Raw genomic sequence first — 916,529 nt, forward strand, 5'->3', positions numbered from 1 at the left:
GTGCCATGAGCACCAACCATGGCTACAGACAAATGAGCCCCTAACTTACCTTGGGTTACCTTGCACCTAGAGTTGAACCCTCCTCTTCTTCTTTTTTTCTTTTTTCTTTCTTTTTTTTTTTTGAGACAGGGTCTCACCCTGTTGCCCAGGCTGGAGCACAGTGGCACAATCTTGGCTCACTACAACCGCCCTTCCCGAGCTCAAGCAATTCTCCAGCCTCAGCCTCCCAAGTAACTGGGATTACAGGTGCATGCTACCAATGCCCAGCTAATTTTTTTGTATTTTGTAGAGACAGCATTTCACCATGTTGCCCAGGCTGGTCTTGAACTCCTGAGCTGAAGTGATCCACCCACCTCAGCCTTCCAAAGCATTGGGATTACAGGTGTGAGCCACTGTGCCCAGCCAGGCCCTCTTCTTCTTTGCCCCACCTGCACCCTAGCCATTGAAATTTGCCTCTTTTGGCTGGGCATGGTGGCTCACACCTGTAATCCCAGCACTTTGGGAGGCTGAAGAGGGTAGATCCCCTGACGTCAGGAGTTCGAGACCAGTCTGGCCAACATGGCGAAACCTCGTCTCTACTAAAAAAAAAAAAAAAATACAAAAATTAGCTGGGTGAGGTAGTGGGTGCCTGTAATCCCAACTACTCTGGAGGCTGAGGCAGGAGAATTGCTTGAACCTGGGAGGCAGAGGCTGCAGTGAGCCCAGATCATGCCACTGCACTTCAGCCTGGGCAACACAGCAAGACTCCGTCTCAAAAAGAAAAAGAAAAAGAAAAAGAAAAAGAAATGTACCTCTCTTAAAATGCTGCTTCCTTGATGTAAAACCTGAACATGTATGTTCTTGTGCATCTACAAGCTTACGTGCCTGGTGTTCTCAGTGTGTTTGCACTGAGTGCTCCCTGAGGACAGTAACCAGGTCTCACTTTCCTTATTCCATAATAACAACAATTTAATCTTCACAGCAATCTTATCAGGCACACACTCCTTTTTACAGGTAAGGAAACTGAGGCTCAGAGACGTTACAAAAAAGTGCCAACGACTGCCCAGAAAGTAAGTAGCAGAGGAGGGATCAAAGCCAGGGGTGTAAAATGGCAAGGCCCCTGTGCTTAGCTGAACACTAGGTAAATGTACAATGAATAAATGAGTGAGTAAGCCTCGTGGCACAGATGGGGAAATTGAGGTCTAGATAGGCACCCAGGAAGGTGGTGTATGAGCAAGGCTTAAACCCAACCTTCATCCTGCCAGGCCAGGCCCCTCCTAGTCACTGCTGCCCCAGGGCTGCGGAATCCTATCCTGGGTCCTGCCAGGCTCCCCTGCAGCTAGGCAAACAGGCAGTGGGTGGGACTGGGCACGATTTCCTCCTTGCCTGCCTGGAGTCTGCTAGGCTCTGGCTGAGCTCTCTGGCCTTTGCCCTGCACCCCCCAACTTGGAGCCCAAAGGAGGTCACCGTTCTCTCTGCCCTGTGTCCCCAGGGAGGCACCTGATAAGTTTGAGAAGGGGCTGCCTTCTCACCCAGGGAAAGGTGAGGCCATCTCCTCAACCAGAGAGGGGCTTCAGGCCGCACTCCAAGAGAGGGTCAGAACTTCCTGGTGCCTACAGGTGCACTGTGCTAAACCAGTGTGAGCATCCTGTGCTGAGAATGCCACATGCATAAGCTGTGGATGCACAGGGACTCAGACTCAGGGGACTGTGGAGAGACCTGGCAGCCACATATGGATCAGGCTCACCCCTGCAGCACCCCATCTAGAAAAGCCCTTCCAGAGCCAGAAGGGGCTTCTGGGGATGGTTCGTGGAAGGGCTGGATTCTGCCGTTCTCTGAGTGACCGATCCGCCCATGCTTTCCAGAAATGGTCCTTTCTTATCTCCTGGCCCTCCAGCCGCTCTCCCTCCCCTCATCCACCCAGGATGTCACTAGGCCTGCTGCGAGTGGCTGCCCGGAGAAAAGGCCAGGAGCTCTGCAGTGAGCCTGTAATCCCAGCCCTTTGGGAGTTTGAAGTGGGTAAATACGCACTACACACAAGCCAGCACCAGGGTCCTCCCACCCAGGGGATGACAGAGGGACTTCTGCTCACCACTGTGCCTCAAGTGCCCTGCTTAACTGTCCTGTGTGAGCTCAGCGCAGCCCTCCGGGGGCTTTTCTTTTCCTGTGCAGGAGGCTCCCTTCCTCCCAGCAGCCATGCTGTCACGTGTTCCTTGCCCCGGGGGAGCAGGAATCTGTCCCGAAACGTCAAGCTGAAAGGCTTCCCGGACACTTGCTACAACTGTGGTCTTCAAATTCTACTAAATTTTTCCAGTGGCAGGATCCACTGTTGAAAGGAAAGCTTCCCACCTTGCCTGTTCCTCCTAACCCCAAAAAAGTCGGGCTTGTGATCTATGGGGAGAAGAACAGCCCCCGCCCCCACACCCATCTGCTGCCCAATTCTTCCCGATCCGTCGGCCCCCAGCCCTGTCCTCAGGTCAGGATCTGCCCGAGTCACTCTCCCCAGCCAAGAACAGGAGCCGAAAATGCAGTGTAGGCTGCCCTCTCCTGGGCAGTTAGAGAAGCACATGTTTCTCATAGCTGCTAGCCTTTATCCAGTGTCTTGGGGACCCCACCCCAAATAAAAAGGCAATCTAAGGAATAAGCGACTTTGTTTTGCAAATACAACTTCAAGACAAGTCTCAAGTCCGTCCTATGCAGAAATTCTAGAGAAGCCACTAAGAGTGGCCAGAGAACAGCCCCCCACTTCCCCTCCCTCATTCCCTGGCCTGGTCCTCATAGACCCACCTGGAGTAGAAATTCCTCGTGAAGCCAGGCATAGTGGCTTCCCAGCACTTTGGGAGGCTGAGGCGAGCTGATCACCTGAGGTCAGGAGTTCGAGACCAGCCTGGCCAACGTGGTAAAACCCCGTCTCTACTAAAAATACAAAAAAATTAGCCAAGCGTGGTGACAGGTACCTGTAATCCCAGCGACTTGGTAGGCTGAGGCAGGAGAATTGCTTGAACCCAGGAAGCAGTGGTTGCAGTAAGCCAAGATCACGCCACTACACTCCAGGCAGGGCGACAGAGCAAGACTCCATCTCAAATAAATAAAGAAATAAATAAATATTCCTCATCCAACTCCCTGCCAGGAGTTCAACTTCTGTTCTCATACTTTCAAGAACAGAGAGCTCACTACCCTCAAGGCTGATCCATTATCTTTTCTGTGCTGGGGCACTGGGAACACTGATGGTACAGATCCATTTGTAACTTCCTGGGACTCTCACACTGCCCACTTAGCTGGAGCAACAGGTGAGAAAACGAGGGTTGCAAGTGCGCCAAAGGCACAGGGATGAGAGCAGCCAGTTCTTCACAGACCTACACCCCCACCTGCCTCTCCTCAGGGATCTTATATTCAAAGGGATTAAATTCCAGGATCTTGGAGATGACTGCAGTCCAGCTGTCCCCTTGCTTCTGCTTTCACTTGAGAATCAGCCAAAGTTCCCCGAGCACCTGCTCTATGCCAGGTCCCTCCTGGCACTTACAGCTCACTGGAATAGCGACGTGCTAATGCCCACTGGGCAGATGGGGACAGAGGCGCAGGAGGTCACTTGCCCAGGATGACACCTCTAGTCATTTGCAGAGTTGGATCTGGCCTCAAGCTTGCTGGTGGCTCTTGGAGCCCATGCAGAAGTGACTGGGGCAACACATGACCCTCCGACTTGGCATCAATACCTGTGCTTCCCCTCAAAGGGCCTGGGCCAAGCTGAAAGCTGTGGACAAGGCTCAGGGCAGACTGTGAAGTCAGGAGTTTGACCCCAGTCTGCCACATCATGCTCCTCCTTCCTGGCCCTGCCTCCACCTTTGCCCTATCTCTGCCTCCCACCTGGAGGTCCAGGACTGTTGCAACCAGACCCTCCTACCCCAACCATGTCCAGCAGGAGATGGCCCCTGCACCAGAAGCTTCTGAAGGTCTAGATGGAGGGCTAGCAGGCAGAAGGCAAACATCTCCAGCTTGCAGCCCTTCACCGCCGAGCAAACCTAGGACCTGGGGTCTGGGGTCTCTGCAGCTGCCATCTGGTGACCTCCTCATGGGGCAGGAAAAAGAGTTCAGGCTCTGGGGTGGTTCTGTAAGTCACCCTCTGTGGGTCTCCCTTACCCTACAGATAAGATCTAGATGCTACTGTTTTCCTTGAAGGGAGATGATCAAATGAGAGCAAATGTGCAAACACCCAGCACACAGTAGGTATTCAACAGTGTGCCTTCCTACCTGTTCTCACTTTGCTCTTATTGCTCAGGAAAATCTGAGGATGTCAGCAACACTGAGGCCAATCCAGGATCCCCAGGGACCAGTGTGGTGGTGGCCTTCAAATCAGGGAGCAGCCCACGGTATGGGGCCCTGTGGAGTCCCAGCAGCCATGTGCTGATCTGGCTCATCCGCTCCCCAGCACCTCACCTAGAAAAGTTCTTCCATAGCCAGATGGGGCACCTTCCAGCTCCCTGCCCTCACCCACCCAGCACCTGCCCTGTGATGCTCCCAATCGGGAACAGTCAGCCGTGGCTCCAGCCCTAGGTAAGTCTGGGACATGGTCCTCCCAGGAGCCAAACAGCTCATCTTTCCCAGAGCAGACATGCACCTGCTCTCCAGGCGTGCCTCTGGGCCAGCCCAACAGGGCGGTGTGACCTTGTCTGCCTCTCTGTGGCTCTCTCATCCCTTCCCCTTGGGCTCTGTGCTGTGGCCACCAGGTGGGGCTGTTCTCCCGCAGACCCGAGTAGACCAACAGGCCAGCGCCACCAGAGACGAGACTGGATTCTAGATTTTCTCTTTTTTTTTTTTTTTGAGATGGAGTCACTCTGTCACCCAGGCTGGAGTGCAGTGGCGCGATCTCTGCTCACTGCAACCTCCACCTCCTGGGTTCAAGCGATTCTCCTGCCTCAGTCTCTGAGTAGCTGGGACTACAGGCGTGAGCCATCACACCTGGCTAATTTTTTGTATTTTTAGTAGAGATGGGGTTTCACCATGTGGGCCAGGCTGGTCTTGAACTCCTGAGCTCAAGTGATCCGCCCGCCTCAGCCTCCCAAAGTGCTGGGATTACAGGCGTGACCCACCAAGCCCGGCCTGGATTCCGCATTCTGAAAGAGGTAGGAGGCAAGTGATCGCCCGGAGTGCAAGGGAAGACAATGGCCTTTGTCTAATCACTGTGAATCTGGCACTTCCCACGCAAGACCTGACCTCATCCTCCCACCCGCCACGATGGGGGTGGGGTCTGGGGGCACCAGTCAGGCTTCTAAGTCACAAACAACAGAGACTGACCTCCAGCTAACATTAGCAGAAAATAAATGCCCTGCTCACAAAGACAGAGAACCAAGCTGGGGATACGGCAGTCACCCAGGGAAGGTGAGGGCTCCAGTGCGGCTGGAACAGGGCACTGCCACCAAACATCATCTCCCTGGGCCCCAGTCACACACCCTGGCTCTAGCTGGCCTGACTCCTCCCAAGCTTTGGTCCTGTCACCCCAACATCAATCCTCACTCATTCAGCAAAGTGGGGGTGGGGAGTGGGTGTCAGCACCCACGCCAGGCCCCACGCAAGGGGCTGGCCCCCAGCAGCCCACCTGGTGGGCCTCCTCAGTAAGCTGCCAAGCACACTGCTGGCTGGTCGCTCAGTGGAGACGGGCATTGAGAGCTGGCTACACCACCGGCTGCAGTGGACTTGGAGTCGCTGAGGGCTGCAGGCTGCAGAAGCCAAGCCTGGCTGCGGGGTGAGGGTGGAAATCTTTGGGGGATAAGAACTGGCCACAGGCCGGGTGTGGTGGCTCGCTCCTGTAATCCCAATACTTTGGGAGGCCAATGCAGGCAGATCATGAGGTCAAGGGATCGAGACCATCCTGGCCAACATGGTGAAACCCTGTCTCTACCAAAAATACAAAAATTAGCTGGGCATGGTGGTGCGTGCCTGTAGTCCCAGTTACTCAGGAGGCTGAGGTAGGAGGATTGCTCGAGCCCAGGAGACGGAGGTTGCAGTGAGCTGATATCGCACCACTGTACTCCAGCCCGGGTGACACAGCAAGACCCTGACTCAGAAAAAAAACAAAAAAAAAGGACCGGCCCTGGGTTCAGTGGCTCACACCGTAATCCCAGCACTTTGGGAGGGCGAAGCAGGTGGATCACTTGAGTAGAGTGTCAGTGGCTCACGTGTGTAATCCCAGCACTTTGGGAGGCCGAGGTGAGTGAATCACTTGAGGTCAGGAGTTCTCAAGACCAGCCTGGCCAACATGGTGAAACCCCATCTCTACTGAAAATACAAAAATTAGCCAGGCATAGTGGCACACAGCCGTAGTCCCAGCTACTCAGCAGGCTAAGGCAGGAGAATCACTTTAACCTGGGAGATGGAGGTTGCAGTGAGGCAAGATGGCTCTACTACACGCCAGCCTGGTCAACAGAGTGAGACTCCGTCTCAAAAAAAAAAAAAGAGGCCGGGCGCGGTGGCTCAAGCCTGTAATCCCAGCACTTTGGGAGGCCGAGATGGGCGGATCACGAGGTCAGATCAAGACCATCCTGGCTAACCCGGTCTCTACTAAACCCCGTCTCTACTAAAAAATATTTTAAAAAACTAGCTGGGCAAGGTGGCGGGCACCTGTAGTCCCAGCTACTCTGGAGGCTGAGGCAGGAGAATGGCGTAAACCCGGGAGGCGGAGCTTGCAGTGAGCTGAGATCCGGCCACTGCACTCCAGCCTAGGCGACAGAGCGAGACTCTGTCTCAAAAAAAAAAAAAAAAAAAGAAAAGAAAAGAAAAAAGAAAAAAAAAGAAGGAACCAGCCCTGGCTGGAGGGAGAGGTGACTGGGACCTCCCGGGGCTACCTCAATGTCAAGAGAACACTCCTGGAGACCCAAAGCTTCCAGTTAGGGATTCGAGAAGATAGACTGGGGGACAGGCAATAGGGATGCAGGCAAAGAGCTTCTCCTTGGAATGGGAGCCCTGAGACCCCTGGGGAGAATTCGATCACTCACGTATTCATTCAGCACACATTTATGGCTACAGGCTCTGTGCCTTCCCATGGAGAGACAGAGGAAAGGGAGCCAGTCCTTGTCCTCACGGAGCTCACCTCACCCAAACACACACTCTTTAGAAGGAAATTCTGGGGGGCATACGGGCCAAAAGGAAGGGGCATTTCCCTCCAGGTCCTCTGGAGTCCCCTGACGAAGGGCCCTCCAGGCCTCGCCCTGACTCACAGGGGCTTCCAAAATCTCCTCCAGCTCAGGGAGGATCTACCCCTGGCCCCAGCCCCCAGCCCAGTTCCACTCCACCCCCAATCAGGCAAGGAGGTCTTTCAAAAGCTCCCCTGATCTCTGACAGGGACAATGTTGGCACACAGGTTTCTTCACAGGTGTAACACCTGGGCGGGGGCATTTGCATGGGTTTTGCAAAAGCTGGGCCTGAGGCTCACCAGTGCCCAGTTGCTCTCTCTTCCCAGCCCTCGCAGAGCAAACCTCCTGCTCCTTCTCCTCACCTGCCCCACCCTGGGCCAGGTCTCTAACCTTTGCACTGCAGAGAACCCCAGGGCCGCTTTTCTTGCTTTTGCCCAGAGTTCCCAGGAGGAAGCCAGAACAGTACCAACTGCGGCTTCCAGTCAGCAAGGCAGAGCCAGGGGACTATTGGGTCCAGCACAAAAATGACCCCTGACAGCACAGAGGGAGATGTGTCAGCCTGCTGTGAGCCCAGGACTCCAGGTGGGAACCAGTTAGCTCTGGCCCTGCCCAATTCCAGCTGCTCCAGTGCCTGGAAAGTAGTAAACATGCCCTCAATATTTAGTGAATGGATGAATGAGGGTTTTCAATTCATCGGCCATTGTGAAACTGTAGGCCTAGGAACAGACAAAAGGCCTGGCCCTACCCTTGGAAAGCCCGACTGAACCCAGCAGGGGAGAGCCAGAACTACAAAGCCTGTTTCAGGAGTGAGAGAAAAAATATTCATCTAACTGCTATGGCGGGAAAGTCTGCCTTGTGTCAAAGAACCCTGCTAAGCAAGCAACTTTACATCATCTCAGTTTAGCATAAATCCCCTGTGACATGGGTCCTCTCAGTCCCACTTTAGAGATGAGGAAACTGAGGCTCACAAAGGTTCAGTGACTTTTGCTTAAGGTCACAAGGCTGGGAAGGGGGTGCAGCCAGGACTGTAACCTTGGGAGCCTTTGTAATACATTGAGCAAGAATGATGTGATGGCATCCGGGGTCCTTTTTCTCCCAGCTGGGATCTGGTGACTGTTTCCTCCTTAAATCCCTCTTTAGTTTTCTTATCTGCAAATAGAGGTAATAATAATACCTACATTGTAAAGAGATTGGGAGGATCTAATGACACTGAAGACATGTAGAATAGCTAGGCAGGCCCCTGTAGTCTCAGCTACTCTGAGAGGCTGAGGCGGAAGGATCATTTGAGCCTGGAAGTTCCAAAACCAGCCTGGGCAACATAGCGAGACCCTGTCTCAAAAAAAAAAAGTAAACAGCAAGGTGCAGTGCCCACACCTGTAATCCCAGCACTTTGGGAGGCCAAGGCAGGGGGATCACTTGAGCTCAGGAGATCCAGACCAGGCTGGCCAAGATGGTAAAACCCTGTCTCTACTAAATATACAAAAATTAGCTGGGTGTGATGGCACGCACGTGCCTGTGGTCCCAGCTACTTGCTGGGAGGCTGAGGTGGGAGAATCGCTTGAACCCAGGGCAGGGGGAGGGGGGTGGCAGTGGAGGTTGCAGGAGATGAGATCACACCACTGCACTCCAGACTGGGTGACAGAGCAAGACTCCGTCTCAAAAACAAACAAACAAAAAGACATGTAAAATGCTTAGAATGATGCTAGCACATGTAACACCTACATTAGCATTGCCTATTATTATTATTAATTGAAATTTATATCACTCATTCATTCAACAAACGTTTGAGTACCAGGCTTCAGCCTCCAGCAGCAGATCAGGACACAAGTACAAAGGGGGTAGTCAGTGCTATAATACTAAGAAGCGGGCCAGTGAGGGACAATAGCAGAGGGGAGGCTTCCAGCCTTGGGATATGGGAAGAGGTCATCAAAGCTTCTCGAAGACAGCTAGTCAATTCTCCAACCAGAAGCAGAAGCAATATTTTTAACATGTAAAGCTGATCAGCTAAGGCTGTGGTGAACCCTCAAATAGCATGGGGGCAGGGCCCCAATGCCCTAAGGATGAAGTCCAAAGATTCCCCTGTTCCACAGGGGATCCTACAGGCTCTGGCCATTTGTGCCTCTGGTTCCAAGGCTCTGACCCCATCCCATCCTGGCCTGTTTTCCTTTTGCCCAAAGCTTAATCCCTTCCAGCTCCAGGGCCTCTGCTCCTGTTGCCCCCTCTGCCAGGCCCCCAGGTACCACCTCTCCTCCTGCAGGGTCTGAGTGCTCAGGCAAGGAGAGGTTTCTGCTCCGCACTCACGCTGCACGTGCACAACCCTCTGGGAACTTCATCGCCTTGTTGAACACCTCTGCCCCCACAAGACAGAACATTCCAAGAAGATAGGAACCAAGGAGGAGGGAATTGTGTGCATGGGGGAGGCGCTGGGACAGCCTGCAGGGATCCCAGGCACCTCGGCCAACTCTTATCATAGACTTGGCTCTGGATCTGCCCTCTCCAGGAAGATATCAAATCAGGAAGCCCAGGACCCACAACCTTTGCCATCAGGGGTCTGCCAGTTAACCCGAGTGCTGGCTGCCTCAGGCCCCAAGGGTGGGGTCCTCCAGCTCCCAATGGCCTCTCAGTTAGATCACCACCACACCAATCAAGCCACCAAGCCACCAGATCAGGACTTCTACCACCATCATGACCAGAAACAAAAACTAACTTCCCAGGAAATCCCCTTGGAGCAAACTGGTGCAGTGGAGAGAGCCGACCTTGGTCTGACATGAAAAGTGGTTGTGCATAGTAAGTGCTCGATAAATATTAGCTGCTATTATCAATGATAATAATAAAGTACCTGGCACATAGCAGATGTTCAGTAAATGGTAGTTCTCTGGTCCCAGGGGGACAGAAATTAGAGGCAGTCAATAGCCCCTCACCCACTTTACTCTCAAGGCCCTCCACTTGTACACAGGGATTCAGACCTACGAATCGCCAAATCCAAACCCTTCAGTTCCTAGGTAGGGAAACAGGCCTAGAGGAGAAGGACTGGCCCAAAGTAAGAAGCAGTGTTGGCCGGATACAGAAGCTCACACCTGTAATCCCAGCACTTTGGGAGGCCGAAGAGGGTGGATCACAAGGTCAGGAGTTCAAGACCAGCCTGGCCAATATGGTGAAACCCCATCTCTACTAAAAATACAAAAATTAGCCTGTGGTGGTCGTGGCGCCTATAATCCCAGCTACTCAGGAGGCTGAGGCAGGGAAATTGCTTGAACCTGGGAGGCGGAGGTTGCAGTGAGCCGAGATCACGCCATGGACTCCAGACTAGGTGACAGAGCGAGACTTCATCTCAAAAAAAAAAAAAGAAAAAAAGCAGTGTCCCTAGAACCTGGGTCTCCTGGGCCAATGCCTCATCCTCATAATAAACTTGTCCAGCCTTAGGAGGGAGGTTTTCTGTGCCTGGATTCAGGCAGACATGTTTCCTCCAAAGGACAGCTTTGGAAGGATGGGAACTCAGGCCTCCTAAGGAAGGCAAGGGGGGTTATTGGGAAGGCCAAGGTTTATCTCTGCATGAGGAAGTCTCAGCTGCTTGACTTGATGGAATCCCCAAGAGCCTGCTCTCCCGTGGGTCAGGAAGGGGCAGAAGTCACAGGGGAGCCTGTTCTGGCCCCTGGTTCCCTGAGTCTTTGATATCTGTGGGCCTGAGCTTGGCACTCAGCCAACAGGCCCCTCGCAACAAGATGACAGGGGCTAGTGTGGCCTCTCGGTTTCTCCCTGTTTCTCCCTAGAGACTCTCAGCCCCCAGCACTGGATGGATCTCCCTGGCCACCTTCCCTGAAGGCCCCTTTTCCCCTGCTTTCACCTCTCAACCCATCCCCACAGCTCAGTGAGACCCTGCACCCTGCACCCTGGATTCATGCCAGGCCTCAGTGACCCCACGGCCCATGCCCTTTCTGCTTGGTCCATTGCCTGCCAGGTGCCCCCAAGTGCTGCTTCCTGTCTGTGCCACTATTAAGAGTCTTTCCTAGTGATGACTCCCACCACAGCCTCTTTCCCGAGCAGGCGCATTCCTTAAGGGCCTGGTGGGGATGGTGATGACAGGGCCAAAGGACAGCTCCCCAAGCTGGAAAGCCGGTCACTGCGGAAGGCCTGGAGGTGCTGTCAGCAAGGGAAGCTGCCCTGCCCCTCTTCTAGCAGCCAGCTCAGCCTGAGCACCTGCTCTGCAGGAAGTAGAAGGGGACTTTGCTGGAAATCTGCCTTTAATCTTGGCTTCCTGTTTTCTGCCCTGGGGGACTGCCCAGACTGTCCGAGTTTCAAGCTATTTCACACCAGCTTCTCTAAACTGTCATCTCCATGCAAAGAGGCTGGGGGAGGGGAGGAGGCTGGGTGGAGGGAGGAGCAGCCCTTCCTTTCCCAGGGGACCCTGTAAGTGTATAAATGCACATACATGTGCATAAGCTCCGGACTGCTGGAGGCCAACCCAACTTTGCATGGAGCTAGCCCATTTGGCGCTTGTATCATCAAAATGCAACCAGAAGCTTCTGTCTGGTTCCCCACATCCAGGAGTGGGCCTCCAACCTCTCCTCTCTTCTCTGTTCTCCTGAGGCAGGCCCCATAACCAGGCAGAAGTGGCCTAGCCTCAGAGAGCTAGTGCTCAGTTCCCAACACTGCCTTGACTCCACGTTTCGCAGGCATCCCAAACTCAGTTTGTCCAGAACCGAACTCCTGAGTGTTCCCCAAGCCTGGCACTCTCCCCAGGTTCTCCCATCTCACACCATCTCCACAAGTGCTCCAGCCACACCTGAGGACTGAGAAGTCATGTCTGATTTCTCCTGTGGCCTCACTCCCCACAAACAACCCCTCATGGAGAGCTGTCCTGGGACTTGCCTTTGTCCATTCACTTCTCTATCCCGCTGCTTCCACCAGGGCTAGACCTGTCAGCCCTGGTCCAGGCCATGCAACAGCCTCCTCACTAGGGCTTTGACCTTTGATCTTCACTCTTTTTTTTTTTTTTTTTTGTTTGTTTGTTTGTTTTTTGAGACAGGGTCTTGCTCTGTTGCACAGGCTGAAGTTGCTCACTGTAGCCTCCACCTCCCCAACCCAAGTGATCCTCCCACCTCAGCCTCCTAGAGGCTGGCTAATTAGAAATTAGAAATTTTTTTGTTGTTGTTGTAGAGACAGGGTCTTGCTGTGTTGCCCAGGCTGGTCTCAAACTCTTGGCCTCAAGTGATCCTTTTGCCTCAGCTTCCCAAAGTGCTGGGATCACAGGCGTGAGCCACAGTACCCGGCTGACCTTCACTCTTTATCACATCACTACCCTGCTTATAAACATCTTTCAATGGCTCCCCATTGCTCATATGATAAAACCCAAATTCCTGTAATAAAAATCTCTGGCCCACAACACCGTATAGGATCTGTCCTTTCCTGGAACACCACTCCCCCCTGCTTGCCAGTCTCATCACCTTGGCCTTCTGGCTGTTCCTTGAGCCACTGAGGCTTTCTGTGCCTGAGGGTCTTTCACTGTCTTCCTCTCCACCTGTAATACCCTCCCCCACTCCTCCCACACTGGCCCAGACCTCTTCCTGAGGTCTGGAGGCTGAGCTCTGCCGCCCTAGTCCTCTCTCATCCATGTCTCCATGTCTCTCACCCATGGATGAAGATAGCTCATTGCCTTCACACATGTGTCTGCTTGCTCTCTTTATTTCCATATCCTCTTGGACAGGAACCTTGGCAGTCTTGCTCACCCCTTCATCTCCAGCATCCAGAACAACGCCTAGTGTAGCGGGTGACCGGTGGTGCAGAGGTAAAAGAATTTACCGAGGCCAGGCGTCGTGGCTACCGCCTGTAATCCCAGCACTTCGGGAGGCCAGGGCGGGTAGATTATTTGAGGTCAGGAGTTTGAGACCAGCCTGGCCAACATGGTGAAAACCATCTCTACTAAAAATAAAAAATTAGCTGAGCATGGTGGCACATACCTACAGTCCCAGCTATGTGGGAGGCTAAGACAGAATGGTTGGATGCTAGAGCGGGAGGTTGCGGTGAGCCGAGATCATGCCACTGCACTCCAGCCTGGGCAACAGAACAAGACTCCGTCTCAAAACAAAACAAAACAAAACAAAACAAAAAACTTGCCAAGACAGTTGTAGATAAAGGCAGATTTATTAGAAAAAGTAGGAAAATACATTGCAAGAAGGTAGAAGAGAAGCTGACTGCCAGGAAACAAAAGGTTGTTGGAGATTTTATAGAATAGTGTTATGCTATCTGTTGAGAAGGTTTTTGTGCAGTATCGACGCCGAGGGTGCAGTGAGCTAACCTGCAGGAGACTGGTGATAGTTGGGCACAGGAAGATTGTGAATTGCTTGCACAGAAGAGCTCTCTGGAATGGACATGAAGAGAGTTATGTCCTGGACATGAAGAAAGGCACACTCATAGCTTATCGAATTTCTCTTTTTGCTTTCCCTTGCTCCCACTGACCTGACTCCCTTTCCCTAATTAGCACTTCACACCTAGCACTTAGTAGGTGCTCAATACGCATTAGTTGAGAGAACGAATGAGTGAATGAATGAATGATGATGTTAGAAGTTAATTGGCTCTTCCACCAGAGGACAGGTCTGTGGGAGTGGGGCCGTTTATCGATTTGTTTATGGTTTTATCCCCAGTGCCTGGAGTACAGGAAGATTAAAAAATTTATTTCACTCTGCTGAGAAGAGGTGGAGCCAGGATTCAAATGCAGGTCTATTTGACTCCAAAGTTCACAGCTGGGCCACAGCACACCCAGGGGAAAAAGTCAAGTGTATTTGGGGATAAAGAAAGGTTGGTGACAAAACTGGAACAGGGATTAGAGTATTTTCCCCAAATCCCTAGTCCTTTCTTTCCCATTCTGCTAGCTGATTCAGCCAGAGGAGAGGAGATGTCAATTTCTTCCTCCCAGAAGCCTTTGCAGAGCGGCTGAAGTGCTTTCTTTTAGGCTGAGAGGCGGCCCCCCCATCCCACCCCATATTATCATTCCATCTTGACCTCAGAAGAAAGAAAGGGAAACCAGCTCTGCTGAGCACCCTTTCCACTCCCTCACCCCCGGCCGTTATCTTGCTGAATCTGCACTATCTATCATGAGAGAAGAGTATTTTGAGTCTGATCTTACAAAAGAGGAAACAGCTCAGAGACCTTAGGTAACCAGCCCTAAGTCACACAGCTAGTAAGTGAACGGGTTGAAATTTAATTTGGAGACTTCAACCCCAAATTCATCTTTTTTCTATCACACCACACCTATTGCTGAAATTCATGACTGTCTCCTCAAAGGACATCCCTCCCCAAAGGGCTGGCTTCAGCTGGGAAACCGGCCTAAGGGTGCCCTGGGTCAGAGGGCCAACCTGTGGTTTTGGGGGCAGCTCCTGCTCCTGGCATCCAAGGCTCTTTAAAACAACTGCAGCCATACTGTCTCCCAGCTCTGTCTCCCACAGGGCTCTTTGCCCTCTTCTCGCTCCCTTGGGCCTCTTCATGCTTATTTTGTGTTACAAGACTTTGTCAGCATGCCCCACTTCCTCCCCACCAACCCCAAGAGTGCCTCTTCCCTCTGTCCACATATGCCTGACCCTTGCTTCAGGGTCTAGTCCCTAGAAAGTCCCCCACCTTCACCTCCTCCCTACGCTGGAGTCTCTGGTCTCCTCCTCATCACTGTATGCCCATTCTGTTCCCCAGTCTCGCCCTCACCACTGTACCCCCATTCTGTTCCCCCGCCACCCTGCACTCTCCCACCTGCGTCATGCCTGAGCACGCTGTCCTCTCCTGTGGCTCAGAGCAGGTCATCTCCCTGCTTCTTGTTAACAATGATATAACAGCCCTTGCTTAACGGAGGGCTCCTCACGTGCCAGCTACTGCACACTAAGCACTTTAAATGTATTAACTAATTTCCTCCCCTCCCCACAAAAACTTAAGAAGTCGGTGCCATTATATATCACCTATTTTACCAAACGGGGAAATTAAGCACAGACAGGTTGAGTAACTTGCCCAAGGTCACGGAGCTGCTGACAACTTCTTTATTGCCTCCAGGCTGAACATAAACTCCAAGAAAGTCCCATGAGGCTCTTTAGATCTTTTTTGCCCCTGTTGTTTGCAGGAACCCATCTCCCACCACTCTCCCCCACCCACACTGCAAGCGGCAGCCGCCTGAGCTATTTTTAGATCCCAGAAGCCACCAAGCTCCCTCCGCACTCCCCGCCCTTGTGCGTGCAGTTCCCTCTGCCCAGTCCCAGCTCTGTGAGGTCTCCCCGTTAGCCCTCGCTTTCCTTCTGCCTCCTGGGAACCGTGTCCGCCACCTCTCCACTTTGATCAATTATTTCCTTGCGATTGTCTGTTGGCCTGTCAGCCTACCCCCACCCGACCGAGAACGCCTTGACGGTAGTGAAATGATCTTGCCAATAGACTCCAGAGCAGGCTCCGCCACGATGTCAGCGCCAGGAAATGTTGGTGAATGAATGAATGAAGGCTTTCTGCCGGGAGTCAGGCCCACTCTCCACAAACAGACCTGAGGAGAGGGGCCCAGGCCCGGCCCCCAGCATTTCGGCAGCGGGAGAGCTGCGTCCAGAGAAGGCTGGGAGGTTGCTCCCAGGCCGGCTGGTGTGCGCTGTGGGGGAGACCCTGGAGCCTTCAACGTAGCCAGGCAGGCAAGTGGGGGCAGGGCGTGGGCGCGGACACACCCCCCGCAGTGCCCCCGGCGCCCGGCAGGGGGCGCCGCCCTGCCGGCCCACGCCCCGCCGCGCGCCGGGCAGGCCCCCTCGCGCAGGCGCGCTGCCGCGGGCGGAGGATCCGGGCCGCGCTTCCTCTCGCCAGGCCTGCGAGCTTCCTCCCAGCGGAGCCCCGGGCGAGCCGAGGTTGGCCGCCGCCGCCGAGCCCGCTGCTGCCCTCCCGCTCCTGCCCCACCCGCGCCTTGCCCGGGGGATCCTGCCGGGGCGGGTTCCTGCGCCACCGTCGGGGCCATACCCCGGCCCGCCGTCCCTCCCGCCCCAGCCAGTCTCTGGCCGCCGGAGCTCGCGGGGCGTGGAGCGCGAGGAGCCTCGCGGCCGGGATCGAGCGTCCGGGGCGGCCCCCGGCAGCCAGCGCGACGTTCCAAAATCGAACCTCAGTGGCGGCTCTCGGAAGCGGAACTCTGCCGGGTCCGCGCCGGCTACATTGTTTCCTCCCCCCGACTCCCTCCCGCCCCCTTCCCCCGCCTTTCTTCCCTCCGCTACCCGGGCCCTGCGGCCGTCCCCCTGCCTCTGCCTGGCGGTCCCTCCTCCCCTCGCCTCGCACTCATACCTCTTTGTACCGTACCCCCTGGGGACCCCTGTGCCCCTCCCCTCCCCCCTGACCTCATGGACCGTCCCGCAGGCCGCTGATGCCGCCCGCGGCGGGGTGGCCTGGACCGCAGTGCCCCAAGAGAGGTGAGTGCCCGGCCGTCCCGGAGTGTCCCCTGGAGGGAAGAGGGTGGAGGTCGCGCGTCTGGTCTCTGTTGCTGCCACTGTCGCGTCCACTCCCATTCCCCCCTTCTCCCCCCTCTCCCCTCTCTCCTTTACTCCCTTGCAAGGGTTCGAATTCTCCCAGGAGCCACTGTCAGAACCCAAATGGGAAGGGAGTGCACGAGGGACGTACTGCCCTTAAGCTCCACGGACTTGTCTTCTCGGATCATCTCGAGTCCCCGCTCTGTGGAGCTCAGAGTAGGAGGTGGCTGGAGTCTGGAGGAAGAGGATCCGTATGGGCCAGGTCCCTAGAGAGAATGCTGGACTCCCTTGCCGTTCCCTGTCCAGGACCTCCCTGCAGGTGCCCTGACTTGCTTGGTTCTGATCCCTCCCTCATTATCCCACCGTGACCCTGCGGGCTGCAAGCAAGCCCAGGGCCCAGCCACCTCGGGTGAGCAGTTAGAAGCCCAGGTCCTGGGATTGAGTCTGTCACCCTTGGCCTCTCAGAAGACCAGGCGTAAGCCAAGGGACCTCTGACCTTTGGGTGGGAAACTGGGCAGGCCTTCCGCCTGGGTGGAGGTGACTGAGCGTTAGCACCATGCCCCCACCTTCTGGCAGCCTGGGGCACCCATTCTCCTAGGCTTTTTGTGGTCCAGACCAGGTGTCAGGAAGGGGTGTGTCCAGCCAGCAGATTTTTGGAGCTTAACTACCAGTTCACTTCCCCGCCCATTTTGTACACCCGCGAACCGAGCCTCAAAGGGAGAAGTTGCTACCCCAGGCCCCTAGTGGAGTTAGGCTGGCTATCCTTTCATCCCCAGCTCTGCAGGGCTGGATGGCTGTGGGTGGGAGGAAACCAGGCAGGCACCTTCACCCACTGGGTATACAGGCCCCCCAGCCTGGCCCCGGAGGGGCTGTTGGTTGAGCACGTGCTTCCCTGCAGAGGGCTGGAGGGAGTGAAAGGGCTTCCGGCCCCAGCTGTGGCTGGGTCAGCTAGCAGGAGATGTGGGGAATGTGTGGTGTGGGGCCATCTGTGTGGTGTGGCAGGAAGGCCGGCTCCTGGCCCCGGCTCTAAGTTGAAACAACCTGGTGGTCAGTCCTGACCCAGCGCTCCCCACACCTATGGCCCAGCTGGCACAGGAGCAGCCAAGTTCAGAATATAAATGGGGTCAGATGGGAACCATGGAAGCCCTGTCTCCACTGGCAGCAGGCTACAGAGTGGGGACACCCAGGGGGCCTATTTCAAGCTCCTAGTACCCTGGCCGTTCCAATGTCTTTCTTGGTTGTGGCCACAGCAGGAACAGGGCAAGGGCAGCAGGGGTGAAGTCGGGGCCTGGCAGGATCCTCTGGCCCAGGAGAGCAGGCAGTGCCCTGGAGGGTGTTGAGTGGTGTCTGGGCTCCCTTGGAGCTGCTGGCAGTTTTGTCCTGCTGGGTCCCTGCTCACAATTTAGGTTTTTTTGTTTTTTCAGTTTTTTTCTGGCTGTCCTGACATGCACAGTGGAGGGGACCCAGATGTCCTGGGCCTGTGAGACTCCCCTCACATGGCCCCACACCAGCCCTAACTTCCTTTCCAGCCTGAGGGACTTCGGGCTGGAGCCTGACATGGTTGGCTCCCTCCCACCCCAAGCCAGCCTTTTTAATTTTTATTTTATTTTAATTTTTACCAACTGTGAGCTGTGAGGGTGCGACCCAGGGTCCAGGGCCTTTGAAGAAAGGAGTCTGGCTTCTGGCTAGCACGTGTGCGGGGATGTGCTTTTCGTTCATTCTGAGAGGGAGTGAGCTTGGTGCCCTCCTCCCTCTCAGAAGCGGCTGCTCTTCTCTCTGCATTGGGTCGGGGCAAGGAAAGACCAGAAAATATTCCCATTTACCACTGCAGGGGGGCCAGACCCCAAAAGGCTGAGCCACACAGAGTGGCCCACGGCAAGGGTTGGAAAGTTTGGGGACAGAATGCAGCTTCCTCCAAACAAATATAGGTAGGGGTTGAGGCCCATGATCCACAGTGTGATGTGGCTGCTCCCCCCAAAGGGGGCAGACCTGTCTGGGTGCAGTTCTGGGCTCCATCTTTTGAAGGATTTTAAAACCTTGACAAGTCGTCTTCAAAGAACCAAGGATGTTGATTGAGTCTGGGAAAGAGAAAGTAGAGACAGATTCTCCTATGTCTGAGGGACTGTCCCAAATGAGAAAGGCATCCCGTGGCAGAAGTTGTCCCAGACACCTGGGCCAGCTTTAGGGAGCAGGCGGGTCCCAGGGAAGTGAATCTGAGCTCGTTCTAGGGAAACCGAATGTACTCATTTTCTTGATTTAGAAAATAACAAAACAGCGCTACAGGAAATTTAGAAAACGAAACAAAAATCACCCACTATTTCTTCAGCAGGCAGTGACTGTGTTAGCATTTTGGAGTTCCCTCCTGGTCTTTTCCCTGTCTTTTTCCTTCGTCGCCGTTGTCACTGGAGTGTGTGTACCGTGACACCTTTTTTCATTTAATACTGCGTCTGTGGGCATTTTCTCATGGTGCTACATGGTCTAAGTAATATTGCTTCTAAAAAGCTACAGAATATTCCAGGCTGGCCTGCTGCAGCGCCATTACCCATACACTGGAGTGTGTGCATCTTTCCCCTCTGTTGCTGTTGTGGTTGTCATTACTGTGAGTCCCAAAAGCAGCCAGGGTGTTGGAGGGCACGGGCAACTTGGCACCCAACTGAATATGGGTTCCAGGCTCAGACATGCCACTTAGACCCAGGGTGGAGGGACCTTAGACAGGTCACTGACCTGCTGAGCTGCCTTTATATAAATAACAGGATGGTGACACCTACTTTAGAGGAAGGTGTAAGGACAGTGTCAACTAACTAACCAAGGGGCTCTAAAGTGCCTGGCACAGGCCTTCCTCCACTCCCTCTATGAGTAGGACTGGCATTGTTGAAGGAGTGTCCACTGCTGGCTGCCTCAACCTGTGGGGAAGGTGCCTGAGCCACGAGCCAACGTTGGCTGACCACTCACCTGGCAAAGAGGTGGTCTCTGCCTGGGGAGCCCCTCTGAAACCCCCTGGCCCTGAGGTTCTAGAATACTATGGCCAGTGCCCTTCCCTGCCCTCCCCTCTCCCCATTACCATGTGATTGCCTGGCCTACAGCATGGGGCTGGCCCTGGGAAGATGGGCTGCTGGTGAGGGTCCAGGACCTGACTCCACCCTTTCCCCTTCCAGTCTCCCAGCATCAGAGCTGAATAGACAAGGCATCTTCTCTCTCTTTTTTTTTTCTTTTTTTTGGTGAGATGGAGTTTTGCTCTTGTTGCCCAGTCTAGAGTGCGATGGCGTGATCTTGGCTCACCACAACCTCCGGCTCCCGGGTTTAAGTGATTCTCCTGCCTCAGCCTTCCAAGTTGGGATTACAGGCATGTGCCATCACGCCTGGCTAATTTTGTGGTTTTTTTTTTTTTTTTTTTTTTTTTTTTTGAGACGGAGTCTCGCTCTGTCGCCCAGGCTGGAGTGCAGTGGCGCGATCTCGGCTCACTGCAAGCTCCGCCTCCCGGGTTCACGCCATTCTCCTGCCTCAGCCTCCCGAGTAGCTGGGACTACAGGCGCCCACAACCGCGCCCGGCTAATTTTTTGTATTTTTAGTAGAGACGGGGTTTCACCGTGGTCTCGATCTCCTGACCTTGTGATCCGCCCGCCTTGGCCTCCCAAAGTGCTGGGATTACAGGCGTGAGCCACCGCGCCCGGCCTAATTTTGTGTTTTCAGTAGAGACGGGGTTTCTCCGTGTCAGGCTGGTCTCGAACTCCCGACCTCAGGCGATCTGCCCACCTCGGCCTCCCAAAGTACCGGGATTACAGGTGTGAGCCACTGCGCCCGGCCGGAAAGGCCTCTTAAGAGCCTGGCTGCCTCCCGCCTCCCAGCTCTGGCTAGGTCAGCCCAGTTTGGCATTTTCCCAGAGGAAATAGAGGCCTGCTTAGCCTGAGACTTAGACAAGGAACCTAGGCATCCTGAACCCCAGCCCGAGAACGGCCATGCCAGCCTCATCTTCCCACCCTGTCCCAGTAGCCAAGGAAGGGAAGCAGGCTGGGAGATTGAGGGTAGGGGGATTCTGGAGCCTCCCAGAGCTTCCCAGGAGGGAGTTGGACACGTTAGGAAACTCATGTGTTAGCCTTCCCCTTCTCAGCAGGTGTTCCCCAGGTCTAACCTGAGTGTGTTTCACTGTGACACACCTGCTTCCTCTTGTTGTGCTTTTATGGAGACCAGAGTAACTGGGAGTGCCCTCCTACAGCCACCCTGTGGGCAGTAGCAGGACACCGGTCTCTGCTTGGCAACCCTGGGCCTAAGAGACTGTAGCCCCAGATGACCCTAGGGTGGCCCAGGACTAACCTAGGGAAAGGGTCCTCCCCCAGGTGGCCCATTCAGTGCAGAGGTCCCTTGGGCACACGACCTCAGACTCCAGCTGCCATACTCTGGCCTGTGGAGTGTCTCCCTCCTCCCTGCTCTTAGTGTAAGGGAAGTGGGCATGACAGCTGCCCTCCTGTCCCACAGCTTGGGATGGGATGAGGTCACAGGGTGGGGTCCGTCCCAAGATGCTGGCCTGGCCTGGCTCAGATGAGAGCCCTTTGGGTGTTTCTCAGTTTCCCCCGCCCTTGGTTGGGGACAGGATGGGTGGAGGAGCAGGCCACCCCCAGCGCCCGGCAGGGAGCACTACCTCCCTTCCTCCTCCCCTCTGGGTCCCTTCATCCAAGGGCTGGAAATAGAATCCGCTAAGTAATGATTAAAGTCAAATTCAGACCTAAAAATAAAAAGCTGGTGAAAGAAGAGCTGGTGCTCCCTGCATGACTGAGGGGAGAAGTGAGCAGGGAGAGGCTGGCTTTGGGTGGCTGAGCCCCTGCTCCTCAGGATCAGGAGTACTCCACCAGTTGAGGGGGTGCTCTTTTATCTACCATGACGTGGCCCATTAGGTGTAGACAGCACCAATCAGGGCAGACTGGCAGGACCCATTAGAAAAAAAAAAAAATCCCATTTTTCCCGTGGGGAAACTGAGGCCCAGAAAGGATAAGTGGTTTGTCCAGTGACTATTTGAGAGTTCCCCTCAGCAGGCCCCCAGGGACTGGAGGGCTCTATGCAGCCCAGCGTGCCCTTTCTGCCTGCTCAGTTTCTCTTCCTGGTTTTAAGGTGCTAAGATGAAGGCAGCTTCTCATCACACACTAGCTGTGCACACACCCTTCAACCGCAGCTTCCCTCCACCCCTCCTTCTGTGGTCTGGGCCCGGAGTCGAAGGAACAAGTAGAAGAGGCTGCTTGGTGCCTCCCTGGCTGTCCTGATCGTGGTATGGTTGTAAGCCTTGTGGGCAGGTGAAAACCTGGGCATAATCTGCCCCCCTTGGACCCTGGCTGCTGCTTCTCAGCCCAGCCTGACACCTGGTCCTCATGCAGACTCGCGCGTCTATCTGCAGCTTGTGCCGTCCATGCTGCAGGGAGACAGGAGGGAAGGATGAAGAACAAACCCTGAGAGCGCCTCTGCTGGCGGGTGGAGGAAACCAGCAGTCAGTGAGGGGAGGCCTGTGGTTCTCACTTCCTGGCAGGGCTGGTAGGAGCTCTGAAGCTGGGGCTGTGCGTGGGCTGGGGCAGCCTGGAGGGCCTCCCGGAGGGGAAGGGCCTGTGAAAGTCAAGAAGCATTTGAAGAAGCAGCATGGTAGGGAGAGAGGTCTTTCTTTGGAGCTTCTTCCCTCTCTGGGGCTGCTGGCTATTTTCTGTGTGTCCCTCGATAGGCTCTTGGCCTCTCTGAGAGGCCGAGGTGTGCAGACAAGCAAGAAGTGGGCACAGAAGAACTTCTGCTTCCCAGAGCAGAACAGCCAAGCTCTGGGCAGACCTTCCCATGGTGCCCTCCACCTATCCATTTTCAGGACGTCATCTGTCCTGCACAAGGAAAGGTGGGAAGAAAGGTCCCCTAACCAAGGTTCAGACAACTCTGAGCTCAAGTCCCCGCACAGCTTGTTCCTTCTCTGTGAGAGATCACCAGTCCTTGCCCCATGGGGTGTTTGAAGGATTAAGTAACTAATGCAGTGCCCCAAACCCGGCTGGGTCAGTAGGCTGTAACTCCTGTGCTCTCATTCTGCAGCCCTTCTTGCTAGAGCAGTGTGTTGGTAACGGCCCCATCTCCCTTAAGTAGTAGCAAGTCTGTCCTTTGTGTTGGTCCCCACAGCTTTACCTTCTGAGCTGCGTGTTCTGCGGGTCGTGGTTCTGAAGTGGGGAGACCAGAAATCTGGGGGCCAAAGTTCTAGACAGCTCATGGGCCTCCAGCCGTCAGTCTCCCCACCTAGAATGTGGCCAGGAGCCTTTGGGGTGAGGGACAAGAACATGACTTTGAAGGGTTCGTTGAAGGTTAGTGCTGAGAGGCTATATGTAAATGCAGGCAAATGAAGATGCAAAGACCACATCCTGTGCTAAGGGGGTGGAGGAGCAGAGGCCTGGGTTAGGGCCCTGGGGAGGCCCAGAGTCCCCATTGCCCAGCACACGTAGGTAATTAGGCTCCTGAGCGGTAATTAGAAACCTTTCTGGGCCAGGAATGGCAGCCTCAAGCCGCAGTGGTGCCTGGGGAGGAGGCTCCCCATTAGCCTGCTCTAACCCCAGCCCCCACCTCTCCCAAACCGCTAGACGGGATTTCCGGTCCTACTGAACCATTGGAGGCAGGAAAAAAAAAGCTAGTGAGTTGCTGTAATTTGGTATTTATCCATTAAATCCGCCCCTCTCCTTCGGTCAGGGTGCTGACGGGAGCCCCGGGATGGGGGTAGGGCAGCGTGCACTGGAGCCAGAGCAGACATTCTTCTGTTCCTTCGTGACCCCCCGGGAGGTGTAGGCATCTCCAAGGTCCTGGCGCCCAATTCTGCTGCTGCCCACCCTGAGACACCTATGCAGTGGGGGTGCTGAGGGACCACCAGCACAGGCTGCAGGGGTCAGTAGAAGCCCTCCAGCACCCTTCCTTGCCTGATGTGCAGTGGGGAATGTCACAGTGCATCAGCCTGGTGTCCTCTGCAGAACCAGAGGTGGGGCTGATTTTATTGCTGCCAAACTTGCCCAACTGCTGGTGCGTGCCCCGCCCTCCTCAGGTGCACTGCCCTTTGGAGGGGCGGGCCCAGATCTGAAACTTAATTCTGCCTGTATCTGTACTATGACCTGTAGGCCCTGCTCAGAGGCTCCCTGGGCCCCTATCCTGAACCTTCTTCAGTCTTCATTAACTCGCTCTGTACCACAGTTTGCAGTCTTTTTTTTTTTTTTTTTTTTTTTGAGACGGAGTCTTGCTCTGTAGCCCGGGCTGGAGTGCAGTGGCCGGATCTCAGCTCACTGCAAGCTCCGCCTCCCGGGTTCGCGCCATTCTCCTGCCTCAGCCTCCTGAGTAGCTGGGACTACAGGCGCCCGCCACCTCGCCCGGCTAGTTTTTTGTATTTTTAGTAGAGACGGGGTTTCACCGTGTTAGCCAGGATGGTCTCGATCTCCTGACCTCGTGATCCGCCCGTCTCGGCCTCCCAAAGTGCTGGGATTACAGGCTTGAGCCACCGCGCCCGGCCAGTTTGCAGTCTTAATCCTGGTCTACTCCAAGGCACCCCTCTCTCAGTCACTTTCCCCTAAAAGCCTTCTAGCTCCTGCTCCCCTCACCCTTCTTCCTGGAAGCCTTCCTGGGTAGCCCTTGTCTCAGTCTATGGAGGCACTGAGCACACCAGGCCATGGTTAACCATCCAGTAACCAGGAGGACAGGAGCCAGGTCTGCATTTTATGGGGGTTCCCAGCATCCAGCCCTGGCCGGTGCACAGAGAAGAGGCAGGTGAATGGTGACCTTGGGTCCCCAAAGGCAGGATCTCCTGAGTCCTTTCCTTCTCCACCCGGATATCCTGGCCCACCAAGCATGGCTCTGGGCACACAGGAAAGCTTCCAAAACACTGGCTCAAAGAATGAGAAGGCAAGGTGGACCTTGCTGTTGCCTGTTGCCTGCAGTGGCTGTCCCCATCCCCCAGAGCATCCAGCTGGGTCCTGTGGCAGCACCAGAGTCTCCGGGGGCCATGGCCCTGAGTTCCCCCAGGTCTTTTGTGCACTTCCCTTTTCAGTGGGTATTTTTAGCTGGGTGTAAACAGTTACTGAAGGCTCCCACGCCCCATTAGGCAGCAGAGTTTTGGCAACGGGGGAAGGGCAAGGGAGCCCCTTGACCTCCCCTGGCCCTCAGCACATGCCTGGCCTTGGGGGTCTACAGCTGCTTCCAGGGTGGGAAAAGGGCAGCCTGGGAGTTTCTGGGCTCCTAGTTCTTTCTCCCCACTCCTTGTCAGCCTGGGCTCCCAAGAAAGGCCTGCCTGAGGCTGCAGCCACTGACCTCAGCGCTTGGGCACAATGCCAGCCTGTTCCCAGGACCCCAGCACAAGGGCTGCTGGGAGTCGGGTTTGAGGCAGGAAGTCAGAGTGAAGCACTGGTCCTGCCACATCCCAAGCCCCTTGTCCCCTAGCCCTGCGAGAATGGGGTGACAGCTGCTGTCCCTTTGGGGTTAACTATAGTCCCATTGGTTATGAGACCTCTGTGTGGTACAGCCATGTACCACAAGCCTGACGTCCCCTTTTGTTCGTTGGTTCATTCATTCATTCAGCACTCATTTCCTGAGCAGCCACTTTGGGCCCAGCCCATGCAGACGTGAATCAGATCCTCACTTTCCCCCTGCAGAGCTCCCAGTCCACCCTAAACCACAGGCCACAACCAGTGAGGTTCTCACTGGAGCACAGGGATGTGTGAGAGGCCTTGGAGGCCTCGGCACCCAACACAGCTGGGGACCCAAGGAAGGCTCCAGGGAGAGGTGGTTTACAAAAAATTTCTTATTTCCAGTTTCATTTTAAGGGGGAAGGTAATAGATGCATGTGGCTTTAAAAAAATAATAATACTTTTTTAAAAAGCCCAGAAGGACAGAATAGCAAATGAACAGTAAAAAGTAAGTTTCCCTTGAACTTGATCTCACTTGCCCTTCCCATCCTAGAAACAATCTCTATTACCAGTTTCCTCTGTCTTTCCAAAGATAATCAAGGCATATTTGAGTTTAGGGAGGTATTGTATTAATACCTCTTTAAAAACACAACTTGTAGTATTCCATAGAGAACCTGCACCTGGCTTTTTTTTTTTTTTTTTTTTTTTTTTTTTTTTTTTTTTTTTTTGAGACGGAGTCTCACGCTCTTGCCCAGGCTGGAGTGCAGTGGCGGGATCTCGGCTCACTGCAAGCTCCGCCTCCCGGGTTCCCGCCATTCTCCTGCCTCAGCCTCCTGAGTAGCTGGGACTACAGGCGCCCGCCACCGCGCCCGGCTAATTTTTTGTATTTTTAGTAGAGACGGGGTTTCACTGTGGTCTCGATCTCGTGACCTTGTGATCCGCCCGCCTCGGCCTCCCAAAGTGCTGGGATTACAGGCTTGAGCCACCGCGCCCGGCGCACCTGGCTTTTTTTCACAGCCTGTTATGTTGAGTATTTCAAACCTACCAAAAAGTTGAAGTAATAGTATAATGAATATTCATATATCCTTCATGCAGATTTGCGAGTTCTTAACATTTTGCCACATTTACTCTAGCTCTTCTTTTATCTGCATAGGCATTTGTGTGTATTTTTTGCTGATTTGAGTGTTAGTTGTACGCATTGTATCTTTCACCGTAAGAACTTTAGCGTGTATCTCTTACATAATCACGTCATGATCACACTTAAGAAAATTGACATGAATTCCATATTATCTGTTATGTCCATTTCCCCTGTCCCCAAGTGATTTTATAGCTGTTCCCCAACCCCCCCTTGATATAGAATTCAATTCCAGATCATTCATTGAATCTTGTTGTCATGTTTCTTTAGTGTCCTATTTAATCTAGAACATTCTCCAGCCCTTTTTTTGTTTTGCTCTTTTATGACATTGACATGAAGAGTCCGGTCCAATTGTTGTGGATTTGTCTGATTGCTTCTCCCTGGTTGGAGTCAAGTGGAACAGCTCTGGCCGGCACGCCCCGCTGGGCGATGCAGAGTCCTCCTCCAGGAGGCACTTAGTGTCCACGCGTCGCCTTGCTGAGATGCTTCACTGGAGCACTTGGTTCCAAGGGTGTCTGCACGTCTCCGTGTAGAGCAGGTGCTCCTTCATCTTTCCGATTAGCCTGTGGGATGGGACTTGGAAGCTGTGTCTGTTCTGCTCCCCTGGCAACTTTTTCTTCAATGACTTGAGCTGGTGTTTTGCCATTTTCCATACTCTATCATGGGGAGTGTTCAGTATCGGCACCTGGAGATCTCCCTTGGCCCCATCACAGCTAGAGCTATGCTGTCCCCTTTTAGGGACATCTTGTAATTTATCCAACCAGCCCCCCACTGAGGGACATAAGGGCTGTCTCTCCATCATCTCCTGCTACTACAGACAGCACTGGAGGGACTGTCCTGCTGTGTTTTTTTTAAGGCATGGGTGCTCCAGAAGCAGTTCCTCAGCTGCACCCCCAAGGTTGAGTGGAAGTCCCTTGGTGAAGAAGGAGGAGAGAGTGGGAAGGGAATGGCAAGGCGGGGAGGGAGACAGGGCACAGGTGTCCTGGAAACGGCAGATGGGAAATAGGTCTGGCTAAGGTACCAGAAGCCAGCAAGTCCCAGAAAGGTCAAGTGACTTTCCCAAGGTCACACAGCAAGTTGATGGCAGAGCCAGGTGCAGGACTCAGAGCCTCTGACACCCAGGACGATGTTCCTGCACTGCTCCATAGAGAAGCCTGACTCTTAAGTTTAAATAACCCCAGGAAAGACCCCCTCTCTGTGCCTGAGCCCTGCTGAGCTGTGGAAGCCTAAGTTTGCAGTAGCTCCTCCCAGCCACTCTGGCTCTCAGCCTCTGACCTGGAGTGGGAGGGTGCTCTCACCTTCTGGAGATGTTTTAAGAAGGGGACCCCAGCCGAGGCACTGGCTGGGAGGCCACTGAGCCATCTTGGCTGCGGTCTCTGACGTCAGCACTTGGGCACAATGCCAGCCTGTTCCAGGACCCCAGCACAAGGGCTACTGGGAGCCAGGTTTGGGGTAGGAAGTCAAAGTGAAGCACCGGTCCTGCCACATCCCAAGCCCCTTGTCCCCTAGCTCTGTGGGGGTGGGTGATAGCTGCTATCCCTTTGGGGTTAACTTTGGAGTTAACTGTAGTCCCATTGGTTATGGGACCTCAGTGTAATGTAGCCAGACTGGATTCCCCCTTTTGTTTGTTCATTTATTCATTCCTTCGGGGGGCTCATGACCCCACCAGGGAGGAGCCGTCCAAGAGGGTTAGCAGCCCCCACTTGCAGGATGTCTGTGGCAAGGCATGCACCGTTCTGGTGCTGAGAGCCCAACTCCAGTCCTCACAGCAGCCCCCAGAGCCAAGGGTTATCACCAGTCCATTGCACAGATGGGGAAGCTGGGTCCTAGAGTCACAGCCAACAGAGTAAAGGTGATGAGTTTAGCCCTCTTCCCTGCTTCGAGACCCTCTGAAGCCTTCAGAACCCAGCTCCTTGAGGCGGCCCACCCTGACCACTCCTAGGCTCACCCTTCCCTGAGTGCTGCCCCTGTGCCCCTCTTGGCTGCTTCTCCCTCCTCCCTCCTCCTTCCTCTCTCTCTTCCCCCTAGGCTAGTGTGGTCCCCATGGCAACTCCTGGGGCCTGTCAGGCAGGGAGGCACGGGGCTGTGGGGAGGGCTGGCTCAGCAGCTCAGGAGTTTGACACCTGAGTGGGACAGGATGCTCACTCAAGGTGTGGTCCTAGGGACGCCCGCCTTGCCCCTGTGGGGCAAGAACCCCACATGGGAACTTGGGGTTCTCATCTGCAAAATGGGGATAATAATAGCTTCTCTGTCTCAGAGTTGTTAGAGGATATGATGAGCCATAACGTGCCAAGGACAGGGCCTGGCACAGAATAAGTGCTCAGAAAACAGGGCCTGTTATTATTTTTATTATTATCATCAAGGCAGTGGGGAGGCGGCGGTGGCAGCAGCTGTAGGCCAGGAAGGGAGTGTTTGCAAACTGACAGCTGGAAGGGTGACTAACAGCGCAGCAGCCTCCGCGCCCCGCTGTGGTGGCAGGGAGTTTGGGGAGGAAGAGGGAGGCATGGGGATATGGAATGCTAGCAGGGCCCCTATTCAGAAGGACCTAAAGGTTGGGGGCCCAGCCAGCCCTAGTGGGACCCTAATTCAAGCTCTGTCACCCCTAACTAGCTATGTGACTTCAGGCAAATTGTTCAACCAGTTGAGCCTCAGTTTCTGCTTCTGTAAAATGGAGGTAAGAGGGTTAGAAGAGCTCATAATCCTCCTTCCCTCCCGCCACCCCCACCCCCACAGCTTACAGTCCATGGGAGGCAGGGGCAAGGGGTCCCTGCCATCCCTACCTCCACAGTTTACAGTCCACGGGAGGCAAGGGGTGGTTCCTGTACTCAGTGGTGACTGAGTCATGTGGATGGAGGCAGGTTTCAGGCTCATCCTCCTTGAGCCTCAGTGTCCCTGCCTAAACAGCAGGAGTTGATGGCCTGGCCTCTGGGAATAGGAAGGGCCTGTGTTCTGGGAGGAACAGAAGCTCTTTCGTCCAGGGGATGGGGCAGGGGCGCACCAGATACTTCCAAGTTCAGGGTTTCTTTCCAGCCCCTCCTCAGCCAGCTTGCAGGGGATCCCTGTCCTCCCCTTCAATGTAAGTAAGGGATGTGAGACTTAGAAGGGTTGAGTCACTCACCCCAAGTCGCACAATCAACAGAGCCAAGTATTAAGCCCAGGCCTGACTATAGAGCCAGGTGTGTGGCCTGAAAGTGTTGGTTCTTCCTGGCTGTCTCCTCCCCAGCTCCTTCTGCTCTCTACGATCACATGCTCCCCTGCTGAGGCCCCATCACCCTCAGAATCAAACCCTGGTTCCTCACATTGGCAGTGGAAGCCCCCCTGCTGCCTGGCAGAGTTTATGCTAGGTCCACTTGAAACCATCCCCTACAGTGTCCCCTGAGCAGCGGTGCTCAGGGTGGACTCTGGAAGCATGTGGGGTCCTAGAGCCCCAGATGGGAAGGGTCTGCCTCCCCGCTTCCCTCACCATCAGCTTCCACCCGGGCCAGTTTCTCACACTGTGTCAGTCTCCTGCCTGACACTGTTGCTCAGACTGCTGCACCAACTCGGGTGCCTTCCCTGGCCTGCCGTCTGCCTGTCTAAGCCCTGCAGTCTTCAGGGCTCAGCCCCAGAGCTCCCCATCCAGGGAGCCTGCCTAAGCTCTGCAGCCCCTGCCTACTTTGCACCCCCAGCACTTTGCACTAAAATGTCTTCTCCCATGCCACTGCACTCCAGTCTAGGCAACAGAGCAAGACTCCATCTCAGTAATAACAATAATAATAAAATAAAATGTCTTCTTCCATTGGGGTAGGTAGCAGTATTTGTGACTGTCAGGCTAGCCCCCAGACCTCATCCATTGTATCAAAGAGCCCAGCAAAGAGGCTCATGGAGAAGTTTCTCTTCTAACACACTGTGACCACAAAGATGCCACTGGCCCTTTCTCAGCCTCAGTTTCTTCACGTGTAGAAAGGAAACAGTAGTTCCAGCCCCTGTGCTTCCTGAGACAGGTCCAAGGGGGCCCTGGGCTGGGACTAAAAAGTATGTATGTGCAGACCGGTGGGTTGCTGCTCTTAGGGAATGGGGTTGGCTAGGGTAGCTTTTCTGGGGAGTCAACTTTATTGAAGTAAATATACGGTTGACCCTTGAACAACACAGGAGTTGAGGGCATCAACCTCCTCCCTGCAGTCAAAAAAGCATATATTAACTTTGACTCCTCAAAAACTTTACTACTAATAGCCTTTTGTTGTCAGAAAGCCTTGTAGATAAAGTTGACACTCATTTTGTTTGTTACGTATATTATATACTGTATTCTTACAATAAAGTAAGCTAGTGAAAATAAAATGAGAAAATCATATGGCCGGGTGCAGTGGCTTATACCTGTAATCTCAGCACATTGGGAGGCCAGGGCAGGCGGATCACTTGAGGCCAGGAGTTCGAGACCAGCGTGGCCAATATGGTGAAACCCTGTATCTACTAAAAATACAAAAATTAGTCTGCTGTGGTGGGCACGCCTATGATCCCAGCTACTCAGGTGGTCGAGGCATGAGAATCACTTGAACCTGGGAGGCAGAGGTAGTTGCAGTGAGCCGTGAGTCACCCCACCACTGCACTCCAGCCTGGGCGACAGAGTCTCACTCTGTCTCAAAAAAAAAAAGAAAAAGAAAAGAAAATCATAAGGAAGAAGAAATACATCTACTGTTCTTTAAGTGGAAAGGGATCATTATGAAGGTCTTCATCCTTCACATTGAGTAGGCTGAGGAGGAAGAGGAAGAGTTGGTCTTGCCATCACGGAGTTGGCGGAGGTGGAGGCGGAGGAGGTGGAAAGGGAGGCAGAAAATGCAGGCATACCCGGTGTAACTTATTGAAAAACATCCAGCCACGTGTGGTGGCGCATGCCGATAGTAACAGCTACTCAGAAGGCTGAGGCAGGAGGATTGGCTGAGCCCAGGGGTTTGAGGCTGCAGTGAGCTATGGTCACGTCACTGCACTCCTGCCTGGGCAACAGAGTGAGACCCTTTCTCAAAGAAAAAAGGAAAAAAATCCATGTGTAACTGGACCTGCGCAGTTCAGACCCGAGTTGTTCAATGGTCAACTGTACACCAAAAAGTGTGCCGATCACAAGGGTACAGCTCAGTGAACTGTCACAGAGTGGACCCACTTCATGATTCGGCTCAGACAGTCAGACAACCAACCCCACAGGTCCCCTTGCATTCCTTCCAGTCTCCCTGTCCCAAGAGCAGCTATCCTGACAGCATGGATTAGTTTGGCCAGATTTTGAACTTTATTCATATGGAATTACATAATATGTACTTTTCTGTGTCTGGCTTCTTGGTTAACATTTTATATATGTGTGTGTGTGTATATATATATATATATATATATATTTTTTTTTTTTTTTTTTTTTTTTTTTTTTTTTTGAGACGGAGTCTCACTTTATCGCCCAGGCTGGAGTGCAGTGGCCGGATCTCAGCTCACTGCAAGCTCCGCCTCCTGGGTTTACGCCTTTCTCCTGCCTCAGCCTCTCGAGTAGCTGGGAGGGACTACAGGCGCCCGCCACCTTGCCTGGCTAGTTTTTTTTTTTTTTTTTGAGGCAGAGTCTCGCTCTGTCGCCCAGGCTGGAGTGCAGTGGCGCGATCTTGGCTCACTGCAAGCTCCGCCTCCCGGGTTCATGCCATTCTCCTGCCTCAGCCTCCCGAGTAGCTGGGACTACAGGCGCCCACAACCGCGCCCGGCTAATTTTTTGTATTTTTAGTAGAGACAGGGTTTCACCTTGGTCTCGATCTCCTGACCTTGTGATCCGCCCGCCTCGGCCTCCCAAAGTGCTGGGATTACAGGCGTGAGCCACCGCGCCCGGCTGTTTTTTGTATTTTTTAGTAGAGACGGAGTTTCACCATGTTAGCCAGGATGGTCTCGATCTCCTTACCTCGTGATCCGCCCATCTTGGCCTCCCAAAGTGCTAGGATTACAGTATTTATTTATTTAGAGGCAGGGTCTCACTCTGTCACCCAGGCTGGAGTGCAGTGGTGTGACCTTGGCTCACTGTAGCTTTGACCTCCCTAGGCTAAAGCAATCCTCCCACCTCAGCCTCCTGAGTAGCTGGCACTAAAAGCACGCAGCACCGCCCTCAGCTAATTTTTGTATCTTTAGTAGAGACTGGGTTTCACCATGCCCAAACTGGTCTTGAACTCCTGGGTTTAAGCCATCTGTCTGCCTCAGCTTCCCAAAGTGCTGAGATTACAGGTGTGAGCCACTGTGCCTGGCCATCATTATGTTTCGAAATTTATCAGGATTGGCCAGGCACGGTGACTCATACCTGTAATCCCAGGATTTTGGGAGGCCGAGGTGGGTGGATCACCTGAGGTCAGGAATTTGAGACCAGCCTGGCCAACATGGTGAAACCCCATCTCTACTAAAAATACAAAAATTAGCCAGGTGTGGTGGTGCGTGCCTATAATCCCAGCTACTCAGGAGGCTGAAGCAGGAAAATAACTTGAACTCAGGAGGTAGAGGTTGCAGTGAGTCGAGATTGTGCTACTGTACTCCAGCCTGGGCGACAGAGCCAGACTCCGTCTCAAAAAAAAAAAAAAAAAGCAAGGAAAAGAAATTCATCAGGGTTATTTAATGGTTGGAGTTTGTGTTGGAGTTTATTTGATGGTTGGAGTTTGCTGCCGTTCGTAGTCCCTTTTGTGAATATGCCACTGTTTATCCATTTTCCTCTGGATCGGCATCTGGGCAGCTCCCAGTTTGAGGTTTATTACTAAGCATGCCGCTTGTAGCCCTCCTATGTCTGTCTAAGTGGACACATGCCCTGTGTCCTCTTGGTGTGTACCTAGAAGTGGGGTTGGTATACATTTAGAGATGCCCAGGCAGGCTTTTGCAGGTGAAGGACCCGAGGGCCCACAGCATAAGGGACTTTCCCAGATCACACAGCCCCTTCTTAGAGCTGCCCCAGGGCCCTTTTCCCCACAGAACCGTAGCTGGAACTAGGCCTGGGGCTGATGGGGCCGATGGGCAGGTGGCCATAGTCCTGCTAGCCCTCTAAGCCCCCTTGGCTCCTTTCTGTCAGTCCTGGAAGGGCCCCTGTGGCCTTAGGGTTGGTGGCTCCCTCTGTCCCTGGGGGTCCTCAGCCTTCATGCTCCTCTACCCAGTACCGTCAGCGTGCCAGGACTGGAGAGAATGGCCCGTGTGTCAAATTCCAGCACAGGACGCTCTTGGCACCTGTTTACACCCAGTGAGGAGCCAGATCTCAGCAGTTGGGGGGCATTTCTTCACACCCCTCCTCATTCTTCATTCTCTTCCCCACAGGTCTAATGGTACCAAGTGACGGGTCGGCTTTACTGTGACTCGGGGACGCCAGAGCTCCTGAGAAGATGTCAGCAATACAGGTACCACAAGGGTGAGGGTCTGGGACATGCAAGCATTCCCACCGGCCCCGGTGGGGTGCTTAGTGGAGGAGAGAGGATGCAGCTTAGATCAACCCACTCCCCTTTTTCCCAGCACCCAGTCAGACACAGGCCGGGGGAAGTGGGGGAGTCTCAACAGGAAGGGACCCAGGGCTCCTTCTCCGGGCAGAGCACCTCACCCAGGCTCACAGAGGCCAGCTCAAAGGCTGTGACCACGAGGGTGTCCGGGCAGGTGGCTGGAGGGGTCCCAGGCTGCACCTGCCCACCTGTCACCTGTCCTGCAGGCCTCCTGGCCATCCGGTACAGAATGTATTGCCAAGTACAACTTCCACGGCACCGCCGAGCAAGACCTGCCTTTCTGCAAAGGAGACGTGCTCACCATTGTGGCCGTCACCAAGGTAATCAGGTGGCGCCCACCCCACCCTCTCACTGCTGGGCCTTCCCTCTGCAGGGGGAGGTGGGCCTGAGAGCATGTCTGGGCTGCCCTCTCCCCAGGACCCCAACTGGTACAAAGCCAAAAACAAGGTGGGCCGTGAGGGCATCATCCCAGCCAACTACGTCCAGAAGCGGGAGGGCGTGAAGGCGGGTACCAAACTCAGCCTCATGCCGTGAGTACTACAAGGAGGGGTTGGGGAGGGAAGGGGCCCTGGTCCTCCTGGAGAAGCATCAGGAACAAGCAGGGAGGCCAGAGTGAGGGGCTGGGGTGTTGGGGAGGGCTTCAGGAGGGAGGTATAGGGCATGGGTGCGGGACCTCACAGAGCAGGGCTGGGAGCAGAGGCAGGAGGGTGTCGAAGAAGGGACAGGGAGCAGAAGAGGAGGGCCTCAAATGCCTGATTGAGCGAGTGTGAGCCACGGGTGCCAAGCAGAGGGAAACCCTTCAGAAAGGGGAGCCAGGGTCAGTACCTTTGGGCCACCGTGACCTCCGGCCCTGCTGCTCCCCAGTTGGTTCCACGGCAAGATCACACGGGAGCAGGCTGAGCGGCTTCTGTACCCGCCGGAGACAGGCCTGTTCCTGGTGCGGGAGAGCACCAACTACCCTGGGGACTACACGCTGTGCGTGAGCTGCGACGGCAAGGTGGAGCACTACCGCATCATGTACCATGCCAGCAAGCTCAGCATCGACGAGGAGGTGTACTTTGAGAATCTCATGCAGCTGGTGGAGGTGAGCTGGGGGGTATCCGTGGGTCCTCACTTCCACCCTCACACACCCTAAACCCATCTGGGGCCTTTGCACATAGCCCTGGCTTCTAGCTCCAGCCCCACTGCTTCTGCCTGGTGACCAGGCATGTGGGGCAACTTCTGTGAGCCCTTGTTTCCTCACACCTTGGTGGAGCAGCTGCTGTGTGCCAGGACTCACCTCTGACCCCACAGTGCCTCCCCAAGGAGGGGAGCCTTATCCTCATTTTATAGACCAGGAGTCGACGGTTCAGAGCAGTTAGGGGACCCACCTGAGGTCACACAGCTATAATTTGGTGCCAGGACTGGATTCTGAGTCTGTCTGATCCCAGAGCTAACTTTCCTCCAGCCACTCACAGACCTGCATACCCAGAAGTGTGTGCAGAAGCATGAGCCATGCGCCTTGATCGCCAGGGCCCCTGAGGCTCTCGCAACCTGCATGGACATGCCCACGGGTCCCTGCAGCTTCCCAGGCCCGCTCTGCCAGTCCTGGCCAGGCCACACCTGGCATCCGGTAGCCACAGACAGCCTCCCGTGTCCCTCTGTATTTACTCTCATCTTCCTCCCCTGCTGGCCTGGCTTGGCCTGTGGCAGGTGAGGGTGGGGTCCTGGGCTCTCCTGGCTAGAGGCTGGTGTCAGGACCGAGCCATGGGTTGCCCTCTGCATTGGATACCTGTGGGGTCCAGAGTGGTAGCAACAGCTGAGTGTCCAGCAGCCACATGTAGGGTGGCATGGGAAATGGGCCATACGTCATAATCCGGGACTTCCCTAACCCCTGCCCTACCAGAAATGGGGAGCCCTCCCCACTCAGTGACTCCAGGCTGGGCGGGGCCGGCCTCTGCCGCCCCCTGGTGGTCAGGCCTGGACGGTGCATATGGGGCACCTTGGGCTGTCTCTGAGCACCCTGCCCCCCACACCCTGCAGCACTACACCTCAGACGCAGATGGACTCTGTACGCGCCTCATTAAACCAAAGGTCATGGAGGGCACGGTGGCGGCCCAGGATGAGTTCTACCGCAGTGAGTGCACCCCACGCCAGACCTCTTGCCCACCCACCTCCTCCCACGCAGGCTTCCTGGCACTGCCCTTATCCAGGAACCTCCAGAGAACCCCATGTGCTTGATAGTCCAGTCAGCCTCTGTCATCCCAGCCATGTCCCTAGCAGCCTCCAGGCCCTCACTGGCCCCTCCCCACAGGTGGCTGGGCCCTGAACATGAAGGAGCTGAAGCTACTGCAGACCATTGGGAAGGGGGAGTTCGGAGGTGAGCTGGGCTGGGCTGCCTGAGGGGGGGCGCCAAGGGACTCAGAACTTGGGAACAAGCCGACCTCTCTGCCCCCAGACGTGATGCTGGGCGATTACCGAGGGAACAAAGTCGCTGTCAAGTGCATTAAGAACGACGCCACCGCCCAGGCCTTCCTGGCTGAAGCTTCAGTCATGACGTGAGTTGGGGCAGGGTAGGGGGGAGGTTGGCCTAAGCTAGGAGTGAGGCTCTGGCTTCCCCTTTCTGACCACTCTCGTCCTGCCCCAGGCAACTGCGGCATAGCAACCTGGTGCAGCTCCTGGGCGTGATCGTGGAGGAGAAGGGCGGGCTCTACATCGTCACTGAGTACATGGCCAAGGTGGGCACCTGCTGAGACCCGGCACTCGGGTTTTCCAACTGCCCCGAAACCCCCACTGTGCTCTGGGGCCCCTGCTCCCTCGGTCCCCCGACCCCAAGTGAGCTTTGAGGTCACCAGGGCTGGGCTTTTGTCCTGGTTTACAGTTTATTGACTGTAACCTTGGACAAATCATGTCACCTCCAAGCCTCAGCATCACATCTGGGAAATGGAGATAATAACAGCTTATCTCAGAGATTTGTGAGAGTCAAGGGATAAGGCAGGAATAACACAGAGCAGTGTCCAGCATGGATGTCCTGGCCCCTCCCCACTCCTTCCCTGTCTCACACCTCCTTGGAGTGTCAACACCCACCCGGCCCCAGCCTGCTGTGTGAGAGGGCTGCAGGGCACATCTGACCTCTGGGCCTGGTTTGTCCTTCCTTCTCCCAGGGGAGCCTCGTGGACTACCTGCGGTCTCGGGGTCGGTCAGTGCTGGGCGGAGACTGTCTCCTCAAGTTCTCGCTGTGAGTGAAGCAGCCTCTTGGATGGGTAGGGTTTGAGGGGTACCCTGCCCTGCTATGGGGGCCCCAGTCTGAGGGGACGTGTGCCTGGCCTACCCCCAGAGATGTCTGCGAGGCCATGGAATACCTGGAGGGCAACAACTTCGTGCATCGAGACCTGGCTGCCCGCAACGTGCTGGTGTCTGAGGACAACGTGGCCAAGGTCAGCGACTTTGGTCTCACCAAGGAGGCGTCCAGCACCCAGGACACGGGCAAGCTGCCAGTCAAGTGGACAGCCCCTGAGGCCCTGAGAGAGAAGGTGGGGCAGGCCTCCCCTGGGGCCTACAGAGGTGGGCAGGAGTCCTGGGTCGCTCCCCACCCCTAGAGTCCCAGGATCTGACGCTGCTTTTTCCATCCACATGGCAGAAATTCTCCACTAAGTCTGACGTGTGGAGTTTCGGAATCCTTCTCTGGGAAATCTACTCCTTTGGGCGAGTGCCTTATCCAAGAATTGTGAGTATAGGTACTGGGATCAGGGTGGCTCTTGGAGCAACGAAGGGGTTGGCAGGGGCATGAGCCTCCTTGGGCCCTGCCTCCCCAGTCAAGGCCTGGAAGCCTCAGGCCTGCCCTGGGGAGCTCACAGGCCACTCTCCGGGCCTGGGTCTGGGGCAGAGCTGATGGGCATCCCTGAGAGGCTGCTGGGTAGATGTCTTCTCTGGGGCCAGGCCCTGGACTGACTCCTGCCATCCTCCTGGCCACAGCCCCTGAAGGACGTCGTCCCTCGGGTGGAGAAGGGCTACAAGATGGATGCCCCCGATGGCTGCCCGCCCGCAGTCTATGAGGTCATGAAGAACTGCTGGCACCTGGACGCCGCCATGCGGCCATCCTTCCTACAGCTCCGAGAGCAGCTTGAGCACATCAAAACCCATGAGCTGCACCTGTGACGGCTGGCCTCCGCCCGGGTCATGGGCCTGTGGGGACTGAACCTGGAAGATCATGGACCTGGTGCCCCTGCTCACTGGGCCCGAGCCTGAACTGAGCCCCAGCGGGCTGGTGGGCCTTTTTCCTGCGTCCCAGCCTGCATCCCTCCGGCCCCGTCTCTCTTGGACCCACGTGTGGGGCCTGGGGAGCCCACTGAGGGGCCAGGGAGGAAGGAGGCCACGGAGCGGGAGGCAGTGCCCCACCACGTCGGGCTTCCTTGGCCTCCCGCCGCTCGCCTTCTTAAGAGTTTTATTCCTTTCCTTTTTTGAGATTTTTTTTCCGTGTGTTTATTTTTTATTATTTTTCAAGATAAGGAGAAAGAAAGTACCCAGCAAATGGGCATTTTACAAGAAGTACGAATCTTATTTTTCCTGTCCTGCCCATGAGGGTGGGGGGGACCGGGCCCCTCTCTAGGGACCCCTCGCCCCAGCCTCATTCCCCATTCCGTGTCCCATGTCCCGTGTCTCCTCGGTCGCCCCGTGTTTGCGCTTGACCATGTTGCACTGTTTGCATGCGCCCGAGGCAGACGTCTGTCAGGGGCTTGGATTTCGTGTGCCGCTGCCACCCGCCCACCCGCCTTGTGAGATGGAATCGTAATAAACCACGCCATGAGGACACCGCCGCCCGCCTCGGCGCTTCCTCCACCGAGCCTGCCTGTCCTGCCCGGTCGTCCCTCCCATGCCATCTTGTCCATCCCCCTGTCTCTGTGAGTGGGGCTGGGTGGGGAGCATGGCCGGGAGATGTAGCCGCCGCTTTGTGTCAGCTGCACGAGTGAGTGTCCTGTGTTTGCCCTCGGGGAAGTGCTCACCACCCGCCCCACTGTCCAGCTACCGCCGAGCCCAGCTCTGGAGCCCCGTCCACAGGATGCTGCCTGGGGGTTCCAGCTGCCTCCCCTGGTGTGTTGTTCAAGCCTGCAGCACAAGGAGGGCTAGAGCCAGGGATGGGAGGGAGCCCAGGCCTGCACAGATGGGAACGGGATTCTAGTCAAGCCCCCTGTGCGAGAGAGAGAAAAAGCAATGGTGGGCCCAGTGGGCTTCCTCTGGTAGGAAGAGAAGCGTCTCATGCCTGAGAAGATGCTGACCCGGAGGGGTACAAGAAAGCTCCTGGTGGTTCTCCACTTTTACCCATGATGTCACAGCTTTGCCCTGTCCCCACCCCTGCCATGTGCCAGGCCTTATGTCATACCAGACTTGGCAGGGGCTGAGGATGCAGGGCAGAGGGGAAATCTTGGCACCTTCCAGTCAGGGGGACTCACTCCCCACCCCACCTTGTCAGGGCACATACAGGGAATGTGGACCAGCCATGAGATTTTCTCCCCTCACTCAGGTTGTCCAGGGGCAGTGGTCAGTACAGAACCTCTGAAGGTGTGAGGAGGCTTCATGTATTCCCTGAGGCAGGCAGGTGGGGTGTTCCCCTTGTCCTTTTGTGGCCCTGACACTTCCTCTACCAGCCAACAGGACCTGAAATCCAGGGAGATCTGACTTTGAAGTCTACCTTGTGTCTGTTCCTCAGCCCCGCTGTAGTTCCATCCACCATGATCTCTCCTGGCCCAGTGCAACAGCCTCCTTGCCACCTCCACTCCATCTTCTCTGCACACTGCCAGACTAATTTTTCTAAAACTACACCATTCATTCAACAACAAATATTTGAATACCTACTGTTTGCTAGGACTGGGGTTCATCAGTAAGCAAAACACACCCTGTGGAGTCCACAGTTGGGAAGACAATCAAATAGTCACATATAGGCGGTGACAAACTTAAGTGCTACAGGAGGAACACAAAACATGGGAATCTTTGTAGATCAGGGAGGGCTTCTGGAAAGAAGCAGCATTTAAGCTGAGATCTGAAGCAGAATGAACAGGTTGTACGGCAGGAGTTAGCAGCATTCCAGGAAGAAATGCTGAGACTGGACGGAGGGCAGCTTTGTCAGATCTCCAAGAAGGTGGGTGAGGATGTACAAACAGCCAGGCCTGAGAGGTGAGACTGTGGCTGTGGCAAAGACTTGGCTTTTATCAAACAGAATAATGGGAAGCCAACGACAAGTTTCATCAGGAGGGTGACATGTCAGATAATCTTTTTTTTTTTTTAAATGAAGTCTCACTCTGTCACCCAGGCTGGAGTACAGTGGTGCCATCTCAGCTCACTGCAACCTCCATCTCCTGGGTTCAAGCGATTGTCCTACCTCAGCCTCCCAAGTTACTGGGACTACAACAGGCATGCGCCACCACAGCCTGGCTAATTTTTGTATTTTTAGTGGAAACGGGGTTTCACCGTGTTGCCCAGGCTGGTCTCAAACTCCTGACCTCAAGTGATCCACCACCTTGGCCTCCCAAAGTGCTGGGATTACAGGCGTGAGCCACTGCACGCGGCCCAGATACGTGTTTTTGAAACCACCCTAGCTACTGGTAGAGGAGTTTCAGGAAGTACAGTGAGGACTGGTCCAGATGAGAGACGGTCTCCAGAGAGATTTAGCCCCAGAGCTAAAATTGACCGAACTTGGCTATGGATTCTGTGTGAGGGTGGAGGAGAGGGAGAGGCCACAGCAAGGCCTGACTGAGCAGAACGGATGCAGGGAGGGCAGCAGGGGGCATCCGCTGAGCGAGGACGGGAGACTCATGCTTAGGAGGGAGCATCACGAGCTCTGTTAAGACCATGTTAAGGTTTTTGTTATTTTGATACAGGGTCTCGTTCTGTCGCCCAGGCTAGAGTCCAGTGGTGCAAACACAGCTCACTACAGCCTTGACCTCCCAAGCTGAAGCAGTCCTCCTGCCTCAGCCTCTCAAGTAGCTGGGACTACAAGTGCATGCCACCATGATCGGCTAATTTTTAAATTTTTTGTAGAGACGAGGTCTCCCTATGTTGCCTAGGCTAGCCTTGAACTCCTGGGCTCAAACGGTCCTCCTGCCTCAGCCTCCCAAAGTGTTGGGATTACAGGTGTGAGCCACCACACCCAGCCACACATTGAGTTTTAAGTGAAGCTTTGAAACTGCAAAGAAGCCGGGCGCGGTGGCTCACACCTGTAATCCCAACACTTCGGGAGGCCAAGGCCAGTGGATCACTTGAGGTCAGGAGTTAGAGACCAGCCTGACCAACATGGTGAAACCTCATCTCTACTAAAAATATAAAATTAGCCAGGGGTGGTGGGGCACACCTGTAATCCCACCTACTCAGGAGGCTGAGGCAGGAGAATTGCTTGAACCAGGGAGGCAGAAGTTGCAGTGAGCCGAGATCATGCCACTGCACTCCAGCCTGGGCAACAAGAGCGAAAGTGCATCTCAAAAAAAAAAAAAAAAGGTCAAGAAGAGGAGGTTGACCACACAAGTGCCATGTCATAAAAGCCAAGGGAAAAGAACTTCAAGAGGAGGAAGCCACCAGGGTCCCCGCCTCCCAGAAGGCACAGAGATGGAGGCTGAGTCTGCCACTTGGTTTTGTTTTATTTATTTATTTATGAAACGGAGTCTCACTCTGTCGCCAAAGCTGGAGAGCACCGGCACAATCTCAGCTCACTGCAACCTCCGCCTCCTGGATTCAAGCAATTCTTCTGCCTCAGCCTCCCGAGTAACTGGGATTACAGGTGCCCGCCGCCACGCCTGGCTAATTTTTGCATTTTTAGTAGAGACAGGGTTTCACCATGTTGGCCATGCTGGTCTTGAACTCCTGACCTCAGTGATTCATCCACCTCGGCCTCCCAAAGTGCTGTGATTACAGGCATGAGCCACTGTGCCCGGTCAAATTGCCCCTCGGGTTTAGCCACAACGCCTGTGTTGATAAGGGATGATTCCACAGTGACTAGAGAAGGGTGTGAGCAACGCAAGAGGTGGACAGTCTGGGAAATGAAGTTGTAATGGAGATGAAAGAGGAAGAGTGACAGAAGGATGTGGTAGATTTAGTTTTTTTCTTTTCTTTCTTTTTTTTTTTTTTTTTTTTTTTTTTTTTTTGGAGATGGAGTCTCAATCTGTCGCCTAGGCTGGAGTGCAGTGCTGCCATCTCAGCTCACTGCAACCTCTGCCTCCCAGGTTCAAGTGATTCTCCTGCCTCAGCCTCCCGAGTAGCTGGGACTACAGGTGCCCACCACCACACCCAGCTAATTTTTGTATTTTTAGTAGAGATGGGGTTTCAGTATGTTGGCCAGGCTGGTCTCGATCTCTTGACCTCCCAAAGTGCTGGGATTACAGGCATGAGCCACCGCACCCAGCTGGTAGATTTAAGACAGCAGAGTCTTGAGCAAATTTGGCTGCCAAAGGGAAGGACATTGACCTTCAAATCGTACTGAGTACTGAGAGTAAGGCAAGAGATATAGACAGGAGGGGTGGTATATAGATGGTAGAGCCTTCCTTAGAGCAGGGGGTGGGTGGTGGGAAGCCAGAACATGGGGGAACCAACCTGAGATGGGAGAGGGATAGTCCCTCCGAAAGTGCAGAGGAGAGAGACTCAGGCAGTGGTGCACTGGTGAATGTTTAATATCCAAATCTAGGACACGGGCTGGGTGGGGTAGCTCTGATTTATAGCATTTGCTGATATCCGTGGAGTTAATACTCTCACTGTGGTCAATTTCAAGCTACCAACCTGACTTCGCTGAATACAGCGGGGGATGGGGATTCCATCAATCAGCTCTCACAGCTGGTCCAAGCTAGCCAGGGTTCAGAAACCTACAATGAAGCCCGTGGCTATAGGGTCACAACAGGGGCCAACCAAGCAACACAAGAGAGATGGGTCAGGCATAAAACAAACAGGAGTGAAAGGACAGGGCTCAGCCAATGGGACCCTGAGGGTTGCAGGCCCAGGTGGCTGGATGTTCCCATTCATCTTTCCTTTTTTTTTTGAGATGGAGTCTAGCTCTTGTCACCTAGGCTGGAATGCAGTGGCATGATCTCGGCTCAGTACAACCTCTGCCTCCGGGGTTCAAGCGATTCTCGTGTCTCAGCCTCCCCAGTAGCTGGGATTACAGGTGGGATTACCACTACACTTGGCTGATTTTTGTATTTTTAGTAGAGAGAGGGTTTTGCCGTATTGGCCAGGCTGGTCTCGAACTCCTGACCTCAAGTGATCTGCCCGCCTCAGCCTCCCAAAGTACTAGGATTATAGGTGTGAGCCATTGCACCCAGCCTCTCTTTCTGTTTCTACTTGTTTTTTCCTCTTTCTTTTCTCTCATCTCTCCCTTCTCTGCTCTGGCCACCGGCTCATCACAGATGAGCAAGACATAGATCCTACCCTTAAGGAGCTTGTGAACTGATGGGGAGCCTTCTCAGGACTCAGTCTGCTGGCTGGAAAGTGGGGGAATACCTGCTACCAGCACTCCACCAGTGGGGCAGAGGCGGTGGGAAGTGCAGAGAGGCTTCTCAGACACTCAGAGAACAGGCAGGGACAGCAAGGGCCTTCCTGGCAAAGGAAGGGCACTGCCCGGCCAAAGGTGGTGAGGTGCGACAGCAAGCTGACTAGCTTGCTGGGGCTCAGATGCCAAGGGGTGTGGCTTGGGAGCCAGCGAGGCTGAAGCCAAAGCAGGGGCCTGGACCTCACCTGCCTCTGTAGGCCCAATGAGGCGCTCAACTTTATGGGAAGATAGCCAGGAGCAATTGGGCTTAGGACAGAGGTGTGGCATGGCCAGATCTGTATTTTTTTTTGAGACGGAGTCTCGCTCTGTCACCCAGGCTGCAGTGCAGTGGCCGGATCTCAGCTCACTGCAAGCTCCGCCTCCCGGGTTTAGGCCATTCTCCTGCCTCAGCCTCCCGAGTAGCTGGGACTACAGGCGCCCGCCACCTCGCCCGGCTAGTTTTTTGTATTTTTTAGTAGAGACGGGGTTTCACCGGGTTAGCCGGGATGGTCTCGATCTCCTGACCTCGTGATCCGCCCGTCTTGGCCTCCCAAAGTGCTCGGATTACAGGCTTGAGCCACCGCGCCCGGCCCAGAGCTGTATTTTTTATTTATTTATTTATTTATTTATTTATTTATTTATTTATTATTTATTTATTTATTTTGAGACAGAGTTTCACTCTTGTTGCCCAGGCTGGAGTGCAATGATACAATCTCGACTCACTACAACCTCTGCCTCCCGGGTTCAAGCGATTCTCCTACCTCAGCCTCCCAAGTAGCTAGAATTACAGGCATGCACCATCATGCATATTTGGTATTTTTAGTAGAGACGGGATTTCATCATGTTAGTCAGACTGGTCTGGAACTCCTACCTCAGGTGATCCACCCGCCTTGGCCTTCCCAAAGTGCTGGGATTACAGACGTGAGCCACTGCACCCGGCCCAGATCTGCATTTTAGAAAGACCTTTCTCACTGCAGTCTGGGAGACAGTGAGGAGGCTGCAGTCAGCAGGTAGTGGGGAAGAGGAGGATGAAGGAGCTGCTGTCCTACTGAGCTGAGCACTGTCTGCCAGGCCCTGTTCTAAATACGTTCCATGTTACTTTTCAAACAATTCTTGGAGGTATATGCCATTAATGCTCCCATTTTACAGATAAGAAAACTAAGACTTGACAAGGTTAAGGAACCAGGTAACACAGTATGAATGGCAAGAACAAATGTAAGAGCCTGCCTACGGCTAGATGTGGGGATGAGGCAGAGGGAAGGATATGGGAGCAGTTCCACTCTGGTGTAAGGGGGTGGTGCCGCCTGGGAGACCTGAGGCCTGGAGGAAGATGAAGGGGCTGGAGAAGAGGAATTCAGTTTGGAATTCCTGGGGGCCTTAGAGACATCCAAGCAGGGATATCCCCTGCAAAGAGACACATTCATTCAAGTCTTCCAGGAGAGGCTGGCTAGAAGTAGATTTGAAGGTGCGCACAGGGATGTGCTTGAAGTCAGGGCATGGAGCAGCTTGGTCAGGGAGTGTGGGGTTGGGGAGAAGCAAGCCCTGAGGCTTATGCAGGTAGGCACGGAGAGCAGCTGGCAAGGGAGTAGTGAAGGGAGCAGCCAGGGGCAGGGGGAGAAGCAGGTGGGCCTTGGGGGGACTCAGGGTGCAGGAGGGGTCATGGAGAAAAGGTGGATGTCAGCAGCATTTCAAGTAGCAGAGACTGGGTTGAGAAGGGTCTCCTAGGACCAAAGAACAGGCATCACTGCTCAGGCCTTTGTAAGGGCGTTTTCCATGGAGTGGTGGGGACAGCAGCGGGAAGCCAGGGGCTTGAGGATCCAGTGAGGAGGCGGGGACAGAATGGACCACCTATCCACCAGCGTGGCTGTCAAGGCAGGAGGAGCAGATGGAGGCAGGTGAAGGCTTGGTGTTGCAAAATAGTATCTTTTATTATTATTATTATTATTATTATTTTTTTTTTTTTTTTTTTTTTTTTTTTTTTTTTTTTTGAGACGGAGTCTTGCTCTGTCGCCAGGGCTGGAGTGCAGTGGCCGGATCTCAGCTCACTGCAAGCTCTGCCTCCCGGATTTACGCCATTCTCCTGCCTCAGCCTCCTGAGTAGCTGGGACTATAGGCGCCCGCCACTTCGCCTGGCTAGTTTTTTTGTACTTTTTGTAGAGACGGGGTTTCACCGGGTTAGCCAGGATGGTCTCGATCTCCTGACCTCGTGATCCGCCCATCTTGGCCTCCCAAAGTGCTGGGATTACAGGCTTGAGCCACCGCGCTCGGCTTTTTTTTTTTTTGAGACAGAGTTTCACTCTTGTCACGCAGGCTAGAGTGCAATGGCGCGATCTTGGCTCACCGCAACCTCTGCCTCCTGGATTCAAGGGGTTCAATCGATTCTCCTGCCTCAGCCTCCTGGCTAATTTTGTATTTTTAGTAGAGACGGGGTTTCACCGTGTTGGTCAGGCTGGTCTTGAACTCCCGACCTCAGGTGATCCGCCTGCCTCGGCCTCCCAAATTGCTGGGATTACAGGTGTAAGCCACTGCACCCGGCCTGCGAAATGATTTCTTATAGCATGTCCTAACGTTTCACATTTAACATTTCACAACTTTGATTTTAATCCATTTGTAAAGCTTCATTCACTGACTCCTATTGGGAACCTCCAAAGCACAGTAAAATTTCAGCTATCCAGAATTCTTGGCAAATGAGTCATTCTGGAAAACCAACTTTTATCACGCCACTGCACTCCACCCTGGGCGACAGAGTGAGAATTTGTCTCAAAAAAAAAACAAAAAACAAAAAACAAATAGCTAGCTAGGCACAGTAGTGCATGCCTATAGTCTTAGCTCCTCTATGATCCTGCCATTGCACTCCAGTCTGGGTGACAGTGAGACCCTGTTTAAAAAAATAATAAAAGTAGAGAGAAGATATATAAGAAACCCCTGCATCCTGCCATCCAGCTTCAGCACTTACCAACTCAAGGTCAGTTCTGTCTCATCTCTACCCCACCTGCTCCCCACAAGCCCTGGAATATTTTGAAGCAAATCCCCGACATTACAGCAATTCATCTGTAAAGCTTTTGTATGTTTCTCCAAAAGACAACACTTTAAAAACATAACCACAGGCCGGGCGCGGTGGCTCATGCCTGTAATCCCAGCACTTTGGGAGGCCGAGACGGGCGGATCACGAGGTCAGGAGATCGAGACCATCCTGGCTAACACAGTGAAACCCCGTCTCTACTAAAAAAAAAAATACAAAAAATCAGCCGGGCGCGGTGGCGGGCGCCTGTAGTCCCAGCTACTCAGGAGGCTGAGGCAGGAGAATGGCGTGAACCTGGGAGGCGGAGCTTGCAGTGAGCTAAGATCGCACCACTGCACTCTAGCCTGGGTGACGGAGCGAGACTCCGTCTCAAAAAAATAATAATAATAAAATAACCACAAGCCAGGCGTGGTGGCTCATGCCTTTATTTCCAGCTATTCAGGAGGCAGGAGGATCCTTTGAGCCCAGGAGTTTGAGTCCATCCTGGGTAACATAGGAAGACACCACGTATCCAAAAAAAAAAAAAAAAAAAAGGCCAGGCGCGGTGGCTCATGCCTATAATCTCAGCACTTTGGGAGGCTGAGGCAGGCTGATCACGAGGTCAGGAGATCGAGACCATCCTGGCTAACACGGTGAAACCCTGTCTCTACTAAAAAATACAAAAAATTAGCCAGACGTGGTGGCGGGTGCCTGTAGTCCTAGCTACTTGGGAGGCTGAAGCAGGAGAATGGTGTGAACCCAGGAGGCGGAGCTTGCAGTGAGCTCAGATCGCGCCACTGCACTCCAGCCTGGGCGACAGTGCGAGATTCAGTCTCAAATAAATAAATAAATACAATAAATACAATAAATACAATAAAAAATAAAAAACCACAATACCATATTAGTCCTTAATTTTTTTTTTTTTTTTGAGATGGATTTTCACTCTTGTCACCCAGGCTGGAGTGCAATGGAGCAATCTCCGCTCACTGCAACCTCTGCTTCCCGAGTTCAAGTGATTCTCCTGCCTCAGCCTCCCAAGTAGCTGGGATTACAGGCATGCACCACCACGCCTGGCTAATTTTTTTTTTTTTTTTTTTTAGTAGAGACGGAGTTTCACCATGTTGGCCAGGCTGGTCTTGAACTCCTGACCTCAGGTGATCCACCCACCTTGGGTTCCCAAAGTGCTAGGATTACAGATATGAGCCACGGTGCCCGGCCCTAAAATTTGTTAACAATTCTTCAGTATAGTCAAATATCCATTGTTCAAAAATATTCATTGTTCAAATTTCCCCAATATCTTTTTTTTTTGTTTTCCCAGGTTAAATTTGGCTGGGTTTAAATTTGGCTCCAAACAAGGTCTGCACGTTGCGTTTTTGTGCTGTCTCTAAAGACTCCCTTTCTTTTTTTCATGTAATGCATTTGTTGAGGAAACCAGGCTGCCTGGAAGGATGAGCCTGGGGGAATGAGGGAGAGGAAGAGAGGGGGCAGGGAGGAGAGAAGGATGGGTGTCCAGATAGACGTGCCACCCATGCTGGAGGACACAGGCAGGATGTGGAGGCCTGTCTCCCTAACTGGGAGGGGAGGCCAGGGCTGCTGAAGGGTGGAGCCCAACCCTGGGTGCCCCCCTCCCTCCACCACATCCAGCTGCTGGATGTGAGGGGAGATAGAAGGACGGCCTGAGTCAGGAGCAGGGGCAGAGCTCGGGTTGTCGAGGGGTCCCGCTGCTCACATCAGACTGGAGGTGAGGGAGGGGCGGGGCCTGACAGCAGGCCTGGAAGGAACAGGATGTCTATGCTGGAGAGGGAGAGAGAGGACAGTGCCAAAACCCAGCTCCTGGCCAGTCCCCAGCTCCTCCCTGCCTGGCCCTATCCCAGGATCCTCTCCCCGGCCTCTCAGCTATGATCTACCCCAGGGCCCAGACATCAGGCGCCTTCACAATGCCGGTGGTCAGTGGTCCAGGTCCCTTGTTCTGCCTTCTCCTCCTGCTCCTGGAACCCCACAGTCCTGAGACGGCGCGTCCTCCTCTGCGCAGGTTTGAATACAAGCTCAGCTTCAAAGGCCCAAGGCTGGCATTGCCTGGGGCTGGAATACCCTTCTGGAGCCATCATGGAGGTGAGGGGCAGGGATGGGGACCAGCCATGCCCAGGGTCCCTCAAAGTGCTGGAGGGGCTGTGACTTGGTGGGGAGTGGGTCTGTCACAGCCATCCTCTGTCCAGGGTGGGGTAGGGCCTGGGACAGTGCCAGGCACCCCAGGACCCTTCCCAGGCTTGTCTCCTGCTCCACCCCCTCAACACCCCCGACCCCTGCCCAGGCTGTTTCTCCTCTACCTCTCTGCTTCCCTGCGGCAGGACTTCTCTCTTCTCCTCTGCCTCTCCTTGGACCCCTGCCCTTCCTCTGTCTCTCTGACCTGTGAACACACAGACACATGCTCACACACTAAGTCCCAGACACACAGAAGGCAATGTGGACCAGCACAAACCTCCACTCTCCTGGCTCCATCCCAGCAGGCCTGTGGCTGGCCATGAGAACTGGGGGCTACCTGGAGGGAGGCATCCTCATTCCAGGCGAGTGGGCACCAGCCTTTCCCTGTATGTGTGTTGTGGGTGGAAGCAGGCATGAGAGCATCTTAGCCCATAGGTTTGTGCTCAGGGACTTCCAAACCTGGACCTACAAAGAGTGTGTCTTCTACCAGATCTTGTTCCAAAAAGGATTTGTGATGATGGAACTACAAGATAGAAGGGAGCTTGCTTACATTAGGAGTGAGCAAGGACAATGAGGATTAGAGTGGAGCATGAAATAGTCTAGGAGCATGGCTTCAAAAACATAGGCTGTGAGGTCTGTCCACCTCAGAGTTAGGCCATAAATTTAATTCTGAGCCTCTTAGCAGGCAAAGCAAAGATAGAAAGCAGATCAGCTGTGGATTTCTGTCTATAAGATGTGAGTTCTTGGCTAGGCACAGTGGCTCACACCTGTAATCCCAGCACTTTGGGAGGCCGAGGCAGGTGGATCAAGAGGTCAAGAGATTGAAACCATCCTGGCCAAAATGGTGAAACCCCGTCTCTGCTAAAAATACAAAAATTAGCTGGGCGTGGTGACACGCACCTGTAGTCCCAGCTCCTCGGGAGGCTGCAGCAGGAGAATTGCTTGAACCCGAGATCCTGCCATTGCACTCCAGCCTGGGCACCACAGAACCAGACTCTGTCTCAAAAAAAAAAAAAAAAAAAAAAAGTTAGTTCTGAGAAATGGCATGATTCCTGACTAAGGCCAGGAAAAAATATCCCTTTTTATTTATTTTTTTATTTTTTGAGATGGAATTTCACTCTTGTTGCCCAGGCTGGAGTGCAATGGTGTGATCTCTGCTCACTGCAACCTCCACCTCCCAGATTCAAGTGATTATCCTGCCTCAGCCTCCTGAGTAGCTGGGATTACAGGTGCGTGCCACCACACGCAGCTAATTTTTGTATTTTCAGTAGAGACAGGGTTTCACCATGTTGGCCAGGCTGGTCTCGAACTCCTGACCTCAGATGATCCGCCCGCCTCGGCCTCCCAAAGTGCTGGGATTATAGGCGTGAGCCACTGCGCCCAGCCCAAAATATATCCCTTTAAGATGATAGGCCCTATCAGTAGGGTTTCTTCCAGTCCTCTTTCATAAAGACACAGGAGGTAACAAAAAAGTGGGCTGTTTCTCACAACACCATACCGGCCCCTGCCTCAAGACCAGGATGGCAAGCTTATACAACGCTCACTGCTCTGGGCCTTGCCAAGTCTGGGTGTCACAGATCATGTAAGGGAACAGAGGCACCTTCTCCAAGATCACCCAGTGATGTGTGCATTGTCTATTCATTCATTGGTTCACCCTGATGCTCCTCTGTGCCCAGCCCAGAGACACAGGGTAGAGCCAGGCTGAAGGGGCCCATGGTCTGGGGCAAGGTCTCACCCACAGGCCTCGTAAGGCTGAAAGCGTAGTAGACAGTGGGCAATCCTTGCCTCCTGCAAGGATTTCAGAGGCAGTGACAGCTTCCAGAGGCCCTGGGACTTGTGGCCTTGCAGCTCTGAGCCTCCCTACCCCCATCCCTGGCCTTTGCTCTATAGAGCAAACAGGCGGGATTAGCAGCCTCCAGAACGTCCTGGCAGAGTCTGGGCCCTGGGCCAGGTTCCAGGCTGGCAGGTTGGAGGGTGGGGAGCGCGCTGGAGTAGGGCCTCTGAGTTCCCTGCCCCCAGTTCTTGCCAAGACTGCCTCAGTTTCTCTCCCATTCCTCCGTCCTGCCATGCAGGGCTCCTTCCTCCCCACCCCACCACCGCCAGTGACAATTCTCACACACACACTCCGTCCTGCACTCTTTCATCGCCATTCTGCAGGCCGGTTCTCACCTCCGCAACTTTGCTTTCCTGCTTTCCTCACCTTGGAATGCCCCTAGGTCCTGTCCACCAGGAAGCTCTGGCCTCATTTGGCCACAGCCTAGAGTCCTGGGCCTCCTTGCAGTTACTTCTCCTAAAGTGCTCTCCTGTGTTCTGTGGTCTCAGGCACTTCCTTTTTTGTCACAAGGCCTCAGTTTCCTCATCTGAGAAATGGGAAGAGTTAGACACAAATCTCTCTCATGGTGGAAAAAGCTTGCACTTAGGAGTCATAGGGAGCTGAATTCCATCCAATCCACTTAGTTCCTTAACTTTTCTGAGCCTCAGTTTCCTCATCTGTTAGATGCGGTCTTATAAAAACAGACAACACACACTGCAGCGAGGCTTCACTGACGACGCGGACAGTGCTGGCATTCATTGCCCTCCCCGGCAAAGGCCCCTCCAGCTGTGCTGGGCTCTGACTCCTGCTTCCCTGGCTGGCTGGTTATTTAATGGCAGGCCTTGGCGTTGTCTCTTCCTCTTCCGGGAGCCCAGCCCAGGCCGTTGAGAGAGAGTGAAGGGGGAACTGGGGTATAGTGGGGCCTGGGGCTTGAACTGCCCTGGTCCACAGACGCCATCCTGGGCCTGGAGGAAGTGCGGCTGACACCATCCATGAGGAACCGGAGTGGCGCCGTGTGGAGCAGGGCCTCTGTCCTCTTCTCTGCCTGGGAAGTAGAGGTGCAGATGAGGGTGACGGGATTGGGGCGCCGGGGAGCCCAGGGCATGGTGAGTGTCCTCTCCCAGAGCTGACAGAGCAGGGTGGGTCAGGGAGGCAGGTGATGAGCCCTGGGGTCCCAGTATCTCACACGGTTCCCTGAGCTGAGGGGCTGGCGACCTACAGGCCGTGTGGTACACCCAGGGCAGGGGCCATGTAGGCTCTATCCTCGCGGGGCTGGCCTCATGGGACGGCATCGGGATCTTCTTTGACTCCTCGGCAGAGGATACTCAGGTGTGTAGTTGTCTCCTGCCTGCCAGCCCCCCTCCCGCCCACACCCTCCCCCTCCCGCCGTGGCCGCAGCTCAGGCTGCTTCTCATCTCCCTGCAGAACAGTACTGCCATCCGTGTGCTGGCCAGCGATGGGCACATCCCCTCTGAGAAGGCTGGGTAAGGGCCTGTCTAGACCGACCCCTCACCTCCATTTTTGCATTGGGAGGGGCCCATCCCCCCCATCCGAGCCCCTGCCCCAGCCTACTCCAGCAGGGGGCCCACCCTCCCAGAGCTGCCATCCTTGCTGGACTCTCACTCAGGCGAAGCCCACACCCATGGGGCTTGATTCCTGCAACCCAACAGCCCCAGGTGAAATGACACAGGCTGTGGCCTGTGATGAGTATCTTCACTCCCATGATCTCATCCCATCTCCAATACCCTCCATAAGTGGGGGTTATTCGTCCCATTTACAGGTCAGGACATTGAGCCCCAGAGAGGGGAAGGGACGTGCTGTGGGCAGAGCTGAACTTTGAGCCCAGACTTACTCCTGAAGGGTCCCCGCTCTTCCCTGCTTAGCTGTCCCTTCGCTTTCCCAAATGATTTGGCTTCTGTCCCTCCCCAGCCGCCCAGATGCCTCCTCAGTAGCTGGGCCGGTTTGTCAGTGTCTCTCAGCAACCTTCTCTCGGCTCATAACAATTAGAGTAATTGCCTGCATTTACGGAGTGAGCTGACTGTATGCCAGGCCCAGCACCACGTCCTTCTCATTTACTGTCTTAGTTAACCCTCATAACATTGTTATGAGGTCGTTCCAATTACCGTCCTCATTTTAGAGATGGCAACACTGGGGTTTGGAGAGATGAGATGGCTTGCCCAAGGTCACACAGCTCGGGGCACAAACCCAGGTGGCTGCTCTGGTGCTGGCTTCTCCCCTGCCCTGTGCTGCCTCCCTCTTGGCGGAAGGCGGCACTGTCAGACGCTCTGCTGTGAGTAGCCTGAGGTGTCCAGAGACACTCAGCGTTTAACACTCTTCTCCTGACTCCCCAGAGCCTGCCATGCCGACCCGTCAGGGAGGCAGCCTGGTCACATTGTCCTTGGCTGCCAGGACATGTCCAGGTCATCCGTCCTGAGTCAGCTGGGAGAGGAAGGGGAAGCCAGAGGCACAGGGGACTTGGAGTTTAAGAGAAGAAGGAGGGAGGGGCCAGGCGTAGTGTTTCACGCCTATAATCCCAGCACTTTGGGAGGCTGAGGCGGGCGAATCACCTGAGGTCAGGAGTTTGAGACCAGCCTGGCCAACATGGTGAAACCCCGTCTCTACTAAAAACAAAAAAAAAATTTAGCCGAGTATGGTGGCAAGCACCTGTAATCCCAGCTATTCGGGAGGCTGAGGCAGGAGAACCACTTGAACCCAAGAGGCAAAGGTTGCAGTAAGCTGAGATTGTGCCACTGCACTCCAGCCTGAGCAACAGAGCAAGACTCCATCTCAGAAAAAAAAAAAGAGAGAGAGAGAGAGAGAAGAAGGAGGGAGGGACGGGTGATAGGACGAGGGTGATAGGTGGGTCGGAGGGATGGAGGGCAGAAACTGCATTGTTAGTCCAGGCCTTTGTCCCCTTGAGGACGGGCCACAGGGAGGCCCCTGGTCCCTTCTGTAAATCCAAGTCCCAACACTCTGCCAGGCAGGGCTTGCTTCCCCTACCCCTCTCTCTTCTGCCAAGGGAGCAGGCTACAAGAAGGGAGACTCAAGCTAGACAAGGTACCTATCCCATGCCAGCTCACCCAGCGGAAAGGGAGGTGGCACAGCAGATCTGGGCAGAGTGGCTTCTGGGACTGCCCTTACTGGCCAGGCCTTGAGTCCTGTATATCCTCAACTGGATTCCAACTGCCCACAAAGGCCAGGCGCGGTGGCTCACTCCTACAATCCCAGCACTTTGGGAGCCAAGATGGGTGGATCACTTGAGGTCAGGAGTTCGAGACCAGCCTGACCAAAAATGTGAAACCCCATCTCTACTAAAAATACAAAAATGAGCCAGGTGTGGTGGTGCATGCCTGTAGTCTCAGCTACTTGGGAGGCTGAGGTGGGAGGATCACTTAAGCCCAGCAGGCAGAGGTTGCAATGAGCCACAACTGTACCACTGCACCCCATCCTGGGCAACAGAGTGTGACTCTTTCTCAAAAACAAACAAATGAACAAACTGCCCACAGGTATGGAGCCAGCCAAGTGCTGGGCTCCTGTCATTGGGACTTCCGGAACCGGCCACACCCCTTCAGAGCACGGATCACCTACTGGGGGCAGAGGCTGCGCGTGAGTCACTTCCTGCTTCTGATAGGGCTCTGAGTTACAGAGCTGCTGTGTGTGCGTGCCCATGGCCCCAACATACCAGTGCCTGTGACACCACGTGAGGCCCCTAGCACACACGGGCCAACATCCACAGGGGATCCCTACACAGAATCCTAACACTCACCCAGAGCACATACATGTAAGGGCTCACATGAGACCAGGAGTGCTGGTCACCTCCATGCCATTCTGATACCAAGCCCTAGGGCCACCTGCCCTCCTATGGCCAGGGGAGCCAGGGAGTCAGAGGTAGGGACAACCCCCTACCGCTCACTCCCTCTGTGTCCCTCAGGTGTCCTTGAACAGCGGCCTCACTCCCAGTGATCCAGATGAGTTCTGTGTGGATGTGGGGCCCCTGCTTTTGGTCCCTGGAGGTTTCTTTGGGGTCTCAGCAGCCACCGGCATCCTGGCAGGTGAGGATCCCACTGGTCAGGTAAGAGCAGAAGGGCAGTGATGAATGAATCACCCTGAGCACACCTTCTAAAGCGCACTGGGGTGGCATCAGCCACTTCACCACATGACCTGGGCCTCCACGCCCCTTGGGAGAAGTCACGTCTGCCTTGAGACTTGCAAGTCTCAAATGGGATAAAACAAGAGAAACTTTGATTTCAGTGCTGTCCCCATAAGTGCCCCTAGCTGGGAGCTGTGGGACAAGTGGAAGACAGACAGCAAGGAGGGACATTTAGGAAAATGGAGCAAAGAGATGTGATGCCATGGAGAGTCCACAGAGGATCCCACAGTGGGAAAGCCGAGGGAAACCAGAGCGTGGGAGTCCTTGAATGCCAGGACCTTAGTCTGGTTTCTGAGGAGGAGAGTGATATGGTCAGAGCTATGCTGGAGAGGTGGCCACCGCGCAGTTGCTACTACCAGTAGCCACTGTGCTCTGGGGGCCTGAGGGTGTCACTTGGTTTGCTGCCATGGCTGTAGCCCAGGATGTTTTGGGATCATCCAGTTCTGCCACTCACAGGGGCCTGCCTCTGACTGAGTGTGAGGTTCAGCCCTCACCACCCACCCATCTACCTGTCAACCCTCACATCTTTCCTATGAAGTGAGCAAGACAAGCATCAGGTGATGGCCCAAAGTCACCCCTCTTGCCTCAGTGGGATATCATGGCAGTGAAGGTGGAGGCTGAGCAAGGGGGCTGCTGGGTGGAGGGGTCTTACTTCTCCTTCATCTGTCCCCTTCCAGATGATCATGATGTCCTGTCCTTCCTGACTTTCAGCCTGAGTGAGCCCAGCCCAGAGGTGATGCCAGCCCTGGCCTACCTGGGAATGGCAGCCCAGGGACCCTGCCCTTGCCCATGTCATGGTGCCCTCAGACCTGCCATTCCAGCCCTTACCTCCACCTGGCCTCTGAGCTCTGCTCAGGCCAGACCTTGTGCTGGGCAGTGCTGTGGGCCAGGCCCGGTCTGCAAGGCCTCACAGGCTGGCTGGCTCAGGCTGTGACATTACAGTTCAGAGTGATCAGTGCCAGGTCTCAAAAGGCACAGGGGGCTGTGGGAGCACAGAGGAGGGGTCCCAACAAGCCAGGGGCTCAAGGAAGGCTGCCTGGAGGAGATGAGCTTAAAGGAGCCGCGGATCAGCACATACAGGCCTGAGGCCACAGCAGGGAGGGAAGAGGGTGGGATCTGTGTGAAGGCAGAACTCAGAGGGCTGGAAACCGCAGGGCCAGATGGCCAGGGAGGGAGACTGGGCTTGTGGGGAAGCCTGTGGGAAGGCTCCCCTCGCCTCTGGATGTCCCATGGGTTTGGGGCCCGACTTTCTGTCTTCCTCCCCCAGGTTCCCCCTCAGCCCTTCCTGGAGATGGAGCAGCTCCGTCTGGCGAGGCAGCTGGAAGGGCTGCGGGCAAGGCTGGGCCTGGGCACCAGGGAGGATGTAACTCCAAAGTCAGGCTCTGAAGCTCAAGGAGAAGGTAGGGACTGAGAGAGCAGGCAGGTGGCGCCCATCTGAGTGTCACAGCATCCTCCACCCTTATGACCAGGAGTCCTTTAATCAGAAGGGAAACTGAGGCCTGAGGAGGCCATATCTAAGCAGGCCCTGGGCCCAACTGTTCTGTCCTATCTCCACCTTACCACTCAGACTCATTTTCCAGGAGAGGGTCTTAGAGGCAGCAGCCACACCTTCTGGCACCTCCTCCAAGAAGCCCCCCCAAAGATAAGATAGGCTGTGTTATGCCACCATGGCTGGCTGCCCATCCCAGCTCTGCCCTAATCCCCAGGGGAAAGGCTCTTTGACCTGGAGGAGACGCTGGGCAGACACAGCCAGATCCTTCAGGCTCTGCGGGGTCTCTCCGAGCAGCTGGCCCAGGCTGAGAGGCAATGGAAGAAGCAGCTGGGGCCCCCAGGCCAAGCCAGGCCTGATGGAGGCTGGGTGAGTAGCCCCACAGGCATCCAAGGCTCCACCTGCGGGCCTGAAAGAGGAGCAAGCACTGTAGTAAGCAACTGGTCTCCCTAAGGCCTGGAGGGAAAGGAGGGCAGGGATGAAATGCTGCAGGTCACAGGATGGGGTACGGCAGAATGCGGGATGGCATCTCTGCACAACCAAATGCGCACGGGGCTGGGGCTGAGGCTGGGGCTGGGGAGAGGAGATGCCAGATATTTGGACTCGGCTCTGTAGATGAATGACAGAAATAGACTAGGTGCTAATTTGCATGTAGCTTCACATGCAATTTGCATACGGCTTGCTTAATGCTCAGTTGCACCAGAAGCCTCATTTCATCTCCATTGCCATCTGGCTCCTCCCCCAGGGAGTCATGCCTCGGGTCATGCCCAGCCTGGGGGCCTGAGAGCTAAACTCAGCCAAGGTGTTAGATACTGGGCAGAGGAGGCCAGCAGCTCTTGCGGGCTTTGCTGGACTCTGACAGCTCGAGGTTTTAATCTTGTGTCAGAGCAGCTTAGGCTGGGCTGCTAGTGTGGGGAAAAGGGGAGGGGACTCACACTCCAGGGCCAGGCCTCTCTGATCCTACCCTCAGGCCCTGGACACCACTCAGTAAGGCAGGGACCCAAACACTGGGTGTTGACCAGCACTGGCCCCAGCTTGGATAGTGCCCTGGGCGAACCAGGAAAGAGAGGACTGGGCTGGGCCTCTGCCTCCTTCAGGTGACAGAACCACTTTTAGAAGGGAGAGGTATTTTGGCCTGGCGTGGTGACTCACGCTTGTAATCCTAGCACTTTGGGAGGCCAAGGCGGGTGGATCACGAGGTCAAGAGATCGAGACCATCCTGGCCAACATGGTGAAACTCTGTCTCTACTAAAAATACAAAAATTATACAAAAATTAGCTGGGCATGGTGGCATGCGTCTGTAGTCCCAGTTACTTGGGAGGCTGAGGCCAAAGAATCGCTTGAACCTGGGAGGCGGAGGTAGCAGTGAGCTGAGATGGTGCCACCGCACTCCAGCCTGGCGACAGAGCAAGACTCCATCTCAAATAAATAAGAAGGGAGAGGTATTTTGAGAAAACCCTGAAGTGGCCACTGTTGGGAGGAAACCACCACCCCTGGGGAGAGGGGTGTGAGTGGAGGGGGAATGCGGGAAGCCCCTGTGGATGAGGTCAGAGAAACACAGTGTGTCCAAATAAGGAAGGCCTGGCAATCTGGGAAGGCCTCTGGAAGGAAGAGGCTGCAGTGAACCTGGGAAGGTGGGCTCTGACAAGAGAGGGGCTGTGTCCTGGGCCCTAGACAAGAGGCTGGCCCTCCTGCAGGACTCTGCTAAGGTCGATGCCCTGCTCCATGGACAGAAGACTCTGCTCCAGGCCCTGCAAGAGATGAGGTAAGGGACTCGGTGGGGACCCCTCCACTACCTTGTTTCTCTGCCTGAAGTTCCTCCATTAGCCCTTCATTCTTTCCATCATTTCCTGAGTGCCCAGCACACAGCCTGTCAATTGGAAGGGCTGGGGGTGGAGTTAGGTTTGTTGAGTTGACTTGAATTTAACTGAATCAAGTTTAATGTTTTGCAAGTCCTTGTTGAAAAGCAATTCTCTCCAGGAGAAGCCCATCATGAAGGCCGCCTCAGACACTCCCACCCTCAGGAGGGTTAAGAAATCTGAGTGTTCCTTCAGTGGCAGCTCCTGGGATGAGGGGCATTTTGATGGGGGCTCTTGGAGAGGGAGCACAGCCAAGACCAGACCAGCTGGAGGAGGCAGTCCCTGACTTGGTTTTGTGCCCGCATTAGCTTCCTGTTATCCCACTCTAGGCTGGATCTCTGGAGCCCTGGGGGTTGGGGGAGTTCTGGGGATGCCGTGGAGGAGGCATGCGTCCCAACCTGAAGCCTAAAGCCCCCCTGTACACACAGAGCTAGATGGCTAGGGTTGGGGGTGGAGAGGCACCTAGATGAGAAGAAGGAAAGGAGTTAAATCCAGGATGGAAGGCAGAGCCGGGGAGCCTGGGGTTGACACAGATAGCTTTAGGGAGATCTTTATCTGAGCTAAAGTCTCAGGATCTAGGAAGAAGGTTGGAGGAGAAAAGACCAGTCCCCAAGAAGGGGCCCCATGGATGGTACCTGTTCCTCACCCATGTGCTGCCCCTGGGGAGATGGGAAATGATTAGGCCATTTGCGTGGAAGCAAAAGAGGTAATGAGTCATCTTACTTGGTTTCCACCCCCGATTAGGGATGCAGCTGTCCGCATGGCCGCAGAAGCCCAGGTCTCCTACCTGCCTGTGGGCACTGAGCATCATTTCTTAGAGCTGGACCACATCCTGGGCCTCCTGCAGAAGGAGCTTCAGGGCCCGGCGGTGAGGGGGAAGTAGTGGGGAGCATGGGGTCCCCAACCCTGATGTCTGGGCTCAGCCACCCTTCTTCTAGCACTTTGGCAGCCCCGAGCCATCCTGCCTTTGCCCTCCCCTCCCAGGACTGCTGGCAAGAACATCTGTGCCTGTGTCAGTGTCTGTATGTGCATGCATACATGCCAGCACGCATCTCATCTTCTCTCTGCCCTCTCTGCTCTCTGGAGAGTCCCACAGACTCAGCACCAGCAGGGCCCTGGACACCCCTCAATCCAAATGGGGTGGGCTGTGTCCAAGATCATTGAGTCCAGTGGTGGAATCGGATCTTCCCCATGCCCTGTCCCATCCTCGTTCCCTCGCTCTCACCCTGCTCACCCTGTCTTTGGCTCTCTACTTCTCTCTTTCTCTTCTCTTGAGCCCTGGGCCCCTTGATGATCCCAGGCCTTCCCAGCTGTTCCCACAAATGCAGCCATGGGAGCTGGGGTGGGGGAGGCAGCTTTGTACACTGCCCCCTCTCCAAGTTCCCTGGATGAGAGCCAGGACACCCCAAGCCTGGGGAAAGGAAACGGAGCATGCACATGGCCTAGATTCCAGGTCCTCCCCCTCCTTTTGAGTAAGAAACTAAGCTAGGACCTTAGACTTTCCCCTTTCAGAAGGCAGCGGCCAAGGCCCCCCGCCCACCTAGCCAGCCCCCAAGGGCCTCCTCGTGCCTGCATCCTGGCATCTTCCTGTTCTTCCTCCTCATTCAGACTGTAGGCTTCTTCAGCTACGTGCACTTCAGGTGGGCCACCCCGTGAGTAGGACTTCCCACAGCACTGGCATCTCCTGGTTCTCAGCTATAGCCATTGGATTTAGGAGAGGGGACACTTCAGCCCAGAGGGGACCTGCCCAGTCCCCAAATCACAAAGAGCACAGTGCAGGATAGGGCCCATTCTCTCACCAAGCACCACTGACCACCTGCTCATCCCCCAGCCCCATCTGGGTCCTGCTGTCATGGAGCTCACTCACACAGGTCTAACTGACCCTGTGTAGTCAATGCCATGATGTTAGGAAGCTGAGGGGCTACAAGAATGCAGAACACACTTGACCCCCCTTGGTTAGGGAATCAACCTGGAAGGGACATTTGATATGGTCATTAAGGTGACTAGGAGTTTTCCACCCTGACAAGATAGGTAAAGGCATAGAGGCAGAGGGAACAGCATGAGAAAAGGCAGGGAGGTATGAGAAAAACATAATATTTTAGAGACAAAGTGGCAAGTTCAGTAGTGTTGGAGCAAAGGGCAGGACCTTTGTGAAATTGGGCAGAGATCTGAAAAAGTGAGAGGAGGTCACTAGTTTTGCCTGGTGTGTGTTTGCTGAATGAACGTGCACCATTTAGAGATGTGGGGTGTGCTAAGGGCCTCAGCAATGAGACTGACAATCTTTGTTGGTGGAATTTCAAGACAAGAAGAGTCCGTGTGGGCTGGGATGGTCCTGGAGGAGGAGTAAAATGAGCTAAGCTTTAAAAAGCACAAGGTGGAAATGCTCACAGGCTTCAGCACATGCACAGGAGTGCAGTGGTGGCAATCAGCCTGGAGCCACTAGGACAGACCTTACATGCCCGGGGGGAAAGCGTGGACCATATGCAGCAGGCCAAAGAGCCGCAGAAAGTCCAAGAACAGGGGAGGCTGTGGTGCAGTGAGTGTAGCAAGACAAGCACGAGAGTCTTGGTTTTTCAAAAGCCCATAAAGGAGAGATGCAAGTAGCCTGTAACCTTTTCTCTCGCAGCAGGCAGGAGCTGAACGAGAGCCTGCAGGAGTGTCTGTCCACAGGCAGCCTTCCTCTGGGTCCTGCACCACACACCCCCAGGGCCCCGGGGATTCTCAGGAGGCAGCCTCTCCCTGCCAGCATGCCTGCCTGACCCACCTCAGAGCCTGCTTTGCATCACTGGGAAGCAGGCAGTGTCTGGGGTGGGTGCTTGATCAGCATCCTCTTCGTCTGGGTGCCCAGCTCCCACCCACACCTGAGCTTTCAGCACACTCCCATCTTATTAAAGGTGATTTCCCTCTCCCCATGCTGTGATATGCTGGTCTTCTTTCCAGCCTCACCCTAATCTCTGTGAAGGCTTCCACCCCTTCTGAGTAGCTGGCTAGGAGCGCGCTCCAAGCAGGCAAGGAGGCCAAGGCCTGGCTTAACCTCCAAAAGACCAGATACCCCACGGGCTTTGAACCCTCGATTATGGAGGAAAAGAGAGCCATGACTGTATATAATTCTGTCCTCAAATTCACCCAGAACAGAGAGCAGTGTCCGTCCTGAGTCCCTCCAGCTCAGCCAGCATCACTGAGCAGCTCTCTCCCTCCCCACTCCTAACTGCTCCAGGGGCAGCAGGGGAGGCGCGTGACAGAGCAACCCTGAGAGGCCAACTCGCGGAACCATAACTGGGATTCCCGCTCGCGCCCTCAGGTCTCCCTCCCTTTTCCAGCGTCAAGCTCTTTGGGCAGCTGCTGGGTTCAGTGAGTTGGGTGGGTGGGGAGAATGAGGGGCGCCCAAGGCTGGGTTTTTACCCCTTGCTGCTACCTGGATCTCCCAGCTGAAATTCCAGTTATTAGTGGCCCAGGAGAGGAGAAAGTTGGAAGACGCTAGGGAACAGGGTTCCAGGAGTGTATCAGCTCAACCCCTCTCCCGGGAGAGCGACCCCACCACCGCAGGCCCTAATCCGCTGTCAGCAGTGCCCAGCGGAGCTCGGCGTTGAAGGAGGCACGTGGGGGAGGCGGGAGTGGGGAGCAGGCACGTGGTCCAGCCTTCTCAGCCCCGTGCTGCCCCCCGCCCCCCGTGAGGAGGGGTTTGGGGAGGTGGGGGCGGGCCCGGGCGGGGGCGGGCGGCGGGCGGCGCCAAGCGTGGGGCGCGGGCCCGCGGCGGGAGCTGTCCGCAAGACCTAGTGCTGAAGTAGGCGCGGACGTGCCCGGTGCCTAGCGCGTGGTAGCAGGCGCCCAGTGCCCCAGCCGGCGAAGACCATGGCGTTTATGGTGAAGACCATGGTAGGCGGCCAGCTGAAGAACCTCACTGGGAGCCTGGGAGGCGGCGAGGACAAGGGGGATGGGGACAAGTCGGCAGCCGAAGCTCAGGGCATGAGCCGGGAGGAGTACGAGGAGTATCAGAAGCAACTGGTGGAAGAGAAGTGAGTGGGATCCCTTCTTGGCTCCAACGACCTCCCCCTCCCCAACCCCACAGCTGCTCAGTCCATCCCCGGGCCAGCCTCAGGTACCAATCCCCTCTCCCCTACCTTCCTAGACACGGTAAGAGACCGGGAGGTGTCCTCTACACTGCCCCCAGACCCATCCCATCTCAAACCCAAAACCCCGCTCCAGCTTCATACTCTGGTCAAGGGGGAGTGGGGGAAGGGGCGACCGGAGTCTGGGACGAGGAGGGGGATGCACGTGCGTTTCTGACGAAACAATAATCCCTTAATCCGATCTGGTCCCAGCTGCCTGTGTCTTCCAACTGGGGCTCCTCTGAGCTTGAGGCTCTGAAAAAAGTGGTGCAGCCGAGGAGGCTCAGAGTCGCGGAGGCAGACCCTGAGATGGGGGCACTCACAGACATTGAGCCTACTTGTGTGCCTGCAGTGCTGGGACAGAGTTTGGGGCTGGATTCTGCTGCTAGGCTACTTGGGTTCAGAGCCTGGCTTTGCCTATTAGCTGGGTAACTTTAGGCAAGTTACTTAACCTTTCTGTGCCTCTGTTTCCTTTTCTGGAAAGTGGGGATGGTAATCATAATACGTGTCTTGTATATTTATGAAGATTAAATGCCAACGCATGTAAACTGTTTAGCAGCACCTGGCACATGATAAAGTCTCATAAATGATAGCTATTATTTCGCTTAATCCTGATACCAGTTTTGTGAGTTGCAAAACTTTATCCCCATTTTACAGAAGAGGAAGGTAAGTGACTTACCTAAGGATATACCTAAAATGGTAGTGGAGCTGGGGTGTGAACCCAAGTTTGTCCTGAATACTTTTCCCTACACGACATAGCTTCTCAGTGAGGGAACAACAGACCAAGTTGGAGGCCATGAGGGACAAATAATTAGGGTCTGCAGAGAGAGCTAGACAGACTGCCACCTTGGCCCCTAGTTCCATCCAGCAGCAGAGACAACAAAGGGCACTGTGATGGGGAGAGGCAGCAGAGACCTGGCTGTCCTGGTTGGAGTGCCTTTGCTACACACAGGGACCAATACAGCAGTGCTGCCAGGACTCAGAGACCCCTTCTGTCCCTCCCTCGAAGACTCCAACTCCCTTCTCTCTGCCCTCATGGTGACTCTGCCCCTGGTGACCCTGCAGGATGGAGCGGGATGCACAGTTCACACAGAGGAAGGCAGAGCGGGCCACACTGCGGAGCCACTTCCGAGACAAATACCGGCTACCCAAGGTAAGCTGGCCCCGGCTGCAAGGCACATCTGGGACCCTGAGCTCTGGGTTCTCAACTCCTTCGTCCCATTCTGGGCACCACAGCCCGCAGTTATAAGACTCACAGGGTGCTTGGTTAGATCCTTCCTTCTCATTCATTTGTTCATTTATTCATTCACTCACTCATAGTTAATCTGTGCCCACCAAGGGCCAGGGCTTTGTGCTGAGGGGACCCCAGTTCTCATGAAACTGACAGGTCTGTATTTCTGGAGCCAATCTAGGCCTCTTCTCTCCTCCACCCCCCAGTACCCCCACCAAGCCTAGGCCAGGCCTGGGCAGAGGAAGACACAGGGGAGGCAGAAAGCAGATTTGACTGCAGAAGTGAGTGCTCTGGGGGTTTCTGAACCTACTGGAGGGCAGAACTTACTTAAGGTGGGGGAGAGAAGCCCTGTGTGTGTCAAGTACTTGACCTTCATGTCCTCATCTAACCCCCAATAATGCTGCCAGGCAGCTATCACCCACAGCCACAAATGATGAAACTGAGGCTCAGAGAGATGGAGGGACTTGGCTAAGATCATACAGCCAGTGAGCCATGGAGCTGGGACCAGCCCTCAAGCCGGTGAATATGAGCCTGCCTTTGCTCCAGGGCCCCAGGCTGCTTTCCAGGGTATGGAGTCTGCCTGTAGAGAGCCAAGTATCCCCTTGGCTGGCCAAGCAGCCAGAGAGTATGTCTCAGGAGATCCCTGCCCCCATGCTCCCCTGAGCAGTGCAGCGCCAGATGGGCATGTAAGTGTGCTGCTCCTGTTGTCTAAGGAGGGGACTGAAGCACAAATCTCTCCCAGAATATCGCCCTAGTGCACCCAGAACTGTGCTGGACTCGGGAAAATAGCACAGGGCTATAGTGCTCCTGATTTTGATCTTCCACTTGAATTGAATGACCAAATATATGAACATCACATTCACTTATTCAACAAATATTTACTAAGTCCCCAGCTGCTTCTGACTGCCCACAGGCCACCAATTTTTTGGAAATTTCTCACGGGGAAAAACCGGTCCAGAAAGCCTGCCTCACTGCAAACTCTCCTGGAAATAAAGTCATTCCTCAGATACTTGTGCTAGGCATATAAGAGACACCTGCCATCAGGGAAGTCAGAGTTGAGCAGAAGAACCAAGACTTGGATGCAACTGAGTAGGACATGAGGCGCCCCCCAGAAGAACAGTGAAGGGCAATGGCCATTGTAGGTGCCATGCCAAAAAACACAGATGTTGGAATCAGTGACATAGGTTTGAATCTAGCTCCCCAACATCCTACCTGTGTAACCTTGGACAACTTAAGTTACTTAAGTTAGTTAAGTAACTTGAATTTAAAGTAAGTTACCTAAATCCTGTAAGCCTCAATTTCCTTATTTGTGAAGTGGGAGTAACAATACCTACCTACCTGACAGGGTCACTGTGAGAAGTAAAGGCACCCAGCTCAACATCTGCCATGTAATAGATGTAATAGATGTTTGATAAATGGTACCCATCACTATTTTTGGTTACACCCTTAAGCATAACAAGAGTCAAAACATGACTTAGCTGACTGTAACAGTGTGACTCATAAGTATTTTCATTTTGTCTTTACTCGCTGTGCTGGTCCTTCAGTATCTCAGAGTGAAATAAGGTAATATGAAAGGTCTCCATGTCCAAGCATCCAATGCTTGATCCTGGGATGTGGGGGCTCAAGAATCTAGGGGGCCGGGCACGGTGGCTCACTCCTGTATTCCCAGCACTTTGGGAGGCCAAGGTGGGCATATCACTTGAGCCCAGGAGTTTGAGACCAGTGTGGGCAACATAGGGAGACCTCATCTCTACCAAAAAAAAAAGAGAGAGAATCTAGGGGCCTGGAACCCAGACCAAGCCTCCTCCCTGTCCTCTCAACTCTGGGTTCTCACAGACTTCCACTCCACCCCACCCTCTCTTCCCTTCAGAACGAGACAGATGAGAGCCAGATCCAGATGGCAGGTGGAGACGTGGAGCTGCCCCGGGAGTTGGCCAAGATGATCGAGGAGGACACAGAGGAGGAGGAGGAGAAGGCCTCAGTCCTTGGGCAGCTGGCCAGCCTTCCTGGCTTGGACCTGGGCTCACTCAAGGACAAGGCCCAGGCCACACTGGGGGACCTCAAGCAATCAGCTGAGAAGTGTCACGTAATGTGACCACTTCCCTGGGGTTACCCACTGGGCTGGGCCTCCATGAGGGCTGAGTGTGTGTCAACTTCCAGAGACCCATACTCCATTTGGGGCTTTGTTTTCCTTGCCCCATCCTAGTTCCAAGACCTTTCCCATCCATGCCCCAACCCTATCTTCTGTTTTTTTCCTCTCTGCTGGGAGCAAAGCCCCCATCTTCACCTTACCCTTCAGGACCCTCCCCGCCAGCTCAGCCTGTGGAGGCCTCCCAAGATTGCAGGAATATGCCCATCCCTCTCTGGCCGTGGCCCCAAGTTCCTGCACACAGAAGCACCCACAGAAAGACACACACAGCACACAAAACCCCTAGCACGTTCAGAGACAGAAGCCACAGATGCATCCCGGCACACATAGACATGCACACACAGGCCAGCTCCCTTGCGCGTCCAGCCCCTCTAGACACCAACACTGAGATACTCTCAGAGAGCGCTTGGGCAGATACCCTGGGCAGACAGGAGGCCTGAGTTCTAGTCTCTACCTTTATTGTTCTTGAAAGCCCCTGCTCTCTCTGAGCCTTGTTTCATCACCTGTAAAATGGGAATGGCTGAATGATTTCTAAGGCTCTTTCTGGTTTAGACTTTCAGAGCCAAGCCCACACCCCTCCTTGGGCAGGGCAGCAGCTACCACCACAGCCTCCAGCGGCTGCCACTGTGGGCTCTGGGAGCCGAAGTGATGCTGTGTGAGAGGCAGAGTGCCAAGGATGAAGCTGGCACTGAACAGTAAGCAGCTCCAGGCCTTCTCTGGGCCCAGGGCCCAGCCAATTTCTGTTCTGTTCCTGTAGAACTTTCTCTGGATTCCATAGCTGGAATCTCCTCTCCTAGCTCAGTGAAAAATAAAAATCCCAAATGGTGTGCCTACCTTCCCACTTCTTACTGGCTTCCAGGAGTCTTGGAGTTCACAGCCCCCTGAGCCTGCCTTAAAGGGGTATCCTCCACCCCACAACCTACAGCTTCACAGGAGGGAGGAGGCATCCAGTGCTAGGAGTGGAAGTGTCTCCAGCTCTGTTCTCTGGGGGCCCTGGGTGAAGGTGGGGTCTGGGGCCTATGAAATAGGTCTGGCTTTGAGGAGGATGGCGCAGCCTCATTATGTGGGGAAGATAGGACCTCTGGGGCATCACTGAGACCACAGGTGGGGCCAGGGCTGGACCGCAGCTGTCTTGGGTGCCTGTGCCTACAGCCCTCCTCACCCTGGAGATGGAAGATATGCAAAAAGAAAGAAGACAGGGCAACTGCATTCCAGCCCCACACTTGATGACTTTGAGCCTGTCCTTTCCCTCCTTGAGCCTGTCTTGCTTGTCCTCTGTAAAATGAAGAGTCCCCCCTCCCCAAAATAGTAATAATACATGTTTCAAACGGTGACCATTTATAAAGCATGTGACAAACTATCAATAAATGTAACTCATTCTTTTAAAAAAACGAAGAGCCCAGATCTTATCCTGCTCACCCATGGCAGGCGCTGAGGGGCAGGGGGCAGGGGAGGTTTCAGAAACCAGCCAGGAAGCTCCCCAAGCAGGTCACCCCCGGGGCCTGGGCAGGAGGAAGGTGCTACGGGGCCAACCCCAGGTGCCCCACCCCCAGGTCCAGGGCCCAGCCTGTGAGGAAGCCAGCCAAGGTTCACAGGCAGGAGCGGCCATCTGAGGGTTGGGTTTCAAGGGCAAAGTTTCCATGAGATCTGCTTTGTAAAATAAGAACAAAGCCCATCAAACCTGTATAGGAGGTCATGGGGGGCTGGAAGAGGGGAGACAGGGCAGGAAGAGACACAGGCCCAGCCCTGGAGTGTCCCCAGGGAATGGGCCTGGGCCTCTGAGCTACTCCTGGGCTGCTCCCGGGCCAGGGCCTCCTCCTGACCTTCTCAGAGCTGGAGGAGACCCAAGCCAGAGCCCCAAGCCGGGTAGGGGGGTCATGGGCTGCCTCCGCAGCGTCAGCAGCAAGGCCCACGTCAGCACTCCACCCTCCGGGGCCTTCTGCCTAATGGGATTGGACAGACCCCTTCCCCCTCAGTGTTTTGCAGGGCTGAGAGGGAGAGGGCCGAGAGGGTGGTGGGCAGTGGGGGCTGGGGGACGTGTACTCTCTGAACCCTGTCAAAGCAAGGCTGGTTGGAACCTGGATTAAAGATCAGGAGCTGGATTAAAGAAAGGGAAACATTTGTTTCCCCTTCACCCTGGGAATGGAACCCCAAGAAACCTTGACTGGTTTGCACTACCCCTGGAATGGGGTGGAGGAGGCTGTGGGGCTCAGATAGAGATGGACAATGAGGGCAGGCTGAGGGGTCCCCAGCTCTGTTGGGCATGCCTGGCCTCCCTTCTTCCTTCCCCCTCCCCATCAGCCCTGTAATCTGGGTCTCTGTCAGTCTGCACCCCTCTCACCTGTGTGCCCTCACCCGCTGCCGCTCTGCTGACTCAGCGCCTGTCCTGTACCCACACGCAGCTGGGGGCTGACTTGGCCCAACTGGAGCTCCTCCTCTGCACCTGCCCCCAACTCCCAAGCCCTTGGGCCCTGAATACATCAACTACTACTGTCTTCCCAAGCTGTTCCTACCCTCTCCTATTTAGACAATCCAATGTCTAAATAGGATATTCACATATTTGTCCTGCGACTGGTCCACCCACCTGGTGTGATATGAGGGCCACAGAGTCATTTGCCACCAAAACTTCCCATTTCATCCTAGAACCCCATTAGTACCCTGCAGTTATGACTCTGATGTTTATGGCCTGCTCCTTCCTTCCCTTCCCTCCCTCCCTCCTTTTCTTTTCTTTTTTTTTTTTTGAGACGGAGTCTTGCTCTGTCACCCAGGCTGGAGTGCAGTGACGTGATCTCGGCTCACTGCAAGCTCCGCCTCCCGGGTTCACGCCATTCTCCTGCCTCAGCCTCCCTAGTAGCTGGGACTACAGGCACCCGCCACCGCACCCGGCTAATTTTTTGCATTTTTAGTAGAGATGGGGTTTCACTGTGCTAGCCAGGATGGTCTCGATCTCCTGACTTCATGATCTGCCCACCCCGGCCTCCCAAAGTGCTGGGATTACAGGCATGAGCCACCGTGCCTGGCCCCCTCCCTCCTTTTCTTTTCCCCTTTCCTTCCTCCTTCATACCCTTGTGGGCAGTGTGAGCATACAAAAAATGTTAAAAGGTAGTTAAGAGAGCCCCTCCAACTTCCCCAAACCCCTTCAGCAGGAGGGAAGAGGCAAAGATGATTGCCTGTCCCGCCACCTCTCACCCTCAGAGGCTCTGGTTCCACAATGCAAAAGATTTCAGGGAAACCCTGCCCAAGAAGCCTGCAGTCCCCCACTCCTACCTTCTACCCACCCGGACAGCTCAGGCCCAGTTGCCAGCAGAAAGAGGGTGCCAAGAAACAAGTGACTTTCCCAAGGCCAGTTGGTCCCCCGGGAGGAACTGGGGAGGGTGACCAGGGTTTGGAGCATGGAGGATCTCCTGTTCCCTCGACAGCCAGATGGTTCCTCCTCAGACATCAGAGGCCCCAGGCAGGCACTAAGGACACCTGGGACATGCTTGCTAGCTGAGCCGAGCTGCTGACATTGCCTGTTGACCCAGCTGACAGGCAATGTCTGGGGCTTCTGTCCTCTATCCCACAGACCTGAGGTGGGGCTGGGGGTGTAGTCACAGGGCCCACGGCCGTGCCTCCAACCCGGTGCCTGCCAGGCAGAGCTGTCCCCAGAGGCCATTTGAGGTTTGAGATCAGGGGAGCAGCAGCAGCACTGAGGAGGCCTCAGCCTCATTCAGCAGGAGCTGCGCCTGCATGTGTGCTCATGAGCGTGTGTGTGGGGCCTGCGGGGGTTTATGAGCCTGCACACGGCTGTCTTGTGTCTGTGGGATCTGCTGTGTGTAGGTGCGGGGATGAGTTCCTCTAGGGAAGCTGTCATTGGTGTGCTCCTTCCCTCAGGCCCCAGCCTCGGCGTTGGGCCATTGCCCTTTCACGGAGGGCTGGGACAGCAACCTGGCCTCTGGGGACAAGAGCCCTTCTAGATGACCTTCCACAGGAACAAAGGTTCTATGTCCTTTCCCACATCCCAGGTAAAGAGGATAAAGAAGGGCCAGCTGGACACCTGGGTACCTCTATCTGCTCCTGAGGCCCATCTGTGTCTTCCAGGGCTGGCCCCGTGGGAGAAGGCTCGGGTGCTTCCCCTAGCTTGGCCCAGGGCTGGCTCTGTGCTTGGATGACTGGGATGGAGGTAGGAGGACAGGGCAGTCCCCTGAACGTTGCTGGGAGGTAGCCATCCTGCTTTGGGCACCTTCAGAGCGTTGAAAGTGAGAGGCGAAAACAACTCTGTCTCCTAAGAAGGAAAACATGACCTTTGGAAAGTGGATCTGCACGTTTCCTACAGGCTTCTGCCATTAGAAGCAAGCTCTGCCCCCAGTCGCCCCAGCCTCCTACTGGGCTGCCTCCCTGCTTGGCAGGCGGCTTGGACACAGGAGAAACCTAGAGGCCATCTAGATGTTTTATTCAAGGAGGGCCCCTTCCCAGAGGCTCCTCCAGCAGCCTCAGTCCCCAGGCCTTTCCGGTACTGAGTCCTCCCTGTGGGGGCCCACTGCTCTCCACACCTACTTGAATAAGAACTTCAGGCCTCTGTTCTCAGCCAGCCAATACAGTGATCACAAATAAGCAACTGGGGTTGATGGGCCAACCCTCACTCTAACACCCTTCAAGTCTCTCCTCTAGTCTTCCATCTTGTCTTACATTTCCACCCTTCCTCCCATCTTTTTTTTTTTTTTTTTTTTGAGACGGAGTCTCACTCTGTCACCAGGCTGGAGTGCAGTGGCGCAATCTCGGCTCACTGCAACCTCTGCCTCCTGGGTTCAAGCGATTCTCCTGCCTCAGCCTCCCGAGTAGCTGGGACTACAAAAGCCTGCCACCACGACCGGCTAATTTTTGTATTTTCAGTAGAGACAGGGTTTCACCATGTTGCCCAGGCGGGTCTCCATCTCCTGACCTCGTGATCTGCCTGCCTTGGCCTTGCAAAGTGCTGGGACTACAGGTGTAAGCCACCATGCCCAACCCCTCCCATCTTCTCAATTCATCCACCCCACCAGGTCCATTCATTCCCCTCCTGTTCCCTCACTTTATATATTGAGGCTTTTTTGTCTGGCCCATTTCCAGAGATAATCTGAAGTACATTTCTCTCCCTACATCTGAAAGTCACATTTTATTGTATTCTTACTGTATGTCATGCCCATGTGCAATAGCTCATTACAAATTCCCATGGGGCCCTTATCCTCAACCTCACTTTATGAAGAAATAGGCTAATGGATGGATCCCAAACTTCAAGGCCAAGTAGCAGAGCCAGAATTCTAGCAGCTCCTCCTGCCCTCTGGGACACTGCTCCCCACTGCCCCCCGATGGCCACACCAGGGGCTTCAGGGAGAATAGTTCCCAGGGTCTGTTCCCATCCAGGTATGGAAAATCCTGGGATGACTGAGCAACCCGCAGGGAATGGGTGTAAGTCTAAGGAACTGCTCCCCTGCTGGCAGCCAGGGGATGTGCTCCCCTCCTACTCCCAACAAGTGCTGATCAGATTGACACCTGGGGTGTGTGTGGGGTTGGGGGAAGGCCAGGGTACAGAGTCTGCTGGAAACGGAGCCTCTGGGGGCTGGGTGTGAGCATGATACCTTAAAAGATGCCCTTTCCCCCAGTCCAGCCCACTGCTCCCTCACTAGCCCAGGGTAAGAAGGGGTAGGAGGCCAAGAGATCCTGTCTGGGGTGAGAGAGTGTGCAGTGTGGAGGGCAGAGCATTTTGGAAGACTGCACTCCTGGAGCTGAGCTGAGGAGCAAAGAGGGAAAAAGCCTTCCCAGCTCCCAGGCCTGTGCTCCTCTCCCCACTGGTCGCCTGGGTGTGGGCAGGAATGACCCTGGTCAGCCTTTCTCCTGGATCCCTGGGGGCTAAGGGCAGATTGGCTATCATTCTCAGCATTCCCCTCCAACCTGTGACCTCCCCAACCCTACCTCAGCTTCCCCAGCTTTTGCTGCAGTCCTTCTTGCCCCAGCCTGTGGGCAGCGGCCCCCCCTCCTGTTGTTCTTAAGGCAAGAACAGATGCCCAAGTAGAGAAAATAATTTAATAGAGAAACAGTGAATTATACTCTTCACACCCAGCCTCCTGCAGGGAGGACAGACAACTCTTGCCCAAGGAGGCATTTAAGGGCAGAAGGGCTAGAAATCACCAACACCCGCTGATTATTTAAAAGAAACTCTCAAATACATTATTTTCCAGGTTAAATTCACTTTGTACTCATAAGTGCCCATGCTGTGGGCTGTGGAGGTATCAGCCCCATTGAAGAGATGGGGAGACCCAGGCCCACAAAGGGGAAGGGGTTTGCCCAGGGCTCCACAGCGGCAGAACAGGCCTAGAAGTGGGAAGCCTGGAGTGCATTGGGTCAGACCGTCTCCCTCTCCCAGGCTCAAATTCCAGCACAAGGCCCGCGCTGTGGCTAGTGTGGGGCCCAAAGAGGAACGGAGGTGGGAGAGATGAGGACCAAGGAACCTTCCTGAGTGCTCCCTAGGCCAGGGCAGGAACAAGAAATGGTCTTCTTAAATTTGCCCCACCCCGAAAGATACAACTTTCATGCTTGAATGATTAATTTAAAGTACCGAGATGGCGGGCAGGTGTGAGTTCCCAGAAAGACTGGTGGGTTCTGTGGGGCTGAGTGCATACTGTGGGGTGGGTGGTCCCTGAGGGGTGCTGGAGTGCCCCCATTCCAGTGCAAGGAGGAGCTGAGTTGGAATAAGGGGTCCCGGGAAGGGCAGGCCAGGGGCACAGCTGCCTACTGGCAGGGCGAGGGCAAGCACAGAAGTGCCCTGCAGGGGCCCCTTGCCCTCTTCTCAGAGCAAAAAATGATAGACGGCTGCATGCTCCAAAACTGACAGGCACAGGATCCAGTAACCACCAAATAACAAACAAAGGTCTCATGAAAGAAGTGCTGTTCTCCCAGAGTCCTGCCCTCCCCTCCAGCATACAGCACAGCCATCAAACCGTCTGTGGGGTGCAGAGTAACCTGAGGGAGGCTGGGGACTCTGGAATGTGGGGGTCTCAGCACTGTCTATCCAAGAAGCCTGCTCGCCAGGGCTGCAGTGGGCCACTTCATTCTTGGCATCAGCCTGGGTTAGTACCCCTCTGCTCCAGATGGCTCACGTCTGTCCAATCATTCTTCTGGGGTCACTGTAGGGTACAAGCTATGGGGGGGGAAGGCAATGGGGGAGGGTCAGTCTCAGGTCTTTGGTAAGGGAGGCAGAACCCAGGGCCCCCAGCCCTCACCCCTCTTTGGATGGAGGATCGACCCCAGGGCAAGACTCACAGCTACGAACAGATTCCGACAGTCCCTCTTTGTCCAGGGTGTCAGCTTCCCAGCGAGATTCCCTCATCTGTGGGATGTGAAGGCAGCACAAGGGATGAGAGGCAGCCAGGAGGCAGACACACGAGCCACAGCGCACAGTGCTGAGCAAGAGAGAGAGTGAAGGACGGGGACACGAGCCACAGTGCACAGTGCTGAGCAAGAGAGAGAGTGAAGGACGGGGACACGAGCCACAGCGCACAGTGCTGAGCAAGAGAGAGAGTGAAGGACGGGGACACGAGCCACAGTGCACAGTGCTGAGCAAGAGAGAGAGTGAAGGACGGGGACACGAGCCACAGCGCACAGTGCTGAGCAAGAGAGAGAGTGAAGGACGGGGACACGAGCCACAGCGCACAGTGCTGAGCAAGAGAGAGAGTGAAGGACGGGGACACGAGCCACAGCGCACAGTGCTGAGCAAGAGAGAGAGTGAAGGACGGGGACACGAGCCACAGCGCACAGTGCTGAGCAAGAGAGAGAGTGAAGGGCAGATACAGGGACAGGGAGGCCTGCAGAGGAGGCGGGAGAGCAGACATACACCAGCAGGGTAGGGATGACAGCCACAAGCAGAGAGCAACAGAACCCACAGACCCTAGCCCCAGCGTGGCCCCATGTGCCCACCTTCACCTGCTCCTTCAGGTATTCAGCTCGGGCCATGAGGTTCTGAACCTGCCAAGGAAAGATATGCCCTTGGGTGTGGGGGAGAGTGGCGGGGGGTGGGGTTTCAAAGGGAACTCCTCCTCAACCCTGATGCTCTCTAGAACCCTCTGCCCCGTCAGAACAACTTGCCTCCCGAGTCCCTTATCTGCTCCTTCCTCCAGGAAGCCTTCCCAGACTTTTTGCTGCTGGGTTCCCAGATCCTCCACTGCCCTGAGTACCCCAGCCCTATGGTTTTGACTTGCAGACCTGGAACACCCTGAGAGTGGGACATTCCAGAGGAAACCCAAAGAGATCCCCACAGGTAAGAGCAAAGAAAGGGGAAGAGGAAGCCTCCCAACCCTCTCAAGCTCAGTGGGCACCTCAGTGTGAAGCAGCTCCCGCCTCCGGCCCGGGGGCTCCGCTGTAAAGAGAGGGCGTGTGGTGAGGGCAGGGCAGCCAGGGGCCCTCTGGTGGGCAGAAATGGGGGCCCTCACCTGCCAGCAGCAGCAGCAGCTCCCCCAGACTATGCTGGTACAGGTCCAGGGCATCCTGCTCCCCACCAGCAGCCTCCTCCTGCAGCCACAAGGACACCAGGCTGCTTAGGGTCATGGCCTGGATATCTCCCCACCCTGCCCCATCCTATCCCACCTAGACCCTTCTCACTGGCACAAACCTTGGCCATGGCAGCTGAAGCCACTTCCAGGGCAGCTAGGAGGCGTGGCTTGTCCCGGGCCATCTCTAGGATGAGAGGAAAGGCTCAGGGTGGGGGAAGCAACCTGCCTGTTCCCTGCAGGATGCCTCTCCCCACCCGCCTCCCCCTCAGGCTGTGGGGAGGTTTGCTGGGGCCCCTGGGGTCAGCCAGGAACCGGAAGTCTACCTCTGAGCAGATCTCGGGCAGAGGTCCCCTGCCTCAGCAGGGCCTGATTGGAGGAGGAGACGATGGCCTTGAGCTCCTCGGCCCGGGCCACGTACTGCCCCACCTGTAGCAGGGAAAGGGCCTGAGGAGGTGCTGTCTCACCCGCTGCCCTTGCCAGAACCCACCTCCAAGTTCTCCCTCTGCATTGTTAGTGACTGCCGCAAGCTATAAACATGTCGGGGCAAATGAGGCTGGCCTGACCCATTCCAAGCTCTGTGTTGCAGGAGAGGAAGTTCCAATTCTAAGACAGCCATTCCCCAGGGGCCCTGAGATCTCAGGGCCTTACCCCCTGCCCCCCCACTTCCTCATGGGGACTCTCACCCACCTTCGCCTTAATTGCCTCCTTCCGCTGGGCATCCGCCTCATCTGCAGAAAGTGAGGTCATACGAGGAGTCTGCGAGAACCCCTGCCCCACACCGAACCCTCTGGAATCCCTCCAAACACAATATTCCAGGTTTATGCTCTGCTTTATTGCCTACAACACTCTGGATAGAGAACTGGAATCCACCTATTGCAGCCACAGACGACTCCCATCCCTGCTGCACCCAGGGGCTTCAGGCATGGCCTGGGACTCACAGTGCAGGGCAGGTACGAAGAAGTCCAGAGCCTTGCAGTAGAGCGATAAGGCGGCTGCTGCATCCCCCTCCTGGTCTTTCTTCACAGCCTGCACCACCAGGGTGGTCTAGGGGATGGGCAGATCAGGGGTCAGGTCCACCTCCCTACCCTCCCACGCTCACCAAGATGGGAGATCAGCTCCCCTGAGCCTACCCTCTGTCTCTGTTGGGCGAGTCACCTATTCACCACCAAAGAGGTCAACGAGACCTTCAGCCCACCCTCAGCCCACCCCAGCCCCATCCGCCTGCTCACTGCTCGATCCAGACTCTCCCTACTGGGCATGTGCTCCAGGTCCACCCAGGGGTGCGCAAAGAAGTCCTGGAAGGAGATGCGATGGCTGGGGTCCCGCTCCAGGAGCCGCTGCAGTAGGTCCCGGCAGTCTCGGGAGAGCAGGGGTCGCAGGGGGAGCTGTAGGGAAGGGAATGGCAGGGACAGATCACACTGGGCTCCAGCCCCTCAACCTCTAGCCCAGGGGTCGGCGAGGAACCCGAGGTATGCGTTGGACAGGTGGGGAACCTGAAACCAAGGAGGAACAGGTGGGTCAAGATGATGGAGCCAGTGAGGAGCCAGGCCTCCATCCCTGGGCTCCTGGCACACCCTCGCTGGAGCCCTGAGCTGAGCTAGAATTGTGTTTCTGGGTCCTTATTTCCCTCCCTGGACTATGTTCCTGGGAAGGCTGGGTCTGGCTCTGCTTTGGCTTTCTCCCCACAAGGTCCTGCAAAATAGGCACTGTGCTGCCTGCTGTGGGCTGACCTAAGTCCCTGGGACAGCCCGGCACCTCGACTTCCAGTCTAGAGCATGCCCCTCCACTACAAAGGCAGCCTGGAGCCCACACTCCAGTCTCTGCAGGTGAGAGCGAGGTGTAAACCCTCAGGGCCCTGACTCCCTCTGCCCCCCAATGCTTGCTAAGGGCCTGCTAGACCCACCTCGATGACCCGGTTGCTACGGATCTTCTCTTCCAGCTCCAAGAACGACCTGGAGGCAAAGGGGGGCTGCCCGAAGAGGGCTTCTGTGGAAGGGAGGCAGAGCGGAGGCTGGGAGGGAATAGGTCAAGCCTGGCCTGAAGCCCCTCAGCAGGGGTCGTGGGCCAGCAGTGAGTTTTCATCAGAACCCTTCAGGAGTGGCCCAGAGAGGCCTTGCCTGAGGAAACACTGTAGGCCTCAGCGTGAGAAGCAGGGAAAAGAGGTCTCACCATACAGGATGACCCCGACGGACCAGAGGTCTACGCGGGCGTCATACTGCCGCTGGCACACCATCTCGGGGGCCATGTAGAGTGGGGAGCCACGGAGCACGTGCTTCTCATCCCACGGGGACATGTGCTGTGCGAAACCAAAGTCTGCAGGCAAGAGGTGAGGCAGCAGGGTTTGAATTCCAGCTGCTTCCACTCCTGGCTTGTAAAGCCTCACCCCAGGCTCCTCTCCACCCTCCAGACCCGATCAACCCTATTTCCAAGCCTCTGCTCATCATTAGCCTGGAACACCCTCTCATATCTGCCTCTGGGATGTAAAACCTACCCATCCTGCACAGCTCCCTTGGGCACCTTTTCCTAGGAAGCCCACCTGATCACACTAGCTACATGGATAAGCCCCCACCCTCTTACTGTCTCCAGGCTTAGGTTCTACCACAGTCTCTGGCCTCCAGTGTCAATTCTTGTCCAAATCTTATCAAGGGTCACCACCTCCTACTCCTGCACCACACACTCTCCTATGTGGCCACAGATGGAGTCACAGACTTGAGCCCCAATTCTGATGACAGACCAAGTCCTGTCCCTGACCACAGAGTGATCCCTGATGCTGGTCACACACTGAACCCCAGCACTGTTCCCAGACTGACCCTCAAACCTGGACACACAGTGAGTCCCAACTCTGGCCACAGACTGAGCCCTAACTCCACCCATTATGCTGCTGGACTTGAGCATGGGTAGCCTGAGAAAGGTTCTGCCTTTTGATGGCAGGGCCCAACCCCAGACTTCGCAGCCGGTTACTCTTTGAGGACTCTATAGAGGGCTCCATGAGAACTAGGGCTGCTGAGTGAGCCCAGGGAGAGGGAGGCCTCTGCACTCTCCAAACCTCATCCCTGCTGTTTCAGACACAGACCTGCCAGTTTTAGGTGGGGCTTCTCCAAGGAGCTCAGCAGAATGTTCTGTGGCTTCAGATCCAGATGAGAGATATTGCGTTCATGCAGGAACTGCAGGGCGCTAGCTGAGGAGTGGGACCCACAAAGAGACAGTTCAGAGCCATTCCCGCCTGCCTCTTGCCTGCTCGGCTCACATCTGCCTCCTCAAGCCTACACAGCCCCAGTTCCTGCCTGGCTAGTCTAATGTTTTCCATATAAGCACCAAGATCCCACCACTTCTAGGCGTTTGCCACCCCACCCGAGTGCCCACCCTCCTCCCCTCTGCCCCTTCACAAGTCTCCCCGCCTCTCAGAAGCCTCTCTGGATGCCCCAGTCCTAGAGAATCTTGCTCTTTTCCTTGGCACAGCACTTGCGTCCTACCTACAGGACTCTGCAATGTTCTACAAGGTCCTTATATTATGTTCTATGTATGGAAGCCTCAACACCCCACAGAGGGGGATTACTCCCTCATCTGTCCCACAGCATCCCTGAGCAAGGGTTGAGTGTATGAGATAAACAGGACCCTAAAATTTCAGACTGTGCAGGAGGCAGCTGCAATGTGTGCCAAGGCTCTAAGCCTGGCGGAGGGGTGGGATGCCGGGGGGCAGAGAACAAGGGACGGAGCGTCAGCCTGGGGTCACAGTCCTTTACCTAACTGCTGCATGAAGACACGCGCCACCTTCTCAGGCAGAATCCTGCGGGTATGGATGAAGCGAGACAGGTCACCCCCTGCGCAGAACTCCATGATGAGGTAGATATTGTCACTGTCCCACTGTGTTTAGAGGTAGAGAGGCAGCCTGAAGAGAGTGTCCCTTCTCCAGCTCCCTTTTGGCAGCGGCCCCGCCCAAGGCTCGCACCTGAAAGTCTTTCAGCTGCACAATGTGGGGGTGTCGAATGCCCTTGAGGATCTCAATCTCCGTCAGGAGGTTCTCCACCGATGCCTTGTTCAGACTTTTCTTGGCTACACACTTTATGGCTACCACCTCACGAGTGTCCTTCTGCGGGACAGGAGATTTGGGGGCTCTGCCTTGAGGAGGCCAGGACCTTGCCTGACTGGAAAGGCTCTGTCTGGTTCCCTCTGTCCCCCGACTCCGCCCCCTCCCCGGGTCTACCTACTGCACACCAGCAACGGGCTTCCCAGCTTTCCCTTGTGAGGTCAGTGAGGAATGTTGATTCTGGAGTCCTGGCTTCCCGACCCAGTCTCAGCCTGGTCTTCTCCAGCCCTCAGCTAGGTGATCCATTTCTTTGCATTCTCGAGTGCTCCCAGCAGAGGCATGTCACTCAGAGTTCCAGAACCGCCCACTCTGCCTCCTAACTGGCTCCAGTCCCAGACTCCTCCCAGCCCACCAGGTAACCTGTTTTGAGCCTGTTCAGCCACTGACCCTGCAGGTGGGTGCAGGTGCGCCCTTTAAGACCTAAGCGTGGCGGTCGGCTCCAACCTCCGCCGAGGGTCTGGCTGGGGCGAAGCCGGCCTCCCGCCCCTAACTGTTCCCACACTGTCGCTAACCTCTCGGAGTCTCCCCAGCCGGCACCAGCCGGGCTAGCTCGGGCGGGCACGGGGCCACCGGCCGGCACCCACCTTGGCGTAGGCCTTGTACACCGTGGCGTACCTGCCGCTGCCCAGGCGCTCGGTGAGGATGAAGCCGTCCAGGCGCGGGGGGCCCCAACCGGGCCCCGCCATCCCGGCCGCCCGCGCCCGCGCAGGCGCTTCCTCGCTGCGGGCGGCGGTTCCGGCGGGTTGGGGGACGGGCCGAGCACGGGGCTGCTCCACGCTGCCCCCAGCGCCGCCCGCCGGAAATGCAGCGCGCATCGGAGACGCGGCTCCGCCCCGCTCCCGGTGCCCCTCCCCCGTCCCCACACCTCTCCGGGTCATGCGCCCGGCAACTTCCTGCAGGGCCCACGTGGGGACACAGAGGCCCCGCGAGCCTAGAAGTGAGCGGAGGACTGCTGGCGCGGTCTCCGGGGACTCCCAGCGGGCGCAGAGGCGTCTTGAGATCGCCCACGTGAGGACGCGGGCTCCAGAGGAGCGGACGTGTGTGGGGGAGACGGCGTCCGGGAGGCCTCCAGGGCCCCTCCCCAGGACCCACAGCTCTGAAAGCAGAGGTACTGGAACGAGAAGGCCTCTTTGGAGGAGGCCGCGTTGGCTTCCCGGGCCTCCCAGTTGCTTTTCACTTTTCTGAGGAAGGGCCTTGAGGACCTATTTATTGCATCTTAACTGTGCCGGCTCTCCAATCTTAGCAGCAGCGCCCAGCCCCTAATCCTGTGGGCTGCCCCGTCCTCCCAAGTCCACCAGACATGTGGACCAGTGTTGTCTGAAAATGTCTTTTTATTTTTATTTAAGCACAAAATTGAGACGTAACATATACATTTGTACATAGAGGGGAAAAAATACCAGAAAGGAGTTTATAAAACCCCAACCGCTGCCAGTATCATTCAGTGGCTTGGGGCCTGCGGCTGCCTGGGGCCTAGAGCCGGAGGCTAGTTTTGTGGGAAGGCCCCCCAGTCCACACACCGGCTCGGCAGCCTGGGGGAACAGGGTGCTGGTTTTAAAGGTGGACTCCTAGTTGTCCATCACAGTGACACCCCCCACCGGGGTGTGAGCCAGACTCCACCGGGTATTAGGGGGCCCTCCAAGAGATGGCTCATCAGTTCCTGCTGAAGGATGCGGTTCTGGACTGGCTGGCCCTGCCCTTCCTGAAACTCTGGATGCCGCTGATGGGGAGCATGGGTAGGGCAGGTGGCATCTGAGGCAGAGGCAAAGGCAGCCGTCCCTCAGGGGAGGGGAAGTCACAGTAAACAGGGCTAAACCAACCTCACCAGCACAGGCAGACCCTGCCCTCCTGGAAGACGCTGGGCAGGACAGCTTGGGGTCAGTGTCCTTGGTCCCTTCCCGTCCCCAAACCCCAGCTAACCGCATTGCACATTCAGAGTCTGAAGAGAGTAAGGCTCAGCAAGGGAGGGCTCCAGAGGGCTCAAAGTGCAGTCCCCTGCAGGAGGGTGCAGGGGGCTAAAGGGCTATGAATCCGTTTATGAGGAATGTGAGGCAGGGAAGAGCCGAAGGCAGCCAGTTTTCTCTGGATCCATTTATGAGGCAGGCAAGAACTTGAGGCAACCAGCCTTCTCTGGAAGCCTGGAGACCACTGGAGTGACCTGGAGAACAGATCTGTCCACCAGAGCCTGTGAGAGGCTTATCCCCAGCCGGGGCAGGAAGGGCTGGGCTGTGTCTGAGAAGCCAGATTCAGGCCAGGCCTGCAGGGTGGGGGAGTCAAGGCCCAGGACCCTGGCAGAAAACTCCAGCTGGGGTGGGCCCAGGTCAGCCTGTGATCCCAACTGTGTGGGGGTGTCTGTGTGTGCACAGGATGAAGAGAACTTCAGTCCCACTGCTTCCAGAGACAAAAGAATCCTATCAAACCATCACTAGAGAAGGAAAGAGAGCTTTGTTTTTTTTGTACATAGAGGGGGAAAAAAAGTCCCTGTCCCTCCCCTTCCAGGGAGAGCTGGTCGCTGAGGGAGGAGGAAGAGCCACAGCAAGACCCCTGCCAGGTCTGTGCTGGGCACAACCACCACCACATAAGGCACCCATGGAAAGTGCAGCTCAGAAGGCAGGCGAGAGAAAGGCTGAGGGGGAGAGAAGAGAGAGGAGGACTAATTCCCCTGGAAGGCTCCTTGGGCAGCAGATGAAGCAGCTCTGTGGAAGGTTCTGCTGCTGAAGATGCCCTGGGAAAACTCCTCCTGGGCCTGCTGGAAGCTGGCCCCTGTCCGGCGGTAGAGGGAGTGCACCTGGCGAAGAGGGGTGGGGTGAGAGGAGCCTGCCCTTTGGGCCCACCAGGAACCCAGCCATCCAGGACATACTCCCAAAGGGGTCACCAGAAGCCCGGCACTGCCTGACCCCCCACCCAGATCCCCGGAGAAAGGTGCTGGACCTTTGGGAGCCTAGGAGACCCAACTGCAGTGGTGAAGAACATCTCGTGGCAAAACAGTTGCCTGCCTCCTCCCATTTGCTGTCAGCCCTGCCCACACCACTCACCCGCTGCAGGAGGAAGACTGAGAGCACGGCACAGAGGGTGAAGAAGCCAGCCACCACCATCATGATGACTGATACGGCCAGGGACCCTGTCTTCAGTGTAGACAGGGCTGCAATCCAACCGCTATAAGGGAAGAAGAGGCCAGAGGGAGCAAAGTGGTAGTGGGCCCCAAGAGTCAGCATAAGGGGCTCTTCTCCAACTGGCCACTGTGTCCTGACCATCACCTTGGCATCTCCCCACAGCACAGGGAGCCCTATGAGCCAGAAGCCCTTGGCCTGTGAGGCCAGACCTCCATGAAGGCTGACGGGCCCACACTACCCCACTCACAAGGGGAATCTTCTGGTTATGTGAGGTCTGAAGGGGAGGATGTGGTTGCTGCCTTCACAGAGTCAGAAGTAGCACTGGGCTGGGTGCTGTGGCTCTTGCCTGTAATTCCAGCACTTTGGGAGGCTGAGGCAGGAGAATCACTTGAGCCCAGGAGTTCAAGACCAACCTGGGCAACAGAGGGAGGCCCTGTCTCCACAAAAAATTAAAAAAGGCCAGGTTCATACCTGTAATCCCAGCACTTTGGGAGGCTGAGGCAGGCGGATCACTTGAGATCAGGAGACCAGCCTGGCCAACATGGTGAAACACTGTCTCTACTAAAAATACAAAAATTAGCTGCGCGTGGTTGCACACGCCTGCAATCCCAGCTACTCGGGAGGCCAAGGCAGGAGAATCACTTGAGCCGAGATCATGCCATTGCACTCCAGCCTGGGTGACAGGGCGAGACTCCAACTCAAAAAAAAAAAAAATTAACTGGCTGTGGTCACACATACCTGTGGTCCCAGCTACTCGGGATGCTGAGGTGGGAGGATCACTTGAGCCTGTGAGGTTCAAGGCTGCAGTGAGCCATGATCACGCCACTGCACTCTAGCCTGGGCAACAGAGTGAGACCCTGTCTCCCAAAAAAAAAAAAAAAAAAAAAAAAAAAGGGCCAGGCGCAGTGGCACACGCCTATAATCCCAGCACTTTGGGAGGCCAAGGCAGGCGGATCACGAGGTCAGGAGATTGAGACCATCCTGGCTGACACAGTGAAACCTCGTCTCTACTAAAAATACAAAAAATAAGCCAGGCGTGGTGGTGGCAGGTGTCTACATAGTTCCAGCTATTCAGGAAGCTGAGGCAGGAGAATGTTGTGAACACCTGGGAGGCGGTGCTTGCAGTGAGCAGAGATTGCGCCACTGCACTCTAGCCTGTGCAACAGAGACTCCATCTCAAAACACAATAATAATAAAATAAATAAATAAAGTAGCACTGGGCTGGGCCTTTTTCTGATGCTTTGCTGGTGGGGAGTATGGAAAGCGTGGCTGCTCACTCCTGAGGACCCACCTTCTTGGAAGGAGGATCACTGGCCAACTTGCTGTCACCTGTCTGAGCCCCATGTCCTCATCTGTAAAAGGGATATTCTCATATTTCTTGACATCAAAACTTACTACAAAGCTACAGTCACTAAAATAGTGTAGGACTGGCATAAAGATAGACATATAGATCAACAGATCAATGGAATAGAACTGCGATTCCAGAAATAAACCCATACACCTATGGTCAGTTAATTTTTCTTTTTCTTTTTTTTTTTTTTTTTTTTTTTTGAGATTGAGTCTTGCTCTGTAGCCCAGGCTAGAGAACAGTGGCATGATCTCGGCTCACTGCAACCTCCGCCTCCCAGGTTCAAGCAATTCTCCTGCCTCAGCCTCCCGAGTAGCTGGGATTATAGGCACCTGCCAATGCGTCCGGCTAATTTTTGTATTCTTTGTAGAGATGAGGTTTTGCCATGTTGGCCAGGCTGGTCTCAAACTCCTTCCTGACCTCAGGTAATCCACCCGTCTCGGCCTCCCAAAGTGCTGGGATTACAAGCATAAGCCACCGCGCCCGGCCGGTCAATTAATTTTTGACAAGGATGCCAAAACCACTCAAAGAGAAAAAATAGTCTCTTCAACCAATGGTACTGGAACAACGATATCTACATACAGAAAAATGAAGTTAAATACTTATTTCAACCATATACAAAAATTAATGTAGGCCAGGCACGGTGGTTCATGCCTGTAATCTCAGCATTTTGAGGGGCCAAGGCAGGAGGATAACTTCAGGCCAGAATTTGAGACCAGCTTCGGCTAGCAAGACCCTGTCTCTACAAAAAATTTTAAAAATTAGCCAGGCATGGTTGTGCATGCCTGTAGTCCTAGCTACTCAGGAGGCTGGGGCAGGAGGATCACTTGAACCCAGGAGGTCAAGGTGATAGTGAGCTATAATTTTGCCACCGCACTCCAGTCTGGGTGACACAGCAACACTTTTTTTTTTTTGAGATGATGTTTCACTCTTTTCGCCCAGGCTGCAGTACAGTGGCGCAATCTTGGCTCACTGCAACCTCCACCTCCCAGGTCCAAGCGATTCTCCTACCTCAGCCTCCAGAGCAGCTGGGATTACAGGCTCCCACCAAAACACCCGGCTAATTTTTTTGTTTTTTTTTTTTTTCTTTTTTTTTTAGAGATGAAGGTTTGCCATGTTGGCCAGGCTGGTCCCGAACTCCTGACCTCAAGTGATCCACCTGCCTCGGCCTCCCAAAGTGCTGGGATTACAGGCGTGAGCCACCGCACCCAGCCAACTCAAGCCTTCTGATTCCCAGTCCAGGTGCAAACGGCCGTCATGAATCACAGTTTTTCTACCAGGGTCTGTCTTAGGTAATGAGTAATGAAATTGGGTCACTGGTCAAAAGGGACCAGATTAACAAGAGCAGGGCAAGAAGCATGAGGGGTGGTGGGAGGGCAGCGTGCAGTTGCTTGGAGGGTAAGGGGAGGCAGCCCTTCTCTCCCCACTGCTCTGGACTTGCCAGCTCTGCCGGAGGGAGGGGACCAAAATAGCACCGCCCTTCCAGGCTCAGGCTGTCAGCCAAGTGCCAGTCTGACCTTTCTGCAATGCTCCCTGTGCACTGGAGCAGAAAGGAAAACATCAGCCATCAGCTTTTCTTTTGAGGTTAATTTTGAGCTGAGGACTGAGGTATCCTGGAAACTCAAACCAGCTGTATGCTCAAAGAGGGCAGCCAGAAGAAGCAAGCCTGTCCAGGGGAGGTGAGGGACCTGTCTCCTTAAGTTACAAGGCATCTGAAAAAAGTCGCAGCTCAGTCTGCAAAGGCCTGGGCATCCATCAGCTTCCAGGAGGGTGTGGCAGGAGAAAAGGAAGAGGCTGCAATCCAGTGCAAGACACTGTCATGGTAGCCTAAAGAGTCAAACCAAGTTCACCCACAACACCCTAGAAAGTGGAGAGCAGGGAAAGATAGTGTCTTTTTATTTTAATATTTATTTTTTGATACAGGATCTCATTCTGTCACCCAGGCTGGCATCCAGTGGTGCAATCATGGCTCACTGCAGCCTCAACCTCCTGGGCTCAAGCGATCCTCCTGCTTGGGCCTCCCAAGTAGCTGGGACTATATAGGTGCATGCCACTGCACCAGGCTAATTTTTTTTTATTTTTGGTAGAGACAAGGTCTCCCTGTGTTTCCTAGTCTGGTCTCGAATTCCTGGGCTTGAACAATCTGCCTGCCTTGGCCTCCCGAAGTACTAGGATTCCAGGCATGAGCCACTGCGCCCGACCGATAATGTGTGTCTTTTGATGCCTTTAGTATCAAGGAGAAAAAAAAGTGAGTGGCTACTGATAAAGAACTGGAAAGAAGGCCCAAAGCAGATCTGAGCTGGCCCACTCACCCACTCCCCGCCACGGGAAAAGCAGGGCACTGGCAGGGCTCTCTGGGAGCTAGAAAACAGGGCAAGAGAGGCTGAGTCCCCTATCCAAAGCCTAATTCCCTCTGTGATGCCCAGGTCTCACCTGTCCCCCAGGCCAGGGATGCCAACCAATTGGATGATGTAGATCCCTATTTGACAAAAAAATACAAAGAAGAACACAAAGAAACTGAAAGAGTTGTCGGACCTGTGGAGAGAGAGAGAAATGAGAAGTCACAAGAGGGCTTGGGCCATGTTCCTCAGCATCCTTACTTGGTGTGACATCTCTTTTCTCTAGGAGCCAGGAGGCAGCATGGGCAAGAGACAGAGCTCCAGGGGCCCAGCCACACCATCCACAGGGACACACACACACATACCCCACCATAATCAAGAAGAGCTTGCCTTTCACTGCCTTCCAATTTAAGGGGTCAGTGCTTGACCCCTTCCTCAAAGAGCTGATAAAGTTGCTCCCCCAAAGGACAATATAAAGAGCCTAACGCTCCTGCAGTGAGCCAAGATCGTGCTACTGCACTCCAGCCTGGGCAACACAGTAAGACACTGTCTCAGAAAAATAAGTAAATTAAAAAATAAAGAGCCTAACACTCCATCTTCTGGAGTACTTGCGTTTCATAACAGGCAAGAAAAACTAAGCCAAAGGCATAAATCTCTAATAATAAAACCGCATGAGGCCAAGAATTTGAGACCAGCCTAGCCAACATGGCAAAACCCTGTCTCTACTAAAAACACAAAAATTAGCTGGGCATGGTGGTGTGTGCCTGTAATCCCAGCTACTTGGAAGGCTGAGACAGGAGACTCGAACCTGGGAGGTGGAGGTTGCAGTGAGCTGAGACTGTGCCATTGCACTCCAGCCTGGATGACAGAGATTGATTCTGTCTCAAAAAAACAAAACAGGCCGGGCACGGTGGTTCACGCCTATAATCCCAGCAATTTGGGAGGCCAAGACAGGTGGATCACTTGAGGTCATGAGTTCAAGACCAGCCTGGTCAACATGGTGAAACCCCATCGCTACTAAAAATACAAAAATTAGCCAGGTGTGGTTGTGTGTGCCTGTAAGCCCAGCTACTCCAGAGGCTGAGGCAGGAGAATCACTTGAACCCAGGAGGGGGAGGTTGCAGTGAGCCGAGATCGCATCATTGCACTCCAGCCTGGGTGACAGAGTGAGACTCCCTCTCAAAACAAAAAAACAAAAACAATAGAACTTAAGGATACGTAGTAACAAAGAACAATCAAAACAAAACAAAACAAAACCTGTACATCTGAGTGGAAGAAAAAAATATTTGGGGAATAGGGGACACCAGACAAAACTCTCTCAAGAGCTGAGGACTTCCATCTCTGTGTCCTTGAGGGCTAGAACAATGAGGGTTCAGGGCCTCCAGTGGTACAGGGATGGTTCAGCCACTGCCCTATCCCCTCTTCCCAGGGCCTGCTGGGCTCCCAGCCCTGAAAGCATCAACCCTGAGGTACAATTCCAGAACCCCTGGGGGTCTGTAAGGTGTATCCAGCTATGTTCCCAGTATCTAGCTTAGGTGTTGGCACTCTGAGTTATTGGGAAGCATCAATAGTCATGGAGAAGAGCGCTGGAGAGCACTCATCTGACACTACCAGAGAAGCACACCCTAGAGCCTCAGAAGGGAGTTCCCAAAGAGCGTCCCCTCCCTCTTCCCAGTAACGGCATCAGCTAGACTGGGAGCAGTGGGATGGCAGGTCCCTTCTCTAAGTCTCCTGTGCCTGGTCCAAGGACAGGGCCCAGAGTAGACCTCAGGTACAGAAACTGAAGAACAGGGCCCCCAGTCTCTGCTCTGGGTGGGAACAGAGGAACAGAATGTAGGGAACGTGGATTTCCCTACATTCTGTTCTGCTCTAAGACTTGGATGGGGTCCCAGGGCCTATAGCCCTTAGCCTGCTACCTGGGGTGCCAGCCATAAAATCTCACCCCTTGCCCCGGCCTCACTCACCTAAAGGCCTTATAGATGGGTCGGTACCAACAAAGGAAGGCACAGGGAGTGAAGATCAGAAACCACAGGATGGAGAGGCCAAAGTCCACTCCCTTGGAGCTGTCACCCGAGAACGAGGCCAGGCAGGCAAGCAGGTTCAGAAACAGAGTCACTGAATGCACTGGGGAGGGGACAGGACAGAGTTATGACTTGCGCCACGGTGGCTGAGGGGCTCCAATGTGGCGGCCACTCCCTAGGAGAGGTGAGGTTCATGCTGCGAAGGCAGCTGCAGAGACAGAGGAGCCCACTCTGTACCTAGGCAGGGATAGCTCCCAAATCCTGGTTTTATGGGACCTCAAAACCAGGGATCAAACTACATTCCTGAGAGGTGATGGGACAGCCCGGGTGTCTGAGGGGTGTGGAGGGAAGATGCAGACCCAGGGCTGGTCCTTGGGGAAGGAAGTCTTTCCTTTAGCAATGCTTTTCCCTGGCCCTGGATGGCCCCCGATGGAGCTGCCGGAGAAGTCTTCTTCCTCACCCTTCAGAATCCACAGGCCTGTGGACAGGGAAGGCCTTCACCTAAGGAGGGCCTTTTAGTGCAGTGAGCTCTGAAGGAACTTGGAAGCCTCTAGTTAGTCCCACCCTCCGTGATTTGTGGTCTGGACTGCCCCTTTCAAGGAGGTTTCCAGACAGGGGGCAGCCTGTGGGCAGAGGCACCTCCCCAACCCAGCCCAGGCACTGAGGAAGGCTGGAGTCTGCTAAAAGCCTGTATACCAGGGAGGAGCAGCCAGGGCCAAGATGGGGCTCTGAAGTCACACCCAATTCGCCCTTAAGCTTGGAGGGCAGGAGCGGGACTCACACATCCACAGATAGTAGAGCATCTTGCATATCCGCTGGTAGTCGGCAGGGATCTCTGTGGAGAAATCCTGATAGAAGCAGGGCTTCACAGGGCACCACGAGGGCAGGGGGGGCCAGTTCTCTCTCACTGTGTGGGGGAAAAGGAGTGACGAGGTGAGGGCCCAGCCTCAGAAGGGGCATCGAGGTGCGTGCACGCCAGCACAGTGTATGGGCCAAGGGGCTCCAGCAAGCAGGGCTTGGTTCCCAGAGGGGCTCCAGCAAGCAGGGCTTGGAGTCTGCATGGAGTGGGATGGAACAGGAATGGAACCCAAAGAGATACCACCAAGCTCACACTGAGATAATAGATCCCAAATGCACTGGGAAATACAGAGAGCTAAATGGCCTAAGTGATTATTTTTATTAACAAGCAGCCCACAAGTGTGATAACTCAGTTCATCACCATTAGCAAGGAATTGTGGGACCAATGCCCCTATGCTATCAAAGAATCAAGTCATTTTAGAGCTAGGAAGGAGTGCAGAAGTAATCTACAGCCATTACAACCACACTACAGGTCTCCTGACTTGCAACATACTGCTCTTCCTAGGACCAGTGTCCTGTGATGAGAAGAGCCCCACAAAACTCTGAGGCAGCTCAGGGTGAACGCTGGGAGGCCCTCCACACAGGGTTCAGGATACTCATCTATGCCAGGCAGGGCAGCCCCAGGCCCCAGCAGCCTCCCTTACCATGCAAGTTGGCTACAGTGTTCTGCAGCTCCCGCTCCTTGCGTTCCAGCTCAGCAGCTTTCCTGTCCAGTTCTTCCTGCTGCCGAAGCAGGCCTGCCTGGGCTGCAGACACCGCAGCCTGGAGAGAACAGGGGAGGTACAGGGACAGCCAGACACAACAAACAGAAACAGTGTCAGCCTGGGTGGGCAGGCAGAGAGGCGTTGCCCCAGGCAGGGACAGCCAGCAAGGAGTCCCAGAAGCAGTCCCCACCTCCCAGAGTGTCTTAGGTACCAGAGACCACCTTAGAGAAGCCAACCTGTCTTCCACTGCCCCCGCACCTTCCTGGTCCCTTGGCCATGACTAGGTTCTCCTCTGCCCTCATCCCTAAGCTTGAGTTGGGAGAACTATCCCCAGTGGCTTCTCCACCTCTTCCTCATACTGGGTCAAGGCAGAGCTCAGTGATTGTGACCTTTGGGAAAAAGACCTCACAAGAAACTAAACTATAACAAGAAACCCACAGACCCAAGCCTCATTTGAAGAGCCTGGGTGTATGTATGAGAAGGAAAACAGTGCAAGCCTGCTAGCAGTGAGTGGAAAGGGGAGACATGTGAGGGCAGATGGCGTGTGCCTGAGCCTCAGGATCTGCACAAGCAGCCTGTCCCCTGGCCTGCCCCCAGAAGCTGCCTCCTGAGGTCCCCCTAAACTGCGACTGGCTATACCCCAGGACAGCCCCTTAGGTGTGGCCCTGCCCTGCCTGGCTTTAGTGGTGTGCAGAGTCCATGCTTATCTCCTCTTCAGGCAGGGCAGAGCCTCTGAGTGACAGTAAGGGACTGACTGTACATGAGGCTGAACAGACCTGGCCCTGGGGCCCTGCACCTGCTGGCAGCTGCTGCCATTAGGGCCAGGTTCCTCCTGATAGATGAGACTCCAGTCCTTTTTAGGGAGAGATCTCAAACTGGTCATCTCACAGGATGACAAACCAGGCACATGTGTACACACACATGTATACACACACCAACCTCTCCAAAAACTCTTCAAAGACCTAAGGCTGCCTTGGGGAGGGAAGTTTCAGGCACTGGTGGCAGAAGCAGGAGCAGAACTGACCCCGCTGTGCCACGCTGGGGGTCTTGACCTCCTCCAAGTCTGTGACGTCAGTTGAGAAGGACCCAGCTCCCTACAGCCCACCACCCAGCTGCACAGAAAGGCACCTCCGCATGTAAGGGCTGCCTCACCTCCACAGGGCTCTGGGGCCTGGGAGGAGCGCTGGGCAGGCTCCGGGTGCCCTGCTCTTCTTCCTGCTCATCTACACTAGGCCTACCTTGGGAAGCTTTCGCATGTAGCTGTCTCTGAGAATACTTTCTCCTCCTAGGAGCATCTGCCTCTCTGAGAGCTCGCTCGCTGCCAGGAATTGGGCAGGCGGGAACTTGCCGGCCTGTCTAACCAGGAGCTGCAACACACAACTCCACCGTGGGTCACACTCATAGGGGCAGCGAGGACCGCGGCGGGAGGGCAGTGAGGCAGTGCAGTGGAGCACCAGGCACAAAGCAGAAAAGATTCACAGTATTTGGTGAAGGGACAAAGGAAGACAGGAAGGAAGGTGAGAATGAAGTTAAAGAAAAAAAAGAGAGATTCTGGGCCCCAAGGAAGAGAGAACAAGTCAAAGGCCTGAGGAGGACCTGGAGGGGTACGACAGGGACAAATGCCCTCTCTGGAGGCACCAAGGAGCCCAGCCTGGTGAGTAGAGCTTATTTCTCAGTGGTGGTGGTGGATGGGATGCAGGGAGTAAGGATATTAATTGGCAGAGCAGCCCCTCTACTTGTAGGTGACCAGCTCCAAACAAATTAGCAAAAGGGTCCTTAGGGGGCCAAGGCTGAAGGCTCTCTGCTTGCCCCGAGCCTCAGGGCTCAGCTACTGGTCTGGGTGATTCCCTCACTGGAGAGAAAAGACCAGAGTTCTTTGTCAGCAGTACCTGGGGGGTCGGCTGGGTTGGTTCCACTGATGGCTGGAGAACCGCTGGCTGCGAGGACCCAGGGAGTTGTGTGACAGGAACTGTTGTCGCTGCATTTGTCTACATGGAACAAATCAAAGGACAGAAGTGAGTGGGACTCCACTAGTTGGTGACGAGGGGGCAAACCCACAGCAGGATGGGTGATGTGCCCCTGACTGTGAGGGGACTCCCTTGGGGCCTGCACTGGGCCTTCCCCTGTGGCTTCCTAGCCAACAAGCCTCAGGTTCAGGCCATCTGATCCCTAACCCAGCACCCCTGGGCTCGCTGGGTCCAGCACTCTTGGGCATCGCCCTGACCTCCTTGGGGAGGGGCCCTGGTCACAGATCTCAAGGGGAGAATTTCACAGAGCGTTTGGTGGCTTTCCCATCCTTACCCTGCTTCCCAGGTTCATGTTAGGACTGTCCCTTTGAGGATTGCCGCTTCTCAGAGCTGCTTCTGTCCTTGCCAAGGCTCCCTGCCCTGGAGACCCCAGCACCACCCCAGAGGGTCACGGGACTTGGAAAGAGGGCCTGCTCACCAACCTCTGAGAAGGGGTTGAATTCCGCCAGGCCGCCCTGCGGGGCGTTCGTCAGCTGGGTCACAGAGGGATCCTGAGAAGGTGAAAAAGAGCCCTCAGACACAGAGGAGAAAACCCTGGCCAGGGCCGGCGGGCGAGCCGGTGACGCCTGACTGAAGTGGGGCTGCTGATCACGCTCCCGGGACCCTGAGAAACCTCTCTCTGGAAGGGTTCTGTGCCTGCCCCTGCCACACCACAGCTGCAGTCCCTTCTCCCTTCTTGGAAAAGGTTCAGCCCAGGAGAGACCCAGAGCAAGCTTTACCCAGAAGCTTGAGAGTACACACCACACAGGCTCCTGTTGGTACCCTATACAGATTCAAAATGGTTCATAGTATTTACCTCTAGAGAGTGGGGTTTTTTTTGTTTTTTTGTTTTGTTTTGTTTTTTGCGGGGTGGGGTGCTGAGGGGCAAGTGAATGGGGTGGTGAGGGCAGAGACTTACTATTGACTTTATAACCTTTCTGTACTGTTTTATTTATCATTCATTTATTCCTCTTATTTTTTTTTTATTTTTTCAAGACAGAGTCTTGCACTGTCGCCCAGGCTGGAATGCAATGGGGTAATCTTGGCTCACTGCAACCTCCGCCTCCTGGGTTGAAGCGATTCTCCTGCCTCAGCCTCCTGAGTAGCTGGGACTACAGGCACCCGCCACCACACCCGGCTAATTTTTGTATTTTTAGTAGAGACAGGGTTTCACCATGTTGGCCAGGATGGTCTCGATCTCTTGACCTCGTGATCCGCCTGTCTTGGCCTCCCAAAGTGCTGGGATTACAGGCGTGAGCCACCGTGCCTGGCCAGTCCTCTTATTTTCCAAAAGATAGTCTAAGGTAGTCGGACACAGCTCATGCCTGTAATCCCAGCACTTTGGGAGGCTGAAGTGGGTGGATCACCTGAGGTCGGGAGCTCAAGACCAGCCTGACCATCATGGAGAAACCCTGTCTTTACTAAAAATATAAAATTAGCTGGGTGTGGTGGCGCATGCCTGTAATCTCAGCTACTCGTGAGGCTGAGGCAGGAGAATCACTTGAACCTGGGAGGTGGAGGTTGTGGTGGGCCCAGATCGCACCATTGCTCTCCAGCCTGGGCAACAAGAGCAAAACTCCGTCTCAAAAAAAAAAAAAAAAAAAAAAAGTCTAAGGTTCTAGAACAAAAACATGCTGCTGGCTGCCAGTACTGATTTTATTAAATCGGGCACACTTGCTAAGAGCAGAGATATGATAGGCTCAGATGAAAATCCAAGAAAATGTTGTTTTTGGGTTTCGGGGATTTTTTAAAGTCTTTTAATAAAATCCAAGAATGTCCTCAGAACACAACCTTGTCTCCTTTTCCCATCTGATCTCTGCATGGGGCTCTGCCATCCTCTTTACTGTGCCCCTGCTGGCCTGGGGCAGTTGTCTTCACCCTGTCCCGCCCCCAGGAGAGCTCCTCCGCACCCTCCCCTTCCTGGTAACAGATGCAGGGCTCAGGTCCAGCTTCACAGCCATGCCTGCCCCCCCCCCCCCCCACCCCCCCCCCCACCACCCCCCACCCCCCCCCCACCAACCCCCCCCCCCCCCCCCCCCCCCCCCCCCCCCCCCCCCCCACCACTCCCCCCCCCCCCCCCCCCCCCCCCCACCCCCCCCCCCCCCCCCCACCCCCCCCCCCCCCTGCTCCATGAGGAACAGCCCTGAGGGTGGCCAAATTCAGGGCTGTTCCTGCCTGTGGAGACACTGCTTGGGTTCCACACCTCACCCCACACCCCTAATTATTAAGCCAGATGCTCCCATACTTCAGGCCCAGCCTCACCTCCACCGGAAGCCTCTGTAGAGCCAGTTCTTTTTTTTTTTTTTTTAAGACGGAGTCTCGCTCTGTCGCCCAGGCTGGAGTGCAGTGGAGCGATCTCAGCTCACTGCAGCCTCTGCCTTCTGGGCTCAAGCTATTCTCGTTCCTCAGCCTCCTGAGTAGCTGGGATTACAGGCGCCTGCCACCACGCCCAGGTAATTTTTGTATTTTTAGTAGAGATGGGGTTTCACCATGTTGGGCAAGACTGCACCTGGACTCCAGTTCTTTTCTTTCTCTTTTTTGTTTTTAAGAGACAGGGTCTCATTCTGTTGCCCAGGCTAGAGTGTAGTGGTGCAATCATAGCTCATGGTAGCCTCAAACTCCTGGGCTCAAGCAGTCCTCCCACCTCAGCCTCCTGAGTAGCTGGGACTACACACATGAGCCACCAGGCCTGGATGATTTTTAAAGCTTTTTTTTTTTGTAGAGATGGGGTCTTGCCTTGTTGCCCAGGCTGGTTTTGAATACCTAGGCTCAAGTGATCCTCCCACCTTGGGCTCCCAAAGCGCTAGGATTACAAACGTGAGCCACCTCACCTTGTCCAGATCCAATTCTTAAATACAATGCTAATATTAGATGCATCCACAGAGTGACCCCCTCAGTTTACAGATGTAGAAACTGATATTCACCATGATCCAAGGACCCAAAATGGGAGCTCTCTCCTTACTCTAAACATTCATAGAGCTGAGGGTCAGCATTGAATATTCTCTGGTTTTATCACAGATACTACCTCTTATCTTCCCACCTGAGTCACCAGTTCATAGAGGGTATGACTGACTGTCCCCAGGCATACAGCCAGAACTCACTGTGTCTGGACGTGCCTCATACTACAGCCTCCACCCCTTCCAACCTCGTCTGTGACAGACTGGCTGTGTCCTTCCTGCTGAACACCAACTCTGCCCTGATGGCTCCTGCAACTTGGACGAAGTGACCAGGTGAAGTTCAGGAGGCTCTGTGTTGCTGAGGAATTGGCCCTGAGGTTATTTCATGCCTGAAGGACTAGTGGTTTACTACTAGAATCATCTGGCTTCCTGCAAGGAAGATTTGGGGCTTGGTATCTGTTCCCCTTTCAGACTCAGCAGAACCTAGCCACCGCTGAAGTCACTGAAATCGGATCTACCATCCACAGAACTGGCTCCTCGAGTCTTGAGTCACCAGAGGACAGAAGAAAAGGGGCCGCTCTGGTAGCACTTTCAGGTGCTAGCATACAGACATCTGGCCAAGGTGCACATGTTTAACAGGTGACCTCCAGGCCCACAAAGAGATGCCATTTCCTTTATGAATGGCAGACAGAAGGGGACTGTGATGGGGATGATAGGGTGACTGCCCTGTTCACTCTGATCCTTCCCCTTTTCCTAAAATCTTAAAGACATGGCCTGGCACCCCTCACTGGGCTCCTCATAAACAAATCTGATCTCCATTAGTAAGCTAGAAACTCCCTGCAGCCATGTGCATCTGTGTCTAGTTCATACTTTAGTTCCCTGGTGCTTGGTGAAGGGCCTGCGGCAGCACAGCAGCTCAGTGGTTTGAGAAGACATGCAGCACGCTGTAGGGCCTCCCCCTTCTCTAGGAAGCACTGCCCAAGTGCCAGGGCATAGCAAACAGGAGGCACCTGCATCACAGCAGTAGCCCAAGGGCCTGGAAGCACGTTGCCTAGGAAGAGTGACCTAAAACGCTAAGAAAAGTGGATATTTTCCCATTTAAGAAAACCTAGGCTCTTTCTGAAAGATGTGTATGGCTTTAAGAGAAGCTGAGTCCTGGCAAGAAAGGGAGGGAGGAGGAGGGACTGGGGAAGGAAGCTGACATTTACTTAGTGTCTATGGTGTGCCAAACTCACCACACAATGATGCTACTGTGAAATTCTAGTTGCCCTAGAACTGGCCACTATGTCGAGCTGTCAGAAAAGACGGTTGTACTGGCCTTCCTTGACCTGGTTCTTCGAGAGACTTATGACCCCTTAATCCACTATTTATAATGGCTTTACTTCTCTCCTGTTACCTAGGATGGCACTAGTTATACTCTGTACTTGAGAGAGCTGAGAGAGTCACTCCAATCAGCTTTTCTGTTCTGTGGCTCAGCTCGGGACCCTGGCTGAGAAAAGCTACAATACAGCTCCTCATTTAACCCTCACAACAGCCTTACGAGGGAGGAATATTTATATTTTGCAGCTGGAAAAGCTCAAGCTCAGAGAGGGGAAGTAGCTTGTCTTAAGATCTCAGGGGTAGTAGTCAGTGAATCCAAGTCTGTCTCCAGGGACACAAGATGGTAAAGTTGAGTGGGCAAAGCATCCCGAAGCCTGGTACGGAGCCTGACAAATTGAAGGCACTCAGTGAATATGTGGCTGAATGAATGAACCCCACTCCAGGAAGACACTGACAAGGGCTTCCGCTTGTTTCCCTGCTTTCTTCTTTCCTTCAAAGAGCTGGGGTTTTTTGTTTGTTTGTTTGTTTGTTTTGAGACAGAGTCTTGCTCTGTTGCCCAGGTTGGAGTGCAGTGGCGCGATCTTGGCTCGCTGCAAGCTCCGCCTCCCGGGTTCACGCCATTCTCCTGCCTCAGCCTCCCAAGTAGCTAGGACTACAGGCGTCCACCACCACACCAAGCTAATTTTTTTGTATTTTTAGTAGAGACGGGGTTTCACCGTGTTAGCCAGGATAGTCTCGATCTCCTGACCTTGTGATCTGCCAGCCTTGGCCTCCCAAAGTGCTGGGATTACAGGCGTGAGCCACCACGCCCAGCCATAGAGCTGGTTCTTGAGGAACACTTTTGGTAAGACATATGCACAGTCTTTTGAGTAAGGATCACGCTGACTGGCCTAAATGAGCACCATGAGCTTTTACTCCAAGTTACAAATAGGAAATCAACAGCATAAACTTTCTTTCCCACTAACTGAGCATCAACTAACTGGCTCTTATTTATTTATTAGTATTATTTTTTTTGAGATGGAGTCTCACTCTGTCGCCCAGGCTGGAGTGCAGTGGCGCGAACTCGGCTCACTGCAAGCTCCGCCTCCCAGGTTCATGCCATTCTCCTGCCTCAGCCTCCCAAGTTGCTGGAAATACAGGCGTCCACCACCACGCCCGGCTAATTTTTTTGTATTTTTAGTAGAGACGGGATTTCACCGTGTTAGCCAGGATGGTCTCGATTGCCTGACCTTGTGATCTGCCCGCCTCGGCCTCCCAAAGTGCTGGGATTACAGGCATGAGCCACTGTGCCCGACCCTAGGATGGTGAGGGCTAAGTTTCACCTACAAGGAGGAGTAACCTAAAACCCCTTGCAGTGCCACTCAGACTGGCTAATGCCCTTTACTGAATTTATAACAAATAAAAGGCTCTTAACCTCAGTTATTTTCATTCAGCAACCAGCTATAGTGTGAGAAACATACCACAGTGAATAAGACACAGCTCTCACCCTTCTGGAGTCCACAATCTGGTATCTGAGACAAGTGGACACCCCCTGAGGGGGTGCTGGGGACCACAGCAAGGTGCAGAGCAAAAACAGGAAGAAGGGGAGATACCTCAGTGGGCTTCAAGAAAGGCCAGGTTGCAGAAGGAAGACAGAGAGCAAAGGCCCAGATCAGTAAGGCTCCCCACCACTGCAGGACAGTGGGGCACTTCCTCATAGCTGGAGGGTAAAGGCAGTGAGGGAAGAGAGGAAGGCAGAGTTAGGCTGCAGCTCTGCCAGGAAGGGCCATGAAAACCACACCTTTTTTTTTTGAGACGGAGTCTCGCTCTGTTGCCCAGGCTGGAGTGCAGTGGCGCAATCTCTGCTCACTACAATCTCCACCTCCCAGATTCAATCGATTCTCATGCCTCGGCCTCTGGAGTAGCTAGGATTACAGGTGCGTACCACCACGCCCAGCTAATTGAAAACCACACTTGTCACTGGTTTGGAAACCTCTTTCTATGCTTTTCACAGGTGCTGGCTGTCTGAGCTCTCTGTGACTTTTCCTTGCCTTCCCTTCCTGTATTCTACCCAGGCTCCCAGTGTGAGGTTTATTTCAGGCTCCAAAAAATACATTAAATAAATATCATCTCATGCACTAAAAAAAATTCAGGGCCAGCTGGGCACGGTGGCTCAAGCCTGTAATCCAGGACTTTGGGAGGCTGAGGTGAAAGGGTGGCTTGAATCCAGTTTGAGATCAGCCTGGGCAACACAGCGAGACCCTGTCTCTTTTTTTTAATATTAAAAATAAAAAATAAGTTTAGGCCTGGCATGGTGGCTCAGGCCTGTAATCCTAGCACTTTGGGAGGCCAAGGCAGGCAGATCACCTGAGAACAGGAGTTCCAGACCAGCCAACATGGCCAACATGGTAAAACCCCATGTCTATTAAAAATACAAAAATTGGCCGGGTGTGGTGGCTCACACCTGTAATCGCAGCACTTTGGCAGGCCGAGGCAGGTGGGTCACCTGAGGTCAGGAGTTCGAGACTAGCCTGGCCAAGATGGCAAAACCCCGTCTCTACTAAAAATACAAAATTAGCTGGGCATGGTGGCAGGTGCCTGTAATCCCATCTATTTGGGAGGCTGAGGCAGGAGAATCGCTTGAACCCGGGAGGCGGAGGTTGCAGTGAGCTGAGATTGTGCCATTGCACTCCAGCCTGGGAGACAGAGCAAGACTCCGTCTCAAAAAAAAAAAAAAATAGCCAGGTGTGGTGGTGCACGCCTGTAGTCCCAGCTACTTGGGAAGCTAAGGCAGGAGAATCGCTGGAACCTAGGAGGAGGAGGTTGCAGTAAGCCGAGATCGCAGCACGGCACCACACTGCAGCCTGGGCAGCAGAGCAAGACTCTGTCTCAAAAAGTAATAAACAATAATAATAATAAATAAATTTTGGCCAGGCATGGTGGCTCATGCCTGTAATCCCAGCACTTTGGGAGGCCGAGGCAGGTGGATCAACTGAGGTCAGGAGTGCAAGACCAGTCTGGCTAACAAGGTGAAACCCCGTCTCTCCTAAAAATACAAAAATTAGCCAGACATGGTGGCGGGTGCCTGTAATCCCAGCTACTCCGGAGGCTGCGGCAGGAGAATCACTTGAACCTGGGAGGCAGAGGTTGCAGTGAGCCAAGATCGTGCCAGTGCACTCCAGCCTGGACAACAGAGCGAGACTCGACTCAGGGAAAAATAAATAAATAAAAAATTTTTTAAAATTAAAAATTCAGGGTCACGCTGAGAGGCAGAGAGTCAGCAACACTCTGGAACCTCTGTGAAGTCCTATGGGCTTTGGAGATGAGGCTGAGTGTGACAGAGCAAGAAAAAGCAATCAACTCCAGAGTGGCTAGTTGGGTCCCAGTGCACAAAGAGCCACGGTTGACCTTGGTGCTCTCTGACCTGGTACCTGAGAATCTGTCCTAAGAAAATATCACAAAAACATGTAAAATTCTGTGCCTGCAATGATATTCATAGGACCAGGACTTACAATAGGAGAAAAAAGCAGGAAACAAACATCCAATGACAGAGAGCACAGGTATATTTTGGTACACATCTCCTTGAAGGCCCACACCGCCACTAAGAATCACAGCTATGAAGATGGTGCAGCAATACAGAAAAGGTTTTCTGGCCGGGCGTGGTGGCTCACGCCTATAATCGCAGCACTTTGGGAGGCCGAGGCGGGCGGATCACAGGGTCAGGAGATTGAGACCATCCTGGCTAACAGTTAAACCTCGTCTCTACTAAAAATACAAAAGCAAAATTAGCCGGGCGTGGTGGCAGGTGCCTGTAGTCCCAGCTACTCTGGAGGCTGAGGTGGGAGAATGGTGTGAACCCGGGAGGCAGAGCTTGCAATGAGCCGAGATAGCGCCACTGCCCTCCAGCCTGGGCGACAGAGCGAGAGTCTGTCTCGAAAAAAAAAGGAAGGGAAGGGAAAGGGAAGGGAAAGAAGGGAAGGGAAAGAAGGGAAGGGAAAGAAGGGAAGGGAAAGAAGGGAAGGGAAAGGGAAGGGAAAGGGAAAGGAAAGGGAAGGGAAAGGGAAAGGAAAGGGAAAGGAAAGGAAAGGGGCTTTGTTACATCAATACCAAATTATGGGCCAGGCCCGGTATCTCATGCCTATAATCTCAACACTTTGGGAGGCCGAGGCGGGCGGATCACTTGAGGTCAGGAGTTTGAGACCAGCCTGGCCAACGTGGTGAGAACCCCTGTCTCTACTAAAAAAAAAAAAAAAAAAAAAAAAATACAAAAATTAGTCAGGTGTGGTGGCATGCACCTGTAATCCCAGCTACTTTGGAGGCTGAGGCAGGAGAATCGCTTGAACCCGGGAGGTGGAGGTTGCAGTGAGTCGAGATCATATCACTGCACTCCAGCCTGGGTGACAGAGTGAGACTCTGTCTCAAAAAAAAAAAAAAAAAAAAAAAAAAAAAAAAAATACAGGCCAGGTGCGATGGCTCACACCTATAATTCCAGCACTTTGGGAGGCCAAGGTGGGCAGATCACTTGAGATCAGGAGTTCAAGACCACCCTGGCCAACAGGGTGAAATCCCTCCCTACTAAAAATACAAAAATTAGCCAGGCATGGTGGTATGTGCCTCTAATTCCAGCTACTCAGGGGGCTGAGGTAGGAGAATCACTTGAACCCAGGAGGCAGAGGCTGCAGTGAGCCGAGATCACACCACTGCACTCCAGTCTGGAAGACAGAGTGAGACTCCATCTCAATAAATAAATAAATAAGGCCGGGCACGGTGGCTCAAGCCTGTAATCCCAGCACTTTGGGAGGCCGAGACGGGCGGATCACGAGGTCAGGAGATCGAGACCACCCTGGCTAACACGGTGAAACCCCATCTCTACTAAAAAAAACAAAAAACTAGCCGGGTGAGGTGGCAGGTGCCTGTAGTCCCAGCTACTCGGGAGGCTGAGGCAGGAGAATGGCGTAAACCGGGGAGGCAGAGCTTGCAGTGAGCTGAGATCCAGCCCCTGCACTCCAGCCTGGGCGACAGAGCGAGACTCCGTCTCAAAATAAATAAATAAATAAATAAATAAATAAATAACAATGGTTGCAAATGACTGGTAGAAATATGGAAGACTTATTTTCTGTTTTCTAAATTTTCTATAATGTGATCATGTTATTTTGATTTTAAAAACACACATACATAATCCCAGCTACTCGGGAGGTTGAGGCAGGAGAACCATTTGAACCCGGGAGGTAGAGGTTGCAGTGAGCTGAGATCGTGCCATTGCACTCCAGCCTGGGTGACAGGGTGAGACTCCATCTCAAAAAAAAAAAAGAAAAAACAAAACAAAACAAAAATACACCATACACACACACACACACACACACACACACACACAAGCATATTTTTAAACAGAGAAAGAAACAAAAAATAGGCTGGGCACAGTGGCTCATGACTGTAATCCCAGCACTCTAAGAGGCTGAGGCGAGAGAATCGCTTGAGCCCGGGAGTTGAGACCAGCCTGGGCATCTTGGTGAAACCCCGTCTCTACAGAGAATACAAAAATGAGGCCAGGTGCAGTGGCTCATACCTGTAATCCCAGCACTTTGGGAGGCTGAGGTGGGGGGATCACCTGAGGTTGGGAGTTTGAGACCAGCCTGGCCAGCATGGTGAAACCCAGTCTCTACTAAAAATACAAAAATTAGCCAGGTGTTGGTGGCAGGCACCTGTAATCCCAGCTACTCAGGAAGCTGAGGCAAGAGAATCACCTGAACCCGAGAGGCGGGGAGGTTGTAGTGAGTCGAGATCACGCCATTGCACTCCAGCCTGGGCAACAGAACAAGACTCCATTTCAAAAAAAAAAAAAAAAAATCAGTCAGGTGTGGTGGTGGGTACCTGTGGTACCAGCTATACCAGAGGCTGAGGCAGGAGAACTGCCTGAGTCCAGGAGGTCGAGGCTGTAGTGAGTCATGATTGTGCTACTGCACCCTGGCCTGGGGGACAGAGACAGACCCCATCTCCAAAAAAAGAAAGAAAGAAAAAAAAGCAGTCAGTGAGCAAGGTACAGTCTCAGGCCTCGCTCCCTGCCACTAGCTGCGATGTGTGGAACCATCCAGAAAAGCAAGTCTGAGTCACCTGGCCTGGCATTCAAGGCCTTCCAGGAGCCGGCACCACTCCTCTAAAGGAGTCTACCCTCAAAATGGGACAGTTACTATCTCCTCCCACCTCTGTGTAGTCTCTCCATACACAAACCATTCCATCAAGCACTGGGCTAGGGAAACCAAGAAAAAGCCTTGATTCCTGCCTTCGAGAAGCAATAGTACAGAGAACCACACAGAAACCAGGGCAAGAGGTGATGGCACATGATCGGCACTGTGACAGGGTGAGGGCAGCCACAATGTGATCATAGAGGAGAGAGCAATTAAGCTGTCTGGGAGAGTCAGGAAAGGCTCTACTGAGCTGGAATCTGAGTTGGATCTTGAGAGATGAAAGAAACTTAGCAAACAGTAAAGAGGAAGGCAAGAACCACATTTGCAAAACCACAGAATCTTTATTTTTTTTTTATATATATATATATATATATATATATATATATGCCGGGCGCGGTGGCTCAAGCCTGTAATCCCAGCACTTTGAGAGGCCGAGACGGGCGGATCACGAGGTCAGGAGGTCGAGACCATCCTGGCTAACACAGTGAAACTCCGTCTCTACTAAAAACACAAAAAACTAGCCGGGCGAGGTGGCGGGCGCCTGTAGTCCCAGCTACTCAGGAGGCTGAGGCAGGAGAATGGCGTAAACTCGGGAGGTGGAGCTTGCAGTGAGCTGAGATCCGGCCACTGCACTCCAGCCTGGGTGACAGAGTGGATGTCTCTATATAAAAAAATATATATATATATATATATATATATATATATATATATTTTTTTTTTTTTTTGAGACGGAGTCTCGCTCTGTCGCCCAGGCTGGAGTGCAGTGGTGCGATCTCCGCTCACTGCAACATCCGCCTCCCGGGTTCAAGTGATTCCTCTGCCTCAGCCTCCTGAGTAACTAGGATTACAGGTGCATGTCACCACGCCCAGCTAATTTTTTTTTTTTTTTTTTTTTTTTTTTTTTTTTTTTTTTTTTTTTTGAGACAGAGTCTCACTCTGTCGCCCAGGCTGGAGTGCAGTGGCCGGATCTCAGCTCACTGCAAGCTCCGCCTCCCGGGTTCACGCCATTCTCCTGCCTCAGCCTCCCGAGTAGCTGGGACTACAGGCGCCCGCCACCTCGCCCGGCTAGTTTTTTGTACTTTTTAGTAGAGACGGGGTTTCACCGTGTTAGCCAGGATGGTCTCGATCTCCCGACCTCGTGATCCGCCCGTCTCGGCCTCCCAAAGTGCTGGGATTACAGGCTTGAGCCACCGCGCCCGGCCAAATTTTTTATATTTTTAGTGGAGACGGGGTTTCAGCGTATTAGCCAGGATGGTCTCGATCTCCTGACCTCGTGATCCGCCCGCCTCGGCCTCCCAAAGTGCTGGGATTACAGGCTTGAGCCACCGCACCCGGCCGAGAATCTTTAAAAACAGCTTGCATGTGTTCAGAAGATGAGAGAAGGTTATGGAGGCTGTAGAGGGGTGTGTGGAGAGAAGTCTGGAATATCAGTGAACCAGTCTGAAGAGGGTGGGGCCAGACTGTAGGACTTTGGATGTGGCTCTACAGGCAACGGGGAAAAACTAGAGATTTGCAGGCAGGGGTGCCATGATCAAACAGCAGTGAAGGGAGTGCAACAGCATGGGAGGACAACAGTGGAAAGACTGGCTAGGACACAACTGTCAACATGGGTGAAGGGAGGACCAAATTGGGGGACAGCAGCTAGGGATGGAGAAGAGGAACAAGAGGGACTTCAGAGACCTTCCTCACGTCAATGCCATGGGCTCAGCAACTCTCTGGGTTGGCCTGGGAATGGAAAGACTATAGGGCAGGTAAGGGAAGGGAAATAAGGCCAGGCACAGTGGCTCATGCCTGTAATCCCAGCACTTTGGGAGGCCAAGGCAGGTGGATCACCTGAGGTCAGGAGTTTGAGACTAGCCTGGCCAACATAATGAAACCTCGTCTCTACTGAAAATACAGAAAGTAGCCGGGCATGGCCAGGCGCGGTAGCTCACGCCTGTAATCTCAGCACTTTGGAAGGCTGAGGTGGGCAGATCACGAGGTCAGGAGATCGAGACCATCCTGGCTAACACAGTGAAACCCCGTCTCTACTAAAAATACAAAAAATTAGCTGGACATGGTGGTGGGCGCCTGTAGTCCCAGTTACTTGGGAGGCTGAGGCAGGAGAATGTCATGAACCCGGGAGGCAGAGCTTGTGGTGAGCGGAGATCGTGCCACTGCACTCCAGCCTGGGCAACAGAGCGAGACGCCGTCTCAATAAAAAACAAAAACAAAAATGAAAATTAGCCAGGTATGGCGGCATGAGCCTGTATTCCCCACTACTCGTAAGGCAGGAGAATCGCTTAAACCGGGGGGGCAGAGGTTGCAGTGAGCCAAGATAGTGCCACTGTACTCCAGCCTGGGTGACAGAGCAAGACTCTGTCTCAAAAAAAAAAAAGAAAGAAAGGAGTGCCCAAAATAAGTGATTGTGGGAGAGGAGGAACAGGTTTTTCAAGGGTGGGTGTGGTGGGGTAGAGAGAGGATCTGAGAAGATATTGAGTCAGGTTGGAGATAGCTGTGGAATATTTCTGGTTGGAAGGATTGGGAAGGCGCAGGTGTGAGTTGGAAATAGTGGCTTGAGGCTCAGGAGGAAGCTGAGAACTAGAGATCTAGACCTGGAATCGCTGGAATGTGGATGCTATTCTGAAGCCATAGAAATGAAGGTATAAAGTGAGAACAGGGTAATCCCAGCACTTTGGGAGGGTGAGGCAGGACTGCTTGAGTCCAGGAGTTCAGGACTACCCTGGGCAACAAAGTGAGACCTCATCTCTCCAAAAAAAAAAAAAAAAAAAAAGCCAGGCATGATGGTGTTTGCCTGTAGTCCCAGCTACTTGTGAGGCTGAGATGGGAGGATTGCTGGAGCCTGGGAGATGGAGGCTGCAGTGAGCCATGATTGTGCCACTGCACTTCAGCCTGGGCAACACAGTGAGACTCTGACTCAAAAAAAAAAAAAAGAAAAGCGGGTGTGTGGCTCACGCCTGTAATCCTGGCACTTTGGGAGGCCGAGGCGGGCAGATCACGAGGTCAAGAGATGGAGACCATCCTGGCTAACACGGTGAAACCCCGTCTCTACTAAAAATACAAAAAATTAGGTGGGCGTGTTGGCAGGCGCCTGTAGTCTCAGCTACTTGGGAGGCTGAGGCAGGAGAATGGTGTGAACCCAGGAGGCGGAGCTTGCAGTGAGCGGAGATCGTGCCACTGCACTCCAGCCTGGGTGACAGAGCGAGACTCCGTCTCAAAAAAAAAGGAAAAAAAAAGAAAGAAAGAGAAAGTTTAACTTCTGAACTTCCAATAGCATGAATAAAAACAAAAAAAGAACTCTGGAATACTCCTAAACGTACAAGACAGGAAGTGAAAACAGGCTGAGGAAGGTGAGAATTACCAGGATAAAAGAGGCCAAGGATGGAGAGAATTTCAAGAGACTGGCCAAACAAGCATGTCAGTCACAAGCAGCAGACGCATTCCAGGCTCATGACTCTCCAAGAGACCATAAGATCTAAGAGTGAGGATGTGCCTCAGGGTGCAGGGGTGAGGGTCGACACAGGAGTGCAGGGATGAAAGCAAGCAGGAGTGACTTTTGGTTCTTGGCAGTCCTTCACCCAAAAATACTGTTTTCTGGCCAGACGTGGTGGCTCACACTTGTAATCCTAGCATTCCGGGAGGCCGAGGTGGGTGAATCACCTGAGATCAGGAGTTTGAGACCAGCCTAACCAACGTGGTGAAATCCCATCTCTACTAAAAATACAAAAATTAGCCAGGCATGCTGGTGCACACTTGTAATCCCAGCTACTCAGGAGGCTAAGGCAGGAGAATCTCATGAACCCAGGAGGCAAAGGTTGCAGTGATCTGAGATCGCGCCACTGCACTCCAGCCTGGGTGACAGAGTGAGACTCCGTCTCAAAAAATAAATGAATAACCCTGTTTTCCCATCTGCCAGGCTTTCTGCTTTCAGCCCAAGCCCTCTGTGCCATAGGGCTCTGCCCTTCCTCCTGAGAGCCCTCCCAGCTCCTTTGGACACTGCCTTGATCCCACTTGTGATGTGCTGTCACTCTCAGTGAGCACTTTTTTTCTTTCTTTCTTTTTTTTTTTTTGAGATAGAGTCTCGCTCTGTCGCACAGGCTGGAGTGCAGTGGTGCAATCTTGGCTCACTGCAACCTCTGTCCCCCGGGTTCAAGTGATTCTCCTGCCTCAGCCTCCCAAGTAGCTGGAACTACAGGCGCCCGCCACTATGCCTGGCTAACTTTTGTATTTTTAGTAGAGATGGGGTTTCACCATATTGGTCAGGCTGGTCTTGAACTCCTGACCTTATGATCCGCCCGCCTCAGCCTCCCAAAGTGCTGGGATTACAGGCATGAGCCACCGCTCCCCAGCCTCAGTGAGTATTTCTTAGCTCTCCTGCCAGAAGCCATTGACCACATACTATGCTCATTTACCATGGTCTCCTGCACAGGCCTGCGGAGCAGCACAACCTTAGTGGTGTGCACTAACGTGAACATCTCAAAGCAGCACTTGCTGGATGGGTCACAGCTTGCAAATGTGCACAGCACTCTTCTCTCAATGAGTAGCAAGTACCCCTTGTTTGTCCTAGTTAAATATTACCATTTCTCTGAACACAAGATTATCCTACCCCAAGTGTTTCCAAGAAGACTTAAGAGTCAAAGTTCATCTGTCTCTCTAACCCAAGTTTTAACACCCAGCCTGGCTCCAGGTGCCAACAATAAAGGCAGGAATCCTCCAGTCTGGGCAGCTGTCTGCAGTCACAGTGAAGCTGTAAGAACCTTGCCATTTTCAAATTTCTTGAGACAATGAGCTGTTACACAGTAAAGTTCTACCAGGTCCATCTGGTGGTTCCAAGAATTCCCAAAGTTACAGTCAAGCTGGGACCGACCCTCTCTGCAAAGGTCCCAGTGTCTGCACAGGGAAATTCAAGTAACTTTTGTTCACACCCAAATCACGTTTCTGCTGCCACTTTCTCCTCCCACAGGAGAGAAGTATTTCAAATCCTTGGGAGGCAGCCACAACACCGAGATTATCTTTTAACTGCAAGGAGGCAATGTGTGAAAGTGATATTGTGTGACTTGGCAACTTACAAATACTGAAAGGTTTTCTCTGTTCAATGCCACCACCTATTCCACTTCCTCTCCTTGAGATCAATGCTGTCTGCCTGGGATAATCTGGCAAAAGTGCCAAGTGGGAAAGCAGCCCTAGCACTTGCCTGGGTGGTCTGATTTCTAGTGGACTGCTGAAAAATGGATGGTACAATGCCTCCCTTTAGCTTTCCACCCCTTCATCACCTGACAAGACTTAGTGAGAAACTTTTGGGAGCAGACACCCTGGATCATTCGGAAGCAGAGACCGAAATACTCAGAGGGTACAGAGCAGCCACCATAACCAACAGAGGAATTAGGGTGTGCCAGTGGAGGCTGTGAAATCAACAACACTTGGCTTGCAGTTTCCTGCTTCCTCCTAGGAGGTGGGCAAACCCCTGTGGCACACTCATATCTTAACTTCCCATTCACAGCTCTTTCTGTGCAGGAAGTTTTCTAATCATCCCAATTATAACCACATGCAAGGAAGAGGTCATAAAAGCCCACGCCCACAGTGCAGGGTGGAAGCAGGCACTTAATAAAGAACCTTGGATGAGGAAGTCAACTAAATGGTGCACTGGAGTTTCAAAGGATATAACGAGTGAGCAGAAAACAGATTCCATGGTCGAATAACTGTGAGAAATGTTGGGTCAAATAAAGCTGAGCCAATGTCTTTTTGTAGGATTTCTCAGAGTCTTCAACAAACTAACAAGCCTTGTGAATCTTTATTTTGGTTTCTTTGTTTGAGACAGAGTTTCACTCTATTACCCAGGCTGGCATGCAATGGCACTCCTCAGCTCACTGCAACCTCCACCTCCCAGGCTCAAGTGATCCCCCTGTCGCAGCCTCCCGAGTAGCTGAGCCCACAAGTGCATGCCACCACATCCGGCTAATTTTTTGTATTTTTTGTAGAGATGGGGTTTCGCCATGTTGCCCAGGCCATTCTCAAACTCATGACCTCAAGTGATCCACCTGCCCTGGCCTCCCAAAGTGCTGAGATTACAGGCATGAGCCACCGTGCCTGGCCAATCATTGTGAATCTTTGAAAAAACAAATAGGCTGGGCACAGTGGCTCATGCCTGTAATCCTAGCACCTTGGGAGGCTGAGGCGGGTGGATCACCTGAGGTCAGGAGTTCGTGACCAGCCTGGCCAACATGGTGAAACCCTGTCTCTAGTAAAAATACAAAAATTCTGAGTGTGGTGGTGGGTGCCTGTAATCCCACCTAGTTGGGAGGCTGAGGCAGGAGAATCGCTTGAACCCAGGATGTGGAGGTTGCAGTGAGCCAAGATCGCACCATTGCACTCCAGCCTGGGCGAAAAGAGTGAAACACCATCTCAAAAAAAATAAAGAAACAAAAATGAAATAGGTAGCAAACCCAAACCTATTTGACCACGGAACCCTGAGCACCTTTCAGGACTGGCATTGCTTTAAAGAACTGTCTTAAGAAGCCCAAGAATTTTCTCCAGTGGAAAAAATAAAATAAAACAAACAAACAATAATAAAAAATAAAACATTTAAAAAACAAAAGCACAAGATCTGTATTATTCCATCCCCTCACACTGGAGAAAAAAGGTAGCTTAGCTAATACTAATTTGTTACTTTCACCACTCCCAGTACTCTCAAGAATGGTGACAACATGATGATGCTACATCCCATTCTTTCCTTAGCCAGCCTAAAATAGCCCCAGTGCAGTTTAACACCAATGTCTGAGCTTCAAAACCTTTAAAACAGCCCTGTCCTGGGAATGAGACCCAGGTCAGCCCCTTCCAGCTGCTAAATAGCTGATGACTCTGGCACATACCATCCTCATTGAGGTCTTGGTTTCCTCATCTCTAAACTGAAGAGGTTAGAATAGAGTTCTAAGAATGTTCTCAGCTCTAACAGTCAACCATGGACTCTAAACACCAGGTATATTTTTGCAATCCACCATTACACTGCATGACGGAAATAAAAACGACTGTTCTGGAGTGTGACTAGGTGTGACAGTTTCTGAGTCTATCGCTTTTCCACCTGCTCTCTCCTGAGCTTGGTGCCAACACCCTGAGTAAATGAAGCTGGGCTCACACCCAGGCACCCAAGGGCTGCATCTCCCAACATCCCAGCCCTGGGAATGCAGACACCACCATCTCAAGGAAAGGGCGGGTAAGCAGACACCACCATCTCAAGGAAAGGGCGGGTAGCTCTGACCAGGAGAAGACTCAGAGGCCTCACATCCAAAGCTGTTTCTCCCCATACCACTGTGTGCCAAGAGGAAAAGCCCAGCCCAGGATGAGGAGGAGCAAATCGCAGCCAGCCAACCAGCTCTCTCCTTCCCACCCAGGACTCCCCACCAGATGTGGCTGACAGGACCACAGCTGCTTCCTGTCATGCCATTTCCTGGGGCTTCCTGATGGACAGACTGTCTTGCTAGAATGCAGAAGTTACTTCTACCACAGTTTGCACAGTCATTTTTGGAGCCAGAGATGAGGTTTAAGACTGTCAAGCAGCTATTAATACAGGGTAGAACTATCTTGCCCTCTGCTAGCACTAGAGCAAAGCTCTCTGCATCTTTAGACAACTGACTTCCTCTCTGTCAGACAGCATCAGACTTTTTATTTCTGATTCTGACAGGACCAAAAAAAACACATAAAAAATGGAAAATCATCACATATGGCATATACCATAAGGCTACAAGATCCTACTAAAACCCAAACCCCAGTATACAGCAGTTTTGTAATTAAAGTCTGTTACCAGAAGACATTGGCAGGAAAAAAAATGCAAATCTTTCTTTATTCGATGAATAGAGATGACCGTTTGCCTTACATAAGAGACAAGGTCCTTGCAAAGGCTCTGTCAAGAAACATTAAGCTACAAGAGGAATGTTCAGAATTTCCTGATGTTCTAAGGAACAAGCTATCAGAATTTGCCCTGAGGGCTCCTGTTGGCTAAGACACCTTGAGACCAAGAAAGAAGCGAAACATTTTCACTCTCCTAACAGCGTATAATTATTTAGTTCAAGTCTCCTTTGATTTTGCTCTGACCCTTGAAGCAATTCAAAGTGGGAAAACTCATGCTGTGAATGGCAGGAAGGATTACTTCAAGGACTTCTCTGACACCTGCAGGAAACTTAAAAGCTGCCAGTGACCAAAATAAAGGACAAGCAGGGTGAATTAACATGCCGATGACATCCTGACAGAGCAGAACATCAGGGCTCATCATTCACCAGTCAGCACAAACAAGCTTCCCTAGAACAGGTTTTGAGCAGATGTGAAACAAGAGGCATAGGAGCTCTGGAGCTAACAGTTCAGCCCCTCATGGTAGAAAAAGATCATCCCTGTGCTCTCAGCTCAAAGGCAGAAAGGTGTGGGCTTTAAGTAGGAAGACTGTCCTGTGGCTCATGCCTGTAATCACAGCACTTTGAGAGGCTGGCGCCGGGGGATTGCTTGAGACCAGGATTTCGAGACCAGCTTGGGCAACACAGTGAGACCCCTTCTCTACAAAAATTTTTTTTAAAAGGAGTAAGGCCCAGTGGCACATGCGTGTAGTCCCAGCTACTCAGGAGACTGAGGTGGGAAGATTATTTGAATCCTGGAGGTCAAGGCTGCCATAACCTCCACTGCGATACAGCCTGGGCAACAGAGTGAGACCCTGTCTTTTTTTTTTTTTTTTTTTTTTTTTTTTTTTTTGAGGCGGAGTCTCGCTCTGTCGCCCAGGCTGGAGTGCTGTGGCCGGATCTCAGCTCACTGCAAGCTCCGCCTCCCGGGTTCCCGCCATTCTCCTGCCTCAGCCTCCCGAGTAGCTGGGACTACAGGCGCCCGCCACCTCGCCCGGCTAGTTTTTGTATTTTTAATAGAGACGGGGTTTCACCGTGTTAGCCAGGATGGTCTCGATCTCCTGACCTCGTGATCCGCCCGTCTCGGCCTCCCAAAGTGCTGGGATTACAGGCTTGAGCCACCGCGCCCGGCCGAGACCCTGTCTTAAAAATGAAAGAAAGAGGGCCAGGCGCGGTGGCTCACGCCTGTAATCCCATCACTTTGGGAGGCCAAGGCAGGCGGATCACCTGAGGTCGGGAGTTCGAGACCAGCCTGACCAACGTGGAGAAACCCCATCTCTACTAAAAATACAAAATTAGCCCGACGTGGTGGTGCATGCCTGTAATCCCAGCTACTCAGGAGGCTGAGGCAGGAGAATCGCTTGAACCCAGGAGGCAGAGGTTGCAGTGAGCCAAGATCGCGCCATTACACTCCAGCCTGGCAACAAGAGCGAAACTCTGTCTCAAAAAAAAAAAAAAAAAAAAAAAAGGTGGCTCACGTCTGTAATCCCAGCACTTTGAGAGGCGGAGGCGGGCGGATCACAAGGTCAGGAGATGGAGACCATCCTGACTAACACAGTGAAACCCCATCTCTAGGCCGGGTGCGGTGGCTCAAGCCTGTAATCCCAGCACTTTGGGAGGCCGAGACGGGCGGATCACAAGGTCAGGAGATCGAGACCATCCTGGCTAACACGGTGAAACCCCGTCTCTACTCAAAATACAAAAAAAATTAGCCGGGTGAGGTGGCGGGCACCTGTAATCCCAGTTACTCGGGAGGCTGAGGCAGGAGAATGGTGTGAACCTGGGAGGCGGAGCTTGCAGTGAGCTGAGATCCGGCCACTGCACTCCAGCCTGGGCAACAGAGCGAGACTCCGTCTCAAAAAAAAAAAAAAAGAAAAGAAATCCCATCTCTACTAAAAATACAAAAAATTAGCCGGGCGTGGTGGCGGGCGCCTGTAGTCCCAGTTACTTGGGAGGCTGAGGCAGGAGAATGGTGTGAACCTGGGAGGCAGAGCTTTCAGTGAGCCGAGATCGCGCCACTGCACTCCAGCCTGGGCGACAGAGCGAGACTCCGTCTCAAAAAAAAAAAAAGTCAGGCCAGCTCACAGGTCAGTGCATCTCAACTATGTTTGCCACCACACATAGGTCCATCAGACAAACGTTCCCTGGTCCAGACTTTTTCAGAGCCCCGCGCACCTCTCCTCCCTCCCTAATCCAGACTCTCCTATCTGGTCAAAATCCACTCCAAACTAGACCCATGGCCAAAATGCGGAATTCTTATCAAGGACATTTTTCAACTTGGGCTACCTTCCCACCCTCTCCCAGCCTTCTTTCCCTGACAAATCTCAGGGGCTCTCCTGTACTGTATACACTAGTTTGGCAGGTGGTGGAGCGGTGGCAGGTGTCCTGGGCTTTTCCCACATTTTTCCACCCCACCACAGGCTTCACCACCTCCTCATATATTGCTGTCACCCCCTCTTCTAAGGTGACTCAGGACAGGTGTCTATCCAAGAATGAGGGAATGTGATAGCCACATTTCGCTTCCCCCTGACGCTAGGGGACTTCCCTAAGGGTCTGACGGTGCCTGCTCCAGTCCCCTTCACTAGCACAGCCCAGTCTCCGGGGGCTAGAAGACCCCACTCTCTCCAAGACTTCAGCGCCCCGCCTCCTCTGCAGTTCCACCTGTTGCTAGTCGCGCCCCCCACGAGTTACGATAGGCCAGGCCTCAAAGCCCGCTCTCCCATTGGGCAGATGACCCGTCCCTCCTGCGCCACGTCTCCCGGCTCTGGCGAAAAGAGGCCCGGGCGGCGGCCGTGGGCCCTAGGGAAATCTGAGAGCTGGGTGGCAGGAGGGGGGCTTTACCTGGAAGGGGTTTACATCCACTGGGTCCGCGAAGGGGTTGGTGTCGAAAGCCGACATGGCGATCGGAGGCCGGCGGGCGAACTCCGCGAACGCTGATGCCTCCGGGCACCCAGACCCAGCGGCGCTTCGTGTAGACCCTCCACTTCCGGGAGCGAGGCAGCGGTTCTGGCGCAGGCGCGGTGCCCTCCCCGAGGGGCGTGACCCTATGACGTCACCGATGTCCGCTCCGGCCCTCCCCCCCTGCCCTGCCCACAGTAGTGCGGCGGGTGGGCTTTTGACTTCCGTCCACATCTTCGCTCTGCCGGGGATTCAGGGGTCTCGGCTGCCTGGAGGGTCTGCGGAGCCAGAGGCGTGGCCGGAGTCCTTCCCAACTGTCTATCAATCTGACACCTTCCAATTTTATGTTTCTAAAGCGAACTCTCAAAAGTGGGACAGGAAACGGCCCCTTCACTTCCCTGTAGACCAAGTTTGGGAAGAAGTCCAAACTGATTCCCGGCCAGAGGACAGGGGTGACAGGTGAGGCCAGAGGCCTTGGGAGAACTAGGAAAGCGCCTGCTCTGCAGAACGTGCTCCGGGAGAGAGAAGTGCCAGGATCATCCGGCAGTCCTCCACCAGAGCTGAGCCTGCTTCTTTTAGGGCTGCTCGCCCTCTGATGTCATTTCATCGTTTTAGGAACGAGGGTTCCTGGGTCCATCAGCTTTGGGACCTGAGTTGGGACTTGAACCTGGCCATCAAGCATTTATTAAGTGAATGAAGGAATTCAGCGACAGAGCCTCAATCATGGGGGAGGTGGCTGCTTCACTCTCCACAACTCCGCTTTTTTTTCTTTTTTTTTTTTTTTTTTTTTGCGACAGGGTCTCACGGTCGCCCAGGCTGGAGTGCAGTGGCGCCATGATAGGTCACTGCAGCCTCGAGCTCCTGGGCTCAAGCAATCCTCCCACCTCAGCCTCCTGAGTAGCTGGGACTACAGCTGGTCGCCACCATACCCAGCTAATTTATGGATTTTTTTTTTTTTTTAATAGAAATAAGGATCTCACTATGTTAGGCTGGTCTCAAACACCTGGGCTGAAGTGGTCCTCCCGCTTTGGCTTCCTAAAATGCTAGGATTATACTCATGAGCCACTGCCTGGCCAAATCCATCTTATTTATTTGGATCTCTCTGGTATTCATCTCTGCTGTCACCGAATCCCAGCCACTGTCATTTTTACCCTGGACTAATACAGTGCTGTTAATTGGTCTATTGTTCCTCATGCTGTAATCAAAGATCTGTTTAAAGGGGGCAAAATTGTCACAAAATTTTGTTAAAATTTTTCAATTAATTTCCATAACGGGCCAGGTGTGTGGCTCATGCCTGTAATTCCAGCACTTTGGGAGGCAGAGGTAGGAGGATCACTTGAAGCCAGGAGTTCAAGACCAGCCTAGGCAACATATCAAGACCCTGTCTCGGCCGGGCGCGGTGGCTCAAGCCTGTAATCCCAGCACTTTGGGAGGCCGAGACAGGCGGATCACGAGGTCAGGAGATCGAGACCATCCTGGCAAACACGGTGAAACCCCGTCTCTATTAAATACAAAAAAAAACTAGCCAGGCGAGGTGGCGGACGCCTGTAGTCCCAGCTACTTGGGAGGCTGAGGCCGGAGAATGGCGTGAACCCGGGAGGCGGAGCTTGCAGTGAGCTGAGATCCGGCCACTGCACTCCAGCCTGGGTGACAGAGCGAGACTCCGTCTCAAAAAAAAAAAAAAAAAAAAAGACCCTGTCTCTACAAAAAAAAAAAAAAATATATATATATACACACACACACACACATATATATATCACACACAAACACATAATTAGCTAGGCATGGTGGCCTGTGCCTGTCCTCCCAGCTACTTGGGAGGCTGCAGGAGGACTGCTTGAGCTCAGGAGGTCGAAGCTGCAGTGAGCCATCATTGCACCACTATACTCCGAGTGATAAGAGTGCGACCCTGTCTCAGTTAAAAAAAAAAAAAAATCAGACCATGCAAGGTGGCTCATGCCTGTAGTCCCAGTGCTTTGGGAGGCCAAGGCAGACAGATCACCTGAGGTCAAGGGTTCAAGACCAGCCTGGCCAACATGGTGAAACCTCGTCTCTACTAAAAATACAAAATTAGCCGGGTGTGGTGGTGCACACCTGTAATCCCAGCTACTTGGGAGGCTGAGGCAGGAGAATTGCTTGAACCTGGGAGGCGGAGGTTGCAGTGAGCTAAGATTGCAACATTGCACTCCAGCCTGGACAAAAAGAATGAAACTCTGTCTCAAAAAATAAAAAATTCATAAAGGCCCAAATTCTTAGTTTGTCTTCAGGGTCCTAAAGGATCTGCCCCTACCTTTCTCTCCTTCTGGCCCATTCTGGTGCCCAACCCCCGATGTTCCATCCATGCAAGTACTTTTCAATTCCTCAAACCTTCCTTCTGCCCTCGTGTCTCAGGGCCTTTGCACATGTGTTCCCTCTACCTGGTAATCACTTAACCCATGCCCCACTATCATCCTCTGGTTAACCTCTCCTTACCCTTCAAATGCAAGTTCAGATGTCTTTCTTCAGGGGTAGCTTCCCTTCGCTCTCTTGGTTACATCATCACCTCACACCCAACATAAGCTCTCCTATTGCCCTGTACTTTTCCTTCACAATACCTATTGCAGATTGTAATTAATACTAGTACAGGTGGTTCTTTTTTTTTTTCTTTTTTTTTTGTTTTGTTTTGGTTTTTTTTGTTTGTTTTTTTTGTTTTTTTGAGACGGAGTCTCGCTCTGTCGCCCAGGCTGGAGTGCAGTGGCGTGATCTCGGCTCACTGCAAGCTCCGCCTCCCGGGTTCACGCCATTCTCCTGCCTCAGCCTCCCGAGTAGCTGGGACTACAGGCGCCCACAACCGCGCCCAGCTAATTTTTTGTATTTTTAGTAGAGACGGGGTTTCACCGTGGTCTCGATCTCCTGACCTTGTGATCCGCCCGCCTCGGCCTCCCAAAGTGCTGGGATTACAGGCGTGAGCCACCGCGCCCGGCCAATACTAGTACAGGTGGTTCTTTATGGCTGTATCCTCCACTAGACTGGAAGCTCCATGAGGGTAGGGTTAAGGTCTGTTTTGCTCACTGTTGTGTTTCTGTCACTAACATAGTATTATAAAGCACACGATACACATTTATTTATTTTTTTTTTGTGGGTTTGGGTTTTGCTTTGTTTTTTGTTTGTTTGTTTTTGAGACAAAGTCTCGTTCTGTCACCCAGGCTGGAGTACGGTGGCATGATTTCAGCTCACTGCAACCTCCGCCTCCCAGGTCCAGGCGATTCTGCTGCTTCAGCTTCCCAAGTAGCTGGGATTACAAGCATGCACCACCACACTCAGTTAATTTTTTTTTTTTTGGAATTTTAGTAGAGACTGGGTTTCACCATGTTGGCCAGGTTGGTCTTGGAACTCCTGATTTCAAATGATCTGCTTGCCTCAGCCTCCCAAAGTGCTGGGATTACAGGCGTGAGCCACTGTGCCCAGCCCACATGCATGATACACATTTAGTAACTATTTTACTGTTTTCCTCATCCATTCATTTTGTTTGTTTGTTTGTTGTTTAGAGACAGAGTATGGCTTTGTTGCCCAAGCTGGTGTTGAATTCCTAGCTTCAACTGATCCTCCCACTTCGGCCTCCCAAAGTACTGGGCCTACCGGTACACACCACTGCACCTGGTCATCAGTTTCTTTCACCTTCCTTTCCCGTCTAAATCCTGACTATCCTTTAGGGTTTAGCTCAGCTTTACTTCAGGAAATGACTGCACGCAAGTGGGAGGATGGGGAAGGATCCATTTTGTATCCCCTTAGAAACTGCCTGTCCCCAAGCCTCTATGGCCACCCCTCCAAGGGCAGCAGACAGATCTTTGCTGTTTGCAGCCTCACAGGAGAACAGTCCACACCCCACAGGGCTGTCCTGCCTCTCTGGGTCTGCTGCAGCCAAGTACAATGCTGGGCTGGTGAAGAAAGAATGGAACTTAATTATAACCAATGTGGTGGCTGCCCACCTATCTGTCTAATTCCCTATAAGTGAGACATCATTCATTTATTCTACAAGAGAGGAGATATAGAGAATGCAGCTGTTTGCTTTTGGACCAGTTATTTTACCTCTCCACGACCCATTTTCTCATCTTGATCTTGAAACCACCTTTGCAAAAATTATAACTGAGGAAATTATGACAGTGGTAGAGATTAGACCTAACCTACCCCATCTTGCTTCTGACCTTTAAGCGGTCCTTGTTCATTCCTGTGTGTAGGCTGAACTAACCTTGGGAAGGAATTTATAGTTTAACTCTGAAACAAAATTGATAATAGCCCTCCCCGACCCCAAAAACAAACAAACAAACAAACAAAAAAAAAACTCTTCTTGCCTGGGGACCAGTCTGCCTTTCTGGACTAACAAATTAGCTACGAGATCAGAAATTACAGTTTAGAGACCATGCAGCCTCCAGCTGCAAGTCTAAACCTCCCCAGATTGCTTCTGGGGATAACATCACTATTGTAAAACCTAAGATCAGTGCTTGAGATATTTTGCAGACCCTGCACTCGATGGATCAGCTGACACCACCCCCGACAGTAATGTAGCTCAGCCAGTTCTGCCATCCCACTCAGGAACAGAAGACAGCAAGAAAAACTCATTTTGACCCCCTATCATTCCATCTCCAACCTGACCAATCAGCACTCCCTACTTGTCTAGCCCCTACCAGCCAGATTATCTTTAAAAACTCTGATCCCTGAGGCTGGGTGTAGTGGCTCACACCTGTAATCCCAGTATTTTGGGAGGCCGAGGCGGGTAGATCATGAGGTCAGGAGTTCAAGACCAGCCTGGCCAAGATGGTGAAATCTCATCTCTACTAAAAAAAAAAAAAGAAAAAAAAAATTGCTGGGCGTGGTGGCAAGCGCCTGTAATCACAGCTACTCGGGAGGCTGAGGTAGATAATTGCTTGAACCCGGGAGGTGGAGGTTGCAGTGAGCTGAGATCGCGCCATTGCACTCCAACATGGGAGACAGAGCGAGACTCCGTCTAAAATAAATAAATAAATAGGCCAGGTGCGGTGGCTCACGCCTATAATCCCAGCACTTCGAGAGGCCAAGGCGGGCGGATCACAAGGTCAGGAGTTTAAGACCAGCCTGGCTAACATAGTGAAACCCTGTCTCTACTAAAAATACAAAAAATTAGCCGGGCGTGGTGGCGAGTGCCTGTAATCCCAGCTACTCTGGAGACTGAGGCAGGGAAATCGGTTGAACCCGGGAGGTGGAGGTTGCAGTGAGCCGAGATCACGCCATTGCACTCTAGCCCAGGCAACAATACAAGACAATGTCTCAAAAATAAACAAACAAATAAATAAATAAAATAAAAACTCTGATCCCCGAATGCCGAGGAAGACTGATTGGGGTAATAATAAAACTCTGGTTTTCTCCACAGCTGGCTCTGCATGAATTTACTCTTTCTCCATTGTAATTCCTCTGTCTTGATACATTGGCTCTGTCTAGGCAGCAGGCAAGGTGAAGCCGTCAGGCGGTTACAATCTCACAGGGTTATCTTGAGAATTGATGAAAAAAGCAGTGATTTTTCTCCCTCACAACTACAGACTCCCTCAACAGTCATTCAACATAATACTTCTGACACCTGACGTGTGTGGGTTGTTTCTCCACACATCAAGCAATTCTGCAGCAGATACTAACTGGGTGTCCTTCAATTTAATTTAATTCCAATACTTTCTACCTGGAGATAGTGTCAGATTGTAACTGCAGTAAGTTCATTGCCAGATGTGCAAATCAATACGCTAAGGCACCAGGTTGCAGCAAAGAAAAAGGTTTGTTTAATCGTAGGGCAACCTAAAGAGGGGATGGGAGAAAACCCCAAATATATTTCCCCAAAGTGTTTAGGGTTAGGGATTTTTTTTTTTTTTTAGATGGAGTCTCACTCTGGCGCTCAGGGGTGCGATCTCGACTCATTGCAACCTCTGCCTCCCTTGGGTTCAAGCAATTCTCTTGTCTCAGCCTCCTGAGTAGCTGGGATTACAGGCGCCTGCCCCCGTGCCTGGCTATTTTTTGTACTTTTAGCACAGATGGGGTTTCATCATGATGGCCAGGTTGGTCTTGAACTCCTGACCTCAGGTGATGATCCGCCTGCCTCAGCCTCCCAAAGTGCTGGGATTACAGGTGTGAGCCACCGCGCCCGGCTTGGGTTTTTTGTTTGTTTGTTTGAGACAGGGTATTTCTTGCTCTCTGGCCTAGGCTGCAATCTGCAGCTTCAACCTCCCAAGCTCAAGCGATCCTCCCACCTCAGCCTCCTGAGTAGCTGGGACCACAAGAGAACGCCCACCATGCATGGCTAATTTTTGCAGAGATGGGGTTCCTCCATGTTGCCCAGGCTGGTCTCAAGCTCCTGGGCTCAAGCGTTCCTCCTTCCTCAGCCTCCCAAAGTGCGTGAGCCACCGAACCTGGTCAGGAGTCTTTAAACTGCTTGGCATCACTTGTTCCCCCGGAATTAAGGATCTGAAAAACATCTTAAGCAATTTTTTTTTTTTTTGAGACGTCCAGGCTGGAGTGCAGCGGCGCTACCTCGGCTCACTGCAAGCTCCGCATCCCGGGTTCGCGCCATTGTCCTGCCTCAGCCTCCCAAGTAGCTGGGACTACAGGCGCCTGCCACCATGCCCCGCTACTGTTTTTGTATTTTTAGTAGAGACGGGGTTTCACCGTGTTAGCCAGGTTGGTCTCCATCTCCTGACCTCGTGATCCGCCCTCCTCGACTTCCCAAAGTGCTGGGATTACAGGCGTGAGCCACCGCGCCCGGCCCATCTTAAGCAATTCTTAAACAAAAGCTTTATGATTCTAATGTCAGACATCCTATTTATAGGAACAGTGTGGATGCAGACGGTTAGTATCTAGGGCTGCAGTGACTTTTGGTTACAAGGAGGTGGCCCTAAGTGTAGCCTGAGTAATGCTTAATTTTATTTTACTTTATTTATTTATGTATTTATTTATTTATTTATTTTGAGACTGAGTCTTGCTCTGTCGCCAGGCTGGAGTGCAGTGGTGCGAACTCAGCTCACTGCAACCTCTGCCTCCCGGGTTCAAGTGATTCTCCTGCCTCAGCCTCCCAAGTAGCTGGGACTACAGCCGTGCAACACCATGCTCAGCTAATTTTTATATTTTTAGTAGAGACAGGGTTTCACCATGTTGGCCAGGATGGTCTCAATCTCTTGACCTCATGATCCACCCGCCTTGGCCTCCCAAAGTGCTGGGATTACAGGCGTGAGCCACCGCACCTGGCCCAGACTGATTAATGCTTAATTTTAAATATATTTGTTTTTTATGTCCAGAATTCTTGTTAACCCTGTGAGGACAGCTTCAAGATCTCACAAGGTCCCACAAGGCTGCCACACTACTTCAGATGCCAATTCCAAGCCCCAGGTTGTGACCTGTCTCTTCTAACCGACTGGTTATAAATCAGGATTCCTATGGCTACTCCCATAAGTCTGACTAATTTATTAATTAATTTATCTGAGCTCAGAGAACTCAGACAAACTAACATTTAACTGTTTATTATTAAAGTGAAAAGGCTGGGCGCGGTGGCTCAAGCCTGTAATCCCAGCACTTTGGGAGGCCGAGACGGGCGGATCACGAGGTCAGGAGATCAAGACTATCCTGGCTAACACGGTGAAACCACGTCTCTACTAAAAAAATACAAAAAACTAGCCGGGCGAGGTGGCGGGCACCTGTAGTCCCAGCTACTCAGGAGGCTGAGGCAGGAGAATGGTGTAAACCCGTGAGGCGGAGCTTGCAGTGAGCTGAGATCCGGCCACTGCACTCCAGCCTGGGCAACAGAGCGAGACTCCGTCTCAAAAAAAAAAAAAAAATAAATAAATAAATAAAGTGAAAAAAGAAAAATACCTCAGAGCACTGTAAGCTATGTGAAGTATGCAAAATTTATCAGGCCCAGAGAGAGATGAGTGTGGGACTTCAGTCAGGTGCTGGACACATGCCTGGGGCCATTGTTGAAGGCATTTTTGTACCATTGTCTTCAAGTTTCTGAAATTTGTGATACAGCGAGCAATGTACAGCCAATCAATAGCTTATGTCATTTTAAAGCAATTTTCTTTTTTTTTTTTTTGAGACAGAGTCTCATTCTGTCACCCAGGCTGGAGTGCAATGGTGCAATCTTGGCTCACTGCAACCTCCACTTCCCGGGTTCAAGCAATTCACCTGCCTCAGCCTCCCAAGTAGCTGGGATTACAGGCACATGCCACCATGCCTGGCTAATTTTTGTATTTTTAGTAGAGACAGGGTTTTACTATGTTGGCCAGGCTGGTCTTAAACTTCTGACCTCCGGTGATCCACTCACCTTGGCCTACCAAAGTGCTGGGATTACAGGCGTGAGCCATCATGCCCGGCCTAATGCAAATTATTGGTAAACAACATAGGAACTGCCTCTTCTTTTCCTTTAAAAACCCATTAGTGGCTGGGCACAGTGGCTCACGCCTGTAATCCCTGCACTTTGGGAGGCTGAGGCAGGTAGATCACCTGAGTTTAGGAGTTCGAGATCAGCCTCGCCAACAGGGCAAAACCCCGTCTCTACTAAAAATACAAAAATTAGCTGGGCATGATGGCATATGCCTGTAATCCCAACTACTAGTGGGGCTGAGACAGGAGGATCACTTGAACCTGGAAGGCGGAGGTTGCAGTGAGCCGAGATGGTGCCACTGCACTCCAGCCTGGGCAACACAGTAAGACTCTGTCTCAAAAAAAAAAAAAAAAAAAAAAAAAATAGGCTGAGTGCAGTGGCTCACGCCTGTAATCCCAGCACTTTGGGAGGCCAAAGCGGGCAGATCACGAGGTCAGGAGATCGAGACCACGGTGAAACCCTGTCTCTACTAAAAATACAAAAATTAGCCGGACGCGGTGGTGGGCACCTGTAGTTCCAGCTACTTGGGAGGCTGAGGCAGGAGAATGGTGTGAACCCAGGAGGCGGAGCTTGCAGTGAGCCGTGATCGTGTCACTGCACTCCAGCCTGGGCAACAAAGTGAGACTCTGTCTCAAAAAAAAAAAAAAAAAAAAAAAAAAAAAAAGAGAGAGAAAGAAAAAACAAAAAACCATTAGTAACTGTTGCTAATTAGAGCACATATTACGGGCAACTTGAATCCATGCTCCTGATCACAGGCCTCAAATTTAGCCCAAATAAACACTACTTGTATTAAATTTGTCTAAGTTTCTTTTCTCTTTAGGTCAACAAAAGACATTGCAAATGATACAGGTAAACAGCCAGATGGAAGAGATGCATGGAGCAAGGCCCATGGGAAGGGGTGTTGTGTTTCCATGCCCTGTCTGGAGGACTACCCTCCAGTGACCTCCAGGGACCATGTGTTCAGCTATCTCAAAGCTTTTTTTTTTTTGAGATGGAGTCTCATTCTGTCGCCCAGGCTAGAGTGCGATGGCATGATCTCAGCTCACTGCAGTCTCTGCCTCCTGGGTTCAAGTGATTCTCCTGCCTCAACCACCCAAGTAGCTGGAATTGCAGGCACGTACCTGCATGCCCAGTTATTTTTTTTTATATTTTCGTAGAGATGGGGTTTCACCATGTTGGCCAGACTGGTCTCAAACTCCTGACCTCAAGTGGTCTGTCAGCCTCGGCCTCCCAAAGTGCTAGGATTATAGGGATTACTGGCATGAGCCACCGCGCTCAGCCTTGGTTTCTTGTTTTTTTTTTTTTTTTTTTTTTTTTTTTTTTTTTTTTTTTTTTTTTTTGAGACGGAGTCTCGCTTTGTCGCCCAGGCTGGAGTACAGTGGCCGGATCTCAGCTCACTGCAAGCTCCGCCTCCCGGGTTTACGCCATTCTCCTGCCTCAGCCTCCCGAGTAGCTGGGACTACAGGCGCCCGCCACCTCGCCCGGCTAGTTTTTTGTATTTTTAGTAGAGACGGGGTTTCACCATATTAGCCAGGATGGGGTTTCTTGTTTTTTGTGTTTTTTTTTGTTATTGTTGTTGTTGTTTGAGACAGGGTCTGCTTTGTCATCCAGGCTGGAGTGCAGTGGCAGGGACATGGCTCACTGCAGTCTCAACCTCCCTGGGCTTAGGCTAAACTCCCACCTCAGCTTCCTGAGTAGCTAGGACTACAGGCATGTGCCACCATGTCCAGTTAATTGTTGTATTTTTTTGTAGAGATGGGGTTTTGCCATGTAGCCCAGGCTGGTCTTGAACTCCTGAGCTCTAGTGATCTGCCCACCTCAGCCTCCCAAAGTGCTGAGATTGCAGGCGTGAGCTACTGCACCTGGCTGACACATGCCCTTGAGTTGTATTCCAGAAACCTAGACCCCTAGCAGATGGAAAACACCCACTGCAGTCACATAGACCCCAGATAAGGGAGAACTGAGGACTGAACTCTGGCCTTACCCAGTGTATAACTGAGGCAGGAATTTTGTCAGCCTCAGCTCCAGCTGGCGACACCCTTGCCTGGGCCTTGCTCAGGCCCAGGCTTGCTGCAGGAGATGCCCCATCTGCTCAGGTCACGCCTGAGCCACGCCTGGCTTCCACTCCAATGCAGATCCCTGCATTCAGCCCCTGGAGGGAGGAGGTGTGAGCAAGTGTGGGGTCTGGCCACCACACCAAGCACAGACACAGGAGTGGGTTCCATGCAGGGCTTGCGGCTGGACCAAGTGTGTTGCACTGAGGGGAAAGTGGTGGTGTATGAACAGAGATGCCTATGACCCCAGAGCCCCAGAGTAGGTATTACAGCATGCTAATAGTTCTTTTGGTCCCACTGTTTGCAGCCTGATGGACAGCAGCGGGTGTGTTAACAGCTCTGTCAGTCCTGTTGCCCCACTCCAGCCTATGGCTCCAGTACTGGCTTGGCCCTGCTACTGCTTCCCATCACATGAGGCACCTGACCTCAGCCAGTGTAAGGCAGAGGACCAGTGTTATAGCCTCTTTTTACCCACGTTTGGTAGTCCCAAGTTCTTGTCCTATGTCCACGAAGAATGAGGTTACATTGACAATTGAATGATGAGGGGGACAAAGAGCTTTACTGAGTGACAAAACAGATCTCAGTGGAGAGGAGGATGTGAGGCGTTCCCTCACCTGAAGTTGGATAGTCTCTCACTCAATGTGGCTGGGTCTGGGGCTTTTATGGGCTCAGAATGGGGGAGTACATGCTGATTGGGTTTGTGAGTATGCAAAACAGGCTAAAACAAAGTCATCACCCAAAGGTAGGCACGACAGTGTAAGAAACCAATTAGGGAAGGGTAGGTATATGTAAAATAGGTGAGGGGTGGGGATCAATCAGAGGAAAATGCACCAAACAGGAAGAGAGGTTCTCGATCCAGTCCATGGATTTACCCAGGACTTGTAGCTTGGCTTTCAGGCTTTAAACTGTCTCTGGTTTGAAGGTTGGTTTTCACTGGGGATCTGTCCCTGTCTGCCTAGGATTTGCCTGCCTCCTGCCACTATCTAACAATAAAAGTTAGCTGCAGCCAGGTGTGGTGGTTTACACCTGTAATCCCAGCACTTTGGGAGGCTGAGGCCAGTGGACTCCTTGGGCTCAGGAATTCAAGACCAGCTGGGCTATGTGGCAAAACCCCGCCTCTATAAAAAATACAAAAATTAACCAAGCGTGGTGGTGTGTGCCTGTAGTGCCAGCTACTCAGGAGGCTAGGGTGGGAAGATCACTTGAGCTCAGGAGTGGAGGTTACAGTGAGCTGTGACCTTGCCACTGCACTCCAGTCTGGGAGACTGTCTCAAAAAAAAATGCTGCTATTATAGATTGAACCCTAAGCTGGGCACTGGCAGAAATGTGAAGCTGATTTAGACATATGGTCTAGAGGGGAAGAGAGTGAGGAAAGCGTATTGTCACTAGATAATAGAATGTGATCAGTTCTACTAGAGATTGCTAACCTAAAAGAAAAAGGCTGAGTCACAAAATTAAAGTTGCTTGATTCACAGTGAGACAACTGTCCACAAGACTCAGACTCAGACCCAAGTAACCTCGGATATGAGCTCTGTTAGGCCTTTGTTACAAGTTTTTTTATTTTGTTTGTTTTTTTCGAGATAGAGTCTTGCTCTGTCACCCAGGCTAGGGTGCAGTGGTGCAATTTCAGCTCACTGAAACCTCCACCTCCCAGGTTCAAGCGATTCTCCTGCCTCAGCTTCCTGAGTAGCTGGGACTACAGGCATGCACCACCATGCCCAGCTAATTTTTTTTGTATTTTTAGTAGAGACAGGGTTTCACCATGTTGGCCAGGCTAGTCTTGCACTCCTGACCTGGTAATCCTCCTGCCTTGGCCTCCCAAAGTGCTGAGATTACAGGCAGGAGCCACCGTGCCCAGCCACAAGTATGTTTTTAAAGGTAAAAGGCAGGGACAAGGAGTGGGCTGATACAGTCTTTTGTCAGGAATTCTCATTGGTTTACTGAAATAGCACTGATTAGTGATTGGCAATACATTGTTAAGCTGTAGGGTATGGGTTACAGTGTCCATTGTGGCATTATTAGATTAATTTATACCTAGTTGTGGCATAGCAAGCAGTTTCAAGAGATAAATAAATAGCTCAAAAGGAAGGGAGTAGAATGTGGTTGCTGTCTCATTTTAATGTTGTTACTGAATTGACCTCGGGTCTGCTTTCCTAGTGTACAGAAAAAGCCAAACACTGGCCAGGCACAGTGGCTCATGCCTATACTCCCAGCACCTTGGGTGGCTGAGGTAGGAGGATCACTTGAGGCCAGGAGTTCGAGACCAGCCTGGCCACATAGTGAGACCCAATCTCTTAAAATAAAAAATAAAAAAATTAGCAGGGCATGGTGGCATGTGCCTATAATCCCAGCTAATCAAGAGGCTGAGGTGGGAGGATCACTTGAGTCTTGGAAGTAGAGGCTGCAGTGAGCTGTCATTGTGCCACTGCGCTCCAGTCTGGGCAACAGAGCAAGACTCTGTCTCAAAGAAAAAACAAAACAAAACAAAAATGCCAAACAGTGACACTGGGATTTCCAGCAAGAGAAAGTGAGATAATTTATTGCAGGTGCCAAAGCAAGGAGAACCAGGCAGCTAATGCTTGAGACCTGAGCTCCACAATGGCTTACAAGCAAGGGTTTTTAAAAGCAGGGGCACATTTCAGGAAAGCAAAATTATAAATCAATACATAGAGGTTACACATTGGTTTGCCCCAAAAAGGTGGGATATCTTGAAGCGGGGGCTCACGTGGATTCAGAGATTGTTTGATTTGTAATTGGCTAAGTAAGCAAGGCTTTGTCTAAAAACTTGGGGTCAGCAGAAAGGAATGCTAAGGTTTGGCCCATGGGTATGACTCTCTCCACACCCCTCAGGGATAATTTGGAACAAAGGATGGTGGTCAGAGGTCAGTCTTCAGTTCCCCCTTATCTGAGGTCAATGTGACAGCAGTGGGCATTTTCCATCTGGTAGGAGTCTGGAATCCCAGCACTTTGGGAGACTGAGGCAGAACAGCTTGAGCCCAGGAGTTCAAGACCAGCCTAGGCAACATAGTAACACCCCTGTCTTTACAAAAAATTTTAAAATTAGCCAGGTATGGTGGCATGTGCTTATAGTCCTAGCTACTCAGGAGGTTGAGATGAAAGGATAGCTTGAGCCCAGGAGTTCGAGGCTGCAGTAGGCCTGGATGACACAGAGAGAACCCATCTCTGAAAAAAAAAAACAAAACCAGAAGACATGTCAAGGTGTTATTTGTTTTTAGAGATGGAGTCTCACTCTGTCGCCCAGGCTGGAGTGCAGTGGTACAATCACAGTTCACTGCAGCCTCGACTTTCCACGCTCAAGCAATCCTCCCACCTCAGCCTCCAGAGTAGCTGGGACTACCGGCATGTGCTACCACACTCAGCTAATTTTTAAAGTATGTTTAGAGACAGGGTCTTGCTATGTTGCCCAGGCTGGTCTCGAATTCCTGGACACAAGTTACCCTCCTGCTATGGCCTCCCAAAGTGCTAGAATTACAGGTGTGAGCCACTGCACCTGGCCAAGATATTATCTTCAGGTTTTTTTTTTTTTTTTTTTTTTGAGACGGAGTCTTGCTCTGTCGCCCAGGGTGGAGTGCAGTGGCACAATCTCCACTCACTGCAAGCTCCGCCTCCCGGGTTTACGCCATTCTCCCGCCACAGCCTCCCAAGTAGCTGGGACTACAGGCACCCGCCACCTCGCCCGGCTAGTTTTTTTGTATTTTTTAGTAGAGATGGGGTTTCACCGTGTTAGCCGGGATGGTCTCGATCTCCTGACCTCGTGATCCGCCCATCTTGGCCTCCCAAAGTGCTGGGATTACAGGCTTGAGCCACCGCGCCCGGCCCAGTTTTTTTTTTTTTAATAGTAATAGGATCTTGCTATGTTGGCCAGTTTGGTCTTGAACTCCTGGCCTCAAGCAGTCCTTCTGCCTCTGCCTCCTAAAGTGCTAGGATTACAGGCCTGAGCCGGTGCACCCTATCTGTAGCTTTTTTGTTGTTGTTGAGACAGAATCTCACTCTGTCACCCAGGCTGGAGTACAGTGGCACAATCTCCACTCACTGCAAGCTCCGCCTCCCGGGTTCACGCCATTGTCCTGCCTCAGCCTCCCAAGTAGCTGGGACTACAGGTGCCCCCCACCACGCCCAGCTAATTTTTTGTATTTTTAGTAGAGACGGGGTTTCACCGTGTTAGCCAAGATGGTCTCGATCTCCTGACCTCGTGATCCACCTGCCTCGGCCTCCCAAAGTGCTGGGATTACAGGAGTGAGCCACTGCGCCCGGCCCCTATCTTCAGTTTTTATAGGGAACTAAACATCTTGTGACTCTGGCTTACTTGGATGGCTGTTTAAGTTATTATTACCTTCTTCCTTAGTGGGTTATTCATTTACTTCCCTAATTGCTGGGTGCGGGGCTAGCTAGGTTCCCGAATCTCCCTTGAAGGGACTCAAAAGTTTTCCTTTATCTCCATACTTGCGGGCCAGACAGGCACCTAAGAAGGGTCTGTCCTCCATATCAATGTCTCTCAGGGCCTGATTGTATAAAAGGATGCACATTCCTCAGATAAAATCGCTTTTCTCAAGATAGACCAGCAAGAGGGAAGAAGTAGAAGGTTCTAGGTTCTCCACACACCCTAGTTTCCCTTACAGATAAGTTTTTCTGTATTGGAGGAGGGTGGCATAGGGTTGGGGGGAGGTCTGTATCTCCCAACAATCTAAGTTCTTCCTTCACTTTGCAGGGATACTATGAGCAAGTAACCCTGACTATGTTTTCTGTGGTAGTGGTAGTGGGCAGTGCTCCAAGAAGTCCTTGGGCCTCATTAATCCCTCATTCTTATCTGAGAAGGTTCCTATTGCTTGGTGTATTCGTTTGTTTTCATACTGCTAAAAAGATACCACCTGAGACTGGGTAATTTATAAAGAAAGGAGGTTTGGGCCAGACACGGTGGCTCACGCCTGTAATCCCAGCACTTCTGGAGGCTGAGGTGGGTGGATCACCTGAGGTCAGGAGTTTGAGACCAGCCTGGCCAACGTGGTGAAACCCCGTCTCTACTAAAAATACAAAAATTAGCCAGGCATGGTGGCACGTGCCTGTAGTCCCAGCTATTTGGGAGGCTGAGACAGGAGAATCACTTGAACCTGGGAGGTGGAGGTTGCAGTGAGCCAAGATCGTGCCAATGCACTCTAGTCTGGGTAAGAGTGAGACTCCATCTCAAAAAAAGAAAAAAAAAAAAGGAGGTTTGGCCTGATGTGGTGGCTCATGCCTGTAATCCCAGCACTTTGGGAGGCCAAGGTGGGTGGATCACCTGAGGTCAGGAGTTTGAGACCAGCCTGGGAAAAATGGTGAAACCTCACCTCTACTAAAAATACAAAAATTAGCCGGGCATGGTGTGTGCACTCAGCTACTTAGGAGGCTGAGGCAGGAAAATCACTTGAACCTGGGAAACGGAGATTGCAGTGAGCTGAGATCACGCCCCTACACTCTAGCCTGGACAACGGAGCAAGACTCCTTCTCAAAAAGAAAAAAAAAAAAAGAAAGGTTTAATTGACTCACAGTTCTACAATGGCTGGGGAGGCCTCAGGAGCTTATAATCATGACAGAAGGCAAAGGGGAAGCAAGGCATGTCTTAGATGGCAGCAGGAGAGAGTGACAGCGAGAAAGTGCCACATTTTAACACCATCAGCTCTCCGGAGAACTCACTCACTATCATGAGAACAGCATGGGGGAAACTACTCCCATGATCCAATCACCTCCCACCAGGTCCCTCCCTCAACATGTGGGGATTACAATTCAAGATGAGATTTGGGTGGGGACACAGAGCCAAATCATATCACTGGGGGAGTGGAGATGAGGGGAAGGAGTGGTATTCCAAAGCAGGAGGTATTGAGTACATTGTTTCATGAGTCTTGTATTATCCATTTTATTATTCCTTAGTGCATGGTAAAGCTTCCTTTGAAATGCAGGCTGAATTATCTGAGCCAGAGGACCCCAGGGGAGGTGAGACAGATACCCACACCTGGGCAGAGGATTACAGGGAAAATAGCAACCCCTCTTTCCCCTGGGCACATGTGGTAGAGGCTGTGGGAATCAGGGTATTGCAAGGGTGATGAGGGTAGAGTCAGGACTATAACTCCTCATTCTGGGTTCCCCGGAGCTTTGACTGCTGTGCTCCTGGCCTCAAGCAATCCTTCTGCCTCGGCTTGCTAAAGTGCTAGGATTACAGGCCTGAGCCACTGACTGCCCTCCTCCTAGGAGGCTGTTGACTGAGGAGGTCTGGATGTCAAAGCCTTTCACCACAGGATATAGCAAGATTACTGCAGAGTCAAGGCCCAAGGCCATCCTTCCCCATGCACAGCTCTTGCTAACTCCCCTGACTTCTCTGTGTGCAACTTGTAAGCAGCTCAGCCTGGAGTAGGAGTTGGGGTTCTGACTTTCTACAGCACCTGGGACAGGAAGGATCAGAGGAGCACAGAGTGCTGACTGCCTTGTAGGTGTCCCACATCATCCCATCTGACCGTTCAACAAGGGTGTCAGGCTGGCATTATTCACCCTATTCTATAAAGCTCAGAGAAGTGAAGGTCCTTGCATGTGACATTTACTATCATCATCACTAGTATGTCCCTACTCACATCACAGCAATTCTTTGCTCAAATCTCTAATTGCTAAGAGACTCGGAGTAAAACCCAAAGTCCTCACAATAGCAAGAGCCTGCAAAGCTCTGCCCCCTCGCCTCTCTTCTCTGACCTCCTCACTGCCCGTCTTACTCACTCTGCTCCAGCCACAGTGGCCTCCTTGCTGTTCCCTCCCGAACACGCCCGGCACAGTCCCACATTCCCGCCTTGCCCTGGCTTTCGCTGTGGCTGTTTCGTCCTGGAAGAACACTCCTGCCTTCCTCATCGCCAAGTCTGGGTTCCAACCTCACCTCCTCCATGAGGCTTGCCCAGACAGCCTTTTAAATTCTGCAGACTGCCTCCCACTCCCACCTGCCCCCTAATTTTTTGTGGCCTTGACCTTTCAACACACTACATGATTATTTGTCTGTCTTGCCTTCACCAGAATGTAAGCGCTCTACAAAGGCAGAGGGAAGACTGTCTTGCTCTCTGATGTATCCTCCAGCCCTTAGAACAGTCCGTGGTACTTAGTAGGCTTTCAGTACATCTGTGCCCGGCGATGGAAAGAATGAATGAATACTAAGACCGAAGATCGCGACCGTAAGCCTCTGGGCACTGGTGCCCCGGGGCCTGGCGGAACGCTCAGGGAACTACATTTCCCGTGAAGCTCTGGGCGCAGAGGGCCGCGCGGGCTGCCGGGAAGGACATACGTGCTTAATCCCGGTGCAGGGGGCGAGCATGGCGGCTCCGCGAGGTGAGCCGTTGGCCGGGGTGTTGGCGAGTGTGTTGGTGGCGCGCGTCCTGGGGACGACTCCCGGCATGATCGGCCAGGTTGAGTCCGCTCCTGGCGCTCCGCGGAAAGATGGGTGGGTGCCGGGTAGAGGTGGGGCCACCTGCGATGGGGACTGACCTTCGAGGGGAGGGGGCCCTTCTAGACGTCGTGCCGTGGGATAGGCACCTCCTGCTCCCTCCCCGCCACCCCGCCTCAGATCAGCACAGGGTCCTTACTGCTGCCCATCTGACAGTTGGGAACATCGAGGCCTGCAGCTGAGGAGGGGTCTCATCCAACAGCCTACAAACCCCTTATTTACTCTGTCGCCAGTGAGCACCCCCGGCTCTTGCTTGGTTTCCTGGGACACTAGGGTGAGGCCTGAGGAGCGGAGTGGCAGCTGACCCTGTCTGTGCCCCTAGTATTCCCACTTTCCTGTGCGGTGCAGCAGTATGCCTGGGGGAAGATGGGTTACAACAGCGAAGTGGCGCGGCTGTTGGCCAGCAGTGACCCACTGGCCCAGATCGCAGAGGACAAGCCCTATGCAGAGGTGAGTCCCGGGCTGTATTTCAGCCTACTTTACCCGCAGGTCAGGAGAAGGGGCCTGAGGCAAGTCATAAGAATCAGCTGGGAAGGGTGAGGCAGCAAGGAGGGAGGAGGCCCACTTGGCTCTTCAGGCTAATGGACTAGAGTGTTACCAAAAAGAAGAGTGTTACCAAAAAGAAGAGAGGTTTTGTCATAACAGGCTGGGATTTCCAGCACTCTCCTTCCCCCAACCACTCTTAGCACTTAGTGAATTTTAATTCAGCCCTCTTTGACAATTCAGTTTTTTTACTTTGACTGGTTTTTTTTTGCATTTTTATTAACCTAAAATATTTCTCCTGCCTATTTAATGAAGAAAAAGCCAAAGCATAGGAAGGCTTTCGCCTCTGCTTCTGAAACTGGAAGATGTATGTTAACCCTGAAAGAATCATTTAAGAGTTATAGTTTTTCTGCTACCTTGACAGTGCAGGTGTCATTCTCCTCTTTGGACAGACAGAGAAGCTACATCTAAAGAAGGGAAATAACTAGTCCAAGGCTCCACAGATGGCTAGAGGCAGAGTCTGGAAAAGGGCCTGGGTCTGCTGCCTCCCTGTATGTCCACGATGGCATGAACATTTGTATCCAGACCTGAGAGGCCTTTCCCAGGACTCAGTTGCCCTCTGGGGAGCACAGCATAACGGATTGGGACAGGCCAACTCAGGGTGCCAGGTTTCTCCCCCTTCCCCTCCCAAGTTTCCTGTCTTTCCAGTTGTGGATGGGGACTCACCCCCGAGGGGATGCCAAGATCTTTGACAACCGCATCTCACAGAAGACCCTAGGCCAGTGGATTGCTGAGAACCAGGACAGCTTGGGCTCAAAGGTCAAGGACACCTTTAATGGCAATCTGCCCTTCCTCTTCAAAGTGCTCTCAGTTGAAACACCCCTGTCCATCCAGGCACACCCTAACAAGGTAAAGGACAGAGTGCGGTGCAGAGGTCAGGGTACAGAAGGGCTTATGCTAACGCCCTCCCATTACTTTTACTGCCACTTTTACCTCACCCATGCCAGGCTCCTGCCCAAGGCCAAATCCAGGCTGACAACTCCCAATTTAGCTCTGCAAAGCCACATGCAGCAACTAAGTCTAAGCAAACAGCTGACCGGCCTGTGCCAGGGGAGTTTCTCTAAGCTCATTCCAAGGGGCTCGTTCCTGGTCTTCCCTCACCCAACCCAGATCTATTCATATCTGCCATTTACTAACCTGCTTTCAGGAAGAGTTCAACTTGCAGGGCAGGGCAGGGCAGGTACCCTCAGCTCCACCCCCTTGGAGTCTTCCTACACAAGCCTGAGTCCCATTCTAAGCAATTGTGGATCAAAACTCCTTCCTTCTTTTTTTCTCTGAGACGGAATCTTGCTCTGTCGCCCAGGCTGGAGTGCAGTGGCACGATCTCAGCTCACTGCAACCTCCTCCTCCTGGTTCAAGCAATTCTCCTCCCTCAGCCTCCCAAATAGCTGAGACTACAGGCACGTGCCACCACACCTGGCTAATTTTTGTATTTTTAGTAGAGATGGGGTTTCACCATGTTGGCCAGGCTGGTCTTGAACTCGTGTCCTTGTAATCTACCCACCTCAGCCTCCCAAAGTGCTGGGATTACAGGTGTGAGCCACTGTGCCCAGCCAAAACTCCTTATTTCTGGATATACCAAGTAAGACCCAGAGAAGGGAGGGATTTACCCAAAGCCACACAGCTTGTTAGTGTCAGAGCTTGGCCTGGTGTTTGGGTTTCCTGATTTACAGACCAAGCCTCTTGAAGTCTGCCCCAGCTTTTCCTTGGATTTGCCCCATTTCCCTTCCCTGGGTTGGCTGAACCCCAAGTTTCTGCATCATGCTTTTTTTTTTTTTTTTTTTTTTTTTTGAGACGGAGTCTGGCTCTGTCGCCCAGGCTGTAGTGCAGTGGCCGCATCTCAGCTCACTGCAAGCTCCGCCTCCCGGGTCTACGCCATTCTCCTGCCTCAGCCTCCCGAGTAGCTGGGACTACAGGCGCCCGCCACCTCACCCGGCTAGTTTTTTGTATTTTTTAGTAGAGACGGGGTTTCACCGTATTAGCCAGGCTGGTCTCGATCTCCTGACCTTGTGATCCGCCCGTCTCGGCCTCCCAAAGTGCTGGGATTACAGGCTTGAGCCACCGCGCCCGGCCTCTGCATCATGCTTTGACTGGGCTCCTTGCCAGAGGTAGGCAGCCACTGCCATCCTGTGACTGGGGAGGGTGGACAGCAGGGGCTAGGTGGCACTGGTGTTCCTGCTAGGTAATGGCTGTACCCTCACCATCCTCCTCTTCCCCTGGCCACCCCACAGGAGCTGGCAGAGAAGCTGCACCTCCAGGCTCCACAGCACTACCCCGATGCCAACCACAAGCCAGAGATGGCCATTGCCCTCACCCCCTTCCAGGGCTTGTGTGGCTTCCGGCCAGTTGAGGAGATTGTAACCTTTCTGAAGAGTAAGTTGGGCAGAATGCTGAAGGTATGCGTATTGGGCCAGGGATATCTGGGAAAGCACGATGATAGGAACAGTGGCTGAGAACAGGGGTCACATGTCACAGGCACTGAAGGGCCTCATGAAGCAGTTTTTGGAGCCAGTGGTCCAGGCCAGTGAGACCAGGCTCAGGTGTGGTTGCCAAGGGCTGGTGGTGAGTGATTGGTTTCTACTGCAAAGTTTACTTAGCATTGCTGGCTCTTTGGTTAGGGCTGGGATGGGACGGCGTCCTCCAACTCCCCACTTGTGTGGGTTCCATCTTACCATTCCTGATATGGGCCCTGGGCCTGGCCTTCCTGTAGAGGTGCCTGAGTTTCAGTTCCTGATTGGAGATGAGGCAGCAACACACCTGAAACAGACCATGAGCCATGACTCCCAGGCTGTGGCCTCTGCTCTGCAGAGCTGTTTCTCCCACCTGATGAAGAGTGAGAAGAAGGTGGTGGCGGAACAGCTCAACCTGTTGGTGAAGCGGATCTCCCAGCAAGGTGGGCATGGTTATATTCCTGGTTGGGTGCAATGCTCTGACCTGGGCTCCCCGGCAGACACCAGACTCTAGGGACAGTTCTCAACCCCCTTGCCCAAGTGGAACACTAAAAGGGGCCCAACTTAGATGACCTGTTGGCAACTTAGCATTGCTTTCCTAGTCTTTGTGGAGCAGAGCCCTTCTTAGTTGAGTGCTGCTTCCCAACTGGTCATCTTCTCCAGATGGTTGGAGGCAGACTGGCATACAAGACTCTTAGGATGCCTTCCACCTAGGCATTCTGAGATTTTCCCCAGCCCTGCAGCTGCCGTCTATGGATGGACTTGTATCTTGGGGCTAAAGAGGCAGGAAGGGGACAAGAGCATCCTCCGTCTCCTGGAAAGGCCTGATGCCTCCAGCACTCGGTCATTTGATCTTTCCTTTACCTGCTGTGTGCCCGATCTTGTGCTAAGAAGAGTTCAAGAAGTAAGTCAACTGTGACTTTGGGAGGCCGAGGTGTCAGGGTCGTGTCACCAAAAAACTAGCCGGGCGCGGTGGCGGGCGCCTGGTGGGGAGTCAGGAGAACACCCGGGAGGCGGAGCTTGCAGTGAGCTGAGATCCGGCCACTGCACTCCAGCCTGGGTGGCAGAGCGAGACTCCGAAAAAAAAAAAAAAAAAAAAAAAAAAAAAAAAAAAAAAAAAAAAAAGAATAGACAGGTGTTGTCGTGCACAAGCAGTAAGAAACACGAAACATAACAGACTTGCAGCAATGAGCTTATGTGGTGCAGGCAATAAGTTCTCAAGATTCTTAGCCTGGCAGCCACAGCTCACACCAAGGCTGGAGTGCAGTGGTGCGATCTCGGCTCACTGCAACCTCCACCTCCCAGGTTCAAGCAGTTCCCTGACTCAGCCTCCTGAGTAGCTGGGATTACAGGTGTCCGCCACCACACCCGGCTAATTTTTGTAGTTTTAGTAGAGACAGGGTTTCACCATCTTGGCCAGGCTGGGCTCAAACTCCTGACCTCATGATCCACCCGCCTTGGCCTCCCAAAGTGCTGGGATTACAGGCATGAGCCACCGTGCCTGGTGCCACAGCCCCATCTCTAGTTGGCCCAGAGCTCTCTCTTTATTTTACCTCTACAGGTTTCCCCTGTTACCTTTGAGCCTTAGGGGACTATTTATTTTACCCAAGCATATTTTGTTTAGAGTGTGTGTGTGTGTGTGTGTGTGTTTTGAGGTCTCTGTTGCCCCAGGCTGGAGTGCAGTGATGCGATCTTGGCTCAGTGCAGCCTCCGCCTCCCGGGTTCAACCAATTCTCCTGCCTGAGCCTCCTGAGTAGCTCGGATTACATGTGTGTGCCACCACGTCTGGCTAAGTTTGTATATTTTAGTAGAGACAGCTAGGATTACAGGCGTGAGCCACTATGCTGGGCCCCTTGCCTCACTTTAAAGAAGCTTGGCTGTGCGTGGTGGCTCATGCCTGTAATCCCAACACTTTGGGAGGTTGACGTGGGCGTATCACTTGAGGTCAGGAGGTTGAGACCAGCCTGGCCAACATGGTGAAACCCCATCTCTACTGAAGATACAAAAATTAGCCGGGCAAGGCAGAGGTTGCGGCAAGCCTAGATCGTGCCACTGCACTTCAGCCGGGACGATAGAGCGAGGCTCTGTCTCAAAAAAAAAAAAAAAAAATGCTGGGCATGGTGGTGTGTGCCTGTAATCCCAGCTACTCAGGAGGCTGAGGCATGAGAATCACTTGAATCCAGGAGGTGGAGGTTGCAATGAGTCTAGATCGCACCACTGCACTCCAGCCTGGGAGACAGAGCAAGACTCTGTCTCAAAAAAAAGAAAAAAAATTAAAAATTAAAGAAGTCCAACCTTGCCACTCTACCCAGGCTGAGCTCATTTTCCCGTCGTCTCCAGGACACATCTTGGCCCTCGGCACATTCTGCCTTATGCTATCTGGAGTAGGGGACTTAGAGAGATTCTCTGAGACAGAACTTTCTTTTTTTGAGACGGAGTCTCGCTCTGTTGCCCAGGCTGGAGTGCAGTGGCACAATCTCGGCTCACTGCAACTTCCGTCTCCTGGGTTTAAGAGACTCTCCTGCCTCAGCCTCCCGAGTAGTTGAGATTATAGGCACGTGCCACCACGCCTGGCTTTTTTTTTTTTGTATTTTTAGTAGAGATAGGGTTTCACCATGTTGGTCAGACTGGTCTCAAACTCCTGACCTTATGATCCGCCCGCCTCGGCCTCCCAAAGTGCTGGGATTACAGGCATGAGCCACCGCGCCCGTCCAAGACATAGAACTTTCAGTGTTAAAAACTAGAAAGTCGCCGGGTGTGGTGGCTCACACCTGTAATCCCAGCACTTTGGGAGGCCTAAGTGGGAGGATCACTTGAACCCAGGAGTTCGAGACCAGCCTGGGCAACATAGCGACACCCTTTTAATTCTGCAAATTAAAAAAAAACTTAACTGGGCATGGTGGCATGCACCTGTGGTTCTCACTACTCAGGAGGCTGAGGTAGGAAGATTGCTTGAGCCTGGACAGTTGAGGCTGCAGTGAGCTATGATTGTGCCACTGCACTCCAGCCTGGGTGACAGCGAGACCCTGTCTCAAAAAAAAAAAAGGAAAATTCAGGCATGTTGTTTACCCTTCATGAAACTTTTGAGTTATCTCCCTAGATTTTGAGCTCCGAGAGCAGTGGTTCTCAACCAGGGGACATTTGGCTGTCATCTGGAGGCATTTTTGATCGTCAAAACCCAGATGGGGTTGCTAGTGGCATCCTGTGAGTGGAGGCCAGGGAAGCTGCTAAACATCCATCAGTACACAGGACAGCCCCCACAATAAAGAATTACCTAGCCCAAATGTCAGTAGCACCAAGGCTGAGAAATCCCATCCTGAAAGGACCATACTCTAGCCCTTTTAGTGGCTAGTATAGTCCTAGGCATGTGAACAGTCAAGATATGATGAAAGATGGTATTTGTATGGACTGGAGTATCAAGCAAGGCTGGACCCCCAAAGGGCTGGAGGCGTGGCCAGGACAGGGCCACTTTGGCTTCTGGATTCCTGTGGCAGGGACCTTTTCCTAGGACTCCCTGGCCAATGTGGGGCTATGAACAGCACTGAGTATGCCCCTAAGTGACCTTGGGGTGCTCTGTGACCCTCAGTGGCTGCTGGAAACAACATGGAAGACATCTTTGGGGAGCTTTTGCTGCAGCTGCACCAGCAATACCCAGGTGATATCGGCTGCTTTGCCATCTACTTCCTGAACCTGCTTAACCTGAAGCCTGGGGAGGCCATGTTTCTGGAGGCCAATGTGCCCCATGCCTACCTGAAAGGAGGTGAGCCACATTTCAGCAGTGAGCCCCACTGCCATCCCTGCTGGGCCCTGTTTCCCTGTCTGGACAAAAGGAGAAGGGTGGTCAAGGAGACCCCCAAGGACCTTGCAGCTCTGACCTCTGAGGGTTCCTGAGCTCAGCAAGCAACAGCTGGTAGGGATGTTGAATGCATTTAGCATTGAACACACCTTGAATCCTGCCACCAACCCTATGATGCCATGCTACTGATTTTAAGCCCTGCCAGTCAGTGTGGGAACCATGATTTGAACATAGACTATACTGGATCAAAGCTGTTGTTCTATGTCACAGCCTTTGTATGTCTGTCCTATCTACCCAGAGATTTTTACACTAAAATACGCATGTTGCCACAGAAGGATGCCACCTTTTGACCGTTGGCTGCTTATCCACACATGCCTCATGCACAGGATTCTGTCGTAGAAGTGGGAGACTACAGAGTTGGGGCTTCCCAAACCCCAGGGGTTAACATGGCTCCCCTCTGACAGTGACGGGTGACCTGTCACCTGTTTTTGGTATTTGATATCTCAGCCCCATTCTCCCAGAGAATACAATTCATGGAAATTTTTGCCTAACTTGGCATGGGATTCATGGAGCTCAGGTTAGGAGGCCCACAGCTGGAGAGCCAAGGCATACTTCATCAGCTTAGCACATGACGACTGTCTCTCCAGACTGCGTGGAGTGCATGGCGTGTTCAGACAACACAGTTCGTGCTGGCCTGACACCCAAGTTCATTGATGTGCCAACCCTGTGTGAAATGCTCAGCTATACCCCTAGCTCCAGCAAGGACAGGCTCTTTCTCCCGACACGGAGTCAGGAAGACCCCTACCTCTCAATCTATGACCCCCCTGTACCAGACTTCACCATTATGAAGATGGAGGTGAGTGAGGGGCCATGATGGGTGTCCTTCATGTGCCAAGAAAATCTCTGGCAAGGGTCACGATATAGAGGACACCTGGGGCTGGGTTTCCTGTCAAGCCCACTTGGTGGAGGGTGGCCCCAGGGCCTGCCCATTCCTCCCTATACCAGGGACCAGGCCTCTATGCTGACTGAGCCTGGGTTGTGGGAGAAGGTGGCAGAGCTCTCCTTTGTGCCTTGGGGACTGTCCTGGGCCCATGAGCTGATGAGAGCAGAGTCTGAGCTGCATTGCCTTATCGTTTCTTCCTGCCCAGGTCCCTGGCTCTGTCACTGAATACAAGGTCTTGGCACTGGACTCTGCCAGCATCCTCCTGGTGGTACAGGGGACAGTGATAGCCAGCACACCCACAACCCAGACACCAATCCCTCTGCAGCGTGGTGGCGTGCTCTTCATTGGGGCCAATGAGAGTGTCTCACTGAAGCTTACTGAGCCGAAGGACCTGCTGATATTCCGTGCCTGCTGTCTGCTGTAGAGGCTGCAGCCTCCCTAGCTCTCCTCTGCCAGCCACCCTAAATTCCAGCCAGCCTTGCCTCCTGAGGCCCAGCTCAAGCACCCTTCCTTGCTCTGGACTCTTTAGGTATATCCTAGAAGAGCTGGGGTGGAGGAGGGAGCGTGAAGATAGTGACTCCTGAACACACCCAGGTAGAACCATCTTCTTTGGGGATGAAAGGCCTGTGTAAGGGGTCTGATACTCCCCTTGTCTTCCCTCTCTACTCCTCACTACACCTGAGCCAGGCTCTTGCCAACTCTGTTCCAGCCTATGGCTTTAGGCTAGCTGGTAAAATATGTGACCCAGCCGGGTAATTTCTAAGAACAGGGTTCTAGTGCTGGGACTGCCCATTTCCTCAGCTGCAGAGGAGGAAAGGGAAAGGGTAGGCCTGTGGACTAACACTGTTTACACCCTTTTATTCTGTCAAAGCAATTAAAGGTCACTTGTGTCGAGGCTGTGGAGTAATGAGCACTCAGCCTTGGGGGTACCTGTTCTAAAGTGGGCCAAAAGAGCCCTCCCTGCATGATGCCCCAGTTTTTGCTTTATTCCTACTTCATACAGCTTCCTGGGGGTGGGCAGGCTACACTCCAGAACGCTTGTATGGGAAGGAGTGGGAGAGGAAGCCAGCTTTGGCCTCAGAGGCACAGCTTGCAAGCAGCCCTACACAGAGGTGGCTCAAAGGATACACCAGTCACCAGTGCAAGACTCTTTGCTCCTGTTTTTCAATTGGCCCTAGAGAAGGGGTCAGCAAACCAGGCAGGCAGGCCAGTTCTGGCCATACCTGTTCATTTCCATATGGTCTGGCTGCTTTCAAGCTACAGTGGCAAAGTTGAAGAGTTGCACTGGACTATACGGCCTGCAAAGCTGAAACTATTGATCGTCAACCACTTCTCTAGAACATACTCAACTGTTGCAGATTACAGGGACTCAGGAACCGAATTAGACAATTTTCACGGTGAGGAGAAGCCCAGTTAGCTTTCCTAAACTGGCAGGAAGTGCGAAGGAGGGAATCTCTCCCAATGCCCTGCTCCAGGGGTGGGACACACCTGCAAGAAGCTGTCAGCTGTCTGCTGCTGCTGAGGTTTCTGACCTGCAATCGTAGATCCTGTCACAACAGGCTAATCACTTAGTCCACTGGCTCCTTCCTGTGGGATAAAGGTTTAAATTCATACAAAAGAATCTTTCTGGGCTTCTGCCCACACTAAAGTCCCTATACAATAGAGTCCCAGGAAACCACCTTCAAAAATCTCCTGGGTTTTGGCCGGGCACGGTGGCTCACGCCTGTAATCTCAGCACTTTGGGAGGCCGAGGCGGGCAGATCACGAGGTCAGGAGATCGAGACCATCCTGGCTAAAATGGTGAAACCCCGTCTCTACTAAAAATACAAAAAAATTAGCCGGGCGTGGTGGCGGCTGCCTGTAGTCCCAGCTACTTGGGAGGCTGAGACAGGAGAATGGTGTGAACCCGGGAGGCGGAGCTTGCAGTGAGCCAAGATCACGCCACTGCACTCCAGTCTGGGCAACAGAGTGAGACTCTGTCTAAAAAAAAAAAAAAAAAAAAACTGGGTTTTTTTGCCTCCAAATTTTCTTCAGCTAAAGAACAATAAATATGAGCTGGAAAGAAAGGTTCTGCTAAAGGGAACCCATTCTATAGAAGTGACTTGCAAGGGCCTATTTCACTCATGCTGTCCAATGAAAGAGGCCTGAAAGTTGTACCCACTGGGAACAGCAGAAAGGGGAGGGAGTTTCCACAAAGAATTGCTGCAGTCAGCTAATTAAGCTATTTCTTCATTTCACGATATCCAGGATATTCTTTTTTTTTATTTTTATTTTTTGAGACGGAGTCTCGCACTGTCTCCCGGGCTGGAGTGCAGTGGCACGATCTCAGCTCACTGCAACCTCTGCCTACTGGGTTCAAGTGATTCTCCTGCCTCAGCCTCCCGAGTAGCTAGGACTACAGGCGCCTGCCACCACGCCCAGCTAATTTTTTGTATTTTTAGTAGAGATGGGGTTTCAGTAGAGACGGGGTGACAGGATCTACGATTGCAGGTCAGGTCAGGCTGGTCTCAAATTCCTGACCTCATGATTTGCCTGCCTCGGCCTCCGAAAGTGCTGGGATTACAGGCATGAGCCATCGTGCTCGGCCAAGGCCTTTCTTTAAAATCCTGCTGCAACACAGACACAGCTCAACTAGTGTGATTGCATTTATTCTTATAAAGGTACAGAGCTGTAGAAGTACAAGCCAAGAGTTCTGCAGAGTAGTACATAAACACCATATGGTACCACTCCTGCTGGGAGGTAAGCCTGGATACACCCTTCTCCCCAGGAAACTGTCACCTGCAGAACACCCAGCACTCAGAATTAGGGCAGTTTGGCCCTGGGCACATTGGTGGTATTTTGGTATGTGGCCACTGGCCCTAAACAACTGACCATTTCTACCCTGCCTCACTGTACTCTCCCACCAGGTCCGTCCAGCTTCTTCTACAAGGTAACACCCTCCTACATGGGGTCAGCCAGCTCAGAAACCTCTTCTTCAGGGACAGCTGCTGCTGAATATGCCAGAGTTGATTATTACAACAACAATGAAGAGGGCCTTGGTTTTGGGGTCCTACCACCCTCACCCCTAGCAGCTGCTAAACACCCAGGCCACTCTGCCCTGACCACCTCCCTGACAGAGATGTGGGTCTATACTTACCTTCCACAGACACCTCCCAGCACGCACTGGGGTCCCTCTACCCGCGCCGATGTCTTTCTTTACACTGTGCTACATTTGATCCCTTTCCACATGTGCACTTCACCTCTGCAGACACAAGAAAGGCCTGGACCTGGTCTCTGCAGATGGGGAAGGGGTTCTGGATGGAGATGTTTTTGCTCTCTACAGGCATTTGCACAAAGTGCTCAGAATGTTGGCCACCTGCGTGGAGCTGCAGAGTCCCATTCCAGAACAGAGTAACCATCTGCCTCCTCTCTTCCCAAGACCCCAAGCTGGCATGACTCTTGTCTCTGTCCTATCTCCCTGCTGCGATGCTGCTAGCTGGTAGAGTAAGTCAGCCCCTAGATACTGTATATTCCTCTCAACCTTCCATGGTTTGAGAAAAACACAAAGATAGATGTCCATCAAGCACTCACAGGATTACCATTGTGAGGACAGTTGTCAGACAAATAACAAATAAGGCTGTATCTTTTTATTAGACTTTCTCATCTTCCGGTCACCCCTTGTGGTAGAGCAAAAAGAGTGTGTTGTCCCTCATATGCCTCTAGTGGTCACAGGACCACTAGGGAAAGAGAGTGGATACTTTTCCATGTAGAACCTATACCCCAATCCCAACTATTGGGCTGGGAACCCTGTCTATGCCCATTCAAAGCTCACCTTGTGGGCCTGGGAGGTTGAGGCTGCAGTGAGCTGTGAATGCACCACTGCACTCCAGCCTGGGTGACAGAGACCCTCTCTCCAACAAAACAGAATGCTCACCATGGTTCTGAGTGAAGCCAAAAAAAAAAAAAAAAACCTGTTGGAAAAATTCTAGAAAGAGGCTTGGTACAGCGAAATTATGCCTGTTCCTGCTGTTTGGGCTGGGGGCTGAAAGACGCTGTGTTACACCCAGAGGTCTGCTTAAAGCCCAATCCTGAGTATCCAGTGAGGCCCATGCTGTGACCAGAAGAATCTGGCAATAGAATGGTCCATACCGCAGTGAAGGGAGGCCCTTTACACTGGTGGACTGATTTCCTCAGGCAAGGGTCTAGGAGCTGGCTTAGGTCTCTCCTACCCTTCCTGTCTGTAAGCCTCAGTCTAGGACAAAGCCCACACAGCTGTATACCCACTCTCACCCATTGCTACTTCTCAAAAGTTTAAAAGCTAAACAAATAGGAAGGCACCAGACTGCTCCCTGTAGCTCCCTCTGCTGGTAATAATAAAAACTGCAGGCTTCTGGGGCCAGCCCCAGTACCTTTGACCCAATCTTTAGCTTCAAAGACTGGGTGAGGAAACTCACCAAGACCAAGGAAATACAAATAAATAAATATGAACATGTCGGAAGTTTTTCTCCTAACTAGGGAAGGGCGAACCAGAATCACTAAACTCACCCAGACAGTTGGACCAGTTGGGGATACCCCAGGTCCGAGGATTCTGGAAGCCAGGATCCTGCTGTGTCATTAAGCAACCTATGATCCATCATAGTTAGACAGGTGCAACCTGAAGAGGGACAAAAGGACTAACTTTATGCTCTCTTGAAGGACAAGCCTGCAAGCCATCTTAGAGCTAGAAATAGAGCAAATGGAATTTCTCGAACTGGTCTCAAACAGTTAAATTCTTTTTTGGATTGCCAGCTATAATAAACTATAAAGTGCTATTTTCTGCCTCCATACAACACTATCAAGCACAGCCTGGGCACAAGAGCTCCCTTTTTGCCTCCCTGAAGCACTATGACAAATACCAGTCAAGCTGTCTGCAAGTGTTTTCCTTAGCCACCTTTGTCACCCACCATAAGAACCAGTATTCCTCTGTCCTGCCCTTATTAAAGTGACTTCTCCAAACTCTGCTCCAACAGCAGAGGAAAACTGCAGAATTCCACCTATCAGCCGACAGCCCAGATGGGGGTCTTTGGCCTGAGAAGCAACAGGTAAGGGCTACCTGCAGGTTACTTTCTAGGGGTCAGCGACTCCAGTGCTCACTGCACTCTGTGAGCTATGAGTGGCCAACAGGGCTCTGTAGGCCTCGTGGTGAGCAGGGCCTATCTTGGAGGGTAATGTCTACTGGAGGGTACAGGAGGAAGAGTCCCCAAGACAGCACCAGCAGCAGGAGCACGCTGAAGAGGCCATGGGCTTAGGGGGGATGAGGTCCAAGTCCTCGTCATCTGGAATCTCATCCAGGTGATACCCATCCTGAAGCAGCTGCCGGCTCACGTCCTGGTTCACCTGCTAAGAGAAGGAGAGGAGGGAACTATAGGCCAAGATGCAAAGCAGAAATAACTGCTACTCAAAAGATAGGCCCACATTCCCTTACCAGGGCTTCCTGTCCATGTCCCATCCCAGGCCAACCCCAGACATCCCAGGACTACAGGAGGAAGTGCCACCTTCTCCTACTTGTGCCTCAGTCAGCAGTAAGCCTTAGTACTGTCCAAGCTTCACTGTCACTGACCCCCAGGGGATCTGTTCTCACTAAATCCTGAGGCATTCATAAAAATATCAAGTTCCCAATTATGTTTGAAATCAGTGCTCTGACTGTTCCCACTGGGAACCCAGACTAGTCCCTATCAAGGCTGAAAAATATGGGATAATGATAACAGAACAATGGGCTACCGTAGCAGAACATGGGTTACAGCGGAAGGGGGTGGTGAGCAGCTTTTTCTACACACTGCCAGTTAGACTTAGACTTATCCTTTGATGCCAGCAGAGCTGGGTCCCTACAAAAGTGGAATCTGTTGGTTGGTTTCATCAGTTCACTGAGCATAAGAAAAATAAGGCTGGGTGTACGGTGGCTCATGCCTATAATCCCAGCACTTTGGGAGGCCGAGGAGGGTGGATCGCAAGGTCAGGAGATCGAGACCACCCTAACACGGTGAAACCGCATCTCTATTAAAAAACAGAAAAAATTAGCTGGGTGTGGTGGCGGGCGCCTGTAGTCTCAGCTACTCGGGAGGCTGAGGCAGGAGAATGGCGTTAACCTGGGAGGCGGAGCTTGTGGTGAGCTGAGATCACACCACTGCACTCCAGCCTGGGCAACAGAGCGAGACTCCATCTCAAAAAAAAAAAAAAAGAAGGCTGGGCACAGTGGCTCATGCCTGTAATCCCAGCACTTTGGGAGGCCAAGGCGGGTGGACCACTAGGTCAGGAGATCGAGACTATCCTGGCTAACGCGGTGAAACCCCGTCTCTATTAAAAATACAAAAAAAAATTAGCCAGGCGTGGTGGTGGGCGCTTATAGTCCCAGCTACTCGGGAGGCTAAGGCAAGAGAATGGCGTGAACCTGGGAGGTGGAGCTTGCAGTGAGCTCAGATCGCACCACTGCACTCCAGCTTGAGCAATAGAGCAAGACTCCGTCTCAAAAAAAAAAAAAAGAAAAAGAAAAAGAAAAAGACATGAGGCTAGGGAAAGTGTAAGACTTCCTCTTAGACACAATCTTTGACACTCAGACATTTAAGGACGACACAATTTGCAAACTGCTCTATTCTGTGGCAGAAACTCAGAGATTAGCCAAGACTTCCAGGAGAGTAAGAAAAGCCAGTGGTGTAGAGTCAGGTCCCCAGCACTTCACCTGTCAAAGGGAATGAGCTGCAAATGCCAGGATTTTACATCCCTGTGTTTCTATCTGGGACAGTCACTCTGGAAGAACGTCCACATGGCTATCCCAGGAGTGTTTTAGCCTGAGTTTTCTTTTTTTTTTTTTTTGAGACAGAGTCTCACTGTATCGCCCAGGCTGGAGTGCAGTGGCTCACTGCAAGCTCCACCTCCTGGGTTCACGCCATTCTCCTGCCTCAGCCTGCCGAGTAGCTGGGAATACAGGCGCCCACCACCACGCCCGGCTAATTTTTTATATTTTTAGTAGAGACGGGGTTTCACCGCGGTCTTGATCTCCTGACCTCGTGATCCGCCCGCCTCGGCTTCCCAAAGTGCTGGGATTACAGGCATGAGCCACCGCGCCCAGCCTAGCCTGAGTTTTCATAGATGGAACAAATGAAGAAACAGAAGTTGTTTGGTCTGGAAGAAAGCAAGCTTGGTAGAAGATGGGCAGGGGAGAGACAGAAATGCTGATCTCAGAGAGACTAGAGTTGCTGTGTGACATAAGAAAGCAGGTCAAGGACCAGTGGACCCATTCAGATTAAGGAAGATTTATCTAAGAGCTACTCAAACAAAAAATTGTGTGTGTGTTGAGGGAAGGGTGGGTAGCAAGGCTCCTTGGAGGTGGTGAGTACCCAATTACAAAAAGCATTCAAGTAAGCACAGACTAGTAAACACTTAGCTGGGATCTATCAAAAGGATTCCTTTTCTAAGCTGTGGCCTAGAATACTTTATTTTAGAGTCTTATTTTAGAGATAGGGTCTTGCTATATTGTCCAGGCTGGTCTTGGAACTCCTAGACTCAAGCAATCCTCCTGCCTCAGCCTCCCTGGTGGCTGAGACTACAGGCATGTACCACCATACCCAGCTTACATGACTTCTGAGATCATTTCTAGCCCTGAGTCTATATGGTCTCCTCGATTCTCAACAGCCCTCCTTGGTCACCTATACCTCCACTGGGAGAAGAGGGCAGAATGGAAGACTGTAGAACAGCCCAGAAGTCTGGCACAGTACTGTGCTGACAGCGGGCACCAAACAAGCATTTGACAGTGGTGGTAATGCTGCCTGCAGCCTGGCCCTGCGCAGAAAGGTGCTCTGGACTTGCCTCTGCAGAGGAATACCCGGAGGAGTATCTGGATTCCAGCTCCCCATCACTAGGAGAAGAGGAAAACAGTCAGTTCAGGGAGGTACCTGTGGCGCATGACTATAAATCATAAGGTGGAGAGCATGCAAGGGCATCTGGAAAACTTGTGAAGCAAAGGCCTTATACAACAGAACTCAAGCCCAAACAGGGTTCCCTCAATGGTTCTGGCAGGAACAGGGTCACTCTCACTAACAACGCAGACATAACAGGGCAGGATGATCCACTGGACATTGGTGCTCCAAATTCTAGAGCAGCATGATTACCTATGAGTCTTCTAACCAAGCCATCCTGGGAAGGGATATTGTTCAGAAGAGAACAGCCCTGGAATATACATGAAGGGCCTTGGAGGAGACAGGGAACAAGCAAAGGCATCAAGCGATCTTCAGTTCCAGCCAAGCTGCTTCCCAAGGGGGTATTTCCAAGGGGAGCACTCACCTGTCAGAGTCGAGGGACACCAGGTTTTCATCTGGACTCTGGCTAAGAGCAGTATAGCCCTTGTTAAACTTCACTGACCTGAGGGGAGATGGGGGAGAAGAGACCAAGCATAGATGAAAGCATAGGCATTTCACAGGGATAGCCAGAGTCCTTGCCCTGAAGGAGAAAGAATTGACTGCACTACTGACTTGCCTTCTCCCTGGTCACAGCCACCACCACCTGCAGCTCCATGTACCTGGCTACAGTGCCTCAGAATGTGTACGTCCTCATTCTTTTTGTTTTTGTTTTTGTTTTGGAGACAGAGTCTGGCCCTGTCACCCAGGCTGGAGTGCAATGGCGCCATCTCGGCTCACTGTAATCTCCACCTACTGTGTTCAAATGATTTTCCTGTCTCAGCCTCCCGAGTAGCTGAGACTACAGGTGTGCCCAGCTAATTTTGTATTTTTAATAGAAACAGGGTTTCACCATGTTGGCCAGGCTGGTCTCGAACTCCTGACCTCAAGTGATCCACTCGCCTCAGCTTCCCAAAGTGCTGGAATTACAGTCGTAAGCCACCACGCCCGGCCTGTATTATACTCCTATAGGTCTTGGAAAAAAGCACACCTCCCCTTGCCTGAACTAGGAAAAGCACCCTCTCCCCACTTATTTAATCAGAGGACACAAAAACTGCAAGCCTTTGGGTAAAGGGTTAGGGTTAACCTTCACTTCTCCGAGTTTCAACCCTCATCTGTAAAAGGAGGCATTGAATAAGGTTCTATTCAGCTCTGAGAGTTTACTATTCTGTTGAAAACAAACAAACAAAAACAGGTCTAGCCGTTCCCATACTGCTCTTCGTCCTCATTCCTGGGGACTCCAGCCACCATTCTCCTCCCTAACAGAGGAGGAGAAGGATAGTGAATGAGCCCGTGCACTCACAGAACTCCCTTATTCCGAAGCTCTTTCTCTGATCCTGTCACATCCTTAAAGGAAAAGAGATTGTTCCTCTTCCCATTTTAAAGATAGTGAACCTGACAGGTTGCACCAGGGGAATCGCTAGCTCGGCCTTAAACCAGAGCACCCTGTCTCCCGTCCTGGGGATTAAAGCCTTCTCTAAAACTGCTAGCACAGAGGAGGTGTGGCGCCTGCTGAGACCTTTTCCCTGAAGAGTCTGGGCGGTTCGGCGAGGCCCCCAGCATGCCTTTTCTCCGCAGAACGGCCTTGGCCAGGTCCCGGTGCTTCTCTGGAAGTTAAAGGGCCCGGGTCAGCCGGGTCTTCCCCACTCCGCAGCGTCTCCCGAAGGCTGGGAGGCCGCTCTTTCCGAAAGGATTTTAAGGGGCGGGAGCAGGCTGCAGCTAACCCCTTCCCTCCGGGGCCGAGGCCCAGCGAAGCTCCGGAGCCCGCCCTGGGGACGCGGCCGCCCGCCCAGGGACAGACCTCTCACGACCATCGGGCCACACTCACGCAGCTTGGCTTGAATGGAGGGTGCGCGCGTCACCATGTATGGCCCCCGCTTCTCCACGGCCGCGGGGGTGCGCTCCCCCAGACGGAGGGCTCTATTACCAATCTGCCCGGAGGGTGGCCCCGCAGCTCCCGGCGCGCGGTCCCGAGCCCCGCTAGGCCGGGGTCCCGGGGTAGACAACCGCACCGCGCGCCCGCTGAGCTCCGCGGTCGCCATGGCCGGGCTCCGCCCTGCCGGATGATGCAGCCCCGCCCGTGGCAAACAAGCGGACGGCCGAGGGAGAGGCGGGCTGTCTTTTAGCAAGAGCGGTGCGCAGGCGCAGGTCGTCCTCTTCCGGAGCTCTCCGGTTCGGTAGTCTGGGTACTTGGCCCAAATATTCCGCCCTTCTTTCCGGGAGGCCGGCCAGTTCCGTTTTCGCTCTTGGGGTAGGCGGCTTGAGCCTGGTGATGGTTAGGCTCAGTTCTGCCTCTAGTGGAAATTAAATACTGATATTGTTGTGGGGCTGCGCGTGTGCGTCGGTCGGGCGCCCACAGTTTGAGTCCTGGCGCGCCGCACTCTGTACTTCTCGCAGCGTCTCCTTGGGGGTCTCCCCACATATGGAGCTGCCAGAGAGCAGACTTGAGTTGAAGAGACATGAGGACAAGCGTTATCAGCGACCTTTTCTAGCAAAAGAAAGAGGCCCCAGAGGTTAAAGAACCTTGTGAAGGTGACACACCTAGAGGCAGTAATTGCGCTGATCCATCTGACTGACGCCAAACCCCACCTTCTTTTTTTTTTTTTTTTTTTTGAGACAGAGTCTCGCTCTGTCGCCCAGGCTGGAGTGCAGTGGCGCAATCTCGGCTCACTGCAAGCTCCGCCTCCCGGGTTCACGCCATTCTCCTGCCTCAGCCTCCTGAGTAGCTGGGACTACAGGCGCCCGCCACCGCGCCCGGCTAATTTTTTGTATTTTTAGTAGAAACGGGGTTTCACCGTGGTCTCGATCTCCTGACCTTGTGATCCGCCCGCCTCGGCCTCCCAAAGTGCTGGGATTACAGGCGTGAGCCACCGCGCCCGGCACCCCACCTTCTTAACACCACCAAGAGGTGCCTGTGACCTTGGACAAGACCTGACCCTCTCTAGGCCTCAGTTTCCACATTTAAAAATAGAGCCAGTGTCACTACTCATTGTTCAGTGAGGCAAATAGGCGTTGAAAAGGCGGGTGAAAGTGCACTCTGAGTCTGTGTGTGGTAGGCTATGTGTCAGGGCTCTTGAATTCTCTAGCCCCCAAGGGATGTGCTTGTGACTGGCTGGAAAGAAACTCCAGATCCTTGTGGAACTCCCAAATCTCATGAGGCTGTCCCTTGACTAATTTACTGGCCTCAGTAGGGCAGGTCAACAGTGTGCAACCTCTGAGCTCACAGGGACACGCAGACCGTTGCGTGGCACTATGCCTTGGGCAAGAGAGGTAAAAAGGAAGAATTTAGGGCTGAAGTTTTCAAAAATCAGAAGCACAAAGGAATCCTTACCATTTTGGTAGATTCTCCCCACTCCCCATGATGTTAGACTGTTTTTGCCTCCAGAAACAGCAGGTACATATAGCTCAACTTAGTATTTAATCATTATAATCTAATGAAGCCAATAGTTATTCTTGTTAAACAAATGAAGCTTAGACTTGGTGAAGTTTACCAGTTAAGTGATAAACCTGGAATTTGTACCCAGCTCCCTGTGGACTCCAAAGAAGTAGTTTTCTGGCGGGGCGCAGTGGCTCACATCTGTAATCCCAGCACTTTGGGAGGCTGAGGCAGGCGGATTACCGGAGGTAGGGAGTTCAAGACCAGCTTGGGCAACATGGTGAAAAGTGAGCCGAGATCGGGCCACTGCACTCCAGCCTAAGCAACAGAGAGAGACGCTGTCTCAAAAACAAACAACTCCCCCACCAAAAAAAACAACAACAAAGAAGTGGTTTTCTTCTGGTTATGCTGATGGAGACTTCACCAAGAGCCAAATATGATTTAAACCAGCAGTCTCCAACCTTTTCGGCACTAGGGGTTGGTTTTGTGGAAGACAGTTTTTCCATGGGGTGGAAATGGGGTAGAAAAAAGCTGGTTTTGGGATGATTCAAGCACATTTATTGTGCACTTTATTATTACATTACAATATATAATGAAATAATTGTACAACTCAACTTAGAATCAGTGGGAGCCCCAAGCTTGTTTTCCTGCAACTAGACGGTCCCATCTGGGGGTGATGGGAAACAACGACAGATCATCAGGCATTAGATTCTCATAAGGAGTCCACAATCTAGATCCCTTGCATGTATGGTTCACAATAGGGTTCATGCTGCTATGAGACTCTAATGCCACCGCTGATCTGACAGGTGACGGAGCTCAGGTGGTAATGTGAGCAATGGGGAGCCGCTGTAAATACAGATTAAGCTTTGCTCACTCATGGACCAGTATCCATCCATGGCCTGGGGCTTGGGAACCCTGACCGAAACCCACTTAATGTCACAAAATCACTAGGAACTTGTAACAAAACTGTGAGAGCCTTCATGCACGCTCTTCCCAATCTTCCATCAAGAATGCTCTTAACTGCTGAGTGACTCAACATAGACCCTGAAGCCAAATTATTTGCTGTCACCTACTGGCAAATTATTAAACCTCTTTATGTCTCAGTTTCTTTAGCTAAGTGGAGATAACAGAACCCATCTAATGGAAGTGGAATTGTGAAGTTCAGTTGTAAAGTGTTTAGAATGACACCTGGCATATAGTAAGTGTTCAAGAAATATATGCTATTATTTACACAACCCTTATACAGCATTACAAGGATTTAGTGTTCATTCTCTCATTTGACTTTACACTCCCCAAGGGCAGACTGCCTTATTCACTTTTTAGCATAAGGTTATAGTAATAAATATTTGTGGAATTAATATCCTATTTCTGCTCTTTTGGTTAACTAGTATCATAGAACTTCGGGGCTGGAAGAGATCTTAGAGATTATATAATTTAAAGTCATTATTAATGAAGAAACTGTGATCTTGTGATAGTTGTGCTCAATGATCCTGGCCTGGATGTGGGCAGTTCCCTTTTCCACTTAAGAAATTATGTCCACTAGGGCTCACGCCTGTCATCCCAGCACTTTGAGAGGCCAAGACAAGTGGATTGCTTGAGGCCAGGAGTTCAAGAGCAGCCTGGGCAACATGGCAAAGCCCCGTCTCCACACACAAAAAAGAAAAATTAGCTGGGCATGGTGGTGTGTGCCTGTGGTCTCAGCTACTTGGGAGTCTGAGGTGGGAGGATCACCTGAGCCCAGGCGGTTGAGGTTGATCTGACAGGAGGTGGAGCTGCAGTGAGCTGTGATGGCACCACTGCACTCCAGCCTAGATGACAGTGAGATCCTGTCTCAAAAAATAAATAACTTACAATTTAACAAAAGAAATTATGTTCACTAGGAATCTAAGAAAAATAAATACCCACCCCACCACCAAAAATGCCCCCAACCAACTCTAGGTTGTAAGGGGATGAGGTTCCAGAGCAAGAATTGCCACAGCAGAAAGGGCACAAAACCCCGCTTCCTTGCCCCGGCTACTCAGACCTTAACCCAGTGCTTGTGCTGGCTGCCCTGCTGGGCCTAGGGCTCCTCAACTCAGCATAGCTTTATTCATCTCCTACTGTGTCACAGGTGCTATGCTGGGTCCTGTAAACCTAGTGATGACAAATAAGGTATCTCCCAGTTCCCAGTCTTGTTTCTTTGTATTGGGGGGTAGGGAATCCTTGGGGAGAGTTTATCGGCTGTTAGGAGCAAGGACTACTACCTTGGCTTTTGGAACCCTCATTGGGCAGTTATTCTTTATCCCTGGCTCTAAATCTAAGTTATTCTCTAAACTTTCTTGGTCCTGGAACAGATGTGGATCCATCATCAGTTAAGAATTCTCGTTCTGCTGTTGACTGGAGCTGATTCCTTCATACAGGCAAGTATCTGAGGTTAAACATTAAAAGAGATGGAGGACAGATTTTTTTTTTTTTTTTTTGAGATGGAGTCTTGCTCTGTTGCCCAAGCTGGAGTGCAGTGGCGCCATCTCAGCTCACTGCAAGCTCTGCCTCCCGTGTTCATGCTATTCTCCTGCCTCAGCCTCCCAAGCAGCTGGGACTACAGGTGACCACCACCACGCCTGGCTAAGTTTTTGAATTTTTAGTAGAGATGGGGTTTCAGTGTGTTAGCCAGGCTGGTCTCGATCTCCTGACCTCGTGATCCGCCTGCCTCAGCCTCCCAAAGTGCTGGGATTACAGGCTTGAGCCACCGCGCCCAGCCAGAGATTTTCTTTTTATCCTGCCACTTCCCTTTCAAGCTCTCTTTTTTTTTTGAGATGGAGTCTTGCTCTGCTGCCCAGGCTGGAGGGCATGGTGTGATCTCGGCTCACTGCAACCTCCACCTCCTGGGTTCAAGCAGTTCTCTGCCTCAGCCTCCCAAGTAGCTGGGATTACAGGCGCCTGCCACCATGTCCAGGTAATTTTTGTATTTTTTTTTTTTTTTGAGACGGAGTCTTGCTCTGTGCCCCAGGCTGGAGTGCAGTGGCGCGATCTCGGCTCACTGCAAGCTCCGCCCCCCCGGGTTCACGCCATTCTCCTGCCTCAGCCTCCCGAGTAGCTGGGACTACAGGCGCCTGCCACCTTGCCCGGCTAATTTTCTTGTATTTTTAGTAGAGACGGGGTTTCACCGTGTTAGCCAGGATGGTCTCGATCTCCTGACCTCGTGATCCGCCCGTCTCGGCCTCCCAAAGTGCTAGGATTACAGGCTTGAGCCACCGCGCCCGGCCAATTTTTGTATTTTTTTTGTTAGTAGAGAAGGGGTTTCACCATGTTGGCCAGGCTGGTCTTGAACTCCTAACCTCACAATCCACCTGCCTTGGCCTCCCAAAGTGTTGGGGTTACAGGCGTGAGCCACCGCGTCCGGCTTCCCTTTCAAGCTCTCTTCCCATCTCAGAAGCCACTGTCTCACCAGGTTGTGGCCTCTAGCCCAAGGAACTTCTCTCATTATTGGTAGAGTACAGATAACTAGATAGGACCGATGAATCTGCAGGTCTTTAGGGAACCAGCCCCACCATTGTCCTCACAGTTATATGCAAAGGTATGGCCACAGCTGTGGAGGGCTGCTGTGGTTTGTCTCTACCAAACCTGATGTTTACATTTGATCCCCGGTGTTGGAGGGGGGGCCTAATAGGAGGTATCTGGGTCATGGGGGTGGATCCCTCACAAATACATTAATTTCCTCTCTGAAGGTAGTAAGTTCTTATAGTTCTATAAGTTCCTGAGAGAGCTGGGGTTTTTTAAAGCATATCGATTATATATGTATAGTGGGCCATAAAAACTCTCTCTGTGGCCGGACTCAGTGGCTCACGCCTGTAATCCCAGCACTTTGGGAGGCCGAGGCAGGCAGATCACGAGGTCAGGAGTTCAAGACCAGCCTGACCAACATGGTGAAACCTCGTCTCTACTAAAAATACAAAATTAGCTGGGCATGGTGGCGTGCGCCTGTAATTCTAGCTACCCAGGAGGCTGAGGCAGGAGAATTGCTTGAACCTGGGAGGCAGAGGTTGCAGGGAGCCGAGATTGTGCCACTGCACTCCAGCCTGGGCAACAGAGCGAGACTGTCTCAAAACAAACAAACAAACAAACAAAAACTATCTCTCCTTTCTTGAAGTGTGGAGTTAGCTGAGGAGACAAAAAACAAAAACATAGCACAATTTACTAGTTATAGGGATAGTCTTAGATATATATTTATGTGTAAATATATATTATCTGTATAGATATATAACTAGGTATTGATGTCACTTAAGATGGTACGACCACACACACACACACACACGCAGAGAGAGGGAATTCAGCCACGTGGTGTAGGTTGGTTAATTACTTGAGATAGATGAGAAGCAGGCAGGTCTGTGCTGAGCTGTGTCATCAGTGAAGATCACACATTGAAGCTGATTCCTCAATAGGGAAAAGAGCCAGGAAGGAGGCATGTGGAGAACCATACAGGGAACATCAGAGGCTCCAGAAAGAGCAGGTCTCAGGAAGGTCTCAGCCTGTTCTTCAGAAAGGAATGAACACTTTGTCTGTGGGGTAGAGGAGGAGGCAGAGGAGGAGATGTAGCTGAGATTCAGGGCCTTGGTGGATTCAGAATAGGTCAGGATAAACTGGCCAGGAAAAGGTGGCCCCATCATCTCAAGAGAGCTGGATATTAAAGAGACTAGTATCTCCCCTTCCTCTTGCTTCCTCTCTCACCAAGTGATTTCTGCTCAAGTCTGCTCCCCTCTGCCTTCAGCCATGAGTGGAAGCAGCCTGAGGCCCTCACCAGAAGCTAAGTAGATGCCAGTTCCATGCTTCTTGTATAACCAAAAGAACTGTGAGTTAATAAACTTTTTTTTTTTTTTTTTTTTTTTTAAGATCAAGTTTCACTCCTGTTGCCCAGGCTGGAGTGCAATGGCAGGATCTCGGCTCACCCCAACCTCCACTTCCTCAGTTCAGGCGATTCTCCTGGCTCAGCCCCCCGAGTAGCTGGGATTACAGGCATGCACCACCATGCCCAGCTAATTTTGTATTTTTAGTAGAAATGGGGTTTCTCCATGTTGGTCAGGCTGGTCTCGAACTCCTGACCTCAGGTGATCCGCCCACCTTGGCCTCCCAAAGTGTTGGGATTACAGGCGTGAGCCACCGCGCCCGGCCTAATAAACTTTTTTTGTTAAGAGATGGGGTCTTGCCCTGTTGCCCAAGCTGGAGTACAGTGCTATGATCATAGCTTACTGAATCCTTGAACTCCTGGGCCCAAGCAATCATCCCATCTCACCTTTCTGAGTAGCTGGGACTATAGGTACATACCACTGTACCTGGTTTTTAAATTTTTTTTGTAGAGATGGAGATCTCACTATGTGGCCCAGCCTGGTCTTGAACTCCTGGCCTCAAGTAATCCTCCTGCCTTGGCCTCCCAAGGCACTGGGATTACAGGCATGAGCTACTGTGCCTGGCCCCTTTATAAATTACCTAGCCTCAGGTATCCCTTTACAGCAATACACTAAACACCTACTAAACACTAAACCCGTTTAAGACAAAGGCCAAGCCCAGCACAGTCATCTTACTTGGCGTTCAACTAAACTTCTCCAATGCAGGAAAATGGCAAACTAAACAATACTACCACAAAATGTGACTATAGACTAATAGACTGTGCTGCTAAGGACAAGCTCTCTGGCATCCAATTAAACAAACAGCCAGGAAAAACTGAAGTGATAGTTAACAAAGCTTAGGAGAAAATGACTAGGCTTAAGCCATTTTCCCAAGCACGACCAAAAAAATGATTATAACAAATAGGATATAATCTGCTCACTTTTCATTCTTGTTATATCCCTGTGAGGTGGCTCCCATTTTTAGATAAGGAAACCAAAGGACGGGAAAGGTGGGCAACTTATACAGCCATATGGCTGTTATACAGTAGACTAGGATTTGAACACAAGTCTGAATCCAAACCCCATTTTCTCATCTTACTGCTACATTATGCTGCCTTCCATCAGCTGGTAGGTGTATGTAATAAAAAGACATGGGGACAAACTGACATCATGTCCCTCCTGAGGGGATACAATTGGAATTTCACATAGTATTTTTGCCAAAAATGTTTAGCTGGATTTGAATAATTAGGAAACAGACACAGGAAGATTACAGGACATTCTACAAGTGGCCTGGACTCTTCAGAAATGTGGACTGTATGTATTTGAAGCTAAATTTTTTCTTTTTTCTTTTTTTTTTTTTTTTTGAGATAGAGTTTTACTCTTGTTGCCCAGGCTGGAGTGCAATGGCACGATCTCGGCTCACTGCAACCTCCGCCTTCTGGGTTCAAGCGATTCTCCTGCCTCAGCCTCCCGAGTAGCTGGGATTACAGGCATGAGCTACCACGCCCAGCTAATTTTTGTAGTTTTGGTAGAGACGGGGTGTCTCCATGTTGGTCAGCCTGGTCTCGAACTCCCGACCTCAAGTGATCCACCCGCCTCGGCCTCCCAAAGTGCTGGGGTTATAGGCGTGACCCACTGTGCCCAGCCTGATGCTAAACTTCTTAGAATAGAACGGAATTGTGTTTATGTAGGAGGCAAAAGTCCTTTTTCTCAGATTTTTGCTGAAGTATTCAGGGGTGAAGTAACGTCTGTAGATATATAACATATAAACAAATGTGACAAACTATTAATTGCTTTGAAATTTACTAAAACAAAGTGTAGGAAAGAAAAAGGCTAGAGACCCCATCTAGGGTAGAAGCCCTGTCCATCCAAGTCAAGCTGTGGAAGGATCCTCATATTTATCATCTACTTCTTTGTTTGAGACAGAGTCTCGCTCTGTCGCCAGGCTGGAGTGCAGTCGCACGATCTCGGCTCACTGCAACCTCTGCCTCCCAGGTTCAAACAGTTCTCCTGCCTCAGCCTCCCGAGTGGCTGGGACTACAGGCGTGCATCACCACGCCCAGCTAATTTTGTATTTTTGTAGAGATGGGGTTTCACCATGTTGGGCAGGCTGGTCTTGAACTCCTGACCTCATGATCCACCCGCCGCAGCCTCCCAAAGTGCTGGGATTACAGGCGTGAGCCACTGCACCTGGCCCATCTGCTTCTTTAGGTAGAGCTAGGATCCACCTACTAGATGTACCTACTTTTTTTTTTTTTTTTTTTGAGATGGAGTTTCACTCTTGTTACCCAGGCTGGAGTGCAATGGCATGATCTCGGCTCACTGCAACCTCTGCCTCCCAGGTTCAAGCGATTCTCCTGCCTTAGCCTCCCGAGTAGCTGGGATTATAGGTGCTCACCACCACACCCAGCTAATTTTTTGTATTTTTAGTAGAGATGGCGTTTCACTGTGTTGGCTGGCTGGTCTCAAACCTCGGACCTCAGGTGATCCACTTGCCTCAGCCTTCAAAAGTGCTGGGATTACAGGCGTGAGCCACTGTGCCTGGCCAAGATGTACCTACTTTCTCCAGCACAGCAAAGGAGTTGATTGAATTTGCCTGATGGGTATGTGTGTGAAGAAAGTCTGATGAGACAAAATCACCAGTAGATTGAATTTATCTAGTCACTTTTGCCTCCTAGTAACATGCCTTGTGATTTTTCTAAGTTTGCTTCTTGTGAAAATTATTTCTATTATTTTAGATTAAGGGTGGGCAAACTTTCTGTAAACAGGCAAATAGTAAGTACTCACTGGTCCAATTACACTATGTCATTTTAATGCAAAAGCAGCCATGCATAAGGCACAATGTGAATGTACCTAATGCCACTGAACTACAAACTAAAAATTCATCAAGATGGCAAATTTTATGTATGATCTTACCATAATTTACTAAAAAGCAAAAAAAAAGAAGCCACAGATAATATGTAAATGAACAGGGAGTGTGACTGTGTTCCAATAAAACCTTATTTACGGACACCATATTCTGAATTTTTTTTTTTTTTTTTTTTTTTTTTTGAGACGGAGTCTCGCCCTGTTGCCCAGGCTGGAGTGCAGTGGCGCAATCTCGGCTCACTGCAACCTCCACCTTCCAGGTTCACACGATTCTTCTGCCTCAGCCTCCCGAGTAGCTGGGACCACAGGCACCGGCCACCACGCCCAGCTAATTTTTTATATTTTTAGTAGAGATGGGGTTTCACCAAGTTAGCCAGGATGGTCTCGATCTCCTGACCTTGTGATCCGCCCGCCTCAGCTTCCCAGAGTGCTGGGATTACAGGTGTGAGCCACCGCGCCCGGATCATATTCTGAATTTCATATAATTTTTATACATTATGAAAAAAAATTTTTTTTTTGAGTCGGAGTCTCACGCTGTTGCCCAGCCTGGAGTACAGTGGCACGATCTCGGCTCACTGCAACCTCCACCTCTCGGGTTCAAACGATTCTTCTGCCTCAGCCTCCCGAGTAGCTGTGACTACAGGTGCGCGCCACTATGCCCAGCTAATTTCTGTATTTTTAGTAGAGACAGGGTTTCACCATACCGGCCAGGCTGGTCTCGAACTCCTGATGTCATGATCCACCCGCCTTGGCCTCCCAAAGTGCTGGGATTACAGGCATGAGCCACTGCGCCTGGCTAAAATACTTTTCATTGATTTTTCAACCATTTAAAAATACACCAGGTGGCAGGCGCCTGTAGTCCCAGCTACTCGGGAGGCTGAGGCAGGAAAATGGTGTGAACCCAGGAGGTGGAGCTTACAGTGAGCAGAGATCGCGCCACTGCACTCTAGCCTGGGCGACAGAGCAAAACTCTGTCTCAAAAAAAAAAAAAAAAAAAACACAACAAAACAAAACAAAAAAAAAACCAATCCATACCAGCCTGGGCAACATGATTTACAAAAAAATAACAAAAATAAGCTGGGCGTGGTAGCATGCATCTGTAGTACCAGCTCCTCAGAGGCTGAGATAGGAGGACTGCTTGAGCCCAGGAGGTGGAGGTTGTAGTGAGCTGATATCGCACCACCGTGCTCCAGCCTGGGCAACAGAGCGAGACTCCGTCTCAAAAAAAAAAAAAAAAAAAAAAAAAAAAAAAAAAAAAGTAAAAATTCCTAGAGCAGGCCAGGCACAGTAGCTCACGCTTGTAATCCCAGCACTTTGGAGGGTGAGGTGGGTCGTATCACTTGAGGCTAGGAGTTCAAGACCAGTCCAGCCAACATGGTGAAACCCCGTCTCTACCAAAGCTGTAATAAATTAGCCAGGCGTGGTGGCACGTGCCCATAATCCCAGCTACTTGGGAGGCTGAGGCAGGAGAATCGCTTGAACCTGGGAGGCAGAGGTTGCAGTGAGCCAAGATCGTGCCACTGCACTCCAGCCTGGGCGCCAGAGCAAGACTCCGTCTCAAAAAACAAAAAAAAAAAAAAAAAAAAAAAAAAACAAACCTTACCAGAGTACCTGTTTCCTTCTAAGGGTATAGATGAGTGAATCAGGTAAAACAAAACATTGAAATCTCAACCTTACCTAAGATACAAAGGAGGCCGGCTGTGGTGGCTCACACCTGTAATCCTAGCACTCTGGGAAGCCAAGGCAGGCAGAGAGCTTGTACTCAGGAATTTGACGCCAGCCTGGGCAACATGAGACCAGAACCACAAAAATCAGCCGGGTGTGGTGGTGCATGCCTGTGGTCCCAGCTACTCTGGAGGCTAAGATGGAAGGATTGTTGGAGCCCAGGAAGTCGAGGCCACATTAAGCCATGATCGCATCACTGCACTCCAGCCTGTGTTAGAGCAAGACCATCTCAAAACGAAACAAAAACACATTTTAAAAAAAGGCAAAGGCAACAAGAACACTTTCCATCTACTAGTTCTATCCAGCTACATACTAAATCTTCTGCTTGTAAAAGGCCAATGCCTCAACCCTCACCATCTTTCAAATCACCCTCATTGCCTAAGATCACTCCTTCGCCTCCTGCAATTTGGCCTCAACCGCCCACAAAAACATGGCCAATAAATTAAAATTTCTTGAGCATCTGGCCGGGTGCGATGGCTCATGCTTGTAATCCCAACACTTTGGGAGGCCGAGGCAGGTGGATCACCTGAGGTCAGGAGTTCGACACCAGCCTGGCCAACATGGTGAAATCCCATCTCTACTACAATTACAAAAATTAGCAGTGCATGGTGGTGCATGCCTGTAATCCCAGCTACTTGGGAGGCTGAGGCACAAGAATCGCTTGAACCCAGGAGGGGGACGTTGTAGTGAGCCAAAATCATGCCACTGCACTCCAACCTGGGCAACAGAGTGACACTCTGTCTTTAAAAAAAAAAAAAAAAAAAAATTGTTGAGCATCGGTATTTGCTTACTAGCTTCATTTAGTGTCATTTAATCCTCACAAAAATGGCTCCATTCAGCATTTCACAGGTATACACATGTAAAATCTCAAGCTACATACTTTAAGATTTACACCAGGCGTGGTGGCTCATGCCTGTAATCCCAGCATTTTGGGAGGCCGAGGAGGGCGGATCACGACATCAGGAGATCGGGACCATCCTGGCTAAGATGGTGAAACCCCATCTCTACTAAACATACAAAAAATTAGCTGGGCGTGGTGGCTGGCGCCTGTAGTCCTAGCTACTCAGGAGGCTGAGGCAGGAAAATGGCGTGAACCTGGGAGGCAGAGCTTGTAGTGAGCCAAGATCCCGCCACTGCACTCCAGCCTGGGCGACAGAGCGATACTCCGTCTCAAAAAAAAAAAAAAAAAATTGCATACTTGGCTGCATATAAGTTATACCTTACTAATGTTGCTCTCTTCTTTCACTCTAAATGTACCTGCTCCCACAATTTCAGACTTCAACCTAGTTCACATCTGCCTCCAAACAGTCTTCTTGGAAGTCTTAATTTTTGCTCTTTCAAACCTTAAATTCTTTTCTCTAGTCTCAGTCTCTTTTCAGAGCTCTTGGCGTAACTTGCGCATTGATGTCTGAAATTTAACAGATCCAGAATCACATGTAGCAATTTCTCCACTCTGCATCAAGCTCCTCCTTTTGCTGACTCCTGTATGAATGGCACCACCACTCAAATCTCAAGATGGCCTTCCCAGAGTTCTCATTTCCCCTCATCAAATTAGTTATCAACAAACCTCAATAATGTGATTCTCAAAATTCATCCCTTTCCATTCCTATGGCTACTACCCTAATTCAAAATCCCCATTAAGTTATAACTACACTGTGCCTAAGTTTTATCCCTACCTCCAGTGTCTCCAGGTTCCAATATTCACTGTCTCTCCTGTTCACTGCTTTACCTTCAGTGCCTGGCATGTTTGTTATACAGTAGGTGTTCAATAAATTTTTGTAGCATGAAGACCATCACAGCATTTATCTCACCCTCATAAATAACTGTGAACCTATGTTCCTTCCTTTGCTCCTCCCATGACATGAGGAACAGAGACCATTTTTACTCATTTTGCAGTGAGGAGGAAAGCACTGGCCCACAGTGGGACCAAACCTAAGAACCACAGCCTACCAACTATACATTAAACGTATGTGCCATTTTAGTTTATTTCACATTTCTACTTCTTAAAAACTGGGCAGGGGGGTTTTATAAAAGGTCTCAAAGTATTAGAACTTCACCAAAACTGATTTTAATTACAATCCCTTACATGGCTCTAGGAGAGAAGATATCTGAATTTTTTTTTTTTCTTGAGACAGAGTCTTGCTCTGTCACCCAGTCTGGAGTGCAGTGGTGCGATCTTGGCTCAGTGCAAGCTCCGCCTCCCAGGTTCATGCCATTCTCCTGCCTCAGCCTCCCGAGTAGCTGGGACTACAGGCACCTGCCACCACGCCCAGCTAATTTTTTGTATTTTTACTAGAGACGGGGTTTCACCGTGTTAGCCAGGATGGTCTCAATATCCTGACCTCATGATCCGCCTGCCTGGGCCTCCCAAAGTGCTGGGATTACAGGCATGAGCCACCACGCCTGGCCAGACATCTGAATTTCAAGCTAATATTAATCCGATTTCCCTGACACTGCAGTCTGGACTGGCTATACTGAAGTGACCCAGATCTAGAACCTCTTTATCCAGCAACTAGTTCTAGTATTATGGTGCTTCTAACACAAGCAGGATTTGTTTTACTCAGCTGTTTAATCAGAATGCCTCCAAATTTACAAAGCAAATGTTTTAATGTCCAAGGCTAATACACCACTGCAAGGGAAGAACAGGTAGGGAAGGAAAGGAGCACTAAGAGAGGAACACAATATAAGAGGGCTTGGCTACTGCATAGCACATCCTCAAGACTATCTCAGTGACCACTTTTAAACATCATTAAAACCTGTTTTGGAAAGGTACATAATTTGATCCATCCCCACAGACAACCAGTCCCCTAAGCCTAGGGTGTCAACAAGAAAATTCTATATAAACGACTTCTGGCTTTCAGCTACTTTACCAGCTAGGGCACCCAAACATATTAATGAAACTGATTTTCATGTCAGATGATTTCCAGAGAATTAACACAGTTCTCTCAGCATGTGAGAGGCCAACAAAACCATGAAACCAATACGGCACTTAATTTTCTGCTTATTAATGCAAACACATGAAACAAATACCTAATTTCAGTTCAAACTCATTTCCCTTTTATTAAAGTCCAAGTTACCATTACATGGCTTGGTACTCAATAAAGGAAAACTTGTTCAAATAAGGTAATATGTTATCATCAGTATTTCCAGGTAACTGTTCACACTCAAGTAGCAGTGTCAATAAATCCGTGGGGAAGCCCATCTGTAAGAGAAAACACAAAGAATTAGCCGGGAAAAGAATAAAGAAAAGGTAGAAATCTTTTAAAAATAACCATTAGCGCTACAACCAGGGAAATTACCGTCTCTCTGTACCCTTTACTGCTCTTACTTAATCCTGCCTACTGTCAACCCACAAGGGGACTAGCTTTGTGGTTTTTTTGTTGTTTATACCATTGGTACTTCCTTCCCAATCAGAAAAGCACTCAGTAGTTGCCATTTTTCTCTTTTTTTTGAGACGGAGTCTGGCTCTGTCGTCCAGGCTGGAGTGCAGTGGCCAGATCTCAGCTCACTGCAAGCTCCGCCTCCCGGGTTTACGCCATTCTCCTGCCTCAGCCTCCTGAGTAGCTGGGACTACAGGCACCCGCCACCTCGCCTGGCTAGTTTTTTGTATTTTTTAGTAGAGACGGGGTTTCACCGTGTTAGCCAGGATGGTCACGATCTCCTGACCTCGTGATTCGCCCGTCTCGGCCTCCCAAAGTGCTGGGATTACAGGCTTGAGCCACCGCACCCAGCCTGCCATTTTTCAAAAATATTTTTTTTGGGGCCAGACACAGTGGCTCACGCCTGTAATGCCAGCACTTTGGGAAGCCGAGGCGAGTAGATTGCCTGAGCTTAGCAGTTCGAGACCACTCTGGGCAACACAGTGAAACCCCGTCTCTACTAAAATACAAAAAATTAGCCTGGTGTAGTGGCCCACGCCTGTGGTCCCAGCTACTCGGGAGGCTAAGGCACAAGAATCGCTTCAACCGGGAGGCGGAGGTTGCAATGGGCCAAGATCGCTTCATTGCACTCTAGCATGGACAACAGAGCCAAGACTCTGTCTCCAAAAAAAAAGAAAAAAAAAAAGAAAAAGAAAAAGTCAGTATAGCTAGAATATATCTTACATAAAAAAGATCTCCTAGACCCCTCGGAATAATACTAAATAAAACTAAAACAAACTTTTAGGAGTCTATTATAGAATATGAACCACAGGGCCAGACACGGTGGCTCACACCTATAATCCCAGCACTTTGGGATGCTGAGGCAGGCGGATCACCTGAAGTCAGGAGTTCAAGACCAGACTGGCCAACGTGGCGAAACCTGGTCTCTAATAAAAATACAAAAATGAACCGGGCATGGTGGTGGGCACTTGTAATCCCAGCTACTAGGGAGGCTGACGCATGAGAATTGTTTGAACCTGAGAGGCAGAGGTTGCAGTGAGCAGAGGTCTTGCCACTGCACTCCAGCCTGGATGACAGAGTGAGACTCCGTCTCAAAACAACAACAACAAAACAAGCAAGCAAGAGCTTCAAAAGTATAACTAGGAAAATTTCCATTCTGCACAACTAGTTTTCTGTAAGTACTCATAGAAGTCAAAACCATTGCATATATTATAAAGATGAGCTACTTCAGGGAGGCTGTGCTGGTGAGGAGGGGGACAAAGATAAAATGAAAAGACCATTGCTTTTGGCTCACACCTGAAACCCAAATAATTTGGAAGGCCAAGGTGGAGGGATCACTTGAGCCCAGGAGTTTGAGAACAGCCTGGGCAACATTGTGAGACCCTGTCTCTATAACAAAATTAAAAATAAATAAATAAATTAAATAAAAGCAAACAAAAATACCACTCCTTTAAAGCAAGCTTTAAAACGAGATCCCAGCTGGGCACGGTGGCTCACGCCTGTAATCCCAGCACTTTGGGAGGCTAAGGTGGGTGGATCACCTGAGGTCAGGATTTCAAGACCAGCCTGGCCAACATGGTGAAACCCAGTCTCTACTAAAAATACAAAAATTAGCCAGGCATGGTGGCTCATGCCTATAAGCTCAGCTACTTAGGAGGCTGAGGTACAAGAATCAGTTTGAACCTGGGAGGCGGAGGTTCAGTGAGCCAAGATCGTGCCACTGCACTCCAGCCTGGGTGACAGAGTGAGACTCTCTCAAAAAAAAAAAAAAAAATCCTAAAAGTAGATGACAAAGTTTTAGGCATTTTCTGTTCAGTTTCTCAACAGGAAGACTGAATATAAAAATTTCTTGAATTCTGAGTATTTTTGTTTGTAGTATGTACGTATGTATGTATGTATGTATTTAATTAACTAACAGAGACAGGGTCTCACTATGTTGCTCAGGCCGGTCTCAAACTCCTGAACTCAAGCAATCCTCCCACCTTAGCCTCCCAAAATGCTGAGCTTACAGTCATGAGCCATTGTTGCCAGCCAAGTTCTTCTTTTTTTTTGGAGACACAGTCTTACTCTGTCACCCAGGCTGGAGTACAATGGCGCAGTCTCGGCTCACTGCAACCTCTGCCTCCTGGGTTCAAGCGATTCTCCTGCCTTGGCCTCCTGAGTAGCTAGGACTAAAGGTGCATGCCACCACACTCGGCTAAATTTTGTATTTTTAGTAGAGACAAGGTTCCACCATGCTAGTCTTGAACTCCTCACCTTGTGATCTGCCCGCCTTGGCCTCCCAAAAAGCTGCGATTACAGGCATGAGCCACAATGCCCACCCCAAACAGAAATACTTTAAAAACACCAAAGCAAATGTGGCAACAATAAAAGTATCTGAAAATCTGGATATGTGTACACAGACTCCCTGTACTATGCTACTGTTTATGGCTAAAATATTTTATAAAGATTTTTCTTTAATTAAGGTGGCTTTTGCCTTTATACCCATAAGAAAACAATGATGCCAGGCACAGTGGCTCAAGCCTGTAATCCCAGCACTTTGAGAGGCCAAGGCAGGCAGATCACGAGGTCAGGGGTTTGAGACGAGCCTGGCCAACATGGTGAAACCCTGTCTCTACTAAAAAATACAAAAACTAGCCAGGTGAGGTGGCATGCATCCTGTAGTCCCTAACAAGAACACTGAAAGGTCTTACCACAGCACACTTAAATGTCATCCACCCACACCTCTCTGGATTGTTTTCCTGCCTTCTTCAGTGGTTTCTCGCTTACCCATGGGGTTTACACTTTGTCAAGGCCCAGTTCCTCTGGAGTGGAGATTCCCAGTTCATTTAAAGTTGGTCTAAGTTCCTGGATGACATAGGGGTAGATTTCCTTATGAGGTCCTGCTTTGTCCTGATGGCAAAAAGAATATTCACATTTAACTCTCAAAAGCCATGTCTATTAATTCATGAAATGAACTTAAAAAATGCTTTTAATTACATATGCAGAGGCAAGCAGGGCAGAATTAATAATACAGGTCATCAGCTGGGCGCAGTGGCTCATGCCTATAATCCCAGCACTTTGGGAGGCCGAGGCAGGTGGATCACTTGAGGTCAGGAGTTTGAGACCAGCCTGGCCAACATGGTGAAACCCCGTCTCTACTAAAAATACAAAAATCAGCCAGGTGTAGTGGCACATGCCTGTAACCTCAGCTACTCGGGAGGCTGAGGCAGGAGAATCGGCTTGAACCTGGGAGGCAGAGGTTGCAGTGGGTCGAGATCACGCCACTGCACTCCAGGCTGGGTGACAGAACAAGACTGTCTCAAAAAAAAAAAAAAAAAAAAGGTCATCTACTTTTAAGTTAACACATTTGTTCAATAAATAGGGCAACTTGCTGGGTGCTGTGGCTCATGCCTGTAATTCCAGCACTTTGGGAGGCTGATGCAGGTGGATCACAAGGTCAGGAGTTTGAGACCATCCTGACCAACATGGTGAAACCCGGTCTCTACTAAAAATACAAAAATTTGCCAGGTGTGGTGGCATGCCCCTGTAATCCCAGCTACTTGGGATTGCTTGAACCAGGGAGGCAGAGGTTGGAGTGAGCTGAGATCGTGGCACTGCACTCCAGCCTGGGTGACAGAACAAGACTCCGTCTCAAAAAAATAAAAAATAAAATAAATAAATAAATAAATAAAAATAAAGAGGGCAACTTATATATGTACTGTTTAAGGGAGGTTTTTGAGATACCTTGAGAATAACTGCAATTGGACTAAATCCAGAAAAAACATCTTAAAGTCTAGAATTGCTGGAAAAGAAGGTAGTGATGACAGAATTTTGTGAAGGCAATTAGACATGCCCAGCAGGCAACACGAATAATTAAGTTAACACGGGAAAAGTTTTTTCATTTGCTTCCAATTTGAGACCCTAACTGAATTAACTACCAGTGTTGAATGGATTGATAGCCTACAGAACCCTTAATTATCTTACCCATTATAGATAAAGTAATGTCACACTTTCGCAGTTAACAGACCTTGAGTTTCTTTTTTTACAGACCATAGTATCTTTTTTTTTTTTTTTTTTTTTGAGACGGAGTCTCGGTCTGTCGCCCAGGCTGGAGTGCAGTGGCCGGATCTCAGCTCACTGCAAGCTCCGCCTCCCGGGTTCACGCCATTCTCCTGCCTCAGCCTCCCGAGTAGCTGGGACTACAGGCGCCCGCCGCCTCGCCCGGCTAGTTTTTTGTATTTTTTAGTAGAGACGGGGTTTCACTGGGTTAGCCAGGATGGTCTCGATCTCCTGACCTCATGATCTGCCCGTCTCGGCCTCCCAAAGTGCTGGGATTACAGGCTTGAGCCACCGCGCCCGACCCAGACCATAGTATCTTTTCATGGAAAGCTGTACTTTGAGAATACATATATCCAGGGCTGGAGACTATTCACTGTTATAGTTACACCTGTGCTGTCACAAGATTCCTCAGGAATTAATAAAAAGTCAAAAGAACTAAGAAAGTGTCGGCTGGGCGTGGTGGCTCATGACTAATCCCAGCACTTTGGGAGGCTGAGGTGGGCGGATCAACTGAGGTTGGGAGTTTGAGACCAACCTGACCAACATGGAGAAACCCCGTCTCTTAAAAATACAAAATTAGCCAGGCGTGGTAAAATTTGTCTGTAATCCCAGGTACACGGGAGGCTGAGGCAGGAGAATCGCTTGAACTTGGTAGGTAGGTGGTGGTTGCAGAGAGCCAAGATCACGCCATTGCACTCCAGCCTGGGCAACAAGAGTGAAACTCTGTCTCAAAAAAACAAAAAAAAGTGCCAAGTTGTTCTTCTTCTGCCTTCAAAAAACTCTAGAGCTCCTTAATTGTACTTTTTAAAATTGTATTTTTAAAAATGCAATGTATTTATTACAAAAAAACTCAGCTGGGCAGCGTGGCTCACGCCTGTAATCCCACCACTTTGGGAGGCTGAGGTGGTGGATCACCTGAGGTCAGGAGTTCAAGATCAGCCTGACCAACCTGGTGAAACCCCATCTCTATTAAAAAATAAAAAAACTGGCCGGGCGCGGTGGCTCAAGCCTGTAATCCCAGCACTTTGGGAGGCCGAGACGGGCGGATCACGAGGTCAGGAGATCGAGACCATCCTGGCTAATATGGTGAAACCCCGTCTCTACTAAAAATACAAAAAACTAGCCGGGCGAGGTGGTGGGCGCCTGTAGTCCCAGCTACTCGGGAGGCTGAGGCAGGAGAATGGCGTAAACCCGGGAGGCGGAGCTTGCAGTGAGCTGAGATCCGGCCACTGCACTCCAGCCTGGGCGACAAAGCGAGACTCCGTCTCAAAAAAAAAAAAAAAAAACTAGCTGGGCGTGGTGGCGGGTGCCTGTAATCCCAGCTATTCGGGAGGTTGAGGCAGAAGAATCACTTGAACCCAGGAGACAGATGTGGCAGTGAGCTAAGATCACGCCACTACACTCTAGACCGGGCGACAGAGCAAGACTCTGTCTCAAAAAAATATATAAACTCAGAAATTATAACCAAATAAGAGGGAGGAAAATTGGTATATATCCTCCTATGTTTTAATATAATGTATATGTATTTTTTTGAGATGGAGTTTCTCTGTTTTTTTTTTTTTTTGAGACAAGAGTCTGGCTCTGTCGCCCAGGCTGGAGTGTAGTGGCACAATCTCTGCAAGCTCCGCTTCCTGGGTTCATGCCATTCTCCTGCCTCAGGCGCCTGCCACCATGCCTAGCTAATTTTTTGTATTTCTTTTTGTAGAGACGGGGTTTCACCATGTTGGCCAGGATGGTCTTGATCTCCTGACCTCATGATCCGCCCGCCTCGGCCTCCCAAAGTGCTGGGATTACAGGCGTGAGTCACTGCACCCGGCCGAGACGGAGTTTTTCTTTCTTGTTGCCCAGGCTGGAGTGCAATGGTGCCATCTCGGCTCACTGTAACCTCTGCCTCCTGAGTTCAAGCAATTCTCCTTCCTCAGCCTCCCGAGTTGCTGGGATTATAGGCATGTACCACCACGCCCGGCTAACTTTTTATTTTCAGTAGAGATGGGGTTTCTCCATGTTGGTCAGGCTGGTCTCGAACTCCTGACCTGAGGGGATCCACCCACCTCCGTCTCCCAAAATTGCTGGGATTACAGGCATGAGCCACCGCGCCCAGCACACGCAAATATGTTTAAAGTCAAACACATTTCTACAGTATCAATAGTTGTGTAGTATAACCAGTTCTGGGAAGTTACCTCTTAAGAATTCCTAACATTTCTTATGACAAATAGCAAGAAGATGAATACACTTTGTAGTTAAATCTTTATATACCCTTAATTGTTCCTTGATAAATTCTTTTTTTTTTAAGAGACGGAGTTTCTCTCTTGTTGCCCAGGCTGGAGTGCAATGGCGCGATCTCAGCTCACTGCTACCTCCGCCTCCCGGGTTCAAGTGATTCTCCTGCCTCGGCCTCCTGAGTAGCTGGGATTACAGGCATGCACCATCACGCCTGGCTACTTTTTATATTTTTAGTAGAGACAGGGTTTCACTATATTGGCCAGGCTGGTCTCAAACTCCTGACGTCAGGTGATCCACCCGCCTCGGCCTCCCAAAGTACTGGGATTACAGGCGTGAACCACCACACACGGCCAAGATAAATTCTAAAAAAAAAAAAAAAAGAAAAAAAAAAGAAAAAGAAAAAGAGAGAGAGAAAAGAAAAAAGATAAATTCTTAAATGGAATTGCTGAACAAAAGTGTGTCATGTACAATTTGTAAGGCCTTGAATAAATGCTGCCAAAGTAGCCTCTAGAAAGATTTTAACTGCAATGTACATTCCTTCTAGTTATATAAAGACTCATTTTAGGCATTTTAACAAATTCAAAAATATAGAATATGCTGATACCTCAGCAATAGCCCACTCATTTACAGAACAATTTTAGCATTATTATTTCACTGACCTTAACAGCCTCTAGGATACGAACTGTACTAGCAAAATCATTTAACCGTCTGCATGCCCGCAAAGCAGCATCAATGATTTTGGGCTCTGGAACCAGATCATAGGTAACAAGTGTGTTTATCCCTGCAAAATTAAAAAGAAGGGCCATGTCAACCTCAAAGAGCCTCACTTAAACTATAAGTTATTTACATTTTTACTGAATCACTGACGTATGATCTTATGTGTCTGGGTCTCCATTCTCTTATCTATAAAATGAGAGAAATCTACCTTTAACAAATTCTAGATAATAAGATCACAGTGGATCTCCCTAAGTGAATTAATGGAAAGAAAGCACGCAACAGCACGCAGATTGAAGGAAAAAACCCTGAGTTTTTTTTTCCTTCTTTGAGACCGAGTTTTGCTTTTGTTGCCCAGGCTGGAGTGCGATGGTGTGATCTCAGCTCACCACAACCTCCGCCTCCCGGGTTCAAGCGATTCTCCTGTCTCAGCCTCCTGAGTAGCTGGGATTACAGGTGTGTGCCACCACGCCCAGCTAATTTTGTTTTTTTTGTTTTTTTTTTTTTTTTTTGACGCGGAGTCTTGCTCTGTGCCCCAGGCTGGAGTGCAGTGGCGCGATCTCGGCTCACTGCAAGCTCCGCTCCCCCGGGTTCACGCCATTCTCCTGCCTCAGCCTCCCGAGTAGCTGGGACTACAGGCGCCCGCCACCTCGCCCGGCTAATTTTCTTGTATTTTTAGTAGAGACGGGGTTTCACTGTGTTAGCCAGGATGGTCTCGATCTCCTGACCTCATGATCCGCCCGTCTCGGCCTCCCAAAGTGCTGGGATTACAGGCTTGAGCCACTGCGCCCGGCCTAATTTTGTATTTTTAATAGAACAGGCGTATCTCCATGTTGGTCAGGCTGGTCTCAAACTCCCGACCTCAGGTGATCTGCCTGCCTTGGCCTCCCAAAATGTTGCGATTACAGGCGTGAGCCACAGCTCCTGGCCATAAAAAACCCTAAGAGTTTTCTTAAATGCAAACACTATTTTCATAATAATTAGCTGGTTTCTTTTCAAACAAGAGAGTCATTTTCAACTCCTAACTTTCTTTCTGGAGACGGAGTCTTGCTCTTTCGCCCAGGATGGAGTTCAGTGGCTCCACCTCAGCTCACTGCAACCTCTGCCACCCGGGTTCAAGCGATTATCCTGCCTCAGCCTACCAAGTAGCTGGGATTACAGGCGGGTGCCACCACGCCCAGTTAATCTTCGTATTTTTAGTAGAGACGGGGTTTCAGCATCTTGACCCAGCTGGTCTTGAACTCCTGACCTCGTGATCCACCTGCGCTGGCCTCCCAAAGTGCTGGGATTACAGGCGTAAGTCACCCCACCCGGCCCTCCTATCTTTAGCTCTTAGTACAATGAACACATTTTGGATGCTTTAAAAGAGCTTCAAGGCTGGGCCCAGTAGCTCACGCCTGTAATCCCAGCACTTTGGGAGGCTGAGGTGGGCAGATCACCTGAGGTTTGGAGTTCAAGACCAGCCTGACCAACATGGAGAAACCCATCTCTATTAAAGATACAGAATTAGCCGGGCGTGGTGGCGCATGCCTGTAATCCCAGCACTTTGGGAGGCTGAGGTGGGCAGATCACCTGAGGTTTGGAGTTCAAGACCGGCCTTGCCAACATGGAGAAACCCATCTCTATTAAAGATACAGAATTAGCCGGGCGTGGTGGCGCATGCTTGTAATCCCAGCTACTCGAGAGGCTGAGGCAGAAGAATCACTTGAACCCGGGAGGTGGTGGTTGCAGTGAGCTGAGATCGCGCCATTGCACTCTAGCCTGGGCAATAAGAGAAACTCAGTCTCACACAAAACAAACAAACAAAAAACCAAAATAAAAGAGATTCAACTGGAAAATAGCCTAAAAACAGGCAGATAAATGAGTAAGGAGAGTTAATGAAGCCTAAATGAGGACATTAAGGAGATATTATAGAGAAACATTAGTATACAGACTCATAAACATTCAACCAGAAAATGATTGGGCATGATTACTTTCAGATCTGCACAAAATGACACATCATAAAATTTAAGATTCTTTTAATGGGAACACATAATTGTTCTTTTTATTATTTCTACTCCAGATTGTTCAGTAAGAATTCTACTGGTTGTAGCAAAAGGGAATCATTACATTTCTGCAGAGAAGTTTAAAGCATTTAGGTTTCTTGCTTTTATTACTTTAAAATATTTAAACAAAGGATACCAGTGAATATGATGCAGTCATTGAGACTGAATTTTTGGTCTGAGATAAATTACCCTACACTTAATACAATTTACTCATGCTAAGTGTGCATCTGCAAATTGAGGAAACACAAGTTCTAACTTACTTAGATACTTATTCAGGGCAAAACAATGCAAAAATAATAAAAAACCTAAACCATCACCCAAAGGGGAAGGGAACCAAATGACTGCTTTGTGTAAAATTTTTTTTTTTTTTTTGAGACGGAGTCTCGCTCTGTCGCCCAGTGGAGTGCAGTGGCCGGATCTCAGCTCACTGCAAGCTCCACCTCCCGGGTTTCGCCATTCTCCTGCCTCAGCCTCCCGAGTAGCTGGGACTACAGGCGCCCGGCTAGGTTTTTGTATTTTTTTAGTAGAGACGGGGTTTCACCGTGTTAGCCAGGATGGTCTTGATCTCCTGACCTCGTGATCCACCCGTCTCGGCCTCCCAAAATCCCAAAGTGCTGGGATTACAGGCTTGAGCCACCGCGCCCGGCCTAATCTTTTTTTTTTTTGAGACGGAGTCTCACTCTGTCGCCCAGGCTGGAGTGCAGTGGCACGATCTCGGCTCACTGCAAGCTCTGCCTCCTGGGTTCACGCCATTCTCCTGCCTCAGCCTCCCAAATAGCTGGGACTACAGGCGCCCGCCACCACGCCCGGCTAATTGTTTTGTATTTTTAGTAGAGACATGGTTTCACTGTGTTAGCCTGGATGGTCTCAATCTCCTGACCTCGTGATCTGCCTGCCTCGGCCTCCCAAAGTGCTGGGATTACAGGTGTGAGCCACCACGCCTGGCCTGTGTAAATTCTTTGAAATGTACAAAACTGTTACCTTTTGCTCATCTAGCCTTATTGCTATAGCAGTGGTTTTCAGGAGACACTGGGTAATGTCTAGAGACATTTTTGGTGGTCACATGGTATGAGTGTGTACGTACTGGCTTCTAGCAGGTAGAGGCCAAAGGTGATGCTAAACATCCTACAGTGTAAAGGACAGTCCCCTACAACAAAGAACTATCTGGCCCAAAATGTCAATAGTGCTGCCTTAAAATCCTGCTTTGTAGGTAGCCATAAACTTTCCTAACTGAAAGTTGCATGGAGTAACTAGTTTAAATGATGCATGTTTTCAAAACAGTTGCTCTCAATAAAGGGGCAGAAGCAGTTCATATTTACACACAAAAATAGACAAATATGTTTATGTTCCAATTACCTTTACGCAATTCCCAGGCATCTATATCTGGCTTGTTGAAGTATGTTACCCAGCGAGCATCAAACTCCTCATCTGTCTCATGTGACCCATGAGAATAGCAGCGAACTGACTGGATAGCTACGATGTGAAAGAACCATAACTTCAATGTACACAAACAGTACTTGATATATCTTGTTTAATGCATTAAATTTTGAGTCGACTATATATGTTGTGGCAGATAAAATATTCAACAGGTCAAAGGAAGTACATCTTATACATTGATATAGAAAGATATCTTTAAAATTAAGCAAATAAAACCAAGTAGAACAAAAAGTATTACATAGGCATGCTTATACTTTTCTCCCTAATGTATAATACTAGTTTGAAATTATTAACAGTGGTTCCCTCTGATTTTAAATTAACAGTGATTATCTGTGAGAGGTAAAAACTACTTTATATACTTCCATATTGTTTGAATTTTTACACGTAACCAGAGTATTAATTCCTAAGTAAAAATGTCCCAGGCGGCCGGGCGCGGTGGCTCAAGCCTGTAATCCCAGCACTTTGGGAGGCCGAGACGGGCGGATCACGAGGTCAGGAGATCGAGACCATCCTGGCTAACATGATGAAACCCCGCCTCTACTAAAAAATACAAAAAACTAGCCGGGCGAGTTGGCGGGCGCCTGTAGTCCCAGCTACTCGGGAGGCTGAGGCAGGAGAATGGCGTGAACCCGGGAGGCGGAGCTTGCAGGGAGCTGAGATCGCGCCACTGCACTCCAGCCTGGGCGACAGAGCGAGATTCCGTCTCAAAAAAAAAAAAAAAAAAAAGGTCCCAGGTGGGCATAGTGGGGCACACATCTGTAGTCCCAGCTACTCAGAGGGTGAGGCAGGAAGATTGCCCAAGCCCAGGAGTTCAATGTAGGGTGCTAACAATATGACAGCACCTGAGAAAATAGCTATTGCATTCCAGCCTGGGCAACACAGCGACACTCCACCTCTAAAAAGTAAGAATAGGGCCGGGCGCGGTGGCTCACGCCTGTAATCCCAGCACTTTGGGAGGCTGAGGTGGGCGGACCATGAGGTCAGGAGTTTGAGATCATCCTGGCTAACATGGTGAAATCCCGTCTCTATTAAAAATACAAAAAATCAGCCGGACGTGGTGGCGGGCGCCTGTAGTCCCAGCTACTCGGGAGGCTGAGGCAGGAGAATGGCGTGAACCTGGGAGGCGGAGGTTGCAGTGAGCCGAGATCGCATCACTGCACTCCAGCCTGGGCGACAGAGCGAGATTCTGTCTCAAAAAAAACAAAAACAAAAACAAAAAACTAAGAATAGTCTGGGCGCAGTGGCTCACACCTGTAATCCCAGCACTTTGGGAGGCCGAGGCGGGCAGATCACGAGGTCATGAGATCAAGACTATCCTGGCCAACATGGTGAAACCCCATCTCTTTTAAAAGTGCAAACATTAGTTGGGTGTGGTGGCACATGCCTGCAGTTCCAGCAACTTGGTAGGCTAAAGCAGGGGCATTGCTTGAACTCGGGAGGCATAGGTTCAGTGAGCCGAGATCACGTTACTGTTCTCCAGCCTGGTGACAGAGCGAGACTCTGCCTCAAAAAAAAAAAAAAAAAAAGAAAGAAAGAAAGAAACAAACAAAACAAAACAAAACAGAAACACAAAAAGCAACAACAACAACAAAAAACTAAGAATAATGCTAATGTCCGTTCAAGTTCTTTTTTTTGAGACAGGCTCTCGCTCTGTTGTTGCCCAGGCTGGAGTGCAGTGGTGGAATCACAGCTCACTGCAGCCTCAAACGCTTTGGGCTCAAGCATTCCTTCCACCCTTGCCTCCCAAAGTGCTGAGATTACAGGTGTGAGCCACCAGCCCTGGCCCCATTCAAGTTCTTAAACAAACGTATATACTTCATTGACACATTACAAAAAAAAAATTTCATGTTATTATATTCCAAAATAAATTACACATCCTGACAAATTACACATACAAATTGCTTTATCAAACTACAGTCCCTTCTCTAAAGATTCTGATAAATCCCCTAAGGGAACATACACTCTAATCTATACCTAATACAAAATAGCTGTTTTATAAGGAATGATATTTTGGGCTGGGCGCAGCGGCTCACACCTGTAATCCCAGCACTTTGGGAGGCTGAGACGGGTGGATCACCTGAGGTCAGGAGTTTGTGGCCAGCCTGATCAACATGGTGAAGCCCCGTCTCTACTAAAAATACAAAAATTAGCTGGGCATGATGACGGGCGCCTGTAATCTCAGCTATGCGGGAGACTGAGGCAGGAGAATCGCTCGAACCCGGGAGGCGGAGGTTGAGGTGAGCTGAGATCACGCCATTGTACTTCAGCCTGGGCGACACAGCAAGACTCCGTCTCAAAGAAAAAGATAAATGATATTTTAAATGTAACACTGTCAAGAAAACAGGATACACAACTATTTTCATGTGTTTTTTTGCCTACAGCATTCTGAAGGCTAGTAGAGACTCCCAATCAATACATCCTGTACAGTATGGTATGAAAATCATTTCTTTTTTTTTTTTTTTTTTGGAGATCGAGAGTCTCATTTTATAACCCAGGCTGAAATGCAGTGGAACAATCTCAGTTCACTGCAACCTCTGCCTCCTGGATTCAGGTTATTCTCCTGCCTCAGCCTTCTGAGTAGCTAAGACTACAGGTGTGTGCCACCACGCCTGGCTAATTTTTGTATTTTGAGTAGAGACGGGATTTGACCATGTTGCCCAAGCTGGTCTCGAACTCCTGACCTCCAGTGATCTGCCCACCTCAGCCTCCCAAAATGCTGGGATTACAGACGTGAGCCACTGCACCCGGCTCCATTTTTTCTTTCCTCTTGTCAAATGGACACTGAATTGAGTTTGGAAATCTGAATTCCTTCTGAACAGCCTCTGCAACAGGTAGGGGGATAAGAGGAGGCAGAAAATTTTATCTTGGGGTATTGGATGCAGCACAGCCTAGAACTCAGCCTAGGCTCTTCGCTCTCACTGTTTGACCCTGGAAAATTAACTGAAGTTTCATTTTCCTTATCTGTAAAATGGGGACACTACCCGCCTTAGCAGATTATAAAGATTAAATGTGAAAACAAGTAGGTTAACACTATGCACCAGTAAGTATTAAACAAATGGTAGCTATAAACTAATCCTTATCTAAAAATGTCTTTGTTGATTGTCTATTTATAGAAATCATAACTTAAATAAATGAAACCTATCTCAAATCACATTTCCTACTATCTGTTTTAGATAAGTGTGGTGTAACTTCTAGTTAAGACTTAAAGTATTTTTATTTATTTACTTTTAGAGATGGGGGTCTTGATATGTTGCCCAGGCTGGTCTTGAACTCCTAGCCTCAAGGAATCCTACCACTTCGGCCTCCCAAAATACTAGAATTACAGGCGTGAGCTACCGTGCCCAGCTTTAACATATATATATATATATATTTTTTTTTTTTAAACTTCACCCAGAAACCTCTCAACATTATTGTTCTAAGAATACTCTGAAATTTAAATGTTAGTAATATCCTACATATCTTTAATGCAGTAATGGGCAGGAGGAAGAGTAGGAAAAAAACCAAAGCAGAAAAGATTTTCCCAGAGACCTAAATTACCTACATAATCCAAGCCCAGAATGAAGTGGAATATGTACATAAATGGACTAGAAGTGAATACGTTTTAATTTTTTTTTTTTTTTTTTTGAGACAGAGTCTCACCCTGTTGCCCAGGCTGGAGTGCAATGGCACAATTTTGGCTCACTGCAACCTCCACCTCCAGGTTCAAGTGATTCTCCTGCCTTGGCCTACCGAGTAGCTGGGATTATAGGCGTGTGCCACCACATCAGGATAATTTTTTGTAACTTTAGTAGAGACGAGGGTTCACCATGTTGGTCAGGCTGGTCTCGAACTCTTGACCTCATGATCTGCCTGCCTCAGCCTCCCAAAGTGCTGGGATTACAGGCATGAGCCACCGTACCCGGCCTTAATTTCTACAACAAAAATGGATCTCCACACCTAAATATATCTGGTAAGTGCGAACATTTAATCAAAACTACATGGATACTGAATAAGTCTCACAAGACTAATATTCAAATTTAATATATCAGAAAACAAGGCCAGGTGCGGTGGCTCAAAAAAAAAAAAAAAAAAAATATATATATATATACACACACACACATACACACAAACATAGATTAGAACAACTGTCTAACACACTACTATCAAGAACTTAGGGCCAGACGCAGTGGCACTAGCCTGGGTGACAGAGTGAGACCCTGTCTCAAAAAAAAATTTATGAGCTACCTTTTTCAAAAGCTAAAGCTAGCCTTAACTGAATACTTAAAATGCAAATATAAAATGATACAATCACTTTGGAAGACTGTTTAAGCAGTTTCTCATCAAGTTAAACACAAACCTACCATATAACACAGTAATTCCACTTCTAAGTATTTACCCAGTAAAAGGTCTACGTACTCCTTCCCTAGAGGTAATTACCTGTCCTATCCAGAACACTGCTTCATGATAAGCGCAATTCCTTTTGTTCACTGCTGGGCATGGATTTGACTACATGAGTGCAATTCTTTGTTTCCTAACTGTGAATAAGATGACCAGCAACAGCAACTCCAAATCAAGGAGATCACCACCTTCAAGGATTTGATCACATGTCTTCTGGAAGCCAAATTACAAACTGGTTCTATTACAAAAACTCTTTTATAAAACAGACCAGGCACGGTGGATCACGCCTGTAATCCCAGAACTTTGAGAGGCCAAGGCAGGATCGCTTGATGCCAGGACTGAGAGACCAGCTTGGGCAACAGAGACCCCCCACTCTCTACAAAAAACTTAAAAAATTAGCGGGGTTTGGTGGTCCCACCTACTCAGGAGGCTGAGGAAGGAGGATCCCTCGAGCCCAGGGCAACAAGGCTGCAATGAGTTATGACTGCACCACTCTACTCCAGCCTAAGTGAAAGAGCAATACTCTCTATCAAACAAATTAAAATAAATAAAAATTTAAAAACCCATACATCTCTTTCTGAAGGGGTAAAACAGACTCTCCCCACACGATTTAAATTATACTGTTTTTTTTTTTTTTTTTTTTTTTTTTTTGAGGCGGAGTCTCGCTCTGTCGCCCAGGCTGGAGTGCAGTGGCCAGATCTCAGCTCACTGCAAGCTCCGCCTCCTGGGTTTATGCCATTCTCCTGCCTCAGCCTCCCGAGTAGCTGGGACTACAGGCACCTGCCACCTCGCCCGGCTAGTTTTTTGTATTTTTAGTAGAGACGGGGTTTCACCGTGTTAGCCAGGATGGTCTTGATCTCCTGACCTCGTGATCCGCCCGTCTCGGCCTCACAAAGTGCTGGGATTACAGGCTTGAGCCACCGCGCCCGGCCAAATTATATTGTTAAATCCAGTCATGGGGAGAGCAGGATCTATTCTATTAGCTATGGACACATCCTCCACATGCTTAATATTTTTTTAGGTAAACTATACTAGCATTCTCTGCCCCACACACCCCACACCACTTAAGAACAGGATCTCCACCTAGTATTGAAGCTTGTAAGGCAAATTATTTTGGAAAACAATTACTCAGAGCTTTTACGTAACCTGAAAGTTCTAAAGAAAGAAAAAAGAAGCAGCTGTGAAAAATGAGGACATTTTTAGGGCTTCATTCTAAAAAGCTATTTCTAACACTGCTTTTTGGCATTCAGTTAAGCACTCCATTTAAAAACAAAAAAGGCGGGCGGGCGCGGTGGCTCAAGCCTGTAATCCCAGCACTTTGGGAGGCCGAGACAGGCGGATCATGAGGTCAGGAGATCGAGACCATCCTGGCTAACATGGTGAAACCCCGTCTCCACTAAAAAATACAAAAAACTAGCCAGGCGAGGTGGCGGGCGCCTGTAGTCCCAGCTACTCGGGAGGCTGAGGCAGGAGAATGGCGTAAACCCGGGAGGCAGAGCTTGCAGTGAGCTGAGATCTGGCCACTGCACTCCAGCCTGGGCGACGGAGCGAGACTCTGACTCAAATAAATAAATAAATAAATAAAAACAAAAAAGGCTAACATATATAGAAAAATAAAAGGGCTCATTAATCCTTCAGGTTTAAATTTAGTTAAATAGGATAGTTTTCCATTTAATACATAATCAACCCAGACAGGCCCAAAGAATGAACATTTTGGTGGTGGTAACTCTAGGAATGAGGGCACATTAACGAGTTATTGAGGCCAGCCACAGTGGCTCTCGCTTGTAATCCCAGCATTTTGGGAGGCTGAGGTGGAAGGATGACTTGAGCCCAGGAGGTCAAGGCTGCAGTGAGCTGTGCCAACTGCACTGTAGCCTGCATGACAGAGTGAGACCCTGTCTCAAAAAAAACAAAACAAAACAAAACAAAAAAGAGTAATCCCAGGACTTTGGGAAGCTGGAGGCACTCCTGAGCCCAGGAGTTCCCAGACCAGCCTGGGCAACATAGGGAGATACTGTTTCTATGAAAAATATGAAAAATAAAACTGGTGGGGCACCCTTGTGGTCCCAGCAACTTGGGAGACAGAGGCAGGAGGATCAGTTAAGTCCCAGGAGGTCAAGGCTGCAGTGAGCTGTGATGGTGCCACTGCACTCCAGCCTAGGCAACACAGTGAAACTATCTCCAGAAAAAAAAAATTAATTAATTAAAAAAAAATTTTTTTTTTGAGATGGCGTCTCACTCTGTTGCCCAGACTAGAGTGCAGTGGCACAATCTCAGCTCGCTGCAACCTCTGCCTCCTAGGTTCAAGCAATTCTCCTGCCTTAGCCTCCCAAGTAGCTGGGACCACAGGTGCATGCCACCGCATCTGGCTAATTTTTGGATTTTTAGTAGAGACTGGTTTCACCATGTTCAGGCTGGTCTCGAACTCCTGACCTCAGGTGATCCACCCACCACAATCTCCCAAAGTGCTGGGATTACAGGCATGAGCCACTGTGCCCGGATGAAAAATGTAAATTGTACTGTTACTTTAGCAAAACACAAAATCTGAACAAACATCAGGATGGCCCAAACATAACTATAAGAAACAAAAATGGTTCCACCATTAAAAAGGAGTCAGTTTCGGCCAGGCGTGGTGGCTCATGCCTGTAATCCCAGCACTTTGGGAGGTTGAGGCAGGTGGATCACCTGACGTCAGGAGTTCGAGACCAGCCTGACCGACACGGTGAAACCCTGTCTCTACTAAAAACACAAAAATTAGCCGGGCATGGTGGCAGGTGCCTGTAACCCCAGCTACTCTGGAGGCTGAGGCAGGAGAATCGCTTGAGCTGAGACCACGCTATTGCATTCCAGCTTGGGCAACAAGAACGAAACTCCGTCTCAAAAAAAAAAAAAAAAAAACCAAACAAACAAACAAGAATTCAGTTTCCCAAGATGGATTTTGGTTTCCTTTTCTACACAATAAAATGGTCTCCACGATCTCTAAAGCACACTCTAGGTTGGCTGCAGTGGCTCATGCCTATAACCCCAAACTTTGGGAGGCTGAGGTGGGAGGATCACCTGAGCCCAGGAGTTCAACATAGGGACACTCCGTCTCTACTTTAAAAATAAACAAAAATAAAGTACTCTCCAGCCTTACGATTCTATGACAAATGATAAAAGATAAAGTCTAAAATGAATGAAGCAAAACATATTATTTAGGTTCTGAAGTGTTAAAACACTTAGTCAAGGCAACAACCTTATTAGTTTTGAGTTTCTGAATTCTTTTTTTTCTTTTTGGAGATGGAGTCTCGCTCTGTCGCCCAGGCTGGAGTGCAATGGCGCGATCTCGGCTCACTGCCACCTCTGCCTCTCAGGTTCAAGCGATTCTTGTGCCTCAGCCTCCCGAGTAGCTGGGATTACAGGGGCATACCACCACACCCAGCTAAATTTTTTTTGTATTTTTAGTAGAGACAGGGTTTCTCCATGTTGGCCAGGCTGGTCTTGAACTCCTGACCTCAGGTGATCCGCCCACCTCGACCTCCCAAAGTGCTGGGATTACAGGCATGAGCCACTGCGCCCGGCCGAGTTCTTTTTTTAATTAACTTCAGCATACCCTGAAATGAATTTCTGAGTTCTTATGTTTAAATATGCATGCACAGTTTCCAGTGATGCGGGTTCAAAAATAAAATATAATATGGATGCATCGGAGCTAAATTTCAAAATGTAGCTTATATAATCATCACGGACCAAGAGCGAAGTGCAATTACTGTAATTATTCTACAGTGGTGGACTCAAAATCTCCCAGTACACATATAAGGGGAAAGAAAGTAAGAATCAGCAGCACGTCTCATACTCCAGCAATCAGCCTTCTATTCCAAAGGGGAAAAAACAAGAAGCGTTCCTATGCTTGCAAAACCCAGTATTCCCGAGTCTGTGGCAATTTTCAAAAGAGTGATATTTTTATCATAAGCCCTATCAAAACTTCCGGAGATCAGGAAACAACCACACACGTCGATCTATTTTAAACGTGGAAGAATGAGAACGTGGCACAGCAGTCCCTAAAAATGAAAGAAAAGGCTGTGAAGGTGACACACTAAACGCTAACCGAGAAATGTCTGATTAAAAAGTATAATCCTGTGTTCCACACGGAAGCATATTGTATTCTCGGACCCTGAGCGGCGCGCCCGAAGGCTCAATGTCACCTTCGCCGAGGCGCTGCAGGCCGGCGGCGGCCACTCTCGGTCATGCGGCCGCAGGGTCGGCGCCGGGGCAGGGTCATGGCCCGGGAACCGAAGGGGAGCGCTGCGTCCCCTCCTCGGCGCTCACAGCAGGTCCACAACTGACCTGTCCGCGGTGGCAGAGCCAGGAAGTTGCCCGGAGGGAGGCCCCGGGGGACCGCTCTCAGGTCCTCCACTACTCGAAGAGGCGGCCAGGGCGGCCCGCGGTCACAGGGTTCAAGTAACCATTGTAGGCAAGGGCTAGGCCGGAGACAGCCCGCCCCGGAGTGGCGGCGGGGGCCCAGGTCACCGCAAGGACACGAGGGCGCGGGCAGTGGCAAGCAGGGACCTTACCCGCGGCGGGGCCGGGGGTCCGGGCGGAGTGCAGCAGGCCTCGAGGGCCGGCCCAGGTGGTGGCGGCCACAGCGCAGCGGCGGAGAGCGGCGCCCAGCATGACGGCGATGGCGGCGCGCAGGCTGAGGGTAGAGAGAAGCCGGTGTGAGCTCGCCGGTTACTCCGGAGCTAGCGGGGGCCGGACAGGCGCACGGCGGGCGGAGCACGTAGGCCCGCCCACTGCGACTCTGGCGCGTGGGTGAGAAGGGCCACCGTGCGGCCGCCGGCGGGCTACGGCGGCGCGCCGAGGACAAACTGTTAGCCTGGCGTCCCGCCTTGTCTCTTGTCAGGTGACCCGCAGCCGCCATCCTGGAAGTAAGAATGGAGGCGAGGGAGGAGCAACCGACCGTGCACTTTTTCGAGTCAGGCCCAGGAGGGCACTTAATCACCTCAAAATAGGAATGACAGCAATAACAACAAACTATAATAAAAATACCTACTTTGCGGCCGGGCGCGGTGGCTCACGCCTGTAATCCCAGCACTTTGGGAGGCCGAGGCGGGCGGATCACCTGCAGTAGGGAGTTCAAGACCAGCCTGGCCAACATGGAGGAACCCCGTCTCTACTAAAAATACAAAATTAGCCAGGCGTGGTGGCGCAACTCATGCCTGTAATCCCAGCTACTCGGGAGGCTGAGTCAGGAGAATCGCTTAAAGCCAGGAAGCGGACGTTGCGGTGAGCCAAGATGGTGCCATTGCACTCCAGCCTGGGCAACAAGAACGAAACTCCATCCCAAAAAACCAAACGAAACAAAAACCTACTTTGCTTAGCCCCGCCTTCTCGTTGTGGCATAAAATAAAACAACGAATTGGGGGAAAATGCTGCTGGACGCGGTTGCTCACTCCTGTAATCCTAGCACTTTGGGAGCCCAAGGCGGGCGGATCACCTGAGGTCGGGAGTTCGAGACCAGTCTGACCAACTGGAGAAACCCCCGTCTCTACTAAAAATGCAAAATTAGCCCGGCGTGGTGGCGCATGCCTATAATCCCAGCTATTTGGGAGGCTGAGGCAGGAGAATTCCTGGAACCCAGGAGGTGGAGGTTGCAGTGAGTTGAGATTGCACCATTGCACTCCAGCGTGGGCAACAAGATCGAAACTCCATTTCAAAAAAAAACCTATATGTAAGGGACTTTATTAGTACATATATATGTACTAATATATATTAGTATTATATATTAGTGGCGCGGCGTGATCTCCGCTCACTGCAAGCTCTGCCACCTCCCGGGTTCACGCCATTCTCCTGCCTCAGCCTCCCTAGAAGCTGGGACTACAGGCACCCGACACCACGCCCGGCTAATTTTTTTGTATTTTTAGTAGAGTCGGGGTTTCACCGTGTTCGCCAGGATGGTCTCGATCTGACCTCGTGATCCACCCGCCTCGACCTCCCAAAGTGCTGGGATTACAGGTGTGAGCCACCGCGCCCGGCATGTCCATATTCTTATATCACAAACCAGCTTACATAAAAAATGAGTTCAACTACTTCATTTCACAGATTAGGAAAGAGATTCAGAAATTAGGTTGCTGCTGGCAGTCAAGGATATTGTCGCCACATTCTCAGTTCTGAGGACTCTCACCTGAATGTTTCTGCCCCATCTCCTACAGGAGGGCTCCTGAATCAACGATGGCTCTGAAATAGGGTCGATCAAGGTCCAAGGTTGTTGCATCTGATCTCACTAGCTACATCCTAACTTTGAGCCCATGGGCAGTCGAGGACACTTCTCCCAGGCCTGAAGTATCTGGATGCTGCCCAGAGTTAATGAGACATTCTGTTCTGTCTTGCTGTCTCCCATTCTCTATCCCTGGGCACACTGAGGAAAGAAAAGATGGACATTCACATGCCACTTCCTCACTTCAGGCCGACTCTCCAGGGCTTCAGCATCTGCCCTTCTCTTTTTCCTTCCTAGCAGTGTGGCTTCAGTGGGTAGGAAGCTAGCTGGGAAAGGATTTTAAAAATGTTTTCAAAGCACCTGCCCTCACCTTTTCCCACCAACCTAGTGTTGAGGCTTAGAAAACAATGCCACAAAGTGAAGGCCTAGGAAGCAGTTTCTCTCTGACCTTCTGCCCTCTTGTCTCTTGCCCCTTACTCTCCCTCCAGGCATGCCACAGAAACTAGAATCTCTCCTCCCCAAGAGAGGGTCATAGGAAGTAGAACCCCTTTGCCCCAAAGCCAGCCATAAAGCCTACAAATATTGCTATAACCTCTTTGCTTTTCTGTGTAACAGTTGGCCATAAAGGAATTAAGGCCGAGCACGGTGGCTCATGCCTGTAATCCTAGCACTTTGAGCGGCAGAGGCCCAGAGATCACTTGAGGTCAGGAGTTCGAGACCAGCCTGGCCAACATGGTGAAACCCCATCTCTACTAAAATTACTAACATTAGCCAGAAATCCCTTGAACCCAGGAGGTGGAGGTTGCAGTGAGGCAAGATCGCACCACTGCACTCCAGCCTGGGTGACAGAGTTAGACTCCGTCTCAAAAAAAAAAAAAAAAAGAGAAAAGGAAACATGGCCAGGTGTGGTGGCTCATGCCTGTAATCCGAACACTTTGGGAGGCCAAGGCAGGAAGATCACCTGAGGTCAGGATTTTGAGACCATCCTGGCCAACATGGTGAAACCTCATCGGTACGAAAAATACAAAAATTAGCTGGGTGTGGTGGCACACACCTGTAATCCCAGCTACTCTGAAGGCTGAGGCAGGAGAATCACTTGGACCCAGGAGGTGGAGGTTGCAGTCAGCCAAGATCACACCACTGCACTCCAGCCTGGGTGACAGAGTGCGACTCCATCTCAAAAAAAAAAGAAAAGAAAAAAAGAAATTAAAGCTGGGCGCGGTGGCTCACGCCTATTATCCCAGCACTTTGGGAGGCCAAGGCAGGTGGATCACCTAAGGTCTGGAGTTTGAGACCAGCCTGAGCAACATGGAGAAACCCCGTCTCTACTGAAAATACAAAATCAGCCGGGCGTGGTGGTACATGCCTGTAATCTGAGCTACTTGGGAAGCTGAGGCAGTAGAATCGCTTGAACCTGGGAGGCAGAGGTTGCAGTGAGCCGAGATTGCGCCACTGCACTCCAGCTTGGGCAACAAGAGCAAAACTCTGTCTCCAAAAAAAAAAAAAAAAAAAAGAAAAGAAAAGAAAAGAAATTAAGACACTCATTCCAGAGGGATCATACCCCACAGTAGGGAGGACAGGGAGGAAGAAATGATACAAAAGAGAGGCCAGAAGGATTTGAGCAGACAGGCTTTGCTGGGTTTTCCCACTCAATCCATTTCCATTAGCTTGGACCCTTTTTGTCCAATCACAAATCTACGTATGTTTTATTGAACCTAAGCATAAAAATGGACGATTTTCCTTCTATCTATGGGTCTTTAATCTGAAGCCTCCCATGTCACATAAAACTATGATCAATAAACTTGTTATGGTTTTTTTCTTGTTAACCTATCTTTCGTTATGGGAGTGTCAGCCATGACCCTTATGATGGGGAGGAAAAGGATCACCCCTTTCTGCCCCTACACTGGCCAAAGGCAACGGGGAAAGCTTTGACCTCCCTGCAGTTCAGTTAATGTTCATCAAATCTCCAAGTGCTAGAAGCTTAGGATGAGGTCAGGGTAAGAAAGTAAGAAAAGTAAGAAAAGCAAGTAAGAAAGCACTGGGGTATATTGCATTCGAATCCCAACTGGTCTCCCTGCTGTCAGAGTCCCTCCACTTTGCCTACAGTCACTTAGATTGGCTACTGGTGTATTTTTTTGCTTTTTAAAATACAATTATGACTATAATTTACAATGTGCCACTACCTGCCACAAACTATTATCCCATTTATGCCTCATAACAACTTTGTGAGATAAGTTTTTATCCCTAATTTATTTTTAAAATTTATTTCATTTTATTATTATTTTTTGAGGTGGAGTCTATCACTCAGGCTGGAGTGCAGTGGTGTGATTTTGGCTTACTGCAACCTCTGCCTGCCAGGTTCTAGTTATTCTCCTGCGTCAGCCTCCCGAGTAGCTGGGACTACAGTGCTCACCACCATGCCCGTCTAATTTTGGTATTTTTAGTAGAGACGGTGTTTTGCCATGTTGGCCAGGCTGGTCTTGAACTCCTGACCTCAGGTGATCCTCTCACCTTGGCCTCCCAAAATGTTGGGATTATAGGCGTGAGCCACCGCGCCAGGCCTATCCCTAATTTATTGATAAAGGAATAGATTTAAAGGACACTTGCCAAAAATCGTACAGCTAACAAATAGTGGTACTTAGGTTTCAGTCCCCACTTTTCTGACTCCAGAAATTGTTCTTTCCCCATCAGTACTGTAGGTAGGTTTTGCTTATCTTTCAGTCAGTTCTGAATTCTCTGCTACCTTGACAGCAGTTCACAGCCCTAATTGCCTGCGTTAATTTTTTGTTGCTTCATAACAATTTATCACAAATTAAGCAGCTTAAAACAATATTCATTATTACCCCTCAGTTTCTGTAGGTCAGAAGTCCACGTATAGCATAACTGGATTCTCTACTGGTTATCACAAGACTGAAATCAAGATCTCGGCCAGGTTTGAGGTCTCATCTGGAGCTCAGAGGCCTCTTCCGAGGTCATTCAGGTTGTTGGCAGAATTGATTTCATTGCAGTGGTGGGACAAGGTCCTCATTTCTTCTTGGTAGCTGTCAGCCAAGGACACTCTCAACTCCTAAAGAGTGCCGTGATATCCTCTCTCAACATGGCTCCCTCCGTAGACCCTTCTTACAATCTTGGAGCTTATTTATTCCAGGCAGCAGGAAAGTGTCTCTCTGACACTTCACCTGCTTTTAAAGACCTCACCTCGAGGCTGGCGGATCACTTGAGGTCAGGAGTTCGAGACCAACCTGGCCAACATGGTGAAACCCCGTCTCTACTAAAAATACAAAAATTAGCAGGGCATGGTGGCGGGCATCTGTAATCTCAGCTACTTGGGAGGCTGAGGCAGGAGAATTGCTTGAACCAGGGAGGCAGAGGTTGCAGTGAGTTGAGATCTCTCCATTGCACTCCAGCCAGGGGGACAGAAGAAGACTCAGTAAAAAAAAAAGAGAGAACCTCACCTGATTAGGTCAAGCCCACCAGGGTAACTTTTTGATTCACTCAAAGTAGACTGACTAGTAGACTAGTCTTGGGAATGATATCTAAACAGATTCTGGCCCCTACTCAAGAGGAGGAGATTATACAAGGGCATGTACACAGGGGGCATGAATCCCGGGGCTATCTTTGAATTCAGCCTACCATATCACTAAGGCAGGGGGGCCCTTGCTTGTTTCCTAGTTGGCCCCCAGATTTGTCCACAGGTTGAAGCCCGTCCCATTGCTGGAGGGTACTCCTTCCCTGATGGGCTCAGAGCAGACATACATGGTTCTCACGGAAGGTCTTCAGGGTCTTTTGTCTCTTCCTGCCATTTCCTACCCTGAAATCCTTCGCTGTCCCTCTGGAGAAGCTACTTCTTCTTTTTGAAAACACAACAGCTGGACTTTTAATGGCTCAGAAATGTCATCATCACCAGTGGATCAGCCTATCAGCTTTCTGCTACAGCTCAGGGCCTTCATTCTGGAAAAGTGGTGATGAGGCATTCCCTCTGATATGTGTGTAGGATGGAATGACGTTACTGAGGAGTTTGCGAGGACAAAGACACCGTTCCACCATGTGAATTTCTAGTAAAGGTAAGTTCACATGCAAGAAAAGCTCTTTTTTTGTTGTTTTTTCTTTTTTGTTTTTCTTTTTTTTGAGATAGGCTCATGCTGTCCCCCAGGCTAGAGTGCAGTGACAGAATTATGGCTAACTGCAGCCTTGACCTCCTGGGCTCAAGCAATCCTCCCCACCTCAGCCTCCCAAGTAGCTGGGACTACAGGTACGCACTACCATTCCCGGCTAATTTTTGAACATTTTTGTCGAGATAGGGTCTTGTTTTGTTGCCCAGGCTGGTGTCAAACTCCTAGCCTCAAGCGATCCTCCTCAGTCCCTCAAATTGCTGGGATTACAGGCATGAGCCACCGCACCAGACTAGAAAAGCTCTTATTTTCTCTGGTGGGAATTAAGCCTGTGCTCAGGAAAAAGAGGGCAGGGGAAAAAAGAATCCTACCATTTTAAGACTGACGGTGGCCCCTGAGGCCATTAGTCTACTAAGTCTACATTGTTTCCATTTCCTCAGGCCCCTACTTGAGCATCTCCAGTGAAGGGGATCTCAATACTAGACTGCTTTGAAAACTGAGACAATGAAAAAAGGCACCCAAGAGAATGACACCCTTACCGCTGTTAAACTACAGTTCTGCCTTATGCCCTTGGGCAAATTATTCCAATTCCCTGAACCACTGTTTCCTTGTCTAAAAAATGAGAATAGCTGGACATGACAACTCACCCCTGTAATCCCAGCACTTTGGGAGGCTGAGGCGGACGGATCACCTGAGGTTGGGAGTTCAAGACCAGTCTAACCAACATGGAGAACCCTGTCTCTACTAAAAATACAAAATTAGCTGGGTGTGATGGCGCATGCCTGTAATCCCAGCTACTGGGGAGGCTGAGGCAGGAGAATCACTTGAACCCGAGAGGTGGAGGTTGCGGTGAGCCAAGATTGCGTCATTGTACTCTAGCCTGAGCAACAAGAGTGAAACTCTGTCTCAAAAAAAAAAAAAAAAAAAAATTCGCCAGGCGTGGTGGCACGTGCCTGTAGTTCTAGCTACTTGGGAGACTGAGACAGGAGAATCGCTTGAAACCTGGAGGCAGAGGTTGCAGTGAGCCGAGATGGCACCACTGCACTCCAGCCTGGGCGACAGAGCAAGACTGCGTCTCCAAAAAAACAAAAAACATAACAAATGAAACATGGGATAATAATGGAACCTACCTAGTAGGTTAATAGATTGTTGGGAAGATCACTTCAGAAAATGTACATAAAACACTATGTCCTGGCTGGTACACAGTAACGGCTCAATAAATGCTTACTGTTGCTCTCTAAAAGAGCATTTTCTTGTTGTAAAATTGTAGCGGGGCAGGGCAAGTTGTGAGATGGGGATATTTTAGTCTGTTTTGTGCTACTATAACAGAATGCCTGAGACTGGGTAATTTATTTATTTATTTATTTTTTGAGACAGGATCACCCAGGCTGGAGTGCAGTGGTATGATCTTGGCTCACTGCAGCCTTGACCTCCTGTGCTCAAGCAATGCTCCCATCTCAGCCTCCTGAGTAGCTAGGACCACAGGCATGTGTCACCTTGCCCAGCAAATTTTTGTACAGGTAATTTATAATGAACAGAAATTTATTGGCTCATATTTCTGGAGGCTGAGAAGTCCAATATCAATGGCATCTTGTGAGAGCCTTCTTGCTGCATCATCCCATGGCAGAAGGCATCACATGGTGGAATGGCAAAGAGAATGCAAGAGGGAGTGAACCCACTCCCTTGATGAACAAATCATTCTTTTTTTTTTTTTTTTTTGAGATGGAGTTTCACCCTTCTTCCCCAGGCTGGAGTGCAATGGCTCAACCTCGGCTCACTGCAACCTCCGCCTCCCGGGTTCAAGCGATTCTCCTGGCTCAGCCTCCCAAGTAGCTGGGATTACAGGCACCTGCCACCATGACCAGCTAATTTTGTATTTTTAGTAGAGACGGTGTTTCTCTATGTTGTCTAGGCCGACCTTGAACTTCTGGGGTCAAGCAATCCTCCCACCTCAGTCTCCCAAAGTGCTGGGATTATGGACCACATCCAGCCTAGTTGTTTCTTGTGAGTGGCTTATAAATGGTCATCTTCTTCCTGTTTTCACATCGTCTTTCCTCTATGTGAACACGTGTCTGTATCCTATATTCTAATGCCCTGTTTTTTTTTTTTTTTTTTTTGCGATGGAGTCTCACTCTGTCACCCAAGCTGGAGTGCAGTGGCGCGATCTCGGCTTACTGCAACCTCCGCCTCCCGGGTTCATGCCATTCTCCTGCCTCAGTCTCCTGAGTAGCTGGGACTACAGGCTCCTGCCACCACGCCCAGCTACTTTTTTGTATTTTTAGTAGAGATGGGGTTTCACTGTGTTAGCCAGGATGGTCTTGATCTCCTGACCTCGTGATCCGCCTGTCTTGGCCTCCCAAAGTGCTGGGATTACAGGCATTAGCCACTGCGCCAGGCCCCCTCTGGGTTTTAAGCCACCCGTCCTGTGGTACTTTGTTATGGCAGCTAGGACTCTAATACAATAGGTGTTCTCGTAGCCTTCAGTGGGAATAGGGAAGATGAATGTGGGGTGTTTGCCAAGGCCCGTTATCAGAATTTGTTAAGTATATATATATATGTATATATATATATACACTTAACAAAGCAAGATGCGTCTTTGTAGCTGTTTGAGCTGAGCCTTCCTCCTTCATCCCCATTGAGAACCAGGGCTCCGGGTGGGGTAGCTTTATGCTTGCAGTCCACTAATTGCTCTCCTAAAATGTTCTCCCTCCTTTCCCTTCCAGCTACCTGAGCCCAGAGCTAGAGGCTCTATTTCCCAGCACCACCTCTAGTGGGCAGCTCCTAGCAGTTTTGTTTTGTTTTGCTTTTTATTTTTTAAGACACTGGGTCTGGCTATTTTGCCCAGGCTGGTGTTAAACTCCTGGACTCAAGCGATCCTCCTGCCTCAGTCTCCCCAGTAGCTGGGACTACAGGTTGCGCCACCACCCCAGGCTGTGGCAGTTCTTTTTTTTTTTTTTTTTTTGAGACAGAGTCTTGCTCTGTCGTCCAGGCTGGAGTGCAGTGGCCGGATCTCAGCTCACTGCAAGCTCCGCCTCCCAGGTTCACGCCATTCTCCTGCCTCAGCCTCCCGAGTAGCTGGGACTACAGGCGCCCGCCACCTCGCCCGGCTAGTTTTTTGTATTTTTTAGTAGAGACAGGGTTTCACCGTGTTAGCCAGGATGGTCTCAATCTCTTGACCTCGTGATCCACCCGTCTCGGCCTCCCAAAGTGCTGGGATTACAGGCTTGAGCCACCGCGCCCGGCCTGTGGCAGTTCTTTAACAGTGTTTCTCTCCAGAAACATTGTTCAAACCATCACTGAAGGTGAAAAGTAAGAGAAGGGGATTTAATTTTGTGCCTATCTTACCACTATAAATGTGGCTACATAACATCTCAGAGATAATTTTGATGAACCATCAAAATCAGCTGAAGATCTTATTACAATGTATATTCCCAGGTCCCTCCTGGGAGAGTCTGATCCTGTTGGTTTAGAGTTTAGCCCAGGTAATCTGTTTTTTGTTGTTGTTGTTGTTGTTTCATTTTGTTTTTTTGTTGTTGTTTTGTTTTGTTTTTGAGATGGAGTTTCCCTCTGTTGCCCAGGCTGGAGTGGGGTGGCACAATCTCTGCTCACTGCAACCTCCACCTCCCAGGTTCAAATGATTCTCCTGCCTCAACCTCCCAAGTAGCTGGGACTACAGGCGGTTGCCTCCACACCCGGCTAATTTTTATTTTTAGTAGAGTCAGGGTTTCGCCATGTTGGCCAGGTTGGTCTCTAACTCCTGACCTCAAGTGATCTGCCCACTTTGGCCTCCCAAAGTTCTGGGATTATAGGCGTAAGCCACCGTGCCTGGCTTGTTTTTGTGTTTTTGAGACGGAGTATAGTTCTGTCACCCAGGCTGGAGTGCAGTGGCATGATCTCAGATCATTGCAACCTCTGCCTCCCGGGTTCAAGTGATTCTCCTGTCTCAGCCTCCCAAGTAGTTGGGACTACAGGCACTGGCCACCATGCCCAGCTAATTTTTTTTTTTTGTATTTTTAGTAGAGATGGGGTTTTGTCATGTTAGCCAGGCTGCTCTCAAACTCCTGACCTCAGGTGATCTGCCTGCCTTGGCCTCCCAAAGTGTTGGCATTATAGGCGTGAGCCATTGTGCTGGCTTTTTTTTTTTTTTTTTTTTTTTTTTTTTGACATGGTCTTGTTCTGTCACCTAGACTGGAGTGCAGTGGCGCAATCTCAGCCTACTGTACCCTTCACTTCCCGGGTTCGAGCAATCCTCCCACCTCAGCCTCCCGAGTAGCTGGGGTTACAGGCCCACACCACCAAGCCCCAGCTAATTTTTGTATTTTTAGTGATGGTGGGTTTTCGCCATGTTGGCCAGGTTGAACTCCTGACCTCAAGTGATCCACCCACCTTGGCCTCCCAAAGTGCTGGGATTACAGGTATGAGCCACCAAGCTCGCCCAGTAATCTGTATTTTTAAACTTGATTTTAGCCAAAAGGTGGAGAAGTGATAGTAATCTGTATTTTTAACAAGTGTCCAAAGCGATTCTGACAATGAGCCAAGGTTAAGAGTCCTGGTAGTATTATCTCCCTGATCGCCACAGTAATCTGGTTTATTTTGCAAACAAGAAAACTGAGGCTCAGAGAAGAATTAACTTGCCCAAAGCCTCAGTCATACTGACTTCCTCCAAAGCCTATGATCTCTTGCATACAACATCAGACATAACATTTGTTGGCACAAGACTGCAAAGCAGAGACCTTCCCACTGTGCAGGGCTGGAAATTCTGATAACAGGGGCCTTGGCAACCACCCCACATTCGTCTTCCCTATTCCCACTGAAGGCTGTGAGAACACTTGTTGGATTAGAGTCCTAGCTGCCATAATGAAGTACTACAGGCTGGGTGGCTTAAAACCCAGAGGGGGCCAGGTGCGGTGGCTCACACCTGTAATCCCAGCCCTTTGGGAGGCCGAGGCAGGTGGACCACCTGAGGTCAGGAATTCGAGACCAGCCTGGCCAACAGGATGAAACCCCATCTCTTCAAAAATACAAAAATTGGCCAGGCGTGGTAACGCATGCATGGTAACGCATCCCAGCTACTCAAGAGGCTGAGGCAGGAGAATGACTTGAACCCAGGAGGCGGAAGTTGCAGTGAGCAACTGCTGCTTTGTCATTGGCTGGATGGTTAAGAATTGTGATGTGACATGAGAACAGTTCAGAAACCTGGCTCAGAAAGTCTTTTTTTTTTTTTTTTTTTTTGAGACGGAGTCTTTACTCTGTCGCCCAGGCTGGAGTGCAGTGGCCGGATCTCAGCTCACTGCAAGCTCCGCCTCCCAGGTTTACGCCATTCTCCTGCCTCAGCCTCCCGAGTAGCTGGGACTACAGGCGCCCACCACCTCGCCCGGCTAGTTTTTTGTATTTTTTTAGTAGAGACGGGGTTTCACTGTGTTAGCCAGGATGGTCTCAATCTCCTGACCTCGTGATCCGCCCGTCTTGGCCTCCCAAAGTGCTGGGATTACAGGCTTGAGCCACCGCGCCCGTCCAGAAAGTCTTTTGCTTGTTTGAAACAGTGGAGTAATCATGGCTCATTGCAGACTGGACCTCCCAGACTCAAGCAATCCTCCCACCTCAGTCTCCTGAGTAACTGAACTGCAGGCACACACCACCACACCCAGCTAATTTTTTTTTTTTTTTTTGTAGAGATGGTGTCTCACTATTTTGCCAGGGCTAGACTTGAACTCCTGGGCTGGGCTCAAGTGATCAGAGTGCCTACCTTGGCCTCCCAAAATGCTGGGATTACAGGCATGACCCACTGTGCCTGACCAGCAGCAAGTCCATTCAATCAACAACTCTTTAAGAGCTTCTCATGTGCCAGGAGCTGGGCAAGGAGCAAGGCAGGCAGGATCCAGTCAATTATGGGCTCATGGGTTAGTAGGGTGACTAATAGCCAAAAGGTAGGACTAATGAGGGCACACTTACGAACTAGTATCTGTGCTCTGAAAGGAAGGAAATTGATGCCTTCGAGGAGACCCTCCTGCAGCTGCATTTTCCTCCCTTCCTTCATTCTCCTTCCCTTCCTTCATTCTCCTTCCCTTCCTTCCTTTCCTTTGCCTTTCTACCATTCTCTTGTGTTTCAAACCTGCGAGTGTTTCAACATCTCAGTGAAATAGAGGGACTAGAGCATCGCCTAGTGGTCAGTGTGGGCATAGCAATGACCAAAACTGAATAATCAGCTTGGGAGATGAAGGGCAAGGGGTGGGCGGGGGGCAGTGTATGTCTGGCCCAGGTATGCCCCTAACAGTGCAGTGAATACACTCTGGCATATTCATGGCAATGGACAACAGCTCTTAGAGATTTACCAATTTGAAGCTGCAGATCCCCACCTCCCACAAAAAAGAATCACTCCATTGTTTGGTCCTGACATAGCATGTCCCCTGGGGTGCCAGAAAGGCAGACCAAGTCCTGACCAGGCAGGGTTAATGCTCAAGGAGAATCCCTCCCATTTACTGGCTGTAATGGCAGCGAAATCCTACCTAGCCTGGGTAGCTCTCACATCTGCTCCCATCTCCCTCCACATTGCCGCTGTCTCATCTCTTATCCCTGCATTGTCTCTAGGGTCTAATCAGACCCCTTCTGATCCATTCCCACCTACAAAGGTGTCAGAAGGATCCTTCTCAAACACCAATCAGACCTGGGCTCAGAGCACTCCCTGGCTCCCAGTGGCTTCCTCACTTCCCTGTGACCTGGCTCCCACCTACCACTCTAGTTTACCTGCATCTCTACATGCTACCCTCTGCCATCTCTTCTATCCATCAGACACCTGTGGAAGCCTCAGCATCATATGCACCCGCTATTCTCTGCCTGGAGCTCCCTGTCCAGTCTTGGTCAGCTGGCTAACTCCTGATCCTTGGAGAACCAGCTCCATCAGCACCTCTGGGCAAGGTATGTGCCCCTTCTCAGAGCTCCCATCTTCTATCATCACACTGTGCTGTAACTTCTTATTTGTCTTTCTCTCCATTAGACTAGGCCCTTTTTTTTTTTTTTTGAGATGGAGTCTCACCCTGTCACCCAGGCTGGAGTGCAATGGTGCATCTCAGCTCACTGCAACCTCCACCTCCTGGGTTCGAGCAATTCTCCTGCCTCAGCCTCCTAAGTAGCTGGGATCACAGGCGCCCGCCACCATGCCCGGCTAATTTCGTATTCACCATATTGGTCAGGCCGGTCTTGAGCTCCTGACCTCAGGTGATCCCCCCGTCTCTGCCTCCCAAAGTGCTGGGATTGCAGGCGTGAGTCACCACGCCTGGCCAAGGCTGGGCCCTCTTTGAGGTACAATGTCTGATTATGCTGTGATTCTGTACCCAGCCCCACCCCATTCCTAGACTGGGTCCTGGTACAACAATGAACGCTTGCTGAATGAATGAAGGCCCAAGTGGAAGTCCACCACCCATCTGACCACGAGCTCTGGGCCTTGCATTATATACTTTTATGTTTCCAAATGGATTTTATTTTTGTGAACTAACAGTTTTCTAGGTGTGAGACTTCACTGCCACTCCTAGTCTGGAAGTGTCCTAAGGCAGGGCCAAGGCAAGCACCAGGCTGGGTCCCGGAAGTTCCTGGGTAGAGACCACTATTGGAAAAATGGGGTCTCACAAGAGGGGCTCTCCCACTCTGCCACTAGTTGGCTCTTGAAGTGGGCCTTGTCTCTGAGGTGCTCCCCTAGCCGCCCCTCCCTTTATCCCAGGACTTCTGAGGTTCCCACTTCAGCCTTGGTGGTTTGGAGCTGGTAGAGGAACATCTGTCACCTTCTTTTGGAGCCTGCTCGTAGGTCAGTGGGGCCAGAAATCAGCAGGGCAGAGATGGGGTGCTCATACATGCTGGGTCCCATTGGTGAGTCAGCGCACCTACTTTCGGAACCAAAGCTTCGGACCTACAGCGCACCTACTGAAAGCTTCGGAACCAAACTTGCTGGGGTGTCACGGGGGTGCAGAAAAGAAAGTGTTTCGTTACCTGCTTGGGGGAAGATTAATGCTTTGATGCTGGATAAACATGTTCCTCTCTTCTCTATCCCCCAGGATAGGTTTCTGGGCTGGAAGGGAACTTTTCCATCTCATCAAGAGAAATACACTGCAGGCTGGGGGTGGTGGCTCACCCCTGTAATCCCAGCACTTTGGGAGGCTGAGGCAGGTGGATCACTTGAGGCCAGAAGTTCAAGACCAGCCTGGCCAACATGGTGAAACCCCGTCTCTAATAAAAATACAAAAATTAGCTGCTCATGGTTGCCCACACCTGTAATCCCAGCTACTCAGGAGGCTAAGGCAGGAGGATTACTTGAACCTGGGAGGCAGAGTTGGCAGTGAGCCAAGATTGTGCCACTGTACTCCAGCCTGGGCGACAGAGTGAGACTGTCTCAAAATAAAATGAAAAAATAAAAAGAGGTCGGGTGCAGTGACTCACGCTTGTAATCCCAGCACGTTGGGAGGCTGAGGCGGGTGGATCACCTGAGTTCAGGAGTTCGAGACCAGCCTGGCCAACATGGTGAATCCCCATCTCTACTAATAAAAAAATTAGCCGGGCATGGTAGTCCACACCTGTAATTCCAGCTACTCCGGAGGCTGAAGCAGGAGAATCGCTTAAACCCAGGAGAGCTGAGATTGCACCACTGCACTCCAGCCTGGTGACAGAGCGAGATTCCTTCTCAAAAAATAAAAAAAAAATTAAATAAATAAATAAATAAATAAATAAAAAGGCTGGGCATGGTGGCTCACACCTGTAATCCCAGCACTAGGTGGGTGGATCACCAGAGGTCAGGTGTTTGAGACCAGCCTGGCCAACATGGTGAGACCCCGTCTCTACTAAAAATACAAAAATTAGCTGAGTGTGGTGGTGCATGCCTGTAATCCCAGCTACTCGGGAGGCTGAGGCAGGAGAATCACTTGAACCCGGGAGGCAGAGCTTATAGTGAGCAGAGATTGAGCTACTGCACTCCAGCCCGCGGGACAGAGTGAGACTCTGTCTCAACAAAAAACAAAAATAAAAAAAGAAATCCATTGCAGCCTTATCTCCGTAACAAGACTAGCAGGCCCTGCTTTCTTTTTTTTTTTGAGACGGAGTCTTGCACTGTCGCCCAGGCTGGAGTGCAGTGGGGCCATCTCGGCTCACTGCAACCTCCACCCCCCGGTTCAAGTGATTCTCCTGCCTCAGCCTCCTGAATAGCTGGGATTAGGTGTCCACCACCACGCCTGGCTAATTTTTTGTATTTAGAGTAGAGATGGGGTTTCACCATGTTGGCCAGGTTGGTCTCAAACTCCTGACCTCATGATTCACCCGCCTTGGCCTCCCAAAGTGCTGGGATTACAGGATTACAGGCATGAACCACCACGCCCGGCCTCAGGCACTGCTTTCATAGTCCTGGTAACCCAGCAATCAGTCACTAGTGGTCTTGGAAAGTTGGCCCCTTTTTAGAACCAAGACCAGTCTCCCTTAAGCTTCTACCATGCAGGACCTTGTCCAAGTTTTATCACTGCCTTTAGATGCTGAAGTCCAGGAGAAGCTAGGGCATCTTGTCAGGACAGTTTACATTCTTTCCATGCTTCCTGGGCCACCCCTGAGAGGGTCAGACAAGCACAACCAAACCCCTTGGCCCTCTCCAGGGACTCATCAAGAGCAGGAATTTGGGGAGAGCAACGAGGGAAAAAGTCTGGATGACAAAGCTCACTGATTCAAAGCTCAAGCAGAGATAACTGCAGGAGAGGGAAACCTCCCTAAAGAGCCCCTCCAGTCAGCCATAGAACGTATCTCTTGTCACCAGCAGGATTTATTTCAGGGTTCTGCCAGCAAAATGACTTATAAATACATTCTTCCGCATCTCCCCCTTTCCAGGGGTGCTGCTGAGTTGCATGGGATGAGATCTACTTCTGAGATCCTGGGGCTGTATCCCACCCCCAACTCACCAGAGCTCTTCCAGCACACAGCACCACCCCCACCCCCCAGCTGGCTTAGAGTTGGGCAGAGAAGCTTATGAGGCTGTTATCTCTCAACAGACAGCTGTGCAGGGCTGGAGGCAGCAGCTTATCAGGAGGCCTGCAGTGATTCACAGCCCAAGTCCCAGCTTCTCTGCTGAATAGTAATTTCCAGCAGTGGATTTGCGCTCAGTCTCTCTCCTCCCCTTTTCCCAAGGGTGTGCTGTCCTTTCTCAGAGAGAGGGCAGCGAAGGGGAGATCCTACTCACGGAGCTGGGGGCTTTGTGCCAGCCTTCTGGGTAAGGTTCAGTTTATTGTCTGGAGGCTGCAGGTTCAGGGACCTCAGCAGGGTCTGCCACCCTTTGCAGTGACCTCCAGGAGAGTTCATCCATGCTCTCCTTCCACTCCTTCCTTTCCCTCCCAGAAAAGCAATGTGCCACTCCCTTTCCCTTAGTGGTGATGTACAGGGGAGCATGGGCCCCCCATGGGCCACAGCCCCTGAGGCCAGGGCCAGCCCGGGAGGGCAGAGTGGGGGAGGAGAGAGGAAAAAGCCAGGGACTGGGAAGTGCCTTGCACCATTTTGAAGCTGTCCAGTCTCTATGCCTGACCCTGAAGGCTCCAAAGGATCAGGACGCAAGGCTGGAGGGGAGGGGAGACACAAAGGGCCAGGCCAGAGCTGTCTCTGCACAGGCGGGTGGTTAGAAAAAAATTTGGGGACAGAGCCATTTTTGTGCTTGTTTTATTGGAAGCAAGACTCCAGTTGCAGGGCTGGGGGAGGAGGCCTGGAGAGTTCAGTCCTGGGTCTCCCTCTGGGCCAGCAGGGGGAAAAGGGGTGTTAAAAGAGCTAGAACCCTCAGAGATGCTCCTCTGAAGCAGGGGAAGGAAAACTAGAAAGGAAAACTGTCCCAGGGCGGGGAGTGGAATAGGACCCCCACATCTCAGACTCTCCTACCCTCAAGCAGTCAAGTCTCACCCCCTGCCTTCTCTGTCAACGGTGGGGGTGATTCCAATAACTCTTCTCGGCTTCCGCACTCCAGGTGCCCTTCGTGAATGCTGGGTGGCTTTAACCCTTGGGGGTCCCAATCAAGTTTCCAGAATCCCACTGTCCACCATTCTCCCCCAAAGAAGGTCCCAGAAAAGGTGAAGGTGAAGTTCCGTGTCTTCAGGCAACACGGGCATAAGCAGCAATCATCGCACGAAGTTTTCCTAAGGTCGTCGGGGATCCTCTCCTGCCACTTCTGGGGCCCCTCTCTTGTCGCCTTAAGGTCCATGCTACCTGCCTTGAGGAGCTGTGTCCAGGTTGTGGGTTCCGGAGGACCGAGGAGTGAAAGGCTGGAGGTGCATTTGAGGGTGGAGGCGCTGGCGGAAGATCCCGCCCACAGTCCGGAGTTTTAGGCCGTCCGATCCTCGTCCGCAGCCCCTGGCTCGGGTTGCGATCGCTTCGCGGAGCCTTCTCCAGCTGCGGGTTCCCCTAGGCTCCTCTTGGACGTTGGCGCGGCTGGCGGGGACGACGGACCAGGATCGGGGTTCGGGGGCTGGTAGCCGGGCTGTCGCGGATCCAGCGCGTCCTTGGAAAGTAGGATGGCGAGGCTGGGCACGTTCTTAAGTACGCTGAGACTAGCGACCGGCTCGCCAGGCGTCTGACCCTGCGTGGGCCCAGGCGGGAGGCTCTGCCACACCTCGCGCACGCTCCGGTAGCGCAGCCGCGTGACCTGGTGCAGGCCCGCCAGGCGGCGCTTGAGGATCTCGGCGCACGTGACGGTTTTGGTGGTGGCCCGGCCGCAGCCGCTGAAGACGATGGCGCGCGTGGCTGGCTGCGCCATGCTGGCGGTGGCGAAGGCCATCAGGTTCCGGATCTTGCTGCCTTCCTTGACCCGCATGTGCACCGCGCCCGGCGCCAGGTCTGCGAAGGGGCCAGAGCCCGGGCCGCCCCCCTCGGCCCCGCCCCCCGCTGGCGCCTCTTCGGAGCGCACCTTACGGAAGTTCTCCATGCGCCGTCGTCGCCGGGACCGCCGGCTTTGCCATGGGGCGGCCTCAACCCCGGGGCTGCATGGCCGCCGGTCTCGCCCTGCAAGGGCCCGCAGGGGTAAGGGCGCGGAAGCAGCTCGGACGCCGGCGGGCGGGTTGGGACGGCGCGATCTCGGCCCCACTTCTCTCGAGCGGGCGCCGCTCTACTCCGCGCTCTCGGCGCCCGGTGCTCCGCGCCTTTAGCTGAGGCCCCGCCCCTGCCGCCAGGCCCCTCCCCTGACCCGGCCCGGCCAGCCCGGGCCCCAGCCTCACCAGCCTTTCGTGGCAAGTCCGGGTCCTCAGCTACGCGGGCGTGGGAGCGGGCGCGCTGCGGGGCGCATGGGCAGGTGAAGGTGAAGTTCCACGACAATCGCCATCAGCGCTCTCCGAGCCAACCCTCACAAACCGGCAGCCTAAATAAAAGCTGCGCTTGCGGTGCAAACACCAATTCAAACCCGGTATCCTAGCACTTCCCCGTTGCAGTTGAAGGCCGCCCCTCGTCCCCTCCCAGGGAGAGATTTCCGAGAGGCTTGCTGGGGCCTCGCCCCTCCTCTCCCCGCTGGGGAACACCCCCACCTTTTTTCCGCTCCCAAGTATTCTTGCCTCAAGGACAGCTAGTGCGCGGTCAGCAGAGTGCGGGAGGAGCTGGCTGCGGCTCCACTCCGCGCCTCCCCTCGGGCGACTACGTCGCGGCGTGGTCCTCGCGGGGCGCGGGAGACCCAGGCTTCAGCCTCGCCACGCCTGTCTAGAGCTCGAGGCTCCCGGACCCCCGTCCACCCCTGGGACGTGAGGAGTGAGGCTTTGGGCCAAGCTGTTCCCCGAGGCGCGTGAGGAAGCGGGCGAGACCTCTTCTGAAAAGGCGGTAGGCTCGCTCCACCTATGCCCGAGAGCCCACCCTTAGGGCTGCGCGCTTTAGGGTGAGCCAGGCACGATGCCATGCCAACGTGGCCGCCCCTTTCCTCCCAGGCGAAATTCGATCAGGCAACCTTGGCCCCTTGAGATCCAGTGGGTCTTTTTTCGAACGGAGGCTGGGTGAACGCAGGTTTTAAGAAAGAGAAGGGAGGGGCCGGGCTCGGTGTCTCACACCTGTAATCTCAGCACTTTGAGAGGCCGAGGCGGGCGGATTACTTGAGGTCAGGAGTTCGAGACCAGCCTGGCCAACATGGTGAAAACCCGTCTCCATTAAACATACAAAAATCAGCTGGGTGTGGTGGCGCGCGCCTGTAATCCCAGCTGCTCAGGAAGCTGAGGCAGGAGAAGCGCTTGAACCCGGGAGCTGAAGGCTGCAGTGAGCCGAGATCATGCCACTGCACTTCACCCAGGGTGACAGAGTAAAACTATGTCTCAAAAAAAAAAAAATTAATTAATTAAATAAAAAAGAAAGAGAAGGGAGGGAAAGCCCATTCTCCATGATGTGATTATTATGCATTGCATGCCTGTATCAAAACATCTCATGTACCCTCTAAATATAGACACCTATTATGTACCCACAAAAATGAAAAAGAAAGACTTTAAAAAAATAAAAGAGAGAAAGAAGGGAGGAAGATGGGGAGTTGAAGCCCTGGGGGCATTATAGAGCTACTGGATGCCTCTCTTCGGAAACTCCTCGGGACCGAAGGAGAGGCCCGGGGTCTCCTGCCGGGTGAGAGAAGCATTAAAGAAAGATGAGATTGGGGCTGTCAGGACTACTGATGGAAGGGAGGGAGTCTGAGAAGGGGCCCTACCCTCCCTAAAACTGCCCTCGGGCCTCGCCTGTCCTCCTTCCACCGGCCCCACGCAGTCAGGACTGAGGGAGGTCGGCAGATCTGGTCCCAGCCAGGGGACTGTGACGGGGCGTGGCGGGGAGGGACACAGAAAGCTGGGGCTGGCAGGCAACCGGAAAAGTGCTGGGGGCATGACGGTGCCTGGGATTGCTGGGCCTCAGTTGGAGATGAGGCTGCCAGACTATATTCTGTCTCCTCCCGCTGTTCTCACCTCCTGGGCATCAGCAGCAGCTCTCAGTCCCTGCTGTTCAGAACCGGGGTTTACCCCCTTACCACTTCTTGGGAGTGGCTGCGGCGCCTGGACCTTGGCACCCCAGTGTGTGAATGGCTGACCCCGTCTCCTGGTGGAATCAGGAACCCTCGGGGTATGCTCCGAACCAGGACTTCGGTCTCGCTCCAGTCTCCGTGGGCCCCACACAGCGGTGGGGGCTAGAGGCACAGCAGCCTTGGGAAGATACAAAGACTGTCCGCAGCGCGTAGCGGGGCGTGGAGAGCCGAGGGCTGTGTAAGGTCAGGCCCTGAGAAAAAGTCCCCGAAAGGCTGGAAGTAACGTTGGAACGGGCTGGTTGTGGAAGAAGCGAGCTCTCCGTCCCCGGGGCTATGCAAGCTTGGGCAGCAAGATCACTTGGAAGGGATTAGGCGGAGTTCTGTCATTTGGAGGAAGAGTCCTGGGAGCTTCGGGTTTGTGTAGGGCGAGGACAGGGCGGTTCTGCGTCCGGCCAGGTTGGCCCTCTATGACCCCACCGCCCCCACCCTCCTAAACTGCTGTAGAACACTCGCATTCACTGCTCTCCACAGTCGGTGAAGGGAGAACGCCGAAAAGGCCCGCATCCCCTCCTGCCGGTCCCCTCCTCTTCCCCCGCTCCCTCTGCAGCACTTAAAATGTAAATGTACATCGTGATTAGCCGCGGGGTCGCTAATTACAGCTGAAGCCATTCATTACACTGTCAGCGCGCGTCGCAGCCCGCCGGCTGTGCGCTCCCTCCTGGCCGCGGAGGGGCGCGGAGGGTGGGGGCGGGAGATGAGGAGAGTGAGGGCGGAAGGATGGAGTGCTGTGAATTAGGGTAATGTAGCAGGCCCGGAGGAAGCTGAAGTGGGAGAGAGCGGGCAGCGAGCGGGGGAAACAGGGTGGGCGGTGAAGGACGGGGCGGGTGGCCAGGAGAGAGGAGAAACGCGGGAGGCAGGAAGGGCAGGAAGGAATTGGGGCATGAAGTAGTGAGGACACAGGCAAAGGGGCTGTATGAGGGGGGAAACAGCGTAGGGGACATGGCGAAGGGAGAAAAAGCTGTGAAGAGGGTGGGAACCCCAGTGAGCGGCCAGAGTCAGAGGAGGGGAGCAGAGGGCTCAACTTCAGAAAGGCTGGTAAATAAAGTAGAGCATCAGTGGTGCACACCACACAATGGTTAGAAAAGTGGAATCAGTCAAGATGTTGTGTTAAAGGAGCTGGGTGCCAGCCATACACACAGTAGGGGAGCATTTATTTCCGTGTGTGTTTATAGATGTAAATGTATTTTTAAAATATCTGCAAGAAAACAGCACACTGACCTCTTGTTACCGCATTAAGTTTTCATTACCTTCTTTAAGAAAAGAACTATTAAATATGAATACAAAGTTAAATACAGAGTCTTGGAGCAGCTTGTATAAATGAGCTACTGACCCTGAAGCTTCATTTTCTATTAGCTTCTTTCTGCCTCTGTGTGACCTGGGACAATTTACTTAACCCATTTGCCTTGGCTTTGTCATCTGTAAAATGGGGCTAATTATAGTAATCTACCTCACAGAGTGATTATGAGACAGCCATCTTGGAACCTTGGCTGCTAAGTTCTTGGGGAATGTTAGCTGTTACTATTTTTCATATATTATTTGTGATTAAAATAAATTTTAAAAAAATTTAAAGGGATTGGGGAAAGAAAACTGGTGAAAAGGAAAAGAAATTGGGAAAGCCTCAGAAATAATAGCTGTTTTCACTCACAGTGACCTGGTGAGTGGCAAACTAGACTCCTTTCACCCTGGGAGGAGGTGTTGGTGTAGCTAGACTAGAGCCCAAGCCTAGCCAATACATCTCTGTTAAGGTTCCCTGGGACCTTTCCAGCAGCACACCCTACTTCCTGTGGACAAATCTCTCATGTTCACACTGAAGGGGGATCCCTGGTACAGCCCCCTCCTCTGTCTCCTGTTGCAGGAGGAGGATGAGGAGCTCTTTTTTTTTTTTTTTTTTTTTTTGGTGATGGAGTCTGGCTCTGGTGCCCAGGCTGGAGTGCAGTGGCAGGATCTCCACTCACTGCAAGCTCCGCCTCCCAGGTTCACCCATTCTCCTGCCTCAGCCTCCCGAGTAGCTGGGACTACAGGTGCCGGCCACCACGCCTGGCTAATTTTTGTATTTTTAGTAGAGATGGGGTTTCACTGTGTTAGCCAGGATGGTCTCGATCTCCTGACGTCGTGATCCGCCTGTCTCGGCCTCCCAAAGTGCTGGGATTACAGGCATGAGCCACCGCGCCCAGCGAGGTGCTCTTAAAACTGTGATCCTAGTCCCAGCCTCTTTGGGCAGGGACTTGGAAGCTTTCGAGTAGAGTCAGGAATCAGAAAGTTAGCAGGGCCAGAGGGAACTCAGATTTAGCAGGCACCCACCGAGTGCCCAGCATTGGGTCAGATGTGTTCAATCTCTACAGTCTTCCTTTCCAGGAAGGCATCATCATTGTTTGACAGATGTGAAACTGAGACCCAGAGAGGTCTCAGTTGCTCTATGTACCACAGCTAGAAAGCAGCAACCACAGATGTTTGAAACGAGAATTCTGACTCCCTTTACTATCTCAGCTGAATATAAGAGAAAAATAAACTTTTAAATGACTCACACTGCCCAAAGGGGTTAGCTTTGGGAGATGAGGGTGTTTCCACAGTGGGAAAGATGTGTTGGTGATCTGTTCTGCATAAAAATTACCCCACAGCTTAGCAACTTAAAACAGCAAACATTTGGCCAGGTGCAGTGGCTCACACCTGTAATCCCAACACTTTGGGAGGCTGAGGCTGGAGGATTGCTAGAGACCAGGAAGTTGAGACTGCAGTAAGCTGTGATTGCACCACTGCATTCCAACCTGGGTAACAGAGTGAGACACTGTCTCAAAACAAACAAACAATAAAACCCAAAAACAATCATTTATGATTGTGAGATCACACAATTTCTGAGGGTCAGAAATCCAAGAACAGCTTAAAGAGGTCTCAGCTAGCTCAGGGTCTGTCATGAGGCTGCAGTCAAGATGTCAGCTGGACATGGAGGATCTACTCCCAAACTTATTTCACATGTCTGTTGGTCAGAGACCTCTGTTTCTCCTCTGGTCTGATCATGACCTGGCAGCTGGCTTCCCCTAGAGCAGGTGATCAGAGAGAGACAAAGAGAGAGAGGGACAGAGAAAAGAAGCAGGAAGCTGCAGTGCCTGTTATGGGCCAGCCTCCTCTGAAGTTGCACGCCATCATTTCCAGTTTATTCTATTGGAAGGCAGCCCAGCCTACATTCAAAGGGAGGGGTTTTAGACTCCATTTTCTGAAGGGAAGGGTATCAAAGAACTGTAGGCATTTCAAAATCACAACAGAAGGGGAGTGTTTGGGAGGCAAATTTAGGAGGAGAGGGAAGAAGGAATCAACATATTGAAGCAAATACGTGGAAAGAACACTGGCCTTGAATCAGGCGAGCTAGATTTATTTCCTGGCATACAGCAAGCACCTAATAAATGTTTCAGTGAATGCAGGATTGACAACTTTTCTGAGACTGTTTTCACAGACATAAGAGCAGTTACCACCCCACATGCTCTCCTGAGGATTGAGTGGGATTATGGGTATCAGAGCTCTTTGTAAATGTAATAGTGCTGGATGATGATGCCTGGAAGTGAATGTGGTCTGGGACACAGGGAGAAGGCTCTGCCATACAAGAGCCTCTGCCCAGGCCAGGCATCTCTTCTATCAGACTGAGTCCCAGGCCCTGGGGTAGTGCTCTGATTCCAGCTCTCCTTCTCAGCTCTCTATCTCAGCCCCAGTCCAACCTCCTCACCATGGCTCAGTTCTAGGTATTGCTTTTCTCCTTGAGCCAGTCAGGACAGGAGCCTTACCACTGGCCATGCCCCTTGCCTTCAGGCCAGTCTTCCTCTTGTGCTGGCTCTGGCCCCACAGATGGGGAACAGGGGTTTGCAGTGCAGATCCAGTGAGTGATGCCATTTGAGGACAATAACCATTAATCTTGCATGAAATTCAATTACTCTCCTAGCAGATAGGCCAAGTCACCCGAGTCCTGAGTGGGAGAGGGGGGCCTAGAATGAATGAGGGGACGTGTCTGTGGAAGCGGAAAGGAGAGGAGAGGCAAAAGCATCCATGGGACCTGCTTCTCATTCTCCCCAAGACTGGGATGCTGCCACTGGTTACCCCATCTTCCTTCCAGACTCTAGAGGCAAGTGCAGCAAACACCCACTCACCTCGGCAACATCAGTGTTCCCAGGAGAGCTCCTATTCCTGAAAGACTTTCCACGAGCCTGCTGTGATGCCCGAAATCCTCCATTATTGCTTCCCTCCTTAGGATCAGTTTTGTCCTCTGAAGATAAAGTCCCTCCAAAACGGGAATTGATCAAAACAAAATAATCAGGATGCTTGAGAACCTCGGCATGGGAGGAAGATACAGAGCTGATAAAGTGAGGAATCATTATCAATTACAGCTGACATTTAGTTGGCATGTACTGTGTGCCAGACACTATACTAAGCACTTTACATGTACAAACTCATCACATACCACAAGCACTATGAGGTAGCTGCTACCCACTTCATGTGTAAAGTAGAGCCAGATCCAGAGACAGATGGTCTGGCTCCAGTGTCTGCTCTTAATCATGGCACTAGACCATTGTAGGAGGAAGGGGAGGCAAGGCAGAAAGCCACCAGCTATCATCAGGACCTCCCTGGCTGTCCATAATGAAGGGCACAGCACTCCAGGGCGAGTTCTGCTTTGCATTTGCCTGGTGTGGAAGGCATCAGGGCTGGTCCTTCTCCAGCACTGACCTGGGGCAGAGATAGGGTGCTTGGTTGGGTCGGCTTCCCTGGAAATATATGCCCTTCAGGGTGCACTGAAGTTTGTTTGTTTGTTTGTTTTTGAGATGGAGTCTCGCTCTGTCACTAGGCTGGAGTGCAGTGGCGTGATCTTGGCTCACTGCAACCTCCATCTCCTGGGTTCAAGTGATTCTCCTGCCTCAGCCTCCCCAGTAGCGGGGACTACGGGCACGTGCCACCATGCCCAGCTAATTTTTGTATTTTTAGTAGAGATGGGGTTTCACCATGTTGACCAGGATGGTCTCCATCTCTTGACCTCATCATCTGCCTGCCTCAGCCTCCCAAAGTGCTGGCATTACAGGTGTGAGCCACCTCACCCGACTGAGGTTTTTGTTTACAACTCAGAAAATGCTTGCCCATCTGATACCCAGAGGCAGCTAATGGGGTGGTTATGAGTTTGGACTCTAGAGCTCCACTGCCTGTGTTGGAATCCCAGCTCTGCCACTTACTAGCTGTGCCCTTGATCAAGCTATGGAACGTCTCTGTGCCTCGGTTTCTTTCCCTGTGAAATGGAAACAATGACAATAGTACTCTTAGAATTGGCTCAGGTTAGGCCGGGCGTGATGGGTCGTGTCTGTAATCCCAGCACTTCGGGAGGCCAAGGCGGGCAGATAGCTTGAGGTCAGAAGTTTGAGACCAGTCTGGCCAACAGGGTGAAACTCCATCTCTACTAAAAATATAAAAATTAGCCGGGCATGATGGCACACACCTGTAATCCCCGCTACTCAGGAGGCTGAGGCAGGAGAATCGCTTAAACCTGGGAGGCGGAGTTTGCAGTGAGCCGAGATTGGGCCACTGCACTCCAGCCTGGGTGACAGAGTGAGACAGAGCACAAACAAACCAAAACAAAACAAAAAACCGAAAAACGAAAAACAAAAAAATGACTGTCTTAGGTTATACCCCAGTACTTCCATGGAGTTGTCACCCCGGGTTTCAGAGATAGGCTAAATCCCTTGTCTATAGACTCAGCTTCTGAGCATTAAAGCTTATAGGGAAACCGGTGGTGCAGGAATGGGGTAAAAAAACATGGGGAGACAGAAGGGGGATGTTGACTTCCATGTGGCAGCCAGCACTGTTGGGCCTCAGCTGTTCATTGACAGGCAGGACTGCAGGCCCAGTGGTTTTGTTTTGATTGTGTGTGACTGAACATTTTCTGCTTCATTTCAATGAGAGTTGGATATATCAGCTTTTCTGAATGCTACATACATATAACCCTTCTTCCTTCACATCCGGTTGAGTCAGGCTCATGACAAACAATGTAATTTCATTGCTGTAGAGGCCCCTAGGGTCTGGAGTACTGGGAAGAAGCCAGGAAATTGTTCCCTTTTTCCTGGGTCACCTCTCTTCATGACAGTTGTTCCTTTCCCACCTCCCCATGATCGTGAGAGCAGAAACAGCATTTTTCACATGCTACCCTTGACACCTCCATCCCCCAGCCTGCCAGCCTGGAACAGAGTCCCAAGATCAAGCTGGATGAATTGGGGTTCCTCTCAATTCCAGGAGACATTTGGTCAAATTCTCTTTATGGCCACGAGGGTAATTACTACCAGATAATTGTCTTCCTTCTCTTGAACCAACAATGAAGTAAATCAAGTGTGCCTGCCATCTACTCTGAAGTAAATCACAAAGCACCCTGTATGTATTCTCCCAGAAGATAAATTTTATACATTTCAACAAGGAAAAAGAACACATTTTGTTTGCAAAATTCCTGGGAGAACTCTCTACTTCTCTCTGCCCAGAAATTATGTGTACCTGCTGATGAATGACCTGCCTGGTGAAGCTGCCTTGGGAGAGATAATAGAGTTGTGATTGGATGTCACCAGCTCTCATCATACCTGCCCTGGGAGAAGTCACGGGAGCAGGCAGAACTCTGCCCTCCGATGAAGTGGTTGTCTTCTTGTAACCACAGATCTTCCTTCACTGGGGTTGTGGGCACACATTTACGATTCTGCCCTGAAGTCCAAGTGAGGTACACCGTTCCAGTGTTTTCAAAAAACAAGCCCTTTTTTTTGTTTTCAAAACTCATGTTTTTATGTGACAGTTTCAGGTTTTTATTTTTAATTTTTTAATTTTTTTTTTTTAGACAGAGTCTCACTCTGCTGCCCAGGCTGGAGTGTAGTGGCACGACCTTGGCTTACTGCAACCTCTCCGCCTCCTGGGTTCAAGCAATTCTCAAAAAAAAAACAAAAACAAGGCCTGACATGTATATATAGGAATGGGAGGAACTGTTGACAGCCATCTCTGCAGACAATCTACCACATCAAATAACTCATTTTTTTTTGTTCTCAAAAAAAAACAAAAAACAAAACAAAACAAAAAAACAAACAAACCACAAATCACCTTATTTAGTGGCTAAAATAGCAATTTTTTTTTTTTTTTTTTTTTTTTTTTTTTTTTGAGACGGAGTCTCGCTGTGTCTCCCAGGCTGGAGTGCAGTGACCGGCTCTTGGCTCACTACAAGCTCCGCCTCCCGGGTTTACGCCATTCTCCTGTACAGGCGCCCGCCACCTCACCCGGCTCGTTTTTTGTAATTTTTAGTAGAGATGGGGTTTCACCATGTTAGCCAGGATGGTCTCGATTTCCTGACCTCGTGATCCGCCCGTCTCGGCCTCCCAAAGTGCTGGGATTACAGGCTTGAGCCACCGCGCCCGACCCGATGTATTTTTTTTCTTTTTTACTATTATAATTTTGTTAAAAAATAGAGATGGGCTGGGTTCAGTGGCTCACGCCTATAATCCTAGCACTTTGGAAGGCCGAGGCTAGTGGATCTCCTAAGGTTAGGAGTTCCAGACCAGCCCGGCCAACATACTGAAACTCCATCTCTATTAAAAACACAAAATTAGCCAGGCATGGTGATGGGCACCTGTAATCCCAGCTACTCGGGAGGCTGAGGCAGGAGAATTGCTTGAACCCAGGAGGCGGAGGTTGCAGTGAGCTGAGATCAGTGTAGCCTGGGCAACACAGCAAGAGTCCATCTCAAAAAAAAAAAAAAGAGATGGGGTCTCACTATGTTGCCCAGACTGGTCTTGAACTCCTGGGCTCAAGTGATCCGCCCACCTCAGCCTCCCAAAGGTCAGAGGTTACAGGCGTGACCCACCGTGTCCAGCCAATGATGTATTATTTCTAAACACTTTGTTTTGTCTGGGTTCAGCTGGGCAGTTAGTTCTTCTGCTCTACTTAATGCTGGCTGTGGTCACTCACATGGCTTCCTTCAGCTGGGAGCTTGACAGAGGTCAGAACACTCAAGATGGCCTCATTCATATGTCTGGTGCCTCTGCTGGGGTGTCTGGAAGGATGGGGGTGCTGGCTGGGCCTCTCTATTCATGGACTCTAGCCTAAGCTGCCTTCTTGAGTGGCTTGATGCCAAAACTGAAAATGGGAGCTGTGAGGCCTTATAAGGCCTAGACCTAGATGTCACACATTATCACGTCCTCTACATTCCATTGGTCAAACCAAGATACGTGTCTAGACCAGATTCAAGGGATAAGGAAATAAACTGCACCTCTTGGTGAAAGGCCTGACATGTATATACAGGAATGGGAGGAACTGTTGACAGCCATCTCTGCAGATAATCTACCACATCAAGTAACTCATGTTTTTTTTTGTTGTTGTTGTTTGGTTTTTTTTGAGATAAAGTCTCGCCCTGTCGCCTAGGTTGGAGTGCAATGGTGTGATCTCAGCTCACTGTAACCTCCGCCTCCCAGGTTCAAGTGATTCTCCTGCTTCAGCCTCCCAAGTAGCTGAGATTACGGGTGCCCGCCACCACGCCCAGCTAATTTTTGTTTTTTTAGTAGAGGCGGGGTTTCAACATGTTGGCCAGGCTGGTGTCAAACGCCTGACCTTGTGATCCACCCGCCTCGGCCTCCCACATTGCTGGGATTACAGGTGTGAGACACTGCGCCTGGCTTAACTCATGTTTTTAAACAACATATCTGTAGGTCAGTTTAGCCCAAGGTTGCAACTTTTTTTTTTTTTTTTTTTTTTTTTTTGAGACAGAGTCTCTCTTTGTTGCCAGGCTGGAGTGCAGTGGCGCGATCTTGGCTGACTGCAACTTCTGCCTCCCAGGTTCAAGCAATTCCCTGCTTCAGCCTCCCAAGTAGCTGGGATTACAGGCGCCCACCACCATGTCTGGCTGCTTTTTTTTTTTTTTTTTTTTTTTTTTTTAAGTAGAGACGGGGTTTCACCATCTTGGCCAGGCTGGTGTTGAACTCCTGACCTTGTGATCCACCTACCTCAGCCTCTCAAAGTGCTGGGATTACAGGCATGAGCCACCACACCCAGCCTCCTTTTATTTATTTATTTATTTTTATTTTTTATTTTTTATTTTTTATTATTATTTTTTTTTTTTGAGACGGAGTCTCGCTCTGTCGCCCAGGCTGGAGTGCAGTGGCGCAATCTCGGCTCACTGCAAGCTCCGCCTCCCGGGTTCACGCCATTCTCCGGCCTCAGCCTCCCGAGTAGCTGGGACTACAGGCGCCCGCCACTGTGCCCGGCTAATTTTTTCTATTTTTAGTAGAGACGGGGTTTCACCATGGTCTCGATCTCCTGACCTTGTGATCCGCCCGCCTCGGCCTTCCAAAGTGCTGGGATTACAGGCGTGAGCCACCGCGCCCGGCCCTTTTATTTTTTTTAATTTAAATTTTATTGTTTTTGAGACAGAGTCTTGTTGTGACGCCCAGGCTGGAGTGTAGTGGAGCAATCAGGGCTCACTGCAAACTCTGCCTCCTGAGTTCAAGCAATTCTCCTGTCTCAGCCTCCCGAGTAACTGGGATTGCAGGTGCCCACCACCACACCGGCTAACTTTTTGTATGCTTTTTTTTTTTTTTTTTTTTTTTTAGTAGAGTAGGGGTTTTACCATGTTGGCCAGGCTGGTCTCGAACTCCTGACCTCAGGAGATTTGCCCGCCTCGGCCTCCCAAAGTGCTGGGATTACAGTTGTGAACCACCGTGTCTGGCCGCACCCAACTAGTTTTTGTGTTTTGTTTGTAGAGACAGGGTTTTGCCATGTTGACCAGTCTGGTCACGAACTCCTGGCCTCAAGTGATCCACTGCCTCAGCCTCCGAAAGTGCTGGGATTACAGGCATGAGCAACCATGCCCAGGGCAAATTTTTTTTTTTTTTTTTTTTTTTTTTTTTAAAGACAAGGTCTCACTGCTGTTGCCCAGGGAGGTATGCAGTGGCACTATCACAGCTCATTGCAGCCTCAACGTCTCAGGCTCAGGTGATCCTCCTGCCTCATTTTTAGAATTTTTTTTTTGTAGGGATAGGGGTCTTACTATGTTGCCCAGGCTGGTCTGGAACTCCTGGGCTCAAGCAATACTCTGGCCTCGGCCTCTTAAAGTGTTGGGATTACAGGTGTGAGCCACCTTTCCAGGCCAAGGTTGTGACTTCTACTTGAAACCTGGAAATGCAGGGGCTTTTTTTTTTCTCCTTTTTTTTTTTTTGAGACAGAGTCTCACTTTGATGCCTAGGCTGGAGTGCAGTGGTGCGATCTCGGCTCACTGCAACCTCGGCCTCCCGGGTTCAAGCAGTTCTTCTGCTTCAGACTCCCAAGTAGCTGGGACTACAGGCATGCACCACCATGCCTGGCCAATTTTATATTTTTAGTAGAGACGAGGTTTCACCACGTTGGCCAGGCTGGTCTTGAACTCCTGACCTCAGGTGATTCTAGTTTGGGATTTTTTCCACCCATCAGCCTGAATCCCAAAGCTGTCTAGTTCCTAACCTGAAGGGAAGAAGGCCAGGTGATTGGCCGGGCGCGGGGGCTCACGCCTGTAATCCCAGCACTTTGGGAGGCCAAGGCAGGCGAATCACCTGAGGTCAGGAGTTCGAGACCAACCTGGCCAACATGGTGAAACCCCATCTCTACTACTACTAAAAAAAAAAATTAGCTGGGCATGGCGGCACATGCCTGTAGTCCCAGTTACTTGGGAGGCTGAGGCAGGAGAATTGCTGGAACCTGGGAGGCAGAGGTTGCGGTGAGCCAAGGCTGCACCGCTGCACTCTCCAGCCTGGGCAACAAAGTGAGACTCCGTCTCAAAAACAAACAAACAAAAAAACCCCAAAAAACAAGGTGATTATGAGATCTCTTTATTTATTTTATTTTTTATTTTATTTTTAGAGGGAATCTCACTTTGTCGCCCAGGCTGGAGTGTAGTGGTGCAATCTTGGCTCACTGCAACCTCTGCCTCCGGGGTTCAAGTAATTCTCCTGCCACAGCCTCCCTAGTAGCTGGGATTACAGGCGTGTGCCACCACACCCTTTTAGTAGAGACAGGGTTTCCCCATGTTGGCCAGGCTGTCTCAAACTTCTGACCTCAAGCGATCTGCCCTCCTCAGCCTCCCAAAGTGCTGGGATTACAGGCGTGAGCACTGTGCCTGGCCTATTTTATTTTTTTGAGACAGAGTCTTGCTCAGTTGCCCAGGCTAGAATACAGTGGTGCGATCTCAGCTCACTGCAGCCTCCACCTCCCTGGTTCAAGCAATTCCCCTGCCTCAGCTTCCCAAGTAGCTGGGATTACAGGCGCATACTGCCTCGCCCGGCTACTTTTTTTGTATTTTTAGTAAAGACACGGTTTCACCATGTTGGCCAGACTGGTCTTGAACTCCTGACCTCAAGTGATTTGCCCTCCTCAGCCTCCCAAAGTGCTGGGATTACAGGCATGAGCCACCACGCCCCACCTATTTTATTTTTGGAGACAGATTCTCACTCTGTTGCCCACACTGATGTGCAGTGGCATAATCATAACTTACTGCAGCCTTGAACGCCTGGGCTCAAGGGATCCTCCTGACTCAGCCTCCTGAGTAACTGGGACTACAAATGCGAGCCATCATGCTGGCTAATTTTTGAATTTTTTGTAGAGATAGGGGCTTGCTATGTTGCCCAGGCTGGTCTCGAACTTTTGGCCTCAAGTGATTCTCCCACGTTGGCCTCCTAAAGCTCTGGAATTATAGCTGTGAGGCACTGTGCCTGGCCTGAAATCTCTTATTTATTTATTTATTTATTTTTTGAGACAGAGTCTTGCTCTGTTGCCCAGGCTGGAGTGCAGGGGTACAATCTCAGCTCACTGCAACCTCCGCTTCCTGGCTTCAAGTGATTCTCCTGCCTCAGCCCCCTGAGTAGCTGGGATTACAGGCGTGTGCCCCACGTACAGCTGGCTTATTTTTGTATTTTTGGTAGAGACAGGGTTTCACCATGTTGGCCAGGCTAGTCTCGAACTCCTGACCTCAGGTGATCTGCCCACAGCCTCCCAAAGTGATGGGATTACCAGCATGACCCACGACGCCTGGCCCTGAGATCTCTTTTAATATCCTGTAGTGCTCACCAACTTTGACTTTAGCCTGAGGAGTCATTGCAGAATTTTAATCAAGCCTGTCTTGATTAGATTAGTACTTTAGAATGTTCACACAGGATGCTAAGGGGCCTTTGTTCCAGTTATCAACTGCTGCATAACAAATTATCAAAAATCCAGTTGTGTAAAACAATTATTTATTTATTTATTTATTTACTGAGACGGAGTTTCGCTCTTGTTGCGCAGACTGGAGTGCAATGGCATGATCTCGGCTCACTGCAACCTCTGCCTCCCGGGTTCAAGCAATTCTTCTGCCTCAGCCTCCCACGTAGCTGGGATTACAGGTGTGTGCCACCATGCCTGGTTAATTTTTTTGTATTTTTGGTAGAAATGGGGTTTCACTATGTTGGCCAGGCTGGTCTCGAGCTCCTGACCTCAGGTGATCCACCCACCTCGGCATCCCAAAGTGCTGGGATTACAGGCGTGAGCCACCACGCCCCGCCAAAACAATTATTTATTATGCTCACAGATTCTGTGGGTCAGGAATTTAGGCAGGGCACACTGAAGATGGCTTTGTTTCTTCTCCATGATGTCTGAGGTTTCAGCTTGAATGCTGGGGCTGAATTAATGGCAAAACATTATCTCTAAAAAAAAAAGTTAAAAAAAAATTTTTACAGCAATGGTCCCAAGTGCTAGGATTATAGCTGTGAGCCACCACACTCAGCTTATTATTATTATTATTATTATTATTATTACTTTTAATCATTTAGTGCTGGGCATGGTGGCTCATGCCTGCAATCCCATCATTTGGGAGGCCGAAGTGGACAGATTACTTGAGCTCAGTTTAAGACTAGCCTGAGCAACATGGTGAAGCCCCATCTCTATAAAAAATACAAAAACCAGCCAGGTATGGTGGTGCATGTCTGTAATCCCAGCTACTCAGGAGGCTAAGGTGGGAAAATCACTTCAATCCAGGAGACAGAAGTTGCAGTGAGCCAAGATCGTGCACTGCACTCTAGTCTGGGTGATAGAGCAAGACTGTGTCTCAAAAAAAAAAAAAAAAAGTAATAATAAAGAGAAACATTAATTCAAAGAAATAAAACTAGAACAGTGGTTATTAAAGTGTGGTCCTTAAAGTGTGATCCAGGATCTTTGAGGGTCCCCAAGACCCTTTGGTGTGGGAGGATGTGCAAGGTCAAAACTATTTTTTTTTTTTTTTTTTTTTTTTTGAGACACAGTCTCGCTCAGTCGCCCAGGCTGGAGTGCAGTGGCGCGATCTCGGCTCACTGCAAGCTCCGCCTCCTGAGTTCTCGCCATTCTTCTGCCTCAGCCTCCCGAGTAGCTGGGACTACAGGCGCCCGCCACTATGCCCGGCTAATTTTTTTTTTTTTTTGATTTTTAGTAGAGACGGGGTTTCACCGTGTCGGCCTGGATGGTCTCAATCTCCTGACCTCGTGATCCACCCGTCTTGGCCTCCCAAAGTGCTGGGGTTACAGGCGTGAGCCACTGTGCCTGGCTCATCTCTTTTATTAAACAAAGAAAGGAAAGGAAAAGGAAGGGAGGGGAGGAGAAGAAGGGAGGGAGAAGAGGAGAGAGGCAGGAAGGAAAGGAGCAGCTATGGGAATCTAGCTGTCTTCTATTAAGCCAGACATTAAAGAGATCTGCATAATTATAAAATGATGCTACTCTTCTCACTTTTTAAAAAAATGTAACTAATTTAAGTAACATGTTTTTTATGTTAACATGTAATGAGTTTATTAATTTTTTTTTTGAGACAGTCTTACTCTGTTGCCTAGGCTACAGTGTGGTGGCACGACATCAGCTCACTGCAACCTCCACCTCCTTGGTTCAAGTGATTCTCCTGCCTTAGCCTCCCGAGTAACTGGGCTTATAGGTGCGCACCACCACACCGAGCTAATTTTTGTATTTTTAGTAGAGATAGGGTTTCGCCATGTTGCCCAGGCTGGTCTCGATCTCATGACCTCAAGTGATCTGCCTGCCTCAGCCTCCCAAAGTGCTGGGATTACAGGCCACCTCAGCCGGCCGGGTTTATTAATTTTTAAAAATGAATTAATAATAAATGTTTTCCCTGGGTGCGGTGGCTCATGCTTGTAATCCTAGCACTTTGGGAGGCTGAGGCGGGCAGATGCTTGAGGCCAGGAGTTAAAGAGCAGCCTGGGCAACAAAGTAAGACCTCGTCTCTACAAAAAAAATACAAAAATTAACCGGGTGTGGTGGTGCACACCTGTGGTCCAAGCTACTAGGGAGGCTGAAGTGGGAGGATTGCTTGAACCCAGAAGATTAAGGCTGCAGTGAGCCGTGATCATGTCACTGTACTCCAGCCTGGGCAACAGAGCAAGACCCTGTCTCAGAAAAAAAAAAAAAAAAAAAAGAAAAAGAAAAAAGAAAAAAGAAAAAAAAAAACCTCCAAAAGAAAAAAAACCCAAAAATGAATTAATTAATAATAAATATTTATGCTGGGTGGTGGCTCACTCCTATAGTCCTAGCACTTTGGGAGGCTGAGGCAGGAGGATTGATTGAAGCCAGGAGTTGAGATCAGCCAGGCGGCATAGTGAGACCCCCTCTCTATAAAAAATTTAAAAAATTGGCCAGGCACAGTGGTTCATGCCTGTAATCCCGGCACTTTGGGAAACTGAGGTAGGTGGATTGCTTAAGCCCAGGGGTTCAAGACCAGCCTGGGCAACATGGTGAAACCCTGTCTCTATAAAAAATGCAAAAATTAGCTGGGTGTGGTGGCACGTGCCTATAGTTCCCAGCTGCTTAGAAGGCTGAGGCCTGAGAATCACTTTAACTCTGGAGGCAGAGGTTGCAGTGAGCCGAGATCACGCCGCTGCATTCCAACCTGGGTGACGGAGCAAGACCCTGCCTCAAAAAAAAAAAAAAAAAAAAAAAAAAATTTTGCCAGGCATCGTGATGTGGGTCTGTAGTCCTAGGTACTCGAGAGGCTGAGGTGGGAGGATCATTTGAGCCCAGGAGTTCGAGACCAGCCTGGCCAACATGATAAGATCCCATCTCTACAAAAAATCAGAAATTAGCTGGATATGGTGGCATGCGCCTGTGGTCCCAGCTACTTGGAAGGCTGAAGTGGGAGAATTGCTTGAACCTGGGAGGCAGAGGTTACAGTGAGCTCAGAGCATGCTATGCCAGCTGGGGCAACAGAGCCAGACTCTGTCTAAAAAAATAAAATAAAAAAGAGATGAGGATTGGAAGGAGGCTGAGAGACCTGGAGACCAGGGAAGAGTTGATGTGTGCAAAGGAGTCCAACAACATGATGGCCTATGCACTCATTGAGGAATAATCTCAGTGCAGCAATCTCCAGGTTCAGAGATGACCAAAAATGCTCTAGGAACAGTCATGTTTAAGTTGACTGTTTGTTGTTTTTTTAAAATATTTTTTATTTTTTGGTTGTCCTAGATTGTTTATTAGGTGTGCATTTTACAAACTTTACTTATACCAGCAGTAACGGTGGAGCTGGAGAGTATTGTGTCTTCTCCAAGCTGCAGGGGAAGAACCACCAATAGTGTGGTGGAACTTATGGTCCTTTCCAAGGCCACAGCTCTTTCAGCCTGCAGGTGTCAGCCCACGCATTTCCCTGTGCTTGTGGACTGGTTTGGTGATCCACTGGATGTCAGGATTTCTTCTGATAGCTTTATGGAATGGATCAATGAGGATAACATCAACAAAATTTTATGTGGAATCTTCACCAACCCACTAAGAATTCAGGACTCTTAGAGTCCCACAGTGGCATCCAGTTTGCTCCCCTGCACAAGACTGAAGGCTTTGAGCAAACTTTTTTAAAAAATATATATGTATCTCATATATAATATATAACATATATAATATATATAGCATATATATATTTGCCCCCACAAGGACACATGTTCAAAGAGTAAGTTGCATGTAATAATAAAATAAAATCCTTGAAATAAAAAAATGAAAAGCATAACACTGGTGAAAGTTAGCTTCAGTTTCCAAAATTGAAAGCCAAGCAGGGAAAGTAATATTTTTTTTCTTTGTATTTTTGTATTTTTTTTTTTTTTTTTTTTAGTAGAGACAAGGTTTCACCATGTTAGCCAGGATGGTCTCGATCTCCTGACCTCGTGATCCACCGGTCTCGGCCTCCCAAAGTGCTGGGATTACAGGCTTGAGCCACCACGCCCGGCCTTATTTTTTCTCTTATTAAAGTATGAAGGTCACAAAATTAACAACTCACAAAAGACAGGCTGTTGTATAGCCAATAAGCACACAAGAGATGGATGAATAAATCAGACACAAATTGTTAAAGGGCCTGGCAATCACATCCTCTGAGTGATTACAGACCTAGGCAAGGGCCATGGGAGGCCAGGTACTGACCAGAGTTATGACTAATGGATCTTGAGTCAGAGTGAGAGAGCTAGTTTTATATTTTCTAAATACCATTTCTGCTCACGTTAGCTAGAGGTGGCTTCTTCACACTTAATAACCAAGAACTCTGATTGATCAAACAGTCTTTAGCACATGGTGGGTACTTACTGCCTTAGGAATGGTTAAAATATTCCAGGCGTAAGAGTTAAAGAATGACTTGGGTGAACAGAGGGATAACAGTTTTTTGTTGTTTCTATTGGGAGATGCTTGAAGGATAAATAAAAGAAACAAGGCGAAGTTGACAGCACTGAGGGAAAAGGGTAATTGATAGATCAAAACCCCTGAGGAGATAAGAAGTGATGAGAATCAGAGCACAGTTGTGGGGCTGGCCTGAGCCTGTGAGGGGGGAGGGGAGCCATCTCTTCCTCTGAGACAGGTAGGAAGGAGGAAGGGATACAGGAGTATGTTAGTAAATGCATCCCCCTGAAGAGGCTGAGGTTGCCTGCAGAGAGTGAACAGAATGGGCAATACTGGGGAAGAATTATCCCTAGCGGGCTTTTTGCAGGATCCACACTGAAGGACAATAGGTGATAAGAGTTTATTAAGAGTTTGCAGCGGGCACGGGTGGCTCACGCCTGTAATCCCAGCACTTTGGGAGGCCAGGACGGGTGGATCATGAGGTCAGGAGATCGAGACCATCCTGGCTAACAAGGTGAAACCCCATCTCTACTAAAAATACAAAAAAAACCAAAAACCAAAAAACAACCAGGCATGGTGGCAGGCGCCTGTAGTCCCAGCTACTCGGGAGGCTGAGGCAGGAGAATGGCATGAACCTGTGAGGCGGAGCTTGTGGTGAGCTGAGATCACACCACTGCACTCCAGCATGGGTGACAGAGTCAGACTCCATCTCAAAAAAAAAAAAAAAAAGAGTTTGCATAGGATACAATGTAGAATACAATAATGAATCATTATTCATTTATTTTGTTTTAAAGCCCTGAGCTTAATTCTCTATATTAATTCATTCAAAATATTAATTGTCTGTATCACATGACAGGCACTGTTGTGGGTGCTGGGAATATGGCAGTGAACAGCACAAAAGTTGTTCCTGCTCGTGGAGGTCACATTTTAGTGAGATGAAAACAACCAAGTGTGTGTTCACCGCCCCCCCACCCCGTGGCACTGAGTCACTGGGGGAGCTGAACTCTCGGTTGCCTCTGCAGCCAGCACATGAAATGCAGCCCAAAGCCACCTGAAAGCACTCACTTGGTAACAGGGCGCTCCGTAGACACCACTGGTGCTCTACTCAGCATCCATTCTCCTTTTCTTCCTTGCTAATACAACCCTGATTTTATTGGCAGAGGCAATGTGCCCATTTAAAAGGTATTTTCCAGCCTTCCATGCCAAATAGGAGTGACTGTATGACAGTTTAGGCCAACGGGAGATAAACGGAAATGGTTGAATAGGACTTTTTGGAAAGCTAATTAAATGGGGACGCAGACTCGGCTGGCATGCCGATTGTCCCTTTGCCCTTCCTTCTTCCAGCTTCTTGCAATGCAGCCATGATGACTGGAGTTGAGAAGCCCTCTCAAAACTCTGAGGGCAGCTGGGCACGGTGGCTCACACCTGTAATCCCAGTGCTTTGGGAGGTCAAGGCAAGCTGATTGTTTGAGCTCAGGAGTCTGAGATCATCCTGGGCAAAATGGCAAAACCCAGTCTCTACAAAAAATACAAAAATTAGCTAAGCTTAGTGGCATGCACATGTAGTCCCAGCTACTTGGGGTGTTGAGATGGAAGAATCCCTTGAGCCTGAAAGGTACAGTGAGCCGAGATCACGCCACTGCACTCCAGCCTGGATGACAGAGTGAGATCCTGTCTCCCCGCGCCCCTCCCCCCACCAAAAAAAAAAAAAAAACTTCTCAGGAAAAGGCCAAGAGAATTTCAGAGACCTCTACCCTGTATCTTAAAGTCACTGAGCCAGGTCACTTATTTGGATTTCTCATTGTGTGAGAACAAGAAGAGGTATCTTGTTTAAGGCATTGCTATTTAATATTTGCATTTTCTGTTACATGCAGCCAAGCGTAAGCCATACTTGATATGCAAAGAATCAGCCGTGTTTGTTACCTGTGGCAGCCATGAGAATGGCTTCTCAAATCTCTGACTGCAGGAAGTATAATTAACCAAGGACTCCAGCTGCTGGCTCTGAAATGCATCATTGCATTTATGCCAAGGCCAGATTTTCCATGGACTGCTCCTGGCTAATGACAGCGTGGATGGGATACTAAGGCAGGCTCATTCTTGGGAGAAGGGTGAAAGATGGGTGACTTTAAGTGAAGGATGCTGCAATGGCCTTGCTGAAAACTTTCCTTAGAGCTGCACTGCAGTTTAAGAGTTGTTCACTCAACTTCTTTCCTTCCCTCTCTTCTGCACTCAAGAGTCAGACTTCTATTATGCTCTGATGTCTCTCCCAACCTTTCTTAGTTCCCTCCTCATTTTCTCTCTCTCTCTTTTTAAAATAGAGATGGGCACTTTGGGAAGCCGAGTTCGGTGGATCACTTGAAGCCCGGATTTCAAGACCAGCCTGGCCAACATGGCAAAACCCCATCTCTACCAAAAATACAAAAATCAGCTGGGCCTTGTGGAGCTTGCCTGTAATCCCAGCTATTCGGGAGGCTGAGGAATGAGAATCGCTTGAACCCAAAAGGCAGAGGTTGCAGTGAGCTGAGATCACGCCAGTGCGCTTTAGCCTGGATGACAGAGTGAGACTTTGTCTCAAAATAAATAAAATAAAATAAATAAAATAGAGATTGGATCTTGCTATGGCTAAATAAAATAGAGATTGGATCTTGCCCAGGCTAATATGGAACTCCTGCCTTAAGCAATCCTGCCTCAGCCTCTCAGTGTTGGGAATACGGGTGTGAGCCACCATGCCCAGCCCCTCCTTATTTTCTCTAACAGATGGTTTCCTAATAAATATCTTGCATATTTAATTTTATCTTGGAATCCCACCTTCTCTGAGGACCTGGACTAACACATCCCCAAATCTGTTTATGCCTGTTGTAGGTGCTATTGTAATTACATAATTTAACTAAGCCATAACTAAACCATAGAAATATGAATACAGAAGGAAGGTGAGTTGTTATTTCTATGAAAACCAAGTTGACTACTTTAGAAAGGTTTGAAAAGGGTATTTGCTTAAAACAAAAAACAGGCCGGGTGCAGTGGCTCACGCCTGTAATCCCAGCACTTTGGGAGGCCGAGGCAGGCGGATCATGAGGTCAGGAGATCAAGACCATCCTGGCTAACATGGTGAAACCCTGTCTCTACTAAAAATACCAAAAAAAAAAAAAAATAAAAATAATTAGCCGGGCGTGGTGGCGGGCGCCTGTAGTCCCAGCTACTCGGGAGGCAGAGGCAGGAGAATGGTGTGAACCCAGGAAGCGGAGCTTGCAGTGAGCCGAGATCGTGCCACTGCACTCCAGCCTGGACGACAAAACGAGACTCCGTCTCAAAAAAAAAAAAAAAAAAAAAAAAAGAAAAAGAAAAAACAAAAGCTGTTCACAAAAAGACAAATAAGGTCTTTTTACAAAAAGACAAATAAGGGTGTGGTGGCTCGCGCCTGTAATCCAAGACTTTGGGAGGCCAAGGCAGGCAGATCATTTAAGTTCAGCAGTTCAAGACCAGCCTGGGCAACACGGCGAAACCCCATCTCCACAAAAATACAAAAATTTGCTGTGTGTGGTGGAGTAAGCATGTAGACCCAGCTACTCAGGAGGCTGGGGTGTATCACTTGAGCCCAGGAGATTTCAGCTGCAGTGAACCATGATTGTGCTACTGCACTCCAGCCTGGGCGACAGTCGTTACAAGGGACTGGAGGGAGGGAGAAATGGGGAGTTGTTTAATGGATATGGAGTTTCAGTTTTGCAGGATGAAAAAGTCGTGGAGATCTCTTGTAAAACAATGTGATTACACTTAATACTACTGAACCACACACTTTAAAATGGTTAAGATGGTACGTTTGGCACACCTGTAATCTCAGCACTTTGGAAGGCTGAGGCAGGAGCTCAGGAGTTTGAGACCAGCCTGGGCAACCTGCAGTGAGCCATGGTAACACCTCTACACTCCAGCCTGGGCAACAAGAGCGAGACGCTGTCTTGAAAATAAAATAAAAATAGGCCAGGTTCGGTGGCTCACACCTGTAATTCCAGCACTTTGGGAGGCCGAGGTGGGCAGCTCACCTGAGGTCAGGAGTTCGAGACGAGCCTGGCCAGCATGGTGAAACCCCGTCTCTACTAAAAATACAAAGATTTGCTGGGCGTGGTGGAGCGAGCATGTAGTCCAAGCTACTTGAGAGGCTGAGGCAGGAGAATCGCTTGAACCCAGGAGGCAGGGGTCGCAGTGAGCCTAGATAGCACCATTGCATTCTGGCATAGAGACAGAGTCAGACTCCATCTCAATAAATAAATAAATAAGTAAATAAATAAATAGATAAAAATAAAAATAAAGATTGTAAGTTTTATATATATATATATATTTTACTACGGTTAAAATATTGGGCTGGGTACCATGGCTTATGTGTGTAATCCCAGCACTTTGGGAAGCCGAGGCAGGGGTATCGCTTGAGGACTTCGGGACCCGTCTGGGCAACACAGTGAGACTCTCCAAAAACAAACAAAAAACTAGCTGGGTATGGTAGTACATGCCTGTAGTCCCAACTACTTAGGAGGCTGAGGTTGGAGGATCGCTTGGGCCCAGAAGGTCAAGGCTGCAATGAGGTGTAATCACACCACTGCACTTCAGCCTGGACAACAGAGGGAGACCCCGTCTCAAAATAAATAAATTAATAAATAAAATAAAAAACTAAATGTCAGTACGTATTGTAAAAAATAATTAAAAATTACAACATGGCTGGGCGCGGTGGTTAATGCCTTTAATACCAGCACTTTGGGAGGCCGAGGCGGGTGAATCACTTGAGGTCAGGAGTTCGAGACCAGCCTGGCCAACATGGTGAAACCCCATCTCTACTGAAAACACAAAAATTAGCCAGGCGTGGTGGCGGGCACCTATAGTCCCAGCAACTCGGGAGGCTGAGGCAGGAGAGAATGGTGTGAACTCAGGAAGCTGAGCTTGCAGTGAGCCGAGATCGCGCCACTGTACTCCAGCCTGGGTGACAGAGCAAGACTCTATCTTAAAAAACAAAAACAGGCCGGGCGTGGCTAACACCTGTAATCCCAGCACTTTGGGAGGCCAAGGCGGGCAGATCACGAGGTCAGGAGATCGAGACCATCCTGGCTAACACGGTGAAACCCCGTCTCTACTAAAAATACAAAAAATTAACCAGGTGTGGTGGTGGGCACCTGTAGTCCCAGCAACTTGGGAGGCTGAGGCAGGAGAATGGCGTGAAGCCGGGAGGCAAAGCTCGCAGTGAGCGGAGATCGTGCCACTGTACTCCAGCCTGGGCGACAGAGTGAGACTCCGTCTCAAACAAACAAACAAAAAACAAAAATTAGCTGGGTGTGGTGGCATGTGCCTGTAATCCCATCTACTCAGGAGGCTGAGGCAGAAGAATCGCTTGAACTCAGGAGGTGGAGGGTGCACTGAGCCGAGATCACACCACTGCACTCCAGCCTGGGCACAGAGCGAGACTCCATCTCAGAAAATAAAATAAAATAAAACAAAAACTTACAAAGTAGCTGTTTGGTTTGGAGAGACTACTGGAAAAGGTTGGGGAAACGCTAAAGAAACCTGACGCTGCACTCACACTGGATCTTGAGCCTAGATGGAGTAGAACGAAAAGGAAGGCAAGGTGGAGGGATGTTACAGGGATCAGGAGGAAGCTGATAAAAAGACCATTTGAGGACTGGGAAATGGTGTTCTTCAAGCCCATTCTCAATCTTGCTTTGCAAGAATCCTAAAGCATTTAGGCACTTTATAGGATGTGGAAATCTAGACAATTTGTCATGAGTATTGTTATGCAAGAAAAGAAATATGCCAGGAAGCTGAGGCAGAGAGATTACTTGAACCTAGGAGTTTGAGGCTGCAGTGAGCTATGATTACACAACTGTACTTCAGCTTGGGTGACAGAACGAGACTCCATCTCAAGGAAAAAAAAAAAAGGGCTGGGTGCGGTGGCTCACACTTGTAATCCCAGCACTTTGGGAGACCAAGGTGGATGGATCACCTGAGGTCAGGAGTTCAAAACCAGCCTGACCAACATGGAGAAACCCTGTTGCTACTAAAAATACAAAATTACCCGGGCATAGTGTCGTATGCCTGTAATCCCAGCTACTCAGGAGGTTGAAGCAGGAGAATTGCTTCAACCTGGGAGGTGGAGATTGCAGTGAGCCGAGACTGTGCCATTGTACTCCAGCCTGGGCAACAGGAGCGACACTTCATCTAAAAAAAAAAAAAAAAAAAAAAAAAGACAGGCGCAGTGGCTCATGTCTGTAATTTCAGCACTTTGTGAGGCCTAGGCAGTAGAATTGCTTGAGCCCAGTAGTTCAAGACCCTGGGGTGAGACCCCATTTCTACAAAAAATAAAAACTTGGTCAGGCATGGTGGCAGCACCCCTAGGCTCAGCTACTGAGGGTGCTGAGGTGGGAGTGTGTCCAGAATTGGTGGGTTCCTGGTCTTGCTGACTTCAAGAATGAAGCCATGGACCCTCATGGTGTTACAGTTTTTAAAGATGGTGTGTCTGCAGTCTGTTCCTTCAGATGTTCAAATGTGTTTAGAGTTTCTTCTGGGTTCGTGGTCTTGCTAGCCTCACGGAGTGAAGCTGCAGATCTTTGCAGTGAGTGTTACAGCTCATAAAGGCAGCATGAACCCAGAGTGAGCAGCAGTAAGATTTATTGCAAAGAGCAAAAGTAGGAAGCTTCCCTAGGGTGGAAACAGATCCAAGCAGACCCAAGCACATGGCCACTGCTGGCTCGGGGCAACCTGCTTTTATTCCCTTAGCTGACCCCACTCACATCCTGCTGATTGGTCCATTTTACAGAGAACTGATTGGTCCATTTTGACAGAGTGCTGATTGGTGCATTTACAATCCCTGAGCTAGACACAGAGTGCTGATTGCTGCCTTTACAATCCTTTAGCTAGACACAGTGCGGGACAGAAAAGTTCTCCAAGTCCCCACTAGGTTAACTAGATACAGAGTAGTGATTGGTGTATTTACAAACCCTGAGCTAGACACAGAATACTGATTGGTGTATTTACAAACCTTGCCCTAGACACAGAGTACTGATTGGTGTATTTTAAATCCCTTAGCTAGACATAAAGGCTCTCCAAGTCCCTGCTAGACTCAGGAGCCCAGCTGGCTTCACCTAGCGGATCTCCCACTGGGGCTGCTGGTGGAGCTGCCTCACCTGCAGTGCGCCCACACTCCTAAGCCTCTGGGCGGTCAATGGGGCCGGGCGCCAAGGAACAGGAGGCGGCGCTCGTCGGGGAGGCTCAGGGGGCGCAAGAGCCCAGGGCGGGCGGCCGGAGGGTGGGGATGGGGAGAAGCTTGAGTCCTGCCCCGCAGGGAGGCAGCTGAAGCCCGGCGAGAATTCGAGCGTGGTGCAGGCGGGCCAGCACTGCTGGGGGACCTGGCGCATCCTCTGCAGCTGCTGGCCCAGGTGCTAAGCCCCTCACTGCCCCGGGCCGCCGGCCGCCGGCTCCGAGTCCGGGGGCCCGCGGAGCCCGCGCCCACCCGGAACTCGCGCTGGCCCGAGAGCGCCGCGTGCAGCGCCGCTTCCTGCCTGCGTCTCTCCCTCCACACCTCCCCACCAGCGGAGGGAGCCGGCTCCGGCCTCAGCCAGCCCAGAGAGGGGCTCCCACAGTGCCTTGGCGGGCTGAAAGGCTCCTCAAGCGCCGCCAGAGTGGATGCCGAGGCCGAGGAGGCGCCCAGAGCTAGGGCTGCTGGCATATTGTCACCTCTCAAGAGGATTGCTTGAGCCTGGGAGTTCCAGGCTCCAGTGAGCCACAGTCCTGCCGCTCCAGCCTGGGCAACAGAGGGAGACCCTCTCAAAAAAAAAAAAAAAAAAAAAAAAAAAAGGAATTCCAATCAGCAAACCCATACTCAAAGAAAAAGCCTTGACATTACATCAAAAGATTGGCAAGTTAGTGTATATTTAAATGTTTTACATTAAAGCGAAATATACAAATACGAATCACTTTTTTTTTTTTAGGCCAGTCAAGTGAGTCAGTGGGAGTGGAGAAAGAAACAAAGAAATCTGCAACTAGTTGTAATCAATGGTAAACACCACTGCACTCGGACTAGCCCACTGTTTTTTTTTTTTTTTTTTATATGGAGTCTCGCTCTGTTGCCCAGGCTGGAGCGAGTGGCTTGATCTCTGCTCACTGCAAGCTCCACCTTCCGGGTTCACGCCATTCTCCTGCTTCAGCCTCCTGAGTAGCTGGGATTACAGGCACTTGCCACCACGCCTGGCTAATTTTTTGTATTTTTAGTAGAGACAGGGTTTCACTGTGTTAGCCAGGATGGTCTCGATCTCCTGACCTCGTGATCCGCCCATCTCAGACTCACGTATCATTTTTAATGATCCTTTTAAGCTTACTGTTTTTTTGTTTAATTGACCAACTTCTTGTCGCAATTACATCACATAAAAAAGCTTCCACTGAAATAATAATAACTGTGAATTGCTTTATTGTGTAATTACTATATACCTGGGTGAAAGGCTCAAGTGTTGGTCCAGTAGAAGAAAGGCAGGGAGGAGGGACGTTCCAGGCATCAGGAATATGTCAACAATAAACAGAGACTAAGTGAGGGGTTGGGGAGCAGTGTTCTTCAAGGTGGAAGTACGTGCATGGGGGTATTGAGAGGGCTGGAATAAGAGGAGGCTGTAGTCCAGAAGCAAGAGAGGAAAGTGTGATTCAGTGGGTGAAACAGTTTTTGGTGATGACAAAACCTCTGGTGAGGCCAGGGGAGTAAGTGGGTGACTGAAGGAGAGACAGAGGTCACCGGAGTTGAGGAGGAATCACAAACCCCGGGTATTGGGTGAGTCATCCTATGAACTCAGAAGTCTCCTAGAATGGCAGCAAGATTGGGCTTGGAGAGAAAATTGGGGGCAGGTGTCCAAGTAGTAGTGTGCTAGAAGTAAGCTCATATTGGCTTAGGAAAACCAATTGTTAAATTTTCAATTTTGTGGGCTGATTGTTACACATTGCCATTATTAAAATGTAATTATAAAGGCCGGGTGCAGTGGTTCATGCCTGTAATTCTGGCAGTTTGAGAGGTGAAAGCAAGCAGATCGCTTGAGCCTACGAGTTTGAGACCAGCCTGGGCAACATGGTGAAACCCCGCCTCTACAACAACAACAACAAAAGCAAAACAAGACAAAACAAAACAACATTAGCTGAATGTGGTGGTGGGCGCTGTAATCCCAGCTACTCAGGAGGTTGAGGTGGGAGGATCACTTTAGCCTGGGAGGCAGAGGTTGCAGTGAACTGAGATCACGTCACTGCTCTCCAGCTTGGGTAACAAAGTGAGACCCTGTCTCAAAAAAAAAAAAAGTACATAAACCTACAATTAAGTAAAGCATATTAAAACAAAGGTAATGAATATTCAAAGCTCATTGCTTTCTAATAACTTTCCTACATCTTACTACTATTCACGCTTTTGGAGTTATTTCTGCTTCTCGCATCTGTATGGTGGAAATACTATATAATGGTGTGCTATGGTGCATCTCTGCCCAACTCTGCATTCAGTGGCATAATGTTATTAACTCAAAATCAGCTGCGGTGGAAATATATACACCATGGAAATTAGCCAACACTACAGATACAGAGCTTGAGTTACTGAGTTTTTTTTTTTTTTTTTTTTTTTTTTTTGAGACAGAGTCTTGCTCTGTCACCCAGGTTGGAGTTCAGTGGCGCAATCTCAGCTCACTGAAACCTCCGCATCCTGGGTTCACGTGATTCTCCTGCCTCAGCTTCCTGAGTAGCTGGCACTACAGGTGTGCACCACCACGCCCGGCTAATTTTTTTTTTTTTGTATTTTTAGTAGAGATGGGGTTTCACCATGTTGGCCAGGCTGGTCTTGAACTCCTGATCTCATGATCCGCCTGCCTCGGCCTCCCATAGTGCTTGGAAAGACTGGTGGACGTGATGCCTTTGGGAAGATACTCATGAGCCACCGCACCTGGCCCACTGAGTTATAGTTTTGTGAAATACCTATAGTCATTCATCAACTGCAATCTTGAGTTCTGCAAAAAACGACAGCATTCTGTGAGAATCAATTGGTTATATGGAATTTACAATAAAAGGCGTTGCATATAATGTGTAAGGTCTGTGTTAAGCATCCTTTGTACAGTAAAATTTATAGTAAATATATTTTCACATTATATATATACACACACACATATATATGTAAATACACACGCACACACACATACATTTTTCCCTGAAGAGCTGGTTGGTAAACATTTATGAACACATCACTCTGCCAAGGACTCCTTTCCCTGAGACTGGCATTGGGGTGATGGTGAGCAATACCATTCATGGTGGGGCTGACCCTCCCTCCTGCCCCTGAGCTCCCAGTCTCATGGGGAGTCAGGAACTGAGGTAACAATACAGCACTGGGTGTCAGGAAGGAAAGGAACTGACACCAAGTAGAGGTAGGGAGGTGTTCAAAGCAAGTGAGATTTATGTTGGCACTCAAAGGATGAGTAGGAATCAGCCAGTCAAAGGAAAAACATGAGCAAAGGCCCAGCTGTTGTCAGAAACAATGGGAGGCAGGCCGGGTGCAGTGACTTATGCCTGTAATCCCAGCACTTTGGGAACTGAAGCAGGTGGATCACCTAAGGTCAGGAGTCCAAGACAAGCCTGGTCAACATGGCAAAACCCTGTCTCTACTATTAACACAAAAATTAGCCATGTGTGGTAGTGCATGCCTGTAATTCCATCTACTCGGGAGACTGAGGCATGAGATTCACTTGAACCAGGAGGCAGAAGCTACAGTGAGCCAAGATCACATCACTGCACTCCAGTCTGGGCAACAGAGCGAGGTTCCATCTCAAAAACAAAAACAAAAACAAACCAAAAACAAAACCGAAAAAACCCCACAACAGGTTATGATGTGCCTGAGGAGAGTGGCCATGGGGTGCTCCTCCTGGAGCACCTGGAGAGTGGAGAAAGAGCAGCCTGTACTGGAAAGGGTTTTTCTGAACCCTAGACCTAAGAAGAGTAAACATTTCTGGACAAAGGGACAAAGATGGGAGTCAGGTGATGGGAAGAGAGGGTATTCTAGGCAGAAGGAACCACGTGAGCAAAAGCAAGGAGGTGAAAGAGAATCTGATTACATAGATCTGCAGGCAGTTCTGGGTGACTGGAGTGCATGTCGGGCAGAGTGTGCAAAAGACAAGGCTGGAGAAGTGGCCGTGGCTGAGGCCAAGAGGGCTGAGAACCAAGCCAGGGAGAGGGTGTGTGTCCTCAGGAGCTGTGGGGAGCCTTAGGAGGGGCCTGAGTAGGGAGTGACATGATTAAGATCCCCGTGGCTGCTTGGAGGAGAATGGCTTCAGTGGGTATCAGGTAGGGAAAGACTGGAGGATGTGATACCTTTGGGAAGATACTGCAGTAACATAGGTGAGAGATGATGAAATAGGGTAGTGGATGTGGAGAGGGAAAAAAGGAAAATTGATTCCAAAGATTTGGGGAAGCGGAATTGAAAGGACTCAACTTTCAGGAATCTGGCATGGGTGATTGAGGGCTGATGCAGTTGTTTTCGAAGAGCACTGATCCGTTATTTCGTAGAATGTCCCTCCACTGGAGTTTGTCTGATGTTTTCTCATGATTAGACTGAAGTTGGGCGGGCATGGTGGCTCACGCCTTTAATCCCAACACTGTGGGAGGCCGAGGTGGGCGGATCACTTGAGGTCAGGAGTTCGAGACCAACCTGGCCAATATGGTGAAACCCCGTCTCTACTAAAAATACAAAAATTAGCCAGGCATGGTGGTGGGGGCTCCTGTAATCCCAGCTACTTGGGAGGCTGAGGCAGGAGAATCACTTGAACCCGGGAGGCGGAGGTTGCAGTGAGCTGAGATTATGCCACTGCAGTCCAGTCTGATGACAAAGTGAGACTCTGTCAAAATAAATAAATAAATAAATAAATAAATAAATAAATTGAGGTTACGCATTTTATGCATAAATATACAAATATCACACAGATCAGTGAATCCTATCAGGAAGTACATGATATACCCATGTCTTATTACTGATGATAGGGCCATCTTTGGGGGCAAGGCCAAAGGAGGAGGGACAGTTATAGGGAAAAGACCTAGGGTTCTGGTTTGGGATGGGGCTAGAGTGCAGAAGAGAATCCAGACCAGAGACAGGGCTTTGGGAACACTCAGCACCATGGAGGTAGCTGAGGACTTGGGAAGGGGCAAGGTTGCCAGGGCAGAGGATGTCAGAAGGAAGAGAAACAGCAGAAATAGAAGCAATACTGGCTTTGCATTGTATCCAAGTGGTCAGGTGGGCGAGGACTGGAGTGTGTCCTATGGATTTGGTATCCAGGGGCTTGGCCAGTGCCTGCAGTTAGTGCTCACCAGGGCCAGGCCCAAGCTGGGACTTGTGGAGGGCGTTTTTTCTTTCTGGACAGTTAATTGGAGCAGATTTGGATGGGCATTCCTGGCCGCACTGTTCCTGTGGTTTTGTTTTGTTTTTTGTTTTGTTTTGTTTTTGAGACAGGGTCTTACTCTGTTGCCCAGGCTTGAGTGCAGTGGCATGATCATGGCTCACTGCACCATTGACCTCCCAGGCTCAAATGATCCTCTCCCTTCAGCCTCCCGAGTAGCTGGGACTACAGGTATGCACCACCACACCCAGCTATTTTTTTTTTTTTTTTTTTTTTGAGACAGAGTCTCGCTCTGTTGCCCAGGCTGGAGTGCAGTGGCCGGATCTCAGCTCACTGCAAGCTCCGCCTCCCGGGTTTACGCCATTCTCCTGCCTCAGCCTCCTGAGTAGCTGGGACTACAGGCGCCCGCCACCTCGCCCGGCTAGTTTTTTTGTATTTTTTAGTAGAGACGGGGTTTCACCGTGTTAGCCAGGATGGTCTCGATCTCCTGACCTCGTGATCCGCCCGTCTCGGCCTCCCAAAGTGCTGGGATTACAGGCTTGAGCCACCTCGCCCGGCCAACCCAGCTAATTTTTGTATTTTTAGTAGAGATGGGGTTTTGCCCTGTTGCCCAGGCTGGTCTCAAACTCCTGGGCTCAAGTGATCTGCCCGCCTAGGCCTCCCAAAGTCCTGGGATTACAGGTGTGAGCCACTGAGCCCAGCTCACTACTTCTGCTTTAACTCAACCAGTGAGAAGTGGGCAGCGTTCTGAATTCCATGTTAAGAACTCCTGGCTAAGGTGCAAGAGGTGGCAATGAAATTAACTTGTGTGCAGGCCAGCAGGCTGCCTAGCCCCCAGCACTTCCAGTTGTGGACAGAGCCACCTAGCTGGTGGAGAACTAGCTCTGTGGGTGTGGGTGCCCCCAAGTGGTCTGTTGGAGGCCCTGCTGTTGGAAGGGAAGCAGTGAAGGGTGGCCGTTTGTAAATCTTTGGAGAAATTTCTATTCAGATCCTTTGTGCATTTTTAAGTGGATTATTTGTCTTTTCATTATTGAGTTGTAAGAATTCTTCATATATTCTAAATGCAAGTCTCTTTTTAGATATATCACAAGGGGTAGAAGGTGGGCTCCTTATTCCTTAGACTCAGGCTGCCCCAATATATGTAAATATACACACATACACATATATTTTTTGAGACAGGGTCTCACTCTGTCATCCAGGCTGAAGTGCAGTGGCATCATCACAGCTCACTGCAGCCTTGACTGCTAGGGCTCAAGCGATCCTCCCACCTCAGCTTCTCAGTAGCTGGGACTACCGGCATGTGCCACCATGCCAGAATGATTTTTTTTTTTTTCTTTGTAGAGATGGGGTTTCACCATGTTGCCCAGGCTGGTCTTGAATTCTTGGGCTCAAGTGATCTGCTTGCCTCAACCTCCCAAAGTGCTGGGGTTTCAGGCATCAGCCACATTGCTTGGCCTCTCCCCGACTTTTAAAAATGACAGTATTTTAACTGAGTTCTAGTTTACATATAATAAATTGCGTCTATCTTAACTTTTCAGTTTGATGAGTTCTGATTTTTTTTTTTTTTTTTTTTGAAACGGAGTCTTGCTCTGTCGCCTAGGCTGGAGTGCAATGGCACGATCTTGGCTCACCACAACCTCTGCCTCCTGGGTTCGAACAATTCTCTTGCTTCAGTCTCCCAAGTAGCTGGGATTGCAGGTGCCTGCCACCACAGCCAGCTAATTTTTGTATTTTTAGTAGAGATAGGGTTTCTCCATGTCAGTCAAGCTGGTCTGAAACTCCTGCCCTCAGGTGATCCACCTGCCTGGGCCTCCCAAAGTGCTGGGATTACAGGCACGAGCCACCATGCCCTGCCGAGCTCTGATAATTTTATACATTTGTAACTATCACCCTAAACAAGATCTAGATTTTATTATTATTATTTTTTAGACAGAATCTTGCTTTGTCACCCAGGCTGGAATGTAGTGGCATGATCTCAGCTCACTGCAACCTCTGCCTCCCAGGTTCAAGTGGTCCTCCTGTCTCAGTCTCCCAAGCAGCTGGGAGTACAGGCGCATGTCACCACACCCGGCTAATTTTTGCATTTTCTTTTTCTTTTCTTTTCTTTTTTTTTTTTGGGACGGAGCCTCACTCTGTCACCCAGGCTGGAGTGCAGTGGCGCAATCTCCGTTCACTGCAAGCTCCGCCTCCCCGGTTCACACCATTCTCCTGACTCAGCCTCCTGAGGAGCTGGGACTACAGACGCCTGCTACCGCGCCCGGCTAGTTTTTTGTATTTTTAGTAGAGAAGGGGTTTCACCCGATCTCCTGACCTCGTGATCCGCCTGCCTCGGCCTCCCAAAGTGCTGGGATTACAGGCGTGAGCCACTGAGCCCGGCCTAATTTTTGTTTTTTCAGTAGAGATGGGGTTTCACCATGTTAGCCAGGCTGGTCTCCAACTCCTAGCCTCAAGCAATCCGCCTGCCTCGGCCTCCCACAGCGTTGGAATTACAGGCGTGAGCCACCGCACCCGGCCAAGATCTAGAATATTTCTATCACCCCCTTCTCCCCACAAATTTTATTTTTGCCCCTTTCCATTCAATCCACACACCTCCTCAACCAGCAACCACTATTCTGACTTCCATCACATTAATTTTCCTGTTCTTGAACTTTATATAAGTGTAATCATATAGTTTGTATTTTTTTGGTCTGGCTTATTTTGCTCAACATAATGTTTTTGAGATTTATCCACGTGTTGTATCAGCAGTTTATTCATTTTTAAAAAAAATTTTTTTTTTTTTGAGACGGAGTCTCACTCTGTCGCCCAGGCTGGAGTGCAGTAGCGCGATCTCGGCTCACTGCAAGCTCCGCCTCCCGGGTTCATGCCATTCTCGGCCTCAGCCTCCGGAGTAGTTGGGGCTACAGGCGCCCACCACCACACCCAGCTAATTTTTTTGTATTTTTAATAGAGACGGAGTTTCACTGTGTTAACCAGGATGGTCTCAATCTCCTGAGCTCGTGATCCGCCCATCTCGGCCTCTCAAAGTGCTGGGATTACAGGCGTGAGCCACCGCGCCCGGCCCAGTTTATTCATTTTAATTGTTAAGTCATATTCCATTGTATGAATATGCAATGATTTGTCTATCCATTCTCTTGTTGATGGTTGTTTCCAGTTTTTAGCTACTATGAATGCAACGCAATAAATATTCTTGGCCATTTTGTGAATATGTTTTCAATTCCCTTGGGTATATACCTAGGAGTAGAATTGCAGGGTCAAATGATAACTTGCTTAAAAAAGTTTAAATTTTGGCCGGGCGTGGTGGCTCATGCCTGTAATCCCAGCACTTTGGGAGGCCGAGGGGGGCGGATCACGAGGTCAGGAGATCGAGACCATCCTGGCTAACACGGTGAAACCCCATCTCTACTAAAAATACAAAAAATTAGCTGGGCGTGGTGGCCGGCGCCTGTAGTCCCAGCTACTCTGGATGCTGAGGCAGGAGAATGGCGTGAACTCGGGAGGCGGACGTTGCAGTGAGCCTAGATTGCCACACTGCACTCCAGTTTGGGCGATAGAGCGAGACTCCGTCTCAAAAAAAAAAAGTTTAAATTTTTTAGGAACTGCCAAACTGTTTTCCCAAATGGCTGCACTATCTTACTACCAGCAGTGTATGAAAGTTCTGATTTCCCTACATCCCTGCCAATATTTATTATTACCTATCTTTTAAATTATGGTAATCCTAGTAGATATAGAGTGGTATCACATTGTGGTTTTGATTTGCATTCCCCTGATGACTAATAATGTAGAACATGTTTTCACGTGCTTATTGGCCATTTGTAAATCTTCTTTGGAGAAATTTCTTTTCAGATCTTTTGTACATTTTTAAGTGGGTTATTTGTCTTTTTATTATCCAGTTATAAGAATTCTTCATATATTCTGGGTGCAAGTCTCTTTTCATATATATGATTTGCAAATATCTTCTTGCAGTCTGTGGATTGTCTCGGGGAGCTTCCAGTCTGTTTGGGCGAGAAGGGACAAACACAGGGACAGGGAGGTGTGGAGCAGTGTAAGGAGGAGAAGCACTGTTCAGGAAGGTCTAGGGTGAGCTCTCTGAGCCTCAGAGTTGCTCACTGCTGGATGAGCTGATCTGACATTTCTGTGGCTCTGTAGCAAGAATGTGTGTCCCTGTGTGCTTGTTCTGTGCAATCAGGAATACATGCTAAGTGTCAGGGAGGTGGCATCTTGCAAAACCAGGAGCATGAGGGGGGAAACTGGGGGAAGCAGGAGTTTCTTTCTCTTCTTTCTTTCTTTTTCTTTTCTTTTCCTTTTTTTTTTTTTTCAGACAGGGTCTCATTCTGTCGCCCAGGCTGGAGTGCAGTGGTGTAAGAACATGACTTACTGTAGCCTCAACATCTCAGGCTTAATGTGGTCCTTCCACCTCAGCCTCCCAAGTAACCAAGACTATAGGAGCGTGCCACCATGTCCAGCTACTTTAAAAAACTTTTTTTTTTTTTTTTTTTTTGAGACAAAGTCTCACTCTTGTCCCCCAGGCTGGAGTGCAATGGCGCAATCTCGGTTCACTGCAACCTCCGCTTCCCGGGTTCAAGCGATTTCCCAGCTTCAGTCTCCCAAGTAGCTGGGATTACAGGCGCCTGCCACCACGCCCAGCTAATTTTTGTATCTTTAGTAGATATGGGGTTTCACCATGTTGGCCAGGCTGGTCTTGAACTCCTGATCTCAGGTGATCCACCTGCCTTGGCCTCCCAAAGTGTTGGGATTACAGGACTGAGTCACTGTACCCAGCCAGGGGAGGCTCTTTCTTAAGAAAGAATACTCCATATTGTAAACTTCCACAGGACTAACAGCATAGATAATAACGTGATTAACAAGATTATCATGGAGGTGACATAATGTCGCTCAGGAGCCAGGCTGATGGGTTTAGGTCCTGGCTGTAGTAGATTGTCATGACATAGTGCCCTTCTCATACCCCCTTAGCCATTCCTGATGTGTTTTTTACTGCAAGCCCCTGGGATTTTCTGCCTGAGGGTGCTCTCTGCTCAAAAGGCACACTGGCAAGCTGGAGGTGCCAGGAACAGCTCTCATGTAATGAAGAAACCGTTAGTGTCATCACTCCTTCAGTGGGATGAGTACATTGTCTTCTTCACTCTCCCAGAGATGCCCAATACAATCAAACCCCATTTGTCCACAGTGGTAACCTGCTAATTATTGCACCCTATACTGCTTTTCTTCATTTCTTTTCTTTTCTTTTCTTTTTTTTTTTTGAGATGGAATCTCTCTCTGTCGCCCAGGCTGGAGTGCAGTGGCGTGATCTTGGCTCACTGCAAGCTCCGCCTCCTGGCTTCACGCCATTCTCCTACCTCAGCCTCCCAAGTAGCTGGGACTACAGGTGCACGCCACCACACCTGGCTAATTTTTTTGTAGTTTTAGTAGAGACGGGGTTTCACCATGTTAGCCAGGATGGTCATGATCTCCTGACCCCGTGATCCCCCTGCCTCAGCCTCCCAAAGTGTTGGTATTACAGGCGTGAGCCACCGCGCCCAGCCGATTTTCTTCATTTCTTTGTTTCACCCCCCTGCCGCCTCCTACTAGTGCTCCATGGAATCATCTCTCAAATGGACTATTTGTGTGAACATCCTTATCTCAGTGTCTGCCTCTGGGGAAATCCAGCTTAAAGATAGTGGTTCTTTTATTTCTTAGATCTATCTGTTCAATTTCCTTGGGCAGATCACTTTACCTCTCTGATTTTCACTTGTCTCATCTATAGAATAGGGATAATAGCACTTATTTCTTAGGATGGCCATGCAGTTTAGCATCCCACTCAGACATTAAAAGTTCAGTAAATACTTCTATTCTTTTCATTTGTTTACTGGCATGTAACATAAATATTCTCCAGAGATTCTTGGATGGACATGCCTCATTCAGGTATAGCTAGGCAGGGAAAGATAAGCAGCCTGGAGCTGGCCCTGTGCGACATTGATTGATTGGGTTCCTGCTCCCAGTTACTTGCTTCCTCTGCAATGGGATTAAATGTCCTCACCATTTGCCATGTGACTTATCTGGCATCCTGTATGGGTAGCATACCTCCCTGGCCCCCATGAATTAGTTTGGGGCTTACCCATGTGACTTGCTTTGAGTAATGGCATATGAACAGATGTGACATTCTCCACATCTGCAAAGAAGCTTGAAATGTGTTACTGCATGGTTTGGCACAGGCTCTCTCACTCCTGCCCTCCACTACAACAAAGACATGTCTCCAGTGCCTGCCACACAGTTTGAGCTAGCACCTTTAAGTACTTTATTTATTTAATTTTTTGAGAGGAAGTCTTGGTCTGTTGCCTAGGCTGGAGTGCAGTGGCATGATCTCGGCTCACTGCAACCTCCACCTCTTGGGTTCAAGCGATTCTCATGCCTCAGCCTCCTGAGTAGCTGGGATTAGAGATGCACGCCACCATGCCTGGCTATTTCTGTATTTTTAGTAGAGATGAAGTTTCACCATGTTGGCCAGGCAGGTCTCGAACTCCTGACCTCAAGTGATTCGCCCAGGACCCTTCCTTCCTGGTTGGTCTGGTGGCGGGATTATGCTTCCTGCTCAGCCCTTCCCAGGCACCGAGGCTCTCTCCCTCCTTTCCCCCTCTGCCACACTAGTTCTTGTCTGCCTTTTTTCACTCCCACCCCCTTTTCATGCCAGCTGTGGGAGTGAGGCACCAATCCTGGCAGGCTGGAGCCAGACAATGAGCCCTTATTCTAGGCAAAGAATCCCTGCAGTGTCTCCCACCCACTGAGGCTCCCTTCCAGGCCTAGGATGCTATGGGTGGGGGGTGGAGGGTGGGAGGTATGGGGGGGGGGAAGGAGCAATTGGCTGGCAGGACAGAGTGGCCCTGGCTGTAGAGATCCCATGGAGGTTTACTATGTAAACACCAATCACAATAAAAGCTTGTCTTCACTCCCAGCCCATCTCTCCAAGTGGGTCTCTCTCAACCCTCCAAAGCTCTGGGTTTTTAAACATTTACTCTGGCCTCTACTCTCTCGGTGTTCATCTCTGCACATCACTGTCTCTTTCATTCCTTTTTCTGAGTTTCTCTCTTTCTAAGCCTCTCTCTCTCTCTCTGTCTCTCTCTTTCTCTCCCTGCTCCTTTGCGTAATTTGTCCCTATTTCTTGCCTCTTTCTTGCTTCATTATGCTCCCTTACCTATCTTATCTTTCCATGTCTTTTTTCTCTCCAGGCCTTGATCTCTCATTTCAATCTCTCTCTCCGTGTGTCTCTGTCTCTGTTTGCAACTCTTCTTTCTGGTCCTCCTATGTCTGTCTTCCCTTGGATCTGTGTTCTTGCCTCTCTGAATATCATCTCCGATCTTCCGTCCTCTGTTCTCGCTTTCCCCCTGCGCCTGTAGATCTGAAGGACCTTCCGCAGTCACCACACTCTCCTGCTCTCAGCTCTTTCTCACTCCTTTCTGGCACGTCTCAGAGGCTCCTGGCATCGGCATGGGAGGTTATTCTCCCCAGTTTACAGATATGGAAGCTGAGGCTCTGGCTGCTGGTGCCAGGCTCCCATCTCTGGGTCTCTTGCTTCTGCCTACTCGCCATGCTCTTGTCCCTGAGGTGTCCGTCAACCACCTGATCCGGCCGGGGCCCGGGAACTAGCACCTCGGACAGCTCCTGGAAGGTGCTGGGGAGGCCGGGTCGTCCTTCTCGCGAGCTCAGGAGGAGCGGCCTTGGGAGTAGAGCGGAAGTCTCGCGAGAGTGACTGCTGCAGGCAGCGGCGGCGCGGGCGCGCGCGGAGACGGCCCCGGGCGCGCGCGCGCGCGCGCGCTCCCCGCCTCCAGCCCGGGAGCGGCTTGCGGCCGGCTCCGCGCCGCATCGCTCTGGTGCAGCGCAGCTCAGCGCAGCGCGGCGGCCTTTAGGCAGCCGAACGGCCGCGGCAGGTGAGTCTGGGCATGAAGGCTGGGAGGAGAGCTTTGCAGGGAAGCTGGGCGCGTGGCGAGAGGGGTGGGGGTCGCTGGCTGCAGCTTTGTACCCTCTACACTTCACCTTTGGATTCAGGGAGCAGGCCGAACTGTTGAAGAGGTGGGGATGGAGGTGACCTTTACTGTTTGGGGCTGGGGAAGAGCGCTCAGGGCGCACCCAGGCCCCCCAAACCCACCAAGCACCCCCATTCCCATCTGTGACTCCCGCAGAGGGAACTGGGCCTTTGGGTGACGTCAGACCCTGGATCTGGAGCCTGAGCTTTGGGCCCTCCATCCCCCCCAGCCCCACCTGGCGTTCCCTGGAAACCGACCTTCTGGGGATGGCGCGCGCGGCTGGGGATGGGGGCGACTGGAAGGGGGTGCCAATGGACTCCTTCGGGTCTTTCCTTCCAATCAGCGCCTGCAGGTGGACCTGGGTTGACTTCCCTCACCTCCCTGGGGCGGGCGACCTTTGGATGGCGGACCTCAGCCGCCCCAGGGTTGCTGGGGTACGGGAGCGCTGGCTCAGGCCACCAGGCGGGCTCCATCAGGGCTTTGGGTGGTGAGCTGGGGGCGCCGGAATTTGGCTCATTTCAGCGCTGGCTGGAGTCGGTCACGAGGATGGAGGTGAGGTGTTTGGGAACCGATCCCTTTCCCCCGCCTCCGGGAGCTCCTGGTCTGGGGGGTTGGGGGAACCAAGTAGAGACTGGGACTGAGCATTCGCTGTCACAGGCGGCTTAAACCGGTAATGTCCCAGCTTCCCGGTGGGGAGATCTGTGAGGGCCTAGCAGACTTTCCCAGGGACACAGAAAGGGAGGCGACAGCCAGCGAATAGGAGACTTCCAGAGGTGATGGGATTTGGGTGGGAGGAGAGGCAAGAGAGGGCATTCCAGGAGAATGTATGGGCAAAGGCACAGGGGTGAAAACGAGCACAGCTGTTAGGGGCTGAACCTGGGAGCTCAGCCATGTGACTGCCGGTGGGGTGGTGAAGTCTGGAGAAATTTGCAACCTGTACCCTATGTGTTCTGCCTCACGAAGCAGGGCTCTGAAAGAGGTAGATGGTTCTTGCAGAGGCATGATTGGCAGAGAGATTTTGTTTGGGGCTACACAGGTCTTGCTAACTTAGGTTTGTTCTGGGCTTGGTGAGCCCTAGGGCAAAGTCTCCAGAGCTGAGAGGGGGCTGTCTCTGGTGAATGGGCCCCTGAAAGAGGGTCTTAGCTTTAGCAAACCCCTTGGACAGTTAGTGGGGTCCCAGGATGGGAGTTCTAGAGAGAGACCTCGGTCTTTGTGGCTGTTTTTAATATTTTCCTGAGTGGCCACCTCCAAGCAAGTTCCCCAAGTCACCTGCCCTCTCTGGGCATCTCTTTGCTAGCACCTTTCTCTAGGGATGAAATAATAGGACTAAGTAGTGACCTCTCTTGAGGATGCTCCTTGTTCTAGTTTAGAGCATCCCCCCGTTCTTCTCCCTCTTCCTTTTCCTTTCCTCCCCCATCCCTCTGCCTCCCTGTCCCTGTCCCAACCCCTTGCCCCCCACAGCATTTCCTTTACAGGCTGCACTTCCTTCCATGCTGCCAGCCGGGAGTTTCAGAAGGTTTCCTGGAGGAAGTGTAATACAGCAGGTTTGACAGCAGCTTTGGACTTAGTCTCATTGGGGAAGGGTGTTAATTGCCTCCCTCCCACCCCTTGGGAGAGTGTCCAAGTCTTAAGCAAGTATATGGATTCACTGTGCCCTGTGCTGGGTCCCTCCTGGAAACTCCATCCAGGAGAGAGTAAAGAAGAGATTATGGGAGAAGACGTGAACACTTAGTGCCCAATGACTGACTCAAATGTATGCAGCGGGATGCAGAGCAGCGGTTTTTGGAAAGGCTTCCCAGAAGGGGTGGGATGTGAGAAGGTGGCAGGACTTAGAGGATCTGATAGTGCTGCCAGTTTAGGGGCACTGGAAGCAGAGGAGGCAGCTAGAGATGATCTTCTGCGTGAGGCTGGGAGTGTAGGAGGCAGGTCAGCCTGTAAGCAGCAAAAGGTTGTGGGGAGGGAGGTTTGTAGCTGACTGGCACAAAGCCTTGAATGCCAGGCAAGGATCTGTAGGAGGCTACTGAACAGTCATCAGTAGGACAGGGATAGCATGGCCAGGAGACTGCTGCTTTCTGAGGATTATTCATAGTCCTGGGATTTCAGGACAGAAGATGGGGCTAGGAGTGGGATGAGGGGATTAGAGGTAGAGCAGGAGGGGGAAACTTCCATCTTAGCAGATTGACTCTGGGCAGCAGAAAAGAATCACCATTTCTGTGCCAGGGATGAGGGGCCCATCCTGGTGAGCAGGGAGCCCTGGAGTTAGCCCTAGGGCTCTGGCCTGATCTGAAGCCAGGCTTGACCCTCTTCTGCTGCCAGGGGCCTCAATCTCCCCACTGTGGGGGCTTCTGTCCTCCTAGCTTCACAAAAAGGAATGGAATACATTATAGTCAGAGTTTCTTAAACAAAATTCAGGTAGTATATACTGTCTTATTGATAATTAAGGAGGTGTTTCCCAAGGCCTACATCTTTGGAGGGGTATGTAGCCCCCATCCCCATTATAAAAGATTATCAGTTGAGCAGATTGCTACTTCTTCTGTTTTGTAGTCTTTAAGAACTTTGGTTTGGCCAGCACGGTGGCTCATGCCTATAATCCCAGCACTTTGGGAGGCCGAGGTGGGTGGATCACCTGAGGTCAGGAGTTCGAGACCAGCCTGGCCAACATGGTGAAACCTCGTCTCTACTAAAAATACAAAAATTAGCCAGGCATGGTAGTGCACATCTGTAATCCCAGCTACCAGGGAAGCCGAGGCAGGAGAATCATTTGAACCTGGGTAGCGGAGGTTGTAGTGAGCTGAGATTGTGCCACTGCACTCCAGCCTGGACAATAGAGTGAGACTCCAGCTCAAAAAAAAAAAAAAAGAAAGAAAGAAAAAAAAAGAACTTTGGTTTGCAGAGGCCAGTGATTGCTGTCTTCCCCTCCAACCCCCCACCCCCCATTTCAAAGGCTTGCCCTGAAACAAGGGCAGAGAAGCCTGGAAGCTTCCATTTCTGTGACCCTAGTCTTTTACCGCCCTCTCAAGTCCCAGATTCTCTCTGCCCTAACCTTTATATACAAACAAGGCAGCTTTGCCCTGTGCTCTGGTTTCTACTCTGAATCATTCATACTTTGCTGCACTGACTTCTCTGGAACTGTAAGCAGACTTTTGGGAGATTGTCTGGGACCAGGGACAAGGGTTAGGCTAGAGCCCGGTTAGGGAGGAGACTCCTCCTTTGAGGCCCCTATGTTCTAGTTGTTTTCTCCTCTCCCTCTGCTTCCTTGTTTTCCTGGAGGTCTTTAGTGCTAGACCACAGTTGCCCACTCCACATCCCATTGTCTCAGGGGAGGTAGTGCCTCTTTCAGTCGCAATTTTTACCAACTACATCTGAATGTGGTCCTCATTGGCATGGGGCCACCTCTGAAATCTTAAACTCTAGTATTTTTCTCTAACCACAGTCCAACTTCTGCTTTATGTGCTCTGACCTCAAGGAGACCTCTGGTTCTCAGACACCTCCATTTTCTCTGTCTCATGAATTGCCTCTTCTGTGTTTTTTCTGAACTCCATGCCCTCAACCACTGTGCCACTTTGCCTGTGTGTCACTCCAGCTGCCATGAAGGGTCTCCAGTCTTAGCCATCCCTCCATCACTTATAGAAACCCCTCTCCTCATTCCCATCAGTTCCCCTTTCTATTCCATGGGAGGAGTATTCCAAACTGGACTACTCTCGCCAGGCCCTTTGCTCATGTAGAGGTTGGTTGGATTGTGTGTGGGGGAGGTGGAACCACCCCCATGTTTTCCCATTTCTCTCAAATCCCAGTAGAAGAAGATTCCTACTCTAATGCACCTGATCTGTGCTATGGATGCCGACCCATCCTGTCTCTTTTGTACCATTGTCCATCAGTTATTTTCCCCTTCATTGTATTTTTAGACTCTCTGGTATTTCCCTTAATAACTCTCTCCCACCTTATAAATATGCTCAAGTCTTCTATTCTGGGAGAAGCCTTTCTAACTCTGTGTCCTCCTCTCACTGCTGCCATTTTAAACCTATGACTTTGTCTTGCTACAAAAGATGGATATATGACCATTGTAGAAATTTTAGAAAATAAAGAAAACAAATAACTTATCCCACTATCAAGAGACAACTACTTATTTGTTTATTTTTATTTTTATTTTTTGAGATGGAGTCTCACTCTTGTCACCCAGGCTGGAGTGCGGTGGCATGATCTCAGCTCACAGCAACCTCTGCCTCCTGAGTTCAAGAGATTCTCCTGTCTCAGCCTCCCAAGTAGCTGAGATTACAGGTGTATATCACCACACCTGGCTAATTTTTGGGTATTTTTAGTACAGACGGCATTTCACCATGTTGGCCAGGCTGGTCTCGAATCCCTGACCTCAAGTGATCCGAACACCTTGGTCTCCGAAAGTGTTGAGATTACAGGTGTGAGCCACTGCACCCAGCCAAGAGGCAACTACTATTAATCTTTTGGCGTATGATGTTTCACTCTTGTCCCAGATATTCTGTGACTGTGTGTATTAAAATTTCAGTCAAGCTTTTTGAAAGACTGGTCTGCTAGATCTGTCTCTTTTTCTTCTCCCTCATATTTTCCTAGTTTCTTGGCAGCTTGGCTTCTCCCCTTTCACTTCCCTGAAACCATAGAGCTCATAGCTGGCTCAATTTTGCTAGTGTAATAAAACACTTCCTGGCCGGGTGCAGTGGCTCATGCCTATAATCCCAGTACTTTGGGAGGCCGAGGTGGGTGGATCATGAGGTCAGGAGATCGAGACTGTCCTGGCTAACACAGTGAAACCCCGTCTCTACTAAAAATAGAAAAAATTAGGCCGGGCGCAGGGGCTCTCACTTGTAATTCCAGCACTTTGGGAGGCCAAGGCAGGGGGATCACAAGGTCAGGAGATCGAGACCATCCTGGCTAACATGGTGAAACCCCGTCTCAACTAAATACAAAAAATTAGCCAGGCGTGGTGGCGGGCGCCTGTAGTCCCAGCTACTCAGGAGGCTGAGGCAGGAAAATGGTGTGAACCCGGGAGGCAGAGCTTGCAGTGAGCCAAGATCGCACCACTGCACTCCAGCCTGGGCGACAGAGCGAGACTCCATCTCAAAACAAAAACAAAAACAAACAAACAAACAAAAAAATTAGCCAGCCATGGTGGTGCACGCCTGTAGTCCCAGCTACTCGGGAGGCCGAGGCAGGGGAATCACTTGAACCCAGGAGACGGAAGTTGCAGTGAGCCGAGATTGCTCCACGACACTCCAGCCTGGTGACAGAGAGAGATGCCGTCTCAAAAATAAATAAATAAAATAAAACAAAGCACTTCCTGATTGCCGTATCAACTTGTCACCTGACTGCTTCACAGCCATGGACGTTGTTGACCCAGTTGACCAGTCATTAAAAAGATTGAGATGGATCTGTATTCATTGACATGAAAAACTTTCACAAGATACTGTTGAGTGGGAAAAAACAGGTTATAAAACAGGATGTGTGAAATGATCTCATTTTTGTCATATATGCTTCTATATACATTAAAATTGAAAGCCAACAAAATCCCCCAAACCTAAAGATCAGACTGTTAAAGGGGTGGCATCTGAGAAGGGGGATTTTGGGAAGACTTTTCTACTTTATGCGCTTAGATTTTTGTTTTAATTGCATATATTTTTACACATAACTAAAAAGCAACATATTAATTAACTAATTAGTTTAGAGATGAGGTCTCACTATGTTGCCCAGGCTGTAGTGCGGTGACCATTCACAGGTGCAATCATAGCTCACTGTAGCGTCCAACTCCTGGGCTCACACAATCCTCCCGCCTCAGCCTCCTGAGTAACTGGGACTACAGGCACACACCACTGTGCTAGGCATATTTAAAAAAACTTTAAGGCCATTTTTTTTTTTTTTTTTTGAGAGGGAGTCTTATTCTGTCGCCCAGGCTGGAGTGCAGTGGCGCGATCTCTGCTCACTGAAAGCTCCGCCTCCCGGGTTCACACCATTCTCTTGCCTCAGCCTCCCAAGTAGCTGGGACTACAGGCGCCCCCATCACGCCCAGCTAATTTTTTTTTTTTAGTAGAGATAGGGTTTCACCGTGTTTGCCAGGATGGTCTCGGTCTCCTGACCTCGTGATCCGCCCGCCTCAGCCTGTCAGAGTGCTGGGATTACAGGCGAGAGCCACCACGCCCAGCATTTTTTTTTTTTAAGGAGAAGAAGAATAAAATCCTTCAGTGGCTCCCATGACTCTGAGGACAAACTCCAAATCCTTCCCATGGCCTTTAAGGCCAGGATGACCTAGCCCCATTTACCTTTCAACTCCATTTTTGCCTTTCCTTTGCTCCCTCCACTTTGAGATTCATCCTCCCTCTGCCTCTTTCTCTTCCTTAAGTATGCCATGCTATTGCTCTTCTGACCTTCACACCTGCTTTCCTGATTCTCTTTCCCTGGCCAACTCCCTATTCCTTGTTAAAGGTTCAGCTCCAGACTGGGCACTCTGGCTCATGCCTGTAATCCCAGCACTTTGGGAGGCCGAGGCGGGTGGATCACGAGAGGTCAAGACATTGAGACTAGCTGAGATCATCCTGGCCAACGTGGTGAAACCCTGTCACTACTAAAGATATAAAAAATTAGCCAGGTGCACACGCGCCTGTAATCCCAGCTACTCAGGAGGCTGAGGCAGGAAAATCACTTGAACCCGGGAGGTGGAGATTGCAGTGAGCCGAGATCGTGGCAATTGCACCCCAGCCTGGGCGACAGGGCAAGACTCTGTCTCAAAAAAAAAAAAAAAAAAAAAAGACTAACCTGGGCAATATGGCGAAACCCCATTCTACCAAGAAACAAAACAAAAGAATTAGATGGGCGTGATGGCACGCACCTGTAGTCCCAGCTACTTGGGAGGCTGAGGTGGAAGGATGTTGAGGCTGCAGTGAGCTGTGATTGTACCACTGCACTCCAGCCTGGGCAATAGAGCGAGACCCTGTCTCAAATAAAAAATAAAACAAAATTCAACGCCTGTGAAAATAAAAATAATAAAACAGAAAATTGAAGCAGCCATCCGGGACGCTCTCGCTGCCCATCTAAGACCTCAAACCTGCCTGCATCTGCTTGGATCCTGTTTGGCTTCCCACCTGTTAGGATCAAGGCTTGTCCACCTCCTTGCACTGGTGCCCCTGTGTCTCCCTGTTCACAGGCTTTGTCTATCAGGTAGCCTCTATCTCTACTGTAATTGCAACCTTTCTATATATCCTACACATCTCTGCCTTATTTCCATCTTAAATGACCCCCAGCTGCAGCCCTCCCTGGGCCCTCTCCCTACCCCCATATCCTACCCAGGTAGTACCCTATCTTTATTCTTGCTCTATATTCTCAGCCAGGCTTCTCTCTCACTACTGTCACCACCAAAACCATTCTTGCTGGATTCACAGCTGACTCGATGCTGTTAGTGTCATGAACGCGTTAGTCCCAGTAGTGCCATCCTTTCACATGGGAGCCCTCAGTGGCATTGTCACATTTGTCCAGTCTCTGCTCCTGGCTGTGGAGACTCCACACTCTCTGGGGTCTCCTCCTGCCTCATCAGCTGCTCCTTCTCATTCTTTCCCAACTATCCTATTGTGCTTTTTTCTTTTTTTTTCTGCTTGACTTTCTTGACTTTTTATTTTTTTGAACAGGTAATGCATTTATATGATTTACAGTTCACAAAGATGTTCCAAATTTTGTCAGTTCTAAGATGAACATTTTGATATTTCTGAAAACATTTTCATGTCTGTGTTTTAAAATTTCTGTCATCTTACAGTTACAAATTGGCTTTTTTTTTTTTTTTTTTTTTTTTTTTTTTTTTTTTTTGACATGGAGTCTGGCTCTGTTACTCAGGCTGGAGTGCAGTGGCACAATCTCAGCTCACTGCAACCTCTGCCTCCTGGGCTCAAGTGATTCTCCTGCCTCAGCCTCCCGTGTAGCTGGGATTACAGGTGCATGCCGTTGCACCCGGCTAATTTTTAAATTTTTAGTAGAGACAGAGTTTCACTGTGTTGGCCAGGCTGGTCTCGAACTCCTGACCTCAAGTGATCTGCCCACCTCAGCCTCTCAAAGTGCTGGGATTACAAATGTGAGCCATGGTGCTCAGCCTGCAAATTGGCAATTTTTGTTTTTACTTTTAGTCAATAAAATAATGGTCTATCTTAAAATTGATGATGTCATCAATTATATGGAAATAGCATAAGGATATATAGTAAACATTGTTTCCCATCTACTCTATATCCATTCCGTTCCTTTGTTCTCCAGAGAGCCACAATTACCATGTTTTTTTTTTTTTTTTTTTTTTTTTTTTTTTTTTTTTTTGAGACAGAGTCTCGCTTTGTCGCCCAGGCTGGAGTGCAGTGGCCGGATCTCAGCTCACTGCAAGCTCCGCCTCCCGGGTTTACGCCATTCTCCTGCCTCAGCCTCCCGAGTAGCTGGGACTACAGGCGCCCACCACCTCGCCCGGCTAGTTTTTTGTATTTTTAGTAGAGACGGGGTTTCACCATATTAGCCAGGATGGTCTCGATCTCCTGACCTCGTGATCCGCCCGTCTCGGCCTCCCAAAGTGCTGGGATTACAGGCTTGAGCCACCGCGCCCGGCCCATGTTTTTTTTTTTGATATCCTTCCAGAGATTCTTTGTGCATATATTGTCATTGTCAAATACAGATATGTATATTTTTCCCCACTTTTTATTTTGAAAAATTCAAAGCTACAAAAAAGTTTAAAGAATAGGGCAATGGGCTGGGCACAGTGACCTCATGCCTGTAATCCCAGCACATTGGGAAGCCAGGGCGGGCAGATCGCTTGAACCCAGGAGTTTGAGACCAGCTTGGGCAATGTAATGAGACCTTGTCTCTACAAAAAATAAAAAAATTAGCTGGGCATGGTGGTGCACACCTGTAGCCCCAGCTACTTGGGAAGCTGAGGTGGGAGGATTGCTTGAGCCCAGGAGTTTGAGACTGCAGTGAGCTGTGATTATGCCACTGCACTCCAGCCTGGGTGACAAAGTGAGACCCTATCTAAAAAAATAAATAAATAAAATAATGCAGTGACCAACTGTATACCCTTCTCCCATCAATTGTTAATATTTTGCAACATTTGCTTTATCTTTTATTTTTACTTTTTTTTTTTGAGATGGAATTTCGCTCTTGTTGCCCAGACTGAAGTACAATGGCATGATCTCCGCTCACTGCAAACTCCACCTCCCGGGTTCAAGCGATTTTCCTGCCTTAGCCTCCTGAGTAGCTGGGATTACAGGCATGCACCACCACGCCTGGCTAATTTTGTATTTTTAGTAGAGACAGGGTTTCTCCATGTTGGTCAGGCTGGTCTTGAACTCCCAACCTCAGGTGATCCGCCCGCCTCGGCCTCCCAAAGTGCTGGGATTACAGGCGTTAGCCACCATGTCCGGTCTATTTTTACTTTTTAGAGACAGGGTCTTGCTTTATTGCTCACTGAAGGCTTGAACACCTTGCCTTAGCTCCTCATGTAGCTGAGACTATAGGCACACGCCACCATGCCTGTTTCTGCTTTATATATGTGTATAAATTTTTTTGCAGAACCATTTGAAAGGAAGTTACAGACCAGACACTGCTTCTAAAGACCAGCATGTATCTTCTAAGAACAAAGATGTTCTATAGGCTGGCATGGAGGCTCACGCCTGTAATCCCAGCACTTTGGGAGGCCAAGGCAGGTGGATCTCTTGAGCCCAGAACTTCAAGATCAGCCTAGGCAGCATGGCGAAACCTTCTCTCTGCAAAAAATACAAAAATTAAAATTAGCCAGGCATGATGGCATGCGCCTATAGTCCCAGCTACTCAGGAGGGTGAGACTTGAGGATCTCTTGAGCCTGGGATATCGAGGCTGCAGTGAGCTGTGATTGTACTGCTGCACTCCTCCAGCCTGGGTGAGAGAGTGAGACCCTGTATCAAAAATAAAGAAAAAGAAAGAAAGAAACAAAAACATGCACACACACAATACCCAAGAAATTTAATAGTGAATAGTAGTATCTTCTATGCAGCCTATATTCACGTTTCTCTAGTTGTCCTAAAAATGTCCTTTGTAGCTGTGATTTTAAAATCCAGGACCTGGCCGGGTGCAGTGGCCTGTAATCCCAGCACTTTGGGAGGCCAAGGCGGGCAGATCATGAAGTCAAGAGATGGAGACCATCCTGGCCAACATGGTGAAACCCCATCTCTACTAAAAATACAAAAATTAGCTGGGCGTGGTGGCATGCGCCTATACTCCCAGCTACTTGGGAGGCTGAGGCAGGAGAAATGCTTGAACCCGGGAGGCAGAGCTTGCAGTGCAGTGAGCTGAGATTGCGCCACTGCATTCTAGCCTGGGTGACAGAGTGAGACTCCATCTCAAAAAAAAAAAAAAAAAAATCTAAGATCTGGGTTGGTGTGGTGGCTCACGCCTGTAATCTCAGCACTTTGGGAGGCCAAGGCAGGCGGATCTCCTGAGGTCGGGAGTTCGAGACCAGCCTGACCAACATGGAAAAATTCCATCTCTACTAAAAATACAAAATTTGCTGGGCGTGGTGGCGCATGCTTGTAATCCCAGCTACTCCAGAAGCTGAGGCAGGAGAATTGCTTGAACCCTGGAGGTGGAGGTTGCAGCAAGCCACGATTGTGCCATTGCACTCCAGCCTGGGCAACAAGAGCAAAACTCCATCTCAAAAAAAAAAAAAAAAAATCCGACAGCCTTCCCCATTGCATTTGGTTGCATGTCTCTTTTGTCTCCATTAATTTAGAAAGTTCCCCCTGCCAATTTCTGTCTTTCATAACAATAACATTTGTCTTGTAGAATTTCCCACAATCTGAATTTGTCAGATTGTTTTTTCATAGTTATTTTCAGATTAAACATTTTTTTTGGCAACAGTATTCATCCATGACCTTGAGTCCTTCTGTGCACAGCATAGCAGGAGGCACATGATGTTCTTTCTTTTTTTCTTTTTTTGAGACGGAGTCTCACTCTGTCGCCCAGGCTGGAGTGCAGTGGTGCGATCTCGTCTTACTGCAACCTCTGCCTCCCAGGTTCAAGCGATTATCCTGCCTCAGCCTCCCGAGTAGTTGGGACTACAAGTACGTGCTACCATGCCTGGCTATTTTTTGTATTTTTTGGTAGAGACAAGGTTTCACTATGTTGGCCAGGCTGGTCTCTAACTCCTGACCTCAAGTGATCCGCCTCGGCCTCCCTCTCTTTTTTTTTTTTGTTTTTTGCTTTGTTTTTTTGAGATGTAGTCTAGCTGTGTCACCCAGGCTGGAATGGAGTGGCACACTCTCCGCCCACTGCAACCTCCCTCTCCTGGGTTCAAGCTATTCTCCTGCCCCAGCCTCCGGAGTAGCTGGGATTACAGGCACCCGCCACCACGCCCAGCTGAGTTTTCGTATTTTTAGTAGAGACAGGATTTCACTGTGTTGGCCAGGCTGGTCTTGAACTCCTGACCTTGTGATCCTCCTGCCTCAGCCTCCCAAAGTGCTGGGATTACAGATGTGAGCCACTGCACCAGGCCCTCCCTCTCTTTTAAAAAATAAAATAGACTGGGCGCGGTGGCTCAAGCCTGTAATCCCAGCACTTTGGGAGGCCGAGACGGGCGGATCACGAGGTCAGGAGATTGAGACCATCCTGGCTAACACGGTGAAACCCCGTCTCTACTAAAAAATACAAAAAAAGTAGCCAGGCGAGGTGGCAGGCGCCTGTAGTCCCAGCTACTCAGGAGGCTGAGGCAGGAGAATGGCGTAAACCCAGGAGGCGGAGCTTGCAGTGAGCTGAGATCTGGCCACTGCACTCCAGCCCAGGCGACAGAGTGAGACTCCGTCTCAAAAAAAAAAAAAAAAAAAAAAAAAAAAAAAAAAGTCACTTTGGATTCATGGATTTTTTAAAAACAATAATCCATGTGGGCCAGGCAATGTGGCTCATGCCTGTAATCCCAGCAGTTTGGGAGGCCGAGGTGGGTGGATGGCTTGAGGCCAGGAGTTCAAGACCAGCCTGGCCAACATGGTGAAACCCTGTCTCTACTAAAAATACAACAACTGGCCAGGTGCGGTGGCTCAGGCCTGTAATCTCAGCACTTTGGGAGACCAAGGCAGGCAGATCACGAGGTCATGAGATCGAGACTATCCTGGCTAACACGGTGAAACCCTGTCTCTACTAAAAAAATACAAAAAAATTAGCTGTGCATGGTGCTGCCTGTAGTCCCAGCTACTCGGGCGGCTGAGGCAGGAGAATGGCGTGAACCTGGGAGGCGGGGCTTGCAGTGAGCCGAGATCGTGCCACTGCACTCCAGCCTGAGCGACGCAGCGAGACTCTGTCTCAAAAAATAAATAAATAATTAAATAAAAAAACAGTTAGCTGGGTGTGGTGGCGGGGTGCCTGTAATCCCAGCTACTCGGGAGGCTGAAGCAGGAGAATCAGTTGAACCCAGGAGGCGGAGGTTGCCTGAGCTGAGATCACGCTGCTGCACTCCAGCCTGGGCAACATCGCGTGACTCTGTCTCAAAAAAAAAAAAAAAAAAAAGAAAGAAAGAAAAGAAAAAAAAATTCACATGGTTATTACTTTTGATACTCTAATTGTCCCAAATTTGGTTGGTTGTAGCCTTTTCAGATTGGCTCTTGTGTCCTTTTGACTTGCCTCCATTAGTTATTGAGTACTTTCTTCTTTCTGATACCACAAGATGTTCCAGGCTAACCTTGTATTTCCTTTTCCTGGCTTGGAACCAGCCATATATATTTAAAAAATTCTGTGTTCATACTGATACCTCCGCTTTGAATCCAACACCACAAGGCTCTTTCTTACCTTTCCATGGTCTGTATTCTGTCTCCTTCAGTGAGAACCCACCTTCCCCAAATCATCAGCACACTGACTCATTTGCCTTCTTCTGTAGTATACATGGCAAAGCTTTAGAGTCATTGCAGCAGTACCAGCAGTAAGAGTAAACCTGCTAAAATTCATGACTTTTTTGCAGTTTCTTTTTCTTTTTTTGAGACAGGGTCTTGCTCTGTCACCCAGGCTGGAGTGCAGTGGTACAATCACACCTCACTGCAGCCTTGACTTCCAGAGTTGGAGTGATCCTCTCACCTCAACCTCAGGAGAAGCTGGGACTATAGGCGCACATCACCATGTCCCGCTAATGTTTGTATTTTTTTTTTTTTTTGAGATGGAGTCTCACTCTGTCGCCAGGCTGGAGGGCAGTGGCATGATCTCGGCTCACTGCAACCTCTGCCTCCCAGGGTCAAACGATTCTCCTGCTTCAGTCTCCCGAGTAGCTGGGACTACAGGCACATGCCACCACACCCATGTAACTTTTGTATTTTTAGTAGAGATGGGGTTTCACCATGTTGGCCAGGATGGTCTTGATCTCTTGACCTCGTGATCCGCACGCCTAGGCCTCCCAAAGTGCTGGGATTACAGGCGTGAGCTACCGTGCCTGGCCATGTTTGTATTTTTTCTAGAGACTGTATCTTGCTGTGTTACCCAGGCTGGTCTTGAACTTCTGAGCTCAAGTGATCCATCTGCCTTGGCATCTCAAGGTGCTGGGATTCCAGTCATGAGCCACTGCACCCAGCCTGTTTGCACTTATTTTTGCCCTTGAGGTTTATCTTTCTAAGAGTACACAGAATTACTGTGATCAAAAGTTACTTGGGCCTTTTTTTTTTGTCTGTAAGATTGTTAGCAATTTAAAGTATAGTTAGCTTGATTTGTTTTTGTTTCAGTTTTAGGGTTTGCTTTTCTTTTTGGTTTAAGTTTTTGAAATATGGAAGTCATTTTATGTGTACAAGTATATTAAAAAAGCTTGTTAACAAGTATGTAAAGAATGGAAGTCTCTCTACTCATCCATTACTTTCTGGTTGATTCTTCCTGTGTTTCTTTTCAAAAATAAGCAAATTCATATGTGCATTTTTACTTGCCCTTTCTTACATAAGGGGTAGCATATGATTTACACTTTTCGTCCTCTGCTTTTTTTTTTTTTTTTTTTTAAACTTAATATATCCTGGAAAGCATTCCACAGCAGTTTACTGAGCTCATCTTTATTATTTTTTTAATTTATTTTATTTTTTTGAGACATGGTTTCACTCTGTCACCCAGGCTGGAGTGCAGCAGCGCAATCTTGGCTCACTGCAACCTCTGCCTTCTGGGTTCGAGATTCTCCCACCTCAGCCTCATGAGTAGTTGGGATTACAGGCTCATGCCATCATGCCCGGCTAATTTTTGTATTTTTTTGGTAGAGATGGGGTTTCACCATGTTGGCCAGGCTATTCTCAAACTCCTGACCTCAAGTGATCCTCCTGCCTTCGCCTCTGAAAGTGCTGGGATTACAGGTGTGAGTCACCGTGGCTGGCCTCTTTTTTACATATGTGTAATACTCTATTGCATGATGCATCTTGTATATTTAAATAGTCACATTTAGGTTGCTTTCAGCATTTTGCTAATGCAAGTAGTGTCATGTTGAATAACGTGTGTGTTTGTCATTTCTTATATCTGGGTAAATGACTAACAGGATCAGGATTATTAGGTTAAAAGGAAAATATATTCTTATTCTCTTCCTTTAACATGAAAGGTTTACCATACAGACTGTTGTACATCTTGCTTTTTTTAACTAATCATGTTTTTGGAGATTTTTCCATATCAGTACCCGGAGAACCTCTTTCTCTTTTTAAAATTTTTAACAGCTGCAGAGCATTTTTAAAAATAGCTGCGGAACAGTCCATTGTATGACTGTACCATTGGTTTAATCAGTCCCCTATTGATGTTATCCTTTGTTATTCAAAACAGTGCTGCAATTAATGCACCTGTGTATGGATATCATTTCCTGATTGTCTCTATCATACCCTTCTCTTTTCTTTTTGTGGTAGATGTTACTGGGTTTTTATATCTGTATTTGATCCCATATCACAAAAGGGCCCAAAAGATTGTAATTGCCCGATCTTTTAATCAGGTCCAGAGGAATTTGACTGGAATGCTAGAAGTGTTTTTATATGTGTGTGTGTGTGTGTGTGTGTATGTTTTTCCTTTGAGACAGTCTTGCTCTGTTGCCCAGGCTGGAGTGCAGTGGTACAATCACGGCTTACTGCAGCCTCCACCTCCCAGACTCAAGCAGTCCTCCCACTTCAGCCTCCTGAGGAACTGGGACTATAGGCACGCACCACCGTGCCTGCCTAATTTTTTATTTTTTGTAGAGATGGAATCTCACTATGTTGGCCAGACTGGTCTTGAACTACTGGTCTCAAGTGATCCTCCTGCCTCAGCCTCCCAAAATGATGGAATTACAGGTGTGAGCCACTGCGCCTAGCCTGAAGTTTTTATTTTAAAGCAAACTTCTCATGGAAGTCTAACACACAGGAGATTGCCCAAGTTGTAACTGTATGCTTGGAGAATGTTCACAAAATCTACCTCTGTGTATCCAGCACCCCTACCAGGAACAGATGCTGGGCCCTCAGTCGCTGCCCCATCAAGGGTAATACTGTCTTGACTTCTAATACCATAGATTAGTTTTTCCTGTTCCAAAACTTTAAGCAAATTTCTGCCCAGCTTTTAAATGTTGCATTGCCTTAGCACTTGGTTGTGGACCATTTTCTGCTGTTGACTATATAAATGTCCACCAAAGTTACTGTTCTAACAAGGTGATTGCTGCTTGGTTTCCTTGGCGTTAACTTGCCAATGATTACTTAGCATGGGTCAACCAGGCCTGCTGCTGAACTTCCAGGAGCAGAGCATGTTTGTACATTCCAGATTCCTATAAGACGCCCTGTCCAGGTGTCCCCCAGCGTCTCATATCCTGCATGTCCATAGCACACGCTGCTTGTCCTCCCCTGGAACCTCCGCCTCATCTCACACAGGCTTGTCATGATGGGTCTCCACCATCCACTCGGAGTTAAGTGGGCAGGGAGTCTTCCAATTGCTCCCTTTCCCCTACTCCTTAAAACCACCTCAAGACTCCTTCAAACTTGTCTCCGAAGGGTCTCAGGGAGCACAGCCTGCCCACCTTGCCTCTCTAGCCTCATCTGCTGCTCCCTCATTTGCTTTCTGCTTTGGCCATAGTGGCTTTCTTTCCCTTATGATAGGTGGCTCATGCCTATAATCCCAGCACTTTGGGAGTCCAAAGCGGGAGGATTGCTTGAGGCCAGGAATTTGAAACCAGCTGTGCAACACAGCAAGACCTCCTATCTACAAAATATTTAAAAATTAGCATAGTAGCCTGTCCCTGTAGTCTAGCTACTCGAGGCTGAGGCAGGAGGATGGCTTGAGCCCAGGAGTGCCACTTTACCCCAGCCTGGGTGACAGAGTGAGACCCTGTCTAAGAAAAAACACAAGTGTGAAGCTCCTTCCTAGTGAGGAACTGTCCCTGTAGGATGCTTTCCCATCTGTCTGGAAGGCTGTTTTGCCCGGGGAACTCTTCTTCATTCTTCAGGTCTTTACTACCACTTGTATTTAATTTCCCTGAGGCTGGGTACAGTGGTTCATGCCTATAATCCTAGCACTTTGGGAGGCTGAGGCAGGTGGATTGCTTGAGCCTAGGAATTCAAATTAGCCTGGGCAATATGGCGAAACTCAGACTCTACAAAAAAATATAAAAATTAGCTGGGCATGGTTCATGCCTGTAGTTCCAGCTACTTAGGAGGCTGAGCTTGGAGGATCACCTGAGCCTGGGGAGGCTGAGGCTGCAGTGAGCTGAATTTGTACCACTGCACTCCAGCCTGGGCAACAGAGAGAGACCCCATCTCAAAAAAAGTTTTTTTAATTAAAATAATTTAATTTCCCTGACTCCCCAGACCAGATTAGATCACTGTGACATGCTATATATGTTTTCACGGCAGCTGTGCTTGCCTTTTATATGATTTACTGCAGAGGTGATTGTTTCATGGGGAGAGCAGGGACCACATCTGTCTTGCTCATTCTCTCTTCCAGCACCATATAAGTGTCTTAATAAATGAACAAAGGCAAAAGGAGTGAAGGGAGGCTAGCCTGTGACCAAGGCTGAGGCTCAGTCTGTACTTCAAGGTCAAGGAATAGAATGTCACTTGGCTTTCCCTATATGGGATCCCTTCCCAGGTTCCTTTCCCATCCTTGGATGGGGTTTTCGGAGGGTAGATTTTGTACCTTGAGGCAGAGGGCAGGAGCAGCTGGGAAGATGCAGCTGGTGGAAGGGTGGCTCTGGGAGGAGGGGAGCTGCCTCCATTGTGTTCACGGTACTGTGGGAGTATGTGCTGGGTCCTGTCCTGGGGAGCTTGCTACGCAGATGGGGAGTAGAGAGGGACTGGGTTGAGTGTGGTCCGATCTCATCCTTCTCTGGCTTTTCTTTCCTTCCAGTTCAGGACAAGAGGTGTGGGCAGGCCACTGGGCCAACTGGTACCATCATGGCAGGTAAGGAGAGGGGCAGGCTGTGTGGGTAGGATATGACAGTGAGCATAGCGTGGATGGCCCTCTTCCTGGTCCCCTTATCTCCCCTAGTCTTTGGAGGCCAGGTTCTTTCCATCTTATTGTCCCTAAGCTTTCCCCACTCTCTCCACTGAGGCCTGTCTGAGAACCTCAACATGACATTGTCTAGCCCTCTGTCAGATCTTTGGTCCTAGGGACCAGGAATTGAGCACCTTGATGTCCTTGTCTTACTGTCCATCTGCCTGATTAGTGGCCCCCCTCCCCTCTGTCTCTATTGCTTTCTAATACTCTGAGGCCTTTTTTAATCTGGTTCAGAAGGCTCAGAGGTATAGAATGCCAAAGTTGGAGGGAACTTTAAGAACCGTGTAGCCCAGCCCCCACTAGGCAGATAAACTGAGGTCTAGAGAGGGGCGATGATTTGCCCCAGAGCACAAATGCTGAATGGAGGCTGGAACCCACATCTGTAGATTCTCACACATCCCACTTCCTCTGCTTGGAGCTGCCCCCGCTGAGAGGGTGGCACCTTGAGGCCCCGAGACAGTGTCACTCAGAATTAAAAAACAATAACTGTGGTCTGTCAAGGTGACATTGTTTTTTATTCTGAGTGACACTGTCTTAGGGCATTTGGCTACTTTGGGATCATCTCAGCTGACCTGGGGAGGTAGGGACGGCTGAGTGGGGGAAACAGAGCGGCCGGTGGCCACAGGGGCCAATAGGGCAGCACAGCCAGAGAAATGATGAGCGTCTTGGATTGTCAGGGGAAAGACTGGAGGTGATGTTGTGCAATGTGTCTCATCCACAGAGAAAGTGAACAACTTCCCACCATTGCCCAAATTCATCCCACTGAAGCCATGTTTCTACCAAGACTTTGAGGCAGACATTCCTCCCCAGCATCTCAGCATGACCAAGCGCCTCTACTACCTCTGGATGTGTGAGTGCCGTGGGATGGGGGTGGGCCAGGGTGACTGGAGGAGGAAGGAAGACTGGGCATGCTGGGCAGCAGGATGGGGTGCCCACAGGCCCGACTGTCCTTCAGTCCCACTGTGGCATATGCATGGACCATAAGTCTTCCCCTGCCAGGCTCCTGGAGGCTTCTTCCATGGGCCACTTCCCCGACTGGGCCTCAGTTTCCATCAACCTCCCCATCTAGGCCTCTCCTCCCTTCCTTCCCCTCCACCCTCCTTTCACAGAGCATCTGGACAGGGGTCCCTCTCTGCAGTGTAATCCCTGTCTTCTTGCTTCCCCTTTCCCTTCCACTGGAGTAACTTTCCAGGGAACATCTGAGGACTGTCAGGACCTCAGGATTCTGGATTTGGAGAGGAATCCTTCCCTCAAAACCTTATTTGTCTTGCTTTCTCTGGAAGATTGCTCAAAGAGGAGGATTCAACTGGGAGTTGGGAGCTGTGGGGTCATGTTCGCCTGGACACTGTGCTTCCCAAGCAGCAGGTTCCTCATTTGTAGGAAGAGAGTATTGGCTTGGCGATTGCTGTGATTCCATGCAGCTCTGTGTTGGGTGGTCTGTACCTGTAAGAGTCTAATGTCAGGCACAGTGGTTCACACCTGTGATCCTGGCACTTTGGGAGGCTAAGCCAGGAGGATCACTTGAGGTAAGGAGTTTAAGACCAGCCTGGGCAACACAGCAAGACCCCTATCTCTACAGAAAATTAAAAAAAAAAAAAAAAAAAAAATTAGGCCTGTGTGGTGGCTCACACTTGTAGTCCAGCTACTCAGGAGGCCAAGGCAGAGGATCCAATGAGCCTAGGAGTTTGAGACCAGTGTGGGCAACATAGCAAGACCCCATCTCTTAAGAAAACTAGCTAGGGATAGTGGCACTTGCCTGTAGTTCTAGCTACTCAGGGGACTAAGGTGTGAGGATCACTTGAGCCCAGGAGTTCAAGGCTGCAGTGAGCTATGATCATGCTACTGCATTCCACCTTGGGTGACAGAGTAAGCACCTGTCTCTAAAAAAAAAATTAAATAATCTAGAATTCTTTATTTAGAAAACCTTAGCATCAATGTTCTAAGGTTTTAAGGTTGAGAGTGTAAAGGCCTCATTTCTGGTGATCTGCAGCAGGTGGTGGGAAAGGTGTCTTCTTGGGAGGATGGGACTTGGCTGTGCTGAGGTTGGTTAGAAGGTACCTCTTAGGCATGTGAGGGGAAGGCAGGCTGGCTATCCTGTGCTGGGTGTGAACCCCAGAAGCCAAAGATACCCGCAGTGTGACTACAGTTGGATTCTGCTATGTGTGACATTGCCCTCAGTGAGCCCTGCACTTAGCTGCCTACCTGGGCAGATGCTTGCACATGCCAGGAAGGTGGTAAAATATGCTGTCTTTGCAGCAGGTCCCCCATGGCATGGTAGGAAGAGGATGGGGCAGATAGACTCCGTTTCAAGGCCTGGCTTGGCCTTTGAGTGAAGAAGGGATCTCCTACCGTGTAACCTGAGAGAAGGGGGGATGGAACAGGTGTGGGTAAGTCTGTAGATGTTGGGAAGCAAATAAGGAAGTTAACTCTGATGGCTTCCGTTTTTTCCATCAAATATGATGTAGTGGGGAGAGTGGGCTCAGGACGAGGCTATGGCCATGTTTGTAGACAGAGAGTGAGGACACTCTCCAAAGAAACCTGGCCCCTAAGATTTCTGGGCCACACACAAGGTCCATTTGAGGTTGGCTGATGTGAATTTATACTCCTGCCAGTCTTCCTCATGGGGTCCCCTTTTTTCTCAGCGACATTCAGCTCAGGTACAGATGAGAATTATGTTCATCTAGGATGAGTGTGACCAGAAGACAGGGCAGGAGAGGGAATAAGAAAATGAGTAATGAATTATGGAATCTAAGCTGGATAGGGGGAAGAGTGAAGACAGACAGAAACTGATCGCTAGAGAGAGAGGAGCTGAGCCCATGGGTATCCATTCCAGAGAGGAAGCAGAGTAATTGCAGCAGAAGTGTTTGAGCAAAGGAGCTGGGGACAGGTTGGACTAGGGAGAGATGTAACCAATGTAATAGGTTAGTGTCTTTTCTATATAAAGAGCAAATAAAATCAGTTCTTAACATCAAGCCTCCAGGAGATTTTGGGACAATGAACAGGGATAGAGGAAATACAGCTGAATGTACAGGAAGAAATGCCCACTCATTATGAGGGGCCCTGAGATGGGTGACATGGTGGTCAGGCCAGGCTTGTGGGTCACTGTCTGACCTGGACTCTGGGAACTCCACTCCTGGGAACATCTCATCCAGAAGCTGGATTTAAGGGCTATAAATATCTCCTTAAGTCCTCACTAGCACTCGCCAGGTGGTTTACTCCCAAGGAAATGTATATAACCCTTGAGGTGCTTATGAGTTTTATTCAGAAGACAGGACCACAGATGCCTGGCTGTTTGAGGCCATGATTGAGCCCTCCTTCGTTTGTTTGTTCAGCAGGTCTTTGTGGACTTGGCTTTGTTTTCAAGGAAGGGAGTGCCCTGATGTTAGATAATGATGTGCTGCACAGACCTGGGTGTGTGTTAGTACCAGCATCACTTTTATCTGTAAATCTTTGAGGTCCCTGCTGGCCATGACTCAGTGACACTATGCCTCCTAGTTCAGATAGATGAGGTGGGGACAGAGGAGGGAGAGCCTGGGTCCTGTTCTTGGGGAACTTTTAGTCTGGTTGATGGGCTGGGATTTACATCTGGGGAAACTTGAGAGCAGCCCAGGTCAGCAGAAGGTCAGAGGGATGGGAGATGATGAGGTTGCAGTAGCAAAGGAAGACTTCTTCGAGGAGCTGGCATGAGAGTTATCTAAGAAATAGATTAGATAGCTGGGCACAGTGACTCACACCTATAATCTGGCACTGTGGGAAGCCAAGGCGGGTGGATCACCTGAGGTCAGGAGTTCGAGACCAGCCTGGCCAACTTGGCGAAGACCCATCTCTACTAAAAATATAAAAATTAGCTGGGCATGGTGGCGGGTGCCTGTAAGCCCGGCTACTTGGGAGGCTGAGGCAGGAGAATTGCTTGAACCTGAGAAGTGGAGGTTGCAGTGAGCTGAGATCACGCCACTGCACTCCAGCCTGGGCTACAGAGCAAGATTCCATCTCAAAAAAAAAAAAAAAAAAAAAAAAAAAAAAAAAGAAATAGATTTAATAAAGACTGAGATTCCAAGGCCAGGTGTGGTGGCTCACATCTGTAATCCCAGCACTTTGGGAGGCCTTGGCGGGTGGATCACGAGGTCAGGAGATCGAGACCATCCTGGCTAACAAGGTGAAAACCTGTCTCTACTAAAAAAATACAAAAAAAATTAGCCGGGCATGGTGGCGGGCGCCTGTAGTCCCAACTGCTTGGGAGGCTGAGGCAGGAGAATGGTGTGAACCCGGGAGGCGGAGCTTTCAGTGAGCCAAGATCGGCCACTGCACTGCAGCCTGGGCGACAGAGAAAGACTCTCTCTCAAAAAAAAAAAAAAAGACTGAGATTCCAGCCGCCAATGCCTGCCCTATTTAAGTGCAAGGTAGATGGCACAATGGCTAGAAGAGATGTTTCCACAAGGCCTTTTACTTTTCCTTTTCCATGCCCCTCTTTCAAAAGAGAAAGTGTAAGGTCGGTTTCCCATGTCCTGGACTTGGTGATTGCTGTGAGTCTGGGAGGGTGAGGGGCTGAAGCCATTCTTATAAGGACAAAAGCATTTTACCACCCTGAGGCTTTGGAGCCCTTCAAAGGGGCTTGCTGGGCAGAAGCTCTGGGTTCTGGAGCCTGTGCTCTCCAGATTTCTCAGGAGTGGGTGCTGGGGTTGTTGGGGTGGGGGGCGGCGGTTGGTTCGAGCTCCCAGCTTGCTTTCTTACAGTCTTTACTCCTCTGTGTGTGTATGTGTGTCTCATGTGTCTCTGTATGTATTTGTTGGTACGGGTTGTGGGTCTTTTGTGTGGGTGTGAATCTGTGAATGTATCTGCATCTCTCTGTGTTTGTCTGTGCTGTTGGCCTGGCTTGATTGTGGGTCTCTGTTGCGTTACTGGTGTGTGCGTGCCCATGTCCATGTGCTCATGTGTCTCTCTATGGGCCTGGGTGTCTGTCTCTATGTGTGCATGTGCTCCTGGGCCTGCAGTGAACAGCGTCACGCTGGCCGTGAACCTGGTGGGCTGTCTCGCGTGGCTGATCGGAGGCGGGGGAGCCACCAACTTTGGCCTCGCCTTTCTCTGGCTCATCCTCTTCACACCCTGCTCCTACGTCTGCTGGTTTCGGCCCATTTACAAGGCCTTCAAGTAAGTGGTTGGTACTAACTGCAGTGCCTAGCCGTCTCTTTGCCTGTCTCCCCTGCCTCTTCTCCATATCTTTTCTCACTTCTTTTTTTTTTTACCCTCCCCCAAACTCACTTTCCTTTGTTCACCTTTGGCTCAGATTGCTAGGTAGGGCTGGGCTTGGGCTTTCTGGGGGTATCAGGTTGAGGTGAGAGGGCTGAGAGTTAGTTCCTTTCCTCCTCACTCTACCCTTGGGTAGGGGAAATACAGAGAGACCAGGCCTATTTTTTCTTCTGTCATCAGCTTCCTCGGGCAGCTGCATGTTAAATTTTGCCTGTGGGGCTGCCTGTCTTGGTGGAGCTGCCCATCCTAGTACCTGTGGGGCTAGCCGACTTGGTGCCAAGGACACCATCTATCCATGTGCCAATGGAACCAGCCAGCCATGCACCATGGACGCTGTTCATGTGCAATGAGGTCATCCAACTGTGTGCCAAAGGGAACACCCATCCACGTATCAGTGGAACTTGCTGTCTCGGTGCCAGTGGGTGTCCACCTAGTGCCAAATGGCATTTTCAATCTTTGTGCCCATGTGACTATTCATCAATGTACCAAGGCTATCTGTCTTAGTGCCAGTAGAATATCCATCTCAATGCTAATGGGGCCTTAAATCTCTTTGTGCCAATCAGGCCATCTATCTAAGTGCCAATTAGCTACTATTTTGGTGCCAATAGGGTGTCCATTCTAGTGCCAATGCGACTTTCTATCTCTGAGCCTATGGGACCATCCATTCATGTACCAGTGGAGCTAGCTGTCTTGGTGCCGGTGTCCATCCCCTTGACAATGAACTGTTTATTCCTGCCTCAATGGAGCCATCTATTTCTATGCCAATAAGCCGTCCATCCATGTAACAGTGGGTGGTCTGTTCATGAGGAAATCCCTCCCTGTGCAATGTTGCAACACACAGGTCTACCATGTGGAAACTTGCAAAGATGTATGGGTAAAACTATCCCATTCTGACCTCTCAATTAAGGCCTTTAAATGTCTTCTGTCCATTACGCACTTAAACTTGGAAGGGCTTGGGGGCCTTGAAGGCAGGGAAGCCCTGGCCTTCTGCCCAGGTGACGGGAGCCACCTCCTCTGCCACAGGACTGACAGCTCCTTCAGTTTCATGGCATTCTTCTTTACCTTCATGGCTCAGTTGGTCATCAGCATCATCCAGGCCGTGGGCATCCCAGGCTGGGGCGTCTGGTAAGAGGCAGGGGTGTGGCCTGGGGCTGGAAGGGGTGGCACTGCGGGTGTATCTTTTGCGTACCTTTGTGTGCTAAGCTGCCTAGCCTATGGGGCCTGAGTGACATGGGTTGTTGGGAGAGTGAGAGGATTCGGGATAGTGTAGTAGTACAGCCATAGCATCAGAGGGAAGGAGAACCTGGCAGTGGTTTCTTGAGGGCTGAGGGGTGTCAGGGATTATGGGAAAATCTGGGGAAAGGAAGTGTTGTATCTGAAGAGCACCTCTGAGCCACAGGGAAGGGGTCTTCTTGAGCCACTGACACAGGCCCTTTGGGTGTCAGTAAGATGGTCCCTCTGCATCCAGTGATATGTTTCCTCCCTGTGACAATGAGATGGTCCCTTCCTCTGGGAGAGGGGCTCCTGGGCACCGCTCATCCTGCCCGCAGCCCCACACTGGCCTCTTCCTGCAGCGGCTGGATTGCCACCATCTCCTTCTTCGGAACGAACATTGGCTCGGCAGTGGTGATGCTAATTCCCACTGTCATGTTCACAGTGATGGCCGTCTTTTCCTTCATCGCCCTCAGCATGGTACGTGGTCCCCTCAAGGGTGAGAAGGTGGCTTAGGGAAGGGGCTGTGTTCTGAAACAAACCCTCCTCCAAGTTACAAGAGGATCCTGAGGTCTTCCAAGAGACTCACTCTGGAATGGCCTGCAGGACTCTCCTACAGAGGCATGCATAGGGAGGGAGCACTGTTTTTTTTTTTACAGATAGGTCCCATCTATTTCCTGGATGCGCTGTCTTTTTTTCTTTGATTAACCCTTTCTTATGCTCTTTTTTCCTACAGGTTCATAAATTTTACCGGGGAAGTGGGGGGAGTTTCAGCAAAGCTCAGGAGGAGTGGACAACAGGGGCATGGAAGAATCCACACGTGCAGCAGGCGGCCCAGAATGCAGCCATGGGGGCAGCCCAGGGTGCCATGAATCAGCCTCAGACTCAGTATTCCGCCACCCCCAACTACACATACTCCAATGAGATGTGAACCAGCCACACCTACCAGGTGGCAGGGCTGGGGCCATTGGGACAGGGGGCTCAAGCCACATCATCATTTGTGGTGACCAAGCAGGGTTCCCCCTTTCCTTTTTCTCCTTCCCTACTTTGTACAAAGGACCAGAGTTTTTTTATATATATATATATATATATATATATATATACACACACACACACACACACACACATATATATATATATATATATGTATATGTCTGTCCCCCGGCCCCCAACCTTTGTATTCTGCTCTTGGCACTCAGCTGTGGGCTGCACGTGGAGCTGTCCCGTGCGGTGGTAGCTGTGTCCATGTCCCCTCGTGAAATAGTGTGCAGTGGAGGTCTCTTGTTGTGGTGCTAGATGTGTGTTTAGAGCTAAACCAGCCCCCACCCCCATCCTCCACCTGCCCCTCCTGCCCCTTGCCCCTCTGACCCTGGTCCAGGGACCCCTCACAGGGCCAGGGGATGCATAGCGGAAAGACTGGCCCCTTCCTAGGGTTATAAGCTGGAACTGCTTCCACTTTCAGTCTTCCTGGGAAGCAGCAGTTTTTAGCACTCTTGGTGGTGGGTGGGAGGATGGGTACAAGCCCAGGATATTCCCTTGCTCTTCTCATCCGTCCAGGCCTCCCCTCCCTCAGCCTCCTCCTCCCTCATCTGTTCCCTAATGTCACATTCCCTGTGCTATCTTCCCTTGCCCAGGGTCTGTCTGTCTCTTTCCTACATGGCTTTTCTTTGTCTTCCCCAAGGCTGAGTATCCCAGTTTTACCTGCTCCTGAGACTGAGCCCAGATCCCCAAATCTAACTTGATTTACAGTTCAAGGAAGCTGATGAGGGAGTTGGGCCTTACCCCTGATGTAGGAGGGGCACACAGCTGGGGGTGCAGAGCCCATCTGGGTAACTGACACCCAGGGGATGGAAATGCAGGGTTTCTACTTGGGCCTGAGAGTTTGGTCTGCAGGGGCAGGCTCCTTTTTTCTCTCCCCTGCCTTCTCCTCCTTCTCTCCCCAGAGCCCCCTTGAGCCCCTCTGCATATGTCCCTCTGCCTCCTCCCCATGCCCCCAGCTGCTGTAGCTTGATTCTCCTACCCTGACCGCACCATGTGCCAGGTGGCATCTGCCTTACGGCCTTCCCTGAGGAGTTGGGACATGCTGGGCAGTTGTCAGATGTAAAGGCACAGCTGGAGCAGAGGGCATGTCAGTAATGATTGGTCCCTGGGGAAGGTCTGGCTGGCTCCAGCACACTGGGGCATCTAGGTGTCTCTCAGTGACTGTTGGATTCCTGGGAGCAGTAGCTGTTCTGTTTGGATCTGGTAGAAGGGACAGGGGCTCAGAGGGCTAGGCCCAGAGGGAAGGTCAGAGGAGAAGGCAGGCAGGGCCCAGTGAGAGGGGAGCATGCCTTCCCCCACCCTGACTTGCTGTTGGTCACAGGGCAGTTCTGGGCACTTGAACTCAGGGCCCAAGCAGAAGCACAGGCCCAGTCCTGGCTGCAAGCACAATGGCCTGAATGGGATTTCAGGTTAGGTGGGGTGGGAGGCGAGGCTCTCTGGCTTTAGTTTTGTTTTGTTTTCCAAATCAAGGTAACTTGCTCCCCTCTGCCTACAGACCTTGGTCTTGGCTTGTCCTCACCCAGTCAGAACTCCCTAGCACTTTCAGGAGAGTGGCTTTAGGCCCATGGGGCTGTTCTATTCCAAGCGGTATAAGAACATGGCTGGTAGAGGCTCCAGCTGTGTGCAGGGCCTGAAGGGGAGTGGGTTCTCACCCAAAGAGCATCTGCCCATTTCCCACCTTCCCTTCTCCCAACAGAAGCCTGCCTGAGCTGTTTGGACAAAAATCCAAACCCTGCTTGGCTACTCTGGCCTGGCTTCAGCTTGGAACCCAACACCTAGGCTTCCAGGCCACCCTGAGCCAGGGGCCTCTGGAAGTTCTCTTCCTGATGGTCCTTTAGGTTTGGGCCACAAAATATAATTACCTCTCCTCTCTCCCATTTTCTCTCTAGGGAGCAATGGTCACAGTCCCTGGTACCTGAAAAGGGACCCTAGGTCTAGGCCCTTCTTCCCTTTCCCTTCCTCTCTCCTACCCGAGACCTTTGGCTCCCTTTTCCTTCTCTCTCTGGTGGCTCCAGGAGGCCTGTGATCTAGCTCCCTGCTTAGCACCCATGACCTGTTGGATGTTACCTCCAATCAATATCCTGTCCTACCTGCCTCTTTGGCTCAGACCTATATGGCCACGCTCTGGCTCTACCCTTGGGAAAGCCTGATCCTGGTGTGTGGCCCAGCTTGTTCAGGCCCTGGGATGCTGCATCTCCAGGCAACTATGCACTCTCCCAGGGAGGGAACCAGTATGAGAAGTGGGGGCAGGGCACACATTTCATCTTTGCAGGAAGGTCTGGCCTGGGGTCAAGTGGAGGAGGGCCCAGGTCAGTTCTGGGGTCCCAGTGACCTGCTTTGCTATTCTCCTGGTGCCGCTGCTGCTCCCTATTTCTGGAGCTGGATGTTCCCCAGCTGGCAGTTGAGCTGCCTGAGCCAATGTGTCTGTCTTTGGTAACTGAGTGAACCATAATAAAGGGGAACATTTGGCCCTGTGTGTTCTGCTGTGCCATGTGTCTTCCTGTGGGCTTGCGTGGAGCCTCACGGCAGGCTGTGGGGCAGGGGCATGAAAGTATGGGGGCTGGGTGGGTCTGTGGTCTGTCATTCCTGGGATCTAGAGCTATACGACCCTGTGTGGCTCTTTATCTGATGCAGCCTTGCGTAGGTGATGAAATTGCCACCGAGGCCCCCTGCCTTGGGGGGAGGAAGTGGAAGAAGCAGGCTTGATCAGCCGGGCGTGGTGGCTCACGCCTGTAATCCTAGTACTCTGGGAGGCCAAGGCAGGTGGATCACGAGGTCAGGAGATTGAGACCATCCTGGCTAACAAGGTGAAACCCCATCTCTACTAAAAATACAAAAAATTAACCAGGCGTGGAGGTGGGCACCTGTAGTCCCAGCTACTTGGGAAGCTGAGGCAGGAGAATGGCGTGAACCTGGGAGGTAGAGCTTGCAGTGAGCCAAGATCATGCCTGGGAGACAGAGCAAGACTCCATCTCAAAAAAAAAAAAAAAAAAAAAAAAAAAAAAAAAGCAGGCCAGATCCCTGGGTAAGGGATGGTTTGGCCCAGATGGTCCATTGCAGCCAAGGGCAGGGGTAGAGCAGAGGCCCCACCTCAGCTCAGGGCAGGGAACCCACAGCTGCTTTAGCCACCTCAATGAATACAGAGGTTTCTGGGGCCTGTGAAGGCTAAAAAATGAAAGGGGCAGGGAAGCATGCCCAATGTGCATTCTCCTGCTGCCTTCCCTTTGCCCATTCGATGCCCTCCACCTGGATCGCTGTTGGGATCCTGTATCTAAGCTCCTGGCTGTCCTTCAAGATTCATCTCAAGTCACTCCTTCAAGAAGGCTTTCCTGCCTGGAGGTGTGGCTTCCTCATGGAGGATCTTACCCTGTCATTTTCTGTGTCCCTGTTTGTGTCAAGAACAGGGACGCATCTGATTTATCCTGTATCCTGTGTGTATCCTGTGCACCTAAAATAGAAGAACCTTGGTAAATATTCAGCATTAAGTGCCCCGAGCCCTCTTTTACTAAGGATCTGCCAACATGGGCCCCATTCACACTAACACCGTGAAGATGGCCCTTTTCTATATTCCGTCATAAAAAAGTACTACACGCACCCGGGCAGCAACTTCCACACAAACAAGCACATGTGAAAGGAGATCACCATTATTTCCAGCAAAAAGCTCCCCAGGCCTGGGTGCGGTGGCTTAATCCTGTAATCCCAGCATTTTGGGAGGCCAAGGTGGGCAGATTGCTTGAGCCTAGAAGTTTGAGACCAGCCTTGGCAATAGAGTGAGAACCCGTCTCTACAAAAAATACAAACACTAGTCTGGCATGATGGTGCACTCCTGTAGTCCTGGCTACTCGATAGGCTGAGATAGGAGGATGGCTTGAGCCCAAAAGGTGGAGGTTACAGTGAGCGGAGATAGCACCACTGCACTCCAGTCTGGGTGACAGAGCCAGTCCCTGTCTCAAAAAGGAAAAAAAAAAAAGCTCCCCAACAAGATAGCAGGCTAGAACATGCATGTGATGAAGGTGATTTGAAGGGCTCAGTGAGAGGTATCTCCATCAAGTTGCAGGAGGAGAAGAGAGAAAGGAGAGGTGATCATGTTCCCGAGGTCTCAGGCCTGGATCAGGAGATCACTGAAGTATTAACAGATCCTGATATTAAGGAAATGCTGATGTTTTTGGACTTTGGCAGTCTGTCCAACCTGCAGGTCACTCAGCCGACAGTGGGGATGAATTTCAAAACGCCATGTAGAGCTGTTTGAATCTTTTTGGGATACTGTAATATATTCAATAAACCTGGGACAACAGCAAAAAAAAAAAAAAAAAAAAAAAAAAAAAAAAAGGCTCCAAGCAACGAGCAGTGTGTATGGGGCTGATAGGAGTGAGGAGAGGCGGTCGGACAGTTATGCCAGCCCCTATCGAGAGTCCCAGCAATACAAAGAACAGGAATGCAGGGTTTGCTCCAGGATTTCCCCAGTGGACTACAACTCCTGGAAGACAGAGAAGTGGACTACAGTTCCCAGAAGGCTGCGCGACACACAGCCCCCACGGTGCTCTCGTGAGGCGTGACAGTCAGATTCCGCGGGAGGGCGGCAGAAATACCGCGATATTTGGGGTCGACCCCGAGACGCGCCTGGCGCGGGTGAGCAGTGGAACGGGGCCGGGAAGCTGGGTTCTCGCGGCGGCGCGGGAGGAGAGGTTCGGGGAGCTGTGTCTGCGAGCGTGGGTCCGTGGCTGTCTGTGTGTGTCCTCACTTTCCCCTCTGTGGCCATGAAGCTCTGCTTGCGACTGTGCGTGGGTAGGCGGCTGTGCATGTGTGCGACCTCCGTTTCCCGGCTGTACGGGTGGGGCCGCCTGGAGCAGGAGGGACTCCAGAGCCCGGAGTGGAGGGTTTGCATCTGTGCACGTCCAGCCCAACTTTGTGCTGCTCTGCGATTATTTGTCCAGCGTCGTTTGATCTAGTTTAAATGATGGCCGTGTCAGCTCCTCACACTTAGCGTTTACTCGGGCTGCCCAAAATACAAAGTGTATTTTAAAAGTTGGTAAAATTAAAAAAGGAAAGCCATGGGATATTGGAAGTAGCCCTAGGCCTGCCAAAAAGTGCAGAATGCCGTTTACAAATTAGGCCAAATCTTGTCGAAAAAGAACTTCCTGCTGTCCTTGAAGTATTTGGAAGCAGGTGCTAGATGGTGAGCCGGAGAGGTTCCCAGGTTGGGGAAGTGGTGGGTGTCTTGGACCAGGGGTTTCCATCTCTCTCACAGTGGCTGGAAAGTAGCAGTACGCAATCACTGCCTTTCTAGTAGCCCACGTGTGTGAGTGTGTGTTAGATACATTCATCCCTCAGTATCCGCAGGGGATTGCTGTATACTTTTTTTTTTTTTTTTTTTGTCCGAGACAGGATCTCATTCTGTGACCCAGGCTGGAGTGCAGTGGTGGGAACATAGCTCACCGCAGCCTCGACCTCTTGGGCTCAAGGGATTCTCGCCTCGGTCCCCTGTGTATCTGGAACCACAGGCATAAGCCACCACACCCGGCTAATTTTTATTTTATTTTATTTTTGTAGAGACAGGGTCTCACCATGTTGCTCAGGCTGGTCTCAAACTCCTGGCTCAAGCAATCCTCCTCCCTTAGCCTCTCAAAATGCTGCGATTACTGATGTGAGCCACCACATCAGCCTTCCCGTATACTCTTTTTTCTTTTTCTTTTTTTTTTTTTTTTGAGTCAGGGTCTTACTCTGTTGCTCAGGCTAGAGTGTAGTGGTGTGATCATAGCTCACTGCAACCTCGAACTCCCTGGGCTCACATGATCCTCCCACCTCAGCCTCCCAAGTAGCTGGGACTACAGGCCCAAGCTACCACGCCCCACCATATAATTTAAATAATCTCCAGATTACTTATAAAACCTGATACAGTGTAAATGCTATGTAAATAGTTACACACTTTTTTATTGTGGTACAATTTAATAATAATTTATTATTAAATTATACAATATAAATTACAATAATAATTTATTATTATCATCATATTTTGAAACAGTCTCTGTCACCCAGGCTGGAGTGCAGTGGCAAAAACATGGCTCACTGCAGCCTTCTAGGCTCAAGTGATCCTCCTGCCTCAGCCTCCCAAGTAGTTGAGACCACAGGCATGTGCCACCACACCTAATTTGTAAATTTTTTGTAGAGCTGGGGTCTTGCAATGTTGCCTGGGCTCAAGCAGTCCCCCCACCTTGCCCTCTTAAATTGCTGGGATTACAGGTGTAAGCTGGAGCAGAACCCTGGGCGGCTGGTAGTGAGGGGCTTTGATGTTAGGCTAAAGGATTCGGGCTCATAATGGATCTTGGATCCCTGCCTACCCACCACCCACTTCCCTTGTTTGGTTCTGCTTTGTCTCAGGCTCAGTTCTCATCCTTCCTGTATTGAGCTTGAATGTATACCCTGTCTGACCTTGCTTTCCTTGCTCCCGTCTTTAGTCTGTTCTGTGCCAGCTCCGCCTTTGCCCATATAGGGACTGGCAGGTATCCCTGAAACCTAAAACTCTGCCCTGAATTAAACTCATCAGAGGAGACTTAAACACACAAGCCGAGGCTCTTTGCGCTGTCTGTCCCCGTCTTTCTAGAGGATAGAGAAGCTGCCATTTTTCTGGCTGTGGCTTGCCTGCTTGGCTTGGTGCCCTGGGATCTTGAGGCTCAGTAATCACAGCCTGTAGCCCCATAATCTGCCTGCTTGCCAACTCTTTTTGCTGCTCGGGAGTTCCTGTGAGTTCAGCAGAGCCCGGGGAAGTGAGGTACTGTCTCCAGCTACCCTTCCCGTGCAAATAGGTGACTCCAACAGGATCTGGTTAGAGTAATAGACTTACTGGTTTGGAATTTGATCCTCTTTGCAAGCAAACAAAGGAATCCTGCCAGCCGTCACCCTTCCTGGAATTCTCAGGTTGAACTGATTTGACCTCGCCTCCAAATGTTGGTTAAATGATCCACTTTCTATTCCTCAAGTATATTAAACACACACATACACACACACACCCTCTTTTTTAGGAAGGTAGGTAGGTTTGATCCTTAGCACAGCTTTACTAAGCAGGCTAAGTACTATATTTCGGACTATAGTGCCTGCTGTGGGGAAGCAGTTGAAGTCACTAACACAGATTCCTGCCCCAAATTTAACTGATTGCTTTCTGTAACCCGTTTCCTAGGAATGAGATCAGCTTGATGCGGATGAGGTTCAGGGGCCTCAGAGATAAAATTTGGCTTCTGGTTTTGCAGGAATCTACCTATCCTAGCACCAGTTGGCTAGGGTGGGACAGGGTCAGGGTTTGAGATCTGGCAGGTAGGTTTCCCTGGAGAATAAACAACGTGCTCCCATCATCTACCAATGATGTGTTCTGGGAAGCAGCTGGCTGGTAGGCCCTCTGTACCTTGTCAGATGCTAACAGGGTTCCCCACTCCCTGGAGTAAACTGAGTTCTCCAACTCTGACCAAGCATTGCCCTGCAGTGGAGCAAACATTGAGATTACTGGCAAATCAGACTTTGGGTGATCTTGCCCTAGGGAACCAGCCTGTGGTTAACCCCTGCTGAGAAGTGGGATAATGCAGCCAAGCATGATCCTCAGCCCACGTGGGTTGTGCCCAAGTACTGAAGGCAAATCCTGGGCAGAGAGGCTAGAGAGCCAAGGGGCCTGTGAGTGAAGAGGAGACAGGCCCCTGTGGATGCTCAGCCATGGAGGGAGGCATTGGGCGACTCACCAGCATTGCTTCCTGGGCAGCTGCCTGGGTTTCCCTTGCCCTGCTGGTTCTTTTTTAAGTGTATCTTCTAGGACCTTCTGTCTTGTACGGAGAGGCCCTTACTGCTCTCTTTCATGTATCGAGTCAAAGTTTCTGCTGGAAGGAGCTTCAGAGATCATCTGGTCCTACCTCTTCATTTTTCTGATGAAGGGACAGGTCCAGGGAGGGAATGACCCTGGACCAAGGTCACTCCAGGTCAGGAGCACACCATGGTCAGGGCCCAGGGCTTCTGATTCACAGGCTGGGTATCTGTCTTCTGCCCCACACTGCCTTGGAGGGTATAGTTATTCATTCAGCACATGTTCAGGACTGCCAGCTAGTGGACTGCTGGTTGGCAATTAGACTTGGTCACACATTCAGGGAGCTTGCTGGTGGAGGGAGAGGCAAGGAAACTGATGTGTAAATTGAGTCTGTGATCACCAAAAAGGTACATCCCAGGGAAGGACTGATCTCAGATAATTTCAGACAGGTGTGATTCCTGTCTTCTCGAACTCACCCTACAGATTCCCCAGAGGCAGCTACTGTGTTTTCCACAATTCCTTTGCATGGTGTTCAGTGTAATCGGTCCTCAGTGATGGTTGCTGATGAAGCATGTTCTGCTGGCCCAACCTGCAGCGTGTAGGTTTTGGTGTCCATCAGCCATATTATCAAGAGCACTCACTTCTAGCAACGTCTGAGAGTCAGAGGAAGAAGCAAACCAGCTGGTCTCCTGGGGTGGCCTGCATCCTCTTTATGCTGGTTTCTTCTTGGGCTTTGATTTGTACGGTGGTGCCCATCTTGATTAACAAACAGGGACAGAGAGGCAAATCTTCTGGCTCCCTGGAGCACCCAAACCTCCTTGTTGCCCAGGGTTCCACCACATGAGCATCTTTGGAACCCATCCTCTCCTAGTCCAGTCTCTCCATTAGCCCAGTCCACTGCAGCAGCTCCTCTCACCCTCCAGTCTCTCCATTAGCAGGGTCCCTTTGACACTATCACTAGGTGTCAGCACCATCTTTCTAAAACCGAAACTCCTCACCCTGGCCCTCGCTGCCCATGGCATTCTGGCCTCACCCCGACTTTCAGCCTCACCTCCTACCCCTCCACCACCCCACATCACACTCTGGCTTCACTACTAAGGCACTCCCTGTTCCCCAACCTGCCGCACTCCTTCAGGACTTTCACCTTTGCAAGATTGTACCTTCTTTTGAAGTGATTTCTTCCCATCTCTGAAAAACTAACTCGTCCTTCAGGACTCAACCCTAACATCATCTTTTCTGGGATGCAGCCTCTGACTTCCAGAGATGGTCACTCTGAGCAGCCACGGCACCTGGTACAGCCCTTCCCCACAGCACTGCAACATTCCCTTGTGACTGACTGGCCCAGGTGTGGGGATGGCATCTCACTTTCTTTTCAAACTGTGTGCTCCCTGAAGCCGGGACTGCTGATCCCTTTAGCTGCCTCAGCCTCTGGCCTGGGGCCTAACACGTGGTGCTGCATACATTCTGGTCAGGTATATGAATGAAGAGGGTGGCCCTTGTTCTGCTTTTAGATCCTAAATCCTGACAGCTTTATGGAGCCCAGGCCTGGCAGGCTCCCAGAACTTGAAGCCACCAGACCCCACATGGAACCAAAGGCCTCCTGTCCAACTGCTGCACCCTTGGTGGAGAGAAAATTCCATGTTCTTGTGGGTGTCACGGGGAGTGTTGCAGCCCTGAAGTCGCCTCTTCTGGTGTCAAAGCTTTTGGACATTCCTGGGGTGAGTATCCTCACCAGACAAGCATGGCAGCCTCCGGCATGGGAGGCCAGTGCTCCTGGGGACGGCCCATTGTTCTGCAGTGGGTGCAATTTTCTTTTTCTTTATCATGTTAATCATGCTTGTGGAGGTCCTGTGTGTGTAGTGCTCTGTGGAGGATTCAGGAGACAGAGACCAGTGTCCAGTGTAACCAGGGGCTAGATTAGATAGTACAGACAGAGCCTGAGGGGAGGCTGGGAAGGGACCCGGTGAACGGAGGATTTGGGCTCCCATACATTAACCCTGAGAATCTGTGAAGTCCTGTGTGGGAGGAGGGCTGGTTGGAGAAGTGCAACAAGTTCTTAGTACCCATTCCTGCCTTGGGCTCCCCCACCCCCACTTTCATTCCATCTTGAACACTGCGGCAGTGTTCTCCCTCCTTGTGAGACCCCATGGTTGTCCTGTCAGTCAAATGCTCTGAAACCCCATTGCCTGAAGCTCTAGGTTCAAACTTTGCTCCTTCAGGCATTCAGAGATGCCCCAGGGGCCCCCAACTGTGTGCTGGGGTCAGGGACTCTAGTCCCCGTCCTTGGCCAGACCCTCAACTTGGATCTATTTTCTATATTGGATTTATTTTCTTTGGGTGCAGAAGTTCAAGGCTTTAAACAGCGTGAAATCTAACAGGCAGTGGCCCCACTTCCTATGTTCCGCCTCCAGGGCCCTTTGTTGGTCTGTCTTACCTCCTTGGTCTTTGCGTGGCTGGGCCCTGCTGGGCTGGCTGCCCTCTCTGCTCCTCTCCCGCCTTTTCACATTCTGTGCAAAGCCTTCCCTGACTGCCCCAGCCCAGTCCCTGTGGTTTTGGCCCCTTCTTTTAAACTCATTTGACATAGAACTGTAGGTTGCCTTAGACACTGCTAATGTTACTGGCCCCTAGTTTTGGTGGGGTCTTGTGAAGTTGCTGGGACCCAGGCCTGGCTTTTCCCTCTCTTGTATCAGCTGAGCACCCAAGGTGCAGTGGCCCAGGCAGCCATATCTGGCATGTCCAGCAGGGGGCAGTGCTTACTCACAGTGGTCCCATCAGCTGGGGCTGGGCTGGGAAGTGTTTCACTTTTTTACTTTCCACCAACTTCCACCCAGAAAGTCACCCCGTCACCCCACCCCCAGGGCTGGGATAAGCCATGAAGCTGCTAGCCAGGGATGACAGCTGGCCAGAGTGGGGGAGGGAGGAGAGTCTCGTGGCACTCTGAGACTGGGTGCTGCACTTTTAGGGCAGTACTACTTAGGCCCAGCCACCCCCTTTGTACCCAGAACCACTGGTAGGAGCTGGCCAGCTAGAGCCATGAGGGCGGGAGGCCTGGAAGGGTTTGCAGCAGTGAGAGCCTCTGCCACCACCCCCTGGGGAGGGAGGGAGCCATGCAGTTCCCTTTTCCCATAGCCCCAGAGCAAGTGAGTTTCCGGACTAGGGGTGGATAGGGGCGGGGAGTCCTATCCTAGGAAACAGATGGGCAGCCTCAGAACGGAGGGAAATGGCAACCCCACCGCTTCCTCCCATCCCACGCAGCCAGCGTTTGGCTGGGGGGCGGTGTGTGGAAAGGGTTGCCTGGAGCGGGGAGGCGATCGAGCCCACCCCAGGGCTTTTTAGCCTGGGCCCCGTGGGAGGGCAGGCCATGTCTGGAACAGGACTTGGCTTCCCCTCTCTGGTTGGAGTTGACGCCAAAAGTGAGGCAGCCAGAGGGCACTGAACTGGGAGGGAAGGCTCCCCGACTCAGCCTCTTGGAGCCTGCCTTTCCCATTTGAAAATAAGGCTGATTCCTGCTACCCATCCCCCAGGCTCTTGTCAGGCTCCCTGAGATGTTGGCTGGGGTGGGAGGGGTCACAGATGAAATAGTCCTGTGCCAGTGACTTGGTGCAGAGCCTGGCATGTTGAAGCATTCGGTTGTGTGTGTTTGCTGGCCATCACCATGTCCTTTCCCCTTGTTCATGTCCTTTGGGCCAGCCACATGGTGTGGGGCAACCCCACTGGGAAGAGCCATGGAAGCCACAGTTCACCTGCACTTGTGGAGGGCCCATGCCTTTCATCTGCAGGGAGACAGCTCTCCAAGCCTGGCTTTGCTTATTGGGGCCTTCCTGAGGTGTGGGATCCAAAGGTAATCCCTGGATTGCCTTGTGTTGGCCCCAGTGGTGGCGTCTACCCCTGCACACTCCCCTGGATTTCCTGATGGCCCTGATCTCCACACTGCCTCCTGCTGGATCTCCTGCAGGAGCATCATTGTCCCTTGGAGCAGTCACTTTCAGCTCTTCGCCTGCCGAGTTGTGGGTTCGCATGCTCAAGGCTTTCTGGAACTACCTTAGGTACCTCCAGATTTGGTCTAGCACATGAACAGCTGGGGTGTGGGCTGCAGGGAGCTGGGGGATTCTACAGATCTGGCCCATCACTGTTTCTGATTGACCAGCATGTCCAGACATCCCGGGAAAGCCGCTAACCTCAAGGTAGCCAAATCAGGGAGACTGTGAGGGGTGCTGGAGAGACATGGATTAGGCACAAGCCACACACACCAGCACGATGGGGAGAGTAGTCACTAGCAGAGATGACCTTGAGTATGTTGGGGCAGATGGGCAACCGTGTCACAAGAGAGGCAGCTGAGCACATTTCTGATGCTGGGACGCTGGGCAAGTCAGTTCTTTTTGGCCATAGTTTTCTTATCCACACAGTGAAGGACGGGCAGGTTCTCAAATGATCCATCTCCAGGGTCTCTTCTGGCACTGGTGTTAGAATATTCTAGATGTGAGGGCAAAAAGGACTAGGACCCAAAGGCAGCCTGAGAGAAGGTCCTGGGGCCCAGGAACTTCAGGGGGATCAGGGGTTTTGTAGTTCCATGGTTGTCATGTAATTGAGTGGCAGTAAAATCTGGTTTGTCAGCTCAGGCAGTTTATTCCCTGGGGTTGGCAGCCTGGCCCGTGCAGGGGAGCAAAAATGGCTTTCCTCCATCTTGCTAGGCTGCTTGGCTGGGCTATGAGTTCAACTGACTTATAAACAAAATTAACAGGACTGGGTGCAGTGGCTCACTTTGGGAGGCTGAGGTGGGCGGATCACTTGAGGCCAGTTCAAGACCAGTCTAGCCAACATGGTAAAACCCCAACTCTACTAAAAATACAAAAATTACCCGGGTGTGGTGGGCGCCTGTAATCCCAGCTACTCGGGAGGCTGAGGCAGGAGAATCGCTTGAACCCGGAAGGCAGAGGTTGCAGTGAGCTGAGATTGTGCCACTGTACTCTATTCTGGGTGACAGAGCAAGACTTCACCTCAAAACAATAACAACAACAAAAAACAAGATCAACAGGAGAAAACCATATTTAATTACATAATCTGCACGTGGGTGTACCACAAAATATGAGATTCCCAGAAGGGTGAGATGACTGAAGCCTGTATAGCAGCCTGAGTTACAGAAGGAAATAGGGGCTTGGGGCTTCTGGGGGTGGTGGCGACACAAGTTATGGGAGGGTGAGGGGAGGAATTGTACAGTGAATAAACGTCTTGTTAGGCAGATAAAAACTTCTCAGATAATGAAAGATGCCTCAGCAGATTGTCAATAAGTCAGTCTTCCCTTCTCAGGGAGGGGGACTCAGGACAAGGGGCATCCCTCTTTAGGCAGATAAGAGAAGTTCAGAGAAAGTTCCTCCCTGCATCTGTTTTTTCCCAAGTGTCTTCAGGTTTGAAATAATCAGCATACCAAAGCCACATATTATGGGATGGCATTTCCTGAACTCCTTCATCCACACCCTTTAAACTTGGGAGGAGAAGGCAGATATCGCCCTAGCTTTTGCCAGGGCAGGTGTCAGCAGAATTCAGAGCCAAAAGGGGATTTCTAAAGATAGAGAAAACCCCCGACTCAAGGAGTCAGCAGGCCTCGGGCTCAGAGGAGGATACATTTCTAGGGTGTCCGTCGGGACATCCAGGTCTGTTGAGGGTGAGGAAAAGAAGGCTGTGCTCATAGGTAGTGTGGAGTAAATTCTGACTTTCTGGAGGACCACTTGACAGTATTGAGAGAAATTAAACATGTTCATAGCCCTTGATTTACCCACAGGATTAAACCCTGTGGGGTGTATTTACAAAATAAAAGGATGTTCATTATAGCATTATTTATAATTTCAAAGCAAAACTGGAAGCAAACAAAATGTCCAGCAGTAGAGAGCTGTGGTGCCCTTATGATTTATGGGACAATCTCTCAGTGAATTACTTGGCAATGTTTCAGAAAAATGGGGTGGCTCTCTCTGTGCTAATGGGAGCAATCCTCAAGATAGAAGCGGAATAAGCAAGGTGTAGGAGCTAGTGAACTGGACCCCCAGGCCAAATTCGGCTCAATGCCTGTTTTTGTATAGCCTCCAGCTAAGAATGATTTTTATATTTTAATTTTTATTATTTATTTTTGAGACAGGGTCTTGTTCTGTTGCTCAGACTGGAGTACAGTGGTGTGACCACCACTCACTACAGCCTCGACCTCCCAGGCTCAAGCAATCCTCCCACCTCAGCCTCCCAAATAGCTGGGAGTGCAGGTGTGCCATCACACTCCACTAACTTTTTTGCATTTTTTTGTAGATACAGGATTTCGCGATGTTGCACAGGCTGGTCTCAAACTCCTGGTCTCAAGTGATCTATCTGCCTCCACTTCTCAAAGTGCTGGGATTACAAGCATGTGCCACTGTGCCCAGCTTGATTTTTACATTTTTAAATGGTTGAATCAGAAGAAAAATAGTATTTTGTGACTTATAGAAAAAGTGATATGAAATTCAGATTTCAGGTCCAAGACAATTTACTGGAACACAGCCATACCCATTCATTTACGTATTGCCTATGACTGCATTCGTGCTACTACAGAGTTGAATCTTGCAACAAAGCCTAAAATATCATCTGGCCCTTTATAGAGAAGGTTTGCTGACCCCTGGTACGCAGCCTGATTCCTTCTGTGTGTTTTTTTTTTTTTTTTGAGATGGAGTCTTGCTCTGTCGCCCGGGCTGGAGTGCAGTGGTGCAATCTCGGCTCACTGCAAGCTCCGCCTCCTGGGTTCACACCATTCTCCTGCCTCAGCCTCCCAAGTAGCAGGGACTACAGGTGCACACCTCCACGCCCAGCTAATTTTTTTGTATTTTTAGTAGAGACGGGGTTTCACTGTGTTAGCCGGGATGGTCTCGATCTCCTGACTTGTGATCCGCCCGCCTTGGCCTCCCAAAGTGCTGGGATTACAGGCGTGAGTCACCGCGCCTGGCCTCTATGTGTTCTTATACTGACTTACTGCGCACAGTTTTTTCCTCTGGAGGTGGTTACTCTTGTGGAGGGGGACCGGTAGAGGAAGGGAAACTTGGATTTTTCATTTTGTATCATTCTGTTCAGTTTTAATTTTCTAACCTATGTGTATATTTGTGTGTGTGTGTGTGTGTGTGTGTGTGTGTGTGTGTGTTTGTGTTTTTTTTTTTTTTTTAGTCAGTGGGGCTTTTGGTGGGAATATTGTGGAACATTCTTGGTAACTTTGTGCTTTTTTTTTTTTTTTTTTTTTTTTTAAAGTGCTCACTGAGGAAAGAGCGACAACGTAAGGCCTGGTTTGATGATTTCCCTTTTGTTCTGGGTGGGGGCCACCTGCCCGCTCTGTGTCCTAATGTGGAAACTCTGAGACCTTTATTTGTGTCTCCACCTGCTTGGCTGGCTCCTTCCCCCTCTGGCCTGCAGCCCTGTCGCCTGCTCCCCTAGGGACAGAGCTCTGTCGGCCGCTGGTCAGAGGGTCCTGCACCCCAGGGTCCTTCCCTGATTGCCCAGAACAATGTCCCTGTGCAGGGCCTCCATAGACCACCTCTCTGGTTTCCTTCTGGAGAATTTTCTGGAGTTGGGGAAGCACACAGAAGGGTTGGCATGAGAAGCTGGCACAACCCGAACACCAGCTCCCCCGGGGCAGATGAGAGAGCGGCTGCTTCCTGCAGAGCCAGGTGGGAAAGGGTCAGGGTCACAGAAGGGCTGGGGTGGCACAGTGAACTGGATGGACCCCTACCATGTGGTCTAAATGGCTCATGCATGGGTCATAAGAGGAAACCAGGGACACAGGAAGAAGGGCTCGCCCACGGCCTTCCAGGGAATAAGTGAGTTAGCAGAACTGGGGGCTTGAGGCCAGGTTTTCTGGGTCCTATCAGTGAGTGAATTGAGGAGCTCAGACTTGGAGCTCATTCTCTGCTCAAGCTCACCAGTGCTTGAGGATGGTGGAATTTGTGGATTCCTATCTTGGTCTGCCTTGCAGTTAGGAGTTACCTGTACCCCACCTATCTGTTAGACTGAGCTGCAGCAGAGGGTAGAGCTTGGATCTTATCAGCCCTGCCCCCACCATATAAGAGGCTTAGTAAATGTTTGCCGAGTAGAGGCATCATCATAAGCCATGGAACCCACGGAGCCAACCGGAACTCCCTTGGGGGTTTTGTTAAGGAGGCCAGCCACCTCCTTCACAGCTCCCATGCCTCATGTGCCAACTGCACTGGGCCCCAATAATCCTTTGTCCTAGAATGTACCTGCCACTCCCATGCTCAGGTTAGTGTTACTTCTTGGCTGGCCGCTAGGTCCTGGGCACAGATCTGGAGCATGCCAGCGTCAACACTGGTAGACCCAATGTCAGGGTCCTCTGCTGTGCATCCTGGTCCTAAGGACTGGGCCACCAAAGCCCTGGGTTCCTTGCCTTGTCACAGCTTAAGTGCAGGGCTACCACTTCCTCTTTAGAATCCTCCTTTGTCTCCAGTGGAGGCATCATCACGCCCTACTAGAAACACCTGCTCTCCAGCCACTCAACTGCTGGTTCCACTTGGGCTCTTCTCCTTTTCTTGTATATGCCAGAGCTGTGCTATCTGATATATTTAAATTTTCTTGTATATTCCAGAGCTGTGCTATCCGATAAATGTAAATTTGAATGTGGCAGCCGCTTGCCACATTCAAATTTAAATTAATTAGAATTTAATAAAAAATTCAGTTCTTCAGTCACAGCAGCCACACCTCAGGTGCTCAGTGGCCACACATGGCCAGTGCTGCCACACCGTACGGCACATGTAGGGCCGTTCCCATCATTGCAGAGATGGAAATGCTCTTCATGGATAATGCTGTAGAGTTGTGGTTCTCAATGGGGGCAATTTTCCTTCCCAGGGCACATTGGATAATGTCCAGAGACATTTTTAGTTGTCCTAACTTAGGGGTGGTGGTGCTACTAGCTCTTGGTTCTAGTGGGTAGAGGCCAGGAATGGGCTTGGCAGTGGAGACTCAGGCCATGGGATTTGTCTCATCCCGTGGCTGCGAAGTGCCTCTCCACGGGTTCCTTTGATAATCTGCCCCAGAAGTAGCCTGGCCACACTAAGGGCCTGAAGTAGAAACAGGAGGTATCACTCTAAATCCTGATTCCATTTCTCCTGACCAAACCCAAATCAGGATTCCTGATGTCTCTTCAGCAAAGAAAAGGAAACCAGACTTGCCAACTGGTTTCGGGAAGGAATCTCTATACATGCTAGATAAAATGCAGGCAGCTTATGTAATAGGGTCTGTCCTAGCCTCAGTCACATACACAAAGAGATTCAGTTTAAAAATATTAGCTGTAAAAACTTTTCTCAGGTAGGCCGAGCATGGTGGCTCACGCCTGTAATCCCAGCACTTTGGGAGGCTGAGGTGGGCGGATCACCTGAGGCCAAGACTTTGAGATCAGCCCGGCCAACACGCTGAAATGCTGTTTCTATTAGAAATATAAAAATTAGCTGGGCATGGTGGTGCACAACTGTAATTCCAGCTACTTGGGAGGCTGAGGCAGGAGAATCTCTGGAACACAGGAGGCGGAGGTTGCAGTGAGCCGAGATAGTGCCACTGCACTCCAGCCTGGGCAATAGAGCAAGACACTGTCTCAAAAACAAAAAAAAAAACAAAAAAAAGAGGAAAAAACTTGTTTCTAAGTGATGTCAGCAGGGGACCAAGCCAGGAGCTACCTTTCAGGAATTCTGTAGCATATGGGAGATTCTTTTTTAATGCCCAGCCCTGCTTCTACCAGGACCCACAAAGGTGTAAGAGAAAGCCAAGGAAGGCTCCTGCCCTCAGGGAGTTTCTGCCCTGCCGGGGTTCCTTGGCATTTGCTGGGAAGAGGTCAAGGTACATGAGTAAATGGTCAGAATTATTTAGTATTATAGAAGGTAACACAGGCCTTTTTTTTTTTTTTTTTTTTTTTTTTTTTTTTTTAAAGTGTGTACAGACCCAGGGCCCAGCCCTTGGCTCCCAGGACCTTTTGGTGGAGTGAATGAAAATAAAAGAACAAAGCCCATAGGGCTGATGAATCAGATCAAGTGACATCCCTCTAAAACCAGAAAAACTAGTCTGGGCCTGCTAGACAACACTGGGGTCAGTCAGGGTCACCTCCAAGGAGAGTCAGCTGCTTCAGTGGGTCAGAGGTGAGGCATCAGGAAGGACCCGCCCATCACATATATTTCACATTACTCCTTAGTGAAGACCTTGACCCCAGGAGGCTCCCTAACAATGTGACTATGTAACCTGGGAGGGTGGCTAGAGAGTGGAGCCTCTGAGAGGTAAGGCAAAGAGCTTAGAGGGAAGATCTCAAGCAGGGTGAGAGGCTTAACAGGACCCGGGTTGGAGCTCCCCAGGGGACAGTGGGGGCTTAAAGGCTCTGAGACCTTGAGTGATGGTGTAGGGAAGAAAGAAAGGGTAGAGCTGAGAGGGAGGAGAGAACCCCCTGAGTCAAGGGCATTACCTATTTGGGGATTTTTTTTTTTTTTTTAGGTTTTTATTGATTGATGATTGATTGATTATATTTTTTTTGTAGAGAAGAGGTTTTGCCCTGTTGCCCAGTCTCATCCCAAACTTCTGAACTCAAGCAGTCCGCCCACCTCTGCCTCCCAAAGTGCTGGGATGACAGGAATGAGCCACCATGCCTGGTGCCCAATTTGGGGATGATTCTGAAGTCCAGCGCTAGGCAAGGTCCTCTGCTTTGCGAACTGGAAGATGGTTTTGGGAGTTGGGGAGAGTGGAGGACCTAGATCTTCAGGAAGTAGCTTTCCAAATTTCAGAATAGAGGCGATGAACCCGATGAACCTGGGACGTTCTTTTTTTTTTTTTTTTTTGAGATGGAGTCTCACTGTGTCTCCCAGACTGGAGTGCAGTGGCGCGATCTCGGCTCGGCTCACTGCAAGCTCCGCCTCCCGGGTTCACGCCATTCTCCTGCCTCAGCCTCCCGAGTAGCTGGGACTACAGGCGCCCACTACCACACCCGGCTAATTTTTTGTATTTTTAGTAGAGACGGGGTTTCACTGTGTTAGCCAGGATGGTCTCGATCTCCTGACCTCGTGATCCACCCACCTCGACCTCCCAAAGTGCTGGGATTACAGGCGTGAGCCACCGCGCCCGGCCACCTGGGATGTTCTTAAGTAGCAAATAGTTCAGGATGGTTAGGAAGCTCTTAGAAATGAAAGATGGGGGTCCCATGAGCAGAAGCAGGCAGTGTATCAGGAGAGATGTGGTCTCTGGCTACCTGAAACCTTCTGTTGAAGGAGTTGGAAAACAGTTAAGTGGAAGGGAGGACACGTAACTAGAGATGAAGGAAGAGTGTGGTCCAGAGCCCCCCGGGTGAACTGAAGCTTGTGGCAAAACTCAGGAGGCTCGAGAGGGCTGTTTTATGTATTTGGAAGAAGAACAATGAAGCAGTGTCTGGTGCTGGAGGTCAATGGTAACATTAGCAGAGGACAAGAAGAAATGGGAGGGGCTGGGCGCAGTGGCTCACTCCTGTAATCCCAGCACTTTGGGAGGCAGAGACAGGTGGATTGCCCTAGCTCTGGAGTTCAAGACCAGCCTGGCCAACATGGTGAAATCCTGTCTCTAGTAAAAATACAAAAATTAGCTGGGCATGGTGGTGCACACCTGTAATCCCAGCTACGTGGGAGGCTGAGGCAGGAGAATCCCTTGAACCCGGGAGGTTGCAGTGAGCCGAGATTGCACCACTGCACTCCAGCCTAGGTGACAAAGTGAGTCTCTCTCTTTTTTTTTTTTTTTAACAAAAAGAAATGGAGGGATTCTTTGATCTCATTTTGTTCATCTTCTCTTTTGAGCTTGTAGTGGTAGGAGGGACCTGAACTGAGGGTGGGTGATTCATCTCCTGTCCTGGGAAAGTTCTCTCCTGGGGTGCTAGGGAACTGTGGTTGGTGACCTACAGGAAGTGTGGGAAATGTCAAAAGGGGTCAGGGGCAGGAGATGGCTAATGTCCATTTATCAAAAAGGTGAAGGAGGTGAGCTCTGCAAATTGCTACAGATGAGGCTTGTAAATGCTAAGAAAAGCTAGATTGGGATCACTAGGAACAAGGCATATTGATTTTAGTTTATGTTTTGGATAGTAGCAAAGTATTTTTCGATTTAGATGAGGCCTTTGATGGAATCCTAGGACCTCTTCCTAGACTGCCTGGGGATGTTGTCAGCATGTTATAACCAGTGAAAGATCCAACTTGGAAACAGTTTCTTCTTGGTTCTTTCTTACCCCTTGCTCTGCTGCCACACGCACTTCTGTGAACCTTGTGGATGGCCTCTGCCCTTGACTTTGTTCTGTTCATAATTTGGATTAGTGTCTCTGGGGGCTACTGATGGTGGTGCTGGCTGAGAGGAGGAGCAACAGGATTGAGCTCTCAGGAGCTCTCTGTAGGCTGAGCAAACAGCAGGCCAACTCTGATAAGGGGAAATTTGCCAGGGACATGTGAGGGACTGCATTTGGGACCAGAAAAATAACTGCTCAGATACAGCCTGGCGCTTGCGCCTAGTAGCAGCATGAATGAGAAGAATTTTTTTGAGTTTTTGCTGATTGCAAACTCCATACATCAGCAGGGGGATGTGGCCACCAGAAGAGCTGCTGCGGGTTCAGGCTGCATCGATAGACATGATGCTCTGGTTTCTTCATGAACCTAACAGTGGGGATGCCTTCTCCCACCCCTGCAGGCAGAGTAAATGGCTCTCACCTGTGGGTTCTTCATTTCTGGAAAATTTAATTTATTTTTAATTTTTTTTGTAATTATCTCCTCTCTATTTTTCTGTTCTCTCTGGAACTCTTTAATCATCAAAATTTTTAACCTACTGAGTTGATTAGATTTTCTCATCTTTTTTCTACTATTATCCATCTTTTTTTTTCTCCTTTCTGGAAGATTTCTTTTAAACTTGTGTTGAATTTTTTATCTCACTGTTTATAATGTTAATTTCTAAGAGTTCTTTTTTGTTCCTTGAATATTCATCTTAAAAAGTGTTATGTTCTTGTTTTTTGGGTGTAATCTCTCATTTTTAAATTTTCTTCTCCCTCCATTGCCGCTGGGTTTCTATTTTCTGTTTGTGTAATCTCTTTCTTGCTAGAGGGCTCTCCTCAAATACCTGATACTCCTTGGCTGTTCTTATTTGGGTGCCAAAAGCTGATTGGAAACTGTCTTCACTGCCAGGGTACTCATCTGGTATTGAAATGTTTTGTTGGTGGACCTCTGAATTCCATATCTGAAGGTTTCCTTCCCTACCACATCTCCCTACTCCCAGGGTTATTTGTTTTTTCCAGACCAGTAGTCTCCTGCCTGGTTGACCTAGCATTCTTAGGGTCAAGTAGGGGAAGCAGGCTTGGGTCTCTCTGTTTGGTCTATAGATACTCACTTCTGCTCCAAGACTCCTTTGTCCTCTGTTGTGCTAACTCTTCAAGGGTAGTATGTCTGGCTGCCTGGGGTGGGAAGAAGAGCTGGGGGGACTTTAGCTGTTCACAGGTCAGGAACCAGTCCTTTTGTATTCAGCTGTCTTCCTCGTGCTCACCTTTGTGGTACTCACTTCCTCAAGTCCTAGGCTCCTGGGTTCTAATTGGCTTGTGTCTCAGTTACTGTGTAGGCTTTGGATATTTTCTTATCTAATCTAATCTGATCTGATCTAATCTAATCTAATCTAATCTTTTAGGATCTGCTCTGCTAGTGCTTCCTTTCACTTCCATCTTCTGAAAGCTCATTGGCACGTCTTAACTACTGTTGGTGGTTGTTCCTCTTCTTTTTGTTCTTGGGAGTTTCTTTCTTTTTTTCTTTTCTTTCTTTTTGAGACGGAGTTTAGCTCTTGTTGCCCAGGCTGGAGTGCAATGGCGCGATCTCGGCTCACTGCAACCTCCACCTCCCAGGTTCAAGCGATTCTCCTGCCTCGGCCTCCCGAGTAGCTGGGATTACAGGCATACACCACCACATCCAGCTAATTTTGTATTTTTAGTAGAGACGGGGTTTCTGGCTGGTCTCAACCTCCGCACCTCAGGTGATCCGCCCACCTCAGGCTCCCAAAGTGTTGGGATTACAGGCATGAGCCACCGCGCCGGCAGTTCCCTCCCCTCCCCTCCCTTCCCCTCCCCTCCCCTCCCCTCCCCTCCCCTTCCCTTCTCTTCGACAAGGTCTCACTTTGTCACCCAGGTGGGAGTACAGTGGCATGATCTTGGCTCACTGCAGCCTCGACTTCTTGGGCTCAAGTGATCCTCCCACCTTGGCCTCCAGAGTAGCAGGGACTATAGGTGTGCGCCACCATGCCGGCTAATTTTTTTGTATTAAGGATGTGGTTTCACCATGTTGGTCTTGAACTCCTGTCCTCAAGCAATCTGCCTGCCTCAGTCTCCCAAAGTGCTGGGATTACAGGCGTGAGCCACTGAGTTTAGATCTTTTCTTTTTTTTTTTTTTTTTTTTACTTTTTTTTTTTTTTTTGAGATGGAGTCTCGCTCTGTCGCCCAGGCTGGAGTGCAGTGGCGCGATCTCGGCTCACTGCAAGCTCCACCTCCCGGGTTCATGCCATTCTCCTGCCTCAGCCTCCCGAGTAGCTGGGACTACAGGCGCCCACAACCGCGCCCGGCTAATTTTTTTTGTATTTTTAGTAGAGACGGGGTTTCACCGTGGTCTCGATCTCCTGACCTTGTGATCCGCCCGCCTTGGCCTCCCAAAGTGCTGGGATTACAGGCGTGAGCCACCGCGGCCGGCTGAGTTTAGATCTTTTCTAAAAAATTACTTTGCTTTTATTTTAGTGGGTTTCTGGGAGGGAGCAGAGTTTACCTTATTTTAACTAAAAGCTTTTTCTTCTGTTTAACCTTTATATGTTCTTTTGCTTTAAATATATCTTTTTAGACAACATATTGATGGATTAAACAACATCCAAGATGAGAATCTGAATTTTAATCAAGGAGATAAGCCTGTTATATATTTACTATAATTATTATTATGTTAGAATTAACCTATGCTGTCTTATTTAATGCTTGCTTGCTTTTTTTTTTTTTTTTTTTTTGAGATAGGGTCTCACCCTGTCACTCAGACTGGAGTGTAGTAACTTGATCTCTGCTCACTACAGCCTCTGCCTTCCCAGGCTTAAGGGGGTCTGCCCACTTCAGCCTCCCGAAGGTAGCTGGGACTGCAGGTGCACACCACCATGCCTGGCTAATTTTTGTATTTTTTGTAGAGATGGGGTCTTACCATGTTGCCCAGGCTGGTGTTGAACTCTTGGGCTCAAGCAGTCTGCCCGTCTTGGCCTTCCAAAGTGCTGGGATTACAGGCATGAGCGTAATCCCATTACTGCTCCCGGCCAAATGGTTTATCATACGTTCTCTCTGCTTCTTTTTCTCCTTTTGTATCCTTTATGTGTAGATTGAATTTCCTTCTGTGGGTTTGAAAGGTGTAGGTTATTCTTCTTATGGTTACCCTGACTTATTATGCCCTCTCCTTTACCTTATCACTACCTTGTGTCTTCCCCACGAAAAAGACAGGCCTTCAGCATGGCCCCACCCTGCCCTGCCCTACTCTCCCCACCTGTGCTGGCCCAGTGGCATCTCTAGGACTGGGTTCTGGGGAGGGATAAGGCAGCCCTCCCTTGCCATCTCACTCAGAACTGGGCAACACTTGTTCAGGGTCATCCTAGGGGGACTCCAGCATTCAGTCGGGGTTTGGTTTAAATGACCTCTAGGCTGGGCATGGTGGTTCATGCTTGTAATCCTAGCACTTTGGGAGGCAAGGTGGGTGGATTGCTTGAGCCTAGGAGTTTGAGACCATCCTGGGCAACATGGTGAAACACTGTCTCTACCGAAAATACAAAAAATTAACTGGGCATGGTGACATGCACCTGTAGTCCCAGCTACTCGAGAGGCTGAGATGGGAGGATCACCTGAGCCCAGGGAGGTTGAGACTGCAGTGAGCCGTGATCACGCAACTGCACTGTATCCTGAGCAATGGAGTAAGACCCTGTCTGTAAATAAATAAATAAGTGACGGACCTCTGAAAAGGTCCCTGAGGATTTTTTTGCAGGTTCTGGGCATGGTAGATCCTAAGGGGGAGTGAGATGGAGAATGGACAAGTTAATAGAACTCAGAACCCCAGACTTTCTGAAGTTCTTCCTTAGTCTTCTTCTCTGAGACTTCTACTCCTTGGTCCTAGCTTTTTGCCTAGGTGCCGTGCCAATGTGTCACTCACTCCGTCCTGTACAATATACAGGAAGCAAGCGAGGAGGGGGTGCCTCAGAGAGACAGTAGTGAAGAATGAGGACAAGGTGAAATTGGCATGGGCACGCTCTACAGAGCGAGAGGCAGGCCTTAGGGCACCACGTCGCTCTCAGGTAGGAATGTGTGTCCAGCAGCGCCGAGCCTTCAGCTTTTCACAAGAACTGAGGAAATTGAATTTTCTATGCAAAATCTCCCAACTTGGACATGTTGGCTCAAAAATGTTAATGATCTTGTATAGGCCAAACAGCATGTCTGTAGGCTGGGTCTGGCCCAGACATGGCCCACGACTATAGCTCTGGCTGCTCGATGGTTCTGTCCTTGCCACCCTTGACTTTTCTTTTTTCTGGATAAATGTCCAGAGAAACAAATGTCCTCTCCTGACTCATTGGTTTCCCCCAAAGATGTGGTTTCCTACACTCCCCTCTCCCTGCCAGCTACTTCTTCTGGGCCCCTGTACTTTGCCAGCTTGTTAGTCTAAAATCTTGTTTTACAGGCTGGGTGCGGTGGCTCACACCTGTAATCGTAGCACTTTGGGAGACTGGGGTGGGCTCACACCTGTAATCGTAGCACTTTGGGAGACTCGGGTGGGTGGATCACCTGAGGTCAGGAGTTTGAGACCAGCCTGGCCAACATGGTGAAAAACCTCGTCTCTACTAAAAACACAAAAATTAGCTGGATATGGTGGTGTGCACCTGTAATCCCAGCTACTTGGGAGGCTGAGGCAGGAGAATCTCTTGAACCTGGGGGCGGAGATTGTGGTGAGCCGAGATCATGCCACTGCACTCCAGCCTGGGCGACAGAATGAGACTCCATCTCAAAAAAAAAAAAAAAAAAAAAATTCTTGTTTTACAAATGATGACCAACCCATCTAGTGCCCTTCACACTCCTGGGTGCTGTTTCTCACAGCCATGTGTTCTGTTAAGCAGATTGCAGGCAGCCCTGGTTTGCATTAGTAATTTCTTAGTGAATGGGTAGTGTGCGGGTAAACCTCATTCTCACCCCATGAGTGTAGGGCACACACAAGCTGGGTTTTCCAGGAGCCTGTCTGCAGCCTGTGCCCATGTTCCTAGAAGTACGTGAAGGGACACTGTCTGCCTTCTCTTGGGGGCATGCATGCACAGAGGACATGCTGTGCCTCAGCCTCCAGTGCCTTGGCCTGCAGAGGGCAGGGCTGCTGTGTGGCACAGAACTCAGGACCTATGAGCCTCCTTGGGTGGCCCCTCCTGCCTGCTGTGGCCTCTGCAGCCCTGGCCTTGACTTCCTTTCCTGTCACTTGCGTGCCTCTGCCCCTGGGCCTCCCTCTGCCCGAGTGGCAGGAGCTTGCAGCTTTGTATATATGGGCAGTTGGTGACTCATTCCTCAGCAGCCCCTCAGATAGGGAAGTGAAACAGCCACACCTGGTAGGGCCTGACCTTTGGGTGACAGCAGAAGTAGCTAAGCAGACATGGGGCTTGCAGCTAAGGAGGGAAGTCCTCTCTAAAGCCAGCCTGTGAAGACAGTACTTGCCTGCCCTGACCCTCCTGTGACCTCCAGGCCTGTGACTCTGGTAACAGTTTCTTCCTCCCTCCCCACCACCCCCTTTTTCTTGGTGACAGCTGGAAGTAGCAGTGGTCACAACTGAGAGAGCCAAACATTTCTACAGCCCCCAGGACATTCCTGTCACCCTCTACAGCGATGCTGATGAATGGGAGGTCAGTGCTGGGGGCTCCTGGGCTGAGTCCCGTTGACTTTCCACCAGCAGGACAGAGCAGTCCTCCCTGCAGCCTATGGTCTGGCAGCTGGAACAGACAGGCTGGGCTCAAATCCACGGTCAGGGCCCTCTGGGCAGAGGCAATGAAGAAAACATCTGTCTAGCTTCTGGCCTGCAGGAGGCCCTAGTCTCCTCCCAGCCCAGGCGGAGCTGGGCTTTGGCCTGGTGCCTGAGGTTGAGTGTCCTTGTACTTATCTGGGCTGATGAAACCACAGAGGAGCTCTGTTCCCACCACCCTTGTCCACGTGGCTCCTGGCGTCAGGGCTAAAGAGAACGCCTCACTTCCCACGGCCACTGGGCTCTGCTGCATCTCCCCTGCGGATGGGTGGGCACTGGCTGATTCACCAGACACTGAGTGTGGGCCTCACAGGGGTTCCCTGCCAGGCATTTCCAAACATTCTCAGCCTAGAACATTTCCGGCTGGTCTGTCTTCCCTGCCCCCACCCCCTCCATTTCTCACTGCCCCAGAGCCTTCCACTGGCTTGGACAACCCAAGCATCCGCCTCAAGCAGACAGGCCGGGAGCTCCCTGCCAGATGTCAGTTCTCTTGAAAGCCAAACCGTGAAGGGAGTAGCTCAGAGAGACAAGGGGCGCTTGTTTCCTCTGGCCTGGTTCTCTCGGCTGCTGGCTCCATGGCTAGTGCTCGCCAGCTTAGCTGCAGGAGGGAACGGAGGTTGGCCTGGGCAGGGCAGGTCAGTGGGCTTCTCAGTCTCCTGGCCTGCCTTGGCGCTGCATCCCACTTCCTCCACACTGACCCCTTTTTCTTCCCTCTGCCAGATGTGGAAGAGCCGCTCTGACCCAGTTCTGCACATTGACCTGCGGAGGTGGGCAGACCTCCTGCTGGTGGCTCCTCTTGATGCCAACACGCTGGGGAAGGTGGCCAGTGGCATCTGTGACAACTTGCTTGTGAGTGATGCCCTGGTGCCCTTGTCCCTCCCTGGGCTTCACTCCCAGTTTGCTGAGCTGCAGACATCCTTGTACAAGGAGACCTGCTGCTGTGGGGCCCCAGTCTACTCAGGGAGATCATGCTCTCCCATTCCCCCCATCGCCCCCTAGTGCTCTCACCTTCTCTCCAGCATGTGGGCACAGCCCTGGTCCTGATGGGTCAGCTTGACCTACTGCTGCTCCCCAGGAGTGTCCCCTTCTCTCCTGCCCTTGGCATCCAGCCAGGTGCCCACAAGCAGACCCTCGTTCCTTGTTCTTTGTCCCTCTCTGTGGGCTGCCTGGATGTGCTCTTCCACTGTTTCTGCCCAGCCCCATCACCTCCTGCTTCTGCCTTCTCCCCAGATCAGGGTATACACGTGGGCAATGTGATTGGGGATTCACTTCTTCATAGATGTCTCATACACTTTATTGCCCTTGTAGTGTTCCTATATATTATGGGAAGCTTAGAGGGGAAGAGGGGAGAAAGATAGGGGCAGTGGCGAGAGCCGATGGGTGGTAGGGAGAAATGGAAGTCCAGCTGTCCAAAGTGGGCGCTGTCCTAGGCCTAAGATGCCTCCAGGGAGCTGTTGCCCATAAAGGGGAGCTGCCTTTGTTTATATAATCGTTCTGGGAAGATTTGGGTGTGATTTCTCTCCTCCCTCTCCCTTATTGCCACCCCTCACCTCATTTATTGAGCTTTCGCCTACCACGTACTGGGGTCTATGCTGAGAGCCTCACAGGACACGGACCTCCCAGGCTGGAAGGAGAATGCCACGCTTGATCACCCATGGCAGTGGGAAGGGAGTATCCTCTGGTGAGGACTACAGTCCTGAATGACCCCAGTCAGTCCTTTGACTATGGAGTCACCACCTTGCATAGTGCTGGGCCTGTGGTAGACATCCAGTAAATACTGCATGTATGGGGTAACTAGCAGTTTTACTTTTGCAAGTAGCTGGGAGTTTTTCAGAGTTTCATGTGGTGAAGAAGGTGGATAATGAAGCTGGGACAGGATGTTTTTTGGGGTCACAGATTAGTGTTCTTGTATACTTGTCAATGGGCTCTAAAGGCACTCCTCAAAGAATCTGCCAGTGATTTAAGCATCATTTGAATAAGAGCACAGGGTGAGCAGAAGAACAACTTGTGTGGCCAGGAACAGGGGAAGGGAGTGCAGAGAAGAGAGCCTGGGAGTAATGTCATCAGGAAGACTTTCCCTATAGTCCCAGCTACTTGGGAGGCTGAGGTGGGAGGATCACTTAAGCCCAGGAGTTCTAGGCTGCAGTGCCCCTTGATTGTGACTGTGAATAGCCAGAATAGCCAGTGTGGTCCACCCTGGGCAACATAGTGAGACCCTGTCTCTATTGGAAAAAAAAAAAAAAAAAAAAAAAAAAAAAAGAAAGGGCCGGGCATGGTGGCTCATGCCTGTAATCCCAGCACTTTGGGAGGCTGAGGCAGGAAAATCTATTGAGCCCAGGAGTTTGAGACCAGCCTGAGCAACATGGTGAGACTCCATCTCTACAAAAAATACAAAAAAATTAGCCAGGTGTGGTGGTGCATGCCTGTGGTCCCCAGCTACTCAGGAGGCTGAGGTGGGAGGATCGCTTGAACCCAGGAGGTCAAGGCTGCAGTGAGCTGTGATTGTGCCACTGTACTCCAGCCTGGGCTACAGAGGTGAGACTCTGTCTCAAAAAACAAACAAACAAAAAGGCTTCCCAGCAGCACTGGTGCCACAACTGACATAGCAGCTGCAGCTAGAACAGTTGAATTTCCTGGCTGCTCTCATCAAATTGGGTCAGAGTTCTGTGTGGCCAGCACCATCTCACCAAATCTCCAGGCTCCCCGCTGGTGGGTCAGCAGCAGCTGGTGTGACAAAGCACTGGCCTCTGGGAGCTAAGCCCTGGCCTGGGTCAGCTCTGCAAGGGTGCTTTCCTCCTTCCTGTAAGCTCTGCTTTCCATTTTCCTTCTAAGCTGCCATCACTTCATGAAATCCCTGGGCTTCCCTCCTCCAGAGTTGGCTGGGAAGTGAAACATGTTCCCAAGACCAGCCCCCGGATCATTTGCCTCAAAGGTTTTCCTTGGAAGTCACAAACGTTTCAAGGAATCTCAAATTTTACAAAGTTTGAAGTGTGGGCATTGGTGGCCTGTGGCTGTGTTCTCTCTCTGTAGCTGTTTTCTCCCTACATCCCTGAAAGGAAGCTGAGCCTGCTCCTCCCTCCACAAACCTCCCTTTCCAGGGCCCAGGGCGTGGAGTGCTGTGAGGGCAGTGTGCTAGGCGTGACCGTGCTCCTGGCCTCCAGGCCCATCTCCCTCTGTCCTCTAGCTCAATAAGGCCCTGGCCTATTTGTGCTAAACAGGCAGTCGGACCTAGAAAGAGCAGACAATCTCTCTGGGTCACCATTCTGGCTAGGAGCTGGTCTCCTAACTGGGATCCAGGCCTTCTCCCCTGTCCACGTGAACTCCCAGGGGCATAGCCTGAAGTGTTGAACACAGCACTGGCCAAAGAGATGTCACCGTGGGAACCGAGGCCCTCCTTTCCCCCTGTCTGCTTTCGTGGGTTCAGAGGAGCTGAGGCTTGTCTGAGAGGAGGTGGAGTGCTGGTTTTCACCCTGGTTGGTGTTCTTTGCTTTGAGGGCACTTAGAAAGCCAAGCCCAGCCCTTGCTCCCACCCTGCACACAGTGGAGAGACTCTTCTAGGTATGCTCTTGACTTCTGCAGAAGTAGTGGGTGGCACGGAGCCAAGAGGAAGTGTGACTGAAACTGTCCACTCATAGCCCGCGTGCCGCATTGAGAAGGCTTGGTGGGAAACTAATGCTGTGGCTGATGCAAGCAGCCAGGTCCCAGGGCTGTTTGCTGTCCTGCTTCCTCCCTGTCCCTGGGACTTGGGGGAGGTGCTGGTCCTGGCCTGTCGAGGCATTGTTCTCTGGACTCCCTCTTTTCCCAGATGAGCTTCCCTTCAGGGGAGGGGTTTCCAGCCCCTGTTACCCTGAGGGGCTCACAGCCCTGGAAGAAGTGTCTGGATTAGTCAGAGCACTGGGAGCTTCTCTCTCCCCAGGCGGCCCCTAGCCCAGGGAGCCTACGCCTGTGGGAAGCCCAGGAGTCACTGCCCTGGAGCCTGTGCTTTGTGCCTGGCCCTGCGCTCAGAGCTTTGTAGTCATTCTCACCTCAGTCTTCACTGCTGCCCAGGGAGGGACCTTTCTAGAGAGGAAGGCAGGCCCTGGCCTTCAGTCCCATGTCCAGGTTCTCACAGCTAGTAATACAGAGCACAGCCAGGATTTGAACTCAGCGCTACATAATTTCAAAGTCCATGGCACAAAGGACTCTGTGAGCTGGATGGCTCCTTTCATAGCTGCTCAGGTCTGTGGCTTGGTGGGACAGCCTGGATTTGGGAGATGGTGAGGCTGTGCAGTGGAAAACTGCCTGAGTGGCGCCCATTGTCCGGGTGTGGACTTGGATGACTGCTTACCTCTCAGGGAGCTGCAGCTCCCCATCTGTGAAATGGGACAGCACCTTCCTTTTTTTTTTTTTTTTTTTTTTTTTTTTTTTTTCCTGAGATGGAGTCTTGCTCTTTCACCCAGGCTGGAGTACAGTGGTGTGATCTCGGCTCACTGCAAACTCCGCCTCCCAGGTTCAAGCGATTCTCCTGCCTCAGCCTCCCAAGTAGCTGGGACTACAGGTGCCTGCCACCACGCCTGGCTAATTTTTTGTATTTTTAGTAGAGACAGGGTTTTACCATGTTAGCCAGGATGGTCTTGATCTCCTGACCTTGTGATCTGCCTGCCTCGGCCTCCAAAGTGCTGGGATTACAGGTGTGAGCCACTGCACCCAGCCAACACCTTCTTTATAAGGTCACAGTGAGGGTTAATGAGATCCTATACATGAGAAGGTTTTGGTAACGGCAGATGTTTTCATTGCCAGACTTTAGCTGGCCTTGCAGAGCTGATGTCGGGTAGATGGGCCCCACTGAGGAGCAGCCTCGTCCTTTGCTTTCTGGTATAACCAAAAAAGCCTGCCTTCTGCTCCCCAGGGTTGCTTCTCCCAGGAGGTGTGAGCCTACCTGGAGGAGGCTTAGGCACAGGGATACCTGCTGGAGGTCTGAGCGTTGGTTGAGCACCTCCTGTTTGTAGGATCCTGTGCCAGAGCCTGTGGGGAGGTGGAGAGAGGCGAGGAGACACAGCCTCCACCCCTGAGAGACGAGACAGTTCCCTGCAGCCAGGCTGTGCCCATTCATCTCAAGCCCACAGCTGGGCTGCTGGCTGCAGGGTCTGGAGGGCAGTGGGGAAGGTGGCAGACAGAGTAGCAAGACCCCCACTTCCCCGGCTTTGTTCACAGACCTGCGTCATCCGGGCCTGGGACCGCAGCAAGCCCCTGCTCTTCTGCCCGGCCATGAACACCGCCATGTGGGAGCACCCTATCACAGCGCAGCAGGTAGACCAGCTCAAGGCCTTCGGCTATGTCGAGATCCCCTGTGTGGCCAAGAAGCTGGTGTGTGGAGACGAAGGTGGGTGTCTTGCCAGGCTCATAGCCCATGGCTGTAGAAGGGGCTCAGCTTTGGGGTCACATCTCAGTTCAGTTCCTGGCCTGTTACGACCTTAGCAAACCATTCTCTGAGCTTAGCTTTCTCAGTTGGAAAATGGGAATTGTAATTCCTGCCTCCAGATTGGTAGGGTAAAATGGGATGGACCATGTAAAGTACGTGGTAGAGTCCCTGGCACGCAGCCCACACGTAGTTAAGGATGGCTACTGGAACAATTCCCAGGGCCTCACCGGGGGTCTCGGGAGAGATATGATGTGTCTGACTCAGGCAGAGACAGACCTTGCCCTCTCAGGCCTTGGGCTCTCGGTGGAGCACTCAGGGAGCAATGGGCAGGGGTCTGCAGGGCTACAGGCACTGTCTGCCTGTCTGGCTACAGCGGAATTTTGCTCCCAGGTCTGGGGGCCATGGCTGAAGTGGGGACCATCGTGGACAAAGTGAAAGAAGTCCTCTTCCAGCACAGTGGCTTCCAGCAGAGTTGACCTGGAATTTCTGTCATGGTTGTCCCTCTGTATTCAGCATGTGTTCAGGCCAAGTCGGTGAAGATGGATGTTGGCAAAATAGGAGGATTCCCTTATTTGCTGAATGGGGGGCCTGCTCTGAGCCTCCCCAGGGGCTGGGCCTGCTCCAGGTTATACTGGACAGAAGGCTCAGGTCTCAGCTTCTTTCAACCAAGAGAGGCCGCTGCCTAGAGCCCATCCCCACCTTTTCCTGGATGGGCGAGGCAAGCCAGGAGAGCAAGCAGTGTTGTCCTCACTGGAGGAGGACTGAGCGACTGGGAAAACTCGGCTCTACATCTCACCCAGAATGACTTTTAGAAACACCACAGCTGGAGAGTCCTGGCTGAGCCTTGGGAGCTTCAGCTCTTTGGCGGGGTGCCCAGATGCCATGCGATCAGCGAAGCCTGCGAGTTGGCAGGACTCTGAGGTTTCCTGCAGACCATGCCATGAGATTGAAGGTGCGGGGAAATAAAGAACAATCACCGTTTAGGAGGCTCCATTCTTTCCCTATAACCCAACTGTGGTCCCAGAGACCAGGGGGTGTTGCCAGGTGTGGCTGGGGAAGGGTCTGGGTTGATGACTCACTGGTACTCTTTAGTCCCCATATAACATGGTGGTTAAGGATAAAGTTCTGAAGCCAGAAAGCCCCTAGTTCCAATCCCAGCTCTGCCACTTACTGGCAGTGGGAGTTTGGTTCAGGACTTAGCCTTCCTGACCTTCACTTTCCTCAGCTATCTTGTTTCCTACCCTCAGGGAGTTGTTGAGAGGATTCGGTGAAATTATGTGTGCAAAATACCCATGCCACTGAGTGCCTGGAACATAGTAAATGTCAAATCAATGGAAGTTAAAACTAGGCATGCTTATATGCCAGAGAGCTTTCCTAACATTTACTGCAATGCCCCATCTCATTTTGGGAAAAAGAAAATCCTGGATGCTAAGCTGACACATCCCTTTATGCAGGTGACAGGTAAGCAGCCAGGAGGGTTGACCCTGCCCTGGGTCCCAGGCCTCTTTCCTGCTTCCTGGTTTCCTCTGTTCTCATCCTTCCAGCTTTGCTGGACCTGAGGCAGGGGCCTGGGTGTCTGTGACCCCCCGACCCCCAGTATACATGACCAAGGGAAGTAGATCCAGAGACACCATGCACTCTGGCCCAGAAACCCTCTGCTACCCAGCTTTTGACCTAATTGCCATTTGGTGTGGCTGCAGTGGGGAGGGCTTGTCTGCATATTTGGAACTGAGCCTGAGGCTGGCTTCCTGCCCTCCGACTTCCAGGCCAGGTATAGGGGACATCCCACGTGGGCTCTGAGAACGCTGAGAATAGAGGTGCCTTGAGGGGACCAGGAAGCCCTCTGGCTGGAATCAGTGCTCCAGCAGCCTCCACAGCCTTTATCTCAACAGCACTTGACTTCACCATGTGACCCTTTGGGATAAAATTGCCTTAGGGCACGAAATAAACTATAACTAGTAACATGAAGAACCAACTTCTTTGGCTAGCTTGGGGATGGGGCCTGAAGGGAACCTGGGTAACTGAAACCCGGGGATGGTCCTAAAAGTCCATTTCCAGGGTTTCCAACTTCCTTCTTGTCCACATTGCCCTTCCTCTCCCTCAGCAACCCACCAGTAAATGGTGAGGCTTCCCAATTTTATTTTTATTTTTATTTATTTATTTTTTGAGACACAGTCTTGCTCCGTCGCCCAGGCTGGAGTGCAATGGTGCAATCACAGCTCAAGCCATTCTCCCTCCTCAGCCTCCTGAGTAGCTGGGATTACAGGTGCCCGCCACCACGCCCAGCTTATTTTTGAATTGTTTGTAGAGATGGGTTTTGCCATGTTGGCCAGACTGATGTCGAACTCCTGACCTCAAGTGATCTGCTGGCCACGGCCTCCCAAAGTGCTGGGATTATAGGCGTGAGCCACCGCGCCCAGCCACTTCCCAATTTTAACAGAAACTGATACCGTTTTCTGAGTATTCATCATGTGTGAGGATCTATGCCAGGCATTTTAGGGAAGGCAGTTGCCCAGGGAGATCAACCAAAAAGTGCCTGTGTGAAAAGGCCATGGGAGCAGGGAAGTTCACAGGCCACTGTCCCAGAGCTCTGAAAACAGCTGTTGCTGCTCAGTAGGACTTTGCCTTGTTGGCTAGAAGGGAACATAGATCTCTGTGGACTCAGGCCAGCTGGAGGCCCCTGTCCCTGGGGGTTCGCCTCTCCATCTCCCACCCACAGCAGTCCTGCATCCCTGCTGCTCATTTTGAAGGGGGGGTCTGGATGAATGGGGCTGGGCTGGGCCTAAAGATCCCAGCTGTTGCCTGAGCCAGACTGGAGCTAAGAGGAGCAGGTGCTGCATTTAGCTGGCCCCATCTGCCAGCGAGGTGCTGAGTGGGAGTGACAATCACCGCTTTCCCCATGAGGTGTCCAAGCACTGGAAGTTATCTTCATCTTGGGGAGAAATGTTTCTCAGAGAAGATTCTAGCCTCCCTGATATTTTTATAGAATTCTGGAAGTTTCAGAGAATAGAACATTTGGGTCTGAAACATGCACTCTTGTGTGGCAGCCATGAGCCCTTCAAGGCTGCTGTGGATGCTGCTGGGTGGGAGGCAGAAGCCTCCAAACCAAGGCCCAGCTTCCACCCTGGGCCGCCTCCAGCCCTTCCTGCACTCCGCTGCGCTGGTCAGGTCCCGCTGCTGCCTCCCCACTGCCTCAGATCAGGCCCAAATTCCTGGGCAGTATACACCTGGCCCTTTGTGATCTGGCTCCTGCCTACCCTTCTAGCCCTGCCCTTTACCACAGACGCCAACCCTGAAGGGCTCCCTATTCTCTTGCCAGGCTGGACGACCTTGAACTGGCCAGGCCTCTTGCTTGTGTACATGCTGCTGCTTTTACTGGGACAAGACTGACTCCCACACATGCCTCTGGATGTACCTGGGTGCTACCTCCTTTGGAAAGCCTTCCCTGGCTGACTGCATCCTCCTTGCCCAGGTTCCCATGGTGCTTCCTACTATTATTTTTTATTTTTATTATTATTTTTGAGATGGAGCCTCATTCTGTCACCCAGGCTGGAGTGCAGTGGTGCGATCTTGGCTCACTGTAACCTCTGCCTCCTAGGTTCAAGCAATTCTCCTGCCTCAGCCTCCTGAGAAGCTGAGATTACAGGCATGCCACCACGCTCTGCTTTTTTTTTTTCAGACGGTGTCTCGCTGTGTCTCCCAGACTGGAGTGCAGTGGCGCGATCTCGTCTCACTGCAAGCTCCGCCTCCTGGGTTCACACCATTCTCCTGCCTCAGCTTTCCGAGTAGCTGAGACTACAGGCGTCTGCCACCATGCCCGGCTAACTTTTTTTTGTATTTTTTTAGTAGAGAGGGGGTTTCACCATGTTAGCCAGGATGGTCTCGATCTCCTGACCTTGTGATCCGCCTGCCTCGGCCTCCCAAAGTGCTGGGATTACAGGCGTGAGCCACCATGCCTGTCCTGATTTTTAATTTTTTTTATATATTTTTTTATTTTTAATTGAGACGGGGTTTCACCATGTTGGCCTCGCTGGTCTCGAACTTCTGACCTCTTGATCTTCCTGCTTCGGCCTCCCAAAGTACTGGAATTACCGGAGTGAGCCACCGTGCCCTGCCACCACTATTTATTACAACAGAATTGTAATTGTCAGTTTACTTTATTTCCTCCTAACACTGGGATCTCTTGGAGAGCAGGAGTTGTCCTATTCCTTACAGAACCCAGCAAGTCACTCCAAGCTTGTACTGACAAAAAAGTGGTGTGTGTGTTGGGGCTATTGGTTTCTGCTCCTTACTGCACAAGAGACAAAATTTAGGAACCACAAAAGCAAAGATTGATAAATTTGACTATAGAAAAATAGGTTCACTGAGCAACAACCCAAAGTCAAGGTCAAAGGACAACATGCTGGGGAAATTATCTGCAGGTCATAAACAAAGGGCTTATTCTCCTAATATATAAAGAGTTCCTATGCATTGATGACAAAAAGACCAAGGGCTGGGCACAATAGCTCACACTTGTAATCCTAGCCCTTCAGGAGGCTGAGGCGGGCGGATTGCCTGAGCTCAAGGAATTTGAGAGCAGCCTGGCCAACCTGGTGAAACCTCGTCTCTATTAAAATACAAAAAATTAGCCAGGCATGGTGGTGCATGCTTGTAATCCCAGCTACTTGGGAGGCTCGGGCAGGAGAATTGCTTGAACCCGGGCGGCAGAGGTTGCAGTGAGCTGAGATCATGCCACTGAACTCCAAGCCTGGGTGACAGAGCGAGACTCCGTCTCAAAAAAAAAAAAAAAAAAAAAAAAATTACATATGCACCTTACCCTTTGACCCAGCAATTCTGCTTCTAGGAATTTGTCCCATGGGTAGACTCAGTTGTATGACATTATGTCTGAACAGGAGATTTATTGCAGCCTTGTATATGGTACTAAAAGACTGGAAACACCCTCACTATCTAACAGCCAGGAGATTGGGTAAATAAATTAGTGTTCCTTCATACACTGGAACTCTTTTTTTTTTTTTTTTTTTGAGACGGAGTCTTGCTCTGTCGCCCAGGCTGGAGTGCAGTGGCGCAACCTCGGCTCACTGCAAGCTCTGCCTCCCAGGTTCACACCATTCTCCTGCCTCAGCCTCTCGAGTAGCTGGGACTACAGGCGCCCGCCACCACACCCGGCTAATTTTTTGTATTTTTAGTAGAGACAGGGTTTCACCGTGTTAGCCAGGATGGTCTCTATCTCCTGACCTTGTGATCCGCCCACCTCAGCCTCCCAAAGTGCTGGGATTACAGGCGTGAGCCACCGCACCCGGCCATACACTGGAACTCTACACAACCATAAAACAAAGTGTTGAGGAAGCTGATTTGGGAAGATTTCTGAGGTACATTGTTAAACAGAAAAAGCAAGGTGCAGAAGAATGTGTGTCACATGCACGCTTGTGTAGAAAAAATGGGGGTGGGGAAAGAAAAGGAGGATATATTCTTATTGACTTGTGTATGCATCAAATGCTTTTAAAAAGATAAACAGAAAAAAAGTCTATTGTTTTCCTCTTGGCAGGGGAACTAACTGAGTGGTTGAGAAACAAAGATAGGAGGCAGGCCAGGACTCTGTCTCAAAAAAAAAAAAAAAAAAAAAGGAGGTGACTTCATTTTTAATTGTTGGGCCAGATGAATACATTTTAAAAAGAGTTCCTTCTGATCAGGCACAGTGGCTCACACCTGTAATCCCAACACTTTGGTAGGCCAAGGCAGAAGGATCAATTTAAGACCAGAAGTTTGAGATAGGCCTAGGCAACATAGTGAGATTCCATCTCTACCAAAAGAAACACAACTAACTGGACATGGTGGCACACACCTGTTTTCCCAGCTACTTAGGGGGCTGAAGTGGGAGGATCACTTGAGCCCAGGAGTCCAAGGCTGCAGTGAGCTATGATCATGCCAGTGCACTCCAGCCTGGGTGAGGAGTGAGACTGTCTCTAAAAAATTTAATAATAATAAGTAAAAATATAAAAAGATTTTTCTGCTCTTTTTGTTTGTTTTTTTAAGGTAGGGCCTCAGTCTGTCATCCATGCTGGAGTGCAGTGGCGCAATCACAGCTCACTGCAGCTTTGACTTTCTGGGGCTCAAGTGATCCTCCCATCTTAGCCTCCTGAGTAACTGGGACTACAGGTGCACGCCACCACGGCCCAGCTAATTTTTGTATTTTTGGTACATACAGGGTTTCACCATGTTGGCCAGGCTAGTCTTAAACTCCTGGCCTCAAGTGATCTGCCTGCCTCAGCCTCCCAAAGTGCTGGGATTACAGGTGTGAGCCTGGCCTCTTTCTGCTCTTTATCTAGAAGTTCTTAAAAATGATGGTAGAGAGTTAGTGCAAACAAACAAACAAACAAACACAAAGACTTGGCAAAGGCATCTGGAGATTTTGTTTTTGAGACTGGGTTTCACTGTGTCACCTGGGCTGACTGCAGTGCAGTGGCACAGTCACAGCTCACTGTAGCCTGGAACTCTAGGGGTCAATCGATCCTCCCACCTTAACCTCCCCAGTAGCTGAGACTACAGGCACATGCCACCATGCCTGGCTAATTTTTTATTTTTTGCAGAGATGGGATTTTACCATGTTGCCCGGGTTGGTCTTGAACTCCTGGACTCAAGTGATGCGCCTGCCTTGGCCTCCCAAAGTGCTGGGATTACAGGCATGAGCCACCATGCCTGACCTTGAAGATATTCATCAAGGCCTTTGGAGTAGAAATGGGCCTTCTTTTCTTGTCACAAGCTAACAGAGGAAAATGAATTTTGGGTATCCTTGTGTGCTTTTAATAAGCCTTTAAGATCCCTGACCTCAAGGAGTTTATGTTCTTACGGGAGAAAGACTCACAATGATCAAATAACAGTAAACAACGAAAGTGAGACTGTGTGGCATGGACTCTACTTCAGAATTGAGCAGTCAGGGTGGGTCTCCTGGAGGGAACAGAACTTGGACTGGGGCTTACAGGAGGACCAAGGATACAAAGGGTGAAGACATGCTGCCATGTGCTTGATGTAGGACACCCAAGGAGGAACTCAGGCTCCACGTGCTGGGGAGGTTGGGAGCTGTTAGCAGGGGAGGCACATGGTGAGTGTGGAGTGTGGTCAAGATCACCGAGGCGGTATGTGCAGAACAGACTGGGGCCGGATTGAGAAGCTGGAGTCTAGGAGGAAGCCAGGATGCTGAGAAGGGGAATCTAGGTTGTGCTGAAGGCCTTGACCACACCCTTGATTCTGGAAAAGGGGTGACAAAAGTGAGTAACAATGTGAAGAAAAATCAACACCATTAAAAACTGTAAAAGCCATGGTCTTTCCCTAAGGTGGTGAGTGCTAAAAACAAAACACAATATCCAACAAACAAACAAAAACAACCCACTCTCCTTGTGGCCAGTGGGGGAGGGAGACTAAATGACACTGTGTGTGTGTGTTGGTGCAAGATTTATAGCAGTCTTCAGCCCCATCCATGAAAAATAATTTTGCTTTGTTTATTATAGTATAGTTTTTTTCTCTCTCCTGACCTCACAGTGTTGTTCAGTCTTTCCTTATGGCCAGGCTCAGTGGCTCACGCCTGTAATCCCGCACTTTGGGAGGCCGAGGTGGGCAGATCACTTAAGGTCAGGAGTTCAAGACCAACCTGGCCAACATGGTGAAACCCTGTCTCTACTAAAAATACAAAATTAGCCAAGTGTGGTGGTACATGCCTGTAATCCCAGATACTCAGGAGGCTGAGGCAAGAGAATTGCTTGAACCCAGGAGGAAGAGGTTGCAGTGAGCCGAGATTGCACCACCGCACTCCAGCCTGGGTGGTTTGGAGTTGGCTTAATAGGGTCTCAGAGCAGCTAAGGGGTAGAAGGAGATGGGGTGGGGAATAAAAGGATTTTTGAGGAATGTTGCTGAGAATTGTGAATTTGACACACTTTATGTTCTTCAAGAGACCCAAGTAAAGATCAAGGTTCTCTCTTTTTTTTTTTTTTAGAGATGGAGTCTCGCTCTGTGGTCCAGTCTGTGGTCCAGGCTGGAGTGCAGTGGCACGATCTTGGCTCACTGCAAGCTCTACCTCCCAGGTTCACACCATTCTCCTGCCTCAGCCTCCCGAGTAGCTGGGACTACAGGCGCCTGCCACCACACCCGGTTAATTTTTTGTATTTTTAGTAGAGACGGGGTTTCACCGTGTTAACCAGGATGGTCTCAATTTCCTGACCTTGTGATTTGCCCGCCTCAGCCTCTCAAAGTGCTGGGATTACAGGCATGAGCCACTGCGCCTGGCCAAGATTCTTTTTTTTTTTTTTTTTGAGATGGAGTCTTGCTCTATCGCCAGGCTGTAGTGCAGTGGCGCGATCTCAGCTCACTGCAACAAGATCGAGGTTCTTTTTAAAGCCCTTTGCAATGTGTAATTCTCTGAGTGCAGCTGAGTAGGACTGAACTATGTGGTGGAGCCCTAGATAATACTTGGGTTATGGGTATGTGTTACATGTTCTCCATATTGCCAAGTGTTTCTTTGATCTCATTTCACCCTTTTCACATCACAGCTTCACAATGGAGTCAATTAGCATATGTAGCTGTTTTATAGACAAGAAACTGAGGGCCACACAGCCAGTGCAGTGTACTAGGGTTTTCTCTTTCTGCCCTACAGCTACGTGCAAACAGGCTCCTGCACAGGATTCTACCCTCATTTGCATTTACCTCCTTGGGATCAGTTGAAACACCCCTTCCACCACACACCAGCACCACCAGATGCCTGCCCTTTCAGTCCCAACTGGACAGCTGCTTCATTACCTTTTTCTTCTCCTGGCTTCCTTCCTTCATGTATTGTGGTTTCTAGGGCAGGATGAAAATCCGTGATTAAGTGTCATGCAACTGCCTCTGAGCTAAGAGTCAACCCCAATAACTGACAGGTTGTTTACACTGAGAACTTCCTGGTGGAACCAAATATTCTACAATATTTAAGCCAGGTTTGGTACCCCCTGCGGCAAGGCAATGGGAATGGTCAGCCCAGAAGAACTACCGGTTGTCTCATAGCAAAAGAATGTGGGGAGTGGGTGGGAGTAAGGGCAAGAGGCAGATACATGAGCTTCAGGGCTTTTGGAGGACATGTGGCTAATCCAGGTAGAATCTGGGAGCAAGTCATTCCCTTGCTGCTATGGGCTCATCTCATGGTGGCTTTATCTGCTGAGATTACATGGTGACCCTTTGCCTGCTAGCCCGGACAGCAGGTCCTTAGGGACTGGAGGCCCAGCACTCCCTTTCAGGCCTCTGGATTCCTGGAAGAGGAAGGAGCGTTCAAAGGTGAGTTCAAAGGTGCCTTCCGTCTGTATAGGCAAAACGATGTTACCAGCAATAGCAATGCGCTTGGAAGCAGCCAACGTGGGTTGAACATGAACACATGGATGCTGAAGATCCTTTCTTTCTCTCTTTAATTTTTTTTTTTTTTTTTTTTGAGACAGAGTCTTGCTCTGTCGCCCAGGCTAGAGTGCAGTGGCGCGATCTCGGCTTATTGCTAACTCCACCTCCTGGGTTAATGCCATTCTCCTACCTCAGCCTCCCAAGTAGCTGGGACTACAGGCACCTACCACCACACCTGGCTAATTTTTTTTTTGTATTTTTAGTAGAGATGGAGTTTCACCGTGTTCCTGACCTCGTGATCCGCCCGCCTCGGCCTTCCAAAGTGCTGGGATTACAGGCATGAGCCACCATCCCTGGCCCTCTCTAAAATTAAAAAAAATTTTATTTTTATTTTTATTTTTATTTTTTTTTTGAGACGGAGTCTCGCTCTGACTCCCAGGCTGGAGTGCAGTGGCCGGATCTCAGCTCACTGCAAGCTCCGCCTCCCGGGTCCACGCCATTCTCCGGCCTCAGCCTCCCGAGTAGCTGGGACTATAGGCACCCGCCACCTCGCCCGGCTAGTATTTTTTGTATTTTTTAGTAGAGACGGGGTTTCACCGTGTTCACCAGGATGGTCTTGATCTCCTGACCTCGTGATCCACCCGTCTCGGCCTCCCAAAGTGCTGGGATTACAGGCTTGAGCCACTGTGCCCTGCCCCCAATTTTTTTTTTTTAACTAGGTCCTCACCAGACATAAATTTTTTTTTTTTTTTTTTTTTTTTTTGAGACGGAGTCTCGCTCTGCCACCCAAGCTGGAGTGCAGTGGCCGGATCTCAGCTCACTGCAAGCTCCGCCTCCCGGGTTCACGCCATTCTCCTGCCTCAGCCTCCCGAGTAGCTGGGACTACAGGCGCCCGCCACCGCGCCCGGCTAGTTTTTTTTTTTTGTATTTTTTAGTAGAGACGGGGTTTCACCGTGTTAGCCAGGATGGTCTCGATCTCCTGATCTCGTGATCCGCCCGTCTCGGCCTCCCAAAGTGCTGGGATTACAGGCTTGAGCCACCGCGCCCGGCCAAATTTTTTTAATTAAAAATTTTTTTTGGCGAGGCGCAGTGGCTCACACCTGTAATCCCAGTACTTTGGGAGGCTGAGGTGGGTGAATCACGAGGTCAGGAGTTCAAGACCCACCTGGCCAAGATGGTGAAACCCCATCTCTACTAAAAATACAAAAATTAGCTGGGCATGGTGGCGGGTGCCTGTAATCCCAGCTACTCAGGAGGCTGAGGCAGAGAACTGCTTGAACCCGGGAGGCAGAGGTTGCAGTGAGCCAAGATTGTGCCACTCCACTCCAGCATGGGCGACAGAGTGAGGCTCCATTTCAAAATAAATAAATAAGTAAACAAAATTTTTTTAAGAGACAGGGTCTTACTCTGTCATCCAGGTTGGAGTGCAGTGGTGCGATCATGGCTCACTGCAGCCTCGACCTCCCTGGGCTCAGGTGTTCCTTGCACCTCAGCTGCCAGAGGAGTAGCCAAGACTACAGGCAAGAGCCACCATGCCCAAGCAATCTTCCTGCCTCAGCCTCTCAAATTGTTGGGATTACAGGTGTAAGCCACTGCTCCTGGCCCTGAAGATTTCCTGCTCTCAGAAGAGACCATGGCCTGGCCCTGGCTTGGGAGCTGATATGTCACTTGGAACTTCTGGAAATTGCTCTCCTGGCAGGGGAGAAGTTGAGTTCTGGTGTGCCATGCTTGGGGGAAACTGGCATGATGGAGGGAAAAGAGAGAAGGCCATGGAAGGGAACTCAGGTTTATTTGGCTCTTGGCCTGTGCCAGACCCTACATTTAAGCCTCCTGAATATCCTTCAAGATGGGCATTGTTACCCCCATTTAGGAAATAAGAGGCCGGTCGGCCAGGCACGGTGCCTCACGCCTGTAATCCCAGCACTTTGGGAGGCTGAGGTGGGTGGATCATGAGGTCAGGAGATCGAACACGGTGAAACCCCGTCTCTACTAAAAATACAAAAAATTAGCTGGGCATGGTGGCGGGCGCCTGTAGTCCTAGCTACTGGGGAGGCTGAGGCAGGAGAACGGCATCAACCCAGGAGGTGGAGGTTGCAGTGAGTGGAGATCCTGCCACTGCACTCCAGCTTGGGCAACAGAGCCAGACTCCATCTCAAAACAAACAAAAAAAAGAAATATGAGTCCGGGCACGGTGACTCACGCCTGTAATTCCAGCACTTTGGGAGGCCAAGGTGGGTGGATCACGAGGTCAGGAGTTCGAGACCAGCCTGACCAACATGGTGAAACCCATCTCTACTAAAAATACAAAAATTAGCCAGATGTGGTGGCACGTGCCTGTAATCCCAGCTACTCAGGAGGCTGAGGCAGGGGAATCACTTGAACCCAGGAGGTGGAGGTTGCAGTGGGCTGAGATCGCGTCACTGCACTCCAGCCTGGATGACAGAGCAAGACTCAATCTCAAAAAAAAAAAAAAAAAAAAAAAAAAAAGAAGAACTTGTGCTAGGTGTGGTGGTGTGCATGGGCAATCCCGGCTACTCAGAGGCTGAGGCAGGAAAATCGCTTTAGCCCAGGAGTTTGAGGCTATAGTGTGCTATGATTGCGCCTGTGAATAGCCACTGACTGCAGCCTGGGCAACATAGGGAGACCCTATCTTTAAAAAATGATAATAGTATAAGAGGAACCTGAGGCCCAGAAAGAAGGATATAACTGAAATTGACCCAATAGTTTCATAGACAGTTTTTCCTAATAAACAGAAATTGACACATCTGGTCTTAGAGCCTGAAACTCACCAGATTCAGACAGTGAGATACCAGGCCCCTCAAAAAGTATCAAATAACTGAAACTCACAGATCATAGCATCCAGACAGGGAGACCCAGGCCCCTCATTACCATGATCGCTTCCTTACCCCTCCGGAGTTCCTGTTTTCCCTTACATTGTTACGTGTCTTCCCTGCTGTACAAACCCCTAATTTTAGCCAGGGAGATGGATTTGAGACTGAGCTCCCAGTTCCTTGGCCGCAGCACTCGATTAAAGCCTTCCTTGGCAATCCTCTGTGTCTCAGTCATTGGCTCTCTGTGTGACCCACAGCAGGACCTAGACCGAACCCCTGGTGTGTCAGTAACATAACCACAAACCAAACATGGCCTGTTGGAGGGGAAAGTAGAAATAGTGGTGCTGCTCATGCAGGCTGGACCTGAGCTGGGAATAGAAAGAAACACAGATAGGCTGACTATATTTTGTCTAAACTGGGCGCTTCTGAGAGTGAAAAGGGGCAATTAACATGCCAGGCCAGTAGACATCAACCGGACTGTTCCAGGCAAACCAGCATGTATGGTCACTACTCACAGAGCACCAGAGGGAAGCCATGCTCTGTGAAGCAATGGCCACGATTTACAATTTAATCCTCACAGCAACACTAAGGTGGATATTGTCCCCTGGCCATGATTTCTTCTGAGAGCAAGAATTTGACAAATGAGGATGCTGAGGTTCAAAGAGGTTACTTAACTTTCTTTCTTTTTTTGAGACACAGCCTTGCTCTGTTGCCCGGGCTGGAGTGCAGTGGTGCAATCTTGGCTCATTGTAGCCTCCACCTCATGGGTTCAAGTGATTCTCCTGCCTCAGCCTCCTGAATAGCTGAGACTACAGGTGGACACCACCACGCCCAGCTAATTTTTTGTATTTTTAGTAGAGACAGGGTTTCACCATGTTGGCCAGGCCGGTCTTGAACTCCTGACCTCAGGTGATCCACCTGCCTCGGCCTCCCAAAGTGCTGGGATTATAGGCGTGAGCCACCGCGCCTGACCAGTTACTTAACTTTCTGAAGGTCCCACGGCTAGGAAGTGAGGAAGTTCTGGCAGGCTCCAAGCCCTTGCTCTTTCTGTGAGTCATGTTGCCTCCAAGGCCCAGGGCCATTGGAGGAAGACCAGAGGAGGAGGTCAGCTGGAGAGAACGAAGCTTGGGTCTTGGAGGGTGACAGGCCAGTCACCAGACCATCCCTGAAGTCCCTGTATGGCCTCTCCCAGGGCTGGCTTGCAAGGGAAGGTGAGTGTGCAGTGGGGGTTTAGGGCAAGGTAGAGGCCCCCCCAGGCTTCCACAAGGATCGTCCTGGGCTTCCAGGGAGGCAAGACCAAGGTAGAGGTTTGCCTGGGAATTTTCTAGGAAAGAAGTCATGCCCTGAGTTGCCCCATTTTTATGACTGGAGAACAGGAACACTAGTACCTGGAGATATCCTGGAGCCAGGACTGTCCCCTCTGGTCTATAGATTCTGCCATGGCCCCGGCTCAGTCTCTTTGGAACTTGAGAGAATCACGGTGGTTTGGGATGCAGGAATACTCCAGATTAGCAGCAGAAGGTGTGCAAGCATATGCGTGCATGGAGAATTTGTAAGCCTCAGGGGTTAGTTCTTGCTCCGCTCACAAGCCAGCCTGACCCTCCAGGGTGGACCAGTGGCCATAGCATAGACAATGGAGGGCACACACCAAAGCTCAGATGGCCTTTGGACTCCCCTTGACTTATGACATCGCAGGCAGATGGGTAGGAAATAGGCCACCCCGTCATCCAGTCAGGTGGATCACAGCACCTGCTCGCACCCAGGCCTGGGCCAGTGGCAGGTCTGCAGGGCGAACAAGGGAAGGAAAGTCCTGGCTCTCAGGGGGAGGAGTCTGCCTGTGGTACTTCACACAAGCATAATGGCCTGAGGCCTCTGCAAGCCAAAGCTGTATGAGCAAGTGCTGATCATATGTCTTCACTCATTTATTAATTTGTTTAATTAGTAAAGTTATTTGAAGTAGTTTTAGGTTCACAGCAAAACTGAGTGGAAAGTACAGGGAGTTTCCATATCGCACTGTCCCCACACATCCACAACCTCTTTTCATTCATTCATTTTTCTTTCTTCCTTTTTTTGAGATGGGGTTTCACTCTGTCACCCAGGCTGGAGTGCAGTGGGTGTGGTTTTGACTCACTGCAACCTCCGCCTCCCAGGCTGAAGTGATCTTCCCACCCCAGACTCCCCAGTAGCTGGGACCACAGGCGTGTCCCACCATGCCCAGCTAATTTTTCTGTATTTTTGGTAGAGACAGGGTTTTGCCATGTTGCCGAGTCTGGTCTCGAACTCCTGAGTTCAGACGATCCACCTTGGCCTTCCAAAGTGCTGGGATTACAGGCATGAGCCACCATACTTGGCCTGTGAGAAAACATTTTAAGTGGTCAATTTTTAAGGCATGATAAATCTAAGTATTGGCAGTCAGCCTGAAAACGTAACAAACCACAGGGCTCATGCATCTAGAAGGTCACAATAAATGAACAGAATGTAGAGGAGGGGTGAACCCATAAAAGGGAAAAAAGTTTCATTATTGGGAAATCTAAACAAGTGGGGAAGGGGATGGGGTATAATCTTATAAGGGGGATAATAAAACGTTGGCAATGTCTGGAAAGATTGTAACCCCATAGTACTCGATCAATGAGGAACTGGGGGAGGGACTTTTGTGCTAGGAGGTAAATTACCTGCTGTGACTGTCCTAGGTGTGCCTGCCTGCAAGACACCCGATATTGCAAGACCACTATTAAAAGTCTCACTTTCACTGTTCTTCATGCCTCTAAGTCCATTCTTTGGGTTTGGACAGGTGAGCATGTTTCTCACAACCTGGGGGCCTGTCCGGGATCCCTGTGCCTGCGTGGAGTGGGACTCTGGCCAAGAGAGGAGACATGTCCTACGCAATTTAGGTGGCCTGCTCTGTCGGGCATCCCAGCTCCCCACGGAAGCCACAGACAAACCCAAGACTTACTCAGGAGACAGTTGAGATGACACAGGGAGAAAAGCAGGCACTGTGGCAACCAGGCAACCTTGTGCATGAGCCAAGGTGGAAAACTGGACTATAAGTACTGCCTTGGTGGTTGGGCATTTTCGGCAGTTGAGTGTGTGTGTGACTGACATGTATCTTAGATACAAAGTGAGTGCAGAGTCCCAATCTGTGGTTCTCTTCTCCCGAGAGGGAGATGGCTGGAAATTGATGAAGCTATTCTCGGGGTGTGCAAGAAACCTTCAGTAAGGGGGGTTGAGTACACAGGGAAACTCAGAGACTGACTGAAAATGGGAAACAGGAATTCTAGGCCTAGAGACTCCCTCTGACGTTCCCCCAGATAGTCCTTTGGGGAGAATGTGGCAGGTTTGGAGGAACAACCCTTGAACCAGGGACAAGGAAAAGCAAAAGATAATAAAGCATTGCTGTTTTACCTGGCCCAAAGACCCATTTGTAAACCTTCAGTCTTTTGGCCCAAGTTAGGCTCAGATGAGGATTGGGTGTGCCAAGCTTTAATTCTCTATGTGAATGATAAAACCCCATCCTCATAAGAAGAGATGTTATGCTGTCTGCTGGATCAAGGAATTCACCCCCATGTTCCCCTTCAAAGAAGAAGAAAAAGAGCTAGTAAAAAGCCCTCACCTAGGGAAAAGCCCTGGGACCCCCATCATGCGTGCCCGCTCCATATGTCTCACAAAATAGGGGACAGGAAGATCAAGGGGCAGCAAGAGGGTTAGAGGAAAAAAGACCTGGAGACCATGGGGGAGCTGAACCAACTGCTTCTTTAAATCCTTATCAAAATTTTAAAAAAGAATTAGAACAGTATAGGAGAGAGATTGAGAACTTCCCTATCCACACAGCAGGCATCTAGCATGTTCCCTTTTAGGGAAGTTCTTATGGAACAGGGAGAGATTGGCTTTGTAAATGCTCCTCTTACAAGTACTAATGTTAGGAATTTCAAGAAGGAAATGAAACCACTCCTAGGAGATCCCCTCGGTTTAGCAGACCAGCTGGACAAATTCACAGGACCCAGCTTTTACACCTGGGCTGAAATGATGTCTATCTTAAATATCCTGTTCATAGGAGAAGAAAGGGGAATGATTAGGAGAGTGGCCATGACTATATGGGAGAGGTAACACCCTCCCAGGCAAGAAGTCTTGACAGTCGAACAAAAAACTTCCAAATGTTGATCCCAAATGGGATAATAATGATCCCAGGGACCAGGCTCAAATGCAGAACCTCAGAGAACTAATAATTAAAGGGATCAAAGAGTCCACTCCTAGGACTCAAAATGTCTGAAAGGCACTCGAGATTCAACAAGAAAAAGAGAAAACTCCCTCTGCATTCCTGCAGAGGCCAGAGATCAGATGAAGAAAAAAAAAAACAACCTCCGGATTAAATACAGAGGACCCAGTAAGTCAAAGCCTTTTAAAAGTTAATTTTGTAACTAAGAGCTGGCCTTGTGGGCCAGGAAATGCAGCTGCAGGTGTGGGGGTGGCAGGAGCCACAGAGCGGGAGCAGACAGCTGAAATAAAGGTGGACAGTGTGAGAGAGAGCTAGTGTGAGTAAACCCTTGATAAAAGAACTAATGTCTATAGTACACAAAGGGAGTCATTGGGGACCCCAGGCTCTGTGTAATGCAATACTTAGTGAGGCAGCCTTGTTGGCTGGGGTGGATGCCAGGATTCTTGGTCTTGCAGCTGGGGAGATCAGGGTCCCACAGGTGGAGTGGGTTTGGAGCAGGAATTTGGTGGCCGGGGGCGGGAGCCGCTCTGCATTGAAAGGGGGATCCTAAGCAGGTTGCCAAGTTGCAATAAAAATGTTTAGAGTTTTCATAAATGGGCTAGCGAGGAGGGGGCTAGTGAAGAGGGGATGTATTATCCTCCTAGGGTCTGATGATTTAGTTGTGACCAGGTGTGCTATCTGTTTAGAGCAGAGTTTCTATCACCTTTACCCCATTTTGTCACTTACCTGGGAGGGAGAGTGTCTGTGTCTGTTCCAGGCATCTTCTTGCAGCTTCAGGCACCCACCCCCCAACCCCAGTCCGTTTTTAGCCTCCCTATCTTAGTGTGCCTAAAGGGAAAGGAATGTGCTTATTAAGGCCCACTGTTTTTACTGGGGCCCATTGTATGAGTGTGAAGTTTGGTGATTACCCAGGAGACTTCCCCCCAATCCCAACCCCCCCAACCCCCTTCCTTCTGTGCCTGAGCTGTTTATCTGTGATTTACAGGCTGAGCTTTTAGGCTGCCCTTTGTTAGAAGAGAAGTAATTTCTTTGAACCACATGAGGTTAGAAAGGGAGCTTTCTGAGCTGCTTTTTGTTAGAGGGAAAGTTTTCTGCCAGGGACTCACTTTACCCTGTCTACCTAAATTTCTTTCTGCCTCCTATAACATTAGGAATTATGGGTGTATAGGGACTTATACCCTCGCTAAACAAGTATGTGGAAATTGTGTAACTTGTCAAAGGATAAACCAAAAGGTAATTAGAAAACAAGCCATGGGAGGAAGACCTCCTGGACTAAGACCATTTCAAAGCATCCAAGTAGATTTTACAGAAATGCTCAAAGTAGGAAGATTAAAGTATTTACTGGTGATCGTAGATCACCTTTCCAGCTGGGTGGAAGCCTTTTCTCTCCCAACAGCCACTGCCAGGAATATGGTCAAAATAATATTAGAACAGATTGTACCTAGATTTGGTCTGGTGAAAAATATTGATTCAGACAATGAGAGCCACTTTACCTCAAGGGTGTTAAGGGGAATTATGGAAGGTTTACAAATTAGATGGCATTATCACACCCCTTGGCATCCCCCTTCCTCTATAAAGGTAGAAAGAGTGAATCAAACTCTCAAAAAGCATATCACCAAACTAATCTTAGAAACTAAAATGCTTTGGACCAAATGTCTCCCAGTAGCACTCCACAGGATTAGGACAGCTCCCAGAAAAGACTTGAGATTGTTCCCCTACACGTTATTATATGGGCTCCCGTATTTAGGCAGAGCTACAGATCTCCCTTCTATGAAAACCAAGGATCAATTCTTAAGAAATTATATACTGGCCATATCCTCCACCCTGTCATCCCTTAGGTTAAAAAGACTTCTAACTCAAACTCCGCCCTTAAGTTTGTGGTTCACCACTTCCAGCCTGGTGACTTGATGCTGATTAAGACTTGGAAAGAAGACAAGCTCCACCCAAGCTGGGACGGTCCCTATCAAGTGCTCCTGACCATGGAGATGGCCCTGCAAACAGCTGAATGGAGATGGACTCACTATACTAGAGTCAAGGGACTGGTAAAAGAGGCCCTGGAAGGGAGGGAAAAAGACCAGTGGAAAGTGCCCGAGTCTAACTTTAACTTTAAGGAACCCTTAAAGTTAACTCTAAGAAAAATTTAAAAAGAAAACATGGGCTGGCCCCATTTCTGGAAGTTAATATGACTGGGATGGGCTACTATGCAAAGAGCAGAAGGTCAAAATGGAAGCTGGCAGGGGACTTCTCTCTACCCAGTCAGGTTGGTGATTAATGTGACCAAGATGGTAGCACCCCAGACTATAAGATTTAATGCCTGCCAGGTTTTACCTTGTGGAAATTAAAAAAATCAGAGACGGATCTCACAGGCAGATAAGTATCTTTGCCCTAAACCAAATACAGGTTACAGTAGGGCATCACCCTGCCCAAACTGGGATAATATATGGTGGACTACCCAATTTCAGGGTTGGACAGTAAACATGGGGTGGGTAACTCCAAGCTGGAGACCCCTAAAGAATAAACTACATCTGTCCAAGGGCTTCCTGCCAAATAACTGCCAGAATTTTTTTTGAGACAAGTCTCCCTCTGTCGCCCAGGCTAGAGTGCAGTGGCCGATCCCAGCTCACACACACAGGAGGAGATCGAGACCATCCTGGCTAACACGGTAAAACCCCGTCTCTACTAAAAATACAAAAAATTAGCCGGGTGTGGTGGCAGGTGCCTGTAGTCCCAGCAACTCAGGAGGCTGAGGCAGGAGAATGGCGTGAACCCGGGAGGTGGAGCTTGCAGTGAGCTGAGATCAGTTGGATGCCACCAGTTGAATGGCCTGATAAAACAGGTTTGCGCTAAACATGATACTAGCAGAAAAAGGGGGTGTATATGTTATGCTGGGTGGGAAATGTACTTGCATTCCCAACACTACTACCCCAGATGGGACCATCATAAAAGCTTTATAAGGACTAACAACTCTAGCCAATGAACTGGCAAAAAATGCTGGAATTAATGACCCATTTACAGGTTGGCTAGAAGGTTGGTTTGAAAAATGGAAAGGCATGGTAACTTCAATCCTTCCATCTCTCTTAATTGTGCAGGAGTCTTAACAGCAGTGAGATATTGTATAATCCCTTGTGTGAGGGGACTAGCACAGAGATGAATTGAAACAGCTATTAATAAACAAATGCCCATGACTTACCAGCAGAGTAACCTGCTACTATTAGAAACCAAATTAAACTCACTCTCCTATGTAAGGAAGAAAAATAGTAAACAACTTCTAGAGCAATTCAAGGACCAAAAGGGTTTAAATGAAAATGAGACCAAAGGAAGTCAATAGAAAACAGGAGGGAATTTGTGAGAAAACATTTTACATGTTCCATTTTCAAGGCATGATAAATCTAAGTATTGGCAGCCAGCCTGCAAATGTAACAAGCTGCATGGGCCATGCACCTAGAAGGTCACAATAAGCGAACAGAACGTAGAGGAGGGGTCAGTCCATAAAAGGGAAGAAAGTTTCATTATTGGGAAATTGAAACTTAAGTGGGGAAGGGGACAGGGTATAACCTTATAAGGGGGATAATGAAACTTAGGTGACGTCCGGGAAGATTGTAACTCCATAGTACTCGACCAGTGAGGAACTGGGGGAGGCACTTGTATGCTAGGAGATAAATTACCTGCTGTGACTGTCCTGAGTGTGCCTGCCTACTAGACACCCGATCTTGCAAGAGCACTATTAAAAGTCTCACTTTTGCTGTTCTTCATGCTGCTAAGTCCATTCTTTGGGTTTGGATGGGTGAGAGTGTTTCTCACAGCCTCATTTGCTCATTTTACAAACTCAGTTCCAGACATTGTTCTAGACCAAGGCCAGCCCTGCCCTCAAGGCACTTCTAGTTCAGTGAAGTAGGCAGACAAGCAGATAGACCAGCTTGGGGGTGGGGGATACATCAACAGAGATAAGCCCAGGTCAGACCAGGGTGCTGAGCCCTGCAGGGCATCCTCCAGCCTGCAAGTGAGGCCTGGGGAATGCAGAGGGATGGCATAGGAAGTTTTGCCTGGGCTGAATTCTAAGGAAGGTGTAGGCGTTAGCAAAGAGGGTGATGAGGGCGGGAGTGGGGTGCAGGGTGTGCAAAGCCCTGGGGGCCAGATAGCACACCCAACCCAGACTCTCAGTCTGGCTTTAGGGTATCAATAGGTGGAGGCAGTGATAGCCTTAACTTACGGAGTCCAAAGCTGAGGGGTTCCGTTTGAGGAGGAAGGGTCCAGATGGGCCACAGCAGGCACAGTGGGGATCTGGGGAGCTTCCCAAAGGGGTGGGGTCTGTACTGGCCCTTGAAAGAGACTGGGGGGGCTGGGGCACTGGACGGTGCCATTTGTGGCTTTACATGTGTCCTGAAGATGCTCCAGGGGTTTTCACTGATGCCTCATGTGTCAGCCCCTTGAGAATGGGATCATTTTTCTGATGGGCCAAGGGCTGACAGCCCCTTCCCTTCTGCTCAGAAACGGCCTTGGCCGACAGTCTCACATGCCACAGAGAAGTAGCTGAGGTCCACCAGGGTGTGGGGTTTGGGCCTAGAGGGACTTCTCGGGTTATGTCACGTTTTCTTATTTATCCCTAGAGGTGGTTCCAGGAAAGAGGGACATGAGAAAAAGCAACCCTTTCCTAATAGAGTGAGCACGGGAGACCAGGGACTTGGAACCTCTCCTCAGCAAGTCTGCGGCAGACCGGACTCACTCGGCCTCCTGAGCCCCCCGGAAGGGGCGGTAGCCAGGCCTGGGGTAGATGGGGGCCAGGAACTGGGGGCCTGTGCAGCTGGGGCTTAGGCCTCTGCTTGCTCAGTCAGAACATGAAGACGGTAAAGGTGCCTTTTCCCTGCGGCTCTTACAGAGGGACAAAGATGATGGGGCTCTGAGGCCACCAGAGAGAATGAGGATGGCCTACCTCGAGAAGGGAGTATCCCAAGAGCAAGCTGCGCCTGAGAGGTGAGCCTGGTCACCACCCCGCTGCTCTGGATCTTCAGCAGAGCAAGCCCCGCCCTGCCCTGCTTGTTTGAGGTGGCCAGGACGCACACACACCCTGCCCACAAGCACCCTATAAAGGAGACTTCTGTCCTGAGCACTGTGTGCTGGGCCCTTGCACGTGCCACTGTATCACATCCGTCATCCCAGGAGGTGGGTACTATCACCATCTCCATTTTACCGGTGAGTAGACGGAGGTTCCGAGACACAAAGTCACTACAGGTGCACGCTGGTAAGCAGCTGTGCAGCAACGTGGGCCCAGGTCTGCCTGTCTCCAAAGCACACACTCTTGACGCTGCATTCTCTTGCTCAGGCTGGGGAGGATGGAGTGGTGTGGCAATCGAGGGCTTTGCATAACCAGATCAATAAGGATGCCTCATTTACAGGTCCACTCAGTCCATCTTTACTGTATGTACATGTGCTCTGTGCTAGGCACTGTGCCCAGTGCTGGGGACACTGTGGGGAACAGAATCCACATGGTCCCTGCCCTCGGGGCCTTTCTGAGATAGCTGCTCAAGGTAAGGAAGAGTAGACACCCTGATAAGCACCATGGAGGAAAAGTACGGGTTACTGAGAGAGGATAACCTCGGAGCCTAATTTAGGCAAGGGCAGGGGTTTTCAGGAAAGACTTCCTGGAGGAGGTGAGTGGAAGTAAGATGAGTGAGCAGGGGTTAGCCAGGGGAAGATGAACCAGAGCATTTCAGACCCAGGCTATTACACATACAAATGTGGCAAGGGGAAGAGCTGGCTGGGGCACGTAAAAGTTTTGTGAGTGGGGCAGAGTGCAGTGGGTGAAGGAGGGCAGATTGGGTAGGGGCCCAATGGGGCGGGGACTGGGTGGGGATCATGGAGAGGCTCTGGGAAGCCAAGGTGGTATGTGAAATGAGAACTCCCTCTTTTTCCCATCAGCTAAATGGGAACCACACACTGCATGTAGCCTCCTTAGCTAATAGCTTGGGCTGTATTAATAGTGGTATAGCATGCAGGTCAAAGGAGGTGATTTTTCCTCCTTCTGGCTCAGACTGCATCCGAAGGATTATGGTCCTTTTGGGGCCCCTGCTGCCCAACATCTGCAGGAGAAGAGCCAGCATGCTGAAGGCTTTGCAAAAGCCAGGCTGGATGAGCAGGGAAGAGCAGCCTCAGGGGACAGCAGTTTATCCTAGAACTCTGAGAAATGTCCTGGAGGCAAAGTTGAGCCCCAGAGAAGGAAAATGTCCTGGCACTTAGAGCTTATGGAAATGGAGGGAGTGACTGAGGGAGTGAGCCTCCTGCTCTGGGGATGTTTGAGGAGACACTGGAGGACCAGAGGTGTGAAGAGGGCCCCTGCTTAGCTTCATGGGTGGCCTAGAGTCAGTCCTTGCCATTGCTCGAGCATCTACTGTGTGCTCCCTCCTTTCCACCTTCAGGCTGGAGACTCACCACACATGTCCCCCAAACACAGGATTTTGGACCTCACAAATGGTGGGGCTGACCCAGGCTAGTCTGGGGCGGGCTCAGGTCTTTTTTCTGCTCAGACTGCTTTGGGGGAAACCAGGGATTAGGGACGGGTGGTGCTCAGGCCCATGGGCTGGCTGCTGCTGATCACCCTCTGAAGTTATTTCCCAGGGCCTGACTTTCAGAGTCCTGAGTGTGTTCTGGTGCCCTGGACCCTCCAGCTGTCAGTCACGCAGTCCTCACCTATTCGGAACCTAAGAGAAGTCAACACATCCCTCCTCCACTTCCCCTTAAACTGTGTGCATACTGGGACTTCCCAGTCGTCTCTGGGTGTTCCCCAAACAGAAGGCTGCCCTGGCTGTCATACCCCAGACCTCTCACTCTTGGCTGCCTCTGTCTCTGACGTTATGTTAGTCCCCAGGCCCTCACCTTCTTTCCTGATAATGGCTCCAACCCATGCCCACGGCTCTTTTCCACTGCCATCACTGGGCCTCCAGACCTGGCCTCCCTGGAGGTCCTGCCACCTACCTTCTGCTCCCCGCTTGGCCTGTCTACTCTCTGCTGAGTTCTGAGACCAGGGCCAGTTACAGTTAAAAAAAAAAATCGAAGAATAACACATATGGTAAAGTGCACACATCTTAAGGGTACACAGCATGATGGATTTTTTTTTTTTTTTTTTTTTTTTGACACAGGGTTTCTCTGTCACTCAGGCTGGAGTGTAGTGGGGCAATCACTGCTCGCTGCAACTCAGCCTCGACCTCCTGGGCTCAGGTGATCCTTCCACCTCAGCCTCCTGAGTAGCTAAGATACAGGAGTGTGCCACCATGCCCAGTTATTTTTTGTAGAGATGGGGTTTTGTCATGTTACCCAGGCTGGTCTCCAACTTCTGGGCTCAAGAGATCTGCCCACCTCAGCCTCCCAAAGTGCTGGGATTACAGGTGAAAGCCACCACACCTGGCTGGCCTGCATGATGGATTTTTAGAGGTGTACACACCTGTGAACCACCACCCAGATCAAGCTCAAGAACTTTTTCAGGTCCATTCTTTCCAAAAACCCCCATCCTCTAGGCTCCCACAGCTTTACTGTGGGATACTCGGCAAGTGTTGCCTTATATTCCAACTAGCTAGAGGGCCGGGACCCCTCCTGTTTGCTGTTTTTGCTTCGCCCTGCTGACCTAGCATGGTGCAATGCCCATAGGTAGTGCTCCTGAGGCCCATTAGATGGAAGGGTTTAGAGTTCTCCCAAAGTGTCCCAGAATCTGTGCTCAGTTGTCCCTCAGAAATGTGGGAGAGGCGACAGAGATGGAGGATGAGGTCACCAGAGTGCACAGGATCCCTGGGCACCCAGTGTGCTGGTTCTGCTTAGGTGACCTGCCACCCCAGGGATGACATGCACAGGCCTGGAGGCAGGCATTCTCAGCAGAGGTCTCAGGAGTGTGGAATTCCTTGTATGGATGCCCTGCCCAGAGGACACAGGCTGCAGCATAGCTCTGCCCAAACTCCCATCCCAGACCCAGAGACACCTGCCTTGAGTGCCCACCATGGCAGGCTCAGAGATCTGAAGGAATAGGGTCAGGCTGTGCTTAGGGGAGCCTTTGAAGTCAGGTGCCTGTTGCAGAATGCTCTGGGAGAGGTCAGAATGCATAGCTTCTCACCTGGAGGGCAAGACCTCCTTGGCTGACCTCCCCCTTCCCCTGGAACCTGTCCCTTCCCTCTCCTTGGTGCAGAGCCCAGCTAGGGAGGTAGTACCACCAAAGGAACAGAGTCTCAGCCTAGACTTGAGCAGCAACATGGGGATGGCAGGCGGCTGGAGGTGGGTGGGGAGGCAGGGCAGCATGGGTGTGTGGTGCATAAAGTACAACAGCTGTTTTGGAGAGGTAGGTCTCCAGGCTGCCGGAAGACTAGAAGATGCTTTCTTTGCTCTTAAGGCACAACCCTCCAGATCTTTGAGGAGGAGAGAAAGAGCCCTTTTCTGGGGTCCAGATCCCCGTTGTCACTGGGAGTCTTTCCCTTGGGTGGACTCTTGAGTCCTGGAAGCCATATTATTCCTGTCTCCTCTTTGACTGTAGTAAATAGGGATCTCACACGAGGCTTGGGGCTGCTAGGTAAATCTTTGTTTTTACATCACATCTGCTATTTCAGTGATGGATGCAGGCCTTGGATCCCAGACACCAACATATGTCCTCTGAACCACTTGCTTAAGGCAGCATGGTGGCAAAGTCTTATTATCAGAGATGGTCTGTCCCTCCATGATTGGTAGAGGCATGGCCTTGAGCATATGAGGCCAAAGAGGGAGGGAAAGAGAAGGAGGAGAAATGAACATCAATGATCAATGCAGGTGCTAAGTACCTTAGATCAACTGAAGTACCTCAGATCAACTTTTGAAAGGGGAAGGCTGACAAGTTAACATTTCTGGAGTGTCTGTTCTGTGACAAGTGCTTGCTTGCTCTTGTGTGATCCACAGGATGTCTTACTATCCTCATCTTACTGAGAAGGAAATTGATGCTCAGGGGAGTTATCCAATCAGAATAAAAAAGCAGGCAGATATGGTGCTGGATTCTGAGCCAGTTGGATTCTTGTATCCAACTCCAAGGCTGGCTCCTTCTCCTCTATAGAATATATTGGGGCCATGAGCATGCTTTCATGGTAAGATGTCCTGTCCCACACCAAGGGGCCCCTCTCCAGAGACTTTTTTTGAGATGGGGTCTGGCTATGTTGCCCAGGCTGGTCTTGAAATCCTGGCCTCAAGCGATCCTCCCACCTTAGCCTCCTGAGTAGCTGTGATTACAAGCATGAACCACCATGCTCAACTTCTCTAGAGATTTGAGGGAAGCTTCCAACATGTAAGAGAGAGGCCAAAACAGCAGAACAAATGGAACTTAGAGGAAACAAAGATGATGCAAAGAGCAGAAGAAAATGTTGAAGAAACTGCCATTGATCATTTCAGAGAGATTGGAAAACATACTGCATCCACAAAATAGGAACTGGATGCCATAGAAGGTGGAGCAATCAGAGAACAAGAATTTAAAATGTGAGAGAGTGGTAGAAAGGTAAAGTCAAGGAAACCTTTCAGAAAATTACACAGAAAGATTCAGAGATGAACAACAGGATATAAAAAATAAGAAAATTAGATCAATCTGAGATTCAACATCTGACTGATTGAACTTCCTGAAAAAGAGGACAGAGATAACAGGGGGTAAAGAGTTAGAAACACAGGCTGGGCGCGGTGGTTCACGCCTGTAATCCCAGCACTTTGGGAGGCCAAGGCAGTTGGATCACGAGGTCAGGAGATAGAGACCCTGTCTCTTCTAAAAATACAAAAAATTAGCTGGGCGTGGTGGTGGGCGCCTGCAGTCCCAGCTACTTGGGAGGCTGAGGCGGGAGAATGGCGTGAACCCGGGAGGTGGAGCTTGCAATGAGCTGAGATCATGCCATGGCACTCCAGCCTGGGCTACAGAGCAAGACTCCATCTCAAAATAAAATAAAATAAGAGTTAAAAACACAATAACATTTTCAGAAAAGACGAAAGTGCTTAATTGAGAGTCCATTGAGTGCCTGGCAAAATGAATGTATATAAAACAAAGCAAAATCTCTCAGCAAGGCTCATCATTGTGAAATCTTAGAACACTAGGATTCAAGAGAAGATCTTAGGGAGTGGACATCTGGAATGCTGACAGGAGGAGCTCTGCAGACAACACAACCATAACTAATGAAAAATAATTTTAAAAACAACTATTCATATTCTCTGGAATTTTTCTTAAGCCATATAGCAAATAAAGAAACATTTATTGGCCGGATGCAGTGGCTCACACCTGTAATCCCAGCATTTTGGGAGGCCAAGGTGGGAGGATCACTTGAGGCCAGGAATTTAAGACCAACCTGGGTAACAAAGTGAGATCCCATCTCAAAAAAAAAAAAAAAAAAAAAAAATTAGCCAGACAAGTGGCACACACCTGTGGTCCCAGCTACATGGGAGGCTGAGGCAGGAAGATTGCTTGAGCCCAGGAGGTCGAGGCTGGAGTAAGCCATGTTCGTGCCACTGCACTCCAGTCTGGGCAACAGAGCAAAGGGGCTTGAATTTAATTTGATCGGACTGTGGAGAAATTTATGCCCAAGTGATAAAAAACAATAGAGGAACCAGTCAGCAGTTAGTAGAGGCTAACAGTTGTGTGACACCCATCTACAGGTTAACAGAAAGCTCAAGAACAGACACAAAGAAAGCTATCTTAAAGCCATGGTCATTCCAGGGTGACAGTACACATACGCAAGGCTGTGGCTTCTTAGGCATGACGTCAGAAACTGCACACAGCAGGGAAATAAACTTCCCTAAAATAGTCCAGCCAGGCCACTAAATAAATAAGCAAATGACAAAAACAAGAAGTTGTGTGCATGGGGCAGAGGGGTCGTGGTTAGTATCCAGAGTTGCTGCAATTTATTATCTGAAACATTAATATATATATATATATATTTTGAGATAAAGTCTCACTCTGTTGCCCAGGCTGGGGTGCAGTGGCGAGATCTCGGCTCACTGCAGCCCCCACCTCCTGGATTCAAGCAATTCTCCTGCCTCAGCCTCCCAAGTAGCTGGAATTACAGGTAGTGCCACCACACCCAGCTAATTTTTGTATTTTTAGTAGAGATGGGTTTTCACCATGTTGGCCAGTCTGGTCTTGAATTCCTGACCTCAGGTGATCTGCCCACTTCAGCCTTCCAAAGTGCTGGGATTACAGGCGCAAGCCACCATGCCTGGCCAATGTTAATATATTTTATACTATAAATATGTATTATTTTAACATAATATATAACTATGTATATACTCTATATATTATAAAATACAGTTTTTAACAAAAAATTATGGGACATGCATAGAAAGAGTAACATGTGACCCATACACAAGAAAAAAGCAGGCAACAGAGCTGTCTTTGAGAGGGTCCAAATGTCAGACTTAGCAGGCAAAGACTTCCAAGCAGCCATTAAACAACTAAAGGAAACCACACTTAAAGAAGTAAAGGAGGCCAGGTGTGGTGACTCATGCCTGTAATCCCAGCACTGTGGGAGGCCGAGGCAGGTGGATCACAAGGTCAAGAGATCGAGACCATCCTGGCCAACATGGTGAAACCCTGCCTCTACTAAAAATACAAAAGTTAGCTGGGCATGGTGGTGTGTGCCTGTAGTCCCAGCTATTTGGGAGGCTGAGACAGGAGAATCACTTGAATCCAGGAGGCAGAGGCTGCAGTGAGCCGAGATCACACCACTGCACTACAGCCTGGTGACAGAGCAAGACTCTGTCTCAAAAAAAAAAAAAAAAATGAAGTAAAGGAAGGAGGGGCATGGTGGCTCACGCCTGTAATCCCAACACTTTGGGAGGCTGAGCTGAGAGGATTGCCTGAGGCCAGGAGTCAAGACCGGCCTGGGCAACACAGAGCGGCTCATCCCTACAAAAAATTTTAAACTTACCCAGATGTGGTGGCACATGCCTGTAGTCTCAGCTACTTGGGAGTCTGAGGCAAGAGGATTGCTTGAGCCCAGGATTCTGAAGCTGCTATTAGCCATGATTTCACCACTGCACTCCAGCCTGGGTGACAGAGTGAGATACTGTCTGGAAAAAAAAAAAAAAAAAAAAAAAAAAAAAGAAAAAAAAGCTAGGCACAGTGGCTCACTCCTGTAATCCTGGCACTTTGGTAGACTGAGGTGGGCAGAGTGCATGAGGCCAGGAGTTTAAGACCAGCCTGCCTAACATGGTAAAACCCTATCTCTACTAAAAATATAAAAATTATGGGTGCATACAGTGGCTCATGCCTGTAATCCCAGCACTTTGGGATACCAAGGCAGGCAGATCATTTAAGGTCAGGAGTTCAAGACCAGCTGGCCAACATGGTGAAATCCCATTTCTACCAAAATTAAAAAAAAAAAATAGCCAAGCATGGTGGCACATGCCTGTAATCTCAGCTACTTGAGAGACTGAGGCACAAGAATTGCTTGAACCTGGGAGGTGGAGGTTGCAGTGAGCTGAGATCATGCCACTGCACTCTAACCTGAGTGACAGAGTGAGACTCTGTCTAAAAAAAAAGACAATACAAAATAAAGAAGTAAAGTATAATGACCATGTCTCATCAAATAGAAAATATCAACAGAGAAATAGAAATTATACAAGAAAAAACAAAATGGAAATTCCAAACTTGAAAATTATAGTAACTGAAATGAAAAATCCAGTAGAGGAGTTCAGTAATCAATTTGAACTGGCAGAAGCAAGAATCAGTGAACTTAAAGATAGATTGATAGAGAATATGCAACCTGAAGAACAAAGAGAAAAAGGAACGAAGAAAAATGAGCAAAGCCTTAAGAAATGTGGGATATCATTAGGTACACCAAAATATATATAATAAGAGTACCAGAAAGAGGAGAAAAAGAAAGGAAGACAACAAATATTTGAAGATGTAATGGCTGAAAATTTCTTAAAAATGATGAAAACCACTCAGCTACACATCTAAGAATCTTAAGGAACTCCAAGTAGTAGAGATCCACACTCAGATACACTCTATTAAAACTCTGGAAAGCTAAGGACAAACAGAATATATTGAAAACAAGAGAAAAATGATTTGTCATGTCCAAGGGAATCCCAATAACAATAATAGCCACCTTCTCATCAGAAAAAAATGGAGGGAAGAAGGCAGTGGGATTATACATTCAAACTGCTGAAAATAACCTGTCAGCCAACAATCTTTTCCAGCAAAACTAGTATTATGGGATCTTTGGGGTTTCGATTTTTTGGCCAGAAACCTGTGGCTGGTGGTGCCTTTGCTCAAGCTCTTGTCCTGTGTCCAGGAAGAATGAGAAATGCAGACAAGTGAAGGGTGAACAAGTCAAAGAGGAGCTTTATTAAGTGTTAGAACAGCTCAGAGGAGGCCCGCAGTGGGTAGCTCCTCTCTGTAGGCAGGTTGTCCTGTTGAGTGTTCAGCTCTCAGCAGAGAGGAGGCCCTGGAGAGGGTAGCTCATCTCTGCAGCTGGTCATCCCATTGTCTCTTCAGCTCTGGCTGAGCCCAGGGCTTTTATGGGCCTCAGAGGGGAGGAAGTGTGCAATGACTGGTCCATGGGCAGCCATGGTGGCCTGGAAAAGGCACCAGTTCTTACTCCGACTGTGGGACTGGCAGCCTGGCCCACAGCCTTCAGGCCTTCCCTGACCTGAAAGTGGGGCCTCACCGGGGACCTGTTTTCCTCTGCCCAGGAATTGATCCACCTCATGCTGCTATTCATGGTGTCAGGGCTTGGCCCCAACATTGTTCCAAGATTGGAGTGGGTGCCAACAGCAGGGAGAAGCCAGGCAGTGGGAGTAGGCATTTCTGAGCCTGAAAAGCAAGGGGTGCCTTTCTGTTCCCCTAAGAATGCAGGGACGTCTGAGTCTTCAGCCTGGTTTGGATGGCTGCAGCCACGCCCAGGAAGGCAGGGCTCCCGCACGGCCTGCTCTGTGGAGCAAGAGGTGAGGACCATGCCTCCCTGCTGCAGCTGGTGTTTTGGCAGTGGCCACTCTAGATGGATCGCTGTTGCCATTACTAGATTCCAAAAAGAAAAATGAAATATAGACATTTCCAGATAAACAAAAATAAGCATAATTGGTTGCTACCAGACCTGCCTTACAAGATACAATAAAGAAAGTTCTTCAGAATTTAAGTAAATGACCCCAACAGCACTCAAAAACCATATGGAAAAACAGAGTGCTGATAAAAGTAATTATGTAGGTATAAAAGACAGTATAAATACACATTTCTTCTTCTTTCTGTTAACTGATTGTAAAAAGCAATTGTATAAAACAATGTCTATTATTATTGGGTTTATAGCATATAGAAATGTAATATAGTCAATAACAACAGCACATAGTAGGTGTTCAAAAGCTGGGAGCTGCTGTGTTGTTGTTGTCATTATTGACTGGCCTGTTTAGGGGCACAAAAGTGGATTATAGGAACTCCAGAAAGGGATGCTTGATTTCAATACTCGGAAAAATTTTAAAGGAATATTAAAATGCATATAGAAGCATTTTGAAAATATTGACTATTTACTCCTGTATCCAGAAATATGCAGACTAATTGAATAGAGAAATCCCTTCCTAAAAATGCTGAATAAAACATCAAATATGTCTTATGTGAAAGCACAGATGAACGGGTGTTAAACAGGGAACCAGTCAGAAGCCAGAATAACAAGAGCATGACCCTATCAGGGTGAGCCTGCACCGGGGCCTGTGCTTCCTGAGGCCCTGGGTTGTAAATGGCCAGCATGCCAGGCACCTCCTGGGCACCACTTCAGTCTGCTTGGCCCCAGTTCTGATTCTGGCCACTGCTGACGTGATGAGTGTTCTATAGGCCTCATGCAGGTACCACCTCACTTTGGGCACATGGGGCCCACCCCTCCCTTCCTGTCTGAGTCTCACTGACCCCACAGGGCAGATGCTCTTGGGAATCCCCTGGACCCTTATGCATGTGTGGACCCCAGGTTCAGGGGAGTTCATGTCTGTGAGGCCACTCTCGACCAATGAGTGACACAAGCAAATACTCAATGTGTCTTTTTTGTTTCTCCCATTTCATAAGACTCCTTGGAAGATCCTATGGAATCAAGAATTCCTATGGAATCAAGCACCTATCAGAGGTCCCAGGTCCCCTTGATAACCTGACCTTGTCCCAGGCTTCCCTCTTTCTTTGTTTCTCTCTCCAGCCCTTACTCCTGCTCCCTGGGATTACGTCCCAAATTAATTCCACAAAAACCTTTGTCTGAGGCTCTGCTTTTAGGGGACCCAAAACTAATCGGGAAAGAGGAGGAAAGGCCTGAAGTCTGGTCCTGGGAGGTAGGACCCTTCCACTCCTCCAAATTTGGGACTTCTCAGAAGTCAATACCCTAGGGGAGATACAGGGAAAACAACTCACCTACAGAAGACTTTGCTGTATCCACTTAGCTGTGGCCGGAGACGCAACACAGGGTAAAAAGGAAGTCCAAAAGCCAACATTCATGCAGAGAAAAGCCCAAAATTATATTCCCCGTATGACCAGAAAAACCCTAAGCCAAAAAAATGTTTAAAGTGGATCTGAGTTGGAAGTACTTTTAGGCGCCTGGCAAAAGCAAACAAAAAGCCTTTTTGGAAGAATATATTTTAAACACAGATTCAAAGACTTCCCACAAAGAATTACAAGAAACATGACCTCATAATTAACAATTAATAAGTTCATGTGGAAACAAACCACAAGGAGTATGAGTCAGCAGAAACAATAAATAAATAGCAGGGTGAGACCCACAAATACTGCATAAGATAGAATAATGAGACACAGAATAGAAACTAAGTATTTTAATGTATTTAACGAAGTGAAAAAAGGTACTGAAAATATAATGAGAAACTAATAATATTAATTAGGCATATTTATTTATTTATTTATTTTTATTAATTTTTTTAAGATGGAGTCTTGCTCTGTCACCCAGACTGGAGTGCAGTGGCACAATCTCGGCTCACTGCAAGCTCTGCCTCCTGGGTTCAGGCCATTCTCCTGCCTCGGCCTCCGGAGTAGCTGGGACTACAGGTGCACACCACCACGCCCGGCTAATTTTTTGTATTTTTAGTAGAGACGGGGTTTCACCGTGTTAGCCAGGATGGTCTCGATCACCTTACCTCGTGATCTGCCCGCCTTGGCCTCCCAAAGTGCTGGGATTACAGGCGTGAGCCACCGCGCCCAGCCTAATTAGGCTTATTTAAAGATGAACCAGATAAAACTTCTACAAATGAAACTGCAATAATTAAAATAAAAAAGACTCAAAAGACAAGTGAAAAAGCTGAATAGACCAAGGTGAAGACAGAATAGTAAACTGAAAAGTAGAGCTTAAGAAATTACCAAGAATTCAACAAAGAAAGGTAATAAAGTGAAATGTGAAAAAGAAGTTAAGAGACATGGGAGAAATTCAGCATTTATTCATGATAAAACCTCTCAGCAAACTAAGAATTAAAAGGCACTTCCTCAACTCAGTGAAAGACATCCACAAAAATCCTATACCTACTGTCGTATTTTATAGTGAAAGACTGAAGTCGGCTGGGCGCGGTGGCTCATGCCTGTAATCCCAGCACTTTGGGAGGCCGAGGCGGGTGGATCACCTGAGGTGAGGAGTTTGAGACCAGCCTGGCCAACGTGGTGAAACCCTGTCTCTATTAAAAATACAAAATTAGCCGGGTGTGGTGGCGCATGCCTGTAATCCCAGCTACTCGGGAGCCTGAAGCGGAGGTTGCAGTGAGCAGAGGCCTCACCATTGCACTCCAGCACGGGTAACAAGAGTGAAACTCTGTCTCAAAAAACAACAGCAATAACAACAAAAAACAATACTGAAGTCTTTTACTCTAAGGAACAAGCAAGGATGTTCACCCTTACCACTCCCATTCTGCATTCTACTGGAGGTCCGAACCAGGGCTAGAAGTCAATAAAGATATAATCAAATAAATAAAAGTCTTACAGATTGGAAAGGAAGAAATAAACCTGTCTCTGTTAGTAGAATACATAATTGTTTATGTAGAAAATCACAAAGAATCTACAAAAAAGCAACTACAACTAATAAGTAAATTTATCAAGGTTACAAGATACGAGATCGACAGAGAAGAATCATTACGTTTCTATATATTAGGAATGCCCAATTAAAATGGGAATTTTTTTAAAATGCCATTTTAATTAGCATAAAAAACATGGAATACTTGGCATAAATCTAACAAAACATGCAAGATTGACATGTTGAAAACAAGACATTGGGCATTCTGGCGCGGAGCGGAGCGGCGGCGGGTGCGGCTAGCGGGTCGGCCGCGGAGCGGAGGTGCAGCTCGGCTTCCCCCGGCACCCCTCCCCCTCGGGCGCCAGCCCCACCCCTCCGCCGGCCGGGCCAACCCCGCCGTACTATCCCCTGCGGCGCGAGCCCGGGGCGGCTCCGAGCGCCCCCCAGCAGACCCCCATCATGGGCAGCCAGAGCTCCAAGGCTCCCCGGGGCGACGTGACCGCCGAGGAGGCAGCAGGCGCTTCCCCCGCGAAGGCCAACGGCCAGGAGAATGGCCACGTGAAAAGCAATGGAGACTTATCCCCCAAGGGTGAAGGGGAGTCGCCCCCCGTGAACGGAACAGATGAGGCAGCCGGGGCCACTGGCGATGCCATCGAGCCAGCACCCCCTAGCCAGGGTGCTGAGGCCAAGGGGGAGGTCCCCCCCAAGGAGACCCCCAAGAAGAAGAAGAAATTCTCTTTCAAGAAGCCTTTCAAATTGAGCGGCCTGTCCTTCAAGAGAAATCGGAAGGAGGGTGGGGGTGATTCTTCTGCCTCCTCACCCACAGAGGAAGAGCAGGAGCAGGGGGAGATCGGTGCCTGCAGCGACGAGGGCACTGCCCAGGAAGGGAAGGCCGCAGCCACCCCTGAGAGCCAGGAACCCCAGGCCAAGGGTGCAGAGGCTAGTGCGGCCTCAGAAGAAGAGGCAGGGCCCCAGGCTACAGAGCCATCCACTCCCTCGGGGCCGGAGAGTGGCCCTACACCAGCCAGCGCTGAGCAGAATGAGTAGCTAGGTGGGGGCAGGTGGGTGATCTCTAAGCTGCAAAAACTGTGCTGTCCTTGTGAGGTCACTGCCTGGACCTGGTGCCCTGGCTGCCTTCCTGTGCCCAGAAAGGAAGGGGCTATTGCCTCCTCCCAGCCACGTTCCCTTTCCTCCTCTCCCTCCTGTGGATTCTCCCATCAGCCATCTGGTTCTAAGGCCAGTTGAAGATGGTCCCTTACAGCTTCCCAAGTTAGGTTAGTGATGTGAAATGCTCCTGTCCCTAGCCCTACCTCCTTCCCTGTCCCCACCCCTGCATAAGGCAGTTGTTGGTTTTCTTCCCCAATTCTTTTCCAAGTAGGTTTTGTTTATCCTACTGCCCAAATCCCTGAGCCAGAAGTGGGGTGCTTATACTCCCAAACCTTGAGTGTCCAGCCTTCCCCCTGTTGTTTTTACTCTCTTGTGCTGTGCCTAGTGGCACCTGGGCTGGGGAGGACACTGCCCCGTCTAGGTTTTTATAAATGTCTTACTCAAGTTCAAACCTCCAGCTTGTGAATCAACTGTGTCTCTTTTTTGACTTGGTAAGCAAGTATTAGGCTTTGGGGTGGGGGGAGGTCTGTAATGTGAAACAACTTCTTGTTGTCTTTTTTTCTCCCATTGTTGTAAATAACTTTTAATGGCCAAACCCCAGATTTGTACTTTTTTTTTTTTTCTAACTGCTAAAACCATTCTCTTCCACCTGGTTTTACTGTAACATTTGGAAAAGGAATAAATGTCATCCCTTTAAAAAAAGAAAACAAGACATTGATAAGAGACACTAAAGAAGACCTAAATAGAGGCAATGAGTTGGAAAAAATATATATATTTTTTCTTTTTTGCTTTTTTACACTATCCACCTGGAGACAGAAAAATCTATATTTTAGAGTCCCAATTCTCGCCAACTTGATCAGCAGATTTAACGTAATCCCAATCAACAGCCCAGCAGGATTTTCATAAAAATCAGTATGTTGATTCTAAAATATTTATGGTAATACAAAGAAACTTGAATATCCAAAACAAATTTTGAGAAAAAGAACAAATTAGGAAGACTCACACTGCTAGGTTGTAAGACTTATTATAGAGTTACAGTATTTAAGTCAGTGTAGTATTGACAAAAGGATAGATACGTACACTCCATCAATTGAACAGAATTGAGAGTCCAGAATTAGAGGCACATATATACGGTCAACTGACAATTGATAGTTGACAACGGTGCTAAGTCAATTCAAAGGAAAAATAATAGTCTTTTTGACAAATTAGGATGGAACAACCGGTTACTATATTTATTTATTTTTTGAGACAGTCTCACTCTGTCACCCAGGCTGGAGTGCAGTGGCGCAATCTCAGCTCATTGCAACCTTTGCCTCCCAAGGTCAAGTGATTCTCCTGCCTCAGCTTCCCAAGTTGCTGGGATTACAGGCGCTTGCCACCACGCCCAGCTAATTTTTGTATTTTTAGCACAGACGAGGTTTCACCATGCTAACCAGGCTGGTCTCGAACTCCTGACCTTGTGATCCACCCACCTTGGCCACTTAAAGTGCTGGAATTACAGGCATGAGCCACTGCGCCCGGCCTTGTTATTATTTTATTTTATTATTTATTTATTTTTTTTTTTGAGACAGAGTCTTGCTCTGTCGCCCAGGCTGGAGAGCAGTGGTGCGAGCTCCGCCTCCTGGGTTCATGCCATTTTCCTGCCTCAGCCTCCCAAATAGGTGGGACTACAGGCGCCTGCCAGCCTGCCTGGCTAATTTTTGGTGTTTTTTTAGTAGAGACGGTGTTTCATTGTGTTAGCCAGGCTGGTGTCGATCTCCTGACCTTGTGATCTGCCCTCCTCAGCCTCCCAAAGTGCTGGGATTACAGGCCTGAGCCACCGCGCCTGGCCCACACCATATTTTAAAAGTCAATCAATATTTAACTTATTAACATTACTGTCACTAAAGTTGGTATACAACTCCCTTCTCCTAAATTTGACTGACTTTTTTTTAAAGTAACTCAAAATGACCATACACGGAAAATATAACTATAAGCCTTTTAGAAACAAACAAACAAACAAAAAACAGTGGAAAAATCTTTGTGACCTTGGGTCAGACAACATTATTAACTAACTTGACCTACCTTTGATAGAAACTCAGTCCATTAACACTAGAATACACATTATTTTCAAGCAAACTTGGAACATTCTCCAGTACAGATAACATACTAAGCTATACAACTAGACTCAACAAATTTTTTAAAATTGGAGTCATGCAAAATATGTTCACCATACTCAACAGAATTAAATAGAAATCAATAAAAGAAGAAAATAGAGAAATCCCCAAATATTGGGAAATTAAACCAGGCACTTGTCAATACTCATGGGCCAAAATGAGAGCACAATAAAAATTAAAGTTTAAATGGACCTGAATGAAAACTGAATCACAGCATGTCAAAATTCATTGTATGTCATTAAAGCAGTGCTTACAGGGAAGTTACAGTATTAAATGCTTATATTAGAATGGGTGAAAACCAAATATCAATAATCTAAGCTTCCACCTCAAGTAGTTCAAAAAAGAAGAGAAAATCAAACTCAAACTAAGCATACCAAGATATGCATCTGCCAAAAACAAAACAAAACAACAAAACAAAACACACCAAGGTAAGAAGAAGGGAGGAAATAATAAAGAGCAGAGATAAATGAAATAGAAAAAACAATAGAGAAAATCTATGGAAACAAAAGTTGGTTCATTTAAAAAAATCAACAAAATCAGCCGGGCGCGGTGGCTCACGCCTGTAATCCCAGCACTTTGGGAGGCTGAGGTGGGCGGATTACGAGGTCAGGAGTTCCAGACCAGCCTGACCAACATGGTGAAACCCCATCTCTAATAAAAATACAAAAATTACGGGCACCTGTAGTCCCAGCTACTCGGGAGGCTGAGGCAGGAGAATGGCGTGAACCCAGGAGGCGGAGCTTGCAGTGAGCTGAGATCCGGCCACTGCACTCCAGCCTGGGCGACAGAGCGAGACTCCGTCTCAAAAAAAAAAAAAAAAAAAAAAAAAAAAAAAAAATTAGCTGGGCATGGTGGTGGGCGCCTGTAATCTCAGCTGCTCGGGAGTCTGAGGCAGGAGAATTGCTTGAACCTGGGAGGCGGAGGTTGCAGTGAGCCGACGTAGCGCCATTGCACTCCAGCCTGGGCGACAGTGAGACTCTATCTCAAAAATAAATAAATAAATAAAATAAAGAAAAAATCAACAAAACTGATAAAGCTTTAACTAGTCTGACCAAGCAAAAGGAGAGAATATACAAATTACTAAAATCAACAATAAAAGAGGGACATCACAACAGAGGAGTTACCAAATAACTACAGCTGACTTGATACTTAATGGTACAGACTGAATACTTTCTCCCTAAGATCAGGAAAAAGGCAAGAATATTGTCTGTCTCCACTTCTATTCCACATTGTATTGGAGTAGAATTTCCAGTACAATCAGGGAAGGAAAAGTAATTAAAGGCATGTAATTAGAAAGTAATAGGTAAGACTGTCTTTAATTACAGAATACATATATGTACATAATTCTAGGGAATGTACTTTAAAACCAGGAATACTAATAAGCAAGTTTAGCAGGATCACAGTATGCAAGATCAATATACATAATCAAAAAACTCTCCACAAAGAAAAGCCCCAAGCACAGATGACTTCACTGGTGAATTTTATGATACAGTTAAAGAAGAATTAACAACAATTCCTTATAAACTGTTTCAAAACTTAGAAAAGGAGAGAACACTTTCCAAATCATTCTATGAAGCTAATAATTCCCCAATACCCAAAACAGACAAAGACATCACAAGAAAAGACAAACAAAAGTGAAGAAAACAGACCAATATCTCTTGTCAGTATAGATGTAAAAATCTTCAAAACAAATAGTATCAAACTGAATCCAGCAACATATGAAAAAGAGTGTACAACACGGCCAACTGGGACTTTTCCCAAGAAGGCAAGGTTGGCTGAAGATATGAAAATCAATCAATGTTACATACCACATTAATAGAAAAAAAGATTGAAGCTTTAAATCAGGTCAGTGATGCAGAAACAAATTTTGAAAAAAATCCAATACCTTATATGATAAAAATTCTCAGAAAGCTAGAAATAGAAAGGAAGTTCTTTGAACTGATAAAGATAATCTACAAAAAGTCCTGCACTAACATAGCACCTAATTGTGAAAGACTGAAACTGTCTGACCCCTAAGATCAGCAGGAACGGATTTTTCCTCTTACTACACCTGTGCGAACACTGTACTGGAAATAATAGCCACGCAAATTAGATCCTCCCTCCCTGCTCCAAAATGAAAGAAATAAATGGCATCACTGTTGAAAAAAGAAGTAAAATTACTTCTATTCTCAGGTAACATGACTGTTCTATGGAAAGAATTATTAAATCTTATGGAAGCCATAAAAAACCTATTAAAGATAATAAACAAATTTAGCAAGCTTGCAGAAATTAAGAAAATAATTCCATTTACAATAGCATAAAAAAGGATAAATTGCCCGGGTGTGGTGGCTCATGTCTGTAATCCCAGCTACTCAGGAGGCTGACACAGGAGAATCGCTTGAATCAGGGAGTTGAAGGTTGCAGAGAGCCGAGATTGTGCCACTGCACTCCAGCCTGGCAAAAGAGCGAGACTCTGTCTCAAAAAAAAAGAAAAAAAAAAAAGGGATAAATTACTTAGGAATATATTTAACAAAAGAAACACAAGATTTGGCCAGGCTCACACCTGTAATCCCAGAACTCAGAACTTTGGGAAGCTGAGGTGGGCGGATCACGAGGTCAAGAGATGGAGGCCATCCTGGCCAACATAGTGAAACCCCACCTCTACTAAAAATACAAAAATTAGCTGGGCGTGGTGGTGTGTGCCTGTAGTCCCAGCTACTCGGGGGGCTGAGGCAGGAGAATCACTTGAATCTGGGAGGTGGAGGTTGCAGTGAGCCAAGATTGGGTCACTGCACTCCAGCCTGGAGACAGAGTGAGAGTCCATCTCAAAAAACAAACAAACAAAAAAAACCCCACAAGATTCATATGCTGCAAACTACAAAACATTGAAAGAAATTAAAGAAGGCTTAAATAAATAGAATGATGTTCCATATTCATGGACTGGAAGACAATATTGTTAAGGTGGCAGTACTCCCTAAATTTGTTTACACTTTCAGTGCCGTCCCTATCAAAATCCCAGCTTCTTTTTGCAGAAATTGAAAACTTGATTCTGAAATTTGTATAAAAATGCAGCGGACCCAGAATTGCTAAAACAATCTTGAAAAAGAAGAACAATATTGAAGGACTTACACTTCTTGATTTCAGAACTTCCTGCAATGCTGCAGCAATCAGGATTGTTTAGTACTGGCATAAGGACAGACATATAGATTAATGAAATAGAATTGAGAGTTCAGAAGTAAACACATACATTTATATTCCATTGATTTTTTAACAAGGGTGCCAAGATAATTTAACAGAGAAAAATATCTTATCATCAAATCGCTGATGCTGGGACAACTGGATATCTACATGCAAAATAATGAAGTTGATCGCTTCCTTAGACCATATACAAAAATTAAGTCCAATCTGCAAATGGCTCAGATGCCTAAATATGATAGCTGTAACTCTAAAACTCTTAGAGGAAAACATAATCATAAACTTTCATGACCTTAGGTTAGGCAAAGTCTTCTTACATGCAACAACAAAAGCACAAGCAACAAAAGATGAAATAGATAAATTGTACTGCATCAAAATGGAAATCTTTTGGCTTCAAAGGACACTATCAAGAAAGCGAAAAGACAACGCAGAGAATGAGGTAAATTATTTGCAAATTATGTATATGATCAGGGACTAGTATCCAGAATATAAAATAACAACTACAACTTAAAAAGACAAATACCTCAAAAATTGGGCAAAGGATTTAAACAGATATTTTTCCAAAGAAGATATACCAGTGGACAACACCCACATGAAAAGACTGTAAATATTATTAGCCATCAGGGAAATGCAAGTCAAACCCACAAGGAGATGCCACATCACACATACTAGGATGGCTATAATAAAACAGATGGACAATAACAAGTGTTGGCAAGGATGTGGAGAAATTGGAACTCTCATACATTGCTGTGGGAATATGAAATGGTGCAGCTGCTTCGGACAAGTCTGGTAACTCCTCAAAAAGCTAAATATAGTGTTACCATATGACCTAGCAATTTCATTCTTAGGTATATACTCCCCAAAATGGAAACATATTTACACAACAATTTGTACACAAATATTCATAGTGGTGTTATTCATAATAGCAAAAAAGTAGAAACGACCTAGTGTTCATCAGTTGGTGAATGGCTAAATAAAATATGGTATATCCATACAATGGAATATTATTTGCCCACTAAAATGAATGAAGTACTGATAGCACTACAACTTGTATAAACCTTGAAAACATCACTCTAAGTGAAAGTTGCCAGCTACAAAAGGCCACATATTTTATAATTCCACTTACATGAAATGCCAAGAATAGGCAAATCTCTAGAGACTGAAAGTAGATTAGTAGCTGCTAGGGTATGAAGACAGGAGACAGTGAAGGCTACTAATAGATACAGATTTCTTTTGGTGTAATAAAAATATTCTGGAATCAGATAGTGGGGATGGTTACACAACTTTGTGACTATAGTAAAAAATACATAATTGTACATTTTATTTTGAGACGGAGTCTCCTCTGTCACCCAGGCTGGAGTGCAATGGCACCATCTTGGCTCACTGCAACCTCCACCTCCTGGGTTCCAGCAATTCTTTTGTCTCAGCCTCCCGAGTAGTTGGGACTACAGGCGCGAGCAGCCAAGCCTGGCTAATTTTTGTATTTTTAGTAGAGACAAGGTGTCACCATATTGGCCAGGCTGGTCTCAAACTCCAAGACCTTGTGATCTGCCCGCCTTGGCCTACCAACGTGCTGGGATTACAGGCATGAGCCACTGTGCCCGGCCCATAATTGTATATTTTAAAAAGGTGAATTTTATGGTATGTGATTTATATACTGCTTTCTTTTTTTTTTTTGAGATGGAGTCTTGCTCTGTTGCCCAGGCTAGAGTAGTGGCGTGATCTCAGCTCACTGGAAGCTCCACCTTCCAGGTTCATGCCATTTTCCTGCCTCAGCCTCCCAAGTAGCTGGGACTACAGGTGTCTGCCACTACGCCCGGTTAATGTTTTGTATTTTTTAGTAGAGATGGTGTTTCACCGTGTTAGCCAGGATGGTCTCGATCTCCTGACCTCGTGATCTGCCCACCTCAGCCCCCCAAAGTGCTGGGATTACAGACGTGAGCCACCGCGCCCGGCCTATATACTCCTATCATTTAACAATGAACACTCAAAAAGCAAATTTGTCCATAATGGCAAATAAAGAATAAATTTTTTTAAAAATAGCATAACATCTGTATACCATTGACTGTCTTCTGTACACTCAAAACTACAAAGCACTGCTGAGAGAAAATTTTAAAATTTCCAATAAATGGAGAGATATAGGTTGGACGCAGTGGCTCATGACTGTAATCTCAGCACTTGGGGAGGCTGAGGTGGGAGTAACAGGGCTCCTCAAGGCTTGAGGAATTCAATGATTCAAGGCTGCAGTGAGCTGTGACCACACCACTGCACTCCAGCCTGACCTACAGAACAAGACACCATCTCAAAAAAGAAAAAAAAAAGTAAAATAAAATAAATGAAGATATATACAATGTTGATGGATTCGAAGACTCAATATGGTTAAGATGGTATATCTGCAGATTTGATGCAATCGCTCTCAAAATCCCAGCAAGCTTTTTTTGGCGGGGGGGGAGTGGGTAGAGTTGACAAACTGATCCTAAAATTTACATGAAAATGCAATGAACCTGGAGTAACCAAAACAATTTTGAATAAGAGAATAAGAAAGGTAAGATTTTAGGACATATACTACCGGATACAAAACTTTCTATAAAGCCACAATAATTAAGACAATGTGGTATTAGTAAGCATACACATGTAGATTAATGGAACACAATAGAGATTTCAGAAACAAACTCTTGAATTAGTTTTTAGCAAAGCTTCCAAGGCAATTCAATAGGGTAGAAGAAAATCTTTTCAACAAATAGTATTAGTACAACTCATCCATGTACCAAAATAAATAAACAAGAAAAGCAAAAAATCTCCCACAAATGTGGACTATTACTTTCTCACTTTACCCCAAAAATAACTCAAAATAGATCACAGATCTAAAGTTAATAACCAAAACATGTAGAAAATAATAGAAGAAAATATTTGTAGACAAATATTTCTTACCTTGACAGCAAAAACATGATCCATAGAAGACAAAATTCATAAAGGACAAAAATCATATACTGGACTTCATAAAAATTTTAAAGGACTTTTGCTCTTCAGAGACACAAGTAAGAAAATGAAAATACAAGCCATAAGCTAGGATAAAGTATCTGCAAATCGTATCTCTGCTAAGGGACTTGTATTAAGAACAGATAAAGAGCTCTTACAACTCTGCAGTTAGACAAACAACCAAATTTTAAAATGGGCTAAAAGTTAAATAGTTATTTCACCAGAGAAAGTTTAATAAAAAGTTAAGCATGGCCAGGTGCAGTGGCTCATGCCTGTAATCCCAGCACTTTGGGAGGCTAAGGTGGGCGGATTACCTGAGCTCAGGGGTTCAAGACCAGCCTGAGCAACACAGTGAAACCCTGTCTCTACTAAAAATACAAAAAAATTAGCTGGGCATGGTGGTGCGTGCCAGCTACTCGGGAGACTCAGGCACGAGAATTGTTTGAACCTAGGCTGCGGAGGTTGCAGTGAGCCGAGATCGCACCACTGCACTCCAGACTGGGAGACAGAGCAAGACTCTGTCTCAGATAAATAAATAAATAAATAAATAAATAAATAAATAAATAAATAAAATGTGGTATATCATTATAATATAATACTATTCAGCAAAAAAAAAAAAAAAAAACTATTCATGGCCAGGCGTGGTGGCTCATGACTATAATCCCAGGACTTTGGGAGGCCGAGGCAGGTGGATCATGAGGTCAGGAGATTGAGATTGAGACCATGCTGGCTAACACGGTGAAACCCCATCTCCACTAAAAATGCAAAAAATTAGCCTGGCATGGTGGCGGGCGCCTGTAGTCCCAGCTACTCGGGAGGCTGAGGCAGGAGAATAGTGTGAACCTGGGAGGCAGAGCTTGTAGTGAGCTGAGATCACGCCACCGCACTCCAACCTGGGTGACAGAACGGGACTACATCTCAAAATAAATAAATAAAAATAAAAAACTATTCGTGAATGGTATAACACAAAGAATCTCAAAAATATTATTTAAAAAATACACCTGACACGGCCGGGCGTGGTGGCTCATGCCTGTAATCCCAGCACTTTGGGAGGCTGAGGCAGGAGGATCACGAGGTCAGGAGTTTGAGACCAGCCTGGCCAACACGGTGAAACCCCATCTCTACTAAAAATAGAAAAAATTAGCTGGGCATGGTGCCAGGCACCTGTAATGCCCGCTACTCAGGAGGCTGAGGCAGGAGAATCGCTTGCACCCTGGAAGTGGAGGTTGCAGTGAGCTGAGATCGCACCACTGTACTCCAGCCTGGGCAACATAGTGAGATGGTCTCAAAACAAAAAAACAAAACAAACAAAACAAACAAAAATACCTGACAAAAAATACTACATATTGTATGATTTTATTTATTCCAAGTTCAAATAATATGAGTCCATAAAGACATAAAGCAGATCAGTTGTTGCCTGGACCTTGGGTAGAAGTAGGCATTGACAGCAAATGGGCAGAAGGGAAGTTTTTGGGATGGTGAAATTTTCTTTTCTTTCTTTCTTTCTCTCTCTTTCTTTCTTTCTTTCTCTCTCTCTCTCTCTCTCTCTCTTTCTTTCTTTCTTTCTTTCTTTCTCTCTCTCTCTCTCTCTTTCTTTCTTTGTTTCTTTCTTTTTCTTGCTTTCTTGCTTTCTCTCTCTCTCTCTCTTTCTTTCTTTTTTTTTTTGACAGAGTCTCACTGTGTCACCCAGACTGGAGTGCAATGGCGTGACCTCGGCACACTGCAACCTCCACCTCCCGGGTTCAAGCGATTCTCCTGCCTCAGCATCCCGAGTAGCTGGGACTACAGGTGCACGCCACTACGCTAATTTTTGTATTTTAGTAGAGATGGGGTTTCACTGTGTTGCCCAGGCTGGTCGCAAACTCTTGAGCTCAGGCAATCCTCCCGCCTCAGTCTCCCAAAGTGCTGGGATTACAAGCTTGAGCCACCACACCCGGCCAGGATGGTGAAATTTTCTAAAACTGTATTGTTGTGATTATTCCACATGGGTGAATTTTATGGTATATAAATTATAACTCAAAACATCTATTTTAAATTTTTTTCTTAATCATAAGTCAAAAACCAACTAGTTTTTAAAATACAAATATTTTAACACTAAAGAAGACTATAGGTAGTAATAAGCACATTTAAAATGTTCAGTGTCATTAGTCATGAAGAAAATAAAAAATAAAACCACAATGTGATACCATTACACAACTGTTAGAAAGACTAAAAGAAGAATCGAGACGATGGAAAGCATCTAGAATTCTTCTATGTTATTGGGTGAGATTGTTGAATGGTGTGGCCATTTTACTGGGTAGAATTGTACAATGGTACATCCTCTTTGGAAGAAAATCTAGAAGTTTCTTGTAAAGTAAAACGCATACTTACTATATGAGTCAGCAGTCTGACTCCTAGGTATTTATCTATGAGAAAAGAAAATGTGTAGCTACACAAAAAACCCGTGTTTTCATGTGCATACCAGAGTTAAGGAAACAGAGTTAAGCATTTGGGGAGGTGGCTAGAATTTTCAAGGCAGAGTACTGGAGAAAAGAAAGCTTCATAGAGAAAGAGAGTTCCAGTAATCTGCAGTCTTCAGCTGAGTGTTGATCACTGTAGATGCGTGGGGACACTACCATGGCTGGGGAAAGAGCCACTGGAAAGGACAGGCAGAGTCATCACCAGAACATACAGGACTGGGAATAAGTCACGTTCCCAACAGCAGAGTAGAAAGACCTCCTAATAAATCAGGTGTCAGACAGAGGACTGAGAAAAGAGAGTATTGCCAAATAAGTCTAAAGTCTACTCTGGGCCCATGTTAAAAAACTTAAAGGCAAGCCTCAAAAAGGTCAAATTGTTTCCAAGTAACTTAGCTGCATCCAAGACCAAAGCTGAAAATTAAAGGGAAAAATCCCAGAACACAACTATGTAAAATGACAGCATCTGGCATCCAATTGAAAATGACCAGGTATATGAAAAAGTGGGAAAATATGACTCATAATGATAATAAAAATAAATCAATAGAGACAGACTGAGAAATGACATAAATGATAGGCAGAATTAGTAGACAAGGGCATTAAAACAGAAATTATAGACTTTGTACGTTCAAGAAGGTAGACAAATCCTGAGCATAAGAGACATGAAGTCTATTTCTGAAAGTCTAAATTCAAAACTACTGGATAATGAATTTGCAATATGTGAGATTAAAAATACACTCATAGGCTGGTCTCAGTGACTCACACCTGTAATCTCAGCACTTTGGGAGGCCGGGGCGGGCGGATCACCTGAAGTCAGGAGTTCAAGACCATCCTGACCAACATGGAGAAACCCTGTCTCTACTAAAAAAATACAAATTAGCCAGGCATGGTGGTGCATATGCCTGTAGTCCCAGCTACTTGGGAGGCTGAGGCAGGAGAATTGATTGAACCTGGGAGGCAGAGGTTGTGGTAAGCCAAGATCGCGCCATTACACCACTCCAGCCTGGGCAACAAGAGCGAAACTCCATCTCAAAAAAAAAAAAAAAAAAAAAAAACACTGGATGGGATTAGCAGCAGTCTAGGCACTGAAGAGCAGATTAGTGAATTTGGAGACATGGCTGTAGAAACTATCCAAAATGAAATACAGAGAGAACAAAGACTGGAGAAAATAAAAAATAAAAAAGGAGCAGAGGATCAATGAACTGTGGGACATCAAAGTCTAATTTATATGTAATTGAAGTCCCAGAAGAAGAAGAAGAGAGAATCGAAGGGACTTAAACATTAAAAGAAATAATGGCATAAAATTTTGTAAACTTGATAAAATTAACAATAATTACCAAAAAGCTCAATGAACCCCAAACAGAAGAAACCTGAAGAAAACTATGTGAAGGTAAATCATGATCGAATTGCTTAAAACCAATTATCTTTATTTTATTTTATTTTTATTTATTTACTTATTTTTTTGAGATGTAGTTTTGCTCTTGTTGCCCAGGCTGGAGTGCAATAATGGCGCAATCTCGGCCCACTACAACCTCCGACTCCCAGGTTCAAGCGATTCTCCTGCCTTAGCCTCCTGAGTAGCTGGAATTACAGGTGTCCGCCACTACGCTTAGCTTTTTTTTTTTTTTTTAATTTTTAGTAGAGATGTGGTTTCACCATGTTGGCCAGGTTGGTCTCGAACTCCTGACCTCAGGTGATCTGCCCACCTTGGCCTCCCAAAGTGCTGAGATTACAGGGGTGAGCCACTGCTCCTGGCCCCAATTATCTTTAAAAGACAGTGTTTACAAAAATGAAAAGGCAACACACAGCCTGGGAGAAAATATTCGCAAAACAGATCTCCAGCAAAGAACTTGTATCTAGAATATATAAAAACTCTTACATCTCAATAATAAGAATTCAAACAACCCAATAAAAATTGGACAAAAGAGGCTGGCATGGTGGGTCACACCCATAATCTCAGCACTTTGGGGGTGGAGGCAGGAGGATTGCTTGAGCCCAGCAGCTTGAGAGCAGCCTGAGCAACATAGTGAGACCACCGTCTCTACCAAAAATTAGCTGGGCATGGTGGCACATGCCTGTGGTCCCAGCTACTCAGAGACTGAGGTGGGAGGATCCTTGAATACAGGAGGTCGAGGATACAGTGAGCATGATTGTGCAACTACACCCCAGCCTGGGTGACAAGCCCAACTACACCCCAGCCTGGGTGACAAGCCCAACTACACCCCAGCCTGGGTGACAGAATAAGATCTTGTCTCAAAAAAAAAAAAAAAAAAAGAAAAAGAAAAAGGACAAAAGATATATCTAAACAGATATTTTGCTAAAGATGATATACAGATGGGAAAGAAATATATTAAGAAATGCTCAATGTCGTAAGTCATTGGTTAAATGCAAATTAAAACCACAGAGACACACCAATATGCCCCCATTACAATGGTTGACATTTTAAAAGTTAACTGTACTAAATGTTGTAGGGGATGTGCAGAAACTGAAACTCTCATACACTGCTGGGAGAATCTAAAATAGTGTAACCACTTTGGGACAGAGTAGCGAAGTATTTGTGTATGTTTTTAAATAGTTAATTATAGACACGGAAGGGTGGCTCATGCTTGTAATCCCAGCACAATGGGAGGCTGAAACAAGGGGATCACCTGAACCTTGACAAGTGACCCAGACAAGTTCAAGACAAGTCTGGGCAACATAGGGAGACCCCATCTCTACAAGTATTTATTTATTTATTTTTTTAATTAGCTGGGCATGGTGTCACATGCCTGTGGTCCCAGATACGCAGGAGGTTGAGGTGGGAGGATCGCTTAAGCCTGGGAGGTCAAGGCTGCAGTGAGCCATGATCACACCACTGCACTCCAGCCTGGGTGACAGGGCGAGATCCTGTGTTAGTCCACTTTCACACTGCAATAAAGATACTACCTGAAACTGGGTAATTTATAAAGGAAAGAAGTACAGTTGATTCACAGTTCCAGATGGCTGGCGAGGCCTCAGGAAACTTATAATCATGGTGGAAGGCAAAGGGGAAGCAAGAACCTTCTTCACATGGTAGCAGGAGAGAGAAGAGTGAGCGTGCGGGAAAAACCACATTTATAAAACCATCAGATCTCGTGAGAATTCACTTACTATCATGAGAACAGCAGCATGGGCGAAATGGCCCCCATAATGTAATCACTTCCCTTCCTCAACACATGGGGATTACAGATCCCTCCCTCAACACTCTCATCTCTCTCTCTTTTTAAAAATTTTATATATATATATATATATTTATTTATTTGTTATTATACTTTAAGTTCTAGGGTACATGTGCACAACGTGCAGGTTTGTTACATAGGTATACATGTGCCATGTTGGCGTGCTGCACCCATTAACTCATCATTTACATCAGGTATATCTCCTAATGCTATCCCTTCCCCCTCCCCACACCCTACCACAAGACCTGGTGTGTGATGTTCCCCACCCTGTGTCCAAGTGTTGTCATTGTTCAATTCCCACCTATGAGTGAGAACATGCGGTGATTGGTTTTCTGTCCTTGCGATAATTTGCTCAGAATGATGGTTTCCAGCTTCATCCATGTCCCTACAAAAGACATGAACTCATCATTTTTCATGGCTGCATAGTATTCCATGGTGTATATGTGCCACATTTTCTTAATCCAGTCGATTATTGGTGGACATTTGGGTTGGTTCCAAGTCTTTGCTATTATGAATAGTGCCACAATAAACATACGTGTGCATGTGTCTTTATTTTTATTTATTTATTTATTTATTTATTTATTTATTTATTTGGAGATGGAGTCTCGCTCTGTCGCCCAGGCTGGAGTGCAGTGGTGCGATCTTGGCTCACTGCAAGCTCCGCCACCCTTGTTCACACCATTCTCCTGCCTCAGCCTCCCAAGTAGCTGGGACTACAGGCACCCGCCACCATGCTTGGTTAATTTTTTGTATTTTTAGTAGAGATGGGGTTTCACCATGTTAGCCAGGATGGTTTTGATCTCCTGACCTCGTGATCTGCCTGCCTCGGCCTCCCAAAGTGCTGGGAGTACAGGCGTGAGCCACCGCGCCTGGCTGCATGTGTCTTTATAGCAGCATGATTTATAATCCTTTGGGTATGTACCCAGTAATGGGATGGCTGGGTCAAATGGTATTTCTAGTTCTAGATCCTTGAGGAATTGCCACACTGTCTTCCACAATGGTTGAACTAGTTTACAGTCCCACCAACAGTGTAAAAGTGTTCCCATTTCTCCACATCCTCTCCAGCACCTGTTGTTTCCTGACTTTTTAATGATCGGCATTCTAACTGGTGTGAGATGGTATCTCATTGTGATTTTGATTTGCATTTCTCTGATGACCAGTGATGATGAACATTTTTTCATGTGTCCATTGGCTGCATAAATGTCTTCTTTTGAGAAGTGTCTGTTCATGTCCTTCACCCACTTTTTGATGGGGTTGTTTTATTTTTTCTTGTAAATTTGTTTAGGTTCTTTGTAGATTCTGGATATTAACCCTTTGTCAGATGGGTAGATTGTAAAAATTTTCTCCCATTCTGTAGGTTGCCTGTGCACTCTGATGGTAGTTTCTTTTGCTGTGCAGAAGCTCTTTAGTTTAATTACATCCCATTTGTCAATTTTGGCTTTTGTTGCCATTGCTTTTGGTGTTTTAGTCATGAAGTCCTTGCCCATGCCTATGTCCTGAATGGCATTGCCTAGGTTTTCTTGTAGGGTTTTTATGGTTTTTAAGACTTTAATCCATCTTGAATTACTTTTTGTATAAGGTGTAAGGAAGGGAGCCAGTTTCAGCTTTCTACATATGGCTAGCCAATTTTCCCAGCACCATTTATTAAATAGGGAATCATTTCCCCATTTCTTGTGTTTGTCAGATTTGTCAAAGATCAGATGGTTGTAGATGTGTGGTATTATTCCTGAGGGTTCTGTTTCATTCCATTGGTGTATATCTCTGTTTTGGTACCAGTACCATGCTGGTTACTGTAGCCTTGGTTACTGTAACCTTATAGTATAGTTTGAAGTCAGGTAGCATGATGCCTCCAACTTTGTTCTTTTGGCTTAGGATTGTCTTGGCAATGTGGGCTCTTTTTTGGTTCCATATGAATTTTAGTTTTTTCCAATTCTGTGAAGAAAGTAATTGGTAGCTTGATGGGGATGGCATTGAATCTATAAATTACCTTGGGCAGTATGGCCATTTTCACAATATTGATTCTTCCTATCCATGAGCATGAAATGTTCTTCCATTTGTTTGTGTTCTCTTTTATTTCATTGAGCAGTGGTTTGTAGTTCTCCTTGAAGAGGTCCTTTACATCCCTTGTAAGTTGGATTTCTAGGTGTTTTATTCTATTTGAAGCAATTGTGAATGGGAGTTCACTCATGATTTGGCTCTCTGTCTGTTATTGGTATATAGGAATGCTTGTGATTTTTGCACATTGATTTTGTATCCTGAGACTTTGCTGAAGTTGCTTATCAGCTTAAGGAGATTTTGGGCTGAGATGATGGGGTTTTCTAAATATACAATCATGTCATCTGCAAACAGGGACAATTTGACTTCTTCTTTTCCTAATTGAATACCTTTTATTTCTTTCTCCTGCCTGTTTGCCCTGGCCAGAACTTCCAGCACTATATTGAATAGGAATGGTGAGAAAGGGCATCGCTGTCTTGTGCCGGTTTTCAAAGGGAATGCTTCCAGTTTTTGCCCATTCAGTATATTGACTGGGTTTGTCATAAATAGCTCTTATTATTTTGAGATACGTCCCATCAATAACTAGTTTATTGAGAGTTTTTAGCATGAAGGGCTGTTGAATTTTGTTGAAGGCCTTTTCTGGATCTATTGAGATAATCGTGTGGTTTTTGTCTTTGGTTCTGTTTATACGATGGATTACATTTATTGAACTAGCCTTGCATCCCAGGGATGAAGCCAACTTGATCATGGTGGATAAGCTTTTTGATGCTGCTGGATTTGGTTTGCCACTATTTTATTGAGGATTTTTGCATCGATGTTCATCAGGGATAGTGGTCTAAAATTCTCTTTCTTTGTTGTGTCTCTGCCAGGCTTTGGTATCAGAATGATGCTGGCCTCATAAAATGAGTTAGGGAGGATTCCTTCTTTTTCTATTGATTGGGATAGTTTCAGAAGGAATGGTACCAGCTCCTCTTTGTACGTCTGGTAGAATTCGGCTGTGAATCCTTCTGGCCCTGGACTTTTTTTTTGGCTGGTAGGCTATTAAATATTGCCTCAATTTCAGAGCCTGTTATTGGACTATTCAGGGATTCAACTTCTTCCTGGTTTAGTCTTGGGAAGATGTATGTGTCCAGGAATGTATCCATTTCTTCTAGATTTTCTAGTTTATTTGCATAGAGGTGTTACCGTATTCTCTGATGATAGTTTGTATTTTTGTGGGATCAGTGGTGATATCCCCTTTATCATTTTTTATTGCATCTATTTGATTCTTCTTTCTTTTCTTCTTTATTAGTCTTGCTAGCAGTCTATCAATTTTGTTGATCTTTTCAAAAAACCAGCTCCTGGATTCATTGATTTTTTGAAGGGCTTTTTGTGTCTCTATCTCTTTCAGTTCTGCTCTGATCTTAGTTATTTCTTGCCTTCTGCTAGCTTTTGAATGTATTTACTCTTGCTTCTCTAGTTCTTTTAATTGTGATGTTAGGGTGACAATTTTAGATCTTTCCTGCTTTCTCTTGTGGGCCTTTAGTGCTATAAATTTCCCTCTACACACTGCTTTAAATGTGTCCCAGAGATTCTGGTATGTTGTGTCTTTGTTCTTATTGGTTTCAAAGAACATCTTTATTTCTGCCTTCATTTCATTATGTACCCAGTAGTCACTCAGGAGCAGGTTGTTCAGTTTCCATGTAGTTGAGTGGTTTTCAGTGAGTTTCTTAATCCTGAGTTCTGGTTTGATTGCACTGTGGTCTGAGAGACAGTTTGTTATAATTTCTGTTCTTTTACATTTGCTGAGGAGTGCTTTACTTCCAACTATGTGGTCAATTTTCGAATAAGTGCGATTTGGTGCTGAGAAGAAAGTATATTCTGTTGATTTGGGGTGGAGAGTTCTGTAGATGTCTATTAGGTTCAAACTGAGTTCAATTCCTGGATATCCTTGTTAACTTTCTGTCTCATTGATCTGTCTAATGTTGACAGTGGGGTGCTAAAGTTTCCCATTATTATTGTGTGGGAATCTAAGTCTCTTTGTAGGTCTCTAAGGACTTGCTTTATGAATCTGGGTGCTCCTGACGGGTACATATATATTTAGAATAGTTAGCTCTTCTTGCTGAATTGATCCCTTTACCATTATGTAATGGCCTTCTTTGTCTCTTTTGATCTTTGTTGGTTTAAAGTCTGTTTTACCAGAGACTAGGATTGCAAACCCTGCTTTTTTTTTGTTTTCCATTTGCTTGGTAGATCTTCCTCCATCCCTTTATTTTGAGCCTATGTGTGTCTCTGCACATGAGATGGGTCTCTTGAATACAGCACACAGATGGGTCTTGACTCTATCCAATTTGCCAGTCTGTGTCTTTTAATTGGAGCATTTAGCCCATTTGCATTTAAGGTTAATATTGTTATGTGTGAATTTGATCCTGTCGTTATGATGTTAGCTGGTTATTTTGCTTGTTAGTTGATGCAGTTTCTTCCTAGCATCGATGGTCTTTACCATTTGGCATGTTTTTGCAGTGGCTGGTACCAGTTGTTCCTTTCCATGTTTAGTGCTTCCTTCAGGAGTTCTTGTAAGGCAGTCCTGGTGGCGACAAAATCTCTCAGCATTTGCTTGTCTGTAAAGGATTTTATTTCTCCTTCACTTATGAAGGCTCAATATTCACTTTTGGCTGGATATGAAATTCTGGGTTGAAAATTTTTTTCTTTAAGAATGTTGAATATTGGCCTCCACTCTCTTCTGGCTTGTGTAGTTTCTGCCAAGAGATCTGCTGTTAGTCTGATGGGCTTCCCTTTGTGGGTAACCTGACCTTTCTCTCTGGCTGCCCTTAACATTTTTTCCTTCATTTCAACTTTGATGAATCTGACAATTATGTGTCTTGGAGTTGCTCTTCTCGAGGAGTATCTTTGTGACATTCTCTGTATTTCCTGAATTTGAATGTTGGCCTGCCTTGCTAGGTTGGGGAACTTCTCCTGGATAATATCCTGAAGAGTGTTTTCCAACTTGGTTCCATTCTTCTCGTCACTTTCAGGTATACCAATCAGATGTAGATTTGGTCTTTTCACATAGTCTCGTATTTCTTGGAGGATTTGTTTGTTTCTTTTTACTCTTTTTTCTCTAAACTTCTCTTCTCACTTAATTTCATTCGTTTGATCTTCAATCACTGATACCCTTTCTTCCACTTGATCAAATCGGCTACTGAAGCTTGTGCATGCATCACGTAGTTCTCATGCCATGGTGTTCCTCTCCATCAGGTCATTTAAGGTCTTCTCTACACTGTTTATTCTAGTTAGTCATTCATCTAATCTTTTTCCAAGGTTTTTAGCTTCTTTGCAATGGGTTTGAACATCCTCCTTTAGCTAGGAGAAGTTTGTTATTACTGATCGTCTGAAGCCTTCTTTTCTCAACTCATCAAAGTCATTCTCTGTCCAGCTTTGTTCCGTTGCTGGCAAGGAGCTATGTTCCTCAGTTGGAAATGCAGAAATCACCTGTCTTCTTTTAAAGATGAGATTTGGATGCAGAGCCAAACCATATCAGACCCTGTCTCAAAAAAAAAAAAAAAAAAAAAAGATTAATTATTCACCTGTCATGTGACCCAACCATTCCACTCCTAGGTATTTACTCAAAAGAAATGAAAGCATATGTCCATACAAAGACCATACATCAATGTTCATAGCAGGTTTATTTATAATGGCCCCAAACTGGAAATAACCCAAGTGTCCATCAACAAGAGGGTGGTAAACAAATGGTGGAACATCCACACAATGGAATACTACTCAGCAATGAAAAAGAGCAAACTATCATGTATGGTGTGGATCACTAAGTGAATGAATCTCAACAATTATGTTAAATAAATGAAGCCAGACAAAAAAGAGCTTATCCTGTATAATTCCATTTATATAAAATCCTAGAAGTGGGAGGATTGGTTGAGGCCAGGAGTTTGAGACCAGACTGAGCAAGATAGCAAGACCCTGTCTCTAAAAAAAATAGGAAAAAAGTTAGCCAGGTGTGGTAGTGGGTGCCTATAGTCCCAGTTACTTAGGAGGCTGAGGCAGGAGGATCACTTGAGCCTAGGAGTTTGAGGCTGCAGTGAGCTGTGATTGCCCCCACTGCACTCAAGCCTGGGCAACAGAGCAAGACCTCATGTCTAAACATAAATAAATAGGTTGAGAACAATGGCTCATGCCTGTAATCCCAGCACTTTGGAAAGCTGAGGCAGGTGAATCATGAGGTCAGGAGTTCAAGACCAGCTTGGCCAAGATGGTGAAAACCCATTTCTACTAAAAATATAAAAAATTAGCTGAGCATGGCAGCACGCGCCTGTAATCCCAGCTATTCAGGAGGCAGAGGCAGGAGAATAGCTTGAACCTGGAAGGCAGACATTGCAGTGAGCCGAGATCATGCCACTGCACTCCAGCCTGGGCGACAGACCAAGACTCTGTCTCAAAAAAAAAAAGAAAAAAAAACAAATAAAAAATTAGAAATAATAAATAAATAAATTAAAATATAAGATAACATTCTAGAAAATGCATATTAACATGTGGTGATAGAAAGTTGACCAGTGGTTGTCTGGGAGCAGGGTGGGGGAAGAATCAAATTAACAAAGAAGTACGAGGGCACCTTTGGGGCTGATAGATGTGGTCATCTTTTTTTTTTTTTTCCAAAATGGAATTTCACTCTTCTTGCCCAGGCTGAAAAGCAATGGTGCAATCTCGGCTCACTGCAACCTCCACCGCCCGGGCTCAAGTGATTCTCCTGCTCCAGCCTTCCAAGTAGCTGGGGTCACAGGTGCCTGCCAGCATGCCTGGCTAATTTTTGTATTTTTAGTAGAGACGGGCTTCACTATGTTGGCCAGGCTGGTCTTGAACTCCTGACCTTAGGTGATCCACCTGCCTTGGCCTCCCACAGTGCTGGGATTACAGGCGTGAGCCATCGTGCTTGGCCTGCACGTGGTCATCATCTTGATTGTGATGATTTGTACACCCATGTCAAAACTTATGAACACCTGTGTATACTTCAAATAATTCAGTTTATCGTACATCAATTATACCTCAGTAGAGCTATTTTTAAAATAATACGTATCTTTGATTAGATCATGGGTCTTAACAAAGCCGCTCCAACTCAAATTTTGAAGAAATGTGACATGAGACAAGGTATCACATGATGTTGAGAAATTATTGCAGCCAGGTGTAGCAGTTCATGCCTGTAATTCCACACTTTGGGAGGCCAAGATGAGAGGATTACTTGAGCCCAGGAGTTTGAGACTAGTCTGAGCAATGTAATGAGACCCCATCTCTACAAAAATATCAAAAAATTAGCTGGGCATGGTGGCACATGCCTGTAGTCCCAGCTACTCAGGAGGCTGAGGTGGGAAGATCACTTGAGCCTGGGAGGTCGAGGCTACAGTGAGTGATCACGCTACTGCACTCCAGCCTGGACCACAGATCAAGACCTCCTGAAAAAAAAAGAAAACGATAAATTATTGTTAATTTTTGTTTTTGAGATGGAGGCTTGCCCTGTTGCCCAGGCTGGAGTGCAGTGGCGTGATCTCAGCTCACTACAACCTCTGCCTCTCGGATATAAGCAATTCTCCTGCCTCAGCCTCCCAAGTAGCTGGGATTACAGGTGCACATCACCACGCCTAGCTAATTTTTTGTATCTTTAGTAGAGACGGGGTTTCACCACGTTGGCCAGGCTGGTCTCAAACTCCTGACCTCAGGTGATCTGCCTGTCTCGGCCTCCCAAAGTGTTGGGATTACAGGCGTGAGCCACTGCACCCAGCCTGCTAATTTTGTTAGTTATGAAAATGTAATAAAATGTTCTAATTTATTTTTAAAATGTGAGGAGGGATGGGGGGCTCTCAAATGGGCTCCATAAAGAGCTCTGGAGCTAGCTTCCACCTCACGGCCAATCAGGGGTGGCTATGCGCTAGCCTGCAGGTCTCCAACCTGTCCAGCCCAGTTTTCTTGGAGATGGGGATGGGAAGTGGGCAGAGAGAAGCTCTTAATCCTTCTAACTTCCTTGGAAATGTCCTTGGAGCCTAGTAACATTGTACTTAAAGTAAATCTTTGCCTTCTGCATAGAGACTCTTTGTCTTAACCCTCTGGGACCACTGGCTCTGAGGCAGTTACTGTTGTCTAGATCAAGTTTCTGTCTGTACACGTCTTTCTTGCTGGCAGAGACACCATTTATGTGTGTGTCCCACTCCTCCCAGGGGCTCAGGAAAACCATTCCATTCTACCCAGCTCAAGGGGTAAATCCTGATTGGTGTAGGCTAGTCTTCTTTGCAGAGATTGGTTTAGGAGCTGGCATGTGAATCAGTGAGATTTGAGAAAAGGGTGGGGAGGGAGACTGTATTAGTACTTTCCTGCCACTGTAACAAAATACCTTAGACTGGAGAGTTCAGAGACAGCATAACTGTATTGCTCACAGCTACAGAAGCTGGAAGTCCGAAATCAGGGCACCAGCAGATTCAGTGTCTGATGAGAGCTTAGTCTCTGCTTCCAAGATGGGACCTTGTTGCTGCGTCCTCTGGAGGGGACGAATGTTGTGTCCTCCCATAACACAAAAGATGAAAAGGCAAAAAGAGATGAATGCTGTTTCTTCACGGCGCAGAAGGTGGAAGGGCAAAAGGAAGAAAGGCAAGCTAGTTCCCACCTGCCCTTTTGTAAGACACTAATCCCATCTGTGAGGACAGAGCCCTGGTGGCCTAATCATCTCCTAAAGGCTCCACCTCTTGATACAGCTGCACTGGGGATTCAGTTTCAACATGAATTTTGGAGGAGGCACAAACACTCGCACCATAGCAGAGTCTTCTGGGAAATGTTTCCTTGCTCTTAAAAAGGGCTCCAAGGGCTAGGCATCCTTCCTCTCATAGCGGATATTGTTTCTGGATATGACGCCTGGAGCTGTGGCAGCTCTCCTGAGACAATACCCAGAGCCCTTCCTAGGACAGACCAAGCCAGTAAGCATGGGAGAGGAAAGACAGGAAGAGCCTGAGCCTGACACTGCTGCTGAGTCACAAATTAGTCCATTCTGGAGCTGCCCTCACCTCTCCGCTTCCTGCTGTATGAATTAATAAACTTTCCTTATTGTTTTTTTGTTTTGTTTTGTTTTTGAGATGGAGTTTCACTCTTGTTGCCCAGGCTCATCTCCTTGCTGCCTGCTGTATGAATTCGTAAACTTTCCTTTTTTTTTTTGAGATGGAGTTTCACTCTTGTTGCCCAGGCTGGAGTGCAGTGGTGTGATCTCCACTGACTGCTACCTCCGCCTCCCAGGTTCAAGTGATTCTCCTGCCACAGCCTCCTGAGTAACTGGGACTACAGGCGCCTGCCACCACACCTGGCTAATTTTTGTGTTTTTAGTAGAGATGAGATTTTGCCATATTGGTCAGGCTGGTCTCAAATTCCTGACCTCAAGTGATCCTCCCACCTCAGCCTCCCAAAGTGCTGAGGTTACAGGGATGAGCCACTGTGCCTGGCCAAACTTTCCTTATTGTTGAATCCATTAAAGATAAACTAAAATAGGCCGGACGTGGTGGCTCACGCCTGTAATCCCAGCACTTTGGGAGGCTGGGGCAGGCAGATCACGAGGTCAGGAGATCAAGACCATCCCGGCTAACACAGCAAAACCCTGTCTCTACTAAAAATGCAAAAAATTACCTGGGCATGGTGGCGGATGCCTGTAGTCCCAGCTACTCGGGAGGCTGCAGCAGAAGAATGGCGTGAACCTGGGAGGTGGAGCTTGCAGTGAGCCAAGATCGTGCCACTGCACTCCAGCCTGGGCAACAGAGTGAGACTCCGTCTCAAAAAAAAAAAAAAAAAAAAGGCTCAAGGTACAAGGTGGAAGACTTTAACAAAATTGCTCATTAAAAAGGACCATGAAGGCCGGGAGCAGTGGCTCACGTCTGTAATCCCAGCACTTTGGGAGGTGGAGGCAGGCAGATCACGAGGTCAGGAGATGGAGACCATCCTGGCTAACATGGTGAAAACCCGTCTCTACTAAAAATAAAAAAAATTAGCTGGGCATGATGGCGGGCGCCTGTAGCCCCAGTTACTCGGGAGGCTGAGGCAGGAGAATGGTGTGAACCCTGGAGGCAGAGTTTGCAGTGAGCCGAGATCACACCACTGCACTCCAGCCTGGGAGACAGAGCGAGGGAACAAGACTCCGTCTCAAAAAAAAAAAAAAAAAAAGTTTAGCAGAGTTGCCAGATGTAAATTCAATATCTAATAAATTAAAGTTTAATAAATGTATATACATCATCAATACGTTAGAAAATGTAACTTAAAAATTTACAATAGCAATGAAAAATGTAAGATATTGAAAATAAATCCAACAAAAGATGTGTAAAAACCTTTTTTTGTTTTTTAAAAGAAGTGGGGTCTTGCTATATTGCCTGGGCTGGATTTGAACTCCTGGGCTCAAGCGATCCACCCACCTTTGCCTCCTAAAGTGCTGGGATTACAGGCATAAGCCACTGTACCCAGCCCTGTAAAATCTTTTTTTTTTTTTTTTTGGAACAAAGACTTGCTCTGTCACCCCGGCTGGAGTGCAGTGTCGCGATCTCGGCTCACTGCAAGGTCTGCCTCCCGGGTTCACGCTATTCTCTTGCCTCAGCCTCCTGAGTAGCTAGTTCTACAGGCACATGCCACTGCTCCGGGCTAATGTTTTGTATTTTTAGTAGAGATGGGGTTTCACTGTGTTAACCAGCATGGTCTGAATCTCCTGACCTTGTGATCTGCCTGCCTTGGCCTCCCAAAGTGCTGGGATTACAGGTGTGAGCCACCGTGCCCAGCCTGTAAAATCTTTATGTAGAAAATTATAGCACCTTACTGAAAGGCAACAAGAAAACCAATTGATAAGCAACACCATGTTCATGGATAGAAAGACTCAAAGCTGTAAAGCTGTTATTTCTCCCCAAATTGATCTATAGCTTTACTACTGTTTCCATCAAATCACAACAAAACTTTTCCCACATTAAAAAAAAAAAAAAAATTAGTGCCTAGATCCAATAAATCAATTAGGAGGACAAAAAATGCAATAGAAAAATGTTTAAAAATATGAACAGGTGCTGGATGCGACGACTCACGCTTGTTAATTCCAGCACTTTGGGAGGCCGAGGCAGGCAAATCACTTGAGGTCAAGAGTTCAAGACCAGCCTGGGTAACATGGTGAAACCCCATCTCTACTAAAAATATAAAAGTTAGCCGGGCATGGTGGCAGGCCTCTGTAATCACAGCTCCTCAGGAGGCTGAGGTAGGAGAATCACTTGAACCCAGGAGGTGGAGGTTGCAATGAGCTGAGATCACACCATCGAACTCCAGCCTGGGTGACAGACTGAGACTCTGTCTCAAAAAAACAAAACCATGAAGAGGTATTTCACAGAAAACACAAATGGCCCATTAAATATATGAAAATATACTCACCTTCATTAGTAAAAAGGGGAAATGTAAATAAAACCACAAATTTTCATTTCATGCCCACTAGTTCGGAAAAAATTAGAAGATTGACAAAATGCTGGTGAAATGTAACGATTAAACTGCAGTGGGACTAGAGGTGAGTACACTCACTTTGAAGAAGAGTCTTGCATTATTTGGTAAAACTGAACATTCACACACCCTGAGACCCAGCAGTTCTACTCCTGTAGACATGGATGGAATAGTCACAGAGCACTGTTTATTAGATCAAAAACAAAATAGCCCAAATACCCATGACAGTAGAGTGAATAAATGAATTGTGGTTCAGTCACACAATATAATACTATATTGTAGTGAAACAGAAAACTATAGCTCCATGCATTACCATGGATGTAGCTGATGATATTTTCCAGACGGCTGCCACCATATAGCCCATCTCAAATGCTCTTCTCACCTTTTGAGATGCCAGTGACATATTACATCTTTCTTGTAGTCCCACAGGCCCCTGAAACTGTTTTTTCCCCCCTGCCGTCTATTTTCTCTCTGGTTCAGTTTCAGTCTATTTTCTCTGTGGTTCCAATCGGGTCATTTCCATTCTGTGTTTCATTTCACGGATTCGTTCTTCTGTCCTCCCATTCTTCTGTTGAGCATATCCACTGAGCTTTAAAATTTCAGTCATTGTCTTTTTCAGTTTGAGCATTTCCATTTGGTAGTGCATATGTTAATTAACTTGATTTAGACATTTCATAATGTCTACATTTATCAAAACATCATTTGTATACCATAAATATATAATTTTTGTTTGTCAACAAAAATAATAAAATTTCTATTTGGTTCTTCTCTCTCTCTCTCTCTCTCTTCCTCCCTCTGTCCCTCTGTGCCAATGCCTGTAAGTGTAAGAATACTTTTTTTTTTTTTTGAGACGGAGTCTCTCTCTGTCGCCCAGGCTGGAGGGCAGTGGCGCAATCTCGGCTCACTGCAAGCTCCGCCTCCCGGGTTCACACCATTCTCCTGCCTCAGCCTCCCGAGTAGCTGAGATTACCGGCATGCGCCACCATGCCCAGCTAATTTTTGTATATTTAGTAGAGACAGGGTTTCACCATTTTGGCCAGGCTGGTCTTGAACTCCTGACCTCATGATTACCTGCCTTGGCCTCCCAAACTGCTGGGATTACAGGCGTGAGCCACCACACCTGGCCTAATTTTTGTATTTTTAGTAGAGACAGGGTTGCACCATGTTGGCCAGGATGGTCTCAATCTCCTGACATCTTGATCTGCCTGCCTCATCCTCTCAAAGTACTGGGATTACAGATATGAGCTGTTGCACCTGGCCTACAGTTAGCTTTTTAACTGCATTTTCTTTTACTACTGTTTTAGTGGTCATCTTAGAGATTATAATATGCATCCTTGATTTATTTCAATCTACATTAAGTTAGAACGTTTCAATTTGTACTTAAATGATGCAGTAACCTTTTTAACAGTTAACTCCCATTTAGTCCCCTCCCCTCTTTGGTTTTATTGTTGTCATATATTTACTTTTTTGATTTTTTTTGAGACAGGGTCTTGCTGTGTTGCCTAAGCTGGAGGGCAATGGCATGATCTCGGCTCACTGCAACCTCAGGCTCCAGGGCTCAAACGATCTTCCTGCCTTAGCCTCTCCAGTAGCTGAGATCAGTAGCTGAAACCACAGGCATGCACCACTATGCCTGGCTTTTTTTTCTTTTTCTTTTTTTTTAAATTTTTTATAGAGATAGGGTCTTTTTATGTTGTCCAGGCTGGTCTCAAAATCCTGGCGTCAAGTAATCCTTCCACGCGGGCATCCCAAAGTGCTGAGATTACAGATGTGAGCCACCACATTGGGTCTCATATACTTACTTTTATGTGAAAAATCTTAAGAGATATTGTTTTTTTTGAGACGGAGCCTCGCTCTGTCGCCCAGGCTGGAGTGCAGTGGCGAAATCTCGGCTCACTGCAAGCTCCGCCTCCTGGGTTCACGCCATTCTCCTGCCTCAGCCTCCCAAGTAGCTGGGACTACAGGTGCCTGCCACCAAGCCCGGCTAATTTTTTTTGTATTTTTAGTAGAGATGGGGTTTCACCGTGTTAGCCAGGATGGTCTTGATCTCCTGACCTTGTGATCCTCCTGTCTCGGCCTCCCATAGTGCTGGGATTACAGGCGTGAGCCACTGCACCTGGCCTATGAGATGTTGTTTTAAATAGCCAATATTTGATTCTCATTGGACACATTTTTACTCTTTCCCTGTGCTCTTCATTCCTTCTTGCAATACCATCAGGGATCATTTTCCATCAGCCTGAAAAACTCCCTCAGCCTGGGCAACATAGGGAGACCCGGTCTCTACAAATACTTTAAAAAAATTAGTTGGATGTGGTGGTGCACGGCTGTGGTCTCAGCTACTCGAGAGGTTGAGGCAGGAGGATGACCTGAGCCAGAGAGGCTGGAGATGCAGTGAGCTGTAATAGCACTAACTGCACTCTAGCCTGGGTGACAGAACGGGAGCAAGACCCGGTCTCAAAAAGTAAAAAACAAAAACAAAAATAAACCTCCTCAAGTGTTTCTTTTTTTTGCTTTTTTTTTTTTTTGAGACTGGGCCTTGCTCTGTCACCCAGGTTGGAGTGCAGTGGCACAGTCACAACTCGCTGTAGCCTCGACCTCCAGAGTAGCTGGGACTACAAGTGTGCAGCACCACTCCTGGCCAATTATTTATTTTTTGTAGAGATGTGGTCTTACTATGTTGCTCATGTGGTCTTGAATTTCTGGCCTCAAGCAATCCTCCCAAAGTGTTGGGGCTAGAGACATGAGCCACTGAGACAGCCTCCTCAAGTATTTCTTATAGTGCAGATATGCACTAGTAACAAAGCAAATTCTTGTCGCTTTTGTCTGTCTGACAACATGTTTCTTTTATCTTTTGAAGTGGGCATAGAATTGTAGCTTGGCAGGGTTGTTTTTTTTTTTTTTTTTTAGCATTTTCTTTTATTTTTTATTTTATTTGTTTTTTTTGAAAGAAAGTCTGGCTGTGTTGCCTAGGTTGGAGTGCAGTGGCACAATCTCAGCTCACTGCAGCCTTGCCTCCTGGATTCAAGCGATTCTTGTGCCTCAGCCTCCTGAGTAGCTGAGATTACAGGTGTGTGCTGGTATGCCCAGCTAATTTTTGTATTTTTAGTAGAAATGGAGTTTTGCCATGTTGGCCAGGCTGGTCTCGAACTCCTAACCTCAAGTGATCTGCCTGCCTCAGCCTCCCAAAGTGTTGGGATCACAGGCGTGAGCCACTGCACCCTGCCCTTTTTAGCATTTTAAAGATGTCGTTTCATTGTTTTCTGGCTTCCATAGTCTGCCATCAATTGTCTTGTTGGTTATCTCTGTCTCTCTTTTAAAATATGGTTTCTTTTAAGACTTTCTACTTTGTCTTTGATTTTCAGCAATTTGACTGTGATGAGGCTAAGTGTACTTTATGCTTACTCTGCTGGAGCTCATTGATATTCTTGAATCTATGGCTTGATGCCTTTCATCATATTTGTGGAATTCTCAGCCAGTATTTCTTTTTCTTTTTTTTTTTTTTTTTTTTTTTCGTTGAGGCAGAGCCTCACTCTGTCACCCAGGCTGAAGTGCAGTGGTGCAATCTTGGCTCGCTGCAACCTCTGCCTCCTGGGTTTAAGTGATTCTTGTGCCTCAGCCTCCCGAGTAGCTAGGATTTACAGGCATGTGCCACCATGCCTGGCTAATTTTTGTATTTTTAGTTGAGACAGGTTTTACTATTTCTGCCAGAATGGTCTCGAACCCCTGACGTCAGGTGATCTGCCTTCCTTGGCCTCCCAAAGTGTTGGAATTACAGGGATGAGTCACTGCGCCCAGCCTTCTTTTTCTTTTCTTTTCTTCTTTCTTTTCTTTCCTTTTCCTTCCTTCCTTCCTTCCTTCCTTCCTTCCTTCCTTCCTTCCTTCCTTCCTTCCTTCTCTCTCTCTCTCTTTCTTTTTCTTTCTTTGTCTCATTCTGTTGCTCAGGTTGCTGGAGTGGAGTGGTACAGCCTGGCTAGTTTTTGTATTTTTTGTAGAGCCAGGGTTTTGCCATGTTGGCTAGGCTGGTCTTGAACTCATGGGCTCAAGTGATCCTCCCACCTCGGTCTCCCAAAGTGCTTGGAATACAGTTGTCAGCTACCATGCCCAGCCCATTATTTCTTCAAATACTGCTTCTCTCCTATTCCCTCTCTTCTCTCCTTAAGAAATTCCAAACACATATGTTAGACCTTTTGAGCATGTCTGATGCATCTCTTTTACTGAGTTCTGTTTTTCCTTCTATTATTCTTTTTGCTTTGTGCTTCAATTTGAATAATTTCTATTGACCGGTCCTTAAGTTCACTAGTCTCACCTTCTGCTGTATAAAGTCGCTTGCTAAACCTATCCAGTGAGTTCTTAATTTCAAATATATTTTGCAGTCCAAAATGTCAGTTTTTTGGCTGGGTGCAGTGACTCATGCCTGTAATCCCAGCACTTTGGGAGGCTGAGGTGGGTTGATCACTTAAGCTCAGGAGTTTGAGACCAGCCTGGGCAACATGGCAAAACCCCATCTCTACAAAAAATACAAAAAATATCTGGGTGTGGTGGTGCATACCTATAGTCCTAGCTATTCTAGAGGCTAAGGTGGGAGGATCACTTGAGCCTGGGAGGTCAAGGCTGCAGTGAGGCTAGATTTGCACCACTGCACTCTGGTCTGAGCAATAGAGAGAGACCCTGTCTCAAAAAAGAAAAAAAAAAAAGGTTTTCTGTTTAAGTATTCAGCCTTTTAACATGTTTTGTGCATCTCTTGCTCTAGTCTCCTTAACATATTAATTTTACTTATTTTTAAACTCTTGTTTATTAAATCCACCATCTGGATCATCACTGGGTCTGTTTCTATTACCTCTTTTATCTTTCAATTATGTGCCATGCCACTTTTTCCTGCTTCTTCACATATCTAGCAATTTTTTATTGTAGTTGCTACATTTTAGAGTCTCTGAATTATGTTATTTTCCTCTAAACTATGTTAAAGTGTTAGGTTTTGTTTTGATGAGCACTTAAATTACCAATGGGTCACCTGTATCTACAGAGGCTTGGTTTTAGGCTTTGTTAGGGCAGTCATTTCAATTTTGCCCTTTCTCCTACGGGATAGCCTTTACTCCTGGGGTGTATGTAGCTGTTCCGAAATCCTAACTGAAGCCCTGGTGTATTCACAAAGATCTCTCCCCTTTGCCTGGGCCTGAATTCCAAAGTCCTCCAGCCCTGTTTGACTGCTGAAGTCATGGCCAGCTCTCTGACTTCTCCATGCCTATTCCCTGTTGGATCTTTCAGACTCACCCTGAACACGTAGAGGTTAGGAGTCAGTCAAGGAACCAGAAGGGATCTTTAGACAGATTTTGGTACCTGCACTCCAAATTCAATTGCAGATTCTCCCCTCCCCTCCCCTCCTTCTTTTTTGAGACAGAGTCTCGCTCTGTCACCCAGGCTGGAGTGCAGCGGCACAATCTCGGCTCACTGCAACCTCCTCCTTCTGGTTTCAGGCGATTCTTCTGCCTCAGCCTCCTGAGTAGCTGGGATTACAGGCACCCGCCACCATGCCTGGCTAATTTTTGCATTTTTCTTTTCTTTTTTTTGTTTTGAGACAGAGTCTTGCTCCGTCGCCCAGGCTGGAGTGCAGTGGCACGATCTTGGCTCACTGCAACCCCGCCTCCTGGGTTCAAGCGATTCTTCTGCCTCAGTCTCCTGAGTAGCTGGGAGTACAGGCGCCCGTCACCACGCCCAGCTAATTTTTGTATTTTTAGTAGAGATGGGGTTTCAGCATATTGGCCAGGCTGGTCTCGAACTCCTGACCTCGTGATCCGCCTGCCTAGGCCTCCCAAAGTGCTGGGATTACAGGCATGAGCCACCGCGTCCGGCCAGGTATTTGTTTTCTTGGCCCGTTGAGACTATGACTTCCTGCTTGGTCCATTTCCTTGCACCTGAGTTTGGGAAATGGCTTCATGGAAAAAGCAATTTAAATGTGAGGCTTGTCCAGGTGAGGTGGCTCTTGCCTGTAATCCCAGCACTTTGGGAGGCCGAGGCAGGTGGATCACCTGAGGTCAGGAGTTTGAGACCAGCCTGACCAACATGGCAAAACCCCGTCTCTACTAAAAATACAAAAATTAGCTGGGCGTGGTGGCACATGCCTGTAGTCCCAGCTACTTGGGAGGCTGAGTCAGGAGAATCACTTAAATCCAGGAGCAGAGGTTGCAGTGAGCCAAGATCGTGCTACTGCACTCCAGCCTGGGGTACAGAGCGAGATCCTGTCTCAAAAAAAAAAAAAAAAAAAAAAAAAAAAAAAAAAGTGAGGCTCACCTCATGTGCACTCCTTCTTCAATGATCATAACCCTGCATTGGCTGCTGTGCAGTGCCTACAAACTGTTGTTGGATATTCTGTTTTGCCCAGTATTTATGGTTGTTTACCATGGTAGGGTAAATCTAAGATCAATGAGTCTGCCATGGCTGGAATCAGGTTTCTCCCTCAGGGGTTTGAGTGGTTGAGGCTAAGTTGAAAGGGTGTGTTTCAGAGTGACCACAAAGCTGTCTGGACTCTGAAGTCATGCCCAGGAAGCTGAGAGATGAGGAAATGGAAAAAATGAGTTTGCGGAAGTTGGGAAGACAAGAAAAACCTTAACAAATGCGGGGTGGTTGTGGGGTGTTTGTGAGGGAAGGGAGCGGATGCTGAGAGAGCTCAGGAAGTGTCATAGGACCATTCACCACGCCCTGTTGTCCTGACCCCATAGTGCCCACACCCAGTACCACTCTCCAGCTCCAGGGTCCATGCCTGGACAAGGTCCAGATCCTACTCCTGGAGTCCTGTGAGGGCCTGTCTCCCTTACTGATTATAATCCCCCAGACTCAAGGGAACCCGAGGGACCTGCTGATCTGGCAACCAAAAGGACTCAACCTCCCACCTCCCCAACAGGTAAAGAAACCAAGGCACAGAGAGGTTAGGTTCCCTTCTGAGGGCTACACAGGAATAAGTTGTACAGCCAGGATAAATACCCACATACTGTAAACTCCTGAGCCTGAGCTCTTAACAAATAGGTTCTCCTGCCTCCCATGAACAAGCAGAATCCAATCTCTTCTCATGAAAGAAAATCTTCTGGACCCAAGCCCCCAAGGCATCCCATGAGCTCAAGTAGCCTGTGCCCCCTGCACCCTTGGAAGGCACGAGCTTCCTTGGGCCTATACATGGAAGGCAAGGCTCTGAACAGGTAGCAGAAGCTCTGGTTATGAACCCTGCTCTGTTAATGATATGCTAGGGAACCCCAGGCAAGTCACCATCCTTCTCTGAGCCTCAGTTTTCCCCAATACTTGTGAGGCTATTGTAAACTGATGATAAACCCATGTGGGAGGCTGGGCATGGTGGCTCATGCCTGTAATCCCAATACTTTGGGAGGCCGAGGCAGGTGGATCACTTGAGGTCAGGAGTTGGAGACCAGCCTGGCCAAGATGGTGAAACCCCATCTCTACTAAAAATACAAAAATTAGCCAAGCCAATGGCGCACATGTGTGGTCCCAGCTACTCGGGAGGCTGAGGCTTGAGAATCGCTTGAACCCAGGAGACGGAGGTTGCAGTGAGCTGAGATTACACCACAGCACTCCAGCCTGGGTGACAGAGCAAGACTCTGTCTCAAAAAAAAACAAAAACACAAAAACCCATGTGGGAAACAATCCTCGGGGCTCCCAGTGCCCAGCAGTGCCAGGCCTGTCACTGACCTTGCTCTAGGATGATTCACAGGGATGTCGTGGGTGGCCAGAGGGCCCCTTGCCTGCAGCAGCGAGAGCAGAATGGCTGGTGTGCCAAGCCTTGGGGCTCCAGTGGGCAACAGGAGAATTCTGTTAGTGCTGGGGAACGGAGGAAGGAAGCAAGAACAGCCTTCAGGCATGGGTCTCCCAGCCAGAGGGGCTATAGGGGAGACCCCAGAAGAAGGATGGGGCAGCTGTCTTGGAACTACCCATCACCCAAAGGAGCCCGTATTCCATGTTTACCAGGAGTACCAGGGTCCTCAATATTGTCCTCACTTGTGTTTATTTGCATTTTTTGCTTATAATTTGTCATTTGGTGGGGTCTCATTTAATGTCACAGTCTCTACTTTTTCCTCCCTATTTGGGCACAGGGAGAGGTGGACCTTCAGCTAAGTCCTCCTTTGGGAATTTCATTTTAACTCTCAATATACCTTCAGACTCCATTAGACCCAATTTGAATTTTAATTTTTAACCAACCTTCCTTCCTTCCTTTCCTTCTTTTTTTTTTTTTTTTTTTTTTTTTTTTTGACAGGGTCTCACTCTGTCTCCCAGGCTGGAGTGCAATGGCACAATCTCAGCTCACTGCAACCTCTGCCTCCCAGGTTCAAGCCATCCTCCTGCCTCAGCCTCCCGAGTAGCTGGGACAACAGGTGTGTGCCACAATGCCTGGCTAATTTTTGTATTTTTTGGTATTTTTATTTTTAGTAGAGAGGGGGTTTTGCCATGTTGCTCAGGCTGGTCTTGAACTCTTGAGCTCAGTGATCTGCCTGCCTCGACCTCCCAAAGTGCTGGGATTACAGGCACGTGCCATCACACCTTGTTGAAGTTTCTTTTTTGAGCAATTCAAACTATTTATGAGGATTATTTTATTACTTTTATTTTTTCATGGAGGTCTCCCAAAACCAAAGAGAACTTTTACTTTTTTTTTTTTTTTTTTTCCTGAGATGGGGTTTCGCTCTTGTTGCCCAGGCTGGAGTGCAATGGCACAATCTCAGCTCACTGCAAGCTTTACCTCCTGGGTTCAAGTGATGCTCCTATCTCAGCCTCATGAGTAACTGGGATTACAGGTGCCTGACACCATGCCCAGCTATTTTTTTTTAATTGTTGTTAGTAGAGACAGTGTTTCACCATGTTGGCAGGCTGGTCTCCAACTCCTGACCTCAGGTAATCCTCCTGCCTCGGCCTCCCAAAGTGCTGGGATTACAGGCATGAGCGACTGCACCCGGCCACTTTTTTTCTTTTTCTTCATAAAAAAGAATGAAGGGCTGGGTGTGGTGCCTCACGCCTGTAATTTCTGCATTTCCAGAGGCCTAGGAGGGCAGATTGCTTAAATTCAGGAGTTCGAGACCAGCCTGGGCAACATGGTGAAACCCTGCCTCTATGAAAAAGTACTGGCCGGGCGAGGTGGCTCACACCTGTAATCCCAGCACTTTGGGAGGCCAAGACGGGCGGATTATGAGGTAAGGAGATCAAGACCACCCTGGCTAACACGGTGAAACCCCGTCTCTACTAAAAATACAAAAAATTAGCTGGGTGTGGTAGTGGGCGTCTGTAGTCCCAGCTACTCGAGAGGCTGAGGCAGGAGAATGGTGTGAACTCGGGAAGCAGAGCTTGCAGTGAGCCAAGATCGCACCACTGCACTCCAGCCTGGGCAACAGAGCAAGACTCCTTCTCAACAAAAAAAAAAAAAAAAAAAAAAAAATACAAAAATTAGTTGGGCGTGGTGGCACAGCTACTCAGGAGGCTGAGGTGGGAGGAATACTAAGCCTAGGAGGCAGAAGTTGCAGTGAGCCACTGCACCAGCCTGGATAACAGAGGAGACCCTGCCTCAAAAAAAAAAAAAAAAAAAAAAGAAAAAGAAAAAAAAAGCTTATTTTATCTTGTAATTATCATATGGATCCACTGGATCATTTGTAAATCTAAAATATGTTATGAGATCTTCATGATCTTATTTTTCCTATATCATGAAACATTTTGCTATGGTATTCTCTCAGGAACTATTGCATCATTACTCATCAATTATTCCCAACCACGCTCTGAAAAAAAGACTAAAATAGTAAGAAAACAGAAGAATGATGGAATTGCCTGAAAGGAATGACTGAATAGTGACATGAGTCATTGCTATTTCACCAATTTTCAGTTTTCTTATTGCCTTGTCCAAAGCATTAAACCATCTTTCAAGAAAGTGTAAAAAGTCCGGAGATACCATCTTTGTATTATTTTTTTTAAGCTTTCATTGCACACAGTTAAGAATTCAGAATTGTTCGTTTTCCTACAAAGAGAAAAGAGAAGGAAACTGACAGAGGAAGACATTTCACAGCTATTAGAGGAATCAGTAGATGAATGCAACGAGAGAAACAGCAGCACTCTAGACTGTAATGATGGGGTAAAAGCATCCTACGAGCAGAATCTTCAGATGATGACATCATGGATGAATTTTCTCAAACCCAAGAATTCTGCCTATTTTTCCCAGGGGCAGGGGAGAGCCAGAGAGGGATGGCTGCTTGCCCAGGGTCACTCAGCTCTTGCTCTGTCTTGTTGCTCAGAGATCTGTGACTGAGCCAGCCCCTCCTGTCACATACAGTAGATGCTGCCCTTGCAGGATGGGACAGGGCTGGACCTTGAGGTGAAGAGGCAGTCTGGGTACCCGCTCCTGACTGCCAGCTCTTGGCCCACCTCACCTGCCACCTGTCCTTTGGCGTTGTGCTCCTGAGGCCGTGGTTTTCCTCTGGGTGGTGACTCAGTGCCCACAGCCCGCCTTGCATGCAATCTTCCCCTCCCCTGGGCCTCACTGACTGCCCCAGCAAAAGGCAGCTGTGGTTTCCTCTGAAGCAGCAACCACGAACTGCCAAGCCCACCCCACCCCCTCGTGTCCTAGCCCCAACCTCGGGGCCTCAGCTGACGGACAGATGGAGAGGCCTCATAGGCCCATGGCACTTGGTGTTTACGACGAGCTTGGCCCTCACAGCATGAGTATGGAAAGTATTATCCTTATTCAATAGATGAGGAGAGTGAGGCCAACATGTGTGAGGGGCTTATTTCATTTATGCATTCATTTATTCAACAAGCGTCTCACAAAACCCCACTAAAACCCAGGACAGTAGACACAGAGACACGATGTCCAGATGTACCTCAGGAAGGACTGGCCCTGGCGGCGGGAGGGTCTTGGGTGCTCAGCTCTCCAGGGATTGCCCTCAGCTGCAGAGATTTGCCTCCTCCACCTCGGCCTCCCATGCCTTTCTCTGGGCAGCCTCATATCCAAGGACTAATCCAGCTGGGTACTAATTCAGGCCCGGCTATTTAAGCCCCGTGCGGGTGGTGACAGGTCATTTGGAGCTCCCAGTGAGGCAGCAGAGGCTGGGGTTGGGCCTGTCTTGCAGCTCGACTTCTTCTCCCTCTGCCCAATTTGGCCTCTTTGCCCTCTCTTCTCCAGGCACGGTCTGCAAGTGCTCTCCCTAACAGACATCCCTCACGGTAACTCCGAGTCCACATCCACTTCCCGAGGAACCCACTCCACAACACTCGGCTTTCAGAGAGCGGCCAGGCTTGTGGTACAGAGGCACGTAAACCACCGGGGTGGGGAGATACAGGCCCAGGGAGACACAGCCACCAGGGCCCCGAAAGCTGGCTTTGGTTTTGTGGGGTGTGTGGGCCGTGGAGTTCAGCAGTGGGGCACAGCAGCAAGGCAAGGGCCCAAGCGCCTGAAAACCACGGCCCACACCCCCTTGGCTTGGAGAAGGGTGGGGTCCCCACCTGTCTACCATGATTTTCTCAGACCCAGTCTGTTCTAACAAGCAGCCCCTACTCGGCTGGACCCTCTCCCAATTTCCCTCCCCAAATACATACTCTGACTGTGGGTCTAGATGCGTCCTACGTCCTGAGTGCCTTGTGGCCAGGCAGCGGCAGCGGCAGAGCCCTGGAACCACCCAGAGGAACTGTGCTAGATCTGGGGGGCGTAGAAGGGAGAACAGGCCCTTCTGGGACCCCAAGATCCCGTGTGGGGAGCACATCTGGGTTCCAAACCCACAAAAGGAAATGTGGCCAAGAAAGCAACCAATCTCCGACCCCGGCGGGGTTGGGCTGCACCCCCATACTATGACTGTGCTGGCTGCAGTCCCCTGGCGATGGAGAACTCACAGCCCTGTGCCCCTCCAACCAGAGGTCCCTGGGCTGGGTAACTTAAATATTTAGCGAGATCTTCCTTCCCTTAGGGTCCTCCTCTGGCCTCTGGAGCTATGGGGTCTGCTGTTCTTTGGTATCAGGAATCCACACGTGAGACCCCATTTGTCTCTTAAGTCACTGTAGGATCTTGGGCCTCAGTTCTCCATCTGCCTAGCAAGGGAGAGTGGAGGAGGGCCAGTCCTTCCACTTCCCGCCTGCCCTGACATTTTATGACTCAGCGATACACTGACACCTGCCCCCTTCTGTCTCCTTGCTTTCTCTCCTCCAAGTTGCCCAGCTCCAGCACCTTCCCTGCCCCTCCCTTGACCTTCCACCTCTCCTGGGCTGACAAGAGCTGAGGATGGTCAGAAGTCGGCCGGGCTTCCCACCTGACACAGAGGACTGCTCGAAGGAGATGCTGGTCACTAAGAGCAGGGCAGCAGCTATAACAAGCCAGCATTCTGGAAGCTCCTGGAAATCATATTGGAGAATGCTGGCCTGGCAAGGGGTGAGGGGAAGGGTCTAGGGTGGGGAACAGTGATTTCTGTAGCAGGGGAGCCAGGACAAGTGCTGTCCACGCTGGAATGCTTCGTTCTGAGCAAGAATGACTCATTACAGACAACCCCTGCTCCGTGCTTATTACCATGGGCTGCCCAAACCCCCACCTGCACAGGGAGGGCAGTGGGAGGGGACAGAAATGAATGGGCACAAGCTGTGGCATAAATTCTGGTGGAGGATGGAGGGAAATGACGCCAGAGCATCTAGCCAGGCTACAGTCACACCACCTCTGTCCCTGAGACAGGATTTCTGCAACACTGGAGAGGGATGGTACCCAGTCATCCATGTCTTCTGTGCCAGGCCCAACTTGTGTGTAATTGTATACATTATTATTATGATTATTTTTTTGAGACAGAGTCTCGCTGTCTCCCAGGCTGGAGTGCAGTGGTACGATCTCAGTTTACTGCAAGCTCCGCCTCCCAGTTTCAAACCATTTTCCTGCGTCAGCCTCCGGAGTATCTGGGACCACAGGCACCCGCCACCATGCCCGGCTAATATTTTTTGGTATTTTTAGGAGAGGTGGGGTTTCACCGTGTTAGCCAGGATGGTCTCGATCTCCTGACCTCATGTTCCGCTCACCTCAGCCTCCCAAAGTGCTGGGATTACAGGCGTGAGCCATCGCGCCCAGCCAATTGTATACATTATTAAGGGAGCTGGTGGCAAGGTGCTGGGGCTCAGTCTGTGACCAGCATCAGGGCTCAGTCTATGACCACATTCAGTGCTTTACCTAAGACCAGGACCAAGACTCATTCTGTGGCAGGATCAGGGCTTAGTGAGTGATTAGGATGATAGCTCAGTCTGCGACGAGATTCTGGGCTCAGCCTATAGCTCACATTAAGGATCCTCTCTGGGTGGGGCTCAGAGCCAGGGACATTGTGGAAAGTGTCTGAAGGCAAGGTGGGGTCAGCTGGGAGAGAGGGGAGAAGTGGAAGCATGAAGGTCAAGAGGTCCCTGGGCCTGAGGCCAGCGGTGTGAAAACAGGACAGGGAGTTAGGACTCCAGCTCTGCCACTCACTGGCTGTATGACTTTGGATCCAGAGTTACTTCCCTTTTTGAGGTCTATGTTGTCTTGTTTGTAAAATGGGAATATTAGGCTGGGCCCGGCGACTCATGCCTGTAATCCCAGCACTTTGGGAGGCCGAGACAGGCAGATAATGAGGTCAAGAGATTGAGACCATCCTGGCCAACATGGTGAAACCCCTTGTCTACTAAAAATACAAAAATTAAAGACCGGACGCTGTGGCTCACGCCTGTAATCCCAGCACTTTGGGAGGCCGTGGCGGGTGGATCACAAGGTCAGGAGATCGAGACCATCCTGGCTAACACAGTGAAACCCCAACTCTATTAACAATACAAAAAATTAGCTGGGCGTGGTGGTGGGCGCCTGTAGTCCCAGCTACTCAGGAGGCTGAGGCAGGAGAATGGCGTGAACCCGGGAGGTGGAGCTTGCAGTGAGCTGAGATCGTGCCACTGCACTCCATCCTGGGCAACAGAGCGAGACTCCGTCTCAAACAAACAAACAAAAAATTAGCTGGGCATGGTGGCTCATGCCTGTAGTTCCAGCTACTTGGGAGGCTGAGGCAGGAGAATCACTTGAACCCAGGAAGTGGAGGTTGCAGTGAGCTGAGATCATGCCACTGCACTCCAGCCTGGCAACAGATTGAGACTCTGTCTCAAAAAAAAAAAAAAAAAAAAAAAAAAAAGGAATATTAGGCACAGTGGTTTACAACACTAATCCAGCACTTTGGGAGGCCAAGGCAGGAGGACAGATTGAGCCCAGGAGATTTGAGACAAGCCTGGGCAATACAGTAAGACCCTGTCTCTATAAAAAATTTGAAAGTTAGCTGGGCATGGTGGGGTGAGCCTGTAGTCCCGGCTACTTGGGCGGGTGAGGTAAGAGGATCACCTGTGCCCAGTAATTCAAGATTGCAGTGAGCTACAATTGGGCTACTGAGCTCCATCCTGGGTGACACAGTGTGACCTTGTCTCTGAAAAATATAATAATAAAAATTTTAAAAGTGGGAATTTTTACTTCTGTCCTGCCTTTGAGATAGAGTCTTGCTCTGAGTCACCAATATGCAAGTTAATATTTCACAAAGCACCAAGAACCCTTGTCAATACCTGCCTCCCAAGATTATTGATAGGAGTGAAAATGCACTTCATGAGACAGCGAAAAAAATGGGGAGGGGTTATTTGCTCACTTTCCAAAGGAGAATTGCTTCAGACAGGAAAATCTCAAAGGGAAACAGCCTTATGGTTTCTCCTCACAGGTCTTCAGATCAGCTTTTATTCCCCAAAATAATGTGTACAGAGTATTTACAGTCAGAGAATGCCAAAGGATTACAACAAAAATAGCACGCTTTTTACCCCACGTCTGCCTGCTTGCCAAAAGCAACCATTTCAACTTACTCAGTTGTTTCTTCTGGTTTTTACTTCCTAAATAAAGCGTTGATTTCAATTCTGGTTATCTCCCAAGAGGTCCAATTTAGATGCTGTCTCTAGGGCTCCCTATTGTGACAGAGGAGGTTCACTTACACTCTTTCTCCTCTCCTTTCAATATCATACCACCACAACTCTTGGTTACATTCACAGTCACTAAAAAGTGTTTATGGCTGAACCAACTAATATACTATCTTTATTTATTTATTTATTTATTTATTTTGAGATGGAGTCTCACTCTGTTGCCCAGGCTGGAGTGCAGTGGCACGATCTCACTCCTCACTGCAAGCTCCGCCTCCTGGGTTCACGCCATTCTCCTGCCTCAGCCTCCCGAGTAGCTGGGACTACAGGTGCCTGCCACCACGCCCAGCTAAGTTTTTGTATTTTTAGTACAGACGGGGTTTCACTGTGTTAGCCAGGATGATCTCGATCTGCTGACCTCGTGATCTACCCTCCTTGGCCTCCCAAAGTGCTGGGATTACAGGCATGAGCCACCATGCCCAGCCACAACTAATATACTATCTTTTTCGATCTCCTTTCCCCCACAGAGTTAATCATTGTCTCATTTTTTTCACTTGCTTATTTTCTTTGACCTATGATTAGATCTTCTGCGAAAGCCCAGTAAGATGATTCTCAATACTCATTTTCACTATGAGTTCCAGTTCCTTAATTTTTTTTCCTTGCGACACCATTTCTGGAGCCCTCAGTTCTCCTGCCTCCATCTGAGCCTGAAGCTTTTCAGATCAGCAGCACAGTCGTCATCCTTAGGCTTTCCTTTGCCAACATTCTGCAACGTCATTTCTTCTCTTTCCTCTGGATCTCTGATTTTCCTGGGTTCCATTTCTTCTTTCTTGGTTTATGCCCTTCTAGTGTGGAGTGCATCCTCCAGCTCCTTCCTGAGGAAGTTTTCATGGAAGACAATTGTTTTAACTTTGCATGTCTGAAAATGTCTATATTCTACCCTCACACTGGATCGATACTTTGGCTGGGTATATAATGATTTTCCCTCAGCAACTTTAAGGCATTGTTTCATAAACTTCCAGTTTCTAATACTGCTGTTGAGAGGTCTGATGCTCATCTGGCTCAGATTCTCTCTCTCTCTCTCTTTTTTTTTTTTTTTTTTTGAGGTGGAGTCTTGCTCTCTTGCCCAGGCTGGAGTGCAGTGGCATGATCTCGGCTTACTGCAACCTCCACCTCCCAGGTTCAAGGGACTTTTGTGCCTCAGCCTCCCAAGGAGTTGGGACTAGCACCACCACACCCAGATAATTTTTGTATTTTTTTTTTCCCCCGAGACAGGGTCTCACTCTGTCGCCCAGGCTGGTGGGCAGTGGCACAATCACAGCTCACTGCAGCCTTGACTTCCCAGTCCCAAGCAATCCTCCCCTCTTGGCCCCCCAAATAGCTGGGACTACAAGTATATGCCACCACCCCCGCCTAATTTTTTAGTTTTTTGTAGAGATGGGCCTCACCATGTTGTCCAGGCTGTTCTTGAACTCCTGGGCTCAACAATCCTCCCACCTTCGTCTCCCCAAATGCTGGGATAACAGGCATGAGTCACAGGGTCCTGCCAATCTTTAATTCCTTTAAACAAATGTTTTAGTTTTCAGAGCATATGTTTTGCCTTTCTTTAAAAAAAAAAAAAATTATTCCTGGAAGATCTAGGTCTCCGTATCCAGCTAGGATGGCTGTGGTTCCGCCACTGCTGTTTGGGAGTTTGTGGAGCACCGTGAGAACGTCCAATATGGCTGTTACTTGTGGCTCTATGGTGAAGCTGCTCAAAATGTGCTACAATGTCCAACTGCACTCACACGATGTGCTCTATGGGTCAGGTAGTGGGCAGCAGTCAGTGACAGGTGTAACCTCCATGAATGAGAGCAACAGTTACTGGAGAATATAGGGTAAGATCACCACAGCCAGTGAGAGGGGAACCCCCATCAAGTGCTGCCAGCCCATTCAGCTGACACATGTCAACACTGGCTGAAACCTCCACACCTTTCTGAAAACCAGGAAGTGAGTACTTTTGGTGAGGAAGGTGAAGGTAGTCACCTGGATGACTGGACCATGCTCTGTAATGGGCCCCACTGGATGAGAGATGGTGAGGGTGGTTCAAACATTCTTCCACTGAGGAACCACTGTCTGTCACAGGAGAACAATATGGTGGACCCATCAGTGGGCAAAAAGAGATGCATGGCCTGGCCTAGCCAAGCCAGAACAACAGCTGGAAAGCCATGGAAGGCATCTTCATGAGGCCCAGTGAGTTGTTGAAGGCAGAAGGCCACCATGCAGAGCTAGGAGTCTGAAGGCTCTGAGCCACTGTCACTATACAGTTTGTAGACATCTGTGCTGCTTCACCTTGGGATCCCTGCCACAAGTTCCCTGGGAGTGGCCTTGTTACTCCCTAGATGAAGACGTGCGATGGAAAACAGTGGCTGTGTTCACAAGCTCCAGCCCTGCACATTTGAATTGGTTGCTCTCCCAGACTTGGGTCAGTTCTTGGTGAGTAGAGGACTTGCTGGTGACAGGGTGGATGCTTTTTATTCACTGGTAAGACACACTGAGGGGACATCCCTTTTAGCTGGGAAACTTCTAGTCCTCAGGCTGGAGTGCGATGATGCAACGTCTGCCTCCCAGGTTCAAGCAATTCTCCTTCCTCAGCCTCCCAAGTAGCTGGGATTACAGGCACCCACTACCACACCCAGCTGATTTTTGTATTTTTAGTAGAGACAGGATTTCACCATGTTGGCTAGGGCTGGTCTCTAACTCCTGAGCTCAAGTGATCCACCCTCCTCGGCCTCCCAAAGTGCTGGAATTACAGGTGTGAGCTGCCATGTCTGGCCTCCAAAATGATTTTTTTTTTTTTTTAAAGAATTTTATTATTAGCCTCTGTGTTATTTATTAGGTGTGCTATTTCATGATCTGCTTTATCCTTGAGTCCTAAGACTCTTTTGAGATGCTGGGAACCTTCAACGTGGGGCCTTTTAAGAGCTTTACTTGCATCCAAACCTTTCTCTTTCTACTTCCATTTCTCCTCAGGTACCTCATTTTTAACAGATTTCCGACTAATTATGGCCAAAGACTCTCAAAGAATATAACATAATAAACAGCCAATTTTATTCCTAAGTTGTTGGGGTGATCAGACCCAACACCAGGCCGTGGGGGCTACGAAGTCCGGCGGAATGAAAGGAATGAGAAAAGACAAGAGAGAAAGTGGGACCAAGGGGCCAACACTAGTATGGAGGCTGTGAAGGCCCCAAGCTCTGGGAGCCCACACTATTTATTGATGATCAAACAAAGAAACAGGTGGTAAGGATGTAGGGGTTGAAAGGAAGCAGTGTATCAAGTGAATGAGCTACAGCTGTGATGGTTTAGCATTTTCTTTGAAACATATGGCTACTTGGGATAATGGGAGTGCTACAAGCAAGGAGCCGGCAAATCTAGATACATTCCAAAGGCCAGGAGGGGTTTTAGACCCTGGACCCTGGACATGTTCCAAGCCCTGCCTCAGCTTCTCTCCTAACACTAAGTATTTTATTCTTTTTGATGCTATTGTATATATAATTATTTTCTTAATTTCATTTTCATATTGTTCATTGCTAGCATAAAGAAATGTGGTTGACTTTTGTATATTGATATTATACTCCTCAAACTGATTGAATTCATTAGTTCTAGTAGTTGTTTTTAGTGGATTCCTTAGGATTTTCTCTTTCAAGATCATATGCTCTGCAAATAGAGATAGCTTTACTTCCTCTATCCAAATTTCAGTGGGATTTGAAATTAAATTTTAGTTGCCCTGGCTAACTGTTCTGGTTGAATCTCCAGTACAATGTTGAATAAAAGTGGTGAGAGTGGAAATCCTTCTCTGGCTCCTGATCTTAAGGGGAGGTATCAGTTTTTCACCATTAAGTATGAAGTTGGTGTTGGGTTTTTCATAGGTGAACCTTAACAGGTTGAGGAAGTTCCCTTCTACTCCTAGTTTGCTGAGTGTCTTTATCATAAAAGAGTGTTGAATTTTGTCAAATTCTGTTTCTGCATCATTGAAAGGATCTTGTGGTTTTCTTCCTTATTCTGCTAATATGGTGCATTGAATTGATTCATTTTCGTAAGTCCAGCCAACCTTGCATTCTTGGGAGAAATTCCACTTGGTCAATCTTATTCATATGTTGCTGGATTCAGTTAGATAGTATTTTGTTAAAGATTTCTATATCTATATTGACAAGGGATATTGGTCTGTAGAATTTTTGCTTCTATTTTTGTTATGATGTCTCTCTGATTTTGGTATCAGAATAATAACTGGCCTCATAGAATAAGTTGGGAAGTATTCTTTCCTCTTCTAATTTTTGGAAGACTTTATGGAGAATTGGAGTTCATTCTTCTTCAACTGTTTTAAAATTCACTAGTGAAATCATCCCTATTTTTTTCTTGTTTTTTGATCATATATATTGATCTTGCACACTGTGACCCTGCTACATTTGCTTATTAGTTCTATTAGTTCTTAAAGTGCATTCCACAGGGCCAGGTGTGGTGGCTCACACCTGTAATCCCAGCACTTTGGGAGGCTGAGGTGGGAGGATCACTTGAGCTCAGGAGTTCAAGACCAACCTGGGCAACATAGTGAGACCCTCATCTCTAGAAAAATTAAATAAAATATACTCCATAGAATTATCTACATACATGTCTTCTGCAGTTAAAGACATTTTTACTTATTATTTTCTAACCTACATGCCTTTGTTTTCTTTTCCTTCCCTGATTTCACTGGCTTGAAATTCCAGGGCAATGTTGAATAGGAGTGGGGAGACAGAATGTTCTTGTCTTTTTCATTATCTTAGGAGAAAAACATTCAGTCTGCACCATTAAGTATTAAGTTAGCCATAGTTTTTTGGTAAATAGTCTATTGTGAAGTCTCCTTCTTTATTGCTGATTTTGGTAATTTGTGTATTCTTTGTTTTTTTCTTGGTCTCTGTTAAAGCTTGTCAATTTTGTTGATCATTAACAACAACAACAACAGCAACAACAAAACTTTTGGGTCAGGCGCAGTGGCTCACGCATGTAGTCCCAGGACTTTGGGAAGCTGAGGCAGGCGGATCACAAGGTCAAGAGATTGAGACCATTCTGGCCAACATGGTGAAACCCCGTCTCTACTGAAAATACAAAAATTAGCTGGGCATGGTGGCGGGTGCCTATAGTCCCAGCTACTCGAGAGGCTGAGACAGGAGAATCACTTGAACCTGGGAGATGGAGGTTGTAATGAGCCGAGATTGCGTCGCTGCACTCCAGCCTGGCAACAGAGTGAGACTTCATCTCAAAAACAAACAAAAACAAAAGACTGAGCGCCGTGGCTCACGCCTGTAATCCTAGCACTTTGGGAGGCTGAGGCGGGTGGATCACGAGATCAGGAGATCAAGACCATCCTGGCTAACATGGTGAAACCCCGTCTCTACTAAAAATACAAAAAAAATTAGCCAGACGTGGTGGCAGGCGCCTGTAGTCCCAGCTAATCCAGAGGCTGAGGCAGGACGCGTGCCACTGCACTCCAGCTTGGGAGACAGAGTGAGACTCTGTCTCAAAAAAACACAGAACAAAAAAAACCAACTTTTGGTTTTATTAATTTTCTCTGTTGTTGTTTTTTTCTATTTCATTGATTTCTGCTCTAATCTTTGTTATTTCCTTCTTCTTACTTTGGGTTTGATTTCCTTTTCTTTTTTGAACTACTTGAGGTGGATGCTTAGATTATTGATATTTGATTTTTCTCCCATTGCAGCATAAGCATTTCAATTATTTAAATTATAAATTTCCTTCTAAGGCTGGGCACAGTCACTCACGTCTGTAATCCCAGCGCTTTGGGAGGCCGAGGCAGGCAAATCACCTGAGGTCAGGAGTTCAAGACTAGCCTGGTCAACATGGTGAAATCCCACCTCTACTAAAAATACAAAAATTACCCAGGAGTGATGGTGTGCACCTGTAATCCCAGCTACTCGAGGATGTGGCAGGAGAATTGCTTGAACTCGGGAGGCAGAGGTTGCAGTGAGCTGAGATCATGCCACTGCACTCTAGCCTGGGTGACAGAGCAGATCACTTGACTGGTCTTGAACTCCTGGCCTCAAGTGATCTGCCCACCTTGGTCTCCCAAAGTGTTTGGATTACAGGTGTGAGCCACCACACCTGGCACCCTGATGGGATTTTGACTGGTATTGCATTAACTCTATTGATTGCATTGGGAAGAGTTTGTCACATAACCATATTGATTTTTCTACTTTATAAACGTTTATGTAGATATTTTTTCGTTTCTCTCATCAGTTCTTGCTTTGTTTTCAGCATTCTCCTCTTACACATGTTTCGTTAGATTTATACAAAGTGTGAATCTGTTTCTTATGCAATTCTAAATGGTACTTTTCAAAATTTCCGATTTATTTGTTTATTGCTAATCTATAGGAATACAACTGATTTTTTTTCTTCTACAAATGTCTGAGGTAGGAAAACCACGCTGCCCAGCTTGTGGCAGCCCTGACAGTCCTCTAAGGCTGATCTTGGCCTCCAGCCCTGACTGAGGAGAAAAGGGGCCACCCATAGCCCCACTGGCACAATTGATTTTTCTGTGTTGATGTTGACCTCATATCCCATAACTTTGCTTAACTCATTTATTTTTTATAGGAGCTTTTTGTAGATTCTTTGTGATTTTCTGTAAAGACAATTATGTATTCATAATTGAATAGGTTTGTTTCTTCTTTGCCAGTCTGTAGGCCTTTTATTTGTTTTTCTTGACTTCTTGTACTGATTAGGGCTTCTAGTAAAATACTGGATGGGTGTGTTAAGAGGGGGTATCCTTGCTTCTTCCTGAACTTAGAGTAAAAGAATTCAGTTTCTTCCCATAAAATATGGCAGTAGATGTAGGGTTTTTGTGAATGTCTATCATTGAGTTGAGGAATTCCCTTTAATTCTTAGTTTGCTGAGAGGTTTTTATCAGGAATAAATGTTGAATTTCTTCCATGTCTTTTTTTTTTTTTTTTTGAGATGGTGTCTCGCTCTATTGCCCAGGCTGGAGTGCAGTGGCACAATCTTGGCTCACTGCAAGCTCCACCTCCCGGGTTCACCCCATTCTCCTGCCTCAACCTCCCAAGTAGCTGGGACTACAGGCGCCCACCACCATGCCCGGCTAATTTTTTTGTATTTTTAGTAGAGACGGGGTTTCACCATGTTAGCCAGGATGGTCTCGATCTCCTGACCTCGTGATCTGCCTGCCTTGGCCTCCCAAAGTGCTGGAATTACAGGTGTGAGCCACCATGCCCAACCCCCTCTTCCATGTCTCTTAACTTCTCTTTCATATTTCACCATTTTTTCATTCTTTGCTGAATTCTTAGTAATTTCTTTTTTTTTTTTTTTTTTTGGAGACGGAGTCTCGCTTTGTCATCCAGGCTGGAGCTTGGTGGCATGACCTTGGCTTACTACAACCTCTGCCTCCCAGGTTCAAGTGATTCTCATGCCTCAGCCTCCCCAATAGCTGGGATTACAGGTGCCTGCTACTATGCCCGGCTAATTTTTGTATTTTTGGTAGAGACAGGGTTTCACCATGTTCGCCAGGCTGGTCTTAAACTTCTGACCTCAAAGTCAGCCTCCCAAAGAGCTGGGATTACAGGTGTGAGCCACCACACCCAACCTCTTTTGAGGTTTTAAATCTTAATAATTATAGTTTCATTCCTGGAAGTTTTATTTGGTTCATCTTCAAATATGCCTAATTAATTTAATTAGTTTCTTTGCCATATTTTCAGTATCGTTTTACAGTTCTTTTTTTTTTTCTTCAGATGAGGTCTTGCTCTGTTGCCCAGGTTGGAGTGCATTGGCACCATCTCGGTTCACTGCAAACTCCACCTCTCGAGTTCAAGTGATTATCCTGCCTCAGCCTCCCGAGTAGCTGAAATCACAGGCACGCACCACCACACTCGGCTAAGTTTTCTATTTTTAGTACAGATGGGGTTTCACCATGTTGGCCAGGCTGGTCTCAAACTCTTAACTTCAAGTGATCCACCCATTTGGGTTCCCAAAGTGCTGGGATTACAGCTGTGAGCCACCGTGCTTGGCCTGTTTTACACTTTTTTACACATGTTAACATATTTTTTTTTCAGCTGGGCGTGGTAGCTCACGCCCATAATCCCAGCACTTTGGGAGGCTGAGGTGGGTGGATCGGGAGTTCGAAACCAGCCTAACCAACATGGAGAAACCCCATCTCTACTAAAAATACAAAATTAGCCAGGTATGGTGGCTCGTGCCTGTGATCCCAGCTACTTAGGAGGCTGAGGCAGGAGAATCGCTTGAACCCAGCAGGTGGAGGTTGCAGTGAGTCAAAATCATGCCATTGCACTCCAGCCTGGGCAACAAGAGTGAAACTCCATCTCTCTCTCTCTATATATATAATAATAATATATAATTATATATATATATTTTTGTGTGTATGTGTGTGTGTGTGTGTGTGTGTGTGTGTATATATATATAGTTTGTTTGTTGGTTTGTTTTAGAGAGAGAAATGGGGTCTCACTATATTGCCCAGGTTGGTCTTGAACTCCTGGGCTCAAACAATCATCCTGCCCAGGCCTCCCAGAGTGCTGGGACTACAGCCTAGCGCCCAGCCTGAAACACTTAATTTTCTATCCTGCATCTCATCATTCTATTTTATGCAGTATTTGTGGGTCTCATCTTGTTATTCGTTGTTTCTGCTGACTCATGCTCTTGTGGTTTGTTTCTTTTTGAGTTTATTGATGTTTAATTGTGAGCTTATGTTCCTTGAAATTCTTTGTGGGAATTCTTTGAATCTGTGTTTAAAACATATTCTTCCAGAAAGGATTTTTGTTTGCTTTTGCCAGGCGCCTAGGGGTACTTCCAACTCAGATCCACTTAAAAATTGTTTTTGGCTTAGTGTTTTTCCAGTCACATAAGGAATATGATGTTGGGCTTTTCTCTATGTGAATATTATCTTGTTATGCATTTTACTGGACTTCTTGTTGCCTCTCCGGCACAGCTAAGTGGATACGGCAAAGTCTTCTGTGGCTGAGTTGTTTTCTCCCCATTTCTCCCCTAGGGCACTGGCTTTTGAGAAGTCCCAAATTTGGGGGAGAAAAGAAATCTTTGATAACTACTTCCCAGGACCAGACCTCAGATCTTTTCTTCTCTTTCCTCATTTTGGTTCCTCTAAAAGTAGAGCCACAGATAAAGGTTTTTGTGTAACTAATTTTGGAAGTAATCCCAGGGAGAAAGAAAGAGGGAAGCCCAGGACAAGGTCACATTATCAAGAGGACCTCTGATAGGTGCTTGATTCCATAGGAATTCTTGATTCCATAGGATCTTCCAAGGAGTCTTATGAAATGGGAGATACAAAAAAGACACCTTATTTGCTTGTGTCACTCATTGGTCAAGAGTGGCCTCACAGACACGAACTCCCCTGAACTTGGGGTCCGCGCATGCATAAGGTTCCAGGGGATTGCAAGAGCATCTGCCCTGTGGGGTCAGTGAGACTCAGACAGGAAGGGAGGGGTGGGCCCCATGTGCCCAAGGTGAAGTGGCACCTGCATGAGGCCCACAGAACACTCATCACCTCAGCAGTGGCCGGAATCAGAACTGGGGCCAAGCAGACTGAAGTGGTGCCCAGGAGGTGCCTGGCATGCTGGCCATTTACAACCCAGGGCCTCAGGAAGCACAGGCCCCGGTGCAGGCTCACCCTGATAGGGTCATGCTCTTGTTATTCTGGCTTCTGACTGTGCTTTCACACACACATTTCATCTGTGCTTTCACACACACGTTTTTGATATTTCATTCAGCATTTTTAGGAAGGGATTTCTCTATTCAACTAGTCTGCATATTTCCAGATAGAGAGATAAATGGTCGTTGTTTTCAAATGTTTATATATGCTTTATTTTAAAATTATTACTATTATTTGAGATGGAGTCTCGCTCTGTCATCCAGGCGATAGTGCCACGATCTTGGCTCACTGCAACCTCCTCCTCCCGGGTTCAAGTGATTCTCCTTCCTCAGCCTCCCGAGTAACTAGGACTACAGGCGCATGCTACCACGCCCGGCTAATTTTTGTATTTTTAGTAGAGATAAGGTTTCGCCATGTTGGCCGGGCTGGTCTCAAACTCCTGACCTCAAGTGATCCTCCCACTTCGGCTTCCTAAAGTGCCGGAATTGCAGGCGTGAGCCACTGCGCTCGGCCTCAAAATATTTATATATACCTTAATATTCCTTTCGTTATTATTTGCTAAGTATTGAAACCAAGCATTGCTTTCTGGAGCTCCCATAACCCACCTTTGTGCCCTGTTTTGAAAAACAGGCCAGTCAATAATGACAGCAGCAACGCAGCAGCTCCCTGCTTTTGAACACCTACTATGTGGCCAACACCTGCTGTGGATTTATAGGTATTATGTCAGTGAATTCTCAAAACTACCCTAAAATAGTCACTCTGGTTCCCTTTTTTATTCTTCATATATTTTTTATTTTTAAAATTGAGACAAGGTTTTGCTATGTTGCCCAGGCTGATTTCGAATTCCTGTGCTCAAGTGATCCTCCCACTTCGGCTTCTGGTTCCTTTTTCCCAGGCACTAGTTCCCTTTTCACGGAAGAGGAAACCATGGCCTGGGAAGGGGCCAAGGCCACACAGCATTTAAGTCAAGCTTGTCTAACCCATGACCCAGAGGCCACATGCATCCCAGGGTGACTTTGAATGCAACCCAAAACAAATTCATAAACTTTCTTAAAATATTGTAATTTTTTTTTTTTTTTTTTACAAAAAATTAGCTGGGCGTGGTGGTGCACGCCTGTAGTCCCAACTACTTGGGAGGCTGAGGCAGGAGAATCGCTTGAGCCTGGGAGGAGGAGGTTGCAGTGAACTGAGACCGTGCCACTGCACTCCAGCCTTGGCAACAGAGTGAGACTCCATCTCAAAAAATAAAATAAAATAAAATAAATAAATAAAATGTTTTTTTTTTTTTTGCAATTTTTTTAAAGCTCATCAGCTATCATTATTAGTGTTAGTGTATTTTATGTGTGGCCCAAGACCATTCTTCTTCCAATGTGGCCCAGGGAAGCCAAAAGATTAGACACCCCTGATAAGTTGTCGAGCCAGGATTCTGTCCAAAGCTTCCCCACTTTCACTACATTGCATGCCTTTCTGTGGAAAAAAGCCTTCCCTTCTTCCCTAGTACTTCTCCCAAAACACACACTCATATAGAGTAGCACTTGAGATCCAGCGCCCCTTGGCAGCCGATTGCAGTGGGTAAGCTGAGCTCGGGGTTGCGGGGCAGTGGGGGGCAGTCAGCACACAGATTCTCCTATCCCCTCAGGAAACTGCAAGGATCCCCGATAGGCCTCAGATGGCCAGTGTTGGCAAATCCTAATCGGGAGGCAAATTGGGAGAGCCTACTGCCCTTGCAGACTAGTTACTGTCCCTGCTGGAGCCCTGTGGAAGTGGGGAGAAATTCAGGCCCAAGGAAGGTACCAAGCCAGAGTCACCTGCCCCCTAGTACCCCAGCCTAGGGGCCGCTCAGTGAGCATATCAGTCTCCTCGGGTGATGTAGTCAAGGTAAAAAGCAAGTTGCAACCTGAAGGCTGGGCATTCCAGGTATAGGGCTCTTTCTGGTTAAAATGTGTGGGTACGGGGACCAGGGGAGGCTTGGGAGGGGCTGTCCCCAGAGTTTCTATGAGTGTGTATATACTTTGAAACACTTAGAACCTTATTGTCACCATGGACAGACAGGGACCTTGGGGACAGAGGGACATTAAGGCCAACATCTTGTTTTACAGATCAGTAAACTGAGGTCCAGAGACACGTGGCCTAGCAAAGGAGGTTCAAGTGCAGGCCTTCCTGACCACAGCACACCGCCAAGGCTCCTTCTCTAAATCACTGCATGTGTGCATGTGAGTGGGCAGCTGCACACCATCGTATACATAAACGTGTTTACGCATGGAGTACATGTGCTTTATGATGCACGGGTGAAGGCACAAAGGCGTGTGGGGGGGGGGCTGGGGGTTATATTAGCAGGCTGAGCAGACTGTAACAAGGGGACACACATTTCTCTTTTGGACCAACCCATGTGTGGAGAAGACAAGAGCTTTCTCATGCACAGGAGCCAAGGGAGGAAACTGACCCCAGGTTTAGGTGGTCTGTGGTGACTTGTGCCACAGACCGTGTATAAGTCTGAAGATGCCTGGGGCCTTTGTAGTACCATTGCCTTTAGCCACCCATGGCCACCTGCAGCAACTGCCATCACCCTTAATGTGGACTGGAGCTGCACTGCTTAAGTCCCCAAGGCCCTGCGGGATGGCCAAAGATGTCTGTCCTCACCCCACTACCCTCTCAGTCTTCTTTGACCACTCTGGTCTCCCAACCTCAATGTTGACCCCACATCTGCAGGTGACATCACTGTCCATGTAGCTCTGTAAGTCTTCAAACTGGGAGTCAGCCTACCTCCCGCCATCACTGACCTTCAGTCAATCCAGATGAAAAATGCCTCTGGGCATTTTGGGGACAGGAGATATAAGGAATGAGTCATAAATATCCTGTCATATAAAATAGGATGCTATGAAGCACTCCCAGGGTCATGTCAAAAAGACACAGGAGCCAACCTGAATACACTTTCACCAGCCAAAGGCGGGATTTTTTGAGCACCAGTAAGATTAATAACTGCAATGGATTGACACCAGTCAGACATGTTTAAATCCATCGATTCACATACATTTAAAAATAACTCATTTTTCACCTTAGGGGGATGCTAGGTAGCTGGTAAATAAAGGGAAAGCATTAAATACTTGTTCTGTCTTTTGCATATGATCTATATCTCAGGATAACTAAATAATCAATGAGGGCAAATTTCACTTTGTAGAAATACACAGGTTAATAAAAGAAGAAGAAATAATATAGTTACAATGTTACTATTTTGCAATTCTTCATGAATTTAGGTAATGATGATCCATGGCCACAGATGTTGCAAAATGAGACACAACCAGAAGTTAGGTGCTTCCTGATGGAAGCACATATCACCATCTAGGAGGTGGTCTTGAAAAAAATAGTTGGACCTGAATTTATTCAAGCCTCCATAACTAAAAACAGAAGACAGAAGACATGTTAAATGGTACCACAGGGATGCAATCAACCAAATTCAGACTATGGGAAACTGCGAGGATAAACAATCCTGTTTACGGTTTGGTGCCATAGCTCACGCCTGTAATCCCAGCACTTTGGGAGGCCAAGGCTGGTGGAACACTTGAGGTCAGGAGTTCGAGACCAACCTGGCCAACATGGTGAAACCCCGTCTCTACTAAAAACACAAAAATTAGGCCGGGCGCGGTGGCTCACGCCTGTAATTCCAGCACTTTGGGAGGCCGAGGCTAGCAGATCACGAGGTCAGGAGATTGAGATCATCCTGGCAAACACGGTAAAACCCCATCTCTATTAAAAATGCAAAAAATTAGCCAGGCGTGGTGGCAGACGCCTGTAGTCCCAGCTACTCGGGAGGCTGAGGCAGGAGAATGGTGTGAACCCGGGAGGCGGAGCTTGCAGTGGGCTGAGATTGCGCCACTGCACTCTAGCCTGGGCGACAGAGCGAGACTCCGTCTCAAAACAAAAAACAAAAAACAAAAAAACACCACAAAAATTAGCTGGGTGTGGTGGCAGGCGCTTGTAATCCCAGCTACTCGGGAGGCTGAAGCTGGAGAATCACTTGAACCCGGGAGGCTGAGGTTTCAGTGAGCCAAGATCATGCCACTGCACTCCAGCCTGGTGATAGCAAGACTCAGTCTCAAAAAAACAAAAAAACCCGCAATTTCCTTAACAAAACAGTGTTACAAAACAAAACGAGATGGAGGCGAAACTCGCAGGTTTAAGATTTATCAACCAAGGCCTATTTATAGACCTTATTTGTATATCAATTCAAACATCTGTTAAAAAACAAAATGACGGGCTGGGTGCGGTGGCTCACGCCTGTAATCCCAGCACTTTGGGAGGCCGAGGTGGGCGGATCACGAGATCAGGAGATGGAGACCATCCTGCCCAACATGGTGAAACCCTGTCTCTACTAGAAATGCAAAAATTAGCTGGGCGTGGTGGTGCGTCGTTGTAGTCCCAGCTACTCTGGAGGCTGAGGCACGAGAATCGCTGGAACCCAGCAGGCGGAGCTTGCAGTGAGCCGAGATGGTGCCACTGCACTCCAGCCTGGCGACAGAGGAGACTCCGTCTCAAAAAAAAAAAACCAAAAAACAAAACGAAAATGAGGCCAGAAATGGTGGCTCACACTTGTAATCCCAGCACTTTATAAGGCTGATGCAGGTGGATCACTTGAGGCTAGGAGTTCCAGATTAGCCTGGGCAACAAAGTGAAACCTTGTCTCTACAAAAAATTTTTAAAAATTACCAGGCATGGCCGGGCGCGGTGGCTCACGCCTGTACTCCCAGCACTTTGGGAGGCCGAGGCGGGCGAATCACAAGGTCAGGAGATCGAGACCATCTTGGCTAACACGGTGAAACCCCGTCTCTACTAAAAATACAAAAAATTAGCCGGGCGTGTGGTGGGCGCCTGTAATCCCAGCTTCTCGGGAGGCTGAGGCAGGAGAATGGCGTGAACCCAGGAGGCGGAGCTTGCAGTGAGCCGAGATCGCGCCACTGCACTCCAGCCTGGGCGACAGAGTGAGACTCTGTCTCAAAAAAATAAATAAATAAATAAATAAATAAAAAATAAAAATAAAAATTACCAGGCATGGTGGTGCACACCTGTAGTTACAGCTGCTCAGGAGACTGCGGCAGGAGGATTACTTGAGCCTGGGAGTTTGAGGTTGCAGTGAACTCCAGTTCACTGGAGTGAACCACTGAACTCCAGCCTAGGTGACAAAATGAGACCCTGTCTCAAGAAAAAAAAAAATTATAGAAAACACCAACTGGATTATAATTTCCATTAATGACTTGTTATTGATTTTTATATGATAAAGTAGTGCCTGCTTGCTTGCTTTTCTTCCTTTCTTCTTTTTCTTTCCTTTCTTTTTTTTTTTCTTTCTTTCTTTTTTCTTTCTTTCTTTCTCTCTCTCTCTTTCTTTCTTTTTCTCTTTCTTTCTTTTCTTTCTTTTTCTCTTTCTTTCTTTTCTTTCTTTTTCTCTTTCTTTCTTTTCTTTCTCTCTTCTTTTCTTTCTTTTTTTTGTCCTGTCCTCCCTTCCTCTTTCCGTAGTTTTTCTTTTTCTTTTGTTTTCTTTTTTTTGTGACGGAGTCTCGCTCTGTCACCCAGGCTGGAGTGCAGTGGCGCCATCTTGGCTCACTGCAAGCTCCGCTTCCCGGGTTCAGCTCCGCTTCCCGGGTTCACGCCATTCTCCTGCCTCAGCCTCCGGAGTAGCTGGGATTACAGGCACCCGCCGCCACGCGCAGCTAATTTTTTTTTTTTGTATTTTTAGTAGAGACAGGGTTTCACTGTGTTAGCCAGGATGGTCTCCATCTCCTGACCTTGTGATCCACCCGCCTCGGCCTCCCAAAGTGCTGGGATGACAGGCGTGAACTAGCTCGCTTGCTTGCTCTTTCTTTCTTTCTTTCTTTCTTTCTTTCTTTCTTTCTTTCTTTCTTTCTTTCTTTCTTTCTTTCTTTCTTTCTTTTCTTTCTTTCTTTCTTTCTTTCCTTCCTTCCTTCCTTCCTTCCTTCCTTCCTTCTTTCTTTCTTTCTTTCTTTCTCTCTCTTTCTCTCTCTCTCCTTCCTTCCTTCCTTCCTTCCTTCCTTCCTTCCTTCCTTCCTTCCTTCCTTCCTTCCTTCCCTTCCTTCCTTTTCTTTCCTTCCTTCCTTTCTTTCTTTCTCTCTCTTTTTTTTTTTTTTTTTTGAGACGGAATCTGGCTCTGTCGCCCGGGCTGGAGTGCAGTGGCCGGATCTCAGCTCACTGCAAGCTCCGCCTCCTGGGTTTACGCCATTCTCCTGCCTCAGCCTCCCGAGTAGCTGGGACTACAGGCGCCAGCCACCTCGCCCGGCTAGTTTTTTGTAGTTTTTAGTAGAGACGGGGTTTCACCGTGTTAGCCAGGATGGTCTCGATCTCCTGACCTCGCGATCCGCCCGTCTCGGCCTCCCAAAGTGCTGGGATTACAGGCTTGAGCCACCGCGCCCGGCCTCTTTCTTTCTTCTTTCTTTCTTTTTCTTTCTTTCTCTCTCTCTCTCTTCCTTCTTTCTTTCTTTCCTTTCTTTTTCTTTTTCTTTTTTTTTCAGGGTCTTATTCTGTCAACCAGACTGGAGTGCAAAGGGGAAATCTCAGCTCACTGCAGTCTTGACCACCCAGGCTTATTTATCTTCCCCCTTCACTTCAGCTTCCCAAGCAGCTGGGACTAGAGGTATGTGCCCCTATGTTTGGCTAATTTTTTTTTTTTTGTAAAGACACGGTCTTGCCATGTTGCCCAGGCTGGTCTGGAACTCCTGAGCTCAAGCGATCCTCCTGCTTTGGCCTCCCAAAGTGCTGGGATTACGGACATAAACCACTATGCCCAGCTAAAAATTTCTTATGTTTTAAAGCTGTGTACAAAAATATTTACTGGCCGGGCGCGGTGGCTCAAGCCTGTGATCCCAGCACTTTGGGAGGCTGAGGCAGGCGGATCATGAGGTCAGGAGTTCGAGACCAGCCTGGCCAATATGGTGAAGCCCCATCTCTACTAAAAATACAAAAACTAGCCGGGTGTGGTGGCGTGCGCCTGTAGCTACTCAGGAGGATGAGGCAGAAGAATTGCTTGAACCTGGGAGGTGGGGGTTGCAGTAAACCGAGATCATGCCACTGCACTCTAGCCTGGCAACAGAGTGAGACTCAGTCTCCAAAAAAAAAAAAAAAATTTACAGATGAAATGATAAAATGTCTTGAGTTTGCTTCAAAATAATCCAAGGGTTAAGGGAGGAGTCGGGGAGCACAAGATTGACCATGTGACAGGTACCCAGAGGTTCATTATATTATACTCTCTACTTTTGTATATATCTAAGACTTTTCATAATAAAACTTTTTTAATGCTTCTGTATTAGACTGTTATTGCTACAGTGTAACTGCATGACAAATGACCCCCCAAATTCAGAAGCTTACCCACTGCAGAAAAGGCATTAAACTGCTGAGATGACTTGGCCATCTACATCAGCCAGCTTCAGTCATTGGCCACCCTTGTCCTGGCACAAAGGATATGTAAAGGAATTGACCACAGTTGGAGAGATGGAGGCTATGCATGGGCCCAGCAAACAGCGTAGGTGCCCACTAACCAAGGCTGAGTAGCCGTTGCTGCTCATAAACGTCCAGTCTGCCAGCAACAGAGAGGAACACTGAATTCCCCATAGAGCGCCATTCCTTAAGGAGTCCAATTGCCTCCTTGGGGGCAAGTTAACTGTTTTGGGTCCCTTCTATCCTGCAAAGGCCAGTGATTCATTATCATAGGATAATATCATATCTTTTTTTTTTTTTTTTTTTTTTTTGAGACAGAGTTTTGCTGTATAGCCAAGGCTGGAGTGTGCTGGCATGATCTTGGCTCACTGCAACCTCCGCCTCCAAGGTTCAGGGGATTCTCATGCCTCAGCCTCTGGAGTATCTGGGATTACAGGCATGCGCCACCACGCCTGGCTAATTTTTGTATTTTTAGTGGAGATGGGGTTTTGCCATGTTGGCCAAGCTGGTCTTGAACTCCCGGCCCCAAGTGATTGGCCCACTTCGGCCTCCCAAAGTGCTGGGATTACAGGCGCGAGCCACTGTCCGCAGGAATAGGATAATGATAATATCTATTCCAAACAGTGTCTTAATTAAGTAATCCCAACCAGTAAGAAATAGAATCATTTCAATCACAAGACTCAAGTCACTCCAAAAAGATTATGCTAAGAGCTGCTGAGCATGTGTTCCTACAGCGACCCATACCAACATACTGATGAAGCTACAGCTCAGGTGTTAGGCTACCGTGCTCCCATCTAGGAAGTGACCCCCAGGGATTCTTCACACTGTGCTTTCACCAGCACTCTGTACATGAACTTAACCACCTCAGCACTCCCCCCTGCTTTTGCCATGTCTTCTGTGTTTGGATGTTGAGTATTGCTGGATGGAAAGCTTTGCTATCAGTCGAACAATGGTTGAGGCTGTAAAAGCCTACCAAGTGCCATTATAAAATGGGTCGTTGTGGCCGGGCGCGGTGGCTCAAGCCTGTAATCCCAGCACTTTGGGAGGCCGAGACGGGCTGATCACAAGGTCAGGAGATCAAGACCATCCTGGCTAACACGGTGAAACCCCGTCTCTACTAAAAAATACAAAAAACTAGCCGGGCGAGGTGGCGGGCGCCTGTAGTCCCAGCTACTCGGGAGACTGAGGCAGGAGAATGGCGTGAACCCGGGAGGCAGAGCTTGCAGTGAGCTGAGATCCGGCCACTGCACTCCAGCCCGGACAACAGAGCGAGACTCCGTCTCAAAAAAAAAAAAAAAAAAGGGTCGTTGTGCTGTATAAAACAAGCACCACAACAACTCAGAAGCTTCAAACAATAATCCTTTATTGTCACACTCATGGGTCTGTGGGTCAGCTGTACAATTCAGCTGAAATTGAATCGTACCTTGGTTGATCGAGGCTGGACTCCAAGCTATAGGCTGAGTTCGGGTCTGCTCTGCATGTCCCTCATTCTCCTGGGACCAGTGGTTAACCAGGGGATATGGCCTGTTCCTGGAGACTCATTCCTGGACCCAGAAGGAAGGAGCAGCAGCTATATGGGGCATGTTCTTGTCATGGCAGATTACTGCAGCATGAGAAGGCATGTCCAACTGAGCAAGCACATTTCAAAACTTCTCATGTCAGATTCACAAGTTTTCTTTCTTTTTTTTTTTTTTTGAGACGGAGTCTCGCTCTGTCACCCAGGCTGGAGTGTGGTGGCCGGATCTCTGCTCACTGCAAGCTCCGCCTCCCGGGTTTACGCCATTCTCCTGGCTCAGCCTCCCGAGTAGCTGGGACTACAGGCGCTTGCCACCTCGCCCGGCTAGTTTTTTGTACTTTTTAGTAGAGATGGGGTTTCACCGTGTTAGCCAGGATGGTCTCGATCTCCTGACCTCGTGATCCGCCCGTCTTGGCCTCCCAAAGTGCTGGGATTACAGGCTTGAGCCACCGCGCCCGGCCAGATTCACAAGTTTTCTACTGGCCAAAGCAAGTCACACGGCCAAACACAAAATCAAAAGGTGGGAAAGTATTCTCTGTCCACCATGGCAAGGGTGTGGGTGAATAATTATATTACAAGGGACAAATAATTCAATCTTTCACAGTCTTTGGGGATCCAAGGCACTGCCTTGGTTCATGCCCCAGCACTTCTCATCAGGACAAAAGAACATCCTGCTGGGAGACTTTCCTGCCACTAGCAGGGCCCCCACAAACATTGTGGCAGCTAGAGTGATTTTTTTTTTTTTTTTTTTTTTACTAGCTGTCCTCTAGTTTTGTTTGTTTGTGTGTGTGGTAAAAAAAAAAAATGCATGATATAAAATTTACCACCTTTTTTTTTGTTCTGAGACAGTTTCATCTTGTTGCCCAGGCTGGAATGCAATGGTGTGATCTTGGCTCACTGCAACCTGCGCCTCCAAGGTTCAAGCAATTTTCCTGCCTCAGCCTCCCAAGTAACTGAGATTACAGGTGTGCGCCACCACGCCAGCTAATGTTTGTATTTTTAGTCGAGACAGGGTTTCACCATGTTAGCCAGGCTGGTCTCAAACTCCTGACCTCAGGTGATTCACCAGCTTTAGCTCCCAATGTGCTGGGATTATAGGTGTTAGCCATGCCTGGCTCACCCTTTTTTTTTTTTTTTTTTTTTTTTGAGACGGAGTCTTGCTCTGTGCCCCAGGCTGGAGTGCAGTGGCGTGATCTCGGCTCACTGCAAGCTCCGCCTCCCGGGTTCACGCCATTCTCCTGCCTCAGCCTCCCAAGTAGCTGGGACTACAGGCGCTCGCCACCTCGCCCGGCTAATTTTCTTGTATTTTTAGTAGAGACGGGGTTTCACCATGTTAGCCAGGATGGTCTCGATCTCCTGACCTCGTGATCCGCCCGTCTCGGCCTCCCAAAGTGCTGGGATTACAGGCTTGAGCCACTGCGCCCGGCCCCCCTTTTTTTTTTTTTTTTGGACAGAATCTCACTCTGTTGCCCAGGCTGGAGTACAGTGGTGTGAACTTGGCTCACTGCAACCTCTGCCTCCTGGGTTCAAGGGATTCTCCTGCATCAGCCTCCTGAGCAGCTGGGACTACAGCCGTGTACCACCACACCTGGTTAATTTTCGTATTTTTAGTAGAGACAGGGTTTCACCATGTTGGCCAGGCTAGTCTCGAACTCCTGACCTCAAGTGATCCGCCTGACTTGACCTCCCAAAGTGCCGGGATTGCAGATGTGAGCCACTGTGCCTGGCCAAAATTTACCATCTTAACCATTTCTAAGAATGCAGTTAAGTAGTGTTAGTTGTATTCGCATTGTTGTGTAAGAGCTCTCTGAAATATTTTTAGCTTGCAAAAGTGAAACTATACCCATGAAACTAACACCTCTGTATTTCCCTCTCCCCAGCCCCTGACAACCACTATTCTACTTTCTGTTTCTATGAATTTGACTACTATAGACACCTCATGTAAGTAGAATCACCTAGTATCTGTCTTTTGGGGACTGGCTTATTTCACTTAGATGTTCTCAAGGTTCAACCATGTTGTAGCATGTGTCAGAATTTCCTTCCTTTTTAAGGCTGAATAATATTCCATTGTATGTATATACCTCATTTTCTTTATCCATTTGTTGATGGACGCTTGGGTTGCTTTTGACCTCTTGGCTATTATAAACAGTGCTGCTGTAAGCATAGTGTGGGAATACCTCCCTGAGATCCTGTTTTCAATTATTTTGGCTGTAAACCCAGAAGTGAGATGGTTGGGTCATAGGGTAGTTCTATTTTTAGTGTTTTAGGAACTGCCATATTGTAGCTGCCCCATTTTAGATTCCCACCAGCAGTGCAGAAGGGTTCCAGGTTTCACACATCCTTGCCAACCTTGTTACTTTCTGTTATTTTATACTAATTATCCTAGTACGTGTCAATTTTTTTTTTTTTGAGATGGAATTTCGCTCGTCGCCCAGGTTGAAGTGTGGTGACGCGATCCCAGCTTACTGCAACCTCCACCTCCCAGGTTCAAGTGATTCTCCTGTCTCAGCCTCCTGAGTAGCTGGAATTACAGACGTGTGCCACCACACCTGGCTAATTTTTTGTATTTTTAGTAGAGACAAGGGTTTTTACCATGTTGGCTAGGCTGGTCTCAAACTCCTGACCTCAGATGATCCACCTGCCTCAGCCTCCCAAAGTGGTGGGATTACAGGCGTGAGCCACAATGCCGGGCCTCAATTTTTAAATTAAACTTTTTATTTTGAGATAATTATAAATTCACATGCATTATAAGAAATAACACAGGCCGGGCGTGGTGGCTCATACCTGTAATCCCAGTACTTTGGGAGGCTGAGGAGGGCGGACCACGAGGTCAGGAGATCGAGACCATCCTGGCTAACATGTGAAACCCCGACTCTACTAAAAATACAAAAAATTAGCTGGGCGTGGTGGTGGGCGCCTGTAGTCCCAGCTACTCGGGAGGGTGAAGCAGGAGAACGGTGTGAACCTGGGAGGCGGAGCTTGCAGTGAGCCTAAACCCTACCACTCCAGCCTGGGCGACAGAGTGAGACTCTGTCTCAAAAAAAAAAAAAAAAAAAAGAAAGAAATAATACAGACAGATTCCATGTACTCTTCACCTGGTTTCTTCGTTTCCTCAGTGGCAACATCTTGCACAATAGTACAATAGTACACAGCCAGGACATTGATATTAATGCAATCCATAGATATTGTTCAGATTCCAGCAGCTTACATATTTAGAGTGACATTTTAAACAAGCAAATCTGATCCTATCACTTACCTGCTTAAAACTTTTCCAAGGATGTTCATTACATCGTTGTTTGAACTTGTTAAAATATGAGAACCAACCTAAAATATGAGAACCATCCAGCAGCAGCAGGATGGTTGAATAGATTACACTGTGTTCATATAATAGGCACACAATCGAGCCAGGAAAACTATTGCAGCAGCCGTACATGTACTGATATGGGCTGTGTTCCATGGTATATTCTTTTCCTACTGAAAAGAACCAGGTACAAAATTGTGAACACCTGGCTTGGCATGGTGGCGCACACCATTATCCCAACATTTCGGGAGCCTGAGGCGGGTGGATCACCTGAGGTCGGGAGTTCTAGACCAGCCTGACTAATGTGGTGAAACCCTGTCTCTACTAAATACAAAAAATTAGCGGGGTGTGGTGGTGAGTGCCTGTAATCCCAACTACTTGGGAGGCTGAGGTAGGAGAATCCCTTGAACCCAGGAGCCAGAGGTTGCAGTGAGCCGAGATCATGCCATTGCATTCCAGCCTGGGCAACAAGTGCGAAACTCTGTCTCAAAAAAAATAAAAAGGCCGGGCGCGGTGGCTCACGCCTGTAATCCCAGCACTTTGGAAGGCTGAGGCGGGCGGATCACGAGGTCAGGAGATCGAGACCATCCTGGCGAACATGGTGAAACGCCATCTCTACTAAAAATACAAAAAAATTAGCCAGGTGTGGTGGCGGGCACCTGTAGTCCTAGCTTCTAGGGAGGCTGAGGCAGGAGAATAGTGTGAACCTGGGAGGTGGAGCTTGCAGTGAGTGGCGATCACGCCACTGCATTCCAGCCTGGGGGACAGAGCGAGACTCTGTCTCAAAAAATAAAAAAATAAAAATAAAAAATAAAAAAATAAATTGTGGATACTTTTTGGGTATAAAGGCATAGAATATAGGGAAGGGTATGTAGTACACTGGCCACAGTAGTTGTTTCAGCAGGCTGAGATTCTGTAGTGGGATGGAAAGTTAATTCACTCTGTTTTGCAGTGGTTTTCAAAGTTCTGGGTTTGAAGAACCCCTCGAAGTTCAGGATCTCTCTACACTAAAAATTACTCAGCGTCCCCCAAAACACTTTCATTAATGAGGATTATCAGAAATTAAAGCTAAGAAATTTAAAAAATATTTACGTATTAATTCATTTAGAAATAACAACAATAGGTCAGGCGAGGTGGCTCATGCCTATAATCCCAACACTTTGGGAGGCTGAGGCAGGCTGATCACTTGAACTCAGAAGTTTGAGACCAGCCTGGCCAACATAGTGAAACCCCATTTCTACAAAATATACAAAAGTTAGGCCGGGCGCGGTGGCTCATGCCTGTAATCCCAGCACTTTGGGAGGCCAAGGCGGGTGGATCATGAGGTCATGAGATCAAGACCATTCTGGCTAACATGGTGAAACCCCATCTCTACTAAAAATACACACAATTAGCTGTGTGTGGTGTCACATGCTTGTAGTCCCAGCTACTCAGGAGGCTGAGGCAGGAGAATGGCATGAGCCCAGAAGGCGGAGCTTGCAGTGAGCCAAGATGGCGTCACTGCACTCCAACCTGGGAGACAGAGCAAGACTCCATCTCAAAAAAAAAAAAAATTATATATATACATATATACATATATGTATATATGTGTATATAAATATACAAAAATTAGTTGGGTGTGGTGGCAGTGCGTGCTGGTAGTCCCAGCTACACAGGAGGCTGAGGCTGGAGAATCACTTGAGCCCAGGAAGCAGAGGTTGCAGTGAGCCGAGATTGTGCCACTACACCCCAGCCTGGGCAACAGAGTGAGACCCTGTCTCAAAAAAAAAAAAAAAAGAAAGAAAAGAAATAACAGTAAAGCAATTATATGTTAATATAAATAACAGTTTTGTAAAAAGTAACTATTCTTTCCAAAACAAAAACATTTAGTGAGAAAAATGACTTTGTTTTGCATTTTTGCAAATCTCTTTAATATCTGACTTAATTTAAAAATCTTCATTCTCATGTCTGTTTCTGCATTCAATCTATCAGAATATATTGTTTTGGTTGGACTATGTGAAGCAAATTCGTGTCAGTAAGATATGTAGTTAGAAAAAACAGACTTTTTAAATAGCCTTTTATGGGTATTATTCGATAGCACATTGAAACTGGACAAGCAGCAGTTTCTCAAACCAGTGTAGAATCTGAAACCATAGCAATGACATGTTCATACTGTTACATTAAAACTCATTGTTCTGACTGGGTGCCGTGCTCATGTTCTGGCTGGGTGCTCATGCCTGTAATCCCAGCACCTTGGGAGGCCAAGGCAGACATATTACATAAGGCCAGGAGTTTAAGACTAGACAGGCCAACAGGATGAAACCCCGTCTCTACTAAAAATACAAAAAGTAGCTGGTTTTCGTGATGCACGTCTGTAATCCTAGCTACTTGGGAAGCTGAGACACAAGAATCTCTTGAACCCGGGAGGTGGAGGTTGCAGTGAACCGAGATTTCGCCACTGAACGTCAGCCTGGGTGACAGAGCAAGACTCTGTCTCAAACAACAAAACGAAACAAAAACCATTGCTCTCCCTTTCCCCTCACTCTTTTTTTGCTTTTGTTTTTAAGACAGGGTGTCACTCTGTCACTCAGGCTAGAGTACAGTGGCTTGATCATAGCTCATTGCAACCTCAGATTCCTGAGCTCAAGCAATCCTCCTGCCTCAGTCTCAGTAGCTGAAACTATAGGTGTGTGCCACCACGGCTAATTTTTAATTTTTTTAAATAAAGACAAGGTCTTGCTATGTTGCCCAGGCTGGCCTCCAACTCTTCGCCTCTAGTGATCCTCCCACCTCTACTTGCGAAAGTGTTGGGATTACAGGCATGAGCCACTATACTCAGCCCTGTCTTGTACCTTAAATGAATCTTTTATGTGAGTGTAGTTTTGTAACATTATGCATTTGTATTTGGAAAGTACTGATAGAGTTATGCAGATCACCCAATTTTTGACACATTTCATTAGACAATATTGAAAAATCACGTGTGTTAATATCACTACTAATCTAATAAGAAAATTGTTTAAGGCTGGGGACGGTGACTCATGCCTGTAATCCTAGCACTTTGGGAGGCCGAGGTGGGTACATCACCTGAGGTCAGGAGTTCAAGACCAGCCTGACCAACATGGTGAAACCCCATCTCTACTAAAAATACAAAATTTAGCCGGGTGTGGTGGCATGTGCCTGTAATCCCAGTTACTCGGGAGGCTGAGGCAGGAGAATCTCTTGAACCCGGGAAGCAGAGGTTGCAGTGAGCTGAGATTATGCCATTGCACTCCAGCCTGGGTGACACAGCAAGACTCCATCTCACAAAAATTAAAAGAAAAAAGAAGAAAGAAAAAAAAAGTGTTTAAGTTTAAGTACTTGGAAGCTTGTTAAGCTCACAATGCTGGATACACATTTTCCAAAATTCTAACTTTTGCTTGAAAGCTCAAATTTTATCGTTGGCAACAAATGCTGCCAGTTGCTTTTATGGAGTGACAGTTTCACTTTATTTATTGTTGAGAAATGTCTGCTAAATACTAGTCGGAATAACCGTAGTTTGTCAGTCTTTCAAGTAAAAATGATGTTCTATGAAAAAAGCAGCTAGTTTGGCTGACAACTCAGACAATCACACAAGCACTTGTCCTTAGAGAAGCCCATCATCCTCTGGTAAGCAGCAGCAGTACTTTCTACATACTCCTCCTTTCATCACACAAAATATCAAAGATAGAAAGATATGTACTACTCATAGATTGAGAGTTAATAAAAGTATTTTTTACTGTTCCATCAAGGTCATTCGTAAATGAAATGTTTTTAAATTGCAAATACATGGCAAAGAATACAATGCTAGCCTGGGCAACATACTGAGGTACCATCTCTACAAAATTAAAAAATTAGCCAGATGTGGTGGTATGTGCCTGTAGTTCCAGCTAACTGGAAGCGGAGGTGGAAGGATCGGTTGAGCCCACGATGTCAAGGCTGCAGTGTCAGGGAGGAAAGACGTTTTCCCTGCACTCTTAGATTCATTGATTAGAGGTCTGTGAATTAAACTGACAAAGGACAGAATAACAGGAGAAAAGACACACAACTTTTATGAATATTTACATGCATGGGAGTTCACAGAAAATAACGAACTCAAAGAAGTCATTAGACATGGAGACTTACACACCATTTTAACAAAGGAAGGAGGGTTTGGGCATCAAGGGTGACAAATTGTGAGGAAGTGGCTAGGAAATATATGGGGGAACAAATGGATGATAAAGGTTATTTTAGTAAGGTCTATTTATGCAAAATCATCTTGGTATTCACAAAGGGAAATTTATGCCCTGTATTTTGCAGCTAAGAGGAAAGCAGAGAACTCGTCCTGCAACTGTTGATTCCCAATTGCATTCCACTCAAAATAGTACTTCTGCCAAAGTGGCTTATTTTGGAGTGGCATGTTTTGATCCTCTCAGGCACTACTGCCTTAACTTGTGTTAAAGCAATGACAGGTTCACTTGCCATTGCTTTCGAGCAGTCAGTCAAATGACAACACATTATTTGAATGAAAAGGGCATAGAATGTCTGAGTTTACTATAAACATAGTTTTGACCTTGCAGATGTCTAAGTATCTTGCGGACCTCCAGGGTCCATAGGCCATGCTTTGACAACACTGCTGTTCTGTATTTTGTTACTTGTTTGTTTGCTTTAACCAACAAATAACTTTTCTGAGACAGGATCTTGCTTTATTACCCAGACTGGGGTGCACTGGCATAATCATAACTCACTACAGCCTGGACCTCCCGGGGTCAGTCAATCCTCCTGCCTCAACCTCCTGAGTAGCTGGGGCTACAGGCGCATGCCAGCATGCCCAGCTAATTTGTGTATTTTTTGTAGAGGTGGGGTTTCACCATGTTGCCCAGGCAGGTCTGAAACTCCTGGGCTCAAGTAATCCTCCCACCCAGGCTTCCAAAGTGTTGAGATTACAGGTGTGAGCCACTGCACCCAAATAAACAATTTTAAAGCACCCCTTCCATGGCTCCCCACTGCTGAGTGTAAAGTACAGACGCCTTGTTCTAAGATCCAAAGCCTTAAGTGATTGGCCTTTGCCTCTTTGCCACTGGCATGTCCTCGCTCTTTATCCAAATACAGGTCAAGCCACAGAAGTTAGTGGGATTCCCAGAACGTATTTGCGTGCGTTTCTGTCCCTGCATCCATCTCCATTTTCTCCCAAGCATTCTTTAAGCCCAAGCCCCACAATCAATCTCCCTGACTCCTTCAAGAAAAGGCCATTGCGACCGTGATTATTGAGGGGCTGCAGATACACAAGTCGGGTGGGACGCACTGCAACTCACCTAGCATCATCCCAGGGCTTACTCTGCCATAAGATCTCTGGTGCCAGACCTAAAAATGTGTGTGGAAGGAATGGGGGCAGCTGCTGGGGAGAGGGGAGGCCTGCCAGCAATTCTGGAATGCACCAAAAAAGACCACTTCCTTCTGTTGCCAAGGTCCTGACTCTCTCTATGCTTTAGGGCAAGGGTGTCTGGGGATGGTCCTTGTGAGGGGTGACTGGGGACCCTAGTGGGGCATGCCTAGGGCTGCCAGATAAAATATAGAAAGCTTAGTGAAAATTAGATTTAAGATAGCAAATACTCTTTTAGTCTAAGTATATCCCAAATATCGCATGGAAACCTCCTCATCCTAAAATAAAATTCAATGTTTATCTGAAATTCAAATTTAATGGAGTCCTGTATTGTTGTTTGGTAAATCTGGCAACCCCATGCAGGCCATTGCTATTCAGCTTGCCAAGTAAAGTGGCCCCGCTTCACTTACCTTGCCACCTACCAGACCTTCCCAGAGCTGGTCCTGGCTGCCTCCAGGCAGCACAGCCCACTGAAAGGAACCCTTTCCGTCCCAAAGCTGCCCAGAGTCTGGGAACAGAAGCAAACTGAGTGCTTGGATGGATATGGCAGATTAGGCTATGCCTTTGGAGAACTAACTCCTCTCGGAGAAGGGGGCTCTGTCTCACAGCCAGGACCTTCTGGGGGTGCCTACGCAGAGACGCCCTCCTTCCTTGACCCCCTTCTCCCCACTCCCTGCCACTGCCCAGCCCTCTCTCTAACCTTCCTGAGTTGCTGTCTCTGCAACTCCCCTGCCAGGACTGGCTATCAATCCCTTCAGAAACTTCAGCCCAGTCCAGCCCCTGGGAGGCCTCCTGGGTGTCTGGGATTCCCCTGGTAGGATGCGTCTGGCCCCAAGGTTGGAGACAATGATGTGTTCTTCCTCCCAGCCAGTGGCTCCTCTACCAGCCAGGCTGCTTTGCCTTTTCTCCTTTTAAGGACCTGAGGGCAAACTCTCCTTGCCTCTGGGAGGACTTCTTTCTTCCAAAGGTCCCAGAGGGGGGTGTGTCTGCTAGCTTGAGGCCCTCGCTTTCCTCCATTCTCATGACCTTGCCCCCTTCCCTGTGGAGGGTCTTGTTATGCTGAAGGCACCTTTCCCTCCTTCCGGGCTGGCGTTCCCGCGTCCCCACGGAAACTGAAAATGCCTCCTGCTGAACCATCTGGCCACATGGCTCCAATCTGCCCTCTCTCCCACCTCCGGTTTCTCCTCCTGGAAGGGGACCACAAGGAAGGAGGCTTAGGCAAGGCATCCCAGGCGTGCCTCAGTCCCTGAGGCATAATAATATAATGATCGTTGCTGTTTCATGCCACTAAGCCTTAGGGTGTTTTGTTACATAACTGTAACTGGAATGTATTTGATCACAGGCTCCATCCTGCGCCAGAAGCAGCCTCGGGTTTGCGTGTGTGGGAGCTGCAGAACGCCTGTACAAACTCTCTATACCCTCCCCATGTCCCTTTGTACAAACAGCCCCCATTGGCCATCCTTTGGGCCTGGAAGTGCGTATCCTGCTGCCTCTGGTAAGCAACATGGGGTGGAGGTCAGCTTAGGTCTGGAAAGTGGGCTTGGGGTCTAGAAGGAGGTCGTGGGCTCCATATGGGTTCAACCCTTAGTCCCAATGAGCCCAGGAGCAGAAGAGGACCACAGTGAGGTTCTCTAAAGCATATGGCTTAGACAGGGGCCCCATGCCACAGCTAAGGGCAGTACTAGCTGAGCACTTCATATCTTTCATCTCTTGTTTGTTTGCTTGAGAGATAGGATCTCCTTCTGTTGCCCACACTGGAGTGCAGTGACTATTCACAGGCGCAATCCCAGCTCACAGCAGCCTCAAACTCCTGACCTCAGGTGATCCTCCCACCTCAGCCTCCCAAGTAGCTGGGACTACAGACATGAGCCACTGCACCCAGTACTGTCCATCATCGCTTGATCCTCACCCAGTCCTGTTCCATTGGGCTTATCATCTTCATTGCCCCAGTGAGAGCACCAAGGCTCGTAGAAAAGTCAGTTGCTTGCCCAGGGTCCTGGGACATATGTCTGAAGCCAAGACCAGGAGCTCTCCATTATACCACATGGCCTCAAAGGCCCTCCTTGGTTCAAAGACACTTGATTGAGCATTTTGTAGAAACATCGTCTCCTTAGCTTTGTTTAAAATCAACATCACCACTAGCAGTCCCCCACCACACTCACACAAAAAAGATATATGGGCACAGTGGCTCACGCCTGTAATTTTAACACTTTGGGAGGCCGAGGCAAGCAGATTGCCTGAGCTCAGTAGTTCAAGACCAGCCTGGACAACACAGCAAAACCCCATCTCTACTAAAAATACAAACATATTAGCCAGGCATGGTGGTGCATGCCTGTAGTCCTAGCTACTCGGGAGGCTGATTCAGGAGAATTGCTTGAATCTGGGAGGCAGAGGTTGCAGTGAGCTGAGATCACATTACTGCACTTCAGCTTGGGTAACAGAGCAAGACTCTGTCTCCAAATGAAATGAAATGAAATGAAATGAAATAAAACAAAATAAAATAAAAAATGAACTTCAAAACTAAAACAACTTTAGGCTAACTGGGAAACCTGAAATAGGAAGACTTCACCTTGACCCTAGGGAATGAGGTCAAAACTCAGAGGGCTGGAGGTATCCAGCTGCCTAGCTGCTGTCCAGCCAGGAGCACAGTTTCTTTAGAGGTCCCAAAACCATGCTGGTGGAGCCTCATCTATCTCTTTAGCTCCCCATCAAAGGGATCACTTTATCAGCCGTGCAGTCTTTAAGCCCAATGTCCACAGCAGAACTCTCTTTTAAAACAGTTTGGCCTTGAGAGAGGCAGTCCGCTTCTTATCTATGTTTTGTTTTGTGTTGGCTTCCTGGCGAGTTATCAGGGAGACTTTGGTTTCTCTGTCTTCTGTTATCTCCCTGCTGGGTTTCAAAGCTGCCCTCTCAGCTGCTGTCAGCCTAAGCTGTCTTCCCCTGCAGGGACAGAGAGCTGGAGGTGGAAGGGGCCGCAACTCTTCCGGAGCCTTCCCTTCCAGCCGTTGTCTCTTGGGCACCCACTCCCAATGCCTAGAACTTCCAGCTCTCATCAAAGCTGGCTGGGTGTCACTTGTGGCTTCTGCAGGGACATATAACATCAAGAGAGTGGGCCTCATAGGGCCAAGATTGGGGGAAAGGAGAGGGGGTTGAAACACTCTTTTTTTTTTTTTTTTTTTTTTTTTTTTTTTTTTTTTTTTGAGACGGAGTCTCGCTTTGTCGCCCAGGCTGGAGTGCAGTGGCCGGATCTCAGCTCACTGCAAGCTCCGCCTCCCGGGTTCACGCCATTCTCCTGCCTCAGCCTCCCGAGTAGCTGGGACTACAGGCACCCGCCACCTCGCCCGGCTAGTTTTTTTGTATTTTGTAGTAGAGACGGGGTTTCACCGTGTTAGCCAGGATGGTCTCAATCTCCTGACCTCGTGATCCGCCCGTCTCGGCCTCCCAAAGTGCTGGGATTACAGGCTTGAGCCACCGCACCCGGCTGAAACACTCTTTACAAAAATTATAACTAAGGAAATTATGACAGTGAAAGAGATCAGACCTAACTGACTCCATCTTGCTTCTAACCTTTAAGCTGTCGTGGTTCATTCCTGGGCATAGGCAGAACTAATTTTGCTAAGGAATTCAGTTTATGGTTTGGCTCGGAAACAAAATTGATAATAGACCTTTCCCGAAAAGACCCCCTTCTTGCCTGGGACCTGTCTTTTCAGAACTAACAAATTAGCTACAAGATGAGAAGTTGCAGTTTAGGGGTCATGCAGCCTCTGGCTCCAAGAGTCTGAACCTCCCCAAATTGCTCCTGTGGAAAATATCACTATTGTAAAACCTAGATCAGCACTTGAGATATTTTGCAGACCCTGCACTGGATGGATCAACTGACACCACCCAGACTGGTAATTTGGCTCAACCAGTTCTGCCATCCTACCCAGGGACAGAAGATAGCAAGAAAACTTCAATCCCCTATGCTTCCATCTCCAACCCAACCAAACAGTACTCCCCACTTCCCAAGTTCCTACCCACCAAATTATCTTTTTTTTTTTTTTGAGATGGAGTCTCGCTCTATCGCCCAAGCTGGAGTGCAGTGGTGCGATCTTGGCTCACTACAAGCTCCACCTCCCGGGTTCACACCATTCTCCTGCCTCAGCCTCCAGAGTAGCTGGGACTACAGGCACCTGCCACCATGCCCAGCTAATTTTTTGTATTTTTAGTAGAGACGGGGTTTCACTGTGTTAGCCAGGATGGTCTCGATCTCCTGACCTCATGATCCACCCGCCTCGGCCTCCCAAAGTGCTGGGATTACAGGCGTGAGCCACCACGCCCGGCCCAAATTATCTTTTAAAACTCCAATCCCCAAATGCTTAGGGAGACTGATCTGAATAATAAAAAAACTCTGGTTTCACCCACAGCTGGCTCTGTGTGAATTACTCTTTCTCCATTGCAGTTCCCCGGTCTTGATAAATAGGCTCTATGTAGGCAGTGGGCAAGGTAAACCCATTGGGCAGTTACAGGTTCACAGAGCAACCACTTTCTTTAAAATTGAGGGACTGAGAGTGTTAGATCATGCTTGTAATCCCAGCATCTTGGGAGGCCAAGGCAGGTGGATCACCTGAGGTCAGGAGTTTGAGACCAACCTGGCCAACATGGTGAAACTCCATCACTACTAAAAATACAAAAAAATTATCTGGACGTGGTGGCAGTGCCTGTAATCTCAGCTACTCCAGAGGCTGAGGCAGGAGAATCACTTGAATCTGAGAGGTGGAGGTTGCAGTGAGCTGAGATCACGCCATTGCACTCCAGCCTGGGCAATAAGAGTGAAACTCTATCTTGAAAAATAAATAAATAAAATAAAATTGGGGAAACCAACATAGACTTGTCACTTTACCTTTATATGTTTGCCAACCACAATACAAAAAGCAACCTCTATTGCTTAAAAAGAAACAGGACATTTTAACTCCCAATGAATAGGAAGAAGCCCTTTGACTCTGGAGTCCTGTGAAGGGAAACAGGCATAGAAAAGTTGGACCTCCTCAAGAGATTGCCAAGCAGTTTAAGGTTTGGGAGAAATTAAACTCTTCCCAGTTTGGAGGATGCATCTGAGGGAAGTGTCCTGGGGCATAGTGATGCAATTACCCATCAGTGAAGAGAGGACAAAGGAGGAAAAAAGGAAACAGCTTTTTTCTTTCTCCAGAGTCTGAGGCTCAAAGGAATTCCAGTGATTGAGGATGCACTCATGCGGAGTGCAGGTGGAAAATGATTGGTTACCCATCTGGAAAGGGGAAAAACGTGTCCCTTTTTTCCTTTCTCTTTCCAGTGAATACCTAGAGTACATAAGGGAGAGAGAGAAAAAAAAAACACGTCCCTTTCTTTCTTCAGATCTTATATCCCCAAGTTGCAGAAACTTTGCAGGTGCCACCGATGGGTACAAGTGTGACCTTCACCCATGTAGCAGGGAGGCCTAATGGGTAGGGATATTCGCACTTACCTATGTGCCACCCTATCCTCCCGCTGTTGGTAACCTTTGGGTTCCCTATACTTTCTCTATGCCATGGATGTGAGCATGACTTCCATCCATGAAGCAAGAGGGCCTAATTGGCAGGAATTAGTCATGCTCACTGCACTGTGCCTCCTTCCTGAGGTCAAGCTTCTCTGCCCTGCAGAACATAATTTGGCCACACCTTTGTGCAAAGGAATATGAGATGTTTTCTCTGTGTCTCATGGTGCTTGGCACTACATTGGCAACCAAGGAAATGACAGGGACATTTTTGCCACGAATTTACTTACAGATACCAAGGCACACGTTACTTCGTCTGTGCTACTCTTAACCTTCAAGTTTATGCTTTTGATGATTAAGCCAAATGCTCATTCTACCCAGTAATATCAGTGGTTTGCAACAACACCCTTAACATTTAACACTGTATATAAAGAAGAGCTAGGAACCATGAGAGCCATGAAAGAAAGAAAAAAAAGAACAATAGGAAAGATTGGAGGTCCTAGGGTCGACACCTTTATGGGCAGTTGGGGCCTGGAGTTAGTCCATGGGCCTTTGGATAACACCAAGACGTGGCCTTGGTGAGATACCCTCAGTTGCCCCTCAGTTGCCCCAGGACCTCCTTCTGGTCCCATGCAATGGCTAGACCTCTGTGAAGGGAAGCTAGATTGGAACAAAGCCAACATTCCCAACACTCGAAGGTGATGGGGGATTGACAGTGCCCTCCCCAGCAAGCCTGTCCTCCATTTCTTAAGTCTGGCAGCTGTGCTAGTTGCTTTTAATTGGCTGACAGAGGCCTGGTATTTTTTAATTTTGGCTATTGTGGAGTCTGAAGAAAGGACAGAAAGAGCAGATCCAGCCAGGCACAGTGGCTCATGCCTATAATCCCAGCACTTTGGGAGGTCAAGGCAGGCAAATCACTTGAGATCTCGAGTTTGAGACTAGACTGGCCAACATGGTGAAACCCCATCTCTACTAAAAATACAAAAATCAGCTAAGTGTGATGGCACATGCCTGTAATTCCAGCTTCTTGGGAGGCTGAGGCAGGAGAATCACTTGAACCTGGGAAGTGGAGGCTGCACTGAGTCAAGATCAAACCATGGCACTCCAGCTTGGGTGACAGAGTGAGACTCCACCTCAAAAAAAAAGAAAAAAGAGAGAGAAAATATCCACTTTTAGTCACCCTTCCACAGATCCTGGATGAGCCCCCAAAGTGTTACAGGACCCTTGGGGTGTCACTTTGCCAGCTGGAAACCTCTGTGGCCAGTGGCACCTTTGCCCAAGTTTTGCTCTGGGCTGCTGGGCTCCCAACCACTGTGCACAGCCAGGCACTCTGACTGCGGCTGAGTGGGCACCTCCAGATGCTGGCATGGGCAATGGCTCCCCGCAAGGCTGCAGCTAGACCAGGTGTACCATAAGTAGCTTCCACAGTTGATGCTGGGGAATGTGGTGGTGCCCAGAAGCTTGGAGATGCCAGGAACCACAGAGCCCTAAAGAGGATGTCACAGCCCTGGTTTGGGGAGCTCCTAGGTCTAGGCTCCCTGAAGGGCTGCAGCTCTTCTCTCCTTCTCTCTTCTCTCCTTGTCATGCACAACATGGTGAGCAAGGGGCATGTTTCAGCCCTGTTTGTGTTGTAGCTCTTTTAGCCCTGTCATTTGGCAGGTCGTAAGTTCTTGTCCTGCATCCAGGAAGAATTAGGTATGCAGACAAGTGAAGGGTAAGCAAGATGAAGAAAAGCTTTATTGAGTGAAAGAAGAGCTTAGAGGAGACCTGAAGTGGGTAGCTCCTCTCTGTAACCAGGGTGTCCCAATGAGTGTTCAGCTCTCAGGAGAGAGGGTAGCTCCTCTCTGCAGCTGGTCATCACGTTGTCTTCTCAGCTCTCAGCAGAGAGGATAGCTCCTCTCTGCAGCTGGTTGTCCCATCATCTTCTCAAGTCTGGCTGAGTTCAGGGCTTTTATGGGCCTCAGAGGGGAGGAAGCCCATGTCAATTGGTCCATAGGAAACCATGTGAAGCCCCAGAAAAAGCATCACAAGTTCCCACTCTGGTCTGTGGTACCAGCAGCCTGGTCCCCAGCTACAGGCCCTCCCCAGCTTGAAGGTGAGGCTTCACAGGGGAACTTTCCCTTTCTGCCCAGGAGCCTGTCTCCTGCCTCCGTTCATGACGTCCAGGCTGTTCATACCAAAGGGAACCTGGAGGCCAGTGCCAAGCTGCCCTCAGCATCCCCTTGGCCTCCCTCTGGTGCTTGTCAGTGCCCAAAGTCAGGAGGGGGCTAAGGTGGCAGGGGGCTGGTGCATTAGCACTGCCCACGTGGCTGGGCTGCGACAGTACCCAGGCTTGGCCCCAACCTCGCTCTGAGATCAGAGCAGTTGCCAGAAGTGGAGAGAGGCCAGGCAGTGAGAGAAGACACCTCCAAGTCTGCACGGGGAAGGGGTTGGCCTTCCTGGGGCTCCAAGAGTGCAGAGGCGGCCTGGGTCCACAGCTACGGCTGAGTGACTGCAGCTGCTCCTTGGGAGGGTGGAGCTCCTACCTGCTCCCAGCCCCCAAAAGCACAGGGAGACCTGGATCCACAGCTGTGACTTGGGTGGCCACAGCCATGCCCAGGAATGCCAGGCTCCTGCCTGCTCCTGGCTCTCACTGGTTCCTTGGAGTGTGGCACTGCCCTGGGCCCAGGTCCTTATCAGGGCCCTTTTCTGCCTGTCCCTCCATCCTCAATTATGCTGCTCCCCCATCAGTGGGTAACTCAGCCCAGCCTCATCACAGTGGCTCCCAGGGCAGTGGGCTCTAGGGGGCTCCCAGGGATGGGCTCCAGGGACTGCCTGCCTCCTGTCTGCATTTTTCCTGCCCCCGTCATGGGCAAGGTGCAGGTGGTGCTGTGGCCCCAGCCAACCCCACACAAACCAACCCAATGCTCTTGGGGCTGGCCCCATGAGTCCCAGCTGTGCCTCTGGCTGGGCACGCATGTGCTCATGGGACACAGTGGGGAACAAGGTTGTGGTCACGGTGGAGACTCTGGGTCTGGAAGTGGGTTCTGCCCAGCCATGAGAGGATGGGGGTGATGCAACCAACTGCCTCAGGGATGCAGGGCACAGGCGACATGGGGCACAGGAGTCCCACTACTGCCACTGCTGCTCCCACAGCTCCTCCTGCCACCACCACCCATGCCTCCCTACTGCAGCCAGTGCGATGGCAGCAGCCACTTCAGATGGCCCCTTGCTGCCATCAAAAGCAGAGGCTGGACACCATGGTTCATGTCTGTAATCCCAGCACTTTGGGAGGCTGAGGCAGGCGAATCATGAGGTCAGAAGTTCAAGACCAGCTTGGCCAACATGGTGAAACCCCGTCTCTACTAAAAATACAAAAAATTAGCTGGGCATAGTGGCAGAAGCCTGTAATCCCCGCTACTCGGGAGACTGAGGCAGGAAAATCACTTGAACCCAGGAGAGAGAGGTTGCAGTGAACCGATATCATGCCACTGCACTCCAGCCCAGGCAACAGAGCCAGACTCCACCTCACCAAAAAAAATAAAAATTAAAAAAAAAAATAAAAGGCGTAACAGCCTTTTTTTCAGAACATTGTCCTGTTCTTAAAAAAAACTGTAGGCCGGGCGCGGTGGCTCAAGCCTGTAATCCCAGCACTTTGGTAGGCCGAGACGGGCGGATCACGAGGTCAGGAGATCGAGACCATCCTGGCTAACACAATGAAACCCCGTCTCCACTAAAAATACAAAAAAATTAGCCGGGCGTGGTGGCGGCGCCTGTAGTCCCAGCTACTCGGGAGGCTGAGGCAGGAGAATGGCGGGAACCCGGGAGGCGGAGCTTGCAGTGAGCCGAGATCACGCCACTGCACTCCAGCCTGGGTGACAGAGCAAGACTCCGCCTCAAAAAAAAAAAAAAAAAAAAAAAAACTGTAAAGAGTTATAAAAGGTTTATAAGAATCTTACCTTATATTCAAGCTAATTAAAACTGGATACACTTATATAATTTTATTAAAACCTAGTTTTAGCATTAAAGATGCACCAATGCATACATGAAATTTTTCTTTTGAAAAAGATTTTTATGTAACAAAGATTTTTGTGTCTTAAGTGAACTACAAAAAGCATTGGTGGGAGGGGACAGAGAAGAGACAGTCATTTGGCCTCATGTTTTCCTCATTGGGTATTGTTTACAAAGCTAAGTCTCCTCTTCATCAGAACAAACGTTTCTCCTTATAAGAAAAAAAATTTTTTGGCCGGGCGCGGTGGCTCAAGCCTGTAATCCCAGCACTTTGGGAGGCCGAGGTGGGCGGATCACAAGGTCAGGAGATCGAGACCACAGTGAAACCCCGTCTCTACTAAAAATACAAAAAATTGGCCGGGGCGCGGTGGCGGGCGCCTGTAGTCCCAGCTACTCAGGAGGCTGAGGCAGGAGAATGGCGGGAACCCGGGAGGCGGAGCTTGCAGTGAGCCGAGATCGCGCCACTGCACTCCAGCCTGGGCAACAGCGTGAGACTCCGTCTCAAAAAAAAAAAAAAAAAAAAAAAAAAAAAGAAAAAAATTTTTTTTTGAGATGAAGTATTGCTGTCACCCAGGCTGGAGTGCAATGGCACAATCTTGGCTCACTGCAACCTCTGCCTCCTGGGTTCAAGAGATTCCCCTGCCTCAGCCTCCCTAGTAGCTGGGATTACAGGCATATGCCACCATGCCCAGCTAATTTTTGTACTAGCAGCCACAGAGTTTTGGCATGTTGGCCAGGCTGGTCTTGAATTCCTGACCTCAAGTCATCTACCCACCTTGGCCTTCCGAAGTGCTGGGATTACAGATGTGAGCCACAGGCCCCACGCTAATAGATTTTGGAGTTACTATTTTGGTTAATGACTCATGGTAACCTAGGATTCTATTTTGTAATACCCAGTGTTTTAAGCCTTCAATATTTAACAAACCTTTCGAAACCAAGCTCTAACTTAAAATGAAAAAAAAAAAAAAAAAAAAAAATTAGGGCCCCTGAAGTCCAAAAAGACATATTCACCTTATTTAATGTATTAGTACTGTGTCCATAATTGGTGGGTTCTTGGTTTTGCTGATTTCAAGAATGAAGCCACAGACCCCCATGGGGAGTGTTACAGTTCTCAAAGATGGTGTGTCCAGAATTTGTTCCTTCAGATGTTCAGATGTGCCTGGAGTTTCTTCCTTCTGGTGGATTCGTGGTCTCACTGGCTTCAAGAGTAAAGCTGCAGACTCTCCTAGTGAGTATTACAGCTCATAAAGGGGGTGCAGACCCACAAAGTAAGCAACAGCACAATTTATTGCAAACAGCAAAAAAATAAAGCTTTCACACACCACAAACAAACCCCAACAAGTTACCACTGGTGGCTTGCGCAGCCTGCTTTTATTCCCTTATCTGACCCCACCCACATCCTGCTGATTGGTCCATTTTGCAGAGAGCTGATTGGTCCGTTTTACAGAGAGCTGATTGGTCTGTTTTACAGAGAGTGGATTGGACCGTTTTGACAGAGTGCTGATTGGTACATTTACAATCCCTGAGCTAGACACAGAGTGCCCATTGGTGCATTTACAATTCTCTAGCTAGACATAAAAAGTTCTCCAAGTCCCCACCAGATTAGCCAGATACAGAGTGCTGATTGGTGCATCCACAAACCCCGAGCTAGACACAGAGTGCTGATTGGTGCATATACAATCCTTCAGCTAGACACAAAAGTTCTCTAAGTCCCCACCAGACTCAGGAGCCCAGCTGGGTTCACCTAGGGGATTCCGCCGCAGAGCTGTAGGCTGAGTTGCCCGCCAGTCCACGCCAGGCACCCACACTCCTCAACCTTTGGGTGGTGGATGGGACTGGGCGCCACGAAGCAGGGAGCAGTGCCCATTTGGGAAGCTTGGTCCATGCTGGAGCCCATGGGGTGCTGCGGGGAGGGGCAGCAGTGGCGGAGTGGCTTGGGCATTGGGAGGGAGATGGCTGAGGTCCAGCGAGAATTTGAGGGTGGTGCAGTTGCACTGGCAGTGCTGGGGGACCTGGCGCACCCTCTGCAGCTGCTGGCCCGGGTGCTAAGTCCCTAACAGCCTGGGGCTGGAGGCGCCAGCCGCCCGCTCGGAGTGCAGGGTCTAAGGAGCCCACGCCCACGTGGAACTCATGCTGGCCCCTGAGGGCCACATGCAGCCCCAGTTACTGCCGGGGCCTCTCCCTCCACACCTCCTGGAAAGCAGAGAGAGCCTGCTCCAACCTCAGCCAGCCCAGAGAGGGGCTCCCACAGTGCAGTGGCGGGCTGAAGGGCTCCTCAAGTGCCGCCAGAGTGGACTCAGAGGCCGAGGAGGTGCCGAGAGCAAGGGCTGCTAGCACATTGTCACTTCTCAATACCATGCAGGAAACATTGTCAAATATAAAATGGTGTTTAACTTTCTTTGGGTTATATTTACATAAATTTGTTTTTAGTATGTGTTGCAAAATTGTATAGGATGCCCGTAATTCTGATATGCTACAGTATATGTTATTAATAATTATGACTGTGTTGAATTATTTTGTGCCACAGAGGTAACAAATTTCCTTGTCAATTGTGTCTTTGTGGCTTCCCTAAATGCTTTTGTCATCCACAGCCAATTGTTGTCTTTCTTTGGTCGTCTTTAGAAAGTAGTTTTATAATCAGCTATTAAACATTGACAGGTGCTCTTGGATGAAAGTTTCTGATAACTATGGAGATTATTATTATTATTATTATTTGAGATGGAGTTTTCTCTTTTTGCCCAGGCTGGAGTGTAGTGGTGCGATCTTGGCTCACTGCAACCTCTGCTTCCCAGGTTCAAGTGATTCTCCTGCCTCAGTCTACTGAGTAGCTGAGATTACAGGCACCCGCCACAACATCTGGCTAATGTTTTGTATTTTTAGTAGAAATGGGGTTTCATCATATTGGCTAGGCTGGTCTCGAACTCCTGACCTCAGGTGATCCACCTGACTTGGCCTCCCAAAGTGCAGGGATTACAGTCATGACCCACTGCACCCAGCTACTATGGAGATTATTACGTTAAAATAAAGAAAACAACTTTCAGGACTCTCATGGAGAGCTGAAATGTTCATAAATATCAAGCAGAACAGGAGTTAACTGAATGGACTCAACACAATAGAAAATTTAAGCAATTTTTTTTTTGCTTAAAATATTGCTGATCCTTTTTGTTTCTCAGAGTTAAGAAAACTTTTATTTTGAGCTATTTTCAGGTTTTAACAATTGAGTAAAGTATATTCCTGTGAACAAAATTTGAAGCGTATTTGTTTCTCTTTACCTGATTTCTCCAGATTTTGGAAACTATTTGTGAGTATTCTCAACTAATGGTAATGTCGTCATTTGCATAAGTGCAATAAGAATGTTTTCTTCTGCAACAGAATGCAGTTGGAGAAACTGGTTATTTTACCAAAACTTTGACTGGAATGATGTGCTTTCCTTTAAGGAATTAAACTTGACTTGTAGAGCCAATAAAAGCCCCTTGGGAAAACTGGCCTCATACCTTGTCTACACAGTCCCTGTACAGGGTTCCTGATTTGTGATAAGTAAAAACATGTCACTTTCTGAGAGTCCCAGGAGCCTCGAGGTATCTTGGGACCTCAAGAGAAGAGGAATTTACCCAACTCAGGCATTTGAGGGTACAAACCTATGGCTGGGCTCAGCTTTAAAAAAGTATTATCTGAGATTCCTTATGGAACATAGTTCCTTCAAAGCCAATTTTTTAAAAATTATTTTTTGGGTGGATCATGAGGTCAGGAGATCGAGACCATCCTGGCTAACACGGTGAAACCTCGTCTCTACTAAAAAAATACAAAAAACTAGCCGGGCGATGTGGTGGGCGCCTATAGTCCCAGCTACTCGGGAGGCTGAGGCAGGGGAATGGTGTGAACCCAGGAGGCAGAGCTTGCAGTGAGCCGAGATCCTGCCACTGCACTCCAGCCTGGGTGACAGAGCAAGACTCTGTCTAAAAAAAAAAAAAAAAAAAAAAAAAAAAATTATTTATTTTTATTTATTATTTTGAGGTGGAGTTTTGCACTTGTCACCCAGGCTGGAGTGCAATGGCACACTCTCAGGTCACTGCAACCTCTACCTCCCAGGTTCAAGTGATTCTCCTCCCTCAGCAGGGATTACACATTCCTGCCACTACATCTGCAAAGCCAATTTTAAAAGCCTATGTGAGGCCAGGCATGGTGGCTCATGCCTGTAACCCTAATCCCAGCACTTTGGGAGGCCGAGGTGGAGGGATCATGAGGTCAGGAGTTTGAGACCAGCCTGGCCAACATGGTGAAACCCCATCTCTACTAAAAATACAAAAAAGTTAGCCAGGCATGGTGGCGGGCACCAGTAATCCCAGCTACTTGGGAGGCCTAGGCAAGGAGAATCTCTTGAACCTGGGAGGCAGAGGTTGCAGTGAGCCGAGACCACGCCATTACACTCCAGCCCGGGAGACAGTGCAAGACTCTGTCTCAGAAAAAAAAAAAGCCCTATGTGAAAAATAATTATCTTTGCTGTGCCTTATGCAAATAATCAGACCAAGTATAATACAACTAAAGTTTATTTTCCAAACAAATCAATCCTATTATAATTTGTTTTTAATAAAAATAAGGACTACAGAGAGAAAAATTATGTTCCAAAAACTACAGTATACCTGTTGTTAGTTGTTGAGTTTTTATTTTTATTTTTCTTCAATTTAGACTAAATCCTAAACTTTCTGTACTACAAGTCCTCAAACTAATGCTTTCAAATCTTTATTTTTAAAACTGGGAATTGCACTCCTTATCCTAGAACTCATTATTTACCTTATAATACACTGTCAATTTAAATGCTGTGCTGAAACTGTAGATGATGAAGCCACCATGGCAAAATTATAACTGAGACAGTGAAAGAGATCTGACCTAACCAAGTCCATCTTGCTTCTAACCTCCAAGCTGTTCTTATTCATTCCTGGGCGTAGGCTGAACTGACTTTGGGAAGAATTTGGTTTATAGTTTAAAACAAAGATGATGACAGACTTTTCCCAAGGGAAATCCCTTTCTTGCCTGGGGACCAGACTGCCTTTGTAGGACTAACAAATTAGCCACAAGATTAGAAATTATGGTTTAGGAGTCATGCAGCTGGAGGCTACAAGATTCTGACCCTCCCTAAACTGCTCCTAAGATCAGTGCTTGAGATATTTTACAGACCCAGGATGTGATGGATCAACTGGCACCACCCACATTCATAAACTGGCTCATCTGATCTTGTGGTCCCCACCCAGGAACTGACTCAGTGCAACAACTGTCTCTGACCTGACCAATCAGCACCCCAGTGCTGGCTCACTGGCTTCTCCCCACCCACCAAATTGTCCTTAAAAACTCTGATCCTGGAATGCTCAGGGAGACTGATTTGAGTAATAATAAAACTCCAGTCTCCCACACAGCTCGCTCTGTGTGAATTACTCTTTCTCTATTGCAATTCCCCTGTTTTGACAAATCAGCTCTGTCTACGCAGTGGGCAAGGTGAACCCATTCAGTGATTGCAATGAGAATATTAACACCTTTGTCATGAAAGCCCCAGAACCTCAGCTCAGTATGCTGAGTATGTGGGAGTATGCTCAGACAGCTCAGACAGCTGCCACCTTGGGGTCAACACCTACCCCTTTCAGGACCCTGTCAGCAGGAAGAATTCAGAGCGATTGACAGCCTTTTCCCATCTTCATAGCCCACACCTTAAGAATAAGATACTATGAAACTAAAAGGGGGGGATTGAAACCACCTTTGCAAAAATTATAACTGAGGAAATTATGATAGCGAAAGAGATCAGACCTAATTGACTCTATCTTGCTTCTAACCTTTAAGCTGTCCTGGTTCATTCCTGAGTATAGGCTGAACAAACTTTGGGAAGGAATTCAGTTCATGGCTTGACTCTGAAAATTGATAACAGCCCTTTCCTGAAAAGACCCCCTTCTTGCCTGGGGACCAGTCTGCCTTTGCAGGACTAACAAATTAGCTACAAGATTAGAAATTATGGTTTAAATCCAGGTGCAGTGGCTCACCTTTGTAATCCCAGCACTTTGGGAGGCTGAGGCAGGTGGATCCCTTGAGGTCAGGAGTTCAAGACCAGCCTGGCCAACATGGTGAAACCCCATCTCTACTAAAGATATAAAAATCAGCTGGGTGTGGTGGTATACATCAGTAGTCCCAACTACTCTGGAGGCTGAGGCAGAAGAATCACTTGAACCCAGGAGGTGGAGGTTGAAGTGAGCTGAGATTGTGTCATGCATTGCACTCCAGCCTGGGTGACAGAGGGAGGCTCTGTCTCAAAAAAAAAAAAAAAAAAAAAAAAGATTGTGTTCTCTACTCCCAGCCCCAACCTCTCCCAAAAAAAGGACAGCTGGCAACCTTGCATGATTCCCAAAGCCTGGGCTACATTGGCCACTGGGCAGATATTAAGACCCAGGTATGAGGAAAGGAGGTTCTTGGAATCTCACAGGGCTGTCTGGTCCTCACACATATCAGGCTGTTTGCTCACCGTGCTTCCCATGGCACGCTCACACTCACACTCACACTCACCCTTCACACTCAGGTCAGGCATCTCCTCCTTCCAGCAGGGCTGGCTTCATGGGGTGAGAGCTGCATGGTCACACAGAGCCCTGTGCTCAGTAGGGCCCTGTGCTTGGTTTAACGCTCTGCTACTGACATCTTGAAATCTGAATAAGAAGCCTTGCACTTTCGTTTTGCACTGGGCCGTACAAATAACGTAGCATGCTTCCATAACATCTTTTTCTTTTTTAAAGAATTTTGTTAACCATACTATTCCTTGCAAAGCAGGGCAAATTCATAGGCAGTGCGCCCAGAGTTGGCCCATAATATCTTTCTGATGTCACCTCTCAATCTAAGCTGAATCTGGTGCCTCTCCTGGGCTCACACAGCCCCCCTTCTCACTCCCCTCCCTAACAGTCCTCTAAACTGTAAACCTTTACTCACTTATCTGTCTCCCCTCTAGACTCTGAGCTCCTTGAGGGCTGGGGCAGTCTATCTGTACCACACTATACTTAGCACACAGTACTCACTAAATGTGTGCTGAAATGAACAGAAATGGGAAGGCCTGGTCCAGTCCCCTACATGATTCTGGCCAGAGCAGGGTTTAAACCCATGTCTTACTTTGGGACAAAGACAACCCTCGCTACCCTGTCTCCTGATCAATGGCCAAAGGCCAAAATCAACCCAGATCAAAGCCAAATATAAATGTGTTTTTCTGACCTAGGACCCAAATTAATGTATCTTGTTTTTCTCAAAGGTACTCTGTTGTTTTCTAGAACAGTTCAAGCCAACTAATCCAAAAATCTTAACACTCAAGGGGGAGTGGGGGCCCTGCTGGATCACAGGGGGCTCAAACTGGTTCCAGAGGAACTGGTGAGCTGTGGGCAGTCCACATTCTTATGTGTGGGGGGGTGGAGTTTTGGGGGTTTAGTGGGGAATGCTGAGGCTGGATTTTACAGGGGCCAGAAAAGGAAGGGAAGATATGGCTTATACTAGTTCTGCCAAATCTACCATGCAACCCCCTTACAGCCATTAATTAATTAATTAATTCATTCATTCATCCATTCAAGCAGGGATGTGATAGTGAGGGAGACTGACAAGGTTCCATTCTTTATGATGCTTTTGTTCCAATCTACTTTGGAATAAAGCAGAGTCCATCAATAACATGAGGGGGGACCTGGTGCAGTGGCTCACACCTGTAATCCCAGCACTTTTGGGAGGCTGAGGTGGGCGGATCACGAGGTCAGGAGTTCCAGACCAGCCCGGCCAACATAGTGAAACTCTGTCTCTACTAACAATACAAAAATTAGCCAGGAGTGGTGGCGGGCACCTGTAATCCCAGCTACTCGGGTGGCTGAGGCAGGAGAATCGCTTGAACCTGGGAGGCAGAGGTTGCAGTGAGCCAAGATCGTGCTGCTGCACTCCAGCTTGGGCAACAGAGCAAGACTCCGTCTCAAAATAATAATAATATAATAATAATAATAATAATAGTAATAATATGAGGGAGATCCAAGTCAAAAGTGCCTGCCTCGCTCCCCGTGCTGGACAGACATCACATAAGGATCTTCTGGGCTTTTGCTGTGTTTAATGGCAGCCCCTTCCTTGGCTCTGGGACTCAGGCCCAAGTCCAGAACTGATTCAAGGCCAGTGGTTGATCTGAGAATGCAAGAGGCAATGCTGTGCTGTGATCTGAGCTGCCACCTCCCCAACAGGGCCCAGGGGCTCCTCAATTCTCTCCTCTCTCAGCTGAGTTCTCACCCAGCAGGCTCTAGACCCCATCTAACCAATTGCTGGTTGAGGCTAGACCCACAGCCACCAGGAGGTGTGTGAGGCCCAATGGGCCATCAACCCCAACAAATACTTCCAGGACACCCTCTGAGTGCCCAGCTCTGGGTCAGTTACCCTGAGGAGGGTGTGCCAAGCACCAGAAAGGAAGGGTACAGGTCTGCTTTCTAGAGCTGGGGTGTCCATGAAAGAGTTGCTGAAGGATGGAATGACCAGGTCTGGGCAAACTCTGACTTCTGGACAGTTCTGGAGTGTGGGTACAGATGATCAGTGCTTGGCTGGTCAGAAAAGGGAAAATCAGGAATGTGGGGGAGGTGAAAATAAAATGTTTCTGTTCTCTAAATTCACAAAAGGGTGGGGAAGGGAGTGGCCAGGCTCAGTGGCTCAAGTCTGTAGTCCCACTCTTTTGGGAGGCCAAAGTGGGAGGATCGCTTGAGGACAGGAGTTCAAGACCAGTCTGGGCAACATAGTAAGACCCTGTCTCTACCAAAAATGCATAAATTAGCTGGGTGTGGTGGCACAGCACTGCAGTCCCAGCTACTATACTCAGCAGGCCGAGGTGGGAGGACTGCTTGAGCCCAGGAGTTTGAGGCTGCAGTGAGCCATGATGGTGCCACTGCACTCCAGCCTGGGTGACAGAGCCAGACTCTGTCTTTTAAAAACAAGTAAAACGGCTGGGGGCGTGGGGGTGGGGGTGGGGGTGGGGGGTGGGGGATTGTTTTGGGAACTAGTCTGAAGCCAGGAAAAAGTCACATAGACTTATTTTCAACCTAGTCCAATCAGTCATTGATCACGTTATTTCAGTCCCCTGAGAGTCAACCAATCAGCAACAGCTTCATTCCAAGGACCATGCTTCTGAGAGCCAACCAATCAGCAAGGGTCTTACTACAGCGATTTGCTTCTGAAAGTCAGCCAATCCCTAACTGCCAAGGCTGAAAGTCAGCCAATCTGCACGCAGTCCAGCTTTTGAAAATCAGCCAATTGCTGCATGCCGTGCTTTCCGTACCCTATATAATATCAGCTCTAGGGTTGCTCTGGACCTGGGGTTTTTGTGAGTCAAGTTTGCTTTCTTTTTTTTTTTTTTTTTTTTTGTACTGCAAGTACTGAATTCAGTCTCATTGTCTCTGAAATATATCCTGGAGAAGGAGGACTCCAACTCTTACATGTCCCAGTGGCCCATACGGGTGTCTGTGGTACTGCCCCCCTGCCCCACACACCCCCCTCACCCCACAAATCCCCCTCCCAAGGCTAGGCAGGTCCCTGGGCCCCCTGGCCACAGCCACTTCACCAGCAGTTTCAGGGCCCCCTGGCCATTTCTCTTAAACCCCGTCCTGTTCTTTCTCCTGTGGTTTCCTGAGAAGTAGGGAGGGAGGCTGTGGCTAAAGAGACTGGGTGGAGGGGGTTTCTCCACAAAGTCTTCCCTGGGGCCCACAGGCAAGGAGGAGAGGGATCAGTCTAAGGGGGGTACACTGAGAGGAAGACACAGCCTGCTCTCCAAGTGCCAGTCTGAGAGGGACGCTGATGGATGGGGGGCACATTCGAGGGCGTCACGTCTGACTGGGTAATGTAGTCTGATGGGAGAGGCAGGATGCCTAAGTGTGCCCAGAAAAACAACTCTGGCGTTCCGAGGCCGCAAAGGGTCAGGTCTATCTTATGGGGCATGTACTAAGTACTGAGGTGAGTTGGGGACGAGGATGCAGAGAGTAGTAAGTCAGGGAAGGCTTCCTGGTGGAAGTGAAGCTTGGGGCCAGAGCGCCTCCCCCAGCCATGCTGCTGAGTCAGGGCATGGAACAGGACAACAGGGCTCACTCCTCTCTCTTCTCCCAATCCCCTCCCGCAATGTCCCACAGGCCAAGCCTCTGATGAGGTGAGCCCAAGGCTGGAGATCCTTTCAGAAGAGAGCTCTCGTGGGCTTCTTGGAAGAGGGCACTCGGGTTGGCCTGGAAGAAGGGTGGGATGGGCCACTTAGAGTGGCTGGAGCAATAAGCAGAATGAGCTTGCTCTGAAAGTTCCTGATCCTTTGCCAGCTCTGCCCCACCCCACCCCTTCCCAAACACCTTCTCCACACCTCCCCTCCCCAGCAGAGCCCAGTCTTCCCTGTGCAGCTGGTGTAGTACCCACCCATGCCCCCTCCCTGCAGTCTGGCTGGGGTGCTCTGTCCTTGGTCTCTCCACCCCCACCGTCACCCCCAAGCAAACCTCAAAGAGGCTGATTTGCGTAGCATTTGCTTATGTTTACCTGTGGCTCTTCTGTTCGGAGCCAGCCAGGAACTCCTGAGTTTGGTTCCAAGGAGCTCTACCCCTCCTGCCTGCAGGAGGACTAGGTTCCTCAGTCCTTCTCCTGAGGTCAGGCTGGGACTAGAGCGAAGCAAGCAAGGTGCCTAGGCCAAAAAACTTTAAGGAGGCTCGCCCTCTCAGGTGTACCTGAATGGGCCTGAGGGCCAGTGCCCCCTTAAATTGTGGGCCCTTAGGTGTCTCCTTGCCTTACCCACCATGCCCCCAGCTAGCCCTGACCCTGCTGGGTGTTCTGGCCTTGAGAGTCTGAAATCTTACAAAATATGCCCTAAAAGCTGGTCGTCCTGAGTCCTTGGGCTGGCCTGGGCAGACGGGTGCCTGTCCTCCTCATCTCCTTCCCTGAGCCCTTTTGGGAGAGGAAGCCAGAAGTGCTGAAGCCTGGGGCGGGTGGGACTGTGAGATCGGTACAAGGATGGGGGACCCTCACCCTCAAGGAACTGAAAACTATGTGGAAGGAGCAGAATGGTTTGCCCGCAGGGGAAACCAAGCAAACCAGGCCTTTGATTGGGACCAAAGGCAGATGCGAAACCCAGAACTCTGAGCTGACCTTGACTCCACTGAGACCTGCCCTGGGGATCGCTGGGCCCTTCCAAGAGAGATCTGAATGGTTCTGGGAGATGCCAGGTTGAAACCGGGGCCTTAGGTTCCAGGTCTCTGATGGAAATTAGCTGTGGAAGGGGACAGTTGTGAGCACCAGGAGAGAGAAGGCAGTAAGGGACCCTGTCTGTGTCAGGAGCAGGGATCTGAGAGGGGTCTCCCACATCTCCATGCCCAGGCCTCAGTACTTGGTGGGTCCTTGGGGCAACCCTCTCCCTATCTCGGCCACTGGGACTGGGGCCTGTGCCCTGGGTCCTCTCTGCAGGTAGCATGGTCATGCCTGAGCCCTTGGGCATCCCTCCTTTCAAAACTTGCCTTGAGCCAGGAGCCTCCTTGTTGAGAGCTTTGTCTAACTGGGTCTTGGGATCTCCCTTGGAGAGATGCCATAAGCTGAGATAGCCACTCTCTAAGGGGCGGGAGGAGTTAGGGTTGGGCATGTGTCAAGTGAGACACATGGAATAGGAGCCTTTCATTACTCACAAATCCGTGAGAGAAGTGAGCACCCATGAGGGCTGACAGGAATCTCGGAGACAGCAGGGTGTTCAAGTAGCAGGTAGAGAGTGAGAGAGAGAGGGGACCTGTGGGACTAAGGCCTTTATGGGGTCCAGGGCGTCACCCAGGCAGGTTTCCTGAGGAGAGTAATAATTGGTGGGTTTAGGCCGGGCACCGGTGGCGCATGCCTGTACTTTGGGAGGCCCAGGCGGGCGGATCACGAGGTCAAAAGGTAAGAGACCATCCTGGAAAATATTGTGAAACCCCGTCTCTACTAAAAATACAAAAATTAGCTGGGCGTGGTGGTGCACGCCTGTAGTCCCAGCTACTTGGGAGGCTGAGGCAGGAGAATGGCGTGAACTTGGGAGGCAGAGCTTGCAGTGAGCCAAGATCATGCCACTGCACTCCAGCCTGGGCAACAGAGCGAAACATCATCTCAAAAAAAAATAAATAAATAAAATTTAAAAATAATAATAATTGGTGGGTTTAGAGCAAGCAGGGTCACGCTGTGGCTGAGAGAGGGTCACTGGCCTATCTGCACAGTCCATGCGGGCTGTGGGGTCAGCAGGACCAGTCAAGTGGGCTGTATGTAGCTGTCCCACAGGGAGGCAGTCACCAGGAGACGGCTGCCTAAGGTAGATATCTGGATTGAGCACATAGAGGAACTGGGAGGAGGCGGGGAGCTGGAAATGGTGTCAGGGTGGACTGAGCCCTGCTTCTGGTGTAAGAAAGCCCAGATTATGTTCAAAACAGATGCCAGGACAACATCAAAGCATAGGAATTCACTACACTCCCTCTGTGCCTGGGTCACTATTTGTGGTCCTCAGAAGGGGGGCCCTGCTCAATGGTCTCTTCTGGTAGCCAGGTGGGGTTGGGGTGGTCTGTAGCCCCGTGAGGGCAGGATGGGGGCAAACCGAGTGTAGGGCGAGCATCCCCCTATGTCTGGGGAGGTGCCGAGCTAGAGCTACAACGTGTGGATGGGGGGTGCTCCCCAGTTACTCCAGGCTGCGCCTTCTGCATTCCATTCTCTGCATGTCTGGAAGGCCTGAGCTCATGGGACAGACCCCACCCTGGCAACTGGTGGGCGGGACATTGCTTTCAAGAGGTGTTTCCTCACCTTTGTTTGGGAAAGGAAGAAACAAAGATGACATAGCTGGCTGGTGATTCTGAGTCTCACCTCCCAGGGTGTGGAGTGAGCCCAAACTCCTTGCTCCCCTCATCTCCCCTGCCACCTCTCCCAGGGCTGGGGAACCCCCAGGAAGATTGAGACTCAGCTTCTACTCAACCCCCAGAAGACCTCTAATGGTCAGGCCTCCAGCCTTGGCTTGCATCCCTCCAGTGATGGGTAGCTCACTGTCCCCCAGAAAGTATTCGGTGATTAAACAAAAACAAAAACAGATTTTGGAGGTGGAGCTGAGAGGCAGTGGCCTGGGGAAGCTGGAGAGACTTGATCGTGAGCCAGAACTGGTAGGGCAGATACCACACCACTGACCCCACACCTGGAACAGTGTCTGGGGCTATGTCAGCTAATGGGGTAAGGTTCCAGGGAGGCAGATTCCAGCTCAATAAGAAGGGCCAGGCTGGGCATGGTGGCTCACGCCTGTAATCCCAGCACTTTGGGAGGCCGAGGTGGGCGGATCATGAGGTCAGGAGATCAAGACCATCCTGGCTAACATGGTGAAACCCTGTCTCTAAGTAAAAAAAAAAATACAAAAAAAATTAGCTGGGCATGGTGGTGGGCGCCTGTAGTCCCAGCTACTCAGGAGGCTGAGGCAGGAGAATGGCGTGAACCCAGGAGGCAGAGCTTTCAGTGAGCCGAGATGGCGCTACAGGACTCCAGCCTGGGCGACAGAGCAAGACTCCGTCTCAAAAAAAAAAAAAAAAAAAAAAAAAAAAAAAAAAAAAAAAAGAAGGGCCAGCCATAGTGGCTCCCCCCTGTAATCCCAGCACTTTGGGAGGCCGAGGCGACTGGATCACTTGAGCCCAGGAGTTTGAGACCAGCCTGGACAACATGGCAAAACCCCATCTCTACAAAATATACAAAACTTAGCTAGGCATGGTGGTGCACACCTGTAGTCCCAGCTGCTTGGGAGGCTGAGGCACGAGATTGCTTGAACCATGGAGGCGGAGGTTGCAGTAAGCTGAGGTCATGCCACTGCACTCCAGCCTGGGTGACAGAGCAAGATCCTGTCTCAAAAAATAAAGCACGGGCCAGGTGCGGTGGCTCACGCCTTTAATACCAGCACTATGGGAGGCCAAGACGGGAGGATCACAAGGTCAGGAGATTGAGACCATCCGGACTAACACAGTGAAACCTCATCTCTACTAAAAATACAAAAAAATATTAGCCGGGCTTGGTGGCGGGCACCTGTAGTCCCAGCTACTTGGGGGGCTGAGGCAGGAGAATGGTGTGAACCCGGAAGGCGGAGCTTGCAGTGAGCCAAGATTGCGCCACTGCACTCCAGCCTGGGCGACAGAGCTAGACTCTGTCGCAAAAAAGAATGAAAAGAAGAAGGACTAAAGACTTCCTCTTAGCAGAGCCAGGGACCAGTGATAAGGCGTTTGGGGGGCGCTAATAAGTTCTCTGTCACTGGAGGAGTGCAAGTAGAGAGTAGCCCATCATCAGGACTGCCAGGGCTTCTGGAAGGTCCCCAGCTAAAGGGATAGGACCCTACCTACTCTGGAAGGATGAGCGGGAAATGTGTCCTGACCCTAAATCCCAGCTGGCCTGTCTGAGAGGGCTGGGGGATGGGGGATGGAGAAGTGGAGCCTGGGGGTCACCTGCATGTCTCACTCTCAGGAAGACCGGCCTCTGGGTATCAGCAGCTTGCCCTTAGCTTCTTCCTTCAGCCACATTTCTATCTCAGCTGGTCCCCTGACTCAACCCCTTCTAACAGCCAGGTGAAGGCAGGACTGGGGTCAGATGCCAACTGTGCCTAGCATTGGATTAGGACACCCCTGTCTCCCTCAGACTCTTCAGGGCTGGACCTTGCCTCACTCGAGTGCCGTTTGGACCCAGGTGGGTGAGGCGGCCCTTCTCAGGGCCCTGGCTTGCTGCTGGGGTAAAGTGGCTGATGTCTGACAATAGATCTTCCCCTCTCGCCTGACCCTCCCGAGGAGAGTGGCTTCACAGCGAGGCTCAGGCAGGGCCAGGCGGCTTCACAGGCAGTGGGGGTGTGCTCACAGGGAAGTGGGGTTTGGCAACACTGCACAGGGGAGGTGTTTGGGGCCAAAATTGGATCTCTGAGCCCTAGGACCCTACAGGTCTGCCCACTCTGGGTGTGAGGCAGCGAGACGAAAGTTACCCTTGCAGTGCCCCAGCCAGCCCCGGGCCTCCCTTCTCCCTCTTCCTCCTGCCTGATGGCCCAGGGAAGCCAAGTCTGGACAGTCCCTGAGGAGACACCTGCCTTCAGCTCACCCCCAGGAGATGTGCCTTCGTTCTCTCAGCCTCAGTTTCCCCACTTGAACCATCTTTATGAGCCTGTCTCATGTGAACTGAGGTCTGAGAGGTTATCCTGCCAGGCCTGGGAGTAGGGTTGGAGGTGGGGAGGTCTTGGAGGCTACAGAAAGAAGGAGGCCGTCTCAGCCCTGGGACCTGACATCACCCATGTGGCTATCATGTGCCACTGGCCCAAGGGTGACAGATTCTATCCTAATAGAATCTATCTGCCTTTTATTCTCACCATGTGCTGATAATTCTGAACAATGCCAGTGATACAATACTTCTTTCTGAAAAAGTATTTTATTGGTCAAAGTTCTAAATGATTGCATGATTCTTGTTGAATTTTAATAATTTATAAAATAAGCTTCAAAGTAACACCTTTATTCTTTATTAGCAGCTTTTTTTTTTTTTTTTTTTTTTTTTTTTTTTTTGAGACGGAGTCTCGCTCTGTCGCCCAGGCTGGAGTGCAGTGGCGCGATCTCGGCTCACTGCAAGCTCCGCCTCCTGGGTTTACGCCATTCTCCTGCCTCAGCCTCCTGAGTAGCTGGGACTACAGGCGCCCGCCACCGCGCCCGGCTAATTTTTTTGTATTTTTAGTAGAGACGGGGTTTCACCGTGGTCTCGATCTCCTGACCTTGTGATCCGCCCGCCTCGGCCTCCCAAAGTGCTGGGATTACAGGCGTGAGCCACCGCGCCCGGCCAGCAGCTTATTTTTAAATAAACATTGTATGCTACGTGAAAGTCAAATCAGAGAATCAATTCGCTGTTATAGATTGCAGACTTAGCTGCAGTCATGTATTTCATTTGTAATTCCTAACCAGTTCCTCCTTCCTCCCTTCTTTGCTGTAGTTGCTATTCTCCAAGCCCTGTGGTATATGTCCCCATGTTTAATCAGTTGATTATAAATAAACAGTGGTAGCACAATGATTGTAAAGACAAAGACACAGAACATGAGTTCCTTCAATTCTGCTGCTCTATATGACAGCTTGGAGGTTTTATCTGTGTTTGGAATTGAAAACGAATAGTGGAAACCAGGAGATGTCATGTTTTTGCTTTTGTTTTTGAGATGGAGTCTCGCTCTGTTGCCCAGGCTGGAGTGCAGTGGTTGATCTCGGCTCACTGCAACCTCCACCTCCTGGGTTCAGGTGATTCTCCTGCCTCAGCCACTCGAGTAGCTGGGATTACAGGGTGTGCGCCACCACACTTAGCTAATTTTTGTATTTTTAGTAGAGACGGTGTTTCACCATGTTGGCCAGGCTGGTCTCAAACTCCTGACCTCTAGTGATCCACTCGCCTCAGCCTCCCAAAGTGCTGGGATTATAAGCGTGAGCCACCGCGCCTGGCCATGTTTTTGTTTAATAAATGCAAATTTTAGTTCATTATTGTCTTAGTCTGTTCCTGCTGCTATAAGAAAATTACCTGGCTGGGTGTGGCACCTCACGCTTGTAATCTCAGTGCTTCGGGAGGCCAAGGTGTAGAATCCCTTGAACCCAGGAAGTTGAGGCTGCAGTGAGCCATGATCACACCACTGCACTCCAGCCTGGGCAACAGAGGGAGATCCTGTCTAAAAAGAGGGGAAAAAATTACCTTAGGGTAGATTATTTATTTATTTATTTTTGAGACAGAGTTTTGCTCTTGTTGCCCAGGCTGGAGTGCAATGGTGCAATCTTAGCTCACTACAACCTCCGCCTCCTGGGTTCAAATGATTCTCCTGCCTCAGTCTCCTGAATAGCTTGGATTACAGGCACCCTTCACCACGCCTTGCTAATTTTTTGTATTTTTAGTAGAAAAGGGTTTCACCATGTTGGCCAGGCTGGTCTCGAACTCCTGACCTCAGGTGACCTGCCTCAGCCTCCCAAAGTGCTGGGATTATAGACATGAGCCACTGCTCCCAGCCTAGAGTAGATAATTTATAAACAACAAAAATGTACTGCTCACAGCTCTGGAGGCTGGGAAGTCCAAGATCAAGGCACCAGAAGATTCAGTGTCTGGTGAAGCCTGCTCTCTGCTTCCAAGATGGTGCCTTCTCATTGCATCTTCACCCAGCAGAAGACACAAATGCTGTGTCCTCTCATGGTGGAAAGCCAAAAGGGACAAACAGGCTCCCTCAAGTCCTTTTGTAAGGGTACTAATCCCATTCATGAGGGCAGACCCTCACAGTCTCATCACTTCCCAAAGTCCCCACCTCCTAACGCCATTACCTTGGGGGTTAGGCTTCAACATAGGAATTTTGGGAGGACACCAACATTCAGATCATAGCAATTACGAAATATATTTGTTTCATTTCATGATATTTACTGTATAATCATGTGGAGGGAAGGGTTAAAGAATGTTCCACTGTGAGAGTCAAATGTGCTATGTGTATGCTGCTGGCTTGTACAGCTCTGCAAAAGGGGACCCAGCCAGTTCCATGCCTGGGGAGACCTTGACTCCATGAGGAGGGCTGAGGAAGTGGTCAGCCTCTCTGGTCAGAGGAATGGCCTGGGCTGGACCTCCAATCCTGGGCTTCCCAGCCCAACCATAGCACCTCTCCATCTCAGCTCAATTCATCTATGAATGAGGTTCTCCAGGGATAGCCTACAGCCACCTCATTGCACTGGGTGGAGGAGCAGAGGGACGTAATAGCTTTAGGTTAGCCCTGAGCAAACACTGATAAGGAGCAGAAGTCCCAAGGGCGCCAACTTCAGCCAGGCAGGGCAGACTGGAGAGTGGCTAGAAAACTGGCAGGTGCCCTCCAGCCTGACCCTGCCATCCTCTATCCTACCCTGCCCTCTCCCCTGTCATGACAGAAGGGATACAAAATATACCTCTGTGGCATAGGATTATTTTGAGTGGGTGACATTTGAGAATCAACAGATGCAAGAAGAAACTTTTTTTTCCTTTTCCTCAACTCCTTTTATCTGCCTAAAAGCTGAGCCTCCCAAAAGAATTCAAATGTCATAAATCCCCTCCCCAGAGTTTGGGAGTTTCCCAATCAGGGAAGATGGGCTCCTTTTGTGAGACTAGAAGAGAAATCACACCAAGATAAGAGATCAACTAAACCAACATTGTCACAAAACTATCATCTCTCTCATCTTCTAAGCGTCCATTTACCTTTCCTAAAAGGTGCTTGTTTTCCCAAAAGTGTGTTTTCTCTTTTTTCCTTCCCCTGTTAAGATGTTACATCAGCCTCAAATTCTAAATCACTTTTTGAGTCACATTTTCGGTGAGTTCCATCCTTTCTATGTGAATAAATTTTGTCTTTCAGATTAGAAATTATTAGAATAAAAAATTAGAATACAAATTATTCTAAATAATTTGTTAGATTATTATTATTCTAATAATTTGTATTTATTATTCTAATAATTTGTATTCTAATAATTTTGTCTTTCTGCCTATTACTAGTTTATCAGTTTAATTTTCTGGCTCTGAAGTACTGAACCTATGTGGGTAGAGGAAAAGTTTTTCCTCCAAGCATGACTATTTATTTACTCATCTTTTTTTTTTTTTTTTTTTTTTTTTTTTTTGAGACAGAGTCTCACTCTGTCACCCAGGCTGGAGTGCAGTGGCACAATCTCAGGCTCACTGCAACCCGCCTCTTGAGTTCAAGCAATTCTCCTGCCTCAGCCTCCTGAGTAGCTGGGATTACAGGCGCCTGCCACTATGCCCAGCTAATTTTTGTATGTTTATTTTAGACAGGGTTTCACCATGTTGGCCAGGCTGGTCTCGAACTTCTGACTTCAGGTGATCCACCCACCCCAGCCTTTCAAAGTGCTGGGATTACAGGTGTGAGCCACCGTGCCCAGCCTCCCAACATGATTAGAATGAAAATAATCTTGGCTAGGCACGGTGGCTCACGCCTGTAATCGCAGCACACTGGGAGGCTGAGGCGGGCGGATCACGAGGTCAGGAGATTGAGACCATCCTGGCTAACACGGTGAAACTCCGTCTCTACTAAAAAATACAAAAAAAAAAAAAAAAAAAAAAAAAAGAGCCGGGCGAGGTGGCGGGCGCCTGTAGTCCCAGCTACTTGGGAGGCTGAGGCAGGAGAATGGCGTAAACCTGGGAGGCCGAGATTGCAGTGAGCTGAGATCTGGCCACTGCACTCCAGCCTTGGCGACAGAGTGAGACTCCGTCTCAAAAAAAAAAAAAATTAGCCAGATGTGGTGGCAGGCACCTGTAGTCCCAGCTACTTGGAAGGCTGAGGCGGGAGAATAGCGTGAACCCGGGAGGCGGAGCTTACAGTGAGCCGAGATCGTGCCACTGCACTCCAGCCTGGGCGACAGAGTGAGACTCTGTCTCAACAACAACAACAAAAAAATCCTAGGTAACCTTCCTTGCACATGTGCTGTATGCCAGGCCCTGCTCTAAACCTTTATATATGTTATCTAATGTATTCTTCCCAACAACCCTTTGAGGTGAGTGCTATTATTACATCCACTTTATAAATGCAAAATTGAGGTGCAAAGAGGTTAAGTCACTGGACTAAGGCACAGAGAATAGGTGATGGAACTGGAATTTGAACCTAGTGATTTTCAGAGCTTAAGCTCTAAATTTGGGCAAAGCTACTGGTGCTGTGAGTCCTGCTTCTGGCTCTGCTATCACTGGCTAGGTAAACTTGGGCCTCAGTTTCCCTGTCTTCAAAGTGAGGTGGTAAGGACCCTCTTGGCTCTGACAGTTGTCAATGACAAGACACTGGGGCTGGCAAGAAGGACACTAACTTGAGTGTCATCTGTCTACATGGTCAGCAAAGGGAATGTCATGCTACCAGAAGCCACTGGCTGCAGACTGGGGGCTTTGGACTGAAGGCCTGAGGCTCGAGCATTCTACGCAGCTCTGCCACTGCCTTGCTTTGGGCCTTTGGGCCAATTGCTTGCCCCTCCCTGAGTCTCAGTGCCTTTGTAGCTTATCTGTTTGGTCCTCAGTCTATGGGAATGGAGGAGAGGTATAAACGAGTGAACTCACAGCACAGAGTCTATTACTGCATGATAGTCTGTTACTGCATGAACTGTGACTCTCAAGTTCCAGTGCTGCAGTGACCACAGCATCTTATCAGTTTCAACAGATGAGGGTTGCTTAATTTGCATATTTATTTATTTATTTGAGATGGAGTCTCGCTGTCTCCCAGGCTGGAGTGCAGTGGCATGATCTCGACTCACTGCAACCTCCACCTCTAGGGTTCAAGCAATTCTTATGCCTCAGCCTCCCAAGTAGCTGGGATTACAGACATGCACCACTATGCCCAGCTAATTTTTGTATTAGTAGAGATGGGGTTTCACCATGTTGGCCGGGCTGGTCTCAAACTCCTGGCCTCAAGTGATCCGCCTGCCTCGGCCTCCCAAAGTGCTGGGATTACAAGTGTGAGCCACTGCCCCCGGCCAACAAATCTGTCTCTGTTAGCAGAATACATAATTGTCTATGCAGAAAATCACAAAGAATCCACAAAAAAAGCAACTATAATTAATAAGTGAATTTAGCAAGGTTACAAGATACAAGATTAACAGAGAAAAATCATTATGTTTCTATATATTAGGAATGACCGATTAAAATGGGAATTTAAAAAATGGTGCCATTTTAAGTATCATAAAAATCATGGAATACTTGGCATAAATCTAACAAAACAAATCTAACAAGAATCTAACAAGGTGCCAAGTCAATTCAATGAAGAAATAATAGTCTTTTCAAAAATTGAGCTGGAAGAATTAAACATTCAATTTTTAATTTTAATTTATTTTCTAATTTTAATTTAATTTTAATTTATTTTTATTATATTTTGAGATAGGATCTTGCTATGTTGCCAAGGCTGGTCTTGAACTCCTGGGCTCAAGTGATCCGCCTACCTCAGCCTCCCAAAGTGCTGGGATTACAGGCTTGCACCACCACACCCAGCTAATTTTTGTATTTTTAGTAGAGACAGGGTTTCCCCATGTTGGCCAGGCTGGTCTTGAACTCCCGGCCTCAAGTGATCTGCCCACCTCGGCCTCCCAAAGTGCTGGGATTATAGGTGAGCCACTGCGCCTGGCCTAATTTGCACATTTATCAGAACTACAGCCAGATTTGAGAGGTTTGTGGAGCCAACATATGCATTAATCCTATCAAGATCAACATCAGAAGTTTAGCTAATTTTCGTATAGCCAATCAATGTGAAGAAATGAATGGCAACAGCCCTAGGGAACCTGTGGCATAATCTGAGATATTATATGGATATAATATTTCTTTTTTTGGATGTAATATTTCTGTATAGTATTTTATATTTCATATATAATATGTAACATATTATGTATGTACATCAATAGTGTATATGTATGTCTTTGTCTCAGGCTCCTGGCACAGAGCTCCTGAAACCCATGGCGTTTTCTCAGTAATAGAAGTGTGTTTTGTTATTCATAACAAGCCCCTTTGTTATACCTGAATTTATGCTAATGAGGTGACTTAGGGTGGGACTCCTAGATAGCTCCAGGGTGCTGCTCACTAGAAAGAGGAAACATGTGATTAGAGGGTGGAAACAGGGAGGGGACCTGAAGATTGAGTTATATAAACAATAAGGTTTGGAAGTTTCCAGGTCATGAATGCTTCTAAGTGCTGCAGGTAGGGGAGTGGGTGTCCTCGATGGACTTGCCACAACCCACACCCTACATACCTTGACCTAGGTATCTCTCCCATTTGGCTGTTCCTTCATATGATTTTTAATAAACTTGTAAATGTAAGTAGTGTTTTCCTGAGTTCTGTGAGTCATTCTAGCAAGTTAGAGAACTAAGGGGGTGGTCATGGGAACCCCCAATTTTTAGCCAGCATAGTGAAAGTGTGGGTAGCCTGGGCAGCCCACTCAGGCTGGCCTCTGAAGTAGGGGGCACTGTTGTGGGACTGAGCCCTTTAACTTGTGGGATCTTGTGCTAACTACAGATGGACAGTGTCCAAATTTAATTGTTGGACACCTAGCTGGTGTCAGAGAATTTATCCTTAACGTAGAAAAAACTCATAGGAAGCAATTACAAAAAGAGAGGTCTTGTTTAATTCATTAGGGCTTACTATTAGGTTGGTGCAAAAGTAATTGTGGTTTTGAACTATGAATTTTAAATTATTATTATTATTTTGAGACAGAGTCTCACTCTGTCGCCCAGGCTGAAGTGCGGTGGCGCAATCTCCCCTCACTGCAAGCTCTGCCTCCCAGGTTCACGCCATTCTCCCGCCTCAGCCTCCCAAGTAGCTGGGACTACAGGCACCTGCCACCACGCCTGGCTAATTTTTTGTATTTTTAGTAGAGGTGGGATTTTACCCATGTTAGCCAGGATGGCCTCGATCTTCTGACCTCGTGATCCACCTGCCTCTGCCTCCCAAAGTGCTGGGATTATAGGCATAAGCCACCGGGCCTGGTCAATTTTAAATTATTATAACCAGGCTCAAACACATCTTTATTAATCAAAATAGGAACCATTACAATGAATACATTTTTGTGCTTTGGGATTTGATGAACGCTTGGAAAGGATTTTCTACATCCTACTGGCTGTGGAAGTATTTTCCATGCAAAAAGTTGTCAAAATGCTTGAAGAAGTAGCAGTCAGTTGGCGAGAGGTCATGTGAATATGGCAGATGAGGCAAACCTTCATACGTAGCTCAATTCATTCAACTTTTGAAGTGTTGGTTGTGCGACATGTTGTGGAGAATTGGATCCTTTCTGTTGACCAATGCTGGCTGCAGGCATTGCAGTTTTTGGTGCATCTCATGGATTTGCTGAGCATACTTCTCAGATGTAACAGTTTTGCCAGTCCAGAAAGCTGCAGTGGATCAGACTGGCAGCAGACCACCAAACAGTGACCATTGTAAGAGTTAAAGAGGAAACAGCTGGCAGTTAAAGACAGGTTTTCTTTAGATAAAACCTGAGAGGTGCTCCTGGCCGATTTTGGTCAAGAGCACTTTCTCTTACAGACTAAGAGGATATATTGGTTTTAGGGTGAGGGGGATTATCAGAAGCTCGGAATGTTTATGTGTAGGGAGAAGCTTATGGCAGGGTTGGAATCTCTCTGGGAGGAAGGGAGGTTACTTTGGGGCAGATATCGTTCCAGCTCAGAGTGGGGTTATCTTGGGGCTAGCATGTCCCTGGTCAGGGAGGAGTTTGGAATGTTTCTGCCTGGAGGTGTTATTTGTGGTTTATGGTCATGCTGACCTTAGCCATTAGGCTGATGCCCTTTGGATTTGGGCGGTTTTTTAAAATTAAGGTGAACTTTAGAATGAGGGGCTTACCAAGATGGCGATGCTTTTGCTCTGTCAAACATGACTTGTTTTTGGTGCAAGTTTGGCTTTGGGAAGTGCTTTGGAGCTTCTTCTTGGTCCAATCACTGAGTTTGTCATCGCTGGTTGTATAAAATACACTTTTGTTACATGTTACAATCAGATTGAGAAATGGTTCATTGTTGTTGTGTAGAATAAGAGAGATGACACTTCAAAACGACAATTTTTAAAGTTTTCATCAGCTCATGAGCCACCCACTTACTAAGCTTTTTCACCTTTCCAATTTGCTGCAAATGTGAATGACCATAGAATGGCTGATGTTGAGTCCTTCAGCAGCTTTTCATGTAGTTGTAAGAGGATCAGCTTCGAAGATTGTTCTCAGTTGGTAGTTGTCAGCTTCCGGTGGCCAGCCACTATGTTCCTCATCTTGAAAGCTCTCATCTCCTTTGCAAAACCTCTTGAACCACCACTGCATTGTATGTTCATTAGCAGCTCCTGGGCCAAATGCGTTGATGTGAGTTGTCTCTGCTACTTTATGATCCATTTTGAACTCCTGTAAGAAAACTGCTAGAATTTGCTTTTTGTCTAATATCATTTCCATAGATAAATAAACAGCAAGTAATAAGTCATAAGCAAAAAAAAATAAATAAAATAAAGTGAGAAATGCCCATTAAAATGATGTATAACATAACCACATTTATTTAAGAATGTATTCTAATATTAAACAGCAAATTCTAAAAATGCAAAAACCATAATTACTTTTGCACTCACCTAATACAATACAATATCTGGGTAATTTATAAACAACAGAAACGTATTTCTCACAGTTCTGGAGGCTGAGAAGTCCAGTATCAAGATGCTAGCATATTCAGTGTCTGGAGAGGGCTTGTTCCTCATAAATAGTGACTTCTGTGTCCTTGTAACCACCCAACAGGTTCACCTTGCCCACTGCCTAGACAGCTGATTTATCAAGACAGGGGAATTGCAATAGAGAAAAAGTAATTCATGCAGAGTCAGCTGTGTGGGAGAATGGAGTTTTATTATTACTCAAATCAGTCTCCTCAAGCATTGAGGGATCAGAGTTTTAAAGATAAGTTGGTGGATAGGGGACAGTGAGTCACAAGTGCTGATTGGTTGGGTTGGAGATGATATCATAGGGAGTTGAAGCTGTTCTCTTGCACTGAATCAGTTCCTGGGTGGGGCCACAAGATCAGATGAGCCAGTTTATCAATCTGGGTGGTGCCACCTGATCCATTAAGTGTCTGCAAAATATCTTAAGCACTGATCTTAAGTTTTACAATAGTAGGCCGGGTGCCGTGGCTCAAGCCTGTAATCCCAGCACTTTGGGAGGCCGAGACAGGCGGATCATGAGGTCAGGAGATCGAGACCATCCTGGCTAACAAGGTGAAACCCCATCTCTATTAAAAATACAAAAAATTAGCTGGGCGTGGTGGCAGGCGCCTGTAGTCCCAGCTACTCGGGAGGCTGAGGCAGGAGAATGGCGTGAACCCGGGAGCTGGAGCTTGCAGTGAGCTGAGATCGCGCCACTGCACTCCAGCCTGGGCCACAGAGCCAGACTCGGTCTCAAAAAAAAAAAAAAAAAAAAAGTTTTACAATATTGACGTTATCCCCAGGAGTGATTTGGGGAGGATCAGAATCTTGTAGACTCTGGCTACATGCTAAACCGGAATTTCTGATCTTTTGGCTAACTTTTAGTCTTGCAAAGGCAGTCTAGTCCCCAGACAAGAAGGGGATTTGTTTTGGGAAAGGGTTGTTAACTCTTTGTTTCAAAACTATAAACTAAGTTAGTTTAGTCTATGCCCGGGAATGAACAAGGACAGCTTGAAGGTTAGAAGCAAGATGGAGTTGGTTAGTTCAGGTCTCTTTCACTGTCTCAGTTACAATTTTGCAATGGCAGTTCATCCTAACCTGGCAGAAGGGGCAAAGAAGCTTCCTTGGGCTTCTTTTCTAAAGACACCAATCCCATTCAAGAGGGCTTTACCCTCATGATTTAATCATCTCCTAATTGTAATTTTTGGGACACATTCGCACCATAATAGGTCCCTTCAGAAGACTGTAATAACTCCGAACTTTCTTACTGAAACCACTTTTCCAAAATTATGATTAAGACGGTAAAAGAGATCTAACTTAACTGACTCCATCTTGCTTCTAACCTCCAAGCTGTTGTTTTTCATTCCTGCGTGTAGGCTAAGCTAACTTTGGGAGAAACTTAGTTTATAGTTTATGGTTTAAAACAGATGGTAACAGCCTTTTCCCAGAACAGACAACCTTCTTGCCAGGGGACTAGACTGCCTTTATAGGACTAACATTAGCCACAAGATCAGAAATTATCGTTTTGGAGTCATGCAGCTGGAGGCAACAAGATTCTGACCCTCCCTAAACTGCTTTTAATATCAGTGTCTGAGATATTTTGCAGACCCTGTATTTGATGGATCAGCTGCTACCATCCAGATTGATGAACTGGCTCATCTGACCTTGTGACCCCCACTCAGGAACTGACTCAGTGCAAGAAGAGAGCTTCGACTCCCTGTGATTTCATCTCTGACCAATCAGCACTCCTGGCTCACTGGCTTCCCCCAACCCACCAAGTTGTGTTTAAAAGCTCTGCTCCCTTAAGGCTGGAAGAGACTGATTTGAGTAATAATAAAATTCCAGTCTCCTGCACAGCTGGCTCTGTGTGAATTACACGTTCTTGATTGCAATTCCCTTGTCTTGATAAATTGGCTCTGTCTAGGCAGCAGTCAAGGTGAACTCCTTGGGTAGTTACAAATTTGGGGGCTCGTCTGGGATTGCCCTTGTGGCTACCTGCCTGGTTTTGGTGGCCCCCCTCTAGTGATGGACCCAGAGGCCAGCTCAAGTGGCTGCCTAGTTCTTTTGGACTGTGGGCCAACTCTGGTACTCTACTGGTAGGGTGCTGCCGATCCAATGTGCATGGATTTAATTGCAGTAGAGAAACAGTCCTGGGGAGACGTCCCTCAACTGTAGCCCTATCACAGGGTGTCTGCCTGTAGTCCCATTTTGGGGTGTCTGGGTTGGTGAGTATCCTAGGCTCTGCCAACGCCTCCTTCCTTCTCTTGACTGGTTCTGTAGTCCCCTGGTGGGGTGTCTGTAGCCCCACTGCGGGATGGGGTGTTTGTCTTGGTTTGGCTCCTGGTGGGGGGTGATTGACTCTCCGTAACTAGTAGGAGGAGTCTTGGTTCAGCAGACCTCATCAATCAGGAAGATTTCGAGGCGATTTCTCAAACAAAGAATAGGAGGATAGTTTGGAAGGGATACTCTTAAGAGTTCTTGGTAGGGATCTGATTCGGAAGGCCTTCTGTCCTTGTCTTTGTGTGTGTTTGTCTATGTGGAGGGGATCTCAGAAGGAATTGCTTACGGAAGTCAAGCAGGCCTAACTCAAAGGATCCTCCTTATTTGTCTGGTTACATTCAGTGAGCCTTGAAGAAAGCTTAACAGGCCTGTCTTGGGTGACTATCTGCTCTTTGCCTTGCCCAGAGACCCCATTGTGAATCATTTGGAGTCATCCTTCTCCACCTGGAGTAGATCAAAGATGACAGGGACCAACAGGAAGAACTTTAAGCATTGCCAAGATGATATTGGGTGCTGAAAAAGGTGACTAATGTCTGTTTTGTTATGTGTATTTTCCTGGGATGGAAAATGTTAATTCGGTTTGCTCCTCAGGCAGTGCCTCCCATGTCTCTTCTGCAGGACAGAAACTATTATCTAAATAGATGGAATAATTCTATTATATATTGAGTACCTTTACGTTGAATAATCCTATAATATGAATGATTTTGGAATACCACCCATCTTAGCCTGGGTCCTCTGAAAAACAGAGCTTGGGTCAAGGATTAAGGTTGCTGTGGAGGCTAAAGCAACTCCATCCTGGATGCCAACCTGTCATGTTGACTGCTGATTAATCCTTGTTCAAAGAATGCCTCTAACACTTCTGCTTTATCTACTGTTACCATAAACCCTGCTTCAAGGTCAAAACAATCTTGCTTTGTTTTGGGGAGCATAAATCCTCCCCTTAGGCAGATTCACATAGCACTTTTGCCTTTCCCTGCAGGGCCAACTTCAGGTGTCCTACACATTTCTTCCTTGTGGTATATAAGCCCTTGGTCCGGGGGATAATGGCAGGGATCCACCATCTCCTCTTGCAGCTACTGAGAATGGCTTCTGTGCCTAAGTTCTTACTAAATGTTTCTTTCAGAGAAACTGCATTTGTCAGCCTCTGTCTTTGGCCTCTCAGCTTCCTCAGCCTTTAGGGATAGGTTTGCATATGCCTGCTCCCCGGGAACAGTGCCAATACTTTATCTGGGAGATGCCAGCCCAGGATGGTAAGAGTGAAGAATGAGGGAAGTAAGGCCAGGGCAGATGGAATGCAACGTGGCTGATGTGCTACTGTGCTGGTCACAGTTTCATGGCAAGCCTGGGTAAGACACAGCAGGTTGCTCAGCAGGCATGTCGCTCTGCATGGGGACTTGTCCAGAGGGATGCAGGGAACTCCACCTTGGAGCAGTCCAAGGAGAGAAAAAGGTGGGAGAACTTACCTTCCCAGCTCCTTCCCATCTCCTATTTCTCATCGGTCAGCTTTCACCTGGCAGGTGGGGGAGCTAACTCATCCATACTTCTGTGTTTCATCACTGAACTCCTCAGTAGCCAGTTTCCTACCTTTTGATGTGGAATGTTATCCAGTTCTAAAAATGAAGGAGTGACCTGGCACTGGTCTTATGCCAATCAAGAGAAATGATGCAGATTGCTGGGGGAATCTGAACAGGCATCCAGGGTTTGCATCTCCAGTTTTTGGGACTCCAAAAGTTTGGGGTTCCAAAAATTACTCTGAGGCCAGTAGAGGTTGGTGTAATGAGTTCACCATGGGTTGACACACAGTTTCTCCATCTGTGAAATGAGGGGGCTGGCTAAGGATGAGCTTCCCCCACATCGCCACCCACCTCTGACCCCCACAGTTCTGTTTCCTGGGGAAGAAGGCCAGCAAAGGCCCAGCACAGTCACCTACTTTCCCTGACCACATTGCCACAAACCACTCTCTCAACACAGCCCGGCCAAGGCCCAAGAGTTCCATCCACATTTCCCAGTACCACATCCTGTGTACCAGAAAAAGCACACAGAAGTGAGTCAGACCTTCTCTCTACTATTTAATTGCTAATGATAATAATAATAGCCACCCTGTCACCATCCTGTGGTATTGAGCGCCAGCTCTGTGTCCAACATCTACACATGAACATAAACATAGGCATCTTGTTTAATACTCACCTCAATCCTGAAGATATGCTTCATGTTCCCATTACACCTGGAGAAAGTGAGGCTCAGATACGCCCTGGGATTTGCCCAAGATCACTAAGGAGTACACAGGGCCTGGTTTAGACTCAAACAGCCTATGGTTTGAGTTTCTCTCTTATTTTTTTCTTTCTTTTTTTTTTTTTTTTTGAGACAGGATCTTGTTCTGTCACCCAGGCTGGAGTACAGTGGCATGACCATAGCTCACTGCAACTTTGACTTCCCAGGTTCAAGTGATCCCCCAGCCTTAGCCTCCCCAGTAGCTAGGACTACAGGCATGTACCACCATGGTCAGCTAATAAAAAAAAAAAGTTTGTAGAGAGGAAGGTCTCACTATGTTGCTCAGGCTGGTCTTTAACTCCTGGGCTCAAACAATCTTTCCAGCTTTAGCCTCCCAAAGTGCTGGGATTACAGGTGTGCGCCATGGCGCCCAGCCTATGGTTTGAATTTCTGTGAGGAAACCTATAGAAGAACATGCTGGAGAAGGCCCACTATTCCTTCACTGGGTGGCTTTTATCAACATGCCATGGAGGTGGTTTGTGTCCACTGCACCTGCACACACTTCGGGACAAGGTTCCCCGGCTGCATCCTGCCTGTATGTCTGTGTGTTTCTGTGAGTGCTGACCTGCCCCAGTGAGGCTCCTGCCCCTCTTTCACAATGCAACACAGTCCTGAGAGCCATGGGCTGGGTCTGGGCTCCCAGCAGTGGGATTATCATCTGGACAGAGCTGGGGGTATGCAGAGTGGGGCCGCTTGCATCAACAGGCTGTGGGGACCTCTTGTGCTCTGCCCACACTTGCAGCCCTCTTCCCTGGTGAGACCCCCCTTCAGCAGCTGGCCCAGAGCATCTGACCACTTCTGAGAAATGGAAACTATACCTTCTTGGACTGGGGCCAGCATGGTTTGAGAAGCGCCCCTTTCGAATTCCCTTTGTCAGGAAGTTGATGCCTGGGCCATCACAGTCATTCACCTCAAGGGAATGATTACTCTTGATACATGGAAATATTTCTTAAGCCAAAAAGCTGTTGTTCTAGATTTGCTAAAAGTAGGTCAATAATTTGGCTTCAATCCCCAGGACAAATATCAGTATGGAGAAAACTTTTACAGTTGTGGATATTCTCTAGACCAATGAATGCAACCAATTATACGTTGCACAGATGGGCAGTGAATTGAGTGTTTGAAAATGTTATCTTTCACCTGTTTAGAAACAAAAGATCAATTTTTGGAAAGTATTTCTCAAAAAGAGAAAAGCGGTACCATGCAGATATAAAAATGGAAGCGATGGTGCAGATGGTGGATGATAAATGTTCTGTAACAAAGCCTGTATTTTTTTGTTTGACAAGTTTTTGCCAAGTTGCGTGCGTGCTTCCCCAAAGTAGGGGAGATTTCTGAGGAGGGAGGTGAGTCTTCTGGCCTTTACTCCCCTCAAGGTACCCAGGTTTCTCTGATGTGGGGACTAAAGGACTAAAGTTCCTAAGGAATGATCCTGCTGGGCCACTCTTTTTTTTGTTTGTTTGTTTTTTTTGAGATGGAGTCTCGCTCTGTCACCCAGGCTGGAGTGCAGTGGTGCGATCTTGGCTCACTGCAACTTCTGCCTCCCGGGTTCAAGCAATTCTACTGCCTTAAGCCTCCTGAGTAACTGGAATTACAGGTGTGTGCCACCACACCCGGCTAATTTTTATATTTTTAGTAGAGACAGGGTTTCACCATGTTGGTTAGGCTGGTCTCGAACTCCTGACGTCAGGTGATTCACTCACCTTGGCCTCCCAAAGTGCTGGATTACAGGCATGTGTCACCATGCCTAGCCAACCTTCCGGGCCATTCTTATCTCACTTGGATAATTCATATAGTAAGGCCCCCTTCAGTGCAGCCCACAGACAGGGCCACGTACTTGGAAGGGCCCAACCAAGTTTGGTTTAATGCACTAGGACCAAGCAGCACTTTGAAATTCTTCATAATTTAACTTTGAATTTGTTTTTTTGTGTTTTTGTGTTTTTGTTGTTGTTGTTTGTTTTTGTTTTGTTTTGTTTTTTTGATACAGAGTCTCGTTCTGTCACCCAGGCTGGAGTGCAGTGGCGCAATCTTGACTCGCTGCAACCTCTGCCTCCTGGGTCAAACGATTCTCCTGCCTCGGCCTCCAAGTAGCTGGAGGTGGGATTACAGGCACGTGCTCCCATGCCCGGCTAATTTTTGTATTTTCAGTAGAGACCGGGTTTCACCATGTTGGCCAGGTTGGTCTTCAACTCCTGACCTCAGGTGATCCACCTGTCTCGGCCTCCCAGAGTGCTAGGATTACAGGTGTGAGCCATCGCGCCCTGCCAAATTTGTCTTTTGTAAGTGAAGTCCAATGGGGTCATGGAGCACATGCTGAGGGCTTAGAGCCTTGGCCTGAAGCATGGTCCTGCCTCCTGCAACCTCCCTGCTTCCCTGGAATGAGTTCTTGGCTGTCCTCTCCCTCAACCTCTGGTGCCCCAGTGCCACCCAGCCCCCTTGCCACCCCTGCCCTGCAACACTGCCACCCTCTGCTCCCTTGAGGGCCTCGGTGGGGGTGGGTGCACCAGGGCCAAGTACATGCACCCTGCACTGTCAGAGCGGACAGGTGGTGGCCATACTGTCCCAGGCTGGCAGCAATATGCTGTGTTCAATGGGTGGCTTAGGGAAGGTGAGCCTCTCTCCACTCCCATCCCAGTCCCTAGTGCCTCCTGGCTATGAGGTTGGGACACAGTCGGGACTATGGGCCTGTAGGAAGGGAAGATGCCTGCCTCTGCTTCCCGAGGAGTCTGTCTGGTGGCTGCTGGAAGGGGGAGCCTGGTAGTTACAAGGTTCCACATATACCACCCCCCCGACCTGTGAGGGTCCGCTCTGGCCCTGTGCATGTCCCGAGCTGGAGGCAGTAAGAATATTAAGTGTAAATTACCAAAAAACACAACACCATGACAGGTTGTGAGAGGCATCATGGAAAAAAGGGAAGACCTTCCCCCTTGCATTTTGAACAGGGAACCTGCAATTTCATTTTGTATTGGGCCCTGCAAATGATGTAGCCAATCCCACAGGCAGTGCTGTGTTGTGGCTGCCAGCTCTCACTGGGTCACAGTTCATTTTCTGTGATGTCATGTTGGTAGTTTTGAAATGGCCATGGTGGGCCGGCCGCAGTGGCTCATGTCTGTAATCCCAGCACTTTGGGAGGCCGAGGCTGGTGGATCACCTGATGTCAGGAGTTCGAGACCAGCCTGGCCAACATGGTGAACCCCTGTCTCTACTAAAATACAAAAATTAGCAATTTTTGTATTTTAAATTAGTAAATTAGAAAAATTTACTAAATTTTAGTATTTACTAAATACTAAAATTTACTGTGTACATTTTAATACTAAATATTTACTAAATACTAAAATTTACTGTGTGGTGGTGGACGCTTGTAGTCCAAGCTACTCGGGAGGCTGAGGCAGGAGAATAGCTTGAACCCCGGAGGTGGAGGTTGGAGTAAGCCAAGATCATGCCATTGCACTCCGGCCTGGGTGACAAGAGCGAAACCTGTCTCAAAAAAAAAAAAAAAAGAGAGAAAGAAAGAAATGGCCATGGTATTAACAGCACAGAAATCGGGCAAACGATGCAAAACATAACTTTTATTTTATTTTAATTTTTTTGAGACAGAGTCTCACTCTGTTGCCCAGGCTGGAGTGTGGTGGCATGATCTCAGCTTGCTGCAACCTTTGCCTGTCAGATTCAAGAGATTCTCCTGTCTCAGCCTCCTGAGTAGCTGGGACTACAGGCGCACGCCACCTGGAACACCCAGCTAATTTTTGCATTTTTTAGTAGAGATGGGGTTTCACCATATTGGTCAGGCTGGTCTTGAACTCCTGACGTCAGGTGATCCAACTGCCTCAGCCTCCCAAAATGCTGGGATTACAGGTATGAGCCACCGTGCCTGGCCTGGAACTTTAAAAAAATGTATTTAGGCCAGGCACGATGGCTCATGCCTGTAATCCCAGCACTTTGAGAGGCTGAGATGGGCAGATCATGAGGTCAGGAGATCGAGACCATCCTGGCTAACATGGTGAAACCCCATCTCTACTAAAAATACAAAAAATTAGCCGCGCGTGGTGGCGGCGCCTGTAGTCCCAGCTACTCGAGAGGCTGAGGCAGGAGAATGGTGTGAACCCGCGAGGCGGAGCTTGCAGCGAGCTGAGGTCATGCCACTGCACTCCAGCCTGGGTGACAGAGCGAGACTCCGTCTCAGAAAAAAAAAAAAAAAAAGATTTAAAAAAATGTATTTAGAGCTGGTTGTTAAACATTTACCAGCACACCACTGTATAGAGTACCCAATAAAAGTCGGAAACTTCTTATCCTTGTTAATTTAATTGGTTAAATAGGGCAGGCCCAAACTTCTAGAAAGATAGTGCAGAGGCATGGAAGGAAGGCTAAGGAAGAAAACAGCTTAGTAAATGCCAGGCACTGGTCCAAACCATTTCACCACCTTTTCAGGAATGAGGAAATAAGCTCAGAGAGGTAATGGGAGTCACTCAAAACCACACATCACGCCAGCTACTGAGCTAACATTTAGACCCAATGTCTTAGCTCTTCTCACAGCAAAAGGAGAGGTTTTCTTTTTAAAACTAGAGATAGGTCTCACTATGTTGCCCAGGTTGTTCTCAAACTGCTGGGCTTAAGTGATCCTCCCATCTTGGCGTCCTAAAGTGCTGGGATTACAGGCATGAGCCACTGTGCCCAGCCAGAGAGGTTCTTTACAGTCACATGTCCCTTTCTTTCCTTCCTTTCCTTCCTTCCTTCCCTTCCTTCCTTCCTTTTTTCTTTTTCTTTCCTTTCTCTCTCTCTCTCCCCTTCCTCCCTTCCTCCCTCCCTCTCTCTCTCTCTCTCTCTTTCAATGCAGTCTCACGCTGTCACCCAGAATGGAGTGCAACGGCATGATCTCAGCTCACTGGCAGCCTCCACCTCCCAGATTCAAGCAATTCTCCTGCCTTGCCCTCCCAAGTAGCTGACACTACAGGCACATGCCATCACACCTGGCTAATTTTTGTATTTTTAGTACAGATGGGGTTTCACCATGTTGGCCAGGCTGGTCTCGAACTCCTGACCTCAGGGGATCCACCCGCAAATCAGCCTCCCAAAGTGCTGGGATTACAGGCATGAGCCACTGTGCCTGGCCAGAGAGGTTCTTTAGAGCCACGTGTCCCTTTCTTGCACAGGGCCTAACACAGGGTTCTGAACTTCAGGAATAAATGGGGGCTCAGGAGGAGTAGGCAGGAGGGGGGCTGGCAAAGGACCTAGAAGTTCCCATCCTGGGCTCTTGATCTCTTGCAGTAACTTCACAGCCTGAGGCAGAAGCCTAGATGAATGAGAAGCAGGACAGAATGTTCCAGCAGCCACCAACTAGAGCAGAGACACAAATATTTACTAAGCCTAGGGGCCTCCCCAACATGCTGGCAGAGTTGGAGGGAACAAGTGTTTGGGGCCTCTCTGTAAGGGCAGGGAATACATTGCAGGGAGAAGCCCCATGGAGAGGTCTCCCCTGACTCCAGCCTCTCCGTCACATTGGTATATGAGTCCCTCATACCCTCAAGTATGTAAAGCCAGTCACAAAGCACCTTCTCAGCCATGGGCAGTGTGGGGAGCTGATCTCCATCTTATAAGTAAGGAAACTGAGGCCCACAGAGGGAAGATAACATACCCAAAGCCAGAGGGCTGGGAAATGCGAGAGTCTGCAGTGCAAGGCTGGACTGGAAATGCTGCCCCCAATACCAGTAGTTTCCAATCCTGCATCTGCCCACCACACCCCCTCCCCCGGAACTTCTCTTGACCCTGGCTGGCCTCCTCCCTGACTGACCCCCAGACCCTCTTCTTTGGCGAGTCTTTTGCACACTTACTTCCTGCAGCTCCCGGGCTGTTCTCTTCCCAGGTTAACCTCCCCTTTCTTCTTTTTTTTGAGACAAGATCGCACTCTGTCACCCAGGCAGCAGTGCAGTGGCATGATCACAGCTCATTACAGCCTCAACCTCCAGGGCCCAAGCAATCCTACCATGTCAGCCTCTCAGGTAGCTGGGACCACAGGCACGTGCCACATTTTTTATTTTTGGTGGAGATGGTGGTCTCACTATATTGCCCAAACCGGTCTGAAACAATCCTCTTCCCCAGCCTCCCAAAGCTCTTGGATTACAGGTGAGTGCCATCCCACCCAGCCCCTCCCCTTTCTTCCTATTTCCCAGCTCAGAGAAGCTTTCTCACCTCACACCTCTCTCTCTAAATCGTGCCCCTCCTCCCTCATCTAGCTGAGGCCTGGCCTCTCATCTAGGAAGCCCTCCTGGACTGCTCCCACTCACAGGGCTCTTGGGCTCTCAAGATTGCATGAAGTATGTTCATATTGTACTGTCCATTAAAAAAAAAAAAAGCAAGAGGGACTAGCACACAGCGGTTTGGGTCCTAGTTGCAGCTGTCACCAACTTACTAGGGTGACCTCAGGCTCCCCTACTCTCTCTGAGCCTCAGCTCCCTCATACCTCACCAGGGAATGGAGAGTCTAGATGAGAAAACCCTGGCGGTGAGCACAGGTCACAGCTGTTGGGGTTTTTGCTGGCATCAGCATTGCACCCTCTAGATCCCTTCCCATCCATTACCATCTGGCCCACACTGCCTTGTTCTTGTTCTCCCCTAGGGGTGGGGGGCCCCTGTCTGGGTGGAGAGCCCAGCTCCAGGAGGTGCTGTGTGTGCAGGGAGCCCTGCTGTTCCCCACTGGCCCCAGTGAGCCAGGCCTTGGCTTGGGGCGGAAAGAGCCCAGGACTGGCAAGCGCTGCCCTAAGCGAGGAAGCCCAACCCCTAACTTTAGGTTTTAACTTTGCCTAGCCAAGAGCAAACTCTCTCTCTCTCTGTGCCAGCAGTATTAGAAAGAGCCCCTGGGAAATGCTGTTTTTGTCCCCTGAGGCAGACTTTTGGGGAGTCCAAAGAAGGGCTCCTCATGGTACCGACTATCACAGAACAGGAGACAGGAGCAGGAGACGGGCTGGGAAGATGCGGCGACTTGGGGACCGGATAGGAGGGCCCTTGTCCTGAGGCTGCGTAGGCGTAGCAAGCTCCAGGATTTTACTTCGTTGGAATGTTCTTTTGAGCTACTTGGGGCTGTGACTGAGAGAGCTCGTGGGGGGCTCAGGCTCTTTCAGAGTCACCCGTGTGGCTCGGCCACTGCGCCAGATCTTGGAACATATAAGGCAGAAACAGAACCAACACCCGCAAGCCTCCAACGGCCCCTGGAGCTCAATCCAGCTCTTGGGGTGGAGGGGTTGGGGGAGGTGCGGGGGCGGGCACGGTGGGGGGCGGGCACGGTGGGGGGCGGGCACGGTGGGGGGCGGGCACGGTGGGGGGCGGGCACGGTGGGGGGCGGGCACGGTGGGGGGCGGGCACGGTGGGGGGCGGGCACGGTGGGGGGCGGGGCGGGGCCCTGCGGCAGCAGCTCCACCCCGCGCCCCTAGTCGAGTAAACAAGCCACGGGCGGCGACTGGGGGCCGCTCCTGCAAGCCGGGGCGCCCGGTTACATCACGGTTCCCCCGAGACTCCCGCCCCAGCGGCCGGGTCCCTGAGGCCCGCGCTCGCCCGCTGCCTGTGTCCGAGGAGCAGAGAGCTGGCAAGGGCCCGTCAGGGCGGGAAGGCTCCCACGATTTTCACGGAGGCCCCTGGGACTTTGTTGCAATTGGGTTCAGCCAGAGCATGGGCTGAACGTGGACGCGCGGGAACCGCACCTCGGTTTCCCCATTTGTGAAACCTGGAGGCTGTATTAGGATTCTGTGCCTCCTATTAGGATTCAGCTGGGGGAAGGAGAGCGGCAGCCAGGGCCAGGGCCAGCCCCAGGCGGGCTGTGACCGGGCTTTCCACGTTAGGGTTTTGGTGGGTGCCCGTAAGGCCACGGCCCCAGAATGCATGGAGACAACTCTCTGGGCCAAGGCACAGCAGGACGACCTTGTATCCTAGCATCCTCCTGTCCCCACTTGCTGCTGGACACGGACCCTCTAGGTAAAATTCAACAATAGTTCTTGCCAGCCACCCTCACGGAGGGTTTGTGCCAGTGCTTTGGAAAAGATGTTGGATTGCCCAATTAGGCGGGAGGGAGATTTCTGCTCAACATCAATAACTCGATCCACCTCGGAGCCTGAGCCACTGGCCTGGAGGAGGCTGCCGGGGAGGCAGGGGTCGTGAGCACCCAGCTTGGGAGACACTGAAGCAGAGTACGGGCCAGGCACGGGGAAGAAGGTGGCAGAGGGCATGCTTGGCATCATCTCCAGGAGCTGTCCTGCCCTGGGGTCCATGATTTAATAATTCTGCACCTACACCGTCTGATAAGGTAGCTGCTATGACTGTTGAGTACTTGAAATGTGTGGGAACCACTAGGAGCCCTAGAGTTGGCATAAACATTATTTTAAGCTGAAGACATTTGAGATTCAACAGATGCAGAGAAAAGCCTCCTAGGAGCTTCCTTTATCTGACAAAAAACAGTAACTTCTGGGAAGTAAGGCTACCATAAACTCTCTCATAGGGGGAGTTTCATGGCCCCAAGAAGACAGAGAGACCACTCATACCTGTATAGACAAATATTTTCACAAACTTTATCACCTGTCAGTTCTCTTAAAACCCATTTGTCTTTCCTAAAGAAACTTATTTGTTTTTCCCATAGAAGCTCTTTCTTTCCCCTCCCTTTTCCCTACTAAATTAGGTATATAAGCCTTCAACTCTATTTAACCAGCCAGCTACGTCCTTTGTTGGTATGGTATGCAGACATAATAAACTTCTTCTCCTGTTAATCTGTCTTTTGTCAGTTTAATTCAAAAACTCCGATCACAGAATAAAAGAGTGTAGAGGAAAACTTTTTTCCTCTCCTGCAGGGGCTAGTATGTATTGATATGGGTGGTAAGTGTAATGTATACACAGGGTTTAGGAGACTTAGCATGAAACAAAAGAATGTGAAATATCTTAATAATTTTGTATATGATTACATATTGAGATGGTAACATAGGGTTCCATGAGATAAATTGGGTTCTCTTAAATATATTGCTAAAATTGATTTCATCTGTTTCTCCTTACTGTCTGCTAGAAAATTTCAGATAACATATGTGGCTCATGTTTTATTTCCATTGAATAGCACTGCTAAATGTCAAGTGACCTTGTATCTTTGGGTTGGCTTTTCCCAAGCAACACCACCACATCTCTATTAACTGAATGCTCTTGTGTCAAGTCCTGAGCAGCGTGGGCAGTGGGGAGTGGAAGAGGAGGGGGCACAGTGCCAGCCCTCGGGAAGCTGCCAAGCACCTCTTGGCTTCCAACTTGGTCTGGCCACATCCTCCTGCAGTCCTGCTTCCCCTCCTCCACAGGACAGTCAGGCCAGCAGAAACCTGGGCAGAGGGTTCTGGGGCTGGCCAGGGCTCTGAGAACTCAAGGAGGGAGCTCCATGTTGGCCAAGGATTCAGAAGACAGTGTGGTCAGCAGCCAGGAACTATGACTGCACCGAGTGCTGTTCCCATGCCCAGGACCACAGATGTGTCCCGGGCCTCACTGCACAGCACCTCCTGGCTTAGTGGCCACAGAGTCCTCTTCCTGCTCTGCCAAGCACCATCTGGCTGTGGTGGAACAGGCTCCCCTGCTCTCCCATCCTCTCTGCCATCTCCCATTCCCCAGGCCTTGCTGGATTAAAACATTTTCCTGATAATCATTCAGGGATATAGGCTGAGGTCTAAGAAACAAAGCTACCCTGAGGCCCCTGAAAAAATAAAACAAAATAACAAACTTTAGCTGGTATTTCTGATAAACAGCCCACACTTGGCAATTTAGAGGGATGGTCTGGGTTGGTGTGACCCAGGTTTAACCCCTGCAGCTGATATGAATGTGACAGCTTTACAGTCCTGTAAAGCTAACCAGACCTGTACATAGTTAAACAACCTTATCTAACATTCCTCTTCTTCTCCTATATAAACTTGCTCATAACAGCCAGCACTCTTATCATGCTTATTGTGTGCTAGGCCCTGCTTTGGGATCTTACAGGTTTGTTTTGTTTTGTTTTGTTTTGTTTTGAGACGGAGTCTCGCTCTGTCCCCCAGGCTGGAGTGCAGTGGTGCGATCTCAGCTCACTACAAGCTCTACCTCCCAGGTTCATGCCATTCTCCTGCCTCAGCCTCCCGAGTAGCTGGGACTACAGGCGCCTGCCACCACGCCCGGCTAATTTTTTGTATTTTTAGTAGAGACGGGGTTTCACCATGTTAGCCAGGATGGTCTCAATCTCCTGACCTCGTGATCCACCCTCCTTGGCCTCCCAAAGTGCTGGGATTACAGGCATTAGCCACCGCGCCTGGCTGGATCTTACATGTATTAATTCATTTAAGGCTGGGTGCAGTGGCTCACGTCTGTAATCCCAGCTACTCGGGAGGCTGAGATGGAAGAATTGCTTGAGCCCAGGAGTTTGAGACCAGCCTGGGCAACATAGTGAGACCCTGTCTCTACAAAACATGAAACATTTAGCTGGGTGTGGTTGCATGCACCTGTAATCCCAGCTACTTGGGAGGCTGAGGTGGGAGGATCATTTGAGGTTGGGAGTTTAAGACCAGCCTGGGCAGGCCGGGCGCGGTGGCTCAAGCCTGTAATCCCAGTACTTTGGGAGGCCGAGGCGGGTGGATCACAAAGTCAGGAGATCGAGACCATCCTGGCTAACATGGTGAAACCCCGTCTCTACTAAAAATACAAAAAACTAGCCGGGCGTGGTGGCGGGCGCCTGTAGTCCCAGCTACTCGGAGGCTGAGGCAGGAGAATGGCGTAAACCTGGGAGGCGGAGCTTGCAGTGAGCCGAGATCGGGCCACTGCACTCCAGCCTGGGTGACACAGCGAGACTCCATCTCAAAAAAAAAAAAAAAAAAAAAAAAAAAAAGACCAGCCTGGGCAACACAGCAAGACACTCCCCCTACAAAAATTAAAATTAAAATTAATTCATGTAATTTGGATTAAATTGGATTTCATGCACAACAAACCCGTGAAGTGAGTGCTATTATTATCTGCTATTCACAAGTGAGAAGCTGAGGCACAGAGAGGTTAAGTAAACTTGCTCAAGGTCACACAGCTACAAAGAGGCAAAACTGGGATTGCAACCCGGGCTGTCTGGCTTAGTATTCGTGCTCCAAATCACTGCATGACATGGCTTCTCCCGCAATGCTGGAGGACTCGATTGTGTTTTGTTTTCCTAAACTTGTTCCCTTTTGTTTTCCTAAACTTGTTCCCAACTTATGATAAACCTGTGACAGGTGTTCATGATCCAAAATGTGTCTGAGTTTGGCTTTAACAAATTAAACATGAGATGGGAAAGTGACCAAACGCATGAGGAAGAAGAAAAAAATTCCAGAAGAATAAATCATTCTACCATCCTTTGTCCATGGTGTCTGTGTGGGTGGACAAGGGAATACTATGTAAGAATGGGTGTAGCTTGTTCAAAGATAAACTATAGCTGAAAGTTGCAGCCTGCATTGATAGTCGCCCCTAGTATAGCAAGCTGCCTGAGAGGGCTCCAAAATGGAGACATATCTGATTTGCAGAGGCAGGGGAGGAGGGCTACATTGTCACAAATAAGAATAAAAGAACAGGCGTTTCAAACAGGGATGGGGGTGGGTAGAAACCCAAGAAGGCGTCAGCAAGCTGTGACCTGAGTGGGGTGTAGCTGCACAGGAAACAGCTCTAATGGGTTTTCAAACAAGGACGGCTACTGTTTAATCGTCCCCGTTGCTTGTGCTGAGCTGGGATGTCATTCTTCTCAATCTCCTGACCTTTGGTCAAAGCCTAACATCAACCCTGCTTTATGACCGTCAGTGCTGAGCCAGTCAGTGCTAAGGGGTGAGGGGGCATGAAGCCTGGAGAGGAGTGGGCCTGGAGGCCATGGGCACTGGGCAAGTTGCTGAGTGGGGAGTTGACCTGGAGAAACAAAGGCCCCTTTGCCATCCTCAGAGTCACTAGGGGTGCCGGGTTCCTGCCAGTCACAGGATGTCCAGCCAGAGTAGCATCTAGCTCCTGAAATCCAGTACATGCTCTCCTCCCAAGTCAGGTGTCCTGGCCCAGAGCTCTGTCTGCAGAGTGGTGCCTTTGGGTTGGCAGTGGCCCTGCGTGGATCCTCTGCTGAAAGCTAAGGACCTTGGGTCCCAGGCACAGGGCAGGCCCTGGGCTACTGCTCTAGACTTCCTGAGTCAGAGAAAGCCCTGCTGGGCCTCCCAAGGCCTCATCCTGACACCTGAGTCAGCCTCTTTCCTCTTTCTGAGCCACCCTCGTCTGACCTCCCCCGGCCAGCCTGCCTCTGCAAGTGGGGCCTCATAGGGACATTGTAATGGGGGAGCAGACTCCAGGTGTAGTTCATTTATTTATCCATCCTTTCCTGTTGTTTATATTGACCTGTATGCCAGATACATAGGTTTTCTTTTTCTTTTTCTTTTTTTTTCATTGCACTCAGGCTGGAGTGCAACAGCATGATCTCGGCTCACGGCAACCTCTGCCTCCTGGGTTCAAGAGATTCCCCTGCTTCAGCCTCCCAAGTAGCTGGGATTACAGGTGCCTGCTACCACGCCCAGCTAATTTTTGTATTTTTAGTAGAGAGAGGGTTTCACCATGTTAGTCAGGCTGGTCTTGATCTCCTGACCTCAGGTGATCCACCCACCTTGGCCTCCCAAAGTGCTGAGATTATAGGTATGAACCACTGCACCTGGCTGATACATAGGTTTTCTAATTTAGTCTTACAATATACCAAAACATAGGTTTTGTTTTTGTTTTTTTGAGACAGGGTCTTGCCCTGTCGCCCAGACTGGAGTGTAGTGGCATGATCACAGCTCTCTGTAGCCTTGACCTCCCAGGCTCAAGTGATCCTCCCACCTCAGCCTCCTGAACAGCTGGGACCACAGGTGTGTGCCACCACACTAGGTAATTTTTAAAATTTTTGTACAGATAGGGCCTCACTATATTGCCCGGGCTGGTCTTGAACGCCTGGGTTCAAGGAGTCCTCCTGCCTCCCCAAGTGCTGGAATTATAGGCATGAACCACCACACCCGAATGCTATTTTTATTCTTATTTATTTATTTCTTATTTATTTATTTATTTATTTATTTTGAGACGGAATCTCAGTCTGTCACTCAGGCTGGAGTACAGTGGCACGATCTCAGCTCACTGCAACCTCTGCCTCCTGGGTTCACGCCATTCTCCTGCCTCAGCCTCCTGAGTAGCTGGGACAACAGGCACCCGCCATCACGTCCGGCTAAAGACGGGGTTTCAACGTGTTAGCCAGGATGGTCTCGATCTCCTGACCTCGTGATCCTCCCACCTTGGCCTCCCAAAGTGCTGGGATTACAGGCGTGAGCCACTGCTCACAGTATTTTTATTCTTAAATTACAGATGAGGAAACTGAGGGGCCCAGGGCAGCTGGGACAGAAGTCCTGTCTGAATTGTGCTGGTCTTCCAGCTTGGTGGGGGTGGGATGGAGGCAGCCTGGGCTGGGGACCTGAAAGCAGAAGAGGGGATGAAGGGAACTGGGTAGGCTTGTGGACCACAGGCCCACATGGAAGCCACATCCTGGCAGGCGAGGGGATTGTGAAAGAGAAGGCAGGTGGGGTACAGGAGAAAGATGGGAAAACGGGGGCAGGGAGCAAGAGACCCTCCAGGCCTTGCAGATGCAGGAGTTGGGCAGGTAGAGGATAGATGTAGTGGGAGGGAGGTGGGTGCCCAACAGGGATCACTCTGCAGGGGAGGTCTCAGGCAGTAAGTGATGAAACTAATTTGAGTGGGGGTGGCCGATCCAATACCTCCTTTTCTGTGCTAAAGAGGAGGGAGGGGAACTAGCTGAGCAATCTGTGCATTCAGCCACCCCTAGGGGCTGTCCAGGGGCACTTGTCCCCAGAGAGGAAGGTCAGCTCTGTCCTTGGAGGTTGAGAGCGAGTTAGCAGACAAGCACTGTGCTAGTTGCGTTTCATTCAAGATCTTCCCTCCACACCCAGTAAGAAAGGCATGACACTAGGAGTTCAGAATCAGCCTGGGCAACAGAGCGAGACCTTGTCTCTACAAAAAAATTTTAAAAATTAGCCAGGTGTGGTGGCACATGCCTATAGTTTCAGCTACTTGAGAGGCTGAAGCGGGAGGATCACTTGAGCCCAGGAGTTCGAGGCTGCAGTAAGCCATGATGGCACCACCACACTCCAACATGGGTGACAGAATGAGACCCTGTTTCTAAAGAAAAAAAAAAAAGGCATGACAGCCCCATTTTAGAGGTGAGAAAACTGGGGCCAGCCATGTCCAATGACTTGCCTGAGGTCACAGAGTTAGGCTGGGGTGCAACCAAGATGCAAACTTGCCTTTGCTAGTCTGGTGAAAGAACTGGGTATAAATAGAAACCCCAAAGCAGTGGGTGCCAGGGACAGGACTGGAGGCTATGAGGGGAGCAGGGATGATTGAATACCCCCACCCCAATACTACCCCCAAGGCATCTGCTTATTCTGGACCCAGAAGGAGAGGCTGGGGGCATTTCTAGGTATCCTGTGGGTACCACAGAGGTTATGCACACTCTGGCATAGTAAGCCAGGCAGAGTGGTCTGAGGGAAGGGAGTGGGGATGGGGGAAGGGGTAGAAGAGAAGGTGGGGAAGGAAGTAGGAGGAGGGACTGAGGGGGAGATGGAGAAAGGGAGGAGGAAGGAGGGAAGGAAGGAAGGGGGGGCAGGGAGGGAGGGGAAGGGGAGGGAAGGAAGAAAGGAAGGAAAGGGGAGGGAGAGAGGAAGGGAAGGAGGGAAGTGGGGAGGGAGGGAGGGAGGGAAGGAAGGAAGGTTGGTTGTCGGCCATGGTTGCATGTGTGTGCCTGGCTGGTTCTGTGTCCCTCTGTGTGTGTGCACGCATGTGCTCACATGTGCACGTGTGCATGAGTGCAACAGTTTTTTCTCCTTGGTCCTCTAAGTTCCTGTGAGTCCTGCCGGGCCAGGAAGTCTCCATTTGGGGCATGGCATTGGGATCCCGGCCAACAGCCCTAGACTTGTCCACAGGCATTGGGGGTGGGTAGGAGGGTTGGAAAGGCAACGGGGAGGGGTAGGAGGGGTGAAGCCTTCAGGCTTGGGGTGGCTGGGAGGGACAGTGAATGCCCCAGGCAGGCCTATATACTCTGGGGGGCTCTCTTGGTTATTCCAGGCCAGATAGTCCCCAACACACATGTGTACTCCAGGCTGCATGGCCCAGCTGGGATCCTTCCCCACCCCTTAGGCTTACTTTCTCTAGAAGCACTGGGCATTGCTGTGCCCATTCTGCACTGGGTTCTTCATATTCACAGTCAGTTGATCTGCCTGATTATCCCATGATGTGGTTAATGGTTATCCTCATTTTTTTTTTTAAAGAATATCACTGTATTTATTTTCCTACAGGTAATTTTTCTATGGCTTCAACATTTTCTCTTCAAATTAAAAGAAAAATTTCCCAAAGTTTAGAACTGGATCACTTGGCCCTTTCTCTTATCTCCTTCCAGTTCAAAATGCTTGCATCTCTTAATGGCCAGCATCCTCTTGGATCTGCAGGTAGGCTCAACACATTCCAGCCTTAGCACAATCATCTTTGTGGTCTTGCCCTTCCTATACTGTGTCACTTTGTGAGGCTGATGCTTACCACACTTTTTACAGAAGGCGCTTCGGGTTTTAGGTACGTTGACCATCTTTGCAGCAGGGCTGTTTTGTCTATATGATGAAAACAAGAAACAGCGTCCAAGACCTTCACCTCGCACAGCTCTCCCCTAACAGGAAAGGGCCCCCCCCGCTTTTTTTTTTTTTGAGACAGAGTCTCCCTCTGTTACCCAGGCTGGAGTGCAGTGGCATAATCTCAGCTCATTGCAACTCTACCTCCTGGCTTCAAGTGATTCTCCTGCCTTAGCCTCCAGAGTAGCTGGGACTACAGGCGTGCGCCACCATGCCCGGCTAATTTTTGTATGTTTAGTAGAGATGGGCACTCGCCATGTTGGCCAAGCTGGTCTTGAACTCCTACCTCAGGTAATCCACCCACCTTGGCCTCCCAAAGTGCTGGGATTACAGATGTGAGCCACCACGCCTGGCCATCCTCATTTTTTTTTTTTTTTGAGACAGGATCTTACTCTGTTGCTCTAGCTGGTGTACAGTGGTGTGATCATGGCTCACTGCAGCCTTGACTTCCTGGGCTCAATGATCCTCCCATCTCAGTCTCCTGAGCTGGGACCACAGGCACATGCCACTACCATACCCAGCTAATTATTATTATTATTATCAATTTTTTGCCAGGGGGAGATGGGGTCTTGCTATGTTGCCTAGGCTGTCCTTGAACTCCTGGGCTCAAGCAATCCTCCCACCTCGGCCTCCCAAAGTGCTGGGATTACAGGCAAAAGCTACCTTGCCTGGCTTTATCCTCTTTTTTTTTTTTTTTGAGACGGAGTCTCGCTCTGTCACCCAGGCTGGAGCGCAGTGGCGCAATCTAGGCTCTCTGCAAGCTCTGCCTCCCGGGTTCACGCCATTCTCCTGCCTCAGCCTCCTGAATAGCTGGAACTACAGCCACCACACCCGGCTAATTTTTTGTATTTTTAGTAGAGATGGGTTTTCACTGTGTTAGCCAGGATGGTCTCGATCTCCTGACCTCATGATCTGCCCGCCTCGGCCTCCCAAAGTGCTAGGATTACAGGCGTGAGCCACCGCGCCCGCCCTCATTTTTTATATCTGTGTAAACTGAGCCCCAGAGAGATGAAGTGACTTGCCTAAGGCAGCACAGCTAAGAAGTAGCAGAAGCAGGATTTGAACCCAGGAAGACAGGGCACCAATCTCAGCTCCCAGCCCCTTCAGCACAGAGTGAGGGTCCCATGCCTTCTACTCCACCTCACCCTTCCAGCCTCAGGAGCACATTCACAAGTACAGGGAGGGCCCCTCTTCTGTTCTGTGAGGCCTGCATCAACTTGTCATGGGGTGGGAAGCCCAGCTCCCTGGTAGAATCACATCAGGTCATAGTGACAGAGTCCTGGCTCCCCAGGGACTGGCTCCCAGCCACAGCTCTGGGGGCTGGGATAGCACTCTATACCACTGAACCTGCAGCACAGGGCCAGCCAGTCATGGAGCCCCTCAAATCCATTGGTGCACTGGGGGCCAGAGGGCTTGCAGGAGTGGATGAGAGGTGGCTCAGCCTTGGGTAGGCCCTGGCTGAGAAATAGAGGCCGTTCATGAGTGCAGATGTGGTTCCGGTTGGCTGGGCCCCAGGGAGCCTGAGCAGGCCTTTCTTGTCTGAACCCAGATCTACTTCTTGGGTTCGTCAGCATTCCCTACCGCTGCCCTCAGCCCCACAGCCTGGCCAAGCAGTGGGACCAGCCTCTCAAGTTGCCCTGAATGCCTTCGCGGGCCTCTTGCCTTCAGGAGTTGCGTGCTGCACCTTCTGGAAACAAACAGGGACCATGGTACCAGGCGGGGCTAGACTGCCACTCCTGCCCTCCCCCTGGCTGCAGTCAGATGTCAGCGTGCAGCACTGGGGGTGTGGGTCACAGGAAGGCCCTGTGGGCCTCTGGAGGGTTCTGCTCAGGAGAAACATCATGGGCAAGGAAGACTGTGCAGGGGCCGCAGGTGCCCCTCCGATGGCCTGTTAGAGATGGGGAGCTGTGGAGGTTTCTGTGTCCCTTCCTTTTAACTGAACAACCCCGGCTGGACACAGTGGCTCACGCCTGTAATCCCAGTACTTTGGGAGGCCAAGGCAGGTGGATCACCTGAGATCAGGAGTTCGAGGCCAGCCTGACCAATATGGTGAAACCCTGTCTCTACTAAAAATACAAAAAAAAATTAGCTGGGCATGGTGGTGGGCGCCTGTAGTCACAGCTACTTGGGAGGCTGAGATAGGAGAATATCTTGAACCTGGGAGACGGCGGTTGCAGTGAGCCGAGATCTCACCACTGTACTCCAATCTGGGAGACAAAGTGAGACTCTCTCTCAAAAAAAAAAAAAATTGAACAACCCCTTTCCAGGACTTTTGTCCCCATTAGGAGTGTCCTGTTGTGTTCTCTGGCTACTGCCCCAGAATTAGGTTAGGAATGGGGACAGAACTGGGCCTGGGAGCTGGGATTAGAATGGGCTGGGATTGGGATGAAGCTGGGCTAGTCTGGGCTGGGCACAGCTGGGGATAGGGGTGGCAGGCTTGAAAGCAGAGGGTTTTACTGGAATGACTGTCTATCCCCCGCCCCCTCTGCATTGAGCCTGTCAACCTGAATGATGAGATTCAGGCAACATGATTAAATACTGAGTTTATTGGAGTGCAAAGTTTGACGAGGGCATAGGCTCCAAAAAAATGGGGTCCAAGGTGCTCTGAAGTGAAGAGATTTGAGGGTCATTTATATAGGCAAGCATATAAACAGGATTACATCATTTTTCACACATAGTTACAGCAATTGATTGCTTATAGGCAGTGTTTCTTTTTTGGGAAAAGTATATTTGATATTCCACATTAAGGATATAATAGTCAAGGGGTCTTTCATCTCAGTCAAGGGGTCTTCTATCTCAGGGACATCTGGTCTAAGCCAGGAACAAGGAAGGAAATTAATTTATAACAAAAGGTCAGTAATTAAGAGGTCAAGCTCTGTGACTCAGTCTCCAAAGGCAATCTTCCTCAGAGCCTAGTAACTGTTATTTTCATTCTTGTTGTTTTGTTTGTTTTGTTTTGTTTTTGTTTTTGAGACAGGATCTTGCTTTGTCTCCCAGGCTGGGGTGCAGTGGCGCAATCACAGCTCACTGAAACCCTGACCTCCTGGGCTGGGCTGAAGCAGTCCTCCCACCTCAGCCTCCTGAGTAGCTGGAACTACAGGTGTGCATCACCACTCCTGGCTTCTCTTTCTCTTTCTTTCTTTCTTTTCTTTCTTTTCTTTCCTTCCTTCCTTCCTTCCTTCCTTCCTTCCTTCCTTCCTTCCTTCCTTCCTTCCTTCTTTCTTTCTTTCCCTCCCTCCCTCCCTCCTTCCTTCCTTCCTTCCTTCCTTCCTTTTTCTTTCTCTCTTCCTTCCTTCCTTCCTTTCTGTGTGTCTTTTTCTTTCTTCCTTTCCTTTCCCCTCCCTCCCTCACCCTCCCTCCCTCCCTCCCTCCCTCCCTCCCTCCCTCCCTCCCCCTCCTTCCTCCCTTCCTCCCTTCCTCCCTTCCTCCCTTCCTCCCTTCCTCCCTTCCCTTCCTTCCTTCCTTCCTTCCTTCCTTCCTTCCTTCCTTCCTTCCTTCCTTCCTTCCTTCCTTCCTTTTGGTAGAGACAAGGTCTCACTCTGTTACCCAGGCTGGTCTCAAACTCCTGGGCTTCAGCAGTCCTCCAGCTTCGTTCTCCCAAAGTGCTAGGATTACAGTTGTGAGCCACTGCACCTGGCCCCTAATAACTTTTAGAAGCCCCAAACAGATGATCCAGTTCCTTCAGAAGCCTTTGGAAAAATGGCAGACTGAGGAGGTGGTTTTGGCTTTCTGGACTTCACAGAACTTCTTCCCAGAGAAGGGAAAGCAGACTTCAGCCCCACATTGTTGGGAATAGGCCCCCAAATCTGGCCATAAACAGGCTCCAAAACTGGCCATAAACAAAAAATCTCTGCAGCACTGAGATACTCGTGATGGCCATAATGCCCATGCTGAAGGTTATTGGTTTACTGGAATGAGGGCAAGGAATACCTGCCCCACCCAGAGCAGAAAACCGCTTAAGGCATTCCTGAACCACAAACAATAGGATGAGCAATCTGTGCCTTAAGGACATGTTCCTGCTGCAGATAACTAGCCAGAGCCCATCCCTTTGTTTCGGCCCATCCCTTTGTTTTAGTAAATCTATAATCTAGAGAAACAATGCTTATCACTGGCTTGCTGTCAATAAATATGTGGGTAAATTTCTGTTTGTGGCTCTCAGCTCTGAAGGCTGTGAGTACCCTGATTTCCCACTCTGCACTCTATATTTCTGTGTGTGAGTCTTTAATTCCTCTAGCGCTGCTGGGTTAGGGTCTCCACGACTGAGCTGGTCTTGGCACCACATCTTCTCAGAGTCCTGCCTGCTTCTTAGGAATTGGCCTGAGGAAGGAGGAACACGGGTTGAGGCTTACTGCCTGCTGGGCCTGATCCAGTGGCATTAGAACACTGGGCACCTGACCCCACCACAAACTTGGGGACACAATTCATCATCCCATAGTCAAAGACCCTGGAGCTCAGAAAGGTTAAGAAGCTTGCTCCAAGTCCCACAGCCAAGAGTGGCAAGTTGGGATCTGGGCCTGGATTAGGTGGCTGGTGCTGATTCTGTCACCAGAGTATCCCTAAGAAGGCAATACTAATCCAAGCAAGGAGACACTAACAGAGGTTGTCAGCACCAGGAAAGTGACGCCGTGGTTTCCCAGCAGTGAGACTTTTCTGGAAGGAGTAAGAGACCCATGCTGGGGTCAAGCGCTGCTCCAGCCAAGCCTCCTCCCCAGCTGCAGGGCATTTGCCTGGCTCCTGCCACTGGGGTTCTAATCTCATGACTGGCCTTGGCTCAGGGTCAGCCCCAAGATGCCTTTCAGTCTGGGGGCTGTGGTCAAGGCTGACTTCCGGCCTGTCTGGGTCACCTGCACCTCTCACCTGTGCTGTTCACACTGGTTCCCTGGGCCCGACCTATGTTCCCTCCACCAAGCCCAAGCTCACCTTCTGCCCTGTGCCACCGTTGCTGGCTTCCCACCAGTTGCTCTGTTGCTCACCACACCACCCACCTCTTGCCATCATCTCCGGAAGCTGGGGTCTGTGACCATTCTTGTTCCAATGTTAAAGATGGGGAATCTGAGCTCAGCAAGAGGAAGCCTCAACCTCCCCTTACCCCAGAGCCACTCCACTGTGACACGGTGCCCATACGTCCCCTGCCAGCACCTCACCTCTCCTTTCCTTTCTTGGCAGGAGGCTCTCTCTGACCCCACCAAACAGGCTGTCCCCTACCCACTGCTCTCAGCTCTGGCAGCCTCTCCAGCCAGAGCCCATAATCCAGCCACTTGCAGCCTACCATGGGCTGGGTTGGGGGGCATTCTACTGTCTTCAAGAGCTGAGGGACTGTCAGGTGAAAGATGGATGCCAGGGACTGAGGGGTCATTGGGGGGGATGCCGGAGAGAGCCAGGAGGCCCCGGATGGAGGCCTGAAGGGATAAGCCGAGCTTTCTAAATCCCTGGCTGTGCCAAAGCCACCCACGGGGACTTTCCGTTACTGACCTAACTTCAACTGGATTTGGGCATCCTCCTGGCTTCCCCAGCCGGCCAGGGCGTACCAACTAGGCAAAGATGGCTGAGGAAGGTGTGTGTGGAGCTGACACGGGGGCCCCGGGACTGCCGGAGAAGCCTTGTCCTGGGTGGGGACCCTCTTCTCCCTGCTCCTTACCCAATTCCCTGGGGGATTCTTTGGTTCCCCTGCCCTATGCTGGGGTGCAGACAGGCCATCTGAGGCCTTGCCAGCCTGGACTTGCTCCAGCTCTGGGCCTTGAGGTCATGGAGACCTCCTGAAACCCTCCCCAGGGGAGCTCTTCACAGGCAGACAGGCCCGATAAGGTGCTAATTACTGAACTAATTGGAGCCTGAGCTACAGATGGCCTGGTTGACAGGAGGTGGGGACTGCTGGAGCAGAGGGGGCTGCGGAATAGGGTCTGGAGGGAGGATGAGGGAGCCCAGAGCTGGTGCAGGGTGGGCTGTGTTTGTTCAGGAGTTATTGATTTATTAGCAATGATCAGCTCTTTGAAATGCGTTCTGGTCTCCTCCATATCTCTCCTGGCCCTGGGTTTCTCTCTGGGAAAAGATTGGTGTTCTGAAGCCACTGCTTGCTGGGAGGGGTTCATCAAGAACTCGGGGGCAGAATGTTCTGCTCTGGTGAGTGACCCGAGCCAGAGGGAGGCCCACGGCCTGTCCTGAGGATTCCAGGCCTGCTGCAGCCAGCAGACATGGCACCGGGTGGTCTTGGAGATGGCCTGTGATAACACAGTGACACCACTGAGCCAGGTCACCTTGGAGGGTTCTGGGGCTCACCCCACACCTGGCTCTTTTGGACTTTGGCCTGCTCCTGCTCCTCTGTGAATAGCTGGTAAGGGGCCAATGACTCTAGAGGACTCACAAATTTAAGATGAGACTGTCTGCTCCCTGGAATGAGGGTAGGGGAGCTAGGGAGTCTACCTTGCTGCATCCAGAAAGGAAAAGCCTAGCACCCTCTCCCCTCCCCCAGACTTCCTTCTTCACAGCCCACCCTTCTGGCACAAGTCATTCTTAGCACCCTGGACCCAGGGAAGACTTTGGTCACATTGGGCCAGGCCCCAACTCTCAGCAGGGTAGCATGTGGCTGTCACTCACCCATCTCTAGCCCCACTGGCTCCCCAGGGCTCCTGGCACACTGCACTTTCTCTGGTCTTCAGACCTTTGTCTGGCTGCCTCCAGCTCTGCCCCCCTGGACTGCTTTCTGCCTAGTCAAGTCCTCTCCACTCCACAGGCAGGCTCCGGGTCCATCTGCATCTCAGGCTGTGCAGTGACCTTCTGCCTGACCTTCTGCAGCATCCCCTGCCCCCGCTCCTCCACACTCCACACGTGGCCCAGGACCCATTCTGTAGGTTATGAAAGCTGGGAGGCTAACCCCCTACCCACTCTGAAGGCTTGTCTACCTCTCTCCCAGAATGCGCTGAGAACTGAATGAAGTGATGGATAGGAGAGGACCGTGGCAGTAACCGTGACAATTGCTCCAATTGTATGAGTGCCTATTTCTGAGCCAGGCATGGTGCTATGTACTTTCTGCACAGGTCTCCTCATAGTAACCCTACAGGGCTGGAAGTTTTCCTATACCCACTTCTCAATGAGGACACTGAGGCTCAGAGAGGCCACGCAACTGATTCGAAGTCACACAGTTCCTAAGTGACAGTCTGGGGACTCCAAAGTCACCATCTCTCACAATGGGAAGGGGGTTGTTGTTATTTTTTTGCCAGCCTGTTTCCTTCCTGCTTTCCCCTCCCTCCCTGCCTGCCATCATCTGCCTGGTGAGTTTGCATCACTCCTAGAGCCCAGGGGTCCAATTAGGGGACTTCCCCAGGGAAGCTGACTGAGGCAATCCCTGCCCCAAGGGGGCCTCCCTGAGCTGGTCATCACTGCTCTTCCTGAAACTCTGACCTGCCCATGGCTGTACCATCCCAGGCTGGCCTTGTGGCAGGAGGCAGGAGGCAGGAGGCAGGACTGGCGTTCAACCCAGCTGCACAGCAGAAGCTGCCCTGGCAGAGCAGAGAGATGTGGCCGGGCTTCCCTCCCACAAGGCTCTCTGCATCCACCTCAGCATCACCTCATTTAATTCAGTAAATGGATTACAAAATAAATGGACTAAGTGACTTCATCCATTAAATATATGAAATACATTAAATGAGCTAATATTTGTGAAGCATTTTAAACAGTGCCCAGTACATAGTAAAGACTAGGAGTGTTTGTTAAATCAAAAAAAACAAGTCAGCAGAGATGAGGGGAACAAGGTACCACATAGGACCCAGAGCTATTTTTGGACATAAAGATGGCACATTCCTGGGTCGCTTGGCAATGGTGGGTGGCCCATGTGTGGGTGGTCAGCATCTGTAATCCTGCCCCTGCAATGTGGGAAGCTTGGGGTGTGCAGGGAGGGAATGGATGGGTATGTGCCAGGCACTGCACTGAGCATTCATGCCCTGCAAGCTGTCTTAAGAAATGGGGTTAGAATCCCATTTTTCAGAGGAGATGATCAAGGTTCACAGAAGCAATAAACACGTCCACAGCCGGCACGGTGGCTCACGCCTGTAATCCTAGCACTTTGGGAGGCCAAGTCAGGAGGTTTGCTTGAGGCCAGGAATTTGAGACCAGCCTGGTCAACATGGCAAAACCCCATCTCTACAAAAAAATTAGAAAAATTAGGTGGGCGTGGTGTGGTGATGCACACCTGTAGTTCCAGCTACTTGGGAGGCTGAGGTGGGAGGATCACTTGAGCCCAGGAAGTGGAGGTTGCAGTGAGCTGAGATCGCACCATTACATTCCAGCCTGAGCAATAAAGCCAGACTCCATCTCAAGAAACAAAAAACAAAAACAAAAACAAAAAACAAAACATGTCCAAGAAAGCATAACCCCGAGAGGTAGGGCAGGATTTATTGTTTATTGTCATTATTATTTTTAGTTTTCTTTCTGTTTGCTTGTTTTTGTTTAGGGCAGGATTTAGATCCAAAGCCTAAGCCCTGCACACCGGAAAATCCAACTCCTTATGCCCCTCCCACCCCTACTCAGGACACAGGGTGGCCGGCAAGAAGGCCACAGGGCCACACCACCAGACGCAAAAGGGAGAAGGGTGCCCTTCTCTGTTCCCACTCAGCTTCCCTTCAACCTCCAGGAAACCTGAGGGCTCTAAGTATGACTGTTTGTATTGAGGACCCAAAACCCCCTTTCCTGGGGCCAGGCTGTGAGTCTAAGGCGAGATAATAACAGGGAGTTTCTGAAGCATTGCCCCCCTACTCTGGTGAGCAGGAGGCCTCCTGACCGTGACCCCAGTCTCCACCCTGCTTGGCTGCTCGCCTCTTGCCTCAGCAGCAGTGCCGCTGTGCCAGCCCTGAGCCAGAGCCAAGCCCTCCTTGGACGCGGTTGCCTGGTAACCAGCCCTAAGTGACGGAAACCCCAGCGGGCCGCTAATGAGGGGGCAGCAGCCAACCACCTGGCCAGACCCAGCCGCCCCAGCCAGCCTTAGAAAGGCTTCCACGATAGTCCACCTGGCCCGCCCACGGTAGGAGGGGAGGGTGCCCTAGCACTGGGGGAGGGGGCACGGTGGGGCAAGGAGGAGCTGGATTGGCAGCCCCCCAAAACCTTTGAACTGGGGATCTGGGGGAAGGTGATTCCCGATGAAGGCCAAGGCTTGACCAAAGCGAGGGGGGGCACTGGGCTGGAGTCAGGGTTGTGGGTAGGGCGTGCCCAGGCCCAGGCTCCAACCACCACTCTGGAAACAGCTGTGATGGCTCTGCCCAGGGCGCCGAGGCCGGGGGAGGGGATCCCCAGGGAGAGGCCCTGGCTGGGGAGAGGAGGTGATGAGGGCGGCTGGCAGGAGTCCAGGCTGTGGGTAGGGGAGTAGCTCCTGCAGCACAGAGGGAAATGCATCAGCCCCTTCCCTCTTTGCAGGGGTCCCCCCACTTCTCCTCACAACCCTACCCCAGGCTGACGGTCTCCAAGGAGGGGGCTGCAGGCAGCATGAGGCAGGCAGGTGGAGCTCGGCCAGGTGTTTTTCCATCCTAGGTCTGAGAGGGGAGGAGGGGACGGAGAGGAAGTGGCAGTGGCAGAACCAAGAGGAGGCCTGGTGTATGGACTGGACAGGCCTTCGGGAGACTTGGGTTCTGGAGTTGCCTGCCTGAGACCCCAGGCCGATAGCTGGCCCTCTCTGTCTCATTTGCCCCGTGTTGAAATAGGGGCTGGAAACAGGCTACTGCTGGTGTCATGGGTCCTAAGAGGCTGACAGGGGTAGCCCAGGGCTTTAGGGGAGCTTTGGGCAGTAGAGGCTCCTTCAGGCTCTCATTTCTGGGCCTGGGTAGGTTTTTCTGCCTTTCTTCCCTTTCAGATGTGCATAGCCCTCCTTCACCACTAAACCTTCACTCCATAACTACAGCCTGACTCAGTCCTGTGGTGGGCACTAGAGTCACAGCCCAAGGGCAGACCCAGGCTCCACCCTGGAGGAGGTCCCTCCCCAGGATAAGAGGCAAGTCAGGCTTATAGTCAGGCAATTTCAGCACAGGGAGCTGAGGCTAAGATGGAGGTCTGCTCTGGGACCTCAGAAGAGATGACCAAATCCAGCCTGCAGCTCAGGGAAGGCTTCCTGGAGGAGGGGTCCCAAGCTGAGTTTTTTTGACGGGGGTTGTGTAGGCTCTTGGTTTGTTGCCCAGTCGGAAGTACAGTGGCCTGATCACAGCTTAGTGCAGCCTCAACCTCTTGGGCTCAAGTTATCCTCCCACCTCAGCCTTCCGAGTAGCTGGGACCACAGGTGCATGCCACCATGCCTGGATAATTTTTTTTTTATTTGTCCCACTCAGTTGCCCAGGCCAGCCTTGAATTCCTGGGCTCAAGTGATCCTCCAGCCTCTGCCTTCCAAACTGTGGGAGGATTACAGGCATGAGCTACCGTGCCCAGCCTCTGAGCTGAGTCTGAAAGGCCAAAAGGAATTAGCAAGGAAACCAGACAAGCAGCCAAGGCAGAGGGAGAGCATATTCCAAAGCATGGAGGTGTGACCTGAAAGGAACCTTGGCTGGTTGGGGAGACAATCGGTACGATCAGGAGACATGCCAAAGCCAGAGTGGGGAACTGGAACCTGAGGGCACCGAGGAACCACAGGAGACTCCAAGCTAGGAGTGACCGGCTAGACATAGGCATTACAAAACTCTCTCTGGAGGTAGGGAGGGAATATTTCCTGCTGCCTCCAGCACCAAGCCTTCAATGGCTGGGCTTTGGCACAGTCAGAGTTGGACATCACAGTCCCACCCTCCCCGAGTCCAAGGCCCAGCAGTTCTGTTCCTGAGGCCTCTCTCCCACTGTGGCAGACCCACCTCCACACAAGCACCCATCTCACTGCAGAGCAGTAGTCTGTTTGAAGTCTGGGAGACAGCACTGGGACCCATCTACTGCTGTACCCTCAATGCCAGCATAAAACCTGGAGATCCTCAATATGTGACAGAAGGAAGGATGGGAAGGAGAGAAGGAAAATCAGCCAACCATAGCTGTTAATTAAAGAGTGTTCCCCTCCTTTGCAGGAGTCCCTAAATCTTTTTTTTTTTTTTTTTTTTTTTTTTGAGACACACTCTCACTCTGTTGCCCAGACTAGAGTGCAGAGGCACGATCTCAGCTCACTGCAATCTCCGCCTCCCGGGTTTAAGTGCCTCAGCCTCCTGAGTAGCTGGGATTACAGGCTCGTGCACCGCGCCAGTTAATTTTTGTATTTTTAGTAGAGATGGGGTTTCTCCAAGTTGGCCAGGCTGATCTCCAACTCCTGACCTTAAGTGATCCGTTTGCCTCAGCCTCCCAAAGTGCTGGGATATTTTTTTTTTTTTGAGACGGAGTCTCACTCTGTCGCCCAGGCTGGAGTGCAGTGGCCGGATCTCAGCTCACTGCAAGCTCCGCCTCCCGGGTTTACGCCATTCTCCCGCCTCAGCCTCCCGAGTAGCTGGGACTACAGGCGCCCACCACCTCGCCCGGCTAGTTTTTTTGTATTTTTTAGTAGAGACGGGGTTTCACCATGTTAGCCAGGATGGTCTCGATCTCCTGACCTCGTGATCCGCCTGTCTCCGCCTCCCAAAGTGCTGGGATTACAGGCATGAGCCACTGCACCTGGCCAGGGTCCCTAAATTATTGTGCACGGTTTGTTGTTGTTGTTGTTGTTTTTCTAGCCGACAGGCCAGCAGATGCAGTCCTCCAGAGGGATCCAGTGAAAGCCTGCCCCACTTCTCAGTCTTAGGGCCTCCTCTCTGAGCGACTCTGATTTTCTCTGGAGGTAGTTGGGGGGCTCCTTCGGAGTTTGAGAGGCTCCCACTCCCTGCTCATTGTGGCAAAGCAGCAGGCTGCCCCCACCCCCAGCCTCCCCTGCAGAAGGATGCCCTGGTTTCCCAGCACACCTTTGGAAACTGGCTCACCTCACCCCAATCGGACCCCATGGCCCTGTCCTCCTCCTGTCCTATTCAACTCAGATCCCTACGACGCTCTGAGTCCATGCTGATGGCCGTCGACACAGCCCAGCTTCAGGCTCTGCTTGCTTTAGTGGCAGCGCATTCTTGAACAACAATTGTGTCTGAGCTTCCCTCAGAACGCACTGGAGTCACACAGTCCTTCAGGGACAATCCTAGCTCTCCATTTCTCAGCTATGTGAACAAGTGGCCTCCCCCTCCTTCTCTAGAGCTACCGTTACTGGTTGAGGGTAGTTGCCCAGGTTATTGGTATTTCGAACAAAGAATTGGACAAAAGGCACAAGCAAGGCAGCAAAAGCTCCAGCAAGAGGCTCACGAGCACTGGTTACAGAATTTTCTAGGGTTTGTATACCCTCTAGAGGTTTCCCATTGGTTCACCCCAGTGACCCGCAACCAGTCTGACTGGTTGAAGAGTAGGCCCACGACCAGTCTGATAGGTTGCGGGAGGGGACCAATCAGAGGTACTTTCATTTTCCAGCTACCACTCAGTAACTGCCATACAGCAAAAGGCGGGATTGCAACTACCATGCAGCAACTGCCACCTAGTAAAAGGAGGGGTTGAAGAGGGAGTAGTCTCTGATATCCAGCATGAGTCGGCCATAGGTTCCCTGCCTCCAGACCCTATTCTCCTGCATCATTACTACTGGTTGAAAGCTTACTACAAATCAAGCTGTGAAGTCACTGGAGCCCTGTAGCAAGTCATGTCCCTGCAAAGATGAGCGAGCTGAGAGCTAAGGGGCTTGCCTAAGCCACACAGCTCAGTAGATCAAACCTCAGCGTGCTTGTTTTTCAAACTCCTGCTTCATATGGTTGTAAAAATTAAATGAGATATCAATTATCTCAGAGATAGGTACAGGAGCTCCATGCCCAACCACTGACACTGAGATATTCCTCTTCCGGGAGGGGAGAGGGAGCAATGAGCAAGTAGAGGGCAGACAGGGCAGCAAAAACAGTCTGAGGGGCCTCTCTGGAGGAGGCAGTGTCTATAGCTGGGTCTGCAAGGATGGAAGGGGGCATTGCTGTGTGTCTCAGGGAAAGGTGCCACACTTCTCTGTTTCTCTGCCTGTAGAGTAGCTGCCAGCTCCAAGTCACACTCCTTTGGGGTGTGGGAGCTCCTCCAAGGAAGGTGATTTGTAAATAGCAGGTGTGGCCTCATTAGAGGGAATGCCATTGTTATTAATAACCATAACATAATGAGCCAAGGCTTAGGAGCTGACCTTTTACCTTGCATTCCCAGGGAGCCAGGAGAAGTAACCGGTGTCTGGGACGGGGTGGAAGAGGAGTGTGTGTGTCCCATGTGGAACCTGAGCAGACCTGGTGGTGATGGGGGTGGGGTAGGGTGAGAAGAAACCTCCTTTTCTACACTACTTTCTTTTTCTGTGTTAACTCCACCCAGGAAGCCCATATAAGCACAGAGGGTTCCCTTCTCTGCTTTTATTCACACTATTCCTTCTCATTAGAATATCACATCTCTGCAAGACCACAGTGCTGATAAAAACATGTAGAGCTCCCAAGGCAGTTACCTTATATTGATTGCCTTCATTCTCTGTAGGCTCCACACTCCACCATTGGTATAGAGAGGAAAAAGGGCAAGGTCAGAGTCTTCAGGAGCTCATAGTCTGGGGACACTCTATGAGCTTCCTAGAGTTTACAAACAATTTCCCACACTGATGTTGGCCCACACCACAGTTGCTAAGGCACGTCTCTCTCTGCTCCCTTTTTGCAATGAGGAAATTTGAGGCTCAGAAAGTTACAAAGTAGCTCCCAAGTCCCCCCAGTGTTGTGTCCTTTCTTTGGCAGTCCAGGGTGTTTAAGTGATGTGGAAAAGGAACACACAAGATACTGTTGAGTGGGGCTGCTGTCTGTGTGAGGTGTCCCTGAATTAACACAAGGCTCAGCAGTGCTGCAAATCTTAACTAGCCCCTAGTGTCTCAAGACAGTTGCTCATCCTGGCCTGGTTGGTCCCACTCCAACTCAGGGAAATTGGAGAGACCACTGGGCACATCTGAGCACACAACCTGAGACTCCCAGACTCCAGGGGCTAAGAACACAGCCCTCCTCCCACCCCACTAGCAGGGCAGGGACAGGGTCGCGGGCACAGTGCTGGAGGAGGAGGGCTGAGCAGAGTTGGTAAGGGGCAAGAGCAGGGAATAGCCTGTGACCTCCAACCCTTTCTGAGTGTGTCCTCCCTATATGGTTCCAGACTCTATTTCTAAGGTTCTTCCAGCCCTACATGAAGTGACACTCTTCCCCCACCCCTGCCCCCACTCCCCAGGTGACCTCACTTCCTCTTCCTCTTCCTCTTCCTCTTCCTACCTGCAGCCCCAGGCCCTCCTCCTCAGCTCCAGCTGCTCCAGCTGCTTGGTGATTCTTGGAACCTGCAGCCTCAGGCCTGTTCTGCTCTGACTCAGGCAGAACTTACCTTTGGGATCTGAGGGGATAGTTTTGCTTCCTGAACTGACTCTGGCCTTTGGCATGTCCACCTGCCCTCCCCTCCCCCACTGCACACACCTGTTCCCAGTCCTCAGGCAGCCCAGGAACTTCGTGGGACCAGATTCTTTCAGATAAAGTAGCACTGAGGGGCTCTCATCCACAGTCAGATGGCCCAGGAAGAAGCAGCCCTTCCCCACCCTCCAGCCTCTCTTTGCAACACACCATTCCTGGCTGGGCGTGCTTCCCTCCACCCGCCTCGTAGGCTGCGCGCAGGTCTGCCTCACGGAGGGAGCCTCGCCCAGGCTACTTTGCAAATCCCCCAGCACCCTCATTCCCGGTCGTTCCAGGGATGGGGAGATTGCCGCTTCCTCAGACAGTTGCCCTGCCCTAGCAGGAGTCTGGAAATTGCCCTTATTGACTACACCAAAATGAGGGGACAGATCAAGAAGCCCTTCTCCAGCCCCCTAATACACTAGTGCTGGACAGGGGAATGCCGGCACCTACTGTGTGCCAGATATTTGCAAACACCCTTTTCCAAGTTTACACCGCCACCGCTATGAGGAAGACAGAATTCCACTTTTGCAAATAAGGAAACTGAAGCTCAGCGAGGTCAAGTGGCAGGCGCAAGGTCACATCGCTAGAAAGTGGCAGTGAATGAACGATCTAACGGAGCGACTGAAGGCGCGTGACCGGCCCGCCGGGCACTGGTTCGTGGAGCGTGGCGGGTACCGGCGGTGCACAGCGCCCGCGGCCCGCTCCCGGCAAGCCGGCCCCACGCTGGCCCCGGCACCCGCTGCACACAGGAGCGCAGGCTCCCAGAGGCGGGGCCGGGCTCTGCCCCCACCCTGCGAGCCGCCCCGCCCCCGCCCCGCCCCCAGCCCGCCCCGCCCGGGACCGCAGACGGCGCCCGGCGGCGGCGCGAACGGCAGTGAGGAGGGTTGCTCGGAGCTTGCTGTTCACCGCGACTTCTCGCGCAGGGCCCGGCCGTACTAGGACCCGCGGCCTGGGCGACGCTGGAGGATGCGGACGCGGAGGCGGCCTGGGGTAGCGGCGGCGGGAGACCTGGCGCTCTGCGGGTAGGAGCTAGCCAGCTCGGCGGGCGCGGAAACTTGGGCCGAGTTTGCGGGCGGCGCGTGGGGAAGGGGCGGATGGCGCTGCTCCAGGGCGCCCCTACCGGCCGGCCTGGGGACGGAGCGCGCCGCGTCTGGGCCGAGGGGCTGCAGCTTCTGGCTGCCGCCGGCCCTCCGCGACCGGGCTGCGGGCAGGGGTGGCGCCGCTGCTCCGACTTTCCCTGGACTTCGAGGCTCCCGGGGCCTGCTAGCGCCGTGGATCTCCGGCGGAGGCCAGGCGCCCAATCTGGCCAGAAGGAACTCAGGCCGAGCCCTCGGGCCTCCCGCAGGGCCCTGCTCAAGTGGATTGCCGGGGGAGGGCGTTGGGGGGAGGTAGGGGACAAGGGGGCACTGGAGGGCTGGGCCTGGGGGCGGCGGGCGCTGAGGCGCCGCGGGGCCCTGGACGCGCCCTGCTGGGATGGGACGGCCCTGCGGTTTTTTCGCCACCTCTTGACTCACCCGTCTGGCCTCAGCCCAGGCTGGCGGGATCGCCCTGAGGCGGAGGCTGCCCGGACCCTGCGGCCGGGCCGCCCCTGCTCCGGGACCTCCAGCCGGTCTGCGGGCGTCGGTGTGGGGCTGGGTGCGCGGGCCTGCCTGCATGCACACGTGTGCCCGGGGCCAGAGCGAGGGGAGAGCGCAGTTCTGGAATGGCGTGTGTGCAGATGTGGGCCATGCACGTACGTGCAGGCACGGGTTTGCATGCGTGGCGGCGGCCTGTGTGTCAGCCTGCTGGATGCACGTGCGTCTCGGCGCTGCCGGGAGGGGCTTGGGGACACCCGGAAGCCCGCCAGGTCGGGCGCGGCGGCAGCCTCAAAGCTAAGTCGGCTGTGGGCCCTAGGCACCAGAGTTATGCTCAGGGCGGCTAGGGCAAAGGGGATAGAGACCGATCCCTTTCGCTTTCCCCTCCACTGGAGAATTTGGGCTGCCCCAGGTTGGATTGTAGCGTCTGGAGAGTCCGGAGCCTCAGGTAGGGAAGGTGGGAGATGGGAGAACATCCGGCGAGGTCCGATTCAGCCCTCCAGGAGAATCCACATGCTGGCCAGAGTTGGGCAGGAATCTCGCTCTTCATCCTGATGTTTACCATCGGCCATCCCTAGGCACCTAGAAGCTGAAAGTGGGGACAGAGAGCTGTTTCCTTTCCCACTGTGTAAGGCAGTGGTAGTGCTGCGGTGGTGGGCTCTTCTCTGGAACCCTGGCCTGGGTGCTGGCTCAGTGACATTGGAGCTTGGCAGAGGATCAACAGAGCTACCTCTCAAAGATGACCTGAGCCTGCTTCCTGGGCACCTGCCCTGTCCGAGAGCTTGCTTGCTTTAGTATGGGTCTGGGAAGGAGGCACCTACATTTTGGCAACTGTCTTGAGTGGAGGAGGAGTCTCCCTTGAGGGAGTGTATCCTGGGCTTTCCACCTCCTCCTGGCAGGAGATAAGGTCATTCCCACGTCCCTAAGAGTTCTGTGTTGGCTCCCTGAAGCCACCACCCCTCCCACGAAGACTCTTGAGGGTCCCAGGTGGTCTCCTGTCTATTGGCCGGGTCCCAGTTAAGGGCCTCAAGAAGTCTCCAGGGCAGAGGGTATTCCTTGGGCTGAGGCCCAGGAGAGAGGGACTCCTGGGGTTGGGGGTGGGGACCCAGCAGACCCCAAGGAGCCTGTGGGGGAGGTGAGACCGAAGTCAACACTTAACCCAGAGTGTCCCAAGGGTAGGGTGGGCAGGGTCCATACCCCAAAACCCTACAATTCCTTCTCACAGCATTGCTGTGGAGTGAGATGGGGGCTTTCACCCCTCGATAGCAGGTTTCTATCATAGGACACTGTTGTTGGGACTGTCACCTGTGTCCTAATGGCTCCTCCATGTCTTCTCTAGGCTGGCCTGAGATGTGGGGTTCTGTCCAGATGAACCACCTTGCTTTCTGAGTCTGCCTTGGTGTGGGAGTGGGCATTGGCCCCACACTAGGCTTGCCCTTCCTAGCCCCAAAACGTGCTGGTCTAACTCAGCCTGTGGCTGTCATTGGCTCCAACTTGAAGAAGCAAGGAGAGGGCTGGTCCTTGCTTGCCGGTGTCACTGAAACCTGTGACACTTTGCCTTAGTCATAGCAAGATTGAGCTGGGTGGTCCTTTCTAAGCCACTGAGAGCTTCCAGGAGCAGGGTGCTGGCTGGGGGAGGTAGAGGCAAGTCAGTGTGGCCCCAGCAGAAGGGCTTCAGATGAGCCCCTCATGGGTTCCTGGGTGCCTCCTGCCCCGAGGGACCTCAGTTCCCATCCTTCCTTGGTCTTGTCTTAGAGCTTAGTCTTTCTGAAGCATGTAGTTTTTCCATCAATACAATGGGTGTAGTGGCTAAGTAGCACTCTGTGGCCCCTGGGGCCTCCCTCCCTGGACTCCCCTCCCCTCCCCTCCCCTCCCCTCCCCTCCCCTCCCCTCCCCTCCCCTCCTTTTTTTTGAGATGGAGTCTCTCTCTATCGCCCAGGCTGGAAGTACAGTAGCACAATCTTGGCTCACTGCAACCTCTGCCTCCTGAGTTCACGCAATTCTCCTGCCTCAGCCTTCTGTGTAGCTGGGACTACAGGCATGCACAACCATGCCCGGCTAATTTTTTTGTGTTTTCAGTAGAGACAGCGTTTCACCATGTTGGTCAGGTTGGTCTTGAACTCCTGACCTCAAATGATCCACCCACCTCAGCCTCCCAAAGTGCTCAGATTACAGGTGTGAGCCACCGCACCCAGCCACCTCCCTGGACTTTCACACATGCCCTTGAGGCTATCTTGCCCCTGCATGTGCCATCTGCAGCTTGGGGGTAGGGGTGGATCCAGGCTCCTCATGCTCTGGGACGTTGCTGCTGGTGCTGTAGCACCATCTGCTGGGCTGCCCTGACTCTCCTGCAGAGGAGGAGGAGTGGGGCGAGAGGAGTGTGGCTTGTACAGGCTGATGTTCCCAGTTACCTCTCCTAGGGGACTGCTCTCCAGAGCCAAGTCCAGTATCTCAGCATTGGCTTTGGGCCTAGGGACCTGGGCTGGAGACTCGACTCTGCCATTTTGACAAGATCAGCAGGTCAGACGAGTGTCACAGGAAATCTGTGAATTTGTAGACAATACTCAGATTCCATGTTTTGGCTGCAGTGGGCGTCACTATGGCATCTTGGAATAGGACCCCGTGGTGGGAGGCAGGAGGCCTGCTTCTCGTTGTGTCTATTTCATTGGTGATTTTGGGATAAATGGGTCTTCTCATCTGTATATGAGGGGGTGGGGGGCAGGGTATGCCAAGTGACCCTCAGACCCAGTGCCCCTGCAAATTCTGAAATCCCAAGAAGGAGGGGGTCTTGGGAGTTGTATGGAGGAAAATCGAACAGAAGGGGCTCCTGGAGTAGGGGTGGGTGGAGGTTCTGTGTAGAATAATTCATTAAACAAAGGGTTCTGCAGCTTAAAATATACAGGTTGGGGTCAGGTGCAGTGGGTGGTTCATGCCTGTGATCTCAGCACTTTGGGAGGCCAAGGTGGGAGGATCACTTCAGTACAGGAATTCAAGACCAGCCTGTGGGCAACACAGTAAAATCCTGTTTCTACAAAAAATACTAAAATTAGCCAGGCGTGGTGGCAGGTGCCTGTGGTCCCAGCTCCTTGGAAGTTGGGAGAATCACTTGAGCCCAGGAGGCTGAGACTGTGGTGAGCCAAGTTCATGTCATTGCACTCCAGCCTGGGCAACAGAGTGAGACCCTGCCTCAAAAGAATACAAACACGAATTGGAAAGCTCTGCCCTGTGGCTCATGCACTCACAGTCTTAACTGAGCATCAGTTAAGTGCCAGGTTCTTAGGTGTAGCAGTGAGCTGATGAGAGCAGCAGCCGTCTGCTGCTTTGCCTGTAGCCTGTTTTCCTGACAGCCCCTGCCTTTCTCTCTCTGTCCCAGGTCAGAAGTTGAGTAGCAGGGGCCCAGGAGGGCTCGAAACCTTCACAGCGATGGCAGAGAAGCGACCCGTGAGAACCCTGGGGCCTGTGATGTATGGCAAACTGCCCCGCTTAGAGACAGACTCGGGGCCTGAGCACAGCCTGCCCCACTCTGTTGGTAACCAGGACCCCTGCACCTACAAGGGGTCCTACTTCTCCTGCACCATGGCGGGTACTCCCAAGGCCGAGTCTGAGCAGTTGGCATCCTGGACCCCATACCCACCCTTGTATTCTACCAGTATGGCAGGACCCCCACTTCGGACGGACAACCTGCTGACCAACTGCCTGTTCTACCGCTCGCCAGCAGAAGGCTCTGAGAAGATGCAGGACTCCAGCCCTGTTGAGCTCCTGCCTTTCAGTCCCCAGGGTCACTCCTACCCAGGTCCGCCGCTGGCAGCGCCCAAACCTGTCTACCGCAACCCTCTGTGCTATGGGCTCTCAACTTGCCTGGGGGAAGGAGCGGTGAAGAGGCCACTGGATGTTGACTGGACTCTGGTGACTGGGCCCCTGTTGCCCTCAGCTGACCCACCCTGCTCTCTGGCCCCAGCTCCTAGCAAGGGTCAGACCCTGGATGGCACCTTCTTGCGGGGAGTGCCAGCTGGGGGGTCCAGTAAAGACTCCTCAGGGAGCTTCTCCCCATGCCAGCCCTTCCTGGAGAAGTATCAGACCATCCACAGCACGGGCTTCCTGGCCTCCAGGTACACAGGTCCTTATCCTAGGAACTCCAAGCAAGTAATGTCCGAGGGGCCAAGTCCTTGGACCCAGCTGGCCCAGCCCCTGGGGCCACCCTGTCAGGACACCGGGCCCACCCACTACCCACCATCCCACCCTCCACAGGCTCTGCCTTGCCCTCCAGCCTGTCGCCACCCAGAGAAGCAGGGTAGGTACAGCCCAGCACTTCCCCTGCAGCCTCTGGGGGGCCACAAGGGGACCGGGTACCAGGCTGGTGGGCTGGGCAGCCCCTACCTGAGGCAGCAGGCAGCCCAGACACCTTACATTCCCCCGCTGGGGCTGGACACATACCCCTACCCCTCTGCCCCTCTCCCAGCACCCTCTCCAGGCCTCAAGCTGGAACCGCCTCTTGCTCCACGGTGCCCATTGGACTTTGCCCCCCAGACACTGAGTTTTCCTTATGCCCGGGATGACCTTTCTCTCTATGGAGCATCCCCTGGGCTTGGAGGGACGCCACCTTCCCAGAACAATATGCGGGCTGTGCCACAGCCTGGTGCCTTCCAGAGGGCATGCCAGCCTTTGCCAGTGAGCCAGCCCTGCTCAGAGCCTGTGAGGCCTGCACAGGAAGCCGAAGAGAAGACCTGGCTGCCCAGCTGCAGGAAAGAGCAGCTCCAGCCCCGGCTCAGTGAGCACTCTGGGCCGCCCATCGTCATCCGAGACAGTCCAATTCCCTGTACGCCCCCAGCACTGCCCCCCTGTGCCCGGGAGTGCCAGTCTTTTCCACAGAAGGAGGGTGCAAGGCCACCCAGCTCTCCACCAATGCCTGTCATTGACAATGTCTTCAGCCTGGCTCCCTACCGTGACTATCTGGATGTGCCGGCACCCGAGGCCACAACTGAGCCTGACTCTGCCACAGCTGAGCCTGACTCAACTCCGGCCACCAATGAATTTCAGGACAAAGGCTGCAGGGGGACCCCACCCGCCCAGGAGGGCCCGTCAGGGAGTAAGCCCCTAAGGGGCTCACTTAAAGAGGAGGTAGCCCTGGATTTGAGTGTGAGGAAGCCCACAGCAGAGGCCTCGCACATCAAGGCTCCCAGTCCTGTGGAGCATGCCAAGCCCACTGCAGCCATGGACGTGCCGGATGTGGGCAACATGGTGTCAGATCTGCCAGGCCTGAAAAAGATAGACACAGAAGCACCAGGCTTGCCTGGGGTGCCAGTGACCGCAGATGCTATGCCAAGTACCAACTTCCACAGCTCTGTGGCCTTCATGTTCCGAAAGTTCAAGATCCTCCGTCCAGCACCTTTGCCTGCAGCTGTGGTCCCGTCCACACCCAACTCAGCTCCTGCTCCCACACAGCCTGCGCCCACCCCCACATCTGGGCCCATTGGACTGCGGATTCTCGCTCAACAGCCCTTGTCCGTGACCTGCTTCAGCCTGGCACTGCCCAGCTCTCCAGCCGTAGCGGTGGCCTCCCCTGCCCCTGCTCCAGCTCCATCCCCTGCTCCGGCTCCAGCTCAGGCTCCAGCTTCAGCCCGGGATCCAGCTCCAGCTCCAGTTGCAGGCCCTGCTCCGGCATCTACTTCAGCCCCAGGGGACTCCCCGGAGCAGCACTTTACAGGACTACACGCGTCCCTGTGTGATGCTATTTCTGGCTCCGTGGCCCACTCTCCTCCAGAGAAGCTTCGCGAGTGGCTAGAGACGGCTGGGCCCTGGGGCCAGGCTGCGTGGCAGGACTGCCAGGGTGTGCAGGGGCTGCTGACCAAGCTACTGTCCCAGCTGCAGCGCTTCGATCGCACCCACCGGTGCCCCTTCCCCCATGTGGTGCGAGCTGGTGCCATCTTCGTGCCCATCCACCTGGTGAAGGAACGGCTCTTTCCTCGGCTGCCACCCGCTTCTGTGGACCATGTGCTGCAGGAGCATCGTGTGGAGCTGCGGCCCACCACGCTGTCGGAGGAGCGGGCACTGCGGGAGCTCGCCCTGCCGGGCTGCACCTCGCGCATGCTGAAGTTACTGGCGCTGCGCCAGCTGCCTGACATTTACCCCGACCTTCTCGGCCTGCAGTGGCGTGACTGTGTACGCCGCCAGCTGGGTGAGCATGGGGCAGCCCCAGTGGCCACCGGAGCTGTGTGAGCAAGTGACAGGTGTGTGTGCTGTGTGAGTGCGTCACAGCTGGGGCTGCGTGATTCCAAGGACTCCTGCCTGGGTAGGGGGCTCTAGGGTGGGCTCTAGGTACCCCCACCCCTTGACCCTCCAGACATCAGTGAGCACCTTCATAGCCTCCTTTGTAGTCTTCTGAACATGCCGGCTGCTCTGTCCCCATGGAAACTCCTCAGTCTCCCCTGGTGCTGCACCTTCTTGGATTCCCTCCTCTGCCTGTGCCTTCTCCAGCTTTGGTGCAGTGTTTCCAGTGCTCTGGTTAGGCCCTGTTTTCTAGCTGAGATCATTTCCCCGATCTCCAGCCTCCCCTTTCTGAACTCTAGCCCTAAATAACCCACTGCGTGCTGGGCCTCTGCCCCTGGGTCTCCCACAGTGAACTCATCCCAAATCACACTCCCGAGCCTTCCCCTCGGCTCACTTCCCACCCTCAGTTCTCCTCCATGTCGGTGAATGGCACCCCCTTTCACAAAGCTCCTCATGCCTGGTGAGGGCCACAGTTGCCTTTATGAATGCGTAGTTTTGCAGTCCTCGCTGGCCCTTCCATACACAGAAGTGTGCCCATAAATCGCATTGTTTTGTGGTTTGCTTTTCCTCTACTAAACGATGTCTCGTGCCTACTGTTCTCCAGCTTGTTTTCTTTTTATGTTCTGGAGGACCACACAACTGCCGAAGTGTTGTGTGGTGTGTATGATCACGCTTCTTCAGCTAGAGATCTGGTGATGGGACCAAGTGGATTCTGTCCTTGTCCCTCCTGCATCAGTACACCTGGGATCGCAGCCTGAGGCCCCTCTAGTTTTCCTCTCCCTGCTGCCTCCACCCTCTCCCATTTCCACTGCCCAGCCTCTTCCCTGTAGAAACTGTTCCTAGTTCCATCCCCATAGTGGCAGCCTTGTCCTGGGCCCTTACCTGGTTAGGATGGGGAAGGGCCTGAGGCAGTGAGGTGGCAGATGAGATGAGCTTAGGAGCTGGCTGACCAAAATCCCTGATCCCTGAATACCTACAAAATTGGAGCAGATGCCTTAATGGGATGCAAAGGAAATCCAGACTCAGGCAGTCTGTTACTGATTGAGGGTCCTGAATCTCTCAGGGCTTGGCTGCCTAGCTCAGTCCTCTTCCCATATAGTTGGGCTGTCTGGGGCCCAGAGAGGGTCAGGTCCGTTTCTCCTGGGCTGCCTGATTGGCAGTAGAGTCTGGGCACTCCGCATAGTCCGCGGCTGCTTTGACTGGAGCTTGCAAGAATCGGGGGCCTGGGAAGGAAGTGACTGAGACCAGGCTTCCGGTCTCTGGCTGAATTTTGTTGCCCCTGTCCTCACTCACTCCCCGCTTGGGGGCCGCCTTTCTGTGTGTGCCCCCAGACAGTTATCCCTGCTTTCCTTTCTTGTGGGTTCCTATGCTCCCCCAGCATGGCTGTTAGGGCAGTCCCTACCTGGGCTCGGCCTCGGGCTTGGGCTTGGGTTCTGGGGCTGGTATGGCAGAAACATGATGGCTGTCTTACATGGCATGGTCCTCTGACGAGTTATGTTCCCATGACTCAGTTTTCCATCTGGACAATGGGTATTGGACCAGGCCAATGGTTCCTGACCTGCTTAGCCCCTTTGCTGTCATCCTTGTACCCAAACAGCCTCTCCTGAGCAGTACCCTCATCAGATGGAGTTTCTGGTGTCACCAGGGGAGAAGCACATCTTTTTGGCTTGGATGGTCTGGCCAGTGGGCATGTGTGGGGAAGAGTTGTGATGCCAGCCTGACTTGGGGTAGAGCAGAACCACTGTTTGGATGGCTTTGGAGGCCAGGAGGTGGGACCTGAGGGTATGGGGTCTGCAGGCTGACTATGTGTTCGTTTTCCAGGTGACTTTGACACTGAGGCTGGAGCTGTGTCCTCCTCAGAGCCCACTTTGGCCAGAGATGAGCCAGAGAGCCTAGCCCTGGCTCGGAAGTCACCGGCCCCCAAGGTCAGGAAGCCAGGGAGGAAGCCACCAACCCCTGGCCCGGAGAAAGCAGAGGCAGCTGCTGGGGAAGAGTCCTGTGCTGCCTCCCCTACCCCTGCTGCCTGTGCCAGCCCACCTGGCCCCACACTGAAGGCCCGCTTCCGCAGTCTGCTGGAGACCGCCTGGCTCAATGGCCTGGCTCTGCCCACATGGGGCCACAAGTCATCAAGACCAGACCGGCCTTCACCCTGCCCACAGCTACTGGACAGCCAGAGCCATCACCTGTAGCACTGGTTGCCAGTGCTGTGTGTATAGTGATCACTCTCCACCCTCCCCTTGTGCCTGCCCAGCTGCCCCAGGGCCAGGAGTGGGTGCTGGGGCTGGGGCTGCTCCCTTGGAGGGGTTCCAGCTCTGACCCTGGGGCCCACCTAGGGTGGGCTGAGAGCCCCTGAGCTTTTAACACGAGAGTCTTTATTGGATGGGACTACTTCCTATTTCTTGCCTAGAGAACACACATGGGCTTTGGAGCCCGACAGACCTGGGGTTGAATCCCGGCTCGTGTTCTTGCTTCAGGACCTGGGCGAGAAACTTCACCTCTGCTGAGCCCTCGTTCCCCATGTGTAAAATGGGACAACACAACCTACCTCACAGGGTTGTCGTGGGGATGCTGCCTGACACATACCCTGTCCATACCCTGTCATGATTTGCTCTCTGCTTCTTCCCTGGGACAGGGCCTAGAATTGGAGGCAGAGAACCTTCCTATAGAAAGTCTTCATGTGTCCTAGGACTTGGCTGTCATAGAGTGGTACCTTAGACAGTGGGTGTGACTCACTTTGAGGAGTCACCCTCCAGCATTTGGGGTTGGGTTGGCCCCACTCCAGGCTGGAGCTCCCTGAGGGAGCCTGCACTCCCTGCTCCCAGTCCCCGCTGTTGGTGCAGGGATGCAGCCTGGAGCTGGTGTCCTTGTTCTGGGCCTGCTGCTGCCACCCCAGGAGGCCCCAGGCCTGTCCTGAATTGACGTCAGTGCTTCAAACTGCCTCCCCCACTCCTGGCATTATCCCAGGAAACTTACGTTTTCTAGAAGCTAAGCAGCTGCTGGGACTCAGGGACTGATGCAGGTGGGCTGAGTGGCAGCTCAGTCCTAGAAGGTCTGAAGATCTGGACTGAGGATCCTGCTGCTCCCCAAGCTAGAGCCCATCAGCCAGGCCTGCTGTGAGCCACCTGCCTGCGGAGTGCTGAGCTGAACCAAAGGCTGGCAAGCTCTGGGCCTTATTTAAGGGATTGTGATGGGCCCTGGAGGCAGCCCATTAAAGTATCTGGCTTGTTTTTGGAAGTGGGGCCTGGCCGTGTGTTTGGGGATGGTGGGTTTCGTGTTCCGTCACTGTGTGCCTAGCCCTTTGCTTGCAGGCTGCTCTCCCTGCTCCCAGTCCAGAAGGTGCTGGGTGGCTCCTGCACCATTGTGCAGATGGCTGTGGCTCTGTGGACCCCTCTCACGTACATACTTGCTTGCTCTGGGAAAGCCCTCTCTCCTGAGGCCCTGTGGGTCCTGGTGGTGGTTGGTCTGTGGGCTACTGCCTGGTGAGAAATGCTGGTTATTAGACCCCAGCACGTGCCCCTCTCCCAGGGCCAAGCATGTCTTTCATGGTCTGGGTAGAACTGTCAAGACCTCCCCATGGCTGGTGACCATGCAACCCACTGACCTTAGCTTGCGGGATGGGGGGTGGTGCGCTGGGCCCACCCTCTAGAGACCCCGCCCCTGCCAGGCTCTGTTCCCCCAGAGGCTTGTTCTCAGGGCAGCTAGGGTGGCTTCCTGGGGCTGTCTTCCCACTCCCCCTGGGCCAGGGGCCAGTCCACTGGAGCTTGCTGGACCTGTGTGGCATCCTGGTGGTGGTCACTGGACCCAGCTGCGCTGTCCCTCTTCTGCCAGCCTGGCCTTAACACTAGGCTGGGATTTGGAGTGGCAACTGCCATTGTCCCCTTACACTTCGTATAGGCCCACAAAGAGCTAGTGGGCTGGGAAGGGATAGGTAACCACAACACGTTGTGGCCACTGCAATGACAACCTGGGTGGAGGGTCCATGGGTCCCAGAAGAGGTGGTACCTGAATTGGGCTTTGAAGACAAACACAAAATCACATGCAAAGTGGGGTTTGGATAGAGAACCACACGTGCAGTCTTGGTGAGTCTGGAACGGGAAAATCCCCAGGTGAGGCTGGAGCTCCCAGAACTAGAAGGAACAGGAACAGGGATAGGGCTTGGAAGCCTGGCTAGAAATCCAGCAACCCAGGGACTCAGTCCCACAACCTGAGGAATGGGGGTGTGAGCCACGTGGAATCATTTGAGGCTACTCCTACAGGGAGGAAAGAACTGCAGTGGAGGTGGAGTTTCTGAACCCTGGATCCCCCAGGCCCTGGCAGCCATGGGCACCTCGTCAGCCCCATCAGTCACATCCATCTCATCGTCAACACCTTAACGGAGTGATGAGCTCTTTATTCTTTTCCTTTGGTCCTCCCTTCCCTCCGTCCTCTCCTCTCCCTTCACACCTGTACCCCTGCTGCATGCCTGACACACATCTTGCCAATGGTGACCAGACAGAGTGAGGGCTCAGAACAGGCAGGGCTCAGCACCTGGGTTCTCCTGTGGCCCCAGAGGACTCAGAATGGTGGAGAGGCCAGGCTGGGGTGGTGTGGAGCCAGGCCTGGCTGGAGTGAGGTGCTGCTCTCTGACACTGCTCTATCCAGGGAGGCCCTCTTCCCCTTCCAGCTCCAGTCTGAGGGGGAGAGACTTAACCTGGCCTTGAGAGTTCTAGTCCAAGGGAGGAGATACGACAGTGTCCCAGGGACCCCAGCCTGAGGTGGTGGGGGCAGGAACCAGACAGCCCAAGACTCCTAGTCTGAGGGAGGCAGCGCCCTACCTGGCTGCCACCCGTAGGGCAAGGAAGGAGTGAGGGCAGCGCAGTGTGCTGGCCCCACCCCACCCCTCAAGGAGACCCGAGCAGGTCCACCTAAGGATGGGGCTCAGTTGAGTGAGGCCCAGCCTTCCCATCCTCCCACCTGGCACCCTAGGCCAGTAGAAAAGGCAAAGGGCCTGGGCGGCTGGCTTTGCTGACAGAAGTGGAGCTAGCAAGGTAGTGGGAAGGACGACAGTCCTGTCTTGGGGGACTCAGAGTAGGAGCTGGGAGGGGGAGAGGGGCTCCCCGGACAGTCGTCTCGTAGGGAACAGCACCTCCAGCCAGGCTCAGCACTGCACCACCCCAACCCAGCCTCGGCAGGGACCCTGGTGCTGAGCCCTGCTTTTCCTGAGGCCTCGTTCTGCCCTGTCGCTGCTGGCAATGCCCATGTCTGGGGGTGTTATTAAGACCCCAAAGCCCCTTGGTGACGCCAGACGTCTCCTTCCCTCTGCCACTCCTGGCCTCATTGATGTCCCTCTTCCTGTGAGTTTGTTCTCACTCAGGGGGTTGAGTTGAGCCAGCTGGGTCTCCCTCAAACCTCCTCTGGGGATCCCGGGAGCAGGACCCGACTCTGACCTGACTGGCTGTGACTCTTCTCACCCTGCAGTTCTAGTGCCAGAGATGGGGGAGCTGAACTCCCAGCCCAGCCTGCTCCCCCAGCTGGTGCGGGAGGAGGGCCGCGGGGGGTGCTTTAGCCCGTGGACACAGCTTTGCTGCTGGCTGTGTGCTGTGCTCTCTCCATGGGCAGCTCCCCAAGACGCCTCCTCCAGACACCCCCTCAGCGGGGAGCACCCAGTACAGCTCTTCCGGAGCGCTGTCTGCCTCTGGAGATGGGATTGGGGGAGTGCTGCCGAGCCCCTCCTGTCTCTCATGCTGCACATGGACCCCTTTTCCAGGCTGGCGGGAAGCTGAGGGCCTCCTTGAGGCCACTGCTGCCTCCGTGAAGACTCCAACTCTGGGTGTTCTAGCTATGGCCCACTCAGAGGTGTCGGTGTCGATGAGCCCTCGACCCCTTCTGCCACAGCCCATAGCCTCAGCTTGCCTGGCAACTGTTCCTCCCACATCCTGCCTCTGTCCAAAAGGGGTCCAGCATCCAGGTCCCTGTGATTTCTTGGGACAATTTGAACCCAGGGTCCTAGGAAGGGGTGCTGAACCCCTTGGAAGGACCTCAAGGGTCCTTTTCCATGATTACTGGGTTTGGCAGGGGATCCCTTGCCTCCTTGTCCAAGAGCCTCCGATAAGGATCTGCAGACCCTTTTCCTCCTCAGACCTGGATGATGGGACCAGGGCAGGCCCCTCCTGTATCCCCTAGCTCCTCTCCTACATATAATTCAGAACTTGGGGTCCCAAGCTTGGTGGCTGCACCTCCTCAAACCCTGTAAACCTCTTAGACCCAACCCCACCACACCCTCAGAGGGGCTGCGGCTTCAGCTTGGGGCCCCACTGCACAGGAAGCTAGGGCTTCTCTGCCTCCTGCTGAGGCCTTGAAGGCTCCTCAGTGAGGCCTTGCTCTCACTCACTTCCTGGCCCCATGGACATACCAGGACCCCAGCTTCCAGAGGCCAGGTCTTTGCCAGCCCCACCTCGCCATCTGCTGCCACCCTGGCATCTCTAAGCCCAGTAGGCCACAAGAGTCCTTAGCTGCTAAAGGACTGGTCCCCACCAGATCTGCCTGGTGCTTCCCCAGAGGCCAGTGGGCATCCCCAGCCCCCAGCCCTTGGTAGCCCAGCCCCATCTGGGTGTTGCCAGCTTGGAGCTTTCTTCTAGACCTGTGAAAGCTATCCCATCTGGAGTTAGCTTAGACCTCTCCCCTGGCCTCCAGGGTGCTTCTGACCCCAATCACCTGGCAGCCTGTTCTCCAGCATTCCTGGGACTGGTGGGGAGGCCTCTGCCAGCTCAGTGGGTGCCCCTCTGCACACCAGATTTGCTTTCCTTGCAACCCCAGCAGGAAGTCTCATTCTTTGTGGCGCCCAGCCCACCCCTCTGATGTGGGCCCTAAACCTCCAGCTGGCCCAGCCCTGCAGAGTAGGTTCCCAAAGGCATCTGTAGCAGTTCCTGTCCTACTGGTCTCCCCCGAGGGTCCCCTCTGGAGCCTGGTACCACAGATCTCGGCGGGGTGGGAGGTACAGCTCAGTCTCCCTTCCCCCTCATCCTGCTCACTGGGGGCCCTGTCCACCAAGGCCCCTGACTGCTGGGGGACCCACACCCACAGCCCCCTTCTTTCTGACTGCTGGCCCTTCCACAGCCTGGATACTTGAGCCCTGGCCAGAGGGATAACGATCCCAGGACTGTCCTCGTAAGTGGAGAGGCTACTTGGCACCAGGCCCTGACTTCTTGGGCTGAGCTCAGCAGCAGGCGTGTCACCAAGGCCCCCCGGGCAGAAGGGGCTCAGCCCTGAGGGCCCATCACCTTCCCAGCTTTCCCACACCTGCCCAGCTTTCCCCCTGCCCCCAGCCGCTGGCAGACCCATCTTGACTCATTCAGGGTCCTGAAGGCCACGCCAGGAAGCAGCCGGCAGCTGGAAGAAGCACCTGGTGTTTCTGCGTCGCCCACGCTGGGTTGCAGTGGCGCCATCTCGACTCACTGCAAGCTCCGCCTCCTGAGAATGGGTTCACCCCATTCTCCCGCCTGCCTCAGCCTCCTAAGTAGCTGGGACTACAGGTGCCCACCACCATGCCCGGCCAATTTTGTTTTTGTATTTTTAGTAGAGACGGGGTTTCACCGTGTTAGCCAGGATGGTCTCGATCTCCTGACCTCGTGATCTGCCCACCTTGGCCTCCCAAAGTGCTGGGATTACAGGGGTGAGCCACCATGCCCAGACTCTGCATCTATTTTTATGGAGCTCCCTTGGGTGGGAGGGGCTACAGACTCAAGGGAGACTGCAGGCCACCCCTTCCCCACTTCCTGGCTGGGTGGGCTTCCAGCTCAGGAGTCTGACTGGAAGGACGGGACCGTCCTGTCACAGAGGCAGGTCTGAGTAGTCCAGGCCCAGTTTTACCCTCCAGCAGGTCCCCTCCCATTCATTTGTCCAGCTGGCTTTGCCCAAAGCACAAGTGATGTCTATGTGGACTGTGTCCCCTGCCCCAAGGGGAGTCTGGCTCCAGTCCTGGCCTGGAACTTGGACACCTTAGTATCAGAGGCCACATCTGGCAGGGTGGACCAGCATGGTCTGCCCACAGCCAGGGCAGGTACCATGTTGGCAGCCCCAGACCTGACACCACTGCTCCCGTGTCCCCTCTCCACTTCCATCCTGCACACTACGTACACTACATGCTGTCCCTGATGAATCCAAGCTGTCAGCTTCCGTCAGCTTGGCCGGGAAGTCACGCTGACTGTAAGAAGAATGGTGCAGCCTGAGTTGGGGGCTAAGTGGGAACGGGCCTGGTGTGGGGTGGGGGAGGTGGGGGTGAGGCCGGTGTCTGGCGCCTCTCTGCTTATCTTCCCTTCTCCCTTGCCCACAAAGGAAGCATCTTCTCCACGTCCCTCTGCCACGCCGGGGACATAAAATACTGCCCCAGGTCTGTCTTTCCTTGGACATAGCCCACCTACCTTCCTGTGGGACTCAGGACTTTGTTTTGTCCTGTGGCCCACATGAGAAGCAATTATCCCTGCTCTGCTCAGCTGAGAGAGGACAAACTGAGGCAGAGCAGGGGAACAACTCTGTCATAGTCTGCCTGTTAATGGCAGAGTCAAGACCATTGAGTGTCAGGTCCAGTGGACACTAAGTGTGGAGGCTGTATTAGCCTGTTTTGTGTTGCTCTAGAGGAATACCTGAGACTGGGTTATTTATTTATGTTTGTTTATTTATTTATTTTTGAGAGGAAGTCTAGCTCTGTTGCCCAGGCTAGAGTGCAGTGGTATGATCTCAAGTCACTGCAACCTCTGCCTCCTGGGTTCAGGCTATTCTCCTACCTCAGCCTGCTGAGTAGCTGGAATTACAGGCATGTACCACCATGCCTAGCTAATTTTTTGTATTTTTAGTAGAGAAAGGGTTTTGAAATAGAGTTTTGCTCTTGTGGCCCAGGCTAGAGTGCTATGGTATGATCTCAGCTCACTGCAACCTCTGCCTCCCAGTTCAAGCAATTTTCATGCCTCAACCTCCCAAGTAGCCGGGATTACAGGTATGCACCACCATGCCTGGCTAATTTTGTATTTTAAGTAGAGATGGGGTTTTACCAGGTTAACCAGCCTGGTCTTGAAATCCTAACCTCAAGTAATTCACCCGCCTTGGCCTCCCAAAGTGCTGGGATTGCAGGCGTGAGCCACTGTGCCTGGCCCTGAGACTGGGTAATTTATAAAAGAGGTTTATTTGCCTCACAGTTCTGCAGGCTGTACAAGCATCTGCTAGGCTTCAGGTGAAGCCTCAGGAAGCTTTTACTCCTGGTGGGAGGCAAAGAGGGAGCAGGCGTGTTGCATGGTGAGAGAGGAAGCAAGAGAGGGGAGGCATCAACCTCTTTAAGCAATCAGCTCTCCAGTGAACTAATAGAAAACTCACTCATTGAATCTGGGAGACGGAGGTTGCAGTGAGCCAAGATTGTGCCACTGCACTCCAGCCTGGGCAACAGAGTGAGACTCTGTCTCAAGGAAAAAAAAAAAAAAAAAAGAAAGAAAGAAAGAAAAAGAAAAAGAAAATTAGAAAACTCACTCATTACCATGGGGAGGGCACTACACCATTCACGAGGGATCCCCCACCATGACCCAAACACCTCACACTGTAGGCCCCACCTCCAGCATTGGGGATCACATTTCAACATGAGATGTGGATGGGACAAGTATCCAAACTATGTCAGAGGCCTCACCCTCCCTCTCATCAGAGTCTTCTGTCCTCAGTTCAGGTGCATGCTGGCCTCCATGCCTGGCTTCCTAGGAAATCATCTTGCCCCTTGAGACCAGCCTGGGCAACACAGCGAGACCCTGTCTCTACAAAAAATAAAACTAGGCATAGTGGCATGCACCTGTAGTCCCAGCCACTCAGGAGGCTGAGGTGGGAAGATCACATGAACCCAGGAGGTCAAGGCTGCAGTGAGCTATGATTGCACCACTGCACTCCAGCCTGGGCAACGGAGCAAGACCCTGTCTCTAAAACAAGAAACAAAGTGCACCAGTGTGTGGATACCAGCTTCTCCTGGTGTGTGGACCTGACCTCACTCAGCCCCATCGGTGAGTGGGAGGCTGTCTGCTGTCTTCCAGAACATTCCCACCACCACACCTGTGTCCCTCCTGCATGCTCTGGCAGGTTTTGTGAGAGGGCCTGTCACCTACCTCTCTGGCTGCCCTAAGGCCCAGCTCAAACCTTCCCTGTCCCTGAGAACCTTTTCCTGAAGAGTCTTTCCCCCAGTCGCAGGCCCCCTCATTTCAGAGCTTTGGGTGGGGTGAGTACAAGGATCAACTCTCTGCTACCAGCCTGGGAGGAATTGTCCCTGGGGTTGGGTCTCTGGATGGCATATGAGGATCTACAGCAGGACCCAGATGCCTGTAACCTGAAGGGCAGGCCCTTGGCCGCCCCAGCTTCTCAGAGCCCCTCGTCTAGCCTGACCTTCCGGGACAGGCCCGATCCCTGCATCCTTTGATCTTGGTCCCTACTGGGATCTCTGGTTACCCTGGCTTACCTACTTTGACTCCAGAGGTAATGCTGACATCCCGCATGAGACAGAGTGACAGACTGAGACATAGGGTTACCTGGCTCAGTCACCGTGTCCAAGCAGAGCTCAGGTCCTGGCCTGGTTCAAGGTCTTCCCCAATGCCCTTCTAGCTCTGGTACCCTGCAGGGTCTACCTTGGAGCACCTGGAGCCCGAGAAGCTGCCCCTCACCTTTGTGATCCCAGGGACCCACTCCCTGATTATGATGAAGGTGGACCCAAACCCGCCGAGGTGCCTGAAGGAGCAGGGTCGGCCTCTGCCTCCCACGGCCTCTCTGATGGGGAGGATGTTATCCCAGCAGCGTGAGGTGGGAGCAGAATCGGGAGGATGGGGGTTTTCTCTGTGGGTAGCTCTGGGCTCCAGGGTGGAGCTCTTTTAACCTGGCCCTTCCCCTGTGACTCTCCTTGGCCCCAGGCAAAGAAAGCAGCTTGCCCGAGGTCACATGACAGGAAGGAACAGAGTGGAACTTGGGTTCTTTTTCACCCAGCTGCAGTTCCCCCTCTCCCCTGCCACTTCCCCCAGGTGATGGAGAACCTGGCATGCTGTGCGCCATAGAAGAGTCCCCTTTCCTTCTAGTGAGGGATGGTAACCAGCTTGGGGCAGGAGGGATGAGGGGGCAGGGGGCTCTCCCAGCCCTGCCTCACATTTGAAGGATAGTATCTGGGCGGCAGCATTGTTTAGGCTAGACCAGGCGGCCCCTAGGTTTATAGCCTGGCCTCGGGCAGGATGCTGCCATGCCACCTTCTCTTCTGCGCATCCTGACCTGGCACCCTACCTAGTTAAATGTCCTCAGGCCTCCTGCCCCCTGGGCATTGCCCCCACTCCCTGCACAGGCACAGCTGTCCTTTTCCTGGACTAATCTTCAGAGATTCTTGTCCAGCCCACAGCTTTGCTGGACATCAAAGGCTGGGCCAGGCCCCCTGCCCAGCACTAACGTCTCTTTGTGAGTCTCAACCAGACTGAGCTGCAGCTTCAGGGTCAGGGTAGGCGCTGACTTAATTGATGTGACCCAGGACAAGGGGGTTTATTGATGGTGTCACATCTGCTTAAGCTCTTGACCTCTGTGGTCTCTTTGGGGCACGATACCCCTCTGTCCCATGCTTAGGTGCCCACATGTGGCCACAGTGCCTTTCCTACCTCCATCCCTACTTGAGGCTAGTGTCCAGGCACCTGTGGCTCCAGGCAGAAGGCTGAGTGCAGAGCCAGGCCGGGGCAGATGTTCTGCTGGGGCTGCAGGAGCTGACAGCCCTGACCACCCAGTCTGTGGCCATCCATTCCCCTTCACCGTGGCTGACCCCTCATCCACCATCCTTCCAGGGGCCAGGCCTGGGCCCAAACTGACTTTTGCCTGCCCCTGGTCCTTCTTGTGTTCTTGGCTGAGCATGATGGTCTTGCCCATTTCCTTGATTATCCTCAATCAGAGGTTTATAGAGCCATGTGGGGACATCACATCTCCTGTCTACCAGGTCCTCACCAGAGACAGGACTGCCTTGGGCCAGGCCTGGGATAGTCAGGGGTCACACTCGCCTGTTGGGACCTAGCGTCAGTGGCTTCAATGTGGGCAATGGCCTGATGGGCGGCTGCCCCTTCTCTGCTTGGGGGAGGCAGGAGAGGAAGGTCAGGCAGGAGATCTGCTTCCTGCCCACCTGAGGCTGGTTGGAAGCAGGGCACCCACCTGTGCCTGTCTCACCTTGCTGCAGGTGCATCGGAGACTGAACCCCTCTCCTGATCTCCTGCAGGTGCAGATTCCAGGTTTCCAATGGGTGTTGGGGTGGGCTCCAGTGCTGTCCTGGCCCTAGGGAACCCTGGGCTCCATAAGGCCTTGGCCTAGCCAGATTGTTTTCCACACTGTCACCTCCCCAAACATGGGGCTGCATGCTCTGTGCCCTTGGTGGGACATTGGAAGGAGTTCCACCTTCCAGGTTTGGATCACAGTAAAGCCTCTGCCATGGGGATGTGCTGGCTGAGACAGATGGGGTTGAACCAACCCTGTCACTTTGGCCTTGGGCAAGTCACCTGTGCCTTGCTTCCCTTTCCCCAGCAGCCAGACGGGGATAATAGCACCTATTTCACCTGTACTCAAGTGCTCACTTGTTAGCGGGAATTGAGTCCTGGAGGAGGTGCAGGCGGAGCCATGGTGGCAACACTGCAGCTGGACCTGGGCCTGAGTTGCAGCTCCTGGCTGTGAGATGTGTCTCTCCCTCTGTTTATTCATCTGAAGGACAGGGCTGTGCTGTTCTGGGGTCACTGTGACAATGCAGCTGGCCTGTGTGAGTTGGTGGTGGCCTCCTGAGATGGTTTGAGGTGAGCTGGAGGTGTGTATTGAATGCTCCCTCACCCCTGTGGGGAAGACCCACTTAGGGAAGACTCACGTGTCTGTATGGAGGAATACAGGTTCCCTGCCCCTCAGCTGTCATCTGTCCCTTCCCAGCCCCCTCTGCTGTCCTGCAGGCTCTGGCGGTGGCCATCCAGCCTGGTGGCCATCTGGCTGGTCCACGCTTCCAGGTGGACCCTCTCTTCTCATGTGGTGCAGGTCCCATTGCGTCACTTCCAGACAGGCCACGCTAGCCCCAGGGCCTCCTTTCCCTGCTACCCATTCCCCACCCCCAGGTGTGTGCCACCTCCCTAAAGCCCGCTGTGTTCACCAGCTGTGTTTGAACTCTGTCTCTGTGCAAGGCCTTATGCAAAGCCTGAAATAGCCTGGCTTGTAGAGGGCCAGGAGACCAAAGCTTTAAGACAGAGTGGTGGTCTCCCAGACCCCACTTAGCCTCAGCTCCAGGGCTGTGTCCATGCTGTTCCTGGCTCCAGTGATCCAGTTCTCTCCCAAGAGCCTGTAAGGGCTCCTGTGGTGATGGAGGTGGCTGGAGAGAACAGGCTGCCATAACCCTCCCTCCCTGAGAAGGCCCAAAGGGGAACGTTTTAGGCTTCAGGGCATCCCGGGGGGCATCTTCCAGGGACCCCTCCTACACCCTGCCCCGCCCTGGCTCTCTAGTCAGAAATTGCAGTTGCTTGGACAGCGGGGCTGACCCAGGACAAGTGCATCTATTAGGCTGGTCTTCGGGGTGCTGGGGTGGGGGCAGGGGTGCTTCAGGGATAGGAAGGAGAGGCCTGTGTGTTCCAGAAGTACAGAGGAACCTGGTGCCAGCCTCAGTCAACCCCGATGTGATGATCTTTCTACCCGCCCTCTTTGATGTCTTGGTGCTGGCTGCTGTCTTTGGCCAGGTAAGCTCATGGTCTGGGCTCCTGGGGTCCCCTCACTGGGCCTGCCCACTCCTTGCAGGTGGGGGAGCCTTCCGGCCGGGACTATCCTTGGCTCCCCCTTCCAGGTCATAGGTTCAAAGACCATTCCTGGGTTCCACCACCATCAAGCCTCAATGGTGTCCTGATGGGCACAGGAGCTGCTGGGGCTTTCTAGGTTAAGGGCCTTGCCTATCCTGGTGTTCCCCTCTGCAGTAGGGCTGCAGGGGTCAGCCTCAGTCTCTGCCCTGCGAGCCTGCCTTACCTTGCCCTGGTGGCTCCACACCTGCCCTGGAAGACCCCCCACACCCACTGGCTCTGATCCACTGTAGAGCAGCCAGGGGCCCCGTTGCTCACACCCTCTGGCCTGAGGATGACTGGCTCTGTGGCTGGGTTTGGGGGGTCAGGGAGGAGGGCAGGCCTTGCCCTCAGCAGCCCCCATTCCCACTCTGACCCCTTTTCAGTCTCTCTCCTCTTGTGGGCTCTACCCTGGGGCCCTCCCAGCTCCTCACACCAGATGACCATCTAAATATCTAGAAATCAATTTTTTAAATACTAACTTTGGATTGCTTCCTGGCTTTTCTGTACCCCCAAAGGGCCTGCGTTTCTCTTAGGACTGACAGTCTCTCCAGCCCTATTGGGCCAGACCAGGCGGGCATAAGGGTGCCCCTGCCCCAACCCTCTTTGGGGTGGGCTTCTGTCCTCTTCCTGCTGCCTCTGCAGCTGAGTTCCTGCCCCAGGAAGAGAAACTTAACCAAGCTCTGTGGGGATGAAGGTGCCCTGCAAAGCGCCACGGGAGGATTGCCGGGCTGCCGCGTTCCGCTGTCTGAGGTCCACCATGCTGGGCCACGCCCAGAACCGGCCTGAGTACCCCCACCTCCACGGGCTCTGTGATGTGTATGTACAGGATCACGCCTTGCCCTTTCCTCCTGGCTGACCCTTCCCTATCTCTCCGCCCCAACCCCGTGCCCTGTGTGTGAGTACCCAGCTCACTCTCGTTCCTTCCTCTCCAAAGCATGGTCCCTGGCAGCATGAGTGGCAGGAGGGTCAGCAGAGACTGCGGACCCCTCAGCTGTGCCTAAGACCTCAGCTGTACCTAAGACTAGGTGTGTGTGCTGGGGGAGGCTCTTGGCCACCATTTCCCCCCTCTGTAAATGAGACCGATACCTGTGGCATGGAGGGTGGGAGGACAGTGTGAGTGCCAAGCACTTGGAGCAGGGCCCTGAGTGAGCATGGACGTGGGAGCAGGGGTGTTCCTCGACTTTATGCACCTTGGGGATGGGAGTGGGGCTCCCTGCGTGGGTTGACAAGGCATTGCTTTCCCCCACCCCACCTCTGTCCCAGCCCTGCAAGTCCAGTCCTTGGGGGTCTAGGAGGGAAGAAGTCCCTGGCTGTGAGGCCTTGGGCTGGACCCTGGCCCTCTCTGGCTCTGAGTTCCTGGGAAAGTCGGTGGTGTTGGAACTCCGGATTCATTCCTCAGCATTGAGGCACTGTCTGTGGAAGCCGTGGGACAAGGTGAAGGTGGGGAGAGGAGAGGCTTGGAGTTTGGGTTTCAGCAGAGGGATCAGCAGCGTGAGGGGTCGCCTGTGTGTAGAGGAAAGGGAGTGAAGGCCAGGAGTGAGGAATGAGTCTGAGCGCACCCAGGATGGTGCTGCGTCTCCTCCCACATCCACCTGGCCCTGGTCGAGGGAGAAGAAAGGCCACAAGACAAAGGGGAAACTGAGTTGGGTCCACACATGTCCTTCCAGGACCTGGGGGTGCCACTGTCTGGCCATAATGCAGTGGGAAGTGGGAGAAGGAAGATTCCCTCCCCACACCTCCTGTTCTCTGTCCCAGGTCTCCTGGCCCCCTGTGCACCTAAGTTCAGTCTCTGTCGGCCCCCAGCATCATTTCTAGGGTTGGTGGGAGGCAGCTGGGAACAGGCTAGGGGTAGGTGGAGCCTGCTTGGGGGAGTCTGCTTGACTGCCTGGGCCACTGCCCACGGTTGTGGGGAGCTTTTCTGGCACACTGACTGCACCACCCAGGGCTGCCAACGACAGCCCCCTGGGGAGTGTTTGCAGAAGGCCTTGGCAGTGGGGGGGGTGGACTCCACCAAGAACAAACACCTGCGGTGGGATCAGGGAGAACCGCCCTCCACTTACCTGTCTGGAGAGGATCCTCTGTACCACACTGCACATCTACGCTCCCCGGCTGAACACCCCAAGGGAGGCCCTCCACTTTAGCACCTTGACAAGAAGGGCAGTGTCACTGGGATCAGGCCCAGCCCCCGGCCCCAAACCCCACAGCCCCAGCTGCAGGCTGAGGAGATGCTGGGCTTGGGTGGGGAATCAGGGATATAAAGGGGCCTGCTCACCCCTCAGCTTGGCTTAAAGACTCAAGAGGTCAAAGGCTCAGCCTGCCCCTCAAGAATGAGCCTGGGCCCAGCCAGACACTCACCAGGACAAGGGCCAGTGTGACCAGCAGGAGACCCAGGATGAGGAGAGCCATGGCATAATCAGGGATGGAGGCATCCAGTGGGCTGGAGGCTTTGGGGCTAGGGGTGCCTGGAGCAGAGCAAGAAGGCCATGGCCAGGTGGGGCCCTGCTTCCCAGACTTCTGAGAAGGCAGAATCTGGGCCCAGAAGGTGCTGTGGGACCAGAGAGCTGGGGCTACGAGCACCTTGAAGGGCTCCGTGAGGAGGGGAGGCAGGCTTCAGATCCGGGCATGTGGAGGCAGGGAGCCCAAGGGAGGAGGCAGATGGACAGAGGGAGGGGGCCTGTAGGGGGAAGGAGGTACTAACCGAGGTCTGGGATGACCACCTCTACCAAGAGGCCCTCTGCCTCCCCCAGGATGTGCAGACCCTGGCGCACACAGTCCCACATGAGAGCCTGGGCTGGCGCTGCCCTGAAGAAGGTGGCACCCACTCTGGCGGTCAGTGGGTCTGGCCTGGTGGGAGGTTCATCACAGACTTCAGGGGTCTGGGCAGCCTGGGGGGCCTGAGGGTGGTCATCTCTTCCAGCCTCCTGCCCTCAACCCCAGAACCCAGGTCTGAGCCCTGTGTCACCCAGGGCCACCCCAGACCCACCAGAATTCCTCCACCACCACTTGGTCAAAGTTCTGCAGAGGTCTGAGGACGAGGGTCAGCTGGGGGGTCAGGAGAGGACGAAGAGGGTCACAGCTCTACCAGAGCCTTGTCCAGTCATCCCCCATCTTCCTGAGGCCTCTTCCCCGACCCCCCCACTTTATCCCGCCACTTCACCCATCTTGTCAGCTGCCCCTGAAGTGCGCAGAACTCAGGGCTGGTTTTGTCCTCCAAGGCCTTGGTGTAGGGCTGGCCCAGGATCTGCAGCCAAACTTCATACAGCACCAGCTCCGCCTTCTCCCCTAGAGCGATGGGGATGGAGGCGGCATCAGCCTGCTCTCCCTCTCCTGGAAGCCCTGGGGTGGGGCACGCACCCAAGCTCTAGTGCTCCATCCAGGGGTCAGCTGCTGCTGGTCTAAAAACCAAATTTCTTGCTGCCTGTTTTTGTGTGGCCCACGAGCTAAGAATGGCTTTTACATGTTTAAATGGTTGAAAACATGGAAAGTAGAATCGTATCTTGTGACACATGAGAAGTACATGACATGCAAACTTCCACGTCCATAAAGAAAGGTTTCGGGGAACGTGGCCATGCTCATTTGTTGACATGTTGTCTAGGGCTGCTTTCTTGCTGCAGGGGAGGGTTTGAGTATGTGATGATGGAGACACAGTGGCCTGCGGAGCCTTAAAGAGTTTCCATCTGGCCCTTTACAGAAAACGCTTGCTACCCCTGCACTGATCCATCTAATGGAATACACTGCTCACTCCGAGAGTTGATCCTAGTAGGAAATGTTGCTGACAATCTAACAGATGCTGCTTTTATGTTTTATTTTGTCGCTGCTCTGGTGGGAGACATGTAAGAAAATTCACCCCCTGGGAGGAGGTCATGGTGGGGCTTGTGGCCATCAATGGTGAAGCCTCTTTAAGAGGATGTGTGGGGAGCTCTACCGTCTGCTGAGAGGGTTGTGATGGGCCCTCTGTGTTGAGGAATGAAGAGGGAACATGGTCTGTCTGCTGGGAACTGGCTTTCTGGGGAGCAGAAGAGATGGTGGTTCGGGCCTGTGGAGGCAGAGGCCCAAACCAATCTGATCTCTGGGGCGGGCGGCAGGGAGAGTAGTTGTGTAGGAGTGGCTTTGAGGGCAGAGCCTGAAGGAGGGCACCCCTGACTGCACCCCCAGGAGGCTGCGGTGGTGGGGGTGGGGCAGCACTGTAGGAGGACCAGCACCTTCTGTGACTGAAGGGTCCTTGGAGAGCAGCTTCAGGCTGTCTGCACCTGGAGGGGACTGATTTGACCCAGCACTCTCCTAACTTGAGTGTGGAATAGCTCTCCCTGTTAGGATGGCTTGAGCTTGCAGAAGTCATCCTATCAGGAGGCCCCAAGAGGAGATATGGGTTTCTTGCAGTCCCTGCACTAGGGCAGAGCTGAGGGGTTTTGCCTCTGACTTGGTGGGACAGATCTTGTCATGCATGTGAGGACTCAGTGAGGTCCTGGGCAATCAGGGAGGTGATGGGACCCTCTTATCCCTCTGATCTTGACTGCTTCTCGCCTCTGTCCAGCTCCTTGCTAAAGCTCTATGCCCCATTCCTCTCTGTGGCCCCAACACATGAGCAAGTATTGTCTGAAAGAAGTTTTGCCCATTCTCTAGAAGAGAAACACCGAGGTTTAGAGAAGGGAAGAGCCCGCTGGCCCAGAGACACACAGGGATCGCAGCCCCAACTCACCATTGGCCACGATGCTGGATTTCTGGAGGATGGGATCTGTTATGTTTTGGGCCATGTGATTAGCCAGGCCTTGGAGGTGGGTAGGGATGGGGGTCTGGAACTTGTATTCGATATAAACGCCCACCCACTGTTCAGCATTGCTAGAGAAGCACAAGGGGAGAGTGCAGGGGTCACAAACTTTTTGCCAGCACGTTTCTAGAAGCAGGTAGAGTCCCCAGAAATGCACACCCTCTGGTGTGGGGCTCCCTACCTCCTAGGCAGAGCCAGCTTACATGGCCAAGCTACAGCTACCTGGGGCAAAGTCCTTTCCCAGGTAGCCCCAAACCTACACCCCCATATTTTGGTTCTGGGTCAGAGAGTTGCCTCCTTATGCCCCAGGGCAGCCCCCAAGAGAGCAGCAGGGCAAGCTGGACGGATGGGACGGGGACTCGACCCACCTGAAGAGGAGCAGGGGCCTCTCCTGGGGACTCGCCTTATAGAATCCTGACACCACCGGTGTGACCTGTGGGAAACCCTGGAGGTCAGGGCGAGTCTGGGAGCTGTCTCTCCTGAGACCCAGTGTGGGATGGGGACCAGGTGAGGCGGGAGGTAGGACCTGGGAGGGAGCCACCCTTAAACACAGCGTCCTGGGTAGGGGTGTCTGCTTACAGAGCCTGGCCATGTTCCCCTGCGGACAGAGTCTCCTCCTCCTTCAGAGAACCCTCTCCCCCAGGGCATGCTGCCCTCTACGCCCTCTTTCCCCCACAATGCTGGGTGCTGCCTCCATGCTGGAAGGCCTGCTTTCAAGGGAGGCATAGTGAGTGTCCCAGACCCCAGAAGGGGTGGAAAAGGCCACCTCACCTGTTGAAGGATCTGCCTTTCCAGCAGGACAAAGGAGACAGAACCCGGTACGAGGAGCTGCGGCAGGAAGGGCCTCATGGCTGTGAAGCGGATGCTGATGGTCTCCTGGGCCAGGGTGATCAGGTCGGCCCCTGTAGAGCCATGGATGGGAGTTCCGGAGGCGCCAGGCCCCTCCTCACCCACTGCACCACCAGGTGCTTCGGGGTCAGGGCAGGAATTGGATCCCTCTAGGGAGTCCACCCAGTGCTCCCCCTGGGCAGGTGAAAAGGCACTGTGGTAGGGGTGGCTGGGGATGGGACTCACCATCAGAGATGAGGCTGTTCTCAGCCAATGACAGGTTCCCCAGCATCTGCCCTGAGGTCTTCACTTTGCGATACAAAGCCCAGAGGACATCACAGGGAGAGGGGCCTGGGGCACGGCCCCCAAATACAAGAGAGGCATTCACCACTACAGAGCCAGGCCTGTGGGGGCAGAGCCACATCCTCAGCCAGGGCCAGTGGGGGGCATGAGGGGTCCTGTGTGCCCGGTGGGGGCCTGGCTGGTGCAAGAGTTGGCATCCCAAGGGAGGGAAGTCCTCAGGGGAAGCCATGGGCCACGCAGAGAAGAGCCTCCCTGTGTGACTCAAGGCAAGTCACCTTACCCCTGAGGGCCTCGGCTGCCTCCTGAGTAAAAGAGGGATAATGATCCCTTTCCCAGAGGATGGCTGTGAGGCCTGAATGACTCAGCCACCAGCACCCAAAGCAAACACTCAGTGAAACTCAGTTCCCTTGGACACCCCAACAAGCCGGCTGTCATGGGAATACCATGAATCCCGCCCAGGGAGCGCCCAGGGCAGGGTTACTCAACCAGGCTGCAGCTGGCTGTGAGGTCTCAGGATGATAATCTGGATCACACTGAGAAAAACATCTTTGGCTGTATCACAAGGTGCAGGGGCTCTGGAGAGAGGGAGGTGACAGGCCTGAGGAATCTCTGAAAGCCAGTGAGAAATGGACCAATTGCCCTGGCCTTAGTAGGGCACTGAAGGAGCTTTTGGGGAGAGACCAGGAGACAAATAAGAATCCAGTAAAACTTTTGTCCTTCCCCTGAGCACTTGCTTGCTGTGCATGTTGGGAGTGGGGAGAGAAAAACCTCTCTTCAGGCGCAGGGCAGGGAAGTCATAGAAAGTTTCCATTTGTTAAAAGGGAAAACAGTCTGAGCAGCTCAGGAGCATGGCCTGGAGAGAGAGTGAGCTTCCTGTCACTGGGAGCATTCGAGCCTTTAAATTACTTACAGGATTCAAAGCCCACACTGAGCTCACAACTCAAGTGGGGCTGCAGCGATTTGGAGCTTCTCAGCCTTTGACTTGACATGGCAGGGCTGCTCTCTGCTGGCAAATGTGGTCTTGGGTCTCCCCCAGCATCCTCTTCCCCTAGAGGCTTAGAGTGGAGGGCCCTGCCCAAGGGATTTGCATCCCTTGGCATGTCATTTACATGCCTGCTGCCCTTGCTGCCCCTGCCTTTCCCACTGCACTCAGACAACGCTTGGCATTCCTGCCCAAATCCTGCAGCTGGAATCAGGGATCAGGGCAGGTCAAAGGGCATCTGAGGTCACATAGCATAGCCAGTGGCAGAATCAGATGTGGGCCTCCTCCCTGCCTGTCCAGGGCTCTTCCTGCCCCTGCCCCCAGGTGCTCCTGAATTGGGGGTGGGACGGGCAGAGCTAGGCATCTGAGACAGCCCTTGTGGCTGAGAAGGGTCAGAGCAGCTGGTGGATGACAGGTGGGCCCTGAGAGCCATGTGCACTCACCTGAAGACCAGGACACCGACGCCCTGGAAGCTGGGGAAGGCCTCGTGGTAGAGGGGCTGGAGCTGAGGACAGGCAGAGGCATGGAAGGCTGGCACGTGCCACCCCAAACCTTCCCTCCTGCCCTAACCCACTCCCTATCTGACCCTGCCACCTACCCTTGTCAACCCTCCATCATCTTGGCGTGGTCCCTGCAATGGTCCCTCACAGACCACCTGGGATTCCCAGGCCCCGCCCAAGCTGTTCCTCACACACTGGCCAGAGATTACCTGCCAGTCATTCTCTGCTGAAAGCCTCAAGGTCTGTCTGGGCGCCATGGCTCACGCCTGTAATCCCAACATTTTGGGAGGCTGAGGTGGGAGGATCGCTTGAGCCCAGGAGTTCAAGACCAGCCTGGGCAACATGGCAAAATCCCTTCTCTACCCAAAATACCAAAATTAGCCAGGCATGGTAGTGTGTGCCTGTAGTCCCAGCTACTCAGGAAGCCGAGGTGGGAGGATGGTTTGAGCCCAGGAGGCAGATGCTGCAGCAAACACCCAGCCTTCCTAGGTTTTTCCCTCTCTACTGTTTTCTTGAAAATCGCTTTCCAATGCAGTCATTCTCATCTCTGCATTGGACAGCTGCCATGTTGGCCTGCCATCCAGACCTCTCTGGCTTGGACGACTACCCTGCTCCTAACAGGCCTCCCCTCCTCCCTCTCCCACCCCTGTTTCAAATTATTCTCCTCACAGCCCCTCTCGCTGGCGTCCCTCTGCTTCTGCTGCCTCCGACCACCTCTTCACTTCAAGGTCATCACAGGTGCCGTTCTCTGCCTAGAAAGCCCCTCTGTGTTTCATCTGGCCACCTTCTTGTCCCAGTCAAAATTCCCAGTTCTCAGAAAGGTGTTGTCTGGGCAGCCACCTCTCCCCAGCAGCTCCCTCTCACTGCCTATCCTGTCTGCACGTCTCCTTTCCATAGCTTATCACAACTACGACGACATCTGGATGTGTTTGATCACTCCTTGTAGGGCTGTCCTCTCCTCCAGACTGCAGGCTCCCTGAGGGCAGGGGGCATGCTTGCTTTTGCTTACTGTGGTGTTCCCAGCACTTAGCACCATACCTGGTACAGTAGGTGCTCAGTTAGTGGTAGGAAGAAGTGAGTTAGTTGAATAAATGAAGGAATGAACCAATTAACTAATGGACAGAGACTCAGAGTTCCCCCTGGATGCCAGGCAAGAAATGGCACTTGCCGGCTAGGGCATCCATGGTTCCAGAACCAAGGCGGAGGCAGATTTGGTTTTGGCTGCAGGAACTCTGCCTCACTTTGCCTCACTGGCCACCTGCGCACCGGAGGAGGGGCAGTTACCTGGTGGTGGATGATCTTATGCAGCAGCTGGTGCTTCCAGGAGTCAGGGTTCAAGAGTGCAGCCGAGAAGGCTTCATTGGTGATTGTGAAAGTCACGGAGCGGGTCATGTGACTGGGTCCTGGGGTAGAGGAGACTGAGTCCTGAAATGAGAAGGTCTGGCTGCGATGAGGCAGGGCAGAAGACTGGATGGGATCGGTACCCCCAGGGACCCTTGAGGAACTGGGGCTGGGTGGGACAGAGGGAAGGCTGGAGGAACATCTGAGAGGGAGGGTGGCTGTGGGGGCTGGGCTGGCAGGGACCCCTGGCCCAGGCTGGACTGTCCCCTGTAGAGTGGCTGGTTCTGCAACCATCAGGGGTGGTGGGGTGGGTGGGAAGCTGGAGGTATCAGTGGGAGAATCTGTGCCTGCGCGGGGGAACACAGACACAGAAGGCTCTGCAGAGTTTCTGGCTCTGGTACTCACAGGGGAAACAGGGGCCGGGATTGGGAATAGTGATGCAGTTGGTGACTGAAATGGCCATTGTGGTGGGGAAAGTGACAGTGACAGCAACAAAGATGGAACGGTGGGTAGTGGGGACAAGGACGGGGCCAACACAGGTGAGAGGCGTGGGGAGAAGGACAGTGGGGTCTGTGAAGGTGGTGCTGTTGAGGGTGATAGCAACGTCAAAGGAACACTGGGGCCACGGCCTCCCGGGTGACCCTGATTCCCCTATGAGGACTGGGAGGTCATAGCCAACCCTGACCCCCCTGGACCTACAAGGGTAAGAGGCTCTGTGACTGCCAACATGTTAACAATTGACGCACGCACAAGTGGGCTGGTGGGTTCTGAGGATACAGCCTTCCCCGTGGTCCCTGGAGCCAATATCAGCGATGGGGAGGCTTCTGGGCCAAAGCTGCTAGCCCCTGACACAGACGGCATCCAGGCATAGGGACTGAAGGTGTATCTGCTCGGGAGCCAGGACATCCGCGGTGGGGATCCTGATATGGGTGCAGGGGTGGTGGGGGCAGAGGATGTTCCAGTTGGCTGCTGGGTGGGTCTGGGGGTGTCAGATGTCCTCAGGGTTGCAGGGGCAGGAGTATGAATTGTCACAGACAATCCAGGGGCCCCACTGGACTTTTGCCCAGACCCGAGGTGCCTTGGGCCAGGAGAAGCTGCTGGTGGTAATGTGGCCGCAATCTCTGGAGATCCAGGAACCAACGTCTCCTCTGCAGGTTCAGCCACAGGTGCAGCCACAGAGGATGCTGGCTGGGACTCAGGGGTTCTGTGGACTGTAGGCCAGGCCAGTGCTGATGGGGCTGGTCCAGGTGGGGCCCTGCCCAGGACCCCAGCAGTTCCTGAAGGGACACGCTGGTCCGAGGGGAAATCCAAAGACAAGGCGAGAGGAGCTTCCTGGTCCCCAGACACCTCAGGAGAGAGGGCTCCTACCCTTGTGCTGGGAGTCTCCCCTTTCCTCTCCGCTGAGAGAGAGACTCCATCAATGATGGCTTGCGGGATGCTCAGTGACAGGAGTGTCTTCCTGCTGTTGCCTTGCAAAGCGGACATGCCAGGGGCTGAGGGAGGCCAGCCGGTGTCTTTGCGAGTAGAAGGAAGGCTCGGGGAGGAAGCTGAGACCATCCAGAGAGCTGCCAACAGGAGAGGTCTGTTCTGCCTGCCACCCAGGGGGCTGGGAGGTGGGACTGCCCACAGCCTGTTGGACACCGCACCCTCCCTGTTACCTCCCTCGTTTGGGAAGAGGCCTGCGGAGATCCAAACCCTGGCCCAGCTCCAGCCCCAAACCGCTGAGCTACCCAAGGCAAACGCGCTGATCCTAACCCACCAGAGCTGAGGGAAGCAGGAGGGGACCCTGACACTCCTCAAGGACCCCTCCCTGTGCCTCCCACCTCAACACCACCCGTCGCAGTGTCCTTCCCCAAGGGCCTCAAGAGCTCCCCAGGGCGATGCTGTCTCCAGGTTGGGGGCCCTGGACTGTTCTGTTTGAATGACCTGTGAGGTCCACGCCAGCCCGAGGGTACCGGGAAGTGCTGCCCAATCCTCATCATAAGACGAGGCTGTTGCCTTGTCGCATCCTTAGAATACAGGAGCCTGACAGCTGGACCTAAAAGTATTTTGCGGGGAGGGTGGGGGGCATCTCTGAAAGCCTTGGGGGCTAATTCCACACTTACCTACAAGTGTACACTGAGTTCCATGTGGGGTCTGCCCCGTGCCAGGCTCCCCAAAGCTGCTCACCCCGAGTGCCCCTGGGAGCCCCAAGCCTGGGGGCTGAGGAGTGGACCTTGGCTATGTCCTGGTATCCCCCAGGCTGTTCATGGCCAGACCCACATGAGGACAATGAAGGCCAACCCAGTGTGGAAACTGATTGAGAAGAAGGACCCCTGGCCCAGGCCCAGCCTGCCCCGCCCTACTCCCTTACCAGCCAGGAGAATCCCAGCAGCCAGAAGCCACTGCACGCCCATGCTGAAGGCTCTCTAGGTTTCTAAGGCTTCAGAAGCAGGTGGCAAACATGAAGACACCCTCTCGAATTTCCCTTCAAAAAAGGACTCATGTTGCCCAGCCTTTCCCACGTTTCCATCCCTGTGGCTGGGGGTGCAAGCCTGGCTGCCCTAACTCGCCAGGTGGCCTCCAGTAAAGCCCTTGACCTCTGGGGCTGCAGAGTCTTGAATGGGGGCAGCCTGTGCCTGCCCCACAGCCTGGGAGGTTATGGGCCTGAAAACACATTGAGGAGGAGTTCAGAGTCCTGTCCAGTCTTCAAATGGAGGTGGTGACCATGCTGGTGATGGGGGTATGAGTGTGGGTTGGGGTGTGATGTGGAGTGACTGTTGTGAGGACGGTGGCTGCAGGGATGCCGGAGGTGCTGATGGTGGTTATGGTGGGAGCTCTGTGTCCAGGTGGCATGGAGCTCACTGGGGAGGGGTTGGTCCATGTCCCATTCCCTGGCCATCTCCCATCCCAGTTTGGTCCTGCTCCCATTCCATCAGGCTGCATGGGGGTTTGGAGAGGGGAAGATCAGAAGAGAACAGTCCCCCTCCCACAGCGCTTTTCCCGTGTGGAATCCTGATCAGAGCCCTGGACTGGGCAGGGTGAGTGTGGAGGTGGGCGTGCCTGGGTAGAACCGTCCTTCCCAGGTCCCCTGCACATTCTTCTCATGCCCCTGCCCTTCCGCAGCCTCCGACACAGGAGAGGGCCATGGCAGCCCTAAGAGGCTTAGAGAGCTGCCAAGGGACAGGCAAGGTGGGAGGCTGGCGCCCTGTGGGATGGCTCAGGTCTTAGACTTAGCCTCCCACCCCACCTGCTGGCGTCCTGGGGAGTTTCCAGAGCCTCTCCCACCAGGCTCCTGGCACCTGTGTGACCCTGCCATGATTTGTCCCAGGTCACCAGAGCCTCATCTGGTGGGAAGATAATGGCTGGAACCCTTCAGTAGGAAATCAGACCTGGAGAGGGCCTTGGCCAGACTCCCGTCCTCCCCACCCAGGTCCTTCTACCTGGATACCCCTTCCCCCATCTCCTGGGTCCTCATCTCTTGTCCCCTCCAGGTCAGGCTGGCTGGAGTCAAAGCTGGGGGACAGGGCTGTCTCCCCTCCCCGTTGGAGCTATTTTCCAAGGATGGGGGAAAGCAATCCTCCACAGCCCACCCTTTCACCCCCAGGCCTGTAACCTAGGCTGTACACACCTCCCAAAGCAGCCCTTCTTCCTCCCTCACCACAACTCATCTGCTTGGAAATTGCATCCTCCGCTGTTTCCTGGCTCCTCTGGGAGAAGTTGTTAAGAGGCCAGCCTGGCCAGGTCAGGGTGAGGACGGATGGCTTCCCAAGGACAGGGAGGGAGGCAACTTCTACCTTGAGTCCTAGTTTCATTGGCCCCTATTCTCCTCCAAGCCCTTCCATGGGCCACCCATCTAGTGGCCCGTGACCCCATCTCCAGGCCAGCCAACCCACTCTAGCGCCCCCATTCTGCCTCCCTTCCCTGTGACCCCAGGATACCCAGGTCTCACCTGGTGGACCTGGTGCTGCTGAGAAGCCTTTGTCTGTGGAGGCGCTGGTGTCCCACAGAGGAGGGGTGAAAGCAGCATCAGCACCCTCTGCCCAACCTCTGCTGGACCTGGAAGGGCCACCCCCTTCCCTGGCACACTCAGCGCCTGGAAGATCTGGTCTCTAATGGCTCTGCCCACACCCTAGGACACTGGGTCCTCATCTCCTGTCTCCTCCAGATCAGGCTGGCTGGAGCCAAGGCTGGGGGGCAGGGCTCTGGCATTGCTGGGCCTCTGCTGGAGAGTCTGTCAGTGCTGAGGCCCGCCTGGCAACAATGGGGAAAAGAGCAGCTCCCTGGGACATGATGAGCGATAAGGGACAGAAACACACCTGAAGGCCATTCCTTGCCATCGGACAGAGGGCTCAGGTTCCAGGAGTGGGGAGGTGAGGCAGGAAGCCAGGTGCATGCCCCCTCCCCACCAACACCCTCTCCTGACCAAGGACAATTTTGGAGAAAACTCAACCAAGAACTGGAGATCCGGCTCTCTGTGGACCAGGGTCAGGATTCAGTCTATGTCTAAGATCAGGGCTCAGAGAATGGCCAAGATCAGGGCTGAGTCTGTGACAAGTGTCAGGGCTCAGTGTGGGGTCAGGGGTAGGCAAGTCTGGAATTTGAATGTGTGCCAGGCTAGACCTGGGCTCTCTCTCACACTGTTCTTCCCCTGCCCTAGCCTCTTGTCAGAGGGCATCCGAAGACCTGAAATAACCCATCCTGATACCTGAAATAAATTGAATGGGAACTCTGGCCTCACATCGATAAATATTGCAACAATAATACTTTGGAAACAGCCGCAGTGTCCAGGACAGGATAGGGGTTGGGCCCCGAAGGTTGGGTGATATTCCTCCTGTCATGAGCCAACTTCAGCCCCCTGGGCCAGGACTTCCCTGGCCCTCCAGTCCACGGCAGCATTCCCCTCCTCCTCTGAACTCCAGAGCCTTGCCAGGCCTGCAGTCCAGCTGCAGTTACACCCTGCTGTACCGTGGTAGAGTCCTGCCCCTCTCCACACCCCTCAATGCACCTCCCTGCACAGCTGAGCACAGACGGGACCCTTCTCCCACTGACCGTTCAGGGCCGTGGCTTCCCAGCTGCTCCATTCCACTTGGCTCCCTGGGGCAGGAGGAGGGGGCTGCACTGGGGGCTATCCTGTGTCCCTCCTTCAGGACTGGAGGAGGGGCTGTGTGGAACCCCAAAGGGTCCTGGAGAGTGGGGTGGCAGCAGGCAAGGTAGGGCCCCAAGGGGAGGAGCAGGATAGAGGCAGGTCACTCGGGGGCTAAGCCAGGAAGACATTTGCCTAGACAAACGGGCAGTGGGGCCAGCGGATGATGCACTTTGCTTGTGTACCTTCCAGGGCAGGCTTGCCCAGCTGCAGGAATAGGGGGCCAAGCTGGCCTGTTCTTTCCTGCATCCCAGCCCAAGCTCTGGTGGAGGTGGGGTGGCATGCCATCTTACTCTCCTGTGTGGCCCTTGGCAAGTGCCTGCCAGATCCAAATCTTAATCTTCCGTCTGTTACCTTACTCATCAGAGAGAAGTGCTTTGAAGGCCTGGGGACCCGGGCCCATGGATCAGGACAGAACTTGGGGCTTATAGGAAGAACAAGGAGGAAAGGGTTGGGGAACCTGGGACCCTGCACATCGTCTGCAAATTCTGAATTCTCCAGGTGGCATTCAAGGCCTCGGTGCTTCAGCTGCAGCCTGCCTTGCTGACCTCAGTCCTGGGGCTGGGTGGACCAGGAAGTACTCACAGTCCCATCTCTCCCCCATCCCTCCAGTCACATGCCAGAGCCCTCCAGTTCCCTCCCTACCCCAGGGATCCAGCCAAGGCTCCCTGAGGGCCTGGAAGGGGCTTGGGTTTACAGCCCTGCTCACTGCCTCATCACTCAGATATCCAGAATGGATGTCACACACATCTTCCAAGCAGGTTGACAGGGTCGGAATTGTTCTGTGAGCCGCTGTCGGGGGCAAGGATGAGTGGATGTCCCTGCTGAACTAGGCAGACTGCCTGCCTCCCTGCCCAGCCTTAGTCCCACTGGCTGCCTGTCCCTTCTCCCTGGGAATAATGATGTCCCAGCCAGGAAACCTGGCCCCAAAACCAAGACTTACCCTTTGTCTCCAAAGGCACTTCTTCCTGGTCAGGGTCCTGACACCAAATGTCACTCACTCCTCCTGGACTCTCAGGCCAGGCTGGTATCTGTCCTGCTAGAGCCTCTGCCTGGATCCTGTACTCACAGTGTTGAAAGATCATTTTTTTAGAAAGGAAAATCTTGACTCTCACATAGATAAAAATTGAACATATGTAAAAGATAGTATTTAACTCATTATTAATGAGGGAACCTGAGACGTTATAATCGGTTCAAATGAGAAGTCAAAGAAGCATACATTTATATGGAGTCAAGGAATGTTGAAATAAATTTACAGATAGATGTAAAGCTGACTTTTTTACTTGGGGGAGGAAGTCAATTTAACCTCCACTGGACCATTTATTTGCATGATTATAGAGTTGAATTATTTTGCATTGCGATCTGTCATCTGCAAGGTACAGAGTTGTAAAACAGCTAGAAGGCAATGAAGGGCTAGAATAATTAGCCAGAAGGGTGTGCTCTAATCAAAACAATGCAGTTTTCCACTGGAGACATCCAATAATGTTTTTTTCTTATTCCAAATTTTCTTACAGTGGTCTGTCTCTCTGAGCTGTGGGGCAGAGGAATAGGGACTTAGGAAGTATTGGAGATGTCAGGGAAGGCTTCCTGGTGGAAGAGAAGACAGGGGAGGAGAGGAGAGGGACTAGAAGAGATCACTAGTTGTCCCCAAGTAATCCTCTTGTTTATTAAAATAATTAATTGGGAGTCATGACTGAGGTGGCTATAGCACACTGAGTTCTTTTTTTTATTGTTAAAAAAAAATTGAGATAGGGTCTCACTCTGTCACCCAGTCTGGTCTTGAACTCAAGTGATCCTTCTGCCTCAGTCTTCCAAAGTGCTAGGATTACAGGTATGAGCCACCATGCCTGGCCATACCCTAGGTTCTTATGTAAGCAAACTGAAACCCCGCTCATCATGAACAGCCATATCCTTACAAAATCAGAGACTGCCAACTAACCCCTATCTAGGGACTTCACCAATCAGAAACCACCAACTAACCTCTAACTAGGGACTTCACCAATCAGAAAACACCAATTATCCTCTAGGGATTTTACCAATCAGAAACCACCAACTAATCTCTAACTAGGGACTTCACCAATCAGAAAACACCAATTATCCTCTAGGGATTTTACCAATCAGAAACCACCAACTAAGCTCTAACTAGGGACTTCACCAATCAGAAATCACCCACTAACCACTAACTAGGGACTTCACCAATCAGAAACCACCACTGACTTCTAAGGACATTAAGGCCACTGCTCCACTTTAACTAATCAAATGCTTTCTTTTCTTTCTTTCTTTTTTTTTTTTTTTTTTTTTTGAGACGGAGTCTTGCTCTGTAGCCCAGGCTGGAGTGCAGTGGCCGGATCTTGGCTCACTGCAAACTTCGCCTCCTGGGTTTACACCATTCTCCTGCCTCAGCCTCCCAAGTAGCTGGGACTATAGGCGCCCGCCACCTCGCCCGGCTAGTTTTTTGTGTTTTTTAGTAGAGACGGGGTTTCACCGTGTTAGCCAGGATGGTCTCGATCTCCTGACCTCGTAATCTGCCCGTCTCGGCCTCCCAAAGTGCTGGGATTACAGGCTTGAGCCACCGCGCCCGGCCTCAAATGCTTTCTTTGCCTTGCTTCGGTGTGCACCTTATACAAGCTTTCCCCTTGGGCTCCAAACCACCCGCCGTCTGGCACTGCCTGATTCTTGAATCACTCTCTACTCAAACTCCTAAAATTTTAAGTGCTTAGGTTTATCTTTTTTCTTTTTTTGAAACGGAATTTCGCTCTTGTCTCCCAGGCTGGAGTGCAATGGCGCGACCTTGGCTCACTGAAACCTCCGCCTCCTGGGTTCAAGCGATTCTCGTGTCTCAGCCTCCCAAGTAGCTGAGATTACATGCATGTGCCACCACACCCAGCTAATTTTTATATTTTCAGTAGAGGCTGGATTTCGCCATGTTGGCCAGGCTGGTCTCGAACTCCTGACCTCAAAGTGATCTGCCTGCCTCGGCCTCCCACAGTGCTGGGACTATAGGCATGAGCCACTGCACCTGGCCAGGTTTATCTTTGAACACATCCTTAATTAGTAACAGTGCTCCTGGTTTTTAACTGGGCATATGGTGCTCCAGAATAAAGACTATATTCCCCAGCCTCCCTTGTAGGTGGGTGTGCCTGTGTGACGCGGTTCTGGCCAATAGGATAAAGTGTCATGAGGCTGTAAGTGCACTAGACATCCTTGTTAAGCCACCTTACCAATTGTGAACTGCCACCTTCAGAGTTGTTTTGGTGTGAGAGTGAAATAAACTTCTCTCTCATTCAAGCCACTATTATTTGGGGCTTTCTGTTCTTCCCTGTCCTCGCCTGATTTATACGTCCATGCAGGGCAGAAGTCATGCCTGGCGCACACCCGCGCCCCACCTTGGCAGCACCTAACTCAGCCAACGCAAGTTGGACTCACTCAGTGGAGAAGGAGGGCAGTCAGTGGGCAGGCATTCCCTTCCAGTCAGCCTACCCTTCCAAGCCTTCTTGGCCTTTCATGATTTTCCTTTCTTTACCCTTCTCCATGTCTGGAGTGAACACCCTTCACTCCAGACGAGGGGACCTGTTATTCCTTCCAGGCTCATTCCTGCCTCCATGCTTTTGCTTCTGACTCAAGGAGCAGGCAGTATGAAGACTTAACCAAGGAAAAAAAATGAGAAAAGCTGAGCAATTTTTACCTTTAATAAAAACTGGCTACCAAAAAACCCCAAAATCTGTTCGAAGGCATCAAAGAGTTAACACAATAGTGAAGAATTTCTAGACTAAGACACAGGAAGAGACAGCCATCAGAGACATAACTCAGCACTTGGAGCTACTTTTCACATGCGGTTGTTCCCCACTTCTAAAAAGGCAGCTGAGAAGTTGGGCAGTACACTTTGAACAGCCTCTAGGTGCAACGGGGACAAAAGCTGGAGTCCAGAGACTGCCAATGCCTGGGACAGGGTATTGTGTGTAGCTGTCATAAGCCCACAGACCATTAGGTGGGGACAATGAAAGGCTATACCTTGAGAGTTAAGGTAGTCTGAAAGCAAACTGAACCTCACAGAGACTGCAGTCCAGCTTTGAGTCTCAATTCCCCCAATTTTTTATGTTTATATTATTATTATTATTTTTGATACAGAGTCTCATTCTGTTGCCCAGACTGGAGTGTAGTGGCACAATCTCAGCTCACTGCAACCTCTACCTCCCAAGTTCAAGGGATTCTCCTGCCTCAGTCTCCCGAGTAGCTGGGACTACAGGCACCTGCCACCATGCCCAGCTAATTTTTTTGTATTTTTAGTAGAGACACGGTTTCACCATATTGGCCAGGCTGGTCTTGAACTCCTGACCTCAGGTGATCAACCCGCCTCAGCCTCCCAAAGTCCTGAGATTATAGGTGTGAACCACTGCACCCGGCTTCAATCCCCAAAATTGAATTTAAAATTTTTGGATTGCTAGTGCATTCAGGTATGTGGAATGGGAGAACAGAATTGTCTCTGGAGGAAGACAACATTATCATAAGCCTCAAAACATTACAAACTGATTTTTAAAAAATATTTGGCACACAACTAAGGTAGGTAGACTCAGTAGGACACAACACAACATGAACCAAGAACTATCAGAAAGAAGCAACGATAGAAACACACTCGGAGATTCCGGATATCGGAATCAGACACAGGCTACAAAATAACTATACTTAATATGTTCAAGGAAGTAAAATATAAGATGCAAGAGTTTAGAAAACTACAAAAAAAAAAAAAATAGCACCACAGGTACTTAAAAAGTAAATTCTAAATTGAAAAGTACAATAGCATTAACTTGGGGCACAGTGGCTCATGCCTATAATCCCAATACTTTGGGAGGCCGAGGCAGGAGTACTGCTTGAGGCCCAGGAATTTGAGACCAGCCTGGGCAACACAGCGAGACCCCATCTCTACAAAAGTCAAAGACTTAGGTGTGGTGGTGTGTGCCTATAAGTCTATCTACTCTGGAGGGTGAGGCTGGAGGATCACCTAAGCCCAGAAGTTTGAGGTTACATGGAGCTATGATCGCACCACTGCACTCCATCCTGGGTGGTAGAAAAAGACTGTCTCTTAGAAAAAGAAAGGAAGACAAAATACAATAACTAAAATTAATAATTCCATGCATGGTTTCCAGAGCCAATTAGACACAGTTGAGAGACAGTTAGTGAACTGGAAGATATTAAAAGTAATGGCTGGCCAGGCGCGGTGGCTCACGCCTGTAATCCCAGCACTTTGGGAGACAGAGGTGGGCAGATCACCTGAGGTCAGGAGTTCAAGACTAGCCTGGCCACCATGGTGAAACCCCATCTCTACTAAAAATACAAAAATTAGCCGGGAGTGGTGGCACAAGCCTGTACTCACAGCTACTCAGGAGGCTGAGGCAGGAGAATCGCTTCAACCCGGGAAGTGGAGGTTGCAGTGAGCCGAGAGTGTGCCACCGCATGCCAGCCTGGGTGACAGAGTGAAACTCCATCTCAAAAAAATAAAATAAAAGTAACTCCATCTCAAAAAAATAAAATAAAAATATACTTTTTAGACTGAATCTCTGAATGCCACTTTTTTCTTATTTAACTCATAAAAATAAAACACATTGGATGGAGGGTGGGAGTAGGAAAGAGATTTATGTCTTTTAGTTGTATGTCATTCTTTCATGTCAAGACAGAACATTTGGTATCCCTGGCTTTGGATCTACAGAAGGAAACACATTTTTCTACGTACTATATGCCAGAGGTTCTTGAACATCTGGAGGGATTACTGCAGCACAGATTGCTGAGCCCTACTCCAGAGTTTCTGATTCACCAGGTCCAGGGTGGGGCCTGAGAATTTGCACTTATAAAAAGTTCTCAGGTTCTGCTAGTGCTGCTAGTCCAGAGACTACATTACTGAGAGCCACTCTTGTCTACTAACTGTAAATTGTAGAACTCTAGGAAATAGCTTAGTTTGGTGTGGGAAAAGAAGCTCACAGGTTATGGAGCAAATCATGAAAGATTCAACCCTTGATCCCAGCCTAGTGTGGAATTCAGGTACAAGCAATACACAGTGACATAACACAGTTCTTGGTTTTCATGACTATAAGTCATAGCCAAGTGTCAAGTGAGAAATTCAGTTTCATTTGCAAGGTTTAGAGAGGCCAGGTGATTCTAGAAAAAGAGGCCTTGTATTTGCTTTAAAATGGAAAAGAGCTTTGAGTGCTTATTAAATTGAAAATTTTGTGTTTTTCTTTATTTTATTTTATTTTTTTGGTGATGGAGTTTCGCTCTGTCACCCAGGCTGGAGTGCAGTGGTCTGATCTTGGCTCAGTGCAACCTCAGCCTCCCGGGTTCAAGTGATTCTCCTGCCTCAGCCTCCCGAGTAGCTGGGATTACAGGTACCCACCACCATACCTGGCTAGTTTTTGTATTTTTAGTAGAGATGGGGTTTTACCACTTTGGCCAGGCTGGTCTTGAACTCCTGACCTAAGGTGAGCCACAGCACCCAGCCCAAAAGCTTTGTGTTTTTAAAGATATTAGACATGTTTCTTGTTTTTTTTTTTTTTTTTTTTTTTTTTTTTTTTTTTTTTTTGAGACAGAGTCTCGCTTAGTCGCCCAGGCTGGAGTGCAGTGGCGCGATCTCGGCTCACTGCAAGCTCCGCCTCCCGGGTTCACGCCATTCTCCTGCCTCAGCCTCCCGAGTAGCTGGGACTACAGGCGCCCGCCGCCTCGCCCGGCTAATTTTTTGCATTTTTAGTAGAGACGGGGTTTCACAGTGTTAGCCAGGATGGTCTCGATCTCCTGACCTTGTGATCCGCCCGCCTCGGCCTCCCAAAGTGCTGGGATTACAGGCGTGAGCCACCGCGCCCGGCCCATGTTTCTTGTTTTAAAAAAAATCTTAATAATGTAGGAGAATAAGAAAAATGTTTTTCCAAAAGAGAGAAATCATTGTGATTATTTTACCTTATTGGAATGTTGGATAATATAGCCTCCTTCATTAATCATCAAACATACTATGGATTTTCCATTTTTATAGGATTTGTGTCTCAGTTGAGGTAATACTGGTAATTATTGTACTCCATTTGAAGATGAAAAATGTAGGCCAAAATCATAGACCATGCATAGAAGCTGGATAATGAAGACAGCACTGAGGAACATGTGGACACACACACAGAGATACACATATGTACACAGAATAAACACATATATTTTTTGAAGTTTATTTTTAAAGTTTTAAAGCAAAAGCTGGCCCCTCTCCTCTCCTGGAATGGGCAGCCCATCCCATCTCCTGGATTAAGCAGGCCCTGCCCCTCTCCACAAGTGGGTGGGGACAGCAGTTGCAGAGGCAGTTTTCCTTGTGATGCCACAGGTTCCTCTGGACACACTGCTGCCTAGCCACACCTCCTTTCCCTTTCATCTTTCTCATTGACCAATTGGCTTGGAGCATTAAGGCCACGCCCCTATTCTGTGTTCTAGTGGAGCCCTGGTTACCCCTCCTCTGGCTCAGTCACACAGCTGCCTGGTAGATAACTGGAGGTGTTTGCTGTTGTGGCCCCAACCCTGCCTCCCTCCCAACCCTGTGATGTTAGAAGAAACTTGTCAGAGCAAATTGGGAGCAGCCAAGAAAAAGGTAAAACGAACCAGGTCTTGGCCCCTCAACCCAGCCAGAGATCCCTTCCAATGACCAGACCTCTGCCAGAGTCCATACCACTCCTGAGGCACACTGGGCTGGGTCCCTCCACCCCGGCATCTCTGGGCTCCCCGCACCAAAGTCTCAGCAGTCAGCCCCACCCCTTCAGCAAGCAGCCCAGCTCCTGCCCTCTCCAGTCACTCCAGGGTGACTTTGGACGGGTGACTCCTGGGGCTCCCCACTCCATACTCGGCCCTCACGCCCTGCTGCCACAAGCCCGACCTCCCTGGGTTCTTTGGGCTCACCTCACCAAGAACCTGGGTCTTGCAGCCCCAACACCCGCCCATTGCCAGTCATCCCTGGGTGACTTTGGGCTGGTGATTCCTGGGGTTCCCTGCTGTAGACTCTGCTTTCCTCTCCTGCTGACCCAAGCCCAACCTCCCTCGGTTCCTTGGGCTGGCATCTCCAAGGAGCTGGGTCCCAGCCCTATGTCCCCCTCCCCCATCATTGATCAGCGACTCAGCCATTGCACTGATGTGGTTCCCCCTACCCTAAGAGGAGTGGAATGTAGTGATGTCACAGTCCCCCTAGGAACTGTCATTACTGCTGCAAGACCGGCCTTTGATCTTACGCTCTGGTTGCAGCACAAATTTCCAGCTGGAAGGGGAATGGGGACTACAGGACCTAGGAGCAACAGGTTTCAGGCTGCCTTACTCCCTTCACATAGACATTGACAATGTGAAAAGCCTACACTTCACCCATGAGCTCAAAACGTTGACAGTGTCTCTGGGCGGCAATGGGAGAACAGGTTTGGGTTGGTTTTCTCCCAGGCTTCTACTCTCCAGGGAGACTTTAACATTACTTTCTGAGTTCTCCACCTCATATTCTTTCTCCATGGTTCTGGGACCAGACTGCCCTTCAGTCAGTGGTCTCTGAAGTGAGATTTGTTCATCTTCTGTGGAATAGATCTTGGGAAACTGAACTTGACAGCTTGAATCTTCCTCATATCATCTCAACCTGGGTACTTTGAGTGCCACAGGATAAATGTGGGAGATCTTTCTGAAGCATCAGTTTCCCTTGATTCTCTTGAGAGAGAAAAAACATTAATGTACTTAGGGATGACTGTCACATACGTTTCTAAGAGTATACCAGACTTCTCTCTGAAATGAGGCCTGGGTTGTCCTCTTTCTGATAAATTCCCAGATTTAACAAAAAAGCTGCCTTCTGCCATGAGGACACATGGATATAAAGTTTGAGAGGTACTGGTGTACTTCTTCACACTTACAGACGTGTGAGGATGTATGACTAAACCACATAGCGTACAGTTCCTGCCTACTTAATGTTTACTTTTCTACCTCTGCTTCTGGTTTTGGTCCCTGGAAGCTGCTGAATCGTGGCAAAATCCCAGAGCTTGGAGTCAGAAGACTGAATTTAAGTTCCATTATTGCCACCCCCCGACTTTTTTTTTAGCCATAATATCAATCCCTCTCAGTCACTAAGTTATTGTGACAACACCTTGTACAGTTGTTGGTGGCATTAAATCAGATGGTGTATAAGAGTATTTTGTAAAAACTGTAAAGGAGGATGTGGCTGTAGGGGCTGGTAGTCCTCATGAGTATGACTGCTCTTCTTTCCCACAGCTAAAAGAATATCAGCAGAGGAGCAGCCCTGGTGTTCCGGCAGGAGCAAAGATGAAAAAGAAAAAAACTGGCCATAGCCCTGAGACAACCACTTCTGGTGGTTGCCACTCACCTGGGGATGTGAGTCTTGGCTGGCCAGGCTCCTGGGTACAGGGGGTCCAAGGGGCAGTAGATGGTAATTGTTAAGATTGCCGGGTACTGGTTAAGAATTTTGGGTTTGAATCCTCCCTCTCCATCTGCTAGGAATCTGATTTATGGCAAATTGGTTGAGCTCTTTGGGCCTCTTTTTTCACATCTGTAAAATAGGGGTAGTATTGTTTGACTTCCATTTGTGAAGTTTAAATGAGATTTCTTATTGTTTTTATGTTAATCTTTAGTACATGGCCTGCTGTAAACACCCAGGACACCCAGGAAATGGTCATTGCTGTTTGATTTTCCTCATCCCCAGTCTCAAGGGGAACCTGGGCCAGTGAGCACAGTCACTTGCCATCAGGCTGTCCCTTTAGGAGTCACCAAAGGGGGCTCCAGTGTGTGGCGAGGAAACCCCAGGCACTAGGAGTAAGAGAAGATCTAACTTGCCACCAGCTTGCTGGGTGACCACAGAAAAATCACTTCTTCCCCTGGGCCTGTTTCCTCCTCTGTAAGATGATACTGGATAAGATCAGTGTCTTTCAAACTTGCTTTTTAGCTGGAGCCCCCTTAGTTCAAGTGAACCCTTACTCAGAAGTCTGGTTTTATTAATGGAGGTGGAGGTCTGGAGCATTACCAGATTCATCGCCCACATCCTGGGACTGAGGAGAGGGGTCCAGTGAGTGTGTTAAGAGCTGCATTGGTCAGGTGACTCCACTCTGACTGCATCGCTCAGCGGACTTTTCCATCTATTTGTTCCTGCCCCTGGCAAGGCAGCAGGTGGCCATTTGGAAGAATGGCACAGGCCATGGTTTTAATCTCCTCTGCTCTTCCTCAGCATTTCGTTTTCCTGAACCCACATCTTCCTCCTACCCTGACTTTCTTGCTTCTCTCTAAGCCACTTCTGTCTTTCTCCCCCTGCCCTTGTTTTCCCCTTGTCACCTCCTATAGATTCAGGACATTCTGAAGGTGCTGGTGTCCAACCTTAACCATTCCAGTGGGGTAGCGCTCCCCCATTGCACAAGTGGAAGGTGAGGCAGTGCCAGGACCCCTCTCTGGCTTGCTCTCTCCAGCTGTGCATGCCCCTGAGGCTTCTCCAGTTTGGGGGATACTTTGCCTCTGGCTTATTTTATTTTGCTGCCATTAACCTTCAGCCTGTTTATGTCTTCTTCTTCACCTGTTTGATTGATTGGGTTTTTTCCTTCCCTGCATCTTTTATTATCTTGGAAATGGTGAGACATACCTTAAAGTTTAAAAGTAATTTGGGAATAATGTACAGAGCAGACATGTGGGATTTGGGGCTTTATTTTATTTTATTTGAGACAGGGTCTCACTCTGTCACCCAGACTAGAGTGCAGTGGTGTGATCTCGGCTCACTACAACCTCTCCCTCCCAGGTTCAAGCGATTATCTTGCCTCAGCCTCCTGAGTAGCTGGGATTACAGGCACCTGCCACCACACCCGGCTAATCTTTGAATTTTTAGTAGAGATGGGGTTTCACCATGTTGGCCAGGCTGGTCTTGAACTCCTGATCTCAAGTGATCCACCTGCCTCAGCCTCCCAAAGTGCTGGGATTACATGCATGAGCCACCATGCCCAGCCCTTTGCTGTTTTTATACTTTCTCTATATCCATAACTGTTTCCCATGTAAGTTTTTTTTTTCTTTTTTAATTTCTCATTTCTATTACCCCTGCATCATCTGCTACCCTGAAGGATCTGGAGGTAAGAGGCCGTGGGCCGAGGCGCAGTGACCCTGCAGGCCAGTCCTCCAACCTCCTCTCACAGCGGGAGCTGGGTGCCCCTCTACCAGCTGAGACAGCCCACACACACCCCAGCCCTAATGATTGTTCTCTCTACCTCTCCCCGCAATCCTCCTCCTACTCCTCCTCTCTGCATGTGCATCAGAGCCGGAACCAAGAACTAGCAGTAGCCCTGGAATCAAGCTCCGCAACCATCAATCAACTCTATGAAAACAGAATCATTGGTAAGAGTCCATTGGGGTCCCCTGATTCCATGCTGCCAATCCTGGGCTTTAGTTTCCCCTTGGGGCTCTGAAGAAAGGGGCGGAGGGCCTCTGGTGCCAAGGGCAAATGGGGAGCTGGAGCACCCAGTCCTCACCTGGGGGAACCCCAGAACAAGGAGCATGCAGCATGGCTCTTCTGTCGCTGCCCTCTTTGCCAACTCTCTCTTCTTCAGACACCCCTGCTCCAGTCCTTGCCACACACGCCCTGGGGTTGTCACCTCTCAGGGAAGTACTAGTCTGACTGGTTGTCAAGGACCCCGTATTTCTGTCCTGACTCAGTCCCTAATTTGCTCCTTGAGTCTGGACAAGCCACCTCTCCTCCTTGGGCTCCTGTTTCTGGAGGAGGTAGAGCATCAAAGGTCTCTGTTAGTTCTGAGAGTCCAAGATTTCAAGGTCCCTAGAACGGAAACCTCAGGGCCAAGGGCTCCTGTCTGTCCTTTTCTGTCCTGTATCTCTGCTGTGAAGAACCGTACCTGGTTCATACATGCTCATTAAATGTTTGTCGAATGAACGCATCTTTCTAAATCACAAGCTGGCAGAAGGGTGGGCCTTTCTCAGACTCCGTCTCTAGAGGTTTGTGTTACTGTCCTTTTGAGAGAATCCAGATTCAGACTTTGAGTTCTGTGGCTGTGGGCAAAAACCAACAAAGACCCAAATCCTCTGTCTTTGGGAGCTTGAGGAGAGTTGACCAGTTCGTGTTGCCATTGGGTCTGAGAACTTTGCCTTTAAAATCCATTCCTGGCCCCTGCCTATTGCTTCCTCATCTGGGGAATAGAGTTGAGGGGGCCCCCCTCAGTCACCTGAATTTGACTGTCCCCACAGAAACAACAGAAGAAACAAGTGGAACATCAGCTGGAAGAAGTAACATGATTTCTTTGCACACAACATGACTGCTGGGTTTGGGGGACACTCAGATGTAGAGGCGCCAGTCCCGTCTCACCCACTCCCAGCCTGGGGAAGAAGGCTCACCCCTCAGATTCCACCCCATGCCTGCAGGGTCCCTGAAAACCTGGTCCCATGGGTGTGCCTGTCCTGGGGCATTGGTGGCATGCTGGGGGCATGTCTCTTGCTGTGCCATCTCTGCCTCCCCCGGGTAAGAGCTCTGTCTTCCTCTTCCTATAGGAAAAGAAAGCAAACAATGACATACACAAAGCACAGACGGAGCAGTTAGAGGTGAGTGGAGGGTGGGGAGTTTTCTCCTGTCCTCCGGAGAATGTTTCTTTCCATCTCTTTCAGCACTTGCTTGGCTTTTCTCCCAAACATTCAATTCCAGACAATCAACATCCTCACATTGGAAAAGGCAGACTTGAAGACCACCCTTTACCATACTAAACGTGCCGCCAGACACTTCGAAGGTGGGAATCTGGGCACCCCGTCATCCTTCAACCTGGCACTTTGACAAGTCTTTAGGTGGAGTCCTTTGAACCTCATCTCAACCTCTCTCATTACAGAAGAGTCCAAGATCTGGCCGGCCGCCTGCAATACTCCTTACAGCGTATTCAAGAATTGGAGCGGGCTCTCTCTGCTGTTTCTGCACAGCAGTGGGAAGAGGACAGGGTGAGTCCAACCAGCTGCCCCCTTCCCTGGCAGCCCGGCTTCCCAGATGGAGGAGTGAGCCTAAAGGTCCCTTCTGCAGGATGCAGTGTCCTGCCCAGAAGGCAGCATGCTCATTTCTCACTGCTTTTGTGTATGGTTGTTAGAGGCAGCCTGGGGCTGAGTCAGCTGCTGTGGGTGAATTGGGGGCACTGTGGGGAGTGAACACTGGATGCAGAACTCGGAGGCCAAGTGCCTGCCCTGCCCTTACCTGGCTGTAGCCTTGGCCAAGTCCTAGGTGGGGTATTGGGTACTTGTACTGTGAAGGTACAGAAGAGTACCTTTAGTATGTCACCATTTCTGTAGAGAGAGGAGATATGTGTGTGTGTGTGTGTGTGTGTGTGTGTGTGTGTGTGTGTGTGTGTGTATGTACTATGATAATATACATGAAACATGTCTGCAAGGGTTCATAAAAACCTCAGGAGAGAGTAACAGGGTGGCTGGGAGACACTTCCCTTCTGTACCTTCTGAGTTTTGAACTATGTGAATGTATCCTCTTTCCAAAAAGCAAACAAAAGATTAATTTCCCACTTCCTACCTGTGCCCCTACCCACAACAAGAAAAATGGGCTTAGAGAATTGGGTATACCTGGATGTTCAAATCCCAGCTCTGTCTGAGTGATCTTAGACAAGCACTTAACCTCAAATACTGCAAGTTTTTCATGTACACAATAGAGGTAATCCTAGTAACTGTCTCATATGGTGGTTGTGAGGATTAAATAGGATTGTTAGCATGGTACCTGGTGAAGCACTCTGTTAAGGTTCAAACAGTGGTAGTAATAACACTAGCAATATTATCTGATCTCTCTGGGCCTCTGTTAGCCAGCTATAATTCAATCTCTTTCCCTGTCCCTTCCAAGTTTACTGAGTTCTTTTAAAAACCAGGCCACGGGCTTGGAAATGCCTTGATCTTTACTGACCGAGTTGTATATTGAGCCTCGCCCTAGCCCTTTTAAGGGGCACTGCCCGGGCTCCCCACATCAAAACTTCTCACTGTTCACCATCCAGTCCTCGAGCCGCAGTGAAGCAGTCCTCCAGCGGCAGTTACGGCAGACCAGAAAGGAGCGGGCGCTGCTGAACGCACACGTGACACAGGTGAGGCTTTGCAGAGGGAGAGATGTGGAAGGAAGATGACCCCAGGGGACCAGGAGCAGGTGAGGACCAGTGACAGCCCTTCCTCACTTCTGTGGCCATTCTTGCAGGTGACAGAGTCACTTAAACAAGTCCAGCTAGAGAGAGATGAATATGCTCAACATATAAAAGGAGAGAGGGCCCGGTGGCAGGAGAGGATGAGGAAAATGTCGATGGAGGTGAGACCTGACCCTTCAGCCCCCACCTTAGATGGGTCACTGCATCTTTCTGGGCATCTGTAAAACGGGAATGGTGTGACCTGGGAGCAGGACTGGCATCACAGGGCTGTGGGGTGGCTTAGAATGCCCCAGGCAGGTGGGTGGATGGAAGGGATTTGAGGCAGTGGAAAAGAGGTCTGTGCCAGGATTCAGCAAGTCTTGTCATCTCCATGAGCCTCAGGGTCCCCATCAGCAAAGAGGAAGGAGTGCCCGTTGTCAGCCACCCACAGTGCTCTCTATCTGACATGGCTGGGAAATTGGCTTCCATCGGGTGTGAGGAATCATTAGCAGTGAGGCCAAGTTTGGGAAGCCTCAGAGGAGCTGTGCGTCAAGAGTAGGGTTGGTTTTTTTGAGAGGCGGGGGTTGGGGAATCCAGAGGCCCTCATTGTCTGCTTCCTTTCTCAGCTGAGCCCCCATCCCCAGTGCCCCCAGCAGGGCCCTCTGAAGTGGAGCAGCTACAAGATGAGGCCAAACACCTGAGGAAGGAGGTGGAGAGTTTGGTGGGAAAACTCCAATCCCAGGTGGAAAACAATCAGGCCTTGAGTCTCCTGAGCAAGGAGCAAAAGGAGAGGCTTCGGGAGCAGCAGGAGAGGCTGCAAAAGCAGGAGGAGAGGCTGTGAAAGGAGGAGGAGAAGCTGCGAAAGCAGGAGGAGAGGCTGTGGGATCAGGAGGAGAGGCTGTGGGAGAAGGAGGAGAGGCTATGAAAGCAGGAGGAGAGGCTGCAAAAGCAGGAGAAGAGATGCACACTCTCCCAGAACCACAAGCTCGACAAACAGCTGGCCAAGCCACAGTGCGGCTCCAAGGAGCTGGTAGGTTGCCCCACCTGGGGAGGCTGCCCTCATCCCTAGCCCTCCAGGCCTTTGTTTCCCCACCTGTAAAATGGGGCAGTGTAGCCCTCACATGACATGGTACTGCTAAAGGCACCTGTGAGCCAGAGCTCATCAGGCCCTGCTCTGATGGCTGTGGGGGGGAGGGGATGATTTTTCTAACCTGCCTCCACCCTTCCCGCTGACATGGGAGACAGACACCAAGTTCTGGGGTCTCCAGCTGCAGTGGATGGCCACTGATTGCTTCTTTCTGTCCAGAACATGAGAACAAGAGCACACTGCAGTTGGAGTAGCAAGTAAAGGATCTGCAGGAGAAGCTGAGCAAGGTGAAGGAGATGGTAAGCTCTGCCCCATCCAAGAAGGGCTGGGAGACAGGTACCAGCCTCTGGGGAGGCGAGGTGCCAGGCCAAAGGCAGCTCCAACTGCGGGGCAAGTGACCTTAGCACGCTCCAGGGCAGCCCTATGTCTGTTTGTTGCCTCCTGCCCTCTGACTTTTAGAGGTGGGTAGCCCTGGGCTCCTCCCAGGTCTGGACATCATCATCCCAGCTAGAGGCATGGATTCCCCCAATCACAGGGGAAGAGACAGTGGTATAAGAGGCTTCTTATGCTGGGCATGGTGGCTCATCCCTGTAATCCCAGTACTTTGGGAGGCTGAGGCAGGAGAATCACTTGAAGTCAGGAGTTTGAGACCAGCCTGGCCAACATGGCAAAACCTCATCTCTACTAAAATTACAACGACAAAAAATTAGCCAGGGATGGATGGCACATGCCTGTAATCCCAGCTACTCAGGAGGCTGAGGCATGAGAATCACTTGAGCCCAGGAGGTGGAGGTTGCAGTGAGCTGAGATTGCACCACTGCACTCCAGCCTGGGCCGCAGAGTGACACTCTGTCTCTAAACAAAACAAAACAAAAAAGCCTCCTTAGATTCGAACTGGATTCTGGCCTCAGTCCCACTGGTCACCATTCAACTACTTTTCATCTCTAAGTCTCTGTTTCTTTAGCTTCAAAAGGAAGTTAGCATTTTTCTTATGGAGGTGCTGGGGATTAAATGAGAGAACACATGGAAAGCATTAGGCATGGAGCACACTTAGCAGATGGTGATTGGCTCCCTCTGCTTTTCCACCAGTCTGTGGCCTGCAGTTTAAATGGTGGGAAGAAGACATGAGATTTGAGGCTGGGGAAGGAGGCATGGGGTTCTAGGCAAGGGAGGAAGTCTCTAAGGCCTGGAGCAAGAGGCCAGGGGCCTGGGCAGGTGACAGAGCCCCCACAGTGCCCTTGTTACCCTATTAATGGGCCCAGAATCTGGAAGCCAGCCACCACGTGCCCTCCTGCCTAGGGCCTTCCTGCAGCTGGAGCTGAAGAGCCAAGAGTCTCAGAGTCTGCACAGCAGCAGCGAGACTAGTACCTGGGTCACCCGCAGCAGTACGTGACCACCTATCAGCAGCTGACCTCTGAGAAGGAGGCGCTGCACAGGCAGTTACCACTACAGACCCAGCTCATGGACCTGCAGCAGCAGGAAACTCGGGGCAAAGCGGTGGCTGAGATGGCCTGCCAAAAGTTGCAGGAGACCCAGGGGAGTGAGTTGCTGAGGACGGGGCCCCCAAGGGGGACGACCTGGCAACCTCTGTGCCTTCTCACTCTGTTTCCCTGTCCCATTAGGAGCACCTAGAAGCTGCCAGCCAGTGGAACCAACAGCTAGAGGCCCAGCTTGAGCCTCATGGCTCTCCCTGGACAAGGTACAGGAGACCACTCAGAGGAAGAGGAGAGGCCCCAGGAGGAAGGGGGGACTGTCAGCAGCATAGGATCAAGGAGCTGGAAGAGACCTTTAGAACATCTGGTCATTTTGCCAACTGGGTGTCTGCACTAAGTTCGGCATCAATCGGGTGACCTCCTGGCAGCAGGGGGCCACCAGGTTGCCTAAGGATGAGTGAACTGGCCCAGATCAGAAAGGGAGCAGGTCAGAACTCCCGCACCAACCGGTAGTGTGACTGTGCCTGGGCAATATAGCAAGATCTCGGTTCTTAAAAGGAAAAATAAAGAACAGCAGCTCATTCCCCTCTGGGGAGGGGCTGTCTCAGGGTTACACAGTGAGGGTGGGGACAGAGGTGGGCCCACAGTCCCTCCCTTGTTGGGTTGTCTGAGGACCCCTCTGGCCACCTCCCCACAGGAGATGGAGGAGGACATCTGGACAGTGAGGAGGAGGGGGTGCCTCGGCCTATGCCGAGTGTCCCAGAGGACCTGGAGAGCCGGGAAGCCAGGTGAGTCTCACTTTCCCTGTGCCCACGTTGCCACCTTCCTCTGTGGTCCCTCCCAGGCCCCCTTATGCTCTTGGTTTCCCCGCCTTCTGATTTCTCTGGACCTTCACCCCTTCCGGGAGCCAGTGGTCGGACACCATTTCACCTGTGACCAACAGGCGCACTCTCTGAGGCCCCAAGGGAAGGGGCTGTGCTCCACCTCCCTGCCCCATTTGTTCTGTGTATGCCCCTACAAGGAATACTCACCTCTTGCCTTCAAGTGGCATTTTCAACTCCGCTGGAGCCAGTGCCCAGGAGGAGCAGGCACGGCTATGTGGGCAGCGGAAGGTGTGAAGGCTGTGCTGCCTGCCCTGGCTCACCTGGTGGCCTCGGCCTGGAAGGAGCCAGAGGAGAGGCCCCAGCCTCAGGGACTGTGGTTTGAGTTTGTGTGTGGGGAGAGCTACCGGGCCCTGAGGGAGGCCATGGAGAAGGTGAAGGTGAGTGAGTCCTGGCATGGGCCAAGAAAAGTGGAGGTGGGGCAGGACAGGTCACTCCCGAGATATGACCAGATTATTTTGGCTGCAGAGTGGCTTTATGGACCTCCGAAAGGAGAAGGTGGACAGGATGGAGCAGGTGGAGAACCTAAAGCTTGGATTCATCCAGCTATCTGGAGCAACAGACGGCATGAGTGAGCGGGAGGCCACGGCATGGGCACAGGGAGCTGCAGGGCCATTGGAGGGGCCCCAGCGTCTGAGCCCTGTCCTCTTGCAGGAGAGTACATCACCATATATGGGAGCCAAGGGGCAGTGCCAAACACGCGGCACCAGGAGATGGAGGATATCATCAGGCTGGACCAGAACGAGGAGGAGATGAAGGTAGGGCATGCAACATCTTTGCGGGGGTGGGGGTCAGCATGGGCACTGGCGCTGGATCCAGAGTGGCATCTGAGGACCCCTCCATTCAGGTGAATCTACTGGAGCTGCAGAAGCTGCTGTTGACACTTGTGGGTGACCATGAGGGACATGACAAATTCCTCCCTGCTGCCCACAACCCTGCTGATGAGCCTGCTCCAGGGGCCCCAGCCCCCCAGGAGATTGGGGCTGCTGAGGAGCAGCCTGGTGAGTGGAGCCCTGAGGCGGGGTGGACAGGCAGGAGCAGGGGAGGCTCACACTGCACTCAGACCCCCACCTGCCTCTCTCCAAAGATTTTTATGAGGTGAGCGTGGTGGACAGCGTGGAGCCTGCACCAGGAGAGGCCAGGGAGGGTTCTCCCCGTGACAACCCCACCTCACAGAAGATCGTGCAGCTGCTTCCTGTAACGCAGGACACCCAGGAGCACCCAGGCTTGGCCAGCAAACCCTGCGTGCCATTCTTTTACTGGGCAGCTGAGAACAGAGAGATCAACATCATCATCACCCAAGAGCTGGTCAAGAAATTGAAAAAACAACAACCAAAAGTTATGGGGTTAATCTCCTACACAATTCATTTACTTCATTTGAATGTTAGAGCTCCTCATGTTTATTTATGTTTCTAATTTACAGTTTAAATTTATTTGTAGAAAGTTAAGGGAGAGTGGGTCTTTCCCTGATGTTCACTCTGGCATCCTTCAACATTTTTGTTTTTAATTTGATAATTGTAGGTCATTAGCTCGCATATCGAGTTTGCCTTTACATGGTGGGAGTTCAAACACACAAAGACCCACTATTTGCACAAAACTATTCTTGCTAGTTTGGAATAGGCTGCCCTGCTTTTTAAATGTTATTGCAGCATGTATACTCATTACAGAATTCAGATAAAATTTGCTTATGTTCTGCTATTATGTTTGATCGATTCCTAATCACAGTGAGCTCTTCATTAGCTCAATACGTGGTTTGCCCTCAAGTGCACACTGTTTCTTACTTTGTAATATGCCCCTGTGAGTACTGACATTTAGAGTTGTTTAAAGGCCGAGAACTGGAAACAGCCTTTCCCCTATTTTCTGTGTATTGGGGATGGGAGTGATAACATTTTGGGGAGCTTTTTAAATCTCACAGAAGAGGAAAGTGGCCTGCTCTGGCAGGTGTGTGCAGGATAGAGTGTGTTTCATTTGTTCTGGTGCCAGGAATGAGCGCGGTTCTATGGTAGTTCCCTTAGGATTTGTACGTGCTCTGGGCTCATGAAGATATCGCAGCATGAGCTGCAGCAGTTGGACTCTTTCTCGATGACCTAAAAAAAAGGTATTCTTTCTGAGGAATGAAAGGCTCCCATCATTGACTGTGGATGCAGAAAACCTTTTCTAGCTTAGAGCATTTATATCTACAATACATTTTAAAGTCAGAGTTCATGTTACCTGTTTTAATCACGTGACTACATGTCACAGTACACAAAAGGGCACTGCTTGGCATTCTTCTTAATGTATTTAGTAACGATCATAAGAAACACTTTCAGAGTTTAAATGTCCCTGGAACAGGCATACAGGCTCTAGTCAAGAATGAATTCAAGTGAAGGAAAGCTGTGTGACACCTGGCATTCCTCTATGTTCACGGAGCTTCTTTGAGGCTAGAAGATTGATTTTACCATCTAGACCTCTGTGGCTAATACCTATTCTTCAACCACATTGGTTACTCTGACATAGGAATTTACTTCTTTTCCTTGAATGGAAAACACTTTAAAAAAATAACAACCATTTTAATCATAAAGTAATATATATGACAGTATTTGTTGAAACAAAAAGCAGTTTTAGTAGACAGTGTTATATTTGAAAATCAAGAAGTTTATGCAACTTAAAATATTTACAAACTGCAATGCAATCACTGTTTGTGAAAGTCAAAGTATTATGAGGAAAAGTGTCTATACAATCACAGAGTTATATTTCCTCACAAAGTTCTTTACGAAGAGTGAAATATGTTTTTGTACCTCTTGGTTTCACTTAGAGGCATATTTTTTGCCATATTTATGTTGTGCCTATACAGGATGAATGAATTATTTCAGTCATACATTGCCTAAATTGTAACTTTATGATGCTTGGGAAAGAATCAACAGCTAAAACTTCATGAAGTTCTAATGTCTATGTTCGAAAATATGTCACATTATTAGGATGTAGGGAGAGATGTGTGTGCACTCCCTGGGATGGGCATTTCTAGTCACTAGATCATCTCCATTTTCAGCATTTGACATCCTCATGATACTTTTATAAATATGACATTAATAGGAGAGCAATAATATGATTTTACAGATGGAATAACAGATTTGCCTGCATTCACTGAAAGAGTGCAAATATTGGGTCCTTGTGACTTCAACTGACTCTTCCAAATTGTATGAATTTATCAATGTATTAGATAAACCCAGTTTCAGAATGATAAAGAAAAACTGTTAGACCAAATAATGTGGCTAATTAACAGTGGTACAATTTCTAGCCTGAGTATTTAAAATGGACTTAAGGTCCTGTTCTTGCCTTCTATTTTGTGAACTTGCCGCTTTTGCATTATTTGAGTTCACTTGAAAGACTGTTACTTTAAGTCCATTTTAAACCCTCGGGCTAGAAATCTTACCACTGTTAATTAGCCACCTTCTTTGGTCTAACAGTTTTTCTTTATCATTCTGAAACTGGGCTTACCTAATACATTGAAAAATTATTTCAAGGAATTTTCATAGTTCAAATCACTTCACTTTTGCCTTGATAAATATAAATGACTAGGAATGTCCTTCAGATCACATTTAGCATCTGTAACCAATCTGACAATAATGTGCTCATCAGGTACCTATGGGTGAAATCACACACTGGCATGTTGAAGCTGAATGTCAGTCTGGAAAAGAAATGTACTGTATTAACCAAAATACCACTCTTTGTGTAGATATTTTGTCCTATGTTTCCGAAAAAGCTAGAAAGAATGGAAATCCTATGACAATAACTTAAGTCTTCAAAGTGCATACAGTCTCTTGCGATACCTCATTCAGCCAAGTATTTATTCTCTTTCTTATTCAGTATAAGACAGCTTTCAATTTGCTTAGAAGGCAACATTAGAAGGTTAGAGTTCATCAGAAATACAGAATTTTAAAATGTGAGTTCAACTGAATAAATATGAATTTCTGTACGAACTAAGGAATCAAAACACATATTTAAAGATTGCAATATATGGTCATTATTTTTAGAGTATCTGATTAAACCTGATAGGTTTTCCAGAAATGAAAAAAATCAGCTCTAAAACCAAAGCAGATTTTCAGAAAAATGTGAAAATGTAACTCAGCCCTATCCATAATACTTTCTCTAAACCTTTATCTTACAGAGTCACTTTAAAATAATATAACTATTGAAAAATATAACTGCTATGTTAATGTTGTGAAATAAGTTAAAACATCTTAAAATATGAATACTGTAGTTTAAAACAAAGAAACTGGGGGAAGGAAAAGTAGAGAAAGAGATGTCAATTCCAGTCCACAGCTTTATTTGCCAAGTTTTCTTAAAATGACTTTTACCAATTTACGAATTCCTGTCAACAGAATGTATAATGGAAATACTGAAAGACTGTTGTCTAAAGTGCCATTATTGACTGCTACTGTGATGCTACTGTAATGTAATAAATTAGGAAATTGTTGCAAAATGCTGTTTTTGCCTTCAAATTTTGTGTGTCTTGTAAACTATGTTGTTAAAGGTATTGAGTGTGCAAATCCTGGGCACTCTTGGCATGAGATCATCGGATTTTATTTTTACAAAATTGTAACTATGCAAGTGTGTTTATTGAAAGGACACAAACTAAAAAGAAGTTACAGGAATTTTAAAAGTGGGATGAGAAAGTTATTGGGATGAAAAATGTAGAAAAGTTGTGGCAAAAGAAGTTGTGGAAAAAAAGTAGAAAAATGTTTTATGAAACATGTTTTAAAAAGTTATGAAAAGGAAGTCATGGAATTTTTTTTAAAAAAGTCATGGGAGAAAAATAAAAGCAGGCCCCTGTCAGCATAACCCTGGAGAAGTGGGGCTGGAGTCTCCACCCCCACCATGTATCAACCACCCCTTCCCAGTCACCCCTTTACCATTAGGGTAGCAAGACAAGACCCCGTCTAATGGAGGGAGACAAACAGACCCTTTGCCACCTTGACCAGGGCTGAGTCCTTAAATTTCTGGACGGTGATGTTTGTTATTTAAGAGCCAGAGGCTGGTGGAGCTGGTTTGTTTGGAGGAGGCCTGATGGCCTCTCTACTCTCACCAAAGCAACTTTTCCCTCAGGGGGCTCCCATCTTCTTATTCAGAGAGGCAGCTGAGGCGGGACAGTGGGGCTAAGGGTAGAGTAGGCGAGGGCACGGGCTGCTGGGGTGGCCCCCCTTCCCCAGTGTACATATACTATCTGTGTAACATTTTGTATATTCTGGGGGGTAGGACCACCCCCTGTATCATACGTAGCAAAGGCTGGAGCTGGCATATGAGGAGGAGATTCTAATTGTTATTTACAGCTGGGAAACTTACTTATTGATACCATAGGACGGAGGAAGGAGGTGGGGATGGGGTCCTGCCTTCCTTGGTGGTGCGACTGCTGTTTATTTTGCTTTGCATTTCGGAATAAATGGATTTAGCCATACTGCGCAGCCTGGTGGGTTCCCATTTCCCTCACTGGGTCCTGGAGTTTGTGCCACTGAACGAGGAGCCCCAGAGTGTCTGAGCATGTCCAGCTGGGCTGTTGGGGACTTCCAGGCCTGTTAACTGTATGCTGTCTGGTGACACCTGGTGAATTTCATGGGGCCTGCTATGGCGCCTAGCCCTGACAGCCAACAGGCTCAGAAGCCTAATCTAGCGGTGGCCAGGAAGACAGACACCAGCACCGAAGGCCACTGACTTCCATCCACCCCAGGCGTCTTCCGTTCCATCCCCTTGCCTCCCTCTCCTGTCTGCACCCGGTGGCCTATTCTGTCTGTCCCTCCAGAGTGCTGGCTGTCCCACAGGCTCCTCCAGGCTGAGTTCATGGCCCTGCCCCCTAGTGGCCAGAGCCTGCTTCACAGGATAAGAGCCAGCTAAGTTCCAGGGGCTTTCCAGGAAAAGTGTCCCTTGGAAAGGCCTTTTCACTACTCCCAATAGCACCCTAGAAATGGCTTGGCCTTTTCCCTCCCCTGAACTCCACAGAGAACACAGCCAGCAGAGGACACATTCCCCGCCACCCAGAAATGGGTTTGATTCTCAGCTGAGGGATGGCAGGACTGATAGAGACTGTCAGGCCACACAGCTGTCTGCACAGCACCCCCATGCACCCCCATGCTTGCTCATATATATATATATGAGTATTTATAGATATTAATAGAACACAGCAGGGCATACCACAGAGTATTTATAGATATTTATAGAACAGGGCAGGGCATACCACAGAGTATTTATGGATATTTATAGAACAGGGCAGGGCATACCACAGAGTATTTATAGATATTTATAGAACAGGGCAGGGCATACCACAGAGTATTTATGGATATTTATAGAACAGGGCAGGGCATACCACAGAGTATTTATAGATATTTATAGAACAGGGCAGGGCATACCACAGAGTATTTATGGATATTTATAGAACAGGGCAGGGCATACCACAGAGTATTTATAGATATTTATAGAACAGGGCAGGGCATACCACAGAGTATTTATAGATATTTATAGAACAGGGCAGGGCATACCACAGAGTATTTGTAGATATTTATAGAACAGGGCAGGGCATACCACAGAGTATTTATAGATATTTATAGAACAGGGCAGGGCATACCACAGAGTATTTATGGATATTTATAGAACAGGGCAGGGCGTACCACAGAGTATTTATAGATATTTATAGAACAGGGCAGGGCATACCACAGAGTATTTATAGATATTTATAGAACAGGGCAGGGCATACCACAGAGGGGCACAAGTTTTCAGAAACGGTCACACCTGGATGTGTCAGCTCAGCACTACAACAGACTAAGTCACAGATGAAGGGGGCTGGCTTTGGGCTGGGGAGCCACTGTCAAGTCACAGGACACCCGCCCAGCAGGCCTGGAAAGGGAGGCCTCCGAGAAGAGGAGGATCTGTTTGGAGGTTAAAGTGTGGCTGGGGCTCTCAGGATGGGGTGGACTTGCCTGACCCAATCAGCTGGCAGTTGGAGAGAAGTAGAGCAAAAATAGGAGAGAGAAAAGCAAGCAGAGAGCTGGTGAGGCAAGCGCAGAGCACTGGCGCGCCACAGGAGCTGTGGGAGGGCCAGGGAGGGGAGGGCGCAGGTGTGGGTGTGGCAAAGGTTCCTGGAAAAGGGGCTGGAAGGGAAAGGGGAGAAAGATGGAGGGAGGAGCCAGAGCTTCACAGGTAGTGCCTGGGGCTGTGGCAGCCCTCCCCAGCCCACACACGCTGGCCTCACCCATGGCACACAGGCAGTGCGCCCACAGTTCAGACCAATGCTCAGCCCCCTTGGGCTTCCCCCTTCTCTGGTCACCCTGTCTTCCAACCCACTGGCCCAGGGGCACCTCTTGTTTGGGGAGCCCCACCCAACAGCCATTGGCCTGATAAGGAACACTGCTTGAACCAAAATGGTGAAGCTATAAGGGATGGATGGCTGGAGTGAGTGCCAGAGGCCCCTCTGAGTGGTCAGAAAGACCAGGGTCCTCTGAAGGGAGCTTGGGAAAGGCAGGGAGGGCAGGTAGCTGGATGCCACTGGCCATAGACTTATAAGTCTAAGACGGGAGCCTCAACTGGTTGCGGGGCAGGGGGGCTGCGGGTTTCATAGGTGAGGCTGGGCCCTTCCTGCTGGGAAAAGCAGAAGAGGGAGAGTCTGTGGCAGGAGAGGCAGGTGGGCTCACTAGGCAGAGCTGAGCTGGGCCAACAGGCACTGTGGTCCCGTTGGCTGAATAGCACAGGTGACCCCTAGGAGCAACTGGCCAAGGTGCGTGAGCCTGCTGGCCAGTGGTAATGCTTCAGCGGGGGCCAGGGACCCTGCCTTCAGTCACACACTAGCAGCTATGATGGTACCTGGGAGGATGGGAAGGTGGCTGTGTGTCCCTTCCTGGCCTGTGAAGTGTGTTGTGGGATGACCATATGTATGGGACTTTAAGATTTTATCCTAGATCATCACTGGATTGCCGACAGATAGAGGAGGTGGGACCCCGACTATCACCGCTGCTCTGCAGTGGATTCAGCTCTCGGCACTCCCAGGCTGGGAGCTGGATGCCCTGCCCTGGCAGCATGACTCAGACTGCATGACAGGTATGGCGTGCCCAGGATGACGTTCCTAGACCTCTGGCCTCCTCAGAGTCCAGCCCCACACAACGCCCTCCAAGCTCCCAGCCCCTACACCATAAACCATGAGCTCTATGCCCTCTCTGATGGCTCCAGAGAGCACCCATGTCTGCCAGCTTGGGCATGGAGCCTGTTCCGAGAGCCCCCAGGCTCAGCCATGGAGGCCATGGGCAGTGGTGCTGAGTCCCATGGCTCACAGGGAAGGGAGGTGAGAGAGCCACAGCATGAGGACAGAAAGAGGAAAGAGCAAATCTGCAGCTCCAGAAAGGAGGGGCAGGGAGCCTGGATCTGAGGTCCCAGGTGTGCCCCCCTGTGGAGCTGGTGCAGTGGGGCGGGAACACCATTCATGCAGCAGGTGGCGAGGCATGTACCTACCACGGCTGATGCTCCTCAGGGGCCACTGATAGTGATTCTGAAAGACAGCATCAAATCAACATGGCAGCTCATATGCATGGGTGGGGCAGGCCTGGTGTTGGGGGACACACACATGCACTTGCCGGGGTGTGCACACACATGCTGTGAGGCCCCACTGTTGGCATGCACACACTAACACACATGCCCACAACACGCATACGCCTCCTTCCCTGCCACCTCCCAGTGCCCAGCACCCTCACTGGCTGGCACGTGCAGCACAGATCTGGGGCATGCAGCCACTCGGCACACTGAAGCACACACATGGGCAGAGTCACAACACAGAAGCTCACCCACACACAGAGGCATTTGCACCAGCTCCCTGCATACTCATGCTGGCATGCTCAGAGGACCATCCATGCTGCTCATGGAGACAGCGCTTGCTCGCTAATGTTCAGCTGCCATTTCTCTACCTAAGAGCCTTCCATGGCTCCCTACTGCCTACAGCATTGAGCCCCAACAAGTCATACTCTTCGGACTTTGAAGTTCTCCACCCTATGCCCCACCCTCCCCACAGAGCTCTTTCTCTTTCTGTCTCTGTTCCCTGCTTTGGCCAGTGGGTGTCCTCAGTGAGTCCCACACTAAACCTCTGCCCACACTGCAGCTCTTTACCCAGATACCCTCCAATTCCTCATCACATAAGCCTATCTCAGTCATGCCCTGGACTGCATTGAAGCCAGGCTGCCTTGAAGAAGCTCTCTCCCAGACTGCCCTTTTCCCCAAGGCAGGGTCATGACTTGCCAAATGTTTCACATGTGTTAGCAAGACTAGAGTTGGAGCAGACATCAAACCTTACATCCCATATGTCACACCTTACCACAGACCTGGGTTCCAAATACCCTGAAGAGTCTGAACTTATGTTGGTAGTTAGCAAAGTGCTCCTATGGCCACATCTACAGTTAACACAGTATCCCTATGACCACTGTCTCCCTTGATCCCCACAGCCACCCTGGGAGAAAGGCAGAAAGAAATCATTTGATAGAAAGGACGCTGAGGCTCTGGGAGGGAAAGGGACTTGCCTGAAGTCCCAGGGTGAAGCAGCATCTCTAGACTCCCAGTCTTGCCCAATACCGCACTGCTTGCCTCTACCTATCTCCGTTGGTCATCAGCACATCCTAGGGCAAGCCCCAATCCTTGCCTCATTTTGGTTTATGGGTGCTGGACCCACAGCCCCACTCTCCAGCCATTTGGAAACAAAAACAGATACTATTGTTCTTCCTTAGAGAACGTGGCCAGTGGAAACAGAGCACACTGGGAATCAGAGTGAATGTCCTTGAAAGAGGGCCATGGGTCAACAAGACCAAGCCAGAGGATGTAGAATGCTTTTCCTTAGAAATCTTTGGGAATGAAGTGGGCTTCAGACACTCCCATCCCTTCCCCAGCAGCCACCCCTACCACATTGGTTTAGACTGGGTAAGGTGGCGGGAGGGGGAGGTGGATAAAAAATCAGATTGCTCATGGCCCCCAGGCTCCTTCCCCAACTGCTTCTGTCCTAGCCCAGGCTTGGTGCCATTCTCACATTCTCACACTCATGTGATGTGTCACACACATCACAAACCTTGATGGTCACACAGTCACAGCCTGGTCTCTGCTCCTGTGGTCCAGTGGCTGGACACCCCCTGGGATGGCTCAAAGGAGTCAGGACTTGGAAGTGGGAACATCAGGGTAGCTGAAGGAAATCCACACACCCAGCGTATCTCAGGGTTCAGACTCTCTGACCTGAGGTAGGCTCCCCAGGGGCTGGGAGAGGAGTTGGAGGGAATGGAGGATGGAGGACAGCGAGGAGGAGGAGGAATGCAATGTGTGGGGCGGCCACCAAGAGTGAAAATAGAGGGAAGTGCCATGTACATGCTGGAAAGAAGGGGGCAGGTGGGACGAGCCCCATAGCCCCCTCCCCAAAAACGACCACCTCCGGGAGTCAGCGCTCCCTGGGGGGCAGGCTCCACCAGCCCTCAGCCATACGTGGCTCCGGCATCCATGGTCCCAGTGCCTTGGAAGGAGAGGGCCGGTTCTGGCAGCCAGGTCCGATGCTCTGGAATCCAGTCCCATGTCAGGGGAACATCTGACCCCTTCCCTGCCCAGTTCAGTGTTGTGGGACAGGGCTGCTGTCAAGACAATCCCCAGTCCTGCCCTCCTCCCTGAGTGGGCCAGATAGCCCATGTAGCCTCTTCCCCACTTGCCTTTGTGGCACTGCCAGCCTGGTACCCTGGTGCCCATTCAGTCTAATCCTTCATATTGCTGGGGCACGGGGAAGCTCTGAGTAACGTGGGACTATAGAGTGCGTGAGGGTTGCTGATGGCCGGGTCCCGTGCCCTCCCCATTCCTGTGCATTCTTGACAAAGGCTCCCAGCAACCGAGGGTATGCAGCAGCTGTAGACACCAGCCTGATGAATATCTCATTGTGGGGAGGGGGCCATAGCAGGAGTGGGGCTCCAGGGAAATACAGAACCTGGGACTGGGAGGTGTTGATGTGAGAGGCCCAAGAAACCTCTGCTTTGCATTTCCTGAATACCATCTGCGCCTCTCAGGAGGGAGAGTGCCAGGCTCAGGAGGTCCCTGCCCAAGCAAGGGAGCTTGGAAAGGGGGCTGGGGTGGGCTGTGCCATTTTCAAGGGCTGGCGGGGGGACCAGCCAGCCAGACCCCTCTGGAGGTACTTGGGGCAGTACCGCCTGCCATGGCTCCTGAGTGACAGAGTCAGCTCTGCGCCCCACAAGACCGCTCCCTACTCAGAACTCACTGTGATCATGTGCTGGATCCAGATGCCCATGCAGCCTCCTGGCAGGGGCATCAGTTGCACCACCTGCCCAGGACGGCCCACGGAAGAGTCTGCGCCACTCTGCCCTGCTATGGAACAACTCCTGTTCTGCCTTCGGGAAGAGGTGTTCGTTTAAGCAATGACTGGGCTGGCCCCCATGGCACAGTTATCACAGAGTCTGCTGCTACCCATGGCTGAGAGCTCTAGTTCTTCCTAGTGGTCTCTGAAGCCACCAGGACGGATGAACCGTGGCTTCACCCTCTTGGCTGACTCAGCTGCCTTTCATCAGCTCATCTGCCCCTAGGATCCACTGTCTCTGGCTGGCACCTGACCTGAGCCCCAGGCTCACGCCTCTGCCCACAGGCCCAGCAGCTGCTTCACCTCCAACTCCAACCCTCTGGACCAAGCGTTGCCCCTTGCCAGCTACTGGGGTACCACTAGTGCCCCCTCTCCAGACCCTTGGGTCTGGCTGTAGCTTTCTTCTGGAAGCCACACCCCAAGACCCCAGCCCTGCTCTAGGGCCCTGTATCCCCAACTTCCTGCATCCTTCTTTCTCCTTCTGGGAACATGAACTTGCTCTGCCAGCCTGGTGGCTCCTGGAGGGCAGGACACCAGGGCCTGGACCATGGCAGGACTGGGAGTGTCTGCTGCCAGCGATGCTGGAACCTGCACCCATGTCCACATGATGTCTGTGGCACAGCGGCCACCTGAGGCTGTGGGCATCTGAGTGGTGGCTGCAGAGTGAGGCCCTTACCTCTGCCTGAGTGAAGTTCACCATGTCCTCCCCTATGCTGTCCTGCTGGGCATGGAACAGCCGGCCCGGCTGGGGGCCCGGGACCACACCATAGAGCAGAAGCTAGGAGTTGGTGTCTGCGCTGGAGCTGGCTCTGAGGCTCTGGCTGCTGAGTGGCTGGACGGACCCTTCCAGATGCAAAAGGGGCCATCACCCTTTGAAATCCAGGCACAGGTCTGTCTCTCCAGAGAGGCAGCGTGACCCTGGCATGCCACCCTCAGCTCTGCCCCAGCTCCTGGCACACCCTGGAATGCCCACAATCAGCACACCCGTCCAGCCAGACAGTCAGCGTCTGGCTGCCCTCCAGCGAGAGGAGCACTTGCTTCTGGGCCATCACTCGGAAGAAGTGTCTGGAGGAAGTGTGCTTGTCATCAGAGAAGCCGAAGTAGATGCCTCCGTCCAGGGCTCCTGAGGACAGTCATTGGGTCCGGCTGGCCCGAGCTGGCTCCCCATCTCAGGGCACCCCTGCAGGCAGCAGGAACCCAGGGCCTGGCCATCAGCACCCACCTCTCTGTGAGAACAACACGAGCCCACCGCCCAGCTGGGCCTGCATGAAGCTGCGCACCTCGGTGCCCGGCGCTGCCCACAGCACTACCCGCCCTTTGCTGGGCTGCTCAATGGCGTAAACCAGATGCTCAGGGGCCCAGAGTAACTGTCCGTGTTCCTCAGGGCCTCCGCAGGGATGGGCACAGTGGCCCCCTCCCACATCTGGGGACATAGGCCTGTGAAGGTTCTGCCTTGCCCTGCTGACCCACCCCTTCCTCCCCAGCCCTGGGCTGCCACCAGGGTTCCAATCCTGCTGCGGCTCAGGCCCTCAGGTGGCATCGAGGCTGGCACTGCTCTGGCTCCCCTGCACAAAGGGCCCTCCCCACATTCACCTTCCCTGTCACCCCAGGGAAGGCCCCAAGGAAGGTCACCCTCCAGGCCCAGCTTCCTTGCTCTCCATCTGCCCTAGTCCTGCGTGTCCCTCAAGGCCAGCTTGTGTCCCCTACCCAGGAAGGCCCCAGTTCTTACCCTCACCAAGTTCTCACCCCCAGAAATCCCCAACGTTGACCAACAGTGCTCCTTAATCTGTCTCACTGGTGGGGCAGGGGTCTCCTTTCAGAGCCTCCGTGTGTGCCTGGCCAGGGCTGGGCACAGGTGGGAATGGTGATTTTAGAAACGGGCCCTCCCTCCGGCTGAGGGAGGGGTGGGTGGCGCGGAGAGTGGGGGGCTGATGGTTGGCATGTTCTGCAGCACAGAATCAGCGCTGCGATGGGCCCAGGTGCTTCCAGAGCAGTTACGGGCCCTCCTCATGTTGGGCGAAGGGGACCCTTTTTCAGGCCTCCCACTTGCAAGCAGAGCAGGCGCCTGTTCCTGAGGTCCTGGTACCAGTCTTGGTGGGTCAATTACTTGTGGGCAGAGCTGCAGTGGGACTCACATGCCCGGGAAACAGAGCTTTCTGGCATTCTTGGGCTTCCTTCCCTGGCCCCAGGGAGCCCTCAGGCTGAGTCTTGGCAGAAGGGGCCATAATGTGGGGGACAGGGCCCCATTGCTGGGCTCCCAGACCAAACACGGGTGGATGGCACCACCTGGAGGCCATACTGACACACAGCTGTCCTGGCTTGTGGTTCCAGGGGCCTGTGGCCTCTGCACCATGAGGCCACCCTCTATGGGCACATCCTAGACTACCAAAGCCCCCCTCAGCGCCCCATGTCAGAGACAGCCCAAGTCAGCTCTCCTGTGGAACCTTCAGTGACTCTTGCTGACCCAGGAGGACGCACCCCAGAAGCCGGCATTCAAAGCCCTGCCATGTGGGCTTAGTGAAGCCATGCCCTTTCTGTTCTACCAGAACTACTTTCACAACCATAGAGAAGTTCCACCCCACGTCTGGGCCTCAACTTCCACCTCTGCCAAATGGGGGCCCTGCTCTGCTGTGGCACAAGGGGCAGGAGTTTGGGGAGCCAAGCCACGGCCTTTACTTGCTGGGATGAAGGTGGGAAGCTTATTGGCTCCTGCCCTGACACCTGCCCTTATGGGCTTGTAAGTGATTCTGTCGGGAGTTCTGGTCCTGAGCCACAGGAGAAGGAACAGCAGAGCCACCCGTGGCCGCTCAGAAGTCTGCCTAACTTACCTGCAAGTGTCCATGACAAAACCTCCCACCTGTGTTCCGTTTCAGCACAATCTCACAACTCTCCTTCCAACAACCCCGTGAGGCATGCGGCAGCGTCCCCATTTTGCAGAGGAGGAAACTGAGGCTCAGACAGGGGGAGCTCTGTGCTGGGAAGTAGGGGACGCTGGCCTCTTTCTCGAAGCAGACATGGGGGATGGTGCCAGGAATACTCTCACCTGCAGGTCTGTGTTTGTAGTGAGGACGGGGGGTTGGTCATTGACAGGCAGGACGGTGACAGTGAAGGCCACAGGATGGCTCTGGCGGTCCATCTCGGAGGTGTCAGTCATCAGGACAAAACTGTCTGTCAGTGTCTCGCTCCCGTCGTGCACGTAGCGGATCAGCTGCTCTTCCACCTACGGGCAGGCCCAGGGCTAGTCAGGCCCCAGCAGCACCCTTCATGTCCTGCCTTTGGGTGCAGGAGGAGACTGACTCTTTTAGGGCTTCAGCTTCCATTGGTGGAAAATGGGGACCATAAGTTCTGGCTCCCAGAGGAGCTGTGAGGAAGAAAGGAGATACAGTATTTAGATACAGGTGCTTCTGATATGTGACTCCCCATCTCCTCTCTGTGTATAACCCCCACACTGGGAGTACCCAGGGTTCCCTGGGTACTCTGTGTCCCAGAGCTGGGCTGCAGCCCCTGGGCCTCTCTCACAGCTGTACCTCTCTCCAGGAGAAGGCGCTGAGGGTCCTGGCTTGAGGTCCGTCCTCCTTCTGCAGGGCCCCATGCCAGGGTGGCTCCAGCACCTGCAGGCTGAGGCCTGGGGGACTGGGGAAGTAGGGCCCGGTGACACGGAGCAGTGGAGGGGCCAGGGTGAGGCTGCCACCCATGGGGACACTGAAGTTTTGCACCTCCAGTGGGATGGCAGTGGGCAGCACCTCCAGCTCCACGTGGACGCCCTTGAGGGGAGCACCCAGGCCTGAGGGCACATCCAGCGAGAAGGCATCGCTCCAGGCCTCAGGGCGGGATTGCAGGTACAGGACTCTGCCCGCGTCCACTGCCTCCTGGGAGAAGCTCTGCACAGGGTCCAGGCTGGGTGGCTCATCTGCCAAGATGCCACGAGACACCATCACCACGCAGCTGGCACTCGGTGGACTCTTCACTGAGAATATGATGTCTGCCGGCGGCACTGCCTCCTGGGCTGCCTGGTTAACAGAGGTCATGAGGACTCACAGGGGGCCACAGAGGCAGTCTCTGAGGGGCCATTGTGGCCCTAAGCAGCCAGAACAGGCTTGATCTTGCCCCACTTATTCCTCCAGATACCACTGCTCATTTAGACACACAAGCACACACATGGGTTCACACACACAGCAGCCAGGCATGCAGCTGGTCACATTTTTTGTTTTTTGACAGTCTCACTCTGTCACCCAGGCTGGAGTACAGTGGTGTGATCACAGTTCCCTGAAGCCTCAACCTCCCAGACTCGAGGGATCCTCCCACCTCAGCCTCCCAAGTAGCTGTGACCACAGGCACGTGCCATCATGCCCAGCTAATTTTAAATTTTTTGTGTAGAGATGGGGTTTCACTGGTTTGCCCCGGCTGCTGGTCACATGTTAGTACCCACCCCACACACGGTTACAGGGGGTCAGTCACACAGCTTGAGATGCACTCCCTCGGGGAGGTGCCTAATCACATATCCCCAGACTCAGTGACACAGACACACAAGTTCATCATATGCTGACACAGTCACACATGTACATATGCGCGTGTACACACACACACACACACACACACACACACACACACACACACACACACGCCTACCTGCTCAGGATCTGTTCAGGTCTGTGGCTGGTTTCCAGGCAGTGCTTCCCCAGCCCCTGCTATTACCACCCAGGACCATCAGAGGGCGCTCTGCCCCACCCCTCCTGGAGGCACAGCCGCCTTTAGCCCAGGCCCTATGGAGCTCAAGCCCCAAAGGCCACATGGGCTCCCTCACCTGATGGGCCAGTCACAAGAGGCTAAACCACTCTCAAACTCACATTCTTGTTCTATGCCTTTGCCTGGAATGTTCCTTCTGCCTGGAATACCACTCCCCATTCTCTGCTCCTGATGGCCTGTGCTCTTCAGAGCCCGGCCCAAATGCTGCCTCCTCCTTCGAGGCCTTCCTAATGCAAAATTTGCTGGCTCACTGTCAGCCTCAAGCTCCAGACATGCAGACAAGAAGGGTCTCCGAAATGAGCAGTGTAGGAGAGTAAGGCCGAGAGTGGGCAAGGACTGGCCTGAGGTCACAGGGCAAGTCAGCGAGCCTTCTGGAGGGCCCGTGGCTGCTCTGTGTGGTTCCTGGGTGGGTAGAAGCCCTTGACCGACCCTCCTAGTCCTGGTCTGGGCTCTGAGAAAATAGCGGGGAACATGTGGATCTGAAGAGCAGCCACCTGTCTCCACGGCCAGCAATCCCCAAAGTTCAGGACCCGTGATGCCCTCCCAGGAAACTGACTGCAATGCAGATTCTTGGGCTCCACTTCAGAGATTCAATAGGGCTTTGTGGGGCCCGGAAATCTGCATGCTCAGCCATGCCATGGACACGAGTGGACATGAACTCTGGAGGCACACACAACTCCCAGGAGGATGGGCGTACAGCAAGCTCCCCAGAAACTCTTGGGAGCACAACATATACGGGAGCACATCTGAGACCCGTGCACACATGCAACTGGGACCACCACAGCCACAGCCCAAGTCACATGTGTACCTGGCATGGAAGCTGGGCCGGAGGCCCTCTACCTGGCCCACACCCCCACTCACCACCTCCAGCTGGTCCCTTCTGATCTCAGCTGCCTCTCCCTGGAAGACATAGATCTTCTTGTGCCGGACCAGCTTCAGTGGGGCCAGTGGGCCCTCTAGGCAACGGTCACTTGTAGGGTGGCATCCGTGTGCACTGGCCCCACTTCCATTGAGAAGGTCAGGGTGCTGCAGGGGCTGAGGCTGCCATTGAGGTCTTAGAGAACAGCCCCATCCAACAGGTCCTCCTGGGAGAAGGCTGTGGCTGGCTGAGTGGCCCAGAGCAACTGCCCCCAGCGAGGGCCGGCTGTGACATGGTAGTGCATCTCATCCCCACTGCGGATATCAAGGTTGGTGTCCAGGTGGAGCTTGGCTGTGTCGATGGTGCCCTGGCCTCCTTGAGGGACCACAAGGCCGGAGCATTTGGCCACACAGAGGTAGGGCTCCAAGGCCTGCACCTCCAGCAGCGCAGTGGTCTGGTGTTGCCCATCGGACATCTGCAGCTGGATCCAGCCATGATCAGCCCAAGTGCATGAACAGGACTCACCTCTTCCTGAGGCCTCCTGGGTGATTTCCTCGCCACGTAATTCTATCTCAGTTATGCCCCGGGCTGCACTGAAGCCAGGCTGCCTTGAAGAAGCTCTCCCAGACTGCTCTTCATGACTTGCCAAATGTTTTGCATGTTAGCAAGACTGGAGTCGGAGCAGGGATCAAACCTTACATCCCATATGTCACACCTCACCACAGACCTGGGTGCCAAATACCCTGAAGAGTCTGAACTCACGTTGGTAGTTAGCAAAGTGCTCCTACAGCCGCATCTGCAATTAACACAGCATCTCTATGGCCACTGTCTCCGTTGATCCCCACAGCCACCCTGGGAGAAAGGCAGAAAGAAATCATTTGATAGAAAGGACGCTGAGGCTCTGGAAGGGAAAGGGACTTGCCTAAAGGCCCAGGGTGAAGCAGCATCTCTGGACTCCCAGTCCAGTGGTCTTGCCCAATACCATGCTGCTTGCCTCTACCCACCTACATTGGTCATAGGGCAAGCCCCAACCCCTGCCTCATTTTGGTTTATGGGCGCTTACCCTACAGTCATTTGGAGACAAAAACAGATGCTATTGTTCTTCCTTAGAGAACGTGGCCAGTGGAAACAGGGCACACTGGGAATTAGAGTGAATGTCCTTGAAAGAGGGCCATGGGTCAACAAGGCCAAGCCAAAAGATGCAGAACGCTTTTCCTTAGATATTTGGTAGTGAAGCAGGCTTCAGAAACTCCTGTCCCTGCCACTGCAGCCACCACTACCACATTGATTTAGACCAGGTCGGGTGGGGCAGGGGTGGGGGCGGAGGAAAACATCAGACTGCCCATGGCCCCCAGGCTCCTGTCCTAGCCCAGGCCTGGGTGCCATTCTTACACTTGTTGCAAGCTCCCCCCCACACATCACACACCTTGATGGTCGCACAGTCACAGCCTGGTCTCTGCTCCTGTGGGCCAGTGGCCGGACACCCCTTGGAATGGCTCAAAGGAGTCAGGACTTGCAAGTGGGGACATCAGGGTAGCTGAAGGAAATCCACACAACCAGAGCAGATCGGGGTTCAGACTCTTTCACCTGAGGTAGGCTCCCCAGGGGCTGGGAGAGGAGTTGGAGGGAATGGAGGATGGAGCACAGACAGAAGAAGAAAGGAGGAGGAATGCAACGTGTAGGGTGGCCACCAAGAGTGAATATGGAGGGAAGCGCCATGCAAGTGCTGGAAAGAAGCGGGCAGGTGAGAGGAGCCCCATAGCCCCCTCCCTAAAAACGACCACCTCCGGGACTCAGTACTCCTTTGGGGGCAGGCTCCGTCAGCCCTCGGCCACTCAGGGCTCCAGCACCCACGGTCGGAATGCCTGGGATGGAGACGGCCGGTTCTGCCACAAGGTCCGATGCACATACCAGCCCCATTTCCCTCCCGGCCATGCCCGTCCGGCGGCCTCTCCCACCGTATTCACCCCTTACTCACCTGGGGACCCCGGGCAGGGCGCGAGGGCACCTGCTGGGGGAGGGCGGAAGGGGTCAGGGGAAGCCCCCGGCCTGGAGGGTACAAGAGGCGCTTCCCCTAGGGCGGACCCAGCAGGCAGAGGCTGGGGGCACGGCGGGGGCTCCGCGCTGCGTCGTGGGGCTGGACTTGGGCGACCTGCGGGCGACAGGGAGCGAGGAAAGGAGAGAGGAATGATGAGTGGCCCCGCCCACCCTGAGGTCCCGCCCCAGCCCAGTGCCAGCCAGGCCCATGCATGCAAGATCCTCCCTGCCTGCCCGAGGCGGTTGCCGGAGCTTAAGCCCGGCCGCCAGCGGCACCAAAGTCCCAGCTCCACCCCGCCCGGCAGGCAGAGCTCCACGGCAAGCCCCGCCCTCTCTAAGCTCCGCCTCTTGCTTCAAGTGGTAGCCACTCTGGGGAAGGGGCGCGCCACTGCCTGGTCTGGTACTTCTCCTGTAGCCCGGGCTAGGGGGCTTTCGGGTCGTGGGAGCCGGCTGTTGTACCTGCGTCCGGCCGGGACGCTCTGCACCTGCAGCTAGGAGTCATCTACAAACCCCGTGGGCGTGCTGACGGTGGTCATGTTAATGTCATCGATGATGCTGGGCGCCTCCCTCAGCACGTGGTGCATGCGCAGCATCTCTTTGCACCGCTGTGCCTGCTCTGAGGACTCCTCCATCAGCTGTTCTGGTTCCCACGGGAGTACAGGTTGGCCAGCAGCTCCGAGAAGATGAACTCGTTGGTCTGAGAGTGGGCAAAGAGGGAAGGAGGTTGGAACCTGATGCCTGTGCCGCCCTGGCCGCCCCGCCGGGCTCTGCTGGGACTGTTTGCTGGACTTGGAACCCCGAGTACAGCTTTTCAGACACTGCTTCTACACTGCTTACACTCCTTCGAAGGTCTGCCTCCCCACCGCCCTTTTCTCACTCAGATGAGGACACTGAGGTCCAGAGGAAAAGTCACCTGTCTAAGGTCACAGATCTGGGAGGCGACTCAGGATCTACCATGCCACCAGGACATCTGTCTACTCAGTTTTTAAAAATTTTTTTGGAGCTAGGATCTCCCTTTGTCGCCAGGCTGGAGTACAGTGGGCAAGATCACCGCTCACTGCAGCGTCAACCACCTGGGCTCAAAGTGATCCTCCAACGTCAGCCTGTCGAGTAGCTAGGACTACATGCACCTGCCATCACCAAGCCCAGCTAGTTTTTTAAATTTTTGTGTGGAGATGAGGTTTCATTATGTTGCCCAAGCTGGTCTTGAACTCCTGGGCTGAAGCAATCCTCCCACCTTGGCCTCCCAAAGTGCTGGGATTACAGGCATGAGCCACTGTAATCCCACATTGTATTTCTGTGGGACAACTCTGGTCTGGACCGTGCCTCCCTTTCTGAGGCTGGTTCCATAAGGCTGGTCGGCATCTCCCCCAGGCCAACATGGCCACCTGGGTCTCCAGTGCTACAGGAACCCCCTACTCCCATGAGGCGGCACATGCACGTCATGAGGTGGATGATGGTCTGGGCGTGAGGTCCTGCATGTTTTTGTTGACAATGGCCATGTACGAGTCCACCAGGTTCTGAATGGTCTCCACTTGCTGCTCCAGCTGTGGTCCATGGAGTGCATGAAGCTGTCGGAGCCATTCCCCTCGGTCTTGCTGGCCTGTCATGAAGAATACAGGGCATCAGGGTACACAGGCCATGTAGCCAGGCTCCAGGCATCTCCTGCAAGGGTACCTGGAACACTGATGCAGAGAGAGAAGCAACTGGCCTAAACAGACACCCAGATCCCCACATGCTCTAAAGGGTTTCAGGTCTCTGCCCATCCCTATATCTCTCAGGACCCCAGACTCCCCTGATTCAGCCTCATTTGTTTCTGACTGTAGTACCCAGAGTTTGCCTCAATTTCCCAATCCAGAAATGAGAAAACAACATCTGCAGGTCCTTTGCTTAAAGACCTGGCCAGAGCTGGTGCCAGGCTGCAGACGCCTGGCAGGAAGCAAGAGAAGGTCACACTCACTTTCTTCTCGTCCTGGGAGGCCCACACACAAACATTGCCACCACTGCTGGCACCAGGGAGCACAGCCAAAGTAGACACACACAGCGGGGAAAAGGGGATAGGTTGAGTGAAGCTGGGACACTGCACCCCAACTCTAAGGCTCCTCTAGACAGTGCCACAGTGAAATAGGGGAGAAAAGAGAAAGCAGTCACAGGAAACCAGCATCATAGAAAGGGCATGCAGGAAATACCATCTGTGGCAGAGACGGAGACACAAAACTGCCACTGGAGAAGGATGGGAGGACCAGAAAACTTAACTCTGATCTCACCCCCAGAGTAGATAGTGGGGAGGATTCCTGGTTATTTCTGAGCCAAATAAGGGCTCAGAAACATGGCATGAGTTGGCATCACTGTGGATGGTGCCCCAGGGCCCACTAGTATCAGCAGCTTGCCCCTCCTCTCCTTGCCTTGCCGCTCACCCCAACACACTCAAGGTACATGCCAGCCCTCAGAAAGGAGGACTTCCAGCTCTTCACCTCCTCCTGTGTCTCACGGGCCAGCTGCTGATAGTCCTTGTAGATAGTCCTGCAAGACAGGGCAGGCAGTGAGGGCAGATGGGCAAAGCCCCACTCTCACTGGGGGTTAGGGGCATGCCTGGACTTGGAGATCATCACACCTGAGGCAAGTCCTGGCTTGCTCATTTCCCAGCTGTGTGATTCTGGGCAAATCCCTTCCTTTCAGCCTCAGTTCCCTTATTGGGAAGATGGGTTAATAATAATTCCTGCCTTGTTATGGTTTGGCTGTGTCCCCATCCAAATCTCAACTTGAATTGTATCTCCCAGAATTCCCACGTGTTGTGGAAGGGACCTAGGGAGAAGTAATTGAATCAGGGGGGCTGGTCTTTCCTGTGCTATTCTCATGATAGTGAATAAGTCTCATGAGATATGATGGGTTTATCAGGGGTTTCTCCTTTTGCTTCTCTCATTTTCTTCTGCTGCTGCCAATGTAAGAAGTTCCTTTCGCCTCTCCCCATGATTCTGAGGCCTCCCCAGCAATGTGGAACTATAAGTCCAATTAAACCTCTTTTTCTTCTCAGTCTTGGGTATACTTTTATCAGAAGTGTGAAAATGGACTAATACAGTAAATTGGCACCAGTAGAGTAGGGCATTACTGAAAAGATACCTGAAAATGTGAAAGTGGCTTTGGAACTAGGTAACAGGCAAAGTTTGGAACAATTTGGAGGGCTCGGAGGAAGACAGAAAAATGTGGGAAAGTTTGGAACTTCCTAGATACTTGTTGAATGGCTTTGGCGCAAATGCTGATAGTGATACGGACAATAAAATCCAGGCTAAGGTGGTCTCAGATGGAGACAGGAAGCTTGTTCGGAAGTGGAGCAAAGGTGACTCTTGTTATGTTTTAGTAAAGAGACTGGTGGCATTTTGCCCCTGCCCTAGAGATTTGTGGAACTTTGAACTTGAGAGAGAAGATATAGGGTATCTGGTCGAAGAAATTTCTAAGTAGCAAAGCATTCAAGAGGTGACTTGGGTACTATTAAAGGCACTCAGTTTTATAAGGGAAGTGAGCGTAAGTTTGGAAAACTTGCAGCCTGACTATGCGATAGAAAAGAAAAACCCATTTTCTGGGGAGAAATTAAAGTCAGCTGCAGAAATTTGTGTGCGTAGCAAGGAGCCTAATGCTAATCCCCAAGACCATGGGGAAAATGTCTCCAGGCCATGTCAGAGGCCTTCACAGCAGACCCTCCCATCACAGGCCTGGAGGCCCAGGAGGAAAAAGTGGTTTTGTGGGCCAGGGCCAGGGACCCTGTGCTGTGTGCAGCCTAGGGTCTCAGTGCCCTATGTCCCAGCCACTTAGCCATGGCTGAAAGGGGCCAACATACAGCTCAGGCTGTGGCTTCAGAGGGTGGAAGCCCCAAGATTTGGCAACTTCCATGTAGTGTTGAGCCTGTGAGTGCACAGAAGTCTAGAATTAAGGTTTGGGAACCTCCACCTAGATTTCAGAGGATGTATGGAAATGCCTGGATGCCCAGGCAGAAGTTTGCTGCCGGGGCCCTCATGGAGAACCTCTGCTAGGGCAGTGCAGGAGGGAAATGTGGGGTCAGAGCCCACCCCACAGAGTCCCTCCTGGGGCACTGCGTAGGGGAGCTGTGAGGAGGACAACTGTCCTCCAGACCCCAGAATGGTAGATCCACTGACAGCTTGCACCATGTGCCTGGAAAAGCTGCAGACACTCAATGCCAGCTCATGAAAGCAGCTGGGAGGAAGGCTGTACCCTGCAAAGCCACAGGGGTGGAGCTGCCCAAGACCATGGGAACCCAACTCTTGCATCAGTGTGACCTGGATGCGAGACACGGAGTCAAAGGAGATCATTTTGGAGCTTAAAATTTGACTGTCCTGGCCGGGTGCAGTGGCTCAAGCCTGTAATCCCAGCACTTTGGGAGGCCGAGATGGGCAGATCACGAGGTCAGGAGATCGAGACCATCCTGGCTAACACTGTGAAACCCTGTCTCTACTAAAAAAAATACAAAAAAAAATTAGCTGGACATGGTGGCGGGCGCCTGTAGTCCCAGCTACTCAGGAGGCTGAGGCAGGAGAATGGCGTGAACCCAGGAGGCGGAGCTTGCAGTGGGCTGAGATCCGGCCACTGCACTCCAGCCTGGGTGACAGAGCCAGACTCCATCTCAAAAAAAAAAAAAAATTTGACTGTCCCACTGGATTTCGGACTTGCATGGGCCTTGTAACCTCTTTGTTTTGGTCAATTTCTCCCATTTGGAACAGCTGTATTTACCCAATAACTGTACCCTCATTGTATCTAGGAAGTAACTAGTTTGTTTTTTATTTTACAGGCTCGTAGGTGAAAGAGACTTCCTTTGTTTCAGATGAGACTTTGGACTGTGGACTTTTTGGGTTAATGCTGAAATGAGTTAAGATTTTGGGAGACTGTTGGGAAGGCATGATTGGTTTTGAAATATGAGGAAATGAGATTTGGAGGGGCGAGGGGTGGAATGATATGGTTTGGCTGTGTCCCCACCCAAATCTCAACTTGAATTGTATCTCCCAGTATTCCATGTTATGGGAGGGACCCAGGAAGTGGTAACGAATCATGGAAGCTGGTCTTTCCCGTGCTATTATCATGATAGTCAATAAGTCTCATGAGATCTGATGAGTTTATAGGGGTTTCTGCTCTTGCTTCTCTCTCATTTTCTCCTGGCACTACCATGTAAGAAGCGCCTTTCACCTCCCGCCATGATTCTGAGGCCTCCCCAGCCACGTGGAGCTATAGGTTCCATTAAGCCTCTTTTTCTTCCCAGTCTCAGGTATGTTTTTATCAGCAGTGTGAAAACGGACTAATACATGCCTCTTTGGATCACTGTGAGGATTCATCAAAACATTATCCTAAAAAGAAAAAAAATAAGTTAAAAGTCTTGCTTAAATATGACAAGCTTATAAAAATTAACAGAAGCGTTATATTAGAATTTCTAAAGTCATTTCCATTGAAATCAAGAATAAGAAAAACATGCTGCTTTCCTCAGTGTTAGTCAACATTATTTAAAATGTTTAGCTAACTAAAGTGAAAAAAAGAAAACAATTGGTATGTATATCATACAAAAAAGGTAAAATTGAATATTTTCGCATATAATAGAGAACAGAGAAAATTTGATTTTAATAAGATAAATACTACTACCATTAAAATAATTTAATAAAATATCTTAAATCAAGATATACACAGTACATAAAAAATATTAGCCTTTCTCAATATGAGGAATAACTAGTCATGGATATAAATTTATTTTTTAAATAACACATAAAAGCATTATATATTACATAGGAATACATATAAAACCATTATCTATTATTTAGAAATGCAAAAATACATTTAAAAAATGTTTAAATGCCTGGGAATTATACACACTGGCTCCTAGACACTAGCCACATATTTAGAAAGGGGGAAGATGAAAGAATGTCATCACATTCTATAAATATGTCAAAATGTTAAAATCTAGTGAGTATGAGAGGAGGGTACATGTTGCCTGGAATATTTTGTATATTTCTCTGTATATTTGAAATATTTAATAATACAATTTTAAATTTGAAATAGCTTCTTTAAAATCATGATAAGGCCGGGCCGGGTGGCTCATGCCTGCAAATCCAGCACTTTGAGAGGCCGAGATGGGTGGGTAACTTTAGGTCAGAAGTTCGAGACCAGTTTGACCAATATGGTGAAACCCGTCTCTACTGAAACTACAAAAATTAGCCAGGCGTGGTGGCATGCACCTATAGTCCCAGCTTCTTGGGAGGCTGAGGCAGGAGAATTGCTTGAACCTGGGAGGCGGAGGTTGCAGTGAGTCAGATTGTACCACTGCACTGCAGGCTGGGTGACAGAGCAAGATTCCATCTCAAAGAAAAAAAAAAAATCGGCCGGGTGCGGTGGCTCACGCCTGTAATCTCAGCACTTTGGGAGGCCAAGGTGGGCGGATCACGAGGTCAGGAGATTGAGACCATCCTGGCTAACATGGTGAAACCCTGTCTCTACTAAAAATACAAAAAAATTAGCCAGGCATGGTGGCGGGCGCCTGTAATCCCAGCTACTCAGGAGGCTGAGGCAGGAGAATGGCTGTGAATCCGGGAGGCGTAGCTTGCAGTGAGCCAAGATCGCACTATTGCACTCCAGCCTGGGTGACAGAGCAAAACTCTGTCTCAAGAAAAAAAAAAAAAATCATGATTAAAAACAACAATAGGCCAGGTGCGGTGGCTCGCGCCTGTAATCCTAGCACTTTGGGAGGCCGAGGTGGGCGGATTGCCTGAGCTCAGGAGTTCGAAACCAGCCCGGGCAACATGGTGAAACACCCTCTTTACTAAAATACAGAAAAAAGAAAAAAGAAAAAGAAAATGAAAACAAAAACAACAACAATAATGGCTAAGAATGTTTGTATATGAAGTCATTTTTAAAGACAGAAAACAAGATCTAAGCAAGTGGAGTGACATGCTAGTACTCCAGAAAGGATAGTGTTAATATTAATTTTTAGAAAAATTAATGTATGTGATGCAATCCCCATTAGAATCACATTGAATTACGTCTTGGTCCATTTTGGCCACTGTAACAAAATACTATAGATTGGATAGCTACTAAACAACATAAATTGACTTTTTCTAGTTTTGAAGGCTGGGACGTCCAAGATCAAGGCACAGGCAGGTCAGTATCTGGTGAGAGCCCATTTCATTGTTTATTTACGGTGCCTTCTTGTTATGCACTCAGTGGGGGAAGGGACAAGCAAGCTCCCTTGGGCCTCTTTTATAAAGGGACTAATCCTGTTTATGGGAGCTCTGCCCTCACGACCTAGCGACCTCCCAAAAGCTCTACCTTTTAATACTGTCACCTTGGGGGATAGGATTTCAACATAGGAATTTGGGGAGGGCACGAACATTCAAACCATAGCAAGTCATTTTACAAAAGTACATGAAATGAACGTAAAGTTCAAATGAAAAAATAAATGAATAGGCAAGAAAACTATGAAAATAAAAAATAGAAACAGGGAGAATTGCCCTACCAAATTATTAACCTACATTATAAAGTCACTATAATCAAAACAACATTAAAAGATGAATAAAAATGTCTCTGTGGATCAGCAATTGATCCCAAAATCAATGTAAGTATATATAAGAACATAAAATATAGGCAGGGTACTATTTCAATTCAGTGGGAAAAGGTTAATTTTTTAAATATAAACTGGCCATCAATCTAGAAGAAAACACAACTAAATCCACTGTCTCATGCCATTCACAAAAATAAGGTTCTGATGGTTTAGACATTTAAATATAAGGAATAAAGAATATGAACAAACAATGCGCAGCAGAGAAACGTGTTTTATAATATTATGAAAATACACTCAATGTCATTAGAACTCAGGAATAAGCAAACTGAATAATCTGTGGTTTTATCAATAACTTGGAATATGATGTAGTTTTTAAAAATATTGATCCAGAGTCTCACTTGCTGAGACAGAGAGATGAAAAAATCACATTGCTTAAGTGTGATTTTTTTTTTTATCAATCATAAAACACACTATACTTGGATATACCAATTTTTATAGGTCTGTACAAGTATAAGGAAAGATATGGACCAAGGGACATCGAGCTGTTACTATTGCTTGTTTATGGGGTGAGGATGGAAGGGACTGGAAGAAGGTTATTAATGTTATTCTTATATATATATGAATATATTTTACTTTTTAAAATAAGAAGACTTGCTGATATAATTTAAAAATAATAATTTTAAATATTTAGGCATATTGAGAAAAGAAAACCAAGGAGGCTTTGCAGACACCCCCGCCGTCGGGAGCCCGGTACTATCAGCCGTGGCTAACCCCACTGTGTTTTTTGACATCGCCGACGACGGCGAGCCCTCGGGCCATGTCTCCTTCAAGCTGTTTGCAGACAAGTTTCCAAAGACAGCAGAACGCTTTCATGCTCTGAGCACTGGAAAGAAAGGATTTGGTTATAAGGGTTCCTGCTTTCACAGAATTATTCCAGGGTTTATGTGTCGGGTGGTGACTTCACATGCCATAATGGCACTGGTGGCAAGTCCATCTGCAGGGAGAAATTTGATGATATCTTCATCCTAAAGCATACAGGTCCTGGCATCTTGTCCATGGCAAATGCTGGATCCAACACAAACGGTTCCCAGTTTTTCATCTGCACTGCCAAGACTGAGTGGTTGGTTGGCAAGCATGTGGTCTTTGGCAAGGTGAAGGAAGGTATGAATATTGTGGAGGCCATGGAATGCTTTGGGTCCAGGAATGGCAAGACCAGGAAGAAGATCACCATTGCTGACTGTGGGACAACTCTAATAAGTTTGACTTAGGTTTTATCTTAACCACTAGACCATTCCTTCTGTAGCTCAGGAGAGCACCCTCCACCCCATTTGCTCACAGTATCCTAGAATCGTTGTGCTCTCACTGCAGTTGCCTTTGGGTTCCATGTTTTCCTTGTTCCCTTCCATGCTTAGCTGGATTGCGGAGTTGAGTTTATGATTATGAAATAAAAACTAAATAATCAAAAAAAAAAAGAAAAAGAAAAAGAAAAAAAATGAATTGGCCTTAAGAGGTATAATGGCTATTATCCTAGTGTCGTGGTAGAAGAAAGGAGAGGATGGAGAGAGATTAAATAAATTAGTTGTTTACTGAACTTTTTTTTTTTTTGAGACAGAGTCTTGCTCTGTCACCCAGGTTGGAGTGCAGTGGTGTGATCTCGGCTCACTGCAAACTCCACCTCCCGGGTTCAAGCCTTCTCCTGCCTCAGCCTCCTGAGTAGCTGGGACTACAGGTGCCTGCCATCACAGCAAGCTCATTTTTTGTATTTTTAGTAGAGACAGGGTTTCACCATGTTGGTAAGGCTGGTCTTGAACTCCTGACCTCAGGTGATCCACCCATCTCAGCTCCCAAAGTGCTAGGATTACAGGCATGAGCCACTGTGCCCAGCCTGAAACTTGTTAAGCCCAGGCAGAGTTCCTGGGGCCCAGAGGGATACACGAAATATAAGGCACAGACCTTACTCTCTATTGGCATAAAGTCTGATCGTGGATGAAATTAAAATACTTGAAACCATTTACATATAATGACACAAGCCCCTCCAAAACTGTCCAGTTATTTGTGTTTTATATAACAGTAGTTTCCTTTTCAATAGGTGAAAACTTAAATTTTTTTAACATGTTATAGGGTTGGGGTTGAAAAATTGATATGTATGTTTTAGAATCAGGAGTTGTAGAAATAGGAAAACTTGATGAGACCTGAAGAAATAGATTAAAACCTGTTTGTTTGGGGATGTTTTGGAAAGTTCTTGAGCAGATGTGTTACATATGCACCCACTTTGTGGGACAGTGCCTTTGCTAAAGTATAAATGATTATATTTCTGTAAATGGACTTTTTCCCCAAATTTTAATAATTTAAGTGTTCTTGGCATGAAAATGTGGAGGAACATTAAATTTTGCTTTTAATTTTAGTAGCATAATCAGAACCAACTCTGCAGCTCACCCCATGTGAACTACTTTTCCATGCATGATCAGGGAGCTGCTCCTTCACAGTTACTGTGAGCTTTGCTTCCTGGGGAGAAGCTCAGAAGAGGGAGGTCAGATGAACCTCAACCCCCATCACCGTGGTTAGTTTTGGAGTTGCAACTGGCACTCATTTCCTCTCTTCTCCACTATGTATTCTAATGCCCTTTACCCTTGGCTAAGACCTCTGCAAGTTTTGGATGCTTACTTGGTGACGTGTTCCAGACCACATTACTGCAGGGGCTGAGTCGTGAGTAATCTCTGGCCAAAGTTGCTATACAAAGGGGTCCCTTCACAGTACAGGTGGGTATGGGAATACTAAGAGGCACCCAGGTAGGTCACCTGAGTTCCATATGTACACCATGCCTCTGCCCATTGTATAAAAATGTTCTTACCTTCGCTTGGTGATCAAGATAAATTACTCCTGCCAGGATGGTGACTTCTCTTCTCACTTGCTGGTCTCTGGAGACAAAGAGCCCAAGGTGCCCTGGAAGGCTGCCTTAACCTTGTGTTCAATGGAACTCTGGATTTGCTCCCTGGCTAGAGTGCACCCACTTTGAGGACCGGGAGCTCTAACCCTACAGAGACCACAGTTGTGCAGCCAGGAAGTGAAATGTCCCCTTTGAGTCATTAGAAAGGATGAGAAGATGGTAGAAAGGAAGGCACTCCTGCTCCTGCCCCTTGGTTCCTGGGTCCATGCATTCTTCTCACTGGAGACACAGCTGCATGCGTGAGGACAGGCCTCCCCAGGTCTTTGATTCAGTGCATATGCTGCATCCTGGAGGATGACACCCGCTCTTACAGAATATTGTGTCTGGGCTGGCACTGAAGTTGGGCAGTAAGAAGGTTATTGCAGTGCTCTTTCAGGCTGGCTGCTTCTGGATGGTTGTCGTACAACAAGTTGGCCCTGTGGACATGGGCTTCCTTTAGTGTGAAGTGCGTCTCCTGTTGGATGTTATGTTGTGTGGGATTCCATGCCTATGGATCAGATATTCCATAAGCTTCCAAATAGGGAGCTTAGCAGGCTGAGGCTCCGTGGGCAAGAAATGCAGACTTTTACCAGTATAGCTATCTACTCCAATAAGAATTAATCACTGGCCCTCCAATGAGGAAAAGGAACCAATGTAGTCAACTTGTCACCAAGTGGCAATTTGGTCTCCTCAGGAGATAGCGCCATATAGGAGGGTCAGCGTTGGGATCTATTGCTGGAAGATTGGATGTTCAGAGGCAGCCATAGCTAGATCATGGGAGTTCATGCCATTGGGCCCAGCTCTGCTTCTGTGGCAGCTTCATTCATTCTGTGGCAGCTTAATTCTGGGGCAACTAATGACAAAGGCTGGATAACACTGGCTGCCCAGGTCATTTTTGCCTACTTGCTTATTCAGTGTCTCTTCCTTGGAGAATGCTTTCTGTAGGGTCATCACTTTCTTCGTGCTTCCAAGAACCACACAGACATGAATCTGCCTATCTCCTAAGAGACACGGTGTTAAATCCAGTGTCCTAAGACAGTGTCCCAAGACTATGAAGTCTTGCTCATCCAGTCTTATATTCTGGCCTCTTTGATGTAACACCCTCAACATGAAATCCCAGGAGTTCTTCCCTTGGCTTCTGCCAGTCCATGGTGGCTAATTCTTCTAGCTGTTTTGGGATGTGATCTTTTTCTTCCATGATCAGTCACAGCATGTCCTTGGAAGTGGTATGCTGGGGTTTAGCCCTGTTTATTCATCTGGCACCAGGAGAAGAGGTAGTATTCTGAGGGGACACTTGTTGTATTGAAGAAAAGAGGCCTCTGCAGTGTCCTCCTTCCTGGGCAAAGATCTCAACTTGTTGTGGGGTGAGGCACTTCTGCAGCCTCTAAGGGCTTGGGAGTTTGCAGAGCCACAGTCTTCAGGGGTCCTTCACCCAGATGTCCTTATCCCATGTTTCAGGGTCCCAGCTTTTCTCAACTAGGGCCCTGACCTTAGTGTAGCAGACCTGCCTTGCCTGACCACTCATTGACTTTGTAGTTCTGCAACTCTATGAAATGTTGACTTTATACCGCAGCTATGCCCACTTTGCACTGCTGAACACAAGAATGCTGTGTAAGCTACCAAAAAGGACCTTTGTCTATCATACTTATTTTTTAAATCCAGGTTAAGGTAAAATCTACATATAGTAAAATTTAGATGTATACTTTGATCAGTTTTTGACAAATGTATATACTTGTGTAAGAACCACCACAACTGAGATAGAGAACATAAGCATCAGTCCCCAATATTCCTTCAGGACGCTCCTTTGTAATTAATCTTCTTCCCAACCCTGGTGCCTGGCAACCACTGATCTGATTTCTGTAGCTGTGACTTTTTAGAAGTATCATATAAATGGAATCACTCATGAGGTCTTTTGCACCTTGCTTTCCTCATTTTAACACATTTGAGATTCATTCACGTTGTTGCACGTATCAGTACTTCATTCCCTTTTGTTGTGAATAGTATTCCATTGTATAGATGCATCACAATTTGTTTACCCATTTCCTATTAGATGGGCATTTGGGTTGTTCCAGTTTTGGGTAATTATGAATAAAACTTCTAAAAACTTTCACATTCAAGTCTTAGTGTGAAGCTATGCTTTCATTTATCCTGGGTAAATAGCCATGAGTGAGACTGTTGGGTTATATGATAAAGTGTGTGTTTCAGTTAATTTAAAAATACTCGCAGGCTGGGGGCAGTGGCTCAGGCCTGTAATCCCAGCACTTTGGGAGGCCAATGTGGGAGGATCACTTCATCCCTGGAGTTTGAGACCAACCTGGGCAACATAATGAGACCCCCATCTCTACCAAAAATGGAAAAAGTAGCCAGATGTGGTGGCACATGTCTGTAGTCCCAGCTACTTGGGAGGCTAAGGTGGAAGGATTGCTTGAGTTCAGAGGGTTGAGGCTGCAGTGAGCCCTGATCATGCTACTGCATTCCAACCTGGGCAACAGAGTGAGACCTTGTCGTTTGTCTGTTTGTTTGTTTGTTGACGGGGTCTCACTCTATTGCCCAGGCTGGAGTGCAGTGGCGCAATCTCGGCTCCCGGGGCAATCAGGGCAATCTCCACCTCCCAGGCTGAAGCAATTCTCCTGTCTCAGCCTCCCGCCGAGCCTTACTGCCTGGCTAATTTTTGTATTTTTAGTAGAGACAGTTTCGCCATGTTGGCCAGGCTGGTCTTGAACTCCTGACCTCAAACAATCCATCTGCCTCGGCCTCCCAAAGTGCCAGGATTACAGGTGTGAGCCCCGGCGCCTAGCCAGACCCTTGTCTTTATAAAAAAACAAAACAAAACAAAAAGAAAGAAAGAACGAAAGAAAGAGAGAGAGAGAGAGAGAGAGAAAGAGAGAGAGAGAGAGAGAGAGAAAGAAAGAAAGAAAGAAAGAAAGAAAGAAAGAAAGAAAGAAAGAAAGAAAGAAAGAAAGAAAGAAAGAAAGAAAGAAGGAAAGAAAGAAAAAGAAAGAAAGAAAGAAAGATATAAGTTCAAAAAAAGTTAACGACGAAAAGGGAAGAGATGTGGCTATAAAATAATGGCAAGTGGGAGACCCATGGTGATGGTCCAGTTTGAGTATCTTGATTAAGGGAGTAGTTTTGCAAGGCTACACATGTAATAAAATTGCATAGAACTATACACACACACACACACACACATCACACAAATGAGCCTATACTGGTAAAATATGAATACATTCTATGGATTGTACCAATGTCAAATTGTTTTGTTTTGTTTTGTTTTGTTTTGTTTTGTTTTGTTTTTGAGATGGAGTCTTGCTCTGTCACCCAGGCAGAGTACGGTGGTGCAATTTTAGTTCACTGCAACCTCTGCCTCCCGGGTTCAAGCAATTCTCCTGCCTCAGCCTCTTGAGTAGCTGGGATTACAGGTGTGCACCCCCAGGTCCCGCTAATTTTTATTTTCCTTTTTTTTTTTTTTTTTTTTGACGGAGTCTTGCTCTGTCACCCAGGCTGGAGTGCAGTGGTGCAATCTTGGCTCATTACAACCTCCGCTTCCCAGGTTCAAGCAATTCTTCTGCCTCAGCCTCCCGAGTAGCTGAGACTACAGGTGCATGCCGCCATGTCCAGCTAATTTTTTGTATTTTAGTCGAGATGAGGTTTCACTGTGTTGCCCAGGCTGGTCTTGAACTATTGAGCTCAGGCGATCCACCCACCTTAGCCTCCCAAAGTGCTAGGATTACAGGCTTGAGCCACCGTGCCCAGCCCTTTTTTGTTTTCTTGAGGTAGAGTTTTGCTCTTGTTGCCCAGGCTGGAGTGCAATGATGCCAGCTAGGCTCACTGCAACCTCTGCTTCCCGGTTCAAGCACTTCTCCTGTCTCAGCCTCCCGAGTAGCTGGGATTACAGGCGCCCGCCACCATGCCGGCTAATTTTTGTATTTTTAGTAGAGACAGGGTTTCACCATATTGGCCAGGCTGGTCTTGAACTCCTAACCTCAGGTGATCCGCCTGCCTCAGCCTCCCAAAGTGCTGGGATTACAGGTGTGAGCCACCACGCCTGGCCAATTGTCATTACTTTTCTAATTAAAAGTGGTACATCATTGTTGAACATATGATTAGCAACCACAAAAACCCACTGAATGAATATCAAAGTGAATGTCCTGCCTGTAGGGATTCAAACAACAAAACATTTTCTTTTAATCAGTCTTGGAAGGATAAAGGGAATTTAAAATAAATAATATTTACACTTAAAACATGGAAAAATCATACATTATTTGCTAAGAGGTTTGGCAATAACTTGACTGTCGTTTGCCTTAAAGGTGCTTGCCAGCCTGCTCTCAGTGGGAAGACCAGGTTAGACCCTTGTGTAGGACAATCAGATTATTTCCTGGGTCTATCTCCTGATCATTAACAATGATTGTTGAATAAGGACTACTCCTTTCCCTCACGATCAGGAAACCCTGAAGATAAATCTGTTCTGCTCTGTTTTCAAGGCTTTGTGACCACCCAACAGCCTTCAAAGAGACTGTGGCAGCCTCAGCTGATGGCTCTTTGCTTCGTATCATAAAATCCCAAGAGAAAGGTGGTGTGTAAGCTTAACATTTGCTCATTTCCCTTAAGCAGGCATAATACTAATATTCATGGAGGCCTGCGAAGAGCCACTTGATGCAGAAGCCAGGTGACTATAAGTGATAGAGGAAATTTACCTGAATTGGTTCAAGATGTGTGTTGCTAGGAAACTATGTCCACAGGTGAATAATCATATTGATTCTAGGAAAATGGTGACATTAAGTAAGTGAACAGACAGGTGCAGCCACACAAACTCCATTTAGCTTTTTTATGCTCCTTAGATGAAAGGCTTGCTCTTGTTTTGTATTAAAGTTGATCTTGAGGAAAGAGAAGAACAAGGAATGATTATTTGCTATGATCATCATAATATTATTACTTAGATATATTTACCAAGGCCTTTTGCAGACATTATTTCTAAATTTTAAAACAACTTTTCCCTTTTTACAAATGAGGAAATTGCAGCCCAGAGAGGTGACATATTTCCCCAAAGTCACACAGTAAAGGGCAGAGCTAGAATTTGTAAGTCAGGTCTGTCAGATTTCGGCCTGGGCTCTTGTCACCACAGCTGCCAAATGATCACATCTTTGTGGTCAGAGGAAAATATTAAACTAAAATAAATGGCTGAGCGTGATGGCTCACACCTGTAGTCCCAGAACTTTGAGAGGCTGAGTTGGGAGGATCCCTTGAAGCCAGCAATTTGATACCAGCCTGAGCAACATAGTGACACCCTGTCTCTATAAATATTAAATTTAAACAAATAAGAAATGTATTTGTGACGAACAGAAGGATGCTGAACATAGCCTTAGATGGATTTATGTTTGCAGTGAAAATATTTTCTGGTGTTTTCCTAATACATAATAGCGGAAAATACTTGGGGTCCCAATTAGATTGGCACCACACCTCCCATGTTTCACTGACACTAAGTAAGTGGACAGGTGCAGCCACACAAACTCCCTTTAGCCTTTTTATGCTCCTTAGATGAAAGGCTTGCTCTTGTTTTGTATTAAAGTCAATTTTGAGGAAAGAGAAGAACAAGGAATGATTATTTTGCTATGATCATCATAATATTATTACTTAGATATATTTACCAAGGCCTTTTGCCTTGGGGTCCCAATTAGATTGGCACCACACCTCCCAAGTTTCACTGACATGAAGTAAGTGAACAGACAGGTGTGGAGGGCAGGGCCATATCTCTGTTGTGTCCATGGTGCCCTACTGTAAAATGGGTATAACAAGGCTTCCAGGTTTGGAGCCAGCTGGCTGTCATTTGTTAACTATAATGACATTGGGGAAGTCACTTAGGACATCTGAGCTTCATTGATATCTATATGGGGATCATGGCACCCATGTTGCAGACATGTTTAAGGGGTCTGAATTTTATTGCACAATCCTGGGGGTAAGACTCATATTATTTTTCTAAATCAAATTTAACCTGACTTCAAACCCTATATGTCAGGGTGGGGCAATCTTTCCTTTGGGGAGTTGGGGCGCTGCTTTTGGGATGTATGGAAAACAGAGAACGATCTTTATTATTCAGTCCATCTGATTGCCACTGAGATGCTTGTTGTCTATGCCAATGTTTCTTAGAGTTGTCTTAGAGTCTCCCTAAGGCAGGCAATTTCATCCCTCCTCTGAAGTTCAGATTCTACTGTCTCACAGCTGCTCCCAAGGCCATGGCTCTTGGTGGCCAGTCCTCTGGTGGCCAGAGTGGGCCAAGAGCTTCCACCACCCAAGGAAACTCCCTTTAAATCCCTCTTCCTCAGTTCAGGGCAACGTTTCCCAGTGTATAGTTGCCCTGTTATTACTGCAACATAACATGGTTTCAGAGGTATGCTGAGGGAGAGACTTTTTTAAATTTCAAGAGTTATATATTTAATGTGTATTAACAATTTGAGCTAATATATTAAACTCATGATCTATAGCTTCCTTTTAAAATAACTTTAAAATGTCAGTCAATATAAAGTGAAAAATAATGATTTCATAATATTGCCATCAGTAATAGCAGATATTGCAAAAATCTTGAAGAGCTACAGGGATTTCTGAGGTCTGTTCAATAGAAATATCACATGAAATCAAAAATGCAACCACATATGGATATGTACTGTAAAATTTTCTAGGAGCCACATACAAAAGAAACAGGTGACATTAATTTTGATAATATGTTTTATTTAACTTGATATGTCCAAAATACTATAATTTAATATGTAACCAATATAAAAACTATTTGAGATATTTTACATTCTTTTTCCTTTAATGCAAAGTTTTTGTTTGTTTGTTTGTTTGTTTTTTTAAAACATTTTTGCTCTTGTCACCCAGGCTGGAGTACAGTGGTGTGATCTCGGCTCACTGCAACCTCCGCCTCCCAGGTTCAAGCGATTCTCCTGCCTCAGCCTCCCGAGCAGCTGGGGTTACAGGCGCCTGCCACCACGCCCAGCTAATTTCTGTATTTTTAGTAGAGGTGGGGTTTTGCCATGTTGCCCAGGCTGGTCTTGAACTCCCGGCCTCATGATCCGCCCGCCTTGGCCTCCCAAAGTGTTGGGATTACAGGCGTGAGCCACCACGCCCAGCCAATGCGAAGTTTTTGAAACCTGGTATACATTTTATACTTACTGCACATCTCCTTTAGACTAACCGTGTCCCAGGCACTCAACAGTCACATATGTCTAGTGGCTACTGTACTGCAGGACGCAGATTTAGGGAAGTGAGGACAGATTCTGCCACTTAAGCCTCCAAATCCCACAATGGCTGTTGCCAAACATTTTTTTGGCTCAGGTACCTCCAAAAGAGTTTTAGAAACTTATGTGTCCCCTCCCCACCCTCCTCTGTCTCACAGACACACATTGCTAGATTGATAACGACAAGTTCTGTAAGATTAAATAGTTGTTAAGGGTATAATTTGCAGTATCTTCTAAATATTGACTTTAGGCCGGGCATGGTGGCTCATGCCTGTAATCCAAGCACCACTCCAGCCTAGATGACAGAGTGAGACTCTGACTCAAAAAATGAAATAAATAAAAAATAAATATTGACTTTAAAACAAAATTCTAACAGCATTTTTAGAATAGTCAATGGAATGTAAATATCATAGCACTCTGTTCCCTACCATTGTCCAATTATACAAATCATTAAGGTCTTGCTTTTCTTCATTTTTCTTCTTATACTTGTATTTCTATTTCTCTTTCCTCTACCTAACTTTATCTAAAGTTCTCTTATTGTCTTAAATGAGCCTCTCCGCAAAAGGAATTTATATATAAATTTAAATTTAAGAATGACTTCCTGTGACCATAAAGCTGTGTTATTTAAACAGTACAATTATTTTGGAAACCCTTATCTAAACAACAGAACTGGTCTTGCCACCCGCTTCGTTCATGTAGCCATGGATGAATATTTCAGGTGGGAACAAAGATCAGACCCTACTTTTACCCTGGGGTGTAAACTAAGCCCAATGAAGGTAATCTTCAGAACTTGTTTAAAGATGTGTTTCTGCTCCTTAATAACTATTTTTGTTCTCAGTAGGTAAGGTTTTGGTTTAATCTTGACACATTAGAAGGAGTCAATCTGAGAAGCTTGGATGGGAGGGCAAGGACAGTTAAGAGTCTAGGATGAGTATGTTTCTGGGTATTCTCCCGTTTTGTGGAATCCTCTAATTACTAACATCCAAATAAATGCCCACTCAAATCAATCAAATCCTATACCTAAACTGATTGGAAAGCAGGAACAATGTAAAAAATATATATATATGTATAAACGAGGACTTCATTTTAAATGTCTTCTTCCATGAGTTGCAAGAAGCAGGGCCACTAATCAGGATTTGATGAGATCAACAGGGCTTTGTGTGCCCCAGCTTTTCAATGGGGAAATTACATAGTGGGAATGCAATTTTTATTTAAAATGGACACATAAAGACCTAAATGGTGGGTGGATCACAGACTAGAGAAAAAAAGATTTCGGGGCACCTCCAATGGGACACAGGATCTAGGAGGAGGGCTACATAACAGTAAACTTGAGCTTGTTCTCTGTGCCCTCAGATGTTAATCTTCACAGCTTCCAGTTACATCCCTCTCGGATGCGAATAACAATATTTCTCAAATTCCCATGTGGGCTGTTAATGACATGTTATAGAAGCACAAACTATTGGAAATTTTTTGTTTTGTTTTGTTTTTTTGAGACAGTCTTGCTTTGTCGCCCAGACTGGAGTGCAGTGGCGTGATCTCAGCACACTGCAACCTCCGCCTCCCAGGTTCAAACAATTCTCCTGTCTCAGCCTTCTGAGTAGCTGGAATTACATGCATGTGCCACCATGCCTGGCTAATTTTTGTATTTTTAGTAGAGAAGGAGGTTTCACCATGTTGGTCAGGCTGGTCTTGAACTCCTGACTCATGTGATCCACCTGTCTTGGCCTCCCAAAGTGCTGGAATTACAGGTGTGAGCCACTGTGCCTGGCCTGAAAGTTTTAAAATTGGATTTCATTCTTGCTGATTTCTCAATTACACATATTTCAACAGGCTTTGGCATCTAGAGTTAATAACAACCGTTGCTCACCAAACACCTAGAGTCTGTTGGGCACAGCGCTAAGCCATTATATGTGTTATTTCAGCCAGGAGTTTGAATATCACACCTTGGAGAGAGTTTGGTGCTGAAAACTGGCTCCCACAACCTAAACGCACATGATACTGACTGAGTCTCAACTCAGTGGATTAAGTTTCAATGGGGAACATGCCCTCCCAGTGATGAGAAAAGGGTTGTCCATGAGCCATCTCTCCAACCTGGAGTAATAATCAGAAAGTAGCAGACTGAACATGGAGCCAGGAGAGAGAGGCAGCTGGTGCTGAAGGATCCTTCAACCAGACAGGAGGACAAGTCCCCAAACAGCCTTGGCTGACTCTCTCTTGCTTGCAATTCTTGGGCAGAATGTATGGAGAATGCAACGTGCTGAGATGAGGAGGAAATGCCCAGAATACTCCAGGCTTCATCTCTGTCATTCCTAGAAGAGCCTGCACTGCTTGGCTCAGCAACCCAAGTGGCCTCTGAGGTATAAAACCAGAGCAGAATGCTTTCAGGGTGCCTCAGCTGTGGTGCTATATTAGTCCAGTTTGTGTTGCTATAAAGGAATATCTGGGTAATTTATACAGAAAAGTGGTTCATTTGTTTTATGGTTTTGCAGGCTGTGCAAGAAGCATGGCACCTGCATCTTCTCAGCTTCTGGTGAGGTCCTCAGGAAGCTTCCACTCATAGAAGGCAAAAGGGGAGCCAGCATGTCACATGACATAAGAGGAGCAAGAGAGAAAGGAGAAGGCGCCAGGTTCTTTTAAACAACCAGATCTCATGTGAACTAATAGCGTGAGAACTCACTCATTACCATGGGGAGGACACGAAGCCATTCATGGGAGCTCTACCCCCATGACCCTAACACCTCCCACTAGGCCCCACCTCCAACACTGGGGATCACATTTCAACATGAGATTTGGAGGGGACAAATATCCAAACTATATCAGGTGCAAAGTAGGGCACATACAGATAAGTCAGCATCTACTGTGGGCAGCCTCCCTGAGCCTTGGGGGCCAGCACATCATGGATCCTAGACTTCTGTTGGCCCTTGCTGCCTGTCTGGGAGTAGTAAGTTGCTTTGCCTGACATGCTGCCCAAGTGCTGTGTCTCACCAACACTGGCAGCTGGGTTTGGGCAAAACCTCCTGCTAGATCTAGAAAACTGCTAGATCTAGGAACCTTAGTAGTAGTAGACGTTGGTGAGTGTTTAGAGTTCTCCCCTGGGATTAATAAGTACACAGAATTCCCCTGCAGGGATTGATACCCATACACAGTATTCTGCTTAACAGAGACCCTGGTGGTGCTGATGAGCACCTACTCCCCACGCTCCACCACACCTTCAGGGAGTCCAGAATATCCATGCCCACCAGAAAGTCAGGCTCTTCTTCGGGACAATATTAGACTCTAAAAATTATTATTATTTTTTCAGACATAGGGTCTCACTCTGTCACCCAGGCTGGAGCGCAGTGATACAATCATAGCTCACTACGGCCTCCAACTCCTGGACTCAAGTCATCCTGCCTCCTTAGCCCGCTGAGTAGCTGGTACTACGAGTGTGCACCACCAAGCTCAGCTAATTTTTTTTTTTTTTTTTAAGAGAAAGGGTCTCACTACGTTGCCCATGCTGGTCTCAAACTCCTAGCCTCAAGTGATTCTCCCACCTCAGCCTCCTAAAGTGCTGGGATTCCAAGCATAACCTACTACACCCAGCCCCCTATAAATTCTTAACTCACAGTCATCTCCATCCTAAATTTGATGAGTTTAGATCTTCTTCCTTGTGTCTCAATCATTCCATCAGATTTTTCAACATATTTTTCCTCTTTTCTAAACATGTAGACAGTGTTACGTCATGTACTGACAAATAAGGATTATCAACAGACACACGTAATGTCAACGATCCCACGGCTTTCCTGGGAAGATGAGTCTCCTGCCCCTTCCTTTGCAATGTCTTCCAGATTTCATCTCCACTGTACTTATAGAAATGATGTTCTCAGCCCTCCACTCATGGCCTCCGACCGATTCTGGCAGTCAGGCCTGCCCTGGGATTCCCACAAATCTGACAGAAATTTATGTGACCTCTTTGCTAGGTCTCACTGGTTATTAGTGAATATGTGGTGTGTTATCTTCTCTTAACTACCTTGTCTTTGGGGGCAAATGCAAAGCAATTCTGTACACCTCACCTCTCTCCATCCAAGTCAAGCCAAGCCAAGCCAAGGGCCAGAGTCCTCGGGTGACTGTCCTGCCCTGTGATCAGGCACACTTTCTGGCTCTGCTACAAGGCAAACTTGACCTTCTTGTTTCTGCCAGCCTGCAAAAACATTAACGATCAACTATTGCTGAGACCAGCTCGGTCAGGGAGACCCTAACCCAGTGGTGCTAGAGGAATTAAAGACACACACACAGAAATGTGGAGGTGTGGAGTGGGAAATCAGAGGTCTCACAGCCTTCAGAGCTGAGAGCCTTGAACAGAGATTTACCCACGTATTTATTGACAGCAAGCCAGTGAAAAGCATTGTTTCTATAGATTAGAGATTAACTAAAAGTATTCCTTACAGGAAACAAGATGGGCCAAAATAAAGGGATGGACTCTGGCTAGTTATCTGCAGCAGGAGCATGTCCTTAAGGCGCAGATCGCTCATGCAATTATTTGTGGTTTAAGAATGACTTTAAGCAGTTTTCCATCCTGGGTGGGCCAGGTGTTCCTTGCCCTCATTCCCGTAAACCCACAACCTTCCAGCGTGGGCATCATGGCCATCACGAACATGTCACAGTGCTGCAGAGATTTTGTTTATGGCCAGTTTTGGGGCCAGTTCATGGCCAGATTTTGGGGGGTCTGTTCCCAACAAACTATCACAACCTTTATGCCACATTTATCAACCTTAAAGGGATGCCTGGACTTTGAAAGCTTTTTAGCATGTTTGGCTGCCCAAGAAGTCAAAGACCAGACCAGCCAATTGTGTCAAAGTTGACCTCGTTCTTTAGAGCCATAACTAATACTTGTTTGTTTGTTTGTTTATTTTGAGACAAAGTCTCGCTCTGTCACACAGGCTGGAGTGCAGTGGTGCAATCTCAGCTCACTGCTACCCCTGCCTCCGAGGTTTAAGCGATTTTCCTGCCTCAGCCTCCTGAGTAGCTGGGACTACAGTTGCATGCCACCATACCTGACTAATTGTTTTGTATTTTTTTTTTAGTAGAGGCAGGGTTTCGCCATATTGGCCATCCTGGTCTCGAACTCTTAACCTCAAGTGATCCACCCGCCTCAGCCTTTCAAAGTGCTGGGATCACAGGTGTGAGCCACTGTGCCCAGCCTACATTTTTATTTAATATGTTTTAAGTCACTGTGCTCAAATAAGCAGTAAGATTTGGAATGTGATCTACAGTTCTTACTTTGGGGCATCAAGAAAAACTTCCAGCTCAGTGAACAAACAGGCAGTTTAATGTGGTATAGAACAGTGGCTTTCAAACTGGCTTCACGATAAGAAATCCATGTTAAATGATAACCCAGTGCATGCACGTGTGCACGCGCGCGCGCGCACACACACACACACACACACACACACACACACACACTCTCCTACATCACTGAAACAGAAGTATCTTCAAGCAGTGCTGCACTAGAGGAAAATGCACATGAAAGTGATTTCTTAGGAAATATTTCCAGGGAAAAGAGAGAAGTGAGAAAGTAGGAGTAGAAAGAGGCCACGTAAGGGTACAACATCAAGTCAAGTCCCAATTGGAAGGCAATTTTGATTCATTCCCACAGAGGGCTTGGGGGAACATCATAGATCACACCTCAAAGTCATCCCAGTGAGACGGCAAAAGAGCTGGAGTATGTCTGTCCCCACCCTCATCAGTCATTGGTTAAGGGCTGTGCCGGGAGGGAAGGGACACAAATTCTCAGGCGCTTCTGGCTCTCTTGCACCTTCCAGCAGAATGCTGGCTTCTGTGAAAGAATGCACACTGGAATCCAGCTGGTCTACAAAGAGATGGCAGAGGGATCCCAGATGACACAGGTAGAGCAGGGACAGCTTCTGCTACAGCGCCCTATATTGCTTTGGTTTTCTGATATTTTTCACAGCAAAGCAAACTTTCTTGTTGCTCTGCTAACTTTGTTACCGCTCACCCATCTGCCTTCCATCTTCCAGCATTTTGTTGCTAGTTCTTGTCTGTTGTTGCCTCTTCTGTTCTCTTTATCCTTCCAGTTTTTATAAGATTGTTTTTTATTCCTTTTCAGTCATTTCAGAGAGGCTTCAGGATGGAGCTGTGATAAACACATGTGTTCAGTCCACGATGTTTAACAGGGACTGCCTCCTGATTTTTCCATATGAATTACTGAAGAATAGGTAGCAGACTGTCTTGATGCCCTTCCCCATGTCCCCTGAACTGAGCTGACCTGACCTGCAGCTGCAGTGAACTTAGGAATCCTAAGCATGCTGACGGCTTGCCCACTCAAGCACCTGCCTCATTCTGCTTCTCTGAGGATTTCTTCCAGTACAACAAAAACTTGCCCAACCTTCACAAGGCATCCTAGAATTGCTGGGGACAGAACACCCCTCAACCCATGAAGGATGAGGATCAGTGGATTAATATCCAACCATCCCATACCTTGGTGGGACTATTATAAGGCATTCTGTGTGGTTCCTCAGAGGTCCCAAATGGGAAAGAGCCCAAATTGCCCACAGTAATAATCCATTCATCAATTCAGTTTTCTGTTTCACCTCTCTCACTTTCCACACTCACTCACTTGCTCTACCTGGGATCCTCTCCAAGATAGACTCTTGTATCCAAAGCTTTGTCACAAGGTTTGATTTTGGAGGAAGTCAAATTAAGGTAACGGGTACTGGAAGTGACTATAGAAAGTATATTCTCAATGGTATGGTGGCAACAAAAACCCCACTGGTGGTGGTGAGTAAGGTGGTGACAAACCCTGGCACTTCGAAGATTCCATACCTACACTTGACCCATGGTGTACTTGGATGAGGTAAAGGTGAAAGAGAAGCTTAGCTTATGCAGTAGTGCTCATCCTCCTGAAGGATGTGGGGTTGTGATAGTCACAGGAATTGAAGAGTTGTCTTGTTCTTGTTAACTGCCTTAGAAGAATTGGGAAAAAAGAAAGACAGGTTTATATCATCCAACTATCCATTCAGAGCATAGCAGTGAAAGCCAGAAGGCCTCCTTGGAAGGATCTAAAGTGATCTCCATTTCCTTAGCCAGGTATGGTGGCTCACGCCTGTAATACCAGCACTTTGCGGGGCTGAGGCGGGTGGACCACTTGAGATGGGGAGTTCAAAACCAGCCTGGCCCACATGGTGAAACCCCGTCTCTACTAAAAATACAAAAATTAGCTGGGCATAGTGGTGCACGCCTGTAATCCCAGCTATTTAGGAGGCTGAGACAGGAGAATCTCTTGAACCCAGGTGGCAGAGGTTGCAGTGAGCCGAGATCATGCCACTGCACTGCAGCCTGGGTGACAGAGAGCCAGATTCCGTCTCAAAAAAAAAAAAAAAAATCTCCATTTCCTGCAACTGGGGGCAGATTGTTCTAAAAAATGACACTCAGGGGTTCATTGCAAGAGTAACAGAACTACAAAGCCGACTGAAGGCACAGTCCAGGCAGTCCTCTGATGTAAAAGACAAAGCCCTAGAGGAAGGAAACGGTCCCTAGAACTACTGGGGTGCAGGCAGGCATCTGGGTAGACATGCTTGAGAACCTTGAACCCCTACATTCCCTGAACCCTCCAGGTTAGAAGTATCCTGCACCCCATTAGTTGAAGAGAACAGCTTCCCACTGCCTAGAGACTCTACACAGTCCTCCTCTGAAGCAGACACCTCCAAGATCGCTTCAAGGTCTGCCACTGCCTGCCCCCATTGCGTCTATTCCAAAAACTAGGAACAAGTCTCAGCAGGCCCTGAGCAGGGCAGCATAGTTCTTGCTGTGAGACATGTGGCAGGTTGTATTTTCTAAAGAAGGCTGCAACAATATCTCTCATCCCAATTGCTTTGCTACGATGCAAACTTGTCATTCTCCTACGAAAAGATGAAATCTAATTTCTTTTTTCTTTCTTTTTTTTTGAGACAGAGCCTTGGAGCCTCGCTCTGTCACCCAGGCTGGAGTGCAATGGCACGATCTTGGCTCACTGCAACCTCTGCCTCCCAGACTCAAGCAATTCTCCTGCCTCAGCCTCCCAAGTAGCTGGGATTGCCGGTGGCTGCCACCACGCCTGGCTATTTTTTTTTTTTTTTTTTTTGTATTTTTCGTAGAGACGGGGTTTTCACCATGTTGGTCAGGCTGGTTTTGAACTCCTGACCTCAAGTGACCCGCCTGCCTCGGCCTCTCAAAGTGTTGGGATTACAGGTGTGAGCCACCGTGCCCGGCTGAAATCTAATTTTAATCCCCTTGAATCTGAGCTGGACTTTACTTGCTTTGACCAGTAGTGTTCAGAAGGGATGCTGTGTGATTCTCACAGCTGAGTCATAAAAGGTGATGAAACTTCTATCTTATTCCTGGGGACAGTTGCCTCTGTGGCATTGAGCTACTGTGTAAGAAGACAACCTACCCTGAGGCCACCATGCTGAAAGAAAGCAAAGCCACATGAACACTGAGTAAGCTGGTTGCTTTAGCAAGATCCTTCATACTGATAGTGAATGTGTACTTCTATCTTTCTCTTGTGAATGCAAACTATTTTTGCAATAGTCTCACACTAAGTGCCAAAGACTTGTTTTCGTTGAACGCATTCTCTTTATCATTCACGACCTGGTCCTAGGAATTTGTTAAATGCTCCTCATTTCTGTTACAATATAGTCTGCAGTCACCTTGATCATCTTGACATTCTATAGAACATAATCCTGGCCCATTATATTAATGACAGAATAATAATTGGACTTAGTTTTCAGGAAGGAGCAAGTATTCTGGCTTGAAATACTTCATGCTGAAGGATGAGAGATAAACCCTACAAAGTTCTGGAAGCCTGCCACGTCAGGGAGTATTTTAGAGGCCCAAAGATCTAAAGGTATGTTGAGACGTCCTATCTGAAGGAATATTTTACATTTCCTACCACTAAGAGAGAGGCACAGCACTTGCTGAGCTGCTTTGAATTCTTGAGGCAAAAGCAAAAACAAAAAGACACAACAAAACCAAACCAAAACTACCCTTGAGAGTAACGCTCTGATCCATTGTATCAGAAGACTATTGGCTTTGAGGAGGTCAGAGGAAGCATCTGAATAGCCTTGTAAACACTTAAGGCATCAATTTAGAAATGACACCTCGCATGGCTGGGTCATTGTCCTTGAGGATGCAGTATGTTTGCTGAACCAATGATCACCATATGCAATCACTGTGCTGTTTCCCCAGCATCTCGAATACACAGGAACGCTAATTAAAGGGTGCAAGTAGGATGGACTTAAACACACTCCCTTTGAGCCACTAGTGGAAATTATGTTTTTAATTCTTATAACTTCAGGCTCTTCCTGATGAAAAGCCTTGGTCTCAGGGTGTGTGGACAGAGGGAGACAGTAAGCGTTTCACTGCATCAATACAGTGTCACCTGAGGACTTGGGCATCTCCATGCTGTCAGATCAGCAGGCAAAATGGGCATGATTACACTGGCAGGGGTGACTGACTGATTATCTTGAAGAGTTGGAGTTGCTGCTACACAATGGGCCCAAGGAGGAAGATGTCTAGAACTTGGGGGATTCACTTGGGGACCCCTTAGTGTTTCTATGCCTGATGATAATAGCAGAGAAGCAAGTGAAGCAACCATGGCCTGACAAGGGCAAGGTAATCAAGGCTCAACCACTCAGAGATAAAGGTGCAGTCATTCACTGAGCAAGCAACGATGACTAGTGGAAGTGCTAGCCAAGGATTCGGGAAATCTAGAAGAGGTGGTGGAGCAGAGAGATGATGAGTATAGATTATAGCCTTGGGACCAGCTGTAGCAGTGAAGATTGTGACTTGTTCCACATATTCCTCTATTTTCAATCATTTTTGGAGATTGCAGCCAGCTACAACCCTGAAATGTCAGTAACAGAGCAAACTCAGGGTGGGCATGAGAGGATCTGCTGAGAGCAAGGAGTGAACACAGTAGTCACTACTGACACCCTGCCCACGGACCACCTGTTAGTTCCCCTGTAGCTTGCAAACATGTCCATACACACTGACATCTTCATACCACGAGTGCCGTAACTCTGCTTCTCTGCTGAGGCCCTTCCCAGCCCGTAGTGAGAGTAGCCTGGAAGTGCTGAGGGCATAGTGACCCCAAGGTCAACCTTTAATCAATAAGGTTCAAGAGTTAGAAGATAAGCACTCCCAACTTCCCCATCCCTCAGTGAATTCCTCCTGAGGCATATTCTATATGGTTTCTCAGAGGCTCCCCAGTGGAAGTGAGCCCCAGTGGCTTAGGAAAATGGAACCTACTAATTAAGGTACCCCCTTTTAATTTTTCTCCTTTCTTCCTCTCCCTTTCCTCACTCCATCCCATGAAGTTCCTGAGATCACCAAATAAACTATCTGTAATCAAGTCTTTATCTCAGTCTGCGTTTTGGGGAACCCAAACAAAGATGTAAGTTTTCATCATAAGTTTGCCTGTCTACATTTATTTCTTATTTGCTACAAATATTAGTAATTTTCTTGACAAAAGTAATATGCTGTCAGTTGATAGGCCTAAATAATACATACTTGTGGTGATACCTGCAGTAAAAATGTGAAGAGCAATTTTTAAAAGTTATTTTCACTAGCTTATGAAAAATAAAGAAATTGAACTTTGAAAAAAATGCAGCAGTACATCCTAACATCATATAAAGAGGAATATTTTCATAACTGTAGAAATGGTTGGCAGGCTGTCAACTATCCAGGGATTATTTTGAAATTGCTGTCATTGGCCAACTACTATGACCAATGAAATAAACATTTTCACGATGCAGGCAAAATAAACATCAAAAGTCAAATTTAATAGGTGTACGTTTTCCTTTAAAAGTTGTTGAACTATCTAGGATACTCAGCCCTTTATTTTTCATTTTACAGCAGAGTTTTTACATATGCAAATACACATACACACATTTGCATTCAGACATACATGCACGTATCTTTTTGTATTTTAAATATTTTCAAAGTGTAGCTCTATAGACTTATGCATTTTAACTTTGGTAATGGATGCAGTATTCCGTTTGGAATCCAGCTTTTGAAGAAATTCATGCTGAGGGCAAGTATATAGTAATTCTTTATCTCTTGCATATTAGGAAACCCTTCAGGAGGGATATTACTAAGACAAATTTAGAAAGACCTCCACATTCAGAGACAAAAATGTCAGTGGCATACTGAGAAAGCCAGTGAGTGGTCAAAAATCAGGAATAAACAAGCTTTGCTCATTTGAACTTATATAAATATTTGTTGAATACATCCTGTTTGTTTTCACTTTTGATGGGATATTAGTTTGTGAAACCAAATGATATCCAGATTCTTTCTTCCCATAGGCTTATGAATACCCAAATATGGCATATTTGCCTCCATATTACAGGCTTCGTTGAACATCAGTTGTTTCTCTCTACCTTTCTCCATTTCAATCATGTGATTCTAGTGTGAACTTCTAATTATGGACCCCTGATCTCTCTGTTTCAGTCATAGGGCAGGAATGTTGTTAATTACCATGCATCAAGCACTGTCTTTCATAGAGGCTATGAAAGCTAAACCAATCAGAGGCCTTCCCCAGAATTCTGAAGTGGAGTTCCATAGGGAGGAAGAGCTTTCTATTCTAGTGATGATGTCTGGAAGCAGCCATGTACCTCCACCACATGGAGAAGGCTAGTATGAAAGAATGAAGTCGAATTGTACAGACACATGATACAAAGTGCCAAGTCCCCAGTTCTAGAGCTGGAGAATCCCACTGGCCAAATCTGTGCCCCCTGTCTTCTGGGGCTTGGTCCTTCTCTCCTCCCACTTTCTGGGAGTGCCTCTTGTATCTCTCCCTTCGTTCCTCTGTGGTGCTCAAAGTAAGCCAACGTGGGTTCCCACTGTTTACAAACAAGGGCTCTGATAAATGTGCTGCATTTACTTTTGTTATTTTATCAAATAGTTATAAACTCAACTGCTTAATCTGCTGCTTTTCCTTTTTGATATCTCAGTAATTGATTTCTAAGGAATAAACGGTATCTTGCTGGAATTGTTTTCACCTGTTGCTCTTTCACCCAGCCTCACCCAGCTCAGATATTGACTAAAGCTGTTCAACTCAGCTGACCTGGCTACGGAGTACAGAGGTAGGTGGGCACCATGGCTTGGGTGCAAAAGAGACCTTAGTGTCCCAAATTGTAATGTTTGGTTACCAATGCCTAAATGCTATCTATATTTTGGGACTGCATGATCAATTCCCAGGATACCCTCACCTTTTTACCCCAATGATAAAAACCAGAGATCTCAACAAAATAGCTCTTATCTACCATGCTGCAGACAGACTGACAATTCTTTTTTTCTTTCTTTTTTTTTTTTTGGAGACACAGTCTCACTCTGTTGCCTAGGCTGGAGTGCAGTGGTGTGATCTCGGCTCACTGCAACCTCCACCTCCTGGGCTCAAGCGATTCTTCCACCTCATGCTCGTGATTAGCTAGGATTACAGGCGCACACCACCGTGCCCATTTCATTTTTGCCTTTTGTATTGTTTGTAGAGATGGGGTTTCACTATGTTGCCCAGGCTGGTCTTTGGTTCCTGGGCTCAAGCAATCTGCTCACCTCAGCCTCCCAAAGTGCTGGGATTACAGGCATGAGCCACTGTGCCTAGCCAACAATTCTTACAACTATTTTTTGTTACAATTCTGAAGACCTGCTTCAATGTTGGTTTTAGGGTTTTGTTTTGTTTTATATTTTGCTGAGTACTTGCTTTGTTTTTAATCATTTTAGAGCCATTTTGAGGATGCATAAACTTCAACTGTTCTTTAATTGTCAATTTCTCCAAATTAGGCTGGGCGCAGTGCCTCACGCCTATAATCCCAACTCTTTGGGAGGCCTAGGCGGGTGGATCACCTGAGGTCAGGAGTTCAAGACCAGTCTGACCAATATGGTGAAACCCCATTTCTACTAAAAATACAAAAATTAGCTGGCGTGGTGGCGTGTGCCTGTAGTCCCAGCTACTCGGGAGGCTGAAACAGGAGAATTGCTTTAATTTGGGAGACAAAGGTTGCAGTGAGCTGAGATCGTGCCACTACACTCCAGCCTGGGTGACAGAGCCAGACTCCGTCCCATTAAAAAAAAAAAAATTCCAAATTTTAGGTTTAAAAGAGGCAGTATCTGATTGGCCTCGCTTGGGTCATGTGGCCACCTTCGCTAGAAGATGTGCAGGGCACACCCAAAAATGTTATCCACTGGGGAGTGTAATTCTCTCTAAGGAAAGTCAGATGCTGTTGGTAAGAGGAATGGATGCTAAGCAGTAAAATAACCACAAATGCCCACTACAGGGAGCATATGAGTATTTTCACCAGAGCTAAGCAGAACATAATTGGATAGTAACTGCTTCCTAAAACACCACATTCACCTGCCATATACAAACAGTTGAGACTACTTCTCTTGAACTTCCCACTTTCATTTTTCACTTCATTTAGCCTCAGGCAGGATTCCTGGTTTCTTTTTCCCTCCCTTATTTATTACAACAAAAAAAGACCACATTTTCTTTTTTCTTTCTTTCTTTTTTTTTTTTTTTTTTGTTTTTTGAGACGGAGTCTTGTTCTGTCACCCAGGCTGGAGTGCAGTGGCACAATCTCAGGTCACTGCAACCTCTGCCTCCCAGGTTCAAGCAATTGTCCTGCCTCAGCCTCCCAAGTAGCTGGGATTACAGGCACCTGCCACCACGCCTGGCTAACTTTTTTGTATTTTTAGTAGAGACGGGGTTTCACCATGTTGGTCAGGTTGGTTTTGAACTCCTGACCTCGTGATCCACCCTCCTCGGCCTCCCAAAGTGCTGGGATTACAGATGTGAGTTACCATGCCTAACCAAAAACGGCCACATTTTCTAAAAATTTCAGAAGAAAATCTTCCTTTAAAATATTAATAGATTTATCTTGTCCAATGTGGAAAGCTATGCATTATATACTGTTAAGTAATAATAATCAAGCAGCAGAATAGTATGAAATCTCATTTTGGTAATTAAAAAAAAATTTTTTTTTTAATTTTTTAGAGACAGGGACTTGTTAATGTTGCCCAAGCTGGAGTGCAGTGGCTACTCACAGACATGACCATACCACACTACAGTCTCAAACTCCTGGCCTCAAGAAATCCTCCTGCCTCAGGCTCCCAAGTAGCTGGATAAAAGATTTTGAAATACAAATATAACTGAATATGTACCAAAAAGTCTTCCTAGGTATGCACCAAACACATAATGATGGTTTGGTAAGCAGAAAAATGGCCCCTCAAATATGTCCACATCTTAATCTCTAGAATCTTATTATTTTTTTTTTTTTTGAGACAGAGTCTCGCTCTGTCACCCAGGCAGTGCAGTGGCACGATCTGCACTCACTGCAAGCTCCGCCTCCCGGGTTCACGCCATTCTCCTACCTCAGCCTCCCGTGTAGCTGGGACTACAGGCACCCGCCACCGTGCCCAGCTAATTTTTATATTTTTAGTAGAGATGGGGTTTCACCGTGTTAGCCAGGATGGTCTCAATCTCCTGACCTCGTGATCCACCCATCTTGGCCTCCCAAAGTGCTGGGATTACAGGCGTGAGCCACTGCGCCTGGCCAATCTCTAGAATCTTTAAATATGTTACCTTATATGACAAAAGGAACTTTGTGGATACGGTTAAATTAAGATCTTGGGATGGGAAGCTTAGCCTAGATTATTCAGGTGGGCCCAATGTAATGACAGGGGTCTTTAGAAGTGAAAGAGGGTGGCAGAAGAGTCATTTCAGAATGATATAGTAGGAGAAAGATTCTACCACCATTGCCAGGTTTGCAGATGGAAAGAAGCCACAATCCAAGGAATGCAGGCAGCCTTAGAGGCTAGAAAAGGCAAGGAAATAGATTCTCCCTTAGAGTTCCAGAAAGGAACTCATCCCTGCCAGCATTTTGATTTTCATCCAGCGAGATCCATTTCAGATTTCTGACCTCTAGGACTAGATAATCAATTTGTCGTGTGTATTGTTTTTTTAAGCCACTAAGTTTGTGATAATTTGTTACAGCACCCAATGGAAAATGGATGCAAGTGGTTGCTCCTGAGAAGTGGGCTTTTTGGGGGCAGGGATGTAGGAGGAGAGATCAATGTATATTAATACTTCCAAGCTGGGCATTTTTGCAAGAATATATTATTTGTAAGTTAGACACTAGTATATATATTTTTGATTATACTATACAAATAAGTTAACAACATATTTTCAGAAGGGTTTACTGAATTTGCTGAAATTATCAGTTTCCCTAAAAGAGATTTGCTACTTAATGTTCATAGATATTTTTAAACAAATATAGATTTGTATTAAGAAATGTCTCAGGCCGGGTGCGGTGGCTCACGCCTGTAATCCCAGCACTTTGGGAGGCTGAGGCAGGTGGATCACGAGGTCAGGAGATCGAGACCATCCTGGTCAGCATGGTGAAACTCTGTCTCTACTAAAAATACAAAAAATTAGCTGGGCATGGTGGCACACGCCTGTAGTCCCAGGCACTCAGGAGGCTGAGGCAGAAGGATCACTTGAGCCCGGGAGATGGAGGTTGCAGTGAGCCGAGATTGCACCACTGCACTCCAGTCTGGCGACAGAGCGAGACTCCGTCTCAAAAAAAAAAAGAAAAAGAAATGTCTCTAGCTGTGTGGACGTGTATATGTATCTGTATGCGTGTGTCTGCATGTATACACACCGTATTTATTTATTTGACCAAGATGAATGCACGTGTTCATTTGTGATCATTAAGGGAGCATTTTGCTAGGGCAGCAAGCTCAAAACAAATCACCTGTTGCCTCTGACAGCTGAAAGCCAGATGATGCTGAGGATGGCTGGAGAGGTCAGCTGTGACTCTTTTGCTGAACTGTTGGACAAGAGTAGGCTTGAAGTTGATAACCTCTATTCCTCTCCTGGGCAGTGCTTCTCAAACTTCAAAGGGCATAGGAATCACCTGGAAATCTTGTCAAATGCAAATTCACTTCAGCTGGGCTGGGTGAGATTGCCAGTCCATACGTCTAACAAAGTCCCAGGTAAGCCGATGCTGCTGGCCCACTGACCACCCCCTGGGTAACAAAGCTCTATGGCAGTGGTCTTTACACTTTGCTGCATAATAGAACCACCGGGAGCACTTTCAAAAATCCCTTGCCCATGCAATACCCCATACCAATTAAATCAGAAAATCAGAATCCTTGGGAGTGGACTCCAGGCCCCCAGGTAATTCTAATGTGCGGCTGAGTTTGAGAACCAGAGGTCAAGCACAGAGATTCTCAAACTGGAGTTTGAATCGGGATCACTTAGAGGGGTGCTGGGCATCACCCTCGAAGTTTCTGATTCAGGAGTTCTAGGGTGGAGTCCAGAGGTTCATGATATTAGAGACAGAGGGAGAGGAAGACGAAGTTGGGTGCAAGAAAGAGAGAGAGGTGGTGGAATGAGCAAGAGAAGGAAAAAGGGAGAGGGGAGGAAAAAGGACAGGTTCCTAGAAGAAATAAGACAAATATTCACATAAACAGGAAACAAGATTAACTATGACACAAAGCCAAGAGAAAGAATCCAAATATTCTGGGGGAGAAGACTTCCAGCAGAGGTGATGAGAGGTGCTCCCAGGGGTGTGGAACTGATGACCAAGAAAAGGGACTGGGTTTAAGGAACGCTTTATGAAGAGGATCTCCAAGGGTTGGCACTCAAACAACAGCTGGGATGTTGTCACACAGAGATGGGACAAGGCTATTCCAAGCCAAAAGTTCAGGAGCAAGGGCCGGACATGGTGGCTCACACCTGTAATTCCAGCACTTTGGAAGGCCAAGGTGGGTGGATCACCTGAGGTCAGGAGTTCCAGACCAGCCTGGACATGTTCTCTACTAAAAATACAAAAGTTAGCCGGGCATGGTGGCATGTGCCTGTTGTCCCAGCTACTCATATTCAGGAGGCTGAGGCAGAAGAATTGCTTGAACCTGGGAGGTGGAGGTTGTAGTGAGCCAAGATAGAGTCATTGCACTCCAGCCTGGGGGATGCAGCAAGACACTGTCTCAAAAAAAAAAAAAAAAAATTCAGTAGCAAAAGGTGAATACTCGAAAACATAGGCTGTGTTCAAGAAACAGCAAGATCTGGTCTAGAATGGAGTGGGGATAGAGCATGGGGGGCCGGGGGCAGGAGCAGGCTGCAGGGGAGATCTGGGCCAGGTCCCATAGGGCCGCAGACTCCAAGCAGAACATGGAGGTCATGCTTAATTTAGTAGACAATGGGAAGCTCATGAAGGTTTTTAAGCAGGAGCACCCTATCACTCAGGAAGGAGTGAAAGAGCTACAATGAAGGGGCAGAGGCTGAGGCTGTTTGGTAGCAGCTGCAAGAATTCAGGTGAGAAACACCAAGTGCCTGGATTAGGGCTGGGTATGGAGGTAAAATGTCCTTAGGAAACATTCACAGATAGAGATAAGCTCTGCCACTTAAACTGTTAACATAGGTCTGATCTTCATTAGAATTAGAAGATACATGAATTGTGAGTGCCTAGAAGTTCCTGCTAGATGAACATTAAACAACTACAGTCTAACCAGTTCTGGAAACATCCCGAGCTGGGTGAATGTGTCCAAAGGTCCCAAGCTGGACAATTAGAATAGAGGTCAAGCAGCCTTATGTCGAGTACATGTTTAAGAAGGAATGAAGACAAGTGCACAGACTCCTGTGAGCAATCATGAGGAAGGTCAGGGGCATTTGTTAAACAAAGACCAACAAAGACAATCTCAGAGGCAGAAGTCGGGGACAGACAAACCCATGCACCTGGGATGGTCCCCAGTGGGCCCCATCTTGGGTGCCCAGTGAAAGATGAAAGGCACAGAGGCCCTGCCGCAAGCCAGGTGGGAAGAGCTGTAATCACCTCTGACGCCTGCTGAGACCTGAAACTCTGCTCTGTGCCTCCCCAACCAAATAATAACCTGAGGCTTCTCCTCAGCCCTCCACCACTCTCTCCTCCACAGTATCTGACTGCAGATCCAAAGTTCATGACAAACTGGTCACCTCCACTAGGAAGGAAGCAAAGACAGCTGTAAAATAGGATGAAAGTTTGCTTATTTTAATAGGAAGAATAAAATTAAAAGTTTTTTTTTTCGGGGCCAAAGAAAATCAAGTACTTTGCTTCAAGCAAAACTGGGATCTCTATGCAGAAAGAGACAGGTCTGAGTTTGACTCCTGGCTCCATCACTTAACAGCCGTATGAGCTTCCTGAACTTGCATTTCCTATCTGTGAAATGACAATGCCAGCCACTCACAGGCTTCTTAGTGAGACAGGCATGAAGGTGCCCAGGGCAGGGCTGGGTCACTGCGGGCCTTCGGCATCAGTCCCTTTTGCCAGAGGGCAGCTCTACTCATTCTCCCAGTCCCTGGCAGTTGTCACAGTCTCTGCCCTAAACCCCCTTCAGTTTCCTTCTCTTCTCTTCTCTCTTCTGAATCCTCCAGGCCAGATGCTCTGGAGTTAGCCACTGTCTTAATTCCATCTGCATCCCCTCCTTCCAACACCCAGTAGGAACTGTCACTTAAAATCATACATGTGACAGGCCGGGTGCAGTGGCTCACGCCTGTAATCCTAGCACTTTGAGAGGCCGAAGCAGGAGGATCATGAGGTCAGGAGACTGAGACCATCCTGGCCAACATGGTGAAACCCTATCTCTACTAAAAATACAAAAAATTAGCCGGGCGTGGTGGCACACGTCTGTAGTCCCAGCCACTTGGGAGGCTGAGATAGGGGAATCACTTGAACCCAGGAGGCAGAGGTTGCAGTGAGCTGAGATCATGCCACTGCAGTCCAGTCTGGCAACAGAGCAAGACTCTGTCTCAAAAAAAAAAATCATGCATGTGACAAAATGCTTAAAACATGGGCTATGTCTTCAGACACATGCATTCAAATCTTGGTTTTGCCTGGTACAAAGACAGCGATCTTAAGGGATCTCTGGTGATAATCCTGCTTATCTTCCAGGGTGGTGAAGATTACATGAGTTTTCCGTATTAAATGCCAAGCATATTTCCTGGCTTGCAGAAAGAGCTTGGGAAATGCTAGCCATTGTGACTTTCAGTTCTTTCTCACATGTGTCCCATCTGGGGCTGACCACCATCACTGCACACCTTCCCAGCTTCCCGGCTGCTCTCCTGTCCCTACCTCTCACTACCCTAATCAAACCTACATCCTGTTGCCACACTCCGCTTCCTCCCATGCCCCTTGGGCCCTAGTTCAAGAACCGGCTGAGGCCAACGACATTCAGTCCAAACCCTCACCCACCCTTCCCCTAAACTCTACTTCCTACCACTTCCTAAAAACACACTTGCCACTCCAATCAGCCAGCTCTCCTGTCACCCAAAGGTATAAACTACCTTGGCTCTGCCCTTCCCAGCCTCTGCTCAGCACAGCTCCTCTCAGCTGCTTGCTCCTTGCCCTATGCCTTTCCAAATTCTACTCCCTTCTACAACCTCCTGCTTTGGTGTCACCTCCTCCAGGAAGCCTTCTCTGACCTGACCTCTCCACTCCACGCTACCTTCTCTGAACTTCTGTAGTTCTCATCAGCACAAAGACAGCTATATCCTATGAACCCTGAGACAACTCTACTGGCACAGGTTCATCTAAAGTAAATATTTGGTGATCAAGTGAGTCCAGTTTAAAACGGAAAACCAGGAGGGAGACAGGGCAGTTAAACAGCAGGTCGGGATCCCAACACTTATTAGTAACATTGGAGACAAATAGAGTAACTATTGCAAAGAGCTCAAGTTTCCAATTACTATTTTAAGAGCCCAGGATGACTTCATACCACAGAAAGTCTCTAGTCATTAGCTGGGTTACTTGTCATTTATGTTGGTTTCATAAAAATAATCACTTTGAAAACATCAGATTGTTTTCTCTAATTCCAGGAACTATTTGGATGTTTCTTGCACAACCAAGTGAAGGTGACAGAGTGTGGTTTGCAGGGGTCTCCAGCTCCTCCCTGTGTAACTTCCATCAGCTTTCCAACCTCTCCAAATATAAGTAAAAACTGTGCTTACTATGCAAATGCAGCTCTAAGCCCCTCCTACACCACAGTTCTGGAGCTGACACTACACACAGTGAGGACACTAAAAGGCTGATGAGTACACTGACTGCCTACAGACAGAACAAAGGGATGGCGCTGTCCCCCACTCTGTCTTGGACACCACCTTCTCCTCTGAAACAACACACTCCTCCACCTTGGAAGGGTGCTCCCATCCTCTCCCTATGAGGTTGTATATCTCACCACTGTCCCGAAGGGTCTGGGTCAAGTCTTCCACCAGGGCTGCTGCCTCCTCACTGTTTTCAGGCCAATGCTCTTGCAGCCAAGCCTGAATTTCCTTGGCAGCACAGTCAACATCTGCTCCTTGGTGTGTACCTCTGGCCTCAGCCAGTGATGACAGAGCTCTCAGAGGTGGCCGAGTACATCCTGCAGTCCCCTGGTTGCCTCCGCCTGGGGGCTGCCCTTGCCGGCACTCTGGGGAAAGGGCTCAGACTGAGGGCTATCCTCCTGCAGTACAGCTACCTGCACCCAGGAGTCATCCTCCAGGATCATTATGGTGACCTCCTCCTCTTGTCTTTCTTCCTCTTTGACAGAGCAGAAGCATCGCCATCTTGGGCAAGCCTATTCTAAATCCAATCAAAAACCTAAATCCAAAGGGCATCAGCCTAATGGCTAAGGTCAGCATGACCATAAGCCACAAACTAACATCTCTCACCAGAAACATTCAAAACTCCTTCCCAACCAGAGACATGCTAGTCCTGAGACAACCCACCTCTTGCCGGAAAGATGTCAGCCCCAAGATAACCTCCCTTCTGCCCAGAGACGTTCCAAACCTGCCAAAACTTCTGCCCCACACAGAAACATTCCAAGCTTGTGATAAGCACCCTCACCCTAAAACCAATATATACTCTTAGTCTGGAAGAGAAAGGGCTCCTGACTGAAATTGGCCAGAAGCCCCTCTCAGGTTTTATCTAAAGTAAACCTGTCTTTAACTGTCTAGCCGTAGTTCATGTTTTTTTTTTTTTTTTTTTAATCTTTCTTTAACTCTTACACTCTTGAGGCACCTGGACCAAGGGGCTCAGCGGAGTGGTCACTTTCGATATCTCTGTGGCCATCATCCAAGGTCCTGGGGTAATCACTTAGGCTTCAAGCCTTGAACCTCAGTCTTCTCCAGCCAGGCTCTGGGGTAAGACGCCTCCCTCCTCAAATCGCAACAAGTAGTCCTGCTGAGAAACAAAAAAGAGAAACATAATCACTAAGTAGACTTTCCTAAAGCAATCTAACTCACAAGAGCCCAGGTCAGACCACCAGGTGGTCCTTACATATGCAAACCAACAGATGCTTCCTGTTGCTCTTAAAGGAAAAATGACTTATTCCTGAAAACATCTCTCTCTGTGGTAAGAGAAGTTAAGAAGTATTACAAGTGGCCAGGCGCAGTGGCTCACGCCTGTAATCGCAGCACTTTGTGGGGGCTGAGATGGGTAGATCATGAGGTCAGGAGTTCGATACCAGCCTGGCCAACATGGCCAAACCCTGTCTCTACTAAAAATACAAAAATTAGCCGGGTGTGGTGGCATGCGCCTATAGTCCCAGCTACTCAGGAGGCTAAGGCAAGAGAATCACTTGAACCTGGGAGGTGGAGGTTCCAGTGAGCCAAGACCACGCCACTGCACTCCAGCCTGGGCAACAGAGCAAGACTCAGTCTCAAAAAGAAAAAAAAAAAAAGTATCACAAGCACAAAAAATACAGCATTGTTCCTTCCAAAACACCAGAGAATGAGTATCAGAAATGCAAAGTCCCCAGAAAAACCCATGACTGAAATACTGAGGACTCTCCTAAGTCAGCTCTGACTTGCACTGTGTGACCTTGACCTAACATACAACTTAGTCACTCAATCTCAGTGACCACTGAATAAAGAGAGATAATAACACTCATCTTTTTATTCTTACGGGGGCATCTTAAGGATTAGCAGTGGATCAGATATCAAAGCACTTTGAGCTTCATTGGAAGAAAGGCAATATCTCGACTGCATTATTACCATACTTCATGAAGATTAAGACATGCTCATATATCTCCAATCCAGTCTTGGCCCCTCAGTAATTTATCTTAAAAATGTTAGATATAAATTCCAAATTTATCTTCAAAGAATCAATATGTCAGTATGTTCAATTCTTTGCCTTCTACTTTTAAACTTAACTTCCTTGCAAAGCAATCTTTTTTGCCTATTCCACCCTGACTCATTCAGATTACCTGCTACCTGCTCCACCCTGACTCATTCTCCACCCTGCATAACCATTTTTTTCCGGCCAAAGCACTCACCCTGTCACTCTCTTTAAATTAGCCAATTGGAATTAGTTTAGCCTGTGCGGTCTAACCCTAGCCAATAGGGGAACAACACAGCAGCAAGGGCCATGTGTGTCAGGGATAAGAACCCCTTCCCCTCCCTGGTCCAAGTGTGTGCTCACCATTGCTCCATCTGTAAGGGCGCACCCTTCTATAGAAGTAACTTGCCTTGCTGAAAATTCAAAAGAAAATTTTATATTAGAGTGCTATTTCTTTTGCGGCACCAAAACTTTATATATAACAACAACAAAAACCCATCTTTGCAAAAAGAAATTTATTTGCAAGGACACAAAACCACAACATCATTTCTAATTCCAAAAAATTGAGTCCTTAAGAATCCACCAGCAGGGGAATGGCTAATAAACTACAGCACATCCGTATAGTAGCACATATCAGAAACTGTGGTATAATAAAGGCTACCTTTGGGTGGTAATGACAGGGAAGGGGCTCAAAGGAGTCACCTGGGATGCTGGAAATTTTCGATATCTTGATTTGGCAATGGTTGCATAAGAGCAAACATGAAATTTAACATCTGTGCATTATACTATATGATTTTTTAATATTTTAAAAATTATGCTCACAAAGATTACTAATCACTAACGATTTAAGATAATCCTTCTGATATGAAAATAATGGATAAACGTCACTGGGCATGGTGGCTCACGCCTGTAATCTCAGTACTTTGGAAGGCTCAGGCGGGTGGATCACAAGGTCAGGAATTTGAGACCAGCCTGAACAACATGGTGAAACCCTGTCTCTACTAAAAATACACAAATTAGCTGGACGTGGTGGTGCACACCTCTAATCGCAGCTACTTAGAAGGCTGAGGCAGAAAAATTGCTTGAACTCAGAAGGCAGAGATTGAAGTGAACAGAGATTGCACACGGCACTCTAGCCTGGGAGACAGCCTGAGACTCTGTCTCAAAAAAAAAAAAAAAATTAATTAATTAATTAAATAATGGATAAACACAAAACCAGCAAGGCAGAAAAACCACAGACACAGTAAGTCCCCAATTCCCTTTAAAAATGAACTCATACACAGGAAAAAAGAACCAGATGGCAGTTAGAAAATATCGAGAGCAGTGGAATTGCAAACGACTTAAAAAAAATAATACGAAAGCAATACAAAATTATTTTTAGGCCAGGTACTGTGGTTCATGCCTGTAATACCAGCACTTTGGGAGGCTGAAGAGGAAGATGGCTTGAGGCCAGTGTTACAGGAAAGGGGTCCGGATCCAGATCCCAACAGCGAATTCTTGAATATCACACAAGAAAGAATTCAGGACAAGTCCACAGTGCAAAGTGAAACCAAGTTTATTAGGAAGGCAAAGGAATAAAAGAATGGCTACTCCATAGGCAGAGCAGTCCTGAGGGCTGCCAGTTGTCCATTTTTATGGTTATTTTTTGATGATACGCTAAACAAAGGGTGGATTATTCATGCCTCCCCTTTTCAGACCATATAAGGTAACTTCCTGACGTTGCCATGGCATTTGTAAACTGTCATGGCACTGGTAGGAATGTAGCAGTGAGGAGGACTAGAGGTCACTCTCGTCACCATTTTGGTTTTGGTGGATTTTGGCCGGCTTCTTTACTGCAACCTGTTTTACCAGCAAGGTCTTTATGACCCATATTTTGTGCTGACCTCCTATCTCATCCTGTGACTTAGAGTGCCTTAACCATCCGGGAATGCAGCCCAATAGGTTTCAGCCTCATTTTACCCAGCTCCTATTTAAGATGGAGTTGCTGTGGTTCACACCCCTTTGACATCAGGAGTTGAAGACTGGCCTGGGCAACAGCTTGAGACCCCGTCTCTACAAAAAGGAAAAAAAAAAAAAATTAAAAATTACTACATCATAAAGACTCAGATGACAATCCCCCTCAATAAAAAGGTGGGGGGAAAGTAGGAAAAAAAGCTTAAAAAGAAAGAAAGATAGAAAGAAAAAGCTATTGGGAAAACTGAAGCTCTCAACATGTATTTTACTCAAATGACTAGAAGAAAGAGTGGCATATGGTAAAAGAGAACCCTTCCTACTTGGGAGCCTGGGAAAACTGTGCCCGGTTAGCTAAGTTGCCGTTTGACTTGGGGCATCACACGTCCCTTCTGAACCTCAGTTTCCCCATCTGTAAAACGCGTAGGCTGCGCGGGATGTCGTCGAATGTCCCTTCCCGTCCAAAGTCTGCGCTTCCAGGTAGGAGAGGCAAGGAGAGCTCCACCAAGGAGAAGCGTCCGGGATGGTTCGCGGAGCGCAGCCGGGCGCCTAAATTGAGGCTGCCCGGGCCCACGGGACACGAAGGGCGACCCAGATGCCCCAGCCCAAGCAGGGCTGCCGGCAGCTGGCTCCAGGCCCGCTATTCCCTTGCCTCGGTCTACTGCCCGGGGTCCGCGCGGCTCCAGACCTGCATCTCCAGGTCACCTCTCGGGATACCAGGTCCTGCGGTGGCGGCTGCTCTACGTGCAAAAGTGCCCCCGGCCTTTTTGATGATATGCTAAACAATCGACCCGGCCCCTTGCACTCTGGCTCAAGCCCGTGGAGCACGGAGAGTCCTGGGCGGGACAGGTCCGCCCACCGCCGCGCTCATTGGCTGCCGAGAACGGCCCTGGGAATTCTGCCTTTCTATTGGCGGAGACAGCACCCAAAGCCGGAGGGCGGGAAGGAGTCTGGGCCCAACGCATTGTGGGAGACGTAGTCCGCCCGGAGACGAACCGGACCAAGGTCCCCTGAGCAGGGTTGCAGTTGATAGCCTGGGCAGTGCCCGCAGGCCAGAGGCAGGAAAATCCGCAGACTGGCCGTCAGGACCCCAGTGTTGGCCAGAGCTGTGACCTGAGACAAACCGTTTCACTTCTCTAAGTCCTCTGTGTATTTGTCTATAAAAACTGAAAGGTGGATGGACGGATTTGAAGGTCGTTTTCAGCTACGAACCCGTGGCAAGGATTATTGTTAGGCGCCCCCGACCAGCGAGAGAGGACCCTGGGCAGGAAGGGAATCCATGCAGGAAAAATCCCTCATCGCCCAAGACTGGCGCCTGTTTCCCAGTTTGCAGCTGTACACATGCACCCGGCCTTGGTACACCGCTTTGTTTTCGCACGTGGTATACCTGTGTTCGGAGAAAAGCTCTGCCCGCCTCCTCTGCCGTGGAACTCCCATTCTTTCAGCTCCTCCTTGGTGGAGCCTGCCCTGTCATCACCTCCCTAGGCAGAGACACTGCTCCAGCACACCTGTTGGACGTCTTTTAAATTTTATTTTAAAAAATTATATATATATATATATATATACACACACACACGCACATAGAGAGAGGGAGAGAGCGCGCGCGAGAGAGAGACAAGATCTCTCTATTTTTATATATATATATATCTATAGATAGATGGATGGATAGATAAATAGATAGATAAATAGATAGATTTACCTCTCTCCTTGAATTCCTTGCTTGAGCCCAGGGTCTCCTCGAACTCCTGGGCCCAAGCAATCCTCCCTCTTCAGGCTCCCAAAATGCTGGGATTACAGGTGTGAGCCACTGCACCCGACTGACTCTCCATTTTAGTACTGACCACCATGTTGCTTACCTGTCATTCTCAGCATGGGGGAACGGAGGGTGCCAGGGACTGGGAGGATGGCCTGTATCTTGGTGTTCCTAGGGCTGGCGCTGTTGAAGAAATGGTTGCCCGAACCCTGCTTGAAAACAGGTGAGAAACTGCCTAGAAACTCAAGTGGAAAATCTCAGAATGGAGAGAGGCACCCTTAATGGCCTGTGATGGAATAGTTGTATATTTTGCACAGAGCAATTACTGGAGGCACATGCAGTGAAATAACTGCCTTTTTTTTTTTTTTTTTTTTTTTTTTTTTGAGACAGTGTCTTGCTCTGTCTCCCAGGTTAGACTGCAGTGGCACAATCTCCGGTCACTGCAACCTCCACCTCCTGGGTTCAAGTGATTCCTCTGCCTCAACCTCCTGAGTAGATGGGATTACAGGCCTGCACCACCACGCCCAGCTAATTTAGTAGAGACAGGGTTGCACCATGTTGGCCAGGCTGGTTTCAAACTCCTGACCTCAAGTGATCTGCCCATCTTGGTCTCCCAAATTGCTGGGAGGCATGAGTCACCATGCCCAGTCCTTTTCCCATTTTAATTGGATTTATTTGTAAGAGCTCTTTGTATATTAAGAAAATTATCTCTTTGACACAATAGTTGCTACTATTTCTCAGTTTGCTTTTTGTTTTCTGTTATAGAAATTTGAAGTTTTTATGCAATCAATTTGTTAACCTTGTCTTTTTATAGCGTCTGAGTTTTGTGTTAGAAAATCCTCTATACCACTCCAAAGAAGTGAAATTCACCTGTTTTTCACTAACTAACCTCTTTAATCCAAATACAGAGATGCAAAGTGAGGTTTAGCTAGTGAATCTTATCCAGTACCCTGGTAGTATCTTTATCAGTCCAGACTGACCACATGCAAACAGCACCACCTCCATGCCAGCCTGAGAAGTCTGCACTAAGCCCCTGGATGCAGAACTCCAGGCCACAACCCCACCAGTGATATTTGGGGGATGACATTGTGTTAACAAAGATGAGTTTCCCCACATGTCCATCCTTACCAGGAATGGAAATTTACACAAAAGAGAAAAGATGCAGGGGAGGGTGGGGATGCACAGCTGGAACTTTCCAGCAGCCCAAGAGTTCATTTACCTCTCTGTTCCTAACCCATGTCGACCCTTGACCGCAAGAACTGGCACTAGCTTGTCACTGAAGGGTCCTAGAGAAGCCGTCTCCTCTGTGTCTGATTCTGGGAGGTTAGTTCTTGCCAGTGTTAAGGACCTATCCTACATGAGACAGAGAGGAAGTCACACTTAAGATCAATATATGGCATAATGATCCCACTGAGAAGGGCCCTGGTAGCCAAGGCAGTACGCTAAGGCCAGCCTGCCACAGTGAGGCAAGCCTGGAAACAAAGCCAAGTTCAAGGTTGCTCCCCCAAGAGATTCCTTTCTCTGTTGGCCAAACCACAGGGGTGAGAGAGGCTCAGTTCCACCAGGAAGCATTCTTGGTTAAAAGCTTGAGAACTAATCTGGCTAACTTAAGTAAAAGAGACCTATTGAAAGACTGTCAGGGAACTGACAGAATAGAAGGAAGCTGATGGATCAGGCTTGAGAACAGTTAAGAACCGAGAAACAAAGAGGAAGGCCCCAAGAACCACAACAACAGTCTCTTAACAGAAACGGTTCAGCCTGCCCACCCCATGACCTCTGGTGGTATTGCAGCCATCTGTGTTTCCCCGCCCTTCTCACCCAAATGTCCACATACAAGGAAAGAGCATTTGGTTGGCTGAGTCTAAGTCACATACACACTCCCTGGCTGCAGCAGGGCGAGAGAGGATCCGATCTGGATCCTAGCTTTTCTTACTAAGACCCCACACAAAGGCAGATTCTCCACTCTGGAGACTGAAGGTCTATTAGGCAGAAACAGTGTCACTACTTGTTTTTAGACTCTGAGCAGGAAGGGACTTCACCCCAAAGAATGCTATGCCTAAGGCATCTGGGGGCCCTTACCTCATCTAGAGTTGATGAAAAATGGTGTGTGTGGGGACCGGCAGAACTGCTTTTCCTAACAGTTCTTTCCATAACAGTTTTGATTGGAAGTTTAGTCCATTAACGTTCAAGGTTATTATTGATCTGTAAGGACTTACTCTTGCCATTTTGCTATTTGTTTTCTGGTGGTTGTGGTCTTCTCTTTCTTCTTTCCTTCCTTCCTGTCTTTCTTCTTGTGAAGGTGATTTTCTCTGGTGGTATGATTTAATTTGTTGCTTTTTTGTGTGTGTATTAATTGAGTGTGTGTGTTTTTTTTTATTTGAGGTTCCCACAAGGCTTGCAATACTATCTTATTGCCCAGTGTTTTAAACTGATAACTTTACACTGCTTGCATAAAGGAACAAAGAAATAAACAAGCAAAAAGAAAACTAACCAAAACTCTACACTTTAAATTTGTCCCTCTGCTTTTTAACTTTTTGTTGTTTCTCATTGTACTGTGTCTTGAAAAGTTGTTGTAGTTATTATTTTTGTTTGGTTCATCTTTTAGTTTTTGTTGTTGTTTTTTTGAGACAGAGCCTCACTCTGTCAGCTAGGCTGGAGTGCAGTAGTGCCATCTCGGTTCGCTGCAACCTCCACCTCCTGGGTTCAAGTGATTCTCCTGCCTCAGCCTCCCAGGTAGGTGAGACTACAGGCACATGACACAACGCCCAGCTAATTTTTTTTTTTTTTTTTTTTTTTTTTTTTTTGTATTTTTAGTAGAGATAGGGTTTCACTGTATTAGCCAAGATGGTCTCAATCACCTGACCTCGTGATCTGCCCGCCTTGGCCTCCCAAAGTGCTGGGATTACTGGCGTGAGCCACTGTGCCCGGCCTCATCTTTTAGTCTTTCTACTTAAGATAAGAGTTGTTTGCACACCACAATTACAGTGTTATAATACTCCGTGTTTTTCCGTGTACTTACTATTACTAGTGAGTTTTGTACCTTCAGATAATGTCTTATTGCTCATTAATGTCCTTTTGTTTCTGATTGAAGACTTCCCTTTAGCATTTCTTGTAGGATTGGTCTGCTGTTGGTGAAATCCCTCAGCTTTTGTTTGTCTGGGAAAGTCTTTATTTCTCCTTCATGTTTGAAGGATATTTTCACTGTATATATTATTCTAGGGTATAAGGTTTTTTTTCCTTCAGCCCATCACATATATCATGGCACTCTCTCTTGGTCTGTAAGGTTTCCACTGAAAGTCTGCTGCCAGATGTATTGGAGCTCCATTGTATGTTATTTGTTCCTTTTCTCTTACTGCTTTAGGATCCTTTCTTTATCCTTGACCTTTGGAAGTTTGAATATTAAATGCCTTCAGGTAGTTTTCTTTGGGTTAAATCTGCTTGGTGTCCTATAATGTTCTTGTACTTGAATATTTATTCTCTGTTATTATCCCTTTGAATAAACTTTCTACCTCTATTTCTCTACTTCCTCTTTAAGGCCAAGAACTCTTGGCTTTGCCCGTTGAGACTACTTCTAGATCTTGTGAGTGTGTTTCATTCTTTTAAATTTTTTTGTCTCCTCTAATTGTATATTTTCAAATAGTTTGTCTTCAAGCTCACTAATTTTTTCTTCTGCTTGATCAATTCCACTATTAAGAGACTCTGATGCATTATTTATTATGTCAATTGCATTTTTCATCTCCAGAATTTCTGCTTGATTCTTTTTAATTATTTCAATCTCATTGTTAAATTTATCTGATAGAATTCCAAATTCTTTTTCTGTATTATCTTTAATTTCTTTGAGTTTCCCTGTAACCACTATTTTGAATTCTCTGTCTGGAAGGTCACATATCTCTGTTTTTCTATGATTGGTCCCTGGTGCTTTAATTAGTTTGTTTGGTGAGGTCATGTTTTCCTGGATGGTCTTGATGTTTGTGGATATTCAATGCCTGAGCATTGAAGAGTTAGGTATTTATTGTAGTCTTCTCAGTCTAGCAGTGCATTACCCTCCTGGCTTTGCTATGTGCCAATACACATGGAGTATTCCAAGGCAGAGAGGCTCTCTCAAGCCTCAGTGTTCAAGGTGTTTACTGGAACTTCATCACAGAGGCATGCTTGATTGTCCACGTGGATCTTCTCAGTTTTCAGTTTCCAGTCCTTCCAGGGGTGACCTAAAGTCTGGACTTTAAATCTCCTAGTAGGTATTCCTGACCTGGCTAGACCCCACCCTAAATCTCATTATTAGACTATCCGTTATGACCCAAGAGCCCCAGGCAAAGATACTCCTGTCAGGCATTACACATTGAAGATTACCTCCCAGGAGTCTAGGACAAAGGACAGTCCTCTTTTTGGTCAAGGTTAATTTTTATTTGAAACTGTATAACATGCCATCACTCTGTTATCCTTTCTGTTTTATCTTCAAAATAACCCTAATTGGTGGGTAAGGATGTTTATTATTATAAACAAGATCTCAAGAGGGAAGACGCTTGGGCAAGGTTGCGCAGTCGATCCTGGACTCATGGTACAAGACTCTTTCCACTCTCTGAGAGCCCCGAGTCCTGAGAAGAAGATGGAAACAAGGTGTGTATATGCGTGTGTGTGTGCACGTGTGTGTGTGCACATGTGTGTTTGTGTGTGTAAATGTATATTTAATGAGTATGTGTGGATATGTGTATGTCTCTGTGTGTTTGTGTTTATATGTGGATGTTTGTGTGTCTATAAGTATTGTTATATATGTGTGTATCTGTTCAGTGGTGCACATCTGGAATGCCAGCTACTCAGGAGGCAGATGAAGGAGGATCACTTGAGCCTAGGAGTTTGAGAGAGAGAAAATTTCAATGATCTTCTTGCAATTAGAAGAAGAAACCTGGGGTTGGACATAAAAAGACATAAAGCACCGCATAAAGAGGCAGAGAAATGTCTAATGAAAAACAAGTGATCAAGAATTAAGTAGTTCATCTATAAAGAAATATAGCACTTGGCCGGGCGCGGTGGCTCAAGCCTATAATCCCAGCACTTTGGGAGGCCGAGACGGGTGGATCACAAGGTCAGGAGATCGAGACCATCCTGGCGAACACGGCGAAACCCCGTCTCTACTAAAAAGTACAAAAAAACTAGCCGGGCGAGGTGGTGGGCGCCTGTAGTCCCAGCTATTTGGGAGGCTGAGGCAGGAGAATGGCGTAGACCCGGGAGGCGGAGCTTGCAGTGAGCTGAGATCCGGCCACTGCACTCCAGCCTGGGTGACAGAGCGAGACTCTGTCTCAAAAAAAAAAAAAAAAAATATATATATATATATATATATATATGTAGCACTTTTGCAGCAGAATAAAACTGCAAGATAATTTCCTCTAGAACCCTGATAATCTTTGTGAGAAACTGTCCATCGTATATGTTAATCGCCAAAACTTGCAGGACTCTGTGCAACAGAACTGGCTAGTAAAATCATTTTTCTTAAATTCATTATGCTACAAGTGGCATTCAACTCTTTCTCAACCAAGATTTCACAAACCTATCTCCAGCTTCCAGATGGTGAGGGAAAGTGTGATCAGATTTTATGATAAATTGTGCCTGTCTCTGAGCCCATCTCCTCCTATTGAAGAGAAGGAAAATGAGGCAAGCACATTGCAGCCCTGCTGACGAAAGTCACAAGATAAGCAAATAATTATTATTTAAAACCAGAGAGTACTATAATTTATTCACGAATGCCACACATTCTATATTAGATCTTTCAGTTCAATTTACTTGTATTCTTCGAAGCAAATTTATAAGATTCAAATTATTCAGAAAATACTCCCAAGCTAATAAAACACTTTAACCACAGGAAGTATCATGCCTCACAATATGGTGTGGTGGTGAAGGGTGCAGGCTTTAAAACCAGAAAACACAGGTTCAAGTCCTGGCTGTATCACCTTGGCAAGGTTACATGGTCTTGCTGTGCCTCAATATCTCCATCTAAAATGTAGGGATGACAATAATAGTGTCTATTTTACAGAGTTGTTTTGAGGAAAATAATATATATAAAGCACTTTGAACAGCAGTTATTGCTATATAAATGTTTGCTATAGTTATTCTAACATTTCAGATTATAAATATCTACCCTGTTACTCAGATAACAAGAGTCCCTAAGCTGATAACATGATGAAGAGCTTTTGGGTTTCTTAATTTCCATCAGTTTTGTGAGGGAAAAAATACTAAATGAAGAAGAGCAACTAAGCAGGCATGAGAAGGAAGCTTGGCTTAAGATTGGGGGGCTTGGATTTATTAGGCTTTTGTCTTCTAAAAATTTCCTAAGCTCCATTGATAAGAAGATGTTCAATATCAGTCTAGCTAAAAAGGACAAATAGACCCCACAAGACACTGAGTTAGAGCCAAAAGTAGAAGGGTAATAAATGAAATACGGAAAACTACACAACCAGAAAAATAAACAACTACCAGTACCCAAAACAAGGCTAAATCTCACAGGATTATGTTGAATGAAAGAAGCCAGCCACAAACGCACACATACTGAATGATACCATTTACATGAAGTTCAAGAACAGGCGAAACGAATCCATGGAATCATGTGAGATTTAGCCATGTTTTGGGTACCACCAAGATGGCACTTTGAACACTGTGTTCTAACATGGTGGAAAGGACAGAAAAACAAAAGAAGAAAACTGAGCTAGGTAGCTCCCTCAAGCCCTTTCATAAGGTCACTAATCCCACTCATGAGGGGGCTCCTCCCTCATGACTTAGTCATCTCCTAAAGACTCCACCTCTTAATGCTATCACACTGGGGTTTAAGTTCCAACATGAATTTTGGAGGAGACACAATCATTCCAACCATAGCAAATATACTTCACTAAAAAAGAAGAAAAGAAAAATCTTGTCTCTAAACATAGTATTTTAAGAGTTTATATATTTACAGCCCAGTTTTCCACTTGCATACATACACATTTGTGACCATGAGTGTCATTCTTCGCTGAGAAAAGTTTCAGTAAGTTAATTTTTTCTCACATTATCTATTAATATCTTATTCAGATAAAACCAAATTTCTAACCTCGATTTTAGGTTGAGATAGAAACCCATAGTCATTTGTTGCGATGTGAGAATGACAGAGACAGATATTAACTAACAGAATCCAACTATTAAAATAAATTTAAGGGCACAATTCTCTACTGACTTCCCCAGACAAATCATTACTTGGATAGCAATGAATCAACTAAAAATGGAAGTGAGAACAGTTAGAGTCCTTTTTGCAATGGATGGATGTTTATGAGACTATTAAGTGAAGAGGGTTCAGAAACAAGGGGGTAAATGGCATGCTGATTTGGGGTTGAATGGAGTAATGAGATGATCTTGGAAATACAAGAATCGTGCTTAATGGGACTTGTCTACTTGCAATTCAATAAACCAATATACGTAAATTCAAAGAGACAAAGGACATGAGCACTCAGAACAAAATTATAGGAATACAGCCAGTCACAGTGGCTCATGCCTGTAATCCCAGCACTTAGGGAGGCTGAGGCAGGCAAATCACCAGAGGTCAGGAGTTTCTGACCAGCCTGGCCAATGGGGTGAAACCCCATCTCTTCTAAAAATACAAAAATCAGCCGGGCATGGCGGTGGGTGCCTACAGTGCCAGCTACCTGGGAGGCTGAGGCATAAGAATCACTTGAACCGGAAGGTGGAGGTTGCAGTGACCCGATTGCCCCACTGCACTCCAGCGTGGGCGATGAGACTCCGTCTCAGAAAACAAACAAACGAACAAACAAACACAAATTTGCAGGGATAAATTTAGCAAAGAGGTGCCAAAGTTGAGATAAGGGTCACTGTTCCACGTCGACACCTTTAATTCTTGAGTCATGGGGACGGCAAGCCAAGAACAGAATCTTCTGACCAGAAGCTAAAACCAGCCTTTGGGGTGGGTTCAGAGAGACTGTTCAGACTCAAGATGTGAAAGCAGATGTTGCCTGGTAGAAAATATCCCGAATGCAAGGGCATTTTCAAAGACAGTGGTGCTCGGGAAAAGAGAATGCTGTGTTTAAAAAGGAAAAAAAATTTTTTTTAAAGAATAGAAACAAGGAAGGAAAAGTGACAGACAGTAGGGTGACCATACGTTCTCAGACCATCCAGGCTCTGAGGAGGGCGAGACTAGGCCAAAGTTACCCAGCAACAAGGTACAGCTAAGGTTATGTCTGCTGTCCCGGTGCAATTATTATAGTGCCCCTTTCACTCTCCGAAGTGTCTGGATTTCGAGATAAAGCTTATGATCACCCTACCAAAGAGAAGAAATTAGCCAGAAGACCCATGTGTCCATTTTAAACGGTGTGGACTGGCCCACAGTCCCGTGCCGCTGCCCAACTGAGCGGCGTGCACCACCTCTGCCTCGCCCTACCCCGCCCTGTCCGGGGCTCCAGGAAGGCTGGAGCGGAACCCTCGGCTCCCGCGCTGCTCTGGTGCCACCTGCAGGTTACGTGTGGGAACTGCTTCTCCACACCCTGACCCTGGACAACCTTGGACTTGGCCAAAAGACATTCCCAGCAGGGGAAGCCCCGACTGGGGAGTTGGCTGGACCCTGAAGTCCACGTTACAGAATAAGATGGGCCCAGCTTAAACCAACAGAACCCAGCTCCTCCTCTTCCTACCCACTCCTGTCCTGTCTCATTTTGTAGACGGGAAACTGAAGCCTAATTCAGATTTTTCATTGGTAGGATTGTGAAGCATACAGTTGGAGCCTCCCAGGTGCCATTCCCCACATATCTTTCCCCTAATACCTTAGGATAGTGGGGAAGCAAGAGAGCTTAAGCTCACTAAGCTCCTAACGTGTACAGGCCAGTGTGGGCACTTTTCTCTCCAGCCTCGCACTTGATGGGAAATAGGTGATCACACAACTAGGAGACAGGATCAGAGTGGGCTCGCGATGTGCTCACCGTCTGTCAGCTGAAACTGGAACGCAGTGTGAATATGTCAGTCTAAATGCAGAGCTCTATGCATGTTCCTCTCTATTCCCTTGGTCACCAACACCAATTCCCAAGGCAGAACCCCAGGAGGGCTGGACGGAAGGACCTGGAGGTAATAGAAAACAGCTCAAGAGTGGTGTACATGTCACTGGAATTTGGATTCCCCTGTGTTGGAGCCTGTGAATTGCTACCAGCAGTAAACTGAGGACATTGTAGGGTTCACCTTCTTTTAGGGATCACAGTTCTGCTTGACCTATCTCCAGTGTCTAAAAACTGTTGTTTTATATATTTTGTTCCATTTTTCTAGTTGTTCAAGGTGGGAGGCAAATCTGGTCCCTGTTATCAATCATGGCCACATGTAGAGGTTGCAGGATGTTGTTTATATCTGTATCTTTACTTTTTTTTTTTTTTTTTTTTGAGACAGGATCTCACTCTGTCACCCCAAGTGGTGCCATCTCACCTCACTGCCACCTCCACTTCATGGCCTCAAGTGATCCTCCCACCTCAGCCGCCCAAAGTGCTGGGATTACAGGTGTGAGCCACTGTGCCTGGCCTAAAACTGTATCTTTCTTATTATCAGTGAAGTTAAACAATTTTTCCTGTGTGTCAACAGCATTTGCGTTTCTTTTTCTTTGAACTTTCATATATGTTTTCAATTTTTCTTAGAATTGTTGGTCTTTGTCTTCTCTACTTTTGAAATAGAATGAATATGATATTAATTGTACTTCAAATTCTGACCATGATGGAGTACCTGTATTGATGATAGTCTCCCAGCATGCACAACTACAAAGCTGGACAAAGTACATGAAGAAATTGTCTTCAAACATTGGACAATAGGCAGTTCCAGGTACTATCCGAGAGACGGGAATCACATGAAGTTACTGTTACATTTTTCTGGTGGGGAGTTTCCAAACCCTCAATGACAGCACCAGGAAGCAGAGTCCAAGCCAAGAGAATCAGTCTTGTTTGGTGGAGAAAACAGAGACTGCCGCTCAGGGCTGCTAAAATGTGTGTGGCAGAGTATCAGAAAGGACAGAGTTGCAGAGAAGGAGCCCCAGAAATCTTATAGAGGTTGCTGCAGGTCCTTGGCCAAATCGCACACTATGAATGTGTGGACTGAGACTCTGCAAGGCCCAGCACAGAACAGCCAATGGGGAGCTGAAAGCTAAACAGTAATTTCAGTGGTCACAGACTGCTGGAGATACATCTGAATTCTGGCTCAGCCAGAGTCTCCAGTCTTGGAATCTCAGGTCTTGATGAATATCCCAGACATTCACAGGAGGGTCCAGAAGGCCATGCCTTGGGATTAAGGAGGATTCCCTAGGAATAAGGGCAAAACTGAAAAACAGCTCACCCTAACAAAACCTAAAATGGAGCCTTGACACACATGATCAAGTTAACCCATCAGTGATTTAATTCCCTGCCAAAATACAACAACACTAGAGTAGGATAACATAACCCACATCTTTACAGTGAAGGTTGACAATGTCCAACAGCTCAAGAAATACTTACTAGATGTGTGAAAAAGTGAGAAAATACATCCTAAAATTAAGAGAAAACCAGTCAATTCAAACAGACCCACCATGCATGGCGGCTCATGCCTATAATCCCAGCACTTTGGGAAGCCAAGGCAGGAAGATCACTTGAGTTCAAGACTTCAAGACCAGCCTGGGCAAAATGGCAAAACCCCATCTCTACTAAAAATTCAAAAATGAGTTGTGTGTGGTGGTGTGCAGGGGTCCGTAACCCCCAGGCTGTAGATGGTACCAGTTAGGTACCTGTTAGGAACCAGGCTGCACAGCAGGACGTGAGTGGTGGGCGGTGAGTGTTACTGCCTGAGCTCTGCGCCCTGTCAGATCAGCAGGCATTAGATTCTCATATGAGTGTGAACCCTAATGTGAACTGCACATGTGAGGGATCTAGGTGTCGCACTCTTTATGAGAATCTAATGTCTGATGATCTGAAGTGGAACAGTTTCATACCATAACCACTGCCCCTGACTCCATCTCTGGAAAAATTGTCTTCTGTGAAACCAGTCAGGACTGCAGGTAGCACGTGCCTGTGGTCCCAGTTACTTGGAAGACTGAGGTGGAAGGATGGATTGAGCCTGGGAGGTGGAGGTTGCAGTGAGTTGAGATCATGCCACTGCACTCCAGCCTGGACAACAGAGTGAGACCTTATCTCAAAGAAACAAATAAACAAAAAGGGCCAGGCATGGTGGCTCACACCTGTAATCCCAGCACTTTGGGAGGCTGAGGCAGGCAGATCACCTGAGGTCAGAAATTCAAGACCAGCCAGGTGAGGCAGAGGTTGTAGTGAGCTGAGATGGTGCCATTGCACTCCAGCCTGGGCTACAAGAGTGAAACTCCATCTCAAAAAAAAAAAAAGGAAAAAGAAAGGATGAAAGGAAGAAAGAAAGGAAGGAAGGAAGGAAGGAAGGAAGGAAGGAAGAAAGAAAGAAAGAAAGAAAGAAAGAAAGAAAGGAAGGAAGGAAGGAAGGAAGGAAGGAAGGAAGGAAGGAAGGAAGGAAGGAAAGGAAGGAAGAGAGAGAGAGAGAGAGAAAAGACTCTCTCTCTTTCTCACACATTGGAATTATCAGGCCAGACGCGCTTTAAAGTAACTACGTACATACATTAAATAATTTAGGGAAATAACAATACCTGTGAAGGATGGTGAAAAAAGAATTTAGAGAAATAAGTTTTAGTATAAGTACGTCCTAAATATGCATGGTACATACTTACTAAAAAAATAGTTTACTTTTTATCAGAAATCTAAATTTAACTGGGTGTCCTATATTTTATCTGGCATCTCTACCCCAAAGCCAAGCAGCAGAGAGTCCAGAGTCCTACCTTCCAGCAGGCGACCCAGCCTAGGACAGGGCCTGGCCAGGGGCAATTGTGCATTGGATGGGTTTGAGATGCCAGTCATTCATGTGTCAAAGGTTTGCCAGGCCAGCATACAATCAATATTATTTTTATTTAATATTTTTGTCTAAAGCAACTTCAAAAATTTTAACCTTTTATTTGGAAATATAGATTCAGAGGAAATTTCAAAGATGGTACAGAGAGGTTTCATGGACTCCTCACTCAGTTTCCTCCAAAGGTTCTATTTTATATTAGTGTAGAACAATATCTAACAATGTCACATGTCTAGGTCTATGCCATTTTATCACATATGTAGACTCCTTTAATCACTGCTACAATCAAGATACAGAACTGTTCCACCACCACAAAAATCCCCCTCCTGCTATTCCTCTGCACTCATTCCAGGCTCTTCCCCTCCACTATTCCTACTCCTGGCAACCACTAATCTGCTTTCTGTCTTTATAATCTTCTCACTTCAAGAACATTATAAAATGCAAAAATTAGCCAGGCATGGTGGTACCAGCTTGTAGTTCCAGCTACACAGGAGGCTGAGGCAGGAGAATTGCTTGAACCTGGGAGGTGGAGGCTACAGTGTCCTGCCACTGCAGTCCAGCCTGAGAGACAGGGCGAGACTCTCTCAATGAATGAATGAATGAAGGCCTGGCATGGTGGCTCACACCTATAATCCCAGTGCTTTGGGAGGCCGAGGCAAGTGGACAAAAATTAGCCAGGCATGATGGTGTGTGCCTGTACTCCCAGCTACTTGGGAGGCTGAGGCATGAGAATCACTTGAACCTGGGAGGCGGAGGCTGCAGTGAGTTGAGATCGTGCCACTGCCTTCCAGTCTGGGCCACAGAGTGAGATTTCATCTCAAAAACAAACAAACAAACAAAAAAACAAAGGAAAAAAGAACATTATTGTAGATAATATAAATGGAATCACACAGAATGTGGCCTTTCGAGACTGGCTTTTTTTTTTCCTACTCAGCAAATGCCCTTTAAGATCCATCCAAGTTGTGCATGTTCCTTTTTATTGTTTTTTTCTGTTTGAGATGGATTCTCGCTCTGTCACCCAGGCTGGAATGCAGTGGCGCAATCTCAGCTCACTACAACCTCTGCCTCCTAGGTTCGAGAAATTCTCCTGCTTCAGCCTCCTGAGCAGCTGGGATTATAGGTACCCACCACCATACCAGGCCTTTTTTTTTTTTTTTTTTTTTTTTTGAGATGAAGTTTTGCTCTTGTTGCCCAGTACAATGGTGCAATCTCGGATCACTGCAACCTCTGCCTCCCAAGCTGAAGCAATTCTCCTGCTCCAGCCTCCTGAGCAGCTGGGATTACAGGTGTTTGACACCATGTCCAGCTTTTTTTTTTTTTTTTTTTGCATTATTAGGAGAGATAGGGTTACACCTTGTTGGCCAGGCTGGTATTGAACTCCTGACCTCAGGCGATCTGCCTGCCTCGGCCTCCCAAAGTGCTGAGTTTACATGTGTAAGCCATCATAGTATTTCATAGAATGGATGTATCAGTTTGCTTAACCATTCACTTATTGGGGGGTATTTGTTTGTTCCCAGTTCGGGGCTATTACAAATAAATCTGCCATGAACAATCATGTGTGAGGTTTTGTGCAGACATCAGTTTTATTTTCTGGTACAAATGGCCAGAAACAATTCCTGGGTCATATATTAAGGTGTATGTTTAATTAAAGAAGCTGCCAAACTATTTTCTAGAGTGTCTGTACCATTTTATATTCCCACCAGCGATGTATTGGAGTGAGTTTTGTCTGCATCCTCGCCAATATTTGATATTATCACTATGTTTGATTTGAGCTGTTTTAATAGATATGTAGTGATATCTTACTGTGGTTTTAATTTGCATTTCCCCAGTGGTTGGTGTTGAAGATCTATTCCTGTGCTTTAAGTCAACTCATTTTTAAAACCTAAATAAATGTATTTAAAAAGGAAACTTTTGCTTTGGGAGGCCAAGGCAGGCTAATTGCTTGAGTCCAGGAATTCAAGACCAGCCTCAGCACATGGTGAAACTCCATCTCTACTAAAAATAAAAATATCCAGCATGGTGGTGTGCACCTATGGTTTCAGCTACTCGGGAAGTGAGGCAGGAGGATTGCTTGAGCCTGGGAGGTCAAGGCTGCCATGAGCCATGATTGCTCCATTATACTCCAGCCTGGGTGACAGAGCAAAACCCTGCCTTAAATAAAAAATGAATAAAAGGAAATTTGTGATTAGTGGTTCTCAAAGTGTGGTCCCTGAGCCAGCAGCATCAGCATCACCATCACCTGAGAACTTGTTAGAAATGCAGATTCTCAGGTGCCACCACAGACCTCCTGAATCAGAACCTCTGAGGCGTGGGTTCAGTGATCTGTGGGTTAACAAGCCCCCCCGGTGAGAATCAGTCTCATTTACTACAAATAGAAGGTAATGATAAAAATAAATGCATCTGCATATCACCTGAAATCCTCTTGTGGGCCCCAGGTTCACACACCACACTTCCGGGCAGGAACCCCACCCACAGAGGCTATGACAAGATTGCTCCTGCCCCTGGGGCTGTGCAGTGACAGCTCACACAGCTCCACGTGGCAGTTCTGAGTTTGGGAAGCGCTGATGCAGTCCTACTACAGCCCTTCCTGCCCTTCAGTGGACTGAGAAAATCCAGGCTCTGAGGAGGGTGAGACTTGCCCAAAGTCACCCAGCAACATGGTCAGTCTCCTTTCCCAGGGCCCTCACAATGCCTGGCCTGTTTAAAGCCTGACTCTATTCACTGCTGGGTGAAAACTCCAGCTCCAAAACAGAATATGGGGAAGGATACTATCTTGGGCAGCTTATGTTTATAGCTGCAGATACATGGGAAAAAAAGTCCAAAAATACTGTTGAAGCTGTTATTTAGGGAGAGATGGGGTTTGCTGGTTTTTTGTGTTTTTAATTTTTATATTTCATAATTTTTATCACAATTCATAGTACACAATCAAAATTTATTAAATGTTAAAAATCGACATGAAGCCTGATCCAGTCATGGCCTATCATTGGCAGAGTCAGGAAGCCTTCCAGATAGAGCAGCCCCGCACCTGTCCCAGGTCACACTCTGGGCACATACTAGGTCCTCTGGACACCCTCACCCCATGGCGGCCTCCACATCCATACTCACCAGCACCTCCTGTGGGCGAGGCCCTCCCCTGCATCCAGACCTGGGCACCCCCTAGCCCAGAGGGCACCTCATGGTGTGAGAGTCTGCCTGTATGTCTCTAAAGAGAGGAAACTCCTTGGGACATGTGTTCCGCTTGACCATCACCCCGGCCTGGTACAGAAAGGTGGACAGTGGGTATTTGGTGAATAAATGAATGAATGATTGGAATGAATCCCCAAAATGGTGATTTCCTGAGGCCCGTCTCCAGCTGGCCTAGGTGGAACCAGTTCCACTTTTCACAGCAAAGCCAGGTGTGAGGAGCGGGGCAGGTATGTGTGAGGGGCCAGGTTCTCGAAGGCTGCATGGACACGGGGCTTGTGGCGGGTCTGGGGGTGACAGTGCTGCTGTGGGAGCCTTGGGGAGGGCTCATCCCTGGAATCCCCCAGGGTATCCTGGTGGCCCCAGCTGCTGCGTGGTGTGAGAATTCCCGGCTGGTGGGGACACACAGGGACTTGTTTGGATTGGCCAACTGGTCCAGTCCAAGGAGCTGCGCCTCCAGCCCCTCAGGGAAAAACTCACTTTTGATGTGTGACAACAGCTGCAGGCAAGGGGAGGGAAAGGTGTGCTGGGCCTCGGACTTAGAAGCCAGAAGCCAGTTCATGCCCCTACCTTGGTCTACGTGGGAAAGGGATGGGACCTCAGCTAGCTCCAGGGTCCTGGGTTATAGTCAGAACCCTCCCTTATGCACTTAGTGACTTGGGCTGACCCAGCCCCTCCCTGAGCCTCATCAGTGAAACCAGGGCTGGGCCAGGGCTCTCGACACTTCCCAGCTCCAACATCTGGCTTTGTCCCAGGAGGGCCGGAGATGAGAGAGGTGATCCAGGCTCACCTGTTTGCCTCAGCCTCCTTGTGGAGCCTCCCTCTTTCTGCCAGTGAGGTGGGTGGGGCCAGAAGGAAGGGCACTCACCTGTGGGTCTCTGACTTCTCTGCCCAGGTGTGCCTGGAGAGCCTGGTCTATACCCAGTGCTCTGCTACACCTATGGCCTGGCCACAACCTCCCTGCCTCCAGAACAGCCCTGGCCCAGGGAAGAAGCTGGTCTCTGCATCGAATGATAGGTAGAAAATGGAAGTGGGGATGACAGCTCTGGAAAGGAGCCAAGGACGAGGTGCCTTCCCAAGGATGTGGAGGGTTTTTCCAGAATGGAGCTTGACTGGTGCAGGCAAACATCAGGAGTTGGGAAGGGTGGTTCCCTCTGTGGGAGCCGGGGCAACTTGCCTGGGCCAAACGGTGGTAGGCTGTGGGTAGGGCAGGCAGAGCTGGGGTGCCTGGAGCCTGGGGTCCCTGTCCTTGCAGAGGACTGGAATACAAAACAAGTGTCCCCTGCCCTTTGGCTGGAGGTCATCCTCTACTTCCAAGCCCAGACACACAGCAGCTGCCACAAGCCCCTGAGGCTCTTCAGAGGACCAATGGGCAGCCACACCCACTCTTGGCCAACTTGCTGGGCCCACCTGCACCCTGGTCAGGGCCCATGACTGAGGGGACTCCCTGGGGACAATGGGGGCAGTCTCATGCTGCCCTCTTACAGGTGGATCAGTCCCTGGGATCTGGTGTTGGGCTGGAGTGGGCTGAGGCTGTTCTCTGCCAGGGTGCCTGGTGGACAGCAGGTGGAACAACTTCTCCTTGGCTTTCCTGAACTGCAGGACACAGCTGAACACTGCACATTACTCTGGATGCCTTCAGATCTTCAGGGGACCCTGGGAAGGAAGAGGGGCTGCCCCTGCAGGGGGCCAGGACCCTGGCCCATGCTTGCTGCCTGCAGCAGGCACCTCCTCTCCAGATTGATATCACCTGATTCCTGAAGTCCTGGGCTACTGACCAGAGAGAGCCCCACACCCTCACCAAGGCCTGTTCTTACATCAGAGCAGCTAGTACATGAGTTCGGAGCTGAAGGGCGTAGAGAGAGAACACAGGGCTCTGTAAGAGTTCTCGGCTCCCTGCTGCAGTGGGATCCATAGAAGGCCCCCCAAAGATCTGCAGCTGCTGTAAGTCACTGGGAGGAAACTGCGGCAGACAAGTGTTTCCCCAGCCTGGTAGATGCAGAGGGGTGTCCGGGCCCCCGAGTGGGAGGCCCAAACATGGCCTTGGATGTGGCAGTGCAGGAATTCTAGCCAGCTCTGGGGCCCTGGGCAAGTCATTTAACCTCTCAGAACCCCACTCCTGGTCACCATGGGGCTCTTGTGTGGATGTAAAGGACCCTCAGGCCACTTATGTCCCATCAGTGGAAGCCTAGCGTGGGTGGAGACCCCTGAGACTGAACTCAGTGGTGGGATCCAGCCTGCCCAGCTCTCCTACATAGAGCCCAGAGCCAGCAGGGTGGGCTTCCTGGAGACGCAGGCACTCCTTTGGGCTGGGGAGCATGAGCAGGGGTCCCTTTGGGAAGGTGGAAGAGGCTGTGGTCAGTGGAGGCCATAATGAGGCAGAGCTTGGGCAGAAAAGGCATGATGATCTCTGAGACCCTACAGAGCCTGGACTGAGGACACTGTGGCCACCTCCTCCAGGTGCCGCTCAGGTGGTGGAAACTGAGCTAGGGTTGGGCCCCCTGGTCCTGAGTGAGGCCTTTCCAGTCTTGGAAGCTCTGCCAAAGGTGGCTTCAGGTAAGGGCGCATCTGAGGACTTTTTTTTTTTTTTTGAGACAGGATCTTGCTCTGTCATCTAGGCTGGAATGCAGTGGCATTATCATGGCTTACTGCTGCTTCAAACTCCTGTCAAGTGATCCTCCACCTCAGCATCCCAAAGTGCAGGAATTATAGGCCTGAGCTATGGAGCCCGTTTTAAATCTTAATAAATATCTGCTCCTGGTCTGCTTCCCTGGCTGACACACATGCTGGCATCTTGCGCCCAGACAGACACGTTTCTGGACTTGGTTCCATTTGTTCTGATGGGCTCCTCTCTCAATGACCGCATGTTACAGTATGTGGCTATTCTTACACATTTCTGTAAAGACCTGAGCGTTAGTATATTAATGTCAAAGTTCTACTGGTTTTCGAGGCTGGGTGGAATGTTTGGGCTAATTACGTTGTGGGCATCTTGATAACATAGGCTTTCCCTCCGGGAACGGTGATTCTGGGACGCAGGTTTTGCACATTCTGGTTTATTGCTAGGCTCACTGCCACAGAGGGATGGCACTGCTCCACACGCCATGCCCAAGACATGTCCCACCTTATCTTTCTAAATCAAGCTGAACATTCTCAGCTGACAGCATATCATCGGTGCTGCGGGGACTCACTCCCCTCAACCTGAGATGAAGTGAGGCGGAGACTATGGAGCAGATCCGTGCTGAGCGCATTCGCCCTTCCTGACCCGCACTGCTGCTGGCTGGGGCTGTGTCTGAGCTGACAGAGGGCATTGATTTGGGGACTGGGCAGGGGGCAGTATGGGAGCAATGCCCCTCGCCTCCCTTAGCTCCTCCTGTCCCCCCAACACTTGGTCACCAAAGTCCCTGACTTCCAGGCCCCAATCACCACTAACAGGGTACTGCATGGGAAAAAAGTGTAGGCCCAGAACCTGGAGTTCAGGTCACTCCTCCTTCCAGTCAAAGTCTCTATCCCTCCCAAGTGATTCCAGCCTCATTCCTCCATGGGCCAAATATCCTAACCAAAGGCCTGGACAGGAGGTCTTTATCCGCGTGCCCAAAAACACATGCAGAAAGGCTCTGCATGCCCCCGTGGCCTGCCAGAGGTAAAAGCCTGGCCGTCAAAATGCACAATCCTGGTTCTTGCAGGAAGGTGAGGAGCGGAGGAAGAAAAAATCTGTCTCATTCTTTTAGCAGGTACCTAAACTTGGGAAAGCCACACCCAGTACATTTCTTAATCCGGATACTTTTATAACTGATTACAGCGGGGTCACAAGCACAACTGTTTTCCAACATCTTTCAACTGGCCACATAACACAATGTAATTTATTTTTTCTTTTTATTTTTTAAGGCCAGGGGGAGTAGCTCACACCTATAATCTCAACGCTTTCAGAGGCTGAGGCAAGAAGACTCCTTGAGGCCAGGAGTTCGAGACCAGCCTGGGCAACATAGTAAGACCCCATATGTAACAGAAAAATCCTGTCTCAAAAAATTTTTTTTGAGTACAGTGGCATGATCACAGCTCACCGTAGCCTCCAGTTCCCGGGCTCAAGCGATACTCCCACCTCAGCAGCTGGGACTCTCAGAGCACACCACCACATCTGGCTGATGTTTTAATTTTTGGTAGAGGTACAGTCTCACTATGTTGCCCAGGCTGGTCTTGAATTCCTGGCCTCAAGAGAGCCTCCCAATGTAACCTCACAATGCCCTGCGGTTACAGGCATGAGCCACCATGCAGCTCCTGCAAAATCTAACTGTTCTTCACGTGCTTCTTTTGGACCTCCTAGCTAGACTGTCATTGGCAAATACTAGTTTATTATTTTCCCACATTTATGTTAATGGATTTCCCATGTTTTATTTGTCTAGACTAGGGTTTCTCAGCAGCAGCACTATTGACGTTTTGGGCTGGATAATTCTTTGTTTGGAGCTGTTTGTGCCTTGCAGGATGTTTATCAGCATCCCCAGACTCCGCCTGCCACATGCCAGTAGCACTCCTCAGTGTGACAGCCAAAATGATTTCAGATATTGTCAAATATCCCCAGGGAGGCAAAATCGCCTCCAGTTGACAACTGCTGACCTAAAAACCTATGGAACAATGTTGGATCATGGTAATGATAGCACATACTGCTCCTGACCTTAATGGGAATACCTCTGGCATCAAAGTATAGTAGCACCTGTATACTACTGTCTGGGCTGTTATCAGTACACTGTATTAGTCCATTCTCACGCTGCTATGAAGAAATACCCAAAACTGGGTAATTTATAATGAAAAGATGTTTAAGTTGACTCAAGTTCTGCTGGGACGGGGAGGCCTCAGGAAACTTACAATTATGGCAGAAGACACCTCTTCACAGGGCAGCAGGAGAGAGAAGGAGAGCGGAGCAAAGGGGAAAGCCTGTTGTAAAACCATCAAATTTCATGAGAACTCACTCACTATCACAAGAACAGCATGAGAGAAACCGCCCCCGTGATTCATTATCTCCACCTGGTCCCACCCTTGACCTGTGGGGATTATTGCAATTCAAGGTGAGATCTGGATGGGAACACAGAGTCAAATCACATCATATCCTTTATATTAGCATACTGTATCAAACTATAATTTTCTTTCTTCATTTTTTTTTCTTTGAGACAGAGCCTCGCTCCGGCTCTGGCTGGAGTGCAGTGGCACGATCTCAGCTCATGGTAACCTCTGCCTCCTGGGTTCAAGCAATTCTTGTGCCTCAGCCTCCCAAGTAGCTGGAACTACAGGTGTGTGCCACCACACCCAGCTAATTTTGATGGGGTTTTTTTTTTTTTTTTTTTTTTGAGTACACATGGGGTTCAACATGTTGACCAGGCTGGTATCAAAATCCTGGCCTCAAGTGATTCTGCCACTTCGGCCTCCCAAAGTGCTGGGATTACAGGCGTGAGCAACTGCACCCAGCCTGAAGTATAATTTTCACAATATGAAAAGCTTGACTTTCACACAAATAATGAAGGAATATGTATAAGGTATTTTCTTTAATTTATAAGGGAGTCAGCAACATGGTGAAGCTAGTTCAAGGAGTGTTTTGAGAGTCAGTGTCTATAGTGCTCCAGGAAGGGCATTCTGAAATGCATTCTGAGATAGAGACAAAGCCTGTTAATACCCTAAAGGGAGGCTGAGCGTGGTGGCTCACACCTGTAATCCCAGCACTTTGGGAGGCCGAGGTGGGCAGATCACCTGAGGTCAGGAGTTTTAGACCAGCCTGGCCAACATGGTGAAACCCTGTCTCTACTAAAAATACAAAAATTAGCCAGATCGGTAGTGGGTGCCTGTAGTCCCAGCTACTCAAGAGGCTGAGGCAGTAGAATTGCTTGAACCTGGAAGGCAGAGGCTGCAGTGAGCCAAGATCATGCCACTGCATTGCACCCTGGGCGACAGAGCAAGATTCTGTCTCAAAAAAAAAAAAAAAAAAAAAAATCATATTGGGAAATAAAACTGTCCTCTTTGGGAGTTATCTTTCCTACTGTACAGAAATCTGTAAGTTAACTTATATACATATTCTCCAGTATAGTCATAACATATTCTCTAGTATATTTCCCTACACTAGTGGTTTTCAAAGCATGGTCTCTAATTGGAAGCATCACCGTCACCTGGGAACATAGACATGCAATGCTCAGGCCCCACCTCAGTCCTACTGAGTTAGAAACTCTGGTGTGGGGCCCAGCAGCTGGTTTCACAAGCCCTGCAGGTGATGATGATAAACTCTAATGTGTGAGAGCCAAGGCTCTAAATAGTCAAATAATCTTTAATTATAAAATAAGTATCTATGAAACAATGCTACAGTATGACATTAAAAGGGCACGGCACCCACCTTTAACTTTATTTCTGAATTTAAATATTTTGTCTGTCTGATGTTAAATTTGCTGTTTTGTTTTTCAAATACTCTTAAGACAGTTTTCATCTGTTCCTAATTTTCTCTTTTTAAATAAAAAATGGTTTTCCAAATCTATCCATTTTTCTCTTCTTTAAGCTATTGATAGGATGGAACTAAAGTTGAGCCATTATTCTGTGTTTTTTTTGATATGGAGTGTCACTCTGTCACCCACGCTGGAATATAATGGTGCGATCTTGGCTCACTGCAACCTCCACCTCCCAGGTTCAAGTGATTCTTGTGCCTCAGCCTCCCTAGTAGCTGGGATTTACAGGCATCCAGCACCAGCCCTGCCTTTTTTTTTTTTTTTTAATTAGAGAGAGATTTTGCCATGTTGGCCAGGCTGGTCTCCAATTCCTAACCTCAGGTGATCTGCCTGCCTCGGCATCCCAAAGTGCTGGGATTACAGGCATGAGCCACTGCACCCAGCATTTTTTTTTTTTTTTTTTTTTTTTTTTTTTTTTTTTTTTTTTTTGAGATGGTCTCCTTCTGTTGCTCAGGCTGGATGGAGTACAGTGGTGCCATCATGGCTCACTGCAGCCTCCACCTCCCAGGCTCAAGAGATACTCTGACCTCAGCCTCTTAGGTAGCTGTGATGACACGTGTGCACCAGCACAAGTGGCTAATTTTTTGTAGAGACTGGGGTCTCCCTATATTGCCCAACAGATCCAGAACTCTTGGGCTCAAGTGATCCACCAGCCTCGGCCTGCCAAAATGCTATGATTACAGGTCTTATGTTCTTAAAATTGTTCTTTGACATGGTATAGGATAGTCTAGTAACTTAACATACTGTTGTTTTCAACAGGCTAGTGCTTATGATTTGTAAAAGAACTCTTCAGAAATGAGCTCAATTTTACCATGAATTGGGACACTTTCCGTTTCTTTCTATTCTATAGAGCAGTTTACTTGTCATGAGCTCTGTCTTTCGAAAACCTGAAACCCTGCAACAATCAAACCAGCTGCACCTGGTGCATAGGATAGGCATGGAATTGAGGACAGAGCTCAAACTACAGTCAGTCCTCTGTATCCTCGGGTTCGGGATCCTTGCATTTTACCAACTGTGCATCAAAAATACTTGGAAAAAGGAAAACAATAAAAACCAAAAATTTATAAATACTTCATAACAGGTAATTACAAAGCATTTATGATTTATGTTGTATTAGGTATTATAGTAATCTAGAGATGATTTAAAATCTACAGAAGGATGTGTATAGGTTATATGCAAATACTATGCCATATTATATCAGGGACTTGAGCATGGGTGAATTTTGGTATCTCTGGGGTCTTGGAACCAATATCCTGAGGTTACTAAGGGATGACTCTATTCAATTTCTTCTCTGGTTATTAGTCTATTCTCTAATGTATTTTTGTTGTTGTTTTGTCTTTTTGTTTTTGCCTCTTCAAGTCAATGTCAGAAACTTAGTTGTTCTAGACTACCCATTAACTCAAAGCTACCAGTAAGCTGACTACCACTGCAATCTAAGCAACCGATTTTTTCCCCATCAGATTGGCAATAATTAAGCATCTATTCATGTTGAAGCTGTAAGGAGTTTTCCTGAGCATGTTAATTATGACAGCCCTTTTTGCTAGGCACCTAGACGATTCATCAAAATGAAATAAAATACCCATGCACTTGAAGAAGTTATCTGGTTATTTCCTTATCTGGGTGCAGGTTATGTGAGGTCTACAGTTGATGAAAACTTATTAAGCTTTTTATTTATAATAGCTACAATTTTCTGTATGTGCAGCATATTTCAATAGTTTTTAAAATGTCTTTTGCCACAGCCAGCAGCTGTGTATAATGCTATTTGCTTAACAGTGGAAAACATGGCAATGACCTGAATCTGAATCTCCCCGGCTCCCGGGATCCTGCCCCCTTAAGTTAAACAAATGAAATAACTCCCACTGTCAGTTAAACTGGCGGTGGGCGCTGGTTTTTTTCCAGGGAAGGATTCTGGGAGAGGAGGAGGAGACGCCAGCTTTTCGCCTGGGCACCTCCAGGGGGCTGAGGTCCCCTCTCTACCTCACTGGACCAGCCCCCACCCTCCCAGAGTCCGTTAGTCCAAGTCACCTGATCGTGGAATCAGCTGACCCCACGCGACTGGAAAAAGAAATTTCCGGGCCCTGGCTTCCTGGCGCGATGATGAGGCACCAGGGGTGAAGCAAGGCATGGGCTGCTGGAGCGGGAATGAGGGGGCGTCAGTGGCTCCGGACACGGGGCGGGGGGGTGGGGGAGGTTGTCTGCCCTGGCCTCTCGGCAAACACAGTGTGTGCGAGCCTGAGGGCTGCAGGTCTGGTAGAGAAAAGTCCACCGCCATCCCGCTCCCGACACGGGGGCGGGGGTGGGGGGCGGGTAAGACAGAGCAGGCCGGCCAGCTCAGAGTCCCCCTGCTTCCCTGGCGGGAGGAAGGGCCCCGGTCTCCCGGGGCAGGAAGTGGGGCTTGTTTGGAGCTCGGAGTCCTTTCAGGTCTTCCCCAGCCCCAAGAGGACCTCCCAAGGACACCGTCTTCCCCAGCTCTCCTGTGGGACTTGGACACTTGCTTAGAATCAGCCTCACTCTTCCACAGTGTTAGGAAGCCCCTCCACTCTCTCCAGATCCCGAAAGTAGTAGTTTGGGGTTGAGACTTACCTGTCCATCAATCTCATCCATCCATCCATCCAATCCATCCATCCATCCATCCATCCATCCATCCATCCATCCATCCATCCAATCCATCCATCCGTGCATTCTAAGCACTAGTCCATACCATGAAGTGTGCTAGGCACTGGGAGGACTTGAGCTGCCAAGGGAAGGAGAAATCGGAGGCTTGAATTGGCAGTCATAGTTAAGGTTCCAGGGGCGGAGACCTAACCGCGCGGTGTGTGTAGTGCTAAGGGGGCTCCCTGAGGATGCCATCAACCTTAAAGGCCGATGGCAGGAGCTGGCTGGCTGAAGTAGAGTTTGTGTACCAGGGGTTGGGAGGCAAGGGTGGGAGGCATGTGTCTTCAGACAGGGAACAGCATGTGCAGAGACCAGGTTAGAGAGAGCATGGCTTCCCAGGAATGAATACATTTCCCATAGCTGGGAGAGTATCATCTGGAGGTTAGGGAAAGATGAGGTTGCATAAGTAAAGATCAAATCTTCCTGGCTCTTGGATCACCACAATCAAGATAATGAACATATCCACCCGCCCCAACAATTTCCTTGTGTGAGGGGCTACTTTAGGAAGTATGATCAAGAAGGGCCAGCCTGGCAGGGTGCAGTGGCTCAAGCCTGTAATCCCAGCACTTTGGGAGGCTGAGGTGTGTGGATGACCTGAGGTCAGGAGTTCAAAATCAGCATGGCCAATGTGGTGAAACCCTGTCTGTACTAAAAATACAAAAAAGCCGGGTGAGATGGTGCATGCCTGTAGTCCCAGCTACTCGGGAGGCTGAGGCAGAATTGCTTGAACCCGGGAGACGGATGTTACAGTGAGTCAAGATTGTACCATTGCACTCCAGCCTGGGAAACAGAGCGAGACTCCGTCTTTAAAAAAAAAAAAAAAAAAAGAGGGGGGCTGGTCTGATGAGGGGTCACTTGAGCCGAGAGTGGAATGAAATAAAGGATAGCAAGCCACACAGAGAATGCAGCAGGCATGGCGGTGGGAGCAAGGCTGGTGTCCCCGAGCAGCAGCAGGGAAGCCGGAGTGGCTGGAGTTGTGTGGGTATGGGGAAGAGGGGAGAGAGATCACCCATCTGTGTGAGGCCCAGGACTTTGTTTTATCCTCTGCTCTACCCCCAGCGCTTAGAGTGGGAGCTAGCACAGAGAAGGCGCTTGATTGATGTTTGCTGAGCAGACGAATGCCTGGAGTAGACCTCAGAGCAGGGTTTGGTGGCAGGGTGGGTCAGGAGAGAGTTCACTCAACACCCTGGTGATAGGGGAGAACAAGTGGCCAGAGGGTGTCCATCTGTGATGGGGACCAAGGGTCCCTGCTGGACAGAAGTGTGGGAGACACGGATCCTGGCCACACCTCAGCCGTCCCTCCAGCCTGATTACCTGCCTCCCTCCCTTGCAGAGGTTTGGGTTCTGTGGTGATCTGGACTGTCCCAAGTGGGTCCTGGCAGAGATTGGCACGCTGGCCAAGATGGTTGAGTACACAGCGTCTAGTCTGGGTGGAGGAGGGGCGCTGGGGCTGGGGATTGTGGGTGTAGAGGATGGTGAGGTTTTCTGGGGTTGGGACCTCAGTGCTCTCAGCCCGTGCTACCATGCTTTGTGACCGTGATCAGTGTCTGGCCTGCTCTGAGCCAGTCCCCAGGAAGGAGGGGTGAGGTTCGCCAGCCTGGCTGATGTAAGGACTTCCCTTCCAGTCCTCTGTGAAGTTGCAGCTGCTCTGCAGCCAGGTACTAAAGAGCTGCTGGGACAGGGGAATGATGTGAGTACAAGACCCAGCACCCCATTGTCCCATGACCTTATGACCCCCAGTGCCCTGAAGCTCTGCACTAGGCCCGGGGAGATGGGTGACCCAGCCTCGAAATCTCTCTGGGCACCTCCCATACTTTTTTCCAGCCTGTCTGTTCTTATTGCAGGATCCAGGCTGAGGGTGAGGGGCTGGTGAATAGGGTACTGGCGCCCCCTGAAGGTCTCCTTTCCCCATAGTATGAGAAGATCCTGAAGCTCATGGCTGATGCCAAGTTTGGTGAGTACCCTGCTGAGTTCACAGGCCCCAGGCAACCCTGGGACTTTGACATGGTGCCTGGTACAGAGGGGCCCCCTCCACTCCCTGCAGCATCCTTAACTTACCTTCCCTAGTGGAGGAGCATGAGGGAAAGAAAGACATTGACAGTCCCACCTTACTGTCCTCTGCCAGCTTCTGGTGTAGCAGTAGCAGTGCCTGTGGCTCCAGGAGGCCTGGGAGCTTTGTGCTGAAGTTAATAGGGCAACTGGGAGGTGGCTGGGGCCACAGTGACACCCCCTGTCCCACTCACGGGTCCATCAGAGTCAGGCGATGTGAAGGCCACAGTAGCAGTGCTGAGTTTCATCCTCTCCAGTGCGGCCAAGCACAGTGTCGATGGCGGATCCTTGGCCAGTGAACTGCAGCAGCTGGGGCTGCCCAAAGGTATGGGTTGTGGGTGGGCACCTGGGCAGCCTGTGTGGGCTAAGGGCTGCTGCCAAAGCCATGTGACCCTGAGGTGTACTCTGCCTCGTCTGGGCCAGGAACCCAAGCCCAGCCCCCACCTGCTACCTCCAGAGCTACTCCATTCTATCCCCAGAGCAAGTGGCCGGCGTGTGCCGCTGTTATGAGGAGAAGCAAAGCCCCTTGCAGAAGCACTTGTGGATCTGCAGCCTACGCAGCAAGTATGAGGCCAGCCAGGGTCCAGGCTCCTTCTAGAAGGTGCACGCAGCACACAAGTGCATGGAGAGTCCAGGGAGACAACTTAACCATGGTCACATACCAAGCAGCTGCAGAGCTGGGACCTGGCCCTGGCTCTCCTGACTCCGCGGGCTGTGGATTTGTACCTACAGGATCAGACCTTGCCCTTTCCTCCTGGCTGACCCTTCCCTAGTTCCCTGTGCCTCATGTGTGAGCACTCAGCTCACTCTTATTCCTCCCTCTCCGAAGCGTGGTCCCTGTGAGCATGAGTGGCAGAAGGGGCAGCAGAGACTGTGGACCCCTCAGCTGCACCTAAGACCTCTGTGTGGTCTAGCTATGTGTGCTGGGGGAGGCTTTTGGCCACCATTTCCCCCTCTGTAAATGAGACCGATACCTGTGGCATGGAGGGCGGGAGGCCGGTGTGAGTGCCAAGCACTTGGAGCAGGGCCCTGAGTGAGCATGGACTTGGAAATGGGTGTTCCTTGACTTTATGCACCTTGGGAATGGGAGTGGGGCTCCCTGCATGGGTTGACAATTCATTGCATTCCCCCACTCCGCCTCTTTCCCAGCCCTGCAAGTCCAGTCATTGGGGGTCCAGGAGGGAAGAAGCCCCTGGCTGTGTGACTTCGGGCTGGTGCCTGGCTCTCTCTGGCTCTGAGTTCCTGGGAACGTCAGCACCCAAGGCATGCCCTCAAGTTTAGCACCTTGACAAGAAAGGCGGGGACACTGGGATCAGGCCCACACCCCTGGCCTTAAACCCCGTGGCCCCAGCTGGAGGATGAGGAGGTGCTGGGCTTGGATGGGGGAATCAGGGGGGTAAAGGGACCTGCTCGTCCCTCAGCTTGGCTCAAAGGCTCAAGGCATCAATGGTTGAGCCTGCCCCTCAGGAAGCAGCCTGGGCCCAGCCAGACACTCACCAGGACAAGGGAAACTCTGACGAGCAGGAGGCTCAGGATGAGGAGAGCCACTGCATAGCTGGAGATGAAGATGCCCAGCGGGCTGGAGGCTTTGGGCCAGGAGTGCCTAGAGCAGAGCTAGAAGGCTATGACCAGGTGGGGCCCTGTCTCCCAGACTTCTGAGAAGGCAGAATCTAGGCCCAGAAGGTGTTGTGGGACCAGAGATCTGGGGCTAGGAGCATCTTGGAGGGCTCCATGAGGGGGGGAGGCAGGCTTCAGATCAGGGCATGTGGAGTAGGCAGATGGACAGAGGGAGAGGGCCTGCAGAGGGAAGGAGGTACTGACTGAGGTCTGGGATGACGGGTGTGCAGACCCTGGTGCAAACAGTCCCAGGAAGCTTTTACTCCTGGCGGGAGGCAAAGAGGGAGCAGGCCTGTCGCATGGTGAAAGAGGAAGAAAGAGAGAGGAGGCATCAGGCTCTTTTAAACAACCAGCTCTCCTGTGAACTGATAAAAAAACTCACTCATTGAATCACTTGAACCTGGGAGATGGAGGGTGCAGTGAGCTGAGATCACACCACTGCACTCCAGCCTGGGCTGTGAGCAAAATCTGTCTCAGAAAAAAAAAAGAAAAGAAAAGAAAAGAAAAAAGAAAAGAAGAAAACTCACTCATTACCATGGGGAGGGCACTAATCCATTCAAGAGGGGTCCCCCACCATGACCCAAACACCTTACACTGTAGGCCCCACCTCCAGCTTTGGGGATCACATTTCAACACGAGATGTGGATGGGACAAGTATCCAAACTACGTCAGAGGCCCCCCCCCATCAGAGTCTTCTGTCCTCAGTTCAGGTGCATGCTGGCCTCCATGCCTGGCTTCCTAGGAAGTCATCTTGGCCCCAAGGGGTTGGGCACGGCCACTAGGCTGAAGCCTGGAGCCCTACCTCTCCTAATCCCAGCCTGTATCTCCATCACTGGCTAGCCCACTCTGCTTGCTGCGTTCTCTCCACACCTGTTCCCTGCTGCCCAGGGGTCAGTCTGGGTGCAGGCCTGGGTAGAGGTCCAGAAGCAGACTCTGCACCCCTGGAGCTCATACCTCCTGTGCACCATGGCAGCCAAAATGCACCAGCGTGGCCAGGAGTGCTGGCTTGTCCCTGTAATCCCAGTGTTTTGGGAGCCTGAGGTAGAAAGCTCTTGAGACCAGCCTGGGCAACATAGCGAGGCCCTGTCTCTGCAAAAAATAAAACTAGGCATGGTGGCATGCACCTGTGGTCCCAGCTACTCAGGAGGCTGAGGTGGGAAGATCGCATGAACCCAGGAGGTCAAGGCTGCAGCGAGCTATGATTGCACCATTGCCCTCCAGCCTGTGCAACAGAGCAAGACCCTGTCTCTAAAACAAGAAACAAAGTGCACCAGCGTGTGGATACCAGCTTCTCCTGGTGTGGGGACCTGACTGTACTTGGCCCCATTGGTGAGTAAGAGGCTGCCTGCTGACTTCCAGAACATTCTCACCACTACACCTGTGTCCCTCCTGCATGCTCTGGCAGGCTTTGTGAGCGGGCCTGTCACCTACCTCTCTGGGTGCCCTAAGGCCCAGCTAAAACCATACCTGCACCTGAGAACTTTGTCCTGACGAGTCTTTCCCCCACCCATAGGCCCCCTCATTTCAGAACTTTTGGTAAGGTGAGTATAAGGATCGACTCTCTGCTACCAGCCTGGGAGGAATTGTCCCTAGGGTTGGGTCTCTGGATGGCATATGAGGGTCTAGACCAGGAGCCAGATGCCTGTAACCTGAAGGGCAGGCTCTCAGTTGCCCCAGCTTCACAGAGCCCCTCATCCAACCTGACCTTCCGGGATAGGCCCGACCCCTGCATCCTTTGGTCTTGGTCCCTACTGGGAACTCTGGTTACCCTGGCTTACCTACTTTGACTCCAGAGGTAATGCTGACATCCCCCATGAGACACAGTGACAGAATGCTTACCTGGCTCAGAGTCACCATGGCCAGGCAGAGCTCAGGTCCTGGCCCTGTTCAACCTCTGCCTGCTGGGTTCAAGTGATTCTCTTGTCTCAGCCTTCTGAGTAGCTGGGAGTACAGGTGCATGCCACCATGCCCAGCTAATTTTTTGTAGTTTTAGTAGAGAGGGGGTTTCACCATTGTACCCAGGATGGCCTTGATCTCCTGACCTCGTGATCCACCCACCTCAGCCTTTCAAAGTGGAGAGATTACAAGCCTGAGCCACTGCGCCTGGCCTCCCTAACACCCTTCTAGCTCTGGTGCCCTGCAGGGTCTACTTTGGAGCACCTGGAGCCCAAGAAGCTGCCCCTCACCTTTGTGATCCCAGGGACCCCCTCCCTGATCATGAAGAATGTAGACCCAAACCCACTGTGGTGCCTGAAGGAGCAGGGTCAGCCTCTGCCTCCCACAGCCTCTCTGATGGTGAGTATGTTATCCCAGCAGCGAGAGTTGGGAGCAGAATCAGGAGGATGGGGGGTTTTCTCTGTAGGTGGCTCTGGGCTCCAGGGTGGAGCTCTTTTAACCTGGTCCCTTCCCTGTGACTCTCCTTGGCCCCAGGCAATGAAAGCAGCTTGCTGGAGGTCACCTGTCAGGTAGGGACAGAGAGGGATCTGAGTTCTTTCTCATCCACCTGCAGCTCCCCCTCCCCACTGCCCCTTCCCCCAGGTGATAGAGAACCTGGCGGGCATTCTGTGCCCCATAGAAGAGTCCCCTTTCCTTCTGGTGAGGGATGGGAACCAGCTTGGGGCAGGAGGGATGAGGGTTCTGGGGGCTCTCCCATCCCTGCCTCACATTTGAAGGATGGCATCTGGGTGGCAGCATGGTTTAGGCTCGACAAGGTGGCCCCTAGGTTTATAGCCTGGCCTCGGGCAGGATGCTGCCATGCCACCTTCTCTTCTGTGCATCCTGACCTGGAACCCTACCTAGTTAAAGGTCCTCAGGCCTCCTGCACCTTGGGCATTGCCGCCACTCCCTGCCCAGGCACAGCTCTCCTTGTGCTGGACTAATCTTCAGAGATTCTTGTCCAGCCCACAGCTTTGCTGGACATTGCAGGCTGGGCCAGGCCCCCTGCCCAGCACTAACATCTCTCTGTGAGTCTCAACCAGACTGAGCTGCAGCTTCAGGGTCAGGGTAGGCGCTGAATTAATTGATGTGACCCAGGACAAGAGGGTTTATTGATGGCGTCACATCTGCTTAAGCTCTTGGCCTCTGTGGTTTCTTTGGGGGCAAGATACTCCTCTGTCCCATGCTTAGGTGCCCACATGTGGCCACAGTGCCTTTCCTACCACCATCCCTATTGGATGCCAGTGTCCAGGCACCTGTGGCTCCAGGCAGAAGGCTGAGTGCAGAGCCAGGCCTGGGCAGATGTTCTGCAGGGGCTGCAGGAGTTGAGAGCCTTGGCCACCCAGCCCGTGGCCATCCATTCCGTGTCACTGTGGCTGACCCCTCATCCACCACCCTTCCAGGGGCTAGGCCTGGGCCCAAACTGACTTTTGCCTTCCCCTGGTTCCCCTTCTGCCTGCCAGGTTCTTGGCTGAGCATGATGGTCTTGTCCATTTCCTGGATTATCCTCAATCAGAGGTTTATAGAGCCACTTGGGGACATCACATCTCCTGTCTACCAGGTCCTCACCAGAGACAGGACTGCCTTGGGCCAGGCCTGGGATAGTCAGGGGTCACACTCGCCTGTTGGGACCTAGCTTCAGTGGCTTCTATCTGGGTAAAGGCCTGATGGGTGGCTGCCCCTTCTCCTCTACTTGGGGGAGGCAGGAGAGGAAGGTCAAGCAGGAGATCTGCTTCCTGCCCACCTGAGGCTGGTTGGAAGCAGGGCGCCCACCTGTACCTGTCTCACCTTGCTGTAGGTGCGGCGGAGGCTGAACCCCTCTCCTGATCTCCTGCAGGTGCGGATTCCAGGTTTACAGTAGGTGTTGGAGTGGGCTCCAGAGCTCTCCTGGCCCTAGGAAACCCTGGGCTCCAAGAGTCCATGGCCAAGCCAGATTGTTTCTCACACTGTCACCTCCCCAAACATGGGGCTGCATGGTCTGTGCCCTGGGTGGGACATTGGAAGGAGTTCCACCTTCCAGGTTTGGATCACAGTAAAGCCTCTGCCATGGGGATGTGCTGGCTGAGACAGACGGGGTTGAACCAGCCCTGTCACGTTGGCCTTGGGCAAGTCACCTGTGCCTTGCTTCCCTTTCCCCAGCAGCTGGACAGGGATAATAGGACCTATTTCACCCGTACTCAAGTGCTCACTTGTTAGCAGGAACTGAGTCCTGGAGGAGGTGCAGGCGGAGCCATCGAGGCAGCACTGCAGCTGGACCTGGTCTGAGTCCCTGCTCCTGGCTGTGAGATGTGTCTCTCCCTCTGTTTATTCATCTGAAGGACAGGGCTGTGCTCTTCTGGGGTCACTGTGACAATGCAGCTGGCCTGTGTGCATTGGTGGTGGCCTCCTGAGATGGTTTGAGGTAGACTAGAGGTGTGTCTTGAATCTCCCCTCACCCCCTTGAGGAAGAACCACTTTGGGAAGACTGATGTGTCTGTATGAAGGAAACCATGTTCCCTGCCCCTCAGCTGTCCTCTGTCCCTTCCCAACCCCCTCTGCTGTCCTGCAGGCTCTGGCGGTGGCCATCCAGCTTGGTGGCCATCTGGCTGGTCCACACTTCCAGGTGGACCCTCTCTCCTCACATGGTTCATGTGTCATTGTGTCACCTGCAGACAGGCCATGCTAGCCATAGGGCCTCCTTTCCTTGGTACCCAGCCCCCACCACTAGGTATATGCCCCCTTCCTAAAGCCCACTGTATTCACCAGCTGTGTTTGAACTCTGTCTCTGTGCAAGGCCTCATGCAAATCCTGAAACAGCCTGGCTTGTAGAGGATCAGGAGACCAAAGCTTGAAGACAGAGTGACGGTCTCCCAGAGTCCACTTAGCCTCAGCCTCAGTGCTGCATCCATGCTTTTTCTGGCGCCAGTGGGTCAATTCTCTCCTGTAACATCTGTAAGAGCTCCTGTGGTGATGGAGGTGGCTGGAGAGAACAGGCTGCCATAACCCTCCCTCCCTGAGAAGGCCCAATGGGGAACGTTTTAGGCACCAGGGCATTCCGGGGAGCATCTTCCAGGGACCCCTCCTATACCCTGCCCCGCCCTGGCTCTCTAGTCAGAAATTGCAGTTGCTTGGACAGTGGGGCTGATCCAGGACAAATGCATCTACTGGGCTGTTCTTTAGGGTGCTGGGGTGGGGGCAGGGGCACTTCAGGGATAGGAAGGAGAGGCCTGTGTGTTCCAGAAGTACAGAGGAACCTGGTGCTGGCTGCAGTCAACCCCCATGTGAAGACCTTTCTACCCACCCTCTTTGATGTCTTGGTGCTGGCTGCTGTCTTTGGCCAGGTAACCTCATGGTCTGGGCTCCTGGGGTCCCCTCACTGGGCCTGCCCACTACCTGCAGGTAGGTGAGCCTACGGGCCAGGACTGTCCTTGGCTTCCCCTTGCAGGTCGTGGGTTCAAAGACCATTCCTGGGTTCCACCACCACCAAGCCTCAACGGTGTCCTGATGGGCACAGGAGCTGCTGGGGCTTTCTAGGTTAAGACTCTTGCCTATTCCGGTGTTCCCCCGCTGCAGTATGGGGGCTGGAGGGGTCAGCCTCAGTCTCTGCCCTGGGAGCCTGCCTTACCTTGCCCGGGCATCCCCAAACCTCCCCTGGAAGACCCCCCCACACACACCCAGTGGCTCTGATCCACTGTAGAGCAGCCAGGGCCCCCGTTGCTCACGCCCTCTGGCCTGAGGCTGACTGGCATTGTGGCTGGGTTTGGGGGTCAGGGTTGGGGGTGGGCCTTGCCCTCAGCAGCTCCCAATCCCACTCTGACCCCTTTTCAATCTTCCTCCTCTTGTGGGCTCTATCCTTGGACCCTCCCAGCTCCTGACACCGGATGACTTTCTAAATATCCAGAAATCACTTTTTACAATACCAGGTTTGGGGCTAGGAGTGCCTAGAGCAGACCAAGAAGGCTATGGCCAGGCAGGAGCTCTGCTTCCCAGATTTCTGCCCTCAACCCCAGACCCCAGGTTTGAGCCCCGGGCCACCCAGGGCTACCCTGGACCCACCAGAATTCCTCCACCACCTCTTGGTCAAAGTTTTGTAGAGGTCTGAGGACAAGGGTCAGCTGGGGGATCACGAGAGGATGAAGAAGGTCACAACTCTAACAAAGTCTTGTCCAGTAATCCCCCATCTTCCTGAGGCCTCTTCCCCGACCGCCCTACTTCATTACACCACTTCACCCCTCTTGTCAGCTGCCCCTGAAGTGCCCAGAAGTCAGAGCTGGTTTTGTCCTCCAAGGCCTTGGGTAGGGCTGGCCCAGGATCTGCAGCCAAACTTCATACAGCACCAGCTCCGCCTTCTCCCCTAGAGCGATGGGGGTGGAGGTGGCATCAGCCTGCTCTCCCTCTCCTGGAAGCCCTGGGGTGGGGCGCGCACCCAAGCTCTAATGCTCCATCCGGGGGTCAGCCGCCGCTGGTCTAAAAACGAGATTTCTTGCTGCCTGTTTTTGTATGACCCATGAGCTAAGAATGACTTTTACATGTTTAAATGGTTGAAAACATGGAAAGTAGAATCTTATCTTGTGACACATGAGAAGTACATGACATGCAAACTTCCACATCCATAAAGAAAGGTTTCGGGGAACATGGCCATGCTCATTTGTTGACATGTTGTCTAGGGCTGCTTTCTTGCTGCAGGGGAGGGTTTGAGTATGTGATGATGGAGACACAGTGGCCTGCGGAGCCTTAAAGAGTTTCCATCTGGCCCTTTACAGAAAACGCTTGCTACCCCTGCACTGATCCATCTAATGGAATACACTGCTCACTCTGAGAGTTGATCCTAGTAGGAAATGTTGCTGACAATTTAACAGATGCTGCTTTTATGTTTTATTTTGTCGCTGCTCTGGTGGGAGACATGTAAGAAAATTCACTCCCTGGGAGGAGGTCATGGTGGGGTTTGTGGCCATCAATGGTGAAGCCTCTTTAAGAGGATGCGTGGGGAGCTCTACCATCTGCTAAGGGGGTTATGATGGGCCCTCTGTGTTGAGGCATGAAGAGGGAACATGGTCTGTCTGCTGGGAACTGGCTTTCTGGGGAGCAGAAGAGATGGTAGTTTGGGCCTGTGGAGGCAGAGGCCCAAACCAATCTGGTCTCTGGGGCAGCCAGCAGGGAGAGTAGCTGTGTAGGAGTGGGTGCGAGGGCAGAGCCTGAAGGAGGGCACCCCTGACTGCACCCCCAGGAGGCTGCGGTGGTGAGGGTGGGGCAGCACTGTAGGAGGACCAGTGCCTTCTGTGACTGAGGGGTCCTTGGAGAGCAGCTCCAGGCTGTGTGTATCTGGAGGGGACTGATTTCACCCATCGCTCTCCCAACCTGGGTGTGGAACAGCTCTCCCTGTTAGGATGGCATGAGCTTGCAGAAGTCATCCTATCAGGAGGCCTCAAGAGGAGATATGTGTTTCTTGCAGCCCCTGCACTGGGGCAGAGCTGAGGGGTTTTGCCTCTGACTTGGTGGGACAGATCTTGTCATGCATGTGAGGACTAAGTGAGGTCCTGGGCAATCAGGGACGTGACGGGACCCTCTCATCCCTCTGATCTTGACTGCTTCTCGCCTATGTCCAGCTCCTTGCTGAAACTCTATGCCCCGTTCCTCTCTGTGGCCCCAACACATGAGCAAGTATTGTCTGAAGAAAATTCTGCCCATTCTCTAGAAGGGGAACACCGAGGTTTAGAGAGGGGAAGAGCCTGATGGCCCAGAGACACATAGAGATCACAGCCCTACTAAAAACACAGAAATTAGCTCGTGTAGTGGCACAGACCTATAATTCCAGCTACTGGGGGGGCTGAGGCACAGTAATTACTTGAACCCAGGAGGCAGAGTTTGCATGAGCCATGATCTCACCACTGCACTCCAGCCTGTGCAACAGAGCGTGACCCTGTCTCAAAAAAAAAGTTAAAACCCATTTATCCAGTATAAAGTTTTTCAAAATATATACTCAGACATAGAAAAGTCTAGAAATGTCACCAATGGTAATTTCAGGAAAGAATTCTAAGGTGACTTGTTTTGGTTATCTGCATTTTTTTTCTTTTATTTTTTGGACATAGGGTCTTGCTCTGTCACCCAGGCTGGAGTGCAGTGACCCGATCAGGGATCACTGTAGCCTTGACCTCACAGACTTAAGCCATCCTCCCACCTCAGTCTCCTGAGTAGCTGGTACTACAGGCACATGCCACCACACCTGGCTAATTTTTGGATTTTTGTATTTTTTGCAGAGATGGGGTTTTGCCATGTTGCTCAAGCTGGTCTTAAGTGATTCACCCACCTCGGCCTCCCAGAGTGCTGGGATTACAAGTGTGAGCCGTGTGTGCCAGGCCTATTTTCTATAATGACCATGACCATGGATTTCATGTGCCAACATTTTTCTAACTATAATATTTACAAAGCATACTATGAAAATATTCAGAGAAAAAGAAGAATACAAAATTGTAAAAATCATATATAACTAGTTTGTTTTTTTTTTTTAAAGGAAGAAAGAAACAAAGTAGATTGTCCAGGAAGATAGTTACTTCCACTTTGTATTTCTCTGGTGAACTCATTAGGAATTCTAAAAAGTTCCAGGAGTAGAATCACGGGGTCAGAGTATCCCGGCTTTAACTTCTGGTTCAGAGAATCCTAACAACTTACATTGTCACCAGCAAGTTCTTTGACTACCTGAGCAAATCTCACCTTAAATCAATTCTCACCTGACATTAGCTGCTCAGCTTTACCGCTGACACATTGATTCCAGGAGACTCCTTGAGTTCTGTGTGTTCAGCTGGCCTCCCGTGGCCCCATTATTATTTTGTGCCAGGTAAAGGTCAGTCACCTGCACACAGATCTCATCACTCAACGATATGCTGCAGCTGGAATCAAACAAAGGCAAGCTGTTAGTGAACACATAAAACATTTCTCCATTATACAGCAACTCAAAAAAGGTTTTGATTTCTTTTGCTAGCAATTTTAGAAAATTAATCATGCAAACCACTGTATCATTCTCTTGGAGAATAATCAAGCCAAGATTTTCAACCGTCTCAGTGGTCCATTGAAAAATTTTCATATCTATTTAAAATCAAAACCAGAGAGAATTCAGGTTAATGTACTTGTTGTTGTTGTTGTTGTTTTTTGAGACAGAGTCTCGCTGTGTCACCAGGCTGAAGTGCAGTGGCTTGATCTCAGCTCACCGCAACCTCTGAATCCTTGGTTCAAGCGATTCTCCTGCTTCAGCTTCCTGAGTAGCTGGAATTACAGGCACACGCCACCACCCCCAGCGAATAATTTGTATTTTTAGTAGAGACGGGGTTTCACCGTGCTTGCCAGGATGGTCTTGATCTCCTGACCTTGTGATCTGCCCGCCTCAGCCTCCCAAAGTGCTGGGATTACAGTTGTGAGCCACAGAGCCTGGCCTAACGTACTGTTTATTTAAAATTCTAAGGATCTTTAAATAATTTTCCATGGATCATATTTTTATTACATTTTAAAATCATTTACACTTTGTTTCACACATATTCTCCCTCATTTGATCCTCACAACTGCCCTGGGAAGCAGGTTGGAGACAGAGTAGGGGCCTGTTAGGAGACAGATTTACACAATGCATAAGAAAGCTCACTGTAAGCCAAGTGACAAAGGGAGCCTTGGAGAATCATGAATGCAGTATCTATGTCTATATTCCCAGCCCAACTACAAAGCCTGAAATTCATTAGGTTTTTAAGAGATAGCTGCTAAATTATTGCCTAGGGGTGCTCAGTTGAAGAAGCACAATTGGGACTAACAGTCAAGCTTCCTGACTCCTAGCCCAATACTTTTACAAACACGCCACCTATTTTTCTATATCCAATAGAAAGTATAGTGCTTAAGTTGTACATAATGTTAATTCACTTTCAATACAGGTCAATCATGATTAACTGTCAGTAGCTTTTGTGACAAACTTAGTAAACTAGAAAGTTGAACCTTTCAGTGTTCCCATTCTCATGTCACATGCTCTTTCTGTTTTGAAATAAAAATCCTTCCACATGAAACTTTCTCCATCAAAATGACAGAGAAGTGAAAATAGATACAAGAAGAAAGCAAAACATTAATTTCAACATCAATTTGTCTATTTTGCTTTAAAAGTATAACCACCAAGACATTTTTAGGAAGATACATTCTTTTTGAAGTGTTAGGAACCATAATAACTATTCTTAACTTTAAGTCCTAAATGACTAGTATGTGTATTAGTAGATAACTGGACACAGTGTAAAGTCAGAAGGGTGACTGAGTGTGGCAGAAAGGGCAGTATGTCCAGCAACTGCAGATGGATAAATGACAATGAGTCCAGATAATGGATTCCTATACAACCATTCAAATAATGCTCATGAGTACTTGATAACATAGGGACAAGCTTAAGATACAGTGTTTTAGAAAAAAAGGAAAGGTGAAAAAAATAGATGGAAAGCATGACTTCAATCTTGCATACAGATGCTTCCACTTTATCCTTTTTGTTTGTTTGTTTCTCTGTTTGCTTTTGAGACAGGGTCTCACTCTGTCGACCAGGCTGGAGTACAGTGGCATCATGATCTCAGCTCACTGCGGCCTCTATTTCCTGGGCTCAAGCTATGCTTCCACCCTGGCCTCCTAAGTACCTGGGACTACAGGTATGTGCCACCATGCCCAGCTAACTTTTTGTATTATTAGTAGAGATGGGGTTTTGCCCTGTTGCCCCGTCTGGTCTCAAACTCCTGAGCTCAAGTGATCTGCCTGCTTCAGCCTCCTAAAGTGCTGGGATTATAGGTGTGAGCCACCACCTCTACTTTATACTTTCTAGTAGAAGTAGACTGTATTACTGATGCCCCACCCGCACCCTCTTTTTGGATATGTGGCCCCTCCTCAAGTCTCTGGAAAGGGCAGCACTACAAATCCAGGGACAACTAGGGAACTCCCACCCTCACTGCTAGGCAGATCAGATTCTCTCTCCTGCTCATTGGAAATGACACAGAGAGTTTTCAATAGATTTTTTGCAGAGGAGCATCTGTATGGAAAGTCCAGTAACACTGGGACCAGGGGTACTGCCAGGGCAAGCCAAAGCCTCAGAGGCTGGAGGAGCCTGGAGCACATGCCGAATGTTCATCTGCAGAGCAAATCACAAGCATGGAGCAGAAGTCCAGAGTGAAGGCATGCAGGAGAGGAAAATCACCTCCCAGCCCATGCAGGCCTTCCATGGTGTGGTCCTATTTTGAGTTTTGTACTTAGATGTCTGTGAGGTTGCCTGTTGTATTCTTAATACAAATCCCACTTAAGCCAGCCTAGAATAGGTCAAGATAAATGTAATGACTTGACTTGGCTGGAGAACAGTGGCTTGGTCACGGCTCACTGTAGCCTCAACTTCCCGGGCTCAGGTGATCCACTTCTGCCTCCTGAGTAGCTGGGACTACAGGTGTCAGCCAACTTGCCCAGTTAATTTTTTGTATTTTTCTCATGAAAATATTTTTCAGAAGAAATCTATATACATTGAATATCACTGACTGCTTTTTCTTCGTCTTCTGTGAATGTGTAGGTGTTTGAGTCTCTTATATTTCCTCTTTGACACAGGATATGGGCAGTTTGAAAACTATTTCATTATCTTCATCATCATCATTCATTTCAGCCACTTCAGATTTTTCATTTCTTTAAAAATGTTGATGTACAAACCAATGTGGGGCCATAGATATCCACTGTCTTCTCAGGAGTGTCAGAAGTGCCTAAAACCTTTTTCTTCTTTTTACATAAAACCTGGGCTTTTGTAGACATCTGACAATTCATTTTTGAAATACTTTCCATTTTCTGTAAAATCAAAGAAAGAAAATCATAATCAATTCCTTTTTAAGCTAGTTTCTTCCTGAGTAATCCTTCTTTGTTTTTAAATTGCTCCTCCTTCTGTAGCTTTTTTGTAAGTGCTGATTCTAATTATACATTTCACTGATGGATATGATGGCTGCTTAAATGGAATATTCCAGTCTTGAAAGAGTTCTTTCTGTACTTTTTCAGATGGCATAAAATGACTCTCCAAGAGTCTTTCACCAAACAGGTAGTTGTTCATTGTTTCAGCAACTATCTTGGCAAAATCCTCAGACTTAAACTCCACAAATGCATAGCGTTTGCTATTTCCTGGCTTTTTATTTCTGGATAGTCTGAACCTTGTAACAGTGCCTTGCAACTGGGAGAAATAGGAAAGGATCTGGGTTTCATTCAGTAGGTTAGGTAGGTGGCACACATAGACTACTCCAGAAGAAAGTCGTTCTAGTTTTTGTGTGTGGTTTTGTTTCTGAAATGGAGTTTCACTCTTGTTGCCCAGGCTGGAGTGCGATGGCATGATCTCAGCTCACCGCAACCTCTACCTCCTGGATTCAAGTGATTCTCCTGCCTTAGCCTCCTGAGTAGCTGAGATTACAGGCATGCACCACCACACCTGGCTAATTTTTGTATTTTTTGTAGAGACAGGGTTTCTCCCTGTTGGTCAGGCTGGTCTAGGACTCCTGGACCCAAGCAATCTGCCTGCCTTGGACTCCCAAAGTCCTGCAATTATAGGCATGAGTCACTGCACCCAGTCCAGCCTTGACTTTGAAATATATGTTGTACATCCAGTCAGCAGTGAACTCTGGGGGAACACCAAAGATGAGAAAAATGAGAGAAGAGATACCTCCAATTAAAGAAGTTAAGACCAGATGCTTGAACTTATGTTTTAAAAAGTCACTGCAGGTTGGACACTGGCTGATGCCTGTAGACAGAGCACTTTGGGAGGCTGAAGTGGGTGAACCACTTGAGCCTAGAAGTTTGAGACCACCCTGGGCAACAAGGCAAAACCCCATCTGTACACAAAATGAAATAAATTAGCCAGACGCGGTGGTGCCTGTGGTCCCAGCTACTTGGGAGGCTAAGGTGGGAGGTGGAGGCTGCAGTGAGCTGAGATCCACCACTCCACTGCAGCTTGTATGACAGAGTGACACCCTGTCTTTAAAAAAAAATCAGTGTTTTGTGGTTCTGGGTGAAACCTCTGTTTCCATAAGAAAAAAAGGGGGTTTGGACAGTATGTATTACTAATTCAAAATCATAACCAGATGCTTAAAGTAAATCATTGTATCTATTGTTTCAAAAACCAACCTCAGGATTATTAAAAGTTAGTTTTATTGGATTTTTCTTTAAGCTGAGCTGGTTCACTCAGGTCTGTCACTTCCAAGCCCATGTTTTCCTACTGTTTAACCCTATTTGAAAGAAAAACTGCAGCTAAGATTATGATCCATCCTGAGATGAAAAGTTTCACACATATGCACCACACATACCCCCCACCACAGTATGATGACACAGTGACCCAACCTTAGGCTAATGGTACCTCTGCCAGCAAATGCATTTTTTTCTTTATTCTAATTTTTTTCTTTATTTCTTCTAACAGCAGCAAATGCATTTAACCTTTTATTGAGATTCTCAACAGCTACCATTTGGTTTGTAGAGCAAATTGTTTACAAAGTAACTTTTTTCCATTTTTGATATTTTAATGAAAATTATGTTCTTCAGTTTTAAAGCTCCGTCCCTCTCCCAAAGAAAGACAAATAACTAACTACCAAGTAATGATTTCTTATGAAAAGAACAAAAGCAAAAACAGCTTTTGGACACTTCTGGAACATGGGTAAGCTTCCAAAGTCAAGACCTTCTGGGCCCAGTGGAGGTGCTAGGCTGCCTCAGGACACCATCAGCACTTCCCCATCCACAACATCCTCAACAGCAGGGAGCCATGTACGGACCCCGGGGGGCTTCCTGTTCCACAAGCTCCCCTCTCTTTTTCCTCTCCACCCTTGCTGCTGGGCCTCCCCTCCAAATGTGCCTAACGAAGGCAGCAGGGTCTTTAATACTGTTCGGCTTTGTCAGTGTGGAAAGGGTACTCTAGAAAGCTGAGAGATTCCCTGGTCCAGTCTAGGGGAGGAAAAAATATGCAGTGTACCATAGATGGTTTCACTTGTCCACTGAGACACATGCTCATACTTATTTGATGGATGTATCAGATGCTTCAAAAGTCCTGATGTGTAGTAGTAGAACAAAACTTGCTTGTGAAAAAAGAAGTTGCAAAATTATAAAAATGTCTGCAGCAGTTCAGGGTCCTGAGGACAAAGCTGGTTCTGCTAAGTAGTTATTTTGACATACACAGCAACTTTCCCTAGAAGTCCTGTGTTCTGGGGGTTTCACTTAGACCACAGGAAGTTGAAATCAAAGTTTAAAAGGTTCTCTGCTGACAAAATGTGCTATATCCATTGGTGGACTTCTACTCAGTAATGAAAGGAACAAACTACCAAAACCTGTCATATGTCATGGACCAACCTCAAAAACATTAGCTAAGTAAAAAAAACCAGACAGGAGAACACATATTGTGTAATTCCATTGATTTGAAATGTCCAGAAAAGGCAAGTTGATGGAGACCAAAATGGTCTGATTTACCTCAAGAGGTAGGGATTCAAGCTCTCTAGAGTACATGCGATACATACATGAGAAAAAATAAGGAAAGAAATTTAAATGTAAATAAATGAAAATAATACTTCTCCCTGATTATAAAGAAAATCACGTTCTTCTTGTGATAATTTGGAAGACAAAATATGAAGAAAAGTCTTTAATGTTGCCACTCAAAACATTCTGGTTTGTTGTTTTTTTACATCTTTATGCATTTGAACATTTTAAAAAGTAGAATCATAATATATAGTCTTTTGTCACTATGTTTTGGGCATATTTCTATGGCAGTAAATATATCCTTGGCATCATCCTTTTTAAAAGCTTGATGTATATTAAGTTAATCATTGTCACCCCAGAAGTAAATTTTCTTATATATATATTTTAATGGATGCAAGCAAGCATTTTTGGGCTGAATTCATAGAAGTAGAATTTCTGGAGGAAAATAACATAAAACACTTTTAAGATTTTTCATAGAAATTTTCAAATTATCCTGCAGAAAAATTGGTTCAGAGTTTATACTCCCAAAGTGGCAGAGCTCCAGTGTCCCCCTTCCATTTGTCCACTTTACTGGTATTTAAGGAGAAAATCTCATTGTTTTCATTGCATTTCTTTGGTTTCTAGTGCTTTGGAATTTTTTTTTTTTAGATGGAGTCTTGCTCTATCGCCCAGGCTGGAATGCAACAGTGCAATCTCGGCTCACTGCAACCTCTGTCTCCTGGGTTCAAGCCATTCTCCTGCCTCAGCTTCCCAAGCAGCTGGGATTACAGGTACCCGCCACCATACCTGGCTAATTTTGTATTTTTAAGTAGAGATGGGGTTTCATCATGTTGGTCAGGCTGGTCTCGAACTCCTGACCTCAGGTGTTCCACCCGCCTTGGCCTCCTAAAGTGCTGGGATTACAGCCTTGAATCTTTTTTATATGCTTAGTGGTCATTTTTTTTCTCGTGGGAAGTGCCTGTTTCTCCATTGCCTATTTTCTGGCCAACCTCCAAAGTCACATTTCACTTAAATTTTATCCTGCTGATTGAAAGCATTTTAACATAAACAGGAGCAGGACAGACTGTAATTATGTAGATCTTGCTCTGTCACCCAGACTGGAGTGCAGTGGCATGATCATAGCTACCACAGCCTTGTACTGCTGAGCTGAAGCAATTTTCCTATCTCATCCTCCCAAGTAGCTAGGACTACAGGTGTGTGCCACGATGCCCAGCTAATTCTTAAAAATTTTTGTAGAGATGTGAATTCACTGTGCTGCCCAGGCTGGTCTTGAACACCTGACATAAAGTGATCCTCCCACCTTGGTTTGCCAACGTGCTGGGATTACAGGCGTGAACTACTGCTCCCAGCCGAGAGCTCATTTCGTTTGCTAGTGGAGTTCTTGGTATCTTTTTATGTTTGAGGCTTTGGTGCTAGTGCTGAAGTATTACACTCACCATCTGAGGTTTGCAGGACTTTTGTTTTTAATATTGAACAGATGGAACTGTGTAGTTCTGTATCTTTGCAGGCATACAAAATGTGCCTACCACGATTCTGCTTTGTATCCATTGAAAGCAAGAGTAATACAGTCAAACTTTGCCTGGCTTACAGGCTTTGAAAGAATGGAGTATTTTGATTTAATTCTATTAACTTGGAAGTGTGAAGGTGAAAAGAATCCAAAACTTACATTTCTAGTTGAATGCAATTTGAAAATACAGCCAATCATTCCCCTTTTCTTCTGTAGTAAGTTTGGACATTCCAACCTACTTGGTGTTTTATTGTAGAACTGCTAGTGTGCCTGAGACTTACATTGTGAAGATAAGTTTTTAAAACTTGAGAGGTAGGAGGGTGTAAATGGTACTGTATGAGATCAGGCTGGATGAGCACTGACACTTGTAAATATACTTTTTAGAGTGAATCTCTGATTGCCACTTGTTTTCTTATTAACTCATAAAAATAGAACACTTCGGATGGAGGGTGGGAGTAGGAAGGAAACTTATGTGTTTTAATTGCATGTCATGGTTTCGTATCAAGACAGAACATATAGTATGTCTGGCTTTGGACCTACAGAAGGAAACACATTTTTCTACCTGCTGTATGCCAGAGGTTCTTGAACACCTGGAGAGATTACTGCAGCACAGATGGCTGAGCCCTACTCCAGAGTTTCCGATTCACCAGGTCCAGGGTGGGGCCTGAGAATTTGCACTTATAAAAAGTTCTCAGGTTCTGCTGGTGCTGCTAGTCCAGAGACTACATTTTTGAGAACCCTCTTGTCTACTAACTGTAAATTGTAGAACTCTAGAAAAAAAGCTTAGTTTGGTGTGGGAAAAGAAGCTCATAGGTTATGAAGCAAATCGTGAAAGATTCAACCCTTGATCTCAGCCTAGTGTGGAATTCAGGTAACAAGCAATACACAGTGACATAACACATTTCTTGGTTTTCATGATTGTAAGTCATAGCCAAGTATCAAGTGAGAAATTCAGTTTCATTTGCAAGGCTTAGAGAGGTCAGGTGATTCTAGAAAAATAGACCTTGTATATACTTTAAACCAGAAAGAGCTTTGAGTGCTTATTAAGTTGAAAGCTTTGTGTTTTTATTTACTTTTGACTCTTTTACTTTATTTATTTATTTATTTTTTTGAGATGGAGTCTCACTCTGTCACCCAGGCTGGAGTGCAGTGGCGTGAGCTTGGCTCACTGCAACTTCCACCTCCCGGGTTCAAGTTATTCTCCTGCCTCAGCCTCCTGAGTAGCTGGGATTACAGGTACCCACCACCACTCCTGGCTAGCTTTTGTATTTTTAGTAGAGACGGGGTTTCACCATGTTGGCCAGGCTGGTCTTGAACTCCTGACCTAAGGTGATCCACCCGCCTAGGCCTCCCAAAATGTTGGGATTACAGGTGTGAGCCACCGCACCCAGCCCAAAAGCTTTGTGTTTTTAAAGATATTAGACATGTTTCTTGTTTTTTAAAAAAATCTTAATAATGTAGGAGAATAAAAGAAATGTTTTTCCAAAAAAGACAAATCATTGTGATTATTTTACCTTATTGGAATGTTGGATAATATAGTCCACTTCATTAGTCATCAAACATGCTCTGGATTTTCCATTTTTATAGGATTTGTCTCAATTGAGGTAATACTGGTAATTCTTGTACTCCATGTGAAGGTGAAAAATGTAGGCCAAAATCATAGACCATGCATAGAAGCTGGATAATGAAAAAAGCTCTGGAGGAACATGTGGACACACACACACACTGACACACATATATTTAGAGTATAAACACATATACTTTTTAAAGTTTATTTTGAACGTTTTAAAGCAAAAGCCAGCCCCCCCTCCCGGAGTAGGCAGGCCCCGCCCCTCTCCCCAAGTGGGCGGGGACAGCAGTAGCATGGGCAGCTTTCCTTGTGATATCACAGGTTCCTCTGGCCACACTGCTCCCTGGCCACGCCTCCTTTCCTTTTCATCTTTCTCATTGACCAATGGGCTTGGAGAATTAAGGCCACGCCCCCATTCTGCATTCTAGTGGGGCCCTGGTTACGCCTCCTCTGGCTCAGTCACACAGCCGCCTGGTAGGTGACTGGAGGTGTTCGCTGATGTGGCCCCAACCCTGCCTCCCTCCCCACCCCATGATGTTAGACGAGACTCAACGGAGTCAATTGGCAGCAGCCAAGAAAAAGGTAAGACACAACAGGTCATGGCTCCCCAACCTAGCCAGAGATCCCCTCCGATGACAAGACCACTGCCAGAGTACATAGCACTCCTGAGGCACACTGGGCTGGGCCCCCTAACGCTGGCACCTCTGGGCTCCCCTCACCAAAGTCTCATCAGTCAGTCCTGCCCCCTCAGCAAGCAGCCCAGCCTCTGCCCTCGCCAGTCGCCCCATGGTGACTTTTGGCAGGTGACTCCTGGGGCTCCATGCTCCGTACTCGCCCCTCACATCCTGCTGCCCCAAGCCCAACCTCCCTGGGTTCTTTGGGTTCAGCTGTCCGAGGACCTGGGTCCCCCAGCCCCAGTCCCCCACCATCGCCAGTCATCCCCGGGTGATTTTGGGCTGCTGACTCCTGGGGTTTCCTGCTGCAGACTGTACTCTCCCCTCCTGCTGACCCAAGCCTGACCTCCCTGGGCTCTTTGGACCGGCATCTCCAAAGGCCTGGGCACCAGCCTTACGTCCCACTCCCCCATCATGGATCAGCAACTCAGCCATTGCACTGATGTGGTTCCCCCCACCCCCAGGAGGAGTAGAATGTAGTGACGTCACAGTTCCCCTAGGAACTGTCATTACTGCTTCAAGACTGGCCTATGATCTTACAACCCAGTCCCCTAAGCATTCTCACCCCATTTCTTGTTCCTCTGGCCACAGCACACATTTCCAGCTGGGAGGGGAATGGGGACTATGGGACTTAGGAGCAACAGGTTTCAGGTTGCCTTACCCCCTTTGCATAGACATTGACTTTGTGAAAAGCCTACACTTCCCCTGTGAGCTCAAACGTTGACAGCATCTCTGGGTGGCAATGGGAGAATGGGTTTGGTTTGGTTTTCTCCCAGCCTTCTACTCTCCAGAGAGACTTTAACATGTTTTTCTGAGTTCTCCACCTCATATTCTAATTCTCCACAGTTCTGGGACCAGACTGCCCTTCAGTCAGTGGTCTCTGAAGTGAGATTTGCTTATCTTCTGTGGAATAGATCTTGGAAAACTGAACTTGACAGCTTGAATCTTCCTCGTATCATCTCAACTTGGGGTACTTTGAGTGCCACAGGATGAATGTGGGAGATCTTTCTGAAGCATCAGTTTCCCTTGATTCTCTTGAGAGAGAAAAAACGCTAATGTACTTAGGGATGACAGTCACATACGTTTCTAAGAGTATACCAGACTTCTCTCTGAAATGAGACTTGGGTTGTCCTCTTTCTGATAAATTCCCAGATTTAACAAAAAAAGCTGCCTTCTGCCATGAGGACACATGGATATAAAAGTTTGAGAGGTCCTGGTGCACTTCTTCACACTTACAGACGTGTGAGGATGTGTGACTCCAAACCACACAGTGTGCAGTTCCTGCCTACTTAATGTTTAGTTTTCTACCTCTGGCTCTGGTTTTGGTCTCTGGCAGCTGCTGATTCGTGGCAAAACCCCAGAGCTTGGACTCAGAAGACTGAATTTAAGTCCCATTATTGCCCACCCTCCCTTTTTTTTAGCCATAATATCCATCCCTCTCAATCAGTAAGTGATTGTGAAAACACCTTGTACAGTCGTTGGTGGCATTAAGTCAGATGGTGTATAAGAGTATTTTGAAAAACTGTAAAGGGGGATGTGGCCGTAGGGGCTGGTAGTTCTCATGAGTATTACTGCTCTTCTTTCCCACAGCTAAAAGAATATCAGCAGAGGAACAGCCCTGCTGTTCCGGCAGGAGCGAAGACAAAAAAGAAGAAAACTGGCAGTAGCCCTGAGACAACCACTTCTGGTGGTTGCCACTCACCTGGGGATGTGAGTCTTGGCTGGCCAGGCTCCTGGGGACAGGGGACCCAAGGGGGCAGTAGAGGGTAATTGTTAAGATTGCTGGGTACTGGTTAAGAATTCTGGGTTTGAATCCTGCCTCTCCATTGGCTAGGGATCTGATTTATGGCAAGTTGCTAGAGTTCTTTGGGCCTCTCTTTTCACATCTATAAAATAGGGGTAGTGTTGTTTGATTTTCATTTCTGAAGTTTAAATGATATTCCATATTGTTGTTGTTTTTATGTTAATCCCTAGTACATGTCCTGCTGTGAACACCCAGGATACCCAGGAAATGGTCATTGCTGTTTGATTTTCCTGATCCCCAGTCTCAAGGGAGAGCTGGGCCAATGAGTACAGCCACTTGCTATCAAGCTGTCCCTTTAGGAGTCACAGAAGGGGGCTCAGGGTGTGGTGAGGAGAGCCCCAGGCACTAGGAGTAAGAGAAGATCTAACTTGCCACCAGCTTGCTGAGTGACCACAGAAAAATCACTTCTTACCCTGGGCCTCAGTTTTCTCCATTGTAAAATGATACTGGACAAGATCAGTGTCTTTCAAACTTGTTTTTTAGCTGGAGCCCCCTTAGTTCAAGTGAACCCTTAGTCAGGAGTCTGGTTTTTTAATAGAAGTGGAGGTCTGGAGCTCTACCAGATTCATCGTCCACGTCCTGGGCCTGAGGAGAGGGGTCCAGTGAGCATATTAAGAGCTGTGTTGGTCAGGTGACTCCACCCTGTGACTGCATCGCTCAGGGAACTTTTCCATCTATTTGTTCCTGCCCCTGGCAAGGCAGCAGGTGGCCATTTGGAAGAATGGCACAGGCCATGGTTTCAATCTCCTCTGCTCTTCCTCAGCATTTTATTTTCCTGAAACCACATCTTTCTCGTACCCTGACTTTTTGTTTCTCTCTAAGCCACTTCTATCTTTCTCCCCCTGCCCTTGTTTTTCCCATGTCCCCTCCAAAAGATTCAGGACATTCTGAAGGTGATGGTGTCCAACCTTAACCATTCCAGTGGGGTAGTGCTCCCCCATTGCACAAGTGGAAGGTGAGGCAGTGCCAGGACCCCTCTCTGGCTTGCTCTCTCCAGCTGTGCATGCCCCTGAGGCTTCTCTGGTTTTGGGGATACTTTGCCTCTGCCTTGTTTTATGTTGCTGCCATTAACCTTCATCCTGTTTATGTCTGCTTCTTCACCTGCTTGATTGATAGGGTTTTTTCCTTCCCCGCATCTTTTATCATCTTGGAAATGGTGAGACCTTACAGTTTAAAAGTAACTTGGGAATAACATACAGAGCAGGCATGTGCGATTTGGGGATTTTTTTTTTTTTTTTTTTTTGAGACAGAGTCTCACTGTGTCACCCAGACTGGAGTGCAGTGGTGCGATCTCAGCTCACTATAACATCTGCCTCCCAGGTTCAAGTGATTCTCTCGCCTTAGCCTCCTTAGTAACCTGGATTACAGGCACCTGTCACCACGCCCAGCTAATCTTTGTATTTTTATTAGAGACGCTGTTTAACCATGTCGGCCATGCTGGTCTTGAACTCCTGACCTCCACTGATCCACCTGCCTCAGCCTCCCAAAGTGCTGGGACTACATTCGAGAGCCACTGTGCCTGGCCCCTTTGCTGTTTTTATACTTTCTCTATATCCATAACTGTTTCCCTGTAAGTTTTTTTTTTTTTTATTTCTCTTTTTTATTACTCCTGCATCATCAGCTACCCTGAAGGATCTGGAGGTAAGAGGCCCTGAGCCAAGGTGCAGTGACCCTGCAGGCCAGCCCTCCAACCTCCTCTCACAGTGGGGGCTGGGTGCCCCTCTGCCAGCTGAGACAGTCCACACACACCCCAGCCCTAATGATTGTTCTCTCTACCTCTTCCCACAATCCTCCTCCAACTCCTCCTCTCTGCATGCACCACAGAGCCGGAACCAAGAACTGGAAGTAGCTCTGGACTCAAGCTCCGCAACAATCAATCAACTCTATGAAAACATAGAATCACTGGTAAGAGTCCAGTGGGGTCCTGTGATTCCACGCTGCCAATCCTGGGCTTTACTTTCCCCTTGGGGCTCTGAAGAAAGGGGCTGGGTCCCCTGAGGCCAAGGGCAAATGGGAAGCTGGAGCACCCAGGCCTCACCTGGAGGGATCCCAGAGCAAGGAGCATGCAGCATGGCTCTTCTGTCACTGTCCTCTTTGCCGACTCTCTCTTCTCCAGACACCCCTGCTCCAGTCCTTGCCACACATGCCCTGGGGTTGTCACCTCTCAGGGAAGCACTAGCCTGATGGTTTGTCAGGGGCCTTGTATTTCTGCTGTGACTCAGTCCCTAATTTGCTCTTTGAGTCTGGACAAGCCACCTCTCCTCCTTGCGCTGGTGTTTCCGAAGGAGGTAGAGCATCAAAGGTCTCGGTTAGCTCTGAGAGTCTGAGATTTAAAGGCTCCTACAATGGAAACCTGAGGGCCAAGGGCTCCTGTCTGTCCTTTTCCATTCTATATCTGCTGTGAAGAACTGTACCTGGCTCATATGTGCTCAGTAAATGTTTGTTGAATGAATGCACCTTTCTCAATCACAAGCTGGCAGAAGGGTGGGCCTTTCTCAGACTCCGTCCCTAGAGGTTTATGTTACTGTCCTTTGGAGAGAATCCAGATTCAGACTTTGAGTTCCGTGGCTGTGGGCAAAAACCAACAAAGACCCAAATCCTCTGTCTTTGGGAGCTTGAGGAGAGTTGCCCGTTCATGTTGCCATTGGGTCTGAGAATGTTGTCTTTAAAATTCCTTCCTGGCCCCTGCCTACCGCTTCCTGGGGGATAGAGTTGAGGGGGCCCCCCTCAGTCACCTGAATTTGACTCTCCCCACAGAAACAACAGAAGAAACAAGTGGAACATCAGCTGGAAGAAGTAATGTGATTTCTTTGTTTGCTCACAACATGACTGCTGGGTTTGGGGGGCACTCAGATGTAGAGGCACCAGTCTCATCTCGCCCACTCCCAGCCTGGGGAAGAAGGCTTACCCCTCAGATTCCACCACATCCCCACAGGGTCCCTGATAATCTGATCCCATGGGTGTGCCTGTGCTGGGGCATTGGTGGCATGCTGGGGGCGTGTCTCTTGCTGTGCCATCTCTGCCTCCCCCGGGTAAGAGCTCTGTCTTCCTCTTTCTATAGGAAAAGAAAGCAAACAATGACATACACAAAGCACAGACAGAGCAGTTAGAGGTGAGTGGAGGGTGGGGAGTTTTCTCCTGTCCTCCGGAGAATGTTTCTTTCCGTCTCTTTCAGCACTTGCTTGGCTTTTCTCCCAAACATTCAATTCCAGACAATCGACATCCTCAGGCTGGAAAAGGCAGACTTGAAGACCACCCTTTACCATACTAAACGTGCCGCCAGACACTTCGAAGGTGGGAATCTGGGCACCACATCATCCTTCACCCTGGCACTTAGACAGGTCTTCAGGGGGAGTCCTTTGGGCCCCATCTCCACCTCTGTCATTCCAGAAGAGTCCAAGGATCTGGCCGGCCGCCTGCAATACTCTTTACAGCGTATTCAAGAATTGGAGCGGGCTCTCTCTGCTGTGTGTACACAGCAGCGGGAAGAGGACAGGGTGAGTCCAACCAGCTGCCCCCTTCCCTGGCAGCCTGGCTTCCCAGATGGAGGAGAGAGTGTAAAGGTCCCTTCTGCAGGATGCAGTGTCCTGCCCAGAAGGCAGCATGCTCATTTCTAGCTGCTTTTGTGTGTGGTTGTTAGAGGCAGCCTGGGGCTGAGTCAGCTGCTGTGGGTGAGTTGAGGGGCACTGTGGGGAGTGAGCACTGCACACACAGCTTGAATGCGAAGTGCCTGCCCTGCCCTTACCTGGCTGTGGCCTTGGCCAAATCCTAGGTGGAGTATTGGGTATTGTACTGTGAAGGTACAGAAGAGTACCTTTAGTACGTCACCATTTCTGTAGAGAGAGGAAAGGTGTGTGTGTGTGTGTATCTGTGTGTGTGTGTGCATACATACTATGATAATATGCATGAAACATGTCTGCAAGGGTTCGCAAAAAACTCAGGAGAGAGTAACAGGGCGGCTGGGAGACCCTTCCATGGTGTACCTTCTGAGTTTTGGACTATGCGAATGTATCATCCTTTCAAAAAGTGGACAAAAGATTAACTTCCCCTTCCTTTCTGTGCCCCCATGCCCAGCAAGGAAAATGGGCTTAGAGAATCGGATAGACCTGGGTGTTCAAATCCCAGCTCTGTCTCAGTGATCTTAGGCAAGCACTTAACCTCGAACACTCCATGTTTTTCATCTACACAATAGAGGTAATCCCAGTAACTGTCTCATATGGTGGTTGTGAGGATTACATGGGATTGCTAGTATAGAACCTGGTGAAGCACTCCATAAAGGTTCAAACAGTGGTATTAATAACAGTAATAACAACAGCAATGTTATCTGATCTCTCTGGGCCTCTGTTAGCCAGCTGTAAGTTCGATCTCTTTCCCTGTCCCTTCCAAGTTTACTGAGTTCTTTTAAAAACCAGGCCACGGGCTTGGAAATGCCTTGATCTTTACTGATCAAGTTGTACATTGAGCCTAGCCCTAGCCCTTTAAGGGGCACTGCCCGGGCTCCCCACATCAAAACTTCTCACTCTTCACTATCCAGTCCTCGAGCCGCAGTGAAGCAGTCCTCCAGCGGCAGTTACAGCAGACCAGAAAGGAGCGGGCGCTGCTGAACGCACACGTGACACAGGTGAGGCTTTGCAGAGGGAGGGATGTGGAGGGAAGATGACCCCAGCTGACCAGGAGCAGGTGAGGACCAGTGACAGCCCTTCCTCACTTCTGTGGCCATTCTTGCAGGTGACAGAGTCACTTAAACAAGTCCAACTGGAGAGAGACGAATATGCTCTACATATAAAAGGAGAGAGGGCCCGGTGGCAGGAGAGGATGTGGAAAATGTCGGTGGAGGTGAGACCTGACCCTTCAGCCCCCAACTTAGATAGGTCACTGGATCTTTCTGGGCACCTGTAAAATGGGAAGAGTATAGCTAGAGGTGGTCATGGGTCTGGGCTTTGTGGAGGTGGGGGCAGAGAGGGAGATAGTAGCCTGTCCAGCCACCAGCCCCTCTCTCCAGGGCCCTTTCCCCCTGTGCTTTGGGCAGGCTCGCACATTGAAGGAGGAGAAGAAGCGTGACATACATCGGATACAGGAGCTGGAGAGGAGCTTGTCCGAATGCAAACACCAGATGGGTAAGATGGGGCTGGTGTGACCTGGGAGCAGGACTGGCATCAGAGGGCTGTGGGGTGGCTTAGGATGCCCCAGGGAGGTGGGTGAATAGAAGGGCTTTGAAGCAGAGGGAAAGAGGTCTGTGCCAGCAGCTGGCAAGTCTTGTCATCTCCATGAGCATCAGGGTCCCCATCAGCTCAGAGCGAGGAGTGCCGTTGTCAGCCACCCACAGTGCTCTCCATCTGACATGGCTTGGAAATTGGCTACCATCGGGTGCGAGGAATCATTAGCAGTGAGGCCAAGTTTGGGAAGCCTGAGAGGAGCTGTGCATCAAAAGGAGGGCTTTTTCTTTGAGGGGGGGTGGTGGGTGGGGAATCCAGAGGCCCTTATTGTCTGCTTCATTTCTCAGCTGAGCCTCCATCCCCAGTGGACCCAGCAGGGACATCTGAGGTGGAACAGCTACAAGATGAGGCCAAACACCTGAGGAAGGAGGTGGAGAGTTTGGTGGGAAAACTCCAATCCCAGGTGGAAAACAATCAGGCCTTGAGTCTCCTGAGCAAAGAACAAAAGCAGCGGCTCCAGGAGCAGGAGGAGAGGCTCCAAGAGCAGCAGGAGAGGCTTCAAAAGCAGGAGGAGAGGCTCCAAGAGCAGGAAGAGAGGAGGTTGCGGGAGGAGGAGAGACTATGTGAGCAAAAGAAGAGGCTTCGGGAGAAGCAGAAGAGGCTGGTGGAGCAGGGTGAGAGGCTGCGAAAGCAGGAGGACAGGCTGCGAAAGGAGGAGGAGAGGCTACAAAAGCAGGAAGAGAGGCTGTGGGAGAAGGAGGAGAGGCTGCAAAAACAGGAGAAGAGGCTGCGAATACAGGAGGAGAGGCTCGCGCTCTCCCAGAACCACAAGTTCAACAAGCAGCTGGCCGAGCCACAGTGCAGCTTTGAGGATCTGGTGGGTTGCCCCACCTGGGCAGCGTGCCCTCATCCCTAGCTCTCCAGGCCTTTGTTTCCCCACCTGTAAAATGGGGCAGTGTAGCCCTCACATGACATGGTACTTTTTTTTTTTTTTTTTTTTTTTTTTTGAGACGGAGTCTCGCTCTGTCGCCCAGCCCAGGCTGGAGTGCAGTGGCGCGATCACGGCTCACTGCAAGCTCCGCCTCCCGGGTTCACGCCATTCTCCTGCCTCAGCCTCCCGAGTAGCTGGGACTACAGGCGCCCACAACCGCGCCCGGCTAATTTTTTGTATTTTTTTAGTAGAGACGGGGTTTCACCGTGGTCTCGATCTCCTGACCTTGTGATCCGCCCGCCTCGGCCTCCCAAAGTGCTGGGATTACAGGCGTGAGCCACCGCGCCCGGCCGACATGGTACTTCTAAAGGCATCTGTGAGCCAGAGCTCATCAGGCCCTGCTCTGATGGCTGTAGGGGAGAGGGGATGATTTTTCTAACCTACCTCCACCCTTTCCGGTGACATGGGAGGCAGACACCAAGTTCTGGGGTCTCCAGCTGCAGTGGCTGACCACTGATTGCTTCTCTCTGTCCAGAACAACGAGAACAAAAGCGCACTGCAGTTGGAGCAGCAAGTAATGGAGCTGCAGGAGAAGCTGAGCAAGGTGAAGGAGATGGTAACCTCTGCCCCATCCAAGAAGGGCTGGGAGGCAGGCACCAGCTTCTGGGGAGAGGAGGTGCCAGGCCAAAGGAAGCTCCAGCTGGGGGGCAGGTGACCCCAGCACCTTCCAGGGCAGCTCCATGACTGTTTCTTGCTTCCTACCCTCTGACTTTTAGAGGTGGGTAGCCCTGGGCTCCTCCCAGGTCTGGACATCATCTTCCCAGCTAGAGGCATGGATTCCCCCAATCATAGGGGTGGAGACAGTGGTATAAGAGGGTCCTTATGCTGGGCACAGTGGCTCCTGCCTGTAATCCCAGCACTTTGGGAGGCTGAGGCAGGAGAATCACTTGAAGTCAGGAGTTTGAGACCAGCCTGACTAACATGGCAAAACCTCATCTCTACTAAAATTATACCAACAACAAAAAATTAGCCTGGCATGGTGGCACATGCCTGTAATCCCAGCTACTCAGGAGACTGAGGCATGAGAATCTCTTGAGCCTGGGAGGTGGAGGTTGCAGTGAGCTGAGATTGCACCACTGCACTCCAGTATGGGCCACATGGTGACACTGTCTCTAAACAAAAGAAAAAAGCCTCCTTAGATTCAAACCGGATTCTGGCCTCGGTTCCACTGATCACCATTGAACTACTTTTCATCTCTAAGTCTCTGTTTCTTTAGCTTCAAAAGGAAGTTAGCATTTTTCTTATGGAGGTGCTGGGGATTAAATGAGAGAACACATGGAAAGCATTAGACATGGAGCACACTTAGCAGATGGTGATTGGTTCCTTCTGCTTTTCCACCAGTCTGTGGTCTACAGTTTAAATGGTGGGAAGATGGACAGGAGATTTGAGGCTGGGGAAGGAGGCATGGGGTTCCAGGCAAGGGGGGAAGTCTCTTAGGCCTGGAGCAAGGGGCCAGGGCAGGTGACAGAGCCCCACCGTGCCCTCGCTACCCTATTAATGGGCCCAGAATCTGGAAGCCAACCACCACATGCCCTCATGCCCAGGGTCTTCCTGCAGATACAGCTGAAGAGCCAAGAGTCTCAGAGTCTGCAGCAGCAGCAGTGAGACTAGTACCAGGGTCACCTGCAGCAGTACATGGTCACCCATTAGCAGCTGACCTCTGAGAAGGAGGCGCCGCACAGGCATTTACTGCTGCACACCCAGCTCGTGGACCAGCTGCAGCAGCAGGAAGCTCAGGGCAAAGCGGTGGCTGAGATGGCCTGCCAAAAGTTGCAGGAGACCCAGGAGAGGGAGTCGCTGAGGACAGGGCCCCGAGGAGGACGACCTGGCAACCTCTGTGCCTTCTCACTCTGTTTTCCATTCCCTTAGGAGTTCCTAGAAGCTGCCGGCCAGCAGAACCAACAGCTAGAGGCCCAGCTGAGTCTCATGGCTCTCCCTGGACAAGGTACAGGAGACCACTCAGAGGAAGAGGAGAGGGCCCCAGGAGGAAGGGGGGACTGTTAGCAGCATAGGATTGAGGGGTTGGAAGAGACCTTTAGAAGAGCTGGTTGTTAAGCCAACCGGGTGTCTGCACTAAGTTCGGCATCAATATGATGACCTCCCGGGAGCAGGGGGCCACCAGGTTGCCTAAGGATGAGTGAACTGGCCCAGATCAGAAAGGGAGCAGGTCAGAACTCCCGCACCATCACTAGTGTGACTGTGCCTGGGCAATATAGAAGATCTTGGATCTTATAAGAAAACTAAAGAACAGCAGCTCGTTCCCCTCTGGGGAGGGGCTGGCTCAAGGTAACACAGTGAGGGTGCGGAGAGAGGTGGGCCCACAGTACTTCCCTTGTTGGGTTTTCTGAGGACCCCTCTGGCCACCTCCCCACAGGAGATGAAGGAGGACATCTGGACGGTGAGGAGGAGGAGGTGCCTCAGCTCATGCCAAGCATCCCAAAGGGCCTGGAGAGCCAGGAGGCCACGGTGAGTCTGACTTTCCCTGCGCCCGCTTTGCCACCTTCCTCTGTGGTCCCTCCCAGACCCCCTTATGCTCTTGCTTTCCCCGCCTTCTGATTTCTCTGGACATTCACCCCTTCCAGGAGCCAGTGGTCAGACACCACTTCACCTGTGACCAACAGGTGCACTCTCTGAGACCCAAAGGGAAGGGGCTGTGCTCCACCTCCCTGCCCCATTTGTTCTGTGTATGCCCCTACAAGAATACTCAGCTCTTGCCTTCAAGTGGCATTTTCAACTCCGCTGGAGCCAGTTCCCAGGAGGAGCAGGCACGGCTATGTGGGCAGCGGAAGGTGTGAAGGCTGTGCTGCCTGCCCCTGGCTCACCTGGTGGCCTCGACTTGGAAGGACCAGAGGCTGAGGCCCCGGTCCCAGGGACTGGGGGTGAGTTTGTGTGTGGGGAGAGCTACCGGGCCCTGTAGGAGGCCATGGAGAAGGTGAAGGTGAGCGAGTCCTGGCATGGGCCAAGAAAAGTGGGGGCGGGTCAGGACAGGTCACTCCCGTGATGTGACCCTATTATTTTGGCTCCAGAGCAGCTTTATGGACCTCCCGAGGGAGAAGGTGGACGGGAAGCAGCAGGTGGAGAAACTAGAGCTTGGATTCTTCCAGCTCTCTGGAGCGACAGAGGGCATGAGTAAGCAGGAGGCCAGGGCACGGGCACGGGGAGCTGCAGGGCCTTCAGAGGGGCCCCAGTGTCTGAGCCGTGTCCTCTCACAGGAGAGCACATCACGGTATATGAGAGCCAGAGGGCAGGGCCAAACACGCGGCACCAGGAGGAGGAAGCCAGCAGGCTGGCCCAGAACGAGGAGGAGATGAAGGTAGAGGGTGTGCAACATCTCTGCGGGGTTGGGGTGAGGGTGGGTGCTGGCGCCGGCTCAGGCGTGGTAACTGAGCACCCCTCCCTTCAGGTGAAGCTGCTGGAGCTGCAAGATATGGTGTTGCCGGTTGTGGGCGACCACGAGGGGCATGACAAATTCCTCCCTGCTGCCCAGAACCCTGTTAATGAGCCCGCTCCAGGGGCCCCAGCCCCCCAGGAACTTGGGGCTGCGGAGGAGCAGAGTGGTGAGTAGAGCCCTCAGGTGGGGTGGGCAGGCCGGAGCAGGGGAGGCTCGCAGTGTACTCAGACCCCCGCCTCCCTCTCTCTGAAGATTTTCAGGACAGCGTGGAGCCTGCACCGGGACAGGCCAGGGAGGGTTCTCCCCGTGACAACCCCACTGCACTGAAGATCCTACAGCTGCTTCCTGTAACGCAGGACACCCAGGAGCACCCAGGCTTGGCCACCAAACCCTGCGTGCCATTCTTTTACCGGGCAGCCGAGAACAGAGAGATCAACATCATCATCATCTGAGAGCTGGTCAAGAAATTTAAAATCAACAACAAAAAGTTATGGGGTTAATCCCTTACACAATTCATCTACTTCTTGGAATGTTAGAACCTCTCATGTTTATTTATGTTTCTAATTTACAGTTTAAATTTATTTATAAAAAGTTAAGGGAGAGGGATCTTTCCCTGATATTCACTCTGGCATCCGTTAGCATTGTTGTTTTTAATTGATAATTGTAGGTCATTAGCTCACATATTGAGTTTGCCCTTACATGGTGGGAGTTCAAACACACAAAGACCCACTATTTGCACAAAACTATTCTTACTGGTTTGGAATAGGCTGCCCTGCTTTTTAAATGTTATTGCAGCATGTATATTCATTACAGAATTCAGATAAAATTTGCTTATGTTCTGCTATTATGTTTGATCGATTCCTAATCACAGTGACCTCTTCATTAGCTCAATACGTGGTTTGCCCTCAAGTGCGCACTGTTTCTAACTTTGTAATATGCCCCTGTGAATACTGACATTTAGAGTTGTTTAAAGGCCGAGAACTGGAAACAGATTTTCCCCTATTTTCTGTGTATTGGGGATGGGAGTGATAACATTTTGGGGAGCTTTTAAAATCTCACAGAAGAGGAAAGTGGCCTGCTCTGGCAGGTGTGTGCAGGATAGAGTGTGTTTCATTTGTTCTGGTGCCAGGAATGAGCGCGGTACTATGGTAGTTCCCTTAGGATTTGTACGTGCTCTGGGCTCCTGAAGATATCGCAGCATGAGCTGCAGCAGTTGGACTCTTTCTCAGTGACCTAAAAGGGATTATTTCTGAGGAATGAAAGGCTCCCGTCATTGACTGTGGATGTGGAAAATCTTTTCTAGCTTAGAGCCTTCACATCCACAATACATTTTAACGTCAGAGTTCATGTTACCTGTTTTAATCACATGACTACATGTCCCAGTACACAAAAGGGCACTACTTGGCATTCTTCTTAGTGTATTTAGTGACGATCATAAGAAACACTTTCAGAGTTTAAATGTCCCTGGAGCAGGCATACAGGCTCTAGTCAAGAATGAATTCGAGTGAAGGAAAGCTGTGTGACACCTGGCATTCCTCTATGTTCACGGAGCTTCTTTGAGGCTAGAAGACTGATTTTACCGTCTAGACCTCTCTGGCTAATACCTATTCTTCAGCCACATTGGTTAATCTGACATAGGAATTACTTCTTTTCCTTGAATGGAAAACACTTTAAAAATAATAACAACCATTTTAATAAAGTAATACATGTGAGAGTATTTGTTGAAACAAAAAGCAGTTTTAGTGGACAGTGTTATACTACATTTGAAAATCAAGAAGTTTATGCAACTTAAAATATTTACAAACTGCAATGCAATCCACTGTTTGTGAATGTCAAAGTATTATGAGTAAAAGTATCTATACAATCACAGAATTATATTTCCTCACAAAGTTCTTTATGAAGAGTGAAATATGTTTTTGTACCTCTTGGTTTCAGTTACAGGCATATTTTGTGCCATATTTATGTGCCTATACAGGATGAATGAATTATTTCAGTCATACGTTGCCTGAATCATAACTTCATGATGCTTGAGAAAGAATCAACAGTTAAAACTTCATGAAGTTCTAATGTGTGTGTTCCAAAATACATCACAGTATTAGGATGTAGGGAGAGATGTATGTGCGCTCCCTGGGGTGTGCAATTCTAGTTACTAGACCATCTCCATTTTTAGCATTTGGCATCCTCATGATACTTTTATCAATATGACATTAATAGGAGAGCAATAATATGATTTTACAGATGAAATAACAGATTTGCCTGCATTCACTGAAAGAGTACAAATATTGGTGCTTCAACTGACTCTTCCAAATTGTATGAATTTATCAAAGTATTGGATAAACCCAGTTTCAGAATGATAAAGAAAAACTGTTAGACCAAATAGTGTGGCTAATTAACAGTGGTACAGTTTCTAAATACCACTCTTTGTGTAGGGATTTTGTCCTATGTTTCAGAAAAAGCTAAAAAGAATGGAAATCCTATGACAATAACTTAAGTGTTTCTTCAAAGCATGCAGTCTTTGCAATACCTCATTCAGCCAAGTATTTGTTCTCTTCCTCATTCTGTATAAGGCAGCTTTCAATTTGCTTAGAAGGCAACACTAGAAGGTTAGAGATCATCAGAAATATAAAATTTGAAAATGTGAGTTCAACTGAATAAATTTGAATTTCTGTTAGAAGAATCAAAATACCTATTTAAAGATTGCAATATATGGTCATTATTTTTAAAGTTTTTGATTAAACCTGATAGGTTTTCCAGAAATGAAAAAAAAAAATCAGTTCTAAAACCAAAGCTGATATTTAGAAAATGTGAAAAGGTACATCAGCCCTATCCATAATATAGTTTCTCTAAAACTGTATCTTACAGAGTCACTTTAAAATAATATAACTATTCAAAAATATAACTGCTATCTTAATGTTTTGAAATCAGTTAAAGCATGTTAAAATGTGAATACTGTAGTTTAATAGAAAGAACCTGGGGAAAGGAAAAGTAGAGAAAGAAATGCCAATTCCAATGCCAAGCTTTATTTGCCGAATTTTCTTAGAATGACTTTTACCAATTTATGAATTCCTGTCAACAGAATGTATAATGGAAGTACTGAAAGACTGTTGTCTAAAGTGCCATTATTGACTGCTACTGTGATGCTACTGCAATGCAGTAAGTTAGGAAATTGTTGCAAAGTGCTGTTTTTGCCATAAAATTTTGTGTGTCTTGGAAACTATGGTGTTAAAGGTATTGAGACTGTGCAAATGCTGGGCACGCTTGGCATGAGATCATCGGATTTTATTTTTACAAAATTGTAACTATGCAAATGTGTTTATTAGAAAAACACAAACCAAAGTTACGGGATAAAAAAGTTGTGGATGAAAAAGTTATGGGATAAACAATGTTGTGGAAAAGTTGTGGCAAAAAAAAGTGTTGTGGAAAAAAAGTAGAATAACACTTTATGACAAGTTTTTAAAAAAGTATTATGAAAAAGAAGTTATGGGATTAAAAAAAAGTCATAGGATAAAAATAAATAAAAGCAGGCCCCTGTCAGCATAAGCCTGGAGAAGTGGGGTTGGAGTCTTCACCTCCACCGTGTCCCTATCACCCCTTCCCAGTCACCCCTTTACCATTAGGGTAGCAAGACAAGATCCCTGTCTAATGGGGGGCAGACAACCAGACCCTTTGCCACCTTGACCAGGGCTGAGTCCTTACATTCCTGGACGATGATGTTTGTTATTGAAGAGCCAGAGGCTGGTGGAGCTGGTTTGTTTGGAGGAGGCCTGATGGCCTCCCTACTCTCACCAAAGCAACTTTTCCCTCAGGGGAGCTCCCATCTTCTTATTCAGAGAGGCAGCTGAAGTGGGACAGTGGGGCTAAGTGTAGAACAGGTGAGGGCACGGGCTGCTGGGGTGGCCCCCCTTCCCCAGTGTACATATAGTATCTGTGTAACATTTTGTATATTCCAGGGGTTAGGGCCACCCCCTGTATTGTACCTCATGGAGGTTGGAGCTGGCATATGGGGAGGAGGTTCTAGTCATTACTTATGGCTGGGAGACTTATTTATTGATAGCATAGGACAGAGGAAGGAGGTGGGGATGGGGTTGTGGCTCCCTGGTGATATGACTCCTGTTTATTTTGCTTTTCATTATGGAATAAATAGATTTAGCCTTACTGTTCAGCCTGGTGGGTTCCCGTTTCCCTCACTGGGTCCTGGAGTTTGTGCCACTGAACGAAGAGCCCAGAGTGTCTGAGCATGTCCAGCTCAGCTGTTGGGGACCTTCCAGGCCTGTTACCTGTATGCTGCCTGGTGACACCTGGTGGATTTCATAGGGACTGCCATGGTGCCTATGGGGCACAGTGAGGCCCTGACAGCCAACAGACTCAGAAGCCTGATCTACCGGTGGCCGGAGAGGCAGATGCCAGCATTCAAGGGCACAGACTTCCATCCACCCCAGGCTTCTTCCATTTTGTCCCCCTGCCTCCCTCTCCTGTCTGCGCATCGTGACCAGTTCTATCTGTCCCTCCAGAGTGCCCACTGCCCCGCGGGCTCCCTCCAGGCTGAGTTCATGGCCCTGCTCTCTAGTGACCAGAGCAGGCTTCACAGGATAAGAGCCAGCTAAGCTCCAGGGGCTTTCCAGGAAAAGTGTCCCTCAGAAAGGGTGTGGCCTTTTCACCACTCCCAACAGCACCCTAGAAATGGCTTGGCCTTTTCCCTCCCTGAGCTCCACAGAGAACACAGCCAGCAGAGGACACATTCCCCGTCATCCAGAAATGGGTTTGATTCTCAGCTGAGGGACAACAGGACTGGTAGAGACCTTCAGTCCACACGGCTGCCTGCACAGCGCCCCCATGCTTGGTGGGGGCTTGGAGGGATGGCGGAGGCTGGCTGTCCACAGGCTGCGCATGACAGGGAGGCTCACTGGAGGTGGTGCAATTTGGAGGAGAATGTCAGGGGAGAACTTTCTCTGGTTGGGCTACAAGATTCCACAAGGACAGCATGGTGACTGATTCCCAGCGCTAGAGGTGAGGCAGTTGGCCATGTGTAGGGGTGTGTGTGTGTGTGTGTATGTGCATATATATATATATGTATATGTATGCATGTAGTTATAGATATTTATAGAACAGCGCAGGGCATACCACAGAGTATTTATAGCTATATATAGAACAGGGCAGGGCATACCACAGAGTATTTATGGATATTTATAGAACAGGGCAGGGCGTACCACAGAGTATTTATAGATATTTATAGAACAGGGCAGGGCGTACCACAGAGTATTTATAGATATTTATAGAACAGGGCAGGGCATACCACAGAGTATTTATAAGTATTTATAGAACAGGGCAGGGCATACCACAGAGTATTTATGGATATTTATAGAACAGGGCAGGGCGTACCACAGAGTATTTATAGCTATTTATAGAACAGGGCAGGGCATACCACAGAGTATTTATAGCTATTTATACAACAGGGCAGGGCATACCACAGAGTATTTATAGATATTTATAGAACAGGGCAGGGCATACCACAGAGTATTTATAGATATTTATAGAACAGGGCAGGGCATACCACAGAGTATTTATAGGTATTTATAGAACAGGGCAGGGCATACCACAGAGTATTTATGGGTATTTATAGAACAGGGCAGGGCATACCACAGAGTATTTATAGATATTTATAGAACAGGGCAGGGCGTACCACAGAGTATTTATAGATATTTATAGAACAGGGCAGGGCGTACCACAGAGTATTTATAGGTATTTATAGAACAGGGCAGGGCATACCACAGACTATTTGTAGGTATTTATAGAACAGGGGAGGCCATACCACAGAGTATTTATAGATATTTATAGAACAGCGCAGGGCATACCACAGAGTATTTATGGATATTTATAGAACAGGGCAGGGAATACCACAGAGTATTTATGGATATTTATAGAACAGGGCAGGGCATACCACAGTGTATTTATAGGTATTTATAGAACAGGGCAGGGCATACCACAGAGTATTTGTAGGTATTTATAGAACAGGGCAGGCCATACCACAGAGTATTTATGCATATTTATAGAACAGAGCAGGGCATACCACAGAGTATTTATAGATATTTATAGAACAGGGCAGGGCATACCACAGAGTATTTATGGATATTTATAGAACATAGCAGGGCATACCACAGAGTATTTATGGATATTTATAGAACAGGGCAGGGCATACCACAGAGTATTTATGGATATTTATAGAACAGGGCAGGGCATACCACAGAGTATTTATAGATATTTATAGAACAGGGCAGGGCATACCACAGAGTATTTGTAGATATTTATAGAACACGGCAGGGCATACCACAGAGTATTTATGGATATTTATGGAACAGGGCAGGGCATACCACAGAGTATTTATGGATATTTATAGAACAGGGCAGGGCATACCACAGAGTATTTATAGATATTTATAGAACAGGGCAGGGCGTACCACAGAGTATTTATAGATATTTATAGAACAGGGCAGGGCGTACCACAGAGTATTTATGGATATTTATAGAACAGAGCAGGGCGTACCACAGAGTATTTATGGATATGTATAGAACAGGGCAGGGCATACCACAGAGTATTTATAGATATTTATAGAACAGGGCAGGGCGTACCACAGAGTATTTATAGATATTTATAGAACAGGGCAGGGCATACCACAGAGTATTTATAGATATTTATAGAACAGGGCAGGGCATACCACAGAGTATTTGTGGATGTTTATAGAACAGGGCAGGGCATACCACAGAGTATTTATGGATATTTATAGAACAGGGCAGGGCATACCGCCGAGTATTTGTAGATATTTATAGAACAGGGCAGGGCATGCCACAGAGTATTTATAGATATGTATAGAACAGAGCAGGGCATACCGCCGAGTATTTGTAGATATTTATAGAACAGGGCAGGGCATACCACAGAGTATTTATAGATATGTATAGAACAGAGCAGGGCATACCACAGAGTATTTATAGATATTTATAGAACAGGGCAGGGCATACCACAGAGGGGCACAAGTTTTCAGGAACGGTCACACCTGGATGTGTCAGCTCAGCACTACAACAGTCTAAGTCACAGATGAAGGGGGCTGGCTTTGGGCCTGGGGAGCCACTGTCAAGTCACAGGACACCCGCCCAGGCAGGCTTGGAAAGGGAGGCCTCAGAGAAGAGGAGGATCTGTTTAGAGGTCAAAGTGGGGCCTGGGGCTCTCAGGACAGGATGGATTTGTCTGACCCAATCAGCTGGCAGTTGGAGAGAAAGCAGAGAGAAAATGGGGAGAGAAAAGTGAGCAGAGAGCTGGTGAGGCAAGCGCAGAGCAGGGGTGTGCTGCAACAGCTGTGGAAGAGCCGGGGAAGGGAGGGCGCAGGTGCAGGTGTGGCAAGGTCCCTGGAAAAGAGGGACTGGAAGGAAAAGGGAAGGAATATGGAGGAGCCAGAGCTCTGCAGTTAGTGCCTGGGGACGGTGGCAGCCCTCCCCAGCCCACACACACTGGCCTCTCCCATGACACCCAGGCAGTGCACCCACAATTCAGACCAATGCTCAGTCCCCTCAGGCTTCCCTCTTCTCTGGTCACCCTCTCTTCCAACCCACTGGCCCAGGACCACCTCTCGCCTTGGGGAGCCCCACTCAACAGTCAGCAGGCCTGACAGAGAAAGAACACTGCTTGACCCAGGATGGTGAACCTAAAAGGAATGAATGGCTGGAGTGAGCGCCAGAGGCCCCTCTGGGTGGTCAGAAAGCCCAGAACCCTCTGAAAGGACCCTGGGGGAGGCAGGAAGGGCATATGCCACTGGCCATAGACTTATAAATCTAAGAGGGGAGCCTCAGCTATTTGTGGCGTCTGCAGGCCGCATAGGTGAGGCTGGGCCCTTCCTGCTGGGAAAAGCAGAAGAGGGAGAGTCTGTAACAGGGGAGGTGGGTGGGCTCGCTAGGCAGAGCTCAGCTGAGCCAGCAGGCACTGTGGTCCCCTTGGCTGAATAGCACAGTTGACCCCTAGGAGCAACAGGCCAAAGTGCCTTAGCCCGCTGGCCAGTGGTAGTGCTTCAGCGGGGGCCAGAGACCCTGCCTTCAGTCACACGCTAGCAGCTATGATGGTACCTGGGAGGAAGGGACGGGGCCTGTGTGTTCCTGCCTGGCCTGTGAGGGGTGTTGTGGGATGACCACGTGTATGGGACTCTCAAGATTTTATTCTAGATCATCACTGGATTGCCGACAGATAGAGGAGGTGGGACCCTGACTATCACCGCTGCTCTGCAGTGGATTCGGCTCTTGGCACTCCCAGGCTGGGAGCTGGATGCCCTGCCCTGGCAGCATGGCTCAGACTGCATGACAGGTACCAGGTACGGCATGCCAAGGATGGTGTTCCTAGGCCTCTGGCCACCTCACAGTTCAGCTTCACACACACCCCCCTCCAAGCTCCCAGCCCCTACACCATAAACCACGAGCTCTGTGCCCTCTCTGATGACTCCAGAAAGCACCCACATCTGCCAGCTTGAGAATGGAGCCTGTTCCAAGAGCCCACAGGCTCAGCCATGGAAGCCCGGGTGCTTTGGTGCTGTGGGGGTCAGGCCTGGTACCTGAGTCTGGCTGGGACGCTCTGCACCTGCAGCCAGGAGTCGTCCATGGGCCCCCGTGGGCATGTTGTTGGTGGTTGTGTTGATGTCGCTGATGATGCTGGACACCTCCCTCAGCACGTGGTGCATGCACAGCATCTCGTTGCCCCGCTGTGCCTGCTCTGCCGACTCCTCCATCAACGTGTTCTTGTCTCCACATGAGTGCAGGTTTGCCAGCAGATCCGAGGAGATGAACTCCTTGATCTTAGAGTGGGCAAAGAGGGAAGGAGGTTGGGACCTGATGCCTGTGCCACCCTGGCCACCTGGCCAGGCCCTTCTGGGACTGTACACTGGACTTGGAGCCCCAAGTGTGGCTTTTCATATGCAGCTTCTACACCACTTAGACTCAAAGACCCACTTCCCCACTGCCTTTTTTCACTCAGATGGGGACACTGAGGCCAAGAAGAAAAGTCACCTGTCCAAGTCACAGATCTGGGAGGGGAGTCAGGACCTATCATGCCACCAGGACACCTGTCTACTCAGTTTTTTATTTTTGGAGATGAGATCTCACTCTGCTGCCAGGCTGGAGTACAGTGGATGAGACCACTGCTCACTGCAGCCTCAACCTCCTGGGCTCAAAGTGATCCTCCAATGTTAGCCTGTTGAGTACAGGCACATGCCACCACCAGGCTCGGCTATTTTTAAAATGTTTTTGTAGAGACCAGGTCTCACTATGTTGCCCAGGCTGGTCTCAAACTCTGGGGCTCAAGTGATCCTTCTGCCTTGGCCTCCCAAAGTGCTGGGATTACAGGCATGGGCCACTGTGCCCAGTCCCACATTCTAGTTCTATGGGACAGCTCTGGTCTTGACTGTGCCCCTCTCCCTGGACCTGGTCCCATAGGGCTGGCTGGCATTTCTGCCAGTCCAACATGGCCACCTGCATCCCCAGTGCCGCAGGAGCCTCTGCCCCTATGACGCGGTGCATGCACATTGTTGATCATGAGGTGCATGGTGGTTTTGGGCATGAGACCAACCAGGAGGTCCCACATGGTCTTGTTGACAATGGCCACATAGGAGTCCACCAGGCTCTGTGTGGTCTCCATTTGCTGCTCCAGCTGTGGGTCCATGGAGTGCATGAAGCTGTTGGAGCCATTCTCCTCGGCCTTGCTGGCCTGCCATGGAGAACACAAGGGCATCAGGGTGGCCAGGCCATGCAGCCAGGCTCCAGGCATCCCCAGGATCTCAGCCCCTCTGAGGGTACCTGGAACACTGAGGCACAGGGAGAAGCAACCGGCCAGAACACACACCCAGCTCCCCACACACTCTAGAGGGTTTCACGTCTCTGCCTCTCAGGACCCCAGGCCCCCCTCTATTCAGTCTTGTCTTAGTTCTGACTCTAGTACCCAGAATTTGCCTCCATTTCCCAATCCAGAAATTAGAAAAGAACATGTGTGAGGGGCCAGGTTTTCTAAGGCTGGATGGACACAGGGCTTATGGCAGGTCTAGGGGTGACAGTGCTGCTGTGGGAGCCTCCAGGAGGGCTCATCCCTGGAATCCCCCCGGGTATCCTGGTGCCCCCAGCTGCTGCTTGGCATGAGAATTCCTGGCTGGTGGGGACACACAGGTACTTGTTTGGATTGGCCACCTGGTCCAGTCCAAGGAGCTGGACCTCCAGCCCCTCGGGGAAAAAACTCACTTTTGATGTGTGACAACAGACGCAGGCAAGGGGAGGGAGAGGTGAGCTGAGCCTCGGCCTTAGAAGCCAGAAGCCAGTTCATGCCCGGGCCTTGGTCTACATGGGAAACGGATGTGGCCTTGGCTAGCTCTAGGGTCCTGGGTTATGGTAAGGGCCCTCCCTTATGGACTCAGTGACTTGGGCTGACCCAGTCCCTCCCCGAGCCTCATCAGTGAAACCAGGACTGGGCCAGGGCTCTCAACACTTCCCAGATCCAACCTCTGGCTTTCTCCCAGGAGGGCAGGAGATCAGACAGAGGTGACCTAGGCTCCCCTGTTTACCTCAGCCTCCTTGTAGAGCCTCCCTCTTTCTGCCTGTGCGGTGGGTGGGGCTGGAAGGAGGGGCATTCACCTGTGGGTCTCTGACTTCTCTGCCCAAGTGTGCCTGGAGAGCCTGGTCTATACCCGGTGCTCTGCTACACCCCATGGCCTGACCACACTCTCCCTGCCTCCAGAGCAGCCCTGGCCCAGGGAAGAAGCTGGTCTCTGTATGGAATGATAAGTAGAAAATGGAAGTGGGGACAACAGCTCTGGAAAGGAATCTAGGAGGAGGTGCCTTCCCAAGGATGTGGAGAATTTTTCCGGAATGGAGCTTGACCGGTGCAGGCAAACATCAGGAGGTGGGGAGGATGGTTCCCTCTGTGGGAGCCGGGGTGACTTGCTTTGGCCAAATGGTGGTTGGCTGTGGGTAGGAGCGGGCAGAGCTGGGGTGCCCAGAGCCTGGGGTCCCTGTCCTTGCTGAGGACTGGAATACAAAACAAGTGTCCCCTGCCCTCTGGCTGGGGGACATCCTCTACTTCCAAGCCCAGACACACACCAGCTGCCACAAGCCCCTGAGGCTCTTCAGAGGACCAATGGGCAGCAACACCCATGCTGGGCCAGCCTTCTGGGCCCACCTGCACCCTGGTCGGAGCCCATGACTGAGGGGACTCTCTGGGGACAATGGGGGCAGTCTCATGCTGCCCTCTTACAGGTGGATCAGTCCCTGGGATCTGGTGTTGGGCTGGGGTGGGCTGAGGCTGTTCTCTGCCGGGGTGCCTGGTGGACAGCAGGTGGAACAACTACTTGGCTTTCCTGGACCCCAGGACACAGCTGAACACTGCACTTTACCCTGGATGCCTTCGGATTCTCAGGGGACTCTGGGAAGGAAGAGGGGGATGCCCCAGCAGGAGGCCAGGGCCCTGGGCCAGGTTTGCTCCCCCTAGTCCCTCCAGCAGGCACCTCCTCTCCAGATCGACATCACCTGATTCCTGGAGGCCTGGGTTACTGACCAGAGCCCCAACTCCCTCACCACAGCCTGTTCTTACATCAGACCAGCTAGTATATGAGTTCAGAGCTGAAGCAGGTGGAGAGAGAACACAGGGCTCTGTAAGAGTTCTCGGCTCCCTGCTGTGGTGGGCCTTGTAGAAGACCCCCAGAAATCTGCAGCTGCTGTAAGTCACTGGGAGGAAGCTGCAGTAGACATGTGTTTCCCAGCCTGGTAGATGCAGAGGGGTGTCCAGGCCCCCAGCGGGAGGCCCAAACATGGCCTTGGATGTGGCAGTGCAGGAATTCTAGCCAGCTCTGGGGCCCTGGGCAAGTCATTTAACCTCTCAGAACCCCACTCCTGGTCACCATGGGGCTCTTGTGTGGATGTAATGAATGCCCCTGGCCTCGTATGTCCCATCAGTGGAAGCTTGGCGTGGGTGGAGACCCCCGAGACTGAACTCAGTGGCGGGATCCAGCCTGCCCAGCTCTCCTACTTAGAACCCAGAGCCAGCAGAGTGGGCTTCCTGGAGACACAGGTGCTCCTTTGGGCTGGGGAGCATGAGCAGGGGTCCCTTTGGGGAGGTGGAAGAGGCTGTGGTCAGTGGAGGCCATCATGATGCAAAGCTTGGGCAGAAAAGGCATGATGATCTCTGAGACCCGACAGAGCCTGGACTGATGACACTGTAGCCATCTCCTCCAGGTGCCGCTCAGGCGGTGGAAGCTGAGCTAGTGCTGGGCCCCCAGGTCCTGAGTGAGGCCTCGACAGTCTTGGAAGCTGTACCCAAGGTGGCTTCATGTAAGGGCGCATCTAAGCACTTTTTTTTGAGATGGGGTCTTGCTCTATCTCCAGGCTGCAATTGGGTGGCATGATCAGAGGTCACTGTAGCCTCAAACTCCTGGGCTCAAGTGATCCTCCACCTCAGCCTCACAAAGTATTGTAATTATAGGCCTGAGTTACGGAGCCCGTTTTAAATCTTAATAAATATCTCCCCTGGTCTGCTTCCCTGGCTGACACGCATGCTGGCATCTTGCGCCTAGACAGACATGTTTCTGGAGTTGGTTCCATTTGTTCTGAGGGATTCCTCCCTCTCAATGACCACATGTTACAGTATGTGGCTATTCTTACACATTTCTGTATAGAACTGAGGGTTAATGTATTAATGTCAAAGTTCTACTGGTTTTTGAGGCTGGGTGGAATGTTTGGGTTAATTTAGCTGTGGGCATCTTGACAATATAGGCTTTCCCTCCGGGAACAGTGATTCTGGGATGCAGGTTTTGCACATTCCGGTTTATTGCTTGGCTCACTGCCACAGAGGGATGGCACTGCTCCACATGCCATGCCCAAGAGATGTCCCACCTTATCTTTCTAAATCAAGCTGAATGTTCTCAGCTGACAGCATATCATCAGTGTGCGGGGACTCACTCCCCACAACCTGAGATGAAGCGAGGCGGAGACTGGAGCAGATCCGTGCTGAGTGCATTCGTCCTTCCTGATCCACACTGATGCTGGCCGGTGCTGTGTCTGAGCTGACAGAGGGCACTGATTCAGGAACTGGGCGGGGGGCAGTGCTGGAGAAATGCCCCTTCATCTCCCTTAGCTCCTCCTGTCCAGTCAACACTTAGCCACCAAGGCCCCTGAATTCCAGGCCCCAGTCACCACTACCAGGGTGCTGCATGGGAACAAAGTGTAGGCCCAGAACCTGGAATTCAGGTCACTCCTCCTTCCAGTCAAAGCCTCTAGCCCTCCCAGGTGATTCCAGCCTCATTCCTCCATGGGCCAAATATCCCAAACAAAGGCGTGGACAGGGGGTCTTTATCCAAGTGCCCAGAAAACACACACGGAAAGGCTCTGTATGCCCCCTGTGGCCTGCCAGAGGTAAGAGCCTGCCCATCAAAATGCACAGTCCTGGTTCTTGCAGGGAGGTGAGGAGCAGAGGAAGAAAAGGTCCATCTCATTCTTTCAACAGGAGCCTAAACTTGAGAAAGCCAGACGCAGTACATTTCTTAATCCTGATACTTTTTTTTTTTTTTTTTTTTTTTTTTTTGAGAGACGGAGTCTCGCTCTGTCACCCAGGCTGGAGTGCAGTGGCGCGATCTCGGCTCACTGCAAGCTCCACCTCCTGGGTTTACGCCATTCTCCTGCCTCAGCCTCCTGAGTAGCTGGGACTACAGGCGCCCGCCACCGCGCCCGGCTAATTTTTTGTATTTTTAGTAGAGACGGGGTTTCACCGTGGTCTCGATCTCCTGACCTTGTGATCCGCCCGCCTCGGCCTCCCAAAGTGCTGGGATTACAGGCGTGAGCCACCGCGCCCGGCAATCCTGATACTTTTATAACTGGTTACAGCGGGATCACATGCACAACTGTTTTCCAACATCTTTCAACAGGCCACATAACATCCTGTACCTTCTTTATTTTTTTATTTTTATTTTGTAAAGCCAGGGACAGTGGCTTATGCCTGTAATCTCAACAGTTTCGGGGGCTGAGCAGGAAGACTACTTGAGGCTGGGAGTTTGGGACAAGCCCAGGCAACATAGCAAGACCCAGTATACAACAGAGAAAGTCCCTGTCTCAAAAAATATCTTTTCCAAGTGCAGTACCATGATCACAGCTCATCGTAACCTCCAACTCCCAGGCTCAAGTGATACTCCCACCTCAGCAGCTGGGATTCTCAGAGCACACTGCCACATCTGGCTGATGTTTTAATTCAGTCTCACTATGCTGCCCAGGCTGGTCTTGAACTCCTGGCCTCAAGAGATCCTCCCAATGTGACCTCACAATGCACTGGGGTTACAGGCATGAGCCACCATGCAGCCCCTGCAAAACGTAACTGTTCTTCAGGTGCTTCTTTTGGACCTCCTAGCTAGACTGCCATTGGCAAATACTAGTTTATTATTTTCCCACGTTTATGTTAATGGATTTCCCATGTTTTATTTGTCTAGTCTAGGGTTTCTCAATAGCAGCACTATTGACGTTTTGGGCTGGATAATTCTTTGTTTGGAGCTGTTTGTGCCTCACAGGATGTTTATCAGCATCCCCAGCCTCCGCCTGCCACATGCCAGTAGCACTCCTCAGTGTAACAGCCAGAATCATTTCAGATATTGTCAAATATCCCCAGGGGGCAAAATCACCTCCAGTTGAGAACTGCTGACCTAAAAACCTCTGGAACAATGTTAGATCATGGTAATGATAGCACATACTGCTCCTGATCTTTTTCTTTTTTTTTTTTTTGAGACGGAGTCTCGCCTCTGTCACCCAGGCTGGAGTGCAGTGGCACAATCTTGGCTCACTACAAGCTCTGCCTCCCAGGTTCACGCCATTCTCCTGCCTCAGCCTCCAAGTAGCTGGGACTACAGGCGTGCACCACCATGCCCGGCTAATTTTTTGTATTTTTTAGTAGAGATGGGGTTTCACCGTGTTAGCCAGGATGGTCTCAATCTCCTGACCTCGTGATCCGCCCGCCTCGGCCTCCCAAAGTGCTGGGATTACAGGCATGAGCCACCACACCTGGCCTGCTCCTGACCTTAATGGGAATACCTCTAGCATCAAAGTATAGTAGTACCTGTATACTACTGTCTGGGCTGTGATTAGTACACTGTATTAGTCTGCTGCGGGAAGTCAGGGACCCCGAACAGAGGGACCAGCTGAAGCTGCAGCAGAAGAACATAAATTGTGAAGATTTCATGGACATTTATTTGTTCCCCAAATTAATACTTTTATAATTTCTTACACCTGTCTTTACTGCACTCTCTGAACATAAATTGTGAAGATTTCATGGACACTTATCACTTCCCCAGTCAATACCCTCGTGATTTCCTATGCCTGTCTTTACTTTAATCTCTTAATCCTGTCATCTTCTTTGTAAGATGAGGATATATGTCACCTCAGGACTCTGCGATGATTGCATTAACTGCACAAATTGTTTGTAGAGCATGTGTGTTTGAACAATATGAAGTCTGGGCACCTTGAAAAAAGAACAGGATAACAGCAATCTTCAGGGAACAAGAGAGATAAGACTTCTGGTCACCAGTGAGCAAAGTGGAACAGAGCCATATTTCTCTTCTTTCAAAAGCAAATAGGAGAAATATCGCTGAATTCTTTTTCTCAGCAAGGAACACCCCTGAGAAAGAGAATGAGCCCTGAGGGTAGGTCTACAGACGGCCTCCTTAAGGCAACCGCCTTTTACAGTCAAAGCTTTTAAGGTCAAAGCGAAAGGATGAAATAAGCCCATCTCCTGTAACACTCCCAGGCTTATTAGGACTGAGGAAATTCCCACCTAATAAATTTTGGTCAGACAGGTTGTCTGCTCTCAAACCCTGTTTTCTGATAAGATGTTATCAATGACAATGTGTGCCTGAAACTTCATTAGCAATTTTAATTTCACCCCATCCTGTGGTCCTGCTATCTCATACTGCCTCCACTTGCTTTGTGGAGTATTACCTTGTGAAGTATGTGATCTCTGTGACCCACACCCTATTCATGCACTCCCTCCCCTTTTGAAAATCGCTAATAAAAGCTTGCTGGTTTTATGGCTCAGGGAACATCACAGAACCTGCCGACATGTGATGTCTCCCCTGGACACCCAGCTTTAAATTTCTCTCTCTTGTGCTCTTTCCCTTTATTTCTCAAACCAGCTGAGATGCCTAGGAAATAGAAAAGAACCCACGTTAACCATTGTGAGCGGGTTCTCCTGACATTAGTCCATTCTCATGCTGCTATGAAGAAATACCCAAGACTGGGTAATTTATAAAGAAAAGAGGTTTAAGTTGACTCACAGTTCTGAATGGCTGGGGGGGGGGCCTCAGGAAACTCACAATTATGGCAGAAGACACCTCTCCACAGGGCAACAGGAGAGAGAAGGAGAGCCAAGCAAAGGGGAAAACCTGTAATTAAAACCATCAAATCTCGCGAGAATTCACTCACTATCACGAGAACAGCCCCCATGATTCAATTATCTCCACCTGGTCCCACCCTTGACACGTGGGGATTATTGCAATTCAAGGTGAGATTTGGATGGGGATGCAAAGCCAAGCCATATTATATCCTTTATATTAGCATACTGTATCAAAGTATAATTTTCTTTTTTTCTTTTTTTTCTGTGAGACAGAGTCTTGCTCTGGCTCTGGCTGGAGTGCAGTGGCATGATCTCAGCTAACTGCAACCTCTGTCTCCTGGGTTGAAGTAATTCTTGTGCCTCAGCCTCCCAAGTAGCTGGAATTTTAGGTGTGTGCCACCCCCAAGCTAATTTCGATTTTTTTTTAGTAGAGATGGGGTTTCGCCATGTTGGCCAGGCTGGTGTCAAACTTCTGGCCTCAAGTGATCTGGCCACTTTGGCCTCCTGAAGTGCTGAGATTACAGGCGTGAGCCACTGCACCCAGCCTGAAGTGTAATTTTCACAATGTGAAAAGCATGACTTTCATACAAATAATGAAGGAATATGTATAAGATATTTTCTTTAATTCGCAAGGGCGTCAGCAACATGGTGAAGCTAGTTCAAGGAACTTTTTGAGAGACAGTGTCTGTAGTGCTCCAGGAAGGGCATTCTGAAATGTATTCTGATATAGAGACAAAACTTGCTAATATCTTACAGTGAGGCTGGGCCTGGTGGCTCACGCCTGTAATCTCACCACTTTGGGACGTCAAGGCAGGCAGATCACCTGAGGTGAGGAGTTCAATACCAGCCTGGCCAGCATGTTGAAACCCTGTCTCTACTAAAAATACAAAAATTAGCCAGGTGCAGTGGCGGGCGCCTGTAGTCCCAGCTACTTGGGAGGCTGAGGCAGGAGAATCACCTGAACCCTGGAGGCGGAGATTGCAGTGAGCTGAGATCCTGCCACTGAACTCCAGCCTGGGCAACAGAATGAGATTCCATCTCAAAAAAAAAGGTGGGGGGGCCGGGTGCAGTGGCTCACGCCTGTAATCCCAGTACTTTGGGAGACCGGGGCAGGCGGATCAACTGAGGTCAGGAGATCGAGACCATCCTAGCTAACACAGTGAAACTCCATCTCTACTAAAAATACAAAAAAATTAGCTGGGCGTGGTGGCGGGTGCCTGTAGTCCCAGCTGCTTAGGAGGCTGAAGCAGGACAATGGCGTGAACCCAGGAGGCGGGGGTTGCAGTGAGCCGAGATCGCGCCACTGCACTCCAGCCTGGGCTACAGAGCAAGACTCCATTTCAAAAAAAAAAAAAAAATCATATTGGGAAATAAAACTGACATCTTTGGGCGTTATCTTCTCTGCTGGACAGAAACCTCTAAGTCAACATATACACATATCTCAAGAATATTCATAACATATTATCTAGTATATTTCTCTACATTAGTGGTTTTCAAAGCATGGTCTCAAGTTGGAAGCATGAGCGTCACCTGGGAACACAGACATGCAATGCTCAGGCCCCAACTCAGTCCTATTGAGTTAGAAACTGGTGTGGGGCCCAGCAGCTGGTTTCACAAACCCTGCAGGTGATTATGATGCACTCTAATGTGTGAGAACCACTGCTCTAAACAGTGAAATCATCTTTTTTTTTTTTTTTGAGACGGAGTCTCACCCTGTTGCCCAAGCTGACTGAAATGCAGTGGTGTAATATCAGTTCACTGCAAACTCTACTTCCTGGATTCAAGTGATTCTTGTGCCTCAGCCTCCCGACTAGCTGGAATTACAGGCACCCACCACCACACCCTATTTTTTTTTTTTTTTTCCAGTAGAGACGAGGTTTTGCCATGTTGGTCAGGCCACTGGTCTCAAACTCCTGACCTCAGGTGATCTGCCTGCCTTGGCCTCCCAAAGTGCTAGGATTACAGGCATGAGCCACTGTGCCCAGCCTTTTTTTTTTTTTTTTTTTTTTTTTTTTTGAGATACTCTCATTCTGTCGCTCAGGCTGGATGGAGAATAGTGGCACCATCATGGTCCACTGCAGCCTCCACCTCCCAGGCTCAAGAGATCCTCTCACGTCAGTCTCTTAGGTAGCTGGGACGACACATGTGCACCAGCACAAGTGGGTAATTTTTTGTAGAGATTGGGGTCTCCCTATGTTGTGCAAGCTGGTCTAGAACTCCTGGGTTCAAGCGATCCACTGGCCTTGGCCTGCCAAAGTGCTATGGTTACAGGTCTTATGTTCTTAAAAAAATTTTTGACATGGTATAGGATAGTCTAGTAACTTAACGTACTGTTGTTTTCAACAGGCTAGTGGTTATGATTTGTAAAAGAACTCTTCGGGGCCGGGTGCGGTGGCTCAAGCCTGTAATCCCAGCACTTTGGGAGGCCGAGACGGGCGGATCACGAGGTCAGGAGATCGAGACCATCCTGGCTAATCTGGTGAAACACCCTCTCTACTAAAAAGAAATACGAAAAACTAGCAGGGCGAGGTGGCGGGCACCTGTAGTCCCAGCTACCCGGGAGGTGGAGTTTGCAGTGAGCTGAGATTCGGCCACTGCACTCCAGCCTGGGCGACACAGCCAGACTCCCTCTCAAAAAAAAAAAAAAAAAAAAAAAAAAAAATGGCCGGGCGCGGTGGCTCAAGCCTGTAATCCCAGCACTTTGGGAGGCCGAGACGGGCGGATCACGAGGTCAGGAGATCAAGACCATCCTGGTTAACATGGTGAAACCCCGTCTCTACTAAAAAATACAAAAAACTAGCCAGGCGAGGTGGCGGGCGTCTCTAGTCCCAGCTACTCGGGAGGCTGAGACGAGAATGGAGTAAACCTGGGAGGCGGAGCTTGTAGTGAGCTGAGATCCGGCCACTGCACTCCAGCCTGGGCTACAGAGCGAGACTGTCTCAAAAAAAAAAAAAAAAAAACTATCTTCGGAAATGAGCTCAATTTTACCATGAATTGGGACACTTTCCATTTCTTTCTATTCTATAGAGCAGTTTACTTGTCATGAGCTCTGTCTTTTGAAAACTTGAAAGCCTGCAACAATAAAACCAGCTGCACCTGGTGCATGGGATAGGCATGGAATTGAGGAGCGAGCTCAAACTACGGTCAGCCCTCTGTATCCTCAGGTTCTGGATCGTTGGATTTAACCAACTGTGCATCGAAAATATTTGGAAAAAAGTAAAACAATAAAAAAAAAAAATCACAGGCTGGGTGCAGTGGCAGGTGCCTGTAGTCCCAGCTACTCCGGAGGCTGAGGCAGGAGAATGGCGTGAACCCGGAAGGCAGAGCTGGCACTGCACTCCAGCCTGGGCGACAGAGCAAGACTCCGTCTCAAAAATAAAAATTTTTTAAACTTTATAACACCTATTTACAAAGCATTTACGTTGTATTAGGTATTATAGTAATCTAGAGATGATTTAAAGTATACGGAAGGATGTGTATAGGTTATATGCAAATACTATGCCATATTATATCAGGGACTTGAGCATCTGTGAATTTTGGTATCTCTGGGGTCCTGGAACCAACATCCTGAGGTTACCAAGGGACGACTGTTTTCAATTTCTTCTTTGGTTATTGGTCTATTCTCTAATGTATTTTTGTTGTTCTATCTTTCTGTTTTTGCCTCTTCAAGTCAATGTCGGAAACTTAGTTGTTCTAGTCTAGGCATTTGCTCAGTTACCAGTAAGCAGACTACCAATGCAATCTAAGCAACTTATTTTTCTTCCCCATCAGATTGGCAAAAATTAAGATAAGCATCTATTGATGTTGAAGCTGTAGGGCGGTTTCCTGAGTATGTTAATTACGACAGCCCTTTTTGCTAGGCACCTAGAAGATTCATCAAAATGAAATAAAATACCCATGCACTTGAAGAAGTTATCTGGTTATGTCCTTATCTGGGTGCTGGTTATGTGAGCTCCACAGTTGACGAAAACTTATTAAGCTTTATATTTATAATATGTACAATTTTCTGTATATGTAGTACATTTCAATAGTTTTTAAAATGTCTTTTGCCACAGCCCGCAGCTGTGTATAATACTATTTGCTTAACAGTGGAAAACATGGCAATGACCTGAATCTCCCTGGCTCCCGGGATCCTACCCCCTTAAGTTAAACAAATGAAATAACTTCCACTGTCTTTCCTAATGTCTTAATTCAGTCCTCAGTTAAACTGGCGGTTGGCGCCAGTTTTGTCCAGGGAAGGATTCTGGGAGACAGAAGAGGAGACGCCAGCAGTTCGCTGCGGGAACCTCCAGTGGGCTGCGGTCCGCTCCCAGTCTCACGCGAGCAGGCCCCGCCCTCCCAGAGGCGGTTAGTCCCAGTCACGTGATCATCGACTCAGCTGACCCTGCGGGACCGGAAAAAGGAATTCCCGGGCCCTAGCTTCCTGGCGCGATGGTGAGGCACCAGGGACTAAGGGAGGGTTAGGTTGCTGGAGCGGGAATGAGGGGGCGCCAAGTGGCTCCGGAAACGGGGGCGGGGGGGGGGGGGGGGGTTGTCTGTACTGGCCTCTCGGCAAACACTGTGTGCGGGCGTGAGGGCTGTGGGTCTGGTAGAGAAAAGTCCACTGCCATCCCGCTCCGGAGCCGGAGGCGGGGGTGGGGGGCGGGTAAGACAGAGCAGGTGGGTCGGCTTAGAGTCCTTGTGCTTCCCTAGCGAAAGGAAGGGCCCCTGTCTCCCGGGGCAGGAACTAGGGCTTATCTCGAGCTGGGAGTCCTTTCAGGTCTTCCCCAGCTCCAAGAGGACCTCCCAAGGACACCCCCTTCCCCAGCCCTGCTGTGGGACTTAGACAAGAATGTGCGTAGACTCAGGCTCACTCTTGCACACTGTTAGGAAGCCCCTCCGCTCTTTCCAGAGCCAGAAAGTAGTAGTTCTGGGGTTGAGATCCATCCATCCCTCCCTCCCTCCCTCCCCCCACCCATCCATCTCCCCATCCATCCCCATCCATTCCCATCCATCCCCATCCATCCATCCATCCATCCATCCATCCATCCATACGTTCTAAGTGCCTAGTCTATACCATGAAGTGTGCTAGGCACTGGGAGGACTTGAGCTGCTTGGGGAAGGGGAAATCGGAGGCTTGAACTGGCAGTCATAGTTAAGGCTCCGGGGGCAGAGACCTAACCACGCCTTGTGTGTAGTGCTAAGGGGGGCTCCCTGAGGGTGCCATCAACCTTAAAGGTGGATGGAAGGAGCTGGCTGGCTGAAGTACAGTTTGTGTACCAGGGGTTGGGAGGCAAGGGTGGGAGGTGTGTGTCTTCAGACAGGGAACAGCATGTGTAGAGACCAGGTTAGAGAGAGCATGGCTTCCCAGGAATGAATGCATTTCCCATAGCTGGGAGAGTATCATCTGGAGGTTAGGGAAAGATGAGGTTGCATAAGTAAAGATCAAATCTTCCTGGCTCTTGGATCACCACAATCAAGATAATGAATATATCCACGCGCCCCCAAAATTTCCTTGTGTGAGGGGCTATTTTAAGAAGTATAATAAAGAAGGGATGTCCTGGCCGGGCGCGGTGGCTCATGCCTGTAATCCTAGCACTTTGGGAGGGTAAAGAGGGTGGATCACCTGAGGTGAGGAGTTTGAGACCAGCATGGCCTGGGCAATGGAGGGAGACTCTGTCTTATTTTTTTATTTTTTATTTTTTTAAAAAAGAAGGGCTGATCTGATGAGGTGTCACTTACAGGATAGCAAGCCACTGGCTCATGCCTGTAATCCCAACACTTTGGGAGGCTGAGACGGGCGGATCAACTGAGGTCGGGAGTTCAAAACCAGCCTGGCCAACATGGTGAAACCCTGTCTCTACTAAAAATACAAAATTAGCAGGGTGTGGTGGCACATGCCTGTAATCCCAGCTACTTGGGAGGCTGAGGCAGGAGAATCACTTGAACCTGGGAAGCGGAGATTGCACTATTGCATTCCAGCCTGGGCAACAAGAGTGAAACTCTGTCTCAAAAAAAAAAAAAAAAAAAGGGATACCAAGCCACACAGAGTGCAGCAGGCATGGAGGCAGGAGCAAGGCTGGTGTCCCCGAGCAGCAGCAGGGAAGCCAGAGTGGCTGGAGTTGTGTGGGTATGGGGAAGAGGGGAGAGAGGTTACTCATCTGTGTGAGGCAGAGGACTTTGTTTTATCCCCTGCAGTACCCCTAGCACTTAAGAGTGGGAGCTAGTACAGAGAAGGTGCTCGATTGATGTTTGCTGAGCAGACAGATGCCTGGAGTAGACCTCGGAGCAGGGTTTGGTGGCAGGGTGGGTCAGGAGAGAGTTCACTCAACAGCCTGGTGATAGGGGAGAACAAGAGGCCAGAGGGTATCCACCTATGATGGGGACCAGGGGTCCCTGCCGGGCAGCAGTGTGGGAGACACACGGATCCTGGCCACACCTCAGCCCTCCCTCCAGCCTGATTACCTGCCTCCCTCCCTTGCAGAGGTTCCGGTTCTGTGGTGATCTGGACTGTCCCGACTGGGTCCTGGCTGAGATCAGCACGCTGGCCAAGATGGTTGAGTGCACAGGGTCTACTCTGGGTGGAGGAGGGGCGCTGGGCTGGGGATTGTGGGTGTAGAGGATGGTGAGGTTTCTGGGGTTAGGGCTTCAGTGGTCTCAGCCTGTGCTACCATGCTTTGTGACCGTGATCAGTGGCTGGCCTGCTCTGAGCCAGTCCCCAGGAAGGAGGTGTGAGGTTTACCAGCCTGGCTGATTTAAGGAATTCTCTTGCAGTCCTCTGTGAAGTTGCGGCTTCTCTGCAGCCAGGTACTAAAGGAGCTGCTGGGGCAGGGAATTGATGTGAGTACAAGACCCAGCACCCCATTGTCCCATGACCTTATGACCCCCAGTGCCCTGAAGCTCTGCACTAGGCCCAGGGAGACGGGTGACCCAGCCTGTCAACCTCTCTGGGCACCTCCCATACTTCTTTCCAGCCTATCTGTTCCTTATCACAGGACCCAGGCTGGGGGTGAGGGGCTGGTGAGCACGGGCCTGGCACCCCCTGAAGGTCTCCTTTCCCTATAGTATGAGAAGATCCTGAAGCTCACGGCTGACACCAAGTTTGGTGAGTACCCCGCTGAGTCCACAGGCCCCAGGCAACCCTGGGACCTCGGCCTGGTGCCTGGTATAGAGGGACCCCCCCACCCCTCCCTGCTGCATCCTTAACTTACCTTCCCTAGTGGAGGAGCATGAGGGAAAGAAAGACATTGACAGTCCCACCTTCCTGTTCTCTGCCAGCTCCTGGTGGAGCAGGAGCAGTGCCTGTGGCTCCAGGAGGCCTGGGAGCTTTGTGCTGAAGTTAATAGGGCAACAGGGAGGTGGCTGGGCCCACAGCGACACCCTCTGTCCCACCCACGGGTCCTTCAGAGTCAGGCGATGTGAAGGCCACAGTGGCAGTGCTGAGTTTCATCCTCTCCAGTGCGGCCAAGCACAGTGTCGATGGCGAATCTTTGTCCAGTGAACTGCAGCAGCTGGGGCTGCCCAAAGGTATGGGTTGTGGGTGAGCAGCTGGGCAGCCTGTGGGCCAAGGGCTGCTAGAGAGGGGGCCAGGCCCTGTGACCCTATGGTGTACCCTGCCCTGTCTGGGCCAGGAACCCAAGCCCAGCCCCCACCTGCTACCTCCAGAGCTACTCCGTTCTACCCCTAGAGCACGCGGCCAGCCTGTGCCGCTGTTATGAGGAGAAGCAAAGCCCCTTGCAGAAACACTTGCGGGTCTGCAGCCTACGCAGTAAGTATGAGGCCAGCCAGGGTCTGGGCTCATTCTAGAAGGTGCATGCAGCATGCAAAGTGCTAGTTCCAGGGAGATGACTTAACCATGGTCACATGGTTACTAGCAGCCATAGAGCTGGGACCTGGCCCTGGGTCTCCTGACTCCAGCCCAGAGTCCAGCCAAGACCTCTTGCCACTGAGGTCTGCTGTAGGTGATCCGAACTGATTATCGGGCACCTGCCCTGTTATGAGCCTGGGTCAGCGGGATGGGAGCTTCTTAGAGGCCACATAGCCCTGAAGGGTTGAGAGCTTAGCCAGGGTGTCAGCTGAGAGCCACTTGGCTTGCCTGCCTTTGGTCCTGAGAGCCACCCACCCTATCTCACAGTGAATAGGTTGGCAGGCGTGGGCTGGCGGGTGGACTACACCCTGAGCTCCAGCTTGCTGCGGTCCGTGGAAGAGCCCATGGTGCACCTGCGGCTGGAGGTGGCAGCTGCCCCAGGGACCCCAGCCCAGCCTGTTGCCATGTCCCTCTCAGCAGACAAGTTCCAGGTCCTCCTGACAGGTGAGGCTCAGCTTTCCTCGACGGGTGAGAGGCTCTCCCAGATCCTGCCTGACTGCCTCCCGGCTGCTCACCTCTTCCCTCTACAGAACTGAAGCAGGCCCAGACCCTAATGAGCTCCCTGGGCTGAGGAGAAGGGCATTCCAGGCCTGTGTGAAGCCGCCCTGCCTGTATGGAATCACTCCCTCTGAACTGCTCTTCAGGAGGCAGCCCTAGTTCTAGGATGCTGAGGTCCTGGCCTGGACTTTGGCCTCCCAGATCCCCAGCTGCCTCACTTCTCTCTTGAGAACTCGGCTCAGGGCTCCTGAGGACGTTTCCCAGCATTACCTTCCCTTCCCTCGAAAGGCAATTGTTGGCTGTTTTCATGAGCAGGAAAAATAAACAGAAGTATAAAGGAATGTGTGCAGGGGTTCTGTTTGGGTTCAGATCAAGGGTTTTGGTGAGAGAAACAAGTGACATACGGGCCTCCTTGGTCCATCGCTCATTTTCTTTTCTCAGTTGCTGATTGAAGGTGGTCACAGGTGAGGCCAACTGAGGACCAAAATGCATCTGCTTGTCTAATGAGAGGAAAATCAGGGTTCTGTCTCCCAGACCTGGGATGCTCTTGGCTCTGCTGTCTTTGCCCTCTGGCCATGTCCTCAGGCTAGCAGCAAGTTGGCCGCCCCAAAGCCAAATGCCCCTTGTACAGAAAGGAGATTGCCCTTGTTTCACTGCCATCTTTTATTTATTTATTTAGAGATGGAGTTTTGCTCTTCTTGCCCAGGTTTCACTGCCATCTTATTTATTTAGAGACGGAGTTTCACTCTTCTTGCCCAGGCTGGAGTACAGTGGTGCAATCTCGGCTCACCACAACCTCTGCCTCCTGGGTTCAAGCGATTCTTCTGCCTCAGCCTCCCGAGTAGCTGGGATTACAGGCATGTGCCACCATTCCCAGCTAATTTTGTTTTTTTTTTTTTTTTTAGTAGAGACGAGGTTTCTCCATGTTGGTCGGGCTGGTCTCGACCTCAGGTGATCCACTTGCCTTGCCCTCCCAAAGTGCTGGGATTATAGGTGTAAGCCACTGCGCCTAGTCACTGCCATCTTCTTTAGGAAGAGAGAAGCGACCATGCCTGAACCACTCATTGGCAAGAGGAACATTGCCAATGTTATGGACTGAATGTTCATGTTCCTCCAGAATTCATATGCTGAAGCCTTTGTCCACATGCACGCACCACCAGATAAGACCATGTGAGCATACAACAAGAAGGTGGCTGTCTACAAGGCCAGGAAGAGGGCTGTCAGCAGGAACTGAGTCTGCTGGCACCTTGATCTTGAACTTCCCAGCCTCCAGAACTGTGAGAAAGAAATCTCCGTGGTGTAAGCCACCAGTCTGTGGCATTGTTATAGCAGCTTGAGAAGACTAAGGCAGATGGGCTCCCAGGACCGGCCCAGACCAGCCAGGGCCCCTTGTAGAAAAGGCTGATGCCAAAGTTGGCACATGGAGGGTACAAGGAGGACCCGCCTGGAGTACCTTTCAGTGTAAGGAACCTATCAAAGAATAATCGCTTGTTCCACTGGCCAAAGATGAGACAATTTGAACATCAAAAGAGATAAGTACTGACTCTACTCTGACTTCTGCTTCTGGAAAAATGAAGTAGGTGTTTTCCGTATTCCTCCCACTAAGTACAGTTAACAACCCTGGATGTTACATATAAAACAAACGAAAAGACTGAGCGATGGAGAGAAGGCAGCCTATCCTGGCCAGGATCCTCAGGACCTGAGGCTCCACACAGCAGAGAAATTCCTGGAATCTGGACCCCACGGCCCAGTCAGGTTGACACATAAAACTGATCATCACCGATCTGTAGGACTACACAAAAGTGCTAACATTCATGATTAGCGTCTCAGAAGGTTAAGGAGGAAGAGAGTAGAATGGAAAAAGTATTCAAAGAAATAATAACTAAAGGCCAGGTGCAGTGGCTCATGCCTGTAATCCCAGCACTTTGAGAGGCTGAGGTGGGAGGATTGCTTTAGACCTTGTGCCTGGCCTGAGCAACATAGGGAGACTCAGTCTCTACAAAAAAATAAAAAGTTAGGTGGGCGTGGTGGTGCATGCCTATAGTCTCAGCTACTCAGAAGGCTGAGGCGGGAGGATCAATCGCTTGAGCCCAGAAGTTTGAGACTGCAGTGAGCTGTATCATACCTCTGCACTCCAGCCTGGGTAACAGAGCTGAAACCGTGTCTCAAAAAAAAAAGTATATATAGACGTTGGAATACTATTCAGCCCTTAGAAAGCAGAAGGTTCTGTCATTTGTGACATGGATAAACCTAGACAACATGATGCTAAGTGAAATAAGCCAGGCACAGAGACACATACCACATCACCTCACTTACGCCTGGAATTGAAAAGAAGTCTTGGGGCAGTGGCTTGTGCCTGTAATCCCAGCACTTTGGGAAGCCAAGGTGGGAGGATCGCTTAAGCCCAGGAGTTTGAGACCAAGCTAGGCAACATGGCAAACCTGTCTCTATAAAAAATAAACAAAATTAGCTGTGTGTGATGGTACATGCCTGTAGTACCAGGTACTTGGGAGGCTGAGGTGGGAGGATTGCTTAAGCCAGGGAGGTCAAGGCTGCAGTGAACCATGATAGTGCTCCTGCACTCCAGCTTGGGCAACAGAGTGAGACCCTGTCTCAAAAGAAAAAAAAAGCTAAATTCATAGAAGTCGACAGTAGAATGGTGGTTAGCAGAGGCTGGAGGAGAGAGGGGTGGGTTGTGGTCAAAAGGTACAATGTTCCAGTTAGGAGGAGGAAGTTCTGGTGGTTTATTGCACAGCGTAGTGACTAGTTAATAACCATGTATATTTCAAAATAGCTAAAAGAGGGTTTTAAATGTTCTCATCACAAATAAATGATATTTGAGGTAATAGATATACTAATTAGCCTGATTTGATCTTTTTTTGTTGTTTTTTCTTTTTTCTTGAGATGGAGTCTCACTCTGTTGCCCAGGCTGGAGAGAAGTGGAGTGATCTCGGCTCACTGCCGCCTCCACCTCCCGAGTTCAAGTGATTCTACTGCCTCACCCTCTGTAATAGCTGGGGCTACAGGCATGCACCATCACCCCTGGCTAATTTTTTGTATATTTTGTAGAGACAGGGTTTCACTATGTTGGCCAGGCTGTTTTTAAACTTCTGACCTCAGGTGATCCACCTGCCTCAGCCGCCCACAGTGCTGGGATTACAGGCATGAGCCACCGTGCCCAGCCAATTTGATCATTCCATAATATATACATGTAACAAAACATCACACTGTACCCCATAAATGTATACAGTTATTTGTCAATTAAAAATAAAATTAGGTAAGTCAAACTGGTATTCTAAAAAATGTTCAACTAGCCACAGTTGGGCAAGAAGAAACAAAAATGAAAACCGGAAATAAACAAAGTGATAAAAAAAAATCACAAGGAGACTAGCCTGAGCAACATGGAAAAACTCCATCTCTACAAAAAAAACCCAAAAATTAGTCAGGTGTGGTGGTATGCACCATTGTCCCAGCTACTCAGGACGCTGAGATTGGAGGATCACCTGAGCCCAGGAGTTCAAGGTTGCAGTGAACAATGATCACACCACTGCACTCCAGCCTTGAGTGACAGAGTGAGACCCTGTCTCAAAAAAATAAAAAATAAAAAAGAGTTTATCCTGTCTTTTTAGTCAGGATAACCAAATAGCCTTGGTCAATGAGGTAAAGCTATACTTGACAGATGGATTCTATCAAATATATTAAGAATGACAATTAGAAAATCACTTTCAGGCTGGACACGGTGGCTCACGCCTGTAGTCCCAACACTCTGGGAGGCCAAGGCGGGTGGATTGCTTGAGGTCAAGAGTTCGAGACCAGTCTTGGCAACGTGGTAAAACCCTGTCTCTACTAAAATATACAAAAAATTAGGCATGGTGGCTCCCGCCTGTAATCCTAGCTACTGGGAGGTCGAGGCTCAGTGAGCCAAGATTGCGTCATTGTACTCCAGCCTGGGTGACAGAGTGAGACCTGTCTCAACAACAACAACAAAAACCTAAAACTTTATTTTATTTTCTTTTGAGACAGGATCTCAAAGCGAATTTTTGTATTTTTAGTAAAGACGGGGTTTCACCATGTTGGCCAGGCTGGTTTTGAACTCCTGGCCTCAAGTGATTCACCCCCCCTCAGCCTCCCATAGTGTTGGGATTACAGGCGTCAGCCACTGCGCCTGGCCAAAACCCCAAAACTTTATATTCATTGAATATCTACTACCCATTTCCTCCTTCCCGGCAGCTCCTGGCAACCACCATTCTACTTGCCGTTTCTATGTGTTTATTTAGATACCTCATATAAGTGGAACCATGAGGTATTTGTCTTTCTGGGTGTTTTTCCTTGTTTGTTTGTTTTATGAGACGGAGTCTCGCTCTGGCGCTAGGCTGGAGTGCAGTGGCACGATCTCGGCTCACTGCAACCTCCGCCTCCCAGGTTCAAGCAATTCTCCTGCCTCAGCCTCCCAAGTGTCTGGGACTACAGGCGCCCACCACCACACCCGGATAAGCTGGACCTGACCTGGGTCCTGTTTGCTTCTCTATCTTCACCTCCCATCACTACCCGCAGCTACACTCCAGCTACACAGGACTTCTTTGAGTTCTTTCAGTGACCAATCTCTTTCTCGCCGCAGGGCTTTTTCACTGGCGGTTCCTTCCGCCCAACATGTCGGGTTTCTTCCTTTTTGCGGGCTGGTGCCTTCTGATTTCAGAGACTCTCTCCAACACAACCATCTGAAATGGGTCTGCCTCCCCGCCTTTTTTGTTGTTGTTGTTGCTTGGCTGCACTTCTGACCGGGCCGGCAGTGATGATGTTTGTTTATGAGTTAGGTCTGACTGTTCGTTGGTGCTTAGGGTCCCCACCGTGTCCCTAGGGCATGCGCGTACCGCGCACCTGTGCACGCCCTGCGCGCACCTGCAAGCGACTCCGCTCTGGCTCGTCGCTGCTGTTTCCTCCTGGGGGTGCCGACCCTGTCCCAGGCTAGCTGGGTGACTTCCCCCAACCGCAGAGACAGCGGCGACCCGGCGACCCGGAGCCTGAGACCTGCGCCCGCATCCCGCCGGCGCCAGGCAGTGGAAAGTCAGGTTCCTCCGCCACCTCCCAGCCAGGTAACTGCCCCGAAGCCTGCCCCACAGCCCGGAAGCCCCCCGTCCCCCAGCTCGGGGACCCCACCCCGAGGACTCGCTACCGCCTCCCTGAAGGACTACACCTCCCAGCGGCTCCCAGCGCGCTCCTGGGCGCCGCCCGTCCTGGCCGTAACCCTTTAGTGGCTGCAGTGGCGAGGAGGGGAATGGAGTGCGGGTTCCCGGGGAGGGGGGGCGTGTAGGATCCGGGTGCTGGAGGTGCGCTATTGGGCTAAGAAGAGGATGGGCTTTGGGGGGCCCTGAGGAGGAGGGGAGTCAGGACTAACCGAGGACAGGGTTGCAGCGGGGGCATGGGGAGGGCGGGCCCTAGAGCGCCGCTCCTCCCCCAAACTAGGATTTGGAGCCTCACGTTCTCCCAGAAAACGAACCTGTGGGTGCCAGGCCAGGGGCGGCGCCCAGGTGCGGAGGGGGCAAGGTACGGGCGTCTGCCGTCGCTAAGTACCCCCTTCCACTTAAGCCACACCTTCGCCTCCGATCCCAAACCGCCCGGGGACAGAGGCAAGTGGCAAAGCGGGGAGGGCGAAGGTGAGGAGTGGGTACCCCCACCCCAGGGACCAGGCGCTGCCGCGGGCCCTTTGCCTCCCCCGGGCCCGGGGCCGGAGCTCGGGGAGCCCTTCCTGCTGCCCCCCGTCCTCCTGCGGAGCCATGGGGTCGGCTCCAGCGCACGGCAGCAGACCCCTCGCCTCGTCCTGGCCCCTGCCCTGACCCGGGGGCGGCCGCGGGGGTGTCCGGCCCGTGAGGCAGGCCCGGGGCTCGCTGCGGCCTAGCGGCCGATCCCGCTGCTCCCTTGCGCCAGGCCTAGCTGCGCTTTTTCCCTCGGTGATGCGCGTCCTAAGTGGGTGGGCTGGGGGGCGCAGGGAGGGGCGGCCACGCTACTCTAAGACCCTTTCACATGGTGGGAAGGCCCGGAGAAAGAGACAGCGTGTGCGGAGGGGGTGCCCCCTCAGATGGGGGGTCGGGAAGTCTCCCTCAAGTGTCCAGGACAGAGGGACAGCAGGGGCCAAGGCGGAGATGAGATCAGTGAGTGAGGGGAGCCCGGAAGAAGTGAGGCTGCAGCCGCCGCCCCGCAAGGGTTCGGACTTTCCTCTAAACGGGTCGGAAGCCCATGGAAGGAAGCGGTTAGCAGCAAGGCAGAGTCCTACCCCCTCTGCAGCCCCAGCTCCCAGTGCCCTGGGCTTTCCAGGCACTTGTCCGCGTAGGGGATTCAGGGCAGTGGCCAGGCCCGCACTTTCCTGCCAGCCTCAGCTGGCCACATGCCCCTCTGACCCTCCGAGTTCTCCTCTAAAAATGGGGCTGACAGCCCCTAGCTCACAAAGTCCACACCGGGCTCCACCTGCTACCTTCCTCCCCAATAGGACTCCGCCGCCCCCCTCAGGATGCCTGAGGGCCCTGAGCTGCACTTGGCCAGCCAGTTTGTGAACGAGGCCTGCGGGGCGCTGGTGTTCGGCGGCTGCGTGGAGAAGTCCTCTGTCAGCCGCAACCCCGAGGTGCCCTTTGAGAGCAGTGCTTACCGCATCTCAGCTTCAGCCCGCGGCAAGGAGCTGCGCCTGATACTGAGCCCTCTGCCTGAGGCCCAGCCCCCACAGGAGCCCCTGGCCCTGGTCTTTCGCTTTGGCATGTCCGGCTCTTTTCAGCTGGTGCCCCGCGAGGAGCTGCCACGCCATGCCCACCTGCGCTTTTATACGGCCCCGCCTGGCCCCCAGCTCGCCCTGTGTTTCGTGGACGTCCGCCGGTTTGGCCACTGGGACCTTGGGGGCAAGTGGCAGCCAGGCCGCGGGCCCTGTGTCTTGCAGGAGTACGAGCAGTTCAGGTAGGGCCAGCACCAGGTGTGATGAACCTGTTAGTGCCTTCTTGGTCAACACTCTGTAACACTAACACTCTGTTAGTGCCTTCTTGGTCAACAAAGGGCAAGTCCCTGCTCCTTCTGGGCCTCAGTCCCCTCATCTGCAGATCAAGACAGTGTCCCTGTCCTGGGTCAGCTCCCTGAGCCAATGGACATGGAAACTCAAAACTAATTGGAGGCCGGGTGTTGTAGCTCACGTCTGTAATCCCAGCATTTTGGGAGGCCGAGGCAGGTAGATCACTTAAGGTCAGGTCGAGACCAGCCTGGCCAACATGGTGAAACCCTGTCTCTACTGAAAATACAAAAATTAGCCGGGCATGGTGGCACATGCCTGTAACCCCAGCTACAGGCTGAGGCAATAAAATCGCTTGAGCCGGGGAGGCAGGGTTGCAGTGAGCTGAGATAGCACCACTCCACTGCAACCTGGGCAACAGAGCATGACTGTGTCTCAAAAAATAATGATAATAATAACTGATGGGGGAGGAGAGAGGAGAGTCAAGAGGAGGATGGGTAGGCACTGCCCTGAGGACATGTGGCCAGTTAGTGTCAGAGAAGCTGGGGCTCCCACTCACAATCCCACACCACCTCTCAGGGCTCCCAGGAGGCTGAGAAAGTAGAGGGGCTTTAACATGGTAAGTGAGGCTGAGCGGTATTGTTTCAAGGGGATGGGGAGGGGACGACCTCATGACATGGCTTCCGTCTTGGGCTTTGTGGTCTCCCACATCCGGCCTGCCCACTACTCTGTGTCCTGTGGTCTCCTCTGTGCCGCTTCCCTGCCTGCAGGAGGGTATAACAGCCCCACCTGGGATGTGATGCAGGTCACCTCAGATGGTACAGTGTTGGCCACTTCCTTTCCTCTGAAGAAGAAACGTGTATGAGTCTCTGCTTCGTGCCAGGCCTTGTTCTAGGGGCTCGGGGTACAGCAGTGAACAAGATGAATGTGGCCCCTGCTCCCACAGAACTGATGTTCACATAGGGTAGGGGAATGAGAAATGGACCCATGCCTGAGGAAAACCCAACAGGTGAAGGAGGTAGAGGATGACTTGGCCGAGGGTGGGGGTGCATTAGCAATGGCCACCCTAGGGAGGTTTGAGCTGAGGCCTGACTGATGAGAAGGAGCCAGCCAGAGGAAGGCATTGGAACTGACAAGAGTCACAAATGCAGAGGCCTGGAGTGGGCTTGGCAAGTTCTCCCCTTCTGGGGGACCCTGGGTGTCCGTTGGCCCTTAGGGGACTTGGATGCCTGTGGGATGGGTCGGGGATGTCTCTGGTGCCTTAGAAGGCCATTGACTCCTGGCCTTCCCATGTGTGAACCCCAAGCACATCCCCAGGGAAACATCTGTTTTTGGTTCTGGATTCCTCCAACCTCAGCCTTCCTGGGGAGTCACGCCACAAGTTAACTCTGCCAGCTGGCTCTGAAGTTTCTCTCAAACCGCGAGCATTTGGGCTGTTTTCTTAGTCCTCCAGCTGGGGCATGTGGCGATTGGATTCCCACAGGGATCAGGGCACCTCCCAGGCTACCCTTGTACCTTCACCCCAGAACTCTGTCTTCTGGTCCACTCATCACACCCACTAGTCAGTCTTGCCACGACCCTTTTCCGCAAAGAAACAAGATGCGCATCCTCTTTACTGTGGGGAGGAGACACCCATGACCCTTGGAGGTGGGGTGGGGGCTGCTAGGGCCCTCACTGGTACCCCACATATCTGCTGCACAGAACCAGACAATATCCAGGATCTTGAGAAGAATGGACCCTAACAATGGCAAACCCACATATAGTCTCTAACCCGCCACAAATGCTATACAGGGAGCTCCAGACTGCAAACGCACTTGAGGTCCTGTGGCCACACTGTTCTCATGTCCTGAGGAGTCTGAGGTGATAAACTCACAACCTCATATACAACCTCATGTTGCTTTTTTTTTGAGACAAGGGTCTCACTTTGTTGCCCAGGCTGGAGTGCAGTGGTGCCATCACAGCTCATTGCAGCCTCAACCTCCAGGGCTGAGGTGATTCTCCTACCTCAACCGCCTGAGTAGCTGGAACCACACGGGCACACCACTAAGTCCCTGGCTACTTTTAAAATTTTTGGTAGAGACGGAGTCTTCCTTGTTGCCCGGGCTGGTCTCCTGGGCTGAAGCAATCCTCCTGCTTCAGCTTCCCAGACTGCTGGGATTATAGGTGTGAGCCACCACACCAGCCTCACGTTACTTTAGATCAGTATTTTTCACCTTTCACAATGAATTTATTTTTAATTTTGTTTTTATTTTTTGAGATGGAGTCTCGCTCTGTGGCCCAGGCTGGAGTGCAGTGGCATGATCTCAGCTCACTGCAACCTCTACCTCCCTGGTTCCAGAGATTCTCCTGCTTCAGCCTCCCAAGTAACTGGGATTACAGGCACCCACCATCATGCCTAGCTAACTTTGTATTTTTAGTAGAGACAGGGTTTCACTATGTTGGCCAGGCTGGTCTCGACCTCCTGACCTCAAGTGATCTGCCTGCCGCGGCCTCCCAAAGTGCTGAGATTACAGGCGTGATCCACCGTGCCCGGCCGTCCTATCACAATGAATTTAAATCCCATGATGTTCCCATTTAACAGACAGGAAAACTGGGGCAGGGAGAAGAGAAACTGGAACTCCCAGTTTCCTTCCCCTTGCACCCAGAAACAGGTTCTCTGAGCCCCTCTCCCCATCCCATGGAGAGTGGGGATGGGTCTTATGCACCCAGACTGTGTCCCTCCAGGGAGAATGTGCTACGAAACCTAGCGGACAAGGCCTTTGACCGGCCCATCTGCGAGGCCCTCCTGGACCAGAGGTTCTTCAATGGCATTGGCAACTATCTGCGGGCAGAGATCCTGTACCGGTCAGCAAGCAGGCATGGGCATGGGGACTGGGGTGGGCCAGGTGTGCCCACATTCCCCACTGCCTAGCATGGCTTCCCCTCCCCCCACTACAGGCTGAAGATCCCTCCCTTTGAGAAGGCCCGCTCGGTCCTGGAGGCCCTGCAGCAGCGCAGGCCGGTGAGCCCAGAGAGGGATGGAGCACATGTGCTGGCACACTGGTGTCCATGTGGGCTGGCAAGGAGATGGGTGGGGTCAGGTGTCCCCAGCTTAGCTCAACAACGGGGGTGGGGAGGGGATGAACCACCCAAGGTCTGGCCAAGCTCACAGGGAAGGTCAGCTGCCTTTACATTGCCCCACTGACAGACAGGTCCTGCCCCTGCCCCTTCCTCAGAGCCTGAAGCTGACCCTCAGCCAGAAGATCAAGGCCAAGCTGCAGAATCCAGACCTCCTGGAGCTATGCCACTCAGTGCCCAAAGAAGTGGTCCAGTTGGGTGAGGCCAAAGATGGCGGTGACCTCTGCTTCAGCAAATGATTGTGTAACCCTGGGGCACTTGTCCCTCTCTGGGCCTGATTCACTCATTTGGAAGTTTGTAGCCCTAGTTATTCAATGGACTAGGCCTCCTGACTTGTCAATAGTGTTTCCAGGCCGGACGCAGTGGCTGCCTGTAATCCCAGCACTTTGGGAGGCCGAGTGGGGTGGGTCACCTGAGGTCAGGAGTTCGAGACTATCCTGGCCAACATGGTGAAATCCCATCTCTACTAAAAATGCAAATGATTAGCCAGGTATGGTGGTGGGCACCTGTAATCTCAGTTATTTGGGAGGATGAGGCAGGAAAATCGCTTAAACCTAGGAGGTGGAGGTTGCAGTGAGCCAAGATCACGCCATTGCACTCTAGCCTGGGCAACAAGAGCAAAACTCCATCTCAAACAAAACAAAACATAGTGTTTCCTCCAAGCTGCCCATGAGACAGGCAGGACAGGGATTCTTTCATATATTCACACACACACACACACGTGTATATGTATTACTTTTGGTAGAGATGGGATCTTGCCATGTTGCCTGGACTAGCCTCAAACTGGGCTCAAGTGATCCTCCCACCTCTGCCTCTAAGTAGCTAGGACTACAGGCTCACACCACGACACCAGGCTAATTGTTAAAATTTTTTTTTGTAGAGACAGGATCTCCCTATGTTGCCCAGGCTGGTATTGAACTCCTGGCCCCTAGGGCTCCTCCCACCTAAGCTTCCCAAAGTGTTGGGATTACAGGTGTGGGCCACTGCACAGGGCCAGGACAAGGATTCTTAATCCCACTCCAGGATGGGAAACCCATGGCCGAGTGGGAAGAAACCAGCTGAGGTCACATCACCAGAGGAGGGAGAGTGTGGCCCCTGACTCAGTCCATCAGCTTGTGTAGCTGAGGTCTGGGCCAGGTCTAACCAGGCTCTCCACTCCTCCCAACCTGAGCCTGCCCTCTGATCTCTGCCTGTTCCTCTGTCCCACAGGGGGCAAAGGCTACGGGTCAGAGAGCGGGGAGGAGGACTTTGCCGCCTTTCGAGCCTGGCTGCGCTGCTATGGCATGCCAGGCATGAGCTCCCTGCAGGACCGGCATGGCCGTACCATCTGGTTCCAGGTTGGGCCCTACTGTTCACACAGGCAAACAGAGACCCCAGGAAGCTGATGCGTGGAAACGTGGGCTCACAAGAATTGGGGTGGAGATACTCAGGGCCTGTCTAGACCCTCCAAGGATCACACTGGTCCTGAGGGTCACATCCCTCCCCTCCCTTGCGTCCCAGGGTCGCAGCTAGTGGAAGTAGCCCAAGGGCAGGGCAGCTTTGCTGATGTGGACTCTGACATGGGGGAGGTCTTAGAGGCTTCCTGGGGGAGAAGCTACATTGATCTGGATGGGTGTGTGTGAGTCCCACCTCTCCAAGGAATACTGCCCCTGTGCCAACCCAGGCTGATTCCTGAATTATCCCCATCCCATTTTAGGGGGATCCTGGACCCTTGGCACCCAAAGGTAAGCTACTCCTAATGTAATAGGCTAAGAGAGCAGAAAGGACTTCACACCTGCAAGGGCTACAGCACCCTTCTCCACTCTATCCCCCTGCAACCCTGGGAGTCACCCCTGGGCAGGATAGGACCCTCCAACTCCAACAGCAGTGTCCTGCAGGGTGCAAATCCCGCAAAAAGAAATCCAAGGCCACACAGCCGAGTCCTGAGGACAGAGTGGAGGTATCGCTGCCTGCTCCCGCCTCCTCTTCCCCTGCACTCTCCAGCCCTGGCTGCCCCTCCTAGGCAGCTGCCTTACCCTAAGAGGGCGGGGGGAATAGTGGGCCCTAACCAACCTCTAAACTGCTCTCTGAGCCCCTCAGGGACCCGTGTCTCCTCCATCCAGGACCCTTCGCCTCCAAGCAAGGCCCTTTCCAGGACACGAAGGGCAAAGAGAGACCTTCCTGAGAGGACTGCAACTCAGCGGCCTGAGGGGCCCAGCCTCCAGCAGGGCCCAGAAGTTCCCACAGTGCCCAAGAAGGGGAGGAGAAAGGGGCAACAGGCTTCCGGTGGGCTTTCCTCATCACTCCCAGCAACGGGCTCTACAGGAGAGGATGGGATGGTGGCCTAGGAGCGCGTGAACAAAGGTGGGGGAGAGGCTGCCACGGCAGCCCCTGGGAGTCTGAGCTCACCATCTTGCCTGTTCTTCCCCCAGGCCACCGCAGACCCCGGAAGGTCAAGGCTGACACCCCATCCTTGGACCCGGAGGGGACCTCAGCCTCTTAGCAGGAGGGTCTCCTTGCTGCACTCACCCTTTTTTGTCTTGCCCTGAATCTTGGGGTCTGAATTCTTGGGAGCAGGCAATATCTGAAAGTGCAAACAGGCCCTATGGCTGTTCCCTGCACAACTCTCATGTTTTTAATTGTACCCCACCTTCCACATCTTTAAAGCTCATGTGAAAAATGCTGCATTTTTAATAAACTGATAAATTTGAACTTCTTGGCACCTCTTGGTCTAAGATGGCCAGGTAGGAAGGGCCTGCTGCCCAGTCCTGGGGAGAGGAGGCCCAGCTCCTCACAAGGCAAAACTGAGCCCCCATACCAGTCCTCAAGTCTCTGGCTCTATCAGAGGACAGTTTGCTTCTGCAGGGACAGCCCCTCAGAGGTGGTACAAAGACCCTGGCCCCAGGCCGCCCAGGAGCCATAGCTCCTCCAGTTCAGATTCTCCAGGGTCCAGGGCTGTTCCCCCATCCTGGCAGGAGCCAGGCAAAACCCACCCTTCGGCCCCTCCCCAGCCCCAGGCCCAGGCCCTTTGCCTGCTGGCACAGAGGGGAGCTTCTCAACTCATGGTCTCTTCATTGGCTTTTGGTCACTCGAGGTCACCAATCTCTTGTGGGGGCTGCAACCCAGACCCTGCACACACAGGTACTTTAGGATCTTGCCCCTACCCACCAAATACCTGGGAAACCATCCCACCCCAGACCTCCCACCCCGACCCCAAGCCTGAGGATGGGCCCTAAGGGGAGCGAGCAGTGGCTACCAGCAGGGTTCCTGATCCAAGGATTTTATTCCACAAGAAGAGACTGATCCCTGCTTTAGGCTGGGGAAACAGAAATTAGGAGTCCCCAGAACCTTCCACAAACAAAACCCCAGCCCCAGGGACTCAGTGTGGTGGAGGCTGAAGCACGAGCAACAGGGACAGCACTTGGAAGGGAGAAAAGGTGAGCTTCAGGCGGCTGTCCCGAAGGGGCAAGTGGCCAGCAGGGTCTGGTCGCTCCAAGAGGTCACAGCTGGAGAACAGGAGGGGCCGTGAGGGCTCTGCGAGGGCGAGACTCTACCCCCACTCCCATCCCGCACCGCCACTCACAGGATGGCCTCCTGAACCGGCAGCGACAAGTGCAGCCAGCAGTCCACGTGGCTGCCGTGGGCTTCATACAGCCTCAGGACCAGCGAGCGGCGCTGGGGGCTGCTCTCCGCCTGCAGAGGGACAGGGCTGGTGGGCGGGGCCGAGGGCGGGCCCAGTCCAGGACCCCGCCCCCAGCACATCCCACCCCTTGCCTGCTTGACAGTCTCCAATACGACCGCGGGTGAAGACAGGGAAAAGGCACTCCAGGAGGTGGCGGGTGGTGGGCTGGGGGCTGGCAGAGCCAATAGGGGGAAGTTTAGGCTGTAGGCAGCTTGGATAACGCCAGCATCCTGGAAAGAGCCTGGGGAATGACCAGGAAACAATGCTGGTGGAGAGTGGGGGCTACCCTCCCATGTCCCTAGAAGGAACAGGGAGCCAGGCTGCTGGGGTTTGGGCTCACAGAAGGGCAGAGAGGTGTCTAGGGATGCAGGAAGGCCCCACCGTCCCCAGCACTCACCCTTGTGGGGCATCAGCGCGTAGGTGAACTCGTGGCGCCCCATGTCAGCAGTAGCGTCCGGGGCTTTAGGCGCCCGCAAGCTGGGGTAAGGAGAGCGAGTAGGGGCCAGGCTGAAGCTGGTGGAGTTGTGGCCGGGAAGACCCATGTCCCCATGCCAGCTCCCAGGCCTGGTGGGTACCCCACTTACAGCGAGAGGCTGAGGATGCTGCCTTGCACTGATGCGCCATACTTGCAGTCGTTGAGCAGGGCCAGTCCAAAGCCGTGTTCTGACAGATCCATCCAGCGGTGGGCCCACACCTGGAGAGCAGATCCAAGACCCACTTGGTGGCCCTGTGCCCCTCTCTGTGCTTGTAGACTCCAGAACTCCTGTCACTAGGCTGAGCACAAGCTCTAGAACCACACAACTGAACTCCAGCTCCCACTGCACGGGGCTCTGGGCATGCCACCCAATCTGCCTAAGCCTCAGTTTCCTATCTGTGAAATGGGAATAAAAAATAGTACTTACCCCACCGAATGATCATGAGTATCAAATTAAATGCAAAACTTTTTTTGTTTTTTTCACACAGGATCTCAGTCTGTCAACCAGGCTGGAGTGCAGTGGCATGATCTGGGCTCACTGCAACCTCCGCCTCCCGGGTTCAAGTGATTCTCCTGCCTCAGCCTCCCAAGTAGCTGGGATAACAGGGCATGTACCACCACACCCGGTTAATTTTTTTTTTTTGAGATGGAGTCTCACTCTGTCGCCAGGCTGCAGTGCAGTGGCATAATCTCAGCTCACTGCAACCTCCACCTAAAGGGTTCAAGCGATTCTCCTGCCTCAGCCTCCCAAGTAGCTGGGACTACAGGCGTGCGCCACCACACCCAGCTAATTTTTTTTTTATTTTTAGTAGAGACAGGCCTTCACCATGTTGTCCAGGATGGTCTCGATCTCTTGACCTCGTGATCCGCCCGCCTCGGCCTTCCAAAGTGCTGAGATTACAGGCCTGAGCCACTGCGCCCAGCCAATTTTTGTATTTTTAGTAGAGACGGGGTTTCACCATGTTGGCCAGGCTGGTCTTGAACTCCTGAACTCAGGCAATCCACCTGCCTCGGCCTCCCAAAGTGCTGGGATTACAGGCATGAGCCACTGTGCCCGGCCAATGTAAAGCATTTAGTGCAATGCCTAGCACGCACCTTAGGAAGCAGCAAATGTTGATTATCCTCTTCCTCCCCAGCCCGTACCACACAAGCAGTCTCCCCAGCCAGGGAGGAATCCAAGGCCACTCGCACCCTGCCATGTCAGACCTCAAATCGAGCCCAGTCCCAAGAAGTATTGTAGTGGGTAGGTCGCTGCAGGTGCCCAAACTGGATCTCATAGGTAGCCTGGGAACTCCGCACGCGAGCAGGGAACTCCACCTTCAGGAACTTGTGGGCCTCATGCCAGTGTACCTGGGAGCAGGATGGAGGGTGGAAGTCAGAGAAGGAAGAGACACACCCAGGCCTGGGGCTGGCCCCTCCTTACCAAGCACACTTGGGGAAAACAGCCACCCCGTCCCCACCCCACCACTACCTCGGTGTGGAAGCGGACATAGGGGCAGCCAACATCCAGCACGACCTCCTGGCTAAGTCGACTGTTGGGGCTAATCTGCAGCAAGAACCAGGCGCTGCCCCGCAGGCCACCCTCGGTGCCCACTGCCAGGGTCCCTGCCTGGCCCAGCACAGGCTTCCTATGGGACAGGGGTGGACATACTGAGCCAGAGCAGCCTGTGTTCCTGCCACCTCCACCATCCCCACATGCTGCCCAGCCCATACCGTGTCTCCAGGTGGTAGTCCATGACGTCCCATGCATCCCAGTACAAGGGGACATCATCAAACAGCACAAACTGGTTCCCCACGGCACCCTCAGCAATGGCCTCCCTGGAAGGACATGGGATTGATGCTGTACAACCATCTGACCTTGCTCCCTCCAGCTGCTCTTGGTGGGGTAGGGTGGAGTGAGTAGACCCAGGGGACAGGCGACTACTGCCCAGCCTGCCCTGCTCCATGTGTGGGTTCCAGCCCACAGCCACTGGTGGGCTGCTGTGGGCAGTGTTGCGGCCAGGGGACAGAGGAAACGGGCTGGGGTCTACTTGCCAGGCACTGGGAAAGGGCAGTAAGGAGTTGGCACCTGCCAGAGGCCACCAGGACCAAGGATGTCAGGCGGCCAGTCGGGTCCAGCTTCACTCGGATGATGCCATTGTCCAGAGTCACGGAGCCGTCAGTCTTTGTGGGAGGAGGCCTTGAGGCTGAGTCTGTAGGGGCTTCCCACACCAAAAGTCCTCCCACCCCAACCCCAGCCCCGCCTCACTACTTGCTTCAGGCAGGGGAGCTCAATTGTCAGAAAGCATCCCAGCACAGCTCCTGCCCCCTAGAACGTGCAGGACTCACCTCTTGCAGTACGAACACAGGCTGCTGGGGCAGCAGGGGCTGCAGTGAGGTGGGGGGAGGAACAGGAGCATAGCCCATGCTGGGCACCGTCACCAGGGCTGGGGGTGAGGCCTGGGCATCAGTGCAGCCTTCCTGACCTTTCAGGAAGCTTGCATAGGTGGGGGTGGGGTGGTGGAAGATGAGCTACTACTCTCCAGTCAGGGGCACCCAGATCCCTAGGGGTATCCCAGGCCTGATCTGTCTGGCCTCCATCCTTCCTGCTGCAATAGCAACCCTTCCCCTCAGCTTGTACCTAGGCTGTGGGCCCCACCCGGCTTGGGCAGGGCCATCACTTCGGTCCGCTTCCAGGGCAGCGTGTTGACGATGAGGAGGCCCTCGGGACCTGGCTCCCCAGCACACAGGGCTGCGGCTGCGGTGCTGAGCAGTGTATTGCCATGGGAACGGATGTCTGAGGAGAGACTGGCTGGTCATAGGTGGGCAACAGGTCTGGAATGAGCCCATGGGTATCCCACAGGAGACAGTCTGGGCTCAGCCCTGGCATTGGAGAGAGCGGGAAGGACTATTGTGAGCCTAACCTTCGTAGTGGCACATGGCTTCCTCTGCAACTATCTGGATGCAGCTTCCAGTCACCACATCATGGAACTGGTTCAGAAGCAGGAGCCTGCAGGGGTCAAGGGCAGGGATGGGAAGACTGGGAGGGGCAGCCACAGAGGTATCTGCAGTGAGCAGTCAGGTGGGTGGCAGGGACAGAACCAGGCTGACCTCCAGAGGTGCTGCAGCTGGGCTGCTGGGTATAGGAACTGGGCACTGCGGGCCAGGGCCAGGCTACTGAGCAGTTCCACATCGTGCAGGATTCGCTCACATTCCCGGTTCCCCTTCTTGATCTGAGCCCGGGATGGGAAGATTAGTCTGGAGCCTGCTTAGGTGTCCCAGGACACCTTCCAAAGCCCTCCCTTGCTCAGAATCCCTGAGGAACCCCCAAGGGCCTCGTGGAGAAGGCCTCTGGAAGTGACCTGCCTTAAATGCCTTCCCTCTTCTCCCCGCAGCCCAAACCCCTTTCTTCAGGGACACTGCCTCCTTCAAGCTTTCTTGACCAACCCAGGTCTTGAACTTCTCTCCTCCAAACTTCTCTTCCCCTAGATCTGGCCTGGGCTCTCTCCCCTGCTGCCTTCTCTGACCCTCTGCAGATCAAGGGCACACCCTCCCTGCACGGCCCTGCAACCTGCCCCTGACCTGGGCATGGGTGGTGTATGTGCCATTGTGCAGCTCCAAGAAGAGCTCCCCAACCCATGTGCACAGCTGCCCCGAGTCACTCTCCAGTGCCGAGAAGAGCTGCCTTGGAGAAGATAGCTGCACCCTGAGGAGACCACAAGTCTGGGTCTCCCAGCCTTGGAGACCACATGGCTCACCCTTCTTCCACACCAGAGCAAAGGATCCAGCCCCTACAGAAAGGAGCCACTCCAGAAAGCTCCCCGTCCACACATTGCCAGCCCCGGACGCCCTAGGAGAGCCTCTCTCTCTGGTGGGCTGGAGCCCTTACCACCTTCAGCTTTTCCCCCACCCATCCCCAGGGTAGAAGTTTGGAGGAACCCGTGGTCTAGGATTGGGACAGGACAAGGTCCAGATGAGGGGTTGGGTCCAATGTCTGAGGGAAGGCAGGGCTCATGGCAAGGGCCCAGGTTGGGGCTAAAGGAGAGCCAAGGCCCGGCCTGACCTGGGCAGCCCATCCGTATTGCTCAGGCGCTTCAGGCGGTCCAGCATGGTCTGGGTGGGACCACCACCCCCATCCCCAAAGCCAAAGAGGAAGGCACTGTGGTTGGCCCGCCCCTTGTCCCGGTTGTTGGCCACAGTCTTCAGCACCTAGACAGGTGAGGGCAGGCCAGCATGGATCAGCCTGGGACAAGCCAGCCCTCTCCAGCCTGCCCCTACCCCACCACCCTAGGTGACCCCTCACCTCCTCCACGCTGCCCTGCATCCCATAGGAGTCGCCAGGTGGGAAGTGGACCAGTATGCGGGAGCCATCCAGCCCCTCCCAGAAAAAAGTATGGTGCTACCAGCAGAGAAACAGAGGCAGGGCAGAGAGGCCAGAGTCAGGGCTGAGGCAGCGCCAGGCCTTCCAGACTTGGTCCTGCCCCTGCCTGCTATGTGACCCTGGCAGAAGCAGAGTGAGGGTTTGGTGGTCTGTCTAGGACCCCTCAATAAGGGGGAAGAGGCAAATGGGCCAGGTGGGACTTTGACCCACTCTGACCCTGACCCCCCTGGGTCCCTGCTTACTGGGAAGGAGTTCACCAAATTCCAGCTCAATTTCTGGGTGAGAAAGCGCCTGATGCCACAGCCGTGCATGATCTGGGGGAGCTGTGCTGAGTAGCCAAAGGTGTCCGGCAGCCAGAACTGCTGGGAAAGAGGATCCTGGAGTGCAGGAACCAGAGCTCCAGGTGGACTCACCCCAGCCTCAGCCCCTCAGCACTCCAAGTCGAGCGCCAGCCCCACTTGCCCACAGCCTGGTGCAGCAGCTCTCAGCCTACCTCGGAGCACATCTTCCCAAACTCCTGCAGAAAGAAGTTCTGGCCCTGCAAAAACTGCCTCACCATGGCCTCTCCACTGGGCAGGTTCCCATCCTGGCAGTGAAGGAAGTGGGAGGCAGCCCAGGTCAGTGCTGGATGGGGAGCAGGCAGGCACTCAGGCCAACCCACTCCCTGCAGGAGAAGCCAGGGCTGCTCCAACATGGGAGTTACAGCCGGAACTCAGTAAGGGCCCCTGTCCTTCAGGCCTGACTGTCCATCTGCCTGAAGGGGTGCCTAGGACTAGGCCATGCAACTTGTCACAGTGCTGGAGGCTCTCCTCCCCCTTCAAGTCCCAGGCCCTGAGATCCCAGGCACTAATGAGCCAGCCCTGCCACACAGGGGATGAGTGGCCTGCGGAAAGTCACCAGCAAAGCCAGGAGGGCTGGGGCTACCTGAGGGAAGGCCGTTGTCATACGGTTCAAGGCTGAGGGGTGCTCAGTGCACTTACCATCTCCACCCAGGTGCCCCCCACAGGCACAAACTGCCCACGGCGCGCAAACTCCTGGAGGCGGGAGTGCAGGCCAGGGTAGCGGTTCTTCACCCACTCCAGCTGCTGCGCCTGTGGGCAGGTTGAGGGGAGCTGGGCCCAGAGTGATGAGGGCCCCACCCAGGACAGAGCATATGGGACTCAGTGGGTGGCTAAGGGTGAGGAGCAGCCCTGCCCCCAGGCCCAGGAAACCTTCAGGGCCTGTGGAGCTCCAGGGAGGGCCACGTGCTTGCCTTCCCCCTCACAGCTGTCCCTCTGACCTGGGAGCAGGCAAAGATGAACTCAGGGTTTCGCTCCATGAGCTGCAGGGCGGTCACCCAGCTCCGGGCACATTTCCTCATGGTCTCTTTGAAGGGCCAAAGCCAGGCTAAACAGGGAGTGGGGTGGAGGATGGAGGGAGCGGCAAGGCTGACCAGGCCCGCGCTGGGGTTCCAGAGGGTCACCTAGCCTCCCTCCCATCCCAGGCCCTTCACCGGAAAGCCCTGTGGTGTCTCTCCTGAGCGGTCACTTCACTTCACTCCAGCAAGGTGGGGGGGGGGGCTGGGGAAAGGAGGCGGCAGTGCTATAAGGCCAATTATACAGGTCAGGAAATGGAGGCTCCAGGTCCCGGAATAGCTTCAGTCCTCTTGGGGAATTAGACATCCCCTAGAGGATCCTCCGAGAGGCAGCAGGGACTACCCTGCTGCTGCACACACTTGACGGATACCTGGGAACAGGGGCATGGCTCCCAGGATGGAGTCGGCTGTCCTGCCAGAGGTGCTACAGCCTCTCCTGACCCCCAGGCCGCAGTTCCTTCCTTACCAGTTTAGAACCTCTCACACCTTACCCTACATCTTGGCACAGCAGAGAAAGCCCTTGTTCTGTGATCCCAAAACTCCAGCTGCATCAGAATCAATACCTTCAGGAGCTTGTTAAAAACGTGGATTTCCCATAAAACTCAGACACTGCAAACTTGAGGAAGCCTCTCTGGAATCCCCCAGCCCAGGTGGAGTAAGTACCTCTTCTGTGCTCTCCAGTGCCCCAGACTCCCCACCATTGTGACACCAACTCTGCCTGCTGAATCCTTCTCTATAATCCTACCCTCAATATCTAGCATGGGCCCCACAAGGCATCATATTTTGTTGAAAGAATAAATGAGGCTGGGCACAGTGGCTCATGTCTATAATCCCAGCACTTTGGGAGGCCAAGGCAGGCGGATCACCCGAGGTCAGAAGTTCGAGACCAGTCTGACCAATGTGGTGAAACCTCGTCTCTACTAAAAATACAAAAATTAGCCAGGCGTTGTGGTGGGTGCCTGTAATCCCAGCTACTCAGGAGGCTGAGGCAGAAGAATCACTTGAACCCAGGAGGCAGAGGTTGCAGGGAGCCGAGATCACACCATTGCACTTCACCCTAGGTGACAAGACTAAGACTCCATCTCAAAAAAAAAAAAAAAAAAAAAAAAAAAAAGAATAAGTGAATCTAAAGCAAGCAGAGCCCACAGTCCAGCCCCCTGGTCCCATTTTACAGATGGGGAAAACTCAGGTCCAAGAGGGGCAGGAACTTGCTGAGCATCACACAGTGCTTCTAGGACACATCCAGGTCTTCAAGGGCACTCCTGCCTCCCCAGCCAGCCCAACCAGCTGCTGTCCTACCTGTATCAATGTGGCAGTGCCCTGTGGCATGAATGGTGTGTTGGCTTTCACCTCCACGTTGGCCAAAGAACCTGGAGGCCAGGGCCTGGGCCACTGGGAAGGTCTCGGGCTGGGCAGGGTCACACACGTTCACCATCTGGTTGGCTGTGTACAGGGCCTGAAAGCTGCGCTGGTTGTCCTTCCCAAGGCCCTGCAGCAGGGTTCTGCCACTTAATCCCCTTTTCAAGCATGGCTTCCAGACCTAGGCCCCACTGATCTCCTCAGGGCTCTCAGCAGAGCTCCCCTGACCTCCAACCCTTTTTCCCTGCTGGTCCCCCTGCTCAGCACCATCTCCCTCCTCCCCTTCACATAGAAAAATTCTCTCAACCCTCAAGCAGGTGGAAACCCTCTTCCTACTCTGGATTCCCAGAGTCCCATTTATCTGACCCAAAGAACAACCTTCTTGGAGCAGGGCTCTAGAGGGTAGCAGGGGGTACAGGGGGTGTCAAATACCTTGGCTATGCCCAGCAGCAGCTCCAGATCCACCAGGAGCATGTGGACATCTCGGTGGAACACAGCCAGCTCAGCCCGGCTCAGCTGGAACATCTTCTCAGGATCAGGGGCTGCAATGATGCTTCCCTTCCCGGCCCCCAGGAGCCCATTGCAGGCTACTTCCACATAGAGGGTGAGGCTACAAACATGGGGAGACAGCCTCAGGCTAAGGGACTGGCACAGCACTCTGGGGACTTGAGGAGGGGGCACCCAGGAGGCATCCAGCTGAGGCCAACCTGTCTGCTTTCAGGATCCACTACCCAGAGTATCCCACAGTGTGTCAAGAGCGCATGTGGGAGGGTTGGGGTACAAACACCAGATGGATCCTATGTCCTGCTGTCAGAGAGAATAAGTAGCAGTTTGGAATCATGTAAATTACACTGCTGTTTAGTCTTATATTTCCAAAGTTGTCTTTGCAAAGCACTGCCTTGGTCTTGGAACCCTCTTTGCATATTAAAAGCATGTTCGGATCTCCCAGGCTTGAACTTTCAGACCCAAGATCTAAAACCAACATGGCTAACATGGGCGGGCCATTCATTGGAGAACAGGCTGGGCTGTGGTGATGCCATACTCAGGCTTCAGAGAACAAACACGACTTCCTTAGGGAGACCTTGCTGACTCCACTTCCCCACTAAGTCTAGAGCAAATTCCTCAGTGGACTACCCAGGATTTTCTTCCAGAGCCTTCAGCTTTGTAATTATATGAGTAGACCTGTCTCCCTTTGTTGGCAAGGACTATTTTATTCACCACCATACTCCCAGTGTCTGGAAGCATCTGAAACAGTGTTCAATCAATATAAAATACAATAATAACGTCTAAGAAGTGTTTTTAATGGTGTCGTAAAATGTCCATGTTATAACATGGAATGTAAGAAGTCAGGATACAATCTCAACTAGTAAAAACTACACCAGGATGAGTCGGGCACAGTGGCTCATGCCTGTAATCCCAGCACTTTGGGAGGCTGAAGTGGGTGGATAGCCTGAGGTCAGGAGTTTGAGACCAGCCTGGCCAACAGAGTGAAACCCCATCTCTACTAAAAATACAAAAAATTAGCTGGGCATGGTGGTGGGCACCTGTAATCTCAGCTGCTAGGGAGGCTGAAGCAGAAGAATTGCTTGAACCTGGGAGGCGGCGGTCGCAGTGAGCCGAGATTGCGCCATTGCACTCCAGCCTGGGTAACAAAAGCGAAACTCCGTCTCAAAAAAACAAAACAAAACAAAACCAAAAAAAAAAAAAAAAAAAAAAAAAACTATGCTGGAAAGATACACCAAGAACATGAATACTGGGCTGGGCGCGGTAGCTTGCACCTGTAATTTCAGCACTTTGGGAAGCTGAGAAGGGTGGATTACCTGAGGTCAAGAGTTTGAGACCAGCCTGGCCAACATGGTGAAATCCTTTCTCTACTAAAAATACAAAAAAATAGCTGGGCGTGGTGGCACACACCTGTAATCCCTGCTACTCAGGAAGCTGAGGCACGAGAATCACTTGAACCTGGGAGGTAGAAGTTGCAGTGAGCTGAGATCGCGCCACTGTACTCCAGCCTTGGCGACAGAGGGAGACTTTGTCTCAAAAAAAAAAAAAAAAAAAAAAAAAAGAACATGAATGCTGAGATGTTAATAATGTTCATCTCTATTCTAGGGAGTGGAATAACAGTAGTTATTTCTTTCTTTGTGCTTTCCTGTATTTACCACAAGGCAAACATTATTATTTTTGAGACAAAGTCTCGCTCTGTTGCCCAGGCTGTAGTGCAGTGGTGTGATCATGGCTCACTGCAGCCTCGGCCTCCTGGGCTCAGGTGATCCTCCCACCTCAGCCTCCCAGGTAGTGTGGGTCACTGCACCCAGCCCATTATTTTTATGGTTAGGAAAAAATCATGCTTTTAAAAGCAAACAATGAGATGTGAGGATGATTGTGCTGGAGCAGAGGGGTGCTTCTGAGATCACTCTGGGCCTCAGCTCCTCCTTGCTCACTGGTACTCCCTCCCTGACAGCACTGGTCAACCAGGGCACAGGGACTCACCTTCGGGGGTCTCTTTCCCCCAGCCTGTCAGTCAGGACATAGCTGGTCTTCTCACCCTCTTTGGTTAAACCCTAGTAGGGAGGGGAGTGAGAGAGACAAGGCTTGAGGCCTTTGGACAGTTCAGATAAAGTGTAAGCCATGGGGAGACAGGTCCCTCCATCTGGTCCCCAGCTCTGGGTCCTCTCTCCCAAGCAGGGCCAAGATTGGCAAATCAGGGACCCTTGGCAGTAGATGCCCCAATTCCCATGGCAGCCAGCACCATGAGCACCAAATAGCCCCTGTTTACCAGTGGCAAAACCATGGTCTTATGGGAAGGGCCCTGGAAAGGGGTTAGGCGGCCTGAGTGTGGATTCTGGTGGCTCTGCACCCCCAAATAAATACCTGAAAAGAAACTCCATGAAGTTAAGGGCAGGTTTGCCTCATTCTCTGCCACACCCTAGTGCTTAAGGGTATGGCCCAGAATGGACACCAGGGGATATTTGCTGAGTCAGTGAAGGGAGGGAGGGAAGGTCTCTGCCTTCTTGTAGCCAGGAAGAACAGTCTTAACCCCAGATTGAGAGTCAATCCAACTTGAAATGGAAGCTGTGTGAACCTGAGTGAGTGAACTAACCTCTACACATCTCAGTTTCTTAATCTGTAAATGGGTATAAAGACCTACTAGATAGGAGTATAAGGACTAAACCTGATAAGGGTGGAGCATGAACAAGACACTTAACAGTGGTTATAGCTGGGGAATGGGATGGGTGATAGGGAGAGGTCCATTACTTTATCTAGAACTGTTTGAAATGTTTTCCTATAAGTTTGTATTACATGGAATAAAAACTAAGGACCAATTGCAGAGATGCCCAAGTGACAACTTCCTTAGTCCTGAAATCCTGATACCACCCTGTAGGCAGAGCAACTCAGCTGTGGCTTCTCTAGAGTCCACAGGAGAAGGGCTGCAGTCATTTCAGGGCTGAAATGTGGCCATACCTGGCCCTAGGGCAGGGTTCCTCACCTGGACAGGTTCCCCATCACGCCACACCAGACCTTCTCCATCACTTTCCCAGCAAAGGTGAACTTCCTGGCCTACCCATGCCTCTGGGATGGTCAGTTCCACCCGGAACCAGCAGGTCCACCATCTGCAAGAGAGCTGTTGTGATAGGCCCAGAGGTAGAAGCCCTATCCTGATATCCTTCCTTGGATAAAGTGTCGGCCGGGGCTTGAAACTCTCCAAGAATCTGCAGTGTCACAAGGTACTCAGCTTTGAGCCACAAGAAAGGAGCCACAAGGTGAGAAGCAAGATGAGGGAAAGAGGCAGAGGCGTCAAAGGTTCGTGATCCCTAGGGTGCCCTTCCTAAGGGATGTCCAGAGGCGGCTACGTGGGGATGAAAACCATCCCCTGAAGACTGAGGGACCAGGGAGCTGTTCCCAGCAGAGGGTGCTGCTCGATCCCACGTAGTTGAGGGCAGACGGCGGACAACGAAGGTGTGGCCGGGAGCTGGGTTGGGACTTCCCTTAGACCCGTAGCCCCGCCCACCCGCTGGGCGTTACCTACGTGGGTCCGAAGCTGCAGCCGACCTGTGCTGGGCGGAAGTCCCGCTGGACTGCCTCCTGGTAGGGAAGCCTATCTGGCGTCAGGAAGCTGGAGAGCGCAGCCACAGGGCAGCTGGCCCCAAAAAGCCTGCGTAGGACGGGCCAGTGGGCACATGCTGGAGGCCGCCCGGTTTCCGCCTGGGTGCCAGCTGGCCAGTGGGGCCGCACTTTCCCTGGATCCTCCACCAAGAGGGCTGCCTGGCCGCGCTGCGGCAGTCCATTCCCTACCCCCTCCTCCCCGGCCTCTGCCCTGCCCGCGGCGAGCACTTCATCCCGCGGCCCGGGTAGCTGCAGCTTGGGTTTCTCCCCGGAAGGAAAGCCTGAAGCGCACGGATGCGGTCGGCCGGCTACCGAGACCAGGGCCACACCTGCCGCGGAGGTTACAGTCGGTAAAGTAGAGTGGCGACACGAACTTCTCCACCCGTTCCAGCGTGGTGCGCCAGTGCTTCAGGGCCGGCGCAGCCGCCATCGCCGAGCTCTCGCTCATCTTTCCGGAAGGCTCCTGGCGCTACGGTCCCGCTCCACGGCAGGAAACAAAAGGTTCCGGCGTCCAGAGGGCGCCTCCCGGTCCCGGGCAGCTTTTCTTGGCACACCGGCGGCACTCGGAAGCCCAGCTGCTGTCTGAACCTTGAGCCGAGTTGGAAGCTAGAAACTGTGTTTTTGAGGCTCCCCTATGTTGTCCGAGATAGTGGACCGCAGGGCAAATCTCAAAATAAAATGGGAAATTTGACGATGAGAACTCTGAAAGTCTCGGGACAGAGACTTAGGCCATTCGGCAAGAAGGGCACGAGCCTCAGCTGCTGCAGACCCAGCCTCAGAAGCAGCAACCGGCAGGGAGACCTCTGGCTCTAGCTGTCGCTGAACACAGAAAGTGGTGTTTGCTTAACGTGGAGAGCCAGACTACCCGGAATAGGTGTTTTCATACCGGACGGAGGTCAGGGTGTTAGTGAGCAGGAAAGTAGAGCTTTATGCCCAAGTTACCACGACTTCCTCGATTACAGGCTTTACTGAATATATATTGCTAACTCTTGCACATCACCAGAAACTCTGGAGTTTGAGGTGGCAGAACAGTCATGGCATTGACGATTCCAATGGAAAAATGTATTTCACCATACAGGACTGTAGAGTCCAGGGAAGTCATAATACCAGAAACAGAACTCCAGTTTCATTCTCACCCCTAGTACTCCACTGACAGCTTTTGTTTTTTTCTCCTGGGGTTGCCAAGAGAGTGTCTATAAAATCATTAGGAACAAAAAAAAAAAAAAAAAATACACAAGATTAGCCCTGATATTTTAATGGCAATACGGACCAAGTTTACAACATTTCAAATGCAAATCACACGGAAAGGTGACTAAGTACAGAATACCAAATGTGATTTAAAATAAAGATAACCTGCTGCTGCATATAATACAGGTTGGGTTTAGAGCTTGGAGCTCAGATGTCAGACAGCAGGAGGAATAAAAATGCTACTTGTGAAAACCCAGGCTATAGGTAAAACTGTCTTCTGTTGGTTGCACTGGTGGGTTGGGACTTTCTCCTGAACTGGCCTTGAAATCCTATCCTGACCTGCAGGCAGGTGCTCTGGATGTAACACTGTGCAGGGGCAGCAACAGCCAGGGCTGACCCTGATCACACCCCACCAATTTCCCCTATGGTTCCAGGTCAATATGACCTTTCTTGAGGGAACACAGGGGAATAGGTGAATCATTTCTGAGAAAACCTCAGGATCTTTCCCCAAAATCAGTACATATGACCACTCCCAAGTCAGACATTGCCCCAGTTTTGCCCTAAAATCTTATCCCACAAAGCTCTTTTTGGCACCCTACACTTTGGCTCACAGTCTCCTCCCCCCAGTACAAAAGCAGCCTAAAATCAGGCCGGCTCTGGTGGCTCACACCTGTAATCTCAGCACTTTGGGAGGCCGAGGTGGGAGGACAGCTTGAGGAGGGGAGTTTGAGACCAGCCTAGGCAGCATAGCAAGACCCTGTCTCTACAAAAAGTTAAAAAATTAGCTGGGTGTGGTGGCATGCAGCTACTCAGGAGGCTGAGGTGGGAGGACTGCTTGAGCCTGGGAGGTCAAGCCTGCAGTGAGCTATGATCGTGCCACTGCACTCCAGTGTGGGTCATAAAGTGAGACTTTGTCTTTAAACAATAATAAAAGCCTAAAATCAGGTCTACCATGTATTTTGAAAATCCAAGAGCCAAAAAATTTTTCTTTTTGGTGGTGATGGTGGTGATTTTTAACTAAAAAGCAAACATAAAACACACAAAACATTGCTGCTTACGACTAAGACTTGCGTAATGGTTGCTGAAGAAAAATCCACCAGAGTACTGGGAGGGGCTCAGTTGGTCTTTGTTCAGAAAGTCCAGGTTAACCACATAGAAAAATTCTAATCATTCATGTTTAAATGCTAGTTTAAATTTATGTAATTAAAAAAATAGGTATCCCATTTCAAATTCTCTCCCTCCCAACCCCATTTATAAGGTATACCACATGCCTTATACACACTTTTTTTCAAATACTGGTTTGGTATTTAAGTTGCTCACCCCCATCCATCACCAATGTGAATAAGAAAAAATATATAGAAATACAAACTACATAGCTTGACAACTTACCCAAATATAAAATATTTTCACATAGTTGAACAAGGGGAAAAAACATGTACTAAAAGACTGAAGTATTCTAAGATTTTGGAATATTTTGATTTCGAACAAGTAACAAGTATTTAAAGCAAAATCCTGTTTCTACCCTGGATAAGGAACTGAAACCAAAATCCCTGCTTCACAGTATTTTCTGGTGAGGACAAGGGACGTGGGTTGAGAGTTTATTCCTTAAGTAAGAACCAAGCTTTATTTATTTACAAAAAAAAAAAAAAAAAAGTTGGGGGCAAAGGGGAAGACAAGTTTTACACAAAAGTACTACAATGGTAACTCCCTTTGGTAAAAAGTGTAATAAATGTCTTGTACATCTGTTCATAGGTACTAAATCTGAAGCCACATAGTACTATGGTACACAAGAAGCTAGAGCAATTATGCTAGCACATCAAAGCATATTTCTTTTAATAAAAAATTGACAGTATGTACATTATGTACAAAAAAACAAGTTAAAATCGTGTGTGTGTGCATGTGTGTGTCAGAGAGTAAAGCTGGTGGATGGCACTAGGGTAGACTAGTAAAGAGGCAGATACAAAACAGTTCCACGGGAGCTAAAAAGGACGACTGATTTGAACTCGTTGAGGTTGAGAACCAAAGGAAAGGGTAGGCAGCAAGGGATTCGTCAGGAATAAAATCCACAAGATGATCAATCCCAAAGCCAAACTGCAGGTCCCAGATAAAACCTAACGGGTGATCTTAGATGTGCTCAAGTGACCAGAAAAAAAAAAATCAAATCCAGTTTTTTTTTTTTTTTTTCCTTTTGTGGGGAGGGGAGAGGAGCAGTGACCATGATAGTTCCAATCCATCTGAGTATTAAGTCCTTCCCCAGTCTGTTTTGTAAATGCATCTCCATCCAGTCAAAAGTGTGAACAGCATCCGGTTCCCTCACTGAAAGTTAGGCCACAGGAGACTCCAGTCTTAGCTCTGCTGGTGTGTGCAAGCAAACTGCACGTCTTTGCTTGCAAGGACTTCCTTCCCCTCCAGGGCAGGCTATACCCAAAACCCTTTGGAAAAGTTCCAGCTTCAGCTTTGTAAGGTATTCATGTTCCTAACAGGTAGCCCACTTGGTGCCAGGCTGCACCAGCCACACACAGGTCAGGTGGCCATGTCCCAGAGAGGCCCAGTGAGGCTTGAAAGGCATCTTCCTTGTTTCTTCAGTGTGTGAATGCATAGGCCTACACACACACCCCCACACACACCCCAAGTTATCTGCTCTGGCTTTGCAGTTAAGGGGCTTTGAATACTGTGCCGTATTTGACACGATACTTGTTAATGCTCACAAAATGCAGGGTCTCTGTATCACAGGTGGTGGTACAGGGCACCAGGCCCTCCAGCCCCTCACCCATGAGCCACTTGCTGGTCTCTGCTGCCATTTCACGGGGCACATGCTCCTTGGTCCATTTATCTACCCAGGCCTGGAATCTCTGATGTAGACGCTTGCTTACACGCTCATGGGACTGCAAAACAGAAAAAAAATATTTTTTATTAAATGAAGCAGAACCAAAAAAGAGCCCTTCAAATACAAAGCCTAATCTTCTTCTAAAGGAGCAAAGGAGAGATTGGGCTCAAGTCTTAGATACTGTTTTTGTTTTTCTTTAAAAAAAAAAAAAAAAAAAAAAAGCTTCTCTGTTTACAGAGAAGTTAAAGTAGTAAGAACATAGAACATGTGAGGGCATGAAAATCCATAACGCCTCCAAAGAAATGTGAACACAGGCTCTGGGCTGAAAAAGCTCAGTGTTCTCAATTTTAGCATGCATTAGTATAACCTAGGGAATGTGTTAAAAAGACACATTTCCGACGAGGCGCAGTGACTCACGCCTGTAATCCTAGTACTCTGGGAGGCCGAGGCAGGCAGTTCGCTTGAGCTCAGGAGTTTGAGACCAGCCTGGGCAACATGACAAAACCCCATCTCTACAAAAATACAAAACTTAATCGGGCATGGTGACACGATCCTGTAGTCCCAGCTACTCGGTAGGCTGAAGTGGGAGGACCGCTTGAGCTGGGAGGTGGAGGTTGCAGCGAGCTGAGATCGTACCACCGCACCCTAGCCTGGATGGCAGAGCCAAACCCCGTCTCCAAAAACAAACATACAAAAAACCCAAAACCCCACATTTCCTTGGTTTTACCAATCTGCTCTAATGTATCCTGGGTAGGACCCAGTGAGCCATTGATCACTTCTATCAGCATGGAGATCCACTTCTAAGCCAGATAGTGCAAAGCAAAGGGCTTAAAACCCACTCTCCCTCCATTGTGTTACCCCACCCTGGCAAGCAGAGTCCAGGCTTGCCAGATCTTCTGCAGGGGGTTCTGTTCCCACCAACACACCCAGTAAAAATTTATTGGTGACCACATGCAAGGATACTAGAAGAGATACAAAAACAAAACTGCTGTTGCCCAGTGTCCCAAATAATGTGAATCAGAGACAGGCAGACACACAACACATAGCAAAAAAAATTAGTCAGGCATGGTGGTGCACACCTGTAATCCCAGCTACTCGAAAGGCTGAGGCAAGAGAATCTCTTGAACCCGGGAGACAGAGGATGCAGTGAGCTGAGATCATGCCACTGCGCTTCCCTCCACGCCATGAGAGAAGTACAGCAGACTCTTGAATAACACGGCTTTGAATGGCACAGGGCCACTGATAGGCAAGTTTTCTTCCACCTCTGCCAACCCCAAGACAGCAAAACCAACCCCTCCCCTTCCTCCTCCCTCTTCAGCCTACTCAACAAGATGAGAATGAGGACCCTTTATGATGAGCCACATCCACTTAATGAAGAGTAAATATATTTTCTCTTGCATATGACTTAACATTTTCTTTTCTCTAACTTCCTTTATTGTAAGAATATACAGTATAGGCTGGGCACAGTGGCTCATACCTGTAATCCCAGCACTTTAGGAGGCTGAAACAGATGGGTTGTTTGAACCCCTGAAGACCAGCCCTGGGCAATGTAAGGAGACCCCGTGTCTATTTCCATTAAAAAAAAAAAAAGAAAACAAGAAAAAAAGAATGCAGTATATATATGTGTGTGTATATATATATATATATATATTTTTTTTTTTTTTTTTTTGAGACGGAGTCTCGCTCTGCTGCCCAGGCTGGAGTGCAGTGGCCGGATCTCAGCTCACTGCAAGCTCCGCCTCCCGGGTTCACGCCATTCTCCTACCTCAGCCTCCCGAGTAGTTGGGACTACAGGCGCCCGCCACCGCGCCCGGCTAGTTTTTTGTATTTTTTAGTAGAGATGGGGTTTCACCGTGTTAGCCAGGATGGTCTCGATCTCCTGACCTCGTGATCCACCCGTCTCGGCCTCCCAAAGTGCTGGGATTACAGGCTTGAGCCACCGCGCCCGGCCAGAATGCAGTATATATAATACATACAACATACAAAATATGTCCATCAACTGTTTATCAGTAAGCCTTCCAGTCAACAGTAGACTATCAGTAGTTCCATTCCGGGGGAGTCAAAAATTATACATAGATTTGACTGTTGCCGGGCGCGGTGGCTCACGCCTGTAATCCCAGCACTTTGGGAGGCCGAGGCGGGCGGATCACGAGGTCAGGAGATCGAGACCATCCTGGCTAACACAGTGAAACCCCGTCTCTACTAAAAATACAAAAAAAACTAGCCGGGCGTGGTGGCGGCGCCTGTAGTCCCAGCTACTCGGGAGGCTGAGGCAGGAGAATGGCGTGAACCCGGGAGGCGGAGCTTGCAGTGAGCTGAGATCGCGCCACTGCACTCCAGCCTGGGCGACAGAGCGAGACTCCATCTCAAAAAAAAAAAAAAAAAAAAAAAAAAAAGATTTGACTGTGCAGGGGCCAGTGCCCCAAACCCCGTGTCATTCGAGGGATAATCATACATTAAACTGTGTGCTCAACATCTCCCACTTGAAAGTTTTGTAGTCCTTTCAAACTTAAAACGCACTTCGTCTGTCTCCTAAACCTCATAACCCTTTTCTATTAACAGGTGAGCCCCTAAAATATCCACTTAAGCAAAACAAAACAAACCAAAAAACCCCAAAACGAATTAGGCACCATCCTTGATGTCCTCCTTTTGCTTACCCCCACATTTGATCCAATACCATCTCTTGTCAATTAAATATCTAAATTATATCTACATCCAGGCGTGGTAGCTCCCGCCTGTAGTCCCAGTACTTTGGGAGGCTGAGGTGGGTGGGGCACTTGAGGTCAGGGGTTTGAGACCAGCCTGGCCAACATGGTGAAACCCCATCTCTACTAAAAATACAAAAAATCAGCCAGGCGTGGTGGCGCTTGCCTGTAATCACAGCTGCTCAGTAGGCTGAGACAGGAGAATCGCTTGAACTCGGGAGGCAGAGGTTGCAGTGAGCCGAGATTGGGTCACTGCACTCCAGCTTGGGCGACAAGAGTGAAACTCTGTCTCAAAAATAAATAAACACATAAAATCTACAATGTAATTCTTGCAATTCCACTGCCACCCTAGTAGTTTGGGTGGTCCCCAAATCTCATTTGGACAAGGGCACCCTTGAGTGGTCTCTGCTCTTCCAACTTTATACATACCCATCTCCACTCTCCTCATAGCACTCCAAGCTATCTTTGTCAAATGTCCCAATGCATCTCAAACAAACTCCAAACCATGGCCTATTAGACAAAGTAATGTGGCCTCTGCCTACCCTTCTAACTTCATGCAACCTTGAGCCACAACGGTGTCTGTAGTTTCTTGAATATGCCATGTTCTTTCCTCCCAGCCTTGTACTTGCTCTTTTGTCTAGAAAACACCCATCCTCTACTCTTCACCAGGCTAATTCCTTGTCATTATTCAGGCCTCAAGCATCACCTCCTTTGAGAAGCCTCCTCCAGTGAAAGCAAGGCCTGTATGCTAGTTACCCTTGATCACTGCACCTGATTTGTTTCCCTGGTAGTGCATATCATCACATTACTTCATCTGATCAACTTCATGGCTGTAGTCCCAGGGCCTGGCATAACACCCTGTACACAGCTGCAGCAGGAAGGTTTCACAATTGAGACAGAATGTAAAAACAGGTAGAATTCATACAAGCAAACGATCAGATACTACTTGAGATGTAAATACTGGGAGTAAATTCACTAAAAAGGTGCCACCAGGTATTTATGTGCTCTTACGGGCTGAAGTGTGTTCTCCCTAAAATTCTTATGTTGGCTGGGTGTGGTGGCTCACGCCTGTAAAGCTAGCACTTTGGGAGGCTGTGTCAGGCAAGACTGTCTCAAACAAACAAAAAATCAAATATTGAAGTCCTGGCCCACTGTACTTCCAAATGTGACCTTATCTGGAGGCAGACATACACACAGGCAGAAACACCATATGAAGATAAAGGCAGGGATCTACAAGCCCAGGAATGCCAAAGATTGCCAGCAAAGAACCAGAAGCTAAGAGAGGCCTAGAACAGATTGTCCCTCACAGTCCTCAAAAGGAACCAACACTGCTGACACCTGACTTTGGACTTCTAGTCTCCAGAACTTTTGTCGTTTAAGCCACACTCTGTGGTACTCTGTCACAGCATCCTTAGCAAACCAACATACCTACTTCCTCAGCTAAGTCTCAGCTCCAAGAACAGGTTTGCATAAACAAAGAGAAACAATCAGAAGACTCTGGGCCTCCCCTGCTCCTAGCTAGGGTGGCAGATGTGTACAGAAATTACAGTTACTGGTTCTCACCTGATGAGCCCGGAGCAGGGCAGTCCTCCGATACATATAGTCCTCTGATTTGATCACATACACCATCTTGTAGGAATTCAGCTTGAATCTACACTCCAGCTTATCCAGACTATCCACATTCTCCATGGTCTTCTTACTGTTTCCTTCCTTCCCTTCCTTTTCCTGCTGCTCTCGACCACGCTGACATTTCCGGATCCGCCGTAGATTCCTATGGCAGAAAAGCCCTGAAAGATGAGAGCTCATCCAGACACAGATTCCCGTGACTTCCCCCAAGTGAGTTTTCTTTATTATATGCTTACATAGTACTCATCCCAATTTGTTAAATACATACAAAAATGTTCCGTTGTTTCACTGCAAAAAAAATTTCAACTGCAAAGGTACACAGAATAAAAAGTAGAAATCTTCACCCATCCCCTACTTGCCTTAGCAGATGCAGCCAGTTAAGAGTTTTAATGAGAAACTTCTGGGCCTCCGTCTGTAAATTTACACATGTAATTACCAGCTATAATTCTGCTTTGGGATTTGTTTTTAAGACAAAATAGGATCATACTATATATTCTGTCCTCAACTTTTCACTTACTGTCATGAGTATTTTTTCATTTCATGACAGATTTGTCTTATTCTCTTTAACTGCTGCAGAAAAATGTACTCCAATTTACCATTCCTTAACAGTTTATTTCAACTGAGGTTCCTCATCTGAACCACATAACAAAAAATTATTTGAATGCCTATTTTTAAAACTTCCCCCAGATGATATAAACTAGTGCCACTCTACATAGACAAGAAAGAAGATAATTCACATGAATGGATGCCCTGAGGGGTGGGAGGCTTGCTAAATCTCCTCAACATCCAGTGAAGAAAGGTTATCAGCTAGACAATTATATTGTTTCTCATAACTTGCTATTAAAAACACTGCTTCAGGTTGGCCGTTGTGGCTCATGCCTATAATCCCAGCACGTTGGGAGGCAGGTGGATTGCTTGAGCTCAGGAGTTTGAGACTAGCCTGGGCGACATGGCAAAAACCCCTTCTCTACAAAAAATAAAAAAATTAGGCAGGTGTGGTGATGTGTGCCTAGAGTCTCAGCAACTTGAGAGGTTAAGGTGGGAAGATCGCTTGAGCCCAGAAGGTGGAGGTTGCAGTGAGCCAAGATCCCACCACTGTACTATAGCCTGGGAGACAGAGTCAGATACTGTCTCAAAAAAAAACAAAACAAAACAAAACAAAACAAAAAAAACCCCAAAATATTGCTCTAGTGAGTATCTTTGTATACATGTATTTCTGTAGACAGCAGTTCTTTGTCCTAAGGGTCCCAAGACCCTTTTAGGAGATCTGTGAGATCAAAACTATTTTCATAATAATACTAAAATATTATTTCCCTTTTTTGCTGTGTTGACATCTGCACTGGCACCATAAATGTAATGGTGAATAAAAATGGTGGTGGCGCCAAATTGTATTTGCAATATCGAACAAATTGTTACCAAATTCCAATATCAATCTATATACATCACTGAGCTTTTCATACAGTTGTCAAACTCTATTGGTTTATCTTGTACCATGAATGAATCCTTTTACTTCCACGATTTTGTAACCTCATGCAATTGCAATTCAAGTCTTTGAACTTCACACTGACTGCACAATGACATTAAGTGAAAAAAAGCCAGTTTCACTTAAGAAGGTTTCTGATGGGCCAGTCACAGTGGCTCACACTTATAATCCCAGCACTCTGGGAGGCTGAGGCAGGCAGACCACTTGAGGTCAGGAGTTTGAGACCAGTCTGGCCAATAGGGGGAAACCCCATCTCTAATAAAAGCACAAAAATTAGCCAGGCATGGTGGCGCGCACCTGTAATCCCAGCTACTTGAGAGGGTGAAGCAGGAGAATCACTTGAACCTGGCTGGTGGAGGTTGCAGTAAGCCAATATCATGCCACCACACTCTAGCTTGGGCAACAGTGAGACTCTGCCTCAAAAAAAAAAACAATGTTTCTGATGAAGGAGTAACATTTTTTATTAAATCCCAACCCCTCAGTTTACATATTTTTAACATGCTGTGTGATAAAATGGGAACTACATATAAAGCACTTTTGTGTGCTAAAGTACAACGGTATTTTTTTTTTTGAGACGGAGTCTCGCTCTGTCACCCAGGCTGGAGTGCAGTGGTCGGATCTCAGTTCACTGCAAGCTCCGCCTCCCGGGTTCACGCCATTCTCCTGCCTCAGCCTCCCGAGTAGCTGGGATTACAGGCGCCCGCCACCTCGCCCGGCTAGTGTTTTTGTATTTTTTAGTAGAGATGGGATTTCACCGGGTTAGCCAGGATGGTCTTGATCTCCTGACCTTGTGATCCACCCGTCTCAGCCTCCCAAGGTGCTGGGATTACAGGCTTGAGCCACTGCGCCCGGCCAGTACAATGGTATTATTAAAGAAAAGTACTTGAGCAATTGCTTGAGTTGTAAGTGGATCACCATTTTTACCTGAAAGAACAACTGACTAAATATAGTCAATCTCAGCCAAGTATTTGGCAGATGTTTTCTCAAAAATGAACAAGGGAGCCTATCACTTCAAGGAAAATAATGTTGCCAATAATAAGATTAGAATTTTCAAGCAAAACTATGAATTGTGGTGAACTGATATTAGCCACCCTGAGCTTGACAGCTTCCCAATACTTAAAGATGTGTTTGATGACCTAGTGATAGTGATATTAATCAATGTGATTTTTTTTGGAGACACTGTAAAATATATCAACATTTAGTAGGTCTGTACAACTTAGTGAGCTAATGTTTCCAAATAGCCAATTGCATAGTTACAAAATCATAGAGGAAAAAAAGATTCCTTCATGATACACATGAATGAATGTGAGAGCTCAGTGATGGATAAATTGATATTGGAATTTGGTAACACATGTGAGAGACACATGATGGATTTTGACAACTGTATGAAAAGCCCACTGATATACAAATTGATATTGCTACTAACCTTTAAGAAACTATTGGCTGGGCACGGTGGCTCACGCCTGTAATCCCAGCACTTTGGGAGGCCGAGACAGGCAGATCACGAGGTCAGGAGATTGAGACCATCCTGGCTAACATGGTGAAACCCCGTCTCTACTAAAAATACAAAAAATTAGCTGAGCGTGGTGGCAGGTGCCTGCAGTCCCAGCTACTCGGGAGGCTGAGGCAGGAGAATGGCGTGAACCTGGGAGGCGGAATTTGCAGTGAGCCAAGAAAGCGCCACTGCACTCCAGTCCGGGCGACAGAGCGAGACTCCATCTCAAACTTAAAAAAAAAAAGAAAGAAACTATCACTGGGGTCAGGTGCGGTGGCTCACAATCACAGCACTTTGGGAGGCTGAGGTGGATCACCTGAGGTCAGGAGTTCAAGACCAACCAAACCAACATGGAGAAACTCCATCTCTACTAAAAAAACAAAAACAGCTGGGTGTGGTGGCACATGCCTGTAATCCCAGCTACTTGGGAGGATGAGGCAGGAGAATTGCTTAAACCCGGAAGGCAGGGGTTGCAGTGAGCCAAGATCGCCACTGCACTCCAGCCTGGGCAACAAGAAAGAAACTCCGAAAACTAGCCAGGCGAGGTGGTGGGCGCCTGTAGTCCCAGCTACTCGGGAGGCTGAGGCAGGAGAATGGCGTAAACCCGGGAGGCGGAGCTTGCATTGAGCTGAGATCCGGCCACTGCACTCCAGCCTGGGTGACAGAGCGAGACTCCGTCTCAAAAAAAAAAAACAGAATGAAACTCCGTCTCAAAAACAAAAACTATCACTTGTGGTTTTGTTGTCATATCAAAGAATATCCAGTTATCTGAAGGATCTGAAAATACTCCTTTTCCAGCTATCTGAAGGATCTGAAAATACTCCTTTTTCCAGCTACACATTTGCGTGAGGCCAGATTTTCTTCACATATTTCAACCAAACAACATAATGCAACAGATTGAATGTAGAAGCAGACATGAGAATCCAGCTGTTCTTCTAGTAAGCCAGACATTAAAACAAATTTATGAAATACAAGCAATGCCAGTCTACTCACTAATTTTTGTTTTGAATTAGCTTTTCATTAAAAAATATTATTAAAAAATATAATGGGATACATACATACATACATACATATATATATATATATATATATATATATATATATATATATTTTTTTTTTTTTTTTTTTTTTTTTTTTTTTTTTTGAGGCAGAGTCTCGCTTGGTTACCCAGGCTGGAGTGCTGTGGTGCGATCTCCACTCACTGCAAACTCTGCCTTCCAAGTTCAAGCGATTCTCCTGCCTCAGTCTCCCGAGCAGCTGGGACTACAGGCGCCCGCCACCACACCCAGCTAATTTTTTGTATTTTTAGTAGAGACGGGTTTCACTGTGTTAGCCAGGATGGTCTCGATCTCCTGATCTCGTGATCCACCGCCTCGGCCTCCCAAAGTGCTGGAATTACAGGCGTGAGCCACAACGCCCGGCCCAATATTGTTATTTTTCAAATGAATTAAAGATTGAAAACATTTCTTTGTTTTTATTTCTAACTTGGTAAATATTACCAGTATAATCCATATAAACAAAAGCTTTTGGAGAACTCATGCTCTAAGAGTATAAGGGGTCTCAAGGCCAGTAAGATGAGCCCCTTAGCTGTCAGACAAATCATTAAAAACTGAAATTCTGGAGGGAAGGTTCCATACACTTCAACTATCCTGCCACCAGAATGATTATATCAATTTCTTTTTTCTCACAGTACATAAATGTGCCTCCTTCCTCATATCCTGGTGAGAGACACATGATGACAGGTTTATTGTAGTATGTTATTAGCATGAAGCCTGTTTTGTTGAGAGGAACCTGACACAGAGCAACTGCTCAAATGTGTTAAATGATTCCATGAATGGAGAACCTGGCAGGGCCCATTTTTCTGGTACCCCTTTGCCCATGTTCTCATTAGGACTCAATAAGTATAATAACACTGGGATGATACTTTCTTGGAAACCTAAGACATAAGATTTCAATTCAAAACTTTTAGGAAGGAAGAAAGCCATTCTACCCATTTTATACTTCTTAAACTCTGTTATCATATACTTGGAGAATCAGTATCACAATCTGCCTATATACAGAGGGAACATTTTTAAAATTCTGTGCAGAAAAAAGTTAATGTAGAAGGCCTAAGACTGCTATTCTTTGAAAAGCCTGCTTATAAAAGTTGGCCCTTGGCTAGGGGCTGGGATCTTGGATTTTGGGCAATGTTCTATCATTCCTTAACTCACATAAGTGTCACACTGTACCTAAACTATCTGTACAAACTCTATAGCTTATGCTGAAAACCTGCTTTCTTTCTGAGAGTTTGGGATTTTGGTACATGCTAGACATACAGTGCTTAGATGACTAGATATCAATAAAAATCCTGGCATAGTCTCTAATGAGCTGCCCTGGTAAGACAGCATTTTACATGTGTTGTCACACTCATTGTTGGAAGAATTAAGAGTGTCCTGTGTGACTTCACTGGGAGAGGATTCTAGGAAGCTTGCACCTGGATTCCTCTAGCTTTGCCACAGGCACCTTTTCCCTTTGCTGATTTTGCTTTGCATCTTCTTGCTGCACTGTATCAGTTTGACTATATGCAGAGTCCTGTGAGTCCTCTTCCATCGAACCATGGAGACTCTGACACACATTGCCATCCAAAGTAGGGAGGTTATTGTTGATTCTCTGTAAGTCTCACCTCCCGGATGCTTTGACACATGCTCCAGGTAAGCCCATGTTGTGACAGCCATATAAACCTTGAATTAGCATCCCCAGCAGACAGAACAAATGAATAAAATATATGAAAGCCAAGAACGTGAAAGTCATTTAATTCTCCATTCCTAAATCACACACAGTACGGACTGCTGACAAATGACATGGCTCACTCACCTGGGGAGAAATACTGGTTTCTGTGCTAGATGTTCACGAAGCTCAGGAGAGGTAGTATCTGAATTCATGTATCGCTCCACGTAGTCTGACCAGCGCTAAGATGGCAAACACAAAATACAGGTAGAAGGAAATCACAAAAACAGCTCGTAACGCATTGGGTACTCTAGTAAATTCTATGACTACAATGCCCCAAATTCATAAATTTCAAGATCAAAAAAGTCCCTTTCTATAAAGACATGATTGTTAGTAGGTACTGGAACACAGATTAAAAATTCTGTTAGCCAGTAATACTGTTAAGTTTCTCTGAGGTGCTAAGGTTATTGGAAGTCATAAACAGGTAGAAGCTGGCTCACTGACAAGTTTCATTTCCCCACAGAGGATTTTGTTAAAGAACAAAATTTACAGTGGCAAATGTGTGAAAGTTTCCTTCACATTACAATCTAGATTTCTGACATCACTTTAAAAAACAAAAAGATCTGCCAACAAGCCAACATTCCCACCAAACAGGTCATCCCACATGTCCCCCGCAACATCATACATATGGCCTGCATCTCCCGTGTACATTATCTGCCATAACTAATTATGATAATCACACCTGTCTATTCAGGGGTTGAAAACTCTGTGCTTTATCAGTCCAATATAAAGTAAACATGACCCAAAGAATCCAGATGACACGAGAAAGACAGTACCTCATTTGTTGTTTTTTATACTTTAGGAAAAAACAGGAAAGCTGCCAACCATAAGACTTACTTAGAGGAGATAGCTTTACTAAGTGCAAGATGAGGTTAACATCTATAACCAGGCAGCCCTTCTCTTCAGCTAAAGACATGGCTGGATTGACTTGTACTTTAAGCATCCAGGTCCTGACCCTTAAACAGGCCTAAGATGCCTTGGCCTTTTGGCAGACAGGGTCACTAGACAGACTCTCGAGACACGCCAGCTCTGCTTGGCACCTGGGGTGTGTGATGCACTTGCTCATACCTCTGCTTCCACAGGGTCATCCGAATTCTCCTCTTCTGTGTCCAGAAGCTCAATAGTCAGCTGGACCTGGCCTTGGCTCTGAATAAACATAAGCTGCAAATAAGAAACCTAAGCGTAAACAAAAGACCGTCTCTATAGCTATAATCTATCTTCTCAAGGAAATGAGAGATGCAGAGGCAATAAACTTAGTAAACTTTGCTCCAACTGAAGAGATGAGGAAGATACTGGATCTTGGGAGGCCAGTGATAAAGGCAAAAGTCTACACTTACTACAAGTAAAATGAAATATGTTAAAGAAAAAAGTACCATTTCATGTTTCAAACTTCTAGAATTCGCTAACATAATAATCAATGCCAGTAAGAATGTTTTACAAAACAAATATTTTGTTAGAAAGAAATATGGCACATGTAGCCAGAACCAAAAAATGTCAATGCTCTGTCCATTGATAATCCCACTTCTAGGACATAATAGACAAGGTAACTATCAGAATCACACGGAGAAGATCAGAGCCTGGAAGGAAACCTGAGAATTTTTTATTTCAACTTTCTTCATTTTACAGAAACAAAACTGAAATTCAGAGAGTTCTGGTTTCTCAATGCACACCACTAGTCAATAAACACACAGAGTCAGAAGCTAGATCTAGCTTAGTGTTCTTTTAAAGCTTTAAAAAATGATCTCTACTAGTAAAGCTTACAACCTGACAATAACATAACATATACACACAAATACAGTTACTTCCAAAATAGATTTCGGGGGATGGGGGGCAGACCCTGCATTTTTACAATTTATAATTTAAGAATTGCAAAATCTGTCTCCAGTATTCATAACAGGATGTCATTAACCAATCCCCACAGTGGGTTGGACGTCTAGGTTGTTTCCAACTATCTGCTTTTATAATTATCCATTATAATGGTGAAAAATTGGAAACAACCTAAATGTCCAATAATACAGGCATTAATTCTCTAAAAAGTGAATATCAAATAGCCATAAAAAAGACATTAAAGACCCAGAAGTGTTGCTAATTGATCAAAAATACATTAAAGACCATTTCAGGTCAGATGCAGTGGCTCACACCTGTAATCCCAGCACTTTAGGAGGCTGAAGCGGGCAAATCAGTTGAGGCCAGGAGTCTGAGACAAGCCTGGCCAACATGGCAAAACCACATCTCTACTAAAAGTACAAAAATTAGGCAGGGTGCAGTGGCTCATGCCTGTAATCCCAGCACTTTGGGAGGGCAAGGAGGGCAGATCACCTGAGGTCAGGAGTTCAAAACCAGCCCGACCAACAAGGTGAAACCCTGTCTCTACTAAAAATACATACACACACACAAAAGCTGGCCATGGTGGCACGTGTCTGTAACCCCAGCTACTCAGGAGGCTGAGGCAGGAGAACTGCTTGAACCCAGGAGGCAGAGGTTGCAGTAAGCTGAGATAGCACCACTGCACTCCAAGCCTGGGCAACAAGAGTGAGCCTCCAACTCGGGGGGGGGGGGGGTGGGGAAAGACCATTTTGTCCAGTATAAACTCTTTTAAAATATATACTCAAGCATAGAGAAGTTAGAAGCATAGAGATGTCATCAATGATAATTTCAGGAAAGAATTCTAAGGTGACTTTTTTTGGTTATCTGTATTTTATTTTCCTTTTTATTTTTTGGGGACAGAAAATGCTTGCTCTGTCACCCAGGCTGGGGTGCAGTGACGCGATCAGGGCTTCCTGTAGCCTCGACCTCCCAGGCTCAAGCAATCCTTCTACCTCATTCTCCCGAGTAGCTAAGAGTATAGGTGCACGCTACCACGCTGGACTAATTTTTGTATTCTCGTATTTCTTGCAGAGATGCCGTTTTGCCAATGTTGCCCAAGCTGGTCTCAACTGATCCGCCCACCTCGGCCTCCCAGAGTGCTGGGATTACAAGTGTGAGCCATGTGTGCCGGGCCTATTTTTTTCTTTCTATAATGATCATGACCATGGATTTCATGTACCAACATTTTTCTAACAATAATATTTACAAAGCATACTATGAAAAATGTTCAAAGAAAAAGAAGAATACAAAATTGTAAAAATCATATATAACTAGTTTTTTTTTTTTTTCTTTTTTTTAAAGGCAGGAAAGAAACAAAAGTAGATTGTCCAGGAAGACAATCACTTCTACTTTGTATTTCTCTGGTGAACTCATTAAAAGTTCCAGGAGTAGAATCACAGGTCAGCGTACCCTGGCTTTAACTTCTGGTTCAGAGAATCCTAACAACTTACATTGTCACCAGCAAGTTCTTTGACTACCTGAACAACTCTCACCTTAAAGCAATTCTCATCTGACATTAGCTGCTCAGCTTTCCGCTGATACGTTGACTCCAGGAGGCTCCTTGAGTTCTGTGTGTTCAGCTGGCCTCCAGTGGCCCCATTATTATTTTCTGCCAGGTAAAGGTCAGTCACCTGCACACAGATCTCATCACTCACGATATGCTGCAGCTGGAATCAAACAAAGGCAAGATGTTAGTGAACACAGAAAACATTTCTCCACTATACAGTCAACGTTCCTTTGACTGATCTAGTCACTCAACTCAAAAAAAGGTTTTTTTTTGGGGGGGGGGGGAGCTGGCAATTTTAGAAAATTAATCACACAAACCACTGTATCATTTTCTTGGAGAATAATCAAGCCAAGATTTTCAGCCGTATCAGTGGTCCATGGTAAAACTTTCATATCTATTTAAAACAAAAACCATAGAGAACTCAGGATAATTGTACTATTTAAAATTCTAAGGATCTTTAAATAATTTTCTATAGGTCATATTTTTATTGCATTTTAAAATCATTTACAATTTGCTTTCAAACATATTTTCTCTCATTTGATCCTCACAACTGCCCTGGGAAGCAGAGTAGAGAGAGTTGGGGACAGTTAGGAGACAAATTTACACAATGCATCAGAAAGGTGGCTCACGTCTGTAATCCCAGCACTTTGGGAGGCTGAGGTGGGCCCATCACCTGAGGTCAGGAGTTCAAAACCAGCCTGGCTAACGTGGCGAAACCCCAGCTCTACTAATAAATACACAAATAGCCCGGTGTAGTGGCAGGTGCCTGTAATCCCAGCTACTCGGGAAGCTGGGGCAGGAGAATCGCTTGAACCTGATAGGTAGAGATTGCAGTGAGCCGAGACTGCACCACTGCAAAGCTCACCATGAGCTGGGGTGAGGAAGGGAGCCTTGGAGAATCATGAATGTAATATCTATGTTTTTATTCCCAGCCCAACTACAAAGCCTGAAACTCATTAAGTATTTAAGAAATAGCTGCTGAATTACTGCCTGGGGTGCTCAGCTGAAGAAGCAGGGTTGGGACTAAAAGTCAAGGTTCCTGACTCCTATAGCCCAATACTTTTCCAAACACACCACCTATTTTTCTATATCTGATAGAAAGTATAGGGCTTACATTGTACATAATGTTAACTCACTTTCCATACAGGCCAATCATGGCTGACTATCCAGTACTTCTGTGACAATCTTAGGAAACTAATGACTAGAAATTGAACCTTTCAGAGTTCCCATTCTCATGTCATGCTATTTCTATTTTGAAATAAAAATTCTTCCAAATGAAACTTTATCACCAAAATGACAGAAGTGAAAAATAGATACAAGAAGAAAGCAAAACATTAATTTCAATATCGATTTGTCTATTTTACTTTAAGATTATCATAAACACCAAGCCATTCTATTTTTAGGAAGATACATTCTTTTTGAAGTGTTAGGAACCACGATAACTATTTATTCTTAACTTTAAGTCCTAAATGACCAGTATGTATATTAGTAGATAACTGGACACAGTGCAAGGTCAGACGGGTGACTGAGTGTGGCAGAAAGGGCAGTATCTCCAGCAACTACAGATGGATAAATAAATCACAATGAGTCCAGATAAAGGATTCTGATACAACCATTAAAATAATGCTTATGAGTACTTGATATCATGTGCAAAAGATTAAGATACAGTGTTTTAGAGAGAAAAAAGGTGGAAAAAATAGATGGAAAGCATGACTTCAATCATGCATATAGATGCTTCCACTTTATACTTTTTTTGTTTTTTGAGACAGAGTTTCACTCTGTCACCCAGGCTAGAGTGCAGTGGCATCGTGATCTCAGCTCAGTGCAGCCTCAACTTCCTGGGCTCAAGCAACCCTCCCACACCTCAGCCTCTTAAGTAGCTGGGACTACAGGCATGTGCCACCACGCCCAGCTAACTATTTTGTATTTTCAGAAGAGATGGGGTTTTGCCATGTTGTCCAGTCTGGTCTCAAACTCCTGAGCTCAAGTGATCCACCTGCCTCAGCCTCCCAAACTGCTGGGATTACAGGCGTGAGCCACCGCCTCTACTTTAAACGTTCTTGTTGAAGTAGACGTATTACTGATTCCCCCCACCCCCACACCCTCTTTTTGGATATCTGGCCCCTCCTCAAGTCTTTGGAAAAGGCAGCACTACAATCCAGGGGCAACTATGGAACTCCTACCCCCACTGCTGAGCAGATCACATTCTCTATCCTGAAAACTGGAAATGACACAGAGTGTTCAATATATTTTTTGAGGAAGAGCATCTGTATGGAAAGGTCCAGTAACACTGGGACCAGGGGTACTGGGAGGGCAAGCCAAAGCCTTAGAGGCTGGAGGAGCCTGGAGCACGTGCTGAATGCCCATCTGCAGAGCAAAGCACAAGCATGGAGCAGAAGTCCACAGTGAAGGCCTGCAGGAGAGAAAAATAACCTCCCAGCCCAGTCCTTCCATGGTGTGGTCCTATTTTGAGTTCTGTACTTGAATGTCTGTGAGGTTGCCTATTGTATTCTTAACACAAATCCCTCTTAAGCCAGTCTACTATAGGTAAGATAAGTGTAATGGCTTGACTTGGCTGGAGTGCAGTGGCACAATCACGGCTCACTGCAGCCCCAACTTCCTGGGTTCAGATGATCCTCCCACCTTAGCCTCCTGAGTATGCTGGGACTACAGGCATGTGCCACCACGCCCAGCTAATTTTTTTGTATTTTTAATACAAAACAAGGTTTCCCCATGTTGCCCAGGCTGTTCTCCAACTCCTGGACTCAAGATACATGCCTGCCTTGGACTCCCAAAGTGCTGGTATTAGAGGTGTGAGCCTTGACTTTGAAATATATGTTGTACACCACGACCAGCCTTGACTTTGAAATATATGTTGTACATCCAGTCAACAGCGAAATCTGAGGGAACACCAAATACGAGGAGAATGAGAGAAGAGATACCTCCAATTAAAGGAGTTGGGAAGCTTGAAAATGTTTTAAAAAGTCACTGTAGGCTGGGCACAGTGGCTCATGCCTGTAATTACAACACTTTGGGAGGCCGAAGTAGGTGAACCGCTTGAGCCCATAAGTTTGAAACCAGCCTGGACAACATGGCGAAACTCCATCTCTACAAAAAATACAATAAATTATCCAGCATGGTGACCCCTTTGGTCCCAGCTACTTGGGAGGCTGAGGTGGGAGGTCGAGGCTACAGTGAGCTGAGATCACACCACTGCACTCCAGTCTGGGCAAGAGAGTGAGACCCTGGGTTGAAGAAAAAAAGTCACTGTTTTGGGGTTTTCTGGATGAAACCTGTTTCCACTGGAAAAAAAAAAAAAAGCAGGGGTGGAGTGGGTGGTGATAGTATTTATTACTGATTCAAAATCATAACCAGATACTTAGAATAAATAACTATATCTCTTGTTTCAAAAATCAACCTCAGAATTATTAAAAGTTAGTTTTATTGGATTTTTTTTTAAAGCTGTGCTGGTGGTATGAAAGACTTTGTTCCTAGCTGAAGGAGCAGCAAGCCTGTAATCAGCAACATAAGCACAGGGTAACTGGAGTCTGTATTTTATATAAATTTCAGGGAAGTTAAGGAAGATTAGTCTGAAAAAGTATGACTATGAGTGACTATGTATCCATCTAATGATTTCTGCCAGTTACCATCCAGACCTCTTACGGGAAGGCCTACTAACTTCTTCAACTTATTGGAAACAACTATTTGACAACTTTCCCCCATATGTTAAGGTTCATTTATGTGAAGGGCTCTTCCTAAATCATGCATAGACACTGTGGGAGGAGTGCAAAGGCATGCACCCTTCCAAAACCAAGGCAAAAGCAGGGGTACTTTGCAAAGGATTCAATATTTTAGCCCAAGAGAACATTAAGCAACAAGCTCTTTCCTTCTATAGTGGCAGTGTGGACTCTAGAATTAGAAATTGCTTTTTGCAAGTTTTCGCTTAAGTATTTCACTGCCTTTCTGCTGAGCTGTTCTATGGAAGAGGGCTGTAGGTAGCCACGGTGCCCAGGTGGAACAGCATGATCCTAAAGCCCTACTTACACAAGGAATCGCAGCGGCCCATGGCCACGTGGTCAACCAGCCAGCCCAGAAGATCTGCAGATGTAAGCAAAAGCACACCACATTGACCCGCACCCTGCATCTGGACCCATCTGGCCCATGGTAAGGTGTCCCACAGTGAGGTATCACACCAAAGTACAAGCTGGCAGGGGCTTCAGCTCAGAAGAGTTAAGGGTGACCAGCATCCACAAGAGGGTAGAATAAGTCCACCACATCCCTGCGGGCCAATGTTCAGCACCTGAAGGAGTAAGACTCCAAGCTCAACCTCTTCCCCAGGAAGCTCTTAGCCCCCAAGAAGGGAGACAGTTCTGAAAAACTCAAATCAGCCACCCAGCTGACAGGACCAATAATTCCCATACAGAATGTCTATAAGAAGGAGAAAGTCAGACTCATCACTAAGAACTTTAAGGTATTTGCCAGTCTTCACATGGCCCACATCAATTTTCAGCTCTTCGGCATATGGGTAAAAAGGGCCAAGGGAGCCACAGAACAGGATGCTGAAAAGGAAAAATGAAGCCCTACTGGGGACTTGCAATGTATCAGCAGTAAAGCTGGGTCTCCAAAAAAAGGAAAAAGCAGTTAACCAACAATCTCTCTGGGAGTTCAGAACTCAAGTCCAAGAAGTAGAAATGTGACTATCTGTTACAAGCTATTTTTCATATCATTGTTGTAAAGAACAACATGTTTACAAGTTCCCAGGGTGCCACAGGAAGAACACACAAAACCAACCACAAACCTGACTTACAGGGAACCACAGATAAGTGAGGTGGGTAGAGTATTGTAAAAGATGTATGTGAACCCTCTTATAAAAATAATTTCAAATATTGAATAATGCAAGTACATAAGAGTTACCAACACCTTGACCAGGCGCAGTGGCTCGTGTCTATAATGCCAGTGCTTTAAGAGGCCAAGACAGGAGGATCACTTGAGACCAGAAGTTCAAGACCAGCCTGGGCAAACCAGTGACACCGTGTCTCTATTTAAAAAAAAACAAAAAACAAAACAAAACAAAAAAACAAAAAACTTACTAACACCTATGGAAGAGGCAAGGTTCCACACTGTGTGCTTGCCCATGGCAGACAAGGTAAGAGAGAGACAAGTTGGGCAGGAAGCTGGGGTCAGGACCACTGCCCTCTACAGGTGGCCCGCAAGAAAAGATATGGGGTAGGTAGGCTCATACACTGCAACTTTGTTAACATGAGAAATCAGGCATCACATTAACCTTCCCTCCTCTCTTCAGAACCTTATGTTCATAAACACTGTTATATGAAAAAGTTGCCTTTCCTTTTCCTTGTCTTTTCTTTGCCTGGTCCATCTCTAGGTAAGGATTTCTTCCCTCACTCACCCTAGCCTCCTCCATGCCCTCACCTGTCTGACAATGCTCTGGATCAGTTTGTCCATGGTAAAGGCAATGTAGGCATGAATGGTGAACATCTCTCTCAGTGAATCTTCATACTGTGATGAGTCTATGTTGCCATCCAGCAGGCTCCGCACCATGTCCAGGAAAGCTGGGTAATAATCTTCTACATCAACATCCACTGTGGGAGAGATGGGATAGGTGAGGCCTTACCTTGCTAAGAAAAGACTAGGGATAGAGTACAGGGCAAATCCCACAGCTGGCCTAAATGGCATTTGAAAGTATGAACGCCAGGTATTCAAAATGTACTCACTCATTCCAATGTAAACAGAGATGAATTCTGACAGGTGACTACAATCACCAGCACTATCTATCAGAGAGTGACTCTGCAACTTTAACAGCGGCTTCTAATATTCTGACTGACCATGCTAGAAAGATAGTTCTTTATGGTACTGCTGGGCCATTTTAGCAGAGGAAAATATCCTAGGGAAGCCAGTCCTTCAAAGAGCTGTTGGCTCCCCTGCTGAGAGAGGAACCTGCTCTCCCAGACTGCACAAGAGCATTCCTCACATGGGTCACTTGCTCATAAAGCTATTTCAATGAAGCATAAAGTACAGATGAGAAAAGGCAGACACAGCCATACTCCAGCACTGGGAAACCTCTTGGGAACAGAAAAACAGGAGTGCAAATTAAATCCTTTATGAATAATGAAGTAATCTGCATTTGTCAAAGTCCTTTTGTTTAAACATGGATTTGCAACATTGTATTTCACAAATTGCATTAAATCATCTGTACTTACTGCACATGAATCATTTCAACCACTAGCTAGAATAAATCTCATCAGTTGTTAGAGACATTTGGCAACTAGCAGAGGGCACAAGGAATGTTAAAGAGTTTTGCCTTTAGTTTACTAAAGACTCATTTATATAAAGTTCGAAAATAGACAAATCTAATCTCTAGTGTTAGAAATCAAGAAAGTGGAAAAAGGATTGGTTATCAGAGTACTGGTTATGTTTCGTTTCTTGAATATAGGTACGTCTAGTCTGTAAAAATTCACTGAGCTTCACAATTCTGATTCGTATACTTTTCTATATATATATGCTGAACCGTGTGTGTGTGTGTGTGTGTGTGTGTGTGTGTGTGTATATATTTTGTAGAGATGGGGTCTCACTTATTAACCAGGCTGTTCTCAAACTCCTGGCCTGAAGTGATCCTCCCGCATCGGCCTCCCAAAGTGCTGGGATTACAGGTGTGAGCCACTGCACCCGGCCTATACATTGCATTTCAACAAACAGTTGACTAAAACGAAAAGAGTTACAAAACCAACTATTTGTCACTGACTAATTGGTTACTTGCTAGTCGTGTTTGTGCTGGGGAAAAAATGCTAGGAGCAAAACCGAGTTGTCTCCATTTATCTGAAGTCTGATGAATTCATTAAAAACAGGCAGAACAGGACAATTACTGTTTAAAAGAGGCAACTGGCTTGAGTTTCATCACAGAGTATCACATTGTTTAGGTCCATAGAATAGGTATGGGCTTTAGACTCCAAAATATACCACTGCTATGAAAACTGCTTTTATGCCAGAATGAAGTCTTGAGTCCAAACAAGCTATGGTAAATGTGAGGGTTGGCATTATCAGACAAGACAACATTACGTAAAGCCTCAAACCAGGTTAAGTCCATGGCCAAGCCAGGAATAAGCCATTTTATTTCTAATTTCTACCCAAGTAGATTGAATCACCACAATGAGGTCTAAAATTTATCTTTTTCAAGCTAGGACTAGTCCAGATAAAAGCTTTCAGAACTTCCAGTGTCATTAGCTCCTCAACAGATAGAAGGCTAGGGCCATATCTGGGCTTCCTACATCAGCAACACTTTAAAAAAAAAAAAAAAGATACACTCCTCAGATTGACTATTTCCTTAAGAGCCCAGAAGAAATCCTTCATGAAAAAGCTTTTGGCTCATAGCTCAAGTACTTAATTTATGAAGTGAACTGGAAGCAGGCAGTACAAAATTACATAAAGTACATGACAGCGTCCTGAACCCTCACTTACTTTCCTTTTCCTGGGTTCTACATCTTTATCCCTGTCCTGCCTGTTCTCCATGTCTCACATCACCTCTTGAGTTCCAGTCTCCTTCGCATAAATTATTTCTACATATTAGGAATGAGCCATAAACCCTACTGGTTAAATGGAAGTCCTGCCCAAAAATATGAGAAAATTCTGTTTTAAGCACTAGGAATTTATGTTCTGTCATGGATTGAAATTGACTGTGACAGTTTAGTCTCTGTACTTTGAAACAGCTGGCAGTAACCCAGAAATCTGCCATTTGACAAATTAACAGCGATACCCCCTTCCCTGGTATGTCCACAACACCAACCACTGACCAAGTGTCCATGATCTAAGCCCTGCATAGGATACTTTGCACAAAGCAACAGCACAAGGCAACTAGCATCTCCATTTTTCAGATAAACAGGTTCAGAGAGTTTAACCAACTACACAGACTCTAAGGCCTGTGCTCTATTAATAAAAGAAGCAGTCCCAAGTCTGGGTAGCTCTAAGGTCCTCAACCTCACACATCCTCTGTAAATCAAAGGTCTCAGCACTCACTAGGTTCTTTGAGACGTAGCTGAATGGCAGGGCTGTCACTCTTGTCTCGCTTTATGCCCAGCACTTCCCGTTCCCATTCTCTCTCTCGGTTTTCTTCTTCAATTTGTCGTTCGGCTTGGGAACAAATCCGTAGCAGCCTCAGGCAGAGAATCTGGTGCAGTCGCATAAAAATATACCAGTTGTTATTGACATAGAAGAGGTTGTATACTTCATCCATTCCTCTTAATTTTTGAGCTGCTGTGTTACTAAACAGTAACTTGGACTTAGGGGGACTGCTCCCAACACCATTGTGCTTCTTAACTGCCCCTGTGGCTTCATCTACATCCATCTCTTCTTCTTCCTCTTCCTCTACATCTGAGAGATCACCTCTTTGGGCAAAGAGCAAATCTGGAATAAAATGATGCATGATTTGTTTTATCTTATACTTGTCCTCCTTCTGAATGCCTGTCTGCCTCTTCACATGGTGGATAATCAGAGCAGCAGCATCTTCCAGTATTTGTTTGTCTTCATACGCAAGTGAGAGGTGTGGGCCAACAGGTACACCAGCATTCTCCTCCGTAGCCTGCTCTTGCCTCTGATGGGACAGAGACACAAAAATATTCTGTGAGGTGTCTACAGCGACAGCATGCCTACGAGACCACACCAGCCATACATCCCATTATCAACTACAGTGTCTATGTTTTTCTAATAAAAAACTTAGGACCTGGGGTTAGGAGTGGTGGCTTACACCTATAATCCCAGCACTTTGGTAGGCCGAGGAGGGCGATCACTTGAGGTCAGGAGTTTGAGATTAGCCTGGCCAACATGGTGAAACCCCATCTCTACTAAAAATAACAAAATTAGCCGAACATGGTGGTGGGTGCCTGTAATCCCAGCCTTCGGGATGCTAAGGCAGGAGAATCACTTGAACTCAAGAGGCAAAAGTTGCAGTGAGCCGAGATGGTACTGCTGCACTCCAGCCTGGGCAACAGAATGAGACTCTGTCTCCAAACAAAAAACAAAAACAAAACTTAGGGCCGAACCGTAACAATAATTTTGTCCCTCTTCCAGAAACAAATAGGTAATGACGGAGATGTGGTTTGATGTCAAAATACAGGTACCTTCTATATACCAATGACTTACAGGGCGAGTGGGACAGAACTGGAGCCATCTTTCTTTTTCTTTTTTTTTTTTTTTTTGACAGGGTCTCGCTCTGTCACTTAGGCTGGAGTGCAGTGGAGCAATCCTGGTTCCCTATAACCTCCATCTCTCGGGTTCAAGCCATTCTCATGCTTCAGCCTCCTGCGTAGCTGGGATTACAGAAGTGTGCCACCATGCCAGGCTAATTTTTGTATTTTTGTTAGAGATGAGGTTTCACCATGTCCACAGGCTGGTTTCGAACTCCTGACCTCAAGTGATCTGCCCACCTCAGCCTCCCAAAGTGATGGGATTATAGGCGGAAGCCACTGTGCCCCGTGGGACTATCTTTCAAAATTCTGGACTAGTATTTATATAGAGGATATGATATGAGGTCTGTAATTTACTTCTGGGGTGGGGGTACGGAGGGTGACAAAGTAACATCAGCAAAATATGGAGGATTAAGTTTATTTATTTTATTGATTTTGAGACAGAGTCTTGCTCTGTCACCCAGACTACAGTGCAGTGGCATGCTCTCAGCTCACTGCATCCTCTGCCTCCCGGGTTCAAGACATTCTCCCACCTCAGTCTCCCGAGTAGCTGGGACTACAGGTGCACACCACCATGCCCGGCTAATTTTTGTATTTTTAGTAGAGACGGGGTTTCATCATGTTGGCAGGGCTGGTCTCTTAACTCCTGACCTCAGGTGATCTGCCCGCCACGGCCTCCCAAAGTGCTGTGATTACAGGCGTGAGCCACTGTCCCTGGCCTGATTGAGTTCACATAAAAGCTCATTTTACTATTTTTAAAATTCAGGATCACCCCACTCCAGGAATTCCCAATTGCACTGCATTTATGTTTCTATCCATCTGCTAAAACTGAGCCCATGGAAACCAGAATTGATTGCTTATTCATCTCTGATCCTAGCTCCTAGTACTATTTATAGTTCTAGTAGGCATGCTGAATAAGCAAGGATTACAAAGAGTTTGGTGGTCAATGACAAGTTTTGAAGCTATAGAAAGGAGAGATGGGACTATATGAATACAAGGTATTGTTTGAGGGAAACAGGCAGTGAGAGAAGTGGAAAATGGAGGCAGGAGGTATAAGTTGAAACCAGGATAGTAAACTAGGGAACTAGTCAAATAGCTTAGGTATAAAGGTAAAGTTTAGATTTAAAATAGTAGAATGAGGAATAGAAAAGGCTATGACAGCTATAAAGCAGGAATCAACAGGTCTTAGAGAGTCTCACCTGCATTTAACAAAGGTAATTTCCAGAAATCAAAGCTGTGCTAAACATAGACTAGAGTCCTCTCACAGATGTAGAAAACCCCAGCTCACCTCATCATAGATACTCTCAATCTCATTGAGTAAGCTCTTAGACCTCAGGACCTTTGTGTCATTCTGTTTAAAGTTGATCCCCTGGTGGTCCAGAGACTTCAAGTAGTATTTCTCATTTTGTTCTCGCCATACTTTGTTAAAGCCTCGCTGAGCTTCTCGCCATTCTTCCTCTTTCATCTTCAACCTAGTGAAGTGGGAAGGGATGGAAACAACACATGGGAATTCAGAGGGTTTAGAAGAAAGAAATTTGCCAGGTTTACTTTCTTTCAAGAAAAGTCAAAGCTATATTAGGTCTGTCAAAATTATTGGCAACTTGGGATGTTATCAAACCAGTCTTGAACTCTGTTTCATGAGGAAATTACTTATCTAAGACTTATTTTGGGGAAATGAGTTATCTCAAAGTCAAATAATTTACCAAGAATGGTTACTTATCAAACAGCATTCCAGGGAATACCTTTGAGATGTAAGTATTCCTTGTAAAAAGAGTTCTTGTTTCTCTGCTCTAGGACTTTGTAAAATGTTCACAATGCTAATAGAAACACAGAAGTCCAAGAGCAGAGAACTTGCACAGTTATGTTCCTCTGGATACAGTCTGGAAAGTTCTGATCAGAACTGATTCTAATAAACCAGAGGAGAACAGGCTAAGACAAAAAAACAGCACTAAAACTGAAGAATAACCTATATTTCAAAAGCCAGAAGTTAAATACAGGCAAGAAGAAGAAACCATCAATCTGTGCCAGCTCTTGAGGGGAAGATGAGGGAGGACAAATAAAATCTGGGTATTTGTGAACTGTGCAGCAACTAAGAATTAGTTTTTACCAGATGATACTGAGAGAACCAAGCTCCTAACAAAGGATTTACAGTGTGGTCAATAATGACATGGGGCTGGGCATGGTGTGGCTGGTGCCTGTAATGCCAGCACTTTGGGGAGGCCAAGGCAGGAGGACTGCTTGAGCCCAGGAGTTAGAGGCCAGCCTGGGAAACATAGCAAGACCTTATCTCTATTAAAAAAAAATAAAATAAAAATTAGCTGGGTGTGGTGGTGTACTCCTGTAGTCCCAGCTATTCAGGAGGCTGAGGTGGGAGGATCACCTGAGCCTGGGAAGTTGCGGCTGCAGTAAGCTGTGTTCTTACTACTGCACTCCAGCCTGGGTGAAAGAGAGAGATCTTGTCTCAAACAAACAAACAAACAAAAAAACCACAAAGATGTTAACAACAGTTAGTCCTGAGCGTGGCAGGAACATGGGTGGTAATTATCTTCTTTTCTGTATTTTAAAATACTCCCCCAGGGTTGGGGAGAAAGAGAGGTCTCATGGGACAACCAGGTTGAAAATGAGAGCCTTATTTAATGGGACACTGAACCAGTAATGAAGTACACACTAAAGCACTAAGGGCACATTTGCTCAGGTACCTTTTAAGGACAATTGGAACAGCAATGGAGGGATTCTTTCTCAGACCATCAATGATGTCAGCTGCTTTATCAGCATATATCCTCTGGAGTGCTTTTCTATGGATGACTTCTGATGTGCCCCCAAGGGTGTTGTCCAAGCGAAATTTGGCTTGTTCCTCAGCAGACAAGCGGGAAAGCTTCTTCTGTATTGCTTCCAGAACCCGGATTGTTGCCAGATTGGTCTCTAAAACTACATCAAGCTGAAGAGGAAGACAAAGAAGGGTATGCTCAGGACCCAAATCAGAATAGAATAGAGTAGTGATTAGAAAAATAAGGCAGGGAGTCAAACTCCTTGGATTTGAATCCTGGTTCTGCCCTACTAGCTACATAAGACTGTTTCTTTATCAGCAAAATAGGGATAACAGCACCTATTACTCTCACAAGCCTATTTCTGGATTAAATTATACAATCCACATAAAGTATTCAGCGCAATACCTGGCACATAAGAACCACAGGATGAAGCTGGATAAACGGTAGTTATCACCACCACCACCTGCACCGTGTGCTTTGCTTAAGACTACTGATCTTAGACCAGAGGAACCTAACAAGAGATGACTTTACTGATACTTTTCCCTGAACTTTCCTGAATTGCTAAGATCCGTTATGAACAAACAATAACAATCAAAACAATACCAAAAGACGGCTCTGTCTTGAGAGTTTTTTTTTTAACTTGAAATATTTAAATATATTCAAATACTAAAATACTCAATAGCCTTGTTCCACATCCAGTAATAATAAGAGCAGTGACTATCATACCCTAAGGAGTTCACTGTTGTATCTGCGGGTAATGATTTAAATTCTTATTGGACTCCTAAATGAACAGTCTACAACCAAATGTTTGCAGAAGTGTTCCCTAAATTTTCTTGTTTTGGAAATGTGGTCATCATTTTGTCAATACTTCTGGCCCCTCTTGCTCTCCAATTACTGACAAAAAATGGACTAACTTCCTGACTCCCTTATGATTGGATAGGGTCATGTAACTAGTTCTGACAAATGAGTTGTTATGAGTTGAGAAGAAGTAATGTTTATCACTTCTAGGCTGGAGCATTTAAAGGTGTGAGATCCTTCTGAGATCTCTTTTCCTCCTAGTGACTAGCAACAATCATAATGGTGGCAATCCCTTGGCCTGAATCCCCAAGTGATTCTGATATGCCAAATCCCCTGCTAAACATCAATGTACATGTAGAATGATTAGAAATTAAACCCATTGGCTTTACAAGTCACTCAGATGTGGGAGCTGTCTGTACTGAAGCATTACTAACCTATCTTAATTGGTAAACATGTTCCTTCAAACTCGCTCATCCCACCAAATCTTAAACACATGCTTACCCCACTTCTTTCATCTTTGCCCTTGTAGTCATAAATGGGAAATGAAGTTGCCTCTCATTTGGAAGCATACCAGTTGAGAGGGGATAGGAACATTCTGTCAAAAACAGATGCCAAGCTCTGCTAACTCATCAGCTAACCTTACTAAACATAAGTAACAAAGAAATGCTTGCTTTTTTTTTTTTGAGACAGATCTTGCTCTGTAGCCCAGGCTGGAGTGCAGTGGCGCAATCTTGGCTCACTGCAAGCTCCGCCTCCTGGGTTCACGCCATTCTCCTGCCTCAGCCTCCTGAGTAGCTGGGACTATAGGCGCCCGCCACCGCGCCCGGCTAATTTTTTGTATTTTTAGTAGAGACGGGGTTTCACCGTGGTCTCGATCTCCTGACCTCGTGATCCGCCCGCCTCGGCCTCCCAAAGTGCTGGGATTACAAGCGTGAGCCACCGCACCCGGCTAAAATGTCTTCTTTAGCTTGATAGCACTCCCTATGGAAGTTAACATCTGTCATGATTTAGTTTTCTGCAAATAGGTGCAACTACTTATAAATGCTGGGGCAAAGATGGCCAACCACCTGCCAGTGGCCAGGCGGCATGTGGCTCTTAATTAAAAACACACCAGAAACAGCTGAAGCAAGTGTGAGGATGGAAAGCTGGCAAAGAGCTAAAAGAGTACTTAAAAAACAAAAACAAAAACAAAAACAAGATACCTATCCATACAAATAAGCACAGCCAGTCAATTTAATGTAATAGATACACTAAATAGGATACATGTCATTTTACCTCTTTAGACAAGCCAGACTTCCCTTTTTTTTTTTTTTTTTTTTTTTTTTTTTTTTTTTTTTTTTTTTTTTTTTTTTTTGAGACGGAGTCTCACGCTGTTGCCCAGGCTGGAGTGCAGTGGCGTGATCTCGGCTCACTGCAAGCTCCACCTCCTGGGCTCACGCCATTCTCCTGCCTCAGCCTCCTGAGTAGCTAGGACTACAGGCGCCCGCCACCGCGCCCAGCTAATTTTTTTTTGTATTTTTAGTAGAGACGGGTTTCACTGTGGTCTCGATCTCCTGACCTTGTGATCCGCCCGCCTCGGCCTCCCAAAGTGCTGGGATTACAGGCTTGAGCCACCGCGCCCGGCCCAGACTTCCCTTTTTTAACGCCCACATTGGGGATTTTGAGCCCACTTTCAGTAGTCCCCCTCCTGATACAGGTGGTATGGGGCCCTCTACCACCTCATTTATTCACTCCACTCTTCCCTTCCTAACTACTTCAAAATAAAGTTCCTGGGACAGGCGCAGTGGCTCACGCTTGTAATCCCAGCACTTTGGGAGGCCAAGGCAGGTGGGTCACTTGAGGTCAGGCGTTCAAGACCAGCCTGGCCAACATGGTGAAACCCATCTCCACTAACAATACAAAAAAAATTAGCCGGGTGTAGTGGCATGCACCTGTAGTTCCAGCTACTTGGGAGGCTGAGGCAGGATAATGGCTTAAACTCTTGAGGCAGAGGTTGCAGTGAGCCGAGATCACACCACTGCACTCCAGCCCGGGTGACAGAGCAATACTCTGTCTTTAAAAAAAAAAAAAAAAAAAAAAAAGGCCCTAATTTAACCTTCTTTCAAAAGGAGCCAATCAGGCCAGGTATGGTGGCTCATGTCTGTAATCCCAGCACTTTGGGAGGCCAGGGTGGAATGATCACTTGGGCCCAAGAGTTTGAGACCAGCCTGGGTAATGTAGTAAACACTGTCTCTATAAAAAAACAAAAAAGTAGCCGCAGGGGGTGGGAGGCAAGGGGAGGGAGAGCATTAGGACAAATACATAATGCACGTGGGGCTTAAAACCTAGATGACGAGTTGATAGGCGCAGCAACCCCCATGGCACATGTATATTTATGTAATAAACCTGTACGTTCTGCACATGTATCCCAGAATTTAAAGTTAAAAAAAAAAAAAATTAGCCAGGCATGGTAGCACATGCCTGTAGTCCCAGTGACTTGGTGGTGGGTAGGGGTGGGGGTCTGAGTGGGAGGGTCATACTTGAGCCTGGAAGGTTGAGGCTGCAATGAACTGTGATTGTGCCACTGCACTGCAGCTTGGGCAACAGAATGAGACCCTGTCTCAAAAAAACAAAACAAAACAAAACAAAACAAAGCAATCAATACCAGAAACATGAAAGAAAAATTCCAGTTCTCATAACAGAGCTGGTTTACTAACCATGGCAAGATACTTGCTAAGGGTAATGATACATACAGATCTTAAATAATTTAAAAACAGTTTCAAGAAAGTACTATAAACCTTAGGATGCTGATTTTCTTCACCATTAAAACACAATAATCTTAAAATGCCATGCAAAATCAAAAGAACTATTATTCAGTCATCAATGGACAATTTCAGTTAAAAGGGCTAGCTAAAGTGGCCTAGATAAGTCACATTTGCCATAAAACATGTACTAATATATTTGACCAATGCACAAAGCATGGAAAGTACCACAACAAGCATTTACCACAGAAGAATGTGAGCCTCTGGCTCTTCCATCTTAATACCCCTCAGAGATAGGTATTAAGATAGTCTTTCACTGAGCATCTCCCATATCCCCCAACTTCAAATGCCAAAGAAGCTTGTACCTCAAAGCGCTCATCTTCACAACGATAAATATGTTCTTCATATTGAGTCTTCTTGGAACTCACAAAGGTGGAGTCCTCAGACCACGAAGGGAAGGAAACCCAGGTATCATTTAAAACCTTTGGGTAGAAGAAGAGAGACTGAAACAAAAGCCTAAAACAGCTTTCTGGTGATTAAGCATTCTCAATAAAAAGACAAAACTCTAGCGGAGAAATAGGCAACTAACATTACTTCACAAATTTCACCTTTAGCAAGTTTACAAAAAGGTATTAGTAAGAAAAGCGTTCTGAATATAAGTGGAAATATAATTCCAGTGCTTTGGGAGGATGAAGCGGAAGATCACTTGAGCGCAGAAGGAGTGACCCCATCTTTACAAAACTAAAAACTTCTATTTTTACATTTTTAGCTGGGTGTGAAGGCATGTGTAAGTCCCAGGTACTTGGGAGGATCATTTGAGCCCAGTAGGTTGAGGCGCTTTGAGCACTCCAGCCTGGGTGACAAAACAAAATCCTGTCTCAAAAACAAACAAAAAAGTAGAAAACATTTTTTTTAAAAAAAGGACTAAAAGCATTCTTAATTTCATCATTCATATAAATTCTCAAACCTTGGTAACACCACTCCCTTCCGGAAAAAGCTGAGGACCCAGGGCTGATCCTTGTTAGGGAAGGAAGGCCTTACCTCTTTACAGAGAGGAGTCCTTCCTGTACACTTGGGCTGCTGGTAACTCTTTGGTAAGGCTCGATAGCTGGAGCCCAATCGTTTACAAGAAGCATAATCTATCTCCATAGCAATGCCCTCTGTGGCTCGTTCCTTTGGATAAGTTTCCAGATGTACAGACTCCTTATAGCCCAGAAAGTTTTTAAACCAATTAAACAACTCAGGGAATTTCCTGAAGAATCAAACCAAAAAGTGACAAGCAATTAGGGGCATGATGCAGTTATCCTGAGGTATGACTACTACCACCTGGTTTTGGATCAGAAATCTGCTACCAGGGACAAATTATTTCCTGCCTAAGAAGAACTGCTTCTGCCAGGCGCGGTGGCTCACGCCTGTAATCCCAGCACTTTGGGAGGCCGAGGCGGGCGGATCATGAGGTCAGGAGATCGAGACCACAGTGAAACCCCGTCTCTACTAAAAATACAAAAAATTAGCCGGGCGCGGTGGCGGGCGCCTGTAGTCCCAGCTACTCAGGAGGCTGAGGCGTAAACCCAGGAGGCGGAGCTTGCAGTGAGCCGAGATCGAGCCACTGCACTCCAGCCTGGGCTCTGCGAGACTCCGTCTCAAAAAAAAAAAAAAAAAAAAAAAAAAAAGAACTGCTTCTGAGCATTTGGTTTCCCCTTTTCCTAATAAAATACTCTCAGATCAGTTAAAGTGGTGATAAAAGCGTTGTACCGAAACCAGGCAAAATAACAAACCATTCTTTTGATCAAGAATATTGCTTTAGGCTGGGCGCAGTGGCTCACGTCTATAATCCCAGCACTTTGGGAGGCCGAGGCGGGCGGATCACAAGGTCAGGAGATCAAGATCATCCTGGCTAACATGGTGAAACCCCGTCTCTAATAAAAATACAAAAAATTAGCCAGGTGTGGTGGCGGTCGCCTGTAGTCCCAGCTACTCAGGAGGCGGAGATAGGAGAATGGTGTGAACCTGAGAGGCGGAGCTGGCAGTGAGCCGAGATTGCGCCACTGCTCTCCAGCCTGGGTGACAGAGCGAGACTCCATCTCAAAAAAAAAAAAAAAAAAAAAGAAAAAGAATATTGCTTTAATGTTCACATAATTCTTAGGCTGTCAAATATAGTAAAGATTCCAGGCTCGGCGTGGTGGCTCACGCCTGTAATCCCAGCACTTTCGGAGGCCGAGGCAAGTGGATTACCTGAGGTCAGGAGTTCTAGACCAGCCTGGCCAACATGGTAAAACCCCCATCTCTACTAAAAAAAGTACAAAAATTAGCCGGGTGTGTGGTGACAGTAGGTCTAAGTAGGAGAATCGCTTAAACCCAGGAGGCAGAGGTTGCAGTGAGCCAAGATTGCGCCATCACACTCTAGCCTGGGAAACAAGAGTGAGACTTTGTCTCAAAGAAAAAAAAAAGAAATAATAATAATAATAATGATAATAATTTTTTAAAAAATTCCAGAACTCTGGGAGAGATTTTTCTTGATAAACATCCAGCACTGGTCAAAAGATCAGGAAACCACTAGTCTTGGCCATTAGTCAATAAATACTTAATGCCCTCACTATTTTCTCATCTCTAGAGTTGGACTAGAAGACTTCTTAGGACTCTTTTGGCACTAACATTTGAGTCAACTGACCTATCTCAAGTAAATTAACTTTGCCTATCACATACTCTCACAAATCAAATATTACCTGGCCTCCATATCATGAATCAGGGCTGAGCCCCTCACTTCACTTACCCCAGGAAAGGAGAAACTAGTTGCACAAGCTCAGCACGAGAGATCACCTCCTGGTTAAAAATAACAAGACAGCGCAGGAAATTTTCATAGGCTTCTGCACTCCGAAGAGCCTTTCGGACCTTATGGAGACAACAGGAAGAAAAACAGTTTTTGTTTTTCTTAAAGTGGGGAATTGAAAAGGGCCTTGCTCTGTCACCTAGGATGGAGTGCAGCGGTGTAATCTCAGCTCACTGCAGCCTCCCACCCTCAACCTCCCAAAGAACTGGGACTACAGGTGTGAGCCACCATGCCTGGCTAATTTCTTTTTTTTTTTTTTTTTTTTTTTCTTTTTGTTGAGACAGAGTCTCCCTGTGTCGCCCAGACTGGAGTGCAGTGGCCGGATCTCAGCTCACTGCAAGCTCCGCCTCCCGGGTTCACGCCATTCTCCTGCCTCAGCCTCCTGAGTAGCTGGGACTACAGGCGTCCGCCACCTCGCCCGGCTAGTTTTTGTATTTTTTAGTAGAGACGGGGTTTCACCATGTTAGCCAGGATGGTCTCGATCTCCTGACCTTGTGATCCGCCCGTCTCGGCCTCCCAAAGTGCTGGGATTACAAGCTTGAGCCACCGCGCCCAGCCACTAATTTCTAAATTTTTTGTAGAGATGAGGTCATATATGGCCCAGGCTGTCCTGTCATTAGTTTTTAAAAATTGGGGAAATCTGTGGCTGCGCGTGGTGGCTCATGCCTATAATCCCAGCACTTTGGGAGGCCAAGGTGGGTGGATCACTGGAGGCCAGGACTTCGAGAATAGACTGGACAACATGCTGAAACCCTGTCTCTACTAAAAATACAAAAATTAGCCAGGCATGATGGCACATGCCTCTAATTCCAGGTACTCGGGTGGCTGAGTGAAACATGAGAATCACTTGAACCCGGGAGGCAGAGGTTGCAGTGAGCTGGGATAATGCCACTGTGCTCCAGCGTGGGTGACAGAGCAAGACACTGTCTCATAAGTAAAAAAATAAAATAAAAATGGGAAATTTGAACTGATATTTTATGATGCTAAGTAATCAATGTTAGTTTTTTTAGATGTGACGATGATTATGTTTGCAAAAAGGAGGTTTTTTTTGGTTTTGTTTTGTTTTTTAAACGCAGTCCAGCTCTGTTGCTCAGGCTGAAGTGCAGTGGTGCGATCTCAGCTCACTGCAACCTCTGCCTCCTGGGTTCAACCAATTCTCCTGCCTCAGCCTCCTAAGTAGCTGGGATTGATTACAGGCATGTGCTGCTACACCCAGCTAATTTTTGTATTTTTAGTAGAGACGAGGTTTCACCATATTGGCCAGGGTAGTCTCAAACTCCTGACCGTAAGTGATCCACCCGTCTTCACCTCCCAAAGTGCTGGGATTATAGGCATGAGCCATCGTACCTGGCCACAAAAAGGAGTCATTTTTAAAAGAAACTTACTAAAATATGTATGGATGAAATAATATATCTGCAATTTGTCTCCAAATAAACTGGGATGGGTGGGAATATATATGAAACAAACACACCGGCTAGGATTGGGAACTGCAAAAGCTGGATGGTAGGTACGTGAGGAATCATTTTACTATTCTCTTTACGCATGTTCAAAATTTTCCAGCTGGGCACGGTGGCTCACGCCTATAATCCCAGCACTTTGGGAGGCTGAGGAGGGTGGATCACCTGAGGTCAGGAGTTCGAGACCAGCCTGGCCAACATAATGAAACGCCATTCTACTAAAAAAAAAAAAAAAAAAAAAAAAAAAATTAGCTCGGCGTGGTGGCGGGCGCCTATAGTCCCAGCGACTCGGGAGGCCGAGGCAGGAGAATCGCTTGAACCCAGGAGGCAGAGGTTGCAGTGAGCCGAGATCGTGCCACTGTACTCCAGCCCAGGCATTAAGAGTGAAACTCCGTCTTAAAAAAAAAAAAAAAGAAAAAAAAAATTACCGTAGTAATTTAAAAAATGAGATCTCGGAGTATACCTTCTCATATGCTTGATTCTCCAGACCATATCAGAATTACCCGGCTTTTGTTGCCTCTTTTTTTTTTTTCTTTGAGACGGAGTTTCACTATTGTTGCCCGGGCTGGTGTGCAATGGCGTGATCTCGGCTCACTGCAACCTCCGCCTCCCAGGTTCAAGCAATTCTCCTGCCTCAGCCTCCCGAGTAGCTGGGATTATAGGCGTCTGCCACAATGCCCAGCTAATTTTTTTTTTTGTATTTTTAGTAGAGAGGCAGTTTCACCATGTTGGCCTTAAACTCCTGACCTCAGGTGATCCACCCACCTCGGCCTCCCGAAATGCTGGGATTACAGGTGTGAGCCACTGTGCCCAGCCTGTTGCCTCTCTTAACACATGTTTATAGCAAGAATCTTTGCCAAGATTGTTTTAAACTCTGGTAATCTGGAATAATGCTCTCTTAAGATACTTCTGTCCTCTGATCTGGTCTTTTTTCTTCCTCTATTTACAGTATTGAGCATCTTAATACCAAAAACCCAAAAATGATCAATGGCATAGACAAAGCAAAACTAGCCTAGCCAGATTACCAATCTGGGGCTTCAGTTCCAAAGTAAATATTTAGCACTGTGATCCTTTAGTGAAGACCACAGACTGCCACCAAACCAAGTGGCTTACCAGCAACCCCTGCTCCAGACTTCCGTATGCTTTTCGTTAACTATTCATCAGTAGACACTATATGGAATCTAGACTTTTAAAGCTAAAGATAAAAGAGCACTGTACCCGTTATACTGTATACCCTATTTACCTTTACTTTTTATTAGCTTTTAAACATACACAAAAGTAGACAGAAATATAACAAACCTATGTACTCAACCCTAACCTCAATGATCTATAGTATATTTTGTTTCATCTATACTCATTTCTCCTACCACTGCATTTTAAACCAAATTCCAGACATTTCATCTAGATATAGTATATATGTTTAAGAAAAAGTACTAAGAAAATGCTATTAAAGGACTGGGCGCAGTGACTCACACCTGTAAAACTAACACTTTGGGAGGCCAAGGCAGGCAGATCACCTAAGGTCAGGAGTTCCAGACAGCCTGGCCAACAGAATGAAACCCTGTCTCTACTAAACATACAAAAATTAGCTGGGTGTGGTAGTGGGCACCTATAATCCCAGCTACTCGGAAGGCTGAGGAAGGAGGGTTGCGTGAACCCGGGGGGTGGAGGTTGTGGTGAGTCAAGATGGCGCCATTGTATTCCAGCCTCAGCAATGGAGTGAGACTGTCTCAAAAAAAACCATTACTCTTAGAAATTAACTTATTTTCAGAAGATTCCTTAAGGCAAGGCATGGTGGCTCACACTTGTAATCTCAACACTTTGGGAGGCCAGTGCTGAGGCTAAAGGAGGAGGACTGCCTGAGCCCAGGAGTCTGAGACCAGCCAGGGCAAAACAGTGAGACCCCCCCTCTCCAAAAAAATTTTAAACATTAGCTGAGTGTGGTGGTGTGTACCTGTAAGTCCCAGCTACTCAGGAGGGTGAGAAGGATCACTTGAGCCCAGGAGTTCCAGGCTGTAGTAAGCTATGAAAGCACCACTGAGTTCCAGCCTGGGTGACAGAGCGAGACCATCTCTTAAATAAAAAAGGCCAGGTGTAGTGGCTCACACCTGTAATCCCAGCACTTTGGGAGGTGAAGGTGGGCGGATCACCTGAGGTCAGGAGTTCAAGACCACCCTGGCCAACACAGTGAAACCCCATCTCTACCAAAAATATAAACATTAGCCAGGCGTTGTGGCAGGCACCTGTAATGCTAGCTACTTGGGAGGCTGAAGCAGGAGAATCGCTTGAACCCAGGAGGTGGAGGTTGCAGTGAGCTAAGATCACACCACTTTACTCCAGCCTGGGCAATAACAGCGAGACTCCGTCTATAAAAAAAAAAACCCAAAAATGTAAAAAAGATTCCTTAATAGCATCTAATATTGAGTCTGTACTAAGTTCAATTGTCTAATTAATATCTTAAAAATTGGCTATTGGCCAGGTGTGGTGGCTCACACCTGTAATCCCAGCACTTTGGGAGGCTGAGGTAGGTGGATCACTTGAGGTCAGGAGTTCAAGACTAGTCTGGCCAACGTGGTGAAACCCTGTCTCTACTAAAAACACAAAAATCAGCTGGGCACAGTGGCAGGCGCCTGTAGTCCCAGCTGTTTGTGAGGCTGACGCTGGAGAATCGCTTGAGCCGGGGAGGCGGTGAGCCAAGATCGCACCATTGCACTCCAAGCTGGGCAACAGAGCAAGCTCTGTCTCAAAAATAAAAATAAAAATAAACTGACGTTTAAATGCAGAATCCAAAGTCTGCATGTCACATTTGGCTTATATATTTCTTAATTCTTAATTTACAACAGCTCCCCTTCCCCACCCTTTTCTTGACATTCATTGGTTGTGATCTAGACTTTTACACTTGTCTAAAAGCACCAACCGCCCAAGCAGACTTTGGTAATGGTTCACATCAGAGCTAAGAACTCAACACTCTTGCAGGATTCTCCTGCAAAAAGCTCACACAGGCACGGCAGACAGAAAGAGATCAGGAGATACCAATCAAGGAGATGTTAAATCATCTGCCCTTCTGCAAAACCCAAGAGGCACAAAATAGAGTCAATCACCACAGGACAATCCAGGTTGATTTCTACCAGTGAGAAGTCCAACAGTTCCTGCTAATCATCAAGTTGACTCCAAGGAGCAAATCACACTTAAGTTTATGTGGCCAAACTAAGGCACCACACAACATCATTTATGCCAACAATCTCAACTCTGGTTGCTCATTAGAATCACCTGGGTAGCTTTGAAAACATGCAAGTAAATCACAATTCCCCTGAATGCTATATATATGCATACTACAAATAACTATTACAGCAATAAGATTACAAGTCATCTTAAATCCTCAATAATTGGTACAGGCACTGGTACTACCTGCCACACAGACCCGGATATCTACAACAGCGAGCCCCAAACATCTTTCAAGAGAAACATAATACATTTTCTAAAAATCTGTCTTCTGCCCCAAACTGCTTCATAAAACCAAAGCAAACAATGCTACCATTTTTCTAGCTATGCTAATAGTACTAGCAGACTCAAAGGACTCACAACTGGGAAACTATGTTAAAAAACAGAAAGCCCTAATTAGTTTGACACCTTTAAAACAAAACCTTTGGGGGGATAAGATGATTTTCTTTTGGCATTAACAGGCACTATCAAATCTAACTCATCCATTACTCACCTTATCAAAAAATAACGATTCTGTTCCACCACCATGTTTGCTGGCATCTGCCATAGAAGAATCCTTTAGATTGAGCAGTTTGGGTTTCTTCTGCAAAAGAAAGATACAAACATGTGAGATTCAAAGAGTGGTTTTCTCTGAATTTTATTTTTGTCTGTTCAATGGTTTCAACACTGAAACCACTGCTGATTAATAATTTGAAACAAATAAGAGAACTCTAACCAACTCACTCCATACCCTCTAAGATTTCTACTCATAAATGGTTTCAACACTGAAACCACTGCTGATTAATAATTTGAAACAAATGAGAGAACTCTAACCCACTCACTCTATACCCTCTAAGATTTGTACTCATATTTTCTATTTCAGTTTGCCTGTTAAGTTTCTTTCTCCAACAGAGGTTCAAAGATCATTCTACCCCGAAATGTTTTCTCCAAAAATCATCATGACATTACTGTGACAAACTTTTAGATCAGCCTTACTTTTTCTAGGGGCCCAAAGTAACTTCATTTAGACTCTAATGCCACTGTTTTGTTCTCCTACCAGTTGAGGGAGAAGAGGCTGTTTGTAAAAAGAGCTGGTGCACGTGGCCTGAAATTGACAGAAATCAATCTTTAACCCTGAATAATATTTCAATTAAAAATTTACTTAAAAAGCATAATTTGCTGGGCATGGGGGCTCACGCCTATAATCCCAGCACTTTGGGAGGTCAAGGTGGGCAGATCATGAGGTCAAGAGATTGAGACCATCCTGGCCAACATGGTGAAACCCCATTTCTACTAAAAACACAAAAAAAATCAGCTGGGCGTGGTGGTGTGCGCCTGTGGCTGAGACTACTCAGGAGGCTGAGACAGGAGAATCGCTTGAACCCGGGAGGCTCCATCTCAAAAAAAAAAGCATAATTTTTCTAATAGAAGAAATAACTATCTTGCCAGAAATATCCCCTCAGACTAATTTAATATTGTTCTTTTAAAGGGAACCAACAGGCCATAATATAATCCTGTCAAGCAAGAAGTTACTTTTGAAATCCACCACTTACTCTCTACGAAGAAATGCACAAATTTGGTGAGAAGTAGCACATTTACCTTGGCTATCTCAGAGTATACTTTCTTAAGAGCCGCAGCCTCTGCTTACACTGCCTATGCAGAAAGTAGGTGGAGAATTGTAAGCCCCCACTATATTCTTTCCACCTGTAGGTAATCAAGAGTGGGAGGACGTAAATCCAAGCATGGAGTGTATCTATTGAGCTGATTCTTGCTACCCATGTAACTAATTCTCTTTACTGAAGTGAAGAAATAGAAACCATTATTATGTTCAACTTGATTTCAAAAGAAACCATGACAAACACTAATGAAAAAGGATACTTCAAAAGTGTCAGTAACACCTAGTATGTGAGACCTTGTAGTCAGTCACTTACTATTTATCAGTCACCTCTTACTATTAGAGGATAGAAACACCTCTTACTATTAGAAACTTTTGTCATTATTTAATTCTGCAGACACATCTATCTCTTCCATATTACATACTGCTTTGAAATTCACTGAAGAATTCAACATTCAATACATATAACTAGCCCTCTCCCTATCATAGCTGTGTTACATCAAAGAAGGGAGCAAGCTGTGCTTTCTGCAGACAGACCATCAGTGTTAAATGTAATAAAAAACATCATGTAATGGATTACTAATAGGAGTTTAAGACTTTATGCTACAGCCCAAAGGTCGTGCCTTGGAGATTAGATGATACAGATAAGATCTGGTAACCCAACAAAGAACTCTGAGCAGGACAGGGTTCTAGACCAAAGAGACCTCAAAAAGCACACGCACTCTACTCACAAGAGGACCTCAGAGATCATTTATTTCTGAAATAATTCTCAAACTCAAGAATGTTCTTTCTTAATAAGGCAGATTTAAAGCATCAAATAAGAAGGGGCCAGGCACGGTGGCTCATGCCTGTAATTCCAGCACTTTGGGAGGCCAAGGCGGGTGGAACTCCTGACCTCAGGAGTTCAAGACCAGCCTGGCCAACATGGCGAAACTCCATCTCTACTAAAAATGCAAAAATTAGCTGGGTGTGGTGGCACACGCCTGTAGTTCCAGTTACTCAGGAGGCTGAGGCAGGAGAACGGCTTGAACCCAGGAGGCAGAGGTTGCAGTGAGCCGAGATCATGCCACTGCACTCCAGTCTGGGTGACAGAGCGAGACTCTGTCTCAAAAAAAAAAGAAGTAAAAAAAATTTTAAGTATTGGAAATTCTTAGTAGCAACCAAAACATTAAAGAAATGGCAGCTCATTGCAAAGAAGATAATAAAGAATTCAAAAAAGTACAGTAATCCAAGCAATCAATGTTATTCTAATACTCTTTTGTAAAGCCAGATAAACTTTGCACTGAGTTTCTGTGACACATACTAACTTGCTCCAAATATCAAGGACCCAACTGTTAACGCACTTAAGAACACGTGACCACCCCTAGCGTACCTCTCCCTTAGAATTGCTTGTGAGTGTCAAAATGAGCAGCTGCTGCCCATTCTCACCTTAACTGGAGGCGTGGTTCCTGTAGGGTGTCTGCGGATCTGGCAGCCATTCTGGCTGGGCCTCTGCGGCTTGTTGTTCAGTTGGGGCTTCTTGACAGTGCCTCCATGATCATTTCTCACAGAATCAACCTTCTCAGCAGTTGTTTTGCTTAAAAGCTGATTAAGACACATGAAAGAGATTAACGCTCTTATCAAAGCAAACAAATATCATCTAGGAAAAGTCCCCTTCTGAGCACAGTTTTCCAACTTCTCTAAGATAATAATAATAAATAGTGTAATTCTTACAAAAAAAACATACCACGGAGCTGTTGGCATCTGGTAGGAATTGTCCAAACTCTGACAACAAATCTTCCTGGTTTTTAAAGAGACGAGCAACCTGGGCATACACCTCCTGCTCTGTCAACGCTGGAGTGTAGTTTCCTCCAGCTTCCTTGGCATTTCTCTGCTCTTTCTGAGGAATTGCAAATGAAGAGATCACATTAAAGGGCTACTGTTTTGAGTTGCTCATCTTTGCACACTTTCTGGAATCACTGTTATCTATTTAGGCTGCATGTAAGAAGAAAGTCTATGTTCTCAGCACCCGTTCTGACCACAAACGAAAATTTCAAGTTGAGAAATAAGTGCAAGATGGTGGATGACAATTCCTTTCAAAACTAGGGTAGTAAATTTTTTTGAGATGGAGTTTCACTCTTGCTGCTCAGGCTGGAGTGCACTCATCTCGGCCTCCCAAAGTGCTGGGATTACAGGTGTGAGACACCATGCCCGGCCTAGGGCAATAAATATTAATGCCCAGGGGACCACTAACAACTGATAAAACCTTAGAAATTTCTCCTCCTCCTACTGTAGATTAACTAGACTAAATAAGTCACCATCTAACTGTCCCAGATAAAACAGAGCTTCATTTCATGGGACAGTGACTAAAAATCCTGACTGAGGCCAGGCGCAGTGGCTTACACCTATAATCCCAGCACTTTGGGAGGCCATGGCGGGCAGATCACCTGAGATCAGGAGTTTGAGACCAGCCTGGCCAATATATTGAAACCCCATCTCTACTAAAAATACAACAAATCACTTGAACCCAGGAGGTGGAGGCTGCAGTGAGCCGACATTGCACCACTGCACTCCAGCCTAGGCAAAAAGAGCAAAACTCTGTCTTAAAAAAAAATCCTAACTGAATGTTGCAGGGCAATCAAGTCAGGCAAATAAAACTGGCTTTATAGCATGGGTGTGGTGGCTCACACCTGCAATCCCAGCACTTTAGGAGGCCGAGGCAGGCGGATCACAAGGTCAGGAGTTCGAGACCAGCCTAGCCAACATAGTGAAATCCCATCTCTACTAACAATACAAAAAATTAGCTGGGCATGGTGGCAGGTGCCTGTAATCCCAGTTACTAGGGAGGCTAAGGCAGGAGAATCACTTGAACCTGGAGGCGGAGGTTGCAGTGAGCCGAGATCGCACCACTGCACTCCAGCCTGGGTGACAGTGCAAGACTCCCTCTCAAAAAACAAACAAACAAAAACACTGGCTTTATAAACATGCATGGTAGTTTCTAACTGGCTAACTTCCAGTACGAATTAATGGACACAATAATGGTTACTTAAGTTGTTCTTTGACTAGATGGCCTGATTAAGACAAGCTGAATGGACACTCTTCTTACCTGATATGTGTGCAAAATCTCCAGGAATGCTTTGTAGATGTCTGGTTGGCCCTGGAATCTGTTCTTGATCTTATTAACATAGTTGATGGCATGATTAAACTCCACAGGTTGATTGTTCTGCAAGGATGGGGCCGTTCCCAATGAGATTGTCACTGGTGTGTGAGGCTGGACCGGCGGAGAACGTGGGGATGCATACGGTGGAAGTGGGGGAGTCTGCTGACTGGCAGGAGTATGTGCTTGTAGTTGGGAGGGCTAAAAAGAAAAAAAGTCTTTATTCTCCTCAGATGCATAGATGAGTTGATAGAAGGAAAGTTCAAACTAAAGAGAAACAAAGTGTCAACGTATATCCTTTATTTACTCACTCAGGCCAGGCCATTTTAGTCCAACACAAATCATACTGGGCAACAGTGGGAGTTGTAGAGAGTTTCAAACATGCTGATACAAATATCTCAGTCTCACATTTTCTAAATAAAATCTTAAAACTGGAGCCATCTCCAATTACAGTGAAGAATTTTTCATATGCAATGTTTTAGCTTAGTAGCTCAACAAGTACACATAGAAAATATCTCATTCTACACAGCCTTTTGATGTCAACAAAAAGACAACACCTCAATTGTTGCAGCAGCTCCACATAGTCTTCTATGCCAACTCTGTCCTATAGAACTGAGATGATGGAAATGTCCTTTATTTGCACTGTCTTAAATATACAGCCACTAGCCACATGTGGTTACTGAGCACTTGAAAGCTAGTGCAAATGAAAAACTGATTTTAATTTAAATTTAAATAGTGCTATGTGGCTAGTGGCTACTGTGTCAGACAGTGTGGTTCTAGACCAAGAACACCCCATCTTCATCATCATCACCATCACTGTTCATTAGATCTTCTACTTAGCTTGATATAATCTGGTAAGTGAAATAACTTTCATAAAATAACCATGTGGGCAGTAGCACAATTTGACCATAAAAGGATGGTTTCTGTCTGTGCTATCAACTACTACTACACAAAGTCACCACCTGTTGGGATGTTCATGGTTTTATAAGCAGAAACTGTAAAGAGAAAGACCTTGAAAGTTGTTGCTGTGTTGATTTAAATAGATATCTAAGTGGTGTGTAAATGTGAACCATGTTATAGTGAAGTGACCACTGCATTTTTCTCCGATGAAATCTTTGTAACCTTGTGTCTCAGTATCTAAGTCTTATATAAAGGGGAAATGTCAAAGGAAGGTACTTTCTAGGGATGCATTCACATTGATGCAATATTTTCCAAGTGCTCACCTTGCTGACTTTGGCAGGTGGGGGCTGAGGAGCTGGCTGGGCAGGAGCTGGGGCTGACTGGGTTGAAGGCTGGGAAGGATGTTGGGGTGGTGGTTGAGGCTGGGGCTGGATGCCATGGGTGGGAATCTGATGAACCTGGCCAGGAGTTGTCACATTCACCATGTCATTGGTCTGCACCTCAATTTTGTAGCCAGGGGGCAAGAAGGTGTTGAATCCCATTATCAGATCGGGGTGGCCTTTGAATAGCTGGGACACACGACTAATCACTCCTGGGGTGTCGATGCTGATAAAAAAACAAAAAGAAAAGTGATGAACTGTAAGCTTGACAAACACCCTGGTCATAAAAAATTTCATGTTTCTTTTTTCTTTTGAGATGGAGTCTCACTCTGTCACCCAGACTGGAGTGTAGTGGTGCGATCTTGGGATCCTGGCTCGCTGCAACCTCCGCCTCCCAAGTTCAAGTGGTTCTCCTGCCTCAGCCTCCCAAGTAGCTGAGATTACAGGCATGCGCCACCACACTCGGCTGATTTTTGTGTTTTTAGTAGAGATGGGGTTTCACCATGTTGGCCAGGCTGGTCTCGAACTCCTGACCTCAGGTGATCCGCCCACCTCAGCCTCCCAAAGTGCTGGGATTACAGGCATGAGCCACCTCACTCAGCCAAAATTTCACTTTCTACTAGGTTTTCTCTAAACAGGAAAACAGATAATCTACGCATTTTAAAATTAACACACAAAGAACTCTGAGACTCAAAGATACTCGGCCACAATTTTTTTTTTTTTTTGAAACAGAGTCTCATTCTGTTGCCCAGACTGGAATGCAGTAGCGTAATCTTGGCACACTACGGCCTCCGCCTCCCAGGTTCAAGCAATTCTCCTGCCTCAGCCTCCCATGTAGCTGGGATTACAGGCACCCACTACCATGCCCCGCTAATTTTTGTAGTGGTCAAAATTCTGAACAGAATATATGTTCATGGTAATAATCCTACCAAGCAGATACTCAGACAATACCTAGAAAGCGACATATCCCAAACAAGATCCACTCTTTGATATATCAGTATATATCATTTCAGCACAAATCTACATTGTTCAGATGAGTTACAACAGTGAACCATGAGTACAACAGTTTACAACAGTGAACCATGCCAGAATATAAGGGTATCTAAATCAATTCAGAAACCAAGTAGCCTAAATCACTACCAGTGCTACTTCCCTGATTGAGATAAAGCACTGAAAAACTTTAGTTAACAAAAATTTACCAGTAAGGATAAAACAGTCTAGTGGCCATAATTTCCATCAATAAAGGAATGCATAAAATAAAGGCATGATTTTGAAAATTCAGCCGCAGAAAGGAGCATCCTTTATCTTCCAGTAAATAAACTATCTTCTCCTTTCCAAAATCAATATGCCAGATACAAAGCTTGAGTACAATCACACATCTTTTACCTCTGAGATTTAAATTCCTTCATGATGTCAAGGAAATCATTGTAGACCTGAGGCTGACTACCAAATTGCAGCTTCACCTGGTCAAGATAAGACAGCGCATCCTCCACCTGAGGCAGGGATAAATATCAAGGTTATAAAAAGAAAGTAAACTCACAATTACAAAAAAAAAAATTATTTATGCCTAAGTATGCTTAACACAGTAAATAAAATAAAAATATATTAAATATATACTTAAAAGTTAGTATAGATGTCAGTAATAAACTCAAGCTTAAAATAATAATCAACTCATAAAATCTGTAGCCTTGCCTTGGATAATTTTGAACAGAATGATCAGTAAAGAATAATTACAATGATATGTCATTTATTCATTAATTCATTTCACAAATATCTACTAAACTGCAACATGCCAGGCCCAATGTGAGTACCAAGGATTCAATGACAAATAATTTGTAGCCCCTCGTCTACAGACGTTTGTTTGTATGTAGTCAGGAATCATAACACAGCGGGTAACCCAGTAACACTCAATGCCTGGAGATGACATGGGAAGGACACGTCTTCCCCACCAAAAAAAGTGAGGCTTCCCTAGGAGGTAATATATAAACTGAGACCTAAAGATGAGTATAAGCTAGCAAAAGTAAAGACCAGTGAAAAAAAACAAAGGCAGCAGCATGGGCAAAATCCTAGACAGGATACGATATGGGATATTTAGAAATCTGAAAAGTTTAGTTTGGCTGGAGGATCTGTAGTGAAGAGGAGCACTGGAAGGAAAAGTAACAAGATGAGACAGAAAAAAAAGCAGGATCTAGATTCTGAAAGGACTTGTAAATCTTGTGAAAAAGCAATTTAGATTTTTATCATCTGCATTTTCGTGTATGCAATTCGACTGCAGTGTTGAGAAAAAATTGGCACAAGAGCAGAAAAGACTGAAAGGAGGTAGGAAGACCAGTTATGCTACAAGAATAACTGAACAACTCATGTGAAAACAGTGGCTTGAATTATAGTACTGGCCCAGAACAAGAGAGACAACTGCATAGATAAAACAGCTTGTTGGGTAGCAGAAGTGACAGGATTGGGTAACTGACTGAATAGGGGAGCTAAGGGAGAGCCAGCATTCAAAAGTGATCCACCACAGAGCACTGTGAGGAAGAAGAGGCCAGAGTGACTATCGGACCAATCAAAGCTCACATGCCACTGCATCCTGCACCCAGCACTTACATCCTTCCGCATCACCACCACACCCAAGAGAACGCCTGAAGGGGATGCCAAAGGAGATACAGCCAAGGTGAACAACGACCCAGAGAAGATCTGCAACGTTGTCTGTTAAACCTGCTCCTCCAAAGCCAGAGCCCAACACTAAAAAGGCCCCTGCAGGCCGGGCGCGGTGGCTCACACCTGTAATCCCAGCACTTTTGGAGGCAGAGGCGGGAGGCTCATCTGAGGTCAGGAGTTCAAGAGCAGCCTGACCAACATGGAGAAACCCATCTCTACTAAAAATACAAAAATTAGCCAGGCATGGTGGTGCATATCTGTAATGCCAACTACTTGGGAGGCCGAGGCAAGGGAATCACTTGAACCCGGGAGGTGGAGGTTGTGGTGAGTCGAGATCATGCCATTGCACATCAGCCTGGGCAAGAGTGAAATTCGGTCTCAAAAAAAAAAAAAAAAAAAGTTCCCTGCAAAGGAGAGCGAGGAGGTACCCAAAGGGAAAAAGGAAAATGCTGACACTGGCAGGGAAGGGATTAACCTTGCAGAAAATGGAGATGCCAAAACAGACCAGGCACAGAAAGCTGAAGGTACTGGAGATGCCAAGTGAAATGTGTGCATTTTTGGTAACTGTGTACTTCTAGTAACCATAAAATTTGAACTATAAAGTTATGAAGTTTGTAAATTTTCTTTTTTTTTTTTTTTTTTTTTTTGAGACGGAGTCTCGCTCTGTCGCCCAGGCTGGAGTGCAGTGGCGCGATCTCGGCTCACTGCAAGCTCCGCCTCCCGGGTTCACGCCATTCTCCTGCCTCAGCCTCCCGAGTAGCTGGGACTACAGGCGCCCACAACCGCGCCTGGCTAATTTTTTGTATTTTTAGTAGAGACGGGGTTTCACCGTGGTCTCGATCTCCTGACCTTGTGATCCGCCCGCCTGGGCCTCCCAAAGTGCTGGGATTACAGGCGTGAGCCACCGCGCCCGGCCGAAGTTTGTAAATTTCGAAATACCATTGTTTAAATCAAGATTTTTAAAAATGCAGAATTTTGTTTTGCTTTTTCTAAAGCTGTGTTGTTAGCACACAGAACACTTCGTTGTTGTTTTGGAGGGAAGGATCACAGGTCAGTAGAATGCCTTTGAAGCTGGACTGATGTGGGGAAAACACCTTTCCCTTCTAGTTTTGAGAGACTTCCTCTTGGCTTATAGGAGAAGAAATTCCCTGACTTTATTTATGTATTTATGTAGAGATGGAGTTTTGCTATTGTTGCCCAGGCTGGAGTGCAGTGGTGCAATCTCGGATCACTGTAACCTCTGCCTCCCGGGTTCAAGTGATTCTCTTGCCTCAGCCTCCTGAGTAGCTGCGGTTACAGGCGCCCTCCACTATGCCTGGCTAATTTTTGTATTTTTAGTACAGACGGGATTTCACCACATTGGCCAGGCTGGTCTCGAACTCCTGACAAGTGATCCGCCAGTCTCGGGCTCCCAAAGTCCTGGGATTACAGGCATGAGCCACCATACCCAGCCTAGATTCCCTGACTTTTGACACACATGGCCACCTTGGCCCAAACACCTTGTGCGATGGAAAAACAAATTCATTTTTACATCCTGTTCTCCCTTCCCACCTTCACAGACTTAACTCCCCTATACCCAGACACCTGTTGGGACCTAACCCCCAGTAATTGGTTACCAGTGTGTGTCAGGCAGTCAAACTTTCCAGTGATGCCACTGAAATGGCAGCCCTCAAAAGAGCAGTGGTTCCTTTTCTAGACTGTGGATCTTCAGATAAGTCCTGCCATTTTCATTTCACTTCCTGAAAGTCAGGGTCGACTTGTGAAAAGTTGTTAAACAACATGCTAAATGTGAAATGTCAACCTTCACTCTAAACTTGCCCTGTTCAGAGCATCACATGAAGAATTCACTGGGTTTTATAGTGGCTTTTCGTGTTTTTTTCGGTAGTTCATTGTTAAGGATTGTCCATGTCCTGCCTGAAATACCATGACTGTTTATGGAAAGTATCTTTAAAGCCAGATACAGTTTGGCCTGGGGAGAAAAAAAAGTGACCTATCACAAAGAAGAACAGGTTGGAAAGGTCAAGCTATGAGTCTGATTTAGGACAGAGACACCCAAAAGAAATCCCCACTAGGTGTTTCCTATTTACTCTGAGATGAGTAAGTTTTTTTGGTGGTTTAATTGAAGCCTAAATATTTAAAATTATACAAAATAACAGGTTTAAGAAATTTCAGGAATAAACATTTGATGTGATTTAAGCCAGTCTTTTTCTTTTTTTTTGAGATGGGAGTCTCGCTTTGTCTCCCAGGCTGGAGTGTAATGGTGCAATCTCGGATCACTGCAACTTCTGCCTCCTAGGTTCAAGTGATTCTCCTGTCTCAGCCTCCTGAGTAGCTGGGATTCCAGGCTCATGTCACCACATCCAACTAATTTTTTTTGTATTTTTAGTAGAGATGGGATTTCACCATGTTGGCCAGGCTGGTCTTGAACTCCTGACCTCAACTGATCCGCCCACCTTAGCCTCCCAATGTGCTAGGATTACACGCGTGAGCCACCACACCTGGCTAGGCATTGATAGTCTTTTGATTTGTTGCAAAATGGAACACTTACGTTCAAATCAATCAGTAATTGGTGCTATGGTCTGAATGTGTCCCGCAAAATTCTTACATGGAAACTTAATCACCAATATGATGATATTAAGAAGTGAGGCCTTCAGAAAGTGATTGTGGAGCCCTCATGAATGGGATTAGGGACCTTATAAAAGGGCTGGAGTGAACCAGTGTTGGTCCCTTTGGCCCTTCTCCCTTCCACAGTGTTAGGACACAGCTTTCAGGCACCATCTTGGAAACAAGAGTTCAGGCCCTCACCAGACACCAAACCGGCACCTTGATTTTATTTTATTATTTTATTTCATTATTTATTTTATTTTTTGAGATGAAGTCTTGCTCTTGTCACCCAGGTTGGAGTGCAAAGGTGCGATATCAGCTCAATGTAACCTCTGCCTCCCGGGTTCAAGCGATTGTCCTGCCTCAGCCTCCTGAGTAGCTGGGATTACAGGCGCCTGCCACCACACCTGGCTCAGGTGTGAAGCTGAATTTTTCTACTAAAAATTTTCGTATTTTTAGTAGAGACGGGGTTTCACCATGTTGGCCAGGCTGGTCTCAATCTCCTGACCTCGTGATCCGCCCCCTCGGCCTCCCAAAGTGCTGGGATTACAACAGGCGTAAGCCACCACGTCCGGCCTATTTATTTATTTTGAGACATGGTCTCACTCTGTCACCCAGGCTGGAGTGCAGTGGTATAATCTCAGCTCACTGCAACCTCCGCCTCCTGGGTTCAAGCGCTTCTCGTGCCTCAGCCTCCAGGAGTAGATGGGATTACAGGTATCTGCCACCATGCCCGCCTTATTTTTTTGTATTTTCAGTAGAGACAGGGTTTTACCACGTTGGCCAGGTTGGTCTTGAACTCCTGACCTCAAATGATCTGCCCACTTCAGCCTCCCAAAGGGCTGGGATTATAGGGGTGAGCCACCGTGCCCGGCCAGCACCTTGATTTTAGATTTCCCAGCCCTCAGAACTTCTCCAGAACTGTGAGAAATAAAATTCTATTATTTAGAAATAGATTATCTAGTCTCAGGTATTTTGTTATAGCAGCACTAATGGATTGAGACAAATAGCTTTTTTTTTTTTCTTTTTGAGACGGAGTCTTGCTCTGTTGCCCAGGCTGGAGTGCAGTGGCACTTTCTCAGCTCACTGCAAACTTCATACCACTCTCCTGCCTCAGGCTCCCAAGTAGCTGGGACTACAGGCGCCTGCCACCATGCCCGGCTAACTTTTTTTGTATTTTCAGTAGAGATGGGTTTCACTGTGGTAGCCAGGATGATCTCAATCTCCTGACCTCGTGATCCACCCGCGTTGGCCTCTTAAAGTGCTAGGATTACAGGCATAAGCCACCATGCCTGACCCCAAGACAAACGGCTCTTTAAGAGTTCTTCAGAGTTCCATTATGGCCATGGGTTAATCAGTGTTTCAGTGTTGCTAGAAATCAGATTGTATACTTGGTCAATACCCACTTGTTTGATGGTTAGTTTTTCTATACAAATATTATGACAATTTCTGTTGAAATTCAATGGACTATTTTAATTCATATTCTGAACTTTCCATACTAAAATATTTCATTAATGACCAAGTTAAGTGAACACAAAATGCAGTAAGTTTGCAAAAGGAACCAAGACTTTGGAAGATATTTAAGAAAAGGATGCATCAATACACAACAAAAGAAGAGTTATCAGTAAGATATGGTATGGTATAAGGTAACTACTGCAGAGAAGGAAAAAAGTACAGAAACCCAAAAGAAAGCAATTATGTGTGATAGGTGTATGTCTAAAACAGAAAGGTACTGAAAGTCACAACAAACCGCTGTTTAAAAACTAGTTCTAGGCCGGGTGCGGTGGCTCACACCTGTAATCCTAGCACTCTGGGAGGCCAAGGAGGGTGGATGCCTTGAGGCCAGGAGTTTGAGAGCAACCTGGCTAACATGTCAAGACCCGTCTCTAGTAAAAAAAAAAAATACAAATATTAGGTGTGGTGGTGCACGCCTGTAATCCCAGCTATTTGGGAGACTGAGACATGAGAATCACTTGAGCCCAGGCGGGGGAGGGTACAGTGAGTTGAGATGGCGCCACTGCACTACAGCCTGGGCAACAGAGTAAGACTGTCTCAAGAAAAAAAAGGTAAAATAGAAGTTATAGAATAACCCTATGCTTTAAACACCCTGCATGACACTCACATAATAAATAAGACACCTACAAGTAAGAATAGTGAGGAAATTATCTCATCACCCAAAGCATAGTCCAACTCTTATATAAACTCTCTTTAAATGCATGTATACAGTTCTAGGAAGCACAACTTAAAAAAAAAAAAATTGGATGTAGTTATTTAGAAGCTACAGATTTAAGGAAGCACTTGGGGAGACCCTTAGACTCTGCTGATAAAGTTTCATAGCTCACTTGAACAGGGATTTACTATTAAGGCCCTGAATCTCCTGAAGTCCACAATCTTGTTGGAGAGAAAAACACAAGCAACTATAAAGAGAACCTGCTAAACATGTACCAAATATCACTGCTGCTGACATTCAATAACTAAATAACACCAAACATGCCTCAAATCGCTCAAATCCCTTCTTGTCACCACCAATCTACCAAAGACAAAAAAAAAAATAGACAATGTTGAGGCTTGAAATAATGTGTAAGCATTCTCACTGAACGTTTTTCTTTCTTTCTTTTTTTTTTTTTTTTTTGAGATGGAGTTTCGCTCTTGTCACCCAGACTCGAGTATAGTGGTATGATCTTGGCTCACTGCAACCTCTGCCTCCTGGCTTCAATCAATCCTCCTGCCTCAACCTCCTGAGTAGCTGGGATTACAGGCATGCGCCACCATGCTGGCTCATTTTGTATTTTTAGTAGAGGCGTGGTTTCACCACATTGGTCAGGCTGGTCTTGAACTCCTGACCTCAGGTGATTCACCCACCTCGGGCTCCTAAAGTGCTGGGATTACAGGTGTAAGGCACCAGGCCCGGCCTACAATATTGTGGAATATAAATGACTTATTGAAGTTGATTCAAATGCTTGTAATGCATTTTAAGACCGATCCAAAAATGACAGGCAATGTAGGAATACTGGGTTAAATTACATGGAGGTACAAGAAGCATTTTACCTCTCCTCATTAGAAAGGAAATTGAACAAGTTATTTTATGTAGGAATATAGTCAAGAGCTTGTGACTAAAAGAACACAGCAAGAAATCCTAACTCTATCCATGACTCACTCTATAACCCCAAATCCAAAACCCTTCCTTGTTTCCTTGCCAGTTTCCGTAAAGCAAACAAAACATAATCCATATACTTATACCAAAGAGTCCTGTGAGGAAGGTGGGTAAAAACTGGTGTTGTGCTTTGATAGGGCTGATTGAAAAAGGCTATAGAAATAAATATGTTTTTGTTAGTTTAATAAGCAAGTTTATAAGCTATTTTGCAACATTAAAGCATATCTACTGTCATAGAGTGTTAATACAGAATTAAATCACATGCAACCAAGTTTTTAAAAAAATATTCTCAGGACTTAGTAAAGTGCTAAGCCCACAGCAATAATACATTTTGGTACACAGTCATCACTCTACAAGAGACCGAAAATGTTTTAAAGAAAACACCAATATTCCTTATACACATTTTCCCAAAGACAGAATTCAGAGTGAAGCTTCAGGCCTAAAAAATCTGTACTCTCTTTAAAAGGCTATGCATTAGTCAATATTATGTAAGCCAACAGAGAGAGTAAATTTTACAAAATTACTCTAAATCACTTAGCTTTGCTGTACTTTATAACATTTATGTAGCATTTAATATTCTTAGGCCAATATTAAACAAGTTCCCAAGAATCCACACCAATGAGGGCAGGGATCATGAAGAACTAAAGTAAGTACCAGGGAAAACAGAAGAAAGAACCATTTGCTGCATATGGATGTGTCCTTAGAGGGTTTATTTCTCATTCCTGCCTGCAAGCAACATAAGTAGGCTGCCATAACCAAATGAAGAGTTAACATCTCTTCAGAGTTCCATCATTTATTATTTCCTGAACTTAATTTTATATAAACGTAAAATCAGAAAAATTGAAACCTGAACACTTGCTGCAACAATCACATATTTTGAAAAGTAATATTCAAGTGGTCAGAGATACAAGGTTAGCTGGGAACACAAGCTTCACTTCTCCAGGGATGCCCTATGAATTTCAAAGCACTAAAAACCTACCACACATACTCAGCGGAAAATATGAAAACACTGATAATTCATTCACAGTTATAGTTTTCCCTAAACTTTATCAAGATTCCCCCCAAAAAGGAGCATGTGTTTACTAAGGATGGACTTGATGATGTGAGTCAATTCAGCTATTCATAAACAGGAATAAAAAGATAAAGGTAATAAGAACATTACAGGCATGAGCTGGGAATAGTGGCTCACACTTGTACTCCCAACACTTTTGAAGGCCAAGGTGGGAGAATCACTTGAGGCCAGTAGTTTGAGACTAGCCTGGGCAACACAGTGAGATCCCCATCTCTGAAACTAAAAATTTAAAAAAAAAAAAATTTAAAAGAATTTTAAAAGATTCAACTGTAAGACATATTACCGGGCCAATTTACTGTACAAACCTGTAGCCAATCATGTATGTGCTCAATAGAGAGTTCAAAAGGAAGCAGTCAAAAAATGAATTTTAAGGTTTATTTTGTATGAAAATGGCCCCACAATCCTGGTAACATTTGAGTGACATGCATTTCATACAGTCCAAAAACATCTGAGTATATTCTTCTCTGGATCAGGCACTGGTGCCAAGATAGGAAACAGAAGCAAATTCTACAAAACAAAAACAGTAAAACTTGTGATTCGACAGCTAGTATCTCAGGTTAGAAGTTGTACCGCCACAACCGACAAGCTGCAGCCAGTATTTCCTGCTAAAGATAAACTTTTTGACCCAAGAAAAAGAGCTGAATACCACCTTCAGCCTCTGAAATTGCTGCTGTCCTTGCACTGGTGCAACTGGTGGGGCTGGATGAGCGTGACTCTGGACCACCTGGCCTCCATGGGGTTGCACAGCTGTTGGGTGATGATGGCTGCTATGAACTGCTGCTATGGTGGGCCCATGACTGCCGGAGCTCTGTGGCATGGCTGAAACCTGGGGTGAACAGAATACAGACAGGAAACTTCAAGGCTTGTATATTCTTCCCCAAATGTGTCTAAATAACTAACACAAATGTACAAAGATAATTAATTGGAAACCCAAATTTCTGCTGGGCATGATGGCTCACACCTATCTCACCTACATGGGAAGATGGCCTGAACTCAGGAGTTCAAGGCTACAGTGAGCTATGATCATGCCACTGCACTCCAGCTTGCGCCACAGAGTGAGACCACGTCTCTAAAAAGAGAAAAGAAAGCCTGGGCAACATAGTGAGACACCATCTCCACAAAAAATGAAAACTTGGCCAGGCGTGGTGACATGCACCTGTGGTCTCACCTACTCTAGAGGCTAAAGGAGGATTGCTTGAGTCCAGGAGTTCAAGGCCGCAGTGAGCTGTGATCACACCACTGCTCTCTAGCCCGGGTGACAGAATGAGACCCTGTCTCTAAAAAAAAAAAAAAAACAAAAAAAAAAAACAAAAAACAACAAAGAAAAGAAAAAGCAGGAAACCCAAATTTTCCACAAAAGGAACTGGTTAAATACATTACAGCCCACCCAAGTTATAACCAAATTACTTGTAGCTATTAAAAATTATATAGTTTAGCTGGGAACAGTGGCTCACACCCGTAACCAGCACTTTGGGAGGCCCAGACAGAAGGTTCACTCGAGTCCAGGAGCTCGAGACCAGCCTGGCAAACGTGGCAAGACCCCGTCTACTAAAAATACCAAAAAAATTAGCTGGATATGGTAACACGCATCTGTAATCTCAGCTACTGGGAGGCTGAGGCATGGAAATCACTTGAACCTGGGAGGTGGAGGTTGCAGTCAGCTGAGATCACGCCACTGCATTCCAGCCTAGAAAACAGAGCAAGACTCTGTCTCCAAAAAGAAGAAGAAAAAAAAAATTATATAGTTTATCTCAAACTGTCTGTGGTAAAGAATGAATGTTTTTCTTAAAGTTCCAATCCATCAGGGACCACAACTTTTATAAAAATCCAGTAAAAACAAATTACTATGAAAGTGAAAATAAAAAATACACAAACCCCCCAGGCGTGGTGGTTCATGCCTGTAATCCCAGCACTTTGGGAGGCCGAGGCGGGTGCATCACCTGAGGTTGGGAGTTCTTGAGACCACCCTGACCAACATGGAAAAACCCTGTCTCTACTGAAAATACAAAATTAGATGGGCGTGGTGGCGCATGCCTGTAATCCCAGCTACTCAGGAGGCTGAGGCAGAATTGCTTGAACCAGGGAGGTGGAGGCTGCAGTGAGCCGATATCACGCCATCACACTTCAGCCTGGGCAACAAGAGTGAAACTCCATCTCAAAAAAACAAAACAACAACAACAACAAAAAAAACATAAACTCGTAATTTTTTTTTCTTGCCTTTTTATTGAGACAGGGTCCCGTTCTCTCACCCAGCCTGGAGTGCAGTGGTACAATCATGGCTCACTGTAGCCTTGACCTCCCCAGGATCAGATGATCCTCCCATCCCAGCTTCCCAAGTAGCTGGGACTACAGGCATGTACCACCATGCCTGGTTAACTGTCGTACTTTTTGTAGAAACAGGGTTTCACCATGCTGCCCAGGCTGGTCTCGAACTCTTGGGTATGGAGTCCACCTGCCTTGGCCTCCCAAAGTGCTGGGGTTATAGACATAGGCCACTGTGCCCAGACTGTAACTTTCATTACTGGATTTTACAAATAAAAAATGATCATGTCCAATTGCTAGAATAGTTTCTAAACACTCTCAATTTCTATACTTATGCCATTATGAACTCGTAACAAAGGATACAGATTAGCCATTTGTAAGCCACACTTTCAACAGTGATATAGAGATATATTTGATATGAAAAAAAAGTTCATAATCCACAAGTTGAATGTATTCATGTACTGTATATAGAATTAAACTTTTAAATAGTTTTTTTTTTTTTTTTTTTTTTTGAGACGGAGTCTCACTCTGTGGCCCAGGCTGGAGTGCAGTGGCCAGATCTCAGCTCACTGCAAGCTCCGCCTTCCGGGTTTACGCCATTCTCCTGCCTCAGCCTCCCGAGCAGCTGGGACTACAGGCGCCCGCCACCTCGCCCGGCTAGTTTTTTGTATTTTTTTAGTAGAGACGGGGTTTCACCGTGTTAGCCAGGATGGTCTCGATCTCCTGACCCCGTGATCCGCCCGACTCGGCCTCCCAAAGTGCTGGGATTACAGGCTTGAGCTACCGCGCCCGGCCTTTTAAATAGTTTTTTAACGCACATTACACTGGGTGACAGAGGAAGACCCTGTCTCAAAAAAATAATAAAAGCACATTACAAAGCGGTATGATAAAAAGATTTTAAACCTTAGACAACTAATATATAGCAAAATGTTAGCATTTAATCTTGTGGTTACAGAATTAAAGATGACTCTTACTTTGTTTCTTTTTGTTTTTTTGTTTTTGAGACAGTATAGCTCTGTCGCCCAGGCTGGAGTGCAGTAGCACAATCTCGGCTCACTGCAACCTCTGTCTCCCAGGTTCAAGTGATTCTCCTGCCTTAGCCTCCTGAGTAGCTAGGATTACAGGTGCCTGCCACCACACCCGGCTAATTTTTGTATTTTTAGTAGAGACGGGGTTTCACCATGTTGGTCAGACTGGTGTCGAACTCCTGACCTCAAATGATCTACCTGTCTTGGGCTCCCAAAGTGCTGGGCTTACAGGTATGAGCTACCGTGCCCAACCTACTTTGCTTATTTTGCTTATCTTGATTTGCTATGAGCATTATATCTAATGTAAAATAAATTTTTTACCCAAATTGTTGATGGTTTGGCCTCAAACAAATGTCTTTTCTATTCTTTTATCTCAATCTTTCTCTTGTCCTCTTATAAGTTTGAGGAAATAAAAGCCAAAACCACTTTCCTTCTATATCTATTGCAAGAAGTACTATAAAACATTTTCAGAACTTTTTTCCTTTTTCAGAACTGTTGATCACCACAGAAGACAACAATCTGTCCAAATGCCTGAATGCCCCGTCCCCAAAATACGGAGACTAAATAACATGAAACTTTCTTTCTCTCAACAATGTTAAGTTTTATACCACAATTTAAAGAGAGAATAAAACTTTTTTTCAAATCCTCACATTTATAAAAATTATCCTGGAGGTAGATGAAGAAATGAGAGAGAGGGAGAAACCAAGTGACTATGCATAAATCCACAGAAACGATACAAGGCATATTAAGAGTAAAAAGAAACTATTTAGACAATTCTAAAAGCTCTAATGTACCTCAAAGATGGGCTATTATTCTGAGCTTCTATATTCCAGTATGCATGTTTTTTACAGGGTTTACAGGCTTTTACTAGACTGACTTATACAAGCACATTCTAGTTTCCATTCAGAAGAAATGCAACTATCCCATATGTAGAAAATAGTCATTAACCTGTTTAGATAATGAAAGTAATCACCCAAGGTAAACAAGCAACTTTCTTTTCTTCCAAGTCCTAAAAGATGCCATCTGTTGGCAGCCTTCTGACTGCTGCCCCAGCCCCACAGGAAGGGATCAGACTGCTTCAAGGGGACTCCTGAGGAAGAGTGATGCCTCAGGAATCACCATTTCCTACTTCAGCTGCATTTCCTCTTCTTTGTATTTTTATACTAAATTCCTAGAAATGGAAATGCCAGGTCAAAAACTAACAAAATAATCTGACACAAACTGCCAAATTGTTTTTAAAAAACATTACCTCAGTTTATGGGTACCCCAGTACCCATATATTTTTAAGGTCACTAACAAATGAGGTTGAAGGCCTCTCCAGACCAGTTATATGTTAAAGTAGAAAGATATCCACTATATATTAAATGAAAAGAGCAAACAGCAGACCAGTATGTAAGGTATGATCCAAATTGTACAAAAAGAAAAATGGAAAGGCCAGGCAAGGTGGCTCATGCCTGTAATCCCAGCACTTATTGGGAGGCCGAGGCGGGCAGATCACTTGAGTACAGGAGTTCAAGACCAGCCTGGGAAACATGGCAAAACCCCGTCCCTACAGAAAAAATACAAAAATTAGCCAGGTGTGGTGGCATGCATCTGTAGTCCCAACTACTTGGGAGACTGAGGTGCGAGGATTGCTTGAGCCCAGGAGATGAAGGGTGCAGTGAGCTGAGATCATGCCATAGCATTCCAGCCTGGGTGAGAGTGTGACTCTCTCTCAAAGAAAAAAAAAAAAAAAAAAAAAAGGTAAATTTAGATAGCTAGATAGATTGATATACATATGCTTGTATATGCATACAAAACTGGATACCCAAGAAATTCACCAGTGGGAGAAAATCTGACGCATGACAGAAAAAAGTCATTTTGTATCTTTTTTAAAAAAAAATCAAAGTGTGGCAGGGCACAGAGGCTCACGCCTATAACCCCAGCACTTGGGGAGGCCAAGGCGGACAGATCACTTGAAACCAGAAGTTTAAGACCAGCCTGGCCAACATGGCAAAACCCTGTCTCTACTAAAAATACAAAAATTAGCCAGGCATGGTGGTGTGCGCCTGTAATCCCAGCTACTCAAGAGGCTGGGGCACGAGAATCACTTGAACCTCAGAGCCAGAGGTTGCAGTGAGCCAAGATCATGCCACTGCACTCCAGCTGGGGCGACAGAGCGAGACACCATCTCAAAAAAATAAAATAAGGTCGGGTACAGTGGCTCACGCCTATAATCCCAGCACTTTGGAAGGCAGACACAGGCGGATCACCGGAGGTCGAGACCAGCCTGGCCAGCATAGCGAAACCCCATCTCTACTAAAAATACAAAAATTAGCTGGGTGTGGTGGTGCACGCCTGTAATCCCAGCTGCTCGGGAGGCTGAGGCAAGAGAATTGCTTCAACCTAGGAGGCAGAGGCTGCAGTGAGCCAAGACTGCACCATTGCACTCCAGCCTGGGCAACAGACAGAGATTCTGTCTCAAAAAAAATAAAATAAATAAAATAGACTAGGCGTGGTGGCTCATGCCTGTAATCCCGGTACTTTGTAAGGCCAAGAGGAGCGGATCACCTGAAGTCAGGAGTTCAAGACCAGTCTGGCCCACATGGGGAAACCCCATCTCTAGTAAAAATACAAAAAATTAGCCAGGCATGGCAGCAGGTGCATGTAATCCCAGCTACTCGGGAGGCTGAGGCAGGAGAATTGCTTGAGCCCAGGAGGCAGAGGCTGCAGTGGGCCGAGATCACACCACCGCACTCCAGCCTGGGCAATAAGAGCAAAACTCTGTCTCAAAAAAAAAAAAAAGAAAAAAAAAGAAAAAAAGAAAAGAAAAAATAAAAAAAAAACTGAAGTGATATATTACTTTCACAATAAAAAAGGGCAAAAACCAAATTTCTTCACTTCTACAAAACAGAGTAACAGATGATCAGTGTTGGTCAGGACACAGAACAACAGGAATATACAATGCTTGGGGGAACTTGCTAAAGATGCATATACCCTGTGACACAGCAATCCCTTTCATAGGTACTTGACAAACTCCTGTATGTCCTCAAACCTGCTGACTGGTTTGCAACAGGGTAAGGAGTTTGCACCACAATGTAAATCAGCTATGGCAGACCCTTGAATAACACGAGTTTTTGTTTTGTTTTTAAGGAGACAGGGTCTTGCCCTGTTGTCCAGTCTGAAGTACAGTTGCTTGATCACAGCTCACTGCAGCCTTGACTTCCTGGGCTTGAGCAATCCTCTCACCTCAGTCTCCCAGGTATCTAGGACTACAGACGCACATCACTATGCCTGGCTAATTTTTTATTTATTTTTTAAAATTAATTAATTCTTTCTTTTTGAGACAAGTTCACACTCTGTCACTCATGCTGGGTGCGGTAGCATATTCACTGGAGCCTCAACCTCCCAGGCTCAAATGATCCTCCCACCTCAGCATCCCAAGCAGCTGGGAACACAAGTGTGCACCGTTACGCCCTGCTAATCTTTGTTTATTTTTAGGAGAGATGGGGCTTGCTATCTTGCCCAAGCTGATCTCTAACTCCTTGGCTCAGGCCATCCTCATGCTTCCAACTTCCCCAAGTGTTGGGATTTTGGGTGCAAGCCACTGCACTCAGCAACAACACAAGTCCACTTACACGTGGATTTTCTCCCACCTCTGCCACCCCTGAGATGGCCAGACTAACCCTTCATCTTCTTTCTCCCTCCTCCTCAGCCTACTCAATGTGAAGACAAGGATGAAGACCTTTATGATGATCCACTTCCACTTAATAAACAGTAGATATATTTTCTCTTCCTTACGATTTTCTTAGTATTTTCTTTCTTCTAGATTATTTTAAGAATACAGTATATGACAAATATACAAAATACATGTTAATCAACCATTTATGTTATCGGTAAAGCTTCTGAACAACAACAGGCTATTTGTATTTAAGTTTTGGGGAGTCAAAAATTATACATGGGCCGGACACAGTGGCTCAGACTTGTAATCCCAGCTCTTTGGGAGGCTGAGGCGGGAGGATAGCTTGGGGCCAAGAGTTTAGGACCAGCCTGAGCAATATAGCAACACCTCATCTCTACAAAAATCATAAAAATTAGAAAGGCATGGTGGTGCGCACCTAGTCCTAGCTACTAGGGAGGCTGGGGCACGGGAGGACTGCTTGAGCCCCGGAGTTCGAGGCTGCAGTGAGTCATGATCACACCACTGCACTCCAGCAGGAGCCACAGAGCAAGACCCTATTTCCAAAAAAATAAAAATAAAAAGAAAGAAAAGAAAAAAGTTATACATGTATTTTTGACTGCATGGGGGAGGGGGGCGGTCAGTGCCTCAACTCCCACACTGTCCAAGAGTCAGTCATAGTTCACTATAATGATGTTTAATTCAGCTGTCTTTTAAAAAAATAAATAGCAAAACTGTCTTAATAAGTGCGTTGATTTAAATTCTGGCACAAGCTTCTTATTTTGTCATGAATTGCCAATGAGTGCACTACGAGAATATCAGAATGTTCACAGCAGCACCTTTGTAAAAGCAAAAACCTGGAAACAGCCCAATAGTCCAACGGTAGAATTGACAAATAAATTAAGTATATGCATATAATTTACACTAGAGTGAAAATGGTGGAATTACAGCGATCTATAAAAATGTGAGTTTTTTTAAAAAGTGAGTCAAAGAAGAAAATGTTTCCATTTATATAAAAGTTCAGAAATATCAAAACTAAACAATTATGTTAGTTTTTTTTTTAAGTAAATAAAGTCAAGGGAATGATAAATACAGTTTAGATTAGTGGCTACCTCTGAAGGGAGGGAAAAGAAGGGAGCAGAGTGGGATATGCAGAGAACTTCAAAGGTCATGACAACATTCTTTTTTTTTTATAAATTTGTATGGTGAGTACACAATTTTTTTTTTAACCTTACACATTCTCAACAATTTTTAAATATCTAACAGTATTAAAAAAATGTTTTATAACTGCCTAAAATCACTATTCCTCCTCCCTCATTCTGGTCCCTTGGTTCGCTCCAGCTTACCTGGTAGCTGGGTGTTACAGAGTACTGAATTCCCGTGGCTGACTGCATGGTCTCAGACACTGCTTCATACACAGGAGGGGCAGGGGCAAGCACCCGGTGCTGGTGAGGAAAAGCCTCTGTGCTGCCAGGGATCCGACGCTGCTGGGCTGCATACACCGGTGACTCCTGGTCATCCAAACGCCGCTTCATTCTGCGCTCATGCTCAGGGATGCACTACAAAACCTGCAGAAACCAAAAGCAATAGCATGCAAGTCAATTCTCACTCCAGTATGATGTACGTAACTTAGGACCAGTCACCCAAGTTTAGTAAAAGCCTGACTCCCAGAACTGATCATCTGTTTCATCTTAGTGATGTTTAAGTGTATGTGGGCATACCGCCCAACCACAGTGAACAAGTTATAAATGAAAAACACATTTAAATAACATAGTTTTAATTAATTTGGTACTGTGAAGTTGAAAAATAGGCTCCAATTAAAAAATACAAACACAACCTTTTATCCCATTATTCTCTAGTTTTCTCCTCCAGTGCTATTACTCCTAATATTAATTACATATCCACACACTGCAAAAATATTCAAGCACTTCTTAAATCCTCTCAAAACCTACTACTATAATTGTGGTCTAATTTAAAATTTGTTTCAACAATTAAAATGGTATCATGGAAAGAACACTGTGCCAGGAATGGGAAGACAAAGATTCTAGACTTGCCAATTTAAAATGCTATGTAATTTCAACAAGTTCCCCGTTCTATATGAATTTGTTTCTCCAACTATAAAATAAGAAAGTTGGAACAGATCACGCCTAAGTTTTCTTCTGGTTCTAACAGTTATAAGAAGAGATTCTCTTAGCTTAATAATACCTCTGTAGGAGACAATTTCCTTCCTGCAGGACACAAAAAGTCTATGAACATTTGGCCCAGGAATCTACTTGGGTCTTCGGAGTCTTTCCACATTACTATCACTAACACAAGCGTAACACACCATCAGTGAGAAAGAATGCATCAGCCATCCAAAGAAAAAAGGCCCCACCACTTTTCCAGTCCCCAAAAAATATCTTAAATAAGACACCACTGCTATGGAAAGAAGATAAAAATTACAGTAATAGTGGGAGATTTGGCAAACCACTCCCCTCATCTAAAGTAAAGTACGTTAAAAAAATAATAATAATCTTTACCTAATTCTTAAGACTACCCAAGATCTTTTCTTTATCCTCTGGGAGCACACAAACCCTGAAGGGAAAGTAGTCTTTACAAGGACTCTCCATGGCTGTTTCACCTTTTCTTTGTCCTCACGATAGTCCTCAATCTGGCCGCCACTCTAATCCTTAGATATGAAATCCTGTCTCAGGTTTTTCTCACATTTCACACACCTAAGTGGGACCCTGACACAGCAGCACAACTGATTAATTTGCAAGCTGGCCACTTTTATCTTTCTGTAAACTCGAGCCACAAATACACTCTCTGTGGCCTATATAACTTCAGACTAAGTCTCTCAGCTTTGTGTGTGATAATATGTGGAACTCAGTTAAATGGAGTTGAGAACGTTTCTGACAGTTGCTGATAAGTAATTTAAAATGTCTTAGCTAGTTATGCTTTCCTAGGTTTTTCTAGTACGAAGCATCATGTTTAGCTTAGTATTCCAAAAGCTTTTAGACATATTAAGAGGTTGAGAATATAGATTTATGCATGCTATTTGATATTTGAAGAGCCACTAATCAACTACGAACACTAAACCTCAACGTGCTTTGGGATGAGGAACTGAGTCTAATCATAGGTAGAGTAAAATGTCTTTTTGGCTATTTCTTATATATATATGTTCATGACTTTCAGTGGTTTGGTCTTGGGTTCTGTTGGTTGAAAACTGATGCTTAACTCATCTGAGACTAACCTCTGTAACCAAAAATGAAGTCAATACTTTATAGGCTGGATGCAGTGGCTCACACCTGTAATCCTAGAACTTTGGGAAGCTGAGGCAGGCAGATCACCTAAGGTCAGGAGTTCAGGACCAGCCTGGCCAACACAGTGAAATGGTGTCTCTAGTAAAAATACAAAAATTAGCCAGGCGTGATGGCGCACATCTGTAATCCCTGCTACTTGGGAGGCTAAGGCACGAGAATCGCTTGAATCCAGGAGGCAGAGGCTGCAGTGAGTGGAGGTCCCACCGCTGCACTCCAGCCTGGGCAACAGACTGCAAATCTATCTCAAAACAAAACAAAAACAAAAAACAATTATAGAAATGTTATGATAGGGCAGCACTGGGTTTAAAAAAAAAACTTTATAGGCTGGTCACAGTGGCTCACACCTGTAATCCCAGCACTTCGGGAGGCTGTGGTGGATGGATCACCTGAGGTCAGGAGTTTGAGACCAGCCAGGCCAACATGGTGAAACCCTGTTTCTACTAAAAATACAAAATTAGCCGGGCATGATGGCATGTGCCTGTAATCCCGGCTACTCAGGAGGCTGAGGCAGGAGAATCGCTTGAACCTGGGAGGAGGAGGTTGCAGTGAGCGAGATTGCACCACTACGCTACAGGTTGGGCGACAGAGCGACTCTGTCTCAAAAAACAACAACAACAAAAAAAACTTTATAAATAATAAGCCAAAATCAGATGTGAAGAGCACAGCACGACTATGGAAAAAACACTAGAGTACCTTTTAAGAACTGGATTCTATCGGATGGGAGAATGTTTGAGGGCAAAAAATAAAAACAAACAAAAAAGAACTGGATTCTACTCCAAACTCTATCTACCATGAAGCTTTCTAATTTTGGCCCTATTTTCAAACAGGGGCAAAAGGAGGGGATCAGCCTACATTAGTGATTTCCAAATGCTGGTTTATGAACCATAAGGAAAAAGAAGAAGTGAGCTTTTCATAGATTAAGTGTCACAGTACTATGGTCTATTCTGATATCATATCCTATCTTTTGGCTGTTAAAATATCGTTTGTTTTATAAAGCGACTGGGATTTCATATGGTACTTAACTTCATCCACCTCCCGAGTTTGCTTTCCATACCACCTCTACAACACTGCAGAGGCTGAACTTTCTCTGAACCATACTTTATTTCTTTAACAATTACCACTCACAGTTCTATTCCTAACTCTCTCTCTCAAATACATTGCTTCCACTCTAATCATACCCCTTGTTTCAGGGCCTGATCATCCTTCACAACAACCTTATAAGCAAGGTGTTCTCTAATTTATGAATGAGGAAATTGAAACACAAAGATTAAGTAAACCGCCCAAGGTTGCACAGCTAGTAAGAGGCAAAGCTGGGATATAAATCCAGGAAATCTGTCTCCAGAGCCTGGTTCTTAACTACTTCACTACCTTACCTCTCACAGAAGAGAAGAAATGAAGGAAGAGTCAGTCCCTTTACTTATTTAAGGCACACATGCAGGGAGCAAGTTCAGCTGTTTTTAACCTTTCACACACTTAGCTAACTCATCCTTCTTCAGCCTAAACCTAATAAAGCAGAAATGCTTCAGTAGCATTCATTCATTAAAAGCAAATGCTTAGTGAGTAGATATGAAGTCCGTAGATGATTTCAGCCCTTGCCCTCTAAAAGTATAAAAACTAGTTGGGGAAACCATACATAGTCTCACTAGTAATAAAAAATGTGTAAAGTAGGCCGGGCGCGGCGGCTCATGCCTGTAATCCCAGCACTTTGGGAGGCCGAGGGGGGCAGATCACTTGAGGTCAGGAGTTCAAGACCATCCTGGCGAACATGGTGAAACCCTCCCTCTACTAAAAATACAAAAATTAGCCGGGTATGGTGGTGGGCGCCTGTAATCCCAGCTACTCAGAGCCTGAGACATGAGAATCACTTGAACCTGGGAGGCGGAGGTTGCAGTGAGCTGAGATGACGCCATTGCACTCCAGCCTGGGCAACAGAGCAGAACTAAGTCTCAAAATAAATAAATAAAAAAGGCTGGGCACCATGGCTCACACCTGCAATCCCAGCACTTTGGTTGGCCGAGGTGAACGGATCATCTGAGGTCGGGAGTTCGAGACCAGCCTGATCAACATGGAGAAACTCCGTCTCTACTAAAAATATAAAATTAGCTGGGTGTGGTGGTGCATGCCTGTCATCCCAGCTACTCCAGAGGCTGAGGCAGGAGAATTGCTTGAACCTGGAAGGCAGAGGTTGCAGTGAGCCGAGATCACGCCATTGCACTCCATCCTGGGCAACAAGAGCAAAACTCCGCCTCGGGGGGAAAAAAAAAGTAATCTACTCCAAAGCAATTTAAAAAAAAATGATGCAGTGTGGGTAAGGATACAGGGAAACACTGATGGAGGAGGCTTTAATTGGTACAGCCTATTTAGTTGGCAACTTGTAGGTATTTATTAAAATTTTAAATGAGCATACCCATTCCATGTATTATGGAAAACTATGTAAGAATCAGATCAAAGTTTATCCACAAATATAAATAATGAACACTAAAACATACTAGATTTTGGAATACTAAAACTAGCAATTCCACTTTCAGGTCTCTATCCTACACATCTGCCAAGTATATTTATTGCAGCAAAGTATGAAAATCTAAATGTATATCAATAGCTAAATAAACATGTTCATGCATATTATGCAAAACTGTGTAGAAATCAGAAAGATCAGGGTTTATCCACAAGTACAAAGAATGAACTCTAAGACATACTAAGTGAAAACAGCAGGCTAGGTCGGATACAGGGGCTTACACCTATAATTCCAGCACTTTGGAAGGCCAAGGCGGGTGGATCACCTGAGGTCGGGAGTTCGAGACCAACCTGACCTACATGGAGAAACCCTGTCTCTACTAAAAACACACAAACATTAGCCGGGCGTGGTGGTGCATGCCTGTAATCCCAGCTACTCGGGAGGCTGAGGCAGGAGAATAGCTGAACCCAGGAGGTAGAGGTTGAGGTGAGCCAAGACGGTGCCATTGCACATTCCAGCCTGGGTAACAAGAGTGAAACTACATTTCCAAAAAAAGAAAAAAAAAAAAGAAGAAAACAGTAAGCTGTGGAATACATATAGCATGATCTCATGTATGTATACACACACAAAACGTACTAAAGATTTGTACATTTTATTATATGCAACATTTGCATCGAAAGAAAAATGTGGCTGGGCACAGTGACTCATGCCTGTAATCTCAACACTTTGGGAAGCTGAGGCTCAAGGATGGCTTGAGCCCAGGAGCTCGAGACCAGTCTGGGCAACAATGGGATGACCCTGTCTCTACAAAATAAAAAAAAATTTTAGCTGGAAATGGTGGTGTACAACTATGGTACTAGCTACTCCACGGACTGAGGTGGAAGGATCGCTTGACCTCAGAAGTTGAGTTTGCAAGGTTGTAGTGAGCAGTGATCATGTCACTGCATTCCAGCCTGGGCAACAGAGTGAGACACCGAGACTCCGTCTCAAAAAAAAAAAGAAAAAGAAAAAACATGCTAGCGAGGCACAGTGGCTCACAAAGTGCCTGTAATCCCAGTACTGTGGGAGGCCGAAGCAGGTGAATCTCTTGAGCACAGGAGTTCAAGACCAGCCTGGACAACATAGCGAGACTGTCTCTACAAAAAATACAAAATTAGCCATGCATGGTGGCATGCACCTGTAGTCCCAGCTATTTAGGGGGCTGAGATGGGAGGATCATGTGAGCCCAGGAGACGGAGGTTGAGGTAAGCTGAAATCTTGCTACTGCACTCCAGCCTGGGCAAAAAAGAAAAATGCTATAAACAATATTAAACTCTAGATAATGATAAACATGCTCAAGTACTAAGATGAAGAATACTAATGTCTGCAATTTATTTTGAAATACATCAAAAAATTAGATTCATTGATGGAGGGATGGATAGGTGGACACGCATATGTTAAACCAAGTAGTAGAAAAATGATAATGGTAAAATCTAGGTAGTGTGTATATGGGTGTTCATTATATTTACTAAAATTCTATCAACTTTGTTGTATATTTGGAAATTTTCTTGATAAAGTCTTAGAAAAAAAAATCCACAGATTCTGAGGGTTAGGAAAAAAAAAAAAAAAAACAGGAAGAAAAGCCAACAATACAAACCAGCTCCTGAGTGGAAAAAATAAGTACTATAAATTGGGAAAGGGGTACAGACATGTACACTTGGGAAGACTCTATAAAGGTAAATAATCAGCTACATCTTGCAAATTAGAAATGAATTAGAACACAGGGGTATAGAGCATGAAATTAAAATGTTATAGTAAGTTTAGAGTATAGGCAATAGTTATTTACAATCTTTGCCAAGTCATTCATCCCACAAGTAATTAGCAAGTGTGTACGTCATACCTGGCGCTGTGCGGAGGGTTAGAAGTCCAGCACTGAGTCAGAGATTTCCTCCCTGACAACAGCCAAGTCTTCCATATATGACTGCTATCAGCTGACATCCTCCTCGCAAGAATCCTGTCAGATAGGCAGTCCCAGAACCCTCCTTTTTTTTTTTTTTTTTTTTGCAATAGTATACCATTATGTCCACCAGGCTGGAGTGCAGCAGTGCAATCATGGCTCACTGCATCCCCAATCTCCTGGGCTCAAGTAATCCTCCCACCTCAGCCTCCCGAGTAGCTGGGACATAGGCAGCGCCACCATATCTGGCTAACTTTTGTATTTTGTACAGACAGGGTCTCGCTATGCTGCACAGGGTGGTCTCGAACTCCTGGCCTCAAACAATTCTCCTGCCTTGGCCTCCCAAAATGCTGGGAGTATAGGCATGAGCCACTGCGACCAGTCAGAACCCTCTTCTTTTGAGGGAAACTGATACTCAAATAACTTGTTCAAGGTCACATACCTAGCTAAAGGAGCAAGAGGTTGAATTCTTCCTCCTTGGAATATATGACCAATCTAAAGTAGAAACACTGGACAGATCATAAAACCACGCTTGCAGAGGGGTACAGTGTAATTCTAGAATATAAAATATTTGAAAACCAAACGATGGAACCACAAAGTCAGTCACAAAAGTATTGTCAAGTCCTGCTTTAGCCAACATGGTTGGTCTCCAACTGTTTCAAATTTGGAGTTTACAGTACTATCGGAAGTCTAGTCTATGAAAACATAAAAAGAAAAAAAAAAAGCACTTTGACGTACAGAAACTATGGAGAGAAGACTAAATAATGGCAGCAGAACATTTAAAAGTCACCTGGCGGGCACAGTGGCTTGTGCCTGTAATCCTAGCACTTTGGGTGACTGAGGAGGATCATTTGAGGCCAGCAGGTGGAGGTTACATTAACCAAGATTGCACCACTGCACTCCAGCCTGAGTGACAGAGGAAGATCCCGAACACACACACACAAAAAAACAACTACAGGTCCTAAAAGTCACCTGGCCATGTGTTATAATAAAAGGTGGGGGCTGGGCATGGTGGCTTACACCTGTAATCCTAGCACTTTGGGAGGCTGAGGCGGGCAGATCACTTGAGGTCAGGAGTTCTAAACCAGTCTGGCCAACATGGTGAAACCCTGTCTTTACTAAAATACGAAAAACAAATTAGCCGGGTGTGGTTGTGGGTGCCTGTAACCTCACCTACTCAGGAGGCTGAGACACAAGAATCACTTGAACCCAGGGTGTGGAGGTTGCAGTGAGCCGAGATCACTCACTGCATTCTAGCCTGGTCAACAGACCAAGACTCCATCTCAAAAACAAACAAACAAAAAATGGGTGGGATGCTGGGTGTAGTGGCTCACATATGTAACCCTAGCACTTTGGGAGGCCGTGGTGGGAGGATTGCTTGAGTCCAGGAGTTTGAGATGAGCCTGGGCAACAAAGTGAGACACCATATCTACAAAAAAAATTAAAAATTAGCTGGGCATGGTAGTGAGAGCCTGTAGTCCTTGTTGCTTAGGAAGCTGAGGTGGGAGGATCACTTGAGCCTGGGAGGTCGAGGCTATAGGTAGCTGTGATTATGCCACGGTACTCCAGCATGGGTGATGGAATAAGACCCTGTCTCAAAAAAACAAAAGTCTATCCCAGTCAGTTTGTTTAAATGCATACTCTTAGAACAAAAAATAAAATAAAATAAATAAATAAATAAATAAATGCATACTCCTTATTTTTTATAAATGCATACCCTTGATATAATGGAAAGTTTCTCTTCAAAAGCAAACTTCTATCAAAGTTATTAAGTCAATGTAACTTCAACCCAGTGCAAATTTGAGTAGTCTAATTCAAAATTTGTCCAAAAGTCCACCTCTGGTTTAAAATCTGCTAAGAAAGAATCTATTACAGAATGAAAGGCACTCTATTTAGATTTCCTATAGTGATTAGAATTATTACTTCACAAAATTAACAACCAGCTCTTCTCAAAAGACACCATTAGATCTAATATCCAAGCCTCCTTTGAACTCAGTTTTTACATTCTTCTAATGTAGCGGTCCTCAACTAGGGGAGATTCTGCCTCCCCAGGGCACATGTAGTAATGATGGAAGACATTTTTGGTTGTCACAACTCAGGAGGATGGAGTGCTACTGACATCTCACAGGTATTGTAAAAGGATGTTGTCAAACATCCTACAATGCACATGACAGTCTCCTCACAACAAATTATTTGGCCCCAAATGTCAACAGTGTGCCAAAGTTGAGAAACCTAAATCTAATCACAACCCCAACTGTCGTGTGTGTGTGTGTGTGTGTGTGTATATTATTTTTTAGATAGAGTCTTGCTCTGTTGCCCAGGATGGAGTGCAGTGGCGCAATCTTGGCTCACTGCAAGCTCCACCTCCCAGGTTCACACCATTCTGCGGCCTCAGCCTCCTGAGTAGCTGGGACTACAGGTGCCTGCCACCACGCCCGGCTAATTGTTTTTTGTGTTTTTTTTTTTAGTAGAGACGGGGTTTTACCGTGTTAGCCAGGATGGTCTCAATCTCCTGACCTCGTGATCCGCCCGCCTCACTCTCCCAAAGTGCTGGGATTACAGGCGTGAGCCACTGCTCCCGGCCTTGTCATGTATCTTTTGTGAGCTTTGGTGGGATTATCTTAGGCTGTGGCTTGACAAATTATACAAAGGTAGTCCAGGACAGTCATCTTGGTTATGGAACGACATCAATGCTTTTTTTTTTAAGACGGAGTTTCACTCTTGTTGCCCAGACTGGAGTGCAATGGTGTGGTCTTGGCTCACTGGGACCTCTGCCTCCTAGATTTACGTGATTCTCCTGCCTCAGCCTCCCAAGTAGCTGCAATTACAGGCACCTGCCACCACACCCGGCTAATCTTTGTATTTTTAGTAGATATGGGGTTTCACCATGTTGGCCAGGCTAGTCTGGAGGTCCTGACCTCAGGTGATCCACCCGCCTCAGCCTCCCAAAGTGCTGGGATTACAGGCGTGAGCCACTGCACTCGACCATCAATGCTTCTTTTACGGCATATGATACACCTTTAACCTGCATTATACCATTACACATTGGCCAGACACTCTGGCCTAGAGTTTTTTAGAACTCTTTTTTTACGCCTGGTCCCCTTTCATCCCTTTCTTGGTTTACTGTCAAGTTTGATGTGTAAAACTCTTCTGACTCAAAATTTTACAGCTGTTCTGATACCATAATGCTCATTGAGTCTATAAAAATAAAAATAAAAAATAAGGCCAGGTGTGGTGGCTCACACCTGTAATTCCAGCACTTTGGGAGGCTGAGGCGGGCGGATCACCTGAGGTCAGGAGTTCGACACCAGCCTGGTCAACAGGGTGAAACCCCATCTCTACTAAAAATACAAAAATTAGCCAGGCGTGGTAGTGGGCGCCTGTAATCCCAGCTACTTTGGAGGCTGAGGCAGGAGAATCACTTGAACCTGGGAGGCAGAGGTTGCAGTGAGCCAAGGTCACGACATTGCGCTCCAGCCTGGGCAACAGAGCAAGACTCCCTCTCAAAAATAAAAATAAAAAATAAAAATATTATTATTACTTACTATTTTAATAAGAATGTAAGTAGCAATTTCCTTTTTTTTTTTTTTTTTTTTTTTTGAGATAGAGTCTCACTCTGTCACCCAGGCTGGAGCGCAGTGGTGCAATCTCAATTCACTGCAACATCTGCCTCCCAGGTTCAAGCAATTCCCGTGCCTCAGCCCCCCAAGTAGCTGAAATTACAGGTGCGTGCCACCACACTTGGTTAATTTTTGTATTTTTAGTAGAGATAGGGTTTTGCCATGTTGGCCAGGCTGGTCTCAAACTCCTGACCTCAAGTGATCTGCCCGCTTCAGCCTCCCAAAGTGCTGGGATTACAGGCGTGAGCCATCGTGCCCAGCCTTAAGTAGCAAATCTAAATTTTTATTCCGTACTTTCCTGGGCACTGGGGGATATAAATATCCAAAATGTGCAACATCCTTTAAAATGCAACCAACTACTCATCAAATGTCATGCAAGAACCTGGAACATAGCCATTCTATACATTTTTCTTTCTTTTAAGAAACAGGGGGTCGGGCGCGGTGGCTCATGCCTATAATCCCAGCACTTTGGAAGGCTGAGGCGAGCGAATCACAATGTCAGGAGATTGAGACCATCCTGGCTAACACGGTGAAACCCTGTCTCTACTAAAAATACAAAAAATTAGCCAGGCATGGTGGCAGGCGCCTGTAGTCCCAGCTACTCGGGAGGCTGAGGCAGGAGAATGGCGTGAACCTGGGAGGCAGAGCTTGCAGTGAGCTGAGATAGCACCACTGCACTCCAGCCTGGGTGACAGAGCAAAGACTCTGTCTCACAAAAAAAAAAATGGAAAAGAAAAAAGAAAAAGAAACAGGGTCAGCCGGGCACAGTGGCTCACGCCTGTAATCCCAGTACTTTGGGAGGCCAACTCGGGTGGATCACGTGAGGTGAGGAGCTCAAGACCAGCCTAGCCAACATGATGAAACCCCATCTTTACTAAAAAAACAAAAAAATTAGCCGGGCATGGTGACATGCGCCTATAATCCCAGCTACTCAGGAAGCTGAGGCAGTAGAATTGCTTGAACTTGGAAGGTGGAGGTTGACCGAGATCTTGCCACTACACTGCAGCGTGAGCAACAGAGCCAGACTCCGTCTCAAAAACAAAAAACAAACAAACAAAAAACAGTGTCTTGCTCCATTGCCAGGCTGGAGTACAGTGGCACGATCATAGCTCATTACAGACTGCTGGGCTCAAACAATCCTCCCACCTCAGCTTCCTGAGTAGCTGGGACTACAGAGTGGCTAATTAAAAAAAAATTTTTTTTAGAGACAGAGTCTCCCTACATTGCACAGGCCGGTCTTGAACTCTTGGCCACAAGCGATCCTCCTGCCTCAGCCTCCCGAGTAGCTGGTACACACCACTACACTTGGCTTCCACTCTGTAAACAGGTACACACCACTACGCTTGGTTCTAGCTTATCACCTCTGGTCTTTTTTTCCCTTTCTGCCCATGCATCATCAAATGAAATACTTTGAAAACTCACTTCATAATTTTGTCGGAGAGAACAGTCATCTTCTTTGCTCCATAATCGTAAGCATTCTCATTTTTAGACTAATAAATGACAATCAGAATGAACAATCCAGGCTGGGCACAGTGGCTCATACCTCTAATCCCAGCACTCTCAGAGGCTAAGGTGGGTGGATCACGAGGTCAGGAGACAGAGACCATCCTGGCTAAAATAGTGAAACCCCATCTCTACCAAAAATACAAAAAATTAGCCAGGCACGGTGGCATGCACCTGTAGTCCCGGCTACTCGGGAGGCTGAGGCAGGAGAATTACTTGAACCTGGGAGGCAGAGGTTGCAAGTAAGCCAAGATCGAGCCACTGCACTCCAGCCTGGGCAAAAAGAGTGAGACTCTGTCTCAAAAAAAAAAAAAAAAAAAAAAAAATCCAATTTTTTTTTTCATTTTTACATACTTTTTCATTCTAACCATCTACATACATATACATAACTTTGGCACGTGTCCATTTACAAACTGCATCAACTAAGTTTTTGGTGTACAAATATCCTGAAAGATGAAAGAATACTATCATACATCTTTTTGGCAAAGTGCAGTGGTTTTTTTTTTTTTCATTTCTTAAAAATAGAATCTCACTATGTTGCCCAGGCTGGTCTCAAACTTCTGGGCTCAAGTGATCCTCCCACCTCAGCCTCCCAAGAAGTTGGGATTGCAGGCATATGCCACTGCACCCAGCCCAGTTCTGATTCTTACAAAAAGAAAATCACATTCTACCTGGGTGCCTGTAGTTCCAGTTATCTGGGGGTAATGAAGCAGGAGAACAGCTTGAGCTCATGAATTTAAATCCAGCCTGGGCAACATAGTGAGACAGATCCCCTCTTTAAAAAAATAAAAAATAAAAATTAAAAAAATCACCATCGGGCATGTTGGCTCACAACTGTAATCCCAGCACTTTGGGAGGCTAAGGCAAGTAGATCCTGAGGTTGGGAGTTTGAGACCAGCCTGACCAACATGGAGAAACCCCATCTTCTACTAAAAATACCAAAAATTAGCCAGGCATGGTGGTGCATGCCTGTAATCCCAGCCACTCGGGAGGCTAAGGCAGGAGAATCCCTTGAACCCAGGAGGCAGAAGTTGCAGTGAGCCGAGATTGTGCTATGGCACTCCGGCCTGGGCAACAAGAGCAAAACTCCGTCTCAAAAAAAAAAAAAATCATATTCTAAACTCATCTAGGGTACAGTCACATATGTATATGGGTGGAAACAGGATCCTGCTATGTTGCCCAGCCTGGTTTTGAAGTACTGGGCTCAAGTGATCCTCCTGTCCCAGCCTCCCAAGATGCTGGGAATATAGGTGCACGCCACCATGCCTGGCTGAAGACTCGTATTTTACAACTTGGTTTATATAACTTTACCATCATCCTGACAGTATAGAGTACTACTGTCACACAGCATTCATCTACAAGTTCCTCCGAAATGTCTTCTATGGTCAGTTTTCTTCTCTTTGCCATTATAGGAGGAAAACGAAAAAGTATGGATTTTTAAATATGTCCAATGAAACCTTAAAAGTTGAAAAATAGTATAAAAATTACCATGTACTCCTTCCCCTAGATTCTCCAAATGTTAACATCTTACATAATGCTTAAGATGGTATCTCCCAACTTCTTTTATACTTTCTTGAAAGATGCTGTAGGCTGGGCATGATGGCTCATACGTGGAATTCCAGCACTTTGGGAGGCTAAGGTGGGTGGACTGTTTGAGCCCAGGGGTTCAAGACCAGCCTGAACAACATGGCAAAACCTTCTCTCTACAAAAAAAATACAAAAATTAGCCAGGTGTGGTGGCACATGCCTGTAGTCCCAGTTACTTGGGGGACTGAGGTGAGAAGATTGCTTGAGTCTGGGAGAAGGTTGCAGTGAACTGAGATTGCGTCACCGCACTCCAGCCTGGATGACAGAGTGAGACCGTGTATCCAAAGAGAAAAAAAAAGTTGCTTTAAGTTTTAGGAAAAGCAATAAGAAAATTGAAGGGCTGTGGTGCACACCTATAGTCCCAGCTACCCAGGATGCTTAGGTGGGAAGATCACTTGAGCCCAGAAGCTTGAGGCTGCAGTGAACTATGATCGTACCACTGCACTTCGGCCTAGGCAACAAAGCGAGGCCCCATCTCTAAAAACGGACGTGTAAAACTAATGATTTATTTCATTACTGCATATCCTTTTAAGCAATTCTGTAATTCTCCCTTTGTCATATTATTTTAGTCCTTTTTAGCATATTTGGGAATTGATGAGTAATGATGAAATAATTCCTAGGATGATGAAATACCAAAATATTTCAATATACAGGAAAAATAAGATCAGTAAAACTCCATAACATTGTTTAGATGTACAAGTGGTAATAGCTAAAGTGAGTTTATTACTTTGGAAAAAAAATAATTTTCAGGCTGGGCGTGGTGACTCATGCCTGTAATCCGAGCACTTTGGGAGGTCAGGAGTTCAAGGCCAGCCTGGCCAATATGGTGAAACCCCATTTCTACTAAAATTACAAAAATTAGCCAGGTGTGGTGGTACACACCTGTAATCCCAACTATTTGGGAGGCTGAGGCCGGAGAATCGCTTAAACCCAGGAGGCGGAGGTTGCAGTTACCCGAAATTGTGCCACTGCACTCCAGCCTGGGGACAGAGCAAGACTCCATCTAAAAAAAATATTAAAAATAAAAATAAATTTTCTCTTTGCTGTTTTGAAGACCTCCAATAAATAAAAGTCATGAAATATACATCTTTACAAGTAGTCAGTACTGCTTTTAAAAAAAAAAACTCAAAACTAAAATTGAGTCCAGACCACGTGGGGTGGCTCAGGCCTGTAATTCCAGCACTTTGGGAGGCCGAGGTGGGCAGACTGCTTGAGCCCAGAAGTTTGAGACCAATCTGGGCAATACAGAGTTCAATGACACTGATGTTACATAGACATTTCTTACTACCATAGGTAGGAAGTGAACAGGAAATTATTTAGTTCAATTCAAAATGTATTAATAATTGTTATCAACGTTAATTTTCTGATTTGATCATTGTATTGTGGTTTTAAAAGATACACTTGGGGAATCTAGGTGAAGATTATAGGGCCCTTATTTGTATTATTTTTGCAACTCTCTTTGAAGTCTAAAATTATTTCCAAACAAAAAGTTTTTTAAAAAATTAAGTATTAGGCCAGGCATGGTGGCTAACACCTGTAATCCCAGCACTTTGGGTGTCTGAGGCAGGTGGACTGCTTGAGTCCAGGAAGACCAGCCTGGGCAATACGGTGAGACCCTGTCTCTGTTTAATATAAGAAATTTAATCTTTCAAAATATCTATAAGGCCAGGTGCAGTGGCTCATGCCTGGAATCCCAGCACTTTGGGAGGCCAAGGCGGGTGGATCGCCTGAAGTCAGGAGTTCAAGACAAGGCTGCCCAATGTGGTAAAACCCTGTCTCTACTAAAAATACAGAAAACTAGCCAGGCATGGTGGTGGGCACCTGTGATCCCAGCTACTCAGGAGGCTGAGACAGGAGAACTGCTTGAACCTGGGAAGGAGAGATTGCAGTGAGCCGATATCGCGCCACTGTACTCCAGCCTGGGCGACAGAGCGAGACACTGTCTCAAAAAAAATAAAAAAAATTAGCCAGGCGTGGTGGTGGGTGCCTGTAATCCCAGCTATTCGGGAGGCTAAAGCAGAAGAATCACATGAACCTGGGAGGTGGAGGTTGCAGTGATCCAAGATTGCACCACTTCACTCCAGCCTAGGCGAAAAGAGCGAAACTACATCTCAAAAAAGAAAGAAAAAAGAAAAAAAAAATTTATAAAAGACAGAAAAAGTAAATAAAACAAAAATTTAAGTATTAATAGTAGGGGAGGGTCAGGCTCATAATCCTAGCAGAGGGAAGATTACAGAGAAACACTGTAGGTGGGAGGACTGCTTGAGGCCAGGAGTTCAAGTCCAGCCTGAACAAAATGAGAACTTGCTGCTCTCAAAAAAAAAATTAAAAAAATAAAATAAAATAAAAAATAACAAAGCATTATAAGCAGGGTATGGTGGCACATCCATATAGTCTGATGTTTTGGGGAGGCTTAGGTGCGTAGATCACTTGAGCCCAGGAGTTTAAGTCCAACCTGAACTAACATAACAAGACCTTGTCTCTAAAAGGAAAAAAAAAAAATTTTTTTTTTTTTTTTAATTAAAAAGGAGGCCAGAGGCCGGGCATAGTGAGTCATACCTACAATACCAGCACTTGGGGAGACTAAGACGGGCAGATTACTTGAGCCCAGAATTTCGAGACCAGCTCGGGCAACATGGGCAAACTCGTCTCTTTAAAAATTACAAAAATTAGCTGGGCAAGCTAATGTTAGCATGCCCCTCTAGTCCCAGCTACTTGGAAGGCTGAGGTCAGAGGCTCACCTGAGCCCAGGAGGTTGAGGATGAAGTCAGCCATGATTGTGCCACTGCACTTAAGCCTGGGGGGCTGAGCACCATGGCTCACGCTGATAATCCCAGCACTCTGGCACTTTGGGAGGCCAAGGCGGGCGGAGCCCTTGAGATCAGGAGCTACTAAAAGTACAAAAATTAGGCCGGGCACAGTGGCTCACGCCTGTAACCCAACACTTTGGGAAGCCGAGGTGGGTGGATCACTTGAGGTGAGGAGTTCGAGTCCAACCTGGTCAACATGGTGAAACCCTGTCTCTACTAAAAATACAAAACTTAGTTGGGTGGGGTGGTACAGGCCTGTAATCCCAGCTACTCAGGAGGCTGAAGCAGGAGAATCACTTGAACCCGGGAGGCAGAGGTTGCGGTGAGCTGAGATTATGCCAAGCCGAGATTACACCACTGCACTCCAGGCTGGGGGACAGGGCAAAACTCCGTCTCAAAAAAAAAAAAAAAAAAAAAAAAAAAAAAAAAGCCAAGCATAGTGGCACATGCCTGTAATCCCAGCTGCTCAGGAGGCTGAGGCAGGAGAATCACTTGAAGCTGGGTGTGTTTATGTGTGTGTGTGCAATGAGCTGAGATAGTACCACTGCACTCTAACCTGGGCAACACAGTGAGACCTTGTCTCAAAAAAAAGAAAGAGAGAGAGACAGCGAGAGAGAGAGCAAGAGAGCAAGAGAGAGAGAGAGAGAAAGCAAAAGAAAAGCAAAAGAAAAAGAGCATTACAAAGAATAAAACTTAAGATGGCTCTTGAAAGGACAGGTGGATGTGTCACTCTCACACTGCTTTCATCACATTAGCTCTTCTGCTCCCATACAAACACACAAACATGGGCACATAACATCTTTAACCATCTATGTATCCTCTACTATGCTCAACATACTGCTTTGTCTGTCTGTGGTGGAAACCAAATCATTCATTCGTGTATACATCCTCTAATATTTACTGAGCACATACTATGCACCAGGTGTTTTAGGAGTTGGAAATACAACGGTAAACAAAAATTCCTTCCCTCAAGAAGCTTACACTTTAGTGAAAGATGACACAACAGACAAAGTATAATATTTAGAATATTAGGCAGTGACAGGTATCAAGAACAAAAGGCAAGGAAGAGTTTTTGAAATTGTAGATAAGAATGGCCAGAGAATACCTACTGAGAAGGTAACTTTTGAGTAAAGGAAGTGAGGGAGCTAGTCATGCAGAAATTAGTGGAGAAAGCCTTCTAGGCAGAGGGGACAGCAAACCCAAAGACCCTCATGTCTTTGTGAGGGCTCACATGTGCTTGACATTTTCCAAAACAGCATGAAGGCTGGGTAGCTGAAGAAAAACGAAAGAAGGACTAGTCAGAAATGTAGTCAGAGAGGTACTAGGATGAGGGTGGCAGGCAGAGGGTACATCAGATTTGTTCTTACAGGTGTTTTTTTCCTTTTTTTTCCTTTTTCGAGACAGCTTCTCATTTTGTCATCAAGGCTGGGGTACAGTGGCACAGTCATGGTTTGCAGCCTAAAACTCCTGAGCTCAATCCTCCTGCCTCAGCCTCCCAAGTAACTGGGACTACAGGCACATACCAGCATGCCTGGCTAATTTTTAATTTTTTTGATAGAAACAGGGTCTTGTTACAATGCCCAAGCTGGTCTCAAATTCCTGGCCTCAAATGATCCTCCCACTTCAGCTCCCAAAATGCCGGAATTACAGACATATCTTTTCTTTTTTTTTTTTCTTTTGAGATGGAGTCTCGCTCTGTCGCCCAGGCTGGAGTGCAATGACGTGATCTCGGCTCAGTGCAAGCTCCACCTCCCGGGTTCACGCCATTCTCCTGCCTCAACCTGCTGAGTAGCTGGGACTACAGGCATGTATGCCACCATGCCCAGATAACTTTTTTGTATTTTTTTAGTAGAGACCGTGTTAGCCAGGATGGTCTCGCTCTCCTGACCTCTTGATCCACCCACCTCGGCCTCCCAAAGTGCTGGGTTTACAGGCATGAACCACCAGGCCCTGGCCCATTACAGACATATCTTAATAAGGACTCAGGTTTAATACTCAGACTGAAATGGAAAGCCACTGGATGGTTTTAAGCAGAGAAGTGACAAGGTATGACAGGTTTCAAAAGAATCACTTGGGTTGCTATGTTGAGAAAAGATTTAAGAGTCGCAGTAACAAAACAAGGAGAATAGAATCCAAGCTAGAGGCCGGGCGCGGTGGCTCACGCCTGTAATCCCAGCACTTTGGGAGGCCGAGACGGGCGAATCACGAGGTCAGGAGACCGAGACCATCCTGGCTAACACGGTGAAACCCCGTCTCTACTAAAAAATACAAAAAACTAGCCGGGCGAGGTGGCGGGCGCCTGTAGTCCCAGCTACTCGGGAGGCTGAGGCAGGAGAATGGCGTGAACCTGGGGGGCGGAGCTTGCAGTGAGCTGAGATCCGGCCACTGCACTCCAGCCTGGGCGACAGAGCGAGACTCCGTCTCAAAAAAAAAAAAAAAAAAAAAAAAAAAGAATCCAAGCTAGAGACGCACAGGCGCTGACTAGGGCAATGGAGATGCAGATCCTAAGTGGTCTAATTCTGGATAGTATTTTGAATATAGAGCAAATAAAATTTACTGATGGACCACATATGAAAAAGACAGAGAAGAGTCAACAATGTCTCTTAGTTATCCAAGAGGAGACATCAAGTGGAGACCTTGAGCGGGCCACTAGACATATTAGTCTACGGTAGAGGGAGAGATCCCCGTTAGAGAGTCATCAGCATTGTCTGGATTTTAGAAAGGCAATATGGTACATATACTGTATCATCTCTCTCTCCCAGCTAGGGCTGGGGTAGATCCCCATAATCAAGCAGTCGCATTTCTGCATCATGCGGGACAGCCCAGGTCAGGTTGTGCCCCAAAATTAGTTGTGGAACTAGACTTACCAAAAAACAAAAATTCTTGCATTTCAGAACTGCAAATAAAGGATGTGGACCTGCATATCCTCCAATAGCCCATATATCAGCAAGCCTAGCCCTGGAGGACACCAAGAAGACTCATGAAGGGTCTACTGTCATGCTGAAAAATATGGGTAACATACAAGCACACAAGACAAAAAGGGGGAAGGGAAAACAAAAGCAAAAGGGGCAAATAAGAAATACATCAGTTAGAAATTGCCACCAATGACCAGGCACAGTGGCTCACGTCTGCAATCCTAGCACTCTGAGAGGCTGAGGCAGGAGGATCTCTTGAGCCCAAGAGTTCGAGACCAGCCTAGGCAACACAGGAGGACTTCATCTCTCTAAAAATATTTTAAAAATTAGCCGGGTGTGTGGTGGCACACACCTGTAATCCCAGCTACTTGGGAGGCTAAGGTAGGAGGGTCGCTTAAGTCCAGAAGGTCAACACTGCAGTGAGTTGTGATTATGCCACTGCACTCCAGCCTGATGACAGAGTGAGACTTCGTCTCAAAAAAAAAAAAAAAGACATTATGCGAAGAAAAGACATTATGTGGCTGGGTGCAGTAGATCATGCCTGTAATCCCAGTACTTTGGGAGGCCGAGGTGGGCGGATCATGAGGTCAGGAGTTCGAGACCAGCCTGACCAACATGGTAAAACCCTTCTCTACTAAAAATACAAAAATTAGCCGGGAGTGGTGGTGCCCCAGCTTCTTCTTCATGGAGGCCGAGGCCGGAGAATCGCTTGAACTCGGGCGGCGGAAGTTGCAGTGATCTGAGATTGCACCACTGCACTCCAGCACTCCAGCACTCCAGCCCAGGTAACAGAGCAAGACTCCGTCTCAAAAAAAAAAAAATAAGTCTAGTGCCTAACACAGTATCTGTGACACAGTAAGTGCTCAATAAATATCATCTTTTATTATTCAAGAGGCAAGGAAGGTGTATTTTGAAAAAGCATATACCACGTATTTTTTTTTAAAGGCCTACAGAAAGTAAAGCTTAACAAACTCTTGGCTGGTGGAATTGCCCAGAAAAGTGAGAAAGCCTTGAAAAGCACTATGCTGAACTACTGAATGCCATAGACATAACCTTTTAATTCCAATTAAAATTCCTGGGTACTAACATCTGCCATGCACAGCTCTCCAGTGTCTTGTCTGCTTACACTGAAGATGTAAAAAGAATTATACTTTGCCAGGAATCTTGTCAAATTACTACACACCTCCTTCCTTAAAAAAGAAAAAAAGTCTTTCTCTGTATGTAAATTATTAAAACCCTCTTAATTACGAAGTGCCAATCTTTCTAAGCTATTTATCTCTGAGCAACATTATAGTATATAAAATAATTATCTGGAGATTATGAAGCATTTATGAAACCGCTCCTAATACAGCAAAACCAAGTTCTTACTTGAATCCTTAAAGACTCTTCTGTGTTCCCCAGTATACAGCACTGCAAATCATGGGAACTACTATATGTAGACCAAATTTTCCTCAGTGGTCAATAGTTCTCCACTATCTGTTTATGGCATCAGGAAAAAAACACCTGGATTTTTTGTCTCCCCATCAATTCTATTACAGCCATCATTAGCTAAACTAAAATGCTGTTGCTTTTGCAACTTCCTTGGCAGACAAGATAGAACCTACCCTTTTCACATAAACACAGCACAGGGCACCACTCAGGCCCTACTAACCAAAGCACAAATCTAGAATTTCACTTCAGATAATTAACCAGAGACTCATTTAGACATTACTGCATAAAAAACATTGGTTCCATGTTTATTTTTCTCATGAAAAATGTGAAAAATATTGAAATAATTTCTCTCAATAGGAAAAGATAATGTATCAAGTGAAAGCAAAAACCTCATCTAATGTGGTTCTGCTATAAGTTAGATTTGAAATGTCCTAAGGCAACTCTCCAATGCAGGCTGGAGAGCAACGCTACAGAAGTCACATACAGAAGGCTACCCTGATCCACAACTTCACCCTACTCTGAAATATAAAGGGCAAGAACACTGTACTATGTATACTATAAATAGAAAGTGGTCTAGATGATCGAACATAATTACATAAAACCAGAAAGAAAAGACTTCTCACCTATAGTTACCTAAATAGCAAATTCTTTGGGAAACCAAATTTTTTTTGTTTGTTGAGACGGAATTTCGCTCCTGTCGCCCAGGCTACAGTGCAACGGCCCGATCTCGGCTCACTGCAACCTCGCCTCCCGGGTTCAAGTGATTTCTCCTGCCTCAGCCTCCCCAGTAGCTGGGATTACAGACTCTTGCCACCATGCCCAGCTAATTTTTGTATTTTTAGTAGAAATGGGGTTTCGCCATGTAAGCCTGGCTGGTCTCGAACTCCTGACCTCAAGCGATCGGCCAGCCTCAGCCTTCCAAAGTGCTGGGATTACAGACATGAGCCACCGCACCCGGCCGGGAAACTAAGTTTATATAGTAGAACCATCTGCACAATGAAAGCATTCAAAACTACAAGCGTCAGAGATATCAGAATGTTTTATTCAAAGTCTGAATTTTTCTTTAAAAAAAAAAACAAACTATTTTATAAACAGACCAGTTTTGAGATTAAAATGTAAATCCCAACTTTCCTGTTATAAATCTCAGCCTTGTAAAGAGGAGGAGCTTCCACTGCCTTTTCAAGGCTAACTTGGTTAAAGTCCTAACGCACCGAAACAGACGCCAAGTCTACTACCCACCACCCATTGGCTCAAAGGAAGCCCCGCCCCATACAGCCACGGTAATCAAGGGAACCCCAGAAAGGTTTTCTCTCCGCCACATTTCTAGTCTCTGATGACTCCCTGCCCCTCCCTGACCATCACCACCGCGGAAACAGGGTTCCAGCACCAGCCACACACGCTCCTACAAGAGGACCTTAAGCACTTCGCCCCAATAGATACAACCAGGAGGGTGGTGGGGGTGACCATGCTCCCACTCTCCCAGCTGCACGGTGCCAGACACGCTGCATGGAGCAAACAGAGAAAGCAGCTCCGGCACAGGGCCCTTGTGCCCCAGGCAGAAGGCATGACCGAGCCACAAGAGTAAGTCCTGACACCTCCGCAGCTCTCAGTCGGCGGGAGCCCCTCCCTCCCCACAGAGACATAAGGCGGGGCAGACCTAGGCGGCGAGACTCCCAGCCAGACCCGACAGCGGGCTTTCCCTAGCACCGCCTCATTGCCAAGGAGGCGGAAACCCAGGGCCGGGGTGGGAGGCGGGGGACGGCCAAGGGGAGTGGCATCACGGATCAGTACGGCCCCTCCGGCCAACCGGATCCCGAGAAGGCGGAGAAACTCAGACTTCACGCCCCCTCCTTGCCGCGCCCTGAATCTACACGCGGGAGACCCCCCTACACGTCCCCGACCCCAGCAGGCAAGAGCGCGGCCGCCAGCCCGAGGCCCCGCCCACCCCAGGAGGAGGAGAGGGGGTGGTCGGCCGCAAACCGCACTCAGAGAGAAGCCGGCCCCGCCCCTTTCTCCACAATCGCACGCGCGCGCCGGCCCCGCCTCTGAGCGGCGGCGCGAGAGCCCGCCCCCCTCCGCGCGCACCGGGACTACGCTCTCCTCCCCCTCCCGCGAGGAGAGCTACCCTGCTCCGCCCCCCACCCCCCTCACACAGCCACACACCTCCCGCCCGTCTGCTCTACGGGAAGCCGAGGAGGTCAGCCCCCCCTAAAAATACACACCCTCGAGTCCGGCGTTACCCGCCACTAGGCTCCCGCCCGGCCCCCGGCCCAGCGTGCTCTCACCGCAAAGCTGCTTCGGCCGCTCGTCACTGCGTGTCCCTCTCGGCGTGAGCCGCGAGCTCAGCAGGGAGGCCCTGAGAACGGCGCGGGGCACAGGCCCGCCGAAGCGGACTGCCAGCTACCTCTCCGCTAGCGAAGCGGTCACAGGCCCCGGTGCCCAGACTGGGAAGGAGGGAGGGAGGGAGGGAGGGAAACTCCGAGGGGGGAAGGGGAGGGGGGAAGATGGAGAAACCGTCTCCGCCGCCTCTACCGCCGCGGCCGCTTCTCTGTTACCCGGGAAATCCCGCCCACTCCCCCGACCCCGCCCCGCAGGGGGAAGACTCAGCTTCGTTCCAACACAGGACGCAATACCCGCCCGTCAAAGACTGAGCCAATCACCGAGCCCTGCCTTATGACTTCCCGCCCCTTCCCCCTCGACTGGGAGGGGAGGGGGAGCCGCTCACCTTCTCCACGCCCCTATTGGCGGGGAGCGTCCCTAACTCAACCCCGCCTATTGGAGACAGACTGCTGAAGCCCACCCCCGAGCCACAACGCTATTGGAGGAAGCGGGGAAGCTCTTCCTGTCTCATTGGAGGACACCACATAACCCGCCCCGCAGCGTCTCAGCCACAGGCCTAACAAGTTGGCTCCCGCCTCCGCCGGTCATCGCATTGGAAGGCTACCCCTGGCTCTCCCACCGCCCCAGTAAGGTAAGTAACCGATGTGGGGTAAAATGTCTGTAAGTGAAACAGGCTCCGCCCACTGCACTGCCGGGCCAGGCCCCGCCCCAAGAGTTGGATTGGCTATCTTGGCACTGGTAGGACCCTCCATTGGCCAGGGCGCCCGTCTAGGAAGGAACTTAATTCCGCTCTGGGCGAGGAGGCTGAACCTTAGCAGTCCTTTTGTGGAATGTTTACACTAGAGACTGAAGCTCGGAGTTCCAGGGCCCGAGACAGGAGGGGGAGCGGAGCTCATCAGCGGAGACTCCACATCCTAGGATTTGAAGGAAAGGCAGTCCACCCCGGCGGACTCTCTTACAAAAAAAATGAGAATGCGAACTCATCCTCCCTATCCAGTTATCTTTGCAGTTTACATTCTACACACTGCGTCCTTGTAAACACAAATATCCGGAGCAGCTGGCAACTCCTTTCAGTCAAGTAGAGTACAGAACTAAGGTCTGGAGACCTAGGCGGAGAAATAACCCATAACCCCAAGGGTTGCCAGCGCACTCCTTAGAGCTGAATGTGCAGTCCTAAGAGGGCGGAGATAACCAAAAGAGAGGCGGGCCCTAACAGCCACCGCCCTGGCAAGCCTCCGGAAGGCGGAGCGTGAGGCACAAGGTACTCACGATCTCCCGGGTGGATCTGTAGGCATCCTCAGAACTGAGAAAGAAGAGAAAAGGACCAAAACAGGCCATAGCATAAATTAACCTTTGGAACATGCCACACTCAGAGAAAGGATAAAAATTCCGTAGTTGGGGACATAACGGCTGTTCACCTTCTCCTTAGCCAGGAGTGTTAATGGTCCCTGTGCCCTCTCTGTGTAGGTAACAGTGCCTCGAACGCACAGTGAGACAAAATGCTTTCAATTCCTAGTTTGCTTTTATTTATTCACCAAATAGGGCGTGGGCCTGACGCTGACCTTACTTTGGGGGGCGCTCTCTCGGCGCCAGGAGGGGACGGGATTACGTTGTTACCGCTCTCCCGAAGAAGTAGAATCCTCCTCCCGGAGAGCTAAGACCCCAAGGGACAGGCCCAGGGAACCCACTCCTAGGTCCAACTCTGTCCTCCCTCTGCAATCCAGCGGAAACGGCCAGGAACGAGCTCTGGCAGCAGGTGGGCCTCACTCCAACGATGGCTTCGAGCCGCGAAAGAACAGCAGCGAATTGCGAACTCCAAGGGTAGCCGACAGCTGGGAGCAGCCTCGCCAGTAGCCAAACCCTGCCCCAGGACAGAAGTCTAAAAGTAAGTCAGACCAACAAAGCGACCCCCGGGCCAAGCTGCTCCCAGGTTAGGAGGAAGCGGCACTCCAGCAGAACTGACCCAAGGCTACTTTGCTCCGCCTTCCACCACTAGACTGAGTAGCACAGGGCATTCCCACCATGGTATCAAGAACTACTCAGAACCCAAGCCAGCATTAGGCTGCCCACGACTTCCCGTGAACACAGGATACCACCTGCGCTGGATCTCGCCTAAGGGCCCGAGGCCAGGGTACTAGGTTGTCAGAGTCTCGGATACAGCCAACTAAGGACAGCTGCTACCATGCCTAGGGAAGAACAAACACTTCCAGCGTCTGCAGAGTTCTCGAGCTTAAGCTCAGGGAAGTCAAAGGGCGCGGAAATAGCCAAGCGACAGGGTTAGAACTTGAGTACTTGGCCCCGGCCCCGAAGGGCAGATCTCAAACCCTGCAGAACCTACGAAGCTTCGCTCCCGAAATCCACTCCGCACTGTAATCCCCTGGCTTCACCCCGAAGGCTACCAGGTCTCCAGCCTCGGTGGAACCTTTGTGTGGCTTCTCGGCTCTCCCCGCCCCCCTCGCCAAGGGCGCCGAGCCTAGGACTTCCGGGCGGGAGGGCAGTTCGAAGGAGCTAGGCGGGCCTCACACATGTGCGGAGCGCGCTCAAGAGCGAAGGAGGGAGGCGGGGAACAAGGCTGGACTTCCCCCTCCGAGCTCTCTCCGCCGGAGGAGGCCGGGCTACCCGTCCCACCAATCCGAGGCGGGGGCGGGACCTTGCGCCTCGCGTCAGCCGCAAGAACCATCCCTCCTCCCTCCGCGGAAAAAAAATCCTAGCAACTTAAACTCCAGCCCGGCCTCCCGATAGGCGGAGCTCGGGAGAATGTCATCCAATCCACATCCGAGAAGGGGAAAAAAAGGGAGTCTCGTCCAGCCAGTGGAAGACAAGAGAAGGCGGGGCCTCCGGGCGAGCCCGAGGTGGGTGGGAGAGAGGAAACGGGCCCGCCCCTCAGCTCCCCTCCAGGCGGGTTGCACCAGCCACCAGCGGAGTAGATAGTAAACAGTCTGGGCCGAGGAGTGCAGGCAGGGGCCGCCCGGCGCTCGGTGGACTGGGCCCCTGCGCCGCCTCTCCCGGCGTCGCCCCGCCCGGCCGGGACGGTTCCCGCCGGCGCCCCGCCTACCCGCCCGCCATCCCGGCTGACAGGCGCGCCCCCCGCGCCCCTCCCCGCCCGCTGATGCATTTCCTTTTCCCGATTCCGAGCGTGGAGACTGTTTTCCCAGTTTCCGACCTTCACTGCCCCTTTCAGGCCACCCCCTCGTGGGCGCGCACACGCCCGCGCCCTCGCCCCCGCCCCATCCGCGCCGAGCGGTCCGCAGCGGCATCTCGCAGGAAGGGGGAGCCCGGCGGCGGCACGGCCGGGGGAGGGGAAGAGAGCAGCAGTCGCCGCCGCCGCCTTGGGGTGGGCGGGGAAGCAGGCAGCTCCATGTTTGCAAGGGGATCAGCCGGGACCGCGGGGCGAAGCCGCCGAGTTTCTGGGGGTTTTCCGTACCACCGGTGCGAGCTCGTTGCCGGCTCGTGGCCTGCCGGGTGCCGGCACCAAATGCTGACTCGACCGCCAAGGCCAGGGAGTTTGGAAACCCGGCAGCTCGCGGGGCTAGCGGCGAGGCGCAGGGGATCTTTCCGGTGGCCTCTCCCGCCCCCGGCCGCCCCTCCCGCAAGTCCAGTGTTGCCCCCGCCCCCAGAGTCCATAACAACCGCGGGCCCACAGTGCCCGCGCCTCTCCGGAGCGCGCCCACCGCCCCCTCCAAGTTTGCAGGCAGAAACAAAACCCTCGAGGCGGCTGCCGCCCTTGTCCAGCGTGGGTAGCCAGGAAAGCCGCGGGCCCCGGCTCGCTCGCTAACTCCAGCTCTCGAGCAACTCCGGGCTCCGCGAGCCTAGTGGGCCCCGCCGACCATGCTCAAGCCGCCGCCCCCTGCCGAGCCCGCACGCCGCAGCTCTGGCCCGGTTCTAGTCGGTGTGCGGAATCTCCCTTTTCTTTCTAATATTTTTCTTTTTTAAAAAACGGCACAACAGGAACTGGGGGTCTCCTGCCCGCCCCTTCTCCAGTCCGCCGCCAAAACCTACCGAAACGGACTGCTCGGTGAGATAAACTAGGCAACACGGCCGGCGCAGGGACGACCCCAGGCCGGGCCCACCCCCTCCCCACGGCTCCGGCCCGGCTGGGAAACACACACACTGGCGAGCGGGCGGCGCCAAGAGCTCTCCTTCCTGGCCTGTCCCTCGCCTACCTCGGCCGCGGAACTCCGAGCCTCCCCTCAGCTCGGTCCCAGGGCCCACGGGGCCCACACCACGTCGGGCCGGCCAGACCGAGCGGCCGGCGGACTAACCCCCCAAACGCCTGAGATTGGGGGGACCAAATTAAAAGCAGCTGTTTAACATACCTTCCGAGCCAGGCGAGGAGTCCTGAATGGGGGGGAACGCCCCCCACGGGCTATTGGCTCCCCGGCGCTCACGTCAGTCACCCTGGGCCCGCCTCCGCCCTTCGCCCCGCCTCTTCCCCTTCATTGAACGCCCCCTCCTTCCAAAAAATATAAATAAATTAATTGAACTAAACGCGAGTGGGAGACGCATCCGTGGTAGAGGCCCTTATAGCTCCCTTTCCGCCGACTCAAGTTTCTTGAGGTCCTCGGACTGGAGGGAGGCCTTCTGGGACTCGGAGATCCGCTGGGTGGACGCGGAGGAGGAGCCAGCGGGGCTACCCGGCCCCAACTTCCTTCACACACACAACCCATTTGGAGCTAGGTAGGAGAGGAGGGTAGGAGCACCCTGGCCACTGGCTGGAGTGGGCAGACCCCTCTGGCTGTGTGACCTAACCGTGTTCGGTCCGCTCTGTTAGGCGCCTAAAAATGAGTGATGCAAACGGGAAGCTCTGCGTCCGCGGGCAACAGGCACTTGTCTGAGCACCTACTGTGGGTGAGGCAGACATTCATACCGTACCTGCTGCTGGGTGCAAATACAGACTGGATGACATGCTTACTCTACTCCTCCAAGGGCTCCAGATTCAGCCGAGGAGATTCTACGTAAAGAACTAAGTCAAGGCAGGAATGTGTATGAAAATAGGAGTTTGTATGTAAATAGGAGCTCAGAGAAGAGAGATTTCTTCTCGCTGAAGGAAAATTGGGAAAGGTTTCATGGAGGAGGTGGCATTAAGTTGGGTCTTAAAGATTTCATCCAGCAGAAGTGGAGGGGCAGGTCATTTTCAGCAAAGGACACAAAGGGGTAAATGCAAAAAAGGACCTTCACATGTGGCTGTAGTAATTTTAAAAAGTGGGGGTGGGGAGACGGAACAAACAGTTTAAGACTTTTAATTGGGTAAAATTCTTGGATGTGCACAGCAGAATGTGCAGGCAGCATGGTCACAAGGCCCACAGGCCCAGAACTATAGTGTAAGATGTTTGGCACCCTGGCAGAAAGATGGGTTCTGACGATGCACTGAGAGAGAAGTGTCTATAGGCAGCAAGGGGAGGCCCAGAGGCTGTTGTATTACTGTATTTGGAGACTACAGAAGTGTCTCTTGTGGAAGGAATAGCCGAGGGAAGAGAATGCTTCTTTTCTCTATCAAAGCCACCCAATCCCAAAGCTTTCCCCACCTTCAGCAGCCCTCAAGTCAAAGCTTTGACTCAGATCCTTCCTTGCATCGTTTGCTTTATTTATCATAACTTTCAACCAAAAGGAGTTTCTAGGGACAGAAGCTACCCCACATGTCTGTATTGCAGAGAGCTGAGCCTAGAGCCAGGGCACACAATGTGGGGGGGAAAAAAAAAAAAAAAAAAAAACCTGTTTGTTGAGGCATTGAGGAAAGGAAGTTAATGTGGCTACGGTGGGGTGTGCAGAATGTGAAAGACCTTGGTGTCCATTGGGCAGAATGAGGGCCTGCTGCCGGTTAGGAAATTATTGGGAAATCTATCCCAATACTTCAGGAGACACGTAAGCAGGATTGACCAGAACAGTGACAGTGGGTGAGAAGTTTTTTTTTTTTTTTGAGACGAAGTCTTCCTCTGTCACCCAGGCTGGAGTGCAATGGTGTGGTCTCAGCTCACTGCAACCTCTGCCTGCCAAGTTCAAGTGGTTCTCCTGCCTCAGCCTCCAGAGTAGCTGGGACTACAGGCTACAGGCGTGTACCACCACACCCGGCTAATTTTTGTATTTTTAGTAGAGACGGGGTTTTCACTATGTTGGCCAGGTTGGTTTCCAACTCCTGACCTTGTGATCCACTCGGCCTCCCAAAGTGCTGGGATTACAGGCGTGAGCCACTGCGCCCAGCCCATGAGAAGAATATTGAAGGAGAGCCTGTATTTGAGAAAGACTCAAGGGGAGTGGGTGAATGATTCAGTGTGGGTAGTAGAGGGAAAGAAGTAGCCTGTGGCCTGCTGTGTGAAGAGTTGATGGAGCTTGAGGCTACTAGTTAGGTAATCTGGGTTCTACACTTAGCATGGTGACTGGTGTTATAGTCTTAGGCAAGTCTCTTCCTCCCTCTGAGCCTCAGTTTCCTTGTGAAATAGGGGTGGGAATTGGAATAGAAAGACTCTAAAGACTTTACATAGGATCCAAGTGGGGGAAGCTTGCCACTGAGGAGACAGGGTAGGTGGGAAGAACCGATTTTGGAAGGGCAGTGGGTCACCCCAAGTGGAGTCTGGAGACTGGAATGTGGGCAGTAGCTCAGTCGATTGGATTATTGGGTAAAAAGTATGGAGAAGGAAAGGCCAGGAGATAAGGACTATGTGTTCAGCAGGAGGCCCACCCTGGCAGAGCCATGGAGGTCAAGGTTCATCCTCCCTAGGGTGAGGACCCAGTTTTTCTTCAGAACAGACATCCCAGCTGGGCAACATAGCAAGACCCTGTCTCTACAAAATATTTAACAATTAGCTGTGCGTGGGCTGGGTGCTGTGGCTCATGCCTGTAGTCCCAGGAGTTTGGGACGCCAATCACCTGAGGTCAGGATCACCTGAAGGCAGATGACCTGAGGCCAGGAGTTCGAGACCAGCCTGGCCAACATGAAGAAACCCCGTCTCTACTAAAAATTTTAAAAAATTAGCCAGGTGTGGTGGTAGGCGCCTGTAATCCCAGCTACTCAGGAGGCTGAGGCAGGAGAATCACTTAAACTGAATGAGCCGAGATCGCGCCACTGCACTCCAGCCTTGGCGATAAAAGCGAAACTCCATCTCAAAAAAAAAAAATTAGCTGTGCGTGGTGGCACATGCCTACAGTCCCAGCTACTTAGGAGGCTGAGGCAGGAGAATCACTTGAACCCGGGAGGTGGAAGTTGCAGTAAGCCGAGATCACACCTGCACTCCAGCTTGGGTGACAAGAGCAAAACCCTGTCTCAAAAAAAAAAAAAAAAAAAAAAAAAATTAGCTGTCCATGGTGGCAGTATGCCTACAGTCCCAGCTACTTGGGAGGCTGAGGCAGGAGAATTGTTTGAACCTGGGAGGCGGAGGTTGCAGTGAGCCTAATCATGCCACTTCACTCCAGCCTGGGCGAAAGAACAAAACTCTTTGAGAGTTGTTTTTGAGACAGAGTCTCAAAAAGAACCCAGCCGGGTGCAGTGCCTCACACCTGTAATCCTAGCACTTTGGGAGGCCCAGGTGGTTGGATCACCTGAGGTCAGAAGTCCAAGACCAGTCTGGCCAACATGGCGAAACCCCATCTCTACTAAAAATAGAAAAATTAGCTGGGCATGGTGGTGGGCGCCTATAATCCCAGCTACTCAGGAGGCTGAGGCAGGAGAATCACTTGAACCCAGGAGGCAGAAGTTGCAATGAGCCGAGATTGCGCCACCTCCCTCCAGCCTGGGCGGGGAAGAGTGAAACTCCATCTCAAAAAAAAGAAAAAAAGGCCGGGCGCGGTGGCTCAAGCCTGTAATCCCAGCACTTTGGGAGGCAGAGACGGGTGGATCACGAGGTCAGGAGATCGAGACCATCCTGGCTAACACAGTGAAACCCCGTCTCTACTAAAAAATACAAAAAAACTAGCCGGGCGAGGTGGTGGGCGCCTGTAGTCCCAGCTACTCGGGAGGCTGAGGCAGGAGAATGGCCTGAACCCGGGAGGCGGAGTTTGCAGTGAGCTGAGATCTGGCCACTGCACTCCAGCGAGGGGGACAGAGTGAGACTCCGTCTCAAAAAAAAAAAAAAAAAAAAAAAAGAAAAAAAAGGCCGGGCACGGTGGCTCAAGCCTGTAATCCCAGCACTTTGGGAGGCAGAGACGGGTGGATCACGAGGTCAGGAGATCGAGACCATCCTGGCTAACACGGTGAAACCCCGTCTCTACTAAAAAAACACAAAAAAACTAGCCGGGCGAGGTGGCGGGCGCCTGTAGTCCCAGCTACTCGGGAGGCCAAGGCAGGAGAATGGCCTGAACCCGGGAGGCGGAGTTTGCAGTGAGCCGAGATCTGGCCACTGCACTCCAGCCTGGGCGACAGAGAGAGACTCCAACTCAAAAAAAAAAAAAAAAAAGACAAAAAAAAAGAAAAAAAAAAGAACCAATCCCCTGATGTCTGGATCCCCATCTCAAATTCATTCCTGCTCTATTTCTTAATTTCTTAATGGCTCTGGCTGAAGGCATAACAGATACTGTGTCAAAGTGAGATGAGGCAGATTGGTGGTGGAGCAGAAAGAACTAGTCTGGAAGTTGAGTCCCCTGGTTCCCACTTAGTCCCTTCTTATCTGTGGATCAGCTTCCTCTCCTATATTAAGAGGATAACATAGCAATCCTTGCCCTGTTATGAAGATCAAATGTGATGATAAAGTGTGCTTTATCACCTGGCAAGGTTCTGAGCTGCTGTGGAAGCCAAAGACCCAGCATTTGACAGTGATACTAGGTAGCACATGTGCTATGGATGCAGTTACTCATGGAGGATTTACAACTGGAACAGTTACCGCCACTCAGAGAACCAGGCTTTGCTGACACTGTCCATGGTCCTATGTGTGCCACACTGGTGGGGACCTCCTTCTGAACACTTGGCAGACTGAGTTGCTTGAGGACAGACACTTTGATTCACCTCTGAGCCCCCAGAGCTCACTGTAGTCAGGTACATGGGGCCCTTTGGAAGGGTCCAGTGATGGTTTCTGACTCAGTATGTTGACACCTGGACAGCAGAGCAAGTCCCACATTCTTTGGAAAAGAGAATCCTTGATTTGGTGACATTGTCCCTCCAGCTGCCAGCTGCACTGAGGGGTTGCATCCATGCTACTCCCCCCACTACCCTATCAGTGAAGACAAAACTAAGTGGACTTTGTGAACCAACTGGTATAGGTAAAAATAATAATGATAATAACAAAATAAAATTAAGTGGACTTGGGTAAGGGCCCTCCTAGGAGAAATCACATTGGTAGGTCAGGTTCTGTTTCCTGGAGGCCCCTTTTATGTGAAAAGTCTCATAGACCAGCCTGGGGAACACAGTGAGACTGTCTCTACAAAAACTAAAAACAAATTTAGTTGGGCATGGTGGCATGTCCCTGTGGTCCCAGCTACTCAAGAGGCTGAGGCAGGAAGTTCACCTGAGTCTGGGAGGTTAAGACTGCTGTTAGCTGTAATCACACCACTGCACTTGAGCCTGGGAGACAGAGCGAGACCCTGTCTCAAACAACAACAACAAATTCTTGTAGAGTTTGTGAGTTAGGGATTATTATCCTTAGTTATAGATGAACAAACTGAGGCCAACAGCAGTAGAGTGACTTGCTCAAGTCAAATAGCTAAGGGAAGTCTAGGTCCAAAGCCTGAGCTTTACCTACACTCCCACATGCTATCTTTGTGCACTCCAGCTGGTGACCCAGGTTGGGGCCTGGAGAAAAACAGCCTGACTCCCCTGTTGTTCCACACTCCTCACCTCTCTAACTTAAAGATCAGTTTATCCTCAGACAATTCTAAATGATTTCTGGCCTTTTCCAGAAAATTATCCAGAAAAGCAACATTTGTCTGATGCACATACATACATACACAAAAGACCTAAACTCACAACACATAAACTCAAATCTGTCACACCTCCTGACACCCTCAATCTCACAGGCGTCTCACATACACCCTCTCTCATTCACAAAAAGGACTCATTCAAAGTTCTTTAGGGCACTTATGGTAGGTGGTGATTAAGAGACATTTAGGGCCTGCATTCCAGTGACTCTGCCAAGGATATCAGTGCCAGCACCCTGTCGACACAATCTCTGAGGGCTAATTCTCTCAGTAATATCCAGGTAAGGAGGATATGAGGCTGGCTCCCACAACCCAAAGCATCTTCTAGGTTCAAGGCAAGATGATTTTGGCAAATCATTTATCTTTTCAGTTTCTTTATCTGTAATCTAAGAATCAGAATACCTACGTCAGTGGGAAGATGTGAGATTTAAAATTAAGTGTGCCTGCCAGGCGTGGTGGTTCACACCTATAACCCCAACACTTTGGTTAAGGAGGTCAGGAGATCAAGACTATCCTGGCTAACACTGTGAAACCCCCGTCTCTACTAAAACTACAAAAAATTAGCCGGGCATGGTGGCACACACCTGTAATCCCAGCTACTTGGGAGGCTGAGGCAGGAGAATTACTTGAGCCGGGGAGCCAGAGGTTGCAGTGAGCCGAGATGGCACCACTGCATTCCAGCCTGGGTGACAGAGCAAGACTCTGTCTTAAAAAAAAAAAATTAAGTACCCCTAGCATTCAGTCAAGAGTTCTTCTACCTTTTTTCCCCTCCTTTATCTCATCCCTACTTCCCTCTTCTCCTGGCCATTCAAATGCAAAGCCCATTTGAGCAATGAGCCCTGCCAGCAGGCCTAGAGGGCCAAATAATCCCATGATGTGAAGAAACTCCATTTTTCTTGCAACCAGGTTTAGATGGTATATATTCCATAATTTCTGATTTCTGGGTGGCCTTGGAGGCTCGGAATTTTTGAAGGAATTTTACGACTGCTACTCACTGCCTTGAAATGTTTCACTGGCTGAGCAGTAGTTTACCCTTCTGGGACACTCAGCATGTTCCTCAGTTTACCTGGCTTTATGTTTTCAAAGTGTTTACTTCTCTTTACCAGTTGTTTGGTGGCCTTTTTTTTTTTTTTTTTTGAGACAGAGTTTCGCTCTTGGTGCCCAGGCTGGAGTGCGATGGCGCGATCTCTGCTCACCGCAACCTCCGTCTCCCGGGTTCAAGTGATTCTTCTGCCTCAGTCTCCCGAGTAGCTGGGATTATAGGCATGCACCACCATACCTGACTAATTTTGTATTTTTAGTAGAGACGGGGTTTCTCTGTGTTGGTCAGGCTGGTCTCAAACTCGGGGAACCTCGGGGGTTCCGCCTGCCTTGGCCTCCCAAGGTGCTGGGATTACAGGCGTGAGCCACCGCACCTGGCCTGGCTTTTTTTTTTTTTTTTTTTTTTTTTTTTAAAGCAACAAGTTCCTTTGTTACTGCTTTTTAAAAATAGAATAGCTTGCCATATGATAATTTTTTTATTTTTATTTATTTTTTTAGAGACGCAGTTTTGCCATGTTGCTCAGGTCGGTCTGAAACTCCCGGCCTCAAGTGATCCTCCCACTTCAGTCTCCCAAATCGCTGGGATTACAGGCCTGAGCCACTGCACCCAGCCAGCAAGGTCCTTTGTTCAAAGAAAATCTTATTCAGAAGCCTAATGTATAAGAGATCAAGGTGGGCCTTGTTTTGGTTTAAGTGAGGACAGCCTGAGCACTGCAGTCAATTCCTTCACATCTCTCTCATGCAGCCTCCCTGACAGCCACATAGTCCCTTCGAAGACTTCTAATGAACCCACATTTCAGATCTTGTTCATTCGTCCCAGCCACTACCTACCTCTCAGCAGCCTGTGACAGAGCAGCCTGGCTTTGTGCTCAGTTACCTCTGCCTGTTCATTAGTATCCTTCAGCAGCTTTTCTTCCTCCACCCATTACCTAAATGTTGGTGACATCCAAACATATCTCCTCTCTTGCCTTCCTCATTCTCACTTCAAGGCTCATTGCTTCTGTCTAACTAAGTCCTAAATTGACATCTCCAGACCAGTATCTGCCCTGAACATCAGACTCCAGACTTCCACTGGATGCTGGCCGGAGAAAATTTTTTTTTATTAAAAATTCATTAAAAGTCAAGAAAGAGCCCCCAGATAAAATGGCCGACTTACTCAGGTGCACATCTGGCCAGTCTTGAGGCTTTAAGACAAACAGCAGCATTAGAGAAGGAGCCAGATTATAATGTGCAGGGAGGGGAGACGGACGTGAGCCTGGAACATATTCCCCTCAATTGCTGAAAGCACTATAGTATCTCCATCCAACACCCCCAGCCAGAATTCTAGTGGAGTTAGCTATGTCCACCATGGCCTTAGCCTGAAAAATATGGGTATTTAAGACTTCAGCAGACCACATTTAGCTCAAAACAGGAGGATTTTATGACAACCAAGGTGAAGAAGGGAGATTTAAACATTGTACCAAGTTTCAAAGTTCTAGATTTTTTTCCCCCAAGAAAACATCTCCAAGTAAAAGTGCTAGATTTCTATTTGTGGAGAAGACCCCAGTCTTCTCTGTAGCCAATTATAAGCAGTACAGTCCAAAACACTTGATATTCACAAGTGTCATATAAAGGGAACTACAGGGCAGATACCTCCTAACAGAAAAAGATGGTTCCCAGGCTGATGGGCACTTCCACTCCTGCCCTTGGTAGGCTCACAGTGGTTTGTGGGTAGTAACCAAGGCCAGAGAGAAATCTAAGGACTCGGTTGGCAGCTCTGGGACCCTTGGTCAGTTCATGCTTTGCCTCTGAGTCACCCTGTAGACCCCACATTAAGAAACAGGGAAACTTTAAAGGCCTATAGGCTGGTCTTGGAGATGACAGGGACCTGACCTGCTTTTCCTCCAATTAGAAGGCCAAGGGGGAAAAGAACTGAGGGAAGCTAGGGGAGTAGCAGCAGCTTGAAAGAAGAGACTCTGAAAACACACTAAAACTGGGGAGGCTGTTTTACAGGGTATGGTGGCCCATGCCTGTAATCCTCTCATTTTGGGAGGCTGAGGCAGGAGGATCGCTTGAGGCTGGGAGTTTGAGACCAGCTTGGGCAACAGTGAGATCCTGTCTCTAGAGAGAGAGAGGAAAAAAAAAGCAGATTTCCTGCTTGAGCCCAGATGTTGAGACTGCAGTGAGCCATGATCATGCCACTACACTCTAACCTAGGCAACAGAGCGAGACTCTGTCTCTGGAAAAAAAAAAAAAAAGTGGGGCGTGCCAGTGGGAGCTGACTCAACCCAAGTAAGGGCCTAATAGCTCCTCTATGGGTGTTTGCACTGTCCAACAAAGCACTGGACCCTTACAGTCAGAGGACCCATGGTAGGATCATCTGGTGTAGCCCCTTTTTTTACAGAGGGAACCTAGGACTTGGGTTGGGTTGAGTGGTAAGACCTCAAAACCACCAAAGAGCTGGGTCACTCTAGAGAAGCCTTTCTACTTGGCCAGTGCCTCTTGGCCCAATTCCCTCTAGGTCTCTGATTTATAAAAGTTTTTGTATGTGTGTCTGTCTGTCCCAATAGACAAGAAGCATCCCTTTCAGGGAAGGAACCAAATTTCCCTAGGGCTGTGATGCTAAATAGTCCATTCTCCCAAGAACAAGTCCTACTCTGTCATTTACCTGCATACTGTCACATGAAGACTGACAAGGGTGGGCCTCCTAGGCTGAGGATGCTGGCGCACCCTTCACCTCAGAAGTCCCATCCTAGCCAACAAGGATGGGCAAGATGAAGGGAGCAATGGAAAAAGGACATGGGGATTCTTTCATGTTTGAAAAATTATATAGCATAGGAATGTTAGAGAAAGGTGAAAAAAACAGCAATCAAATCAGAAGCAGAAGCCTGCTTTAGCTCACAGTGTTTTCTTCTTTCCTGAACATTGTCTTTCTTTTTTATTTACTTTTTTTGAGACGGAGTTTCACTCTTGTTGCCCAGGCTAGAGTGCAATGGCACGATCTCAGCTCACTGCAACCTCTGCCTCTCAGATTCAAACGATTCTCCTGTTTCAGCCTCCCGAGTAGCTGGGATTACAGGCACAAGCCACCGTACCCAGGTAATTTTTGTATTTTTAGTAGAGACAGGGTTTCATCATATTGGTCAGGCTGGTCTCGAACTCCTGACCTCAGGTGATCTGCCCACCTCGGCCTCCCAAAGTACTGGAATTACAGGCATGAGCCACCGCACCCAGACCCTGAACATTTTCTCTTGCTTTGTTCAGTAAGTCTCCTATATGAGAACCCCGACTTGCCAAACAGATTCTGGGTTGCGTCTCTGCCTTCCCTTTCCCTCCTCCTTTAACACCTAACACAGGTAGGATCAAACTGGTAAAAGCTACAAACAATGGCAGTGGGAGGAGTTCCTCGAGTTTTACTGAAAATTTAGGAGACATCAATTTGTTAACTCTCTACAGAGTCAGAAACATGAACTAAATCTGTGGTTCCCAAACCTGGATCATCCTGTCACTCACTAACAACCTACTGGATGGACCCAGGAATCAGCATTTTATGGAGCTCAAGTGATAGATAACCTCACCAATCTTCAGATATGCAATGAGGAATTCAAGCATAACTTTAAATTCACAGGGCAGTTGGGTTACAGCCTCTTCAAATAAATGACAATTTAAAGTTACCTCCTCCAGGCCTTTTATCATTAATCCCATTTCTTACACGTTCCACTAAACCCCTAACCTCTCTGGTTTCTCAAATTTCCAAGAATCTCTGTTCACTTCTTATGTTTGTGCACTCCCAAGAGAATGGAGGCTTATCTGGAGAAGGAACTAGATTAATCTTCTGCTCTACACTTGAGCTCCTGATTATAGTAAGAAACTCAATAAAAATTTATTGGCAGATCAGAAGATGGATCCTTAGAGGAAGTCTAGTGTAAGAGTTGAAAGAAGGTACTTTGGAGTCAGATGGTCTGGATCCTGGCTGTAGCAAATTAACATTCCTGTCTCTCAATTTTTTTCTTCTGTCAATACCTACCTCAAAAGGTTGTGGAGGGTGAATGAAATGATACCTAGAAATTACTCTAAACAGTGCCTGGAATAGAGTAAGCATCCAGTAAATTGGTTGCTATGACTATTATTAAGAACACCTCAATATTTCCCAGCCACAATTGCCCCAACTGGGCAAGCCATCACCAGCCAACAGGTGTGATATGGGGAGTGGTCTTCCATGGACAAAGCTTCTGGTTCCATTCTTTCTACGAGAGAAATGCAAATGACTCAAAATCTTCTCACAAACACCATGTATCCATAGATAGGGAGTTTCCTGGGGAGAATGACAACCCTTTTGGTACTCTGCAGACATGAGGACCCTACATCAGGAGGTCCTAGCTAGGAAAGTCAGTCAGACATGAGGACCCTACATCAGGAGGTCCTAGCTAGGAAAGTCAGTCAGACATGAGGACCCTACATCAGGAGGTCCTAGCTAGGAAAGTCAGTCACCAACCCTGTCGCGCTTCGAGTCTACTACATGAAGCATGGGCACAAGAACAACAACCTGGAACTTAAGAACTATTTATACTCTGAAAGGACAGCTAAACAAACCTCTGTTCTCCAAAGACAAGATCTCCATCTTCCATGCAGTGAGGAGACCACAGGCTTTATAAGCAGACCAACTTGAGCTCATTTTAGAGCAAATCACTGTAACCCTCTGGACCTCACTTTCCTCATCTATATAGAAATGAGAAAGGGGTGCACAGGAGAAGGGAGAGAAGATAATAATATCTCACTGAATTGTTGTGAGGTTTGAATGAAGCAATGAGGAAAAAAGCACCTAGCATAGCACTTAGCACATCTCAAGCACTGAACTGGTGCTGGTCCCTCTGTCCAGATATAGGGCCATGGCTTACAGACAAGGTGAACTCATAGTGTCAGAACTCTAAGTCTCAGATACTGAAGCCTTGGGTCCCTCCCTGCCTCCCTCATCCCTCCCAGACCAGCTCCTGGACCCCCTCCCTCATGTCCCAGGCTGCTAAATTGATGAAGATAAAAGGGTTTTGATCATGTCGGTATATTTATATGTAAATACAAAACTGTATCACTGTAAGATATTGAATATGAACATTACAATTATTTTCTGAATCTGCCTCAGTCCATTGATATTAAATACAAAAATGAAATGATTGTAAAAAATAAGAATATACACATTCAAAGAGCTTATTACAATATAAAATTATTGAGGTCTCATCAGCTGCCAACCTCATCTTCTGTGACAGGGGAAGGTTTAGGAGTTCCTGGGATTTTCTTGGGAATGTGGAGTGCTAAGGACTCTTGATTTATCCCTAGCACATAAGGATGAGTGGGCTGGGAGCAGGCAGGGACAGGCTGGGTGGGTAGGGGACAAACAGTGATTGCAGGGGACCACCTCACTCAGCCAGAGGGTAAAGCTTTTTATTGACACAGAACCCACCCAGTTTGAGGGTCTAGCAGGCTAGCAGGCAGGAAGAGATGGGCATCTCAGTAGACGGCCAAGCTTCATAAAGGAACCATCCAGCAAAAGAAAAAGGGCCCCAGCCCATCCTCCCAGGGAGGCATTTTCTTAGTAGTTTTTTCTCTCTCATACCTGGGCTACGCCTCCTTCCTTCTAAGACTTCGTACCGATTGCATGTGGCTCTGGCTGCTCAGTGAGTTCATCTCTACCCTCCGCCTCCCATCCATGGGATAGTGAAAGCAAAGAGAGAGTATGGAATCACAGTGGAGGTCTGTTCCCCAAATTGGCCAAGTAAACGCAGAAAAATCATCAGATAAGGGAAATCCATGCTGAGCTAACCCAGTGTCACCACAAACTAATACATTCGTGGCTCCAATAGGAGGGAGATAAGTCATTACTTAAGGAAGGGGCCCTGTGGCAGGAACATGGAGAAGTGTGTGTGTCCTCTTCCACCACTCTGTAGCCTGACAACAGGAGACATGATCACCAACCCAAGCTAGTCCAGGATAAATAGCAGGGTCCAAGAAGCAAGGAGTCCTGAACTGCAACACAGAGCCCCAGGAACTTCTACAAAGGAATATCTGTGTGTATATGTATTTATAGAATACGATCATATTATCACATACAATATATATTATATACACACGTACATATGGACCCATACACATAAGTACACACACGCACACACACAGAATGACAGGACTCAAATACACGCCCTACTTATAAACGTGCTTGGCACTCAGGACGATCTCTAGAATATGTAACTTGGTCAAGCTCTCTGGGGAGAAAGGCAAATGCTCATCAAACCTCCCCATAAAATCCTAGCAAAGGGAAGGAGTGGGAGACAGGAGACCTCCAGAAAGAGAATGGTGGGAGAAAGGAGGAGGGAGGTTCCTTCCCCACTTACCTCGGGGACCCTGGCAAAAATCAGTAGCCACAATTTGGTTTTAATAAGGCACAGTTTGATAGCAGGTGCTAGGAATTAAGAACACATTGCTGCTGGCCCTTTCTAGTGGCAATTTCACCACATTTATCTAGCCAAAGGGAAAGGCTGCCTTGTGTGCACACGTGTGCCGGGAGACAGAAGAAAGAAGTTGATCCATGGCTTCAGCGTAACTGATGGCAACCTATAGGCTCAGCGGTGTCCAGGGTAGTTTAAGGAAGGCTGGCCAGCAGGTAGGAGGTTCGTGGGAGAGTTACTGACCCTCCACAGCCAGCAGGTTTTGGCCAGAGGATACCATGCCCTCCTTCTCTGCGAACTCCAGGATGGCCTTGTAGCAAAAATAGTACTGCTCAGGGGTCTGGATGCTGAAGGCCCTCTGGGTCCTCATGCGTGACACCGTCTGGAACACATTAAGGGTGCCAAGCTCCTCCAGCTGTGCCAGGCAGATGTCCAGTGAGCAGAAGGTACCTGAAGAAGGAAGGAAGTGATCACATCTGGTTTACCTCTCCTCTCCTCCTCCCTCTACCAAATAACCCAGGGAGAACTGAATGAATGAATTCAAAGGCAAAGCACCTCTTGGCAGAAGGCCAGGTGGCCTTAGGCCTGAAAGGACTCGAGGAGGAGGTCACAGGGAGTGTTGGAGGCCAGAGAAATGAGAAGGCCTCTTACCTCTCAGGACATACACTGGGGTAACAGGAAGTGGAAACGGGAAGGTGACATAAGGGAACTTCCTGCTTCAATCCCAGACAGACAGACTGACAGCACTCCCACACCTAATTTCCAGAGTCCACAAGTTTTTCAGAGGCCTAACACAAACCTATTCCCAACTTTCTCCCAAAGGACCTTTGAACTAGAAAGGCCAACATTTTCTACCATGTACATGCCCTTAAGACAAAAGCTGCTAACTGGCTCCAGAATGGAGAACACAGCACAGGGTGGGGAGTCCCTCCAGGGAGGGCTATATGGGAAGGAAGCAGCAGACCAGCTGAGCTCCCTGGGATACCTGCAGCGACAGTGCTAACAAGTGACAGGATCAGCGTTATGATGGGGTATATAAAACATCAACCCCTAGAGGACTTGGCTTGTGAAATATATATTCTGGCCATCACTTGGTCCACCAAAAGGACATTAGAAGAGGGATTTTTCACAGCAATTCACCACCAAGGGAGCAAGTGAGTTCCTTCTCCAATCACAGATGTGGGCTAAGAGCTTTGTTTTTCCTCCTCCACCCCTACTGCCTCTGCAGACACCAAGAGCTGCATTAGGTGCATTACCTGTCCTGCCAATGCCTGCACTGCAATGGACCACAATGGGTGGCTCAGAGCACTGCCCTTTGGAGCGTGCTCCCATGTTGCTCACAGCCAGGCTCTGCTGGTTTCTGACCACTCTCAAGAAGTCAATGAGGGAAGCTGCTGAGGAAGGGACACCATAGTCTGGCCAGCTCAAGAACTGGAAGTGGGTCACCTGGCGTTTCTGCCGTTCCTTAGATGAGAAAAGAAGTAAACGTTAATGAGGTTATTTCTGCCTGCCCCTAGCTACCACTGGCTTTTCCAGATTCTCAACACCCTGGTTATCCCTACCACCAAGGCTCCTATCCACCACTGTCAACTTTTCCCGTAACTGCTTCTTTACTATAAACCCAAAGGAAGCGTTGGTTAATTGTTTGGAAAAGGCAGAATTCCTATACTGTAAGATCCAGAATTTTTTTTTGAGACAGGATCTCACTCTGTCGCCCAGGCTGGAGTACGGTGGCATGATCAAACTTACTGCTGCCTTGACCTCACAGGCGTGTGCCACCATGATCAGCTAATTTTTTCTATGTTTTGTAGAGACGAGATCTCACTGTGTTGCCTAGATTGTCTTGAACTCCTGGGCTCAAGTGATCCTTCCACCTCTGCCTCCCAGAGTGCTGGGATTATAGACATAAGCCATTGCATCCAGCCCCAGATTTCTTTCTTTATTTTACTTTTTTTTGAGACAGTCTCTCACTGTCGCCCAGGCTGGAGTGCAGTGGTGAGGTCTCTGCTCACTTCAACCTCCGCATTGTGAGTTCAAGCGATTCTGCCTCCCAGCTAATTTTTTCTATTTTTTAGTAGAGACAGGGTTTCACTACGTTGGCCAGGCTGGTCTTGAACTCCTGACTTTGTGATCCGCCCGCCTCAGCCTCCCAAAGTGCTGGGATTACAGGCTTGAGCCACCGCGCCCGGCCTTACCCAGCCCCAGATTTCTATAAGCTTTACTCCTATTTAATGTTCCTATTGTGCTGCAGTAATATGGCTATATTGGCTGTGAGTTAAATATCCTCATCCTGTCCCTAGAAAAACAGAAGCAACTCATAACCTCCCTGGTGTCCTATCTATTCCCTCTGGAGATTTTCATTACAGTAAGTATTCTCCCCCTGTTTCAATAAGGTGAGAAAAAAGAAACCTGGATTTACCTCTGTGTTGTGAATTTCTAGTGTTGTTTTCTTATAATGATTCATGTTCTCCACGCCTAGATTGGTCACTGTGAGGAAGCCAAATCGGATCCGAGAGTCTTTTTCTAAAGGCCAGTACTGGCCACACTTTCTCCTGCCGCCTTCTTCAAAGCTGAAGACACACAGAGCAAGGTAAGCCTTCCATCCTTCCTCTCCACAGCAGTAACCGGGCTTCCACAAAGACCTGATATACCCCCAGGCAGCAATATCATCTCTTGCATTGCTTCTAACTTACACCATTTATTCTCAGCAGAAAGGAAAGGAAACCTCTTCATTCTAAACAAATGTACTCACAGCCAAAGTTTCTGCATGTACTCATATAGCATACAGTTACTGAGCACTTACTACAGCATTTAGTCTTTTTCCTAATATGCAATAGTACTTCTCATATATGTGGGATAAATACCGGGTGAACAGAGAAAAAAACAGTATAGTAGCTGGGGGTAGTAGTGCATGCCTGTAACCCCAGCTACTTGAGAGGCTTAGGAAGGAGAATCACCTAAGACCAGGAGTTTGAGACCAGCCTGGGCAACATGGTGAGACTCCATCTCAAAAAAAAAAAGAAAAAGAAAAAGAAAAAAAAAACAGTAGAGAAAATATGATGGGTCAGAGAGAACTCTCTGGCCTATACCTCAGCCACTGCTTATTGTCTTCCCCAATAAGAGATGTTGGATAATAGAGAACTGATAAACACACATCTCCTGGAATGTTAGCAGGAGGTTTGTGTAAAGGCCTAAAGTCCCAGCCCAGGTAACATGGAAACCCTGTCTCTACTAAAAATACAAAAACTAGCCAGGCATGGTGGTGGGTACCTGTAGTCCCAGCTACTTAGGAGGCTGAGGCAGGAGGATTGCTTGAATCCAGGAGGTTGAGACTGCAGTGAGCTGAGATGGTACCACTGCACTCCAGCCTAGATGACAAAGCGAGACTCTGTCTCAAAAAAAAAAAAAAAAAAAGCTTAGGCTGGGCGCAGTGACTCGTGCCTGTAATCCCAGCACTTTAGGAGACTGAGGTGGCGGATCGCCTGAGGTCAGGAGTTCAAGACCAGCCTGGCCAACATGGTGAAACCCCATCTCTACTAAAAATACAAAAATTAGCCAGGCATGGAGGTGGGCACCTGTAATCCCAGCTACTTGGGAATTCTTCTGCTGAGGCAGAAGAATCGCTCGAACCTGGGAGGCAGAGGTTGCAGTGAGCTGAGGTCGCACCACTGAACTCCAGCCTGCGCAACAGAGTGAGACTCTGTCTCCAAAAAAAAAAAGCCTAAATCTACCTTGCCACCCTCCAGTGCCCCCAAGGTATTCCAAGGTAGAACTTCTCCCACTACCTCCTCTCCAAATAAGAGGTGGTTATAACAGTGCTAAGGAAGGAAATTGAACATTCATTTTTTTCCTTCCTCATCTGAAATAGGTTATTCCTGAAATTTGCCAGATTTGTAGACCAAACTTTCAAAAATATTCCTTTCATTAAAACCTTCCTGGCCGGGCGCAGTGGCTCACACTTACAATCCCAGCACTTTGGGAGGCTGAGGTGACAGATCATGAGGTCAGGAGCTCAAGACCAGCCTGACCAACATGGTAAAACCCCATCTCTACTAAAAATACAAAAATTAGCCGGGCATGGTGGCACATGCCTATAATCTCAGCTACTCAGGAGAATCACTTGAACCCGGGAGGCGGGGGTTGCAGTGAGCTGAGATAGAGCCATTGTACTACCGCCTGGGTGACAGAGCGAGACACCATCTCCAAAAAAAAAAAAAAATTAGCTGGGCGTGGTGGCAGATCCTAGCTACTCAGGAGGCTGAGGCAGGAGAATTGCTTGAACCTGGGAGACGGAGGTTACAGTGAGCCAAGATCACGCCACTGCACTCCAGCCTGGCGGCAGAGTGAGACTCCATCTCAAAAGAAAAAAAAAAAAAGTAGCAACAAATGGAGAGCAAAGGGGATCTGGTAATTCGGTAGTCAGGAAGAGAGCACCCCTCTGGAAATAGGGAACACATTAAAGAATTGTCCCATGTTTCCCAGAACTTCCTTTAGTGGATAAGGCCAGGACCTCAAAATAGGGTATAACTGGCACAGGGTTGCCAGAGCCAGGGATTAAAGCTTTAACAAGTTAGATCTATTCATCTCCACGATATCCGGGTTGTGGATTAGCTAAGAGATATCTCAAAATCTTTGCCATGGCTTTCCTAATCCTCAAAAAAAATTTTTTTAAAAATTGAGACATAGTCTCGCTCTGTAGCCCAGGCTGGAGTACAATGGCGTGATGTCAGCTCACTGCAACCTCTGCCTCTTGGGTTCAAGTGATTCTCCTGCCTCAGCCTTCCGAGTAGCTGGGATTACAGGCAAACACCACCATGCCTGGCTAATTTTTTGTACTTTTAATAGAGATGGGGTTTCACCAGGCTGGCCAGGCTGGTCTGGAACTCCTGACCTCATGATCCGCCTGCCTCGGCCTCCCTAAGTGCTGGGATTACAAGCGTGAGCCACTGCACCAGGCTGGCCCACATTATTTCTAAAAGCTAAACTTCCCTCTTCAATCACCTATGCTTAGGGGACAGAGTAGAGGTGGAGACCAGTGGAAAAAAGGGATTAACTCACCGGGTGGTCATGACAATCACCAAGACTTTTTGCTCCCATACCATGAGCCAGAAATCACGATAGGTATTCTCCAAAGGACCTGTAATAAAAATAGAATACAAGAAACATGACTCTGGGAAACACTTTTTTGCCTTTGTAGGCTCTTCTGTTTTACTCCCCAATGGTAACTCCAAACCATAGATGTTAGCTCCTTGCTCATCTTTCCACATCCCTGCTATTCAGTGTGGTCCGTGGACAAATCACACCAGCATCGTATGGGAGAGTGTAAGAGACATGAATCTGCATGTTAACAAGATCCCCAGGTGAGTCATAGGTAGGTTTGGGAAGCACTGCTACATACCCTCTCAGAGCCTTAATCATCAGAACTTCAGCCATCACATCAGGCCGACAGTGTCAACTGTGTATGAGTCTCTAGCTGTTTTCATCTCACCTAAGCTTCAGTTTTATAATCACAGATTGCTTACTAAACGATTAACCTTCTGTTTCCCATCATCTCAGATCCATTATGTCTGCAACTAAGTCTCCTCCTTCAAAATTAGCTTTATCTTGGCCAGGTGCAGTGGCTCATGCCTATAATTCCAGCCCTCTGGGAGGCCAAGGCAGGCAGGTTGCCTGAGCTCAGCAGTTTGAGATCAGCCTGGCAACATGGTAAAACCCCGTCTCTATGAAAAATACAAAAATTAGCCGAGTGTGCTGGCACATGCCTGTAGTCCCAGGTACTTGGGAGGCTGAAGCACAAGAATTGCTTGACCCCAGGAGGTTGAGGTTGCAGTGAGCCAAGATCGCACCACTGCACTCCAGCCTGGGCAGTAGAATGAGACTCCGTCTCAAAAAAAAGAAAAATTAGCTTTATCTTGCAACTTTCTTATCTCTGTTAACAATACTAGCATTCTTAAATCATTCAGTCTTAAAAAGTTGAAGTCAACACTGACTTAACCCATTTCCTTCATCTCTCACAAGCAGTCACCAAATCCTAGAGATTTTTTACCTTTGAAATGTTTTTGCTTTTTATTCTTTTGCCCCCCATTTTCTCCCCATCCTGCTCTTCCTGCTCAATTTCACTGACACAAAGACCACATCATCTTCTGTCTAAGTTACTGTAACACCCTCTTAGTCTATTTTTCTGAATAGGCCTTTTTCCGTTCCAGTCTACTCTGGGAAACCCCACCAGTTTAATCTTTCTTAAAAGTTTCTTCATCAGAACATAGACACACCATGCTCACCTTGGCCTCTATTCTTTTGCTCAAGCTGTCTCCATTACCTCCAATGCTATTCATTTTCTACCCATTTTCAAGTGCCACCTCTTCCTTGAAGCTTTCTCTGACTTCCTCATTCCTTGTGAAGCTTCTTCTCTTTTGCTTTTGATGGCATAGCTGGCTAACCATTTAATTTATATACTCTTCCATCCATTATTTTACTTTGTGGGAATTAATGATATCTCAGTAAACATTATCCTAAGGACAAGGGATTACAGGCATGAGCCACTGCGCCTGGCCAAATTCTCCTTTTTTAGTTAGAACCTGCATAGGGCTGAGCACTCAGCAATAACTTTGAAGATACTTGTGGACTACCAACTCCACTTTGATCAAGACAGTAACCGGCCGGGCGCAGGGCTCACACCTATAATCCCAACACTTTGGGAGGCCAAGGCGGGCAGATCACTTGAGGTCAGGAGTCCGAGACCAGCCTGGCCAACATGGTAAAACCCAATCTCTACTAAAAATACAAAAATTAGCTGGGCATGATGGCGGGTGCCTGTAATCCCAGCTACTTGGGAGCCTGAGTTAGGAGAATTGCTTAAACCCGTGAGGTGGAGGTTGCATTGAGCCTAGATCGCACTGTTGAACTCCAACCTGGGTGACAGCAAGACTCCATCTCAAGAAAAAAAAAAAGTAACAACTCAAGATAATTCCTCATACTTTCCGGGTGTTTCTTCCCTCTCTGCTTTCAGGAAAGCAGGGCAGTACTAATGGTTAATTTTGGCCTAGAAGTCTGCTGGTTCTACTACCATTATTGCTAAGTCTTTTAGCAAGCACTAACATGATACTGGAATGCCCTCTCTGCAGAATTGGATGATGTCAAAAGCATGTGAGGTCTTAGAAATACGCTAAATATCCAATAAGAGAGGATTAATTAAATTATGGCATGTCAAGTGTAATCCCAGCCCTTTGGAAGGATGAGGTAGGCAGATCACTTGAGCCCAGGAGTTTGAGACCAACCTGGGCAACATTGTGAAACCCTGTCCCTACAAAAAATACAAAAATTAGCCAGGTGTAGTAGCACATGCCTGTAGTCCCGGCTACTCAGGAGACTGAGGTGAGAGGATCACCTGTGCCTGGAGAGACCGAGGCTACATTGAGTCATGATTGTGAACCATGATCATACCACTCTGTCACCCAGCCTAGGTGACAGAGTGAGACCTTGTCTTAAAAATAAATAAATAAATAATAGCATACCCATAATTTATACAGTCTATAAAGCTGATGTTGTAAGAGCTATATTTTTTGCTATGGAAAGGTATTCACAGATACCATTAAATGAAATAAGAGATGTGTATAGAAAGAGCATATTTGGTTAAATTAAAAGTTTAGTTTTTTTTTTTTTTGAGACCGAGTATCACTCTGTCACCCAGGCTGGAGTTCAGTGGCGTGATCTCAGCTCACTGCAACCTCTGCCTCCCGGGTTCAAGCGATTCTCCTCCCTCAGTCTCCCAAGCAGCTGGGACTATAGGCGCCCACCACCACACCCGGCTAATTTTAGTAGGGACTGGGTTTCACCGTGTTAGCCAGGCTGGTCTCGAACTCCTGACCTTGAACTCCTGACCTCAGGTGATCCACCTGCCTCGGCCTCCCAAAGTGCGGGAATTACAGGCTTAAGCCACCGTGCCTGGACTTTTTTTTTTTTTTTTTTTTTAAGACAGAGTCTCACTCTGTTGCCCAGGCTGGAGTGCAGTGGCACAATTTCGGCTCACTGCAACCTCCACCTCCTGGGTTCCAGCGATTCTCGTGCCTCAGCCTCCCAAGTAGCTGGGATTACAGGTGCACACCACCATGCCTGGCTAACTTTTGTATTTTTAGTAGAGACAAGGTTTCACCATGTTGGCCAGGCTGGTCTCAAACTCTTGACCTCAGGTGATTCACCCACCTCGGCCTCCCAAAGTGCTGGGATTACAGGCTTGAGCTGCTGTGCCCAGCCTGGTTAAATATTTTGTATGCCTATATCTGCATGTATGCATAGATAAAGGTCTAGGAGGAGACACTGTAAAATGTTAACATTATCTCTGGGTCCTAGGGTTATAAGGGATTATTTTTATTTTCTAAATGTTCCACAATGGACATGCATTACCCTAGTATACACATCAAGAAGACAGTAAGGACACCTTTTCCACATCTCTGACCCTCAGCCTCATCCACATCCTACTCTCCTGCACCACAGCAACTCTCATATACTTCATTTTCCACATTCAGACAACTAGCAGAATTGGAGTACTGAGCAGTCAGAGCACATGGTAACTCAGTTACCAGACTCAGACTGGGCAAACTTCTCACAGGCTCAAGAGAGATACTTAGAAGGGAAAGTTGTACTTCCCAGCTTAGACCCTTTAACAGTAGACTTCTCTCAAGAAATAAAGTCAGCAGTTTATACTGACATAGGTGAAACAATCCACTGACTTGGCTTGTAAAAACTTCTGAATCAAGCAAACATGGGTTCAAACCCTGGTTCTGTCACTTACTAGCTGCATGGTCCAAGGTCATGTCAACTTTTGGGTTTCAGTTTGCTCATCTATAAATTAATAAACTTCCCTTGCAGAGTCTCTATAATAATTAGATAGCATTTATGCATCTGATATATAATAGGTCTTCTCATTAGATTACATCATTAGTAGAAATATAGGCCAGGCACAGTGGCTGATGCCTGTAATCCCAGCACTTTGGGAAGCTGAGGTAGGCAGATCACTTCAGGCCGGGAGTTCAAGACCAGCCTAGGCAACATGGCGAAACCCTGGTTCCACCAAAAATACAAAAATTAGCTGGGCATGGTGGCAGGTGCCTGTAATCCCAGCTACTTGGGAGGCTGAGGCAGGAGAATCATTTGAGCCCTGGAAGTGGAAGGTGAAGTGAGCCAAGATCACATCATTGCACTGCAGCCTGGGCGACAGAGCAAAACTCCATCTCAAAAAATTAATTAATTAAAAATAAAGAAGTTGCAGACATTATGATATTTTATTCCCAAATACTTGAGCATTTACTAGGAAAACAAGGACATCTTCCTATACAAGAATACCATTATCACCTTAAGCATACATTAAACATGGATATAATGTTGGCTAACACAAAGTCTCCAATTGTCTCAATAGTTTGTCTTCAATAGTTTTTTTCTCCCAATTGAGGATCTAATCACAGATCCTCTTATTTTTTTTCTTTTTGAGACGGAGTTTCGCTCTTGTTGCCCAGGCTGGAGTGCAATGGCGCAATCTTGGCTCACTGCAACTTCCGCGTCCTGGGTTCAAGCGATTCTTCTGCCTCGGCGTCCCAAGTAGCTGGGATTACAGGCATGTGCCACCACGCCCGGCTAATTTTGTATTTTTAGTAGAAATGGGGTTTCTCCATGTTGGTCAGGCTGGTCTCGAACTACCGACCTCAGGTGATCCACCTGCCCTGGCCTCCCAAAGTGCTGGAATTACAGGTGTGAGTCATTGCGCCCAGCCTTTTTATTTATTTATTTATTTTTGAGGCAGGATCTCGCTGTGTCAGCCAGGCTGGAGTACAGTGGCGCAATCTCGGCTCACAGCAACCTCTGCTTCGTGGGCTCAAGTGATACTCCCACCTCAGCCTCCCAAAGTACTGGGGTTACAGGTGTGAGCCACTGTGTCCGGCCATGGTTCTCTTTAGTCTCCCTTTAATCTAGAACAGTTCTCTGCCTTTTTGTTTTTTATGGCATTAACTTTGGAGAGTCTGAGCCAATTTTCTTATAGTATGTCACACAATCTGGAGTGTTTCCCATAACTAGATTCAGATTTTAAAACTCGCAATACACAATGCAGGTGATATTTATTTCTCAATGTATCATATCAGGAGGTATACATAATGTCCCTTTGTCCTTTACTGGTGATACTAAGTTTGATCACTTGATTAAGGAGGTATCCACCATATCTTGCTCTGCAGTGGTCAAAGGGCCTTATGCCCGTTGATGGTTTGTTGTCTTTTTGTGTTATGATTTCCTCCTATCATCTTTGAAAGTGACATGATATTCTTGAGATGGAGAGGCCAGGTCAGAAAGAGTACTAGGATCATAGGAACAGTTATAGAAACTCCATCTGAAATCCTCCTAGAGGCCAGGCATGGTGGCTTATGCCTATAATCCCAACACTTTCGGAGGCCGAGGCGGGCAGCTCACGAGGTCAGGAATTCGAGACCAGCCTGTCCAACATGGTGAAACCCAGTCTCTACTAAAAATACAACAATTAGCTGGGCGTGGTAGCACACACCTGTAGTCCCAGCTACTCAGGAGGCTGAGGCAGGAGAATCACTTGAACCCGGGAGGTGGAGGTTGCAGTGAGCTGAGGTGGTGCCACTGCACTCTAGCCTGGGTGAAAGAGCAAGACTCCGTCTCAAAAGAGAGAGAAAAAAAATGAGAAATCCTCCTAGAGTTCAGTTTTCACTGTCAGACTTACTAGCACATACTATCTATGTCAGAACATTTATTGGAGTGCTCTGTGATGGTATAGGAACCAGCCTAGGCCTATTAGGACAGCAATACTCATTCCTAGATTGGACTCAATCTCTGGGGTGTCCGCTATTCTTGGCCTCTTACTAGAGAGGAAGAGCATGAAGAGCTCACTGGCTGATGAATTCTGATACCCTACACCCTTGCCAATATTAAGAAATAGCCCCAAAACTTGCAGGCCGTAGTGTTATGTGTTTAAATCTCCAGTTTATCTCCATGCGGTGAGTTTCCAGGCACACCTGGTACAGAAACCCCAGACTTCTTATCTGCTTTTCTCAACCACCACCAATCTTTATAAAAGGCCAGGATCTAGTGGCCAAAACCTCCACTCAAGTTACCATTCGTTTAAAAATTATGCTATCATTTGGCACAAGGAATCATAAGTAGATGGCACAAAATCAACATGGAAGGGACGGACCAGCTTACCTTGTGTGCCAATGTAAGCATTCTTCTGCTTGTAGCCATCCATGAAGCTGGCATTGATGTAATCTGTCTAATGATAAAAAAGGAGACATCACTATAGCTACACAGAATATACCATTTGGGTCATAAAATGATGTACTCAGTAAGTAAAACCCAAGGTGTGAATATTCTCTTCTTGTTGAGCAGAAAATGAGCAGTGAAATGGTCAGCTCAAACCCTCAGTTCAATAAATGGTGCTGGGACAAGTAGATATCTACATGCAGAGAAATCAAGCTGACTCCTTCCTCACACCATACACAAAAACTGCAAAATGGATCAAAGACCAAATGTAAGGGATTAAAACTATTAAAACTCTCAGAATAAAATGTAAGGTAAGAGTAAATCTTTGTGACCTTGGTTTAGGCAAAGTCTTCACAGATATGACAGATATGACACCAAAGGCATAAGTGACAATAGAAAAGAGATAAACTATATTAAAATTAAAAACTTATGCCAGGCATGGTGGCTCACGCCTGTAATCCCAGCAGTTTGGGAGGCCGAGGAGGGTGGATCACGAGGTCAGGAGATCGAGACCATCCTGGCTAACACAGTGAAACCCCATCTCTACTAAAAATACAAAAAAAAAATAAAAATAAAAATAGCTGGGCATGGTGGCAGGCACCTGTAGTCCCAGCTACTCAGGAGGCTAAGGCAGGAGAATGGCATGAACCCAGGAGGCAGAGCTTGCAGTGAGCCAAGATGGTGCCACTGCACTCCAGCCTGGGTGACAGAGCAAGACTCCGTCTCAAAAAAAAAAAAAAAAAAAAAAAAAAATCTTTCATCATTAGCCATCAGGGAAATGCAAATCCATACCACGATACTAATCACCCACTAGGATGACTACAGATATCAATTATAGATAATATTGCTGGCAAGGATGTGGAAAAACTGAAACCCTCATACACATGTATACCGTGCTTATACATTGCTAGTGATAATGTAAAATGCTGCAGTTACTTTAGAAAACAGCCTGGTTGTTCCTCAAAAGATTAAAAAGTTACCATATGACCCAGCAATTCCACTCCTTAGCAAAATAATAACATACGTCCATACAAAACCTTATACATAAATATCCATAGCAGCATTATTCATAATAGCCAAAAATGGAAACAACTCAAATGTCCTTCAACTGATAAATGAATAAAGGTGGTATATCCATACAATGGAATATTATTTGGCAGTAAAAAGGAGTGATGTGATAATACATGCTATGACATGGATGGACCTAGAAAACATTACGCTAAGTAATAGAAGCCAGACACAAGAAGTTACATAGTCTAGGATTCTCTTTGTATGAGATCCCTAGAACAGGCAAATCTATGGAGATAGGAAATAAATTAGGGTGGGTTAGAGGGAAATAGGTAGTAACTGCCAAGGGTGTGAGGTTTCTTTGGGAAATGAAAAACATGTTCTAAAGTTGATTGTGGTGATGGTTGCACAACTCTGTGAATATATTAACAGCCATTGACTTATATACTTTATTTTTATTATTATTATTTTTTTGAGATGGAGTCTCACTCTGTCGCCCAGGCTGTAGTGCAGTGGCGCAATCTCAGCTCATTGCAAGCTCCGCCTCCCGGGTTTATGCCATTCTCCTGCCTCAGCCACTCGAGTAGCTGAGACTACAGGTGCCCACTACCATGCCTAGCTAATTTTTTGTATTTTTAGTAGAGACGGGGTTTCACCGTGGTCTTGATCTCCTGACCTCGTGATCTGCCTGCCTCGGCCTCCCAAAGTGCTGGGATTACAGGCGTGAGCCACTGCGCCTGGCGACTTACATACTTTAAATAGGTAAATTGTATGGTATGTGAACTGTTGGAGGCCGAAAGAATGAGGGTCATGATCAACTCAGTATACCACTGGAGGCTATATGAGCAAAAAGCAAACTTCTCATGAAAGCAGGATGTTAGCAAACTGACAAACTGCGTCTGCCACCAAGAAGGAATGCCGAGGGCAGTCACGACCAAGGCACAAGTGTTGCTTGTGATTAGGCACATCTGAAGCCTGTCAACAATAATATGAACCTGTGATCAATTAAGCAGCTGACCAATAGTTACCTCCTCCTCCCTGCTCTTGCTACCCAATAAATACAAAGGGCTGTAGAAGCTCAGGGCTGCCTTTGCTCAGTAGAAGTAGGGAGATGTCTTCTTCTTCCCCATGTTACCCTTCCTTTAGAGTAGTTATTTTTGTCTTAAGTTTTCATTTCTATGTTTGTTCCCCTTCATTCAGTCTCCTAATGACAGTCTCAAGTATTAACAGTAGTAACTGCCCCAGTGACATCTCAAGTAGTAACAGTGGCAGTATGCCAGAGTGAACTATAACTCAACAGAAACTGTTATTTACAAGAAAAGGGTCCATCAGGACTTGCAACACTGTAGCACAGGACCAAATGAGCAAGGCAAGCAAGTAGGAATATCTGGTCCGTCCTGCCATACACAAAAAGGCAAAATGTGAATGGAGAAGAAATAAAGCTACACCTCATACTTAGGACCATTAACAGGGCAGGCCATACACCTGAACTCCATTACTACCTGAATTAATGCAAAGCAACTTCCAGTCAAATTCAAAGGCATCTCAATGAATAGCTCCTGACTCCCTCTCTTCCAGGGTATTCTCCCACCTTCTAATGTCCTCAGTCTTAATTACTTCAACATCATTTTTTATTAATACCTACTCAAAAGATCCTTTGATCCAGGCTGATAAAAGAGAAACATGGATCAGCTGCAGTTTCATGTTATAGTATAACTAGTTGAGAGTTGAATGGATGGAGGCAGTAGAATGGATAAGGGAAGGTGTGAAGGGTTACAGAGGACAAAAGAAAAGTTTCAATAGCAAACTAGGGAAAACTCATAACCCACTGCACTACAGAGAGGTCAGACTGACTTTCCTCAACCTATCACTCTTTCTCCTGTGGGTCCTATCACTGGGAGGGCAGTCTGAACTGTCAGTATTCCATAGCTAACCTCGTAAGATATCTCTACCTCATGGTCAAACCCGTGTTATTTGGATTTGTGTTCCTTAGCCAGTCAGTCTACCAGTTTATCACTCTACTACTTATTTAGTCAAGACTTTCCTCCTTAGAAACTATTTCTTTGACTAAATAGTGGAGTGATAAACTCACAGTTTTCCCTCCCATAGCAGCTAGTATTGGCCTCATACGATTACTGTCCTACCCTAACTCAGACAACTTCACTGAGCTAACAGACCACTTGCAGCAGACTCAGCATGCTAAAAGCCTCACTCACTTCCAAACAGGCTTCTCAATCCAGGGTGCAGTTAGCCTAAGCCTATCCTCTACTCAACCTGGCACATACAAATGGTATAACCTCTTGAGGACCAAGGGAGAAGGTATGGAAAAGTACAAAAGATTTACCTGGTATATGCCAGTCAACATTAGTAAGAACATAAGGAGGAACTAACTTCATGCTTCGAAAAGAATTGTCACTTCTTTACATTATTGCTTTATAACTAAGAACTATCAGCTTTAGCATTGGTCTCTGAGACTGCTGATTTTTAATTCCCAGGGAATTAAAATTTTTAATTTCAGCAACTTTGGAAGAATCATTGGATATTAAAGGCTGGGCACAGTGGCTCACCCCTGTAATCCCAACACTTTGGGAGGCCGAGATGGGCGGATCACGAGGTCAGAAGATCGGGACCATACTGGCTAACACAGTGAAACCCCGTCTCTACTAAAAATACAAAACAAAACAAAACAAAAAAATTAGCCGGGCGTGGTGGTGGGCGCCTGTAGTTCCAGCTACTCAGGAGGCTGAGGCAGGAGGATGGTGTGAACCCAGGAGGCGGAGCTTGCAGTGAGCTGAGATCGTGCCACTGCACTCCAGCCAGGGCGACAGAGCGAGACTCCATCTCAAAACTGAAAATGACCCAGAGACAAAGTATATACTTGGGGGCAAATTGAAATAGCAGGAAGAACAAACCCGGCACACTATGTTATGGGCCATTGCTATAGACTGAACATTTGTGTCCCCCATAACTTTAAATGTATACATCCCAACCCCAAACCCTCAATGTAATGGTATTAGGAGATGGGGCCTTGAGACAGGTGATTGAGTGATGAGGACCATGAGGACAGAGCTCTCACAAATGGGATTAGTACCCTTGTAAAACAGAAGAGTTCTGAAGTGCTCCCTCACCCCTTTCCCTTCTGCCATGTGAGGATGCAATGAGTAGACGGTGGTCTATGAACCAAGAAGGGGCCCTCACCAGACCCCAAATCTGCCAGCACATTGATCTAGGACTTCCCAGACTCTACAATAGTGCGAAATAAATTTCTGTTGTTTATAAGCCATCCTGCCTGTGGTATTTTTCTTGCAGCAGCCCAAACAGATTAAGGTAGCCGTGTTCAACAGAAACTGGGACTAACAGCTTTAAAATTCCAGAAGCAAATCAAGTGAACAAGTCACTAAAAAGCCTGAATCCTCCAATTAACAAGGTATTGTATACTTGAAAATTGCGGACAGCAGATTTTAAGTGTTTTCACCACAAAACAAGGTAAATATGTGAAGTAATGCATATGTTAACTAGCTTGACTTAGCCTCTCTGCAATGCACAATATTTTAAAATATTATACTGTATACCATAAATATATAAAATTTTATCAATTAAAATTTAAAAACAACTAAATATCAGGAAACAATGGAAAAATAGCCCCATAGGTGGAAATTTCATGACAGTGTTAAGTCCCCAAAGCTAAGTAAATAATTTTTTTTTTTGCTTTCCTAACCCCCCAAAGTGAATAATGTCAAAAAAAACACTAAAATCAAAATAAAACAAACAAAAGCCTAAATACTCCATTTGCTATAAAAATAAAGCCTCCACTAATGTTTCAGTAAGGAGAGGGACTACAAATCAGACAATGATCTTCATATTAACCACAGGATGACTAGAAGAGTCTCCCGGTACACTAAGATTCACTGATTCACAAATATGTCCTGAGTGTCTAATACGTATCAGGCACTGTTGTAGGTACTGGAGACAGGGAAATCAACAAAATGGATAAATACAGATATCTCTGACTCCAAAGCCCCAACTCAACCGCTGTACTCTACTCCTTCAGGGCATATATGATGATGATCTCAGCAGTACTTATGAATTTACCCTCCAGCCAGCCAGTCTCTTAGCTCAAATGCTCCTGCAGGAAAATCTTCTCCAAGGGTCCTGGATAAGGCTGTGAATTCAGTTTATGTGCTTGAAACAACAGGGACAAGAGAGTTGGAAACCATGATCCTGGGGTCCCAACCCACATATCATATATGCCCAAATACAAGGCAATAATTTTTCCAAAAATTATTCCCCAGAAAGAGAAGGGATATAACAAGTCCTTACAGTGTGTATCATGTTAAAGAGGTACTATTTAAATTACTTTACTTTGCTGGCGCAGTGGCTCATGCCTGTAATCCCAGTACTTTGGGAAGTCAAGGCAGGCAGATCACCTCAGGTCAGGCGTTCGAGACCAAATGATGAAACCCGTATCTACTAAAAATACAAAAATTAGCTGGGTGTGGTGGCATGCACCTGTAATCCCAGCTACTCAGGAGGTTGAGACAGGAGAATCGCTTGAACCCGGGAGGTGGAGGTTGCAGTGAGCTGAGATCACGCCATTGCACTCCAGCCTGGGCAACAAGAGCGAAACTCTATCTCAAAAAAAATAAATAAATAAAAATAAAATAACTTTACTTTGAACAACACCTCAGTCAATGCTGTTTTTTTTTTTTTTATGAGATCACCTAACAAAACTGGTTTTTTTAGAGACATCACCTAATAAAATTGGTATATCAGAAGGGAAAAAAAGGAAGATAATAATTTAGTCATTCATCTCAAAATTCTAAGGTTGGATGTTGCTATAAACAAGTTATATTAAAAAGGAATTTATGGCCAGGCACACTGGCTCATGCCTGTAATCCCAGCACTTTGGGAGGCCAAGGTAAGAGGATTGCTTGAGCCCAGGAGGAACCTGGGCAACAGAGTGAGACCCTAGCTCTACAAAAATTAAAAAAAAAAAATCAGGCATGTGTAATGGCATGTGCCTGTAGTCTCAGCTACTTAGGAGGCAGAGGTGGGAGGATCGCTTGAGCCCGGAAGTTCAAGGGTGCAGTGAGCTATGATCAAGTCACTGCACTCCAGTCTGGGTAACAGAGTAAGACCCTGTCTCTCTATTTTTTTTTTAAGGATTTTACAAAGGAATAAGTGAATGAATCACATTATAGGGGATGCATAAGACGCAGGATGAATTAAAAAACCAACTTGTCCTAATGTTACCCTAACAGATTTTCCTGTTTTAGGATAAAATTTCAGTCACAATGCCACACACTTAAAAATAAATAAAGACACTGTACTCTGGAAAACCTTGTTAGACTGACTCAAAAAGTGGCCTGTAATTCCAGCACTTAGTGAGGCTGACGCAAGAGGATTGTTTGAGCACAAGAGTTCAAGACCAGACTGGGCAACATAGTGAGAACTTGTCTCTACAAAAATATTTTAAAATTAGCCAGGTATGTGGCACATGCCTGTGGTCTCAGCTACTTGGGAGGCTGAGGTACAAGAATCACTTGAGCCCAGGAGGTCAAGGTTGCAGTGAGCTGTGATCACTGTACTCTAGCCTGGGCAATAAAGCAAGACTCTGTCTTGAGGGAGAAAAAAAAGTGGCTCAAATGTGACAAAGACACTAAAGACACCTTTAACTTTAGTTAAAGGTGTATGTAAAGTGTTTGAATAAAATGTTTGTTAAATATCTCGTAATAGATTACATATGAGGTTTTTAACATGTAGATATAATCAAATTAATATATTAAATAAATAGTCATTTGACCATTTCATCTCTATCCCTAGACATTTATGTATACATAAGTTGTCGACAGTTTCCTCAGATACAGATGGAGAAATCAGAGGTCACTTAAAATCAAGGTTGCTTTGTATTGATGCATATATACTCACCAAAGGAATTGGACTATATGACCATGACTTTACAACTAAGGAGTAAAGGATAAATAATTTAACACCTATGAAGCACCTACAATATATCAGACCTTGCACTATCAGCATTCATATAAAGAATTTCATTTAATTTCCACTCAATACTGTGAGATGGGCATTCAAGGACTTGCCTATGGTCACAGACTAGTATGTAGCAAAATATAAACTCAAACCTAATCTCTCTGGCCTCGGAGTCTACTTTTATTCTACTAAAGTATTAGTAAGCTTAACTCTGGAAGAAGCTCAATTTCCCCCAGTGCATGTAAAAAGATTACATTTATCTGTCTACCTGAGTATGGCCACTTCGCTTTGTTAGCTTCACTCTAGTTTGGTCCAGGCAGGGTACATCCCCATAACGGTTTTTCTCTAGGTTTCCCGGAGACCTGAAGGAAATGAAACAAACAAGCAAGAATAAAGAAAAAGTAGGGACAGTATGTATGTACAAAGTCTGACTATGCAAAAGGGGTGTCAATTACTCTTAGGGGTAGAGACATGGAAGCTTTTCAATCTCTAGCCCATACAGTTCCATATCATTTAACATTTTTTGTGGTAAGTACATACTACTACTAAAAGTAAACATATCTCCATTCAAAAGACAGAGGGAAACCAGGCATGGTGGCTCACACCTGTAGTCCCAGCACTTTGGGAGGCAAGAGGATTGCTTGAGACCAGGAGTTTGTGACCCCTCTGGGAAATGTAATGAGAGCTTATCTCTCTCTCTTTTTTTTCTTTTTTTTTTTGAGGCGGAGTCTCGCTCTGTTGCCCAGGCTGGAGTGCAGTGGCGCGATCTTGGCTCACTGCAAGCTCCACCTCCCGGGTTCACACCATTCTCCTGCCTCAGCCTCCGGAGTAGCTGGGACTACAGGCGCCCGCCACCACACCTGGTTAATTTTTTGTATTTTTAGTGGAGACGGGGTTTCACCATGTTAGCCAGGATGGTCTCAATCTCCTTACCTCGTGATCCACCCGTCTCGGCCTCCCAAAGTGTTGGGATTACAGGCATGAGCCACCACACCTGGACTAATGAGAACTTATCTCTAGAGAGAAGTCAAAAAATTAGCCAGGCATCATGGCACACACCTGTACTCTTAGCTATTCAGGAGTCTAAGGTGGAAGGACTGCTTCAGCCCAGGAAGTCAAGGCTGCAGTAAGCTATGACGGTGCCACTGCACACCAACCTGGGTGACGGAGAGACACCTTGACTTAAGAAAAAAAAAAGAGAGAGAAGCTGGGCATGGTGGCTTATGCCTGTAATCCCAGCACTTTGGGACGCCAAGGCGGGTGGATCACCTGAGGTCAGGAGTTCAAGACCAGACTGGCCAAGATGATGAAACCCCGCCTCTACTACAAATACAAAAATTAGCCAAGTGTGATGGCACACACCTGTAATCCCAGCTATTCAGGAGGCTGAGGCAAGAAAATCACTTGAACCTGGGAGGTGGAGGATGCAGTGAGCCAAAATCGCACCACTGCACTCCAGTCTGGGTGACAAAGCAAGGCTCTATCTCAAAAAATAAAAATAAATTAATTAATTAAATTTAAAAAGAGAGAGAAAGAGTGGGGATGGGAGTCCCCACTCTTTCTCTCTTTCTGCCAAACGGCCAAGGCAGAAATTGGTACTAAGAAGTGGGGTGCTGCTGTAACAAATAACTAAAAATGTGGAAGCAGCTTTGGAACTGGTTAATGGACAGAGCTGATAGAATTTGGAAGTACATGCAGAAAAAGCCTATGTTGCCATAAACAGGCATAAAAGTCTATTCTAGTAAGGGATCAGAAAAAGGAGAGCTGTAGAGAAAGCCTCAATCTTCTTAGAGATTACCTAAGTGATACTGATCAGAAAACTGGTAGAAATATGGGTGGCAAAATCCATTTTGATAAGGTCTCAGACAGAGATGAGGAGCACATTAGTAAAAAAGAGAGAGGGAGAGAAGGGGAGAGTAATGGGGCATACCACCAAAAAAACTCTAGCTGCAGATAAAAATTTCTACTACTTATTTGTCAAAAGATTTTCAAACCAAATCTCCTAAATTCCAATTTCATTTTCTTTTTGAGACATCTCAAAGGTTTCCAGGGTCACCCAGGCTGGAGTCCACTGGCACAATCACAGCTCACTGCAGCCTTAATCTCTCTGGGCTCAAGTGATCCTGAGCCCAGGAGTAGCTAGGACTACAGATGAACACCACCACGCCCAGCTAATTTTTAAATTTTTTGTAGAGAAAGGGTTTTGCCACATTGCCCAAGCTGGTCTCACACTCCTGGACTCAAGCAATCCTCCCGCCTCAGCCTCCCAAAGTGCTGGGATTATAGGTGTGAGTCACCAAGCCTGACCTTAAATGCCAGTCTAACACATATTGACTCCACTCCATTCACCCAGTAGCTTCACTAAAATGATGATAAAGGAATATTCACTACAAACCCAAAAAGTGACAGTGGAGACATCAGCACACAAAGAGTGTTCAACCCATTTTGACAGAGAAAAATCAGGAGGATTTTGGCTGACATGGCCAAACATAGAAGCTAGGACCAAGGGAGGTACCTATAGAGAGACAAGATGGCACACCCTCAGAACTCCCTTACCATGGAAAGCAAGGTGAGGAACAGAGCTAAAAATGGGAATAAAATGAAAATCTGAATGTTATACAGTGAAAATCCCTGACCCATTTTCACTGTCCTGTCCTACACTCATATTCAAGCTCAGATCCCATCAGTGGATCCAAAGGATGGGAGAACTCTTCTCTGGATAAAGTAAACAGCATCAGGTTAAAGAATTCTGTCATTTGGAGTATACCCAACAACAAGCTAGTTGTCTGATCATTATAATCTGAAGCTCATCCATGCAAAACGAGCTTCCATGGAGCTTGTTTTTGTTTTTGTTCATCACTATCTGCTTTCGTAACCATGCAGCTTTTAAGGACCATAAATGTGAACTAAAAGCCAAGGATCTCAATGTAATTAAGGAAAGCCCATAACACAAATACTTTAATACACAATTCAAATAACACAATTCAGGCTGGTCATGGCGGCTGATGCCTGTAATCCTAACTCTTTGGGAGGGCCAAGGTGGAGGATCACTTGAGCTCAGGAGTTCAAAGACCAGCCTGGGCAACATAGCAAGACCTTGTCTCTACTGAAAATTTTAAAAATCAGCTGGGCATGGTGGTACATACCCGTAGTCCCTGCTATTTAGGAAGCTGAGGTAGGAGGATCACCTAAGCTTGGGGGACAGAAGCTGTAGTGAGCTATGATTGCATCACTGCACTCCAACCTGGGTGACAAAGTGAGACCCTGTCTCAAAATCAAACAAAAAACAAACAAATGGAAAAACTCATAATTCAAACACATGGGGGCTACAGAAGTTTTAAAAAAGAGTCAGTAAGAGAAAACCTCTAAAAGGCTATCATTAATATCCTCAAAGAGAAAAGAGATGATACAATTATACATAAAATAAGAAGAGTACAATGAAAAAGGAACAGAGAAGAAAAGCTCTTGGAAATTAAAAATAATATCAAAAATAAGAATTTTAATAGATGAGATAAAAGAGAAAGTTGAGGAAATTTCCAGAATACAAAACAAAATGAAAAAAGTGATGAAAATATGAGAAAAACTGGCCAGGCACAGTGGCTCATGCCTGTTATCCCAGCACTTTGGGAGGATGGGGCGGGCGGATTACTTGAGGTCAGGAGTTCAAGACCAGCCTGGCCAACATGTTGAAACTTGTCTCTACTAAAAATATAAAAATTAGCAAGGCGTGGTGGTGTGCGCTTTGTAGTCCCAGCTACTCAGGAGGCTGAGGCATGAGAATCGCTTTAACGCGGGAAGTGGAGGTTGCAGTGAGCTGAAATTGCACCACTGTACTCCAGCCTAGGCGTCAGAGCGAGACTGTCTCATTTAATTAAAAAAAAAAAAAGAAAAAAATGAAGAAAGTTAAGAGAATCATTCTGAGACACAAGTCAGTAAACTATGCCCTGGCCACTTGATTTTGTAAATGAAGTTTTACTGAAACATAGTCAAGCCCATTTATTTCTGTACTCACTAAGTATATATTGACAGTGTTGAGTCAGTAAACTATGCCCTGGTTACTTGTTTTTGTAAATAAAGTTTTATTGGAACACAGTCAAGCTCATTTATTTCTGTACTCACTAAGTATATTTTGGCAGGGTTGAGTACTTGTAACAAAGACTGTAAGCCCCACAATACTGAAATATTTACTATCTTGTCTTTTAAGGAAAAGTTTGTCAATTCTTACTCTAGAAGATCCAACCAGACTGATAGGAATATATATATATTTACATATATATATAGAGAGAACTAACATAATGCAAGGAAAGAAATCATTTAAAAAACAATGTAACAAGAAAAACCCTGTAACTAAATAACAAGCCTTCAGATTAAAAGAATCTATCAAGTAACCATTGTAATAAATTTTAAAAGAGGACCTACACTAAGGCACATCATTGTTAATTTTTTGGGGGGCGTGGCGGGGTCAGAGTCTCGCTCTGTCCCCCAGGCTGGAGTGCAGTGGCGCAATCTCAGCTCATGGCAACCTCCGCCTCCCAGGTTCAAGGGATTCTGCCTTAGCCTCCGGAGTAGCTGGGATTACAGGAGCCTCCCCACACCTGGCTGATTTTTATATTTTTAGTAGAGACAGGGTTTCGCCATGTTGGCCAGGCTGGTCTTGAACTCCTGACCTCGGGTGATCTGCCCTCCTCGGCCTCCCAAAGTGCTGGGGTTACAGGCGTGAGCCACCATGCCCAGCCTCTCTCAATCCTTTTAAATGATCTATTGTTTTTCTTTTTTCTTCCCTGAGCATTTTAAAGATAATTTCTTTTTCTGTTTAAGAAATTTAGACTGGGTGAAGTGGCTCACTCCTGCAATCCGAGCACTTTGAGAGGCCAAGAAGGGCAGATCTCCTGAAGTCAGGAGTTTGAGACCAGCCTGGCCAACATGGTGAAACTCCATTTCTACCAAAAATACAAAAATTAGGTGGGCATGATGGCACACGCCTGTAGTCCCAGCAACTCAGGAGGCTGAGGTAGGAGAATCACTTGAACCCAGAAGGTGGAGGTTGCAGTGAGCCGAGATTGTGCCACTGCACCCCAGCCTGGGCGACAGAGTGAGACTCCATCACAAACAAACAAACAAATAAATAGATTGAGAAAGAATAAGATCAGACAATTCACAGACAGCATAACTAGTAATTGGAAAGGCATTGCCTTAAAAATTCTGAGATAAAGTTATTTCCAACCTAGAGTTTTATACTCTAGCAAAACAGAATAAAAGTAAAGAAAGAAGATGGTCTACAATTAGGAAACAAGATCCAACAAAGGAAAGAGGGAAAATTACAAGATAAAAAGTGAGGAACAAGCCTACAGAATAACCAACCACAGTTTAGACTAGAACGAAAGAAAAAGTTCTGAAAGTGAGGTCTCAGGAAAAAAAAAATTCACCATTGACTATCTGATACATTCAATCACTTGGAAACTAATGATGACACTGTAAAATAATTCTGGGCCGGGCGCGGTGGCTCAAGCCTGTAATCCCAGCACTTTGGGAGGCCGAGACGGGCGGATCACGAGGTCAGGAGATCAAGACCATCCTGGCTAACACAGTGAAACCCCATCTCTACTAAAAAATACAAAAAACTAGCCGGGCGAGGTGGCGGGCGCCTGTAGTCCCAGATACTCGGGAGGCTGAGGCAGGAGAATGGCGTAAACCCGGGAGGCGGAGCTTGCAGTGAGCTGAGATCCGGCCACTGCACTCCAGCCTGGGCCACAGAGCGAGACTCCGTCTCAAAAAAAAAAAAAAAAAAAAAATTCTGATTGTGCATATAGAAAAATAATGAAGGGCCAAGCACAGTGGCTCACACCTATAATCCCATCTCTTTGGGAGGCCAAGGTGGGCAGATCGCTTGAGGTCAGGAGTTCAAAACCAGCCTGGCCAAAATGGTGAAACCATGTCTCTAATAAAAATACCAAAAAACATTAGCTGGGCGAGGTGGCAGGTGCCTATAATCCCAGCTACTCAGGAGGCTGAGATACAAGAATCGCTTGAACCCAGGGTGTGGAGGTTGCGGTGAGTCGAGATCGCGCCACTGCACTCCAGCGTGGGTAACATCAAAAAACCAAAAAACAAAAAGAAAAAAAGAGAAAGAATGAGGAACGTACACAGAAAACTACAGGAAATGAAAAAATTTGGTAATTAACTCTAGAAGAAACAAAAAATTGAATTCATAAGATTATTAGGCCAGGTGTAGTGGCTCATTCCTGTAATCCCAGTACTTTGGGAGGCTGAAGCAGGTGGATGGCCTGAGCTCAGGAGTTTGGGACCAGCCTGGGCAACATGGCCAAACCCCATCTCTACCAGAAATGCAAAAAATTAGCCAGACGTGGTGAAGCATGCCTGTGGTCCCAGCTACTCTGGAGGCTGAGGCGAGAGAATTGCTTGAGTCTGGGAAGCGGAGGTTGCAGTGAGTCGAGATAGAGCACTCCAACCTGGGTGACAGAGTGAGAGCCTGTCTAAAAAAAAAAAAAAAAACAAAAAAGGCTGGACACAGTAGTTCACACCTGTAATCCCAGCACTTTGGGAGGCCGAGGCAGGTGAATCACTTGAGGCCAGGAGTTTGAGACCAGCCTGGCCAACATGGTGAAATCCCACCTCTACTAAAAAAAAAAAAAAAAAAAAAAAAAAAAAAATTGTTAATATATTTGATCATTTCATAGTAGCCCATGTAGCTCTCCAGTAAAAATAATTTATATAGTCACAATAATGTACAATGATGATTTAATTTAAGAATGTTACATGTAATTATTATATATCGGAAGAGTAGTCAAAAGTAAAGTGGAGACATAGTATAAGAGCTAAATGAGCACCTACAATAAAAGTCACTAAAAGTACTATTAAGTTTTTTTTTGTTTTTTTGAGACAGAGTCTTGCTCTGTATTCCAAGCTGGAGTCCAGTGGCACAATTTTGGCTCACTGCAGCCTCAACGTCCCAGGCTCAAGTGAGCTTCCCACCTCAGCCTCCCAAGTACCTGGGATTACAAACACACGCCACCACACCCAGCTTATTTTTGTAATTTTTGTAGAGACAGGGTTTCACCATGTTGCTCAGGCTGGTCTTGAAATCCTGAGCTCAAATGATCTACCCACTTCAGCCTCCCAAATTGCTGGGATTACAGGCATGAGCCACTGTGCCTGGCATATTATAAGCATTTTAATTTAGAATTAGGGATGAAATACCAGGGGCAACAGCTACAAGAGTTGAATACATGATTATAGGTAATGGAACTGAGGGTAAAATGAGAGTTTGCTATTTATTTTGTCATTGCTTGTCTTCTCTTTTTTTTTTTGATATGGAGTTTTACTCTGTCGCCCAGGCTGCAGTGCAGTGGCATGATCTCAGCTCACTGCAAGCTCCACCTCCCGGGTTCACGCCATTCTCCTGCCTTAGCCTCCGGAGTAGCTGGGACTACAGGTGCCCGCCACCAGGCCGACTACATTTTTTTTTTGTATTTTTAGTAGAGATGGGGTTTCACCATGTTAGCCAGGATGGTCTCGAACTCCTGACCTCATGATCTGCCTGCCTCGGCCTCCCAAAGTGCTGGGATTACAGGTGTGAGCCACCGCGCCCGGCCATTGCTTGTCTTCTTTAGAACTTTTGGTTTTGAAAAAAAATTATTTGCACATATTAACTGAAAGCAAAGAAATTACAAAGGTCACACATATAAAATAATACTCTATATTGTTCATAACTGCTTATGTATATATAACAGTATAAACAAAATAAACTATGAAGAAACACCATATTCATACTAGTAGCTGCTTATGATGACTGGGGAGAACTAAGAATGAGGATTAGAAGGAATTTCAACTTTATAATAAATTCTTTCTTTTATATAATAACAAAAAAGATAGCTGGGCACAGTGGCTCATGCCTAAAATCCTAGTGCTTTGGGAGGCTGAGGTTGGAGAATCACTTGAGCCCAGGAGTTTGAGACCAGCCTAGGCCAACAGAGCAAGACTCCATCTCTACAAAAACTTCAAAAAAATTAGCAAGATGTGGTACCCCACACCTCTAGTTCCAGCTACTAGGAAGGCTAAGGCAAGAAAATCACTTGAGCCCAGGAGGATGAGGCTGCCGTAAGCTATGACAGTGCCACCGCACCTGCACTCCAACCCCCAGAGCAAGAACACATGTCTCTCTTAAAAAAAAAGGGGGGGGGGCGGCTGGGCACGGTGGCTCAAGCCTGTAATCCCAGCACTTTGGTAGGCCAAGGCAGGTGGATCATGAGGTCAGGAGATTGAGACCATCCTAGTTAACATGGTGAAACCCCGTCTCTACTAAAAAAAAAAAAAAAATTAGCCAGGCGTGGTGGCAGGCACCTGTAGTCCCAGCTACTCGGGAGGCTGAGGCAGGAGGATGGCATGAACCCAGGAGGTGGAGCTTGCAGTGAGCTGAGATCATGCCACTGCACTCCAGCCTGAGCGACAGAGTGAGACTCCGCCTCGAAAAAAAAAAAAGGCCGGCCAAAGCGGGTGGATCACCTGAGGTGAGGAGCTCAAGACCACCCTGACCAACATGGCAAAACCCCGTCTCTATGAAAAATACAAAAAATTAGCTGGGCTTGGTAGTGGGCACCTGTAATCCCAACTACTTGGGAGGCTAAGGCAGAAGAATCGCTTGAACCCAGGAGGCAGAGGTTGCAGTGAGCTGAGGTCACGCCATCGCACTCCAGCCTGGGCAACAAGAGCAAAACTCTGTCTCAAAAAAAAAAAAAAAAAGAGATGAAGTAAATATAACAAAATATTAACAAGAGTCAGTATTGATTCTGTAGTAGGAACATAGTTGTCTATAGTGTCATACTGTGTACTTTTCTGTATCTTAAAAAATTTCAGCCCGGCGCAGTGGCTCATGCCTGTAATCCCAGCACTTTGGGAGGCCGAGGCTGGCAGATCACCTGCAGTCAGGAGTTGGAGACCAGCCTAGTCAGTATGGTGAAACCCCATCTTTACTAAAAATACAAAAAAAATTAGCTGGGCATGGTAGCGGGCACCTGTAATCTCGGCTACTTGGGAGACTGAGGCGGGAGAATCACTTGAACCCATGAGGCAGAGGTTGCAGTGAGCTGAGATCGTGCCACTGAACTCCAGCCTGGGTGACAGAGTGAGACCACATCTCAAAGAAAAAAAATATATATTTCCCCCTTCCCATACAAATATGCCTAATGAATAAAACCAATCCTAAAAGATTACATACAGTATGTATCTAATTTTTTTACATTTTATATAATGTTATTTGATATAACAACAATTTGGAAAGGACAAAATTATAGAAATGGAGAATAGATTAGTGGTTGCAGGGGTTAGGAATGGGGAGGTGGTGGGAAGGAGGTATATGTTTATTAAAGGGCAACGAGGCTGGGTGCAGTGGCTCACGCCTGTGATCCCAGCACTTTGGGAGGCTGAGGTGGGTGAATCAGCTGAGGTCAGGAGTTTGGGACAAGCCTGGCCAACATAGTGAAACCCCAACTGTACTAAAAATACAAAAGTTCGCCAAGCATGGTGGTGCATGCCTGTAATCCCAACTACTCAGGAGGCTGAGGCAGGATAATCACTTCAACCTGGGAAGCAGAGGTTGCAGGGAGCCAAGATTGTGCCACAGCACTCCAGCTTGGGTGACAGAGCAAGACTCCATCTTAAAAAAGTAAATAAAGATAAAAATATTGAAGGGCAACGAGGGGAGGCTTGTGGTGATAGAACTCTTTGTATATTGACTATGGTGACAGATACACAAACCTACATGTGTGACAAAACTGCATAGAACTAAACACACACAAACAAAGTAAAACTGGGGAAGTCTAAATGAGATTGGTGGATTGTATCAATATTAACATTCTGGCTGTGATATTACACTATAGTTCTGGAAGATGTTATCATGGGATAACTGCAGAAAGGGTACATGTGATATGTCTCTATTATTTCTTACAACTGCAGGTGAATCTACAATTATAAGAAAAAGTAAAAAGAGAAAAGGGAAAGAAAGTCTCTTGGTCCAGGGGAATCCTGGGCAAGAGTGAATATACACTGATAGCCACTTCATAATCCAGAATTCCAAGGGAAACAGTTTGTTCTGTGTAAGTAGCTCTACTGGGAATTGGTGTCAGAGGCCTGGAGCTGATGAGGATTCTAGGTTCTAAATTATCAAGTGGGGAATCAATCATTCAATAGGCAAGACTAGTAAGTCCTCTCATTGGATGAGGGATCTGTTCTCTGATTGTCAAATGGTAGCTGGTTTGGATGATGCCAACAAGACGATCTAAACCCACTTTTTTTTTTTTTTTTTTTTTTGAGACAGTCTTGCTCTGTCGCCCAGGCTGGAGTGCAGTGGCATGATCTCAGCTCACAGCAACCTCCATCTTCTGGGCTCAAGCAATTCTCCTGCCTCAGCCTCCCGAGTAGCTGGGGCTACAGGTGCATGCCACCATGCCAAGCTAATTTTTGTATTTTTAGTAGAGATGGGATTTCACCATGTTGGCCAGGATGGTCTCAATCTCTTGACCTTGTGACCCACAGCCTTGGCCTCCCAAAGTGCTGGGATTACAGGCGTAAGCCACCACGCCCAGCCAAACTCACTTTTTTAATGGAGGAGGGGAGAATCCATAGTAGAAGTGACATCTCAAGGGCCTCACAGCAGTTGGTAGCTGCAGAAGCACCAAGAGCAAGGTGAAGAATCCCCAGGAAAAGTGTGCATACTCTTAGATCAGCCTAGCATTCCTCCCTGCTCCAACGTACTTCCTTGATTTAAGACTGCAAGGGAGGTTGGGCACGGTGGCTTATGCCTGTAATCCCAGCATTTGCGGGGCCGAAGTGGGCAGATCACTTGTCAGGAGTTGGAGATCAGCCTGGCCAACGTGGCAAAACCCCATCTCTACTAAAAATACACAAATTAGGCCAGGCACGGTGGCTCACGCCTGTAATCCCAACACTTTGGGAAGCCAAGGAGGGTGAATCACCCGACGTCAGGAGTTTGAGACCTGCCTGGCCAACATGGTGAAACCCCATCTCTACTAAAAATACAAAATTAGCTGGGCGTGGTGTCACATGCCTGTAATCCCAGATACTCAGGAGGCTGAGGCAGGAGAATTGCTTGAGTATGGGAGATGGAGGTTGCAGTGGGCCGATATCGTGCCACTGCACTCTAGCCTGGCCAACAGAGTGAGACTCTGTCTCTAAATAAGTAAATTAATTAATTAATAAACACACACACACACATATATATACACACACACACACAAATTAGCTGGGTGTGGTGGCACACACCTGTAATTCCATCTACTTGGGAGACTAAGGCACAGAATGGCTTGAACCCACGAGGCGGAGGTTGCAGTGAGTTGAGATCACACCATTGCACTCCAGCCTGGGCGATGGAGTGAGACTCTGTCTCAACAACAAAAAAGGCTTTAACGGAATAACGGTTCTGTTTGCAAAAGAGATTGGATGTAAACAGGGAGTCTGGTAGCTGGGCATAGGTAGCACCTATAATTCCAGCACTTTGGAAGGCTGAGGCAGGAGGATCACTTGAGTCCAGGGGTTCAAGACCAGCCTGGGTAAGATAGGGAGACTCTACAAACAATTTTAAAAAATTAGCCAGGCATGGTGGTGCATGTCTGTGGTCTCAGCTACTCAAGAGGCTGAGGCAGGAGAATCAACTGAGCATCAAGTGATGGAGGCTGCAGTGAGCCATGATCATGCCACTATGCTCCAGCCTAAGGGACAGAACAAGACTCTGTCTCTAAAAATAATAATAATAAAATAATAAATACAATAAATAAAATGAAATAAAAATTAAATAAAAATAGGGGTCTGGAGCTGGTAGGGAAGAAACAGAGCTGTATGGGAGAAAAGAATACTTTCCCTTGTTGATATGGGATCTGTGTCCCCTATGTCTCCTCTTATTTTCTTTTGCATTCTTGCTCTGATTGACTTCCTTCCCAAGTGCCTCTTCTCTCTGACTTTCCCTGTCTCATTATTTTCCCTCTTTGCTTTGCTAAAAGACTCTGTCCCTGCATCTTATTCAGAGCACACTGACTACACTGGGCAGGAGTTACAAGAGAGAAGAGGTACTCACAGAATCCTAGATTTCTAAAACATTTAAGCTACAAAGGTAGGTGAATATCAGAGTCCAGCAGTCACATATTACACAGAGGAAAACCGAAGTGCTGAGAAGGGAAATAACTTGTGTCGCTCACAGAGGGAATTTTTGGTTAAGTTGGAATATGAGGCTGGGACCCACTAGGACAGCTTCCCTAATTTTCTTTCCTTTTTTTTTTTCTTTTTATTTTTTTTCCTTAGACAAAGTCTTACTCTGTCACTCAGGCTGGAGTTCAGTAGCGTGATCATAACTCACTGCGGTCTTGACCTCCCCGGCTCAAGTCATCCTCCAGCGCAGCTGGGACAACAGGAGTGTGCCACCATGCCTGGCTAATTTTTTTGTTTTTTATTTTTGTAGAGGTGGTGTCTTGCTATGCTGCTCAGGTTGGTCTCAAACTCCTGGGCACAAATGATCCTCCTATTCCTTTACTCCCAAAGTGCTGGGTATAGGCCTGAGACACTGCACCCAGCCCTAGTTTCTGCAGTTTTCAAAAGACACAGCTCACTAGTTGGAGAGAAAGAGATTTCTGGGGCAGCCAATTAAAACATGGTAAGAGAAATGACAGTAATATGGTAGATAAATAATCTGACTGGGTGCACTGGCTCACGCCTGTAATCCCAACCCTTTGGGAGGTTGAGGCAGGAGGATCACTTGAGCCTCGGAGTTTAGGACCAGCCTGGGCAACATGCTGAAATCCCATCTCTTCAAAAAATAAAAAAGTAGCTGGACATAGTGGCACATACCTATAGTCCCAGCTACTCAGGAGGCTGAGGTAGGAGGATCACTTGAACCTAGGAATTTGAGGAAAATAAAATAGAAGAAAAGGAGAAGAGAAGAGAAAAAAGAAAAAAAGGCCGGGTGTGGTAGCTCATGCCTCTAATCCCAGCACTTTGGGAGGCCGTGGCGGGCAGATCACCTGAGGTCAGGAGTTCGAGACCAACCTGGCCAACACCGTGAAACCCTATCTCTGCTAAAAATACAAAAATTAACCAGGCGTTGTGGTGCGTGCCTATAATCCCAGCTACTTGGGAGGGTGAGGCAGGGAGAATTGCTTGAACCTGGGAAGTGGAGGTTGCAGTGAGCCGAGATCATGCCATTGCACTCCAGCCTAGGTGACAGAATGAGACTCCATCTCAAAAAGAAAAAAAAAAGGAAAGAGGGAGGGAGGAAGGAAGGGAGGATCTATGTTCTATGGCCAACAGTACTTATCAAGTAGTTATGAGCCAGAGTTATAAACTAGCTAGATGGTTTTGTGGTAAGATTTGAGTAGAATGAAAATCTCAAGGGGTTAAAGTCCTATGAGGCAACTGTACTCTCTTACTAACTGTGGATTATTTTAAGTGTACTACACCCCTCCTCAAGATGTAATGTTATACCATAAATGTTATGGGGAGAAACTGCCTAAATGAACAAACCAGCGCTCACACTGAGAACTGGAATAGAGAGTAGCCTATTTTGAACCTACTTTAAAAAAAACACTTGCATTTCAGAAAAATATCCAAAAATATGTCCAACAGGTTTATCCTGTTGGTACCAAAGACCTTCAGAAATTTCAGAGCATAGGATGTTGGCAAGAGCACCAAAGCAGAAAGCACCTCCTTCTGCATGCGAGAAACCATCATTTATGTGAGAGTGATGTTGGCTAACACAAGGAAGGGTCTCTGTTAAGCAAGTGAAGGGTGGAAGGAGCTGTTGCCAGAGCCTGCCAGAAGCATCCTGGTAACCAGCTGCTGGCCCACACCTTTCCTACTTACATGGAACAGTGGAAAGTGCCAACAGGGTTCTCACGACGAATGTCTTCATATTCCTCATAGATTCCTTGCTTTTGCCTGGCGTTAACATAGTCCACCAACTCTTGGATGGTCATAGCATGGGGACCTGGAACATGTACTGAGTCCCAGTCTAAGGCAGGAGGGAGGGAGAACAGGATGATCTCATCGAAGGGATCTGGATGGCCGTTCACCTGTGGTAGGAACTGGAAATTCCAAGTGGCGAGATCAATTTTGACGTACCCACCCAGGTTTTCTGGAAGACACTCCCTGGGCAGATGCTGCGTGACCTCAGATGTCTTTAGTATCTGAATCTAGAAAGTTAGAAAGAACCATGTGAGTATGTGGGGAGAGGGAAAGGCATATAGAGAGTGATAAAGAATAAATGTGTTTATATCAGGTTTGGGGGATGGGATGAGATTTTCTTGAAATACAAGGTATACTATAAAAGTAGTAGACTACATTTCATCTGCCTGAGATTTAAGTCCTATGAATTTGCCAGATAAAAGTGTGAACTCCCAGAATGTATATAAAATTCACTCCTGGAATTAGGGACACTGTTATACATCTTCTGAAAGGATGATATAGTGAACGAAAGCTTTATATTATTAACAAGGCTTCCCAGCATCGCTGCATGCTGGTGACTCTTTTTTTGGCCACTAAGAATGCATAGGTAGTAGTTATTTTTGTCAACCCCATACTCAGACAACCAATTCTAAGACCTGTTAGCTTGTGTTTTACTCAGCTTGGTATAACTGTTCACAAAGATAGGATTCTATGAAAGCAACACACCTAGAGGCAGGGTAGCCCAGGAATAATGTTAGATAACACTTTTGTTTTGAGACAGGGTCTCACTTTTTCACCTAGCCTGGAGTATAGTGGCGCGATCAAGGCTCACTGCAGCCTCAACCTCCTGGGCTCAAGTGATCCTCCCACCTCAGCCCCTCAAGTAACTGGGACTGCAGATGCACACCACCACGCCCAGACAATTTTTTTGTAGTAATCATAAGACTTAATGCTGCTCTTTGCTTGGACATAGCCATGCTGGAGCAAATTAGCTTAACTGGTTCTCCTTAGGATCTCTGTGGAATGGGGATGCTCTTCCTCCTAAAAGCTCATCTCTTTTGCTGTTGCCTCTTTTTGGAATGCCTTCTTTTCCTCCTCTGCCTCTTCATGGACCAGCACAGCTCACCTCTTCTGTGAAGTCTTTCCTGACTGCTTGAGGCAATATGCCCCTCTGCATTCCTGCAGAGCCAAAGTTCTCATACGTGTATCTCTGTGTTCCCTATCAAGACCATAAGCTCCTTGAGGGTGGACTATCTCACTTAATTTTTAATTATCAGGAACCAGTGCTTCATCTACAAAAAGTACTTAATATATTTTGAGTTTATACATGTATGCATAATTCCTATCATTCAAGTGCAAGAACTTGCCTATGGAATCCTCTCAAAGAGTTATCTTAGAAAAGATCTCTCCAGCTGGCATGGTGGCTCACACCTGTAATCCCAGCACTTTGGGAGGCTGAGGCAGGTGGATCACCTGAGGTCAGGAGTTCGAGACCAGCCTGTCCAACATGGTGAAACACCATCTCTACTAAAAAAAAATACAAGAATTATCTGGACGTGGTGGTGGGAGCCTATAATCCCAGCAACTTGGGAGGCTGAGGCAGGAGAATCACTTGAACCTGGGGGTTGGAGGTTGCAGTGAGCCAAGATCATGCCATTGCACTCTAGCTTGAGCGACAAGAGCAAACCTCCATCTCAAAAAAGAAAGAAAAGATCTCTCATGGCCGGGCATGGTGCTCACGCCTATAATCCCAGCACTTTGGGAGGCCGAGGCGGGTGGATCACAAAGTCAGGAGATCAAGACTCTATCTTGGCTAACACAGTGAAACCCCATCTCTACTAAAAACACAAAAAATTAGCTGGGCATGACAGCATGCGCCTGTAGTCCCAGCTACTAGAGAGGCTGAGGCAGGAGAATCGCTTGAACCTGGGAGGCAGAGCTTGCAGTGAGCTGAGATTGCACCACTGTGCTCCAGCCTGGGAGACAGAGCAAGACTCCATCTCAAAACAAACAAACAAACAAAACAACAACAACAAAAAAAAACCACGGTGGCTCACACCTGTAATCCCAGCATTTTGGGAGGCCAAGGCGGGCGGATCATGAGGTCAGGAGTTCGAGACCAGCCTGGCCAATATGGTGAAACCCCATCTCTACTAAAAATACAAAAATTGGCTGGGCGTGGTGGTGTGTGCCTGTACTCTCAGCTACTCGGGAGGCTGAGGCAGAAGAATCGCTTGAACTCAAGAGGCGGGGCTGCAGTGAGCCGAGATCATGCCACTGCACTCCAGCCTGGGCGACAGAGTGAGACTCCGTCTCAAAAAAAAAAAAAAAAAAAAGAAAGAAAGAAAAAAAAGAAAAGATCTCTCCTACTTTGTGTCATTAGGTGTTTAAGTAGCTAACACAGAAACAAATGTCTTCATTTTCATATGTCCTATCTTTTAATGGCTGCAATCAGTAACTGAGACCATAAAACTTTTAATCATGGGACACTCAGGAGATTATAACAGAATTAAAGTTTTTGGTTTTATTGTGGTGACAGGGTCTCACTATACTGCCCAGGCTGGTCTTGAACTCCTGGCCTCAAGCGATCTTCCCGCCTTGGCCTCAGACTCCCAAAGTGTTAGGATTATAGGCATGAGCCACTACACTCGGCCCAGAATTAAGGTAATTTTGAACGCTTTTGAAATTGGGAAGCAACAAGATGTTCTGAGAAAACAAATGCCAGGAATAAATGTAGAAAGAGACATAATGAAAAACTTTCCTCCACAACCCTGGTGGTCAAAGGGATTGAATGATGTTTCCAGTTGAACAAATTCAAATGCCAGTTCAACGAATACAATTATATTACAAGCTGTTAAATATTAAAGGCCTATGCAGCTCTAGGATAAATTTTGGAAGTAGCAGCTATCTCTAAGTTACCTCCAGGACACAATCCTTCAGTACTATCTTATGCAAGGTGCTATAGGAAGTGAGAACCAGATAAACTGTGTCTAGTTTCAAACTTCAAGAAGCTTGTAGTACAGTAAGAGAGGCAGTCTGTATTGAACTGACTAATGAATCAGGTAGAGAATATGAGTGAATGCACTAACAGAAGCAGAACAGGCTCTAGGAGACACGCCAAGAGGATTTTTTGAAGGTAGAAAATTAGTTGGCAGGAATTCAGTGGTAGAGATGAGAATGTATCTATTCTCCTCCAAATAAAAAAGGGCGAGCTTGCCTTACCCTCTCCCGGACTTTGTCCTTCAGGAGGAGGCTGATGATGGAATAGGGCACTCGGAACCATATGGGTGCCCCCACAATCAGTACTTTCTTCAAACGAGCTGGAAATGCTCCCTGTGGAGAAAACACGTAAGTGTAATGGAACCTGTGACTCTTCAAGCCCAAGTTTAGGTTTTCTGCTCTTCTCCCCATTCTTACCCAGCAGGGGGAGTCTATAGCCTAATTCAGGTTTGACCTCAGCAGCTACAGGAAAAGTGGTTAAACAAACTAAAGAAATTAGAAGCTGATTTACCTTTAAAAATAACAATGTTAAGTTCTTGTCTACCATAAGCTTTATGAATCAGAAACTATTCTGACTTCTCAACAGATATCCTACACATACCACACATCAATATACATATATGCCTCCTAAAAAAGTTCTGTTACTAAAATGAAGGAAAAATGATATTATGAATAAACTGAACATTAAACATTTCTCGACCAGGTGCGGTGGCTCATGCCTATAATCCCAACACTATGGGAGGCTGAGGTGAGTGGATCACTGGAGGTCAGGAGTTCAAGACCAGCCTCGCCAACATGACCTGTCAGTACTAAAAATACAAAACTAGCCAGGTGTGGTGGCAGACACCTATAATCCCAACTACTCAGAAGGCCGAGGCAGGAGAATCACTTGAACCCAGGAAGCAGAGGCTGCAGTGAGTTGAGATCACGCCATTGCACTTTACCCTGGGCAACAAGAGCAAAACTCTGTCGCAAAAAAAACAATATGGCTGGGCGTGGTGGCTCACGCCTGTAATCCCAGCACTTCTGGAAGCCGAGGCGGGCAGATCACTTGAAGTCAGGAGTTTGAAACCAGCCCGGCCAACATGGTGCAACCCCATCTCTACTAAAAATACAAAGATTAGCCAGGCATGGTGGCATGCGCCTGTAATCCCTGCTACTTGGGAGGCTGAGGCAGGAGATTCGCTTGAACCTAGAGGTGGAGGTTGCAGTAAGCCAAGATCGCGCCACTGCACTCCAGCCTGGGCAACAAGAGCAAAACTCCATCTCAAAATAATAATAATAATAATAATAAATAAAAATTTAAAAATTTAAAAAATTTCTCTTTCGTAACTTTTCATTCAGTCTGATGTATGCATAATCATTTTTTAATCTATTCGTTCATCTATGTATTTACCAATCAATAAATATAATCTAATGTGCACTATGGCAAACGAGATCTAAAAAAAGGAGATACCCTCATCCACACATGATATGAAGATGAAAAAATCATTCATTCCTACTCCACAGTGCTTAGTTTTTTTGTTTGGTTGGTTGTCTGGTTTTTGTTTTGTTTTGTTTTTGACACAGGGTCTTGCTCTGTTGCCTAGGCTGGAGTGCAGTGGTACAATCACTGCTCACTGAGTCCTGTACTTCCCAGGCTCAAATGATCCTCCCACCTCAGGCTCCCAAGTAACTGGGACTGAGCCACTACACTTGGCTAATTTTTGTATTTTTAGTAGAGACAGAATTTCACCATGTTGGCTGGCTGGTTTTGAACTCCTGACCTCAAGTGATCTGCCTATCTTGGCCTTGGCCTCCCAGAGTTCTGGGATTATAGGCATCGATCCACTGCTCCTGGCGTGAAGTTCTTAATTTTTTTTTTTTTTTTTTTTTGAGATGAAGTCTCGCTCTGTCACCCAGGCTAGAGTGCAGTGGCCAGATCTCAGCTCACTGCAAGCTCTGCCTCCCGGGTTTACGCCATTCTCCTGCCTCAGCCTCCCGAGTAGCTGGGACTATAGGCGCCCGCCACCTTGCCAGGCTAGTTTTTTGTATTTTTTAGTAGAGACAAGGTTTCACCATGTTAGCCAGGATGGTCTCGATCTCCTGACCTTGTGATCCGCCCGACTCGGCCTCCCAAAGTGCTGGGATTACAGGCTTGAGCCACCGTGCCTGGCCAAGTTCTTAATTTTAATATGGTTAAATGTTTTCTTTTCTGGTTAGTGTATTTTGTGTCTTAAATCCTTTTCTATTTTAATGTCAGAAAAAGTACTATTTTTTTTTTTTTTACTGGTCTACCACTGATTCCACCATGTGTATTAATTTTTCTAAGTTGGTTTTTTATTGTAAAATATACACAACAAAATTGACCTTTTAAAACATATTAAGTGTACAATTATTGGCATTAAGTATGTTCACAATGCAGCCATCACCACTATTCATTTTCAGAACTATTTCATCATCACAAACAAAAACCCTGTACCCATTAAACAACATATCCCTATTCCCTTCTCCCCCTAATCCCTAGTAACCTTGGTTCTACTTTCTGTCTCTATGAATTTGCATATTTTTGGTCCTCATATTATTGGAATCGTACTATAGTTGTCCTTTTTTGTCCTGTTTATCCTACTTAGCATAATGTTTTCAAGGTTAATCCATATTGTAGCATGTCTCAGAATTACATTGCTTTCTAAGGCTGAATAATATTTCCTCATAAATATACCAATTTTTCTTATCTATTAATCCGTTGATGGACATTTGAGTTGTTTCCACTTGTGCACATTGGTTGTTTCCACTTGTCCATTTGAGGAGCTATTTTCTTTTAAAAATTTAAACTTTTGTTTTTGTCCTTTTGTTTTTTTTGAGATAAGGTCTCACTCTGTTGCCCAGGCTGGAGTACGGTGGCACCATCATGGCTCACCATAGCCTTGACCTCCCAGGTTCAAAGTGATCCTCCTACCTCAGCCTCACAAGTAGAATGTGCCACCATGCCTAATTTTTGTATTTTTGTAGAATAAAAATACAAGTGGTTTCATCGTGTTGCCCAGGCTGGCTTCAAACTACTGGGCTCAAGCAATCTGCCTGCCTTGGCCTCCCAGTGTTGGGATTCCAGGTGTGAGGCTCCACACCTGGCCTGTTTTTGCTATTTAAGACTTTAATCTATCTGAAGTTGATTTTTGAACATAGTATGAGATGTAGGAATCTGACATTTTTTTCTATATGGGTAGCTGTTTTGTTTTCCACCTTTACATATTAAAAAGTCCCTCCTTTCCCCAACTTAGACTTTCTATTTGTCAGTTTTAACAAAGTCACAATATCCGGGGGAATAAATATGACACAGGTAATTTAATTAACCATGTAACCATCATTCTGATTATTCAGTTTGTTTTCAGGCCTAAATAATCCTGATATGCTCATTTTATCTTTTCCTTTTCATTCTTTTTTGAAACTCATTTTTTTTTTTTTTTTTTTTTTTTTTTAGTCTCACATGGTCACCCAAGCTGGAGTGCAGTGGCACGATATCTGCTCAAGGTTCAACCAATTCTCCTGCCTCAGCTTCCCGAGTAGCTGGGATTACAGGCGTGCACCATCACGCCTGGCTAACTTTTTTGTATTTTTAGCAGAGATGATCTTTGACCATGTTGGCCAGGCTGGTCTTGAACTCCTGGCCTCAAGTGATCCGCCCATCTCGGCCTTTCAAAGTGCTAGGATTACAGGCATAAGTCACTGTACCCAGCCTCCTTTTAAATTATTTTAAGAAGCTGTTTCTAAGACTGGGATTATTTGGCTAAAGATTATGAATATTCTTTTTTTTTTTTTTCTTTTTTTTAAAGACAGGGTGTTATCAACTGGGCTGGAATGCAATCATATGATCATAGCTCACTGAAGCCTCATATCCTGGGCTCAAGTGATCCTCCTGCCTCAGCCTCCTGGGTAGCTGGGACAATAAGCACATACCACCACATGCAGCTAAATTTTGTAGAGTCAGGGTCTTGCTCTGTGGCCTAGACTGGTCCTGAACCCCTTGCCTTAGGCAATTCTCCCACCTCAAACTCCCAAAGGGCTGAGATTATAGATTTAAGTCACTGGAGTCAGCTTAAGGTATTATTTTTAATTATCTAAAATAAATATGCAGTAAATACTCTTTTTATAAATCTTTGTTTTCCTGATTGTTTCCTTAGCATATAATCTCAGAAATACAACTGATCAAAGGGTATGTGCATTTTTAAGGATTTATAATGCCAGATGCCTTCCAAAAGGTGTTAACAACTTACTGAACTGACAGTATATGAGGGTGCTATAGAGTCATTTATTTATTTGAAAAACAAACAAATTTTTATTGTCTAGAAATATATATTTTAAAAATCCCCCAGAAAAGATGCTATTCTCTCATTTTCCCATCCTCTTCCTCTTTCCACATCTCTGAGACAAAGGACATTATTATAGTTTAGTAAAACTTCATCCAGATGTCCAGACAATACCCCAACTATGTATTCTTCTGTATTTGCAAGCTACATGTTCATATAGATACATCTATAGATCTGGTTCATCTACAGATACCAGTTAGCCTTTGTAATCCATTCCCCACTTAAGTTTCACCATCACTGGCTTTTCTGTTAATCCCTTGAGGAAAGGTTTGGGATTCAGGGGTAAATCCTTTATAACCACAGGAGAACGCTGCAGGCTATTCTCCACTGACCAAGCTGCCACCCATCTCTCGTGACTGCAGCAGGTACCCCCAGACAGTCATGTAAATGGACTAGGCCCAGGTCTGTAGTTCTTTGCTCTGAAAAAACAGATGTAATAGCTTCTATTTTCTATTTATCATTTTGTGGAAATAACAGGTGTTTCCCTAGAATGGTTTTTGATTTGGTGTTAAAAGGACCTTGGACATTTAGGCCCTGAAATAAATTGTTGCATCTTTGAAGGAAAAGATGAAAGTAGTTTATCACACTTCAGTGAAGAGGCCTTTGGAGAAGTTTGTTCTAGATGCTGTATATTCGCCGTAGAGGAGTGCTGGGGATTCCCCAAATCAGTAGAACTAAAGGAAAACTGAAGAGAACAGAGTGACCTGTCAGACTGAGAATCAGTCTTTTGAGGCTGGGCATGGTGGCTCACACCTGTAATCCCAGCACTTTGAGAGGCCAAGGTGGGCAGATCTCTTGAGGTCAGGAGTTCGAGACCAACCTGGCCAACATGGTGAAACCCCATCACTACTAAAAATTAGCCGAGTGTGGTGGTAGGCACCTGTAATGCCAGCTACTTAGGATGCTGAAGCAGGAGAATCACTTGAACCCAGGAGGCAGAGGTTGCAGTGAGCCGAGATCATGCCATTGCACTCCAGCCTGGGGGACAGAGAGACACCCCGTCTCAGAACAAACAAACAACAAAAAAGAATCAGTCTTTTGAAAGTGGCAAAAAGGGCTGGGCACGGTGGCTCACGTCTGTAATCCTAGCACTTTGGGAGGTCAAGGCTGGTGGATCACTTGAGGTAAGGAGATCGAGTCTAGCCTGGCCAACATGGCAAAATCCTGTCTCCACTAAAAATACAAAAATTAGCTGGGTGTGGTGACAGGTACCTGTAATCTCAACTACTTGGGAGGCTGAGGCAGGAAAATCGCTTGAACCTGAGAGGAGGAGATTGCAGTGAGCCGAGATAGCACCACTGCACTCTATTATGGGAAAAGGAGCGAAACTCTCTCTCAAAAAAAAAAAAAAAAAAGAAAAAAAAGTGGCAAAAAGAGTAGGCTAGAAGATACTAGCTACAATTCCTCTTTTTTTTTTTCTTTTCTTTTGGATTTCTTGGGAACGATTTCTTCCTAGTTAGACCGCCAGTGTTGCATGGTAACCCCATCCATGAAAAGGGCTGGAATATTGAAAAACTGCATGAAACTAAGTTCTGTGGGTCGGGCACAGTGGTTCACGCGTGTAATCCCAGCACTTTGGGAAGCCAAGGTGGCTGGATTGCTTGAGCTCAAGACCTTGAGACCAGCCTAGGCACTATGGTGAAACTCCATCTCTACAAAAGATACAAAAATTAGTTGGGTGTGGTGGCGCATGCCTGTAATTCTAGCTACTCAGGACGTTGAGGCATGAGAACTGCTTGAACCCAGGAGGTAGAGGTTGCAGGAGCCAAGATCGTGCCACTGCACTCAGCTTTGGCAACAGAGCAAGACTTGGGTCTCAAAAAAAAAAAAAAAAAAAAAGAACTCTGTTAGTCAAAGAACTTCATAAAAAGTGAAAAAACAAGCTATAAATTAAGAGACAGTTTACTGTGCGCACACATTATATGTGTGTATATATATGTATCTTTATGGATTAGAATCAATAATATATTAAAAACTATTAATTCCTAAATGGAGAAATCATAAATAGACATTTCACAGAAGAAGAAAAAATATACAGCTAACAAATATATGAAGAGATAGTTAATTTCACTAATAAAAGAAACGCAAGCTATACCACAAGATACCATTTCATATCCATTTGATTGAGAAAAAAATTAAGAAATCTGACATTAGTAAGTGCTGAAGAGGATGCAGACCAACGAAAATCATTACACATGGCAAGGGGGTACGACCACTTTGAAACACAGTTTGACATTGTCTTATAAAGTTAAATCTTCACAGACTTTAGGACCCAACAATCCACTCCTAGGTGTATACCCTAGAGCATGCATTCTCAATGGGGGAGATATCACCTCACCAAAGGGGTAAAATTAGTAGGAGAACAGGGTGCGGTGAGCCAGAAAAAAAAAAAAGAAATCGGGCCGGGTGCGGTGGCTCACGCCTGTAATCCCAGCACTTTGGGAAGCCGAGGCGGGCAGATCACGAGGTCAGGAAATTGAGACCATCCTGGCTAACACGGTGAAACCCTGTCTACTAAAAATACAAAAAAATTAACCGGGCGTGGGGGTGTGCACCTGTAGTCCCAGCTACTTGGGAGGCTGAGGCAGGAGAGTGGCGTGAACCTGGGAGGCGGGGCTTGCAGTGAGCCGAGATCATGCCACTGCACTCCAGCCTGGGCGACAGTGCGAGACTCCATCTCGGGGGAAAAAAAAAGAAATCTTACTCTTTTTATGTATACAGAGTACATAAAGAGGCCAGGCACAGAGGCCATACCTATAATCCCAGCACTTTGGGAGGCCAAGGAGGTGGTACTGCTTGAGCCCAGGAATTCAAGACCACTCTGGGCAACATAGCGAGACTCTGCCTCTATTAAAAAATAAGGAGAATCACTCAAACCTGGGAAGCGGAGGTTGCAGTGAGCCGAGATGGCGCCACTGCACTCCTGTCTGGCGACAGAGTGAGACTTCGTCTCCAAAAAAAAAAAAAAAAAAATGCACAGGAACATTCTGAGTCATAAAAGTGGAATGGGCTGGGTGCCCTGACTCACTCCTGTAATCCCAGCACTTTGGGAGGCTGAGGCACACTTATGTGTATAAGGTGTATATGAAACATACATAAATTTAGGCTGGGCGTGGTGGCTCACGCCTATAATCCCAGCACTTTGGGAGGCCGAGGCGGTGGTCAGGAGTTTGAGACCAGCCTGGCCAACGTGGAGAAACTCCATCTCTACCAAAAGTACAAAAATTGGCCAGGCATGGTGGCGGGCGCCTATAATCCCAGCTACTCAGGAGGCTGAGGCAGGAGAATCACTTGAACCAGGAGGTGGAGGTTGGCAGTGAGCCGACATTGCACTACCACACTCCAGCCTGGGCGACAAGAGCAAAAAAAATAAATAAATAAAATATAAATAAATTTTAAAGAGTACATAGAGATATGCAGTATATCTATGGTATTTAAATTTCATTAGAAGAGGAATTATTAGGGGAAAAAAATACTGAAAAAGGTTCCTTAGTGAGGCAACAATGAAAAAAGGTTGAGAAACACTCCCCTAGAGACCCTCTTACACATATGCACCAGAAAACATGTTTAAGAATGTTCGTAACAGCACCATTCATAACACAGGTTGGGTATTCCTTATCCAAAATACTTCGGACTAGAAGTGTTTCAGATTTTGAATTTTTTTCAGATTTTAGAATATCTGCATATACATAATGAGATATCATAGGGATGGGACCCAAGTCTAAGCAGGAAATTTATGTATGTTTCTTTTTTTTTTTTTTTTTTTGAGACGGAGTCTCGCTCTGTCTCCCAGGCTGGAGTGCAGTGGCATGATGTTGGCTCACTGCAACCTCCACCTCCCTAGTTCACGCCATTCCCCTGCCTCAGCCTCCCGAGTAGCTGGGACTACAGGCACGCCCACCACCACACCCAGCTAATTTTTTTTTTAGAGATGGGGTTTCACCGTGTTAGCCAGGATGGTTTCGATCTCCTGACCTCGTGATCCACTCGCCTTGGCCTCCCAAAGTGCTGGGATTATAAGCGTGATCCACGCTCAGCCTAAATTTATGTATGTTTCATATACACCTTATACACATAAGTGTGCCTTAGCCTCCCAAAGTGCTGGGATTACAGAAGTGAGTCAGGGCACCCGGCCCATTCCACTTTTATGACTCAGAATGTTCCTGTGCATTTTTTTTTTGGAGACGAAGTCTCACTCTGTTGCTAGACTCACTCTGTCGCGAGATCGCAGTGGCGCGATCTCCGCTCACTGCAACCTCCACTTCCCAGGTTTGAGCGATTCTCCTGCCTCAGTCTCCCAAGTAGCTGGCACTACAGGCACACGCCACCATGCCCAGCTAATGTTTGTGTTTTTAGTAGAGACAGAGTTTCACCATGTTGGCCAAGATGGCCTTGATCTCTTGACCTCATGATCCACCCACCTCGGCCTCCCAAAGTGCTGGGATTACAGGCATGAGCCACCATGCCCAGCCGTTCCTGTGCATTTTTTAACTTAATTTCTCCCACTTCACTTTTAAGGTCATTTCTTGTTCTATGGAAGCAGAGAGTAGTCATCATTTACAGATGGCCTTTACATTGGACATAATTTCTGAAGTTTGCATCTTTCCTAAATCTTTTCCCAAAGAATTAAAAAAAAAGAAAAAATCCCAAGCATTGAAGGAAAGTTGAGAGGGCCTTCCATAGCCTTACCTTCAGCAGGTTTAGGACTTTCTTGCCAAGATCCAGCTCAAAGTTGGCATAATTGGAACCACACATGTCATAGATAAACACGAGTCCATTCCTCTGAGTTTCAAAGCTGTAAATCAACCATTGAACAAAAACATTTGTAAGTAAGAAAATGGATGAGGCAGGTTGAAAGCCTAATGCCAAAACAAAACCCGACAGTATGAAACATCTAGGATCAAAACAACTGCCTGACTGCACATTGGTCTTACAAAAAGATCTCTTATCTTTTGTATCTGCTATGTTTATTAAGGCAGATTTATCCAGATTTACCAAATGCCAAACTCGTAGGTTGAGAATGATCTACAGCAACTAAGTTATCAAAATCTGAACTGTTTTCTCCCACCCCTCTGAATCTACCTACCCAAATCCTGTAACATATTCCGTACTCAACCCCAAAGTCTCCTCTTCCATGAAAGTCTCGCTGGTAACTGTAATCAAATATGCTACCGATCATTTTTTCCTTTAAAGCCCCATAAATCTTTCTGTGGATTTTTCTTGTGGCCTTAATATACTCTGTGTAGCCATCTAATTCTATCCTAAAGGACAAGAACTTGTTGTTCAACTCATTACACCCAATAGTCCCTAGCACAGCCCTTAAAAATAAATGGTCACTGAATTGTAATTCAGTAGACTGGAAGCCCATCTCTAAGAAAATGTTTCAGACCTATGGAAAACTGTGTAGAACAAGAATGCCTCTAAGCTCATTGATAGTAAATCTGTCTCTTACGACCCAATAGAGGAAGACAACAAACCCATAAATGGCCTTTGGAAAGCATTCCTAAAAAGTAGATTAAGGCGGCATGGTGGCTCATGCCTGTAGCCTCAGTACTTTGGAAGGCTAAGGAGGGCGGATAGTTTGAGCCCAGGAATTTGCGACCAGGCTGGGCAACATGACAATACCTCATCATGTAGTGACCTGTGCCTATAGTCCCAGCTACCCAGGAGGCTGAGGTGGGAGGGTCGCTTGAGTGAGGAGGTCGAGGCTGCAGTGAGATCATGCCACTGCACTCCAGCATGGGAGACAGAGTGAGATCTTATCTTAAGAAAAAGTAAGGCTGGGCGCAGTGGCTCATGCCTCTAATCCTAGCACTTTGGGAAGCCAAGGCAGCCGGATCGCTTGAACCCAGGAGTTTAAGACCAGCCTGGGCAACATGGCAAGACCATGACTCTATTTAAAAAAAAAAAAAAAAAAAAAAAGGGAAAGGAAGGGAAAAAAAAAGTAGATTAACAGGTATTAATAGTAAGCCATGGCCGGGTATGGTGGCTCACACCTGTAATCCCCACACTTTGGGAGGCAGAAGCGGGTGGATCACCTGAGGTCAGGAGTTCGAGACCAGACTGACCAATATGGTGAAGCCCCATTTCCACAAAAAATACAAAATTAGCCGGGTATGGTGGCACATGCCTGTAATCCCAACTACTCAGGAGGCTGAGGCAGGAGAATTGCCTGAGCCCAAGAGGCAGAGGTTGCAGTGAGTCGAGACTGTACCACTGCACTCCAGCCGGAGCAACAGAGTGAGACTCCATCTCAGGGGAAAAAAAAAAAAAAGTAAGCCTATTCCCAGACCAAAATTAGGAACATTTGAAGATATAGAAAGTATTCCTCAGTCCAATTTCCCAGATTTATAGATTTCTCAAAGATGTACTCTTCCACCAAGCCAGATTCATACGTATTATATGTGATTTGCAGACCCAAATGGTCATTAGGAATAAATTATTTGATTGGACTACTCACAGATGACAGCAACAGTTTTTACATCTATTTAGAATTGAGAAAATGTTTGGCACAAAATACATTCCTGAAATCTCAAAGTTATTGTTTTTTGTTTTGAGACAGAGTTTCACTCTTGTCACCCAGGCTGGAGTACAATGGCACGATCCCGGCTCACTGCAACCTCCGCCGACCGGGTTCAAGCAATTCTTCTGCCTCAGCCTCCCGAGTAGCTGGGACTACAGGCATGCACCACCACACTTGGCTAATGTATTTTTAGTAGAGACAGGGTTTCGCCATGTTGGCCAGGCTGGTCTTGAACTCCTGACCTTAGGTGATCCACCCACATCGGCCTCCGATGTTGGGATTACAGGCGTGAGCCACCATGCCCAGTCTCAAAGTTATTTTGTATCTTACTATTTTTGCACCAGCACCTCCTGGGAACCTCCATATCTTCATCCCTTTCACAAATTCCAAGGCAGAAGCACCCACCCATGAGCTAACATTTCAAAAATGTCTAATTCTGAGGTACATGAAAGTTTCTCCAGCAGACTTGGTTTCAACTGGCACCTAATGTGTTACATTAGTGTTAAATCTTTACTCCTTTTTCTTATTTATTTACTTATTTTTAAATTTTTAGTAGAGATGGGGTTTCATTATGTTGCCCAGGCTGGTCCCAAGCTCCTGACCTCAAGTGATCCACCCCCCTCAGCCTCCCAAAGTGCTGGGATTACAGGTATGAGTCACTGCGCCCTACCCTTGACTCCTTTTTCACAACCCAAGAGAGACTATGATCCACGAAGACCCAAGATGCTGTTAAAATGTGTGGCACAGGACAGGTGCAGTGACTCACACCTGTAATCTCAGCACTTTGGGAGACTGAGATGTGGAGACTGCTTGAGGTCAGGAGTTTGAAACCAGCCTGATCAACAGAGTGAAACTCCATCTCTACAAAACAATTTTTAAATTGAACAAGTTTAGTAGTACGTGCCTGTGGTCCCAGCTCCTTGGGAGACAGAGGCAGGAGGATCATTTGAGCCTAGGAGTTGAGGCTACTGTGAGTTATGATGATGCAACTGCACTTCAGCCTGAGCAACAGAGTGAGACCCTGTCTCTTAAATAAAAAGAACGAAACAAAGAAAATGTGTGGCACAATTATTGAATAGGCTATCCAGATCTAGATACTTTCTATTTCTCCATGAGCTCCTAAAGGGTCAAATTCAACTTATGGGCTCTCTGCTCATGACTCCAGCTTGTGGCAGGGGACTAAAACAAAAACAAGTCAGTAAGGGGGCAAAGAGAATTTAAGAAAAAGAAGCTTGGATGCATAATGAATGATCCAGGTTCTATATTCCCAGATCAAAGTGCTCATCCTGTGAAGGCACATAAAACATGAATGCAGTAAGATTTTTACACTTTAGGGTATAGAATAGACAGACAGATAGATGTGTGTGTGTTTATATATGTGTGTATATATTACACACATATATATATACACACACACACACTTTTTTTTTATTTGAGACAGAGTTTTGTTCTTGTTGCCCAGGCTGAAGTGCAATAGCGCGATCTCTGCTCACTGCAACCTCCGCCCAAGTTCAAGCAATTCTCCTGTCTCAGCCTCCTGAGTAGTTGGGATTACAGGCACCCATCACCACGCCCGGCTAATTTTTTGTATTTTTAGTAGACATGGGATTTCACCATATTGGCCAGGCTGGTCTCGAACTCCTGACTTCAGGAGATCCAACCCCTTGGCCTCCCAAAGTGCTGGGACTACAGGCATGAGCCACTAGAATATATATATATTTTAAGACAACATTTTGCTCTGTCGCCCATGCTGTAGTGCACTGGCACAATCATGGCTTATTGCAGCCTCAACCTCCCAGGGCTCAGGTGATCCTCCCAGTTCAGCCTTCTGTGAGTGTCTGGGACTACAGGCAAACTTCACCATGCCCAGCTGGCTAATTTTTAAACTTTTTGTAGAGACGAGGTCTTGCTATGTTGCCCAGGCTAGTCTCGAACTTCTGGACTCAAGCGATCCTCTCACCTGGCCTCCCAAAGCATTGGGATTACAGGCATGAGCCACTGCACCCAGTTTAAGATTTACAATGGGCCGGGCGCAATGGCTCACGCCTATAATCTCAGCACTTTGGGAGGCCAAGTTGGGTGGATCACGAGGTCAGGAGATCGAGACCATCCTGACTAACATGGTGAAACCCTGTCTCTACTAAAAATACAAAAAAATTAGCTGGGCATGGTGGCCAGCGCTGTAGTCCCAGCTACTCAGGAGGCTGAGGCAGGAGAATGGCATGAATCTGGGAAGCGGAGCTTGCAGTGAGCCAAGAAAGTGCCACTGCACTCTAGCCTGGGGGACAGAGTGAGACTCTGACTCAAAAAAAAAAAAAAATTTACAATGACAGCTGACTGATTCCCTACTGAGTTTGATTCCTGAGCTACATGTTACAGAAAACACCAAGAAGTTTAAAACACAGTCCCTGACATTTGTTTTTAAAACACTGAGAAGCCAGATGCAGTGGTTTATGCTTGTAATCTCAGCATTTTGGGAGGCCAGGATGGGAGGATCACTTCAGGCCAGGAGTTCAAGGCTGCAGTGAGCTACAATCATGCTACTGCACTCCAGCCTGGGTGACAAAGCAAGACCTAGTCAAAAAAAAAAAAAAAAAAAAGGAAAGAAAGAAACTGAGGATAGGAGATCCATGAGAGGCTACCAATGAAACAAGATGGTTACAGATCACTTTGAAGAAGATGGATGATGGATATGTGGATGTTCATGATACCATTCTCTCTCTACATACAGAGATTCAGATATTTTCCATTATATATGTTAAAAAGAAAGTTCCCTGCCCTCAAGAAATGGGTGGTTTCATCATGTTTCCCAGGGCTGGTCTCAAACTCCTGGGCTCAGACAATCTGCCGGTCTCAGCCTCCCAAAGTGCTAGGATTACAGGCATGAATCAATGCACTTGGCCTCAATATAGCACTTCTAAGCCGGAGGACCAGCCAAAGATGTCAAGAGCAGTAAGAAACTGTAAATTGCAAGCACCAGGGAAAAAGAAATAGCAGAACAACAGCATGAGAGGATAGAAATAACTCTGCCCAAGAGTGAAGAAACCAGGATCTTAGAACCAGCTGGACTAACATGTGATGACTGTAAAAAACTTCTTGGGGCTTGAGTTTAATTGTCAATTGAATTGTAACAATACCATTTACCTTAGCAGGGAGAGAGTGATGACCTGAGCTCGTTCTTTATGCTTATGCACCTGTTTTTATTAAGGATGGTTTTTGCTTAACTTGATACTTTTGGACTTCTCCCTAAATGTTTTTTGTTGTTGTTGTTTGTTTTGTGTGGGCTTTTTTGTGGTTTTTTTTTTTGAGACAGGTCTCGCTCTGTCACCCAGGCTGGAATGCAGTGGCGTGATCATGGCTCACTACAGCCTCACCCTTCTGGGCTCAAGTGATCCTCCCACCTCAGCAACCTCTCCCACCTCCCCCAAGAAGCTGGGACTAAAGGCACACACTACCACACCCAGCTAATTTTTTGTATTTTTATCAGAGACAGGGTTTCACCATGTTGTCCAGGCTGGTCTCAATTCCTGGCCTCAAGTAGGATCCGCCTGCCTCGGCCTCCCAAAGTGCTAGGATTATAGGCGTGAGCCACTGCGCCTGGCCAAAAGTTAAATTTTAAAAAAATTTTTCATAATCTGCATTTCTTTTTTGTATGTTTTATATTGGCTATATTAATGTGGTAATTAATGTTTATTATTTATAAATATAGATTTGTGAATTTTTACTTGTTCTTCACTACTAGAAATGTGCAAAAAGTTTGGAGTTTTGTATTTTTTAAATTTGCCTGCCCAGAGAGACAGGAAGGTCCATGAAAGTAATGACCTTCCCATTATATTCCCCACAGGGCTAATACCTTGTGTAGCATGTAAAATACTAATTTGGGGCCAGGCATGGTGGCTCACGCCTGTAATCCCAACACTTTGTGAGGCTGAGGTGGTTGGATTACCTGAGGTCAGGAGTTTGAGACCAGCCTGGCCAATGTGGTGAAACCTAAAAATACAAAAATTAGCTGGGCATGGTGGCAGGCACCTGTAAGCCCAGCTACTTGGGAGGCTGAGGCAGGAAAATTGCATGAACCCGGGAAGTGGAGGTTGCAGGGAGCTGAGATCACACCACTGCTCACTGCTCTCCAGCCTGGGTAACAAGAGCAAAACTCTGTCTCAAAAACAAAACAAAACAAAACAAAAAAACCTCATTTGGGAATACAGCTTATTGTTAAAACACCATTCTGGAAAGAAGGATTGCTCACCTGGCTTCCCATTTATGGATATCTCAATCCTGACTTCATTGTCAGTTGAGTTTAAATCTATGTGATCAGTCTTAGTACTCAGAAGACTTTATTAACTTGAGGTTTTATAAAGAGAACATAAAAAGATTGAGACTGATTAAATCTATGTTATGGAATTTTATAAGACTCAGTATAAAATGGATATGAAATCCCAAATACTACAGAAGACAGTTCTGTTTTTCATGCTTAGACCCTCCTTACTAAGGAATACTAAGAGAAGGTAAAGCCCTAAGTAAGATGTGGTTACAAAACATGTCCATTTCTCCTTGGTGTTGACTCTGAGCCTTTGTCCCTTGCTTCTACTGCCCCACAAACATCTGGTGTGGATATGGTTGATGGCTTCCTCCTTGGAGGCCCTTCTGCTTTTAGAGAGCTCTCTATCTCTGTTAATTCCAATTGCTCTAAGTTCAGACTTCCCCAGGATTTCCTTAAGTTTCTTTAACTTGAGCACTCTCTTTTCTTAATTACACATTGCTTAAAGGAACTTCCTTGCTCCTTTAAGAACCTGGGTTCTGAGTTATTTTATCTGTGTATCTTCTGCTGGGCTGCCCTGTCTCCCAGAAGACTTCTAGATGGAACTGTAGCACTGGCTGATAGAAAAGTATATGCTGTTTACCAATCCATTTTTTTTTCTTTTTTTTTTTTGAGACGAAATCTCGCTCTGTCACCCAGGCTGGAGTGCAGTGGCATGATCTCGGCTCACTGCAAGCCCCGCCTCCCAGGTTCATGTCATTCTCCTGCCTCAAGCAATCCGCCCACTTCAGCCTCCCAAAGTGCTGGGATTACAGGTGTGAGCCACTGCACCCAGCCCTCCCCTGAATGTTGAGTCTCAAAATCCTCTGAACTAAATGGCATTATTCCTGTTATGCAGACAAAGAAACTGAGGCCCTAGAGGGTTCTGATATGAGCAAAAAGAACCAGCACAGGTCACCTCCCCTTCATTCTCTTCCAATAAGTAGTTTTCCATACACTGAAGATTGCCGAGAATTGACTTTCTCAGCTTCTGTTTTCCTGACATAGAGCCAAGGTGGTAAAGAGAACACCCACCGGCCAGGCGCGGTGGCTCAAGCCTTTAATCCCAGCACTTTGGGAGACCGAGGCAGGCAGATCACGAGGTCAGGAGATCGAGACTACGTTGAAACCCCATCTCTACTAAAAATAAAAAAAATTAGCCAGGCGCGGTGGCAGGTGCCTGTAGTCCCAGCTACTCGGGAGACTGAGGCAGGAGAATGGCGTGAACCTGGGAGGCGGAGCTTGCAGTGAGCTGAGATCACACCACTGCACTCCAGCCTGGGTGACAGAGCAAGACTCCGTCTCAAAATAAAAATAAAAATAAAAATAAAATAAAATAAAATAAAGAACACCCACCATCTTGATAATGCCTGCAAACATGCCGCATCCTGAAGGACAGGGACTGTTTTCTATTCATAGCATTGCCCAGGGCACATCCTAGGAGAATGGTGAAGGCACTGCTGAATTTAATCAAGTAAAAAACTGTCACTTTCCTACCTGTATGTAGAATACCTAAAAAATAGTCTCAGTGCTTACCTATCCACAGCTCTGTCTAGCAAGTAAAACAGAGCCTGAAGTACCACATGTTGGACTGACTTGTGGGGATGATGCAACCTGGCAGTAAAGAGGGCAATGGAGGCTCCTGTTGGGTCCCGAACATTCTAAAGCAAATAAAACAAGAAACATTTTAAAAAATCAAATAGAAAATCACAGCAATTACTAAGACATACACTGGATAAGGGTTTGATACATGTAGAAAACAGATGCTAAGAATAATTCCCTGACTTCACCAATTGCTCCCCAAAGGGAAGAATGTTAATATCATCCCTTGCCTGATTCTCTCAGGACTCCCTGGACCATATTTCTGTGACAAGAAAAAAAAAAAACACACATTCTCTTTGCTCTTCAACTGCAGACAGATCAAAGGATGGCTATGCACTGGCTTCCTAGCTAACTTCCCTGGCAGAATGGCAAAAGAAACAAGCAGCAGCAGAGAACCAGGGAACAGGATCATGATTTCCACCCTCTGCCTTAAAAGTGCCATTGTATGTTTACTTGAAAGGCTGAGGTCTCAACTAAGTGGAGAGCTTGCGTTAAGTATGGAAGCATGGGTGTCTGACACATTGCATACCTATCCCAAAGACCATGATTAACCTTAATGGACCAACTGAAGAAACTTTTCTAAGTCTACTGTACAACTGATTTTCCATAATTTAATTATTCAATTATCATTCATAACTGTAATTACTAGAAACTATTAGTAATTCAGTTGTTACTAAAATAATTTTATACCAAACTGCATGGCTGTTTCACATCTGCTCCTAACTGTGGAGACTCTCTAGATTCAGGATAAGGTATATAGGAACAAAGTCCAAACAGGACACCAGTTAAAAAAGGAAGTAATAAGGCCCTACGAGATAGGGTCCCTAAACACTCACTAAGATGGTGAATTTTCCACTGAGGATCTCAGAACGAAGAGGTTCCTCATGAGGTTTCAGCTTCACAATGCCTTCCTTCCTTCGCGTTTCCTAAAAAGGAAGCATTCCAAAATGTATTAATATGAAAATACTGTATATTCAGGACAGTGCCATGTAACCACCAAATCTCAGAGATAAGGTGGTTATCAGTGAGTGAATGAATTATAAATTTCATAACTAAATAAATTTCATAACTAACTCTACTTCATTTAGTTGAACTAGAATTCAACTAAATGGGCCGGGTGCGGTGGTTCACGCCTGTAATCACACCACTTTGGGAGGCTGAGGCAGGCAGGTCACCTGAGGTCAGGAGTTCCAGACCAGCCTGGCCAACATGGTGAAACCTTGTCTCGGCTATTAGCCTGGCATGGTGGTGCGTGCCCATAATCCCAGCTACTCAGGAGGCTGAGGCAGGAGAATCGCTTGAACCCAGAAGGTGGAGGTTGCAGTGAGCCAAGATAGCACCACTGCAACTCCAGTCTGGGCAACAGAATGAGACTCTGTCTCAAAAAAAAAAAACAAAAAACAAAAAGAATTCAGCTAAATGAATAATGAAGTCAACTAAATGGATTATGAATTTCTTTGTAATCTGCCTCCAAGCCAGCCAAGCATTTTCAGAATTCCTGTCCAAATCTACTTTATCAGCCCCTCAGGTAGGGTATTTTTCTCTGACTCAGTAAGAATCCTAATCCTAACCCTGAAGAGTAACCAGTATGTTACATTCAGGTGCAGGATCAAGGTTCTTAAACATGCAGCAGCACTGACATGGTACCAGGACACTAAAATATGGACCTCAAAAATGTCTGGACGCATACATCCTCACACATTTTCTAGGTTTAGGCCTCTCCTATGTTTAAATAGGAGTCTTCTCTCCACCTGATATTGTCTCCAACAGCAGCTACGACGACTTCATTTTCCTCACTCTGATGACCAGATTCTTTTTTTTTTTTTTCAATCAAGACCGAGTCTCACACTGTCGCCGAGGCTGGAGTGCAGTGGCATGGTCTTGGCTCACCGCAACCTCTGCATCCAAGATACTCTCTTGCCTCAGCCTCCTGAGTAGCTGGGATTACAGGCACATGCCACCATGCCTGGCTAATTTTTGTACAGACGGGGTTTTGCCATGTTGCCCAGGCTGGTCTCGAACTCCGGGGCTGAAGTGATCTACCTGCCTCGGCCTCCCAAAGTGCTGGGATTACAGGTGTGAGCTACCACACCCTGCCTCTTCAGTCCTCCTCTTAAATGACAAGGTTGACCACTTACATTTCCTTTCTCCAGAGACATTCTCTACCTTTACATATCGATAACAAAAAAAAATATTATCTTGGTTTGTCCTATTTCATCAACTGCTTGTTTTTTTTTTTGTTTTTTTGTTTTTTTGTTTTTTTTGAGGCGGAGTCTTCACTCTGTCGCCCAGGCTGGAGTGCAGTGGCACCATCTCGGCTCACTGCAAGCTCCGCCTCCCGGGTTCGCGCCATTCTCCTGCCTCAGCCTCCCGAGTAGCTGGGACTACAGGCGCCCGCCACCGCGCCCGGCTAATTTTTTTTTTTGTATTTTAGTAGAGGCGGGGTTTCACCGTGTTAGCCAGGATGGTCTCGATCTCCTGACCTCGTGATCCGCCCATCTCGGCCTCCCAAAGTGCAGGGATTACAGGCATGAGCCACCGCGCCCGGCCCAACTGCTTGTTTTTAAACCTCTTAGGCTGGGGACGGTGACTCACGCCTGTAATCCCAGTACTTTGGGAGGCTGAGGTGGGCAGATCACTTGAGCTCCCTCCCTCCCTCCCTCCCTCCCTTCCTTCCTTCCTTCACAGAGTCTCACTCTGTTGCCCAGGTTGGAATGCAATAGTGTGATCTCGGCTCACTGCAACCTCCACTTCTTTGGTTCAAGTGATTCTCCTTCCTCAGCCTCCTGAGTAGCTGGAAATGTGGGTGCCACTACACCCAGCTAATTTTTGTAGTTTTAGTAGAGATACGGTTTTGCCATTTTGGTCAGGTTGGTCTCAAACTCCTGACCTCAAGTGATCCACCTGCCTTGGCCTCCCAAAGTGCTGGGATTAAAGGCATGAGCCACTGCACCCAGCCCTAGTCTCTCTTTCTAAATAGTAATCTCTGCCCCTGGAACACAGTAAGTATAAAATAAGTATCTGTTGAGTAAATGAATAAATATTGAATGAGTTGGTCCACAACATAGATGTAACCGAACTTCAGTTAAGCTAATCCTAGTGCTTGTTATCCCAGTTTTTTTTTTAGGGAGATTTTGTATTTCTTTAGAAGGATTCTGACCCCAAAGTAACATGCTGTATAGTGTTTTATCAAAGACACTACAAACTGAGAAAGCAAACAGAAGCACAAAACCAAAGTGTGTGCCCCCTCAAAAAACAAAAATCAAAACAAAGTAAAATCCAGATGCCGCTACATTTGCATAAAGATGCTTTAAGATAATGGACCTAGCTAAATGCAGTTGCTCTTCTTTTCCAGGGTTAAAACTTCCCTTCCTAAAAATAAAAAAAATAAAAAAATAAAATAAAAAACAACTTCCCTTCCTAAACTGCCCACTAAGCTCAGCATTCATCTGAATGGCAAGTTTCTAAAAGCCCTAGACATCCTAAAAACCAACAGATTTTCATGTGGCCAGAGTCCAGTGAAAAGAGCTAGGATTAAAATTCTAGGAAGGGTGAACCCCTGTCCTGCCACCAGGATGCTGTCAGGCTACTTCCTCCATCTCAATCATTAGATGTGGTATCCTGGTGTACAATCAAAACTTAGATACAAAAGTAGTGACTTCCAGCAGCTGCCTTGCCCAGCTTCAGCTCTCACAAAGGCTCCTAGATATGGATTCATTTTTTATGGGAGTGGGGAGGAACACTTAGAGAACCGATGTGTGTGTCGAGCATGATAGGGACAACAGCAACACTAAGCCCAACTGCCACAGGTCTAGTCCACCCCTGAGCAACATACTCTGTAGGAGTGGAACAATTCTATGGCACGGAGCACATCAAACTTCCTTGCCATGAGGAACTTGACAGCCACATTCCAAGACAGCGGGGAAACATTGTACTGAACTGTCCACTTGTTAATCTCTTCGAGAAACTGCTTGGTAGCCTGTTTGACAAAGAAAGAAAGAATAATTAGTAAGAAGAGAATATATGGAGTCAAAAAACAAACAAGTAAAAACTATCATCCCTTCCCCAAGCAAGTCTGAACCAGTTTGCTACAGGGAGCAGAGAAAGACAAACAAAAAGGTAGAAACAGGTCTGAAACTGAAATAGTTAAAATTTGTATAATTCAGTGAAGCCAGAAGCCAGATCTAGGTTCAGAGAACAGGACTTAGCACAGGTATGCATGAAAAAATGAGGGGGGAGAAGAGCTATCCTGAATGAAATGCAAATTACTGGTCCCAAAGCAAAAAAAAAAAAAAAAAAAAAAAAAAAAAAAAAAAAAAAGCTGGGAGGCCACATTTTGGGAGGTGGAAGCAGGAGGATCACTTGAGGTCAGGAGTTCAAGACCAGCCTGACCAACATGGTGAAACTCCATCTCTACTAAAAACACAAAACTAGCCAGACGTGGTGGTGCATGCCTGTAGTCTCAGCTACTTGGGAGGCTGAGGTAGGAGAACTGCTTAAACCCAAGAGGCAGAGGTTGCAGTGAGCTGAGATCACGCCATTGTACTCCAGCCTGGGCAACAAGAACAAAACTGTCTTAAAAAAAAAAAAAAAAAAGAAAAAAAAAAAGAAAAGTGGCCAGGCCTTCCAAAGGATTATTGCCTAATACACAGTGTAGTATAGCAGTCTCAGCTGCTGCTTTGGTCCCACAAGCCAATTGGACACAGCAAAAGAATCAGAAAATGGTTTTGGCTTTGGAATTTGAAACCAATAAAACTATTAAGAAGAATTTAACAAATCAAAAGAGCAGCTATTCTTTGTGCTGACTGACCCCACCGCACCTTTTCATGCTTTACATGGCAACCCCAAAACTGGATACTAGTATCCACAGTCAGTAATAGCCCCTCTGGATAGTGGTTTTGGAAAGGGGAGGAAATTTTTCATTTTTACTGTCTGAGCCAGGCTGGCAAGATGCCTGCTTCCAGAACTGTTTCTATCTCTCAACTAATTCATGTTCATTTATGTACTCTCACCCTATTTCTCCTTACATTAAACCAATTTCCTTTTTAGACAAACTACTTTTCTCTTTCTTCATTTTAGAATGATTTAAATTGGGATTTTTATTTTTTTCTTTTTTTGAGACAGGGTCTCACTCTGTGACCCAGGCTGGAATGTAGTGGCACAATCTTGGCTCACTGCAGCTTCAACCTCCTGGGCTCAAACAATCCTCCTGCCTCAGCCTCTCGAGTAGCTGGGACTATAGCCATTGCATGTGTCACCATACCCAGTAATTTCTTTGTTATTTTTAGTAGAGACAAGGTCTCACTACATAGCCCAGGATTGGTCTCAAACTCTGGGGCTCAAGAGATCCTCTCACTATCCCTCTCAAAGTGCTGGGATTACAGACATGAGCTGCTGCCCTCAGCATTTTTTTTTTTTTTTTTTTTTTTTTTGAGACAATGTCTCACTCTGTCACCCAGCAGACTGGAGTGCAGTGGCACAATCACTGCTCATTGCAGCCTTAAACTCCTGGGCTCAAGGGATCCTCCCGTCTCCGCCTTCTGAGTAGCTGTGACTACAGGTGCATACCACCACACCTGGGTAATTTTTTTGACTTTTTTGTAGAGACGAGGACTCCCTCTGTTGGCCAGGCTGGTCTTGAACTCCAGTGCTCAAGTGATCATTCCATCTTGCGTTCCCAAAGTGCTGGGATTGCAGCTGTGAGCTAAATTGGGATTTTTTTTTTCCCTTTTTTTTAGACAGTCTTGCTCTGTCGCCCAGGCTGGAGTGCAGTGGCGCGATCTTGGCTCACTGCAACATCTGCCTCCTGGGTTCAAGTGATTCTTCTGCCTCAGCCTCCCAAGTATCTGGGACTACAGGTGCACACCACCACGCCCAGCTAATTTTTGTATTTTCAGTAGAGACAAGGTTTCACCATATTGGCCAGGCTGGTCTCCAACTCCTCACCTCATGATCCGTCCACCTCAGCCTCCCAAAGTGCTGGGATTACAGGTGTGAGCCACCATGCCCAGTCAGGAATAATTTTTTTGTAGGCATTCTACACTACTAAAAGCTTCATGCACAGCTATTCTGTCCCTTCCATCCAGAAACTTTTCTCAGCTGTTTGTCTACAATATGATGAATCTGATGAGAATTCTGAATTTTAACCATACTTCTATTCCCAATCAACCCACAGTTATGAGTTATTTATTCATATTTAATAAGCACCTGTTATTTGTGTTTTTTTGTTTGTTTTTTTGTTTGTTTGTTTTTTGAGATAGAGTGTCACTCTATCTCCCAGGCTGTATGTAGTGCAGTTGCCCGAGCTCAGCTCACCACAACCTCTGCCTCCCAGGTTCGAGCAATTCTCCTGCCTCAGCCTTCCGAGTACTACGCCCAGCTAATTTTTTGTATTTTTAGTAAATATGGGGTTTCACCATATTAGCCAGGCTGTTCGCGAACTCCTGACCTTGTGATCCGCCCTCCATGGCCTCCCAAAGTGCTAGGATTACAGGTGTGAGCCACCATGCCTGGCCATAAGCACCTGTTATTTGTTAAGCTAATACTTGCACTGAGAGGTATAAGGAATACAAAAATGAGGTTTGCTTCAAAAGGTATAAAACTAGCTTACCATGTGACCATGGACAAGGTAATTCTGTCTTTGCTAATTTTTCAATTGAAAAATAAAGGGAGGGCTGGGCATGGTGGCTCACAACTATAATCCCAGCACTTTGGGATGCCAAGGTGGGTGTATCATTTGAGGTCAGGAATTCAAGACCAGCCTGGCCAACATGGTGAAACCCTGTCTCTACTCAAAATACAAAAATCAGCCAGGTATGGTGGCGCATGTCTGTAATCCCAGCTACTCGGGAGGATGAGGTAGGAAAATTGCTTGAACCCAGGATGTGGAGGTTACAGTAGCCAAGATCGTGCCATTGCACTCCAGCCTGGGTGACAGAGCGAGACTCTGTTTCAAAGAAAAAAAATGGTTGGGTGCGGTGGCTCATGCCTGTAATCCCAGCACTTTGGGAGGCTGAGGAGGGTGGATCACGAGGTCAGGAATTCGAGATCAGCCCGGCCAATATGGTGAAACCCTGTCTCTACTAAAAATACAAAACTTAGCTGGGCGTGGTGGCATGCGCCTGTACTCCCAGCTACTCAGGAGGCTGAGGCAGAAGAATCGCTTGAACTCAGGAGGCGGGGTTGTAGTGAGCCAAGATCGTGCCATTGCACTTCAGCCTGGGCGACAGAGCGAGACTCCACCTCAAAAAAAGAAAAAGAAAGGGAGGGCTGGGTGCGGTGGCTCACACCTGTAATCCTAGCACTTTGGGAGGCCAAGGCAGGAAGATCACTTGAGGCCAATTCTAGCCTGGCCAACACAGTGAGACCCTGTCTCTAGAAAAAAAAAAATTTTATATATATATATATAGAAAACAAAAATAAAGAGAAAAAGCATAATAGCAATGACCTACTTCGGAGTCTTGGCAACAAGTCCTACCTTGCAAATACAATCCAAATTGCTACACACTGGTTAAACAACTGGCAAACTAAAATCCCAGGAGAGTCAGCAATACCTCATAACAGAGCATCTGATTCATCCTCCAATTTCTAGGAAAGGACAAAAGTAGTTGGGGAAAGTCTAAACGGCCTGAGGCTGCACCTGAGCTTTACAGCCTTACAATTAAGGCAACATAGCTTACACCATTGGAGAAGGAAAGCACCAGCAAAACCAATCAGGCAAAGTGCATGAAAAGAGCCAAGAAATAAAGGCCATGAAGAAAAGTTTTCAGAAGATCATTTTGGCCTGGAACCAGCTGAAGCCACGCCAGAGAAAATAGTTTGACTTGCCTCTGTGGAGTGAGTGGCCAGCATCAGAATGAGGAAAGATGGAAGGAAAAAGAAGTGAGCACAGAAAGATCCCAGAAATAAAACTCTAGCCAGTCAGTAAATTCCCCAGGAGACTTGGTACCTGTTTGTTTGTTTTTTTGAGATGGAGTCTCACTCTATTGCCCAGGCTGGAGTGCAGTGGCGCAATCTTGGCTCACTGCAAGCTCCGCCTCACCGGTTCATGCCATTCTCCTGCCTCACGAACTCCTGACCTCGTGATCCGCCCACCTCAGCCTCCCAAAGTGCTGGGATTACAGGTGTGAACCACCACGCCCGGCTGAGACATGGTAACTGATTTTTAATTAACCTATTATATTTTAAATCCAGTTCTCTAGTGGGCCTCTCTGATGTTGCTTATAGAATAAAACACCAGAATAATAGAACATATTTTTCCTGCTACTTAGCTGGGTATACAATATCTAATGAGAAATAATCAACAGATAAATCAATGTATAAGTAGAATCAGAAAATCTAAATGACCAAGAGGTGATATGAACTCATCACATATCCATCTGTTAAGATAACTTTTCATTTTTTGGCCGGGCACAGTGGCTCACGCCTGTAATCCTAGCACTTTGGGAGGCCAAGGCGAGCGGATCACGAGGTCAGGAGTTCGAGACCAGCCTGGCCAACATAGTGAAACCCTGTCTCTACTAAAAATACAAAAAATTAACAGGGTGTGGTGGCAGGTGCCTGTAATCCCAGCTACTTGGGAGGCTGAGGCAGGAGAATAGCTTGAACCTAGGAGGCGGAGGTTGCAGTGATCCAAGATTGTGCCACTGCACTCCAGCCCAGGAGACAGTATGAGACTGTCTCAAAAAAAAAAAAAGATCTTTTCATTTTTCATAAATAAACCATGTCCTAATAAGAAAAAGGCACACAGGTTTCACACACTTCCTTCAAAGTACATCTTGCCTTCCTTTTTATTAAGCTCAGTTACTCCAAGTTTCTTAGTGTTCTGTAGCTCCCAAGAGCTGTTGCCTTGAGCTGACCTCTGTCCCGCTGCTGGTCAGGATGTTATTCTTGGCTTTAAGCACAGGAACAGTTCCTCCTGGTTTGGTCTGACCAGGCCTTGCATGTAGAGAGTCCAGTGTACTGTAAACAGTGATGTGATATTTACAGATACAAATACACACGCATAGCACCTGCTCTGTTCAGCCTCAGATTACCCTCCTGCATACCCATCCCTCTGGTGGAAGAGATGAACCTCTAAAAGGAGTCAGAAAGAAGGGTCTCATCTTCAACAACCTTCCTTTAGACAGTTAATCAGATTTCTCCCTCTGTTTACACATGGGTTTAACATAACCACTGAGTACAAACTAATTTGTAGCCCTATTGGTTACCAGAAAAACAAGTCCCAGAAACTTTAATGAGCAACACACTCTTCAGAAGGGATAACTGAAATTCTCGAAATTAAAATTCAGTGTATTTCCTAGTGAAAGAAAGAATGGGTCAAAAGATGAGTCACAGCTTAGAAAATATTTTAAGTCCAGGACAGTGGTTTGAATCTATCTACGCTTATGAAACACAAGTTGTTAACACCTGGCAGCTAAGGAAGAGCTGGAGTTCAAACAGCTCTGGTCTTCCTTTGGGATAAGATCTGAATCGATAATATGGAGAAACTAACATTACCACTTACAACTCTCCTTAACCAGTTTTTCAGGTAAGAGTGAGATTTGTTTTGTTTTGCTTGAGATAGGGTGTTGCTCTATCACCAAGGATGGAGTGGAGCGATCATGGCTCACTGCAGCCTCAACCTCCTGGGCTCAATTGATCCTCCTGCCTCAGTCTCCTGAGTAGCTGAGACTACACGCACGCGTCATCATGCCTGACTAATTTTTTCATTTTTTAGTAGAGACGGGGTTTCGCCATGTAGCCCAGGCCGATCTCAAATTCTTGGGCTCAAGCAATCCGCCTTCCTCAGCCTCCCAAAGTGCTAGAATTACAGGCATGAGCCACCATGCCTGCCTGGCCTCAAGGGTAAGATTTGTTCCTGCATAGTCAAAAAGCATACTATAGTTACCTACTCCCATAATCATGTTTAAATAAATAAAAACAAGTTTCTTGACTATAGCCATGAAGATAAAGATACTGGAGAACCTGCTATAAAACAGCTGAGAAAGCTGTCAATTAAGCAGGGTACACACTGGACACAATTCACTAGTGTTCAAATAATGGTATCAGAGAGAATAAAACCAACAACATAGTCTCCATGTTACATCAAACTCTCAAGAGCAGCTATAATTTTGAGATGAGCTTTGGGTAAGGAACTAGTCACTCAAGAGGTCAAGAATAATGTGCTGGCACTCTCAGTTCCACAGGTAGTACCTTAAATCCTATAACCCAAGACAACCTAGGAGAGTGAAGAGCCAGACCGATAAGAAACCTGCTCCTGAAATAAAATTAAAAAAAAAAACTTTTGTCTCCTGAAATGTCAGTCAGCTAACCACAAAGGAGAAGGTTTAGTGTGGTTTTGGAGATTATAAAGTACCAATCCATCTTCTTATTCACTACTGTGTGTTATTTGGGCAAGTCATTTAACCTCTCTGAGCCTCAATTTCCTCACTTTGAATGAGAAACGGATGGAAGAGCACCCACTGCCATACCTAGCACTTGGTTGTCTCTGATTGGATGAATGTTCATTCTCTTTTTTCTTTACTCTGGTCATTTCACACTAAAACTTCTTTCAACAGAGATAGAGTTTCTTAGAATCATATGACCTCTGTTGCTTCCCTTTAGCCTCTATCAATGCAATCTCTCTAATCCATTTTATAAAAAACCATACATTTAAACTAGAAATATGTGTTCAGGCCAGGAGTGGTGGCTCACATCTATAATCCCAGCACTTTGGAAGGCCAAGGTGGGAGGACTGCTTGAGCCCAGGAGTTAGAGACCAGCCTGGGCAACATGGTGAGACCCATCTCTACAAAAAATTTAAAAATTAGCCATGCATGGTGGCACATGCCTGTGGTCCCAGCTACTCAGGGAGCTGAGGTGGGAGGATTGCTTGAGCCTAGGAGGCCAAGGCTGTAGAGCGCCAAGATCATACCACTGTACTCCAGCTTGGGTGACTGAGACTCTATCTCAAAAAAAAAAAAAAAAGGCCAGGTGCAGTGGTTCCCACCTATAATCCCCAGCACCTTGGGAGACCAAGGTAGGTGAATCACCTGAGGTCAGAAGTTTGAGACCAGCCTGGCCAACAGGGTGAAATCTCATCTCTACTAAAAATACAAAAATTAACCAGGCATGCTGGCTTGCTCCTGTAATCCCAGCTACTCAGGAGGCTGATGCAGGAGAATTGCTTGAACCCAGGAGGCGGAGGTTGCAGTAAGCCAAGATCACGCCATTGTACTCCAGCCTGGGTGACAAGAAAAAAAGAAAAACAAAAGAAATAAGCATTCAACTGAAAACACTTTTTTAAAGGACCAATTCTTCCTCATTCAGGGCTCTGTGGCTATAAAGAAAAAGCTGAGGCCAGAAGTATTTAGACTTCAGTTCCCATCTTTTTGTCCCTACTTTCAGACTACCCTGGCAGCTCCAGAGATTAACACTGCCATCCTAGGCACAAGCTCCTTTTAACAGCGCAAACTAACTATGGAAAGGTCTCAATACAATAAAGAAGCAGGTGTTGATACAGGTGTTGTGCAGAACAAATACCATGAAAAAATGCAGTCAGTCATCCTGCAATGAAAACCGAAATAAGGAAAGTGATTCAATGTAAGACGCAATGTCTGGCTTTCTTTTTTTTTTGTTTTTGAGACGGAATCTTGCTCTGTCGCCAAAGCTGGAGAGCAGTGGCACAATCTCGGTTCACTACAAGCTCCGCCTCCCGGGTTCACACCATTCTCCTGCCTCAGCTTCCCAAGTAGCTGGGACTTCAGGTGCCTGCCACCATGCCCAGCTAATTTTTTTTTGTATTTTTAGTAGAGACGGGGTTTCACCATGTTAGCCAGGATGGTCTCAATTTCCTGACCTTGTGATCCACCCGCATCAGACTTCCAAGGTGCTGAGATTACAGGCATGAGCCACCACACCCGGCCGCAATGTCTGGCTTTTACCAAATTTGAAGATACTTCTGTATTTCAACAAATATGCCATTTCTCCATTATTTCAGTGACGGATGCATTAATGAACTCCTTCCTCTCATGCCTCTCTCCTTCATTGTGAATTACTGCCTTTTTATATATATTGATACCTTCAGTCCACATTAATCTGCTGGGAGACAGACTCTGAGCAAAGACACTGGTTTGCTATAAGGCAGCAAGAGGTTTGATGAATTTCCAAACTAAAACTACAATTTTTCCATAAGCACTTTGTTAATGTACCAAAAAAGGAAACAAATCCAGTCCCTTTAATATTTACTGGTTTATCTCAAATATTTTCCACTTATCAGGAAAACATTGCCTTTTCTTAAAATGTGATTTTAAAAGAGATAATGCTTTCTTAAATAGGCTCTTACTGCATTTGGGAAAAGTTTTAAGTATATTTTCTAATTTTATCGTATTATAAAACAATGTAATAACAAAAATTTGCAAAAAAGTGAAAGGCCAGTCATAATCCCATCACCCTACACAAGTGTTTTCATGTTTTTTAATGATTTAAAAATTGAATTCAGGCCGGGTGTGGTGGCTCACGCCTGTAATCCCAGCACTTTGGGAGGCCAAGGTGGGCGGATCACGAGGTCAGGAGATCGAGACCATTCTGGCTAGCATGGTGAAACCCTGTCTCTACAAAAAAATATAAAAAATTAGCTGGGCATGGTGGCGGGCGCCTGTAGTCCCAGCTGCTCAGGAGGCTGAGGTGAGAGAATGGCGTGAACTCGGGAGGCAGAGCTTGCAGTGAGCCAAGATCGCACCACTGCACTCCAGCCTGGGCGACAGAGTGAGGCTCTGTCTCAAAAAAAAAAAAAAAAAAAAAAATTGAATTCAATGGAAACATACTAATAAATACACAATTTTATAAGTATATATCACCACGAGCACCATACACTTTTAAAGAAAAACTTAGGGAAGGGGAGAAGAAAGGATTAGTCAAACATTCACAACAAGTATTTGCTGAGGGCCCATTCTGTGCTAATCAGTACAGTAGTTGTTGAGAAGACACAACATAGATCGCTCCTAGGCCTTTGGCTAAGATCAAGTGAGAAGACACACACAGAGACATACAGACCCTATTCCAAACAGTTTACAATCATTTAACTATGGAGACAGATGTATAAGTAAGTCTTCACCATATAATGTAATAAGTTCTAGGAAGGCTCTATGAACAGAATGCTATGGGATTCAAACTTTCTCTACGGATATAAAAAAATTTTTTAGGAGTGCCTTGAAGGATGAGTAGGAATTTGTCAGGCAGAGAAAAGTATTCTAGTCAGAGAAAACAAAATGTTTCAAATCAGGGTCATAAAAGAACAGGGCTTATTGGGGATATCACATAGCTAGTGTGTCCAATGTGTATGAGGGAGAACAGTGGGAGATGTGTGAACAGGGGGACTGAACCAGACCAGGAAGGCGCTTGTATGCTACACGTCAAATTCCAGACATGGTCCTATAAACATAAAAGATTCAATAGAGATCTTTAAGCAAAGGGATGAGATGATGAGTTTGGTTCCCCTCTCCCACCTCAAAAAATAACTATAAGCAGTGGGGAAGTCAGACTGAAAGGAAAAAAAATCTAGCAACAGGGAGGTAAGTTCCCTGAAGACAGGGATCATATCTATTTTATTCACCTAGTTCCTAGTACTGTGCCTGCCACAAAGCACTTACTTAATAAATACCTACGATAAATGAATTAATTAATTATTGAAGTCTCAAGAATATTAACATTTAGAGGGCAGACAGAAGATGAAGAACAAAGGAACTTTTAAATTTTCCTTTTAGAAATACTAGGCAGGCTGGGCGCGGTGGCTCACACCTGTAATCCCAGAACTTTGGGAGGCCAAGGCAGGCGGATCACCTGAGGTCAGAAGCTCGAGACCAGCCTGACCAACAATGTAAAACCCCATCTCTACTAAAAATACAAAAATTAGCCAGGCGTGGTGGTGGACGCCTGTAATCCTAACTACTCAGGAGGCTGAGGCAGGAGAATCGCTTGAACCCGGGAGGCAGAGGTTGCAGTGAGCCGAGATCGCGCCATTGCACTCCAGCCTGGGCGACACAGTGAGACTCTGTCTCAAAAAAAAAAAAACAAAAAAACAAAAAACTAGTGATTGCTGAAAATCAAAGAAATGGAGATTTAAACACAAACAAGAGGAATTGTCAAATATCTTCCTTAAAAAAAAATAGGCCAGGCTCGGTGGCTCACGCCTGTAATCCCAGCACTTTGGGAGGCCAAGGTGGACAGGCCATGAGGTTAAGAGATCAAGACCATCCTGGCCAACATGGTGAAACTCAGCCTTTACTAAAAATACAAAAAACTTAGCTGGGCGTGGTGATGCGCACCTGTAGTCCCAGCTACTCCGGAGGCTGAGGCAAGAGGATCACTTGAACCCGGGAGGCGGAAGTTGCAGTGAGACGAGATGGTGCCACTGCACTCTAGCTGGGTGACAGAGCGAGACTCTGTCTCAAAAAAAAAAAAAAACTTGCCGGGCACAGTGGCTCATCATGCCTGTAATCACAGCACTTTGGGAGGCCGAGGTGGGCAGATCACGAGGTCAGGAGATTGAGACCATCCTGGCTAACATGGTGAAACCCTATCTCTACTAAAAATACAAAAAATAAGCCGTGCGTAGTGGTGGGTGCTTGTAGTCCCAGCTACTCAGGAGGCTGAGGCAGAAGAATGGCGTGAACCCAGGAGGAGCTGAGATTGCGCCACTGCACTCAGCCTGGGCGACAGAGCAAGACCCCGTCTCAAAAAAAAAAAAAAAAAAAAAAAAAGGCTAGGTGCGGTGGTTCACGCCTGTAATCCCAGCACTTTGGGAGGCCAAGGCAGGCAGATCACCTGAGGTCAGAAGTTTGAGACCAGCCTGACCAACACTGCAAAACCCCGTCTCTACTAAAAATACAAAAATTAGCCAGGCGTGGTGGTGGGCACCTGTAATCCCAGCTACTCAGGAGGCTGAGGCAGGAGAATCACTTGAACCCGAGAGGCAAAGGTTGCAGTGAGCTGAGATCGTGTCACTGCACTTCAGCCTGGGAAAAAGAGCGAGACTTTGTCTCAAAAAACAAAAACAAAACAAAACAAAACCAAAAAACTTCACAGTAAAGATAGTTCTCACATTATAGGCTTCTCCAAGGAATGTAAAGACTTGGTTTAACATCAGGAAATCTATCAAAGCAATTTTTATGTTAACAGGAAAAGAAAAAAAGTATATAACCTTCTCAACAGATGCTGAAAATGCACTGCATAAAATCCATCACACATAAGCCCCATAATTTTTTTGTATTAAAGATGGGAAGGCCAGCAGGTCTGCTATTACCACCATTATGCAACATTGCACTGAAGGTCATGCCTAACACAGCCAAAAGATGCATAACAACCTGATGCATAAAGACAGGAATTTTAGGCCAGGTGCACTCTGGGAGGCCACGGTGGTCGGACTGCTTGAGCCAGGAGTTCAAGACCAGCCTAAACAACATGACAAAACCCGTCTCTACAAAAAATACAAAAATTTGCCCAGCATGATGGCACACGCCTATAGTCCCACAAGTGGGAGGATCACTTAAGCCCGGGAGGCAGAGGCTGCAGTGAGCTGAGACTGCACCACTGCATGGCACCCCAGCCTGGGTGACACAGCCAGACTCTGTCTCAAAAAAAAAACAAAAAAAACAAAAGGAATGTTAAGGAAGAGAATAAAATTCAGAAACCATACGGTGTATATCTAAGTATATAGTATATGAAACAAATAATATGACAATTAGTAAGCAAAAAGTATTATAGGAATTTATATATGCATATAAGTATTTGTAGGATACACAAAAAACTGGTAATAATGGTCACCTCTGGGGAGAAAAAATGAACTGAGGCTGGGTGCAATGCTTCACACCTGTAACCCCAACACTTTGGGAGGCTAAGGCAGGAGGATCACTTCAAAGTCCAGGAGTTCCAGACCAGCCTAGGCAACAAAGCAACACCCTGTCTCTATAAAAAAATTAAAAAATAAAAAAAGAAAGAAAAGAAAAGAGAAAGGAAGGAAGGAAGGAAGGAAGGGAGGGAGGGAGGGAGGGAGGGAGGGAGGGAGGGAGGACGGACGGACTGGGAAACAGCATGGGAAGATAAACTATAAGCAACCCTTAAAATTTGTTTTTTTGGCTGGGCGCGGTGGCTCACGCCTGTACTCTCAGGGGTTTCACCATGTTGACCAGGATGGTCTTGATCTCTTGATATCATAATCCGCCTGCCTTGGATTATAGGCGTGAGCCACCGCGCCTGGCCAGTGATTTATCTTTAGTAAACAAATTACCATTTACTATCTTCTCTCTGAAGGAAGCTGGTATTTAGAAGATTTTTTTTTTTTTTTTGAGATGGAGTCTGACACTGCCGCCCAGGCTGGAGTGCAATGGCGCAATCTTGGCTCACTGCAACCTCCGCCTCCCAAGTTCAAGTGATTCTCCTGCCTCAGCCTCCCGAGTAGCTGGGATTACAAGCGTATCTGGCTACTTTTTGTATGTGTTTTTAGTAGAGACGGGGTTTCACTACTTTGACCAGACTGGTCTCAAACTCCTGACCTCGTGATTTGCCCGCCTTGGCCTCCCAAAGTGCTGCAATTACAGGCGTGAGCCACCGCACCCGGCCTAGTACAGAATATTTAATTGGAGGGCCACAAAGACAGAAATGTTCACCTATTTGAATATGTGAACTTTTTTTTGTTTTTTGAGACGGAATCTCCCTCTGTCACCCAGGCTGGAGTGCAGTGGTGCGATCTCAGCTCACTGCAACCTTGGCCTCCCAGGTTCAAGTGATTCTTCTGCCCCAGACTCCCGAGTAGCTGGGATTACAGGTGCACACCACCACACTAGGCTTACTTTTGTATTTTTAGTGGAGATGGGGTTTCACCATGTTGGCCGGGCTGCTCTCGAACTCCTGGCCTCAAGTAATCCGCCTCAAGCAACTCCCCTGGCCTCCCAAAGTGCTCCAATTATAGGCGTGAGCCACCACTCCTGGCCTGAATGTGTGAACTTCTAAATTATATGTCACGTTTTATTTATTAGCAAGTGTGGAATATAGAATTTCTTATGGCTAAGACCTGTAAAGGTATCATTAAAAAATTTAAAGACATAGAATACCCCACAGTTTCTCTACCTTTTTGAAGGAAAGCATCAGAAATAAAAAACAAAAGTGAAACTGACTTTTAGAAAAGTTTAGTCCATAGAGATACAGCAAATAAATAGGCACAATAAAAGAAAGGGGAGTAGAGTCAACTAAGTTTGAGTGCACTGTAAATAGTTTTTAAAAAAATAAGGTGTGACGGGCACATTGGTTTACGCCTGTAATCCCAGCACTTTGGGAAGCCAAGGCAGGTGGATCTCAAGAGTTCGAGACCAGCCTGGCCAACATGGCAAAACTCTGTCTCTACTAAAAATACAAAAATTAGCTGGACGTGGTGGCACATGCCTGTAATCCCACACTCAGGAGGCTGAAGCAGGAGAATCACTTGAACCCAGGAGGTGGAGGTTGCAGTGAGCTGAGATCGCACCAGCCTGGGTGACAGAGCACGACTCTGTCAAAAAAAAGAGAGAGAGAGAGAGAGAGAGAGAGAGGAGGGAGGGAGGGAGGGAGGGAGGAAGGAAGGAAAGAAGGGAGGGAGGGAGGGAGGGAGGAAAGAAGAAAAGGAAGGAAGGAAGGAAGGAAGGAAAAGAAAATGTGAAGCAGGTCTCATTGGAAGCACTACTTCTGCTGCCTTCCTGTTTGTACTTTTCAGCTGCTGAGAATGATCCAGACGGCTGCTGGGTGAGGTGATTCACGTAATCCCAGCACTTTGGGAGGCTGAGGTGGGAGGATTCCTTGAGACCAACATGGGTAACATAGTGAGATCCTGTCTCTATTTAAAACAAAAAAAGGATGATCCAGGTGGGATGGGATGACTCACGCCGGTAGTCCTAGCACTTTGGGAAGCTGAGGTAGAAGGATCGCTTGAGCTCAGGAGTTTGAGACCAGCCTGGGCAACATAGGGAAACCTCATCTCTAAAAAAAATAAATAAAAATTAGCCAGGCATGGTGATGCACACCTGTAGTCCCAGGTACTCGGGAGGCTGAGGTAGGAGGATCACTTGAGCATAGGAGGTCCAGGCTGCAGTGAGCCGTGATCATTGCACTTCAGCCTGGGTAACAATGAAACCCTGTCTCAAAAAATAAAATAAAAAAATAAATAAAATAAAATAAAATAAAATAAAATAAAATAAAATAAAGAGACAGGATCTTGCTCTTGCCCAGGCTTGAGTGCAGTGGCATGATCATAGCTCAGTGTAACCTTGAAGTCCTGGGCTCAAAGGATTCTCCTGCCTCAGCCTCCCTAGTAGCTGGAACTACAGGTGTGTGCCACCACGTCTGGCTACTTTTTAAATTTTTGTAGAGATAGGGTCTCACCAGCCGAGACTGGTGTCGCAATCCTGGCCTCCAGTGATCTTCCCCCATCAGCCTCCTGAAGTGCTGGGATTACAGGCATGATCCACCACACCTGGCCTCATTTTATTTATTTATTTGTTTGTTTTGTTTTATTTTATTTTTCTGAGACAGAGTCTCGCTCTGTTGCCCAGGCTGGAGTGCAGTGGTGCAATCTTGGTTCACTGCAAGCTCCACCTCCCGGGTTCACGCCATTGTTCTGCCTCAGCCTCCCGAGTACCAAGTAGCTGGGACTACAGGCGCCTGCCACCACGTCCGGCTAGTTTTTTGTATTTTTATAGAGATGGGGTTTCACTGTGTTAGCCAGGATGGTCTCGATCTCCTGACCTTGTGATCTGCCTGCCTCAGCCTCCCAAAGTGCTGGGATTATAGGCGTGTGCCACCGCGCCCAGCCTCATTTTATTATTATTATTTTTATTATTTTTGTTTTTTGAGAGAGAATCTCGCTCTGTTGCCCAGGCTGGAGTGCGGTGGTGTGATCTCGGCTCACTGCAAGCTCTACTTTCTAGGTTCACGCCATTCTCCTGCCTCAGCCTCCTGAATAGCTGGAACTACAGGCACACGCCACCACACCCAGTTAATTTTTTGTATTTTTAGTAGAGACGGGGTTTCACCGTGTTAGCCAGGATGGTCTTGATCTCCTGACCTTGTGATCCGCCCACCTCGGCCTCCCAAAGTGCTGGGATTACAGGCGTGAGCCACCATGCCTGGCCTTTATTATTATTATTTTTTGTTTTTGAGACGGAGTCTTGCTCTGTCACACCCAGGTTGGAGTGCAGTGGTGCAATCTCGGCTCACTGCAACCTCCACCTCCCAGGTTCAAGCAGTTCTCCTGCCTCAGCCTCCCAAGATTGAGAATCGCTTGAACCTAGGAGGCTGAGGTTGCAGTGAGTCAAGATGGTGCCACTGCAGTCCAGCCTGGTGACAGAGCAAGACGCCATCTCAAAAATAAAATAAAATAAAATATAAATCATTAATAGGACTACTCCCAGCAATCTAGATAAATGTACATACTGGGAACTCAGAACAAACTGCTTAAAACTACATCTGGCACAGAATCTTTCACAGTGAGTTTACAAACATTTTCTTACTTTAAAAGATAACCCATACTATCAGGTCTCTTTATTCTGATATCCACGTGTTGCAAGATAGGAAGTCTTTCTTGTTCACCCATTAAGGGACTATGTGAACTTCAAACTCAAAGCCCTACACATCTCATCAGAAAGAGTAAGGCCAAATAACTATGAAGAAAGGCCTAACACCCATCTGCCTGATGAAACCAAACGGGATGGTTCTGAAACCATGGGACTCTTCCATCTACCACATCAAGCATTATGCAAGAACCCAAGAAGAAAAAAAGCTAATTGCTATTAAAGGATTAATATCACACTGGGAACAGAACAACAGGAAACCAGGGTTGACCACGTAAAGCTTCCCATCTGAGTCCAAAGCTTCAGGCAACACTGAGGGGCCACAGTTAACTTGAGCTGTTAAACATGAAAAGCTCCTCAGTGTTAATGACTTCCTACCAGCAGAAGTGAAGGGCTAAGGTTTATTAGCACTCCATCAGCCAAACGTCACAGCCCAGATCAGGAATAGTTTGTCTCCAATACCTGATGAGCAGAAAATGTTCTATTCCTTTTCAAATGCTATTTCTGTCTCCCTTGGCTCATGGTTCCTTTGCATACATAAGACAGCATTAGTCACATATTACAGTAAAGAAAGCAATTCAATGCCTTCATTTTTTTAGAGCAAGATTTTGCCCCTCCCAGTTCACATAGACCAAAGAGCAAGGTCCTGCAAGAAATCACAATGGTAGCAACCATGTGTGAAGCATTTAAGATATACCAAAGGAGTCATACTATATCATACTCAACACTGACAAGCTAGGTATTATTAACCGCATAAAGAAATCAAAGTCTCACAGAGCCAAAGCAAACTGTCCATGGTTACTCAACCAATAAATGGTAGAGCTGAGGTTTTGAGCACTGAATCCAAGTCTTTTCAAATCCTTATAGTCTTTCCACTCCACTAAATGGGCATGTGAAATACAAGACATATCATTCATCTTATTAGGTAATATATATGTCATTTGTTGATCTACGCACAAAATTACTCTTGAAGAAACTCATATAGCATCATCAACTGTCTCAGAGGAGAACTACGTAGCTGGGAGACATGGTGAGAAGATTAATATTTTCCATATTCCTTTCTGTATCTTTTTAAGTTCAAATCATATATTATCCACTCAAAAAATAAAAATAAAACATATTAGTTTTATATAGGCTTTAAGTAAAATATACATAACAGGAATTTCTGAACATAGTATTTTTGCAGGCCGGGCGCGGTGGCTCAAGCCTGTAATCCCAGCACTTTGGGAGGCCGAGAAGGGTGGATCACGAGGTCAGGAGATCGAGACCATCCTGGCTAACACGGTGAGACCCCCGTCTCTACTAAAAAATACAAAAAACTAGCCGGGTGTGGTGGCGGCGCCTGTAGTCCCAGCTACTCGGGAGGCTGAGGCAGGAGAATGGCGGGAACCCGGGAGGCGGAGCTTACAGTGAGCTGAGATCTGGCCACTGCACTCACTCTAGCCTGGGCGACAGAGCGAGACTCCGTCTCAAAAAAAAAAAAAATTAAAAAAAAATAATATTTTTGAAACTATGCCACCAAACAATAATAAATTTGTTGCTAATCTTCATTTCAGGGCCAAAAATTGAGTTAGGGAGCTCTACATAGGGGTAAAGGATGACAGCTGTTTTATGAACTGCTAGCCCTAGATGGGGATGCTTCAATGCACTGCAGGAGTGCGCCACACTGACTCTCCTGTTGGAGACATTTGCCAATCGCATATTTACTAAAAACAAGCTGGCATCTCTCCTCTCAGGTTTAAAAAACACTTCCCAGGCCAAAGTTATCAGAGGATGAAGAATTCCCAGAGACAACAGAGGAAATAATTAAACAAGGAAACAAGGAAGTAAACAATTCTAAATTGTCATAGGAGAAAATTCATGTTAGGAGGTTGAAAGGCAGAAGAATATAACACAGAAGAGCACAGAAAAAAACGAAATCTGCCAAGTAAACAAGAAGCTCCTGGCCAGGCGTGGGGGCTCACACCCATAATCCCAACACCTTAGGAGGCCAAGGCAGAAAGATCCTTTGAGCCCAGGAGTTTGAAACCAGCCTGGACAACATAGGGATATCCAATCTCCACAAAACATGAAAATAAATTAGCCAGAAGTGGCAGCGTACAGCTGTGGTCCTAGCAGGATGCTGAAGGGGGAGGATCACTTGAGCCTGGGAGTTCAAGGCTACGTAGAGTGAGCCATGATGATGCCACTGCATTCCAGCCTGGGTAACAGAGCAGAACCTGTCTCAAAAAGCAAAACAACAACAAACACACACACACACACACAAATAAGAAGCTCCTCATCCACCAACAAGAGCAGTCATCTAGGTTCCCAAAGGGAGGTAACAGGGGTAGCTGGTCACACTCTCCACAAGAACCTGAAGACAGCTTGCCAACTGCCACTCATTCCAGCTAATGAGGGGGTGACCCACACAACCAGAAGAAACCTATAAAGTCTTTCTGGGGGAAAAAATCTTTAAAGAGCTTGGTAAACATAGAGGGTGGGGGGGCCTTTGGTAACATTTTTTTTTTTCTCTTCCTCCAACTGATAGCTGACACTTTAGGAAAGAAAGGAGGAATGTAAATGGCTGTGAGTAAATTGAAGTTGGCTTTCCAGATCATGCTAAAACTTTCTTCCCCTTCCTCTACTCCCAAACCTGGCTTATTCCTATTTATTCTTCAGGTCAGACTAAATCCCACTTCATCCTATAGATTTCTACTGCTTTCCAACCAGCACTGACCAAACAGTATTATAAAGCTTATGTTATTGTCTATCTGCTCCCACTGAACTGTAAGCTTGGGAAGATGCAGGGGCCAAGGGTTCTATGCCACAACTGCATACTCAACACCAAGCACAGTGACGTCATTCTGATAAATAAATGTGTCAATGGTGATGGGCTCTTGGCCTGCTAAAAGAGTGCTGTTCAGAGAGTAGGAAGAACATATTTGAATACTTGCCAATCTGATTATGAAAACTTAAAATTTAAAATACATGAGAGGGCCGAACATGGTGGTTCACACTTGTAATCCCAACACTTTGGGAGGCTGAGGTGGGTAGAATGCTTGACCCCAGGAGTTCAAGACCAACCTGGGCAACAAAGTGAGACCCCTATCTCTACAAAAGATTTAAAATAAAATAAAATTAAAATTAAATAAAACGGCCGGGCACGGTGGCTCAAGCCTGTAATCCCAGCACTTTGGGAGGCCGAGAAGGGCGGATCACGAGGTCAGGAGATCGAGACCATCCTGGCTAACACGGTGAAACCCCATCTCTACTAAAAAAAAAATACAAAAAACTAGCCGGGTGAGGTGGCGGGCGCCTGTAGTCCTAGCTACTCGGGAGGCTGAGGCAGGAGAATGGCATAAACCTGGGAGGCGGAGCTTGCAGTGAGCTGAGATCCGGCCACTGCAGGGCGACAGAGGGAGACTCCGTCTCAAAAAAAAAAAAAAAATTAAACAAAACAAAATAAAATAAGAGGAGAGCAAAAAGTTCCTAAATAAAACTGGGAAACAACATCAGGAAAATAACATGAGAAGAAATGCAATGGAAGAGGTGACTATTAAATTACAGAAGAAACTATCTGGAAATTAGATATCTTAATTCCCTGACAATATCTTAACGTCAGACATCTATAATAGGATATACAAAATAAAATAAAGTAAATTTATGGCCAGGAGCAGTGGCTCACACCTGTAATCCCAGCACTTTGGGAGGCCGAAGCAGGTGGAATCACTTGAGGTCAGGCATTCGACATCATGACAACAGCCCGGCCAACACTGCGAAACCCCATCTCTACTAAAAATACAAAAATTAGCTTGATGTGGTGGTGCATGCCTGTAGTCCTAGCTACTTGGGCGGCTGAGGAACAAGAATAGCATGAGCCAAGGATGGGAGGATGCAGTGAGCCAAGATCACACCACTGCACTCCAGCCTGGGTGACAGAGCAAGATTCTGTCTGAAAAAATAAACAGATAAACTAAATTTATTGACTTTGTAAAGTAAGACAAGGTCTCTACCCATAAAAATTTGAGTTTGGCAGAACTGTGAACACAATACACCAATGAATGGGCAAATGTAATTCAAATCTTTATTATTTTTATTTATTTATTTTTGTCTTTTAAGTCCAAAGTAAGTATTCAAATCTTAAGAGGGGAAGGGGAATGACAGCACATCCCAAAATGATATTCCCTGGAGAAATCCACAAACCACACTAGAAAATTTCTGAATGAAATAAGAGAGTAATAGACATGACACAGCTATTGAGAGACCCCTTCAAACTGCTCAATAACAGAAAATATGAATTGTTTTCTTGACTCAGATCCCAAAATTGTCAGGGTGATAATGGTGTATAAAAATAGGGAACTTTGGCAAGGCGCAGTGGCTCACACCTGTAATCCCAGCATTTTGGGAGGCCGAGGCGGGTGGATCATGAGGTCAGGAGATCAAGACCAGCCTGGCTAACACAGTGAAACCCCGTCTCTACTAAAAACACAAAACATTAGCCGGGCGTGGTGGCACATGCCTGTACTCCCAGCTACTCAGGAGGCTGAGGCAGGAGAATTGCTTGAAACTGGGAGAAGGAAGTTGCGGTGAGCCAAGATCGTGCCACTGCACTCCAGCCTGGGCCACAGAGCGAGACTCTGTCTCAAAAAAAAAAAAAAAGAGAGAAATAGGGAACTTCATGAACCTTGACATTTGCTGGATATCACATTTAACTTAAAAAGGGTGGGTGGGTACAGAAAGCCTGAGAAATTATTGTGGATAGTTTCATCCTAAAATGATAAGAGAACTACTACACTGGACATTATCCAGACTAAGGAGAAATACTAGGTGAAAAATTGACAGGGTTTCAAGAAGAAAGTAACCACGTAATCCTTACAAGTGTGATAGCCAACAACTAAGTGTTGTCAGGAGGCAGTTAAGAATGCAAGTTCTAGCCAGAGCACCAGTCATTCTACATTAAAGACCCAGTTCTGCCACAGCAGAACTCTGACTCAGGCAAGTCAAAAACCACCTGTGCCAGACTAGGCACGGTAGCTCACGCCTGTAATCCCAGCACTTTGGGAGGCCTGGGTGGGTGGATCACCTGAGGTCAGGAGTTAGAAACCAGCTGGCCAAATGGTGAAACCCCGTCTCTACAAAAATACAAAAAAATTACCGGATGTGGTGGCGTGCACTTGTAATCCTAGCTACTAGGGAGGCTGAGGCAGGAGAATCGCTTGAACCCGGGAGGCAGAGGTTGCAGTGAGCCAAGATCGCGCCACTGCACTCCAGCCTGGGTGACAGAGTGAGACTCCATCTCAAAACAAAACAAAACAAAACAACCCTCTGTGCCATACATTTTCTCATCCAAAAAAGGAAACCTGCCTATGCCGTCTCATATGATCAAATAACTGACTATCCTTGAAGGCATTGTGTAAAACTTACTACAATGCATAAAGTAACACCAGACCTTAACAACAGCTAATATTTACTGGATATAGGGTTGTTTTTTTTTTTTTTTTTTTTTTTTTTTTTTTTGAGACAAAGCCTCACTCTGTCACCCAGTTTGGAGTGCAGTGACTCGATCTCGGCTCACTGCAACCTCGACCTCCTGGGTTCAAGCAATTCTCCTGCCTCAGCCTCCTGAGTAGCTAGGATTACAGGCATGCACCACCACACCCAGCTAATTTTTGTATTTGTAGTAGAGACGGGGTTTCACCATGTTAGCCAGGCTATTGTCGAACTCCTGATCTGCCTGCCTTGGCCTCCCAAAGTGCTGGGATTACAGGCGTAAGCCACCATGCCTGGCCCCTACTGGGTATAGAGTTCTAATCACAAGTCAGAGATTAAGATTTAGATGGATTATCTAATTCTCTCAATAGCCCTTAAAGATTGACACTATTATTATCCCTATTTTACAGATGAGAAAACAGATTTCTAACTGTTAGGTAACTTGTCCAAAGTCCCAGAACAAGAAAAGTGGTAGAGCCTGAATCAAAACACAGGTTTTCTGACTTTAGAGAGCCCACATTGTAACCACTATATTACAGTGCTTTCAAAATGCAGATTTGACTAAACTAAAATATCATAATATAAACTTTTTTTTTTTTTTTTTGAGATAGAATCCCACTCTTGTCACCCAGGTCGGAGTGCAGTGGCATGATCTCGGTTCACTGCAACCTCCACCTCCCAGGTTCAAGCTATTCTCCTGCCTCAGCCTCCCAAAGTGCTGGGATTAACAGGTGTGAGCCACTGCACCCACTCAGATGCTGGTGTTTTTTAAAGAAATCCTTAAAAGTGAGATAATATGAATTATGCAATTTATAAATTATTCCAATTTCATTTTTTTTTCTTTGAGACAAGGTCTCACTCTGTAACTCAGGCTGGATTACAGTGGTGAGGACATGGCTCACAGAAGTCTTGACCTCCCACATGCAAGTGATCCTCCTGCCTCAGCCTCCTGAGTAGCTGGGACTACAGGGGTGGACCACCACACCTGGCAAATTTCTGTATTTTTTGTAGAGACAAGGTTTCACCATGTTCCCCAGGCTGGTCTCTAACTCCTAGGCTCAAGCGATCTGTCTACCTTGGCCTCCCAAAATGCTGGGATTACAGGTGTGAGCCACCACACCTGGCTGCTAATTTCAATTTTTTTTTTTCTTTTTTGAGACGGAGTCTTGCTCTGTCTCCCAGGCTGGAGTACAGCGTTGCAATCTCCGCTCACTGCAAGCTCCGCCTCCCGGGTTCACGCCATTCTCCTGCCTCAGCCTCCCAAGTAGCTGGGACTACAGGTACCCGCCACCATGCCCGGCTAATATTTTTTGTATTTTCAGTAGAAACAGGGTGTCACCGTGTTAGCCAGGATGGTCTCCATCTCCTGACCTCGTGATCTGCCCGCCTCAGCCTCCCAAAGTGCTGGGATTACAAGGCCTAATTTCAAATTTAAAAAGGGAACAATCTGAAGAGACTAGCGCAATCAAAAAGCATTCTCAAGTATAGATGTTAAAAGGCCACTCACAAACATGTACAAAAAATAGAGGGCATAGTAAAAAAAAAAAAAAAAGAGTGGTGGCTCTAACCTAAAAGAAGAGTAACAGCCCATAATGAGGCAAGGCTTGTTAATAAAGCTAAGGATAACAAGAAGAGTTTCGTGAGAACTGTCTAGATCTTGGAAGGCTGGGGCAGGATTGCTTGAGACCAGGGGTTCAAAACCAGCCTAGGCAACATGGCAAGCCCTCGTCTCTATTAAAATTAAAAAATTAGACAGGTGTGGTAATACATGCCCAGCTACTCGGGAGGCTGAGGTGGGAGGATTGCTTAAGGGAAGTTAAGGCTGCAGTGAGCTGTGATTGCATCATTGTACTCTCACTTGGGTGACAGAGTAAGACCCTGTCTATCCCCATCCCCCACCCAAAAAAAAACTGTCTTGATCAATTCCTTTTTCCATTTCTCTGTCAAGTACAATGTTCAGTTTGAAGTGGGAAAAAAGCCCTGCAGAAAAAGACAAGTGAATTTCAAAACAGCAGAGACCCTAACAATCTGACAATCCTGAGAACTCCAAGGAAGCCTGATAAAACCCTGTTGTAGATCTTTGGGGGTTTTTTTTGTTTTTTTTTTTTGTTTTGAGACAGAGTCTTGCTTCTTTGCCCAGGCTGGAATACAACGGCGTGATCTTGGCTCACTGCCACCTCCACCTCCCGGGTTCAAGCGATTCTCCTGCCTCAGCCTCCTGAGTAGCTGGGATAACAGGCGCCTGCCACCACATCCGGCTGATTTTTGTACTTTTAGTAGAGATGGGGTTTCACCATGTTGGCCAGGCTAGTCTTGAACTCCTGACCTCAGGTGATCTGCCTGCCTTTGCCTCCTAAAGTGCTGGGATTACAGGCGTAAGCCACCATGCCCGGCCAGTGGGGTCAATTTTAAAGGACATAAAAAATAAAAAGATTGGCCGGGTATGGTGGCTCACGCCTGTAATCCCAGCACTTTGGGAGGCCGAGGTGGGCAGATCATTTGAGGTCAGGAGTTCCAGACCAGCCTGTCCAACATGGTGAAACTCCATCTCTACTAAAAATACAAAATTAGCTGGGCGTAGTGGCGCATGCCTGTAATCCCAGCTACTAGGGAGGCAGAGGCAGAAGAATCGCTTGCACCCGGGAGGAGAAGGTTGCAGTGAGCCAAGATCGCACCATTGCACTCCAGCCTGGGCAACAAGAGCAAAACTCCATCTTGGAAAATAAATAAATTAATTAATAAATAATAAAAATAAAACTTTTTTTCTTTTTTGTTGAGCAGGGTCTCACTATGTTGGCTGCTCTTGAACTAGACTCAAGTGATCTTCCTGTTTTGGCCACCCAAAGTGTTGGGATTACAGGCATGAGCCACTGTGCCCAGCCAAAAATTAAAAGATTTTAAAGGAAAGGCCTAGAAGGAGAAAGACAAACAACCAATGCTTACTGAGTGCTTATAGTGTGCTGGGCCATGAGGGAAGTACTTTACATCCATGTTTTATTCAACCTTTCCAACAGGCCCATTTGTAGATATTAAGACTTTTAAAACAAATTTTTTTCAGACACGAAATCTCACTATTGCCCAGGCTGACCACGAATTCCTAGGATCAAGGGATCCTCCTGCCTCAGGCTCCAGTGTAGCTGGGACTACAGGCATGCACCAACCACCCTGCCAAGGGCTGTTAAGACATTTTAAATATGAGGAAATGAAGGCCCAGAGAAGTTAATGACTTTACCAAGTCACATTGCTTCCCATGATACAACCAAGACTGCAAAACCAAGTCTAACTCTAAAACCCATGCTCTTTCTTTTTCTTTTTGAAACGGAGTCTCACTCTGTCACCCAGACTGGAGTGCAGTGGCACAATCTCGGCTTACCGCAACCTCTGCGTCCCAGGTGGGTTCAAGTGATTTTCCTGCCTCTGCCTCCCGAGTAGCTGGGACTACAGGCATGTGCCACCAAGCCCAGCTAATTTTTTCTATTTTTAGTAAAGAGGAAGTTTCACTATGTTGGACAGGCTGGTCACCCCATGCATGCTCTTTCCATTAATTTACTCTGCATCTGTCTCAATTGATGGCAATGAGCACATTACAGAGGCATAGCATCCGAAACAAGGAGGCTTACCAGACCTCATCTGTAATATAGACGGTCCCCAATTTATGATGGTCTGACTTACAATTTTTTTGACTTTAGCCAGGCGTGGTGGCTCATGCTTGTAATCTCAGAACTTTGGGAGGCCAAGGTGGGCAGATCACTTGAGGTCAGGAGTTCAAGACCAGCCTGAACAACATGGTGAAACCTCGTCTCTATTAAAAATACAGCTGGGCGTGGTGGTGCATTCCTGTAGTCCCAGCTACTTGGGAGGCTGAGGCAGAAGAATTGCTGGAATCTGTCTGGGAGGTGGAGGTTATAGTGAGCCAAGATTTCACCACTGCACTCTAGCCTGGGTGACAGAGTGAGACTCCATCTCAAAAAAAAAAAAAGAAAAGAAAAGAAAAAAAAATTTGTTTTGATTTTACAATGGTACAAAAGTGATAAGCATTGCCGGGCACAGTGGCTCACGTCTGTAATTCCAGCGCTTTGGGAGGCCGAGGTGGGGGTGGATCACCTGAGGTCAGGAGTTTGAGACCAGCCTGACCAACATGGAGAAACCCCATCTCTAATAAAAAAAAAAAAAAAAGTACAAAATTAACCGGGCATGGTGGCGCAAGCCCGTACTCCCAGCTACTCGGGAGTCCAAGGCAGGAGAATCACTTGAACCCAGGAGGCGGAGGTTGCGGTGAGCCAAAATTGTGCCATTGTACTCTAGCCTGGGCAACAAGAAGGAAACTCCATCTCAAAAACAAAAAAACAAAACAAAAAAAACAGTGATAAGCATTCAGTAGAAACTGTACTTTGAACACCCATACAACCATTTTGTTTTTCACTTTCATTATTCAATAAATTACATGAGATACTCAACACTTTATTATAAAATTAGCTTTGTGTTAAATGATCTTGCTTAATTCTAGGCTAATGTACGTGCTCTGAGCATGTTTATGGCTCAGATATGAGCTGAACATCATAGGATAAGCTATGCTCAGTAGGTTAGATGTAGTAAATGCATTTTCGACTTACGATATTTTCAACTTATGATGGGTTTATTGGGACATAACCCCATAGTAAGTCAAAAAGCACCTAGGCTGTCTTCAGTTCTGAGTGCTGAACTTTAAAAGAGTCACTGCCAAACTAGATATGGTCCCATAAAAGATTTAGATAAGGGCACTGGGTCATGCTGACCAGACAGAAGGAGGGCCTTTAGCTAAGAGAACAAATATATGGTAAAAATAGAACACAAATCCAAAAGATCAAAACTGGATGGAGCAATAGGCTAGAATGGTACTCAAAAGCAACAGGCTTTAGAGTCAGACAGCCAAGGGTTTGTATTCCAGATTCTATCACTCACTGTTTAGAATCCAGGCAAGTTACTTAACTTCTTTGAACCTTAATTTCAACATCTATAAAACGGGGATAATACTACACAAAATTGCAAGAAGGGAGACAGGGTAATATTTGTAAAATTCTTGGGACATAAGACTCAACAAATGGTAGTACACATTAAATCTAACAAAATGAAATTTAAGGATAAGTACAAGTAAATCAATTTTAGAAGCACCAGATGAAACTTAACAGCACATAAGAAAAGAATTAGGTATCTTAGTTGACTTGAATCTGTGAGTCAATGGCTTGCTAAGACTATCAAAAATTATTGTGAATTTGGAGCCCATTACAGAAGCACAGTGTCTAAAACAAGGAGTCCTATCGGACTTCATTCATGATACTGTCTTTAGTCCTGAGTGCTAAACTTTAAGAGGGTCACCGGCAAATTAGAATCAATCCAGGACAGATGAGAACAGTTAGTAGCTCTGAAAACACAGTAACTTGCCTCTTCTTCCTGGCTCTATATTCCCTCCACTCCATCCAAAGCTACCTGACTACTGCATCCATCTCTATGCCCCAGTAACACTTTCATGCTCATATATCCCCCGCTACAACATATTCACGTCCCTCAGATTCAATTTTGCCCCAGTCCCAAAGCCCCAAATGGATCTGAAAGAGTAATTTGTTCACTTCTAGTCCAAAAATCTAGGATGTGGCATGTCAGACTTGCTGCTAATCTGGCCCTGACCTGCAGATTAGACTTGCTGCTAATCTGCACCAAATCCAATGGCCCCTGCATTTTTCCTGAGGCTGAGACCCAACCCTGTACCCTGGGTAACTCAATCAATCCTAGTCTGAGTCACATACTCAAGAAACTAGGACTCTTCCTGAATGTCTCCTTGACCCACAGCTCCATTACTCCCTTAAAGGGATGCAGCTGGTCAGGAGTATACACTTAGGCAATGTCAGTCATTTCAGCCATTTCAAACCTGCTAGACCAGTACTTTATTTTTTTATTTTTTATTTTTTTAAATTTTTTTAAGACAGAATCTTGCTCTGTCGCCCAGGCTGGAGTATTGCAGTGGCACAATCATGGGTCACTGCAGCCTCAACCTTCCAGGCTCAAATGATCCTCCCACCTCAGCCTCCCAAGTAGCTGGGACTACAGGAGTATGCCACCATGCCCCGTTAATAAAAATTTTTTTTTTTTTTTTGAGACGGAGTCTCACGCTGTTGCCCAGGCTGGAGTGCAGTGGCGCGATCTCGGCTCACTGCAAGCTCCGCCTCCCGGGTTCCCGCCATTCTCCTGCCTCAGCCTCCTGAGTAGCTGGGACTACAGGCGCCCGCCACCGCGCCCGGCTAATTTTTTGTATTTTTAGTAGAGACGGGGTTTCACTGTGGTCTCGATCTCCTGACCTTGTGATCCGCCCGCCTCGGCCTCCCAAAGTGCTGGGATTACAGGCTTGAGCCACCGCGCCCGGCCAATTTTTTTTTTTTTTTTTTTTGAGACAGAATTTCGCTCTTGTTGCCCAGGCTGGAGTGCAATGGTGCAATCTTGGCTCACCACAACCTCCGCCTCCTGGGTCCAAGCGATTCTTCTGCCTCAGCCTCCCAAGTAGCTGGCATTACAGGCATGTGCCACCACTCCCAACTAATTTTGCATTTTTTGTAGAGACAGGGTTTCTCCATGTTGGTCAGGCTGGTCTCAAACTCCCAACCTCAGGTGATCACCCGCCTCAGCCTTCCAAAGTGCTGGAGTTACAGGTGTGAGCCACCACATCTGGCCTTTAAAATTTTTTTGTAGAGACAGGGTCTCCCCGTGTTGCCCAGGCTGGTCTCGAACTCCTGGACTCAAGTGATCTTCCTGCCTCAGCCTCCTAAAGTGCTGGGATTACATATGTGAGCCACCATGCCCAGCCTAGATCAATACTTTGAAATCCACAAAGGCCCTCAGATAAACTCAGGAACAAACCTATATATGCTCACAGAATGATACAAGTTGATCAGCTTATTGTACCTAAGAAACTATTTGCAAACCTACAAAAAATGAAGTCTTAAATAGCAGCCTATAATCTGTATGTCCTCACTGCAGTGAGGCATCAGCTCCCCAGCAGAACCCAGATAGTAAAATCTAGTAACTCCCATGTCTAGACTCTCAGGGCAACTGACACTGGAGTAACATGAGCTTCCCTATGGAACGGTCTTGTCAAAATTGGCAGGTTTTCCTGGCTGAATCAGAACAGCCTGTGTCTTGTTTCATTCAATACTCCCTTGGAAGCCAAGCATCTCTCTAGGGAATGCCATCTGCAGTGGATATCAGGTGTCTCAATGCCCTCTTTGCAACCATGCAAATATCCTGGTTCCATTTCTATATCTCAAGAGACTCTGCTCTTTCTTCAGATGAGAAAAATCATGATAAATGCTAGTCTTTGAGAAGTCTGCCTTGCTGTTCCTCTTCCAGGGAACAGTTCAGTTCTAGTCCAGAACCAAATGATTCCTGGAGCTTTCATCCAGTTCACACTGCTTCTATACCTAGTTCCAGAGCCAATTTGTAAATTCAAGACTACCCTTCCTGAACTGTACCTGAATGTCTAAATTCACTTCTAGATGTTTCCTTGATCAACAACAGCACCCTAGATATTCTCTGGATCACTCGTTGTCAGACTTTGAGTATGCATTTAGAGACGTTAAAATACATATTACTGGATCCCACCTCTGGAGTTTCTGATTCAGCAGGTCTAGGGCAGGACTTGAAAATGTGCATTTTTATGTTTTTATTTACTTTTCATTTTATTATTATTTTTTTTGAGACAGTCTCTCGCTCTGTCGCCCAGGCTGGAGTGCAGGGGTGTGATCTCAGTTCACTGCAACCTCCACTTCCCAGGTTCAAGCAATTCTTGTGCTTCAGTCTCCTGAGTAGCTGGGAATACAGGCGTCTGCCACCATGCCCAGCTAATTTTTGTATTTTTTGTAGAGACGGGGTTTCGCCATATTGGCCAGGCTGGTCTCGAACTCCTGGCCTCAAGTGATCCACCCACCTCGGCCTCCCAAAGTACTGGGATTACAGTTATAAGCCACTATGCCTGGCTGAAAATTTGCATTTTTAACAAGCTCCCAAGGGATGCTGATGTTGGTGGTCAGGGAAACACACTTTAAGAACCACTGCTCTAGCCAGGTGCAGTAGCTCATACCTACAATCCTAGCACTCTGGGAGTCTGAGGCAGGATGATCCCTTGAGCCCAGGAAACGGAGGTCGCAGTGAGCTATGACTGCACCACTTCATTCCAGCCTGGATGACAAACAAAGCAAGACCCCCGTCTCAAAAAAAATAAAAATAAAAAAAGAGAGCCACTACTCTAGATCTTTTTTTTTTTTTGAGACAGAGTCTCGCTCTGTTGCCCAGGTGGGAGTGCAATGGCACAATCTCGGCTCACTGCAACCTCCGCCTCCCAGGTTCAAGCAATTCTCTGCCTCAGCCTTCTGAGTAGCTGGGATTACAGGTATGTGCCACCACACCTGGCTAGTTTTTGTAATTTGTTGTAGAGACAGGGTTTTGCCATATTGCCCAGGCTGGTCTCAAACTTCTGAACTCAAGTGATCCACCTGCTTCAGCCTCCCAAAGTGCTGGGATTCAGGTGTGAGTCACCACACCTGGCCTCACTTTCGTTATTGTGGTAAAATATACCTAACAATATTTATCATTTTTACTATTCCTAAATATGCAATTCAGTTGCATTAAATAAATTCACATTGCTGTGTAACTAGCACCTCTCTACAACCCAAAACTGTTTTATCATACCCAGCAAAAACTCTGTACCCATTAAACAACTCCCCCTTCCCAACTTTCCATAGCCTCTGTTATTCTACTTCCTGTCCCTATGAATGTACCTATTGTAGGTACCTCATACAAGTGGAATCATACAACCGTTGTCCTCCTGTGTCTGGCTTATTTCATGAAGCAGAATGTTTCCAAGGTCCATCATGGTATAATATATATCAAGACTGCCTTCCTTTTAAGGCAGAGTAATATTCCATTATATGTATATACACCATCTTGTTTATTCGTCTGTTGATGGACATTTGGGTTGTCCCACCTTTGGCTATTGAGAACAGTGCTGCTGATCAGACACGGTGGCTAATGCCTGTAATCCCAGCACTTTGGGAGGTCAAAGTGGGCAAATCACCTGAGGTCAGGAGTTCAAGACCAACCTGGTCAACATGGTGAAACCCTGTCTCTACTAAAAATACAAAACTTAGCCGAGTGTGGCAGCGCATGCCTGTAGTCCCAGGTACTTCGGAGGCTGAGGCAGGAGAATCCCTTGAACCTGGGAGGCGGAAGTTGTAGAGAGCTAAGATCACGCCATTGCACTCCAGCCTGGGCGACAGAATGGGACTGTCTCAAAAAAAAAAAAAGGATAGTGCTGCTATGACATGGGTGTACAAGTATCTCCTTGAGGCTCTGTTTCAATTCTTTTAAATATATACTTAGGCGTGAAATTTCTGGGTAATCTGGTAGTTCTATGTTTAATCTTTAGAAAAACTGCTAAAGTGTTTTCCACAGTGGCTGTACCATTTTACATTCCTAACAGCAACGCCAACACTTGTTTCCCATTTTGTTGTTTCACTTCTAACCATCCTAGTAGGTAGCGCTTAGCCATTATTATTATCACAAGTTTTGATGTGCGCTTTTACCAATACTTGTAGCACTGTAAAGACAGCATGACAACAATGAGAGGTTCTGACTAGTTTGCAGCTTCAAATGGTTCCAGCAGCTCCATTCAAAAGACAAGTTTTCACAATTGCTTCTAATTTTCTTGAAAAATCACCTCCAAGGCTAGCATTTACCTAGCTTCATGTTGACTAAGAAAGAAAATGGGCTGGGCATGGTGGCTCACACCTGTAATCCCAGCACTTTGGGAGGCCAAGGTGAGCGGATCACCAGAGGTCAGGAGTTCAAGATCAGCCTGGCCAACATGCCAAAACCTCACCTGTACTAAAAATACAAAAATTGGCCAGGCGCAGTGGCTCACACCTGTAATCCCAGCACTTTGGCAGGCCGACACAGGCAGATCACTAGGTCAAGAAATCAAGACCATCCTGGTCAACATGGTAAAACGCTGTCTCTACTAAAAATACAAAAATTAGCTGGGTGTGGTGGTTTGCATCTGTAGTGCCAGCTACTTGGGAGCCTGAGGCAGAACTGCTTGAACCCAGGAGGCGGAGACTGCAGTGAGCCAAGATCACGCCACTGTACTCCAGCCTGGCAACAGAGTGAGCTTCTGTCTCAAAAAAAAAAAAAAAGAAATACAAAAATTAGCTGGACATGGTGGCATGCGCCTGTAATCCCGGCTACTGGGGAGGCTGTGGCAGGAGAACTGCTTGAATCTGGGAGGCGGAGGTTGTAGTGAGCTGAGATAGTGCCACTGCACTCCAGCCTGGGCAGCAGAGTGAGACTCCATCTCAAAAAAAAAAATTCTTTTCTCTGATAACTTAATTCCATAATAATGTTGTTTTACCCATAAACAAATTGGCACACTGGCATTCAGTTTCCGGAAATGTCTAATGGTTTCTCTAGAGCATTTAGAAATTAATCTAGAAAGGTTATTTTTGAAAACAAAAGTATGTGGAAAATCCTGTATATTTAATCTTGCTAGCTACATCACTTCTAAGTCCCTAACCTAGCCAGAAATACCATTTTTTCTTCATTTTTGGGATTTTCAAGGCATGGAAGAGCTAGAGCCTCCTTAGTGAGGCAAATGGCCATCCCCAAATAAAAATGTTTTATTGTCCTCATGTATTACGTTTAAGTGTTCAGGCCTTTCTCTCAGTAACTCTTTTCCTTCATGATTCCAAGAAAAAATCAGGAAAATATAGAAAGTACAAAAGAGCAGTAAAAATAACTTCCTGGCAAGGTGCAGAGGCTCACACTTGTAATCCTAGCACTCTGGGAGGCCAAGGGAAGAGGATTGCTTGAGCCCAGGAGCACGAGACCAGCCCAGGCAACACAGTGAGACCCCCATCTCTATTTTTTGTTTTTTTTTAATTACTTTAAGGTCGGGCGCGGTGGCTCACACCTGTAATCCCAGCACTTTGGGAGGCCAAGGCAGGCGGATCACAAGGTCAAGAGTTCAAGACCAGCCTGACCAACATGGTGAAACCCCGTCTCTACTAAAAATACAAAAATTAGCCAGGCATGGTGGCTCATGCCTGTAATCCCAGCTACTAAGGAGGCTGAGACAGGAGAATCACTGAACTCAGGAGTCTGAGGCTGCAGTGAGCCGAGATTATACCACTGCACTCTAGCCTGGGTGATGAAGTGAGACTCCATCTCGGGAAAAAAAAAAAAAAAAAGTACTTTAAAGAGCCAGGCACAGCGGCCCACGCCTGTAATCTCAGCACTTTGGAGGCCGAGGCAAGTGGATCACTTGAGGTCAGGAGTTCGAGACCAGTCTGACCAAAAAGGTGAAACCCCATCTATATTAAAAATACAAAATTAGCCAGGCATGGTGGCGCATGCCTGTAATCCCATCTACATGGGAGGCTGAGGCAGGAGAATGGCTTAAACCCAGGAGGCAGAGGTTGTAGTAAGCTGAGATCACACCACTGCACTCTAGCCTGGGCAACAAGCACAAAACTCCAACTCAAAAAAAAAAAAAAATTACTTAAAAAAAATTCCATTGTTTGGAAAATTTTCGTCCTCAACTTTCTTACTCTTGACAGAAGTTGAAAAAAAATCTAGCTTAAAAAAAGAAAGGGAAAAAAATATGGGCAAAATGAAAGTATCATGGAAAAACAATTTCAAAAGCTGTTGTCTTGTCCCAGATATTGATATGAAATATACTTTCCCATTATACTCACTGTGGTACTTGAGAGATTAAACTGTACATATGTAAGACTATGGCTCCCGCTGGAGTGCAGTGGCATGACCATAGTTCATTGCAACCTTAAACTCCTGGGCTCAAGTGATCTTCCCACGTCAGCCTCCCAAGTAGCTGGAACAACAGCATGTGCCACCATGCCCGGCTACTTTGTTTTTTATTACTTTTTTTTGAGACAGAGTTTCGCTCTTGTTGTCCAGGCTGGAGTGCAATGGCATCATCTTAGCTCACCACAACCTCTGCCTCCTGGGTTCAAGAGATTCTCCTGCCTCAGTCTCCTGAGTAGCCAGGATTACAGGCATGTGCCACCATGCCGGGCTAATTTTGTATTTTTAGTAAAGATGGGGTTTCTCCATGTTGGTCAGGATGGTCTCGAACTCCCAACCTCAGGTAATCCTCCCACCTCAGCAGCCCAAAGTGCTGGAATTACAGGTGTGAGCCACTGCACCCAGCTAATTTATTATTATTACTTGTGTAGACATGGAGTCTTGCTATGTTGCCTAGGTTAGTCTCGAACTCCTGGCCTCAAATGATCCTCCCACCTTGGCTTCCCACACTACTGGGATTATAGGCATGAGCCACTGTGCCTGGCCAAGATGGATTTTCATAAAGGCAAAGAGCAGACCTTCTATTCTGAGAGGTACAGCCAGAGGTTTATATGAACTCCCCAACTTCATTAACCTCATTAAATCATATAATTTCTGTCATACGTAAATGTACATTAAACAGCGTCACCTCAGAACAATAAATAACTGGGAACAATGTAGCCACACCTCTACAGGGAAACTTGTGAATGGCTGAAACCAGGAATTTTGAACCCACAAATGTCCAGGGTGAGCTATTTCTGGGGTGTGTGTGTCATACATAAACATACACGGTTAAAGGCAGATGAAGTGCACTGGAGACAGCAGTTAACCAGAAGAGTGAGTCTCAGTTCTTCTACTGAAAGCCTCAGAATATCATCCCTATATCTTAAAGACAATCATCCTAAGCAAAACAATACCTGCTTCGTAGGCTATGTGAGGAACAAACAATTTCAAAAAAGTTTCACTCATTCTTCAGCAAACATAGTTTAGTTTCGTTTTGTTTTTTTTTTGTTTTTCTTTCCAACTTTTATTTTAGGTTCAGGGTATACATATGCAGGTTTATTACATAGGTAAATTGTGTGTCACAAGGTTTGGTGTACAGATTATTTTGTTACCCAGGTAATAAGCATAGTACCCAATAGGCAGTTTTTTGATCCTCACCCTTCTCCCACTCTCCACACTCAAGTAGGCCCAGGTGTCTGTTGTTCCCTTCTTTGTGTCCATGTGTACTTAACGTGTAGATCCCACTTGTAAGTGATAATGTGTGGCTTTTTTTTTTCTTTTTCCTTTTTGAGATGGAGTCTCACTCTGTCGCCCAGGCTAGAGTGCAGTGGCACGATCTCAGCTCACTGCAACCTCTGCCTCCCAGGTTCAAGCAATTCTCCTGCCTCAGCCTCCCAAGTAGCTGGGATTACAGGCACCTGACACCGTGCCCAGCTACTTTTGGTATTTTTAGTAGAGAAAGGGTTTTGCCATCTTAGCCAGGTTAGTCTTGAACTCCTGACCTCAAGGGATCCACCTGCCTTGGCCTCCCAAAGTGCTGGGATTACAGGCGTGAGCCCGCGCGCCTAGCTGGCATTTGGTTTTCTGTTCTTGCATTAGTTCGCTTAGAATAATGGTCGTCAGCTCCATCCTTGCTGTGAAAGATACGATCTTTTTTATGGCTCTGTAGTATTCCATGGTATATATGTACCACATTTTCTTTATGCAGTCCACTGCTGATGGGCACTGAGGTTGATTCCATGTCTCAGCAAACATATTTTGAACCCTCCAATATATACTAAGAATTCAGAAGTTCGAGTCCCTGTCCTCATTGCATGTAGCAAGTCCTCCTCCTTGACAGGTACTCTATAGTTTAATAATTGCCTTCAAAGAACTAGAAGGCAATTCCTCAAGGATAGAGAGTTCCAACCTTGCTATACAAGGACCTGGCACATACCAACAGATAATAAATGATTGTTGAATGAACAAACTATATTTCTGCTTATGATCTAAAAAATATCCTCAGTTGACATTAACATGAAAAATATAAAATAACACTGTGTGGTGATTATCAGGGAAACAAAGACACTTCATAGCAACACTCAGAAACATTTGGAGGTATACATGTACTGAAACATCACAATATGTACAATTATTATGTACAATTATGTCTTTTTTAAAATAGAGATAGGGCTTACTTTGTCACCCAGGCTGGAATGCAGTGGCGAAATCATAGCTTTGTAAACTTTGTAACCTCAAATTCCTGGGCTCAATCGACCCTCCTGCCTCAGCCTCCCAAAGTGTTGGAATTACAGGCTTAAGCAACCACACCTGGCCAAAAACAACAATAACTTGAAAAGGAAAAATAAAAATGACACCACATTATCATGCCATGGCAAGGCTCAACAGTGTTCTGTCATATAAAATCCATCTTGAGTGCAGTGGCTTATGCCTGTAATTCTAACACTTTGGGAGGGCAAGGTGGGAGGATCCCTTGAGGTGAGGAATTTGAGACCAGCCTAGGCAACATAAGACCCTCTCTCTATTAAAAATAAATACATAAAAATAAATTGTGGCTGGGCACGGTGGCTCACGACTGTCATTCCAGCCCTTTCGGAGGCTGAGGCAGGCAGATCACAAGGTCAGGAGTTTGAGACCAGCCAGACCAACATGGTAAAACCCCGTCTCTACTAAAAATACAAAAATTAGCTGGCATGGTAGCATGCGCCTGTAATCCGAGCTACTCAGGAGGCTAAGGCAGGAGAACTGCTTGAACCCGGGAGGCAGAGGTTGCAGGGAGCCGAGATTGTACCACTGCATTCTGGCCTGGGCGACACAGCAAGACTCCATCTCAAAAAATATATATAATCATCATCATCATCATTTTTTAAAAAGCTGAATAAAATCCCTCCATCTCTGAAAACCCCTGCAAAGGGTGTGGAAATGGCTCATTTTACCCTCTATGATGGTTATGCTATAGAACAATTGGTTTTAGACTAGAACTTTTCAGTATGAGAAGTCAATTGCTGCGATCAGTATTTGGTGACACATAGTTTCATAAGTACTAAATGTGTTGAGCAAAGACCTATCTTTAACTTTAAAGTGAAAACTTCAAACTGTTCCTAACTACAAAATTTTTCAGAGATAAACCATGGTTTCTCAACTGTGGTGCTACTGACATTTTGATCAGATAATTCTTTGCTGTAGGGAGCTGTCTTATGCATTAGAGGATGTTTAGCAGCATTCCTGACCTCTACCCACTAGATGCCAGTACCACCTCCCACAGTCATGACAACTAAAGAAGTTTCTAATATTGACAAATGTTCTAGGGGGAGGATCATCCTGATAGGGAACCAGAGATAAACAATGGAATGATAATTTTTTTCATAAAGACTGTTTAAATAAGATATGGAAGATAATACAAACTGTCATTCTTAGCACTCATTTGCGAGTCATTTTTAGATCATCAGATGACCTTTTAATATTTTATGTGAAAAGCAGCAGCAGAAGCAGACCACCACCACCAGTGCACCTAAAGGTAATGTGTAACCTAGAAAGAAGAAATAAACCAATGAACCAATGGATGATGCAAAAAGTCTTAACAGTAAAAAATGAGCTAAGGTAGCCTCAGTACTCTGCTATGTCTATTACTCATGCATGATAACTGTTAGAATTCTTAGGCTATCTTGAAATCTTTTATTTCAATGCTACAAAGTCAGACTCCATTTTTCTTCCTATTCTTATCTAAAAACAAAAACAAAAACAAAAAGTTTCCTGTATCACAGAGAGCAAGAATACTTACCACTATTTATTGAGCATTTTGTAAATACAAGGGATTTTACTTAATTAAGCAGATCTCCAAAAAACTTAAGGAAATAAGACAAAATAGATTCAGAAACGTTAAATAAAACACCAAGAGCCACAAAGGAAGCTGAGGGATTCCTGAGGTCTACCAAAGGGTCATCACCATCACATCCCAAAAGGCCTAGGTTTTACTTATAAATCTTTTGGTTTATAAAAAGGCCAGATTTGCAATAATATTAAAAATCGAGATCTCAGCATTTAATAGTATAATCTTAAACGTGTAAAGAACACATAGTACTTTTCAGAAAATGTTATCATTTTTCATTATAAAAGAAACATATGGGGCTGGGCGCAGTGGCTCACACCTATAATCCTAGCACTTTGGGAGGCTAAGGCGGGCAGATGACCTGAGGTCAGGAGTTCGAGACCAGCTTGGCCAACATGGCAAAACCCCATCTCTACTAAAAATTAAAAAACTAGCTGGTCATGGTGGCGGGCGCCTGTAGTCCCAGCTGCTTGTGAGGCTGAGGCAGGATAATCACTCGAACCCGGGTGGTGGAGGTTGCAGTGAGCCGAGATCACATCACTGCACTCCAGCCTGGGCGACAGAGTGAGACTATTTCCAAAAAAAAAAAAGAAAAGAAATATATGGGCTGGGCATAGTGGTTCATGCCTATAATCTCAGCATTTTGGGAGGCTGAGGCAGAAGGATAGCTTCAGCTCAGGAATTTCAGATCAGCCTGGGCAACATAGTGAGGTCCTATCTGTATTTATGAGAAAAAAAAAAATTAGCTGGATGTGATGACACGGGCCTGTGGTCCCAGCTACTCAGGAGGCTGAAGTAGGAGAATCACTTGAGCCGGGGAGGTCAAGGCTGCAGTGAGCCATAACTGTGCCACCACATTCCAGCCTCGCAATAGAAACATATGATCATTGTAGATAATCTAAGTAGCCCATTTTTTTTTTCTTTCTTTTTTTTCAGATGGAATCTCACTCTGTTGCCCAGGCTGGAGTGCAATGGCATGATCTTGGCTCACTGCAACCTCCGTCTCCCATGTTCAAGTGATTCTCCTGCCTCAACCTCTGGAGCAGCTGCAATTACAGGCGTACAACACCACGCCTGGCTAATTTTTTGTATTTTTATAGAGACGGGTTTTCGCCATGTTGGCTAGGCTAGTCTTGAACTCCTGACCTCAGGTGATCTGACTGCCTTGGCCTCCCAAAGTGCTGGGATTACAGGCGTGAGCCACCGCGCCCAGCCTTAAATAGCCCATTTTTTTAAAACACTGGTTGTAATAATGATGTATATAATGAATTATATCATCATATTATCATACTGACATGTATCTCTAATAATGATTCACATCAAAACAAATGCAAAGGTAAAGATTAGCTAGGTGTTCAAGCAATGAACAAGTAACTAATGGATGAACATCCCAGACATTTCAGTCCTAAAGTCACAGATGACCTTCTTTAGAACCTGCCCAGAATTTACTGTAGAAATAAATTCTGGCTCGGGCCGGGCGCGGTGGCTCAAGCCTGTAATCCCAGCACTTTGGGAGGCCGAGACGGGCGGATCATGAGGTCAGGAGATCAAGACCATCCTGGCTAATACGGTGAAACCCCGTCTCTACTAAAAAATACAAAAAACTAGCCGGGTGAAGTGGCGGGTGCCTGTAGTCCCAGCTACTCGGGAGGCTGAGGCAGGAGAATGGCGTGAACCCGAGAGGAGGAGCTTGCAGTGAGCTGAGATCCGGCCACTGCACTCCAGCCTGGGTGACAGAGCAAGACTCCATCTCAAAAAAAAAAAAAAAAAAAAAAAAAGAAATAAATTCTGGCTTCAGAATAATTCAATATACCTACCTGTGCTACCTACACTGAAAAAAAAGACAAGTACTGTGCATGTATGTTGTGGATGGGTTTGGTATTTCAGAGGAAACTGGTACATACTACAGAAACTGCCTTTCCCAGAGAAAAAACGAAATGCTTATCTCAGAAGCAGAAATTAAAGAAAAAAATCATCTCTAATCTACTCTTTTGGTCTTATCATTTTATAGTTTGGACCTAAGAGATCACCAATCCTTAATAAATAAGGTTTCCCATGAATTCTGGAGCTTCTCTGCCTCCTGTCCGCACCCTCCATGTCCATGCTTAACAACCTAATGCCAGCCAGGTGCAGTAGCTCACGCCTATAATCCCAGCACTTTGGGAGGCCAAGGCTGGAGGATCACTTGAGCCCAGGAGTTTAAGACCAGCCTAGGCAACAGAGCGAGATCCTGTCTCTACAAAACAAAAAATAAAAAAATCTAAGTGGGCATGGTGGTGTGGTGGTGCACACTTTTAGTCCCAGCTTCTCGGGAGGCTGAGGTAGCAAGATTCCTTGGGTCAGGGAGGTCAAGGCTTCAGCAAGTTATGATCATGCCACTGCACTCCAGTCTGAGTGACCGAGTGAGACCATGTCTCCAAAAAAAAAAAAAACAACAACAACCTAATGCTGGACAGACACAGTGGCTCATGTCTGTAATCCCAGCACTTTGGGAGGCCGAGGCTGGAGGATTGCTTGAACCCAAGAGTTTGGGACCAGCCTGGGCAACAAAGCAACACCCCTATCTCTATTAAAAAAAAAAAAAAAAGTGCCAGGCATGGTGGCACATGATTGTAGTTCCAGCCACTAGGGAAGCTGAGGAAGGAGGATCACTTGGGCCCAGAAGTTTCAGGCTGCAGTGAGCTAGGATCAAGCCACTACACTTCAGCCTGGGCAACAGAGCGAGACCCTGTCTCTTAAAATTTAAAAAAATTTTAAAAAGTGAACCAAACGCTTAAGAAACTAACTCGGTTAGGTTCCTAAGGGGCCTTTTCAAAATCAGATATAAAAGTGCTGATGCCAGGCCCTCCAGCACTGAGAAGTGTAGGCTAAACTACTTTTCTAGGAACATCTTGCCTTACTCCAAAAGAACAGGAATAGAAAACAGTGGTTATTTTAGTGGTCAGGAAGAGCAACCAAGATCTCATATGGAGGTGTGCTTAGGGGGAAAATGTTAAAATAATTGATTAGGAAAAAGAAAGTACCAGAATTGTCTGATATACCAAGGCAGGATGGTAGACAGAAGCAGTGAAATGGCTGATATTACACTAGAGGTTGTATCTGAACAAATAATCAGGGTTAGGTTCTATGACTTCTAATCTTGGCACCGCAATGGACCAGCCACACTGCCGTAAAATGGGGCTTAATATTTAGAAAATAAAGTTTAAGTATTCCAAAATTACTATGTTTTTTCCAAGATAATAAAGGCATAAAAGTCAGAAAATGAAACTCAAATATACCCGCAATGAGTCTTAACTTTTACCTCTTTAAAACAGTTTAGCTCCTGGCCAGGCAGGGTGGCTCATGCCTGTAATCCCAGCACTCTGGGAGGCTGAGGCAGGCTGATCGCCTGAGGTCAGGAGTTCCAAGAGCAGCCTGGCCAATAAGGTGAAACCCCATCTCTACAAATAATACAAAAATTAGCCGGGTGTGATGGCGGGTGCCTGTAATCCCAGCTACTTGGGAGGCTAAGGCTGGAAAATCCCTTGAACTCAGGAGGCTGAGGTTGCAGTGAGCAGAGATCGTGGCAAGAGTGAAACTCCACCTCAAAACAAAACAAAACAAAACAAAACAGTTCAGCTCCTTTCTAAAGGAGGGTCTTTTCAAGTCATTCATAAGTACTAGGTTGGGTTCCTTAGAGAAAACCTCCAGGCCCCTTAATATTCACAAAATAAAAGTCCAAGACTCTTGATGTGCTCAGAAAGTTTTTCCTTTTTTTTTTTTTTTTTTTTTTTTTGAGATGGAGTCTCGCTTTGTCACCAGGCTGGAGTGCAGTGGCGCAATCTCAGCTCACGACAACCTCTGCCTCCCAGTTCAAGCAATTCTCCTGCCTCAGCCTCCCAAGTAGCTGGGACTATAGGTGTGTACCACCACTCCCAGCTAATTTTTGTATTTTTACTAGAGACAGGATTTCACCATGTTGGCCAGGATGGTCTTGCTCTCTTGACCTTGTGATCCACCCACCTCGGCCTCCCAAAGTGCTGGGATTATAGGCATGAGCCACCACACCTGACCAGAAATTAATAGTGAAATTCTCACATCCAAATGAGATTTTACCTAATTGCTATATACAATATCATAAACTATCAGCAGTAATGAAAATAATAAGAGTTCTTCACCTTTCCTTCCTTCTTTCTCTCTGTAGAAGGCCTCAATTTAACATCATGAATCATTTGGTCCTTGACATAATGGTAACTTCCGGGGAGACAGATGACATTTAGCACAGGACATGTAAGACTGTGGGAAAAGGGAAGTTCTTGGCCACAAGAAATGGGACAAAACCCTTGCCCTTGGGAAAAATGCCAAAAATCTCTTAAGTACACGGTAAAGCAGTTAAATTTTTAGCTTTAAAAGATTCCATTATAAAAATACAAACCAGACTGGGCACAGTGGCTCATGCCTATAATCAAAACACTTTGGGAGGTTGAGGCGGGAGGACTGCTTGAGCTTAGGAGTTCATGACCAGCCTGGGCAACATGGTAAAATCCCCCTCCACAAAAAATATAAAAAATTAGTTGGGTGTGGTAGCATGCCTGTAGTCCCAGGAACCCGGGAGGCTGAGGTGGAAAGATCACCTGAGCCTGAGAGGCTGGGAGGTCGAGGCTGCAGTGAGCTATGATCATGCCACTGCATTCCAGCCTGGGTGACAGAGTAAGACCCTATCTCCCCCCCCCCCAAAAAAAAAAGCAAAAACCACATCATGCAATTAGAATAATTAGAATAGGCTTTTGAAAACTACATTATAAAAATGGAAGATAATAATTTTCTGGAATTCATAAGAACCTGTACTAGGTGATGGTCCCCAGGGTGGATATGAATATTTTTTCCCCTCGTAATTGGCTTAAACTAACATGGTTCTAAAATTTTTTGCTATTCAAAAATGATGAGGATGAGCATGGTGGCTCATGCCTGTAATCCCAGCACTTTGGGAGACCAAAGCAGGCGGATCACCTGAGGTCAGGAGTTTGAGGCCAGCCTGACCATCATGGTGAAACCCCATCTCTACTAAAAATACAAAAATTAACTGGGTGTGGTGGCAGGCACCTGTAATTCCAGCTACTAGGGAGGCTGAGGCAGGAGAATTGCTTGAACCCAGGAGGCAGAGGTCGCAGTGAGCCAAGATTGTGCCACCACACTCTAGTTTGGGCAACAGAACAAGACTGTCTCAAAAAGAAAAAAACAAAAAACAATGATGAATATCATAATAATGGCTAACTTTACTGACTACTTATTATATAACCATTGGGCTAAGTGCTCTACATGCATCTCCTTACTAATCCTTACAACACTGTAAGGTCTAAATAACATAAACTTTAAGAATTTTCGAAAAAAGAAAAGACATAAAATTAAAATAAAAAAAAACAAAAAAATAATTTTCAGGCTGGGCATGGTGGCTCATGCCTGTACTCTCAGCATTTTGGGAGGCCAAGGTGGGTAGATTGCATGAGCCCTGGAGTTCAAGACCAGCCTGGGCAACATAGTGACACCTTATCTCTATTATTTAAAAAATAAAGTAAAATAAATTGGCGATGGCTCACGCTTGTAATCCCAGCACTTTGGGAGGCAGAGGCGGGTGGATCACAAGGTCAGAATATAGAGACCATCCTGGCCAACATGGTGAAACCCCGTCTCTACTAAAATACAAAAATTAGCCGGGCATGGTGGTGCACACCTGTAATCCCAGCTGCTTGGGAAACTGAGGTGGGAGAATCGCTTGAACACAGGAGGTGGAGGTTGTGCCACTGTGCTACAGCCTGGTGATAGAGCAAAACTCCATCTCAAAAAAATAAATAAATAATAAAAATATTAATAGAAGCATAAGTACTTTAGAAAACTACTCTATTGTCCTATCAATCACCACTGGGATATCCCTGCAAAACCAAAAGACCCTAAACAGCTATAATTACACAGAATTTTAATCTAGTAAGAGTTCTAGTTAAGAGTCTTGGCAGGGCGAGATGGCTCACACCTGTAATCCCAGCACTTTGGGCTGCTGAAGCAGGTGGATTGCCTAAGGTCAAGAGTTCAAGACCAGCATGGGCAACACGGTGAAATCCCGCCTCTACTAAAAATACATAAATTAGGCCGGGCACGGTGGCTCAAGCCTGTAATCCCAGCACTTTGGGAGGCCGAGACGGGCGGATCACAAGGTCAGGAGATCGAGACCATCCTGGCTAACACGGCGAAACCCCGTCTCTACTAAAAACACACACACAAAAAAAATTAGCCGGGCGAGGTGGCGGCGCCTGTGGTCCCAGCTACTCGGGAGGCTGAGGCAGGAGAATGGCGGGAACCCGGGAGGCGGAGCTTGCAGTGAGCTGAGATCTGGCCACTGCACTCCAGCCTGGGCGACAGAGCGAGACTCCGTCTCAAAAAAAAAAAAAAAAAAAAAATACATAAATTAGCCAGGCATGGTGGCAGGCACCTATAATCCCAGCTACTCGGGAGGCTGAGGCACGAGAATCACTTGAACCCGGGAGGCAGAGGTTGCAGTGAGCTGAGATCGCATTACTGCACTCCAGCCTGGGTAACAAAGCAAGACTCCGTCTCAAAACACAATAACATAATGACAATAAAGATTAATACTTATATATAGAAATTGTCCTTCACACTGCCAAACTGCCAGCCCATTAAGAAAGGCTTTTACGGCCAGGCATGGTGGCTCATGCCTATAATCCAAGCACCATGGGAAAGGCAGGCGGATCACTTGAGGTCAGGAGTTGGAGACCAGGCTAGCCAACATGGTGAAACCCCATGTCTACTAAAAAGAAAATACAAAAATTAGTCAGGTGTGATGGTGCATGCCTGTAGTCCCAGCTACTTGGGTGGCTAAGGCAAGAGAATTGCTTGAACCAGGAAGATGAAGGTTGCAGTGAGCCGAGACTGTGCTCCAGTCTGGGTGACAGAGAGAGACTCTGTCTCAAAAAAAAAAAAAAAAAAAAAAAGAAAGAAAAGAAGAAGAAAAGCTTTTACAAGCCTTCTTGTGCAAAAGAACAACAAGATATAAAGAAAACAAAATTTTACTGTAGTTGTGACCACACCTTGAAATGGAGAGTTGACAACTCTGTTTTAAGGAACAAACTCTTTTCCTATAGTAATTTCATCATAATTTCTTGCACAGAGTATACAATATGTTTCTGCTGGCAATATACAGTTGAGTAAAGGCTTTCTAAATCTTTTCCTCTGTACTTTCCAAACTATATTTTAAGAAACATTAACAAAACCAAACACATATATCAATACCAAAACCCACAAAATTAGCTATTTTATACCCACTTAGGCATCTAAGTAAACTGGCTAACGGCTTTATGGGAAGTAATGTACTGTAAAAGAGGAAACACTGGCAATGAAGGCAGAAAACCTAGACCTGGGTGGAAATCATGGCTACATAACTTGCTAACTCTCTGACCTTGGGCAATTTCCTTCTCTCAGTCTGAGTTTTCTTATTTGCAAAGTGAGAGTAGTAATTCCAATCTTGGGAGGGAGGATTAATTGCATGTGAAATGCCCACCACAGAGCCTGACTCCAAGCAGGAGTTTAGAAAAGATATTGCTATGATTGTTATTCATACAAGTTCCTTAAAAGCAAGAACATCATATTTGTCCTTGTAGCCCAACTGTAGGCTTTATAATTATTGAGGAGCTGAAAAAACAAGAAACACCAAAGTTACAAATGAGGATTTGTATCCGTTCAACACACGCCTAGACAGAAAATGAAACTAAGAAGTAATCATGACTTTCAAAAACTGTATCAACGCATACATAAGAGTATAAATCAAAGTATATACTGCCATTTGATGGGGAAAAATATCAAAATATGCAATGTGCTTATTTTTAAGCCACTCTGAAAGAAGATGATGCTGCCTGTAAACAAATCAGGAGTACAACTACTCTTCATTTATTCTGCAAGTATTTCCGTAAGTGCCAGTCATTATGTTGGTCATTATGCTAGGCAATGTGCATATGATGGGGAGCAAAAGCAAAAATAGTCCCAACCCTCATAGAGCTTGCTTGCAGTCATGTAATCACACAAATAAGTGTTAACTTGTGATAAGTGATGTGAAGGATGGGTAAATGGTGCTCTGAGAACCTATTAGGTTAGAATCTAATCTAACTGAAATCAAGGAAGGCCTTCCAAGGAGGTGAAACCTGAGAGCTGAAGGATAAAGAGGAGGTTAACAAAGGGAGGTGTTTCCAGATGGAGTAAAGTAGCTACTGCAAAGACCCTGTAAGCAGAAGGAAACATGGCAAGAACGCAGGACTATAAGGGCAGTGTGCATGGAGCAGAGACAAGTATGAGAATTAGCTAGGGTCTAGGCTGCACAAGGGCCTATATCGCCTACATTCAAAAGTTGTACTTTGATCTCAAGAGCAATGACAAGGCCTGTAATCCTAAGGCTTTGGGAGGCTGAGGCAGGAGGACGGCTTGAACCCAAGAGGTCGAGGTCATAATTACACCACTGGACTCCAGCCTGGGTGACAAAGTGAGATCCTGTCTCCACAAAAAAAAAAAAAAAAAAAAAAAAAAAAAAGAGCAACCAGAAGCCACTGAAGAATTTTATGAATGCTTCTTTGTGGGGCAGGCAGGCTGAGGGGAAGATGAAATCAGATTTTCAATAGGACTCTGGCTTCTGGCTTCTGGAATACGGATGGATCAGGTGGGAAACAAAAGTCCTGTCAGGATACAATAGTAGCTCGGAATAGGGTGATGGCAGTGATGGTGGAAGAAAGCCAATGAATTCAAGATATATTCAGGAAAATCTAACACTGTATTGTACACAAGGGCAGAGAGATAGCAGTGTCCAAGACACTGGGTTTCTGATTCATATGACTGTACAGAAGGAGAAAGAGATACCACTCAGGAGGTATTCTGCTTCCGAAATGTCTTTAAGGAGCCGGGCGCAGTGGCTCACTCCTGTAATCCCAGCACTTTGGGAGGCTGAGGTGGGTGAATTGCCTGAGGTCAGGAGTTCGAGACCAGCCTGGCCAACGTTGTGAAACCCCATCATTACTAAAAATACAAAAAATTAGCTGGGTGCGGTGGCGGGCACCTGTAATCCCAGCTACTAGGGAGGCTGACGCAGGAGAATTGCTTGAACCCAGGAGGCAGAGGTTGCAGGGAGCCAAGATGGCGCCATTGCATTCCAACCTGGCAACAAGAGCAAAACTCTGTCTCAAAAAAAAAAAAAAAAAAGAAAGAAAGAAAAGAAATATCTTTAAGGCTGTTCACACAGGCCAAAAAGGGCCTAAGTGCACTACACTTTTGCATGAAAATGTGTAAACCCAGTTTGATCCCCTACTTTAAATAAGGGTCTAAAAGATTTTTTGCTATTTACAAAAATCAAACTGACTCTAAAAAATACAAGGATTTTCCCACACTGAAGAAATTTCAAAGATTCTGCCACAAGCTTCTAAATCAACTTCCAGTGAATGTTAAATTGGTTTGAGCAATAGGGCAGCATTATGGAGTGAATGTGTCATTTCCCATGAGGACCACTTTGATAAGGCTAACACTTATTTACTGCCAATTAATTTAAATATTTTAAATAAATCTTAATAGTTAAGAGTACTCTTGGCCAGACGCAGTGGCTCACACCTGTAATCCCAGCACTTTGGGAGGCCGAGGCGGGCGGATCACAAGGTCAGGAGATGGAGACCATCCTGGTTAACACCGTGAAACCCCGTCTCTACTAAAAAATACAAAAGATTAGCCGGGCATGGTGGCGAGCGCCTGCAGTCCCAGCTACTCGGGAGGCTGAGGCAGGAGAATGGCATGAACCCGGGAGGTGGAGGTTGCAGTGAGTCGAGATCGCGCCACTGCACTCCAACCTGGGCAACAGAGCAAGACTCTGTCCAAAAAAAAAAAAAAAAAAAAAAAAGTACCCTTGGCCGGGCACAATGGCTCAGGCCTGTAATCCCAGCACTTTGGGAGGCAGAGGCGGGCAGATCATGAGGTCAAGAGATCAAGACCATCCTCCAACATGGTGAAACCCCGTCACTAGTAAAAATACAAACATTAGCTGGGCGTGGTGGGCACCTGTAATCCCAGATACTCCCGAGGCTGAGGCAGGAGAATCGTTTGAACCCGGGAGGTGGAGGTTGCAGTGAGCCGAGATCACGCCATTGCACTCCAGTCTGGGCAACAAAACCCAAACTCCGGCTGGGCGCGGTGGCTCACGACTATAATCCCAGCACTTTTGGAGGACAAGGTGGGCAGATCACGAGGTCAGGAGTTCGAGACCAGCCTGGCCAACATGGTGAAACCCCATGTCTACTAAAAATACAAAAATTAGCTGGGCATGGTGGCAGGCGCCTATAATCCCAGCTGCTCAGGAGGCTGAGGCAGGAGAATCATTTGAACCCTGGAGGCGAAGGTTGCAGTGAGCCAAGATCAGGATGACAGGGCGAGACTCCGTCTCAAAAAAAAAAAAAAAAAAAAAAAAAAAAAAAAAACGAAACTCCAACTCTAGAAAAAAGAGAGTACTCTTATGTGACATTAAACTAGAATATGATAACATCAGGCATTACCACAATTAGAACTATACTGCTTTTTTGTTTTAATATTTTGAAATGCTTGTAAAAAATAGTATTTTGTAGGAAAAAAAGAGATAAGATTTTAAAAACACACAGACACATAATCTCTTGCCTTTAATAAATATTTTGCCATTTCCATCCTAGTCCTTGTTAATGCCCATCACATTCAATTCAGGGTAAAAAATAAGGTTTTTACTAGTTAAACACATTTGTATATGTGTATGCACTATATACAAAGTAAAGCCAATATATGTCAATACTATCAATACTTTAATATTTACTTTTCCTGGTTTTAGTTTTCAAATTTGCAACGGATGCTATTTGCATAGAATACTGATGCCTTTAAGTCTTAAAAACAGAAATCTGCCTGACCCAAGAAAAAGGATGAAAGAAAGAGATTTGTCCCTTTAAAATCAGCCAACACGTCCTATGTTAGTACTGAAGTACTTTCCAATTCTGGCAGGATGGGCTCCATGGCCACCTGCTTGCACTAGGGCCTGACTAGCATTTTATTAACATCCAACTGCAATTACCAGGACATTCATTACCACTGCTTGTACAAAGCAGAATTCTCTTTAAATTTTTTTCCCATACTGATTTCATCACCAGGTGTCAAAAGGCAAAACCGTGGCCTGAGGCCAAATAGAAAAATGTCATCTCTACAAATGAGGAGAAAAGACAAGGACTTTAAAAAATCAGGTCAACAAGCCCATTAGCCAATAATAGTTTGTAAAACTAGACTGTCTTCACACTAGAGGCTGTGCTAGCAAATGTGGTCCTTGGAAACAACGGCTGTAGAGCTTGAAATGGGTTGCCAGCATGGTTTGCATTTTTCGTTTTTCATGTTTATTTTTATTTTTTTATTTATAACATGGAATCAGACTATGACTATAATGGAGCATAGCTATGGCGGGGTATAGGCACTGCCAAGGAAGAGACAGCGAAAAGCCCGTAGGGTTCCCAATCTAAGCTAGCAGACCTTCCCATCTTCCTCAGGAGTGGTCCCTGTCTCTGCAGCTGGAATGTGCGGGAGGGAAAGTTACAAAGGCCCCCAAAATGAGATAGCAAAACACTTCCTTCTGAGAACTAAAGGTCATAGGCTTTTAAGGAACAATAGAGCTCAATGTAAGCTTCAGAAAGATGATGACAGTCAGATGAGACGGGGGTAGGGAAGCAGGGGTGAGGAGATGCTCCCCGTCTGGGATAGCTGAATAGGAGAGTCAAGGCCAGGAACTTTAGAAGCACGAGAAGGGCTGGATCTTCCAGAACCTGCCCCAGTGGGCCTGAGAAACCTAAGAGGCTCCTCTGAAAATCTAGGGCATCTATGCATCCAATACTCTCAGCCCTCTCCTCGGGAAGGGAGATAATCCCCACAGGAAGCACCCCCCAAACTGGGGCTTTTCCTACCCTTCAAAAGCCACAAACCCTCACGGAAAACATTTACAAGGGAGTGGAAAGGCCGGGGGCAAGCAGCGGTTCTGCAAACCTCAGGAAGGAGGCCCCTGGATCCAAAGAACTTTGCCCCTGGAATGGGGGGTGGGGTGGGGAGGGCACCGTCTGAGGCCCGTAAGCCTCGGGGAAAGAAGCTGCAGGAACTGGAGCAGGGTCCCGTGGGTGCACTGACGAGGGGGTGGCGGCCTGGGGCGCGGTCGCCGGTGAGGGAGGCCCGCGGGCCGGGCACGGGAGCGGGGGCGCTGCGGGCCCGTGGCTGCAAAGAGCCGGGGCTTGGGAGGCAGAGGCCGGCGTAGGCCTCGGGGCCCCGGACACACCCACCGTGGCGGCCTCGGGCCCGCTTACCTGCTCCTCCTCCGGGGTCAGCTCCGGCGCCATGTCGGGCCGGGGCGCGGTCGCGGGCTCCATCCCCCAGCCACCGCCGCCGGGCGGACAGAACTCGCTCGCGAGCGCGGGAGCCCGGCACGCTCGGCCTCCGCTTCCGCGTCCCCGCGCCTCAGCAGCCCCGGGCAGGCTCGAGCATGGTGGGGCCGGCCAGGGCCCGGCGCCCGCAGCAGCCGCAAACGCCGCTTCTGCTTCTTTAAGAAAAATCTCTCCGAACTGCCCCTCTCTTCCGGGAGGAAATCCTTTTTTATATTATTCGCTCCTTTCCTCACACTCCCCCTTATCTCCTGGGGAAGAAAAAGTGCAGGCGAAGAGCTAACAGCCGCTCGGGATTTAAAAGGAAATCGGAAATCAGGAACTTTTAGAGCCGGGAGCGAAGGGTCGGCGGAAATTTCACGAAGGCCGCCGGCCCCCTCGGCGCCCCGCTTCCTCGGCCGCACTCCCGCTTCTCCACAGCGCCACAGCACTCGGGGCCGCCCAGCCGGGCCGTCCTCGCGGACGCTGGCCCTGCGACCTGCGCGGCTGCCTCAGCCAGGCTCCTTGCGGGCGGCCGCAGCGAGAGGGAGGGAGCGAAGAGGGAGCGAGGGAAACGCGCCCCCCTCCTGGCTCACGGCCAACGCTGCGGCCGCCCCGCGGCCGCCCGAGCCCCCCGCGGCTCCATTGAGAAACTGAGCGTCTCATTCACAAGCTGGTGGCGAGGAGGGCCCAGCGGAGCGAGGACGCCGTCCGGGAGGGGGAGACAGAGAGGAGCCCGGGCGGGGGAGGGGACCCGGGCGGGGGAGGGGACCCGGGCGGGGAGGGGACCCTAGCAGGACGGAAGGCGACTCGACTGCGGGAGGGAGGAAAAGGAAGAAAAGAGTGTATTTCGTGAGGCTCAGATCTTCGGAGGAGGAGGAGAATACATTCGTTTGCAAATTATCTGCTGACTGGCACCTCTCCTGGGGTTAACTAGCGGCTGCCACCTACGCGTGAGAAACCCATAATCCTCATCTATTTGTCGCTTGCAGCCTGAAAGACCCTGGAAAGGTTGCCTGCCAGGCCAGGAAGCTTAGGTGGAAGGAATCGCACCTGCCTCCCTCTCTCTCCCTCCTTACTGGCTGTATCCTGTAATTCTTCTCCAGTGTAGTTAATGTTAATCCCCCACAGAAACATCAGACTCCGAACCTCATTCAGGAATGACGCGGCCTTTGCAGACCTTTGATTTTCACTAGGGCAAGTGCAGCAAAGGATTCAGGATTAGGTGTACACTCTTGGAATCATTTGGGGAGGAATGGGGCATAGAGAAGGCAAGGCTGGGTCTAGTATGTTGTTGCATTATTCCAAGCCAAAGATAAATATTCCAAAGGGACTCAGAGAAGTCCACAACTAGTTCCAAGGCTGAAGCCCTGGAGCCAGTCCTGTGAGAGACCCAAAGGAGGGGCCTTCACACAACAGGAGGGTGCTGTGAGTTGTGATGCTCCCACGATTTTTTTTTTTTTTTTTTTTTTTTTTTTTTTGAGACTGAGTCTCACTGTGTCGCCCAGGCTAGAGTGCAGTGACGCCATCCCGGCTCACTACAACCTCCGCCTCCCGGGTTCAAGCGATTCTCCTGCCTCAGCCTCCTGGGCAGCTGGGATTACAGGTGCGCGCCACCACGCCCGTCTAATTTTTGTATTTTTAGTAGAGACAGGGTTTCACCATGTTGGTCAGGCTGGTCTCGAACTCCTGACCTCGTGATCCGCCCGCCTCGGTCTCCCAAAGTGCCAGCATTACAGGCAGGCGTGAGCCACCGCGCTCCCGGCTATTTTTTTTTTTTTTTTTTTTTTTTTTTTTGAGACGGAGTCTCGCTCTGCCGCCCAGGCTGGAGTGCAGTGGCCGGATCTCAGCTCACTGCAAGCTCCGCCTCCCGGGTTCACGCCATTCTCCTGCCTTGTGATCTGCCGGCCTCGGCCTCCCAAGGTTTCTTTTTTTGTTTTGTTTTGAACAGAGTCTCACTTTGTTGCCCAGGCTGGAGTGCAGTGGCGTGATCACAGCTCACTGCAGCCTCAAAGTCCTGGGCTCAAGCAATCCTCCTGCCTCAGCCTCCTGAGTAGGTAGGACTACAGGTGCACACCACTGCACCTGGCTAATTTTTTTTTTTTAATTTTTTGTAGAGATGGGGGTCTTGCTATGTTGCCCAGGCTGGTCTCAAACTCCTGGTGAACTGCCTTTGCAAAATTATAACTGAGGATTTTATGACAGTGAAAGAAATCAGACCTGACTCTATCTTGCTTCTAACCCTTAAGCTGTCCTTGTTCATTCCTGGGCATAGGCCGAACTAACTTGGGGAAGGAACTCAGTTCATGGTTTGACTCTGAAACAAAATTGATAACAGCCCTTCCCGAAAAGACCTCCTTCTTCCCTGGGGTCCAGTCTGCCTTTGCAAGATGAACAAATTAAGCTACAAAGATTAGAAATTACAATTTAGGGGTCATGCAGCCTTGGGCTCCAAGAGTCTAAACCTCCCCAGATTGCTCCTGGGGATAACATCACTATTGTAAAACCTGAGATCAGTGCTTGAGATATTTTGCAGACCCTGCACCGGATGGATCAGCTGATACCACACAGACCAGTAATCTGGCCCAAAGAGGTCTGCCATCTCAACCAGGAACAGAAGACAGCAAGAAAAACTCATTTCAACTCCCTATGATTCCATCCCAAGCCTGACCAATCAGCACTCCCCACTTCCAAATTATCTTTAAAAACTCTGATCCCTTAATGCTCCAGGGAGACTGATTTTAGTAATAAAAAAACTACAGGCCAGGCACGGTGACTCACGCCTGTAATCCCAGCACTTTGGGAGGCTGAGGCAGGCGGATCATGAGGTCAAGAGATCGAGACCATCCTGGCCAACATGGTGAAACCCCGTCTCTAGTGAAAATACAAAAATTAGCTGGGCGTGGTGGCACACACCTGTAGTCCCAGCTACTTGGGAGTCTGAGGCAGGAGAAGCGCTGGAACCCAGGAGGTGGAGATTGCAGTGAGCCAAGATCACACCACTGCAGTCCAGCCTGGCGAAACAGCGAGACGCCATCTCAAAAATAATAATAAAACTCCACTCTCCTGCACAGCTGGCTCTGCGTGAATTACTCTTTTGCCATTGCAATTCCCCTGTCTTGATGTATTTGCTGTGTAGGCAGCAGGCAAGGTGATCCTATTGGGCAGTTACACTGGGCTCAGGTGATCTTCCTGTCTCAGCCTCCCAAAGTGCTGGGATTACAGGTTCGAGCCACTGTGCCCAGCCTTCTAGGGTTTTTGCTTTTGTTTTTGTTTGAGATGGAGTTTCACTCTTGTTGCCCAGGCTGGAGTGCAGTGGCACGATCTCGGCTCACTGCAACCTCCACCTCCCAGACTCAAGCGATTTTCCTGCCTCAGCCTCCCTAGTAGCTGGGATTACAGGCACCTGCCACCACGCCCAGCTAATTTTTTGTATTTTTAGTAGAGATGGGGTTTCACTATGTTGGCCAGGCTAGTCTCGAACTCCTGACCTCAGGCAATCCACCCACCTCAGCCTCCCAAAGTGCTGGGACTACAGGCATGAGCCACCACGCCCGGCTCCTCCTAGGATTTTAAAAGCAATCCCTGACCTCAACTAATTTCTGCATTAATGCAATAGGAACTTCAGGCTGCCTTTGGCGAGAATCAGAGAAGATATCCTTGGTGTTTGAATCTTTATCTCAGCTAGGATATTTTCTACTTTGCATCAATACGGCTGACTGGAGGTTGACTTCATCACTACTTTAGTTTCAGTATTGCAACCAGTCTGGAACTTTTTTTTTTTTTTTTTTTTTTTTTGAGCAGGAGTCTTGCTCTGTCTCCCAGGCTGGAGTACAGTGGCGCAATCTCGGCTCACTGTGACCTCTGCCTCCTGGGTTCAAGCAATTCTCCTGCCTCAGCCTCCCAAGTAGCTGAGATTACAGGCGCTTGCCACCACACCCTGCTAATTTTTGTATTTTTAGTAGAGACAGGGTTTCACCATGTTAGCCAGGATGGTCTTGAACTTCTGACCTCAGGCAATCTGCCCTCAGCTTCCCAAAGTGCTGGGATTACAGGCGTGAACCACTGCATCCAGCCTATTTTCTTTTTATTGAAGTGTAATATACAGAAAAAGTGCAAATATAAGTGTACCACTTGATGAATTTATTTTATTTTTTGAGACAGGGTCTCACTCTATTGCCCAGGATAGAGTGCGACAGCACAATCCTGGCTCACTACAACCTCCACTTCCTGGCTTAAGCGATCCTCCAGCCTCAGCCTCCCAAATAGCTGGGACTACAGGTGCACACCACCAGGCCCGGCTCATTTTTGTATTTTTTGTATAGACAGGGTTTCACCACGTTGCCCAGGCTGGTCTCAAACTCCTGAGCTCAAAGCAATCCACTCACCTCAGCCTCCCAAAGTGCTAGGATAACAGGCGTGAGCCACTGCGCCCAGCCAGATGAATTTTCATAAACTCATGTGTCTGTGCCCAATGCACAGATCAAGAAATAGAATATTCTCAACTTGCCAAAGCCTTGCCTTTTGCCCACCCCCCACTCCCCACCCCCTAGTCAGTTACCACTCTGCTGAAGGGTAACCACTATCTTGCCCCCACTTTTTTTTTTTTTTTTTTTTAAAGAGACAGGGTCTCTCGCTCTGTCGCCCAGGCTGGAGTGCAATGGCGCGATCTGGGCTCACTGCAACCTCTGACTCCGGGTTCAAGCGAATCTCCTGCCTCAGCCTTCAGAATGGCTGGGATTACAGGTATGCACTACCATGCCCATCTAATTTTTGTATTTTTTTTTAGTAGAGATGGGGTTTCACCATGTTGGCCAGGCTGGTCTCGAAGTAGTACAAGTCATTGATTGGAGACAGGAGAGGATGGAGTCTCTCAACTCACTATTTACACTTCACATTTGTTTTGCCCACTGATCCTCAGGACACCAGGGGTCAGTGATTTATCCAAAGTCACACAACTAACTAATTAGTATTGAGCTAGAACTTGAACCCAGGCATTCTAACTCCTGATCTAGGGACTGGGTGAGGAGGATAATTAATAAAGATATTTAACTGAGTGGGCTGAGAGAGAACTCAGCAGTGTTTTCAGAGGCACAGCTGTGTGTGTGGGCGTGTGGGTGTGTAAGGGAAGAGAATCACTGTTTTAACAGGACAATGTTTGGAAATTTCTGAGCACAAACGTGAATAACAAAACAAAGTACAAGGCAGCTGGCTGGCCGGCCACTTTGTTCCGAGAGGTAAATCCAGGAGACCCAGAGTAGAGAGGCAGCTACCTGGCTTGCCTCTAACTGCAGGCTTGAACCAATGAACTCCAATATGGTACTGTCATCCTGACCAATCAAATCTTAAAGGCTGGGCTGGGCACTGGGGCTCACACTTGTAATCCCAGCACTTGGGAGGCCCAGATGGGTGGATCACTTGAGGTCAGGAGTTGGAGACCACCATGAACAATCAACATGGTGAAACCCCATGTCTGCTAAAAATACAAAAAATTAGCCAGACGGGATGTTGCATGCCTGTAATCCCAGCTACTCGGGAGGCTGAGGCAGGAGAATTGCTTGAACCTGGGAGGCGGAGGTTGCAATGAGCCAAAATCACGCCATGGCACTCCAGCCTGCACAACAAGAGTGAAACTCTGTCACAAGAAAAAAAAAAAAAAAAATCTTAGAAGACTGCAGAATGGCTTGTAATATCAAAAGACTGAAAACATTATGAGGCTGGGCGCAGTGGCTCACACCTGTAATCCTAGCACTTTGGGAGGCTGAGGCAGGCGGATCACGCAGTAGAACAAGACCATCCTTGCCAACATGGTGAAACCCTGTCTCTACTAAAAATACAAAAATTAGCTGGGCGTGGTGGTGCTCGCCTGTAGTCCCAGCTACTCAGGAGACTGAGGCAGGAGAATCGCCTGAACCCGGGAGGCAGAGGTTACAGTGAGCCGAGATCGCCTTACTGCACGCCAGCCTGGCAGCAGAGCGAAACTCCGTCCCAAACAAACAAACAAACAAACATTATGGCCCATCAATAGAAAACTTAGTAAATAAATTACAGTACACACATACACTGAAATAACAGGCTGACATTGTGTCCTTACATTTATCCCACAAACTGTTCTAAATGACTTTCATTCATTTACTCTCACCAAATTAGTATAAGAAAGGTGAAACTATGATCCTTATTTTACAAAAGGCATATATAGTAGATCCATATGTACTGACATAGCCTCCTTTTTTTTTTTTTCCCTGAGACGGAGTCTTGCTGTGTCACCCAGGCTGGAGTGCCGTGGTGCAGTCTCAGCTCACTGCAACTTCCGCCTCCTGGGTTCAAGCAATTCTCTGCCTCAGGCTCCCGAGTAGTTGGGATTACAGGCATGCAACATCCTGTCCAGCTAATTTGTTGTATTTTTAGCAAAGACAGGGTTTCACCATGTTGATCAGGGTGGTCTCGAACTCCTGACCTCAAGTGATCCACCCACCTGGGCCTCCCAAAGTGCTAGGATTACAGGTGTGAGCCAACGTGACTGGCTGCTTTTTTTTTGGTTTGAGATGGAGTCTCGCTCTGTTACCCAGGTTGGAGTGCAGTGGCACGATCTCAGCTCACTGCAACTTCCACTTCCTGGGCTCAGGTGATTCTTGTGCCTCAGCCTCCCAAATAGCTGGGATTACAGGGGCGAACCACCACGCCTGGCCCCTCCTTGCTTTTAAATTTAATTTTATTTATTTTTTTTGAGGCAGAGTGTCACTCTGTAACCTCAGCTGGAGTGCAATGGCACAATCTCAGCTCATGGCAACCTCTGTCCCCCAGTTTCAAGTAATTCTCCTGCCTCAGCCTCTCAAGTAGCTGGTATTACAGGTGTGCACCACCACATCTGGCTAATTTTTTTTTTTTTTTTTGAGACGGAGTCTCGCTCTGCCACCCAGGCTGGAGTGCAGTGGCCGGATCTCAGCTCACTGCAAGCTCCGCCTCCCGGGTTCACGCCATTCTCCTGCCTCAGCCTCCCAAGTAGCTGGGACTACAGACGCCCGCCACCTCGCCCGGCTAGTTTTTTGTATTTTTTAGTAGAGACAGGGTTTCACCGTGTCAGCCAGGATGGTCTCGATCTCCTGACCTCGTGATCCGCCCGTCTCGGCCTCCCAAAGTGCTGGGATTACAGGCTTGAGCCACCGCGCCCGGCCATTTTTTTTTAATTATTATTATACTTTAAGTTCTAGGGTAAATGTGCATAATGTGCAGGTTTGTTACATATGCATACGTGTGGCATGTTGGTGTGCTGCACCCATGAACTTGTCATTTACATTAGGTATTCCTCTTAATGCTATCCCTCCTCTCCTCCCACCCCATGACAGGCCCTGGTGTGTGATGTTCCCTGCCCTGTGTCTAAGTGTTCTCATTGTTCAATTCCCACCTATGACTGAGAAAATGCAGTGTTTGGTTTTCTGTCCTTGCGATAGTCTGCTCAGAATGATGGTTTCCAGCTTCATCTATGTCCCTAAAAAGGACATGAACTCATCCTTTTTTTTTTTTTTTTTTTTTTTTGAGACGGAGTCTCGCTCTGTCGCCCAGGCTGGAGTGCAGTGGCGCGATCTCGGCTCACTGCAAGCTCCACCTCCCGGGTTCACGCCATTCTCCCGCCTCAGCCTCCGAGTAGCTGGGACTACAGGCGCCCGCCACCACGCCCAGCTAGTTTTTTGTATTTTTAGTAGAGACGGGGTTTCACCATGTTAGCCAGGATGGTCTCAATCTCCTGACCTCGTGATCCACCCGCCTCGGCCTCCCAAAGTGCTGGGATTACAGGCTTGAGCCACCGCGCCCGGCAACTCATCCTTTTTCATGGCTGCATAGTATTCCATGGTGTACATGTGCTACTTTTTTTTTTTTTTTTTTTTGAGACGGAGTCTCGCTCTGTCACCCAGGCTGGAGTGCGGTGGCCGGATCTCAGCTCACTGCAAGCTCCACCTCCCGGGTTCACGCCATTCTCCTGCCTCAGCCTCCCGAGTAGCTGGGACTACAGGCGCCCGCCACCTCGCCCGGCTAGTTTTTTGTATTGTTTAGTAGAGACGGGGTTTCACCGTGTTAGCCAGGATGGTTTCGATCTCCTGACCTCGTGATCCGCCCGTCTCAGCCTCCCAAAGTGCTGGGATTACAGGCGTGAGCCACCGCGCCCGGCCTACATTTTCTTAATCCAACCTATCACCAATGGACATTTGGGTTGCTTCCAAGTCTTTGCTATTGTGAATAGTGCCGCAATAAACATACGTGTGCATGTGTCTTTATAGTAGCATGATTCATAATCCTTTGGGTATATACCCAATAATGGGATCGCTGGGTTAAATGGTATTTCTAGTTCTAGATCCTTGAGGAATTGCCACACTGTCTTCCACAATGGTTGAACTAGTTCAAAGTCCCACCAACAGTGTGAAAGAGTTCCTATTTCTCCACATCCTCTCCAGCACCTGTTGTTTCCTGACTTTTTAATGATCGCCATTCTAACTGGTGTGAGATGATATCTCATTGTGGTTTTGGTTTGCATTTCTCTGATGGCCAGTGATGATGAGCATTTTTTCATGTGTCCGTTGGCTGCATAAATGTCTTCTTTTGAGAAGTGTCTGTTGATATCCTTCACCCACTTTTTGATGGGGTTGATTTTTTCTTGTAAATTTGTTTAAGTTCTTTGTAGATTTTGGATATTAGCCCTTTGTCAGATGGGTAGATTGCAAAAATTTCTCCCATTCTGTAAGTTTCTCGTTCACTCTGACGGTAGTTTCTTTTGCTGTGCAGAAGCTCTTTAGTTAAATTAAATCCCAATTGTCTATTCTGGCTTTTGTTGCCATTGCTTTTGGTGTTTTAGTCATGAAGTCCTTGCCCATGCCTATGTCCTGAATGGTATTGCCTAGGTTTTCTTCGAGGGTTTTTATGGTTTTAGGTCTAACATTTAAGTCTTTAATCCATTTTGAATTAATTTTTGTATAAGGTGTAAGGAAGGGACGCAGTTTCAGCTTTCCACATATATATCCAGCTAATTTTTGTATTTTTAGTAGAGACAGGCTTTTGCCATGTTGACCAGGCTGGTCTCGAACTCCTAGCCTCAGGTGATCTGCCCACCTCGGCCTCCCAAAGTGCTGGGATTACAGGCGTGAGCCACCACACCCAGCCTAAAATAGACATTTTGTTTTGTTTTGTTTTTCTGAGACAGAGTCTCAATCTATCACCCAGGCTGAAGTGCAGTGATGCGATCTCGGCTCACTGCAACCTCCGCCTCCTGGGTTCAAGTGATTCTCGTGCCTCAGCCTCCCGAGTAGCTGGGATTACAGGCGCCCACCACCATGCCCGGCTAATTTTTGTATTTTTAGTAGAGACAGGGTTTCACCATGTTGCCCAGGCTGGTCTTGAACACCTGACCTCAGATGATCCCCCACTTCAGCCTCTCCAAGTGCTGGGATTACATGTGTGAGCCACCACACCCAGCCCAGAATAGACATTTTATAAAAGAAGACATTTAAATCTCAAACAGGCACATGAAAAGATGCTTAACTTCACTGATCATCAAAGAAATGCAAACTGAAACTACAATGAGGCCAGGCATGGTGGCTCATGCCTTTAATCCCAGCACTTTGGGAGGCTGAGGCGGGTGGATCACTTGAGGTCAGGAGTTCAAGACCAGCCTGGCCAACATGGTGAAACCTCATCTCTACTAAAAATACAAATATTAGCCAGGCACAGCGGCGCACACCTGTAATTCCAGCTACTCAGGAGGTTGAAGTAGGAGAATCGCTTGAACCCGGGAGGCGAATTGTGCCACTGCACTCCAGCCTGGGCAACAGAGTGAGACCCCATCTCAAAATAAATAAATAAATAAAACTACAATGAGATACCATCTCATCCTGGTGAAAATGGTTTTTATCCAAAAGACAGGCGATAACAAATGCTGGGAAGGATGTGGAGAATAGGGAACCCTCGTACACTTTTGGTGGGAATATAAATTAGTACAACCACCATGGAGAACAATTTGGAGTTTCCTAAAAAAAAAACCTAAAAATATAGCCAGGTGAGGTGACTCATGCCTAGAGGCTGAGGCAGGAAGATCACTTGAGTCCAAGAGTCCAGGAGTTTGAGTCCAGCCCGGGCAACATGGTGAGACCTCATCTCTACAAAATATAAAAAAAATTAGCTAGGAGTAGTGGTGCACACCTGTAGTCCCAGATACTTGGGAGGCTGAGGTGTGAGGATCACTTGAGCCTGGGAGATAAAGGCTGCAGTGAACTGTGATTACACCACTGCGCTCCAGCCTGGGCAAGAGAGTCAGACCTTGTTGAAAAGGGAGGAGAGGAGAGGGGAGGGGAAGGGAGGGAAGGTGTAGTGGAAGAGAGGTGTGAGGGGAGGGGAGGGGAAGGTAGGGGAGGGGAGGGGAGGGGAAGGTAGGGGAGGGGAGGGGAGGGAGAAGGGGAAGGAAGGGGAGGGGAAGAGAGGGGAGTAGAAGGGGAGGGGAGGGAGACAGGAGGAAAGAAAAAAGCTGAAAATAAAGCTACCAATCCCCCTCCTAGGTATATACCCCAAAAAAAGAAAATCAGTATACTGAAGAGATATCTGCACTCCCATGTTTATTGCCGCACTATTCACAATAGCTAAAATTTGGAAGCAACCTAAGTGTTCATCAACATATAAATGGATAAAGAAAATGTGGCACAGATACACAATGGAGTACTATTAAGTATAAAAAAGAATGAGGCTGGATACGGTGTCTCACACCTGTAGTTTCAGCACTTTGGAAGGCTGAGGGGGCAGATCACTTGAGGCCAGGGGTTGAAGACCAGCCTGGCCAACATGATGAATCCCTGTCTCTAAAAAAAATATTAAAAATACAAAAATTAGTTGGATGTGGTGGCACACACCTGTAATCCCAGCTACTCGGGAGGCTGAGGCATGAGAATCGCTTGAACCTGGGAGGCGGAGGTTGCAGTGAGCCAAGATTGTCCCACTGCACTCCAGACTGGGTGACAGAGTGAGACTCTGTCTCAAAAAAAAAAAAAAAAGAAAGAGATCCTGTCACTTGCAACAACATGGATGGAACTGGAGGTCATTACGTTAAGTGAAATAAGCCAGGCACAGAAAGACAAACTTCCCATGTTCTCACTTATTTTGTAGGAGCTAAAAATTAAAATAATTGAACTCATGGAGATAGAGAGTAGAAGGATGGTAACCAGAGGATGGGAAGGGTAGTGGGGGGTGGGGGAGAAGTGGGGATGGTTAATGGGTACAGAAAAATAGCAAGAATGAATAAGAGCCAGGTGCAGTGGCTCATGCCTATAATCCCAGCACTTTGGGAGGCCAAGGCAAGTGGATGGCTTGAGCTCAGGAATTTGAGACCAGCCTAGGCAACATGGCAAGACTCTGTCTCTACTAAAAATACAAAAAAGATTACTTGAGCCTGGGACGCAAAGGTTGCAGTGAGCTGAGATCACGCCACTGCACTCCAGCCTGGGTGACAGAGTGAGACCCTGTCTCAAATTGTTAAAAAATTAAAAAACTAAAAAAAAAAAAGAATGAGTAAGGTGTATTTGCTAGCACAATAGGGTGACTATACAGTACAAAACAATTTAATCGTACATTTCAAAATAATTAAGAATATAATTGGATTGTTTGTAACACAAAGGATAAATGCCTGGGATGGATACCCCATTTACCTTGATGTGATTATTACGCATTGCATGCCTGTATAAAAATATCTCATGTGACCCATAAATATACACGTCTACTATTTGATGTACCCACAAAAAAGAAAAAGAGAAAGAAAAAAAAAAATAGCATAAGTTTCAGGTCTCTGTCTAGAAAGCTTATCCTCCCCTCCCCGCACCTTCTTCACCAAACATATCTGACTCATCCTTAAGGTCACAGCTCAAAAGTCACTTCCCCAGCAATATCTTCCTTGATTACTCCCTAAACTGAACTGCACTTTCTAAGACTCATAGCACCCTTTTATTCGTCAGAGAGCTGATCACAATTTGTAATTATGCACTTGTTTCTACATTCATTGGCCTAGTGTTTGTGTGCCCTACTAGACTGTATGCTTTAGGACAGCAGGACCACATCTGTCCTGTTGGCCCCTGAACTCCCAGCGCCTAGAAACTAGTACATAGTAGGCAAGCCCTTGATAAATGTGTGTGGAATGACTGAATCAAGGAAGATGGCCACCTCATCTATGAGACCTATCTTACCATTTTCCCCTTTGTTTTGTAAGCTCCTCTCAAACATTGCTCCAAAATCTCTACTGCCTATAAAAGAGACTTGCGTTGTGCTATAATGATGATCTGAGGCTAGGTGCAGTGGCTCACGCCTGTAATCCCAGCACTTTGGGAGGTTGAGGAGGGCAGATCACTAGGTCAGGAGTTCAAGACCAGCCTGACCAACGTGGTGAAACCCCATCTCTGCTAAAAACACAAAAATTAGCTGGGCACAGTGGTGCAAACCTGTAATCCCAGCTACTCAGGAGGCTGACGCAGGAGAATCGCTTGAACCTGGGAGGTGGAGGTTGCAGTGAGCCGAGATTGCGCCATTGCAATCTAGCCTGGGCTACAGAACAAGACACCATCTCAAAAAAAGGAAAAAAAAAAGATGATTTGGCTATAAAAGATTCACCCCACCCTGCCAAAAGAAATAAAGGTGAGCACAGTGGTGTACATCTGTAGCCCCAGACACTCGGGAGGCCGAGATGGGAGGATTGCTTGAGCCCAGGTGTTCAAGACCAGCCTGGGCAATGTAGTGAGATCCCATCTCTAAAAATATATATATCTATATAGAGTGCAGTGGTACAATTACAGCTAATTGCAGCTCTAACTCCTGGTCACAGGAGATCCTCCTATCTCAGCCTCCCAAGCAGCTAGGATTACAGGCACATATCACCATGCTCAACTAATTTTTAAATTTTTTGTAGAGACAAGGTCCTGCTCTGCTGGCCAGGCTGGTCTGGAACTCCTGGCCCCAAGAGATCCTCCTGCCTTGGCCTCCCAAAGCACTGGGATTACAGGTGTGAACCACCATGCCCAGTCTCATTTCTTTATTAGAAAGGACAGCTAGGGTGATTGCCTTTCCCTCCTCCAATGTACAAAGTGAGTTTTTAGGCTATCCTTTTAATCACATACACAGAACTAAATATAGTTCTTGTTCCTAGAAGTCTGCAGCATATCCAAGCACCTGTCAGCAGCCTGCCACACACCTCCATTCCGTCTTCTCAGCAAGGTCACCCCTCTGTGCAGCAGCAGAGAGGAGGGGCTCTCCTCCAGAGTGCATTCTTGTTCCACCTTAGTATTTCTTCATTCACTCAACTAAAAGTTATTGATGTAACAAGTGCCAGGCATAATGCCAGGCACTTGGGACCTAAAGATGAGGAAGACCAGGTTCCTGACCTCATGGAACTTGCTAGGTAATAGAAGGAGTGTGTAGTGAAGAACTTAACCTTGGGAAAAGAGTTCTGGCCTTTGCCCTTGGCTCCTGGGAGGCAACCTCTAAGCCCTTGGAATGTCTTGCCTGATAAAAGTATCTTTGTTTACCAGGAGGCAGACCTTAGGCCACACCGGATGGTCTAACAATGTGATTTAGGCAGAAGTCTTTGGGGCGTACCAGATAGTTTAGCAATGTGATGAGGGAGGAGGGGAGACTTTGGATCACACTTTATCAGCTAGACTTCTGGAGGGGCTGGAGACTGAGGTCAGTCACGTAGGCAGACAACCAGGTCCACATGAATGAGCCCCAGTAAAAATTTTGGACATCATTCCAGCCGGGCACGGTGGCTTATGCCTGTAATCCCAGCACTTTGGGAGGCCAAGGTGGGCAGATCACCTGAGGTCAGGAGTTCGAGACCAATCTGGCCAACATGGGGGACACCCTGTCTCCACTTAAAATACAAAAATTAGCTGGACGTGGTGGCAGATGCCTGTAATCCCAGCTACTTGGGAGGCTGAGGCAGGAGAATTGCTTGAACCCAGGAGGCAGTGGTTACAGTGAGCCAAGATTGTGCCACTGCACTCCAGCCTGGGCAACACAGCGAGACTCCATCTCAAAACAACAATAACAAAAAACAAAACAAAACAAAAAACTTTGGATGTAAAAGCTCAGGTGAGATTCCCTGATTGGCAAAACTCTGAATATTGTTATGTATACTGGGAAAATTAACTCTGTCCATGATTCCACTGGGAGCTCTGCATTTGGAACTTTCCTGCTTTCTGCTCCATGCATCTCTTCCCTTGGCTGACTTTACTCTGTTTCCTTTCACTGTGATAAACTGTGACTGTGACTATAACAGCTTTCTTCTTTTTTTTTTTTTTTAGATGGAGTCTTGCTCTGTCACCCAGGCTGGAGTGCAGTGGCACCATCTTGGCTCACTGCAAGCTCTGCCTCCCGGGTTCACACCATTCTCCTGCCTCAGCCTCCCAAGTAGCTAGGACTACAGGCGCTTGCCACCATGCCCAGCTAATTTTTTTTTTTTTTTTTTGAGGCGGAGTCTCGCTCTGTCTCCCAGGCTGGAGTGCAGTGGCGCGATCTCGGCTTACTGCAAGCTCCACCTCCCGGGTTCACGCCATTATCCTGCCTCAGCCTCCCGAGTAGCTGGGACTACAGGCGCCTGCCACCTCGCTCGGCTAATTTTTTGTATTTTTAGTAGAGACGGGGTTTCACCGTGTTAGCCAGGATGGTCTCGATCTCCTGACCTCGTGATCCGCCCGCCTCGGCCTCCAAAGTGTTGGGATTACGGCGTGAGCCACTGCGCCCGACTACTATAACAGCTTTCAATGAGGTCTGTGAGTCCTTCTGGTGAATTATATAACCAGAAGGTAGTCTTAGGGGCCCCCAAACTTGCAGCTGCTATCAGAAGGATAGTCTGTGGACTATTCCCTGAGTTTGGGAAATATATATGTAAATACATAAGTGTGATAAAATATTATAATCACTGTGAGAGCTGGCTGTATGGATGGGGAGGGCACAAAGAATGGCTACTCTACCTGCAGAGGAAAATGTTCAAACAAGTGTCTTTTGAATGGAGTCCTTCAAAGATGAGTAGGTATCTCCACCAGGTGAATGAAGTCAGAATGAGAGGGGATGGTGTAGGGGAAAAGTATGAAACAGAAGCATTTATACACAGAACTGTAAAGCAGCATCACTGAAAAGTAGGCAGCAAAGGAGGCAAGGTAATTTATGAGGCTGGAGACATATACTAAGGTCAAGTCATGAATGAATTTGCATGGCAGGATGAGAAGCTTCACATGTATCTTGCAGGCAATGGTACATCCTTGAAGTAACATGATGAAACTTACATTTTTAGAAAGGATCGCTCTGCTATGGCAGGGATGGATTCAAAGGGGAAAAGACTAGTGGCAGGGAAGCTAGGTAGGAGGATCTGGCAGTACCCTATGAGAGAGATGATGAAGGACTGAATTAAGGTTATAGAGGAAATGAGAGAAGTGGGAATTAAAGGACATGGTGACTCACTAGCTGTGAAATATAAGAAATGGAATCATCATTCCATTTCTTTGTGCCCTCCCCATCCATATAGCCAGCTCTCACAGTGATTATATTTTATCACACTTATGTATTTACATATATATTTCCCAAACTCAGGGAATAATCCACAGACTACCCTTACTTCTGATAGCAGCTGCAAGTTTGGGGGCCCCTAAGACTACCTTCTGGTTATATAATTCATCAGAAGGACTCACAGACCTCACTGAAATCATTCTGATGATTCCTAGATTCCTAATATGGGTGACTAAGTGCCACTAACAGGGACAAGGATCCCAGGAAAAGCACGGTTGAGGGGGATTGAGGAGGAAAGGTATAGAGTTTGGGACATGCTGAGTATTAAGGTGACTGGAGATGAATGGCAAGTAGAGAGATACAGGTCTGGAGGTATCAGCATATAGATGGCAGCTGAAGTCAGATAAGAAAAAGTTGGGGAAATGTCCTTTAGATTTGGAAAAGAGGAGACCACTAGTCCTTTGATGAGAGGACTTGAAGTGACAGGAAGAGAAGCCAAATTTCAGTAGGTTTAGATGTGAATGAGAAATGACCAAGTGGAGAAACAGCAAATGTAGATAAATCACTGCCAAACACAAGTGGATTAGGGTGACACAAACTCTTCCAATGCAGCCACTGGAACTCAGCATGACTTTTTCTGAGTTAACATTAAGACTGTAGGCCAGGCGTGGTGGCTCACACCTGTAATCCCAGCACTTTGGGAGACTGAGGTGGGAGGACCACGAGGTCAGGAGATCAACAGCATCTTGGTTAACACGGTGAAACCCCATCTCTACTAAAAATACAAAAAATTAGCTGAATGTGGTGGCACGCGCCTGTAGTCCCAGCTACTCAGGAGACTAAGGCGGGAGAATCATTTGAACCCAGGAGACAGAGGTTGCAGTGGGCTGAGATCACGCCATTGCACTCCAACCTGGATGACAGAGTGAGACTCAGTCTCAAAAGAAAAAAAAAAAAAAAAAAAAAAAAAAAAGGCCAGGCGCGGTGGCTCAAGCCTGTAATCCCAGCACTTTGGGAGGCCGAGACGGGTGGATCACGAGGTCAGGAGTTCGAGACCATCCTGGCTAACACGGTGAAACCCCGTCTCTACTAAAAAATACAAAAAACTAGCCGGGCGAGGTGGCGGGCGCCTGTAGTCCCGGCTACTCGGGAGGCTGAGGCAGGAGAATGGCGTAAAAACCCGGGAGGCAGAGCTTGCAGTGAGCTGAGATCCGGCCACTGCACTCCAGCCTGGGCGACACAGCGAGACTCCGTCTCAAAAAAAAAAAAAAAAAAAAAAACATACAAAAATCTAGCCAGGCAAGGTGGTGGGCGCCTGTAGTCCCAGCTACTCGGGAGGCTGAGGCAGGAGAATGATGTAAACCCGGGAGGCGGAGCTTGCAGTGAGCTGAGATCCGGCCACTGCACTCCAGCCTGGGCGATAGAGCGAGACTCCATCTCAAAAAAAAAAAAAAGATTGTAAATACATAGGTGTGGTAAAATATTATAATGACTGTAAGAGCTGGCAGTTTTTGTAACAACAAAAAAAGACAGAGAGAGAGTGAGAGAAATACGACCAGGGGACACACTGCTATTCAATGATCAATAGATAATACTGGCTCCTCAGTTAAAAATGTAAGGGGCACTCTGAGATAGGTCCTTCAAGCTACCATTCAAAAATATCAAGTTGTGCTTGTTGATAATTTTGGCTGATATATCCTTTGATTCAATAAGGCTACTTATTCTGGATCTACTGGTTGAAAACTCTGGTCTTTTCTAGGTGCATGGGTTCCAGCAGTACTTGAGATAAAATAGCGATCTCAAATAGTGGTTCTTTGCTAACTCATGCCAAACTGGCCCTCCTGCCAAGGCAAGCAAGGTAGGCCATGGCAATAGTATCAGTTAGAGACCGGGTGTCATGGCTCACGACTGTAATCCCAGCACTCTGGAAAGCCAAGATGGGTGGATCACTTGAGCCCAGGAGTTCAAGACCAGTCCGGGCAACATGGCAAAACCCCGTCTCTACAAAAAATACAAAAATAGTCAGGCATGCTGGCTGTAGTCCCAGCTACTTGGGAGCTGAAGTGGGAGGAGAATGTGATTGGCCCGTCTTGAGTTATGAACCTGACACTTGACTAAGGGAAGGCAGTTTTCCCAGACTATAGCATCACTCAAATATATTGCATGGGAAGATGACTCCACAATAAAAAGAAACTGGGGGCTGGGCGCAGTGGCTCACGCCTGTAGTCCCAGCACTTTGGGAGGCCAAGGCAGGTGGATCACCTGAGGCCAGGAGTTCGAGACCAGCCTGACCAACATGGAGAAACCCCGTCTCTACTAAAAATACAAAATTAGCCGGGTGTGGTGGCACATGCCTATAATCCCAGCTACTCAGGAGGCTGAGGCACTTGAACCCAGGAGGCAGAGGTTGTGGTGAGCCAAGACTGCACCATTGTACTCCATGCCTGGAAAACAAGAGTGAAGCTCTGTCTCAAAAAAGAAAAAGAAAAAGAAACAAACAAACAACAACAACAAAAAAGAAACTGGGTGCTGTTTAGAGGGTTGGCTAGAAAACTAATATGCAGTCATAGCAACCTATAACACAACCATCTTTTTTTTTTCCTTTTTTTGAGACAGGGGCTCACCCTGTTGCTCACGTTGGAGTACAGTGGTGCAATAATAGCTCACTGCAGCCTTGACCTCCCAGTGATCCTCCTGCTTCAGCCTCTCAAGTAGCTGGGATTACAGGCGTTAGCCACCATGCCTGGCGAATTTTCGTATTTTTTTGAGACAAGGTTTTGCCATGTTGCCCAAGCTGGTCTCAAACTCCTGAGTTCAAGTGATCTGCTCACCTTAGCCTCTCAAAGTGCTGGGATTACAGGCATGAGCCACCATGCCTAGCCAACACAACCATCTTTAAAACAGGTGGCAAAAGGTGGTTTGATAATCCCTAAAGAAATATGACCAGGTGGAGGCCAGGCACGGTGGCTCATGCCTGTAATCCCAGCACTTTGGGAGGCCAAAGTGGGCAGATCACGAGGTCAGGAGTTCAAGACCAGCCTGACCAACATGAAGAAACCCTGTCTCTACTCAAAATACAAAAATTAGCCAGGTGTGGTGGCACATGCCTATAATCCCAGCTACTCAGGAGGCTGAGGCAGGAGAATTGCTTGAACCCGGGAGGCAGAGGTTCCTGTGAGCTGAGATCATGCCACTGCACTCCAGCCTGGGCGACAGAGTGAGATTCCATCTCAAAAAAAAAAAAGAAATATGACCAGGTGGAGCCTAGGCAACATGGCAAAAGCCCATCTCTACAGAAACTACAAAAAGAAAAAAAAAGAAATCAGCCTGGCATGGTGGTGTGTACCTGTAGTCCCAGCTACTCGGGAAGCTGAGGTAGGAGGATCATTTGAACCCAGAATGTCAAGGCTGCAGTGAGCTGTGTTCACACCACTGTACTCCAGCCAGGGTGTTACAGCAAGATCCTATCTCAAAAACAAACAACAACAACAACAACAAAAAAAACAGGTGGCCAGGTGTGGTGGCTCATACCTGAAATGCCAGTGCTTTGGAAGGGCAAAGGAGGAGGATCACTCAGCCCAGGAGTTCAAGACCAGCCTGGGCAACATAGTGAGACTCCAGCTCTACATTAACAACAAAAAAGACACACAGAGAATGAGAGAAATATGACCAGGGGACACACTGCTATTCAATGATCAATAGATAATACTGGCTCCTCAGTTAAAAATGTAAGGGGCACTCTGAGATAGGTCCTTCAAGCTACCATTCAAAAATATCAAGATGTGGGTTGGGTGCAGTAGCTCATGCCTGTAATCTCAGCGCTTTGGGAGGCTGAGGCGGGTGAATAATGAGGTCAGGAGTTTGAGACCAGCCTGGTCAACATGGTGAAACCCCACCTCTACTAAAAATACAAAAAATTAGCCAGGCATGGTGGCGCATACAAGTAGTCCCAGCTACTCAGGAGGGTGAGGCAGGAGAATCGTTTGAATCAGGGAGGAGGAGGTTGCAGTGAGCAGAGATTGTGCCACTGCACTCCAGCCTGGGCAACAGAGCAAGACTCCGCCTCAAAAAAGAAAAAAAAAAAAATCCAGTTGTGCTTGTTGATAATTTTGGCTGATATATCCTTTGATTCATGCCGCTGTCTCCAGAGTGCGCCCTTTGGGGAAGTAGTCCTTCCAGACCTGATTATTTCTGAACACAGCGTGGCCAAGTCACTATTGACACTAGCATGAACAGCTCCTGAACTGATACAGTTGGCTGCTGACAGCACAGACTAGAGTGCTCAGAAAACTATCAAACAGAGACTAAATGTCTAGGCACCTACAACATGTTCCTTGGCAAGAGGAACACAATGTTCCTATTGCAAAATTGACCTAAATTCAGGAAAGAGCTTATTGATGCAGGCAAATGCTTGAATCTGCAGCCAGCAGGATCATCAATGGATGAGGGTGGGAGGCGGGAATCTTCCTTCTCCAATTTTACAAGGTTAGCTTGAGCAGCTCTCTAAGAGCCGACACTGAGACTAGTTCCACTGGATGTACTGAAGTTGTGTAATCAGGCTCCAAATTACTACTACCTCTGCCCGAATCTGTTCCCAGAACTAATCAATCCAAAGGGACCACTGCATGTCAGACAAGAGCTGACCTGGACCCCTGTGAAAATTTGTCCACAGGACACTAGTGCTGCTGGAGGGAATGGTGAAGTACTTGCATCCACGACAGAGTCCTAGAAAGATGGGAAGCAATGTGGGAGCCGACTGAAGACACAGGAAGTGGGATCCATTTCCTGAACACAAGGCAGAAACTAATTAGTTAGTTTCCAACACAATCTTCCATTCTCACAGCTGCCAAAGAGCTCTAGTTTACAAATCTCAAGGGACCTTGTCTACTCAAAGTTTTTTCTTAGCTCCCTTCATCCATGACACAAAATCTAAAGCCCCCTATCTCTCTCCAGCATCTTCTCCCAAACTGTCCTGGTAGGCTTCTTTTCTCATGGGAGTGTGAGCTCCTCAAGGGCAGGGACTAAGTCCTGTCCACCTCCATAACCCCTCCACTCGGCAGGGGCCTAGGACAAGGCTTATCTCCTGGTAGGCACAAATGTTTGCAGAAGGAGTGAATGAAC

The 916,529-nt window shown here is 48.6% G+C and overlaps 20 protein-coding genes, 1 non-coding gene and 6 pseudogenes across 40 annotated transcripts; 13 read left to right on the forward strand and 14 right to left on the reverse strand.

Moving 5' to 3' along the window:
* The first annotated feature begins 15,866 nt into the window (after positions 1-15,866).
* Positions 15,867-294,217, forward strand: CSK (C-terminal Src kinase). 4 transcript variants are annotated; one of them, XM_050799867.1, is made up of 16 exons: positions 15,867-15,958; positions 16,455-16,507; positions 33,365-33,444; positions 33,747-33,860; positions 33,958-34,070; positions 34,405-34,624; positions 35,563-35,656; positions 35,834-35,899; positions 35,978-36,077; positions 36,167-36,257; positions 36,684-36,715; positions 266,655-266,742; positions 287,624-287,719; positions 288,556-288,684; positions 293,029-293,197; positions 293,627-294,217. In XM_050799867.1, the coding sequence occupies exons 3-16, from the start codon at positions 33,430-33,432 to the stop codon at positions 293,710-293,712; spliced, it is 1,413 nt and encodes a 470-aa protein (XP_050655824.1). In that variant the 5' UTR covers positions 15,867-15,958; positions 16,455-16,507; positions 33,365-33,429; the 3' UTR covers positions 293,713-294,217. The 4 variants fall into 4 exon arrangements, with proteins under 4 accessions (XP_050655824.1, XP_050655825.1, XP_050655827.1 ...); XM_050799868.1 differs by lacking the exons at positions 266,655-266,742; positions 287,624-287,719; positions 288,556-288,684; positions 293,029-293,197; positions 293,627-294,217 and adding exons at positions 36,857-37,052; positions 37,160-37,246; positions 37,495-38,362 and having other exon boundaries at positions 36,684-36,757; XM_050799869.1 differs by lacking the exons at positions 15,867-15,958; positions 16,455-16,507; positions 33,365-33,444; ... (6 more) ...; positions 36,167-36,257; positions 36,684-36,715 and adding an exon at positions 271,324-271,530 and having other exon boundaries at positions 266,642-266,742.
* Positions 47,691-60,450, forward strand: LMAN1L (lectin, mannose binding 1 like). Its single transcript, XM_050799921.1, has 13 exons — positions 47,691-48,137; positions 50,992-51,146; positions 51,262-51,369; positions 51,466-51,524; positions 53,547-53,646; positions 53,972-54,092; positions 54,868-54,923; positions 55,458-55,590; positions 55,897-56,048; positions 57,377-57,444; positions 58,283-58,406; positions 59,051-59,178; positions 60,165-60,450. The coding sequence occupies exons 1-13, from the start codon at positions 47,924-47,926 to the stop codon at positions 60,295-60,297; spliced, it is 1,551 nt and encodes a 516-aa protein (XP_050655878.1). The 5' UTR covers positions 47,691-47,923; the 3' UTR covers positions 60,298-60,450.
* CPLX3 (complexin 3) lies at positions 61,229-65,860 on the forward strand. Its single transcript, XM_050799913.1, has 3 exons — positions 61,229-61,554; positions 62,713-62,800; positions 64,749-65,860. The coding sequence occupies exons 1-3, from the start codon at positions 61,391-61,393 to the stop codon at positions 64,971-64,973; spliced, it is 477 nt and encodes a 158-aa protein (XP_050655870.1). The 5' UTR covers positions 61,229-61,390; the 3' UTR covers positions 64,974-65,860.
* Positions 63,172-264,505, forward strand: SCAMP5 (secretory carrier membrane protein 5). The gene is made up of 8 exons (XM_050799904.1): positions 63,172-63,175; positions 236,908-236,975; positions 254,380-254,433; positions 255,251-255,379; positions 259,521-259,677; positions 260,800-260,901; positions 261,351-261,468; positions 261,725-264,505. The coding sequence occupies exons 3-8, from the start codon at positions 254,427-254,429 to the stop codon at positions 261,917-261,919; spliced, it is 708 nt and encodes a 235-aa protein (XP_050655861.1). The 5' UTR covers positions 63,172-63,175; positions 236,908-236,975; positions 254,380-254,426; the 3' UTR covers positions 261,920-264,505.
* On the reverse strand, positions 71,056-368,541 carry ULK3 (unc-51 like kinase 3). 4 transcript variants are annotated; one of them, XM_050799862.1, is made up of 17 exons: positions 368,538-368,541; positions 78,203-78,349; positions 77,481-77,621; positions 77,275-77,395; positions 76,605-76,709; positions 75,701-75,844; positions 75,435-75,517; positions 74,761-74,916; positions 74,470-74,575; positions 74,219-74,259; positions 73,855-73,957; positions 73,651-73,715; positions 73,472-73,550; positions 73,358-73,398; positions 72,960-73,007; positions 72,306-72,372; positions 71,056-72,183 (listed from the first exon to the last, which is right to left on the reverse strand). In XM_050799862.1, exons 2-17 carry the CDS (start codon positions 78,302-78,304, stop codon positions 72,167-72,169), a joined length of 1,419 nt encoding a protein of 472 aa, XP_050655819.1. In that variant the 5' UTR covers positions 78,305-78,349; positions 368,538-368,541; the 3' UTR covers positions 71,056-72,166. The 4 variants fall into 4 exon arrangements, with proteins under 4 accessions (XP_050655819.1, XP_050655822.1, XP_050655820.1 ...); XM_050799865.1 differs by lacking the exon at positions 368,538-368,541 and having other exon boundaries at positions 78,234-78,349; XM_050799863.1 differs by lacking the exon at positions 368,538-368,541 and having other exon boundaries at positions 78,131-78,229.
* Positions 77,224-137,686, forward strand: MPI (mannose phosphate isomerase). 5 transcript variants are annotated; one of them, XM_050799872.1, is made up of 9 exons: positions 77,224-77,228; positions 128,916-128,944; positions 129,382-129,509; positions 130,251-130,451; positions 131,834-131,975; positions 132,313-132,495; positions 135,639-135,812; positions 136,496-136,704; positions 136,997-137,686. In XM_050799872.1, exons 2-9 carry the CDS (start codon positions 128,929-128,931, stop codon positions 137,213-137,215), a joined length of 1,272 nt encoding a protein of 423 aa, XP_050655829.1. In that variant the 5' UTR covers positions 77,224-77,228; positions 128,916-128,928; the 3' UTR covers positions 137,216-137,686. The 5 variants fall into 5 exon arrangements, with proteins under 5 accessions (XP_050655829.1, XP_050655830.1, XP_050655831.1 ...); XM_050799873.1 differs by lacking the exon at positions 77,224-77,228 and having other exon boundaries at positions 128,913-129,056; XM_050799874.1 differs by lacking the exon at positions 77,224-77,228 and having other exon boundaries at positions 128,913-128,944; positions 129,293-129,509; positions 130,235-130,451.
* Positions 78,932-506,830, reverse strand: SCAMP2 (secretory carrier membrane protein 2). The gene is made up of 11 exons (XM_050799898.1): positions 506,827-506,830; positions 111,107-111,259; positions 90,448-90,516; positions 89,888-89,986; positions 89,237-89,365; positions 87,939-88,056; positions 87,218-87,343; positions 86,380-86,539; positions 84,510-84,611; positions 80,651-80,771; positions 78,932-80,403 (listed from the first exon to the last, which is right to left on the reverse strand). Exons 2-11 carry the CDS (start codon positions 111,161-111,163, stop codon positions 80,269-80,271), a joined length of 1,116 nt encoding a protein of 371 aa, XP_050655855.1. The 5' UTR covers positions 111,164-111,259; positions 506,827-506,830; the 3' UTR covers positions 78,932-80,268.
* FAM219B (family with sequence similarity 219 member B) lies at positions 139,424-267,879 on the reverse strand. Its single transcript, XM_050799906.1, has 6 exons — positions 267,876-267,879; positions 146,527-146,756; positions 146,218-146,305; positions 145,087-145,164; positions 144,613-144,661; positions 139,424-142,146 (listed from the first exon to the last, which is right to left on the reverse strand). Exons 2-6 carry the CDS (start codon positions 146,738-146,740, stop codon positions 141,982-141,984), a joined length of 594 nt encoding a protein of 197 aa, XP_050655863.1. The 5' UTR covers positions 146,741-146,756; positions 267,876-267,879; the 3' UTR covers positions 139,424-141,981.
* LOC126960028 (cytochrome c oxidase subunit 5A, mitochondrial) lies at positions 160,564-415,258 on the reverse strand. 3 transcript variants are annotated; one of them, XM_050799915.1, is made up of 6 exons: positions 415,249-415,258; positions 180,297-180,476; positions 171,289-171,405; positions 167,833-167,954; positions 163,679-163,801; positions 160,564-160,731 (listed from the first exon to the last, which is right to left on the reverse strand). In XM_050799915.1, the coding sequence occupies exons 2-5, from the start codon at positions 180,394-180,396 to the stop codon at positions 163,688-163,690; spliced, it is 453 nt and encodes a 150-aa protein (XP_050655872.1). In that variant the 5' UTR covers positions 180,397-180,476; positions 415,249-415,258; the 3' UTR covers positions 160,564-160,731; positions 163,679-163,687. The 3 variants fall into 3 exon arrangements, with proteins under 3 accessions (XP_050655872.1, XP_050655873.1, XP_050655871.1); XM_050799916.1 differs by lacking the exon at positions 415,249-415,258 and adding an exon at positions 238,447-238,458 and having other exon boundaries at positions 180,297-180,459; XM_050799914.1 differs by lacking the exon at positions 415,249-415,258 and having other exon boundaries at positions 180,297-180,525.
* RPP25 (ribonuclease P and MRP subunit p25) lies at positions 196,709-198,844 on the reverse strand. The gene has a single exon (XM_050799910.1). The coding sequence runs from the start codon at positions 197,972-197,974 to the stop codon at positions 197,375-197,377; it is 600 nt and encodes a 199-aa protein (XP_050655867.1). The 5' UTR covers positions 197,975-198,844; the 3' UTR covers positions 196,709-197,374.
* Positions 326,840-327,918, forward strand: LOC126960023 (MARCKS-related protein). Its single transcript, XM_050799911.1, has one exon. The coding sequence runs from the start codon at positions 327,040-327,042 to the stop codon at positions 327,625-327,627; it is 588 nt and encodes a 195-aa protein (XP_050655868.1). The 5' UTR covers positions 326,840-327,039; the 3' UTR covers positions 327,628-327,918.
* Positions 369,680-370,298, forward strand: LOC126959306 (stromal cell-derived factor 2-like; annotated as a pseudogene).
* LOC126960440 (small Cajal body-specific RNA 20) lies at positions 374,455-374,578 on the reverse strand. Its single transcript, XR_007727987.1, has one exon. It is a non-coding gene; the product is annotated as a small Cajal body-specific RNA 20 (non-coding RNA).
* On the forward strand, positions 464,430-474,667 carry C7H15orf39 (chromosome 7 C15orf39 homolog). Its single transcript, XM_050799841.1, has 3 exons — positions 464,430-464,614; positions 468,540-471,341; positions 473,255-474,667. Exons 2-3 carry the CDS (start codon positions 468,590-468,592, stop codon positions 473,620-473,622), a joined length of 3,120 nt encoding a protein of 1,039 aa, XP_050655798.1. The 5' UTR covers positions 464,430-464,614; positions 468,540-468,589; the 3' UTR covers positions 473,623-474,667.
* On the reverse strand, positions 488,292-491,267 carry LOC126960019 (taste receptor cell protein 1-like). Its single transcript, XM_050799905.1, has 5 exons — positions 491,084-491,267; positions 490,781-490,911; positions 490,378-490,442; positions 489,941-490,080; positions 488,292-488,523 (listed from the first exon to the last, which is right to left on the reverse strand). The coding sequence occupies exons 1-5, from the start codon at positions 491,259-491,261 to the stop codon at positions 488,339-488,341; spliced, it is 699 nt and encodes a 232-aa protein (XP_050655862.1). The 5' UTR covers positions 491,262-491,267; the 3' UTR covers positions 488,292-488,338.
* Positions 496,746-518,093, forward strand: LOC126959307 (golgin subfamily A member 6C-like; annotated as a pseudogene). The gene is made up of 23 exons (XR_007727492.1): positions 496,746-496,772; positions 496,882-496,983; positions 497,069-497,134; positions 497,879-498,025; positions 498,111-498,178; positions 498,865-499,155; positions 506,544-506,697; positions 508,338-508,457; positions 510,371-510,449; positions 511,311-511,349; positions 511,611-511,661; positions 511,762-511,855; positions 511,951-512,045; positions 513,089-513,175; positions 513,283-513,463; positions 513,835-514,242; positions 514,515-514,582; positions 515,918-515,994; positions 516,426-516,516; positions 517,080-517,180; positions 517,264-517,367; positions 517,457-517,610; positions 517,697-518,093. The product of XR_007727492.1 is annotated as a golgin subfamily A member 6C-like (transcript).
* Positions 518,094-529,507: 11,414 nt separating this feature from the next.
* Positions 529,508-532,059, reverse strand: LOC126960017 (chondroitin sulfate proteoglycan 4-like). Of its 2 annotated transcripts, XM_050799903.1 has the most exons (3): positions 531,475-532,059; positions 530,991-531,167; positions 529,508-529,782 (listed from the first exon to the last, which is right to left on the reverse strand). In XM_050799903.1, exons 1-3 carry the CDS (start codon positions 531,973-531,975, stop codon positions 529,729-529,731), a joined length of 732 nt encoding a protein of 243 aa, XP_050655860.1. In that variant the 5' UTR covers positions 531,976-532,059; the 3' UTR covers positions 529,508-529,728. The 2 variants fall into 2 exon arrangements, with proteins under 2 accessions (XP_050655860.1, XP_050655859.1); XM_050799902.1 differs by lacking the exon at positions 529,508-529,782 and having other exon boundaries at positions 530,668-531,167.
* LOC126960021 (COMM domain-containing protein 4) lies at positions 530,556-661,514 on the forward strand. 2 transcript variants are annotated; one of them, XM_050799907.1, is made up of 9 exons: positions 530,556-530,565; positions 657,224-657,263; positions 659,293-659,364; positions 659,583-659,648; positions 659,874-659,913; positions 660,216-660,335; positions 660,496-660,576; positions 660,943-661,119; positions 661,206-661,514. In XM_050799907.1, exons 2-9 carry the CDS (start codon positions 657,261-657,263, stop codon positions 661,244-661,246), a joined length of 600 nt encoding a protein of 199 aa, XP_050655864.1. In that variant the 5' UTR covers positions 530,556-530,565; positions 657,224-657,260; the 3' UTR covers positions 661,247-661,514. The 2 variants fall into 2 exon arrangements, with proteins under 2 accessions (XP_050655864.1, XP_050655865.1); XM_050799908.1 differs by lacking the exon at positions 530,556-530,565 and having other exon boundaries at positions 657,255-657,288.
* LOC126959308 (dynamin-1-like) lies at positions 535,323-573,849 on the reverse strand (annotated as a pseudogene).
* LOC126959309 (MKI67 FHA domain-interacting nucleolar phosphoprotein-like) lies at positions 613,130-620,109 on the reverse strand (annotated as a pseudogene).
* LOC126960033 (golgin subfamily A member 6C-like) lies at positions 624,772-640,408 on the forward strand. The gene is made up of 18 exons (XM_050799920.1): positions 624,772-625,018; positions 626,701-626,820; positions 628,739-628,819; positions 629,672-629,710; positions 629,976-630,026; positions 630,127-630,208; positions 630,305-630,411; positions 631,449-631,535; positions 631,643-631,750; positions 631,944-632,031; positions 632,418-632,947; positions 633,537-633,605; positions 634,931-635,006; positions 635,436-635,527; positions 636,088-636,190; positions 636,274-636,374; positions 636,465-636,618; positions 636,705-640,408. The coding sequence occupies exons 1-18, from the start codon at positions 624,935-624,937 to the stop codon at positions 636,902-636,904; spliced, it is 2,172 nt and encodes a 723-aa protein (XP_050655877.1). The 5' UTR covers positions 624,772-624,934; the 3' UTR covers positions 636,905-640,408.
* Positions 661,515-666,577: 5,063 nt separating the features above from the next.
* Positions 666,578-673,966, forward strand: NEIL1 (nei like DNA glycosylase 1). The gene is given in 12 exon segments (XM_050799922.1): positions 666,578-666,665; positions 666,668-666,827; positions 667,658-667,668; positions 667,671-668,112; positions 670,883-671,002; positions 671,096-671,159; positions 671,374-671,473; positions 672,485-672,612; positions 672,972-672,999; positions 673,153-673,214; positions 673,378-673,540; positions 673,687-673,966. Coding segments are annotated over 12 exon segments (1,422 nt in total). The 5' UTR covers positions 666,578-666,592; the 3' UTR covers positions 673,758-673,966.
* A 552-nt stretch (positions 673,967-674,518) lies between these two features.
* MAN2C1 (mannosidase alpha class 2C member 1) lies at positions 674,519-687,557 on the reverse strand. 2 transcript variants are annotated; one of them, XM_050799839.1, is made up of 26 exons: positions 686,918-687,557; positions 686,512-686,637; positions 685,972-686,095; positions 684,975-685,045; positions 682,917-683,094; positions 682,425-682,614; positions 681,051-681,157; positions 680,752-680,862; positions 680,265-680,357; positions 680,014-680,130; positions 679,694-679,789; positions 679,454-679,599; positions 678,973-679,096; positions 678,502-678,623; positions 678,315-678,400; positions 678,032-678,187; positions 677,740-677,837; positions 677,480-677,574; positions 677,125-677,229; positions 676,883-677,039; positions 676,618-676,761; positions 675,521-675,630; positions 675,334-675,413; positions 675,029-675,177; positions 674,838-674,947; positions 674,519-674,760 (listed from the first exon to the last, which is right to left on the reverse strand). In XM_050799839.1, exons 1-26 carry the CDS (start codon positions 687,034-687,036, stop codon positions 674,634-674,636), a joined length of 3,141 nt encoding a protein of 1,046 aa, XP_050655796.1. In that variant the 5' UTR covers positions 687,037-687,557; the 3' UTR covers positions 674,519-674,633. The 2 variants fall into 2 exon arrangements, with proteins under 2 accessions (XP_050655796.1, XP_050655795.1); XM_050799838.1 differs by having other exon boundaries at positions 680,014-680,133.
* Positions 687,558-687,827: 270 nt separating this feature from the next.
* Positions 687,828-777,785, reverse strand: SIN3A (SIN3 transcription regulator family member A). 4 transcript variants are annotated; one of them, XM_050799835.1, is made up of 21 exons: positions 777,720-777,785; positions 750,851-751,072; positions 743,206-743,382; positions 734,458-734,564; positions 733,015-733,297; positions 731,741-731,992; positions 730,382-730,534; positions 730,084-730,239; positions 727,555-727,644; positions 722,326-722,444; positions 720,594-720,804; positions 719,918-720,034; positions 715,945-716,183; positions 714,534-714,717; positions 712,080-712,653; positions 709,482-709,651; positions 704,038-704,211; positions 701,747-701,839; positions 700,766-700,860; positions 694,872-695,079; positions 687,828-690,661 (listed from the first exon to the last, which is right to left on the reverse strand). In XM_050799835.1, the coding sequence occupies exons 2-21, from the start codon at positions 751,037-751,039 to the stop codon at positions 690,431-690,433; spliced, it is 3,822 nt and encodes a 1,273-aa protein (XP_050655792.1). In that variant the 5' UTR covers positions 751,040-751,072; positions 777,720-777,785; the 3' UTR covers positions 687,828-690,430. The 4 variants fall into 4 exon arrangements, with proteins under 4 accessions (XP_050655792.1, XP_050655794.1, XP_050655791.1 ...); XM_050799837.1 differs by lacking the exon at positions 777,720-777,785 and adding an exon at positions 775,742-775,900; XM_050799834.1 differs by lacking the exon at positions 777,720-777,785 and adding an exon at positions 773,349-773,625.
* On the forward strand, positions 708,074-708,697 carry LOC126960024 (60S ribosomal protein L13-like; annotated as a pseudogene).
* An 11,521-nt stretch (positions 777,786-789,306) lies between the features above and the next one.
* Positions 789,307-896,419, reverse strand: PTPN9 (protein tyrosine phosphatase non-receptor type 9). The gene is made up of 13 exons (XM_050799847.1): positions 895,833-896,419; positions 846,539-846,682; positions 843,540-843,629; positions 842,638-842,762; positions 834,968-835,073; positions 826,155-826,265; positions 822,852-823,180; positions 809,236-809,329; positions 801,915-801,981; positions 795,762-795,840; positions 793,123-793,273; positions 791,960-792,167; positions 789,307-791,153 (listed from the first exon to the last, which is right to left on the reverse strand). Exons 1-13 carry the CDS (start codon positions 895,893-895,895, stop codon positions 790,939-790,941), a joined length of 1,782 nt encoding a protein of 593 aa, XP_050655804.1. The 5' UTR covers positions 895,896-896,419; the 3' UTR covers positions 789,307-790,938.
* Positions 830,130-830,657, reverse strand: LOC126958393 (small nuclear ribonucleoprotein F-like; annotated as a pseudogene).
* Positions 896,420-916,529: the final 20,110 nt, after the last annotated feature.

The sequence above is a fragment of the Macaca thibetana genome, chromosome 7 (genome assembly GCF_024542745.1).
Source record: "Macaca thibetana thibetana isolate TM-01 chromosome 7, ASM2454274v1, whole genome shotgun sequence".
Classification (NCBI taxonomy): Eukaryota; Metazoa; Chordata; class Mammalia; order Primates; family Cercopithecidae; genus Macaca; species Macaca thibetana.

Bases quoted from the DNA above. Each gene is read 5' to 3' on its own strand.
- CSK (XM_050799867.1), top strand. The intron at 33,861-33,957 runs GTAATCAGGTGG...CCCTCTCCCCAG, and splicing joins CCATTGTGGCCGTCACCAAG to GACCCCAACTGGTACAAAGC. The intron at 266,743-287,623 runs GTCCGTGGCTGT...TCTTGGTGACAG, and splicing joins AGCTGTGTCTGCGAGCGTGG to CTGGAAGTAGCAGTGGTCAC.
- LMAN1L (XM_050799921.1), top strand. From the start codon at position 47,924: ATGATCTACCCCAGGGCCCAGACATCAGGCGCCTTCACAATGCCGGTG. The intron at 51,525-53,546 runs GTAAGGGCCTGT...AACTGCCCACAG, and splicing joins ATCCCCTCTGAGAAGGCTGG to GTATGGAGCCAGCCAAGTGC. The intron at 57,445-58,282 runs GTAAGGGACTCG...ACCCCCGATTAG, and splicing joins CAGGCCCTGCAAGAGATGAG to GGATGCAGCTGTCCGCATGG.
- CPLX3 (XM_050799913.1), top strand. From the start codon at position 61,391: ATGGCGTTTATGGTGAAGACCATGGTAGGCGGCCAGCTGAAGAACCTC. The intron at 61,555-62,712 runs GTGAGTGGGATC...GTGACCCTGCAG, and splicing joins AAGCAACTGGTGGAAGAGAA to GATGGAGCGGGATGCACAGT. The intron at 62,801-64,748 runs GTAAGCTGGCCC...TCTTCCCTTCAG, and splicing joins ACAAATACCGGCTACCCAAG to AACGAGACAGATGAGAGCCA.
- ULK3 (XM_050799862.1), bottom strand. From the start codon at position 78,304: ATGGCGGGGCCCGGTTGGGGCCCCCCGCGCCTGGACGGCTTCATCCTC. The intron at 77,622-78,202 runs GTGGGTGCCGGC...CCTGTCCCGCAG, and splicing joins TGTACAAGGCCTACGCCAAG to AAGGACACTCGTGAGGTGGT. The intron at 73,958-74,218 runs GTGGGTGAGAGT...TCCCTGCTACAG, and splicing joins AGGAGGCAATTAAGGCGAAG to GTGGGGCAGTACGTGGCCCG.
- SCAMP2 (XM_050799898.1), bottom strand. From the start codon at position 111,163: ATGTCGGCTTTCGACACCAACCCCTTCGCGGACCCAGTGGATGTAAAC. The intron at 88,057-89,236 runs GTAGGCCTAGTG...TGTTCTCTCCAG, and splicing joins ACATGCGAAAGCTTCCCAAG to GCTGCGGTGTCTGCAGCCCA. The intron at 80,772-84,509 runs GTGAGACCTGGG...CTTCCCTTATAG, and splicing joins ATCCCTGGCCTGGGGGACAG to CGGTTGGATTGCAGCCCTGT.
- MPI (XM_050799871.1), top strand. From the start codon at position 128,929: ATGGCGGCTCCGCGAGGTGAGCCGTTGGCCGGGGTGTTGGCGAGTGTG. The intron at 129,510-130,234 runs GTGAGTCCCGGG...TCCCCTCCCAAG, and splicing joins AGGACAAGCCCTATGCAGAG to TTTCCTGTCTTTCCAGTTGT. The intron at 130,452-131,833 runs GTAAAGGACAGA...GCCACCCCACAG, and splicing joins TCCAGGCACACCCTAACAAG to GAGCTGGCAGAGAAGCTGCA.
- FAM219B (XM_050799906.1), bottom strand. From the start codon at position 146,740: ATGGCGACCGCGGAGCTCAGCGGGCGCGCGGTGCGGTTGTCTACCCCG. The intron at 145,165-146,217 runs GTCTCAGCAGGC...ATCTCCCCTCAG, and splicing joins CCAGACTCTTCAGGGAAAAG to GTCAGTGAAGTTTAACAAGG. The intron at 142,147-144,612 runs GCAAGTCCAGAG...TTCTCTTAGCAG, and splicing joins CCGGGTATTCCTCTGCAGAG to GTGAACCAGGACGTGAGCCG.
- LOC126960028 (XM_050799915.1), bottom strand. From the start codon at position 180,396: ATGCTGGGCGCCGCTCTCCGCCGCTGCGCTGTGGCCGCCACCACCTGG. The intron at 171,406-180,296 runs GTAAGGTCCCTG...TTCACATCGTAG, and splicing joins GACCCCCGGCCCCGCCGCGG to CTATCCAGTCAGTTCGCTGC. The intron at 167,955-171,288 runs GTAATTGGAACA...TTAATTTTGCAG, and splicing joins TGCCTGGGAATTGCGTAAAG to GGATAAACACACTTGTTACC.
- RPP25 (XM_050799910.1), bottom strand. From the start codon at position 197,974: ATGGAGAACTTCCGTAAGGTGCGCTCCGAAGAGGCGCCAGCGGGGGGC.
- SCAMP5 (XM_050799904.1), top strand. The intron at 255,380-259,520 runs GTGAGTGCCGTG...CTGGGCCTGCAG, and splicing joins CCTCTACTACCTCTGGATGT to TGAACAGCGTCACGCTGGCC. The intron at 259,678-260,799 runs GTAAGTGGTTGG...CCTCTGCCACAG, and splicing joins CCCATTTACAAGGCCTTCAA to GACTGACAGCTCCTTCAGTT.
- LOC126960023 (XM_050799911.1), top strand. From the start codon at position 327,040: ATGGGCAGCCAGAGCTCCAAGGCTCCCCGGGGCGACGTGACCGCCGAG.
- C7H15orf39 (XM_050799841.1), top strand. From the start codon at position 468,590: ATGGCAGAGAAGCGACCCGTGAGAACCCTGGGGCCTGTGATGTATGGC. The intron at 471,342-473,254 runs GTGAGCATGGGG...TTCGTTTTCCAG, and splicing joins CTGTGTACGCCGCCAGCTGG to GTGACTTTGACACTGAGGCT.
- LOC126960019 (XM_050799905.1), bottom strand. From the start codon at position 491,261: ATGTGGCTCTGCCCCCACAGGCCTGGCTCTGTAGTGGTGAATGCCTCT. The intron at 490,081-490,377 runs GTGGGTCGAGTC...GTGCTTCTCTAG, and splicing joins AGGCCCCTGCTCCTCTTCAG to CAATGCTGAACAGTGGGTGG. The intron at 488,524-489,940 runs GTGAGTTGGGGC...CCATCGCTCTAG, and splicing joins ATCCAGCATCGTGGCCAATG to GGGAGAAGGCGGAGCTGGTG.
- LOC126960017 (XM_050799902.1), bottom strand. From the start codon at position 531,975: ATGACCTCTGTTAACCAGGCAGCCCAGGAGGCAGTGCCGCCGGCAGAC. The intron at 531,168-531,474 runs GTACAGCTGTGA...GCCTGCCCGTAG, and splicing joins GCGCCTTCTCCTGGAGAGAG to GTGGAAGAGCAGCTGATCCG.
- LOC126960033 (XM_050799920.1), top strand. From the start codon at position 624,935: ATGTGGCCCCAACCCTGCCTCCCTCCCCACCCCATGATGTTAGACGAG. The intron at 630,412-631,448 runs GTGAGTCCAACC...TTCACTATCCAG, and splicing joins AGCAGCGGGAAGAGGACAGG to TCCTCGAGCCGCAGTGAAGC. The intron at 635,007-635,435 runs GTACAGGAGACC...ACCTCCCCACAG, and splicing joins CATGGCTCTCCCTGGACAAG to GAGATGAAGGAGGACATCTG.
- LOC126960021 (XM_050799907.1), top strand. The intron at 659,914-660,215 runs GTGAGTACCCCG...CGGGTCCTTCAG, and splicing joins CACGGCTGACACCAAGTTTG to AGTCAGGCGATGTGAAGGCC. The intron at 661,120-661,205 runs GTGAGGCTCAGC...TTCCCTCTACAG, and splicing joins GTTCCAGGTCCTCCTGACAG to AACTGAAGCAGGCCCAGACC.
- MAN2C1 (XM_050799838.1), bottom strand. From the start codon at position 687,036: ATGAGCGAGAGCTCGGCGATGGCGGCTGCGCCGGCCCTGAAGCACTGG. The intron at 676,762-676,882 runs GTAGTGGTGGGG...TCCTGCTCCCAG, and splicing joins ATGTCCGCTTCCACACCGAG to GTACACTGGCATGAGGCCCA. The intron at 675,178-675,333 runs GTGAGTGCTGGG...GTCATTCCCCAG, and splicing joins CGCGCTGATGCCCCACAAGG to GCTCTTTCCAGGATGCTGGC.
- SIN3A (XM_050799835.1), bottom strand. From the start codon at position 751,039: ATGAAGCGGCGTTTGGATGACCAGGAGTCACCGGTGTATGCAGCCCAG. The intron at 733,298-734,457 runs GTAAAAGATGTG...TTTTTTTATCAG, and splicing joins AAGGAATTTAAATCTCAGAG to CATCGACACCCCAGGAGTGA. The intron at 731,993-733,014 runs GTGAGCACTTGG...TTTTCTTTTTAG, and splicing joins CACCTGCCAAAGTCAGCAAG to CCCTCCCAACTACAAGCACA.
- PTPN9 (XM_050799847.1), bottom strand. From the start codon at position 895,895: ATGGAGCCCGCGACCGCGCCCCGGCCCGACATGGCGCCGGAGCTGACC. The intron at 835,074-842,637 runs GTAAGCACTGAG...GTTGATTTACAG, and splicing joins CTAGACAGAGCTGTGGATAG to CTTTGAAACTCAGAGGAATG. The intron at 791,154-791,959 runs GTAATGCACCTA...TTCCTTCTTCAG, and splicing joins TGCAGGCATTGGCAGGACAG to GTACCTTCTGCTCACTGGAC.